The sequence below is a fragment of the Puma concolor genome, chromosome C2 (assembly GCF_028749965.1).
Source record: "Puma concolor isolate L17-30 chromosome C2, mPumCon1.1.hap2, whole genome shotgun sequence".
In the NCBI taxonomy this organism is placed as follows: Eukaryota; Metazoa; Chordata; class Mammalia; order Carnivora; family Felidae; genus Puma; species Puma concolor.
In genome coordinates this window covers 98,348,659-99,467,788 of record NC_141675.1, presented here as the reverse complement: position 1 = coordinate 99,467,788, position 1,119,130 = coordinate 98,348,659, and the positions used below count along the sequence as shown (strand labels likewise).

Genomic DNA, 1,119,130 nt, shown 5'->3' with positions numbered 1-1,119,130 from the left:
CATCCTCATTTTACTTACACCTTTTGTCTCCCTTCTTTCTTGGGAGAGTCCCTGACTTGTGACCACATGACCCAAATAACAGTGGGGGGAAAAAAATCGAACCCAGTGTAAGCAACGTAAGTTAGGGTAACCATACATCCTTGTTGCCCATAATAGCCCTGTTTTGTGTCTCTGCGTCCAGGCATAATTACCAACGGCACCCTCTTTTACCCTCAAAAGTGCCTTAGTTTGGATGACAAATTGTATGGTTACCATAATGAGGGATAGAGATGGTCAGACCAGAGGGCAGGTGCTTTGCTTCATCTAAACTGGAACAGCTGCTACCCACCTCTAACCAATCGCTGCTGTGGGTCCACTGCTGTCAAATCTTCTGGTGTCTCAGCGAAGACCCAAATCTGGATTTTCAGAAATCGCACGATTTGTAAATGCTGGTTCCATTTTTAAAAAATATTCTGCTAGCCAAACAAATCCTAGGTGTACTGAGTTTGCAGCCCCTGGTTTAGAATCTGGAGGGAAAGCTTTGACATCTTTAGCATTTTTAAATTTCTCAGTGACTCATCAAAACATACAGAAAAAGCACCTCTGGTTTCTAGCTCCGGCAGCTGATTACAGATTCCCAGATTAAGAGATCCCACATTGTCCCAACTCCATGGCAGGATCCCCTGAGAACAACTAGCACCATTCTAAATCTGCTCAAAGGGAAAAGAAAGCATCATCCTGTTCAGCCAATTTTATGGATGAGAACTGTGAGCCCTGGAGAACGAAGACCAGCAGTCAGTCGGTCTTTCAAGGAGTTTAAACAGACACACGTTTCTTTCCAGTTACCACTTTGGCTCTCCTACATCATCCTGTATTTTCTGCTGAGTGGTGGCCTTCCAGGGTCAGCAGTGATTGCCCAGAACTTACTTTCCAATGATTCTGACTCACAAAGCCGGCTGGGACCGGGACATACGGGCTCCTATTGCACCTTCCAGCATTAATAGCAATAGTCCTAACACAGTGAGGGTGCAATTACAGTTTGTCAAGTGAACGAATATTCTTGTAGCTGTTGAGGCATCCTCTTCGGATTGTAGCCAGCTGAACACTGGTTAGAAGTGACTCGCCCAGCAGTGCGTGGTAGGACCTAGGCTGAATGTCTCATCAGTGGTGGTTTTATGTCTCTCTATGCTAGGCAAGCTCCCAGTGACCTGGCACATTTTTTTCCTTCTTTTACTTGGTTCGCTTTGTACCATTAGCATCTCCTAGTGCTGGCCTCAAAGCAATTTCCTCTGCTTTGACAAGAGGAACTCACAGTGAACTTTTCTTTTGTTCTCATTCCTCACCATGCACTTTGAGACCAGGCTGAAGTTGCCAAGGAGTTCAAACGACCTGTGCTTCTGCCGGTATGATTCAGAGGGATTAGCACGTCCTCTCTGCACACTGTCCCTGATGTTCGCCTCCTTCCCTGAACTGCTGTCCCCTGCTGTCTGCTCCTTTGTCTGAGAAGCATATTTTCTCTTATTATCACCTAGTTCCCTGCCTGTTTCGAATGGCTTCAGCTCGCCTCCTAATGAAATCAAGATGTTGCTATTAATGGTCTTCTCTTTCCTAACAGCTTAGAGTCACTTCCTTTTGTTTAGTCCTTTTTCCCTTCCCTCCCAAACCACACACTCATCTCTGTTTCAAATAAAAATTTCCTAACCCTTTCATAACTACTGCTTTATAGCTGCTAGCAATAAGGCACAAGAGGGAGGAGATAAAAGTAAGTGGAGAGAACCCAGAAGGTGAGGGGGTGAGGGATCCTCCAATAATTGAGAAACAGGGCAAGCGTCTTTAGGAGGCTTCTTGTATGAAGAAATTAGGTCAGATTAGCCCTCCAGACTGAACGTTATAAACCCAGTAGTCTGGTGAAGTTTTCCTGTAGTTTTTACGGATGGAATGGAAAAATGGTTTCCCCTCTGAGGATCTGTTTTCCTTCCAAATAGTTAAAATCTTGTCTAGCAACATCCCAGTATCATTTGCGTTAGCCATAAATCCATTCATAAGATCCAGTGACATAATAGATGTAAGAGTTTCTCAAATCACGCCCCCAAAAGTTAAAATATTTACCCACATAATCCAGCATTTCCCATTCCCTACTTACTTATTTTTATTTTGGTTTAACATTTGGTTTAACAATAACATTTCCATCATAATTCCATTTATCATTCCCCATGCTGAAGAAAATACAAGCTATGCAAATATCCTCAGTTCTCCCCACATAGTAATTTACACATCAAAAGAGAAAAAAAGAGAGTGACAGAATATGTTCGATTTTTTCTTTTTTTATCCGATGTCTGATTTTGGTTAGACTCTCCAATTTCATGTTGTCTGAGTAGAAAAGTTGCTTCTAGTCATGTTGAAAAAGTCAGTTCAACTTTACTTTTCCACTCAAACATTCAGCTATTACCACAAATCCCACGTGTCAAAAAACAGATTTATTCTCTTATCAACCACACTAGTTCTCCACTGCAATTTCCTTACCTCTGTCAGTGGCCTCTGTCTTCTAGTCAGTCTGGTAGGGAAAAATGATAAAGTGGCCGACAGGACTGGTAGGGAAATTCCAGTCCCCATCCGAAGACTCCCCTTCTGGGTTCTTCTTCCTACCTTGCTTGTTGCGCATGCGCGCCAAATTACTACTAATGCGGAAGTAACAGACTATAAATTGTCCCCCATGCTTGCGCTCCCGGGCTCCGGCCTCAGACCTCAGACCTCTGGAGAACAATCTCCTCTGAACCCACCGATGTGAAATAAACCTCCTGCCTTCCAAGATGCCCAAGTGCCGCTTGGTTCTTCCGCCGGGTGATCCAGAGCAGGTTTCCTAACATTCGGTTCCCTGACCAGGAAACCCAACCGCGCTGGCGCGTTGTTGCCACCGGTTTGGGAAAATGGTGAGGCGATGATGGAACGAGGAATCACAGCGGAGAAGGTGCTCCCTGCCTGATATGCGTCATTCTCCCACTTTGTCGCCTCAGGCTGGCCCCGCTCTGCCGTTCCCGCTGGGCTCGAGGAGACTTGGCAGGTGAGGACCTGGACCTGTCATCGGATACCGGTACCGCCTAGGGCCCCTGACCCGGTCAGACCCACCCGTCAGGGTAGAAGGAGAGCCTGATCACCTCCTGTAGACCTTTCAGAGGTCTCACAGGTTGGGATTCCCAGGGAGGGAATGTATTAACCTCTGGTCTGAATGTGTGAGTGAATGTGCAGTGCAACCTGGTCCTCCAGTTGGGACTGAATCTGTGGCTCCATGGGCAGGTACCCTTAAGGTCCCCAAAAGCCCAGGGAGTCTGAGTGGGCCTGTCTGTGATTCCGTGGTGAACGACATACAGTTTATGGCAAAACTGGAATCATTTCTGATCCTAAGTCACAAAGCTGAGACCGCTACTGCAAAGCGTCACCTAAGTTACTTGGGAACATGGCCAGATGGGCACCTAACTGGTCTCCTCATTAGAGGGGGCACCCCTACCCCTCTGTCTTTGCAACTCCGTCTCACGGGAACATTATGGGGTTGGGAACAGAGCAAAAAAGGGGTTTTCAGGAGATTATGGAATTAAGATGACCCCCGGCAAGTTAAGGACCCTATGTGAGTTGAAATGGCCCACTTTTGGTGTAGGATGGCCCTTTGAGAGAACCTTAGATGTCCCAACGGTTCACCACATCCAGCATGTTGTCACTGGGGAACGAAGTCACCCTGATAAGTTCCCGTATAATGACTCCTGGTTAGAGATTGCCCAAACCCTTCTCCCTTGGGTGTGATTTACCTGCAACAAATAGGGACAGGCTAGGGTCTTACTCGCCTTGACAAAGCAGCCCAAGGAAGGTCAACAGAAGTCCTGACCTCCACAAATTCTCACCGGTGACCAATCTTGCCCCTGCCATATGTTCCCCTGAGACTGTCAGCACCTAACCCCCCCAGTTCCCAAAACTCTGCCACCTTCGGTCTCCCCACCACCTCCAGACTCGGCAGATCCTCTCTCCCCTAGACCAACAGCCAGATTGTGCCCTCTGCCAGGCACAAGTGCTCTCCAGATGCTGGTCCACATCAGCCAGTACCAAGAAGCTCTCCTCCAGGGTATCCGAGCAGGGCCTAAGAAGCCCATGAATATGCTCAGCAGCAAGGGGAATCCCCCAGGGATTATTATGAGAGGCTACACCCTGTTTGATTCCGAGGCACAAAAGAACCACGACAAAAGGATGGGGAAGGTCCAGCCACCAAAAGGGGGATGGCCCAGAACCTCCTTAGAAAGGGATCAGTGTGCCTACTGCAAGGAGAAAGAACGTTTAAACAATGAATGTCCCAATTGGGAAAGTCCCAGAAACCCAGCCGATATGCAGAATAACCCTGCAGAAAAGACCTCATAGGCCTAGCAGGAATAGATTCAGATCGAGGGGGGCCAGGCTCACTTCTTCTTGGTCCCTATGAGCCCACGGTCAAAATAAAAGTAGGGGGCCAAACTGTGACTTTTATGTGAACTCAGGGGCCACATGGTATGGCATGAATTCCTCTACCTACCTGAGTGCCCTATCCCTCTCCTTGGCGGGGATGTACACTCAAAGCTGGGGGCCCAAATAACCTTTGAGCCAACAGAACACACCAGCATCATGTCCAATTGGACAAGAAGAATAAGTCCCCCTCATAATGGCAATCACTACAGCAAGAAAGAAAAAATGGAGGCTATTCTGCACACAGGTCCAACCGAGTGGCCCGCCCGAATTCAGGGCTGCCTTCCCCACTGTCTGGGCTGAGGACAATCCCCCTGGACTTGCCCATAACCAGGCCCCTGTCATTGTAAAGTTAATCCCAGGGGCTCAATCGCAGAGAGAGTGGCAACACCCCCTCCCACCAGAGGCAAGGGCAGGCATCCAAGAACACCCTGCTCTTGCCAGTCAAGAAGCCAGGAGGAGGGTAGCAACCAGTTCAAGACATACAAGCTATCAACAAAGTAACTGTCTCCTTGCACCCAGTTCTCCCAAACCCGTACACCCTTCTCAGCCAGATCCCAGACTCTGACAGCTGGTTTACTTAAAGGATGCCTTCTTCTGCCTCCGCTTGGCCCCCCAGAGCCAACCCTTGTTTGCCTTTGAACGGACCGAACCAGACACGGGGCGTCAGATGCAACTGACTTGGACGTGCCTCCCATAGGGGTTTATAAAAACTCCCCTACCCTCTTTGGGGAGACACTGGCCAGAGACTTTGCTGGCTTTCCAAGGGAGGCCACATGCTACACCCTTCTCCAGTATGTGGATGACCTCCTCCTTGCCAGCAATACCTAAGAGAATTGTACAGAGGTCACAAAGGCCCTTAACCTGGGTGCCAAGGAGAGGGATAGGGCACTCAAGTAGGTAGAGGAATTCATGCCATACCGTGTGGCCCCTGAGTTCACATAAAAGTCATAGTTTGGCCCCCTACTTTCATTTTGACCGTGGGCTCATGGGGGCCAAGACTCAGGATATCAGGTCTCATAAAAAAAGCACTAGAGCCAGAGAGAAAGAAGGTCATCAGCTCCTTACCCCAAACTAAGAGGGGGCTATGAGAATTCCTGGGGGTTGCAGGATTCTGCCAAATCTGGATTCCTGGGCTCTTGGCAATAGCAAGAATAATCTCTTGGTAGGACTGGATTGAGAACCCCCTGTCTGGACAGAGGAGGCCGAAGTCGCCTTCCTAGAGATAAAGGCCACCTTGGGACAGGCACCAGCCCTTGGCCTGCTGAATATAAAAAAGCCTTTTTAATCTTTTTGTGCATGAGAAGGAAAAGGTTGCCCTCGGGGTTCTCATACAGACTGTTGGCCCTTGGCAACAACCAGTAGCATACCTGTGGAAGAGGCTGGACCCAGTGGCAGCAGGGTGGCCACCATGCCTTAGTGGCCACAGTTCTGCTCATTAAGGGGGCAGATAATCTCACCCTGGGACAAGAACTAAATGTCAAGTTCCCTCATGCTGTCGTGTCTCTCATAAACACTCAAGGACACCGCTTCCTCTCCAACTCTTGGCTACCACAATACCAGGGGCTCCTCTGCAAGATCCATGGGTCACTCAAAATAGTGCAGATGCTGAACCCCACAACTTTCCTACCCTCTGAGAAAGGAAAACCAGAACATGACTGTTCTGAGGTGACCAATAAAGTATTTGCAAGTTGCTCAGATCTACGTGACCAGTCTCTACAGAACCCAGACCTCACCTTTTTCAGTGATGGTAGCAGTTTTATCACAGAGGGTGTTCAAAAGGCAGGGTATGCAGTGACAACTACAGATGAAGTCCTAGAGTCCAATGCACTACCTGTGGGATGGTCAGCACAGCAGGCTGAATTATATGCCCTAGTCTTGGCCCTCACCATCAGTGAGGGCAAATGATCTACACCAACTCGCAGTGTGCCTTCACTACCGGGACAAGAGGTACACATACACGGGGCAATCTACAAAGAGAGGGGCCTCTTCACCGCCGTGGGGAAGACCATCAAAAACAAGGAGGAAATACTAAAGCTCCTCAAGGCCATCTGGCTTCCAAAAGAAGTTGCAGTTCTATACTGCAAAGGACACCAGAAAGGAGATGACCCTACAGCACGAGGGAATCGTCTGACAAAGCAGCCAAGATAGCAGCTGATAAGGAGGTATAGACATGGCTCTCTCCTTTATCCATGCCATGACCGCCCCCCTCCAGGAGTTCAAAGAAGAAATTGTCTCCCCATTTGGCTTACCGGCCACAATCCACAGCGATAATGGGCCTGCATTTGTAGCGGACTGCTTACTGGCCTCAAAGCTCAGGGAAAGTAGAGTGGATGATTCACACCCTCAAGTGAACCTTAGCCAAGTTCTATCAGGAAACAGTCTTCCTGTGGCCAGACCTGTTGCCCCGGCCCTCCTGCATGTTCATTGCACACCAGGAACTAATATATGGGAGGCCTCCTCCATGTCTAGGGAGCCTCCCAGGTAACTTACACCAAATAGGGGATAAGAGAACAACTTCAAGCTTTAGGGGCCACCATAAATGAGTTACAATGTTATACCATAGAGAGGGCCCCAATCTCATTAGGATCTCCTGTACCGCCCCCCCTCACCAGGGGACTCAGTCTGGGTCAAAGATTGGAAAAAAAGACCCTCTCAAACCACAGTGGACTGGGCCTTATACCGTTATTCTGACCACCCCTACTGCCCTCAAGGTTACAGATATCACTCCATGGGTCCACCACTCCAGAGTCAAGAGGACCAATCCTGAGGAGCCCCAGACTTGGAAGTCTGACCCAAGTTCGACAAACCTGCTCCAAGCGACCTTCCAGAGAGTCCTAGATTCTTGGGATCTTCAGCCCTGCTCCAGTCATACCCCAGAAGCTGGCTGGTCTATATATGGCAGAAGCTTGAAGAATCGCCAGTCCTATGAAATAAATAGACTGTCCTTACTCCTTGCCATCGGATTGGCAGAGCTTGCCCCAGGAAGCTGGGAAAACAGTGAGAGGTTCCTGTTTGCACTCTCATTGCTCTTATGGGTAGGATGTTTTGTTGGTATTGGTTGCATCAAGTCTGGGCCCCATTTGTAAACCTTCAGCCCTAAGGCCCAGGCTAAATGAGCGGTGTTGCTACCTGTCCTCCTAGGGGCAGGAATAGCCATGGGAACAGGGACTGGCTTAGGAGGCATAGGCTCTTCTATGGGACTACTCCCTAGTGTCCTTGCTGAGCCAAATAAGTTTCCTGGCAGGAGTTTCCCTCCAGAACAGATGGGCACTTGACCTCCTCACTGCCAAGAAAGGGGGCACCTGCATCTTCCTTGGAGAAGAATGTTGTTACTTGGTAAACCAGTCGGGAATAGTCACAACCAAAGTCAAGGAACTAAGGGAAAGGACCAGCCCATAATAAATGAAGATGATGCCTTCTAATACAGCCTATATCTATTTAAGGGGGCATCAAAGCAGGGGAATGATAGGGAAAAATTATAAGATGGCCGACAGGACTGATAGGGGAATGCCAGTCCCCACCGGGTTCTTCTTGCTACCCCTCTTGCTACACACCAAATTACTACTAATGTGGAAGTAACAGACTGTAAATTGTCCCCACGCTTGAGGTTGGGTATCAGACCTGTGGAGAGTGATCCCCTCTGAGCCCACCAGTGTGAAATAAACCTCCTCCCTTCCAAGATCTCCGAGTGCCACTTGGTTCTTCTGCTGGGTGATCCAGACCAGGTTCCATAACAAATCCATCTGGAAACCTGTTCCTTGGATGAATGATAGAACTCATAGAAGGGATGGGGATGGGATATTTTAAGGGAGAGATCAACAAGACTTGATGACTGGCTAAACAGCGTGATTCAAGGCTGATTTACCATCCATCCTGCCCTATGTCCCTTTCAGTCCTCCCCCATTCCTTTCTTCCTCCTTTACATATATCATTCACTGCTACTAGGCTAAGCTGTCGTAAATATTATCTTCTGTGGGATACTCTTTAACTAAAAACCATCAGTGGCTCCCCAGTGCCCTCCAGAGCAAGTCTGGGCTGGCTGATGAATTCCTAGGCCTGTCATAATCAGACCCTATCCAATTGCTGTGGGCGCCCACTTTTTCCCAATGGTCATATCCTAATCGTACCATTCTTCAAGGTCCAGCCTAAGAACGAAATCTTCCATAAAAACTTGCCATTCTAGAATCCTAGACTCTCAGGATTGAAAGAGGAGGGGCAACTATTCTGGTTTTCCTTGTTCAGAAAGGCATCACCAACCAGGGCTCTAGGTGTTTTGTTTGCTCAGGTCTTCAATCCTGTAAGCCTCGTCTCCCAACTATGAGCTCTGTGAGGGAAGGGTAATTCCTCACAAAGGAATATCCCCAACCCTTGCCCCAGCTTACAACAGTTGTGTCCACTGAAATAATTAAAGGGGGAGAGTGAGACTAGTTTTCTTCCCACCACAGGCCTGCAGTATGCCTTCTGCTCCTCTGTCTTTAACGTAGTGCCTGTCCTATCCCTCGTTGCATTACAATTTGTTCAATGATTCCTGTGCTTTAGCATACCACCTTCTTTACTGCTCATGGCAGACCTCTGAAGTTGATATTTTCCCATTTACAGAGAAGAAACTGAGACTCGGAGAGGTTAAGTGACTTACTCAAGCATACAAAGCAGGAGATCCAGGATCTAAACAGTGTACTATGACTCTGAAGCCCAGCATTTTCCTATTTTGCTTCCTGACCTCCCCAAACTACACTTTTCTTACACAGAGCATCTGCTGTACTTCAAGAGCAAAGGCCAGAGGTAGGTAGAGGCTGATGTCTCCTGTGATCACCTCTCTTGGTTGTCCTCTGGGCTACCCCCATCATTACTCCCTGGCACTCCAGAACTGGTAAATCAGAATGACTTAGTAACTGTTTTCTTTTCCCTTTTTTGTTCCCTGAAATCTACAGCTGCATTTTAATGATGAGAGGACTGAGGAGTGACCCAGAGATTGTAATTTTGTTTTGGTCAAAGGCTCATACATTTACATACAAATGAAAAGCAAAAGGACATGTAAATTGTAGAAAGGGGGAAAAATTAGCCTTGCTCCTTTTCAGAAAGAGAATTCTTTGGTGACGTGGAGAATATAATTTTAGAACCAGAAGAAATGTTACAGATCATCTATTCAACTCCCTTATTTTATAGAGGTGGAACCCAGGCCCAGACAGTGTGACTAACCCAAAGTCCAACAGGAAATAAGAGGCAAGGCGGGAACAAGAGTCTAGGTTTCCTTTCTCAGCCCCAGCCCTTTTCCATGTCCTATCTCTTGTTCTGCGTTGACGCATCCTGAGTTCTCTAAAGCAGCTCCTACATGCTTAGGAACATATACTACATGCTTAGGATGGTTAATTTCATATGTTGACTGGGCTAAGGGATGCCTAGAAAGCTGGTAAAACGTTGTTTTTTCTCGTGTTTTGAAGGTGTTTGGGGAAGAAATTAACATTTGAGTCTGTAGACTAAATAAAGAAGATGCTCTCACTAGTTCAGTCCAATCTGTTGAGGGCCTGCATAAAATAGAAAAGATGGAGGAAGGATGCATTTACTGTCTTTCTTGAGCTGGGACATCTATCTTTCATGGATCAGTGCACCTCAGGCCTTCAGACTTGGATTAGAACTTGTAGCACTGGTCCTCAGTTTCTCTGGGCTTCCTGCTTGTGGATGGCAGATCAGACCTTGGGACTTCTCAGTCTCTGTAATCATGTAAGCCAATTCCTGTAATAAATCTCTCCTATCTATTTATCTGTCTGTCTATCTATCTGTCTGTCTCCTATTGGCTCTGCTTCTCTGGAGAACCCTGGAAGAAATTATTTCACCACTCTGGCACTAGCTATAGCTTCCTAGCTGCTGGGATAACAGTGATTCTTGAACATAGTGGTTATTCTATTTGCAGATACTTTTTTAGAAAATTTTTATAGGAATATTATATTATTATTGTTTTTAAGTTTATTTTGAGAGAGAGACACAGCATGAATGGGGGGGGGGAAGGGCAAAGAGAGAGAAGGAGAGAGAATCCTAAGCAGGCTTTGCACTGTCAGTGCAGAGCCCAATGTGGGGCTCAAACCCACAAACCATGAGATCATGACCTGAGCTGAAGTCAGATGCTTAACCACTGAGTCACCCAGATGCCCCGTAGATAACATTTTTAAAAGACTTCATTGACATAATATGACTATGGGCATCATGGAAGTTGGCAAAGATGTCTCAAGCCCTTTCTAATGTATTATGCCATTTATTATGCCATAATGTATTATGCCCTCTCTGCCTATGCCCAACCCATAATTATAAAGGACCCACTGATTTTTATGGGTTGCTGGTTTGTATCAGGAGAGGAGAAGGAGTGAGCAATGGTGCTCATCTTCCAGGATCCTCTCAGGTAATTCTATCTTTTTCTCATGGGTCCTTGATAGTCTATGGAATTTAATCCAGCCAAAAAGTACATAAAAACCAACATCTTGATCAAGGATTTCCCATATTTTGCCACCAGGGATATGCTCAGTCACATACATCTTCCTCACCCTAATTCTTTTTAGTACCTAGTATTCATTTTTACATCCAGTCAGTATCCACTTTTAAATAAGTGTCAGGCTGTCTTGACACTTGGGATTCAATGACAAATATCCCATAGAGAACATCTGCCTTCCTGAAACTTTCAGACCAGGAGCAAACTCCAAAATTACATGTATTCTACAGAATTAAAAAGCTTTATTTTGCTCAGGTAATCTACCAAATCAGGGGAGGAGGAGTCAAGATGGCAGAACAGCATGGAAGTTTTTTGTGTGTCTCGCGTCCATGAAATACAGCCAGACCAACACTAAACCATCCTGCACACCTAGAAAACTTATCTGAGGATTAACACAACAATATGCACAAACTGAACCACAGAATTCAGCAGGTACGCGGCATGGAGAGGTGAACTTGGGGAGTGAGAAGCTGTGGGAAGGGAGGTGCTTTGTGGGCGGAGAGAGGACAGAGATGGGGTGGCAGGGGGGTGTGGAGAATACGGGAAAAGTGCCCCTCCCCAAAAGCAGCTGGAGAGAAAGTAGAAAATTGGAAACAGCCACAGGGACTAAACTAAAAAGGGAAAAAGGAGAAAGGAGAGGGTTTAATTCCATTAAGACTGTAAACAAGGGGAGCACAAAGTCTTCAACTCTGCAGCTTGATACCTGGTGGTGCTCTGGTGGGAAGGGCGAATCCCCAGGAACAGAGTGGGGTCCGGGAGGTTCTTGGGCCACACAGGGAAAAGCGGTTCCACTGCTGGAAGGACATTTGGTAGAGACTGTTGAAGCCACCTGGTCCCAGCAGACCCCAGAAAATGGCCACATTCACTGGTGCTGGAACAGGTCATTAAGGGTGAAGACTGGTGCCAGATGTGTGTTGTGATTTTCCATAATCCCTAAAATGCTGCTGCTACACTATCTGGCAAACTTCTGGGGTGGGCTGGCACCTGGCTGCAGTCTCGGGGCACCGGCAGTGTTCCTGGGTGCAGCCGACATTCAGCCATTGCTCATTTGGCCATTGCTCGGTGAGACCCTCCCACAGAAGGGTGTAAGGGGTCAAAGCCGCAGTCCTTCAGATGTAAGGGGCCAGGGAAAACAGCCGCATCTGAGACAAAACTTGAGAGAGAGGTACTGCCTGGGGCCTGGTCACGGACAGTGAAAAAGTAGGGAGTGGACGAAGGCTGAAGATAGAGGACAGGTGCGCAATTGCTGATCGGGGAGAACAGAGTTCCAATACTAGAGACTTCCCACGCCTGTGCATATGCACCTACGAGAGCCACAACACTCCACCCCAGTAGGCTAGCAGCGCCATCTAGTGGCGAACAGAGCTATTACACTGAGCCCTGCCCAACTGGGCCAACCTTGCTCTTCAAGAACACAAGTCTCACCGTCTACTTAGTTTATGGACTATAAAGCACTTCATAGTCTGACTTCTATGGGAAAATGAAGTAATTTCAGTCCTATTTCAATCTGTTAGGTCCATCTATTCAATTTTCTTTCTTTTTTTTTCTTTTCACTTCTTTAATACAGAAAGAGAAAAATTCATTTTTATTTTCAATTTTAATTAAAAATATTTAATTTTTTACTATATTTTTTACTTCTGGGTAAATTTTTTCAAATTCTGTTTTACTTCCATAATTTTATTTTAGTCTACTTCAGTGTATTCACTTTTTCAGATTTTCAAATGATTTTCTTTTCCTTTTTTCTCTTTTTTGTTTCTTTTTCTTGAATGCAGAAAGAGAAAAAAATCATTTTTATTTTTAATTTTTATTAAAAATATTTTTCTTTAATTTTTTCTGCTATATTCTTTTGTGTAAATTTTTTCAAATTCTATTTTACTCCCATAATTTCATTTTAGTCTACTTCAGTGTATTCATTTTTTCAAATTCTCAAATGATTTCCTCTCTGCCCCTTCTTTTTCTCTAATCTGTCAAACCACTTTCAACACCCAAACCAACACATCTAGGATCTAGCATCATTTATTCGATTTGTGTGTGTATGTGTGTGTGTGTGTGTTTAATTTTTTAATTTTAATATTTTTTTAATTTTAATTTTTCTACCTCATTAATTCCTTTCTCCCTTCAAAATGACAAAATGAAGGAATTCACCCCAAAAGAAAGAGCATGAAGAAACAATAGCCAGGGATTTAACCAACACAGATACAAGCAAGATGTCTGAACCAGAATTTAGAATCACGATACTAAGAATACTAGCTGGAGTCGAAATAGATTAGAATCCCTTTCTGCAGAGATAAAAGAAGTAAAAACTAGTCAGAATGAAATTAAAAATGCTATAACTGAGCTGTAATCATGGATGGATGCTGTGGCAGCAAGGATGGATGAGGCAGAACAGAGAATCAGCGATACAGAGGACAATCTTATGGAGAATAATGGAGCAGAAAAAAAGAGGGAGATGAAGGCAAAAGAGCACGATTTAAGAATTAGAGAAATCAGTGACTCATTATAAAGGAATAACATCAGAATCACAGGGGTCCCAGAAGAGGAAGAGAGAGAAATAGGGGTAGAAGGGTTGTGTGAGCAAATCATAGCAGAAAACTTTCCTAACCTGGGGAAAGACACAGACATCAAAATCCAGGAAGTACAGAGGACCCCCATTAGATTCAACAAAAACTGACCATCAACAAGGCATATCATAGTCAAATTCACAAAATACTCAGGCAAGGAGAGAATCATGAAAGCAGCAAGGGAAAAACAGTCCCTAACCTACAAGGGAAGACAGATCAGGTTTGCAGCAGACCTATCTACAAGAAACTTGGCAAGCCAGAAAGGAATGGCAGATATATTCAATGTGCTGAATCAGAAAAATATGCAGCCAAGAACTCTTTATCCAGCAAGGCTGTCATTCAAAATAGAAGGAGAGATAAAGTTTCCCAGACAAACAAAAATTAAAGGCGTTTGTGACCACTAAACCAGCCCTGCAAGAAATTTTAAGGGGGACTCTCTGAGGGGAGAAAGGATGAAAAAAAAAAATATATATATATGTATACATATCAAAAGCAACAAAGATTACAAAGGGCCAGAGAACGCCACCAGAAACTCCAACTCTACAAGCATCATAATGGCAATAAATTAATATCTTTCAGTAATCTACCAAATCATATCCCAACTACAAAAGAAGACTATAAAACTGTCTTAGGAGATGAGAGAATGTGGACAATCACTAGATGACAATATCAGTAGATAAATCAAAATGTTAGAGATGTTTATTATTCGTTCTCAAAGGAATAGAACTATGGACCAAATCAGTGAGGTGAGTTTGCCTCTGAGCTGGTGGCTGGGTCACTCCCACTAATTCAGTTTGCATGGTCTCCCTGGTAAGACTCCCAACAAATCCATAATCCCTCAAAAAAAGTATAATCATTCCCTTTTTATATTTGAGGGATTCCCTATTTATATTTGACTGAAACAGTCAAATAACTGCTTAAAATTACTCTGATTTCAGGCATATCTGGCTCTGAAACCTGTGCTATTATTTCTACCCTAACCCCCTCTTCACTGGCACGTGGGCCTAGGGTAAGCCCCTGCAATGGGTATGAAGACAATATAACCTGCCTACTCTTACTAAATGTGTTTTGGGACACCTGGCTGTCTCTGTCAGTGGAGCATGTGACTCTTGATCGATCTCAGGGTTGTGAGTTCAGCCCCACATTGGGTGTAGAGATTGCCTAAAAATAAAATCTTTAAAACAAAATAAACCTGTTTCTATGGACCCATGTCACCAGATTTTTTTTAACAAAATTCTGAAAAATGTAATTTATTCTTGATGTCTAAGAAGATAATCATGGGAATAGAGACCTTTTCTAATGACCCTGCAATTATTCAAAACCTTTTTGGAGCAGTATCTGGAAATCGAGTATGGGAAGGAGCTCAGACCAGAAAGTACATCAATGAGTACTCATAATGATAACACTGTATATATGCTTTAAATTTTAGAAAATAACAAAAAGGTATTTAAATCCATGTCTCATGAGAAGGTCAAGCTAAGTAATTCTGGTTTTTAAAAGGATGTGGGTATATGGGTTGAAGTGACTGCAAAATAATTTACTGCTGGTTTCCTTGTGTGATTCTGAAGTCCATAACAAGATCCTAGCTACGTAGCCACATTTGGAGTGTTCATTTGGAGATTAGAAAAGCAAAAAGGTTGTCATTTCATAGTCTTAACCTGTTTAGATGCTCAGTGATATTTGTTGGTGAACGATCTATTCATTTCACAAACCTGTATTGCCTGCTTATGTATCCCACATTGGCTAGATGGTGGAGACTCAAAGGTGAAACTGTCAGGGTTTTTGCTTTTGAAATCAGAGGTTACTGGAGAAAATAAATGCTTCATTGCAAAACAGTACAGTAATCACTTTGCTGGTGGGATATACAAAGCACCATGGTATAAAAGTGTGAAAATTTTTCTCACCATGTTTTCTGAACCAAAATAAGAACATGTAGTTTGATGAATGCAAATCTACTTATGGGAGCAGAATTGACTTGGTAACTTAAAAAAGGATGTATAGAGTTTTACCAAGGGAGGAATATTCCAGGTTAGTAATTAAGTGGTCTGAGAGCTCCCCCCAGATTTGCCTATGTTCTTTCCACAATGCCCTGTTGCCTCTGATTATCCTTCTGTTATTTATCACTGACTCACTTAACCACAATTTACTGACTGACTAGGGTGGGCAGTGTAAGTGATACAAAAGCAAAAGAGCATTGCCTTTTTTGATAAAGCAAAACTTAGAACCTGCCAAGTGTAGCACTGGAGGAAGGTGATGCTCAATGAGGGGGTAGCCAGCTGACACTAGCAATTCCAGTGTTCTCCCTCTGAGATTTAACCTCCTCTGGAGCTTTTAGGTGGTCTGTTTCCTGTGGGCTTCTCTCGAAGAAACACTGGCTCAAGCTGGATTTGAAACGTTTGTTTCTTTCCCAGAAAGCAGTTGAAATTTCATTTTTTTCATGTAATAGAGCAGATTTAGACTTACAGTCTTTACCACCACCCCCCCCCCCCCCGCCGCCCCCTTCAGCAACTGGGGATTGATACAGAGTGGGAACACAGGGGAGACTGGCCAACAATTGGGTGTCTGCTCCAGAGCTAGGGGGTGTGTTGCAGCCACAGTCCTACCACTCCTGGAGTCAGAAGTGATTGATGTATTAATCAGGCTCAGCCTATCTCCAGTATCTCCTTTGCAGTGAGTTCAATAAACAAGACCCTCTCCATTCTTTGACAGTAACATTAGACAGCAAACTGGTGCCATTTTTTTAGTGGTAGCCAGTCAGTTCATGGCCAGTCTTGTGTTTTCTATTCTTATCTGTTCCCCTTACTCCCACCTAGATTATTTTAAAGAAAATCTCTGACATTTTATAGTTTCATTTGTAAATATTTCAATATGTATCTTTAAAAGATAAGGACTCTAGGGGCACCTGGATGGCCCAGTCGGTTGAACGTTTGGCTTCGGTTCAGGTCATGATCTTGCAGTTCGTGAATCTGAGCCTCACATTAGGCTCCCCGCTGTCAGCGCAGAGCCTGGTTGGGATCCTCTGTCCCCTTCTCTTTGCCCTTCCCCCACTCACACACACACTCTCTCTCTTTCTCAAAAATAAATAAACATTAAAAATAAATAAAAGATAAGGACTCTTTAAAAATGTAAACACAGTAGTATTATTTCACTTAAAAATTAATAGTACCTTACTATAAGCAAATACCTAGACAGTATTAAAATCTCCTCCATCATCTCGTAATTTTTTACAGTTGGTTGGTTTGAATCAGCATCCATGTAGCTACTGACTGCTTAAAGTGTGGCTAGTCAAAATTGTGATATGCAAGTGTAAAATATACAACAGATTTTAGAAACTTAACACATAAAAAAGGTGTTAAACATTAATAATTTTTACATTGATATGTTTCAATAATAATACTTTTATATATTGGGATAACTAAAATATGGCATTAAAATTAATTTCATGTATTTATTTTTACATTTTAGATGTGGCTAGTAGAAAATTTTAAACTACCTGTGTGGTTTACATTGTATTTCTGTCGGGTAGTGCTGATCTAGAGGCTTAATCAGGTTCAGGTTTGATTTTTTTGGCAGAACTATTTCATAAGAGGTGGTGGTTTGTTCTTTCATGTTGAGGCACATAATGGTTGGTTCACTTTTTTTTTTTTTTAATATTTTTTTCAACGTTTATTTATTTTTGAGACAGAGAGAGACAGAGCATGAACAGGGGAGGAGCAGAGAGAGAGGGAGACACAGAATCTGAAACAGGCTCCAGGCTCTGAGCTGTCAGCACAGAGCCCGACGCGGGGCTCGAACTCACAGACCGTGAGATCATGACCTGAGCCGAAGTCAGACGCTTAACCGACCAAGCCACCCAGGTGCCCCTGGTTGGTTCACTTTTTATCCTGTTAAGGATTGATCGGTAGTTCTAGCATTGCAGCCTGATCCATCTGTGTCTAGTACTCCATTAGCTTTTCACCTAGTGGTCTGAGCAGCCACTAATGATCATTTCTCACATCCACTCTTTCTTTTCTTCTTTTTTAAAAATTTATTTATTTAAATTCAAGTTAGCATTGCTTTCAGGAGTAGAACCCAGTGATTCATCACTTACATATAAAACCCAGTGCTTATCCCAACAAGTGCCCTCCTTAATGCCCATCATCCATTTAGCCCATCCCCTCACCCACCTCTCCTCCAGCAACCCTCAGTTTGTTCTCTGTATTTAAGAGTCTCTTATGGTTTGCCTCCCTCTGTTTTTATCTTATTTTTCCTTCCCTTCCCCTATGTTCACCTGTTGTGTTTTTTAAATTCCACATATGAATGAAATCATATGATATTTGTCTGCCTGACTTATTTGGCTTACCATAATACCCTCTAGTTCGATCCATGTTTGTTGCAAATGGCAAGATTTTATTCTTTCTGATTGCCGAGTAATAGTCCATTATGTATATGTACCACATCTTCTTTATCCATTCAGCAGTTGATGGACATTTGGGCTCTTTCCATAATTTGGCTATTGTTGATAGCTCTGCTATAAACATTGGGGTGCATGTGTCTTTTCAAATCAGCATTTTGTATCCTTTGGATAAATACCTAGTAGTGTAATTGCTGGCTCATACAGTAGTTCAATTTTTCCAGATCCACTCTTTCATTAGAGGGTGCTGTTGACTGAATGTTTGCGTTCCCCCTACCCCCAAATTTTTGTTAAACCCTAACCTCAGTGTGATGGTATTTGGAGGTGGGTCTTTGGGAAATAATTAGGTTTGGATGAGATCACAATAGAGTCCTTATGTGGGATTAGTGCCCTTATAAGAAGAAACCAGAAAACTTAGCTTTCTCTTTCTACTCTGTGAGGATACAGCAAGAAAGTGGCCATCTGCAAACCAGGAAGAAAGCTCTCACCAGGACCTGAGGTCCTGGCACCGCCAGCCTACAGAGCTGGGAGAAATCAGTGTTTATTTTTCATGCCACCCAGACTATGATATTTTGGTTTAGCAGCCCAAGTTGACTAAGACAATCCATTGTTCCTTCTGCTTTTAAGTAGGAATATTTCTATTAAAAAATACTTTCCTTCATCAAAGATTTAGTTATACTGAAGTTCAAATTATAGGAGATGAAAAATTCTTTCCTGTGTTTACCAGTTGTCAAAAGAATGAGTTGGTTTTTTGGCCTCCTTTAAAAGTAGCCAATGAGGATTTGAAAAAAAAAATTATGTTTTAAGTATCATAATGAACTCATGGATTTTAACCATTTATTGTTTTAAAAACCATTCCAGTTATTTATTTATTTATTTTTTGATGCTCAAATTGTTTGCACTTTGACCAGTGGAGGGACGGGGACCATCATGCAAGCTTCTGAGTCCTTCTGACAACCCCAATCTTTTTTTAATTTTTTTCTTGCTGGTATAATAAGATGTTCCAGGATCACATTTTAAATTTCCTGCCCCCCAACCTGGAATTAATTACTTTCCAAATAAGTTCTGATTCCTTTTATTGGAAAGTGTTTTTTTCAGAGACCATAATCTGGGTTCTAGGAGTATTTATTGCTAAATGTATGGTCGTTGCTTCTAAGTACTTTAGTGGAAAGAGCAAAGAAATACATATTTTTTAAAAGAGAAAATACGTTGTGTGTTCAAATTCAAATTTAGACTATGATGTTTTTACAGAACTTTTGTATTTTATATTTGTATCTCTTTACACTAAAAACTTAGGTCCTGATGGCATCAGCCTAACACATATTTTGCTTCATCCACACACAGACATATGTCATAGTGTCAGAATAACAATTTCAAATATTATTACTAACAATGCGATATCTCATAACCGTATAAAGGTTCTTTATAATTCTTCATGCTCTTAGAGATATACATGTCTTAGAGAGGTATGGTCAAATTACCGTGTTTTTGAAGTCACTTGAAATTACTCCTCTCTGTGGTTAAATTAACTCTCTTCACTCTCTTTTTAGGGGTTGCTTATTTTCATGAATATTTAATCCAGATAAGAGTGAGTGGTTTTTTTTTCTCTCAATATTTTTAAATGTTCCATTCCATTCTCTTGTTGCTTGCCTAGTTTCTGAAGAAGTTTGTCATAATTCTTATCCTTGTTCTCTACAATTAAGTTGTTTTTTTCCCCCTCTGGCTTCCTTCAAGGCTTTTTTCTTCCTTCTTTGTCATTGGTTTTCTGCAGTTTGAATATGATGTTCCTAGATTTATTTATTTATTATTATTTTTTAATATGTATCCTGTTCAATGTTCTCTGAGCTTCCTGGATCTGTGTTTTGATGCCTGTCATTAATTTTGGACAATTCTTCTTCATTGTTACTTCAAATATTTCTTTAGCTCCATTTAATCTTTCTTCTCCTTCGGGTATTCCAATTACTGATATGTAACACTTTTTGAAATTATGCCATAGTTCTTGAATATTCTGGGGTTTTTTGTTTTTATTCTTTTTGTTCTTTGCATTTCAGTTGGGGAAGTTTCTACTGACACATCTTCCAACTCACTGATTCTTTCCTTGACCATGTCCAGTTTGCTGATGAGTCCATCAAATGTATTCTTCATGTCTATATTTGTGTTTTTTTTATTTATAGCATTTCTTTTTAATTTTTTCTTAGAGTTTTAATCTCTCTGTTTCATCTCTCCCATCTGCTTTTGCACCTTGTCTACTTTCCCCATTAGAATCTATAATATATCAATCATACTTATTTTAAATACCCTGTCTGATAACTTGAAAATCTGTCATAGCTGGTGCTTACTTTTTTTCTTCAGGCTATGCTTTTTTCTTGCCCCCTCAGATGCTTTGTAATTTTTTGTTGAAATCCAGAAATGATGTATCAGATAATAAGAACTCAGGTAAGTAGATCTTTAGTGTGAGGCTTTATGTTAGTCTGACTAGGAGTAGGGCTGTATGTAATGTTTGTTATAGCTGTAGGTGTTGAAAGCTTCAAATTCTTTTAGTACCTTTGTTTTTTCCCCACTGTTGTTTTGGGTTTCCTTAAGAGTTCCTTCTTAAATAGAGTCTGTGCCTTGCAGCTCTTTCAGCTATAATCCAGTTCTTACATTGGAGCCCTGATGCTATGGCAGTAAGATGTGTGGGAGGGGAAGCATTCTATAATCTTATCACTAAATCGCAGTCTGTTAGTGGGGCTGTGTCCCTGACCTGTGACTTTCAGAAGTGTTTCTTAGTTTTCTTATTCCTGCCTCCCTGGCCCTTAGGTGAGACAGAAAGCCTAGAGAAGGCTGAATTTGGGTAATGATCCTTCCCATGAGGTAATATAAGACTCTGGTAAAATATCTTTCCTCTGTAATATAGGCCTTCGCTATGAAGAATACTTGGGATATTTCAAAATGGTTTTATTTCCCCTCCCCCTGCAAGAGACTGAAGAGTTTTTTCTTTTACTTAAAAAAAAAGTTTATTTGTTTATTTTGAGAGAAAGAGAGAGAGAAAGGGAGGGACAGAGGGAGAGGGAGAGAGAGAGAGAATCCCAAGTAGGCTCCGTGCTGACAGGGCAGAGCCTGACATGGGACTCTTTCTCACAAACCATGACAACATGACTTGAGCTGAAATTGAGGAAAATGCTTAACTGACTGAGCCACTCAGGCACCCCATCTTGGCTCTTCATCATGAGAAGCTGGTGTGGGGCCTCCCAATACAGTGGGCCCTTGGGGTCTCTCATTCTCACAGTAGTTCATACTCAGCCTCCAGCAATCTGTTAAAATGACCATTTAAGAGTTCCTACCAGAATCTTCTGCCTGACGTGAGCTGATATCAGAAAAGTTGTGCACCTGGGTGACTCAGTCGGTTAAGTGTCCAACTCTTGATTTCTGCTTAGGTCATGATCTCGTGGATCATGGGATCGAAACCCACATTGGGATCTGCACTGACAGCACGGAGCATGCTTGGGATTCTCTCTCCCTCTCTCTATGCCCCTTCTATGCTAGTGCACACACGAGCTCGCTCTCTCTCTCTCTCTCAAATAAATAAACATTAAAAAAAACCTCAAACTTTCATTTATCATAAAAATGTTCCCATGTTATGAAAACTCCATGTAAATATTATTTAAAATATGTTCTAAATCTCTACATCTGCTCTACACCAATGCTTTCCAATAGAATTTTCTGTGTTGATGGGAATGTTCTAATGTGTGGTGTTTACAGAGTGACCACTGGCCTCATGTGGTTATTGAGTACTAAAAACGTTCCTAGGGCAATGAGGAACTGGATTTTTAATTTTACTTAATTTCAACTAATTTAAATTTAAATAGCCATATATGGCCAGTGACTATGGGATTGGACAGCACAGCTCTTGACACACTAGCCTTCCTTCAGAGCTTCTTTTAAAGCTTGAACTCACAAGTGTTTTTTTCCCCTTCTGGGACCTTCACATGTGTTCTTTGCTTTGCATGGAACAATCTGCCCCAGACTCATTTCATGGAAACTTATTTCTTTTATTTTTTTTAATGTTTTATTTGAATTTTTGAGAGACAGAGTGCAAGCAGAGGAGGGGCAGAGAGAGAGGGAGACACAGAACCCAAAGCAAGCTCCAGGCTCTGAGCTGTCAGCACAGAGCCCAATGTGGGGCTCGAAATCACCAACGTGAGATCATGACCTGAACCAAAGTCAGACGCTTAACCTCCTGAGCCACCCAGGCACCCCCATGGAAAATTTATTTCTATCCTAGAGGATTTGCTATGCATTCCTTCTTCAGATTGGCCTTCCCTGGCCCTTCAATCTATAGAAGGTTAGTTTCCCCTATTATTCTTGCTCATAAAAGTGTCCTTGCTTCTTTTAGAGTATTTACCTCAACTTGTAATTATACCCTCATGTGTATACATCTTTATTTAATATCTCTTTCTCCTACCAAGCTATAAGTCCCATGAAGCCAGAGAGCACACTTGTATCACTCATCATTCTATCTCTGGGCTCCAGAACAACGTCTGGCCCACATTAGAACTTCAAAAATCAAAGGTAAAACAGCGAGTAGCGTTCTGTTTGTATAACTACTATGGCAACACAGCAAGAACCAATTGTTTATTTGTCCTCCTTATGTTTTTGGGGTTTTTTTTCCCTTGACAGGAATTAAAACACACATTCCCATTTCTACCCTTATGATGTTGCTCATCAATAGATAAAAGTAAACAAATAATATAAAAACTTTGAAATTTATCCTACATTTCCCAGTGTGAAACCTGGTAAAGGTTTGAAGGCAATGGTGATAGATGTGGGTGGAGATTGGTGGGATGGAGTTACCAGGCAAGCTTTTGTTTTCTTCTTCATTGAAAGGATACACTCCTAATTTTCTAGCTTTTCTCTAGCGTTGTCACTGAATTCTTTCTTTCTTACTAACATTTCTCAGAGCTGCTCTTTCTTGTTTCTAAGCCATCATTTAATTTTCACTTGATAAAGATATTTTCCTTCTTTATATTTCTACTCTTTTAGAACAACTTCCCTTATCTCATAGGAACTTTGCTCCCTCACTTTTACCTCCCTTTGCAAATCCTGAGCAAACCTTGCCCTTATCTCCACTCCCCTCTCTGTATCTCAGCCTTCTAGACAGGTTTGTCTTTATAATATTTTCAAAAGTGAAGTAAATCATCTAACAGGATTGGCACATTGTTATCTCATGAAGCACTCCTAGTTCTTCAGTCTTTTCTCAATTCCCATCCTTGTGGGGACAGGGCAATTCTTGAGTTAAAAAACTCATTGCTTGGGGTGCCTAGGTGGCTCAGTTGGTTAAGTGTACAACTCCGGCCCAGGTCATGATCCTGTGCTTTGTGGGTTCGAGCCCTGCATCAGGCTCTGTGCTGACAGCTCAGAGCCTGGAACCTACTTCAGATTCTGTGTCTCCCTCTCTCTCTGCCCCTCCCCTGCTTGCACTTGTCTCTCTGTCTCCCAAAAATAAACATTAAAAAAAATAAAAACAAAAAACAAAACTCAGTGCTCAATGTTTTTCGCTCAAAATCTTCCCTTATGACACTTCATTTCTACTCAGTTTCACACCCAGAATCTCATCCTTGATATTTTCAGGCAACATATCAATGATTAAGCACAACTAGTAGATACTCTTTTATAGATAGATCACGCTTTCCAATTTAAATTTTCTTACCCATGATTTCCCCCCCAACAATTCTCTAAAGTAGACAGGACACAGGTCATTGCCCTCATCTTACTCCTCAAGCAGCTGAGACATAGAAAGATTTACTCTTTAGAGTTTGTCAGCAGAAGAAGGTGGACTTTAATTGAAGTTTATAGAAGCAGGTACGTTAGGAAATGGAAATCCCCAGTAGTCAGGGGTTACAGACAGGGACAGCCAGTTCTCTCTACAAGTGCTTTCTTCATTTGGCTCCACTCATGGACTTCTCTGGAAGCAGTGGTAGGTGAGTTTTCCTGGTACTGACAAAGGCTTGCTCCAATACATGAACAGAAAGCATTTCAGTTCAACAAAAGCAGAATCTGGGAGAAAAGCCCAAGAGGCTTGCAAGCATCCTGGAAGGAAGCAGGAAAACAACCAGAGGGGAAAAGGACAAGAGGAAAGTAGGAGGGGGAGGGAGAATAAGTGACAGAGAAGGAAAAAGGTGTGAAATAATTTGCCCCTAATTTGTCTTTATGAAAATTTGATATATGAAAATTCCTACTTGAAAATGAGATAAATAAAGAGGTAATTATTTGCATTACAAATTAACTCTTCACTTCAAAAGAGTATTTACCACAGGTGCGATTCTATGATGTGAGAATTTAGAAAGGAATATGACTTGGGGGAGGTAGGAGATTTAAACAATAAAATCCTGATTATATAATATAATAGGAAATAATCCACAGATAAAGGGGGAGCCATCTAAAGAAGGAGGTGGTTGTACAGGGAGCTCTCTGCAGAGCTCAGGTCTTTTAAAAGGTATATGAACAAAAGACAGAGAGCGGGGATTATAGATAAGCTGGAACACAAAAGACTATCATACACCTTCAAGAATGAAAAAAAGGAGGCTAAAGTCAGGAATAAACCTAGCTTTACAAAAGTACTAAAGGCTGCTATAAGGATGTAAAAGCTTTGCTTAGAGTTGAGAGAACAAACATGGGGCAACTTGTTCTTTGAGTAAGTGAGGTTGTGCAGTGTTAACAGAAGTTAGGTAGTTCTTATGTTTTTCAATTATTTACTTTGCTTCTTTTCCAAGGTGCAAAAAGACACAGGAAATTGGATTTTTCTTAGTGTGGAAGGAGGGTATTGATATTAGCCCACCTGGGCAAGGAATGGAGATTCCCAGGGTTTAGTCATCAAAGACAGGAGAAGATGTGGGGGCCTCCAGGCCAGATTTGGTAGAAAGGTGGGCAGGAGAAGACACAGGAGAGGGACAAAGCCAGGAAGACAGTGATCTGTCTCTTCCCTCTTCCACAATCTGCTCAGATGTTGAGTAAATTCCACTAAAACTTATTAATTGCTTAGTGTGAGTGGATTTCTTATAGAAATAGAAGATGAAACTCAGCCTGGCTCTCAAGGGCACCTAGGGAAAATGAAAACCAATTTTGAGATGCAGGGGCCAGAGAAAAGGGACAGTAGGATATACCACCTTCAATTTTGAAAAGAAGGTACAGTGAGAATTGAAGTCCCACAGAATTGAGAAAGGAAGAAAACAGGGAACCTTTCTAAAGTGGATTTAAGTTTCTAGAGCCAGAGGAATTATATGCCAGGACATTGAAATAATGTGAAATAATAAAGGGGTTCTCAGAGCCTTTATCAGTAATCTATTGGTGAGTACAGCTAATGGAAGAAGTGCCTGAAGGCTGAAGGCTTTTTACAAAGGGGAACACATTATATTCTACCAACTATGGATCGGTGAGCCCTGACATCCATTCTACTGCAAATGATTAGCATAAGGTGAAGCCAATCATGGTATTACATTCCCTTTGCCAGGATGCATTGCAGAGTGCAACAGTGACTTAATCCTCAGGAAGACACAAGGGGAAGTCTGCTGGGGGTAACAGGCAAAGAAATGACACCAAGAGAAGGGTGGTTCTGCTGCTGGTAGACATTGTTGTGTTGGATAGGACTCCTGGAACTGCCCCATCATTACCTTGTACTCATGAGGTAGGGGATGAGGAGCCAGCTTGAGCACAAAGCCAGTACAGGTTTCCCCTGTATGTGAAAGTGGAGTGCTCCTATGAAAACTTTTGTAAGCCGAAATGGAGTAAAGTGAAGAATCAATTACCATTAATTTATATGGAAAATTATTTGAGCATTCCCAGACCACCAAAATAACCTCTCAGGCCCTTTCTGATATCTTTGGACACACCTTGCTAGCAGATACACAAAACAAATCAAGATAAAGCACAGATGCTCACAGACACAGTTCAAAGCTCTGACAGCTTGATGCTGAGATGCTACATGTAGTTCCTGGGGAAGGAGCTTGGTGGGGTCACTCTGGCGACTCTGAATGCCTGCAGCCTCTATAATGGCTGGTTGCAGCACAAACTCTGAATGCTATTTTCGCTTTTCACCTTTTTTCATAAAAGAGAAAATCCTTTTTGGATTTCTTTTGTTAGAAAAAATAGGTACTAACGTAGGTCTTTGTAAAAGCAAAGTGGCGTAACTTGAACTTTCAAAAAGCAAAGGATACCTGTACTCGGAGTTTAGCAGAGAGGTGAGCTAGAAAGAACCTAAATCAATGATGACATTGATAAGCCACTGAATCTGCCAACCTGAAGCTCATACTATCTATAGTGTTCTTCCTAAGTGGTAACAGTAAACTTTCTAATTAAGGCAATTTGAGACCGGATTTTCTGCCAGTTGGGGCAAAGAAATTGTAACTGACACAATGGCATATGCTGATTTCAACAAAACATTTTACAGATATTTTTATAGTGTCCTTGATATAAAACTAACTTGGGGCTGGACACAACAACTGCAAGTATATTTGTGGACTGTTGAAAGCATGGTTATAACCTATGCAAGTCCTACAAACATTGTTTGGCTCTGAGGACTGAAGCCTCATTTGTTTTATAAATAACTTGACATCATCCCCTTTGATACCTTCAAAGCCAGTCTAAGACAGAGGATAGAGTTAAAATTCAAAGTGACTTCACATGCTGGAATGCTATGATAAAAGCAACAAGTTGAATAAAGGACAAATACAAGGTCTAGTACTGGCTCCAAAAATCTAGGACACATATTAGGACACAGAAGTTCAAAACTTTAATGGAAGACATCTGGGAACTTTAGGTGAGCATGGATAGTGGATGCTATTCTCTGCTGCCTAGATTTCCCTTTCAAAGCTAAGGCAACAGTTGCCCCAGTTGTGGGGTGTATTGGTGGCTAATGGCCAGTGGCTTTCAGCTGAATCCCTCTCCAGACATGGTCCTCAGCCGAAGAGAGCTGTGTCCCTCACTTCCCAAGTTGGGCCTCCTCCTTGGAGATAGCTGCTTTACATACTTGATCAATATGGGTATATAAAGGCCCATGTACCTAAGGGTGGGAAAAATCTGAAGGGCCATCTCAGATCCAGAAAACCATATGTGATCTTCTAAAGCCCTTGTTACAATTGAATCAGAGTGACTTGGGCCATGACCTGGTAAAGCCTATGGTATAGGAAATATCATTGGTAGGAAAAAATACCCTGTAGATTGTATGGCAAGCCTTAACAGGAAAATCCAAAAAGACCCCTAAGATTCAGAAGTGAGCCAAGCTACCTGTAGCAGGGTACTATATACCTTTCGAAAAATAACTCTTGGTGTGCTATTGGTTCTTGGTAGAAACAGAGAAGCTGATGATGTGATATCAAGTGTTTATGCAGCCAGAACTACCCATCATAAGTTTTGTCAGACCCCCAACAACAATCAAAAGGAAAAAAAGTTGTACATCTGGGATCAAGTATGAGCATAGCCAGAGATAAATAATAAACTGCATGATTGGTGGCCCAGACTTCTATGTCACTCACCACCCTTGCACTGATACCTCACCCTTAGCTCGTATTTATGGGTACCATGGGGTGAGAGGAAAAGCTGAATTTGGTTTATGAATAGGTAAGATCAATATGTGGTTGAAAAACTAAGTAGACTATTGCTGTACTTCATGGGTGCAGCTCCACTCAGGGATGTCTCTGAAAGATAGGGATGAAAGGAATTCTTCCTAGTGGACAAAGCCTCAGGCAGCATGCCTGTCAAGAGAAATATTTTGAGGTAATAATATATATCACTAAAGGGCAGTAATGAATGACTTGGACACTTAACTGTACACAACCTAGGAAACAGAATGTCTTAGCTAGTCGATGCCAGCCAACTTCTATCAATGCTGGCACAGTAGGCACATTAAGGGATGAGCAGGTAAGAAATGGACTCACCATCCTAGAAAGGCTAATTGATCTTGATCATCAGGAGAAGGTAGTTCTGCTCTTACATAATGGAGACAGAAAAGAATACTCCCTTGCCCAAGGCACCTGGGTGGCTCAGTCATTTAGACATCTGACTCTTGATATTGGCTTAGGTCATAATCTCAGCATTCGTGAGACAAAACCCTGTCTGACTCTGCACTGACAGTGTGGAGTCTGCTTGGGATTCTCTCTCCCTCTCTCTACCCTTCCCCTGCTTGCTCTCTCTCTCTCAAAATAAATAAACATTAAAAAAAAGAAGAAGAAGAAACAGACCTTAAAGAATACTCCCTTGCTCAATATCAGTGGTAAGGGACAAATACAACAAACATGGCCTGAGAAATGGTGGCAAGGGTGAAGGTTATGTGTGGCCTCAAAACATGGGCTCCCACTTGCCAAGGCTTATCTAATTACTGCTGCTATTGAATATCCAGCTTCCTAGTAACAGACACCTGCACTGAGCTCCCAAAAAGGCTCCAACTCTTGAAAAGATCAACCAGCTTCTTAATGGCAAGTTAAATACAATGGGCACTTCCACAGTGTGATTCATCCTGATAGAAATTGACTGGAATCAACTAATATTCCAATATGGACTTCTTCCTACTCAGACAACCTTAGCCAGACAGTGCTTATGTAGCATTTGATCCACTGGAATAGAATTGCATCAGACCAAGATAATTGCTTGTATCAATGGAGGTATGGCCATGTGCACATAACAATGAGATCCACTGCTTCTTTTACATATTACACCTCCCAGAAGCTGCTGGCCTAATGGAATGTGCAGTAGCTTTTTGCATGCACAACTGAAGCATCTGCTTGGAGCTGATATTCTGATGATGGAGTACCAGCCTTCAGACACAAGATACACTCTAAATCAAAGACCATTAATGGTGCTGACCCCATCAGTGGAATGCATGGATCTAGGAAACAAAAAATGGAAGTAGAAGTGCCCCCGCCTAATGTTATTTTCCCTGACGCACTTGAGGGTCAGGGAAATTTTGTACTTCTTGTCTCTGTGCTTCTGGACTCTGCAGATTTAGAGGTCCTTGCTCTTCTTTTTTTTTTTTAAGTAACTTTATTGAGGCATATTTTACATAGCATGTAATTCACCCACTTCAAGTGCATAATTCAATGTTTTTTAGTAAGTTTACCAAGTTGTACAACCATCACAATAAATCCATTTTAAAATGTTTGTGTTATCCCAGTAATATTCTCATGCCCATTCACTATTAATCCCCATTCCCACCCTCTGCCCCAGGCAACCACTAATCTACTCTCTGTATAAGTTTGCCTTTTCTGGACATTTTATATAAATGGAATCCTACAATATATAGTCTCTTGCTGCTTGCTTCCACTTAGTAAAAGCTTCTGAGATTTATCTGTGTCATAGTATGTATCATTAGTTTGTTACTTTTCATTGTTGAATAGTATTTTCAACACATTTTGTCTATCCATTCACTAATTGAAGGACATTTGGGTTATTTCCAACTTTTGGCTATTATGAATAATGCTGTAAAGAACAGTAATGTGCAGGTCATTGTGTGAATGTTTGTTTTCATTTCTTTTGGGTAGATGTCCAGGAGCAGAATCACCAGATGATATGGTAAATCTATGTTTAACTTTTTAAGGGACTGTCAAAACATTTTCCAAAGTGACTGCATCATTTTACATCCTCATCAGCAATTTATAAGGATCTCCATTTCTCTACCCACTCTCTAACGTTTGTTATTATCTTTTTTTTTTATTTTGTAGCCATTCTTTGATGACTAATAATGATCATCTTTTTTATGTGTCTATAGGTAATTTTTAAATCTTTTTTACTAAAATATCCATTAACATATTAAGCCTTTTTTGGGGGGTGGGGTTAGGTGATTGAATTGTTTGTCTTATTGAATTGTAAAAGTTCTTTGTACATTTTTTTTTTTTTAAGTAACCTCTATGCCCCAGTGTGGAACTCACAACCCTGACTGAGATCAAGAGTCACATGCTGAGCCACCTGAGCCAACCAGGCATCCTCTTTATATTCTGGATACAGTCCTTTATCAGATATGTGTCTTGCAAATATTTTGCAAGCCAGTCTTATTGTTTCTAAATGGTGTCTATGACATGCAAAGTTTTGAGTTTTCATAAGTCCAATTTACCTTTTCTTTCTTTTTTATGGTGTTTGTAATGTCATATCTAAAAAATCTTTGCCTGGGGCGCCTGGGTGGCGCAGTCGGTTAAGCGTCCGACTTCAGCCAGGTCACGATCTCGCGGTCCGTGAGTTCGAGCCCCGCGTCAGGCTCTGGGCTGATGGCTCAGAGCCTGGAGCCTGTTTCCGATTCTGTGTCTCCCTCTCTCTCTGCCCCTCCCCCATTCATGCTCTGTCTCTCTCTGTCCCAAAAATAAATAAACGTTGAAAAAAAAATTTTTTTAAAAATCTTTGCCTATGTTAAGGTCTCAAAGATTCTTACCTACATTTCCTTTTTAAAGTTTTATTGTTTAGCTCTTATATTTAATTTTATAATCCATTTTGAATTAATTTTTGGGTATAGCATGAGGTTGGGCCTAAATTTATGTTTTTGCATGTAAATATCTAATTATCCTAGCACTATTTGTTTAAAAGGCTCTCCTTTCCTCAATGGAAAATCAAAAGGATTTGTTTTTAGACTTTTGATTCTGTTCCATTGATCTATATAACTATACTATGCCAATTCCATACTCTTGATAACTGTAGCTTTTTAGTAAGTTTTGAAATTGGAAAGTAAACATTCTCCAACTTTGTCCTTCTTTTCAAAAATTACTTTAGCTGCTCTGGATTGTTTGCATTCCCATATAAATTTCACAATCTGCTTATAAGTTTCTGGGAGAAAAAAAAAAGATTTGTTGGACTTTTGAGAAGGATTGCATTACATACATAGATCAATTCAGAGAGAATTGCCATCTAAACAATGTTGAGTCTTCCAATCAAAGAACATGGAGCCTCTAGGTCCTGTTCTTTTTTATATTTTTTAAATTAAAAAAATATGAAGGTCAAATTCACATGACATAAAATTTACCATTTCAAAGTGAGCAATTCAGTGGCATTTAGTACCTCTATCTGTTGTGAGACACTTTTTCTGTCTAGTTCCAAACATTTTCATCACTCTGAGAGAAATCATACATTCATTAAGCAGTTAGTCCCCATACCCTCTTCTCCCACCTTTGGAAACCACCGATCTATTTTTATCTCTATGGATTTAACTATTCTAGATATCATAAAATATGTGACCTTTTGTGTCTGGCTTCTTCCACTTAGCATATTGTTTTTGAGGTTCATCTACATTGTAGCATGTACCAGTACTTCATTCCTTTTCATGGCTGAATAACATTCCATTGTATGGATATACCATAATTCATTTATGCATTTGTGTGTTGATGGCCATTTGGATTCTTTCCAAATTTTTGGCTATCATGAGTAGTGTTGCTATGAACATTTCTATGCAAGTTTTTTTTTTTTTTTAAAGACTTGTTTTCAATTCTTTGGGATATACACCAGAGTGAAATTGCTGGATCATGAAGTAATGCTATGTTTAACTTTTTGAGGTAAAGATCCTTGCTCTTAAAGGAGAAATATGTCTAGTAGGGGATGAAAATCCCATTAAGCTTTAAGTTATGTCTTTCACCTAGTCATTTGGAGCTCCTTGTGCCTGCCGGGAGACCAACAGATAAGAGATGGAGCATCCTGGCAAAGATAACTGAATCCTGATAAAGAGAAGTTAAGGATGTTGTTACACAATGAGGACAGGGAAGAATACATTTGGTGCCTGTATGGTCCACTAAAGTGTCTCTTTGTCTTCCTTTGTTTAATTTTGCCAATATATGGATAAGTGTAGCAGCCATGGTCTCAGAAAGTTACCATATCCCTCAGGGTCACTCCATCAGATTTGTCCCTAGACCAGTAGAGTGCTAATCAGTAGTGACGGGCATCTAGAATAGATGATGGAAGAAGACAACAATGAGAATTATTTTGGCATTGAGACCAGTTGGTCTGACAGAGATTACAGTCCATCCCACTCAACTTCCACAGAAAGAGAGACCAACTAGATTCCCGATGAAGCTGCTTCTAGAATTTATCATATAAAGAAAGTGGAGCCAAATGGCATTTAGTGTATGCTGTGGTATGCACCCAGATCTTCCCTTCAATTGAGGAATTTCTTCCACCAGTTGCCAGGAGTGTTGACAATGAGAGCTTTCAACTGCAGAGAGCCTCCTTGCCTAACGCACGCCTCTTTCCCAGGGATGGTCTACATCCAACTTCTGGCTGGGGCCATATAAGTCCCTGCTCGCTGAGAAATCCCAGAAAGACTAAGTTCCTTGTATGACTGCATCACAGTTCAACTCCTCCTTCTGCTGAATCTGACTTCTGACTTGCTTTACGTATAGGTGTTGATCCCTAAGGCATATCCCATTGAAGTTATCTATTCAGCATGCAAATCTCCTTCTTAGGATTTCAATAGGAGCCCTAAGAGTCTGTGTAATTTTTGGGGTCATTAAAAATAGAATATTTGAATTATGCAGAAATGAGTCCATAGCACTCTGAACTGGTTAAATAAATGGCATTTAGAAGATTGTATTCTATCTGGTGCCCTATATTTTAAGGGAAACACTAACAACATAGCTACATCCAGAAGAAATCAATGAAGATGGAGAGTGTAAGAAAATGTTACCTGGAGTAGAAAAAGGAATTGAGACTTTGGTGAACTTAATCCCACAATGGCAGTCATTGGGAAGATGGAATAGAAATTTCTGTGCTGGAGGAGGGAACAGGGGTGCAAAGATAGATTTTATAAGAAGACAGATTTTGGTTGAAAGGAGGGAGGAATTTTCTGAAAGATAACCTGTCACTTGTCTTGGGGAGAAGTGATCCAGTTTCTTAATATGGCTGGATGATCATGGGTCAGAGATGTTAGAATTTCTGCAATAAGTTGGAGACTGGGCTAAAGTCCCTTCCAACTTCCAAATCCCATGATTTTAGGTTGTGATAAATGGAAGCTTTTCAGGGGTCTTTAATATAGAATCTTATGGAATCTGTAAACCATAATGCAGGTTAACTTAACTCTATTATGTGAAGTTTTCTTAGAAGGAAAATACTGTCCTTTACCTTAGCCCATCTGCAATGGTGCTAAATGGGGTAGGAGAAGTACATGATATTCCCTCAGCTTTCCTTAGCCCCAGTGGGTTTGCTGTTGAATTCCTTTTTATTTTATTTTATTTTGTTAAGACAGTGAGAAACAACTAAGGATGTTCTTTGAACAGTTTTGACTTTTATTAATAAGCATGTTTGTAGGTTTTTAGGCCTCAGAAGATAATTTATGCCCTTCTAGAATTATTTTTAGCTTGTCTTATCATAGCTTAGGAATCCAGATTTACCACTTTTACTGATAACAAAGTTAAGCACCAGGAAGTTTGCAGAATTGACTCAGGCCACTAAAGAGACTATATGCCAAGGCTGGAATCTAACCTCATATTTTAAATGACAGAGCTTTTGTGAATTTCCACAAGTCATCCAAATTCCAAGTCCTCTTGCCTTCCAGATCACTTTCACCATATTTTATGGATTGATTTGTGTTCCCTCAAAACGGTATTTTGAGGTTCTAACCCCCAGAACCTGTAAATGTAAACTTATTTTGAAGTAGGGTCTTTGCAGATATAATCAAATTAAGATTGGATTAGGGAAGGATCTAATTCGATGACTTATAAGAAGAGGGAAACTTGAACACAGACATACAGCAAGAGAATGCCATGTGAAGAAGGAGGAGAGATTGGTGTTACTTTGCCCCACTTAGGGACATTAAGGATTGCTGGTAACATCAAGATCTAGGAGGAGGCTAAGAATGATCTTCCCCTACAGCCTTCAGAGAGCATGGCTCTGTCAACACCTTGATTTTGGACTTGGAGCTTCCAGAACCATGAGATAAATCTCTGTTGTGTTAAGCCACACAGTTTTTGGTCATTTGATACGGCAGCCCTAGGAAACTAATGCTCCGTATCCAGTGTGCTTCTCTCAGGAAAAAAGAGATGGAGTAAGAAGAAAGGCTGTTAGGATCATGAGAAGCAAAGATGGAAAGTCTTGAGGAATACCTGTGTTCTGATCCTCATTCCCTGGCCAGGAGAGGAACAGAGGCCCCAAGGTCACCTTTAGCAAGCACGTATCTGCCATTAGCCTGGTGTCAGATCACTCTATACTTGGGCACATGGCTGGATGAGCAGGGAAAGGGTGTGCTGTTAGGGACTAGCCATTTGCCTAACAACTTCACTACAAATCCAGCCAAGTATCCTGGGAACATTTAGGGAATAAAAGACAAGAGAAAAATCAGATTTCATGTGGGAGGCTGAACAGATTGTGCCTGATAGCATGAGACAATTAGAGAATCAGCAAAGAGAAAGAAAGATGGGCTGTGAACCAGATAGCAATGATAAAAATAGCTGCTTAGGGGGATGATGATGATGATGATGATGAAGATGATAATAATATCAATGATAATAATCTCTCACATTTGTTAGAGCTTATCGTTGTCAAACACTTCTAATTCATAATGTAGTCTAATCTTCGTCTAGTGAGTAAGGCCATTGGGATGGGTGGGGCAAGACGTCCCAGGACTTGTGCTTGGCACAGACTCCTAGGTTCTGCCTCTGCTAGTGTGTGCGACAGAGCAGGGCTGACATCGGCATCACCCTCCACTGAATCTCCGTGTCAGGAGGTAGTCATGGAAACTCACTTCCCTCCTAAGCTGATGAGGAGAGAATTAGGTAGAAAGGAGGAATCAAGTTAATTGCCTGTCATCCCCTCTCTGCTCTTTGTGTGTTGACTCAAATTAAGCTTTTTCAGCTTTCTGATATCAGCAGATACCAAAGGATGGGAGCACAGGCCTGGGAGTCAGGACTTGCTGGAAACAGCCAGTTCTGAGCAGATCCCTTAACCTTTCTGCTCCTCTGTTTAGTTCTGACCCAAGCATTCAGGAAGACAAATCTCTTTGCTTGACCCCCTCGATTTCTAACCCAAATTCTCTGAACTGCCTTAATTTTAACCATCTCTGATTCTACATCCATTCAGCCAGCCATTTCTCCACTTGTATAGAAAAGAGCAAAGAATTCAAATTGAATTTTGCATTTATTGAAATTCACTGTAGCACAGAGGGAAGTAATTAAATAAGTCAGTTAAGTAAGTCGTCTGTGATGTGTGTTGCCCACATGGAGGGAAGTGGGGGAAAGATCTAGAGGTTTTCTGCAAGTTGTATCACCACCTGCTCAGTTACCACCTGAGCAGAGCTGGAGGAGGTCTCCAAAGATGAGGCCCTTTCCTTTCCTGCCCTATGGCCTCTTCTCTACAGCCAGATGGAATTATTTGAGATGCCTTGAATGCTTCTTCCTTGTTTACATCTTTAGCCCTTCAAAGGTTTTCTCTGCCTGGTACACTGTTCCTACTTTTTAATTATGTCTTAACTCTGACAATACTTGTCTGGGAAGACTTGTTAGGGCTGAATATTGAACTTCCAAACACTATATGAATTCTTTTTACTATAGACAAAAAGTAGGTCATTGGTATATGCATAAGTTAGACTTTCCCAGTGTGCTACAAGCTTCTGAGGGCAGGGACCTTGTCTTCCTTGATGATGTTTCCCAGCACTAACACCATGCCTGGCACACAGAAGGTGATAAATCAACATTTATTTATTTATTGAATAAGTGATTGATTTAGTAAATGAGCAATGTAAGGAGTGTTAGAGGATATGTGCTAGGAAAAGGAAATATTTACTTATGATCTAGAGTTGAATGTTGGTTGCAATCTACCTGAATTTCCATGCTTATTTGCATTTCACCCAAACAGTATGGGAAGCTCTGAGGCTTCATTAGGCCCCAGAACAGGTTTGCCCTCAACAACTCTGCTCTGCTTCATTCAGGGCAACATTTCTCCTACAATTTTTGGCCATGCTGGCTCTGAGAGTGCAAAGCTCTGAGGTTAAGTGCTGGTTCATAGTGGGAACTATAGAGGTCGAGGTGGTAGAATGAAGAATCCCAAGATGAAGAGGCTGAAGGGAATGTTTGGGATTCCCTTAGAAGGCTCTGCCTGGATCAGAAGAAAATTCTGGGAAGGGAATGTTGTCTCAGATTAGAGATAAGAGACACTGTCTAGGAGAAAAGAAGCCTCTCAGCTTAATGGTGAAGGTGACAGTATGACTTTCTCCTTGTATCTATATGGAGTTTATAGTTTTTATAGAAGAGTTCAGTATATTTGACTGCGTGTCTGTCATTAGCCAACTGTGGGACAATAGTTCTGGACTTGAGTTTCCTTTTGTACAAATGAAGGAGAGAGTAGAAACAAATACTCTCTAAATTCTGTTGCATGATTTTATAAAAACAGATTATGAATTTCCTGGGTGACTGTTTTAGAAATTGAACATGGCAGGAGAGTGAGAGCAATGCCTCGGGCTGGGTTCTTCAGGAAGTTTAGGGGTGGCAGTGGGTCAGGTAGGCTGAAGCTCTCCCAGCGATCTTTGTCCCATTCTTTTCTCCCTGTCTTTTTCTCCCACCCATTTACCTCTCTGGTGGAAGGCAGTGTGTCATAGTAGTTAGTTGTATGGGCTTGCGAAGCAGGTAGAAGTATATTCAAATCCCAGCTCTGGGGGTGCCTAGGTGGCTCAGTCAGTTGAGTGTCTGACTTCGGTTCAGGTCATGATCTCACGGTTCTTTGAGGTTGAGCCCTGCAACAGGCTCACTGATGTCAGCACAGAGTCTGCTTAGGATCCTCTATCCCCTTCTCTCTGCTCCTCTCCCATTCCCCGCCCCTGTCAAAAATAAACATTAAAAAAAAAAAAATCCCAGCTCTGCCACTACGTATAACTTGAGGCAAATTTCTTGACTTCCCTTAGCCTCAATTTCCTCACCTACAAAACTGAGTTTATCTTCTTAAGGTTATCATAAAGTTTTAATGATGTAAGGTTTTCGATGTAAGGAAGGATACACAATATTTGCTATTCATTCTTCCTCATAAATATATTAGTGCTGATGTGGCCTATGTTTTTATTTTTAGTACTCTAATTTTGACATGGAATTTTATTAATTTTAACCCACTATCCTACTTGTTTTCTGTTTATTGTGCATGGGAAAATCTAGGAATCATGTACTTTTACTTCTTCAGATATGTAACTGTCTCAGTCCCCAGTTCTGCTTGCACCATAAACCTACTGAGCTAGATGGTATAAGGTACAAGAACTAGTGGGCACACAAAATTTTTCCACTGAGTTAAAATATAAATACTGACATACACAACAACATGTTAAAAATGCTGGCATTAAAAGCATTCAGGAGTAACAGGTAACTAAGTCACTGGGGATATATATTTCCTTCTTATACACTTAAGGGTTAGAGGCATAAAGATTGGGCAAAGGAAGCCTTGGATTCTTTGTAAAGTTCTTGTGCACTTTAAAGCTTTACCAGCACTGGGACACCTGGGTGGCTTAGTCCATTAAGTGTCCGACTCTTCATTTCAGCTCAGGTTATGATCTCATGGTTCATGGGTTCCAGCCCTGTGTTAGGCTCTGTGCTGACATCAGGGAGCCTGCTTGGGATTCTCTTTCTCTCTGACCCTCCACCGTTTATGCATGCTCTCTTTCTGTCTGTCTCTTTCAAAATAAATAAATAAACTTCTAACAAAAAAAAAGTAAAATATTACCAGGATTGCTGTGGACATCTGTCATGCCTGTGCACTAACAGCTCTTAACAGTAAATTTATTGAAGTTCGATATGATAACACTTCATAAATTATCTGTAAATTGTATCTTGATTCTGTAGTCAATAAGAAATAGCTTCTGTAGGTGAACAGGTAGTGGTGAGACTATTCAAGTTCCTTCTAAATGCAATTTTGAATGACATCGACACATTATTTTTATAATGCCTTTAATTTCAGTTGTTGGAGTGGTCACATTCAGATTCTGCACTAGGCCTTTATAAAGACTGTCCGTGTGCTGTCTTTGGACAGCTACATGCCTGGTGCCCTCAGTTCTGAGGTCTACTGGCAGTCTAGGGGAGTCTCTTCCATGCTCACAAATGAACAAACATAGGAGCAGGTGGTGGGATCCTTGAGGGCAGGAGCTGTTTTATTCATTGTCATATATCCAGAGCCTGGGAGGTGACCGGCACTTTGTAGACACTTAGGACTTACTGGGTTTAGGGTCTGAAAGTATTGGGTCTCTGTTAAGCAGGAGATGATGCCTGGGAATAAAACGTTTATAGCATTATGAAAAGCATATCTGAGGCATGTTATGAACTGCATGGTTTAAAGTGATACTACAGTGGGAGCCATCATTCCTTTTCCACTTAACAACCTCATCCTGAATTACTCTGAGGTTGAGTCTCTGGGATTATGGGAATGGAGTCAAAGGGTCTTCTTAGCTAGAGCTACAATACAGGGGTAACAAGGTTTGAAAGGAAGCCCATGTCCCAATGTGGGACAATGTCTTCCTCAGGGCGAGGAATTTTCCTCACCAAATGCAGCCAGATTCTACAGAGAGGTAGAAGCACTGGCCTTGTCCTTATAGTTCAGGATACAATGAACCAAAGGAATGACCAAAAGGGTGTTGGCCCACAAAAGTACAGGGTCAGCCTGATAGTTTAATTATAGGCTTGAAGGAAGAGAGACTGGCTGTTTTGCAAGATGGTTTACTGGCTGAGATTTCAAGGACCCCTGGCGAGTTGACAATTATGAGATCTGTTCATTTTTCCTTCACTGTGATGAATCATGCCTCGGATGACAATTTGGGGTGTGTGTGTGTGTGTGTGTGTGTGTGTGTGTGTGTAGAGTCGAGTCACGTTTTATCAGCTTCTCTCTGAATTATTGCTTATCATTCAGGGACCTCCCAAGCACTTGAAGATTTACAGGATGAAGTCAGAGTTTTAGCTGGGGAGGTAGAACATTCTGTTTAGGAAGAAGCAGTTGGTTACACCTGCTACTCAGGGATGTCCTGGCTCCAGGAATCTTCCTACCCCATGCCAGAGAACATAGCACAGTCTTTCTCAGCAGGCCCTGGCCAGTTGCCCAGTGGCCTGGTAGCTAAAGGTGGCCACAGCGAGTATGTTCTCCTCTCCTTCAGCAAGACAGGATCTTGAGGAAAGCTTTACGGAACTCAACATTGAAGGTGGTATAGATCACAGGGTTGAGGGCACTGTTCACGTAGCCCAGCCACGTGGTGGCGCTGTAAAGCTCTGGGGACACATGGCAGACTTGGCAGTGGGTATTGAGAACGTGGGTCAAAAAGAAGGGCAGCCAGCAGACAATGAAGGTCCCTGGGTTACAAAGGAAGAGAGAAATTGGGTAAGGGGTTTGCTCACTCTTTTTGTTATAACAATGAAAATGACTCATGGTTGTTTGTTATCTGCCAGCGGCTATGCTGGAATTTTACATACCCGTTTATTTGTATACCAACCCTATGAAGTAGGTGTGATTAGCCACTTTTTTGGCGGGGGTGGTGAGAAAACTACATGCTTACATCTTTGATTCATCTCAGGCCTTTGTTCCTAAATCAGTTTTCTCGTTTGCTATTTAGGTAGCTCTTTACCAGTCTTTTCTACTTCTTGATTCAATTCAAATGTTTATTTAATGTCTAGCTGTGCGAGACCTGATCCTAGGCACTGATAGGGAAGAAGACCTTAAAGACATGACTGACAGTTCCTGCTGTTGAGATTACATCTAGATGTTTTCACAAAGTCCCTAAGATATGAAAAAGTGAGGTTTGTCAGTGACAATGAACAGAATAAATTGCCTTCACTAACTCTATATGGTACCTATGACTTACTGATTTTTTTCTTAATTTAAATAAATCCTCTATTTTTCTCCTATAATGACTAACCCTGATTTTATTCATAACAGGAAACTTGGTAAATACAGAAATGTGAAAGAAGGAAAATAACCATCCACCACTCAAAGACAATCACTTTTGACATCTTGGTAAATTAATTTTCGTATTTTTTTCTCTGTATTTAAAATAATCTAGATGTTATTGCACCATATGACTGAAGTTTTTTGCATCCCTATTTTTTTCACTTAATAATTTAGAATACAAGTAAGCATTTATTAAATATCCAATACGTGCCAGAAATTTTTATTGAATTGTTATCTTCTTTATTATTTGATTTGTCCATTACAACTCCACGTGATGGGCAACAAACCCAATAGCTAAATGCAGCTCAACTAGGCCACTTGTTAAATTTCATGTTTCGTAAATTTCAGCCTAGGTCTTTTGAATTTTCACTGGAGTTAACATTTATACATAACCCCTCCTCAGTTGTATTGCAAACATTTATAAATATTACAGCTACTTGAATTTCCAATTTCTGACAAGTGCGGTTCCTTAGTACCCCCGGTCAGCTCCACCAACTCAACCTAACCCGACCAAATCCAACGCAACTCAATGCAACATGACCCAAACTCACCAAGCACAATAGCCAACATCTGGGTTGCCTTTTTCTCCCGAAGTGGCACTCCGCGGGGTTGCAAGGGCCCCAACTTTAGAGATGTCGACAACCTGCCGTTACTGAGTTTTCGAACCTCTAAGCTGAGCTTGGGTGCCATGGTGGGGCTGAGGGAGTTCTGAGTCCTCCCCTCCCTTTTCAACTCTCCTGCTTCTTGGAAGCCTGGTTGCCCCAAGGCAGTATCTTGGCAGATGCTGTAGTAGCGCTTCAGCTCCAGGTGTGCCCGGCCAGGGGATAGTGGCTGCAGGTGGGACAAGAGAGGGTCCTGAGACTCCTGGGGACACTGTTTACCTTCTGAATGTTCCTGAAAAGGAAAGAGGATGCAAAAAAGTTAGAGGAAACCATCATGTTGTGAAACCTACATCTGAAAGTAGTGGGATCACGAAAAGTTACGGTATGTGAAATCTGCTTCTGACTTTACAACTAAAAAACACCCATCAGATATAGAACATTTGAGAATCACAATAATCCCCTTAGGAGGGTCGTATAGGGTTATAGTCTGGCCTTTTTGAGCTAGAATGACCTGGATATACAGAGGAACACATTAAATGACACTACTAAGATGTAAATCATAAAATCTGGAATATGGGGAAGTCTGTAAGATAAATGACTCACTTTTCTTTTTCTCCAACAAATAAATTGCGACAAAAACAACAGTAACATTTACCAGTTGCAAAGTATGGGTCTTATTTGAATTTTGATTCAAATAAACCAACTACGAAAAATTTACAAAACAATTGGGGTAATGTGAACACTGATTGGATATTTAATGATATTAAGGAGTTATTGATTTGATATTAAGGAGTTATTGATTTGCTTAGTGTGATGTCTTGTGGTTACATGTTTATAAAATAGTCTGTATCCCTTAGAGAGTCTTACAGAAATATTTTTGGCTTAAGTGTTATGATACTTGGGATTTGCTTTGTAAGAATCCAGTAGGCATGGATGAGTATAGGTGGGAGTGTAGATGAAACAAGACTGGCCATGAGTTGATAACTGTTGAAGCTGGCTGATGGCTACTGAAGGATTTGTTATATTTGTCTTTCTACTTTTTTATTTTTGAAATTTTCCACAATAAAAAGTAGAAAGAAAGAAAGAAAGAAAGAAAGAAAGAAAGAAAGAAAAGAAAAGAAAGAAACAAACCCAGGATTTTCATCTCAGCTTTCCTACTTATCAGATATATCCTTGGGCAAGTTAATTAAATACCTCTGAGCCTCATTTGTAAAACAGAAAAGAAATTGGGGAAAAAAAAGGTTTAGGATGAGTAGACCCTGAGAGTAAAAAACTGCAGCTATTTGGATGTTTCTGGTATTTGGAGGGGATGTACGTGCTCAACATCTGAACTTCTTTCTATGCTTGAAGAATCAGACTCTGTGTCAATCTTGAGTAGTAGGCAGGACCCCTCAGCTCCCATTATTGAAGCCATAAAAGCCATATGTTTACTCTCCCCACATCCTCACTGGTCATCTAGAACTCTGGCACATAAACCAAGCCCAGCAAATTAGAGAATCGTACCTAAGACCTTGAATTGGAGCTTGTGAAGCAGGGAGACTTTAGAATATGTCTAGCAGTTGGGGCACCTGGGTGGCTCAGTCGGTTAAGCGTCCGACTGGCTCAGGTCATGATCTCATGGTTCATGAGTTCGAGCCCTGCATCAGGCTCTGTGCTGACAGCTCAGAGCTTGGAGCCTGCTTCAGATTCTGTGTCTCCATCTCTCTCTGCCCCTCCCCACTTGTGCTGTCTCTCTCTCTCTCAAATATAAATAAAAACATTTAAAAAAGAAAAGAATATGTCTAGCATACTGTGGCAGTGTCCAGTGTCCTAGGTCTTCCAACCAGATTCTTCCTTAGGCATGAACAGCATCATCTGAAGTTATTCTTCATTGTCTGAGCTACTTTGGTATCCTTCTGGTAAATTCCTTTTTCTGTATGTTAGTCAGTGTTAGCAACCAAGAATGCTCACTACTTTCTCCTTAGTTCAAGGAATCACAGTGCTAGTGCACTGTACACACTCAGAAACATTGCTGAATGAATGAATGCAATAGGCCTTTAATATGATACAGTGTTTTTAAAACTCTGCTCCATAGAGGTGTTCATAGGGATTCTAGTATAACATAATTTAAAAATTTTTGATGGGGTTTTAAAATAATTCATATAAACATATTGTGTTTTTTTAATTTTTAAAATTTATTTTATATATATATAGAGAGAGCACAAGTGGGGGAGAAGGGCAGAGGGGGAGAGAGAGAATCTTAAGCAGACTCCACGCTCAGCATGGGGCCCAACCCAGGGCTCAATTCCATGACCCTGGGATCCTGACCTGAGTCGAAATCAAGAGTTTGATGCTCAACTGACTGAGCCACCCAGGTGCCCTAGGCATATTGTGTTTTTATCTGAATGGCCATTTATAACCAATATTATGATTGTGCTGGCATCTAGTAATCTAAAAGTGACAATATTTAACTTCAAATGCATTACTTCTGAAACTAAAGGACTGGGGACAAATTCTTGAGTATTATGAAATCTCAGGTTTGAGAACATTGATCTAGTATAATTTGTCTCTATTTTACAGATGTGGAAACTCAGTTCTGAAGAAGCAAAGTGATCCTTTCAAGCATATATATTGGTGAGTGTATTTTTCAGCTCTCTGCAAATGCTCATCACTACCGTCATGACTGGCATGAAGAAACACTGGATTCCTCTGGGTCTGGCTGACAGAGCCCTCCACTCCCAGGTGGTAGGACAGGACCTGTTTCTCCATACTCCTGGCAATGCCAGCCTCTTGGCTCTCCATTCTCTCTTTAGAAGTTACTGCTTTTCTTCCTTTTGGCCTTAGAGTCTCCTCAGACCTTAGATCTGCTATAGGCAACTTTAAAATTCTTGCCTATTTTTAAAAAATTATTTACAGCAAGAATCTCTATCTGCTATACCAGGCATGTGTAAAAAGTGGTTAATTAACTATACAGAGATTGGACAAAGCTCAGACCTTCATCATTATGAGGTTTTGAAATGTTATTCCTAATGTTTACTTGGAGTTCAGGGAGAGGAATATTGATCTTCTATTTAACAGCTCCATTCTGTGCTCAGCTTACTTGGGAAGGCAGGGCTGGATTGAAGTAAAAGGACAAGGATAGGGGTGACCACAAAATTGTCTTGGTTTTCCCCCATATACAGTGGGAAACAGAACACTTGAAAGTCTCACATTAGCATCTCTTCTCTGCTTTTTTGGCTCTGCCCATGTATGCTTCATTGATACCCTGTTCCCTCTAGGCAGGTGACTCTGGATGACATCCTCACACCACGCCAAGAGTCAGTGGCTCTAGTCATTGGGATCTATCTCCATAGTGATATGCTTTCTGAATATCATTTGGAGATTCCTATTCTGGAGCTCAAATCAGGATCTTATATTTATTAACAAGTAAGGGATTGGGGCCAGTCCATTCTGGGGTGGAAGTGGAAGAAAGTCAAGTCAGCATCTTGAGAAAAGGTATCCTATTCTTCTCCTATAATCAAAGCCATGGCTTACTTACCATTTGCCCCGTGGCATCTGATGGAAATCTGTCCCTTATTGAAAACTGCCGAATGGGGTGCAGCCTCAGACAGGAAGACTAGGGTAGGTTGAAGGAGAAAAAGCTGTAGGTTAAGTTCTACATGGTTGAGCCATATAGATGCCAATGTTTGAAATATAATATGTTCCTATCCTCAGTCTCATGTCCTTACCTCTTATTTCATGGGGACCAATATTCTTGTTCTACCCAAGTCTTGGAATTTCAACTTTGAGAGACTGACTCTCACTCAGGTCATTGTAGGTTAATCTAAACATCCAAATTGGACCTGCCTTCAAGATCAAATTCAGTTCTTACTCTGTTTATGAAGCCCTTTCCTAAGCATATTGACCTCTCTTTTCTCATAACCTCCACAGCACTTATATTTTGGTGCTTAATTGTCTTCATCTCAGTTCATAAACATCACATCCAGTTTGGGGCTGTTAGTTAACTTTGAGTGGAGGGAGGTGTGCTTTATTTGCTTGTCTGGATTCTAAACTCCATGAAGGCAGAGGCCGTATAATATTCCTGCTACCCCTTCTTTAGCAGATTGCAAGTGACTGGTATCCATCCATTTATGCTTCAAGTACATCTTGTGCCAGACACTGGGATAAGTAGGCTTTATAGCTCAAGCAAATGGAAGATCAGTGCTGAGGTAGCTCTCCTTTTCAGGACCTTGAAAGGCCCCATAAAACACATCATCAGTTTTCCATTTCACAAGCTGGGCAGCATCTTGACACAGGGGCAGATCTAGTAAGGAAAAGAGGTTTCCGTGGACCCCAGTGATTCTTAGAATAAGATGTCTGCTAAAAAGTCAGTCCTGGGGACCTACCAGTGGTGCGTGGGACAACTGCACACTAAGACTGCGAATCCTGTGTGACATTTGAACTTCTGGCCATTTGGGAGCAATGAAAAACTCTGATGGAAAGGAGAAGTCCAGAAACCATCCTATAATATTGCCAAGCAATATGAGCTCCAAGGAAGACTAGCAGTGTACTTTTTGATTTAATTTCCTACTCTAAAGCATAGCTAATCCCAGCGGATTAGAAGGTGGGTGTCAGATGTGTGTCTCCTGAGGGGCAGTATGGCAAAAGCATATCCTGCTGGACACAAGGCTGGAGGCCACCAGGCTGGGGACTGTTTCTCCTCTGTCCCTCCAGGGTGCTTACTTGTTGTGGGAAGCTAGGTCTGACACTGATGCACTGACTGTTCTGTCGAGTGAGGATCCGTTTCCGTCTCCTCTGTCTCAACACCACATAGATCCTGGCATAGACAAGGACCGTCACTCCAAAGGGCAGGTAGAAGGACACCACTGAAGAGTAGATGACAAAATCAGGGTTGGAGATGGAGCAGACGGTGGGGTCTCCTGTGAGTGAGAGAAAAGGAGAAAGCAAAGCAGTTTGCCAAGTAGGAGACATCAGTGGGGAGTGTACAATATGGTCTCATATCTTGTGTGGCGTCTCCACCATCTAATCCACACAGAGCTTTGGGAAGCAGGGCTTCCCAGCACCCCCCACTCCCTCATCATGTCTCAGTTCACATCCTACCTCATATGCAGAGGCTCTTAAAAGCCAGGAGCAAAAGTGGGTATAAGTATGCTTCTATTTTTGGAAAAATGGATATACCCACACATGGACACACACATGTGTGTGCCTACATACTTGTTTCAAGCATTGTCTTTAAGATTACTAGTGTTTGCTTCTAGGGAGGGTCACAGGGCAGCTACCAATCTAGGGCAGAAGGGAGACCTACATATATGTATGTGTATATATATTCCCTCGCACTTTATGTTTTACCATGGGCAAGAATTTATTTTCCCATTAAAAATATTGAAAGCATATGCATGAGAAAGAGCAAAGAGAAAACACAGAGCTATTTCAGAATCACTGACCCCTGAAGACCCTCAGTATACCATCACTGAGCCTGCACTGTCATCCTGTCCTTTCTCTCCTATCTGGATAAACTGCTGCCTGTCCCTAGATTAGGCTTTGAGACCTCTCCCACAATTTCTCCATGCTTGAAGTCCTGTGAAGCCTGTCAGTGGGCAGAGTGACACTATGGTGAACAGTGAATGGGGCCCTGCCCCAACTCCCATTGGGTCTGGCCTGAGTGTATGTCTTGTCAGTGGGGCAGCATTTCTGGAAGCTTCTCTCTGCTGAGTCCCAGATGAGGTGGTGAGGACAGTGAGTCCTCTCCCCCAGGAGATGAGGTGCTTTGTCTCAATTATTTCATTGAAATAGTACTGTGCTGTTGGTACAATAACTATTGGGTGAATCCAAGAATGATGAATATATGAGCAAAGCAGACAAATGAGCATTTTGCAGGAGCACAGAAGCAGTCATTGGCTGGAGCATAGAGGGGAAAGCCTCATAATGTGATTGACGATATTTACCCCAAATAATTTCAACATTTAAGGAGGAAAGGATGATAAGCACTCATCAACTTCCTATTTCAAAAAAAGTATATGGAGCACCTACTATGTTCTAGGCACCATGCTGGGTGATAAAAACACTAAGTAGCCCTACTAAGTGGTCAAAGAGGCTTTTGTGAGCTAGCCTGGGAACCTGAGTCCCACAGAGGTGTGAAGGGCAGGGCTGGAAGCAGGTTGTCTTGACAGGTTCATAAACTTAAAGCTAATTGAAGGCTTTGTCTTCAGCTTGTTTCCAAAGACGGAAGAGCCTGATGCATCTGAATTTAGGATGAGTCTATTATTCTTTTAGTTTTGGGTTTCTCATCTGGGATCCCACCAGCTCCCGTGTTCTGAAAGCCAGATGAGGTGTTCTGCTGCTCAAATCTAGATAGCAGTCCTTCATTTCCTTGTTTTGAAGGAAATTTAAGACCACTATTTTTATCTGTGAAATGAAGGGATTGTGCTGCCCATTCAGAGATTTTTAGAGTTTCCTCTAGAGCCACCACTCTCTGCTCCACTGCTGTCAATGATGGGAATTTCAGCTAGACTGCTGGGTCTCGGTGGGGAGCTGGGGCAACTCTAGTGAGCCAGGACCCCCAACCTTGGGACTCTCTGCAACCCAAGATCCTGCCTTATTTCTTATCCAGAAATGCATGTTGCTCTTTTCTCGTACAATGAGGACAACTCCAAGATGGAAGAAACTGATGTTCAACATTTTTCTGCCTTGTGTTGTCTGACAATTCACAATCTCATATAGCAGCCTATTTCATTAAAAAGAGCTCTGCCAGGGGCACCTGGGTGGCTCAGTCAGTTGAGCATCCGACTACAGCTCAGGTCACGATCTCACAGTTCGTGGGCTTGAGCCTAGCATCAGGCTCTGTGCTGACAGCTCAGAGCCTAGAGCCTGCTTCAGCTTCTGTGTCTCCTTCTCTCTCTGCCCCTCTCTCACTCATGTTCTGTCTCTCTCTTTCAAAAATAAATAAACATTAAAAAAACCGCTTTGCCAGAAAGTTCTTTTGTGTTGCAGTTCTTAGTGAAAATCCAGCCACTTCCAATATCAGGTGTCATTGGCAGTATCCTGCCCTTTTCTCCTCTACTTTTCACAGGGTGAGTAGAAAAAATGGCCGAGAGAAGTCATTTATATTGGGCTTTCGAATGAACTTGGGAACTTCCTTATAGATGGAAGAGGTGCTAGAGGAACCCACATCCATCACAATAATGAAACTGTACTGTGAAGGTCAGGCTGAGGCAGAGAAGGACAGCTGGGCTTCCTCCCTTTGAGTTCTGCTCACTAATTCCCTGAACTGTGCTCTAGGATGAGGTGACTGGTCTCTATGTCCACCAGCAGAACTACTAGTGCTTAGATTTTCTTTGGAGCAGGTGCATAGTTAAATTTTGATGTATAGAAACCTTTTCTAATACACAATAATAACAACAATAGCATTAGCTCATATCCATTGGGCCCTTACAATGAACCTGAAGCTTGGATGTGATACATGAATAAGTGGAGGGCTGACTATCGTCTTATTAATAAACTTAAAAGTAAGAGAGAGCAGGGCGCCTGGCTGGATCAGTCAGAAGGGCATGTGACTCCTGATCTTGGGTTGGTGAGTTCGAGCCCCACATTGGATATAGAGATTACTAAAACAAAAATAAATTAAAAAAGAAACTTAAAAAAAATTTGCAATAGAATAAATCATGTACTTAAAAAAAAGTGAGAGAGATTGAAAGAGATGAGACAGAAGTGAGAGTGTACGTGTTAAGTCATGGGCATTTTCTGCCTTCTTAATTCTATATTTGAAAATCCTTTTGGAAAGATTTTTCTGAATTTTGTTTCTGGAATAATAATGATCTCACTGGTGACAACACCAATTAGCTCATCATTCTTCTGCACTTTAGATGTAGTCATTAACTGGGAACTCTGTCTAACGTCAGAGCTTGAGACTGTTTTAACTGTTACTAGGGTGTGTGTATCTGTGGGAGTGAGTAAAACAGCCCCCGCCAACCCCCATGAATGAGTAAGAGGAACCACTCACCCGAGTGAATGGTGGTGGGGATTTGCTGCTGGCCAGGGGCAAGCAGTGCCTTCGTCTAGCAGTGGTTGTGAGATCCCATACTACAAATTCCAACTTAGAATAATGTATTTTTGTATAGAAAGTAGGTTATAGAGGGTGGTTTAGTTATCAGACTAACCCAAAAAGCACATTTAACACTCATCAAAAATATCATTTTATTTATTAATTTTTTTTTAACATTTATTTATTCTTGAGAGACAGAGAGAGACAGAGCATGAGCAGGGAAGAGGCAGATAGAGAATCCGAAGCAGGATCCAGGCTCTGAGCTGTCAAACCCCACGTGGGGCTTGAACCCACAAACTGCAAGATTATGACCTGAGCCGAAGTTGGATGCTTAACCAACTGAGCCACCCAGGCGCCCCTCAAAAATAGTATTTTAATGCCAGGCAGACTCTTAGAGTTGGGTTAGGGAATGTTGCTTTGGGGAGTAAATGTGTGTCCACAACCATGTTTGTGTGTATAAAGTGTCATTCAGTGAAAACAACAAAGTAACTAATGGTAAAGAGTAATGCAAACATGATAGTAACATCGTATTTTAGGAACACCTTGAGTTAACTAGGCAAATATTTGTTGGATGATTCAGCTGCTTAACCTTTAATGAAGCAGAGAAAGAAGCCTGACCTTGAGCATGCAGTGTGTGTTTGGCAGCTCTATGTATGTTATTCCAATTTATTCTTGACTTAATCATAAAAAGAAAAGCTTTATGAAGGAAGGAGAGTGGAATTATATCACATGTAGTGTCAGAGTCTAAGGTCAGTGATGAAAATGAACATTATATAGAGCTGAAATTTGCTTTGAAAAATCTCCTGAATCACATACAAAGATATACATGGTTTTATTACAGCCCTGAAGAGCAGTAAGTAAAGATGTGTGATACATACATTAATATGTCATATATGTATTCTAAAGAGTTCAAACACAGCATGCAATTTTAGAAATGAAGTTACTAGGTTTATTTGCAAGAGGCCATATATACAAATAAATGCTGGTAACTTTCTGACTGAGTATATAGACTCAGTCTATATATTTCAATTTGCTTAAGTTTATGCTTCAGTGTATCCCAAATTTATCAATATGAAAACTTAGAAAAGTTAAGTAGATTGTTCAAGGAGACACAGCTGGTAAGTAGTAGAATTGAAGTTTGAATGTAGGTTTTTCTAATTCTAGAGCCTCTGTTTTCCTAAATGTGTTTTGACTTTTATTTTATTTTTTTTCAATTTTTAAAAAATGTTTACATATTTATTTTGAGAGAGAGAGAGAGAGAGAGAGAGAGAGAGAATCTCAAGCAGACTCCATGTTGTCAGCATAGAGCCTGACACGGGGCTTGATCTTATGAACCATGAGATCATGACCTGAGCTGAAATCAAGAATTGGACGCTTAACCAACTGAGCCACCCAGGTGCCCTGTTTTGACTTTTAAATTATTGGTCAGCAAATGACTCTTTGATGACTATTTATAAGTTAGGATTTGCCTGTAATTATATGCAATGTGTTACATATAATATCTGTATATATATAAATACACAGCTATGTGATTTGTACATATATACCAGAAATTAATGATCTTAGAAGATAGTAGGACTTAAATCAATCCAAATGGACAAAATAAGAATTCCAGGTGAACACTAAAACATGACTCAATTAGTTCTCTTTTAGCAAATACTCAGTGTTTATTATCAATACCTGTAACCTTACTGTATATGCTAATAGTTTTCATTCAACACATGAAATTCCTGAGGCTGAAAGATGGACATGGAACAGCGAAAGAAGACTGACCCCTATGAGGCATAGATTTGGATCAGGGTCTTACGTCTAAAAACCAAACATCTCAGATATTCACATTGTTAATCCACATGTCCATCCATCCATCCATCCATCCATCCATCCATCCATCCATCTGTCCATCCAATAGAAGATGTACCATGTGCCAACCATCATGGCCAGAATTTTTGTATATTAAGATATAGGAATATACTGTCAAATAATTTAGGGATCTATACTAGCTCTCAAATGCCAGAAATGATTTTTATTCAGTAAAAAATTAGAAATATAGTTCTTGAGCCTGACTAGAATTAGAATTGTCCTCTCATGTGGAAGGCCTTCAGAATCCACAAGGCAATTTTATAGCATTTTATAGCATTTATTTTATAAAATAAATATTATTTTATAGCATTTATTTAATGCATTATTTTACAGCATTTTATAGCATTATTTTGCATTGTAAGCCCATTATGAATTGTCATTTTTTCATTAGCAAACTTCATCTGAATTACTAAATAGCTTAATTTGTTAACTGGCACATTGCTTCAAATGAATACAATATCATTTCTTTCAAAATAAGGATATGCTAGAGTTTTCACTAACTCGGGCAGAACTTCATGTGCCAATAAGTGATGAGATTTTGCTTTATGCTTTAATCAAAATCCAAAACATTGCAGCCTATGGTATCCTTATTTGATTACAAAGTATGCTGATCAGGGTCAGAAATTTCCAGGCTAAGTACCACTGATAGCCACTCAGGCGTGCTATGAATCACATGGGTGTTGTAAGAGGGACCATCATTTTTACCTGTGGTGTTGAAGCCAAAGAGGAGAGGGCAAGACACGGCAAAGGCTAGTACCCACACGGCTGTAATCATGAGGGCCACACGCCGACAGGAGCTCTGTCCTGTGCCATGTTGGTAGTGGACTGGCATGACCACTGCAGTGTACCTGTGAACAGAAGGGGAGAGAGGATAAACATGATGAGAAGGGATGGGGGGATTGTTCAAAAGACAAGTTGACAGAGGCTCGTAGAGAACTAATGTGGGTGATACATGTGGCAGGAGAGAAACAGTTTGGTTGGAGGAAGAGAGAAAGCTTATTTGAGTAAAAATGCAGAAAGGCTGAGATAACAGAGATGAACCCACTGAGCAGGGAAAGGGAGAAAGAAGAAAAAAGTGAGTAAAGCAACAGACTGGGCGGCTGGAAAGCTTGTTTGCCAGTGGCGGTTGAGGACCAGCATACCTGAGCCTTGTATTCATGTACCCTAACCCTAGACTCTGGGTACTGGTCCGCGTGCCTTTACTTTCTCCCACAGTTTTTCAGGTAATGCTAAACTGTGCCCAAAGAGGCTGTTCACCCCTGCTTGTATCCTAATATAAATTCTGACCCTCATAGTGACAACTATTTCAAGTGGCAGACATTTTAAAAAAAATAGAGATGAGTTGAAAAAAAAATTAAAAAAAAAATAGAGATGAGTAATATCTAGTGAAGGCTTATTTCAAAATCCAGTTTTCATGCTCTTAGTCCATTCAGGCTGCCATAACAAAAATAGCATAGACTGAGTGGCTTAAACAACAAACATTTATTTTTCACAGGTCAGAAGGCTGAGAAGTCCGAGATCAAGGCACTGGCAGATTCATTGTCTGGTGAGAGCCCATTTCCTTGTTCACTGATGGCTATTTTTTCACTGTGTCCTCACGTGGCTGAAGGGGCAAAGGAGTGATCTGGGGTCTCTTTTCTAACGGCATTAATCTCATTTCTGAGGGCTTTACCTTCATGACCTAATCATCACCAAAGGCCTCATTTCCTAATACCATCACTTTGGGGGTTAGGATTACAACATACGAATTTGGGGGAGACATAGACATTCAGTCTACAGCAAAGGCTCTTGCATGGTTAATACACAGTTCTTTGTGTTATTGGACATCGTCTTTTCTGTGGCAACTCCTCTCACACATTTCCAGCTACTTAGCAGAAACATAGCAGGTCCTATACATTTGCTTACTATGTCTTCCCCATTTATCCATGCATCTCTTTCCTACCAGCTGCTTTCTGTGATGGCCACAGCCTCCTGCAGGTCTCTTCTGCCAGGTTCTAAAAGGAAATTTAATCATGTCCTCCCCATCCCTGACCCCCCAGCTGGAAACTGAGAAAGGCAGAATTTCTGCCCTGTACAATCCCCAAAGTTGAATGTAGACTGAACTTGAGAATAGGACATGATGTCACTGCTGTGATTGGATTACTAATCAATAGACTGAGTTATTCAAAAGAGAGATTATCCTGGGTGGGCCTGGCTTAATCAGCCTTAAAAGGGATTGGGCAAGTTCACTAATGAGACCAGACAACTGCCTGCCTCAGGGTTGGAGAGAGATAGCTCCCAAATGATTTGTTACTTGATGGCCAAATCATTTTATAGCCTTGGTATTCCTTATAGGTCCTTACACAAAGCAAGTAGGAAGAAGCTGTTGATTGATTGTCTTGTGGATTCTGAAGGCCTTCCACATGAGAGGACAATTCTAATTCTAGTCAGGCTCAAGGAATCCAGTGTGCATTTCTGTGTCCATAGAGGCTTAAGTTTTCTTTGTGTTCTCAGTGTCCAGGGAACATAGAGGCCAGATTCAGGGTAGGATCCTCCTTAGCTCCCTTGTGTGTCTCAAGGAAGGGGAGAACAGCCCCTGGGTGGGAGGGGGTGGGGCACAAAAGCTCCTCCTCTCTGTGCCAGCCTGCCTAAATCATCAGCTCCTGGTGCACCTGGCCTTGGAGTTCATGTGTTACATTTGCATTCCCACAAGAGCTGCTTGAGAGTCAGCTCTGAGGGCTGAGATGGAGGCAGACTCTGCAGGACTTGGCCTTGGTACCATGATATGTGACAGAAGTGGCTCCTTTCTCAAGAAGGAGAAATAGAGGTCCTTATTTAATAAGTTCAAATTAAGATCCCACCATCAACCCCAAGGGAGGCCTGTAGGAACTCAGTTCCCCTCTTCTGATGCACAGACATTATAAATCCTGCCTGGAATCCCTAACTTGGCGATCAGGGAGCAGGCCTGTAGTACCTCGTGTTCCTCTAGGCTTCTTGCTCTCCTCAGGGCTTTGGACTCAGGGCAGTGGGCTGGGGCTTTGAGTCAAATATGTCTGGCCCTCAGCAGTGATCCCTGAGGCACCTTGGAAGAAAGACTGAGCCTTGAAAACAGCTGTTGGGAGCTGGGTAGGAGAGGTGTGACCAACTTCCTCCTCTCTAGACCAGCAGTTGGTCCTGGGGCCTTCTTTTTACATAATGTCTTTTGATAAAAAAGAGCCTGGCTCTCCAGGTGGAAACAGCCCTAATTTGTACCATTTGTCAATTTCCATGGTAGAAGTACTCCCACCTTTGCCCATTTCAAGCCACACCAAAGGTTTACTAACTGGTTCAAAAATTCTTAAAATGTTGCCCTTTCAGCTCTTGCCAGCTATTAGGAGCTGGCTCCAGGCATGCCGCTGAGCATTTTCCTAGGTATGCTTCAATGTTCAGCAACTCCTTGGAAGCTCCTGTTAATTCAAGAAGTGTGGGGAATGCTGGCTCCATTTTCTAGAGGAGGAATCAGAGACATAGAGAGGTTGCATGATGAACCCAAGATCCCACAGCTGGTCGTGGAAGAGCCAGGTCTCCCACCGCTGAGGCCAGTGTCTCTCTGGTGTGCCCCACTTCCTCTCAAGGGCACTGTCAAGTCTCTGAGGCCTTGTGGGGAAAAGGGCTTCCTCAGGAAAGGCGGCATTCTATTCGAGAGCATGTGGGATTCCCAGAATTTTCCCCAATTAGTTTGATTCTATTAATTACGGGCAGGGGTGCGGTGGGGCAGCGCTCCTGTTAAAATACAGATTCCCAGGCCCCAGGCTAATTTAATTAAGTACTTCCAGAGTGGAACCCAGAAATGCGCGTTTTTAAATGCACCCCTACCTATCGTGGGGCCTATCCGGGGCTTGAACTCAAGACTCTGAGATCAAGACCTAAGCTAAGATCAAGAGTCCAAGGCTTAACCGACTGGGTCACCCAGACACCCTAAATGTGCATTTTGAACAAGCAAGTGTGTCTTACAATTAGACAAGTTTGAAGTCTGCACCAAGGAAAATTTCCGTCAGAAATTCTTGTAACGGTTAAGAAGTGAGAGACGACGCTACATTTACCACTGTTATGTTACTTTTTTTTGGGGGGGGGTATTATTTTTTAAACACGATTAAACTTCTGGAATAAACGAGGCCCCCAAGTTCGCCTGCAGGGTTTTCCGCCAGGAAGCCTGTTGCGGGTGACCGAGACAAAGGTGCTGTTCCGAAACTAGCCATCGGAGGGCACCATAATGCAGCGAGAACTGCCAGCGCGGCAGGGTGAGAAGTTCACGGCTCACCTGGTGGCGTTCCGGACCCCGTGGGGAGGCAGGGGGGCGGGGAAGGCTCGGCTCTGCAAGTTCTCGGAGGCCTGCGGCGGCCCAGAATTCCCACCCGGGTAGGCTGCTCCACAGCGAGTCTCCTCCCGAATCGGCCGCAGGTGACGGCCGGCAGCGAGGGCAGGGCTGGACGTAGACGCGAGCAGTTGGCGGGCCTGGGCTGTCTCTAAGTGCGGCCGCTGCGCTCACCGAGCTGTTCCAGGGCGACTCTGCGCGCCACCTCGCTTCCTCGCCTCCTCCTGTTTCAGCGCCTAGTTCACCGGGCTCTTTCCGGCGTGGCTGGAGCACTGGCAGTGTGTAAGGGGGTTAAGTCCGTGGCGGTCGGAAACAAGACTGATAAGCGTCTGAATCCCAGTTCTTCCACTTAACTGTGTGGCCACGGGCCAGAATTTGGCTTCTCCGAGATACAATTCCCTTATGTGTACATTGGGGATAATGATTCAGCCCGATAGGGCGGTTATGAACACTAAATAAGATTATCTCTGTGAAGTCAAGTCTTTTAGCACAATGCCTGGTACCTATTCAACATTTAAAAAGCCCCATTATTATTATTATTATTATTATTATTATTATTGTCATAGTATTGTGCTAGCCCAAAGAATCTGTGATTATTCATATGGATGAGTTTACGGGTATCTTCCCCTTGTTCCTGGGAACATTAAAGGGAACATTATTTATCAAACAAATATATATAACACTTTCTATGTGCTAGGCAACTGTTTGAAGTGCTTTACAAATATTAACTCATTTGATTCTTGTAATAACTGTGTTACTATGATCTCCACTAAACAGATAAGGGAACAGAGGCCCAGAGAGGGTAACTGACTGGCCGGTGGCCACATTGCTATTAGGTGGTAGGGCCAGGATTTGTAGCCAGGCAGTGGGGCCCCGGAGCTAAGGGGCCCAGAGTGTGGCTAGGCGCCTCTGCGCAGGGCAGTGTGCTATAGAAGAAAGCGTGTGACTGGATCCTTACTCCTGCACCTACCAGCGGTGTGGTGTGAGCAGACTACACAGTCTAGCCTCCGACTGTTCACTTGTAAAGAGTGGATAATACACCTGTCTCGCTGGGGTGTTGTGACGGTTAGCAATAATGAAAAGCTTTTAGCGTGGCACACAGTACATTCTGCACAAGTGGTAGCTATTTGAGATTAGCACGGAGCAGCCAGGGCACTGAAGACATAGGAGATATGCCTCTTTTACTCCAAGTTGCAGTGGGCTGCCAGAGGCAGCATGGCCAGAAGCTTTGCTCTTGATGTCCCATCCCTACTTCCACCAGTGAAGGGGTGGCTCATTATAATAGAGTACTGGTGGGGGAGTCAGGAGGCCCCAGTTCTAGTCCCAGACCGAAGAGGCTGCGGGAGCCCCTACAAGCATGTAACATTTCTGCACAAAGGAGTTAAACTACGATGCCCCTTCTGACTCCCAGTTCTGTGACTGGGCTTTGTAGGCTCCTCACTCTGCTGAAGCTCTCAGGATCCTGGCAGAACGTGACCTCCACCTGAAGCCCCGTCCTAAGGCAGGAGGTATGTGTGGGGGCACTGATGAAGGTGCCTCCTCAGGAAGCTGGCGTGCAGAGTGGGGGAGGAAAGAGACTGGTCTGGGTGGGAGGGCCTGAGTCTAACTCCCTGCCTGGGTTTAATGAGCCCCAGAGCTCTGTGAGGGCTGCTTTTCACCACCTTTTATTTGGTCAGACAGGGGTCTCAATAAATCTTTAGTTCTGTGGACTCCCCTCCTGAAATTGTTGAAGGAGAAAGCTTTTTGCAAATGACTGGAAAGCCCTTTGCAAATATAAAGTACTTATTTAGATGCAAACTAAAAATCCAAGGTGCCTGTGACTCATCTGGTACCTATTGTGCTTGCTGCAAAGACGCGGAGGCTTGCCTGTGTGATGGGTGCCATTTGAGAGCCACTTAAAGAACTCCCTGGTGAATGAATTTGGTTGCATTATTCCTGGGCCCCTAGCGGAGGACTCTAATTCTCACCACTCAGAACGTGTCCTCCTCCTCTGACACTTTCTCAGCCCTCTCCCAGAGTCAGTTCTGACCCAGGATGCTGCGGGAGGGGGCTGGTCCCCTGGGGAGGCAAGGAGCCAAGGAGGGGTGGGGGGGGGGTAAGTAGGGGTTTGTGCTTTTTAAAGAAGAAAAGGCAGCATTAATCCAAGCATCCAGGGCTATGCCTGAGAATCTAATGACAATAGTATTACTTGCTTTCAAAACCCCTTTTTATCATTTCCTTTTCTTTCCTATCTCTTACTACCCTGTTATTACATAGCAGGGCTTCATGGCCAAAAAATGCTGAATCCATTCGGTCAAGTTTGTCAGACTGGTGACTAGCATTGTGTGAAGACCAAAGGTCTGCATGAATGACTGCATTTTTAATGAATTGACCAGTGATTTGGCATCACATGAACAGAATTTAATGCTGTGTACTGCACACTGCCATGAAGGATGATGGAGACAGCTTTTCCAAGGCCTGTTTTCATTCCTGGAATAGAGAGGAGCCTCCATCTTGAGTTTTGGTGAGGATTGGTTCATGTAGATGTACCAGCCAAGAAGAAAGCATCCTTCTCTGTTGGAGTCTAAGGCATGACTTGTTCCTCAGATTTCAGGTAGTGAGGGCAACGCCTTCTGGGAGTTGTCCCCTATGGGACAGAGCCAATTCAAGGTTTATCCTTTTGGTTGTGAAAGTGGTGAAAAGTAGAAGTGTCTGTCAAGCGTGGCTGCTGCCAGTGCAATGGTGCTCTTGTGCAGGCTAGGAAAAGGCCCCCTCTCCTGGCCGACTCAAGATTTGCAAAGAAACACTGGTTGAATTCAGTTCCCAAACGCTTGTGCAGGGCACAACCTGTACAACCTCACCTGCCAGCCCCATGCTTGTGAATGTGTGTGGATGGAGTGTGTAGGCACACTCTTAAGAGGGTGGAGAGTAGGGTCAGGAGCCAAGAGGCAAGGAGGGGGCTGCCCCAGAGCCTCTTCTAAGAAGCTCCCTGCTCTGCTCTTCACCCACTCTCTCATGTTCTTTCTGAAGGTACACATTTGTGCTATAAACGTTGGCTACCCTCAGACAAAGACCGCTCAGTTTGGTTTAATATTCTTTGTTCAAGGTCTGTAATAGGCGCAGCAGGGAGACTCACAGTGATAAGGAACTAGGACTAGTATAAGAGTTTGGGGAAGTGGAGGTGATGATATAGCAAACTAGATGCAGCCTGCTACTTATGTAAATTATATATTTAGGTACTAAATGGCCAGAAATCACACAAAAGACTTACAAGAGTTCTGTTCTCAGAGACCTAAAAATATTATAAAATCCCCAACTATCCCTTCATTTTAAAACAGCTTTATCAAGATATAAGTCGCATGCCACATAATTCAATGTGTACCATTCAATGTTTTGGGGGTATATTTATAGCATTATGCAACTATCTCCCTTGATTTTGAAATACATTCTTTAATGGTGGGAGTCCCAGCTATATGGACATCTTCTTTAATTTTCCTTCTCAGGTGGATAGCCAATCAAAGGATAAAGACAAAAGACTATCCAGTTGACTGGTTGGCCTGCAGTGTCACTACAGGGAGGGGTTTTCACATCCATTCTTCGGTCACTGTTCAAGATTCCCATTTCAGCCCATGAAAGGGAGTTTAGGGTGTTGATAGGGAGGGCACAACCCTGGGTGGTGCAAATGTCCAACACAGGGAAATGAGAAGGACCTGCTTTAGATCCTCTAGCGTAGTTACAGAAAAAGCGCTATGAGAGTTCAGGGGTAACTGAATCAAGTTTGTAGAAATTGACAAGTGTGGTAGACCTTGAAGCAAAAGAGGAACTTAGGCAGGGCAACCCAGAAAGTGATGAAATTGAAAAGATAGACAGAGGCCGTATTGTAGAAAACTTTGAATCCTAGGCTGTGAAGGTAGTTTTAACATTTATTTCACAGGCCAAGGAGAGGCTGAAGGGTTGTGAGTAGGGTAATGGATGTTTGGACTTTACTTCTGGGGAGAGTAATTCTGAGAGTGGTGTGCAGGACCAGTCAGGAGGCTGTGGCAAAAGACTGGGGGAGAGGTCATAGGAACCTAAAATAAGCAGGCATAGTAAGAAAGGAAAGATAGGGGCAAATTTGGGGGAAAATGGCAAAAATGGAGTCTGTAAGCCTTGAGTGCTTAGATGTGGGAGATGAAGAAGAGAGAGGAGTCGAACAAAACTGAGATTGTAAGGCAATGATGTTGCCAATAAGGGATGATCAGATTAAGATGGTTTTGGTTCTTTGATGGTTTGATGGTTTGGCTTTTAACGTGTTGCCTTGAAGGAGCCAGTGAGGTATCTAGGTGGTAATGTGGTTTGAAACTCAGGGGAAGTATTAGGGGTGTAGCTGGCGATTTGAGGAGGCTTAGCACAAAGCCTAAGATTATGAACTTGGAGTCAGACATGAATTCAAATGCTGGCACTGCTCTGTACTAGGGGTGTGACTTTAGGCAAATTCCTTAATTCCATTCAGAAGCCCGGAAATGAAGATAATAATAGCAGCTGAGTTGTGAAGATGAAGTGAGTTAGTGCACATTAAAGCCTTAGTCCAGTATGGTAGATTCTCAGTGATTGGCAGAGTTTGTTTGGGAGTGAGTGGATGGTTTTGCTGGGAGAAAGGGTATAGGAGGGAGAAAGGATGGAAGAGGAGGGAGGTGGGAGGGGACTCAGAGAAGGGAAGGTTGGAGGCTCTTGCGCGGCAACAGAGGCTGTGGGCTGGAGAGCAAGCTCCTTTCCCCAGGGCCCCCTGTGGGCCTGGAGATGTCCATGGGAGCCATGAGCGAGTCCAAGGCCCAGGCAGGGGAAAAGGGAAAGAGGAGAGGAAACAAAAGGAGAGGAGAAGTGAGGAACAGAGGCTCCTAAGGCCAGGGCTGGGCACTCTTCGGTAGGGAAAGCGAGGCTGCTTAGCTGGGACATGCACCGAGGTGACTCACAATCACAGAAATCCACTCCACCAACCAGAAAGCAATTCTAAAAACATCACTGTTTCCTTGTTTTCCTTATATTCCACGAAGGAAATAAATAGATCGTAGCCACAATGCCTAAAATCGCCTTTCTCCCCATACACTTCTCTCTTCTCTCCCTCCTTGCAAATACTCCCAAGCATTTCGCTCTCCTCTCTCTTTTCCTCTTTCTCCTACCTCTTCATCAAAAACAAACAACAAATAATGGGAAATTTTTCCTCCAAAGTCTTGTCAGCTCACCTTTTTTGTCTGTGTCCTGCTCTCCCTTTTCTCCCAATTAGAAATCACAAAAACCCCAGAGGATGGTGGGAAGGCAAAACCAGAATCCTCTTTAGGGGTCTAGGAAGAAGGAAAGGCTAGGAAAGCTATAGGATAATTACTTTTCTCCTGCCACAGGGGTTTCTTCTCTTCTGCAAACATTAGTTTAAAAGAAAACGAGAGAGATGTCCTAAGTGGTAAGTTCTACTTGACAGTGACCCCAGTGTCCTCAAGTGCAAAGCCTGGGCCTCAAATATAGCAGAAGCAGCTTTCCCAGGCTGGTTTCCCACACCACCTGGCAGCCTAGACCTGGTAGAAGGGGAATCCAAGCTCTACCTGTCGATGCTGATGGCGCAGAGGTTCAGGATGCTGGCTGTACACATCATGACATCCAGGGTGACGAAAACATCACAGCAAATTCGGCTGAAAGTCCAGACTCCACCTGTTACCTGAGCATCAGAGACAAGGATGTTAGTGTTTCCCCCGACAACCCAGTCAAGTCTGTTGCCTTCCCTAGGCTAGCCTGCACGTGCTGACATGCCCTCCCTCTGGCTGGTACCATTGTGCCAAGGGGAGTCAGACACTGAGGAGTTCCAGGCTGCTCAAGATGATCGGTCACCCAAGAAAGGACAGATTCACAGAATGTTAGAAAATTAGTGCTGGAATTAGTCCAGTGTTTCTGAAAGTGTGGTCCACAGTGGGGTGCTTCTTAAAGATACAGATTTCTGAACCCTTCCTTAGGTCTACTGAGTCAGAATCTCTGAATCTGGAGCCCATGAATTTTCATTTAAAAAAAATTTTTTTTAATGTTTATTTTCGAGATGGAGACAGAGCACGAATGGGGGAGGGGCGGAGAGAGAGGGAGACACAGAATCTGAAACAGGCTCCAGGCTGTGAGCAAGCTGTCAGCACAGGGCCTGATGCGGGGCTCGAACCCACGAACCTTGAGATCATGACCTGAGCCGAAGTCGGACACTCAACCGACTGAGCCACCCAGGCACCCCCATGAATTTTCATTTTTAAATACTCCCTCTGGCCCTCTCCCCCACTCCCTCCAAATACACCAAGATTTGAGAATTACTGATCTAGTTCAAACTCAGGAGGCAACTAAAGCTCCTTGTGGTTAAGTGGTATGCCCATAGATGCCCAGCTGGTAGTGAGAAGAGCTTGGGTGATAGCCAGATGTGTGCATTGTGCCAAGACTGCCTTTCTGAAGCCCTCCTCACAGTGGAGAGCTTACCATGTACCCAGGAAACAGGCTGGGAACACGTTTTTCATGACACTTACCTCTAAAATGAAAAATCTGTCTGGCTTCTGGTTTTAAAGCTTGGAAGCATTCTAGAACAGTATCTGTAAGAACCTGTGTGAAGTAAGTCTGTGCCAATGTACCTGGCTTGGATGCCCCGGTTTCAGTCACCAGGAGGTGGGGGAACAATGGGTCCAGGGCATCAGAAAGGGGTGCTGATTCTATGACTCACAGCACCAGTGAGGATGGTCCTGGCCTCACGCATTTACATGTGTGTTCTAAGCTCCCAAACTTCCTCCTGGTCATGCTTACAGAGTGCCAGGAACTTAGGTAATTTAATTGGTATCCTAGCATATTTCTATTTTATTTTAAAACTTTTTACATAAGCGAATCAAACCAGACATGTTCAGGGAGACTGTTACTTTCACAGTGCCCATAAACTCCATTCTTGGGCCCTGAGGCATTTGTGCCTCTTCCCTTGGGGACCATGCTTCTCAAGGGGAAACCTGTGAAGCTTTGTGCCCCTGGCTGTAGCTGGGTGCTCATGATATCCCTTCTGGGCAGGCCCAGTGGCTCTCTAAGAGAAAGGGGATTGAAAAATAGGTACACTAACTTCTGAAGTAGCTTCTCAAGGGAAAAAACAGGTATTGTCCAAATGAGAGTGTGTGAAGATGGTGTTGTTCCTCTGGTTAGTTTTTCTCATCCAAGATTCATGTTACGTGGCCAAGTCACTTTACTGTTCATTTCTGATTTATTCCACTAAAGAAAGGTTGTGGAAGTCTCTCTTCCCTAATCACTTCTTTCCCCTTAGATTTCTTTTCAGCACCCGATGTTAGCCCTGTATTTGGTCTTCTCCAGACTCTATTTTGAGAAGCCTTCACCAAGGATATTTTGTTTAAAAGCAACAATGAAAAGTTCAAACTAGTGATGAAGTTGTTATTTTTGTTCATTAGGTTGTGGATTTACTTTCTTATAGTTCAACCATTTGGCTCTATATAAATAAGGCCTAATATGAATTTATAGGAATTCTGAGAATGAGAAACTCATCAAAAGGGAGCTGTATAGTCATAATAACACAATGATTTAAGGGAGCCAGGAGAATAAAGGACGGTTTTCTCAGTACACTGGATGGTTGTATACTGTAAAAGCTTCTTGCAGAAGTTGAATTTTGTATACTAAGTCTCATTTTAACATAAGTCTACTATGCAATTTATGTCTTAAATTGGGTAAAGCCTACTTTTTTTTTTTTTTTTGCAAAATTGTGAATGCCTGTGTCTGTGAGTTGGGGGTGAAAATGTAGGTGAGAGAGGATAGTTAGAATAATAGCAAACTCCAGTGCTTGCTGGGTATTCGTTCATTTGTTCGTTCATTCATTCATTCATTCATTCATTCATGAAGCAAGTAGTTGTGAGGCCCCTTAGTTCGTAGAAGGAGGATTTGCTTTGTGTTTTTTTTTTTTTTTTTTTTTTTTTTTTTTTTTTTTTTTTTTTTTTATCTTTTTTTTTTTTTTATTTATATATGAAATTTATTGTCAAATTGGTTTCCATACAACACCCAGTGCTCATCCCAAAAGGTGCCCTCCTCAGTACCCATCACCCACCCTCTCCTCCCTCCCACCCCCCATCGACCCTTAGTTTGTTCTCAGTTCTCAACAGTCTCTTATGCTTTGGCTCTCTCCCACTCTAACCTCTTTTTTTTTTTTTTTGTTCCCCTCCCCCATGGGTTTTTCTTAAGTTTCTCAGGATCCACATAAGAGTGAAACCATATGGTATCTGTCTTTCTCTGTATGGCTTATTTCACTTAGCATCACACTCTCCAGTTCCATCCACGTTGCTACAAAAGGCCATATTTCATTTTTTCTCATTGCCACGTAGTACTCCATTGTGTATATAAACCACAATTTCTTTATCCATTCATCAGTTGATGGACATTTAGGCTCTTTCCATAATTTGGCTATTGTTGAGAGTGCTGCTATGAACATTGGGGTACAAGTGCCCCTATGCATCAGTACTCCTGTGTCCCTTGGATAAATTCCTAGCAGTGCTATTGCTGGGTCATAGGGTAGGTCTATTTTTAATTTTCTGAGGAACCTCCACACTGCTTTCCAGAGCGGCTGCACCAATTTGCATTCCCACCAACAGTGCAAGAGGGTTCCCGTTTCTCCACATCCTCTCCAGCATCTATAGTCTCCTGATTTGTTCATTTTGGCCACTCTGACTGGCGTGAGGTGATATCTGAGTGTGGTTTTGATTTGTATTTCCCTGATAAGGAGCGACGCTGAACATCTTTTCATGTGCCTGTTGGCCATCCGGATGTCTTCTTTAGAGAAGTGTCTATTCATGTTTTCTGCCCATTTCTTCACTGGGTTATTTGCTTTTCGGGTGTGGAGTTTGGTGAGCTCTTTATAGATTTTGGATACTAGCCCTTTGTCCGATATGTCATTTGCAAATATCTTTTCCCATTCCGTTGGTTGCCTTTTAGTTTTGTTGGTTGTTTCCTTTGCTGTGCAGAAGCTTTTTATCTTCATAAGGTCCCAGTAATTCACTTTTGCTTTTAATTCCCTTGCCTTTGGGGATGTGTCGAGTAAGAGATTGCTACGGCTGAGGTCAGAGAGGTCTTTTCCTGCTTTCTCCTCTAAGGTTTTGATGGTTTCCTGTCTCACATTCAGGTCCTTTATCCATTTTGAGTTTATTTTGGTGAATGGTGTGAGAAAGTGGTCTAGTTTCAACCTTCTGCATGTTGCTGTCCAGTTCTCCCAGCACCATTTGTTGAAGAGACTGTCTTTTTTCCATTGGATGTTCTTTCCTGCTTTGTCAAAGATGAGTTGGCCGTACGTTTGTGGGTCTAGTTCCGGGGTTTCTATTCTATTCCATTGGTCTATGTGTCTGTTTTGGTGCCAATACCATGCTGTCTTGATGATGACAGCTTTGTAGTAGAGGCTAAAGTCTGGGATTGTGATGCCTCCTGCTTTGGTCTTCTTCTTCAAAATTACTTTGGCTATTCGGGGCCTTTTGTGGTTCCATATGAATTTTAGGATTGCTTGTTCTAGTTTCGAGAAGAATGCTGGTGCAATTTTGATTGGGATTGCATTGAATGTGTAGATAGCTTTGGGTAGTATTGACATTTTGACAATATTTATTCTTCCAATCCATGAGCAGGGAATGTCTTTCCATTTCTTTAAATCTTCTTCAATTACCTTCATAAGCTTTCTATAGTTTTCAGCATACAGATCCTTTACATCTTTGGTTAGATTGATTCCTAGGTATTTTATGCTTCTTGGTGCAATTGTGAATGGGATCAGTTTCTTTATTTGTCTTTCTGTTGCTTCATTGTTAGTGTATAAGAATGCAACTGATTTCTGTACATTGATTTTGTATCCTGCAACTTTGCTGAATTCATGGATCAGTTCTAGCAGACTTTTGGTGGAGTCTATCGGATTTTCCATGTATAATATCATGTCATCTGCAAAGAGCGAAAGCTTGACTTCATCTTTGCCAATTTTGACGCCTTTGATTTCCTTTTGTTGTCTGATTGCTGATGCTAGAACTTCCAGCACTATGTTAAACAACAGCGGTGAGAGTGGGCATCCCTGTCGTGTTCCTGATCTCAGGGAAAAAGCTCTCAGTTTTTCCCCGTTGAGGATGATGTTAGCTGTGGGCTTTTCATAAATGGCTTTTATGATCTTTAAGTATGTTCCTTCTATCCCGACTTTCTCAAGAGTTTTTATTAAGAAAGGGTGCTGGATTTTGTCAAAGGCCTTTTCTGCATCGATTGACAGGATCATATGGTTCTTCTCTTTTTTTTTGTTAATGTGATGTATCACGTTGATTGATTTGCGAATGTTGAACCAGCCCTGCATCCCAGGAATGAATCCCACTTGATCATGGTGAATAATTCTTTTTATATGCCGTTGAATTCGATTTGCTAGTATCTTATTGAGAATTTTTGCATCCATATTCATCAGGGATATTGGCCGGTAGTTCTCTTTTTTTACTGGGTCTCTGTCTGGTTTAGGAATCAAAGTAATACTGGCTTCATAGAATGAGTCTGGAAGTTTTCCTTCCCTTTCTATTTCTTGGAATAGCTTGAGAAGGATAGGTATTATCTCTGCTTTAAACGTCTGGTAGAACTCCCCTGGGAAGCCATCTGGTCCTGGACTCTTATTTGTTGGGAGATTTTTGATAACCGATTCAATTTCTTCGCTGGTGATGGGTCTGTTCAAGCTTTCTATTTCCTCCTGATTGAGTTTTGGAAGAGTGTGGGTGTTCAGGAATTTGTCCATTTCTTCTAGGTTGTCCAATTTGTTGGCATATAATTTTTCATAGTATTCCCTGATAATTGTTTGTATCTCTGAGGGATTGGTTGTAATAATTCCATTTTCATTCATGATTTTATCTATTTGGGTCATCTCCCTTTTCTTTTTGAGAAGCCTGGCTAGAGGTTTGTCAATTTTGTTTATTTTTTCAAAAAACCAACTCTTGGTTTCATTGATCTGCTCTACAGTTTTTTTAGATTCTATATTGTTTATTTCTGCTCTGATCTTTATTATTTCTCTTCTTCTGCTGGGTTTAGGCTGCCTTTGCTGTTCTGCTTCTATTTCCTTTAGGTGTGCTGTTAGATTTTGTATTTGGGATTTTTCTTGTTTCTTGAGATAGGCCTGGATTGCAATGTATTTTCCTCTCAGGACTGCCTTCGCTGCGTCCCAAAGCGTTTGGATTGTTGTATTTTCATTTTCGTTTGTTTCCATATATTTTTTAATTTCTTCTCTAATTGCCTGGTTGACCCACTCATTCGTTAGTAGGGTGTTCTTTAACCTCCATGCTTTTGGAGGTTTTCCAGGCTTTTTTCTGTGGTTGATTTCAAGCTTCATAGCATTGTGGTCTGAAAGTATGCATGGTATGATTTCAATTCTTGTAAACTTATGAAGGGCTGTTTTGTGACCCAGTATATGATCTATCTTGGAGAATGTTCCATGTGCACTCGAGAAGAAAGTATATTCTGTTGCTTTGGGATGCAGAGTTCTAAATATATCTGTCAAGTCCATCTGATCCAATGTCTCATTCAGGGCCCTTGTTTCTTTATTGATCGTGTGTCTAGATGATCTATCCATTTCTGTAAGTGGGGTGTTAAAGTCCCCTGCAATTACCACATTCTTATCAATAAGGTTGCTTGTGTTTATGAGTAATTGTTTTATATATTTGGGCGCTCCGGTATTCGGCGCATAGACATTTATAATTGTTAGCTCTTCCTGATGGATAGACCCTGTCACTATTATATAATGTCCTTCTTCATCTCTTGTTACAGCCTTTAATTTAAAGTCTAGTTTGTCTGATATAAGGATGGCTACTCCAGCTTTCTTTTGGCTTCCAGTAGCATGATAAATAGTTCTCCATCCCCTCACTCTCAATCTAAAGGTGTCCTCAGGTCTAAAATGAGTCTCTTGTAGACAGCAAATAGATGGGTCTTGTTTTTTTATCCATTCTGATACCCTATGTCTTTTGGTTGGCGCATTTAGTCCATTTACATTCAGTGTTATTATAGAAAGATATGGGTTTAGAGTCATTGTGATGTCTGTATGTTTTATGCTTGTAGTGATGTCTCTGGTACTTTGTCTCACAGGGTCCCCCTTAGGATCTCTTGTAGGGCTGGTTTAGTGGTGACAAATTCCTTCAGTTTTTGTTTGTTTGGGAAGACCTTTATCTCTCCTTCTATTCTAAATGACAGACTTGCTGGATAAAGGATTCTCGGCTGCATATTTTTTCTGTCTAGCACACTGAAAATCTCGTGCCAATTCTTTCTGGCCTGCCAAGTTTCAAAAGAGAGATCAGTCACGAGTCTTATAGGTCTCCCTTTATATGTGAGGGCACGGTTACCCCTTGCTGCTTTCAGAATTTTCTCTTTATCCTTGTATTTTGCCAGTTTCACTATGATATGTCGTGCAGAAGATCGATTCAAGTTACGTCTGAAGGGAGTTCTCTGTGCCTCTTGGATTTCAATGCCTTTTTCCTTCCCCAGTTCAGGGAAGTTCTCAGCTATTATTTCTTCAAGTACCCCTTCAGCACCTTTCCCTCTCTCTTCCTCCTCTGGGATACCAATGATGCGTATATTATTTCTTTTTAGTGTATCACTTAGTTCTCTAATTTTCCCCTCATATTCCTGGATTTTTTTATCCCTCTTTTTCTCAGCTTCCTCTTTTTCCATAACTTTATCTTCTAGTTCACCTATTCTCTCCTCTGCCTCTTCAATCCGAGCCGTGGTGGTTTCCATTTTGTTATGCATTTCGTTTAAAGCGTTTTTCAGCTCCTCGTGACTGTTCCTTAGTCCCTTGATCTCTGTAGCAAGAGATTCTCTGCTGTCAGCTATACTGTTTTCAAGCCCAGCGATTAATTTTATGACTATTATTCTAAATTCACTTTCTGTTATATTATTTAAATCCTTTTTGATCAGCTCATTAGCTGTTGTTATTTCCTGGAGATTCTTCTGAGGGGAATTCTTCCGCTTGGTCATTTTGGATAGTCCCTGGCTTGGTGAGGACCTGCAGGGCACTTCCCCTGTGCTGTGGTGTATAACTGGAGTTGGTGGGTGGAGCCGCAGTCAGACCTGATGTCTGCTCCCAGCCCACCGCTGGGGCCACAGTCAGACTGGTGCGTGCCTTCTCTTCCCCTCTCCTAGGGGCGGGATTCACTGTGGGGTGGGGTGGTCTGTCTGGGCTACTTGCACACTGCCAGGCTTGTGATGCTGGGGATCTGGCGTCTTAGCTGGGGTGGGTAGGCAAGGTGCACAGGGGCAGGAGGGGCAGGCTTAGCTTGCTTCTCCTTAGGTGATCCACTTCAGGAGGGGCCCTGTGGCAGCAAGAGGGAGTCAGATCCGCTGCCGGAGGTTTGGCTCCGCAGAAGCGCAGAGTTGGGTGTTTGCGCGGAGCGAGCAAGTTCCCTGGCAGGAACTGGTTCTCTTTGGGATTTTGGCTGGGGGATGGGCGGGGAAGATGGCGCTGGCGAGCGCCTTTGTTCCCCACCAAACTGAGCTCTGTCGTCCGGGGGCTCAGCAGCTCTCCTTCCCTTTGTCCTCCAGCCTTCCCGCTTTCTGAGCAGAGCTGTTAACTTATGACTTCCCAGACGCTAAGTCGCGCTTGCTGTCGGAACACAGTCCGTCAGGCCCCTCCGCTTTTTGCAAGCCAGACTCGGGGGCTCTGCTTGGCCGGCGAGCCGCCCCTCCGCCCCGGCTCCCTCCCGCCAGTCCGTGGAGCGCGCACCGCCTCGCCGCCCTTCCTACCCTCTTCCGTGGGCCTCTCGTCTGCGCTTGGCTCCGGCGACTCCGTTCTGCTAATCCTCTGGTGGTTTTCTGGGTTATTTAGGCAGGTGTAGGTGGAATCTAAGTGATCAGCAGGACGCGCGGTGAGCCCAGCGTCCTCCTACGCCGCCATCTTCCTTTTGCTTTGTGTTTTAAGAGGTCTTACAGGGGCGCCTGGGTGGCGCAGTCGGTTAAGCGTCCGACTTCAGCCAGGTCACGATCTCGCGGTCCGGGAGTTCGAGCCCCGCGTCGGGCTCTGGGCTGATGGCTCAGAGCCTGGAGCCTGCTTCCGATTCTGTGTCTCCCTCTCTCTCTGCCCCTCCCCCGTTCATGCTCTGTCTCTCTCTGTCCCAAAAAAAATAAAATAAAACGTTGAAAAAAAAAAATTAAAAAAAAAAAAAAAAAGAGGTCTTACAAATGTACTTCAGGCCTTGTCCTTGAAGAACTTATGTGATAACTGAGGAGCAAGGCATTCTTAAAATGACTAGAGATCATTATGAGATCCTAACATTGTTAATACAATCTAACATTTATTGAGAACTTACTCTGCACGAGTCACTGACCAACATGACCCATTCTGGGAATGTCTATACCTTTGAAGCTTTAGATTCTGAAAACTGAATTTGTTCTTTACTGTATGTGCCCTTAAAGCTTTTGGGGGACAAATGATATGCTTACTTGATAGGAAATTGAATTACTGTTCCTTAATTCTGTAGGAGCAGGGACTCTTCTGAAAGAGTCAGTGGTCTCTGACATAACCTGTATTAGTACAAATAGCTAACATTTCTTGAATGCTTACTAAGTCTTGATTCTGCAAAGCACTCTACATACATGGCCTCTATTGCCACTTGTAATCCTATGAGAGACTGCTACTGTTTTTACCACAGAGAAAGGGACGAAAGCTGGGAGAGGGTCAGCACTTCCCCCAGGGTGGCACAGCTAGCAGAGGCAGACAGGGCATTGGGATGGAGGTCATTGCCTGCCCTGCTATGGGGGGGGTAGTGAAAGCACACACCTGGCAGGATTTTTGGTACCCTGCTTCTTTAGCCCCTGGAGGCCAAAGCCCTCAAGGTCTCCCCTGGCTTCCCCTGTGCCACCCTGTTCTGGTTTCCTCTCTCTTTTTTTAAAATCTTTATTTATTTATTTATTTATTTATTTATTTATTTACTTACTTATTTATTTATTTATTTATTTATTTATTTATTTTGAGAGAGAGAGAGAGAGACAGAGAGAGACAGAGGGCAAGCAGGGGAGGGGCAAAGAGAGGGAGACACAGAATCTGAAGTAGCCTCCAGGCTCTGAACTGTCAGCACAGAGCCCGACGCAGGGCTCGAACTCACAAACTGTGAGATCCTGACCTGAGCTGAAGTCGGATGCTTCACCGACTGAGCCACCCAGTGGCTCAGAAAGCCACCCTACTTTCCTCTTTTTCTGTCCCCACTTCTACCACCAAATTTCCCATTCTCCTTGATCTCAACTAAGTGTCAAAAGGAAAAAAAAAAGTCTGATCAGCTGATTGAAGTAACTCCCACTAAGGTACCATCACTTAGCCTTTCCTGGAGCTTACTCCTGAAAAAGAATCTCTAACTGGTGGGATATGTAATGGAAATCCTTTTTTTTTTCTTTACTGGAGTGCTCCACACCAAGTAAATACTAATAAGCAATCAATAGAGCTGCAAAGGACCAAGCACATGGTTAAGTAACTCTCACACGTGAATCTCATAGCAACTCAATGAGGTAAATGTTATTTCCAGGTTAAAGGTAAAGAAGTGGAGACTGAGAATGGCCAAGTGATTTGCCTACGGACGCATAGCTAGTAAAAGCAGCTGGCGTTACAAACCCTGAATATTAACGATTACTCTATTTTGCCTCTCACAGGTTAGCACCTTGGTGCACACCTTCTGGGAAGTCTACAGGTCCACCCCGTTCTACCACCTGGGAGGGAGAAGAGCTGGTCCTGGCCCATCCATCCACCACACAGCCGATATCAACTGAGTGTCTGATACTTCGCTCCGGTGAGCATATTCAAGTGAGTGGAGCCTGTGTTTGCCCCCAGGGCCTCAGACCGTAGTGTGCACATGTTCGGGGGAGTCACGTATGAATGGGTCTGGGGCTGAGCTGAGGGCCCATGAGAGAGACACGCAGGAAATAACTAGGATACAATGTGAAAAGTGCTCATGGGGACATAAGGACAAAGTGTGGGGAGAACAAAGGTAAGGTGAGCTTGGAAATTGAAGGAGAAAAAAAAAAAGCAAAACCAAAATCTGATCGATTTAAGGCTCTGTAGAGACATGATTCTACCTTTCTCCTAAATTCTAATGAATAACTCACTCCAGAATTGTGCAGTGGCCAGGTGGTGTTACTCTCACTTGCTAATGAATATAAGTAACTCCCTTTGGCGATACAGAAGGTGGGAGTAAGCAAGGCAGAGTCTTCAGGTACTGAAATTGGCTATTGATTTCCAACAGACACAGCCTGAGGCAGCATTTCCCAAATTTACTGATTAGAAGACAGCATTCCCCAAATCACCTGAGGCTCTTGTTAAACAAAATGATTCTCAGGCCCCACTCGGAATAATAAGTCCTTCCAGTGAATCTTACTGCCTGGGAGTTTTGGGGATGCGGGGGTGGGGGTGGAGGGCAAGACACTGTCTTCAGAAACGGTCATCCCTAAAGCACAGCTTCTTGAGCATTCGGTGCCCCATGGATCCCTTTGGTCTCATGGTTCCCTTTCCAGAAGAATATTTTCAAGTGCATACAATAAAATACAGTGGATCACAAAGAATATCAATTATACTGAAATACAGTTACCAAAGTATGTTAATGTATGTGCTTCTTTAATAATGCATTAAATCACAAGACCTAGTGGCAGGCAGGTCCAAAATGCCTGTAATTTCAAAGTACTGGTGAGTGTAAATGGTATTTCAAAGTGTCTGCAACAACTGTAATGCGATTTGAAAACGTAAATATCTGTGATTTCTACTGGTGACACTAAAGATTTTTTCTGCTGTGGGCTGATGCCTACATTCATAATTGAAGAAAATACTAAATGTCAGTCTAGTGAAAATAAAGGAGTAATTTTATTTACATCCAAGTTGATGGCCTCCCCTGATTAAGAGTGCTTGCTCTAAGGGATGGATTTTTAGTTGTTTGGGAGATGTCCAAGAGGCAAACATGGAACTACTTCTCTAGCCTCTTCATTCCATTTTTGTTTGCCACATTTGGAATCTTTTGGGGGGCGGCAGGGGGATTGCTGTGGGGAAAGATAGGGGATTCAATGATCTGAATCCCAATTTCCTCATCTGTGAAATGGGGGGTTTTACAGATTAGTGGTTCCTAAATGTCATATGGTAGCAGATGGCCAGCTGCCTGCACAAATTACTCAGGCTAGGAGTAGGGCTGGGGCAGGGGGTGCTGGTACAGTTACTACAGACTTCCAGGGCCACCCCTGGACATTCTGGTTTGGGAGATCTTGAGTAGGTCCAACAGTCTGTATTTTGAACAAGCAGCTCCCTATAATAAAGGTTTAGCTCAGAACTGCTCAAAGTTTAGACGTGTAAGACTCGTGGAGAACCCATTTAAAATGCTGACTCTCCTTGGGATACCTGGGTGGCTCAGTTGGTTAAGTATCCGACTTTGGCTCAGGTCATGATCTCAAGGTTCCTGAGCTGGAGCTCCGTGTGGGGCTCTGTGCAGATAGTGTGGAGCCTGCTTGGGATTCTCTCTCTCCCCTTCTCTCTCTGCCCCTCCCCCATACATGCATGCTCTTTCTTTCTCTCACAATAAACAAACAAACAAATAAATAAAAGCAGAGATAAAAAAGAGAATATATAAATAAAATAAATAAATAAAATACAGACTTTCCTTTATTTCTAACAATCAACATCATTATAAGGGCCAGAGGCTCCTTTCCCAAAACCTGGTAGCTCTTTCTCATCAGCACTATCTGACCTTGATGACTCCCTGGGGTGAGTTTCCTTGCCTGAACCCCACCCTGCTCTTTTTTGCTAGGTCTGCATTACTTAACTCTCACGTCTTTTCTCCTGTCCACCCTGGGACCCAAGTATTCTGAGTTTAGTATTCTAAATGTTCCTCTGGCTGCTTACGTTGTCTTTCTGGCTTGATATAAGTGCATTAAACATTACAAAAGGTGGTTAACCGAGTGGAACAAAATGGGATGTTTGTGCTTGGAGAGGGAGCTCCACACAGACTGCAGCTTCTAAAGCAGGAAATTAAAACCTTGAGAGGGAATCAGAGATAGAACTATTTGTTATGGCACAGAAAAGAGTTTTCGAGAAAATGCTGCAAACTGAATTAATGAGACAGCCAGGCCAACGCCCTCTAAAATAGAACCTGCTTTGAGATCACCTGCATGATTTTTATCCTGAACTTCCCTGCTAGGCCTGAGGACAAAGAACACTGAAGAAGGCCTCTGCTAGCCCCCCTGCCGAAGCCTAGGCTCCTGTGAGCCTTAGTGATGAGAATGGTATCAGTGAAAGCCACTGTAGTGCATACTAGCTGGTTGTTCTCTAGAAAGAACACATCATCTATGCTAAACCGACTCTTCTATCCAGTGATTAGTTCAGAGAAAATCATGTGCCAGAAGCCAGTTCAATCAAAGTACACCTTGACACTTCTACTTGGAATTCTGAGACACAGATTTCCTCTCTTGGTGGAGTGGTATGGTGTACACATGTAAGGCCTATCGCTTACCCTGTGCCTGTGGATAAGGCCAATACATAAAAGAGAGCTGAGAGAATTGTGGGGAAATGGAGCTGGAGCCCTGTTCAAACTGTGCCTGTAGCCCACCCTACCACAGGACTTTTAAAGTTCCTGGTATGAGAGCCAATGCATTCTGTTTATTGGCTTAAACAGTCAATTGGAACTAAGTTTTCTTTTACTTACAACTAAAAGTATCTTCCCCTCCCCCCCACCCTTTTTAATTTAAATTTTAGTTAACAGTGCAATATTGGTTTCAGGAGTAGAATTCAGTGATTCATCACTTATATACAACTCCCAGTACTCATCACAAGTGCCGTCCTTAGTACCCATCATCTATCTAGCCCATCCCTCACCCACCTTCCCTATAGCAACCCTCAGTTTTTTCTCAGTCATTAATGGTCTCTTGGTTTGTTTCCCTCTCTTCTCTTCCTTACCCCCTTCCCATATGTTCATTTGTTTTGTTTCTTAAATTCCACATATAAGTAAAATCATGTGGCATTTGTCTTTCTCTGATTGACCTATTTTGCTTAGCATAATACACCCTAGCTCCATCCACATCATTGTAAATGGCAAGATTTCATTCTTTTTGATGGCTGAGTAATATTCCTTGTAAATATATACCACATCTTCTTTATCCATTCGTCAGTTGATGGACATTTGGGCTCTCTCCATAGTTTGGCTATGGTTGACAATGCTGCTATCAACATTGGGGTGCATGTACCCCTTCAAATCTGTATTTTTGTATCCTTTGAGTAAATACCTAGTAGTGCAATTGCTGGGTTGTAAGGTAGTTCTGTTTTTAGTCTCTTGAAAAAGTGTCTTATGAGATATTTATAGCTCACGCTTCTTAGTTATCAAAGTGCTTTCTCAGTTGATGACAGTTAAGCCTATCATGAAGCCTGTGACATAGGGGAAGTATAGCTGTCACCTCCATTTGATTCACTTAATTCCATGTCCTCTGACTCCCAGTTCTGAGTCTTTCCGTAGAATAATCCTACGCTGGAATGACATTCATCCCAGTGAATTTCACCAGAAGTGCAATGTTATGGGACATTTTATTTGCCTATCTCACAGCAATTCCTCCCACCACATCTTCTTTTTAAATAAAACCCACATTGTCACTTTCTTTTCTATCCTCCCTTGTATCCTTCCCTTATGATCCAGCTTTGGCTAATTAAACTTAAGTGAAGTCCTTTAGGAGATGCTTTGAGGCACTCCAGGGAAAGGGCTTCTTTCTTTCTCTCTTCTTTTCTTTTTTCCTTCCTCCCTTCTGTTCACTTCCCTTCCCTTCCATTCCCTTTCGTTAAAAAAAAAAAAAAAATTACAGTTTATTTACTATTGAGAGACAGAGAGAGACAGAGCATGAACCTGGGAGGGGCAGAGAGAGGAGGAGACACAGAATCCGAAGCAGGCTCCAGGCTCTGGGCTGTCAGCACAGAGCCCAACACAGGGCTCGAACTCACAAACCGCAAGATCATGACCTGAGCCGAAGTTGGGCGCTTAACCGACTGAACCACCCAGGCACCCCTCGTTCCCTTTATTTCTTTTTCTACTGTCCCCACCCATCCTATCTGTCTATCTATCTATCTATCTAGTTTTAAATTTACATCCAGGTTAGTTAGCATATACCCACCCATCCTATTTTTGAATATGGCCATGATGCTGAGAGTTATGGCAGCCATCCTATGAGTAGCATGAGGCACTAAGCCAGTTTTCCAAGGATGGAAGAGATTGGTCCTTGATGACACCATGGTGCAACTGAATCAACACAAACAATTGACTTCCTCCAGAATTCTGGTTGTGTGAGAAAAGTAACTCCTATTTGTTTAGGCCACAGTCATATTTTCCAATATTTATAGCCATACATACTGGAGCTGGCAAAATTTGGCAATTTTCCTTTGAAAGAAGGTATCTGGCTGGTATGAGCCAAAATTTCCTTCAAAGAATATGGATGTATTAAAGTCAAAGCACAGGAAGCTATGAATTTGGCAGCTAGTTTGGCCACCACATGGTGTTCTTCTCATTCCTGTGCTCTCCTCTTGGGTGCCCTCATGCCTACAGCAGTCTCTGTGCTATGGTCAACATTGCATCCTTTCCTCTTTCTAAGGGAGCTCTTAGGTATGATCATGTAATTACTCGATCAGCTGCTCAAATCGTATGACCATTAGGACAAGTTAGTGAGAATAATGCTTTGCTCTTCTCTGAGACCCAGGGACTTATATAGTTACAGTCCCTTTAAGGACTCAAAGTACTCTTTTCTCTCCTTAAGATTCCCTGTCTACTTTTGAAGTCCACAGAAAGCAGGAAGGTATTTAAGATGAGGAAAAGTATATACTGTAGTTGGTTAGGGAGACCTGGTCCTTTGGATTAGAACTGTCTAATATCTTAACTGGCTGTCAATTATGGCTGCTTTAAGTCATGTTGTCTTTTATTGAGAGAGACTCTTAGTGGACTGTTGGCCAAATTGGTACAGAAATATTAAGTTGCATTGACTAGAGTTTTAAAGAAAGTGTGTAAGACAAAAAAGAGGTCCCAAAGCCCATTTCCCAGTGGAGAGATGTCTCTCAAATTTTCTCTATAAGATTGTAGAGTTATTTGACCATGATTTTGATTACTGAATACTTGCCCCAAAGAACCTGTTGGACAGAATGCCTATGGGTTTTTATGAGAGGGAACCAAGAGCTCCACCAGAGCTCATCTCAGGAGGGAAAACTCATAATTTCCCAGGGTGCCTGGGTGGCTCAGTTGGTTAAGCATCTGACTTCAGCTCAGGTCAAAGTCTCATGGTTTGTTCATGAATTCAAGCCCCACATCTGACAGTGCAGAGCCTGCTTCTGATCCTCTGCCTCCCTCTCTCTCAGCCCTTCCCCTGCTGGTGCTCTCTCTCTCTCTCAAGAATAAATAAACATTTAAAAAAAAAAAAACCCTCATAGACCTAACCTACAGAAAGTCCAGTAAACCTCTGGCAAGATTTCCTGCTGGCTCTCTGTGGGCTCAGTTAGTCTTCTACACTCAGCAGTAGAAGGGGGACATCATCAATTTTGGCAGGTGTGGCTAGCAGGGGATGGCATGGGTGTCTAGTGTGGAAAAATCACAATGTCAATATCCTACACTGGTATCTACAGAGATTTTCCAATATGGTCTATCCAGAGTCTTGGAAGCAACCGCAAATGGACAGTTGACGAGTGACCCTGAATGGCTTTGTTATAGACACCAGAAGACTGGTTTTATTTCAGAGGCAATTAAGGTGTTCATTATCATGGAGGTCCTCATCTTGACCTGTCTGACTGAAAGACTTAAGAATCTTTGTAATGTATACTGAGAAACACTCTGAGGTGTGGGATGGTGGTGTGTCCATATTATTTATTATGAATCACTAAATAATCCATACTGGTTTGTAGCACCTAAAGTCTGCCTTACTCTTGAACAAAAATATCATATGTGTCTAACTCCTTTTCAGTCTCACTATTGTTAGATGTAAAAAAAAACAAAAACAAAAACAATTCATTGTAACAATAGATATAGCTGCAGACGGTACAAGCAGGAATTGCCCATATAATGCATACATTACAGAAAGGATGCATTTAATCATTCATATATCAAATATTTATTTAGCACATATTATGTGCCAGGTAGTACATTTGGGCTACAGGAGAAAAAGAACAAAGATATAGCTTCTGACTTCAAGGTTGCTTCAGTCATTTTGGGTTGACAGAAAAGTCAAGATAATTATAAGATCTTTTGCCATCAGGATTATCCTAACTGGGAGAAATTAGTGCTTATTTTTTTGAAGTCTTCCCTCAGCCTTTACCTCTGCCCCAATAAGCCTAGATGTTTTTCTGCTTTTCCTTTACTTTTCTATTTTCTTGATTTCTTTCTTTTATGTTTCCCCTTTGAGATCATAAGTCTAATTTTAGTTCCCAGTCATTCTTTAATAGGGGTACCAGCCTAGGCAGTCTATGGTTGAGGTTTTTACTCTCCTGTGATATGTCATACTTAATTAACTGTCACCTTCACTATTAATATTAACTGAGATATTAATTTGATGAATTTTAATTTCTCTTAATCATAGCATCATTTTGATCCTTCATTGGATACCTCTTTAAAATGATACATGATACACGGTGCAGGAGAGACATATTTATAGTACATTAAAGTGCTTTTTTTAAAAACTCTTCAGTAATTGCATGTTTTCCTGGTAAGAATATCTGTTTCTTGAACAGGTGTACCCTGATTCCTTTGTTAGCAAATGGATGTTTTGTCTTGATCACCTCCTGACTCTGTTTTGCACTTTCAAAGGAAAATACTTTCAAATTTAAGAACTGTTTCTCTCCAGAAGAATTCTCCAGGGTTTGCTGCATTATCTGACTGGTAAGGGCTCTGTACTATTAATGGAGGCATCAAAAATATAAATGTGAAGGTTGGGTCTATTTGGTAGCAGAGTCTGTGGAGAGCTGGTACCCAGGAGGAAAGAACTGAGTCCGAGGGCAACTAAACCATCAAAAGAAGTCTGATCTATCTGCAGACTGTTTTTTTCTCTTTTTTCCCCTCATTCATTAAAAAATTCTTTCTGGTTTTTCTGTGATTCCTTCTGAATCCCCCTGCACCCTCACTATTGTCTCAGGTCCTTTCTGCACATCCCCAGCCCTCTATATATTGAAACACTGATGCAGACACCCATGGACTGCCTCCCCCAAGCCCCCACATCTTTGCAATGTGATTGGCAAAGAGAATAAACCTGATTAATTTTTTAAAGTAGGCTCCAAGTGCAGCGTGGAAGATCAGGGGTCACATGCTCAACTGAGTGAGCCACCCAGGCACCCTGGACCTGATGCATTTTTAGTATGAGTCTCCTCACTCAAGTCCAGTCACCTAGTTGTTGGAGACCCAGGAACACAATCAATTCCCAGCTCCTTGGTTCTGATATGGGCAAGTGAGGCTGGATAATGACAGCTCTCAGGCCTTCAGTTTCCTTATGAAAGGGAGAATGAGAGGGGCTCTCCTTCCTTCCCAGTCCCTGGATCATGACAGGGAGCATTTTGAACTTGGAAGGCCAGTACCAGGGAAGACAAGGACAAGTACAGTCACACAGGCAGCCTGCACTTGGGGCTTACTCACCTCCAGGTACACCACCCAGGGCATCACCAAGGTGGCCACCAGCAGGTCCGCCACGGCCAGGCTCACCACCAGGTAGTTGGTGGTGGTTTGCAAAGCCCGTTCCCTCAGCACTGCCACACATACCAGACCATTGCCGAAGACGATGGCCAGGATGAGCACGCAGTAGGAGAGGGCATAGTAGGCATGTGGGCGGGCTCGGCTGGCCCCCGTGGAGTTCTCTGCCCCACAGGTGGAGTTGATGTGGCCACTCAGCTGGCTCAGAGGCGCCATAGCCCAATGGGAGAAGAGTGACCCCAGTGGGTTTCCTGGGAGGAGACAGAAAACAATGTCTATAAAATTGGATACTTTGGAGCTTTTTTATTTATTGCTTTAACAAATAATTATTGAGCACTTTCTATATGCCTGGTAGTGTTTTAAGCACTGGAAATACAGCAATGAACAAAAGGGATACATATTCTTGCCCTCATGTAGCCCCCATTCTGGAGGAAAATACAGTAAGAAATAAGATAAATAAAGGATATAGTATGTTCGATAGTGATATGCATTTTGGAGAAGGATAGATCAGAGAAGGAGGTAAGGAGATGGGGAGAATTGTGTGTGTGTGTGTGTGTGTATGTGTAGGATATCTGAGGGCAATTTTTAATCAGAGTAATCAGGAAGCCCTCGTGGAGAAAGGGACAACTGAGTCAAGACCTGGAGGACATGAGGAAGCCAACCATGCAGATATCTGCAGGAAGAGTGGTTCAAGCAGAAACGATAGCAGGTACAAAGGCAGGACAGGCTGATGTGTGGAAGGTGGCAGGGAACCAGAGTGTCTGGAGTGAAGTGAGGCAGGTACAGAGCAGAAGGGGGTGAGGTCGAGAGGTTGTGCAGGGCCATTGAGAGAGCTATGCTTGGACTCTGAGTGAGGTGGAGAGCTGTGGCTGGATTAGAATCCCAGCTCTGCCACTTTCTACCACTGGGCCCTTGGCATGTTATTGCATCTCCCTGAACTTCATTGTCCTCCTCTGTAAAGTGGAGGGAATCCCGTAGGGTTTTTGTGACTAGCGAGTGAGCTATTAAGTATGTAAGACATTGAAAGTTATGATACCTAGCAAGCTATGTAAGTGTGAGCTCTTTTTCTCTTACTGGTCTGTCTGCCTTAGCTTCCCATCCCCCTTTCCTTGTTTCCTCTGTCTTCTTCTCTGTTGCCTCTGTTTGCTTTTTCCCCTGCTCCCTCTGTCTCTTCCTTTAGTTTCCCATTCTCCCTCTTGTATTTTACATGAGGCATGGTAGGAATGCGATGCTGGCTTGTGGGAGAAAAACTCAAGAGTAATGGGGTATAGAGAGGCAGTACAGTGGTTTTTATGTTTAGGGAAAATCTACGTGTGGAATTTTATTTGAAACCTCCTAATTTTAAAAGATTGGTTACCAATTAAAAAAAAATATTTAAGCCCCGTGGAGTCCCTCCTCCTTCCACCTGCAAAATCCCACATCCATGGGCCAATGACCCATGACCATCAGTTTTCGGCCTCTGACAGGGTCCAAAGCCCTCACTTTCCAAACAGGGAAATTGAGACCCAGAGAGGTGAGTAATATGTCTTAGGTCATAAAGCTTGTTAGCAGCAGAACTGGCATGCAGGCCTTCTGATTTTTCCAACACTCTCCTTTGGCATCTGAAAGCTACAACAGTTGTTGTGTTGTGATCCCACTGGGATGAACTAATCCTCAAACTGTGGGGACTTTGGACTTAGAGTGGGAAAGGCTCAGAGCCCATCCGTTGCCCCCATGACACCAGCCTGTTGGGGCTGAAGAAGAGACTCTGGACTCTTAGAGCCACATTTGTGCATGTCTGGGTAGAGATGGGGGTGGGGAGGGAAGGAGACAAAAATCACCATCTCCTGTAGAAAAATATGGAAATACCTGTGTCACAATGGTAGCAGTGCATCAAAGCCTTATGTGCTGGAAGAGGGACTCTTGCCCTGCAATCTTTGCTTTAGAAGGTCCCACTCTGGACCCCCTCTGTCATATCCTCCCCATGGGATGAGGTCATGCCCCCACCCCTCCAATAGTGCCAAGGAATGGGTCCACCAAGAGTTCACACTGCTATTCTGGATCACACTCTGGGTACCAAAGTCACAGAATTCTCTGCCCCAAATGCATGGACCCTGTTTCCAAGGCACAGGCCCTATTTTGGATCTGTCACCCTGAGGGTAGACTGTGTCATGTGTATTTGGGGCCCCTGGGCTCAAGCAATAGCTCTTTCAGGGGCCTCACATGAGTGGCTTGGGTGTAGCCTGAGGTAAGGAGAGAAGAGGATGGTGTCCCTGGGGCAGGAGTTGGGATGGAAGGCAGCTTCTCATGCCCTCTCACATTTTGCATTGAACTTTTAAGTGCCCAGGAATCCTGAATTCAAACCTAGCCTTCCAGATGGTTATGAAGGTATATTTGTCAAGGCAGGAGGATTAAACATTTTATTCACTGGTTTGTTGGTTATAACTAAAATATTTAGACATGGAGTACACAGGAACGCTCGCTCCAGCGTATCCCTGGCAGAGATAGAGGCTGACTTGGTGGCCAGGATTTGCTGTCAATCCTGTATCTGCAGCTCTCCTTCGATGAGGGGATTGGCCTAATCATGTCTGTCATTTTATGCCTCATTTTGAAATGTTTCATCCTGGAATGCAAAAGTGTTAAAATGAATAAATGATTGTAAGGGGCTGACTTGGAATGAATGCAGAGAATTGTTTTTTTTAAAAATTGTTCTTTATCTTGGCACACTATTTGTACTCAATATATTTTAAAATATAATAGTTTTTGATAATAATTATAATTTTCTCATTATTTGGAAAGGGCAGCTGCTACCCTGAAGATATCAGTGCTGCTGCCAAGAGCTTTGTGAAAAATACAATGCTTTCTGATTGTTCAAGGATATTTTCACCTTTGAGATTGGCTTGGACACAGAACACCTTTCCTTCTGTGACTGGACCACTTTGAAAAGTAGTGGCCAGAAATTAGTCTCTCATGGGGTCTGTAGCTGACCAATGATTTCTTAGTCTCATCTTGTCTGATAGGTAAGATAAAGCACAAAACCTTGGGATATTTGTTCTGATCTTGGACTTCTTACTCTGCTGAGGTTTGATAGCTACTTAAAAATAGTACAGCTGAGGGGCGCCTGGGTGGCTCAGTCAGTTGGGCGGCTGACTTCGGCTCAGGTCATGATCTCATGGTCCGTGAATTCGAGCCCCGCATTGGGCTCTGTGCTGACAGCTCAGAGCCTGGAGCCTGTTTCAGATTCTGTGTCTCCCTCTCTCTGACCCTTCCCCGTTCATGCTCTGTCTCTCTCTGTCTCAAAAATAAATAAACGTTAAAAAAAAATTTAAAAAAATAGTACAGCTGAGTGTCAATGACTAGTTATACAAAAAGAAACCCTCAACTCTGAAAGTCAATTCTGAGCCTGATGTTGGAATCACAACTGCATGGATTTCTGATTTATTATTATTTTTGCATTGTATCATATCTGGCCTAAGATTCTTTATAGTAGAAGGTAGGTGTGAACCTTGGCTGTCCAAGCAGTTCCTGATGAGTTGTGGGTGTGGGGGATGGAAGCAGAATATGAGTGAGATGCTGGATTACTCCCTGCCTCTCAGCTAATTGTATCAACTTTCTCCCTCCTTAGGTCTATCTATCCATCTTTTCTTTCTTTTTCTTTCTTTCTTCCTTCCTTCCTTCCTTCCTTCCTTCCTTCCTTCCTTCCTTCCTTCCTTCCTTCTTTCCTCCTCCTCCCCCCTTTGCCCTCCTCCTCCTCTTTCTCCTCCTCCTCTTCCTTCTCCTCCTCCTCCTTCTTCACTAGGATTGCTTATATAACACATAGCCGGGCTGGGCTTCTTCATTTCCTTCTCCCTCTGATAAATATATTACCAGATAGCAAACTGGTTTCAGGAGAGCCTGGAGAATTTGTTACCTTAATAATCACTCTCTAAGTAATATATATTTATAGTCTGGTTTCCTCATCAGCAAAATGAGGATATCATACCCACTCCATGGAGTTACTGTGAAGATCAATAAAATTATATATGTAAAGGTTTGGCAGTACTGATGATTTGGGCTGGATAATTCTTTGTTTGGGGGACGGTGTTGTCCTGTGCATTTTAGGATCTTTAGCAGCATCCCTGACATGTACACACTAGTACCAGTAACACTTCCCTTCACCCAGGTTGTGACAACCAACCAATGCCTCCAGACATTGTCAAATGTCATTTGGGTGGCAAAATTGTCCTCCCAGGTGAGAATCATGACTCTAGCATAATGCCTGGCACAAGCACTTGAAGTACTGTGGCTTTTATTGTTAAAGGAGAAGAGGGAATAAGTGAAGCGGTCAGGTAAACTACTACTGCAGAGTGGCTAATGGACTTGGAGATTAGGAGATTACTGGTGACCTCAATAAAGAGTGGTAGTAGTTAAGAATGGATGGGAGGTGAGAAAGTGGAGAAGGCAAGGACTAGAAGATTATGGCTGGCCTTAAAGATTCATTCTACATAACACTACTCACAAATTTTAATGAGCCTTTGATCTTCTTACAAAGTATTGATTTATTTTGGTCTTTATAGTTTATTTTAGCATCTCTGAAAGTGAGTGCATAATATATTTTAAAAAGGAAAGTGACAAAGAGTGGTCAGGTCCCCATCAACTATGACATATATCCTGCTTCACTGATATTCAGTTCCTCAGGGCTGAGCTACCTCATGCCTGGAGCATTTGTGGGGTGCCTCCTTGGCACTTGGTTGCATACCAGGCTTGTTAGGAAGATACTCATTAAGGCTTACAAGGTTTTAATTATTTGTTCCCTTTCCTTAAGGATATTAAATTAGGCAAAAAACAAACACAATAAAAACTAAAACACTTGAGTTCTCACCTCCTTCTGAAGATAGTAGTCATCATCTCTTCTGGTTACTACCACGTGCCAGGCACTGGTACTTTACATGTATAATGTTAATATTTACAGTAGCCCTGAAGGTGGATATTGATATCCTTTTTTTTTATATAGATTAAAAAACTGAGTCAAAGAAAGGTTCAGTAACTTTCTCAAGATTATATACTATATAGGAAGCTGTATAGAGCCTAGCTTTGATCTTAAGTCTCCTTAAATATCAAACTCACAACTTATTTAATGTGTCTATTCTGGGGGTGGACATTGATGTATGGAGTCATTTCTAAGTAGAGATGTTTTTTTTCTAAACCCAGAACAGAACACCTTAATAGCAGGGTTCCATGGCCAAATCTTCATTTGTATCATAGATTCCTGTCTTTTGCTATCTCTAACCTTTCACTCAGTTACATCCTGACCTCTAGTCTCCACAGCTTTTCTGGTTCTGGGCTTCAATGCAGATTTGCTATATTGGTTGAAAAGGTTGATAATTATGGCTAAAATTTGTAAGCATTTTCATATTTAAATCTCACAACAACCTGATAAAGGAGGTAGGTGCTAGTATTACTCCCATTTTGCTGATGAAGAAAGTAAGTAATAGAAAGGTTAAGTATCTTGTTGGGGTCATACAATAATAAATGATGAAACTGATTCAACCCGAGATCTGTTTCTAGACCTTATTTTCTTAACTACTCCACTATTGAGGTAAGGAAGACAAACTGGAAATAGAGACTCATTTGAAAACCTTGCCTTTTCAGAGTATCTTGTTCATAGCACCTGACCAAGAACAGTGAAGTCAGTGCAGGTGCACACTGCATTTGAAATAGTGGGAGTTACATTGTCATTATTATTAGAGGTAGTCTTTAGCATTTCTATGGCACTTTGTTCTTGAGAATTGTTGTCTAGTTTATTTTCCTAATGAAGATTCACAAATGCATTAAAATACATAGCATATTTACACATTCGGGCATATTTACACTGTTGGAAATTGTACAGGGAAAAACCATAGCTAGTCTCTGAGATCCAGTAGCTAAGGTAATATACATTTTTTTCTCTAATTAAACCTGCCCCATAGAGCAGAGAATTCCCACTTTCCATCACAACTTTGAATGACCAAGCATTTTATCATTCTAATCAGAGATAAAATGGGAACTCAATAGATCAGTCAATAAATAAGCAAATTATAATCAATGGCAAACTTCAGTGCATTAGGTATTGACTTTAATATTGAGTAAGACCTATTTGGTATTTGCTTTAATTCATATTCTATAATAAGCAACCTTATGTATAGATGCTTTAATATCAGGCATTCATTTGGATACTGTCAGTATTTTCCTTCCTTGAGACCCCTGCTCACTGCTAGCCATACAGACCTTTGAAAATGTTCAACTAAAAATAAACAAGTGTCTGAGTAAGAATCTTTTTAATATCATGTTTGCTTCTCTTTGGCTACAAGAGATCCAATGGTGTGTCAAGCAGTGATTCTTCACTCTTACCCCAGGACAGATATCTTACTGACCTTTTAGTATTAGTAAGCAAAGGGCTTCACCTATAAAGTGCAGATAGGAATGCAGAATGAGCTTAGAATCCAAGTTCCACTTTGCTATTGCTGCATTATTATTGTGCGTGCATTTTGCTAGTATTCAGTTAAACTAAATGCATGAACTGGATATGCATAAACTAAATGCATGCCTAATTACAATGACTTCCATTGACCCAATAAGCTACAATAAGTAATGAAAGTCCAAAAATTAAACAACAACAATACCCTCAAAATCATACGCTATCATTAAAGAAAACATACACAATCATCATCTCAAGTACTGCATATCTCTGTTGGGAATAATTGAATTCTGACTTGGAAACAGCCTGACTTTAAATAGACCATTGAAAACAATGCCTCTCTAAACCCTCAGCCCTGGATTACCAGGATGCTAAATTGGGAAGTTTAAAATGACAGACCCTTACAATTAAGTGAGACCCTTAAGGGGAATACAATCAACTTCCATACAAATCCCAGGGATAGTAACAGCTTTTTATTTTCCATCTTTTAATTCTGTCTTGATATAGCCTCTAGAGCCCATGAGGATCTAATTTTGGGGGAAAAAGAGAAAGAGAACAGGTTTCTATTGTTCAAGAAATGAGGGGAAAATGACAACAATTTCTTTGGGGATTTTAGGTTTTTAAATAAGAGAGGGTACAGAGTTTTAATGCATATTCTTAGAGAACCACAGAACCCCAAGCTGGTTAAATAACCTTCCAGGAAATGCTGTGTATTAAATTAGAAACAAAAGGAAGAATTACTTACCCTGAAAATTTCTTCTGATTTCTCGAGACTGTGGAGTTTAGCACCTCAGCTCCTGCAGTCATTTACTGACAGCAGACATGCCCAAGCAAAGCAAACTTTGCCTTTCCTAGGACACAGAAACTGTGGAAATGAACAGAAAGAAAATCACCCATTTTTGCTTCTAAGGTGAAATCACTTGTGGGCTGCTCTTAAAGCTTTCCTATTAGACCTTACTGCATGCTTCATAGCTGCTTTCAAATTCATGCGTTTTCTCTGGAGGACTTGGGAGGGACCCTAAACTGATAGTGCTTGGGTCAGCCCTTCAGAGGCTCTGTCCTTGGTGCTGAAAGCGAGATGTAGCAGGCTGAAAGCAGGATTCGTTTTCTATCTCGCTCTCCTCTTTTCCCTCTGAGCCTCTATCTGCTGCGTGCTATGCTTTTTTAGTACATGTGTGTTTTCCCCTCGGTGCTCTTTTTATCCCAGTTATTCCACTGTCTTTCCTTCAATGCTTTAATTTCTTTTGAATAACTCTAACCTTCCTCAGCTTAATTGCCAGTGCAGGTTTCGGTGGGTGTAAAGATGATTGGTACAGAAGAAGCAACAGATCAACAAATCGATACCACAAGTGGTTAATATAAATCAGTGTCATTTAAAACACAATTGACAGAATAATTGAACTTGGAGGTGTAAGCTTGTCTGGGAAAAGAAAGTTAAAGGAAATATATTACAGTGGAAGCAAAACCAAGGCACGGAATATAACTGGTGATAAAGATGCGATAAGCTTAATACTGTGAGAAATGTTAAATATTTGTTTAACAGCACTCCTTGCATTCAGAGAACTTTACAAAATCATTTGCGGATTCATTCTCATTGTTCTTCTGAGGTATATGTGAGTAATTTTTCTTTTCTTTTTTAAGTTTGCTTTATTTTGAGAGAGAGGCAGAGAGGGGGGAGAGAGAATCCCAAGCAGGCTCTGCACTATCAACCCAGAGCATTATATGGGGCTCAAATTCACAAACCATGAGGTCATGACCTGAGCCAAAATCAAGAGTTGAATGCTTAACTGACTGAGCCACTGTGTGGCTGATGCCCCTATGTGAGTAAATTTTCTAATTTTAGAACTGGCTAAAGCTGGATACAACTAAGCGCAATGTAAGTAAAAGTCAGTTTCTGAAGCACCACTAGAACTTAATCTTAATATGGTCACCTGTCTATATAACATCCTACCATGGAATCCTAACTATTCCCTGTTCTCTTGTTTTTGAGCTCTTCTTCTTCCTTCAGACAGGGTGGCAATTCTTTCACTCCTTTCTCTGCCAACAGTGGATGTGCTTGGCAGTTGCACTGCAGATTGTCATGGGGAAGCTAGTCCCAGTTTGACTATGCTGGAGACCTCTGCTGGCTGAGAAAGAAGCAGAGGCAACAACAAGGTTTAAATACTGCTGTTACTAACAACAGCCACGTTTATTGAGCATATACTATTTAGTCAGTCATTTTTAATGCACTCTTTCTTTTAATCCTTTCAACAACCCTGAAAGGTAGGTATTATTTTTACATCCCTAATTCATAAGTAGGAAAACTGAGGCTTAGGGAGGTTAAAATAATTTCTGAAGGTCACACAGCTGACAAACGGTGAAGTCAGGATTTGGATCCAGACATCTTAGTTCTGGAGCATGTTCTCTTATCCACTGTGCTATAATTCTTCAAAGGTGAAAAATTCAGATTTCCTCAGAGACTGACAATATGTCATAGAGAATAATAATTATAATGACAAAAATTATGATATCAATGATACACTATTTGTATGGTGACTTATAATTTTAAATTCATGTTCTTGTCTGCATCTTACATAAATCCTTATGATGCCCATTTTTATAGAGGCTGTTGTGGATTTAATTGTATCCCTCCACCCCCTACTCCCACCCCAAATCCATATATTAAAAGCCCCTCAGAACATGACTAGATTTAGAGATAAAATCTTTAAAGAGGTGACTAAGTTAAAATGGTGTCCTTAATCCAATCTCACTATTGTCCCTATAAAAAGACAAAGAGATACCAGGGAGACATGCAGAGAGGAAAGGCCATGTGAGGACACAACAAAAAGGCATCCATCTGCAAGTCAAGGAAAGAGGACTCAGGAGAAACCAAACCTGCTGACGTGTTGAACTTGGACTTCTAGCTTCCAGAACTGTGAAACAATTAATGTATATCATTTAAGCCCCAATCTGTGGTATTTTGTTATGTCAGCTGTAGGAAACTAATACAGAGGCTAGAGAGGTTAGGTCCCATATCCAAGGTTGCTTATGATTTATAAGGCATAAATACATTGTTATGTGGCATAATTGTATTGAATGTGTCCTAAACCTGGAACTCCCAGCTTGAATGTAAACCCTTAGTGTCTTCTCACGTAGGCTAGGGGATCAAAAGAATATGCACTGTCCAGGGTTGGCATGTCTGACATGTAAAATCAGAGAGAGTGTGTGAGTGGAATGAAGCAGAGGTGTATTAAAAATTCAAGGTCTTAATTGCTCATTTTCAGTATCATGGTTCTGTGCTTATTTTCTTTAACGTCTGAAGATATTGTATCTAATGATAATACTGCTCTGGAAATGCATAAATGTAGCAGGGAAGGCCACATTTCTAAACTTTCTGTGTTGGGATCCCATGGTGTATCCTCACAGGGCAGCTATAAATGTTGCTGGCAAAATTTTCCTCAGCATTTTTTGGAATGTCTTTTTGGGCAAAGTTCAAAGGAAGATAATGAGGGATAAAGATTCTTATTCTAATTCTATATAGGAGCAATGGATAGAGGAGTTAACAGATCCAGGATGTCACCTCAGTCTCCAACAGCTGTCTCTCTCATAGACTTCCTGACTGCCTTGGTGAAAAGAAGGGGATTGGTGTAGGAAATGAAAGGGGGTGGTGAGTGAGGTGGTCTTTTCTCTCAGGACATCAGTGTAGGTGAAGATCAGCAATTGCTCCTTTTAATCTGGCACTTTTCATTCATACTCACAACACTGAACAAATTTAATTATTTTAAGTAAATGGAACTCTTATTCATGATTGGCATTGAAGATTTTGAGATCTGCCTTCTGGGAAGAACTCCAGGACGCCTACAGAACAGACATGCTTGGGCAGAAATCAAGAAAAATGCAGATCATTTTTCTCATCTTCCTTCCAGGAACCCATCTCAATAGCATGACTGGAACATTCCCATGCATCAGCCAAAGAGTGCTTCATGAGGGAAGTCTTTATCTTTTGAACTTGCAATAAGAGGTTTAGAGCAAGAGTTAAGAGGCAGTGGGTTTCTGATACATAGGCATGCTCAGTGGTTTTGTTTCAAAGGGAATTGAGGCAAACGTGTGGTAGAAATATTCCCTTATGATTTTTGCAGTACTGTTCCAGGGTAGCGATTCTTTGGTTTCATCACTGGAATCTTGCATTTCAGCACCAAAGACTGAGTGCAACATGGCTGTTTCGCACTACTCTAAACTTCCACAGAGCTCACACTCAGCAGGACAGTGTGGAGACCAAATGTGGAGGTGTGGGGAGCCAATTTACAGGGCCCTGTATGAACAGAGGAACATTTTGTTTCCATGTCTCAGCAAAACTAGCATTTCTTACTGTGAAATGGAAGATATGGTTATGATCATCTTAAATTGCATAAGTACCTATCTAGCCCCTCAGTGTGTTTTTCCCTGGAATCGGACCTCATGTTGTAGCATGTAAATGTAAGCTAGCAAATGCAGTAAGTGGTCCAGACAGTATAGTTGCCCCTTCCTATCCCAGCCCTATTCCTCCCAATGACACTGTGGTCTTGCCATAGATGAGAACTGTCTGAGAAAGACTTAGGTCTTATGTTTGAATTCACTCTGCTGCTGTCATAAATTTTTTGAAAGAGAAAAATAGCTGAATTCATTTATTATTGGCCAGTACTAGGCTCCAATATTGATTCCTTTCTACCAGAGAATGGCAGTAAATAACTTATTAGGCCTCCCAGCCAATCAGATTGGTATCCAGTCACTCTTTTACAGATAGCAGAGTGAGGGTAGGGAAGGTGGGGTGATATTTGTCTTCATATTCAGACCTACTGTTCTGTGGGCTTGCATCTTACTTCCTTCTTAAACATCCTTCCTCACTTTTCCAACTATTTTCTTCCTGTTTTTTTCTACTCTATATCAGATAGTCGTCTATTCTTTACCTTTTCTTCAATTTCTTCCAATGTATTCTATATTTCTTTTCTTCTCCAAAAAACATATAAATGGGAATGGAAGTGGGCTAGAATAGAAAATGTATACCATGATTAACTTATTGTATGTTCAAAAAGGATTTGGGGTTGATAAGTATGGCATATTGTATTTCCCAAAGATGACCACAATTGTATTTCCCATCCCTCATGCTCTTCTGGAATTTTGTCATTTCACCATCAAGAGGTAGAGTCTCTTGTCTCTCTTCTTGAACCTGGCAGGCCTTTGTAACTGCCTTAACTAATAAAGTATGATGAAAAGGATGCTGTGTTATTTCTGAGGCCAGGCCATGAAGATGCCATATACTTCCATTTTGTTGTTTTTGAGACACTTGCTTTTGGAACTCTGTCACCATGCTATGAGAAGCCCAAGCAGCCCATGGAGGGGCCCACATGGAGAGGAACCAACATGGTTGTCCCACAGACCTGTCTGAGCTTCCAGCTGAAAGCCATCACCAACTTGCCACCCATAAGAGTGATTCATTTTGAAAGTGACTTTTCTAATTTCCAATTGACCTATCCCACTTAATGTCATATGGAATGGAGACAAGCTGTTGTGGCAAATTTCTGCCCAAATTTCAGATTCATGAGCAAAATAAATGTTTGATACTGTTTTAAGTTAGTAATTTTATTGTGTAGCAATAGATAATACATATACGGAGACTCAGTCTTTCCAGAACTTGTTGTATTTAAAAATTTTTTTATGTTTATTTTTGAGAGAGAGGGAGAGACAGAACATGAGCAGGGGAGGGTAGAGAGAGAGGAGGGAGACACAGAATCCAAAGCAGGCTCCAGGCTCTGAGCTGTCAGCACAGAGCCCAACATGGGGCTTGAACCCACGAACCGCGAGATCATGACCTGAGCTGAAGTTGGACGCTCAGCCAACTGAGCCACCCAGGTGCCCCAAGAGAACTTGTATTTAGTGTTCAGAAATGCACATCTCAAATTTTATCAAATCCCATCACATTTTGAAACAATTGCCGTTTTGTTATTTAGTGTGTTTTGTTTGAATCTCAGATGCTGTTTAGCTTAGACATTTTATAAAAATCTTGTTACTCAAAGTATGGGCCATGGACCAGGTCTGGCAGCTTCAGTTTTACTTTGGAAGCTGTTAGAAATGGAGAATTTACAGTTGCACAAAAAACCATAAAATACCTAGGAATAAATCTAACCAAAGAGGTGAAAAATCTATATGCTGAAAACTACAGAAAGCTTATGAAAGAAATTGAAGAAGACACACACACAAAAAAAAAAAAAATGGAAAAAGATCCCATGCTCCTGGCTAGGAAGAACAAATATTGTTGAAATGTCGATACTACCCAAAGCAATTGACATATTCAATGCAATCCCTATCAAAATAACACCAGCTTTCTTCACAGAACTAGAACAAATAATCCTAAAATTTGTGTGGAACCAGAAAAGACTCTTAATAGCCAAAGCAATCTTGAAAAAGAAAACCAAAGCAGGAGGCATCACAATCCCGGACTTCAAGCTATACTACAAAGCTGTAATCATCAAGACAGTATGGTACTGGCACAAGAGCAGACACTCAGATCAATGGAACAGAATAGAGAACTCAGTAATGGACCCACAAATGTATGGCCAACTAATCTTTGACAAAGCAGGAAAGAATATCCAATGGAATAAAGACAGTCTCTTCAGCAAGTGGTGCTGGGAAAACTGGACAGTGACAGGCAGAAGAATGAACCTGGACCACTTTCTAACACCATACACAAAAACAAACTCAAAATAGATGAAAGACCTAAATGTAAGACAGGAAGCTATCAAAATCCTCAAGGAGAAAGCAGGCAAAAACCTCTTTGATCTTGCCTGCAGTAACTTCTTACTCAACACATCTCCAGAGGCAAGGGAAACAAAAGCAAAAATGAACTACTGGGACCTCATCAACATAAAAAGCTTCTGCATAGTGAAACAAACAATCAGCAAAACTAAAAGGCAACTGAGAGAATGGGAGAAGATATTTGCAAATGACCTATCAGATAAAGGGTTAGTATCCAAAATCTATAAAGAACTTATCAAACTCAACACCCAAAAAACAAATAATCCAGAGAAGAAATGGGCAAAAGACATGAATAGACACTTCTCCAAAGAAGACATCCAGATGGCCAACCGACGCATGAAAATATGCTCAACATCACTCATCATCAGGGAAATACAAATCAAAACCACAATGAGATACCACCTTACACCTGTCAAGATGGCTAACATTAACAACTCAGGCAACAACAGATGTTGGCAAGGATGTGGATTTGCATTGTTGGTGGGAATGCGAGCCGGTGCAGTCATTCTGGAAAACAGTATGGAGGTTCCTCAAAAAGTTAAAAATAGAACTACCCTACGACCCAGCAATTGCACTACTAGGCATTTATCCAAGGGATACAGGTGTGCTGTTTCAAAGGGACACATGCACCCCCATGCTTATAGCAGCACTATCAACAATAGCCAAAGTATGGAAAGAGCCCAAATGTCCATTGATGGATGAATGGATAAAGAAGATGTGGTATATGTATACAATGGAGTATTACTCAGCAATCAAAAAGAATGAAATCTTGCCATTTGCAACTACATGGATAGAACTGGAGGGTATTATGCTAAGTGAAATTAGTCAGAGAAAGACAAGAATCATATGACTTCATTCATATGAGGACTTTAAGAGACAAAAGAGATGAACATAAGGGAAGGGAAACGAAAATAATATAAAAACAGGGAGGGGGACAAAAACAGAAGAGACTCAAAAATATGGAGAACAAACTGAGGGTTACTGGAGGGGTTGTGGGAGGGGGGATGGGCTAAATGGGTAAGGGGTACTAAGGAATCTACTCCTGAAATCATTGTTTCACTATATGCTAATTAATTTGGATGTAAATTAAAAAAAAAAAAAAAAAGAAATGGAGAATCTTGGGCCCAATGCCACACTTACTAAATCCAGAATCTGCATCTTAACAAGATGCCCAGGATATTCTTTAAAGTTTGAGAAGCACTGGTATAAAGAATAAGCTCATAAAACAGATGCAGGTATAGACGTTAGACAACTTATTATTTGTTTTCCATTTGCTTTTCTTACCACCCTATGAATGAGGAGGCTGTGTGTGGGGGAGGAGGGGAATGAAGGAAATGGATGACAGGTGTTAACAACAGAAGTAGAAATGGCTGGGAAAGTGAGGACATAGGAGCCCAAAAGGGTCCTTGAGACTCTAGACTATGTGGAGTATGTTTCAATTGTTTTACTCTTGGAGGTTTGGGACATTATGGGGAATAAGATGGAGGGATAGTAGAAGTAATTTACTTTTTCATAATTGACAACATTCTATTATAGAATAGACTGCGATTTTCTTGAAGATAATATATATGTTTATTTTGTAAAAATTGTTTTAAAACCCTTTAGGATTTCCCGGGAGGAAATGTTCTCTGAGATTGGAAATAGACTATTATTATTGTTGCCATAAGTTGGGGTTTCAGTGTTCACATGTCATGCTTCTCTTGGGTAAGTGACTTTATAATGGCTTGATCCCTGCCCTAGAGTACAAAGGAGCTCTTTTATCTTCATATCTGATTTTTCAAGATACTCAGCATGTGTAAAGTATATCTATAGCCCATTCTCTACAGGTTACACTTTCTAATCCTCATAATTTAGTTCATACAAGCAGACAGGACTTGTAGAACTTTGTATGTTAATGACAATAATCTTGCATTCAGTGGTAGCTTTTGTTCCCTCCACAGCCCTTTAGCAAACTTTTCGTTGATGTCCAAATATATTACTGCACTGCTATGATTGAAATATGGTCACTTCCAGAGTGAAGAGAAGTGACAGACAATTATAAATGGGCTGGTTTGAAAAAGGACAAATACAACCATCAAAACAAGGGCATTAGGTGTCATTAGAGCTCCTGAGGGAGTTAAAAACTCCCATTTATTGAGATATTATCCTTTTTCCTAGACATGGCTATTTCTTCCTCTTTCCTATCTTATTTTATCTTAAGAGAGGATTTCTCTCTCAAACTGGTTTCAACTCTTTTTGTCTTAAATATGCCCTATAAAAATGCTGATGGTCATCAGGCTTTGGTCATGGTAGGATACTTAGTAGAACCATAACTGATAGCTCAAGGAAGTGGATTATGCTTATATCCATCCTGACCACACCTCAGAAATGAGTCACTAGATAGAGAATTTCAATGTGGTCATGATTCCTATGCATTAGGATTAGAAAAGGAAAGGAAAAGATGTGAGTATATTCCCCTCTGCATAAAGGTATCCAAGTGTGTTTTCCAATGTACAAAGGAAAGAATCAGTTTCATTATTTTGGCTGGAGCTTTGGCAAACAACAGAAAATCCTTTTTCTCAACTGAACTAAATGATAAGTTGATTATCTCACAGAGGAAGTTCAGAGGTAGGTGACTTCACACTGATTCATCAGGAATCATTTCTTTCTTTCTGTTCTGCCAATCTTAGCATATAGGTCTTGTCCTCAGGCTAGCTTGCCTCATGGTCATAAGATGGCTGCATCAGCTCTAGGTCTTCTATTCTCACACACTATCCAGAGGTGGAGAAAGAGATCTGCTTATAAGATGGAAGAAGCCCTTTCCTAGAAGTTATTTAGCAAATTCTCTTTATGCTTCATTTGCCACATTTACATCACATGCCCATGCTTGAACCAATCCCTAGCAAAGAGAATGAGAACACTGCTATTGAGAGATTTATCAGGACATTCCTGAGTCACAGGGGAAAAGACTGGATACCTGAACAAAATATGCAGTTTTGCTAGCAAGGAAGAGGGTAGGAAGTGGTGAATGGCTACTCTTGAAATTAAAATAACCCCCAACAATGTTGTTAGGGAGAACCACCTAAAATGGAGCCTAGGTGGCTCAGTTGGTTGAGCACTCAACTCTTGATCTCAGCTCAGGTCTTGATCTCAGGGTTGTGAGTTCAAGCCCCATGTTGGGTGTGGAGTCTATTTAACACACACACACACACACACACACACACACACACACACGCACACCCCAAACAAAAAAGGAATATCATAGCTGCATTAAAATGTTTGTAAAAAGAACAACGATCATGCTACTCTAATTTCATTATGCAATTTCATTCTAATCTTTTTTCACATATGTGTATACTTTTACATAGTTGAAAACTTGGTTTTGTAGTCTGTGTTTACCATGCAAATTATTGTGAATAATATTTGTACACATTTTACATTATTGTTTTCACCTTTGATGACTAAATTATTTTTTATTGAGTTGATTTTAATCCATCTCTATCATTTGAACCTTTTACTGTCATTAATACCATTGCAAAAAAAAACTTTAAAAGAAATATTTGTAGTAAGCAAACATGAAATGTGAGGTTGTTACCGGCACATCAAGAAATGCTGGAATCTGAGACAAGAATTTTGTCTTAACCCTGCTATATGTTTGCTTTCACTGGATTATTAATCTTTTGGGGCTCAGTTTCCTTTCTTGGAAAAAATAAATTTGGAATAAATAAGGTATAGGATCATTTCCAGCTCCCATTTTCCATAATTTTATGAATTCTAAGATCCTTTGAAAAGCATAAGTGCTTGGGCCTCAGGCTGGAATATTGACTTAGTAGAAGCATCAAATTGAAAACTGGTGGCCACGTTATGGCTGCAGAAAACTTGGGTTTAGCCAGCTCATTTTTATGTAAAGTGAATGCAAGTACTTTTTAGATAGAGCATGCATGATCCATTTAGACCACAGTTTTCTCCACTGTTGTCTTTCAGAAGGATGCCTCATGCTCTCATAGTACTTGTCTTGTCCCTGAAGGACTTTGAGTTTGCAACCCCTGGAAGAGGGTGAGACTTGTGATTAAATGAATCACCTACCTGAATTGAGCTAGCTTTCCATGGAAGTCTTCTTGTGGAGTATTGTTGAGAGGCAGCCTTATTTGTTCGCAAGATCCAGTGATGGTTTCCATGTTATGCACATAAACACCTTGTCAGGCACCAGAGACAGGTTGGAGAGGATGATTGATGGGAGTGGGCTTGTGAAATCACACCTGCTGTCACAGCAGATGGGGAAAAAAGCCGGAGTAACCTGTGGAATTGCTGATTCTTTTTGAAAATTCACTCCTAAAAACATTATTTTAGTTCTTTTGCATACTTTAGAAAGAGCCAGTATCACAATCCAGGCTCTAGGGGAGTGACTACTCTGTGAGTTTTCAGGAGCATAATTTCAATAAAGTAGCAAGAACCCTTCAACAACCAGGTGAACTGGTGTTTGAGCTATGGGGTGGTGAGGCAACTCTTTCTTTGCCAAGCAAAAAAAAAAAAAAAGAAAAAAAGATGTCATTCAAGCTGCAATTCCTGGCTCGCTGCCCACAGGGCATATAAGCCTATCCTCAGTGAATGTTATCCCAGTCCACACATAACATTGCCTTTGGAGCACAAAATGCATCTTGCAAAAAAAAAAAAAAAGAAAGAAAGAGATGAAATTGACTTTGCACAGAGCAAACCAATGAATGGTCAATGGGAAACAAGGGATATTTACACCAATAGGGAATCCATGAAGCAGTGCTCTGAGATCACTGTTTAAACCTCACTTATTGTTGGCTCTGTCTTACCATTATGTTATCCTAATTTTACCTGATATGCATTAAAAAATGTATTCAACAAACTAGTTGACTCTCCACTATGTTCACTGCACTGTTTTATGGAAGGTACAAAGAAGTATGTTTAGGTGGAGAGAATATATGCACATGTGCTGAGCTAAGAAGCAGGGGACAAGTTTAACAGGACTAGGCAGCAGGCTATAAAAGAGAGGCATCAAGGCAGGATATGATTAAATCCAAAGGAACCCTACAGACATAGCTGTGTGAAGAGGGAAAAGGCGCATCATCTGAGTGGAGTAAGACTTTCCAGAGAAGCTGGGAATTGATTTGGGTGTTACAGTGCATAGGAGTAAGGTTTGATCTAGGGTATGGTAAGGGAGAACAGTTTCACATACTAGAGTCTAAAATCTCAGGCAGTTCAATTATTCACTCACTCATTCATGCATGTATGCATTCATTCATTTTGTTCAAAAAATACTTATTGAGCATCAGTGCAATGCCACGCCTGTTTTAGGATGAGGGATACAGTGAATAATCATGACAGACAAATCCCTGCTCTGATATGGGAGACAGAGAATAAAACCAGCAAACAAAGGAAAGTTTCAGGTAGTGATTAGCATTATGCAGAGAGGTAGAATTGGGTGATGTGACAGTGACTGGGTGACTACAACAGAGTAGGTACTTTCTTTGCTGCTCTGAAGAGATGATGGCTAAGTGAAGATCTGAACGACAGAAAGCAGCCAGCCGTGCAAAGGTCAGGGGGAAGAGCATTCCTGGCAGAGGAAACAGCTGGTGCAGAGACCCTGAGATGGGAACATGTTTGGCACATTTGAGGAGGCCAGTGTCACCGGAGTGTAGGGGATGACAGGAGGGGTGGAACAAGGTGGGACTGGAGAGGGAATATGCCAGATGGTATAGGAGTTTGGATTTTATTCTAAGTGGGATGGAAGGCATTTGAAGGCTTAAGCAGAGGAATGATATATTTGCAATGTAGAAATTTCTGGCTGCTGTATATGAGAATGGGTCACAATCGGAGGAAGAGAGGAAGCAGTGGTCAGGGAAAGGGCTAGCGTGGCAATCCAGAAGCACACTGGAGGTTCTTGGACTCCAGTGGTGGAACTGGAGATGGGGGAGAAGTGATTACATTTCGGTTACATTTGGGAGACAGAGTTGACAGGACTTAACAGTAGGTTGAATGTGGCCGTGAGGGAAATGGAGTTGCCAAGATAGTGACAGCATTGGACTCACTCATTAAGAATGTGCTGATTTCTCTGAAATGCTTATGGAAGCTCTATCACAGCATTGAACTCTCCAAACAAAAGTTAACGTATTGTGAAAATAAACAAAGACCAACCAAATGAGAAAACCAAGGATTATTTATTCAGAGCTCTTAAAAGCAAGAGAGTCAGCCACTGTCACTAGTGTTATGGCAGACACTCAAAGGCAGGCAGCTTTATAGTGAAAAAACGGAAGGCTGTACGTATGCCCTGATTGGAGGCTGTTGGCCTGGGGGAGCTCTATGTGGGCTAGAGGAGGGTGTCCCATGTGATTGGTTAAGGGGGGATATTTGGCGTTCTGTGGTTAGCCCTAAGTTGGAAGTAGGGAAAATCATTAGGGAAGTTGTCAGTTACTAATGAAAACCTCTTCACTTCTGGCTGATTGTTACATAAATTATTATTTAGCTCCTGCGTTGTCACTAGAGATAGAAATCTAGCTTCCTGCAAGTCTGACTTACAGCAAGATGGCTTCCTGGGTTGTTTATTCTAGGTAAAGGGTTGCTTTCCTCAGAAGGTTGCTACAAGTTGTAGGGCCAACTTCTATTTTTATATATGGTCTGACTATTGTAGTCAGACTACACAGACTCTCAATGTCTTGAAAATCCTTGTTTTTATTTTCAAAGCATGTCATAAATTTCTACATATCTTTTTTTTCCCTCCAAGCTCCTGCAAATCTATTTCTCTTCACCTCTTTCTTGTTCCATGTTTCTATTTCTGCTCCAACCTCAGTTTTCCATTGGAAATTAGACATTCCTTCAATGGCTCATAGAGCTCTCACCTCTCCCAGATAACTATTTTATTTTATTTTTTTTTAATTTTTTTTTTCAACATTTATTTATTTTTGGGACAGAGAGAAACAGAGCATGAACGGGGGAGGGGCAGAGAGAGAGGGAGACACAGAATCGGAAACAGGCTCCAGGCTCTGAGCCATCAGCTCAGAGCCTGACGCAGGGCTCCAACTCACGGACCGCGAGATCGTGACCTGGCTGAAGTCGGGCGCTCAACCGACTGCGCCACCCAGGCGCCCCCAGATAACTATTTTATAACAGATATTAGTTGAGTTTCCAATCATAAGACCCAGGGTTGCCCAATGACATTTTATGTCCACCTATTTTAATCATCAAAAGAACATCTCTAGAGTTCAAAGAGTAGTTTACCAAGTAGAACTGATAAGTAAACTTTGTTACTGGTCTGAAACAGGATAAATACAGAAATTGAGAGTAAGCCTTCAGAAACATATGTAACAGTTTGACAAGATAAATTTATATCTGTTGAACTTAATATTTAAATTTTAGGCTTACAAGCTTTTTTTTTTTTCCCCCATTTCATCAATCCAGTGTATAGGTTGGAAATTTAAAAAAAACTCAGACTTTCATAACATTAGTTTGAGAAGCACTGTGCTAGAGTCCTCACAGGGATCAATACTAGAAAAACTGGAAGGAAAAGAGGAATGGAAAGGAGAACAAACAGTTAATGCTTCCATATAGGGTTGAAGATAGTGGCTGAGCTGACTGAGGAAGGGCTACTTCTCCAGCCTAGAAGGCTTCCTGTCCCTATATCTCAGAAGGGTTCCTGAGTCAACCAGTCCTACACTGGACTTTGGTTTCTTAAGCTCTGCCAACACAGAACATCCCTACTGTGTATGGAAACCTGCTCTGGCTTGGTAGGCAGAAGTGGGTACGGGTCAGGCAGAGGAGGAACACTTGTTCTTTCCTTGTTTCCTAACTGGAGTGTCCCTCAAACACTCACACCTCCTCTTCCTGGGGTTTGTATGTATCTAATCCCTGGAGTCCTTTACACATTAAAGACGTAGAGGGATACAATATCAAAGTCTAGAGAAAAATCATAAAATAAGCATCTTAGATTTCATTTGTTCAGTTTTTCTGTGGATAAATGATCACACATGCACAGTTTGGGCATGTGAACCAGGTTCAGTCAGCGTTTTTGTTGAGTTCACTGAGTAGATACAACTTAGGTTGTCTTGTTGCCCTATTCCTCTGTCACCATCCCTTCTGGGGTCTCCCGGTCAGTTCTAATTTAAAATATTCTATCCTATAAGTAAATTCCTATCTGTTGGATTATGTCTTCTGATTTTTGATTTATAGAATATGGTCAAGGTGTCAATCATATTCCATCCGTGTCCACCTCAGTGACCAAGGTAGCATGCCCTAAATGATATCCCCAAATGACAAGTGTGATTTTTGTCCTTCTCCAAGTCAGTGTTTTAAAGTCACTTTCCTCATTCTATTTCCATCTAGCTAGTGGTTTTCCTGTCTAGTTGTGTTTTGGAAGGCACATGCTGGTGGGTCCTCCTGAATCCTAAATCCATTGCATTTTCTTTTCTTCACACCTCTATAGACGTGCCAGGAATGCCAGCCTTTCTGATCTTATAAAACCATTGTGCATGCTGTCATCAGTTTTCCCTGGGATGACCTTGGAGTGACCACCTGCTTTTCCACGTTCCTTTGAAGGAAAGCATATTGTCTTATTTTACAAAAGTCACTTCCTGCCTTGCCTCCTTCCACAGAAAAGACTGACATAAGTCTTGGGTCATATTGCAAAGATTTTTTTTTTTCTTTCTTTTGAAATCACTCAAGTAAAACAAAGTCTCCTCTTGCTTTCAAGTCATTTGCTACTAATGTTCAGAGCAAAATCTGCTTCTTGTAGTCATCCACAGTGAAGGAGGAACAAATTTCTTAAGACTTGGGGAAGCTGTCTGCTCTCAATTCTTGGGAAATTCCCCCAGGCAGCCATCTCCAATCAGCTCTAATCTACTCATCAGTGATTTTCCTTCAAAAGGAACCACTTGAGGCTGAGCCAGAGGCTTTTCAAGTGCTTTAGGTCTTTTGGGGAGTATGGAGGAAGGCAAAGAGGGTGGGTGAAGAAGGGGGGGGGGCGATGGAAGGATTTATGAATCTGCTACTAAATACCAGTAAAACCGTTTCTGGAGGAAGACTGAATTCTAAGAGGGAGAATGTTATTTCATGTAAGTTACTTTTGTTTTATTTTTGTCTTATTTTCAATAACTGGAAGATAGTTTCAGAAATCTCTGCAAAATGAAGGCCAAGTATGTACAGCCCTAGTTTAGTGAAGGGATGCCAAGCTGACAGGTCCAAAAATGATAATGCACCCTAGGAAAAGCACGAACATCAAAATGAGGCAATGTTAAATGTTTGCAATCACATAGTCAATAAAATGTATAACATTATGGAAAGATTTCAATTTTTCACAAGTTGGCTAAGCAAAGTAAGTTCTATAGCTGTCTTTATTATTCACATAGTAGCAGAAACTGGCAAAGAGAGACAATAAGACATAGTGTGACTTTTAAAAGTTATTGGCCTTGTGACTGAAAGTCTAGATAGTTTTGCTTTCCAGTTTGAAGTTAATTCAAAGTGGGGAGGGATAGCTAGTATAATGCAATGTTGGTTTTTGCAGTTAGGATTCAAAGGGTTAAACAGAAAGCATTTCTATTTATATCATAAAACAGTTTAAAATAAAAAAAAATCTTAGTTCCATATAAAATATCAATTTATCTACGTAGAGGATCTGACTTGACAATACCGTAGGGGATTAACACTTTGTGGGGAGTGGTTGATTGGAATTTAAATTTAAAAAGATTTAACTGTCTGAAAATAGTGAGGCAAACCAAAAGAGAGAGACTCTTGAATACAGAGAACAAATGAGGGTTGCTGGAGGGGTGTTGGGTGGGGGAATGGGCTAAATGGGTGATGGGCATTAAGGAGGGCACTTGTTGGGATGAGCACTGGGTGTTTTATGTAAGTGATGAATCCCTAAATTCTACTCCTGAAATCATTATTAAACTAATGTTAACTAACTTGGATTTAAATAAAATTTAAAAATTAAAAAAAAAGGATTTAACAGTCTGATTAAAGGAAATGTCCACAAAACTTCAAAACTATGCCACCTAAGGCTGTAGAAGCAAAAATTTACAAAACCAGGGAGAGAATGTTCTCTTTGTGCTCCAAACTGTCCAGGCAACCTTTGGAAGGTTGCTGTGCAACAAGAGCACATTCTGAGCAGGACAGTCCTATTGGTGGAGAGATACACGATGATGGTATTCATGAGGAAGCACTGACTCATACAGTGTCTCTCACAGTATGTTTCATAATCATCCCTAGAATTTTTTCTAATTTGAAGTATGCAATTCGATAAGTTTTAACATAAGTTTGGCACCCCTGGGAACATCACTATGATCAAGATAGTGAACAAATTCATCGCCCACAAGAGCTTCCTTGTGCCCATTTGTAATCACTCCCAACTATCCCTTTCTGTATCCAACCCCTATTCCCAGGCAACCACTTTTCTGTCACTACAAATTAGTTTAGATTGCTAAGAATTTTCTTTAAATAGAATCAGGCAGCATGCACTTTTTTTCGCCTTTCACTTGGCATAGTTATTTTGTATTTTCCTTCTTTTTATTTTTTTAAAAAGTTTATTTATTTTGAGAGAGAGAGAGAGCGAGCACGTGCACACACATAGGGGAAAGGCAGAGAGAGAGGGAGAGAGAGAATCCCAAACAGGCTCCATACTGTCAGAGCAGAGCCTTATGGGGGCCTCAAACCCACAACCTGGGAGATCGGGACCTGAGCTGAAGTTGGACGCTTAACCAACTGAGCCACCCAGGTGCCCCTATTTTGTATTCTTTCATATGGTGAGTGTGTATCAATAATTCATTTCTTTTTAACACCAAGTAGTATCTCATTATTTATTTGTCTTAGTGCAGATATGTGCTCTATTTCTCATGGGTGAATACCTAGGAAGAATAGAATGGCTGGATCGTGTGATAGGTGTAAAAGAGTACCACACTGTTTTCCAAAGTGGTGGTACTATTTTACATTCCCACTTGCAGTGTATGAAGTTCTAGCTCCCCACATCCTTACCAATACTTGTATGGCCAGTCTTTTTATATCAGTCATACTGATAAATGTGACGTGATAACTCACTGTGGTTTTAACTTGTGTTACCCCAATGAACAATGATGTTGAGCATATTTTCATTTACTTACTTACTAACTGTATATCTTCATGTCAGTGAAATGTCTATTCAAATCTTTTCTTCATTTTATAGAGGGCATTTATTTTCTTATTATTGAGTTTTGAAAGTTTGTTATACATTCTAGATATACGTATTTTATCTGATATTTTCTTTAATAATATATTTTTCCAGTCTGATTTAGCTTTCATTTTTTTAATAGTGTCTTTTGAAGAGTAAAAGTTTAAAATTTTGATGAAGTCCAATTTATCAATATTTTCTTTTCAATGGATTATGTTTTGGTGTCTTGTGTATGAAATTTTGCCTAAGCCAGGCACAAAGATTTTTTTTTTTTTCCCTAGAAGTTTTATCATATTAGTTTGTATACTTAGGTCCATGATATGTTTTGAGTTAATTTTTGTTTATGGTACAAGACATGGATTGGAGTTCATAGTTTTGCATAAGGTTATCCATTGTTTTCTACCACCAGTTGTTGAAAAAACTGTTTTTTTCTGCACTGTATTGTTCTTGCCCCTTTGTCAAAAATGAGTGTCCTTATATGTATAGGCATGTTTCGGGATTCTCTTTCGTTCCATTAATCTATTTGTTTATCTTGACACCAGGACCACACTGTCTTGATTACTGTAGCCTTATAATGGCTTGAGATCAGGTAGTGTCAGACCTCTGACTGTTTTTATTTTTCAATTGTTTGTCTGGTCTAGGTACTTTGTATTTTCATACAAAGTTTAAAATCAACTTTTACTTTTTACCAGAAATGTCTTCAGGGATTCTGTGTATGTTACATGTACTCCATAGATCAATTTGGAGTCTTCCTTACAAATGAATATTGAAATTTTCAACACAGGAATAAAGATATACCTCTTCATTTATTTAGGTCTCAGTTTTTCTCAGCCATGTTTTGTAGCTTTTAGTGTGTAGGCCTTTCATTTTTGTCAGATTTATCTCTAAGTATTTTATATTCTTAATGCTATTGGCAATGATATTTCATATTTCAAGTTCCAGTTATTTGTTGGTAGTATATAGAAATACAATGTCTTTTTTAAAAAAATGTTTGTTTGTTTGTTTGTTTACAGAGGGGGAGAGAGAATCCCAAGCAGGCTCCATGCTCAGCATGGAGCTCAACACAGGGCTTGATCCCACAACTGTGAGATCATGACCAGAGCAGAAATCAAGGGTTGGTCACTCAACTGACTGAACCACCAGGTACCCTGAAATATGATTCCTTCTTATATATTGATTTTGTATCCTGCAATCTTGAACTTACTAATTCTAGTACTTTTTAAAGGTAGATTCTTTTGGATTTTATAAATAGATGATTGTGTCATTTGAAAATAATGGTAGTTTCATTTTTTTTCCTATCTGACTGAGGTTTATTTCTCTTTCTCTTTCTCTGTTGGTATGACTCTTTCTCTATAAACAAACAAACAAATATTTAAAAATTCTTACTGTGTTTCATATTTGATAGTTTCTATTTTTAATGTGAAATTTACTAATCTTTTCATCTGTGATGTCTAACCTGCTATTAATCCCATTCCATTAATTTTTCATCTCCCAAATTGTAGTTTTCTTATCTAGAAATTCAATGTTTTTTCCTTTGCATGCTTGTACTTAACTTTCTGAATCTCAAAAATGCAGTTATAATAATTATTTTAATGTCTTTACCTGCCAAATTTAATACCTGGATCAGTTCAGGGTCATTGTTGTTTGATATCCACCCCCACACCCCCCCATTATAGGGAGTTAATAACTATTGGAGCTAACTCCTGAGTGAGATTTAAAATTTTCCTGGTTTAACAACTGATTAGCAGGCCAAAAATTAAACAGTTCAAATTATAACGTAAATCAGAAGAGCCATGAAGAATGTCTTTAAAGAGAGGCATATACATTATTAATTGGTTGTTGGGAACCTGGAAGTACAAAGTACATTACTGATGAGAAGTAGATGAATGAGAGGTGACAACAGCTGCAACAACAGGGAAATACAATTAGAAATTCAGAAAAAACTAAGTACATACGAGAAAGTCATATTCTAAAAATGAAGTAAATTACACTGTATGAGATGAGCCATTGATGGAAATGGAAAAGCAGCATTTTCTGAAATAATGAAGTAAGATTTCAAATATTTCAGAAAGATGAAGAGAACGAACTGATGTTTTGTATTCATGAGTCATTTCTTTGGGCTTGTTGTAATTACTAGATTTAATAATATTCCTGCAACGTATTTAGTTTTTCCCTCTTGAAACTAATTTGTCTTTTTTATAGACTATGTTTTCTTTCAGAGCAACCTGTCCCTATTAATTTCCTTTAAAGTTTCAAGCTTTGTTCTCTTTTTAAATAAAAAAAATTTTTGTTCTTGTTGTTTAATCTTAGTGGTATCTTCAGATGCTTAAGAGACATTTGATGAAGTGTTACTTCTTGGAAAATTAAACTTATGCCCATTAAGAAACACATATTGAAAAACTTTCACGCAACTACTTAACCCTCTTAATCTCTTAATGATTTTCTTAAATTTTTTTTAACATCAAAGAAAAAAATTGGGGGATGGAAAAGTTCTTGTTTCAAAGAAATTATTTTCTGAAGTTCAGTGATACCTAAGGTTTTTTTTAGTACATTTTTTTCTGTCACATTGACAATAAAATTATATCTCATAGTTTTTATTTAAGAAGAAAAGATATATATTGACAGCCTTTGTGTTGGGTAAGAAGTTTATCATTCATTTATTTCTTTCCTATCTCCTCTCCCAAGTCCTAGATTTTATTTATAAAATTGGACATCTTATAATCAGATTATTTTTGTTATCTTTTAGATTACTAGCTTTCTGACTACAGAATTACATTTGGCATTATTTTTACTTCTAAAAACAGTGAATAGCAATTCTTTTTTATTAGATGTACTGCAGGTGGTTGTCCCTGGGGAGCAGACATGGAGATATATTACAGTTCAACTTGTTCCTCTGCCCAATCCTGCTTTCCAGAACCCTTGTTCCTAGAGAGGATTTCCTACATCTTCCCTTTTAGGCTTCTCCCTCAGATGCCACCACCATTGCTGTTTCCTCTTATTGAAATTTTTTCAATTTTGTCCTTCAGATTTCTGCAATATTCAATCTGTTATTCATTTGTTTTTATGACTGTTTTTAATTCTCACAATAATGGCTTGCTTGTTTTAAGTCTCCATGAAATCTTTCCTTCTTTTATATTGCTTTCTCTTTATTACTAATGGTTTTAGTTTTGTAAATAAAATGTTCTTTCTCGAGAATTCTAAAAGAAACAAGAACATTTGGGGGACATTTCTCCTTCAAAGAAGACTTTTTTTTTTCTCCATTAGAGTGATCTTTTTCTTTGGGAGTATTTACATATATTTTAGATTATATTTTAATTTACTTATTGGTTTTTTAGCTAGAATATTTGTATTACATTTTATTGCTTGCTATAAGGTGTATAATTTACATCTGTAACTGTTCATTGTCTGTCTAGCATTAATATTAACAAGAATAGTATTCACTTCACATGAAATGTAAAAATATTTCAACCATAAAGATCCATTTATTCCCACCCAGATCCAGATTCTTTAGTCTATGGTTGTTATATGTATTTCATCTGCATACATTATAAACTCCAACAAGGTAATGCTGTTGTTTTGCTTTAAACAATTTAATGTATTTTAATGGAAATGAGAAGAATAAATAGTCCTATACATTTACTAGGTATTAACAATTTCTGATGCTTTTCATTCCTTGCTGCAGATTTTTATTTCCATTTGCCTTCATTTTCCTTTAGCCTGAAGAATGTCACCTGATTGCTCTGATAGCTCACATCTACTGCCGATGAATTCTTTTAACTTTCTTGATTTTGTCTCCTTTTTTGAAGGATATTTTTGCTGGATATAGAATCCTGGATTGACTTTTTTTTATTTTTTTTTTCCTTTCAGGACTTTAAAGTGATTCTCTCTTTATCTTTAACATTTAGCGGTTTGACTATGATGCTGCTGCTATACATCATTTTCCTTGTGTTTATTCTGCCTAGAGTTGAATCTGCCTAAAGTGAGTTTGTAAATTTATGTTTTTCACCCACATTGGAAAACTTTTGGCCATTATTTTTCAAATAATTTTTTATTACTCCTTTCCACACTTTTCTCCTTCAATGACACAAATTATATATGTTTTAGACCTTTTGATATTGTCTTATGGGTCTCTGAAAGCTCTGTTTATTTTTTCTTCCAATACTTTTTCTGACTTTTTCAGGGCGAGTAATTTCTATCACCTAATCTTTGTTCTTTCCTTTGTCATCTCCATTGTATTGTTAGGTCCATGCAGTGATTAAAAAAAAATGTTTTGATTTTTTTAGTTCTTGAATTTATATTTGGTTTTTAAAATATAGTTTCTATATGTCTGGTGGGATTTTCTATCATTTTTTTTTTCATTGCAAGCATAATTTTCTTTAACTCATCAAGTATAGTTACCACAGTTGCTAATCTAGCATTTGGGTCATTTTGAAGTTGCTCTTCATTTATTTTTCTCTTGAGAACAAGTCGTCACATTTTCCTGGTTCTTTGTGTGTTGAATAATTTCATCCTTGACATCGTGAATGGTAGGTGTGGATTCCATTATATTCTTCTACAAATTTATTTTGCTGGTATTGTTTTATTAAGCAATTAACATGATAATACTAAAAATGAAAATTCTGTTTTTTTGATAACAACTCAAACCTTAATTCATTTGTTTTATCTTTTAGTTGGAGTTTGCCCCATATATGTGTGGTTCAGGAGCTAACCAGAGATTTAGATGGAATTTATACACAGAGTTTGAGGTTCTTCCACTCTGGCTCCCTTTTTTCTGGGATTCATCCCTCAATTTTCAGGGACTGTGGTTCTCTAACACTGTCATCTGGTTCTTCAGGCCAGACAGATTGTGATTTTCTGTTGGAGTTTTAGCTGCTCTGAACACTTACTTACTGCAGCCTGCCTTCAACCTAAACACTATAAAAACGGCAATTTGACATGTGCTCATTCCTTTTTACACTCTTTTAACACTCCTCCATAATCTACCTGCTTTTGTTCATTCTCTGGTGCCTTTGGATAGTTCGCCTTTTGTATTTTGTGCAAAGTTCATAGCTGACATCTGCAAGAGAATCAGTCTGGTTGGAACTTACTTTGTCATAACCGGAATTGGAACCAAATTCTTTTCTTTTGAATCACAGAATCTTTATCAAGACAGTAATTTTCCTGTGCTTACTCATCTTTAAGAAGTCAATCTATGCTTGACATTTATCAGCTTACTGTAAAGCAAGAGTTGGAATGACTTTTTAAAGAGATTGTTGTGGTCAGTTTCTCAACCCCCAAGTGCAAAATGAAAAAAGTGTAAAGTAAAAGTTTACTTATTTTGTAAATCTGTGTTTTAGTGTAGAGATGATGAAGGCTTAAGGGAGTGAAGAGGCAGCTGGAGCCAGGAGCAAACTCTACAGGGGATTTTGTCTCTGTGCCAAAGGGTTTCTCTTTTGTGTTTGGTATGGGATAATCTTCATATGTTTCTGATTTTTTGCCTGGCAGGGCAACCTATACCATATATTATGTTGGAACTAAGCCTCGCCTATCCTCAGCTCAGTACATGAATTAACTTTCTAATAACTAGAGGTTGCCAGTACTGAGTTTGATCCCACGTAAATAGTGAGTTGTTTATCACTGGAATTATTCAAATAGAAGTTTGATGATCATCCATACTTTCTTATTATTACCTCTACTTTTATTATGAGAGGTAGTGGGAGAATATGTTACTGTGTTCCCCGTGGTACATAGTAGGTGCTCAATAACTAAAGGTTGCATAAACAAGTATTTATTGAACTCATTGCATGAATGAATTGAAATAGAGGGTTTTTTTTTCTGCAACATGGGAAAGCATTTTGCATTTTGAAGGGCAAGGACTGAAGAATTAGGGTAAATATTATCTAATGTCTTTACTTTAGAATATTCTGGTGGAAGAGGACATGAATAGGGCATTAGAACATTTTTAAAAAAGCAATTATTTGATTACAATCAGTTATTTGAAACAATCAGCATATGAAACTGAAAATACCTATTTAAAAATAATTTGAAATTATGACTGTAGAAGAAATTTGGACCATGATGGGATGGCTCATGGCATGCTCTCAGAGCCTAGAAGAGTTCATGTATTTAACTCTGCATCTTTCTTTTGTTAGTTCTTTATGTTCTCAAAGAAAAAGCTATTAGAGTGCTACACAATTGGAACACTCAAACAGGTGTTCCTTGTCTTCTGGTCTAGCTATCAGATAATCATTACAAACAGTACCAAAATGAGTCTTATTTCCTATTAAGAAAGGTTAGAACAGACTTGGTGTTTGTAATTAGTCATACTCAGGAAGCAGTGTACTTTATCTGAAGATGTTGGCGCAGTCATATTGACTTTTCAAAAACATTTGTAACCATAAGGTGATCTGGACACTAGAAACTACCTGGAAGATTTTAATTGCTTTAGGGATTTCATCTAATTTTTACAGTTACTCCAGCCATGGCTATTATTCAATTCACACCTCCTTCCCTTACCTGCCCCACTTCATTAGTTGAACAAAGCAAGATTGCATAATAGTACAATACAATACCATTCACATAGTAAGTGTCCATTAAATATTTGAATGGAGAAATGAATGGTCTATTTTATTTATCAGGTACCTGGAAACTAAAGTTAAATAATTCTTCCCTCATTTAAAGTGGCACAGACAGATGTTTATAAGCTTGGGTAGGAAAGTAACTTTGCTCTAAAATACTATAAGCTGTTGTCTAATGTACACTTTGATATGTGCCAGGCCCCTTCCTAGATAATTCATAATTTCATTTATACTTTATAATACCTTACGCGCTAGGCATTGTTATCCTCATTTTACAGAGAGAGAGGGAGACTGAAGCATTAGAGACTTTGGGTAAATAGCTCATGACCAATCGCTCAAGAAGCTGCAGAGCCAGGATTTGAACCCCAGGACACCTGGCATCAAGTCTGAGCACTTAACCACTGACTTAGACTGCAGTAGGAAATACAGCTGAGCAACATTAGAACCTGTGAAATCACTTCAAGTCCTGAGGGAAACTGAGGTGAAAAGAGAATGATCTAATGAAGGCAAATATGGCTTTTGTCTAATTTTTACCTGAGACCATGAACATATGTCTGTTCTCTAAGTTATCGTAGGCAATATAGTAATCTCTCCCCGATTCCTTCTCAGATTATTAGAGCTGAGAATTTACGGAAAGTATAGTGCTTCAAAACTGACAACCAAGGAAGTAGCTGTCAGTGGAAGCAAATCTGACTTCCCCTTACAATCTCTTTCGTGTCGCAGATCTGGCAGGACATAGTCCAAGGCATCCACACTATTGCCTGTATGGCCTCTGCTGATGGTTAAGTATTTAATTCAATAATGTGTTGAGCAGCTACTGTACTACATTATATTAATTATTTTTTTAATGTGGACACATAGATATGACATAAAATTTGCCATTTTAATCATTTTAACTGTACAATTCAATGGTATTAATTACATTCATAATGCCACACAATCATCACTACTCTCTGTTTCTAAAAACCCTTTCATAATCCCAAACAGAAACTCTGTACCCCTTGTGCAATAACTCCCCCCATTACTCTCTTCCCCTCATCTCTGGTAATTTCTAATATACTTTCAGTCTCTATGAATTTGCCTATTCTATACAAAGGTGGCAGTTTCTCCACATCCTTACCAACACTTAGCTCCCTTTTAAAAAAATGATAGCCATCTTAGTAGGTATGAAATGGTATCTCATTTTGGTTTTGATTTTCATTTCCCTAGTGACTAATGATGTTGAACATCTTTTTATGTGCTTATTGGCCATTTGTATATCTTCTTTGGAGAAATGTTTATTCAAGTGCTTTTGCCCATTTTTAAATGGAGTTGTCATTTTTTTGTTGCTGAGCTGTAGGAGTTACATTCAATATCTTTAATCTTTCACACAGCCCTGCTGTGGTATTAGGTATTATTACCCTAACTTCACAGAGGAAAAAACCAAGGCTTAGAGAGGTTGGGTTGCTTTCCTGAGAGCCTACAATAAGTGGCAGAACCAAAGTTTGAACCCATATGTGGATGAGTGGTAGGTAGTCGCTAGGATGGCTCCCCATGATGCCTTCCTCCTGGTATTCATGCCCTTGTGTAATCCCTTCCCCTTGAGTGTGGGCTGCTGTTAATGACTCATTTATAATGGATAGAATACAGCAAAAGAGATGGAATGCCACTTCTGAGATTAGGTTGCAGAAAAATGTGACTTCCATCTTGCTTGCTCCCTTTCATTCTCCTGCTTTTTGCTCTGAGAGAAGCTAGTTGCCATGTTGTGAACTATGTGATAGAGAGACTTCTGTGGCAAGGAGCTGAAGGAGGCCTCTGGCCAACAGCCAGTGAGGAGGTGAGGCCTTCAGTCCAGAATACTGTGAGGAACTGAATTCTGCAACAACTGTGTGAAGTGCTTAGAAGTGGATCTTCCCTCAATCAGGCCTTCAGATGAGACTGTAGTCTTAGCCAGCAGCTTGATTGTATCCTTGTGAGAAACCTGGAGGTACAGGCTTCTGGCTGATATGCACCCACATTCTTGATCCACAAAAACTGTGAGATAATAAATGTTTGCTGTTTTAAGCTGCTGTTTTGGAGTAATTATACAGCAACCCATAACTAACATACCATGTTTACTCCTCTTTTAGTAAGGACCTTAAATTGGCTTAAATACTAGGCAAAGATACTTTAAAGAAGATAATGGGGTAGGTCATCTTTGTGGGCCTGTTTGGGCACAGCAAGCCAGGCCAGCCTAAAGAAGAGCTAAATTGGGAAGTGGGAATAGTTGAGCTCTCTGTGGTTGTGAATGGTATACAGAAAATATATCTGTGTATTGACTTCTAGATGGTTCAGGTTCAGCTGATACTCTAGTTTCCCTGGGGGAGCACAGAAGAACAATCTTCTGAAATATCTTTACCTGCTTCTCTGGCTTCTCTTTGTTCTGTCATTGGGTAGAAAGGTACAAGGGAGAGGGATGAATGGGTTATGATTTCTTCCTACTATAGAACTTGTTCGAATTGCAACCACAATGTTTATATTCTAGAGTTGTTAAGGCTTTGGGAAGACTGAATTGTACAAGCGAATCCACCACCACCATCATCATCATCATCATCACCATCATCAACCACAACATCAGTAACAACTATTGATGGTGACTAGTATTATGAGCCTGTAGTTCTTGAATGAACTATAGGGGGTTCAACGAAGCCCTTGAAATTATAAGCATGACAGTGTATGTTTGTGCAAATGTACATTTTTCTGCAGAGAGGGCCCATAATTTTCATAGATTCTCAAAGGGCTATGGGATCCTGAAATAGTTAAGAACCACTGCTTGAGTTTCTTATTCCCTGCTGTAAGTCTCCTCACTGTTGTTGATTCTCTGTCTCAAAGCAATCTAGATGTTGGAGAAGATGTTACTAATGTTACTTACACATATGTATATATGTTTACATTATGTTATGTTTATGCACACACACATGTGGGTGTATATATATATATATATATATACACACACACATATATGTGGTATGTATATGGTATATATACATGTGTGTGTGTGTGTGTGTGTGTGTGTGTGTGTGTGTATGCCATATATACCATTACCAACAAGTGTTAACATCTAATTTCCCCGCCCTGTAAAGAGAAGCCAACGCTGTAGCAAAGTCTTCCTCTACCATCTCCACTGTGGGAGTGGTGGCAGAGAGAGTAAAGAACTTGTATTTTTAGTCCTATAGTACATGATTAATCTGAGGGTATCAGATGGCAATGTCTATGCTGGGAGTTGATCAGGGTACTACCAAACTAATTGAAAGTAAACTTACTGCCTCTCAGGCCAGTGAAAGCTTGGAATAGTTTGTATGATCAAAGAAATAAGGAGATATAACATTATTTAACAACTTGGTTCTTTGAGGTACTTTATACCACTATTTATGGTTATTTAGTTGTATCTTGTTTATGGAAGTTTTCATACTAGATTTCCCAACTGGAATTTTAACACTACAATAAGGAGCTTGTCCATTTCAGACATGTGTCTAAACAGTGATGATCTTTTTGAGACAGTATACAATCTGTATTCCTGTAGCTCTTCCTAGCTTACGAAACGTTATTTTTTGTTTCCTCCAATAATCTTATAGCGTAGGCAGGGATCATTACCCTCTATTTTACAGATGAAGAAGCAGAGCCTCAGAGAGATCAAGGGACTTTCCAACAATCATAGATTTGGTGAGTGGTGGTGGAGGTGGGTGGTGAGGGGGCTTCCGATGCAGGCTTTAGGTTCAAAGTCCTGGGTGCCATCTGCCACTGCACACAGTGGGGCATAGTGAGCCCGGAATGGAACTTGTGGGCTGTCCTTTTCCAGCTGGTACCAGAAAGGTAGGTTGGAGATAAAGAGTATCAGAATTGCCCTTCTTTTAGCTTCCTGTAAGAGACACAGAATAGTTTTTTAATAATGAAAGTATAATTTACATACAGTGAAATGCACAGACACTAAGTGTACAATTTGATCAGTTTTGACAAATGCAGATACTCATGTAATGCACATACAATCAAGATGTAGAATATTTCTGTCACTTCCTGTCCTTCTCAATCAATCTTCCCCTCCTTCCCCACCAGTTCCTTCAATCACATCCTCTTGCCAAATAACTTCAGTTCTGATTTCTGTCCTGTAGATTTGGGGAACTGGTTTATGATGGTTCTGTTGTGGTCACCTATGGGAAGAGTTAGATGGGTAGCAGTGACTGTTATCTCTTTGATTGCCATGGTCAACCTGGAACCAGGCTACATGTGAGCCACTTGGATAGGTCAGCCAACTTTATCACTGAATAGAGGCAGTGTCTCTGTGACAACAAGTCCCTTCTGTACTCACTAGGCAGTGAGGAGCATTTCAACAGCTTTGAGACCTCGCCTAAGGCTCTTTTTGGCACGCACATAACATAGCACTGGAATCCAGTTAATGTTGAGACAAAATATCACCCCCATCCCATTCCACCTCTGGGGAGAGTGGGTTATAAGCACACAGATATGTACTCCCGGGTTCCTCCTCAAGACACAGACTGTCCCCTGCATACAGGGCTGGGAAGATGAGTTACTCCCCAATGCCCATTAGCCAACATCATCGTCATCTTCAATTGCAACCACCACTGCTCCCTGTTTATTAGTGGTGACTCTGGTGATTCTGTCTAGGTGATGTGCATGTGGGGGCCACTCCTTTTTAGGAGGGAAATGGGTTTGAGAAATTGCACAACAACCAGGAGGTGGCAGGTAAGTGACTGGACCAGACTCAGGAGGTGCTTCTAAGGAGAGATGCCTGGCTTCCCAGTACAGTGTCCCATACCTCAGGGCCATTTCTAGCCAGGGAACCTCTTTCAGAGGGTGGGGTCAGCCAGGAGGTTTTCCCTCCCACCCCAAAACTGTCTTCCTTGCCAGTTCCTTGAAAGGATATTCTTTGTCTGCTTCCTTCATGCAGACTGAGAGAGTGAGGCCATTTTGTACTCGGAGCAAGATCCAGCTCATGGTTTTCCCATCCTAGGCTGAGCTCACTCTCTGCCCTGATTAGGAAAGATGCTAGGAGTGTGGAGCACACTATCTAGCCAAGCTGGGGGCAGCAGCAGGAGACAGCTTTTTTTTTTTTTTGGAACATGCTCACTGAAGGCTCTTCTTGGTCATGCCAATGAAGTGCAGGGGTGGGGACCAGTTCACCTACACATTCCAGGGTATGAAAGAGAGCATGGATCCAGACAGTAACTTGTTTGCATTTGTCATTGCCTATCTTTGTCTCCAACTGGCAAGCTAGAATGGAGTTGGCACTCCAGCAACGGCAGCAGGGAGTCATAGCCTTTTCATAAACGCGTGGAGAAACAGGGGATCAGCAGGTACAGGGTACAATGGCTCAGGTGGAGCACAGGGAATTTATGGTTTTAAAAAAAAGATTCTAGGTTCTTCTTTTCCCCTCGCCAACTGATAATCGGTTTTCCCAGTTGCTTCCCTATTGCCCCCAACTTATTCAAAACTGCACAAATTCAGATAATCCCTCTTCATCTAGACAAAAAACATAAAAGGAAAAGACAGTCAGTCAAGAATCTGCTTGATTAGCGTTTCGGGAGAAAGCTAACACGAGTCTTCAGGGATGAAAATAAATGGCTCCGAGCCTGGGCTGTGGTCATAAGGCTGACCTTGTCACTGCCTAAGCGAGGAAGGCAAAGGAAGGAATTAGAGCTCCCGTCCCAGTGTGATTACAGTTATACCCTTAACAGGACATGGCGGTGTTTTTTGGCATTCAATTATGTTTGCTATGCGTGCGTGCATACACTCACACACTCACACACACAGAGCTGGAATTGAAATCATCTCAAGTGAGAATTCTTGTGATGCATTTAAGGGCCTGCATTTGACAGGTTGCTACCTAGTTATGGACTAAAATCTCACCAGGCACCCCCATAGCTTATCGCCTGTCATTTCAAAACAAAGACATCCTGCTTCCCCTTTCTGTGTCACATCTCATCGACTCATTCTCAGCAGAATCTTACTTTCATTACAAGCTTGGTGCCACCTCCCTGACTTTCATCAGATGAGAACTTGAAAAAAAAAAAAAAAAAGAATAAAGACAAAAAATCCCGTTCCATGTTTTGACTTGGACTCTAGGTGTTATTCTCTCAGTCCAGCTTGAAAGGAAAAAAGCCCACCCCACGAGGGGGCAGGCCTGCTTCCCTGTCTTCTGCCACCACACAGTCTCTGAAGTGTGTGAAGAAGAGAGGAAGAGACAATTAACACTCAGCACCAATCTGCATTTCCTTTTTAGCTGCCATTTACACGCTGCTCAGGTTTTGAAAACCAGCATTTCATGCTGCTCCCTAGAGAGCCAGCACCAGCTTCAGCAGGACCCATCTGCACAGCAGTCACAGTGCTGAAAGCTTCAGCCAACCCAGAATTCATTTATTTATTTTTTGAAAAATGAAAGAGAGGAAGAGAGAGTGCGAGCCAGTGAGCCGGGTGAAAAGAATAGATTGGAATCTGGTAATATTTAACGCACATGCTTGACCAATCCCTGCGCTGGTCTAGACAGGGGTGAGTCAGTGGAGGTTTTCTTTGATCATCTTCTAGATTAGTGTGAGCAGTGAGTGAATGAGCAAGAGCTGTGTGACAACAGGGGCTGACAGGCTGTGAGGTTGGAGGCAGGAAGGACACACTCGATAAGTTTCGGCGCTGCTCATCAGCCTGTGTGTCAGCACGCTCTTGCTGACGGGGAACAGCAGGGAGGAAAGCCATACTGGGAAGTCACTGCTGGTGTGGGACAAGTTACAGGATGCTTCTGGAGGAGGGAAATGTGTGTCATCAACTCCTCAGGTCTGGCCCACTTGCTTTATTTCCTCCTGCCCACCCCCCCCCCCCAAAGGGTTGGGAATGGAAGCATAATAGCTTCGATAACCTTTGTTATTTTATCATTATTATTTTTTAAACTGAATTCAGCACCACAGGAGGTCACAGAGTCAATGGTCACAGCTGGCTTTTAAAAAGGGGTTGAGTCATGTTGTGATTGGTAAACAGAGACTCAGCCTGAGATGAGGGCAATCAAATTTCCTGCTTCAAGGCATGGGTTGATCACCACAGGGGTCAGAAAGAAGTGTTTTTCTCATGCAAGTCCTGGCATGAATATCTAGGTGAATGCATAAAAAAAAAAAGCGGAAAAAAAAAAGCTAACTTCTCCCTTTGAAGAGGGAGCAGGGCTGAAAAGCCCATCTTTATTTCAATAGACCAATGAGTGTTCTGATTCCATCTAGCTCTGCTCAAATGGCAGTTGTGATTATAGTGTTACAGATGCATTTCCCATCTAAGCAGGGCAAGATGTCACTGTCTGCTTGGGCGCAGATTTACCAAGGGACGTGCACAGGTGTGCTCAGATGGGGAAAAATACCTCAGGGCAGGTTTGGAGGGGGTGGTGAACATATGGCAGTTGGAATAGAAACTGCTGAGGTTTTTTTTGTTTGTTTTTTTTGAAGAAGACTCCTAAGAAACCCATAGTGATCTATGGATGCAGTTACATGTCAGGTCAAACAAGATGTTCTCAGGATAGATACAAGGGTGTTTTGAATCTCTCATAATAACACAGATATGTAACTTGAGTTTCTCAGCCTGCCAGATAGGGGGCAAAAATAAGGTTATAATAAACAGCTTTTGTTCTTTTGGCTCTGCCCTCACTAGGTGGAGCCTCCAATCCTTCAAATTCGAGAATAGTTCTTAGAGGCACTGGTGGCAAGGATGTCCCTCTTCTACTGTTGTGACTCAATGCTACTGGAGTTAGATGGCATGGGTTTGAATCCCACATTCATTCATTCAAAATACATTTAGAAAGAGTGCCCACTATGAACCCAACACCATTCTAGATGCTAAGGAAAAGGTGGTCCAAGCTCCCTTTGTAATTGAGGTTCTAGTGAAGGGAGACAAATATAATAAATAAGCAACTAAATATATAATATTCCAGAGAGGGATAAATGCTATGGATAAAAATACATTGGCATGGGGGGGTAGGGAGAACAGGTGGTGAAGGTAATGGTGGTTCGATGTTAGATCAATTAGGCAGTGAAGGGCTCACTTTTTTTTTTAATTGAAGTATAATTGACATACAATATCCTATTAGTTTCAGGTGTACATCACAGTGATTCAATATTTTTATACATTATGAAATGATCCCCACGATAAGTCTAGTTACCATCTGTCACCATACAAAGTTATTACAATATTATTGACTATATTCCCTATGCTGTACATTCTATCCCTGCAACTTACTTGTAACTGGAAGTGTGTACCTGGTAATCCCCTTCAGTTATTTTGCCAGGCCCCCAACTCCCTCTTACTCTGGTAACCAACAATTTGTTTCCTGTATCTGTGAGTCTGTTTTCTGTTTGGTTAGTTCATTTGTTTTGCTTTTTAGATTCCACATACAAATGAGATCATACGGTATTTGTGTTTTTCCATCTGACTTATTTCACTTAGCATAAAACCCTCTAGGGTTGTCCATCCATGTTATTGCAAATAAAAAGCTCACCTCTGGGGTGATTCTTTTGTAGACACTGAAAGAGACAAGCTCTTTGGGGGAAGGAATCAAAGAAGAAAGAGCAGTAGGCACAAAGCCAAGGGAGCAGGAGTATGTTTTGTGTGTCCCAGGAACAGCAAGGAGGCCAGTTGACTACCAAAGTCCAGATATCAAAGGAGGGGTCTAGGCTGGACCTGTCACCTGAGGAATGATTGTAGCTGGAGGAGGGAAAAGATCTGAAACCCTAGGAGATTGTAACATCTCAATGTTGAGGGAGACCAGGAGGAATAAGCACAGGATACCGAGGTGGTCAACTGGTGAGGGAGTGTTGCCCCAGAATGGAAGGGGAAAAAAAGCATCTTAAGGAAGGTGTGGACACCTGCATCAAACACTACTGGCGGTTCATGTTAGAATGAGAATTTACCACTGCACTCAGCAATGAGAGGTCACTGCTGCCCTTGACAAGAGCTGTTTCAGCAGAATGGAGGGAACAAGAGCCTACTTGGGATGTGTTCAAGAAAAGACAGAAGAGAAGAATGGGAGGGAGGGTGTAAAGACAACCATTTTAAGGAGTTTGATTATAAAGGGGAACAGAAATGGAGTAGCAGTTTGATTTAGATGTGGAGTTAGAGGAAGTTGTTTGTGTTTTTGATCAGAGAAATAACATCCTGTTTGTATATGGATTCCAAGAGAAGGAAACTGGTACTAAAGCAGTGTCCTTGGGTAGGCATGAGGGGGTGGGCTCTAGTGAAAAGTGGAGGGATTGGCTTTAGATAGCAGGTGGACAGTTCACCCAGAACAATGAGAGGCCAGGGAAACACATGGGCAGAAATGCAGAAAGATGGGCAGGCGTGATTGTAGAAACTTCACTTTCTCAGTGAAGTTATGAGCTGTGAGCTCTTTAGGGGGAAGAAGTGTTAGAGATTTCAAGAGAGAGGAGGTGAAAGAGTCCCAGGAAGGCGAGTGGACATGGAAGGTAGGCTGCCAGGCACCGCAGGGCCCCCTTGAGGTTTGTGGTAACAACTAAAGGGAGATCAGTCAGCATGGTTGTTTCCTTCAGTTGCACTTGGCTGCCCCCATGCAGACATGGGGTAAGGGGAGAGTTGAATAGCTTCGGGTTTTGCCAGCTGAGCATGCTGAAGGGAAATCTGTTGAGGCAGTTGAAGGTATACACAGGGAGTGACACCATCTTGGTCCCTGGAAGTTGGGTAAGGAGGGCAGAAGATAGTGAAGGGGTGAGAGACAATTATAGGATACCAGGAACCTTGGCTTGTAGGTCCTGGTGTGGTCCAAGAATTTTTGGGGCTGGGGCATTAGAAAAGGTGAGCTGGAAAGTCCAAGAGGGAGATGCTGAAACAGAGTACAGCTGCAGTTGTGGTTAGTGATGATGTCTAGGCAGGAGCATGGACATGGGGGGCTAGCTGAGGTAGGTAGAAGAAAATCAGCTTCCTCTTGTAGTTTACATGGCGGTGCTCCCTGAAGCCCAACTCTGTGTTTAAAGCACCAGGAACTGTGATAGAAGTGGCTTTGGAAAGAGTCCAACTAAACTAGAATCTTCAAAGAATAAGTGGGAGGGACACAGAGGTCAGGGATAAGGAGGGAGAGGGACAGTGAAGAGGAAGTCTAGCTCACCCTCCGGCTTGAGAGAAGCTTGAGAGAAATGGAAGTGAAGACAACTCCATCTGGGGGGGTAGACAGTCCTCCATTTGTTAGCCATGTGACCCTGGGGGCGTTATGTAACCTCCTTGTGCCTTTGTTTTTGCAAATGTAGAATGGAGATAATAATTGTACCCTCATAGGATTGTTCTGAGGATCCAATGGGAATGTATGAGGTGTGCTTAGCACAGACCCTGGCCCAACATGGGTTTGTTTCTTTGTTTTCAATTGAAGCAGTTCTGTCAGCTTCAATCCGGGTCACTGGAGCTCCTGTTTTTCTGAAGGGACAAGAATGAGTCCTTGCCAGGTGCTGGGTGCTTCTCAGGGAGGGTGAGGTGCAGGGCTGAGACCAGGAGGAGATGCTGGCTTATCCACGAGAGGCACAGTTCAGAGAGGAGGGTGAGGCTAGAAGTCCTGCCGCCAAGACGGAGCAATTAAATATGTAGAAGGCGGAGAGGCTTGACAGAAGAAATGGAAGTAAAACATGTTTCTAATCAGAGCCACGATGAGGGCTGCCTGGAGGCTCTATTGGTAATTGATGTGCCTCTGACAATAATTAGAAACAATTTCTGGGGACTTACAGGATAGAGTCACCTAGTGATATTATTTACCATGGAGAGTAGTGTCTGGAGTGAAAATGGATGTTATTGTTTCCTCAGAACACATTAGAAGGTGACTTCATGGTGAATAGATTTTTCAAGATATTTGACATTCACTGACTTTCTATTTAACTCCTCTTAGTCACAGAGGCCATTACTGTAATGACAATACCTGGATTTATCTCTTTTAATGGCAGAAGACATGTGGGAGATAAATCCTCCCAGTGTTGGGTCCCTGACTCCCTGAGCTGCTGAGACACCTGAGGCATTCTGGGAATGCAGCAGCCCAGAGCACAGCTTCAGTCCAAGGGTGACTCACCCACAGAGGCCGAGGGGCAGGATTAGCACAAACCACATTGCCTTTTTCTAATGTGAGCTTTATTTTATGCTACTTGGGATTACGTGTGATAATGTATGTAAAGTGTCAGAGCTTGGCACATAGCAAGCACTCAGAAAGTGTTGGCTCATTAATTATTATTTTCTTGGGTTCTTCTGATAAGACTTTGAGACCGTGCGTATTTGGCATACTCCAAGCCCTGGGGATGTTGGTAGAGCTGAGAGGGAATCAGTGGCATTATAGGGCCGTGGAACTAGTGGGTTATATTCCTCTTGGGACAGCCATGGTTCAGTGGCTGGAGTTTTTCCTTGAGTTGACTTTTTTAAGCCTGTAGGCAAGATGCCAAATGGCAGTTCAGCAAGGGTACTACATAGGGTTTGGAAATAAAAACTTTACAGATCAGACAACATGCAATTGCCTTCTGCCCCCTCTGTGCTGGCGGACCAGGGAGCACTGATGTGGTGTCCATGGAATGGGGCATCTAAAACTGTAACCTAGCCTCCAGGCTAGAGGGGCAAATGGAGACCTGACAGCTTACCTCACACTCCTGCCAGTTCATCAGGATGGGAAACAACAATAAAGGCTTGTTGAGGTCTAAGCCCTACAGATGGTTCTCAAAAGGAGTATTATTGGCATTTGGGGTTGGGGTGGGGGAACAGTTCTTCACTGGGTGGGACTGTACCAACAATGCAGGATATATGGTACCTGAGGCCTCTGTCTCAGTAACGTCAGTAGAGCTTACCTCACAGGTGCTGCAAGAACCAAAAGGTTTCTTAACCTCCCCAGGTTGGGAACCACAGTGTGAGGAACGACAAGCCTGGGTTATCCTCCCTGCAAATATGCCTGCACACCTGCTAGCTGGTGGCCACCTGACCTCAGCTCCGTCACTCCCTCATCCTGGTTCTTTTTTTGTTTTTTTGTTTTTTTTATGTTTATTTATTTTTGAGAGAGAGAGAATATGAGTGCATGAAAGAGGAAGGGGCAGAGAGAGGGGGAGACACACAATCTGAAGCAGGCTCCAGGCTCCAAGCTGTTAGCACAGAGCCTGATGCGGGCTCGAACTCACGAACCATGTGATCATGACCTGAGACAAAGTCAGACGTTTAACCAACTAAGCCATCCAGGCACACCCCGCCCCCCTCCCCCCCCCCCCGCCCTCATCCTGGTTCTTAAGTGTATAAGGCTGGCAGAGTGAGTTCTCAGAGTTGAAAAGTATTTAAAGATTGTAGATCCTGACTGGCCCCTCCTTGGAGATGTGGCCTTTCCTGAGGGGGCTGTATTAGTCACACTACCCCAGTCATGCTTGAGTATGACCGGCAGAGGGTGATTGAACCTAAGGCCAATGGAGCTTCAGATTCAGAACCTCTTCCAAGGCTTGTGTATGAACGAAACTTGATAAGATTCCCAAATTTGAAACATCCTAGAATTTTAGATGACATTACCAGTAACTCCTCACTTGAGAAGCTTGGCGGTGGAATGATATTAAGAATAGCTGCAGATTATTATGTCTGTGTGTGCCGGGCACTCTGCACCAGGTGCTTTCAACGGTTCTGTGCATTCCTTTTTCATTACCCCTATTTTATAATTGAGGAAATTCAGGCACAGAGAGGTGCTTAAGATCACACAGCCAACAGGGTTAAGAATCAGGATTCAAACTCCCACGTTTCTGACCCCAAAGTCCCATGTGTTCTGCATTTGGCTACACTGCCTTTCAGGCAGGGGGAATAGCTAATACCAGGAAGTATGTGTCTAGTAAAGGGGTTTGTATTTATCTGAAGAGTGGGTGTCCAGCTTAGGCTGGCAGCAAGGGGTCCCTGCAGAGGTGGGCTTTGGGCGGGCACGGCGGTGAGTGGGAGCAGTTTAAGAGGAGAAGGGGTGGGGGTGGAACACTCTGGAGGGAACTTGAAGAGTCTGACCAGGCCAAGTTCAATCCAGAAGTTACTATTCATGAAACAACAGTGGCATTGCCCTTCTCTCACTGATCAGAGGCCATGGAGCCCTTGGACTTGCCAGTTCTGGAGCAGACAGGCAAGGCTGGGCCGACAGGCAGGAGAGTCAGCAGAGAGCATTTCTCTGTTGGCAGAGATTTGGTATTTGAAGTACAGGTTGGGTAAGTATAGGCATTAAGAATGTACGTTTTCAGAAAAGAGTAAATAAAGGCACACTCACAAGACAGACACACCCCAGTATGCACTCACGTGGGACAAGAGCAGTGCCCCACAGAGAGGAGAATTCCAGAGAGGCCAGAAGGAGACACATTATCTTACCCACAGCAAGCGAGGGGATCTCTCCAATGGTTTCTTAGTGAGGAAGAGTTTGAAATGTACATGAGAAACCCCTCTTATCTCACTCGTTCAGTGTTGTATATAATTATGCTTAACTAAGCTATGTGTGATTCTCATTATATAATGTAGCTTCATTATCAACATTCCCCTCTTTGCCATCATAAAGTAAAGAATTAAAGATTCACTGGGTAATCTGACAATTAGCAAAATGGAAAATGCACAAGCTCTGTGAGACGCTTGTTGGAACGTATCTGACAGAACTACTAGCACGGGTACATAAAGAAATATGGACAAAGATATTTATTACAGGACCAGTTGAATAAATTATGGGTCAGTAGACAGTGGATTACTATGTAATCATTAGAAAAGGCTTGAATAGATTTATATTAAGTGAAAAAAAAAAGCAATGTGTAGGATAATCTTATTGTGTAATGTGCAAACACAGTCTTTTTATTATTTTAAAATTGCTGTGTGTTATGTGTATATCTACACATGTTTGTGTGAACAATGCAGAAAAAACTCTGGAAGGACTGTGGATACCTTTGAGAGCTGAAGTTAGAAATAAGAAGGAATTTTCAGTTTTTAATTTACACCATTCCCCAGAAGGTAGAAGTAGTGGGTTTGTGGGCGAGTTTTGTTTCCTTTTTGCACTTTTGCAATATTTTTCCAAATTTCCCATAAAGAACCTGTGCTGCTTTGATGATCGAGCTTCATTTCTGCCTGGGAAGCAGCATGGTGTATGTAGTAGCCCCACTGTATGCAGAAGCTGAAGCAAAGCATATGGTTGTGCAGTCAGCACACCTGAGTTCACATTCCCTCTACTGCTGTGCAGTAGATGATGGCTGTGAAGAGATGACTTCACCTCTCCGTGTCACAGTTTGTATCCCATGAGATTGTTGGGAGGGTTCAGTGAGACCCTTTGTGCAGAGGGTGTGGTCAGGATTTAGGAATGGTTGAGTATGGACTTCCTTGCTGGAAAGATCAAGCTCCAGTGCACAGGTAGACAGGTTGATGTTGAGCCAAGGGCTATGTTTTGCTGTCTCCATCTAAGATCGGAGGGACAGGACCCAACTGGAGGCGAAACAGGCCAGTGAAGAGATGAGAGTAGTGTCAGGACCCTGCTTGGGGTGCTTTTCCTCTCTCAGTAGAGCCACAGGGAAAAGGTCTAGAATAACCCTTCAATTTGAGTCCTTGCCCACCTTACATGTGGTCCAGCGAGGTTTTTCCTTCCTCCTACAGACCTCACTTCTGCCTGATTTTCTGGGACTGACGTCTGAAGGTTTTAGTAGGGGACCTACCCTTACCCTCCTCCACTGGGAGGCAGAGAGAAAGGGAACCTACCCTTTCTGCCAAGTTCTACAATGCCCTTAGCCAATCTGGTCAGGTTGCACCTGTTACCCAATCTTCCCTCAGCTTTCTTCATTTTGAAGCTTGAACAAACCATCAGTCACCAGGAGCTGGGTTCTGCCTATGGTGGAAATTGGTTTCTCAGAATTTACTGTTGGCCTCTAAAATCATGAACACTGAAAATAACTCATGGCCCCATTTGTGGTTCCTTTTCAGATAAATCATAAGCCAGACAAATCTAGTGTGAAAGTCACAGTGGCCAATGTAGATATCAGCATATTTAGGCTCTCTTATTTGACTGATTTGACTGTTTAATGAAACAGGCCTCCAAGTAACTGAAAATGGTCACCTGAAGGCCGTGTAAGGACAACTACACACTGAAAAACACCCGAGCGTGTGGAAGCTCCATGTCTGAAAGCACCCCTCCCTCTTGGTAGGTGAGAACACAGCTATGTCACTTTGCCTCTTGAGATCTCTTACAGTTCTGAGAATACAGGGGAAGGCACAGATGGCCAAGATGTCTCACAGTCTGGCCCTAGTCATTATTGCCAGCCTCACCTCCTACCAACTTCCCTTCCTGCACTTTGCCCCCTGCCTCCTAAACCATCTCAAGAGACTTGCTCCTCTCTGACACCTAAGACATGTGTCTCTCTCCAAGCCAGCTCACGCTTTCCCATCCATAGTGGTTTGTGTTGCTTCTCTGATTGGCTAATTCCAATGCATTCTGAGCGACCCCATTCAGCTATAATCTGCTCTAAATGTCTTTCTAGAGTCTTCTACCTTGGTGTTTCCTAAGACTTTGTTCATACTTCACTGGTCTCACTGTTTTTAATTTTGGTAATATTTTGTTTACTTAGTTACTATTTGCTTTTATGATCTATACTTATTTATCTTATCATGGTGTGTTATATACTTAATCAGTAGCTCTCAAACCTCAGGGGGCAAAAGTATTTACAAGTGGCAGTAGCAACAACAACAATTTATTGAACACCTATAACATGCAGGCCTGGGATTGGTAAAATAGTGGACTACACAATAGACTGGGTCCTAGAATGTATTATATGTTATTGTGTTCCTTCTTCCAGAAGGGACCTCTGATTCCAGAGCTTTACTGTGGAGCCTGGGAATCCGCAGGTACTAATTACAACCCTGGATGATTCTGATATAAGCTGTTGGAGACACACTCTTTAGGTAACAGTGTAGTAAACTTACAGTTTATATGAATGTAATGAATATCATTTACAATATTGCTGTAGAATAAATTTGAATCCAAGTGCCTTGAGCCTGGTGTGTGAGAACTAGCCACTTAGTTAGTGAGCAAAGCTAATTAACCATCTAGGACCCTTATCTCAACGATAGTGTGTTGTGTTTCTCTTCCAGTCTTGGAGTAAATGGTGTAACATTTCCTAAACAAGTATACTAGTGAACCTAATTCTGCAATACATGGGAAAATGTACTAGGTGCTATAATTGCAGAATAAAGAAAGTGCTATTGGGTAACAGAAGAGGGAGAAATTAATTTTGACTGGGATAATTAATTTATAGCTAGCAGTTGAATGAAATGCCAAAAGCAAACAAACACACACAGGTGTTCAGGATTGTTTTTCTGACACCATTTGCTATTCATTTGTGTGTTGCTTGCTATGAGCAGGAACATGGGTATAACTGGAGATCTGTGAATGCCAATCTTCAAGACAAGGAGCTGCCAAGGAGGGCTTTGATATGGCCAAAGAATTTTATTTTGCATTTCAGAAATCTCATTACAATTATGCCTTAGTAGACAATAGTGAGATATATTGAATTCCAAGCCCACAAAAATCATAACATGGAGGAAAGGCTCTGTAGAGGTTACACAATAACTTACCTTTATGGAATTTTTACATCTCCCAGAGGAAGCATGAAATTATGCAATTTTTATACGATGAATCAATTCCAGAATAGTCTGTTTGTCCAAGTAGCGGACTTTTGGCTTCTCTCTCCCTGTAGTAGTGCTTTGTTGGTTGGTTGAGGATTTCGTCGGAGAACTGGGGAAAGATCCTGGAATTTAGCAAGAAACACCATATTAACATCAGACATGTATGTATTCATTAACAACTTCTAGAACTATTTGTTGAGCACTTACTACGTGCCAAGCATAATGTTAAGTACTATAAGTCAATACCCCACAAAACAGGCCCTGACTTCACTCTCATGTAGACACAATCTAGTGGGAGTTACAGAAAAGTGAAGGGATATGGATTTACATTTGAAGTGATTGGTTAAAGTAGTTTGGTTAAAGTAGTGATTGGTTAAAGACATTTTTCATGGCCCAAGAAGTAGGGGTAGGTAACAAGCAGTTCTTTGGGAGAGTCCATAAGCTGGCTCATAGGACAAATAAGGTACAGAGTCCGTAAGTAGGGACACCAAAAAAAGGCAATTAGAAGGAGCAATTTAAGGACTGGCCTCTGGGTGATCATTCCTGGGAATGGTCCTTTAGTCTGATGCCCTTAAAGACTGGCCATGGGTTTGCTGTGTGGCATATTGTCTTAAGGGTGCTGCTCAGGGACTAATGCTCACAGAAGAGAAACCCCCTGGGCCTGGAAAAAGGTCAAGTAGACTGAACAAGCCTGTGCCTGGTGCCCCAGACACTTACAGTGCACTCGTTGAGCTTTGTATTGGTGGACTGAGCTTCATACAACAGAAACCACTCTAGTGAACTTAAGTAGAAATATTACCAGATACTGCTATTACCAGATATTGGCTCAAAGAGCTAGCTCTAGGATTCTCCTCAAAGAACACTTCCAGGCTTCAAAGTCATACAAACCTCAGCTATAATCCAAGCAGTTGCATTTCTGCTTCAGGAGGCCACTGAATTAAGAGGCTGCTGACTCAGATTGCCTCTGCCTCAGTCCATACCAGCAAATGGATAGGTGCTTTCTGTCTTCCTCTTTTCAAGTTTATTCGGTAAAACTAGAGTTTTTCTGGAATTCTAGCTGCAAGGGAGCCTGGGAAATGTAGTTTTTGGCTTTCTGGACTCTTCAGCATAGGAAGGCACACTAGAAGGAGGTTAGAATAGATTTGGAGTAAGCTAATTACAGTATCTGCTATAGGTATGCATCTCTCCCTGGTCTAATCAGGTACAAGTGGGAGATTCAAATACAACATATCCAACTTCCACCATTTTAATTAATAGGATGAAGGTTTTAGGGATAGAATATTGGATCTCCTGGCCCTGTAGGGTCAGGGATTTGGGTACTTTTTCAAAGGTTGTAGGAGCTGGAGAAGGACAGCCATGAAACTGACAGCCAGGATGTGATGGAAAGGGCCAGGCACAGCCAACAGAGAATACTCTGGAATGCAGTGGGAGATGAGAGAGGAGTAATGGAGGTACATAATTCAGAGGGGTAGCTGAGCCTCAAAGGCCAGAGAAAGCAGTTGAGATTTCAAGAGCAGGAACTCAGGAATGGTTCACTTTGTTATTCTGATTAATTGTTGGAGAAGTCATGATGCTGACCTATTACTGAGTTAATTAGGAGGGCATATGCATACCACCCAGTGTCTTCCCAACACTCCGGTCACTCAGTGGTTGATCTTAGTCTCAAGATTTCCTGAGAGACGCAGATCACTCAATCTGATTACCTCACTGAGCAGCTTTCCTTCTGGGATAGGCTTTGTCTTCCCCAGTGAGACTGGGTCATGAGATTCACCTGCAGACCCAGATCCTGAGCCAACTGTGACAGAGGCAAGAGGTGAGAGAATTCCAGCCTCATCATTCAGGAGGATTCAAAGAGAAAACTAGGGGCGCCTGGGTGGCGCAGTCGGTTAAGCGTCCGACTTCAGCCAGGTCACGATCTTGCGGTCCGTGAGTTCGAGCCCCGCGTCAGGCTCTGGGCTGATGGCTCAGAGCCTGGAGCCTGTTTCCGATTCTGTGTCTCCCTCTCTCTCTGCCCCTCCCCCGTTCATGCTCTGTCTCTCTCTGTCCCAAAAATAAATAAACGTTGAAAAAAAAACAATTAAAAAAAAAAAAAAAACAAAGAGAAAACTAGATGCCAACAGACCTGGTATGTGGACCACTATGGGTTCATTCACTTAACATTGAGCCCCTGTTATGCACCAGACACATGCACACTCTGCAGGGTGATCTAATGCAAGCAAGATGAGTCAGACACCATTAGGTGGAGAAGTGATGGAACAACATATCATGCAAGAGAAAATAGGATGTGCATAAGCCTTGTGGCTGAAATGGAAGTAATGAAAGTCAGCATGGCTGGAGAAATGGGCAGGGGCTGGACAGTGAAGGCTTTATTGACTCCATTAGAGACTTGTGCTTTCTCCTAAGAGTATAGGGAAGCCATTGAAAAAGGTGTTAGGTGGGAAGATGGACATTAGATCACACTTTATCATCAGTCCCATGCTTGCTTTCTTGAAGGATTGATAAGATGGGGAAAGGCTAAAGTAGGTACAGGGAGATCAGGTAGGAAGCTCTGCAGTAGTAGTGAAGGTAAGAAATGATAATCACACAGAGGGGGGTAGTGCTAAGGAGGAAGAAATTTACAGGAGGAAGAAGGCAATATAAGAAATGAACAGTTTTGTTCTTTTCTCTCTAGTCACTTCAAACACTATTTTCATTTTTATTTTTTTATAAAAAATTTTAAAATGTTTTATTCATTTTTTTGAGAGAGAGAGAGAGAGAGAAAGACAGAGCATGAGTCAGGGAGGGGCAGAGAGAGAGAGAGAGGAAGACACAGAACTTGAAGCAGGCTCCAGGCTCTGAGCTGTCAGCACGGAGCCCAACGTGGGGCTTGAGTTCACAAACCGTGAGGTTATGACCTGAGCCAAAGTCGGATGCCTAGCCAGCTGAGCCACCCAGGAGACCCTATTTTCATTTTTAGACTTGTTTTTTATTCTCATATTTATCTTTCTAACTTTTATACTAGCATAAGAAAATCAAAGGGAATAGATCTATTTAGGAAAAGTCACATCACAATATGGATATGCTTGCATATAACACATGCCAAAGATTCTGAAGTGGTATATAGTCTGTATTATATATAGTGCCATGGTTAAGAGCATAGATTTTGCAGAGTAATAGTGATGTGACCCCTGATGAGCTATTTCACCTTCTGGGCTTCAGATTGAGTGTCTACAAAATGAGGATTGATAGTACCAAACTCGGTGGCTGCTCTGAAAATTAGATGAGACAATCCCTATAAAGCCATTAGCATAGGTCCTGGCATAATGAAAATGCTTGATGAATGTTAACTTGTGTTGTTCTTCATAGATATTATCTGACCATGCTCTACACAGTTGGTTGATGGTCCTGTGGGCCTTCAGAGCCACTGTGGAGCAATGTGTAAGCAATTATTGCAAGGACCCTAAAAAAGGTTATTCTTTAATTCTGCCTTTTTCCCCTAAAGCGAGGTTCTGTCTCTGGGACTGCAGAACTTGTTGGAGAAGGATTTCATGGCAAGGAGGGTGGGGAGGAGGGAGGAGAAAGGATTGGTGAGGGGGAAGACTGTGAAGTGGGACACAGGATTTCTGCTCCTGTTGGGTAATGTTGGTAATAGTTTTATTGTGGCTCATTTGTTGTAAAGCTTTCATTTGTTTTTTATTCCTCATTCATTGAACTTTCACAGTGTGCCAAGCACTGATACAGGTATTGGGAATACTGTCATGAACAAAGTCTCAGCTTCTATGGAGCTTACATTTTGGTGAGGTTATCTTTTTTGTCAGCAATTTTATCTTCCTGGAAGTCTTAGTTGGCCCTCACTTCTTCCTCCATGATAGGAATGAAAGGATCCAGTGGAACACACTGCCTATTCTAGATCCATATTGAAAAGAGTTTTATTGTGTGGAGTTTGGTGTTTATGCTTCCTATGGAAATTCAGTTTGTCTTCTGTAAGGAAGGGGAATAATAGAGAAGTTAATCACTCCAAAGAATCATCCTCCTATCAGTCTTCAAAATATCCATGTTGTCAGAGATGAAGAAAATGAGGCTGAGAGCTTAAATGATTTTCCCAAGTGGAGGTGGGATTCAAGATTTGGATTTTACAATCCCATGCTTGATTTCTGTTTTCCACAAACTGGGAGTTATTTGCTCAACTGTAAACAAATAAATTGAATGGCATTAGCCCAGTTGACAGTTGGCTTGATGTTGGTGGTTAGAGTTTCCAGTTAATAGATTTTACAGTGAATACACTTTCAGATAGAGTAGTCTTCTTGGCATATGACAGAGCTTAGTGGTTCCCAAATGCTGAGTCTACGGACCAATGTCTATGATAGAGTCATCACCAATCTCAACAAAATGCGAAATAAATTTAAGTTAAAGGCTGTTCTTCTCATAATGTCTTTTCAACTTTTTGTTATGAGATGATGATGAAAGTAAGAGGTAGTTAGGCATTTGTTTGTTTTCAAATTGCTATTTTACAAAATAAAAAGTTGGCAAGCCTATGTCTTGCAATTCTTTCTTTGTTACAGTTTACTGCTGGGTAAATTCAAAAGGTCGGGGAAAACTCATACAGCCAATGAAATGAAAAAATAGAAGTTCTGTTTCTAGAAATATGGAATACTAGGTGTTAAAAAAAAAGATCCTCCTGGTGCAAAACACCTAAAAAGGAAGTAAAATTGGAAAAATTAGATATAAAAAAATGCATAGTTGTATTGGCAAGAAAGGAAAATTCTTAGAGGCCAGAAATGACAAGAAGGCACAAATCAGAGAAAACTACACCTGGGAGAGACAAGACAAATCTCAAGGTGTGAACAATGTGGGAAATAGGATCTAAGACTTTTGCCTAAAGCTAGTGCTCCCCAATGGTCATATCCTTGGTGAAAAGAGGAAGTAAGAAAAAAAAGTGCCCCTCAAAGGAAGCCCAGTATACAACTGCCTGTCTTACCCTTGGGATGCTAGGAAGGATGAATTTCTCCTAAGAAATTCATAGCCATGAGTCATTCTCATAGGATTTAACACTAGAATTCCCATTACTAATATGAGCTGAAAAATCCCAAGCTGAGAATCCAAAATAGTCTGAGTTGGGTAGTCTCTCTCCAGGTACCTGATGAGAGCAGGTAAATTTTCTCTGAAGGCGTGCTTCTTGATTTCGGCCTTAAAGAATTCCTACAGATATAATTCCAATTAACATTAGCTCAAAATTAAAAACCACAAAATATATGAAGAAATAAGATGTCATGGCTAGCAATCAAGAGAAACATCAAGAAACAAAATCAGAACTTTAAAAATTTCAGATATTAGAAATGTTGGATACAAAATATAAAAGAGGTATTAAAGTATAAGAAATTACCAGGTGTATCTATCTATCTATCTATCTATCTATCTATCTATCTATCATCTATCTATCTATCTATCTATGTATCTATATCTATATATCTATATCTATATCTATATATAGATATATATTTAAAAAATTTTTCATGTTTATTCACTTTTGAGAGACACAGCTCAAGTGGGGGTGGGGCAGAGAGAGAGGGAGACACAGAATCCAAAGCAGTCTCCAGGCTCTGAGCTGTCAGCACAGAGCCCGATGTGGGGCTCGAATCCACAAACTGTGAGATCATGACCTGAGCCAAAGTCAGTTGCTTAACTGACTGAGCCCCCCAGGTGCCCCCCCCCAGGTATATTTTTTTAAAAAGAACCAATTAGAACTTGTATAAGTGAAAAATAAAACCACTGACATTTAGAAGTTTCACTTACACAGGTGGAAAGAGAGTTAGTGAACTGGAAGATAGATATGAAATAATTACTCTGAAAGCATGGAAGAACCAGGTTGCAAATATGGGAGATAGATTAAGAGAAATTAAAGATAAAGTCAGAAGGTGCAATATACATCTAAGTAGAATTACAGGAAGAAATAATAGAGATAATGAGAGAGATGCATACCCAAAGTTATAATGAAGGGAAAACTTCCAGAACTGATGAAATAGAAGAAACCTTAAGTTCAAAAATCCTTATGAATACCAAGCATGATAAATTAGAAAGCCACACCTAGGGGCACCTGGGTGGCTCAGTCGGTTGAGCGTCCTATTTCAGCTCAGGTCATGATCTCACAATTCGTGAGTTCGAGCCCCACGTCGGGCTGTCTGCTGACAGCTCAGAGCCCGGAGCCTGCTTCGGATTCTGTGTCTCCCTCTCTCTCTGCTCTTCCCCTGCTCACATGCTGTCTCTCTCTCAAAAATAAAGATTAAAAAAAAAAAAAAGAAAGCCACACCTAGACACACTGTATTGAAGTTATAGAATATAAAGATAAACAGACCTTGGAAAAGCTACAGAGAAAAGAAAAATAAGCTATGAAGGAATGATAAGAAGTTGATAGCTGACTTCTCAAAAGCATCTATCGAAATTAAAGGAGAGATACACATTCACAATCCTTCATTGAAAAATAGGTAACAAGCCACATGTAATATCTAAAGAATTATATCCTCAAAAGGCTTACATTGTAGTAGCATTATGAAAACACCTTTTTAACCATAACTAGAATGAATTGGCCCACAAACTTGAAATACAGAATTTTTCCCCTATATTTTTAGCCAGCCATTTGATCACTCATGTGTCCCACCTGCTTTATTTTCAGGAAGCTCAGTGTCTTCTTTCGAGAGTTACCATGCCCCTTAAATTGAATTGTCTAAGAACACTGGATACTTACTCCAAAGTGTATTAGTCCTCTTCTAATGCCAGATGTAGAGGGAAATGGATTTGGTCAGTTTATACCACCCAGTGCAGTTACTTTTTCACTGATGTATGTATTGTAGTTGGATTTGGCCTTGAAAAATTCCATGGATATTTGTCCATTGCAAAGACATTTTGATGAGTTCAGATCATTGTTTGATCAGTTTAACTTATAACTTTCTTGAGTAGCAATCATAACCTCCCAGAGAGCAGTGGGTCACATTGACTACTACCACCATTTTCAGATGGAAAATTACTGTACTTATTTCCCAGAGTGGTCACCTGCCTTCTCAGAGTGGAGGCAGAGTTTTAAAACCATAGGAAACACCAAAAGTCTTATATTCATCTTTCCCAGGGCAATGACACCTGCTTAGTCTATACTTATATGACCAGGGGGACTACTCAGTGACCCTCACAGGATCTTCTCCAGGGGATCATTTCTCTTCTTCTATAGACTGAATGTTTGTGTCCTCTCAAAATTCATGTTGAACTCTAAGCTCCAGTGTGATAGGATTTGGAAGCGAGGACTTTTGGAGGTAATTAGGTCACGAGAGCAGAAGCCTCATGAATGGGATTGATACCCTTGTAAAAGAGACCCAGGAGAGCTCCCTTGTTCCTTCCACCATGTAAGGACACGGTGAGAAGACAGTTGTCTATGAACCAGGGAGTGGTTCTCACCAGACACCCAATCTGCTGGGGCTTTGATCTTGGACTTGGCCAGCCTCCATAACTGTGAGAAATAAAATTCTGTTGTTTATAAGCCACTCAGTTTATAGTATTTTGTTATAGCAACCTGGACTAAGACATTCTTCTAAGCTACAAGGTCTTTTCACTTCTCATTCACAGCCCACTTTCAGCAACTGATCCCAAATGGGCAGAATCTACTTATATCATGACACAGCTGCCAACTTCTCTTGCTAAAGGAGAACAAAACTCACAGAATCCATTTCTCATGGGGCAACTCTATGAGGCAGACTACTATAGCTGAAATGCCTGAACATACGTTTACCTGTGGGTAACAGGTATGCTTGTGTGAAAATCTCATTCCTTGCTTATTTCTAAATAGGGAAAGTATTTCTGATGGTATATGATTGCCAGTGAATGATGTGAACAAATATTCACATATATTGTGAGGGGGGGTGCAGGCAAATCTGAAGGTATAATCAGTAGATATCAAACTTGTTTTCCTTTCCAGAAAATAGGTCTGATTGCTTGGCATGAATATTACATTGGAAAGAGGCAGAAGTACTTCATTTCTTCATTCAGAACGCAAACATGTATCATGAGGTCTGAAAGTAAATCCAGTATACCTAACCACATTCATTCTGCGGCAAATATCTAGAAATCAGCTGTGGCCTGCACACGTGTATTTATGTTTGTGTGTATGTGTGTGTGTACACAGATACATTGATTAATAGCAACGAGTACTTTCCATGTGATCAAATCCAAGGAGATTAAAAACTTGACATCTAGTACCTAACCAGTTGCAAAAGGGTATTTATAAGTTACTAGGATTTCAAAGGAAATGAATGTTCGTTGAAGACTAGCCTATGCTGAGCTCTTTTTTATGTGTTATTCTACGTATATGTTAGCTCAATGTTTTTAAGCTACCTTATCATTTATTAAATGTGGTCAAGTAACTTTGGATCCTTGATCTCAGGTTTTTAAAGGCATAATAAAAATCCTGTAAAATTCAGGCCTTATAAGATATAATAGGAGGCATTTTTACTCCAAGGTGCTATTTTTATTAAAATATTGGAATCAATTATTACAAAATAATATGTGATGCTCATTTAAGAACTTGCAAACAATATTTCAGTAAATAAAGTAAAAACTGAAAGTTCCCTACACCCCTGATGGATTCCACTTCCCACTGAGAGCCACTGGTAATAGCATTACATTTCTCCCTCCTGATCTAGTTTTATTTCCTGCATCATGCTCTTTTACTTAACACTGTATCTGGGAGATATGTTAACCTCAGTACTAACAGAGATAGATTGTCCTTCCATAGTACTTCATAGAACAAATATACCATAATTATTTCTTTACTGATACACACTTAGGCTGTTTTCAATGTTTCATTTATAAAAACAAATTTATAGCAATTATTTTTATACACATATCTCTGTACATTTGTCAGAATATTTCTCTTGAGTAGATTTCTAGAAATTGAATTAATATGTCAAAGGACCTATATATTTATATTTAATGAATATATTGTATTCATTAAAATTTAAAAAAAAAATTCCTTAAAGTTAGCTAGATTTTCTTTAGTTTGTTTTAGCTCCAATTTAACCTCTAGAAAACTGCTGACATGGTTTTGGAGAAGCCCCTCACAGAGGACTAAAGATGCTGAGAAAATGTGAGGGAAAGACTTTAGGCTCACCCGCTAAAGTCACACAGCTCCAGGACCATCCCTGTGTCCCTGACAAAATGAATCAAAGCAAGTAGACAGAAGTTAAGAAAAACTGAGAGTGCTGGGTGTTCAAAACCAAAGATTTAGAAAAAAAAATACCTTAGAGGATCCTGGCTAGCTCAGTCAGTTAAGCATCTGACTCTTGATTTTAGCTCAGGGCATGATCTCACGGTTTGTGGGATTGAGCCCTATTTTTGGTTCCGTGCTAGGCATGGAGCCTGTTTGGGATTCTCTCTCTCTCTCCCTTTCTCTCTGCCTCTCCCCTACTCACTTTCTTTCACTCTCTAAAAAATAAATAAATAAACATTTAAAAAACTAAAATCTTAAATAGTCTCTCTTTTTTTAAAAAAGTATTTATTTTTGAGAGTGAGAGAGAGAGACAGAGTGCAAGTGAGGGAGGGGCAGAAAGAAAGGGAGACACAGAATCCGAAGCAGGCTCCAGGCTCTGAGCTGTCAGCACAGAGCCTGACATGTGGCTCAAACCCATGAACTATGAGATCATGACCAGAGCTGAAGTCAGATGCTTAACTGACTGAGTCGCCCAGGTGCCCCTCTTTTTTTTTTTTTTTTTTTTTTTTTTTTTTAAGTAAGCTTCATGCCCAGTGTGGGGGCCAATATGGGGCTTAAACTCATGACCCAAAGATCAAGACCTGAGCTGAGATCAAGAGTCTGGCACTTAACCAACGGAGCCACCTAGTCACCCCAAAATCATCTAAATCTTAAATGATGCAGGAAGTTTCACAGGCAGTTGAATACGTAGATCCTTATCTCCTTAATTATAAAATAATCTTATGTGGCACTATTTTAAATATTCTAACTTTTTACAAATTTCAAGTATTTCATGACTTAAGCCTTCATATTGCTCACAAAGACTTATGCTCATCAAGACTAGAGGCAGCGTTTTGGAATAAAGAGTGCGTTCAACAAATCCTTATAGAGCGACTCTCAACTGTCCAACTCTCCTGTCACTAGCTGTAAGTGAATATGTATATAAAGGACAAATAAAGGGCCAGGCCCTGTTAGCTTTCAGATATCCCCAAGGAAAGAAATGTATGCACATTTCCTTGGGCGTGGCTTTCAGAGAAGTATGAGAGAAGCCGTGCACTCATTTGTTTTTGTTTTCTCTCCTGCTTCCTCCCTTCTCCTTGCTCTTTTTTGTTTGTTTGTTTATTATTTTGAGAGAGAGTGAGAGCATGAGCAGGGGAGGGGGAGAGAGAAAGAGAGAGAAGGAGAGAGAGAGAATGCAGGAGCAGTAGAGGGAGAGGGAGAGAGAGAGAATCCCAAGCAATCTCCACACTGTCAGCATGGAGCCCGACACAGGGCTTGAACTCACAAAATGTGAGATGATGAGCTGAGCCAAAATCAAGAGTCAGACCCTTAACTGACTCAGCCACCCAGGCGACCCCTTTCTCCTTGTTTTTTGAAGTAATCTTGAAATGGGCTCAGTGACACCTATGGAGAGAAGTGTGACTGACCTTTCTTCTAAGTGCCCTACAACCAAGAGGTCTTTCTCCCGCATGAATATTCGGATGTCAAGTAAGAGGTTTTCTGTGACCAAGTGATTTTCCATAGTAGTTAGATTCAAAAGTCCTTTTCCCTGTATAAGTTCTTGGATGTTGACTGAGGTAGGCACGTGCAAAGGCCCTCCCACATATCTTAATGCTCAAGGAGTTTCTCTCCAACATGAATCCTTCAATGCTGAGTGAGCAGTGAGCAGCAGCTTCAGGCTTTCCTGTATTCACTGCATTCAGAGAGTCACCCCAGCATCACTCCTTGGGTGTCAAGGGAAGGAAAAGCTGTTACAAAGGGCCTTCTCACACTATTTGTACTCAGCGTTTTCTTTCTCTAGGGCGGATCCTCATGTGCCTCCTTTTGCATGTGGACTAAAAGGAGGAGGGTAGGCAAAGGCTTTTCCACATTCACTGCACTCATAGGGCTTCTCTCCAGTGTGACTCCTGATGTGTTGAGTGAGGGAGACACTGTAGTAAAAACCTTTCCCACAGTCTTTACACTCATAAGGCTTTTGTGCATTGTGGGTCATGCCATGTCCAATAAAAACAGAGTGGTAGATGAAGGTCTTTCCACATTCGCTGCACGTGTAGGGCTTCTGTCTGGTGTGAATCCTCTTGTATTGAGTGAAAGCAGAGTTGTGGTGAAAGGCATTCCCACATTTGTTGCACCCGGAGGCTGGGTCATGCTACGCAGGACAAAAACAGTGATAGTTGAAGGTCTTTCTACATTCACTGCACTTATAGGGCTTCTTGCCAGGGTGGATCTGCTGGTGATACATGAGGTGTGTACATGGATGTCAGCATGGGGCTAACAACCTTTCCACACTCGATGTACTTATTGGACATCTCTCTAGTGTGAATCCTCATTTGTCAAAGTCTACCTTTTCATGAAAGGCTTTCCCACACTTGTGGCATTCTTAAGGTTTCACTCCAGTGTGAATGCACTGATGTCAGACAAGGAGGCAATTCTTGTTAAATGCTTTCCTGCATTCTTTGCATTTGTTTAGGATCTACTCTGCATGAACCAAAGTGCCTTTACATGGTCCCATGTGAGTCACAGTCATGGAAAGCATCTCCTGCAGTGTCTTGCTTCTGTAAAACCCTTGAGTGCAGACTCTTCATCTGTCCCCAGCCACTTGTATTCAAGGCTCATCTTCTCCAGGAGGGCCTCCTTGTGGGAGACTGTAACTGGTCTCAAGTACCCTTCCTGCATTTCCAACAACCATTCCTGATCTCTGGCTTGCCTCAACCTGCAGGACCTTCTGGTGTCCTGAGTGAGTCTTGAAGCAAGTCCTTCTGAGACAAAGCTGGCTACTCTTGCGTTTAACCTGTCACCAGGACAGGTGCTTCAGTAAAGACCTCTCTCTCTGTCTCTTACCAGTGCCTCAGCTGTTAGGTCAACTCTGATTTGGGAACTGCATGCTCCAGTGAGACCGGGGGTCTGCAGGTCTCCACACGCACTCCCCAGAATGGGGTCCTCTGGGCCTGGTCCAGTTGCCCTCACTCCTTCCAAGTGAAGGTCATGGACGGGTCCAAACACTGCCTCCTGGAACGCTGTGCACAAAAGGCGCACGCAACACTGCTTCCACCTGCACAGAGCTTGCCTGAGACTACGGATACCAGAGCACACAGTGCCCAGCTGCTGCGGCAGAACTACAAGTCCCAGAGGCCTTTAGTTTAAGTTTTTTATTTTTGGGAATTGAACCTTCAGTTACCCTGCAACAAAGTTCATACGTGTGTAGTAGGAAGTACACTCCAGTTGTGTCAGGGAGAACTTCTAAACATGTACTCAAATATGCATGTGACCATGCTGCAAGGAATTTTGTCATGCGGGGTGTGGGGCGTGTCCTACTTGCCGCTTTATTCTCCGTACTGACCCACATAAAATTGTACACAGGGGCTGGGTATGAAAGTCAGTCCAGTCCAGATACTGAGTGTTGGGGAAGGCAAGGAAATTCAAGATGTCTTTTATGGTGTGTATGGTTCTGTCTTTAGTAAAACTGCTTTGAAAAAGTGTGGCCTTGCTTCCTACCAGTCTTTCCAAGGAGAAGCTTTTCCATGTGTGCCTCAGGAGACATGTACAAGAATGTTCAGGACAGTAAACATCTGGAGGGAGTCCTGGAAAGAGGGTAGATGAATGCCTTCTCCACAGAATGGAACATTTCCTCAACCGTCTGACAGTGCTCTAGCCTAGGCTGTAGCAGGGGACTGGAAGCATCACAATTGACATTGCAGAACCTGGGAAAGTTAGGGCCCAGCAGTGCCAAGTCCCTCTGGAGCTGGTGAGGAGCAGAGGCCATCATGGGGAGCGTGGGGAGAGAGTTTGAGCATGACCCTGAGCCACTGCCCTCCCCTGTCCAAGCTGGAACTAGTTATGACCATGAAGAGCAGATCTTGGGACTAGAGAAGGAGAGGCTAATTTGAAGGTTCTGGTAGGCACTGGAAAGAACACCGGTGGTCACTGACACTCTGGATGTTGGGACCTCCACCTGTCATTGCTCTTCTTGAAGTTGTTTGGAATGGTCATCTCTGATAGTATGACCAGCTCAAGAGGAGAGAGCTAAAGATGCTGCCATTACAGGACTCCCAGTGAAATGGCTTGACAGGGTGACTTTCAGCCAATACTTAAACTTTGTTTTATTCTTCTGTCTTCTGTGCTGGCCAAAACCTCCTGTAGATGGAATGTTGAAGAGAAGGGGCGATAGCAAGTGTTCTTTTTATTTCCCTGATGTTAAAAAAATCTAGTATTTCATAATTGAGATTATGTTTAGTATAGATTTTTGTTGACATTACCTGCTTGATCACTTTCATAACATTTGTAAATATTAGGGTCAGAGAAATGAAAGACTAGACAAACATATCACCTGGGAAGATCCAACAGAGTTTTCTCATCCATGGGACTTATTGGAAGTCGTGCAGTGAGGATACAAGGCAGAGAGGTAGCTGTGTTTTCTCAATATCGGACTCTCTCCAGAATAAGAGGCAATAGTGGATGGCCATGACTATGGCTGGCAGCTATGCATGAGATAATCTGAATAGGTGCTGGACTGTCTTGGCCAGGACAGGTGCCCCCATCAGCCTCAGGATGCTACACATTTGAGACAAAATTTTCTCCAGCAGTGGTTCTCCAAGTGTGGTCCTTGGTCTCAGCTGTACTCACTTTTAAGAGTTCAAGAAAGGCTGGCCCCTAAATACTGATGTCATAACCAGGATAGTGTGGGCAATTACAAAATGAGTTAGCTTTGCTTCTTGAAAAGTCCATTTTTTTCTTTAGTGAATTTAAAATAGTTTCAATCATATAGAGCAGTTTCTGAAATGATTAATACTTTCAGTCATTTGAGCCATCAGTAGCAATGCTTTTAAGTAGCCTGAATATCTTAGCCAGGAGTTGGTACAAATTACATCACATCAGAAGCAATGCTATACTCAGAGTCTGTTATTAGCCATTCTCAATGGCTTCACATGAGGCTTCTGTGTCAGCCAGGGCTGCTGCAGTTGACAACCATTGTGAGTGCACACTGTCACAACTTTTGGTTCCTGACCATACCCATGGTCCACCACTATTCCTCTGCCTCCCTTTAGCATTGTAGTCCAAGCATGAGTATAGACTTTTTCTCTGGTATTAGACCGGATTATGAGTTTAATAAGACTTTGCTAAAGGCTGGGGATTTTGAGGGGCTTCCACACAAAGAATAACTTACAATTGGCTACTAGCTATCGTTCTTAAAGCCCTCAGTTCCTAGTCTGTCCTCCTGGGGCCTCCATAAGACTGCATTTCTATTCAGAGAACATTCTTTCCCCTTAAGGAAGAACCCAGGTTTTCTCTAACACCAAGAAACACCTTAAACATGCCTTAATTCCTCAGAGTCTAGGCCCCAAGACAAGGTGCAGGGAGAGGAAGTTTCCTTCCCAACTCCATCTTAGGCCTGTCTTTTACTACACCCACCAATCAGGAGAATGATATAGTATCTACTTCCTTTAGTGGAGACTCTGCCCCCATTCACACAGTATTACCCTGTGTCTTAGTTAGTACATCCCTTTAGGACATAACTGGGTAATATTTATATAAAATATACATACTTACTGGTTGATTGAATCTCCTGCAAAAGATGTTGAAGTCCTAACCCCCAGTAAGTACACACAAATGTGATTTTATTTGGAAAGAGGATCTTTGTGAATGATAAAGTTAAGAATAAGGTCATTAGGATGGTCCCTAGACTAATACAGTTTATCCTTATAAAAAACTTTTAGAAAAAAGAGCTGCTTTCATTAGAAAGAATGATTATGATGGGAAAGAATAATGTTTTCAACAGATGGTGCTGGGACAACTGGATCCTCATGCAAACGAAAGAACTTGAATTCTTGCCTCACATACACAAAAACTTAAAATGGATCATAGACTCAAATGTGAGAGCTAAAACAATAAAACTCTTCGAAGAAAACAGGTGTACATTTCTGTAATCAGTTTAGGCAGTGGTTTCTTACACATGATACCAAAAGCATGAGCAACAGAAGGAAAAAATAGACAAACTTGGTTTCATACAAATTAAAAATTTGGGCTTCAAAGGACACCATTGACCAGGTGCCTAGATGGCTCAGGTGGTTAAGTGAGTGACTCTTGATTTCAACTCAGGTCATGATCTCACAGTTGTTTAGATTGAGCCCCACATCAGGCTCTGTGCTGGGTGTGGAACCTGCTTGGGATTCTCTCTTTCCCTCCCCCTTACCCCCCCCAAACAAACAAACAAAAGAAAAGAAAAACAAAAACAAAGGACACCACAGAATAGGCACAAATATTTACAAATTATATACTTGATAAGGGATTTGTATTCCTTGTACAAATAACTCTTATGACTTAATCAAAAGACAAAGAACCCAATTAAAATGAGCAAAGAATTTGAAAAGCTATTTCTTCATAAAGGATATGTAAGTAGCCAATAGCACATGAAAAAATGTTCAGTGCCATTAGCCATTAGGAAAATGAAAATCAAAACTACAGTGAGTTACCATTTCACACTTAGGGGATGACTAAAACTGAAAAGAATAACAAGTATTGGTGAGGATGTGGAGGAATTGGAACCCTCATATGCTGCTGGTGGGAATATCAAATGCTGCAACTGTTTTGGAAAACAGTGTGGTAGTTACTCAAAATTTTAAATGTAGAGTTAGTTACCATTTTAACTTTTACCATTTTAGTTTTGCTAAAGGCTAGGTTGTTTCATTTTTTTTTTTTTTTTTAATTTTTTTTTCAACGTTTATTTATTTTTGGGACAGAGAGAGACAGAGCATGAACGGGGGAGGGTCAGAGAGAGAGGGAGACACAGAATCAGAAACAGGCTCCAGGCTCTGAGCCATCAGCCCAGAGCCTGACGCGGGGCTCGAACTCACGGACCGCGAGATCGTGACCTGGCTGAAGTCGGGCGCTTAACCGACTGCGCCACCCAGGTGCCCCAGTTGTTTCATTTTAAATAACACCTTGTAGAGGATATCCACAGTGTAATCCAGGCTGCATTTCCACAAGCTCTGTGGGGATCTCCTTTCAGAAGCCCCGAGTGAGGTGAAGATCATCTACTTGGCCACTCTTTGGAAGAATCTAAATCTATTGTTAGAAAGGACACATTCCTGCAGACACCCTCTACTGAGGTACAAGTTTGTCTGCCATGCAGACTAGGAACTGAGGTCCTGTGAACTGAGGTCCACAGGACCACACAGAAAATGTAGCTTGTTGGAACCACAACAGCTCCATGATCTCTACTTTTCTGTGGTCTCCACCTCTTCTAGGAGGTGTTTCCATATGGTTAAGTTCCACTGGTGAATGCTGTGTTTTACCTATTCTGGAAAATATGTGTTTTATTTTCCAGATCTGTTCTGTTGCCAGTTAGCAGAAATATAATACAGTAAAACCTTGGTTTGCGAGCATAATTCATTCCAGAAACATGCTTGTGATCCAAAGCACTTGTATATCAAAGCAAATTTCCCTATAAGAAATAATGGAAACTCAGATGATTCGTTCCACAACGCAAAAATATTCATATAAAAACGATTACAATTCTGTAATATAATACAATATAATAAATAAAAATAAATAAATTAACTTACCTTTGAAAACCTTCCTGGCTGGTCTGAGGGAGACAAGAGAGAAGAGAGTTATTGTGCAGGATGACTTTCACTATCACTAATGGAATTACTGCTATCTATTGGCTCAATGGAATCTTTTTCTTTCGTGCAACTTCAACATGGAACTTCTCCAATGACACTTACTTTTGTCTCCCTTTGAGGATTTCACAGAAATGTGACGTTGTGTTGTCGTTAAACAGACTTATCGCTCACACTGCTATAGCCTTATTCGGGTGGTGATTTCTATAAAAATTTGCACTATTTCCCACATTTTCCACATCTCCTTAATCTCATTTGAAATAAGAGATTCCTCTGCCTTTTTCTCCTCCTCTTCTGTAGACAAGATGCAGACTTCTTATAAAATCTGGCAATTTTGGCCACTTCGCATACCTCGTTTGTACTTCTCCATGATTTTCTTCTTAACTTCCACTGTAATCATCTCCTTCTTACCACCTTTCTTTTCAACCTTTTTCTGCATGGGGGCCATTGTATATAGTCGCACGGATGTTGACTATAGTACAGTATTAATAAACTCTTGCCATATACTGTATTTAATGTAACTGGCAATAAGGCAGCAGAGGAAAGGGTCTCTACCTGCAGGCAGCCTGACCTAGATTGAAGCAAAGCATTCCTAAGCTGACTCTTGTATGGAAAAGCTAAGGACTGTCCATAGGCACTTTGAAGTGATCAAAAGTACACTAGGGCAAGTTGTGGGCACCTTCCAATGTTTTGAAAAATCACTGTTTTTTGCCAAACACTGCAGCCTGAGACTGAGCATGGGAGACGATCACCCACAATCTCACAGAGAGAGAAAGAGAGAGGAGAACCATTGGCTCAGTTGTGATCATGGGACATTCAGTGTCATGTACTACTCATATTGCAAGACATCACTTGTTTATCAAGTTAAAATTTATTAAAAATGGTTTGCTCATCTTGTGGAACACTCACAGAACAAGTTACTTGCAATCCAAGGTTTTACTGTATTCTTGTCATTTCATCTTAGAATCTGACTCCTGAGTCCATCTGTAGTAGCAAAGGATCCCAGTTCTGTCTCAAAGAAGACCGGGAGCGAGTTATTTCCACCTGGGAAGTCCTTGAGCATGTAGAACGCCCTTTGACTTCTTTCCCACTCAGCACAAGGTACTTCATGGGTTCATCAGTGCTGCTAAGCTTAGAGTCTTCAAATTTATCCTATGCAAATGTTCAGGCCAGGGCGATTGTCCTTCACTTGGTCAGATCCATTTACCATGGCTCTCTGCATAAAACATAGAGGAGGAGAAGGAGGAAGAGGAACTTATAGCATGAAAACATGTAGGACCTTGCTGTGGAGCCAAACCTCCTGTCCCCTTTTCACTCTGTGCTGGTAGAAAGGAGGGGAGCAGATGGGCCAGGAATAGGCCTGGGAAATGGAAGAGAACTAGAAGCCTCCCAGCCCTGCTCAGAACTTCTCTCTGGATGCTGCTGGCCCCACACCAGACTAGCTGGTGGGAAACCCACTCCAGGCAAACCCACAGATTTCTAGAATGCAGTGCAGTCCTACCCCTCACATCACAGCAAGCCTGCCCAGCCACTCTTTAAATTCCTCAGTAAGGAGATGGGGAAGAGAAACTCCAAAAGCTGATGGGCCGGGGCTCTTAGCAACAAGATCTCCTGACCTGCAGGCAGGAAAATGAAAATCAAAACAGTGACTTTTAAAGAAACTGACAAGAGTGATATATTTCAATGCTGGCACATACTTTGCCTCCAGAAGCAAAATCCAATGGAAAGGAAAGGTCTTGAAATGTTTTTAGAGGTGAGTTAAAACAGCTTTAAGGGCTGGTGGTCTTTTGATTGCTCCCCTCCCCCAGCCCAGGCTCCCAGAGGAGGGAAGGCCCGTGGGAGATTCTCTATTTAAAGCAAAAGGAAGCAAAGAACTAAATCTCCCCAGGCACTTCTGGTGGCCAGCCAGATTCTAGAAACTTTGTTAACTCAATTTCCTTCCTCCTGTAGAAAGGCCTCTTGAAGAACTCATCCTTTCCAGACTCACCTGTGATTTCTTCCTTCACCTCTTTGCCTGTTTCTTGCCCCTGCATGGCAAGTTTTTATTCCTTCTCTAAATGTTCAAGGCCCACCTAAAATGCCCTTCCTCTAAAAACGTGAATTCTCCTTGATTCTCCATATTAGGAATACATTCTCCTTTGTATCTCTCTAGTCCTTTATCCTTTATCTCATACCACTTTCACCTTCTGCCTGGTGATAAGGCTAATATTGTGCTCAGCCTGACTCTCCCCACAGACCACAAGCTCGCCAGACCGGAATTCCTGTTGAATTCATCTTTATATCTCCCAGAGTAGGAAACACTGTCCCTCACATGTGGTCCTTGAGTGAATACATGTTTTGTCTAATTTGATTCCTTATATAACTCAGAAAAAAGGTGTTTTATACCCCTTTTTTATTGTGAAGTATAATCATCACACAGTCTCCTATCAGTTGTACATCATGGTGTTCATCGATCGGTTGTACATCATGGTGATTTGATACTTTTGTACATTACGAAATGATCCCCAGAAAAGTCTAGTTAACCATCTGTCACCATACAAAGCTATTACAGTATTACTGACTATATTCCCATGGCCCAAAGAAGAGAATGAAGTCTTACCAGTGCTTCCTGCTTCAAACAAGATTAAGTCTAACAAACAACAAACAAAAATACCACAACAAAACTCAGGGAAGTGTAGCCATTGATTATCTGTTTGGGGAGCCAGCTTCCCCTTGTGTGGGAGTAGTCCACTTCCAAGGCAGCAGGTTGTTACTCCTGCCACCTTGAGGACCAGCTCCTCCTCCTTTCCTTCTGTGGGGAGTTGCCTGTGGGAAACGGATCTACTGCCATGAGCTGAACACCTGCCTCTCACATGCCCAGTGGACTCTGAAGTCCCTTCCCATGGTGGTTGCTGTAGGGAAGGATGAATTTCTGTTTTCTTCAGAAAATATCCTTTCTGACTAGAGGTTTCCCATGTGCTTCTTGTCTGTTCTACTTGTCTACCATTTGCTGACAGGTTGCCCAACTCCTCAATTATTCATATGCATATATATAAATAAATAAATACTTATTTATTTCTTCTTTGGCATGTTTCCCATTACCAGGCCGACGTTAGATCCTTCACAGGTTGTTATGAGATATCAAAGTCTCCCTCAGTAATATCCCACTAGAAACATTCAGGACTAGGAAACCGAGAGAAAACCTTGCTGTTTTTCGGTCTAGGAGAGTTTGACAACTCAAAATGTGAAGGCCAAGGTTTGAGATAGAATTGACTTGTTGGATAACCTTAGGAAATTCACTTCACCATTCAGTTTCTTCATTTGGAAAACGAAGGATGAGCTTTGATAATCTGGACCTATGAGTTTTCCTCTCACCACTTTAAGACTATCTCAGTCTTCAGTGAGACTATGGGATATGGGGCATATGGATCCAAGTGTGAAAAAAACTACATAAATCTCAGAATAGGGAGGGTATATTAAAGAGAAAATGTGATCAGGGGCACCTGGGTGGCTCAGTCGGTTAAGCGTCCGACTTCAGCTCAGGTCATGATCTTGCAGTTCGTATGGTTGAGCCCCGCGTGGGCTCTGTGCTGACAGCTCAGAGCCTGGAGACTGCTTCAGATTTTGTGTCTCCCTCCCTCTCTTGTGCCTCCCCAACTTGTGCTTTGTCTCTCTCTCTCTCTCAAAAATGAATAATCATTAAAAAAAAAAAAAGAGAGAAAATGCCATCAGAAGCAGATTCATGAATTCGTAAAATCATAATTGCATGTATAACTCCAATTTGTAATTTAAAGGGCAAATATCGCATGGACCACTGTGTTCTGTTTTAATTCAATATAACTCAGGATTCCCACCTCAAAGCTCTCAAAGTCCTTTGCCAAAAAGTCTGATCCAGTCTTGGCCATCTCTAAGTGTTGGATGGATGACCACTCCACCTCTAAGAATTCATTAACTAACTCCTCCCATGCATGTCCTTCCCAGCCTGCCACCCCCAGCCATAAGATTGGACTAAGATGAGGAAGGAAGGATCCTGAATACAGTCTTTACTAAAGCCTAACTAGGGGACCTCCCAAACCATGCTTTCCCAGTCTTGGCTGCCTTAGCCATTATCCGTGGCTGCTTCTTGTTTTCTTATCCTTCCAAAGGCTGATCCATAGAGTTGCCCAAAGCTGCCAACTTGAATTCAGTCCCTTCTATCAGTGACTGAATAGGTATGGCTGTTACTGTTTGAGACCCTCAACTCTCCTGAAGATTTTTTGGCTTCCCTTCCACAATGGGAGTGAATGGAGCTCATCTGGGAATGTTCTAGAAATGTTTTGACCTTTGGTAGAAGTAGGACTGGTTGCTGTGGTACTGCTCTCTGGAATTAGCCTGATACAAGGTAGCCTGATTTATTCCAGCCCACTGTCTCTCCAGACTCTTCATTTAAAAAATGCCCAGTTTTGTAGGTTTTTTTTTATTATGCCCACAGTTTGAAACTCTCCCCTCAGCAATGATAGGGGGTAGCTCCTCATCACTCCCATATTCAGAGTACATTCCAGAACCCCTCTACAACATTCTCCATAATAGAAGAGTATACATCCTTCAAAATACCCAACTGGTTTGGTCCCTAAATATTTCTCAAAGAGCCTCTTTGATTTATTCATTAAAGCTTAATAGATGGACTGTGGTTCTGGCCAAGATAGAACAGCTCCATTTCTCACTAGTCTTCCCTCTTACAACTAAAAAGTTCCTGATATAACAAACACAGAGACTCTGAAAGGTAAATGGAACAGATGTATTGCCTTGAAACTCAAGACTTGAGAAATGATACAATGGTGAGCTTCCTGGGTTTGTTTGTTTGATTTTGCCTCTATAGCCCAGACTTCAGGATGCTGAAGTCTTCAACCTGAAACCTACAACAGGTAACAAAACAAAACAAAAACAACAAACAAACAGATAAAATCCAAGAAAAATTTTCTCTCTCTAGTCAAAAGAGCAGCCTAGTAGAACAGAAATTCTTTTTGGTACTACCTGGCTTACTCCAGCTAATGAATAGCCAGTATACTGGAAAAAGAACAATCAATTTGTGGTGGCAGATGTATAAAGTACAAGAGTGAATGAAGACACATATACAGGTCTTCATGAAGGTGCAAGCAGGGCCAACACATGTCAGAGAGCTTGAGTGGTAGATGAAGTACTATTGCTGAAATTCTTTGGACTCTATTTTTTAGATAAACTTAGAGGCACTACAGACATGATTTAAGGAGATAACAACGGGTTCATATTTATTTAAGTTTTAGGTGCATCGTGTCAAGGGCTAACAGGAGGCAACTGAAGTATTCCATGTGAGAGATGATGAAAGCTTCCATTTTGGCAAGGACATTGGAGATGTGGAGGTGAGGGAAGATTCCAAAAATTTAAGGACTTGGTAATTGGATGTTAGGGTGGTGGTAAAGAAAAATTAGGTGTCAAGAATGACTTTTAGGATTCTAACTTGGATGACTGTGTAGATGGATGCCATCAACTGAGATAGAGAGTATAGAAATGAGTGTGTTGGAAGTGGAAATGTTGAGTTCAGTTTTGAACATGGTGAGTTTTCAGTACCTGTGGGTCACCCAGGTAGAGAATTCTCCCCATACCATCAGTTGTTCAGGTGTGAAGGGGGTCTTACAGTAGGGAGGAGAATAGATCCTTGTTTTTATTTAAAGTCTTCTCTCTCACCAGGATTCAGGACCCAGGATCTAGATTATGACTAAGGGTTGGGAGCTAGGATGGATCCAAGTGACACATTCCATTCAGGAACTGACTGGAGCAGAGATTCTGAGAACTGAGGCTTTGTTCCTAAATCAGACTGCCAGTGACTCATGCTGTCTTTTCATGCAGAGTCTTGTTTCTTGGGATTTCTGGTTTTTTAGCAAATTTTCCAGTCTTTCCTGGGAGGTCTGCCCATCTGGGTCAGACATACCCACATTCCAATTTTTACAATACAAAGAAGGGGTTGAGATGGGAGCAGGGCAAGAGGCATACAAGATAGAAAATTGATAGCTCTGAGACACAGGGGTGAGAGTTATGAGCCTGGTAAAATAGCTCAAAAAGGGAAACAGAGGGCATCACAAAATATCTTCCCGGCATGATGAAGAGATAGGGTGGGCATGGAGACTATAGGAAGTCAGGACTTCCTATGACCTGGCATAGCAGCCAAGTTAGTGAACAAGGATCCACTATGCCAAAGTTGGAGTGTTTGGATCATTAGGAAAGATTCTGAAGAATTAATGAGGTCAGATGGCAGATGGAGCCTGAAAGGGACCATTTGGTTCTTATAAACCAGAGCCACCTTCATCGGCCCTCAAGAAACAGAGGGGAACTCATGGGACTAAGAATAACTACTGTTTATAGAGCTCTTTTCATTTGAGTCAAGATGACTGAGTGGTAGGAAACTTTGTAGATGATAAGGCTGAACTGTAAATAGCTTACAGTAATTTAAAAAATGGCCCAACATTCTTTGAGACTACTTTCCATTGACAGGTGGGGTCCATGTCCCCTCCTCTCAAATCTGAGCAGGTTTGTGATTATTTTGACCAACAGAGAATGGCAGAGGTGGAACTCTGTGACTTTTAAGTCTAGGTCATAAGTTCTCTTGAGGTATGCGTAGCATCCATGTAAAATATCTGACCACCCCAAGATGGCCAGGATGAAGATGCCATATGAAGGCTCTCTGGTCAACAGGCACAGCTGAACTCAGCCTTCCAGCCATCCCCACCAAGGCACCAGACATGCTATTGAAGCCATTTTGGATCCTCCAGACCATCCCATCTGCAAACTGAGTTCTAATGAATGACATCAATGAATGCACTAGAAGCAAAAAACTTACTGTTATGGCCCAAATTGTATCCCCCACCAAATTCATATATTGAAATCCTGACCACCAATACTTCAGAATGTTCCTAAGAGTGTGACTGTATTTGGAGATAGGGTCTTTAGAGTGGAGATTAAGTTAAAATGACGTTGCATGAGTGGGCCAGAATCCAATATGACTGGGGTCCTTCTAAGAAGAGATTAGGATACAGACACACATAGAGGGAAGACTACGTGAAGGCATATGGAGAAGATGGCCATCTACAAGGCAGAGAGAATATTTTCCACAGCCAGTTTACTGATGTAGTAGGTGTTTATTTAGTGATTCTTGAATTAGGCAGCATCCATTCTAGAAGTTAGAAAGGAGCTCCAAAGCGAGAGGATTTTTAAAAACCAGAGTGAGCAAGAACAAGGATGTTATACTGGGCATTTGCTGACTGGTTGAAGCATAGTTAATTTTCTTATGTGGAGCAAAGAAAGTCTTTGAGGCAGGTCAGGTAACTCGTGGGGATTGGTTGATCCAGGCCTTCTTTTTTCTGGGAAAGCCTAACATAGAAACTTAGTTAAGTTTTGGTTTGCTGACATGTGGCTTAGCATGAGTGACTCCATCTTGGATATACTCTCATTACTTTAATAGGCCTCAGAAAATCAACCCTGCCTGGCAACACCTTGGTCTTAGACTTCAGAATCGTGAAGGTATTAATTTCTGTTGTTTAAACCACCCACTCTGTGGTACTTTTTTATGGCAGCCTGAGAAAACTAAAATATTCATACAACTAAAATACGAATGTCTCACCTTACAGAAATTGTGAAAGATACTTAAATGGCTACTGTTTTAAGTCACTGAGTTTTTAGGTAGTATGTTACACAACAGTGGGAATAGGAACAAGTTTGGACTTCTCAAGTTCCTCTTCCTCTTAGGGATATCTAGTTTCTAACTGCATTGTCAGTTTAGGATGGATCACAGTGAGTAACCTTGAAGAATTGAAACTACCAGAGAGAGAGAGAGAGAGAGAGGATGCTGTGAAAGGCGAGAGCTCAGACTTACAACTTTTATGACACTGGAGAACCAGAAACTTATAAACGGAGGTTTGAAAATATTTTCTCATTAGTCTGAGAAAAATGGAAAGAAACTGTATGCAGAATGCAGCTTCATATAGTCATTCTATGGCTATGTCATTTGGTCAGGTGGGATTCCTTGGGAGAGAGAATTACAGTACCAGATTGCAGGCCGAGGGCCCTGTCTGACCTAGATTCTGATTTTTTAAAAGAGTGATTATAGCTCTGGAGGCAGGGGTTAGGTCTCATGGCCCCCACCAGGAAGTACTTTTCTTAGCCGTGGGGGATATTACATTACAGCTAATTACAGGCTGTCTGCTAAGATTTTCTAATTACTTCACTTACATTAGTCTTCCTTTCCTAAGGATCCTGTCAGCTTTTGGAAAGCATCTTGAGGACAGGGGCACAAGTCTCTGGGTTTTCTACCCCATGCTGTGCCCTCTTCAGTACCAGCCACCCCAAAGACATCAGCTAGCAGAGGTAGACAGTAGAAGATGAGTCATGGTACGCATGGGCTCTGGGGTCAGCCTGGTTGGGTTCAAATCTGAATTGTACTTCTTATTAGCTTTGTGACCTGGGGAAAATTGGCTAACTTCTCCAAACCTGTTTCCTCGTCTGCAGAATGAGAATACTAACAGTACCTACCTTACTTATCATGCAGTTGGAAGTGTGCCTGTACTTCAGTAAATGAAGTAAATGCTTTATTCACATTAGTAAGTTCTCACATTAATATATATATATATATTTACTTCCATTTGGTTCTAAAAGTTCAAGAGCTTCTACCTACTCACTGCTGTCAGGTTTGGGGTTTTGCATGCAAGGAGGGGAGCAGACAGGCAGAAATGGTTGCAGCTAAAGAGCATGGGTTTGGGAAAGATCTAAACCCCAGCTTCCCTCTCTCTATAGGCTGGGTAAATTTGCTTAAGCCCATGTCTTTGACATCAGGCCACATGGCAAGGATTTCCAAGGCCTGGCTGTCACCACTTCTCTCACCTACTACTCTTACCTCCTAGTAGACAAATCCCAGGTGGCCATCTGCTCCTGTGTCAGACCAGAGGCCCCCACCAAAGCCAGAAGGACTGAATATCTACCCCTGCCATAGCTGGGGTTTGAGAAATTAAAAGGGACCATGTTAATTAGAAAATGCTTAATTAGGAAACCAGTTCCCTAGAAGAAAGGGAATTAATTGAAAAATAGACCTTAATCAAAAAGTTTTGGGCACAAAAATCCAGTGTGGGATCTGGTTTGTACTGGCTTGCGGACATGATTGTGTACTTTTCAAAGTTCATGTTCAGTGACATCATGTTGGCAATTTGAAATCACCATGGTGGGTGTATTTACACCACTGACATTGACAAAGCCTACAAACTTGGGACTTTTTTTCTGGGAGAACTGTTGTTCATCATGTACTACCACACAACTGCAAAAATCTAACTTGTATTCCAGTCAGAGGGCTCACTTGTGTCTGGGTCTAGAAACTTGTAGAATCACAGCCTTTGCAATGTCTCAATTCCTTCAAAGCTGATGTCTGCAACATAAGTTGCAAAGATGAGTCATTGGGGTACTTAAAGAAGATATCACATTTGTTATTTAAATATTTTTACATAATATCTAACTTTTTCTATTCTCACGTTCTGTTTTATAATGTATAAAATATGTTACTACAGCCCTATGTTTATATACTTCATATACATAAACATTAGGGAAGTCATTGCTTAATATTTTTTTAACTGATGGTATATAAAATTAAAAGGAAAAATGTGGAGAGCATTGTTTTAGGGTAAAAGAAAAGAGAATTGGTTCTAAGAAATTCAGACAGGATGATGTAGGAGTAGTGTGTGTATGTCGGCGTGGTAGTAGGGACATGAGATGTTAGAGGTGAAGATAAAAAGTAGAAAAGGTGGCCTCATTGCTATTTTAGGGTAGGATATGTTCAGTGACATGCAAGAAGGAAGGTGGGCCACTGCAGTGATCAAGGCAGTGAGGCAGGCTGCTCCTGGATCTGGGAGGAGGATTTCACAACCTGGAGTGTTGGTTACAGTGACTGCTGGCCCCATCCCCCAAGAGATTAGGATTCAGCTGGGTGGTGATGGGGCCTGAGAATTTGCATTTCTTCCAAGTTTTAAGCCATGTGATGATGCTGGTCTAGGGTTACAGTTTGAAAACAAGTGATTTAAAGATGAGCTTTCTCTTTTGAAGATAAAAGGGATATTGCTGATGGCAATCCATAGGACCTAGAGGGCAGAATAGGAGAGTTTGGAGTGGAGTAGGCAGGAAGGGTGGGAAATTGGGTCAGATTAAAACCTTAAAGGAAGAAGAGTCCAAGTGGCAAGCATTGACCTAGGAGCCTTCGACTTCTGGTGCTGGCTAAGACAAGCAGGGATATAAACCATGCTGGGCTTAGCCCTGTGTGCAATCTCCTTGTTGGCAGAGAGCTAAATTGAGAGAGCTAAATTGAGCTCTGAAGACCACACCTTAATTTTGACTATTTCTTCCTATCTTGGCAGAGTTCTACATGCTGTTGGTTATTCATTCCTCAGATCATGTCTCACCTTTCTTATGAAGTCTTCTCAGACACTCTGGAAAGGGAGTGTCAATTCTATAAGTCCAAGAGAATGTGTGTCTGTTTGGAGGCAGGACTATGAGTGCCACAGTCTGACACGTCCACTCGCCCTCCAGCCCCACAGGAGACATGGTGTCCCCAATACTTTTAGAGGAGCATCAAGCCATTTGTGTTTACCACTTAACCTGCTCGGCCAAGGGGGCAGGCTATGCACATCAACCTTGTTAGATCAGGTGGGGATTTATGAATCAATGTTCCCCACCTTTACCGAGACTTTGGTCATACCTTCCCTTGAGCTATGACACCATTCACATCTATAATGTTTTGTTTTTCACAGCGTATGTTTGTAAACATTCAGTCTAAGCATGCCCGAGCGTCCCATCATATTTCTGAAGTGTTGCCTAGGAGCACACGAATCTGGGTATGTGAATTAACACTGTCATCGCGACTCTGTCCAGGCATTGGCTGCATGCCAACACTTGTTACTGCTTCTGCATGTGCCGTCATATTATTAAGCTATATCTCCTTGCTCTAAGATTAGATATCCATACTTCAGCCGCACAACTACGGCTTTCTTTTCTTACCTAATACAAATGACTATCCTATAAATCTACCTTTGCTTGTCTCTGCCAATCGTTTGCACATATAGCCTACCTTCTATTTTATGGTGTTTTTGTTTGGGCCCAAAACTTTCTACTTGGATTGTGAACTCCTTGAATAACCTTTTTCTTCTTTGTATCAACTATAATGCCTAGCACAGCAGTTTTGCAAAGTAATTGCTCAATATTTGTTGATTGATTGACATGAAAAAATGTGTTAGGGCTGCTAGATTTGTTATGACAGAGAATCAAGCAGCCTTAGCTCAGACTAGGAACTGCCTACCCAATATGAGGAATTTGGCTAAATACTGAAAAGCTCTAGTTATTATGACATTTTAAATTAATTGTATATTTCCAACTGTATTTTTCAGTTTTATGCATAATTATTATTATGCTAAATGGTATTTATACTTAAATGTTTAGTAGTTAATGTAAGCGACTGAAATTAGTAATGTCTCACAGTCAAACCAAATTCATTTTTAATTATTCTCTTCTCACAGCCTTTCTATTGACAATTCCACCAATGCAATGCACCCTTGAATTCTAATCACCCTGTACCATGTTCAGGTGGGTTAAAAGACAGAGGCCCCAAGTTCAGTCCTGAAATAGGTAGGGGCCTCCTTGTAAGGGGTCTCCCCTCCCTCCGCAGCACTGGCTCTTTGACCTTGGGCTTCCCCATCCTGACTGTGCATTCTGCCTGCTGCCTTCCTCTCCCTGCTGTTTCCTTTCCTTTAATTTTGACTTTTTACTATGAATTTTGAGTTTCTAGACAAGTAGAATGATAACGCTTAATACCCATATTCCTATCACCTAAATTTAGCAGTCAACATTGTGCACCTTTTCTTTATTATTTTTTTAGGGATTTAAAAATCACAGACATTATGGCATTTCACACTTAAAAGCTTCAGTGGAAATCTCCCCAGACTTTTCCTGTGTAGCCAGTGTCATTATCGTACCATAGTAGTTTGTTAGGGCTGGCATAACATTCACAGATACCACAGACTGTGTGGCTTAAACAACAGAACTTTATTTTCTCACAGTTCTGGAGGCTGGAAGGCCAAGATCAAGGTGTGGGCAGGTTTGGTTTCTTCTGAGGCTTCTCTCCTTGGTTTGTAGGAGATGATTTAAAAGAATATAAACATTTGGTTAAATATATGATTTAAAAGAATATATTACATATATTGATTCAATAATTCATTCATTCAAGAATATATATATTTATATGTTATGTATATACATAAATCATGATTTAAAATCAATTGTATTTATAGTTCAAATTCAAATTTAATATTACAGGGGTTTATTTAATTATTTGAATGTATACTTCTACTTCCTCTTATGCTAAAAAGTTTGGTTTCGAACAACATTAATATAATTACCTATTTGTTATATTGTTTTTTCAAAATAATGAGAAAACTGAATGACTGGAATATATTTGTTTATCCTAGAATATATCCCACTAAGGAAACACAAAGTGCTAAGTTTTAAACTCAGTTAACTGTTTTCTCTGTGTAGTTATGCTGTTCATTTTAGATGCAATTAGATTAATTTGTTTCTTTATTCCTTCAATTTTAGGGATGGCCTTTCTTTCACTTTTGTTTTATATAATATGTATTTTTAGATATGTAAAACATTGACACCCTAGAAATTAAATGCTATACCCAAAGAAGTTTCTCTTCCATCCCAATCCCCCCTCTGTCCTGTCCCTCTTCTGCCATCTAACATTAACTAATTTAAAACATTGAGTTCTGATTAATTCTTAACAGTGTTCCTTGTTACAAACATAGGCAAAATTGTGCTCATATTCTCATTCCCCTTTACCCCTTCCCATGAGGTTTGCATATTATACACATTTTTGGGCACCATACCTTTTCATTTAAGTCTTCTGGAGATCACTCCATGTTAATATATCAAGATTACTCTCATTCTCTTCATGGTTGCCCAGTTATGCCTCACGTGAGGGTGCCAGAGTTTATTCAATAAGGAACTGGGTGTCACAGTTTATTCAACAAGATTGATAGACATTTGAGTCATTTCATGTTTTTTTTGCTAGTACACGTAATGCGTCAACGAGTAATGTTTTGCATATGTCATTTCACATTTGTTTTTCTAAAATTATTTTAATGTTTATTTATTTTTGAGAAAGAGAGACAGAGACGAATATGGGGGAGGGGCAGAGAGAGAGGGAGACACAGAATCTGAAGCAGCTCTAGGTTCGGAGCTGTCAGCACAGAGCCCAAAGTGGGGCTCAAACTCACGAACCGTGAGACCATGACCTGAGCTGAAGTCAGACACTTAACTGACTGAACCACCCAGGAGCCCCTGTCATTTCATATTTGTGAAGTTATATCCTTAGAATAGATTTCCAGAAGTAGGATTCCCAGGTCCTTGATAGATACTGACAAATTCTCCTCCAAAGGAATGATGTCATTTCATATTCCCAACAGCATTCTATGGCAAGACTTGCTTCCCCACAGCCTCACTACTAGAGTGTATTGTTACAGTCCTGACGTTAGCCAATCTGGTGGGGGAGACATGGTATCCCAGTGTTGTTTTAATGCACGTCTCTCTCTTTACAACGAGGGTTGAAGAAGTTTCCATATGTTTAAGGAACATTTGTATTTCTCTTGCTATAAACCATCAGTTCTTGTATTTTGGCATGTTCAGGGTGGTTGGTCTTTTTCTTTTTTGATTTCCAGGAACTCTTTATGTTAAAGAGATGAATCATTTGGCTGTGAAATAAGTTCCAAATATTTGTTCCTAGTTTGTCATTTGTCTTTCCACCCCTATGACTTTTTAGTGCAAAAATCTTTTTTTTTTTTTTTTTTTTTTTAAATATGTACTCATGGGTACCTGGGTAGCTCAGTGGGTGAAGCGTTGGAATCTTGATTTTGGGTCAGGTCATGATCTCATGAGTTCATGAGTTTGAGCCCTGCATTGGGCTCTGCACTGACAGTGAGGTGCCTGCTTGGGATTCTCTCTGCCTCGCTTTCTATGCCCCTCCCCTGCTTGTGCGCTCTCTCTCTCTCTCTCTCTCTCTCAAAAAAAAAAAAAAATATGTAGTCAAATTCCTCACCACGTTGTATTTATAGATTCCAGATTTTGAGTCACAGTTAAAAAGGTTGTCTCCACTTCCAGGTTTCAAAGGAATTCACAGATGTTTTCTTTTAATATATGTATGGTTTCATTTAAAATGTTATTTGAATAGCTGATTCATTATGGAAAGTTTTCTTTGTATGACTTTTGCACATTTCTTGTTAAATTTATTCCTAAATATTCTTTCTTTTCTTTTCTTTTTTTTTTTTTTTTTTGCTGCTATTGTAAATGTGGATTCTCTCCCAAATATCTTACAACTGGTTGATGATTGTATATAGGAAAACTATTTGTTTATTTATATTAATTTTATATCCTGCCAATTTAACAGAATTCTACTGTTTATGGTATTTTTCCCATTGATTCTATGGGTTTTCTGCTTATACAAGCCTTGATAACTAGAGATAGTTTTTTATATCTTTATTTCTAATTCTTATGCCTCTAACTGCATCTTTTACTTAATCAAATTAGCTAATACTTTTGATCAGTGGTTAACTAGTTGCAGCAATAGTGAGTACCTTGTCTTATTCCTGACTTTAGTGGGAATACCTCTAGTGTCTTCCCATCAAAACAGATGTTGGCTTTGGATGCCCAGGTGGCTCACTTTGTTGAGTTGGCTCTTGATTTCGCCTCTGGTCATGATTCTGGGGTCATAGGATTGAGCCCAGCATTGGGCTCCATGCTGAGGATGAAGCCAGTTTAGGATTCTCTCTCCCTCTCCCTCTGCCCCTCTCCCCTGTTTGCACTCTCTCTCTCTAAAATGAAAAATTAAAAATAAAAAAGAAGAGGAAGCTTTCTGTGTGGATTTCACTGTCGATCAATTCATTTGCTCAAAAAAAAAAAAGATTTTGGTTTTGGGGCTGGTTGTGTGTGTGTGTGTGTGTGTGTGTGTGTGTGTGTGTGTAATTATGTTAAGAAAGAATTTATCGATTTTTATTTTGCTGAATGTTTTTTTAAAATAATTCATGGGATTGAATTTTCTTTTCAGCATCAAAGGGGAAATGACCATTTGCTTTTTCTATGTGGATATAGTATTTAATATTAATGAATTTTTTTTGGTATTGAATCACCCTGCAATCATGGTATAGACTCCCTGGTCATTGTGTATTTTGCTTAATATGCTTTTGGCATCTGTGTGGCAACTTTTATTTAGAATTTTTCCTTCAATATTCATAAGAGATTAGGATCTGATTTTCTTTTATTGTGTGCAATCTTAATCATTTTTATATCAGTTTGAAATTCACTTCATAGAACTAATTTGGAAGTTTTCTTTTGTGTTGTATGTCTGTATATTTTCAGTAACATTGAAATGATCTTCTCTCTAAAGGCTTGTTATAGTTCCCCTGTGAAATCATCTAGGCCTGGCATTCTTTTCAGTGGGGGAGGGAGAGCTCTTGATGGTTAGGAGGTTCCTTGAAAGATGTTTCCCTGTACTTCTATCCCTCATCCTATGTGTTTGCAATACTGAGGGCTCCAGGTGGCAGGAAGTAGGAAATAAGGCTGCAGGGGTAGAGGATACCTTTCTAAAGGCAGATGAGGTCTGGGGTGGATTGAAAGTATAATCACCTTTAGGGTGGAGAAGGGACAAGAGGGGAGTAATGTCGGAGGGGAGGTGTGGGTGCGCCAGGAAGAGAAGCCAGAGAGGCCCAGGCTGAGGAGAGATCAGCTGCTTCTTCCCAAAGATTTTTTTTCTGACTCTGCATTCCAACCTCTCCTGGGGGGTCTCTGTCCTATTTTCACAGCTGAGAAGGCAAAGGAAGTTTCCCGTAGTCCACAGCCTCTGTCAGGGAGGTTCTCAGAGTCACCTTACCTGAGGGAGCTTAGACTAACAACAGTCAGCAATCCCCTCCCCAAATTCTCCCCATTTGCATTTGTCCTGAGCCAGTTTTAGCCTACAAGTCCTGTGGCTCACAGACTTATTAAAATTCTTGAAGTCATAGACAGGTCTGAGGCAGCTCTCTCAACAAGAGGTTTGGAACAACCACTCCACTGCTCAGATAGCTCTGCTGTGAGATGGCTTTACTTTGGCAAATGGTAGATAGGGGTAGGCTCTTCTGGGTGCCTTGAGAGTCCATGCCACCTTCTTTCCCTTGCTTCCTGTCTCTCAGCTTCCTCAGCCGTCTGTGGACCTGCAGGAGACCCGCCTTGGCCACAATACAGCCTATCACCAACAGGTGCTGGGGTCTGTGAGGTAAAGAGTGGGAGCACTTGGCTAGAAAGGTCACCTCCCTGCAGCTTCAGGATGTTGCATTTGATCAAAGACAAGGAAGGGGAGGGAGAGGAAAGTTGTGATATCCCTGAAGCTCCCCACCACTTCTGAACCCAAGGAAAGACTTTGGAGAGGCTGAAGCTCACACGCACTGCTGAGAGATTGTTCTGTGCTCCAAATGGTGTTTCCTGAGTACAGGTTGCAGGCCTTGTGGAAAGTGTGACCACTCTCAGTGCCCCCCTCACCCTGTGCTATGATCTGTTCCAGGCCACAGATTTCTAGCTGGAGCTGATGGAGTGGGCGGTGGGTTTGCAGGGCGAGGGAAAGGCTGGGATGTGCTTTACATTTTAGGCCAGCAGTGGGGCCTGTTTGGGATTCTCTCTCTCCCCTCCTCTCTGCTCCTCCCTCCCTGGGGCTCTCTCTCTCTTTCTCTCTCTCTCAAAATAAATAAATGAACTTAAAAAAAAAAAAAGAGACACTTAAAAAAAGAAACAATTAGAGAAACTCTTTAACCTTTTTTAAAAAACTTAGTCTAAGTTTCTTGGGTCTATCTTATTATATAAGATAGATCCTACCTCTATGGCTTTCACCCATCCTACTGTGGAAACCCAGGCTGTAAATTTTTTATAACCCAAACTCCAGTGTCCCCCTCTCTGTGCTCTATTTCCACTACTTGCTCTCAGCTCTCCCACCCTGGGCTTCTCTGCCTGGATAGCCATTTTTGGAAACACTCTGCCTGTTCAACTTCTGAACCCTCCCTTGGACACACATTAGGTATTACAACTTCCTCAGCTTCAGGCACTGTGACTGTTGAAAGGAGATTGGAAGAGATGTCTCTCCATGTGAGCCTTGAAGCTGAGTTAGGGCAGAGAGAAGTTGATGAGGCATATGTTGTCTAAGAGGCTGGAGGTGGGCTATGGGGGGATGCATGGGTCATGGTATCCAGTTAGGAATGGGTGGAACCCAGGGAAGACAGAAAGTGGTTTGAGAAGGGGAACAGGAGGACAGGAGCGTGGACAGTGTGGAACACTCAGGTTGCTTCTCTGGAGTGGAGGGGCACAGCACCAGGCTTTAGATGTTCCTCCTGGTGGAACAGCAGATTTTCAGGATGTGCACCATGAAACATGCCCAAGGTAGCAGAGGTGAGCCCTAGAGGCAGGTGAACAGAGACTCTCCACCTCCTTCACCCAGAGTGTAGCTTCACTGGAGAGCAAGCTTTGAGTATCTGAAGGCAGGGGCTGTGATTATTCATCCTGTGTTCCCAGAGCCTGGTGCTGAGTCTGGTGTTTCATAGGCTCTTTGGACTCTCAAGTGAATAAAAGAACAGAGGGAAGGAAGGAAGAAGGATGGGCCAACAGTACAACTTGATAATGAGCTGGAAACTCCAGATGAGTATTGATCAGCTCCTTTCCAGGGTCAGGTAATTGGGGCTCATCCTCCTCTGCACTAGTGATTTTCATGGGCAGGGGATGGGGGGTCACCAGTCATAAGAAAACTCCCTCTTCTGGTCTCCTCTGACTCTGCTGGGTTAGAGAAACTAAGCCAGAGTTCAACAAAATCTCAGTCCAGATAGACGAGACAGAAGAAATCAGATTCAAGAAGAGGACCTTATTTAAAGGAAAGTTGCTCTGTTGTCTGAGACTTTTTGTCCTGCCCACATCTAGTCTCTGAAGTAAATGCATCTTGTTCACTGGCTCATTAGATTTCAAGCGCAAGTCTTGGTCTGTAAAGTGTGCAAACTTAGATTTCTCTTAATGGGTGCACATTTTTTAGTAGGATGAAGCCAGGGGAGCCCAGTGACCTCCACAGGCTCTTCAGAATCTTGGGCGTTACCAGATACACAGGGCCCTTGAGCTTGTTAGACAAAGGCTGATACAAAACAAGTGCATCAAGACAGAATTTAAAAACAGCAGATTAACTAATAGTAACCCAAAGACCAATGCGTCTGTAACCACATTTTTGTTTATTTTTTAGTGTGTTTCCTTCATGGTCTTTCTTGTGGCTCACCCTATGCAGTTTGTGTACTTGTTGAGAGCTTTTTTTTTTTAATCTGTCTCTGACATTGTTTCTGCTGAACTCAGTTTTTCCGAGACCCTCTCTCCTCATAGGCTCAGTTTTGGCCTGCCAGCCACAGTCCTCCAGTTTCCGTGGTAGAAGAGGCCTAGGCTGCTTCCTGTGGGCCCCCCGCTGGGCAGAAGCATGCAGTGGTATCTCCTCCTGATTTGGGCACAGGGGCTGAGGCAGGCTCCCCTCCCCACCTCAGGTAAGGCCTATAAATCCAGCCTGGAACTGGAGAAACAGAAGGAGGAAGTAAGTCTGGGAGTGGAAGTGAGGGAAGGAAAGGCATGGTTTTCAGAATCCTGTGGGCCCTCATGTGAGAAAAGGCAGCGTCTGGGAAGCAGGTTCTGTTTTGGGTGGCAGATGGAGGCCTTGGGGTTGGGGTGTCTGACTGGCCAACCCAAGAAAGGAAATGGGGAGAGAAAGGAAACAGGGAGGAGGGATGATCAGTTTGCTTGTAGAAGTTCACTCCCATTTCATCGTTCTTTCTTCTGTCCTTGAGGAAACTTCTAGAAAGACATTGTACATTTTCTGTGGATCAAAAATGTCTTCTTCACAGATTCCAGAGAGTCTACCATTATAGACTGAATTTACATTAGATATGGCTCCTTCCATAATAAAAATCATAGACATATGTTTCTGAGGGGGGCACAGATATTGAGACACTATATTATAATTTAATTTGTATGTTGTTTTTTTTGAACCATTTGAGGGTGGAGCTGTACCCAGATGATGGGCGGTGGTCAGTGCTGAGGAGGGTGGTTTTGTCTGGGAGAAACAAGTTTCTCTCCAGTCTTCCTTTCCTTTGGATTTTGTGGCTTTCCTGAAGGTTTTTCCAGGCACCTCAAACAGCAGTCAGACAAACAGCAAGGTTTTATTTCAAGGAATAGTGTGCCCAGCGTAGAACTGGCTGCTGGAAGATGAAGTAAAACAAAAGTGGTGGCTGACAGGGCTTATGTTGTAGGTAGGGAGACAAAATAAGTACATGGAAATAATCAAAGAGCTTGTCATGAAGCTAGATTATAGCAGCATATCCTGAGTGGGTGAAGTGTAGCAGTTATAGTCCATGTGGGGAGTGACAGGATGGACAGGAGACACTGTCATTCCACAGACCAATTCTAGCCTCAAAGCCCTTTAGGATTTCTATAGGAACATTCCAGGACAGCTGTTGACATAGGACTCATGCACATTTTCTCCCCTTCCCTAGGAGCCGTGTCAGGCAGGATAGTAACAATGGGGAACGTTTCTGCAGAGGAAGGTGGCTCTGTCACCTTGCAATGTCGCCTCTCCTCTACCACTGCCAAAGTGACACAGGTCAACTGGGAGCAGCAGGACCAACTTCTGGCCGTTCATCATGCTAACCTGGGGTGGTACCTCTGCCCAGCCTTCAGGGAGCGAGTGGTCCCTGGCCCCAACCTGGGCCTCACCCTGCAGTCGCTGACCAGGAATGATACAGGGGAATACTTTTGTACCTATCACACCTACCCCGATGGGATATACAGAGGGACACTCTTTCTGGAGGTCCTACAAAGCTCAGGTATGCGCTCTGGAGCAGGGTGGCTAATGAACTTTCATCCTCCAGAACAGAAGATGTGTTCCTGCTAAACACTGTAAGAACAGGGTCTTTCAACCCTGGTTCACATTCAAATCACCAGGGAGCTTTTAAATGACACTGATGCTGGAGCCGCATCCCAGACCAATTTAATCAGAATCTCTAGGGGCAAAGTTGGGATGTAATAGATTCTAAAAGCATGCCTGGTGATTCAGATGTGCAGCCAGAATTGAGAGCCACTGTTTTGGGTAAGAAGGGCATCTTATATGTGTTGGTTAGGAAGAACACTTATTAAGGTCATTTGGGAAGGGTTCTCATTTATTGGTTTAAGATTAACCAGGCAAATTAGAATTAGCTTCTGGGGCACCTGGGTGGCTCAGTCAGTTAAGTGTCTGACTTTGGCTCAGGTCGTGATCTCACAGTTCATGAGTTTGAGCCCCACTTTGAGCTCTGTGCTAACAGCTCAGAGCCTGGAGCCTGCCTCAGATTCTGTGTCTCCCTCTCTCTCTGCCCCTCCCTAGCTCATGCTGTCTCTCTCTCTCTTTCAAATATAAACATTTAAAAAAATAAAAAGAAAGAATTAACTTCTAAGTTTTTTTTTTTTTTTATGTTTATTTATTTTTGAGAGAGAGAGAGAGAGCAGGGGAGGGGCAAAAAGAGAGGGAGACAGAGGATCTGAAGCAGGTTCTGCCCTGACAGCAGAGAGCCCAATGTGGGGCTCAAACTCTCAAACCTCGAAATCATGACCTGAAGTCAGATGCTCAATCGACTGAGCCACTCAGGCGCCCCTAGCTTTTAAGTTTTACAAAGGATTAAAACACAGTGTGTGCTAAATGTAAATACATAATAATTTACCTTTGTATGGTACTTCATAGTTTCCAGAGTGCTCTCACATTCATTATCACCTGAACACTTAAACCAGTTCTCTGCAAAGTGGGAAAAGATTTTTGCATCTGAGAAACAGTATAGCAGAGTGGTGATGAGCTCAGACTATGACACCAGAGAGCCTGGGTCCAAATCTTGGTGCTGCTGTTGACCTCAGACAAGATTACTCAGCTTCTCTGTGCATTGATTTTCTCATCTGTGAAATGAAAATAGATGTAACCTTATGAGGTTCTAACATAGGACTGAATACCATACTACAAGAAAATGCCCTGAAACAAGGCCTGGAATGGGGCGCCTGGGTGGCTCAGTCAGTTAAGCATCCAACTCTTGGTTTCGGCTCAGGTCATGATCTCACGGTTTCGTGGGTTTGGGCTCCGCATTGGGCTCTTCACTGACAGCACTGTGGAACCTGCTTGGGATTCTCTCTCCTTCTCTCTCTGCCCCTCCCCCACTCATGCTGTCTCTGTCTTTCTCAAAATAAATAAATAAACTGAAAAAGAATAAAAGAAAAAACAAGGCCTGGAACATGGTAAGTACTGTTAGCTCTGACTGCCAGCCACTCCCATGTCACTATTTGATGGAGGTGGAGGCTGGGCCTTACAGTTGCTCAAAGCAGTAGAGCTGGTTTTAACACAGATGATCCGGTTCCATTAAATTACACCCTCAGAGCTTCTTGCTTTTTATTTTATTTTATTTTTTATTTGAGAGAGAGAGAGAGAATGAGAATCTTAAGCAGGCTCCGCACTTAGCGTGTAGCCTGACAGGGCTTGATCCCACAACCCCAGAATCATCGCCTGAGCTGAAATCAAGAGTCAGGCCCTCAACCAACAGAGCCACCCAGGTGCCCCTAGACCCTCAGAGCTTCTGCCTGTTACTATCGATTGTGTTGGAGATTAAGCTTTATGAGTTAGCAAAATATGTGTAGACTGAGAAGATAAAAGGCTACTTTAAAGTTCTTTTCAATGCTGCTTCTTGGCTGGCTCTGACATAGGTCAATGCTGCATGTGGGGAAGAGCCTATATCCTTTCTGGTTCTATGCACAGCCCGCCGCAGCCCTTCTGCCCCCAGAAGCTGTGTTCTCCATGACTACTTTGCTCCCCATCTGCCCTCTTCCCCTACCTGTGGCCAAAGCAAGAGGCTGAGTCTGCAGTGCAAGAGGAACTCATCCTGGGGAGCTTGGGCTCCCTCCCCCCTGGTACCGTGTGGGTCTATGGGCACTGCCTTGTCCTTAGTGACTGCATTCCTTAGCCACCTTTCCCACAGTGTAAGCCCTTAGAGGGAAGAGGGCCTGCCTCTGCTACACCCTTCTCTCAAAACTTCCCTGCACCCCTGGGATCTGCCCAAGCTCCTAGGAAGGAGGTGGGAATAGGACAAGGCAGCCTGGAAACCCTTCTACCTACAGTACAGCACACATCTGAGCAATTGTTCTGTTTCTCTCTCGCTGTCCTTGGATCAGCTGTCACTCTTTTCAAAACTCCCTTTCTGCTTCTTCTCCTTACACTTTATGTCTTAGTGGAAATTCATTTGTTCATGCTTTAATTCCATATTGCAAATATTTATTAAGCACCTGCTATGTGCCAGGTGCTGAGAAAAAACAGGATAAACCTCCAGAACGTTACTCTCTCCAGGGTCTCACAGATGGAAAAATGTTACAGGTTTAATGTGAAAGGTTATATTCTTTCCCCCCTCTTTTTTGTGCTTTAATTAATTAATTTTATTTTAATTTTTAATTAAACATTTTTTACTAGTATGATTATAAATGTGAAATTTAAGAGGAATGTTCACTCTCTGGGTTTTTTTTTTCTGGATGTTATTTTTTGTTTCATTTCATGATTAGCATGGAAAGTAATTTTGTCGAATAGAGGAAGGGAGTGTTAACAATGGTCTGCTTTGGTTCCAGAGATTAGCCATTGGTTTTACAGTGAGCCAGGTAGATGCTCTTCCTTTCAAGGAGCTGGGCTTAAAGACTCCAGTCCTATGGTTACAGAAAGACCTGGCCAGCCTGCACCTCTGTGCCCTGACACAGAGGCTTCCCTGTGTAATGGCTGCCCTTTGCTTCTGGCTTTCACCCCCCCATCTCCACTTTGTCGCCCCTCCAGTGGCTGAGCGCAGCGCTGGGTTCCAGATCCCACTGCTTGGAGCCATGGCCATAGTGCTGGCAGTCATCTGCATGGCAGTCATCGTGGTGGTCACATTGACCAGAAAGGTAAAGACTGTAGCTGCACATCTCAGTCATGGCCACTCTGCCCCTGCCACCCTGTCCTTTCATGTCCCCTTCCTGTCCAGAGAGAGACCTTGATGTGCTCTCCCCCGCGGCCCTACATATCTGTTTTACGGTCCTTGCTCTGCCTTTCAGTGAAGTTGTTTATGCTCTTCTTCTGTCCCTTTCCTTGTCTGGGAACTGCAGAAAGCCTGGAGCTGTATTCCCCCCCATCTTGCTGTCACCTACAGCTCCTAGTTCTTGCCTGTCCCTGAAGCCACTCCCTAGAGAGTTTGATTTATCTATTGTGAGTTTGCTGTATTTTGGGCATCTACTCGGTACTAGGGATTTTTGTGTGTTAGCTTATGTAATTTTAACAACCTTCTGTGGTGTTGGGCTACTCAGCAGTTCTACAGGATGAGAAATAAACATTCCCCAAATTTAGGGGAAAAAGGTACATGGCAAGATCAGTAGGCTATACATCTTCTGTTGCTCTAGCTTAAGAGGTCATGCAGCTGAAAGAGTGCTGGATGGGGAAGTAGATGATGTCGTGTCTGAGCTCAGCATTGAGGGTGATTACAGGGAAAGTTGTGGAGTCTCCCGGGTCTCCATTTCCTCATCCAGAAAGTGGGGATGATGGTGATTCTACTTGCTCTGTATTACAGAGCTGTGAGGAACAGGTGGCACAGTACCTGTGACAGCCTTGTAAACAACGAAGAATTAGATGAATGTGCTTGTGTTGTAAACTGGTAGCTACTGATTAGGATGAATGAAAGAATTTCTGCTCCCTGTTTTGTCTGCCCTTTTGGACTTTTATTTTTATTTTTTTATTTTTTTAAATTTTTTTTTTTCAACATTTATTTTTGGGACAGAGAGAGACAGAGCATGAACGGGGGAGGGTCAGAGAGAGAGGGAGACACAGAATCGGAAACAGGCTCCAGGCTCTGAGCCATCAGCCCAGAGCCTGACGCGGGGCTCGAACTCACAGACCGCGAGATCGTGACCTGGCTGAAGTCGGACGCTTAACCGACTGCGCCACCCAGGCGCCCCCCTTTTGGACTTTTAAAGCCATCCCAGGTCGCCTTAATTTCAGTTACCAAACATTTGGGGGAAAGCAAGTCTGATTGCCAACATCGTTTTCCACCTCATCCTAGACCCTGCTCCCTTGTTCCTGATTCACTTTCCCCCCAAACTGGGTTCGGCTCAGTGAACAACCCCAGCTCTTCATCCCTGACATTTCTTTCTCTGGACCATGTGCTTGGTGCTGTTATTACTGATATATGTGGGTTTACAGGTACCACCTTATTTTCTTCATATATGTTTTGCCTGTTTTTTCCCCTACTCTTTCTGGCTGTCTTTTGAATTAAGTACTTACTATTATAAAAAGATCTATTTGGTAATTATGCTAGATTTGCTATTCTTTTAGTGGTTACAGTAGATATTACAAATCATACCCCTGACTTATTCAAGTACAGTATAAATTAGTGCTTTAATCAGGTCTTGGATTTTGCAAGAATCTTAGGGCGCATTAACTCTTTTTTACCTACTTTCCCAACTTATTGCTATTATTACCATGTGTTTTAGTTTTATATATATTTTAGACCCTGCAAGAAATTAGTATTGTTTTTAGAGTCACTATTCACTTAGATTTACCCTTTCTGTTGCTCTTTACTTCTTCCTGCATTTCCTGTCTTGTACCTAGGATCATTTTCCTTCTGTCTGAATAATATTGCTTATATTTCCTTTTGTGTAGGTGATGAATTATCTTGTTTTTTTTTTTGTCTGAAAATATTTTTAATTTTTCCTTAATTTAAAAATGATATATTTGTTTTGCTGGGTATACAATTCTATGTTGGCAGTTACTTTCTTTCAGGACATGGAAAACATTTTCCATTGTCTCTGGCTTCCCATATTTCTGTTGAGAAACTATGGGAATCTTATTTTTGCTCCTTTGAAGATATGGCTTTTTCTTCTCATTCCTTTAAAAACTTTCTTTCTCTTTGATTTTCAGCAATTGTACAGTGATATAATTAGATACAGCTGGGAACATGTAGTACTCTCAAGGCGGGTGGCTTGAAGACAGTTTAAAACAGACAGTTACGAAGTACTGGGCAGCATTAAGGAAACCATTAGGAGAAGTGTAGCAGTGTATTGTCACCCCTAGTCTTTAAGGGAAAGGGGAGAAGGTGATTACTAGAATCTGGAAAGGGAGAGATATGTGGAGGGGACCAGCTTGAGAAGTACTGTAATCTTTGATTGAAGGTTATAGCCAGTCTAAGGCAACTATGCAGAGAGAATGCCAGGGGAATATATATATATATATATATATATATATATATATATATATATACCCTCACCTCACTCTCCTTGCCTTCATCCTCTACTGTTGCTCTGCATTGGTTGAGCCCAAACCCAAGCCTGAGGGCAAGGAAGCCTGCTGATGCAGTACACATAGTTCCGTCTTCTTAGGAAACAGAATCAGGTGCAGAAGGCTGGAGAGCAGAGTTGGCGGGTGAACGGATGGTATCCACCCTTGCTGCTCACAGACCTGGAAACTGGGCAAGAGATTTTGACTTTCCAGGGGCGGGTTGCTGGTCTCAGCCTTCTCTCATGTATTCTTGATCTCTCGTCCATAGATAAGCAACACCCCTCCCTGTTGGTTGTCCATCCATATTTATCTTAGGAACACTGTGCTTTATTAGCCATCTTAATAGCCTGGTGGGTCAGGCTGCCATTGCAGTAACTACATCCACTTTGTTTCTTAAGTGCTACCATCTGCCCCTATATCATTTTGGGGTCTCCTCATTCCTATTGCTACTAGGGATCCAGGTCTATAAAAGCATTCAGCCCCAGCCTACAGAGGAGAGATACCACTGTGGTTCCCAATGATGCTGGTGCTTTCTTCACTAGCACATTCTCTTTCACCTTTGTAAAAGAGTGTCCTCTGGATCTTCCCTAGAAACATAATCAGCTATTGGATTTTCACAATTATGTAGTACAGGGATCGACCAAATTTCTCTGTAAAGGGCCAGGTAGTAAATCTTTTAGACTTTGTGGGCTATACCGTCTCTGTTGCAACAGTTCAACTCTGCCATTGCAGCATGAAAGCACCACAGACAATATGTAAATGGATGAGTATGGCTGTGTGCCAACAAACCTTTATTTATAAACACTGAAATTTGAATTTCATATAATTTTCATGTGTCATGAAATATTATTTTTCTTTTGAATTTGTTTTCAACCACTTAAAAATATAAAAATCATTTTTAGCTCACGGGCAGTACAAAAATCTGTGGTAGGCCAGATTTGAGCCATGGGCCTTAGTTTGCCAATCCCTGATTTAGTAGGTTATATTGGGGAAAACTCTGTTTTTTTCTTCTTCTCTACTCTTAACACTGCACAGAACACTTCTAAACAACAGATGGGTGGGTTTATTCCCACACTGACCAATTCTTCTATACCATCTGGGTGTCCTACAATCAATTCAGTTCTGACACTATCTACTTGGAGTTAACATCAGAACCCACACATTAAGGGCTCAGTCCTACAGGACTGCCCTCACTTTCAGACACCAACTGCAAGTCCCAGACTGTCACCTGTACTTCTGACTGACCAACTATAAATTGAAGTTTCTACAACCCCCTCCTTGGATTTGATAATTTGTTGACCGCTCACAGAACTCAGAGGAACACTGACTCTCATTTACTGGTTTGTTATATAATAAAGAATATGATAAAGGATACAGATGAATAGCCAGATGAAAGAGATACACAGGATGAGGTCAGTAAGGGTCCAAGCACAAGAGTATCTGTCCCTGGAGAGCTGGGGGGTGTTACCCTCCTGGCATGTGGATATTTTTAGAAAACTGGAAGCTCTTTGAACTCCATACTTGTGGGATTTTTATGGAGACTTCATCATGTAAGCAAAATTGATTATTAGCTCATGTTCCAGTCCCTCTCCTTTTTCTGCAGAATGGGGGGTGGGGATAAAAGTTCCAAGCTTCTAATCATGGCTTGGTCTTTCTAGTGACCAGCCTCCATCCTGGAGCCCACCCAATGTCACCTCATTGGAACAAAGACACTCCTATCACCAGGAAATTCCAAGCCATTTAGGAGTCCTGTGTAAAACATTCCTATCACTCAGCAAATTCTAAGAGTTTAAGGAGCATTGTGTCAGGAACTGGGGTTAAAGACTAAATATTAGTAGAAACTGAGGATAGAGACCAATATATATATGTTCCTTATGATTTTACATACGTCCATCATTGCATCCTACTTGTCTGAGGGTTTGGGTTCTTTCTTCCTTAGTTTGCCAAAGTGGTGTTGGTATCTCTCTTGACAGCAGTGTATTAGTATTGTCTCCCAGAGTCCTTGTGAGGGTGTTATATCTTAAGTCACGAGATGTGTCCCAATATTGGCCAGTCTCATATTTTGCTTGCCCAGCATGCCCCTTCACTCTGAGAATTCACTCCCAGACATGTTCTCCCATTGCTGCCAGTACATGTTGGCCGTGTCCTTTAGGTATAACCTCTCTCCTCCTTAAGCATTCCTGGCATTCCCTCAGGTACTGTAGGCTGCAGTCTTGCCCTAAATATGGGGCTGATGGCCTGTAGGGGACACAGGTCCTAACAGGGCCATAACTTCCATCAAGGAGAAGTGGGCCATTTTTGTAGCTCCATAGGATACAAGAGAAGCAGGTGGTTCTCAGTGAGCCTACCCAGAGATCCTCTTCCCAAGTCATAGATATCTCTCCTTTTCTAAGCATAAGAGACTTGCACAAGTTTACAATTCAGCCTACTTTGAAGTTCTGTCTCTCTTACAGTTAGGTCCTGTGCCTGGTCTTCAGTGCCAGAGATGTGTTTTTCTTGAAATGCTATCAAGAAGGAGCTTTGACTCTTCACACTTTGCTTCCAGGTGCTGAGAGATCTGAGCCTGTCATGCTCCCCGCTCCATGTACTGGGGAGAATTTAGTAAAAACTACTCAATCCCGCAGTTTGAATAACCACTCTTTTTCCATACTTCGCAAATGTCAGTGATGTGGCACCAGCTCAGATTCCCCTTCCATCTGTGTCCCATCCCATTCCACCACCACCACCAGTGGGGTTCGTATTCCCATCCAGCTGGGGAGGGATCCCTCCACAATACCATCCTGTGTCTGCTTCTAGGGCCATTTCCAGGAGCAACTGTTTTGGATCAGATCCCCATAAATAGATCCTGACATATGAATTTTGGTGAGAGTGATTTACTGGGATGGACTCTCAGGTGAAGAAGGGTAGTGAAGGAGTAGCTGGATAGGGCCAAGGGCAGAAAGCTCAGCCAGACTTTGTCTCAGCTGGAGACTTGACTGCAGCAAGAATTAATTGTATGCAAAGTTGGCTGTACCTTGAGGCAGGGAGCCAGATTTTTGAAAACCCACCTTAGTCAACCCCCAATTCCATATGCTAACCAGAGAGGGCAGGGCCCAACCACCATTCCCCAGAGAAGGGGCAGCTGTGAGCTGCCCACAGCCCATACTCTCAGTGTCTGGGGAATGGGATCCCTGGTAGGATCTAGCAGGTAGGATCTGAGCAGGGTGCCAACAGCGTTCTTTATAGACCCGGAGAGCCCATTGGTTGCATTATTTAGGAGCGTGGATTTTGGAATCAGACAGACCTAGCTTTGGATCCTGGCTGTACCACTTCAGTAGCTATGGTAATATCTATAAAGTGGGAATAATTATGATGCAGCTCTCATAGCGTTGTGGGAAAACATCAGTCAAGTAATTCATGTAAGGCACTTGGCATTTTTCCCGGCATGTATTAATAAGTATTAGTTATTAAGTTCTTGTAATTATTATAGATTTTATTTACCGTGGCACTTTATAATACTTGGTACTCAAAAATATTGATATTGCATGGATGTATTATGACTAAATGAATGGATATTGTTTGCTAAGCAGGTATTGCAAAGAGTTTCCCTAGGGGATCTTCTGTGAGGGAAAAGAGAGATGGCTGTGTCCAGCTCCATAACACTGACTACCCACTGTCTGTCCTCCTCACATCTCCCAGGGGGCAGTGTTTGTCCTCATAGGACCCAGCTGCAGTCTCCCTTCTTGCTCCTATAGGACCACTTCAGCCCCAGGCTTGTTTTTTGTACTGGCAATGACAGAGCCCCGATACACAGGGATTAAATGAAAACTGAGCAGCTGAGAGACCCATCTCAGGAATGTTTACATTTCCCAGAAGACTTTGGAAGCCAAAATTGTCAAGATTCCAGGGCAAGGGTGGCCAGTCTAAGAGTGGAAATGAGAACACACCAGCACCAAAGGTCACCATCAGTTCTTTGAGAAAGAATTGGATATTTATATGTTTGAAATGGATTGGGTTGCATCAAGGGATGTAGCACTCTTTTAGCACAGCATCAGCATGACCAATGATGACCCCTTTTCTTCATACCTATGGTAAGGGTGCAGCCATTGCATTGAAAAGGAATGAATGAAACAGTGAGTGGGAAGAGACCACCTGACTCCTGTGTGTCCTTCTAAGACCATGGCTTCTATCTAGGCCAAGTTCCTCAGGCCTGCAGTGTAGTGCCACCCCTAATATTTGATATTTGTTCATGGTGTACATCCGTGCAGCCTATCCACCCTTCCCGTTAGCCTATATGCGTGCACCGCTGAGCTCACACTAGCCAGTAAGGATGCTATTTCCTCTCCTGGGAAGTAGTAGATGATGGGAAGAATGGGATTTGGTTTTGTGTTTGTTGTTATTTTCCAAGCCTGTGTGTGGCTTTTTGTAATTCTGTCATCCAGACCCGTGGACGCACCCCATGGTGGGAGTGAGTGACATACTTTAGAGCAGAGTCTCCAGTAAGACTGAGAGGGTGTCACCTCTGCAGTTGATGCCATTAGGTGTTTCTTCTGCCATCCTGCTTGTGCCTACTGGTCTTTGATTTCCTTGGCTTAGCACAATCTTCACCTGTGATGCTCTCATATGGGGGCAATGGCTACCTCATACCCTTTGTTTTCCCAAACAGACTTCACTGTCTGTTCTATTTTCCCATAATAGCAATTGTAGCTGTCTGACTATGAGTCCCTTTGATTTGAAAATCCTGTTCTTTTAGGTATGGGCTGAGGAAGAGTGTGTGTGTGTGTGTGTGTGTGTGTGTGTGTGTGTGCACATGCCTGTGCACGCGCATGCATGTGTGAACACACACTTTTCAGTCCCAAAACATATATTGAATGTCTGTTATGGGCTCTGAGGTTACAAAGAGGAATACAGCATAGATCCTTCCCTCAGGGAGCCCACAGTTTGGAGAAGTAAGAGGGGTAAACAGGTAAGTTCTAGACAGCATTGCATGTTACAACAGAGAACATCTAGAGAACAGGAAGAATGTCACTCTCACAGAAGGTCAGGGAAGGCTTCTTGGACAATGTGCTATGGAGCTGAGTCTGGAGGAAAGAGTAGACAACTTTTTGGAGATCATATAAAAAGTTGGGGGAGGCAGAAAACAGTGCATGCCATTCGAGAAGCAATAAGATGAGAGGCAGCCTGGCTGAGGAGAAAGAGCATGGCCTGGACCCAAGTCAGAACGGGGATTGTCCTTGGGTAAGTGGCTTCACCTGTCTGCATATGAGCTCATTCTAAAGCAGAAACTTCAGTAGGGTTGTTGCTGAGATGACATGAAGAAGCTAGCCAGTACGTGCTCATAACAGCTTCTGAATAAATGCTCCCTGCCTGACACCCAGGCCGTATGCCAGGAGCTGGCGTGTTGAGTGGGGATGCACCACAGGTGATGAAGCTGCAAAGGTGAGTGTGACCAAATCACCAAAGGTGTTTTGGGGGGCATCACACACAATCTTCTGCAGGGAATGTAGTGAAATTATGGACTAACCTACGGTGTTTTACAAACCCCTTGACATCCACCTGCAGCCCCTCTAGGAGATTAAGCACCCTTCAGTAGGCAAGGGGAGCCATCCAAGGGCTTTAGGCAGAAGCATGGTGTGATCCAACTTCCAGTTCTAAATGACCACTGTGCTGATGGCCATGTGAAAGTTGGACCAGAAGAAAGAGGGAGTTCAGAGGTAGGCGGGTGCTGGAAGCACAGGGCGAGATAAGACGTGGGGGTAGGAATAGAGAAGAGGGAAGTGATTTCAGACGGACTTAGGAATAAAATTGGTTGGGAATTTATGGCCGATTGGAATTTAACATTAGGCTTCTGGTCATCTGGTGCTGTGAACCAGGAAAGAGAACATAGGGACAGGAGCAGGTTGTTGGGGAGGGAACATGATTGTCTCATTTGAGACAGAGTGAGTCTGAGCTTGCTGTGACTGGCCATTGGGTGGTCTGGAGCTTGGGGCTGGAGCCCGGGGTAATTTGGGTAGAGATCTGGGAATGTTCAGAGGGCAGATGGTATTTGTAGAGGTCCATATACATGAGGTGACTCAGAGAGAGTGTTCAGAGTGAGAAAAAAGAGGGCAGAGCTTGGGGAGTCCCTTTATTTGGGGAGCTAATGTGTGAGCAGGAGAAAAGCAGGTCCGGCTGAAGGTGAAGGTGGGAGTTTGCAGGAGGAGGAGAACCGGGAGAGAGTGATACTGTGGGAGCCAGGGAAAGAGAACATTTCCAAAAGGAAGAGGTCAGCAGTGTCAGAGGCAGTAAAGAGAACAAGAGAATTGAGACAGAAAGCTGCTTCACGGGGTGTGGGGCTCACTGCATGTGGAACAAGGGTGGTTTCACTGGAGTAGTTAGTACTGAAATCTAGCTGTGATGAGGCTGAGAAATTAAGGGTTAAGGAATTGGTATTGGTAAGAACACAACTTTGCTTGTGTGCGTGCGTGTGTGTGTGTGTGTGTGTGTGTGTGTAAGAAAGGAAGAGAGAGATGATTGTAACTATGTATCATGTTGGGGAATAACTTCTGAATGACATCCCCTCCTCCTCACTTTGTAGTTTGTTTGTTTTCAGAAGAAATCTCTCAGAGCCCATTCTTCGGAAAGTGGCCTCAGGAGAATGCCTCGTGAACAGGAGGGATGGAGTGCCGGCGTTCTGTCATCTGCTGGAAGCTGCATCCAGGCAGAGGCTGTGCCCGTGGTCTTCTGCACAGAGCGGAGGGGAGATGACTGTGCCGAGCCACATGAATACTTCAACGTCCTGAGTTACAGGAGCCTTGGAAGCTTCAGCTTCCCAGCAGAGACCAGTTAGCTCCCAGAGGCATCGTCTGGGAGATACACTCCTGTCTCTGCTATTACAGGTGGATGATGTACAAGGGTCTGCAGTCTCCATTATTGCTGCGTGTGTGGGTGTGTATGTTCAGTTGAGTGAATGAATGTCATTCTCTTCTCCACATCTCCTCTGCCTTTCCCTTCCCTGGTGGCAGACCCAGAGTGAACAGCTTGTGTCTTGATTATGAATGCAAAGTTAAAAAAAAAAAATAACTTGACCTGGTTTGAGCGGATCTTATGGCTCTGAGAAATGCATTCCCAACAGGAGCACTGGGCAGGGCTTTGGGCTGTAGTTTTGTGATGGATGATGATGATGATATGATCATCTCATTTGTCATGGTCATTTTCATCAACATTCACACATTCAAGGCATTTTATGAACAAGGCATGACATGGGCATGGGCTTCCATGGGGCGATTTGGGCATGACTAACCCACCCTCTCAGGTCTCAGCCTTTATAAACCTTAAAGTTAAATGGGGTGATGACATTTGCATTAAAGGTAGTAAGAAGACAGGGAGACAAGACATGCGTCTTTGGGAAGAGATGTGGTACAGGCTGAGGTGGTCAGGATAGGCTTTGTCTGGGGCAAAGTCCTGGGAGGATGGAAGGAACAGTGAGGCTTATGTGGTCAGAGCAGGAATTTTGTCCAGGGAGGTCAGAGAAACCGAACAGAACTACTGAAATTCCCACGTGGAAGATCCTGGCACCAAGGGAGCCAACAGGGCTTCACATTTTACTCCCTGAGAAGCTAATTCAAGTCTCCTTTTGCTGGGTGCGCTTGGAGTCCAGGGATGGGCTGCAGCAGGGGACCCCAGGTCTTCCAGCTGCCCGCTGGGGGGGCTGCAGCTTAGCCCCTGGCCAGGATCCACCTTTTCTCTGTCAACCCACCACGGAGCCTGTGAGGAAAGAATCTGTGTCCACCAAAAGGAAAACCTGGATTTTTAAAAAAGGGACTCTTCCTAGGAGGGAGAAAAAAGAGTGATTGAGGGTTTAAAAATGAACACCCTCCCACTAGCTGCTCTGAACCCTTAAATTCACCCTCTGACCTCTTTGTGCTGGGCTTTGGGTGGCATCTAAGTGCGAGTTTCTGTTTAGCTGACAATCAGGCCTTTATCCTGCCATCACCTCTCTTATAGGATTGAGGAGGAATGCTGGGCACGGAGGTGACAGATTTTCTTTCATGGGCACAGGACATGAGAGAGGATGTGAAGCTAGGCTGTCATTTGCCAACAGCTGAAGTGAAGTATTGCTCTGCTCCCTAAGTAGGCAGGCTGAGCAAGAAGAAAATTCAACTCCTACTCCTTGGATTTGTATTTTTATTTTTCTCGCTTCTCTACCAAATAGGTATGTACTTAGGAGCAACGAGCCCAAATCTGTCCGGAGTGCTGAGTCCTTTGGAAGACAGACAGATGCATGTCAAATGCTGCTCTGGGCCATGGCAGCCCAGCACATTCTTCTTGCCGAACTAGTGCAAACGGCTTGGGAGTAGAATACCATTCACGAATTGGAAATGAACTAAGACGTACTGACAAAAGGGAGCTACAGTTTGCTTTGGAGGAGACATATATTGAGGTCAAGGCTGGACTGAGTGTTGGGTGTTATTTAACATGATTATAGTGACAGGGAAATATCTACAAATACCATTTGGATGGAGATAAAAATACAAAAGAACCCATAGATGCTATAAATGGGCCAGGTTGCTAAAATGAGATTGAATTAGACAGAAAATAAATTTTCAAGTGGAATTCACTGAACTAGATTTTCCTTGGAGAACCAGAGAAGACAATTCCCTAAAAGCCAGATTCCTGGACAGGTGTCCTGTCCGGTGCGGTAGCCATTCTCCACAGGTAGCTGTCGAGCAGGTGAGATGTCATAGTCTGAATTGAGATGTACTGTGCTGTAAGTATAAAATGCACACTAGATTTTGAAGGCTGGTTGTGTGTAATAAAAACAGAAACTATCACGTTAGTAATCTAAACATATTGATGACATGTCAGAATGATAGGATTTTGGATATTTTGGATTAAAATATGTTATTAAAATTAATTTCACCTGTTTCTTTTTAATTTCTTAATATGGCTACCGGAAAATCTAAAATTGCATATGTGGCTCCCATTATATCTTGATTGGGCCATGCAGCACTAGACTCTGGACCTGAGCACAGCTGGTACCAGGGAAGGGTGTCCATCACTGATTGGTGGTCTCTCTCTTTTGCTCTCATTCAACATAGGGTTTGAGGAGACTTTCTCCTCTTATTATGTCTTTTGAGAAACACATAGGAGAGGATTATAGGGGAGATGGAGTTAGGAAATTATTAAGTGCAGACAGGAAGTGGTCCTAAGCTCTCTTGGATCCCCTCTTGGATTTCATGATAGGAGAAGGGAAGATAAATGAATTAAAGAATGAGAGTTTGGGGAAGAATAAATGTACTGGCTCCCGACCCTTAGAATTACTCCACATTCTAAGCCTGGGCACGTACAGTCTGATCTCTAATCCAAAGAACTATCCTGAGCAAATATGAGAAATTTTGAGTCATAGAGCTTTGAGGTAGGTGATCTTCATGAGTAGATAGAGTTTTCTCATGCAGTTTTATTTCATGACTCATTCCTTCTCACCTGTCAGCCCCTGGGGATGAATCATCACGCACTCAGGTTCATATGGATTCCATCAGTGCTGAAGCTAGACAGACAGAGTGGCTGTGTGCTGTGTGCAAATGGCAGCATTCTGGTGGGCACGCCGTCCCCACAAGGCAGAGGGAAGCAGCAGCATGGCTGTGGCTGCCAGCTGGGGGATGTGAATTTGGTTCCATCTTCTGGGTCTTCCCAGTGCTGCTTCAGGGCTGTAACTAGTAAATTTCTGCATCCACTCCAAAGTACACCTGTCAAGAGGCTCAGAGGAGCCTTACGTGTGCAAGAGCCTGAGCTTTCAGGAAGTCAGAATTATGAACTTCAATGTTTGATAGAATTTTTTTGCAGAAGGTAGAGTCTGGGACAGTACTATCCAGTAGAACTTTCTTTGATGATAGAAATGTTTTGCATCTGTACCATTCAGTGTGGCAACCACTAGCCACACGTTGCTATTGAGCACTTGAAATAAGGCTAATGTGACTACAGAACTGAATTTTAAATTTTATTTCATTTTAATTAACTTAAATTTATTTATTTATTTATTTATTTATTTATTTATTTATTTATTCATTCATGAGAGAGGGAGAGAGAAGATGTGTGTGAGTTGGGGAAGGGCAGAGGGAGCGAGAGAATCTCAAGCAGGCTCTATACCCAGCGCAGAGCCTGACGTGGGGCTCGACCTCATGACCCTGAGACTATGACCTGAACTGAAATCAAGAGTTGGATGCTTCACTGACTGAGCCCCCCCCAAAGTGCCCCGTCAGTTAATTTAGACATCACAATTCTAGTAAGTCTCTTGCATGTGGAGAAAACACAGAAGTATGTTTATAAGCCATTGGATGGGTCTACAGATGCTATGCATGTGGAAGGGCTCCCACCAGGAATAAGCACGGAGGTCCTCTTCCATTCTCCTGTGGACTTTCTTTGATAAAAACAAAGCATGAGGTGAAAAGCAGGCTGTGCATTTGTTTATTTCAGACTCTTCCTCAAAAGGTATCTGAGGTAGCCAAGGGGTTGTGTTCATTTAAGCAGGGCTACGGTCCTCTAAAGGTTTGCAAGTCATAGGTGTTATGCAGGAATAGACATGCATCACAGGATTTGCCCTGGACTACAGTCATTCTGACTTTATGTCAGAATGTTGTGAAGAATACATCCTCTGGTGCTAGAAGTCTAGTTGATTTTACAGAGATCAGAAAAGAAGTACCTAGGGTGTGTTGTGGACTGGAAGGGGTGGGGGCACCCGGTTAAGTGCTAAGTGCTGCTACTGAGCTTTATGGCATTTGATAAGCCACTTAACCTCCTGATCTTCATTATAAATGTTTCCTTATTTGTAAAATGGTGATAATAATATCTACTTCTTAAGGCTCTTGGGAAGATGAACAAAATGTGGTTGAGTCTTTGTAAGCTATAAAATGCAGAATTAATGTTATCATTATTGTGCCTGGCACTGCTTATGATGCCACAGAGGTCCCCGAGGGGGCATCAGACCTTGTTGGGAGCAACCAGGGTATCTCGAATTATCAAACTCTTGAAAACTGGGATGTAAGGAATGCTAAGAGTTGCAGATATATCTGTGGGATCTGCAAGTTCTCTGTAAGTATTTTAAAATTTTGTGTTTGAAGTGAGACAAACTTTTAAAAAGTCAAACATATCTTGGATAATGATGACTTTTTAAAACAAGGTATTGTTGTTGCCTTCAGTTTCCATATTTGTGTTTACAGTTAAGTTGATTTCAAGACATGGAAGCTTAACTCATAGATGATCCATTTACTCCAGGAGGGTGGACTGGTGGGAGATTTTGCAGTAGTTGAAATAGTAGGAAAATGGTGGGAAAGCTGTTTTCACTCTGTGTGCAGTATGGATGCCACCCGCAGAGGGACATGGGACAGAGCAGGCAGTCCACCTCACTTTGTGAGCGGCAAAACATCACCCAGTATATTAAATTCATAGCTATTTTAAATTATTAAAATTAATAATCCATCAAGATGCTGCTACGGTTCACAAAACTCATGTAAGGGCAAACCAGGCATCATGAAATATTTTCTTTTTCTTTATTTTCTATTGCCTAGAGTATCAGGAGAACTTAGGGATTCAGTGATTGAGTTGCAAGAACATAGTATTTTAATTCACAGAGGTCACCTTTCAGCCCAGAGTTCTCCTTAAGACCCTTCCCCCATCCCACACCCCTGCCTAGGCATCTGTATTCCTCATACTGGTGGAGATGTCCATCCACACTCACTTCCTCCAACCCAAAGTCTGCAAATCCCTGGGAGTCCCCAAACTTGACTGCTTATTGCTTGGACCCTTCCCTGGCATGCCCAGCCCATAGATCTTTCTCTTAGTTTATCAACTTCCCCGCACTGACAGTCTGAATTGTACAACCTAGCTCTTGATTTTATATGAATCTTTCTTTTTGGTTGTTAGATTCTAAGGTTTACCAGGGCTAAAGTAATTTTCTTCATTTCCTTCATAAACAGCACAATGTTGAATGCAATGTAGATGCTTACTGATGACTTGGTGAATCTACTTCAGTTGGGTTGACCTCCCTAGGTACAAACAAGACGTATGTTTTCTCCATCACACCAGTAATTTCTGTGAGGACCATGAGATTCGAGAGTCCTTGTGGGTAAAGCTGCACATGAGAAAGGGACTATGGAGCAAATAGCCTCTTACGGGGTTTCAAAGCCATCAAATGGGGGCATATTTTGAGCCACCAGCTTTCCTTGGATACATGGATAGAAGGGCATACTGTCCTACAGTTATTTCCACAGGAGGCAGATAGATACTGATGTGCACACAGGAAGGGGGGGAAAAAGGTGAATCAATTTAGACAGGGGTAAATGAGCCACATGATCACGTGTGCATTTTGGACAGGAAAAGAAGATGCCCAAATTTGCCTTATGTAGCCTCAAAGTGATATCAATACACCAACCCTGGGATTCTTACATCTTGTATCAAGAGGACTGATGTGTTTAGAACTTCTCTGGCCTTTCAGGCATAATCCTCACTTTTGATAATCTCCAACCAGACCTAGACCACGGGGTATGAGAGAATGTGAAGAACTGCCTGAAACAGAAACCCTGCCACAGTACAAAGAAGACACAATGGGAAACCCAGAGAAGAGTTTTTTTTTTTTTTTTAATTATTCCTTCATATTCAAACTTCACAAACAGTGTGAACTTGTACAATACCTCGGAAAGTGAAACTTACAAAAAAAGTGCTGGTAACATTTAAAAAAAAACAACAAAAACCCCAAAAAACAAACATCATTCTTAGCAACATCAATTACTCTTCCACACAAAACAGAAACCTTGTAAAATTTATTTTCGTATTTTTAAGGCGTAATACTTCCGTATAAAGTATATGCAAGAGATAAAACTTCACAGTATTCCAAAATGTCACAATAATAATAATAATATAATAGTATAATGAAGCGCTACAGTTAATTTTTCTTTTTTTGAATGTTTTTTTCCTGTTTAAATAACAAATACAAGTCACAGGTAAATATACGTGAGAAAAATACGAGGCTAATATTAAATGGCAGGTAAGGATACTGTCACTGTAAGAAAAAACTGGCAGGATGTGTGTATTTAGTCTATATTTTAAAGCACTTGATAGAAAAGGCGTATGCAAGGTTTTTCAAAACAATTTTTGTTTGTTTGATAACTGACAACAATTTAAGAGTATAATGAGGAAAAAAAAAAAAGGAACAAACTCCCTCTCAAAACTATTGACCTGCTCATCCCAAACCATGTATATACTGATGGATGGATGGATGTGTGTGTGTTGTGTACACATGGATTTAGAGGGTACACGGATTGATACAAGCAGTGTTCCATGCCCACCTGCAAAGATCGGAGGGTATAGTCTCTGCAGTCATTGAGCCCAAGTTCCTGTTGGGAAATTATTCTTTCAATTTAAAGCTCACTCTTTCCTTGTCTTTCCCTCTTTCCAAACTCTTCCCCAGTTCTCAGGTCTTCAGTCTGAAAAGACAATCTGGTTAGAAAAGTTGCCCTCCATTCAAAGTTCACTGGGAAATAGATACTGCATAAACAGTGACACCCGCACAGACATTGAAAATACCACTTGGACGAATGAATATGTGCATGTGTGTGATTGTGTGTGTGTGTGTGTGTGTGTGTGTGTACAGTAGCAATTGCAAAAAAGGGACCATATTCCTTTCCATACTAAGATACAATGTGATAAGAAACATTTCTGTGCAGGGAATAGGGTTTCTTCGAATCTTATCACAACACTGTGGCGGGAAAATCAGGAAATGGGTTCACCTTTCAGCAGTCACCACAGTAAACTTCATTGAGAACACACATGTCCAGACGTCTGGTCTGTGCACATGCGCATGTTAACAGCTAGCCATTCAGCCAACAGGTAACAGAAAGACAGCAGATAGCAAAACACGTCGATAAGGTGCTCAAAGAAAAAAGTGGCACCCACTCCTTGAATGGATGGCCACATTAAGGTGCTTCAAAAAAGTTTTTTTTTTCTTCAGTTTTTATTTCAAACATTAAGAGAGTACTGATTTGCACATGGTAGTTCTGAGCCAGGCCAAGGGTTTTGAGATTTCTGACATCTTCCATTGAAAAGGGCTTTCACTGTAGTTTTATTCAGTTTGTTGTGGGTCACTTGAGTCTAAAAAAATTTTTTTAATGGCCAAAAACTGAAATCAAATCAACGTTGACTAAAAGAAATAACAGGTGAAATGGTATAGAACATTACTGCATTCCCATTGGATCAAGATGGTCTCGCCCATTTTTCCTCTTTCACTAACACTGTTCCTTTTTTTTTCTTTGTTACAATCCATTCCTTGTGAACATACAGAAATAACCAAAGTCACTGCAAGTGGCTGTTTTTATTTTTTGTGATCTGTTGCAAGAGTCCAACCTTGTTTCCTCTGCTGCTGTTTGGGTAGCATCTGTCATGAGCATCTGGGTTTATGATGAACATCTGATTTTGTTATGTGCATGTGTGTATATATGCACATATACACGCCTATACATGTATAATATATACACTATATATATATGGATATATATAGGAAGTGTGTATACATTTATACATAATATAGTGTATATTGTTTCAACTGGAGATAAACTGAACTGGGTTCAGACACTAGCACATGTTTATCTTTCCCCTGCTCCCTCTGTACATTTTAAACAGTCTGGAGCTTTTATTTATTTTTTAAAGTGCATTTTCAATGCAGAATAACTGTGATCTACTGATTCCTTGGAAAACATTTTTGATGAGAAAAATCTGACGGTTCTCAGCCCCAAGCAAGAGAAACCTGGGTTTGATCGTGCCCGGGGCTGACGTGGCAGTGCCAGGCTTGTGCCTGAGTGATTACTGGGCATTCTGGACTCCGGGCACCTTTAGCAGCACAGCAGCAGCAGCACCTTGACGAGAAGGCGGAGATAAAAGAGGAAGAAGGAAGGAAAGCTCAGATGAGGAAGGGTGGGTTTGCGGTGTGTCTGCAGGTCGGAATTGTTCGCTTTGTATGGGTTTGTGCAGTTCCCGCTCGGCTCCAGCTAAGAGATGCCATCTAGTCTCTTCCCCGCCCACCGACACCAACCTCCCAGTGCTCCCCCCAACCCCCTCCCGCGCCCCGCACGCTCCAGCATCGCCCGTGCGTCCCCACTCCCGAGGCTGACTTCCGTGTCCGTTCCCTGTGGGTATGTGAGTGCCAGCATCAAGTAGGAATAAGGCACCAGAGAAATCAAAATGTTACAAAAAGATGCAAAACCCCGTTTCAAAGAGCCTCTCCCATTGCTCCATTAAAATATTGCATGTGATACCATTCATTTGTGTGTACTTAAAGTGTGTCAAATGCAGTCTCTGGAAGGAACGCGAGTCCCTTCAGCACCAGAGATCTATAGGAATGCACCCTTTATCGAAGCACACCCACTCCCCCACCCCCACGCCCACCCCATGCCACGCTCAAAAGCACCAAATCCGGAGAACAAGGCTCTTTGCCCTTGCTCGCCTCATTTTGGATAAACATGAAAGAAGTCTATGAAATAGAATTTTCAGGAATTGCTCTACAGTCAAATGGGTTCAGGCTGTTATGTGTCTGGTTATGCGATGCTCGGAGTGTCCAAAGAGCATCGAAGGGGTTGAAATGTTTGTGTCAATATTTAGGGGAATGTGTTCAACAAAAACTACTTCTCAAACGATACCCAAGTCCTCCACTAACACTTCAACCTCCCCTATTGTTTTAAGCACTGTAAAAAGGAAGAGGTTCATCTAACTATAAAAGGAAGAAATGAAGGCACATGATTTTATTCGGTCCCACAATCCTTAAGAAAAATGGTATTTTGCAAGTGTGTGTGTGTGTGTGTGTGTGTGTGTGTCTGGGTGTGGGGGCGTGTGTGTGCACACACACATGAAATGGGAGTCCGAGGGCCATTGGGGCAGTAGTCCAAGGGAAGGTGGAAAAGAACGAGAGAATTTTCAGAGAAGAAAGGTGAAAGGAGGAAATGGAGGCCTCTCTTCGGCTTTCTGTCATTGACAGTCTCAAGATTTGGCTGCTTTAGGGTCCAGAACGGTATTTGTTTGTCTTGGTCTAGAAAGTGCCCCCAGTTAAATATCTCCAGTTAATCATGTTACAGCTTTTGGTGTTTCCCTTTTCCCTTCCCTCCAGCCAAATGATTTTTTTTTAAAAAATCACAGTTTTTAAAAATTATTTTTTCAATGTTGAAAAAATATGGAAAGCTATTGAACAGCCTTAGGGCACTCTGCCTCTCCATCTTCACAGTGAGCAGATGGATGGACAATCCACAGAATCAAAAACGAGGCAGACAAGATCCCTTGTGCTAGATGGTCCCTTGCCCTACCTTCCCCAGGGCTGGGGGTGTCTTTAAAGCACCCAGCTGTTACTTTCAACTGGATCCTTCCTCCCTGAGCTGGTCCATAAAATATGGGCTGCGGAGAAAGGCAGAGCCAGTCTTGGAGAGCGGTGGTAACAGAAGGGTCTTAGAAGCTGAGGGTGGAGGTACTGGAAGGCTCTCTCCTTCAGAGGCAGCCGGCAAGCAGTGTGCCCTCTGGGCAGCCTTGCCTCTGGCAGAGAAAGCGCGGTCGCCTGCTGAGAGGTTGAAGTCCCACTCACGTCTACTTCCTGAGACCTCCGGGCCCCCTCAGGCTCACCACCTTTATGCTTCTCTTTGCATTGGCCCCCCAGCCCTCAAGAAGGCGATGATCCAAGACGGAGAGGCAGAGCCCCCTGGCTGCGTCATACAAAAAAGGGCTACGGACAGTGGGATTTCAGAAACAAATTGAACTTTGGTTTTCTGACTTTTTTGAACCATAAAAATTAAAGCAGGGCTTCAGTGGCTTCCATCATCTGACAGCTGTTATATTTTTCTCATTTGGCAAGGCTAAGGCAGGGGGGAAGAGAAAAGGGGTTTCCCATAATTGGTCGAAGACACAGGGTGGTAAAATGCTTCCACACTTAAACTCACAGTCCAGTGTTTTTGACATTTCATAAATAGCTTTTTTTTTCTCTAAAAAAAGAATAAAACAAGAACAATCCCTTTACTTACTCATCTGAAACAAAATAAACAGCAGTGGGTACAAACTTCTTCTTGTAACAATTACAAAAAACAACAATATAATCCCAACTTTTAACACGCATCTTGAATCAGTTATTTTTTTTTTAACCTCAAAACTGCAGCATATCCTTAAGGGCAAACTTTTCGATTAGTTTTTTTCTTTTTTTTTTTTAAATAATGTCTTCACCAAAAAAACAGTCTTGTACCAATAAAATGCATTCAAAAATAGAAAATATTACACAACAAAAATATGTATCCTTCCTTTCCAAAAAAGATTCTTCACAAAAAAATGTAGAAAAAATTCCAACAATTTTTTTCCTCTCCTAAACATTAACTTTCAGTCTAGGGCACAATTAGTTATTGATTTAAATGTCTGTTTTTGCATAAAACATGGAAGATGCAAAACAATTACTGTATTAGGATTGTGAAGTTACATCCACTCCCACCCCTACTCCAAAACAAAACAAAACCAGAAAAACCCAGCAAACGTTAAACAAATGATACAGCCATGTGGCTAGGCCAAACACCTGTCCTTCCTTTTGCTGTGCATTTGTATGGGTTAACTGGCTGTGCTGGTATTGGGAATGCTGAAGAAGGGGGGTCAGGTTGGAGACAAGAGGTTCTTTAGCATTAGCTGATGTTCTAGTGAGTCATTTAGTCTCCCATGTTGCGGGCCTACCTGCCACAAATCCTCACGGAGGAAAGAAACACGTGAGGCAATACATGGGCAAAGGACTGAACGGCATCCGCCTGTGTCCCATACACATCCCTCTAGGCAAGCCAGGTTTTCAACCATAGCACATCTTTTTTTTTTTTTTTTTTTTCTTCTTCTTCTTCTTCTTCTCAAAACGCAGCCCAAGCATAAGATAAAAGGTAACAGAGTTCTAGGAGTTCTGGGCTTATTTCCTCCATGGTTGCGTCTCCCACATTTAACCCCTTTGGGCATTAATTGGAACAATCGCAAGATCTCAGATCTCAAAGGAATGCCCCATTTTCACCATCCCCACTGAGCCCAGGTTTCTTTTATATTTTCAGCACTGTAACTTCTGTGACTTATCTTTCTAATTTGATATTTCTCTTTCGTGTGAGATGTACTTTGTGTATTTAGTATGAATAGATTTTTTTTCATAGCCTTTTTTCTTGTTGGTTATTTGGTTGCTGGTTTTTTCTTTGTGGTTTTTGTTCTGTTTTGTTTTCTGAATTTGTTTCTGAACAGTGAAATGTGTCCAATTTTATTTCCAGTGCATTAAACAAATTTTAAATTAAAGAAAGAAATAAAACTTTTCCCCCCATCGTTCTAAAGGAAACGACTGAAAAGTACAATATAATAAAATCAGGCATCGCCAAAAATAGCATGATGTGCAACTTCAATTACATCAAATAAAAACAAACAGACAAACAAAAATTATAGAACAGAAGCATGAAGGAGCCAAGACTATATAATCCCAACTATGGTATGATTGGCAAGCACTGGTTAAAAAATAGGTAAGGCTACTCTTAGATTTCTAACTCAACATAGTTAACCACTGCTCTTCTGTCTTTTCCTTCAACTCTTAATCTTTTTTACTCACTAGTTCTTTATAACTTTAAAATGAACAAATTTGTTTTTTATATTTTTGGTCTACAGTAGAATTACATATTAATAATACAATAAAAAGATATTTCATTAACAGGTTGGTACTGCATCCATGTGGGGAAAATAGAAAAAAAAAGTACTCAAATAGACATAGCAAATGGACTCTATTCTTATAAAAATAACCACAAGTATAATAGAAATTATAATTGGGGCAACAGATTCAACAGAAAAACAGGTGTAGAAAGATCTATTTTGGATAATACAAACTCTTGACAAGCTATGCCCTAGAATCACAGCCTCCACACCCTTTCTGTCATTTCCACCTTTCCATAGGATCACTCAAAATTCAAATGAAAATGAAAACAAAATGAAAATAAAGTGACAGGTGGTTGAGCCAGCCACAGCTTCCAAGTTATCTTAGTTGACTGGTCAAGACCAGGTGGACAGCATTCTGAGAAACTGGTAGGCCACAGGGGAGCCACTGATGGTATCTGTTTTTAATTTTGGAAGAGTTCCCAGCCCACTGATAAAGAGAAAAACCAAGGAACCAAGTAATTCTTCTGGTAACATAAAGAAATGAGATGACATATAATTCTGATAGGACAGGGGGGTGAAGTGGGAAAGAGAAGAGAGAGGGGAAATAGATAAACTGTGGGTTTATCTATAGATAAACCCTTGTTTTTCTTCAACACATTGGTTTCCTTCTCTAAGCATTCGTTAGGACTAACTACAGGCCCAATGTGCTCTAGGCAAATATGTATCAGGTCGGCTCTCCATATCATATCTCTGCTTTGCAGCCTTCCTAAGGGCTTGGTGGCTCTGGAGGAGCCCTGCCCCCCCCCCCCCATTGTCTCAAGCCCTTGATGAAGCAAAAGAGGGGCGCAAAGTTGTAATGACAGATGCTCTTTATATTAACTATTCCTACCTGATGGTTAATTTACACTGAAGGTTCAGTGTGGGGGAAAAAAAAATGAAGGAAAAGAACACCAAGTATGAGTTTTCTTTCAGGGAAAAGAAGAAGAAGGAAATGGAGAAGGAGAAGGAGGAGGAGGAGGAGCAGAGGCAGGAGGACGAAGGGGAGGAGGAGGAGGAGAGGGAGAAGGAGAAGAGGCATCAGTCAGAAAATACTGCTTTTGGTTTCATTTAACATTGAACCATCCTTGGTTTTTCTCTCATTCAGTTGCTCCAGTATGAAGTAGAGTTTAGAATCTAGTGCAAATATCATCAAATCACATCATTCCAGGAGCAATATCCTGTCCCTTCATCCTAAGCGAATACTATCCCTTCAGACCTCCTCAGAAGACTGGGGGTAATGGTCCAGAAAAGCCTAACTGAACAAATTATTGAGTACTTGCTACAAGAAAGGCACTGTCACAACAGGTCAGCCTCAGTATTGTCCTCGCCATGGGCAGGGACGTTTTAATCACTCCAGCAACCACAATGAAACCCAGATTGTGTCTTTTTCAATAACTGAATTCACTCACCAGTGATCTGACTCCCCTGGCCGTTGCTGTTGGCTCTGGCCATAAAGAACACTGATCTGCTCTGTTGTCTACACCGCCCCACGTTTCACCAATGATCTTTGTTTGGTTCTGTATGATTTAGCTCACTCTCTTCCATGGAAGTTTCTTTCTCTCCATCAGTCTTCAGGTCATGACTCTATTGAAGACTAATTTACAGTGTCAAAGTACTTTTATTTTTTTTCCCTAGTTTTTTAAACCTCTGACCAAACCCCAAGTCATAAAGACAGTTCAGTAGCTCCTTTATTAACGAGTCTCCTGTATCACTGTGAACAGAATGAAAACCAAAGCGTCCTCCCTTGACCACCAAAGCATACCCTTCAAGCCTGTCATATTACTTTTGTCTGGGAGAGAGGAGATAGGGCTCTGGTGATTAAAATCTTTGGTGACAAAACTGGACCAGGTATGCAAGTTTCACGAAAAAAGGTGTTTCCCCAAAGCCTCAAGAGAGGTATCCTAGGACAGTTAATGTGAATTTATTTTAAAAGGTCAATTATTTCTTTCTATACCTTTGGTTTGTTGCAGTCAATATCCTCTTAGTGCTTTCTTACCCAATACACATCTCTAAGTACCTGTTAAGAGCTCTGAATTGAGAGTTTCTTCTTTAAAACTGAGATAATGCTTTGGGTGCTTAAGGGATTGCTTACATTAGTTTGAAAGCCCTAAGTGGTGTTTTTTCTGACTAGCAAGGCGGACAGTTTCCTTAAAATTTTTTTTTTTTACCTTGTAATAGTAGACTTGGATGGATGCTACGGAGGAGAGATAGGTATCAATGTTGTAGTCTTAGGAAAGACACCTCAATTGACTGTTTTCCAAATTGATGTCCCCACATGTGCTAGTGTTCAGAGAAATTCAACATTAGCCATTTATATGTGTTGTGGCCCTTTCTTACTGAACCAGAATCTTCACAGCTGTCACCTTGGGTTCTGGAAGAGCTCTTCGGCACCTTGGCTCTTGTGTTATTAATGCCCCACACAATTGATTGCTTTTCCTGTGGCGCAAGGTTCTTTTATCAATAGTCACTGAAGAGCTGTCACCCTCTCATTACTTCTCAGGTTTAAAAAGGCAATAAAAATAAATCCAGTAAAAAAAAATTGAAAAAATTCAGCAACTTCAAAACTAAACGTTTAGGCACTGTTAAGGTCTTCTGCTTAATAAACGATAGTCTATGATGGAGCAGCTAGTAAGTAGGTTCTGATCAATTTTCCAACCCTTCCTTTAATTTCAAAGTTGGCCCAGCTTGTTTCAAAAGAAACCCTTCACCTCACTGGTTTTCAGTGTTTATTGCACTGTTCCCTTACTGCCATCTTAAAGGATTTTATCACGTGCATGGCCTTCCTCTTTGGTTAGCCTGATCTAGGTCTCACCCAGGGATGGAAAAGCATGCTCAGGCTGAAAGGATATCTCCAACACAGACAAGGCAATGTTTGTTTGAAAGCAGCACACACCATTGTCCTCTGTCACACGGAATGTGCATCAGCAAGGGGCTTTGGGTGGAGGCCAAGGTGAAGCCTTCCAGGTCACCTTGGTTATTAGTTTCCTCACCTTTGCAACTCTTACCAAAAGCTTGGTTGGAGACAACATTGGGAAAACTTTTCTTTAAACATCTTCAATTTACTGTACTAGCCCTGCTTCTTTATAATAAGAAAACAGATCCTATGAGCATGGCAGTTTCTGGGCCCGATCAAGAGTTAGCAGAGTCCACAGATTCTCACCAACCCTGCTAAGACCAAGCACGACAGAAACAATTCTCCATTTTTGTGATGCTTCCTGTTTCATAACTGCCTCCTTCTTCCCCATATGTCACACACTCTCTCCCAGCACAAGTAAATACATTTCAGTAGTGCAATGCAGTGCAGTCATATTTAGTGCAAAAAAAAAACAAACAAACAAACAAAAAAAAAAAAAACAAAAAAAAACCCCAAAACAAAAAACAAAACACAAAACAAAACAAAACAAAAACCAAAAAAGACCCCAAGACCCCCAAAACAAACCAAAAAAAAAACCAAAACCAAAAACAACAACAAAAAAAAACAAAACAAAGAACCCCCCCCCAAAAAAAAGCCCTGTTATAGACCCAAGCTCAACCCTAAACAGCTCTTACTAAAGGTTACCAGTGCCACAAAAGTGGGAAATTCAGTCTTTACCTCACGCTTCTGTGAGTCATCTCTTGTTGCCCCTGTTTCAGCTCAGAGGAGAGAAACAACTAGCATGCACCTATGTATTATTCTGTAAAATGTTCAATCAATAGGCAGAAAATAAAGGGAAGTAGATGAGTTGAAACCAGGGGTAGTGTTTAGAAGAGGAAAATAGCTATTTAATGCAAAGGTCAGTAGTGGTTTTTATTGAATGGTTTTCATCATGTCAAATGGCTCTGATACTAAAGAGAATGGGTACAGAAAAAGAGAAAACTTTTCTGTTTCCCCAAACATGTTCAAAATTTAACAGTGCTGGGCTCTTCTTTTAGAATAGTGCAATCAACTCTTCCTGGAGGATTTCTGGCTGTAGCCACCTCACCTAACGTAAATAGGGACCGGAGGGGCACTCACTTCTTCACACTGACCACCGTCTCCCTCCCCTCATTCCTCTCCTACCCACTTTTTTCCTGACTACATATAAATACAGATCTACAGACACATACACAGAAATTCCCGAGGCCCCTCTCAGGATGACAGATTGAAAGTTGGTACAAATAGCTCAGTGACACACACAAAAAGTACAACTATTAAATACAAAGGTGAATTATAATTACACCCAAATTAAGAATCTGCATTGTACCTCTTCTTGTATTATTCTGTAAGAAAAAACATTCATAGTAGGATATGTCTTATGGAGCTTACTTCTCGCTTAAGACTAATCAGGAACTGGTTTTGGATACGGCAGTACTGAGTGATTCTGGAGAAATGCTTTGTATTTGATAATCCTAAGAGTTGATCGTTTTGGTTTGTCTGGGTCTCCATTCTCCAAATGTCAATTTGCTCGTCTGCTCATACCCACACATGCATGTTGGAAGTCTCGGGAGAATCAATATATAGTTCAGAATAGATTGTAGAAACAAAGGCATTTGGCATTGTGGGGTCAGCACACCCAAATTACTTTAAATCATACAGTTACCATAGATTTTCTCTATCTTATCAGCTTCTTGCCTTTGTTTGCCATGATGAGGATTACTAAGAGATTCTACTTTCATTTTTTTCTGAAAGCCACAATTTTTTCTACACTAGGGCAAAAAAGAAACCGATGTTAATTGAGTATGTGGAAGCTACCGTTAATTTCTATCTCAATAGGCCCCTCAGGAAAATTGAGGTTCAAGTCAATGGGATAAGGAAGTTTAACAGCTGACAATGCTTTTGAGTATTTTCTCCTACAAATCTACATCCAGATGGTTCCAAATCAAAGTTTGTCCCAAGGAGAGCAGGAACAGAGAAACAAGCCTTATTTTTCAAAGAACCCTCTGCAGTGAACATACACAAAGCACTTTAGACACTGTCCAAATCTTGTATCAAATTTGAACCATTACTTTATTTTCAGATCTCTCTCTCTCTCTCTCTCTCTCTCTCTCTGAATATGCCCTGGAGAGATTAGTTATAGGAGCAGTCAAGGGTCTGCAGGATTTCTCTATATGGGTTTAATACTAATAAGAAGTCCTAAACCATAAAGAAGTGAGGTTTTCTTACTAATTCATAAGCCTATAATAGTAAGGATGGGGGAGAATGGCAAAGAGTGAGTGGTGTTAGCTTTCTCTGGTAACGCTGAACACTGGCTTTAAAAATCCAGAACTGTATCAGGTTTAGTCCAATCACATTGCCCTACCGCCCCTCTTTGCTTTTCCTCTGTTCACCTAATTGAAATTGCAATTATTTTAAAGATTGAGCTAAAAATGCAAATTATAGCACAAAAGACAGGTTATAAAAAGGTTGTCAGGCCATCTGAAAATTGAGTTGAATTAAAAACAGTTGCTTTCAAATGAAGCACTACAATTTCTCCTTTATTTTTTTTCAAAAAAAGTTTCTAATTTGGTTTTTCCTTCTTTTGTGGTGGTGGGGGTATGCTGGAGTGAAGGAAGGTGGCAATGCAGTGCCAGGCTCCCTCTGTGACTGTCACCTCCAGTGCCGGGTGGGGGAGATGGGAAGCAATGGAGACTTGGGTGTCTCTCTAGTTAAGACCCCAAGGACACATCATAGTTTTGAAATGAATAGAAAAGAAACCTGAATAATTATAGAAATCTATAGATTGATTGACTTTGCATTTTAGTAGCATCCTTTCTTTGTCTTTTTTGGGTATTCTGCACTAGATATTAATAAGAAGCATCCAGTGCAGGTTTTCATTGAATTAATTTATTCCCAGCCTTATTCCAAAAATTGGAGGAGGCAATAAGGATTTGTAGTGTAAAATACATGACCTTCATCTGCAATCAAGTCCCATTCTTTGGCCCCAGACCTGTTAGTTTAGGTAAATGGGGTTTCTCTCAAGAAGTAGTTTTGATTTTAACTATTCTACCCTCCAAGTGCAGAGAGAATCTCTCTCCTCAAAGCTCTCACATGTTTATTGAAAAAGAAGATAAGATTTTCATGGAGAAAAGACTCCTTAATGGTGGGAAGGAAAGCTTTCACTCTAAAAGGGCAAGAGTATGGGAAGGGTGGGCATGATCTGAGTGATATGTCTGGCCAGGGACAGTATCAAATTAAAGAATCAAAATCTTTTACTATCTTGACAAGAAAGAGATAAAGGGAAACAAACAAACTTCACTAAAATACACATTCCTCCAGTTTCAGTTTTCTAAAAAGTAATAATTATGCTTAAATCAAGGTTTATAGATAGCAAAAACTGTTTTAATGTGTAAAAGTATTATCCCTTTGCTTTACTAGGTTAGTTTCACTTTCTTTGAAGGAATTGTATCTGTGCACACTTGTCCTAAAGTCCAGTGCAGAAAATAAACTGGTTTGGTACCAGCTTCAATCTCAGAACGTTTCCTAAGCTATATTTGCGAATCCTAAAACTACATATCTGTAAAATGAGATGCAGACTTTCTGAAATGCATTGTGGTGGTGGTAGGGTGGGATGGGGAAGCAAGCTTTTTATGGGGGGGAAAAGAAGAAAGAAATCTCTTCTTATTCTCCCTATTATGTACTATAATGTTTATGACCATCATTTTGCTGCATTAGTTACTGATAGGGGCCTTGGTGCTCCTGACAGGTGTCAGTTTACAAAAGCAGGAGGCTCATAAGCAATAAGAAATTCACACTCTGTAGTCTCTAGAATATTATCAGGATTTACACAACAATCTAGACTAATGCAGAGGTTGTGGTGAGAAAACCTGGTCTCAGAGTTAGGGCTCTTCTTGGGGAGCCAGAAGGAACAATGTCAAGAAGGCATCCTGGAGAAATCTTTGTGATTGTGACCAAATGGGGCCTGTCAGAACTGGATCCTCTCATACTCCACATTACACTTTAAACAATAGTAGTTAGGATTTAAAAGAGTCTTTCACTGTTTCAGAAGCCAAAGCCTGAGGAGAAGAGTACTTTAGATGAAGAATACTTTTTTAAAAAGATAGAGGGAGTTAGAACAGACAAATGAAGAGAAAGATGTGAGATTGACTAGGAAAACATGGCCAAGGGAGGATCACCATCCTAGGCCACATAAATACTGGCTTTAAGAAATGTTGGTTTCCTACTAGATGTATGACTCAGGAAGGTTTTGAACCCTCTCTTTATTTCGTGGCTCTCTAAGGTGAGTTGACGTTATAGACTGATTTAATTAAGGGAGGAGATGGGTCAAGCCTCTAGTCACATTAAGAATATACCTCGGATAATAAATTTTGATTCTGTTTGTCAATGGGTAAAGCCAGAATTGAAATAGCATACCTCCAGTGCACTTCAAAGCAGGTAGTACTTTAAATACCACAGAATTTGTCTGCATGAGAGCCAAGAGGCAATGTAGGAGCATGGCAAGAGGGGTGGACTGGAAGTCAGGAAAGAAGCTATTACAGGAAAGAAGCTATCCCTGTAAAGGGATAGATCCAGAATGACATCACCCCTTGGGGCAACGCTTTAGCAACCAGATAGTTATAACTCATTAAAACGAGATCTAGCATGATGACTAAATTATATGTTGAATGTTTAGGTACTGGGGAGTGTATTCAGTATCTAGTCAAGTATCTAGTATCCAGTCAGCCCTATTACATATATGGTTTACATTTTAAAAATAGCTGCTTGCAATTGGTGCAGCCGCTCTGGAAAGCAGTGTGGAGGTTCCTCAGAAAATTAAAAATAGACCTACCCTATGACCCAGCAATAGCACTGCTAGGAATTTATCCAAGGGACACAGGAGTACTGATGCATAGGGGCACTTGTACCCCAATGTTCATAGCAGCACTCTCAACAATAGGCAAATTATGGAAAGAGCCTAAATGTCCATCAACTGATGAATGGATAAAGAAATTGTGGTTTATATACACAATGGAATACTACGTGGCAATGAGAAAAAATGAAATATGGCCTTTTGTAGCAACGTGGATGGAACTGGAGAGTGTGATGCTAAGTGAAATAAGCCATACAGAGAAAGACAGATACCATATGGTTTCACTCTTATGTGGATCCTGAGAAACTTAACAGGAACCCATGGGGGAGGGGAAGAAAAAAAAAAAAAAGAGGTTAGAGTGGGAGAGAGCCAAAGCATAAGAGACTGTTGAGAACTGAGAACAAACTAAGGGTTGATGGGGGGTGGGAGGGAGGGGAGGGCGGGTGATGGGTATTGAGGAGGGCACCTTTTGGGATGAGCACTGGGTGTTGTATGGAAACCAATTTGACAATAAATTTCATATATAAATAATAAAAAAAAAAGAAAATAAAATAAAAATAGCTGCTTGCAGAATAGACACTTTAGATACTTTATGTGTCTTTTCATCTCTCAGTAAATTACTGCTTAAATTTCTACGTTAGTCAACACTTATTCGTTTTTCAGAAAGGTAACAAATGAAAACAATTCTTCCTAATAGTTTCCTCCTACTTGAGTGGAAGTGGCTTTACTTGTTTTAGAAGAGCTCACTAAGGCTTGAGCAGTTAGCAAAATTATTTTAAAATGTTACCTCTTTTGTTAGATTTCTTTAAATCTCTTATCTGGTTAATATATCATTTGCCTAAATATTAGCAGGACTTGAAAGGGTCCACATTGATGAATTTTGGTCTCCCTCAGAAATGGTCCTACTCATACCAGGAATTTGAATGCTATGATATTTAAAGAAAAAAAAAAAAAAAACAGAAAAAAAATTTTTTTTTTTCCTTTACCTTTGGCCACATGTGAAGGTGAAAGGGATTAATGACCTTTCTGGTACAGATGACATTTAAAACTGTGACTCAGGTCCTCCCACTCTCAAAAGAATATTGATAACTTTTAAAATTGGAAGGTACAGTGAAGACATACTTCCTCACTCTGCCTACGAATCACAAGGAGCTGACTCCTGTCAGTGCTTTTTAACTGCACAAAGCTTAGAGAAGGGCATTCAGAATGGGGTGGGGGAAGGGAGGGAAGTGAGCACTCAGGAGTCATAATTATTCGTGTTCTTCAGGGGTCGAGAAGAAGAGGTAATTTAAAGTAGTCCTAAAGAGAAACAAGAAATAAGGGGACATGGTTAGGAAAAGAAAAGGGGAAAATTGATACAATTTGGGTATTTTGCGAACACTGGAGAAAGCAACAGTCCCCTTGACTCCCATTTAATTCACAATTCTGTCTGTCCTGGAGACATATATTTAGTTGAAAGCTTTGGAGAAACAGATTTAGAATTTTGCTACTAGACTCAATATGAGCCCCTTCAAAGTAGGCTGGAGTAGGTCTACCAGGCTTCACAAGTGGAGGGTACTGCTAAGGGTGTGAATAAGGGGAGGGGCGATGAATCTTGTTGCCAGGCAGGGAAGGGGGAACACAGCAGAACAAAATGGGATTTGAAACTAAAAATCTATTAGGAAAGATGAAAGGATGGAATTGGTGTTATTTATACTGAGAGGCCTTAATATTGGTCCAGTGTGGGAAGGGCTTTCACACTGAGTATTATAAACAACTGTTTTCATTTTGTCCTGAATGGAGAACTGAGAGAAGGAATCTGGTTTTAGGTCCCCAGGATGGATGTAAAGTTTGTCCAACTATGGAGTTTTCCAGGCATTGGGTCAAGTAGCTAAGGGAAACTGAAGAAGCTCTTTATCTGAAAATACTATTTGAAAATGTTTCTGGCTAGGAAGACAGGATGCCCAATTTCTGAAGTTTCCATGATGGGTTGGCTAAAGAAGAAAGGCACTGAATCCCCACGTTGACAGACAAATGGAGAGAGACACTGAGGGGCAGAGACCCGAGAGCCAACATTTTATACATTCTGCAGGCTAAAAAATGAGATCCCTATTTCTCAGTTCTATTTCTATCAGCCTCTGTCATGAAAAAGTTCCTCAAATTCTGGTTTTATTTAAGAAAGAAAAATCTCCTAGGAAAATGAATGTTATATTGCCAAGCTGCCTCCAGGGAAGCATTGAAGACTAGTTAAAATAATTGTAAAGCACACTGAAAACAGAAATTAGTCAGGAAAGGAGCTGTATTAAAATAAATGTATGAAAACCCAGTTGGGACAGCTAGGCATTTCACTCCCTTATGCTTCTCAGATGAGCAGCCCTTTCAAATGCAGCCTGTAATTGTTGGTCAGATCATAGGGAAGTTAAGGAGCCCCTTGGTCATATTTTCAAAAGCAAATATAGAACAGTGACAGTCCTAAAAGGGAAAATCACAGATACATTCATATGCACTTCTTTTGTTCTTCAGATATTGAGAGGGCCAGCTAAAAGATCACTTTGGATATGAACCTCTTTGTATCGGCCACACCGGAAAAGAAATGTTTTCTTAAAAAAAAGTTTTCACTTTCCTACATTTGCTAAGTCTGAGCTTTAAAAAAAAATTCTAAAATCATGTCAAGACAATACTGAAGCTGATAATATAAAAAGCGAACTAGAGCAGTAATGATTATTATTAAATGCACCAGATTAACTGCAGCAGGTTGGTGATGGGTGATAAATGCAAAGAAATAATATTTCAATCAACTCATGATCATAGGCAGATTCAAAGTTAAAATGACTATAATGTAATATATATTTCAATATAGAGTTGTTATATATAATGTGTATGTTCTAGCTTTCAGAAATACTGCAATGTAGTGTACTGTACTTAAGTAAGCATACCTAAATGTAACTCATATTCTTCCACAAAGTCACTAGTACTGTTAATTAAAAAAAACAAAAACAAAAACAAAAACAAAAACGAACAACTCATTTTTTCTTCCAGTAAAAAGAAATGCCTATGGTTACAGTCACAGACTTTTGGATATAGAAAGACAATATACATTTTCAAAGAGAACAACAACGAAAAGCTGCTAAGTGTAAGTAGCCTGCCTTAATGGGGGAGGGGAAAAGTCACCAAAATAGAAGAGGAAAGAAAATGTCCTCTGAATTCTGCGAATTAGCAGAAATAACCTACATGTCATAAAAAATAATAGTCCATCTAGTAAAAGAAGGGCATGGGAGTGAGAAAACTGAACCCGATGGTTTCCAGGCCACCCTAAAGGTCGGCTACGAGAGCCAGGTCTATTTGTGCAGACCAGTGCCCCAGAGCAGCGTTCTACTTTAACGTTTGAGATGGGCGAGAGCCGTCAATTCTTACAGACTACCAAAAATGATTCCCTCCGAGAGTCTATTGGTTTGCTAGACACAGTAAACAACCCACTCCTGGAAAGACTTCGGCAAAGGCCACGTTGGTTTCAGGAGACACAGTCTGGAATTACGATGATGAACCCCCGATGCAAGCAGGATGAGGAAGCTTTAGTTTGGGAGTAAAACTTACGGGTGGGCGGGTGTTTGTGTGCACACGCTGGGTTCCATAGAGGAAAGGAATGGAGGCTTTCAAGCCATGGACTGGCTCGGACCAAAGTTTGTCCCGGGCCTTGCTCCCTGGCCTCATGCCCCTCCTCCCCAGGAGACCAAGGGAGGTGCCCCAGCCTGCCGCTCTCTTGCTCTGTGTACCACTTGAGTACTTGCGTTCTACCTTCTCCTGGAGGAAAACAGCCTGTCCCTGTAGGTTTGCTGTGGATCCAACAAGCTGCCTTTGTTTCTCCCAACTCCGAAACGTTACAAAAAGCAACAGAGTGGGCAGGTGACTGCTTCCTGGGAAGGGAGCCACAAGTCTCGAGCACAATGGTAGGAAGAGGGAGCCGTATCTATGCACCAGGGCCTATGCCTGAGTGTGCCTCCTTTGAGAGGCACACACACTCCCAGACTACAAGTATATACGCAAACACATACGTATGCACACACGTCAGGAAATCCAGCAGAAGTACAGAGTTTGTTACGTGCACTCTACTCTGCACAGCATATTCAAGTTTCTCATGAAACAGGTACATAGAAATGACTGATGGTTGACCTCCTCCAGAATGCCCTCATCACAGATAGTGGATGGCGCTGATGCACCCAACTAAGGCAACAGAGCAGAAGCAGATAGAAGATATGTGAGACCGTTGACTAGCTAGAAATTCCAGAATCTGTCTTGTCACCGGGGAATATGAACGCACAACAGTTTTGTACTGAGAGCACCTCACACTGCGTGTGTACATGCATAATGTGTACTCACGTATAGACATTTTGGACAGCAGCCGTGACCTACTAGCTGGGTTAAGTCCTTTTCATTACTGGAATCTACATCGAAATGGCAAAGATTTTGCTGGGCAATTCCAAACTTCTGTTGTAACAGTAGTGGAAACAGATGTCTCTTATGGGGTTAATTTTTTTCTTTTCTATTTTACGTGTATCAGAATCTCACTGAGGTATTTGGAACCAAGGAAACCCCTGAAATTGCAAGAGGACTGGTAGGGACTTTCTATATCCTAATTAGGTATCTCAAAAGCCGGGATTCCCATAATTGTGGCTAGGTTTCCTCTATGATCTGCAGATTATGCTCCATCATTGAAGATTTGCGAGTTGTGAGTTTGCATTTAAACAAAGAACCACCAGATGGACCAGATGCTCACCTACACTGAGGAAAACTGAGTCTAGAAGTAAATATATACTGTATAGAGAAAGAAAGCTTTTTGTAGAGACTATTCTCCCTATTAAAGAAATGATTAAAACTGGCATACCAGGCACCTGTGATCATGTCTTATGGGATTTACTATTTGACTAATATGATGCCTATTTTACACCCAGCCCAGACCTATGTCACTGAAATAAGATATGAAAAAATAGCAGCCACTTCCTGAGAACTGTCAGTTCCAGAGAAGTTTGATGCCTCCCTGCAAAACCGCTGTTTTCATAGTCTTCACTCGTGAATAGGGCTCATTTTGATGATAATGCAACCATTAAAAAGCAAGAAATAGACGACTAAGACTTTGCACCCTTCCAAGCTCTCTAACTTCTGTTCTCTTCCCTGGGCTTTCTGATTTAAGGCAATAATTCTTTACTGTAAGTGGCTTCTGGTGAAAATACCTCGACTGAGGTCACTTCAGATTAGATTTCAGCCTGAAGGTTTTCAATAGGCCGGGCCTCAGGAACCACTGGAACCCAGCGTGTTTCAGTCAGTTATTTCAACCCAGGACATTTTTACCACTTTTCAGTGAAATACATAGTTCTGACAAAGAACACCATGCTCATGCAGCCCTCATCCTCTACTTCTCCATCCTAAAAAGAATGCAAAACAAATCCTAGTGTTCCAAACCATTTTTGGGATCTGTTAAGGTGCATCTCTGACCACTGTGGATTCAGTGTTCAAGGACAAAAAATTATTGAGAGACTTAGAAAAATCTCTGGGCAATTTTGATCAGGCTCATTATCGTAATACCTAGTGCTAGAAATGATGCTTTGGGTTAGTAATTTCCATGTTTTGTGTTTACACGAACACTGAGTCACTACAGCTTTTCCTCTTGCGGAGGTTTAAGCAGTATGAGAAATGGTAACTCCACACAGAGAGCCCTTGGGAATATGAAAATATTCTCACTGGAGAGCAAGAGCTCTTCTGTGCCCCCTTTTCTGTCTCCACATGCTGCCTGAGCACCAGGGTAGAGATAGCTTTTGAAAGTTTGCCCCATGCAATCTATTTCCTGGGCACCTCAGAGAAGGGTCTTTTTCTTCATGACAACGTGAAGAGAAAGGGGCTGCCCCCATCCCAATGGGGAGGTTATGTGGAGCCTCAGAAAGCCCCAGGGGGCTGGGTCAGCACAAGCACTCTCTTCAAGCACTGCAGATGGAAAGGCCTTGGGTTGCCTTGCTTTTTCTATGGAATTAGGAAATCTATTGAAATTCTAGTGCACCCTTCCTTTTGTTTGTTACCAAGTCACATGGTTCTGTCTTTAGTGTCCTATTTTATTTTATTTTTTTAAATTTCTTTTTCTGGGGGATAAAATTGGCCATTTAAAGAAAGTTCTTTTCTAGTGAGTAAAGAGGTTTCTCAGAGCCAGAAATCACTCAAAAGAAAGTCTGTCGACCCTACTACCCATGGAAAAGCCCAGAGATTTCTCTAAATACTTCTTGCCAAACTTCCTAGGGTTGGGATTGGATGTTTTTTGGTTTCGCATTATTGGGTGCTGAATACAGTGTGCAGTCCTTTTGTTCTCTTCCCCAGGGCTTCCATTACCCTGGACTTCAACTCATGACTAAATTAAAGAATTCTTTCAGGAGATTTCTTTTAAGAGTCAGGTCACAACAGAAACGGCACCCTCCCTTCGAAATCCCAAGGGCATCTCAGGTTGTGTCTGCTCTTGCATTGCACCTTCATTTTGTTTCTTTTTTGCACAGCAGAAGCAGTCCTGATTTGGTTATCTGATACCTCTTCCGCAGAATCTCATACCCTCTGCTCCCAGCCTCAGCTGATTAAATAACATCTTCTGTAACAAGAGAGAAAGTCTCCTGAATGGGTATGTCGAGTATGAATCCTGGCCAGATCTAGCTCACTGCTCCCTTTCCTAAAGGCAACAGGTGTTGGGGAGCATGATGGAGGAAGCACATCTAGGAAGGTACATGAACCTTTATTATGTTCTGTCAGGGACCTGAGGGATTTTAAGGGGCACACCTCATTTTCAACTGCTGAGGGAAAATAGATTTGGGGTATGGGCTGGGCACATACTGCTGGTGTGCTTGTAAGATGGACACACAAGTAGGTCAAGGCATTAGGACTTACTTGAAGCTCATACACCCAGAGGAAACCTTTTTACTTCTCATATCAGAATGTACAAATTCTAATGGTTCATGGGTTCCAAAGGGGTTTCTTGGTCCTTATAGAATATTGGGATGGTAAATAAAACCCATAACTTTTCAACAAAGCCAATCCAAGTCTTTTCCTTCTAGGGCTGCGAACTATTGTGGGCTCCAAGATGCCTCAGAAGAAGGAATAGACTAAAGCTGGAACAGAAGAAGGAAATTATCCACCACACTTACTCATGGCACAAACAGTTTCAGAGCATTAGGAATCTGGGCAGGAAAAAGCCTATGAAACTATTATTAGGACCTAAAGTTTACAACTCAATTAAAATATATAGTAAAAGCCATTTTGATACAGACACTTTCATTTCAAATTATTTTTGCCTTGCTTGTTTCTTAATCTTTTCCCATGTGTAAATCTGTATCAGATCCATCTGTTCCAATTCCTTCCTTTTTGGGGACTATATTTTACACATTTGGGTTTTTTTTTTTGGAACAAATATTGGCATTTATTATAGTTATTGCCCTCTATGCTGAGATGCTACCAATGTTTTCAGTGCTGGGAAATTTTATTTTTCATAACTATATCTAAATGTCATGAGATAAATATTCTCCTTTGACTTTTTTTCCTTTCCCTTGTTCAGCTAACCCACTTTTAAATCATAAATTACTAAAAAAAAATGTTCTTTTCCAAACCAGTTCTTGTTCCCTGTATTCATCCTAAGAGGTCTTAAATCTGGAACATTTGCTTCCATTTTATCTATTTTTTTCCCCTGACTACTGAAAAAAAATTTTTTTTAGCACTCATAGCATCCTAGCATGAAGTTCTAAATGTAAGAAGATTGTTGCATTTGAAACTAAAAAATAAAGGATTCATGCTCATCGTCTATTCTTGAAGCAAAATGTTTTCCCCATTTCTTAAGATGTTGGGAATTATTTAATTTAAAAGTAAGGATTGCCGATCTAAAAGCATCTCTATCCTTTTGAAATAGGTACAGTCTAGTTTACATCGGTTTAGAAGGTAGCCCTTTCAAGAGATCAGTAATGACCCCGTAGCAAGTTCATGGCTCCCCAGTTTAGATCTGCAGTCTAGCTTCTTCCTCTCTCCAGAGAACAAATCTGCCAACTATTTTAGACTATGAGTGTTTGGGAGGAATAGACATACAGTAAGAAAAAGTCGACTGCTATGCAAACCTGGAGAGTCCGTGTGGTTATAATGACTGCATCACCTCCCCAAGAATTCTCGGGGAGTTCTCCAACGTTTTTAAAAAAGAGATGCTTCATTTGAAAGGAAGGGATGAATATTAGTGTTTCAAACCCAAGTGGAAGTTCTTCCCTCTACATGTTCTATAGCAAAATGTGGATTTTATTTTAAACCAATTGCTTAGATTTTCACATGGCAAATCAGCATTAGGGTAAATGGGTCTCCCTCTGATTTAAGAAGCAGATTGCTAAATGTGGCCCACTATGGCACCCAAGATCAACTTTTCTAGAAGTATTGTAAATTCTGCCTACTTTGCTAAGGTTGGAATAAGGACACTATCTTACTTAAGTCTGCTACTGTCAAATAACTGAAAAAATTTTGAAGTGGCTTTTGGCTTCTTCCTTTGTAGCACATGCTGAGTGATTTCATGTCATTTTTCCTCCAGATTAAACAACTTTTTTTCTTAATGTCAATTTTTTCTTTTTTATGTCATGGGTTGAATGAGTTGTTTTCAAGAGATCAAAACAATTCCATGACATGGTTAATTAACTAATGCTCCCTCTGTTGGCAGTAAGTGGAAATATAGAGTCTTAACAACACTGCTATTTTTAAATGCAAAATTAGCAGAGAAAAATGGACTTTATCTTATTTCTGAAGCTGTCCCCACTAACTTTTAAAACAGGTCAATTTTGGACACATAGCTCTTGTTAGAACTCCTCTTAGAAATCACGATGAGTGACACTCATCAGTTAACCATCCAAGTCTACATTAAACTTCTAGCAAATTATTTACCGAATAAAGGACCATAGGACCAAATAAAACCCACATATACCCTAGTTGCACTAATCCTACTAAACATCACCAAGAACTTATGGAAAAGATCCGAGTTAACCAATATCTAAAATATACGAGTAAAAGCATTTTCGCCATTACAGAGTTGCTTCCCTTGGAAGATTTCTTCTCATTTGTTGCAGTTTTCGCAAATAAGTCGCTGACAGGAGAATTAAAATGCAAAGCAATTTTGAAACTAAAATACTGTCTTTGCTTCTTTTTTAAAATTGTGGTTTGGTGTTTCTGCTTTGTTTAAAGATGTCCTTTTCCCCCCTGAAGAGTGTTAAAACATGCCCAGCAATAAAATCACCTTTGGAATATTTGTTAGGCTTAAGAATTCTTCTATTTGAGATGGAATCCCTTCAGGACACTGTCTAGAATGGAAAAATCCCTATTACGATGCTTTGATCAGGACCGAGGAGAGAAATCCCAACTAGGAAGAGAGAGTGGCATCTAGGATGATGCAATGGACTGGTGGCCTTTTGAATGATGGATGTTGCCATCTGAGAAATATCTGTTAATTTCTTTAAAACTTTCCCAAAAGCAAGGGTTAAGAAATCATCTAAAGGACGGTCATCTTATTTAGCCCTCTCAACCATGGTGGAAATAGTCAGAAGGTGACATTTGAAAGGAAGAAAGTAATTTTGGCATCAAGGCATCCTGATCTGTACCAGGCTTCTGATAACGCTGCTCTCTGTAGTTGTGAAGGGTGAGGAGGCCTGAACTCCTCCTCCTGGCTGACCACAAAAGGAAAACCCATTTGTCACGGCCTCTAGACTACTAGCGTTTCCTTAAAGAAAAGAAGTAAAGTCAATAAAAATTCTAGAATCATAAGATCTCAATGAACTTATAGAGAAGCAAGGAATCTGTTTCTGAAAGATAAAGTCCTCCCATGAAAAAGAACAGAATTCTAGATGGATCAGTTGAAAAAAATATTCAGTGGAGCAACTTAACGCTTTGCTAAAAGTCAAAGAACTACGTATCAAAATACAAAGCAGCAGGTTCAAATTACAGCAGGGATGGGCTGGCCACAGAGGCCCTCAGCAACCCAGGCAATACTTAAAATAATAAAAATTAAGAAAAATTAAAAAAAATATGAAGAAAATATCCTTCCTCTCTTTCAAATATAACTTTAATTGCCTTTTATTCTTTCTATCTGGAAGCAGTAGCGCTAACCTTAACAGTCTTGACTTACCAAAAAATATATATACGTGTGTGAAATAAAATAAAAGAGAAGGGATCGGTGGCAGTGTATGCAAAACCAAAACGAAAAAAAAATTACTTTTAACAATCTCACTTTTTTTTGTTTTTTTTTACACAAATACTGTCGTAAATATATTAAAAAAATCAGCATTCTATCTGGTAAACGTCACTTTTGCCCCTCTATAAAATTTTGAATTAAAAAAGCCTCAAGAACTTTTTATTATTCCCCCCCACCCTCCATTTCTCTTTCTTTTTCTCTTCCACAAGAATATATCCTGACACTTTTTTTTTGTTTTTTTTTTTTGCAAAGATTGTTGGAAATAATCCTTCTCTTGTACCTAGAAACATAGGTGCAAACCTCTGATATCTTTGTTTTATCTGCATTCCTGCCTTTCATGAAAGTCCCTCTTGATTGTGCTGAGGCTGTGGCTCAGCGAAGACACTGAATAAATACGATAGCCACTGTTGCTTGATGCTTGTCCAAGTCTTCCTGGCTTCTGCTGAAAGGGGGGATATGAAGGAGGTGGGCCAGGGGGTGCGGACTCAGCAGAATCTGGGGGAGAAGCCTGCCATTCGCCTTTCCCACACCACCCGACCCACTGCCCGTTCCCACCCCCCCCAGCCCTTTTATGAAATCAGACAACGTGGTAGGTGGAAAACAGCAGGGCCTTTCCTCTGGGTTTTCAACCAGAAGCGATATTCCACAGTTTTAACTGGTTACTGTGAAGTCCGAGCGGCCAGAATTGTGAAAATGTCCACTGAAACACTGCAAGCGGTGTACTTAAAGACAGTAGGCCTTTTAGATTTTGTTATAGATTTTTTGTAGTGCTCTTCACAAGTGAAAAAAAAAATTTTTTTTTACTTTTTTTTTTTTTTAAAGATTTTTTTTTTTTGTAAAGAAGGGTTGTATTTAGAGGCCAGTAGCTAGAGATCCAACCAGTGGACCTCTTGAAGCACTACCAGGCCTTAAGGCCACCATCCGAGGGAGGCTGGGAAAACTATCATTCACCCGAGCCTCCGGAAATGTAATGTACCAGCAGGCAAAAAACAGTTCTTCATGTAGTACAAAATGAAACGAAACAAAAAACAAAAACAGAAAGTAAAAACGAAACCAAAACATTTCTTAAATTCTAGTGCCATAGCTTTTTTTGTTTGTTTGTTTCTTTTTTGTTGTTTTGTTTTGTTCATAAGAAAGAGAGAAAGATAACTACTTATCCGTCAGACACGTGCATCCTCATGTGGTCGTTGAACTGCTCGATTTGGTCAAACTTTGCTGGACAGACGGAGCAGACGTAAGTGGTCCCCTCGGTGCAGGCCACCACCCCCGGGGGGCCGGCGCGGGCACCTGGGGGTGTTCCCGCGGGAGGGGTCCCGTTGCTGGCACTGTGCAGGGCCACGTGTCGCTCCAGGAGGGTCTTGTGGGAGAACTTCTTTTTGCAGATGTAGCACTCATAGGACTTCTCCCCCCGGTGGAGACGCATGTGCACATTGAGAGAGCTTTTCTGGGTGAAGCGCTTGTTGCAGATACTGCACTGGTATGCCCTCACTCCTGTGTGTGTCACCATGTGCTTGATAAGGTAATCCTTTAAGGAGAAGGAGCGCCAACAGATGCTGCATTGGTGGGGCTTCTCACCTGTCGGTGTGGGAAGAGACAGCGAGCAGGACGCAGCGAGACACAGCAAGGGAGAGAGAATGAGAGACGGAAGAACAAGACAACAGAAAACAAAAACAAAACAATTAAAAAACAAATCTGACTGGTTCACACTGCCCTGGAAAGATCCAGGCCTTCCTGGCCTGTCATGTTCTGAGAGACCTTGCTTTAAGGTGATGCCAGGACCATCTAGTTTTCCACGTCCCCAGGCCAGAAAATGGCTCTCTTGGAAAGCTACAAGATAGTCCCCCCACTAAAGGCTTCCAAAGGACATTCTGTGATGAAAAGGGATGGCGACTTTTAGGGGGTTGTTTTCAGCATCATCATGAGGAGATTTAACTGTGTGTTTCCCATTAATTTTATCAAACACACGCAAGAAATAAGAGAGAGGAGAGATCTTTGAAGACGTAGGGTTCTCTAGAATCTTTAGAAACCAAGGACAGTGGTTATATAGCTTGGCTCTTCGGGGGACAGTCTCCATTTCCAGTATTCTGTCTAGTGAATGCACCTGTGCCTTGACAGGTCTGGAAAATATTGGCCAAGTCATTACTGCTCCAAAATATAGGCACAAGTCGTTCTGAAAAGCTACACTTCAAATTTGATTTATTTTACACAAAAATCTCCCTGAAATGTAACGTTAGAGTTAACTGGCTATTCCATCTTGACTGCGCTGAGCTGCAGACTGGCTTTGTCTGGTACGGAGGTTGAGTAGGTGGTGGACAGCACAACAGAGTCAAATGGTCCTGTTCAAATCCGGGCACCAACGCTCGGCACGGCTCTCGGACGAGTCTCCAAATGCCTCTGAGGTATACAGTCCTACTTACCTCACTGTGCTAGTGTTGACATAAATACATATGAAATCACTTTGCAGACCACCAAGGGTGGTATGGGAATACTCTCATGGTATTCTTATTGCAAGACTATCCTTTCCCCCGACCCCCAATTAAATGGTTCCATACGCATTTTTGAACTCTGGGGTCAATTTAAAAAATAGTTTTCTCTTTCTTTGTTCTCGGCCTGTTGGCGGAAATCCTTCTTTCTCCTGTTTACTGCTTTGGTTTGCTGTTGGCTTAGAAACCAAATGTTCAAGCCTGTTAAAAAGATTAAGGTAAGCAAAAATACTGTTACTAAATGTAATACTACTACTACTAAATGTAGTAACATCCACGGGCCTGTGACATCTCTTTGGATGAACAGACCCTTGTTTTTGTTGGTGCTGTTTGTTCTCAGCTCTGCTTTTGACAGGTGAGATGAAATGCCTTAGGGTGTTTCCATCTGCCCCACCTCATTACTGATTGCCTAATGGAGGCACCCACCTCGGAGAAAAAAGTCCTTCTATGTACTCTTCCATAACCCAGCCCAAGGCCCCAAGCCTTTGAAACTCTCTAGTGTAACTGTTCAATATCTGGATTATGTATCGGGGTAGAAAATCTATTTCTTAAAATTGAGTTAACTTCCAATTAAAATATGTGCCTTGACTGTGTTTCCGTTTTCCCCATTATGAAACAGAAGAGGTTTGAGGTGTCATAGTAATAATGGCAATGAAAACAATCACCATGTATTCAGTGCTTAATATGTGTCAGGCTCAGTGTTAGTGCTTTATGTTCATGATCTGTTTTACAAAACTTGATCTCATCAGAAGCCTTTTCTCATTGTGTTTGTAAATGTAAAAGGATATGTTTTGAAGCACAGGACAGTGAGGAATGGTTGTTTCGTTCAGGAATCACTCTACCAATTTCTTAACAATGTCATTGGTCTTTGAACCCTTTTTTCCTTAGTTATTCACAAATGTTTTGGCCTAGCTCCCTCTCCTCTCAACTCTTCTCTGATTTCTTTCCCTACATTCTCACTGATGGGACAGGATAGGTCCATAGGATCATAGGGTTAGAAGAGAAGAAGTTCACTTCTGGACAAATGGGGGACTTTAGGGAAGCCTCATTCCTAAAAGAAGACTTCAGTCTGTGCATGGTGTTTATGTAGGTACATTCTTTTGAAATGAGAGATTCCCAAAGAGAGACAGCCGTGTGTGTTATTTTTAGTTGGAACATTTCTGTCAGCTGTAAACATGCTTGAACTCAAGCTGGTCTTTGCCATCCTTGTGCTTTGAGTATGTACACTTTCTAGAGGCTACGATAGGCTGGCCAACCATCTTTTAAAACATATCCACCTATCACCTTTAATGGGAAGCTTGCCTTCTTAAGTTCCAGATGGTATTGTGGCTACTGAAACTTTATGTTTAAAATGCTCTTGCTATTTGAAACTTTCACCTTCTTACAGTGTGTTTTTCCTCTAGGCAAGGTCACTCATGAAGGCTTTTTGCTTTCACAACCTTCTAATCTGACTATAAATTGATTCTTCACAGTTGTTATCTTTCCCTCCATAGCATACATCTGTATGTTGTTTGTATGCATGTAGTGTTGGTTCAGCTGTTAATTATCTGTGTGACCCTGGGCTTTCTAAATCTCCCTGGGTTCGTTTCCCCTTCTGAAAGCAAGGAGCTGGACCAAGCACTTGCCATGGCCCTTTGCAGATTTAGTGGCCTTCTGCCCACCCTGACCCACAACCCCTGAGGACTCTAGTCCAGGCCTTGTCAGCACATGACCTGAGGGCAACCTGCTTCAATCACTCACTGCATTAGCAGTCCCACATTTTAAATAGGACAAAGTATTCTGTTCCCTTCCCTGCCACAGAAAATGGTATGATAGTTAATGAGGAAAAATGTTTGTAAAGCACTTGGGAGCTCCTTAAAGGAAAGCGCTCTCTATAATTATTAAGGTGCTGTGTTGGTAGAGCATAGGTATTTCAAGAACTGTCGTACTAAATTGGGCATATTTTCAGATTAATCAGGTGTCTAGAACTTTCATTTATATATGTGTGAATTTGAGACACTATCACTCAGTAGAAATGTTAATATTTTTCTTTCTTGTTATTTTTCTGTCTGTTGCATATAGGGACCCCGAAAGGGCTTTCAACATTATACATGAAATGGATGTGGTCTGCTAATTGTTGCTTTCAGTGTGGAGAAATGAAGAGTTAAGATGAGTGGAAGTGGATGGCTCTTCAGGACTGAGACTATAGTCAGGAATGGCAAGCCCAATCATTGTGTTAGAAAGAGACACAACATCCAAAGCAGACACTAGAATTATAACATAAGGGAGAAGCTCATATAAGCCCCTTCACTTTAAAATGTTCCATTTTGGGCTATACCGATGTGGGAGTCAGATATGAATTTCATTTCCTTGGCTGAGTGACTTGGGTATGTTACTTAACCTCTATAAGCCTCAGTTTCCTTATCTGTAACTTGAGAGTAATACAATAAGACCTGTCTTGTGAAGGTATTTTGAAAACTAAAGAGATAAAGCACTTAGCACAGAGTATGTGATCATTTTAAGAAAAAAAAAAAGTCAACTGTTCTTTTTAGTAGAAAGAAACTGATGATAAATGAAACCAACTGAGAAATAGTTTGCATTGCATGGGGAAGCCAACTCAGGATAAGAAAAATTTTTTTTTCTGATAATCAATAAAGCAAGTGATTATACTGCAGCTTTGTAATTCAGAGTTAAGGGTATAGTCCGCTCTCAGTTACATATGCTAATGACAGAAGCAGTATCATGAATAAAATGTCAGCAGACAGCGCTGACAGAGGGTTTCTGAGCAAGCGACAACTGAGTTCTGGAGGCCAAGAAACTATATGCAAGTGGAGAAACCAAAGGGGCGGCAGTGTCCTTTACAATTCCAACAGTGTGGGGGGAGCGGTGAGCGTATATACTCCTCCAGTTTTTGATGTCTGTTCTCTAAAGAGCCTCTTTTAAACTCCTTCTCATGGACCAGCACTGATGCTTTACCATGAATGACAAGTGAGGGAAGAAAGAAAAAAAAAAAAAAAAGAAAAGAAAGGAAGAGAGATACTGTTAGGTTAGTAGATACAGAGGGTCTGCCCAAAGTTTAAGTAAAAGATATCCTACTGGGCTGAGACACCCCAATTCTGATTAGTGACTTCTGTATTTATTGGGGGCTCAGCAAGAACCCATTTATTCTGCTGATTCTTTCTCACTCTAACCAGGCTTCTCCAGGCTTGCAGAAAGTACAGTGAATGCTATTACCAGGATGTTTTCAGAGGCACTGTTCCCACCTGTCTCTACCATACTCTTGGCATCTCCATCATCTACTTTAACACGACACCCTCTTTTTTAGGTGAGTATGGTGAGGGGTCAGAAAACCAAAACTGGGAGCTTGGAGAGAGGGTAGGTAGCAGGGAAGGAAAAGGAGAGTAGGGGTCAGGGAAAGTGGTCACTTGCAAGGAAGGAGTCCTGGAATACAGAACATCAAGGTCAGAACAGAAAGTGGCAAAGGTTCAGTGGCAAGAATGGAAGGGTGCTCAGACAGAGTCACAAAGAGCTTTCATTGGCTGGAAAGTCTGCTCTCCACCAGAGAAGTCTAGCTGAAGGAAGGCCTACACACCTGAGATATGGTTGGTGTCCTTTGCCTCCACTTCTGAGGGTGCGATCCTGGTACCAGCTTGGACTGTGAGGCTGACTGGGGAGGGGGGGGGCACTGTTTAACTGGGGACACATTGCATTCAGAGAACATCTGTGGCTTCAGTGACAGGTAACATATTTTGGTGTTGGCAGAATTTTGAAGATCTCAGGGAACTTCATCCATCTACAACTTTATGAGCAGGTAGATACTAACATCCCCAGAAGATGGTATTTCCATTAGAGAGGTAATGTCCTGAGGGTCACCCAACAAGTCAGTAACAGATGAGAGGATGATTTCAGCCTAGCCAGATTATCACCTCCTCCTCCTGTTAACGATTTCCTGCCCTCTGGATTATGCTGCAAAATGTATGATATTACTGTAACATATATCTTCTTTTTTTTTTATAAGTTTATTTATTTTGAGAGAGAGAGAGAGAATGAGTGGGGGAGAGGCAGAGAGAGAGAAAGAGAGAATCCTAAGCATGCTCCATACTGTCAGCACGTAGCTGGATTTGGGGCTTGAACTCATGAACCATGAGATCATGACCTGAGCCCAAATCGAGTTGGATACTTAACCAACTGAGCCACCCAGGCGCCCCTAACATATGTTCTTAAGTGGCTTTGGTAATTTTATGGTGTGTGTGGTTAAGTGCTTTCACAGAAATTATGCTATTTGATTTTTAGAGCAACCATGTAAAGCAAGTATTATTAAGATCCATATATTTTGTGGCAAAAAAACCTAAGGCTCAGATTGATTGCAGAACTTCTATAAGGTGAAGTTTACCACTCTCAGAGAGTGGTAAAACCAAAGCTTTCTTATTTCAAATCTTATACTTGTTCATTTCTTCACTGGCTTGATATAATTAATAGCCCAAATTCTGTGTGAGGATTATCACATTATTACATTGATCTCAGCATTTTTACACTATTTCTGACATGTTATGTTACTAAATTCCTATATCCATTTACATCAAATTCCTGGCAGAAATAGCTGAGCTTCTCAAAGTAACAAACAAAATTATCATATATGCAGAGGACACTAACAGAGTAAAAACGGTCACCAATAAATGGGCTGTTGATAGTATGATTCAGAAAAAGCCCAAACATCTACCATTTGTTAGTGAAGAAAACACAAGTAGAAATGCAGATACAATAAATTCTTCAGAAAATAAAAAAAGAAAAAGAAGGAAAGAAAAAGAAATTTAAGTCTTGCTAGAAAATAATGCATTTATGTATAAGTCCCTTGAATTAAATTCTCTGGGAAAACATGCCCACATTTCTGAACATTCATTCACTTACTCACTCAAAAAGTATTTGTTAAGCTGCTACATATGCTAGCTTGTATTCATATATAGAATTTAAAGCGAAGAGTCCTAAGATTGGGTCTTAAAAGAAAGTTCCACCTGGATAGTATTGTGAGATAAAATACATGACACCCAGTGAAATCTGACTTTCAGAAAAGAAATGAATAATATTTTAGTCTAAGTATGTCACAAATACTGCATGGGACATACTTATGCTAAAAATACACTTGTTGTTTATCCAAAATTCAAATTTAACTGGACATCCTGTATTTGTGTTTGCTAAATTTGGCAAACCTATACCTGCTGGTAAATAAATACTTCAAATACCATCCTGGTTAATTCAGTTCATTCACTGATCAAACATTTATTGAATGTTTATTATGTGTAAGGTATTATGCTGGGTATATTGAAGTATAAGGTATATAAATATTTTTATCTATCTATCTATCTATCTACCCACCTACCTACCTATCAACCATTTCTGGCTCACAGAGTTCACGTTATAATAGGAAGGTGCAGAGACAACCCCGTAATAATAATACAAGTCAGTATTTTAAGTGCCAGGAGGCATACATCTGCCATGGTCCTTGTGCAGTTTGAGAGCCTTAGCTCACCTCTCATACATGAGATATTTGCCTCCATAATATAATTTAGCCACTATAAAAATCAAGCTGTTATTTTCAACTGGTTTAGTTGTTGCAAATGCATAGGTTCTTATGAGTGGAATTTTAGGGAACAATGTTATGTAACAAAAGCAACCTGATGCCATCCTCGTCATCACCCAGCCTTCTAGGGAAATGATTCCTAGCTTAATGTGAATCAGGGCTCACTGAAACACAGATTACTGGGCTCCATCACAGTGTTTCTGATTCAGGTCTGGATGAGCCCGAGATTATGTATGCTGCTGCTATGGGGATCACACTGTGAGAACCACTGCTATTGGGTTATTTTTGCATTTTCCCTATTGCTTGACTTCCATATGCACACTGACACCAAGTCTTATCCTTCTGTGTCCTCTGTCCTTGCCTTCCTATTCTTTTGACTTTTGTTTTGTCTCTTGAGGGGAGGGGACATAGAAGAGCCCTGCTTTGCTCCATGACAGGACGGTTTGTGTTTTTGGTTTTTTTCTCTGACTCTCTTATTTTCAAATACCTCCTTAACTCTTGGTTTCCTTTCTCACAACTTTTATGAGGCTGTAGTAAAGTGAACTGGAGAAACTCTGAGGAGAAACTCTGAGGAGAAACTCTGAGGAGAAACTCTGTGGTTTGTTTGGGAGTGGATAGAATGGTTAGGTGAGGGGTTTTCTTTTACTCTTAAAAAAATCATTAAAGAATGAAAAAAAAATGCTGATGTTATGAAGGAAGTTCAGGGGAAATCCAAGGAGCACCACATTGCTTCAGCATTTGAATTCCATAGAGGATGGAAACCTGTTAAGAGCTTATTATTCAGAGATGTGAGACAGAGCAAAGAATCTCAGTGTCTCTTGGGTGGAGGGGGCTAAGATAATAATGATGATGGGTTTTTTTTTTTTAAAACATTAGCTAGTACTTTACCTTCTATGACAAGCTCTTAAATGTAGCATACCTTTACAGCTACTCAAAAGACAAGAAAATTATTATTTCCATTATAAACTCAAAGAATCTGAGGGTTATAAAATTAAGTGACTTGCTTATGGCCACACAGACAATTAAAGGAACCAAAACTGAACACAAATAATATAATTCTAGTATAACTGTCTTTCACTTATGTCCCACTCTAAATTTTAGTGGTTCCCTGGTTCCCTAAGGGAACCTGGTTCCCTGGTTCCCTAGTTCCCTAACGTAGAGCTTAGCTCCAAAGTCAATACAATGGACTACTGATTTGTTTCAAACACTTCCCTTCAATGAACATGTGGATCATTAACCCAGAGCCCCACAGAATTTTATTTGGAATCCCGATTTCAGAATAGATTCTCTGTAGTTGTCCAAAATAAGTACTATTTACATTAAACCTTTGAGTAACTGAAATGCAAAGCCAGGTACCCTGCATAATAGCTGTGATGCAGAGATCTCAAATATCTTTCCTTTTAATTCTATCAAGCTGCTCTTTCTCAGTAAGATTCTTTTAGATTAGATTGTAGAGATTATATAAGATTATATTAGATTATACAGATTATATTAGATTATATAAGAATACTGAAACCATCCGTACTTTTCCAAGTATTCCTAGTACTTTCTAGAATCTTTTTAGAGCAACATTTGGACTTTTTTGCTCTGGATTTTTATCATTTCCACTGGGCTCCTGTGAAGCTGGGAGGCCCCATTTTTTTTTTTTTTTTATGTTTTCCCAAGAAACTGGAGAGAACTTTGTTTTGAAATGGAGGGCGCAGTGAATCCAGGTCCTGAATTACTTCCATATGTTCAGGCTGTCATGCCTTTTGAAAAATCTAGACCAACTGTTCTTTGACTTTGTTAGGTTATGGATTCATTCCGTTAGACAAAGGTCTTGATAGACAGATGGCCCTTCCAAACTGCCACTGACAAATAATTCAGGGTGAATGGGAAAAATTTTGCTTCTTTTGAATGAGGTGCTCAAGCGATATCTGTGTATTATTAATTGTTCCCAGACGTAGCCATGTCATACACACCAATACAAAACCTTCATAACTTACTTAGGACCTTCATAGTTTACTAGGTTATCTAAAGGCTAAAGGTTTGAGAATAATTTAGATTTAGATTTATGAAATGACTTTACTTGTAGGTTTTGTATCTATGATGTCTAAGAGTACAAACCCATTGCTGGTTTTCTCGTGGGCAAATCTAGTTATTTGGGTTAACCACAGAATCCTTTAGTGAATCCACTGGATAAATGCGTTTATATAGCAAAAAGACAATTTTTGATAGTGCACTGAAAATTTTATGTTCCAAGTTTAAAGTCTTATTTCAATATGTGATCTAATAGAATTTGTGAATTTTATATCTACTGGGTCTACTGGAAGGGATGCACATTGGGGGAGGGGGGGTGGTAACAGAAATGTATGGATCCAAGACAAGCAAACTAAACTTTGGCTAAGGATACACTTCCACAAATGGTCTCTTTTTCCTCCTTAATCTTTAATTTGATGGTTTATGTGACAACTATTCAGGAAAAGAAAGGGAAAAAAATTTTGAGAGCACTTTTGTAAGCCATAAAGTGCCACATAAATAAAAATATTACTGCTTGATCCATTTACCAAATAATGATGATACCCATACCACATGGAAAACTACCCCTGATTGATCTCAGGCGATTACTGAATTCACATTTACCCCAAATAAACACAGTGACTTACCTACCTGATTTCCTACTAAATTCAGTAGTGAGTTACCATGTTTATTTGGAGGTGTGAAAATTGTCATCTTTAAGAACAACTGATTCACATAAAGGCACATGCATAGATTTACATAATGTCTTGCCTTAAGCTGACAGTTAAGAAGGCAAAGTTCATTGTAAGTAACGTTCGGTTTTAGTTGTTCACTTCCATGTTGGGTACCTTATCTCAGTGTTTGTTTTCCTTCCCTTCTATTTCCTAACTTAAGTTTATGTGCCTTATGTCCTATCCCCTAGATGCCTGCTAGCTTATCTGAGAAACAAAGTTGCTTTGAGGAACTAATTTATTTTCATGTATTATAATTCTAGTATATAATTTTTTCTGGCAACTTTTTTGTTTTTTAACAGGGTGTTCTGGAACCAGAGGTATACCAGAAGAGTGACTCTTGTGATAAGAATTTCAAATATGGTGATCACCATTGGGGTAGGTATTTTCAGGTACAAGAGAATCTATGTGACATCATATCACATATGTGGTCACTTAATATGGAGGAGCATCTGTGGAATTCTCACTTCTGTGTCTGTTCTGTTACAGAGCTGGAAAAGGGCAGCTGGGCTGGGCAAAGGGCTGGGAGGGCAGGAGATCTTAGCTCTAGAATCACAGAATCCAGGGATGAAACACCATCTCACCCAATTATTCACCTAATGATTGGGTCCCCCCTACAACATCCCTTTGAAATGATCATCCATTCTCTCCTTGAACACCTCTAATTATAGAAACTCAGTCCCTTTGGGGGCTGCCTATCCCATCTTAGAGCAGCTCAGACCATTAACAACCCTTTTCTTTTATTTAGTTGAAAGAATCTCCTTTATAACTTCCAATCATTGGTCCAGTTTTACCTTTTGGAGCCAAACAGAATAAGCTTAATGTCTCTTTCCTCCCAACCATTTAAATAAAGCTAGCAATACTAATGTTAGCTACCATTTATAGAGTGCTGATTATAGGCCGGGAATTGTTTTAAGAGCTTCATGTATTAATTCATTTAATCCTGAAAATAACACTATAAGCAAGATGTATTACTATTATCCTGTTTATATAGACAAGGAAACAAGTATAGAAAGATTAAGCAACTTTCCCAAAGTGACAACGTTTAGTAGTGCCTAAGTCTAATTGCAAACCCAGGCAATGTGGGTCCAGAGTTCCAGCTTAACTACTACATTATGCTGCCCTTGAAGCTCAAATACTTGGATGTGGCTTCTATGATGCCCTGAGTCTTTCCTGCAGGTTGAACAGCCCTAGGACCTTCAACTATGATATGCCATGGCTTTGCCTTCCTTCGTCATCCTAATTATACTCCTCTGAATGGGCCCAATCAGTTTATTGTCCTTTTAAAAGGTAGTGCCCAGACTAATCTGTGGTCTCTAGGTGTTGAAAATAGAGAATAAGCAGTAGAAAATAGAGTGAGTCTATCACTTCTCTTCATTTCAGGGACCACAAATGCAACATGAGCTTGCATCAGCCTTGTGGTCTCTTCAAGTTGATGATTCATACAGAACTTACTACAGACTAAATCTTTCATTCCTATTCTGCGTATATGACTTTAGTCATATATGACTTTAGCCTATGACCACCGCACTGCTGTAGAAGGAGTGCTCATGGTAAAATATATAGAGAGAGTATATAATATTAATTAATATATAATATAATGTAATATTATATATTATATAAAAAATATATATAATATAAAATATAATTATATATATTTATAATTTATAAATTATTTATATTATAAAAATTATAATTATAATTATAAATTATATATAAATTATAATTATAATTATAAAAATTTATAATATATAAAATATAATAAATATAAAATATATAAAATATATAAATAATATATATTATATATAATATATTAATTAATATATAATAATATATAGAGTATATAATTTCCAAGGATTTTTCCAGTTCTAAACACCTAGGATCAAACAATGTATTACAAAGTCCGATGCATTTAAAGGATATTGTGCCTGCAAATTCTTCATCAGACTTTTTTCCCATTTGCCCTTCTACATAAAGGGTTTCTGTGATTTTGTATTTTGGTGGCACGATGCTTCATTCCTATGACGGGGGCACCCTTGGGGCTTCTAGAAGATGGCTCCTTCTAATCTGAAAGATGACTCCAAGACTTGCCTTCCACTGCTGTCCTGCCCCTCCCTTCCTACAACCCCCCTGACACCCACAGCCCACTTCCAGGTCTCCAGGAGAGCCTACACTCACCTGTGTGTACGAACATGTGCTTGACGTAGTTCTGTTTGGCGGTGAAAGTCTTGTTGCAGAGAGTGCACTCATAAGGCTTTTTTTCGCCCTGCCCACTGGCTGTGCTGTGGCCTGCGGATGGGGCCAGGGGCTGTGGCGCTGGCAGCTGTGCAGTAAAGGTCGACAGGCCGGGCTGGGACACTGTCACAAACTGGGTCTGCTGGCCTGCCAGGGGCTGTGGCAGGCTGAAGAGGAAAGGCTTGGGGCCACTGCCCGCGGGCTGGGTAGTGAAGAGGGCCGGCAGGTAGGTGTTGCCGGCTGTGCCAATGACCTGTGTGTTGCTGGTCAAGGTCAGAGGCATCCTCAAGTTGCTGGTGAGGGTTTCTGTCTGGCGTAAGTAGAGCTGGGTACTTGGCAATGGCTGCCCAATGGACGTGTTGACCGAAGGCTGCTGCAGGACGCTCTTGTCGGAGCTGTTGCTGACAGTGATGACCGTGTTGTCCATCTCTACCTCGTTGCTTCTCTCTGGGGAGGAGGCACCTGTTTCTAGCTGGTGCGGCTGCGGGCCGCCCTCAGCAGGAGCTTCTGTGGCCTGTTCGGCTTGGGCAGGTTCGGCCTGGCCATCCCGCGCTGCCCCCGGCCCGAACTGCTGCTCCACAGAGTCAGGCTCGGTGCCTATGGAGGAACTGACGCCCGAGTCGAAGCTCTCGCCCTTGGGCTCACTCTCGGTGCCCTCCGCCTGGTCGGTGTCTTCCGTGCACTCCTCGGATTCGTTGCGCTCCAGGATCTGCACCCTTTGCTGCCCATAGTAGTCGTAATCGTCCTCCATCTCCTGTTTAATGTGGATGTTGCCCACCAGGGTCTGGATGCGCACTGGCCGGGGCTGTTTGCGGCAGTGCGTGGTCTCGGGGGTGGTGGACAGGTAGCGCTCCATCTGCTGCGAGCGCTCATGGATGCGCGTAATCCAGCTGGGGTCTTCCATGTGGTGGTCACGGGGTAGGCCGAGTGCAGTCTCGTGGTGGCTAACCACCGCACCGCTGTAGAAGGAGCGCTCACCGCTGCCGTTCTGCATGGAGCATGCGTAGAGTGCCGAGTAGATCCTGTCCACGCTGTGCTGCGGGTGGCTCTGCAGGTAGCCCGACTCAGTGTCGCTGCTCTGGCCCGATGTGCCTGACTCGGGAGTGCCCCGTGGCGTGTCCTGGCCGGAGTCCTGGATCCCCGGGAACACATCGCCCACGTTCTGCGACACGATGCGCGTGCACTCATCGATGACTGTTTTGATCTGCAGGATGCTGGCGGCCGTGAGGATCTGTAGGGCTTCCGACTGCGAGACGCGCAGCACGCCGCTGTACATGAAGTCAATGAGCTTTTGCACCGACTGCACCGACACCACAGATGGGATCTCGATGTCGCTATAGCCCAACAGCAGCTTGTCCTGGAAGAAGGGGCTGCCGGCTGCCAGCACGCAGCGGTGTGCGCGCAGCATGCTCCCGTGGATGCGCACCGTCACGTCACAGAAGTGGCCACGGTTGCGCTGCTCGTTGAGGGTCTCGAGCACGGAATTGCTGAAGTTGTGAAGGTTGATGCTGTGAATGCGCTCGGTCATCCCCTTGCAACTGATGTCACCTGCACGGTGGGTGGCAAGACAGACACAAGACAGGGCGTGTGGGTCAGGGCTAACTGACTTCATTCCTAACACCCATGTCTTAGGTGGGTAATGCCCATGGCTCCTGGAAACAGCCCCAACCCCCCACCTTGCAGACACAAGCAGGCTCTGTGGCGAGTTGGACATGCTTTGCACAGCAGGCTGAGGTATGATGGCCTACCGGAACAATGCCTTTCTTCCATTTGGCCCCAACAATGCCCCAGCTATTTTGGGTACTGAATCCCTGTCAATGCCCTAGAGCTTCAGCCAGGGTTGTCGAAGTAGAGCAGCCAAATAAACAGATGGGTCATTTGCCTGTCTTACTACAACTTCAGCAAATAAGACCCGAAAAACAAATGGAAGATTGGTTCTCATGGAACTGTCTACTTCCACTTTAGACAGGTCTAAGACGAGGTCCTTCGGGAAAGCTTACATTTTTCCCAGTTTTTCAAGGTTCTTGATTTTATTCACAGACAGCAATAATATTCATTGTTAAAAAATTAACTTCCTTCCTACTCATTTATATGTATATTTCCAAACCCACACCATGTATGCAAAAACTCTTGGAAAATTCAATCCAGACTAAGACATCCACCAAACAGCTGCTGCCATGTTTTCCAGTTGAGGGACAGGTGATGGAGTGCAATCTGCTGGTTGAAGGGGCGCTCACCCACTGTTTTCCGCATGTACACATTCTTCTTGTCATCTCTGACAACCTGTTTGAGAACTTTCTAACTTGGTTGTATGTGATATGGATGGTTTCCTGAATTTCCTGAAACTTAATGTAGAAGGAGTGTTAAAAAGGTCAGAGATGGCAGCACTGACCTGGCAGACTGTAGTATACTAGGTGCTCATATTTAGTGTTCAAACTGGGCACTTCTGAGAGTGCAAGGGAGCACTGTTAATAATTAGGTGAGGACAGCAGGAGTAAAGCAAGAATGGGATGTGTGATCACCCAAGCCAATAGAGTGCTGTATGCACTTGCTACAGCTCCCCGTGGGAAGGCAATAGTGTACTATAGGGAGGCTGTGGATAGCCTGACCCATTGCTTATTCCCCACGTTCTGCAGACAAGGGATAATGTCGGTAACATCTGGATCACAGATTGAGAAATAAAATGGATGGCTGTAACACTAAGTCTTAGGGCTTTCCTATTTTTCTACCTCACTTCTCAAATGGCTCCAAAGAATCCTTTTCTCTGAACCATCCTTCATTTCTATTCCCTATTCTTGCCTTCATAACTTCACAATCAGCTTGAGAGGCCAAGTGAGTAGGCTTTTACCATCCAGGTGGCTCAAGTACGGATTGTTGGCCTGTGACCCAGATCTCTGTGTCTTGTGAGAAGTAACCCCCAGAGGTAATGACCTGCAGATGGGAGGAATGCCCACCTCCTTTGGTTCTTTCTCGTCCACCTTAGGAGAGAGGACCGGTTCAGGAAAGTCTGAGCTCAACCAGCTCTACCTTGCTTCACTCGATCTCCTCCTCATGCTATTTGAGCTCAGTTGGTGTGACCACATCCTTTTACATAGTCATTTATTTCCTTTGTTTCCATCTTTATATTTTGTCAGCCTCACATATATCCAGTTAACTTAATAAATGCCTAGAGGCTCTATGTTCACTTTCAGTGATATGATTTGCATTGGTTTTTACGTAAGAGAATTCCTTCTTGTTCTGGCTTCCATTTGGTCTATTATGTGCCTAAAATGTTGTATTGGGCTACAGTTTCTATTTTTTTCACTGTTGTAAAACAAATGGTCTTTGCCAGATTCAAGAATCATGGTGAACCCTCTATAACTGTGCTAATACAAAATAGAGCCCTAGGGGAAGGCCCCAATAACCCAGGAAGAAATGTTCAGGAAATCAGTCAGCAGACCAAATTCTAAGACCTTGCTGAGTCCTCCATGCACATAGAGCATATAACGACAAGAGCATTTATTTTTTAAAAGCCTACCACTTATTACCATATCATTTCACTGAATCGTCACAGCAACCCCTATCACATAGGTAGTATTATTATCCTCATTTTTCAAATGGGAAAACTGAGGCCAGAGAAATCAAGAAAATCACTCAAGGCCACTTAGGCAATTGGTGAAAGAGTGGCATTTGAACCCAGGTGGTCTGGCCCTAGAATTCACATTCTTACCTGCTTCATTGCATTTGCATGCTTTGCCCCAAATGAAGTCTGGCCCTTAGGTGTCCATGGGTCCACTGTAAAGCCGCATGAAAAGGTTTGTCCAATATGTCCTTCAGTTACTTCTATATCTACCCATAAGTTAGCACGGTGTTCATGTTTCTAGGCCTTGGGACTTCAACATGGTTTCAGTAATCTAATTTAAAGACATCTTTAAGTTGCACTAAAATATAGTAAGGCTACACTAAAATGTAGTAAGGCTTTTCTTTTTTTTAATATATTTTTTAAATGTTTATTTTTGAGAGGGGGGGCAGGGAGAGGGGACAGAGGATCTCAAGCAGGCTCCGTGCTGACAGCAGCGAGATCCACAAGATCCTGGCCTGATCCGAAGTCGGATGCTCAACTGACTGAGCCACCCAGGTGCCCCAAAATGTAGAGTTTTCTACATATAATTTTACTATCACTAAGGTCTTTTTTATTTAAGTTAACAGTGAGCACTAAAACTGGCCGAGTCTCTGATAAAATCACCATCTCTAAGTAGGATGGATTTATTAGATAACTTTTTTCCACACAGGTGAAAATACTCTTTTTTTTTTTTTAACGTTTATTTATTTTTGAGACAGGGAGAGACAGATAATGAACAGGGGAGGGTCAGAGTGAGAGGGAGACACAGAATCTGAAACAGGCTCCAGGCTCTGAGCTGTCAGCACAGAGCCCAACGCAGGGCTCAAACTCACGGACCGCGAAATCATGACCTGAGCCAAAGTCAGACACTTAACCAACTGAGCCACCCAGGCGCCCCAGGTGAAAATACTCTTTAAACACACATTTGCTCATAGAACCAGTCACAGACATATCACTAGATTTGCCATTTATGATGAAGAGGTGTCTTCCTTCTGATTAATTCTGGAAAGAAACTCTACCACAAGTATAATAATTAATATCATGTAGCATTTCACAATGGACAAAACTCTTTCACATATAATATCTTAGTATTTTCTTAAAACCATCCTATATGTTTTCAGGACAAGTCCTATTACTACTATTTGATGTACAAATAAGTTGAGGCTATAAAAGTGTTTAAATGACTTAGCCTAGGTTTTACACAGCTAGTAAGAGGCAGGGTTAGGATTAGAACCCACACCCTTGATGTTCTTCCCACTGCATACCACTGGATCTCTGAAGAATGAAAACTGGATCGCCTACAGATCTAAGGCCACGCTAATTCTCAGGACATAGAAGAAAAGATAAAAACACTGAGAGTGATGATGAAGGGTGCTTTACAGAAGGAAATGGTCAACACCAAAAGCTGTCATCACACTGCACACATTCACACACACAATCTCATGAGAAAAATTCAAACTGCTTGCTTGAGTGAACTGGTCGAGTCTATCCAAACAATCAGGTAACCCTATGGAGATAATCACAAAAAACTCATTACATGGTCTGAATTATGGTTTCTGCAGTAATGTCAACCAACTTCGTTAAAGACCACAGTGACAAACTCCAACCTGCACACATGTACAACCTGACCTGACGAGCCTAGTTGGATTTTTATAGACACAATTTTTAAACATCTCCCTGAGTGCACTGGTCCCACACTGCAGTAAGCAGCCATGAAAGGCTGAATGGGCTTTGCTGATACGGGTACAGATGCTATGGGGGACCCTGCCTCTCCATTCAAGCGCGCCTGGTTCCTCCCGCACACAATGCTGAAGCAATTCTTTCCCAGGCTTTCTTTTATATTTAACACTAATACAGTGGGAAAAAGTTTCTGCCACAGCAAGGCAATGTCCAGGCTTTTGTGAGGCAGGCCTTTTCATCCAATGGGCATTAATGTATAGATTCCAACGGAATAAATCTGAAATAGTCTACTGTAGAAGATTTGTTCCCCATTGAAAACAAATCTTGATTAGATGGTTATTCAGGGACTGTATAGGAAGGAATGGTGTGAAAATGCTAACTCCATTCTTTCCTAGATTGGCACTGAATAGGCATTTGGGCTATTCAAAAACAAAACAAAACAAAACAAAACAAAAAACCACCAACTACCCTCTTAACTCTACAAAACCATACAACTTTCCAAAGATTATGTATATTTGGGGACGCCACCTCACCCCAAAAATACCCCACGATGGTGTGAACATAGAACTGCGGGGGTAAAATGAAGAGTTGATAAAAATGGTTCTCTATGTGTTTAAAAATAATAACCGACCTCCTTTCCACTAGAGTAAAAATATAGAGTCAGCCTGAGATGGCATTCACTAGAAACACACAAGGCATCCTACCACAGAAAGTGGTCATGTATTCTGAATGACTGTGTTCTGTGAGCGAGCACAATACGGATGGGGCTGAAGCGGGGCGAGCACCGAAGGGAAAATCGGCTTGTGGTGAAAGAGGTGATGGAGGGCCTGGCTCTGCCTTGTAGGAACCCGGCTCCTGACTGTCTCTTAAACTGCGGGTGTTCGGGGACAGGACTTAGCATGAGAATAAAAAGCTGCTTGTGCACAAGGGAAAATGAACAAGAAAGGAAACAGCAGGCAATACAATCTCCTTTAATTAGGTGTGAAATCCAGTCCTTTCTCAGCCCCGGATATATAAAATCAGACCAGTGCAAGGGTGAGGTGCTATAGAGGGAGATGGGAATTTGAAGTCTCTGTGATTTGGGAGGAAACACCAGCTCTCAAATTAAAACCAACATGAATTTCGGTCAAGTCAACACGTCTAAGTCAAATGGCAGGGCCGAAAAGCCCTTGAGCTTTCAATCTGGGCCAGCAGGCTCACATGAGGTAAGTGGGTCAGCTCACAAAATAGGGCTAGGGTGGCCAGGCCTCCACAGCCCAGGCTTTTATATCACACTCTTTGCCACCTTGCACCTTGATACTTTTAATGTGTTGAAGTTTCTCTTTCGTATATCAGGTGATTAGTGATGATCATAAGCTACTGTGTGTTGGTGCTACTGACCAAGTTGGTCATACTAGGAAAGACCGACTCTTCTCCTGAGAAAACAGGGATGCATGTGGTCACTCAGGTCCCTTCCTCCCCAAATCTACATCTGTTGCCCCTGCCAGGGCCAAGACCTCGGATATTTGAGTTCACGTATGTGCCGGGGTGGGGAGGAGCTGCTGAGCCTGAGGAGGGCAGAGGTTGCTTCCTCACGGGCTTCACCATCCAAAGCAGATGGCCCAACACATTCTTTCTATCTCAGGGGCATCTCCACAATCTTTGTGAGACAGGGAAACTGAAGGACTCCGTAAAAACCTGCTTTTTGTTCCCTTTCCCACTTCTATTCTGCTAGGACCTGCATCTCTGCCCTACACATGCCTTAATGTATGTCCTCCTTTGTAAGGCACAAGGAGTTCATGATCTCTTTGGAGTCTTCCAGCACAGCAGATAACATCTAAGGACTGACCAGGCGAGGTCATCATGTGCATATTCCAGACCACTGGCGCTAGACATCTCGACGCCAACACCCCCTGGCTCCAGGGAGTAAGTGACTTATGATGGACACCTGGACTCTGTCCTTGTTCTGACCAGTTCCTGGATGACTGAGAGGACATGTGCACCAGACCACAGTCGTCAATAAAAAATCCCCAGGCCCCAAGTGAAGATGAGACTCCCTCCTTTCCTTTCCGAGTCTCCCACACACTCTGTCTGTACCTGCACTCTCTTTCTACCTTCAATAAACTCTGCTTTCACCTCCTCCTGGCTCGCGTTTGATTTCTATCCTGCACGCAGCCAGGAACCCTCTTGGCTGGTCCTGTGGGATGGCCTCTGGGTCGTGGGACCCAGCCCGTCAACATCATTTGGAGGGTGGCTGGGAGCACTGGAGAGATCACTTACCACTGGCTCCATACACCTAGCATATCCTAGCTGTCATTGCTTCTGGATGTGGACCGTGGGAGGGTCATTAGCATATGGGAAAGAGAGCTGCACTGCCTTATGCACCCACTCCTGGGTGTAAAGGGAGAGCTTTGGTTTGTCTCCCAGTGAGAGTTGTCCTCTACCTTCCTGATTGTCTAAGCCCAAGGTACAGGAATTAGTACAAGGTACAGGAATTAGAGGATGTTCTCTTTTTCTCTCTCTTTCTTTCTTTTTTTCTTTTTTACCATTGGTAACAGAATTGTTCTCTTAAAGCATTGAAAATTTGTTCAACTTTCAGAAATTAGATTTTCAAACTATTTTCAGGAATATACCACCTATGAATGTTGGGAACAGTCTGTATTTACTTTTGTAGTCACCACTTATTATTTTAGCTGGACAGAGATAGCCAACTTACTAACTTGCCTGAAGTGTTTACACCACCATTCTACTTATGATCTCAGTACCATAGTTGGATATGTCTTTCATATTCCTTGAACTTTCATTCATACATGTAAGGAACTTTCATTCCTTCCGAAGCACAGTTTAAGTATTGAAAGGTCTTTAGGAAGTGTATGTGTGGGCTTTAGGGGTATCCACATATTATCATGAATGGGCATGTTTCTACTTTCTTAGGGATAAGGTCAATGTCTTTCATTAGAATCTCAAAGAGGTCTGTATTCCCCCCAAATTAAGACCCATGAATCGAGAATCAAGTATCTCTCCTCAGGCTGCTCTTAACTACTTTCAGTAATCAGAGCCTCTGAAACTGATGTCGCCTTCATGACTGCATCTGAGATAACAGGCCCGGCAGGCTGATATTTCCCATTTACTTGAGTGGATGCTATTTTATGTGATCAACGCCACAGTCTTAGCCAAAGTGACAGCACTTACCTTTCCAAAGAGAATGATTCAAAAATAAAAATAGGATTGAAAAGGAAGAGAAAAAAAAGAGAGAACAGAAATATAGATGATAAAGTACTAACACTAGCTGAGATCTGGAGGAATAGAACAGAGCTATATAGTCTGACAACTGGTGAAGCCAACTCTAGGTTTTTATCAGAGCGGATCCCCCTTGAAAGTTAACACAAATCCATATAAGAACTAGGAAATATCCTTTAATGTTTTTTGGACTGTTAAAAATGAGATATTGTGGTATAAATTGAACAAAAAATAAATACAAACTTAACATGCACTTCTTTTTTTTAAAATCTTAATGTGTACTTCCAATCTAGCCAACAAGGTAGAGTTCACCTGAAAGCCCTGTAGTACTTCAAACAGACGGCTTTTCTTTCTTTTCCTCCCTTCCTTCCTTCCTTCCTTCCTTCCTTCCTTCCTTCCTTCCTTCCTTCCTTCCTCCCTTCCTTCCTCCATCCCTCCCTCCCTCCCTCTCTCCGGTCTCTCTCTTTCTCCCTCCCTTTTTTCCTTCTGCTACACCCTTAAGTTTTCCTAAGCTTCAAGTATGGGGAACAAGGGGGAAAAACTGTGAATTAGTAACTCATATACTCTGTGATCTTCAGGCCCATTCCCAAATCTGGACTGAGTCTCCATTCTTGCCGTCCTTCCCCTCTCTTCACTCTACCAAAAAGCAAGAGCTTCATGCTTCGTCTGAAGGATAGGAAGAGACTGATACTACCGGTGGGATTTCCAGGGCCAAAGGAAAAGTCCCACGGAAGCCTTTTGAGTTGGCTCTGGAGGCTCTCACAGTCTCTCTCGGACAGCCCAGGCCTTTGGCTTGCCTGATTCCACATTCACTCTGCTGTTACCTCCAAGAAGGGACTGAGCAATGCCTGATTATGCATCTAACATTGCAAATACAACTGACTGATGGATGGAGTTGTTTTGGGGGTCACCTGAATATTCACCAACTCATAAGTGAAACATTTACTGAGAAAACCCTCTTGGAAATGGATCCATAAGGACACAGGTGATCTAAAATCTAAAACAGTGAAAAGAAATTCATCCATAAGGACCTTTGATATATGAAACGTATACTCATCAATCAACTTCTCCCTGACCTCAGTGCCCAGGAAAAGCTGGTTCTATGTTTATCTTTGTGGACCCTGTGAAAATCGTACCTGGAGCTCAGAATCAAAATTTAGGTCAAATTTTCAGAACTATATGGGACCTCATGGTATGCTTTTCTAAGTCAAATTTACCCCCTGGCCTCATTCTAGTGTCAATTCCTTATTTTACTTCAACTCTGATTTCTTTTTTATAGTTACATGTAAGTATATTTTCCTACATATTTACTAATGTATTGAGTATTCTTTTAAGCCAACTCAAATCCCTTTAGTTATGAGGTGAGGATATAATCAAACAATCAAGAAGTAATTGAACATCAATTTTATGCAACCAATTCTAAATATAAGTTAAAACTTCAGCTTGGGGTATTATCAAGCTACATGCTTTGTGAATTTCTATACTTTGAGCATCTGATTCCAGTGGAACAAAACACTGAATGTTCAAACACCTTCTTTATTCTCTTATAGTACAGCTTGTGAAAGCTAAGTTTTAACTCTGGGAACAAAGGCATCGGACAGCTATAATTCTAGACAACATTCTGAAAGACACCTATGCCCTCATTCCAACGCTGAAATGAAATGACTTCTTCTTGAGAAGGCAGGACCTGCTGGGACTAAGGAAGAAAGTCATTGAAATCTGAGGTTGATGCCTTTAAATCCTCTTATATCATAAACCTTTTGAGACACCTTTTAGGAGTTTGATTTTTTTTATAAAGCTCTTTCCTTACAAATTTAGCTGCTGCCCTATTGTAACCTTTTCTTTTGTTCACTAAATCTGGGGAACAAAAACACAGAGATGCTGCATCCGTGGGTGGGATACAAAAATGAACAAAGGGATCTACTTACATTCACAGTTAAAGTATGCAGTTTGAACTTGGCTTTGGATAGGCCTTAAAGAAGGATCTTTATATTCAAATGTACAGTTAATAAGTTCAGTCCTTTTCTTCTGCTTGAAAAGAAATTAAAAATTTTAAAGTGTTTATATAGAAACCAGCATCTTCTTACTTACTAATCTGTTCTTCTTTTGATCTGTATATCATCCTGTACTTATTTTAAAGGAAAAACACATTTTTTAATTTGACTGAGTTCAAAGATCCAGAATAACTCCTAGGAATGGCATTCCTTTGGAAAATATCAACTGGTGTTAAAGTATAGTTAAGTAAGAAATTAATTTTTTGACTTTGGGACAACTTTTATCTGAATTTCAATGAGTGAGAAAACAGAACCCCATAGTGTCATTTTAAAAAAGCTGTTTTTTACTCAAATAATCAGAACTTCCCAATCCACAGAACTTCCTTTGGTCCTCTGTTGCTGCACTGTTTTGAAACTGCTTTTGAAGCAGATCTTCAGATTTGCTCAATGCTCAAATGTTCTCTTTGCTTACGTCTTCCGGGAAAAAATAAGTCACTTCCAATGTGACAACTGGTTTTCAAGCACAGTTCTGTGTATTGGTAGAAGGGGGCTACAGTGTTTCTCTATAGAGGGCATGGGCTTGAGCCATGATAGATTGTTTTACTGAAAAAATGAAGGCCTTCTATCTCAAAGCAACAAGGAAAAGCCAACGAAAAAGGTTATTATTATTATTTTTTTCTGGATTACTAGAAAAGTTAGAAGCACAGAGGGGATTTGATGTTTAGGACAAGTAGTTGAAACTACCTCTCGACAGCCCAGCTAGGGCGATCCATCATGAAACCAGGCACAGAGTTTCCTTAAGAAAGAATAAGATGTAAGTCTTCTAGGATGAAGAAGATCCTAGGTAAGTGTTGTTGGAACTCAAAACCTTGGGAGACATGGATAAATAAAGGAAGTAGAAGGCATACTTCATATTATTCTAATGAGGAGTAAGATGCTTCATTTTTATTTTATTTTTATTATACTTTATGTGTTCTTTTATATAATATTTTAGTACTATTTACCTGTCATAGGAGAAAAGATATTAAGCTGTAAGAGTCTTCTATAGCTGTAGGTAACATTCTAATAATCTCATCTCACTTCACTGGTTTGATCTTATTTTCCCATTTTCCCCAAATAAAATCTTTGAACTAATCGAAGAAGTTGGACATTGTGCCATCTCTTGCATGCACTGCAAGAGCTTATTCTTAATTCTCCTCTGCTGAATTTGTCCTGAGTTCTGAAATTCTGTGCTTTCCTCTACTTACCAGACCTTATGACCATTTGAGAACCCTATAAAAAGTTCTTCCTTCTCTGTGGAGCCCTTCTCTGATTGCCGGGTCCATCTTAATTTCTCTCTTTTCTTAGTTCCGACTGGTTGGTGAGGTAATAGATTGAAACATTAATTTCTGTTTGTGTTTTTTTCTTTTCCCCACTGAATGAGAAAACTTTCATAGCAATAAGGCAATTAAGAAAAGCTAAGCTTGTACATAGTTCTGGGCTCTCTTGTCTTAGGAAGTTGTGGCTTCACAGTCCAAATCAGAAGTTAAGCCCTAAAGACAAAGCCCCAAGATGGAGAGCTTTGTTTTGGGAATCTAGGCCCTCTAAGGGAATTAAGCTAGGCCCTTACTAGGGTGAGGAGGGTGAGGCTGGTGCTTTGAAGGTAGACTGAGGTGGCCTGTCAGGGGAGAAAAATAATTACCCCTCAAATGGGGGAAGGTGCTATAAAGTTTGAAGTCTCTGCTTACATACAACTCTAGTTGGGGTAATTTCTTGGTACACTTCTGGAGGATGGACATAAAAAAGGGTACTGCCTTGACAGGAGCAGTGATGCACCTGGGGCAAGGATGAGGGTGAGGGGCATCTCTAAACCCAGCTACAGCAGTAGTGCCCAGCAGTCAGATGGACCAGGGTCTTTGTCATGTAGACAAGCAATGTTGATGACGGAGACTGCTGTGGACTAAGGATCTGACCTCTCCCTAGATTTTGTAAGTCCCTGTACAAGTCTGGGGAAGGGAGAGGAGCCTTGAAACCTCATGGAATTTCTTGCTATTTTAGTGACAGGTTTAATTTGCTTTAGAAATAAGGAAATGTGGGGCGCCTGGGTGGCTCAGTCGGGTAAGCAGCTGACTTCGGCTCAGGTCATGATCTGGCAGTTTGGGAGTTCGAGCCCCGCGTCGGGCTCTGTGCTGACAGCTCAGAGCCTGGAGCCTGCTTCAGATTCTGTGTCTCCCTCTCTCTCTCTGACCCTCCCCCGTTCATGCTCTGTCTCTCTCTGTCTCAAAAATAAATGTTAAAAAAAAAAATTAAAAAAAAAAAAGAAATAAGGAAATGTTTCTTCCACCTGAATGTTGAGAAATAAGTCTGAACTTCTTACACATGTACTATCTAATTTAGTATATTATTGACCACTGTCTCTTTTCACTTGTGCTTGTCTGGGTCTACGAGAATAATCGAAGCATCCGAAGGCTAGTACCCTGCCTTGTTATAACTACAGCTACAACTACAAATTACTGAACCTTCACACTGCCCAACACATTTCTTTACATTGAGTAGGTCCTAACTGAGCATTTGTTAGGTCAAGTCTCTGTCGAACTTCCTGAACATGCTGACAATATCAATGGGAACTTCAGGCTACATCTTTTCTCTGAGGTACTGCATGTTGTAGTCCCAGGGAGTCTTTCTGTCTCTGAAGTTTGAGTGATGCTATTCTCCCTCTCCTTTATTACTCTACTGCCTCTCATCAAGGAAGAGCCACAGTTCTATTTTCAGTACACATTTAAGGTCTAAGGCAATTGGTTTTTTATGAGTTCACTGAGTTTCTCACAAACTGTGCTCAATCATTTATGATTTCTGACACAGGCCTTACTGTCCCCATCTCCTGGATTCCATTTCTCCCAAAAGACAGCTCATTAGGTCCTCCTGTCGGCTGAGGAGTCAGTGGAGCTCAAAGCAGAGCCATACCTTAAAACCCCAGGTGAGAAGAGACGATCAGTCTCTCATGCGATCTAAAAATGATCAGGCTAAAGTCCCACCACCCTTGCCTGACTTAGGGAAGCTAAACTGCTTGCTCACAGATGTTAGAGAGATCTCTATCAATCAGTTGTGATAACTGGATATGTGTATTTGCATAAACAGTGTCAGAGATTGTTTAGAATATTTTCACTTGGTGGCCACTGGGTGTCCTCATTTACAAAGTAAATAAGTAAATACGCGCTATTTAGTGTAGGTCACCAGAGGGAATAAAGACACTAGATTTCTCTTTGGCCTTTCACATGCTGAGCATAATTTTTTTTATTGAACTTACAACCAGGTCAGATATCGGTACTGTTTATAAATGTTTGGGTAAAATTGGTAAGGTTTATAACCAAAGTAACTTTTGTAGGTTCCAGACATGAATTCATAAGGCCATTTCCTCAACAGAGGGGACCGTGATCTAGCTATTAGAATGAGCTCTTATTTGCTTGAAAATTGGCATGGGATTTTGACTATCTGCGCAGAGAGCCGGGAGAGAGAGGAGCAGAGAAAGTCTTCATTTATTCTTAAAAGAAAAGAGAAGACCAAATATCTCCATGGGATATTTGTTAGATTCTGTTTTTATCTCAGTTTTTCTGGAAACCAATTAAAAATAATAATGAGAAAGATAAAATATGTCCTTTTCCTGGGAAACCTAAAATAATGTGGAAAAACAGTACATTGAACTGGGGCATATAATGATTATGAATCATTTCATATTGAAAGACAAAGAATTAATTTTATTTATTTATCTATTTATTTATTTATTTATTTAGGTGGACCAGTTATCCCATCTGTAAAATGAAGATTCTTATGCTTCACAGGGATGTGGTAGGAGAAATAGAATAAGGAGGCATGTAGGGATCCTAGGAAAAGAAACTTGTATACCAGACAGATTTTAGGGCAGTACTAACATTCTGACTGTAGCTGAGTCACAGTTGTGGATCTTGTTCCTAACAGCAGACGGGAGTCAAGGCCAGAGTTCATGCAGCCAACAGATATTTCCTGATTCAACCACTCTAACGCACCAAGTGTAAGGCACTGCAGGGCCGTCACTTTGTGCTCCGTAAAGTGATTTGTGCATGCCTAGGATTGTCAATGCTTCTAAACTTGTATTACATACATCCCTGATGAGATTCTTTCCTTGCAAGGCCAAAATGATTTCCATCTCCCTACTCTGTAAATTTCTCACACCTGAGATACAGAGCCACTGTTAAACTTCATATAACAATACTTGCCTTCCAATGTTGTACTTAACCGATTAGCTAACCTTTTTCAAAAGCAAAGTTAACTTTTCTGTAATAATTTTTTCCTCCAGTGCATATCCTCAGCTTAATTATTAGTCTCTGGCATGTCATTTCAGTATATAAATTATCAACATGATTCTGCGCCATAACCAACAGTTTACAACAGATAATACCAGGGAAACGAGGAAGCCCTGTGAGCTATTCACTGCCTTTCAGAGATGTTCTCAGGTCTTACTGGCGTTGCTTAACAGCTTTTTTCTGTTTTAAAAGACCACCCGCCCCCACATATAGTAGAGCTGTCGGTAACTCTCAATCAACCGTTTAAACGCACAATGACGCACAATAGCCAGGTCACTTGCACCCTTGGATTCTACCAAAGGATCACAATGTACTCAGAGTGTATGGAGAAGTATCTCCTTTCTTCTAAAGATCCTTAAATCCCTGGGATTTATAGCATCTTCCAACTCTTTAATTAGTAGATTCATTTTTGAACTACCGTAACCCCAAAGACACATATCTGCAGAGCCCTTGTGACTGTGTTTTTCCCTAAGCCTTTACTCCTTTCAGTTTCCCCAGTTTGCTCCTTTAATTTCACTTTCAGAACTTCTTGAGGCTCAGTGGCTGAACACCACACAGCGCAGGTCTTATCTGATGTACCGGCGCCTGGTGTGGTCTAAGACACACTGGTGTTTTGTTCTTGAAGTACAGGACTGAAGTTCTGAAACCTAGACTCCAACACAAAGGAGATCATTAGCTCGTTTTAAGTGTCTCTTTTCTTCCCTCATGGCCCCCTCCTACCCACCCCAGTGCTTCCTTAGTCCTATGCACTGGCCACAGATGGCAACCATATTCCAATTCCAAAGCTGAGTATATACAAAATCGTTCCATGGAGAACAGAGTGGCTTCAAAGTTAGCTTTCTATTCAAGTGGGACGGTGGAGACTCTGGAGGAGTGAACTCATCTCTCATTCATTTAAGCCTCTATTCATTCAGCCAGAAGCCTGTTTTCCTACACATTCTTCTAGCGTCCAGCCAGTTGAGGGAGGCCGGGTGTGAAGAACTCTCTTGAGGGCCCTTCCAGCAGGAGGGCACTGGGATTCTAAGCCAAGCTCTTGTTTCCCTGGGTCAGCTCTGTCTGCTGCTGATCAAATCATGCCAGTCCCGTGAGAGGTGCTTGGGAGCACTGTGTAGGGGGTGGATTTCTCAAGAGCTGTCTCCTTGCTAGACTGACAGCACATACTGTACTCCCTAGACAAGGATTAGACCAGGGAAAAGGGTGAAACAAGGAGGAGGGTGTGGGGTTTCAGAAAACTCCACAGGATGGCACAGTAATGGGAGGTGGGAGTGGGAAAACCTTTCCTTTTTCTTGTTTCAAGGTTTGCTGGAGCTTTCGCCTAATCATCTGTTTGAGCATCTTGAAAATAAGTATCTATTTTCATGATATCTATGAAAAAAAGGCACCAGATTATACTACAAAGTTGACCTTAACCCTGCCATATTGTTACTAGAATCAAAACATGTAGCAGCCTACATCCAACAGAAAAGGATTTTGTTTTCCCAGCATAAAAACCAGAGGGTATCTGCAATGCACTTTGTTTCGTAGGTCTGCTGAAGGAAAAAAATCTGATAAAAAATCAGTACCTATACTTTCACAAATGGGCAAAATGCTCACAAACACCATACACCCTTGCTTTTGCTCCATTCTCCCACACCACATTCATTCATTCATTTATTCATTCAATAACTATTTGCTGAGCACTTACTATGGTCAAACACTCTGCTGGGTGCTCAGGATCCAGCAGAGAACAAGACAGGATTTCTTTCTTCATGAGTTCTTCCAACTGGACCAAAGAAGCACTTAATTTAACTGCTAGCATGTTATTTGAGGAACAGGGATGATTCGTCTTACCTAATACTTCTTCTGAGTCTTTCTGAAACATATTTCTTGAACGTCCAGACTCCTTCAACTAAGATGTTCTGTCTTGAATCTCTCCCGTTCTGTTGTTATATCCATTCCTTTCTTGGCTACAATGTTGAGAGTTCAGATTGCAACTGCTACTTTTTTTTTTTCTTTTTCTTTTGGTGGGGCTACAACCCTGAGGGATCGTTACTTTTCAAGCTGCACATATATTTTGTCTGTAGATATTGTACCATCTAAATGGTGTCTTTGGATTCTGCTGAATAGCCGTCAACATGATTTAAGGAAGACTTCATATGAGAATCAGAAATCACAAAATTTCATTATTTTAAAGCTCTGACTTGAGATTTATGTGGACTTCACACAATCTAGGTTAGCATTTCAACTGCATCTCTTACTAAGAGACCTGTGCGCTCAAGTTCCATACCCATGTGTCTCTGGAATTCTATACTCAGTGGCAAAAGTGCTCTGGAGGGAGGAGAAGCAAATGTCCACAATTATCTCCACGCATTACCCAAAACCCACGGGACAGGAAACGCGTACTCGGTACAATGAGCCAACAAGTCTTCCTGAATTTCTTAAGATTATATATATTCTTTCAGCTCCTGCAAACTGCTTCAGAATGGAAGAAGATAAGTGAGCTGGGAGATTCAGGGCAATCCTACTCTGCAGCAAAACAGAGTAACTGAGTTGGCCAACTAAGTTGGCCTCTATTTTCAATTCTTTCATAATACTCTGAAGCCATCGGGTGGACGGTCTTTCAAAAAGATGAAAGGTGCATTTCTTTAGTTGTAAGGATGTCTCTTTGGAGGGGGCCTGGAAGTGGCAGCACAGCTGTTGGCCCGTTCTGAGGACCTCATGTTTCGGCCTTTTCTGGTATTAGTGCTGGTAGGTGGCTTCAGGGAAAGGAAGGTGCGTGGGAGGGGTGTGTACAGATGCTACGAGCATCTGTATTCGGAGCTAATGCAGCACACAGAGCCATTCTCTATAATTTGAAAACCTCTCACTGACTGGAATGCGCTTGAGGACAAGAAGGAACTCCACAGATCAACACTATCAGACTGTCATATCATATAAAGAATAATCTACACCTTCCCCATGTCGAAAAGGAAACATTCCGAGAGATTTTTGAAGCTGTTTGGGCTGCAGATTCCTTATCTGTAAAATGGAGTGTTTTTTGTAAGAATGACAGAATGTACCTGACACACAGTGGATGTGAATATCAGTCCTCTGCCAATGTCAGGAAAAAAAACAAAATCCACACCAAGACCAATGAGGGCGCAAAAGAAGGCCAAAAGATAATGGAGAGGCTTCCCAGTCCACCTGGGCCTGAATCCGAGAAGGGACAAGGAAAGGGAAAGTGGCCTTTTCCTGAAGCGAGGGGGAAAGTGTCCCACATGCTGTCCTACAGATCCAGGGCCTCTGTCTCCGTCATTCTCAAGGGGAAGTATGCGGCCCCTGCTGCTATGACATACATCATTTATGTTGCATCAATTTTAGTACATATTTACTTAATAATTTAAAACATTTAAACTATAGCTAATGCTCAAATTCTCTGAGTGTTGGCGGTCTTTCTGGTGCGGTTTTAGAAGCTTTACCTATAGCATTTCATTTACTCCTTATAATAACCCCATGAGACAGATGCTATTCACATCCTCATTATGCATATGAGGAAATGGAAGTATAGGGAGGTTAAGTAAAAGCATGTAAGATGCATTCATAGGCTGAAGTTCACGTTAAAAAGAGCAAATAAGTAGACCGTGGGGGTGAGAAAACATTTTCTGAGCAAACCTACTCCATTATCAGGTGTTGAAGAAATGGCTTTAGAGGTCTGTTATATCTGCCCCTGCCCTGTGGGCATCTTGAAGGGACCCGAAAGGGCTCTAGGAATCAGTCCACATACGGATGTTCACATCAGACTTGCTCTTTTGTTTACTTTTGGGGGCCAGGTTTGAGCGTGCAGATTCTGTTTGGGCTATGTCTTGGGGAAGTGGCTCTTTCCTTCTTTTTGTCCTCTGAACCCAGCATAATGAAAGCTATATACTGTGTCTCAGTATATATGCCACTTAGGCAAGCATACATGTGTGCATATCTTCTTAGGAAGTTCATAGACTCTGACAGGGAGGCCCAGTCATGGTATTTTGGTACCTCAACGATTCCTCTTCTAGAGGAATCCCTCTTCTGGAACTAGAGGGTGACATCTCCATGAAGCCTCGGCCTGTATCACTGCCCAAGGACAGCAGGTCCATTTGGAGTGCCTCTCAGCATGTAGACCCAGGATTACTGTCTACTTCAGAAGCCCAGGATCCAACCACTCCTCTGGGACCCTTAGGTCAGGAATATAATGGAATAGATCAGATTTCTGGGGGTTTTCTTAAAACTGGAAAAAAAAAAAATCCAAACCACCCTGTCCTGCATGCAGAAACCTACAATATTTCCCTGAGGAAAGGCTATGCATCCTTTCCCTTGGAGTTAACATCTAATGGTTGAAGTTCAGAATTTGCATGTGTATTTTCCATGAGACACAGAATTATGCTCTGTAGCTCAAATTTACATATACCTTTCTTCTACTGTCTCCTTTATATCTAAGTACCCAGTTGAGATATGGGGCAAAGAGACAATAAGTGATTATACAGAAAAGAAAATGATTACAAAAAAAATGACAAAGGTAATTTAGATACCACTTCTTGAAATTCTTCATGTGGTGTTCTTCATGCCATGCCAAGCACTCTTAAAAATAAAATAAGATAAAAACCAAGAGGGAGGCAAACCGTAAGAGACTCTTAACTATAGAGGACAAACTGAAGGTTGCTAGAGGGGAGGGGGGCAGGGTATGGGCTAGATGGGTGATGGGTATTAAGGAGGGCACTTGCTGGGATGAGCACTGGGTGTTATATGTAGGTGATGAATCACTAAGTTCTACTTCTGAAACAAACAAACAAACAAACAAACATTATGTATGCCTGCTTGAATACTGCATGGGATCTTGGTATAAAACCAATAATATGAACTTAGTTAAAACCACTGAGAATAAATGAGTAGGAAGAAATTTTGTTTTGGAGTTGGATAGTAAAGGCAAAACTCAAGGTCCATTTTGGTATCAACTATGAATTCATTCTTGTGAGATGATAAAGACTCACATTCAAAATTCTCCCATATGGCTGTTTATATAACTTCTGGTAGTGACAAAATAATTTTCTTATTAGTTTCAGAGGTAATTTAATAGCAGAGAGTTGCATTTGATGTAGTTGGTTCAGAGCACCAACCTGAAGTAGAAGGAAGTGTAGATACTGTGTGTCCAGGTGACAGTGGCCTTAGGCATGTCTTCAGCTATCAAAGAGAACAATACAGCCCAAATAAAAAGTTAAAAAAAAAAAAAACCTCCCCAAAACAATGAACTTGAGGATCTCTTGTGCAAATGAAGAAGTACATGAGACAACACATAAGGTTGTTATCTGTAAAGCAGAGCTATTTGAATTGAACCTATCATAAAAAAATTTCACAGAATGTGGCAGTGGCTCAGTTGGTTAAGCATCTGACTTCAGCTCAGGTCATGATCTGACACTTGCTGAGTTCAAGCCCTGTGTCAAGCTCTGTGTTGACAGCTCAGAGCCTGGAGCCTGCTTCATGGATTCTGTGTTTGTCTCTCTCTGCCCCTCCCCTGCTCATTCTCTCTCTCTCTCTCTCTCTCTCTCTCTCCCTCTCTCTCTCTCAAAAATAAATAAAACATTAAAAAAAGAATGTAGCATTTAAAAGAAGATTATGCCTTAAGAGAACTTGTTTTAAAACATTTTTAGAAAATTTTAATGCTCAACGTATATGGTACCTGTCCTCTGGCTAATGCTTAGAGATTACTGAGGGTGAGTGAATGTTTGTGAAGGCATCCAAAGAAGACATGTACAATTCTTGCAGGGCATTAGTTCTTAGTAGCTGAAAGGAAAAGAAAGCAATGTTGGAAAGGAGTAGAGAAAGAACTAATATACAATTACTGATTTGTTGGGTTTGGGTAGTGGCTTCAAATTTCTTTTACATAAATTTATCATCCCAATTGCCATGCACATGGAAGGTCTAATTCTCTCTCACCTTGACCAGTTAATTGCAGAGTCTCCCATAACACTGGTTTTTATTCTTTTGTCTGTAAATGGGCTTGAGACTCTCATATCATAAAAATATTCCCTACCCTACCTTTGTATTACCTGTTCATTATTTCTTTGTAAAGTATTAAACTTGTTTAAAAAGTAGTGCGTGATTGTTGCTTTCCCATTCATCTTCTCATTGCTCTTAAACCCCATTTTATGGTGTTTTTGTGATGCATCTGACTCTGCTGTCTTAACAACCACCAGAAAGCTCCCAATTCTTAATATCTGCAGCACCCAACACTGCTGACCCTTCTCCTCCCTGAGGGTCTTTCTGTACTACCCTGGTGTTCCTCCTATATCTTAGACCTTCCTTTCTTTTCCTCCTTTTGCTGGTTCCTCATTCTCTTTCTTTCCTTTTTTTAATGTTTATTTATTTTTGAGAGAGATAGAAAGACAGAGTGTGAGTGGAGGAGGGGCAGAGAGAGGAAGACAGAATCCAAAGCAGGCTCCAGGCGCTGAGCTGTCAGCACACAGTCCAATGAGGGGCTCAAACCCATAAACCGTGAGATCATGACCTGAGCAGAAGTCGGAAGTCCAACCGACTAAGCCACCTAGACACCCTCCTCATTCTCTTTCTTATCACTCACTGTAAATATTCCATTTCCTTTTTTTCTCTCAACAAAGTCTTCTCTGAATTTGCTCCTATATTCGTGGCATAAAGTATGGCTTCTTGGTGAAAGTATTTTGCTAGTATTTGCTAATTTCAAATCTTCCTGCTGTACTCCACTACCCTATTTGTGACTCTGTTAATTGTCTCCATTGGGTTTACCCCTGGTGTCTCATTCTCAGTATTGTTTAAAACTGAACTGTATTATACTCCTCTAAACATTTCCTTTGTATCTTCTCTTTTTGATATCTTAGAGTTATCTTTGATGATTTCCTCTCTCTTAACTAACAGTCAGCTCCTGGAGCTGTCCACCTTCATCTACAAGGTCTGTTGAACCTGGCTCATCATTAGTTCCCTTCGGGTTACCAAAAGTCTGAACTACTGACAAAGCTTCCTAGGCTTTCTCCTCCCCCCCACTCAGCCACCCCTTCCCACATCCATGCATTCTCTACAACCTTGCTGCTAAATTAGATCTTCCTACAGCAAAGCCTTGAGCATGGCAACCCTTACTTAAAACCCGTCCACAGCTTTGCACCAAAATGCAAACTCCTTACATATTATCCTAATGCCATGCCGCCAAAAGAATTCTATTTGTTTTTCAGGAGAGTTCAAATGGAATCTTTTTTGATAAACTGAATGGATATTACTATTAACCACGTTATAATGTATTTTATGAACTTTCTAATTTCTATCTCATATAATGGCAACTTAAGAACATACACTAAGTTTTAAGATTCTTGGTGGCAGGGTCTGGTTGTCTCTACATTCGTATCCCCACAGAACTCAGTGTAGGGTGAGGCACATAAGACGTACCCTACACATGCCTGCCAAGTGAATGAATCAATGCTGTGGTGAGTCCAGGTAAATGGGGACATACCTTTAACCACTCTGCAGGGTAGTTGTTGGTGAATGTCTATGATATTCTCTACGAGATCCCAAGTCTCTGTGCACAGGGCTCCAGTTTATAAAACTGCATCCTGCACAACACAGAGATCCAGTCCTCCACATTGAAAGCATTCAGTAGATTGACAAATGAAGACTCCTGACTCTCTGTTCAGAAAACATAAGTTGTCCTTGAAGCCAACTGGGTACCAGGCCGCACAGTATGGTGGGAGGAGGAGTTGGGCTCCTGTTTGTCTCTTCCACTCACTCACTATGTGGAAACCTTTTGGTATGACACTGGCCCTCTTTGGGCCTCAGTTTCCTTATCTGAATAACAATGGATTTAGATCAGGCAAACCTTAATCTCTTTCAGTGCTGGTAAAAAGTACTAACTGCTACACATTCCCTAAAGAAAACAAAGGATACAGAGGCAGAAGAAAAGCAAAAAGCGCTGATTTAGCTGATAAGTTAACAAGGGGGGTTGGGTTGACTATGGTAGTTGGATGTGAGGTGATTGGTGGAAGGGTTTGACTTGAAATTTCTTAAAGCAAGCCATTTCTAGAATCTTCGTACATGGTCTCAATTGATCCTAAATGACCCATCTCTGAGGCAAATTTTTGTTTTTTTTAAGTCAGGATGTGAGAATCCCTGACAGATATGGAGGAACACTAATTTTATATAATGAAATTTGCCACTAGTGGAGGAAGCACATATGAAACTGCCACTAGCAGCCTGCAGATACGAATTAAAGATGGGAGATAGCAAGATGAAGAATACAGTCCTGAAAACCAGCAGGCAGTCTTACCAATTCTACGTGGGCAATCATAGGCACCTTTATGCACTATTTGGGAGAACAATAGGGCATGGGGTAACTTGAGGCAATGGGCCAGGATTTGCCAGGGGACCGGGGAGGACTTCATAAGAGGACAGACTGCTAGAATCTGGGGAGACCGTGAGTTAGTGACAGAGTTCCAGCGTGACACTAATAGGTGACTCTGTGGCTCCAAGAATGAATCTTTCTCAATAAGGAAAGTTATTTTGGAATCTACTCATCAGAAAAGTATTACCAGGTCCCTCGTAATACTTTCCTACATCTACCGATCGTATGAAAAGAGGGCATCTTTGCCCATTAGAAAACAAGTGGGCATCTTGCTTTACTTTTTATTTGGGGAGGAAATGTCTCTAGAAGGGATATACAATTCAGCCCAGCTGAATTTTAATGACAGGCAATGTTACCCACATATAAACTGTCCTATTAGGTTTATATTAAAATGAAGTAAAGCCTAAGAAGGTTTTAGTATCATAACTGAACTACTCTGTTTACTGAAAACACCGTGCTCTGTCTGTCCCTGTGGCTTCCCTTCTGTTCCTTCTGTCTGGAATGCCATTCCCACCCTCTTTTGCCTTACACACACCTGCTCTTTCATGATCCAGGCCTAATGTCACCTTCCCACTGCTTCAGGCTCCCTCGTCAGGAATGGTTTACTTCATTTTATTTTATTTTTATCTTTAAAAATTATTTATTTATTTATTTATTTATTTATTCATTTATTTATTTTGTATGAGAGAGAAAGCATGAGTGGTAAACGGCAGAGAGAGAGAGAGAGAGAGGGGAAGAGAATCTTAAGCTGGCTCCATGCTCAACATGGAGTCAGACATGGGCTTGATCCCACAACTGTGAGATCATGACCTGAGCTGAAATCAAGAGTTGGACGCCCAACCGACTGAAACACCCAGACACCTTCAGAATACTTTAATACTGCATTTGTACACCCTTCTTCCTCCCCCTTACAGGTTTATAGTTTTAGCAGCGTGTTTGGGAACACTGAGGGGATAGTGTCCTGTTGCTGTCTTGACCCTTTGTCCTCACTGAGGACTTGGCATAGAAGCAGGGTTCAGTAGCATTTGATGGATGACTAAATGAAGGAATGCATGAATGAGTGAGGGAGAGGACTACCAGAAATTATTGCATTAAGTGACCATGGAAGACAGCCAGTGAAATTTGTGTTGTAGGGAGGGAACAAATTGAAAAAGAGGGACCATTTTATAAAAAGAGGTAACTGTGACATGAAACTTCAAGAAAAAGACTTTTAAAAATAAATGTGTCCCCAGATATACTAAGTAGAGACTCTAGGAATTAGAGCAAAAAAAAAAAAAAAAAAAAAAAAAAAAAAAAAAAAAACAAACAACAACAAAAAAAAAAACAAACGAAAACCACAACTAACTGGGCTTCTCATGGGCAAGTGCTGGACTAAGCACCGACATCTCTAAATAAGAGGCTATCAAAGGTAATAAAAATAATTCCAAAGAGATTATGTATCAATTAGCTCAGAGGCAGAAAGGTGACCATTTATAAAGGGAGTGACTATCTATAAAGAAATGAATCCACATTTAATAGGTAAGAGGTTTACTTGGCTAATGATATAGCAGAAAGACAATTTAAACTGTTAGCTCTGAAAAGGTAAATATGTAACTCTTTATGGTATAGGAGGTAGAATAAAGAGGAATGCGGGGCACTTGGGGGACAATGGGAACACATAGTTGTACAAAGATGGCTCTATTTACTGTTTAACTGATACGGTCTCCAGTAGAAAACTGATAGCAAAGCCATAGGATAACAGCTATCTGTGGATACTCATTCCCTCCAATTTTGATTATGTTTCTTCTGCAAATTAGTGTGACCCCAAAATGTTTTCAGGATTGTCCAACTTGTCCTAAATTCCATAAATAAACTCTTTCAGAGGATGCTGTTTTTTGCCATGTCTCTATTACGGTTCTTCACAGATGGACCATTTTTGTCCTTCCAAAGCCTAAGAATAACTCTCTCAGTTATCAAGACATACCAAAATCCAGTTCAGCTGCTCCTGTGGGATTCCAGTTAGTTTAGACACATCTGCTGAGATACATGCATTTGAATCCAAATGAAGCTTTTGTTTGATTATACATTTTGAACAGTTAGGGAGGTTTTTTTGGGGGCCAAAATGTTTTTCATTTTTTGGCACTCCAAACAGAGATCTTCAGTTATAAACACTGCCTTCGGAGCACCTCCAGCAGAAATCCAATCTTTTCATGTGAACAGGTGCCTCAGGAAGATTTTGGAAGGTTTTACATTGCATCAGCTTTCTGATTGGAAACTTTCTGAACACACAAACAAATTTGCCAAGGAGACCTTCAAACTTGCTTGAGCAGTTTTCACTCATACAGACAGACATTCACACATACAGACAGCCCAAGTAAAAGCAAATCAGAGCCTTGTAAAACTGAAGTATCTTTCCTAAAGGTTAAATACCATACGCAAACAAACTGAACAAAAAGGAATGCATGGCAGGAGAGAGAACGAATTGATAGCAAGGACAGAGGTTCAAATTCTTCATGAGCATGCTCCCCTTAAAGCGTTACTGGAGAGTTTCAGCAGCACATCCTCTTAGTAGAATGCTATCTCACCCAGTCTTGAATAAACGCCCAAGCGTTTGTGATTTTAAACACTGTACCTTAGGGTATTGCTACTGATCCCTTTCACTCACAAACTTGTTCAAACATTTATTTTGAAACACTTCCTTCCCCAATGCAAATGGGTCAACCGGATTCAAATAGGAAGAGAAAATACTACTCTCTCAACCGGGCTCATCAGCAAAGCCCATATTTTAGCTGGTTCCCTACAACTTTTCTAGTTTGAGCAGAAGCTGAAAAGTTGATCCAGAGTAAAATGACTTTTTAATCCTTAAGCCTGAAAAGTTATTACAGAGTAAAATCACTCTCCCATTGGGCATGCCTGGGATTCAGGGGGGCAATCTGCTTCCAAGTTGTTCTTCTAGCCCTGGACCAGATGCTCTAAGGTGGCCAGAAACCTTTGTCTACACCCACTTAGCAGATTTCTGGCTCTCTATCAGGGACTAAGAGGTTTATTTGCAGAAATGAATCATTTCCTTCAAAATATCCTTTACCCTATTTACATGCTTGCATATTCCTTCCATTTTGTTTTCCCCCTACAGCTTTACTAAGGGAATTAATTATCTAGAAGAACAGGAACATACAGTAAGTACATCTGAGATCCAGGATGAGACACAGTATGTCATCTATTAGGCCTGGCTAAGACCAGCAGCTGATGCTAAATGGGAAGGAACATGCACCAAATGTTTTTTAATCACAAAGTTAGTAATTAATTGCTCTTTAAAATACATTTTATGCTTCTTTCTGTCTGTGTACATGAAATGCACATTTATTACATGCCAAAAATTACAACATTATGGTTTAAATGTGACTGGCACGGAAGTCCGGAAATCAGAGTTAATGTTCCCACAGCAACTTTAATTCTGTCCGTGTGCACATGTAGGGCCATAACAGCCTTCCGTTCCAGGATAATACATATAGATGGTTTGGGGAGAGAAGCTAAAGACCCATAGCCTCAACTGTAGTTACAGAAGAAAAACAAAGGGTAAAAACCATGTTCCTTTCCACATATGTGGATAAGAAACAATGTTCCCGCGCCTGGTGTTGTGTAATCAGGGAATCAAAGAGTCTGCTGTGCTGCCTGCACTCAAGGGGACAGTTGCTGTTGCTGTGGGAACCTGAACTTTGCATTTCCTGACTTTGGGGTAATTAAAATGTCAGCCTTAATGTGGCATTAATGGAGTTTGCCATAAAAAATCCTCTTTGTTTTGTTCCCTAAAAATTGCTTAAAAGTTCAAACTGAACCAAGTGTACTAAAAATTTTAATCTTGGGGACTTGGAAGGGGAGTGGTGGCGGTGGGGGGGGGGGGGGAGGTGGGGGGGGAGCGGAAGATTGGGAGGGGGAAGACCAATGAAGGTAGAAGGCCAGAGAGGGAAAGGAGGGGCCGGGCAGGCTCCTCCACGGTGCTCAGCCCCAGCAGAGTCATGCTACCTACAGAGCTAAAGTTAAACCCACCCACACAACAGTTTGGTAATGTGTAAAGGTTAAATTAAAAATAAATAAAAACTGTTAATGCATAAGTGCATCTTGGCAAGGACACAAGAAATGAGACAGCCTGATGAGGCCGGTGCAAAACACTAGAAGGTAAGTAACCAGGGATGTCAGCTTCCAACAAAACAAAGACATCAGAATAGGTGGATCTACAGCCAAAAGTAGGGAGGATTGCCAAAGGAGTGGGGGATAGAATCACTTGTCTCTTCATTGGAAGCCTTGTTTGGGGGAAAGCAAACTGGAGGCAGCACGCAAGTAAACGTTCTGGTGGAGTCTGTCACATGTATAGGACTGTGACGCACTACAGCTTGATAGTTGTCAAGACAGGGAGAGTGTCGTCTGCCCCCCCCTCGCCCCCAACTTGGTTTAGACCTGTTTATGCATTTGAAGAGACAGCCTGAGCTCAGCCAGTTCTGTCAAATACCTCGGGCTTTTCTACCCTTTGCATTCCAAAACTCCTCTTAATGCCTTCTGTTATTATTATCATCATCTGAGTCCATTTACCATTGGATTTTTAGAAATGGTGAGGGGGTGACAGGCTAGGAAGGCATGGGGGAATCCTGCTAAGAGGCCATTGTCAGTGGGTGCACTGCAAAGTAACACACATTCCAGTAGCAATAATAACCTCATCATCTCACAAAGGAAAACCTCTCTCCACCATGTTCCTTCTTGTTTTGGATATTACAGGGATCTTTTGCAAAATTTGAAGTGTCTCGGCAGGTTAAATAGACAACTGAGAATTTCATGGGTCAGACATGTCTAAAACACTGGCCTGTGTCCTTCAGATGCAGCAACACTACGTCTGACCCACCCTTATGGTTCATATGCTGAGAGGACCCTTCTTCTGTGGGGATGCTGATCCCCTGTGTTTTAGAACTCGGTCACCGATATGAGTAGTTGCACATTTTCAAGAATGCCATTTATAGGCTTGGAACAGAGAATTCAGGCTGCCCACAGTAAGAGCAAATCCATAAACATCCCTCAGTATCCAAATGAGTTAACGACTGAGTAAGTCATTCATCTATAGACGTGCCAATTTTCTCAGTTTTCTCATCCATAAATTGGGAAGAATTAGAATGACTGACGGGAAATGGGCATTAAGGCATGGCTAAGAATACTTCTGCTAAACACATAACAAATAAAAAGGTGCTATAAAAATTCAGGCACTTGTGAAAGCTTGGAACACCACACACTAGTGGAATGTTTCTGAAGTTAAAGAGACTAACAAGTCCAGGGCACTATTTTTAAATGCCCCAAATCTGTTAGTTCTAAATAGGAGCTGAATATTTTACCTTAAAGAAATTAGGCTTTTAAATTAATCTGTGGTAAGAATGACATTTGAAAGTAAAAAAATAAAATAAAATAAAATAAAATCTTCTTGAATGCAAGAAGAGCATCCAAAAAATTTAACAGCTTAAAATAAACCTCTTTCCTGTCTTCTCTCAAGCAATCTCCAAATGGACAGATTTCTGTGAATCTTTCCTAAAAACAATTTTCTTCTAAGGGTAGGCTCAAATCAGGACACACTACAATCCAAATATATTTGTAGAAAAGTATAATCGATTGAAACAACAGGTTAGAGAAGAGAAGACTTACACATCTTAATGGCAAAATCAGAATGACTTTCTAAGCAGCTGGAGATTAGGTTTCTCCTCCCTATTTGTTCTCCTTCCAACTGCATTCAGACACCTCGCTGTGAGCTCAGATCTACTGGCTCCCGCAGGGTCACCGAGGAGCTGTGTGGCAGCAGGAGGCTCGTACAGTGTCTTGTACATAATCCACGCTGGTGCCAAGGCCTGGCCAGGGGATGCTTACGGTAAAGTACAATAACTGAAGCCCCGTGCCTTCTCTATTCAGCAAAACGTTCATTTTGCTGTAACAGGGGATGTCTGGGCTAAGGCGGTTCTATGCAATCTTCCCCATAAGGTGTGGCAGAAAGCCAGGCGATGAAGGTCTGCGTGCAGGAGCTCCAGGCCCTTCTCCACAGGAACAGGCTACCTTCCTGGTAGGTAGGGACAGTGTGCACATGTCTATGGGCACTGTGCCACGCTATTTTCCAACTCTTCCTGTAATTACTATTAGGCTGGAGACTGCCAGGCAAGAAGGGCCAAGGATGTCACTATTACAATGGTCCACAGAACACAGTCCTTGCTTCTGACCCCCAGATTTCTCTATAGAGGCAGCAACTTTGTACAAGCCACACGGGCTGTAGAGATTTGGATCTCATTCTTTCTCGTTTCATTTTCTAGTGACAGAAGGGTCTCAGCCCAGCCACGAGTGGAACAAGCTCCTTTCACCCCAAACTCGATCCCTGCATTTTGTCCCTATACCTAGACGCTCTTACGATGAAACGAGTAAGGAGTGGGATCTCCCAGACTCATCCGCTTCGCGCCCACTTTGTGGAGTCAGGAAAATAACAATAGGAGATTTAGACTCTCATTTCCTAATTAATAATGTTTATGTTCGTGAATGGCATAACTGGAGTCCTTTTTTGAAAATGAAACTTTCTTGGTCTTATCTTCCTCCTTCTAAAAAAGAGCACACCAGCTCTCTGCCTGTTACTAGACATCCTTTATGGAGATCAGTTCAGAATACTTGTTGGGTATCTCAAGACCGAAAGGAATATTCCTTCAGCCTGGACCCCAAAGTTATTCCATTCCTTTCCATTGTCAACACACATGTTCCTTTCTCTTTGAAGTACTGGGTTACACTTCAGAAAGAGAAAAGCTCCTAAACGTGATTTATCAACTTTCTTAAAATAGAATTTGAAGAAGTGACTCTCAGATTAGTGGGAAGACAGCAAAAATAAACAGCAATGGAGTGATTTCAATAGCGACGATCTCATTAAGCTGCCCATTTCCAAATTTAGCCCGTAGGCAGTTTTTTTAATTAAAAAATATTTTTAACCTGAATGCTTATTGGCTACGTGAAGTCTGGGTGGATTCTGAATTCTTGGAAGCCATTCTCTTTTCTTCTGTAAATTTATGCTATCCTTTAACCACTTCAAAATAAATTAAAAACTGGAAAGACGGAAATTCAGCCAAGCCAAATGAGACTCCAATAACTAATGCAAAGCTGACTTGTATTATGTAATTTCAAAATGGATGTTTCCTGTGTCTAACTGGCTTTTTGAGGTCCATATTTGGTGGTTCAATTTAGTCATGGTGGAAGTGCCATTATTCAGATCGCGGGGACAAAAGAATAATTAGAAAACAGTAACACAACTTCTTCTTCTTCCTTTTTTTTTTTTTTTTTTTTTTTGAGTGGATGCTATGAAAGAAAATGTGGTTCATGTAATTAATCAGCCTTTTGAGTCCAAATGGCTGGACACCTGGTTTTAAAATACACTGTAGCTTTGAAAATATAGATGTTGGCTGAATCAAAATGGAGGCAGGTTACTTTCGACTACTCTAGAAGACCAGAAGGAAACAGCTTGTTCCGAACGCAAAAACAAAAAAGCCAGAACCCAGGGGAGAAGCATGCTCCAAGCGCTGCGAAGACACCATCACCTTACTGGTGTACTCACAATCAGATGACCCGGTGTGAGCGTGAGAGTTTGTCAGTGAATGTGTTGAGTGGATGAGGGCTGGGTCTGGAGACAAAACAGCTTCAAAGTTCAGGCAGGGAAGGCCCGGCTTGGCGTTGGATCCACCCGGCTGAGTAATCTCATTCTCCTCAGATGCCTTCTGGTTTTCAGCTGTCTTGGGTTTCTTCCTGAAAATAAACAAAGGGCCCTTTGAAGGAACTGACTGCATATTTGGGAAAAGGCATTTTTAGAATCTGTTAAAGATAACTTGATTTTTTTTTTCTGAGGGGGGATGGGAGGGAGTCCAGTATGTCCCTTGTTTTAAAACAAGCTGATTCTTGTTTTTTTCCCTCCAGTAATGGCCTAACTGGGAACACATGAAAGCATATGGGCCAAGCAAACAGCACCACATTTGGACTCTGTTGGCTGCATAAAAAGACCCTGTCCCAGAACTTTAGACAGATTGAGCTACGTATGGCTGACATTATCCAAGAAAGCATCCTTTTTTCCCCCTTAAGAGTTTTAACATGGTCTGGAAAAATACTAGTGGAGGTTTACCGTTCTAGCATTTGTCAGGAAGCTTAGAGACAGGACCCGTGGAGTAATGGGAGGAGCACTGGACTGGGAGTCAGGAGACTTGAGCTATGGTACTAGCTGTGCCTCTAACTTGCTGTGTGGCCTTGGGCACCTCACTTCACCTCTCTGGGCTTCAGTTTCCTCATCTGTAAAATAAAGGGCTTGGATTAGAAGGCCTTAAATGTTCCTTCCAGCTTCAAGTTTCTATTCACGGAATACATTAAGGAACATTCAACTTTCTTGCTGTTATTAGGTTTACTTCAGATGAACACATAATTTCAAATCACAATCTAAATTTGCAGGCTGTAGAGATGAAAGGGTAGTGATGGAGGTTTTTGTTAAAGTAGCAAATGAAAAGTGAAAAGATGAGCTTAGCTGCTAGCAGGTAAAGCGGTAATGTGTCACATGGAGATCCTCTCTTCCAACTCTTTGCTCATCCAAAGCTTAACATTCCCTTTGTTTGTTGATTTGGTACATCATGACCATGGAGTGTGGGAGTGCGACTGTGAATTTGGGGCGCGAAGAAGAGATGGGTGAAGGGAATTAGAAAGTAATTGTTGCTAATTGCGATTTGGGGTCAGGAAAAGGAAGTAAAAGACCTCAGGTAGTGTGGTTGGCTCTGGTGTCCTCTCCCCAGGATGATGAAACTGATATAAACACAGAAATACTTAGCTTATACTGCAGGTGCCCTAGGCCCTAGGCACTCTGGATTATTAGTCATACCCTGAACATGCCCTCCAATTTCCATGGCTCCGTGCCTTTTTTCTATCATTATTTGATTGGTGACCAGAGAAATTATTTGATTTAATTTTTCGGTTCAAGATTATGTGTGCAACAGAATTTGTTGTAAGTAGCTTTGCTTCCATGTCTTTCTTGTTTCTATAAGCCTGGCAATGGACTTGTCATACAGAATATTTTGTATCGAAATTTGTTGTACCGGGTAGTTAAAATCTGCCCTCGCAGAATATGGTGTTATGATTAGCATGCTGTGTTTCTCGTCCAACAGGTTGTGAAATCAAATCTGCTTTTTCAGAGGGCAGGAGGCAGAGATGGCATGGTAAAGATGAAAAGACAGGGGAAGTTTTCAGACATATTTTTCAGTATGGAGGAAGCCAATAAGAGAAGCAACAAATTGCAATGCTTTACCAACTGTTTCTTGGATGGGTGACTATGGAATCAATCCCCAAGACTTGAGTGTCTACATGCACATCCAAGGACTACTTTCTGGGGTTCAGTTTAAGAAAATATCCAAGATCAAAGTCTCACCTTTTTTTAATCATCGAAAGCTAGCGCCTCCTCTAAGGTCCCATTTCCATCAGTGTTGTCTGTCACCAGGTTTGTCATCAGGTTAGAAACCTTAGGTTAAAAACACCTTCCTCTGCCTTAAAGCCAATTCATCAATACCTGAGAATACTGCTTCCTTCATATTTTTCGCATCCACGTTTCCTTTCCATTTCCACCGCTATCATCGTAACACTTTTATTTACACTGCTGTTAATTTTTATTGTCTCTCCATCCTCCTTGACCCCTCTGAGATAACCAGGTTAGCCTGACACCCCAAATGAGTTCTATACATGCTCTAGTTTAGCTCACATGTCCTACATGTTGGCCATACAGGACTTTCAAGTTTCTTTTCTTTTCTTTTCTTCTTTTCTTTTCTTTTCTTTTCTTTTCTTTTCTTTTCTTTTCTTTTTTCTTTTCTTTTCTTTTTTCTCCTTTTTCTTTTCCTTTCTTTTCCTTTCTTTTCTTTTCTTTTCTTTTCTTTTCTTTTCTTTTCTTTTCTTTTCTTTTCTTTTCTTTTCTGTTTATTTATTTATTTAGAGAGTGGGAGAGTGTGTGTGCAGGAGCAGGGGGAAGGGCAGAGAGAGAGAGGAGGGAGAGAACCCTAAGCAGGCTCCACACTGTCAGTACAGAGCCCGATGCGGGGCTCAATCTCATGAACCGTGCGATTATGACCTGAGCTGAAATCAAGAGTTGGTCACTTAACCTACTGAGTCACCTGGGTGCCCAGGACTTTCAAATTTTTTGAATATTTGTAGAATATCTTTGGGAATCTGAACATCCTTGGCTCTACATCTTTCTTCAAGTTATTTCCCTTCAACTCTGTTGAAATTGTATTTATCTTTTAACTGTCTTGATTCCCCACTCTACCAGATAGAATCTCTCTCTCTCTCTCTTTGAGATTCAACTCCCTCCCACCTTTTTCTGAAATTCCAAAAATTTCTTACTTTTCCCTATTTTACTCACTAAATTTTTGTTTCAATGATAATTATTTATGTGGTCATCACTCCTATGAGACTGTAAACTCTCTGAGGGAAATGTCTTAGTGATTTTTAAATCCTCTGTGTTCATCCTTTCCTTCCTTCTTCCTTCCCTCCCACTATTCCTCTATTCACATAGTCATCTTATAAATATCACGTGCCTATGGTGTGCCTGCATAGCAAACCTTCCCAGAGTTTGCTCTCTAGTGAGTACTGTTCATCAGAGTAGCTTAGGCAAAGCTGTCATTCAGTATTTGTTTGTTGATGGAGTGAAGCGGAATTGAGATGTAGCTATACTTTGAGAATAGTCCTCGTCTAAATCCCAATTAAGTTTCCTACACTTTATGCAGCAGTGAAATCTACATTGACTGGCTGCTTTTCCTTTGAATCCATGAAGGGCATTCGATAAGAAGAGGACAATTTCGCTCCCTGAGGCGAGCTTGGTCTTCCTGAGTCATTTAAATATCAGGATGAAATACTAATGACAGATATCGCTGCACAGAAAAAATATTTATTTCTGATGCTTATAGACAAAGCCTATGCTAGTTTTGGATGTGTGTTTCAGGCAGTTGAGAAAGCCCTCTTTCAAACATGTGTACATGACCACACAACCAACGTCACTCATTTTTAATGCTGCAAAAATGGTATTGTACTTCATATAAATGCCCTTGCTTCCTTCCCTAGATTTGATCCTGCTTCCTACCTGACATTTTGCACCACACCCTCTTGTTTGTTGTCTCAAGGATCACGCTCAGAGAACATTCATAGTACAGGGGCATTGAAAGCCACCTCTACAAATGAAAATATTGAAAATTCAACCTTTTGGTTCACTCCCTCATTTGCTTATCCTTATACCACTGGGCTTTTTCCAACTTCACAGATAACAGAGAGCCACTCACTGTCCTTAGAAGCAACTCATTTCCCTCCTCACCCTCTCTAATAGTTCTGTTGGACTCCTTTCCCTGGAGCTGAGAGACACTGAAACGTAGCAGCAGGCTGTGTCTAGACAGGCACAGGTGCTGTTATTTTGACCCCGTTTTTTCAGTTCATAGTTTATTAAGGAGGAAAGAGCAAGTCCTGTAGTAATTAATCGAAAATACCTTCTTTGGTTGTGTAAAAAGAATTATATAAACATGGCACATCTGAGGGTAACTCTGTCCAAGCCTCTGTGGCTCTGCATTATTCCTTGGAGCCTTTAGAGGGCAGCAGCACACAGGAGACTTGGGGCAGCATGTCAGAGAGGCAAACTCCCTACCAGACCAGAACCTTCTTCCCAGTCACCATGCCAAAGGTTGGTTTGCCAAGCTCTGGCTGCTCAGCCTCTTTCTTTCTTTTCAGTTCTCATTCTCTCTCTCTCTCTCCCTCTCTCTCTCTTCCCTCTCTCCCTCCCTCCCTCCCTCCCTCAATGTTAAAATTATACACTCTGATGAAGTCGCCCCTCAACCGGAAAATGAAAGCTCCAATGAAAAAGTTAGACAAGCCAACAACAACAAAGAAAGAAACCGGGAGAAAGGGGAAAGGGGGATGGTGAGGGGGAAGGATTTAAGAACAAGAAAAGGGCAGATGTTTCGTAAATATATGCAAAGCAAAACTGGGTGTACCCTGAACACTTCCACAGGGAAACAGACCAATCATTGTGCACTTCCTCCCGCCACACTGGTGGAGTTCTGCATTCAAAAAAAAAAAAAAGAAAAAAAGTGTGGCTGGAGGCACCTGCCTTTCAACGGTCAGTTCTGACATTCTCACTGAATATCTCCCAATTGTCCAAAGAGAACAAAAACATTTTCATCTCCCCACTGCATACATTTCTCTTACGAGAAAAAGGGCTGCTTCAAGAACTGGAAAGGCATTTTAAGGTGACTGGTGGCTGGTTTTTAACTCTCATTGTGCCGGCCCTGGCAACAAGCTTTGGGCTGAAACATAGCAATGAGTAAGGTTGTGGATGATGCTGGCTCTTTCCTTACTAGACATATTGCGTGTGGAAAGAAATATGCATTGAAACATATTGATGAGATGGTAGGTATTAGGCATGTTAAACGCGTGGAAATTAACCAGATCGGTGGCATTTGATGTATATATTTCATACTTCTTTGCACATATTGCACACATACAGTGATGGCAGTGCTTTCTGCAACATATGGAAAATAAATATTTTATCCGTGTGAGCTCTTATCAGGCTCCTGGGGCTGTTGAGAGGCGAGTGCTCTCTTCCATCTCCCTCTCCCAATTTTCTCTCTTCACTGGGCCCCCACCCTCTCCTGCACATTAACATGCCTTCCACTTATCAGCCTGGATGGTTAGGAAAGAATTAGTCAGAACCTCCTTTTGATAAATAATTACTCAGTCATTGAATCATGACAATTTAGACCAATGATGCTCTCCCCTCAATTTTGGGGGGAATGGTAACCATTTCCTTATTCTCTTTCCCCAAAAACCATTGGAAAGGATCAAGAGAGTATTTGGGGAGGGGGGAAGAGGGGAGGTGTAACAAATCACCCAATGGAACACAGTCCTACCATCAAGTAGCTGTGTGCCCTAGGCAAATTACTGTGTTTCTCTGGGCCTCATGTCAAGTGATTGGCAGAGTGATGGCACATGGTCAGTGCCCAATGATGGTAGCTCTGAGAGCATCAGTTCTATGGTTTTCATCGTCTCAGCTATAAGAAGGCACTTCCTTTATCTTAGTAATCTTTTTTAATGTCTGGACTCGGGCAGGGACAATGGACTGTAATTGTAGCAAAGGTGGAAAGAATGCTAGGATAAGCAATCTCCCCTTCAACACTTTGATCTTACTGTATTACCCTCCTGACACTGTCTTTCTGTTCACCTGTCTATCATTGCTGCTCCTATACCGAAAGCTCCTTTTGAAGTTGAGGGTTAAGCAAGCTGCACCTGGACCATGGAAGTCTATCAAACCTGAGCACTATGGTCCATGCACTGAGGTAAACCCCTGGGATTCTCACTTATCATGTCTACTTACAACTTATCCCTTTACTACTCTGTCTAATGTTCCCAGATCAATTTAAGATGTTTTCATAATGAAAACATTTTATTCTCTCGATTTTTTCAACCTTCGTGGCAAGGCTGATTTATAATGTTTTTCAGCGTATTTCTCTCTCGCTGTGTCAGTCAGGATCCTGGCAAGAAACAGGTGGCACACTCAAAGGTTTTAGCCGGAGAGGGTTTACTTTAAGGACTGTATACTGAGGTGCAGAGGAGGTAAAGGGGCGTTCAAGGGATGGTGAAGCACCACCAGGCTAGCAGCGGGGGAAAGCTGTTACTCTCAGCTTTAAACTTAAATGGAAGGGGCCAGGAAGGCGTGGCATTTAGTCTAGTCAGAACTGCAGTTAGGGGACTGGACAAGTCAATACCTTGCCGAACGCGGGCTCCGTGAGAGTGGGGATTTTTGTTTTGTTTGCTGCCACATCCCTAGTCCTTAGAGCTGTGTCTGCAACATAGTAAATGCCCAGTGAATTTTAGCTGGTCAAGTAAATATATTCACTTCCGATGTGTCAGACATTATACACATATTATCTCACTTAATTATCATAACAATCCAGATAAGTAGGCAGGGCTGCTGAGCGTGGCTGTGCAGGTAGTGTGGGAGTGGGCAGGTTTTCAAATCTAACACTTGTGCCCTCCGTACTCACCCCCAAGCCTTGAGACTGGCCCAGGGTACTGTCAACCCACTGAAGGGCATATTTTTGTAATTAGTCCACATTTTTATACTTTATTCACCTTAGTGGTTTGGTACCTAGCAAGTATGTAAGTTTTATTGCTGTTTCTTCTTTATATATGAGAGAGCTGAGTTTCTGAAAAGCAGAGCCTGCAAAAGTTAGAGCCCAATATGTCCCTGGTAGGACCTGTAAAGCATGAAAGCAGGTGTTGCCACACAGGTAAAATGCTTCCTAGGGCAGAAATGGATGCTCACTTGTGGACCTCCCTGTGTTTTTCAGGACACTGTAAGTCCTGATTTCCGGGTCTGGATCACAGTTCTCTGCAGGAAGGTAGGAGTGGTAAAGACTCTTCCTTCTCCCAAAGGATACAGAACCTGGGAATCCCAGCTATACCCTAGCACAGCTGTGCCACTGGCACCAGCACAGTTATGCTGGGATGCAGAAAAACCCAGAAGACCATCCAGATGTGGGAATTTCTAAGGCACTCCTTGCACTAAAACTTAAGGATGAATGAAGGTGTTCATACAAGTAAGTTCCTTGCCTGGATATAAAGAATTTTTTTTTTTTTTTTTAAGTAGGCTTCATGCCCAGCACAGCGGGGACTCACAACCCTCAGATCAGAACCTGTGCTGAGGTCAAGAGTCAGATGCTCCACCAACTGAGCTACCAGCAGCCCCTGAAGAAACTATTTTTGCTCTTTGTCATATCTTTGGTCCCCAGTAGTACTGCAGATCGCTCTGATGGTCCCCATGTCTGTGCTGTCCAGGCAAGCCTGCCTGTCACCTACACAGCCACTACCACCAATCACCATCCAGGTGACTGAAAGCATTAAAGGTGAAAAGCAATGCAAAGAACAAAACAAAACAAAAACACCAGCTTTATCCCTTTGGGTATGATTTATGCCAGAATAGCTAAAGACATAGAAAATAGGAATGTGAAAATCCTACCTGAAAGCCTAAGAGGGATGTTAGTCTCCCAGGGTTAGTGTTTTCCAGTAACAGAGATGTCTGTAAAACACCATCCCGTTACCTGCCTCATACCATACAGGAAATCTCGAAAACACAACTAGAACGAGGTTTTGTCCTAAAATGTATAATTAAGTTATTTTGCAGGCAGAGCCTCTAAATAATTTAAATTTCTGGCTTTTCCAGGAAAAAAAAAACACATATATTCATCTGTTACTTTTAGCACCGGTTAATGAATACTTGATACCAAACTAAGTGTTTTCCTGGAGGCATCGTTTCTCCCACCCCAACTTATTTCTGCACCTTGCCTTGTAAGGGCTGTACTTCTCCTACATCAATGGCTGACACAGAGGAAACTAAATCACACTCACACAGCCATGCATCCAGAGGGCAAGGTTGAGCTGAAAGCAATGGCTGCGAGACGTGGCTGAGGAGCCCAGAGTCCACAGGGAGAGCGTTGGCCTCCTAAAGGAGCAAGGAAGCAACAGCCCAGTGCCGGCATGCAACTCAGACAACAGGCAGATGCGGACGACAGAGCTGGCTCATGGATCTGAGCAGGGTGGCATGAAATGACAAGCTGCGGTGAGAGTCAACAGAAGGTGACGAGAGGCAAAGAGGGGGCACGGGAGCCACCATCGCTTCGGGTGGGGGTGCAGACGACCAGGCAGAAGAGCACCAGGCCCTGCAAGGTCTGCCCGGGTCTGGCTCAGCACAGCCCTCTGGTGAGGAGGGCGCGATGCTGCTCAGGGCGGGCGTGGCAGGCACCCCACGACTGAGTCTGGTGACCTCACTGTGTTCCGGACACGAAGCCATCTAAACTTTCATCTGCATGAAAGTTACAGCTGTGTGAGTTTTGTTTGTTTGTTTGTTTTTTAAATTGGGCGAACTAAGAAGCCTTTCGTTGGAGGCAGGGTGTACTCACAGTAGTTTCCAAATCAATGGTGTCACTCTTCAGGTAAATCACTCCAAGGCTTGGGCCTAGTGCAGATGTTCATTGGGGCAGGGAACAGAGAGCGGCTGCATCTAGAGCAGACAAGAAAGACAGGCTGTTAAATGATAGGTGATGGTGATCATTCACGTTGATGGAGACAGATCATTCACGTTGATGGGACTCAGGTGAGAGTCTGGGCCTGCACGTTTGCACCAGAGAGCAGCACGACAGGGGAGGCAGAGGAAGAAAAGAGGATGTCACCCAGGGTCTGTTCTCAGGGTGCCCACCTGACGGCCAGAGTGGTCTGGGATCTTCCACCACACCCTGTCTGTGCAGATGGAGTTGATTTTGTGGTGGGGAGATGCAAGCCTGCTTGAAAGATGGGGGAGGGTGGGGTGTCCTTCAACCTTGTCAAGCCAGCTCTTCTTCTGGTGTCCTTGACTCTACTGTAGCCCCTCCTGCTTCGCTGCCTAGTTCTTACCTGTTCTAAAAGCACCACTGGCCTGGCCAAGGTCTGAGCTCTTACTGTGACTCCGCCCTATCCTATGGAACCTCCACTGTCTCCTGTGTCCTCTAACCTGTGGCTCTCAGCCTTAGGGGCTACAGGACTGACCTCTGATTGTCTCCAGCCTCGCACCCAGAGGTCCTTCCCCAGGTCTTGCCCCTTTGGCCACACGGAGCCCTGACAACCACCTTATTCCCGAAACTGTCCTCCCTTCTCACTGGAACACTGCATTATCCTGACTTTCCTCCCACCTCTCAGTTCTCTCCTCTGCCTCCTTTGCTGGCTTGTCTTCTTTCTCCTGTTCCCTAAATGTACCTATTCCTCAAGATTCTCTTCTCAGGCTTTGCCTACACCCACCCTCCATGAACTCAACAATTACTTCTCCATAGTGAACACCCACATGACTATCTTTAGTTCCTGCTTGTCTACAGAGCTCCAGATCCACATTCTTAATAGCCTCTGGTTATTGGTTCATTCACTCCTTTGTTCATTCGTTCATTCATTCATTCATCTATTCATTCATGCGTGTTTGCTTAGCATCTATCAGGCACCGGGAAAGGATGAATAAGGTAGGGCCACTAACTTCACACCTCCATCAAATACAGCACAGGCACGTCTAATTCAGAAAGTTTAAAACAGAATTCATTGCCTTCCCTCAAACTATATTCCCATTTCCTGCCATCGATCGGTACCCTCTTCACCCAGTTACTTGGTCCTACCATGGAGGAGTCATCTTCAATGCCTCCTTTTCTTTTGCTTCTCACATCCAATCATCTGCCAAGAGATGTGATTTGTGCTGAGGCTGTGCTTCCTAAATCAACACCTACTTTCTATCCCAACACCTATTTGTCCCTTTATCACCTGAGCCTGGGCTCATGCCAGGGCCTCCCTATGGCTTTGCTTCCTCCAGGTCCTTTTTACCTCTAGCCAGTCCTTCACACCAATACCACATTAATTTTCCTCCAGTACCATTCTAAACATATTATTCCTTTGCTCTTTGCCTAGTGGACTAAATTCAAACTTCTCAGTTTGGTATTCAAGGCCTCTACAAGATAACCCCAGTCTAATTTCTACTCCTTTACTCCTACACAGCGGCAAAGTTCCGTTCTTTTGCATCCAAATTCCACCTCATTTATGAAGCCTTTCCCAAAGGAAAGTGTCCTGAGTCCTCAAGCACTTTCTGCACTACTCCCTTTGCACGTTCTACGGACTCGGATTGTTATTTATGTAATTTGGCTCCTTCTCTATAAGCTCCTAGGAAGTAGAGACAGTTTTTACTTGGTGTGCCCCTGTAGTGTGCAATGCCTTGCACACAGACTTGCGCTCGGCTGGTGTCTGCTGAACCAAAGTTAAAAGGAATCAAAATTCTTGCTTAGATTCATGGAAATGGAGACTGAATTGGAAAGACATGAAAGTTCATCACCTCTCATTTTTCAAATGAGATTAAGGGAACTTACTTGCTCAAGGCCACATCCCTGTTCCTGGTTGAGCAGCAATAACTGATAGAAAAGGTTACGAATCTTTAAATATCTATCCCTGCTTGCTCGGCACCAATAGGCCCAGAAGACCGTTGACGGTGACCAGATCAGAGAGAGTGAGGGGCTAATGGGGTACACAGCCAGCAAGCATATACTGGGTTCCAAGATACAAAGAATTTTGTTTCACTTGTTCACTTCAATAAACTGAAATAATAAATACCCTTTTATAGATAAATGACGTTAAAAAAACGAGGTGGATTTCAAAGAACAAGGAAGTAAACCTTTCTAACATGATCCACAGAGACAATTATGAAAATATTGCAAACACCACTGGGGTGATAAACTCAGGGTGAAAACCAGGATGAAGAAATTCCTCATGCTTTTGAAAAGCAGTGGGCTCAGCTAAAGTTCTTGGTGAAAACATGCCATAGTAATTCTATGGTTAAATTCTCACCTTGTGGAACCAGAGGCTGTTGGCATTCCTGCTATAATGCAACCCACATCAGTACTTTTTCCACCTAGTTTTGTGTGGGATTTATCCTATAAGTTTGTTTACATTCTCACTTATTTTTCTCTCCTTGTGTCACGACACTTGTGGAAATGCATAGGTGAGTGCTCCCAGGTCTGTTCTAACTTTCTTTCCTCTCATGATAGGAGAAACAGTAATTGCTTAATCTCCTTTCTATCCTCATCCTCAACCAGAATCCTTTCCTCTCACCCAAAGATGAAAATCTCCACCCCGTAAACACATGGGGATGACAGTGTTCACCTAGGTGAAAAAAACAGGCTTTTCCAGGAATCTCCGTAGTGTTCACTTGGCAGGAAAGCTGGGCTCTTAAATGGTAGCCTACAGTGCTATAAGACCTCATCTGCCTCTCTCAGGTGAGTACTTACTCATTGTTACTCACTGGAGGAAAAACTTGGTACTATTAATCATATTCTTTTTGGCCAGTATGGTGGAGCCATGCTATGAATCGAGACATCCATTCAATAGCAACACCCCAGTAGCCACATAAACAGCAAATTGGGCTCAAGAGCTCTCTATAGTTCTTACTAAACCATCTTATGGCCAGACAGGTTATCAACACTTCACCAGATATAGCTTCCTTCTCTTTTCTCCCCCTGGCAACTACATTAAAATGATAAAGGGTATCACTGACTGATATGTCTAGTACATTGCAATGAAAAATCACCTGAAAGCATACAAATTCATTGTGTAATTAGATAAGTGTACATTTTAAATATGCCTAACATTTGATTTAAGTTGTGCATTTTATAATTAAATGGAGACGGAATCTTTCTGTTCTTTACTCAAATTCCCCTTTCTTAGCCTCACATCCCACTGCTGTAATCTTCCTTTCATTTTTTGGCAGCCTGTCACCTAATCCCCCTTCTTACTTCCCTGCATGCCTCACCACACACCTAAGGGGCTATTAGTCAGAACTACTGCACAGTGTGGTATATTTTATTGCTTAGAGGGTGGTTAGGCTCTAAAAAAGACTCCACGAGGGGCACCTGGGTGGCTCAGTTGGTTAAGCATCAGACTTTGGCTCAGGTCATGATCTCGTGGTCCGTGGGTTCGAGCCCCGCATCGGGCTCTGTGCTGACAGCTCGGAGCCTGGAGCCTGCTTTGGATTCTGTGTCTTCCTCTCTCCTCTCTCTCTGCCCCTTCCCTGCTTGCACTTTGTCTCTCTCAAAAATAAATAAAGCATTGAAAAAAAAAACACTCCATGAAAATGCCTTCATGAGGTTTCATATTTATTCTATGCAACGGCTTTCCATATCCAATGTACTCATATTTTAAGTCAAAAGATCATCTTTTTTTAAATTTTATTTTTTATTTTTTAAAATTTACACCCAAATTAGTTAGCAAAAGATCATCTTGAGAGGCTACTGGAGCTATGCATGCTTCCCAGAATCTGGAAATCTAGCTGTTCCCTCTGCCTCTTACATCATCACTGTAATAAAGAATCTGCTCTTGGAACCCAGCTGGCAAAGTTCTTGATGGTGTCAGAGGCAGGGGAGACAGTGGGTCATTTCCACTCCAGTCTGTTTTATTGTTGTTGACGGCTCTGTAGCTCTGTCTTGCAAGCCCTTGGAGAGAAGAGCTGTTATGTAACACACTGCCGCAGATCACTGCATGGAATTTTCTGTGGAGGTCTCATTTCACTGTGGCTCCTCCCATTCTTTGGAAATCAAGCCAAAGCATTCTAAAATGACAGACGGGGCCTTTGTGACCAAAGCTTACAAAAAAGATAATAGTAACAATAATAGCTACCATTTGTTAGATGTCTACATTTTTGTTAGGGATGGCATGGGGAATTTTTACACATAAATACATCCTCACTTAATCCCCACAGCAACGTTGTGCTGAAGGTATTAGCGTGCCCATTTAACAGATGAGGAAAAGTGAGACTAAGAGAGCTCAAGTAACCACTCCAAGATTAGAAAGCCATGGATAGTGAGGTCAGAATTCAAGGTCAGATATGAGCCCGATCCCTCTGACTTTAAATCTGGGTTATTATTATTTTTTTTAATTATACAACTGTTCCAACACAGCATGGACACATTTCTAGTTCCCACTGTGACCTCAGCACAAGAAAGAGGCTTATGCTATTTCCATGATGATTCAGAGCCACTGGAAACACAAAAACCGGGAGCACAGACCTCAGGTGAAGGAACTCTTTCAGAAACTATCAATAAATGGAGCTTCCTTCTAGCTCCTTTCTATTTGAAGATGAGAACATCTTATATCGGCCTTCTCAAACGCTAATGAACAAACGACTCATTCAGGATTTCTGATTCAGCATGTCTGGGACTGAGTCTGTGATTCTGCATTTCTAGAAAGCTCCCAGGTAATGCCGATGACACTGGTCTGGGTACCACAGGTCTTATGTCTGACTCTCGCCTTCCTACTGTTTTCGAAGGAGCAGTTCAAGCTGAATAACTTGGCTAACAGCACACACGGCATGACCGGCTTCTGATTCTGGGCCAGTTTGTCAGGTCATCAGGCATTAGACAGAATTCAAGGAGTTTCTGGCGTAGAGCACATTACGAAAAAAAAAAAAATTGTTCCTCGATCCCCCAGGGCTCCACTAACCCCATTGGAAATTAAAATGATAATGCCTCTAACATGTAAAGTTCCTATTTTTTACATTATTGTTATTTTTAACAATAATTATCTGGTAATAATTCAAATAACACCTTTCCTCTGAGAAATTCAACGAGCTTTACTAACCTTAATTGTCTAACAGCAATTCCCAGGTGTAGATAAAGCTGTCTCAAAGATCACAGTAAATTTAAAATTGTTCCACTTCCCTCCTTTCTTTGCCCCAAATGTAGTGAGGAATTAGTGGTGAGGGTTTCCTAATTGGCAAAGACCCACTGTCTCATAATTTGAGGCTAGGAAACTTTACAAAGGTGGGATAAATCCAAGAAATAATTGGCAGAGAGGTGGTTGTAGGACACAAAATATTGGTGAGAGAAAAAAGGAGGGAGAGTTAAAGAGAGCAAGAGGATGAAAAGGGAAAGTGAAATGATAGAACCAGCTGGATGACCTTGGATGAGTCATTTAACCTGTAGGAGGCTCAGCATTTTCCATTTTCCAGAAAACGTGGATTCTATGATTTTTAAGGGCCTTTAAAACTCTAATAGTCCCCTGAGAAGAAGGATGTGGGGATTAAGTTGCTCATCAACCTGTTAAACCATTAAACCTGTTAAAGAAATCTATTTGACTTTTAACTATTTAACTAATCACCTGAAATGAATTCCCAAGTCTACATCACTAATCCCACCCCTCTGGAAAGTGGTGAGAAAAACCATTCAAAGAATAAGGCACCGAAGGCATCATGGCCAGGCAAACAAGTCAGGAACCCCATCATCTTCAGCTTTCTAATGTTGTAAGAAATATTTTACTTTAAAATATTTTAGCTCTTTAATTAGCCACTAGTTAACCCATGTCCAGAAGAAATACCTCTGATGGCTTGAAGACCCCTGGGATGGCCCTGCAAATAGAAGGTCCTGCTGTTTGTCACATAAAATCTATGTTAATTTTCTCCATAGAGACCTCTGGATTCCTCTTTGACAATTCACAAACTCTGTTAATAACACTTGCATGTCCCAGGAGACATGGAGCTATCAGGTACAGTTGATTCTTGTTTTCAAAATAAGAGATCTTTCCGATCAGGAGACAGATATGTATCTCAATACATACGTATCATATATGGATATATACATATGTATACATACGTATACAGACGGTAATAATTTTTCTGGTTTTAATGAATGACTGGTGATGAGAACTCCTTCTCTAAGTCACTCGACTCTGGAATCTTTCTGAGCAGAAAGTCTGCCACAGGTCCTGGCAGAAAGGTCATTTGAAACTATATAATGAGGACTCCAACACGGACACGATCTATGGTGCAGCATATTTGTGTTATAGCGGAGTTATCTATACCTTGCTTCTTGTACTGAGTATGTTTTCTGGACTAGTCATTACAGGTTGTGGCTAAATGGAAAAAATAGGCACCAAGAATATCAAAATGACATTACCCTGGAGAACACACTGTCACTGTCTCCAGAGTGAACATCACTCCACTTTTCTTGCTTCCATCACCTCCATTGTAACCTGGATCCTGTTAACTAAATGCTGTGTGGCATGTATTGTGCTTGGCACTTTTCATACATCGTTTAGTTTCATTTCTTGTAATCACTTTGGGGGTAGAGATTATATTCTGATTTTATAGATGAGAAAACTGACATTTAGGAAAGGTGAAAAATATATACCATAGGTCATAAAGCCAGAGAGGGTAGCAAAGCTGGGCTTTAAGGCCAGGTTTTAATCACAGTGCTCTGAATCTTAATCTACACCTAGCTTGTGATCTCCTGCCTGCATCCCACTCCTGTTCATTGGGGTGCTTGCCATAGCTTTACTCTAGAGTCTGCATCATGGTTCTCTGCTGCTTTCTTGAACCTGTTTTTAACCTTCGCCCAAACCTTCCACATTTGATTTATATTTTCCCTCTATTTCGATCGATACTTTAGTACAAAACTCATTACCATTTTCCCCCATGGATTTTTACCACCACCTTCTCCAGTGACTTTATACCCCTCATCTTCGTTCCAATGTACTCTTTAAGGCTTCACATTTGACATCAAATGCTCCAACCCCAGCTTGAGAACCCCCTTCCTTAATGCCTAAGAAATCAACTCTTTCACCTGGCCATTAGTAGGCCCTGGCTGACTTCACTGGATGTCTATGTCCAGCCTGGCCTTACTCTATGATCAACCATTTCAATATTATTCTCAATAACCTTTCAGATTTCCTTGATCCCCGACCCTCTGTATACAGGGTATTTTCTTGTGTTCTTCAACCATGAATCCATCACCACGTATCATTCTCTCCCACCCTCAGTACAAAACCTGACACATGCATGTCATCTGGACCCTCACTCCTGCTCAGCGTTGCTTCTAAATACAAATCTCCAGTAGTTTTTCTTTTTTAAAAAATTTTTTTAAAGTTTATTTATTTTTGAGACAGAGCATGAATGGGGGAGGGTCAGAGAGAGAGGGAGACACAGAATCTGAAGCATGCTCCAGGCTCTGAGCTGTCAGCACAGAGCCCGACGTGGGGCTCGAACTCACGGACCGTGAGATCGTGACCTGAGCCGAAGTCGGATGCTTAACCGACTGAGCCACCCAGGCGCCCCTCCAGTAGTTTTTCTTAATACTTCCTACTTCACCGAGTTCATGCTCCATTCTCTCCTTCAGTTGATGACCTTGCCTCCTACATTGGTAAGATGATCTAGACCATCCAGTGTGGTAAGCTCATTGGCTCTTATCTTCTTCTCTGATATCTCTGGATTTTCATCATTTTGCTCTTCAAGATATATCTATGCCTCTTCCCACACTCTCTCCATATGCTGGAGGTCATCCTCTTTTCTTCTGATCTTTCTCCTTCCCTTTGGTCCCATCAATGATATCTTCTTCTCTGTAGTCGATGACATATCCATTCATAATAGTGCCAGATTAATCATCACAAGACAGTGTTTTGCCCTGCCTCCAACTCCTGCCCTTCAAAATGTTTCCAGGTGGTATATCTCAAAATGAGTTTTATGGAACACTAGAACTCAAAAATGCACCCTAAAGAAAATTCTTTGGTTACAGAAATATAGGAAACACTGTAAGCAATATGTTTCTCTTGCAAACTTATAATGCACATAAGGAGAGTAAAGGTGCTGAAGACACCCCCCACCATTGCCCAGAGTTATTAGGTTACAAACCATTCCCCTGTCCTTTTTAGAGGGAACACTTATCAACCTCAGAATATACTTAGAGAAAAGATGGTTTAATGGGTTTCCCTGGTTCCAGATTCTTTAGCCTGGACATGTAAGTTTACTGAATCTATACCAAATAGGCCCTCTCAGATTTCCTTTCTGTCAATACTCCATTTGGTCTAGCCCAGTTAACTTACAGGGTGTCAGAAAGACTGAGCACATTTGTATTTCTGAGCCCCTGAACACGGTATTTTGGCTGTTTAGTGCCTTTATCATTTTTTCTCATCTAAGCCTTTCCCCTTCTTCAAGGCCCATGCAAAATGATGTATCCCTTATGAAACTTTTCCTTGTGAAACTGCCTTGGCCCATATTGAGTTCTGCCACTCACTGAGCACTAAAATAAATGCATATAGTCTAATGCCTGTTTTCTGTATCATTGGGGAGAGTGTCTATTCTCTACGGCATGGATCTTGTTTTGTACATTACAGAAACTCTAGCACACAGTGCAGCCCTTTGTGCATAGTATGGGATTATAATCATATTAAAAGTTGCCATAGATACATATGGATAACATTGGGACATGGTAGATCCGAATTTGATTTCTGTAGCAATTGGGAGAGTTTAGTATGCTACAGACCCAGGTGGAATGTACCACCACCTTGTTGGGAAGAAATACCACCCACCATTACCATCATCACCTCTTCAAATGGTAACACGCATGCTTTGAGGAGACAAAGACTAGACCTAGGTGAGCAAAGGTAGCTGTTTTCTTGGGTGAAAACAGGAATTTGCATTAGTTGACAACAAATGGGGAGAAGGGTAAAATACTCCAGGAACATCCGAGGACCTATAAAAGGTACCACTAGAACAGATGCCTCTCTACCAACGATGAGATTAACATTCATGATCATCAAATCATGGTAACCTGATAAAAAAGAAAAGGCTGTTTTCCTCTACAGGGAAGTCAGGGGCAGTCGTTTGTGAACATTCACTGCTTACAACGTGCCTGATACCCAGAGTATGTAGCGACCACCTGCAGAATGTCAAAGGACTGACAGTACTGTTCCTTTCACTCATATTCCAACTCTCTTTCTCTTTGGGTCATTGTGAAGACACGTTACATTGGAGAAGTCAAGGCAGCTTTACTACCATAGCACAAGATGCAACCCCCAAACAATGAATTCCATCTTTCTCATAAAGTTCTTTTACTGACACATCATTTAAGAGCAACAGCAATTGTAAGTCTCAGGCGATCGCCAGGTATTAAAAGGCTTTGCGTTTTCCAGATTAGCTGTTATCTGAAGTTGGGACTTAATGCGTTCTCTAATACTGAGTTTGTAGTGAGGCTAGGACTAGAAATTTGGTGTCTTGATGTCTAGTCAGGGAGTAGTATGGGGGAAAAGAGTATAGTTTTTTTCCTTAAAACTAACTAAAGCAGAAACAAATGATATTCATCTTTTAGCAGAAGAGGACATGCGTTTTATTTAAAGTACAGTCTGTGAAGTATTTTGCTACCTTCCTGGGTGCAAAGTGTTATACAAACAAAGACTTAGTTAAAAACTATTTATAAATGAAAATGTTTACTTAGGTTTACTTTAAAATAGGTATAGATTGTATTATGTAATGTGTGAAAATAGTAGGATAATGGTAAAAATTCTATGGTCCTTAGTTAAAAGTCAGGAGAAAGAATTACAGTATTTATTATTGGTAGTAATTAATAAATAAGTGCTTTTAAAACGGGGATTTTCATTGTGGGAGATTACTGGGTTGGTAAAGCGAAACGGCTTAGATATTTTTCTGCCATGCTCCTTTAGCGTTGTCTTTCTGGACAATTTACACATTTGAGAGTGAAAATGAACGGTGGCCTGACTTTTGGATGTGTGATAGGCCATTGGGTCAAGGATGCTGTTTTCTGAGAGCCATGGGCTGTCTTTACAGTAAAATACCTTAGTTCCTTCTTTTTGTAGTAAAATAGGTAGTTTACTTTTATGCTCTGGGTGAAGTCTGAGATCTCTGCATCCCTCTCCTGGATGTCACCTGTGGCAAGAGGCAGGGGACCTATTGGCAATGCATTACATTGATCTAGACACATTAAAGGTTATGTGGTACTTTCATGGACACTCTCTAAAAATGAGTTCTCCCCATCACGAGTTACCTAGATGAGAAGACTGAGGTGGAGAAGAGAGGTTTAAGTTTCCTAGATAATGAGCAGTAAAGCTTAGTCTTAAAAACCAAGGTTTTCAGAAGAACCCTCCCTCATTTTTTCCCCTAAAAATACCATGGCTGCCAACAAGCTTTGTAGTGAATCTGAGAATCAGAGAACTAGGTGGAGAATCAGAAGATCTGGGTGCATCTTCTGGATCTGGTAAGAATTAGCCATGTGACCATAGCCAAGTCACTAACTTTTCTGAACATTATAAACTCAAGTGCAAGGAATCAATGAATGGCATAATTACCTTCCAGCTATAAAGCCTCTCACCTGTAAAAGAGTATTGATTACAAAATGTGTGTTTTTCCTATCTTATAAAGTTGTGGGCTGAGGTAAGCTGAGTATGCGAAAGTAGTTTGCATTGTGAAGCACTGAATCATTGCAGTCTCAAAGAATGAGCACTAGAAGAATTAGGAATGGGTCCCCTGTGTGTGTGGGAGCTGACAGCCCAGTCCATTTCCATTCAGGTTTTGGGAGAAGCTGTAATAAATCAGTCAAATCCCACACTATCCCCTCCTCTCCCAGTCTGTCACAGAGCATCACTTGAGCCAAGTTCCTTGAGTGGGTGAGCCAAACCTCCAAGTTCCAACCTCTCTGAGTAGAAGCGACAGAGGATTCTGAGCCACAGTGCAGGTGACAATCCCTGTTCTTCCAGGTGTTTCTGAAACACTGGGGAGACCCTGGGGACAGTACGTCCAGGGGAGCTGGGGAGGAAGGTCAGACGGCACTGCTCCCGAGGCCCAGTTTTCTCTTGCACGACTCTGCAGCCTGCATGATTTTACCTGACAGCCCCAGGAGACAGAAAAGACCCAGAATGAGCAGGGGCCTCCTATCCTGATAACCTAAGTGCTGCTCTGATGGAAAGGCAGAGGGTATCAGCAGAATGGCTGTACTGAGTCGGCATTGATTTCTCCAGCCTTTGTCTGCGTCTGGTTTCTGTCTCGTTTGGAGGTGGTTACTGTTACTACAAGCAGCATGAATCATGTCTCTGTTAAAAAACAGAGCTTCAATTGTCTTACATAACCCCTGGTAACTGAACGTCTAATAATAGCAAGCCATTTACAGGTAGGGAGTCTGTCTTCCTCCCAGACACACACATACACACACACATACACACACACACACACACACACACACACACACACACACACACACACACACTACTCCCAGTGCCTCACAGTAAAGGGAGACAGACAGGGAGGAGCAGAGGGAGAAAGGGGACAGCACAATTGATTTTTTTTATTTTAAAATATATTGAGTAATCGTGCATCACAGGCTTGATGACTGGTATGTTTAACTGAGTTTGTTTCATAAACTGAAGGAAACAAGCATTCTTCTTCAAAGAATTCGAAATAGCAAGAAACTCCAAACACAGCAGACAGACACCTTCTCTAACATTCTACGGCTGTGTGTAAAAGCCCAAACCCCAAAGACGGAAGGCAGGTATACGTGGTAGGAGGAGGGTTAGAAGTCTCACGGGGCTGGCTGCTCCACCACCAGCGAGCTTTGATTTTCAAAGGACTTTTCCTCCTATCCTTTCTGCTCAACCAGAGAGAGAGAGAGAGATTCCAAAGGTTCTTGGCTACCGTCATTGCATAAAATTCCAGAGAGAGAAAAGCAACTGAAAACACGGCTGCAGTGTCCCACTATGCCTGTGATACAGTGTCAGGCACTGTAATCTGAGCCACTCTCTTTGGGAGAGAGAACCCGTGCATCTGAAGACTGTATTTTTCCCATGAGCCTAATCTCTGCCTTGTAAGACACGATGAGGTCTTTTCATACATGATCCCCACTCAGCCACCCGTTAAGGTGATTACCAAAAAGCAAATAACAGGACAGGCTGAAAAATGACTCAAAAATTATAAAGGTAAGTTGTCTTTAAACCACCCATGTGGAGGAAAACATTAGGCTCCAGATGGCAAGTTAAAAAGTGTACGAGGGAAAAATAATATAAATTTGCAACTTGCATGTCTCCATTTCCTTACTGCCTCATCATGGCCAACCTAAGAACAATCACTGCAGGCATTACTTTTTGAGAGTGCATTCCCAAGAGCCCCACAGCTCTAAATATGCTGTAAAGTGGGCTGGGGGAAGACTTTATGGAAAATTACAGATGGAGGCTACATTCTGCCACTCATTTGGGCTAGGCCTATAGAAGGAAAACTTTCTTCTCTCTTTTGGTTATTCAGTAACATGGAACAGTGGACTAGGCTAGTTCAAACCAAAGACTGTCCTTGGAAACACCCATTTGGAAGACCAGCACCTGGGCTAGTCTGCTGCTCATCAGTTGTTAGTGATAGAAAGCGGCGTATGGATATGGTTATATGTCAAAGTGGTGTGTGTTCCCTCACAATAGGATTTACTGTGCCTCTTTTCCTTTTAGAATGCTTTCCAAATCCATAAGCAAAGTAGTTTTAAGTAAAGAAGAGAAAGAATAAAAGAATAAAAAAGAAGAGAAGAGAGAGGAAGAAGGAGAATTACTAATGTTTCATTAAGCCCACTTGCAAATCTGGCTGGAGTGCATAATAAAACTCCACTGCTGTTCTCTGATGGTCTTTGCTACTGGCCATATGGATGTGGCTTCTGGAGGAAATGAGTTCTAGGTTTTTCTCACAAATACACAAACGCATAACGGTAGGGATCGTCACCACTAAATCACCCCGCCTAACAACAGGACCACAGTGGTGGGATGTGGCTGATGGGGCTAGAATCTTCTGCTTATTTCATTCACTTTGCAAAGTAGATAGATCTTAGAGTTGGTACAATGGTCGACTAAATGTTTAATATGAATAGCCACAAGACGCCACTGTTTTCTTCATCAAAGTCTTTCCCTTCTAACTACTGTGGTGATATTGCTGAATGATTCCTGCTTCTGGAAGAGCAGGCAGGTTGCCTCTCCTCCTCTCAGCCTCACAAATTAGGCTCTCCTCTGCGTTTGTGAGGGGATTACACTTACCTGAAATTTCAGGGTACTATGTTAGTCAGTTCCTTCAACAGTAGTGTGGCTGGTACCTGAGCAAGGACTTGGTGGGCCAGACACATTTCAAATGTGCAAGTGGATTATTAATATTATTTGCATTGCAATAATATGAGCATTTCTGGATGGTTGCTGACAGCTAGATCATAATAACCACATGTGGTGCAAGAAACCACATGACATTGTATCAAAAGCTTAGAGTTCATATTTCCAAATAATCTAGAGATTTTTTTTTTTTTAAAGAGAAATGGCGGGTGCTGTCCATGCTGTCAGCATGAAGCCCAGTGTGGGGCTCGATCTCACAAACCCTGAGATGACCTAAGCTGAAATCAAGAGCTGGACGCTTAACCGATTGTGCCACCCAGGTGCCCCCTCCCCTTTCATTAAGCATTTATTGAATGCCTCTTGTCAGTGATGTACTGTTTATTCACAGAAGGGAGCTGGGCTATGCCAGGCTCTCATCATGTTCTTTCTCCTCTAACACTGAACAAAATATCAGTATCAAGTCCAGCCTTTTTTGAACCCGATAGGCAATCAGTATGTAGTGACTGGCCATGCTGATGATGGTAGGAGCTGGTGATACTGATGGCAGTGGAATGACTTCCTTATAAAGGCACAGCAGTTTGAGAACATCTCAGGGACAGCTCTGAGGGGGTAAATGAGCAGATCTGGTCTGATCTATTTACGCATTCCAACAAATGTGTGGAGCTCCAGAAACTTCGAAAAGTCTGATAATATGATCATGCTATTTTTACAGGAATGATATGATTCTTAGGAAAAAGAGGCATATATGTTTATCTAGTGAGCTTCTCCCTATTTGTAGAATACTCAGAACACTTCTGAGAACCCATCTTAATTTTTAGCATCATTTATAAGAATCCAGCAATTAATTATTATAAAGGAAACTTAAATCCAAAGCAATTTGAGAAGCTTGACAATTAAGAGACATTAAAACAACACTGGTGGAATAAGGCAAAGTTAGTGTTCTCTAAACTGATTTCAGAGAAACTTTAGAGATGACAGAATGGTTTGGCTGGAAGGCATCTGACTATAAATTGGAGGATCCGGGTCCCCTGGCCGTGTTTGTTAATAACTGCAACTGTAAGGTTAATGACCTTACAACTCATGAAGCTTCTCTTGAGCCTTACTTTCCTCGTATGTACAATGGGAGTGTTGGATGAGATGGTCTTTAAGATTCTTTCCAATTTAACATTTGCTGATTTTAACGTAAGGAAAGAAGACAGAGCAATTCCCCCTTCCTCTCATTTTGGTGAGTATGTTGCTTTCTCCTGATCTGTGTCTCTGTGGTTTGCATTAGGCTTAGGTTTCTGGATTCTAGATGTCATATAGTAAATAATCATGTCATTTTTTCCTAGTATATGTGGGAAAATAATAGGAGAATAATTCTCCCTTTCCTTCTATATCAATGTCTCTTCTCGATCAGATTTACACATTGAATAAAACCATGATCATCCAGGCCCTGAGGAAGATTCTTCCTTATCCTCAACCCAGCCCTCACTCATTCTCATGCAAGCTTATCTGATTGAGTTATTTCTATATTTACGTCCTGGCTATTTTTTCTCTTTCAACTTGTTGAAATCCCTGGTAAGCATAAAGCTGCAAAAAACCAAAACAAACAAATAAAACAAAACAGCTCTGTTTGAATAATTTACTTCAGTGAAAGCAATGTAAGAAAACACTGTAACACTCAGGGAGAAAGAAAAGCTTTTTAAAATGCTCCTGTATCTTAGAAAAGACCAAATAAAATGTTACTTCGATGATAGTTTCATATGTAGTTACTGTTTTTTCCTTTTCAAAGAGAATGTTACATATTGGGTTCAGAGTCTGTGTACAGACGTGTCTATTTCTCCCAGTATTTCTCAGGCCACTTCATCCTCAACGCCAGGAAGGTCCAGAGTTTACTGAGCTAGCTTTACGTAGACAAAGGAGCCACACAGAAAACCCAATACTTGGAGCTTATATCATATCCTGACTAGGCACTCCAGTTCCTCATGACTTGCTCTTTTCCATCTCTCTCCTGTTTCTTTGCTGGTTTAATTCCCGTCACCTAGGATGCCCTCTGCTTGCCTCCCTTTACTGCCCAAGATTCTTCCTATCTTTCAAGAGCCACCTAGCTCAAGCCCCATTTCCACAAAGCAGCTTATGTTGACCCAACTTGGGACCCAGTGGTAATTTTCATGGCTAGCGAGTGAAAACTAGCCTATGTGACAACCAGGAATTACTGACAACACATATTTAGCAAGTGCTCAGAGAACACCAGAGAAAAAGACTGTTAAGAGTTGCAGGGTCCTCACAAAAGGAAGAAAGGCTTTAAGAACAAGCCCAATATAGAGGCCATGGTACATAAGAGAAAAGCTGTAGCTTTGTAAATAAGAGTTGTGGCCTTGTAAAGGAAAGTTGGAGTCTTATACAGAAGGGATTGTTTTAGAATGGCCTGACCTTTCTTTTCTTTTCTTTTTCTTAATAAAGGAAAAGTAAGAACTCTCTTAAAAGAAGAGGTTAAGACATGGGATATAGCAACCTATAGTGTAATAAAGTTTGATTGTACTAATTATGAAGCTAAAATGTCAAGATTTTAATAGGGAGAATATGGGGCACAGCAAAAACAGGCAGACAGAGATTATGTGTATAGAATCTGAATTTCATCTACCCACAAACCCCCTCAGTCTGATGGCCACACAATGAATTATGGTAAACTCTGACATTGCCTAGCTGGGCTTACATGATGGGCCATGATATACTCTGATAGTAAAAGATAGAATGAAGCTCCGAAATGCTGGATGCTGTTATATATGTATATGATTTTATTTATGTGTATATTTTTATATCTATATATACAAACATATATATTTGTATGATGTTTGGCAACCTCACTCATGGTATTCCTGTGAAGTAGGCATGTGGTAAACATAATTAGCCCATTAAACAGATGGTAGGGCTCTGGCATATCTCACCATATTCTAAAATGGTGGAGCTGTGAGCAGGAACTGAAGAGAAAGTGCAGTTTGATGCACGGTTCACTGCAAATCTCTGTGAATTGCTACTTTCCTAAAGACAATCTGGGTAGGCTGCGTTTGGCTGAGAACTGGGGATGGTTTGGGAAGCTTTAAAAATATACAAGGGGACAACTTTTCACATTCATTCAGATATAGTATCTTCATTTTTACTTACTAGGGACATTTTTTGAAAAACAGCTTTTTATCTTAACTCATCTGTGTTCCAAGCAAACTCTCAAATTGCTGAGCAGATTAAAAAAAAAAAAACACACCCACATGCCAAATAGAAACACTGGGTAAGTGTGTGTGTGTGTGTGTGTGTGTGTGTGTGTGTGTGTGTGTTTTAATTGTCTTAACAAAGTGCACTATTGGAAAGGATGAAGTTGAAAAGAGCTTTGGTACCATAAACATAAACACATAGCTATCACTGTAGCACAGTGATCAGATACGTGCAAAAGCACGTGATCCACTTTTACTCAGCTGAAGTATGTGGCTGCGGCACTGCCACTCCATGGTACAGCTGGCTTTCGAGAGCCTGTAATTAAATATACCAGCCCAATTCTTTGTTGACAGAAACAGGGGCTAGCGGAAGGGAAAGGGTTACTAAAAGTTAAGACTTGCATTTACAAATGTATTTGAACTGGCTTCAAGAAGACATGAAACATCAATACATCTGGAGAATAGAACTTGCACTTGACTGTTCTTTACCATCTGGTCTCAAGAACATTTTCTGCTTGGAAGTTGCATAAGCAATGAAAACACACACAAACAACTTCCTGTACCATGTTTTTGGTCACTTACAATGACGTATTACAAAGTAAACCAGCTAAACAGGCGCAGCGGTGCCTTACTCCAGATGCCACCATACGTTATATAACTAAGATCAATGACAGCGAACATCTTTATTTTAAAAGATCTGGACTTGAACAAATATTCAAGAATAAATAGCCTTCCTTCCAAGGGTTTTTCTTGAGTAGTGTTAGCTAGATTCTAGGTTTTTAATGTCACTGCAAGACTTCCTAATTTTTTTCCAAATTAAAAATAAAAGATCAAACAAAACAACAACAACAAAAACCACTCTGGGGAATGAAATGTCCCATATATATATGGTTTTTTTTAATGACATAAACTTGTCTCTTTAAGCAATAAACTATATATTACACTTTTTTCAATACAAAACTTTTACATATCCCTGTTTTCATAAACAGACTAAGCGGATCGTGTTTACATTTTTTCATATGATACGAGGTCACCCTTGTGAGTGCCCATTGCTCCTGTTTTTCTTGAGATTTGGACTCATCTCTCACTGCTCAGTCTAAGGGCCATAGGCTAAGTGGCAGCCATTATCCACTGCTGTAGCTCCCTGGCGTCACTGTCCCAGTTTTTCAGGGCCATCTCCTTCCAAACCTCTATGCTAGGTATATTTTCTAGTCCACTTTGGGTTCGAAAATCAGGTAAATGAGTGCTATACACACAATATTGCTTGAAAGGAGGGTTTGATCAGAGACGTTGGGACACTCATTTGGATGTTTGAGGGTCTTTATTCACTTCTATGCGAAGGGTTGTAATTCAGAAGTCTGAACTGCCAGAAAATCACAACCTCAAAGTTGTGATTGTGTAACACAGAGTGTGACATTTATATTCTTTTATTGCAAGCATTCGTGTTTTCAAAGAAGTTGCTCAGTAATCCATTCTTGATTACTTTACTTGTAGGTTTCTGATCCATTCCACTTCCCTCCCTTGATTTCTGCCGGCAATGTAACTAACATGTAACTTTGACAAAGAAATAGTACACTTTTAAGGGTAAGGTAAGTCTTGGAAATTCATCATAGGGGTGGAAGCAAAAATATATAGTCAAGTTAGAACATTTCTCTGGGCTTCCATTTTCCCCCTAGATTTTGAACAGGACTCTGGCCTTATTGGACATAATGTAAAGGCTTTAAAAATTGTGAAGGTATTTGTAATAATTTATACGTTCAGAAAAGTAACATCTGATCATCTTTTCTCCCTTTCCCCCAAAGGGTAAATCCAGCATCATTTACAATCTGTGATAAGATAGGGATTATGTTGAAATATACCTTTTCCCTATCTCTGAAAATGGATTTTTAAGTAACAGAGATTTTTAGTTTTCTAAGAAAAATAATTGTGTTAAGACTGTTGGGGAAGGAAAAGGGAGAACCATGTTTAACCTATAGGAGGGGAAAAAAACTTTTTGAATACTTTTAAACACACATATTTTATAAGGTAGTAACAATTCTTACTTTGAAGTCAGTTCTCAAGAAACTCTAGTTGTTAACAGTTTGAAATCTCAGTTCAAAGTACATAAAAATACTCCATGATGATTCATACTTTGAGCTAATGCAGATCAGTTGTCTGTTTCCTAGTTGGTCTGAACTGGTGAAGTGTTGCAAAATAAACAGCAAAGCTTCTTAGAGCTACATTTTCTACTTGTCTGATTGGTTTGTTAATTCTTGTAACCTGTTTATACGATGAAAAAATACTATGTAAGTGCTATGTCTACTTGTTACCGATTATTTTTGGATAAAGATTGTTTGCGGGCAAGTGTCGATTTTACAGCAGCCAAGGTTACTGCAGACTGAAGCAGAAATTCAGGCATAAACTGGTCTACCAGTTTTCCACAACAGCATCTGAGGACATGGTTAATGAGTTCTGAAATTCATTCGCAACATTGTTAATCTTTTAGGAATCTCATAACCTTGCCTGACCTTTTCATAATCGTGAGAGAGAAGCCTTGAGAAATTAGAACCAGTTGTCTTGTCCTGCCTTCCTTTCTTCTAGTTATTCACTTTCTTTTTCTTTTTCTTTCTTTCCTTCCTTCCTTCCTTCCTTCTTTCTTTCTTCTTTCTTTCTTTCTTTCTTTCTTTCTTTCTTTCTTTCTTTCTTTCTTTCTTTCTTTCTTTCTTTCTCTTTCCTTTCTTGTATTGGGACAATCAAAAGATTCCACGTTTTGAAATTCCATACAAGACTAATGATTGAATAATTCTCTCACATCTCTGTTTGCACTTTCGCAGTCTGGTTGCATTGATTTGTGTCTCATAAGTAGACATCTCCTTTGTTGGTTACAAATCAATGGTATAGAACAAACCTGCCGACACATTCCCACCTCCCCCACCCCTTGCAGTTTGAAAAAACAAAGCATAGTTTTCTTTTTAGAAAATAATTTCATTGGTTAGTAATATACTAAAAGAAGAGAAAGCCCAGAGTTAAAAAAAAAAAAAAAAAAAAACAGTCCGTGGGAACAAGAGCTCCTCCCAAGCTGGTCTCTGCTCCTTTCTCACCGCCTAAAGCAGAGAACTGCCTAGTTGGAGGGCAGTGCTCCTGTGCCACTGCTCATGATGTGCTCTGTTAACCCAATTAAGGTCCTCGCCTTCATACATCACAAGGCTACCCAAAGCAACACACTGTGATGTCACAGTCAGATATGATTTCATGGCAGGAAAAAAAAAAAAAAAAAAAAACCAAAAAAGGCAGAAAAGGTTGAATGTGTTCTGCTTTTATTCAAGTCTTATAAGAGAGGGCAAAAAGGAAGATAATTTTTTGTTTTGAAGAGAAAAAGAGCACAAGCCTTCTCACGTGAATGTGAAAACTCAGTTCTGAAGATACCCTGGTGCTTTTACCCCCAAGTGGATAAGTATGAGTAAAGACGCACAAAGAAGTACTATCACCAGTCTGAATGCTCCTGCCTACACTTAGCTACAGGTGGAAAGCAGGCAGGCACGATCTGATTTACCTAGATTAAAAGAGCAATTTTCTGTCCTCTTTTTTTCCTTTTAAAAACAGCCAATCAATTTTGGCCTCGCTATTGCTGACTGCACCAGGCCCATTGTAATACACCACTGATTAAATGGTAGGTTCATGGCTGAAGGCACGAAGGCAGGAACAAGCAGGAGCTGCTAAAGGAACGGAGATGGGAAACCGAAGCCCATTGCTCCGGAAAGCTGGCAGGCTTACTACGTTCAGCACTCCGTGCAGGCCACAAATACGAGCACTTCATCGGTGGACTATGAGATAGCACACTGTGGACTTGACCCAACTGAAATAGAAATCTGGGAGTTGGAAACCTGGAATTCATTTAAGCTTTTTAATTGTGACCTTAAGAATTACCGGAGGAAAAAAAAATCAAACTCCTTTGATTTTTTAAAAATACGGATGGGGGAATATATGGTGTGTCCTAAGTTGCAATGATATCTGAAATGAAGGTGGAAATTTGCTTCTCAGGCACCAGTCTATTTAACTATATCATGAAAAAGTTAAATTTTCATAGGTTGCAGAGTTAGGGTCATCTACCCAAGGGGATATAGTTAGAGACGCTGCTTGGTGAAATTGCATGAAAAAGAAATAATACAGGACTTTTTTATAGGGTGGCTATACCCAGGGATTCGTTGGGCAGCCCGCAGAAAAGTGAGATCTCCACTAGTTGTGGGAAATAACCATCTCGATTATAATCAGAAAGTACAACCTTAACCAGAGTGTGTGGCGGGAAAAATATACAAGGGAGGGACTCTTTAAGGTTACTGTGAAAGAGACCTAATATCCACAGATGTTTCTTCCAAAAACGCCAAGTCTATCTGACAGGTGAGATTGTAGTTCCACAACTGACCCGAGGACACAGGAATTGGTCTGGGAATTTGTGAAATCCAGGTTTACAAAGTGAACCTACCTTTTTTGTTTCTTGTGCCTACTGCTTCTCCCTCCCCTCTTCCCCCCCCTTTTTTCTCTCCTATTATTGTTTACTTAATTTTCATCATGGCCTTAATAGAGACAGAACTGTATCCACAGGTACTGTTAAGAAATTTCAGGAAGAAAGATTTAATGAGGCGCTTAGGAGTTTTGGGAGGAGGAACAGAAAATTATTTAGAGAGAAATGAGGGAAAAACTAAGAAGTTACATGTCAGAATCAGCGCAATGGCTGTAGACTAGCTTGTTCGAGACACAGATGGTCTGCATTCTCCAGAACAAAAACAAACAGGAAGTAACAGGGCCAGAGCCCCCTCTCCCCTCCATTCCTCCTTCCCGGGTAAACTAGAAACACACACACACACGCGCGCGCACACACACACACACACACACACACACACACACACACACAACTGAAATGTGTTCAGTTCAAAAAGTTTTCCTTTAAACACTGGAAAGTGACCAAAGTAAAAGAAACATGAGAGAGCTCGTTCTAGCAGCCAAAATGCTAAAGGGACATCAGATTTTGGGGATTAAACCCGCACACTTTGGAGAAAAAGCAGGCTCTGTGGCTAACTAATATAGCACACAGGTGGCAAATTTGAATTCTGGAGGAGAGGGAGGACTTCATTTTGAGCAGTCTGTTTTCTGAAGGGGGTGTGTGTCCTGGGGCAAATGGCTACTGTTGGGGTGCAGAGGGGGACAGGTGACTCAGAGGAGGGAAGCAGAGGGAATAAACTGGGGAGCCGTCTGGGGGCACACTGAGTCAGTTAGGGTTTCAGTCTGGATGGCAACAAGCTCTCGGGACATGGAAAAAACTGTCGCTGGGATGCATGGCTATTTGCAGAGTTAAAAACGACAAGCTATTCCATTCCTGAATTTGAATGCTGAAGTACTGCCTAAAGCAGCAAGCATATACATGCAAAACAAAGCAAAAAATCCGCAAAATGGGGGTTCAGGGCCAGAGAGGAGGTTCCTGACACGCACCTCCTTGCCCACAGCCCCGAACAGCATAGAGCTCTGGCAGGGTAATTGCCAGTGAAACCGGAGATTTACAAGCCTTCCTACAGAGATAAACCACCCCAGATCCCCTATGACTCCAGGCAGCAGTGAGGACAGTTTTCATGTTCCAAAACTAATTGGACAGTAAGGAGTGTCTGTAAGAGTAAAAGGGGGTGGGAGTGGAGGATGGAAATAAAAGGGAAAAAAGTGTCCTTGTTGAAAGTTTTAAATTACAGGCTCAGTAAAAAACTGGCATTCCACCACATCCGGTCTAGTTACCAAATGGAAAAATAGGGTCATTAACATGTTTATTTGAATTACATTAGTCCTTCTCTTTCATATTTAATTTATTCTGTTAGAAAAAAACCCACCACACACTGCATGCTGGTGAAAGGCGGGTGTGTAATGGATCAGGGAGCTGAAATGCAATGATCTTTACCCATTATCTACCCTGCTAAGGCTTTCCAGAACTTACTAGGATCATTCAGGGATTCTGCTCCTTAGGAAAAAGGGAAGGGTGAAGAAAGGAATAAGGTACAGATGCCTGTGGGTTATTAAAATAATATTGGAACACATTCAAATTAAGGAGTGGGAGTGGGATTTGACTACGGAAAGGAAGTTCAGGAAAAGAAGAAAACTGACCTCTTCTCTGGATTGAATGTCCAGACATAAGGTAGATGCTGGGTTATAGGACCTTCTCCACAGGGTATGGCTATTGAAGAACACAGAGAAATCTCTGTGTTCTTGGTATTCTGCGTATTAAAAAGTCAAATCTTCAGGATGATCTCATAAGCCTTGCCATTGTCCAAAACAGTTTAGATCAACTATAATGTGACACATTTAGGGGAAAATGGAAGAAAGTTTATTTTTGGTGTCCAGAGATGCCTGGTTATCATTGTTGTAGTGCCATGAAAAGGACATAAAACTTGCCCTACGATTTTCCAGCTATACTTGTACACATATTTTAATTCAATCAGTTTTCCTCATCCATAAAATGGGCACGAGAACGGAGTTGGGAAGAGAGCTGATCTATGTGAAAGTGTCCTCTAAAGCACTGTACACATGTAAGACATTCCTATTTCCTGAAGACTGTGGTACCCAGTACAGGTTGAACAGCATGTCAAATATCCTTAGAAACAGGGTTGGAAACAAAGGAGCAAAGACTCTGACAAAGCTGAGGAGGACACGGGTCTCCTATCTCAGTGCTGACTGTGTGTATGAGTTGCTCCCAGCAGGGATTTCTCACCGGGATGTTGACCTTGGGTTCACGGATTGCCTCCACCGTAAGTTGCCACCCACTCCCAATGAGTCATATAAAGTTCAAATCTTGCTTCGTGCCGGCGATGCTAATGTAGAGGTAAGTAGTTTCAGGCTTGTTAGTGGCAGGTTTCTGCTGGCATTGTGGAAATGGTAGCCCCAGCTTCTCATTGCAACCCAGGCCAACCAGTCCAACCTAGACTTGGTTCTGGGTCCCTGAGCGTGCCAAGTCCAGCTTCCAGTTCCAACAGAACAAATGGGCTGGGCAAGCACTGCCTTGTATCTCTTTTTTAGGAACTCCAAAATGAGTAAACATTTCTGTCTCTCCCTTTTCCTTAAGGCAAGTCCCTCACTTTGCTACAGACAGAGTTGCATTTTCTGTGACCATTCTTCCTTTTGGTCCTGTTGGTTGGACATTTTGCCAGCTGCTTGTAAGCTGAATCTTGGCCCAAATATAATTGCATTCACATTAAGATAATTCTGGTTTGAGCCCAAAACCTCCTTGGGATATAATTTTGACAGAGGAAGGGAAGAGTTAAATCACAACAACTCTAGAAGATGACAGTGGCAACCCATGTGTGGGACAATGTTTCTGGATGAAGTGCTTTAATACATGCATACATTCATATGTCCATATGAAGAGAAGAAAGCTCAGAATCAAATAACCATGATATAAGATAAGGGTTTTCATCCATAACGATCAGATCCAGAAAGGGATATGGTGGTACATGTCTACAAGGAAATGAAAGCCTTGGTAAAGTGACTATAAATTTGTTTATCCAATTCTAAAATATGTGAATTAGAAGTCATCTTGTTCTTCTTTGAAAGAAAGAGTTTAAGACAAAGTAAAATATTACTTTACACAGTAGGCAGTAAACTTATAAAACTCATTAGAGGTTGATGACAAACAATATCACAAAGGCTTAGCTAAACTCATGGATGCAAATTCTATAGTGGCTTATTCATGGAAACTAGGATGTCCGAAGGAAAGTCTCTCTAATTCTTGAAGTTAGCAACAAGGACAATTGTGTCTTACATGACAATTTCCTGGTCCTGTAATCAGAAGGTGAATGCTGAGCTGAAAGGTCCATGGGACCAACCCAGTGGGGGCTTTTCTTATAACCCTATGGTCATAAGAAACGAGGGCCAAATGCAGTGCTAACAGCAGGCATGCTGGGCCCAGAAGTGCCACAGATTTTTCAACCCACCGTCCCACATATCATACTGCCTAAGTCATGTCATACCACTCCCTCTCTGCAGCAACTGGGGTTATCTCCGTGTTACACATGAGAAAACTAAGAATCAGAAAAGTTCAGAGAGGAAAAGTAATTTAACAAAAGTCACACAGCTCATAGGTGGCAGATCTGGGATTTGAACTAAGGATTATCTATTTCCAAAGCTATGCCACCACACTGCTTCTGTTTTCTGCCCAGTAGCCTGACATAATAATGGTAACCTACTAAAGCTATATGGTCTTCTTTTTCATTTCCCTCAGTGTCTAAACAATGTGTGCAGTAGCTTCTTGCTAAGAAGCCACACAAATATCTACTTTATATGAAGATGTCTCCAGCTCTCATTAAGAGGGAACAAGAGAAGCAAGCAGATCATGAGAAGGTAAAAACATGTAGCTACCAACACATTCGGCTATGGATTACTACAGAGTACCACAGACTACAATGTCAGTGAACAACAGCGTTCTCTGTTGGCTCATCCAGAGATTCATTCTTAGTTTTCCTAATCTAAACTCACGTATTTCAATGCAAGTGACATCTAGGAAGTGAATGAATATCACAGACTCCAACAACTTCCTTGATTGACTAGTTCTTTAAAAAAAAAATTTTTTTTTATGTTTCTTTATTTTTGTGAGAAAGGGAGACAGAGTGTGAGCAGGGGAGAGGCAGAGAGAGAGGGAGGCACAGAATCTGAAGCAGAATCCAGGCTCTGAGCTGTCAGCATAGAGCCTGACACGGGGCTCGAACCCAGGAATGGTGAGATCATGATCTGAGACGATCATGACTGAGTCACCCAGGTGCCCTTTGATTGACTAGTTCTAATGTTGAATGGGCTATCAAAATGTAAGATGAAAAATGCAAGAAATTTCTGGGTGGTGAGGAGAAGCATTGAGAGGAGCAGAGAAATTAAAGTCCAGAGTTTACTTTTCCAGATGCTGGGTGATCTAATCCTCCTGAGCTTTGTTTTCTCCATATTTTGAAGAGTTTAAATTCAGTTGCAGGAGATTCTGTGATGCAAGACTGTTGCTAACCTAAAAGCTGTGATGACATATTTAAGGAGCTTTCTGTCCCTCATAACAAAAATAAAAAGCCTTTCAAAATTGTTTATGCCTTTGAATATGTTGGTGAATATTTGCATCTTAAATTCTGTCCTTGTAAAATGAGGCCAGTTTTTAAAAATAGATTCAAAATTATTGTATATATTTATAAATGAATAGGAACTATTTATGCATATTATGAAAAATTCAGGTAAAGTAAAGTCATCTATAATCTTTTTTCTAGGCTTCTCTTTCTTTTTCTTCTTTACATTTATGTTCTTCCCCTTACTTCTCCCCCAGGATTTTTGCACAGACATAACAGGTTTCTGTAACACAACTGACAATTCATTGCTTTCACCAATTTACCCCTGGAAATGGGCTCTTCCAAATAGTGACTGTCACCAATGGAAAAGTCAGTGTGGGTTGATATTATTTAGAAATGATTGAAATAATTCTCTGAGCAGAAATTATTTCATTCTTTAAGAACACTTCCCACTTAAAGACTTACTTTCCCTCAAAATTAATTTGACAATCTCACTGCAAGTAAGGCCTGGGATTGTGGCATTACTGACCCACAGTCATGATGTCACTGCTTAACTGAAATGAAGGAACTGATCATGCCAAAGAAGAAAAGAGAGTATGAGGGAATGTCAGGGGGTTTTTGTGTAGGCCCAGAAAAAACTTCTCAACGAAGACCTTAAATGTACTAAAAGACTCCCAACATCATGTACTGACTGTACTCTCTTCCTCCATGCAGCAATCTTGACTATAGTACTTAATTTTCATAGCCTCTTCTTAATGATAAGACCCCAGTGAAGACTGGTTAGCTCAGCTCAGCTCCTTGGACTGAATCCTGACAACCCTAAGTTGCTGGGGTTGATCTCTGCTTGGCTCAGGCCTTTTGACTTGGGGGAGGAAGGGCGTACAGCGGACAGAGCATTAGAGTGATGACCGCCAGCTCTGAGCTCTGGTTCTGGCTCTTGATGCTAATTAGATGTGCTGGGCAAAATGGACAGAATGACTGAACTGTCTAGGCTCAATGCCTTCCTCTGCAAAGTGAAGGACTCCTTTCAGACCTAAAGTTCTGATTTTGTGAGTCTTGTCTGGCTGGTTTTCTTGGTCAGAGTGTGGGTTTCATGAGGTTAACATCATAAATTCAGTTCTCATACAAATAAGATGGCCCTGTATAGTGCTTCACACATAGTACTTGCTCAATAGATACTTGTTCAATGAATACATGTCTTGGTCTAAAGAAAAACTCTATCATCTCAAAATCAAAGATTCTACTTTAGGTTAAAATGGAGAGCTGTCAGGAGAGACCATAGGGCTTGGTACCAATGCATCCAAGCCCCTGGGAGAAATAAGTCAAAACACGGGTCTCACTAATGTTGAGCCTGTGGTATTGCTGTAGCTAGTGGTAATACAAGCACAAGGTTACCATTTGTTATTCCTCAGATCGGCTGAGAGTATACTTCCCCGAACCCTTTTCCAAAAAGATATTAATCCTAAGAGGACTCCCAGAATTTAAGATGACATGAAGAGCTCATCCATTCCTCACAACGTTCAGCTGAGGTATGGAAATTACAGATAACTTCCTCTCCATTTTTCTCATGGGAAAAAAGAAGGCTGATTCCACTGCAAGTCGCCTTAGTTCCTGCAGTGGTGGGAAGAAAGTCAACCGGTATTAAAATATTTGAGCATAGACTCTGCCTATGCTCAGGATACCCAATGATTTAGGCAGCAATCATGTGCCTCAGATGATGAGACTCATGTCACAAAAGGACATGTAAATTAACATGTAAACATGTAACATGTAAATTAACTGAGACTGTATCAACCACCTCATCAGTGCGGTCAGATATACCGTAATTTGAATTCTTTACAAACTAGAAAGAGGAATTAGAACCGGGAAGGTGAAAAATCAGACATTAGAACAAGTAACCTGGGGTTATAAATGTTCTTTGACATCTTCAGTTTTGCTCCTAATATTTGGGTTCTGCTTGGCTTTCTTTGGTCTTTGGTTTCCCCTCTCTCTTTCTAGAGCCTGGCCAAGTGTAGACGTGGCGGGTGCAACCTAGTCACGCGGTGTCGACAGAGCTCCTCTTATGGCCTGCAGAACCGACCTACTGAGTCTCACATCTCCTGAGCAGCGGTGACAAGCAAACACTTGATTTCAGCAGCTCTGCTCTACTTCTGCGAGCGGCTGTCCTCACTGTATACAAGCAGTCCCTCCCTCTCTTCAGGGGGTGCTAACTCAACCATCAAAATACCAAAATATGCTCTGGTTTGAAACTTGGTGCACAGAGTCTCAAGCCCCGAATGACTGTGGTTTACGTCCAAATTTAAGAAAATATTGAGTTTTGTAGCTTACTTGTTTACTGTTTTCAGATATGTCTGAAGAGTCCTTTAAACTTTCCATAGGAAAATGTGCTAAAAAAGACATGCCATTTTAATACCTTTAATGATTCATTCTGAGTTTCAGCACACCACTGAAAAGGACTGAATGGTGGGAAAAAAAGAGTTTATTTGTTTTATTTTCTTACCAAATACAGATGTTTTGACCACTTGGGTCCTCATCAGTGTTCAAAATATTGGTGTGTTGTAACATAATAAAATAAAGGCGTTAACTTCTTTGTTTTGTTTCTTTCAGTGATGTGCAGAATGGATTAATGAGTTCTTGTTTTTGGCCCCTGTATAACTCAAAAACTCATTTCAACTTAAATAAATTAAGTAAGTAATTAGTTCATAATATGGCCTAATCACCTCTGGTATTTTGAAACAAACAAAAACACAAAAATGGCTGTTGCACATTTGTACTTAATTACTTCCATATAAAATACCCGTGTGGGTTTTATTACAGGTGACATAAATTTCAAGTGTAAGCTTTGTTTGTGAGAGAAACCTGGCCTATGGAATTCTGTAGACTCTGTACCCTTCCCTACTATTTTCCTGAAGAAAGACAGTCTATGGAACTACATTCTTGCTTTCTTAATTGGCAAAGGAGGGCACTTTTATTTCAAAAACTCTGGAGAATAGGCTGCTTCCTACAGAGGCCCAAAGGATGTTAATAAAAGAATAGTAGCATTTCTGGAATTTCTGTAATGTTCAATTTTTGCTCTTGGAGTCTGAACAGTTCTTGTTTGCATACATGTCTATCTGGGGATTGCTCTTGGTGATCAGGACAGCTTATGGAAATTCTTCCAGATGAATATACCCGATAGAGCAAAAAATTGTGCTATGTCTCTAATGTAAAGGAAAAAAAAAAGACTTTTTAACAACTGTGTAATTGTGAGTTCTAGCCTTAAAGGAACTTTCTTGGCTTAGATTTCTTCCAACCTCCCTCTCAGATACTTAATAATCAAAGTATATGCCAAGAAACTAATGATGCAAACCAGCGTATTGCACATGAACTTGGGCCTCTTTTCCATTGTGTAGTGTGTATAGTGTGACTAAGATTGGGCCCAGAAAGTCAATGATAGAAAAAGACGGTACAACATGATATACAGCCAGGTTTCACTATCTTGGGGGACATTCAAAGATCCATGTCTTAGCCTTCATACATAGGGATAAAGAGCCCCAGTATAGGTTCTGAAGTTGCTAGGCTAATCTGACAACCAGCTGCAAGAGGAAGAAGGATCAAACCTTCATTAGTAAACATCCAGGTCATTTGCTTGGCACGAAGCCACTGCTGTGTCAGCCGCACACCTCACAGCTCTCTAGGTGATACCTGATATTATCATGTATCTGTAATACCTTTTGAGTTCTGATGTGGAAACCTAAGCACAAATAAAAATTTTCCCCACACTGTGGCAGCTTTATGGCTGTCACTCATTTTAGAATTTAGACCAACTTTCTTTTGGATGTTTGACCCGGGAAAGCTTCTCCTTTAGCTTTCTGATTCATGCAAATCCATCGGATGCAGTGCTGTGACTGTTGCTAATTGTGGCCATTCATTCACTTAGTGATGCCTTAAACATAGTAGAAGGTCAATAAACCCTTGCTTTCCAAAATAGAACTGGCCTTATAGGAAGGGAAAAGGGAGTACATGATGGAGTTCTGGATGAACCTGAAGGAGGACTAATAGATGTGGAGTATATTAAAAAAATTCAAGCAGTGAAAACAGTTGGGCTTTGATACAGCTTCCCAGGGGAAGTAGTGGAAGCTTCATTACTCAGGGCACTTAAAACTAGAATAGACAAAACACTAGTGGGGTATGTTGAAATAAAATATGCCTAGTCCGTCTGTGAATTAGTGTTTACTTTCAATATAATTATAAGTGAAGCAACACTGTAATGGGAATTTTTCATACACACGAAAGCTATGGCTACTATGTTTCCACATCGACCATATGTTGCACATATTGGTTGGTGTGGATGTGTATCCCTACTGCCCTCTAGTGGATGAAATGTAAGACCTACCTGATGAGAAGGATCTAACAAGCTACTATGGCTTGGGGGTATATCAATCCTTAATCATTTAGGGTAGAAAGAAAATAGCTGTGTTGATGCATTTTCCATCAAATTATAAAATTGAAGGGCATTAAAAACAACAGAGTCAAACTCTGTAATTAAGACTGCCATTTAATGTTTGTTCGCACACGGTATTCATTTCTGGGTATCCCTGCCAAAGATCCATTGTGTAATGTTGTCCTCACATGACATTAAAAACACCAGTTCCCTGGAAAATGTAAAAAAGAAACCGTGCTGCCTTGAAATACATGGAGCTTACTTTTGGAAACAGAAAATTAATACAGATGCAGTAAGATAATTTGGAACACGAATAATGGCTAGAAGAAACTTGAAAATCAGGACTGCTCCTTAAATCTAAGCAAGCATATTAGCAATCTATGGGTGTGCTGGCTGATACTCAGGAGAGGCCAGGCAAAACAGGCTGCAGAACAGGGAAGCAGATTTGCAAAGGACTGACCGAGCCCACTTTTATCTATAGTAATGGGGCAGGAAAGTAAGTCTAAACACACATTTTCTGGGATATATACTTAATGCTATCATATTTAGGCTGCTTTTCAGGTGTAGAATCCAGATGTCTTACTCCACCAAAGAAAGATATGGATCTGTAGTTCGGCAGCATTTTGTCATTAGTCATGGGATAAATCTGAAGGCAGGTCTCTCTGTATAATATTAATTATTTTAAAGGATTTAGACTTTGATCACTAAATTTTAGTCACAAACTTAGCATGTAAATTAATCCTCCTAAAATACTGAGAGGAAACAATTGTACAATTTGAGTTGTGAAAACAGCTGATACACTGGGTTGAGTAAACGCAAACTGAACCAAGAGAAACATATCCTATGCATGCTGAGCGCAGCAAGCCAATGGCCATTACTAGGAACGTGGAGGAAATAAATGGGCTAATTATTTAAATTTCATAAATTATTAGAAGCTGGTGATGTGGGGCTACATGTACAATTGAGGGGAGGGGATCTAGTTGGGCATGGAGCCAGATTGCTCCCTTTCGGTTAGTGACGGTTTTCACAGTACAAGATTTGGTAAGGAATGACGGTTTAGCTAGCAAAGGTAGATCCCAAAGAACTTCTTTTCAACTTAGAAAAAGAAAAAAAAAAAAGCAACAGACCTACCTAGATGAAGGTGAAAAACAATACAAAAATCTCTTATTACCTGAGTGACCTAGAAGAAAATCTGACCCAATAAATATCCTGGAAGCTTGGTTTTCATCTCAATCAGATTTCCATATGGCAATTAGCATCTCTATAGACAAATGACTGGAAGCCCCAGGAGAGTTGGGGGTAAGCAGTATGGGCCACAGGGAAAAAGTACAGCCAATTTCCTACTTAGCACCACGGACAGAGCTGTCAGCAGCGAGAAACATCCCTGGAGTTCAAGAAACACAAAGAAATCAGTGCTGCATTTTAAAGATGCTTCTTATCCGCAGTATGACTGGTTTGTGGAATTGTGTTGGAATTGTGTCCCACAGCATCCCCATAGTACAGCCGTTGGAGCTGAACAGGGCTAGCTCTAAATAAAAAGATGTCTTGCCCAGCTGTACATGTGGATGAAGGCAAGTTTGATCGAGGAGAATGATGTCTCCTTGACCTTTCTCTGTCACTTTCTGGTTTTTGAAAAATCACAGTGCTCTGAGGAATAATATCTAAGCTTTTCCATGACAAGATGAGTCCACATGTATTTCAGCTTTAGGATCTGTAGGGCACAGAGATTGCTATGGGGCAGAACTAGGGGAGAGAATAAGTAAATATAACTTTAAAGGGAAGTTAAGAACCCCTATTCCATCTCCTGTCATGGCAGATCACAAATCAGACCCTCTTTTTCCTCTCAGTTCTGGTCTTGACAGGGTGAAAGGACTTTTGATTTTGTATTTGAAGAACAGAATCTGGGAAATTAATCCCTCTCACATCTGAGCAGTGAGTGGGTCTCCTTTTCTGCCCTGCTGGACCTTGATGTAGAGACCTCGTTTTATGAAAGAAAGCATCCTGGCACAAGCCATCTGGCATTAAATCTCACTGTCACTTGCTGAGGATTTGGACTCATAGCTTCTTCTATTTGATTGCTAATAAGAAACATCCTATTTCTAAAAAGAATCTGATGGTAGGAAACTTCGGGGTTGCAGTTTTAATATATGTTTTTAGGGTTTTCTTTTATATCTTTTGTTTCTTAGTCCTTTATGTCCACAAAGAAGTTTGTGGAAGGTATAAAGGGAGTTGGAACCTGGAATTTCTGTCAGCTTACTACACATGTTCACCAAATGGTAAAGTCCTCACTTTAAACCCCAGCAAGACAAGATAAACTCTGTCTGCCCAGCAGCCTTTCAGAGGCATTAAGGGTAAGAGAGAAGGTAAGTAATTCACTATGCGTCCCCATTTCTATAATGGGGAAGGACGTCTTGATACATTTACAATACTCCTCTGGGGATATTTCATCAGTTATACCTAAACTCTAATGGACAATAATTGATTTGAACTTTCCACTTAGCACAGAGCTGTAAACAGCTTCACTGCAGCCGGCAGCAATGAGCCGACGTTTTGTAAAGTGGAGAGAGATTCAGAAAACTTTTGTACTGGGTCAGGCCGTAGCCTAACAGCTTTTGTATCCAGGGAAGAAACAGTTTGTCCTCCTGGTTTTAATAGCTGGGCTAATCGAGTTTCAAGCCTGCAGTAGGTATAGGTTATCTTCTGAAGGCATTCCATTTTCACCCCTCACTATTATGATGGGTTTACAGCCCAGCCGTAAAAATGCACTTGTGATTTAGACATACATCAAGACCCACTCAGAAACAGAACTTTCAGAATGCTAATTTCCTGATGAAAGGAAAAATAAGACATTATGGTCATTTTAAGACTGTAGTTGTTGTTGTTTTTCAAGCTCTCTGTGGTTGGTGAACCTCTCAAGGAAAATATTCCCTCTCCCTCAGTGTCCCTCATCTGGTTGACATCTGTCTCTTATCCTCTACCCCCACCTCCACTTTGTCTCTGGCCATATCGTCATGCAGCCAGCCTCTCACAGAATGACCCAAAGACTAATCTGCTGCAAGGAATGGGCCAAGCATGAGTGTGTCTGTGTCCCAGAGCTTCCACGGGCCCCTCTCCAGCCTTGAGGAACCGAGAAGCAGACCAAGTTTGGAGGAATTCTTATTCTTTTTGAATCAGTTTTCTCTCTCCCTCTGGCATGGCAGCAGGGTAAAGAATGAAGAGAAACAAAAGACTTACTACATTTTGCTTAGACCACTGTGTGTTCTGCACACACTGTGGCTTTCCCCCACCTTGTCCCGGGGATTTCTCACAACGGGATTCAGAGCACAGCAAGCAGCTGGTCTAAGACAACAAAGGACAGAGGCCCCCTTGGAGTTGCTGCTGCCCCTTCTCTGGTGTCAAAGATCTACAAACCCCATGGGGCTGAAGTAGGACCTTATGTAAGCACCAGTTAGAGCTTTGTCAAAGCCATTTTGGTCTGAGGAACACATGGCAAGAAGGTACATTTTGTGAACATATCGCTCCCTGTCATTACTCACTCACCTCATGTGAGTTTCACACAGAATATGAGTTTTTTTGGTAATTCAGCTGATGAGATTATAAGAGCAAAAACACTTCATTGTCAGAGAATAGATTTAACCTCCACCCCAACTGTGGCTCCCTTTCTAGAAATCTACAGAAAAAATAGGACACAATCGGACATTTTGTATGATGTTGTCCAAATTCTGATGTCGATTAAAATCAAAGGAAATATAACTTGCTCCACGTGGCCCTGAAAACAACACTCTGTAGATTCTCTGTAGATAGATATCTGGTCTTGATTTTACCACTGATTGTACAGGTAACATTAAGCAAGGCACTTAACCTTACGGAGGCTTAGCTTTCCCATTTCACATTTGGGGAACATGGTATCTGTCCATTCACATTCATTCATATGTGTATTCATTCATATTCATGTACTGATGAGATGAAGGGAGTGATATGATAAGCTATTGGATGCAAAGTTATACTATATATATATATATATATATATATATATATATATATATTTAAGGTCAGTCACATTTAGAGTTGCATGACCAATGACTGACCATCATCAAAGTTCACTGCATTTTATCCCCTCTTGGGTAGAATGCAACATGGAAATGGCATTTCCTATCTGTGGGCTGCAAGGGCCTAGCCCTGCCCATATTCTTCTCCAGGCAAACCCTTTTCTTCCATGGTCAAAGGGCAACATTTTACTATCTGATCTTTGAATCAAAATTTGCATTTTCAAGTTGGTTTTACCAAGGTTTAAAACTCACTTAGCTTTCAGTTAAGTCACCAAGACCCTCTTTCAACATCAGGCTCCCATGAAACACTCTTTATCCACAAAATTTCAGCCAGTGGTACCCAGTGACTTCAAATTACTTTCTGAATGATAAACAACTTAACAATTACTAGTCTGTGAGGTGTTTATATTGCAAACCGTTACTATATCAGGTTCAGCTCTCATAAATTGCACAAAGCATAAAATGTGCTTTATACATAAAATGATGACAAAAGTTAACAAGAAATGGATAACTTAAATTCACCCTGTGTTTTATATCAACCTTAGGATTCAAAGTTCCATAATTAATGGAAGTGGAAAGAGCTTAGAGAGGGTTCAGGGCAAAGGTCGAAGAACTGTCCCTCCTTTCTTGCCCCAAATATTTGAAGAGGTGATTTGATAATGGTTATCAGTAAGATGATGTGTTAATAGATGTTCTTTATCTATAATTCTGATTAAACATTTAAAAAGGGGGGTTAAGAAGCATCAGGGATTTGGTTTACTTAAAAAATTCTGACATATTTCAGGAGATATTAAATCCCCATATGAAATACTGTGATGTCCTATTATAAGTTTTATGAAATACATTTGGTCTCTTTTTGTTTGTGACAATTTAGGTAAAGTGTTGCTAGAAGGCAGGGCAACTGAACCAAATGAGTTCTAGACTTTGGATTTTATGAAAGTTAAAAATGAGTCGTAGAGCTTACCTTGAAATACTCTTTCACAAAAAGCATGTATGGAACACAATGACTGAAACTGCTCACATGCTAAGTTGACTACTGTCACAGGGAACCAATCTTATATGAACTGTTTAATTTCATTATCGATCGGTCTTTATAAATGCTTGGCAGAGGTTAAGGAAACAAATTTAATCCCCATAAAACAAATAAGAGATTTCCTTGTTTTCCTTAAAAAATAACATTTACTGATATTTTTCTTTACAGTATTCAGCTGTATGCAGCCATATTGTAATTGTCATATAATAACCTTAATTCAGGGGCACATCTTTTAAAACAATGTATTATTCAGCAACCTCAGGTAAATGTGTAATTGAGGAGTAGAAAAGATGCACACAGAGACAAGTAATCATAGATACAAAGCATGGTGAATTTCTGTGCCATGCACTTCACACCCCAACTCATTTCACAGGGAAACTAGAGAAGGGGCAGAACCATTTCTATTATGATAATTCACAAAGGGAGGCCATATAGATATGCATGCAAAGTCTCTCCCCACCTCTCCATTTACATGCCAGGATTTCAACTCTGCGACACTGAGTCCCTTCATTTAGCCAATTAGTCTTTCCAGCTTCATGTAATGCACGCCAAGAAGAAGGAGAAATAGAAGTGCTGACGTTCACTGCTTTGAAAGTTGCTATTCTAATGCCAAAGCTGCCTCTTGAGCAATTTCCAGAATGTATTAACATGGGAGCAAAGCTCTATTCCCAAAGACATAGATCACATTATGCAGGGGAGCCCCCTTCAACGTGTCACAATTGCACAGAATCTCCTCCATCCCTCGTAAGACCTTAACATTTGTAGTTAGCATGGGCTCAAGTTTATGGTACTTACTCAGGCAAAACCTAGGAGGTCTTCCTGAAGAAAAGGGTCCAATTTAAAAATATTTAGCAAGCAAAGCATGTTTTCTGAATTATGCATTGGCCAAGTCTTTGGATGGCTGTACTGAAGAGAGCCAGTCAAGGTCCAGGGCAAACCAGTTTCTCAGCTTAGGTTTGAGTTAAGGATTCTTCAGTTTCTGCCTTCTTTGTGTTGTTTTAACCAACTACATGTAGGTTCAATTTTAACTATTTTAACTCAAGCAACCCTAGGATTTCCCTCACTATTAAGGACCAAGTTGAAGAGTTGATATTTCGGTAAAATATAAATATGCCTCTATGCTTGCAAAAAGGTATAGCTGTGCATCTGTAAGTGCTCTCTTCCACATGTGGTTTAGACACTTAGCAGGGAATGAGAAGTTGCTCTGAAATACTCAAAGGGATTCATTCCCCTTCTTTTGGTTGACCATCCTGGCCACGGCTGATGTAGTGACAGAGATTTTAATATCACTTTCTCCTTTTCTCTCTCATCAACGGATATACACAAGTCATTTTGCATTAGCCTGGCCCAAGACAGTTTCAGCCTTTCTTTGCTTAACTCCTAACATTTGCAAGAGGTGACTGGACAAGTCCTTCACCAAGGGAGCATAGCACAGTGGCAAGAACACCTGACTATGATCAAAGGCTCCTATGCCCAAGTCCTGGCTCTTCTACAAGTTAGAAATTCTTCTGCTTCTCTCTCCTAGGCCTCCTTTCCCCCAGACACAGAATTAGGGCTTTGGCAGAGATTATCCTGCAAGGCTCCTTCAAGCTTGTTTTCTCCCTAAAAAGCTTCTTAAAATGGCTTCCTTTTTTGTCTTCGGTTCTATAGTTTAAAATCTTGACTCAATCTTCAATTGTTCCCTCACTGTTCCTTTACTACCTCCTGAATATGCTGTCCCACAAAAAGCTGACATGCCCATAGCATTTTCTTTTTACAGTCATGTATTTGAGTCCATGCAGTCCTCTGTCCTTTCCCATAACCTACGTCAATTAGTTAGGGTTAAGTTAACTTAGCTAACACTTCCTCTTCCAAATATCTCTGATCAGATCTTTTGCTACCAACTCAATTTCCATCTAGAGCATTCTTTCTTTCCTTTGAAATTGTTCTACAATCTGAATTCTATATAACAGTCCATGACACGATCCGATGATAAACTTCCACATTTTAAAATATGTTGCTTCTCACCTATAGACAATTATCAAATCCAGAAATTTTCTTATAATGATCTTAACTCAAATATACATTTTAATTTTTTTTTTTTCATTTTATTATTTTAGAGAGCAGGGGGCAGAGGGAGGAAGAGAGAGAATCCCGAGCAGGCTCCATGCTGTCAGTGCAGATCCCAACACAGGGCTTGAACCCACGAACTGATATCATGACCTGAGCCGAAATCAAGAGTCAGATGCTCAAAGAACTGAACCACCCAAGGGCCCCTCAAATATGCATTTTAAACTATTATCCTTGGGCAGCTTCTGATCACACTGCATGTGAGTTGTGAAAACTGCCAACATGTTCTCAGCGGTTTGACTGTCATCATTTCCTCTTCAGTCCTCCAGTGGATTCCCATCTTACTTTGGGTCAATTGTGAATTCCAAACTCCCAGCACGGAAAGCCCTCACTGGGTTTGCTCATCTAGTTTGTCAGAAAATGGTGCCACAAAAGCCCACTTATATCCATCTGGCCTCTTCCCATTGAGAGTCTTCCTTTCATGTGGGAAAAGTTCATCTCTGAACCTTTCCCCCATAAACCTGCATCTGTGCTATTCCACAGATATGCACAGAATCCCTCAAGCACCGAAGAACATCTTTCCTTCCCTCAAATTATAACTTAAACCCCATTTCTGCGAGAGCGATTTCCAAGATTACTATCAGCCAATTAAAACAAAGTAAAACTGATTTCATCCACCATATCACACTTAAAAACCTTATTGTGCTTTAAATGGGTATTGTAGTTGCTTATAAATTCCACCAATGACAGGAAAAATATAGTGGGCACTCAACCAATAGTTATGATTAATTTGTTACCTTGCAAACTTAGGTCTTGATTTTAAATCCCTATATATAAAAAACCTCATCTGTCCTGTTTCATTACTTTAAAACATATAAATAAAGCCACTTAAATCTCCTGATTTTGGGGAACTGTCAGCTGCTATGCATGTGGCAGGTATCAGCAAACACTTGTTGAATTGGATTGAGAAGGAACCATCTTAAACAGTTTACTCATGAAGGAAGGAGTAATCAGAAGAAGACTATTAGCGTAAGTATTCCATAACAACATCTGAGTGTAATGAAAAATAATACCCAAATGAGAGTTTCTAAAATCCTCTTATTCTCTTGATTATTTGATATTATATTGATAAAAATATACTTTTAAAAATAGCTGTGATTTTGAAACACTAAATTTACACACTAAGAATTAGACACCAGCAAAATCTCATAGTCTGATTTATTTCTCTGTAATATATCTGTCTTGAGAACATCAGCAGGAATACACCAAAGAAATATGCCCCTCACGGGATCAACTATATAAAAAGACAGAACACATCATCAGCACAAAAATCATTATCCATCTAATTTCTCCCATTCTAGATGGCTCCGGTGAGCCCCTCCATCATTACTGACTAGGGTTAAGATAGACCTTAATGGATTAATTAAACCAAAGCGGGACTGCATTGCAGACCAAAGAGGAGGAGATCCTGACACAGACGAGGCAGCAACCCTGTTCTTTCATTCAAACGTGCAAGACGTAGGTACCCCCTAGAGCTGTGTGCATTTATGTTGTAAAGTAGTCTCCAAATATAAGATTTGGAGTTTGTTGTGTGTGTCTTCTCCTGGGCAGTCATCAAAATCTAATACGTGGGTGCTTATCGAAACTTCTCATGGAAGAAATGAAATGTTAAGACTCTCTTTTTCTTCAGGAATGTGGAGAGCATTTGGAAAAGAGGTAAACCAATAGAGATGGCACACTCATTTTGCTAATCAAGAGGCACCAACGAGGGAAGAAGTTATGTGAGTGCCAGTGTGATTCTGAGATGGCCAGGACACAGAACATTCACAAGAGCTGAAAGGATGTACTGCCCACAGCCTCAAAGTCACCAGGGACACGCCCAACGGGCAACTGCCATAATAGAGACCTTGAGGATTGTTCTTTTAAAGAGGACTTTGAAATGCAAATGTATAAGGAGAAACTGATAATTCAAAGGGCACAATTTAGGGTCTTTTTCTTCTGGTAAAGGAAGAGGAAAAAAGGAGAGGGAGAAAAAAACAAAACAAAACAAACAAACAAAAAAAACAAACCCAGAAGTGTTGTACCATACTGGCAGTTTGCTGTCTCTTTAATGAACCAAATCAGTGTATTAATGACATGAAAGCCTACTTGCCTAATGAGGACAATCAGGCTCTATCACACATGACATTAAATATACAGGTATTGAAAAGGAAAAACAATACTGGAAACACCCCACTCTTGAAGTAGTGGGGCTGACTGAGGCACTGTGTCGTTAATATCAAGCACACTGCCAGTCTAGGAAAGAATCTGTGTATCTAGACTGGAACTGGCGGACCTCACTTCCACCAGGGAGGAAGTACACTTAAAGTTTCCGGAAGGGGGACCTGGAAGCCTTCTGTCTCCTTTTGGGAAAGACAGAAACAGGGCGGGCTCCTCTGGGGTTCAGCATGACCCCACCATGTTGAGTCTGTGTCTAAATGATAAGTAATTGAAATGAAAAGACACCTATTTCAACGGCTGCCCTGAGTTTTAAAAGCAAGTACAAGTTTCCCGCCCCCCTAGATTTCATTTGTGATTTCTGCATTAGGGAAAAAGTTTGTACTAAGTTCAAACAATAGCACATCCCTCAAAGACACATGTCATTTCTCACTAGAGAGAAAGAATAGAATTATGGAGTTGGGAGGCTTTCCTACCTTTGTCATTATTTAATCTAGTCATCTTGTAAATAAGGAAACAGGACTGGCCAGTGGTCACAGAGTTTAATTTTGTAGCTGGCAATTTTATCAGTAATGAGTCCACAGGTGGATTCAGGGCTATTAGTGATCCAATGGAATTGGGTCCCTTGAGGCTTTTTATTTTAAACAATTATATATACAAATATATACAAATACATACAAACAGAGAGAGGGGGGTAGAGATCTATAGATATAGATAGGTGTGTATAAAATATATTGCTGGCAGTAAAAATAGGATCCCGTGTTGTAACACTGTCACTACTGTGGTCAAGAATCCACTGGCTAGATTTCATTTATTCATTAGACAAACGTTTGTTGAGCTCCAATGATGTGCAAGTCTTATGAAAGTGAAAAGTGTATGATTAGGCATGGTTTGTGCTGTTTCAAAGAGTTTTACATCTGCAGCACAACCACCTAAAATAATCGCATAGCCACACTCATTCCCATTGGATGAATATAAAACATAATTGTTGATTTTTAAATCAGGAGAGAAGACATAAACTCTGCATTATACTTTAGTCAGAGGCTGGAAATAATTTGGAATGTTCCTAGCACCCTGAATCTAGAGGTTGAGCCATTGATGTCAGCTGCTCCCAGAACTTGGGCATGTTTTCCCTTCAGAATCTACTCCAGATTCACTGCCCTAAGTAGCTCAGAATCAGGGCTCTTTAGGCCTTGCTGCTCTGCTTCTGCCTGGTCTCTGAGAGGGTATTTAGGTCAACGATGAGGGTGGAGCTGGGGATAAAGCAAAGAACCTGGCGAAGCCTGCGTCTGTCAGATCCAGCACCCTCCCTAACCTTCAAGTGATTTCACTTACAGTTATATTTCGGTACATGGTAAAGCACAGTGATCTCCTTTGAGATAAACAAAAACTGAGTGGCTAAAACCTAATGAATATGCCTGGTTGAAGTCATCTGGTTATGGAGAAAAATCACTAATAGTAGGCTTAAGACCAAAGAAGTGATCATGTCACCCAGGCATTTCTCTTCAAAAAGAAGGGAGGAGAGTAATAACATTTGACTGCCTACCATGTTCAGATACTATGCTACATATCATTGTGATATGTGATATTCCACATATCATTTCAAACCTTATAAAGACCTTCCAGAGTAGACATTGTCATCCCCGTTTCTTCAGGTAAAGAAACTGAGGCTCAGTAAGGCTGTAGTTGGATGACACTCACAAAGCAGAACATAATTTATGGCACTCGTGTGTGGATCTGAGTTTGTCCATCTACAAAGTTTACTAAGAGGGAGAACCCAAAGGAGAAACAACGATGAATGTCACTGGCCGTATTTTTAGTGAGTGTCTGCTATATAGCGCTAAATCGTGTGCAGAAGTTGATGCAAATATAAACACACATTTTCTGCCACCTTGACATTTAAATATGCTAACACGAACACACTGACTTTAGACCCACCAAAAAGAATATTCATGTGGAAAATTCAAATGGTTCATGTACAAAAGGGTGTACATGTTTTCAGTTATAAAGACAGTCTACTTGACATTGCAAAGCTTTTGTGCAACTAATGTTTAAAAAACATAACCAAACAAACTTAAGACACCGAAACACTTTCAACACCAGAAAAACATGAGCAATCCCCACAAAAATCTAGCATGGTCAGTTCTTCATTAATTGCCAAAAGATAGGGATTTGTCCTCAAAAACATTTAAAGGTGAGCATACAGTTTATACTTGAAGGCTTCATTTTTCACTCCAGGGTTGACATTATCACTGCCTCTGCTTACCTTGTCTTTTGTAAAGCATGGGAAGGGAAAGGTTTGAGTTTTTCTTCCACATAATAAAGGTTTAGCTGTAGGGAAAGACTGTTTCGGTGAAAACACTCAGTTGCTTTCCTGGTGGTAGGCTAGGGCATTGGGAGATGCCCTCCTGCCTGCCCTCCACCATCCACGCATACAAACTTCCTCGCCGAGTTTCATGCAGGGTAGAAAAAGAAAGGGAAGGAAGGAAAAGCACGCAAGGGTGTAGGAAAGGAAGAAAGAAGAAGGGATAGGACGAGAGTTGTGGGAAGTGGTGATCTTCTCCAAGAGGGCTGCATGAAGTGAAAGCAGGCTAAGAGGCAGCTGAGGCAGCAGGGCGCCTCCCAGCTCCCAGGGGACAGCTGCGTCCCTGAGCTCCAGAACTGAAGCCCTCTGTGGCCAGGATGCTGCTGAAAGAAGGCGGGCACTGGACAGATGCTGCACGGTTTTCCAGCCCCTTCTACACCACACATAAAAACAATTCTTCTGGAAGTACTTCACTTCCCAGAATATATTCAAGTGCGAGGGAAAGGTGCACTCTAAGATGAAATGTGACGTGAGAATTATTTATTATTTATCATGTAACAATTATTTATTGATAATTATTATCTAACGACGACACTGCAGGCTTTCATGGCCCCTTGCTAATCGAGTGTTGAGAACATGCCACTTTCATTGCTTTGTTAAAGAAATAAGAGGGAGCAACTGAGGTCGACATGAATTAATTGCATTGCAATCACAAGAACACATGACCCGTATCCCCAAATCAACAACAAAAAATGTCAATAGCGAGGGCCGAAAGCCCCAGATCTTTGCTTGATTTTTCCACAGTCAGAACCAAGTGAAATTCGGGTTGTAACAGGCCCTCAACAGATAGTATCGATGGCTACTGCAGGCTAGCGTTTTCTGAATTAAATTTGTGATTGGGATTCCAGAGTCACCCATGCTGGAAGCAGCATTCACATTAGCTTTGCCAGCGAGCCACACATGGGAAGGAAAGGGTAGAAAAGGAAGCATTAGCACCAAAAATCTCCAGTCATCTTCGACCATCTTGACACGGGTTAGCTGAAGGCCATGGAGAATAACGGATGTGCAGTCGCCTCTTTCTTATACAGACAGCAGAGGTTGGGGGGCGGGGGGGGGGAGCCACACACTTGTATTTTGCTAATGTAAAAGTCCCAGTGGAAACATTAGCACTCAAAGACATTAATGTGGATTTAGGACACTCCCTGAAGGATTTTGATTCCATTAGAAAAAAAAAAAAAAAGAAGACGGTGACAGATATAATCCTGCTTTGATATGTTTAATGCCATTTAAAGAGAAACTGCACCCATTTACCTCAGGCCGGGACCCCAAGAGTTCAAAAAGTGAAATATCATTTCTCAGTGCAAAGAAAAAGCTTGGAAAATATTATGTGAAAATTAATTTGGCATGCTGCTTTGAAATTTTAGATTTCTGGGATGAGCAAATGGGTACAGTTTTCTTTTAACTGTTTTTGAACACCATGTGTTGAGAAGAAAACAACAGAATGGCAATTGCTCATCCAAAATGCTAACTTGTGGCATGGCACAGTCAAGATGGCCTGCCACAGCCAAAAAGCAGGTGTGCGCTATGCCTCTCGCTTCGGCAGCGTGCGCGCCACATGGCCCTGCGTTCCGCAACCTCTCGCATTTGCTTTGGGAACCTTTCTGAGGGGGACAGGAAACATGACTCAACAGAACGTCTAGCCTGGGAGGCACTGGCTCCCCCGGCTTTCTGTGAGACAGACTCTGAGGAAGAACCAAGGAAAAACTGGAATAACGTATCTATTTTGGAACTCTTTGCCACATCACGTCCTGTGACCCAGCGCAGAAGCGACCGGTTTCAGATCATTTTGTGTGGATGAAATTTAGGACTTAATCAAGTTAGAGAGTAACGGTGAAGGCTTTTGTGTGGCTGGAGAGAACCTATTAAATAGGCTGTCTCATTTGGGCTGAGGACACAGTTAATGTAGCTGCTACAGATCATAAGCACCTAATCTAATGGCTTAGGGTAATAAACCCTTCACCTCTACGGTCCAGGAAAAAGTTCAAAACATAGATATACAAAATTATTTGATATGCTGGGACGCCAAAGCTTCCTCAGTCTGACATTATGAATCTATCATGTTTAAAAATTTATTTATTTATTATTAATTAATTAATTAATTAATTAATTAATTAATTTTGAGAGATAGCACGTGTGCACAAGCAGGGGAGGGGCAGAGAGAAGAAGAGACAGAATCCCAAGCAGGCTCTGCACCATCAGCACAGATCCCGATGCAGGGCTTGAACTCACAAACTGTGAGATCATGACCTGAGCTGAGATCAAGAGTCAGACGCTTAACTGGCGGTACCATGCAGGCACCCCTGAATCTATTATGTTTTTTCCAGGAATTAAAAGATTTTTATACAGTCATAGGTCTCACTAAACTATATATAACAGTTCCATGAGGAAGAAGAGACAGTACAAAATTTCCTCTGCCCTGTAACAGGTTTGATAAGGAGACCAAATTAAAACTCATGACCATTCTTAAGCCTATGCCACATACCTCTTGGAATGAAATCTCAGGATATCTATATTGTGGGGGTTGAAAGGGTCTGAAGAAAAAATGTAGAATGGGGATCAAAATGACTATTTTAACATAAAGAAATGGGAAATCATTGCTTTATTCTATGGCTTAAATTAATAAATCAATAATCATTTATTAAAAACCTACGATGTGCAAATACTGTCAGCCAAGAGTAAGGAAGAATGAAAGCTATAAATACTAAATTGGAAAAAAAAAATCCTTAAGCTTTACAGATACAGCTGAGTGCTGTTCTCTGTAGGCTAGCTTCTGGATAGGCATTTACAGAGTTTGGAAAAGAGTTTGCTGCCAAATACTGATATGCTATTGTTAATTTGACTCATTAATATTACTATATTTACTATGTACCTTTTAGTTCTGCTGGTACTTTCTAGGTGTTGAAGGGGACACAAACTGTGTATAAACACAATCTCTGTATTTATGAAGCTTTCTGTGCAGTGGTAGGAGGAATGAGACACATATAAACACACTCTAGTATAGAACAGTATGTAATCAGTGCCACATGAGACATATAAATAAGTGCTTTAACAGCTGGGCAGAAGTAAGACCTTCTGGTTATGGAACAACCCTTCCACAGACTTACTAAAATGGTTCAATGCACAAAAAGGAAGGGACCTGGACCAAGCTTCAAGTCAACTAGCCATCAGTGCGCATAGTGGTTTAGCTAGGCTGTTGGGAGGGAGGGGGGCGAGGGGAGGGGATATGTACTCTGTATCCACAACACCTCTCACACTGAATTGTCTTGTAACGTTTACCAAAAGCACCCATGGATGAAAGAGGAGTCAATATAGATGACAGGCTAGGTCAGGGGGCCTGCATCAGTCCTAGATATTAAGATGATGATTAATACTCTGTAAGAAGTTGGCATTGTAATGACATGACTTTTTTCCTCATACTAGTGTGAAAACTTCAATACTTTATCCACTCCAGAGTGATGGAAGGTGTGATTCAGGGTTTCATCCTTCTGAGTAAGCAAACACTTTGCCCATGAATTCCCTGCTAGCCCCTCAAAAGGATGAGTCAGAATGCATGCACTTTAGAAATAGTAATGGCAGTGGATCTGGGGTACCACAGATATGTCGTGGTCCATATAAGAAGGCAGGCAGGCCCCCATGCAGAAGGAAACAGAATTTGGATGTTGTGGTTTCTAGGTCTAGGTTCTACCTATAGAATCACCTTTTTCAATTTTTATTCTTTTTGGAAACTCTAGCTCTTTGCATCATAAATAGTGGCCTTCCATATCTGATGTGTGTGTGTCTGTGTGTGTGTCTTTTTACGGGGGAGGATGGCATTACTGATGTGCTTTTATAAAGGATTCAAGGTTGTCTGGATCCTCAAAGAATGCAATTGGAAAAAAAAATACTGTTTCTTTGATTCAATGGTGCTTACATTTGGGCAGAGTTTTCTTTTTCCATCCTCAGATACAGTATTTGAGACAATCTGCCCACAATGGAAAGCTTTTAGAGCTTCAAAAGTGTAGGCGAACCAAATCAGAATTAATCTCTGTGAAAATGGAGACTCAGGCACATGGAAAAAGTTTAGACAAGAATCCAGGCAAGAGGCAATCCCATAGAAAGATATATGACATCTTCCCTAATTCCAGGTGAGCTGGAGTAGGACAGGTGAGGAAGGACCATGGGGAGTTCCAGCCACTCATATAATCCACCCTCTCACCTGTGCCTAGAGAACAGGGGTCTCTGTTACCAGGGGGTCTAGCTGATTTAGTTCCTATGTGTCCTGTGGTCTGACATGCATTGACCCAGAGGAGACTAACTAAGGGAAGTCTAGGCTAATTGGGGCCACGATAGCGTGGCCAACAGCTATTCACTCAAAATGAACTAACCAGATCAGTCTGCAGGGTAAAACCATAGCAGTGTTTGCTTTTATTATCATATTAAAAGCTGTGCATTTTATTGGGGGGAAAAACTCTTAAAAAAAAAAAAAAAGCCCTGCAAACCATAGAAGCAAAAAGGGTGGAAGATAATGATGATCACCTTTGAATACTTGGTATATACCCAGCAGTTTTTTTTTTTTTTTTTAATATATGTGGATTTCTCGACATTTGCTATCTATTTGATGCTCATACCGAAAGAGCACAGGACTCATAGGAAGGAGTTCTATTTTGCCCGTTTTCTCTGTGAGGAGCCTAGGGTTCAGAGAGGTTAGGTGACTCTCCTGCAGTCACCCAGTTCACAGGGGCTAAGCTGGGATTCCAATCGGAGGGACAGGACACAAACCCTGTGCTCTTTGTCATGCCTTGTGCTTTTCGTGGCACAGAATCAGTGTTGGGGGAACTCTGCCCAGCATCTCTGGTTAGCAGAGTGAATCGCTTTTATCATTTGCCAACATGTCATAGAAAAACCCAAAACCACAAAAAACTTAAAACTTCTGCCTCTAGGAGATTTCCTATTGACCACCTGAAGTTTGGTGTGGTTACATATTATTTGAATATCTGTCCATCTTATAGAAAGTCTAACAAGAGTAAAGAATTTTTCATTTATGCTAGCTCCTACATTAGTTAAAAGTCTCCTCTTCCTATATAACGCTGTGCCCTGGGAACTCTCTTGCTGCCAGAAACTCATCTGGAAATGCTGAAAAGTCAGAATTTGGGGCCTTTATACGGACTAATATTACCAGCTGTGAGTCGGCTTGAACATCAGTAATATGATATTTCCCGCTACAATTTGATTTGGTTAAAACGTGTTTGAAGTTCACCCTTTTATTAACTAGAATTACCACCTCCGGTAACTGGAGGGCCCCTGAGAGCAGGCTGCTAGTGCAATCCAACCTCCTACCCGCCATCAGCGCATTTCCTGGCAACAAATACTATTAAATTGATAACTACAGAAACAGGTCAAAATGTCTTTTCAATAGTTGCTAATGTTCTCCTAATGCTCCATGGCCTCCCTTTGATTCTCCTGCTAACATTTTCTATCACATCACAGCAGCAACAACTAGTGAAGAGAAATGACTAGAACATGGTGAAGCTTGTGGAGGATGGAGGCGCTCTTAGGAGTTTGCCAGATTGCTGGATAGAAGAGCTACATATTCCTCAGGGCTGGGGGGCCCTAGCTCAGCTCTGCATGTGGGTTGGGTGACCCGGGAGAAAAAGCCGGGTCCCATCTAAGCCTTAATACCCATGTCTGCAAAAGAGGAAACTCAAGGTGACTGATTATTCAAATTTGCAAAACACTCTGAGTTCACAGGAGGTAGGAGCCTTGATTTATCACAAAGCAGTCAGTTTTAAACTTATTTACTCTACTTTCATAACCATACCCATTAGGGCCTTGACTATCCAAGATAGAAACTTATTTTCATATCAAAAAAAATGTGACTGTGGCATATTTTTGTAACAGAAGACCCTCTGCAATCATCTGGGGTTTGATTATTCACTGTGTAAACCTACATTCCCCCCCCCCCCCCCCCGCCCCCGCCTCTCCCAGGAAGAAAGTTTGCTTTTCTGAGTTCACATCACATTATGTGACCAAAGATAAAGATGGGGGTGGGTGGGTATAGTTGCATCGGGATGTCGCTGATTCTAGGCAGACTAGTTTGGCTCCTAAGAGACAGCCACCTATACAGTAAGCCTCCTTGTTCATGAGGTGCATTTCAATTGCCAACACCTCTTCTGAAATGCAAACATCCTGTGTGTGGGGGGGTTAAGCCATTTGTGCCTCATGCTCTAAGCACTTTAACCCCAAGAGGGCTACCCCCGTTTAAAGTAGTTTTGGGGAAAAAAAATTAAAAAAAAAATAAAGTAGTTTTGAATTAGAGCTAGGGGAAGGCAGGGAGAGGGAGAAGAAGGAAGTCAGATTAACACAAGGACCTTGGGCCCTGGAGGCAGAGGAAAGGAGGAAGGGAGTGGCTATGACTGAAAAGGACTCAATTTCCTTTGCCATTTTTGCCCTGGGCCTCGTCTGGAGAAGCCAAGGTTTATGAATAAGGCTTTTGGCTCTTCTGTTGTGCCACGGTTGTGCTGGTGCTAGACAGGAGATCGGCACTGATTTAAAAACTTGCCAACTTCAGCCTACCTGGTTCAGGCAAGAATAGGCTACTTTAATCTGCAATTTAAACTTGCAAAGCCAACACACAGTCTAGGACGATTCCACCAGATTCCTCCCTCTTTCTTTCCTTTCCTAGAGAGGAAGAGTAAATGTGTAGAAAAGAGGGTAGGGGAGAAGGAGCAGGGAGAGGTGCAGGAAGCTAACCCTTCCTGAGTGAGCCTCTCTCTGGGTCCTCCCAACAATCCTGGAGGCATTACAAGTGATAGGAAGTATTTTTGTAAGTTCAGAGAAGCTAACTAGCTTAAGGTGACCAGGCACGTTCCTTTTTTACATGTAACTCTCCCTGCTCCTAGTTTCTCCTGTATATTTCCTCCTCCTCCTGTTTAGAAAATGGTTTATGGGCCGGTCATTTAGAATAGATCTTTTAAGAATGTTGAGGGTTCTGAGTCGTCAAAAGCATATCTGGCTAGGAGTCTGGAGGTTTGGATTCTTCTGGTTAAATCCTGGTTCTAACACACTGTCACTGTGGACAGGCCCATGCATCTCCATGGGGTCTAATCCAGACTTTATGATTTTGTCATTCATACTCTTCCAGGTGGTGGCAGGGGTTAGCGTGTATGTACAAAATTTAGCAAGACTCATTCTTATTAGATGCCATATGGAGACTAAAGAGAGGAACTTCCTCCTCCTCATGCCAGTTTTGAGTAAGAAGGATGAAGTGATGGGCTGAAGGCAGGAGGGGACGTGGGGAGGACAGAGGACACAGCTATGGCGGCCGCAATGGTGGAAGTCTAAGAGAGACAGAAGCCTGGGGTCAGAGCTGGGAGATCAGCTTGTTTTTAAAATACCCTGGTGTGTCTGACAGCATAATGCTTGGGAAGTCCTAGTCTAAGGTTACTTGAATGTTAGATGTTCTTTTTTTTCAATCTCAATTTAATGGTTGAAGTCTATGTTAATCATCCAATAAAGGGCAAAGACTTTAGTACCACAACTATTTCTCCCAAGTATCAACCTCTAGCAAAGGAAAAAAAAAAAAAAAAAACCAAAAAAAAAAAAAAAAACCAAACTTGGCTGTGACAACTACTACTGAGTTTCTGATTACAAGACAAGACCATCTTGATTATAATCATCTCAAGTTGTCTGGAGGATGGAAGGAGTGATGGGTTCTTCAGAACCACATTATATGGACAAAAATCTTCTAAGTTTAATACAGGAATTAGCTTCTGAGGAATTGAAAGAGGATTATTTTCAGTAAGAAGAAAAGACATGAGCCTGATACCTTCAGTTGGCATGCCAGGAGAACATAAATTCCAGGTAGGACCGACTATATAATTTGTAGGGTTTAAGGTAAAATGAAAATGTGGAGCCCCTTATTTAAAAATCATAAGAATATCAAGATGGCAAGAGCAGAGCATGAATCCAAGCACACAGCCCTACTAATAAGCATGGGGCCCTAGAAGGTAGCCCTGATTCTAGTTATTGTTTTCACTAAGCCATTCTACTCCCATAGTTGCCAAGACTAAAATTAAGAAAGATGCACTACTGTTCTCAAAACTCTCAGTGAACCCTGTCTTTCTAGGGTAAGGACGCAACTGAAGTCTGTAGCAAGGATCAGAAATATCTGAGGTCTGCCAACATGTTTGATAGATCGCAACTGCACTGGCTTCTGCTACGTTTGTCACAGACACTAATCCCCACTTCTGTCACAACCCAGAGATGCCCAGGATATTAATGTCTGGGAATTTAAACATATTTTCTAAAAACACAAATTTCCCTGAACACACACACACACACACACACACACACACACACACACACACACACCAAAACAAGCAGAAGTTACTAAAAAGAAACTGACTTTCCTGGATGTTAAGTCCTGTCCTCCTGTCCCTGATTTCTTTCTGGCCTTACCTTGAGCAGTTCTTGGACATGTGCACACAGGCTCAAAGCACAGGTGAATTACCACAATGACTCTTTTCAGTTTGGGAAAAAAGAGAGGAAACAGGAGAACCTGGTCATAGCCCAGTAGAAACTCCTTGTTTCACTAACAGTATGCTTGTTCCCTCTCTCTCTCCTTATTATGCTAAGTTGGAACTATGACTTCACTTTTCATGCAAGCCAGTTTCTCCTTCTTGGATGCTTGGAATGGACCAAAAAAAAAAAGTTAGTAGTTGGTACCAGTCATGTCAAAAACATCACATTTATTTATCTTCACCTGCCTTCCTCATATCATTGCTATTCCACTGAGGTCTATATATAGAAAGTAGAGATTAAATAGCCAAAATGAACATCAAAATAATTGTAGCAGTAGATAAAAGTGGCCTCCTTCCCAATGATCTTAGGGGCTTTATATATACTGAGTCTGATTCTCATTGGGACAGACGGGGAGCCTGGGCAGCTGCCTAGGATATTTGTATAGGTTGAAGCTATTCTCTCTTTATCCTTGTCCCGTTTTCTAAAAAAGTAAGTGTCTAATACAGAGCACCAGTTCATTCTACAGCCAGAATTATACTTTGGTACTACACCTTGATTCAGGATTTTCTTTACAGTGTCTATTGGCAAAGCTAATCATTTACTTTGCTTAGTAAGCTTCCACTGCCTTTAGTTCAGGCCACATGGGTCCATAAGTAGATAGAAATGTGTTTGAATCTCTATAATCATGCTTAGATTTCCAAAAGCTGTCCATCTCATAGAGGTGATAGAGGCTTACTTATCATTTCTGAATGTTTTAACAACTGGCAATTAATAACGAAGCTCTTAAAAAAAAAGTGACTGACGTTCACTACAGTTGCATATATGAAATCCTGATTTGTTTATTTTTAAATCATTCTCCCCTGCTGTAAATAGATAGCTATAAATATATACGTTTATATACACGTGTACAATCAGCCTTGGCAATACTGCTGTGAGGGAGATAGGATAGATGGTTTTCTATTCATTTGACAAATGCACCGTTATACAGAAGGGTTAAGTGATCTGTCCTGTAAGGAAGGGTGGAACTGGGTAAAAACAACCCTGCCACATCTGTTCTCAAGTTATACCACTCTGGAATGGGGCAGCCATTGTTTTTGGGCTACCTGATCTAAAGATTAGGCAAGGCAATTTTCTGAAAAAAAGAGTTTAACTCTTTCTTCTGTCTCTCATACTTTCTCTCTCTCTTCCCCCTGAGATTATTATAAACTATTGATAAATGTGCCTGCTCTGTGCTTATACTTGCTCTTTGTGGGCTCTGATGGGTTTTAGCTTTTAAGAGAGCATCAGAAAAAAAAAATCACCTCCAAAATGTTTGAAGGATAAAGAGAGCTGGAACAGTTAGTTTGAGTTAATGTGCCTAATAAAAGTTGATATTGATACAAGTGAGGTCTTGGACTCTCCTTACACAAGAGTTAGCCCATAGGCTATAGAGTGATAGATCACTCAGCAGAGGCTTTTTGGAGGCAGGACTTGCTCATCCATACCCCTGTTGTCCTCCTGGGATCTCAGCTGAGGGCCAGAGTTTCTGTTGCCTTTTTCTGCTTTCACTTGCTCCTACTGTACCTTAGGGGTGCACCCTCTAAATTCCTGACTTTAGTCTTTCTCTGTGATTGGTACATATTTGCATGTCACATACAGTGCTCTTATTTGATTAAAAAGAAAGGAGGGGGGCGGACTGTTATTTGTCCAGAGAAAGACTATTCGGATATTATTTTAATTCCTTAGGAGCTATTTTGTTGATTATCTGTGGGAATAAAAAAAAAAAATCTTACGTTTCTTGCCTCTGCTCCTACTTCCCAATGTTATCTGGTAAATGCTTAGGAAATACAATTTTAATACATCCTAAACCAAACTTAATTGTGCAAGAAAACCAAGAGAGAAGAACATATAATGAATTTGGAAGCTAAATGTGATACGTTACTTAATTCTGAAATATCTGCCATTCTTACTCGTTTGTATCAGAATGTAACACTGTTGACAGATTACCTATCCGCGTGAAGGTTCTTTTTTTTTTTTTTTTTTTAATGAAGGGACAGAATTATAAGTTTCCTTTCTGGTGATAAGAACTACAGCCCCTGCAGCACAACAGCACCTGAGTAGCATCTGCTACATGAAGCCGGCTTCTGTGATTCCTTGTGAAGGAGGCTGTACTACCAACATGTTCAAGAAAGCTGCTTCTATTTAGGACCCAGACTCCACGCAGGGTGCCCGCATTTCCCTCGGAACCTCTGCTGGCTGTCGTCCCACGAGGTGCCCAGTCTGCAGCTGCCACTCAGACGTGTGTGTGGGCCAGGAAGGGACACGGAGCTCTGTCGTACCAGTGCAATTATTGTAAGGAGCTAGCTTTGCCGCAACGGCTTTGCTCTTTTATATTCCAGGCAACACGCCGTTGAATATAATTCATAATGAACATATTCAACATTTTTCCATCAGTTCAATACATTATTCATAAATATTAGAGATGGAAAAGACCTAGTAGATTACTGAGTCTAAACCGCCTTCCCGCACCTCCATTCCCCCCAACTGTTGATGCTAGCTCGAAACAACAACAACAAATCACCCAGGAAAAGCAACAGATTCACAATTTTTAAGTAAAAAGGAAAGCTCCCAAGAAGCCTGTGTGGAGGGTGGGGAAGTCCGAGGCCTTCCCTTCCCATTGCTGTGGCTCTCTGAGGACAAGGACTACTGGTGACTCTTTGTTGTGAAGACAGGCCAAGGGAGAGAAGTGCCCATTTCTCCTCTGGAGAATCAGAATTCAAGGTAAAGAAAGCCCAAGAGGCGATACCATGTCCTGGGGCAAGTGCTTACTATCTGTTTCCACAACCCAGCGTGGACTCAGGCACTCTTCTCTCCAGTTAGAAGTTGAGATACTGACTATAATGATGAAAAGAAAATGTATAAATAAATAGAAAGTTAAAACTACTAGAGAATGCTCCCTGGGATTATCTGTACTATCAAGATAGGAAAACTTTGCAGATGCTACTGTCTCTCTAGAGGAATAAATGCTTGCATTTTAATATTCTCAGCAGCTGGTTCCTGTTGAATACCATCAGGATGATTCAGCCACCCACCAGGAACACCAGTAACAGCAAGTGCACACGCAGAAATCTGCAAAACTTTCTTCTCTTGATGCCAACACCATTACTCTGGCAAAGTCAGAACCCTTTACTGAATTACCAGTTCTACTAAATGTGACCCTTTCCCCCCCGAATACCAGCACACTCTCAAATAAATGGAACTTGTGGCTGAGTAAGAAGCAACATCCTTCCAGGGGCGCCTGGGTGGCTTAGTTGGTTAAGTGGCCGACTTCAGCTCAGATCACGATCTCGCGGTCCGTGGGTTCGAGCCCCGCATTGAGCTCTGGGCTGATGGCTCAGAGCCTGGAGCCTGCTTCCGATTCTGTGTCTCCCTCTCTCTCTGCCCCTCCCCTGTTCATGCTCTGTCTCTCTCTGTCTCAAAAATAAATAAAACGTTAAAAAAAAATTAAAAAAAAAAAGAAGCAACATCCTTCCTGATTTGGGCATACCCTGCTAGCAGTCTCTCTTTGGCCATGGTCATATGACCTGCTCCTTTTGACATTTCTCATATATTCGCTGTAACCTTGAAAGACCAGCAAGATCCGTACACACCCCGAGTCCAACTTGCACGTCATCGCACTATAGTGGAAGCTGTGCACTTAATGCTGTATCTCTACACTGACCTGCCTCAGGTTATATCCTCACTTCCATTTTTCAGAAGTTTTCCCTTTCCACAGAATGTGGCTGCAAGGCAGGACAAACAGAAATGTGTAGATGAACGGCACTGACCACCGACATCATTAATACAGAATTACCATGCCATACTCGAGTTAGAGAAAAGTCTATACTTGCCCCCTTCTTCAAACAGACAAGATTAGGCATAAAGGGGAAAAAATGCCAAAGATGATAGCTGGCTATCAAAATTGTCTCACTGCCTCATTTTCAGGTCCCCAAAGTAAAATCTAAGGACATTCAACACAGATTCAGGTGCTCTCAACAGCCATGAAAATATATGGCTGGAGAGGGAATCTATAAATGTAATGAATACACAATTGGCTTATAACAGATGCAACTAAAATTAAATTCAATATCTTGACCTGCTCTCCAAAGTGAAAGTTTCTAGTTCAGGCTACAGACAGAGGTATAACAAGCTCATTAATCACATGAACCAGAACTGTAAGCTGACATTTCTGGGGATGCTGCAAAGAGCAATCCTAAGTGGTTGGGGGGGTCTGTGAGGAACCTGGAAGGGAACGCGGCACTGATAGTGCACAGGGAGAAACAGATACCGTTATGGCATATATAGGTCAGCACTGGCCACAACCAGCCACCATTCCAAACTTCCAGGAAACAAAGTAAGGCCCTCTATAAGGAAGTAATAGACCCTATGGACTTGCATAAGAAGACTCAATATAATTTTATTCAGTTCCTATTATGTAAAAGTCATTGTGTTTGTATTTGTTGCCTGAGGAGATAATGAACTCAATGAAGTCCATCTATGACCTCAAGAAGAATGTTGCTGGGAAAGAGCTACAGACAAGGGAATATTAATAACGGTAGTAGTAACAACAACAATGATATCAAGTGATAGCCACATGCTAGTACTCGTGCCATGAACTTTCTATACTCCATTTCATAAAATTCTTACAATATCTCAGCAAGGTAGTTATTTTCCTATTTACAGATGTGGAAAGTGAGGCTCAGTGAAATTAAGTGCATTGCCCAAAATTACATAGACTTGTTCCTTACATTACAAATAAATACACAAATGCCTAATGTGTAAGACAGAACACGACAAGAGCCGTTAAAAGACAGAGTATATTGTCATGGTGCCTGGGTAGCTCAGTCAGTTAAGTGTCTGACTCTTGATTTCCACTCAGGTCATGATCTCACGGTTCATGAGTTTGAGCCCCATGTTGGGCGCCCCATGGAGCCTACTTGGGATTCTCTCTCTTCTTCTCTCTGTCCCTCGTCTGCTCATGTTCTCTCTCTCAAAACAAATAAATAAAACTTTTTTTTTAAATTTTTTTTTAACGTTTATTTATTTTTGAGACAGAGAGAGACAGAGCATGAGCAGGGGAGGGTCAGAGAGAGAGGGAGACACAGAATCTGAAACGGGCTCCAGGCTCTGAGCTGTCAGCACAGAGCCCGACGTGGGGCTTGAACTCATGGACCGTGAGATCGTGACCTGAGCTGAAGTCGGATGCTTAACCGACTGAGCCACCCAGGCGCCCCCAAATAAATAAAACTTAAAAAATAAATAAATAAAAAGAGTCTTGTAGAAATAAAGAACACCAGGGGAAAAGGAACAGGGATGTGAAAACGTGGTGTGTGCTTAGGAAGCAAGGAGTAGCCCAGTCTGTAATGTGTTTAAACTTGTTGGCTCAGCACCCTCTGATTAGAACTCATACTTTGGTAAGATAATAAGATACATCCATCTGTACAAAAAGATTTCTAGGAAGAAGGACTTCTTTTCAAAAGATCTTCTGGCTACAGTTTCTCAAATTTTTTTTTCTTTTCCTTCCTTCCTTCCTTCTTCTTCTTCTTCTTCTTCTTCTTCTTCTTCTTCTTCTTCTTCTTTCTTTCTTTCTTTCTTTATTTTTTTCTGTCTGTCTTTCTTTCGGTGGGGGCATATGGAAGAAGAGATATGACATACACTTTGGAGGAGATATGAATGTCAGGGGAGCAGTGTTAACTGCAGAGGATGTCCAGGAAGTGCAAGATTTGGATGCATTTTCTTTTATTCCCCAGAATGCCTTATCCTTAGCACATGTTTGCCCCTGCCCCATTAAGGTAAGGTTATTGGTTAAGGCAATAGGAACCCAAAGGGCTTGGTTCCTTTGCTCTCTTACTCAATTACTTCTGGAATATCATTTAGTTTTTATTTTTATAAAAAATGTTTTAGGGGTCAGAATGTGGTATAGGAGCAGTAGCTAGAAAACCTGAGTTCTAATACAATTTGCCTTCCTCATCTCGAGAAAATTTTGTCACTTCTCAGTTTAAATTTTCTTATCAGTAAACTAAAGGGTTTAAGCCCAGATAGCATTTCTTAATCTGTCAACCCCCCTGTCCCTTTTGATGAAAATAAAACCTTATCCTTTTCTGAATTTTTTTCACTCTTCTCTATTTAGATCCCTGGTTCACAGAATCCATTGTACATCACCACTAGTCAAGATGAAATTCGTGGAGCTTTATTTTCTCTATTTTTTAAGCTTTCCTATTAAAATTTTTCCAAATATAAGTCATTGTAATACATAAAAAATACATATTTTCTCAAATTCTATGTGGTCTTGTGACCATATATTCAGTATTTTTTTTTCTGGAGAGTTTTCACTCACCCATATTGAGATATGTAAGGCTCCTTCAAGCTCTAAGATGTAATGATTATGATTCTATGATGCTGACATTTGCTTTGTTGACACTTAACGCAGAGCTTTTCAACTTCAAACAATAGCATAACAAGTTGCTATAACAATTACACTTATAGGAATCTTTAAGCAGATATAGACAACATCTCTTTACCAGTATCACACTGGACAGCCAAAGCTTAGGAGGTTGTTAAAATTCTTCACTTGATTATATCTTATAGAAAAAAGGATTGCCTTCCTATCTACTTTTAAAATTGATTGACTCTATTTTTTTCCGGCATGTTAATTTTCCAGCATGCCACAGCTTTAAACATTCTCCAATAACTTTAATCACTAGCCCCCACCCTGTCACAGCCCCTGTGTCTCACCCTTCTGACCTTCCCCACTGAGTTCACTCTTACTGATGTAATCATACATGCTTCTTTGTAGTGACATTCGTCACAGTGCTCATTTAGAATTATCATCATTCCTACTGCACCCTAGGTCAACGGAACTAAACGTGCTTATGCAATTTGTTGCCATTTTAATTTTGTCAGTTAGGACTTCTTCATCCAGAAGGACAATTTATTTTATCTGATCGATATATAACTAGCCAGTCAAATGACTCTGAAAAATTGGCAGAAAATCATTCGTTGGGGCAAAATTTTATATCAAAGAGAGGGTTTTGTAAATCTGAAAAGTGGCATTTCACTGACCTTCAATCCACAGGTCCAAAATTTATTAGTGTGAACTTAGTTTTTCAGTCTATTAAAGCAATGAGCCTAAAATATAGGTGATTTATACTTACGTGTGTGTTGAATTTAATAAACTAGTCGAGAATCAGGCATTTTTAAAGAAATCTTCAGCCTGTTCCACATTGACTAATTCATTGATTTTGAGATATAGTGGAAAATATTCTTTTTGCTGTAGCTTAAACTTTTTTTTTTTTTTTTTTTTTTTTTTAATAAATAGAGCTCAGAGACTGCAAAGTGGCAATGTGGGTCACTGCGACATTCTATATATTTCTCAACTTTGCTCTTTCTACGGTCAGGGTATGCACAAATAAATAAATCCACAGTAGTTTAAAGATAGAAATTTGGCTTAACTATGAAAACATAGCTTAATAGACCTGAAAGCTTGGCATCTCATCATGGCTGTATTTTATAAGGCTGACAATGCCACCTTATAAAAGATACATTCGGTTATTTTCATGTTCGATCAAAAGTGAGGGTTTCAGGAATGGGAATGGATTACAGATTGTTCTCTCCTGGTTATTTTTGGCTTTAAGTATATTGATCATTTTATCATTTTCTTGTTTTAAACTGCTTTAAACACAGCACAAATGTTATTCTCATCATGCCAGAAATGGGTTTGGAATTGATTTTGAGTTTCCATCAATTTTACTCTTTGCTCTCTGTGAGAAGTTTTTCACTTGCTTAAATTCAAAAGGATAGTTTTGTTCAAAAGATGTCAGAGTACAACATTTAGAGATCCTTAGCTGGACAAGAAAACTCACATTTTCTGCTTTAAAAAAGAATAAAAATCATGAATTTATTATCATGGACTTTATTGAAATTAGTGAGGAATCATTCATACGAATGCAATTTCAAGGGCGTCCTCCTCCCTCTTTCTCTTCATGTAAGTGTTCGACAAAAGCATGTATCTTCTGAGAAGCCGGCCTGATTGGTCCAGGTTGGCACTGTTTCAGTGTTTGGCCTACGGCGGCTGCTTAGGAATAATTTTGTCTCATCCTCTCTATTTTCCTGGACCGTATCGGACTCAGACACGTGGTATGCAAAGGAAATCCAAGTCCCTTAAAAATGCTATTTCTTTGGGTTCTAAAGCCAAGCCGAGTTCTACTTTGGCCAAATGATCTTATCAAGATTTAACAAGAGATATGCAATAATATCTCCAATCTGTGAGCAGACATTCACTAAAGAAGATAATTTACTACATACAGAATACATATATTTTCCCTCCTGATACTGGGGAGGGACATGATCGAACTTACTCTATTGGCACTGAGAAAAACATAACACTGAGACAAATTTTATGGCAATTATTCATTTCAGTTAATTTAGAAAGAAATAAACAAGTAGCTCTTTCCATATTAAAACAGATACCGGAGATCTATTTTCAGTTATTGCTGAAAATATTTTGGCTTCCATAAAGGCACCTTACTAACACAGCTGCTTTGCCCTCCTCTGCGCTGTCACAATTCAGAATTTGTAACATTTCAGCCAGGTTCTCTAGACTAATTGGATGAAACAATTGCATTACAGTGTTAAGATTCCTTTGCAGAATCAAATAAGAGGAGATCTGCACAGTTCAGATAGCCTGGAAGATTTGTAACAAATACAGCCCAAATCCTACATGTTCCATACATTTTTCTGCATCTAAAATAATGATCACTTGTATAATAAGTGCTAGGATTTAACTTCACACTTAGGACTATCAACACAGGGAGATATTTAGATATGTAAACTTCATTTCCCTACCCCATCCTTACTTTTCCCCTGTACCATGTTTTGGGTTTCAGAGCAAAAGCTTTATCTCTTTTGAAAAGTGCCAGGAAATCTCTTCTCCAGTTCTCTAGGCCCTTGATTTTACATGTGTAGTAATGACATACCTTGAAACAGCCCCACAAAGCAGAGTGGGACATTAATTTAAATACAGACTTAGGGGGAAGAGCTCCATCTACTGAATCAGTTAGATCATAGTTTGTACCCTACAGTTATCCCATTCACTACTTTCAACCTCTCAGAGGCTCTGGAGAGAATAAAGAAAGTTATAGCCATCAAACAGCTTTGAGTCTGAGGCCATTTTGACTATTTCCCAGATACTCTGAGCCCCTTTCCTTCACCCTTCCCAATCTCCAAAGCTTTCCATGTTTCAGTACAAAAGAAAAATGGGATGCTTTGCTATATAAACCATCCTTGGAAAGGCAGGAAGCCTTTGGTTACTAAAGGAAAAGCCTAGATAGCTAAGGGGAAAGCTACAGAAAGAAAACCACTCCACCTGGCCAGTTGAGCAGCCCAGGTAAAAAGCAAAGAGAAGTCTACTTACTCCTCCCGCCTTGCATCATTGCTGGGGAAGTCTGCAGCCACCCAGGACCAGTTCTTCTGGGCTCTCCCCAGCTGCACAGTGTTGTTGTGGCATTGGGAATTTGCTGTGGCTTCGTAAGATTATGGGGATATGCTTCAGCAAGCCAAAAGAGTCACAAACAAAATTCAGGAGAGAAAAAAAAAAAGTACAAAAACAGCTGATCTTACTGGAGAAGCTCTTGGCATTTTCCTACATATGCCACAATTTTCTTTGGTATTTCCTGGTTCTGTGATCAGAAAAATTATCTTATCATGTTGATTACTGTTGTTTTCTCAGGGTTGCTGGGGGTGAGGGGTAGCACAGTGAGGGCAAACAGACAGACTGGGCAATAGCAAGGTAAAAATGACTTCTCCCACTTGTTTGAAAGTTTTCCAGGCGATCACAAGGTTAGAAAGTTTCTTCTTCATTATACTGAAGATACATAGAAATCATATATAGGAAAAAATGGCCATAGTCTTTCTAGACTGGGAAAGTAAAAAACTTCTTAACACAGTCACAGATATGGAACAAAGCAAACCGTATCTGAATAAACTGGAATGTTAATATAGCTGCATAAAATTCAAGTGTGTGTAAGACTTATAAAAATGCTCTATAAATTAAGATACCTTATTAGAATACAAATAGACATTAATAAGTAAATACATATATTAGATAATCAGATGGAGACAGTTGTTAACTGGATTTCTAAATTATAGAAAAAATAGAATACAATAAATTAATAAAAGTTTGCATTAATGCTAATCCTCTTTTATGTAAAAATAAAATTAATATAAATGTAAAGTGGAGTTGCGTATCTGGGTCTGTGTGTCTACGTATATCTGCACAAAGTATTTCTGACTGACATTGAAAGGTGATATGTTGCATGGAAATCGAAACTTTGAATTATTTTAAATTGTTCATTTAAAATATCAACATTAACCTGGCAGTTTTTCTCTTTCTTTTTTTTTTTTTTTACACATTTATTTTTCAGGTTCTGTTTTAAAGCATGAAAGGAAAGACAAATTAGAAAAACATTGCATATCAGTATGTATTTCGTAAAAGAATCCACGTGGATTTGCTAAAATATTTAGTTCTCAAAAAAACAAAAACAAAAACAAAAATAAACCCAACAACGGCTCATTGGATTTTTTTCAAGTCTTTCCAAGACAAGTTCAGTTCTGAGTAAAGAAAACTATGAGAAATTTCACCTCAAAATGAAATTTGTTTGGATAGTTATAAAGGCCCGAAAAACAACATTATCTCCATCATAACTATAACAAACAGCTAATGAATAAATATATTTCTGACAAGAATTGATCAGAATTGCAAAGCCTGGGAGGGTCATCGCAGACTTGAGAAAGGTAACCAAGTGAGGAAACATCAAACGGAGTTAATGGAGATAAAACCTTCTGAAAAATGGAAAGTGTTAACAATCACTGACAGGAAAAAATATACTTCCACAACAGTGACAACAACAAAACAAAACAACCCAAAACAACTGGAAACATATATCTCTAGGAGCAAAATATATGACTACTTATTAAACAAGAGGAGAACCTACTTCTTTGTCATTCCCTTTGGAAGCCTGGCGAAAGAAAGAAAGAAAGAAAGAAAGAAAGAAAGAAAGAAAGAAAGAAAGAAAGAAAGAAAGAAAGAAAGAAAGAAAAAAAAAAAAGGTTGCACAAAAGATACATGTGTTCCTTTTCTGGTATTATTACAGGCCCACCTAGATTTAGCTTTCGATTCCAGATGAGATCAGGCATGTTCAGACTAGCACATCTTTGCTCTGTAAGAACAGAGCTGCTATCATTTCACTGGCAAATCCTCGTATCTCCAAATTTATGCACAATAGATGCCCTTAAAAATCTGCAGATTTTCTACTTCAGTCAAATACCTTACTGAGTTAAATTTTTTCTTAATTTAGTCTGCTAGTATGAAGCCGAAAAGTTAAGGCAAGCGACTCCTATAAGAAAGGAAAGTTGAATAGTACTTACCCTAAGTATAATGTGCAAGCCTGAATGGGGGAATCTACTTTTGCTCTATGATTTTTAGAAGGGAGTCCAGGTCTAAACTCAGCTCTCGCCCTTTTCCCTTCTGGAAAACTGAGTAGACTCCCTGAAGGTAGCTCTGAGAAAGATCATACAATTCAACAGCCTTACCTGTGGCCATTCAGAAGACTGCACTTTGGTGTGTGTTTAAAACTATGAATAAAGTCAGACACAGCGCATGCTCAGCAGGCAATTTAAAAATATTTATAACGTTGTTGTTTCAAAAACAAATTTCCTCAAACAAAGCAAAACTCACATTTTTTATCCATGCCAAGTTTAACGTTCTGAGACAAAGCTGTTTTGGAGTTTTCCGCTGGGGGAAAGAAAGGCTTCTAAAATTTTTTGTTGAACGAAAAATAGTTCTCCCTTCCCTTTTGGGTACTCTTAAAGGGGTGGAATAAATTTCCCTCCAAGTTTCAACAGAACTCACCTCTGGCTAAGATAAGCATTAGAAATTTAAGGTCTGTGAAAAACCATTTTAGAGACAGTAACAAGGAACTAACAACAGTGGGCTTAAAGAATGTAATGGTCATCTGAACATTCAGGGCTGTCTAGTTTATTACTGTACTTTAAAAAACCCTGATACAGACAGGATATATTATGCTTATGCGTAGATAAAGTACATCATGATGAGAATAATGCATAGGCAACCAGCCATTTGCACACACCTAGAGAAGTTATGTTTTTCTTCTGCTAACTAAAATCTGAACTCTCCAAAATTGAAAAACAGATACATCAAAAATTTAGGAGAAACCCCATAATAATGTTAGTTTAATTCCTCTTTTTGATACAGGAAGCATGGAGGGAAGGCAATCACATTATCAATGGGCTAAATTGCAAGTTACACAAAATAAAAATAAAAATTTGATTAAATATGATTCTCAAAGTACCAAATGCAGCAGGAATGCCTGTGTTACTCCTGCCTAGGAATTTCTTTCTCTTCCCTGAGTATCCCCAAGTTATGTCATTTTACCATCTATCACCAAACCCTTCACGGCCCCCCAGATCTCAGAGATCTTCTTAAAATCTCCCACTTAATTCTGAAGTCTCTGAATGACTTTCAGCCCTTGCTCTACTTTGCAGGGGTGCTCAGCTGACCTCACAAAAGCTCCACAGACACATCGTTCAGGATCTCTGATGCTTTCAAACTCAGCAGAGGGTGCCAAAAAAAAAAAAAAAAAAAAAAAAAAAAAGCCAACGATTAAAAAAAAAAGTTTATTAAAGTGAAACTAGGAGTGCAGATTTGAAGAAGTTGCTTCTACTTTTATTTCCCTCTCAACTCGGCACAGGTGTTTCCTAACTCACACTACCCTGCATGCTGAGGAAGGGGGGGGGGTGGTTAACTTAAGGTAAGGGAGTGGGCCAAGGGCCGACCCGCAGCCAGTTAGGATCTCTACCCTCATGTGTTAATGGATGTGTTTAAAAATGGACCCCCCAAAAAGCCTAGAATGAGGTTTCTTTTTGGCAAATGATTAAACCAGTATACTGAAATAATTAAAGCTTTGTCCTTAAATAAAGCATCAGATCAACAGAACAAAAACAAAGATAAAAATTGCACACACATATGCATGCGCGCACACACACGCGCACACACACACACACACACACACACACACACACACACACCCTCTCTCTCTCTCTCTCTCTCTCTCCCTCTCTCTCTCTCTCACAGATACACAAAACTAGCGGGTGAGGGGAGAAGGAAATTAAATAAAAGAAAACAAACAGAGTCCTAACAGGCCATTCTCCGAAAAGGAATCTAAATAAAAAGTCATATGATATCTGATAGTGCAGGACACGTCGCCAAGAACTGGAGCGGATTGCCTACAGGAAGAAAGGGCCAGTGTATTCCAGCTCAAAGAGCTTTTCTTTCCTCCTCCTCTATTTTTTTTCCCTTTTCTCCTCGACTGTGAATGTGTTACTCTCAGGTCAGATCCACGAAGAATCTCAGAATGACAGCTATCACCTTTCACTGTACTCTTGGCGGCACAACTAGCTGATAGGAGCTGCCTGAGTTGGGATCAAGAGGGGCTAGTGCAGCTTTCAGTAACAGCCTCTTACCCGTAGCCCTTCTGCCCCTTCATAGACCCCTTTGGTCACATAAAAAATAGACCAAAAACAAAAAACAAAACAAAACAAAGAAAAGCGAGAGCAAAAAAAAAAAAACAACAACAACAACAACAAAAAAACAAACCCAAAAAACCAAACCAAAACAAAAAACAAAAATGTAAACACAACAGCCCACAGCAACAAAAGAGTTCAGTGGAAAAAAAATCAGAAAGAAGCCAAAAGTGTGTGTGTGTGTGGGGGGGGGAAGCTCTTGCCTTCAATATAAAACTTTTTAGAGACTGAGTTTCTTTTCTCTTATTTTGATGACTTTCTCTTTAAAGATCCTTTTGTCCTGAAGCACTATTAGAAGCATAAAAATCTTTACAAAGAGAAAAGTCTGGAGGCAATACAAGAATCTTCCCGAAAAAAATACATAAATATAAGGGAGCTACCCTAGAAAATTTTGGATTTGTCAAAAGTTCCCCTAAATCTAATGTCTTTCAGGGAGTTCAAGTGGCCACCTAGTTCTTGTTTTTTGTCTGAGGGTCATTACTGAGGCAACACATACACAAGTAAGGTTTCCCGAAGAGTCCTTGTTATCAAGTTACTTCAAACATAAGGCGCTCACACCTCCCAGCCAGAAGGGTTTACTGACTAGTAGACATCACACTGCCCTGATATGTGTTACACTCTTAAGAAGTAGTTATATAAATGCAGTCTAAAAATATGAAAAAAATGTATATATCTATATTTTCCCTACAGTTTTTCTCCCCAGGGACAGGAATAGATTGTATTTTCAGTGAATGGAAAAAAAAAAAAAGAAGAGAAAAGAAAGAAAAGAGTTTCTGAATCTTGAAACAACTGTTGTAGCTCATTTTCACTTGGTAAAATAGTTATCTCTAGTTAGGTATTGTACATAATACATATTTAAGGATTTTTCTGGTGCTTGTGCATTTTCCTCCTTGTTCTGTTTTATGTCTGTTAGGTACCTTAAAAAGATTTCCAAGTGACAATCGAGATACAAATGCATTAGGAGGAGAACTTTTAGAAAGAAAGCATTTTCTTGAGTTTGTAATTCAAGAATATTAGTATAAAGATATAAATGCATTTAGAAAACGATGGAATTGGTTAGTACATTTTGCACATACAGTTCACATGCTGATTTCTTTTTTTCTTTTCTCGGAGCATTAATTTGAAAATGATAAGCATTCTGGAATGTTTGCTACAAACACAAATTCATGGTAAAAATATACAAGCATAGGCAAAAAATCAAGTGGAGAACACAAAGCTACATGGCAGTCAGCATCGCTGAAAAATCTCTGTCTAGACTCTATTTCACTTGAACTAGTGTATCATGGAGGGGGCAAGCCATCTCTCCGGGGGTTTTTGGCATTTACGTAATTAGATGGAAACAAAAATAAAATACAAATATCTGCTCCCTTTAGTACCTTTTCTTTAATAACTGACAAGTGACACAGGCAGTACCAACACTTGTGAGACTGAGTGAACTAGTGCACCCCATTGGCATTTGGGGAGCCCGAATCCCTTAATTAACTTTTTACCCAAGTGGCAAAAGTAGAGGATGTTCTCACCACTAAACTGATTATTTGGTGTACTCTCCTTCTCCCCTCCGCAGGATTTTGGGGACCCAGAAAGGGTAAAGAGATGATAAGAGAAGATACATCCTGAACAACTTTTATTGTGAGTAGAAAAAAATAGCAGAGTGAGCATAAGAACAGTTGGATTTAGAAAGATTAAAAGAGGAGAAAAGAGCAACATATCCAACTTCATTAGCCTTTTTCCTTTTTGTTTTTTATGTATATATCTTGGGGTGATGGGGAGAAAAGATAACCGGATTTCTTTTGAATGTCTTTGTGTCATTATAGAGTGAATGTTCTGTTCCTGTCTCTTTCTTTTTAGGCGAAAAACTAATAAAAATAGAAAAACATATATCAGACATTAAGCTCACTTCCCCCCCCCCCCCCTTCCCTTTGTAAAGAACTCTTTGTTCTCTAGTGAAAATGCTGAAAAATCCCCGGGCAGCTACTCCCTGAAACAAGTGCAAAACACTTAGAGGCTTTTGGGCTGGCTGGGAGCCAGGAGCCCTCCCGCTGTCTGCTTAGAAGAGGGAAAAAAGAGGAGAGAGGGAGAGGGAGAGAGGGGAAGACGGATGGGGGGGCAGAGGGAGAGAGAGAGGGAGAGAGTGAGGGAGAGAGAGACGGAGAGAGAGTGGGAGAGAGAGAGAGGTAGAGAGAGAGGGAGACAGAGAGAGAGAGAGAGAGAGAGAGAGAAATTGGAGCTTCCTTTAATAGACATAGGAAGCAACGTTTTTTTTCTTTTTCTTTTTTTTCAAAACTGGCGGTCAAGCGTTAAGTAACTCCCGTCCAAATCCACCTGCTAGAAATGAACTTGGGTAACCCCCCAGGGGTGCACAAAGACAGGGAAGACAGTAACATACTCCATACTCTTTCCCACCCCCCGTTGTACTGCTTCCATTCTTTCTGCTCCCATACACAAATGCCCACAGATCTCACGCCACCCCCCCTTACCCCCCAACAACAAACACAGCGAAATACATGCTCCCTCAGTCTCCTAAAAAAAAAAAAAAAAAAAAAAGGCTTTTCCATCTCGGTTGCGACACAGTGATAAGGGGTAGCGAACATCTCATACCTGGTGTGAATGCTAATCAGTCAGGAGTTCTCCTTTTCCCAAGACAGGGAACTGTTTCCTTCCAAATTTATTAGAACCTCCTCCACTGCCTCTTTGAAAAACCTTCTTTGTCACCCTCTCCCAAGTCCCGATACTTCTTTAAAAAAAAAATGGCTTCGGAGCTCCTTCTATTCTTGATATTGATTCTCTCTCTCTCCCCCCACCCCTCCTCCTCTCTCCTGTCTGTGTCTCTTCTGAGTGGTCTATTGATAAGTCCCTGGAGGCACTGGGTCAGCCTGCCCGTAGGAAACCAGACACAATGCACAAATCTCCGAGTGCCATTCTGCCATCAGCAAGCAGACCACGTTTAGGAGAGAGAGAGAGGGAAAAAAAAACAGTAGAGCAAGAGACAGAGAGAGAGAGAGACCAACCGAAGGAGGGAGAGAGAGACCGAGAGAGGAAGAGAGAGGGGGGAGAGAGGGAGGGGGGGGGAGAGAGAGAGAGAGGGAGAGAGAGAGGGAGAGAGAGACACACACGGAAGGAGAGAGAGAGTGTGAGAAAAAGACTGATTGGAGCAGGAGGGAGGGAGAGAGAGAAAGGGAGAGGGAGAGAGAGCGCGAGGGAGAGCGACACTGCCAGTCAGGTTAATCATCCCTACTTTAATTAGCTGTTCGGCTTAGACATAAAACAATTGAATTTGAATGATCTGTCAGCAGGCTCGGCTGAACCAAAGGGGAAAAGCGAATATTACAAAAAGACTGTTGGTGTGTTCTGATAAGCAATACTGCTCGTACTGACAAATCCTCAAAGGGGGAACTATTAAAACTTACAACTAAACAAAAAGTGCAAATACAAATGGCACTAGATAGAGGTCTTTTAAAAAAGGGAGTTTTCTCCCCTAGTTTTATGAACAGTAGATATTTGTGTGCAGGTGCCCATATATTAGGGTCTGCGTGTAATGTGTGAAAGTTTATTAACGATGGTCTAGGAGCGTAGCAGACAGATGCTGCAGAGAACAAGACAGGTACAGTCAGATGCCTAGTCTAGATCTTGGAGGGAGATGGATGCTGGGAGAAGAGGCACCGTGGCAAGAGATCAGCACAGACAAAGTCAGTGGGCAGACAGGCAGACAGATTTTAGGCACGGCACGATCTCGTCTAAAAAGGCAAAAGTTCTGATGCAATAATAGGTGCAAAACAATCCATCCATCCTCTCTCCCGGGAGCACTCTAAGGTACAGTTAAAATGGATTAATCTTTGTGACAAACAGAGCTGGCAAGGCAGACTATGGCAGACACTGAAGGCGATTTGCAGACCCAGAGAATACCAGAGCCGGAAAAAGCCACGGAGATCAATCTCCCCAACGCCCTAATTTAGCAGACGAGGAAACTGAGGCCCGGAGACTCAGGCCAATAAATTACAAAGGCAATCGCAAGTTGACATTGGAACCCAGGGCCTCAGCAGCCCACCAGGCTGGTGCTCTGCCTGTCATACCAGCTAACCTCCAGTTTTCGTTACAGACTCTGGCCCAACAGGTATGGCTATCACCCCTGTCTCCAGAATAACAAGATTGCTCCATCCCTGCAGTTACTGCACAAACCTCCAGTTTTTAAAACGTCTAAATAGCTAAGTTGAACCATTTTCTTGTCCATTTTGAATTCTAAGGATAGGGATTTAATTCTTAATTCAGTATCAGGAAAAAAAAGTAGAAAAATACAGCGTGGTAGAGGGCCTGTCTCGACAAGGTATAGTTGGTGTCACATTCCAAGCTAATGAAGGCCAGTGGATCGATCCACAGAGATCTCTCCCAGAGTTTGCAATTCTCTCTACGTATATCATCTGCTGTATGTCACCATGTAAAAAGATGTTGCTTTCTCCTACAAGTCATTTTTAAAATGTAGGCACACTGTGGGTGAAAGAGATTGAGGCTATTAGCCTACAATGCCGTTCTAAATCACTGGTGAGATGTGCTACCTGGAACATTAGCTGTGGGCAACTCTTCCTATATATTTCAATTGAAATGAGCTTCTAAAAGAGAAAGGGAAAACAGTATTACCTGCCCATACATTGGATGGTATCTTTTTTTTTGACACATATGATCCTATTCAGTAAGGATCTCCCTTTTGACAACAGATAATTGAAGGTGCTTTTTTTTTTTTTTCTTTAAGGAGGAAGAGGTGCTTATGAAAAGAGCAGTACCATCAGGTGTCACTGGAGAGATGAAGTCTCTTGTCCTAAAACAAGAATCATGGTGTACATAAAAGGGAAAACTCCTTTTCAGTCATGCTTCAGTGACGCTGTTGCTACTTAGGGTGGAAGAAGAAAATTGACAGAAATGTCAGGCACCTGGGAGCCCACTGGAGGACGAGTAAGCTGAGAGAAGTCATAGCCAGAGTCATTTAGTTTATTTGTACATCAACTCTTTAACAATGGCTGCTGTGACGTGTCTAAAACACCTGGTCCACAGTCAGTCAATTTAGGGAGAGGTGGGACCACCGATTTTGACACTGGTCCTCCTGCAGGTCTCAAAGCACCTGATAGGCCAGAACCTACAGCAGAGAAGTGATGTGCTTAGTAAATCCATGTGGGGTGAATTGGGTGAAGAAGGGAATGAGCTTTGGAGTCAAAGAGACCTTTATAACACTGTGTAAGTCATGGCCACTCTCAGAGCCTCAGTTTCCCTACCTGTAAAAGGTGATAATATTAATCCCACATGGTTGTTCTAAGCATGACATGAGCTAACATATATACAGTCCATGGATGGTATTACGCGGTAATTATTATTGAGGTAGGTATACAGTGAGGGTAAATAAACTGTGTGCTATGGATGTGCTGAGTGTGTTATATTCAAAGCATGTAGGTTCAAGACAGGGATACTCACAGTAAAGCAAGGACCTAATATACAGATTTCTACTGGAAAGCACTGGCAGTAGAGATTACAAAACTTAGAATCCCAAAGTTCTAGAATTTAAACTCCAAACATCATCTGAGAATTGTTTGATCTCTTTCTACCCAGACTTTGGTATATTTCCCAGCTCATAATAATAATAATAACCAACATATTACCGAGTACTTGATTTGTGCTCAGCCCTCTGCTAAGTACTTGATATTTGTGTCATACCTTAGTGTCACAGCAACTCTATGAATTAAGCACTACAAATCCTCATTTCATAGAAAAAAACCCTGAGGAATAGAGGGGTGAGATAACGTGTTCAAGAGCACACATCTAGTAAGTGTCGAGCTAGAGATGAAATCCAGGCAGGGTGACTTTGAAGACTGTATCCTCAACCATGATGCTGGGCTGCCACATGGTAGGTATTATTCAGTAAATATGTGTTGAATAAGACACCAGTGTTTTGATTTCATTAAAAATAAGTGAAAATCTGTGCACAATCACTTGTGCTCGGATTATGCAATCTGCACCTATGTCTCTTCAGTAGCTCACTTCAGGTGGCGGCCCCTCCTCAGAAGCCAGGGTGAGCCCTGTCCCTGTGTGCTGTTGCAAATGGATGAGGCGAAGATTGCTGGCTATGACCACCCAGGGCATTTAAATATCTGACGACATTTTCAGCACTTTGAGGGTAGTGTTAGCACACGGGTTATTAATTGGCTTAATTCCAGTTCGGATAATTACATCGTGTCTCTTTAATTTTTCCCCGACTATGCCATTCTTCATTTCCTGTCACAAATGTGCTCTTTAAAAAAGCATAGGAACACACAAAAACATATAGTTATATTTAAGGTTTGCATAATAGTATGGGGTGTTCTTTTCTTCTAACTGATTACTGTATAGGAGCCATGTAATAAATGAATGAATGGGCAAAAGATAACTAGCTGAAGCTAATATTTGAAATAAACAGATTTTTAAACCATTTCCTTGGTGACAGGATTCCAATCATATAGTTTTTTTCCTCATGGGCAGATATTTCAAGAGCTGATTTATCATGATGCTCATGATAAACTGATTTCCTTATACTGTATAGTTTCCAGCACAAAAATTAGCAATGAAAACTGATCTTTTAAAGTAGAAATGACACGGTTCTGAATGGTATAGTATACTGAACTCACAGGTTTTAGAACAGTCATTAATACAATTAATAAAACCTGACTTATTTGGCAGGTTTTTTTCTTCACCAAACATATTATTAGAGTAATCTTCAAAATTATGGAAGAAAAGGACAAAGGATCCCAACTTAATAAACTTAGGAAAGTTTGACAGTCATAAACACACACGACCCTTCTTCTTTTCCCAAAGAATTCTTGGCCTTTGAAATACAGACTGTGTCGACATCATACCAAAGAAAATCTCCTGGAGGCATGTATTTGAATCATGTGCACAAATAGTTGAATGTACTCAAGGTAGAGCATGGTTTATTAGTCCTTTTCAGTGTACATTTGTATGAACAAGTCCACCAAATATAGGGAGCGCAGAAAGTAACAGAATAAAGGGTTAATTTATTTACTATGCATGAGAGTTTCTAGACCTTTGCTTCCTCGGCTTTTAGTTCAAAATTCCATGCATACTCTGCACATAATAATAAATGCCATAATTCAATGTATGCCATAATTTGATTTACTTTCAAGCACCTTTTCTGGTTCAGCTCTCAAAGCTTTCTTTCCTATAAACTTCCTCCAAATTATTCTTTGTGGCCCTCCGTAAATCATCATTTAAAATCAGTGTTTGTGGGATGACTCCCATGCTGTGGAGAGATCTGTATCAAACTAGCCCGATTTCCTTTTGTGAATCAGTGGTCAAGTTCCAGGTCTTATCTGAGAACTGAAAAAACAAACTGAGAAAAAAAAAAGCAAAAAGAATAAAATCTCAGCCCTTTTCCATCTCTTTGACCCTTATCATAATGACAGCAGTCACTCAGTGACTATCCTCTAGTTTGTCATTCACGCCTTGAGACCGAGATCTTTGGGACAAGGTCTTTACACTCTCCTTGGCATATTTAATGTATTGTACCTGCTCTTGGTAGTAGATGGTATCTCAGATGAGCTGACGCAACAACTATTCTCTCTTAGTTCTTCATATGCAATTACAGTCTATTCTTTCTGTGTTCCTACTATCCAATATGTACAATACTAGTGATTTGACGTTTAGACTAAAGTAGTATTATTGGATAGGATATTTAAGAATTAGGTAGCAAAAAGTACTTATAATGGCGATTTTCCTAGCCTCACCATGATTTTTACAGTAAGAAGTCCTTGGATAGCACAACTAAATTCAAAATTTAAGTGAATTTTGAATTCAAAAGAAAGGTGAACAAGATTTACTCTGAACATTAGAGGTGGTAAGCAAGCTTTTGCTTTTAGATTTAAATATCATCTAGATAGATTTAAGGAGGCACAGGATCTTAGATATAGGAAGTGTTTAGGAGATTCTGTTTCCGTCAGTTCACAGAGAAGAGCTGAAACATTTTACAGAGACATTTTGTCAGATGAGCTTAAGATTACACAACTTGGTAGAAGCAAAACCAGTGCTGGAACCTAGTTCTTCTGTTTCCTGGTCCCATTCCCTCTTCTTTATCATTGAACCTCTTACGTACTGCTGCCAAGAAAGAAGTACCTTGTTCTTAGTGTAGTCCGAGAAACATATCACAAAGAGGCTGTGGAAGGCTGAATAAAGACCCCACAAAAGATATCCATGTCCTAACTCCTGGAAACTATGAACATTATCTTCTATGTCAAAGGGGTCTTGCCGATGTGGTTAAATTAAGGGTACTTAGATGGGGAGATTATCCTATATAAGGTAGGTAGTCCCTATATGTAATCATGAGGTTCATATAAAAGAGGGGCAGGAGGATCAGAGGTAGTAGAAGGATCAGAGCTAGTAGTAACTGCTAGTAGCAGGAGATGATGATGGAGACAAGAGGTTGGAGTTATTTGTGGTCCTGGGCTGAGTACAGATGGCCTCCAGAAGCTAGAAAAGGCAGGCTTCTTCCTTTTATTTTTTATTTTTACTTATTTATTTTAGCAGATGTATTACCTTGTTGACTCAAACTGAGCCTGTGATAAAAGAAACTTCTCCCCAGTCTTCAGAAAAACGTTGACTAGGATAGATCAAGAATGGGTCTCTCTTTCTTGCCATTAAGAGCATCCTAGGTTGACATGGAGAAATCTATCTAAAGATTGTTGGTTAATGAATCAGTTGTCTATAGAGCCATCTAATCACGTTTGCCATGTCCAGTCTTAAAGCATTTCTTCATTGCTGGGTTGGCAATCAGATACCTCCAAGTTAATCTACAGTAGTAGGGTTTTGCTTTCACAGTAAAAGGGTTTTGCTGTCCAATTCTTGAGTGCCAGAAGATTTAAACTCATTTTAAACAGCAAGGTGCCCACTTACCAGCTCCCCTCCCCCCACCTGCTCTGCTCTTTCCCAGTGGAGGTCACAAATGGAGAAAAGAATGAGGCATGAGGTGGCATCATGCAAAACAAACTTCCTCCTTATAAGACTATCTTGCCTTAATGTATCATTGCCATTCAATTACTGCAATCTGTAGAACAGCACTCCTAAAACAGTGCTCCTTGGCAGCATTAGAATTGCCTAGAAAATTGTTAGAAAAATAAATTCTTGGGCTGTACTCCAGACCTAGTGAATCAGATACTCAGAGGTGGATATATCAGTGCCTATGTTTTGAAGATCCCTTTAGGTAATTCTAAAACCTGGCTGAGAAGCACTGTCAGAGGGCAAATCTGCGAGCCTTGGCAAGTCTGGTGAAAAATATTGGCTATGAGTGAGGTCACCTGCTCACCTGGGTATAACTGTGGCTTTGTCATCAGCTATGTGACCACAGATCATGTTCTTAGTTTATCTCCTCATCTACAAAATGGGCATGATGATGTTGATAACAATAATAATAATAGTCCCCCTGTCCGTGCATATGGCTAATGTAGGACTTAATAAGATCATGAATATGAAAACATGCTATAATGCAGGATTATCATTATGGAAGAAACATTAATTTGGATTGTGAGTGTCCTGAGACCAAGGTGTTGGGGATATTGCCTTGCTTTTTTGCATCAGCTGGGGCTCTGAAGTAATAATAGCAAAAATTCAAGCTTCAGGTGCCAGGTCTAACTCTGCAAGCCAAAATGAAGGCTGGAAGTCTGTAGACTTGTAAAGGATGCATTATTGAATGGAGGACCCACCGATGTTTTTAGTTTCTGGAACTAAGTGCTGAATTTCTTGATTTGAAACTCCGCCTTTCTATTCATCAGGTAGCAAAATTTAGTGACAGCTCTGAATTCTATATTGCAAATGAAAGCTTGCAGCTTCTGGGATTCAGAACCATACTTCTTTATCAACTCCCAGTGATACGCAGCTTTAGTAAAGTGGCCCATGATCTCCATAATTTCCATACCATATTTTTAAATAAGCAAGAAGCTCCAGGAAGCCAGCTCAAAGACAACTGATTTTATTCACAAATTTTTCAACAGAAAAGACATAAATCTTGACAGGTGGGAAGGACTATCCAGGTCAGGATTGAAACTTTTTTAGATATTGAATCCCAAGCTCTTAGGGGGCTGGAAAAAACTCTGATACAACCAGATCAGACACAACCGTGATTTCATGGAAAACCATCAGAACTTTATCCAATCAGTAAGTATGAGAATTCTCAGAATTTACCAAGGACTCTATATAAGGGGGGGTGGGGGTGCACATGTTATAAAAAAGACAGCTAAGCATCCCTTTTCCTTCTTGCATGAAATCATAGCAGGTACGCCTCTTGGCCTGAGGGCTCTTCCATCCTCCGAAGATTTAAGTCTACAGGTCACACTCTGGCAACTCCTGTGTACCTTGAAGGATAGTTGTGGTGTGGCAAAGATTCCGTCTGGGTTGCTGTCTCCTCTGAGCCAGCCACACTGTGAGCATTAGAAGCAGGTGTGCCTTTTAAGAGCTCTGTGTCCTTAAGAAAGTCATCTGTCCTTGTAGACTTCATAGATTCTTCCATTTGTAAAATGTGGATAATGTGTGCCTTGCCAATCTCACAAGTTGTTAAGATCACACACTGAGGATCAAAAGCGATGATGTATCTAGAATGCTTTGTAAACTAAGGATCCCTTTTGCTTGGCATTATTGATGTTATTATAATTTACAGTTCAGCAGAAGAGTAAGGTATGTGCAGAAATGTTGGGCATGGTAGTTTGCATACTTTGAGACACTTAAATTGTATATACCTTCATGGTTTTCCCCTGAACTTACATGAACCTTCTTGTTAGGTTATGACTAAAGTGGTAACAAGAGATGTTATTTCCTTTTAGTCCCTATATGATCTCGGGGTTGATTATGATTGTTTATACATTAAACAGAATTTATTTTGGTTGCGTTCTGGTCAACGCTACTTTGAACATATCCACTACGTAAGACCAAATTCAGTATTATGAAATTGCAGAAAGCATGGCTTGCGAAGCTGGTATTGAGTAGTGAAAATATCTCCAAAAGCCATTCCTTGGCTGCTTGACATCAAACATCTACTTAGAAATATCTATTAGTTCAACAAGTATTCCTGAAGGAAAATTTGTAGTAAAGCTAACAGGCATTCAACATTTAAAAGGACAGGAACATGTATTCTGCCATAATGCAAGTTATTACTGCCTGAATTGTCCAAACTTTGTTGAAACATATCTGTGAATTGAATTCAGATGAAGATCTCATGGACTGTTGCTATTTAGGTGGCTATATGAATATATGGTACCCAATCAGTGAGTCCTTCAAGTGGAACAGAAATTAACTGTGTGGTATATTTTAATAAAATTATTAAGGTAATTGTGCAAAAAACACATTGGAATATCTTGAGCTGTTATTTAAATCTTTAGTTGTTGCGTGCAATTCCACTTTTTCTGTCATGTATTCTTGACTAGACTATAGGCTCCTGGAGAATAAAACCTGACTTCTACTTCTCTGAATTTCCCATTGCTTCCAGTACAGTGGTTTATACATAGCATTTGCTTCAACATATCTGCTGTTTAATTGGATTCACTTCTTATTGGCTTTTCTTGGGGGGCAATTAAGACACATAAAATGCCCATAGATAAGCACATCATTATCACTGAGGTAAAAGTTGTGATTCTTAATTTTTTTTTTTTTTAATTCTGCATTGGGCCACTTATTTTTCCCATGTGACACCTGACCTGACTAATTATATAAGTGAATAGAAAAACATGATTCTCTTTTAAACAGCTCACTTTACGTGTATGGTGATGAGGGTGATGGTGAGGCTCTAAGTATTACAGCCCTGATGGAAAATATTTTAAATTAAAGCAAGCTACCCATAAAATTATACCAACAAAAATATGCACTCTCCCACAAACACACATTTGCACATTCTTAAACTTAAAATTAATGCAAAGAAAAGATATATTCTTTTGTTCTAGTGGAATACAAATGATGAAGACTAATAAATGAATAAATAAAGCACTGGGTAACCAAATCAATGTCTGCTCAATTCTGGTCAAGGAGGTGAAGTGAGGTTTCCCTTTGAGTCAGAGAATGTAGTGGATAAAAAGGACGTGAATAGCTGGGGGGATTTCCTGAGGCCATTGCAGACCAGCTCACACACTGTTAAGAGGCTCATTTTCATGAGACTTTTGGTTGCATTTGTAACACTTGCTCTAGGTCCCCTAGAGCATTAAGTGCCACATCACAGCACTACAAGAACAGGACTAAATGTGAGAAGGTACATTACAAGGTTCTTTTTCTTTCAGATCCAAATATCCAGGAGTTTGTAGATACTTTCATGACAGCTTTTTTCTCCTTTGTTTCTCTCCCCCCTCCCCCAAACCCCACATACTCCTTTCAAGCAGGACTGTGGGGAAAGGACTTTCTGTTTTCAGTGAAAATCTAAATTCTTGTACTTAAAAAAATAACCAACTGTAAAAGCTGTGGATTAGTACAGTTAATTATTTCCATAGGTACAACATATTTCATTAAAAAAAAAAAAACAAAACCTGGTCGGACTGCTAAATTTGTTCTAGATTATGGATTTAGCCACAATTTGGTAAGTATTTGTTCTCTATTAGGCTTGGTGCATATTAATTGGTACATATTTTAACATTCCACTACTGCATTAAATTATTAATAATTTGAAATTATTAGCTGCCACCATTTTCCTGAAGCAATGTGCTACCTATTTCTTCTAAGCTTGTCCCAAACAAAAAGTCTGGGATTTGATTTGTCAAGAAAACAAATGTGTTCAGAAAAAGGATAAGAATCAACAAAAGAATGAGATTCAATCTCAAAATGATTAGGGAGAACAAGAGCTTGTTTAATCCTCAAAGTCAATGTAAAAGATAGGCATTCAGATTTTGTAGATGAAAAACCTGAGGCTCAGAGAGGTTAAGTAACCCCCTCAACGTGCACAGTGAAGAGGTGGCAGAGCTGTGTGTTAAAGCCTCATCTGTCTGACAAAGCCAGTTCTCTTTTCTTTTAAACATTCTATCCCTAGACACTTAAGGTCTCTGGCTATCCAGGAGTTTCTCTGGGATCTGCCATTGGGTAAGTGGGGTAAAAGAGCAATGACAATCACAATAGTTGTTAAATAGATATGCATATGTATTATTCAGTATGGATAAGTGAATATACTTAATATGCATATGATTATATATACTATGTATACACCATATATATGAATACTTAACAGCCAACACTGATTAGCACTTAGAGCGTACCAGGTATTATTCCAAGAATTTCGTTATTTAGTATGTGGTATATGGTACTATTAGGTCTCATCACATCTCTGTAAGATAGAAATCATTATGATTGTCCATTTTTACAGATGAGAAAAGTAAGGCACACAACTAATAAGTGGCACAGCCCAAGGTACTTTCCATTACGCTACCTCTTTCATGAACCTTTTCCTAGTTGTTACCTCCTTGAGAACATACCTGACTTCTAGTCTATTCTTCTACGACTTTGTTACCTCTTAGATGATAATGAGTGAATCTTAGAAGATGGGGGAACTCAACTATCAACTAGTCAATAGTTTGTTGCTAGGGAAGAAAAAGACACAATTTAGTGGAAAATCCCCATTTGTAGAAGAGAAAGTTCCCTAAGGAAGACATTATGGCCTGGAAAATAGGGGAGACACTTCGGGTGTATGGACTTCCTGGGTCCTTCAAAACATAATAGCCATTAATACATAAGCCCAATTTATCATATAAAACCAATTTAGTATTTAATGAGGACCTGCTATGAACAAAGGACTTTGCTAGGATCTAAGCTCTAGAAAATAGCTACAAAGATAAATAAGAAGACATAAACCTAATATTTAGAATCTGGAAGAAAATAAACACCATATAATTAAAATACAACACAAAATAAGGCAAATACCATAAAAGGTTGCTAACAGAATTCTGTAGGTTTAGTGGCTTCAGGAATATTATTTGATGATGGACACTGATAAAAGTTACCTGAAGAAAGCAGTGTTTGCGATAGACTTTGGAATATGGGTAAAGTTCTAACAGAACCTGGAAAGAGAAGTTTTAGGCAAGGGATACAGAATAAGAGCATGGGGAAAGGAAAGCACAAGGTGTACTCGGGATTGATTTGATTACTTCTAGACTACCCAAAGGATAGCAATAGGAGTTTGAGGTGCTGTGGGTGGCACATCCAGTGGAGATGTCCAGTGGCAGCTGGAAACCCATCTTCATGGTACTAGAATTGACAGGTCAGAACTAGATATTCCAATCTTCAGGGGTGTTGCAGCTCTTCGGGTTCCATGAACCTGCCCACAGGCTTCAAAGATGTAGTGAGGGAAAAAAGAAAGGCAAACATACATTTTGCGGGCACATGAAGGGAGAATTATTGAAGGATGCAATGGAGCCCAAAGCTAAAGAATGCTCTAGAGAAGTGGAAATAGATGGCCCAAACCGTCAAATCAGAAACAGTAAAAACTAACACTGCCAGGAGAGAGCTGGAGTCTTCAGCTCTGTACCCATCCTTGAAAGGACCACCTCTTACTCATTTACACTTTTTCCCCCAACTCATACCTGTACTCAACCACACACATAAACACACATTTCCTTTTTCTGGGAAAAAAAATGGTATTATTAGCTCAAACTCTATCTGGAAGTTTTATGAGTAAAGTTTAAATTTTATTGCTTAAGTTTTACTTAAAAGATGACTGAGTTTTTGATGTGTGGGTCAATTGTTCCTTGGTGGGAGTGTAAATTTATTCATATTTTATTTAACAAATACTGTTGGAGTCTTTCCTATTTGCCAGTCACTGTGCTAAGTGGTGGCATCAGAAGAATTTCCACAAATGCTGAGATGGATTTTTCACCTGTGAGCTTTGCTTCCTATGGAAGCCAAGTGGGACAAAATTGCTTCCTATGGCCAAATGGGACAAAATTGATGCCTTTGTGATGATGAGTTTCAATTCTAGCCCTCTAAGAGTTTTTATGTTCATGTTATTAACTGCATATACATGTGTAGTTTTTCTGTTCCAAGATTTTTTTTTTAAGTTTTGAATAACTTTTGGTGTTAGCAAACGGTGCTGTAGATGAACAAACCCATTCCAGGGCAACACAAGAATTGATTCTCCTGCTTTGCCATGATGACAGTCTAGTATGTGGTCAAGCAGGAATATTTTTCAAGTATTTAAAACAACGATGGAAATCTTATTCTTGATTGTATGCTCTAAAGTATAAAGGCAAAAAAAAATCAGCTTTACAAAGATAATTGAAAAATAGCTCAGTATATGTTCCAACTGTTGGGTCAAAATGGAATAAGGAAGCTTTGGGGAAGTGAATCTATAAAGCTATCCTTAGGACCTATTTATTTGTTTATTTGTACATATTTTTTACATATGTATATATTTTTCTAATACTGCCCTGAGACATCAGTTTAACCTTTTTCTTATATGCAAATTTTTCCCTTTTATAAAATAAGAATCTTGCTGCATACATTATTTTGTAAACTGCATTCTTTTAAGACATATTTTTAAACCCTGCATAGTATTCCATTCCACAGATATGTCAACATATATTTAAGAAATTCCCAAGTTTTGAACATTTTGGTTACATTCCAATTTTTGTCACATTCCAATTTTTGTCATTTTCAATAATGCTCTGTTGAGTGCTATTGTGCAAAGCATTTGCGGTGCTATTATTTACTGGAAAGAAATTTTTGGAAGCTTTAAAATTTAAAACTACATGCAAAGAAAGAAAGGAACTTGCTTTATACATCTACCATAAGCAAAGGAAGAAAAGTCAAATGCTTCTAGGAGCCAGGATGATAGAATAAATGAGGGAGGTGGGTGTGGCATAAAACATGGGGTGATAGGAATTTTGTCAAACTGGAAAGGACATGGCTTGTCTGCAGGGAGAGGCCACTGTTCAGGTCCAGATATTGGTGCCATGTAAGAATGCAGGTCTAATACTGCCAGATCTCCAAATTAGCAGGAGAAGCCGGAAGAAGCTGGATTTTTTTTTTTTGGTGAGATTTCTTGATCTTTAAAGGTTGGCTCAAACTCTCAAATTATTTTAAGATACTCTTTGGACACCAGTTTCCCCTCCTCCCCCACCCCCCAATCTATGGGTTAGTTAGACACAGCTCACAGGCCACTGGTTTGTAATCTTCAAATGAAAGAAAGGGAAACATGGTGTTTGGAAATACATTTCTATGTAGGGAGTTAAGCAAATAAAGTTTTGCTTCAAGTTTTTCCAGTAACAAGGGATGTGATGTGGAGAAACTGAACCTCAATATGCAAACCTTGGGAGATGGGTAAATACTGCTCTCCATTAACTACAAGCTTCTAAAGGGTCTCAAACTTCTCAAAGAAACATGCTTTAATTCCATAAAACTTTAGCCCAGTGCTCTGTATTTTGACATCTAATGCTGATTTCCCTTCATTTTACATCTGAACAAACATTTCCCATTAACATCCACCTGCACTACTTCCTTGCGTTAAGAGGCGGTGGTATTTGGCTATGCTCTGGTTCTGATTCATGAGAACTCAGCCCAAGCCCAACATTTCTGTTCTTAACAGATTTTGGTTTTTAAATCTGTAGAACACAATGTTTCCCTGGGCTGAGTTCTAGCATGCCAAGTTTTGGCTGGCCACAGACTTTGACATCTGAGTGAAAAATCTTTCAACAATGGCATTTAAACTGAAGAATCAACAGACCTTTAATTATAACACTGCTTGTAATCCCCCCCCCCCTTTATCATGATGTTCAAATTGCCTCAAATCACTAACTGCACGGACAGCATGTTATTCATTTGCCATTCCATAATTTGGAAACTCAGTGACTTGAGATTGTGTATTAATTTTTGAAAAATCAGTATGACTTTATTCACTATAAATCAAAGAGGCCTATAGAATGCAGGTCAAAATTACTGATTCATTAGAAATAAGAAACAAAACCACTCAGCATACAATTTCTCAACTTATCTAAAACGTTCAAGATTTATTTAGATAAGAGTAATATTTCTACTTAGAAGTTAGGCATTAAATCTATCAAAATACGAAGTTTCTTTTTTGTGAGGTTTCACTAAGTGCCTCTGTATTTCTCCATAAAATGTTAAGTGACCGTTTTTTATGGCTTTTTTATGACACAGACTCAGATCACCCTATGTTTCCCTTATGTACAAAAGATACTTCTATACTGCTAAAGTACATTGGGAATCCTTTGAAAACTTCCTTTTTTGGAAATCAATGTTGAAAGGCACTTAGCTGATATTCAGCCTATCTGAATATATTTAGCGGGCAAATTGAGATTAAAAATGTAAATGTGCAAGATGTTTTTCTATTGTTAAATCCTACATAGGTTTTTGTTTGTTTTTTAAATAGAGAGACTGGCTATAAGGAATGTGGGCATAATTTCAGTCCCTTTTCATCTTGAAGAGAAACCTGGCTCTAAATTTCCAGGAAATGTATTTATTTAGACCAAACAACATGCCAAGCTTTTAAGCATAATTTCTAATGTTTATAATATGTTTACAAGATGGATATCATTAATCTTGGTCAAATTACTTGATTTATCGGAGCCTCAGTTTCTTTTTCAGTAACAGATTAATGATAGGGATTTTGGAGTCTTTTGTCCATGGATTTTAAGTGGTGGAGTTTGGAGGCAACTCCAGATCTGACTTCAAAACCTCTGCTTTCTCTTTTGTGGGTGGGGAGGAATACCTCCCTGGAACGTAGACACTTTTCCTTGTGTAATCGACCTTGCTTTCTTGATACAATGGGTTATCAGAGAAGTCACATTCTCAATTATGCTTAGCACTACCTTGTGATTCTGAAATTCGTCTTCATCTAGAGTATAAAATTCACATTCTAAGAAAGATATGGTAAGTCTCATAAGTCTCTGATTTCCTGGACAGACCTGGTTTCAAATCTTGCCTTTTACTATACCCACAAATATGCTTATATTTATAAAATGATGTCCTGTCTTTGTTCAGAAAATAAGGCTCTCATTATCTACTTTGTGTGTAAACTGTAATAAAAAGGTCCAGGAACCGAGTACCGACCAGCACAGAACACTGAAGAATTGGACCCTCCAAGGTAGAACCGGTAGAAGGAATCCAATTCAAAGTTGTTGAGGGGAGTGGAGATGATAAATAATAGTAGTAACTATATATATTGGACACTTAACAAAACGTTGCTGATTCTACGTATCATATTTAATCTTCACAGACGCCCATTTTACACATGAGAAAACAGAGGCTTAGAGATGATAAATAACTTGCTTATGTTCATGTCCCTAGTGATTAGCATCTGCCCCCCAGTGCTTAAGCTTCACTTATTTACTAAACGATCTCCAAGAGCAGGGGAACAAAATGTAAAAAGGTAAATTTAAAGAGCAGTTATAAGATTATAAATAGGAGATGGGGCACAACTCAGGATTTGGAGTGGGGACAGAGTAAGATTGAAGGAGGTAGGTCCAACATTGTGGAGGTCAGCAGGTGTCTGCTATAGGGGTGTCATGTGACATTAAAAGTATAGGGACATGCAGAGCTGAGAGAGACAGGAACCTTAGGTGGGGGGTGGTAGATAAGATACACTGGGATGCTTGGCTGATTGCCTATGTTGTTCTCTTTTACCAACATAAATAAAGCTTTGTATGCTGGGGGACAGAGGGCAAAGACGATGTGTCTGAGAGACCTACTTAGAAACATCTCTTTTCACATGTCACTTCCTGGAGGGGGGAAGAAACCCAGTTGTCTAACAAGTTTCTTTTTAAAAATACACATTTCTCTAAGAGGGTTAAACCTCATTCACACCCTTGAGTAAATTGCTTTAATGAGGTTGCCAGACCACCTGAGTGTAATTAAAGTCACAGAGCCACAGTTTGGGGAAAGGTAACGTAACGGAGCTGAAGCATGGAAGAAGGGTTGTGGGCGGTGATACAAATGAGGAGAAGGACTTTCCTAGGCGAGTAGGAGGGCGCCACATCTAATTCTGTGCAAATACTGTGAAGATCTACAGAAATGTCAAGTACTAGCATCATCATTATCGTTAATTCTACTCTGTGCTGATGTTTAGAATTTTGGTAGTAGCCAGTGAGAAATCAAAATCACAATCGGTTGCTAATTTCTGATGTAAAGACTGAGCAGAATGCCCTACTTGTGGCATTTCCTCCATATAGAATTGTCAAGCAAATGGGATGTCACAATTAGTTGTAAAGTTGGAAGCCCTCATATTTCCCAAATGCCAACCTGTTTCTGCAGTCTAGGTTAATCCAGCCCAACCTGTCAGTTTCAGCAGACTATTTCCTCAGTGGGAGGAAGGGAGAAAGAATATAGATAGTGGAGAAAGAATGGATACCTCAGCCCTCTCCTGCTTTCCACCTGTGTGGCCCAGTACAGAACGCTCTAGGCTTTTGTGGGGACTTCAGAATGTATCTTCCATGAATGCTAAGCAATAAAGGAGCTATGTACAAGTTTAATTCTGAGGTGTGTGATGAAAAACGAACAAAGAGATGTTAAGAATGAGCCCATTAATGAGAAAGCTCATGTGCCCCCAGTAGAATCTCATTAAGGTCTTTAATGTCATTCCAGACCTGTGCTGGGTCTATGGTGTGGTGGGCATGTTTGAATTCCCCCAAATTCACATGATGTAATTGTAATACCCAATGTAGTGGTGTTGGGAAGAGAGGCCTTTGGGAGGTGCTCAGGTCACGAGGGCAGAGCTCTCCTGAGTGGGATTCGTGTTCTTATAAAAGATGCCCCACAGAACTTCCTTGTCCCTTCCACCACATGAGGATACAAACAAACAGAAGGGAACCATCACCGGCCTTGCTGGCACCCTGATCTCAGACTCTCAGCCTTCATAACTGAGAGATACATTTCTGATTATTATAAGCTACCCAGTCTGTTATAGCAGCCTGGACGACTAAGACAGTCTACACAGGTACTTCAGAAATGCTCACATATACAATCTGACAGGTACAATCAGAGGCAGCACAAGGACCACACGCCTCGACAAGCACAGCCAGAACAATAAAATCATCTCTAGAGCACAGGCGGACTTGAATTCTGGGAATGTGGATGCTCCTCGGGTGTGGCTGGAGGAGAGCATGCTGTATGTGTGCATGGTCATACCCTTCTTGGTTTTCTTCCCCTTCCATCTTCCCCATACACATATCTTTCCTATTTTATAGCACCACAGGAGTCTTCCAAATTCAGTGCTTTTCAAATACACTTTGTATTTTACTCCTAACTTAAAGGGGAGGGGGGGGGGAGTGCTTTGTTATAGATGCACTGAATTTGACAGCAAATTTGTTATTTTGGATTCTTATTGGTGACTTGTGGCTCAAAAAGCACATTTTGTCTAAATATTGATAACACTTCAGAATATAGGAGCTGGGAAGCCTAGCCCAGTGGTTACCAACCCATGCTGTCTATGAGTATCACCTTGGGAGGTTTAAAAAATACAGATTCCTGAGCCTTGGCCCCCACCCCGTGCTTCCCCAAGTGAATCTGATATAATGTCAGTTTTGGCTGCTTGCAGCCAGTTATGGGGACTGAGGATCTTTTTTTTTAAATTTTTTTTAACGTTTTATTTATTTTTGAGACAAGGAGAGACAGAACATGAACAGGGGAGGGTCAGAGAGAGGGAGACACAGAATCTGAAACAGGCTCCAGGCTCTGAGCTGTCAGCACAGAGCCCGACGCGGGGCTCGAACTCACGGACTGTGAGATCATGACCTGAGCCGAAGTCGGACGCTCAACCGACAGCCACCCAGGCGCCCTCTGAGGATCTTGATCAACCTTTTCATTTAACTGACAAGACATTTGAGACCCAAAGAGGAACAGTGACTTCCCTAAGGTCACACAGGATATATACTATGTATGAAGATAAAGATTGTGGATGATGTGAAATTGACCCCATTAGCTATATTCCAAATTACTTCCTTACTTTAGAATATATTTTGTATGTTTGTATGTATAATGCAATAATTCCTTCATCACCAAGCCACTAGTGCGGCATTCCAAGTCTGATTAAGAAGAGGAAGGAAGTGAAAACAACTTGCACTCAGCCCAATCTGGCATCAGGTATATCACACGTAAGTTTCTCTGATGGGCTTCGCTTCTTGCCTCTTTGTCCTCATCGTCTTTGAGACAGAGATGACTCCACATCTCTATCTCCAGGCCTGACCTTTTGGCTGCGCTGTAGTCTCACGTTTCCAAAAGCCCCTGGGTATCTCATGGATACCCAGTCAGTACCTTGTCTCAGTGTGTTCAAAATTAAGCTCGTGCCTCCTCCTCCCAAATGTGCACCTGCTCTGTAGCCCTCTGCTTCCATTTATGGTCCCACTCTGGCTCAAAAACATAGCGATGTCTTTGGTGCTTTCTTCCCCCTTGCTCCCCAAAGATGATAGGTTAATTCTCTTTCTGCCATGTCTCATAAATCAGCTCAGCAGCTCTGTTCACTCCCTCTGCCCCTGCCCTAGTTAGGGCCCTCACTGCCTTCTCCTGCATTGCTGTGATTGTCTCCTACCTGACCTGTGCCCTCTGGTCTCACTCCCTATTCGGGTCCGCTTTATTCACTGTTGCCAGGTTAATCTTTTCGAGGCACAGCTCTGATTATGTTACTCTCCTACTAAAAACTTTCAATAGCTCCCCGTTGTCTACGGAATAGAGTCCAAATTCCTTGGCCTGCTAATCAAGCCCTCTCACTTTCTGGTCTCCATCTGCTTCCACCGCTTTATTTCCCACTCCTCGCCTCTACACAGGGCATGCTCTAGTTAAACTCAACTAACTTCTCTGCAGAATCTTTCCCCTCTGATTCTTCCAAGCATTGTTCATGGTTTCAGAAATGCTCTTTTCTTTTCTCTATCTTTGTGTGCTCAAGTCCTCCTTGCCTTTCAAGGCCCAAATCCAGTATCAGCTCTTCTGGAAAATCCCCCCGTTAGCCCTTCTCTGAACTCCAGTATACTAGTTTATCTGTGTTATAGCAAAGTAGGCACGGGTCTCGGCTCTGCTGCTAGATTAAGCCTTTCTGAGGGCAGGGTGTCTTGTTTTTCTGTGTATCCTTTCCATTGCTGTTCACACAGTGCACTGCTCACAAATATTTGCCACGTGAACGAGTTAATGCGTAGACTTTATATGCAACCTAAACAATGTTGGTTGTTTGTTTTCCTAGCCCAAACCAGATTAGAAGTAGTGCATTTGAGAAGGAATGAGGATCTTAGAGGCTTGCACAACAAGAAGTAACTTGATAGCTAAAGAAGATAAATAAAAACTATAAACAGAAGACATGAGGACTAAAAATATTATGCAGTCTGGGGGTAAATAAGCACAGAAGCAAATAATCTTATAGACTAAGGACCGAATGGTTAATGCCAAATGGAACTGGTTGGAAACCACAAAACAATATTCAAATATACAGAATTATTTTTATACTTCCACATCCCCATTAGACACGCAACACAATTATTGTTTAAAATGATGACCCTGAGTCATTGAAAAATGTTTGAATTATGGTAAGCATATTATCAGAAAACTGGATATGCACATAAATTTAAGGCACCATACATCAAAACTTAATGTTAATAAAATAAAAAGTCCTTTGATAATTAAGAGGAAATAAACTTCTGTTTATCTGTTATATGGAATACTCTGTTACATAAACTGTTTTCCATAGTGAAGTCAGATAAGTAAGCTCTCTCTTCACACAGGAGTAAATTTATATATTTTCCTGAATATTGGGGAAGTCATTTTTGTATCATTAAAAATGAAATATGCTCATGATAGACAATTTTGTAAACATTGGAAACCAGTAAGACAAAATAATTTAAAAATCTTAGATTTGCAAGATCAATTTTTTTTAAAGCTGAGATTATACAGTATGTAAATTAGGTATACTACCTTTTAACTAATATATAGCATAAAAAGTATAGGCTATTGTTGTAAACTCTTTATAAATATTTTAACGGTTCAAACATTCCAACTAGTGGATATGTCATAATACACTTAGTCCCCTGGAGTTGAATATATAGTTTATTTCCAGTTTTATAATATAGATACATCTAACAAGATTTGCTGTGAGCTGATAAATTGTTGAATCTGAGTGTGGAACTCACAGGGGTTCACTATGATGTTCTTCATACTTTTGTAAATGTTTGAAATGTCCAAAATAAAAAAGGTAAAAAATACATTTATCTATGATAAGTATCTTGTTTACAATGATTTCTGTTTATTTGTAATGATTTTCTTGGAGTTTAGTACTAGCTGGGTGGTTAAAAGTCTGATTCTACTATTATGTAGTTATGAAACTGTCGCAAGCTGCTAATGCCTTCTCTGCTTCAGTTCCCTCATCTGCAAAATGGGTATAATAATGGTAACTTAAAAGACTGTTTTAAGCATTATATGAGACGATGTGCATCAAACGCTTTTCACAGTGCCTGGCACACTGTAGGTGGGTGATTAACATCAGCTTGAAAAGACAAAATGCCGGCTGCATAATTGTATGTGTTGTGACTCTAAAAAATCATCACGTATAAACTGAGAAACACGGCAGAAATAACACACTAAAGCATGCAATCACCTCCATCTCTAGGTTAGGCACTTAATTCCAAAGATACTGCCAAGGTTAAAATAATTTTGATTAATAATTACCATGATAGAGCATTTTTCTATGATGGCTGATACTGGCGTAAATGCTTCACAAGTATTATCTCATTTATTCTTTGCAAGAGGTCTGTGAAGTAATTACTATTACTATTCTTATTTTATAGCTAAGGGAATTGAGGTTTAAAGGTTAATTAACTTGTCCCAAAGGACACAGGAACAGGCAGAGCCTGTTGTCAAATACAACTCTGAGCCCCTGGAATTTGTCCCTCAGCTATTGGAAATGGCCTTTGGACTTCGGGCTCTTTTGCACAGATTCAGTGTTTCTAATCTTTATCCTTTAGAGACGAGATTTGAATTTGGGACAAATGTTTGGCCCAATTTTGGAAGTTTAACTGAATCTGTGGTTGGAGTATATTTTTCCTTCCCTTCACCTTAATCCGTCTTATTTATTTTAAAAATCTTATTCTAGAAGATAATTTTTAGAGAAGAAAAAGGGGTACTCCATAAAATAAGGTGCCCTTCAAAGAATGTGAATCTCATGGTCCAGAAAGAATAATATATATCTCGGTTTTGAACTATGATTTCCCACTGGTTTATCTTATGTTCACTGTAAAATAATCCATTACCAAACACACACCTATACATGCTCTTTAGAAAACTTATAAAGCGGTCCATATTTACATGTTTCGCTTTAAATGTGTGATCTGTAAATGTGTGCGCATCTTTGGGTATGTGTAAGACAAAGACACTGAAAGTCTGAATTTTGAAAATGCTGTGAAAGTCTGCAAAAGGTGGCTTCCTACAAAGATTATGAAAATTCAGTCACAGGTCGTGATTAAAACAAAAAAAAAGTTCCATGGCAAATTAACTCTTTTTTATTCTGGGTGGGGGGAGGCTACCCCCCATGCTGTCATACTCTCTAGACAGGAACTACCAAAGGGGAGGTTGCTGCTACCCCTCTGCCTCAGACAGCACATTTATGCATCTGTATCACAAAAAATGTGCCAGCTCCAGCAAGCTCACAGCACTGAGCAAAGTGCTACAGTTACAGCTGGGGATTTGTCTTTCAGGGCTGGCTCTATTTCCTGGTTGTTTTTGACTGGTCTGTTCCTCCCTGGGGGAGGGGCCCAGTGGGGTGTTTTTGTGGGGCGGGGGTTTGAAGGAGGGAGTTTTTGTGAGTTCTATTTTGGATTTGGGTGAATAAGAAAAGCAGGGAATTTGCCAGCCTGTTACTCAGTTATACTGAAACATGATACAAACTGCCTCAATTTGGAGCACAGAAGGTGCTGAAAAATCTTTCTGAGGAGGTCTTGAAATATTGAAGGCTGTCTTCAAAGAAGGACTTATTTCTCTCAAAAATCGCCCTGTAAATAATAGAGGTGTGCTGTTGTCTCTTTGCCCATCCCTGGCCCCGTAAGTCACTACTCAAACTATCAAAATCTAAAGGTAACCAATATGAGTTTTTAAAATTACATCGTAGTGTTCTTTATTCCCAGGAGAGTATTAAGAGGACTACACTTGAGTGTGGGCCTTCTTTAAAAAGTCACTTCTACGTGTGTACATTGTTAGGAACATGGGCTGCCAATGTGTGAACAAGCTGTACTTTCTATATTTGCATTGTCCTGTCTAGTCTCTTTTCCCCTATTTTCCTGAATGTGCCTGAACATATGTGTCCAGTATAAACATACAATTGCATGGACAGGTCTGTGTGTGTTTCCAATTCTACACTACCTTGAAAATGGTTCAGATTTCTAGAAACACAGCCATATAATTTGTTTTGATTTGAAAAACTGCTCAGCAAATGCATGCCGGTTATGATGGCAGGTAACAGACCATTTATTGCAGTCCTGAAACAAACAGAAAACAAGTTCCAGGACAGCATCACAGAGCAGCACTTCCTTGTGAGATCCTCTTGGCTAAGTAAGGATTGAGTGAGACAATAATAAAACAAATACCTGTAGGCTTTTCAAACAGTAACAACCGGCTCAGGGTTATAGCAGCCTTTCTAGACCTTGATGGTAAATGGTATTCTCGACCTCTGCTTTCAGACACTGGATTGCTGCTTAAGTAGCCTTTATCATGCCCCCTACCCCCACCTAATTTTCATTGAGGATGCCCTTGAAATTAGATCATATTTGATCCTGACAAAGCATATGCATATTGTGGCATCACTCTAAAACCAAGGATTGGTTTTAGCTCTATGAGAAAAAAAATTCCAACAACCTTTCATGCTGAGATTTCTCATGCTAGTTCTCAGCACAGAAGTGATTTTTTTTTTTTTAAGTTGCATAAAGCCTAGCAAGGTTTAAGTTTTCCCAGCAAGGAGAAAGTGTTTTTCAGCTGTTAAATTTTTCAGATGCTTTTTTTGAATTTGGAAAAAACTCAAAAACATGTTTGTTTTAAAATGTAAACCTTTTTATGTACAGAGGTTTGCATATAGAGAAATGCCATTACTATGTTTAAAGGTACTTGCTTTTGAAATAAAGAAGTCCTAGGCAGTTAAAGATAATAAACTGTACGTTGCATTATGAACATCTCATTAGGTGCTAACATAAATACGGTATTCTGGAGGACCACTGATACACACGTTTGCTGACAGGATGACCTATAATACTGCTAGTGAATGTATTTCTGTGCGAGAGCAAAGAGTGTCCAGGTTTGAACTGAAGAGCATCTTTACAGTTAGTATGCTTCTGAAAGATCTTTTACTCCTTGTATGAGGCTTGTTGGCCCCAAACCTACTTGATTCCTCAGCTTCTTGACTGGGCCAAAGTTGATACAACATATGGTATTTCAAGCACAAAAATGATGAAGAAACACATTGAGGTATAGCAGCAAGGCAGAGATGAGGGTAAATCATCAGAAGGCCTGCTACATGCCATTTTTAATGGGCTTAGTCACTCTTCAATTTTAAGCAAATTATGATTGCTAAAAAGGAAAGATACTATCTTGATCTACCCAATTTCTTCAAACATTTTTATTGTATGTTTTAAACTGTGATCCAGTGGTTGTTTACATACATACATGGATTATCTATCTATCTATCTATCTATCTATCTATCTATCTATCTATCATCATCTATCTATCTATCAATCCACCCATCCATTCATCCATTCTACCATCCATCCATCTAGATCTATCTCATTGGGATAAGGGAGTATGTGTGTACGTGTGTGTGTGTGTGTGTGTGTGTGTGTGTGTATGTGTGTGTGTGTCAGAGGCAGAAAGTAACTTATCTACCCAAATTTTAAATCTGAAAAGATTCTTCATAATTACATTGATTATTTTATTGTTTGGAGAGCTAAATATCAAGGTCTAGAAATTCAGCACACATCAAACTTCTAATCAAGGATTTTCCAAAATTAAGAAATCTTAAGAAACCCGATCTTCTGGTTTAATCTTTGAAATGCCAACAAATTCTTTTCTCCCCTTATTCATTCATAACTTAATAATTTATTCATTTTCCAAACATTTATTGATACCCCACTACATGCTTTACACTACATACCTGCAACGTATTTTAGCCCAATTACTTTAACAGTTGCTTTAGGATTTATGGCAGGGTTGGCCAGATGGTTCTTGAAAAGGAAAATCTTCCAGAGTAAAACAACCTGTTCACAGTGTTTCTTATCTAGCAACCAAGAGCCCTGGTAGCATCTCTTCTAACCTCTTATTGTGGCTCCAGTATAAAATCATAAGTCTAGTTTCATTTACTTTTCATATTTAACCTTAATTAAAAATACTGAGTGCAACCATGAGATTTTAATGTTAGAATATTAAAAGACAATTTTCCCATAAGGTCTTCCTCATATATGACACATAGAATATTTATATAATTTTTTTGTGCTATAGAAATGCAGAGAACTGACCATTACCTACCTTTATAGTGATTTTTGAATAAATGAGCTAAAGCATGTTAAGTTCCAAGAAGTAGAGTAAATAAATAGATCACACTAGTGCCATTAGACAGTCTGTCTGCTCCCCTCTTAATGAGCACAGTATACATATGGTAATAAGACAGGTCCTAGATATTTATTACCAGACCTTCTTTAGGTAGCCATGTCCTTCTATTCCAGTAGAAGTGATATCTAAGTATATGGCTAGAGCCCAATTCAATTATTTACATGGCCTTTCCAGAAAATGGTTAATGCTATAGACCAGAGACTTAGAAAATGCGGAAGACCGAACAATACACAAGCGAATGAGACATTAGTCTCTATCCTTATGATGCAGGTCATGGTTCAAGGTCATGGAACTAATAGTAGGAGTTGCTACTTTTGAAGAGTGAAATGCTTTGAGGCTTTTAGGAGAATTTTAAGTAAATTAACTTAATGTTTTGGGAATTATGATTTGGGCATTATTAAAATATTATAATTGGCCATTGTTTCATAAATACAATTACAGGCCACCTTTTCAAACGGCCTTCTTAATAAGTCTTTCAATTTTTTATGGGTATGCTTTGTTGTTTCCCTAAAGTTATTCCATTTTCCAAAGCTTCTTACTGTCTGCACAAATGACAAATTGGCTCATGCTCATTGGCACAGGGAAAGAAGTAACTGCAAAGGTCACATAAGTAGGGATATGGCAGGCTTCAAGCACTGGAGGCCAAAGGCATCAGAAACACAGGCAGACAGCTTAAAATTGTCCTTTCTTATGTTTTTGCATTGTTTCTATATGGAAAATTACATTTCTCTGAGAGTATATGTGTAAATATGCATCTGCTAGTGTTTTGGCAACTCTAAGTTACCTAAATTAGTTTTGATCAACACTGTCGGATTTTTAAACCCACCAACGTAATAAAAGCGAGTTTAAAAAAACACAAACAAACCCTACAGTACATTGTGTGCTCTGCTGTTCTAAGCCTCAGCTTCAAGACAAAAGGAGAGTGAGACTTTGTCATTTGCTAGCTGTTAATAATCAAGAGAAGATCTGCCAGACAAGCTCTTCGAGGGCTCTGTCTGTCTGGACCAGGTATATACTGCAATACACAAAGGGCTTTGCAGGGGGAGAAAAATGAGTGTTCGTGGACAATGATGCAGCTTTCTTAATTAAGATTTTCATTACTGATACATACATTAAGTTCTGCAACTGCAAGAGCCAAAGCACTGTCATGTGCAGGTAGATGTCCCTGATTCCATCTTCAGGCAGTAAAGCTAAAACCTATTAAATGTGCACCCAGCAAATGTTGTGGGAGCCAGGAGAGATCCAGAAATATTTCTGTTGGAATGCAGAGAGGCCCCATTAAAAGCAAATTTGTAATGCATCTAACAGGTACACGAAAAGCTTGCATCAATAGATTGAGTGTGCATGGGTGTATGTGTGTGCATGTGTTCCTGTATGGGACTGCTTTGAGGGCCTGAACCACAGACAAAGGTAGTTGTAGCTGACCTAGAAATAATCTCTATTTAAATACATCAATAGCTCAGGCCTTAAAAGGAACTCTGATCTTTAAGTTTTCCAATGCCTATTGTTAGGAAAGAAAATAAATGGCTGATCTGGGGTAGCTTTTGGAATATGGTGAAGACTCCTGTCCACAGCTGGCCCTGACTCTGTCCCTCTGGGTCACTCAGTCTATTTTCCCTGGATCCTCAGGCTGGTCCACAAGTCAGTGTGGTCTGCCAATGGGTGTACTGTTCCCATGAAATAATCTGACTGTGGTGTGGGGAAATCTTTCTTAGATCAAGTTATTTTTACAAAAAGAATTTTGCTAAGAGTTGAGAAGAACTAAACTCTGCACAGTCCTCAAAATGGATGAGTATCTACAGTGCATGTTTTTTATTTCATCTTAACTAAAGCCTAATTCATTTTAGGGTTGCTGCTACTGTTGATGTGCATAGTGCTCTGTTGTTTTTCTAGTTTCTAGTTGCATCCCTTCCTGTTTTAAAGTTCACATGCATTTGGGGGGCTATCCTCTCTGTCTCCTCACTAAAGGAGACCTTCATCTCTTGGTGATCCCAGACTGGAGAGGAGTGTGAGATGTCGCACTTCATGAAATTTAATTTTATTATAATAGTCAAAAAGTACACATTCGTTTCTTATTAGGTAAAAACATTTATCTGGAATTTAAATGTAATCCCCCATTTTCTAAGAAGGAATAAACCAGAATCCAACACCAAAAGGGCTCAAAAGGAATTCTTCCAAGTATTTTGGCTGTAGTTCTTTGTTGTTTGGGTAAAAGGGAAAAATTCCAAATAATAGTGGCCAAGAAGATTACTATTGGATTCTTGCACCAAGATTCAGATCTCTGAAGTAGTTTTCTGGATGTTGGTGTATGTTTCTGAAACTCTTTCCCTAGGTGTATTAGAGAGCTAGGGCAGAGTGGTAAACACACTGCCCGCTGTGAGATGGCTGGCCTCTGAATATATTCTAGATGAGTGATGTTCATGACTGGTGGTAGTAAGATGATGAAGAAATCAATTCTTTATATGTAGATGCATAGACAGTATGCAGACACCCTGTTAACAGATGCTTCATGCATTTTGGGAAAAGTAAATAGCATTACGATTCTTCCTAATGGTTACCAAAAAGTACTGTTATAAAACTGGTTAGAGGAGTACGTGGAAGCTGTTGGTGAAGAACCAATATAGTAGACATTATCCAAGGCTTGTGATGATGTGAAAAAAAGAAGAGGAAAAAAATCCCAGAAGAGGATTTTAATTGCAGATTTCCCATTACTTCTCTTATGTGTCCTAGACTTCCTTGTAAGGACTAGACCAAAGGACATTGTTAAAGGATTTATGTGTACCTTTTCCTCAAATTCTCTCATGAGACACATGCTTCCCTTACTCGAAATACAGAGTTAATTTTAATTTAGAGGTGATAGTTATTTTCTACATACCCAAAATCCTAGAAATTTACAAGGAGGTACTAAATGTGGAATCCATTTTTGCCTACTAAAGTGTGAGGGGTAAGGTGGCCCACTCTAAATAATGTCTGGGATAAGGAAGTTATGCCTGATTTGTTGTCAATGTGCCCACATTAGGAGAAATGAGGAATTAGAAAGAGGCTAGAGAAAGAATACATAAAAGAAGAATTTAATGGAAAAAAATCTTAATTTTATCATCACAAAGATTTCTTGTAGAAGATGCCTCTGCAAGTGCCCTAGTAGAAAACTTCTTTGAAGTAGATTGTGTAGGTACTACATAGATATAGGTAGAGATAGAGATGACAGAGGTAGATAGAGATAGAGATAGAGATAGAAAGAGATAGAGATAGAGATAGAGATAGAGATAGAGATAAAGAGATAGAGATAGAAATAGAGAAAGAGATAGAGATAGAGATAGAGATAGAAAGAGATAGAGATAGAAAGAGATAGAGATAGAAAGAGATAGAGATAGAAAGAGATAGAGATAGAGATAGAGATGGAAAGAGATAGAGATAGAGATAGAGATAGAGATAGAGATAGAGATAGAGATATCCCTCCCCAGCTTTGAACAGGCAACCATGATGTTTGGGGAAGAAAAGAGAAGGGTGAGAAAGAACAAGAGGGATACTCATAATATTAATTAATAGCACTCAACCTTAATCATGTCCTCATTTGGCCTCTGAGTATAAGCTATGTTGTAGAGGCAGGTGTATAATAGGTGAAGTTTTCTAAGGGCATAAGAAAGCCAGACATTCAGCACTCGGAGCCCTGGGTACACTGAGCTAGCTGTATGGCCTCTAACAGCACCAGGCACTACTGCAACCTGGCTCTTAACCATATCCTTCCTCCCATCTCCTGGGGAGTTAGACTGTTCAGGCAGAGAATAAGCTGCTAACTAGGCCCCGTTCCTACCACTTGCCTTAGCTTGTGGTTGGCCTAACGGGGCTTCCATACAATGTTTGACATGTTTTGCCTCTATTTCTTTCTGGACACTGTCTAAGGATTTAAGGCACACAAGACTTCCTTGTACAAAGTTTTTTGCCAAAGACGGACAAAGAATGCCCTGGAGTACATGCCATCCCTTATCATCTGCAAATGAAATTCTTGTGCTGAAAGAATGCTCCAGTTACCACTCAGAACAGTTGTGTACAACTCCTGCTCCTCTGAAAGACTCAGGGAACTCACTCCCAGATTCCAGACGCTCACTCCCTATCCCAAAATGCAGGGAAGACGCCCTGTCACAGTTTGTACCGTGGAAGCAGAGGCTGATGCTGTCAGTGTGGCATTTCTGCCTCTCCAGCGTCTTTCATTTTCCCTGAAGTTGCTGAAAAATATTCCATGTCATTAAGTATGTAGCAATACACATGGGAGTCAGAAAGAGAGAGGGAAAGGTGGAGGACATTGATGACATGGCCTCTAGCACTTTATTTATGAGAACATCCAGAAATCTCTATCTACATCTGGTAGAAGAATAGTGTCAATTCTGCCCTGGAGACATGGATCAGGCAATGTTGCCAGTGTGTATTTTTCCCTTCCCAATAATTTACTGATTTTGGAGTCTGATGGCAGAGCGCAGATGATCATTTTTACACTCATGTGAGTGAACAATTAGCTTGCCTCAATGGGGGATGGCAATACCAAATAAATATAAATATAAATAATATGAATATGAATATGAATATGAATATAAATATAAAAAGTGTAATCAAGAGAAGTACCAACTGTCCCCCACCCAGAGACTCCTCAGGTTCCCTGACTGGTGCTTTGCTCCCCACCGTATTTCCCAGGCAGTGAGGGTTGGTGATGCCCCTGGGGAAAAGGAAACAGTGTTGGAGGTGTGCTCGCAGGACTTTGGGGATCACTGCCTTTGCAGTGAAGAATGAGACTAAGCAGCTAAACATGTGTTAGACTGCTTGTTTGCCCTTCCGAATTTCTATTGTGTCATTCACCTTTTCATTGTTAATTTATAACCACTCTTAAAATATTAGGGATAGGTCACAATTTTTCCCAGTTAAAAATTTTTTTTTTCTACCACAGTGATTTTTATTTTCATGTAATTACAATTTAATATATTTTCTTTAAGTTTTTAGGCTTTGGTTTCATGCCTGGAAAAAGCATCCCATACCCCCAACATGAAAATATTCACTTATATGCAAAAAGCACAAAAATTGGCATTTGCCAAATTAGTGAAGATGCAGGGAAATGGGAAGTGTCTTTTTTCATTGGTGGAGGTATAACTTGATACATATGTACTGGAGGACAGTTTAGCAATAGATAAATTTTACTTTCATAGTTCCACTACTAGAAATTTATCCAAAGTAGATAATCAGGACAGGGCTTTTTAAAAATGTATGTGTGTATAAAGACAGTTATTGTAGCATTGTTTAGTTAGACAAAAAGTCCAAATATCCTAAATGTCCATCAATAGGTGATTGACTAAATAAATTATCCATAGAGTACAATGTAGCTATCAAAAAGATAATGTAGATGTATATTTATGAAATGGAAAATGCTTATTACAATGTTGAGTAAAAAAGCAGATTAGAGAGTAAGCAGCTCTTCCTTTCATTTTGGAAAGAAAAAGACAAAGAGAAAGAAAAAGAGATGAATCGGTAAGTATGGAAATGTATTTCCTAAAGCGTTAATCATGGTTGTCTTTGTGGAGTGAGATTTTGAATGAATTTTATGTTCTTCTTTGTATATCATCATTGTAACAAATGCAAACAAAACTAAGTGTATACTCTAGAACTAAAAATCAGAATTTTACTTTGAGGGTAAGAGAGCTTATATAAACCCTGTAACAGCTCCTTAAAAATTCAAATATGAGTTTGATAGTCATTAGTGATTAGTGTCTCTCTTAAAAGGATGACATCATTGCCTCTCCACTCTCTTGATCGGTGACATCAGTGCCTGCCTCAACATTCCTTCGAGTTGGACAATTCCAGGTGATACACTGTAGTTCTTGCCATATAGGACTTTAAAACTGAAATACTGGAAATAACCCAAATATGTATATCGAGGGCACAGCTCGGTAAATTCTAGGGGGTTACATGATTGATAAAAAAACTATTCGGATATTACAGTGGCATTTAGAAAGAGTTTGTAATTACACCAGGAAGCACTTATATAATATTTAATTAAAAATGGGATACAACTCTACACATACAATGTATGCCCAATTATGTTAAAATCCAGAGAAGAGACTAGAAGGTGATCTGAAAAATTATTAATAATAGTTGTTTCTGTATAGTGGCATTATAGATGTTTTCTCTATACTCTATACTTTCTTAATATTTTACAGTATGTGTGAATTGTAGAGTCATGAAAGAAGTAAATATTAAAAAAATACAGCTGCTTTGCTCAACAGCTGCCAAATTCTACCCCAGATGTAGCTGCAATTTAGTTTTGAGTCAAATGGCCCTAATGTCATTTCCTAGAGGAATCTAGCTACATAATGGAATGTGTTCAAATAAAGGAAAACTACCATTGCTACCACCTCTTTCTGTTACCATTTTATAATGCTCAGAATAAATCTGAGTAAGGAACCCTACTTCTACTGGAAATTAGGAATTTCCACATTCTCCAGTTCATGTCTTAGGTCGCCAGAAGCTGGATTTAATTATTCTCTAGTACTCTGGTATGTCTCCAGGTTTGGAAGCTCCTTTGGGGAGGCTGTGGATGTAGGCCACCACTAGAAACGGAGGCTCAATTATTCATTTTGAATGGGGGTTCCTCTGAAAAACAGGATGGGCTGTTAATATAAGATCTTCTGTAGTTAGTTTCCTTTCCTTCACTACCTTCCCTCCTCCTTCCTTCCCTTTCTCTTCTCTTCCTCCTCTTGCCTACCCACTCTTCCTCTCTCTCTCCCTCTTTTAAATAAATAGCCTTTCTGTACAGTTAGATGCCAGTTCTTAACATTTAGGGAAAATTCACACAGTACTAACATCACACTTCAAATAGATCATCTAATTGTTCCTAAATGATCATATTTTAGCAAAATGATGATGGGCGAAGTCAGAATTGTCACTCACATGTTTATGATGCATGTTAGAGGCTTGGCAATAAGGCAGGCAGTAGATATTTTTTGAGAAGGCAAGAAAGTAACTAGGTAATGCCAGGGTGGGAGGAAGGAGCAGCCAGAAGAAAGAAGGAATGACATGGGTTTCTGTGTCTTTTGATACAAGTTATCTAACCATGTGTTCCTGGACTTTTGGGCCAAATGGCAACCTCCAAACTTCCCTACACTATGAGCTATTTTAGGGCAGGGATTGTGCCTTATTCACCTCTGTTTTTTTTCTGTATGCAATACAGTGCTTCGTGTAATATAGGTGCTCCCTAGATACTTGGAGAACTGAACTGAGCCTTTTTCCTGCCCTTTTATTTTGGCCTCAGCTAGAAAGAAAGAAAAAAAGAAAGAAAGAAAGAGAAGGAGGGAGGGAGGAAGGAAGGAAGGAAGGAAGGAAGGAAGGAAGGAAGGAAGGAAGGAAGGAAGGAAGGAAGAAGGAAGGAAGGAAGGAAGAAAGAAAGAGAGAAAGAAACTAAAACCCCTAAATCTTTACACACGTACTGGGTAAAACCCCATTTGAATTTGAACTCAGGTACTCATCTCTCTGCACTGCCACCTTGGTCACTGAATTGCTGGACAAAATCACCCAAGACAGATGGATATCAACATTAACCCTCCAGACTCACCTAGGCCTTCCATATTGCCAAGGAGAATGCTCCTAGGTTGCTCTGGTCAACTTAGTGTCCCATTTGTCCCAAGAACTATTTTAAACTTTCACTTTCTTCAAATCTCCACCTCACTTATTCTTAGCAGGACCCTGACACCCAGGAGCTATCATTTGAGAAACCACTCAGCCTCTCAGTATGTGGCACACATCTGCCCCCATCCTTTCCTTTTTCTTTCTTGTAGCGGTAGAAGAGATGTGCGTCCTCCCATCCCTCATTTATGCTCAGGATTCCATGTCTCTAGGCTTACCAGGAATCTTACATTACTAATCATCCCAACCTCTTCTCCCTTCCATAAACTGAATCTCTCCTCTCTATTGTATGCTTCCCATATGCATACAAAAATACCAATATTTCCATTTTTCTCTAATCTTCTGACTTCACCCTCTCCTTCCCAAAGCATGACTCTAGCTCATTTTCTTTTATAGTAAAGCTTCTAAGAGTTATCCACATTTGCTCTCTATTTCTTTACCTCTCACTCTTTCCCCATACCATTACAAACAGGTTATTGCTTCTACCACTTCAACAAAACAGCTTTTGCCAGAGTCAACAGCAACCTCCACATTAACATACTAAATGCAATTTTCAGTCTCTGACTGACTTCTCAGCAGCATGTCTTACTACAGACCACCCTGTTCAAAATGCTGTCTTCTCTTGACGTGTGTGCCAATGTTTTCTGGTTTTCCTACTATCTCCTTAGCTGTTCCTTCTGAGGGTGTTTCCCAGCCTCATTTTTTTTTTTTTCTACCCGCTGATTAAATATTAAGAGTTCTTCAAGTCTTGGTTTGGGCTTTCTTCTCTATGGAACCCTGTTTCCTAGGCAGTATCATCCCTGCCGACAGCCTCATTTGCCTTCACTGTACTTCTAATATCCAGTTGTGTATATTAACCTGCCTATTCAATATGCTCAGTTATCTTTACCAGAAATGCCTCACACTAGGTATCTCAAAAACAGACCTTGTAATCTTCCCTCAATTCCCATTCTCCTTTGGTATTTCACATAACTGTGAGTGGCACCATCCTCCATACAGTTTTATGAGCATAAACCAGTAGTCACGGTTGCTCTTTCTCTCTCCTCCATCTCCCACATCCAGTCAATGAGAACATCCTGTATATCTTGCTTCTATATTATCTCTTGGTTCCATTTATTTTTCTTCCATTCCCAGTAATTGCCCTAGTCTATCTCTTGTCTGTTATACTATAATAGCCTCCTTATTTTTGCTCCTGTGAAACCATTCACAACGATGGACTAGTTTGAGCTTTTTTGTTTTTAAATGTTAATTTTACGATTATTGCAGATTAATATGCAGTTGTAAGAGATAATACAGAGAGATCTGGTATACCCTTTACCCAGTCTCACCCAATAGCGATATCTTACATAACTATAGTAGAATATCACAATCAGGAGATTGACCTTGGTTTTATAATGGTACAATCTACCCATCTTATTCAGATTTCACCAGTTTTATACGCACTTCGAGTGTGTTTAGTTCAGTGCAACTGTATCTCTTATGTAGTTTTGCATGATCACCACTATAGTGGAGATACAGAATAGTGCCATCGTGAGGCTATCTTGTGCTACCTTTTGACAGCCATTGGCAGCTCCATCTCTTCCCCACTCCTTAACCTTTGCCAACCACTAATCTGTTCTCCATCTTTATAGTTTTGTTATTTTAAGGATGCCATATAAATAGAATCATAAAGTATATAATCTTAAAGTATAGAATCATAAAGTATAGAATCATAAAGTATATAATAAAAAAAGATTGGCTTTTTTTCACTCAGCATACCTTTGTGATTAATCCAAGTTGTTGTATGTATCAAGGGTTACCCTTTAATACTAAGTAGTATTCCATGGTATGGATATACCACAGTTTGTTGAAACACTTGCTCATTGAAGGTAATTTGGGTTGTTTCCAGTCTGGGGATATTATGAATAAAGCTGTTACAAACATTGGTGTACAGGTTGTTGTGTGGATGTTTCCATCTGTCTGCAATAAATGTGCAAGAGTAGCACAATCATTTTAGAATACAAAATCGGGGCTCCTGGGTGGCAATTAAGCATCTGACTCTTGATCTCAGCTCAGGTCATGATCTCACAGTTTGTGAAATAGCCCCACGTTGGGCTCGGCACTGACAGCATGGAGCCTGCTTGGGACTCTCTCTCTCTCTCTCTCTCTCTCTCTCTCTCTCTCTCTCTCCCCCTCCCCTGCTTTCTCTATCAAAATAAATAAATAAACTTAAAAAATAGAATATAAATTGATCATGGCACATTCCTTCTTAAGTTTTCTTTTTCTTAGGGAGGTCTTTAATACAGCCTACGAAGATGCTGACATCCTTATATGTCTTTTCAACCTCAGCCTGAGCTGCTCTTCTCTTCATTCTCTCGATGCAGCTCTATTTGATGCCTTCACCTATGCTGTGCCCTCTCCTTGGAAACCTCTACCACCACCTAATCTCACTTCTTGTTTTTCATCTTCAGATGGTAGCTCAAATGTCACTTACCAGGGAAGGTCCTTGTGAACTCCTAGACTCACTTAGATTCCCCTCTTCTATTTGCTTTTAGAGCCCCTGGAACTTATATTTCATAGGGGCAAGCACAGTTTGTAATTACAAGTTCTTTTGTGTGACCATTTGATTAGCATGCCTTCCATCCCCTAGACTGTAAGTCGAGTAGGGCAGCGACCATTATCTGTTTTGCTTTCCATTATCTTCAGCTTTTAGTAGACATTCACTTTGTGTTTGATCAAATTTGGCCAAGGACTTTAAGACAGATAGTCTTGTGTTCAAATTCTATCTTTATCACTCACTAGGCATTCTTGAAAAAAATTACTCAAACATGCTAAATCTCTGTTTCATCTTCAAAATTAGGATCACAATAGCATCTACCTAATGACTAGCTCTAAAGGTTAAATCAGGTAGCTGTTAAGAGTATTTTGTCCAGTGCCTAAAATAAGTCAAGCATTCAACACATGCTAATTCTTACTGTGATTATTAGTTTAACTAAAGACAAGATTTTTCTATATTTTTTCCCAATGAGGTTTTAGTCCATTATCTTAATTTCTTGCCTGTGTCCTGGGGTTCTGATTCAGGTAACTTTGAGACTCTAAAAAGAAACCCTCAGTTTAGATCTCCAATAATCCTATGGCTACAGGCTCCAACCCAAGGTATGTCTCCTTAGATGGTACCTTTTTGGCTATGGTTCACATTTTCATCTCACTCAGTACTTCCTTCTCTTGCTTTCCAGACCATGCATCAGGGGGCTGGCTGGAATGCCTCTTCCCAACTCCTAGTGTTCAGAAGGAAGTTTTCTGAACATAACTTGTCTCTGCCTCATTCCTTACAGTTCCCCATGGAGGTGAATCATCTTGTAGATAAGATCGCTTTTGCTCCATGTCTCTTAATTAGGGGAACTGATATTGAGGTTTGTAACAGCAGGAGTTTAGCCTCTTTCTCTTTCTTTTCCTACAATGGGAGTTAGTAACCTGGAAGAGCATTGATCTTATGCTGATTCAATTTTCCTTTGGGAGGGCTTTTTCAAAGTATAGATAGAAGGGAAGGGAGTCAATGAGCCCATTTTACCTCTCATCCATCCTACATCTTTCAACCAAGCCTTACCAAAAATTTTTGGTCCCTAGGTTATAAGTTCTTTTGTCTTATTTTTCAATGGGTTTAGAACTTGAGTGGGAAAGAGCCGTGCCATTTATTGGACCCATTCAAAGATTCCAAAACTTAGGTTTATTCTTTTGTTTGGAATATCATTTTTTTTGCTCTTCATCATTTTTTTTTTATTCTAGCCATTTTTCAAGACCCAGCTAAATCATATTTTACATGAAACTTTCCAACTCTCAAGGCTCTCTTTCATGAATGAAATCCTATAGTACTTACTGGACTGTATCATTTGTTTTGGAACTGTCACTTATTGTCTTATATGCATATGGAATACTCAACAGTATAACTTCTTTTGCTAATCCAATTTTGAGTTCCTTAAGAGCAAGCAAGGGCAATGTCTTAGATTTATGTTTTAACCCCATACTAAACACAATTCTTTGTATTTAGTAAGTGCTTAATAATATCTTACAGGATGATTGTGCTTGAAGCTGGCCCACTGACCAAGCTGTGGTTTGAAGGATCAAGTTACAATTAATATGGGTTAGTGGCTGGATAGTTTCTGAAGGGGTGGTCGCAGTGGCTAAAGGGGGGAAAAAGGTTAATATGAGTATGTCCCTGAGATGTGTATCAGCACAAGTCTGGATACATATAGGTAGTGAAGCTTAATCTTGTTATGTGCTGAGTTTTCATCTTGATAATATATTCCCCTATTTTCCTTTATGAAAAACATAGTATACTCATGGTCTGATAGGTAGAAGGCTAAGAGAAATGTAAGCAGAGGGAAGCAATGCTCCTAGGTGTGGTAGGCTGGTCTGTAGTGTGTTTTGATTCTCTGAATTAGTTAAAAGATTGAAAAAAAAAAAAACCGCCACTACTACCTCAGGAAAAAAAAAAAAAATAGAAGGAAGGGTCCTGAAAATGGTATCTGAGCAATGAAAGACAGTGAATATTTTAAAGATCACTGAATTTAATTTATTCAACCTAAATGCATAAAAGTACAGGTGGGAACATTATTTATGCAGGTATATGCAAATCACTTTATAAAATAGGCAAAGCCCTTCTGCTTTTTATAAGTTGCCAAGGTGGTTCCTGATATTTTAAAAGCTATGCACCTTTAATGTAATTTCCTAAGAGTTGGAATCCCTCTGTCGGAATCACAGTCATTGTCAGAGTGAGTATGTATATTTTTCTTTCCTCTGGGACTTCTACAAGGCTCTCATAACCATCACAAAAAGGGTGGTTTCCACAGAGATATGACTGGAAAAATCACTTGGAAGTCACTGAGGAGCAAGTCACAATGTTCAAAGCAGAGAACAGGGCCTTTGAAAACATGAACCCATCTGACCTCTTGAATTTAGTACAGTGAATTCCTGAGCTCTGAAACATGGGGCCCGGCTGTGCATGCCATATTGGTGCTATAAGACTGGCAGTAGGTTGGCTGTGGCATGGTCTATTTCAAACTCCTTCACAGTGCCCAGTGTTGCATGTTCCCAGATGACATTTGGTTGGCAGAAGCTGGGCTTCCAAAGCTGGCAGTCTGGAATGCAGCCCACTATGTTTTGACAAACACATAATTGACCATCTGATCACCAGCCTACAGTCTACACTCAGGTCACTGGGGGGACCTGGGCTTTCAATAGGTCCCTACTCCTCATCTTGTTCATCTTCTCAAACCTTTCTCCAGAAAGCAATATAGAGAAGACTTAAACACACCCACACATACCCTCCCATTTGCAAAGAGAACATGGTCCATGAAACATAAGCTGTTGAAAATTTCCTTTAAATTGTCCTGGCAGCCCAAAGTGAACAAGAGAAAAGCACATTTATGGTGAACTCTAATTCAGAAAGAAGGAAGAGACATACTGAACTGTTTCAACACCAGCAGTATATATGTTGCCATTCAGTTCAATGGCTTGGAACTTCTTAGAAAAGGACAGTATAGACAAATGATAGGAAGTTGGGTATTGCTTGGCTGTAGGGGGACATTACTGAGAAATTGTTTCATTTTCAGGTGAAAGAAGGGAAAAGCGGGACACTGGAAATGGCTTCTTCCTTATATGCCTGGCACTCCTCCAAATTTACTATGGAAAAGGAGTCACACATCTCTGGAGACCAGCAGGCAGCATCTCAGAGTGAGGTCAGATTCAAATTCAGGTCTCTTTTGGAGCTCCTGTGAAGAGTGTTTTGGCCTGAAATTTGGCCCCACATAACACATCAACCTTTCTCCTAGAAGGCAGGGACTGTGCACTGGGCCAAGATATGCTGGCATCATGCAGATGTCAGTGTCTATGTCAACACTACCAGATAGCGTCTCTTCTTCGCTCCCACCCCCACTGTACAGTCCGGGCCCTTTGTTTTCACTTGTGACCCGGTCTCCCTTTTCCCAATCAGCCATCTGTACATAGCCAGAGCACTCTTTGGTTAAAATTCTTCAAAGCCTCCTCAAGCCTGCAGCATCACATCTAAACTCCCCTGCATGGCTGACAAGACCCTCCGCAATCTGCCTCCCATCCACTTTCCAGCCTCATCTCCCAGGCTCCCCTTTCAACCACCATGTTCCGGTCATACTAAGCTACTGTCCTCTGGAGCAGGCTGCTGCTCGACACTCTTGACTTTGTAAATGCTCTTGCTTTTTTTGTGATTATGATGCCCTTTTCTTTTTCTTCCCCTACACTGACTTGGCAAACTGCAATTCATTCTGTAGACTTTTAGATCCAGCTTGCAAGTGGGCACTCCTTTCTCTTTGCTCGTTATTACACCTTTGTAACATCTCCTTGCTCCTCTTGTTACATCTTGTTTATGCCTCCATTCCAGTGTCCATCACATGCTATAGCCTTTATTTACTATTTATCACCCCTACCAGACCGTGAGATTCTTAGCAATAGGGAGCATTTCTTATTTATCTTGGAGTTCCAGGAATGACGCACAATAACTAGCTTTCCATAAATGTTTGTTGACTGAAAACTGAATAAAGAGCTGTGCATGATAATTAATCAAAATGAAGCCACGCAGTAGCGTTAGCCTCTATAAGCTAAGCATGGAGCCTATTAGCAATCTAAGGAAGGCAGAAGATCGCAGCAGTAAGGCACTTTCTGGCGGTTCTCACAGGGTGAAAGGAAGAATGAGGGATAGAGAGTGTGATGGAGGAATGTCTTGTTAGCAGAGAATGCCACTGAGGCAGTGAATTTGCAGCCTTTTCAACACGGAGTTTTCAATACCGGAAGGTTTTGTTCTGAGAATGAATCTGAGTCTGAATAGTGGAGAGGTCTAATTTATAATAACCTGGTTTCTCAAATAGGCTCAGTCTATGCTACCTGCTTGCAGGCAGCGTGGCAGGTTACGGCAGGCTCCTCTTTGTTTCTGCTAAAGAGTAACGGAATAGAAAACTCTTGGGGGGAACATCTGGAAGCTGTTCAGTTCCCATTGAAATCTGTGTCAAATCCGGATTGGGACTTTGGACTAAATGCAGAGCCAGGAGAGAAGGCAGCATTCTGCACCTGTCTGGAGAAGGCCATTGAAGACGCACTAGGAGCTAGAAGCGCTGGGGAGATAATGTTCTGATCTGTTCCCAGGAACTTTTCTTTTCCCTTTGATAGGTATCTGGGGCACCACCCCTGGAGCCATCAGCTGTGTCTGTGGGGCACTTGAGGACAGCAGGGCTATCACAGGCCCTGTCACCCTTGAAAGAAAAGCAGCCTTGGGATTTGGAACAACCCAAGCAAGCATGAAGCCTGGCCCAGGGGTGGGACAAGGTTAGGGGGTACAGGAGTGGGCTATCAGCCCCATTACAGGTCATTCTCCCAGCTTTATCTCTGGTTAAAAATTAGGATCTCTCTAGAAGCTGCCTGATTAATGGTGGAGGTATCATAGAATCAGTTTCACATTTTCCTATGAGCCAGAAACAGCCTTTCAATTACGTTTTTATCTCAAAGGTCTCCCCCTCGATTTCTAATCTGTGACACAGGTCTCCAGTCCCCTGTACTGCTTGTGTCTGAGGCTTGCCCTACGGTGCTGACGTCATAATAGCTGAGCCGTGCGGGCAGGAGTGCACTGTGCTGACTCATCCCCAGTGATGTGAGGATTAATGCCTTGTCTAACACGGAGCTATTCTGTGAACTGTTTTTACACAAAAGAACTGTAACAAAAATGATTTGCCAGTCAGAGGACTAGAAATATGCAGTGCTAGGTAACTGAAGGAGGGACACGGAAACACAAAGTGGTAACCAGAAGCATGTACATTCACACCCTCCAAAGCATTGACAGACCCGCTCTATCAACATGGAGAATAGAGAATAACAAGACCTGCCAGGGACAGGGAGGATCCGGCCCTGCTGTATAAATGCATTACACACAGCACCCGTCGTCCTTGGGGAGTTTCACCAATCTCCTTTCTCTGTCAAACGGCTGTCACTTTGGACTTCAGTCTTAGTGTCCGTCCTTGGGGGGGATTCTGCTCCCTTAAGTGTATCTGCAACATGCCTCTAGGAATGTTAGTGGAAGCCACACACGTGCAAGAGAGCCATGGGACCCCTTTTCTGTGCAAATGAGGACCACACAAGAAACACCTCGGAGAAGTCAGTGAAGCAGGACAGAATGTTGTGAATCAGGGACAGTGTTCACCAGAGAGGGAGAAGCAGCTGGGAAGATCTGATGCTTATTTATCACAGAAGGTGACTGCCACCACCTGTAGCGTGTCTTGGGCAGTGTCTCATGCAGTGAGTGACTATGATTATTTGGGTTCACTGCCACAGAATCTCTTTCAAGCAGCCCAAGGTAAAAACTTATCCAACACATTCGATGCAGCCTGATTTGGGCTTTAAATAATAAATGTTCTCTCTTTTCATCTGAAATCAAGTTTTCTCTCTCGTTTTTTCTCCTTTTTCAAATGACTCACCATCTTTTTTGAAAAAGGATGGTACCTTCTATAAACCTCTCGGCAGATGTAATCCTGGCTTTCTTTTTCTTTTTTTTCCCCCTGGACTTGTGATTACACACACAACTTTAGCCTAAATGGGTCAAGCCTTATAGTTCACTCTTGCACTTCTTAGTAAAAGGGTATGGAAATTTTGTCCATAAATGAAAGATGTGATGTAGAAGTTGAAATTAAAAACTACGGGATGTAGACATGGGTATATAGCTGATGAATAAATAATTGCCCATTGATCGACAGTGGAGCAAAAGCCCAACTATTGCTGATATCTGACTGAAGAATGCAGGCTATGGTTTAGAGGAGCAGTGACTTCTGCAAACAGCAGCTGCCGCTGAGAAAAATGCAGTCTTTATGTAGTCCAACGCCCGGGCCCTGGGCTTTCCAGCTCACTCATGGATGGCAACTACGACCAGCACCAACAGCATCAATTCCAAACCCAAAGTAAGCTAATACATAGTGAAGAAGTGCTGGGAACCACAACAAAGTCAAGCAGAAACCATGCCAATAAAGATCTGAATTTCCCAAATATGACACTTTATGGAAAAGTAAAGAAACCACTTTTACTTACAGAAAGAGAAGGGGCAGGCCACAGACTGATGGTCAAGGAACTGAAAAACAAAAACAAGGAATTAAAAATAAACCCAGTGAGGGGAAGGAGAACGAATCTAAGTTGTAGACAGAACTGGTTGCTCCCAAGGGTTAACAGTAGGAACCTGTTTTATTACCTGGAGCCCAAGGAAAAAGAGATCCAGCCCCATACAATTTTCCAAAGGCCATGACCTCCTGCTATATGACCAACACAGCACTCCAGCACATGGCATGCCAACCTCCTTCTTTGCTAACTTCATTCTGATCTGAATGGTGTGAGTACTTTCTAGAGCTGTGCTCCTCAGAACAGTAGCCACTAACTATACTTATCTATTTGAATTAGTTAAAATTTAGTAAAAAACTAAATGGTTAATTCCTGGTCACACTAGCCACATTTCAAGTGCTCAATAGCCACCTGTGGCTGGTGGCTGCCTTCTAGGGAGAACATTTCTATCACTCCATAAATATCTATTGGGCAGCACTGATGAGAATAGGTAACGGCCATCCCACATAGCACAGGGCAAATCTTAGATAATTTTGACAAAGATGAATGAAACTGATTAATGTTGGCTCTTTTAAGGGTAAATACAGTATGTTTAATGCGCAGAAGACCCTCTGGACAAATTCAACATGTACGTGTATCATTGGCCCTCAACTGAGGACTTGGTGTAATGTTGCCTCTTGTCGGCTTGGTGCCCACTGAGGACCATATACTGCCTCATCTGCCCCTTCTCTCCAGCCTAGGAATGTCCCCGCTGACAAAATGATTTTAAATGAAAGCATCTGTCTCCCAAAACACATCTCTAAGGATGAAAACCTCAGGTTTGCAGGGAGTTGATCTTAACAGTTCCTCCATCTGTATTTCAAATCAGATAATTCTCCTTTGTCATCTTCAACTCACAAGCCAAATGAGCTATGATGGGACTGGCCTGCTCACACTACTGTTTTGACAGCTTCTCTTATGGAAAAATAAAACTGAAGTAACAGAAGATCCATGAGAAATTAATAAACCAAACAGGGATACTGAAAAAACAAAGCAGGTCTCCCCACCCACACCCCACTCAAATATATCAAGGATTTAATATATGCTGATTTAACTCTTTCCTCTCTGACACCATGATTTTAACCACTTATATATAAGGCCTCTAAAAATATGCAAAACAAATTATACTAAAAGAGATCAAGTACAGAGATATGATTATATAGTTTGGCGTAGAATAAGGCTAAAAGCAAAAAAAAAAAAAAAAAAAAAAAACCAAACCCAAAACAGAACAACAACAACAACAACAAACACCCCTGTCAATTAAAGAGATTTCACTTCTCAACAAGTTTTCTAGACAGGTGCACTATCGTAGAGATTCCTCCAAAGAAAAAGTTTCCTCTTTATGGCTGAGGTGAAACCCTGTACATGCACATGTAAGTGTGAAGGATGGTGTTCGCCTTCTTGAATAAGAAGAGTTAAGATGAAAATCTGCAGCCTAGATCATAATGTATGCTAACATGAGAGAGGCTGGGAGTCTCCATTGCTTTCAAATTATTTCACAAAATTGATGAGTTTAGTGAAAACTTTAAGCAAGACAATTAGATTATGTATGATTCATTGGAAGTACATACAAACTTGAAATATATATAAAGATTGACTAGTCTTCAAAGACTTTAAAGTTCTAAGTTTTGCTAAGTTCTAGTCCCTTCTATAAGCCCAAATCCTAGACCATAGCACTAGTCTATTTTTTAAATCTCCTTCCTTCCTTCCTTCCTTCCTTCCTTCCTTCCTTCCTTCCTTCCTTCCTTCCTTCCTTCTTTCCTTCCTCCTTCCCCCCTTCCTTCCTTTCATGCTTCCCTCCCAACTTTTTTGAGCTTGTTTTTTTCCTCAGCCTTTGAGAAAAAGGAGAAAGATGATTAGTGGTTATCTATGAAATATACTCACTTATCATTTCTCTGTTGCACATTTAAACCCAATAACTCTCAATAATACATTGTGCTTTTTAAAAACTATACTTAGCATTTATGTTCTTATATCTAAGCACATAGGTTTCCTTTTCAAATTCCAAGGAGCATTTATTCATAAAGTTAATCAGTCAAAATTAAATTTTTGATGTGATCAAAAGAGATCAATATAAATTGTACCCAGATTGACTAATACATCCAAGGTCTGGAATGAAGAAGAAATATCTTTCCTGGATGTTAAGTGACACACAGGCTGTCAATGACAGGAATCCAAGATGGAAAGAAAAATCACAGTGTGTATGTCACAGTCTAAGACAAATTAAAGCCAAGTTAAATTGGAGATTTTATTGGATATAATTGTTGTCTTTATATATTAATGAAAAACAATAATACCTATCCAAAATTTAATATTAAGGCAAAAAATTTAATCTCAGAGCTCTTATATAATTTATAAATGTTCATAAACGTCAAAAGGCCCCTACTTCTTGATTGAATTACAATCTGCAATTTTGAGAATATGTATTAATCTACATAGGTTTATTTCTGTTCAGTTCAAATTGTTATTTTATTGATAATGTACCCTTTCTGCCTAAGTGATATTTACCTTATATGTCTGTAAGTTGTTTTCATCTGAAATGCAAAGAATTATCTATAATAGTTTCGCATATGATGAAAAATATTTGCGTTACGCATGCTAGGCTCAAAGCATAACTATCTAGCAAAGAATATATAACTGTAAAGCCCAAATGAATCAGGACCTTAATACATGGTGGGGGGGGGCAAGAGTAGACAGGTGGAAAAGGGGTGGTTTGTGGTGAACTCTGATCGTGTTTTGTGATATTCTAGTAGAAATTATTGTATAGTGTCAATCTCCAAGGAACTAAATGTACTATTAATTAAATGGATTGTTAATAAAGATTAATCAATTCTGATTTCAGTTTACATTATGTAATGTTCAAGGGCAATGGTTTCCGATATTTCCAGGTGATATGGATCCCAATGAGAATCCCCTCCCAAAGAAACTCTTTAGAAACACCAAGTTTCAAAAATCTTCCAGACCCCATGAAGGTTGCTCATGAATTCCAGGTTCGTCACCCTTGGCTTAGGGGGAGAGGGGAGAAAATGCTCATGCAATCCCACTGCTTATCACCTCTAGGAAGCTTGACAAGTCGCTCCAAGCTGAAGCCAGAAAGAAGCAAACAAAATGTATAGAAAATAGAGCTCTTCACGGGTGTGTGTGGCTAGAGACACACAGACTCCTCTAAAGGCCTCCCAGACTCTGACTTCCCTAGTTCTTTATGATTTCCATAGAGGCTTAGGAACAGTGAGATAGAGGAGTAGTGAGCAGAGACATAAGGGTTACTATTTACTCAGCACCTTCTGTGGTTTCAGGCATCCTGCTAAGTAAATGCTTCTCAGATTTGAATGTGGGCATATCCAGGGACGTGAAGCAGCGTAATGGGAGCGCACCAAGCCACAGAATAAGTAATAAAGACATAACCGTCTTTTGGGAGGGTCAGTTGTCCTTGTGGCTAAGCCATTTAAACCCTTATTTGTACACATATTCATTTTCTTGGATGTTATAGGAGGAATAAAACAGATACTGTTTTGGTCCTCATGGAACTTCTAGTTTAGTGAAACAAACAAGAACATAATGAGTAGAATGCTAAATTTGTATGTATTTGTAGGATGCACCCTGAGCCATCACTGAAAAGTCTCATTTGTGGCAGATTGCTTCAGGCAATGGCCCAGCACCCTGAGTACTGGATCACTCACTTGAAAGGGAGGATCACCTCTGTGGAAGAGTTTGAAAAGCAGCATTAGCAGTGTATCATTTAATCCTGACTAGAAGAGGAAATACCATTAACTCCCAATTTACTATAGAAAAAGGGAGATTTGAGAAATTAGGAAACTTACCCCAAATCCCACAGCTGCTGGGATCTGAATAAGTCTGCCCCATTCCAAAGTCTACATATTTTTAACCACTAAATTACACTACATGTAGGTATTTCCCATTTTATGTTTCCCCTTGAAATCTGGGCTCATTCAGGATTTTGTAGGCTAGTTTAAGCTTCTCCTTTGGAAGGAGACAGGTTTGGCTTGATTTGTATTCTAAATATTTCACAGTGGTAAGGGAAAGCTATTATTATACCCATTTTATGGTGCGGAAGCTGAGCCACTTGCCAGCTGAGGTATCTGGCTGGGTTAAAAACGGAATCGGGCTGTCAGTCTTTCATTCCTCTTGACTGACTGAAGCCTAGGCAGCGGTCCTGTCCGAGGGCTTTTTTGTACATGGGATTCACACCGGCTGAGAAAGCGTGAGAGAAACTTTGCAAAGGAAAATAATAGTGCAATACAAAAATGGAAAATAAGTAATCATAACTCACTCATAAAAATTGGTTACTTTTAGTGCTGTGAATAGAAAAGAGAGAGCTTATTCATCACAAATGAATCAGGAAATTAGAATGTGTCACAGCATTGATGACAGAGCTGAGGAACTCAGACAAACTGAAGTTCAACACTTATCCTTCTATCTGAAGAGGGTAAATGGTATGACAACAGGGCAGAGATGACCTCTTACACACACCTTTAATCTTTCCAGTCTTTTCTCTTCAACCTTCTCTCTAGAAGTTGGGTCGGTTTATGTATCTTTGTTTTCTATGGGTAGAGATAACATTTTAACATCGTTTTCATGTTCTAGAAGTATTGTGTTAATTAATTCTTATGTGGGAGTCATTCCAAATAGTAGGATGAAGATTTTTACCTTATTGATTTTCCTAGTACCTCTCTGGCTTCTGTGTTTTCAAAGGCTGAGGCACTATTGGATTTTTAGATTCATATGTCTCTCAGAATAAGTGCCAGCTTCATAGGTTCCTGTCAATTGATATTCCATCTTCTCTATGGATACATGATTTCCTTTATCTGACAGATTCAAGAAATTTTATGCTAGATTTAATGACATTTCATGCACCCTGAATTTGGAGGTTTTTAATTCTCTATTTTCTATCTGGCAAAAGGTTTACAAAGTTAAAGTCAGAGGGAAGGGTTATTCAGAGTGCACCAGAGCCTGTGCAATCTCCCGCTAGGTACTTCGGAGTTTCCCAAAGAAAAATCTCTTGAAGTATTTTCATTCCTTTTGGTCAGTCCTAAGAAGACTATAAATGCCACAAATGGTCATTAATATCTTAGGGTCTGCTTTTCAAGACCATCCACTTTTTTGGATCCATCTTGAGAAGAATGATAAAGAAATCACAATAATGCCTTACCTCTCCTCAATATGCTATATTAACTCTCAATGAGTTAATATCACTCTGAAGGAATCATGTCTACCTTAAAAAAATTTAGGTGATCAGATTTAAAAACGAAGGTTCGGCATTTAGGTCTAGGACTGTTTCTAGGCCTGAGACATTGCTAAGATATAGCTCAACATTCCACCCCACCCCATACAAATCCTCCTGAGTCTTCCTGATTTTTACAGGTATAGGGACCTGAAAGACAAGAATGAATTAAAAGCTAGGGAGCCAGGTAGGGTGCAGGGCAGGGCAAAACGCAGTGTCAAGGACTGAATGTGTTTAATACAATTAAGATGATTTCTTACAGCTCCTAAAATAGACCAAACTCTTGTCAGGATGACAGTCAAGAGCTCTCTACAATCTGATCCCAAACAACTTTTCCTTTTTCTATATCTCAAACCTCTGCAGTTGCAGCTTCATGGATTCCAAACAGATCGGTATACCAGGGACTTTTACTATATATAGTACACTGATATCCTTTAGGGGATGCTAGATAGGTCTGGCATTGTTATCATGTGGTCCAATCAATTAGAAATATTTGGTTAACACTGCTTAATGCCATTAATGCCATTTGGCACAAAAAGGTTGTGCCTAATACAGGGGAAACTCATCTTGAGACTCCTCAGTGTGTAAACTCAGAAAGTAATATGTTAGTGGTACAGAGGGCTTTGGAATAAATATGGGCACAGCAGGAGAAAGAAACATCCAGATCAGTGTGAACAGAAGGCTGTCTTTACTCAAATGGTTCCCTCAAGTGTTTTTTTTTTAATTCAAAGGGAAAAATCATGACATAAAATTTATACCAAAAGATATAAATCAAGAAGGTACTTATACCCAGTGATCTGTTAGATACTAAACCAAGAAGACAGCATGCACACAGTATGTGTTTTAAAGACCTGGAAAGAGCTTTCCACAATATAGACTGAAAAATGTTACTTTTGTCCTTGTCACCATCAACTATTTGCTTAAGGGAATCCACAGTCTTTCACAATCTGGCCCCAATCCACCTCTCTTGTTTTTTGTTTGTTGTTTCTGTCCCCCCCCACCCCCCACCCCCCCCCCCCCCCGCTTCTTCCTTATATACTGTGACAGGCTATTGGCTCCTCCCTGAACATGCCTAGGACATCTTTGTCTTTGAGTCTTTGCTAACAGTTCACACTTGAATCTCCCAAGCCTAGCATAGTGTCCTAAACACAGCACGCACTCCAACATTTGTTGAAGAAATGCTGTCTGTCTATTTTAGGAGACAAAGATGATAGAAAAAAGTTGTTAAATCGGTAAATAAATAGCACAAGAGAGAGGTCAAGGAAAAGTTAATTTTAGTGTGTTTTAGGAGTGGGGGCAAGATAAGCTTTAAGATTAGGAAAACTGATGCTCTTTATTCTTGGGTCTAGCCAATGCTATGAGTCAGTTACTTTTTTGGGAACAAGTTTCAACCTCAAGGTTAAATGAACACAAATGCTCTGTCCATCAGCATATAATGAAAAAGCTGTGGCTATTTCCACATCAGCACAGTGAAATTAAAATATGCAGTGTCTTTTTCAGAGGCATCATATATGACAGAACTTTTTAAAATAGTCCCCTTTGCCACTCTCATACAGAAAGAGCTATAAAAACAAAAGTGAATGTTTAAAAAAAAACACTGGGATAATTTTGCTTCAGAAAGAAAATGCTGAGGTATATCTTCATGGTTTTCTGACTATAAGAGTTGTTATAAAGAAGATAATGATCGACATTTTTGTCCTAGGGCATGGTGATATTAAACTGTCCAGTGAAGAATTTAAGTTAAGACTTAAAGATGAACATCCTAAAGGTGCAAGTGGTAAATAATCAAATACATTGCTAAGAGCAGTTACAAAATTTCTATCTTCATGGCTATTTAAAAATAGGAAAGATCTTCATCTATTTTGGACGGAATAAATGCAGCTTTGCCTCCAGTCAGGAGATGGATTCAATAACTTCTCTCATCATGTTTAGCTCTATGTGACTACAAAATCCTATAACATGTTGGTCCTAAAAATTGTACAGAATCACAACACAGTCGAGTAAAATACATTCTACAGTTTGAAGAGGATTAGGCAGTAAAAAAATCTGTAAATTACTAAATTCAAAATAGTATATACAAAGCTTACGTCTCAATTCAATTTGCTAAGTGTATATGTCACAAATAGAATTGAGGAAAATGTACTTGAACCTACTATAGTTTAAACATAATGATTAGCTAGATTAAAACATTCTAACAATTAATTCTTTCATGTCTAAGAAATTTAGCTGAATATTTCATAAACCTGGTATGAATATGCATATAAACTCAATCTCCTATTAAAAAAAAAGTTAGGAAAGACCAGAAAATAATATAGGAACTCACTATTTTTATTCCCAGGACTATCTTCAAAAACATCAGGAGAACCAGTGAACATGTCCTTTTAAATGACCAAAATGGGCCCCATATGATTAAGAATGCAAATCCAATAACAGACTTAAGGAAAGCTCTCACAGAGGTGGCAAGTTACTGGCTTTCTTGTCTATTTACCTTGCAGTTTTGGAGCTCAGCAGAAGTGTCCATTACATACAGCACACAGGGTTAGATGAACAGTTCCAATGACCTTGTCTGAACCAAATTCATTTAAAGCAGTTTGCTACATTTCTTAAATAGAAGATGAGCCTATTCTATCTATGGCCCACATTTGGACTGGATCACTGAACTATTGCCCAACTCTTATAAGCAAAGCACTAACATGCACCAATCAACAGGCAGCCCATAGCAGAGGCATCAGGAAGGTCAAAATACACACACATAAGAAATTGGCAGTACATTATAGAAGAAAGCTATTTCTAAAGATGAACTTTGGCTACTAAAGCCTTTGAGTGTTATTCAACCTTTGTTAGGAAAAAAAAAATCAGTCCCAATGTAACCTGTAATAGTCTAGCTAAAAAAATGTTGAGAGAAATATAGTTTTATTTTGCAACACATTATTTTCATAAGAACATGAATCAAAGAGATGGACTATGCCAATTTCTTCATAGCTGAATTGTTATAGGATATTGTTCTAGTCTTTACTAATGACTTCTTGAGGTTGGTTATGCTGTGATTAGGATTTGGAAGGATAGAGGTCTAAGACCTTGCAAAAGAAACTTTTTTTTTTTGGTTCGGTATCACTACAGAAAAAAAGCATTAAGCTAACTTTGACAACCTAACGAGGATAATGGTAATTGCGTGTAGTCATTGCTTATGCTGTTTCAAATGATGGGAATGAATTGAAAAGCAAAGGTGTCAAGCTAACCACAAACTTGAATTTTGAAAAGTTATAGTATAATAAGCAATAACATCAGTTGTTAGACTTACTAAAACTTACACCAAAACTTATGGATGCAGCAAAGGCAGTTCTAAGTGAAAAGTTCATAGCAATAAATGCCTACCTAAAGAAATAAGCAAAAAAAATCTCAAATAAATAAGAAAAATATCAAATAAGTGACCTAATAAAAGCAGCTAAGAGAAAAGTTCATAGCAGTAAATGCCTACCTAAAGAAATAAGAAAAAAAAATCTCAAATAAGAAAAGTCTCAAATAAATGACCTAACTTTACACCTTAAGAAACTAGAAAAAGAACAAACAAAGCCCAAAGTTAGTAGAAGAAAGGAAATAACAAAGATCAAAGCAGAAATAAATGAAATAGGGGCAAAAAGAGAAAAGATCAATAAAACCAAGAGCTGGTTCTTCAGAAAGATAAACAAAATTGACAATGTTTGGCTAGATTCAGTAAGACAAAAAGAGAGAGGGCTCAGATAAATAAAATCAGAAAGGAAAGAGGAGACCTTAAAACTGATACCACAGAAATACAAAGGATCTAGGTGACTACAATGAACAATTATATGTCAACAAATTATACAACCTAGAAGAAAATGGATAAATTTCTGGAGACATGAAATCCGGATCATGAAGAAATAGAAGGTCGGAACAGACCAATTACTAGTAAGAAGATTAAATCAGTAATTTAAGAACTCCCTACAAACAAAAGTCTAAGACCAGACAGCTTCACTGGTGAATTCTACAAAACATTCAAAGAAAATAGAAGAGGAGGAAATATTTCCCAGTTTATTTTATGAGGCCAGCATTATTCTGATACCAAAATCAGACAAAGATATCACAAGAAAAGAAAGGTCAATATCCCCGAAGAACATAGACACAAAATTCCTCAACAAAATATTAGCAAACCTAATTCCACACAATACATTAAAAGGTTCACACACTATAACCAGGTAGGATTTATGTCAGGGATGCAAGGATGGAAATCAGTTTGATACACCACATTAAAAAATGAAGGATAAAAATTGTAGGATCATCTCAATAGATGCAGCTGAAAGCTTTTCCTCTAGGATCAGGAACAAAACAAGGATGTCCACTTGTGCCACTTTTATTCAACATAGGATTGGAAATCCTAGCTAGAGCAATTAGTCAAGAAAAAGAAATAAAAGGCAATTATATTGGAGAGGAAGAAGTAAAACTGTTTGCCAATGACATGATACTACGTATAGAAAATCCTAGGGGTGCCTGGGTGGCTCAGTCAGTTAAGCATCCAACTCCTGATTTCGGCTCAGGTCATGATCTCACAGTTTGTGAGTTCAAGCCCCATGTTAGGCTCTGTGCTGACAGCATAGAGCCTGCTTGGGATTCTCTCTCTCTATCTGCCCCTCCTTGGCTTGCACACTTTCTCTCTCTCTCAAAAATAAACAAATAAACGTTAAAAAAGAAGAAAATCCTAAAGACTCCACAAAAAACCCTACAAATCTGTTAGAACTAATAATGAATTCAGTAAAATTGCAGGATGAAAAATCAATACACAGAAATCAGTTGCATTTCTATACATAACAACATACTATCAGAAAGAGAAAGTTAGGACATAATTTCATTTACAGTTCCATCAAGAAGAATAAAATACCTAGTAAGTTTAACTAAGGAAGTGAAAGTCCTATACACTGAAAACTATAAGATATTGATGAAAGAAACCGAAGACACAAATAAATGGTAAGATACTCCGTGCTTGTGGAGTGTAATAATTAAACTTATTAAAATGTCCACACTATCCAAAGCAATCTACAGATTCAATGCAATCCCATCAAAATTCCAAAGGCAGTTTTCACAGAAATAGAACAAAGATTTCTGAAGTATGTATGGAAATATGAAACACCCCAAATAAGCAAAGAAATCTGGAGAAAGAAGAACAAAGCCAGAGGCATCATGCTCCCTGATTTCAAACTCTATTTCAAGCTATAGTAATCAAAACAGTATGGTATTAAAAGAAACATGTAGATTAACAGAACAGAATAGAGATCCCAGATATAAACCCACACATATATGGTCAATTGATTTATGACAAAGGAGCCAAGAATATGCAATGGGGAAAGGATAGTCACTTCAATAGATGGTGTTGGGAAAACTGGCCATACACAAAAGAATGAAACTAGACTACTACCTTACACTATACACAAAAATTAATTCAAACAAGATTACAGACTCGAATGTAAGACATTAAAACTCCCAGAAGGAAACTTGACATTGGTCTTGGCAATGATTTTTTGAATTTGATACCAAAAGCAAAGGCAACAAAAGCTAAAAATTAACAAGTGGGACTACATCAAACTAAAAAGCTTCCACACAGCAAACCATCAACAAAGTGAAAAGGCAACTTACTGAACGGGAGAAACTATATACGCGATAAGAGGGTGGTAGATATGCATAAATATATAAAGTACTAATACAATTTAATAGCAAAAAATCTGATTACAAAATGGGCAGAGGATTTGAATAGACATTTTTCTAAAGAAGACATGCAGATGGCCAACAGGCACATGAAAAGATGGTCAACATCCCTAATCATCAAGGAAATGCAAATCAGAACCACAATGAGCTACCACTTCACACCTGTTAGAACGGCTATTTATCAAAATGATAAGAAATAGGGGCACCTGGATACTTCAGTCGGTTAAGTGTCTGACTCTTGATTTAGACTCAGGTCATGATCTCACAGTTGTGAGTCAGGCTCCATGCTAAAGCATGGAGCCTGCTTAAAAATATCTCTCTTTCTCTCTCTCAGTCCCTCCCCTGCTCTCTTTCTCTCTTTCAAAAACAAACAAACAAACAAACAAACAAACAAACAAACAAACAAACAAACAAGTAAAAGCAACAATGAAAAGTTCAAACTAGTGATGAAGTTATTTTTGTTCATTAGGTTGTGGATGTACTTTCTTTTGATTAAAAAAAAAATTCATAGAACTTACTCATGGCCTCCCTCCCTCCATCTCTTCTTATCATCCTATTTCCACATCCATATGCTATCAGACAGTTGAAGAAAAAGAAACAAATGTGACCGGAACTGCTTCTGTGGGGACACTCTCAGTCAGTTCTCTGTCCTCCTCAACTGCAACTTGCACTCACTTATCTGAAAATCTATCAATTTAATTGTTTCAATACTTCCTCTCAGGGGAATCTGCATTTCCTTAACTGTCTTTACAAGATGTAGATTCAGGTTTTTTTCACAGGCAATTAAGGAAGTATGGCAATTATGTTTGTATGTGGTGGTGGATTCTGCCTTGGACTTTTCAAATTTTTCAATTTCACCACTTCCCCAATTGAAGAAGCCAGTGTTGCTTATAGTTTAATTGCAAATAAAGATATATACATAGGTTTGCCTACATCATATATATTTTTTTCCTCTCAAAAGTTATAAGAAATATTTAGGGATTTTTCTGTCCATATACTTCATGGATTGTTCCTACTGATGTCAGAGTGATTTACATAGAAGTAGAAGAAAACATAAATATTTTGCACTCAAACTTCACTAGCATGTTCTTCAGTGGTGCTTTCCTCACAGTCAATCTCCACCAGTCCCCGGCTCTTGGTTAGCGTATGCTTGAAGACTCTTTTTCACAAAATCTTTCTTCCCTAGAAAACTCTGCCTGTGAAATTTCCCTGTAAATACCTGAATTTTCTGATTCACCTAACAATGATCTAGGAATTGAGGATATTTCCTGCCTGCTCTTTCACCCCCTACTTCGTGAAAGGATTAGACTGTAAACAACCTGGTAGGGATCCTGCAGGCCAAACTAGGGCTGAGCTGATCTCAGCAGGCAGGGAACCTGTGGCAGTCCATGAAACACAATTATGAAAATAGAAAGGATTCGTCCGTACTTTCAGGAAGACATTATGTTGTTTCCAAGACGAGACTTAGCAAGTAAGCCGCGTTAAAGAAACCAAGCGAGACAATATGATTTCAAAGAGTCCAGCAGAGGTAGATTTCAAAAAGTGCCGACTGGCCAGGGCTTTCTCAACTGCAGCTTCATTTTCAGTGTCTGCCAGTGGCCTGCACCAGACGCTTGAAGGGAAGTCCATTCGTCTCTCACCAATGAAGCCCAAAGTACTCGTGCTACAAAAGGATTCCTTTCTTGTCTCCAGAGGCAAGCATCAATTTGTGCCCCAGAGTCTGAGAGTTCATAGCTTTCTTTCAATTTTGTTAAGTCTGCACATGCGTGGTTCCTCCTGTGTGATTTGGTCCTGAGGAAGTGACCCACCCCCAACTCCACAGAGCTAATTAACCCCATACTGAGTGGGTTTTTCCCCTCATTTCACACATCCACTCAGTGCTTTAAATGACCCAGCAGTAGCATGATCAGATGATTTTTTTTCTTCTCAAAAAAAAAAAAAACTGTATAGTGATGGGAGAGCTAGGGTATATCTGCTCTAATTCAAAACAGCAGTGTAACCCTAAAATATTGCCCAATAACATTTTATCAGAGGGTGCAGAAATGCTCAAAAATGCTTGAATTAAACCCTTTAATGTTATTCAACTTATTGAAGTTTCTATTTTAAATAACAAGTAATACATAATAAATACTGAGGTAGAGAAGTTTGATCTCTATCCAGATTTTTTTTAACATCTCATTTTGCTAGAAAAACTAAAAAAGACCTAGCCTCCTTCCTTATCTTTAAGAGCCTCAAGAGAAGGGCCAATGAGAAGAATGATATAACTCATCTTTTTTTTCCATTTCAAGGAATAGGCTCATGTTTTTCTAGATTTATTTTTGCCAAAGTGAATGCCTCGAAAACTCAGAGATGCTCACTGTTTTCTAACTTTTCAGAAAAGAAAAAAGTGAACATGATGATGGTGGGTGATTTAATGGAAGCAGCTTGTCGACGTGATGAAACTGAAAACGCTTTTACAGAATATGTCCACATGCTAAAATAAAAACAAAATCTTTAACATCATGTGTATGGTGTAGAGTGGTTTGTGTCACGGAAGAAGAAAGGAGAATTGTTAATTTAGACAGTAAGTGTGAGGTTCTGCTAGAAACCCTCATGGGTACATCACGGAAATAGTTCTTGGTCAGACAAATGGAGCCAGACAAGTTCTAGTTCTTTCAGAAGCTATCAAAAGGGCAATCAGATTTTAAGTCTGTCATCTCTGCTACATGATAAGAAAAATTCTTGGCTATTTCCTTCAGTTAGACTAGTCTATGACTTCAGAATTTTAAAGATTTATACATAAATGGACAAGCAAATGACCTCCCCTGGATGTCCCATCTTAGGCAAACGGTCAGTTCTCTCTCATTCTCAAAAGCCCGTGTGCCAAACTGGCTCATTCTGGTATGACTCGGTCATAGAGCATGCACGTCTTGTGTGAACTTTCAACCTCTCTTTCCTCTGCAAAGTGATTTATGTGCACACTAGTAAATGCCCAAGAATTCCATAATTCTTAGCACAGCAGAGAGTCAGTACAAGGGGAAACCTATCTAACATTTAAAATTCTTATTTGAAGTGTCTTAAATACTATGCTTTGGGACCAAAGACCTTATGAAGTTCTAAAACACATTCAATATTGTTCCCTAAGCTTCTTGTAGGTGTGGCTGCTAACCGGGAGTGTCAGGTGGGTAAAACTGATTAAACAGGCAAAAAGGAGGTCCAATGAGGCACAGGTTTTGTGTGTGTGTGTGTGTGTGTGTGTGTGTGTGTGTGTGTGTGTGTGTGTTTACCTACAGTGGTCAGAAATTTTGTATTTGACATATAGCCTAAATCAAACTCTTATATCTGTGCTTCCAGTCTTTGGCTGAAACTGCTTCATCTGCAATAGGGTTGTTGTGATTTCCAAGACTCCTGTCCATCAGGCTTTTTCAGACTCACTGATGCTTGGGATTCTGAAGCCCTTACCGTGGTCTATGAGACCCAATCCCTCATTACCTCTCTTGACCTCATTTCCCATCACTTTCATGTAAAAGTGGTCCAAGTAGCAAGAGAATATGATTGCCTAGATGGGTGAACAAGAACAGGAATGTGAATGGGATTAAAACGAATAAATCAATAAAAATCAGTGACTTTATGCCCTTGTTAAAATTCAACTATCTCACTGGAGAACCTAACAAAGTTTCTGAACTTTCCTTGAGAATTGGTTACATAAGGAAGAATATGCAAAGCATTGCCCACATGGAGGCATGTATTAATTCATTAATTTAACAGATATTTTTTCAGAGTCTATTATTAATTACTCTGCTAATTGGACTTTACTCTTGCTCTAAAAGACCTTTCACTCTCATGTATGCTTTAGACACTTATACCTCCATTACCACTGACAAGTTATTAGCCCACCAGGTTAGGTAATGTAACAACCTCCCCTTGTTCCTTATTCATTCTTTTCAATTGCCCTGTGACATCCACTAAGGCCTCATGAACGACCTCCTTGTGGTCTATATTATCAACTCTATTTCTTACCTAGATTAGAAACCCCTTCCCCACCACCTACATTTTCTTTCTCAAACAGCCAAGAAACTATTATAAAAGTCTGCCCAGAACTATTTAAGTGTTAGAAATGGGTCCTTACAGACCTATTTGAAACATGAATTTTTTTTGGAACAATTAATGGGGCCTCAGCCCCTAGGAAGCATATCTTGAACTACAGGCAAATTATGAGTCAATGGTCTGCCAGACACAGCACTCACTACTCTCCAGGATAGAACATTTCAGCATACAAAAGAGGATCCTGGTCTTATTCAAGAAATCCCCATCTCAGAGAGGATTTAATGGAGCACATGTCTCTAGCCTCTATGGTCCTTATATAGAGGAGTACCTCCATCATATTTTAGTCTTTTCTAAACTTCACTATCTTAGGTCACTATGTTAGTGAACATGGGATAAAAGACACTAACTCTTCCTCAACTTATTAAATTTTTTCTTCCTCATATGCCCAATAAACAAAAATGGAAGGATTTAATATATGTACAGAACAGCAAATGTTCTCTCCCTACTTCTTTTCAAATACTTCCTTTTTATTATAAACAGTGGTGATGGAATTATAAATACCATTGTTTTACATCTATGTTAATACTCTTATTATCTTGCATAAACAGATGTGAACAAATACGTACATGACACCAATCAATCCCTTCTTTAAAAATGCAGTTTTCATCTTTCTAAATAGTAGAGGGAGAATTAATGAATTCAACTTGTGGTTTACCTGTTTATATTTTGAATGTTAATAAAGTAAAACCAAATTATTTCTAGAGTTCTTTTTAGAGATGCATCAGCCATTAACACTCTCCATGCCAGCATGGGATGGGGGAGGGAGAAACGAATGGCAGTGGGTCCCAAGAGCCATTGGTGGCTTAAGGGGCTGGAGAGGATGTTAAGCTGCTAGGGCAGGAGATTCCGACCTGTTGGGTAGGTGGGAGATATTTGCTGGCAGTAGAAACATTATTTTTGTAGAACAAATGGCTAGGAGGCGGTCATGTGGGGCACTAGGTGAGAGGAATATCCAAACATAAAAAGTACTCTTAGGGGACTGGGGCAAAGGGAAATCACTACTCATTCCATCTCCTCACTGGTTTTCCTTCTTCTCTAGCGTGCTTCCTCTTTTTATTACTATATTTTCTCTCTTTCCTCCATTCGTCAGCTGTCGTTCATTTGCCTCTTTATAACAAAGAAGCACGTAGGGACAATTTTAGGAGACAGGGAGACCAAAAAAGAATTTAGAGAAGACTTACGATAATATACTATACATTCATATGTACAAGAAAATACAACCTATATTTGATTGACCAAGAACTAGAAACTGGGACTTTTGAGATTTAAAAAATTCATGGTATGTCTGGTCATATTAATCTCTAGACCAGCTGGTTTTTAGCAGTGCTGGAAAGAGCTTTAATAGAGTCATGAGTAGGAAAAAAAAAAGGAAAAAATGGAATTTTATAAGGATTTATATTTGTAAGGAAAAAAGGATCTTCTTCATAGTTGTCTATTGAAGTTCTCACCCAAATTATTTTTTGAACTTACAAATAGACCATATCAAGAGAAGGAGCTTAAAAATTCTCATAGGTTTAGGCAACTACTAAACCCTGTGTATTATGTTCATCATAGTCACTCAAGCAAGTAGAGGATAAGTAGAGCATGGTATCTCACAGTGAATAACATGGTTGGTTACTTCGCCAGTCTGACATAGGGAGACAGGGCCCACAGGAACAGGGGTCTCCTTATGAATACCATAAAGAGACACCCAGGTTCATCTGAATACATAGGGCATGAGGGGTTAGTTGTACAGTGTCAGATGGGAATTACCTAAAAGTATTCTCTAACCAAGCACCAACTTTTTAGCCTTGTCTTTTTGGGGAAAAAAATCCAATATAAAGCTTATGAGAATACTTTATTTGGTCACTGGGTGGGGGAAGGTTGCTGAGACAAATGACCACATTTAATGCCTAAAGGCAGGAGGAAACAAGGAATAAGAAACACAGAAAGGGAGAGTGAGTGCCAAAAGAAGGGTGCCAGCTCTGGAGACTCACTAACAGAATAGAGAATCTTAGAATGAGAGAAATAAATGAGCGTGCTTTAAGGAAACATCAGTACATTTTTGGAATCAGGGGCAAAAAAGTAAAAATATTTGCCTCTTGTCATTTATCACCATTGCCCCATTTATTCTACTTTTATATACACAAGTAACACGCATTCCCTAAGGATCTGCAAATTGCAACAATGGTGGTAATGACGGCAAAGCATTAAGTTACTTTAAATCATTGGCTAAGTTGGGAATGAAATCTTAACCTGCAGGCTTTTTCTGGGTCCAGTCTATGCCCTCCAAAGTATTCAGTCTGCTTTCTGTGGTTTCTCTCTGACCGGTGTCAAAAGATATGTGTGGTAGGGGCAAGCTTCTAGAAAACATGGTTGCACAAAACAAGTACTCTACCTTCTTACCAAAGAGTTTTCGATTTTCACTTTTTCTCTCTTTTTTTCCCCCAGATTATTAATCTCCAATTTCTTCTCTACCATCCGGGACCCTCAAGGTTGTTAACTTTAAAGCACCTCATCCATGGTTCTCAAATGTACCTGGCTAGTTCTTGAGCCCAGATGAACCTGCTCATGTGTGTTCTCAGCTCCCAGGCTGCTGAACAATGCTGGAGAAGACTTCCCAAATTGTACAGCTTGGGGCCTCTCCAGAGTCCTGGTTTCCAGCTGGTGTTTCAGAACTGTTACAGTTCTTTTATTGTTCCCAGTAATTTTCCTTTTTTATTCCCTGGCTTCCATTTATCACTCTAATTAACTCCTTATAACTTACCTCCTACTCTTCATTCTCAACTAACCTTCTATCTTTTTTCAAAGAGAAACAGAAGCCATCAAATAGCATCTCATCCTTCCACCTCTCTCAGAACCCACCCATAACGTCTCAGAGACCTTTCTCTCTACTACTTACAACCTGCTCCAGGATCTCACTATATTAATTACTCCTTTCTTCTGTTTTTTCCATTTTGTTTATTGCCTGCCAACATGCTTCAGCTGCCCTCATCTAAAACAAATAATAAAAGCCATAACAAACCAGCAAATAACAAACCATCTTCTGTGGACAACATCTTTCCCTTCTTGTACCACCTTCAAGCTTGCTAAAACCCACATTTATTCCTCAATGCATTAAAATCTGGTTTCTTTAGCTGTCTCTAATTAAACTGTCAAGGTCACCAAAAACCTCTGAATTGCTAGTTTTCAAAGTCCATTCTTTAACCTCATCGTTTTATTTCTTTCTTTTTAAAGTCAGGTTCATTGATGAATAATTTACATACAATTCACCCATTTTATACCCTTCTATGGTTCGAAAAGTTTTGAATTCTGTGCTGGTTCCTTGATGTCTGTAAAATAAAGACCAAATGCCTTTGATTCCTATACAATTTCCTTCTGAATCTTTAGCAGTCTTCCCCACAAAACCCATTGTTGGTCACACATTATTCAACAAAATGTGCTATATACATTCATGCCTCTTGGACTTTCTTCACGTTCCCCCTCTATATTATAAACACACAAGTTTTTGTGTAATATAGTAAATGCTATTAATATCACCATATCAGTTTCCATACAGACTCATGAAACTAGATGTTATTTTGAGGAGTTGATGTTTTCAAAATAGAAATTAACCATCAAAATAGTACTACCTTAAGATTTGTTATTTTAGTATTATGACACTATATTTAAATTCTGCCCCCTTGTACCACAGAACACGACTATATTTGGGAATAAGGTCATTGCAGATGTGATTAATAAAGTTAAGATCAGGTAATACTGGAGTAATCTAATATGACTGGGGTCCTTATAAAAGGGGAAATTTGGACTCAGACATGAACACAGAGAGAACACCATGCAAAGATGAAGGCAGAGATCAGGGTGATGTTTCTAGAAGAAAAAAAAGAAAGAAAGAAAGAAAGAAAGAAAGAAAGAAAGAAAGAAAGAAAGAAAGAAAATACCAAAGACTGCCAGCAAACCACAAGAAGTTAGAAGAGATCCATGGTACAGATTCTCCTTAGAGCCCTCAGATGGGACTAACTATGAGGACTAACTAGGTGTCCAGCTTCTACAACTGTGAGACATAAATTTCTATTGTTTAAGCCACCCAACTTATGGCACTTTGTTATGGCAGCTCTAGTAAATGAATATGCTTAGTAAATGAATCATTTTTGAGTACATGTGAATACTCATTATCTCATTCACTTATCAAATACTGAGTGCCTACTATGTCCTAGACATGCTCTAGGATGTTAGGATGCATGCCATCAAGATATATTTGTTGAATGAATGAATGAGAATTTTATCATGTTCCTGCATTTTCTTTTTTAAAAAGTTTATTTATTTATTTTGAGAGAGGGAGAGAGAGAGAGGAAGAGAAAGAGAATCCCAAGCAGGCTCTGCACTGTCAGCACTGAGCCTGATGTGGGGCTTGATCTCACTGATTATGAGCCAAAATCAAGACCTGAGCCAAAATCAAGAGTTGGACCCTTAACTGACTGAGCCCCCCAGGCATCCCAGTTCCTGCTGTAATAAGCAATTAATATATCAATCAACATAGGATTGATTGAATGAATGCTTTCCACTTACTCATTTGACAAATATTTCCTGAATACTTACTATGCATCAAATACCATTCTGGACCAAGAGGATAAAGTTATTGATAGGACAAATTCTCCACCTTCCTGGAGCTTAAATTCTAGTGGGAGAAACAGACATCAACCAAGAAAACTAGTAAATAAATTACATAACTTCTCTCTGTGCCCCACACTGACAATTATACACACTTATCCTTCTAATTCTTCAACAATGCTCAGGGCATCAGTAATACTTTAAAATATTCCTAAATACCATGCCCTGTTCTTTTTCTTACATTCCTGAAATCTCTAAATAATCCTGAAATATCCCTAAGATTAATGAACTTAAGCTGTTCTCTAGACTTTCTGATTTAAGTATGATTTTAGGAATTTGCATGCTACTTTCGAGTCTACAAATAATGATCAACACAATAAAGTCTGATAGTGGGGGCAGGGTAATCTATAGGCAGTGCACAGGTTGGAAGTGTTTGGGGAGGGCTTCACCTCAAAAGCTGTGTTTCTCAGTCAGTCAACACATATTTCTTAAGCATTTACTGTGTGCCAGCCCCTGTGCTGAAGATAGTGGAACTGTGGGTAGAGCAGGCATGGTGCTGAGCCACACTGAGATTCTAATCTACAGGGAAACATCTGAACAACTAATATCATAGTTCATTCCTTAATTTCAATGATGATAAGGATATATGAAAAGTGTTAGGAGGATGCCTGGGATGGGGGACTTTGCCATGAGGGTTTTGTGAGAAGGCTTCCTTGGGGAAGCAATGCCTAAACACTGCTTTGGGTTTGGGGTAGGGGTATTTGTTTGAGCAGGGATGGCAAAGTCTTATGTTTTTTCTTCCTCATCTCCTTTCATCCACGTGCACACATTTCAAACACTTAAAAGCATTCTTCAAATATACTAAGAACACCAAAACTAAAACAAGAGAAGGGCCCTCCAGAGGAAAGAGGCCAAAAATAGAAGGAAAAAAAAACCCCTAATCTCACCATTTGTTTTGAAAACACCCCAAATGATTAAAACATATTATAAACTAAAACATATGAACTAATCACTTGCCAAGTTTCATTTTTAAATCAGTGCTGTTTTTGAGGTTCATAAACTGAGAAAGAGTCTTCAAATATGAACTTGGTTTTTCTTTTCTTGGCCTCCACTTGGCTTGAAGCATGTGCTATTAGGCTGTGTAGAGGGAAAGGGATCCAGCTGGTTAGGAACATGTGGCACACATCTACTAGAATGTAAGCTCCATGAGATCAGGGTGTTGTTTGTTCATGATGGCATCCCTGATACAGAGAAGAGTGCCTGCAAGATAGTCGAGATTCAGCAATCATGTGCTGAAAGACCAACTGAATGAATATTCTGGGACTTTGCAGGAATTTTCCAACTCTCTTTTCTTACCCAGGCTACATCTTGCTCTAGGCCAGTGGTTCTTACCCTGGGGCAATTTTTGTCCCCATCAGGGTACATTCGGCAATGTCTAGAGACATTTTGGGTTGTCAAGACTGAAGAAGTTGCCACTGACATCTAGTGGGTAGAGGTCACGGATGCTACTAAACAACTTACAATGTGCAGGACGGTTCTGTACAACAAAGATTCATCAGTCCCTAAATTCTAACAGAGCCAAGGTTGTAAAATGCTGCTTTAGGCCCTTTGTTTCTATTGGGTTATACCTGGAAGTACAATCCTCCACTATATTTGAGAGGAAGTTGAGTCCTAGAGGAAGCAACCAAAAGAGATTTCTTACTTCATTCTCCTTCCTTTTTCCCAAAAGAATTGCCTCCACCCTAATGCACTTTGGGAGACAGCCATTTTGCCTTTTGCCCTCATGGGTCAATATGCATTTGCTGGGGAAATCATCTAGAAAAGTCTGTCTCTACAATGGCAGTGAATAATTTTTATAGCTTATTGGTAATTTCCCTGAGTTTACCTAAGAATATATCCCACTTTCAGTAAAATTAGCTTGTTTACAGACTACTCATGTATCCCTAAGAAAAAAGAATGTCTTCCCCTAACTCAACCAGTTTATCTGTATCTGGTCAGAAGCTATGCACCAGTCTAGCTTTATTAATGATAAATAAGATCAACTTCATGAATTCCAACAAAACCCAATAATGTGCCTGTAGGAAGACTGAGTTTATAGCATTTCCTCTGCTTCCTTCCTTGCCCTGCATATTAAAATAGTACTATCTGATTCTAGTTTTAATGGGGAAACTTCCATGGTGCCAAAGGAGTACATGTGCCGATTTCCCAACTCTGATGGTTGCTCCAGTAATCTTGGTATTGTGGCATGTGTCCCAGTTACCATAGAGACTGCATACACTAACAGTGTAGCACTAAGATTGGTGGGGAAGACACATTTCACAGAAGCTTTTTTGGAGGGATAAAGATAAGACACAAGAAAGAAAGTGAGACTGCCAATAAAGAGGCACAGCAAAGAGAAGTCCCTGACAATCACAGATTCTAGAAATTCGGGACAACAGAGATTACAACTACTACTATAAGACCAACATACACTTTCCATTCAAAGGCTGTCTCTGTCAGGAAAATTTCAACTATGAGGAGAAAAAACAGATACAAAATATTCTAAAATAAAAAGGTAAATAAATGAACCAAGGTATAGAGGTACCAAGGTATAGAGGTGACAAAAGTGGTATGGCCACAAAACATGTTTAGATAATTCAAGCCAAGGAAAAAATAAGTAATCTAAGAGCACAATGAAATTGGAAGTTATATTTCTATAGGATGAGTGACTTACAGAGAGACTGGTCCTCAGGGAGTAACTGAAGTTCTAAGTGCCTCTGTTTCCTTCACTGCAAATGGAAAGAAAACCAGAAAAAGATGACCACCCTCTCATTTTTTAACAGAGGTCTCCTTAAATATCCCAATGGTTTGTGTTATGACAGATGAATTTGATCCATGCCAAAGAAAATCGGACAAAAACTCTTAGAGAATACGTAAATTAGGGGACATTGTTCATCATGTAAATATGTTCATTCCATAGTTTTTTAAAATAATGAGAGCTTAGAGTTCACGAATGGTGTGAATTCATGCATGTTCTTTTTCTTTGCATACAATTTTGAGGTATGCATTTATTACAGCTATCGGGCATGTATGCAATGTAAAGGGTCCAGGTGTTGAATTGCAGATGTTTTTAAATAAGAAGGCTGGGACAGGATGTGGGCTGGTATAGGGGATGAGTAGGAGTGAATTTAAGAGGAAATTACTCTAGGAAAATGTCAGATAAGTGATCAGAAGTTCCTTAATGTCCAGGTCACATCTGTCTATGTTTATTCCACATACTTCACACAATTATGTCCATTGCCCATTAGACATCCATGTCTCCCAGTCTGAATTAACATCAATATGTTAATATCTTTCAAATCTGTATTTTAAGCCATTAGTTCTCTCCTGACCTCTGGCCCTCTATAGCAAATGACCTACTGGAAAATTCCAGTTGGATATTTCAATACGGCCAAAGCTGACTCATCTTCTCCCTCAAAGTTTCTCTTCTTCTGTTCTCTATGTGAGCAAATAGCATCACCATTCACCCATATGCCCGAGCCCCATACCTGGGAACCATCTGTTGCTTTTTCATCACCCCTCAAATAATCATCAGATTTGTAATTTAATGTAATTTCTTTTAATAACTGAGGGAGGTTTTTGTGCATAGAAAGCAATATTTACAGTTAATTGGATTTAAAACTATTGTGTGTGTGTGTGTGTGTGTGTGTGTGTGTGTGTGTGTGTGTGTATAATACTCTATCAGTCTAGTAATTTCAGTATAAAATAAGAAAAAAAAACTTTAAGGAAGGGTGAGGCCACTAGGTAGAAAACATGGAAACTCAAACTATTTCAGCTGTCAGTCAGGCAGTTGGAAGAATGAAAGTTAGGGTCTCATCTGGGAATGCCTTCCAGAATGATTCTAACAAAGTCACCAATGAACACACTGAATATTTTTGTAGTAACTATAACAATGAGGGATTCTAAGTCCATATCCTACAAAGGGATTTTTACAACTCATGTCTTCTAAGTTCCAATTCCACTCTTACCTACCTCTTTTATAACCACTTTCCACTTTATAGCCTGATAAGGATAGGCAGTATTTTATTTTCCCCCTCAACCCAGTTTCTTCATTCTGGTGACCTTTTACTTATTGATGTTTCTCACATTTCTAGGTCTCTTGCTCCCGCTGTACCACATTAGCTCAGGCCTCTGTTGTCTGTCACTTGTGATATGGTAACAGTCCACTGTACTATGTTCTCTTTATTTTTCTGAGCCTCTGCACATGTCACTACCTGTGTCTAGAATGCTCATATTCCCTGATAAACATTTACCAAATGAAAAAGAAAAGTACTTTAGATGTTGCTGCTTTGGGTGCTAAACAGAAAGAGTGGCCTATCTAATATTCTGGATAAACCTACACAAAGTACACTTACTTTCAAAATTAATTTTGAAGAATCTGAAAATTTTGCCATGGAGAGTCATGGGGCCCTTGCCACAATATTAAGTTTTGTATTTAATAAAAACATCTGCAAACTCAGGGAAAGAAGCACTCATTTTTTCTTCATTCATCCAGCAAATATTTACTGAATACCCTTTATAGGCCAGGCACTGTTGTAGACACTGGGGATTTCTTAAAGTAGAAAATAGACAAAAAAAACAAAAAAAAAAACCAAAAAAAACAAAAAAACAAACAAACACCCAACAACCCAAAACCATACAACAAAACCCTGCAATCATTGGGCTTATATTCCGTGGCAAGGGGAAATAAATATATAAATAAAACCTATATCTGAACAGAATAAATGCTATGAAGAGAAAGGAAGCAAAGCTTCTCAGTGAAGCTTGAGAGGAGTGTGTGAGGGATCAGGTGCTCAATAAGGACATGGAAATTAATAGGGAAAACAATGTATAGTGCCTTCTGGACTACTGTAAAGGCTTTGGCTTTTCCTTTGAGTAGATGGATTCCTTTGAGAGAGTTCTGAGCAGAGCAGTGATTTGGGCTGACTTAAATGGCCTTACCTACATTACAAAGAACCACTCTGGCTACCATTTTGCGAATAGACTATATGTGGCAAGGCCACAAACAGGGAAGATAATTAGGAGGCTACCGCAATAATCCAGGTAAAAGGTGATAGTAGTAGGGGTGGTGAGGATAGGAAGTGGTTAAGATTCTGAATGTATTTTGAAGATCTGCAGAATTCATTGCTAAAGTTGAATTTGTGATGGAAATAAAAAACTGGGAGAGAAATAAACCTTTGGGTTTAGCAACTCTAAGGATGAGGTACTGTTTATCAAGGCGGGGAAAACTATTTGCTGAGTAAAATAAGGAATTCCATTTGGGGATGTTAGGTCTCTAATGTCCATCAGACTCACACTGGAGCTGTCGAGGAGGCAGCTGAACATGTGAACCTAGAATTTAGGCCTGGACTAGAGGTATGGGCTGGAACAAGCTTGGGTGTGACAATGAAGGAAGTGAATGGAGATAAAGACAGGAGGTTCAGGGATTGAGCTGTAGGTCCCTCCAATGTTTACATATTGCAGAAATGAGAATACACCAGCAAAGGAGACTGAGAAAGAATGGCCAGTGAGGTAGGACAAAAATCAAGTGAGTGTGGGTCTCAGACTAAAAGCCAACCAAGTGAAGAAAGTGTTTTAATGTGAAAGAATAAGGAGCCATAGAAAACAATCCTGGCAGATGGGGGAAAGACAAGACTGAATTAAAGGACTTGGCAACTTGGAAATTACTGGTGATCCTAGTGGTGGGTGCAAACGTTAATGAGAGAAAGATCAAGAGAGAATTAGAGCATAGAACAGGAGAGTGTCTGTAGTTATTGGAGGCATTTCTTGAGAAGCTTTGGTATAGTGGGACTCAAAGGAATGGGATGGTAGCTGGCAGGGAGTGTGGGTTAAAAAAGAGTTTTTTAGAATGAGAGAAATTATGACATGTTTGGGGGCTACAGGAAAGATTTAGAAGATAGGAACAAATTGGTAAAGTAAGAGAAAGCAAGGGTATCTTTCAGGGGCACTGTTCACGAATGTGTGTGAACAGGGTGGGATTGAATGCACAGTGAGGGATGGACTGAGACGAGAATGCACAGGGATTATCCACAGTTATTGGGGAGGAGGCAGTGTGTGGGCATGCCTGCAGATGGAAGGGTAGGTGTGCTGGAGAGCCAGTGTTCACGCAAGTTCTTTTTTGACTGTTTCTATTTTCTCAGTGAAGTAGGAAGGAGGGTCATAAGTTGAAAGTAAGAATAGGGAAGGAAATATTGGAGGTTTGAGAGAGGGGAAAGACAGGAAATGCTCTTGTGGAAATACGGGGAAGAGAATGGATAGGGAAGTGTAATATGGTTGCAGGGCAGATCTAAGCGCCTCTTGGAGTGATCAGGAGTTTACAGTGAGAGTCATCAGGTTACTTGTGTATTTTTCTCCAGCCACTGTTAGCTGGCATCAGGCCTGGAATAGGTATGGAACTGCAGATGATCACTATGGTGGGGATTTTCCAGGAGAGGTCAGTGAAGAGAAGATGAAAGAAGTTAAGGGCATATGCAAGGAAAAGATTAAAATTGTTGTCCAAGGAATCTAAACTATATAAGGAAGTGAGAATATGAGGGGCTAAGGGTGGAATCAATGAATGAGAGGTCATAGAAGGTTCAGGAGTTGTTGTAATAAGGGGGATTGCAAAAATATTAGGTGGTGGTTGAAGAGAGGGATGCTTGAAATTGAGATTATGGAAAAGTTGTAATAATTAGTAATTAAAATGCCACAAGTGTAACCATATAAGTGGATAGCTACAGTAGGGTGGAGGACAGATCATAAGACAATCAAGGAATTGAGATGCAAGGTGTTGGGAAAGATTATATATTTAAACACAAAAATGACCAAGAACTGTCATAAGGTGGAAATAAAAAGAGGTCAGTGAGCCAGTGACAAAAATCTTTAAGAAATTGAGGGTGGCAGCCAAGGCTTTAGTGGGTCACTGCAACAAGGAGGGATTATGGGGCCAGAGAGCTTTCTTACCCCCTCCCCAAGTTTTCCTTTCTCTCTTTCCATCTTTCCAGTTTATATGACTGGCATTAGCTAACTCTTAATTTCCCTGCCTACATAGCTATAAATCACCTGTGACGTCCCTTTGTGCATTCTCTTCAAATTATATCCAAGTCCTAAGAATTTCTACTTTCAAATATTTACTCTTTTCTCTCCATTTTGGGCCATCACTATTCCTGCCAGTGATTCTCTTTTCTACCACTCAGTTTAATGTTCTTCATGGCACTGATGACTCTCTGAAATTATCTTGTTCATTATTTGCTTGCCTTTTGCTGGAGGGAGGTTCTAATTTCCCTCATCAGAATGGAAGTTCAAAAGGAGAAAAGCCTTGTCTATTTTGTGCCTGAAACATAATACACCATCAAAAAATATTTCTGGAATGAATTCATCAGTGACCCTATCACATGCTGAGGAATTCTGATCATCTCCATTTCACACACTGGCCTCACTTTACCATCCTAACTTGTTTCTCCTTACTCTTCAGCTCAAACCATCCATTTTACCCACCAATGGCATTTTACAGCTTCCCCAAAACACCCTGTTGATTTCCATCCTCACGATGTCATCATATTTCTCCCTGTTTTTAATGTCGGTTCCCCACACACCATTCTTCAAGTCTCAGCTTGGGTCTCATCACCTGGATGGCTTTTCCAGGATTACTCTAAGGTCAGCTTATTTCTCCCTTCCAGAAAATTCTGCTATGACTAATAACATCAACTGCCTTATTTTTTCTAATTGATGTAGGTGTGTCAATGTCAGTCTTATCTTCTCACTTGGAACATAGCATCGTTTTTTGGCTTAGGGATCCTGACTTATATCTATGGTTCACTCCCTAATAACTAACAATGTAGGACCAGATAATGGATGTTCAAAAAAAATACCATGGCTTCATTGGACAGTTTTACTGACTTCTGTCTTCCTCAACAATCTGACAAACCTGACTCCTGTCTCACCTTTTATTCTGCTTTTAGCTATATCTGACCATTCTTTCTGCTATACAGATATTGTGTCCAAAACCAGACCCTCTGTCCACCACACAGAATTCTACACCCTTGCATTGCAATTTCCATAACTAAATCATTATCTCTGCCATTATTGTTCCTGGAGTTTCTTGGCAATTTTAGTATATTCGGGACATAGCTGCCAAGATCATCTTTCTTGGTGGATTTGATTCTTTCGTTTAAAAAAAATCCTTGCAATTCTTTTCCATCAAACTTTATGTATCCCCTTGGGGTTTATTTTTCCTTGGCTCTATCCTTGGTCTGGTTCTCCTCCACTTTTTCTAACTATGTTCAGTCCCTGCTTTTAACTCGATTTGCCCTTTGTCTCATTTGAAGGAATCAGCTTTCACACCTTCTTTCAAACCACCCTGTATATTTAGAATAGTTTCTCAAATAATATAAAATTTATAATATTTATGAATAAATGACACAATGCCAAGATATTCTGTCTCTTCTTTCAAATAACATCTGAAGATGCACCTGCACCACTGAGTTCTATATTTAAGATATTGAATAAGTATCATTCATCCATCTGTTTTCATTCTGTCTTGAATTTTTTGGGACCTGCTTAAGAGTTGTATTGTGAGGTCTTTGGGGCTAGAGACTGTCTGGCATAGTTCACAAACTGGCCTTTGCTCTGTATATTCCTGTTTCTTTGACAAATAAATAATAATAATAGCTCACTGTGCATTTTTACATTCCACTCATAAGTCCCCGGAAAAAGGAAAACTAATAAACAGGGATTATAATAGAAACACTGAAACAAAACTAACCTCTTACCAGGTTTTGCTACAGTAACATAGACGTCTATAGACTAATATTCTAATAAATAATTACCTACTTAAGTCATTTGTAAATTGTTCCTTTGCCAACATTATGTATCATATCAAATGCCTATGTGGTTTATAGGACAGGGAAAAACAAGTAGAACATTACAGCTATGTGGGGGATCAGAGCAAAAGCAGCAAAATAAGAGGTTTACTCTGCTGGGTGCACAGTTTGTAAGAATTAGTCTCACAAGTAGAACTACTTGACAGAATATGTGCCTGCTCTCCAGCTTCCCTCCCCCCCCTTTCCCTGCAGTGCTCCACATCTCTTTTCAATAATGGAAGACTTTCTTTCTTCCTCCTCCTCTCCTCTCCTCTCCTCTCCTCTCCTCTCCTCTCCTCTCCTCTCCTCTCCTCTCAATCTCTTTCTTAAATTTCAGGTGGGAAGTATACATTTTGTGTGAAAAATCTGTTTTCCTGTGAATATAACAAATGTTCTGCTTGAAGCTGCTCTATTAAAATGGCAGTATGTCTAAGGAAAAAAGAGGGGACTGTGTTTAATGGCTGTAACGCCCCCCTATTTATCTGCAGATGAGCTACATTTAAACTCCAATATTCAAAGGAAGACCAAAATGCTATGATTGCCTTGTTACTGCAGTGGCCACTAGATGGCAGGTCCAAAAATCTGATTGGAACTTCACAGGAGGGCAATTTTTACATGGGAAATAGAATGTTTCTGCCACTCAAGCCAGTATGGGTTTATCAATAAGCCTCTTCTCTCTGTCAATACATTGGGTGGATAAGACAATATCCACATTACTTCACAGGGCTGCAGTGAGAAGGAAGCCTTTTAATATCAAGGTCTGTAGAGTACTGTCATCACATACTCACATACCCAGATGCAGCTGGATCTTGAAACTTCCATCAACAAACATTCTCAGATCTGGTGTTTATAAATGTTCAGCTGTATTTCATTATCTAACAGTCTTTGTAATACCTTGCCATAATCTCAAAGATATAAAAAGTAGTGGTCTAATCTACCTCTGTAGAAACACATGGAGAAGACTGTCAAACAGGCTGGATGGGTAATACACATAGCTGTATTCTGTACACTTAATATATATTTACCAGTAGTTCCAATTGAGTATTTTATATCTCTGTATACCTCTCTCTCTCTCTCTGCCTCTAATTTTCTATATAGAGGGTGACCATATATTCATGCTAAATATTCTGGAAAAAATAATGTTTATATAGAAGGAACCTATTATTTAATAGAAAAACATAATTAAGCCTCATGACTGAAACTGACATGAGTAAATTTAGGACAAATTCTTTGTTGTACCCGGTATCATTTCCATTTTCGTGCACTGAAAGGGAGACTTCGAGAAGCGGATCTTATGAGACCATAAAAGAAGTCATTCTGAGGCAAATTCTTCTGAAAATAGATTGAATTCCTCCCTTCATAATTTTTTTCTTTATCTTTTTTTTTTTTTTTGGTTACCAGATTATTCTGATATGAGTGATTTGACTACATGGACACTGAGCACTTTTCTTTATCTTTTAATTAAAGAACTGACCTTATGATTTTTGAAAGTAAAGAATCACAAGTTCTGAGATAATTTATCATTCTTGCTTAAGAAAATATGTTCTAGAGTCAATTGTATTTTTGTACAAAAGCTGTGACATGCATTTTGATATACATTTAAGCATTGATACCAATTAAAATTTTATAACAATGAAAGCAACACAAACTCAATTATAGCCTTCCGACTCACTTACCACTAACCTTAGGTTCCCTTTTTCTTTTAAAATTAGGTACAAGACTATCATTAAACATGCTGATTTCATCCACACTTGGTCTGTATATTTGGACTGTTAAAGATCTACATGAGATATAAGAAGAAGAGAACATATATACTAGCCATCAGAATAAAAAAAGAAAGATTTTTTTTTTCGTAAGGAGTAAATATGGACTATCCTGATTAGCACAGAAGAGATTTTACATCAGCACTAGCTGACTTCCTTTAGTTTGGCAGTAGAATTTAAAATACGATGACAGAAACAATTTATGATGAAGCTCCATGGTTATTTCTACATAATCGTGGTGATTGGAACTTAACCCTTGCTCCTCCCCTGCAAAAATGCTACAACTTGTACCTCCCTCACTGAAAGAGCTCTGGAATGGTGGCCGACACCTGGGTTTTACTCTGGTTCTGACAATGCCTCAGAGGATGAGACCCAGAGGGTTTGGCCTCCCTCGCCTCCTCTTCCTTACCTTTAAAATGAATTTTAAGGAGATAACCTATGATTCCTCTCTACTTTCAGGTTTAATATCCAGTGAAGTAAATTAGTATGCATTACATATTTTCTTCTCTTTAATAAATGAATTTGCTCAGATCAGAGAACAATGGGTTGTGAAGGAGCTTATGTTGAAAGCTAACATGTCCCTACCGCCACTGTGGACCCTACCCATGCAGGTGAAGTTGGAACAGATCCTTCTTCCAACCCCCCCTTTTCCCATTCTGCATCACTTTTCCATGGACTCCCCCATAATCTCAAAGTCTAAATCCCACCCTTGAGACCCTCCCTGACCCTGGGAAGTCACTGGCTAATATTAAAAAAGCACTTTGTCTTTCCTCTTGGGCACAGAGCTCAACTCCATTGCCCAGCTCTCCTTGCAGCAGGTGACCAAATTCTGGCCAGTGGGCGTCAGCAGAAGTGACAGGAGCTGCTCCAGCCCTGGCCCAACAACATTCCTGTGTAATCATTGCTGTTTCTCTTTACCAGTCTTCTGACTGGAAGTCACACCCAAGGTGACCTTGGAAGCTATGTGCTGAAGATGATGGAGCCTCTGCCACCCTGGGTCCCTGAGCACCCTTTACATGAGTAAAAGAGAAACTTATATTAAGCCACTGAAATTTGGAGGTTTATGTATTATAAACACCAACATTACCTTAACGAAGACCCCCCTCTACACCAGAGATCAGCTCTCCCTCCAAGACACTTTATTCATGTTTCTTAGACCATATTTTCACCATGGAATGAATTCTTCACTGGTGTGTAAGACCGTCAAGGACAGTACACGCTTTTTTCACTTTCTCATCCTCCATGAAACTCTAGTTGAGAAAATGTTGAATACAATATAGTTTGGAAATTATCGGAGGTGGTAAAAAACATCCTAGCTTTTTTGTCTTGTCCTATTTAGGTAGAAGGTAGAGATGATGAGTTTTTCTGGTGGAGAGATATAAGTATGACATCCATAACCTTTTAATATATTTTGTATACTGCCTTCCTAATAACTGTGCTCCCCCAAATACAGTGCAAATTAAATATTTTGCAAAGTTAAAACAATACTAAAGGGAGGGATAAGTGAAGAGATAAATTGAGAAATATGAGAACTAAGGGATTTAAAAAAATGTGATGTCTACCACCACTACCCCTTATGAAATTATGGCTATAAACTATTATCTCAAGCAGATCACTGAACTTTTGGTACTTTACTCTCAGTGTCAGTATTGACCTTTTTGAGCCAAATTCCTTGGACATTTTCTGTTTTATTTTCGGTTGGCCTTACCACAGCCCCTCCCTGGAACACCTCACCCTTGGTTTCCTCAATGCTGGCCTCGTTTTCTCACTCTCTGGCACTGACAGTCCTCTCTTGTCTTTTCTTTGGCTTCACTTTCTTGTCCACTCCTTGAGACTGGGTTTCCTTGTATTCTGCCTGGAGTTTTCTCCTCACAACTCCTGGAGTCCTGCCTGCCATCCAGTGTTACGGCCGCACCTACCACCTCCTGACAAGTAAGTCCCAAATCTCTGCCACCACCAGAACTTTCTCTGGAGCTCCAGACCTGGATTGTCTATGGCTTCCTTGAAATTTTGAGAAGATCTAAACATCTTGCAGCAGACTTAAATGCAAGTCCCAAATCAAAGGCATTATTTGCCTTTCTTGGAAAACCTCTTCTTCCTTTTCCCGTTTTCCCTCTCTCAGCAGATGACATCAATTTAGACACTTTAAACTTTCCATATCCTTCTCCTCTGTTCCTTATCTAAATTAGCTAATTACAGTCATTACTATAAGTTACTTCACATAAACATATGAAACTGGCAAGAAGTATGGAATGACAAAAAGAAGATTTTCATACCCTTCTATCACACCTGAGTTACACTATAAATCTGCAGGGAACGATTAGTGTGAGTCTCACATTCCATTTCTCAACATTGGGACTGCTTTGAAACAAAATTGAATCAATGAAAGGAAGAATTTTTTGCAGAGGTGACAGGAGCTTTGCTCATTCCCATTCCTTTGGTAACCTTTGCAAAAAAAAAAAAAAAAAGAGTTAAAGAATGCCCCTAATGGCTAGAGCTGCAAAAACTCTAGTCCCATGGTTTTCATTTTTTTTTTTTTTTAAATTTTTTTTTTCAACGTTTATTTATTTTTGGGACAGAGGGAGACAGAGCATGAACGGGGAAGGGGCAGAGAGAGAGGGAGACACAGAATCGGAAACAGGCTCCAGGCTCTGAGCCATCAGCCCAGAGCCCGACGCGGGGCTCGAACTCACGGACCGCGAGAGTCGGACGCTTAACCGACTGCGCCACCCAGGCGCCCCATTTTTTTAATGTTTATATATTTATTTTGAGAGAGAGAGTGGGTGCGTGTGTGTGCGCATGCAAGCATGAGTGGGGGAGGCGCAGAGAGAAAGGGAGAAAGAGAGAGAATCCCAAGCAGGCTCTGTGCTCCCAGCTCAGAGCCTGATGAGAGGTTAGAACCCACAAACCCTGAGATCATGCATGACTTGGGCCTAAATCAAGAATTGGAAGCTTAACTGACAGAGCCGCCCAGGTGCCCCTCTAGGCCCACAGTTTTCATTCATTCCTGGATATAACTATAAAGGCTCCCATTTATTTTAAGTGTTATGTTGACATTAAAATGAGATGTCCCTTCATCTAATCAGTTGCTTTGATTTCTTGGTCTTAAATTCATTCTTCAATGTTTTCCACAATTCTTCAACATTAGTAATAACTTCCTATAGCAACTGCAGTCCTTTTTCTTTCCCTGGTGATATATTTATCATCTATTACACAAACCTCCTCTTTGCTTCTTCCCTTTGCACAACCAGCTCTAACATCTTAAATTTTCATTTGACATACTGCTTACCTAAATTATTTCATGTGTGTTCCCATCCATGGAAATTCATTTTTGTGTGACATAAATCCCTACCCTATTCTATTTCACAGTAATAAAACTTTATACTGAATTGCCAAAGAGATAGGTAACCAAGCACGCAGTTTAAATTAAGTGCAAGATACACATGTTTGAATATTCTGCTCTCTGTCTAAGATGTGTAGAGACAGGTCTTGTTTGTGTCTGAGCATTCTGTCATCTGACTCAAACTGTTGGGGTTAAATCATGTAAAAACAGCTTTTTCACTTTCATTCAAAAGTAACTTCTGCTACGCAAAATAAATAAATAAATAAATAGGCAGCACAGTAATGAAATAATATGTATATTAAAAAAACCTCTTCTAATTGATGATTACAGTTGGGCTCAGCCTATGAAAGATGCTCCATGACTGGTGCACATGCCAGCGAGATTAAAACTCTTCCAGGGTTGGCATTCTCATTGATTGTTGTCCTTCAGAACCTTCCATGGTTTCTAGGCCTTGTCCACACTAACCTTTGCTAGTCGTTGTAGCCATGGTAAATATCCTATTTATTGGATTTTATTAGCATTTCAAATTTTGACATTTGGAAAAGCACAATCCTCCTTCTTTCTCATCCTGTCATTTTTAATGTATAAGTGTCCTGGCTTTTTCCAATTTGAAGTTTCTTTTTCCTAGTGTCAGAAGAATATAATTTTGGAAAGTCAGAATTACTTTGTTAGTCTGTGGCCAGAATGTTGCAATTTCATATAACAAAATTTTAGGCAGAGGCATCATTCACATAAGTTAAGCATCAAAGTTTGCTTCTGCCACAATTATTTGGCATTTTTGGTGAAATAAGTTCTGGTCTGAATCATCTATTTAATTATGTTGCTTCTCCACCATTTTTGATGATATGACAGTTATAATGTTAGACATTTGCATAGCACCATAAAGTTTTCAAAGTGCTGCTATCAGCATAGTTCTTATTTGACTCTCAATATACATTGTGGCATAAGCAATCAGACAGCACACCCATTTTATAGATAATGAAACACAGGAACAGAGAATATCATTCTGGAGCATGCGTGGTAGGCAGCCGAGGCCGGAGCAAACTCCTATTCCATGTTTTCTCCTCTACATCACATTATTAATAAGTGTTTACTTATTATTGCTTTCCAAATATCCAATCATCATACCCTCTTGCACGGCACTAATATCATTCCTTCATACTTGATTTCTTTCTAGAATGTGTCCACCCTTCCGGTTTCCCACAGCCCTCACTAGAGCTACTCAAGGGCCATGTTTCACCCGTGTTTGTATCCGGGGAGATCCTACTGCATATTTGCTGAGTGACTCCAAGCTATCAATGTTCTTCTTCTCTTAGTTGTAAACTGTTTCCAACCCATGCTTTTGAAAAATATGTTATACATGTTTGTATTATTTGAGAAGAAGGCGTTTCATCCACGTCACAAGTAGAAGAATGAAAAATCAGGAGAGTGAATGGCTTATTGGAGACTATCTCGTGAGTCAGTGGCAGAGACCTGAAAAAACCCAACACCAGCCAACCCAGGTGTCCTCCTGCTCCGGCAACCTCCATACCACACGGCCAGATGCACTGGGACGATACAGACTGCGCGGGCTGTGGAAGTGGCATAGACAGCACCACTGCATCCCTTGCACAGGCTGCAATTATTTAAAAGAACTGTGGCAAACTGGACATTTTGTTCCCTTCTAATTTATCTGTGTTCCTGTAGCCGTGTCTCCACTTCTAAACACTAATCACTTCTCTAGGTGAGCTTAAGTACCTAATTATTAAGAGCCCTCCAAATTTCTAGTGCCATCTTCAATACAGTTAGTGCCCTTTCTGTCCCATTTGCCCCCTGTGCTTGGTACTGAATCAGAACAGCAAATATCCCTAATGAGGAATCATGATACAGGATTAAATTTACAAATTAAGCAATTCCTTTAGTTTTTATGTCAATTCCTTTTATCTTTGAATCCCCACCCTCCATTTGCTTAAAATACATCCCACTGTGAAACTAAAAAAACAATGCTATTATGACAATTCAAAGAGAAACACTGAAACCTAGGTCATTTTCCAGAGACTCCTGTCACCTGTAAGCTCTTGCATATAGCATCAGATAACTGAGGCTTCCAGGGAATGGTAGGACAATGCATCAGCAGATTTAACATTAATCTCCAGAATCCCAGATTTATTTCCTGTCCAGGTTAAGTGCTCTTTTGATTATTATAGCAAAAAATAATACAAAAAATCGATTACAACCATTAATGGAGGCTTAAAATATTAACTTCCATAGCTTTAACCCAATATCTATAATTAAATGCAAAAAAGCTACGTTAATGCAATGTTAAGGTTGAGCTTCTAATTGCACAAAAGTCATGAAATTTAAAATTAAGGTTTCTAGTGCCACTCTCTGTCAGTTCTACAACATTCCTCGCATGATTTTTTTACAATATATGTTTAATTTAAATGAGTCAGTGATGGAGTTCCTCGGAAAGAATATAAAATATAATAGATTAGGATTGAACTTGTAGATGTCTGCTTAGAGTTTTACATAACCAACATAATTGGCAAAGTGCAATTAATTTTAAATTATGATGCCCCATTGGAGTGATTACCATACTCCTGGTTAGGAATTTATCCATTTCCCCTATAAATCCTTTCACCTTCACTTCTGATTACAAAGTAGCCATCCCTTGGAGGAGGAAAGGGAATTTGGATTTAAACAACAACAACAACAACAACAACAAACACAAAGAAACAACCTGTGTTGGTACTGTGGGCTGTGATGGTACATATGTGCCAGTTCTGTCAACATATGACAAAAGGTATTTATGTGGGATGATTACTTAAGAAGAATAAGTAACTCTGAATCTTCAGGTTGGTGGGCACATCTAACAGAACAAGTAAAGGGTCTAGAGGTGGGTAGATAGGGATTGAAATCCTTTTAATGCTACTTACCAGCCATGGGGACTTTGAGCAAGTTACAAGAGTAATCATGCCCCCTTTGTAGGGTTATTATGAGGATTAAATGAAGTAATATATGTAACATAGGCTTTGCAAAGCTCTCTTGGAATTTATGGCACCAAATCAGCTCTTACCATTAAAGAACGAATCGCCACAATTTAACTATCATTTAGCCACCCATAGGTACCTCTGAAACACAAAACAATGATCATTTACAATTCATTTTATTGAAAGGTACATAGAATGTTTTTCATAATAGTTTCCTAAGGTTAGGTATGTGTCTGTGGTTTTTTACTGAGTGATCAGATATGTTCAATACATAATGCACTGAGGTGCATCAGCTACCTCTGAAGGCAGGTGAGTGAAGTGAATTCTCGAATATTGGGCTGCCATGCCCAATGTTTTCTTCAAATTGTATGAAGCATTTGTGCCTAAATAGAGAATGTGCCTGAGAAATTCTAGTCGAACGTGCAACTGCGACAGAAAGTTATAAATCAGAAATACGAGGGCTTAAAGCGAAAGTGCCACCTCAACCAAAACAACAATAAAAACTCCTAAGTGTGTTCTGGCAGGAATAAATGCAAGCAGCAAAGCCTGTTGTGGACGGTGCAGAGCCCAGGAAGGTAACCAAGTGAGTAAACAGCTAAGGCAGGATTATCCTCATTTGGGAGGAATCCATTCCAGACAGGAATTAAAGGAGAGGGGGCTCAGGAGGGAGAATGGAGGCTGGGGGGAAGGGCTTTTGCATCTGAAAGCAGCTAAGTTATCCTGTGGAATGAAAAGGAAATTTGTTTTTCCCTGTCAACAGTAATCTGGTTTGAGGTCTAGCAGACTGGGACACAAAAGGTACATGTGTTCCACCTACTGGATTTTTCTCCTTTGGCAGGGAGGTACACAGGCGGGGTGAAGGTGAAGCAGGCCCACTCAGAATAACGGAACCAAATACCCCTCCAAAAGTATAAATACTGATTCTGCAATAGCTACCAAAGTCCCTTCCAAAGGTATAAATACTGATTCTGCAATAGCTTTATTCAGTAGACAGATACCTTATTGCATAGTTCCTAGAACATTCACAGCCAGGTTTGCTCCTGGGAATACTACAATGCAAAAAAAAAAAAAAAAAAAAAAGAGGGGGGGGGAGACCTGGGTGGCTCAGTTAGCTAAGGGGCCGATTTAACTGATTTAATGCATTTAGTGAGTTTGAGCCCGGTGCCTGGCTCTGCACTGACAGCGGGGGTCTGCTTGGGTTTCTCTCTCTCTTCCTCTCCTTCTACCCCTCCCCTGCTTGTGTGCACTCTCTCTCCCAAAATAAATAAACAACAACAACAACAACAACAACAACAACAAAAAGGTTTAAATGAAAGGCAGAGATACCTAAAGATACCTATACCGAAACCATGAATCACAACTGGTAACAATTACTGAAACCAAAATATCTAACACACATACAATACCCAGAAAGACATAAATAACCGATAATTTCTGAGTCCTATTGGCTCTCCCTATGTTAAATAAATGGTGTAGACGAGATTTCAAACAGAGGATCAGAGAGGAAGAATCAAATCAATGAGGTCAGCATCACGTATCACCTCTGACTACCTGTGATATGGACCAAGTTGCCTATCTTATTGGCACTTCATTTTCTAAACAACAAGTAGTAAACTCACTATAAAACCTTTAGGTGATATGAATTCTATTAGAAAATGGGCCATTTCCAGAATAAGTCAAGGGCTATAGCTGTCTACACCCAAAGACTTGTATATCTGAAGCTTTTTTAACAACGACAGCATATATTTATAATAATACAGTTTACACTTCTAAGACCAAAGAAAAAGGTAAGGTTTCAATGGTCATAAAAACAGAAATGAAAGTAATGACTATTTTCTAAGAAAGGAAACAGCTCCCTTTCAGAATAGCCTAACTCAAGTCTTTTGAAGTCTTTTGATTTAAAGGTATTCATACAAAATTTACCTTTGAGAGTAAGCAGGAAGAGTCTCAGAAAATAGATAAATATTATGAATTTAAATGCTTCCCTCCAGGAAACCTTACAAAACTAAATGACAAACAAATTAGAGGTAATTAATTAATTAATTCAGCAACTATTTATTGAGCACCTACTATGTCTGGCACTGGACAAGGCAGTGAACAAGAGGGTCCGGGTTTCTGCTCCCACAGATAGTGGGAGCTATCTCCTACCATCACTAAAGAGAGACTAGTCATAGTTAGGCTTATTGGGTTTGGTCACGGAGATACATGAAGTTCAAAACACTGGTCATTCAAGTTTCATCTCATTAAAGAATTTTTGAAATAATAGTTTACTTATATCATTTAAAGTATTTGTTTACAAATTAGCTTCTTGCTAAAATTCTGAGAATTGGCAACTAGAGCCATTTTTGAATAATGGAAACAAATCAATTAAAAAAAAGGATTTGGGGGAAGAAAACTATTTTATAAAAAAAGGACATTACCTGAGGTCAATAAAATTATACAATGTGCTCTTAAAAACTAGATTTTCAAATGTGTAGGATATCTCTATGTTAAAAACTCTGCGACTCATTCATTCAGTCTGTATTTACTTAGTGTCTAGAACATGGGAGATAGTATCTCTAGGAGCTAATTTTACTCCATCAATAAATTTAGAAGAATGACTACCTATTTCATGTGGCTATCATGAAGGAACCCTGTCAGAAAGCTAAAATGAAATGGCTCATGAAGTTGATGCATATATTAAAATATAAGAATTCTGCTCACACCTGTTCTTTCTCCTTGGAATGGCATTTATCCACAAGTGTCCCTGTATACGAAGGAGAGAAAACCTACCTTGGATATTTAGGTTCCTGGCTAGGCTAGTCAAAAAGCAATAGGAATTCTGTTGTTACCAAATGGTCTGGATGCATTAGAAGAACAACTTATAGCTTTTTGTATATAACCAAAAGGGCTGCTACTATCTTTAAAGTGTTCAGAATAAAAGCCATTTATTAAAGTTCTTTTCAGGGTAATTTAGAAATTGTCCTCAGGATTTTCTGTCTCCTAGATAAACTACCATTTGTATACCACTTTACGGTCTATAAAATTCTTTCGTGTTCATCATGTAATTTAGTGGAAGACAGCAGTGTAGGGATTCAGAGCCCTGGTGTTGGCACCAGAAGATCAGAGTGGGTGTTCATCAATGACACTTACTAGTTGTATATCATGTGTAAGCCACCTGACCATGTTAAGCCTCAATTTTCTTATTTATAAGTTAGGGATAGTAATACCTACATTCCAGTGAAGTAGAGGTTAGACATGGTATAAAGTGATATTATCATTGATAATCCATAGCGTGCACACCAAGGGTTTCTCAGTAGTCTGCTTTTCTTCATCAGGCTGGAGGAAGCGGCTCTTCATCATTACTTCAGAATACATAATCCGACTCATCTGGCTCACAGAGATTGCCAAGATGCTTAACAGAAGCCTTTGTTCATTCTACTTTAGAGGAAACAGAAGTTGATGTAGACCTTGGAGTTTGGGAAGAAAAAGAGGCCAAGGAGAACAACTCTAATTAAAGTAATGGTCTCTTCAAATCTTAGATCTGAACCATCTCCATAAAATAGTTCTTTAACTCATGGCCAAAAAGGCCTTTCCCTATAGTCTCACAAAGATGGTCTTCCTTTGGGAGCAAGACATAAAATTTAATCCTACTTCTTTAACCCTGGAACTATGTTCCCTAGAGCAACTCATGCACTGCCATCAGATTTTATTAGGTGGGCTAAAAAGAGTCAGAAGGATATTTCTTTACATAACAGTTGTCCCTATGGGACCTTCAGAGAGACTGTTAAAATTTTCTAATGAAGAATGTCTGAGACCCATAATATTAATGGCCTCTCTCTTTTCCTCATTCATTGATAAATCTGAAACATTGGGCTGGCACAATGAGAGTAAAATAGTACATTTTGCACAGTGTAAAGTGGTGGGTGTGGATGTTTTTGGAGGCATCAGTCTCTGGCAGCTGACTGAGTCACACTTGTGTTTGTTGCCCACTTACATCTTCAGAGAGCAGCTTGGGTGGGGATGCTTGTCACATGTGCTCATTTAAGGACAAACCCATCTGAGTATGATAACATTTGGCAAGCTTCCTCTACCAAATAGTGAACTTGCCCCACTGCCTCTGAGAACTACTGCTTGGCCAGGAAACATAGGACCTTTGACGTTCTTCACACAGAACACATTCAAGACCTTCCAACTCAACACCCTGCCTAAGAGTCCTGAGTGCTTTACCCATTCCTTAAACATTTTTAAGTTCCTGGTCTAGACCAGTAGATTATGGATGTGCAGTGAGTCCTTTTGCAACGTACAATGAATTTTAATCACAACTGAAGAATCCAAATGGCTTATTGAGATCTAATGGTCACACATTTCATTAAGAGGTTAGAGCAAACATTTACTGAGGTTCTTTATGGAGAGTTCTGTATCATACTTAGGAAAATGCTGTGTACTCCCTTAGGATGTTTATAATCTTGCTGGGAATGAGGAAACAACATCATCTATAAAGGCAAAACTTCTTAATGCTTCTAGAGCAACACAAAAGTGAGTGCACATAGAATATATAAAGTCTTTAGGGTAAGCAAGAGGATAGAAGACTATGGCAGGGAATGGTGGATATACATTTTCTAAGGTGAGAGAGAAGAGCACCATATGGTGGAGAGAGAGCATAAACAAGGACATGGAGGTGGGAAAGGGTGAGTCCTTTGACTTGGCTAAAGCAAGGTAATGACGAATAGAAGTGTCACTGCAGATGCATGGAGCTGTATGAGACACCGACTCATCTGGCTCAAAAAGATTGCCAAGATGCCTAACAGAAGCCTTTGTTCATTCTACTTTAGAGGAAACAGAAATTGATGGGGAGTTTGGGAAGAAAAAGAGGCCAAGGAGAATAACCCATAATAGAGGAACTTTAGAGCCAGATGAAGAATATGGATTTTAATTTATAGGTAGAATGAAGCATGTAGATTCCTAGGTCAAGAAATGAGATCAGGGGAAATAATGGCAGGAACAATTATTTTAGATCCTTAAAAGGTTTTATGAAAACACCCTAAAGGAAGGGTGGTCTATTTCTAAATTCAGAAAGGAGATAAGGGCCACCCTTTTCAAGGCCCACTGTGAGGTCCTGAAAATGAAAAGAAAGAGGCCAATTGAAGAGATACTGTTGAGGAAGAACTCAGTATTTAGTGACTGAACGGAAGAGAAGGGCAAAAGAAGAGACTTTTAAAATGATTTTAGTGCTAGGGCCTGAGGAAAGGGTATCATGGAGAGTAACTGGGAAATAAAATGGATGGCTGGAGTGGAAGATGCTTTCGGCAGTGATGGGATATTCAAATGATTAGGAACGTGTGTGCTTGTGTGTGTGTGTGTGTGTGTGTGTGTGTGTGTGTGTGTGTGTAAACTATAGACATGCAGGTCAGATTTAGGAGTAATGTCTCCTTTTCCCTAATGTTATGTGACAGTTTACAACTTTCATTCAATTATCTACTTCTTTATTAAACAAGTATTTATCAAGTCCCTACTACATGTAAGGTTTTACAAGAAGATGGTGCATAAGGCTTACGGTAAGGAAATATAAAAGTTCCACCCTTAAATGGAAAATGGTTTAAACTTTATAGCAAAATTATTTAAAGGGTGCATTTTTAGTTTTTATATTATTTTCTATTGTTTGTAATTCTTAAGCCAAAGACACAGTAGTGCTTTCATCATGATAGATGTGCCATCTCAACACAATTTATAATCAAGTAATTTTTCTTAGTGTACTTGGATATCTTCTTTTTTTTTCTCAAATAGCATTTATGCATTTACATGAAGCCAGTGAATAAGGTGCCTTTACAGCAGGTTTACATTTATACTCAGATCAGTCTTAATCAAAAATCTTGTGGTTCCCTAAAAGGGTTACATGTGTATGTGCATATTCTCTGCCTCACTCAGATTTGGGGCTTATGGCCATGGAATCAGAACTACTGTCAATTATATTGTGGATTCCTGCTTGTCTGGAGGTAAGAAGAGAAAGGAAAATTCATGCTTATTTTGTACAAAGCACTGTGCAGGAATCCAATGGTTGTAGCCTCTGTTCATCCTTAATTCAGGTATGATGAAAACTGTGGGAAGTCTACCTGTAGCACTGATCTCTTTTAACATCTCACTTTTCTCGTGCAACTGATACCTGAAGAACCAGAGAGCTCCAGGAGATCAGTTAGTCTCAAAATTGAGTTCATCTACAAGTGCATCAAGAGGAAACCAAGTTTTAAAAACATGGCCAGATTATTTTTTTAAACAATTTATAAAGTAAAAGAAGCACAGAAAATGGATGTAGGAATCTCATTTTTTCATAATTATTAAGATCTGAAAACCTACTTTGAAGAAAATCAGTCATGGGTAAGAAAAGCATTTCTTTACAGTGGTTAAAGGAAAAAGCACCCAAAGAAATAAACAAACATATGAAAGCCTCTTAATATACCAAGGCATTACTATATTTATTTCTGACCTTTGACTACTGAGAAAATATGAAGGATGACAATTCTATAGCTATTCTATATAATGGCAGATGTTCCTCTTATTGAAGAAAAAATCTTTTTAAGAAATTTCACTAAATACTATCTAACCAAGGAGAATTGTGTGTTCACTTCAGATAGTCCTTTCACCAGTCCTTAGAATTACAAAAAATACCTTTTATTAAGCAGGCCACCTTTCAGTAGTGTGTTAAATACTTTCTTTAAGATGGATTCAGTGTTATATAGTACATGACCTAGTAGAGTGGGAAGACTATCTACAAAAATACTTCTATCAGTCCTATATGTCTACCTACTTCACTTGAGTATTACCAAATTAATGGCAAAGTCCTTTTACATGTTCAATGTATATCCTCGATGCTAAAGTTTTTCACCTAGTAATAGTACCACAATGGCTCCTCCTATCTTAAATCCATGCAGCACAATCCATTCTCTACTAGACCATCGTTTTCTTTTTGTAAACCAAAATTTGGCTTTCACACAGCAATTTCTACCAGACTATAAAAGTGCTAATGATGCCTGATTTAGGACATAAACAATTTACTGCTGTCCTCCTTTGAGCCTTTCTCTTTTTTCATTTCCCTAATCATCACACTAAGGATATTCTTTCCTAGAAAGCTGTGGGCAGGGTAAATTCCATAATGAGTTACGAACTGATTATTTTTATTTATTTATTCACTGATGCTGATATTAGACTTTGGTGAACCTGTAAGTTAAGCAGTGCACCTTGAACCTGATATTTTTCTTGCTTGAACAATTGACCCCAGCTACTCTGTTTCTACTGCTTTGCTTTTACCACTGTGCTTCCTCAATTTTCCTTCCATAAAATATTCTTTCTGCTTCTATATAACCATATCTTCTTTCATTATTTTTCCCTCACTTATCACATTCAATCCTATTTTTCTTATGTAATTAAAATATTTCCTGAGTACATTTTGGCTCAGTGGTAGTTATATTTACATCACTATTCCATAGTTTGTTTGATGACTTGTATAGAGCATATACATTCATCAAACTGATTCACATTCCCTGTAAATGGACTGAAATCCAAATTGCAAGTTGATTGTCCATAGCTTTGTGTTAAGCATGATGCCAGACAAGACTACTATTCTTTAATTCTATTTCTTCTTCACTTATGGAGGAAGACTTGAAGACAACAAGTGTGTTGCTTTAGCCTTCTAATTTTTTTCGGTTGTCTTTAAGTATTTCCATTTATCCTTTAGGAAGAAAATTATAATTTCTTATTTTCTGGTCCCATTCACAATCTCTTAGTTTTCTTCCAGTTTGTGTATTTGTTCTCCATTTAAAAAGTCATAATTTATGAGTTATCTTTTGAACATACAGAGTCTTAAGGTGATTTTCTAAAAAGAGGATTTGGAGGGGGTGCCTGGATGACTCCGTTGGTTAAGTGTCCGACTTCGGCTCAGGTCATGATCTCGTGGTTCATAGGTTCGAGCCCCTGGGCTCTGTGTTGACAGCTCAGAGCCTGAAGCCTGCTTCAGATTCTGTCTCCCTCTCTCTGCCCCTCCCCTGCTCACGCTTTCTCTCTCTCTCAAAAGTAAATAAACATTAAAAAAATAAAAAAAATAGAGAGGATCTGGAGTAAAATATGCCTGAGCATCTGAAACAAAGGGAACTTATAGACTCACAAGGATTAAAAAATATTTTTATTGTCTTCCTAATTTTGAATATAAAGATGCTTTTATCTATCAGTGTGTCCTATAAGTAGTATGGGAAATTGTCAAGAAAAATTTCTGTTTCCAATGAAAGAGATTCAGTTTGAGCTGCAATATTTATTGAGAATCTACTCTAAGACTTTATACCAAGTAAAGTTATTTCACTTGAAGAATTCATACCTCGCAGAGGAATTAGACAAATTACAGATGATGATGATGATGATGATGATGATGATGATGATGATACAAATTAGGTATTAAGTTTCATAAAAGAAGCACCAAAATTTTGTTAGGGAGTGTTTATAGGAAGAATCAATGACCTTTGCTACAGACAGAGGTGAAGAGAAGAAGGCAAGAGAGGCTTCATAAACATAGTGGCATTTGAGATGGGCCTGAAGGAAAGATACATTTGACAGAGAAGTGAAGATAGGGGTGTATATAAGCAACCAAGTAAAGAGTGTTAGATCAAAAGTGAGTTATTGAGAAAAAAAATGCTTTCCCTTGGAAACCATAGATAATATTTTGGATTTTATTCTTGCAAATAATTCTAAGCAAAGTTGCCACTCACCCATTGGTGTGAGTGGTATTCAATGTAAATATTCTTCTAGCCTATAAGGTACAATAGTTTTGAAGCCAGAAAGGATTAAGTATGTGTAATGATGTGACTAGACATACCCTGATTGTGCCCAGATGTTTCTGTAAGCTTCTCAATATGGTCTTCAAGGAAAACAGCTCACAGAACTTTTATTGTTTTAGAACACTTTTAATTCTATAAATAAATGGAAACTCATCTGCAGCTAAAAACATGGACATTCTGGATATAGGTATATATTTACGATTACAACTTCTCTATATTTCCTTACTATTTTGTCTCTAGCTAAAATTTCTGGAAATGAATATCAAGGGTTATCAAATACAATCCAAAAAGATCATGAAGTCAAGGACAGTGAAGTTTCACTTGACTTTTGGAGTTACTTGACTCTTATTTTTGTTGTTGCTGTTGTTGTTGTTGTTTGCTTGTTTGTTTTTACTTCTTTTAGTCATTCACTAATCAGTACCACATTAGAGCCATTGAAATAATAGAAAGGTTACAGAGACTCAAATAAATGTTCTTATGGCCAGTTTCCAAACAGCACCAAATTAATGAAGGAAATGGTTAAAGTCAAAGAGCTTTTTCTCTGACATGGATTTCTAAACAATATAATTATGGTTCACTCCATGGTTATGAGTTTTAAGAGCTCCCACAAAAAAGTCTTTGCTGCAGATGTGGCCACCAGCTGCTCTACCAGACAATTTGATCCATGTTTGTAGTTATTTTAAAGCACACACGTGTGTGTGTACACACACACACATGCACACACACACTCACACACAATCTTTTTGTGTTTGGTAAAGTAACATAAAGCTAGGCACAAAGGTCAGGTACTCCAATATGGTCTCTTTCTATTTGCTCTTTCATGACCAACACGGAAGCTTAGAAGGTCGATACATGTGAATATTGTGCCTATTATTTTGTGTTAGATTTTTGACTTCAGAATTATTGTTTTCAATAACACTTTTTTATATAAACACAAAAAATAATTCCAAGTTGAACCACTGATACTGTGTCACCTCAAGAAGTGTCCTCAGCATAGCTTCGAAATTTACCGTCTTCTCTCCCAATTATCTCATAGGGCAGTTATATGGTATCTTGCCAATAAAACAACTGAGAGTAATACCTCATGTTCAGCTGGGCATTTAGACTTGAGAAGAAATCCAGTCCAAGCCTTTACCATAGGACTGCCAAAACAACTGGATATTAGGGACTTATAAAAGACTTGAAGAGCTCTACCATTTTGTATTCTATATAGATGTATGATGTGGTATGCGAAGTGTTAATGCTTTATGAGAACAGTAGCTCAACTTTTACCAATTTCTGGCATGTGCATTAAGTTATTTTATAGGAAAAATATAATAGATTAAAAGCATAATTTAACTTTACTTTTCCTGAACATGTAACCTCTTCTTACCAACCTTCTTAAAGTATTTCTTTGATCTTTGGGAGATCAGTGAAAACAGAATTTTGTGTTTGATTATGTGTACATTTACTAAAAGTATACAGGGCTTCTTTTTTCTGATGCTATTAGAAATGTGTTACAGCTTTCCTAACCCAACCTTACTATTAGGCTGGTCAAATTATTTAAAATGAACACCATAAATTCATGATACAACTTATCTGGTACATTCCTTCTACTTGTAGTTTGAAAATGTGCTGTTCAATACTGAAATGGCTCAAATATAATCATATTTTATTTCAAGAGAAGCAATTACTCCATCACCAATTAACTTTGCCCTAATGGAACTAATACAGTGTACAAGTTCAGGAATGGGTAGATGAGAAGAGGAAGGGAGAATGAAACTTACTCACTCCCTTGCTAGGTTCCGCAGAATAGCTTCCTTATTCCCACAGTGTGACATTTCTCTTCCTTATTTCTAGAATAAAGTCAATAGCCTTAAAAATCTTCTACATAGAGGTTTGTGTCTCCCCCCACCCCTTTAAAAAATATAAAGATAAGCTTGCAAGAAAAAGAAGATGTCTCCTGCTAAACTGTAATATCAGATTAAACAGTTACCAAGCCCAATTTTGAAGAGGTAGTCATAACTTCATACTACCTTTCTATCCTTGTCTGCTTCACAGATCTGAGGATGGGGGTCACAGCTAGCTGATCCCTTTGGGTTGGAAAGCCTTTCCAGATGAGGTCATCATTTTCATTACTCTGTTTCTTTTCTCTCACTAGAGTGTGTTTCTAAAGGCAACCGAGGACCTCTTTAGTGAAATATTGAAGGCAGGGGATGCCTGGAATGATTAAAAGAAACAAAGCTTTCCCATAGCACTTGTCCTTTTCTCTGTAAGGAGATGAGGTAATATATAATCTCCTTCCTATATTACTACCACAAGGGCAATTTGAGGGAGGAAGAGATGGATTTCTGGGAGTGAAATCCTACTGCATAGTCAGGGCTATTTTCAGAAGGGCTTATCTTCAATACCCTCATTTCAGAATTGGTCTCTTTGCTCAGAGCAGTACCTTGAGCAGCACCAAGAAACCCCCATCTTCAAGGTAAGAATGAAAGTCATTTCCTTGCTGTAGAATATCTGATGAAGAAAAAGAAAGATGAAAAAAATAAAACAAGAGATTCTGCTAATAAAAGGTGATGCATATGAATAAATGTCAAATCTTTCTGCTATTTCTCTTGTGGTTTGGGTGTGACACTTCTATTTGATCTTCTGCTCTGCAGTTTCTACCACCAGACCACACACACATGTAATCTGGACAGGCAGCTAGTTTGCGTATATACAAATTAAATAGCCTCAAGTGCCAGTAGACCTCTGCATCTTTTTAGTACCCCAATAACTGCTTCAAGTAGGAATGGTTACAGAGAACCTTACTGTAGGACATGGAATTCGCACTTGCCAAAGAAATCACTGCACGTGTAAATTAGAAACTAATCATCACTTCCTCTCTGGATACAGTGGCAGCTCTGCCTGAGTTTATGTTGAAATATACATTTTTATGAAATATTTCTCACTGTAGTCAGCATCAATTTAGAAGTATCAAACATTGAGTCCCAGTTCTAGCATGCCAGAAAACCAGGGAGGGAAGACCTGAAAGAGGAAATTGACAAAGTCCTGGACTTTTCTTACACTTTAAGAAGCTAATTGTATTTGTAAATGCCTGGTTAAAAACCTGACAATTGTCAGTGACAACTGTCACTGCCAGGCTATTCCTGGGCTTCCTCATCATATACTTTTCCCCTAAAGTCTCTCATGGAACTGAAGGGCTTCCAGAGATGAAAATGAACTTGACAATCATGTTGCAACTCAAACAGATACTGATTCTTTTCGTCACTTTTTAATTCATTGCAGATGGTGTAAATGGGATGTTTACTGGCTGGCAGGTAATGAGTCTTGTTGTAGATAATAGTGATGGACGGAATCTCACGCCTGTTGACAGCCTCGCATCTCAGCAGCTGTATGTGGCTATCACCCATTGCTTGGCAGCACATACAATATCGTGACAGGATGCAAAGTCAAGTCCATTTCTCCCAACAGAAATGATGATTTGTACACCTGAACCTCACAAGGTCACATATGAGTTGCCCTGATTTCATCCTCACTGTCCACATGGGTAGACAGTCTAAGATGTGATCTAATGTCTACTGCTCTAAAAGGAAAATGTAATCTGTTTAAACATCCAAACACTCCTCTTCCCAGGTACCACCATTCATCACAACTGTCAGTGCTTCTGTGGAAGAGTAATGACCCTCAGGCATGGGATAATGCTCCATAGGGGCCTTATGAATGCCACTGCCAAGCACAGAAATTGATTGGTTTTCAGTGGGGCTGGTATGTGCATCATGAAAGACCTGCACTTACTCACTAAATTACAAGTGGCTGTTTACCCCTTATACAATAAAGCCAGGGTTAGGGAGCCACAGACCCTGCTGATTTTAATTGTCCCAAACATGTGAGCACTAGATTTGGACTCGTCAGTGAGATAGATTTAAACAGCTTGAAACTGAAGTTGGATCAGAGTCATTCAAAAATACATTGGAAGATAACACAAGTATTGTTGCCTTCCACTCCTTCTGCTTTTCCTTTTTTTATTCTCTCTATCAATGGAAGGCAACAATATCCCACCATCCAATATAAACACAATTAAAAAAAAACCGGAATAAGCATGCCAGTGAGAAATTAACTGTTTCCTTCCTGTGGGTGTTCCTTCACCTCTGGATTTGTCTACACATTCATTCTACAAAGTAGGATAAAGATGAACAGCTATGTAATATGAACTCATGATTTTCAAAGTGTCTCCCGACAGATCTGTTTCCTCATCTAACCTATGTTGACCTTTTTCTTTCGATTTCTTCTACCCTCCCAATCTCAACAGCATTTACTATCAAATCTTGTTGGGAGATAGGATATCTTGCACTCTATAGACTATTCATACCTTGATAAATGATCTATCGCTATGAAAGTTTCATCCAAAATGTATCTCTTCCTCAGCTCTCAAGCATCCTTTTTAAATCTGGATATTCTCTTGTGATCTCTTTTGATCCTATCTCCTTTAGTTCTAGTAGTAGTACTCTATCTTCAAGGCTTTTAGATTCTAGAAAGGGCACCATATTTTTCATATTTCTGTGATGTGACTTCCTAATATACTTCTGATTTCTAATTTCTGTCCAATCATTTTTTTTTGTTTTCTTTTTAAACCTGAGAGCATTAAACACTTAACAACTATAGTTTATCTTTTAGTAAATAAATTTTGAATGTCCTGTTATTTTATTAGATCATAATATTTTTAAGCTTTTCCTTTTTTAGGGGGTAAAATAGGGACGCCAAACTGAAGGGAAAATAAATGATACCCTTCAGGATGTGACATCTACATTAACTCACAAAGCATCAGTTGGTCTTGCCTTGGAAATTATTTTCCAACCTGTATGAGTTGAATGGCTCAACATGACTAAATGAAGAAAACCACATCTTTTGCTCACAATGACTCATTCCATTTTTAAGAAAATTTACTAAGTAGTGAATCACCTTGTGAAATCATTTCAGTTTGGAGAGCTCTTTCTGCTTGGGAGTTCTCTGTTCTCTTGGCAGTTCAGGGTTATGCCCAGCTTAGCTATACATTTGGTGTTCACAAAATTCTGCTTATTAATATCTTTAGTGATGGGACTCAGACACTTTCTTGGGAAGAGAAACTTACAATTAGAGAGATTTTAATAATTAATGCAATATACCAATGAGATAATGAAATTGGGAGCTCTCAGTATACTGCCAGGGATGAAGAAATCTTTTTGAGAATTAGGAATATGCTAGAAGACAATAAAAAAGATCAGATAGTGAACTGAGCAAAATGACCTTTGATGTAAAGCGTCAGCTAGAAATGTCAATCCAATTCAGGACTGGATACAAAGGGACATTGTGTTGCTGAGCAGAGAGGTATTAAGTTACCTGATTATCTTCTCTGGAAGAATGCATTATGGTTTAGACACTTTTATTACCTGAAAGATGTAGACAAATCAGGGAAGATTAACAACCAGTTTTATTAGGAGGTAGCAGATGAGCTGGCATGAATAGTATTGGTTGTTAAGAGTTCTGTATTCTCTTCTCAGCTTTGATATTCTCTCACGTGGGAATAGTCATTCTTGAAATTTAGATAGGATAATTTACATTCTGTTCCCCAAAGAAAGGGCAGTTTGAGAACTGGAGGGAAGGAAAGGTTTAAAAAAGCATAAAGACCTGAAGTGGCAAAAGGTCAGGAAATTCTATTATAGGATTAATAGAACATTAAAACAACAACAACAAACAACAACAGTAATAACCATTTGTTAAGCTTTCACTTAAATAAGCTCAGTGCATTTAGTATTTGCAACAGGTCTTTCATATATAGTACCTAATTGTTTCCGGCCCATGAAATAAGGCTATTTCATAATACTATACTATTATACTCAAGTTTCCCTGGAAATATAATTTGCATTATATTCATTCCAGGAACTCTGATTATGAAATTCAACATCACTTTCAGTTAGTTACCTTTAACTCTAGTGCAATTTGCTCACCCTGTGCCACTTACTCTGAAGCTGTAACTTATAGTCTCATAGGAATGGCAGTTGGAAAAGGCTACTGCCCCTTGCCTTCTGAATGATTTTCTAGATGTATTTTTATACATAGTTGCATATTTTACCAATTTGCATTATTTATGAGTGTCATTGAGCAATGATTAATATAATTTTCTAGCTTATTAGTGAAAATAAGTTGTTTATAAACTAACAATACATCACTGTTTTTACACAGGTCATTATTCTTGGGTGTATTTATTATGGCTTACCATTTATTAAAGGATTTCAGTTGGTTGACAAAGTATAATAGAACTAAAATTCTTGTAAGCAATGTCGGTGACTCACTAAAGCTCCAATACATTACACTAACATCAACTCCTGGACTTAATCTTTTAATTTGATTGGGAAACACCTATGAACAACAGAATCCCTTGCTTTCCTGATGTTCAATCAAGTTACATTTGCCTCTAACCCCTGTAAGTGATCTTCTCTGTGGACTAGTTTGAGTGGTAGATGGTGGTGAGAAGCAGAACATTTAAACCCATTAGTTAAAAGGGGCAGAAGAAGAGTTCAGAAGACTTGTGATCTTAAGCTGGTCTGAGGAAAACAGAAGAAGCAGACCTGCAGTGAACCTTAGTGAAATAGGCCCAAACTCTCACTGGCATCCTTATCTACTGAGGTTCCTGATTGCTGGTGACTTCCTCAGTGATGTTAACAATCCTCTCCCCACCAAATAACTGCTTCATTTGCCTTTGTTCATATTTCCTTTCTTCCTTCTCTCAGGAAGAACATTTGTAGGCCAAAACAATCCTTTAGTAGGCCAAAAACATAAGAGATGCTATATTTCATAATTCCGTTTCTGCTCTCTTGGCTGGTCAACATAAGATATCTCGAATTTTCTGTGAGGCAATATAGATGTGGCCATGAGACTATAATCTTCAGCTTTGGGTGTCTTCTTAACTATTAACTATTTACTTAACTTCTTAACTATTAATTAACTTAACTATTCTCTTCTTGCTCCCCTATACTCCATTTTCTTTATACAGCAACAACAATTTCTTTCTTTAAAAAAAATTTTTTTAATGTATATTTATTTTTGAGAGAGACAGAGATAGAGTGCGAGTGGGGGAGGGCAGAGAGAGAGAGAGAGACACAGAATCTGAGGCAGGCTCCAGGCTCCGAGCTATCAGCACAGAGCCCTATGCAGGGCTGGAACTCATGAACCGGAAGATCATGACCTGAGCTGAAGTCAGATGCTTAACCAACTGAGCCACCCAGTCACCCCAACAATGATTTCTTTAAATCAGAAATCAGACCCTTCCATGTAAGTCTCCAATGGCTGCCCAATGCAACTAGAATAAAATCCAAACTGCTCAGTGTGAAGCCTATATAATCTGGCTCCTGACTGTTTTTCTGATCACATCTCCAATATACTTTTCCTTATTCACTGACCTTTCATAATTCACATGCCTAGCTCATTTTAATCTCTGAGTGTTTGCTATTCCACTCTGCTTGAAATGCTTTTCCTCCAAATTTTCATATGTTGCTGGCTTCTGACATCATTCAAGTCTCAGCCACATGCCATCTCCTTACATGCTATTTATATTAGGTTATACTCTTGTTTTCTTCTTTTCATTCATTGGTGTATGTTAGTGCGTTTATATTTATTGACTATATCCTCTAACTAGAATGCTCCCTGAGGAAAGGGGACCTTTTGAGTCCCACTCACTATTATATTCCCAGTGCCTACAACAGTAGGGCCTCCATAAATATTTGCTAAATGAATGAATAAATAAATGACTGAATAATAAAAGAATGGACAGTAAACAAGGACAATACCAGTGCTTTTCAGTGGTTCTTCAAATGCATCTCAAATGTTCTAAAAACAAAAATGTACATTCATAGCACATCAGCATCAAAAGTATTAATTTTATTAATTAAAAGCCTGGACCTTAGTGTACATTGATGACTGGTCCAAACTCATGTGGCAAAATAGTATTGCATAGGTCTGGTCTTGTATCACGTCAGACCAGTCAGTTCCAGAGTGTTTTTTTGAGAACACAATTGTAAACCAACGATAATTAATCTGAGGTCTGTCATTAGGCTTGAGGGAGTCTATGAATCCTTTCACAGGGTGTTGTCCATCTTTGAAGAGATGGTTTACAGCTTTCTTGAGATTATTAATGGAAGCCTTAAACCAAAAGAAGCTAGAGATCCTTTTAAGCAAACCCATTCTTTTTTTTTAATGTTTATTTATTTTTGGGAGAAATAGGAAACCAGGGAGTAGCAGTGAGAGAGGGAGACAGAGGATCTGAAGTGGGCCCTGAACTAACAGCAGAGAGCCCGATGCAGGGCTTGAACCCACAAACCGTGAGATCATGTCCTGAGCCTAAGGCAAATGCTTAACTGACTGAGCCACTCAGGCACCCCAGGCAATACCATTCTAAAGCATTTGCTATGCTATCTTCCTATATGGTAGCATATGCTTTTTAAAAAAAAATTTTTTTTAATCTTTATTTATTTTTGAGAGAGATACAGAGTGTGAGCAGGGGAGGAGCAGAGAGAGAGGGAGACACAGAATCCGAAGCAGGCTCCAGGCTCTGAGCTGTCAGCGCAGAGTCAGACAGGGGGCTTGAACTCACAAACCATGAGATCATGACCTGAGCTGAAGTTGGACGCTCAACAGACTGAGCCACCCAGGCACCCCAAGCTTTTTTTTTTTTTTTTTTTTAAGTTTATTCATTTATTTCGAGAGAGAGAAAAAGATGAGCAGGGAGGGGCAGAGAGAGACAGGGAAAGAGTATCTGTGCTAAAAGCATGGACCTCGATGTGGAGCTCGATCTCATGAACTGTGAGATCATGGCCTGGGCCGAAATCGAGTCCCACGCTTAACCAACTGAGCCACCCAGGTGCCCCTCATGATTTAACTGTTATTTTTTGGAATAGCACATGACATATATGTCTGTATCCTCCACTCTGCTAAAACACCTTTGGCCAGTGGGATTTAATCTCATTTTTACCTGAATAGGTTGGGCATAAGCATCTTATTAGCCTAAACCTCTATATAGACATTTATTAATTTTACAATTTTAGGAGAAATTTTTAATCTTAGTCCTAGAAGATTTAAATGAGATAACACAGGGTATGTTGAACCATATCAAACTGCCATTTCTGTGGATGAAAAACTAACAAAGTGAAATGGTTCAACCTGTGGTAAGTATTCAAATGTCAACTGTGATTGCTCTTGGAGAAGCAATTCTCACTTTATAGTCCTCCCTTCCTGTAAATATTTCACTCATGTGAAATGTATTATTGGTAAGTGGTGCTGGGGGATAGGGCTGAATTTGCCCATGATTTTAATTTATAATACATAGGCTTTCTTAATTCTTACCACAGCAGGTACCTCCAAATGATACCACAGAGACAGCCTGGAGAATGGGCTTTAGAAGATGAAATTCATAGTCCCCAGATGCACTTTTAACTGGACAGCTTTTAAATGGAGATCAAATCCATGGAGCAGATTCATGGGTTCTATATCGGTCTCTTATTGTTGCTTAACCAAGTATTACAGTCTTAATGGCTTACAAAACAGGAATTTTTTTTACAGTTCTAGAAGACAGAAGGCCCCAAATCAAGGTGCAGGACTGCATTCTTTCTGGAGCCTCCAGAGAAGACTCCCCCTTCTCATCTTCTCCAGCTTCTCAATGCAGCCTGCATTCCTTGGCTCACGGCCCTTCTTCCACCTTCAGAGGCAGCTATCTTTCATCTCATTTTCTCTGAGGTTCTGCTTCATCCTCACATCCTCTTCTCTGATTCTGACCCTATCGCTTCCTTCTTCCTCTTCCAAGGACTATTGTGGTTATATCAGGACCACCCAGATAATCCAGTATAATCTTTCCATCTCATGATCCTTAACTAACATCTGCAAAGTCCCTTTTGCCATGTCAGGCAACATATTCACAGGTTCTGAAGATTAGGATAGAGAGGAGTTACCATACTGTGTATCACAAGAACCAAAATTGCCCAGATACCTAAATTTCAAATAGCAAGCAAGATAGTATTTTACTTCTTTAAAGCTCCCATCACGGTAAGCTGCATAGAAGGGTTTACACATACCCTCATATAATTTTTAAAGAGACGGAAATTTACAACTCTTCAGCTTCCCTTTTGGCACATGCATATGGAAATCATAGTCTTACTTTTGGTTTGTAGTGTCTTATTTTACTCCTTTACCCACTTTCAGTTAATCCTTCTTCTATTCCAACTGGTCCCTTTTTGCAGAATTCATACCGCTATCCCTAGCCAAAGAATGATCAGTATGACAAATTCTCTCAGCACTACCTTCTACCAACTCTGAGAATAAAAGGTTGGTTTTTTTTTTTTTTAGCCAAGAACCAACCAGGAGAGTTTCAGTGTAGCTCATCACACCTTTCTGTGCCCTTCCTTTGGGCACTAATATGTACAACCTGTCTCTGAGGGCTAACCAGCATTTTCAGGTATTGACACAAATGACTCCACCATGAGAAATCCCTTCTTTCAGCTCCTTGTTTGCATAAATGTAACTCAAATGTCTTCCTTCTTCTTTCACCTAAAATATCTGCTCTCTTGACCTACATCTCCCCTGTCCACTATCTCCTGTGAACGCGAGCCCTCACACATTTAAGCCTCCGCAGCACGGGCCCATCGTGACAGCCTAACATCCTTGTCCTGCTGGAAACTATTCAGCATCCAGAGGACCATCTTTATGCTGATAACACTAAAATATAAAATAATGCCAACAGCTGGTGCTACAAATGGCTTTTAAAAACGATGTTCATTCACTAAAATTCCTCTTGCTACTTTTGACATGAAACACGCAGTCTCTAATTATTCTGATCAAGACGGTGAAATACAAAAACAAACTTTAATTGTGTTTAACAGATATTTAATCAGGACTCACTGAACTACAGATTAAAGCTGAAATTCATAAACCATAATTACCCGATTGTCGCAATCTTTTGGTCCACATTCTCCTTCCGTCTGGGCGTCTGGCACCTTGCCCCGAATTTCTTTTACTGTCTTCTCAGCTTCGTTACTGTTCATGTTTTTCCAGCAGAGATTTAGCACAGATTACAAAATATCTGTTCTTGGCAACTTTCTTCATTAGCTTTTTTTCCCCCTTGCAAAAAAGTTTATTTATTTATTTTTTTCCTACCAGAGTAGCTGGAACAGGCATACGTTTAGGGTGCTTCTGTGACACCAACTAATTATATAGTTATCAGGAGATAATGCGGTAGCGATAACTAGCGTTACTATAGTTATCACGTAGGTATCATGCAATTTGTCCAGTATGCCAAGCGGTATGTCCCAGTCACCATGTAATTACCTCATGTCACTACTGCATTGTTTTATGGAAAATGCTTATCTCTCCCTAACAAAACCTTTCCACCACATTTGAAAATAAGTAATAAAAAGAAGTGGAATTCTGAGTTCTCGTTTCCAGGACTGCTCATTTCCAGTAAGATGTCATGTGAATTAAGAGAAACACCTGTCCTCTCCTAAAATTTTGGTTAAGGAGCAAATGGAGCACTTCTATTTTCTTTTGCTTCATTCCGTCCAGCTGAGAGAAGTAATTACCAACAATACATACATTTTCTTTTTCTTTTTTTCCTAAAAAAGCAAAGTAACAAACAAAACATACCAAAAAACCCACCGCACCCCACCCTATTTACTTAGGATTCGTTTAGTCTGGCACTTCCCCCCTACTCTTCCCTTTCAAATCTCAGTCACTCACATTTGTTTTTTCCTAGAATTATGGTGTAAATCATTCTTAACAAGCTAGCTTGAAACTTGTCTCACTCGGTAGAAACATTTAACGCCACTGTAATTGAAACACGGAACTGCAAGCTTGAAACTCTTTCTAACTATTTTTTTTGGGCCACTCTTCAGAAGGACACACAGAGCTTCCCTTGCCGTGCAATAACCCCTGTGTCACACAGTCAGGATAACATCATAGACCAAGGCAAGAGGATAAAGAGAAGGCTCTGGCAAAAGAAGAGGTGGGTGGTTCCTTTGTTCCCCCCAGTTGGGCACACAAGCTTATGAAGCAAGGACTGCAGTTCCTACTTATTTATCTCAAGTTCATGGCTTGAAGTCTGACCTCACTGAGACCTCTGGATAGGGCATTCCACCGAGAGTTCCAGTTTGAAACAGAATGGAGTGGCTTACTCTGCGGCACAGATGAAAGCTGTTTCCAATTCTGCTTTTATTAGTCACCTCCCAGTCTGATAGCTGCCCATTCAATTGTACACTTAACTCAAGTTGGGGTAAAAATCACCCCCAGATGATTTAGAAGGGCCTGAAAAATTGCTATTCCATCCCAGCGCATTGTTCTTCAATCACATAGTTCCTCTAAATACAGTTGACAGCCTTTGAGATGCAAAATGCATCACTTTAATGTAGTAGAGGTCCCCTTCACTGCATTGCCAAATCTATTTAGCAGAATCTTCTTGGAATAATCTGTCCCTAGACCTGAGGATGCGCAGTGATTTTAAGCATTTTAAGCTAACGATAATGGTTAGTGCTGAGAACAGATGTACCTGGCTGTGATGTGATCTATTCCAGTAGGCTTTTATGAGCTGTTCATTCCTATTGACTTAGCATTTTATGTCTGTGCTTTTGCCTGGTGTGATGGTTGCATAGGGGTGTCATGTGTGTATTTTCCTGATGTGTGATGGCTGCACAGGGGGCTGTGTGTATTTTCTCACTGCAATGGCTACACAGGGTGTTGCGTGTGTGTTTGCCTGGAGTTATAGCTGCACGTGTTATTGTGTGACTCTTACCCCCATTTGATGCCTGCTTGCAGGGTCCTATGTGTATCTTTTTCCTAGTGTGATGGTTGCACTCGTTGCTCTGCTAATGATGGACATTTCTAGCAATTATCTATCTACAGGGTCCTGGGGAAAGAATTGCAGTAAAATCAATAAACAGTGCTAGACAAGCCCTTGTAAACATAGAGTAACACCCCTGCATAAATGCCTTTTCCTACTATAACATGTTAAAATCCAAGTGCTGTTACCGTATTGGCATCGGGATAAAATTTCTATGGTCTCTCCATCTCTTTCATATATTGCAGTTGTTTGGGTGAGTTTGAGATTACTGCTGTTTGGAGGGCTTTTACACATGAATCCATCTAATGACACTTTTCACTACATTGTCCTACATATCACCTCTTATACTCCACCCTGACTTGCTCTGGTACAATAGCTGATGTTCTGAAAGTGAATATGCCTTTCATTTATTCCTGCAGTCTCACCAAGCCCTCCCCACATGCCCCCTACATCACGCACGCACAGCTCCCTCCCTTGCCTCCCTGTAGTCTCTGTATCCCTCCCGTGTTCACCAAATGGAACTGACAAAGGAAAGAACCAATGAGGTTAAAATCTTTTGAAACCCCTGGAATACAGATGAGCTGGGAGGCATCTGGAAACAAAACCAGACACTTGAAATCAAAGAGACAAGTAAATTACTATCCTAATCTAGGAAGAATAACTAAAGGTGTCAGTGGGGTTCCATTGATAGCACTTGGCCCTGGGCCAGAATGCCAAGGGTTCAAACTCCACACCAGCTTTGGGCTCAGACCCAAGACTTGCCACTGCAGGGCGCAGCAGCATGTGTGGCAGTGTTAAAGGTGTCAGCCTTCTGCAGAGAGCTTAAGTCCAAGTCCTTCTGCCTGCTTGTCATTATACCCCAGAGGGATGCCGAGACAACCCTAGCTTCCTCTCCAGTGCCTTTCTCAACAGGACAGGCTGTGGAGGAGCTAGTGCACAGCGGCAGTATTTGCTAATATCAGTATTGTACATTTACTGAAATGCCCCTTTTCTGATGAGACTGCTTGAAGGAATAAAGCATGTGCAAGAAAATCCAACAACCCACCAAAAAACCTGATGTCTGGCCTAAAGATTCTTCCATCAATGCAAAGAGCTAAGTTTGGAAACCTAAAACCACGTGTCTAAATGAAAGGAAATGTTTTCATTGGAACAGCTTACATGTCTGGTACACTTGCATAAAAACTATTGCATAGCATTTTAGAGCTAAAATTGCTATAAAATGCTTAATACAGTAAGAATAATTATGAGATTTTGCACGCACAGCTGGTATACAACTAAAGTCTCAGCCACAGATTCAATGGAGCATGGGAAAACCATTTATAAAAATTCCTAGTATGCCAGTTTAAGTCACCATCAAGAGCCCATCAACACTTCCTCCATTCTTTAGGTGGATGGGGAAGAGATGTACCTGTTAAATGCTTTATTTCTTCTTTCATGGATGTCATTAATACTTTATTCAGGGAATTCTAGTTATTACTTGAGAATAGCAATATAAATTATAACAGGACACAAAAGATTTGAACCCAAGGCTTCCTTCCCCATTGAGCATAAGGGTTACAAATATAATAAATAATGAACCAAAAGACCAAATTATGAGGTCTACCTGCAGTACCCTCCCACTTCTTTTACTTCTTTCTATCCCTTCACTTCTTCTTATCTCCTCTCTTCTCTGAGATTCAAATCTCTCAGTGACTTCCTGGGTGCTCTGCACCCTCCCTCCCTCCCCCACCAGTCACAGCCCACCTGGCCTGGCCTTGCCCTAGGTAACACCTCAAGGACAGAACTCTTCCTTCTCTTTCTCCAATCAAATTATAATGGTTCCTTCCTCTCCATTCCTTTTAGCCCCAACTAATAATCACTTGAAAGGAGCTAAAGTAGTTTGAATGAGCTTTTAGTGGCTAATAATAATTTAATATAGATTATTTCTATATTTAAAAAAAGTGAATTTAAGAGTCAAGGAAGAATTTCTTTATTGTGGCCTCTTAGGGTCTATAGAAAATGCCAGAGCAGGTGAGATGATTCTAATCAGAGGAATTTCTGGATGTTCCATCGCACTATTTTGGTCAAAGGATAAGAAGCCACTGTAGATATATGGGAACCCCCCAGAGGGACAGTCTGCCAACACAAAGCTAACATGGTACAATATAAACTGAACTGGACCAGAATCATGAAACCAAAGTTTGAGTATCAATAAACTTTGCCACCAAATGTTTGGGGAAATCATTCAGTTCCTTCAGCTGGGAAGTTAGGCCCCTGTATTAGCAAATCTCTATGGTTCTTCCAGCTCTAAAATGAGGGTCATGTCATGGCTCTCTGACTGAGGGTCAGTTGGCTCTTCTGGTTTTGCTGCTTCTTCCAGCTAAAATTAGAGGTTCTGAATAAAAATGGTTACCAGTAGTTCCACATGGAACCTAACTAAAGAAGTGTTGAAGCCCATAAGTAAGTTTTAAGTTCTCTGTTTACTAACTACATATACTACCTTTGAGCTGGCTCCTTTATGCTGTATAGCTATTTTCTTAGCATTTTGTTTTTTCCCATGTATTAATTCAAAAATCATTAAAATATTTTTTTTTAATGTTTACTCACTTACAGAGAACGAGCAGAGGAGGAGCAGAGAGAGAGGGGGGACACAGAATCCGAAGCAGGCTCCAGGGTCTGAGCTGTTAGCACACAGCGCGATGTGAAGCTCGAACTCACGGACCAGACCGCGAGATCATGACCTGAGCCAAAGTCAGATGTGCAACGGATTGAGCCATCCAGGCGCCCTGATTCAACAATCATTTAATGAGCACTTTCTATATATGAAACACGGAGGTAGTCACTAATGATATAGCTTCTCTGCTTGCTAAGAAGCACAAATGAATCTACTGTTTTTGTCCATTCTCTCTGTCTCTCCCCTTCACTTCTATGAGTAAATACATATACCTCTAAAACTATAAAATTAGTATCGAAAAAATAAGAGGAATTAAATTTATCTAATATGCACCCAGTCCAAAGTACTGTTTATCTTCAACAAAAGAATATGATAATAATTTTGTATTAGAAAATTATAGTCATTCAAATATGCACTTCAATAGTATCAATGGTATTTCTCAACATGTATTTTGAGGTCACTGATTTACATTAAGGACAATAATTTGGGTGGCAAGAAAATTATAAAGGTGAAACAATCCCTTCTATAGATAAAATTCTTGGATAAAATCTGAGACTCCTATAAATAGCCTCTGAGAAAGTGAGAACACAGAGTATTTTTGTTTAGTCTTTTCTCCTCAGAGGATTTAGGGTTCTTATCCCTCCAAAATTTCTTTCCTGAATTAATAATAATAACTGCAATTTGTTGAGTACATATTAAATTCCAGGCACTTCCAATACATTACTGCATGTTAAGAAAATGATTCTGTAGATATTCTTACTCTCACTTTAAAGATGTGAAAACTGAGGACCAGGGAGGTGAAATAATTTGTCAAAGATAATACAGTGTGCAGAGTTAAACTCAGGTTTGCCTTGGTGAAACATCGTTCCATAAACATTTCTTGGTTCTACCAAATCTAACTTTATTTAAAAAATAAATAATCTTGCTTGAATACTTTGTTCGCAAAAGGGGAAACACCCTTTACATTCTTTCTTTCCATTCATTCATTGCATTACATACAGTACAATGAAAACAGGAGATGGTTAAGATTTTTCTAAGTAGGTCTGGCTACCTTTTCATATTTATTTGGACTGAGATGAATAATTAAATTTGGGGCTCTCAATCAAAGGGAAAGAATGAGCTATTTGCTATCTGAATATGTGCTTGTTATTAATTGATCAGACATGGATAAGGTGTGCCATTACAACTATATTTGTGAGGTCTGATTTATGTTGTTCTATTGCATATTACTCTGTGCTGTTTTTCATTTTCTTGCACTTTGGACTTTTTGTTTTGTTTTTATGAATTTAGTCACAGTTGGTTGTGTTTTGAACTTTATAAAAATGTAATACTCAGAAAATTTAAAAAAGAAAAAGAAAATATTTTCAAAATGATGTCAAAATCAAATCTACCCTCACTAATTTGATTTGTAGGAAACAGAGAACAAAGTATTGCAAGCAGAATGCTTTTAAATACATCCTAATTACTTCAATGTGCAAATGCATTGACTAAATCAAAGCATGCATTTAACACTTTGCACTTCAATTGTGCTTATTCATCTAAGTTCTATAGATAGCAGGTCCATGAAGAAACAGGAGATAAACTTCAGTATAGCCAATCATTCCACAGTTATAGGAGCAAAACTACTGTTCTGAAGTTCAAGCTTACCTGTCAAGTAAGCTCACTTTTGGACTAATACAAAAGACCACCACCACCACCAAGTAACAAATAATTTACTGCAGCTACTCAAGTTTTCCTGATTAACTCTGTCTTCCCTATTCTTCCCTTCTGCTTTCAATGGGGCAGGACGAAGGAGTGGGGGCAGTAAAGCCCCACTTAAGTATTCAGTAGGGTGAGTCCTGGGGAATGATGCCAGGGGGCTGCAGGCGATATGCAGTTGAGGGTGGGAGAGAGTCATGATGTCAGGGTTACCTAGAGCTTGGTCTGGGACCAGCTACACCAGAATCATCTGAGGAGCATGTCAAAAAGACATATATCGGACTCACACCCCAGAGCAAATCAACTAAATTAGTGTGTCTTGAGGTGGAACTCAAAGATCTACATTTTAAATGAGCTTCCCAAGTAATTCTTATGCTACTAAATAGCCTGAGAAACACTGGCTTATGCACTTAAGTTCTCTGATTCTAGAGCCAGTGTGAGCCCTGATGGTATACCAACCCTCTGTCCCAGTTGTCAAGATACAAGTGCAAGTACAACCAGCTGTCCTGGGAGGAATTAATTCTGGTAATAATAGGCCCAAAAGGGCTTAGCCAGGCATGATGCTGTCTGATATGCAAGATCTCATCCAGTCTCCACAGCAAGGACTATGAGATAAGCAATACTATTATTCCCATCTTTCACTTGAAAAAATCAAGATTCAGAGATTTAGTAACTTATTGTGGATTTCACACCAGTCATTGCAGGCGCTCTTAAGAACTACACTACTTTAATTCTTAGCCTTGTGCCTTGCAGAAAAATATGTTCTTGAAAGATATTTACTTCCAAAGATGTTCATGATTTGGTGATAGCATCATTGTAATGGAACTTGCCTAAATGTTAGGAAAATAATACATAGGGTGTGAACATTTGAAACCAAGTTAACTTTTCCTTCATTTATCTTTATAGATATTGAAGTCATTTAAAGCAGCTAATCTTTCATTAGTTCATTCAACAATCATGCACTTTGCCAGATCCTGAGGTAACAAAGATAAATAGGACATAACCTCTACCTTCACTGGATTACAGTTCTGAAAAAGAGATGAGCTTGTGTACAAGTAGTTCTGGGTTAACTTGTAGTCAGTCAGTGGAGGCCTGAGCTGGAGGGAGAGTGGTTCATTCTCCTGGCAGAAGGGAAAGAAGGTGCCGTCTGGAAATGTTTAGTTACTCCAGCACTTTGCCATTGGCTAGTGTAAGGAATTTAGATTTTTAAAGATTACATTTTCACTTACACAGTTTTGTTAGAAAAGGAGTGGACTAAGTTACTTGAGTATTTTGAGCCAATAAAACTTTATCTGGTTCATTCTTTCTGGCATCTAAGTGGGTTTCTTTTTTGGCTAAGTTCTCTGTACAGAGCCAAGTAAGTTGTTATGTTTATTCATTCTTACACAGAGTAGCCAAGATTCTATTCTTGAGATGGGTGCCTGATAAATGTTATCAGTAGTAGTTTATTCTACCAATAAAAGTGACTTTATGTTGACATATTGGCTGTGTCCTTTACTTCATTTTCATATGTCTCAATTACTCAAAATGTTATTATTAGATTATTACATTATTACAGGATGAGAAATTTTGAAGTTAAAAACAATTGAAAACATAAAGAGTGATCTAGATTTCTTCCTTTATGATAATCTTATATACATGTACATGTGCTTTGAGCATATTAATGTCAGAACTGATTGATGGAGTAAAGAAAATGAGGTTCTAGAATGTTAGAGCACAAGCTGAAAACCTGAGGCAAATGCACAAGGATCACAAAAAAGAGAGAGAGAGAGAGAGACTCTGAGAAGCACTGAGCAATAGAAACAATGTGATGTGGCTCAGAAAATACACACCATATCATATTCAATATGATCTAATTCCAAAAATCTGTATCACAGATATTCCAAAAGCTTAATACATTGGAAAGCAAAACATTTTAATTCCATTAAGGGTGATAAATATTAAACATATATTAATTTCTTAAATTGAATGATCAAATTTTAAATTAATATTATTTAAATTATTTGCTGTTTGCTTAAAAATTTTATTTTTTGTAATTATTAGCATATTTTTAGAACATTTAGAAGGTTTAAGAAAAAGAAGAAAAAAATCACTTAATTTCACCATACAAATGTGGTTCACATTTTAATGTATTTCCTTTGATTATAACCAAATATTTTCATTTTTATAATTTAGGATCATGTTAGGTATACAAATTTCTTTTGGATTATGCATTTTTAGTTACATTATTTCATGAACATTTCCTAGTAAAAAAGTTCTTTAAAATATCTTTAATAACTATGTAAATAATACTTGTTATGTGCAAAGATAACTATGGATGTTCCATAATTTGTTTAATAATTTCTCCAATTAAATATTTTTCAGATTTTTTTTAAGGATTTATTAGGATTTTTTCCCCCTTTTCCACTTTTGTAAATGACACTGTGATGAACATCTTTGTACATAAATCTTGGTCTGAGTTTCTACTCCCAATAGATAGATTCCTAGAAGTAAAATTATTGAGTCAAAAAGATACATTTTTTTAAAGAAAGGTTATTGATGATATATTGCCATTTTACTTTGTAGAATTTAGTGTCAATACAATACCCCAACCATCACTATATGAATGCCAGTTTAACTGCACTCTTACTAGCATTGAGAATTATTATTTTTATAAGTCATGCCAATAAGTGCTAGTATGTTATAATACTTTTTTATATGTTCATTAGACACTTGCATGTCCTCTTTCATAATTTTTTTCTTTTCATAATCTTTTTAGATTTTTTAAACAAATAAATATCTCAGTATCTTCATATCTTTGCTTCCATTCCATCTCTGATATTATCACTATATACTGCCTGTCTGTATTCTAGATTTCTTCTATTCTGATTCCTTCTTTATATTTATAATGTAAAACATATTAATATAATATAAGGTATATTATAAATATAAAAAAGATGCAACTCTTTATAAATAAAAAAAAACTGACTCAAAGCATTCAATAAATTACCCAAGAGAAGAGAACCTGTTAAATGTCAGAACTGGATGAGCACTGGGTGTTGTATGGAAACCAATTTGACAATAAATTTCATATATAAAAAAAAAAAAAAAAAAAAAAAATGTCAGAACTGGGACCCAAAACCAAGTCTCCTGATTCCCAGTTACAGTGACTTTTAAATAGAGAATAATAAAAATCATTTCTACAATGTAAAGAATAGAAACAGCTAAGAAGACAGTTTAATTTCAATCTGTTCTTACATACAAAATACTATTAAAATCATGCCAAAAAGGAGGCTTGAGTGTTCTTATAAACACAAATATGCACTTCTTATAAATCGATCAGATATGCCATTAAAATTTCCATAAAATTTGCACATCAGCAAATGATCCAGTTTATATTAGTTTGCGTTTTTCTTGTTAATCTACATTGTTTCATTTAATCTGCTTTGCTACAATAGAAGCATCATATATTTTTAAGCATGTTCCAGATCATCATTAAATTTCTTGGTACTATCTAGTGGTGTTCAAAGGAAAATCCAATTTCCTAGCAACTTCTATAAAGAATTTCCTTGGACTATGACTGGGGATTTTAAGAACTATCCTTAAAAAGTAAAACAAAAGAACTACTGCAAAATGCCTGCATTTAAAGAGTAAACAACATGAATTACTGTGGAAGAACATGGACCAATAACAATTGAATATGATTTAATTATTGATATTTAGTCACTATTTCATATTCAAGAATCACACATTATTTGCCAAATGAAAACTTAACAGTAGTCGCTGAGTGAGAATGGGAGTTGCCAGATATATTTATTATATGTAGGGGTAAGGCAGGATAAGAAGGGGCAAAGGTGGAATTAGCTGTGAGTGAAACTAACTTTGATAGAGGCTCATTGATTGCAAAGGGTTGGTTCACAAAGCAGGTGTCTGCCTAATAAAAGAAGTAAAAGAAAGAGTATTTACTAAATCATATGGTGGCCCAACAGTTTATAAAATCCAAGGTAGCAGTAGAAGTAGATTCTAAAGACATTTCAGATGTGTTTTCTTTCTCTGTATGTATTGTACACAAAACAGGTCCATTCGTTTCATACTCAACACCTATTTATTAAGTTCCTACTTTGTGTTAGAAGCTCTCTACTACCCAAATAAATGATTTAACTTTTTGCAATTATCCCCTCTACAACTGTATCATAAAACTAATAATAATCTGTAACTGACATAATATGTTATAACAAAAAATGGGAAACTGAATAGGAGGAGAAATAAAGAAACAGCATCCTAAGTTTCTCATTTCATACAGCATACAATTTCATTAATGATGATAATTAAAGAAAATAGGGCTGGATTTTTAAAAAAAATAATAGTAATTGTTATTATAAGAATAAACTATGCTTTATAACTTCTAAATTGCTAGATTAATAACAAATAGAACAATCATATATCAAAAGAGAAAGGAAAGAGAGAGGGAGAGAAAAAGAGAGAGAGAAGGATAGAGACATGATCAAGGTTACATAAAAAAAAAACAGACAATATAAAATAAGATTTCTGAGGTTTAGGAGCAGGTATATTTTTACAATAAATAACAGTTAGTTTATTTAATTTATTAAAATAAACACTATAGCATAGGTTTTTTTGTTTTTTGTTTTAAACACAAAATCTAACCAGAGGGTAGTACTTTAAGAGCACTAATTTTGGTAGTGGAAAAACCTGAGTTCAAATCTTACTTTTGCCATTTGCTATTATAACCTCTTTCCTAAGGGGGAATTTAGCCTATCTGCCTCAATTTCCTAGTTTATAAAGTGGGAATAAAAATAACTGATTATACAGAGGACTGAGTAAGATAGTATCTATAAAGTTTAGCGTCTAGTACAACTAGACATTCAATAATAACAACTGTTATTTGTAATATTTGTTTTAAAATGATATATCTAAATAAAAGAGAGGTGAAATCAAAGGAGTACCACCTGAGATATACTGTTAACTAAAAAAATTGATATGGTATAAAATGAGAAAATCGAAGAGGCAGAGTTGAATTTTAAAAAGGATTGTTTTTACAAAGAAACTAAAAGAAGCAAATGGGGCTGAAGCTATAAGCCTGCTCAAATCTGGATTCAGAAGCACACAGACATGGCTGGGAGTCTAGTGGCTCTTTGGAGTAAATGAGGCCAAAAGGCTCCATATAAAATGGTGGACCTGAGCCTGGCTCACTACTTCAGCAAGAGGCTGCAAAAAATTTGGCTAACTGCTACGTTGGGCAACAGCCTATATAGCACTTTAGGCACTGAGAAGTAGAAGGATAAAGACACAGCCTCATGATCAAATATCCTTAAAGAGATAAAGCTGAACGCTACTGGTACAAGATTTGGATTGAGATTAGGAACCCAGAAATCCCAATAAGAGGCAACTGAAAAACCACTAGCCAGGGATGCATGAACAAAGAAAAAAAGAGGAAGAAAGAGGACCAAGAGGCAAGTCAAAAAAAGCCTTATGACCAACATCAACCTACAAAATAAAATTCTAAAACATAGCAAGAAATCTAATGATAAGAAAAACAATGAATAAAATTAATAATTGGAACATTCACTATAGGTGAATTTGATTTTATACAATTGTCTGACAACGACCTCAACATGAGTATGCTTGTGATGCTCAGATATAAGAAATCATACTTATAAGAGAACAAGAAATTATTAAATAAAAACATAGAGCAGTAAGATAAGAATAGGTGAATAAAGAACCAATCAGAAATCTTAAAAATGAAAAATATGTTCATTGACATTACAAATGCAATAGATAGGATAATTTAAGATTGGGCAATTTCAAGAAGAGCATTAGTGACTTGGAAGGTAGTAATAAGGAATTCACTCAAAAAAAAATCACGGAAAGTAAAATATATTTTTCAGAAAATGAAAGAGTAATTGAAATATGTAAATTGACTAGGAAACACCAATATACATCTTACAAAATCCCAGAAGAAAATGGGGGTAATAACAAAGAAATAATAAAGGAAAAGATAATAACTGAGAATTTTCTAGCATTAGAGTCCTGAGATTAGAAAGTATACCCTGAGTTCATGACTGATAATTCAAAATAAATCCACATCTAGACACATTTCAGAGAAACTATAAGACATCAAGGATATAGAAAAATTTTTTTAAGTCACCAAAGGGAAAAGGTAGACTGACTACAAAGAGATGAAAACTAGATTGATATCAGATTTCTCTTAAGTAATGATAGTTGAAGAACAATTGTGTAAGATTAATTGAGTAATATCCTCTAATGCTGAACAGAAATACCCAGATAAATTGCTGTTTAAGACAAAAGATAAAATAAAGACATTTTTAGATATATAAAAAGAGTATACTCCCCAGGGCCCTCCCTAACGAATTACTAAAGATGTAATTCAACAAGAAAAGTGCACCCGAAAGGAAGCCATATCATCCAAGAATAATGGTGGACACAGTAATAATTAAAATATACGAGAAAATACAATTAGGCATTAACTATAAAAATCAAGGGGCGCCTGAGTGGCGCAGTCGTTAAGCGTACGACTTCAGCCAGGTCACGATCTCGCGGTCCGTGAGTTCGAGCCCCCCGTCGGGCTCTGGGCTGATGGCTCAGAGCCTGGAGCCTATTTCCAATTCTGTGTCTCCCTCTCTCTCTCTGCCCCTCTCTCTGCCCCTCCCCCGTTCATTTATCCCAAAAATAAATAAACGTTGAAAAAAAAATTAAAAAAAAATCAATGATAACCACTTCTGCATATATTTAAAACAAATAGGTAAAACTAAAACTCCATTCAGTACTTACAATAACAGATTGATAATCAGTAAGTAGATAAAACATGCTACATGCTAGGCACCTTTTTTTACATTAGGGAGAAAGTCAGAAATACTAAAAAGTGGACTTTATCTTTTATTAGAAAAATATATAGTTAGGTATACATATAAAAATTTTAATATGAGCACTGAATAAATAGACAACATGTCCTAGGTCACAAAAATTAAAAAAAAAAATTTTTAATTAAATCCATATAAAACACATCGTCTCATTACAGGCAATTAAATTCAGAATTAGTAATAAAAATAGAGTAAATTTATATTTAGAAAGTAAAGACATATACTTCTAAGTTAAATATAAATCAAAACAGACATTACTAAATATTTAAAATTGAACAAAACTACATACCAAAAGAAGCTATGCAGCTAATGAAAAACTTAGAAAAAAGTTTAGAGACTAAAGTTAACTTTAAAATAATAAAAAGCATTGAAATTAAATGAGTAATAATTTAACTCAGGAATCTAGAAAAAGAAAAATGATCTAATTTTAAGTAGACTGAAGAAAATAATATTGATAAAAGCATAAAGTAATGATATAGAATATAAGAGACAATAAAGAAGATAAAATAAAAAGACAGTTTTTAACAAAAGTAAGTGAAACAGAAAATTGTCTAACAATGATAACAAAAAAGGCTCAGATAAATAATATTAGGCATAAGAAGGGGACATAATTAAATATAAAATTAAAAATCTAAGACTATTATGAACAGTTTTATACAAATAAATTGGAAAGTGTGGATTAACTGGGTTTTTTTAAATTAAAAAATTCTTTTAATGTTTATTTTTGAGAGAGAGAGAGAGAGAGAGAGAGAGAGAGCAGGGGAGCGGCAGAGAGAGAGGGAGACACAGAATCCCAAGCAGGCTCCAGGCTCTGAGATGTCAGCACAGAGCCTGACATGGGGCTCAAACCCACTAACTGTGAGATCATGACCTGAGCCAAAGTTGGATGCTTAACCAACTGAGCCACCCAGGTGCCCTGATTAAGGATTAATTGTATATTTTTCTTTAAAAAAAAACCAAAAAACAAACTTACTTCCTAAAATTAAGATGAAATAGAACACTTGAATAAACCAATAACCATGGAAGAAACTGAATTGATAATCAGAAGTCCACCCTACTCTACCTACTCACTATGGACAGAAAATACCAGGTCCAGATGATTTTACAGGCAAGTTTAACCAAATTTTCAGAATAGGTACTCCCAATTTATATGAAAGCTATTTCAGAAATAGAAAAAAAAGAAAAAGAAAAAAAATGAATGTTGCTCAACTTACTTTATGAGGCTAGTACCACTATAACACCAAAACTTTACAATAACAGTTGAAGAAAGAAAAATTGAAGACTAATCTCCCTGTGCAAACATATTACATAAAATATCAGCAAATTAAACTCAACTGTGGATTAAAAAAACATACCAGGACCAAGTAAAGTTTTATTCCAGGAATGTAAGAAATGTTTAATATCAGGGATTACATTAATATCATATAAAATATTAACATATTAATGGGAAATTTTATCATATTGATGCAGAAAATACAGTAGATAAAATTCATCTAGTATTTCTGATTAAAAATGCATTGCAAACTATAAATAGATGGTGGCAACTTCCTTAACACAAAAATTCCAATTTATCAAAATTCTAGGCAAATATCACATAACAGATATTCCTAATATCGTTGCTTTTATTCAGCATTATATAAAAGTCTTAGTGCTGCAATATGACAGGAAAAAGAAATTGAACACTTATGAATTAGAATTGAAGAGAAAAGCTGTCATTATTTACTGATGATACACATACCTATGTAGAAAATCTGAGAGAATTTTCAGTTTAGTCATTAAAACTAATAACAGAGTTAAGCAAAGTTTCTGAATATATAGTAATGATGACCAATAAACAACGAAATGGAAAGCAGACTCTACATAAGAGCTCAAAGATCCAAGTAATATGAGAAGAAATCTAACAAAATAGGTTCTAGCAAGACCTTTATGGTAAAACTTATAAAAAATGAATAAAGAACAAGAATAAAGATCTGATTTAGTAGAGGAATATAGTCTGTTAATGGGTAGAAAGACATAATGTTATCACAATGTCAATTCTTCCCCAGGTTATTCTCTAAAGTTAATGTCACTCCAAATAAAGTTCAGCAAGGCTTTTGCAAAACTTGACCAACTAACCCTAAAATTTATATTGAATAATAAAAGCCCAGAAGGAGCCAAGAGAACTTGAAAGAACAATGTAGAGATTTGTCTTACCAGTTAACAAGAATATTATAAAGCTATGATAATTAATTATAATTAATTATGATCATTATAGTGTTAACACAGGAATAGAGAAACAAATGGTTGAAATAAAGATCCTAAGAATAGTTTTAATGTAGGCAAAAGATGGCATTACAAATTAGTGGGTAAGGATACCCAACTTGTTAAATGGTGCTGGGATAATTGGGTCATCTATGGAAAAAAGAAAATGGGGTGCATTTAAAATACCACATACAAAAATAAATGCCAAGTTTACAGATCTAAATGTAAAAGGCAAAACTTTGAAACTGTTAGAAGAAAATCAAGGAAGGTTTTCATATGGATGTATTTCTTAAACGACATAAAAACACAAACTATATATATATACATACACACACACACATATATACACACACACACACACACACACACACACACACACACACACACATATATATATATAACATATATGTACATGTTTTTAAAGTAGGCTCCATGGTCAGCATGGGGCTTGAACTCACTACCCTGAGATCAAGAGTTTCATGCTCTAAGTCAGTCAGGCGTCCCAGCACAAACTATAAAGGAAAATATCAATAAACTTAACTACATTAAAATGAGAAACTTTAAAAAAATAAGCTACTACAGATACGGTTAAAAAAGAAATTACACATTAGGAAAATATATTTGCAATCTCTATTACCCAAAGGATGATAATCCAGAATACTACGACAACAATCCAGAATACGACAACAACCAAAACCAAAACCCAAACCGGTCCAAATAACAGTAGCAAAACAAATCACCTAATAGTAAGATGGGGAAAGACCCAAACAGGCAACACACATGAGATAGTCCTGATGGTTTATAAATTAATTTTTTTAAATGAGGCATTATTTAATACCTAACAAACTGACAAAAATTTTAAAAGCCTAGCCATTCCAAATGTTGTGAAGAATGTGGAGAAGTTCTCATGGGTAGTTAATGAGAATATGAATTGCCACCACTACCATTTTGGAAAGAGATTTTACATTCCTAGTGAAAGTGAAAATGCATGTTTCTTACAGTTAAGCAATTCTTCCTCTGTGTAAAAATATGTATAAAAATGTTAACTGCAGTATTTGTTGTGATTGGGAAATACTAGAAATAACGTTCAACAACGAGAGATTCAAGAAATGCATTCTAGTGATATCTACAGTAGAATACATTTTATATAAGCCACACTATGGCTTTGGCTTGTGTAAAACTAATTTGTAGTGATAGAGGTCAGAATAGTTTTGCTTGTTTTCAACCTCATGTTAAAGCTTTGGAGAATATCACACACGGGAGGGCACAAGGACTCTTCCTAGGTATTGTGAATGTTTTGTATCTTGGATTGGGTGTTGCCTCATGGAAACACTCTCACATAAAAACTCATCAAGCTATCCACTTAATTTATGTACACCATCATATGTAACTTAGAATAATAAAAGACAAAAAACAGTTTTGAAAATGAGTGTGCCAAATTAGTTAAGGTTTGTTCAATTTGGGTGCGGGATTCTTGTATGCTCACGTTATTCTTTATATTTTTATGTGCTAGAAATATATTACTTTAAAATAATTGATAAGGCGAAGAATACTGCTTTTCCTAACTAGAATTAATCAAGGTGAAAGAAGGCACTAGTGTCACATTCTTTTCACTGTCCCTGACAATAGACCTGACCCCAATACTCCAGGAATCAGCAAGAGGTTCACAGCCGTTTAAACATACTTACAAAGTGCTCATTTTGTCAAACCAAAAGCAAACCTTTCATTTCTTGACTATGTGTAGAACCTAGGCTTTCTTAAGTGAGTGACTGGCAGCATATATTGTTGATGTGGCACTACCAGTGCACAAAGATCATCTATTTAGGTTTTCAACAAAGTGGGGGATGCCTCGCCAAGTGGGGGACAAGGTGGGGGATGCCTTGCCAAGGACTTTTCTGATATAAATCAGCAGGTGGTTTGGCATCAACATTGCTATTTGCTCGTGCGTTTCACCTCTGGTTTCAGAAAAGAAAAAGAGACGATACCTTTTCAATGCTGTTTCAAGTCGACCATATGGAAAGCAAGGTTTTATTCCAGCCAATTCTCTTTCTCTCAAAGCGTGGAGGAAAAGTGCCAGTCACTGCTACACTCGCCACCAGCCACAGTACAGATGTTTGGAAAATGCAAAAACAGAGAAATGAAACAAAAAGAAAACCCTCAAAAATAAAGTTTTGCATAAATGAAAAATAGAGTATATAATTATCATAGCTGCAAAAAGGTAAATGCATTTTTTTAAATTTTCCCCTTGTGCTAAATTAAAAGAACCAAAACAAACAAAAACATTGATGTCTTAATCAGTGTTTTGTTGGGGAAACTGACAAGGACCAACTCAAACATGGCTAAAAATGGGAATAAAAAACAGATTTCTTTTAATCTGATAAAAGATTTTTTGTCTCTAAGAATGTTAGAATATGATCTACTTAAACGAATATTTATTAAAGGAACAGACCCGTTTAAAAATATGTTTTCAGGTGCCAAAATGGGAATGGAGAAAGTGTTTCCTTGAAACCTTGTAAGAGAAAAAAATTCATTGAAATTGTAATGGTTCCTTCCATGACTCAGATTAAATACAGTTTAGGAAGAAATATCTCCAAACTATTCAAACGTACGTCCCTAAACTGGCTTTGCCAGTATGCGACCCCAGTTATTCCAAAAATGAATGCCCTATTAGACTTAAGTACATCAATGTAAGTTATTCAAATGAGAGTGTTTGTTTACAAGAAGGTTTTAGGCCTTGATCTGCCACAATCTTTTTGGGTATCTTCATTCATGCTATTAAACATCTTTTGGTCTCAGTATCCACCTCTCAAGCGTGAGTATGACACAAAGTCACTATCATCAAGTTCCTTTCCAGCCCTAAAATCCTATGAATTTAATGAGATTACTCCAGCAAAAGAATTTTTCTTTTATTTCTTCCTTTCTTTCTTAAAATAAATAGACAAATAATCAAATAAGTAAGTAAATATATATTAAAAACACATACACATACACTAATCAGCTATCACTCTGAATAGGAAGAGGGTACGTTTTTTATTGTTGGTACCATTATCTATTCCCTAATGTGTATTTAAAAAGAGAATTCCCATAAAAAAAGATTTTTATTTTTTTCTGAGTCAAAAACAGCATACTATTTCTTTGCCATTTAAGTTCTATTAAAAAAGAAAACACAAAATCATTACAGAAATCCTATTAAGGAACTTTAAAAAACAAAGAAAAAGTCACTAAAATTCCATTTAAAATTCAAATAGTTTGTTTACAGGGGTTCTTTTTCAGAAAATGTAAGTGCCCCAACCTCAAACTACTTCCTCCTCCTTTTCTGGGGACAGATCCTTCCCTGTGTAAAACGTAGGACCCTGCCTCACACCCTTCCCACCTGTCTTCTGAGGTAACAAAGCTGAGGTATCGATTGCAGCATGAGATATTTGGGATGGGAGTAGAACATTTCATCTGGGAGACAGTACTGTGGTCAATTTGCCAAATCTAAAAGAAAGGTAAGTCCCATCACTACTTTGGCAAGAAATATGGGCTCCCGTGGCTGAACGACGATAACCATTTTTACACAAGATGGTTAAAAATGAAAGCACCTGAGGCAACAGCCAGAAAATAAGTCTGAGAATGCGAGTTTTTCTCATCGATAGTTAAATCAGACAAGACAGTATCATTGCACCTTTAACCAAGGGTCTAAACGGAATCCAGGGCACCTGACACCTTGATGAATAAGAGAAGCTCAGCTTTATGAAAAGGCTAAAGTCTTAGGGCCAATGATCCATTGTTCAAGGGCTGGTATGCCCAAGGCACCAGCAGAGGCAGACTGCAACAGGCAAGTCTCCAGTTACAGGCGACCGCTCAGCTCTGTGTGCTGATAAGCCTGAGACCCACCACACTGCACACTCAAGGAAGCTCAAGGGTGGGTCCCCCACGGGAGGAGGGCTACACAAACAGTAAGGCAGGAGTTGGAAGTTGCACAGTGTGTGAGCACTCCCTGCTGGCAGCTGAGGTTGGAGATCAACGGGGAGTGTGTTAGAGAGGGCTAATGAAAGTGTCTGCAAGGAGGCCAACAGACATTCCTCACTTTTCAGGGATAAGAGCATGGCTCTGACTAGGTTTAGATAGTTCCAGATGCTATTCTGAATGGGGAGGAGGTTAGGAGAGGCCACTAATAGGGGAACTCCAAGAACTGGCAAAAACTATGTTTGAAGCTGGCATACACTTTTCATTAACTTTCCCAGCTATTAATATTTTATGAAGTATATACAGGTCTGCGTGTGCACACGTGTGTGGGGAATGGAAGAGGTGCAGTAGGAAATGAAATCTCTGTGCATCTCCCTTTATCCCAGAAAGAGACTCCTTGGGACAGTGCAACGTGTTTGCAACATTTACATTTTTCCAGGAAATCCTACCCATAACCCTGACAGAACTGCCTGGTGTGTCCCCTATACTGCTGCACCTAAGTTCTGAACAGGTGGTCCTTGTTTATCTGTACAGCCTGGGGCAACAACACTGACAGTATCTCCCTAGTGCTCCGCTCTGTTAGGGTTCTTCTGTAGAATAAGATGAAGGTCAAGATGGCAGCCTGCTAAAAGCAGCAGTATTTCAGTTGCAGGAATAACTTGCTTGTCATCAACTTGTTAATGCAATAGTCAAACATTTCTTTGACATGCACAGTATCAGCTAACTTCAGCAGATAAAGGGTCTAGAACAGGAAGATGCTGCAGATGCTTTAGCTCCGAGGAAGGCTTAGCAGAGCCAAAACGTCAGCAGGGCCTGTTTGTTCCATCCTTTCCATCGGGCTCTGTGAAAGAAATGTTAGATTACTGCAATGACAAGTTTGTGACAAGCAAGTCATTTGTGCAACTGGTGCGCTCCTGTTTTTATCTGTTTACCATTCAGACTTGTGAATGCCATTTCAAGCACTTACAGGATTTCTGGCTCCCATTAAGGGGAAATGGTTCCTCCATGTTTAGAATTTTCTGCCTCAAAGAGAATTACTAAGCAATTATTTATTCCTGTGGTCACAGTGTCACACAAAAGCACTCTTGAGTTGTTTAGTTGGACTCTGAATCATGAAATGGAGTCCTGCAGACTGGATAGCTTGGAGCATCAGAAATTTCTTGTCTAGTTTATTGGAATGACTACAAAGAAAGCCTGTGAGAGTCAATAAAATTGTGGCCAGCTTGAAATACCTTGCTCTTTTGCTCTGGGATCATATATCAAGGCCATATGCTTCAAGGCACATAAACTCACTTGTAATGAGTAGATCCTGGGAAGCCAAGGCCTGACTATGTCACAGACACTGACATGTGATCTAACATATGATAGTTTTGGTGACAAGGACTGCTTTAGCTGTTGAGAAGGGAACTGACACAGCTTTCTCCCTGTATCCTGTGGGTAATCAGAGGGCAAGTCCAAATCCAGAAAACATTTTAAGCATGTGGTAAAAACTAATAACAGAATATAAAATTTCCTGGGGGTCATCCTCTCTAGGCTGACTTTTTCTCAGTAAATGGAGACCCTGGCAGATTTTAGATCAAGATTTCTAGATTGATTCATTGGATTCCTCATCTGAGATCACTGAGTGACTTTTGGTGAGTCATTTTAACCTCCCAGGAAGACAGTATAAAATAATATCTTGTTCACTTGACATGAATGGGCTCAGGGTCAATTTTATAAAAGATGAAGAGTGCCTTCAGAGTTCAAGAACAAGAACAGTATTTCCTAGAAGTCATGTATTCTTTTTATGATTTGAAATATTTGCACATTGTTGGTACTGAATTTACAAACCATTGTAAGTATACCTTTTAAAGAACAGAAGCATGAAGTTTTGAAGCAGGGAGATAACACAGTATCTGGGGAAGCAGGTCAAAGCTGAAACAGAGTGTGGAATGTCAAGGACCAGACAGAAAGTAATGACGTAAGATGAGGCAGGGTTTGGTGTAAGTGACCAGAAAACGTTACGAAAATGGGTAACAGTCCTCACTGAATAAAAATTTTATTGTTAATAATTATTTGCCAGACACTACATGTGTTACACAATTCACATGTGTAATATAATCTTTAGAAGAGCTCAGTGGTGTATGCATTATCAATTTTTTTTAACATGTGGAAATGAAAACTTAGAGTAATTTAAATACTTTCCCATAAATCTATCTGTTAAGTAGCAGAGGATTGAAACCAACTTTCCTCACTTTAAGCCCTTAGACTCTTAACCACTAGAGAACTAAAGTCATTTCCACTACCTTCAGAAGACTTTTCTCTCTCTGGTGTACTGGAAAACATTTTAATCTGTAAATGTAGATATTCAAGATTTCATATAAAGGGGCCAGTGAGAATATTCTGGCTCTAGCTGTGTTGCCGCCCTTTGTAGGCCCCTGGGAAAGCTGAGCCTCATCAGGATGTCATTCCTTTTGCCTCAGCCTGACCTATTCCTACTTGCATACCCTGGGGAAGAGGCGAAAGTGATTCCAACCTAATCACGCATCTCTGCTGTGAATGCAGGGTGTTTGGCCGCATCTCCTGTGTCCATGCCAACCCCTTTCTCTCTCTTCGTGTGTGCAGCCTTTAGTCCCCCTACTCGTTGCTCCCATGTTACCTCCAGGGAGCCTCCTTTTGTCACTTGTCTGCTATTCTTTTCAGGCGGGGGAAGGGGCTGACATCTTTCTTACCATGACAAGGATCTCTGAAACAGTCTAAACTTCTAACTTTGCACAGAATGTATCCTTTGTTCAGTTTTCTGCTTTGTTTCTCTTTAATGATAGCTTTGCTACAGGTCCCATTCGAACGAAACTTGGAGCTATGCAAATCAAACTGGAAAGCAAGACTTTGCAGCAGCTCCGTCTTTAAATGAGTATATGTCCAAGAGGTACAGACCTCTGAGGGAGGCATGTCTTCTGAATATTATGTGTCAAATAGCTGCTTTCCTTGTAAGAGTGGCAAAGAATAAGCTCAGTGAGATCTGTATTGACATTCCCTCATCTCTTTTTAGTGTGTGTTCAGAGTGGGTCACGAGCATTTAGCTCACAAACTGTTTCGTTTCTTTTGTTTTTCATGATATTTCTACTTTTTTTTTTTTCTTCTAGGGGTTTCCCCAAGCGCTGGATTCTTACTTAAAAGCTACTCGAAAAAACCCAATGCATAATATAAAATCATAGGATCAGCAATGTGTATAGAACTCTAATCAGTGGCCTGAGTTTTGACCTAATGCCTGAGTTTGCTCATGATGGTCATTCAGCCTTTGCTGCATACCATCAGGGGCATAGAGCTCTCAGCCTCATAGGCAACCCAATCCTGCTTTAGACTCCTTCTATTTGTACAAAATTTGGCACCAAATAAGGTTTCTTATGTTGAACCTTAAGCCATCTTTCTAAAATTCCCTTCATAGCTTCTAGTCTTTTCTCACACCACCTTTCAGTCGGGAGAACTTCAGGGGATCCAATAGTTTAATGGCTCATTTAAAGACACCCTTTGTGCATATCATATACCAATAAATGGGTTTAGATTATCCTGCCTTCTCCCTCTCTCCTCACCTTACACGAGTTAAATTCCCAGTTTCTTCCTCTGACAACGCTGGGAGAAATGAAAGTCAGTGTACTAAGTTTTTCATTTCTATTTCTATTTGAATGTAGACATGTGTGGCAAAGCATTCTTAATCTCTTTGATTGTCTGTCCTAATCTGTGGAAACTCTCGCTAGACAACCTCAGGCAGATTTGACGGCTATAGCTATTTATAGGGTAAACGTATAACTTACTGTCTAAACCAGGGCATATAAGGACCCTATGAAAAATTAAACCACCATAGGCACAAACCAGAATTGTCCCAGGAAAATCTATAGAGTACCTTGCTTATACCTTTACTCCAATACATATCTATTTAACTAGAGTTACCTGTGTATGTGTCTGTTTGTTTTCAGTAGTCTGCGAGCACTCTTTACTGATGGAAACTTATTTGCCTCTGAACCTCCAGTTCCTAGATGAGTGCTTGGCAAATAGGAGGAGTTTGGCAGATTTTTTTCTTTTCTAATTGAGGATGTCTTCTCCCTAACTGCATTCTGTGGGTCTCTCCCCTTATTTATAGCAAATACCACCAACACTTATTGGCTTTATATTTTTGGAGATGAATCAAAAATATTTCACTTACTGCAGTAGGAAGGGGATGGCTTAAGTTTAAATTTTTTAAAATGTTTATTTACTTTTGAGAAGGAGAGAGAGAGAGGCAGAGCGAGAGCAGGGGAGGGGCAGAGAGAGAGGGAGACACAGAATTGGAAGCAGGCTCCAGGCTCTGAGCTGTCAGCACAGAGCCCTATGGGGGCTCAAACCCATGAACCATGAGATTATGACCTGAGCTGAGGTCGTACACTCAACTGACTGAGTCACCCAGGAGACCCTAGATGGTTTAAGTTTAATGGTAATGGGTTTGACTTTGAATACTGACACCAACAAGCAGAGAGTGAAATGTGATAACTTTTGCACTAAAAGTCTACTATACCTTTTTATAGAGCACTGAACAATATGCTCTAATTTCTTTGTTCACGAGCAAATTTTTTTTCAACCACTGTTGAAAGTTTGTAGTAAATCAATTGTTATAGGAAATGATTGTAACAGAGTGTGATGGCTACATAAGTGAGCATATGTAACACAGAGTAATCTAGTGTGATTCATGATTCATTGGTGGCTCTGCTATTGCTTTCCCATTTGCCAAGGACATTTAGAAATCCCCGTAGCTTCCCGCAGTTTTTGCCTCTGAATAACAGTGGCTTTAAAAAAAAGGGGGGGGGAGAGAAGAAACGTGTGAAAAATGTGAACCGCCTAGAGAAATCATTCCTTTTCTTCCCCCTGACACAGGTAAACTGGTCCAGAAGATGGGGGTCTATCCGATTTAAGTTAAAGAGCCTCACAGAAGCCAATCTCATAACTTCCCCTTCGGTATTCAGAAGCTTCACTATCAAGACCCTACCTCATTATCAAACCTAAAGATTTTTTGTTGCAGGATAAGGATAAGCATATTTTATTACTATGGATCCTCAGTGAAGAAAACAGAGAAAATCTCATTTCTTATTTCCCTTAACTTGCTTAAAAGCTGGAATTAGCTCAGTAACTCAACTTTCCTTTTTCTAAGATAAGCAAAAAAGTCTCCATGTCTTTGAGACATTTGTCCCTTAAAGAACTTTTTTTTCTCAAAATGTTAAATTTAAATGGGGGGGAGGGGTTTTATAACTCTTTCTCACTAAGATGTTCCTTCAAATTTTAGTGAATTCAGAGAAGAATGATTAAGTGTCTGATCTATGCTCAGAGGAAATAGTGGCAATGTCTATATTCTGCATGCTTCTTAAGAATTTCACTATTACAGCTATTTTTAAATTTCTGTTTTACCTTTCACACTCCTGATTAACTTTCTGTGCTCTACTTCTAGATGCTATTGTGCCCACAGAGCTAGTCATTCTTTATTTTCAGTCCATCAGTGACATTTGCCAAACCATGGTGGGTAATGGAAAATACAAGACTTAAGAGAAGATTCAAAAGAAACAAAGTTATATGCCTTCCCCTGCAGACTCTTTAATTTGTGGAGAAAGAAGACAGTCCCACAGAAAGCAAGAAATGTGGATATGTATGTTCAGGTATGTGGCATTAGTTTAGCAGCTGTTAACATATGCAAGCTAGTAGAGCTATTATGAAATTTTATATACATGTAGTGAGGGAGGTGTGAATGGACTGCCACTTGGGAAGTTTGCTTTCCCTCCTGTGAAGAATGCTACCTCTCCCCATTATTTAATGACATTCTGTTTATTTTCTGTTTTACTGAGTGTCCATTTCAAATGATTGTCCTCTCTCCCAAGTCTCAAATTACTGTAATTTGGCCACTGCGCATAAAAACACCACACTTTTAAAGCATGCATTCCCTGTCCTTGACGTCTAAAATCGTGATTTGCAACCATTTGAAATTTCTGGTGTCCTGTTATCAATGTGGTTTTGCATCACTTTTCCCTTCTTACTCCTTCTTAAAATACAATTTTAAATTAAAATTGATTTTGCATATTGAAGTGTTGCTACCAATAATTTAGACTACACCAAGTTTGCTCATATTGGAGACCATGTGTTTAGATAATCAAGGCAATCAAAAACCAGAATCCAGGATGGACCCCAATGGCATACCATTTCTACACTTCTCCATATTGACTGATCCCTTCATAGACATTTCCTGAGAATTCTGAAGTGCTTGGCATCAAATAAAATAAATGAGAAATTTTAATAATTTATTGGTGGATTGTCATTTGAGGCAAAATTCAAAGCTCTGCTAGTTGAGTGGAGTGATATCATAACTCTAGCTTTGCCTTAGTTCACCAGAGCTCTCATTGGGCCAAGAAAGAAAACATACCAGTATGCATTGCATATTACCTAATGTCCTAGCATTGTCAGAGGATTGGCAAATCAGTTCACCGGGGTTTTTCTGGGGTATTTCCTTGCATGGAGGTTAGATTTCCATGTCAATAACTTACAGATAGAAGTATCAAAATGACTATTTTCAGGTACAGTTTCCCAAACAGTGAGTCTCATTTTGGCAGAGAAGGGACAATGAAGTCAAATGTGGGAGTATTATCACCCACAAGCTAAGCTAGAACATAACTGCAGCTTTCCTGGGTGATCAGCCACAGAGCACCATTCTTGTCAGACTTTGAATTTCTATAATGATTTTATTTTAAAGTTATATTAAATACAAATGTAACAATGTTTTTAATGGAAAGCTCATTTATTAAATTTCTAGAGAATCTTCCTCTAAAATACTTAGTCCTATCTATTCTTAATCCAACTTATTCTCAATTTTTGACTAGCCTATTGTTTTTATAGAATTTTATTCTATAGAAAGCTATAGTGTATATTTTCTAACAGGATAATCCATTCTTATACCTATTACAATTAATCTAATCAACTAATCTAAGCCCTGATCTAGTCTATTCCCAGCACACAATTCCAAGAGATTCACCTACAAAACTGAACAGTCATTACTTCTGGGCACATAAATGGTCACTGGATCCATGGCTGCTATTTAAGCAGGTGGCATCTAAGTCACTATTACTTGAGTAGAAACTGAAAAGTATATCCTTTGTAATTATTGGGGAAAAGAGGGCTTTGATTATAGAGAAGCATATAGTTATTTCAAAAGCTCACTTTTTTCAAAAAGAACAAAGGCAACGGTCTCCATTCTGGTGTACGTACATCAGAAATTCAGTTTTTGCCTTTTCTTTAAACTAGATCTTGAGATGAGTCCTAAAAATCACTTCTTTAGTAGTAATAACACCTCTTACATGGGGTCCTTTTCAGTTAAAAGTTGGCAAGTAGACTTCTTAGGAGGGTGGAGGCAGTAACTATTATAAATCATTCAAACATTCATGAACTAAAAATAAGAATGACAACTTATTGATTAAAAAATGGAGGGAGACTGATTTCTGAGTAAAGGTGTCCCTGCGACTGGGACCTAACAAAACCAGATAGACCCATTTACTTTTTGTGCCATGTGGGGTGGATCTCTCTTTGAGTGATGTCTATCACCAACAAAGGTCATCTCCATAGCAATAGAAGATTGCACTTTATGTTAAGATAGGCCTTGTAAACAACCCATTCAAGTGTTCTGTTGATTATTAGCCATCCAGTCAGGCAGCTATTTCTTTTCTGGAAGGGGTAGCCAATGCTGAAGAGTCAATGTATGCGCCTTCCCTGCTTAGGTGGGATCACAGGTACTCCTTCAGCACTCTGTCCCACAGTCCTTATTTCTGTCACTTTACTCGGTGATCAGTAGACAAAATATACACTGGCAAAGAAAGAGCTGAAGAAGTGGCTAGCATCTCTAAGGGAGAAGAATCCAAGTCTTTCCTGGTTTAAGCAAGAGAACATTCTAGTATTAATGAAAAGAGATGGTTAAATTGCAGCCCATCAAATTTCAACTACAGTTCCAAAATGTGTCTGAAGTGATCCAAAAGAAAACAAAATTCCTTCTGTCCTTAGCTATAAATTCTGCAGGACGATTCTTTATTCTCATCTTATTCTGGTTTCTTTCTCTGCCCCAGAAAGGATTAGTGTCTAACATTAAACAAACAGTATATAATAAAGAACAGATATAATGTATATTCATAAGATTCTGAATCCAGAGCAAGAGGAGGTTACATTCTAAGCCCAGCAGATGAGTTTTACTGTTAGCAATAGAGACGTTTCTAATTCGTCCATGGAAGGTGCTGAAAATGTTCTCCATTATATCTTGAAATAAAGTTTTGGTAGTATAAAAATTTTATGACTAATGCCATATATTGGATTTTTCCTCTTCCTCTATGGGACCACAAAAAGATCTAAGTACAGACAGGAGACAGGAGAGCATTATTTCTTCATCAGCATCTGTGGATGTTACTATATATTTTTTGTAAATGAATTATGAAGAAAAATACCAAATCTCTTGATCCAGGCCATGTTACAAATCCATGTATACCTAGGCTCTCCTTTTTCCTGTTCTCTCAATCCTTGTGCCTATTTTTTTCTTTTTTGAATTCAAGACCTGCCCTTACAGTGCCAGATGATCTTTGGTGGTTGGAGTCCTTGTGACATTTCTTTGTCCATCTATGCTGTCTAGTTTTTTTTTTTTCAACGTTTATTTATTTTTGGGACAGAGAGAGACAGAGCATGAACGGGGGAGGGGCAGAGAGAGAGGGAGACACAGAATCGGAAACAGGCTCCAGGCTCTGAGCCATCAGCCCAGAGCCTGACGCGGGGCTCGAACTCACGGACCGCGAGATCGTGACCTGGCTGAAGTCGGACACTTAACCGACTGCGCCACCCAGGCGCCCCTATGCTGTCTAGTTTAATATGACACTCCCAAGAGGCCTTCAGCCTACCAAAGATGATGACTGATTGGAGTTAAAAAATGATTTATATATTATGAAATAAAATCTGGAGGCAGCATTTATAGCTGATCAAGTGAACGTTTAGCCTTACATATGAGTCATAATTATGAGGCAAATAAATATGTGTGTTTCCTTTTCTTAAGTATAACTAGAGGTCCTAGAAGTCCTGAGTTTGTGTTCAGTTGTATTGAAACTACATTAATACTGTTAACTAGGTACTTTTTTCCTCAGTCCTAACAAGAAAACTTCCCATGGTAAGTGAGTACTCATATGTTAGGGACCTGGATTGAAAATCCATACTGGGAAAGATCTGTGAATGAAATGAAGCTTGGGTGAATTCATTCAACTTAGGAGTTATTGCTGGTCCAATGAGTCCAAGGAAGCAGTAGCTAATAATTCCATCCAGGGGCATTAATAGTTCCAGGATAGTCTCTTGGATATAGGAAACCTGCACTATTTAATCTGAGCAGGACCTAAAGCTTGGCAAATCCTTCCATACCCATCCTTGGGTTGGATGTAGATCTCCAAGATAAGACTGGTTTGCTGGTAAACTCTCATCTTCCATGTTCCTTTCTTTAAAGTTCTGATTCCTGACAGATTCTCATTAGAGGATATCATCAAGATTATACACAGGTTGAGAGCGCACAGTATTTCCGTAACTAAAATGTTGCCCTAATATTGGTCTCTCTTACAAACCTTGAAAGGCCAATATGCTATTATCTAGGGTAGTTCAAGGGAAAGTTGACCAAATAATGCTTTAATGATTTAATTTATAAATGGCCCATTTCACTGAGAAGTAGAAAGGATCACTAAGAAATGTTTGAAAATGTAAACAGTTTTTGTTTACAAGAATTATCCTGTTTCTCCATCCTACTAATATTTCTTTTTATGTAGCTAAATCTCTATCACACTAGACTCATACATAAACTATGGAGACTTCACCTAGAAAGTCTTAACATATATATTTCTGCCATAAAATAGCAACAATAATTTTGGTCCACATACAACCAAAGCAAAAAAAGAAATACCTCGAATATAATAAAGACTGTGTTTCCTATGCATATAGCTATATACTATAAAACCTACCAAATCAAGATTGTACAATGATGCCATTTATTTTGGTTTCATAATAGCATGTTTCAGAGATTCCTATTTTTTTTTACACAGAGGGAAAAGTGACATCATATACACAAACAGAAAGGTGCAAGAGACAAATGCAAGATGCCCATATACTGTCAACAAAGTCTTGCCAGTTGTAAAAGAATTTGACATGCTAATATCCCTTCATTCGGACTTGTTACTGAGATACCAAGAGAGTGATCGCTGGCAGGCACTGCATTTAAGTGCGGTTACTGAGGCCCCCAAATATTGACAGAGTGCCACATTCCAAGAAACTATTGATGTACACAGCCAGCCACAGCTCCAGACACCTCTCAGACAGAGTCTTTAAATGTCACAGATAAATGAATTTTCATGAAACTGGGAGAGAAAGGAAGAACAAGAAGAGAGAAAGAACACACATGAGAGGCAGGATAAGAAAAAAGAAAGAAGAAAATTGTTTCCATACCACTGGCATGAAAGTATGTGGCATCTCATCCCTAAAGTACCTGATAAACGATGTGAGATCAAACCTTCTGAATGCATTCTATGTTACCAAAGCACTTAAATGCCTTTAATAATTCCATTGGGTATTTAAAAAGATGGGGCGCCTAGGTGGCGCAGTCGGTTAAGCGTCCGACTTCAGCCAGGTCACGATCTCGCGGTCTGTGAGTTCGAGCCCCGCGTCGGGCTCTGGGCTGATGGCTCAGAGCCTGGAGCCTGTTTCCGATTCTGTGTCTCCCTCTCTCTCTGCCCCTCCCCCGTTCATGCTCTGTCTCTCTCTGTCCCAAATAAATAAATAAACGTTGAAAAAAAAATTTAAAAAGTTAAGGCGGATACATATTTTAGAATAGCTTCAGTAAGCTATTTACGAACAAAACAGGATTCAAATATAAATACTGCAAAACTCCATCTTAAAAAATTCAAAATAAAGGAACTACAGGCACAAATAATCATGAGAAAGTCTCCTACATAGGTCTTCATGTATAGTAGAGGTTAAAAGTTAAGGTGCTATGATATCTGTTTTTTTGCCAAGACACAGATGTGTCTTCTGACAGTTTCCTTTCCAGAGTCCCACCGAAAGCAGTGACACCTAGTGGGTTTATAACAAGATATTAAAGAATACCTTCCTCCACCTTTTTCACTGCCCTTCCACAGAAAACACCTGCCAGAGAAACAAACATGAGGTAAGTCAGTTACTTGACACATGATTACAGAAATGAGCCATGGTTATAACTGCAACTACCAAGTGTTCTTCAGAAATCATGTGAAATGCAATATATTTTAAATGTAAATGAAGCTTTTTCACTTTGAAAGTCTTCCATCTGCTGAGGGCACCTTCTCTTGACCTTGATGCACTGTGTCATTAAAAGCAACCACATATTCAAGGTTAGAATATGGCTGGCTTGCGCATTTTCTTTTCTGTATTAGAGATGTGTGCACCCTCCACATTTTACATAGAGCAATCATGCCAATGCCCACAAACAAAATTCTTCCTTCAACTCAAAAGCACATAGGTTAAGGTTTTTTTCAACCTGCAGCAACATGGTTTCAAAAAGCTTCAACTGCCTTTTTACTAGCATTACAATAGGTCTTGGTATGAATTATTTTCCTGCATCTGGCTCTGTCTTGGGTAACTGGGACCTTAGCAAGCACTTGGAGAATAAAGTTACATAGCTCATATATTCAAAGGAGGATTTATTTTTATATCAACTTTTTAATGATTTCTTAGGTACTTTTCTTTTTTTATGTCAGGAGATAAAATGAAAGGAATCAGATTCCCTGCCATGGAAATAAAATTATTTTCTCTGGTTTTAGAGACCTATTTATTTATTGTTCTTGAGGTATAATTGACATACATTATTATACTAGTTTCAGGTGCACAACATGGTGATTTGATGTTTGATTTGATTGGTAAATGTCCACCACAATAAGTCTAGTTATCATCTGTCACCATGCAAAATTAATGTTATTGACTATATTCTCTATGCTTTACTTTATATCCTCATGCCATTTAATTTACAACTAGAAGTTGGTACTTCTTGATCCCTTTCACCCATTTTATACCCTCAACCCCTCCCCTCTGGCAAACACCAACCTTTTCTCTATATTTATGAGGCTGAGTTTTGTTTTGTTTGTTTTGTCTTTTAGATTGTACAAATAAGGGGAATCACGTGATACTTGTCTCTCTTACTGACTTATTTCACTTAGCATAATACCCTCAAGATCCATCCTTGTTATTGCAAATGGTAAGATTTTATTGTTTTTTATGGCTGAGTAGTATTCCATTGTGTTTACATACCACATTTTTTATCCATACATCTATAGATACAGAAAGGTTACTTGTAAATAATGCTGCAATAAACATAATGGTACATATATCTTTCTGTGTTACTGTTTTTGCTTTCTTCAGATAGATACTTTGGATAGATAGTAGTGAAATTGCTGGATCATATGATAGTTCTATTTTTAATTTTTTGAGGAACCTCCATTCAGTTTTCCACGGTGGCTATACCAATGTACATTGCCACCAACATTACACGAAGGTTCCTTTTACTCCATATCCTAGCCAACACTTGTTACTTCTTGTCTTTTTTATTATAGTCATTGTAACAGATGTAAGGTAATATCTTATTGTGGTTTTGATTTGTATCTCCCTGATGATTAGTGATGTTGAGTAACATTTCATGCACCTGTTATCCATCTGTATATCTTCTTTACAAAATATTTATTCAGGCCCTCTGCCCATTTAAATTTATATTGTTTGTTTTCTTGTTATTGAAATGTATGAGTTCTTTATACATTTTGATAGTAATCCCTTATTGGATGTATGATTTGTAAACATCTTCTCCCATTCAGGAGGCTGCATTTTATTTGTTGATGGTTTCTTTCACTGTGCAGAAGCTTTTTAGTTTGATATAGTCCCATTTGTTTTCCTTTGCCTTCAGAGTAAGATCCAAAAAGCATCACTAGGACCAATGTCAAAGGAGCTTACTGGCAACATTTTCTTCTAGAAGTTTGATGGTTTCAGGTCTTACATTCAAGTGTATTCCATTTTGGGTTAACTTTTGTATATAATGTAAGATAATGGTCTAGTTTCATTCATTTGCATACAGCTGTCCAGTTTTCCAACAACATTTACTGAATGGACTGTCCTTTCCCATTGTATATTCTTGCCTCCTTTATAGTAATTAATTGGCCTTATATATGTGGGTTTATTTATGGACTCTCTGTTTGTTATATGTGGCTGTTTTATGCCAATATCATATAGCTTTTTTTTTAATTTTATTTTTTTAATTTGCATCCAAATTAGCATATAGTGCAACAATGATTTCAGTAGATTCCTTAATGCCCCTTACCCATTTAGCCCATTCCCCCTCCCACAACCCCTCCAGTAACCCTCTGTTTGTTCTCCACATTTAAGAGTCTCTTATGTTTTGTCCCCCTCCCTGTTTTTATATTATTTTTGCTTTCCTTCCCTTATGTTCATCTGTTCTGTGTCTTAAAGTCCTCTTATGAGTGAAGTCATATGATATTTGTCTTTTTCTGACTAATTTCGCTTAGCATAATACCCTCTAGTTCCATCCACGTAGTTGCAAATGGCAAGATTTCATTCTTTTCGACTGCCAAATAATAATCCATTGTGTATACATACCACACCTTCTTTATCCATTCATCTATTGATGGACATCTGGGCTCCTTCCATACTTTGGCTATTGTTGATAGTGCTGCTATAAACATTGGGGTGCATGTGTCCCTTTGAAACAGCATACCTTTATCCCTTGGATAAATACCTAGTAGTGCAGTTGCTGGGTTGTAGGGTAGTTCTATTTTTAACTTTCTGAGGAAACTCCATACTGTTTTCCAGAGTGGCTGCACCAGTTTGCATTCCCACCAAAAGAGATCCCCTTTCTCCATATCCTCGCCAACATCTGTTGTTGCCTGAGCTGTTAATGTTGGCCATTCTGACAAGTGTGAGGCGGTATCTCATTGTGGTTTTGATTTGTATTTCCCTGATGATGAGTGATGTTGAGCATTTTTTCATGTGTTGGTTGGCCATATGGATGTCTTCTTTGGAGAAGTATCTATTCATGTCTTTTGCCCATTTCTTCACTGGATTATTTGTTTTTTGGGTGCTGAGTTTGATAAGTTCTTTATAGATTTTGGATACTAACCCTTTATCTGATATGTCATTTACAAATATCTTCTCCCATTCTGTCGGTTGCCTTTTAGTTTTGCTGGTTGTTTCCTTCGCTGTGCAGAAACTTTTTATTTTGATGAGGACCCAATAAGTTCATTTTTGCTTTTGTTTCCCTTGCCTTCAGAGACGTGGTGAGTAAGAAGTTGCTGTGGCCAAGATCAAAGTGGTTTTTGCCTGCTTTCTCCTCAAGGATTTTGAAGGCTTCCTGTCTTACATTTAGGTCTTTCATCCATTTAGAGTTTATTTTTGTGTATGATGTAAGAAAGTGGTCCAGGTTCATTCTTCTGCATGTCGCTATCCAGTTTTCCCAGCACCACTTGCTGAAGAGACTATCTTTATTCCATTGGATATTCTTTCCTGCTTTGTCAAATATTAGTTGGCCATACGTTTGTGGGTCCATTTGGGGGTTCTCTGTTCTGTTCCATTGATCTGAGTGTCTGTTTTTGTGCCATATCATATAACTTTCTAAGTTTGAAATCAGGGAGCATGATCCCTCCAGCTTTGTTATTCATCCTCAAGGTTTCTTTGGTTGACATAGGTAGCGTCTTTTGTGGTTCTATATGAATTTTAGAATTATTTGTTCCAGTTCTGTGAAAAATGCCATGGAAATTTTGATAGGGATTGCACTGGACCTATAGATTGCTTTAAGTGATATGGACATTTTAACCATATTAATTTTCTCAATCCACAAGCACAGAATACCTTTTCATTTATTTGTGTCTCCTTTAATTTCTTTCATAAGTGTCTTACAGTTTTCACCTCCTTGGTTAAATTTATTCCTAGGTATTTTATTCTTTTTGATGAGGTTTTGAATGGTATTGTTCTCTTGATTTTGGTTTTGGTAGTTCATTATTAGTATATAGAAATGCAATAATTTTGGGGGTGCCTGGATGGCTCAGCTGGTTGAGCATCAGACTCTTGGCTCAGGTCATGATCCCAGTATCATGGGATCAAGCTCCAAATCAAGCTCCACACTCTCTTTCTCTCCTTCTGCCCCTCTCCACTCTCTCTCTCTCTAAAAAAAGGAACTGCTGGGGCACCTGGGTGGCGCAGTCAGTTAAGCGTCCGACTTCAGCCAGGTCATGATCTTGCGGTCCGTGAGTTCGAGCCCCGCGTCAGGCTCTGGGCTGATGGCTCGGAGCCTGGAGCCTGTTTCTGATTCTGTGTCTCCCTCTCTCTCTGCCCCTCCCCCGTTCATGCTCTGTCTCTCTCTGTCCCAAAAATAAATAAAAACGTTGAAAAAAAAATAAAAAAATAAAAAAAGGAACTGCAACAATTTTGTATATTGATTTTGTATCCTGCAACCTTACTAAATTCATTTATGTGTTCTAATAGTTTGTTGTTGTTGTTGTTTTGGTGGAGTCTTTAGGATTTTCTATATATAGCATAGAATCTGCAAATAGCATCAATTTTACTTCTTCCTTTCCAAGTTGGATAACTTTCATTTGTTTCTCTTCATCAATTTCTCTGGCTAGGACCTGCCATAGTATATTCAATAAAAGTCAGAGTAGGCATCATTGCTTTGTTCCTGTTCTTAGAGGAAATGCTTTTATCTTCTACCTTTAAGTATTATATTAGCTGTGGACTTGTCATAGAAGGTTTTTATCATGTTGAGGTCTATAGCCCCTTTGTTGAGACTGTTTATCACAAATGAATGTTGAATTTTGTTAAATGCTATCTCTGCATCTTTTGAGATGTCATATGATTTTTATCCTTCATTTTGTTAATACATTGTATGATGTTGATTGATTTGTGGATGTTGAACCATCCTTGTATCTTGGAGTAAATCCCACTTGATCATGATGTATGATACGATCTCTTTAATGTACTATTGTATTTGGTTTCCTAATATCTAATTGAAGACTTTTGCACATATTGTTAACCAGGGGTATTGGCCCGTAACTTTCTTTCTTTCCCTTTTCCCCCTCCCCTTCCCTCCTCTCCTGTTCTCTCCCCTCCTCGCCTCTCCCCTCCTCTCTCTCTCTCTCTTTTTTTTTTTCTGGTGTCTGTGTCTGCTTTTGGTTTCATGGTAATGCTGGCTTCATAAAATGAGTTTGGAAATGTTCACTTTTATTCTCTTTTTTGGGAGAGTTTGAGAAAAATCAGTATTAACTCTGAATATTTAGTAGAATTCACCAGTGAAGCTGTCTGGTATTGAACTTTTGTTTTTTGGGGGCTTTTTGTTATTAATTAAATTTCATTACTAGCAATTAGTCTATTCAGATTTTGTTCTTCTTCATGGTTCAGTCTTGGAAGACTGTAGGTTTCTAGGGATCTATCCATTTCTCCTAGGTCATCCAAAATGTTCACAGTAGTCTTATGTTCCTTTGTATTTCTGCGGTATCAGTTGTGATGTCTCCTCTTTAACTTCTGATTTTATTTATTTTCGTCCTCTCTCTTTTTCTTGGTGAGTCTAGCCAAAGGTTTGTCATTTTTGTTACCTTTTTAGAGCATCAGCTCTTAGTTTCATTGATCTTTCATTGCCTTTTAATCTGTATTTCATTTCTTTCTGCCCCAATCTTTATTATTTCCTTCCCTCTATTAACTCTGGGCTTCATTTGTTCCTTTTATGGTTCTTTTAGGTGTGAAAAGTTGTTTATTTAAAAATTTTCTTGTTTCTTGAGGACTGTGTTGTTAAGAACATCTCCCTAAGAACTACTTTTGCTTCATTCCATAGACTTCAGTATGTGATATTTCTGTTTTCATTTGTCTCTAGGTGTTTTTTGATTTCTCTTTTGGTTTCTTCTATGACTCCATAGCTGTTCAGTAACATGTTGTTCAGTCTCCGTGTATCTGCATTTTTTGCAGTTTTTGTTTTTGTTTTGTAATTGATACCATTGTGGTCCAAAAAGATTTCTGATATGATTTCAGTATTCTTTAATTTACTGAGACTTCTTTTGTGGCCTAACATATGATCTATCCTGGAGAATGTTCGATGGGCAATTGAGCAGAATATTTATTCTGCTGCTTTTGGATACAATGTTCTGTATATATCTATTAAGCCCATCTGGTCTAATGTGTTGTTTAAGGTCAATGTTTCCTTACTGATTTTCCTAATGGATAATCTAAATCTATTCATTGATGTAGGTGGGGGTGTTAAAGTGCCCTACTATTATTGTATTGCTGCAATTTTCTCCCTTTAGGTCTGTTAATATTTGATTTACATATTTTGGTACTTCTATATTGGGTTCATGTATATTTACAAGTGTTATAACTTCTTTCTTGGTTGATTTTTTTATCATTATGTACTGCCCTGATCCTCTTTGTATTTTATTACACTCTTTGTTTTAAAGTATACCTTGTCTAATATGAGTAAAGCTATACCAGCTTTCATTTCATTTTATTTGCATGGAATATCTTTTTCCACCCTTTATTCCCATCCCTTTACTTTCAGTATGTGTGTATCCTTACACTGAAGTGAGTCTCTTGTAGGCAGCATATAGATGGGTCTTATTTTTTTATTAATTCTTCCACTCTTTGTCTTTTGATTGAAGAATTTAGTCCATTTACATTTAAAGTAATCATTGATAGGTTTGTACTTATTTCCATTTTGTTAATTGTTTTCTGGCTGTTTTATAGTTCTTCTATTCCTTTCTTCTTCTCTTGCTCTCTTCCTTTGTCATTTGATGACTTTCTTTAGTGGTATGTTTAGATTCTTTTCTCTTAATCTTTTGTGTATCTGCTGTAAATTTTTGCTTTGTGGTTACCATGAAGCTTACAGAAACAACTTGTATGTATAACAGTTTAATTTAAGTTGATAACATTCTAAAGCTCTATATTTTAACTCCCTACTGTTTCATGTTTTTGATGTTACATTTTATATCTTTTTATTTATGTCTCCCCTAACTAATCATTATAACTTTAGTTAATTTAACTATTTTGTCTTTTAACCTTCAGAGTATCTTTATAAATGATTAATCTGTTACTTTACTATATATTTATCTTTTCCACTGAGAGTTTTAGTTTCATAATTTTTCTTGTTATTAATTAGTGGTATTTCTTTTTAGCTTAAAGAAGTCCCTTTAAACCTTGATAGTAAGGCCAGTTTAATAGTGACAAACTCCTTCAGCTTTTGCTTGTCTTGAAAACTCTTTATCTCTCCTTTGCATCTGAATGATAACCATGTTGGGTACAGTATTTTGGTTGGAAGTGTTTTCCTTTCAGCACATTGAGAATATGTCATGCCACTCTCTTCTGGTGTACAAAATTTCTACTCAGAAATCTGCTGATAGCCTTATGGGGTTTCCCTTGTATGTAACTTTTTCTCTCACTGCTTTTAAGATTCTCTATTTGTCATTAACTTCTGACATTTTAATTATAATGTGTTGGAATGGATCTTTTGGGTTCATCTTACTTTGAACTTGCTGGGCTTCCAGGACATGGAGGTCTGTTTCCTTCCCTAGGGTAGGGAAATTTTCAACCCTTATTTCTTCAAATAAGTTTTCTGCTACTTTCTCTCTTTCATTTTTCTGGGACCCCTATAATGCAAATGTTATTCTGCTTGATATCTTATAGATCCCTTACGTTGTCTTCATTTAATTTTTTATATTTTTGCTGCTCTGTTTGGATGAGTTCCATTGCTTTGTCTTCCATCTTGCTAATCCATTCTTCTGCTTCATCCAGTCCACTGTTGAATCCCTATAGTGTAATTTTTCAGTTCAGCTATTGTATTCTTGAGTTCTATGAGTTCTGTTTGGTACTTTCTTATATTTTCTACACCTTTGCTGAAATTCTCAGTGTGTTCATCCATTCTTTCTCCATGTTTGGTGGTCACCTTTAATGACCATTGCTTTGAATTCTTGACCGGGTAGATTACTTATTGACCTATCATTAAGGTCTTTTTCTGGGGCTTCTTCTTTTCTATCATTTGAAACATTTTCTCTTCATTTGAAATATTATCTCATTTTACATGGCTCTCTGTGTTTGTTTTTATGTATAAGGCAAAATAGCTATCCCCTGCAGTCTTGAAGGAGTGGCCTTATGTGGGTAATCAACTTCACCCTTGGTTGATTCACCCTTAGGGAAAAGTTTAGCTTTTCCCTAGTTCTTGGTTGTGTCTGAAACATTTGTGATTATCTAAACCACTTGATTTTCTTGATATGTTCCTATTGTTGTAGGTATGCCAAGACCTATCATGTTCCAGGGGAGGAATTTAATTGAGCACCTAGTTTCAAGATGACTGAAAGCCAGACCCTCACTCAATAGCTTTTAATGTATATATGGGGTGCTTGGGTGGCTCAGTTGGTTAAGCATCCAACTCTTGATTTAAGCTCAGGGCATGTTCTCATAGTTGTGAGTTCGAGCCCTGTGTTGGGCTCTGCACTGACAGTGTGTAGCTTGCACTACAAGGCTAGAAAAGATAAACACGTTCATTTGTATTCTGTCAGATATGTCACCTTGTAATCTTGAATAAGAGTGAGAGCAGGTAGCAATAATATCTCTATTGGCCTATCCTTTTTAAAGTTAAATATCAATTTTGGGAGTGCCTGGGTGGCTCGGTTGGTTGAGTATCAGACTCTTGATTTCAGCTCAGGTCATGATCCCAGGGTCATGAGTTTGAGCCCCAAGTCGGGCTCTGTGCTGATAGTGTGGAACCTGCTTGGGATTCTTTCTCTCCCACTTCCTCTGCCCCTGCCCCCACTCTCTCTCAAAATAAGTAAATAAATCTAAAAACACACAAACAGACTAAAGTATATAAACCTATACAGTCTTGTGGGTCTGCAATAATAATCCCTGCTGCACTCCAGACTAGGAGTTACAGGGGTGTCCCCTGGGCAACAGGTGCAAAAATTAGGGCTCCAAATGAGTGTATATGTTCCTTTCTGGAGTCTTGTCAATCTGTAGTGAGGCCAAAAGGTTGTACAAGGTTGGTGTTTTCTTGTTTACATTCCTTGGGAGTACCACCTTAGTTTCTAGATATTGGGAAATCTAAAGCGTATCCTTTAGGCTGAAGCTCCAGGCTAAGTATGTAGGCTTTTTTCACAGGAAGACTGGGATTGTATTTCATTCTGCTGTCTGTTCAGTGCCCTGGGGGTGGCAGACTGTCAAGAACTGTCTTTCTGATTTCATGGAACTCAAGAATGCCAACCCCCTTGGTCTCAAAGGCCAGGAAATAAAGGGGCATCCCCTGTGTGGATTGGTGCATCCATTGGCTTTAATTAGGCAGCTGGAGACTGTAAGAGCAGGCATTCTTGCCAGCTTCAGAAAGGCAGCAGGTAAATGTCTTGACTGGGTGCACCCATGGACTTCAAGAATGCAGGAGAACAGTGCAGGTGCCAACTTTAGGCTAGGAGCATATTGTGACTGTTTGTGCTTGCCAGCCCCACAGCCTGGGAGTAAGATAGTGTTGCAACCACCTGCACTCTCCTGCTCAGCAAGACAGCAGGATAGTGCTGTGACCACTTGCCCTGCCTGTCTTATCAAAATGGTTGGAGAGTGCCATGTCTAAGCTCACTTGCCTGTGCCAAAAGTGTTGGTTGAGAGTGTAAAAATAGTGTCCATCAGGGCCTCCATCCCCAGGCCGTGTTTCAACTGTCCCCTGCCCCTCCAGCATATGATTTGAAATCAGCAAATAAGTGTCCTTCATGCATAGTCCAGGTGCTTTTCAAACTGCTATTTTTTCTCTGGGTCTCGGGGCAAATGAGATAGCATGTGAACCCTTTAAAAAAGGTCAGCCCTGATGGTTTTCTAAGCCAGAAATTTTGGGGGCTCATCTCTGGTGCGGATCCCAGGAGTTGGAGCATTTGAAGTGGGGCACCAGCCTCTCACTCCTCTAGAAGTGCCCGACTGATGCGATCCCTTCCTACTGTGGGTTGGTACACTAACAGTGGGGTTTTTGGTGAGACTATGTCTCTGCCTCTCTTAGCCATCTCAGTGTGGTCATTTCATCCTTTGTTGTGGAGATTCATTAATTTAATTTTCAGATCTTTCTCAGAGGGAAATGATCCATGTGAAACTGTAGATTTGTTGTGCCCCGGGGAGGAAGTGAGCTCAGGATCTTCCTACACTGGCACCTTGCAGAAGCTCAAAGACTTTTGTTTTGAAGACAAAATGAGTTTTAACTCAAGGGAAATTGCAGTAAAATCTCAGACACTGTAATCAGTGACTGCATTAAAACTCACTAGAAGTATGCCAACTTCCATGTGAGGCCACAATTCAGCCAGGATTACAAAGAAACATTATCCACTTTGCTTGTGGCCATTCTGACATTTTATACTGTAAAATTATAGATCAAGGCAATCATCTCTAATATGTTACACACAAATATACACACATACATACACAAACATACAGTGATTTTTCTTCTGTGATCATATAATAAACAGAAAGTTTTTAGTTTACTCTAGGCTAAGATCTAGCAAACACATATAAAAAGCATATTAAATTTTTCTGATTATAAATATAATAGTGTTCACCAAATATTCAGTGACTGGTTAAACAACTGTGGTACACCCTTACAAGAAATCCTATGAAGTTGCCCAAAAAAGGTAGATTGATATGTTATATGACAAGACACATGACATACATGATAAATCCTCTTGCATGAATAAAATGATCTATGTGTATATATACTGGCATATACATAAATATTTTTTTCTGGGAAGATATACAAGACACTTTTGATTTGAGGGACAAGGAGAATTATATATTTTTATATATTATATAAATTATATCTTTTATTTATATTTATATTTATTATACATTTTTCTATTGTTTGAATTTCCAATTATATGCTTAAAAGATAATGCCAATAAGAACACCTGAGTAATAAGGTTATGAGTAATTTTTTCTCTCTTTTTCTCTGTATTAAAAAACACATATTTTAAGAGGAAATATCTCTAAAATATGTTATATAAAAGTAATTCATGTTATAAGAAATTTGAAAGTACTAAAAAAAGAATTTAAAAAACCTTGTAATTCTCTGGCTCAACAATAACCACTGTTGAATTTTTGGTGGGTTGTGTTCAGTTTGTGTAGTCTTTTTCCCCTCCACTTTGGGGAAAGTAGAAAGATTCTTTTCATTCTTTTAGGTGGAGGGACCGAAAAGAATGAACTGCTCCATGAACTGTTCTGCTATCTATCTTTCCGTACGCCCTCCATCAGTACACTGTTTTTGATTGCTAGGATGCTGTTGGAGCATCACAGGCTATATGTGACACTTCTCAAAACTGCACAAGTAGTCCTGGTATTGCTCCCTGAAACGCATGATCCCTGTATCACTTCATAATACTATCTGGCATCTCATTATAGACATCTTGTGATCTCTATGGAGTTGGAAGCAAAAGTATCCTCATCATGTCCCACAATTATTATAGTGTTTGCACCAAAATAGTTTCTGGAGGGCTCAGAAGTGCTCTGTTTTTCTGAACATATAGAGATGCTTCCTTGCAAGGTACTTGGGCCTTAGAATTTCTTCAAAGGTAAGGACGTTGAAAGAACACAGAGAGGTGACATACTTTGTGTTATTTCTCAGGCAATTGACTTCTAGATTACAACACCTTCCAGTACTTTATTTTTTGAGGATAATTTTCTGAGGTAGGATTTTAACCCAGTATATATACACAAACACCTAGGTGTTACCATTCAGCTTTTAAGTACCTTATCCTCTTTTCAACAAATTTAAGAATTATCCCACCTTTGTTGTTGCTGTTATTGAATATAAGATAATAATGATAATCATTATTTTTATTATGGCTAACTTTCATTGATTTTTTTTATATGTTGGGCAGCCTACTTACACTATTTTTATTTAATTCTCAAAATACCACTATTGTTGTTGTTATTTTATAGATGAGAAAACCCAGACTCACAAATGTTGAAAAACTTGTCAAATGTCACAAATTCATTAACAGGCAGATGAAGACTCACATCTGCCTTGGGCTGATTCCAAACCTCCCTTAAGATCACTTTTTAGATTAAGTTTACATGACTCCTTACTCAGAAGTGCAAACTATGCCCACAGCTTTCCTTTTTGCTTTCTTATCTTTCTATTACTGTGTGTGTGTGTGTGCACGCATGTGTGTGTGCATGTGTGTGTGCAAGACAGAGAGAGAACTCCAAATAAAATACTACAAAAATTCCTTCTTTAGGACTCCATTTTTCGCACCTCTAAAATGGATAGCAACTATCTCAGAGGTTTATTATGAAGACCAAATGAGATAATATACATGAAAGCACTTAGTACACCTAAAATAAAACATTATCCTTATTGCTATACATATTTCCCTCCTTTGCATAATGGATGTGTTCTGGAGAAGGTGATTATGGAAATGTATAGGCTTAACTTCTATTATCAAATCACAGAGCAATTACATTATAAAATCATAGAAAAAAGATTCCCAACAGATTGTGATGAAGACTTGATGTAAGGCAGGGGTTCAGGTGGAGGTTGTGCCTCTGAGTGTTACACTGGAAGCATTCTGTGTGTTGGCATCACTTTCCAAAACCCCTAACTCTTTCTCTGCAGCCTCCAGATAATTCCTGAATCTAACTCATCAGTTTCCAGAGATGATTTCATTCTTTTCTTTTTGTCTGATTATGAGGTCCAGTGGAATTTGTATGAAACAATGATGCTTCATCTGATGGCCCCATCCCACACATGATATAGAATAGTTAGAAAATTCCTTTAATTTGAGATTTCCAATTAGATACACTGACTCTGTATGTTGGGTTATAAGTTTCAGTAATACGTATTAATAATACTTAGATTCATCATACTGAAAGGCTTCTGGGTCAGGAACCATGTCTTCCACTTTTTTGGAAACCCTACACTTACAAATGAATCCTATAAATAAAATAAAACTTTAAATAGTACTGACTTCACCTTCAACTCATAACTAAACCTGACTCTGGGATTGAAGTGCTATTTTCTCCCTCTAGTCTCATCAGACATGAGTGTGTTATGTTACTGACAGAGGCCAAGCTATATGCTCCCATAATTCACTTCTTTGTAACAACTAGCTACATCATGGTGCTTGCCTTTTCTTAAAGAACTAGGACTTATTCTTAAATTAATGCCTTAATTATTCTTCTCTCGGGACATCCTTTATCTGTGAAAAATATTCAGAAAGAATGGAATTTTAAAAATAAGCCATCTGTTGCCCAAATCCTGAGAAAAGCAGTGATGTCTGAAAACACTAGATTCAATTAATCAGGGGGCACAAAAGCCTTATTAAATGTATTAGCTTTCTTATGTTTAGAATTCAGGTAAGAAACAAGATCCAACCTTAACATGCCAACAGGTATCAAGTAAGAGAGGTCAGCAGAGTCTACACTCTTATGAGGTAGCTTGGATACATCAACTAGAAATATTCTTTATAAATTCTAAGAGGAGACCTTGTTCCAGATTATCTTACACATGACAGCAGCCTAGGAAACCACCAGATAGCCTCCCTAATTCTAGACCAATTCAAACAAGGTACACTTATATTTCATTTAATATTTTCTCATAAGCAGACTATAGGATCTACTCAAGATCACCTTTATTTCACTGCCTGTTCTTATTTCCATAGCTGTCCTCTATCCCCATTTCACTATTCATTCATTTATTCATTATACAACAAATATCAAATACCTTAGGAGAATGAGTAGATAGACATGATAAATGATTGATAAATGTTGATAGACAAAATAATAGCTAGCTAGATTAAAAATTTTTTATGTTTTTTAATTTATTTTTGAGAGAGAGAGAGAGAGAGACAGAGACAGAGAGCATGAGCAGGGAGCGACAGAGAGAGATGGAAACACAGAATCTGAAGCAGGCTCCAGGCTCTGAGCTGTCAGCACAAAGCCAGATACAGGGCTCGAACTCTTGAACTGTGAGATCATGATCTGAGCCGAAGTTGGCCACTTAACTGACTGGGTCACCCAGGCGCCCCCAAGGTAGCTAGATTAAATATATGTGAGTCATGACCTAAAGAAATGGTTAAGGAAGAAGATTCCAGATGAAGAAGTTCTTAAACTAAATATTGAAGGATGGATGGGATTTCAAAATGTAGAAAGGAAAGAGAAATCATTTGAAGCAGAATAAACCGCATGAACAAAAAATTGATCATAAACTGGGTAAAGCAAATCATTTAGTTTAGTTAGTAGCAAGAAGTAAAATTGATAATTTTGGGGTAAATTAGCACTAGATCACAGGGGAACTTGAGTGCCAACCAAAGAACATTTACTCTGTCAAGATTATAAATCTAAAGAAAGTTCAATAAACCACTCAACAGCATCATAATTTCATTGGAGAATTATAACCTGTCACAGCCTCTGAGGTTTTGGGCTCCACAGGGAGATGCTACATTAGTGGTAGAGAAAAGGTCTTCATCTCTAATGAGTCTTACTCCAGCTGAGATTATCATGCTTCATCTATTGAGGTTAATCACATCATATGACTCGAGCAAGAATCTCACCAGCTCCTAATCACATCAGCATTGGTCCTTCATTCTCAATAACAAATTCTATAGAGTTGCTTAAAGGGTGATGGTGAGTCTGGTTCAGATAAGAGAATTGAGTATCTGCTTACATGTAAGATATCTGTAGAAAAGTTTGACATAAGCTGTCATTTGGCTTTAGATAGAGCCAATATGTTCATAAATGATTGGTTACCTACCTATATTTAGTTCTGCTTCTCCCTGTGATACAAATAATCATTTCAGTGCATTTGGAACTCTGAGATATCTAAATTGCTAAATGTGTAGAATTCTTTGATTCTAGACATCATAGAAATATCCCTTTCACAACATTTCCCATCCCCTTCCCACTTTATTGCTCACTATTGTACTTACTGACTTCTCATATGCTTTGTATTCTATGTGTGTTTATGTTTATTCTCTGCCCTTCCCCTCCAAATATTAGCTCTTTCAAGATAAGGAGTTTCTGTATGTGTCTATTTTATTTACCTCAGAACCTAAAACAGATACTTGTTGGAAGACCACTTTTGAAAGTGAAAGCAAAGGAGCGCCTGGGTGGCTCAGTCGGTTGAGGTTCCGACTTCGGCTCAGGTCATGATCTCACGATTCATGGGTTTGAGCCCTGCGTTGGGTTCTGTGCTGACAGCTCAGAGCCTGGAGCCTGCTTTAGATTCTGGGTCTTCCTCTCTCTCTCTGCCCTTCCCTTGCTCACACTCTGTTAATCTCTCTCTCAAAAAATAAACATTAAAAAAAAAACTAAAAAAAAAAAAAGTGAAAGCAAAACATAGAAGAGGGTAAGCAAATATTAACTGGGAAAAAAGTTTTCTACCCAAAGCCCCCTTCTAAAAATTCATATATTATATAATTTGAAAATATCATGAACTAATAACTTTATGAACTAATTTTCTATAGAAAGCAAGGAACTTTTTTAAATGTACCTACTGGCTTTCTTACTGTTACCAAAATAACAATCTCATTCTTGCCATTTTATCCATATGGCAGTCATGGCAAAGAAAGATGCTCTGGGGTACAGCAAATGAATTCAGAGCCTCTGACTCCAGGGGCTAGGTTGTAGGCACTGTTTTACACCAGTTTGCATTTTATAAGCAACAAGATTTTAGTGCTGAATTGTAGAGGATACTAGAATTTGAACCAAAATAATGCCATTAGCTTATGACCTTTCTCCTAGTAGACAGCCTTCTCACAGAAATAATGAAAGAAACAAACAAAAAAATAAAACAAATAGCAACATAGAAAAACAAAAGCTAATTTGCAGCAACGTGGATGGAACTGGAGGGTATTATACTAAGTGAAATAAGTCAGTCAGAGAGAGATACCATATGTTTTCACTTATATGTGGATCTTGAGAAAATTAACAGAAGATCATGGGGGAGGGGAAGGGGGAAAAAGTTACAGAGAGGGAGGGAGGCAAACCATAAGAGACTTTTGGATACTGAGAACAAACTGAGGGTTGATGGAGGGTGGGTGAGAGGGGAAAGTGGGTGATGGACATTGAGGAAGGCACTTGTTGGGATGAGCACTGGGTGTTGTATGGAAACCAATCTGACAATAAATTATATTTAAAAATATTGAAGGTGTTCAATAAGTAATTACTGAATTAGTTAATGAATTCATGCATGCTTCTGGTCCAGGTCCAAAAATTCTGGAATGGGAATCACCAAAAAATAATTCTATAAGCTCAGTTACCCTTATGTACAATTCAGGGTTGACGGAATAAAAGTCTCATGTTTTTCCTCCTATAACATAAAAAAAAACAAAGGCTAAACATAGTCATTTTTAAGTTTAATTTTAAAATCCAGATTGTTCTTTTTCATTGTAATTGTATTGTATCCTACTGGCAGAAATGAATGAGATTTAGTATAGTATGTAAATGATAGTAGGTCAGCCACAGCTCAGTAAGCTCTGGGAACATTATGGTTTCTCTCTCCTCAGAGCCTCCTTTATCCTGAAAATATTTTCTGGATTAAAATTCTCATTCTGTAAATCATATTTTTCAATATAAAAATCTAAACTATCAAAGTACTAAAAGAAAACATGGGTAAATCCCTTTATAATCTTGGCATGGGGAAAGACTTTCTACCTATGACTCAATATCTAGAAGCCATAATAGAAAAATTGAATTAAAAACAAACTTCTGTCTGGCAAAAATATATGTACCATAATGAGGAATTTTTTAAAAAGATAAACTGGGAAAGATAATTTCAATATTCTCATGTAGATAAAATAATTCACAAAATTCATATAGATGAGCAGATTATCTCTTTAATATATAAGTAGCAGGAAACCAATGAAAAAAAGGCTAAGAATCCAACAGAAAGAAGTAAAGGAGATGAACAGACACATTATAGAAAAATAAACACCCGGGGCGCCTGGGTGGCGCAGTCGGTTAAGCGTCCGACTTCAGCCAGGTCATGATCTCGCGGTCCATGAGTTCGAGTCCCGCGTCAGGCTCTGGGCTGATGGCTCAGAGCCTGGAGCCTGTTTCCGATTCTGTGTCTCCCTCTCTCTCTGACCCTCCCCCGTTCATGCTCTGTCTCTCTCTGTCCCAAAAATAAATAAACGTTGAAAAAAAAAATTAATTAAAAAAAAAAAAAGAAAGAAAAATAAACACCCAAATTATCAAACACATTAAGGGATGCTCAGAATCATTCATAATAAAGAAAATGCAAATTAAAAATATAATAAGATATCATCTTTACCGATACAATTGGCAAAAATTCAAAGGCTAAAGAGACCCTATTTTGTTGAAGCTGTGGTTAAAGGGGTACTTTCATATATTACCAATGGGGCTGCTCATTAATACAACACCTCTGGAAATCAATTTGGCAAAGTTTCTCAAATTTTAAGATGCATGTATCCCTCTGACCAACAATTTTACTTCTGAGAATTTATCCTGCAGAAACCAGCACATCTACAAAATGATTAATGTACAAAGCTTTTCACTGGAGCATTGTTTCAAATGACAAAAACTGTTTATAAGTAGGGACTGGTAGAATAAACTATGACACTGTTAAGTAATGGAATACCATGCCACTGAATAAAAGATTAAGGTAGCTCTCTCTGTTTTGATATGGAAAGATATCCAAGATACACTGGAGAATGTAAGATTGAGAGCTGCATTGAAAAGTATAAGAATGACCAATTCAAGAATAATCTCAGATGAAAAGGAAAATGAAACTTTCATGGCAATGATATAAACGTTCCTGAGCTCCCCCATCTTTTAGCCACTGGTACAACCAACATTTGCGCAAATATGGTAAGCCAGTGTTTGATTTCCATGGGACTCCATCACCTTGAACCATAAGACGATTTAGGTTCTTCTCTCACAGGCTCAATAGCATTCTCATGATGTTATTAAATCTTATAAATTACTTTCTAGGCCCAATGGAGTTATTAGTAAAATCTAATATGACATTAAAATGTTGTAATCATGAACTAGCTGGGATAAATTTCACTTAAAAGGCTGAGGTGATTCTCTATATGTTCTACTTTCCATGTGTTGAATGGAGATGTGGTTACCCACCTGTTGCTATATGAGAAGAAAACACATTTTGGTGGGAGTTTAAATGTATGAGATTATTAAAAATAATGACCTTAATATATTCATTTGCTAGATACTATTTATCAAGATTCTAGGGTACTCAGGTGGTAAATATTCAGTATGCATGAGTTTATTAACATGAGGCAGAATACACCATTAGGCAGATGATGTATGTTGAACACTTGGGGGTTCCAAAAAGAGAAGCCTATGTAAATAGTACATTATAATTAATTATAAGTTTAATAACAACAGCCTAATTTTTGTACAATAAGCGACACATTTATTTACTGGTCAGAAATTATAGCATTAGTCCAACAAGCTGTTTCTCCAAAGGTTTCCTCATTCACAGAGTGCTATCTGAAACAACCTATAAAATTTGATTCTCCATTTCTTTTGTCCTATTAGTTTTTTGGTAAATAGATAACTGATGAGTTATCCATTCAGTATAAGAATTTCTTCCTCTGGGTATTTATTTATTTTAGGCAATGATTTTAAAACATAGAGGAATGTAGGAAGGAAGTATTGATTGATTCTTTTTTTTTTAATTTTTTTTTAATGTTTATTTATTTTTGAGACAGAGAGAGACAGAGCATGAACGGGGGAGGGTCAGAGAGAGAGGGAGACACAGAATCTGAAGCAGGCTCCAGGCTCTGAGCTGTCAGCACAGAGCCCGATGCGGGGCTCGAACTCACGGACCGTTAGATCATGACCTGAGCCGAAGTCGGACGCCCAACCGACTGAGCCACCCAGGTGCCCTGATTGATTCTTTATTAATTAAACATCCAATATGTTCTGGGTATTTTGCTGGCATTAAAGATACAGAATCCCTGCCCTCAAATATTTTAGTCTTTTAGGGAGAAGGGAAAGTAAAATCCAATGAACTATGACATAGGGTGACATCTGCTATACCCAAATTAAGCATAAATAGCTATGTGAGAACAACCATGGGACCCTGACTTTTAATGAGGAGGCTCAATAACAAGTTTGGAGGAGATGATGCCCGAGATGTAACCTGTAGGATGGGAGGAGGCAAAGACTAGAGGATGGAAGGAAATACCAGGTTATGGTAACATCAAAAATACAAAATAAAATTTAAAAATGTTTAAAATTACAGAGAAAGGCAGGGTATGGCCCATTCAGCAAATTGTAGGTGGTTCCAGACAGAGCACTTGGTGATGTTTGGGAGTAGGAGGAAATGGGGTTTCAGAGGTGGGTAGGGCCCACCCAGGTTGTGATGGAAGCACCACTTTAGATGAGGTGGTCAGGGAAGGCTGAGACTTGGATGAAGAGAAAGTGCCAGCTATGCAAAGCTCAAGGAGAAGAACATTCCCAGCAGAGAAGTGCACTCAGTGCACAGATAAGTCTATTCCAAGGAGTGGTTAAAGAGCTAGGGGCACTGATTCCTGGGTGTCAGAGATGAGCAGAACAATTCCAAATACTATTCCCCTGACTATTATCTAATCTCTTTTGTTGTCTCTGGAACCGTGGCTCTTTCCCATCAATGAATTCATTCAGTCCCTGTAATCAACTCTGATTAGTGTTGTTTAACATCAATCTTTCCTACTTTTTTTCAAAGAAAGATACCAATCAGTTCTGCACACCCCTGCTTGTTAAAAGCAGCACCTCTCCTGCTGACTTACCGTTCTCTTAATCAAAAGGGCAGGAGGAAGCAGTTGGGATTCACTTTTCTTTTTTTTTCTTTCAAAGTACACAAATGTCAACTTCCTCGAGGATGTTTGGCATAGCTGAGTTCAGTCATGTAATGTACAAAGTCAGCTGCATCAAAAGGCTGCAGGCTGCCCACTGCTAAAATGGAGGGAGAAAAGGAAACCAAGGGCTTCTCTGAAGTGTGAATGAGTGCATAGGCCACTGTCATATGTGTATTTACACTGAGGACATGCTGAGCTGACAAGGGAGTTTAGGAAACATAAACCTCTACCACTATACTTCTCTGTCTTCACCTTCAAAACTCTGGAGCAGCATTTTCTCCCTTTCCTGTTCTTATTGCTGCACCCAGCCAAGCAGTTTTGATATAGCTTCATAACACTCCCAAGCTATGACCATTTATATTTATTTAAAAATTATCTTCATTACTAGTCCTTCGACATTTAGCCGAAGGGTATAATTCTCCATGCCTCTATGGACTTGGAAGTGTTAGCACCTAGAACAGGCACTGGCACCAGGTTGTTGGTTGGCTGATTCATTGGTTCATTCATTCATTCATTCATTCATTCTCTTACTCATCACTATCCATCATGTGACTTCAATATGACAAGCCCTTGTCAATGATTATCCTGGAAGATGCTTCTAACAGTTAGAAGCAGAACGGCAGTTTTCCAAAGAGTTTATTATCTGAAACTATAACAACTTAGTTTCAGAAATAGGTAAAAATTCTGGAAATAATATTTATGAACATGTCTAAACCTGCATATCCGATCAAGCACAAAAATCATCGTATATGGTTATGGTCCCTAAACAAAGTCTCAGAAGTTATTTAATATTTGTAATGATATAGAGCTGGTAATGGTTCACAAGTAACATTTTCTGCAACCTCATCATTGTTCTAATGTGAGCACTTAAGCTATGAGGCGGTACAAGGTCATAAAGGTGAGAATTTCAGCCAGAACTACAATTCGAGCTCCAAATTCCTAATCTAGGAACTTCTATTTTACATGATTACCATTTATTAGGTAAAGCAACAAACCCTGATCTAGAGAAAGACCTCCTTTACCCATTTAAAATGCCTCTGACTTCCTGGGAAGAACACAAGAGAAATGTACATGTAGGATCACTTTTATATGGAATAAACTGATCCATCACTCCTTTTCGTGTGTTCTAAAAAAAGTCTCTTAGAGTAGTGTTTCCCAAATTTCCCTGATCATACCAACTGACTAGGTTTCTTGTATCAGATACAAACACCAAGACTGCTCCATGGAAGTTTCTGATTCTCTAAGTCTGGTGTGGGACCCAGAAATGTGCATATTTCACAAGTCACCCCTATGATTCTTAGGATCAAGGGCACAGTTGGGAAACACTGTCCTAGAGAAAGATTTACATTGGCAGCTAAAAAATTCTTCATTCCTAATGAACCATTCCATTTTAACATTTTAAGCAGGTGCAACTCTCCTAGCAAAACTAGAAACTCACTATTTTTAAAATAACTTTAGATATATTTGTGAGTTTTAAGGCTTTTATCAATAGCAACATAGTCAAATAAGGTTCTTAACTAGCTCACTCCCACAGAAGTATCAGCTTTAAACTCCCAAATATCAATGTCTAATTATTTTTTTAAAAAGCTTGTGTTCAGTAAACATCCTTAATTGTAAACAGGGTTTCTTTTTTTCATTTTTACTTAATCGGTTGCCAATCTGGTTGATCAAATTATTAATTTCTATCCTTTTGGAGGTGGTCTTCAGAAAAATCAGTCTGCTTTTGCTGCATCCCAGACATATTAATAATAGTAATAAGAAGGAAACATATGAAAGAAAAATAATTCAGAATAGAAATCTCTATGTTTGAGCCCAGTACCCCTCCTGCTCAGTAAAACATCTGTCTTCTACCTTTTTGACACTCAGAAATAGGCCTTTTCACATCATCTCACCTCTCTCTGATGAGTTAGTCTCTTGCCTTCCAAATTCTGGCTGAGACAAAACTCTTCTGCCTTTCTGCCTACCTTTTAGAGAAAGGCACAGTCAGGAAACACTAAGAGGAGTTCCATTCCTTGTGTCTTTCAGTCAGACTTTTATTAAATGGATGCAAAGTCAACCAACCGCAAAACAAAAATACTCCTGTCACTTCTTTTGCAATAATTCCACAATCTTGAGGAAAATTGAATTTGGGGGAAAAGAATGGTCCATGCCCTCTTATAAGCATGAGAAGGAGGGGCAATGACTGTAAAGAATGTCTTTTAATTGTGGTTGTACTGTAGTTATATTAAGAATTGCACAATTAATTCCCACTATCAAATTAAACTGGTAAACGGGCCTAGATTAAAAACACAAGTTGGCTGTGCTTGTTTTCCTCAGTTATATACAAAATAATAATAAATTCAGCTTGCCATCACTACTATGTTGTTATTTTAGAGGAAAAATGTCTTTTTCTTCACAAGGCATATTGCATATTGATGGTCAAGACCAGGCACGGTGATGTATGTATTTGTAGGGGTGTGACTGCTGCTAAAATAAGCACCGAAGATAGTAGACGATTTCCCTTAGAAGCTTGAAGCACAATGATTTTTTTCCAACTGGTAGAGGCTGTGTCTCTTGAGTGGGGTAGAGGCTAACAGACAGGAAGTGGTAGAGGTTGCAGCAGGAAATGCACCTGACAGAATCCAGGAGGATAAGACAGCATCAGAACAGCATTAGAAACAGTGCCTGGAGGTGGCAGAGAGGTAGGAGACTCTTGAGGTATAACTGAAAGATTATAGATGGTAGGTGACCATGGCTGTAAGACCTCATCTCCACTGGCCACACAACATTGGCAGACAACATTTGTAAGGTCTCCTTAGTTTTGCCAGTGACCAGAGCTAGCCTCCTAGATTAGGCTAGAATGACAGCTGACAGGATTCCTCTGGCCTCCTGTGGGACTCAAATGATAAAGCTGCCGCCGCCGCCGCCGCCGCCGCAGCAGCAGCAGCAGCAGCAGCCAGAGCACAGCTTTGACCTGCAGTTCTTGCCCATCAAAGAGCTTGCCCTGTCTGCTCCCACTGACAGGCAGATAAATACAGAGATCTGTTGGCAAGTACATATTTATGTATATCTACAGCTCCTTCATACAGATCTACAGAGAATGCATAACAACTTCCAGTGGTGTAACACATTCACCCACTAATGGGGTGAGGCCCATTACTCACAAATGGGTGAAAGGAAGCATCAATATTCAGGTCTTAACCCCAGTTTGTGGGCAGAAACCTGTCATTCCATTGCAGGCCGATAGGTCTCCTATTCAGACAGTCCTTGTTTAATTTTCTAAACACTCTTCCTCTAAATGGTGCTACTCTACCCTGTGAAGACAGACAGGTTTGACGAGCAGAGCCATCAATTTCACATTCCCTATGCCAACTGCTGGGAAAAATTAGGCCTAGTATATATCTGGGACTATTGGCTGGGGACACCAGCGAGTTTGATACTTAGGAGGTATTTTCCACATTAAAGACGCCAGACTTCATGGAGGATTGTCCCTGTTCCAAGTACATGAAATCGGGGGTGCCTGGCTGGCTCAGTCGGTAAAGCACATGACTACTGATCTCGGGGTTGTGAATTCAAGCCCCGTGTTGGGCGTAGAATTTACTTAAAATAAATGCATGAAACCAGGAGAGTCCAAAAATGTATACTGGTGTTCCACTGGGGGGTATACATTATGCCCCAGAACATAGAAAAGTAAGGCATGGTCTTACCTAAAAGGAGCTCTGAGTAGGCAAGAAAATACTCTAATATAGTATAAAATGGGGAGAGGGTGTGTCAAAGAATGAAACAAAGCAAAGTATACACACAATTTTTGTTCAACACAAAGTTAAATATAGTCATTATATATTGGCCAAATTGTTACTCTCCAAGAAATGTCAGAACCATCCAAAGAAAGGCCCAACTGGGAGCATGATTGATAATGATGGGTGAACTAGGCATACAGCAAAGGACAAGTTAATGAGCATTGTTTCTCACAACAAAGTATGAGGATAGCGTTGGGATCTCTGAGACTGTCTCTGGATAAAGACAAAGCTTGGGATGGACTGGAGACTTATGCTAGCATATAGTCTTTTGGTTTTGATCTGGTTGAACTGAAGAAGGAAGGAGGAAAATGGTTCTATTGCTATTTGAAACTTCCTCCTGAAAAAAAAAATGGTGATGGATGGAACAAACAAAAAGAACCTTCTTCCTAAATCCCCCTAAGCAAATCAGAACTTTATGGTATTTGAGATTTCCTGCACAGTCATGCATTTCTGGATCTCACAAATGGGAACCGAGAGATGTCTGTGTGTCCCCGAGTTTATTACCTGAGCAGTTGAACTTTGAGATCACATTAGGTTGTTCAGGGATATAATAAAGCCCTCACTGGTTGGAGGCTTGAGTGACCCCGGGGGTCCATTCCTCAATCTGGTTCTACCTTATGAGTAGTAACCAACTTCACTAAAATCAACCCAAAAGGTAAGGAGGACCCCACAGTTAGAGAAGATATTTTTCAGTGAAAATTATGGTTAGCTGGGACTAGGGTTAGGGCTGGTAGGGAAGGGACAAGGAGAGTGCTGTTAATATGTTTTAGAAATAACCGCCCCCCCTTTTTAAATCTCCACAATCATGACTATATTTGAGTTTTGATTGCTCTATATCTGAATGACTGCAATTTTCTCCTAGCTGGCATCTCTGACTAGAATCATCTCCCTCATACCACTCTGCACACTATAGCCAGGTCAACTCCTAAAACACTGCTTTCATTATTTTTGCTTGCTCAATTATTCAGCAAACTTTATTGAGTTTTAATTGTATGACTGTATGTTCTCATCACCCACAAAGAATAAATTCTGGATTCCATCTGCCTTTCCAAATTCATATCTTAGTTTTCACCAACATGGATCTCATCTCTAACTTCCTTACTTCCTCTACACGCCATCATTCCCACTGCCGTCCCTTCTTTCTATTTGAAATTTTTCTTCATTCTCACTACTTCCCTGTTTCTGACAGCACACCATGGCAGTCCATCTTTCCTTCTCCCTCCCTGAAAGACCCTTTTTCCCTCATTCTTCAATGCTCAGCTTTTACATATACATATACATATACAAAAACATGTACAGTTAAAGCTCTCCCTCTACTATGAAGCCTTCCATGTATTAGTAGAGGTTATTCTGATATGAATTCTTATAGCATTGACTGCCTTTCATTATTGCTCATTTTGGTGCATAATAATAGACTAGTAATTTCCACATAATTAGCTTTAGGATCTAATTACTAATCTCTGCAACAAGACTATACAAACTATAAGCTCCTTGTAGGCAGGTATCATATCATTGACAATCAGTAACACTGTTAACTATTGTGACAGGTACTAATTAAGATTAGCATCATACTTGTTTCTAAATTTAAATTGTAACTCTTCTGGTGGTGCTTGGGTGGCTCAGTCGGTTAGACGTCCGACTTCGGCTCAGGTCACAATCTCAGGGTTCAAGAGTTCGAGCTCTGAGTCGGGCTCTGTGCTGACAGCTCAGAGCCTAGAGCCTGCTTCAGATTCTGTGTCTGCCTCTCTCTCTGCCCCTGCTCTGTCGCACATGCTCTGTCTGTCTCTCTCTCTCAAAAATAAACATTAAAAAAATTAAATTGTAACTCTTCCCGTTTAAGAGTCTGACAAATAGTGATAATAAAGAGAACGCAATAAATATATCAACATATAATGGTTAATGGTCTTTACTGGATGCAACAATGTTGCATTTTGCTTTTAGTTCCTCCCCCTTTCACATGTGATATTTACTACTAGACACATTCTACACTAATGCCAACATTGCCCAATTAAATTTTACATTAAGATTTGGATGTTGTTAGCACCAACCCAGAGGTAAAGCAGCTATAGGGCAACTGAGACCTAGTTCAGGATATAAGATCTCTGAAAATTCATCAAGGGGCTAAGATAAGGACCATTGTGGGAGGCATAGCAAATAGTACAACACAAAGTCTGCCAAGGTTGTTGAATTCTATCTCTTACAGATATGGCTTGATATCAGCTTTCATTTACTTATTATTGATATAAGCATATTTTCCTCAAAATATAATAAATATAGAAAGGGTTATGTGAACAACATGATATAAAGATCAAAATCAAGGTTGGAAACAAGGACATCAGATTAAAATGTGAATGGATAATGAATCACTTGTAAGATTAAATTCAGATTTCAAATGGGAAGAAGGCATAGGTAGAGGCATAAAGAACATAGTTGTAAAGATGATGTCAATGGCATGATGAAGGAAAAAATGAAAAAGATAGAAGGGTAGGCCTCTTATATTTGTTGGAAATTTTTGTTGAGAGTTTCAAATCAGGCAAGAAGACAAAATTAACTGGGAGAGTTTGGACTGGAAGACTGAGAATAATAGTGAGGGACAGTGAATACTATGACCTAGGTAAATAATGAGGTCAGCATTTAGAACATCAGATAGCCAGGATTAAGACCTAAGTGAAGAGGCTGGAAGTAGAAGAACATTCATTCATTCATTCATTCATTCACCCATCCTACATTTATTGAGCTGACATAATAATTTATTGAATTATACTGCTGAACTGATCAATAGACCTGGATTTGGCCATGCTTAACAGAATCTACAGTTTAGTAAGAACTTAAGTGATAAGAAGAGAGGAACTAGAGTGAGTAGGTAATAGGAGTGAGCCCAGCAACTGAGTAATTCTGCATCAAGTACTGGAAACCAGCTTTTAAGGCTAAACTAGAATCAAACCCACCACGTCCATGTATGAATTCCTTATATGTTCTCTGCTTAAGATGACATTGAGCTTAATGAGACATTGAGATTCATGTGAAGGTGAAGTTTAAGCCCACAGATGGGATAAGCAAGCCATCTTAGGTGGATAGGGTATGTGTGCGTGCATGTTTGTATATGTGGGCATACATACGCTTGTGTAGGTTTTTTTCCTAACAGGTATTAACCATGACTTTACAGGGAAGGAATAAGTGATGACGAGGAGGATGATATTGGTGATTATAACAGCAGCCAATGTTTACTGGGTGCTTCCTGTGTACCAGGTATTGGCTGAAATATTTTACATTCATTAGATCATTTACTCCTCACAATAATTTTATGATTATGGTATCATCATCTCTATTTTACAGATTAAGAAACTGAGGCACTGAGTATTAAACAGCTTTTCCAAATTCACACAGCTACTAAGTGGTAGGACCCAGGCACTCTGCCCTCTTAAGCACGCTGCTATGCTGCCTAAATCCAGAGGAACAATAGAAGAATTGTATTCTCTCACGTCAGAACTTGTCTATGTCTATATAATAGCTTTTACATTCCCATAAATATAAATGTTCTGGGGATACTCTTACTTGACCAATAGCCCTTCTCAGAAGTGTAACAATGGCATATTACGTTGTTCAAGCATATAATCAAAGTATCATGGTAACAGATGAGAGAGAGTGGGCTCTTACAGATTTTAATTTTTAGGATACTACTTAAGCAATAAAGAAATACTGTGATGAAGTGGTAGAACAATAGGCAGGTCAATATGGAAAGTGAAAATATCAGTTTCAGTCGGCCCTTGTGTGGGGGTCCAGCTCTCCACTTCTCCACAGGGTGACATAAGAGTTAATAAGATGACTATTGAACATCTTTACCTTATGAGGAATCATAAGTTCTATTATTACTGTGATTTTTCTTAACCAGGATAATTCTGCTAGAATTTCTTATTCAGACAGCATGTGGACAGATGAATCCTAAACCAGGAATGAGAGTGACCAAATAAAACATCAGGACCATAATGGCTGAAGGAGTTGGGACTCCGGTGTCCAATTTTGTAGTGTCTACTCTTGACAAAGTTGATTGTTAATGTAGGGGTATAAACATGAAATTTTCATTAAAACAACAACAACAACAACAACAACAACAAAACACACCATATTTAGCTTTGATTCTTTCTTTTTTTATCTCCTGGAATCAATTCCAAAGCATCATAGACATTCAAGTCAATTATTACTGCTTGCAATTTTCAGCTTGACTATATCTCAAGACAGAATGTCCCCTTTAGACATCAAGGGAATCACTTTCATGGAGCACTATATAAGCTGCATCTTACTGGGTACTAAGACTATCCAGTACTATTATTGTCATAAGTGATCTGGGTCAAAAAAAGGGGAAGGAATGGGGCAAGGACTTCTAGGCTGTAAACCCTGTTGTACAGGTAAGTCCAAATATCCCTATTTTGTAGCCTCAACATGCCAGAAGACCCCGACCTCACATTTGATAGAGAATATCTTGAAGCAGAAAAACAGGAACACCCAACCTCTGAACTCGCTAAGGGTTTCTGCCCCCTTTTAGCATTTGACCTTCAATGAATAATATAGCTGCTTTTGGCCCTTAGCTTGAAGTAGCTGCAAAGGTGACTGACACCTGTCATATTTTAGGACAGCTTATCACCTCATCCCCTGGAGTGACTGAGTATTTATAGACACAAAGATAGAAATATAAAGCACATATGTATAGGCAGGAGTCCCCTGGAGGTGGCGATTAGGACCAGGCAGTAATTTTAGCTTGAAGTTCCTATGACTTAAATAGCCACTTGAGCTCTGCTCTTGCAGTTTACGATGTCAATAGAACCCCTAAATGAAATTACAGCCTTCTGATACGCAGCAGGATATCCTTTCTTTGCCATGCAATGTACACGGCCAGGAGAAATTGCTCTGTATATGGAGTTTCACTAAAGCAGAATTTATCATAAGGCTGCTCTGCTAAAATATCATTATGCTGTTATTCACTGGATAACACATCTAATGACTCGGGGTGCACTTGATAGCCATGTTTCAGTGAACACAGACGCACGCCCTGATGTGAACTGGGCACTCCAGTGCTGCAAAGCGCTATCGATTTCAATTCTACCATAATTTACACCTGGCTTGTTTTGCCAATAGCTTGAACCCATGCTAACAGTGGAACATACACATACAAGTATTAGAGACATCAGAAAGGAACTGTATAGCAAAAATGCATGCCGCCAACATTCTAAGATCCTGCTTTTATAATAATCTCCCTTGATGCTAATTAAGTATTCCACACAACTTTATCTGTTATGCATGGGCATTTCCTCTGTTCTGTTAGCACTGTTCCATGGCTGCTGGTGAGAGTAATAATAACCTCTTACATTTGTACAAACTGTAGGTACTTCCGGGGCAGGATCCGGGTGCCAGTCATCTTGGTTCCCCCACCATTTGGCATGATGACCGGCCTATGATAGTTGCTCATAATAGTCATCCTTTCTAAGGCTCCTCTTCCTCTCTCTGTTCCATCAATGTGGTAAACTCCTAAGGATCAGCTCCCTTTTGCTTTCTGTCAATAAATTTTCTTTGAGAAGAGTCCACTCTATAATTTTAACTACTACCATGATGCTGACAATTCAGATGATTGTCCAACTTATGTCTATTTCTGACCTATCTTCAGTTTTCCTGACTAAATCCAACAGCCTACCAGAAGTCTGGATTTTCCCGATGTCTCAAAACAAACACATTCAAAAGCAAATGTATCAGCTTTCCAGCCTACAAAACCTGCTCCTCCTCCTCATAGATTTTCTTGCTTAGTTGTATGAGGCAGAAACCTGGGAGCAATCCAAAATGCCTTCTTCTCTCAATGCCCAGCCCAAAGGTTATTAAATTGTGCTCGTTCTGCCTCTTATCTCTTGAACGTGTCTCCTCTCTATTCCCACAGTTATTGTCCTAGTTCAGGGCTTCACTGTTTCCTGTCTGAATAATTTCAGTTGCCTCCTAATTTTCCTGCCTCCATTCTCCCATTCCTCCAATCCATCCTCCAGTCTGCTGCCAGGGCGATCTTCCATAACACAATTTGATCATTAACCTTCTCTACTTAAAACTTTCGATAGCTCCCCAAATACCACAGGATGAAGTTAAAACTTCTTTGCATGGTGATCAAGGCCCAACATGATTGTTCCCTGCCTACATCTACAGCATCATTTTTCCCCACTCCTCTGCTAAACATTGGTGACACCGATCCCCAACTCTGCCTCATTATTTCCTATTTAAGTGCCTTTGCCCTTCAGCCTTTCCTCCCTCTGACCATCTGGGAAAATCCTTCAAAGCCCAGCATGGATTTATTAGCTCTTCTGTGAAGCTTTCTCTGCCCCCTGCCCCAAGGTACGTTCAACTGAACACACTCTTTTGTGCCTCCAAAGTTCCTTGAACATCCTTCAATTATGATACTTAGCATATGGCATCATCCCAACTTGTCTGCCTATCTGTCCCTCCCGTGGAGCAACGTGAGGTCATGTCTTATTCATCTGTGTATTCTCACTGACAAAGTCAAAACCTTCAGCACAGCATCTAAAGGCCTACATGTTCAGGTCCCCACTGCTTCCCTTCCTTTAGCTCCCACCATTCTTCTGCCTGCCTACTCTGATCCTGCCACAAAGACTACCCTGTTACCATTCAAACTTGCCAGATGCATTCTTGTCCAGGGCCCTTGCACTTGGTTCCATGGCCAAAAATGCTCTTGCTTAGATATCTATAAAATTTTCTTCTTCACCTTTCTCAAATGTTGCCCCCTCAATGTGGCATCTCTTCTCTCTTCAATTGAAAATTACAAACTTATCCCTGATACACTCTTACTCTCTTTCCTTCTTCACTTTTCTCCTCTTCAACATGATACACTTGACATGTGTACTTGCTTATTATTTTTGTCTCTTGACTAAAATGTAAGCTTTATGAGAACACAGACTTCTGTTTGTTGTGTTTACTGTAGTATCCCTAGCCCTTGCAAAAGTACTGGGTGTACATAATGTGCTCCTCCATAAATATTTGTTAATAAATGCATCCATCTTTAGTTTCTAGAATAATACCTGACACAGAGTAGGGGTTCAAAATGTTTCTTGAATTAATAAATAAATGAGTGAGTGAATGAATTAATGTTAAATCCATGCTTAATGAATGCATTGAAAGAACAGTCTTTGTAATCTGATCCTCATAACCACACTGGTAAGTAAGCTGAGTGGGTACTATTATCCTCATCAGACAAATGAATTAACTGAAAGGTAAGGAGCCTAAATTAAGACTGCATGGGTAGTTTAAGGTTTGCTACACTTTTCATTTCAGTATTAAAAGGTACAGACAATTCTTTGCACTCTGTTCATGATGTAGTTCTAACATTTATTACACTATTTTGGTTCCTCTTGACTAGGAAGGCAATTAATGGGAGGTGCAAGGTGCTAATACTTTTTATTACGATTTGTGCCTTTCCTTATTAGGTGCCTTTCATAAAGCAGATCCTTTTCTTTCATTTTCAAAAGTGGATTAGGCACTCACACAATTTTGCCCCTCGGAGTGGTTCGTACATGACTACCCAAGAGGACATCATGCTACAAATCCTGCCAGAATGAACTGGAAGGTGAGCGTGGCATTTGTATCTTGAGGATGAACAGGTTGTTGATGCCAAGTTTGTGCTAATGGAGTTGTCCTTAATGTGTTAACACCCAAAGGAGAACAAATTCAACAACAAAACATTTTATTTTTTGGCATGTCTGTGGAGAGTTAACATCTCATTGTTCAAGGGTTAATTATCTATTATGTGAATCACTTCTCCTTCTCCCTCTGGCTGCTTACCTCTAGGAATTCAGTTTACTAAAGGATAAGTAGGGAAAATAAAAAGAGATGAAAAGGAAACTAGTACATTTCATTATATATATTAGAAGTTCTAGAAAAGAATTCTGTGTAGGAGAGAGAATTAGATGTAGTCTGCACATTGCCAAGTTGACTGACCATTGGCAACAGATTTAATTAAAGCACATTTTACACAATATTTTGATTTCTTTTAGTTGTTGTTTATCAGGGTTGGTTTGTAGCATATGAAGTAACTCCCTGAATGTAATTCATGTCAGCAGGGTGCCATTCAAGGTGCTGGAATTTCTCCTCTCCTCTGATGTTCCCAGAGCACTAAAGGCTCCTTAGTATGCTGTGGTTTAATGACTGAAGCAGCACCAAGAGACCCCACCAATTTCTCTACTCATCCATGAGAAACAATTGCACTTTTTAAAGCTGTATCGTACCTAAAAAGGGGGCATTTAATTAGTGCTTGTTAGGATAGTGCAAATGATTTGGCTGCCTGTCCTCTTGCCCCTCTCTTTATTATGCTGTCTGTCTGCCCCACCCTTTCCCTGTCTAGTTCACAGGGCATTCATAGGCAGTCTTCATGCCTTTCCACATCTGACATCAGCCTGAGCTCCTAAGATGTTGGGTTTGAGGAAAGGAAGAACCACTGATTGACTGTAAGTGAGTATTAACACACTGGAGAGGCCTTTGGTCAATATGATATATTCTAGGTGAATCTGGTACTTTCAGACTGCATGAGCATAGCAAGTTGGATATTTGGCCACCCTCAAGAGTCCTGGAAAATGAATGGAACCACTGCAAGCTCAAAACTCCATGTCCCATCAGAAATCACCTGTGCATTGTAGAAATCTGAGAAGGTACCTTGGCAAAGGGCTGCAGATGCTGTCAGATAGTTGGAAGATCTAATATGGGAATTTAAGGGGTTCAGATATAGAAGAGTTCATTGATTTTTTTTCTGGACATATTTCTTTTGTTATAAGTAAAACATATACATTGTCAATGAATTGACATATAGATATTCATTCATCACCTATTCCTCCATCCTCCACTTAGAATGAGGCAATTAGACATTGACTGGGAGGGCACTACATACAAAAAACTTCAAGTCAAAGCAGTATCTGATAAGGGCCAACCGATTTTCTAAATGCCATCAGTGTCAGAAGGGGAAGTTAACTTTTAGTTTGGGTTATCATAAAAAGCTTCAGAGAAAAAAGTGTAACTTGACAAGGATATGACATGGCTGGGTGTCTTGAAAAGGTGTCTGGAAAATTATAGTTGCTGATGCTGATATGTAAATACAGCATCAAAGTATTTAATGTACAACTAACTGAGAACTTAGAATAACTTGGGACATTTGTATATAGATTCATTCTTAAAAAATAAAGCAAATTCATTAAATATATTCTCAATTTTAAGATAATTAATAGCAATTTAATTTCCTTCCACTTAATTTTAACTACTTTATACATATAGCCATTATTATTTCAAAACTGTACGTAATAGAATCTAGGCTTATAATCCAACATTTATATTTGTCGGAGGATAATTACTCATCTTACTGGCTAACCAAATCTCACCTTTTGCAGACATTCTTCATAAATATTTGTACAAAATTTCTGTGTTGTCAGTATGATAAAGTGTCAACTACAGTTCACTTAAGGTCAATTTACAAAACGTCGGACTGAATTCAAAGGCAAGGAAGTCTAACTAGTAGTTGGTCATATTATCAATAGTTGAGTATACATATGTCATTATGCAAGTATATATGCGTTTACAAGCTAACATACATACACAATCACATGAAACAATGAATCAACCCCTTCTTTTTAACTTTTGAAAATATGCATCTTTTTAAAGGACTCACATCAATATAAAAAGCACTTTTATGTAAATAAAAAATTTACTTTTTTAAATTTAGTTTCTTATTGGTGTGATCATAATACTGTTATTTAGCAATGTCACTTTTGTCTAACTATGACTGCCTAATTAAATGAATGTAACATACGGGTAGTGAATGCTAACATGATGCATGCAAGAAAATCTACATTTTACAACATGCATCCTCTGAAATGACATTTCAGTTTTTCAAGATGAGCACTGAGAAACTGCATTACTGGTAGTACACTATTAAGTTTTATAACATAGGCATTGAAAAAAATCAGGTAGTAATACAACCATTTAAACCAAAAGAAATACATCATTATCTTAACTTGTATATCAGAGATATACTGATCATATTCTGACTTATATACTCAGCCGTGGAATTCTTCCACAGCCACGTGGACCTCCAGATCTTGCCAATAATAAGGAAAATCTCTCTGGCAGGTTATATATTTAAAATGTCATCTCTTGGGATACACTCTTAGAAATTCATGTTTACCTATTCTCTGCCTAAAGATGCTCAGAAAATTATATATATAGACGTAGGAGATTTCAACATTAAAATGTTTTCAAAGAGTTAGAGAGTCAGCCTGCCTTAGGTGTAGTCCTAATAGACATCCTTACCGGAGGCTTACGGATAGTTCTCCTGGGAGTCTGCAGCCCGAGTGTTAACTGAGGGAAGCGCAGCCTCCCAGTTAGGTCTTGGTGGTAGTGGGATAAAAGCTAGTTACTTTTTTTATACCATATTTAAAAATTTTTAACACCATTTTTCTATTCAACTTCTTTCTTTAGAAAACAAGAGACTAATGGAAAATCCCCAAGAAAACATTATAACATACAAACACCATGGCCATAACTAGCATGCCTAACTGAACAGACAAACTTTACCATTACGTACCATTAAACTTTTGTCACACTGGCCTTAATAAAACTGGGAGACTGCTTCCTGTCACAATGACAGGTGAGGGATTTGATGTGCCTCACAAATTGTAGGTATTGTGATAGGAGCCTGACTCTTTGTTCTAGAGGTCATGACAGATCCTTGATGAGGTTGTTGGAGGGGTCCGTCTCTGTAGAGAACTTGGGATATATGAGCATGTGTGAGTTTCCTGGTTAAGAATGTGAATCGCCCGGAGTAGCAAACAAAATTCTGAAGCTAAGTACCAATGTAATACGTTGGATGACTGCACCGGCTTGGACAAGAGTGCATACAACAGGCACACACAGTACACATCTGGTTCAATGTAAAATCAGTGATTGCTAAAGCATTTTCAACTTTTAGGAGGAATCTACTGGCAATGTGTTAATAGCAAGGACAACTAAAACAATAAAATAGCATCTCTTTCCAAATATTTAAGAACATCGAGTAAGTGCCCCTTAGGCTGGGTTGTGGCTCTTGAAAGTTTTAGCCTATGAGAACCATATTGGGGACATCAAAGACTCCTCCCTCCTTCCAAAGAGCAATTCACTTCAGATGCTGCCACACAGTCAAATGTTTTTTATGGCCACCAAGGGTTTTTTTTTTGTTGTTGTTGTTTGTTTGGTTTTTCCACTTTTAATATTTTGGAATGTGCCAGATTCTTGAAAGTGGAAAAGAAGATAAGAAAACACAGTAAGATCAAATACCTTTGAAAAAGCAGCTAAGTAGGCACCTGATGGCAAAGGGCATATACACATTCTAGCCGAAATTCCACTTCCATGGAGAGTGTGAGTTATCAGTAAGGACATGGAAGGCACATATTGGCTCTGGAAGTTCGTCTGCGGACTCCTCTGCTAGTCTTGTATCAGACAGGATGCAACCACCCTCATTCCATTCCTTCGACAACTTCCCAGAGCACACTCAACCAGTCTCTTATATTGAGGACAATACTATATTTGGGTTTAATACTGTGAGGACAGTCATCTAGTTTTCCTATGTCAGGATGATAAATTTCCCTGGAACCAAATAAGGATTCTCACTGCATTCTTCTATTCGATACCATGAATGCAGAAGAAGAAAGAAGAGGGTGTGACAAATAATATTTTCCAAGTGTCGGGTGAGGGGAGGTTCCCTAACATTTAAAAGCAACTGGTTCTTAGCAAAGTGATCATTAGAAGAACAGTATTAACAATATTCCTTTGCTACGCATCTACGTTTCTTCCCTGCTCAGCTGGGTACGTAAGTATTCTGAGCAGAATGTAAATGCTTAGAATAGAGTTGCGTGAAGTTGGTAGAGAGAAACTCCAAACGCACGATGAATCCCACTTTCATTTCCCCCTCTTACCAGCCCGAAAGCTACCTCCCTGCCCTCACACACTCACCTACCTTCCTCCTCCCACAAGCATGTCTGCTAGGCATGTCAAGGCTGACATCCATCGGTGGCAGCGTGAAACCTATGCCTGCACGATCCTCCTGAGAACAGACTCAAGGCTCTGCCATTGTCCATAGAATGCTCTCAGCTGTGCACACTAAACTCTTCATCATTCCGTTGGATTGTTTGGTAGCGTTTGAAAAAAAACTGTATTTTTTTTTAAACACCCTTTATTTCCTGACTGCCTCAGAGACACCAAGAATAGAATCCTTGACACATCAAATTCTGGAACCTCACCACTCACCAGGACTGTGGTTCCTGATCCAAGGAGTGTCGACTGAGAATCAGCACAGTCTCTTGAGAGTGTCCAGGCCTGGCTGCTAAGCTCCCTGCTCTGATTAGTTTGTCGAGTTCACAGTGTTCCAGAGTGCTGAAGCACAGAAATTAGGGAGGGGAGGTGGAAGGAAAATCACTGGAGCCTCTTACGATCTAACTTCCACTAACTGAGAGGAAATGTCTTATAAATAAACAACAGCAAGAGAAACAAAAAAAAACCCCATCCCGTCCTGCCAGAGGAATGTACATTATTGTCTCCCGACGGAAAACTTTACACCACACCAGAATGCAGCCATGTCTCCTGAAACTACCTCCCTCAAAACAGAAAGAAAAAGAGAATCAAGAAGAAAAAAGGAACCAAAAAAAAAAAAAAAAAAAAAAAAAGAGTTTTCATCCCCTTGAATTCTGTTGGGAAGTTCATGTGAGTTCCCAGTAGACAAACTAAACGAAGCAGTTTTAACAGTGTCACTGTTCCAGGATTTCTTGCGGAGGCTGCTTATTAGCAAAATTTCATTTCTGCCCAGATCATTGCTGTGCCATCCGGACATTTTCAGAAGGGAAGTTCAGGGAAGCGGGGGAGGGTACAACTGTGGAGGAGAGGAAGAAGAGAGGACAAAGGAACACTCCTGATGAACCGGAATGCCCTGGCCACGGCCGTGAGAAAGCCAGCCCCCACCCACCACCCGACCACTGCTTGTTGAGGACTGGGTGATGCAGTGTGTGTAATCTACTTACTCTTTCTGCTCGGGAGGCTGAGGTTCCTACATTTCCAGCTCATGCTGGACTGTACCGTAAGCAACAAGTGAAATGAGTTCAGTGATCTCATTCTAGTCCTTCGACTCCTGTCCACATCGCTAAGCGACTGCACAGCTTGGCACAGGCCAGGATGAGTCAGCAGTCTCTGGTCATGAGAGGCCAGGCCTGGAATAGCAGGGGGGTTTAGGTCAGGAGCAAAATGAAGCAGAAAGGCAGTCTAGATGGCAGGGCTCAGCCCTGCGATACACGGAGATACTGCAGGTCAAAACGAAAGAGCCTCATCAGCTCTGGGGCGAAGACTGTAGGATTGTAGAGAAAGGAGCAACAAGGGAAAAACTTAGAACAGCTGCCTACCAAAATAACAAGAACAAATCAGAGTACCCCAGGCAGAAAAAAGGGGCACTGGCAGAGCCCTGGAGGAGAAAAGATGTTCGTTAAGATCTCTGGAATTCCTTGTTTTCCAGTGTGCTCCTGAACTTGATTTCAGAAAGCAGTGGTTATCTATATACTATCCTGGTATTTTGGTATTGCTTTCTCAATTTGGTAAGCAGCAACACAAACAAATAAAAGCAAAGCACTGCAGTTAAATAGCAAGAAGCCTCTACTCCCTAAAAGAATGTAATTACAAATAAAAGACTGATATCTGAAAGATGTACAATTTGAGTCAGTAGTGTCTTTGTATATAACCTGCAAAATACTGGTCATAAAATAGCTAAAGAGTACAGAAGTACTCCTTAAGTCAAACTTGGGTGGGGGTAAAGAAGAGCTGAGAGAAAAGAAAGGGACAAGTTCAGTGATGAAACACAATGGACATATGATATTGTGTCCTTATTTCTACTCCATGGGGTCAGCACAGATGTACATCAGAAGAAGAGGCCTCCCACTAACAGGACTTTCCAGCATCTCTCCCTGTACAGTATTGCTCCAATATAGCAAGAGGAGAGGAAAGATAAAATCTCAGAGGGAGGAACAAGTTTCAACATAAAAAATAAATCACTAACAGGGGTGTGTGGGTGGCTCAGGTCATGATCTCACAATCCGTGGGTTCGAGCCCCGCGTCGGGCTCTGGGCTGGCAGCTCAGAGCCTGGAGCCTGCTTCGGATTCTGTCTCCCTCTCCTTCTGCCCCTCCCCGGCTTGCACTCTGTCTCTCTCAAAAATAAATAAACATTGAAAAAAAATTTAAAAAGACCACTAACAGACATTTTGTTTGGGAGGAGGCAAATCACCCTATGAGCCAATGGATAAGGAAAAATCTTAGTATCTGAAACAACCTTAGAGGAACTGTATCTGGATACGGAGACTGGGGTGGAGACTGAGAATTATCAGCAAATAATAGTGATGACCTCATAATAAGGAGGAAAGCAATCTCAAGTCAGATGGTGTGCAGCAAGAACAACATGGAAAGAGAATAGATCTACAGAGTTGGGAAATACTAGTAGAATAATAAGGACCCACTATATGTTCCTAATTGTTATCCTTCACAGTTGCATACATAAGATGTGTAAGAAAATGGAGAGTAAATTGCATTTAGTTCTCACGCCCCAGTGTATCAAATTATTTCAACACATCCTTATTAAACGCTCAACCTTGGGCAGATGACCTTTCTAGCCTCAATTTTCTTTTCTTTGAAATGGAATGTTATCACCCTTATTGAATTATTTATAAGGCTTGAGGAACTGTTGGTCAATCCTTACCATAGCAGTGTCCGTCACATGGTAAACACTCAATAAAGTGCTATTGTTTTTATTTGATTGTCATATCATCTTCGTAAATGCCCACTGAAAGAGTCATTTCCAGTGTTGTTTTACTGAATCCAGTGGAACCAATATAAAGGCTCCAGTAAAATCAGCTGCGTAACACTCTTCAGAGAATGCTACTTTAAAAAAGTTTATTTCTATTTGGATATATTAAACATTATACTTGAACACAGAGGATGCTGAGAATCTATCATCTTAAAATCCTGACTTGGGGTATCTACATTATCAAAGCAGCTTGAAGCTTAACAGTGTCCAGTAACTAGAAGCCTAAAAAAAGAAAAGAGGGATTTTTAGAAGGTTCTCCAAAAGCAACAGGATAAAAGTGCTATTGGCCTTGACCGCATGATGAGGGTTTTTTACCAAAGGGGAAAACTTAGTCCAGTTGATCATCCCAGCCTAATTGATTAATTGTGGGTCTGACCATCTGGCTGATGAATGCTGACACCCAGCAGTGATTACTATGTAACACAAATCCGGATGTGCTCTCCCTGATGCCTCCCACAATAATGGCAACTCTGAACTTAAGGTTAGTTTATTCAGGCCTCTTGGCTCAATCTCTTCATGGAACAGTGGTTGTGGCAGGGAATATTTTACTAGACCTGGTCAAGCATTATCTTCTCTTATTTCAGTTACCCCCTCCTTCCCAACTCCACGCCTACCCACTCCTGAGCCCTCACTTGCCTATAATCACTTTTCATGCAAAGCATTCCATCTGTAGTTTTCATCATACTGTCTGATTCTCTCATTTCCGGTTGCTCTATTCTGAAAAATATTTGGTCTAAAAGACCTGTACTGCTATTTCACAGGGAATCCTATTGAGACATTTTTATTGTATCTTCCTTGCCACTGGTTTGCTTTAAATTACTCTGAGCTTCTAAAGTAAAAACAAACAAACAAACAACAACAGCAAAAAACAACCAATGTGTGTGTATACGTGTGTGTGTGTGTGTGTGTGTGTGTGTGTGTATTTGCTCAAATTCTCCATGAGGTTAATAGAATACAAGGGTTAATAGAAGATAATTCTTATATCTTGAACATACATCTGATCCTCAGTTAGGAGTGTCCTATGGAGAAGACTCTGGAGCATTTTTCACTCCTGGAGAAGGAAAGCCAGGCTCCTGTAAATCACAGGGATCAATAGCAATGCCACCCACAAACCCATCTACACCTGGAGATAACCTGCACGTAGGAGAGTTCGCTAAGCAAATCAAATCTGAATGCATAAATATAAACCCCGGGGATTACAACCAAAGATTTTATTAGTTTTTGTGGGAAGGCATGGGGGAGTAAACTGACATAAAGTGTCTTGCACAAGCTTGGCCAATGAGTCACAACCAAGCGGGATCATCCATTTCCTCTCTCCTTTTCCCAGACTGATTTCCATCTCAAAATTCATCATGTTTCTTGTTCCCCACAGATGCTGAATCCTTCTATGTTCCAGGCTGGGTTAGTGTTAATTTTCAGTAGACGATGGCAATAGCACGCTGAACTACGGAGTTCCAGACTGGGAACTAGGAAATGTTTTTTGCCTGACTGTCAGTAAACAACTATGTGTCTAGGGCAAGTCAAGTCCCTTAACTCCCCGTGTCTCAGTCTCTTCATTGAAAAATGATAGGGTAGGACCACATGAACTCCATAGTCTCTGCCAACACTAAGATTCTATGGTCCTATAGCTCATTTCCTTTTTCTCTCTGGCATCAACTGCTCAACCACTCTGCTTATAGTCATTTCTCTGCTCTCAGTTACTGATGGAAAAATATCTCCTTCATTTACTACCCGGTATTTGGTATTTGTAATCCCGTTTTCTCTCTCTCTCTCTCTGTCTCTCTCTCTCTCTCTCTCTCTCTCTCTTTCATGCTGGATATTTGGAGTCATAAACACAAACATATCCAGATAGATGCTTTAAATTTGAAGGCATTTAAGGAGAATAGCTTTCCCATGTAGAGCATTTAGCATAGCTCGGCATGAAGGAAGCAAGCCATCCAAAAGTGGAGCAAAGGGGCCAATTCACAAATGAGAGGAAGCCTTTCATAATAAAAGTCTCCAGACTCTTCAATTTCGATAAAGCTAAATGCTACCAAATTCCTACTACTTTTCCAATCAATCTCAGACATCATCACAGACACTTGGGACTACAAATTTGAGGACCGGCACTGGCAGTGATGCACTTCTTATTTCACCTCCACTATGTATTGCCAAGTAGGATTTAGGATGGCATAGTAATAAGAGCCAAGAGGACAATCTGTCATTTATTTTCCTCCAAACTTTTCGAAATTTCCCATTTGGGCTCTGTTTCCCAGTTTTAATTTGGTAACTGCCATTTTTCAGCATTTCTTTTAACAGGTTACTAATAATTTCTGATACAGGATCTCATATTTCATTTTGTGCTGCTAGGACTGCTGTTAATATTTCATCTGCCTTCAGTTCAGCTCGGAATAAAGGCTGCTAGGTTTTTGATACACTGTTAACACTTTGGTTCTGAGGATTTGATGACCAGTATTCATCCAGTTTGTCCATATCTTGTTGGGTCAAAGTAAGAGATTGCTTGTCTCGGAAATATCTCAGGGTGTGGTATACATTCTAGAAATACTTCAGAGTTTTTGTTTTTGTTTTTTTCTGGATATTTGATGAAAACAACAAAAGCAAATTTTTGTGTTTGTTCTCCCAGGTAACTTGCTATCTGCTTCAGTGGTAGTGTTCTGGAAGCAGAATACAGTGGCTAAGAACCAGGGCTCATAGGGATATCTAGGTTCAAGTTCTGGCTCTGAAACTTACCACACATATCATGTTAGGCCAGTTCCTTAACCTTCCCAAGGCCCTGTTTTCCCACTGGCAAAACAGAGATAATAATAGTATCCACCTGTATTGCTATGAGGGTTCAATAAATTAAAAAAAAAGTGCTAAGGACTTTCCGAGTTCCCAGTAAAGGATGGGTGTCATTATTACCCTAGTATTAATAATCTACCAATTCACATTACAGTGTTATTTTGCAACGTCTTTTCAAGGACAACAAATCACTTTTGAGTCCAGACTTCTGTTGTTTGCTTTATTATATAGTTCACATTTAAAAAATTCTCAGTGAAATCAAGTAAAATATTTTAAAGTTGATCCTTAACATGACATATATTTAAAAATAGTATATAACATCATATCATTATGTCACCTTTCAATGTAGCATCAGATTCTCAAAGTTTTTATTCATCTAATAGCCAGGCCTAGAGAAGGTGCCTTGTACCATACCAACGCTAATCCATTCCATAAAGAGATGGCTTATCATATTTACTTTCCCATACTCCCAAAGAATACAGATTATTCTAATATTCTTTGGGTATGTATTATTCCAGGTCCATTAGGAGAGAGAAACCACATAGCAATTTGAACAGGAAAAGTTTAATATAAAGAATTATTAACTATAACAGCGGATTGCAGTAATGAGGGAGTAGCTAGTAAGAAGTAAAGAGAATTCTAAATTATATAAGAATAGCAAATATAAGGAGCAATCATTACTTCTAGGGCTGAGACACGGTGCCCAAAGAAGAGTCTCCTGAAACCCAGGAGAGGGACCCAGATTTTGGTGGACCAGGCATGGATATTTATGAATGGTTGGCAGAGAAACTGCTGGGGAGCTGTACCGGCAGAACTTGCCAGACATCTGCACTCTGGGGAGCAGGGTGGTGTCTCACCTGAGGCACTCTGCTACACGAATCACCCAGTGTGAGTGTGTGTGTGTGTGTGTGTGTGTGTGTGTGCGTGCAGGCGTGTGTGGTGGGTGCTGGAGGGAAGCTACCAGTCGCTGGGCCCTGGAGAGGCTACATGTTCTTCAGCTGCTGGACCCCAAGGCAGTTGTGTGTGCTGCAGGGGCCGGGCCCTGGAGAAACCATGTATACTGCTGGAATCTGCTAAAGGAATACCCAGGAACCAGGAAGGAAAACCACGTCTTCCTGAAACTTCTTTCCAAACCCCCTGCTGACTCCCACCAGCTGGGAAAAGAAACATATTTAAAGAACTCAGATACATCTTCCTAAGGAATGTAAGGAAGGGTAAATTTGGATTTGAGAGGCAATGCATTGATAACTGGCCCAGTTATCATTATTTGCTCACATATTTTATAAAAATACTTAACTTTGCTGATTACAGTCCAATGTTCTGTTCACCTTCACTAATAAATTAACTCTGTACGGCTAAATAAATACTGTCAGAATTAAGGAAAATAACATTCTATTAAATAAGAGTAGAAATACTAGTATTTGTATAATATTTTCCCTCAAGTGATGCCCATATATGTTTTACTTGTTTATAACTTACAGATCAAGAAAAAGATGTACATAAATACTAAACTATTGACCTAAATTTATGCATCAGTAATCCCAGTCCAGAATCTTAACTAAGTGGGTAATCAGAGAGCCATTACAAAGAACCCACAGCTTTGAGACAGGTAAAAATTATCTTAATTATCATTTTTACTTTTTTTTCTCCTTTTCTTTTTATTGACTCGAGAACTCATATTTGCTGTTGACTCATTTTTTGGGGAGACTGTTAAGTATAGGTTGCTAGTTTTCAGGAAAATGTATCATCTATTTAGCAGGAAATTTTTCCTATGGTTTCTGTCCTATATTGTCATATCCTCAATATCAAATAGAGAAGCATCAAGAAATGACCCATGTGGTGCATTCTTCAAGGTACATAGTGATCACTCTTAGAATTGGTTTTGCATATGAATAGGGAGCTATCGTGCCGAAATACTGCCCCTGTTTTGCCTAATTCCTCAATTCCTCTAAAAGGAGGCTTGAATCTGGCAGGCCTGGGTGGTTCAGTCGGTTGAGCATCTGACTTCTCAGGTCACGATCTCTTGGCTCATGTGCTTAAGCCCCATGTCAGGCTCTGTGCTGGCAGCTCAGAGCCTGGAGCCTGCTTCGGATCTGTGTCTCCCTTTCTCTCTGCACCTCCCCCGCCGACTCCATCTCTCTCTCTCTCTCTCTCTCTCTCTCTCTCTCTCTCTCTCTCTCTCTCAAAACTAAATAAACATTAAAAAAAGGGGGGGGGCTGTACTTTTTAGTCTCTAATTAGAGGTAGGGTTTTAAAACACAAACCTCTGACATTAGGAAAGGTTGTTGTGGTGAGAGGCTGAAGGCACAGTAAGCAGTTCTGTGGGGAGAGGGACTATGGAGCACAGACTATCGCCTCGTATCGACAAACACCACAAAGCACAGTTCTCACTCATTTACCCGTTTCTACCCAGGCCTGGCCACAAGTTGTAATGCCCTCACTGCTATGGGAAGGACCTACTTGCTTCTTCACAGTTGTGTTTTCTGAAAACCAGTGGTATCATGGAGCCAAGCAAGCCTTGTTGGGCCGTCTCGCAGTCGTTGGAGGCAGGCAGGCGTATCTAGGATGTTCTTTCGTTTGTGTTGTGTGTGAGGACTGAGGTTAAACCTCATGACCCTATACACATTTGATCCCCACCTCCCCAGCAAACACTCACACACACACACACACATCTCTCCCTTGCAATTTCTGAGTCCAAAGGGAGATGATGACAAAGGAGAGCCGTACGTCCACGTGAATCAGGCGGGCGAGTCCCTTTTATTTTAGTTTGCCCTTCTGTTCAGCAGGCTTTTCTGCTCTGACCCACTATACTTACCCTGTCGGCTGCTCTTACTAGCAACATGCCTTTTTAATCAGCCTTCCTGGGGTCTGCATTTGATTACAGCCTTTGTGTTCTATTTTGATTCTTTTGTACTGTGCCCTGTGGTGTTAGCTTGAAAGGTGTTATTTATAAAATGAAATTCTATTGTATTGCCACTTGGATTCAAAGAGGACATATAATATTAATGCAGAATGTATTTAATAATATCTTGAATCTATTAAATCAATTTCTTCATGAGAACACAGAATGGGAGGGAGGCCAGTTGGTTAGTAACCAGGTAATGAGATTTAAGAATTACCTGAACTTTCCTTCACAAACACTTGTGAAAGCCGGCACAAGAATCATTCTCTTAACTCAGGGTTTCCAGAAGGAGGCGACTACCTTTCCTCAGCCAGCCCAGTGCAGCATGCACCTGTTTAAACATTCAATTGTGAAGGCCAAACATTTTCCTAGGCCCTTACATGCAAATTTTTTGACTAAGGAAACCATGAGGCGAAACACGGATATGACTTTTTTACTACCTAGGAAAATTTAGGTAAAGAGGGAAATATAATCACCTATTTCCAAGGAGCTGCTTGCAAGATTTGTAAAAGAAAAAAAAAAAGACATTTCTTATGTTCCTGACTCCTCTGGAAAGCAGGCTAGGAAAATCCTAGTGATACTAATAATGGAGGCAGAGTTTTCAGGGTGGCTTGTTTAGAATGATGTTCTCACCTAGCATAAGTGCAGCTTTCTTTACAGCTGCTGGTTCTCTACACTCAAATGCGTATGGATTAGATCGATGAAGAAGTCCCCAGCTTCTCTTCTAATTTTAATGCATGCCCAACACTGAAACATTATATCACAGTACCACAGCTTGCTTATCACATCTGTTGCTGTACACATGCCATTCTTCCCCTATACCCTTCCCACCCAGCCCCCACCCCCACCCCCGTTGATACAACTGAAATCATCAATGGCTAAAGTGCTGTTTTAACATGGAATAAGGAAGGATCCAGTGTGGAAGAAGTCTGTTGGGCCCTACAGAACTTGCTAAAAGAAACTGTCACACCCAAGGAAAGTTGGCTGTGCAGTTCTGGATGACAGCTCCTAGATTTCCATGTGTTCTCACTCACTGGCTCATCATAGAACTCCAGGAAATCTAGGGTCCAGTTTCTAATCAGGAAAATGGGAATAATTACATTTATCTTTTTCTACATGCATTGGGCTTCTTTAGGGTTGATGGGATAATAGTTCTGAAATGCTCTAAGTTCTCTGCAGTGACGGTAGGATGCAAATGCACAATTTTATTAAAATGATAATTCAGACCCTCTTTTGGGTTCTTCAAATCCAAATATCAGAAACAGTGATGAATGAATTTGCACCCCTTTGGGAATAAATTACATACCCTCATTCATAAATAACATCCCAAATCCAAGGAGTGAGGATGTGTTGGGAAATAGACATCTCAACCTCGAATGCATCAAATTACAAGCTACTTATATAAAAAGATCATATTATTCATCTCTGTATCCATCCAGATTTCACCATATTGATTTGCATTATGTAAGTATTCTACTCATATTTCTTGAATTGAACTGAAAAATGAGATCATACAATTTTAGAGCTGAAAGTAGCTAGAGACCATGTAAGTCCAGTTAACTCATTTGGCAGGTGATAAAACCAATGCCCAGATAAATTAATAACTTATCCAAGTGCAATATTAGCAATGTTACAAGTCTTTGGAGGAGTTGTTAAAGATCTGCCACTGAAAATATATCCCTCAATCAATTAAAACAAAATAAATGTTCTTTTGTCAAATAAGAAGCACTCGTCAGATCAAATAAATCCAAAGTATTCTAATCTAACCAGGGAGGCTGAAGTCTAAAGTAACAAGTAAATTTCATTAAATGGCTATAGACCATAAGTGTGCTAAAATTGCCAACTTACTAAAGTTGCCTATTTTATTTATTTTAAAAAAATTTTTAAGGTTTATTTATTTTGAGAGAGAGACAGAGAGTGAGCAGGGGAGGGGCAGAGAGAGAAGGAGAGAGAATCCCAAGTAGGCTCTGTGCTCTCAGCATGGAGACTAATGAGGGACTTGAACTCACAAACCATGAGATCATGATCTGAGTCAAAACCAAGAGCTGCAAGCCTAACCGACTGAGCCACCCAGGCACCCTTAAAGTTGCCTTTTTAAAACACTGTGCCTATCCCCCAATCCATTGGTGTACTTCTCAGGTAAAATCGAGGTCGTACATATAAAAAGTAATGTTAAATCTTTGAAATTATATGGGATTCATGGTGGTGCAATTTAAAGATGAGATTACTTTTATCTATTATTTCAGTCTACTATTAAGCCATGTAGTAGACCTGTAAACCAAATTTAAATTCTAGGTTTTGGGAAATAAAATAGGACAAGAGACTTTATCCTTTGTTAAATAAAAAAAAAAAAAAAAAAAAGCAGGCCTTATAGTGAGAAAGGCAATTTCTCTTTGGTGGAAGTTGCTTATACAGTATTTGCAGAAACAAGTTGGTTTGACTCTTGGCTGAGTCAAGAATTGTCCAGTTAAATTAGTACCATAACAACAAAAGTCAGTCAAACTATCCTTCTGACTGATTTGATTTCTTTTTTTTTTTTTTTGAAGAGTATTAATTTTTTTCTTTTATCGTAAATCAATCAAAACATTTAAATTATTAATTAGAATGTAAGCAACTTGTAGTCAGAGTTATTTCAATAACCTCCTGAAAGCTGTAGCAGGGTGACTGGCATACAACAGACCCTGAATAAATATAAAAACTTCAATTGTTGTAGAATAGTAATCGAGGAAATCTCCAATGAGCGACTTTTCATTTTCCAGAAGCTCCTAGCACACTGGAAATCCCTGGTCACAGAGAACAGAACCTGGAGCAAAAGGAGCAAAAGAGTGCTGCGGGAGTGGTGCTTCCAGTGCTTGGAGGGCCTGTTGGACACTACTGTTTGTGTATCACCAAAACTGGATTCTGGAAACACAATTGGGCTTTCACAGGTCAAGTTCAAATTATTACCTTGGTATTTCAGCCTCCACTTCTTGCTCTACCCTACTTAGGCATCCCAGGTCCCACTCCATCCCAACAAGTATTCTGGGGTAGAGCCAGACCATGTTAGTTTTTCCCTTTATCCTGGTATTGTCAAGGGAGTCCTAAATTTTACATTTTCTCTTCTATTATCTCCATAATTTGTGAAGTCATGTCTGGACTTCTGGGTTGAAATATTATGCGTTCATTTACTGTGATTCAATAATCATCTACTGTGTGTGAGACACTAGGAAAATAAAAAGAAATAAGGCTTACTTCCTGCCTTCAAATAATTAAGGAATTCACAATGTGGTGACTACTTCTCATATACAGCATATGTGTTCCTGCTCTCAGCTTTTGTTCTTCTCTTGTTGGAGGGTCCTATCATTATTCTTTTATTGATCTCATTGTTTTAGTTACTCGTAGTCCAGCTTATGTTCTACCTCCACATACATCATCTTCTAGTTTTTGTGGTACACATTAACTTCCCTTTGGTTCTGGTGAACACGAATAAGAGTTGACACGAATGCCCCCCCAATACCCATTCCCCCAATTCCTCCTAGCTACAGACCCCTATTTTGTTCAGAATGGTAATGTGCTCAGTCCTGGATGATGACTTGTGATATTTCCAAGCCAATTATGACAAATCTGTTTCCTGATTTCCTTGCCTCCCTAGCAACCAACGGCGGCTTTGGGACCCAGTTCTAGTCAGTAAGTTCCATATGGCAAATCTGCTGAGAAAGCTTTTTCTCTTCTGATAAAGGCAGAGGTAAAAGGTGATCTTTCGGCATCTCCCTTCCTCCCTTTTTTTTCTCCTTTTCTAAGTGTGTATTTAAATTCTAGTTAGTAAACATATAGTGTAATGTTAGTTTCAGGTGTATGATATACTGATACAACACTTCCAGACAACACCTGATGCTCCCTTCTTCCCTCTTTCAACATAGACATGATGCTTGGAGCTGTAGCAGCTATTTTGTGATCCTAAAGCAACAGACACGAACAAAAGGCAAAGAGAACCCCAGAGATGTTGGCCCTGGCTTTATCACACACCAGCAATTCCCTACCTCTGGACTTCCTGTTCTGTGAAAAACACAAACCCTTATTGTTTAAGCCACTCAAGTCAGGATTTCTGCTACTGTACACTTTCTAATCAAGAAATAACTTTCATAATTTGAATTATCCAAACTATTCTTCCTAACGAGATGGCAAACACTGGTTACATTCTTGGCATTTAATAAATACTCATTTGCTTCCTATCTTGACTATGTATACTAGACATTCAATATACGTAATGAAATTCTCATTCTGAAAGCAGGAAAGGGGAAAATTGTACTAAGACATGAAAAGAGAATTAAACAAGGTCAAAAAAGAAAAAAAATGAGTCTAAAGTAAGAAGTTCTATGAGAAGAATTTGTTACAACCCAGTTCAGTTACAACCTATAATGAAAGAATCTTTCTAAAGTTTTCCAAAATTAGTAGAAATATTTTTAAGTAAGAAATAAGACATTAGAATAAGCCCCAAAGGGATGAATATTTTAAAGAAGAGATCATATAAACAAGATTTCTATTAAATACAAAGAAGACAATGCAATGCAGTTCCAGCTGTATTAAAACTAAGTGAGGAACCAGCATTATTAAATATCACTTTTAAGGAGACACTTTCTCTGTCCCTTAGGTAGCAGGACTGACTCATCCAAATGCTCAAGTTCTTAGCATGCTAATTAGTTTCCAAAATCTTTCACCTGAGGTTTAACCCATGCTTGAGGAAACTATTATATATAGAATTTGCTTTTGGAGAAAAACTACAGAAGCTGGGACAGAAGCTATTTTCAAGCCTTCCAAATATTACAGGTAATGGGGAACTGTTGAGAGAAAGAAGTAGCTTTGGGTCGTTTTAGGTTAGTGACCTTTAATATAAGGTGTGATTTAATCAGAAGCCAGAGTAATCATAGCAGGAGGTGGGGAAAAGGACTCAGAGCTGCCTGGAGTTAGTGATGACTTTGGTGGCCACTTTCAGCTTGAACTCAAACTGCAGGATTCTGTCAGAGGCTCCACAAACAAAGGGCTGCATTATGGAACACATCTTGTATTCCTTTGTGAAGGATTCCACAACAAAGTTTCATTAGTTCCCCTCCCCACCACATTTTTCCCACTTCCAGGCTGCAAACTGTCCAGAAGGGAAAACTTTCTCCCTCAAATAAAAAGTTAAGTTGAAAAAAAAAAAAAAAAACCTGACTTTTTTTTTTTTTGGTTAGGAACTGAATGAAATTGATTTGAACTTTATACTGACTGGGAAAACACTTTTTTGTTTTTTTTTTTTTTAATTAATTTTTTTTTCAACGTTTATTTTTATTTTTGGGACAGAGAGAGACAGAGCATGAACGGGGGAGGGTCAGAGAGAGAGGGAGACACAGAATCGGAAACAGGCTCCAGGCTCTGAGCCATCAGCCCAGAGCCCGACGCGGGGCTCGAACTCACGGACCGCGAGATCGTGACCTGGCTGAAGTCGGACGCTTAACCGACTGCGCCACCCAGGCGCCCCTTTTTTTGTTTTAAATATTTTAAAAAAAAATTAATGTTTATTTTTATTCTTTTGAGAGAGAAAAAGAGAGAGCATGAGCAGGAGAGGGGCAGACAGAGGGAGACACAGAATCCCAACCAGGCTCCAGGCTCTGAGGTGTCATCTCATGAACCATGAGATCATGACCTAGCCAAAGTTGGATGCTTAATCGACTGAGCCACCTGGGTACCCCACTAGGAAAATACTTCTTAAGCTAGGTGGAGAAAATTAATCTCATCTGAAGAATTTCCAACTAATTCAGCAACAGTTAGCAACGACTGTCAAACTCTCTGTCTAGATTTATCATTTTCTGGTAGTGTTACTCTGTTGGCTATACCGCTCTTAGAGGGTCACCATGCAATATAGCATTTTAAAAAATTTTAACGTTTATTCATTTTTGAGAGACAGAGAGACAGAGCATGAGCGGGGGAAGGGCAGAGAGAGAGGGAGACAGAATGTGAAGCAGGCTCCAGGCTCTGAGCTGTTATCACAGAGCCCAATGCAGGGCTCAAACTCACGAACCATGAGACCTGAGCCGAAGTCAGACAGTTAACCGACTGAGCCACCCAGGCACCCCTCAATACAGCATTTTATAGGCAAAAATGGAAGACTGAACATTGATGATGCATAGCAATATATTTTCATAAATAGTATCTTTTTTCAAAATAAAATTTATTTTTGTGCTTGATATGAGGATGTTCTAAGATTAAACACAATCCTATGCTATCATATTTAGCTTTGGTGTATAAAAATCTATTTTTTAGCCCTGTGATTTTTTTTTATTAATTACTAACTTAAGACCCTTCCGTTACACGATATTATTTTGATCGGCTGTAAAAATAATTTAACTGCTTAACAGATTTTTCCCTTTTAACATTTGAAATGTTGGCTTAATGTTTGTCACTTAGATCCCTATAAAAGTGACTGAAGTTTACAGAGTAATACTTCATAGAACATGTCTTTTGGTCTGAGTCTGGGTTGTGCATAGGCAAAGCTTAGATGGGAGCCCCCAACTACCAAGTGGTATTAAAAACGTTAGACTTTGAATTTCAACAGGTGACCCTCTTCCTTCTGACTAGGTCTTAAATGGATGTAACATTCCATCACCTCTTGGGCAGAGTGGGAGACTGAACCAACTTCATGGTAGCTGGAAATCAAGGCAAGTTACATGTGGGATACCTGGCTGTTCATTCAGCTGGTCTTTTTTCATTCAAAATGCATCACTTTTAGACTCAGGATTATGTCTTGTATATTGGGTAACCATATCTTCCCATCTAATTCCAACTGTCCAAGCACAATTATTAACAGTGGTCACTTATACTCTCAAAAGTGGCCCAGTTTGGATGATAAATTATAGGGCTATCCTACATATCAGCTTTAAAAAAGTTATTTATAACACCATTTGCAGTGATAATCATTCTCTTTAGAGCAAATTAAAATAATCACTATTGGTCAACTTCTGTAAAGAGAGGAATAAACTAAAAGCTTATTACTTTAATCCCAATGATTCAACCGTAGAGATTTTGCCATCTCAAAGTTTATTTTAAGATGAGAGTAATTTTGGAATATCATATTTCTATGAATTATTTAGGATTCCTAATTTTAGGCAGTATTGGTTTTTTTGTTAGCCCTATTTCAAACAAGAAGGCTCATTTCCCCTTAAAATTTGTTATAATGAAAAAAGCACAAGATCTGAAATGAAATACTTTGCATCTTGGATTTGAATCCTAATTCAACTATTTGCTTCAATTGGAAAATTCAAATAATCTCTGAGAACATCATTATTATTAACCCCTCCTAAACTGCCTTTAAGGACATTTTAGAAGCCATAAGTGAAAGAGCAATGTATATTGTAAAAAGGTAACATAATTTCAACATAGTTATTATTTATTTTTATAATAAAGACAGCTTATCCCTTTGCAACTTCTAGGACATTTGTATGCTGAAGAAAAACTGCTCCAACAGTAGCTAAGATTGAGCCACATGTGTGGGGGCTCTTCTCTGACACAGTTTCATCACATTTTGGGTGACACCTGCGCATGGACATCGATGGCCCACAAAGATCAAAGGAGGAAAGGCTAAGGACCTTATGCACTAAAGCCAGAGAATGAAAGGCTGAACTTTAAAGTACATAACTCTGGTCAAAAGTTTTGTTAGTGGTTTCATGAGTTTATGATATAGATCATCTTTCCTCAAAAGAAAAGGGGAACATGGCAATAAGAGGGGCTGGAGTAGAAAGGTTAGTTCATGGAACAGGAGATTTTCTTTTTACTGGTCACATTTTTCAGACATTCCTGGATCCTACAGATACATTCCTCTTTCTTCCTGTTGATGTTCTGCTCTTTTTTCTCTGAAATTCTTTTTTTTTTAATTTTTAATCTTTTTTTATTTTAGAGATTGAGAAGGAGAGATTATGAGCAGGGGAGAGGGGAAGAGAGAGAGAGAGAGAGAGTGAGAGAATCTGGGCTCAGCATGACGAGGTCTCATTACCCTGGGATCATGACTTGAGCCAAAATCAGTAGCTGGATGCTCAACAGCCTCACCGAGGCTCCCCTCTTCTCTGAAATTCTAAATTCTCTGGCCCAGAAAAAACATCTGGGTGTTCAGACTTTATTCTTTTAAACCACCTGACATCAAAAATTATGTGAGAAGTGTTTTTAGTTTTTCATCTATATGAATGTAATCAAATTTTATTTTATGAATATTTTATTTTATTTTATTTTATTTATTTTATTTATTTTAAAATGTTTATCTATTTTGAGAGAGACACAGCCAGCCTAGCAGGGAAGGGGTAGAGAATCCCAATCAGTCAGCCCAGAGTCTGCCAGGCTTGATCTCATGAACCGTGAGATCTGAGCGGAAACCAAGAGCCCGAGGCTTAACTCTTTGAGCCACACACACAACCCTCAAATGCTTTTATTTAAAAAAAAAATAATGACCAGGGCACCTGGGTGGCTCAGTTGGTTGTGTCGACTCTTGATTTCAGCACAGGTCATGATTTCACGGTTCCTGCATAGGGAGCCCCAGCTTGGGCTCTGTGCTGACAGCATGGAGTCTGCTTGGGATTCTCTCCACCTCTCTCTATGCCCCCACCAAACCTCCCTCAAGATAAATAAATAAATAATAAAAACATGACTATCTGATTTCCCCCCACCTTGTCATTGTTTCAAAGACATTTCTTTAGGGACACCTGGGTGGCTTAGTCGGTTAAACATCTGACTTTGGCTCAGGTCATGATCTCCAGTTCCTGAGCTGGAGCCCCACTTCAGGCTCAGTACTGATGGAACTGTCAGCTGTGCTTCAATTCTGTGCCTCCCTGTCTCTCTGCCCCTCCCCCACTCTTGCCCCTTCCCCACTCTTTGCCCCTCCTCCCTCTCTCTCCCTCAAAAATATTAAAAAATTAAAAAAAAGACATTTCTTTAGAACTTTTAGTAATTGTAAGAAGAGTTCTTATAAATTATCCTTCATCCCAATAATTAGACATCCCAATAATTACGCTAAAAGGAGAGCTAATCCTGTAATATATGGCATTTTTGTCTGTTTAGATTGACTTCTCTGAGATTAGGGCTCTTGTATCTAATTTAAGGCCTCAAAAGATCTTTCAGTTTGTACAAGGTTCTGTCAGTTAACCCTGTAACCAATGGTCCTCAATTTTAAATATACTCTGGTTGCAAAGATGGGAGGACCCAAAAAGGAGTGAATGGCAAGAGACTTCAGAAAGCAACAGAATGCCAAAACTACTTGATATCCCTGGGCTGAAAAAGAGCTTTAGATATCTTCCCCCACCCCTTGGAGAGAAAAATCTCTCTCACACATTCCATCTATTAGAAGTTCATTTGTGTTTAACAAGCCCCTCTTTTAAAATGCAAATCTGCCTCATGAACCTGTAAACCTCCTTCACACCTTATTGTTAATTACGTTGATGTTCTAGAATATGATCAACACTTAACTGATATTGGCAATCCAGGAATGAACAAATAGCTCAGAGTGGAAAAAGGGAATTTTTGGTGGAGAGGGACTGGAGGCAGTAGCGTAAGGATTTCATTTGTGAGCAACAGGGCACACCAATTATTTTGTAGTTTTCATCTAGGAGAGTGGCAGTAGCTGGAGTACTATAAAAGGAGCATTTTTCTTTTCTTTTTTTAATTTTTTTTAATGTTTATTTATTTTTGAGAGAGACAGAGACACACATAGTGCGACTGGGGTGGGGGTGGGGCAGAGAGAGAGGGAGACACAGAATCCAAGCAGGTTCCAGGCTCTGAGCTGTCAACACAGAGCCCAATATGGGGCTCAAACTCACAAAGGGTGAGATCAAAGGGGCGCCTGGGTGGCTCACTCAGTTAAGCATTCAACTTCGGCTCAGGTCATGATCTCACGGTTTGTGAGTTCGAGCCCTGAGTAGGGCTCTGTGCTGACAGCTCAGAGCCTGGAGCCTGCTTCGGATTCTGTGTCTCCCCCTCTCTCTGACCCTCCCCCATTTATGCTCTGTCTCTCTGTCTCATAAATAAATAAACATTAAAAAAATTCAAAAAAAGTACAAAAAAAGTAAAAAAAACAAAAAAACAAAAAAAAACAACAAAGGGTGAGATCATGACCTGAGCTGAAGTTGGACGCTTAACTGACTGAGCTACCCAGGTGCCCCCAAAGGAGCCTTTTTCTTGATTGCCATTGTCTGACTGAGATCAGAACAGGTCTGGAAATCTGCCAACTTAAGTTTAAATATTCAAACTTTAAACTTCAAACTTTAAGTATTTAGCCATAGCAACTTAATTGAGTTTAGTGTTTCCTGGAAACCTTTCTAGCTAATTCTCACTATCTCTAAAACTTGGCAACCTTGGATTCTAAGACTGTTCTGGTTCAACCTACCAGCTCTGAAGCTCAACTGATAAGTGAATTCTAAAAATAAGTGAATGTGGGCCAGTCCTTTTTCATTGTGTCACTAGTCATTCACTTCTTTGGAGATTATGGTATGTAATCTAGAACACTGTGAGCAACTTTAGAAAATGTAAGATATATTATTTCTATATCTGTTTTAGTAAGTGCTACTTGATCTGGTATCAAAAGGTTGCAAAATTTGAATCAGACTTCAATTGACTTAAGTTACAAGTTTTAGCTAAACAAAAATTTAAGGAAAAATATTTTATGACATCTTATAATATCATCTGTCATCTCTCCATTTATATGAAAAATAAACATGCTAAAATCTTCACTATTAAGAAAAGGGGTCATCTTTCCCGCCCAAATCACTATTTTTAGTTTTCATGTGGTTGGATACATTTATAAACTATTATATTAAAACATATGGTTGGAACATGCTTATTCCTTCATGAGTTCCTCTTTTGAGGCTGCAGAATTTTCTTAGTTGTTCCATGTGCTTTTTTGTTGTGCTGATGACTTCTTGTTCTAAATAATTTTCTTCCTTTTCTATTGTTAATGGAATGAATTTCAATAAGGAAAAAAAGAAACCCTCTAATGAAAATCCCTTTCTTCATAGACATGGGCAGGAAAGTATTATAGGACACAGGGGGACAACAAATATGTTGCACATTGTTCAATTGATCCCTCTGTGGTTTATTCACCTGAATGCGTTTTGAAAAGCAGTGAAGCAACAGTGGGAAAGGGATTGTTTGTGTGGCTAATTTCAGTTACTTATAAAGTACTAGACAGGTTTGTCTTATTATTAAACATAAATACACACAGTTTTATGTTTCCTCAAATCAGTGAACCCCCATTTTAACATATCTCTCCCATGAAGAGTGCAAAGTCCCAGAGGTATTAAAATTGCACCAAGCCTGAACTTGGAGTTTTGTTACATGATTCTCAGTTGACCTTTAAGTGTGACAGTCAACTATTGAATTGGTATAGTTGAATTACAGTTCTTTCAAATGGAAGAGTATTGCTGAACAATTGAGAATCCTTCCAACTATTTAATTTGATTTTGTACTTTATATTTTGTCTTTACCTTCCCTTATAACACTCTTCCTCCATTCCCTACATACTTTGACTCCCATACCTCTCAATTCTGCTTGACAGTGAGACTCAACAGTTTTGGCACATGCTGGGTTCTCTATAAATACTTGTTGAATGCAGGAAAAACCACCTGGATAAATATTGTGAAACAAGCAATAGGAAAACTTTTAATTAGGCAAATTAACAAATCTATAGTTTTGGGGGACATCCATGATAATAACAAAATGATTAAAAATTCCAAGGATATTTAGAAGGATGTAACCTAGAAAGTTAAAAATGAGAAATTCTAGAATTGGAAAAGAAAAAAAATAATACAGCTCAATACAATTGAAAGCACATGCAGAAGAAAGCTAGTATATTGTTTATTAAAACATTAAATGGAAAGACTGAAATTAGAATGCTAGTTGGTATTATTATATCAAAGCAGAAAGTTCTTTCTTATTGTTCCAACTCTGGAGAGAACAAATTCTCCAATGCCACCAAGAACAGAATAGGGAGAAATGTTTGGAATTTAAGAGTTGCAGAAGATAAAAAAGCTAGATGTTCAAGGTAAGTCAGCTTGGTTTGTGTGGTAACCAGCTTCCAAGATGACCCCCCCCCATGACCCCTGTCTCCTGGTATTCACTCCTTTGTATAGTGCTCCCTACACATTGTAGCAGGGTGGTCTGTGTGACCAATACAATGTGGTGAGAGTGACACCATGCTAGGTCAGAAAAGTCATTACTGCTTCTTCTTAGTCTTTTTGATCTTGGCTTCTGGAGAAGCCAACCCCTATATCATGAAGACACTCAAGCAGCCCTACAGAAAGGTTCATGTGGCAAGGAAGTAAGACCAACAGGCAACACTGACTTATGAGCCATGTAAGTGAGCCAACTTGGAAGTGGATCCTCCAGTGCCAGTCAAGCCTTCAGATGACTGCAACCCCTGCTGACATCTTGACCTCAACATCATGAAAGAATTGAAACCAGACCACTTCTCTAAGCTGTTCTTGAATTCTTTTTTTTTTTAAAGTTTTTTTTTTTTTTTTTTTTCAACGTTTATTTATTTTTGGGACAGAGAGAGACAGAGCATGAACGGGGGAGGGGCAGAGAGAGAGGGAGACACAGAATCGGAAACAGGCTCCAGGCTCCGAGCCATCAGCCCAGAGCCCGACGCGGGGCTCGAACTCACGGACCGCGAGATCGTGACCTGGCTGAAGTCGGACGCTTAACCGACTGCGCCACCCAGGCGCCCCAGCTGTTCTTGAATTCTTGAGCATGAGAGATCCCTGAAAGATAATACATGCCTATTGCTTGAAGTCTCTAGCTTTTGAGATTTTTTTTGTAGCAATAGATAACTAATACAGTGATTATGGCTTCCCCCCATCCCTACGCCTGAGGTGCACAGAATTGGATTAATCATAATCCTTGGTGCATGAGGCATACTCATTATTAGTCCATACTTGGCCTACTTTAATTCATATAGTTAGCTATTTTTTTAATAAGTTAATAAACACCAACCAACTAAGTCCATAAAGGAAGAGCTAGGAGTTTTATAATAACCTACATCTATCCATATAGTTTACCCCATCTTATCTTCTTGTCTCTCCCACCTAAGATAACCATTATCCTGATTCTCATGTTTATTATTTATCTGAGTTCCTTTTCATATAGTTTATCATGTCTATAGGTATGCTTAAATTTGTGTTTGTGTATATTCATGTATGCGTATATATTATGTATCTAATATGTACATATTTTGGTTGCTTTTAACTTTATAACATGTTATTATGCTGTATATAATGTTTTGAGATTTAATTATTTTCACTTAATACTGTTAAGGTTTATCCATGTTGTTGCATGTCACTGCAGCTCATTCATTTCATGTCTAATTATTGATGTTGCCAAGGTAGTAAGACAGAAAAATAAGACTAATAGACTTTACATCACAGAAATATGCAGTTTTAAGTGAGCAGGATAAAACATATCTAGGACAGAATTTCAATAAATTCACTAGCTCTAGACATTAAAAAAAACAGAAAATTAATTTAGAAGTTAAAAAATTATTTCCTGGGGCACCTGGGTGGCTCAGTCGGTTAAGCGTCTGAGATCTCAGGTCATGATCTCATGGTTTGTGGGGTTCAAGCCCTGCATCAGGCTCTGAGTTGACAGTGCAGAGCCTGCTTAAAATTCTTTCTCTCCCTTGTTTTCTGCCCTCCCCCATCTCAAAATAAATAAATAAATAAGCTTTAAATATCTTAAACAATTCTTTCCTTATGGGTAATAGCATATTTTAGTAATGTATACATATTCATTTTAAATATAATACAGTTTATTATACACACACACAAATGATGTACTCTACAGATGTTTGTTAAGCTCAAAGATCTATGAAAATACAGTAAGAGTTGCCTATGTAAAAATAAAATGCTAATGTTTTGAAGGATTCATTGCAAGAGACTACATTGGTGAGTGAACACCAAAGATAATCATTCTTTTGTTTAAGAATTCATTGGGGAACCTGGATGGCTTAGTCGGTGAAGTGTCTGACTTCAGCTCAGGTCATGATCTCACAGTGGTTGAGTGAAAGGCCCACAAGGCGGGGTGCGGCTCAGATCCTGGAGCCTGCTTCGAATTCTGTGTCTCCTTCTCTCTGCCCCTCTCCCACTCTCACCCTGTCTCTCTCTCAAAAATAAATAAATAGTAAAGAAAGAATTCAAATATTTTTATGTAAATAATATTTGTGTACAGAAATTTTCTTTACTACCAACTGTTCTTGCACACATACACAATTTCAAAGAATTCCTAAACATGATTACTTAATGTCTACCTCAAATCTTTATGCATACAATTTGAAGTATTACTGACAAATCGAATTAATTATATGTCCAAATAGAAGGGTCTTTCAGTCTTACCTCTTAGCTTCTTTCCAATCAAAGTGCATATTCCACTGTCTTGACAGCACTATCCAGATACTAGCCTCATTTGTTAATTACAGACATGTTTCAACTATATTTGTGTCAGCCAACTATTTTCTGATATCTTTCTCACTGACATCAGTTTACAATGGATAGTATTGTTGAATGTAAAAGTTACTTTATTTTAAAATTATTATTAATACTCTTGCATCCCTCCCCTCCCCCAACCCCCACCCCCTACACCCACCAGTGCTTTATGAATGGATGTTGATTCATGGAGATTTAATATGTTTCCTTAAGCTAAATCGACTTCTAGTACAAGTAGATTTTTGTTATGGAGTAGCCAAATTAACTCTATCCATTAAATCAAGATCTATTTAGCCATTTGGCTTTGCCAAAGAGACACAAACACTTTTCTCTGACTTGATACAATTACAAAGAATGTGTGTGAAAACTATCTATAAAGCAAGAAATATTTCATTCTCGATTCTTCACTAAACAAATGGTGAAGCTTTAAGGAACAGAAGGAAAAGAAATATTGATGGAATAGAGCCCTCAACTATGGCATAAAGTCCAAAGCATGGAGCAAGTAAAAAAAAAAAAAAAAAAAGTAGAGGATTAGTAGAAGTACTGAAGGTGATGAGAAGTACTGATAGAGGAGAGTCACCTTTTTTTTTTTTTTCTGTAGTCATTTCCCTAAGGCCTTTACTAAAAAAATTTAAAAAGAGTACATTTTTCTTAAATTTCTCAGTTAAAAAAAAAAAAACACCAAACCTCTACACAAGAAAGAAGGACTATTTGAAAAGCAGCTCAGTGGGAGGATGATAGGAGGTATGGGCCAAAAAGGAGGCTACCTGAGCCAGCCCTTGCCATGATGCCCTCTCTCAGTAGCCTTGTGGTAGATGGAAGAAATTTGAAAAAATTTCATATGGGAATGAAAATAAGTGGAAGCCCTGGTTTAAAAAGAGTTAAAGAAGTATCTTTTTCTCCCTCGTACTTGTGTTTGTATTTGGTGAAGGAAGAGTCTACTTCCTTGTGATGAAAACTTCTTCCTAATGAACACTCCACTAGGAATGTTTGCAAATAGGCAAGACACAAGGCAATAGGCAATGGCAATGGGAAAGACAGACCAGGTTTAAGATTTGCTTTGGAGGTTGAACTGATAGAATGTGGTAAAGCTACAGTATACACTAAGGCAAAAAAATAGAATAATCTCTATCTTCCAGTCTATTGTATAAGGGAGAGTTTGTTGACTTAATGCTGTAAATGTAAAAAAAAAAAAAGTTTCATTCATCCTCCTGTAATAATGCCAGTCTAATTTGCTATTAAATTTCCATTTAAATGCTCTATTTTATTTAGTTTTAAGGGATTAGATCCCCTTAAATTTACCCAGGAAGTTCCTATGGAAGTCAGTTGCTGAGAGTATTCTTAGAGGAATCTCCAAAATGTTGCAAGATAAATAACCTCAGTATAAGAGGAAGATTAAATAGAATGGAAGGCTTAAGAGTTACCTTTGGAAAGGAAAAGAAAGGATTTAGAATTCTGGGCTAGAGTTGCTAGTTAATCAGTGATTGAAAAGAACTTAGTCAAGGTAGTTTTACACTACTTCCCAGGAAGGGAGGACTTCTACATTTTTCCTCATGGGAACAAAGCTAAGAGTTTTATCATGGAGAGAAATCCAGAGAGGAATGTTCATCATTCTCTCCCCTCCAAACACACACACACACACACACACACACACACACACACACACACACACACACACCCTTCCTTTTCTTCTTCCTTTCAACTCCACAGCTCTTCCTTTGGTGACTTGAAGATAAAAGACCTAACAATAATAAGCCATAGATGGCGCCTGGGAAGTCTCAAAAGCCTAAAGGGAGGTTTAGCTTCTGGAAAAGGCTTTTGGCAATTTACTTAGGTTGAGTGAAAAAAGCAATGTGATAGGCAAAGCATGGGTTTAGGATCAGACAGCCAAGACTTTGAAGCTTAACTCTACTACTTATTATCAGTGTCACCTTGAGCAGGTTAGTCAACCTGTTTAAACTTCAGTTTAGTCACCTCTAAAATGATGATTACCTATGGAATCTGTGTTCCAAAGACCATGCAGGTACTCAGTAAGTACTCAGTACTTCTCTAGTGTCTCTCTAAACTGAATTTGGAGTAAGGAGCTAGTAAACAAGACATTTATGTGAAAGAAAGGAAAGATACTTAATCCTGAGAGCACTCACACTGTCTAACAATCATTTGTTGACATCTCTTCATTTGCTAATTGATAAAATGTTTAGAAGTGGAAGAAAAAAGATTAATCTCTAACTTCTATCATCTGAAAAAAACTAAAGGTGAGAACCAAGAAACAGAAGACAATACTAGATTATCTCTAAGGTTAATCTTCCAGAGATTTTTCACAAACATATAGTATTCAGTGTTCTCACATTATAGAACATATTCTCTACTTATACTTTGATATAGTTGTCTATCAGAAGAATAAAAAGAAGTACTTTAAGTGTAAATTTTAATTAAATTTCGTGCTATGTTTCAATTGGTTGTTTCACCCGCACTATTGGATTTGCTATGACATTCCTTCCATTATTGTCCTAGCACCCCAGTTAATATGAAATTTACCAAGGAACCTATTAATTAACATAATTAATATTTGTTACTTATTATGTACCAGATATTGTACTAATCACACTATTATTAGTATTTTAATATCATTAAGAACTATAAACATATTATGTATAATAATAATAGGAACTACCTATTGAATGCTTATTGTATACTACATTTTGCTAAGGATTTTATATATATATTTTCAGTTAATATTTTCAAAGATCTAATGAGCTAAGTAGCAGTAGATAAATGAAGAGACATGTTCATCTTTTCTTGTTAGAGGAAAACTCACCATATCCAGTCTTTTAAGCACTGATAGAACAGAATGGTAATGTCTTAAATTTAGAAAGTGTCATTCATAAAAGTGTACTGTTGACTACTTTACTGACTTGTGCTACATGCAATAATAATCTTACATTACACAGGACTGAAAGGCTGCTCCCTAAAAGATAGCATTTGATAAGTTGTACACAAGAATCCATTAGAATAACAGCTTAATAGAGGAACAAAATTCCATTTGAAATACAGAAAGAAGTTAGAAAAACCAAACACTTTAGCTTAACTGCAATTTGTCCCAATCTATTTCAGAGTTCATAAATATAATAGGCAAAGATCATTGACACTGTCAGGGGATTATCATGAAGTTTCAACCCAAAGGCAACAAGCTCAAGCAATGCAGATGTAGAAAGCAGCGCCTCCTAAAATAAGAATAAAGCAAATATCATGACTTATTCCAGCTCCTACTCTTTTGACTAACTAGCAGGCTCAGAAATTAAATATGTAAAGATTTAAAAATACTACAACTTTAAGCAGTTGACCAATATGTTACTAAATAAAATAATCATTATTACATTTGAAGTGTCTCATAGTTCAAAAATTTAACTTATACTCATCTATCTCCTATATCCCCAAATAATAATAAGAACTTAATTATCCCATAATTTAATCTGGCAGAGGAATCAAAGAAAATATGATATTCTTTCATTGCTACTTTACCTCAGGGTAAGGAAAACAATATAAATTTTATCGAAAACTTGGTGTGTGTGTGTGTGTGTGTGTGTGTGTGTGTGTGTGTGTGCGTGTGTGCGTGCGTGTGTGCGTGTGTGTGTGTGTGTGTGTTCACCACAATGCTTTTGCAAGTAACCCTCTTGCTGACTGAATACAAAATGTTACCATTCAATCACATGAGTCTGCAGGAAGTTAGCAACATCCAAGTGGAATTTATAAAATAAAGAAGATAAATAGACTCCAGAATTTCCAGTTCTTGACAAGTGGATTATACAGAAAAAGACTGTTAAAAGTGAAGGGTTAAAAAAGTGAAAGGGTTAGTAGAAAATCTTCTGAGTTCATTTAATAAGAGAATGTGCAATTCCATGAAATTCTTTTCTAAAGAAACCACTAACAATGCTGTAGATATACAAAATCTGTAAGAGTGCACAATGCACTCAAACCCCTGCTTTGTGACTCATGGGTATAGTTCATCAGGATGGACTTCCTCTTTTAGAGGGTCATATAGGTGAATAAGCTGACAAAGTCTACAGAGACAGAAATTCCAGATGTGTCACGGGGATAAAATGTATTTGATCTCAGGTTCTATATACACATAAAAAAACCAATTTTAATCCAAACCTTAATGAAGGTACTGTTGGTGGTCTTTTGCCTCTAGAATGTCCCTTTCTTTTCTGCCTCTAGAGAATAACTCAAATTTATTTAACTTTAAATTAACACTAGGTAAAACATAAATAAATAAAAGTAAATTTATACTAGGTAGATTTTATATTTCTCAAATCCTTTATAAAAAGATAAGCTAAATGAGATAACTTCTAACGTCCAGTTGAAGATTTTCTTTTGAAAGTAGTAATAACAACAACAATATTAATATGACAATGATGAATAACTGAATACACACCATGTATCAGGCACTTAGCTGAGAGCTGCACATGCATTAATAAATTAATAAATCTCAATGCTTTTGAGAACCTACTCCAGACTAGGCACCATACAAAATGTGTCACACACACACATACAGAAGATAGAAGTAATTTTAATTATATAACACAGAAAATATAATGGATAAGACTATCATGGGAGATTTTTGGTAACACTGAATAGATCTTTTCATATTTCTCTGTTTGAATCTCTCCAAATATCCCTAACGTCTGCTTTTAAAAAGAAAAAGAACTATAATAATTTTGAAAAAAATTATTCACAAAGAAAACTGCCACTCATATATAAGCACTGATGGTTAACTTCTTAAGATAGACAATATTCTCTACTATTCCTAAAAATCATTGACAAATAGCCATAAAAACCTAAATAATAACTGAAAATATTCTTCACAGATCAATAGGCCAGGAAAAATTATTGTAATATGCATTGGCCTCCACCTACATTTTTCAATGTCATGTACTTCTATCCATCAAAACTCTCTTCTGTGATATTTTTCATATTCCTAGATTAAGGAATAGCAACATTTATTTACAGAAATATTCTGAGAGTGTGCCTACAACTGCATATTTCTATGAAACCAAGAAAACAAGAAGAAAGCATGATAACTACCTGGTGTCTTTTTAGTTTTTCTTCTTTTTCTTACTACCATTACTATTATTAAGCCTATTGCCTATTTCTAATAAGCTGCATCTTTCATTAGACCCAAAATACAGATCTCTTTATTTAGGACTTGGACATAAATATCAGTTGTTCAGTTGATATTTTCATGATCATTTTAAGTTATTTCAACCATAACTGCTTTAATTCCCTGAATATCCTAAAGCTAAGTACGGATATACTCCCACCACATTCCTCTGGGCTAACATAGTAAAGCCGTTGTAGTAAAGTTTCATTAAAATATATGAGAGAAAATGGTGCATGATTAACACTTAAAAATTAAACAATAATAGAAGATAGTCATAGGACATAAGATACAGTCAGGTTTCAGAACTTCTGATGTGTCATTTTATTTTATTTTTTTATTTATTTATTTTTTTTTAATTTTTTTTTTTCAACGTTTATTTATTTTTGGGACAGAGAGAGACAGAGCATGAACGGGGGAGGGGCAGAGAGAGAGGGAGACACAGAATCGGAAACAGGCTCCAGGCTCTGAGCCATCAGCCCAGAGCCAGACGCGGGGCTCGAACTCACGGACCGTGAGATCGTGACCTGGTTGAAGTCGGACGCTTAACCGACTGCGCCACCCAGGCGCCCCTGATGTGTCATTTTAAAACATCATTTATCATTTTGATAGAGCTGAGGTCAAGTTTCTAAAAATGCAACTTGTTAAAAGCAGGAATAAATGAATGAGGGATGAGTCAGCTCATTTGATGGAAAGGGTAAAAAAAATAGTTCAAAAGCATACCACATGACTTGGTAAATATTCAGTGTATCAAAATGTAGTTGCCATCTGGCGTTGATAGACTGGACCAGAATATGTGTTTAAAAAAAAACACACAAGAAAGGAAATAACTCAGCCAGGTTAATGTGCTCTTGTCTACATTTCATAATTCAGGTACTAAGTGCTTTAATAAATATTCACTACAAAAGAAAGACTGCATTACAACTCAGAATTGGACAATGTTTGTTGAAGACATTCACAGATTTGTTGGGGGTGGTTGGAGAAGAATAAAATCAGATAAGACCTGATGAAACCTATATAAGCTGAAAACAAAAAAGTGTTGTAGGTAAAGTAGAATTCTCAATTATAACGATACCGCCTGGATACCAGCTTCACAGATAAACACAGGGAAGTGGTAAGCCTACATTCAGAAAAAAAAAAAAACAAACCCTGAAATCTTGTTTATTGCCAGCTTTGAATATTCAATTATTCTTTTCTTTGACTACGACTATTTTAAAGTATAGAGTAAACCAAGGAATAAACAAAGCTAATGGTTGGATTGGAGAAAGAAGGAAAAATTTGAAAACCCTGATATTCTTTGAAGTGTTTAAGCTAGAGTTTGCTATTAACTTTGCAATATGTAATCAAACAAAAAATAAATGTGAAGGATTTTATTCCTCTTACTCAAGAAATGAATGAAGCACATTTACAAAACAATATCATTTGCAAAAGAAAAAAAAAAACAAAAAACAAACCCTGAACATGAGCAGTGAAAACTTGCCTGTCCAAAGCCAAGTCTAGGGGGTTGTTATTAAGATACCTCTCTCCTTAACCCTGAATAGTCTCTGAGTTTCCACATCTTGACAATTTATGTTCTACCCACATCTGTTAAAATCATGGCAGTAGGCAGAAAATAAAAGTTTTCATATAGCTTTACAGGTCATTTAGAACACAGTCCAGGGAAACTGTTAGCAAAATAGATGAAATACTTCAGGAGAGAGTTGATTAAGGTCAAGCATTGATTTTTTTTTAAATGAGGTAAAATTTATATGAAGCAAGATTCACAGATTTTAAAGTGCACAATACAGAATTTTGATAAAAAATATATGCCTGTGTAATCACCACCCTAACAGACATATAGAAAGTTCCTTTGTGCCCACTTCCTGTCAATTCCCATCTCTATAAACAATCAATATCCTGATTTTTATCACCACAGATTAGTTTTGCCTTCATATAAATAAAATCATACAATGTTGTAGTTTTTGGGGGTCCTGACTTCTTTTGCACAACACATTTCTGAAATTCATCCACATTGTTGTCTGTATTATAGTGTGTTTTGTTTTACTTTGCTTGCTTATTAGTATTCTATTCTATGAATACAGCACAATTTGTATATCCATTTTCTACATGTGGGTGTTTCCATTTTTAGACAATTATGAATAAACTTACTATAAACATTCTTGTGCAAGTCTTTTTGAGGGCACAGTTTTCATTTCTTTTTGTTAAATACCCAGGAATGCAATTGCCAAATCCTATGGTAGGTATATGCGTTAAACTTTATAAGTTGTTGACCCAGTTTTCCAAATTGGAACATTCCCCACTAGCAGATGTAATAAGAATGCCAAGTATTCTACATCCTTGCCAACACTTTAATGTGTCAGCCTTTTTTATTTGAGTCATCCTAGTAAGCATGAACCATAATCTTGCTGTGGTTTTGATGTGACTTTTCCTGAAGATTAATGATACTGAGTACCTTTTTAAGAGTTTATTGGCCATTCTTAGATCTTCCATTGTGAAGTGCCAATTTAGGTCATTTGCCCATTTTTAAATTTTGTCTATCTGTTATTGATGTTTAGGCATTCCTTACATATTCTAGACATGAGTCTGTTGATATATTTTGCAAATATTTTCACCCAGTTTGTTGCTTGCTTTTCATTTTTTTTAAGTGTTTTTTTTTTTGATAACCAGAAATTTTTAATTTGGATAAGATCTGACATTATTTTCTTCTTTTATGTTTAGGGCTTTCTGTGTCCTCTAAACAATTTTTATCTACCCCAGTGTCATGAGATTTTTGTCCCCTATGTATCACTCTAAAAGGATTACAATCTTAGTTCTTGCAGGTTTAATACATATCAAATTAATTTTAGTGTGTAGTGTGAGACAGAGGCCACAGTTTAATTTTTTCCCATATATTTATCCAGTTGTTCAAGCACCAATTTTTGAAAAGATTTTCCTTCTCCCAATTACATTATGTTGTCACCTTTGTTGATATCAATTGACTACATATTTAGAGTTGATACCTGGACTCTCTATTCTGTTACAATGACCTATTTGTGTGTGTGTGTGTGTGTGTGTGTGTGTGTGTGTGTGTGTGTGTGTGTGTGTGTTTTCCCCTGGGGGTAGGTAGGTTGATATATTCTGTCTTTATTATTACGTATTTATAGAAAGTCTTGAAATTACATAGTGTGAGTGCCCTAACTTTGTTCTTGGTTTTCTGGGTAATTTGCAATTCCACGTGAATTTTAAAATCAACTTGACAGTTTTTCCAAAAGTTAGAAAAAAAACCGTTTAGATATCTTGACCTCAGATTGCATGAACTCTATAGATCAACTTAGAGAGAAATGACACTTTAACAACCTGAGTGCTCAACCACGAACAGTGGTTGTTTTTCTAGGGCCTTTTTAGTTTTGAGAGTAGAAGCTTTATATTCCTTTGTGAAACTTATTCTTAAGTAATTTATATATTTTTGCTTTAAAAATCCATATTCAGATTATTTGCCACTACTACATAAAAACATAATTTTTGTATAATAATCCTGTGACCTTGCTAAATGCACTTATTAACTCCAGTAGTTGTTTTCTATATATTTTTAAGATTTCTAATGTGAAAAATCATGGTATATGTGAGTAAAGACAGTTTTATTTCCTTTCCTATCCTTATACCTTTATTTTTCTTGCTTTATTACTCTGGCTAGGGTCTTCAGTACAATGTGGAACAGAAATAATAAAAATTGATAACCTTGCCTTTTACCAGATCTTAAATGGAAAGCATTCATTCAGTCTTACATCATTAAGTATGATATTAATTGTAGGTTTTCACAGAAGCTCTTCATCAGATTGAGGAAGTTCCTATATTTTCTAGTTTTCTGACAGTTTTTATTATTAATGCCTATTAAATCATTTCAAATGCTCTTTCAAAAAATATATTTTTCTTTCTATTCTAGTAATATGGTAAATTTACATTTGTTTTCAAATGTTGAACTAAACTTGAATTCCTGAGATAAACTCCAGTTGGTTATGAGTTATTACGCATTTTGCATATTGCTTCATTTACTTGCTAATGTTTTTAAAAGATTATTGTGCCCAGATCAATGAGGAATACTGGCATGTAATTTTCTAATAATATCTTTTTCAGGTTTTGCTAATAGGATTATCCTGGCCTCATAAAAGAATTCAGGAAGTGTATTCTCCCACTATATTTCCTGAAAGAATTTGTGTTGGGATTAATATTATTTCATCCTTTAATTTTTTATAGAATTCTTCACTGAAACAATCTGGGCCTGGGGTTGTCTTTTCAGGAGTGTTTTTGATAACAAATTCAATTGCTTTAATAAATACAGGGTTATTCAGATTTTCTGTTTCTTGTGTCGGTTTTGGCAACATGTTTCAAGGAACTTATTACCTATTTCATCAAAGTTGCTGAAATTATTAGTATATGTTTTCATAATATTCCCTTGTTATCTATCCTTTCAATATATGTGAGATATGTAATGATATCCACTCTTTCATTACTGGTATTGGTAGTTTGTATCTTTTCTTCTTGATCATTTTTGCTAGAGGTTTATCAATGCTATTTATCTTTCAAAGAGTAAAAAGTTTTGCTTTTGTAAATCTTTGTTTTCTATTTCTTGAATTTTTTACTTTGTTATTTATTTCCTTTTTTTCTAGTAGTTGGCATTTAATGTAATCATATATATATATATATATATATATATTTTTTTTTTTTTTTTTACTTTATTAAGGTGGAAACCTATGTTGTTGACTTTAAACCTTTCATCTTTCGGGGCATCTGGGTGGCTCAGGTGGTTAAGCATCGACTTAGGTCAGCTCATGATCTCACGGTTTGTGAGTCTGAGCCCTGAGTCCGGCTCCAAGCTGACAGCTCAGAGCCTGCTTCAGATTCTGTGTCTCTCTCTCTCTCTGCCCCTCTTCTGCTCATGTTCTGTCTCTCAATAATAAATAAACGTTAAAAAATTAAAAAAAAACTTTCATCTTTCTTCTGTTTAGGAATGAAAACTCTTGATTTCTCCTAAGACCTTCTCTTCTTTAACCTATACTGAATTTTCAATATAACTTGGCTTAAAATATTTTATAATCTCTCACATGACTTTATCCCTGCATATATTTAGAACTTAACTTGCTTAATTTCCAAATGGTCTTTTCTAGATATTTTATTGTTTTTTATTTCTAATTTAATTACATTCTGATCAGGGAATACATTTTTTTAGTATCTCAATCTTTTGAGGAATGCCTGAAGCTCATTTAATGGCCCAGATTATTGTCTACCTTGATAAAAGCTCCATGTATAGAGAATGAACATATAAATAATTTTTGTAAGTGTACAAAACAATGCATATTTTACAAGTGGGAATAATTTTCTATAAATATCAAACAGGTCAAGGTGGTTATGGTGTTTTAATATCTTGTCTATCTTTATTGATATTTTGTCTACTTATTTTATCAAGTACCAGGAGAAGGGTATTAAAATCTCCAATTGTTATTATGGATTTTTCTACTTCTCTTTCCTGTCATTTTCTGTATACATAGTTTATTACTTATGTTTTCATGATGATTTAACACATTTCATTATAAAATACCCCTTTTTTAACTTGAATAATACTCCTTGTCTTAAAGTTTATTCTGTCCAATATTAATATAGTCAATCCAGCTTTCATATGTGTACTGTTTGTATTATATATATGTCCACATTCTTGCACTCTCAAGATATTTATATCTTTATATTTAAAGTGCATTTCTTGTAGACAATATATAGTTGAGTTTTACTTTTTTTCATCCAGTCTGACAGTCTCTGCCTTTTAATTGTAGTGTTTAGACCATTTACATTGAATGAAATTATTACTATGGTTGAGTTTGGATTTTCCATCTCATTATTTGCTTTCTACTTTTTCTTTTTCTTCTTTCTTTCTTTCTTTCTTTCTTTCTTTCTTTCTTTCTTTCTTTCGTTGTTCCTCAGCTTTTCTTTCTTTTTTTTAATGGGTCAAACTGGTACGATAATTTAATATTCTGTTTAAAATCCACTACTGGCTTGTTAATTGTACTGTTTTGTATTAGTTTTTAGCAGTTGTTCTAAATTTCTTTAATTTATTACTGTATACTCAGAAATTATATTGTAACTCTTCTGGTAAACATGTGAGTCTTACAAGAGTATAATTCTATTTAACACCACTCTGTCTTTTGTATTATTTTCTGATATATTTTAAATCTGTAAATATTACAAATCTATGATAAAATGTTATAATTTATACATTAAATGGTCATTTCAAAATTAATAAAGAAGGATATTCTTTTACATGTACTTACTTTGACAATTTTTAGTGCTTTTTTATTAAAAAACAAAACAAAACTGTTCCCATCTGATGCTATTTCCTTTCAGCCTGAAGAACTTCCTTTCACATTTTTTATAAGAGTTCTGCTGAAAATAAGTTTTATTCATATGAAAATTCTTTACTTTTTCCACTATTGGAAGATATCTTTGCTATATGTAGAATTCTGGGTTGACAGCTCTAAAAATAATTTTTTAAAAGTGAAATTCCATTGTTTCTAAATTCCATCACTTATGATGAGAAATCAATTGACATTTACTTAATTGCTCCTCTATAGGCCATCTGTTTCCCATATCCCTTTCAAGATTTTTCTTTTTATCTTAGACTTATAGAAGTTTGAAAACAATGTCTGCATGCGATTTTTCTTGTATACTTTTGCTTTTACATCAAATTTTGGACATTTGCAACTACCATTTCTTTATTTTTTTAATGTTTATTTATTTTGAGGGTGAGGGCAGAGAGAGAGAGAGTCCCAAGCAGGCTCCACACTGTCAGCACAGAGCTCAACACAGGGCTGGAACTCATGAACCATGACATCATGACCTGAGCTGAAATCAAGAATCTCATGCTTAAGCAACTGAGCCACTCAGGTGCCACTCAAATATTGTATTTTAACACTTTGGTTCTTTTTAGTAATTCCATTCATTTTCTATGCTTCTGAGACATTCCAAGAATATTAGACTGTTTGATATCATTCTATAGATCATTGACAGCATATTGTTTTTCAGTCTGTTTTTCTTTTTGTTCTTTATTTAATAATTTCCATTGATCTGTATTCAAGTTTATTGTCATTTTCTTCTGCCATCTCCAATATGCTGTTAAGCCTCTCCAATTATATTTTTTGTTTCAGATATCATATTTTAACTTCTTTATTCTTTTCAATAACTTCATTTCTCTACTTATTTTCTCACCTGTTCCCTGATTATAATCATACTTTTCTTTAAGTCCTGAATAAGTTTATAACTTTTGCTTCATAGTCCATGTCTGCTAATTTAAACATATGGATCATCTAGGGATTTGTTTCTATTAACTGTTTTGTTTTTTTAAGTTAGAGGTTACATTTACCTGTTTCCTTGTCCAGTCATTATTTAATTGCATTTGGACCTTGTGTATGATATGTTGTGGAGACCCTGCTCTGTTATCTTTTCCTAAAGAATGTCTTTTTATTCTAGCAAATAATTAAATTACTGCCTGACCACTTTGACATTCTGGTGGCTTAGTTTTATAGAGATTTTCAATGTTGCAATTTTGTCCCTTTTTCTTGAATTAATTTCTTAGTCCTGGGTAATCATCTATATTCTTAAAGCCTTCTGGGTTTTAAGTAAAACCTTAGACATTTACCAAATCCTTTTAACTTAGTAAAATTCAAACTTCTAATTTTGTCTTCCGTTCATCTGATGTATTTGTTCAGTTCTCTCAGCCTTCTAGTTATTTCTTTCCTCCAGGTTCTTACAGCCTCCCCTGTATCTGCACAGTTCACAAACCAACCAAAACACTAGGAGAGTTTATATGCAGATTTATGGGTAACTTCCCTCTATGGCTCCATCCTTTCCAAGATTTCCTCCCTCAATTTCAGCCATCTTGCCAACTACAAACTCCAGCTTCTGATACCTCAAACCAATAACATTGTAGCTTGCTTCTTGAATTCTAACTTCCCCATACCACATAGACTGGGAGGTTCCTTGGAGGAAAAGCTGTGATAAATGTGGATTTCACCCAGAACAGATTTTGTCTGTTTTTGGTCACTCTCCAATGCCTTCAAATAATTGTTTGTTAGTTTTTAATTGCAATTTAGTTGTTTTTAAAAAAATCATAACCAGAGCTTGGAATTACTATCTGAGGAAATGTTTGTTTTAGAATGGGACAAGTTACTCCTCCATTACCAAAATCAGAACTATCAAATGAATTGTTTTAAGGTAGATAGTACTTAGAAATGGATTTGGAAAATTGCATTATGATTAGTGTCAATAGGATTTTCTCTTCTAACAGACTGCTTGTTCCTTTTGAGAAAATACTATTTAAAAAAAATTTTAGGAAAATCATTCACAGTGCCTAGGAAAATGGTATGGTATCCACTTACTAAGTATGGCCAATGAATATTTGTATAGTTAAATTTAACAGAATAATCTGGATAAGTGAAATGAAATAGAGTTAAAAGTAAAGAAAACCATAAAGAATATGCTTGGGAGATTAATGGTATGTGATATTTCTGATTATAACAGATAATCTGAACATGTGGTACAGCTATCCAGGGAAACTGGGTAACTCAATCATCACAAGTTTTCAAAATTTATTTATTTTGAGAGAGAGAGACAGAGAGAGAGAGAGAACAAAAGAGAGAGAGAGAGAGAGAGAGAGAGAGAGAGAGAGAGAGAGAGAATCCCAAGCGGGCTCCATGTTCAGTCAGTGCTGAGCCCAACACGGCTCAATCTCATCAATTGTGAGATCATGACCTGAGCTGAAATCAAGAGTGGGTTGCTTAACCAAATGAGCCACCCAGGTACCCCCATACTCACCATTTTTAAAGCCTTATTTTAAGACAGGCATAGGGGCGCCTGGGTGGCGCAGTCGGTTAAGCGTCCGACTTCAGCCAGGTCACGATCTCGTGGTCCCTGAGTTCGAGCCCCACGTCAGGCTCTGGGCTGATGGCTCAGAGCCTGGAGCCTGTTTCCGATTCTGTGTCTCCCTCTCTCTCTGCCCCTCCCCCGTTCATGCTCTGTCTCTCTCTGTCCCAAAAATAGATAAACGTTGAAAAAAAAAAAAAATTTAAGACAGGCATTTGCTAAGTATTTTGTATAGATGAACTTATAAAGTTGCCCAGGTAATCAGACTCCAAATTAAATTCCAACCATTCCCTCTTATTGCCTACTCAGAATTAATATCAAACTCATTCACAATACTCATCACTAGTTCTCCTAATACGTATCTCCTATTAATATTCTTCCCATCTCCTACATTAGCAACTTGCTTCCTCTGTCATGCAAACTTACTCTCCATCCTTCCTACAATTTTTGCTCATTTCACGAAGCAGTGGTAAAATAGAGATCTCAGATTGAAGCAGTGAGTGGTTAAGAAATACTTCTGGAATCAATAAACCTGAGACAACTTGTCCAGTTCTGCCCACCTCTCATCCTTTAGAATCAGTTTGTAATTCATCTCTTCCAGAGAGCCTCCAGTATTTAGCCTGGAACCACTTACCACTCCATCTGACCAATTACCCTGGCAAATTGATACAATAGGACAACCATTAATTATTTAATTTTATGTGTCAACAATATTCAAGGTGCTGTGCAAAAAACAAATGAAGAACAAGACAAGGGCCTTAGCTACAAGCACATTACACTTTGGTTAGGAAAATTTTACCCATCACAGTCACCTACAGTGTGAATTTCATCCAACTTAACTCACCAATCTCTATGAATACATATATTCCAAAATGTTGTTTTACTTTTCTTTCTTCTTTGTCATTATTTCATGCAAGCTATTTCAAGAACCTAACTGACTTCCTATTGGTACTTATCCCTTTAATGTTCAGAAGTGGGGCCAAGTGGAGCCATGTGACTCCTATCAGTTCTGTCTGGTGCAACTTCTCCTTGCTGCCTCATCCAACCTTCCTCACTCAGCTTGTAGTCAACTTAACTTTTAAAGTCTTTGTACACATTAGGTAATATTTGTCCTCTGTACTCCCAGGGGACTGTGGTCACTGCCCAGCTAGGAAGCCCTACCCTTCATTATTCAGCAACAGCTTGAAGAGTATTCTAATTCTAACCTTCCGCCCTCTGACGGACCAGCTGCATCAAAGGCTGTGTTCCCTTGTTTGTTTGTTTTTTCCCTGAAGCAGAATCATGATTTCAAACTAAGTCATCTATTAGAAAAGCAAGGACTCTGGGTCCAAATTTTCAAAACATGTCTCTTCTGTGAACCACAGCAAATCTAAGCTGGATTATGCCTTATGTTAGAGTCAGAACTCATGTGGTCCCCTTTTCTCTGCCCCTCTGGATCCCTGCATGCTGTTCAGGGGAAGTTGCTGGCTTTTGAACTGACAGTTTGGAAACGAAGGCATTTTTCTTTTAGGGAGAATAGTCCTTCAGTGATTCAAACAACGAGCCTTGTGATCAAAATAATTCATAAAGGAAAAGATTTATGAAGTGACTTCACTAGCACACAATGCATTTTTTAAACTTTGTTTTTAAAATAAATCTGTCAGTACACAAGCCAAGACAACACATCTGAATGCAATATCAATGGACACACCCTGAATCTCTTCTTTGCTTGTCCAAGACTGTGGCAGAAAAGGAAAATGCTTCTCTTTGTCTTTTAAATTTAATACTAGTTTTTTTAATTAAAAAATGCTAGTTTGATGAAAAGACTTTTAAAAATTATGCATATTATCGTTTCTACATAAAACCTGCCTTTAAAAAATGTGTTTTCCATCTACCGCTGAGCTTGTTTAAAGAAATAAAAAATAAATAAAAAAGTATAACTTATAATGAATTCCTCTGGCATAAGGAAGCCTGTTCTAATCTCCCTTTATCAGGTTTGAGTGATAGTTCTGCTCAACGAGTATTGACAGGGCTGTCCTGTTTCTCAGGCTTTCGTTTTCCTCAGTTGGAGAAGGATACAGTGCATTTTCACATTCTCAGAGTCTGCAGTTGTTTTTATATAAGAAGCAATTTGCTTGGGTCACGTCAGGTCGAATGGGATGCCTGCCCAGCTCTTGGTTTTAAAGGAAAAACATACAGAAAGACACAAAAACACAGCAGTTTCCTTCATTAAATTCCACTCTACCTGCCATGGGCTTCTAGCCACAATGGAATTTCCCACCCTGGCCTAGTCTAGCCTAACTTTTATTTTTAGGGATTTTTTTTCCCCTTAAATCTTATGAGCTTTCTTTCAAGTGAACTTTGAGGTAAGGATTATTAAATGATAGAGTAATTGCCTGTTTTAAAAGGAATCAGATATAAGAGACAAATGCCTAGTGACCTTCATAATATTGTTGGGTAACCATCCTCTGGATGACAGCCTTTCACAAACCTGTTCATAATCAGTGCAAGACAGGTCATGTAAATCAAAATCAAAACCCAAATCATGAAGTGAAGAGGGGAACAGCACCTTCTCGGTAATACCCTCTATTTACCATTACATTAGAGAGAATTTTGGAGGGAAAAACAGAACTGAATGACTAAAAAGCAAGGAAATACACAGGTAAAGAAGAGAGAAGACAGAATAGCAGAGAGTGAGGGGGAGAGGAGGAGGGGCAGGGAGGAGAGAGGGAGGGAGAGAGAGACACACACAGAGACAGGTTTTAGGACTAGGACCATTTTCCCCTAAAAACCATTTATGCTTTTGTCCATAGCCTAGGGGTAACTGATTTAATCAGTATTGTTCATGTGGATTATCTAAACTATGAAAAGCAAAAGGGAGAACTTCCCAAGAAATCCAGACTGGGTTTGCTGCAAAATACTTGGTTTGGGGCCTCAAGCTAAGGAGACTATTCACATTGTACTCTGGGTCCTAAGGAAAGTGCCTCACCGCCTCTATAATTCTTTGTCCCTTTGATCTACCTCACCATTTGGTGTCTTTTGGCATTATAAATGCTCTTGAAAATGACCCTGCCTAGTTAAATGATTTACAATCTGAGGGCAAAAAAAAAAAAAAAAAAAAAAAGGAAGAAAGGGGAAAAAAAGTTTAGTAATGAGAGAGGAAGATATACCTACTTCCTGTCTTTGCTCAACATCATTAAAAACTGAAAGATGTGATTTAGGGGGATGTGAACCCGACTCTCTCCACTTTTAGCAATGGCACTGTCAAAGCCAAATGGAAGCCTTCTCTCAATAACTCTCTTTAAAACATATCAAGTTGGCCTCTTGTTCATTATTTTCAGGCTGTATTTTACATAATCTTCCTTCACATGATGAAGTTTACTTTTCAGGCATGTCATTTGCCCTTAGCATTGCTGTTTTTCTTTACCCACAGCAGCTTCTTACCCTCAAGTCCCTGATTCCTTGTTCAAGTTTATTGTTAACGTAGCCACTCTTTAGCATCGCAGCACATATCTAACCAAAGATAAGTTCACTCTCTCTGACTTCCAAAACCATCTGCTGCTTGCGACCATTTCATGAGTTTGTCTACTCATGTGAATAAACAAAAGTGTGCCTATAATGTGAATTTGGAGAAGGAAAGTGCAGCTACATGGAACAAAGTCTACAGAACCAAAATTACTGTCACTAGTTTCATGGATGCCGCCCTTGCATATGCTATTCTATATTAACTCTATCTTAGATATTAGAAGAATTCTGCTTCTTAGTGGATGCCATTTTCCTCCAATAAAACCATGTGGTTTACCCTGACATTTAATAGTGATTTAGTGATTTTAGAGTGTCTTCTAACTCAAAAGTAAGTGTTCCTGAGACTCATGAACGTGAATCCAGACAATTAATCTGAGCATTTTAGCAGTTCCCTGAGGCTGCGTATAACTTCCCACAATCCCTTGCAAAACCTAAGATTTTAAACCACCTCTAGTTTGTGGTTGCACTGCCAAGGAATAAAGTAAAATCATTACTTATGGTGATTCTCTCTCAAGCACTGTAGCGAACTGAAGTACGAGGAAGTCTTTACTATATTTCAGATAGAACATTAGGATTAATGCTGACAACCAAGTAACTAAGAGCCTAAAAATATACCAACCTCAAGGAGAAGAAATTAAACAATACTGGAGTTTAGAAGCAAAAGTAGTACTGAATCAAATATGTTACTATGCAGCCAATCATTACAACAAAACTAACCAAAGCACAGCCTAAGCACCAACGCTACTTGAACTGGATTTGTAGAAAACAGTTTTCATGGGTCTATTACTCATCCTTCTTCCCAATGCACATGTGCACATCCACATGTATATATATACACATATATATACATATATATGTGTATGTATATACATTTATACATTACTAGACTAAGCCTATGGCTCCTGTATTAAATTTGTGTCTGTGAGCCACTGAGAGGCTGCTTTATATATACACCATAGAAGGTCCAAGTGAGAAAACGGATGTCACCATGGTTTTGTGTAATATCACAAGGAAACAAAACAAGCTCAAAGCAAGTGAAATGGACAGTGGTGGACATAGAGAATAATTCAGGATTCCTTAGGAATTGGTAATAGGCCTAACTTTGCATAACACATTTATAAATGACTTGGTCACCCCAGCATCTCACACTTTGCCTGGCACATAGTGGAAGCTCAGTTCAGTTTTGCTGAATGAATGGATGAATAATCTGTTATAAGAAGTACACAATAAATTATCCAAGTATGTGGATGAAATTAAACTTCCCTGAGCAAAAAAAAAAAAAAAAAAAAAAAAAAAAGGTAAGCTGATGGGGCACAGTACTTGTCCAGGTATGCAGAAAGGTGGCAGTGTGAACATAGACAACCAAAATATCCAAATTACAAAAAAAAAAAAAAAAAAAAAAAAAATAGCTTTAAGTCTTAACTAGGAAAGGGACTTAAAGGCCACTGGACTGTTTCAGGCAAAAAAGCCTTGAAAATTTTAGTCACTGTTAAGAGAAAGAATGAAAATAAAAGTTATACTTTATGTAAAACCTTCTGCTCTTAGAGTACGTTCCTATGACATGACATCCTGGAGTTCCTTACACAGGGCAGTCATTAAAGAATTCAAATTAGATTAATATAATAAAAGCTGGTAGAGAACAAGTTATTTTGTGATATCATAATACATATATGAATATGATTCACTGACGATAAGAACAATGCAAATGGCAAGGTTGTTAAATGTTATTTAGCTGACGCCATATTGACATTTCTTAACTTGCTGCCATGGCACCTTCCTAGTAAAGTCTGATTTTCTTACACTCTCTGAGCTTATGCACTAGTGATCCTGCAGCTTTAGGTGTTTATATTTGTTAATCCATTCAACGAACTTCAACTGAGTTCTTACGTCAGCTGTACCAGGCTGGTAATAGCAGACTGGACCCTTTAGGTTTTGTCACTATCATAAGTGAACCCCAGGCCTCTTTTCTCTGATTTTTACTTGTGGTAATCTATCATGATTATACATCCAGATCCTTGATCCCAGTTCCTTTCCCACTTATTTTCCTTGATTTATTTCCTTTTTCCCCATGTGTCTTTTCCTATGAGGAGTCGAGAGGTTGTCTAGTTCTTAGCAGTGGTCATAGTGTTATCTAAAATTTTTTTTTTCAACGTTTATTTATTTTTGGGATAGAGAGAGACAGAGCATGAACGGGGGAGGGGCAGAGAGAGATGGAGACACAGAATGGGAAACAGGCTCCAGGCTCTGAGCCATCAGCCCAGAGCCTGACGCGGGGCTCGAACTCACGGACCGCGAGATCGTGACCTGGCTGAAGTCGGACGCTTAACCGACTGCACCACCCAGGCGCCCCTGTCATAGTGTTATCTAGAGCAGACCTCCATCAGCCCCAAACACATTGCCTTGTTGAAGAAATATACTTTCTGCAGTCAAGAATGATTTGATTTCCTTTTCCTCCATGGATATACTACAAGTTAACAGTGGTTCTCCTGTTATAAGCCACAATAGCAACCTATTATCAACATCAGTTACTAAATTGTATCATGATAGAATTCTAAAATTCTTGTTAGACCTTCTTTCTACAGGTTGCCTATTTCCTCTGGATACAGTTAATTTACCTAGCAACAAAGATTAATTAGCCACTTCTTATATGCAGTTAGAAAGAAGTATGGTTTTTCTTCACTTATAGAGACTTCTGGTAAGTGGTGATAGCTTTCAAAACCCTCCTCTTATTTGGTAACCATGGTTCAATTACCAGGAACTCCAAGTTCAGAATCTAAGAACAGTGATTCTGTTCTGTGATTTTACACATGCTAAGGATTAGTAAATTGCTGAAGACTTCTTAAATAAAAGAAGAGAAACTGTTCTCTTCGTCTGCAAGGAAAAAGCAGGCATTTTAAAGGGGTTTTAGAGTATCTGAAATACACGATAAACTCTTGGCTTTCTTTTTAAAAACTATCCATGAAGTTCTCTTTAGAAAGAGGACAGACTATGGTGAACGTGGTATCTCATTTCTATGAGGTATGGGTGGAAATCCCATCTTTAACAATACTTTGCAAAAAAGACATACTAGCAATACCTATTCCAATGAGACGCAAATACTAAAAATAGATATGAGCTGGGCAAGATAACTTAAAAATATAGGTAGAAAATAATCAAAACGACTGTGATAGTTTAGATTACATATGTAATATATATAAAAGACTAATAGAAAATCTTCTCTATTTTTTTAAACTATGTCAGAATTTCCCTCCTATGCTACCAGCATGCCTCTTACATGTTTACCAAAAGTAACTTTTTTAGGTTCATGGAGAATGCCTTGAACCATGCCATGCCACAACTGTAAGCAAAATAATTTTGAAAAGAATGAGTCTACATATGTAATTTCATCATTTTTAGAAAAATGGATGTTATTAGACTTGCAGGTAACCAGTGGATTGAATCAGCCCATTCTGATATCAACCAAAATGTGATCTGATTGCAGGCTACTGTGATTAAACACTTGCGAAAAGAAATTGGTCTTCTCTATGCTTCTCAAAGTGTCCACCCCTCTTCCACCACAAAATAAAGCAGCCTCAACTCAAACCAGTAAGTTAGAGAATTGGATGAAATATCACTTTGGTATTATTTTTTTAAAAATTACAAATGATCAAAAGAGGTGACCCAAATGTTTTAGTGAAGATGATCAGGATTAAATTAAGAACTAAGGGTATTTACCTGTTGACTAATATTGATGCTTAGAAAATTTTATGAATCAAGAAAACCTTTCAACCACAGGATTCCAGATTTAGGAATTTTTTAGTGGGTATAGTATATAAACAAAGATGTTTGGAAATTCATAATTAAAAAAGACAATGACATCTAATTTATTTATTTATCTAAGTTCTTGTGTTTTCTGGAAACAGTATTTATGAGAAGTATTTATCTGACTGTTAATGAAGGACAGTAGAAATCATCCATTGCAGGCCAACCATATTCATGAGTAAAATAATCTCTCAATCTCCAAGTGGAAATGGGGCATTAGAAAATAATTTGAGATTCTGTGGATGGAACAGATATTTTATGAGGATTCTATAAATATTATGTATTTTAAATATAGTGTAGTACAATTATAATATCGCTGATTATTAAATATGTAAGTAACCCTTTCTTCTTAATCATTTCCCTCCCTTAAATCTGAAGGGTCAATTATTTTCTTCATTCATTCTTTTGCATAAATATCCTGTTCATAGATGCTTGATCTACAGCCCATGACTTTCCCTAAATTCTAATATATTTCAATGGACTTGAGAAGATCGACAACTGTGGAGTACTTACTAATTTGGAACTTGCCTCTGTCTCTCACAGGCTGTGTGACGTTGAGCAAGCTACTGACTTCAGTAGCTCAGGCTCCTCATCTGTGAGAACAGGGGTTATGCTGCTTCCTGGGGTTATGGTGAGGAGTGAGTTTTATACAGTCCAGATGAGGCTGCCTCTCTGCATCTTTGAAATTGACTGAAAACATGTTAGTTAAGCAAAACTTTGGTCTCTTCATTTGGCTAGTGATCTCCACATTTTGCTTGTGGCCTCTGACCTTCTGAAACAGGTGGAGCAAATCCCTGCTTGTGTATTTGCCATGTTTCTGTCTCAAAGCCAGGATGGATTTACCTGTCGGTTTTAGTTTCCACTGAATCTCTCGTTGGCTGCATGCAACTAAGGGTAAAATATCAACTATTAAACTGTTTGAAGCAAGTAAATGTTGAAAGGGGAATTTAGTTAAGTCAATAGCAGTGTGCCAGCTTGATCTGCCTTTCAGAAAGATCACCATAATAAGGAGACCAATAAATAAATAAAAAGAATAAAATATACATCTATGTCGAATCTTAGAACCCTTTCTCTAACACATATCATTAAAGGAAGCTCTGAGTCCTGCCTATGTAATTTGACATTTAAAATAGAACCCATCACAGTTCTATGGAAGAAATTCACAGCTGAGAACTACCAACTTTCTTCAGATCAGATTTTTCTATACTCCTTTAAAAATAACAATGAAAGCAAAACAAATCAACAACAAAAACAGTGGTTCTGGTTGCATGTAAAGTATACTACTAATCCAGAGGTTTTTAACTGGGGGACAACTTTGTCCCCTCCCTCCTAAGGACAGTTGACAATGTCTGGAAGTAATTTTGATGATCACAAGTGAAGGGTGCTATTGGCACCTCGTGGGTAGAGGCCAGGAATACTGCTAAATGTTTACAATGCACAGTACAGCACCTACCAGCACCCCCAAAAGAATGACCTGGTCCAAAATGGCCATAGTGCTGCTGCTCAGAAACCTTGTACTGACCTGTTATCCCAGAGACACTGGCCGTAAACCATTAGGCGCATCAACATTTAAGAGACTCCATCTATGGGAGAGTCCAACAGTCGAAGAATATGTTTACAAGGAACACCACTTCAAATAGACACCTTGACAAATCTGGATATGGTGCTACAGAAAGAACTGGTAAAGCGAGTAGTTGTTTGGTAGCTAATTAGGCCAAATATTACACAGATAATTTTACATTACTGAGTCAAACAGACTCAGATCCTTTTTTTTTAATTACAGCGGGGGTGGGGGGGGGGGCTAAAATTATGAAGTTACAGACTAATGCAATGTTATCCTGACACAGAGATCTTTTGAAATGATTTATAACAAGCAGTGAACACATTGAAAAAAAAGATGGCACAAATGAGTTATGAAAAGTTAGGAGTCATTTATGTGGGGCAGATTTTTCTTCTGCACACAGGATTTTCCAGATGTATCACAAACACTTGTTTGTGCAGACCGTAGCACCACACTTGTAACACTGCTTCTCTCAGAAGGCAAATCAGGCTCAGGCTCAGAGTTTAAGAACCATTTCTGTGCAAGCATCATTTTCAGCAAAGGGAGTGCATGAGCTCTAAGGTAGGTGTGCAATTTATTCTTTTAATGAGCCTCAACTATTCTGCAAACATTCAACTCCATGCCACCGTTAAAGAATGATGATTACATGTGAAAGGAAGAACCCAAAAAATGAAATTGGAAAATGAAGAAGATAAAATATGTGAAAATTATTTTCATTATGGCTAAGATTCAAACATATGACATTTTATTTTTTGAGGGGTTCCCTGTCAATGGAAACACATTTTTCTGATGAAAGAGGCTGCCTGAAACTGACAGGTGTCAGTTTATAGGAAACTCACACACACTGGGGGTGCATGAAGATGTGCTTATTCACCTCTGCAGTTACCCTCTTGCTTTTGAATTTTATTTTGGTTAGTGGTACTAGAAGTTAAAATGTGTTGAGGGCCTCAGAAAAACTGGCATTTACTTCTTCTCTCTTAGACCCCTGAGAACTTGCTTCTGAGGCAGGCACTTCTCACTGATGAGGAAACAAGAGGTGAACTTGGCTTAGCCACATAGAGAATGGAAACTCACTAATTTCTGAGCTGCCAGTATCTTTTCCTCTCCTGTTTTCAATTTTAATTTCTAGATTTAGCTCCAAAACATTTGCTTTTTCTCCCTTAAGGGGAAGTTCTAGAGTCAGAAAGGTAGTGGAAGGGAGGGTAGGGATGGTTGTAGGTTTTCACAACAGTTCAATTCAAAACTGTTAAATACACTTTTTATCAAGAGACCACCACTAAAAGCTACTTCTAGAACAAAGCAAACGAAGAGATCTAAAGTAAGGAAAAAATAAGAAGGAAACAGCAACGTTCTGGCACTGGGAAAGACTCGGGAGAAAAAAATCTGATTTCTGCTCTCGTGATGCTTACAAACTTGCTCTAGACAAAAAAAAAAAAAAAAAGATGAATGAAAATAACCAAATTACAGTAAGAAACAGAATAATTAAGTGAAAAAATGGGTGGTAGGAGCAACATGCTGTGGGAAGCCATGCCTCTTACATCTTTTCCAACTCAGAGCTAAGAGACAATGGGTCAAAAGCAACCTACTCTAGCTTCTGATACTAGTTTCATAATTCCGCTACAATCCCATTACAAAGAACTTCAAGGAACTGTTGACATTTTTTTGCTGCCCTGTAGTTTATTGTCTCAAGTATTGCTTGAAATACTATGCTACAAACAGAGGTGTCTGCCCTAATGGTATTTGTTGCCCTGCATTAAGTTAGGGTGAGCCTGAATAAATGGAAATGAACATCACAGGGAACCAGTCACTCCAATTGCTGGGAAGTAGGCTGGCAGTATTTTTTAGAATGCTTTATTACTTTTAACCTAAACACTAGACATTTAAAGTAGAACATTATTCTCAAATAATCTTATTATTACATAAAACAGTAATATTTATTATGGGTGCCTCTGTAAAGACCAAAATGGGGATATGCAGAGGTGGGTTTCCTGGGAATTTAATAAAACTTAAACTTCAGGGCCCTCACTTGCATGGCCCCTTGCAAGTGTCTGTAGTTAATTTGTAATTATAATTTTGTATTCTTTTTCTTAATGAGAATCTCCCAAATAGTTTAAGCTTCTGGCAAAATCTTGATTCAACCTGCGTATAAAATAACCTTGAAGGGATCAAACCTGAGAGTCCTGAAAGGCCTATTCTGAGAAGGGTACAAAGTGTACTATTACAAGGATATATAAATTACATTTCCAAATGTATCCCTCCTGTTGTCTCTGCCCTCCACTCTTGCCAAAGAATAGATGCCATCTTACCCCACTGTTACAAGGATACTAGGTTCTTTCAAATATAAACTCTGATTATTCAATGACTGGGAATAATCACAGATAAAAAGATAAAAAATTCAGAGGCAGAGGATAATTTCTAGGAATAAAAGGTATGTTAGAGACCCCAAAAAATTTTTCACTAAAACAGTAATAATTCTTATTCATAGCTAAGGGATACATGCATTTAAGAAAACAAAGGACATGGAAATTTTCTCAGTACAATTTACAGTAGTACCTACTGAAAAATGTGGTAAGTTTATGCAGAGTGTGGGAATTTTTACCATGAGTAACACCACGTGTCTGTTTTCTGGTTTCTGAAAACCCCAAATAAAATCCGCAAGCACCTCTAAACCCCACCATGGAATTCTGACACTTCTGAGTAAGAGGTTCAAAACAGAATAAAATCTTTAGATGCACTATGTCTGTCTGCAGTTTTTCCTATAATGCCTTGTCCCAGTTTTTGAAGAAAACTGAATAAAAATTAATTCAAGAAAAAATGAGTGAAATTACCCCAAATGGAATACTAAATTGAAAAATAATAGTTAAATTGTTCATAATCATTTCCTGTTATATTTTTTCTCTCTGTCTTAGAAATGGAGTAAGAATGCTTCAAATAAAAAAATGTAAAACCCATCCCATCCCATAAAGGGCCCACTCACGTAAACAGGAAGCTTATTAAAAGAGCTTTTCTTGGTTTTCTGGCAGAGCCCACTTTTTATTTTGGTGGCAGTACCTATTAAGGAGAGGACTCTTTTTGTGGGCAGAGTGAAAAATCAAAACATTGCAAATCCATCAGGCACCCGCTGGATTAGAGTTAGTTGACTGACTTGTTGGCTAGAGGGAACAGAATGGCTCTGAGATCGAGAAACAGGCTGTGTTCAGCCTAGCCCTGCCCAACAGATGACGGCTTTCTCTGTCCAGGTGTCACAAATCAACCTGAGGTTCCAGAGGAGCCAGTACACCAGCCCATAACGGTGCAAAGTGTTTCACATGCTCGTTGAACTAATCTCTACTTTCCTTAACCTTTAAGTACTGTTTTGTTTCTCTGATTTCCCTTTCTAGGAAGTATTGTAGCATAATTAAAAGAACACTGGTTTTGGAATCTGAAAACTTGGTTTCTAGTTCCAGCTCTGCCAAATACGGTGACGTGTTGCCTTCCCAAGCCATCATTTTCTGATATGCAGAATGGGGACTAACAATTCTTCCATAATCAGCTCAGGTTTCTCAAAGCATAGGGAAGCATCATAGGTCTCAAAATCACTAGGGGTGATTATTAAATTAGACTCTTTGTGAGCTAGAAAGCCTTGGAATCTGCACTTGAAACCCATTTCCCAGATAATTTTTGCACATTAACGTTTTAGAGTCACATCATAACTTGTCTTGAATCAGCATTAAATTAAACCATTTTGGTGAAACTTACCTGTGAGCTGCAAATCAGGACATATATGTGAGCTGTTCTCACTACTGTTATTTTCCAAGGTAGCTCAAGGCACCAAAGCCAGGATACAGGGCCATCTTCCCAAAGATCTCCCTTGGAACCATCCCCTGCCAGGCCACAAGCATTCCTCTTTATCTTCAATTAGGCAGGATGGGTTCACTGGGGTGGGAGGAACTAAAGCTCAGTTGTGACACAGGCAGGATTTCTGTAGAATTTCATTTATGTGACTGTACCTACCCTACAGGGTGATATAAGGATTAATTCCTATTTGGTAATTTACTGTGTGTAAAATGCCTCAAGCCCCTTGGAGGAAAGTGCTATATAAATGTAAAATAATAATTACAATAATAATAACCTTGACTATTTAACTGATCAGTGAATTAGCCAGAAGATTTAGGCTGCCAAGGGACAAGGCAGAAACCATTATAAGTAGGAACACTGTACATCATCATATCTCATAACTGTTATCACAAAAAGGGGAAACAAAGGTTGAAAATTAAGATAAATCCATGTTTTTCACTGACTTAAATGACAGAAGATCACAAGTAATGTTTCATGAAAGCCAAGAAATGCAGAAGTGACAGCTGCCTTGTAATTCTAACTCAGGCACACATCCTGAGGTTTAACACACTTTGGTCTTTTATTTGTATAGAATATATGTCATTGGTGCAAAATCTAAAGTTTAGCATTATTAAGGCACCTGACTACAATTTTGCTTACTTAAAATATGTTCATAAGTCATGCCTGTTGATAGGTAATGATTTTTCTATCTGAAAAAGTATTGATGTTACCCTATGAAGTTCCAGATAATATTCGAATCCTCTGTTTACTAAATCTGACTCCTGTGTATCTTCCTAAGAAAACTAGGTGTATTTCTATTTCTGAATTCAGGAAACTAAAACATACATAGATACTTTTCTTCCCAGGAAGGAAATATTTTGGTGCATAAACTCACATGAGCTTAACTGCACTCAGTTCTTACATTATTTGTTTTATTTATTAGATTCACGGAGACCGTCCCACTAAAAGCTCAAGGGGCTGAACTCAGAACTTTCATATACTGAACATGAATCACTTCTTAAACCACAAAAAGCAAAAGAAAAGGCTATAGAAATCTTAATGGGCAAGCTTCAGATGCTCAAAAGCAATTGTTTAGTTACTCTACTTAGTTATGCATCATTCAAAACACTTTCTAAATCAGGCAAAAAAGGTTCTTTGTGAAGAATAGGCTTTGGGGCCTTGGACAAGTTTTAATTCTAGTTGTTTTAAAGCTCACACACAAAGTAGTTTCGATGTGTATTTAAAGAGGTACTGTACTTCTAGGCAATAAAGTTTTCAGTTGAGTATTTGAAAGGGAAAGAAAGAAAGCAAGGAGAGGAATGAATATATGGTACCTTGCTCTAGTTTTAATTATTAACTCATAGACTCAAAGATTTACATAAAAAAATTCCAATATTGGCTAAAAATAGGTATAGACTAAAGTGAATGAGTACCACAAAATACAGTTAATCAGTAAAATTCATTATCTTGTACATCCTGAGATTAAGTTTTACTATGCTTATAGGGTAGGGAGAGAAAGAAAGACAAAATGACAGAAAGAAAGTGAAAAATCTAAAAGACAGAGTTGTAATTGCTTTTCTTTGCATGAAGTAGTAAATATTAAAAATGCCTTTTAATTTATAAGAAGTCATAGGATACATAAAACCCAACACAGCAAAATATTCCAATGTGATGTGTGTTTAAACACACACACACACACACACACACACACACGTCAAAAATATGGGTGTTTTGGTAAAGCTTTTTGTTTTCAAAGGGCCTCTGAAAAGGGCAAAAGAAAAAGGGTTTCTGATAAACTGCTTCTGCCAGGGTCACTAGCAGAGAGCAAATCCAGCCAAGTGCTGCCAATAACCATTTCTATTATAAACATTTTTAAAATCCGGCTTTCTTTTACGTGCTTTTCCTTCCATATAGCTGATATGGTAGCCAACACCCTGGTCCGCTAGCCACATTGGAATTTCTTGCCCTGCATCACAAGCCCAGCTGTACTCATCAAAGTAGAAAAACTGACAGCATTGTCTGAAAGACACAGCTTGGGATAATTGCTCCTTGTAGTTCCCCTGTCAATGAATATTATCATATTCTTCTCACGAATAAGGTTACTGTACTTTTTTTTTTTTATTTCTACACACTTAGCCACTAAGCACATTACTGTTCCTTTAATGAAATGGACTAAACGTGACAGTGTGAGCTAAGGTTTAGCATTCCCAAGATTCTGTTCTAAGGTTTCTGTGTGCACATTTTTAAAAACAATCTAAGTACAGAAGACGTAAAAATGACAATAATTTTTTACTTGATATTACTGTTTTCTTTAGAAGGCTAACAGAAGTATCAATGGACAGGCACAAAGCAAAGCAAAAAAGAAAACACATGAGGCTCTCAAACATATCCTCTTACTGAACTTCTTTCACCCAAATATACAATGGAATCTCTGACATAATGCATTTTTTTTTTCCCATTGTGCTAGGCTGAAACTGAGTTCTTCGGTTGAAAGTAGGAAAAAAAAAACATGCTTTAGGACTTCTAATGATATACACCTTTGAAATATTAGTCTCTCTTTAAATTTTAAATGCAAACTCATTTAGATGGAAGAAATTTCAAAGTATTGCAGTCACTCATAACAACAGCAGAGCTAACATTCATTGAATGCACAGATATTCTAAGTACCACTATAATCACAAGTATTGATTGATTCATTAAATTTTCACAACTCTAGAGGTAATGCTATGACTCCCATTTTATAGATGGGAAAACACAGACACACAGAGATTAAAAACTTGCCCTAGAACACACAGCCAGTAAGTAGAAGAGTCAAGATGCAAACCGAGGGAGCCAGACACTGCCACACAGTAAATATTTGGTCCCATAAAGCCCAGTGCTCCTTATTTCTCCCAAATCTCCTCCTTAGCTAATCAGCAATCAGTGCTCACTTTCCCTTCTGAATGCTTATACGCCTGTTTACACACAGCCTACTTTGGTTATCATAGTTGTGTAATACTCAGGGCCCTGGAGTCTGACAAAAGGGTCTATCCCCAAATATAAGCATTGCTTAACTCTACTGATACCTACACATTAGTTTCCTCCTGTGTAAAACAGGAGTAATAAAACCAATTTCATATAGTTGTGAGGGTTAAATGGGAGAATGCACATTAGAGCTTAGTGGGGGTCAATGCTTAATAATCTATTAGCTTCATTATTACGGATTATAATCTTTTTTTAATTTATTTATTCTCAAGTTAGTTAATATACTGTGTAGTCCTGGCTTCAGGAGTAGAATCCAGCAATTCGTCACCTACATATAACACCCGGTGCTCATCCCGACAAGTGCCCTCCTTAATGCCCATCACCCATTTTTCTCACCCCCCCCAAACCTCCCACCCCACCAACCCTCAGTTTGTTCTCTGTATTGGAGAGTCTCTTATGGTTTGCATCACTCTCTGTTTTTATCTTATTTTTCCTACCCTTAATCTCTTAATACATGATCCTTTTCCTCAATTAGATTGTATCTCTTTTCAGAGAAATTATCAGTATGAATCCTCACTGTTTTGTGTACAGCTTCCCAGATATTTAATATATGTTGTTGAAGTCTTAGATTTCCTAGACACCACTGTAATAACATGTATGGACTCATTAAATCTTCATAATAATTATATCAGGCCATGTACTTATTCATAATATTGCAATTAATATAGTATTTATAGCAATATCTAAAACTTAGTGAACACTTACTATGTGCAAGGAGCTCTACCAAGTGCATTATGGCATTATCTCATGTAATTCTCCCCATAATCCTCCAAACAAGGGACTTTCATAATCTTCACTTTACACAGGAGGAACCAATGCTCACAGTACACACTTAAGTGTTCAAGAATGTGAACCCTTAACCACAACCTTATACTAACTTCTAAGGAATGAATTTAAAGCAGGCATTAATAGGAGTGCCTAGGTGGCTCAATCGGTTAAGTGTCTGACTTCAGGTCAGGTCATGATCTCAGGATTCATGCATTTGAGTCCCACATCCAGCTCTGTGCTGACAGCTCAGCTTCGGATTCTGTGTCTCCCTCTCTCTCTGACCATTTCCCATTCACGCTCTGTCTCTCTCTTAATCTCTCAAAAATAAATAAATATTAAAAAAAATAAAGCAGGTGTTAATAAATATTTGGTCTCAATGATGAACCAATTGAGTTAACTACTTTTGTTACCAGAAACTTTGTGCTTATAGCAAACTAATGTGGTCTATCTAATATTCATTCATTAGTTAACTATTACAAAGAGATTATTGTGTGCTAGGTAGAGCCAAGTATGGGCAATAAAAAGAACACTATGGGTCTAAAATTTTGTCATCAAAAGCAATTAAAATTTAATGTAATTTCACTACCACCATCTTCTATGCTTACTCTTAGAAAAATCAAACTCCTTCCTCTCCCTCCTTTCCAAGTTTCATAGTATTAAATTTATACAAATTTTTTGCCCATAAGAAGCTTAGATGTCAAGGCAAGGAACCATTTTAATTATATTTACTCTTCATTTTGAGTATATTTCTTTTTCATATCTGACAAAGACTTTTGAAGTGACTAAAGAAAGGCGAAGCAACCTGATTTTTTTAAAAAAAATTCTTTCATGTACAATCTTTTGTCTGTAATATTCTCATAATAGCTTAGAAATTTTAAAAGAAGATTTTAGTTATTTCTGCTTCTTTCAAATTGGCAAAATTTGAATTTTTTTCTTCACATGTTTAGATTGGCTTTAAAACCAACAAACCAGAAAATAACAACTTACAAAACACACTCTTCATGGGTGCCTGGCGTCTTCAATTAGTGACAGCATCACCCTGAAAACTGAATTTCTGTTCTGTGTTTTTTTTTAAAAGGTTGAAAAAAAGTTGAAAAATGCACATATAGAACTCACACAACACCAAGCCTGCTGTCTTAAGGACAGGAAAAGTTTCAGGGCAATGGGAGACTATAACCATCACTGTAACAAACTCTCCAATCAGCTAGCAGACCTTGTCAATATTTCCTTTGTCTCCACACTGAAGGTATAGGCATTTTGTCTGTGATTATAAACAATATCTATTTATGTGTTTGGAGTGGATAATTCTAAAGTTGGTAGTGTTCAGGCACACTTTGAAGAATCATTGTTTGTTATGTATGCCTTTTAGTTGTATTGAGTTGATAATTTCAAAAGGAGGGGATTTTTGGTAAAAGAAAGCTCTCTTGAAATTCTGTCATTAAATGGTTCAACTCAGCAGAATTATTTAAAACATAGCGCCAGAGAAGAATATTTTATATCTAAAATACATGGCATAAGAATGTTCTTCAGAAGTTAGATGAATGGGTTAATTCATTAAAGATAAATTTATTGTGTACCTACTGTGTGCCAGGCATTATAATAGGCAGTGGCAATACAAAAAATGAACAACTAGATCTGAAAAATAGTAGCAGGGGTATAAATGAGGCTGGCGAGAGAGAACAGAGGAGGTGATAAGATGATTACAATCACAGCTCCCACGAGCTGAGGGCCTGTCATGTATCAAGGCAACGTATGAGGTGCTTTATGTGAACCCCCTCACACCAATCCTACAGGACAGATACCAGAATCTCACAGAGGAGAAAAATCAAAGTGCTGATTGATTACAAAGGGCTCTGTAACGACATACGATAAAGGTTATATTTTATTTTATAAGTAATGAGAAAACATTGTTAAGGTGAGAAATGATAAGATCAATTTCTTTTTTAGAAAGGTAACTTTGGTGTTGCATTCATTTTGATATAGTATCATTTTCATTGGCTAAAGTGTCTATCCTACAAGGATGTGATTTTTTTGGGTGGAACTGTGATTCTCTATCTGATCCAGAGTTCATCACCAATGGAGCCCACTATGAATTAAGTAGTATCTGGCTTCTGAAAAGCAGATTGGATGCCACTGTTCTTCACTTTAAAAAAAAAAAAAAAAAAAAAAAAGTCATGTTTAATGATTTCCATGAACTAGTTAACAGAACTTCATTCCGAGGCATCCATGATCTGCTCCTGAACACTGGTACAGCCTCGTCCTCCAAATTTTGTAATGCCTTAATACCCTGCCACACTTGTCTCCTTCCTCACCATTCCTGAAACACACCAGATTCTTTCATGTCTTCCTGACTCAGTTCTCCTGACATTCCCTCAGTCTAGGTGGGTTTTTCTACCAGGTGAAAACCTCATTCATTCTCCAACATTGCTTGAAAGACCACAGTCTTTCCAAGTTTTCCTTCTCATTCAGCTTAGATTCATCCACTTTCTCTGGTTTCCCACAGCATTTTGCCTATTCTACCACAATAGCATCTTTTTCATTATACCTTATATTGAAGCTCTTTGTTTCCAAGTCTCTCTCCTTCTAGAATCTAGAAGATTAACAACTGAGGGTATTGAATTTAATCGTTCACCTAAGTTTTACAAACAAAAAAAGGATAAGAAGCACGGAGTGTTGACATACTTGGCCAAGTATGATATCCAGATGCTACACTGCCATAAGCAATGCTCAATAACTGTTAGATGAATAAGATGGAGTCATTCAATCATTCACTCATTCATTTTTCATTCGTCATTAATTCTAAATGCTTATAGATATAAGGCAAAAGCTCCTTTATAAAAAAGTTTTCTGTTCATTTGAATAAAAACCTTTCACAAATCAACAGGCACAGAAAGAGAAGTCTATTATATTTTTTTTTAATTTTTTTTAACGTTTATTTATTTTTGAGACAAAGAGAGACAGTGCATGAACGGGGGAGGGTCAGAGAGAGGGAGACACAGAATCTGAAACAGGCTCCAGGCTCTGAGCTGTCAGCACAGAGCCCGACGTGGGGCTCGAACCCACGGACTGGGAGATCATGACCTGAGCCGAAGTCAGCCTCTTAACCACCCAGGCGCCCTGAAGTCTATTATATTATAATTACTATTATTGAATCAAATAAACAATGGGTACATCTAAAGAGTACGTTCCATGCTAAGTCAAGAAAACTGGTTATAAACTGTAGAAAACCGAAAAATGCACCAGCTTACCATTTAACATCACTACCTCCATATAGCCTATAGGTATTTATTGACTATCTCATAGTAATATGAGAGTGCTTGTGATACTGGCAAAAATAGATGAATCACCTGCCCAGAGATGCTACTGAAAGGAAATAAAACAATTTCATAGCAATACAAGGGAAAAAAGACTAACAGAGATCTGTTTATTGTCTAGGCAAGGTAGTAGATTCCAAACATGTATTATCTCACTTAAATCCTCATTAAAACACTAAAATGGCTAGTATTTATCCATTTTAAATAAAAACATAACTGAATGTAAGAATCGTAACTAAATTCCCAGAGGCCACACTATTAAGAGGCTGGGAGCCAGTATTAAAAACAATTTAGAGCTCTTACTTAGTTGGTGTTTTCCATTTATATTAAATTACTTCTTAGAACCTACTTATACCCAAAGAAGTTGAAATAAATGTGGATTTATATTTTAATGAAAGGCTTTATGGGAGACTTTAATGTAGGCATCAAAAGACAGAAATGATAGTTAATATTTATTGAATATTTACTACTGTTCTAAACATTTTGGATGTATTCACTCATTTAATCCTTACAACATTTTTTGGGAGGTGAGTGCTATTATTATTGCTGTTATCACTTTAAAGCATGGAAACTGAGCCAAAGAGAAGACTATAAACTTTCACAAAGTAACAAACTTAGTAACTGGCTGTGCAGTCCGACTACAGTCTAGAGAAGTTCACCATCAGGCTAAATGTTATTAAATGAGACAGCTTAAATAAAGTTCCAAGAATAGAGCATGGCACAGAGTAGGCCTTTACTAAATGTTACCGTCCTTCTTTTTCTTCAATTTCTTAAGTTTTATAATTGTGATAAAAATAATACTTTAAGGTATATTTTGCTTTTTAAAGACTTAATATCTGATTACACAAAACAGGTAGTGAATGTATAATACGGTAAATTAGTATTAAAATGGTGTTGAAAAGTATTTAACAGTACTGCATGTGACTTATAATATAGATTTTAAGTAACAAAGTATGATTCAAACAGTGTATATCGTGTTTTACCAAAAATCAAAAGGCACAGAAAAAAAAAAAATAGAAAGCTATATCCCCAAAAAAGTTTAAAAGGAAATTATTTCTGGGTGATTGTGGATGATTTTAATTGTCCTCTTGTATTTTATTCTATATATTTTACCATGCTTCTATATGCTTTTCATAATAAGAAAAATAAAAAAGAATAGCTGGGACAGGAACATTCCTGATTGGTTGATACAATACTGAGCAACAACATTCATAGAATTGTGTAAGATTCCACACTTGCTTAGAGATATAGCTTGAGTAGAACCCAAGGCTCCTCATTTTTAACTTAGTGTGTTTTCTCTGACACCCTATTCTCTACTCAGTGCTTATCTTTACGAGGAATTCACAAGTAATCTATGAAGAAGATGTCTGGAGGGTGGTTAGAGATACTGTGATTGCAAATGTGTTATGAGCACACATACACACATAGGTGCTCTACCACGTCAAGGCTTCCTAAGTTGCTTAATGCATCTGTGTAAGCCATTTGTTTCTGAGTCCAAACCAATACCATATATGGAAGACTGATTTTCTCAAATTCTTCACACTCTTTCTGCAACAGAGCTGTACATCCACACAAAACTCATGATTTTAGCATAACTCTCAGTAGTGTGTGTTAATGTGGGGAAGAGAGTATGTATCCCTGTACCCTAACTTTGAGTTTGGTCGAGTTACTTGCTTTGACCAATGGAATGTTGACAGAAATGCCATGAGTAGTGATTTGGCTTGACTTCTTATGCCCATGGAATTTGGAATAATAAAACTTTGTCTCAAGTATCTGGTCTCTTCATCCTGAGTCCCAGAATGAAAAGCGTGTAGAGAACATATGAAACCAAATGCAGCCTAGAATAGTGGTATCCAGATGCCACATAGACCTATAAGTGAGAAATAAATGTTTACAATTATAAGCTACTTAAATTTGGGGGTTATTTGTTATGTAGCATTATCACAGCAATAGCAAACTAGTACACAAACAACTATTAATGCAATCTGTGGTAGCAGGTTTTATAATGTGTGTGTGTGTGTGTGTGTGTGTGTGTGTGTGTATACTATGCACAGACACGTATGTATTATATATCTATATCTATCTATATATAGTATACATATTGTCTCTCTATATAGATATTTCTCTTCTCTCTCTCCCTCTCTCTCTCTCTCTATCTCTCTCTCTATATATATATATGGACACACACACACACACTCCAAATGCCATATATATCCTGAGACAGATATATATATATATATATATATATATATATATATATATATATATGCATATACACACAAGTGTAGAAAACCTGCCATCACAGATAGCATATAGATATAGATATAGACATAGATATAGATATTGGTGTATACACACAGATATATATATATAAAATGGTTGTCAGTTGAAAGTTCATAAGAGGAGAAGCTACTATGCTTTTTAGTTAGCCATGTATGTATTTTTCACATTTCACTGCACAGAAAAATCATCTAGGATTTTATTAAAACGCATGTTCTCATTTAGTAGGTCTGGAGTGAGGCCTCAGATTCTGTATTTCAAACAAATTCTTAGGTGATACTGATTTTACTAATACTTCTATACTCTGAGTAGTGAAGGCACAGAGGACAGATAACAATAGCCATATGTAGGAAATGGCCACAAACAGGGGAGACACTCTGCAACTAAGAATGGAAATAATTTTGATTACAATTTTTATCTTTATCTTATAATGAAACAATTCATGTAAAAGACAGAAGAGTCAAAAGAAATGGGCCCCGTACACAAATCAGATGACAAATCCAGTTAATGGTGAGCATATATTCCCAGTCATAGATATAGATAGAGATATATAGATAGATAGATATAGATATAGATATAGATATAGATATAGATAGATAGATAGATAGATAGATAGATAGATAGATATAGATATAGATGGATACACATACACAAAATATGCCTACTAATGACTAGTACTAGAGTCCCCCTCCAACAGTGTAAATGTAGCATCTCAGTGCATTTTGGATGAACATATATACTGATAAACTTATAACCTGGTAGCCCTTATGGAAAGCCTTACATATAAGTTCACTTTGTGAATTGCAGCTTTCTAATAGCAAACTTGTCTTTATTTGTCTATTTTCTCTTTTTGATGCTTCATCTACTCTTCACTAATATCCACTGGATTAGTTGTCTTAGTTGGTTCAGGCTGCCATCATAAAATGCCATAGGCTTGGTAGCTTAAACAACAGAAATTTATTTTTCTCAGTTCTGGAGGATGAGAAGCCCAAGACCAAGATGCCAGCATGATTGAGCTCTGGTGAGGGGCCTCCTTCCAGTCTGCAGATGGCCACCTTCTCACCATGTCTTCATATGGCACAGGGAGAGGAAGTTCTGGTGTTTCCTCCTCTTGTTAAAAGGAGCCTCCAGCATGCAGGCTCCACACTCATGACCTCATCTAAACCTAATTAGTCCCCAAAGACCCTACGTGCTAATACCATCACATGGGGGTAAGGGGAAGGGCTTCTACATATGGATTTTGGGAAGATACAAATATTCAGTCCATAACACTAGTACTTCTCAAGTTTTTTCAGGTCAGACATGCATAGAAAAGGGTAATATTGTCCTGGTCACTAGGATAAACTAGGAGAGATTTGGAGCTTTGGAGGAGGCTCTGCTGGGCTATAAAAGACCAACCCTTGGGCTCCAGCTATCACTAGGCCTCCTTGAGGGGATCCATAACCATCTCACATAATGTGGCAAATTACACACTGGTTAAGACCACGAACTCTTCAGCCCACAAACCACATTACCAATTACTGTCACTGTTTCTGAGCCTCATTTTGGATCTTTCATAATTGAGCTTATATTTTCTGGAAAACACTAGTATGGAAAGAGGTTTCCTAGGCAGTTGATCAATAACCACTACAGAAAAGATGAGAGAATTTAGAACATTATGCTGGAAGGCATAGTAAAAATTTCAAATAAGGCCACTTTGAAAAAACAGCAGATAAGATAGTTGACTTTTCTTGAAGAATATGTTTTTAAATGTTTATAACTTTATATATTTCTCCAGGTATCACAACAGATGCTAAGAAAGTAAATGGGAATCACCATTTCTTCCTGAGGCAGATACTTGTTTCTTTTGGGGGGCAAATTCAGTAATTGCTCAAAGCTTATCTTCTCAGAATAAGAGCTTAAAACATTTTTGAAAAGTAGGGAAGGAAACAGTTTTCTTCCCACAGGAATATAACTAACATGAAACATCAGGTCCTTTGGTACTCCAATGTGGACAAAATAAACTAGTTGGGAAACTGAGGTGCCTTTTCTTGTAGTATTCTTTATCCTTCACATTCTTCAGTCCAGATTGGGTCATTGGGTTATAAGGAGGAGGCTTGTGGTGTTAGGGTGATCTTCCTGGTCACCACACTCTGGAAATAGCTTTAAAATATCCATTGTCTTGGATATTAAGAAGCATAAAGAGAGTTTCAAACTTTCCATCTCATTATTATTTGTGTTCCGGAGCCTAATTAATTTCTATCACAGAAGCTGGACTCTTCCCTGGTGCTGATCATACATATTGTGGATCTTATGTTTCTGTCTAGAAAACAGGCACAAATAAGACTTCACCATGTTTTACTCTAGACTGGATTCACATAGACATAGAAACAAATATCCCCAAACAAGAGCCATTCAAAAGCCTGTTGAACTCGATCAGATATTTCAAATGGGAGCAGATACTGCCACCCTTCCTATAGTATGATCCTAAAGTCCTCAACCTTTTCCCCCCACCTTGAGGTATGAGAAAGATGATAGATTTTAACACATTCTCATGGGTTTATCTATCTCATGGGTTTATTTGCAATTTCTGGAGTCCAAACTAAAATATTACCCATTGGTTCCCACCTAATAAAGCATGTTAGAAAACACAAGGGGCTCCTGAGTGGCTAAGTCAGTTAAGTGTCCGACTTCGGCTCAGGTCATTATCTCACAGTTTGTGATTTTGAGCCCCGTGTCCAGCTCTGTGCTGACAGCTCAGAGCCTGGTGCCTCCTTCAGATTCTGTGTCTTCCTTTCTCTCTGCCCCTCCCCTGCTTGTTCTCTGTCTTTCTCTGTCTCTCAAAAATAAATAAGCATTAAAAAAAAAAGAAAACACAAGTATATGAGGGTAACTGTATATAGGAAAAATATTGTTTTAATTTAATCTTTAAAAGAGTAAATTAAATACATGTACTTCATAAATTTATTATTCATAACAAATTTACTGTAACACATCTCATGCTTGATTGAAACACCAGTATTTCTTATTACTGACAATAAGAGTCATTGGTATAAATTATGAACTTATTCACTCATCCAACAAACATTAACTGAGCACTTACTATGTGTCAAGACAGTGCTAGGTACAGGAGACTACAGATGAATAAAACAATGTCTCTCCAAGTGTTAACAATTATTGATGTGAGTAATTGGTCATCTATTTGACTTTGGGAACCAGGCTATGAATGGGCAATAATTCACTATAGGTAGTAGACAATAGAGAAGAATATGCTGTGACCTGACTAATTAAAACACACAAACAAACAAAAAATCTGAGTACCTGTCTCATTTGGGGATCTTTCCAAAGAAGAGTTTTCAACAAGGACCTGGGTACAAGCTATAATTTGGAAGGTGATCTCAGAAGGCAGGTGTGAAGGAGAGATTGGTGAGTCACAGAGGAAAACAAGGCAATGATAAAAATGTGTCAAAGTAACACCAGTTTACCAACTGGAGCATAATTCCACTTGCATCTCTGAGACTTGTACATAATGCCTCCAGAGTCACCCATCTGAAAGAAACAGGCTGGAACATTTTTTCTGCAGTTCTGTTAGAGAGTTTCTCCCATTATGCTCCCAGGGCATTAAGCTGCCAACCCAATTTCCCCAATCCAGTGTAGATTTATTGAGCTCCCCTAGCCATGGAAAAGATCCTGGGAAAAACACTCCTGATGTGGGAGTCTGGGCTAACACAGAACTGCTCCAAGTGTAGCAGAAATCAGAGGTGAGGTGAAGGGCTGAGGTAAGTGTCAGCCATATCTGCTAGACTAGCTTCTAAAGACTTCTGGGGAGTGGGGCACACTATACTGCAGCCTGATCTAGCAGCCCCTAAAGGATGGTCTGGGGAAGGTTAGAATGACATCTTTTTACTAATTATATTCCACATAAAGTGTCTCTGACTCCTGTAAGAAGTCAAACTTTGCGACAGTAAATCCTGACACTGCCCAGGTAAGAAATAGAAAAATGATGATTTGCTAATCGGCTTACCTGATTCTCTGGCTAGAATGTCAAGATTGGACTCAGCAGTTCTTGTGAAAATCCTGACACTCATTCACCAATTATTCCCTAGAAGTTGATATGTATCGATCTCCCTGTGTTTCAGGGAAGAAATCTTTGAAGTGCTTTAAGGAGATTTTCCAAAAATGGTGGTACATTTTTGCATCATTTTGTCATGACTGGACCTATTGAAAAACTTCCTGAACTCTGAATTCGTGGCAGTAATATCTATGTTGCTGTATTTGGCTTGTATTTTTTGTTGTTTTGTTTTGTATTAAAGTGGAGAAGAAATGGGTAAAGATTAAATATTGTACCTAAATGTATTAAGCTTGAAGGCTTTCAGTGTAAATGAGAAGGTTTATGGGAAGTTATTCAGACCTTTAAGCTTCCATAAACGTTTCATCTTTGCTGACAATATCTACTTTAGGTAACCCTGTGCAAGCAGTTCCTGTGTTACTATAAGGGTGAAGGGGAGTTTTTTGTGCAATTCACCAATCAGGGTAGGAGTCTGCTGGAGAAAATTTGGTTCGGGGGCCCAGAGCATAAGGTTAAACAATAGATACTTCTGTGGTGACCGGAGAATTGATAGACCCCTCTTTCTTTTATCATAATGTATAAGGGAAAGAACTGTATTCCTAATCCTTAGAAAATGTGGTGGTGGTGGTGGCAGGTAGCTAATGGTCCCTTATATGAACATATGTGGCCTCCCTGTGACAATGATAGGCAAGTCTTTAAAAAAAAAAAAAAGCTCTGAGAAAAAACAAAGAAAGAAAAGCCCCACAGACCATTTAGGCTCTGTCAGTGGGTTCCATCCTGAGACATCAAATCCAGTTGCACAGAAACCAAATGTCAATATTTCCAAAGCTCTTTCCATCTTGTATCCCACTTCCTTTTTCTTTTGTGCTTTTTCATCCTCTTTCTTCTTCTCTATTCCCTTGAACCTCTGTTTCACTCTTTCTCCCATTTGTGCTCACTTCCCCCACCATTAGTCAGGTCATAATCTGTTCATCCCCAAAGAGGCTTCAGTGATGGAAAAGAAAGGGCTTCAAACAAAGCCACCGTCTAGGACGGAGAGCTCCAGAGGCTGGGGAAGTGCCACTGGGGCAAAGCCTGAGGATGGGGCACCCACTGCTCCTGCTCGGAGGCTCTTCACCCAACAGGCGATTAGGCTTCAGTGGGCTTGATAGCTGTACCAAGCCTGGTGATTTCAAAGCTTTCAGGGGCTGACAAGGACTTGCTAATTTCAAACTTTCTAACCAATTACAACCACAAAGAACTCAGGACAATCATCAGTGAGCAGAATGAAACTGCTGGAGCTGAGCAGCCCTTTCAGGTTTCACTCTTGTGGGTCCGCCACACTGCGTGCAGCTCAGACTCTGCCTCAGCGAGTAAATAAAAATACACTATAAAACAAAACCACACACACTGGGTCCCGCTTGCTGTCTTGTTCCCGGTAGTTGGGCATGAAGGAACCCTGTCCTGCATGTAGTCCGTTAATTTCTGATGGTGTTAATTAAAAACTTTTGATGCTGGTTTGAATGGAAAATACCTCAAACAGTGTTTCCTTTATTGAAACACCAAGTTCCAAGTCTTGGATTATTAGGTTAAGCTCTGTCACAGCAGTGAGACCAACATAAATGCTTTTCATACCATTTGACTAATAATAATAATAATAATAATATATTATATAAATGATAATTATTTCATTAATAATAATGAAAAGAAAGAAGAGAGACTGTTTTGGTTGAAACTCCCTTATTTCAACCTGTTTTTTCCTTTTAGAACTAAATTGAAAATCCGGGTCCCTGAATGTAGAACATATGATATTTTAAAAATCTTTTTTCAAATCCTTACAGAACATTCAAATCACCCAATGTTCCAGGACCTGAATTTTTTATATTTTAAAATGGGGAAAGCTGCTTAAAATAAGTGAATCAGCTGCTAAGTGATTTCTCTCTGTCTCTTCCCCTACTCTCTTTTGAGAGGCTGAAAAAAATGCTTAAAATGGTATATGCAATTGATATGTGCTGCTTAAGAAGCTTAATATAATTACTGAGGACTCAGACTTTCTATTTAAAATGAAGATAGGCTGGGGCAATAGAAACTATGGGTTGTGAGTATTCCTCCCTCATGAGGTGTGGAAAAGGTTTTCAAACGTTTAATCCACGGAGCAAAGGAAGGGGTGTAAAGTAGTTATCTGCAGATCTCTCTGTCCTCCTAGTAAACCTTGGGAAACCTGGGAAACCCTACTAGTGATGCCAGGACCCAGCAGGACAGGGACCGAGAAGGAAGTGAGCAAATAAAAACGCATCTCTGCAATCCAGTGCTTTTGTGAAGTTCTAAACAAACCACCAAAACGTTCTGATTGGTTTCTGAGACTCTCCTCTAATTTAATTTTTCAGTCGCTCTTCCCACTTGTACCGGGGCCTGAAGCTTTGGATGTCCAGTCAGAGAGGCCCTATAAACGTCATTGCACAGATGCCCTTTTCTCTCTTGTGCCTTCATATACTTCACTTTCTCTACCATTTTTCATCTCCCAATCTGTTTATTCATGCTGTCTGCAACATCAACTGAATCCTTGAGGGACGACAAAACTTTCCTTTTTTACCCTGAAGGTCTTCATCAGTCTTATTCTTGTTTTGATCTACATATCCCTAAAGTGGATGAAGTTCTCCATAAAGGAGAAGCATTCTGGCAAATCTCCTTCCCTTCCCTCCCTAACCGCAGGCTGCATTGACCTCACCCTCTTGAAACAGTTTGCAGAACCGGCCTCTCAGCCTGATGTGACATGATGGTGATCCTTCAGCAACATCAACAACAGTCACAGACAACCCTCCTTGTGAAGCACGCAAGGGGAATATGCAGAGCAATGGAAAGAGCTAAAACTCCAAAGGGGACGTAGGCCTGAGCAAACCACAGCATGAGTCTATTCACAAAACTTATGAATTTTCCTGAGTAAATTGACAGGCGATATTGTCTACAAAGGACTAGTAAATGTAAATTAACGAACAGATACGTAGCAAATGAGTGCGTTTAAAGATGATTTCCAGCTGAAATGATTTTTCTTCCTAGAGACCAAGTTTTTGTTAAACTTAATCCTACTCTCTTCCCTCTCCAGCAGCAGAAACATCTGGTCGGTTTTAGATTCCCCTTGGATTTCCAACTTCAAAGGGAATTATAAAGAATAACAAATTCATGTACCGGCACTAAAAAAAAATTAGAGCAGCAGGAGAGAATGGTAAAATTGTCCTTATTTGACTGCTAGTGACAGGCGCCACAGGCAGAACTATGAGAAAAGACAAAGGCAAGATCACCGGTTGACAACCAGAGTTCCTAGAAGGGACAGAATCTTTGGCTTCATGCAAATATGCACAGGGCCCTTAGCAATCTATAAGGAAACTTCTCCGTGCTTAAATGAGAAAAAAAAAATTAAAGGAGTTAGGAGGGAAGAAGGGAAGGAAGGAAGGAAGGAAGGAAGGAAGGAAGGAAGGAAGGAAGGAGTGATGGAAGGAGGGAAGGAAGGAGGGAAGGAAGGAGAGAGGGAGGAAAGGAAGGAAGGAGGGAAGGAAGGCAGGAGGGAAGGAAGGAGGGAAGGAGGGAAGGAAGGAGGGAAGGAAGGAGAGAAGAAAGGGTAAGTGAGTTCACATTTACCTGTCACATAGTAAGCATTAGCAAAAGTTTGTTCAAAGAATGGCATGGAGAATGTCTTAAGGACTCAGCCTCTGGGTTTTTTATTCTATCTACAGAAACCTGTGAGTTCTGATTCCACCAAGAGCTATAGAAGCCATGTCAGAAGTAACTTGGGCTCCTAAGAATCCGCTAGAACCATCATTTCCTCCTAAAAGATAGACCTCCAAGAGTCTCAAAATTAGTCTCTGTTTCTTCCTTGCTCTGGATCTTTATCAAAGGATGGCCAGAAATCAAAGTCCTCCAGGAGTGGAGGACTAGGGCTTGAATGAACTATTGATATTGGCAGTTGTGCTAAATTATGCTTGACATCACTTTATAGAACTGGATTTATCTTTCTCTTGTTATTTCCCTAGCAAACCTGAAACATACTTCTTAGAGTGCAGGTCTTGATATAATGAAACATTAGAAAATTAGAGAACAGTTAGAGAAAGTACAATTTTGCCATTATAATTAGCTCTTACAAATAGCCTCGTTCCTGTTTTATGTACAACGTGTACCACAACAACAATAAAAATAAACAAGACATGATTAACCAATCAACTTGTTTGTGGACAGAGAAACAGTTAAGGGCTAAAATGTCCTTAAATAATTCATTATAAAAGTCTTTAAACTGAGTGTTCAGAGGTTACAGTTCCCCACATCACAAATACATTAGGTTGATTCACAGAGTGGTCATCAAAAACCAAAAAGTAAATTACTTTTGGCCAAAAAGTATATATCAACAGCATGTTAAGAATATTTCACACAAGAGGACAGAACACACAGAACCAATTCCCTGTGGACCCTAGCATGGTTTGCAAATGGAGCAGTCCCCCAAAGAGAAGACCATCTCCAAAGTATGTTGTTTATATCACAGGCTTTGAGTAATTTCTAATGAAGGAAGAGAAAGTTAAGCCTTCTCTTCAGCATTTCCCATGTAAAGTGACTGCTCTGGCTGCAAAATCATCTTGAATGTCTGTCTTGAATGGGGTATTCAATCTTCCCTCATCACTCCAGGTAAAGCAGGATCACCCAGTATCTCACTCAGAGAATGTCATAATTCGTCCTTATGGTAATTGCACATGATGATGTATTACATATCCAATAAAGTTTATCCAGAAAATACACCAACTTCGGGAAACATGGATCTGATGATATAAATAAACCGCTTTTTTTTTCCTTTTGCAACTATCTGTGTCTTTGGTCTAAAATGAAAATCCTGGCCTGATGCAGGCATTTGCAAAGGATTCTCTGCCTTATACAAGCAGAATCATCCACCAGTGATTCTGAACTTACATAGGGGGAAAGGTGTAGAGGATATGGAGTACTACTTTATTCCAAGAAATGCTGTTTTATAGCTTCAGGGTACATACAGTCACAAATGTAACAACAATTGAACAAACACCAGACCCAAAGGCCAAGCATAAGGAAACCTCATACACATATCAAGAAGCAAACACTATCATTAATAATAATAATTATTATTATAGTTATTATCAGAATGAGGCATTGATGGTTCACTTGGGTGCAGTGTATAATACATTAGCTAGAGAGAACCAAGGGCAAACTTATTCTTATCTTTAAAAGGCAGTTTATATTCTGGTTTATATGACATGAGCTATATAATTAACACACATAAGAAAAGGATGCAGGAAGAAGTGAAGACTTATGCCTTTATTTCACTTGTCTTGTTGTTAATATCAATCTTAAAAATAATGATGAAAAGGTTAGCTGTTTTACAATATGGGTGTTATGGGGTATGGTAAAATGTCTTTGCAGCTTTAAAATAGTGGCTAGTTCCTACCTCTTTCCTTAGAATGCCTGGCTCAATGCCAAGCTATCAGATTGTTTCCTGACCTTTTGAGGACATTTTAATGGTAGTAATGCCAGATCAGGGTAAAGGAGAAATAGAGAGGATCAGAAGACCGAGGGGAAAAATGAAATGGAAAGAAAAAAGTTTGCATTGTTTACACCATCCAGTCTGGCAAATTTTACAGATGCATTCTGTTTGCTTGGGATAGTTTATTGCTTATGTTATTTCTTTTCTTTTCTTTTCTTTCTTTTTTTTTTTCAAATGTGCTTTCCTCTACCAACTTTGGCTGAAAATACTTTGTATGTGTCCATACTGTAAGCCGTCATATTTTTCTAGAGATTTAGTGTAGTTGGAGAAGCTCTTTTTTTTTTTTCTTCCCCAAGGGTTATGCACATCAATATTCTAGCTACTCACTTTCGAGGCCAATGGAAAATGTGCTCCTAAGATTAAATAGACCTGAGTAACACATAAATCCAGTTTATACTGATGCAGTATGTTACATAGTTACTCACATCCTGAATTTCTGATGAGTGGAATACACCTTTTGGACAACACACTGCTACTGAACGGTCACTGACTGCAATTCAAAGACGGCGAGCAGGACTAAACCCTAAGTATAGGTTCTCTATGGAGAGCCTAATTTGCCCAGAGCCCTCATCAACTGTGGAGCTCTGTGTGTAAAGGATCTAGTCTAGCAACAGAAAACTAGATTCTTTAAACATTCTTAGAGTAAACTAGAACAATACATATAAGCACATAGGGAGTGCCCTTTTTTATACAATGAACCATCTCCTTTGACCCTCACTTCCCCAAACACAGTGCTTTTCTTTTGTTTAATTACTCAGACTATTAATATATAATTCCTCCCTTTTCAGACTTTGTAAATGCCCTCTTAGGAAGAAACCTTTCCTTTCTGCCAATATATCTTTAAAAAACCCGATACTTTTAAATCCAGTGTTAGGTCTGGTTTAAGTAGGTTGGCCACATTGACCCACTATGGGTTGGCTGTAACCATGCTGGACTTCTAGTCAGAGCACTATGTTTTCCTTTCACCTCAGATACAGAATTGTATATAACACAGTGTATATCCCGTCATGAGTCTAACTAACGCTATACAGAACTAGCAGCAAATTATCATCCTAAATTTGAGGCAAGTAAAAAAAAATGTCAAAGAAAAGTTCCCCCATGAAACCTAGCCAAATGTGTGAAATGTCTCTCTAGTCAACCAAATTGCGCTTTGGCTTACAGATGCATCTAAGAATATTACGAAACACTCTGCTGAGATTTTCTAATCAATTGTTACATTTTAGGAAACATAATGGCAGTATACTCAGAAGAAAAATACTCCCACATATAATGATTAGAACTATTTATCTCAATATTTGTAACATTAACATATGAAAATGTCCTTGTGGGCCCAAAATATTTACGGACTAAATGCTGTGATGTCTGGGGTTTGCTTCAAAGTAACATGGTAGTAGAATGGGAAAATGGCAGGCCATGAGTTCATCATTGTGCAAGCTAAGTGATGGGTACATGGGAGTTCGCTATAGTAATGTCTACATTCGTGTATTTGAAAGTTTTCATAATAAAAAATTCAAAAATATATACTGATTTAAACTTTCATTCTTTTACTCATTATTGATTGATTTTGATTGATTCATCTACTCTTTGTATGCAAGATATTGTGGAAATGTGAAAAGTAAAACAAAACACCCAAAATGCTCTTGTCGGACACTTAGGTTAAATAAGCAATTCCTCTTCAGGAATGAATACACACACACACACACACACACACACACACACACACACACACACGCATTCGTAAAATGACGTTTATAAGAACCATGTAATCACATGTAAAATTCTTAGGTTAAATTTTGAAATTCTGTAGAAAGTACGTTTACAGCATGTTTTTAAAAATATATATATCCTCAGGGAAAAAATGAGAGTAAAGAAATACCTCAAATGGTTCCTAATGATTGGATTTAAATTATAGAAATAATTACTTGTATTTTTCTTCATTTTACTCCTATGTGTTTTTCCAAATTATTTTTAATGAACATGTATCATTTTAACATGAAAATAAATATTTATTCATTACTGGATAAGATGTGCTCTCCTTTCCCAGGGAGCTTTTCACTAAAAACAGAGAAACTGCAAACACACAGCTTTGCCCAGATACTTTAAATCTTCATACCTAGAAGCGAAATACACCCACAGGAAAAGAAACGTCAATACAGATTTTATCTGATCATAGAAACATAAAGAGCTTTCTGTGTGTTGGACAGAAATAGGGGAGGAACCAGCTTCTCTGCAAGCCAGAAAGAGTGTGAAATTCAGGCCATTTTGTGATGAGATCCTTTAGCCATGAAAGCAATGGGAGCCACAAATTAAAGTTACCAAATAAGCCTGTCCCTGGACTCAGGCCGCTCACACTGATACGCGCGTTTCTTTTAGTCAGTGTAACAAATAAAGCATGGGAATGCACATGGGGTGGTGGGGGTAGTTACAATCCTAAAGGCTTGAGGCCTTCGCCGGTGAGATGGATATGTTCAGAGGTAGATGTGTGACAGAATTAGGAACAAAAATACAGCGACAGCTATGGATTATGTGCCATGGATACAGAAAGTCCCTGTTAGAAAGCTATCTTTATTGCCCCAAGAGATTATTTTCCCCATTTTATGCACATTCATATAAAGTGAAGTCAAGAGTGTAACTTTTAAAAGTTTGGATGAATATGACGTTCATGACTAACTCGGCCTGGCTGGAGCCAGACAGAGTCTCATCAGGTGCCAAGCAAGTCACCCCCTTTCGTCTTCCTCCCTCTCATTTCAGGGCAGGCCAACCTCTACAAATTCAGCTTTTATGCTCTTTCTGACCTGATGATGCTCTGCGAATATACCCTCAGTCCTGACCTGCACTCTTCCTCTCAGCCACTGACATCTCAAGAAATCAAGAAGGCCACAGTCCCAACCTTCCGGAAACTTCACAAATTTCCACTAAAAGACATGTAGACCTCAAAGTTTTCAAAGCGAGGCTCACTTGCAGCTCTGGTCTTGGCCCTATTAATTCATTAAAAAGGTGGCTATCCATATTCATGCTCCTAAAGGACATTTTTCCTCTTCCATTTGTGGGTGTGCACAAGAGCAATCAGGTCTGATTTTCAGATTGGTTCAAATGAAGCGAATGCATTTCAAATGTTTCGCCTATCATAGAATAATAATAAGTAGTTGAAAGCATCACAAGATGTGTTTGGAAGGTTCTGTGTTTGTTTGTTTAATGCCAAAGCGTCCGATGTTCCACATGGAAAATATCTACATGGAGACGTCCATTGAGGCGTCTCCTTTGGAAATATATATCTCCAGAGAGCCTGCCAAACAAGGCCTTTGAATGCTTCCACCTCTGCGTAGCAAAATCATTGTGAAATGTTCGTTGAAATCTGTGATCGTAGGTACTTGGGATCACATGTCTTATCATTCTAAATGATGGTATTTCAAATGAACAAACTGGATATAAAATATGTACCGTTCACCAATGTCAAAATATGTTCTGTTCAAATAGTACTTGGAGGTGATGGACACACCACAGCCTTCAGGCTGAATTCTTTCAGAGGCTGGGAGAGGTGTACTTGACTTCTTTGCACCACAATATTCTAGACTGTCATTTAGAAATAATGAAAGTTACTTACCAGACAGCAATGTTGTGAGAAATATCCAGTTAGTGATGGTGAAACATTCTGAAATGAAAAGAATACGGTCAATCCTGGGTATTTAATAAATGTACGACAACACGGTGATCATGTAAAATAACCCATTTGCCTCTCACATTGGGACGGTGCCTCGGTGACACTGTAGGAAGAGTAAAGGATGCTTCTTTTTGGAAGGAACATACAAGGGTGTGCTGAGAAGGTGACACGTGCAACGGTCTGCATGTTCAGCTCGAAGGGCTCCAGCCAGTTGCAACTAGTTGTGAAAGACTTGCTGCCCATTTCTGCAAATGCACTGTAACTTGTATTGGGAAAGTTATGTTTTATGGTTAATTATCCATGGTCTGTTTGAAAAAATAAATCAAACCATTGTGAACCACCAGGATTTGCAGCTCCATTTGAACTTTACTGTACTTTTGATTAAACATTTTGTAAATAAAAACAAACTGGTTTCTTCTTGTTTTTGGTTGCTTGTTACTTGTGTTCTGGATATAAATATTGTGGCAGTGGTGGGAGAGCAAGTTATGGATTATTTACCCCCTGGTTTCATGAGTTGTGAGTTACTGGCCTTATTCTCCTTCATGAGCATAAATAAATGTATAGTATTATATTCCAAGTCCTGTAAGACAAATGGAACGAGTCAACTGAAACCTTTTAAAACCAAAACCTTTTATGCTAAGTCACAGAGCAACAAAACAACCCCCAAATTAACATTTAAAAAGCTTCTATTGTGGAGCAACGAAATCCCCCAATATTATATAATCTGCATTTTAAAAACTGCTTGCCTAACAAGCAGCAGTCTATCAATAATTCCACATGCTTGTTTTTTCCTCTGCTTTTATAATTTAGAAGCCATAGATGGTTTATCAGAGATCACCTCCCACCCCCAATATCACCACCAGAATGACGCCTTGAAAATAACCAGCATAACTAACCGAAGCCAACATAGATTTAGAAAGATCTGGAATTATTGTAACTAAAAGTAATGAAACTACGTAAAAGAAAAACTATATAAATTTGTCTATATTCATCATCCTAAGACTTATATAAATAAAAGAAATCTAAAAAATAATTGTCCAGGGAAAATGAGAAAAGCCAAGATTCAAAGGACCCTGTAGCACAGTGCAAGAGGAATATGTTTGACACCCAGAATTTCCTAAGTTCCTGACACATCTGCATATGAAACTTAATGAGAACCACCAAAGTAGCTTGCCAAAAATTATGTGTTTTTAAATAACCCACTGTTCGCAGCACTGACCAATGAAAAGGACCTCTAGGAAATACACAAAATTGCCTTCTGCAATTTGCTACTTTTATAAAGACAGAGGCAGGATAATAAGGGGTTTCTTATAAAATGGGGTGATCTGTCCATTGCTGGGACTTGAGCGCTGCATCTGACTTCATCTTATCCCTTTACTCCTCTCGTGGCTTACTGCTCACCTGCATAAGCACTGGGAGGAAAGTGCCACAGCAGGTCCCTCATCAGCTCATAAAAACGTGGTAAAATATTTATGAAGGGGCTACTATATGCTACTATATGCACAACTAGAGTAATTCTGTTTGGAAAGGTAAATCAGTGGCTAAGTCACAGCATTTAAAACTATCTATTACTAATGCCAACAGCAAGGAGAAGTTAGGTTGAAAGTGTTGTGAAGGACTTTGAAAAATGAGAAAATGTTTAAAACTCTCCCTAGCTTCTCGCATGTCCTGGGAACATAAGGCATAGGCCTGCTAGCCCTTCTTAGCCTGGATCCCATATTACAAAAGAAAAACTAGAAGTGGCCTGTTTCCAGGGCCCTGGTTACAATTGAAAATGAAGGCTGAACGGAATTAGTTGGCAGCCATTGGACGCCGGAAGGTCAATTCTGCCCTAAGTATGGTCCAGAGAGTGTAAAAACCCACCGAGATGAAAATGGAAAACTATTCTGAGAAACAGGCAGAAAAAAAGTTCAAAGATATTTTACTTCAACACATTTTTCTCTATTTCTTTTATGATACATGCTTCCAACTATTTTGACAACCAAGAAAATGCTCATCGATAGAGTTCTAAGTTGTCTTTTAAATCGTTCCCTGCATACAGAGTGTTACAGAGCGCTGGTTACTGAGGAATAATCATGTTCAAATTGTATTATAAAGTATGGTATTTTACATGATGCAGGTATATACAAACCGAATTGTATACTGGAATCTAAACTCAGCTATAACACATGTAGAGGGACACTTAGAAAAAATATACATAGGAGTATGTTTTCCTGGTGAAAGACTATTCTGATTGACTGTCATTATTTTTCCATAAACAAATCTACCTGAGCCATAGATTTTTTTAAAGACAAAAACCAGGAAGTGTATTTATAAATGGTTAAAAATATACCCTAGCTTACTCATGATTCATTAAGACAATTAAAGATGCCCCCATCATCAGAGATGCAGAGACATGATAATCCCAAGCCTCTTGATCACTCGGTTGTTGCAAGAGAGACAAATTCAGGCAATGAAACCTGAAAAAACAGACAAAATTCGCCTGGCTTTGATTTTTATCTTTATGCACCAGATTTTCCCATACAAAAGGAGTCATAAATTTAATAGCTAACACATAAGAGAAAGGTAAACAAACTAGGAAATAGCCTAAATCTTTTTTTTTTTTTAAGTGAAGGAACACTCATCTCTTACCTTCAGTAAAATCAAATGAACCATTTCATCTGCCTTTTCCATCCAGAAGGAAAGTATGACCTACAGCAATGTTATTGACCTCAAATACAAGGAGGTGAAGTGCCTCAAGAGTTCTACTCACGTCTGCCCTCTTCCTTGACTGTTTTCACCTTCTCACAGATTACATTAAGAACGATCAGAACTACCACCAGAAGTACCCCTCATACATCTGCTCTTACCTTCCTCTAGCAGATATCCGACAATGCCTAGTCAGGCTCTCTCTACCATTGTGGCATCCATTTTATAACTATTCAATAGGCAAACTCAAAAGGAAGAATAAAACAAAATCAACAAGTCCTCCAACCTCCTTCATCAGGTGTATGTCTGATTCCCAGAGGACACGAGTCCGTTAAATGAAATAAAATATTGTAACAGGGAAGGAAGACTGATAAACTTCACACAAATCTCACCGAATTCCCACTCATGCTGGGAAGGGAGTTATTCTAGTGAAAACACGGGGGTATAGGAAAGGAGTGAAGGGCTACAAAGGGACTAGGAGACATAAAGGTGGTGCAATGGACCCAAAGGTGTTCCAGGGAATGGTGTGACAGAAAGTTCAAAAGGAAAATTCCAGAAACTGCAAGTTTTTAAGTGGAACTGTTGTTTAGGGGATAAATTCTATACGGAGTTTGAATTAAGTGTGTGCTATAGCATCTAGATGTTTTCTTTTTCATTAAGACTTTGGAGTTTGAATGTAGTTTGTCATGAGAAAAAAACATGAGAGCTTTATACAGCCCCCAAAGTAAAAGACACGAGAAAGACAGGGTTTATATAACTGGCTTTTTACATAAATATTACATCAGGATACTTTTCAAATGAAAACACACACAAACACACACACACACACACACACACAGCCGTCTTCCTTATCCTCTATTTTAAAATTCATTTCATACTTTAAATGTTGTTGATTTTTCACAAAACAAGTAAAAACCAAGTCAGCATTAAACACCTCAGAATAATTTCAGTCTTATATTACTTGGAAAATTTACCACATCATGGTGGGTCACAAAATCCTGTTTAAAGCCATTTGAGGCACTGACAATTATGGGATGTTTTGCTGCAGCCTAGGGCAACTAGAAATGGCCACGGATGTTAACTAACTCCCTCCTCAACAGTCTGAGAAAAGGGAAAAAAAAACTGTAAGTTTCCCCATCTGTTATTTCCTTTTTTTTTCTTTTTGGCTGTGGAAAAGTAAAATTATGCAAGAGCTTTTGAATGTAAAGGCTGTGTGTGCTTTTTCCCTTTTTGTCTCTGTGTACCGGTTATGTGATGTTGCGTAACTGAGTACAGAGTAGGCGGTTAGCGTTTACTATTGATTTACACTATGCCATCTAATGAATTCATAGCACTCAAAAGAAAGGAACGAGGGGGGAGGGAGGAAAAGGAAAGGAGGGAAAGGAGAGGGTAAAAAAGAGGAACAGAGGAAAGAGAGAAAGAGCTCATTTAGAGAAACAGTTCTAATACCCAGAATAGTTTCATTCTTATTCCCTCTAGCTCTTTTGGTTGTTGTTCAGGTCTCAGAAAAAAGGACTTTGAGCTAGTGACCCCAATATTCCAATCTTATTTCTTTTTTCAACGTTTATTTATTTTTGGGACAGAGAGAGACAGAGCATGAACGGGGGAGGGGCAGAGAGAGAGGGAGACACAGAATCGGAAACAGGCTCCAGGCTCTGAGCCATCAGCCCAGAGCCCGACGCGGGGCTCGAACTCCCGGACCGCGAGATCGTGACCTGGCTGAAGTCGGACGCTTAACCGACTGCGCCACCCAGGCGCCCCTCCAATCTTATTTCTAATGAGGATCACTGACAGGTGAATGTCTGAAAGTACTAATGTGTCAAATGACTTGAAAGCAATTCCACTAAACCGTCAGAGTTCTCCGTATGCACTTATTTATGATTCTCTCTGTGCATTTGGGAATCTGTATCTATGATAGCCAATGCGATGGTCCGACTGGTTTACCTAGTCACAGATATTATTTGAAAGACACATGGGGCAAAGAGAAATATGTCCCACTCTACCCATCTCCTTTGAAAACTGCATAAAGGATGCATTTAGAAATCTTTGAATAGGTCACTATTTTACTTTGGAAGAAGATATGCCACAAATTATTTGGCTCCACAGAACTGCCTAAGACAGGAATGTCAAAGAGAAATGGGCAGAACGAGAAAAGATTCTAAACTGATGAACAACACTTGAAAAAGAAATTTAAATAATTTCTTATATTATGCCTATGGAGAGCACTCAAAATATAACTTTTGATCAGGATGATGGTAGACATTCCTAGTCCTCAGTGTTTCCCTTGCTATACAGTGAGCTCCCAAATTATAGGCTGGAAAGGAAGGGTGAAGTTGATTCTGCTGCTAGGCATGGGACCTTCCTGTACCTGAGTGCCCTCCAATGGCTGAGAACAACTACTAATGTGAGGAAGATAAGCAGACATTTTCTTTATTAGCAGCCAGCTTGAGGGCAAGGCAGGGAGCTGGTTTCCTTTCTGAATGCGGGTTTGTAAATGGTGACGGGGAAAAATCACATGAGGTCGTCCAGAAGAAAGAACAAGAGTCTGAGGTTTCATTTCTGATCGTCCAATCATCTCCTCCACCCAATTTAGCTTATTCAATATTAAACAGATGCCTACTCCATCCATTTGCCAGGGATGCTTTAATTAATTGACAGCTGTGTGCACACGGTTGTATGCTGAGCACTTAGCACAGTGTTTGGGGCACTCTCTCTGCTCAGCAAGTATTTGTCGAAACAGTAAAATGATTATAGGAGACACGTCACTGTGGGCAAAGTAACCAGAAAAGCCTCGGAAAAACATATTCCAATGATTTACAGGCAATCTTAAGCTGTATTTCTCTATCATTTATCTGTAGACACAAAAGATTGATATAGAGGAAGAATCGGGCAGTTATTTGGGGACAGTTGACTTCAGTTCCATTTTATTGGAAAAAAGCTTAACAAAAATTACAATGCTGATAGCATCAGCGAAGTTTCGTGTTCATTTCCACCAGCCCTTTTGGACTATTTTTCATTTCAGTCTTGGGCACAGAAAAGTCCATTTTAATTTCCATGGACACATTCTAAAGGGAAAGTCATGGGATATCAACATAATTCATCTTTTAAAAAATACTGAGAAGAATGTAGCCATTTAGTAATGGGAGAGAATATAGTTTTTTTTTTTTGTTTTTTTTTTTTTTTTTTTGTTGAAGGGCAAGGCATGTTGAGTTTTGATTAGGTTATGCAAATTTAAATTAATAGCAGGGCAACCAAGAATGTATTGAATTCCATTTTCTTGGTTAAACAGGAGTTTTATATGAACAAAAATTCTGGATTACAAAGTCAGAAATGCCATCTTTCAGCTAATTGGAGAATGAGACCTTTAGAGGAAAAGTTGCATGGGCAATCTCTCAGAAATTCCAGTTGAAGACTCAACTAAAAGCGTGTTTGGCAGTGGCAGCCGCGGTACTTTTTAGAGAGCGGGGCTACCTGCTAGTCCATCTGGGATGAGGCAACATTTCAGTCAAAACCTTCAAAAAAAATTTTTTTTTTTTTTTTTAACTTCGGTCAATGATATAATCTCCTCAAACTCAGCAACTCCCTTAAATAAGCATTTGGGCAGTATGTTGACAAGACCATCCCATGTGTCATCTCATTTCACGAATTCTAAAACATGAATGAGAACTTGCTGGACCCCTTATTTCATTTATGAAGATTCTGAGGTTTGAGAGGTAATTTTCTCAGGGACATATATTTTGAGATAAAGCTGGGACTAGTGTCTAAAGCTCACAGTTCACTTCCCCACAGCATAGAAGAGGTTAATGTTGTATAAATGGAATCTTACTTTATTTTATTTTTAGTTATTTATTTTTAGCCCGTTCTTTCTTTTTTAAAAGTTTTAATTTAAATTCCAGTTAGTTTACATATAGTGTAATATTAGTTTCAGGATGTGTCTTATTTTTTTTTTTTTTTAAATTTTTTTTTTTCAACGTTTATTTATTTTTGGGACAGAGAGAGACAGAGCATGAACGGGGGAGGGGCAGAGAGAGAGGGAGACACAGAATCGGAAACAGGCTCCAGGCTCTGAGCCATCAGCATCAGCCCAGAGCCTGACGCGGGGCTCGAACTCACGGACCGCGAGATGGTGACCTGGCTGAAGTCGGACGCCTAACCGACTGCGCCACCGAGGCGCCCCTGGATGTGTCTTATTTTAAATGCCATAGAGAAAGATTTGAAATGATTCTTTGATAAGGAATCCTTACATTATGTAACAATGTTCACCTTAAAACTATCTTATACTTCATTTTTTATCTTTAGTCGTTTCTCCTCTTTCCCGTCTTCCTCTTATTCTTTGGATCTTTGATTAGAGTCACTTTTAACTCTGTTTCTAGCTCATTCATGCCCATTCCTGACCTCAAATGCTTTCCTTTCTCTCTTTGCATCTGAAGAACCAACTTTTATTTGTTACTCTTCCTCATAAACATCATTGTTTTGCTGATGTGCTTAGAGAGCTTCAGAAATCATAAAGGAAGAGAAATTTTAAATTTAACAATATACAATAAATATATCTTTGGTATATATTCAAATTAAAAAAATAAAATGTGCAACAGGACACTGACAACTTGTAGGGTCTGTCATAGAATGTTACAGCTGTAGAGAACTGCATCGTCGATGAGACTGGAGCCTCCTGTCACAAGAAATCTCCAGACCACTCATTTTCCAGTACACCAGGTCACCTTTCTTTTCCTTTTTCTTTCTTTCCATTCCACAGACACAATTATTTTGGGACTAATTATGGCATAGCAGGAGCAGGTCGGGAGAAATCCTAGTGGCTGAATGTGGCTTCATGATACTGGCCAAACTCTCTCAATTCCAAAAAAAAAAAAAAAAAGGTCAGAAAGAGTTGCATACCAAAATTGCAGCTACACAGAAAGTGAAGTCTGAGGAGGTTAAAAGAAAACTTGGACTTTTTCGAGAAAAAGAGTCCCTGGATAACAGGAATGTTGCTGCCAGAATCATTGTAATTAAGATTGTGTCATTGTTTCCTTTATAAATGTTAACTCTTATGGGGTTTACAAACGATCAGCTAAAACGATCAGCTCTAGGCTGAAACATAGCTCCAAATATCTTAGATTGGGAAGTATTTTTTCCCTCCCTATTCCTTAAAAGAGAAAACATAAAGCAACTATTCAGAAATTTCAACGACATTGGATTCTGACCACATACCTTTCCCAAAAAAGAGTAGGTGCTAATTAAGGAGTCTAAACGTACAGTGAGCTGAGGTGAACAACATCCACTGTGGGATGAAGGACATTAGCCTGGTATATGAGTGAGCAATAAAATAAAAAGGTGTCCTATTATTTTAAAAGGTTTAATGTACATCACTTGGATAGATATTTCATTCTGTTCTATCAATCTGAATAGGATTTTGGCAACGCTGTGTTGAAAAGTCTTTTGCTCTTATTTGCTAACTAGAAAAACTTACAATTATAGGAGGCAGGAATTTTGATGGTTTCCTTATATGCCCATTTTCAGGGTGGGTATTGCATAATCAATAATTTTTTTAAACCCATGGCTCCTATTTCTCGGGCATTGGCTCTGGTGTTTAATGGCTGCAGAAAGATGCTCACAGTGGTGACGAGGGACAGGAGGAGGAAGTCACAGACTCACATTAAAATTAATAGGCCAGGAGGAAACTAGCATTTACTTAGCACATATTACATGCCATGTACTTCATTAACATTATTCCATTTAATGTAACCCCCCCCCCCCCCACCGTGAAGTAAGTAAGATTGGCTTAAGTTTCAGAGATTAGCAACCTAGTCGCAGCGTTGTCAGCTAACCTGCTTAAGGACACAGCCAATTAAAAAGTTGTGCAGGTGAGGATCAGGACCTGTTTGACTCCCAGGCCCACAGGTACACTGTAAAACACCACAAAGCCAATGATGAGAGCCACCACAAGCTCCAAGTAGGAGGTGGGAAGGGTAAATGACTCCTAAAAAGAAACAGGTTCTTGCTTTGCTCTTGGTTCCAATAAATCCCTGTTTTCTAAATGTATATTTGGAAAATGCTTTTTTTTTTGTCATAGATAAGAAAATGCACAATTTCCTGGGAACCTTTAAATCAGACATTTGAGTATTTATAAAAATCTCTTTAAAGATTTATACTAAATAACTAGATAATAGTTTAAAAAATATAATTCATATCAAATCAGATGATTAATACATAACAATTTAATGACTGTGTGTATGTGTGTATATGGGTATATATGATTTGTGTGTGTGTATATAATTTTTTCCCTTGCCAAAATTTCTGGTAATTTACTATATACAGTACTTGTCAAAAGCTAAACAATAAATATGTTAAGGCAGGAGAAAAGGAAAGAACAAAGAAAGAAAAGAAGAGTGTGTGTGTGTGTGTGTGTGTGTGTGTGTGTGTGTATGAGATGTACTATTCTCAAGCCCCCAGGGACATGTTTCAAATATGTTTTTAAAATCCTAGTTTGGTGAAGAACTTTACAACAAAGTAATTGTAGCCAAACAGATTTGAAAGGATGAATTAATAATTCTTTCGGCAGCACACATTTATTCCTCAACTTTTAATACATCCTTTGCTTTGTCCTTTCCTCCTTGTCTGCCTTAAGTCTAAATTTGATTGGGAGCAGGAAGGAAGAAATACTAACTTCTGGCTTAGCAGAAGCACGAAACAGGAGAGAACTAGAGTGTCTTCCTGGCCTTCTTTTCTCATCCTTATAAGGAAAAGCTACAGTAAACTAAACAACAGAAAAAGAAACAACAACAACATTGACAGTTTTGCTCAGGCAAAAGCAAGATTCATATCTGCACAACTTCAAGGACTTTCTTCAAATGTTAGCTTCTCTGCATGGTCTTAACAACAAAGCCGAAGAAGAGATGAGATCTGTTTAAGGAAACAGATGAGATTTGAGAGAAAATAGGAGGCCCTCCTTATTTTCAAATAGTATTTAAATGCATGACCAAGATAATAACTTGCAACGTTAAAAAAAATTACACAGTTAACTCAAACCTGCTAAAAATAACTCACAATACCCTCTCTGCTAAAACAAAACAAAATAAAGCAAAAACTCACAAACAATTATTTTGACTGGTAAAAACAGTGACATGAAAGTAACAGATGGGACAGCCCAGTTTTACTCACACAACACACTCACTAAACACAATTGCAAGCGTACCCACAAAAATAACTCAACAATGGTGACTTTGGCCTTGTGCTTCAAATATCTCCCTTAGGTGAGTTTCCTTACAGACTTCAAAGGGCTTGTGAGAAATAATGTAGAATAAAACCAACTTGTCTGTAGGAACCTAGGAACGGGAAGGGGCTGCCAGTCACAGCCTGCAAACAAAAGGGATCTTGTCACCTTCGTCAAGTCCTTTCTCAGGACTGGAATAGGTGTTCTTTCCCTGTGTATTATTTCTTGTTGTCTGGTAGTATTTTTAGGAAAGGTGACATATCTGTACTCTTAAGAAAACATCACACTACATACCATCTAAAAACTTTCATAAATCAAATAATTAAAAGTAACAAATCTTCCTGCTAATTGCTCCTCAAAGTTGAAAGACAGGTTATTTTCTTACCTTACACCATGCCTTCTGATCTGACAGTGTCATTCAATCAATAATTTCAATGTCACTTACTGATTTTCAACTCTTTTATTACAAAGACTTCAAGCAATAATGAAATGGTGCTGATCTGCTTGCTTTCACTCTATATAACGTCTATATTTATATGCTTTGCTTCTATTTGGATCTATATTTATCTGCTTTATCTGCCTACAGTGCATCTGTTTCTCATACACACAGACATATATTTATATATATACACACATACTGTATATATATAGGTTATATATAAACACACATACCCACAAAAATGTATGAATGTATGCTAGTGTGCTTATTTCAACAAGCATGCAGGTGCATAAATACTCAGACACATGACAAATATACCAAGAACATAAATGTACATGTAAACATAGTTGTACAGGGAAAAGCGTATGTTAACAATAGGCCTGTCTTTGATACTTGGCTGTTGGCCTTTGAGACTTACACACTCAGGAGTGACAGCCACAGACTACCCTGGGAAGGAGAAAAATCTTCAGAAAGTGAAACTATATAGCTAAATAGAGATCATGCATTCTGACTTACTCATTTTAAGATGAGGAAACAGAGACACTGAGAGGTTAAGAGAGAAGGTCCGACGGCTTTCTAGCGGCAGACCTGGAAGCAGAACCCAGGACTCTGCCTTCTCTAGATAAATGCTCTACTATGCTGACCTGAAACCCAATTATCACCTTCTAATTTCCACTCTTTTCCTATTTTCCCCTTTCTTTGCTGCATGAAATGTAAGTAGCCAACAAACATTCAATGCGAGTCAGGCCTGTTTCCAAATGTTATAAATGTGCTATATCATTTAGTCTGCACAATAGCTCTACAAAGTAGGTATTCTTGTTCATGTCCATTTTACAGATAAAACATCTGAGGCCTGACTACTACATAACTCACTCAAAGCTACACAGCTAGGAAGCAAAGAAGCTGAGCTCCTATGATACTCCACACCCTGTGTTGTTCCCACTAGATCATGATGTTTTCCCTTAATACACATCTGAATGCCTTTATGACCCACCCCCACCCCAGTACCACAGCCTAAGCATGATATAAATCTGTTTCAGGATATATAATACGCCTAAAGCAGAGGTCCTCTCAGACTGAGAAAAAAATAAAGGGGAGTGGAACAGGTGTGAGTTCTAGTGCAAACCCTCTAATAGAAAACTGAAACATGTAAAATTCAGGCCCCCCAGATCACCCCAAGGGTAGTCTTATGTGATTTAAAGTCTTAATGACTTGTAGCCTATGAACATTGTACGTCTTCTCCACCAAAAGATCATGTCAAACTGATAAAATTGAATCAGGTGGGATATAGAGGCACAAGAAGGCAAAAGGAGGGTAGCAAAGGGAAGAAAGAACTGCACCCCCTCTTCTACTCTTGGGACAACACTTCCAAAAATAAACATCTTATCAAAAAATCCAAAGCCAGTACCAAAAAATGGTATTTCACTCCCAGTGAAGTGTTAAGAACAAATTCAGAAAAGAAAACATGTCTATGGTAATTTCATACAGATTTCCTCGGATAGTAACCAGTTGTGAGCTATCCCGACACACAGGAGTTTTACACGTTGTTCAGCTTACACAGAACCCAGCACCAGGAGATGCCATGTGGGTTTGTGAAACTCCCTGGGGCATACTGCATCCATAAGCCAAGGAACAGAAATTGCACTGATCCATACATGCAGCTCTTCATCTGTGACATATTGATAATTACTCTTTATTTGTGAATTAAATCCAAGTTATAAAAACAAGTTTCAGACATTTGTCACAAACAGGGTGCATTTGACTTAACTCTTTCAGAACTCGATCTAGCTACTGTCTCCAGGAAATGGGAGCTAGCGTTGAAAGGGCCTGATACTATGGTAGGATTGTGGCCTTGATAGAGAGAGAGAGACTGACTTGAATTTTAATCCCAAGTCTTCCACTGATTAACAATATGGATTTAGGCGCATCACTTAAATGGATCTGAATCTCAGTTTCATTACCTGTGGAATGAAGAATAAAACCACTCGTTTTGTAGGAACATTGTGAGGATTAGAGATAGTCCCACAGCAATGTCCTCCTCATAAAGGAGGCCATTAAATATTAATTATTATATGTTTAAGAAGACCTTTTGGCTGTGTCTTTCCATTGTATAAATGATACGTAATTCTTTTGGGAGTAAAAGAAGAAGTAAGGTACTTTTTATGCTTGTTTAATCAAAGGCCAACTTTTTGGTGATCAGGTGTGTTCCAAGTAATGATAGAAATGAAAGCATCTCATAGTGTAACATTTTCACCGGAGGATCTTAAAGCACTTAGTAAGCCTCGACTTTTGTGATGCGGCTACTCTCATTTAACTATTGGGCCAAATGAAGCTCGGAGATCCATCCCCCAGATGAATAACAACTTTTAAACAATCACCACCAGGGGTGGGTAGAAATTCTGTCTTTAACATCTAAACCACATAGTGTCCAGCTGGGTAATAACTGTGGCAAGGTCACAGATACAAAGGGCCATGCTCTCCCCAGAGCTCTTTGAGATTATGCAGTGAGGCCAAAACCATTAGGTAATGCTGTGTACATCTGCTGAGATAACAAGGGTGAGTCAGGGTTAGGTCAGGGTTTCAGGTTATAGGGGTGGGGTGAAGAGTGGCTTTCAGATCGAATGCTGAGAGCGGTTTGACTGCAGCAGCAGACAAGCCCCATAGTATTTAACATAAGAGGAAAGAAAGAGGAGGGAGCCACTGCCGAGAGATGGTGGGTGGGAGCATGGAACCCGTGGGGCTCCAACAGGGAACTGTGCCTCAAAGAGGAGACCCTCCCATGTGTGCACACACACTGAGAAGCGGACAAAAAAGCCCAGGGTGCAGCATAAATCCTGCTATCCCAATAACACACACAGATGTTCTACCATTGTTTTCTTTTATGCACATTTTAATTAAGAGATCAGAATCAAGCATTAAAATGTTATTAAATGGCTTGTTTACATTTTCACTATATGTCATTTATTATGCATTTTCTAAATGTGTATCTATTCAGAAGGGCTATTTGGAATTTTTATGTCACTGTTACAATTGTGCCTCTAACGCACACCAGTTTGAGCTAACCAAGAAACTGTCGGAGAGTAGGATAGAAACTCTGGCTTCTCTTACTCTCAGTCAAGCAACCCCATCCCCCATCACACCTCCCTGCAGTGTGACAAACGGCACTGGCACCACTGTACTCAGCACTACAGGATGTCCCAGGTCCACAGCAGCCTTGCTGATTATTCATGAGAGGCCCATTTTTGCATATTGTCCTGTTGTCTTCACAAGAAAACAGTCTCTCTATCCATGCCATACCCTTCCCTGAGCAGTTCTGAAAACCTCGGGAACTCAAAGCTACCACACGGAGGAACCTGGCCCCCTCCCAGTGGCACAGGCTCTCCCGGAGGGGACACAGTGGGAGAAGCCGGAACGAGATTTTTTTCTCTCCTCATCCCATCACTTATTTCTAGTCTACCACTTATCTCAAAGTATCCGTGCAGGAATCCCTTGAGTTTTCTGTATTATTCTAGAGTTGAAACAGACACCCAAACCTCACGTTCTCCCAGGCTCCACAGATACTAAGACTTATTCACACAATCCACCTGCAAATGTGGGGCACAGGTGTCCTGTAGTCTGCCTGCCCCAGACGGCCCAGAAGCCCATGGTCATGTTATGCCTTATGAATAAGGCAGAGGGCAGGACTCATATCTCATGCATGTTCGGTTCAGTGCCTAACATATTGTGAGTGCCCAATCAATCCAAATAAGAGAGGTAGGTTTCCTTCCTTCCTCCCTCCTTCTCTCTCTCTTTCTTTCTTCCTCGCTGCCCCCTTTCCCTTTGTCTGATTGTTATCCAGGATAAAGCAGAATGCTTGCACACAGCAGGCACAAGACAGGAACGCATTCTAATTCACTGTCAGATTATATTGCTTATACTGTCTCATTTGCAGCATTACTGATCTATAGAAGTATTTCCATAACTCTAAATATAACCTTGAGGTTAAGAGTTGAGTTGAGTCTGCTATACCTGGTGGACCAGATAGGATCCTGAGAAAAGTAATGGCACAGCTTTAAATGGAGTTTCTTTTAAAAGGAAATTTTAAGATGTTACCACAGAAAGAGTAACATTGGCACAATTCTCTGGAGAGCGCCTTGGCAAATAATGCATCAAAAACTTAAAAAGATATGAAATACTACTTGACCCAGAAATTTCACATTTAGCAGTATATCTAAAAGAAATAACCAAAGGGGCGTCTGGGTGGCTCAGTTGGTTAAACATCTGATTTGGGCTCTGGTCATGACCTTACAGTTCATGGATTCGAATCCTGTGTCGTGCTCTGTGCTGATGGCTCAGAGTCTGGAGCCTGCTTCAGATTCTGTGTCTCCCTCTCTCTCTCTGTCCCTCCCCCACTTGTGCACGCTTTCTCTCTCTCAAAAGTAAATAAATAAATATTAAAAGACTTTAAAAAATAGGAGAAATTACCAAAGATGTACACAAAGATTTAGAAGCAAGAGTTTTTATCATGGCATTACTTATAATTGTGAAAATTTGGAAACTTTGACAATATATGGTTAAGTAAATGATTGCATATCCATGTGTTGGAATACTATGTAGTTATTAAAAATCATATATTGAACATTACTTAATGACATGAGAATTTTTTTTGGAATATTGTTAAATTAAAAGGCTTATCAGCCAACAGTATGGAAAGGTTGATCTGTTATTTAAACCTTTCAAAATTAAGTATTTTTTTTTACTTATTTATTTAGAGAGAGACAGACAGGATGAGTGGGGAAGGGGCAGAGAGAGAGAGGGAGAGAGAAAATCCCAAGCAGGCTCTGCTCTGCCTGCACAGAGCCTGATGTGGACCCAAACCCATGAAACCGTGAGATCATGACCTGAGCCAAAATGAAGAGTTGAACACTTAAATGACTTAACCACCCAGGCACCCTGCTAAGTTAAATATTTTTAAAGAAATGATATATGTGTATACACCTAGTGAAAAAAAGACTGGAAAAAAAGTGGTTGTTTCTGGGAAGAACAATTTTAAATAAGTTTTGTTTCTTTTGAACTTTTCCATAATGAAAGCCCATTACTTATATAGCAAAATATTACTTAAACATTACTATTTAATATTTACCATAAATATTACTATCACTTAAAATAGTAACCTACACATAATTTCCTTCCCTAAACATAAGTTCCTTCCCTAAACTTTCTATAGGCATTTTTGTACCTAGGAGTCTTCCCTTTCCCATTTTTATAGATACTGTGTGTTGCTTTCAAACATCTTAAGTGTTTGATACTACGTAGTTGTAATAGATACCTCTTAAACAAAAACTTTTAGTAGTCTATGATTTTAGTCTTAGGCCTCTCCTTAGAAAAAATTCCAATGGCCTGTGAGTTAATGATATGGAATCTTAAGAAGTAGAAGAGGGCTACTATGGCTGGTTCTCCTGAAGTCATAAATTTTGCTTTCAATTTAGGCTTCATAATAGTAATGCATATCATCAAGTTGTATTACTTAAGCCCGCATACCACTTTTGCCTATTTTGATTTCCAAACTCTTATTTATGTCATCAATACTGTATCTATCTGTCTCATATATGCTGATGCTATAGAGAATACATGAAACTTAGAGTCCATCATTCAGGAAAAAGTCATCATAGGTTTGGCCAAGCAAGGAGTTCAGCTGAATGCAGTCTAGTTCCCCCTGCAGTGTTTGATGTAATAATCAGGGTGCTTCTTGCACCCACAGCTCCTTGTTAGAGATACTGCTCTTTCTGCAACTTTTACTCACACATACACCCACCAGGCATAGGCTACTCTTCAAGGGATTATAAAGTAGAAAGAAAATGGAGGAGTCATAACTGGTCACAGGTAATCTCAAGTCATAAAACAGGACAAGGACATTTAGTACCAACAGAAGAACTGAGTGGAGATGTGAAGAAAAGCCAAGCTCTGATACCAGGTCTATAGAAGTTCCATGAAGCCCTGCTGCAAAGGTCACTGGAACAGCCCTGGACCTGGAATAGTCTCAACAGAACTTCTCCTTGGAACTCCTTCATTGTGCCATGTATATCTCAAAAACATATCCCCACCACTGAGCAAACGGAGTCTCTATTTCTTAAATAAAATAATAATACGAGTAGTATCTGACATCCAAACTTTGAGATTTTAATAGATGTAAAACACACTTTTTTAAGCCTGAGTTTCTGATTTCACCATGGAAATTTGAAATAGCTAAAGTGGAGCATCACAAGTTTCTGTCAAGTCAATGGAATTATAAATTTAAGTGTAAATGATGTATAAGTGGGGACACCTGGGTGGCTCAGTCGGTTAAGCTTCTGAATTTGGCTCAGGGCATGATCTCATGGTTTGTGGGTTCGAGCCCCATATTGGGCTGCCTGCTGTCAGTGCAGAGCCTGCTTAGGATCCTCTCCCTCCATCTCTCTCTGCCCCTCCCCCACGCGCTCGCGCGCAGCGCGCGCTCTCTCTCTCTCTCTCTCTCTCTCAAAAATAAATAAACATTAAAAAAAATGATGTATAGTGATTACAGTTGCGTGACAACCATTTACTAAGGCAGGGAGTTACTCTTGAAATGAATTTGCAGGCTTCTGGGTTCCTACTGGATAATGGCAGCAAACTAAATTTGAATTTTTCAAATATTCTCTAAAAGTAATGTAGATCAACAAGAAGAGAAAATAAAACAACTCGTGTCTATAGCATAACTAAAAGAGAAAGTTACAAACTTCAATTTCTGCATAAGTAGGGAAGTAAACATTCAGAAATGAGAAGAGCTAACTTGGGAGCCCGTACTAGAATGGTATCTGGAGGCAATGCTACCTGGGAGTCCAGGAGGACTGTTTTCTCTAGAAAATAATCAAAGCTTTAGGAAGGAGAGGTTTTCCGGAACAACCATCCTGTGAAAAGTATAAATGCCAGGGCCCTTCCAAGACCTATAGAATCAGAATTTCCAGAAGTGATATCCAGACGTCCACATTTTTAAACTCCAAAAGTGATTCTGAAATACCCCAGGGATGAGAACCAGTGTGCTACTGGGCAAGTTCAACCTTTATAAATTCATCTCCCCTAACTTCACAAGCACAAAAACTCTGCTCTTGCCAGGCTAGTCTCCTTGTTCTCCATCCTTTATTTTTATTTATTTATTTAGAAGCGGGGAGGGCAGAGACAGGGAGAGAGAGAATCCCAAGGACATTCCACGGTGTCAGCACAGAGCCCGATGTGGGGCTCACTCTCACGAACCGTGAGGTTATGACCTGAGCTGAAATCAAGAGTCAGACACTTAACCGACTGAGCCACCCAGGTGCCCATCCTTGTTCTCCATCCTTGCTTTCCCCCAAAGAGATAGTTAATTTATGTCTTCATGCATCTTCTCCCGACTTCTCTCTCTCTGAAATACTGTGTATTCTCCTTACTGCCTGTTTAAATTCTCCCCACTTCCAAAATTGGGTTCAAGTTTTACCTCCCTTCTAACTCACATGCATTCCACCTACATTAATAAACTACAGAATATGTGCTTTCCCCTCTGTCTTATATCCTTATGGAAACAATAATTTATCTTTGTCTTACATCTCAGTGAGATCATAAACCATGTAAGTCCTCAGGACATGTTCATATGTTTTTGGTGGGACCTCTTTGCTATATATACATTCAAGACTTTCCAGAGACAGCAAAATGAATGAAAGTAGCACCTTTATATTCATCATCAAACAACATAGGGGATACATATTTACCTCAAAAACTGCTCAGAATCCACTCCTTGTACTCTGTAAGCTTACATTCTAAAGACTATGTATGTAGAAGTGAAAAAAAGTGAAGGAAAAAAAAGATAAGCAAGGGTTTGCAGCTCTAGCACTATTCCTTCTTCTGCGTTCCTGAGTCATATATCCAAATGCCTACTCAATTTCTTTACTTAGATAAGAATTGCAAAGTCAACATGCCCCAAATCAATTCATAATTATCTCTGCCCCCAATTCTGCTCTTTCTTCCATTTCTCCCATAGCTCCCAATTCCACGGAGTTCATGATACTGCCATTTATCCAGTTGCTCAGGGCAAACACTTGGGACTCACCACACCTGGTGCATCTCCTTCTAATCTCTACCACATCAAGACCCTCAGCAATTGCTTTCAAATTACATTCAAATTATTCGGAATTGAACTGCTTTCCTGCTGCCATTGCCCATCACATACTGGGCTCCCACAATAACCCCTGACTAGTCTTCCTCCTCTACCTTTGACCCTTTAAGCCTGTTTTCCACAGAGTAGCCACAGATCTCTTTTAATTTATAAACTAGAGCATATACCCTTTTGAAAACCTGCTAACAGCTTCCTGTCAGTCTTTACCATGGCCTCTGTGATCTGGTCTATATCTAGCCACGTGACCATTTTTGCTTTACTCCACTTGAGCCACACATTTCTTCTTCTTCCTGGGATAATTTAAGTTGTTCTTACAGATTTTATAATATGTATTCCCTCTGCCCCAAATCCTCTTCCTCCTGATCACCACATGCTTGGCTCCTTCTCATTATTTTAATCTCTGTTCAAATGCCCCCTGTTCAGAGAGAATTTTTCTACCTGCCCTACCTCAAAGGACACTCTCTCCATCATCTATCCCTATTTTTCACCCCTGTATCCTCCCTTGGTTTCTTCCTAGATCTTGTCATTATTTTAAATGATATATTTTTGCTTACTTAGTTATTGGTTTTCTCTTCTTTCATTATAAAGTAAGTTTCATAGGGGATTTTGGTTAATTTTTCATTATATCCCCAGTAAGTAGAACAACATCTAAAACATTATAGGTGGTTGATAGATATTAAATGACTGAATGAATAAAGTGTTTCAAATCTCATCCCAGTCATATCAACTTTAAATAGAAAATTTTTATTCTGCATGGTGTAGTAGCTGCCCTGGATTGTCCCAGACACCCCTGTTCTTTCAGTCAACTGCACAAGCCAATCTGGGCACCCACCTACATGTTACAGCTCAGGTCTTAGAATATAGTTCTTGGGAGAAGTAAAGTGAAATTAGATAGTCAACTAAAACTAATATCTCCTTTGAATCTACAAAGGGAGAATTTCTCCCTGGTCCTGGTGTCTTAGACTGGCATGGAATGCTGACATGCCCATCTTGCACTCAAAGAATTCCCAATCTGGATGGAAAGTGGGGTATCCTTTTGTACTCTTTATTTTGTGAAACTACCAAGTATGACTCATCCTTCTATCCACAGTGTTCAGAACATTGCCGAGCAGATAGTAGAGCTTCAATAAATGTTTATTAAACAAATGAACAAACCAATCCATGAAAGAAACAATAACAATTTTAAGTGCTATTCTTCTATGTCTTAAGTTTTGTAATAGTATTAACTGATCTCAGTGAATAAAGAAATTGCCTCAATTAGACATATACTATATAAAATTCATTCCAGCAGCTTTCCCCCTCTCCCCCCTTCACAGGTTAAATTGAAAAACTCCTTGTGAAGGACTCTGTCTTATCCAACTTGTATCCTCAGTTCTTAGCAGAATGTCTGGCTGTAAAAGGAGAAAAACTCCAAAGCAAAGGATAGAGAAGTTAGAAGTCCTGGCAGTAATCGGAGAGTATTAAAGAACGCCAGTCTGACATGATTATCAGATGTTAGGTGATGAAAATCATGCCAGCTAACATATGGATTCCTACCCTGTTTCTATGGAAGACTTGAGCTCTAAAATTATTTCCTGAACACAGGGGATCAGAGCTGATGCTGATTATTTACTATGAGACTGCTACTTTCCAGAATATTGCTGATCAAAGTGCTAGACACTCAATGCATGCAATTCTACACCTCTTTACTCAAGTCTCCTATAGTTAGGTAAAATGCTTTAGCAAATGGATGCTATAAAAAATAGTTCCTAATAGCAGGTTCTTTTCAAATATAGGATGAAGTATACAACACAACTATTAAATCAATAGGCTCATGAGTGTCCCTTTTGGTTAGGGTAACTGACTGCCTTGGTTTACCTGAGAAGATTCCTAGGATGTAGGACTTTCAGTGTTAAAACAGGGAAAGTTCTGGGTTAGCCAAGAAGAGCTGGTCACCTAATCATGACATAACTTGTTAATTTAATTAACAGCTATTCATATACATCTATACATAGCAGTTTTACATATATATAGAATATGATAGACCCTGGGCATTACCAGGCCACAAACATGAGAGGATTAAGGATGAGTCCACCTGTGTTGTACTAGTACACTATAGGAAGTGCAATTCCCTTTGTTTAATTTTCTGTCCGTGTTCCATCTCCCCCACCACCATATTGGACCTCTTTCTTATGTTTTAAAATTGTATACTTGTATTGATTTTATTATAGTCAAAGGATATTAATTTGGGCTGTTAGGACAATTTCCTTCTCTCCAAAAGAAAGGGAAAAGTGAGACTGGTCTCCATTGACGCATGGACTCATCTGTTTTTTACAACCCCAAATGTGGTAATTTATGATGGTGATGTCACTGCAGAGAATTAAAATTTTCCTAACCCAGAATGTGTGTTTTCTACATATTCCAGGACTGAACACATGCAGATTAAATTCTAAAATCCAAAGTGAGATCTACAAAAGGATCCCAGTCTGAATTCTGCTGAGGTTTTATTGTAAGACAAACTGGGACAGCCTCTCATGGTTTCCTCCACATCCTGGTGGCCCCCTCACATGCATCATCTGGCTTTAAGGAGGTTGCCAAATAGTAGTCAGTCTGGGGGCAAGGGATAGTCATTCGAATCTGGATTACAATCTGAAAAGTATTGCATTTTGCAGAGTTTACACTGCTAGGCTTTAAACATTGAAGGGCAATATCTTCTTTCTAAATATCTCTGGTCAGTCTTAGTAACTAGACCTACTTTTGAGGCTCCATTTCTTTTATGTCTTTTAAATTTAATGATAAAGAGGAAAGATCTAAATTTATAATACACATGAAACAGTGAAATTAGGAAAAAAATTCTATTTGATGTGAGCCTGTTTTTTTTTTAAGCTCCCATGACTAAAAAGATCAACAGTTACGTACATTTGTAATATTTATGCCTCCCAGACTCAGTGTAATGAGTTTCATCTCTGATCGAATTTTTATAACTGACTTTCATTTACCTGTGAAATAGAAAGCTTTGGTAGGCTCTTGCCCTAAAGAATCAGATGCAAAAGTTAGTTCTATTGCAACGAACGGCAGGAAAAAAATTCACCCTAACGTGCTACTACTGCATTCTTCTGCTTTTTACAGAAAAAGAAAGCTAGGGCTCTAGATACCAATGCTGCCATATGTGAAGTACAGCAGACTGGTGTATCAAAACCTGAGAAACATGGTCATCAGCTCTCTTCCATGAAACTGTGGTGTGTCCTCTTGACTTGGGCCAAGTGCCTGGCTGAGAGAACTCTCCCACAAGATAAGCACGTTTCAGAGCACGCCCTTGTCCTAGCTTGGGTTTAAAAAAGCCCAACTCTACATTCTGTTCAGGGCTGTGGTTATGTAGGTAAGCCCAAACAGAGGAGCACGACTGTCTCCATTAAACTGGCTGGAACCCAGGTTATACTAATCCAGCCTAAATAGAAAACCTCTGCTTTTCAATCCCTTTGTTCTCGTGGATGTCACAGCTCCCTGCTCTATTCGCTTCCTTTTATAGTCTTTCCTCACCAAGCATTTCAGGGGGAAAAAAAAAAAGCTAAATAAAGATCACAGCCTGTTCCATTGTGTCCCCTTCTTCTTCATCATCTTCTTTTCCATTTGTGCAATGTTGTGGCACCTATTAACTACCAATGTTTTCAGAATGACATTATACAAGGTGCAGGCTGTACCACTGTGCCCTAAAAATATCAACAACTGCATTAGTCTCACAATAATTAATGGCAGGCATTATGCAAATGACAACTTTTTCGCTGCAAAATAATGACATTTCTTCATTTTGAGCAGAGTTATGCAAAACAATGAATTTAGGATGATAAATCACACAGGAGAATTAAGAAAGCCATAACGTTCCTGCCCAGGCAGGCAGAAAGATAGACAGACCAACAATTTAGAAGACATTGTTTGTTCTCACACCACTATAAAAAATCATAGCCAGTCGGCCATTAATGTGTGTGGGTTTTTTTCCTTCTCCCCTTTAGGCAACAATGCATAAGGGGATGCTAAATTCTAGCAATTGGATCATTACAAGTCACAAGCAAATTTTTCTTTATTAACCTTAATAAGTCATTCACTCAGAGACTATAGTCATCAGGCAAATAAAAAGTATCACATGCCATTCTGCTACACATTAACTAATTCCTTATGCAAACATCACAACATATAGCAATTACTGCCGCTCAAAAAAACAAAGTCATTTTCAATTTATTTTATTGCTTTTATACTTGGCCATTTCCTGTAGCACATTATCGTTTCTTTCCATAACAACCCGAGGTGGAATGGAGAAGAATTTCAGTAGCAACGAGCACTTCCTCTAGCCACCTCTGTCATACCTTTTTCCCCTTCAGTGGCTGCTGAAAGAGGTTAGGAACAGGGTGGGTGTGCATGTGCTCCTTCACAGCTAATCTCCAAAGCTCTAATGGGAATGGCACTGTCAACCCTTACCCCTGTGACAAAGGGGGTCAGGAGTAGGCTAAGAGACTGGGTCTGTCTCCCACACTTGCTACCATAAGGCTGACGGCTTTCCTCGATTCTGTAGCACAGGGTAAGAGTGCGGGTTTGGATCTGCCACTAATAGGTGAACATTAAAGTCAATATATTCAGTGTTAAGCTGAGAGATGCCTGTTATGGTTAATGAGAATTATGAGGCTAGTTCATCATGCATCACTCAGCGCATAACCTGTCCCTTCAAGAGTTCTAAGGGAAGAACAATAATAAATATTGAAACCCTACCCTCCAATGTCAGATAGACCCTCTTTGTTGTTTCTGTTTTATTCCATAGCACCGTTTATCCAAGCTCTCAGGATGTAAGACAAACACTAAGCAAACCTTACCTGTGCCCAGTAGATTTTTTAGCCCATTTTACAGATTGACAAGTGGATTCTAAGCAACTAGGGGCTTTTCACAAAGTTGGACAAGGAAACAGGTCAGATCTGACTAATTCTCCAATGTTCTAACCTCTGAGGCCATGGCCTCTTTCTCATAATCATGAGCACTCTTTCCTGCTGGTAAACAATTATGCTGAAAACAGCCTGTACATGTCCCTGTTCACACAATAGGATCATCATCTCTCTCTGTTCTCTTAAATCCACAATCCATTCCCCCTTTTAAAGGTAGAACATTTCCAAAATACACGAGGGAAAAGCTCCCTTTTCAGCTTCTCTTCCTGAAGGTAATAACATTTTGCAGTTCTCCTTAAATAAAATCCAGCCCATGCTGGATCAATAAGAATGATGCCCATTTCCCTAATGGCAGCCGATTGCCATTTGCTATTCAAATCAGACTAGATAAATTACAGTACATGCCAGGGAACAGGCCAGTGAATTAAGACAGGCCTCCAGAGGACCAGCGATATTATTAATCTTTTAAGACACTATCATATTTCTTCTTGACAGTGTGCGTAGACTCACAGACACACTGCACCCAGATTGAAATATCAGCTGCTGAAAAAATCAATAGTCTTAGAAACACAATAATTTTTGGTCTGCAGGGCCTACACTAAGCAACACTTGTACCCCTCTGTGCCATCTCTTCTCTTCCCAGTTCCCATTTTCTCCTCCTACTTTCTTGCTCTTCCCTTTCTATTTGCATTTAAAAGCTAGTAAGGGCCAAATGACAAGATACTATGAGGGAGTTTCCACTGCTAACACTAGCCATTGTGGTCAAAGCCTTGATTTTCCATGGGCTGTTTGCAACACAATATCATTAGACTAGTATCAGATTTTGGTGTAGGATTGTTCTTCCTATGCACTTAATGCAGACCCCCTAACCCTATGCATTTGATTCTGTTTTATGAAGAAATGCAGATATTGGGGTGCCTGGGTGGCTTCGTCTGTTAAGTGTCTGACTTTGGCTAAGGTCATGACCTCATGGTTTGTGGGTTCAAGCCCCACGTCAGGCTCTGTGCTGACGGCTCGGAGCCTGGAGCCTGCTACAAATTCTGTGTCTCCCTCTCTCTCACTGCCCCTCCCTGGCTTGTGCTGTCTCTTTCTTTCAAAAATAAATAAACAGTAAAAAAATTCTTTTAAATGTGGATATTTAGGGAGATGGGCATACTCAGAAATCCCTGGAGAAGCAGAATGGAAAGAAATATAAATAATAGAAACCTGGACCAAAAATGGAAAAAAGGGGAATCACTGAAAAGTGAGGTGAACAAAACAAAACAAAATAAAACAAAAGACTACAGGGGAAATAGGGAGCACTATGAGGTGGGAAAGAATCTTTGAGTTATAGTCTAAAATTTGGAGTTTCAGCCCTGCTCCTGCTATCTACATATTGTACGATTTTGCCAGCTACTTAATCTTTCATAGTCTTGGTTACCTTATCTATTAAGTAAAACAATATAGCCACTTACCTTGTAGCAGTCTTGTGAGGGTTAACTAACAAGATGTGAGAGCTTTCTAAATAATAAAGAGTTTGTAAGTGGTTAAAAACAATATAAATTTTATTTCTACTAAAGAAGGGTTTCTGGAAATATGTCTGTTGTTTTTCCTTTCTGGAACTAGAATATCATAAATGGACTTTGCATGCTATCAATAAATAAGTAGGCAGATACAGAAATGGTATTTAGGGCCTTATTACTGGGAGCCAGTAGAATTTGACCTAAAACCAAAATCTGTTGTCTTTCAGCCAATACCTTTCACATTTTACCAGGCCGATTTTGCCTTTTTCATCTCTTACTCCAGATTTGAGGCTTCAATTCTAATTCATATTGTTTTTCAACTGGGGAAGCAAATCAGACAAAGACAAAGCATAAAACAAGACAAGAAACCACCATGCTTTGCATATCTTTGTTTGATACTCTCTTGATCCCAAGTCTCTCTCCAGTTACTTTCCATTTGTCTTCCTTTCCTGGCAAAATGTATTGAAAGAATTGTCTCTATGAGCCATTACCGTATCTTCACTTACTATTCTTTCCTCAACACAATCCAACAAGGCTTTTATCCATCCCACTCTACCATGTCTGCTGTTGCCAAATCCAAGGTGCACGTTTTCATTCTCATTTTACTCAACTTCTCAGCAGCGACTTAACATGGTTAACAAATTCCTCCTACTTGAGACTGTGGCTAGCTTCTGGGACACCTCTCTTTCTACTTCTTCCTCCTACCTTATTGGGCACTTAAAACCTATTTAAGTCTCTTCAGATTTGAAATTTATTACTTATAATTCTACCTTAAGTGACTTCTGACTTGGGATAAACACAGCATATTTGGCAAAACAACAATCTTAGAAGGTGCTTGTGAGATATCCAGATTTTGAATGTCTGGCTTTATGACTCTGAAATGCAGAATAGAGCAGAAAATCTGGTTCTTCTAAATAAATGGCTTCAAGCTCATTTATTCTTACAGCAAAAATTATTAACAACTGACAATTGTCATTTGAGTAGAAACCAGCCAAGTAGACTTCTACATATAGCCAAAACACAGAGTATCTTCAATGGCACAGAATTTCAGAGCACATGTTAAACTTGAAATGCACATATATGCAGCCCCTCATAGTCCTACCAGATTTACCTAACTGTTCCACCCACTTTCTTCCAACAGTTGATCTTTGAGGTCTACATTGCAAGAAGTAAAGATGAAAACCCAGAATAACTTGAATATGATTTCAATTCTAGGTTGGACCCGTGAACCCTAGCAAAAGCATGAAGATTTCTCATAAGAACACAATATATGCTCTAGCAATCGACAGATGAAGCTTGAGTTCGCCTTTATCTCAGGAGAAGAAACAGCCCTTTCTGACTTATGAATACATCCGAAGAGCAATACCTGAACAGAGTCATTTCACCACATATCTGTCCCTAAGTTTTGATAACATTGTAACATATAAGGTCACTGATATGACAAAATATCACAAGATAGCACAGGGATTACCAAAGCCTAAAATTAGCCAAATATGCTGTTTGGAGAGATTCCCAACAACTTCTTTTGAATGTGATATTATCAAGAATATGAATACAGGGTATTTTCTTAAGAAAAAAAAAGGGATGTTCTCATTATTTGCATGTCATTTGCAACCCAGGAGTAGACTCTGGCGTTCCTTTCTACTTAAATTCTTCCACAGTCAGCTTGCCAGGTCTGTAACCAAGGTCTTTCTTTCATCTAGATTAGAACAAATATTCCATTTTGAATCATGAAAACATATCAGCAAAATTCCCAGAGTTAATACTTTTATTTAATTATATACATATATTTATTATTTTTTTTATGAGCTGTTCCACTAAGTTAAACTTTAACCATATTAATCCAGGGGAAAAACTCCCTGATTGCCAACCAACAATTTTGTAAACAGTTATCTCATGAGTTAAATATTAACTTGAAAAATTTAACTCAAAACTCCAAACAAGCAGGAAGAGCCAAAAGGCCAGTAGAAAAGAATAAAGATTTTGCTGCCTCTGGTATATCAGATCCCCTTGGAAGAGAGTGACAGTTAGGCAAGGGAGTATTTTGGTGGCAGCTGAATGATGTGTAGAATTGGGGTAAGGAAGGGGAAAACAAGAAAGGAGTCTGGAAGACACCTACTGCTTATCATCAAAATCTCAAAACTTAGAGCCATGAGGTCAAGATCTCATGGAATAGAAAATTCATGGAAATATGAATCCACTGATAATGTCCACAGGAATTCAGGGACAATAAAGGTATGTGCTTCCAGAATATGGACACATTGTTTTTTTAAAACCAACATAGGTAAGCTATACAATATAAGGCTGGCTGGCCCTTATTGCCTGCCTGCCACTGAACCTCCTGTGGAACATTCTGGGCCCACTCTGCCATTAGAAACCATGGAATGAAGACTGATCTGCCTGTCCTGGTTCCATTTGATAATAATAAAATAAAGTTGAAATGCCTCTGTGCAGTACTGGGTTGTTAGGGACTATGATTTCAAGTTCTAAGCCACCATCACTGTCCATCAATTCATCTCCTGATTAATAGAAACACAGCACCTAAGGAAAAATTGGATCTAGGCAGCAGACCAACGTCTGAATGGTGTTATCATAAATATTGTCCTCTGGTTAGGTTTTTGGCTCAAAAATTTCAAGAAAACCCACATGGTCAGATAATTTACACAATTTTGATCTCTGTGTTGTAAGATAAGCTTGATTCATTTTTCATCCTGTTTCAGGGGTGGTTAGGAATTACTAAGGTTCTTCCTGTCGGTCTGCTAAATAGCAGTCCTGTTTGCTGATTAAAAAAACAAAACAAAACATTAAAATAGAGTCTTTTTAGTGAAGGTCTTTTAAGGAAGACTCTCATCTGCCTTGTAGATAGATTGAGGCTACATAATGTGAGTTGCTCAAAAGAAGGGTGGGATTAGATGGAAAAAGAGGAAATTCATGAATGCAGAAGGAACAATCCTTAGATAGACATGGATATCTTAGTTAGATACAAGAAATATGATACAGCTCATCAAACCTTACTGTTGATATTGTTTTAATTTTTTTTTGTACTTGTAGCAAGAATTAAAGAATTACTATTGAACTCCATTCACTGGGCCAGAGATCCTTGTGTTAGTGAAAGACTTACCCCTCACGTAGCACACAACCTACACTTGTGAGCTCATCGGCCAGTCAGAGGCCTCAATTCCAAGCTTCAACAATGTGCAGAATATTTTAAGTACATATTTAATACATGAATGCATGCTTAATTGAAGATATTTAGGCACTATAAACTATACCTTATGGTTATAAAGCTTTTTGCAGTTTATAAAATACTGTCATATACTGTTAATGTCATATCTATATACATATGCTATCATTTTTGACAACTCCCAAAAATAAAAAGAGCAGGTTCTATCATCTCTGTTCTATAGATAAGCAAGTATCACCCTAGCATTGATGTAGTTAGTACAGAATGAACTAGAACAGAAAAACCAGAGCCTATTAGCAGCCTGACTGAACACGATGGGTGAGGGGATAGCATGATGGCTGTGGAATGGAAAGGCATTATAAGTGAGTGATCAGAGAAGGGGAGCGAGGAGGGAGAAGTTTCAAAATATGCACAGACATACACTGTGAATAAAGGACAAAATTCAAAGTGATTTGTCGGAAAGAAAAGGTGGTTAGAGCAAGGAAGAAACTCCAAATGGAGACCTCTTATTCATTTGGCATATATTCATTGTATACTTATATTTGGGTTTGTTTGGATGCCACTGGAAAAAAATTATGTTTGAGACACTGACCTGTGTCTGAGGTACTTAATATCTAATTATTGAAATAACCTCAAAAAACAATTGCAATACAAGGCAATTCAGTATTCAGAATAGGGATCTAGAGAAAATCACCTCTTATATCGAGGCTGACAATGGAAAGCTTCACTACAGTGAAAAAATACACTTGAACTAAGAAAAATGTGTAAGATTCAGGAAGTGATAAGACTCAGGTTAAGTGAAGAGCAAGAGAGAAGGCATGGAAGCAGAAAATTGAAAGACATATTTGGGAGCAACAAATAAACAAGTTAGTGGGAATTATAATAGGTAATAATGTTGGAAAGATAGGTTAGGTCTGGAATGTGAAGGGGTCCTTGAATATTGGGCTGACTAATGCACTTTATTCTATAGGCAAAAGAGGTCTATTAAAGGCTTATAAGTAGGGCACTGGCATCATCACAGTGGTATTTTAGTATAAGTAACTGGGAATGGTAGACAGAATAAATTGAAACAGGGAAAGCCCAGAAATAATGACAGAGAAAGAGAAAGGGAGAACCACTGCAATAACCCAGGCACTATGAGATAAATATCTGACCTTGGTAGCATTGGTAGAGATAGAAAAGAAATGAAAAGTTCTAGAGACACTGTAAAGAAAGAAAGGATAATATTAAGCCCCTACTACGTACTAGGCACTGGATTATGTGCTTTATATACATTAACACATTTAATCTGCATGTCAATCCTAAAAGGCAAGTCACTTTATTGTTTCCTTTTTAAAGATGATGATTAAGCAAATTTTTCAAGGTTATACAGTTAATAAGTGATAAAGCCAGAATTCAAACCCAGGTCATCTGATTCCATAGCTTGCCTGCTTAACATCGATGTTTAGGAGTCTTGATGTTGGATCATATATGGCAAATTTTGACAGGACTTGATGATTGATATTTTATGAGTCATAAGAACTTAAGATTCTTGGGAATTCTGATTCTGAGATTTTGCGGTGATGGATAGATTTGTGATACTATGAAAAAAACAGGGAAATAGAAAAGACCTTTTGGACTTCATATTTTGCACTTGTTCTTAATGTTCCAATTGCTCTTTGGATTTAAAATGTCAATATACAGGGGCACCTGGGTGGCTCAGTTGGTTAAGCGTCCAACTTCAGCCGAGGTCATGATCTCACAGTTTGTGAGTTCAAGCCTTGCCATCAGGCTCTCTGCTGTCATCACAGAGCCTGTTTCAGATCCTCTCTCCCTCTGTCTCTCCGCCCCTCCCCCACTGATTCTCTCTCTCTCTCTCTCTCTCTCAAAATAAATAAATAAACTTAAAAAATGTTAACATACAATAAAAGCCACAAAAGCAACCGAACCACCAAACTTAAAAGCTTTTGAAGATAGATATTAGGTGATTCTTCCTTCCAGGTTTCACTAATGTATATGTGGAGTATAACACAACACATATAGGAGGTGCTTAGCAATGTGTTAAATGAGTCAATTAGAGGGGTATTAACCATAAATTAATGAGAATAAAGGGAGGAAGGAGAGTACAGTCAAAAGAGATTGGCCCAGAGTCAGACAAATCTTGGTTCAAATCCTGGCTCAGCCACTCTCTAACTAACTAAAGGACTAATGTTTACTTTAAACATTTTGTATAAGATGGGGTAACAGTTCACAGGGAAGCCAGGTACCTTTCTGGATTCAGTTCCCGTATGAAAGGTAGTGGGTCCATGCAAACCTAGAAAGGATGCTTGAAAAGGCCAGTATCTCTGACAGAAGAAAACTTGCAACCCTCTTCTCTTATTGAGTTTAACTTCTAAAAATTACAGTGAGACTTATAGGAAAAAAATTTGTCAAGTAATTGCCAGTTTTAACAGAAAAGTAAATTATTTTCAGAAAAGTAAAAACTATAGAGCTTCAACTGAAGGGGAGATTTTAATTGCAGACAGACATATCAGCTGAATGGTTTAGCTTGGACTTGTGGGATCAGGAACAGCCAGTGGGATATATATTAAAGAAAACCAAGTTTAATTAGCCTTAAGATTTTATATAGCTTGGCTCTTCCCTCCCACACCTGGTCTGATTCCTTCAGGTCAATCTCCCTTTCAATCACATGCTCTCCCATCCTTTTTTCAGTTGCTGTCATGACAAGCCAATAGGAGAATGACATACAGATGAAAACAAGGTTTGAATAATTACTGCACTGCGGCTGCTTGTTGTTTGAGCATCATTTTATTTCCTCCAATCACACAGGTCCTTGGACTTCACAGCCCCATGTTTCAGATGGGGGTGATGCTGATTACATTACAGCAAAGACAGGCAGATCAGACAAAGTGAATTTCACTCAGTAATTAAACTGCAGTATCTTTCGTCTAAAGTCCAGAGCAGGATTAATCTAAAGGTAGCTCTTTATCATCTCGATTAGTGCTGGGATTTGAAGAGTGAGCTCTGATTTGATAGCTAGCCCTGAGTTGGGCTGACTAGTGGCCCCATATCTGTCTATCTTGCAAAAATAATATGAGATCAAGATACATTTGCAAGGTTATGCCCTTCCCTTTTATTTTATTTTTATCTGAAGGAAATGCAGATAGATTAAAATATGCTTCTATTTCCATTACCCGGTTTTCTATTACAAAAATGTCTATTAAAAAGAACAGGTCCTTCCAAACCCCACAACATTTTACAGATGGTTTCTCATAATTCCACTTAGTACCATGCTCTAATGGCTTCTTATTTCTTGCCTTTTCATTATCTGAGAGTCAAATCTGAATATTTGGATAGCCCAAGCAACAGCTTCTCAAGCTGCTCATGAGTTCCACTTTTATTTCCAAGGACTCACTATAGGACTTATGGAGGGATTTTGCTTCCTTCAATTGCTCTTTTAGTAAATAAGATATTCTCAAATTCTTTGCCAAGTAATGAATTAGATCACTGATTCTCAATCCTACATGCCTATAGAAGCACTTGTGAGGCTTTATAAGCAATCCACGTCCAGCCCCCACTCCAGACCCCATAATTCAGTATCTGTAGGAGTTAGACCCAAGCATCTGTGTATTTTTAAAAGTCCATAGGTGATTTGAATGTGCTGCCAAGGTTAAAAACCATTGAGTCAGCCATACAGAGGTACCAGCTGTATTTGCAAAAGATTTATCAAAATAAAGCATTGTTGAGGGAAATGAAGCCTGATATTGTTGTAGAAAATCCCTTAATAAAGTGATAAAAACCTTTTTGTAGTAATCTTTGCATAGAATATATATCAGGTCTCTTAAGAACAATAGAAGACAAGGAAGACTATCAGACAGGTTTATGTTGATGATGCTTCCATTGATCCATCTGATAATATTGAAGGTGATGGCTTACTGATTGAGCCTGTCACATGATAACACTACAGCTACCAGCCAATAATGTAAGGACGACTATGGACTAACATCATAATATCTCAGTTTGGACACAAACCTGGAATTAGCTGCTGTCAGCTTTACTGTGCAGCTGGCTTTTTAAAAAGGGAAAGGCAGGATTGAAAAGATCTGATTTCAAATTGTGACTCACTCCTGTTTTGGAGTTTAAGAACACACATTCTGGAGTCAAACTGAATCCAATTACTAGTTGGGTGACCTTCAGAAAGGTAATTACTTCTCTAAGCCTTAATTATCTCTTCTTTAAAATGGGGCCAAGAATACTTATATCACAGAATGATTTGGGTTTTGAATTGATTAATTTAGATAAGAGTACCTGGCAAACAAAAGTATCCAAACTAAATAAAAGTCTGTTGAAGGCAAATACAATAATAACTTAAGGTTGTCACTGAAGCTCTCTGCCTAAAAGACATCAGTGTTGAGACTCACTCCTCAGTTTTCTGGAAGATTTGATCCCCCAGAGGGAAAAGAAAAAAAAGAATTAATCCAAATAAAAGTGACTTTTCAAATTTAATTGTGCATTCGCATCACCTGGAAGTGATTGTTACAAATGTAACTTGCTGGGCTCCAATCCCAGGGATTATAATTCAATATGTAGGGATGGAATCCAGGAAAATGCATTTTTGCAACCATCCACGTGACTTTGACTTAGGATCGAGGATCCTCACGATGATGGAACATCTATAAAGCAATAGAAATTGGCCAAATATTTATCCCCCAAATAGTCACACATTGTGGCCTGTACCTGGGAGAGGCTATGATTTCTTTTCCTTAGGTAAGAATTCAGCCAGGTGAACTTAAATAATGTACAAATATAACATGTTCACAGAGTATGTTATACTTACAGAGTAAAAAAACCTTTTTTTTTTTCAATGAAATACGCTTCCTGAATAATTACTATTTAGCTGCTAATATTATCTTCATTTTTTTCCATCACCATTATGTACATGCAAGTGTACAGGCAAGGGTCAGATTCATTTTCAACTTATCCTTTTTCTTCTTATGAAACAATCAACTAACTTCCTGAAAATTGGTAAATTCTTTAAATAACAAAAGTAGCTATTCCCTCCTTTAAAGGCATTTTTATAAAGTATTCTTGAAATGCATTTATTAAAATTGATGATAAGAATCGATGCACAATTCTGAATTGAATATTTTAAATGCAATCGATGAATTAATTTGCTAAAATAAAGATAATCTATAAGTGGACAGCTTTCTGGATCTAAGAGGAAATGTTAAAACCTTCACTTTCAAGATTTTCCAAAGAAAAAGCCAGACAAATTCCAGAAATATTTAGAATTTGTAATACAATATGCCAACAGATATGCATTAATTCTCTATATTCTAAAAGTTATTGTAAAGACAAGAGAATTGTGGTCTTTAATTGCAATTGGGCATACAGTTAAGCTGGGGAGAATAAAAAAATACCAATATGAGAAAAGTTTATCAATGTTATTAGATAATATAGCATAGTGAGTAAGTCTAAAGGAGAATCTTCTTTTTAATACTTACCGTGTGAGCTAGGGTAAGCTACTTAACATCTCAGCAACTCAGGCCCGGGACTCTCTGAGAAGGTTGTGGTGACCATAGTGGGTACTAAATAAATGCAATGTTTATTGTAATAGTTGAAAGTTTATTATAAAAGGTATCCAAGAAATGTCATAAGGCTTACATGAACAGTATGGACACTGAGAACTAAGAAAACCAAATTGAGAGAATGCTGACATGACTGGTAAAGTTTTTGCAAGGAACAGTATTTGAGTTGGATGATTCAGAATGAATAAAAATTTGTCTAGAAAGAGACACAGAGATCATTTTAGGATGGGGGCAAATGTTGATATGAACAGCAGGTCGGGGTAAAAAGTATTCAATAGTTTAGGATACAACTGTGAAATAGTTTACAAAAGATAACTTGGGGTAAAACGATAGAGTTCTAAATTCCAAAAGTCACTGTTGTTTTTTTGATAGAGTTTTTACTTGCTCCAATATAATCCCAGTGTAATTCAACATCTTTTTAGAACACTGGTTCTCAAATTGTATTACGTATCAGAATCACCTGGAGGGCTTCTTCAAGCACAAACTGCTGTACTCCACCCCGAAGTTTCCATTCAGTAGGTTGGGCTGAAGCCCAAGAGTTTGCGTTATAATATATTCCCAGGTGTGCAAATGCTGCTGGTCACTTTGAGAACCACTGCTTTAGAAGAAGATGACAGTTGGATAGAGGAGGGTTTTCCTCAAAGTAAGAAATAATTGAATAACTGAATACCTTCTTTATTTCCTGTAAAATTTCATCCTCCTTTGCATACTAAGTCACAGAAGCACCTACATGGAAGTTACCCAAGGAAACACAAATGCTTACTTTGACTCCTCGTCTCTCTACTGAATTCAGGTCTTTAACTGTGGGAATGAGGAGACCCGTGACACACGGGACCCCAAGCCAACCAGCCTGGAAACTTAGAGAACACTTCATCAGCATTAAGGTTATTCAAGAATTGAAAATAATAGAGCCAAGAGATTAAAGACGGTGGGTGGACTTTTTATTCTAGAGAGCCTCTATCGATCCATGCTGCACATTTTGTACCCGTGTTACACTTGATTGCCTGCCCCATAATCCTCAAGCTATTTTCAACTCCCTCTTAGGTGCAGGTCACTGCTTAACTATTTCCACCTCCTGCTTCAAAATCTCTCTCTTAAACAGACTTCCACTATTTAGTAACTACACTTTAAGAATTATTTTAAAAGGCAGAAAGAGGAAATGAAATTCTCTGACCCTATTTTCTCATGCATGACTCTGAGGACACCATCTCACTAGTTAGTATTTTATTTTCAATGGTGGAACAAAAAAATGTTCTGTTTGAAGATTCAGGTAGAAGTCTTTGTGCAAAAAAGGTCAAAAGTGGATTTAAAATGTTTGAAACTCCAAACATCTCTCTGTAACAGCAACTTATTTTCTAGCCATTTATCTTTCCTTAAAATAAGAAGCTATATAATTATGAAGTATAATTAATAATAACAACAATTACCACAAGTGCAATAGAAATAATGATAGTAAGCACCATGGGCCCAGATCCCCACAGTTTCAAAGGATAAGAATTTGTCTTAGTATTTTCAAGAATAGACAGCAGCCCAAAAATACAGGGGAAAAAAATAAAAGGAAAAAAAATGTTTCCTATGTTCCCTGGGAAGTACCACAGAAAAACAGACAATAAACTTTAATGCCTCTTGTTAAAGATCTTCATTTTACAGATCAGTTCAGGCAATTTAAATAGACAAAAACATGAGGCCTCTAACGTCTCTTAGGAAACAGTATCAACGTTAATTCCTGGCTGGTCCCAATTCCATTTCTAGTTAAGCATCCCCATCCACTCATAAGAAGAAAGAAATAGCATTTGTACAGTGTTTTACAGTTTATAAAGCACTTTCACAAACATCATATTATTTGATTGTCTCGACAATCCCATGGGATAGGTAAGTAGGGAAAGGATTAATATTATACCTATCAGAAGGTGAAAGAATTAAGGATCAAAGAAGGAAATAAATTACATTGGGTCAAACTCTGTGCAGACCTGAAAAGAAGCCCAAATATAAAGTTTTACATAACATGGAATAGGCTCAGAGAATCTGATACCTGCCCGAGGTCACAAGTGGCAGAGCTAGGAGGCTGGGATACGGGTAATCCAGCTCAAGCTGCCATGCTCTTTCCAAACCAGAGACCCTACTCTCAGTTGTAAATGTCTAGTTACAGTAACTGGCCCTCTCAAGGGGAGGCAATGTTCAATTGCCAACTGTTACAATCACTGTTAGTGTTCAGGTTTTTTGTTTGTTTTTAGTTCATCTGACAAAAAAGGTATACATTCCTTGAGAAGACGTGCTACCGTATAATACTACTTAGTCTGTCAAGAGAAAAAGAAGAGAATGTATTATTTCACTGGCTTAGAATACTGGCTTCTTTTTTTTTTTAATTTTTTTTTTAACGTTTTTATTTATTTTTGGGACAGAGAGAGACAGAGCATGAACGGGGGAGGGGCAGAGAGAGGGGGAGACACAGAATCGGAAACAGGCTCCAGGCTCTGAGCCATCAGCCCAGAGCCTGACGCGGGGCTCGAAATCACGGACCGCGAGATCGTGACCTGGCTGAAGTCGGACGCTTAACCGACTGGGCCACCCAGGCGCCCCGAATACTGGCTTTTAAAGGTAACTCCAACTACACACAGACACAAGAGACAACACAGCCCTATTTCCACAGAAATACTCGTTATAAGAAAGACAAACCGAAAGACTAACCAAACTCAGAGCCTGGCTTCTAGCATAGGTTCAACTTTAAACTGTTAGTTTCTAAGCATGGAGCCAATACCTATGCATATTAAAATGAGGAATAACAGCATTGCATGTATGAACAAAATAAATCATTCATTTGTTGTTCTGAACTCAAAAGCCTCAAAGCCGTAGATTCAGACTTTGAACCTTTGGATTAAATTAACATACCTCTTGTTATTTTTACTTTTTACATGCATTTACTTGTACAACTTCCCCATTTCACCTTTTTGTTTTAAGATAGTTACATTCTCCCTTCACTTACATATGCACAACTTCTGACTTAGAGCATTCAGAGGTTTGGCAAAGCAAGGTCTTCCCACAAAAGACACAGAGGTTTCATAGAATGCATCTCGGGAATTTGGGCTGAAGAAGTTAAGGGAGGTCTAGCATATGAGTAAATATTTGTGAATTAGACTGAAATTTCAAATAGTAAATGAAAACATTTATTAAAGAAGGTTGTTGTATGTACTGAACAACTACCTTCCGACTGAGCATTTCAGGGCATTGCAGAATTTCAGAGGTGATGCTCCACTGGAGATTTTATTTTTATAATGACAGAATATGAGTGTTGGAGTTCATTAAAATTATAGATTATAATTACCTAAGGCTTTAATACCCTGTAAAGCGTCTCTGCAAAGTGGCTGTCCATGCTCAAACACCCTGGTCTTGGGGAGTTAATATTTGTTGATATTAGGGACTGTTAGGGACTGAATATAACCCCTCCTCAATCTCCCAATTCACATGTGAAGTCCTAACCCCCAGTATGACCATATTTGGAGATAGGGCCTTTAAAGAGATAAGTACAATTAAATGAGGCCATGAGGGTGGGGCACTGGTCCAATAGGTCTAGTGCCCTCATAAAAAGAGGAAGAGACACCAGGGATGAGGAGACACAGTGAGAAGAAGGCCCTCTGCAAACCAAGCAGAGAGACCACATGAGAAATCAACTCTGCTGACACTTCAATTCCTGGACTTCCAACCCCCAAACTGAGAAACAACACATTCCTGTAATTGAAGCCACCTGGTCTATGATACTCTGGTATGGCGGTCCTAGCAAACTAATACAGGCGCTAAAGTTCTACAACTTGCAAGGTAGGAATTGGTTAAATCCACTTATTAGGTACAGAAACAGATTATGGGACATTTGAAACATGTCCCAAAGAGACAGAAACGATAAGTGGCATAACCAAAGTTTAACCTAGGTTTGTCTTCCAGACTAATATTTTTTCTTTCTTGTCTGTTTTCTAGCTTTGAGCACATAAGGGTGTTACAAAGTTAGTTTTTATAAATTGACCTGAATATATATTCTTGTATATTTTACCACTGGCTTGTGTTCTACTTGGAGTCACAGGAAACAACATAATTTATCTTCCATGTGACAGTCCTTAGTGTACTTGAACATAGTTATCATATTCATTCCTCAAGAATTTCTTTCTTTATTTTTTTTAAGTGTATTTATTTATTTAGAAAGAGACAGAGACAGCATAAGTAGGGGAGGGGCAAGGAGAGAGAATCCCAAACAGGCTCTGCACTGTCAGCACAAAGCCCAATGCAGGGCTCGAATTCATGAACCCATGAGATCATGGCCTGAACTGAAACCGACAGTCAGACGCTTAACCGACTGAGCCACCCAGGGGCCCTGTGAATTTCTTTTTTTTAATGTTTATTTATTTTGAGAGAGAGATAATGAGAGCAAGAGCACCAGGGGAGGGGCAGAGAGAGACAGAGAGAGAGAATCCCAAGCAGGTTCTGTGCTGTCAGTGCAGAGCCTGATGTGGAGTTTGATCTCACAAACTGTGAGATCATGACCTGAGCTGAGATCCAGGGTTGTACATTCAACCAAGTGAGCCACCCAGGTGCCCCCATTCTTCATGAATTTCTAAACAATCCCAGTTCCCTTAACCATTCCTTGTATCACATGTTTCATTTCCCTATCATTCTGGTCACTTTCCTCTGAAGATGTTCCTATTTGTTTAGGTTTCTTATACTGGCTTGTTAAGCCATATACCACCCATATAACTCATGAATAGTCTTAAAAATATGAAGACAAAGTCTGGCCTTTATTCATTTTAGAACTTTCCTCTAGCTAGATGTATCCCATTGCTCCAATTTTCCGAGATGTCTTTGGAATTTGATTACTTAATTCAACAACTTTTCTATGCATTTGGATTCACATCATCTGCAACTCTGATGGACGTGCTTTCATCCCAGTAATTGAAAAAAAATGGTGGCCAAGAGAAGGCTTAGGTTATTCCTGAAATATTCCATAGGACTCCCTTCTAGTATGACATTGAGACATTTATTTGCACTTAATAGTGTGGTCATTCAACCAGTTACTAATCCATCTGTACATCTAACCAGGCAAGATCAGATCACATATTGTAGACCTGCTTTCACTGAAGCCATTCTGGTTTCTAGCAAGAACCACTTCTTCCAGGGGAATCATAAACCATTGCTTTATGCTTTATTGTTTTAATAATACATTCTAGGCCTTTGCTCAGGGCCGACATCATGTTGTTTGTCCTTATAAACTACCTTCTTCTACTTTCTAAAAATCAGAACATATTCTACATCTCTAGTCATCTAACTTTTTTGTTTGTTTGTTTTTTGCTTTTCCTCAGATATGAATGGCAGTAATTAGTCATCTTATTGACAAATCTTCTCACTAGCTTATGATTCTCTAGCCCTATTTTCAGGATCTTTTCCTTTTCCTTTTTCATATTTCCTGCCAAGGAAGAGAGTCACTCATGTGTAATCATGGACTGCATCCAGAGATGGCATGCTGGTCAGAGGTGGATCTGCAAACTAAAAGAGTAGGAGAACTTAAGGTGTTGTCCTTGGGCCTGGGTGTATTGCCAGTGGAGAATGGGCTGTGATTAGGTGAGGCTTTGCTTCCATCTCTATGCATGGCTCTGCCTGGCTTCTGTTGTTGACTTCTAGCTGTGCACCTGGACACGGTTACATCCTTTTCTTATTCACTCTGGATGATTTTCTTTGCAAAAGATTCAAGACAGCTTTGTATTTTTCAGTCTTTAACAGAGAAAGGTTGGACATATAATACTTTTATTTTCCCATGAAACCTTCTCTGAGGCAGGCATGTACCCCGACCTTTACCTAATCAAGAAAAGTTGTTTGGGGGATGGGAAATGGGAAGGAAGGTTGGACTTTAAATGCACAAATCACTTCTAATAAAAACACTAAGATTCAGGTGCCTGAGGTTAGAAATACTGGAGGGAATTCAATTACACTAATTAATATTTAAGAAGGGCTAGAGATCACATACTGAATGTGGGAAACTAGGCCAGTCAGACAGGAGCATATGGGGAGGGCAAGATCAACTGATAAAAGTAACAAACAAATCATACATAAATGCTGCAACAGGAATGAAATAGAGAATAGGAAATAAATGTTTCAACAGACACTGAAGAGGAGGTAAATGGTCTACCACGTAAAAGCAAAATGTTCTAACACACACAAGACATTTTATTGGCTTTATGTAAACACCTATATTATAAAAAAAAATGACTTTTTTCAAGTAAGTTAGTAGAAATGTTACCTATTTGTATAAACAGGCTTAGTTTGGGTTCTGTGAATTCACAGCATACTATATTGCTTTTGTTTCCTCACTGGCTCATCAAGTAGTGGTCTCAGTGAGGCATGACGCTCATACTGGGGAGCTCCCTAACGGCTAAGCTTACCTGGATACCCAAAACCTACGGAAGGGTGGAAAGCAACAGTGTATTCTGAGTTCTACACAAGTTTTTCTTGCTCTGGCTCTGATATCATTTGGTTGGTGTCATAGCTTATGCCACATTCTCTCTTTGGACTTGATTTTGTATTTGTGGCCCAGAGAGTCAATTCTGATTTTTGGCCACTCTTCTGCACACTTCAATGCTTTCAGAGAAGGCACTAGTAGTACCAGAACTATCTTGCCTCTATCACGTAAACGGCTCCTTCTTCCACACTAACATTTACCTCACCTTTTCACTTCTTCTCTACCTCTAAGCCTCCTCCCCCTCCTTCCCTTTGCTCTCGTTTATCAGAAGGTCCTGTCCCTGAACCTTACTCCACCCCTCCAGCACTCATTCTTTCAAAGTGCCACCCTCAAAAGCCACAATTTGTGGATTCACAGCCCCATCTTGGAAGCTCTGAAAACTGGAAGCCCAGAGAATTCACTGAACCGTTTTTGTTACCAACATCATCATGTGGGAACAGAAGTAGAAACATAGAGCGATAGATGAGAGGGGGGTTGAAACTGTGATTTGGGCCCTTTTTGCAAATTTTCTAGTGTGCACAGATGGTAACTATGACTGAACGAACCCCATGTCTATACACAATGTGTAATATTAGTCTCATGAAGAGAACAAAGCAAAGAAACAAAAACAAGATTCTTGCCCTTTAGGACTTTAACCTCTAGCTGAAGAAAGAATTCAAATATACCAAAACCCACAAGAAAAAGCACCCCCAAAGGGTTGAATTGTCTTCAAATAATAGAGGAACAGAGAGGAAAAAATAAGGTTACTTCCTAAAAATTTGAACCAAAGTAGTGGTTTTCAAACTATGCTTCATGGTCCCCAAGCTCACAAACAGATGATTACAAAGAGATGACTGAGCTGTTAAATCTTTAATTAAAATGTAAATTTATAATTGTGATAAAAATGGCATGCAAATTAAATGTATTATGTAATTTTATTTTATTTCCTATTTCAAGTTTTTATTTAAATTTCAGTTAGTTAACATACAGTGTACTATTTCAGGTGTAGAATTTAGTTATTCATCACTTATATACAACACCCTACTGCTCATCACAAGTGCCCTCCAAGTACCCATCACCCATTTGACTTGAAAACAGACTATTAACTAGAGAGAACAAACTGAGGGTTGCTGGAAGGAAGATGGGCAGGGGATGGGTTAAATGTATTTATGTAATTTTAAAAAACATATTGGGGACTAATGTGTTGCTAATAGATAAGTACATACAATAGGTTTAACTAGTTTTCATGTAGGCCTCAAATTAAGACCCTGATATCAGAAGGCCAGCTGTTCAAAACAAACAAAAAACTGTTGGTATCTGCAATTGCTTACGCGTATCTCATGATTTTCTTGACACCATAAGTACTCCATCCCTCATACAAAAATACACTGAGCTTAGTCTGCTATAATAATCCAGTCCTGAGTTTCCACTTCTTCTCATATTCACCTTTATATTCTTAGTAATTGACTTTTATAATATTAAAATGATACATAATTTTAATTTATAATACAAGTTTAATAAAATACTACTCTTACTGGTTCATATATAAAGGCTCCAATCATTTATTTTGAAAAGAGGATTCTGTTGTTAAAAGAAATATGAAAAATCTCTGGATCAGAAAATTTGCATGAACCCTCCAATTCAAGGCAGTACAATTCTCATGCATCTGGCTCCAGAATACTCAATTTCTGAATTTAGTGACTTGCTGGCTTAGAACATTTCATACAGCAGATATATTGGGCCCAAACTAGATTTCATATACTAGTTATTATCCCTTCAGGCTTAAGAAAGATGGTATTTTTACATTGAGGAATAGATTACCATGAAAACATCATGCAACCAAAAAAGTCACCTTGTCTTAAGTTTACTGAGTACATGAAATTTACCAGATAGTCTTAGAAAACCAGATCATCAGAATTTAATATATTAGTTTAAAATTTAACCAGTACTAACCAAAAAATAAGTCAATGGAAACTTCTTTATTTAAGGACTGCTTTTATTAATTATGTAATATATGGACATTTATTCATTTATTTTACATTTACTCAAAATATATATGTCAAAAGACTCCAGAAGACTTTTTTGCTATCTAACATTAATCAGTCATTATTTCATGTTAAAAAAAGAGTGAGCCAAAAACGACTTTCCACCACTACAGAGAATGAAACTAGCAAACCTGAGTTGAAAGATCCATTTTCCAAAACCTGAACCATGCTCTACCATGGAAGTATTTCAAAATTTCTTAACACCGAAGTATATGTCAATAATAAATTGACTTCAAGGTCTTTCATGGTCTCTACTATATAGTAGTCAAACTGGAATTTTGCATGTATTTATTTTTTAAAGGCTGTAACTTGTAAAGTACCATAACATAAAGGTTACAGATGTACTGGAGTTTCTGTTTGAGCTCCACAGTCCTAGCTATGAGACCCTAGGCAAATTACTTAAGCTGTTTAAACCTCAGCCTTTTGCTTCCATAAAATGGAAGAAATAATTAAAATGCTGATTCTTGTAGATTTGTCAGAGGGATTAAACGTATAAAATAATGAATGAAAGTTGTTTAACATGTTGCCTAGAAGATAAAATGCTCTTAATAAATATTAACTATATTTATTAAAATTGCTCAGCACCTAAAAGCCAGTTGTTTTCTGATTTTTCCTATAACCTGATTTTACTCATAATTAATTAACTACATGGTCTTCCCTTTAAGAATAATGTTCTATTTATGGGGCACCTGGGCACCTAGATGGCTCAGTTGGTTAAGTGTCCGACTGCAGCTTTGGTCATGATCTCATGGCTTGTGAGTTCGAGCCCTGTGTCAGGCTTTATGCTGACAGCTCAGAGACTGGAGCCTGCTTCAGATTCTGTGTCTCCCTCTTTCTCTGTTCTTACCTGGCTCACACTCTGTCTCTCTCTCTCTCTCTCAAAAAAAAATATTTTTAAAAAATAAAAAAAAATAATGTTTTATTTAGATTTCTTTTTCTTTGTTTCTAGAATGTTCTCTGATATGTTATCAGAGAATGTTATCAGATAGGATTGCAGGGCTTCATTTTGATAGTACTGTACTTGCTTTTCTTTGAATGCTTGTGTTATTTTCTCGTTCTTACTCAGTGATTTAAAAAGTAAAACTCAAAGAAGAACTAAAAATTACGAGGAATTTATTGAGACCAATGGTTATCAAAATTGGGCAAAAAAGAATGTTATTAAAAATAAATCACACCAAGGGAGAGCAGTTGATGACAGCAGCTGTGAAATGACTGTACATGGTGGGAATCAGTGAACCCCAAAGAAACAAAAGAAAAAAAAAAGGAAGGCCATGAAACTTACATGATTTACAAGGAAGGCCTAAGCTTAATGAACAGACTCTTTAGACTACAGGAGCCAGGGAAGTCATTTCTGGATGAATATTTGCACAAGACAGTAACACTGGAAGGACTGATATTCTCTGATCAAATGGAAACTACTAGTAAGAAAAGAAAGAGAAATAAGACAAATGAAAATTTTTACTACATTTTATTTCATTACTGCTTTGCCTGCACTGAGGGGACAACATCTTCATGTAATATATGGATATAGATGGGATGCTGGAAAAAATGCTTGGTGCTGATGGGAATAGCAATAAGGATGATATATTTTTAAGAGGCAAAGTTAGAAATTCATGGGCAAGATAAATTAAAGTTAGAACCCATTTGGCAGATATTGGGACAGGGTATTCTATGACACAAAAGCTTTTCTTAAATAGGACTCTAAGAATTTAGCTGTTTGAAAAACATTTCAAGTAGGCAATAACAAAAACAAAAACAAAAACAAATAGTTGCTTTACTGCAAAGATGCATACAGGCTTATAGCTTTTTGCCTTGTGCCTAGATATGGACCTGCTCTCAACCTCCACAAGCAGTAAATTCAGTTAAAAACTAAAAATTAAGATGGTACTATAACATCATGCTTGAGAGAATAAAATATCAAGATGATGAACAAAACCAGCTGAAATGGGACTAGCAACTTAACCCAAGTCAAGGAAGCAGTCTACAGTGTTAAAACAAAAATACTACTAAACAGAACCAAACATGCTACTCATGGGAACAACACGTGAATTTTTTTCCTGAGAATCTAAGTGGATAATGCCTATGAGATTACTCTAAATGTGTAGATTGTTTTCAGAATTGCCACTGTTTCCAAATGAAATTTAAAGACCATTTTATGAACCACGTGAAACCTTATAAAAAATGAAGTCTTTAAGCCAAAAACAAAAGGCTGGCCTAATTAGGAAAAGAAAATTTAAGTCAGTCACAAGTGTTAGATCACATTAATTCAGAGAGACATAGTCTGAAGTATTTCCATTAAAACCCTGATAGCTTCCCTTCTTGAGAAGAAATCACTCTTCCCTGCTAAAAAAAAAACCTATATTTAGTTGTAAACCAGTACTCAATGTATATTCACTTGAAATCTCCATGTAGGAAAAAAACAAAAAAAAAAAACCCCAAACCACCAAAACGCTTTCATCTCCATTCCAATATGAGCTATATAAACTTCTAAAATCATCTTAGAAGGAAAAACATCATTCTCTCTTCTTATTTAGTATTGTTGCTTTTTTCAGTATTTGGGCATTTTAAAAATAACAATATGCAAGAGTATGATGTCATCGTGAATATAACCACCAGGTCAATATGATGATTTAATGTATGACTTTAAAATTGAGCTTTCCTTTAATCCTACTATTCTATAAATAACTTCATCATTCTGTCATGATTAAAATATCTTTTCATCAAATTTGATATAAATGCACTAGGTATGGTAAATATATTTCTGGCTTAAAATGGCAACAATGCAAATTGTATGATAAAGACTATATCATTGTCCCACTTTCATTTTGATAAAATCTCTTTTTTGGTGATATCATTTCATGTTAGGCTTTTTTGTGCTGCTTAATATTATAATTAATAATTCATATTTTTTCTTTCCCCTCTCACTCTGACAACTTTTATTTTTAATCGGTGGGCATGTGCCAAATTGGTTTGTTATTTATTTATAATGTAAAATGACAAGGAAATTGAATATGTGGAATAAGAGAGAGATTTTCTTTCATATGACAAAAAATTCTTAGCAATGGGATATTTCTTGCTTATCCTTATGGACTCAAGAATTTTCGAGGTTAGATCAGATGGCACCAGTACTTCATATGCAACATGTAATAGACATATTAAATGGAACTGTTCACTTATGTTTTTAAAATTCATTTTAGTTTTGTGAAGACAGCTGGGCACATGCATAAAAAAGAGAACAAAAAAATAACAAAATTTGTAAAAGACTCCTTATTCCGATAGATCCTATAGTGCCAAATTAAGTAAAAATTCTGACCAAACAGATCTATTTGTATTCTTTCCTAAATGCTAAAACATGCAAATTTAGTAAGAACAAACAGATAAAATTTTAAAGATATGGAATCTCCATTAAAACAAATAAAAAGTTCTGTCTTGCAGGGCTTTACAGAGCCTTAAATAATCCCTTCAGTTTTCCCCATAACCAGAAGCCACATAGTTTGAAGGCTAGAGCATTGAATGGCTATGACAGTAAATTCCGAGAATGGTCTCAAGGCTATCAGCAACCAAATCACCAGAGGAGCTAGTTAGAGTGAAGAATCACAGGTCCACCCACGAACTACTGTGGAATCAGAATCTGTAGGGATATGACCCTAGAATTTGCAGCCAGCTCCTGAGGTAGAATTAACTTTGATAACAGTCTTATGCCAAAAACCCTGCATCTTCCCCAGAGCTTCCCCTTGTCAGATAAGCCTTTTCAATTCATCCTTTGAGTTGAACATTGGAGAATTCACATAACACAAATAATACGCTTCCTGCAAGATGTCTCCCATTTCTCCCATTAATTTAAAAACCATAGTCCACTGCCACTGCCCTGCTTAAGGCCCCTTCTCTCTGGCTCTACCTTTGTTGTCAACCTGTACAAAACAATCAGACTGTGACATCATCCAATTAGTCTCCATCATTTGGAACAAGAAACTTTTTCCCAAGGATTTGGTCCAAATTTCCATTTAAACTTGATCATTAACAGACTGTATTTGTATCTAATATCGAACACTTAAAAATAACTTGATGACCTTAATTATTTTGATCGTTATTAACATGTAGGAGGTTGTAAGTTGACATTGAGCCAAACATGGGAACTGATGCACAGGGAAGTTAAATCCTTTAACCTTAGTTAACTCATTTAGTGGCAGAATCTGAACTAGAGCATGTACATTCTAACATTATACCACCGTGCCTTTCAACCTGCTCCTTGAACAAACTTTCTCCTGCCTTTATAGAAAATGCCTATTTTATGGGCTCTGTATCTCTGAGATATTTCATTTAGACTTTGTGTACGTGGTGTTTATCTTTCAAAAATGAATTATGAAAAAAAATTTACTGTAGGATTATATAATCTGGGGTGGTCGAGTTAAAATGGCAATAATAGTGATGCTGATGCCAGTCTTGTGAGGCACTATCTCTGACCTGATAATAGCTCACTTTTAAAAAACTTAAAAAAAAATCATTTTGAATTTCCATAATTCACTTTAAGGTTTGGTGCTAACATGGATTTAAGAAAGAAATATAACTGCTGCCATGTTGAATGTGTATCAAAAAAACTACTAATAGTCTTGACTACTACTTGGTTAGCTATATTTCGCTATTTGAATGTAACTATGGGAAGTGGTGTTCTAGAATCTCATTCATAATAACTGCCATATAACAAAAGGAAATAGAAACTATTAGCATAGGTATAATGTTAATGAACTGGTGAGTTTTCAATAGAGATTTATCAGACCAGATTATTTGAAAATGTTCCCTGTCTATAGGAAGAATACAACGCCCCCCCCCACACACACATACACACCCACACATGAGCGTATCAAAATTATTCATATTTAAGTTTCCAGGGAAGAAGACCAATAAATTTGTTTGTCAAGCACTTTTGCTTAAATGGTATTATAGGACCTTTTACAAATGGAAGTTGATTCAGATTTTAGTATACTCTGATCCCCGGAGTTTAGGGCAGGGGGTGAGCTAAGGAAAAGGAGAGTAGGCAGAGAATGTGTGTGTTGTGGGGGCTTGGAGCGTGTGCACTTGTGTGAATATAAGTACCCTGAATTTAATGAAGAAAAATTTCATTATTCTGTGTTTATATATCTTTGTGTGAAACAAGTACTTTTCTCCATAACTGGAGTTTACATAGGCTCTATCATAACACCCTTTGAGAATCCCTTTAAACATCAAAATGGATTTTTCCAAATAAAAAATCCCATGATTTAGCTTTATTAACATCTGAATGAATGTTTCCACTGAGTTGTCCAGAAGAGGGACTGAGTAAGGTTTAGAGAGCAATTTTTTTTTCATGATGATTGGTAGCAATGTTTCCCTTCTATCAGAAAGCAAGCTATAGACATACAAAGCATTAGATATACACCTAGATAAAAGTAATATTGCAGAATCCAACTGGTATCCGAGAGGTGAGGACAGGCTGAGATGGACTCCTTGGCTTCCTTATGTCCAAAAATTTTCTGTTTCCTTATTTCCTATGGTTACCACCATGGAACATGTTAAAATCTCAGTAGGGACTCTGCTTCAACTTTTCCTTTCAAAACACAGTGAAAAAGCTTAATGGAAAAAAAATGTCCTTCCTATCTCCATGCCAGGCACAGTGTAAGATCCACAAACTTAAAAGCCAGGCAAATAGTCTTTTATGTGCCCCAAAGCTCGGCAAGTGACCTAGTGCTACAAAAATTCCCAAATAGGCATGTGACCTGACTAATGTGTGCTGTGAGATGAGTCAAGGAAAATGGAACCATCTGTACTTTTATTGGACAGTCAAATAATTCCCCTCTGTCCATCCAAAAACATAATTGGATACTTTAAGGAAGAAACAAGGGGAGTTTTTTCAAAACATCTAATTTTTTAAATTGGTGACATAAAATGTTCTGAAGTGTATAACCTAGTCAACATAGACACAGATAAGCCAATAGGTTTAAAAAAAACCATGGCTGCCTTTAAAAATTGTTATTACTCAACTGTATTAAAGCTTCTTTAAGACTCACAGGAAGAAATCAGGGAGAATGAAGGGAATTGAAACTGTAATCTTTAAGAAGTAGGGTATGGGCACCCTTCCTCCCCTGTGACAAAATCTACCAATGATTGAACTCTCAGAGTGGGTGATGGCAGAAAACAGAGCAACCACCTGGAAGGCCATATTGTTGTACATGTTTACAAAGCTTTGCCATTTATTTCTTAAGCATATTTGTCAACCATACATCACACCTCCATTACCCCATATGGGAATTACAGTGGATTTGTTCTATTTTTCAAGTTTTTAGTATTGATACGAAGGACGAGGACAGACTAGCAATAGTTGGTAAAATATAATAATAAAGGCTGAGTCTGTCAAAGACTGCACCTAACAAAATATGCGTATTTAGGAAGTGAAAGGGCCTGATGGAAAGGAGTAGGATACTACGGGTAAGGTGACAGGCAAGCATCTATACAGAATCCTAAAATATCTGTCTTCCATTTCATAAATTACTCTCTCACTGTACAGATTAAGAAATCAAAGTGCACTGTAACATTGGCTAACATGTAAATAGGTCCATACCATAGGTCAGGAACTACGTTAAACATTTAAGTGCATCATCTCATTTAATTCTCACAAATATCTTACAAGGCTAGTGTTATTATTTGCATTTGACAGATGAGAAAACTAAAACTGACAGAGATTAAGTAACTTGTTCAAGTTTGCACCGTAACTGAGTGGAAGCACCAAGAAAGGGATTCAGATCTAATTTCAAAATCCAGGCTCTTTAAGTGCTAGGCCTGTAGTTTTTAACCCAGATTACACATTAGAAACATCTGGAAAGCTTTTAAAAACTTCGGATGCTCAGACCCTACCCCCAGAACAGTTAATCCAAAGTTCTTGCACATGGGGCCCAGACATGGGTGTCTGTTTCAAAGCTCCCCTGGGTGACTGTGACCCACAGCCTGGATTGTGAACCATGGCACTATGCTGTCCTGCCCTCTGTGAAGATCAGCAGACCCACGCCAGGGTGAGGTAGCACTAGAAACAGGGTCCTCAACCTCTTTGCAGTGGCTTCTCCCCTTCCCCAACATGTATTCCTCACCAAATTCATCCATCATGACTACATGAAGAAGTAATATACATGTGGAAACTTTTACAAAGCACTGTCACAGCAGAATATGGTCACAAATCCACCAAAAAGAACCCGTTCATATCTATCTATGGGCTATGATGAATGAACACAAAGAAGAGTCAAGTTTATTACTCTTATCCCCAAAAGGGAAGTATAAGGCTGGCCTTAAAAGCCCTTCATAGCAAAGCAAGTCACTGAATTTTGGAATGGCCCCTTCTTCTCTTTTCACAAATCCAATAAGAATAGCTACTAGATCCAAGGGGGGAAAGATCCAATTACCACTCCTTTACAAAGCTATTTCACTGAGGATCTCAAGGCAACTGAAAGTCATTCAAAACATAAAAGCAGTAGAACTAAAGAAGTCCCAGGTTTTTGACTGCATTCTGCCACTTTACTGCCATGACTTGGGATCACTGGGCCTCGGTTTCCTTTTCTGTACTTAAGCTACATCTCCCTTAGTGTAGTGATTTTATAAGTGTGGTTCCCACCAGCATCACCTGGGAACTTGTTAGAAATGCAAATCATCAGTCCCTACCCTAGACTCAGAATCAGATCAGAAACTCTGCGGGGCGTGGGGTGGGGTGGGATGGGGGGTCCAGCAGTCTGTGTTTTAACAAGCCCTCCAAGTGACTCTGACACATCTACTTCCATAGGGTCGTTGCCTAAGGATAAGAGGAACTTGTACATAAAATTGTTACTTTTCATTACTGTCTGCTTAAGTCAGAATTCTCAAATTCTCTTGCAGAAATATTTAGAGAAATAATGTTATAGTCTACATTAGTTAGATTAATAACCTCACTTCTGAATTTCACTTTGAGTGTGTAGACGAGGCACAAGTCAACCAGAGGTTATGCAATTAGCTTGGAGTCAAAGAGAAAGCAAGTTGTAGAACTGAGAAGGAAACCCCAGAGTGAACTTGATTTTAATTCAATCAAACTGTTAAGGTACCAACCACGCACTTTCATCTATAATCACAATGAACCTTTTTATAAACAAATCTCTATCTTCTTAGCTTAAAAAAATTTTAACAGTGCCTTTTCAAATTTTAAAATGGATTGACTTCTATAATTAGGGGCTAAAGGCAGCTCTGGAAGCAATAAGTCCCAAGCTTTCTATAGTGAGAAAGGGCAATTGCCCAGACCGCTCTTTGTGTGAAGTGCAGGCAATACTCCTCTTGCTCACCTCATAATTCTGATTACTGCAACGGTGGAAACCATGATAAATAAAAGTGCATATCTAGTGGTTGGATTCAATCTCTAATGTTTCTATAATTATTTCTGTAATATTATTATTTGGATAAGATATATCATAAACTGGATTTTAGGAGATGGTTTGGAATGGTTTTCTTCCCCATGCTTCTGTCAGAAGCACTCTATTTTTTTTTTGCTGTAATTTATCTGATATAGCTACTAAGATGCTTGATACTTTTACATGCAAGGGTGCAGAAAAACAAAGACAGGGAATGGGCTGTTAATGAAATTCTCTGATTGTAAAAAGCACTTTGCAATGATCAGGTGGTAAATAATAATAAGAGGAAATAACATAAAGTGCCTAGATGCCTTAGCAATAGTCACTATATAAATGCAGAAGAGATCAGACATGAATAGAATTTGCATTTTATGCAGCTTCTGTGTGTGTATATAGAATATACAGTTGCTAATTTTTCCATAACACTGGTAAAATATTGTTCAAAATCTATTCTTGCCATCTTATCACTTTAAAAGACATCATATAGAAACACCCATCTGTCCTAATGAAATGGGAAATGTGTTCAAAGAGACTAGAGAAAGAGCCTCTTTGCACACAGGGGAAAAAAAAGAGCTCAAATAAAAGGAGAGGATGAAGAAGAAATAGTAACACTGGTAGAACAGCTTTGGAGACTTGCACAAAGGTGATCTTTGAGAAACACAAGGGATGAGTGACTGTTAATGTGTGGCAGAAGAGCTACAATGAAGATATATGGTCAGACACCAAAAATAGAGATACGTGCTGTCTCTTTCCTGGGCTGTTTTTACGATGGTTCTTTTTAAATGGAATTGGGGAGAGGGGGTTTTCTTTGTTGTTATTGCTCTTGAGTTTAGCTATATCACTAACAGCAACTCCATACCAGATTTTTCCAACAGTTCCCTGACCTCTCAGTGCTTCTAATGAACTGCCTTCGATTTTGATGTTATTTTCCCTTTGTACTTGTTCATAATCCATGGCCCATTCATTAGGTATACTAAATCCTAGTCCATGATCACTTTACTTTTGAAGGCACGGAGAAGATGCTAAGAGTTGGGGAGATTCTTTTAGACATAGGGCAAGAGTCTGATCCGGATTCTGAGAAAGCAGAGACCTTGATAAAAAGACCACTAGCCAAATAATACCGAGCACTGAAAACTGAATCAGCCGAAGTACACAATTCTGTCCCTTCCTTTGTCCTCTTCCTTTGTCAAATAAAAGATTGTTTCTAAAATCTTTTCTGCCTCTGGTCTTAAAAAGCAGGATTGGACTTGCACATACAGCTATATTTCAAAATATCTCAAATTTCCAACTTGGAAGAAGACACGTAAACTTTCTCAGAGAAAGAGAAAGCAACTCTGCATATTCACAAAACTTTCACTTATTTCTAGAATAGGAAAACGGAGAGATCATTACCAACATAAGAAAGGAGTAATAATATTATTAACAATGATATTAATACAAATACTTGGGATCCTAGAACATGTTTTATCACAAAGATTCACCTGTATTAAGGGAGACTCCAGGACAAGGAGGTCGTTAAGGTTATATTTCTATCTTCAAGATTCAGCCCAAGTCAGACTCTCCGGAAAGCTGTAAATGCTCTCAGAACAGACCTTAGTAATGAGATTGGAACGAACGCTGGGACCGTGGCATAAAAGCATCTTCCTGTCCCTTGTTCTAAAAGTTAACTATTAAACCATATGTTGTTCATCCTGATTTGTTTTACTCAATTCTAGAAACAAGGACACTCTGATCAGATTGCCCTGGGCAACTGAATACCTCGTGAAACCTTTTTGAAGACAGTGTTCTTCCCACCAATGCTACCGAAAGGGCTTCTATCATCAGACTATCAATTCTGTACTACTGGTGAAGGATGGAAAGTATCTTCTTTTGAAGAACAAGTTCTTTCTCTCCCTGAGTTTTCTGTTTTTAGTACACTTAACATTTTAATTACTTGATCTCCCTACCCACCCCCATTCCCTTTTTTCTACTTTAGTTTATTCTTTTAATTATTTACAGACTTGCTTGTCTGGACACTTCATTTTAGTAGAACTTGGTTGATTTTTTTTCAGCACCTTTTAGTGGAATGCAATAATAGACGCATAGAGAAGGAATTGGTCTTAATGGTATTTTTAGTTTTCTTTTTTTTTTCTGTGACACAAATCTTTTCCCCTTATTGATTTTCCCCCGTGGACTGTCCACTCTACAGCTTGAAATGGCTGCAACTGTGTTTGAAAAATTGGTTGTTAGTCACTGTTCAAACCATTTTTCAAAACAGCTCTTGCGAGCCCCATTTTACTCTGTTTTAAGGACAGTTTTGTTAGGGCTGGTTTCGTTTTCTTTGAGGAGTCATGCTGGCAAAGAAACACAGTCTAGAACTTTGCTTTTAAATGTGGTATGATTGGGATTATAACCATATTGAATCTATATTCAAAATATATTACATTGAGTCTGTGCAGCTAAAAGGAAAAAGAGGTCATAAGTCTTCAGTATTTTTCATAAAGATGAACACCAAGGGATGCAAATGTTAAAGTTTACCAAGCACAACATGATATCTTGCTGTTGGAAAGATATTTTCTCGTGCTCAAAATTCGTTATGGAGTGGGGGTGGGAGGGAGGGGTCTGTGTGGTTCAATCGGTTAAGCATCCAACTCTTGGTTTTGGCTCAGGTCATGATCTAGCATTTTGAGAGTTCAAGCTCCACCTTGGGCTCTGTGCTGACAGTGCAGAGCCTGTTTGAGATTCTCTCTCTCTCTCTCTCTCTCTCTCTCTCTGCCATTCCCTGGCTCTCTCTCCCAAAATAAATAAATACTTAAAAAAATTCATTGTGGGAAAGGTATCTATATGAGGAATTTTCCTCCATGTCTTTAATACTATCTGTGAATATGCCTTATATCTATGTAATATCTATGCAAACAGCATGAAAGGAAGTCCATTTTGAATACAGCAAAAAACAGCACTTTCCTATGCTAATCTTCTAAAATAGTTAATTTTCACTTGTATTTCCAGGACTCAATGCTCTCCAGAGAAGAATAAAAGTTGAAGAATTTGGGGACCAAGAGAAAGGGTGAAAATAGGCAAAGGTATTCAGCTTCATAGAAAATGACAATATTTGTTTAAAAACAAGATTTGGGGCCAAGTTTGACAGTGATTATTGATAAATGCATAATATACCTTGCTGAATCTTCAAAAAGTGAAAGAATAAAATACCTACCTCATTTCAAATTTAGAGTAATAAAACATGGTGAAGACACATACCAAAATTGGCAATGGCTCAAGTTTGAGAGAAGGACATTGAAACGTTTGCTGTGACTGGAGGAGAGGCAAACATGAGAGACGCAGCCTGGGAAAAACCTCATACTGTGCAATCCAAAACTTGGCACTGGACAATAAAGTTTTCCTATCTTTCTTTTCAGGGACATATCTGAAGAAAGATGATTCCAAGGTTTTTGCTATTCTTTTCTCTTTTCTTTTCTTTCTCTTTTCTTTTCTTTCTCTTTTCTTTTCTTTCTCTTTTCTTTTCTTTCTCTTTTCTTTTCTTTTTTTTCTTTTCTTTTCTTTTCTTTCTTTCTTTCTCTTTCTTTCTTTCTATTATTATTACTATTATTATTATTATTATTATTATTAATTATTTTAGCTAAAATTTCACTCCAAATTCTGGGGAAATTTCAGGAGCTCCTCTTAGAAGAACTGACCCAAATGAAGTAAGTGGTTGTAGTACAATAATACACTAAGCCAATCTATGCTAACCCCCAAGTCCTTACTCAAAGCAATGTCTCAGGGCTCAGAGTGCAAACCGGCACCTCATGGTCCAACTGCACAAGGGCAAATTAGAAAATCAGGCCTAAGTATTACCCTGAAAAATAACAATTTTCAATCTGAAAGGGAGTCCTACCAAGTCTTTACTGTATGCAGAAACTGTGGCTAAATTATCTCTATTTTCATTGACTCTATGGAAAAAGCAATGTGCCTTTTTTTTTTTTTTGGTATGTATTTTCCAAACTGTAAACTGTAAAGAGGCATCTAAAAGTGGTATTAATGCTCAAAAGAGAAATATATAGATTGACAATGAATGGATTAAATATGTATTAAGTGTTTGCTTTAAAAAAAAATGCTGGGGCGCCTGGGTGGCTCCGTCGGTTAAGCGCCGACTTTGGCTCAGGTCATGATCTCGCGGTCCGTGAGTTCGAGCCCCGCGTCAGGCTCTGTGCTGGCACCTCAGAGCCTGGAGCCTGCTTCAGATTCTGTGTCTCCCTCTCTCTCTGCTCCTTCCCCATTTGTGCTCTGTCTCTCAAAAATAAATAAACATTTAAAAAAATAAATAAATAAAAATAAAAAAAATTAAAAAAATGCTAAACATTATGGTACTACTACTACTAATCCTTCCAGAAAGTTGGTGGGAAAAAGGTCTATGGAATACAATTGTTGACAATAACCAGCAGATTTTAATTTTAGCAAAAAAGACTAGGACAAGTCACAGAAGGCTTTTCACCAGAAGTCAAAAACCCTTGGTCTATGCACCACCCATTTTAAGCTCCGGTTTCTTCAGAGCTAGTAATAACTTGTCTCCTAAAGCCAAAGGAAGCACTCCAGAAAGCTGCCTGGATTCATGTGCCTCACCCTCTGGAGATCCAGTGAACCCATATCTTGGGGTTCATATTTCTATTAAAATCATAACGCAGTAAAATCTCATCGCCACTTTGTTTGCTTTGATGAAATTGGCCATGCCCCCAATTAAATTATACGATAACCTTCTCTCCCACTCCCAACAAGGTAAACATAAAACCAGGCACAAACATTTGGTAATGGAGAAAGGATGGATTTCAGAGTCTTAGAACCTTGAGTTTGTATCCTATTTCCACCCTTTAATAAGTCATTTAACCTCTCTAGGTCAAAGTTTTCTTACCTATTAAGTAAAGATAATGGTACCTATCTCACAGGATTGTTTTAAAAATTAAAAGTAAAATGCTTGGTGTAGAGAGGTCACTCAATAAAAGGCAGCTGAATCACTGCCTGCAGTAAATCCAGATAAAACATATTTAGGCACACTATTGCTCTGTGAGGTACATCTGGTATCCACGCTACAAAATCCATCAAGACGAAATAATTTGATCATTTTAACAATACTCTTCAGAGATTCTTTTTTTTTTTTACTCTTCAGAGATTCTTAAATGACATTTCCCCAAAGCCAAGACAACTTAGAGTTACATAGAATTGTTGCATTTAAAAGGGGGCTTTATTCAGTTCATAAAATAGTGTATCTAGTCTTGTCCCCCCAAATCTAGGATCATAGAGACCATCAAGCGCAAAAGATAAGAGAGACGTTTTAGAAAACCAGGCTTTTTAAAAACTATGGCAGGAAATGACTGCAGCTGATCAGGATGACAGGAAGTGCCCCCCCCCCCAAGTCAAAGCAACGTGGATTAGAAATCTGCCCTGCAGATGAAGAAGGATGGCATGACACTCTAAACACTTGCAAGGAATGGAGGAGGAAAGAGCAATATTGAGTCCCAGAAGACTGTAAGTTAAAAAGTGATGGAAACTCTGACTCTGAGGTGAGAGGGAAAGGCTCAAGAATACATACCTGTGGGAAGAAAAGCAGTGAGAGCAAAATTCCTAGGAACTGAGAAGCAGTTAGGAGTAGAATCCTTAGGTGGATGTTCCAAGGTGGTGCTAGCTTCAGAAAATACAAATATTGATGGGTTAAATCAGGACTGAGGAAAATATAAAACCAAATATGGGCAGCTCGGAGGGAAAAAAATAGGCAGCTTGGGACTCAACTGTCATCACAATTCATTTGTGTTTCACATCCCACTGTTTGTGACATTAACAGAATTTCGAATTTAGCAATGAACTATTTTTGTATCGTGAATCTCTGCAGCCATTTTCCATATGTAGCTACCACTGCAACTAGCAATAATAGCCTTTTGATCTTTAAAATACTTCCAATTAATACTATTCAAATTAGGGGTCACCCAAGAATTTCTCAAGTTAATTCACTTTTTCTCCTATTTGAAGCGGAGTGTTATCCCTGCTCTTTATTTGCATCAAGTCCAAATTATTTGACTATTTTAGTAACAAATTCTTTAGTGGCTTTTGCTTTTATTGTCATTTTTTTTTCAAAAGATAAAGTTAGTTTTTAGATTTTTGAATTCTATTTTCATTTCACTAGAAGAGCTAAAGTAAATTTTGCATTTGAAAAATGCAAATGCTTTTGCATTTGAAAAGGTAAAGTTTATGCATAGAGTTCCTACTGTGTGTCAAACATTAAGCAAAACAATTGTAAGTATTAGTATTTTTATATTAACACGTATGAATTATAAATTTATTATATGATGAATTATATTCATTGTACCCAGGACTGTTATGTTTTCTTGTTGTCATTGCTGTCACTAGTGGATATCATTTACTGAGTTACCCATTATGTTCCAAGAGCACTTGTAGGCACTATACACCCATACCATGGAATGAGCCCACTATTGCTCCATTTTCCACTTGAGGCCTTAGACCCAAGAAACAGCACATCCAAGAGCATGCAGTTTGAATGGTAGAGGCGATGACCAAAAACATGGCTGTGCAGGTATGGAACCTGCATTCTTTTTCACTATGTACGTCTTCCTTTCATACAGAGGCAGGCCTACAGTTTTAGAAAGTTACCATAAAGTGTTGTCAAGATTGCATACAACTGCTTTTTTCTAATACATTGTTATTCCCTTGTGTCGTCATTCTCTTAAAATCTTTTTTGCATTTCCACAGAACATCTACACTGATGTGCACATGCCTTTTCTTATAAAATGTAATTCAATTTAAACAATTCTTTAAGCGCCTACTATGTGGTGCATGGTAGGCTAGATATCTTTGCTCACTATCATGTTAAAATGCAGATCTACAATGCAGAATCTTCTCCTTCCCGAAGATGCCTCTTTAGCTAAAATTGTCTTTCTCATCTTTTTCAGCCACTGATGGTATAAAGAAATGTAGCACTGTGTGAAAAACATGAGCTTTGGACTTAAAAGTTCCTTTTAATAAAACAAACTAGTTAGTCACAAATTGTTGAAACAAAATCTGTAACATGAAGGTCATTTAAGGCAGATTTAAACATCATTTCTACCTAGAAACAGAAAATTAGTCTGCATAATGTCATTTATCTACTGAGCTAAATTATATTATAATTTTCAGCTATAAACCCAGATTCTTAATGTGTGTCGCAAAGATGATATCTCTGACCTACCCCTCCCCCCCCAGTAGGAAACGTGTTTTGAGTTGTTTTGTCAGTAGTGATAATGGAGTTGCACTGGACAAAATATATTTTTGGCAACTTTTCTTGATAATGAAAATAACTGTAATAGTAATAATAATAATAATAATAATAATAATAATCAGCATCATAACAATAATAGCATTTGTTGAATACTCTACTATGTGCCAAGTACTGTGATTAACACTTTACACACACTATCTTATTCGGTTCTGAAAATATCTCACAAAGTCATTAAGTATATACTGTTGATAATCCAATTCAACAGAGAAACACACTGAGACACAGAGATGGTCAAGTAACCTGCACAAGACTACACAGATGGAGAAACAGAGCCAAAATTTGAACCTAGTGAGTCTGACTCTCACAACTACATTAGGTAGGGGTTAGAGCAGGTGCTCTGATATGTGTGCAGGAGAATACTGCATTTGTGCCAGTCTATCTACATCAATGAGAATGGGATCCAGCTGGTTTATAAGCCCAAATCTGAAGACAGCGAACAGGAGTTACAATTCGAGTTGCTGCTATTCATACTGCCTGCTAATTGAAATGCTCCCTTCTGAGACGACAGTGGCCGGTTGGCATAACCCTAGAACATAATACATGTTCAAAAAAGTATCTGCTGATTGTTAACAATGGTTTCTCTAGGTACGGAGTTAATAGGTGATTTCCCTTCCCACCTTCTTTAAAAAAAATATGTTGTCCAATTGTCTAAAATATTTTCACCAAGGGCATATGTTACTTAGGTGATCAAGTGAAAAATTAGAGCTTTACTTTAAAAAATTCTTTTTGTTTTGTTTTACTGTTAGATTGTTAGTCTCAGTTAAAACATGACTCCCTCTGGGAAACCTTTCCTGTTGCTCTACTCTGATCTATTCTAGGACAGTACTCCTTACTCTGTCATCCATAGAACCTTATCAAAGCTACATACTACTGCTAACTGTCTTTTCTACCGTTAGTCCTGTGAAGACGGACCCCAGAACTTATTTACCTTAATTTAGACCCCTGGGCATCTAGGGTGACTTGCATTCAGTTCATTAAAAACAAACAGACAACACAGAACACACACACACACACACACACACACACACACACACACACCATGAACAAGCAAAAAAAAAAAAAAAAAGAAAAAGAAAATGAAAAAAAAAAAAGATCTTGTGGTTGACTGCACACTTTTTGGTCCTTGCTTTCTCCCTTTACATTATGTACCGGTCTCCCTAAGAAAAGGCTTCCCAGAACTAGGAGTATGCTGAATTGTCTTCTCTGTTTATGAAGTTTATAAATGCATTAAGGTAGATGGTAGGTAGATAGGTAGGTAGGTCAACAGATAGATTCACACACAGATTCATACAAACACATTATGAAATATCATGAATATAATTGAAAGTCATGGCAAATGCAGTAGGCAAAGTCTCAAAAATGAAGCATATTTTTTCATATTTATATTACTCTACATTTTACATTTAGCAATTTTACTTTCTATCACTAATATCCTACATACCCTAATATAAAGTTCATGAAGGTGTAAACTTTATTTTATTCACCACTGTATCTCTGGTTGTTAGAAGAGAACATGAGCTAAATATTCAGTGTGTGTTTTTAAAAAAGGAAGAAAAAACGATATAGAAGTTCTCACAATAGTTCTCATATTGTTCTGGAAACAATAAAAGGGGCGGGTGTTTTCAGTACTCTTCCAGAAAAACATGAATCAGCAATGAGATTGCAAGCTCTCATCCTGTTCCTCAGACCCAACTACCCAATTTCTTCATGGACAATATGTCCCTGCTAGCCTACTGATACCCAATTCTGAGACTTGGGGGAAGAGTACTAGGTGAGAGCAGCTTGAGACCCTCCATAATTTGCCCTGCCTACCAACTAGAGAGGCTGCTGCCATATAGACTCCAGTATTTCCCACCCATCAGCTGAGCCCCGAGAGGGGCAATGGAAACAGACACAGATATCCTCATATTGTCAGGTACACTCACTAACGTATTTCTTCCCTCCTCTCAAAGAGTATAGTGGTAACAAATCACTGAGTGGCGATGGGAGAAATGGAATTAGAAGGTCCCAGTGATACCTCCCATCTCACTCCTGGGGGATACAATCTCTGCTGACAGGGAAGATGGTGGACCCTGTAAGCCTCACTTATGTTTTGCAGTTTCCAAATTGTAGCAGGATTCTTCTATATGAAATTGCTGCCAGCAAATGTATACTTATACTGATATGATACAATGTAAATCTTGAGTTTTGCTCAAGAGGAGATTCTGTGGCAATTCATACTCACCCTAGTATGGAGAAGAAAATATTCTAGTGATAATAAATTACCCTAGATTATGAGTTTTTGCAGATAACAGACTTTCCAGTTCCTATACATCTTTGTATGTCTAGTATCCAGAGATACAACATATGACTTACCATATAGTAGTTTTCAACAAATGGTAGCTAAAAAAATTAAATAATGTTTTATACAACTCTGAGATATGGCTTAAAGGGTTCAAAAAATGCAGAGTTTTTCTAAGCTTGATCTTTCCAATTTTATTAGCAGGTAATCATCACTTATTAAATTGAACATGCATTAGTGTTTTAGTTAGTGTTAATATAATAAACTCTCATAAACTGTGGTATGGAAATCCTCCCATTTTATGCTCATATACCAGAAATTTTACAGTCAAAATCTCAAAACACTGGTTTACAAACTGAGTGTGCATAGCTAAGCTAGGTAGCTTTCTAAATTATAAATCTCTGGACTCCCTCCTCAGAGCTTCTAATTCAGAAATTCTGTAATGAGGCCCAGGAATCTTCATTTTGACAAGCAGCCTAGCAAATTCTGATACAGGCGGTCCTTGGACTATTACTGTGGGTTGAGTTACAAAGATAATGTGAAAAAAAAATCCTTATGCTTCACCTTTTCAATATGGAGAAAAGACTAGCCTATTCAATGTGACTTAACCATCAAATTTACCTGTGAAAAGACCAGGCAGTTTGCGAAGACTTTTGAAAATGAACCAGGGGAGGATGCAAGGGCAAGAAACATTACATTGTAAGCTAGAAGAGTTTCCTCTGAAAACTTGACAAAGATTGGCAGTGAGCTTAAAGTAAAAGGGGAAGAATGTCAGCAGGGCAGCAGCGTTTCATGACCAACTTAGGGAAGCAATGTTGATTCAAGAGGTTTATTTGATAAAATGTGTTTTAATGGCTATTATAAATGCTGGTGCCTTCCAAATCTTTGGTTTACTAATAAAATATACATGTACATTTATATGAAATAATTTTTAAAATTCCCCCCTTAACTCCCAATTTGCCATAAGATCTTGGTCTTGCCAACATCATTGCACTAATCATAGCTTTTTTGCTCCCCTAGAAACTCATCCTCTAGGATTGAAAGGAGATTAGTCTACTTCTCCACACATGTCCCAGGGAAGGTATGGCCTCTGCCTCTGTCCTGGCGTTTAGGTCTCCACAGCCTATAATTGTTTTCAAAAGGAGTTGTCTTACCAGTGAGTTCTCTAAAAACTCAGGGTCGGTCATTTTTTACAAGCTCTAGCAATCAATGAGGGAATTTATTTTATATTCTTATGAACGTTGGAAAACCTGTCATGGTTTTCTCTTTGTTTTGGCTGCAAGGAAGTTTAAAGACAAATGTATAGCACTTCCCTGAATGTAATTTGTACGGTGACTTCACTCCTGATTCCACTTTTATGTCCTTGCCCTTGTTTATGGTTTTGTTTTGTTTATCGTTCTTATCTACTTCCAATTCATAGATTTCACTGTACTGTCTATTTCGTTTCCTTTGTCAGCCATTTTAATTCCCTCATGGGAACAGGGAGGCAGAAAGAAATGAAGAAAACAAAACAAAAAGTGTGTGTGTGTGTGTGCGCGCGCGTGTGCTAGGTGTGTGTGTGTGTGTGTGTATATATATATATATATATATATATGTATGTCAAACTCACCCAAAATTAAAAAAAAAAACAACACAAAACTAGCCCCCTGAAATAATGGAAATATTTTGTAGTCTTTGGGCTAAGAGGTTCAGTAGATTATTTGTAGGATTGCAATTTAGGGAGGCATAAAATTAAAATATCTCTGAGAAAATCCATATGAATTTCAACATAGGTATTCTCAGCACCACAGCATTGATTCTGACATCCCTCAAGAACGGAAAGCCAACTATACCTGTGTTAAAATATGTGTGTTCAGTCTTTAGACTAACTGTACATAAAAAGTCCTAGGCTTAATCTGCCTAACAAAGTGCACAATTTTGAAAACATGTTGCTTTTACAAAATTTTATACGTATACATGTAATAATATGTGTGTATACATGTAATCTACTTATAGTATTTACACACATTTTATTTAGAATCTTCAAACCAAACACCTTAGTCCTTTACCTCCATTATTATTTTCTTTTAATTAAATAATTTTCATTAAGCAAAGGGACTGATAGGTCATCTCAACACCAGTAAGTCAAGTTGGTTTCTGCATTTCTTATAATAATGATCTAGCTAGTCTCAGACTGATTTTAGTAAAATGCAGGTAAGTTAAAAGTACTCCTACTGGGCACTAGACACCTTAACACTGATACTCATCTTGATTTGTCTTTATGTGATGGCTCTGGGCTGCAATGCCATTATGTTTGGGATTTCAATGTGATTTTTGTTCTTATATTAATTTCCAGATCTCATATCCTTCCAGATGCCAAAGAAACATAGTACTACCCTGGAATAATGTCAAGTTATGCTCATTTTAGGGGGCTTCCCCCCAGCATGGGCAACCAATAGCTGATTCATACTTTCATTACATCACAATTAGATTATAGAAGTGCTCTTTAGTGTGCCCTCTGCACATCTCTTGCAACTCATTTGTAGATAGTCCAGAAGCTAGCAGCTGGACTTCGTTTCTGTTCCAGCAGTCACCATTTTATGTTTCTCCAATTCACTGAGAGTTTCACTATTGACAAGTCAACCCCAAATTCCAAAAGGCACTTAAATTTAGTGGGTTAAATCAGAGAGAAAATATTACCATTACCTTCCCATAGATTCATGTCACTTGACTACACTTTGCCAGGCATTCCGTACATATCAAAAGGGTGTAATGATACTATTCGCCCATAAAAGACTCATGAAAATACTTAGCAAAAGTAAGTGGCTGCAAAACACTTTTTAAAATCAAAGCGCTGTAGATTTTTTTTAATCTTGCATAGAACTCTGGTTCAATTTTTGAGCCTTTCCAAGTCCTCATAATTCTGTGGTATTCATAATAAAGCCGGCAGATGGTTTAGTCTCTGAACATATGCTTTAAATGCCCCCTTTGCTATTCCAAAATAATGGACCAAATTGTGCCCTCAAATAGTCACAAGAAACTTTAAGGAGGAAATATGAGGACAGAAGGTTATCCAGTGGGAATTAAACCTTAAAAATACACATTTTCTAAACTTTCTTATGAGCTCTATTCTACATACAAAGACAAACGATACTTTTTAATAAAGTAAGATATAGTAAGGAAAAATCCAACACAATATTGCATAGTTCAAGGAATAGATTAGAAGGTAAAATACAAGTTTCTTATATTTATATTTTAAATTTCTCATTCTCTAAAACTTTTTGAGTCATCTGATCTAATTTCTGGGTGATTGCTAGATTTTCAATTTTTATTATTATTCCCACTATTATTACTATCATGTAGATGTTGTATCATTAAAGCACTTTGCAATTATTAATTAGTTAATTTAGTTTAAATTATGTTTATGTCTTTGTTTTAAATCCATGTTATTCATAGTTATTATAACCCTAAAATGCTGTTTCGCCAGCCAATTATTCTCATTTCAAAAACAGCTTGTTGTCAATGAAAGCACATTTTCTAGGTTTTCACAGAATATAGAATTTACCCTCAGTGGATATACATATTTTGATAATGCTGTTCATATAAACTAGCTATACTTAGCAGAGTATCTCTGTTTCTTACTGCCTACATTTTATACGTGGAATGAGACTTTATTTCTATACTTATATTTTGATTCATTTAAATTTGGTTTTGAAATAGCCTCTAAACTAGTCTCACTTATTTCACAACGTCTACAAAACTCAGTAACGTGATCAACATTTCAGATAAAAAGAGCACATAATTGATAATAAGGACACTTTTGTTATTACAGAAGGCTGACGTTTAACTAACTATTCCAGAACTGTAATGTCCCTTTCGAAATTCTGAACAAGGACTAGCCTGGTGCAAATGCACAACTGAGTTTACTTCAAAAAATAAATGCAATCGTTGTATCCAAATATGTTTGGGACACTGTTAAAACAGGTCATAATTAAATGTTGAGAATAACTAAAGAGCCCTAACTCAGGAGATAATTTTATACAGGTATCCACAAATACCGGAGCAAAGTTTATAACTATTATTGGGGCAAAATATTAACACATATCCTTCTGCTGATAAAGACATAAAGTAACTCTAAGAAAACAGTCTCTCTCGTTTCTCTAACTTTCACCGTAAATGCAGCACTGAAACTAAATTCTCAGTCAACTTAGAAATACACTGAGCAGTATTCCAATAAACAACAAATTGATGTTAAAAGCCCACCAGATTAAAAACTCCCCCCATCTCTCCCTTGCTTCCCCTTGTTCTTTCACTTTCCATGCACACACAATCACACTTACCTGCACAAGTCTGAAACATCAGCCTATGTATTTTTTTTGAAATGTACTCTGTACCGATGCATTTTTCTGTGTTTCTTTCTAACCCTCGGGAATGTTAAGAATTTAGGAAGAGAGCCACAGCTTAAGAGAGCAATTATTTGCCAGTAAATACTCAATTTGCTTGTCCTGTGATTTTTCTTCTAACTTGCATATTCAATAATCCGTCCCTGACTGCGTCACGAGCACAAAAAGTCTTTTCTCCAAAGGAGAACACTTTCGCCAATCAACCTTCAGCCATGCCAGGGCACAGCTCGTCAGGGTGATTTGTTAGCTTTAATTAATAATTCCTCACGCTGGCCATTTTAACAAATAACACAGTGAGACTGGGACGCTAAATGGCTATGATTCAGGCCGATAAAACTACAGTGAAAGGGGGTGGGGAGGGGTGTGGGGGGGAAATTCAGACGCCGTTTATAAACACCTCTAATCATACTCTTTCAGTTTACAATATAGAGGACATCTCAGCTGAATTACCACGTTATGTCCACCAATTTGTATTCAGATGGGAGCCATATGTTCCTCCACTTTATCTGCTAAGGCCTCCTCGGTGCCAATGCATTTCGGGCAGACAACATTTACAAAAGAGGTCTCTAGCCTCCAGATTGCAAAAGTTTACTGCAGGGTGAAGTTGAGAAATCAGACATATAAGGCACTTCTCAGTGAGCCTGCGTAACAGTCTAGAAACACAGAGGTAAGAGTTACGAGTGTCAGATACTCTCTTATTCTGCTGTCTGACACTGGGCATTTCACTTAGTCTTTTTAAAAGAAATCTCATACCTCATCCTCAAAACAGTGAATAATAATGGCTGATTTGTTCATGCATTCCACATTTATTGAATCCCAACTATATGCCAAGCACTGTATTAAATGCTGAGAGTTTTTTATGCAAGTAAGACTTTTCTAGTGAACTGACACAACCCTTGTTTTTTTTCCCCCCACATACAGATAATATGCTTGAACAAAGCCACCAAACAGCATGCAAATAAAAAAGATTTGTAACACTGTCTCTGTGGTTCCATCAAGTAATCAGTACTTGATAGCACACCTGAGTCCACGTGCAAAAGAGACGCTCAGACTAAAAGCAAAGAATATGGAAAGGTAATTTTTTTCCCCCAAAGATTAGAAAATTTCCCCCAACGTGACTAGAACACTCAGAAACATATCAATCTCTTCATAAGCAAGTTAAAACATTCATAAGCAGTTGAAAAACATGCAAAGACATAGGAAATTTTATTCGTGACCCTAATCTAATGTGTGTGTATGTGTGTCATTGCAAGTTCATTAATTTATTGGATGCATATTTATTGAACACCTACTTTATGCTAGGAACAACTAAGTAGTAATACTGGATATCTAGATATTAAAAAAATAATAATAACACAGGCTTTGTCTTCAAGAAACTTACAATTTAGTCACTAGACTCTAAAAGAAAAAATACATAGCTAATGTGAAAACAGAATAATACAATATAGCGAGAGCAGTGATACAAATATGCATAAAAGTAGGAAACAGAGCTCCTAGAAGTAATATATGGACTATTCCTAATGGAAGAGTGGGAATATCACTGGTAGGAAGAATATTCTAGGGAGAGGCAAACCTTTGAACCCTTTCTAAAACTCTTACTAGAATTAGATGACCAGTTAGAAACTGTGGTATTTAAAGCATGGTAATTTCAGATCCATAACAGCAAACATTTCAGGATTTAAAAATAAATTAACAAAGGAAAAAAAGCTCCTGCAAACTATAATATCTTGACGTCATCAGATAAGTATGCAGCATCTCCAGGACTGGGACAAATAGTGACAATACATGTCTTTCTTACTTTTAATGTGTTACTTTCAGTGAGTTTCCGTTGGGTCAGACAAGTAGGAAGCATTCGTGACACACACTGCCTTTTTGTTTCGTCCAGGCCATTTATCTTCTTTTACTGTACATACTTGGACAGCTTCTGTTTTCATTGTACCATAAGATAAATCATATCTACATGACTATTAAAGAGAGGGGAAAATCTATATCCACTTGGTGGTCACACATACAACTCTAGTCACAAAAGGCAGGCCATACTGTACTAAGGATAAAAATCTTGAGGAAAAGAAATGATACTCCCAACTCCCCAAAAAGGCTCTTTCAGAATCAATAAGTGCTTCTGCAAATTGTGTACGATTCTTAATGACATTGAACGTTTTGTTTTATATTAAATTCAAAATGTGAGGCAGTAGCCAGAATACTGCATTTGCCAAAGATCAGTAACACATAGTCAGTTTAAAGAACTGATAGCATGTATTCATCCATTCAATAGATATTTATTGAGCTCCTAGAACTTTGGATATATTACCTTATTTAACCTTCACAATGTTATTATGAAGTAGGTCCTAGTACCATCTACGTTTAACAGATTATGAAACTCACAGGTAGCGAATCTGGATGTGCACTATGTGGATTCATTCTAAATATGAGACCAGTGTCACTAATACCCACCGAAGATCAGCTCCATTACTTTATAGTTACATAGTCACACATGTGTTTATGTTATTATTTTTATTCTAGCAAAATTAAGGTGGTTTTAGGTTAATTTGAGAATTAAACTAAACTCTAACTACTGAGAGGCATGTCTCACAAAATAAGACTGGAAAGTAGTGTTTAGGGTAACAACAAGCTAGTAGGCTGCACTGAGAGATTAACTGACAACAAGCTCAATGTTTTAGGTGATAAAAACCAGCACCAAAAGCCATATGCCACAACAGCCCCCTTCTCCCTTATTAAAACTCCATAGACTTGTAGAAGATAATGCAGAAACTTGTCCACTTTTAGAAGCAGAATGAGTGAGTGATTTTAAAAGAGGAGAAGAGGACTTTAAGTCAGAATGGCTTACGTTTTAATCCTAGCTTGGCCACTTACTAGCTTTGTGTCCTCCGTCAAATGAAGTAGGTTGTCTGGGGCTCCGTTTTCTCATCTCTAAAACGGTGTCTTGAGAAAATTAAAGGACATGGTGTACATAAGGTGCACCATATAGAAACTAGGTCCTAAAAGGTGCACAATACATGGCATTTTAAGTATCCAAAGTTAAAGCTTATCAGATACAACTTAGACATACTATATCTGGACTATCTAAGCCTGCCTTAGACAATAAATGTAAATAAGTCTTAGCTAATGCAAATTGGAGTTGGTAATCTGGCAGAATATCCTTTGAGAATGTTTATAATATAGCCAAATGGTTGTGTTTAAGAAAACAGCTGACAGACAAAATAGAAGACATGGGAATTTACCAGTTAATAATAGAAAAAAAATCCTACGTTTCCAAGTGAATAATACAATAAATATTACATCTTATTTAATGGAGATGGAAAAGCTTCTTTGGGATTCACTGGGGAAGCCACTCCTCAGCACAATCACACGCTCTCCTCAGATAACCCGACGTTGCTAACTTAACCAACCACCAGCGAACAACCAGTGTTCTCCAACTCCAGGCACTCTGACGCCCTCTCCACATACTTTCTTCTCTTGGACCTTGATTAAGTTCGGTCATCTCCAGTTTCTGACTATTGGAGCAAATATTATTGTTATGTTCCACACACATTTATTGATGGTGATAAAGCTGGTTCTCGGTGAAATGCGGTATTTCTTCATGGAGGAGTCATTGGAGGGGCTTCACACAGGCTCGTCTCATTTACTTGAAAATGTATGTAAAGTTTCTCCTTTGGGTATTTCTTTGGGATAAAGGACTTGCTAGATGCTGCATAATTGGTCCTTACCCTATGGCCTCTGGCCGAGATCAAGTTTGTATGGGAAAACTAGCAGATGAGTTAGTGAGCATAGGGAATGCCTGCACCATACTCACCTGGGCAGCCAGAGCTTTCTAGAATCTGCTCATTTCTCAGCTGGAAATCCTAACTGATAGGGAGTTAAAGTATAGAAGATTACTTCATGTGCTCTTTCCCTAGACTGGTAACAATGACTTTAGTGGTAACAATGACAATGAATTTTGGCCTGGTTGGTTCCCTCCTTCTTTATGAACTGCTTGAGTCTTCGGCCTTATAAAGGGAAATTTAATCTTTTTGTTGAAAATGACGACAAGCAGAAGTTATTACAGAAACATTTCAAAGTAGATGCTATTTGTATAAACTTTTCCCAAATAAATCCCATATACTTAATACTTTACAAATGTATACATTTTTGCATATGTATATAAATACCGAATTCTTAAATGTTTTACAAAGTGACAATTAGATAATGAAGGAGGGGGAAGATGATTTACTTTGTTTCAAATTGAAATTTCTGTCTAAACAAAGAATTTTAGAATTCTAACATTCTGTAACTGTTAAATGTTGATCAATATATTTGGCTTACTAAGTTGAGGTTAAAAACCTTAAAGTTTTTCAAAAGTTTCTAGTGCCTGGAGGCATTGCTTCCTCAACGAAAATCTCCAACTTTCACAAATGTGAAAATTGGGATTCCCTGAAGGAGAAAAATGTTTCTTGTCAGAAAACTAGTCATGGCTAGTTCAGAGTGAAGGAGTCTGAGATCTTATCAGCTTTCCTGTGACCTTGCTATGTGATTTGCTAAAAGCCATTTAATATCCTCCTATGTCTCAATTTTCTGTCTTCTTATCTATATTGCCTGAATGACATTAAGAGGACAATGTGGACCCAATATTTTGATCATCCCATAGAGCATGAGCTAAAACCCTAAACTTCATAATATCTGAATGATACTACCAGTATCAAATCGGCAGACACTTAACACCCTGCACAATCTTAAACAACATATTTAGCACCTCAGTGTCTCTACTTTTTCAACTATAAAATGGGTAGTCATGTTTACATTGTCCATCAAACAGTGTCTTGAAATGGAGAAATGGTCTCATAATCTATTAAAACTTTCAGCAAAAATTTCATACAATGTCTACGTTTTGACCAATATCGTCAAGCCACTAAAAGTGATTTTCAAATATAGTAGAGAATTTATTCCAAAATACTGAGGCATACAATGAAGTAAATGTTTCCAGATACTTATGAAACAAGCCTATGAAAAGATAGGGAGGAACCCTTTTATTTGTGTGGCCACATTTTATGATAGATCCAAGACCCCAGGAATGAGAAAACAGAATCAAGGAAAGCGATTTTTAGCAGACTGGTGAATGATATAGAAGATAAAATGTATTCACTGATGGGTTGGCAGAAATGTTATACATGTGCTTGGAGAACCAGAACTGTTTAAGCAGCTTTTCCTACTTGGCAGAGCTGTGTTCCTGAAGTGTCCCCTTACAACCCCCTCCCACCTCTCATTTTTTGTCCTACAGTGCCAGGTGGGTGCAGTGATGACCAAAGGGAGGGGTAAGACAGAGTCACTCACTGTGGCAGGACCCACTCCAAGGATCAAAGAGCCGATCTTGCTATGCCTGCCAAAACCGGAGCCTGCCGCAGAGGGTAGCTCAATGGCATGGTACCTTGGGAACCCCAGGGGCTGCTCCCGGTAGGTCTGCACCTGGGGGTGTGGGACGACTACCTGCTAAAAGCTGAATGTGCACATTTCCTTACCCACTCACGGCGTTTGATTTCAACACGATGCTGTGCTAGTAACAGGTTTATTGAATGTTCTCAGTAGGATAGATCCTATACACATCACAAAAAAGCATAATTTCTTTCTAGTCAGATTTCACACCTTATAGGATTCTAAGGAGAACTCGGATTCTCCTACATTAGTGGGTAAAGTCTTGGGCAACTAGTAGTCAAAATAATTCAACTTCCAATATTTTTATCACCTATATATTAAAAACATTTTTTTAAATGTTTATTTATTTTTGAGAGAGAGATATAGAACACGAGTAGGAGAAGGGCAGAGAGGGAGACACAGAATCTGAGGCAGGCTCCAGGCTTTGAGCTGTCAGCAGAGAGCCTGATGCAGGGCTCAAACTCACAGACTGTGAGATCATGAGCTGAGCCAAAGTCAGACGCTTAACCAACTGAGCCCCTCAGGTACCCCTATCAGCTATATTTCTTTAGTTTACATATGTATCAGGAGAAAATTATACATTCATACCTCAATTATCCAGCAAGCTCATATTCACTTATAGGCCTGTCTCCATTTAACATGGTAGAGAACCCAGAAAAGGAAAATAGAGCCCTTGAAAACTTAAAAAGATGTTATAAAATATACACTGTTGCCCAAATTCCTCTTTACACATCAGTGAGACTTTAATTTAGAACCAATACATTCTTTAATACACAGTAACAATTCTTGGGACTCTCCATTCATGTTCAATGGGAAAATGGGACACTTCCAGAAGAAAGCACAATGGTAACTGTAAGCAATAACCCCTCTGTATCTCTGAATGAAGAGGAAACAGAGAGAGGAGGGGAGGGATGAAGTATCCAAGGCTGAGAGCTATGTACACCTTGCAAACATGTTTATAATTGAGTCTCTCAAAAACCAATGTGATAGAACTTGATACATAAAAAATAATGTTCCTAACTGTCATGGGTTGAATTGTGTCCCTTCAAAATCGCTATGTTGAAGTTATAATCCCCAGTACCTTAGAATGTGAACTTATTTGGAAACAGGGTCATTACAGATGTAATTAGTTAAGATGAGGTCATATGGGAGAAGGGTAGTCTCCTAATTCAATATGACTGATGTCCTTATAAAAAGGGGGGATTTGGATATAGACACACACAAAGGGAGAACACTATAAGAAGATAAAGGCAGAAATCAGGGAGATGCTTCTACACACCAAAGAAAACCAAAGATTGCCAGCAAACCATCAGAAGTTCGGTGTGAGGCACTGGACACATTCTCTCTCCCAGCCCTCAGAAGGAACCAACCCTGCTGACAGCTTCATCTTGGTCTTTCAGCCACCACGACTCAGACACAATACAGTTCTGTTGTTTGAGACACCCAGTTTGTGGTATTTTATTTTAGCAGCCCTAGGGAACTAGTACAATGATGATGATTGAGGAATCGTGATGTAAATATTAAACCATGCTCTGAACACTTTAAGAAGATTGAAAAATAGAAGATTGACGGCAAAGAGAAATGTCATTAATATGCTTTAAATAAATAAATCACTTAATGTTTGAGTGGCATCGAGAGACTAATATACATGGAACATACAGTTTTTAACTTTTGCTAATTCAATAAAATGTTGCCACCTTCACTAAAAAGACAAAGCAACGTGCACTCCATAGAAGACACCAAAGAAAGACTCCCCAGCCTCTAATGAGCATTTCTACTAGCCAGGTTGATAAATATTAACTTATCTTTTTTTATTCATTTAAAATACATAGCCTAATGAGGGTGGGATGGTTACCACAAGAAGTTATCAGTACAGAAGAGGCTGCCTACATAGAAGGGAACTATTAAGAAATGGAATTTGAGTTTAGATTGAAATTAACAAGTATTCATGCAGATAAGAAGCTACACACATTTCTAAGTATGGGGAAAAATGGGGGAAAATAAGGAAACTGAGGCGAAGGAAAAGTGGAAACAATCGTGAAGAAAATATGAAAGAAGGCTAGCTGGTATTGAGACTAAAACAATCTAAAATGGGCACAGAAAATGATAAAAAGTCCTGCAGGTGGTAACAAAGACAAGAGATAGTAGTAATCCTGTATTCTGAACAGGAAGAAAGTTAAAAACATCTAGTCCAAGAATTAAGCTTTCTTTAACACTAGTGCTCTGAATGCTTTTGTGTGAATAAGAAAGACTGTACCTTGATTTTTCTTTAAAAGGATTCAGTTGTGGAATGGAAACTTTTTTTTTTCTTTAAGCATAAACTAAGCAGTTATGGCAGGTAGGTCAAGGAAGAAATAAAATACTTCATGGACAGGAAGCTATAACTTTCTACAGTGTTCCCTGGAGAAGTTACAAAAAATAAAAATAAAAAATAAACAAGGATAAAATAGGACCATAAAGTTTGTTTGTTGTGTTAAAAAGCTTTAAAATCCTACCTCTGCTAATTGTTCTTAACATTTTATTCAGCCAATTATCAACTTAATCTGGGAAAGAAAAATCAACTTGACTTTTTGACAGCCAAGTCAATCCAACTGGAAAATTCAAATCCTACAAGAACAGGGTACAGGGAAAACTCTGCACAGCAACATTTTCAACTGCCAACAGAAATCCATAATAACAATCATCTTTTTCTTTCTTTCCCAAGCTCATTCTCTCTAAAAAAAAAATTAATGATGGTACAGAGATGTTGGATGAAATGAAAAAGTGAAGAGAGCTATTCACTCTTTATGGTAATAGAAAGTTGTTACTCAGGATGGTCAAAACTGTAATCTTTTTCTTTTCTTCATAGAAGCTGGAGCTGTCCCTATCTACATCTCAAAAATAAGTCAATTATATCATTAAATAGAAGAATTACAGTTTAATTTCATCTATTTTCTATGTTAAACAATTCACACATCAATTTAATTATTTGTTTTATTTTATTTTTTCCACTGGGGGAAATTTTAAGCTTAGGTAATTATGTTCAAATAGGGAATGAAAATGTTGAAAAGGAAGGTGAGGGATATTTTTTATGTGGGTATTACCTTTTCTTTCTACTGATTTCTGAATGCTTTCTGCTATAGAAATTGCCTTTTGGAGAGATTCACTACTTCTGGTGGATAGGAAAGAATGCTCTCCAAACTGAGATGAGAGTAAAATGAATAAATTCACACCAATGGGAAAATAAATGAGAAGGGGATGAGGAAAGGGATAATGTTATAGCATTAAAAAAAATGTTTTTGGCCCTTACTCAAAGTAGTGCTTACTCAAACTTTCTCCTCTGAAGAGAAGTAATTGAAAAGAGAAAGGGGAAGGAAGGAAGGAAGAGGAAGGAAGGAAGGAAGGAAGGAAGGAAGGAAGGAAGGAAGGAAGGAGGGAGGGAGGGAGGGAAAGTAGTGGGGGAGGGAAGGAGGAATGAAGGGAGGGAAAATGATTGAGTGATTGAGCATAAAAGCAAGAAAGTAATAAAGTGGAAAAGAAGGAAAGAAAGAGAGAAAGTCACTAATAGAGGTACTCTCTCATCCCTTTCTTAGAGGCTGGCCCTCTAATCTTCCTTCCTCACTACCTACATGATCCAAATGTTTGAGACACAACTGGAATAGTTGAAAAGGCAGTGGAGGATGAAAATTTCTCTTTTCTTTTTTTTTTTTTTTTTTTATTTTAAACATTTTTTTTTTTTTTCAACGTTTATTTATTTTTGGGACAGAGAGAGACAGAGCATGAACGGGGGAGGGGCAGAGAGAGAGGGAGACACAGAATCGGAAACAGGCTCCAGGCTCCGAGCCATCAGCCCAGAGCCCGACACGGGGCTCAAACTCACGGACCGCGAGATCGTGACCTGGCTGAAGTCGGACGCTTAACCGACTGCGCCACCCAGGCGCCCCGAAAATTTCTCTTTTCAAGTAATGTTCACTTAGGTACAGAATTTGAAATGCACTGGGTCCAAGTGTTTTTACGCTCATGTGCCCTTTTGAGAATAAAAAAGTTATGATCCTCTCCAAGGGAGAAAGAAAGGACATATTTACAAATGCATATAAAGTATACATAAACATATTCATATACATACTTATAAAGTACATTTGCATACATTTTCAAAGGGTTCATATAAATTCTGAACTGATCCCTGCATTCCAATCATCCATTACTTCAATGTAAAGATCTATTAGCTCTAGAATCAGGACCAAGACAAAATAAATAGGTGAGGATAGGGACATGGAGAAATGGGAAATAAAATGAACCAAACCAACCAACGAACACATCCATAAAAAGGATGTCCCTTGTCCCCAAGTCAACTTTTAAGCTTTTGATTGTTTTCATTATTTTTGGAACTTAGAACAGAGAAAATTATTACTTCAGTAATGGACTATTTAACAAAAATAAAGATAAATATAGAGAAACATCTATAATGTTATAGTGATTCTGTATATTTTTAATCATTAATTTTACATTCTTCCTGTTAATTGCCTTTGGTAATGCACTGACATGTAATACTGTTCTGATTTTGAATATTAGCTCTAACATATACAATAGCATTGAAAACCAGTGCTACTTAATATTGGGAATAGCAACTCATCAGACACATAAGAAATGACATGAAGAAGACCTGGTAATGAAAATGAAAAAAAAAAAGGAATAATAAACTAATTTTAACATTTTAATTAGACTGTACATATTTGAAGACAAAGACCATGCCATAACTGTAATAGTGAGGATTGTTTACATTTGTTTAAAACATAATAATTTTCATAGTATTTCATAATCTTTAAATGCCTTAGGGTATCTTTAACTCATCTGACTTGAGTACCAACACTGGAAAGTAAATAGGAGAGTTATCTTTATCTTATAAGTGAGGGAACTGAGGTTATAAATGATTAAATGACATGTTTAATATCATATATGTAACATGTGGCAAAGCAAAGACTTACAACCCCAGTATTTGGATTTTTCTGCTGTCCTATATTTCACTCAAGATATGTTCATCACACATAATTTATGTGTTAGGAACTTAATGTCGCCTTACTTTGAAAATGAGGAAAATGCTTTATACCCTCAAATGAGTTCATATCCATGACTTTTGTGTCGCACACCAGGATTTGGTGGATGCAGTAGAGTGAAACAGAAAGTATATTAGCTGTTTTAGAGGTGCAGGTAGATATATTTAAATGTATATTGAGTATATTATGGAAAGTCTCTACAACTGACATGTGTATGTGTGCGTCCATGCATATGTGTGTGGAAACTAATGTGTATTTATTTATTCATCCTATTAGAAAACAATACTATCAAGTTAAACTTGCACTTCATTATTATTAATCTTGCATTCAGTGGTGGCACATATTGACAAACAATTTATACATCTTTCTTACATCCTAGAATTCAGGACCCACCTGGAGCAAAACTGTGAAGTGTAGATGAACCTTATCTCCAGTTACTCTCCCTTATCTCCCTTGACCTTGTTTCCTTTTGATCTTTTTAGCCCTTCCTTCAACCTTACCAAAAGATTTATTTCTGGTCCCTTTTCCCTGGGGTGCTAGAACCTTCCTCTTTAATTCCAGCTATAAACTGGGGTCCTTATTCAACCTGGATTCCTACCACTGTGTCCTTAGCCCAACCTGCCAACCCCTGAATTGAAATGCTGCCATCTATCTGACTAATTTCACTTTGCCTTGTGCCATGCCTACACTTACCAGAGCACACATTCTTAGATACCAGGAAGAGACTTGATATTTTCCTATTTCATGGCAAGTTATAACTGCATGTATCACAGCCCTCCAGGTAAATCATCTTTACTAATATTTCAGCAACCCCATTTCTGGTTCACTCAATCTTGACTTCTTTTGGCTACCCTTTCCCAGCTGGACTACCACTATGGTTCTACCATGGAGAATAAAAGAGTGCTGATGAATAAAACCTGGACCATAAGCCATAAAAACCTCCCGTCTAGCTCAGGTCCTAATGATCAGCTTGGTTTTCTGTGCCCTCATTATTCTATGTATCAGGTGAGAAAAAAAAAAAAAAAAAAAAAAAAAACGTTAACCAAATTCAATGAGATATATAAGGATCAATGTTTGTTAGGAGAAAATGTACTGACAGATTTTGTAAGTATTCATATCAAGTCTTTTCTTCTACTTCTAGATCAAAAAAATAATACTCAGAATAATCTAGAAATATATAATAGAGGTGATCTATTCCTCTAGAATTCATCTATAGTAGGCTAAATAATTGCACCCCAAAAGTGCCCATGCTCTAATATCCAGAACCTCCAGAACATGGAAAAATGTTATGCTACATGGAAAAGGGACTGTGTAGATATAATTAAGATCGTGGACCTTAAAATAGGGATAATATCCTAGGTAATCCACATGAGTCCAATCTAATTACCTTACAAGCAGAGAATATTTTTTCTGGCTGGAACTTGAAAAAAAAGATGAGGTAAAGGGGAAGTCAGAGAGATTCCAAGTGTGATAATGATTTGAGGCACTCTTGCTGGCACTGAGATGCAGGGACCTGTGTGCAAAAGGCTAAGAATGTCCTCCTCAGGTCATAAAGAGATGGGCTCCATAGTTCCACTACCACAAGGAATGGAATAAGCTTAGAAGCAGATTCTTCCCAGAGCTTCCAGTTAAGAAACCAGCCATCTGACACCTAATTTTCATCTTGTGAAAACTGGAGGAGAGAAACCTGTTGAGCCAACCCAAAAGTCTGATCCACAGAACTATGAAATAATAAATTTGTGGTGTTATCAGCTGCTAAATCCATGGTCATTTGTTATAGAGGCAAAAGACAAGTAATATACCATTCCAATTCTATGGCCAATAGATACAATAGTTTAAAATTATATGGTGAAGAGCTGGAACAGGAACCACTATTATGAACATAGTAGGTTCTTGGTATACTACAAACACATTTTTTCCCTTGATTTTCTTTTTTATAGTCATATCCCTAGAGAAAGTGAAATGACACAGGACTGAAGGACAAAGATCATAAGACTGTCTATCTGCTTAGTGCAGTGTCCTCACCAAGAAGCTTCACAAATATGCTTTTTCCTCACAGGCAAGAATACTATCCTACTAATGTAACATTACTCACACCAATTAAATTCCCTGTCTTTTTCAAAAGAAAAAGAAAAATCTTAGAATAGTCACAGGTTTATAAAGACATGATGATAATGGTCATTTAAGAGACACTTAAAAGAAGGTAAAGGAAATCCAAGCAAACATACCTAAAATTCAAAGATCATATGTATACTAGGGTGTGCTGTATGAGTTGTCTTAAAACCGTATCTTTAAAGGAAATTATTTTCTAACCTACAATTATGTATTTTTATATGGCATCACCAGAGCTATTTTTCAAAGTAACTTCCAAAATTAATTTTCTTTCTTATTCACATTTTTATACAGCCAGATTCTGGCTTCAACAGAATATAACAATATTGGAAGAAAGGCAATAACTTCCAATGATTTTTTTAAGCATGGAAGGTTTAGAACTTGACTTTGGAAGATTTACTCAAGTTCATAACCTAAAACTCTTTGAGGTATAACAACAACATGCTGAAAATGGATACTTTTGTAATCAACTAGAAATGATTCTCATGGTAAAGGGTAAATTCTCAGCAGGTTGTACATATCCTACTTTATAATTATATCACAGTATGAAATAATACCAAAGAAAATAGGAGGAAATACAAATATAGTGATTAAAAATTCTTGTTGAAACAGGATAAATGCAGTTAATTGTTTTTTCTGTAGAGACAGAAAATACACTAAAAATTACTAATGACACACTGTGCAGCTTTTCTTTTGTATTCCATGAGGCCATAACAGGAAGTATAGTTCTACTATACTTGATATAGCCTTGATATGGCCTGGATAAGAGCAGTGCAGAATGGAGAAGGCCACTGGAGAAAAAAACACTCACCTTTCTCCTCTTGTGAACACTACATTCTGCTTCCTACAGACCTCTGAAAACTTATTTAAAAACTTTGGTCATTTTACCGGAAAATATCATAATTTTGAGGGACTTTGAGCCTCACACACAGCAAATTAATACCCATTTTATGTCTGTCCCAATTTAGTATTTCTAAAGGGGATGGATAATAAATCCTGCCAACTCTCTCTCTCTCTCTCTCTTTTTTTAGGGCTATTCAGATACTAAATAAACCAGGAACATTTTAAAATCCAATCTCACAAAAATCTGCTTTGCTTAACCTTCTCTCCTTCTTTAAAAAATAAGAAAGGCATGATGTTCTTTTTTTGTTAATTAATTCACTTTAGACAATTCCTTAAATTTTCATTTTAATAAATTTTTGTGTGGGTGCATTAATTACTTTCAAAGACGCTTTACAACTGTTACCTATTAAAAGCCTTTGTTAGTGAATAAAAAAAAAGGAAAAAACTTCCAGCATGCCCCCTCCCTTCTCCATTCTGAGCAGGTCCTTGCTATCAACTGCTGGAGTATGCTCGCTTTGCACCTAGAGCTATAATTATTTTGCTTTAATTTTACAAAACCTTTTGTTCCATTCCCACGAGCCCACCTGATCCTTATATTACACTCGCTCTATTAAAACACTCATGCAGAACAAAGCATGGCTGTACTGATTCATAAGTAACTTTTTTTTCTCAGTAAAATGCCACTGGCTAGGGTTTGGGACATAGTCCTGGGCTTCACCCTCCTCTGCCAGTTTTCATGCATTAGAGCAAAAAAATATGTTGTTTCAGAGTGCCGTATTCTTCCCCAACATCCTTTTTTGCCCTGCTGGTTTTTTGTGTGTGTTTAAAAAAATATTTTGTTATACTTCATTTTACTCTGCAGCAAAATAAGTGATACAGTGTTGAGGGTTTCTTTCATTCATATGGTTAAATTCTTTTAAAAATCACTTGCATTGCCTTCTTTAATTTTCCTTCTCTCTCCTTACTCCACCCCTTTTCCTTGAGATCTTGCAACACATGTGGGCTTTTGGCAGAAAAAAATTGCAGTGACTCATCAAGAGAATTGTTTGTTTGCTCTGAGGAGCACCCTGAGGACCCTCTGGGCTGCACACGGAGCCCTTTGATCCTAGGAAATTTATTTCTTCCAGATGTTTTCCCCATAGCCACCTTTCTGCAATGTCCCTCTTCATTATGTAGCATAAGAATAAACACTCAAGACCCATTGCTACAGCATACAGTTTTCCTGAATGGAGTGTGACAGGGAATTGACATTTGATTGAGCTGTTGGGATGTCCTTGCCTTAGGCAAAATGATGGAGGAAGGTTAACACTGAGGAAGGCAGAACTGGGTCTCTTCAGGCAAGTGTCTTTAGGATTAAGATGGAAATTATGTGAATCGGGCCAAAGAAAATATACAAATCTGCACACCACTGCTCATGGACCTAGTCTTATCCAATCCTATAAAGTATTAATACTTGGATCTATCATATTACTTGTCCAATTGTTCCATCTAAAGTCTAAAGTATGGGTGGCCAGGAAAGTAAAGTCTTTGGATACCTCTTGTACTTTCTTGGTCTGGCTAAGGATGCTGGTAGAAATGAGAAGGGAGACAAAGCAGGAGATAGAAAGTAGGCACACAAGATGATGTGCACTCCCCCACCCAATGGTACCCACATACTCTCCCTGAAACCTATGACTGTTAACCTTATATAGAAAAATAGAACTTTGCAGATGTAATTAAGGATTTTGCGATGGGGAAATTATCTAGATGGGCCCTAAATGCAATCATACATAACCTTATAAGAGGGAGACTTCACACCGATACAAGAAGACAAGTCAAGATGACCGTGGAAGCAGAGACTGAAGGGATGCAGCCACAAGCCAAGAAATGATGGCAGTCACCAGAAGCTAAAAAAGACAAGGTTATGCATTTTCTCTACAGCCTCCAGAAGAAATGCATCTTGATTTCAGCCCAGCAATACTAAGTTTGGACTTCTGGTCCAGAATTTCAGAGAATATATTTCTGATGTTTTAAGTCACCGACTTTGTAAGTAATTTGTTAAAGTAGCCATGAACAAACTAATACAGAGGGTAACTTTAAGACCCCACTGTTGGGCACATTCCTGAAATCACCAAAGGTCCAAGGAGGAGTGGAAAATAGGATCCCAAGACTTTATGTCAAAATTCTTTATGGAGATGCTAGACTTCTTTTTTTTTTAAGTTTATTTATCTATTTTTGAGAGAGACAGTGAGCATAAGTGGGGGAGAGCAGAGAGAGAGAGAGGGAGAAACAGAATCAACAGCAGGCTCCAGGCTCTGAGCTGTCAGCACAGAGCCTGATGTGGGGCTTGAACTCACAAACAGCGAGGTCATGACCTGAGCCAAAGTCAGACACTTAACCAACTGAGTCATCCACACATCCTGGAGATGCTAGACTTCTTAAGAGAATTTTTGATCTACAGCAAGTCATGAGTGAAAATAAATAGGGCAAAGAGAGTACATGAGGGCATTTAACAGGTTGTATGGATTCTGAATGCAAATACTCTTTCTAATACAAATTTGCATATTTTATGAAGAAGGACAAGTCTATCATACTTTCCCTTTAAAATAAATGTTTATATATAATGTATTACTAGTCATTTTTCTCCCTAAATCATCAGTAGAGTGCATTTTAGTGACCATTGATTTGGCATGCTTATATGATATTTGGTGCATATACACTATGCTATAAAAGGTTTAAAGATCCTCCGCCAGCACTTGAGGTAACTTTCCTTTAGTTATTCAAAAGACAACAGATTTTTGAAGATTAACCAAAAGATAAACCAAAATTCTTGATACCTAAACTCAAGAATTTTTAAATACATGTATTAAAACAATAACTGAAGTCTAGAAAAGCCCAAGAACAAAATGATTATTGTGTGACCAAATCACCCAGCTTATTACTTTCTCCAGCTCATGATAAAAAATCTATAGCAGCTGCATCATTAAAAAGGACCAAGGAAGACTCCTCAATTTCTGTAATTCTTATCAGCTATTGGGCTTTTCAACAACCAAACTATTAATCTTCATAATCAACATGACATGATCTGTAGACTAGGTCACTGATATAGATGAAGAAATAAAGTTCTGGAGGGCCAAAAGAGATTCTAGATCAATCAGAAAATCAGAAGAGCTGAGAAAATTAGGTAGAAATGCGACTCTATTCTCCAGTACCTTTGAAAAGCAAATAGAGATTGAGTTCTCCTTTTGAGGATAACACTCCAAAGACAGAACATGTAAAAGATGGTTATTTTTTGCTATTTTCATATTGTTACCACAGAACATTCATTTGACAGTGGGTTTAAAACCAGAAAGAACTCTATTTTTTAACAAAATAACCAAATGATAATCTGATGATTAATACAACTATTGCACTGAAGAAATATATCCCAAGACATTCAAACTACCAGGAGGCAAAAAAACAATACACACACACACACACACACACACACACACACACACGCACGCACAAAACCCCAAAAACAAACAAACAAACAAACAAACAAACAAACAAAAAACACATACATTTGGGGGAAGCATGAATAATGAGAATCCCAATATATTGTGTTTTTCCATTTCCTACCACTACTAGCTGTGTCCTGACCCGAGGCAGTTCAAGGTCTCAGGACTTCAATGTTTCACTATCTGGAATGGAGAGCAATCAATATAAATTCTACCTTCATACTCCCATGTCTCATTGTTTTATTTGCTTTAACACTATGTACACCTTATCTTCGGAAGAACAGAATGCATATCTTTGCTTTGAGTGTGGTGCACGTTTTCATAGTACCATATAATTACAGTTACTCTTTACTCACTTATTAACCCTTCCAACAACCCAGAAGGCAGTTGTTAACATTCTCATTTATCAGCATCCCACCTATTTCTATAAGCTCCTAAAGAGCAGGGAATGTTTTCTTTTTAACTAGCTCCCCTTAGCTCTACAACATCTGGTAAATTCTTACGGAATAACTGCTATCATATAACCCAAGGTACAGGAGAATGGGTAGCCAGGATCAATGGGGATTGGCCCATTTGACTTTGCAAACTTTATAATAAAATACTGAGCGCTGAAGAGATAAAACATGTAAGGATTTTTTAAAATCCTAATACAAAAGTACCTTAACTCCCTTAGCATTTATTATAATACTGAAAGCTAATAATCTACACTGCTCCATAACAAATATACTGTGTCATAACAAATACAGGAGAATGAGTTTAGTGTGATGCAGTTTGCTACAGTAGGGAAGTGGTTGAGATGAATAGGGCTTTAAAAATCAAGAGTCAAGGACATTTGGGAAGATATAAGATGTACTTGGGTACCTTTTAAAAGGATAAGGACTTGTCTCTAGCATTTTAGTCATCATGTTCTTGGGACCTGAATTAATCAAACTCCCAAGGTATCAGTTACTTAGTATAAATTTTCCAATAAACACCCCCTTGATTATGCATTTAGATCTTCAAATTGGGTAGATTTATACAGCCCCTTTTACATAGGCAAATTATGCACACATACAAAAAAGTAAAGCTAATATTTTTTTTTCTTTGAAGCTGTTTAGTGAATTTTAAAAAATCCATAATGAATAAAATCAGACTTTAAATTCTGGGTAAAAATGTTCTACATCAATGACTGTCATAATGTGTCTTGGTTATAGATTACTATATTTTTTTCTTAATAAAATGAGATCATCATCAAATATACAGATAGATCAGTCTTCCCATAGGGAACTTTAAGATCATCTAATCCAATGCCTCATTTTACAGATGAAGAAACAATATGTGAGTGTTTTAATAAAGCCTACTTGAGGATTTGTGTTGAGACAAAATGGCTGTTACATGAAGACAGAAGCAGAAAAAGACTTAACAGGAGAAGGTTAATGAAGGAGAGAGGAAAAAGAAAAGAGAAGGGATTTTTCATGGAGCAGGGCACTAAGCAGAGATTCATTCTCTAATGTGTATCCTGTTCTTTGCCAGAGACTGGTTTAAATATTACAAAGATGGTAGCATCCATTTTTTAAAGAATTGCTTAGATTATTAACATATAAACAGTTTAAACAGGTTTATCCCTCGAGAATCACATGACTTGTCACAAATAAACAAGCAGGATCTATATTTCTAACATGGTCACTGTCAATTCATTATACTGCGTATCACCACTCACTTCCCCAGCACATGCAAATTGAAGGGAAACACAATGACCATGCTTAAAATTTATTTTAAAATAAATATTAACCCATAACCAGAGAAAATGTGAATACTTTTTAGTGTTGTATAACGATAAATTTTGATTTGGCTACTTGCTACTTAGGAGAATGTAAACTTGTTAAAAGTGAAAACTCTGGAATCAGACTTCCTGAGACTGAATTTTGGCTTTATCATCTACTTGACCTTGAGCAAATTTCCTCCTCTGTGCCTCAGTTTTCTCACCAGTAAAATTAGAATAACAATGGCAACTACTAAAAGAGCTGTAGTGAGGATGGAATCATAGATCTTTACATATAAATATCTTAGAACAGGGACTGGCACATACTAATTACTCAATAAATAGCTGTTACTAATAATGCACACAAGGCTGTTAAACATTTTCAGGGGGTAAGAGTATTCTCATTAATGAGACTTGCTTAAGTATTCTGTGTTTCAATGTGTTGCCTAACTTAATTTATGCCAATATTCCATTTCAGTATGAATAATGAAATAGTATGAGGAAAAGCCTCAGTTTAGTTTGCTTAGATGTGTTTGAGACAGGGATTATCATCCTTTTGAAAGGAATAAGCTAAAAGGCTCCACTCGGTTCTGGCTTAAAGCAACCGAGAGTTGATTCTTAAAAAGCAAAGGAGAAAATGAGGGAGCAGGGGAGGTTTAGCAGGATGCACATATCCTCTGATGTTGTGGGAGCATGAGAGAACACTCTCAGAGGCAAGTGAAGGTGCTGACTCTCTGGCAAGCAAATGCCCCACTTATAGGACCCCATAGTATCTTATGCATGTCTCAAAGCAATTGACCTTCTACTGTGTAATTAGCTGTTTACTTTTTTTTCTTTGATTATACAGTGATCTACTTGACAAAAATCATTCCATTCATTTATGTTCAATAGTTGCTTAGTAAAATATTAACTGAATGAATGACTTAGCGAGTTACTTGACTAGTTAATACTACAATAGGGGAGGCTAGTTAGCAGTCCCCAAAGGGAGAGGTAAGGCTCTCACTGGTACTCCTCAAAGGAGGGAAGTGTTGAGGCAGAAATGACGGCAGTTATGGATCTCTGACCTCTGTGCTGGAGACAAATGCTTTCAGTAAGAATAAAATACACTTGAAGTTATGGAGCGCCTGGGTGGTTCAGTTGAGCGTCTGGCTTCGGCTTATGTCTGGCTTCGGCTCATGTCATGATCTCGAAGTCTGTGGCTTCAAGCCCCATGTTGGGCTCTGTGCTGACAGCTCAGAGCCTGAGGCCTGCTTCGGATTCTGTGTTTCCCTCTCTCTGCCCCTTCCTTGCTCACACCCTGTCTCTCTCTCTCTCTCTCTCTCTCTCTCTCTGTCTCAAAAGTAAATAAACATTAAAAATATATATATTTGAAGTTTAAAGTTCTATTAAGTTTTATAAGGTTTTTTTGTTTTTGTTTTTGTTTTTTTACCATAGCTTTCTTTTTTAAAAATTTCACAAATATTTGGGGTACCTGGGTGGCTCAGTTGGTTAAGTGTCCAACTCTTGATGTCAGTTCAGGTCATGATCTCACAGTTTCATGGATTGAGCCCCATGTTGGGCTCTCTGCTGACAGCACAGACCCTGCTTGGGAGCTCTCTCTCTGACCATCCCCTGCTCGTGCTCTCTCTCTCTCTCTCTCTCAAAATAAATAAATAAACTTAAAAAGTTTTTCACAAATATTTGAGCATCTACTACGTGGCACTTTACAACAGGCAGAGGAACTAAGTGCAACACGGGGTACAAATATAATCAGACCAACAAACCATGGCAAATATCTAAAAGTAAATTTAATAAGAGTCCCAGATAATGTGCTGTAGTACATCAGAGAATAAGTAACTACTGATAGCTGGTAGGATCAAGATAATTTTAGTAGAGGGGGCAGTATTTGAACTCAGTCTTAATTATAATAATTAATCTAAATCTGTGAAAATAGAGCATTGTACACTTAATCTGGAAACCAAATGATGCACAGATACACATGAAAATATCTGTGAATGAATGACATAAACATCAAAGGTGTGCCCAAGTCAAAGTACCAATATATATGAAAATCTGGCTATTAGTTGATGCATACATCTCTGTAATGGCAATCAGTCTGATAAATAAAATAATAACAATGCCCCTTAGAAGAGTCATACATTGATGAATACATGCATTCATTCTTTCAATCTTATGTGAGGACCTATGGTCTATCAAGTTTTGAACTGTGCTGAGTACATTGGATATTGTGGTTAAGACCAAAGTAGATTCTGCCCAAGAAGTAGATTCAGATAATTAAATTAATAATTACAATATGATACATGCTATGTTAGGTGAACAACTGGATATTCTGGGAAAACATACTGTAAGCTATTTATACTTTAACTCATTCCAGAAATATGGCAGCACTATATTTGGGCAAATATAAAGTGCTAGTGGTTTTTATTGACCTTGGATTTCTTCTGATTTGGTCTTGCTTATGTACAGAGTAGATTGCCATATGTGGGTCTTACACACACTGTTTGGTATTCAAAATCTTGTCTTTGAACTACCTACCCAATTATGGATACATCAAGTACAAATACATTTGTTTTCTTAATTTCTTTAAGACTAAATATGGCAGCATTTTTCCTACCTCAGTGTTTCTTTTTCCTGTTAAAGTATATCTTTTATTATAAATGACAGCAACCTCAAGAAGATGATGGTGACGATGTGTGAAACAGAAAAAAAAATATGCTCTCCTTGTGAGATTGTATTTACAGGCCCAAGAAAAGTAACATCTTGTTTGGACTGGTAAATTGAACGAACAACACAGGAGTCAGAGGAAGCAATTATAGGCAATGCCAATTCTTATCATTTTAATAAGTGAAGGTTTCAGTTGGTCTTTTTTTGTGTGTGCTTCTTTAAATTCAAGCTATAGCCTATACCTTATAACAAATATTCCACACACACATCCCTGCCCCACACAAAAAGTGTCATCCACAAAGTGCATCCTGCCTTAGAAACCAAAACTCTAGAATTATTAAAGCAGACAACATGTGGTCCTCCTTCATTTCAACCTTAGGGAGGAAGAAAACTGCCTTTTTTTTCCTTTGCATGAAAAAATATACTTAACTAGAGCTGCCACAGGCTAAGGGACTAACAGGGTAAAATACTAAATGATCCAATACATAGGGCATTTATCTCACTGGATTTCATCTAGTTCAGCATCATGGCTTTGTAGTCTAAGCAGTAGATGAAAAGCTTCAATAAGCTGGGCAAATAATGTTTTATGTGAATAGCATAGAAAAAAATGAATAGAAACACAACACTTCACCACAGCACAGAATACAATTAAATATGATTATTAAAAAAAAAAAAAAAAAGAAAAGAACAACAGCAGCCAACCCTCTGCCCCATCACTGAAAGAAATGTGATCAGTTCAAGTAGTCTTAAATACGGGGAAAATGTTCTTAGGACAAGCAGGATGAGAGAACAGAAAAGTCTCACTCTCATCTGCTGGACTCAGGGCAGTGTGCTGTGTAGCTACCATTTAACTGCTCTATGTTTAAGTTTTCCAAACAATCCTATCAATTATGTATGCATGTTTGTGTTTTATAAGTTCATAATTTTTTAGATTAATTCGTGGAGCTGTGTTAAAGGATGAACAAATCATGCTGCAGGAATGAGAATGTGAATAAATGCCAGTTCTTCCCCAGATAGGAGATGGAATACCCTCAGTCCTAGGATAAGAAAATGAAAGACAGGATCAGATGTGGACTAGTCCCTTCTCTTAAGGATCTCGAACTAATTAAATACATTGACGCTAATTGTCACAATAACAATTATTGAGCAATAGCTATGTGCAAGGCACTATTGCAATCATTTCACATACATTTTCTCATGTAATGATCACAACACAATATTACAGATAAGGAAACGGAGGCAAAGAGAAGTTAAGTAACTTGCTGAAGATCCACATGCTAGTAAAAAGTGGAGTTAGGAAACAAACCAGACATTCCAGAGCCCATACAATTTTAGAATATTCTGACCAAAAGAGTTGAAAGGGGTCTAACCAATACCTTGGGAACATTATTCAGCTTTTCTGGACTTTAGGTTCTTCATCTAGAACAGGGTTGGGCAAACATTTTCTATAAAGAACCAGATCATAAATATTTTAGGCTTTGTGGGTCAAGAGGCAAAAATCAGGAATGCTGTATCATATTGGTACTTATATAACAAGTAAGAAAACAAATCACATTATATTCTTTAAATAAAATTATTTATTTTAAAAATATTTAATTTAAAATTTTTAATTTCAAATAAAATTATTTAACATAAATCACACTTATTTTATTAACAAAATGTAAAATATAATAATAATTAAATATATTTTTTATAATACAGGTCTATTAATGATAAGAATACAATTCTTTTCTAGAGGATAACATTTTGCTTAATTAGGGTCAAAGACAGTGTCCCTATTATGAAGTCAGTTGTAAATGTTCATTTGTGAAAACATTCTTACCTCATAGAGGCCACACAAGCTGGATTTGGCTCACCAGCCACAGTTTACCAATCCCTGGTCTAGAAAACAAAGTCAGAACCCTTCCAACTTTAAGATTTGATGATACTACCTTACTCTAAAAGCATAATAAGTATGATTTTCAGTGCCTTCAGTAAATCTAGATAAAAAGTGAAATTTATAAACCTTATCTATACTCTATACATTCTAATAATTAAGTGAACAGAATGAATGCAACTATAGTGTCAAATATTTGTATTTGCCTTGCAGATTATTGTTGTCTTAATTTTCGTAGGACAATTTAGATTTTTACCATATTTCCACAGGCCCCTTTCAATGTCACTACAGAGGGATAAGCTTTCTGTTGAAAAGGCATTTGAGTGGTAAAAGAAAATGTGGCATTGAAAAAATCAGCTTAGCCTTACAGAGAAATAAGAAAAGATTAAATACAACATATAGATAGTTTCCCTACTGAAGGGAATCCCCATATGACTTAATTCTGTGTTTCTATGCTAATATTTGGTATCTTAAACTAATAATCTAAAATGATACTTTATATAAATTGGTGCTGGATTTGCTAAGTGTGGTTGTTGTATTGTCTTATTATTATTATATTGTTGTTGGTATTGTTGTTATTACTATTATTACTGAAACTCCTATGGTTAGTCATGTGAATTTCCCAAAAAGCTTCTAGACTCATTGTCAGCTTTCATAGGAAGTAATAAAAACAGATGGCTTCCAGCATACACAGAATCTTTTCAACACACACCAAAAGAAGTAGAGATTTTGCCCTTACTTAGAGCAAAAATATCAAGAACTCACTGTCTCACATTCATTTATACTCAACTGCCTGTTTTCAAAAAAACATTAAAAAGTCAATCTCAGATTTGAGGTCAAATATCACATGATTTGTCAATCATTGAAGGCATAATTGGGCACTTCTGTAATATTAAAAGTAATAAAATTAATAATTCTGGAAACTTGGAGTAAGTTTCTGGTATCTGATTCCTGATTGAGTCAAAGATCTATTAAATGGTGCCATTATGCCAATTTTTTGATGGTCCTAAATAAGGTTGGCCCTGGCAAAATTCAATTTTATATTTACTCCAAATACTACATTTTATTTTTCCCAGGTAAAAATGAATCAACAAATCAATTAATGCTATTTTGTATATACTTCCTAATGATTCTTCCAAGGCAATAGTTTTTAATTTTACAGGGGCTTTTTATTTGAAACTATTAAAAACTCTCCCTCCTCCATAAACATACAAAAGATAAAGTTTTAAAGAATTACAAACATTCCCACCACTTAAAAATAAATTTTAACAAGAAGTAAAAGAATCTTCCTCCATACCTTCAATCTTTCTCAGTTACCACCCAAGATAACCAGTTTGGAGTACACTCTTCCCATATCTTTCAGGCAGTTGTATTTCACTCTGTACAAAGTAAGATGAGAATTACCTACACTAACCTACAACTTCCTATTTAAGCTTAAAACATGTAATGCATATGTCATCACAGCAGTATGTAGGGATCTATTTTATGCTTTGTAATAGTTTGATATAGTCTAATATAACAATGTTTTAAGCCATTTATCTTTTTTTTAAATGTCTATTTTGAGAGAGGGAGTGAGAGGGAAGCTGGGAAGGGGAAGAGAGAGAGAGAGAAAGAGAACCCCAAGCAGACTCCGTGATGTCAGTGCAGAGCCCCATGAGGGGCTCCATCTCACCAAGCGTGAGATCATGACCTGAGGTGAAATCAAGTCAGTCGCTTAAATGACTGAGCCACTCAGGTGCTCAAAGCCATTTATCTTTTTGATGGAAATCTAGTATGTTTTGAAATGTTTGCTATTATGAATAAAGCTGCAATGAAAATTGTTGTAATAGGGGCATCTGGGTGGGTCAGTCAGTTAAGTGTTTGACTTCAGCTCAGGTCATGATCTCATAGTTTGTGAGTTCAAGTCCCGCATCAGGCTGTGTGTTGACAGCTCAGAGCCTGGAGCCTGCTTCGGATGGATTCTGTGTCTCCCTCTCTCTCTGTTCCTTCCCTGCTCATGCACGCTCTCTCTCTCTCTCTCTCTCAAAAATAAATAAATAAATAAATAAATAAATAAATAAATAAATAAATATTAAAATATTGTTGTAATGTATGTGCATGTATGGAACCACAAGTACCAAGTACCACAAGTGGATTACTGGATCTTAAGATATATTCCTTTGAGAAACTTGTTTTTGAGGTAGATTCTTGAAACATTTAAAATACCAAGTAATTTTGTTAATTAAATAATGACCATTATTTAGTACCTAACATTCTAGGCAGTGTGGCATGACCTTTAAATGCATTAATACATTTCAACATATGAAGTTTATTATATATGGAAACTCTACTGACCAAATCCTGATCACACTTTGGAGTTGGAATGCACCTCTACAAGCAACGAGGGGTCAGTGAAAGTTTCTGAGTAGAAGAATGGCCCACTTTCCTCACTCAGAATAAGTCATTTCCAGGAAGGAAAGAGACCCTAGTAGCTGGAGGAGACATTAAATAATATCTAGTGAGCTTGGGACTAGACAATAAAGAACAATCCTTGCAAAGAGCTAACATGAAAAAGGCTTAACATGGAGCCAACTTCTGTATCCAAACTAAGGCAAAATGGCAGCATTAGCAGGAGAAACACATCTCCCTTCAAGTATTATCTGTCAGACAGACGATGGCAACATGCTGGGAGCAATAGCAGATTAAGAACATGCTGAGCCACCCTGCCTATTATATCCAATGGCCTCCAGACAGCTACTATTAATTGAAGAAGGCAGGGATAGGGAGAGCAAAAGGCCCTTTAAAAAATAAACACAGAGATTTCAGGCTTAAAAAGTATGCCTAGTTGGGGGCACCTAGTCGGTTAAGCGTCGGACTCTTAATTTTGGCTCAGGTCACCATCTGAGATCACGCCCCACGTTGGGCTCTGCACTGACAGCATGGAGGCTGCTTGGGATTCTCTGTCCCTCTTTTCCTCTCCCCCACTTCCTCTTTATCTCTCTCTCAAAATAAATAAACATTTAAAAAATATATGCCTAGTTGAGAGTTTCTGCTGTGGTTACTCACATACAGAAATTATCTAAAACAAATGGACCAAAAACAAATGGACCAGACCAACTAAGTGTCTAAGGAAACTATATTGACAAAAATATAAAAATAAGAAAAAAAGATGAGACAGAGCATAACAGGACGGTGCTGTTCACAGAGAATGGGAAGGGGAATCAAGATCTTTTACTACATTTAAGATGCCTGGTGGGACATCCAATGAAGACAGCAAGTGAATGGTTGCTTTTATAATAAGTCTGGAGCCCAGGTGACAGGTTAAGGTCAGACTTGAGATAAATATCTGTTATCATCAGCATATAAGTAGTATTTAGAGCTACTGGATTGGATGAGCTCATCTAGAGTATATTGTGGAGCAGAGAAGGGGGATCTAACACAAGAGACTGACAGATCAGTAAGGTAGGAGAAAAATCAGGAGAGTGTGAGGTCATAGAAGTCCAGGGTAGACATTATCTCTCTCCCTGCCTCTCCCTGACACACTAAAGGATTAAATCACATTTTGAAATGCTTCTGAGAGGTTGAATGAGAATAGGCCTCTATATATCAGGGTACAGACAATGTCCTGCAGCAAGGAATAATAAACAAATTAGTGAATTATGTATGCTACATTATGATAAAAAGAAAATATTTGTTAAGAAGAATAAAAATGTTGCCTTTCTTGTCATCACTGGTAGCTAGATGTGAATCCTGAAAATAAATTTGGAGAGGTGAAATAACTTGCCCCAGCTCCAAAGCTACCAAGGGGCAGAAGTCAGGCTGTGATGCAGGTCTTCTAATTCCCGGAACAGGGCTGTTTTCTCTAAAAGAAAATGTGTGCTTATTAACATAAATATGTTTTCATTTTTCCAAAATGTTATTTTAAAGTAGAGACTAAAACCCATTCAACACCTGATGTGGTGATCTTGAAGAATTTTATTTCAGGAACCACATTCTCAAATATAATTTGCCTCAACATTAGAAGTACAAACAGAGCTATAATTTGCTTTTTTTTTTCAGATTGCCTTTTCCTGTTGTATCACATATTATTCATGTAACTGGCCAAGATATAACAAACACTCAAAAACCATGTACTGAATGAATACAGTAATTTTCTTATATCTCATATTTATATAGGTACATACACTATCTTAAGTATGTTAGAATTTAGATATATAGAGGCAAAATTTTTTAGATCTTCAAAAAGGAAATTTCTGAAAAATTAAATGAATGTACTATCATAGGGGGAAAAAAGGCAATTCTGAGAAGAGTAGAGAAAAAGCAACTGTGGGGCGCCTGGGTGGCGCAGTCGGTTAAGCGTCCGACTTCAGCCAGGTCGCGATCTCGTGGTCCGTGAGTTCGAGCCCCGCGTCGGGCTCTGGGCTGATGGCTCAGAGCCTGGAGCCTGTTTCCGATTCTGTGTCTCCCTCTCTCTCTGCCCCTCCCCCGTTCATGCTCTGTCTCGCTCTGTCCCAAAAATAAATAAACGTTGAAAAAAAATTTTTTTTTAAAAAGAAAAAGCAACTGTATCAGAAATCTAAATATAATAGACCACACTTTCTTTTCCTGTGGGGGGAAAAAAGTACATATGAATAGAATATCTCTAAAACTAAATCAGGAAAGATTATGGCCACAGAATCACATTGTCATCTATAGTTTTATTTATTTTATAATTTTTTTAATGTTTATTTTTGAGAGAGACAGAGTACAAGCTGGGTAGGGGCAGAGGGAGACAGAGTCACAGAATACAAAGCAGTCTCCAGGCTCTGAGCTATCAGCACAGAGCCCAACGCGGGCTCCAACCCATGAACCACAGGATCATGACCTGAGCCAAAGTCAGATGCTTAAGTGACTGAGTCACCCAGGCGCTCCTCAGCTATACCTTTAAACTATGTAGTTAAAAAATGAAATGTTTCCGCTCCACATCTATTACACTAACGTAATAAAAATACCTGTTGTCAAGGCTGTGGAGCAACTGGAACTCTTATCCATTTCTGATGGGAATACAAAATGATATAGCCACTCAGCAAAACAGTTCAGCAATGTCTTATAAAACGAAATATACATATGTCATGTGACCTAACAATCTGGCTCCTAGGTATTTACTCTAGAGACTGAAAACTTATGTCTGCACAAAATCCTATACACAAATGATTATAGCAGTTCTATGATAATTACCCTCAAGTGAAAAAAAGAAAAAAACAACCAACTAAATGTTTTTCAGTGGTTAAATGGATAAACAGTCTGGTACAACCATACAAGGGAATATTACTTAGCAATGAAAAGAAACAAACCATTAATACATACAACAACATAGATGAATCGTAAATGCATTATGCTGAGTGAAAGAAGCCAGCCTCAAAAGGTTACATACTATTTGGCTCTATTTATGTGAATAACAGTTCTCAGGAGGACAAAACTATAGTGATGAATGAGAGATCAGTGGTTGTAGGAGTTGTACGGGAAAGGGATAAAGAGATAGCATAAAGAAGTTCTTTGGGTGAGGGAACTGCTCTGTATCCTGATAGTGGTGGCAGCTGTAACACAAATATATATATATGTATTAAAATTCATTGAATTTTAAACCAAGAAATTTATAAAAGGTAGTAAAAATGTTCAGCATTTTCAGAAGGAAAAAAGAGAAAGCAACTGGCTTACATGTTGAATTATTGGAAAATATGGAATATTTCTAAAAATACGGACTCATACAAAACCATGGCTTCGCCTACCAAGAAAATAATTTGGTAAGAGATAGTATTGTTGGTGAAAAAGTAGCTGTCAGCTCTGCCTCTACCATCAGTTAATGAAAATGAGAACTCTAGTACAGCTACGGCACTTAATAATAACCCTCTTTAAGATTTGGTCTCTATAGTTTATGACAGTCATTACTGCCTATGAATCAAGGATAATACCAGCACTTGAATATCATAAATACGACAGGCCTCAATAGCAAAGTAAAGATTATTACTTAAACTAATAAGTTATTATATTTCATAGAGCCCTCGTGAATCTGTGAATAGACTACTCAGTTCAGTTGCGCCTCTGCACCCTGTAACTATAATCCATTTGCAGTGAGAAACCTCAAGTTTTAAAATGTACGTTCCTTTATTTATTTATTTATTTATTTATTTATTTATGTATTTAGTTTTATTCTTTTTATGTTATTTAGTGGTAAAATATATGTAACATAAAAGTTACCATTTTAACCATTTTTAGGTCTATAGTTTAGTGGCATTAAGTACATACACACAGTTGTGCAGACATCAGCACCATCCTTCCCCAGAATGTCTTAATCTCTCAAAATGAAACTGTGTAACCATTAAACAATAACTCCCACTCTTCCCTCCTTTTAGCCCCTGGTAACCTCTATTCTACTTTCTTTCTCTATGAATTTGACTGTTCTAGATACCTTGTATAAATAGAATCATACAGTATTTGTCTTTTCATGTCTGGCTTATTTCACTGAATATAATGTCTTCAAGGTTCATCCATGTTGTAGCATGTGTCAGAATTTCATTCATTTTTAAAGCTAAATAATATTCCATTGTGTTCATATGCCACGTTTTGTTAATCCATTCACCCGCTGATGGCCATTTGAGATATTTCCACCTTCTATCAAATGCACATCCCTTTGACATTATTGTCAGCCACCATTCCCTCCCCACCCCCACATAAATGAGACGCAAGGCATATTCTGATACTCTTCAGCAACGCAAGACATTTCATTTACAATAGTCAAGTTTAAAGAGAAATTTTAAAATTTGGTCACCTATACATAGTTTCTAACTGATAACTATGGAAATAGCAATTTTATATTTCTCAAATATTTGTTCAAGTTTGGTCATTAGCTTAAAAATGCGTGTGACATACATGTCTGTGAGACGCATAGAGCTGTATTATGCATGTTAAAGTTTTATTATTGTCTGGTTAGGAAGGTAGTCATTATCTAGAAAAATGGTTTTCTAGTGTGAAGCAGCAGGTTAAACCAAACACGAATTGAAAATTCTGAGATGAAATAAGAGTTTGGCTCCTTTAAGGTATAACTTGCAGCTAAACTCCACTTCCGACAAATCAAAACAGAATATCTGGGGGATGCCTGGGTCAGTTGGTTAAGTGACCAACTCTTGATTTCGGCTCAGGTCAAGATCTCACAGTTCGTGCTCTCTCTTGCTCTGTTAAAACAAACAAACAAAAAAACAAAACAAAACAAAACAGAATACCTGGAGTGGGGCCAGTGCATTGTTTTTGTTTGTTTTATTTTTTTTTTGGAGTTTTTCTTTTTCTTTCTTTCTTTCTTTCTTTCTTTCTTTCTTTCTTTCTTTCTTTCTTTCTTCCTTCCTTCCTTCCTTCCTTCCTTCCTTCCTTCCTTCCATTCTTTTTTTTCTTTTTTACTTTTTAGGTGATTTTAATATGTAGCCAGAATTAGGAAACTCTGAGCTAAAGGAAGAAATCCTGAGTTAAAGAGTATAAGAGTAATCAAGTGAAAGCAACTGTAAAAAGCAATTGGGGTCTGGTACATCAAAATGAAAAGAAGAGAAATTCAGAATTCTAAGTGGCAGAAGAATCTCTTAAACAAGGAGAAATTAAATAGCCTTTTAGTTAAAACAGAAGAATAGAAGAGTTGTCAATTATAAGAATAATAAACATCGATATTCTAAAGAGCTCCAGAACCTAAACTAGAATGTAAGCCATGAAAATGGTCTGAGAAGGTCCTAAGCTGAAAATAAGATAAATAGGTAAATATCTAGAGGAACAAATTTTAAGAGTTTTGGAAATATCAACTTTCTTGATTGTATATAGTTTTTGTTCCATTTAAATGTTTGTACTAACTGAACTTTATAGGTGTAACATGAAATAATTTCTCATCTAAGTAAACATTCACTTTATACACAAAAGCATAGTTTGAATATATCCATTGACCTACCTTACTTCTTTGGGCTTCTCACACATGAAGTGACAAAAGTCCTGTTTGCGCTGTACTAACCCATCACCAGGAGCTAGAAAATGTAACATCTCTGTCACAACCCTCTTCCCCCAATCGCTCCACCAGAACTGAAGGGATGCTTGAACATTAAAAATGACTAGAACATGGTACCACAATAGCAGTCTATAAAAAACTGTCATAAACATTATCATGTCATTCAAACTTGAGGTGAAATCTCTTTACTATAAAGGATAACAATATGAAAATTAACACTGATCAAAAGCGAAGAAACAAAATGGCAAATAAGGAAGAATATCCCAATAACACTTTTCCTTTTATTCCCTCTCTCTCTCCCCCTCTCTCTCTCTCTCCTTCTCTCTGGACATTTTAGAAAATGAAAAAAAAAAAAATGGAAAAGAAGTGAATAATGACCTCTCAGAAATAAGCCCTAATATCTTATATGTTTTGTGTCTTGCTTTTTTTCTACCTAATATGAGCATTATTTGTCTCATTAAAATCGCCTCATAAACATTATTTGTTTTTCCAATCACACCTCTATTACACACCTTAATCACACACACACATCTTTCTAGCTACAGTTACTGTTCTCACCAGCCTATGGGGGCACTGGTAGGAGTCACATAATAGACAAGAATTCACATTCTTGTGTAAATCCTCTCAACTGAAGGCACAGGGAGGAGAAGGGATCTACATTTTGGGGCAAGCTTTCCATGATCAGCTGCTTATTGATTTCTTCAGCTCTCTGGAGTTAAGAGCAACAAACATAATTGCAAGCATATTCTAGAGATTTCCTCACACCTGTAAGTGGTTTACTCTGAGTCAGCACTCTCAAAATGGAAGGAGAAGACAGCTGGCTGGCTGGAAGTGCCAAGACGACCCAGCCCACCCAGGGTAGGACCCATGAGGGACCAGGGAAGATTTGTGCAGATATAAACGGCTGGAGTGTCAAAATACATTTCATTTGTTCATGCTTCCGAATCTCCTAATCAATCACCTTCTTCCATTCATCCACCCTCTCTCATTTTTATTTGGGAGGAAGGATTCTCTCTGTCTCTTTTTCCCTCCCTGCATTCCTCTTTCCCTCTTTCTCCAGTTCTCTTCCTCTCTCCTTCCTTTTTCGTAAAGCCTTTATCGTAATTGGCTATAGCATGAAGTAAAGTATGCCTGTTTATCATTAGTTGTGGTTATCATATTACAACTTCCCTGTGTTTTAAATTTAGCTCATGGTGCCTCTCTCCTGTATCCTTAAAGATCAGTCATTGTCAGGACTACTCTGATGGGATGTAGAACATACTGACTCTGTGAAATATAGTACCTCAGACTGCACAGTCCTCTCTTGCCTGGTTCCAATTCAGATATTCTGCCCAATTCAGAGGCTCAAGGGGACCTTTGGTGCCTGTCTTTAACCTAAGGTTTCTGGGTCTGACCCTCTGAATACTTAAAACTCCTGTGAATTTTCTGTTGGGAATATAGTCCTGAAACCTTATCTTGCAGAGGTGTTTTTCTTTTCCTTCTTCTTTTTTTTTGTCCCCCTCAGTGAGTTAAAGAAGCCTGAAAGTCTAGTGAGATTTCCATCAGCAAGGGAAGAAAAAGACAGACCCAGCAAGGAGTTGAGAAGTGAGCAGAAAAGTTAATTGACCTGGGCCTGAGGAGGGTTAGTGAGAGCCCTTGAAAAGGATTGTGAGGCAAAGGCAACAGGAACGTTGGGGCAGCTATTGTGGGAGATGTATTGTGGATGAGAGATGGCCAAAAAACCAAAACAACCCCCAAAATGTTTAGAAATAACCTCTCAGAAATAAGCCCTAATATTTTATATGTTTTGTGTCTTGCTTTTTTTCTACCTAATATGAGCATTATTTGTCTCATTAAAATCTCCTCATAAACATTATTTGTTTTTCCAATCACACCTCTGAGTCTTTAGACTCAGATTACTTTGAACAACTTTTGCTTGTTCAATTATTAATTCTTTGTATATGATTCATGTATGAACCTGCATCATGAAAGAGTTCAGCTTTACACACACACACACACACACACACACACACACACACACCACACTTATTAACAAGAACCAGTACCATCACGAAGCTCAGGAAATATTTGTTGAGTAAATGAAACACTCTATTTAGAGTATGTACTTTACTCTGTCTTATGGAGGTTGAGGCACTACAATGAAGTTGAAAGTTCTGTATGGTGATTATTTTTCTCGGGCTGCTTTTCCAAGGAACAAAAGGAAGTAATTTAAAAAATAATTTTACATATTCATTTTCAGACATACTTTCATAAAATTCATTATAACTAATGAAACAATAAAAAATGGTTAAAGAAAAAATTACTAATCTTCCATCAGTCCTTTGTGATTCTCAACCCTGTAAGATGACCATTGTGAAGAATATGGTCATAGAAAATGCACAACATTTATTCATAAATGTTCATTACCCTGAAAATTTGCTCTTTTCATCTAATAAATATGGTCATCCTCCCAGGTCAATAGCGATAGATAGAATTCATTCTTTATCTATATCTATATCTATATCTATATCTATATCTATGTCTATGTCTATGTCTATGTCTATGTCTATGTCTATGTCTATATCTATATATCTATATCTTATATCTTATATTTATATTTTTATTGTATATATTATATAATATATATTTATTTTATATAATATATATACATATACATCTATATATTTATTTTCGAGAGACAGAGCACAGATAGCAGGGAAGGGGGTGCGGGGGGGGGGGGGCCCGGGAGAGAAGTAAACACAGAATCCTAAGCAGGTTCTAGGCTCTGAGCTGTCAGCATAGAGCCCGACACGGGACTCGAATCCACAAACCGTGAGGTCTTGACCTAAGCCAAAGTCAAACGCTTAACCAACTGAGCCACCCAGGCATCCCAAATTCATTCTTTTTCTAATGGCTCTATAATCTTCAATAACATCTGTCCATATATGGTATATATATGGTCAAATTAATAAATTTAATAACCTTTTTAAAAACAAATTTTATTAAATTTTACTAAATTTTTACACAGGATACTCAACACTGAACACCTATTTGGTACCAGCTTTACATACTGAGAAAACTAGTAAATTACTCATGGTTCTTTACCTCAAGAAATTCACTGTCTAATATGAGATAAAACAGTTAATTTTTTTTTCAATTTAAGAGGAACTGCTCAGAGAATTTATAGTAAAGAATGCTTTTAAAATAAATCTTTAAAAGGAGTAACATATTACTGGCAATTCATTCTTAGTCATTGCTTCAAATGTAGGAACAGTGCTTAGCAGCTACAGAGTAGCTCCCTATATGGCAACTCAAAAAACAAACTAATTTTCTAAACAGTGAGAACTCAGATAAAGCACCTTACCCCCGAGACCTCAAAGTGATTTATAATTCTACTAATACTTTTACTGTAATAGTAATACATGATATTTATGAGCTATCTTTATTCCATAGAACTCTAAATACTTCATATGTATATTTGACTTGTTTGTATAATGTCTGCAAGTTTGAGAAAAGTGTGCCCTACAGATAAGGAAAATGATCTTAAGACAAAACTATTTGACAATGCCTGAATCAAGTCTCCAGATAATCAGCCTCATGCTCTTTCCTTTCCATTACATTTGCTGCCTCCCTCGTGGTAACTGAAATGATAATGTGGATATTATGATGTAATCAAACAGAAAGTCTCATGAAGCATGAGAGAGTCAGTACTTATTAAAAAAACAAGGCTTTTTCATGCAAACTATTTCTCTGTCTACTTAAAGGGCTTATTAATAAAGCTTCGCTGACAAGTTTTCTAGGTGAGATGAGTCTGTTAACTTATGGAGCAGCCAGTCTAGTGGGCCCCTCCCACTAACCAATGCTGCAAGAAGATAAGACAGATAAAGCCTCAAATGTGTAACCCAAATTCACAGCTGTTCCTACCAGCCCTAGTCCAGAGAACAGAACTCTGATAGTAATAACAGTGGCAATGGCAATAATGTTAGACATATATTGATTATTGACTATTTAATAAAGTCCTACAATATTCAAGTAAGTTAAGCAAAGAACAGTTCAGTAAAATTGTAGCAAATTTCATATGGTCAAGCTTAGTGCAAAATTGCAAACAAGTAAATGTCAAAAATCTTAATCTTCGAATACTCAGTAACTGTCAACATGAGCAAACTTATTTTACTATATCTTTGAGGACATTTTATCATAGGAGGTTTATAAGTCAGAGAATCTGATACTACCCAGAACACTGAGTTCATTCTATATTCAATTTTTATGACCTTCTGAAAGAATGTCAGTTTAGCACGGCCTCTTCCCTTTTCCAGATGACAAAGAATGGTGCTTTCACATTGTCATTTGGGATACATGACGGGGTGCATTTAGAGCCAATGTACTGCACCTGATGTGTAAAACTCTTTATTGTTCTAGAGAAACTTGTGCCTAATTCCCTGGCAATTAACTGTTTCAAAGAGTCACAAGTCTCCCAATTGCTTGTCATCAGTCTCGAAGAGATTAGATAAGCTTCCTCCCTGTTACAAAAGCTTTTCTTCATTCAAAATTCCTTTGAGAACAAAACATTAAACCAGAATTGGATTTTTTTTAATGTTTATTTATTTTTGAGAGAGAGAGAGAGAGAGAGAGAGACAGAGAGAGAGAGAAGTAGGGAGGAGCAAAGAGAGAGGGGGACGGAGGATCCCAACCAGGCTCTGCATGGACAGCTTGGGCGCTGACAGCAGTGAGCCAACGTGGGGCTTGAATTCACTCATGAACTGCGAGATCATAATGTGAGCCGAAATCAGACACTCAACTGAGTCACACAGGCGCCCCCAGAATTGGATTTTTAACAAAATACTATAAGATTGTTGAAAACACTTCTTCTTTCTCCTGACAAGACTCAGCAGTTCAAAAGATATATTAATGTACTTTGATTTAGGGCTACTAGCAACATATTGCAAAGTGCAAGGATGACCAAAGAACAAAGTCCCTTCTGCAAAGTGGAAAAGATGGTTTTCACTGAGTTATTTTGAAGACTTGAAGGGACCCTTTCACACAGAAAGGCTTGGAAGTCAAACTCAAGAAACAGAGAGGACAAAGTAACAGCTGTAGGACCCTAACAAGTAGGCATCACTTTTAATTACCATGAACTTATGTGTATTGCTGCCATTCTACAGTGACAACGGGTTTTCAAATAATTGTTCAAGTATGTTGATAATAGAAAATGACCTTCTCAGAAATGAGAAGCACTGCTAAAGTTGACACATAGAAGGAAATTCAGTATCATGTCTGAGTGGGAGCTGCCATTAACAAGTGTTTCAAATATCTTCCTCTTCTTTCCCTTTTTTCCCTCCCTCTTTCTGTCTCTGTCTCTCCTACTTTTACTAAGAAGTTCACTTCTAATGTAGTTCTCAGTGGTCATTAGAAAACAATCTAACAATTCATAAGTATGTTTGGATTTTCAGTTTTGTGCTTTTTTTAGAAGCAGTAACAATGAGTTCTTTCATTAACCTATATCTCTGATCAGGCTTATAAGGCTTCAAATAAGTTAATCTTGAGAAGGAAAACATAAAACTTCTTCCTTCTTATTGGCCTCATAAACACAATAATTTTACTTCTTTTACTTTTCAAAGGTGTGTTCAAGTATGGTATAGCTTAGCAGTATCATTGTCTATGATGTGATTGGGGTCTTGCACACAGACGCACAGTGAGTCGAGATAATGTGGAGATGAAAGACTAATGTCATAGATTTGACCTATCTTCCCAGCTCCTCATTTCTCAAAGAAGGAAACATATACAGGGCATTGCTTTTATTTCTAGACAAGGTGATACAACTTAATTATAAAAGCACCCTTCTGACACACTCTCTTCCTTCTTGGGAAGTTTATGAGAGCATTCATTACAATTCTACTTTGTCAGATAAAGAGCTGAGGTGTGAAGACCACAGAAGACTAAACAGTATCCAGAAAAACAGACTTGAAGGTTGGTGGAACAATGGGAAGAATACCTGGGATCAGACAGATCTGTGTTTGAATTCTAGTGAGGTTTTTACTAAGATGTGTGGGCAATTTCATCTCACTGAAACTAGGTTTCCTAAATTTTAAACTAAGGATTATAACGTTGATCTTGAGGTACTTGAGGGAATTAAATGTGAAAAGATTTAAGCAGAGAGGGCACCTGCTAAATGTAACTTTCTTTCCTTCCTAACTCTTTTCAAAGTTTGAACTATTAGAGAACTAATGACCTATGTGACCACATGAGCTAAGGCAATAACAAAATGCAATAGATAAAAACACCAAGCAGGAGATAGTACAGAGTTTGAATCAGTTAGGCCTGGCATCAATACAAACTCACTTACTGGCTTTGCAATCTTGGATGTTACTTAATGTTTCTGGAGCTCAGTATTCTCATTATAAAATGGAAATGATTCCTACTTTGCAGGGTGGTTGCTGAGTGTGGTAGCAAGGATTAAAGACAACTTTTATAAAGCATCTGGTACATTAAGTAAACAGATTGTGAGTAATACATATTGTTCAGATTTTTATTAATTAAAGCTTGTCTATAGACTCATCTCCTGTACTTAATATTCCTTTTTCCACCCAAGACCTTGAAAGGGTGATTGTAGGGGTGCTGATCACTGATTAGCTGGTTTAGCTGTGTTAATCTAGCTCCTAAGAATTAGGGTTACAGTTCCAGCCTTGCCATTAACTATTTAACTGTATGTCTTAGATACGACTTCTAGGCCTGAATTTTGTTCATCTCTAAAATGAGGAGGCTGGAACAAATAATTCCTAAGGTTCCCTGTTGCTATAATATTTTATGATTATAGTGTCTTTTTATTGAGTTATAGCAGATAAATCCTCATATCTTTAGAGCTTAACCTACTTCTCTATGGTTTAATTTTCACATTCCCTCTACTGTATTTATTTCCTCCCTCCTTCCTTTCCTTTCTTCCTTCTTTCCTTTCTTTCTTTTCTTTTTTTTTCTCTTTTTTTTTCTTTTCTTTTCTTTCTCTTTATTTCTTTCTTTCCTTCCTCCCTTCCTTTTTTTCTTCAAAAGGGGATAATTTCTATCTATATTGGTTTTCAAGCAAACCAATATCTCCATCTTGACTTAGTGGTATTCCATGATATGAATGCATCATACTTTAATATAATCTGGATTCGGCGGCACGTGCATGGCTCAGTAGGTTAAGTGTCTGACTTTAGCTAAGGTCATGATCTCGCGGTTTGCAGGTTCGAGCCGCGTGTTCGACTCTGTGCTGACAGCTGACAGCTCAGAGCCTAGAGTCTGCTTCAGATTCTGTGTCTCCCTCTCTCTCTGCACCTCCCCCACTCATTCTCTGTCTCTTTCTCTCTCTCTCTCAAAAATAAATAAACATTAAAATAAAATAAAATAAAATAAAATAAAATAAAATAAAATAATGTCGATTGTGTTTAATCCAGAATTCAGTAATATTATAGGTAGCAATAATGAGGATAATGATGATACATTTCAAGCCTTTCTATGCCTCCAGGCCCCTGGTCATTGCACATAATAAAATATACCAAAATTAAAAATAAGATTAAGGTTTAACAGATAAAAATACATCCTAGGAGTAAAACACATTTTTGGTACTCATTCCGACATTACGCAATAAGCACTTAAAAATAAACAAAAATAAGAGATTCATTAACCAACAACAGAATCTTAACAATTATTAACTAGAAAAGAAATAAAATTAACTTGACCTTATCTTAGAAGGTTGTCAGAAATCAACTTTGGTTATGTAGATGGGAAATATGTTGTGAACTATTAGACCTTAGTTTCAGAAATCCAAACCCTCCTCAAACTCAGAAGTGAACCTTCAGTTAAGATTCGAAATAAATGTATAGATTCTATGAGCTTGTGCATAGTATTTACTTTTGAATTATTTTCATCTTAGTCTATTCAATTAGAATATACATTATATATTATATTTACTTATTTATTTTATATGTACATCTATTAATGTGTTTTTCCAGTGTATTCAAAATAAAGTCCAAATTCCTCACCCTGGCTACTCCTCTGACTTCACTTCCAATTACTCTCCTCCTTTGTCTACCTTCCTCTAGCCACTCTGGAATTCCTTTATTTCCTTGAATACACAAAGTTTGTCTTTGCCTGAAGGCATTGTCCATGCTGTTTCTGTCTGGAGCTTTCTCTTCCTTCCATGTTTCTACCCCCACTCCAAATTCTTCACCTGCCTGATTCTTCCTGTGCTTCAACTATCAACTTAAATGACACTTTCTATGAGAATTCTTACCTAAGCACTCAATGGATGGTATAGCAGATTTTCTCCATGCATTATAATCTTACATACTTATTTCCTCTTTTCATGAACTAAAACTTGTAATTTTGTAATTATTTGTTTACTTATTTAATGTCTGATTCCTTTAGGAGACTATAAATTCCTTTAGGAGACTATAAATTTAGGAGACTCCTAAATTCCTTTAGGAGACTATAAGGCTCCTTAGGAGCCTAAGGGATCACTTCTATATTCCCAGGATTAAGCATGGTTGGATAATGAATTAATGATTCTATTGTGGTAGATTGTGTAGAGTTTAGAAATGTTAATTAAATATGGACTCTATTCCCAAAGAATTTATTTTCTAGTAAAAGGATAAAGCATACACATAAGTGTTGTTAAAAAATATAGAAAGTAATTCGTGTCTCAAAAAAAAGTGTAGGTAAATGCTACATTAGTTTCTTAGGCTATTGTGAAAAATTACCAAAAACCTGTTGACTTAACAGAAATATATTCTTTCACAATTTTGAATGCTAGAAATCCAAAACCAAATTGTCAGCAGAGCCACTACAGTGTTAAGTGAGTTTGGTAAGCAGGGGAGAGTGGATTATTTCTGGCTACACCAAGGAGGGAAGGTTTCATGGAATTAACAGTATTTAAAATAGACCCGGAAGGATGGGTTAGATTTGCACATGGAAAAACAGAATAATGGCCATTCCAGATGGCAAGAACAATATTAATAAAGGAGGGGGGAGGGGATAGTGAGGAAATTTGGCTCGAGTGTGTGGTATATTAAACCACAAGATTAAGTCAGAAATGAGGTTAGAATTAGATTTTAGATGGTCATGAATACTGGTTAGAAATTGTTTGGTAATTAATCTAGAATTACTAAAGTTTTGTATGAACAGAGGTGACATAATCTTAGAACTCCTGCTTCAGGAAACCTAATGAGGCAGCAGTGTTTAGGATGAGCTGGTCTTCCTTCCCCCATCTCTCTTAATTAGAAGATAGATCATTGCAGGCAAGAGAAGATGAAAGCCTAAGGCAGAGGTACCAAGGAAGGAGAATTAACAAGACTTGGCCACTTATTGGACACCTGGAGGATGGTGGAAAGTAAGAATGATATATTTTGAGTCAAGATGACCTGGGTAGTTGAGAGGAAAAAAATTAGTATAGTCAAAAAGAGGATGATTTTTAAATAGAAGGATAAATTCAATTTTGATATACTGACTCTGAGGTTTACATAAGGACATTGGAAATATAGGACTGGAATTTGGGAGAAATATCAGGACTAGAGATATAAATGTGTGAGTTATCAGTAGTGAAATGACTGAAGTCATGCAACCCTGGAAAGCAGTGTCAAATTATGGGAAGAGTATGAATGTGGGGTTTGACAGATATATTCACATTCTATCCTTTATATTACCTGCTGTATGACCTGGGACAAATTGTTTAATCCCTCCACTTTCTCAAATACACGGCGGGGCGGGGGGGGGGGGGGGATAATATTATCCTTTAGTTAGGATTATAGGATTTAAGTATCTAAAAGGACCTATCTTTTTAAGATATGCTTTCATATTTTGGCGGCATGATTCCCAGTAAGAAATATATTTATTTTGCAATCCATTATCTTAAAAATTTGTAAAATACTTTTTATCAATTTTTCCCTGTGATACTATTTCATTAAAAGCATATTGACTGTGATCTTTCAATTGATTCCATGACATATGAATGAGTTGCAACCCACACTTCGGAAAACACTGGTTCCAACCAGTATCCTATACTCAGATCTCACCATTACTATTCACTGTTCCCTCAACTTGTACTTTTGTTACTTCCTCTACTTGGGCTACTTGTTAATATCCTGTAATTTCTTGATAGTCCAGAAGAAATGATAACTATTTACTTACTCCACTGCACCCACATAACATTCTGTCTTTAAGAAAGACATATCTATTGTCCAAACAGATTATGGACTCTTTGATGAGAGGAACTATATGTTATTTACCTCAGTAAGATGATTTGTTCATAAGGGGCACAGAATAAATTTTAATTTATTATTATACAGAAAAGAGAGAAGCGGTCTGAGGAGAGAACCTTGTTGGACACTTATATCCAAGGCCCTTCCCTGGCATCCTCATGAATGCTTCAATTCTTCCTTCTCTCTACACCAAAGCTTCCATTGAATTTTTTAAGGCAGAACACCATCTCCTCATTTGGGGCACAAAGACATAAGCCGCCGATATTTGTATATAGAAACTTGAGCTTCTTCACAGTGGGGATGGAAAGGTTTGGAAGGTATAAAATAAATCTGAGGAAGAAAGTAAGATATATCCAGGACTTAGCTGTGGGTAAAATAATAGAAAAGTTCCTACACTGGTCTCTTTGGATTGCTAAATGACAGAATCCAATAAAGGCAACCTGAAATAAATTACTAAGGCAAGTAATTCATTTTAAATTATTAAAGTTTATTTCATTTTTTTTCAGACCCTGAAAAACTTTTCTCTGACAGAAATGACCCCTGGCAACAGTGACATTCTGACACCATGTGTGATGCACTCGCTTGGGAAGTCTGAATTCCATGTCACAATGGCTCTGTTCAGATTACTGGTTTTATCATGCCTATAAGCACAATTAAACTACTGAAGTTTCCAATGGTCTTCTGTCCACTTAGTAAATCATCATAAAGAATATTAAGTCAACCAAATAAATTTGCTTCCATGTAACTCATTGTACAACCGGAGGCATGATATCAAAATGTATAAAAAAATGAAAAAAAAAAACTTTTGTTAACAATGAATGTTTTCCGAATACCCTTATATATTAATTTTGGGCTAGTCAGTGGAGGGGACTAACAGTTCAATGGGTCTCATAAAATGAGCCTAAGGCAATTTGTTCCTTAGAAACACTGTTCAGGCCCTGAGAACAGAGGAAAGATCAAAACCCCAGAGTCTAAATTTGGGTTGACTCTCAGGCCTAGATGTCTAAAGGGTGATCTGCACTGCTGGTCATTATGGTTTGGGTAATTTACATGTCCTACCCTGGGCCTCAATTTATTTATTTCAAAATGTGATTATTGGACTTCTACTTACAGACTTTCTACCTGTAATGTTTGATGAAGCTCTACCTTAAAATCCCTTTCACCTCAATTATTAATCTTAAAAAAACGTTAAATGTGTTTACAAAGTTCTTTGATGTCCTTAAACATTATTCAACATGATAACAGTACAATTCACTAAGCCTAAATTTTATCATTTTAGTTTTGCCTCAGAGGCCATGTTTTATGAAAGCCTTAATTTGCATCACCAGCAGCTGATTTAATAAAAATGAAGGGACCCCTTTTGGAAATAAATTAAAATCGGTGGGGGAGGGCAAAGAACTTTATGCAAAGAAAACACCAAAACAAACAAACAAACTCAGGAAGCTAAATTTAAAAGGGGTCAACAGGTTCTGAGTTCTAAAGAATGTTGTGGTCTTATTAGTGCTGAGAAACTGGTCCTGGCTTTTTATTCACTGAGAGTTGAAGTTTCTAATCACAACTTAAACCAACGGGTGAAGAGTCCATCCTGGAGTCAGGTAGATTTATCTTTGGAGACAACTCCAGTGTATGGAATGTGAGACACAACCTAAATGGAAAACTTCTGGAAACCATTTCACAGAAAAAGGATATAGTATGAATGCCCTCCTCATCCTGGTGATGAGAGAGAAGTGTAAAATCAATGAGGAGAAAGACTGAGAGACTGATACCTGATGCGATATGAGGAACAGCTCGTTTGCCTTTGACAAATTCCTTTAAAATTGCCTTCCTGTCAAAAACTTTCTTAAACCCCTCTCCACAATAAATGCCCTCTGAAAGAATGAATCCTGAAGTTCTGACTATTAATAAATTTTGTAATTGTATTAATAACAGTAGCTATTTCTTGATTACTATTATTATGCCAAGCACTGGAGATTACAAAAATGAATAAGAAACAGACCCTACTTTTGGAGACCTTCCTGTCTATGAGTTTGAACTGTTGTAGTTATGACAAAAACATGATAAGCATCATTTATCACTCATACTAGCCAAGCACTGTGCTCAGTGGGCAACATGCATAAGCTGTCTGTCCAGGCTCCCTTTCCATTCATCAGATACTCTGACTGTGAGATGATCTTGCTCTGTTCATGCATCATCTCTCTCCTCCCACCAAAAAAAATGGACGTAGCAGAAATTCAGACCATAGGTAGAGATATTTCAACAACTTCCAGACTATCTATAGTCAACACACAAGAACTATAGCCAATAGTGAAAGGGTGCAATGAACCAAAGTGAAAATGGAAGAAACCGAATCACCTTTAGTGCACTCTGTTGGACAGACATGGTGGCACTCTGAAAACCACAATGCAGTGTACCCTGCATCCGGGATTCCAACAATGACTCAAGGAGATGAATGTTATTGAAGTGTTTTGAGACTCTAAGGAAAGACCTTGCAATACATTAAACTGCAAAACTTAGGAAGACATCATAACCTTCTGGATTTCATTACCAAAACATACATTTTCATCTAAAATTAAAAAAAAAAAAGATTGACTTTTCTCCTAGTATTTCACAACCTTTGAGTGCAGCATTAAAATGCTTTTCTTTTATCCCCCACCAACTATAAGCTTCTGTTTTCTTACCCTGGGCGTCTGAATCTTTTATATGCTCGGGTTCTATTCACTGCCTGTTATTCAGACATTGAAATCCCAAGTGTTAATTGTTCTTCCAAGTACATTGACAAAACAGCAGCTAAATAAGGGTAGACCAGACTGTGGTAGACTCTGACATGCATTTATGGAACAATGGGGCTCTGAGAGACAGCCTTGTAGCTCACGGGAAGACATAAGATGTGCTATTTTGACTGCTTCATAGCAGAATGGGGAACACACGCACACAAGGGAATTATGCATTTTACTTAGTTTTGCCCAAAGTCCTCAAGGCAACAGAATCTTGTGATGTCATCATGAACTTTTTTTCTATCCATTTCCATTGACACAAAGGCTAAAAATTTCTAATGACATCACAAAGGAAAAAGGAATCTATTTTGATTCCATAAGAAATCTATTACCTTCCATGAGACTTAAACAAAAATGTGAGAATCCTTCCTGTCAGGGTGTATGTCACTGTGCGGATTCACAGTGGGTGACACCCTCCCTAATGCAATTCAAACCAGGCAAAAAAAAAAAAAAAAGAGGATTCACAATTTGGGTTGAATAAAAAAGACATATTGAATATTGTGCCCAGCAAATTTTCTTTTTTTATAGAAGGAAATCATTTAAACATATATTTCTTCAGGGATATTCAAATTTTTACTCATGCTTGGTTACTATGTTACCAATGTTTTTGTCTTTTCTTGGGTTGGTCACAAAATCACAGAGAAAGAAGGTACAGGAAGCTTTCACTTACAGGAATGCAGTGCAGCTCAATCTTTTGTTTTTAAGGTGCAGTGATTTTAGTCTCTAAATGTAACTTCAGGCAGTCTGAAAGGAAACAGGTTAAAATCTCTTTCAGTTATAATTGGTATTTCAGATTTAATTAAAAATTAAACTTTCATAATGTTTCACCATCCAAAGCAATGCATTATCAGTCAAGCGTGGCTTTTTTTTTTTCTGTTAAGGAAAAAAAAAAAAAAAAAACCCTCTTCCCAGACTAGTTTTTTAATGAAAAGAAAAGGATCTAAAGAGTAAAAAAGAAAAAAAAAAAGCAATTCTGAAAAACAAAATATGCCTCCCTGTTTAGGACTTCATAATGATACGACTAGAAGCTCAGTACCTCTGAATTTTAGCTAAATTCTATCTGATTTTTTTTAAAAACTCCTAAACAACAATTTCACACCCTAAAGATTACATAAAATGTTAATTTTAGAGAATAAAGAAGAAAATCTATTATCTGAATACACATGTTGAAGGGAAATTAGGACTTGACATAGAATTGGAAAAAAATGTTAGATCTACTACTTTCAAGGGACTGAATTGGTGGTGGGGCAGATGGTAAAGCAGAGGTAAATGGACATATTTAGCAGTACAAAATGCCCACTGCAGTGTATTGTGGGTTTGGCATGCCGTATACCACATCATCTATACGTATATCTCATCACATGCAGCTACTGCTCTGTGAAGCAGCACGGGAAGACCCTCAGGATTTGAACCAGAACTTCCTGGTTTAAGTAACTGAACCACATTTCTTAATATGTATTTCCAATCTTCAGATTGAGAGTCCAGGCATTAAAATCTCCAACTACGTCATAAATATTTGGGCTTAGAATGTCACACTATTTTTTCAATCCTTTCTTTCTTCATTCGACACCATCTCTAAATAACAGTTAAAAAAAAAAAAAAGAAACAGACTAGATTAAGTCATCCCTATTTTTAGCTTTAGATAACTGACACTACAGGATTTAGAAAAATATAGCTTTTTTAGTGTGAAATGAAGATAATACAATTATCTTTCGTTTACTTCACACCATGGCAGTACATTTTTTTATATATTTGTAGCACTAAATGTGGTATGTTTATGTCCACTTTCACATTAGTGCAAGGTAATATTTTAGTATCTCCACATATGAGAGCATGATCATAAATCACCCCTGAAATTGCCTCTATTATTAGAAATTGCATCTAGTTCCAACTTATGCATTCTATTTTCTTTTTCCCTTGAAGTATATGGAGGAATATTTTAGGTATTGTGTCTACTTGATATATATATAGATTTTAAATGCAAACTGGTTGAGATTCACAAAATCCATCCATGAATGGATCAGAAAAAAAATCACTGACATTGACTAACTAAACTTTTCCCCTGCTTCTCACATGCCTGAATTAGACTAAAAACGCACCAGTGTAAAGACAGAAATTATGGAGGCGTCACCAGGGACAACTGAATGAGAGGAGGGGAGTGCACATATTTCCTTATAAGGCAACAAAACATTCATAAAAGAAACTGACAAAAATAACTCATGCTCAGAATTATATGGAATAACAATAATCCTCGATAAATGATTCAGAAATATAGAAACTGCCCACCTCTATATAAATCTGAACTACCGATTGGTATTGTTCTACTCACCACTCAAACAAGGTTAGTGAAAAACTGATTCACTATCTAGTTCATGCAAGAAAATGTGATGAAAACTAGGCTGCATATTTATGTATAAACTATTTAACTGACAACTAGCAGTTCAATTTAATCAGTCAGATTTCCTTTTCCTCAATTCACCAGATGTTGAGTCAACTGAACTATCAGTTCAAAATAAGAAAGTAATTTCTATGAACAGACTGTCTGCTATGTTACATTCTCCTCCTTCCTCATGTATTCCTCCTCTTTGACCTTTCTCTTCATTTCTGTTTCTGCATGTTTCTTCCTTACTTTCACTTTCTTCCTTATTTTTTTCCCTCTCTTTTTTTTCCCCTTGGTGAGGGTAATGAAGCTCAAAAATAACATCTTGTATCCTGTTGAGGGAAACTTGGTCACAACTATCCTTCCAGATGACAAACTCATTCTTAAATGTCTGTTTCTCAATCCAAAGAAAACAGAGCAATTGAGAAAATAGAGACGCAACATCACTTACCACTACCAACACCACCACTTTTAATTCCCATGCTACATTCATCACAAAGAGGACTAAAGTTTATTTATATTATCCCCTAACCTCAAATAGGACCACAAATAAGACTAATAACAGGACCATTTTGTGGCACTCAGGCAAACGGCTGGGCAAAACAGATGGATCTTACTTTGCGCCAGGACTCAAAAAATACAGTCGCCAACTCACTGTTGGCGACTACATATCTTGGCCCAAAGATGGACCTGGAAGTGGGACCAGTTGTCTTTGATATGAATACTGTTCCTATTCATATCTGCCTCATGAGATAATCATTAACTCTGTCACTATGTAGTGGGGTTAAGTATTGGATAGAAACTGGAAAAATGGTCATCAAGGAAGTGAAATATTCTGAAGGCATGTCGGATTAGATTAAGGAGCACAGAGTCAGGGCTGGAACACTTTTGGCACTACTGTCCACTTTTCAACTTCCTGTTTTTTTTCAAGTTCAGTACTGTACACGGTACCCACCTTTAAAATAGTAGATTTCCAGAGTATGTGTCAACAATAAGAATATTTTGTTCTTGACATTTCAGGTTCTAAAATCTGCTAATTTTTTTTTTAAGTCACCGAGATCGACCTCGGTCATTATTAAAATTGACCACCAGTGTTAGACTTCTTTAATCAGGACAAAACTATGTAAGGCTTTATAGATTACAGTCAACACCCAGTGATGCACTGGGAAACAGCTCAGTCAGTAATCAATGCAAATTACAAAGCCCGGAAGAATGCTTCTCTTGGCAGAGACCCTTTAGCAAAAGAGTTGTGCATTCTGCACTAGTTAGAGATTCTGAATGGCTTTCCAGAGAAGTAGCAAATGCATTATATTACAGTAACCTATCCTGTAACTCACGAGTCCAAAAAACAAAGCCCTAGACAATAAAGAAAACTGAAGGGGGGTGAGGAGCTATAGATCTTAACACTGACTAGTAACAAAGGGCTGCTTCTGACCACACTCTACTTTTTAAAAATCTTCACATGCATACAAGTTTTAGGCATCGCCAGGTCACAAAACTTCAAGAAAAGAACAACAAAGCACTCCAGTTTAGGAGGTCTATGCTAATTCAGGCATTTCTCTTAATGTTCTCTCAACGATTCAGCATCAATTGTATCTTGCTCAGATCATTTTTGAGAGTTTATTCACCTATGGTTTATCCATTCTGACACTGCTCAGATGATTTTTAAGAAACAAACCCTGTCTGTGGTCAGTGTAGAGGGAAATTATAATATTTTAAATATTTCTCTTAGTCTTTTTTTTCTTTTCACTTAAAATTTTTTTATTATGGAAAATCTCAAGCACATGCAAGAGTAGGGAGCTTAGTAAAATGAGCTACCATGTACTTACTCATCACCCATGGTCCATCTTTTTTTTATCTATACTCATCCACTTTTTCTTCTATCAGCTCATTTTAATGACAATTCCAGATATCATATCATTTTATCCACAAATATGTTAGTATGTAGTACTAAAAAATAATGACTTCTGAAAATCATGACAAATATCATCATACCGTGTCAAAAATAATAGAGATTCTTTAATTTATTAAATATCTTAGGTCAAATGATTGAATTTTAAATGCTTTTTGTTCTTTGTTCATTTTTATGACTGGTTAGTTTGAATTAGGATCTAAATAAGATCCACATTACATTTAAGTCATAACTCTCTTTGAACTGATAAATCCCTCATTTTTTTATTTTAACTTTTTATTTTGGAACAGTGTCATGCTTATGGAAAAGTTGCAAAGATACTTCAGAGAATTCCTGTATTTTCTTCACTACCTAACATTAACATCTTATATAACCGTGGTAAATTTGTCAAAGGAAGAAATTAACATTGGTACAATACTATTAACTACATACTTTATTCAGATATTACCTGTTTTCCCACTAATATCTTTATTCTGTTCCAAGGGTCTAATTCAGGATACCACACTGCATTTGGTTGCCTTTTCTCCTAAATCTTCTCTAATCTGTGAAAACTTCTCAGTTTTTTCTTGTTTTTTTTTATGACCTTGATAGTTTTGAAAAGTGGTGGTGGGATAATCCTCAATTTGGATTTGTCTGATGTTTCTCATGATTAGGTTGGGGTTATAGTTTTAGAGAAGAATGCAAATGAATGAAGAGCTCTTCTTGTAACATCCTATCAGGGGGTACATGATATCCATATGACTTATCACTGGGGATGTTAATCTTGGTCATTTGGTTAAGGGAGTGTCTGCCAGGTTTCTCTTTCCTTAGTTTTAATTAGCATAATTTCATGATTTTAACAGTCTATTGAGGTGTAATTTACATAACATAACATTCATCCTTTTAAGTGTACAGCTTAAGGATTTTAAATAAATTTACAGTGATCATCACCATAGTCCAGTTTTAGAACATTTTTGTCATCCCAGAAAGATTCCTCATGTCCTTAGTCAACCCACTCTTACCCCAACCCCAGACAATAACTAATCAGCTTTCTTTATACCTTTACCTTTTCTTGACCTTTCATATAAGTGCAATCATACAATATGTGGTGTCATGCATGTGGCTTATCATACTGTTTTTCAGAATCTTCTATGTTGTGGTATGTAGCAGCAGCCCATTCTCTTTTATTAACAAATAGTATTCTATTGTGCAGGTATACTTCATTTTGTTCATCCATTCATCAGTAGGTGAACATGCAGATTGTTTTTAGTTTTTGACTATTATGAATAATTCTGCTCCGAATGTTGACATAGATACAAGTCTGTGTGTGGACATATGTTTTCATTTTTCCTGAGTAGATATCTAGAAGTGAAATTTCTGGGTCATAAAGGTAACTTTATTTTAACTTTTTAGAATGGTTAAGCCATTTCCTAAAGTGGCTGTACCATTTAAATTCCTACCAGCAATGGGGTGCCTGGGTGGCTCAGTCAGTTAAGTGTCAGACCTCAGCTCAGATCATGATCTCGCAGTTCATGAGTTCAAACCCCGAGTTGGGTTCTGTGCTGACAGCTAAGAGCCTGGAGCCTGCTTCGGATTCTTTGTCTCTCTCTCTCTCTCTGCCCCTCCTCCACTTATGCTCTGTTTCTCTCTCTCTCAAAAATAAATAAGCATTAAAAAAAATTTTAATTCCTACCAGCAGGTTCCAATTTCTCAGCATCTTCACTAACACTTGTTACTACATGTCTATTTTTATTGTATCCACTCTAGTTAGTGTAAAGCAGCATCTCCAATGGTTTTAATATCCTTTTTTCTAAGGATTAATGATAATAGGTATCTTTTCATATTCTTATATCTTCTTTGCTGAAATATTTATTCAAACAAATTTTTAATTTGGTTGTCTTTTTATTATTGAATTAAAGAACTTTATATATTATATGAGGACAAAAATCCTTTATCAGATATATATTTGCAAATAATAAATCTTGCAAATATTTTCTCCCATTCTTTTCATTTCTTTAGTGGTAGATTTTGAAGTATAAAAGGTTTTAATTTTATTGAAATCCAAATTATCAAGGTTTTATGTTCTGTATCATGCTTTGCTGCCTTATCTAAGAACCCTGTCTAACTCAGGCCATGAAGACTTTTTTCCTGTTTTCTTATAGAAATTTTATAGTTCTAGCTCTTACATTTAGGGTCATGATCCATTTTGAGTTAATCTTTATGTGGGTATGAGATCAGGACATAAGGTTATTTTTTTCATATAGGTCTAGCACCACAGATATTTATTTTTATTGCATATAGTCTTAGCGCCAATTGTCCTAACACTATTTATTTAAAAGCAAAAATAATACAAAAAAAAAACCTTATTCCTTCCCCCATCAACTTGCTTTGGCACCTTCATCAAAATCAATTGACCAAAAATATAAAGGTTAAATTTCTGAACTTACAATGTCATTCCATTGATTTATGTGCCAGTACTATATACTCTCTTCCTTACTACAGTTTTTATAGTAAGTTTTAAAAACAGGAAGCACAGGTCATCTACCTTTGTTTTCCTTTCCAAAATTATTTACACTGTTCTAGGTCCTTTGCATTTTCATATAAAGCGGAAATTAGGATAAGCTTGTCAATTTTTACAAAACTGCCTTTATTCTTTTTGATGCTATTGTTTTTAAATTTTACTGTTCACTGCTAGTATACTGAAATACAATTAATTTTTGTATAATGCTCTGGTATCCTGCAAACTTGTTGAACTAATTTACTTGTATGTGAATGCATTCCTTAAGCTTTTCTACATAGCTTGTTTTCTGCAAGTAAAAAGTGTTAACTTTTTACTGTCTAATATGGATAACTTTGATTTCTTTCTTTTCTGTTCTTTTTTTTAACTCCTTCCCTTGCTTTCTTTCCTCTCTTTTCCTATTTGTTTGTTTGTTTGTTTATTTTTATCTTTCTGGAAAAAAACCCCAGTAAAATGTTGAATAGAAGAGATGAGATCTGACAACCGTGCCTTGTTCCCAATCTTAGGATTAAACCAGAGTTTATGAGGGTTAAATGTGATGTCAGTTGTAGATTTTGCATAGATGCCCTTTACCAGGTTACAGAAGTTCTCTTCCAGTCCTGGTTTGTTGAAAGTTTTAGTCATGAATGGACAGTAGATTTTCTCAAATATTTTTTGTGTATCTATTGTGATAGTCATAGGGTTCTCTCCTTATTCTACTAATATGGTATATTGCATTAATTAATTAATTAATTAATTAATTACTGAATGTTTAACCAGCCTTGTTCTCTTAGGAAATATCCTACTTGGTCAGGGTGTATAATACATTTACAGATTGCTGTATTTGGTTTGTGAAAATTTTGTTGAGGATTTTGATGTCTAAATTCATGAGGGATAATGGTTTCTTTTCTTACAATGCATTTGTCTGGCTTTGATATCAGGATAATATTATTGTCATAGAGTGAATTGAAAAAGTGTTCCTTCTTTCTCTATTTTCAGAAGAAGTTTGGTGTTGTTTCTCTTTAAATATTGAATAGGTTGCAGTGAAGACATGCATCCACATTTTTCTTTGTGGGATGATTTAATAAGTCTCTTTCTTTACAATTATATATCTATTCAGATTTTCTATTTCTTCTTGAATCAGTTTCAGTACTTTGTGCATTTTTGGCAATTAGATGATTGTACCTAAGTTGTCTAGTTTCTTGAATATATTTGTTCATAGTATTACCTTTTAATCTTTTTAATTTTTAATTTTTTTAGGGTTGGTAGTGATGTCCCACTTTTATTCCTGATTTTGGTAATCTGTTATCTTCTCTACTTTTCCCTCCATCATTCTAGTTAAATGTCTGTCAATTTTGTTGTTCTCTGCAAAGGATCAACTTTTATTTTCATTGGTTTTTCTCTATCATTTTCTTGTTTTCCATTTCATTGATTTCTGGCCTAATCTTTATCATTTTCTTCTTGATTTGCATTCCATTATATATTTATGCCATGTCTGCATTTATCTACATAATAATATTATATAAGTGCAATTTATTTCTTTGGGTGGGTTTTAATTATTTTTGTCATTTCCCTCAACCTAAAGGATTTTCTTCAGTATTTCTTTTTTTTTTTTTTTTTAATTTTTTTTTTCAACGTTTTTTATTTTATTTTTGGGACAGAGAGAAACAGAGCATGAACGGGGGAGGGGCAGAGAGAGAGGGAGATACAGCATCGGAAACAGGCTCCAGGCTCCGAGCCATCAGCCCAGAGCCTGACGCGGGGCTCGAACTCACGGACCGCGAGATGGTGACCTGGCTGAAGTCGGACGCTTAACCGACTGCGCCACCCAGGTGGCCCAATTTTCTTCAGTATTTCTTATAAGGCCGGTCTGCTAGCAACAAATTGCCTCAGTCTTTGTTTATCTTGGAATATCTTTCTTTTATCTTCATTTTTGAAGAACAGTTTTGCTGAATATAAAATTCTTGATGGTCACTTTTTAAAAATCTTTTTTCTTTCAGCACTTTCAATATGTTGTCCCTCTGTCTTTTGACTTTAATTGTTTCTGATGGGAAGTCAATTTTTAGAGTGTTGTTTCCTATAGTAAATGAGTCTTTTTTCTCTTGCTCCTTTCCAGAATTTCTCTTTTTCTTTGGCTTTAAAAGTTTGACTAGCATGTGTCTATGTATGGATACTTTTGCATTTATCATACTTGGAGTTTGTTGAGCTTCTCATATGTGTAGATTAATGTCATTCATCATATTTGGCAAACTTTTGGTCATTATTACTTCAAAAATCTTTTTTCTGCTCTTTCTTTTTCTCCTTCTTTCCTCTTCTCCCATTACACACATGTTAGTATTCCTGAAGGTATCTCAGAGATCTGAAGCTCTGTTTATTTTCTGTTTTTTTTCTTTCTGTTTTTCAGATTAGAGAGTTTCTACTGATTTATCTTCAAGTTCACTGATTCTTTCTTCTGCTATCTCAAATCTGCTGCTGAGTTCCTCCAGAATATTTTTCATTTCAGTTTTTGTGCTCTTAAACTCCAGAATTTTTGTTTTTTTTTTAAAATAATTTCTGGAGGGGCGCCTGGGTGGCGCAGTCGGTTAAGCGTCCGACTTCAGCCAGGTCACGATCTCGCGGTCTGTGGGTTCGAGCCCCGCGTCGGGCTCTGGGCTGATGGCTCAGAGCCTGGAGCCTGTTTCCGATTCTGTGTCTCCCTCTCTCTCTGCCCCTCGCCCGTTCATGCTCTGTCTCTCTCTGTCCCAAAAATAAATAAACGTTGAAAAAAAAATTAAAAAAAAAAAAATAAATAAATAATTTCTGGAGTGCCTGGGTGGCTCTTTGAGTTAAGCATCCAATTCTTGATTTCAGTTCAGGTCATGGTTTTATGGTCATGGGATTAGGCTCTGCAACAGGCTCCGTGATAAGCATGGAGCCTGCTTGCAATTCTCTCTCTCCCTCTTCCCTTCTCTGGCATGCTCTCTCTCCCTCAAAATAAATAAATAAACATTTAAAATTATTTTAAAAATTCTATCTTTATATTGATACTCTTTATTTAAAAAGTAATTATACTAATATTTTATTTAATTATTTAACATGGTTTTCTTTAGTTATTTGAGTATATTTACAATAGCTGCTTTCAAGTCTTTGCTAAATTTGACACCTGCTCTTCCCCCTCCAACCTAGACATAGTTCTATTAACTATTTTCATAACTGGGTATTAGTTACACTCATTTCCTTACATATCTGATACTTTTTTCCTTGTAAACTGACATTTTATACAATATATTATAGCAACTCTAGCTTCTGATTTTTCCTTCCAGGGGCTTGTTACTTATTTGTTTATTTAGTGACTTATCAATCTAATTCTGTGTGGTCTGTCTCCCTCAAGCTGTGCAGATGCTGATGTCTCTGGTCAGTTTTTGTAATTCTCATTTTCATTTTTTAGGTAAACCTTGCCCCTATGTCAGTACAGTTTGTATTTCACATCTAATAATTTGTCTTGGAGGCAATAAGCTAATATTCCTTTGCTGATAAATATATGTATGGGATGGAAATGCATTCAAAGCTCAGACAGTTTAACATGTTTTCCTTGAATCTTACTTTTCACTGGCATTCCTCTTCTCTTTGCACAAGGCTCTAGGGTCAGCCTTGGGTATGTGGATACCTTGGACCCTCTCTGGTTTGTGACACCTAGGGGCATGTGGTTTTTCATGTTCTACTCCATCAAGTCAGGACGATGTGAATTTTCACGGCTTGGCCTGTCCTGGAAGATCTATTGTTGTCAATGGAGTTTGGGGAAGGGTAAGTAGTGGAGGTAGTCCCAGCTAAAATACCAGATCTCACTTATGCCTGTTGTCTCACCACAATTTTTAATATGGCCCCTTTTACTCTCAGAAGTATCCAGTTTGGGTGATATAATTTATGATCTCCTTTTATATAGTGAGCATAAAAAATTAGGATATTCCTTCAACAGATAACCATTGCCTAATTCTTTTCCTTGTAATGCAAGATGTGGAGGCCCAGCTGCAAGGGTGTGTATGGGTGGGTGGGGAGGTCCAACTGCCATTGAATGAAAGTTTCCATGATGGTTACATGTATATAGCAAATCCTCAATTGCCTGTTCCACTACATTTCTAAAAGGTTTAAAAGTTTTGGAGATTAAGAATGTCTGTCAATCATGAGGATTGGGAGGTAATTGGAGGATGAGGGTGAAGGGGCAATACCTCCCTTATGGGAATTCTGCATGACTTTTTTAAAATTTTATTTTATTTTTTTTTAATTTTTAAAATGTTTTTTATTTATTTTTGAGACAGAGAGAGACAGAGCATGAGCAGGGGAGGGGCAGAGAGAGAGAGAGACACAGAATCAGAAGCAGGCTTCAGGCTCTGAGCTGTCAACACAGAACCCGACGTGGGGCATGAACTCACGAACCGTGAGATCATGACCTTAGCTGAAGTCGGACACTTAACCGACTGAGCCACCCAGGAGCCCCAATTCTGCATGACTTTATAGACCTGAGGGAAATCAGTCAAGGAGAGGAGCTAGAATTACATGTTTCAAAATGGATTGCTAGAAAATTTGGAGCTGGACTGAGCTAGAATAAACCCATTCCAAGCAATTATGGAGAACATGCCATCTAGATTTAATCTCATACAAAGTAGTAGCTCCAAGATCTCTATAAAGAGGCCCAAATACTGAAGTGAATCAAGTTAGTATTTTCCAACTTATTCACTCATAGTTTCCTGGCATGGCCAATCCATATTTCCTCAGGAACATACCAAAGGAATATACTTCTCTGGGAGCTTAAACACTCTTGTAAATCAGAAAGTTCCCATATTGAAATAGGGAGCAATATGCACTTTAAAAATGATTTTTCCTTTACATAATGATCCACAATAAAATTCTCTTGAGAATAGATTCTTTTAGAGCATTTAAATTATGAATAGATTTATAAAATCACTCATCACATAAAATGAGATAAACACGTAGTATCTGCCTCTAGGATTTTCAAAACTTTTTTTTTTCTAAATGGAGATTGAAAGGAATGGGAAAATCAGCAAACTTTGTGCAGTAGAAATTCAGCGTGTATGATGCATTAACTTGGAATATCTTATTGACATTTCTGGATCAACATTAATCCTTCACATTTATAAAGTGTCAAAGAAATCAAAGTATTCACCAAACTTCATCTTACTGAAATGTCATAATAATTCACCTTTAACCCAGGAACCTGTAACAAGTAAATATTACTCTTTCTATTTGGAAAAAAAAAAAAAGGAATCTAATCCATAAGATAAAGCATGGAAACATCACATAAATTGCTTAAGGACACAAATAAGTCTGGTGATGGAGCATGTGATGAAATTCCCTCACCTAATGAGAATTAGACAATATCCATGCTGTAGCAAAGAGAAACTGGAGCCTCCACCTCCCATTTGTCTGTATGTTATGGCAGAATGAAAATAAATGTTTAAAGAGGGTTCTTTTTTTTTTTTTTTTTGGTCCTACGAAATGGCACTTCTCCAGCTAATTTCTCAGGTAAAGTGGATGGACATTTTTTTGGCTGTGTGTTTTTCTTGGGCTTTGCAATTTCTACAATAGAATTTCAACCCAACCCCTAACTTGATTACTGTTTCTGCTATTAATTAACAAAAATAGCTGTTTTCCAGTCATACAGTCTAGAATTCACTGTTATCTCAATTAAAGGCATAACTTAGAGAAATAATATCTATAAAAAATTGCAGTTCTTCCATTAGGGTTTAGCATGTAGAGATACTCTAAAATCTTCCTTTGAATTATATCAGAATGGAGTGTCATCTACCTAGTCTGTATCTTATAAGACTGAAAATACCAAATTACACATCACTGAGATAGAAGTATTCCTATAAAATATTCTTTGTTTCTCACAAAAGTGAGTATCTATCATTGGTATTTATGATATAATACAGTGATCCCTTTATATAATGAAGAGAATTAGAGGAAGACAGTTCTTTCTAGTCTGAGTATTGGCAATGTATTTCTTCAAAACATATGGTTAAGAACCCAATTTGTAAATATATATAAGACTCTGTATAGATGATTTTTTAATATGTAGTTCTAATTCTTACATTTTTACCTTATGTTTTTAGTTTTCAATTATTTCACTTATATCATATATTTCTTTATATTTTATTTACATTCATTGATATATTATTTACATGTATATGTATAACATATATCTACATGTCTTTTAAAACATCTTTCTTTCTTCTCAGAACAAGGAGATGTCCATCTATGTCTCTTTTTATTTACCCTTTGTATATCAAGCCATCTAAAGTTACAATAAGATATCCCAAAATTTTAGATGCAATTTCAAAATGCAACCTAGGTCTTCTAGGAGCCAGACTTGATAAACTCATCTGTGCTTTTGTGGTGACTTTATTTCATTTCCTTCTACCTCAATGCTATTCAAATCAGATGTCTAAAGCAAAGTAATAGATTTGTATCATCAGGGTCCCAGACTAACTTAAAGCTTAGATAAGCATCTTTTTGTTAAGTCACCTGAAGGTGATTCTTGGCTTTCTGCGCAAGAAAAGAACAGTATGGAACCTATTTCCAAATCATTAATAAAGCATAGAACATAGGGTAGTCGTGACTGAGTGTGCAGGTTGTGTCCTGCACAAGGGCACCCAATCTAGGGGTGTGCTCCACTCTAGAAGCTATCCTCCTTGGCCCAAGCTGCATCAGCTGGAGCAAACTATTTTTATAATTTGCACAAAGGTGCTGAAAGACGTCACATTTTTCTAAGTTGTACTAAACACTTATGTAAGTAACAGAGGCCTAGGGTAACATATTTCTATAGTATTTCTAACAAAAATAATTAATTCCATTAATATTTAGCTGGCTTTCTGTTACATGTTACATAAATATTCAGGTAAGCCTCCTAGTAATGCCCTCACCACATGAACCTGAGTCTCTATGACTTGGACTAAACAGGATGGTAGTTATACATACAGTTCTCCTTGGGGAAACTAACTTTGAAACAGACTAGGAGATAAAGGATCCTTCTAACACTTTCACCATAGATGACGACAACATATAGCAGATCATATTCTCAACATAGTAAAGCTTTTTGTCCTAAGTTGAGTCAAAAAGTGGGTGCAGAACATAATGTTATTCATATTATTACTATTTCCTTGATTAAGCCGTCTCCAGTTTGGAAGTTTCAAACTGAGAAAGTGATATCAAAACTTCAATAAGTTCTGAGACAATGGATTATATGTGCAATGGAATACTTTGCCTTTAAATTTAGCTCATGGTGGGGAGCCTTGGTGGCTTAGTCACTTAAGTGTCCAACTTCAGCTCAGGTCATGATCTCACAGTTCGTGGTTCGAGCCCTGCGTCGGGCTCTATGCTGACAGCTCAGAGCCTGGAGCCTGCTTCAGACTCTGTGTCTCCATTGCTCTCTCGTTCTCTGCCCCCCCCCCCAACTTGCCGCAGCTCATGCTCTGTCTCTCTCTCTCAAAAATAAATAAACATTAAAAAAAAATTTTAAAAATAAATTTCGCTCATGGCTTTCACTCTCCCTAGGAGACTTTATACAGTTAACTCAATGAATTATTTGCAAATGAGGATAATACATAACATATTTGTACATAAACTTTTCCTGACTACAAAATTATACATGCCCATTGGGAAACACACACACACAAACACACACACACACACACACACACACACACACACACACACACATGCAGGAAAATACAGAAAAGTGTAAGAAGAAGAAAAAAAAAAACCCAGAAAGTCTGATCACAGAGACCATCAATTACTACTGGCATTTCAGCATTTCATTCAAACATGACAAATTTCAATCCCAGTTTGGCTTCTTTTTCTCCAGCACATCATTCAGTTGCCTCCATTCCCACTATTTGGTATGCACTCAACAATAATAATTATTTGTTACAAACTAATTTAGCAATGAACCACGTACTATTATACTTCATAGGTCTGTTATTAATTATTATTCATTCTTATTATTACTCATTATTATTGCTCATTAATACATGAGTTCAGTTTTATCCAATCATGCCCTGTGAAGATTATCATATGTAACAAAATGTGACATTACACAAATGTTAGACCATTTCTGTTCCATAATATGGATGTTAGAAATATGGATGTTAACCCATGGAAAACAAAAATAAAATGGTATTTTGATGCTAAAAAGTCAAATGTTGCATATGGAGGCCAAAGAGAAATTATTTTAGATAACAAGATTGTTTATTTTTATTTTTACTATATTTACCACAACACTATATTAGTATAAAAACCCGAGAGTTAGCTGTGCTTACAAAGGTAAAGCACTATAAAAGCCCGAAAGCATGTATCTCAAGAGTCTAATCCAATTCTATCTGAGGAGCTATCCTCTTTCCGTGAGCTCTGTCATGTAGAATTACATCATCTCCCATGGCTCAGATTATCTCCAATTCATAAAATGCTTTAACAAAAACTGTTATGAAGTAGGTTCTATTTTATATTCACATAACTTCCTCCTCACTTGGGTTTAGCACGGAAATACACAATACATCAATATGTGTTTCATTAAGACAGTTGTTTCGATATAGTAACAAGCTGGGCAAATAGAGGAAGTGTGCTGGATGTAATTTATTTACATTTTAATAAGACCTCAGATGAATGATACCACACAGGAAGCTCATAGTAAGGTTAGAGAGAATGGTGACTGACAAACTGCCTTGAAGTTTGGAGGCTGTAAATATTACTTAATCAATACTATTACTTCTGAATTAAGATAGGATAACAGTTCCACAGGGATAGGTATTGTGGTCTATGACAAACATTATGCAATGCAGACACTAAAAATTGAGGGGGATATAAATTTTCCAAAATATGATAAAATTTTAAGGTTATAACTTAGAACATAGATCAAATGCTAAAGTGTAAAATAGATATCTCCATGATATCAAAATCTCATCAAAGCCCAAAGGATAGGACTCTACTTCCTTAATACACCAAAGATTACTGCTAAAATTCCCATTTAGTAGAGATGCTAACTTCATGTTAGCATTTGGATTTCTCCTACTTTACATGTTATCTCTTGTGTGAATGGTTCTAAAAATCAGGGCAAGTTTTTTAATGAAATAAGAGATTCAGAAAGCAATGATTTTCAGTCTACAATTACAGTAGCCTGCATTACTCCTGTTTCCAAATGCTGGGCAAGGCCATCTTTGTATGAGACAAATTATCACTAATAATATTTCAGAAATTAATGTGCAGGACATTTGTCTATCTGGTGTTGTTCCAAATAGAATTTTAAAAATCTTGCAAAAGTAAATACAACATTTAAGCAGCAGGTGAAGAAATAATGGTAAAGATACAATAGAACAGGAAAAGTATGAAGAGACGAGGGTGAGGTCAATATACAAAAGATGCATTGTAAATTCTAATACATTTGCTTGAATGCAAAACAAGACTATGATCATATTTATATTAGCTACTATAAACATAAATATTTCATTAGGATTTGCTGTCATGCATTTTTTTCTTGTTTACATCTTATCTACCAACTAGAAATTTAAGTTTCCTGAGAGTTTGTGATTTATGTTTTTCTCTACTACAATTCATAACAACTAGCATGATGCTAACTAGAAAATTGATTCTTGATCACTATTTGCTGATTTGATTTGTGTGAAATATAAAGAATCTGGTCAAAAGGGTATAGTTTAAAAAAAAATTTTTTTTCAACGTTTTTTACTTTATTTTTGGGACAGAGAGAGACAGAGCATGAACAGGGAAGGGGCAGAGAGAGAGGGAGACACAGAATCGGAAGCAGGCTCCAGGCTCCGAGCCATCAGCCCAGAGCCTGACGCGGGGCTCGAACTCACGGACCGCGAGATCGTGACCTGGCTGAAGTCGGACGCTTAACCGACTGCGCCACCCAGGCGCCCCAAAAGGGTATAGTTTTAAAATATCAGATGCTCATGCATATTATATAAAAGAACAAAATAAAGAATTCTGAAAAATAAAATAAATTAAAACAGTGGATTGAAAAAACTAGGAACATTATGCTAAACTCCATTAAAGCAATAAAATTAATTTAAAAAACCTTCATTGAAAATAAATCAATGTAAGTGGACACTTAAATCCCACAGATAATACAGAAGACTCCCAGAGAAATGAAAACACAATGTTGGCGTCATAAAAGTGATTTGCCCCCAAATCCCATATCATTTGTGTCATACGATATAAGAAGTGATAAAGTATGATTGGGAATTCCAATTTGCTGATTGTATAGAACATACGCAATCTATATTATAGAGGTCTATGAATTTTATGAGACGGTACCAGGTTTTATAGATGTTCTTGATTAGAATCTGAACACTATTATTTCAGATGTAAAAACTCATAATTTTGATTTTAAATAATAATTTTAGTTTTAGCAATTTTTAAAATCCACATTTTGACATGGTATACAATTGGTTTATAAAAGCCTTCAAAGTGTTCTTCATAAAATACTAAATGTGATGTTTTACTAGTTATGCAAGGACAATTTAATAATGGGAAATCAATTACTATAAATCCCTTGCTGAATTATCATGCTCCGAATAATCCTATGTTTTTAGAGAAAGAAACTATGCATCTGAATTCTAATGCCCAGCAAACAATTTCTGGCACATAGTGTAAGTACTGAATAAATGTGTGTTAGAACTGACCTGAATTGAAAAAGACATCACAATAGAACTCTATGTCCATCAGTTAGAGTTTAAAAATATTTATTCAAAAAGGCATGTAATGTACTTCAACACTCATTCTTAATAAACAAAGAAAGGGTTAGAAATAGTTTTCTAAAGAATGTCTTAAATCAACAACTAATATCCACCTTGTGACTACGGGAAAAAAAAAACCAAACAAACAACTAGAGACATTACCACATAATCAAGAACAATGATGCTTCCTATCTTCATGGTTACTTAGCTGTTTTGGAATTTCCAGTAATGAAACAGGGTATTAAACAGAAATAAAAAGGAAAAAAGATGATAATGTCATTATTTGCAGATAATTTAATGACCTTAAAAAACTCAAGACAAAAAACTTAACTAAAAAATTATTACGAAAGTTGAATAAAGTAGCTAGATAATAAATATTACACACTGCTATATGATATACAATGATGTTGTTAAGACAGTAAATCATAAGAGTTCTCATCACATAGAAAAAATTTTTTTTCCTTTTCTTTTTATTGTATCTATATGAGAAGATGAATGTTGGCTGCACTATTGGAATCATTGAAAAATTTTAAAAATTATGTAAAATCCTAACAAATCATAACAAAACTATTATAAATAAAATATGGCTTTTCTTGGAATATACACAATTAAGGACAACAACAAGGACATAGCATGCCTTTACTTAAGTATAATAAAGAATTTGGGTACCTATATGAATAGAAAGACACAATTTATTTATTATAAAACATTACATAAATAAAAACATACGATGCTGCTGAATGTGAAGACAATATTGCAAAGATACTGATATTAATTTATAGGTTTAATAAAATTCCAATAAAAATTCCAATGGAACATTTTTACAAACTGAATGCAGTAAGTTAATTCTGAAAAATGAGTAGGTGACAATACAGCCAAGTATCTTTGAAAAAAGAAAAATAAGGAAGGTTTGACTTAACCGATGTGTAAACTTACAATGAAGCTCTAATGGAAACAGTATAGAACCAGTGAAAGAACAGATAATTCAAAAATAGATCCTAATGTTGATAAAAATTAGTAAGCAATAAAGATGGTACCAATTGGGAAATGGTTTGGGGACAATTGATTAACTATGGGGAGCAAAATCGAGATGCTTATCACATACCTTAGGCTAAAATAGTTTCTGGAAGGAATAGAAAATTAAAAATACAAAATAAAATCATGATAATACCAGAAAAATGGTGAGTTCTTATCAGACTTCAAGCTGGTAAAAAGAAGATAAAAGCAAAGGCACAGTCATAGGGAAAGCAATATAATAGAATTGTGTTGCTTCTCACATCAACAACAACAAAAACTATTCAATGGAATATGAAAACTGGGAGAAACATTTTTACATTACGTTGACAAAAGCAGTGATTTAACATTTTAAATATCTTGCAAATCATCAAGACAACAACTTGAGTAAAGAACAGGAGCAAACAATTTACAGTAAGAAAAAAAAAAAACAATGGCAAATAAGCATATGAAAGACATTCCAGCTCCATATTAATCAAATTGTTGCAAATTACAACAAAATAAACAAGGGTGGTTTTTTTTTTTTTTTTTTGCCTGCTGAATTAGTAAATATTTGTAAAATAATACTATTCAAAGGAGGTAAGAGTGTACTTAGAAAAGCACTCTCATATACAATTTGGGAGGAGTTATCAAAAGAACCTTGAGAAGTTTACATACACTACCCCAGAAATCAACCTTCTAAAAATGATGCTGAAAACATAATCCAAGATGTAGATAAAAGTATGTGTGTAAGAATGGTTGTCAGAGTAGTAGGAAAAATGGTGGAAAATAACTTACATGTGAAATATGGAGAAGTCTAAAAGTTTTTGGTACATAAATAAGACATAATATTGTGCAGCCATTAAAAGTATTTCACGATGCTGAGAACTAATAATATAATTAATGCTAATTGAAAAAAGCATAATATTGACTATATGATCCAAAATTTTTAAAGAAAATACACACACACACACACACACACACATCCACATCCACTTAGAAATATACATAAAATTGGAAGGAAGCAGAGCAAAATCTTAGAATTGTTCATCCCTGATTTAAATTTATGCACTATACATTTTTTCTATTTCCATAATTATATGCAATGAGCATATTTTATGTTTTAAGCTGAAAATAAAAACTCAAAACCTTTATTTTAAACCTAAAATGAATTTATATGTGTTCAGAACCCACTCGGGAAAACAAACACCAATAGAAATCACTTTTCTTATATATATGGAATTATTGTGCTCATTCATTTGTGGATCTCCATAATTTTGTGCATAAGGAACTTCTATTGAGATATTTGATTTTCTTATTTTATTTCCAAAGAACATAATATATCTCCTGAATTAAAAGCAAAGGAAAATAAAGTCACTCTTAAGTACCATATTTGACCACAACGCTCTTCCAATGCTCTGCTGGCCCTTTCTCTGACCACTTCTACATGAAGTTTACCTATTTTGTTAATAACTATTTTGGTATCAAGTTCAGTAATATTCAATCTGAGAATGTTTATCTAGCCCATTAAGCCAACACCAAGAAGTCACCTTCAACCAACTGTGACCAACACAGTGAATAGTGCATTTGATTTTCACATCTCCTTTGCCTGGAACACCAGCCATGCTGAATATTCTGAGAGTAACAATGGATAGGACTTAGATTTTTCATCAGTGCTTAAAAAATAGCTGCCAAAGTCAAGACATGCAGTAACCTTCTAAGTAAGTTTGCTGGCTCCATATTGTGTTTGAAGGCACACCCCCTCCAAACGTCTGCACTCACCATCTGCTACTCAACTGCAGAATAATGCACTCAAGTCTGGTGTTGCTTGGCATAGGCAAGGATAGTCAATGTCCAACTCCATTCAGACATGTGCACCATATCAGGAACCTTATGACACAGTCCTCAACATCAATGCAGCACTTTCAAGCCCCACTGCACATCAATCAAGTATGTATGACAGTCAAGCTGATAGACAAAATCTAAGCCAACCCTAAACACCTACTGTGCATGGATCTCTCCAGTTTGCCTGCAGCTCACCTTCTATTAAGACGATAGCTTTGGCCTAGTCTTCCATGCCAAAACAAGTCCATGGAGTCACTCTGGCAAGAAGAAGGGTCTATATCAATGTCAACGAACAAGTTCCTTGCTGCCGACCCTACCATCTGTCCTCCTGCTTCCCACCTACCTTACTTTATGTGGACCTTGATGAATGGGATTCTAACAGTCCAAGATTCTAGGTTAGCCAGCCTTTGCAGATGGGGTCAACATGACTGCCCTCTGGCCAAACACCCAGGGTGACATAGCTGAAGGTTACCAAGAGAGTGCCTTTTTGCAAATTTGATATTGGAAATAAAGCAAATAAAGATGTTCCTACCTGTTTTTGAGGTTTGGGTTTGTGAAGAGAATGATATGTTCAGTGCTTAAAATGAGGATGATTTCTCTTTAAATTTTTTGAAAATATTAAAAATGCTAAAGAATAAATCCCATTTCAACACTATGGATAAGAGAAGTAAGGTAAATAAAAATAAAACTGAGGTTGTTTTAAAGTATTTACAAAGTAGGTTTGAGGAAATGACTTGAAAAATCTCAGAAATATGTAGAAATAAGACTTTATAATGTAATATTAATATAGAAATAGAACATTTCAATATACATTAGATGCAACAATATTAGAGAATAATGTATATGCTAAATGGAGAATAATAGCTTTCAGACCTATTCTCCATCAGTTGTATAGCACTTACAGACTTCATGGCTGAACAGTAGAATTTGATATAATTTTAAATATGAGTAGTTAATGGAGAAATCAAATGTTTTGATCTTAAAAAAGATATTATATGAAATACAATAAATGAATATTGCCTTAAAATTGAAAATAAACTGTTTTTGTGAACATGTTGACAAATCTTTTCAATTAGGTCATTACAAATGCACTGGAGACTGAGCCTAATGACATATAAAACCAACAGAAACACCACTATTTTCAACCCAACTCAGCTTAATAAAATGATATAATGATATGCCTTTATCTTTTCATTCCAGAGAAACTAAATGTACTTCTAGAATGGTCTCTGGACTCACCAAAAACAAAACTCTACCCTAAATTCAAAATATAGTATCATCTAGGCAATTTAGATAAGTAATAATTATAAAGTGAATCTTTACCACACCAATAAGATAATGAACGTGAAAAATATGTTACACATATTAAGTATCATACACAGAATTATTCAGAGCTTCTATCTCAGTGTTTTGTACATACTAAGCACTTCCTAAATACTTGTAGAATTGATTAGAATTTAATTGAAAAGAGAGGTATAATGAGACTTCTATAAGTAGAATTCAGATCCTTTCAAGATCATGGGAAAAAGTTCAATCAAATTATATTACTAGGTACATCAGTTGTCTTTGATGTTATAAATCAAGATGAGTTTCTATTGTATCTAAAGAAAATTTTTGTAGGATTATCTTTGGAGAAATCACAGTGGAATAAAAAGCATGATTACTTTTAATTTCTAAATATATCCAAATTTTTTATCATTCTTTGGTCAAGTAAGATAATGCTATAGAAATCCTACATAAAACCCGAATTTACAATGTCCTGGCCTAATCATCTGGATAATCTCTTTGAATTTTCCTAAAATATGCTCCCATCCCATTTTCTATGGGAATTCTCCCACTGATTAACACAGAGAATGAGAATTTGGCCTGTGCTCTATAGACACCATTGAAATGTGGCCACCTGAGGCATGTAGGGAGGGCATCCAGCTGGCACGCCACATGTTGCCCTGGAGTAGAGTACAATGAGAGGGATATTTTGGCTAAGACTACCTGGACAATCTCTACAAAGGCCCTGATTATGAAAAGGACTTCAGTATCATCATTGTCTCTTGAGTATAATATGAGCCAAGGAAACTTCTGTTTCTAAGTTTATATATTTTACCAAAAAAAGCACTTATAAGAAAAATCAAAGAAGCCTGGGCCATTGATATCAGAATCTGAGCATTATCCATATTACTGGGGGCAACTCTTGATTTTGAGAACCACAGACACTTTAAAATTGATGCTAAAGCACACTAAAGACTTGACCATAAACTGCAACATAGTAAACTCCGTAAGGCAAAGGATGCAAAAACACAGAATGCAAATTTGTCTTTAGTGCAATTGCTAGATTATATATTATGAAAATCAAGAAGTTCATATACTACACATTTAAGAAATATTTGATTTTATTTGTACTTTATGCAACTTGTGGGAAAGAAAAGCCATGCAGTTGAACTGCAATGCCAATGAAATAATTTTGTCAATTTTGAATCCTTTTTTTCAAAACACCATACGTGATTAGAACACATAATAATGCACTACTATTTTTGCCAATTTTCGTTTTAAAACCAAAGTTGTTTTTGTATTACATAAGCACAAAATCAGAATTTCAAAACCAGCAAACATATTTAGGAGTGAATTTTAAATTAAACCCACTTGATTCTTTGTTAGATCAACTTTGAGCGCCAGGAACATTTTTGTAAAATTCCACTGGGGTAAATAGGGTAGCTAGGAAACGCTCCTCATAGTGAGAAGAAGCATATGCATTATTTTCAAGTTTGGTTTAGATTTTTTCATCCTCCTACTGAATGGTTCTAGTGATATTTACAATACAATATGAGTATAAATCTTAAGGGATTTATGATGTCACCAAATGCTGAGAAACAATTACAGCTGGGATTTACATTTGTGTTTATGTATTATTTTGCCTATAGATTCCAAAAACCAATGAAGAAAAACTTTTGATACAAAACATATCCTGGAACTGAAAGACAGATTCCATCTATCATTATAACCAGTTGATAGTAATTCTAAGACAGAGTTTGACAGTAAGTGAAACAAACAAACATAATGGTTTAAATATGCCACTTCAGCCACTAGAGCTGTCAGTCAAGAGGCTTTTTTTTGTATCATTAATTCAATGCCATAAAAATAGGAATTCTTACTTTTCAATAAATTTTGGTGACAAGTTGTCTACACAAAGAAAACCAACACCTATAGGGAAACTTTTAATTTGTCATCATGAATGTCTATTTGAACTTATTTAAAATGTTATAATTGTGGGCTTAATTTACACCCATTTTTTTTTCCCTACAAGCTCAAGAAAATCACAATGATCACAGTGTTCCTAAGCCTAATGAGTCCCAATTTATGACAGAGAAAAATGGAAGCTCAGAGAGATAAAGAGTACTGGAAAGGATTATACTGGAAGTCCAGGAATATATTAAGTGCAGTCTCATGGAATTTTAATAAAACCATAAAAATTACCCTTTTATATTTTTCATTAACTTATCATTTTACTTAACTCAAAATATTGTGCAGAAAAGTTTTATTGCTGACTTAGGTAACTGAACATTTTTATTAATTTAATTAGGTTTTGCAATTTGTGACCAATAAGATTTGGCTTACATCTTGCCTTTTACTTCAGGAATTTAGAGACTTTACGAATCTTAATACCCTGATGGCTACGTAACACTTACGAGGCTAGGAAATAATGAGATTGAACTTGGCCCCTCTTCCATCTTTATTGACAGATAGCCCGAGTGCCAAAAGCCAGCGCTGCTGGTTGTCCATCATCATATCTAAATATTGATTTTCCTAAAACTTGTATTTTGAGACTTTCTTCATTTTAGAATTACAGGTAAAGTCACTTCCCTTTGATATAAACTGCATGCAATAAAGAAGGAGGCAGTCCTACACAATAAATATGTAGGGAATGGTTTTCCACCTCTGCATGCTGCAGAAAATCCCACTGAGTTAAGTAGGGTTCTACCAAGGCCACTTAAACATATTAGCCTATTATGCTCCACATTTCTTTATTGTTCTCAAAAAGCTAATGAAATGTTCCAGTGTAATGTTTATGCTGGAGCACTTTTAAAGGCATTTTCGAAGTGATATTTCTCTCATAACTCCAGAAGGGGGTTCCACTTCCTACAAGTATTTAGTAGACCATGCAGAGACCATGTAGTCTCATTACTGAGACTGTTTAGTTGCATGGCTGGAGAAGAATTCTTAAAGATGATCACTTACGAGTTTCAGTGTGGGCTTTAACATCACTGTAGAGTGACAGGAATTACAAAGCTGGCAAGCACACATGGCATATTGTCCTACTGAATAGATAGATTTTTAAAACTGTGTATTGTCCATTCATAGATAACACTGACTTATATTGTCAATCTATTGGTTCAGGGTATATCAGTGTAAAATTAAACAACTGGTTCTCTAGATTCAGTTCTTTTTAGAAAAATAAGAGACTACGGTCTTCTATCATGAAAACAGTCAGTATGGAGAATGAAACCCCATCAGTTACCTTAGCTGTTGGGGTGTCAGTTTCATCTGTAAAAGACAGGAATCAGACCTATTGATCTCCGTGATATCTTCCAGTTCTAATATATGCTGGTTTTATGATTCCAAATACCAACACTGTGTATTGAGAAATAGCAAAGTATGCAAAGAATAAGGGAAAGAACTTCATTAAATTATTAGCTTTACAGCAAAACTGAAGTTATATAATTGTGCCTTGAGTTCTCATACACAACCACCTCACTTACTAAACATCATCAATAATATGAAAGAAAGGGTGAATATTAAGGTCACATGTGGTAAGGTTAAGGTTAAAGCCAAGACTAAAAATATAATTAATTGAGAACTGAAAAAATTAGAAACTTCTACCAAAATAATATGTAGTATGCCTTGACAAATGACAATTCCTTATATAATCATTCTCAATTAAAAGCAACAATTGGGAGAGATCTTGGAATTTTTTGTTTTTTATTTTCAAGAAATCATACTATAATCCTAAAAAGTATTTAACAGGAGTCATAGCTCTGACTTCCACTGGATAATGCTAAGAATGTAATATCCTTATTCTTATTCTTTTTTAAAAAAAATTGATGTTAACATTTAATATAGATACTGCACTTAATTAATGCCAACTATGTTCCACATGGTTTATTTGCATTCACTCATGCATTCACTCATGCAATCCTTCCATCAACACTAGGGAGTAAGTACTATTAGAACACAGAATCATGGAGGTGGTTATCAGTAATGCTAGACTATCAAACTGACTTATGGGTCCCCCCACTTTTTTTCGGTGTGCAAAGCTAACATAGTGTGCCACCGTGTTTCAAGAATATCACACCTATCAAATTATTATGTTTTTGTATTCTTCCTAATATTAACCAAAAGATGTAAATTCTTCCATGTATTATTCTTCATTCATGAAAGTAGAGATTGAACAGACATGAAATTAGGGGCGCCTGGGTGGCTTAGTTGGTTAAGGGTTCAACTCTTTTTTCAGGTCATGTCATGATCTCACGGTTTGTGAGTTCGAGCCCCACATCAGGCTCTGTGCTATTAGCATGGATTTTCTCTGTGCTATTAGCACGTGCTATTAGCTTGGGATTTTCTCTCTCTCTTTCTCTCTCCCTTCCTCTCTCTTTGTCCATTCCCCGCTTGTGCGTGCATGTTTTCTCTCAAAAGATTTTTTAAAAAGAAAGAAAAGAGATGAAATTAGAAGGTACACACACTTTTTTTCTCACTGTAAGTGTGAAGACATATCCATAAATTACTAGAGGCATAAAAACCAATAACCAGTGAGAATGAAATGGTTTCAAATGACATTATAAGCTCTTAGTAAGTGGATTCTTATAGAGTAATGAACACTAGAATGGCACAAGGAACCTATATTTTAGTCCTGAAGCTACCACTATCAAATTGTATAATTTTGGGCAAGTTAACTTAACATTTAAGTGCATCCATTTGCTTATTTTTTTTCCAATATGGGGAGATTTAGATCTCAAAAGTTTCCTTCCAAAAATAGCATTCTATAGCATGCTACCACAAAGTCAAGTCATGATTTGCTTTGTTTCATTTATTACATAACAGCCATTGATGTAAATGAATGGTATTATATTCACAGCTTTAATTTACAGCAAAGATTGGGCCTGCTTTGTACTCATCTCTCTAGCTGCAGCTCTGATATAATAAGGTGCTATCTTGAACATTGTGAGATATGTCATGTTCATTCCTGCTCAAGATATCTTGGTAGTAATCAGATCATATAAAAACTAAGAAGTGCATGAATACTTGGACTTAATCTTTTTTGACCTCTCCCATACTTTTTGACCTTGACTTAACTATCTCAGCCTGCTCCCCTTGACCTCTAATATTGCTAAATACTAAAGAAGTTCCTGGATATTATGTACCCAAACCAAGAGTGGCAAGCATAAAACAGGTGGAGGTAAGGGCAAGAGTATTATAATTCAGTAACATTTCTCATGCTCCCCAGTATTTATTTAGTTATATTTGTTCCAGAAACTATTTTAACATATGACTATAGGAGAAGTCATGTGCAGCAGGCTGGTATTATTAAGTAAAATCAAAAAAAATCATGGGAACATGGAATATCAGGTTCTATCATTTAAGCATTTCTACCACTAGAAATACTTGACGACCATACCACTTTCTTTGCAATCTGGAAATTGTTTTAAGATAAAGTCAGAAAGTAAAAATCCAGTTTCTATATTGTGGGCGATCAAAGGTCATTTGAAAGGAGAGCAGAGGTCAAGAGCAAACCCCTAGGTCTACTCCAGAAATTTCACTAGAGGGTGCTCTTGGGCTTTTATGAGTTGTCAGTTCTCCAATAAGAAAACCAAATATTGCTTAGAAAATGTTCTGCCTTCCCACAAGTTGGATTCCATCATGGAACCCATGTCCAATACCTCATTATAAATGTAAGGATACTTCAAGAAAACCTTGAGCCTGGTTCCTATTTCCCTTTGAAATTGACTTGTTTCTACCGGTATTTGTAGGCTTCACAAATGTAAGACCCACGAGAGATCTCACAAGTCTTCAAAAGTCTGCATTCTAATTAGGTAACCACAGAAACTTCCTGAGAAATCAAAATGAGCTTAAATGGGGTTAACTGATGAAGCTATTTTTGCAAATGTATTTTTGCAAACACAATTTTGATCTTGTAATTGGTTCATAATTTATATATCTACTGAAAGGATTTTCATTATTCTATAGGACCTGTAGATGTAGTCTTACTGTCAAGCGGAACCAATCTCAAGCAATTATTTATATATTTATTATTTGTTTTAATGATAACAACTAATATTGAGCACTGAATAAGTACTCAATAAATATGTCTGTATCCTTTACTGGGTATAGAAATTTCTGCAGTATATTCCCGAGAAAATGTCATATAATTAATTCATAATCTCTACTCCATATGTTAGACAATTTTCCTTTATGACTATAGTTTTCACATTTCTTGAATTTATATTAAATGACTTATTCTAATTATTCCTGATGCTAGCTTCTTTCTTTCTATATGCTTCTTGTTTTTGCTGCATTCTTAAGAAAAAATGGAACATGGAAATTGTTTTCTGTGATTACCTTTTAATGTTTATTTTTTATTTATTAGGAAGACTGAGCATGTTTTTTGTTTGCCTACACATTTAAAAAATGGCAATAGCATATGATCATACATGGCAATGCTCTTCTTAAGAATCAAAATTAAAGTCTACGTAAATTTCTTCTTCACCTTCAGAATGTAAAGAGTTCTGAACCACTGATGGCCACTGGCCATTATGCCTGGCATCACGGTGACCTCTCATCATGCATGCTTGCAATATTGATGGCTTTAGCATCTTTACAGTTGATCGGATAATTCTGAAGATGATTATGGAATACTAAGGCTTTGTCTGCATTTCTAATATGGTTAAGTTTGAAGTTTCATTATTCTTTAATTGAATCAAGTTAAACAGTTTCTCTCAAAAATTGGCTTGAAGCTTTTGACAAATAAATTCAGGGCCAAAGAGTAGCCCTTTATACTGCATGATTCTGTATAAAGATATGTTTTAACTTCTCATCTGATAAAAGACAAACCAGTACCATCTGTGAATTCCAGCTCCTTTCAACATCCTGCATGGATTGCAACCAGCATGAAAGGTTGGGAAAATAAGTGGATTCTGAGCTTATGAGGGGCCCTCTGTGAGAAGCACCAGATATTTAAGCACGCACATCTGATACATGTTATTCCCCCATTCAACCTGCAGAGGATAGAGTCACCAGCATATATTCAAACTATGCTTCATCCAAGTTGGTTATACATAAGTTTAAAGCACTCTATAAAGAATTGGCAAAATTCCCATGGATACTGTGAAAATAAAGGGAATCGATGAAAAGATATAATTATTTTAGCCCTAGATGTAATTAATTTGTGAGTGAGGTCATTTTCTCTCAAATACATTCAAGTTTCTCCAAATACAGGTCAATGTTTGCTGGGTGATGGGAGAAAAGACCTATTTGGTTTGAGTTTGCCCACGTTCATATTCATTTCTCTATCATAGCAAAATAAAATGTCTTATAAATCTTCACATCTGCAAAGAGGGTTCAAGCTGAGGCAGAGTGACAAGTATTGCTGATTGGCAACAAGAAAACCTCTTAACTATTCATAAGTATCATTTCTATGATTTCCTATTATAGTCTTTCTATTGGAAAGAAACAAAATAGTTCTACCTCATTTTATGAATCAGATGCACTAAAATGTTTAGCTAGAAGTTACACAGCAGATCTCAGTCTAACATGATTATTTCACAATTAAGACACTAAAACACAGGAAAAACAAGTGGCATCCTTTCCCAGGCCATGCAGTTAGTAATGGCAGGTATTATTCAGCGTTCCTGATCCGGTGTTCTTTCTATTGCACAATTTTCCAATGCCACTTGGTTTTTCCCAAAGGATCTGTGTATCATATCATAATTTCATGTTGACTTCCATTGAAATTTCAGAGAAAGAAAAAGAGATATGGGGAAAATTGCTTTTAAGTAGCCAACTCTTCAATGTAGGCAACATCCCTATGTCCAACGGTCTAGTAGTCAGGTGATCTACATGAGCTTGCATGCTCATTAAAAATGTATGCATCACAGGGGCGCCTGGGTGGCTCAGTCGGTTGAGCGGCTGACTTCAGCTCAGGTCATGATCATGCGGTTTGTGGGTTTGAGCCCCACGTCAGGCTCTGTGCCACAGCTAAGAGCCTACTTTGGATTCTGGGTCTCCCTCTCTTTCTCTGTTCCTCCCTCATTCACGGTCTCTCTCTCTTTCTCAAAAAATAAATATTTTAAAAATGTATGCATCATAAAGTACAATTAATATTCTCCCTGACTACAGCACCCTCATATGTTTTACCAGTTCCCAGCCAATGCCATGCTGAATCCTGGAGGCATTCTTATTTCCCTGAAAGTCAGCCCAGCATGAAAACCCTACTGTCTTGTGGGAAGAAGAGTGCAGGTGTACTCTTTGCTTTAAGAAGACTCAAAAAGCCAAATTCTGAACTTACCAAACAGGCAAATTAGGGGGTGATTATTCACATGATAAAAGCATTCACCACAGGATGCTTTTAAATCATAAGCTGCTCTACTACATTCAACATAAGTTATATTACAAGGCTTCCTTTTCACATTCTAGAGTCCATGGTCCCTTATGCAAAGGCGGTGAATGATTGATTGGTGGGCATAAAGTCCTACCACTTATTACCTGCTAGGCAAACCTTCCTTTTTCATACACAAGAGGAATTGGGAGTGTAATTCACTTTTTAAAAATTAATGAATCTTCATTCCTGAAAAAAAACTAGTATCTTTTGAGCACTTACTATGTGCCTGGCACAGTGCTAAGCATTTTATGTAATGATCTGATTTACTCCTCCTCACCATATGTCTACAAGATTAATACAGTTATCCCAATTATAGATGAGGGAACTCGGAGTCAGAAAAGTTAGACTGAGTACTTAGTTAAGTACCCCGACTAAATCTAATAAAATGATACTGCCAGAATTCAATGCCAGACCTGTCAAGAGCTCTGGCCCTCACATGCCTTACAACATTATTTCAGATGAAATGTAATGTCACCCCTTACCTCTCACCTGAGCACAGCTGTACTCTGACACTCTGATGTACCTTCCCCACGCAGCAATCCTGTCTACAGCAACAGGAACCACACACGCAGCCTGTATACACAGACAGGGAACTCACTAACAAGGTGACTTATTTCGATTACCACACTGCTTTATTAAGCCAGAACTCATCTCCTTACAATTCCCACCCATGGGTCCTAACTTTATTCTGTTGTTATTGAAAATTACTAGAATCCCATTTCCCCATAGCTATCACATTCCTCCCATGGTTTCTTCTTTATCTAGGTAAAATTCTTCAGTTCTTCAAACCTTTTATTTTATATAATGGGTATGTCTGCTGTTCACACATATTCTATTCTTTCTTAAAACCGGTTCTTCTGGAGCACTGAGAATTCATCCATGCCATTTCTAAGCAGGTATGTAACTCATAAATGCTTGGAAGGCTGCATAGCACAGTGGTTAAGGGCAGAAGCTCTGGAACCCAGACCGACTGGCTTCAAATCCAAGCTTTACCACTTACTCTGTCTGTTTCCCTAGTGAATTTACTTGATCTCCTGAGCTTCAGCTTCCTCCTTCAGTTATGAAATGAAAATAGCAATAGTACCTACTTTATATGGCTCTTATGAAGATTTAAAAGAGAGACTATAAGTAAACCAATTAGGGTCCTTCTCAGCAGGTTGTTAAATGTTTGCCATTATTATTCATGCTACAGGAGTGGGCGAACACTTAACTGCCTAGGAAAAAATATATGGCCTACATTATTCTATGGTATTGACTTTATTGTCCAAATATAAAGAAGTCAAGCTCTGCTAGAAATGCACTCGACTAAAGACCTGCTTCTACTCCCAGCTCTTCCAAGCACTCCAACTTAAAGATCTTGGACTAGTCACCTTACCCAACTCATCTATCACACGGGAATGGGACAATCTTTCTACCTCTAAAAGGATATGGTTTTATTCTACGATTCTACAATTCTATGATTCTATTCTCCTAGGCCCTGCTTAAATTTCCTTATTAATTGTGTTTGAAGACTACCATTAAAATACTAACTTTTTATCTGAACATTTATATTAATCTTTTGAGATTTCAAGCAGCTTAACTGCATTATTTCCATGAAAGAGAATAAGCCTCTAAGATTCTATAGACGGGTCTCCTGGAAAATGAAAGATGTTATAATTACATAGAAAGGAATTTAATGTTACTTTTGAGGTGATAACCCAAAGTCCTATTCTGCCAGGTCAGCAGAATCCTGCCCTCTTTCTGCCCCACTTGGCCCAGGCTGTTCTTAGTCATCTTGTTGAATCTCAGAGTAGCCCCTTAGATAAACACAACTCCAGGTTTGGGTGGAATGCCAAGTTGATACAACAATCATTAATGTTCTTGTCCACAAAAGTGCATCCAGGTTGGACTGCTTCTTGCCTACCCCAAATCACTTCATTCTGTAATATATATAATGTTCAGCTAATTCTGTTACGGCTGAGTGTGACAGTGCTACTTGTGTGCCCTATTGTTTATCTCTACATCTAATAAAAGCATGGGGACAGGTGTCAATATCCAATCAATTGTCTGTCAAAGACTGTGACAATCTACTCTAACAAAGCAAATTCCACAAAGCAGCAAAGGGACAATCCCAAGTTGACTAATGCCAAAATCTTTGACATTTTGTAACTGAGAATAATGTATTTTTCTACCAATAAAAATGGCATTATTATATTCCTAAAGCTATGAAATGTTATCTTTTCTATTTCTAGAATTCTCTATGTTCAAAGTTAACAAGTTTAATTGACTGTATTCTTAATTGCATGGACAGCTATGATATTTTAAATCTTAAATACTAAATTTGTGCATTAAACTAGTCTCGCCCACTTTAGGTATGACCATTCTTGTTCGTATATAAAACAATTAATATTTTAGGCCAGTGTTCTGTTTTGGTTTTTGGTTTTGGTTTTGGTTTTGGTTTTGGTTGTTGCTGCTGCCTCTGTGTGTGTGTGTGTGTGTGTGTGTGTGTGTGTGTGTGTGTGCTCTGTTTTGATAATTGACTTATAGCATCTATTTGAGAAGGTAGAAAGGTGACAACTTATTTCAGGATATCTACAATTTCATAACACTAATATGGCCTTTAAATATTCTGCTCAAAGAATGTTTAAGTATCAGTCTATCTATAGCCTTTGCATTGTAAAGAGGAGCTTAAAGCTGAAGTAAAGACTTCAGTAAAAAGGATCTGAACTTTATATTCTGGAAGGTAGAAATCTTACAAAAATCAAAGAAATGAAATTACAGATTTTGGAATTTCTGTTTTTTTTCTGAACATAAGAAAATAGTGTGGTGTATATTCATTTACCAAAAAATCATAATATTACTCAGATTGTCTAATACTAATTTTGCTATACCAGCTTTGTTTTGGTTAACATTTGCATGACAACTCTGGTTATGTTTTTAACAAAATGCTCGGCAGAAATGGAGTTCATTTATATGTATATTGCATTACATGTGTACAAAGTCATCCCTTAAAATGCAACACTGTTGTCTTTGAGAAATAGAATGTATACAACATTTGTTTAAAAGATTAGATCAGGGGACACTGGGTGGCTCAGTCTGTTAAGCATTCAAATCTTGACTTCGACTCAGCCCGCATGAGACGGGGTCCACACGGACAGGAGAATCCCTGCTTAGGATTCTCTCTCTCCCTCTTTCTTTGCCTCTGTCTCTGTCTCTGTCTCTGTGTCTCTCTCGCTCTCTCTCTCTCTCTCATCTCTCTCAAAATAAATAAACATTTTTTAAAAAACAATTTTTAAAAAACATTTTCATAGCACTTTAAGCTTCCCTAAGACTATTATTTCACTGAGTGTTTAGGGACCTTTACAGATAGGTATTATTAACTCCATTTTACAGATAGAAAAAAAAAATAAGGCACAGAAAGGTTAAAATGAGTTGCATAAAGTCAACAACTGGCAAGTAGAATATTTTAGACTGCACTGACATACTAAGTATAAGGGAAACCCATCATCTGTGTGTATTGCCCCTCGATAATACAGAAAGGTAAAACACTATCCCATCAGAGTTTTGTAACACCTATTAAACATTTTAAATCTCAGTGGCATTGTCAAGTATTTTAAATCTTAAAGAAGTAAAGAATAATAGCACCAACTTGGCATGCCTTCAAATTTGTAACCCTTGGAAATCCAAAGTAAATTTCTAACTCCTGACTTATAACCCCTCACGGAGGAAACTTAAAAGAAAACCAGAGACAAGCCCTTGGTTCATGGTGCCTATGACGCCATGGATATACAAATCTGCCCCATTTTACAGTACACAAAGAGGAATGGAATTCAGCTGTTATCAGAGATAATAATAAACTTCTGCTGGTGAGTCAGTCTCTTAGCCTCAGATTTACATTCCCACTGTCAGCAAGAGTTTTTCAGTTAAACACTTTTTAAAAGTAAAAATTCAATAAACAACGTTTATATTACCAACAGAATGTATTCTCATTGCTTTGGTGCTAAACTATCAGATGCTTTTCGACTTTGCTCTCTTCTTTCTCTCTTTTGTCCATTTCTTAGCTCCCTCACCGCAACCCTTGCCGCTCTCCATACTTGCTCTCTCCCTGAAGCTGCAAACTGCCTGGACGCCTGCACCCTCACGCTTCTGAGATTAAACCCAGACCAACCCATGGCATGGCTCCCGTTCTTTGTCTGAAGCCAGTGTCTAATTGAGTCAGATATGGACTTACTATCAAATTGAACAGCAAGCCCAGATTTTTTCCTGTTTAGATAAAATGTATGATACTTATATATTTGTATAAAAAATGTCCATCTAATAAATTCTCTCAAAGAAAATGGTCTCATTATATTTTCACCTTATTTTCTCATTCTATTTTTAAAGCCACAGTGAAAGGAAAATTATTGTGGTCACTCTAAAATATTCTCTCCCCTCCCAGTTAAGGTCTGGTTTAGACAAAGCTAAGGCAGTAATTTCTAGTTTGTATTTAAGGACACTAGTTACTGTTTACCTATAGATGTTTGCATACTTGGACTAATGGGGGGTGGGGTGGGGAGGTTATCCTCGGAGTGATAACTAAAGCTTGCCACTTCGTTGTCATTATGTTGTAGGTGTCGGGAGGGTTTTTGTAAAGTTAATTTTCTCCCAATACCATTTTATTCCCCCAGGGAGTGAGCAAGAGGGAAGAGTTGCTTTTCCGCAAAATAAGTCTTACAGCATTGACCAGGGCATTTAAATGTATCTTTACAATTCTCCACTTGGTCTCCCAGGAACAGTTTTTATAGATTTAGATTTTTTTTTTGTCATAAAGTATTCTATTTATTTCTCAGCAGCTGGTGTCAAAAAAGTTGTTGTTGTGTTTTTTTTTTAATATTCCTTTTAAATAAATAAAATCTGTTTTCATATTGTGTAAAATTAGTTTTGCCTGCTGTGAGTTTGTGGCATTATGAAGTGATCATTTCTTCCCATGAATTATTTAAAGTGAGGATATCAAAATCTGACGGAACAATACAATGTACTATACAATTTAATTTTATAATATACCAGTTCATACTAGTACCTCACAATGCACAGCAGTTATATAGTACACTGGCTCAGAAGTAGCAGATCAAGACTATGCCCCTCAGTTTCATATTTTAGTATCTGAGAGTCCCTTCTAAATTTCTCAGTGTGCTAGAGAATCACTCCATATTTGGCTAAAGACATTTTTGCTAACTACTCATGCAGGGCACTGATGTTCAACTAGCCTGGATGATATTTAGCTTCTTTTTTTTTTTTAATTTTTTTTATGTTTATTTATTTTTGAAGGAGAGAGAGAGAGAGAGAGAGAGAGAGACAGAGCAGGCGAGCGGGAGGGGCAGAGAAAGAGGGAGACACAGAATCCAAAGCAGGCTCCAGGCTCAGAGTTCTTAGCACAGAACCAAACGCAGGGCTTGAACACAAGAACTATGAGATCATGACCAGAGCTGAGGTCTGACGCTTAACCGACTGAGCCACCCACGTGCCCCAAGCTTTTTTTTTTTAATTCTTTAAGACACTGCGTTTGATAGTTGTTCACTTTCTCATTACTGTTGGCATTATTAGCCTTTTCTCTGGAGTCTTCTGATCACTTTGTCTTATGGGACAAATGTATGTATGTAACTGTCATTATTCTCATTACAGCGTTTGTAGAGGAAGGGAAAAACAAACCACTCAAATTTCCCACTGCATCTATGGGACTTTTAGCAAAGTTGTTATAAACTTTTAAGGTGAGTGGGGTGTCATGAAGAAATTTCTAATGAATAGGGAAAGGCATGATTAGAAGCTATAACAAAGTTTGGATCAAGGAGACAGCATTGACTTGTATTTGATATATATGTTATCTGATATTTATATTATGTGGTATTTATGTTATGGTAAATTATAACCAAAATACTACATGGATTTTTTTCCTCAAAGGATTTTGTAGCACTCTATAAAACAGATTACATCTGATTAACTCACTATAGTGAAAGGATGGAGTCAATCGACATATGTTATGTAAGCATCAAATAGCCTATGACAAAATTCAACCGCAAACACTAAAAAAGAAAAACAAAACTCAGGAGGAAAGAAGATATTATGGGATGTCAGAAGCAGTTTTCTAGACTTAGTAACTGGGTTAAAGCATAGAATAGAGATTACTGGGCACTTCTCTTGTTAGTTTCACATGATATAGACTAATACAATGCATCCAGAACAAAATTCCTGATTGCATAGCACCAGCGGGCCACCACCTCCCCCACCAATCAGACTGCACGTCCTCAGTGAAAGGTGCCACATCCATCCAGTTGATCAGACCGGGCACTGGAAGCCTTGGAATTCCTTTTGCCTGACCCAACGCATCTAATCCACCAATAATCACCATCAACTCCATCCCAAAACTACATTCCAAACCCAACCATTTCTCACCCTCTCTGCTATCACCAACCTAAGTCACAATTATCTCATTTGGTCTCCTAACTGATTCTCTGCTTCCACTCTGCTTCTTAAAACCCACTTTCTGAACAGAAGCCAGAATGGGCTTGAAATGTAAAACAGATCATATAACAATTCTCTTGTATAAAATCTACAACACAGAACAAATTGAGGGTTGATGGGGGGTGGGGGGGGAGGGTAGGTGATGGGTATTGAAGAGGGTATCTTTTGGGATGAGCACTGGGTGTTGTATGGAAACCAATTTGACAATAAATTTCATATATTAAAAAAATAAAAATAAAATAAAATCTACAACGCATATATGTTGCAATAAGAATGAAATTCAAATTCAAAATCATGATCAGTAAGTCCTATTATTGCTGCACACCTATCAGATGTCATTTCTTACCACTCAGTGGTCCTTTCCGTCCCTCAAACAAGCCAAGCCTATTCCTACTATCCCTACTCTAGCTATCTCCTATACTTGTACTGTTCTGCCCCTGTATCTTCACATGACTGACGTCTTCTCATTTACTTTCAGCTAAAACATTATCTTCACAGAGAGGTCTTTCTCTCCCTGATCATGATATCCAAAGCATCCCTAATTCACTCTACCCTGATTTATTTTCCTTAGAAAGAATAACTACTATCTTCCTGGCTTAAATATATAAATATTGTGTGTGTGTGTGTGTGTGTAGCCTCTATCATATTTTAGGTTCCATGAGAGTTAGGTTCTTAGCCATATTGCTACATTAGTTATCTATCATGGTGAACGAACTTATCCTAAAACTTGGTAGCTTAAAAAAATTCATTATCTCGAAGGAGAGGGAAGATGGCGGCGTAGGAGGACGCTGGGCTCACCGCGCGTCCTGCTGTAGATTCCACCTACACCTGCCTAAATAACCCAGAAAACCGCCAGAGGATTAGCAGAACGGAGTCGCCGGAGCCAAGCGCAGACGAGAGGCCCACGGAAGAGGGTAGGAAGGGCGGCGAGGCGGTGCGCGCTCCACGGACTGGTGGGAGGGAGCCGGGGCGGAGGGGCGGCTCGCCGGCCAAGCAGAGCCCCCGAGTCTGGCTTGCAAAAAGCGGAGGGGCCTGACGGACTGTGTTCCGACAGCAAGCGCGACTTAGCGTCTGGGAGGTCATAAGTTAACAGCTCTGCTCAGAAAGCGGGAAGGCTGGAGGACAAAGGGAAGGAGAGCTGCTGAGCCCCCGGACGACAGAGCTCAGTTTGGTGGGGAACAAAGGCGCTCGCCAGCGCCATCTCCCCCGCCCATCCCCCAGCCAAAATCCCAAAGAGAACCAGTTCCTGCCAGGGAACTTGCTCGCTCCGCGCAAACACCCAACTCTGCGCTTCTGCGGAGCCAAACCTCCGGCAGCGGATCTGACTCCCTCCTGCTGCCACAGGGCCCCTCCTGAAGTGGATCACCTAAGGAGAAGCAAGCTAAGCCTGCCCCTCCTGCCCCTGTGCACCTTGCCTACCCACCCCAGCTAAGACACCAGATCCCCAGCATCACAAGCCTGGCAGTGTGCAAGTAGCCCAGACAGGCCACCCCACCCCACAGTGAATCCCACCCCTAGGAGAGGGGAAGAGAAGGCACGCACCAGTCTGACTGTGGCCCCAGCGGTGGGCTGGGGGCAGACATCAGGTCTGACTGCGGCTCCGCCCACCAACTCCAGTTATACACCACAGCACAGGGGAAGTGCCCTGCAGGTCCTCACCACGCCAGGGACTATCCAAAATGACCAAGCGGAAGAATTCCCTTCAGAAGAATCTCCAGGAAATAACAACAGCTAATGAGCTGATCAAAAAGGATTTAAATAATATAACAGAAAGTTAATTTAGAATAATAGTCATAAAATTAATCGCTGGGCTTGAAAACAGTATAGCTGACAGCAGAGAATCTCTTGCTACAGAGATCAAGGGACTAAGGAACAGTCACGAGGAGCTGAAAAACGCTTTAAACGAAATGCATAACAAAATGGAAACCACCACGGCTCGGATTGAAGAGGCAGAGGAGAGAATAGGTGAACTAGAAGATAAAGTTATGGAAAAAGAGGAAGCTGAGAAAAAGAGAGATAAAAAAATCCAGGAGTATGAGGGGAAAATTAGAGAACTAAGTGATACACTAAAAAGAAATAATATACGCATAATTGGTATCCCAGAGGAGGAAGAGAGAGGGAAAGGCGCTGAAGGGGTACTTGAAGAAATAATAGCTGAGAACTTTCCTGAACTGGGGAAGGAAAAAGGCATTGAAATCCAAGAGGCACAGAGAACTCCCTTCAGACGTAACTTGAATCGATCTTCTGCACGACATATCATAGTGAAACTGGCAAAATACAAGGATAAAGAGAAAATTCTGAAAGCAGCAAGGGCTAAACGTGCCCTCACATATAAAGGGAGACCTATAAGACTCGTGACTGATCTCTCTTTTGAAACTTGGCAGGCCAGAAAGAATTGGCACGAGATTTTCAGTGTGCTAGACAGAAAAAATATGCAGCCAAGAATCCTTTATCCAGCAAGTCTGTCATTTAGAATAGAAGGAGAGATAAAGGTCTTCCCAAACAAACAAAAACTGAAGGAATTTGTCACCACTCAACCAGCCCTACAAGAGATCCTAAGGGGGACCCTGTGAGACAAAGTACCAGAGACATCACTACAAGCATAAAACATACAGACATCACAATGACTCTAAACCCGTATCTTTCTATAATAACACTGAATGTAAATGGATTAAATGCGCCAACCAAAAGACATAGGGTATCAGAATGGATAAAAAAACAAGACCCATCTATTTGCTGTCTACAAGAGACTCATTTTAGACCTGAGGACACCTTTAGATTGAGAGTGAGGGGATGGAGAACTATTTATCATGCTACTGGAAGCCAAAAGAAAGCTGGAGTAGCCATACTTATATCAGACAAACTAGACTTTAAATTAAAGGCTGTAACAAGAGATGAAGAAGGACATTATATAATAATGACAGGGTCTATCCATCAGGAAGAGCTAACAATTATAAATGTCTATGCGCCGAATACCGGAGCGCCCAAATATATAAAACAATTACTCATAAACATAAGCAACCTTATTGATAAGAATGTGGTAATTGCAGGGGACTTTAACACCCCACTTACAGAAATGGATAGATCATTTAGACACATGGTCAATAAAGAAACAAGGGCCCTGAATGAGACATTGGATCAGATGGATTTGACAGATATATTTAGAACTCTGCATCCCAAAGCAACAGAATATACTTTCTTCTCGAGTACACATGGAACATTCTCCAAGATAGATCATATACTGGGTCACAAAACAGCCCTTCATAAGTTTACAAGAATTGAAATCATACCATGCATACTTTCAGACCACAATGCTATGAAGCTTGAAATCAACCACAGAAAAAAGTCTGGAAAACCTCCAAAAGCTTGGAGGTTAAAGAACACCCTACTAACGAATGAGTGGGTCAACCAGGCAATTAGAGAAGAAATTAAAAAATATATGGAAACAAACGAAAATGAAAATACAACAATCCAAACGCTTTGGGACGCAGCGAAGGCAGTCCTGAGAGGAAAATACATTGCAATCCAGGCCTATCTCAAGAAACAAGAAAAATCCCAAATACAAAATCTAACAGCACACCTAAAGGAAATAGAAGCAGAACAGCAAAGGCAGCCTAAACTCAGCAGAAGAAGAGAAATAATAAAGATCAGAGCAGAAATAAACAATATAGAATCTAAAAACACTGTAGAGCAGATCAACGAAACCAAGAGTTGGTTTTTTGAAAAAATAAACAAAATTGACAAACCTCTAGCCAGGCTTCTCAAAAAGAAAAGGGAGATGACCCAAATAGATAAAATCATGAATGAAAATGGAATTATTACAACCAATCCCTCAGAGATACAAACAATTATCAGGGAATACTATGAAAAATTATATGCCAACAAATTGGACAACCTGGAAGAAATGGACAAATTCCTAAACACCCACACTCTTCCAAAACTCAATCAGGAGGAAATAGAAAGCTTGAACAGACCCATAACCAGCGAAGAAATTGAATCGGTTATCAAAAATCTCCCAACAAATAAGAGTCCAGGACCAGATGGCTTCCCAGGGGAGTTCTACCAGACGTTTAAAGCAAAGATAATACCTATCCTTCTCAAGCTATTCCAAGAAATAGAAAGGGAAGGAAAACTTCCAGACTCATTCTATGAAGCCAGTATTACTTTGATTCCTAAACCAGACAGAGACCCAGTAAAAAAAGAGAACTACAGGCCAATATCCCTGATGAATATGGATGCAAAAATTCTCAATAAGATACTAGCAAATCGAATTCAACGGCATATAAAAAGAATTATTCACCATGATCAAGTGGGATTCATTCCTGGGATGCAGGGCTGGTTCAACATTCGCAAATCAATCAACGTGATACATCACATTAACAAAAAAAAAGAGAAAAACCATATGATCCTGTCAATCGATGCAGAAAAGGCCTTTGACAAAATCCAGCACCCTTTCTTAATAAAAACCTTTGAGAAAGTCGGGATAGAAGGAACATACTTAAAGATCATAAAAGCCATTTATGAAAAGCCCACAGCTAACATCATCCTCAATGGGGAAAAACTGAGAGCTTTTTCCTTGAGATCAGGAACACGACAGGGATGCCCACTCTCACCGCTGTTGTTTAACATAGTGCTGGAAGTTCTAGCATCAGCAATCAGACAACAAAAGGAAATCAAAGGCATCCAAATTGGCAAAGATGAAGTCAAGCTTTCGCTTTTTGCAGATGACATGATATTATACGTGGAAAATCCGAAAGACTCCACCAAAAGTCTGCTAGAACTGATACATGAATTCAGCAAAGTTGCAGGATACAAAATCAATGTACAGAAATCAGTTGCATTCTTATACACTAACAATGAAGCAACAGAAAGACAAAGAAACTGATCCCATTCACAATTGCACCAAGAAGCATAAAATACCTAGGAATAAATCTAACCAAAGATGTAAAGGATCTGTATGCTGAAAACTATAGAAAGCTTATGAAGGTAATTGAAGAAGATTTAAAGAAATGGAAAGACATTCCCTGCTCATGGATTGGAAGAATAAATATTGTCAAAATGTCAATACTACCCAAAGCTATCTACACATTCAATGCAATCCCAATCAAAATTGCACCAGCATTCTTCTCAAAACAAGAGCAAGCAATCCTAAAATTCATATGGAACCACAAAAGGCCCCGAATAGCCAAAGTAATTTTGAAGAAGAAGACCAAAGCAGGAGGTATCACAATCCCAGACTTTAGCCTCTACTCCAAAGCTGTCATCATCAAGACAGCATGGTATTGGCACAAAAACAGACACATAGACCAATGGAATAGAATAGAAACCCCAGAACTAGACCCACAAACGTATGGCCAACTCATCTTTGACAAAACAGGAAAGAACATCCAATGGAAAAAAGACAGTCTCTTTAACAAATGGTGCTGGGAGAACTGGACAGCAACATGCAGAAGGTTGAAACTAGACCACTTTCTCACACCATTCACAAAAATAAACTCAAAATGGATAAAGGACCTGAATGTGAGACAGGAAACCATCAAAACCTTAGAGGAGAAAGCAGGAAAAGACCTCTCTGACCTCAGCCGTAGCAATCTCTTACTCGACACATCCCCAAAGGCAAGGGAATTAAAAGCAAAAGTGAATTCCTGGGACCTTATGAAGATAAAAAGCTTCTGCACAGCAAAGGAAACAACCAACAAAACTAAAAGGCAACCAACGGAATGGGAAAAGATATTTGCAAATGACATATCGGACAAAGGGCTAGTATCCAAAATCTATAAAGAGCTCACCAAACTCCACACCCGAAAAGCAAATAACCCAGTGAAGAAATGGGCAGAAAACATGAATAGACACTTCTCTAAAGAAGACATCCGGATGGCCAACAGGCACATGAAAAGATGTTCAGCGTCGCTCCTCATCAGGGAAATACAAATCAAAACCACACTCAGGTATCACCTCACGCCAGTCAGAGTGGCCAAAATGAACAAATCAGGAGACTATAGATGCTGGAGAGGATGTGGAGAAACGGGAACCCTCTTGCACTGCTGGTGGGAATGCAAATTGGTGCAGCTGCTCTGGAAAGCAGTGTGGAGGTTCCTCAGAAAATTAAAAATAGACCTACCCTATGACCCAGCAATAGCACTGCTAGGAATTTATCCAAGGGACACAGGAGTACTGATGCATAGGGGCACTTGTACCCCAATGTTCATAGCAGCACTCTCAACAATAGGCAAATTATGGAAAGAGCCTAAATGTCCATCAACTGATGAATGGATAAAGAAATTGTGGTTTATATACACAATGGAATACTACGTGGCAATGAGAAAAAATGAAATATGGCCTTTTGTAGCAACGTGGATGGAACTGGAGAGTGTGATGCTAAGTGAAATAAGCCATACAGAGAAAGACAGATACCATATGGTTTCACTCTTATGTGGATCCTGAGAAACCTAACAGGAACCCATGGGGGAGGGGAAGGAAAAAAAAAAAAAAAAAAAGAGGTTAGAGTGGGAGAGAGCCAAAGCATAAGAGACTGTTGAGAACTGAGAACAAACTAAGGGTTGATGGGGGGTGGGAGGGAGGAGAGGGTGGGTGATGGGTATTGAGGAGAGCACCTTTTGGGATGAGCACTGGGTGTTGTATGGAAACCAATTTGACAATAAATTTCATATATAAATAAAAAAATAAAATAAAAAATAAATAAATAAATAAATAAATAAATAAATAAATAAATAAAAGCTCTGTGCCAGGAACAATGGACAAAGACTAAATACAGTAAAACCTTGGATTGTGAATAACTTGTTCTGTGAGTGTTCCCCGAGACAAGCAAACATTTCTAATAAATTTTGACTTGATAAATGAAAAAAAAAAAATTCATTATCTCATAGTTTCTGTGGGTCAGAAATCTGGGTGCAGCATGGGTTGGCAGGACTTGATTCCTTGCCAGTTAGGTTTATCCACAGAACTGCCTCATGACAAGGCATTTGGCTTTCCCTGTAGAAAACAACCCAAGAGAGAGTGAAAGAAGTACCCAAGATGAAAACAACAGTTTTTTCTTTAACTTAATCTTGGAAGTGACAGCCTATCACTTTTGTCCTTTTTAGAAATGAGTCACTAGATCTAGTCAATACTAAAGGATAGGGAATTACACAAGGAGGTGGGACATAGAATATGGAGATCATTGGAGGTCCAATGAAGTTAGAAGTTACTTAACATAACTGCTTACCTCTTACTCTCAGTGTGCAAAAACAGTTCCTGGAATTTAGTGAACAAACGAATAATAAATGAATTTCCCCTGGATTAGCACTTGAACTTATCCTAATTCAACACTGTGTCAATGACCAAGAAAAGAAAGTAGTGAATAAAATTTCACTCAAAGTAGTGACATTCACACCATTCAAACTAAAGAGATAACTAGTAGGAAGGTTAGGTTCTGTGATTAGCAAAAAGTAGCAATACAGCCACAGTTTCTTCATCTGTAAAATACAGAAAGTAGTTGTACCATGTTGTTAGAGATTTAATGAGGTAGCTCATCTGGAATGTTTAATTTGGGGCCTCAAAAATCAAAGACATTGGATAAGTGTTGCCTATTTTCTTTTTTGTTGTTGTTGGCTATTATTCTTAATGAAAATAAATGCAAGCCAAACATTTTGGGAGAAAAGAACACAAATTATGTTTCTAAGATGATGGTATCTGAGATATCAGATACAACTAAAAAAATCTATGTATCACTTTGAACTATTTACTAACGATATTACACTTTAATATGAAACTATGGCCAAAAATAAAATGTTGGGACTAATCAAGTGCTGAAAACAAGGTGCAAAAGTGTTTTTTTCTATTTTTACATAAAATTAAGACACCTTTGAATGCGTGTAATTATGCATTTCCAGTCTGTACAATACGTGAAAGCTTTTTTATTAAAAATTTTAAAAATCTTTATTTATTCTTGAGAGAGAGTCAGAGTGAGAGTGGGGGAGGAACAGAGAGAGAGGGAGACACAGAATCCGAAGCAGGCTCCAGGCTCTGAGCTGCCAGCACAGAGCCCAACGCGGGGTTCAAACCCACAAACCCTGAGATCATTACCTGAGCTGGAGTCAGCTGCTCAACAACTGAGCCACCCAGGTACCTCTCAATCCATGAAAGCTTAAATGGAGAGGGATGTGTGCAGCTTTGGGATTGGAATATCCACAGTGTGACTTGGGGTTGAACTTTCTGAAAAGTTAAAGGAAGGGCACTAAATCCTGATCTATTATATAATGGGGTTATGAAAGTTATGAAGAGAGTTAAGCATAGAACTATTTATGAAATCCTATTTAACTATTTATGAAGTCCTGAATATTAACACTAGAGGACAAACTTCAAGTTCGGGGAAGCACAAATAGGGTCAGAAAATGAAATACTATTCCATATTTTAAAGAATGCCTACCTTGAAAGGCAATAAAGATTAAGAAATTAAGTAAGTAGTTGAAGAAATTCATAGAAGATACCAAAATACACTATAATGTTATATAGACTTGAGGTTGGCATCAGAGAGGGAAACTAGATGTCTTATTATGAGGTCTCTATTTGCAATCAAATAGGCAAGATGAGTCACAGCTTTAGTGAAGCCCCTCCAAAATCATGAACAGCATCTGATAAGATTTTATCATTCTTGTTCTATTAGTGAGAGAGTGATACTCACTATTTTACAGATGGTCTTGATGAATGAAACTTTAGCTTTCTGAATTTTGACTAGTAAATATTCCAAAGGTTTATCTACTGTTTCGAGAGCAAAACAGTTCCTACAATACCCAGTGTATGAGGTTGAATGGTGGCTACCTAAAAGATACACCTACATCTTAAGCCCCAAAACTTGTGAATGTGATCTTATTTGGAAAAATAAAATAAAATAAATAAAATAAAATAAAAGGTGTTTGCAGATCTAAATAGTTAAGGCTCTCTAGATGAGATCATTCTGGATTATTCAGGTGGGCCCTAAATACAATGACAAGTCTTTATTTTTAAAAAATGTTTTAATGTTTATTTATTTTTGAGAGAGAGTGAGACAGAGCATGAGCGGGGGAAGGGCATAAGGAGAGGGAGACACAGAATCCAAAGCAGGCTCCAGGCTCTCAGCTGTCAGCACAGAGCCCGACGTGGGGCTCTAACTCACAGATCACGAGATCATGACCTGAGCTGAAGTCGGACGCCCAACTGACTGAGCCACCCAGGAGCCCCCAATGACAAGTCTTTATAAGAGACACAGGAAGAGAAGACAGTAGACACAGAGGAGCAGACCATGTGATGATGGAGGCAGAGACTATAGTTATGCAGTCACAAGCCCAAGGAGCAGCTGGAGCCACCAGAAGCTGGAAGAGCAAGGAAGGATTCAACCCTAGAGTTTTTAGAGGGGTTGCAGCCCTGATGATTTGTTGATTTCAGATTTCTGTCACAAATAACTGTGAGAATATTTCTGTTGTTTTAAGCCACTAGGTATGTGGCAATTTGTTACAGCAACCTTGAAAAACTAATACGCCCGGAGTAAGTCATGATTTCACAAGGAGGTGTTGGAATGGAGTAGAAAAATCACTTAAGCAAGACAGATTCAGATTTAAGCCTGGGGTTTCTCGATACAAGTTGTGTGATACTAAAAGCAAGTTACTTTATATCCTGGATCTTCAGGATCCTCATTAGTAAAATGGTGGTAACTTCTCACTGTAGGATCACTGTGGGATATGGAGATATGTAAAGTGCCCCACTTGCTGTAAGCTTTCCAACAGCAGAATATTATTCTGCTCAATAGTCAATACTCAATTAACCTGTTAATAATAAATTCAAAAGTGTGTCACATATCTATAAAAGTTAAAAAAAACTGTTGTTTTCCTTGAGAAAACATTTTAGCAAGGTATTAATTGGAGCATAAGGGATTACTTCATGTGGAAACTGGTTGTGCAATACCAAATGTCTCAATGAACCTTTATTACAAACTGACTATGCCATTTTAAGCAACCTCCTTGGCTGTCAGTGGAACCATATTCTGTCAGGTTCCTCACTGTCTCATCTTTAATATTCTCTCTAGTTACTTATAGGCAGATACTGGAAAGCAATGCCAGAGCATTACTGAAAAATGTTTCCATCTAGCTTGTGATAGACTGTGATAATAGAATTTTCCTAAATGTTAGTCTAAGAAAATTGACAACAGCATAATAATCTCTTGGACAAAGTTGTCAAATTCATTCCAATTAAGGCCAACAAAAAAATAATAAGAGGAGATCTAACAATAATTTTCCTAGAGAAAAAAATATAGGAATCATGCCATTCAGATATTTCATATTCAGGAATAACTCTTAATACCAGAAAATTGAGACTCTAGTGAGATTTATTCAAAATACATAAAATAGGGGCGCCTGGGTGGCGCAGTCGGTTAAGCGTCCGACTTCAGCCAGGTCACGATCTCGCGGTCCGTGAGTTCGAGCCCCGCGTCAGGCTCTGGGCTGATGGCTCAGAGCCTGGAGCCTGTTTCCAATTCTGTGTCTCCCTCTCTCTCTGCCCCTCCCCCGTTCATGCTCTGTCTCTCTCTATCCCAAAAATAAATAAACGTTGAAAAAAAAATTCAAAATACATAAAATAAAATGAAACAAATTTTCAAGAAATTCTATTTTTTAAATTTTTTTATTTAAATTTTTTTTTTTTACTTTTCTAGGGACAAACTGGGCAAATATCACACACAAAAAAGTTAAACTGAAAAACGTAATGGATTAGCCATAACATTATTTCTGCCTATTCAAGTTATTTATTCATTCATTTACTCATTCATTCACTCAACAAATATCTATTAAATGCCTAATCAATACCAGGCATTGTGGTAGGCACTATGGACATAGCCTTGAAGGAGATTACTATTCCCTATCTTAAAGGTAATCTTGGCAAAACAATCAATAGAAATAAACCACGCATTATAGGAGTACAATGTAAGGCAATTTTAATTAGCTGGGGAATTAGGGAAGGCATCCCAGAGAAAATTAGATTTTAAGTTGAGATTTGCTAAGTTATTTCAGTGTATCTGAGCACAAGGGGAAAGAAGGGAGGAATGGAAAGGTATTCCAAATAAGGGAGGAGAGACTCAGGTGAAAGCTAGAAATGAGAGTGAAGGTGGTGCAGTGCAGACACCAAAAGAAGTTCAGTATTATTGGAGCATACAATGCTAGAGAAAAAGTGATTTGAGTCAGGCTAGCAACAGAGACAGGAACCAGCCTATAAGATTAAAATTAAGGAGATCTGAATTTTGGAGAGAAAGATGGTCTCATAGATCAGCATAGTAGCTTTGGTAAGGAGAAGAGTAGATAGAGTTAAAGAACACTTAAGAGTAAGCATTAGTAGTGCTCAGAGAACAGTCTGAGCTGGAGAGAAAAATGTGGTCATCATCTCTATGAAGATGGTAATCAAAACTATGGAAGTGTATGAGATTGACCAGGCGGACTGCCCAGAGTGAGGAGAGTACTGAGAACGTCAATTTTTAACACTGCAGTGGTTAAGTAACATTGTCTATATGGGACTTTGTGACCCATCATAACAAACGCTTACGTTTCTACAGCAATTCAACACTTACTCTTATATCCATTGTCTCTTTTGGCTCTCAAACAAGACTAAGGAATAAGCAGGTGGACAGTATAACTCTTATATGTATATGAGAATCTAGTTTCCAAAAAGTTGGGCCTGAAGTCATTGCATTTCAATGTTAAGACCGGAATTTGGGCCTCCTTTTTTCAGATTAATTTTATTTCCATGACACCACTGTACTCTCAAGCATCAGCTGCTTATGGCTTCTTCCTTAGTATCAACCTGGGCAAAAGCCTAGGTCTTGATTCTAAAGGTGTTATGCTTTATGCACATCTCATCAAAAACCTCTCCATTTGGAACTGCTCTTAGGACAGAGAGCTAACCTGAGGCAAACAATGAAGGGGGAGAACTGTTTCTTAGCCCTTTGAGCTTCCTATGGTCTCCATCCCTGTCTTCTTTTCTCTAAGGACATTTGTTCATTCACCCAAAAACTAGTTACTAAGCCAGATACTCTGTGAATACAGGAGTTAACAAGTCATACCCAGTCCCTCCCTGAAGTTTCGAGTTTTGAAAGTTCTTCATATTTTCTGGATACAATCCTTCAACATATATATTCTTTGCAAATATAACCTTACCATCTGTGGCTTGTCTTTTCATCCTCTTATAATGTTTTCAAAGAGCAGAGTTTTTAATTTTGATGAAGTCCAATTTATTCTTTTATGTATCATGCATAAATGGGTCATGCACTTAACAACTCCTAACATATTTCATCTTTTTCACTGATGGATCCCAAGTACCTAGAATAATACCTGATACACAGTATGTAATCAGTAAACATCTGATGAATATGTAAAAATTTCAAGGAGTGAAATGCAATTGTAGAAATTTAGTTTGTAGGCATCTTTGAAAATAAAGTATTCTTAAGTGCAAAGTCATGTTTAATTTTTGTTATCTGATCTAGTATAACATTATATTGATATAAGAACCCAAATGTATTAAGTTCTCCTAACTAAAGAACCTGGTACTTTTCCTGGAGATAATTCTTTCTCTCCCAAAATATTAATTTGAAATTCTGCAGAACTTCAATGTAAAGCAGTAAGTCCCCTACCCATTTCCATTTCCCACCTCCTCAATAACTCAAATACTATATTAATCCCTGTAAATAAATCAAAGCTGCTGAATTCTCGAAAACTCTAATTGTGCCAATTATAAATAAGCCTCAGGATGGATTTCAACCAGCAGCGTCCCCAAAACCATTATCTGCAACTATAATCCATTATTTTTTCTTTCATAATTAATTTTTCTAAGTAGGTCAGTACTATTCATTTTATTTAAGTGCTGTTCCAGCAATCCCATTTTCCCAACAACTAAAGTCAACTGTAACTATATACATATTTTTATTAAATACACCAAAACATTCTTATATTACGCAAAACACTAAAGTAGGCAGTAAAGCTTTTTCTAATAAGTAATAAGGTGATGTACTACATTGGTCTTCAATTACACATGTCTTGACCATATGAAATATGGTAGAATCTTGAATAAACACCTTCCAAATATGTGGTGCTTAAATAGATACCAATCCCTCCCCCCAAATTCTTCTTTTCATAGATTTTAGCATCTAAATCACTAAGAACAATTAGAAGATATGTAAATAGGTAGATGGATAGATGAATACACAATGTTCTAGGCATATATATTATATGTCATATAATATATTTTATATATACCTATATAGTGTGTGTTTTAGCAATCAAAACAACTCACTGGAACACAGGAGAGATAATGGTCAAGTAATCAACAGGATTCACCTCACTGATAAGCTTGACTTCTAACAGAGCTGCTCACGTCCTCACTGGAAGTCTATATATTCTCCATTTAGACACAATTCTAAAAACCTTTGGGGATGTGCTTTTCCATCAACAACAGATCAAATTCAAGAATGTAAATGAGCTTATGGTTGATACTAGCTATAAGCAGCTTGATGTAGGGAGAAATGAGAGCTCTAATAGGGCCCATCCAGGTAGTATCCTGGCAGGAGCACTGAGGCCTGCTCGACAGGAGAAGGCCTAGTGCATGTGGGCAAAACTTCTTGGATGAAAATAATTAATCAGGGAGTTCATTTGGATGAAACCTTTGAGAACTCAGTGACAAGGGTATATGGATCCAATAGGACACTAACAACAAACAGAACTTAATGATTTTGTTATATAGTGCTGTTTTTTTTTTAATGAGTGTCTCCCTATCCATTTTACCACCAGGTATTTGTGAACCATTCTGAGTGAATTTATTACTGTCTGCATTTTTTAAACTACTTTTGACACTATATATTAGCCAAATCTTTCTATACATTAGCCAAATCTTTCTTAAAAGATAGAGAATATAGTGGTTTGCATTTCTCATAAAGGGAAAAGAATACCACAAATGTACTCATTACAAGTGTATACATTACACACCATGTATTCATTATACACCTTTGAGGCACGAATTTAGGAGAAATTAGGTTGAATATGGGATTACTATTCTAACTTTCTATAACACCCTGTGTGGCTATCACCAGAGTTCCTAATTCAAATATGTACTCTTGATCTAAAAAGTAAGCTAGTCCAAGGAACTGAGCTGAAAGCATAGTGATTTAGTGAGGTAGGAGAAGTTTCATTTCACTCCAGCAAATGGTTTTGTGTTCCAGCTAAAGGACAGTTTCATCATGTGGGAGCCATCATTATAAAGGGATGTGACTGGATTTTTTTTAAATGTATTATAACATAGACCTCTAATAAGGGCTATTTTTCATAGTGGTCATCCTGGGAGAAACTTCCTCCAGGGATCCTGTCATTGCTTGAAAGATGGGGCACTGTCTTTAGAATTAGCTCATGAGAAAAACCAGTCCTTTCTGCTTCATTGTTACCGTTTTCCCTTTACTACATGCCCCTGACTTCCCTACTTTGAATGTGCCTCATTTACACTGATCAACGAAAATCCTCCTCCCCGGGGGCGCCTGGGTGGCGCAGTCGGTTAAGCGTCCGACTTCAGCCAGGTCACGATCTCGCGGTCCGTGAGTTCGAGCCCCGCATCAGGCTCTGGGCTGATGGCTCAGAGCCTGGAGCCTGTTTCCGATTCTGTGTCTCCCTCTCTCTCTGCTCCTCCCCCGTTCATGCTCTGTCTCTCTCTGTCCCAAAAATAAATAAACGTTGAAAAAAAAAAAATTAAAAGAAAATCCTCCTCCCCGACATTGGTTTCACAGACTGTCCCGGGCTTTGCTGGGGGTCAGGGGTTGGAGAAGGTTTCTGGGAATTAAAAAAGTCTATTTTTGACCGTTGCATTTATATGGCATATCAAACTCCTTTGGCCAAAAAGGCAACAGAAAACTAAGACTATCAGGAGGTTTTTATCCCTGGAACTCGTGAATGGGAAAAATTCTCCATGCCCAACTAGAGGTCTTTGAGGTATCGTTTCTCTTCTGAGGTTTGAGTGTGTGTGTGTGTTCCTGGGTTGTCTCCTTGCTGAACTGCTCTTCCAGGATCTACTGCAGTCATTTGCAATCTGGAATCTGAGAGAAACCTCCGACCTCACCCAGGCAGTTGTAGAGTAACACAGTAAATAAAGCACAATGAATTAAGCTTTAGCACCTAATGTGAGGTTCTGTGTACCCTGTGGGTCTTCAGTACGTATTTGCTGATTGACTGAATGTCTGATTCACTACCAATGTGAATAAAACACACCCATCTTGCTTTTAAAATAAAACAATTAACACAGATGCTTTCTAACTTCCCGGAAGTAAAGTAGCAACTTGGCAGAACCATTCTCACCCTTCCTAATCCTCACTCCCTCCAAACCAATTCAAAGGAAGAGAAAGAATATGAAGAGAAAATGAACATAAGAAAAACAATTAGCCAATGCACTCTGCAAAGCCTGTAACATTATCTAGAATGACAGCACAGCCGTTGTTCGGGCTGCCAGAGCCCTGCATGCTTGCTAGCTCACCCGAGGCCCTGGGAGAATAATAAACTAAGCAGATTAGATGTAGACTGATGCCTCCATGCCACCACCGCCTCACACAACACACACACTGTTCTGAGTGTCTGAACACACGCAGGCAGGTAAACCTAGAGAATGGGCACTCCGTGTTGGCGGGAGGGGAAGAGGCTGCCAACAAACAGGGCCTGTTTATTATTTAACAGTTGGTCCCGCTAGAGGCCTGGCGCTGCTATAGAGCACTCTCTGTTCCAGTGCAAGTCAGCCTGATTATGAGAGCATGTGAGCCAAATCGTGTTTACCGTAGTCTGTGAGAGCCTCAGTGCCCCCAACAGACATGGAAATTCTTACAATAGCTCTTGTCCAAACAGAGAAAAGCATTCCTGAGATGGACGAAAAGGGCTCCATATCCTGAAAGCTTGTCTGGTCATCTGCTCAGGGTTTCAGCATGTACCTGCTTTTCCCTACTCAAGACCAGTCATTCCTCTTCGGTGATACAGTTTCTACTCCTCTGCTTCTGGTTCCTTTGCTTGGGATCTAAATCGGCCAAATAATGTATGAATCACCCATCTACTAATGTTGCCCATGCTGTCCTATGCGCTTTGGCTTTCCAGCAAAAGAATCTGCTACCCAGGACAGCTACCTCCTACTTGGCCAGGACTGCCTCATGGCAAGTCTCTTCCTGCCAATGTGGCCACAGGTGGATGCCTTCCTACAAATCCAATCAGCAGGATAATGTGCTACTATCACAAGAGTGGACCTTAATGACAAAGAGCCCTGCTTAGATGGTCACCCCATTAACTTTGATTTGATTATTCTGCCCCAACAGAACACTTGGCGTCACAACCACAGATGGCACCAGCCCAACATAAAACCTGTAGAGAAAGTGGTCTTGTTGGGTTTATACATTTTCAAAATATTAGATTTGATGTAAAAAATATAAACATGAGGTAGTATTAGATACTCTCTGACTCCCCAGAAAGGCACAAACTGTGTTTTTTTTTTTTTAATATACTAAGGTCAGAGCAGATGAGACAATTGCGATAACTAGGCAACACAGATAATCTAATCATTTCCTTTGAAATTCAACATAAATCAACATTTCTTTTCATGTAAGAACCTTGGCTTTTATCTTCGATATACAACCAAGGCAGGCTTTGATACTTTATGTGACTCTTTTCTATACAACTGTTTATAAATTTGAGATAAAATTGGTTCCATATAAGCTAGTTCAGTATTTTGAAACTTAATCGTTCCTTGGATACACTTTCTCTGTGACCACAAGTAAATCACCGGATGCTTTCTACCAAAGAGGATAAAGGCAGAGCAAACTAGAATTCTTACTTGAAACTGTATATATTAATTTTTTTAATTTTTGTTTTCTAGTTGACAGCTGATATTCATATGCTTATATAATAAGCTGTCACCTTCAAATACTGCTCAAAAAAAATATATGCTGAGTAAAGTTAAATAAAAAACAATTTTATATTTTCACTTTATTGTGTTTTTCAAAGAAAGCAGTTGTCTTTAGATCATAGATTATATACACACACATAAGAAATAAAACTTTACAAAAACAGAGAAAATATGAAAAAACAATTCCTTTTTTAGGATGAAGTTAATCCCTAGTTCACTTTAATTGCTTCCTCTATCGAACAGAGATGATTAATAAACAATCCCAAATTAAGGAAGGTAATTCTAGGATTATGAGTCTTCTTCCAGCATATCCTGCACGTGACAATGCTCATAACCAATCGTAGGTCCACAAGGGGAATGGTGCTATCTATTTCAGCCATGATCAAAATGTGAGGAAAGATTGTTCACAATGAGTAGATTAAAGACAGGTGATGTGATTATCTCTGTGCTAAGAGTTCACAACTAGTAGGAGACATTAATAATAGTTTGTGCTTGCGGAGAGCTTCCTCTGTGCTGGGCACTCTTCTAAGAGCTTCCTATGTATGTACTCATCTAATTGTCATGATGACCCTATGAAGTGGGTACTGTTATTTCTCCATTTTACAGATGAGGAGACTGAGGTACAGAGAAGTTAAATAACTTTCCCTAGGCCTTGCAGTAAGTAAATAAAGGGGCTAAAATTTAAACTACAGTGGTCTAGCTCCAGGGTATCACTGCAATCACCATGTTTGTTCTGCTGTTCACAATGATGATGATGATTCCATCTGAGGTCTGTGTTCAGTTTAAAGCTGTACAGTCCCCGAGGCTGTATAAAGCAATTTAGAATTGTCTAGTGCATGGCTCTAGAACTCTAGGTGTGGAGAGGAGGTCTGTGAAGAATGTGAAGCCTTAAAATTTTGTGGATAGATACAGCTTTCTGGGAAAAGAATATGAACCAGGAATGTAGTCCAAATCTCTTAGTTGAGAGATTTAAAAAATAAAGCCATAGAGCAATGAATGCAAATGTTACATGTTATAAGCAAGAAGTAGCAGAACCTGACCTAGAAACCAAGGCTCTTTTCATTCACCTCTCAGACCTAACTCTGTTTGAGGCAGAAGAAACCTGAGTGAAGGACACAGAGACAAGTGTCTCTACACAGCTCCCCACAACACAGTTAAGCAAAACAATGAGGAAAGATGTACCCTCCTGAAGAAAGAACAGAAATGGCCAGAAGAGTCTGTTCTTGACTACTCAGTGCTAATGGAAAAAAGTTGAGGGCACATTTAAAAGATAAGAAAAAAAGTCATCTCTTAACCAAGTTGACGAACTGATTTGTTTAGCAAACACACATGCACACACACACACATGCTTTATTTAGTGGTAGCCCTGAAACTTTCTGAATTTATTTCTATTTCTCTTGGATCAATCTATATTTACCTAGGACACACCCATTGTGTCTAAAATATTCAAATTTATCGGTAAACTATTCATTATAATTATTTTAATTCCTTCTATTTCTATGGTTACTTCCCCTTTTGTATTTCTAATTTTGTGCATTTGTGGGCTTTCTCCTTCAGTAATTAAACCATGTGATATTTATTTATTTATTGCTTTGTTATTCTCTTTGAAAAACCCAAATCTTTATTAGTGTCTTTTCTGTTTCTGAATTCATTAATTTCTGATTTTATTTTTTATCAATTCATTATTTCTGCTTGGCAGATTTATTTATTTTTTAATTTTAACCAACTTCATGAGATAAATGCTAATATATGAAAAAATTTTTTTTCATATCATATTAGTATTTAAAGCTATGGATTTTCCTCTGAACACTGCTCTATCTCTATCCATCTGTGCTTCTTTTCTCTAAGTTCTATAATCTCTGTTTAATTCAAAAATGGATTTTGAAAGTTTAAATTCTACAGAGAGATATTATTTTAAATTTTTCTTTCTGATATTAATCTCCAGCTCATTACATTGTGATAGAATAAGATCTGAATTTTCTCAAATGTCCCTTAGGTACCGTATTTTTTTTTCTTTTTAATTTTTTTTAACATTTATTCATTTTTTGAGAGATAGAGAGAGACAGCATGAGTGGAGAGGGGCGGAGAGAGAGGGAGACACAGAATCTGAAGCAGGCTCCAGGCTCTGAACTGAGAGGACAGAGTCAGACACCAGGCTCGAACCCACAAACCGTGAGATCATGACCTCAGCCGAAGTCGCACACTTAACCAACTGAGCCATCCAGGCGCCCCCTTTTTTTTTCTTTTTTGATCTATTAACCTGGTTAATTATACTGGTAGACTTCCTAATAGTAAACCATATACATTTTATTATTTAAAAATTTTTTTATTTATTTTTGAGAGAGGAAGAGACACACAGAGCGCAAGTGGGGGAGGGCAGAGAGAGATGGAGAGACAGAATCTGAAGCAGGCTCCAGGCTCTGAGCTGTCAGCCCAGAGCCTGATGTGGGGCTTGAACCCATGAGCTGTGAGATCATGACTTGAGCCAAAGTCAGACACTTAACTGACTGAGCCACCCGGGCAACCCAATATACCATATGTTTTTAAAAGATGACTTTAGCCCTATATTTATTGCTATAAATGTATACTTGATCTTAATTTTCTCATCCTATTTCACAGTATTTTAAACATCACTTCATTTCTTTTCTAATGATTTGCTTTGCTACTCTTGAGTTTTCTTCCTAACAGTTTGGAAGTTTTATCTTAGATTAATTCTTCTACTGCAGGGTTTCTCAGACCTAGAGGATTTATTGAAAACACAGATCCCAAGCCTCATTCCTCTCCACCATAAGATCCAGTAGGTTTGAGTTGAGATACTGGGAATGTATTTTTTAAAAAGACCTTTGTAATACTTATCCTGATGGTCTGATGATCCAACTTGAGTACACCATTCTAATGGTTAACTTTATACATTTTAATAAGAGAGGTAAAGTCCTATTTTTGATTTGATAACTTTAGAATACAACTTTGGATCCTTGAGAAAATTATGAAAATACCCCCACTACATTTCCTTTTGTCCTCCACTCTCCTTCCTCTTCACCACCAGACTAGGATTGAATTTTTACTTTTAATTCTTCAGCTTCATAGCTTTAGAGAACACACCCACATCTGTTATGTAGTTTGCCAGCTTTGATGGTATTGATCCCTTATTCTCTATGAAACACAGGTAATCAATGCACTCCTTCCTCCTTCTATTTCCTCTTCTCCTTCCAAATTTCTCAGGTTCTGTCATGTTATGATGTCTATGTCATCAAGATTTATACCACTTACATTCCAATCTGTGATATACTCCCCACCCACTCCCACTGTTTAGTGAGAAGTCTAGTTTTGAGTCACCTAAATCCACTTATCTGTCATGGCTTCTCTCAATCTTTCAGTAACCAAAATTTATCATTCACCATTTTGCTTTGTTTGTTTACCAGAATAGGTAATGGTGTTACAGTCTCTGAACTCTAGCAGTTTAAAATTTTTAGGCAAATCCAATCTCTCCCTTTTGGATACTGTTTCCTGTAGGCTTTCCATGTTTCCTTGCTCTGCCTTGACGTTCTGTAACTTGATCAAGATAGGTCTCAGTTCTTACTGCTCAGCACCACAATTTTCCTAGGATACATTGTGCCCTTTCAGGACTACCTTTATTCCATAAAAATTGTATTCTTTTACATACTGAAAACAAATTGTTTTCCATTTGTTCTGTTCTTTTTTTTTCTTTCACAAATATCAGTTGTCCCTATATTTCCTTTGCCTTTCATAGGTATAACATAAAATTTTCATCCATTCACTTTTAATAGATAACACATTCACATTATTCCAAAATACAAATATGTGAAATGATATATGGTAAAAAGTCTCTCTCTCATCCTGTTTTGTCAATCCAGTTCTTACACCATTTTCTGACAGATAACCACTGCTATTACTTTGCTTTCTAAAAAACAGATATGCAAAAATAAGAATAAAAATTAAAAAACAGATATGCCAATGAAAACAAAAATAGATTCTTTATATATATTGTTACATTATACACACTGCTCCACATCTTGCATTTTTCATTTAAAATATATATACTGGAAGGATATCCAATAGTTAATGAATCTAGTTCCTTACTAGCATTTACCTTATTTCTAATATTTCCAACAACAATGCTGTAGTGAATAATCTTGTGCATATATTATTTTATTCATGTGGAATAAGTTCTTAAAACCAGAGCTGATAGGTCACAACAAGTAATAACATGTACTTGTTATTTTGGTAGATATTATAATATTTACCTCAATTTGAAGTTATTTTTAGCATTTTGATAGATGAAAAATGCATCTTGATATATTTCTAATTCATTTCTCTTATCATGCATATTTTAATCTTTAGTTCTCTTATTATATATGAATTAAATATCTATTAGTATGTTTAAGCGCCATCTGAATATCCTGTGCTAGTTTTCCTATAGAGTTGTTGGTCTTATCAATTTGCAGGAGCTCTGATTTATTAGGGAGATAATGTTTTTGTCTAATATATGAGTTGCCATTCATAATTATCACTTTGTCCCATCATTTTAAAACTATTTTAAATTCTTTGTTTTATTTTTCTTCCCCAAAATTCTGGTGGTATTGTTAGAAGTTCTTTCCTTCTATTTTCTGCATCTAAAATGGCTCTTTGTCCTAAGACAGTTTTATTTTTCTCTTCCATTTCTTTCCTGTTTTCTCACAGCTCATTTTATTTCCCTTTTTGTTATCTTATCTCTTTGATCCTATATATCTAATCTTTGACTTCTTATTTTAAAGAAGCTACAATTTCTTCCATTTCTTTGCTACTATGGAAAACATGTTATTATTTTCTGGTATAATCTTCTCCTAGTATATATCATAATCTGCTTTTCCTAATGTTACTTTTGTCTTATAATTTGGTAAGCATGGGTCCAATGCTGGTTTCTTTTTGATTATTTCTCATTTTTCAGTCAGTTAATTTTATCAGCTGTTTGCTGAATAAGAAAGGCTGGGGGAGTAAATTGCAGGAGTAGGGAGTTTCATTTTGGTGCCATATTTCTTAGCACATTACAGCTTTCTCACTAACTCCACACTACATCCATTGTTCAAGGGATATGCCTCTGCTCACTGATTTCCCCACTTAGGTTAACAGTAGCCTAAAAAGATTTGCATGAAGTCTTGTGCATTACACATCTTATGAGTCATGATTTAGTGTTTCCTTTTCTTTTCCTCAATGTGATCAACATGGCTAAGCTGATGTGGTTTATTATCTCCACCTTGCCACCCTCACATGCTAACTCTGGTTTCTCATTCACTGCTGCCTACTCTGTTAACCTCTGCTGTAGAATGAGGCTCACAGATACTTCCAGAGACCATTTGTGGCCTTAGGCTTTCCTGGTCCATGTAAGTAATTGTAGCATGTGTCCCTTGGGATCTTTCTATCTATTTTTTGAAGCTTCTGCCTTCTGCATGTATTTCATTTACTCTCAACATCCCCCCCTTGACTAGATCTAAATTTCATAGTATTCCATGTTTTGTGATTTGGGATTAGTCTTACCTTTTTTTTTTTTTTTTTTTAATTTAAAATTTTTTTTTTTCAACGTTTATTTATTTTTGGGACAGAGAGAGACAGAGCATGAACGGGGGAGGGGCAGAGAGAGAGGGAGACACAGAATCGGAAACAGGCTCCAGGCTCTGAGCCATCAGCCCAGAGCCTGACGCGGGGCTCGAACTCCCGGACCGCGAGATGGTGACCTGGCTGAAGTCGGACGCTTAACCGACTGCGCCATCCAGGCGCCCCTATTCTTACCTTTTAAAGAAGAGGGTTTTCATGTGTGTCATTATATTTTGTTTTCTTGAGGGGGTTTGCATAAGAAGATATAAAATGGGATTGCATTTTTTTTCCTATATGTCCTCTTAATGGGCAAAAGCAGAACTTTCACTTCTTAGCTCCTCTCCAACCTTTTCCTCAATTAAGTTCTTGGCCATTTCTGTCCCCAAAACTGGACTAATCCATTGTAAGTTGTCAAACATAGTATTCGTATTAGTTGACCAATGCATGTCTCCCTTCATAGGAATATTTGCATTTAAATAGGGAACTTTACACCCTACGCTAAACCTTGGACTTCCAGATGAGGCCATGAAATGAAGCTGTGATTGTAGAATGACAAGTAATATGGTAGTTGTAGGAAGGAAATAGAGGACCCCAATTAGTAGCTGTAAAATTATCTCATGTGGGTGAGTGATCAAGTTGTTTGAGTTGCTTCAATCTCTTGAATTTGCTACTGCAATGCCTCTTTTTCCCCCCTATAATAGAAGAATAACAGGAGAAAGTAAGTTTTCTAGTTGACTGAACAGCTTCCTTTTAAATGTTAGGTAAAAATCTTTAAAATAATTTCCTATTTTTTAAAATAGAGAAATGACTTGATAAAGTGAAAATATACTGAAGTAAGTACACTGGACTTTTTTTATGTTTTATTTATTTTTGAGACAGAGAGAGAAGAGCATGAGTGGGGGGAGGGGCAGAGAGAGAGGGAGACACAGCATCCTTAGCAGGCTCCAGGCTCTGAGCTGTCAGCACAGAGCTCAGCACAGGGCTCGAACCCACAAACCATGAGATTGTGACCTGAGCTGAAGTTGGACGCTTAACCAACTGAACCACCCAGGTACCCCATTACACTGGGGTAGTTTATCCTACACAATATGATATGATTTTGCAGCCCTTTTGTGCACTTTTTCTAATTGTTCATCTAAGCTCTGAACTACCATTTCATTTCTCACTGCTTTCTGTGAGTCTACCTCCAGTAACAACACTTCTCTTTTCCTGCTTCCTTTTCCCCAGCACATTTATATAGTTCTTGTTTGTTTCTTTGTGTTTTTTGTTGCCTTAAATCTGCTACAGAAGATAGTACTAATAAAAAGAGAAAGAAACTTTGGAGTCAGACAGACATGGTTTGAATCCTGGTGTTTTGTAGTTGTGCTTATGTTAACATCCTTGAATCTGTTTCCTCATCCATAAAATGAAAGTTATGAGTATTGTTATGAGAAAAATTAGACAATATCTACACAAGGTTTGGTACACAGTATTGGATCCATAAATAGATTTTAAAATCAGAGATTCCCTCAAGGGCTATCTAGTGTAAAAGTTCTTGGACTTTATCAAATCTCATTTGCTTTCTTAAAAGCATATTTTGCTTATTTCTATGTTCTTAATTGAGATTTCATGACACTTGACAACTAATCTATTCCCATGCTTTGATCAACAGCTTTTCTATTCCATGAACCATTTCACTTATTTCTAAATGGCACCATAGATTCTACTTTTCCTTAAGATCTACTTTTTGTTGATGTCCTTGACTAATTTTAGAGTTACAAAAGTATCTCTGTTCCAGTTAACAGCTTTTGTCTTAACTAACTTTTTTTCTCTTATAAAATCATATATTCTACTTTTAACCTTCAGGACAAAGATCATATGGTCTCTGTTTATAATGCATTGGATATTCTGTAAAAACTATACCACTATTAAGTAATCATTATATATGTGAGCATTCTAGATTCGACAGAATTTATCTACTCTGAGCTCATTAATTCTCATTCCTAGAAGAGCACAGAATATTATATATATATATACACATACACATATGTGTATATATATATATGTACACACATATATATACATATAGTCATTCTGCAAACATTTCATAATCATTTAATGGAGGTCTTCAACATACTAGTATAGACTGGTCTTGTTATTACTATTGGCAAGAAGAGGAAACAAAGATGGAATGATGAAATCTTGTCAGATCTCAAATCCCATGCCACCAGGAAAAACAGAAGTAGGACTCAGTCTCTTATTCTCTGATCTGCTGATACCTTGTTGAGCTAGGTTTACGTTAGCATCAGAGGAAGAAATGGATCTCTTCCTTTCCAAGTATTATTATTTGGAAAAGGTCTCCTCGGTATTAAAGAGGTGGTTCTCTTTATTTTCAAAATAAATAAAAAGCAAATCCTGGTGATTCTTGGGACTTGGGGTTGGAAAGCAGGACAGGAAAACCACAGGCCAGGGCCATAGAGCAGGAAGAAGGTAAAGGAGATAAAATGGGTTATGGGTGCATCCTCATCCATCATTACATGGGAGAGATATTTAAAAAGGAAGGCCACTACCTTCTCTCATCTGAGGCTTTCTCCAGAACCTGTAGGAAAGGAAGGCATACTGCTGAGTCCTCATTTGGGGAGCAGCAGGACAAGGCAGTTTCTCCTTAGTCAAATGAACCCCTTCCTGACAGCTGTGGGGAAATGTGCCACCAAGTCCCTTTGAAAATTACTCCTAAAATTACTAATGTTTACTCAGTTAAAAAAAAACAAAACAAAACAAAAAAAACAACAACTTCAAAAGGAAAACAATGTGGAGAGCAAATAACATCCCAAACTTGATGTGACCCTCCTAACATTTCCATAAGGCCTCTGAAGGTGGAGAGTGGAAAACACCCTGAGCTGGGATTTAGGAATCTTGATTTTAGTTTCAACAATTTCACTATCTGGCTGTGTGGCCTCAGATAAGTGGCTTAACCTCTCTGGCTATGTGATCCTTCATACTTCAAATGATGGAGGTGGTTATTAAGTGATGTCTAAGAGGTCTTCTAGGGGTAAAAGTTTCCCAATTCATAATAGTAATAATTAACGTTTGATGGTGCTACCTATAAGTGGTTTCCACATATATTATCTAATTTGATCCTCATGCCAGTTCTGAGGTAGCATTATTATGATCATGCCCATTTTTACAGGAGAGGTTCAGAAACCACAAAATGGCAGAGTTGGCATTGAACAGATGTTCCCAAGAGGAAAGTACCCCTTCAGTAAAAGAAGCAGCTGATGCTAACAAGGATAAGCAATAGCAGATAATTTAGGCTGGGAGCCCTTGTTTAGGGGTGCAACAGAATTTCTGGATGCTGCATCGGGGCAATGATAATCCACTATGTGGAATGTTATCTGATGATGTATTTATCAAAAAAAAAACTAATAAAAAGAAAATTAAAAAAAGATACAATAATTGTTACTGCACTACACCCTAATGAATTATTGTGTTCAAGGTTCCTACAAAAAAAAAAGTAATATTATACTCGGCTTATGTTTTAATTGATTTATTAATATTTTATCACAGGAATGTAATTTAAGCTCCTCATGATTTAGATCTCATAAACCTTTAGCATTTTGCAAATTCAAATTCCAATTTAAAGCCAGGGCGAGCAATTAACTTTTCTATCATCTTGTCAGGGGAGAAGGTTCGTGTTTAATTTGAGACAAAGTGACAGAAATATATATACACTGTATGCATTACTCCAATTTAATTTATGAGTCAGCACCATCCACCTTCAAAATGTAGATTTAATAGAAGGGGAGGAAGAAAAGGCCGTGCTGTCATGATAGGGCTGTGATATCTGCCCCGAATTTCTTACACATATATCCATAGTCCCCTGTTTCTTGAGATACCAGGCTAGATTGATTGCAGGCCTATTTCCAATTCTTTTGTTTTAAATTCTGTTGGTAATTATTTGCTCATATAGCACACCATCTCATGCATACCACAGGTAGCTCCTACCCCTGTGTCCACGCCTACTCCTAACCCCTCCTCTATTCTTGGTTTCTGAAGAGCTGCCCCTCCAGGTTTATCCTGAAGCTAGCTAAGTGAGACACACTGGGGAAAAGATTGCCTTTCGTTTATTTCTTCATCCCCTTTCTCATTTTCCAAAGCAATCTTTTCAATGCTCTTTACCTAAAACAAATAAGCAGACAAAACAAAAAACAAACAAACAAAAAACAAAAAACCTCCCCACAACTTATAGGATACACATTACAAGTTAAAACCATGGTATTTTCCAGTGATCCTTTACAAAATATTTAAGGACAGGGTCAGAAGAAATGAGCTCAAACCCCAGAAGGTAGTCAGGTGAACTGAAGGGAAGTACTTCCCTTTGGTGGTTATTAAACATTGGAACAGGGCTGCAGAGAGAGGTTAAGGAATTTTTCCTAGCTCTGTTATCCTATAATTCACCAAAGGCGCACAATGCTCTATGCTGATGAGATGAGTTACATGACATCTCCTCCCTGGTTCAATCAAAGGGAAGCAATTTACATCTCAAACCAGTTCTCTCATCAGTGGGACATAAAGACTGCAGAACAGAGACACAGCAAATGTGCTTATTTATACAGCATCAACTCAGTTGCCACTGTTCTTTATTATTTTCCTTTGCTCCCTCCTCCTCTGTATGGTGGCCATTTTGAATAGGATGCTTTAAATTCTAAAGTGAGAAAAATACAGGACTAAGAACAATTCAGGATCAAAATTAACTAAAGATTTCTTGTGATTCTGACAATCACTGGCCTTTGTAGTGTCAGGCCAATCCCTTTGTTCCATTTAAAGATAAAATTGGATTCCCTTTGCAGACCACAAGAAGGGAATTAGAAGATGGTTAATGGAAAACTCTGGAAGGTAGCCTGACAAATGTTTATTCACTTTCCAGGCATGCAATTCAGTGGTACATAAGTGAATGCAGTGCATTTGTCAAAGAAAGGCTATGTTGAATGAGTGTGAGTTCTTCATTCATAAAACAAGCTTATTTTACTAATAGTCTCTATTAATCTCAGCTTAATTATGTCAGACGTTTTGCACTTGCACACAACCGTGAAAATAGCCAAAAGTGCATTTACTGCACCTGCTTAAATGCAGTCATATCCCTAAAAACTACTGCAGGAGCAAAAGCTCCCACAGACATGGCTTTTAGGCAGAATATGGGATTATGGCAGAGGGGTTTAAATACATGAGGTAAAAATGGTAATCATATTCATCAAGTACACAAAGAAGTAAAAACAAGAAGCTCTAGATAATTCTTTTTAGTGGACTCACTAAAATAACAATAACAGCTTGATGAAGAGAACATGATTGTCGAAAGCTTGTCCATTTTACATTTTCTCTTTACACAGTGCAATAAAAAGGGAGCACCTGCAGTTTCTACTTGTGTTTTTTTTTTCTTCTTCTTCTTCTTCTCTGATGTTAAAAGAAATCATGGGCCATCATGTTTGTTTTAGGAGCTAGTAGTCTAATCTCTAATACACACTCCTTACCACAAACTTACATTTGAGCCCTATGGGAATACCTGTGCTGTTCAGAGGCGATCTGCAGTCTCAAAGTACAGTCTTTGCTTCACACCCCTTTTCTTCATTCAAATACGTCAGCCCTTTATCACTTCGGAAATTCTGCTCAAACAGGGCTTCTCTGTCATGAGCCTTTTTAGACAAAATATGTTGTGATTTCCATTATTTGGTTGCATCTACTTTAGTATAGATACCAGCTGCTACAGCATCACCATTGTGGTGTCCTAATACTTATCCAAAAAAAAAAAATATCGTTAACTACACATTGTGGATATTTGAAAGTGCCTAAGAAAGCCATAAACTTAATTACATTGGAGAGCTGGTGTGAGCTCACATGAAATTTGAGCTATCATTATTAAAAATAGAAATTGCATTTACTTAGTGCTTCTTACAGTATACCAGTCAGCCTTAAATTTTCAAGGTTTTATAATGAGACAAAACAATATTTTTAAAGAAAAAACAGAAAATGAAGAATTTAACAGAAACATTTTACATGTCAAAAGAATCATTCTTCCTCTTTGTCCCTTTTTACCTCCCTCTCTTTTCTTCCCTCTCTCCTTTTCTTCCCCTTTTTCCCCCTTCTTTCCTTCTTTTCTTCCCCATTCCTTCCTCCTTTCACCCTCCCCCCACCCTCTCTTCTTTAATTTGGGGGAGGTGGTATTTAACTTTGAGTAAGGAAATCATATTTTTGTTTCAGAATCCATATGCTTTTACTACTCAAAGCACTGAGTTAGAGGAGGAATGAATTCTTATGGCATTCTTTTTTTTTCCCTCGGAGTCTAGAACTATCCTTCAGGTATCAAGCTATTTCCAAACAGTCCTACAACAGCCTCCAATATTCCACACTGTAGTCTGTATTATACCTTGGGAAGGTAGTCTTTCATAAAAGACTGCAATAGTCAGTGAAGAACTATTTTTTTTCCAATTATTTTTATAAAGGCACAGAGTAAATGACAGTGGAATTAGATAAAGCAAAGGTTCAAACTGAACTTCACAACTACAATGTCACTAACAGGCATCATCTGCTTGCGGTTGGTTCTACATATCTAGATTCAAGTCTGAGGCTTTGAATAATCTTTAACAGACAAGACAGGATAAGGGACTAACTCGCCTTTCATGTTCCAATACTATAGAAGGTATTGGAGAAAAATGTCTTTCCACTGTGAATACCATATATACAAAATTCTGAAATTATGTCAAAGTGAGGATCTGATTATGTGTTTTACAAAATGATTTGCCATAGGCTTCCACTGAGGAGATAGCAACTCCAAGTATGTCAAAATTTAATTTTCTTTTATCTTCATAAACTTTTTAAGAAAGGGTGCCATAATATAAGATTTGTCAGTATCTTCAGAACAAGCAGAGGTTTCCTGAGGCAGAAAAATATTATGGATTACAACATTACAACAGACGCTCCTCATACTCCTGCATCTAACAAGATCGGTTCAACCAGTGGGCAGAAGGTGCTTATAGGTGATCATGAGGGTAGATGTTTTCTAAGTGGAGAAAGGCTAAAAAATAAAAGAGCACCTACAGGTGTGCATTCATTCATCTCTCTTGCCCTACAGTCACCCTGCATCTCTCATGGATGTGCATTAACTGTCTTGTGGCATTACTTCTCAAAGCACTCTTGGAGTAGTAAACTTCAGGTGTTACTAGGAGAGATTTGGTCTTGTGCCACCAGACAAGGCATTCAATCCTTCTATGGTTTTACTAAAATCAAAAATAGCATGAAGACACCTTAAAATCTAAGACTGGAACTCACATTGTAAGGATGCCTCAATGTCTTCCGCCATATAAGGTTGTATAAGGAAAATTAAGTGTACATCATATGGGTCAGTTTCTACCTGGCTCTTCAGGATTTTAGAGGTTGTCAAAGGTCATAAAGTATTCCTTCTTTCCTGGGACACGCCAGGCCAAGTCCCACCTCAGGGCTTGCAAACTTTATTTATTTATTTTTTTTAATTTTTTTTCAACGTTTTTTTTATTTATTTTTGGGACAGAGAGAGACAGAGCATGAACGGGGGAGGGGCAGAGAGAGAGGGAGACACAGAATCGGAAACAGGCTCCAGGCTCTGAGCCATCAGCCCAGAGCCTGACGCGGGGCTCGAAATCACGGACCACGAGATCGTGACCTGGCTGAAGTCGGACGCCCAACCGACTGCGCCACCCAGGCGCCCCTTGCAAACTTTATTTTACCTACGCCTAGAATGTTCTTTCTCCAGAGATTGGCATGTTCACTCTCTTTCTTTTATCTGGTCTCTTCTAAAATTGCCTTTTCAGGAAATCTACACTGAACTTAATATTCTAAAAGAGCTTGCCACGCCCCACCCTTGCTACCATACCCTGCTTGATTTTCTTCATTGTATTTATTCTTTCCTAAAATTATCTATTTACTTGCTTCTTATCTGTCTTCTCTACTAAAATATAAGCTTGGTGAGCCAGACTTGTCTTATTCCCTGTGGTATCACTAGTGCCAAGAACTGTGCCTAATGTACATGGTGGGTAGTCACTATATATTTGTCAAATAAATAAAACTTACAACTAAGATACTCAGCTTTGAATTTTCCAATTTAAATTCATTCCATCTGCTGAAGAGAGAGCATCACATACAATGATCCTTCACAGTCTAGACAATGTTTGAAGTAAACATGGAAGAATCACTATTCTGGGAAGAGTGTCTTCAGACCTGGTTTAAAATCACAGCCTGTTGCTGTGGGACATTTATGGTCTGCCATTTTGGTTAGACCACTGAATGGATGGAGTTAACCAAAGGGCTGACAAGACCCACACATGCACACACACACACATGCGTGTGCACACACACACACACACACACGCACACCAAATAAACCCCACAAAACAACAACAAATCAAACAAAAGCCCTCCTTACTCCTGGAATTGGAGTGCATTACTACTTTAGTCCAAGACCACAACAGCTAAAGAAGAGAGGCGAAAAGCAGAAGACTTTGGAAACCATTTCACCAGAGCTGCCACCTGTCATTTATATTAGAAGAAGCAATCATCCATCTGTCCAGACCAGAGAATCATAAAGTCCTAAATATCATATACTGACCCCAAACTAGTGATTTCTTAGACATGTTTTATATCACATAATAATGAAATGGCATGATCTTTATTTATTTTCCTTAGATATACATTGAACATTTTCTTTAAGGTACATTCAACTTTTAAAATATGAACACCAATTAACTGAGGTGTTTTTTGGTAGAGGAAAAAATGTCTATCATAATTTTAGCGGCAATAATAGTTCTGTATATTTCTCTTAGCAAATTTAACCTCACATTTCTAAGCACTATGCAAACATTAATTTACTAAGTTCTGCTGTGTTCTCCATGTGAATTAGATGATCACATCTTCATTATTTTCAGGTGAGAATAACATGGAAGGGCTCATAGCTTGCCAAGACCAAACAGCAATAATAATAATAATAATAATAATAATAATAATAATAATAAAGAGAGATATCTTTTTCTTTTTGAAAGGGAAGATTAATGAAATAAAGTAAGAATATACCTAAAATAGCATATGCTGATAACTCAGCATAGAGGCTAAGGGCTCTGAATAAACATCCCTGAAAATAGTAGAGTCAATCTTTAAAAAGAGCAGTTAGCAATTACTGAGCATTCAATATGTGCTGGGCACTGTTCTAAGAGCTAGAGTACACAAGGACTTTGTTTCTTGCTCACCACTGTGAACTAGGACTGTGCCCAGGCCAGAATGTACGGTGAATCAATACTTGTGATCAATGTATGAATGACAGAAGAATCCTTGGTTCCAAGTGACTCAACTGTCTAGATTTTGTAACACAACCTGTTTGTATGTTGGGAACAGCCTACACAAATGCTTGCTCTTGGAAATGGGGGAAAAAGGAAGAGATTTGACTTGACCTAATGTGTAGGTAAATCTAGGGTAACAATGAGTCTTTTTATAATAGAGTTCATCTATTTAATAAACATTTGTTGAACACACACTATATGCCAGGTATTGTAAGAGGTTCTAGAAATAAAGACAAGGTGCTTGTTGCTGCAGAGCTTAAATTATTGTTTATGTGTCTGAGAGGAGGATATCTTTGTATATAATGTAATTACAAGGCAAGAACTTTCTGTAAACCAGTGATTCTTGTTTGTTTGTGTTTACCATTTTACTATCCTAACTTGCTAATGTTATGATAATTCAGCCCATAAGGAAACTTTAGCAAAATGTAGGTGTACTGATTAATTAAAACATATCTCCATAAAATGGAGTGGCTATCTGACAATTACCTAGACAAATTGAACGCATGGAAGACCATTTAGTCATGAGGGTGAGTTCTGGAAGGTATGAGTCATCTATTTTACCTACCTATACTGTCAATTCTCAGCTTCATCTATACAAGTCTTCAGCTTCATTTGGGCTGTCCCAAATTGGAATCCAGATGCAGCTCTTAATAGATAAATTTAAGGATAACACCATTTCAATGAAAAGAAATAAGTACACAAAATAATATAAGACAAATAAGGTCTTCCCAACTCCCTATCACATATGGACTAATTAGAAAAGTTACTGCTACGAAGGTTGGCAGTCTCACGCGTGTTCACCCTCTGGGACTATAACATGTGCTACTTCCTTCTACTACACAAATTCTCTCAAAGCATAACTGACCAAAGTATAGCTTGTTGAGGAGTATGCATAAATGAATTAATTTCACTCTGATAATCCACTTGAGATGTCTGGTTTCTCTAAAACAATCTCAGTTCTTTTGGCTTTACTTTTACATGAAATTAAGCTTTTGCTTGTTCTCTGTCTCTCTCAAATATAAAATAAAACATGAGAAAAAAAAAGGAGGGATGCCTGGGTGGCTCAGGCAGTTAAGTGTCTGACTTTGGCTCAGGTCATGATCTCACTGCTCATGAGTTCAAGCCTTGCATCGGGCTCTGTGCTGACAGCTTGGAGCCTGGGGCCTGCTTCAGGTTCTGTCTCCATCTCTCTGTCCCCTGCTTGCACTCTGTCTCTTTCAAATATAAAATAAAACATGAAAAATAAATTTTAAAAATTAAGCCTTTGCACATATTTCTACTTGTAAACTGACTCTTCACATATGCTATGGAAGCTGAGCTCTCTAAGAAAACCAAGGGGTCCAAGGCAACCTAAGTTTGACGTTTAACCATTTCTAGCAGCCTACTTAAGGTTCCTCCTCCAAAAATAAAGCTGAAATATATGTTTTAGCTGGGAATTCAGCAATGCTGGCAAAACATTCTAAGTACTTTTTGGCAAATGAAGAAAATTTTAAAAATTACATTTGATTTTCAGTATATTGAAATCAAGAACTAAATACAGGTAACAGATCTGCTTCAACCTGCTGCCCTGTGCATTTGTAATACTGAAATTTGATATCTAAAAATTACTCTTGTATACAGAATTACTCAACATTCCCTTTCTGTTTACACACATTTATGTCAATGATACAACAGCCTCAGGCATGCTTCTACTAATCTCCCTGTACATGTCCATTGACATTGTCTCTATCAAATTCAACCCAATAAAATTAAATGGAATTAAATAAAGCAGTCTGCTTAAACCTCAGTCTTTCTTATCTCTTATTGTATTGTACATCTTATCATTTCTTATTTATTTAGCTAAGGCAAAAAGGTTTCTAGACACAATTACATTTTCTTTCCTGGTCTCCTATTTCTTAAGTATTTTTTTTTTCTTTGAGTAATGTTGTTCATGTCAATTGCCACAAATAAGTAAATAAATAATCCTAATAGTTCTATGAAAATAAAAAGGGTATGATAAAGTAACTGCTATCTCATACCAGAGAAGACATTTTCATGTGATGTTTACCCACAAAATTTTCATCTGATTCCATTCGTTTTCACATAACAATATCTACAACTATTGCCTACTTGCAGAAGATTCCAAGTTGTAGGAGGCAGGTGGGTGGTAGGTAACTCAGAGAGAAACTTGGTAAGGAAGGTTTCCACCACCAGCTTCAGGAGTTAAAGTTAAAAACAAATCAATGAGAATACAAAAGTGGTGGCGATGAAACGCAATTCACTTCCGGTTTCTCCCCCCACTCTCAGGCAAGAAGGTGCCTTCCGTTTTTCCCCATTGTTTCCACATTCCCCTCAACCTGCACATGGGTTTTATGTTTCCCCTTCAAGGCTACCCTTAATATTAATTTTAACCTGATTTCAAGTGTAAATAAATATTTTGGAGTGAGGGGGAAATAAGACACACAATGATTTTCTCTGGAGTGCTCTTTGCCTAAGCAACATCCAGATGACAACCAACCTCATTAATCTCTTGAAAAAAAGTCAGTAAGTTTCTTATGTCCTTCATACAGGATTGCTGTTTATTATAAATTGTGCTGAAGGACCCCACACACAGCAAACTGAAGCATGTGGCATTTAATCCATCACACAGAAGGATCAAGGATTGAGTCAATACTTCTAGGGCTTCTACCCCCCCAACTATGCATTTCCATGGTGCCCATTTCCATGGTGTTTAGACCTTCAAACAAACACATTTGTTTAAAAACAAATACATATGTAGGAAAACAGTTCTCCAGGGCTCTTGCCTTTTCAGCGGTTTTTGGTTGACAGATGACAAATCAGATACAACATTCTGAAATTCTGAGCCTTCTTGTCTTATATAGTGGAGAGAGAAATATCTGGTCCCAGATAGTGGATCTTTCATGGCTTCTATTAAACACGCAAGAGAGTTACAAAATGAGGTCCTAGGATTTTCATCCCACAATGTACTCCTCCTTGACTTCTTTTCACCTCCCATCCGTTGGTTTCAACTTCATTTGGAGGATACATGCAATTATTCTGAACGAAAAACATTATTTTTATTCTCTCTCTCTTTCAAAAAAACAAGTTTTCTAAGAAATTTGTTTCAAAGCAATGCTATCTATAATATGTTAATGTGCTTTTGATACTTTTCTAGATTTCATAAATCTTACCCATCTTAGGAACAGCTGGGATAATTTGAAGGCAACTGAAGAAATCTCTCCTCTACAGTCTTCCTGTGGCTGAAATTCTATCACTTAAAGTTTATAGATGAAAGCAATATCCCTAGAAATCTTTTGATTCTTTGTTAGTCTGGGAAGGATACTATTTTATTCCTATCTTAGAGATGAGGAAACTAAGACATAGAGAAGTTAAGCAACTTGCCTAAAGTTTCTCGGTAAGTCAAAGAGTCAAAATTTGAACTCACGGAGTCTAACACCAGAGCCTTAACTATGACATTATACTGCTTCCCTGCAAATAGAGGTTAGCAGAGAAGAATGACTAAATGCCTCATTTCACCACTTACTAGCTATGTGACTTGAGCAAGGGTCTCAATCTCCCTGAACCTTTATTTCCTTGTGCAAATAAAAAGTAGCTAGCCTTCACTGAGTACTACACTATGTCCCAGTCTTCAAAGCTAAGTGTTTTATATGTATTATTTCATTTGATTCTTACAATAACTCAACAAGGTATATAATACTATCATCCCCAATTTAGACATGAGGAAACTGAGGTTAAGTAACTTGCTTATTGTTAGACAGCAAGCGGGGGAGACGGAATTTGACTAAGGGCAATCTCACTATAGAAATCATACATTTAATCATTAAATTTGGTGATAATAACCAATAGTATTTACCTCATTGAGTTTTGGGCTTTATTTTGGCCAGGATTAAATTAGGTAAACCATGTGTGATGGTTACTTTTACGTATCAGCCTCACTGGGCCACAGAGTGCCCAGATATTTAGTCTGATATTATTCTATGTGTATCTATGAGAGTGTTCCTGGATGAGATTAACATTTGAATTGGTAGACTGAGTAAAGTAGATTGCCCTCCCTAATGTGGGTGGGCCACATACAATCAGCTGAAGGACTGCATAGAACAAAAAGGCAGATCCTCCTTGGAGTAACAGAGAAATTCCCTTAACTTACTGCCTTTGAGCTGGGACATCAGTGTTTTTCTTTCTTTGGATTCTAACTAAAACACTGATCCTTCCTGAGTATTGAGCCTACTGGCCTTTGGACAAAAACCACCCCATCGATTTCCTGGGTCTCCAGCTTGCCAACTGCAGATCTTGGGATTTATCAGTCTTCATTATAATGTGAACTAATGCCTTAAAATAATTTCATATATGCATAAATACAACCCTGTACATATCTATCTCCTATTGATTTGTGTATATGTATAATGTATATATACATATATATCTCCTATTGGTTCTGTTTCTCTAGAGAACCCCACAAATAATGGCATGTAAAGTGCCTAGTGTCTGACATACAGAAATAGTCAATAAATGCTTCTTAAATTTCTTTCCCAAGTAAAGCCAACATAAAAGAAATTATAAAAGGGCAAAGCCTCCTTCAGTAATGAGAGCAAAGATCAGTGCAGAGGAAGAAGATGAATAGTCTGTGGGCCCTGGGCTCTTAAGAAAGGAGTGGGGGCAAAGGGGAGTGGTTAAAACACAATTTGCAGCAGGTCAGATGCTTAGCTTCTTTCTGTAAAAGAAGAGATGGTAGACACACTGGTTTGATCTGGACATCTAGAATAAAAGCTACTAGCATCTTTCCCTAAGTAACATGGAAGGGAATTTTGGTTCCCTACCATAATGACAAACTCAGTGAGAATACAGAAGTGAACTTCTCCTTACAGAGGTAAAAGGTTACAGGGAATGAATTGACAGAAAAGGTCAGGTTTGTTTAATGCCTGACTTACGGTGCACTAATCCAACCAATCCAGCTCCTACATATGTACTTTGTTCCCAGCTATAAACTATGGGGAATAAAAAGACTTCTCTATGGAACAGGTTAGGGCCCCAAGTTTTTCAGCTAAAAACATCCTAGAAATGGCATATTGAAGTTTCCTAACGTATGTGATTTACACTGATACCCTTGAAATACTGACTTAATCACTCCTATCCACCACGGCCATCACTCACAAACATCTCTCCTTGAACGTCTCCTTCTAAATATCATTATTCAGTTAGGGTTAGCCAGTAATGTGACCTCAAGAAGTCCACACAGGAGGAAAAAAGTGGGCTTTCCTCTTAAGAGAGTGTGTGTTTTGCCCATCATCTGAGCTAAAAAACAAGGAAGCTGCAACAGCTGGGAAAAGAAGGAAAAGCAAATTTAATTCTTTAATTGTTAAAATAGAAAATAAAAGCAATTTGTACAATTCCAATGTGTGGCATCTATGCTGATTTTCTCAAGGAAAAGTGCTTATTGTCAACCAAATCCCCAGAGTAACCACAGCTGACACACTTCTCAGCATTAGAACGCTTGGCAACTGGCAATAAGGCCTGTTCCTTTCCCAGGCAGATGAAAAGCCAGGCCCTCCCCAAACAAAACCAGTGCAGCTTTTCTTGACTCTTCAGCTGCCTGCGTGTCTTCTGAACATAGCAGTTTGTCCTGTGCAGTGGGACTCTTGTGGAGCAAATGTATGTGGCCCAAAGCACCAAAACCAATACAATGAATATTTTTATTCTTTTGGCTACTTTAACTAAGGAACCCTTACTGCCCACTCAAACGTTGCCACTGCTGATGTACACATAATTGTACAAAGACCTGAGGAGTACTGTCGATAAACAGAAAAATAAGTCCTGCTAAAGAATGCCTAAACATTGGGGCGCCTGGGTGGCGCAGTCGGTTAAGCGTCCGACTTCAGCCAGGTCACGATCTCGCGGTCTGTGAGTTCGAGCCCCGCGTCGGGCTCTGGGCTGATGGCTCGGAGCCTGGAGCCTGTTTCCGATTCTGTGTCTCCCTCTCTCTCTGCCCCTCCCCCGTTCACACTCTGTCTCTCTCTGTCCCCAAAATAAATAAACGTTGAAAAAAAAAAAAAAAAAAAAAAGAATGCCTAAACATGCAAAGGAATGCAAATCCTTTACCATACACAGGATCTTTGTTTATACCAGTTGCGCATGGCCAATAGAAGAGGACATGAAAAACACTTTTTAATAAACAAATTGTCATCTCGCATTAGCTTATACCAATAGAATTCTTCCAAGGTTTTTTTCATAATAAAATGTGTATAGATTGTTTTGATTATTTTTCATTCTCATCAGAGGGAAAAAAAATCACCTAACTTAAAGTGTTTCCTCTTGTGGAAAGCAGGAAGCCAATTTCAAAGGCTACCATTTTAATAACAAACGACTTCATTTATACTTTTGTTAAAAAACAAGCCTATTTCCTTATCTGAGTTCTATGGAAGTCTTTCTTACTTTTCACACATTAAACTGCATGTGTGAAATTCTATCAGTGTTATTACCAATATTTATTCCTGATGGCCACAGCTTTTCTAATCTTTGTGTAGCCATATGTTTAACGTTACATAATCCAGTGGGAATTCCTTTTTAAAATACAATAAAATAAATGTGGGTTTATTAAACTATGTTCTTTTTTTTTTAAATGCCAAAAGTAAAAACACAAGAAAGTTTCCCAAATGGACATTAGATAATGTATACAGTTCACCTTATAAAAGATGTTATTTATGTCAGGAAGTCTTCACACAGACGTGGAAATCCCAGCCCTGGGCTGGCACCAAGTTCCCAGACACATCAACTGAAGTATGTCCACATATGTCAGTAGTCAATCTCACAGAGAATGATTTCATGACACAACAGTTACGCTGGTTGAACTATAACTAATTCCTAAATAACAACGACAACTAACAGCGTTTTATCAGATAATGTTTACTTGCTATCATTTCTTATAGGAATCTTGATTAATTACCTCTCATCCTCCAAAGATTATTCCAAAACATAATAGTGCCTGAAATAAAAAGTTTTTTCCTCTGAACCTAAGCATGAATTTGCTGTGGTTAATATGAAATTGCTTTGCAGAGCTGACCCCTCACAAGTAAAAAAACATGAATTAAGAGCAGCATGTAGGTGAAATGTACTAGAAATCAGGCCATCTTGAGGGAACTGCCATCTGATACGGATCACATACTAGTCGGCCATCATCCTTCCTCTCCTGTATTTTTCTGGTGTTAAACTTAACATCAAGAACAACTGATAAACAGAGCATAAATCACAGAAGCCCACAGATTCCTGAACACTGGGATAATTCTGAGCCTCACTTCTTCACTGTGTTGTGTTGGTGATGGAGGTGGAAATGTGAGAACAAAATTGTGGCGATGTTTTACCTAATCTTGATTAAAAAAAAAAAGCTGCCAAGGAGAAAACACATTAAAAAACAAAACAAACAAAAGAAAAAAAAAAGCCCATTTTGTTTAGTTTCTCAAAACAAAACAAAACAAAACAAAACAAAACACACCAAAAAGAGGGAGAGAAGAATCCCTCCTCTTTGTCTTAGCCACATTGAATATGGACAGAAACAGTGCCCTAGAATCTCTCTCATTTTCACCTCCAGCACCGACCTCTCCTCATCTTGTCTTTTCCTCACAAGTATCCCCCACTCCTTTCTTCTTCCCATTGTTCTTCCCATCTCTGTTCTTTTCCTCTTATTCTAGTAAACTCTTGCCACTGGGTAAGTCATCTGCCTCTCCCCCAGCCAAGGTCACTTTTCCAGTTGTTTTCCATTCCCCTGGTTCTACATTACCAAAGTCCTGACACTTCACCAGCATGAACAGAATTCTTAGAAGGAAGGGAAGGAGGGGAACTGAGAAGAATTTTCTTCTGTGATAGAAGAAAGTCAAGGGATATGAGCACTCATATGAAAATATGCAGGCCTCAAATTTTGTAAACCACTTGATGCTATCCTCTTATTAAATCCTCTGCACATCGCATCTCCCATGTCATATTTTGGTTAGTTATCAGTCATAGATAGTTAACTTTCAACACACAGGGTAGGGAAGTTAGGTTACTCCCTGGCATCTTTTTTTCATCAGGTCTATGGGTCTATGTCTACGCCCCAAATGCAAAAATCCATTAAACCGATTTTTCAGTATCTCTGACTTCTTACAGTCTTCTGATAGCCATCATTTTATTTTTATTTTTAGAAGACCTTTTCACCTTCTTCTGGCCAGAACAATATTGTTCTTATTCATTTTCCTTTCCTCCCCAAATATCTTACCTCTGGCTTAACATTACATGTGCTACTAGTACAAAATTCATTTTTCTCATTAAACAAGACCATTGTCTTCAAATCATGAGATCCAAACCATCCAAAGTAGGAGCCCTCTTTAATTATAATCAATAGAAGTGACTTAAACTCATATACATTTAAATGAGAGGTAGAAAGTGATGTTAAAGGATACATGGTTCAGGAAGATGAAGTGAATTATTTAAGGTCATAAAGCAAGTATGGAATCCAGCTTGGACTTGGATTCAGACCTTCTTTCTGACATGATCCCTCATTGTTTTTTCCTTGCATTCATTGATTGCTAAATCTCACCATTTCTTTTTTCACACATAAAAAAGCTCCTGTCCATATTCTTGTGACATAGTGTTGTCTTGAACACAAAAATACATTCATGTTGGAAAGTGAAGATTATTCACACAAAACATTAAACAGCTTGTAGGTCCTTCATAATACATTCCCAATTTAACTTTCTAGACTTTCTTTCTGTCACCTGATCCCCTGCTTTCCTGCCACCAATCAACTGTTTGTACACATAAGCTCTTATTCCTGCATAAAATTTATTTTTCTTCCCTCTTTCCTCCAGGAAAAGAAAATAAGAACTTTTTTTAAAGGGCAAACTTAGACATTATTTGTTCTTGGAAGCCTTCCCAGTATCTACTACACGAAGCCTCAACATCTTCTCTTCCTCAACACTTTTCCTACTCGTAGATCATATGTGTTACTGTTTTAAAACTCGTGCCCCTTGTTAGCTTGTGAGATTCCTCTTGGAAGAGCACATGATAAATATTGGGAATACAAGAATTAAAGACACTATCCTTGCCCTCAAGAAGTTTCCAGTATGGTCAGAAATCAAAAACATAAACAACTATAGTCCAGCTCTGACTTAAACAGCATATTTCTGTATAATTGACTTGAGTTATAGTTGCACATATTTTTTGTTGTTGCAATCAAGGCTATATTACATATGGTAAACACAAGTACCCAAAAATTGACTCAGAAAAAGCAGGCAAGTAGTCAACGTACATAAGAAGGAGAGCAAGGAGAAATAAACTATAAAGATGTAATGGGAGAAAAAATACCAAGTTAATTGAAGTACAGGCTTAATGCAAGAAAAAGCAGCTTGGGGAAAGGAAGTTGAATTAGTTCAAGATATTTTTGGTAGCAAGAGCCAGAAAGGCTACAGTTGCCAGAAATGAAAAAGGGACTGACTATGGAGCAAAGCTATGTTCCAGGGTGCCGCTGGGCATTGACTTCAGTGATTTATATTGTTTATTTCAACTAATACTCATAACCACCCTGTGAAATAGGAACTATGAGGAAACAGAGGCTCAAAGCAGTTATGACTTGCTCAGCTAGTAACTGAAAGAGCCAGGATTCAAACTCAGTAACGGTGGATTCCAAAGTCCACCCTTTATATATTCAATTTTGACCTAAATCCAAGGAAGCTGTGTCCACAGAATTAGTCAAAAATTACCTTATTTTCTCAAAGATCAAAGTCTAAGAGAGACTGTGTATGAACCTAAAGCTCTTCACATCATTAATAGAGAATAAATTCATTTTCTAGTATAATCAGATTATCTAAATAACTCTAGCACAGCATATTTGAAATGAAGATACCTTGGAAACCATCTAGTACAACTTCTTATTTAGCAAATATAAAGATACTAGTGCTAGCTAATTGAATTATATAGATTACTAAGGAGAAAAGTTTTGAGAAGGAATAAAGTACAAACTCTGTGTTCTTAAGCCTGCAGATCATGAGAAAAATACCATCTTGTCCTGTGTGGGTGAGCTCCATAATGCTGGGCACTTGTTTCTTTTTGAATAATTGCATCTCCATTATTCAGGATGGTAAATGGTACTTTTACTGGCACATAATACACATTTTATAAAATAGTAGTAGGTTCATAAAGGGATGAGTGGGTCTGTGTGTGGGAGTGTGTGTGATGTGGGTGCAAGTGTGTAATTAATCAGAAGTTTGGACATATTAGCTAAATTAATTTTTGTTTGCCATTTGGTTCATATCATTTTCTCCTTGAAACCTTCCAGCAACCTCTTAAAATGCCTTACATAGCAAGGTCTCTACTTTAAAATGACTTCATCAGAAATCAAGTTTAGTATACTGTCAATGAGTGGAACTAGCAAGGTATCCTTTGGGTAGAATCATTGGGAATTTTTTAAACTTATCAAGAAATAACTCAAAAGACTTTTGATAAAGTGGTAATATGAACATTTCATCTTAATCTTAGTTTTGGGGGGGGATGGGGAACACAGAAGCAATGTTTCATTTCTAAAACCATGTTCCCATGAAGCTGAGCAGAAGGACTGCTTATAACAGAATTTTCCAGCCAAATTCTCAAAGGGCCCCCAACAGGCTTTCTCAATTTGTGGGCGCTGTCCTCTAACAATCTATTCCTTTCCAGACTCTCCTTGGAAACCAAAGATTTATGACATTCTCTTCATATTTTAAAATGAAATTGGTCCTGGTTAAAATAAAAATGAAAACTGAAGGCCTGTCTTTATTCCAATACCAGTGCTGTCTGGACAAATCCCTCATTAATATGTCCTACTCTGAAGATATCACCCATGACTTTGCCTCTGTAGGAGTCTTACCATTATTTGGACATTTCCAGAAATCAAGCTCACTACAGGCATTTGTGAAGATGAGCTATACTTAGGCAGAGGCCTGAAAAGGAAAAGTAAGTAAATACTTGGTTTATCAGGTTGTAAAGGGGGAAGCAGACCCTCCCTTTTATAAATGACTTCTAAATCTCCTGCTCAAATTCCAGAGTAAAGGAAAAGTCACATGGACCGAACATATTTCTTTAAAAAAAAAATGAATATTCACTTAGTAATCCTGAAATGCTTTCTGCTCTTTGAATACATTCAAACAAGTGGGTATCGCAGCATTTCATGATAGCTTATCAAACCACAGAATAGAACAGGAGGAGTGAATAAAAAGGGCTTTCCTAGGGGAGCTCCATGGTCATTGTTCTATAAAAACATATGAACATATTGCTATAAACTCATCTTCACAGGAAGTCACCCAGCTTAATAAGCACAGACCTGCAAGTTAATATTAAAATTCACTTTGATTTCTGCAGCAACAAGGCTGATCCAACTAGGAGCTATTACATAAAACTCTTATTGTCATATTCGTCATCACCACCCTCAGTAGAGACCACTGCCAGCACCAAGAAGCCCTCAGTTCATCTCAGGAAATATGCTACACAGACGGCCATCCCACTAACAATGTGGTGGTGAGATGGCCCTGTTTATTTTATCAGAATGGCACTCCTTTAATTGTTCAATTCTCTTTATTGATGTCCTCTTTCATGTATAGGTCTATTAGATTCTACTTCCTCTACTGTCCTCCCAGGAATTGGTGCTTGCCAACTACAATAAGTTGTTTTGACAACTTGTCTAGCTATACAATACTCTGTTTCTTTCCCTCTGCAGTCTTTTTGGCTTCAAATGAGTGCCTTCAAAATATAGCAGAGACTATCCAACCAAACTACGCAACAGGGGGAAAAACAGCTTTCGATGCGTAAGCACCGTCCTGCCAAAACCACAGTCTTTCGTGTGCTCATAGTTCTCTCTCCTTTCCTCCTTATTTTTATGGAAAAATCCCCTTGCTATCTTGTCTACTCCTATCTTAATAAGGAATGACTGCCGTGACTACCCCATCAACCAACGCCATTCACCGCCAGCACCTCTGCTCTCCTCGTGTGCTTCAAGAAGAACTGATTAGCACTTTGCATAATTAACCTGATTAGCACTGTGCATAATCAAACTGATTAGCACTTTGCATAATTAAAAAGAAATAATAATAATAACAATAATAAGCACTAAGTAATATCAAAAGCTGTTAGTCCCACAGCCCTTTGGTTACCTCCAAGATGAGTTCGGTAGGGCATATTTTGCACCTTCACATGGAAATCTTTTCTTTTACTCAAAAGTCAAGAAAAATACATTAAAATGCTTTCAATACATAGACCCATCATGATTTTAATATCCATATCAGTTATCAAAATAACCATTTTTGCCCATGTGTGCATTCCTCAGTTTCAGCCTTGCATATTTTACCTATATAAAAATGGACAACAGGTGGCTATAAAACCAAATAGATAAAAAATGTTTGGAATCAAATTAGAACAAGGATGTATGCTTCTTTCTTTTTTTAATTTTTTTTTAGTTTATTTATTTTGAGAGAGAGAGAGAGAGAACATATGTGCAACTGAAAGAGGGGCAGCAGAGAGAGAGGGAGAGAGAATCCCAAGCAGGCTCTGCACTGTCAGCATGGAGCCTGATGTGGGGCTCAATCGCATGAACCATGACATCATGACCTGAGCTGAAACCAGAAGTTGGATGCTCAACTGACTGAGCTACCCAGGCACCCCCAGGATGTATGCTTCTTACGTAGCTATAGAACTATCCTATGCATTGTTTCTGGGTGATAATGAGGTATATGAAAAGAATTGAACAGCTTTTCAGGAAAACCTGGCTCTGATATTTACCCTGTGACCTCAGCTAAGTCACTTAACTTCTCAGTAGTTCAGTTCCCTCACCTGTGAAATGGAAATAATAAGGCCAGTTCTGAAACCTCAAAAGTTGCTGTGATAATAAAATAAAACAGTAATTTAGGAAGGTACTTTGTAAACTGTAAGGCACTACCTATACATGAGATTCCCCAATTCTAGGTCTCTAAACCTCTTATCTCCTAAATTTTATTTCATACCATGGACAATCTTAAACATTATGAACAATAATATAATTTTATATATTTAATGCCTTAGAATTAAAAAGTTATAAAATTTTTTGCATACTTTACCTTATTTCCTATTCAGTAGCTGAATGTGATTAGAATTTTGACTTGGAGTTATAATTTAGCTTTTGTCATTCATGTATCCATTACACAGCTCTCATTTGTGTTTCTACAGAGGTTAAAATCAAGCTGTTGCTGGAAATGCATAAGAGAATAGAAGAAAATCTAGTATGTTTGTATTAACTTGGTACTGCAACTTAGAGAATTCTGCAACTTGCCTTTTCTCTACCAACCATGGCCAACCATCTGCTCCTGGTGACCTTCAAAGGATTCATTCCTTCAATCCCACTTTCCTCCAGGAATCTAGGAAACCATCTCAGATACTCTTCAGTCAGAATTTCTCTCCCTCTTGCTCTCTCTCTCTCTTTTTCTGGTGCTCCCATAATATTTTAGCTGTAACTCTACTGTGTATGGTTTGCTATGTTTTAAGTAGGTGGTATGTGTCTGATTCCTCTGGAACACTAGGAGCTCCCAGAGAGAAACCACTCTGGCTTTTCATCTTTGCCCCCCACAACAGCTGCCACAATGAGTGATGGACATGGTGAGCACTTGACACATTTGTTACTGTGGGCTTGAGGAAACTAGACAGTAAAGTATGTATTTCACTGTGTGCTTAACCTGTAACTGCTGTATACAAATCTGGGCAATTGCTTTACTAACTGTTTGCTGGGGACTACAAAGGTATTTGACATACCCATAACCACTTTATTGACCATTAAAATGTTTAACATATGTCAAATTACTTTTTCTTTATTTACTCAATCATTCATTTAGTCTTTCAAAAATAAATGTGAGTGTCTAGTAAGTGCTAAGTATTGTGCTAAACATTCAATATAGCATTGATCAAGCTCAAAAAGAACTGTTGGTTCCTCTAAAGAAGTTTATGGTCTACGTATCTTTTAAGGAGCCTACAGTAGCTTTTATAAGGCTGGGGTGGACTAGCTTGGAAGGGGAACCTTAAAGTAGCCAAGATCATCAGTTGCAAGCTACCCACCATGGAGCCATAAGCCTCTCAACCTAAAGGAAAGGAACCCACAAAAGCAGTCAGTGTTCCTGAGCCAATCATCCATTTTACAATTCATTTAATTCAAGAAAGAAAATGCTGCTGTGGAGATTATTCAAGTCCAAATGTTCCTGGTGAAGGTGCTTCCAGTAATTCTGGGAAGGAAGCCAATCCCCTAGTTTTATATGTAAATATTTAAAAAACACACACATATATATAAGCACAAAGGAAAGGTCAGGAAGACGTAAGTCTTTTAAAAATCTATTTTAATAATTTTTTTCTATAACTGTCCACAGAAGTTTGGGCTTTTTTGTAGCCTTACATTTTCTTTTACACAATACACCTGCTTTTTTTTTCTAAACTAAATATTTCTTCCATCTAATGACTCTCTTTATTAGACAGCATCTAATTTGCATACATTTACATACAATTTAACTGCTAGCTTGTGAGAACAAAGAAATGGCTCTGTATTGTACTGAAGGACAATACTCAGTAAAGGAAGGTATAAAAACCAACCAGCTCAGTGACTGTGTAAGCTCTTTGTTTCAAATATACCAGGCTTTTTTTTTTTTTCAACATACCAGTTAAAAGGGGCAAAAATTATTTCATCAAACAATGAACGATACAGCACTACTTTGTTTAACTGCCCATTTCTTCCCCAGCTTGGTTACTACAATTAAGGGGTCCAAGTTCCCTGAATCTACTATAATTTCCTTTATTAGATTTGATGGATTCAATCCCTCCACATATTTTTGTTTAGAGTCTTATTCCTAAATCCACCTGGGATTCCACTGTGATAAAGCTCTGTTCCGATGCTAATTTGTGCTGCCACAGGCCTTGTTCCACTAACCGTCAGGGTAGATATGACATGCTGTTCACCAGTGAAAAATGCCTACCCTTACCCTTAGTAAGAACAGATTTTACTGAGACTTCAGGGCTTTCTGTACGTTATGAACCAACTCTTCAAAAGAAATGTTTTTCAGCATCCACTGGGGAGTAGATGGGAAAGGAAGACCTGAATATAGGGAGAGAATATATGCTGAAGGAGAAGTGAGAGATAAAGAGTTGAGTCAACTGCTCTCCACTTTGCAATGGCACCATTTTTGTAAGTCTCCAAACCCGGAAGACTACTGAGAGATTTGAATAAGAGAAGAAAAGAAAAAAAAAGAAAGGAAAAAAAAAAAAAAGAACTGGAAACCAGGGGTCCTTGATCCTCCTTTGAAAGTGAATTCATACACTCTGTGACACAGGGTAAGTCACTATGACTCTTCTCTGTACCTCTCATCTTTGACGCATGGAAAGGGAGATTATAGAAAGCAATCTTGAAGAGTTTGTTCAGTGTTTTGTAAATATTAACTATTGAAAACACATGAAATAAGTAATAAAGCTGCGGTCACAACCAACTGAAAATAAACACTAGAGGGATTTGAGTTTCTGAAATGCCATGTGTAAAATACCACAAAAAATGAAATATGGTATACAAAAATACTTTAAAATTATAACAAATGATACAGATATAAGGCAATATAGGAGGACAAACCAAAAAACACAAAGCCGCATATGAATTGGCCCCACAGGCTCAATGAAAATATAATCCATAAGTGGGTGCTAAAAGAGGTCATGGAAGATGCATTTTCTTGGAAATGCATTTAATATCATTAGTTTGGCCTGTTTTCTGCATCTGATAATGCAGATTTACAATTTTAATGACCAAAAGAGGTGTGAACTTGTCAGTGATAAGTGAAGAAATTCTACCACTCTGTGGGGCTGCAGAATGCCCACATGATTTGGAACCTTCAGCAGCCAAACAGATTGCACAATCTCTACCAGCGATCTTGAAGCATGTCTGATTTTTCCACCTGGTGAGAAGAAGCCTGAGTTAGAGACTTGTATTAATGCTGGAGTGCTGGCGTAGACCAAGTCTGCCAACTTCCTAACCCATAAGCAATTCCAAATAATGATCCAAAATAGCACTTAAAAGAAATGATGAGACGCTGTCCTTTTAAAAACCCCTAGGTACTGACTAGATTCTAGTCCCTATAATGAGGGGAAAGGAAGGAGTTGATCCGCTGAAAACCATGACTTAGCTCGAAAAATCCTTAAATTCCAGGGAACCTGACCCTGACCCCCATACCCCATGCTCCATGACAGATTGAGGCAATCACCTCGTGAGTGACTGTCAGTAAGTTTTACGTGTAAGTTCTGTTTCTAAGGCTCATTAGCTATCTCCTGTTGATATAAATTTGAGGTTGTACTTATTTTTCATGTCACAGAATATTATCTGTTGACACCCAGCCTCAGACCTATTTTCTACACTCTGACAGATTAAATTCTGCCTTGTTTGTTTGTAAAGCATCTCCTAATACTAACTCAGCCAACATCACCTGTGTTGGAGGTGGTTAAGATCCACCTCCCCAAAGCATGTTACCACGGTGACAAAGTAGTGACCTAATTTGCACACACCTGCTGGGTTAATTGGGCCAAAATGAAAGATGATATATATGCTCAAAATCCAAAACTGATTTTTTTTCCTCAAAATTAAATATTTGATTTTTTTAAATTAGCAGTTTCTAAAGCTAAGTAACATACTCCAGGTGTGCATTTGCCAGTTAATATACCCTGAATGTTTCATGACTCTTGAGGAGCAAAATATATTGAGTGATGAATACAAATCTTTTATGTATTTTCTGTGTGCAATGATTAGTATGAGTAAGTGGTCTCAATCACTGAATACATGGGGTGTGCCTGAGGGGTCAAGCCATTGCCTCAAAGCAAATAGGGACATTTCAACTGTGCCAAGTTAACATTCAGAGTCTGAACCGCTTCTGAAAATGCAAGTTCATTTTGGAGCTGCTCTCCATAGCCTGTGGCAGCCTGCAACATCTCCTAGACAAAAATGTCACTTAACTCTGGTTGACCTCCTCTACCCCTCTGTACTCATCCTTCTGAGACCACTGATAGTTTTTCTTTGAGCCATATAAAGTTACATATCAAGAACTGATTAAGATATGAGCAGACACTTGCAAAGACTGCTGACCAAGCCGCAACAACAGGTAAGTGGTATAGCTAAATGCGTCAAAAGCTTGAAAAATGCATATATTTGTGACTCTATTCTGCTTATAGTAATTTATCCAAAGGACATAATCAGGGATGTTCATAAAAATGTGTACACAACAACATTCATCATGTTATATTTTTTAAATTTTTTTAATGTTAATTTATTTTTGAGACAGGGAGAGACAGAGACAGTGAGCAGGAGAGAGGCAGAGAAAGAGGGAGACACAGAATCTGAAACAGGCTCCAGGCTCCAAGCTATCAGCACAGAACCCAATGCGGAGCTCGAACTCATGAACTGTGAGATCATGACCTGAGCAGAAGTCAGATGCTAAACCGACTGAGCCACCTAGGTGACCCATATGTTATTTTGAATAGAGAAAAACTGGAAGCAACTTGCATGTCCAAGAGTAAGAGATTGGCTAAATTATTATAACACATCCATTGAGTGGAACACTATAAAATCAACAAAAAAATCATGCCACAGAAAATTTATTTATTAACACAAACAAATGTTCACAATATATTGCTAGTTGAACAATCAGAATCCACAATCACGCAGAGTATAAGCCTATATTTTTGAACGCACACATACACACATCAAAATGTTAATAATGATTGATCTTCTAAGTGACAATCATAATATCAAGGGTGATTTTATTGTCTTCTTTTCTGCTTTTTTTCTGTTTTCCAAATAGTTTTACAATGCTGATGTCTTACTTTTACAATAGAAAAATGAACATTCTATTAAAAATAAAGGGTAGAGGGGCGCCTGGGTGGCGCAGTCGGTTAAGCGTCCGACTTCAGCCAGGTCACGATCTCGCGGTTCGTGAGTTCGAGCCCCGCATCAGGCTCTGGGCTGATGGCTCGGAGCCTGGAGCCTGTTTCCGATTCTGTGTCTCCCTCTCTCTCTGCCCCTCCCCCGTTCATGCTCTGTCTCTCTCTGTCCCAAAAATAAATAAAAAACGTTGAAAAAAAAAATTTAAAAAAAAAAAAAAAAAAAATAAAGGGTAGAGTCGCCTTCTTAGCGCAGTGGGTAGCGCTTCAGTCTCATAAAAATAAAGGGTAGAAAAAAGTTAAATTACATTTCCTGATTCCTCTCCCTCACTTAGATTTCACATCTCACCTGTCCTTAGGTCTCTCCTTGTCAATTCCAGTCATGAATAGAATAGGTGTTAAATTGAATAATATTCTTTTATTGCTAAATAGTCCACTCTTCTAGCTTAATTATTTACTTTACTTACTTACAAACTTTCAAAAATGAAAGCCATCAGACCCCTTCTAGTCTTTGAGCTGCTTTTTAAGCTTTAGAAAAGCAAACGAAGTAAATGCCCTTCGGTAATGAAGGTGACTGGAAGGGAACTTTTCAAGGTACAAATATGTCTATTTATCACCTGGCTATTGCATCCTGCTTAAATTACAACGTTCATATTTTGATTTTATTTGTACAGTTATAAGGTCTTACTGATAAGTAAGTGCTTCTCTTAAGTAAGTAAAATTAACATTACCATATGAACTGGAATTACTGTTAAAAGTATCTCGCTAGGGGTTTGATTTATTCTATGATGCTTTCACTGATTTAATCATTGCTGGAATTATCAAAATACAATAATTTATTCTCACAAGTAAAAAAGTTTCTCAGGATTTTCCTATGTCATAAACAATAGACATCAGTGATTGATAAATAAAAGAAAAATATACCATTTTGACATTTTAGTTCTTATTCTAGCACTTTTTTTTTCTGCCTTAGTGCTTTAGTGACTTCCTATAAAAAGTTCAGGGGACAAAAAAGTGACTCTTTTATTTCAAATAATGAAATAAAAATTTATTTTCATGCCCCAAAATAAGTGTTAATAAATATTTTTAAAACATATAATGCACAAAAATAAATTTTTGTTGAATTAAAGATGTAAATATTGAAAGAGACTAAGTCACCAAGGTACTAGAAAAAAATATGGATAATTTTTTGATAGGAGTTTTCTATACCATAAAGGAACTAACTGATAAATCTAGCCACAGAAAAAGTCTATAGTAAAAGTCAAACAGCAAATTAAAAACTAAAAAATGTTATATTTTAATTTTTATTATTTTTTTAAAGTTTATTTATTTTGAGAGGGAGAGAGAACATGCGTGGGAGAATGAGTGGGGGAGGGGCAGAGAGCAGGGGAAAGAGAATCCCAAGTGGGCCCTCACTGATAGCCCCAATGGGGAGCTGGAACCTGTGAACCGTGAGATCGTGACCTGAGCAGAAATGAAGAGTCAGAAGCTTAACCAATTGAGCCACCCAGGTGCCCCCAAAACAAAAATATTTTAAACACCCCTTACAGAAAGTGTTACTTTCTGTGATATAAACACCGGTTATACACATCAATAAAAGATTTTATAAAAATCTCTACAGAAAAAGTAAAAAAAAAAATAATAATAATATCAATTTACAGAAAAAGAAATACAAACACTAGTAAACACTTTAAATGTTTTTAAATCTAACTCATAAATTAAAAGAGCAAATCAAAATAATGATAAAATATCATTTTCACTTTTCAGATTGGAAAAAAGTTGTTCAAACTCAGTTTTGGTGAGGTTGTGGAAAAGCAGGAATTCTCATACACTGCTGTTACAAGTATATATTAGAGCAATGTTTATGAGGGGGGCACTTGGGTGCCTCAGTCAATTAAGCTGTCCGAGTCTTGATTTCAGCTCAGGTCATGATCTCACAGTTCATGGCTTCAAGCCCCACATCGAGCTCTGTGCTAACAGGACAGAGTCTACTTAGGAGTCTCTCTCTCTCCCTCTCTCTCTGCCCCTTCCTCACTTGCATGCACAGTCTCTCTCTCTCTCTCTCAAATTAATAAACTCAAAAAAAAAACCAATGTTCATGAGGAAAAATTCTTAATAGCCATAAACATTTTAATTATGTAAATATTCTAGGAGATTATATTGTGTATATTAAAATGAGTACAAAATACATATAGAAGGCTGTTTATTATAATATTTTTGAATAGAAAAGAAATTGGAAATAACCGAACATCCATAAATTAGGCACTAGTTAAGTACATTTTGTTAAATCTATAAAAGAAAATATTAGGTAGCAAAAAAAAAAGATGATATAGCATAATATACTATAGTATAAATACCATAAAATCTCTGAGATATGGTATTAAGAAAACAAAGAAAATACATGGGAAACTGGAATGATATGATTTTCTCTGTAACTTTATTTATTTGTTTTTCCCTCTCTATTTTTTTTTTTTTAATTTTTTTTTTTCAACGTTTATTTATTTTTGGGACAGAGAGAGACAGAGCATGAACGGGCGAGGGGCAGAGAGAGTTTCCCTCTCTATTTTTAAAATGAAGGTATGTTGGTACATTTCTGTACATAAATACACTTGGGCCTGTTTAACTCTGGGAATAGCACTGGAAGTTGAGGAAGAAATACTTTTCATTTTATATCCTTGTGTACCACTTTATTTTCAAAAAATTTTTACCATTTGCATGCATTTTTAAGATAAAAATAGCAAAAATGATTGTTCGGTGTTATAGAGTATAAGGAAAAAGAGTACCGCATTGCTCATCCCTCACTCTGTACTTGTCTAGACCTATTCGCTGTTTCCATTTCCCCATCTATAAAATAACTGAATTACATTAGAAAGATGATATGTAAATTATCTTATAATTCTACAGTTTATATTTTTACGTCTTAAAAATCCAGTACAGAATAGTGGATAAATACATTTGAGATTTCAATACCTACTTTGAGCATCGATAGCTACTACAATGAACAAATCTCTATTTGGTACTTTGTAGACAAACTGTATTCATGTCTTTATGATGACAGAAAATGATGTATATTGCTGAAAATTTTGACAGGCTGAATAAACTAAATATACTCACTGTACAAGTAGTGCTTCTGGGTCTCAACAGGTCTCAGGTGTTGAAATATGCCAAACAAAACTGATCAGAAATGTATTTCTTATATGCTTTACTGCCAACTTCTAACCTTGGCCCAGCTGTTTTCTTGAATTTGTCATTGATATATGCTCTCAAATACACAACTTGAGCAGAACAAAATGTCAAAATGGTTTATAATTTCAGGCATATATTGCCATACACACTCTTTAAGAGTACGTGATATTCTATAACATTTTAGTGCATGATTGCAAATTATAAGAAGTGCTCTGTATCTTTTTAATTTGTAGTACCTGAAGCTGCAGTATGATAATGACCTTCTTCCATTATGACTTAACATTCTGGTCACTTGGATAGTTGTTTTTAAAAGCAAAATTTCTCAGTCATGGTTTGGATGACAAATATTAGCTCATTTAAGTTACATAGTGAAGATTTTGTACTGTGTTTTTTTCTGAGAAAGTAGCTCTTTCCTCCATTTCTGGTTGCCATGATTGTGATAAGAACAGCACCATGATTCATTCAATGGTATCACTGTAACAATGTTGTGTTATCAATCACATCATAGTTTCGTTTACAAATTGGAATGGAGGTAAAGCCTATCAAAAATTGTATTAAGAGATTTTTTAGTTTCTCTGGTGAAAAAAAAAATTAAGCCCTCTCATCTAAAAACTTAATCATTTCTGAAAATGCTATTTGGCTCCATTTTTCAAATGCCCACAGTAGACTGTCTACTTCCTTGTGCATTTTTTCATATAGTATCAGCCTGGGTCATGGTAATGCTGTCATCTGTTACAGCAGCAAGCAATGGGAAAATAATAATGCTGTGAGTGTAATGTTGATTAGACACATTAAACTCAGGAAAATTCAATCAAATCTCATCAATTTCAATAATTTACCACTACACGTCCTTGTCTAGTTAGAGATAAACAATTTAATTTTGAATGAAGCATTTGGAGAAATTTCTACTTTGGAATGAAAGTAAAGATGAAAAGAACAGATTTCCTGTACTCACCTGAAATGGAAAGATAACTACATATTCTTGAAAAGTTCTGTTCTAAATCTTGGCCTGCTATGAGAGTAATACTTAAAAAAAAAAAAAAATTAAATCTAAAGATTCTCAGTTTGACCGTCCACTTTCACTTATGGCCTGGATACACAGAAAAAGAGATAAGGGGGTGATGTTACTCCTAGAAAAAATGATTTGCCAAAAGGATACATGATGGTTCAAGAAACCCTGTGCCTCCTTTACTGATTCCTGTTACCAGAGCATGCAATGGAACTCAAAAGGAAAGCTAAGAGTGGCAATGAATCCAGTCCCTCTGTGGCCAAACCAACTTTGTTTTTCACACACAGCAAGTTTGTTAAACTTTAAGGAGATACAGTTGAGCATTTTTAGTCCATTTCTGAGTGCTTACTATTGCTGTGTTTACTATCAGGATAAAAAGGAAAATCAATTGGTTGCCCTGAAGCATACCTCTTAATTATACATCATTAATAGCTAACAGACAGCTCCTTGCTCCTCACCTCTAATACATATACACGTTGGGAGCACAATTCTGAGTAACCTGTAAGAATACAGAGATCAAATTTCTCGTACTCCAGATGTTCCCTTGACTGGATCCTTCATATTATTCAGCATTAATTTAGTTCTGGTATTATTTCCTCAGAAAGTCCAGTCATGATCATTCCCCGTGCCCCCAGCCATTCTTCATCCTATTTTTTGTTGTTGTACTTCTTGAATAGCACACACCACTTTCTAAACATATTTATGTATTTGTGAACTTGAAACTGCTTATGGTCTCTGCACATACACACACACTACCACCCCACCGCTGTATTAACTCCATGAGGTACAGGATCAGGGTCTTCTTGTTTAAAATGTTTGTTTGTTTATTTGTTTGTTTGTTTATTGTGAGAGAGACAGCATGCACCAGTAAAGGAGGGACAGAAAAAGAGGGAGAGAGATAATCTCAAGCAGGCTCTGCGCTGTGAGTGCACAGAGCCCAACCCCAGGCTCAATTTCACTAACCGTGAGATCATAACCTTAGCCAAAATCAAGAGTCTGATGCTCAACCAACTGAGCCCCAGGGTCTTCTTGTTTAGATCTCTATTTCCAGTGTCTGTGACTAGGTCTGACTTTCCCTATTGTATTAAGGGAGTGATCCATACCAGAGAGAAATCTGCAATTTGGTAGAAGGATACTTTGCTCTCTTTGGTTCTTCTAGCACCAAGAACAAGCCAAATTAGAATAGGTTAATTCGGGAGTACCTGGGTGGCTCAGTTGGTTAAGTATCCAACTCTTGATTTTGACTCAAGTCATGACCTCAGGGTTGTGGGATTGAGCCTCGAGTCTGGCTCTGGGCTCCCATACTGAGCATGGAGCCTGCTTGGGATTCTCTCTGTCCCTTCCTTGCTCTCTCTCTCTCTCTCTCTTTCCCTCTCTCTCAAAATAAATAAAGAAACATAAAAAAAAGAATAGGTTAATTCAATTAATGTAGTTTGGGTGCTAATCACAGTTTTGTAAATCAAAATCACATTTTCACATTTAACTACATTACTATTTCAGAAAATATTTAATTTTCATTTTCACCTCTTATTTTATCCTGATTTTTTTGCTGGAAAGGAAGTCTAATACCTCTAAATTTTTATGTCCTATTAGCATACTATTATGTGTTAACCAGAACACAAGTGCACCATAAAAGCTGTAACTTAATAGAATTGTTCAGTAGATAAGACTGGTCATAATTCATATAACCACTCTACTAATTATCTATTTTTAAAATTCAAATTGTTGATTTATTGAGTATTCTTAAAGAAAACACACTTGTAACAGACCATAATCATGAGGTGGAAAGGACCAACAAATGCTTTCACTTCTATTCCATTTCTTTTAGGATTCGCTCTACTTTGCTACCTCTGTTGGCCCTCATCTTAATAGTAGTCTACTCCTTATGAGAAACAAAAAACACCGTCCAGAACTTGAGAATCGACTTGGAAGAAGTACAAAGAATGCAAATGTTTCAGGTGGGCAGAGGTGAGCTTAAATTCTGTCTCAGTCACTAACTGGCTACACAGAGTTCAAAACTGACCTTTCTGAGCTGAGCCCTGCGTCAATCTGGTCCTGGAAACTCACGACTTCCAGTTATGAGTATACTTAATGGCTATATATTTTTATAGATAGCCAAATGGATGATTCTCTAATAAAGACCTTGCCTATGCTAAATACAGAGAGAGATTAGTATAGCTAGTTCATGGTTTCAACAGCTAAAATCTAGCATAATGACTTTGTCACCCTACAACACTAAATTTCAGTTGCATACCTGGTTTACAGAATCTGGAGACAATCATGAAAAAATGATTCAGGTTATGAATAAAACTATTTTAAAGTTGTACTTTATGAGATATTTGGTATCTCAACACACATGGATTCACAAAAAAGCTGAATAATACTCAAGTCAGTTTTTAATTTTGCACTGCATCTGTGGAGTAACTGTAACCCTGTGAATTACCGAGTCTATGCCTCAAGTTTAGCGTTTATAACAAAGAGAAGTTTCAGTAGTTTAAAAGAATATGCAGGAGAATGACTCATGATTCAATTAAATCCATAAAAACACCAAAGAGCTAAGGCAACAAGTATTCTATAAATTCTGAGCAGATAAATTTTGTCAACTGTAGAGCAGAGAAAGGATCAATATGTGAAATGTAAATAAGCCTTCCACAGATATTTACTATAGAAAAATAAAGTTACTCTCTATAGTAGGTTGAATACTGTCCCTCACAATCTCATGTCTACCTGGGACCTCATAATATGATTATTACTAGGAAATGAGGTCTTTGCAGATGTAATTAGTTAAGCATCTGGAGATGAAATCATCTTGGATTTAAGGTGAGCCTTAAATCCAATGACTGGTGTCTTTATAAGAAAAGGAGAGAATAGAGAGACAGAAAGAGGAAAAGGCCATATGAAGATGGAGGCAGAGTCTGAGCTCATGCTGCCAAAGCCAAGGGATACCTGGGGCCACTAGAAGCTGTAAGAGGCCAGACAGACTCTTACATAGAGCCTTCAAAGGGATGTGGCCATGCTGGACCTTGCTTTTGGACTTCTGGCCTCCAGAACTATGAGAGAATAAATTTGCTTTAAGCCATCCAGTTTGTGGAAATTTGTTACAGTCCAGTCATCCTAAGAAAGTAATACACTCTCTCTGTACTCCATAAAAGTAGAAGCTGACACAGCAGTTTCATGAGAGTAAATGGTGACCTCAAAGTCTCCAACTGATAAGGGCATAGAAGTATGAGGAAAGATCAAAGAGAAACTTACTGGGAGGTTGGGGTGATGGTTGCTAGTAGTCGTAACTCAACTTTAAGAGGAATATACTGCCCACTATTTAGAGTTGTTACCCCTTAAATCCTATGGAAAGATGCTATCCCAAAGTAGTGTAAACTCTTCTAATCCTATACTTACAAGAAAGCCAAAGACTGGTCTTAAACAGGTGCTGGGCATTTTTTCTTAAGAAAATGATGAGATAGGGGCGCCTGGATGGCTCAGTTGGTTTAAGCGTCTGACTTCAGCTTGGGTCATGATCTCGTGATTCATGAGTTCGAGCCCCACATTGGGCTCTGTGCTGAGAGCTCAGAGCCTGGAGCCTGCTTCAGATTCTGTGTTTCCCTGTCTCTCTCTCTGCCCCTCTCCTGCTCTCTCTCTGTCTCTCTCTCTCTCAAAAATAAATAAACATTAAAAAATTTTTAAAAATAAAATGAGATAATAAATAAAAAGATATTTAAAAATAAAATTATGAGATTTATATATTTTAGAATCCTAAGTGAAATATTGACATGAATAAATAATAAATATTTTATGATGGTGCATGATCAATAGAACAAATATTCTTAAAATAATTTAAGTAAACATAATTTAAATCAGCTAACAAATTAAAAATTATTTATGCTGTTGAAGAACTGGATTCAGAAAAATAAATATACCCATTTCTGATCAATGGAAATTTAAGTATGACATCAAGTAACAAATATACAGGGGAAAAAATCAATTTCTTTTGGCCTAGGGTTTATCCTATCCTGACATTGGCAAAGACACTAATAAGTACGTATCGCTTTGCTTGAGGCATCAGACGAGCATTATTAAAAATTATGTTTGGGGCGCCTGGGTGGCGCAGTCGGTTAAGCGTCCGACTTCAGCCAGGTCACGATCTCGCGGTCCGTGAGTTCGAGCCCCGCGTCGGGCTCTGGGCTGACCGCTCAGAGCCTGGAGCCTGTTTCCAATTCTGTGTCTCCCTCTCTCTCTGCCCCTCCCCCGTTCATGCTCTGTCTCTGTCCCAAAAATAAATAAACGTTGGAAAAAAAAAAAAAATTGTTTGTCTCCTAATATCCAAAATTAATCATTTTTTAAAAATAGTTCTGAACTCACCTATCCCATTTGCTATATAAATTTAAGACATCATAAAAGCAACATGTTTAGGTAATTTTCAACTCACCAATTTTTTCTGTAAATACCATTATTTTCTATACTTGCTTAAATCTCAAAATTCAAAACTTACATTTTTTATCTTTAAAAAGTTATGTACTATAGTACAATCCTATTTTTATCTTCTTAACAAAAAAATGAGAATAGTAAATAGTGTGAAAATTTCAAATACTTTAAAGAAAATGTATTTTGAGAAATAAAAGATTTATTCATACATTTTACCCGAAATATACAGAAATGCATATATTTAAAACATTAGAAATTATTTTCAAAAATTCCCTTAAAGACCCTCAAAATCATAAGAATGCTACATGCAGATATCCATCATTAAATGTTGCATGTTCAAATCAGGAAATATTGAAGGAATTATCCTTCTAGGAAGAAGCAAGTATCAATTATTATTTTTCTCTCTTTTTTTTTAACCCAAGAGATATGCAGTAATCACTGACTATTAGTAAATGAAATTGTTTCTGTAGTTAGTACATTTTAGTTAGCCAACCTTCTGATCAATTTTCTAGTCATCAAATATTCTAAAGGTGGGAAAAAATGCTTCTTAAAACTCAGAGATGAGTTCATTTGTATTCAAATTGTTTTCGGAGACTTGGTCTCTGAACACTGTATTAGCTCAGCAAGATGTAGCAGATTAAGGTATTTATTATAATCAGGTGGAAAGTTGTGGGTTCGGCTTTCGGCTTTGTCCAGCAAAGCTAGGACGGCAGAAAGCATTACTCAAGACTCCATGCAAGTCAAGAGAGGAGAGAGGGTGGGGCGCCTGGGTGGCGCAGTCGGTTAAGTGTCCGACTTCAGCCAGGTCACGATCTCGCGGTCCGTGAGTTTGAGCCCCGCGTCAGGCTCTGGGCTGATGGCTCAGAGCCTGGAGCCTGTTTCCGATTCTGTGTCTCCCTCTCTCTCTGCCCCTCCCCCGTTCATGCTCTGTCTCTCTCTGTCCCAGAAATAAATAAATAAACGTTGAAAAAAAAATTAAAAAAAAAAAAAAAAAAAAAAGAGGAGAGAGGGAGGCTAAGGGAAATCTCCCTGAGCTGTGCTCAAACTCCCGTATTTACTGAGCATGCATTCAGGGAAACAATGTGCAATACGTCAGTGGGCTACGTGCCAGTAAGAACATACTGAAAACGTGCAGAAAAACAAGTTAAGACAGGGTAAAATATTCCATGCGATAACATGGTCTAAGGAATTTATGAGTATAGGCAGGACCGAACCCCTAGATATACATTAACTAGATAAGTGAAGTGAGTGCCCCCTAGATATACATCAACTAGATAAGCGAAGCACAACCCACAGTTTTCAGCAAGGCCAGAAAGCAGCGTTCTGCTTTGCAACGCGTTCCCTATAATCTCCTAATCCAGGACATAGCAATTTGATTTCCCACAAAAGTGAATACAGTTATGTCAATAGCTAGAACAATTTCCAATGAATGAATGAATGGATGAATCAAACACATAAAGGCAATGTTTAAAATGGATCAATATAAAAAATTAAAAAATAAATGGATCCATATAAAACAGTTGCTCTAAATATATAAATTATTAATATTAAATAGTTATATTTCAAATGAAAGAGAATTGAGGAGCTATTAAGTTATGGAGGAGCAAATGATTCAATTATAAATATTAGTAAGGACTAGGTTATGGAATGTTTCTTAAATTCTTGGTTTTATTAGAGCAAATAATAAAAATGGTAGGGGAAGAAGGATCTATATAGTAGACCATGTTAAACATTTTAGTACATGGTTTCAGGGTAATATTATGATAATGAGGATAAAGGAAAAGAAAGAAAAGGAGGAGGAAAAGAAAAAGAAGAAGGAGAAGGGCTAATTGTATTTTCAGTCTTTGGTGTACTGTCATCTCTAATATACAGATGAGCAAACTGAGCCTAAAAGCACACGGGGGCCTGCCCAATTTCTCATAACCAATAATATGGAATGCAGAAACTTAAATCCAGATCTTCTATTTGTAAACCTCACCCTCCTTCCACCATAATGTATTGTGTCTTTGTTCCCTGAAATAAGAAAAATGTACTAAAATCCTTAAATACTATGGTTAAAATAAAAATCCCCCAAAATTAGTGTTGAGAGTGCCGTAATATTTACAAAAGTAAAAATCAGTTTTTTAAAAAATATTGTTGTTACATACCTTTATAGAGGACAAAATCCTCTTTGAATCACCCTCAATTTTTAAATATAGATTACTGGCAGTGAGAAGATGCTCCCCAAACTGTTTTGTACCATGAAGGACAAAAATAAGAAATTACAGAAACATAGGAGAGCCTAATTTAGATAGGAGAAGTCAATGAAGTTCTCTCTGACAAGGTATTGTATAATAAATAATAATATAATACTTCATGGAATTTATAGTCTATCAGAGGAGAAAAACTTTCAACTAATAATTACATAACCACCTCTATATTTACAACTGAGGACCATTCATTATCCTTGATTATTCACACAATTCCATACTTAACTCATTTGTTCATAGAACTCCTCAGCCTGAAAACGATCTCCTTTCTCTTTTCAAGTTACTTATGTCTTATGTTTCATGTTATTTCAAGGCCTAGTTCAAAGTCTCACTTCTTACTTGCAGCTCACTGAGCTCTCATCTCCATGGAATATCTTTAGTACTTAATGACTTTTTCAGCAATGGCAAATTGGTTTCATCTTACATCCAACTTCCATCAGTCGGTAATGGTCATCTAAAGTGTTGACTTCAGGAGTCTTAGATCAAGTTCTGGGTTAATGGCAGAGAGAACCATGACAGATTGTGGTGATGTACTTCATGGGCACCGAAGGGAAATAGGAGGACATCAGATCCAGGGCATTTATTTGACAGGAGTGCTGATATTTTCACTTTTACAGCATTCGTTTGACACCACACCAAATCAAGGTCTAAAGCATGAATTTAATACTGAGGGTGACTTATTTTCTTTTATTTTTAAATTTATATCATGTCTCTTCAAGAATACTGGAAGATTCCTACAGTCAAGGACCATCTATAACTCTTTTTGTCCATAGCGTCTAGGCCGGCCTTGCAAAGTAGGCATCTGCTGATGATAATGAAATTTCTTTTTTTTCATAATTCACTATTACTATTATTCATAAACTCAATTTGTCTCTTGGTTTCTCCCAAAAGATCATCAATGTCAAAACCATGTTAAAAGGACTCTGTAACATGAACTATAAACTTTAAATACATTGTCTTTGTCATCTCCAGGTTGAAATGAAACACTAGGAAATTGGTAATATTTAAGGGTTAAATATACGCCTATCAAATAATATAGTGGGATGAAGAAAAGATAAAGTAAATACACATTTTTAAATGGATTTAAACCTTTTATAAAAATTCCAAATCTGTATCTTTTAAAATATATTTTGTATATTTAGTATGTCCTAAAATTTTTTTCCCGTTTTTAGTAGGCTGCCCTTCTTGCACATAATAAGTGTTGAAGAAATCCATGTCGATTGGAGTTACATTAGAGAAATAGTTCCATTTTACATTTCCCCCCTGCTAAGCAAATGTATTTATCATATTCCATAACAGCTCACAGTTTGTTATACATTAACTGCTCATTCTCTGTGCCAATAAGACTGTGCTGGAACAGCAAATGAATTTGGTGCGTTCATTTAAATGATTCTGCAAACCACAGGCTACCCAGTTGTCTAATGATAAGAGAGCCCCAAAGCCACCTGATCACCATTATACTCCCTTTTTTTTTTTTTTTTGGACTAGTATGGTCAGTACTGTCAGGATCCCGATGCTGAGAAGAATGAGAAGGAAAAGTATACTTCAGACATAATCATGAAAAGGGGGCTTTATTAATTCAGGCACCAATGATGATGTGGCTAGATTGGAAGGAGAATGGAATATAGGGTCTGAAGTGCTTTATCTGCTCCAAGACCAATGCTGGTTTTGGCACTTCTCTCACTCTAGTGAGTTGCAAAAAAACAAGCAGGTGCTAGCAATCTGAGAGACCACATGCCAGCTACAGCTGCTTCAAACTGATTCAATTACATCTGCCTGAATAGTCCCAGGACATCAAACCAGTTGAAGAGATCCATAGGTTGCAAGGAGACCTAGTCTGTCCTGAGACAACCACCTGCAAATATCTCCAGGTTCGGATATGAGTGATCGTTCTACCCTGAGGCACAGGAAAAAAGACGGGTGGGGGCACAGGGAATGTGATTTTAATTCACTTTAAAATTAGAAATTGGTTGGAGAGAGCACAAAAGACCCCTTCTAATTTTCATGTTTAAAATCTGACAGTAGCTGAGGTCTTAAGGATACCTTGAAACAGCCTGGTTTTGTGAGAACATTTCCCAAATCATTGGGTACAGCACATTTACAGAACATGCTCTTGGGATCCGGACTTCGCTCCAAACCTTGTTTGTACAAAAAGGGGCCAAGCAGCTGGGAAATTCTGGAGTGGAGTGTGTCCTCATTAGTTCCCATCTGCCACCAGAACTCAGCTCATGGCAAGTTTGGCTAAGTCCTGGTGTACTCAGGTCCAAATGTGGGTCAGTTTTAATTACACTATACAGAATTCAGTGTGCAATTTTAAATCCTTATTATACAGCACAGAGGAATGGGCAGCTCTCCAGCTAATCAATTTTTTAAAAGTACATATATAAAATTTTTAAACCAGGGTAGACAGACAGTGGGTGGAAAAAAATCTTATAAATGAGTACAAGGGTTACTTAAGAGAATTATTAGTGAAATTAGGTCATGAGCAAGTTCTGCTTTAAAACCTCAAAGTGAGAAACAAACTGTTCCATGGGTAAGATACGAAACTTAAATAAGGTACACAATGCCCCTTGCTCTGGTAGTTTGCATAAGCAACAAGGCTGCAGCCAGTTTATAGTAAACACCTACAGAGGCACTAGCTTTCCCGTAAGCAGAGATATTTCCTACACTATCATTCTTCACACCTCATCCCTTTCAATGTTTATCACTCGTGGCAGGAACTGTAAAAAGAGGGCAAAAAAATCACAAACTACCTGTTAAGAGTAAAACAAAATCAAAAATCAAATATAAGGGAGAATGCACAGAAAGCGGAGCAGTGTGCACATGTGCTGAGTAGCAGACCCTGGGCATGACTTGGCTCTCAATGCCGTCCACACAAACTGGGGCCAGAATCAATCCATGCAGTCTATGTTCAGAATCCATCCTGTCCAAAGGCTTCATCAGGTGCGGAAGAGCTAAAACACTAAGACTTCAAAGACAATTATCAGCAAAAAAACATCAGGAGTGAAGAGGTAGGCAGTCAGTGCTGGGCATTTAGCAATAATAGCACAATGCACCATTTTCGAGGGATAAAATGTCCTTTGGCACAAGCCCTAATAATGACAAAAAAAAAAAAAAAAGGAAGAACTTCCTCGAAGTATTCTGGGGGCTTGTGACTGAGTTGTTATGAAGCTCATCCATTCAAAATGCAGCCTGGAATTATGTGGGTTCAAATACTAGCAATTTAACATGTACTAGCTGTGTGATCTTGGACATATTGCTTATTCTCTCCAAGTTTAAGCTTTCTCACCTATAAATGGGAAAAGTAACATCACCTAATAGATTGTTGTAAAGACTATCAATAATATATATAACACATCTGAAATACAAAAGTCACCCCATAAATGTTAACTATTAACCCGACTGTTATGAGTTAAATTGAGCCCTCTCCTCTAACAAAACAAAACAAAACAAAACAAACAAACAAAACAGGTAATCAAACTAAAATAAGATAGAGGGGGTCCTAATCAATATGAATAGCGTCTTTATAAAAAAAGGGAAATTTGGATACATAGATCAGCATGGAGAGACAATCATGTGAAAAGACACGGGGAGAAGATGGCCATCTACACATTCATTAAGAGAAAGACCTGGACGAGACGCTTCCCTCACAGCCCTCAGAAGGAACCGACCCTACCAAAACACTGGTTTCAAACTTCTGGACTGGGAGAATATGGATTTTTCTTGTTTAAGCTGCCCTAGCAAACTAATACCTAACTAATTAAAAATTTCATTAATCATCAATGTTTACTTTGACTCATCATGATCAAAACTGTACACTTGACATCAGGCAACACAACTTTATGAACTCTGCTGAGTAATGGTCTATTCCATGTGTTATCTAGTGCTTTTCCCCTTCTTTTTTGATTGTTGTTCGGGCAGATACTGTTGCAATATAAATAGGATGACAGGAAAAAAAAGATGGTTTACCATAATTAAGATCATCTAGTTTTTATTAAAGATAAGTAAGGGGGGGCGCCTGGGTGGCGCAGTCGGTTAAGCGTCCGACTTCAGCCAGGTCACGATCTCGCGGTCCGTGAGTTCGAGCCCCGCGTCAGGCTCTGGGCTGATGGCTCAGAGCCTGGAGCCTGTTTCTGATTCTGTGTCTCCCTCTTTCTCTGCCCCTCCCCCATTCATGCTCTGTCTCTCTCTGTCCCAAAAATAAATAAAAAACGTTGAAAAAAATTAAAAAAAAAAAGATAAGGGAAAATCATACACACAAATTCATAATCCACTTTTCTACTGTTGAGGGAGTTTGCATAGGAGAGTATCAGGATATTTTACCACACTAATTTCCTTCTCAAGGAAAAAAAAAATAAAAGCCTCACACAGCCATTTACTCATTGCCAACCATGTTCCCTACATCTGAAGCCGCTTACATTGTGACACCCTTCCCAACAGAACCACGTTCAGTTCACTAGGATGCATATGAGTCCATGGTTTAATGGGGAAGACTGGTTCTTCCCTGTTTGCAAGAGATTGTTTTCCTGGAGTTGTATCAACAGACCTTCCATTGAAAGGCACATTTCCATAATACAGACATTGAAGTGGATGGGATTATCCTCATCCTAAATTTTTCTTTAAACAGCCCCAGTCTTCTACAGACATGTAGCATGTATAGTTAGAAATGGTGAGTCTAACCATGGCGAACTGAGATACTCAACCACCATCACTGAAGATTTAACTTTGCCAGAATTAATTTTCTTGATGAGTGAATCCTACACTTCCTCCCAATTCCTATACAGCACATCATAACAACTTTTATATTTTAACAAGAGGAGAAAGAAGAAAATTAATATGTAGGGAATACTGGGAATACTAGTGAATGTTGCACACTAAATAAAGCATTTTGTATACCTAATCTACTTTAATCCTCACATCTATCATTGAAAAGGTAGATATTCTTATCACCATATTTTAGACAAAAAAATGAGGTTTAGTAAGGTCAGGTAACCTTCCTCAGGTCCCACAGCTACTGAGGTTTTGGACTAGGATTTCAATGCAGGCTATTTGGACTCCAAAGCTCCTAAATTCAAATTCAGGCAAGAGATTTAGAATCCAGATATCCTAAAAGGTATTTGCAATCCAGGGACTCCTTTAAAGCATCTGAAGTCACAAAGATAGTAAATGTCTTGCTAAACTTGACTCAATTTATCCTCTTTAAGAAGATATCAATTATTCACAAACACAAACTGAGAAGCTTTAATAAGCTTAGATAAAATTAACACCATTATAAAAATACCTGTAGGTCTTTTAGATTCAGTACTATGATAGTTTTTCTTATGGTTAATATTCTTGCAACTTGACCTAGTCCATTTACTTCCTGGAGATAAACAATCAGCTCTCAAATCACTAGTAAGAAGATATTCCACATGAGGTATCTCACACTAGACCAAAAATCAAGAGTCAAATTTACATCTCTCACCTTCTGGGCTGTATAACACTGACAAGTACATGAATTTTTTCTGAGCTTCCTTCCTCACCATGGATATAATAAAGATGTTTGACAGATGACCATTAAGGTCCCTTCAAGTTCTAACACTGTATGACATTTAGAATCTCTTCTTAGGTATAAGAAGCAGAGGTAAAATTGGATAAAACCTCTAAAACAATCTATGTGACAATGACCAGGCCAGGATCTCTGCTTTCAGGCAATTAGATGTCTTTCTTCAGTATCTAAGTTATAGTAGTGGTGGTAGTGATAGAAATAATAGTAGTATAGTTAAGATTTATTGGGCATTTGCTATGTGCAAATCATCAAACTAAGAATTTTACATGTATTGTCTGATATCTAACTTGACACAACACTATATGTGGTAGACACTATTATTTTTCCAATTTTCCAAAGAAGTCACAAAGGAACAGAAATATTAGATATGTTGACTGGGTCCATACTCATGATAAGTGATGAAACCTAAAAGAGTTCTAAACATATCTTTGCTTCCTGTACTATCTGTATGCTCTCTGAGGACAAGAACTTTTCTTTATTCATTTAGCTTAGCACTGTGTCTGACAAATAGTAGGCATCCATTTACTGTGTAGAATAAAAAGAAGAAAGAAAATGAGTAAGGGAGGGTGGAAGGGAAGGAAGGTGAAAAAGAAATATTTAGACATTCTTAATAAATGTTGATTTTCTTCCTTTATTTCTTTAACTCTAACATCACAGAAAAATCTGTAATTATGCCCAGGAATCCTGGCGCTTGGTGATTTCTCCTTCCTGGGGATTCCATACTATAATTTCTGGTACAAGTCAGTGAAACAGCTACCATTATCTGGTTTAGTAATCTAGCTAATCAATGTTCTTACCTCATCTCTTAATTTCTAATGTTGAGACTGAAAGAAGAATATAGTTTATTCTACCATACTAAGCTTCAAGGAAAAAAAAAAAAAAAAAGAATGTCCTTGATACTGGCCTCTCACCAACTGGTCTAAACTAAGGTGAAAGAAAAACTGTTCCCAGAGGAAAGGTATTTCCAAGCCTAACACTATCTATGAATAACATTAATTAGTGGTACCAAAAATTGAGAAACATAAAAAAAGAAAAATGTTTTGATGCACTAGAAGGACATTGGCTCTTACTGCACCCTCTGCCATTGTTACGTGACTGCCGAATGCCACACAAAATGGATCTCGAGAAGGGCTTATCCAAGCAGGTCTTTTTTTTTTTTTTTTTTTCTAAATTTTTTTTTTCAACGTTTATTTATTTTTGGGACAGAGAGAGACAAAGCATGAACGGGGGAGGGGCAGAGAGAGAGGGAGACACAGAATCGAAACAGGCTCCAGGCTCTGAGCCATCAGCCCAGAGCCTGACGCGGGGCTCGAACTCACGGACCGCAAGATCGTGACCTGGCTGAAGTCGGACGCTTAACCGACTGCGCCACCCAGGCGCCCCTCCAAGCAGGTCTTAACCACCCCATTTTGACTGTACCTCTACTTGGCTTTATCTCTACTTATTTACAGTTAGAATTTAGTGAATAGCAGAAACCATAATTATAAACATGTATACAGTAAACATAGGACCCATTACTTAATGTTTAGCAAAAACAGTTACAGATTTTTAATATAATCTGATCTTATCTGACCTGAAGAAAGTTAACATACATTTTACTTTTGTGTTTTCAGTGAGGTAGAGATTGGGAATGAGGGAGACGATGATGAAAGAGAGACAGAAACACAGAGAGAAAGAGAGAGAGAGAGAGAGAGAGAGAGAGATGAAGAGAAAGTGATTATTCAGGGAACCTATGGCATTGATCATACAACGCAGAAGATTTGTTTATTCCTATGCTGCAAAGTATTTCTAAAGTTACAGTAACTTAGTCATTGAATGCCTCAGCATTGTGCAAAAAAACAGGTATAATATACTTTTCTCATACTCAGCAAAAATATATTGCAAATCGTGTTATGTAAATTCTTAATTATAATGAGGATCAATTCTTACATATTCATTTCTCATTTTAAGGACAGAATTTATCAGTAGTCTCATCTCTGACTAATCAGCAATATGAGAACTAGAAGTCCAGAGACCCATTCAGAATATATAAGAAGTAACAAATTTCTAAGACTCTCTATTCCTCTGTTTCTAATACAACTCCAGACATGTTTTATTCATATATACCCTCATTTCTTAATGACCACCTACTATGTATAAAACATTGTATTATAAGTTTATGATTAAAAAAAAACTTGGATCAATAAAAAGAAAAGATACACAAGTTCTAAGATTTTGTTACTAAATACTAATGGAAACTCCTTAGGCTTTTTTTAAAATATAGTACTCTTAAGGAGAATAATGCAAATTATTTGAATAAGTTTTCAATATCAGGAATTTGGGACTACCAAATAAATTATTTACATAAGGACGTTTTTTATATTAAGTTGCCACTTTTTATTTTGCATTTAAAGAGCTTCACCTAATTAGTATAAGACGCAGTTTCTCCTAGCTTTTCTACACTAAAAATTTAGATATTTATCAGAAAATAGAGCTATTGACATCTAAAACATCAACACTTGGGAAAAAATACCAGGTGACAATGATTTGATGAAAGTAAATATTAATATTCCAGCCTTAAAATCCTCACCTGGATTTTAGCCCCTTTTCTAGAACTACCACAAAGTAAGTTTTACTTTTTTTTTCCTCTCTCACTTCCACCCAACTGCAACAGACACATGCACAAATCAAGAAATCATCTTACAATATACCCTTAAATTTTCTGAATATGCCCCATGTGTCCACTAATAGCCAAATGCTTTCAAATCTGTTCAGCTAAATGGATCAATAACTACATCCAGCCTCATATAGTGGGGTTGCCAACATGGTGAAACTGAGCCAAACACAAAATGTCTCTACCAGGACCAAAATCATTATCCACCCAGTAATCTAGAGAGATCGACTTTCCCAGGTATCCCTTAGAGAAGTTAACATACACGTTATCTAGGGCAGTCAACAGCTAGTTAAAAAAAAAAATGAGATGCAGAACGAAGGATTTGGAGAAAATAATGAGTTTTATAATAAACCAATGTAATAGTTCAAGGTCTATATCAAGTAGGAATCCTTCACACTCAGAGTACACAAAATACGTAACAGCACGAGCAAACTGCTAACAAGCTTCTCTGTGCACTCACTCATATGACACAGCTGCAAGAAACAATTGAGCAGGTGCAACCAAGCTTTTGAGAATTCCTGCCTGTTGCCCAGGAACCACAACACTGCACAGTTGAGATTTTAAACAGGTGCAAACATTTTTTTTTCCATTCCTGTAGTGCTTGAGACAGTGCAGCAGACAGTACATCTGCAACCACTCCTTACCTAAAACAACCACCACAGAAAATAAACTCACAGCAACAAAAAAAGTTTGAAAATAAAACAATAATGTCAAAAACAGTGGTTTTGCAATAGTCTCTGACCCCATATCAGCAGTCGCTTTAATAGAACAGTTCCATAAAATACTCTCTAATCTCTTCACCAGATGAATGCTTTGTAATTAAAATTATTCTGCCTCATCAAATCTTAGAAATGTTTATTTGATTCTTACAATAGAGTGAAATGCAAGGTATGTATAAAATGCACTCCCCTTTGAAGCTGTCAATATTAATAAGTACTCAAAAATTAACATTTTCACATTATGAAATCTGTAAGCAATTTTAAAATACAAAATTGTAATAACTTGCAAGTTCATACGTAGATTTACATAACTATTGGTAATTCATATACATACCTGTGCAGCTATGGGGCACAGACAGACGTGCAATCTACCAGGCACTCTGAAATGCAAAAGAAATATATCATATAAGTAAAAATTAATTTTCTAAGTGGAGCCAGTATTTATGCTGAGGCAGTCTCTGCAGAGAAGTAGAAATGACTGCTGTCCTTAAAGAGGTGGGTAATTTTATATCTATATTTTCCCCAGATGATATTTCAGATCACCCCAAATTTATATGTGTGAATAAACACACACAAAGAGTCCCTTAGCAGTGTTATCAAAAACAAGTACCAGCAAGGGACTAAGACGCATCATGGCCCCTGAAACAAAATGCTTTCACTAGAGAACAAGGTAAACACTTAAAAATGATTTTTTTTTATTCTTTCAACACCATTGCTTTCCTAAAACAAATATGACGCTACTCTCTAAAAATGAAACCACTCAGATTCATCTGCACTAAGTTTGGATTGAACACTTGTGAGGAAGAAAGGTGCTTTTCATAGGGCAGTCCACAAACAGGCATAAATAAATAAATAAAAGTAAGCCTTGAATGTTCATTAACTTCAGGTTATAACAGCAATAGAAATGAGTGTTGTTTACCTACAAGAGAGAACACTAAAGTCACACCAGATAGAATGCCCCAACCCAACACACTTTAAGAAAATTGCCAGTGATGTGGTATCAATACAGAAGGTAACGGAAATTCTTCCGGCTCAAAGTATGCAGAGTTTACAACTAGACCTGAAACATATTTGTTTGTAGGTGGAAACTGTATTGCAACACGTAACCTCTGAGCTACTGTGACCCTTGAAAATATTTCATAACTCTTTCTGAAAGCAAACTGAAGTGTTTAATTTATATACTTCTGAACATAGTGAATGAAGGTAACATATTCAAGTCAGTAGGTCTACTGAGTTAACCCTTGATGAAAAGCGTGTGGAGGAAATAATCCATTTGGATGGTGACTCAATGAAATGCCATCTTCATACACTTCTGATGGGAGTGTTAATTGCTATAAATTTTCTGGAAAATGATTAGGTAATGTGTATCAAAATTTTTACTCAGTCGTTTTTAGTACTAGGAATCTATCTTACATAACTGGAAACCATAAATCTAAAAAAGAAAATTTGTATGATAGCAAAAAACTAAAAGCAAACTAAATGTCCAACAGTGGAAAAATAATTAAAGCATGCACATCCATGTAAGGGAATATTTTGCAACACTCCAAAAGGTAACTTGTGGTACTATAATATTATATAAGCATATAGGGTACCAGTTGCATAGACATACTGCAATTGTGTAGATGAGTACAAAAACAGAAAGAACACACAAAAATATTGAGTGATTATATATGGATGATAAGACTATGGATAATTTTAATTTTTGCTTTTTTAGTTTTGTATATAGTTAAACTATACAGTAAACATTAGTTTTATAATAGGAAAAAATATTAGTTGGTAGGGTAGGAATAAAAGAAAAAAGTTACAGACTGCCATATGGAAATCATAAATCTAACCTTCATAAGTGAAGTAAATTAATTCAGTCACACATAAAATCCACAAAGTATACCCACAGTGAGAAACTCATTCACTGCTTCCTCAGAGGGGTACGGCCAGGGTCTCTTTCATCCCACTGCTTTAGAATCTACACCAGTAATTCAATAACACATTTTTAATCATCTTAGTTAAACTTCTTTAATTATGCAGAGTGAAATGATGGCAAGAACAATTTAGGACTGCAAATCTGTTCAACCTATTACAGACTAATTTATTCACTAAGTCAACAATATTTAGTGAGCATCTAGTACACGCAAAGGGTTGTATTTGGCATTATGATATGCTAACAGATAAAACAGAACATATCTTACCCTCATAGAGCTAACTATGTAACAGTGCTAAAAAATATGTTCACACACCTTCCTATTAATTTTGCTGTCAATCCAACACTGTTCTTAAATAATAAAGTGTTAAAAACAAACAAAAAACCAAAATGAAAAATATGTACATATAGCTCATATAACACAATACAGTTAAAGGTATTTAAACATCTGTATTTAAACAGATATGGTACATTTTATTTTTTATTTTTTAAATGCTTATTTTTGAGAGAAAGAGAGAGACAGAGAGAGAGACAGAGGGAGAGAATGAGTAGGGGAGGGGCAGAGAGAGGGAGACAGAAGATCTGGGGCAGACTCCGTGCTGACAGCAGACAGCTCAATGTGAGGCCTGAACTCGCAAACCTGTGAGATTAAACTGAAGTCGGATGCTTAACCAACTGAGCCACCAAGGCGCCCCAGATATGGTACATTTTAAAACAAGAAAGCATATATCAGACATCTCCTTTCATATTATTGCACAACAACTGATACTTAGGTAACATTCAAGAAAATGTCATGAGTACATGAGTGTGTATCACTTATAAAATACCCTAATAAATTAAGTGTTTAGTTTTGTTTCTTACGTGATCTATTTTTTGTTAATACAGAATTATATAACAGGAGACCAGTTATGAAGGCATATTAACCCAACCTCAGATGCCAGATGTCTAACTAAGCTTGTCTCAGATTATGTAAGGCCACACAAAACATATGCACAATTATTAACAGCTATAGTTATTTATTGGCAACTAAAGTAAATAAGTGGTTACTTGCTAACCTTGCCAAATGTACTGTTACAATACTACCAGGGAAAGGAAAGGAGATAGGAGTGGACAGACTAAATGCTGAGGGGATCTCTAACAGCAGAAGGTGGTGATGGAGGTGGGTAAGACCATTTTTGTTGTGCAGATAAAGTGATGCAGCAGAGTTTCTCTTAATAGCAGCTCAGCTTCCTTTTGGCCTGTAAGCATAATGTAACCATCATGTGCCCTTCTGAAGCGAGTGACACACAATGGTTTTGAGGTTCGGTCAATGGGGTCAGCCTGTGTGAAGTGGTGCCAAGAATGGAGAGAAGCTACTCATATGACCAATTATCTGTAGTTCTGTCCAGAGTTCTGGACAGCATGAGAGTTATATGAGGTAGCACAGTGGTTACGAGATTAGCTTTTGCCATCAGACAAACCTGCAATTGAATTCCAGCTCCCGCTCTTCAACTGTGTGGTGTTGAGCAAGTGACATTTTCCCTGTCTGTCAAATGAAGATCATGTTACCTATGTTTGTGCCTATTACATGTTAAAGGCATGTAATGGAACCAGCACAGTTCCTGCTATAAAGTAAGCATTGCTGAAGGGAGGCTATTAGTTTGGCCCTAGTTGTGTGAGAAAAAGAGAGGATGTCTGTCCCTTTAAGTTAAAGTGGTAAACTAAACAGCGAGTAAGGAGATAGAAAGAAAGCTTACTCAAGATATCACTCTATCTTCCACAGCTCATCCAGGAGCCAGTATGGATGTTCACAGAGTATCTCTGAATCAGGAAAACATTGTAACAATAGTAATAGCCACAGTACCCAGCCCTAACCAGCTTTTTAAACCACCATTCCTATTACTGAAGAGGAAGGCAGTAGGATCTCAGTAATATATGCCCATTTTTCTGAGTGAAAATGAAAGTTTATTTTCCATACTTAACTGAAACAATCCAGGAAATAGAAAATAAGGATGACATAAATGTAATTATTCAACTGGAATTAGGCCAAGGTGTTGTGGGCCCTTAACAATAACATGTGGCAGAATCACCTTTTCATGTTTTCTAAAGAGACCCTGCAAATGACCTGAGCTCACATAGAATACAAAGTTTGCAAATATAATGAAAAATATTATAGTCAGTTTTTCTCTCATGGTTTGGAATATGTGAGTGAGTGTATAGTGATGTTGTTATGACAGTCCTGAGTTCTGTTTTGATTTGGAGGACAGCACAGATCTAGAACTGTTAAGTGGTATCTTGAGAGTCCCTAGAATAGTTTGGGTCACATGAAGGTGAAGTTGCTATCAGCACCATTCCAGATGGAGATATACTATAGAGGATTTGTGTTAAGTTCTTTTTACTTGCAGGCTGGCACAGCTGTATTCCCCAGTGGGGACTGAATAAGTCCAATTCCATGCTGTGAAGTGCAGGAAAGTTTATCTTCCCTCTATACTGGTTAGGCCTGACTAGACATGGAAGAGGGGGGTAATCGGTGGTGCCTCCTGGGCCATTAATAAATTGAATAGCTAATTCATTTAAGGCACTGAAAAGGGCCTCAGCAGGGTCTGCAGGGGACAGTGGCTCCATAAAAGAACTCTGAACCTAAATTAGACTGCAGACCATTTCCCCAATGACCTAGTGAACATCCTTAGGAACATCTTAAGTGCTTTACATTTTAAGTTTGACCTATTTTGAGAAATGACATTATGTGATCCAAAATATTTTTATTTTATTTCATATGTGTTTACTTTTGGACCCACTACCGAGCTGAGCTTGGTGCTCTATCATTGTTACACTGTTATTATAAAATGTTGAATTTAATCATCAATAGAGGCAATTTAATTTTTAAAATCGAGGTGCCCCAATTTCTGTGGTTTTATCTGAACAGAAAGCCTATGAAGAATAAGAGGAATTATAATTTTAAAAGTAGACTCAAAAAACTAGTTAATTATGCTTATTTTTATAAATTACTAAGCTAGATTTAGCCCTTCACACATAAAAAAATCTATCTTCCTATCAGAAAGAGGAAGTATGAGAAGCAACAGTTATCTATTTATCTATTCTGTGAAATGGAAATAGATAAAGGGTAATAAGGAAGGAAAAGGGAACCATACAATAAACACCCATTAACCCAAGAGCACGGCAGGTCTGTCTAGACCTCAGGTCAGACCAGCTATAATGAAGCCACTACCTGTATGAAAACCTAAGCTTATTAAAAAAAAAAAAAAGTGAGGTTTGACTTTTCTAGTATTAATGGCTACCACTTAAAATGAAACAATATCAAATTTTATGTATAAACATGATGAATTTGAACTCTCACATAGAAGCCTGATCTATAATATATTATAAATAACTCTATTCTGTAATCCACACTTCACAGTTTATTAAGGAGAAAATAGTTTTATTAAACAGATATCTTAAAATTTAAATTCTTTAAATCAAAGTTTAAGAGCTAGTCAAGAAAATGCACAAAACTAGAATTTAGATAAAAATTGGGAATTATATCCTCAAATATAACTTGACATTATGATTACGGAAAGAACTTATTCTTGGACAATGTGAAAATTCTACTGACCTGAATGTACACATCCCTGGGGTATCAGTTTAGATATTTTCTTCCTCCAGAGTCTGAAGCCCTGTCCTTAATCTTGTCATAATAATCATAAGACTGCATTGTAATTGCCTTTAATATAAGACATGGGAACAGGGGTTTTGTCTCATTCATTGTTACATCTCTAGTCCTTAGTACAATACCTAAAAAATAGTAGGTATGGGGGCGCCTGGGTGGCGCAGTCGGTTAAGCATCCGACTTCAGCCAGGTCACGATCTCGCACTCCGTGAGTTCGAGCCCCGCGTCAGGCTCTGGGCTGATGGCTCAGAGCCTGGAGCCTGTTTCCGATTCTGTGTCTCCCTCTCTCTCTGCCCCTCCCCCGTTCATGCTCTCTCTCTGTCCCAAAAATAAATAAAAAAAAAAGTTGAAAAAAAAATTAAAAAAAAATAGTAGGTATGGCTTAAATATTAGTTAAAGAAATACTGAACGAATTGGGTTACCATCTGTTCCCGATGATTAAGAAAATTTACACTGCATAAAAAAAAATTAAGGAATTACATTCCTAAACAAATTCTTTTTCAACTTTTAAAGGACTAACCTTCCAAACCTCTTTTTACTTTCCCCTCCTACTTTTCCTCTTATTCTGTAGAAAACTAAATGATGACAATCCTAGTCTCAAATATTCACAACAGATTAGAAAGCCTGGTTGTTGTGGCCCCAGGGTGGGCAGGGGAGAATGCTCCAAATCCCTCTTGTCCACAGACACATTGAGTCATAGTGCCCTAGAAGATTTCCGCAGTCCCTGACCAACTGCGTGCTTCTATTCTCTCTGAGAGGCCACCTCCAACTATTGTTTCTGAGACAGATCCTGCCATTATTTTATTCTTTTGTAGTATTTATGACAGTTTGGATTATTCATGTGGTCATGGGTTTATGTGTTTATTCTCTCTTTCCCCAACTAGGCTGTACACTCCATAGAGGTCACATTATTTAGTTTGGCATTCCATATCCAGGGTCTAGTTTTGTGCCTGACACACACAAAAACACTCAATTACTATTAGCCAGATGTATAAATATGAGGCTTGGAGCAGCAGGTTTCAATCAAAAGAGACTGTGAAATCTGATAGGTAACAGCTACCCCTACCATTGTTTTTTCTACATTCCAACTCTGTCTACCACTTGGAAACCTCAGTGCTGTAAGAATGCTTTAATTATAAATTCCATTCAATCAACAGCAAGTCAGGAAAACTTCAGAAGCAATTCTAGGTAGGCTGAAGGTGGAATATCTAGGAGAAGGAATGGAATTATAATGAGAACAGCAACCACTTCCAATTAAAAGTTTGGGTTTGAATTCCAGCTTCCTAAGTGTGTATCCTAGGGGAACTTACATAATCTTCCTAATACTGTTTCATCTTATTTAGAATGGGGGGATTTTATCTAAAACACAGAGTTTTTAATGGCAATTGAATGAGATTATATATATGAAAGCAGCTGGTAGTATAATTTATGGCATTTAGGAAAAGGGGCTGGCTACAAATTAGTTCCTTTGCATTGGCCAGCCAGTCTGCAGCAAGATAGAGAGATGATTTGACTAAAAGCCCAGGAACAGACATTTTGGATGGAGAAAAATGGAAGAAACAAGAGCTCAAAGGCAGAATAAAAGCAAGTAGGTGCTAAGGACTATAACTAAAAAAAGCATAAGACAGACTAGTAGGACTATAACAACAGAAATGGAAAGAGATTTTAACATGATAGAAAAATTGCCAAGAAATCTATTAGCTTTTCACTTACGTGATACAGCATTCCCCACATATAAATAAAATAATTGCCACTCTTATAGTTAGGAGAAAAATCAACTGAAATGTACATTAAACACATATTAGAGGTTTAACATTCTTCACATGATTTCATGTGCTGGAAACTCAGCCCGTGTAAATATAGCCACGAACTTTATTATTTACTATGATAAAGTAACAGCATATCCTCCTGTGTGTACTACCTGCAGAGGTATAAAAGGCAAATGTGTACTTGCTCTTTAGGTACAATTACAAGGCAGCACAATGTAGAAGTAGGACCTTTCTTTGCATTCTGTGCTTATCAGACAGTGGCTACCATCACTGAAAAAGAAACAGTATCATGAAAACTTCATTAGAAATTCTTTTTTCCACTCTTAGGTGCTTTCATTTTTCTCACTGCTCTAGTCAAACTTATGTCAGCTCCCTTGTTAAAACTGTTTTCTAAATCAGTGTCTTTCTCATCCGTGTGTGTGTGTGTGTGTGTGTGTGTGTGTGTGTATTTTTTGAACTGTTCTTACACAAATCAAAAAAGAGAATAAGAGGTCTTAGATGCACTGCATACCAAAAGTAACCACCATGGCTCCATACTTGCACCTCAAGGAATGCTGACCTGGTATCAAAAAGTTTACCAAAAGAGTCCTTTTGAGTTTATAGCATTTGCCCACCTGTGGTGATAAAATGTTTTCTAAAGTCTATGTTCTCTTCAAGACTGTCATCTTCATGAGGGCTGAAATGGTGTCTATTTTTCTATCTTTCATAGCATCACGACTTCGTTCAGGGATAGGCACCCAATATACAGCCACTGAATATTTCATTCACTTATTAAATAAAAATTTATTGAGTATTTACTATGTACCAGTCATTTCTCTCGATAGCAAAGATACAGGTATGAATAGATGAAAACTTCTGGTCTCATGGAGATTACATTTTTGTGTGGCAAGTGACAATAAGCAAGAAAAAAAAACTAAAATATATACAATAATAGACAATCATCCATATTAAGGAATTAAAATAAAGCTAGGAAGAGGAAAATAAATGTTGGGATGGAGGAATTGGGGGGTAAAATTTTAGAAAGGGTAATGGGTGATGATATCATTGAAAGATCACATTCAGGTAAAGACCTGAAATAAATCAGGGAATGAGTTAGGAAGATATTCTTAGAGAACAGGTATTCAACCCAAAGAAATAGAAGTCGAAAGGCCTTCTAGGAGGAATATGCTCTTCTGTTTCCTATAAAATGTCAGGCTAGATTCATAGAGGAATGTTCCTTTTATAACACAGAGGTGCTACATTTAAAAGAGAAAACACACAAACACATATACAAACAGAGTCTTTTAAATGTTTGATCTCACAAGAAAGAAATTAAAATTCCAAAAAGATAGAAACAAAAAGGAATATAAAGGACAGGGCATTTGGCATATTACTATGATGCTGCCACAACACTCAAGGGTTTTATGCAATTCAGTAATTGCATATTCAGTCAGAGACACAAAGCAAGTTTATGATAACTGCAATCATAGAGAATGGCAACCAAGTAATATACCTGGACTACCTAGAAGAAGCAAATCTACTCTGCTAGAACAACTTCAACAAAGCATACTGCAATGAAAAAGAACTCACATAGCAAAAATATCAAACATATGAAGAAAAGTTTTCCCATAAATAAGTCAGAAGATACAAAAGTGCTTTATATTAAATATGATCATTAAGTTAGAAAATGAACAGAGCACAGTCTTAAGAACTGAAGTAACAACAGTAATCTCAGATTTAGTGGGGCAAAATGTTTAAAATGCTAAGAAATTTAAAAAGAAAAGGGTGAAAATAAGGAGGAAAAACATAAATAGGTAGATTTGATTAAAAAATAAAGAGATTCTGGGTGGCTCAGTTGGTTGAGTGTCCGACTTTGGCTCAGGTCATGATTTCATGGTTCATGAGTTTGAGCCCCATGTCGGGCTCTGTGCTGAGAGCCTAGAGCCTGCTTAGGATTCTGTGCCTCCCTATTTCTCTGCCCCTCCCCTGCTCATGCACATGTGCTTGCTCTCTCTCTCTCTCTCTGAAAAATGAGTAAACATTTAAAAAAATTTGTTAAATAAAGAGATTCATAGAATTGAATTTTTTATTAAAATTAAGGTCTGAAATGAGGCTATACATCACATTAACGCAGCTAAAGGAAGAATTACTGAACTGAAAGATAATTCCAAGGAATTTACTCAGAATAAAAGGGTGAAAAACATAAAAAAGACATTAAGGAATATAAGAGACAGAATAAAAAGATCTAATATATGTCTAAAAAGTATTTGAGAATGAGGGTAGTCTGAATTTTAAAAAGTCCTACTAAATGCTGTTTATGAGAGATTTAGCTAATACATAACAAGAGAGAATGTTTGAAACTACAAGAAAGGTAAAAACTGAGGTAGGCATATTAAGGCCTAATAAACCAGATTCCAAGTAAAGGCATTATTAAAAAATAAAGATAGTCATTAAATAATGAAAATGAAACAGTTCATAAGAAGACATAGTAAATTGTTTAAGCATCTAACAGCACAGATGTAAAATATATAAAACACAAACAGCAAAATTCTTAATCATAGTACAAAATTTGGTCATATTTCTATCATTAATTCTAAGAGAAACCAGGCAAAAAAAAGTAATGATAATTTAATAAGGCAGATCTAATTATAAATATAAAACACTACACCTAAGAATTATAAGATACACATGCCTTCAAAGCACGCATGAAAAATGTTCAATAATTGACCTTATGTCAAGCCACAAAGTAAGTCTCAACACATACTAAATAATTAAAATCATTAATTATCTCCTCTAAGCACAGTTAAATTTATATTTAATAACAAAAACATAGTCTTGCCCCCTAAATACCTGGAATAACTGGAATTTTTCTTAAAGCTTCATAAAAATCATGGGTCAAAGACTAATGAAAATTCAAAAATTACAGAAAAAATAGAACTTAATGAAAATGAATAAAACAACAAAACTCACAGGATGCAGCTTAAGCAAAGAAAAATGTATAGCTATAGATTTTTATGTTTAAAAAAACTAAAATCATCAAGTTAGAAAAGGTAGAATAAAGTAAAACCAAAAATGTAAGAGCAGAAAAATTACAAAATAATATCAGAAATAAGTGAAATAAAAAAACTACAGATAGTCAACAAAATAAAATTTGGTTCTCTGAAAAGATTAATAAAATAAAATTTTGGGAAGTTTTATTAAAAAGAGAAGGTACAAATAAACAGCATTAAAAAGGAAAAAAAAGAACAAATATGTTTAGAGATTTAAAATGATTACTGAATACCATGAACAACTTTATGCTATTATTTAAGCTAAATATTCAAGCTATTTTAGAACTTCCATGAAAAGACAATTTTATTGAAAAATTTTAACTTGCTTGAGAGGAGTCAGAAAACCTAAACAGACTATTGTAAATAAAAATATTACATAAGGAGTTAGAAACCTACACACACACACACACACACACACACACACACTCATGGCCCAAATACATTTAAAGACTTTAATAAACCTCCAAATCCAGTTATGGTCTCTATTATAAAAACTACCAGCAAAAACAGGAAAGTATGTCAACTTACTGTATAAGACTATTAACAATCACTAGATAAAGGTGTTATGAGAAAGGAAAATTATTTGCAATAATGAAAATTAAGAGAGACAACCAAGCAAAGAACACTCAGGAAAAAGATTAGAACAGCTATCATTTATACAGCCCCTATCAGGTGCTTTTTCAAGAGTTTGTGTGTGTATATATATATAATGTATGTATATATATGTGTGTGTGTATATATATATATATGTGTGTGTGTGTGTCTGTGTATATATATATATATATATATAATGTATGTATATATATGTGTGTATATATTTATATATATATAATATATACATATTATATATATATATATATATATAATTTAATCTATAAATCAGCCATGTGAGGGAGTTTTATTTTCATCTTTATCACTATTTTATAAAAGAAAAAAATGAGGCTCAAGTGATGCTCTTTTCTTTGAGACAAGAAACTACCTCAAGGTCAAAGATCTAGCTAATAAATAGCAGAGCTTAGTTTTAGCAGACTAAAGCCTATTACTTAAACACTACCTTCTACTGTTTCCTCATCTTTCTAAAAGTAAATTAAAAAAAAAAACAAAACTAAATCTGATTTTGAATGCAATATAATTTTGGCTTTCAGCAGCTTTATTATGATACTCTTAGACATTGTTTTCTTAAATGTATTGTGTTTTGAGTTCACTAAACCTTGAAAATCTATATATGTCTCTTGCAAAATTTGGGAAGTTTTGACCTTTATTCTTAAAAAATTACAATATTGTTTCTGCCTTATTCTTATTCTTTACCTATATGCTAGATCTTTTTTTTTTTTTTTTTTTTTTTTGCTAGATCTTTTAAAATGTCCTTCAGGCTTCTGAGGTCCTACTTATTTTTTTCCATTCTTTCTCTCACTCCTTTCTAGATAGGATGCTTTTTATTGAACTATCTTCAAGTTCATCAACTTCTTCTGTCACTTCTATTAATGCTATTAAGCCTATTAATAATTTATTTCAGATAATGTATTTTTCTGTTCTAAATTTTCCATTTGGTTATATGTTTATATATATTATATATATGTAATATATATGCATTTCTCTTTGAGATTTCCTATCTTTTTATTCATTTCAACAGTATTCTCTTTCACCTCACTGAGCACAGGTAAAATAGCTACTTTTTTTTTTAAGTTTATTTATTTATTTTGAGAGAGAGAGTGTGTGTATGAGCAGGGAAGGGGCAGAGAGAGAGGGAAAGAATTTTTCAAGCAGGCTCTGCACTGTCAGCATGAAGCCTGACACAAGGGCTTGAACTCAGGAACCGGAGTTCATGATCTGAGCCGAAACCAAGAGCTGGCCGCTTAAGTAACTGAGTCACCAAGGTGCCATTGGAATAGCTACTTTAATTTTCTTGCCTGATAATTCCAACATTTGGGTCCTTTCAGGATTGTTATCCGTTGATTTTCCTTTAGAGTTTTTGTTTTTTGTTTTGTTTTGTTCATATTTGACTCATTAGGGTTTTATCTTGGACATTTTCAATGTTAATTGTGGATACAGTGAATTCTGGTATATAGAGCCAAAGAGTAGTGATATTTTTGTTTTAACAGGCCATTAACTTGCTTCATCTCAAACTGCAAACTCTGTCCTGTTCAGATCTCAGTTGATTGCTTTCAGGATGTCATATACATATGTTTTTCAGGAGTCAGCCATAGTTAGGCAGGGTTTATATACAGAATTTGAGATTCTCCCATCTCTCTCTCTTTCCTTTCCTGAATTGCCCCTTATTCTCTGGCATCTGTACCCATTTCCAGGATTCCTCCAATCAGAAAGCAGTGGGCTTTCTTTTGGAGTTCAGTTGCCCTGTTGCCACCAGAGCTATAGTTACCCTCAGGAAAAGCCACAAAAATGTGAAACCATCCCACCCCATTCCAGTTGCTTAATCCAAGTTTCACTCTCCTCAAAAATCTTCCTACTATTGTTCATTCTCCATAACCTTCGATCATTGTATTGTTTTTTGTTTTGTTTATTTTTCTTTTGTTTTTTGCTTTTGTTCAGAGTTTTGTTCAGTTGTTATTTGCAGGTGGGGTGTTGGTTAGAAGTTTCTTTCTTTATACCAGAAGCAAAACTCATATATTATTATTAGTTGGGGGAACAGAAAGCTCTTAAAAAGTATCAAGAAGTATAGATAAAAATTGTAGTAAATGGGCTAGTAATATGTCACTTGCTTCTGGAAGAGGCCTGAACACATGAAGAAAAGGGGCAATAAAGTGGGTAATAAATTTAAAAAAATATGTGCCACCAAATGAGTAAGAATAAAAGTGAAATTCATATACATCAAATCCTCAAAAGTTTTGGAAATGGGAAAAAATGTCAGTCATATGTTTCAAGACCAACATTTTTCATCAAATCTCAGAACCAAAGTAAGGAAAACAAATAGATAAAAGAACTTCTGTTCAAAGAGGGTTTTTTTTTTTTTTTGTCAAGATTTACATTAACCCACAACATATCTTAAAGTTTGAAAAACTGTCTCAAGAACTGACAATGATTAAGTTCCCAACTAAATTATATTTTCTAAATTAAAAACAAGCACCTACTCAAATGTAACTTTTTTTTAAATGAAACTAAAGCAAATTCACTTTATAGATGAAAATAGAGCCCATACATCTTTATTGTTACAAGATCTGTTTCCAGACTTGATACATTATAGGACATGATAATATCAGGCAATGAGAAAAAAAATCTCATTGAAAACTCACAAAAATCTAATTTCTGCAAGAGATCTATCATTGGAAGTAATTTCACTATACTCCTTTCTCCTTTGGTATACCTCTGGATCTAACTGCATCAGGGTACAATGAAATATACCTTCAGCTATCAGAAGATATGGTTCTACCATCAAGCAGCCAAGGGATCTTAGACAAGTCCCTTCACCTATCAAGGCTTTAATTTGCTTATCTGAAATGTGAGGCCAGAACACAGCAGCATTAACTGCAGCATTCTATGACTATATACATAGCCTTATTTCTGGATTTTTCAATGTTATGGGCATTATTGTATGATTTCTGCATAACAGATCTGGCAAATTCCTCAGATCCCAGGCCTATGGAAAAGATTTAGGAAGAGATAGATTATCTTCATCACAAAGGAGAGTTAGGCAGGGCTTCCACATACAATTTCAAGTAAATCATCAACTGACATCTGAAGTTGCCATGTCTCCAAAGATAAGAACTGTATTTACATCAGTACTTCAGGTGAGTGGGATAATTTCGTGAACGGTGTGTTAACATAATTTTAAATGTGAAGATTAAGCAATTGGACATTTATTATGAATTTCAAGGAAATGATGTTACAATTTTGTTTAAGATTCTGAGAACTTTAGATATATCTCCTTATAAAAACTACTTACTTGTGATGAGCGCTACATGTTATATGTAAGTGATGAATCACTGGGTTCTAGTCCTAAAACCAATAGCACACTGTATATTAACTAACTTGAATTTAAATAAATAAGTTAAAAAACACTCTTCTTAGAACCAAAAAGTGTTATAAGCAGTGCAATGTTCTTTAGAACTGCCTGAATTACATTCATTCAAATAACCTTAACAAATATGCATTAAACACCTGGTTGGTACAAGGTTCTATACTGTTCACTGTTCACACATACATATAAGAAAGAATTTTATGCCTGCCTTTAGGGAGTTTATAATTTATCAGAAGCAATGCATACTAGAAGGCATCCAGACATAAATAAGAATAGTGCATAGCAGGAAAAGGTAAATACAATGAAGGAGGAAAACAGAGAACCCTGTGCTTCAGGCTTTGCTCCCAGCAGAGAACTAAACAAGTGAGGATGAGGATCACACTGCAGGAGGTGGCCAACCAGATAGCCTGAAGGACACTCAGAGTTAGCTAGTGAAGGGGGAAATAGGGGGATTGCTAGAAGAGCCTGGAGAAACAGGCAGAGCTGTGGACCTAGAAGACCAGCAATTAGTTGAAGATCTGACAGGTGGCAACTTGGAAGATAAAATTCCTATATTCCTATCCTGAAAGGACCCAAGGATGATTCTGTGCAGCTGGGAGTTGAGAAAGGAGAGAAGTGAAGTAAGTTTTCTGTTATGGGAACAAGATTCTTCCAAGTTAAGGAAATATGAGCAAAACCATAGAAGAAGAAATTTTGAGTTTGTCAAGTTTTCCACCTCACACCATGTCAATATAAGCAGAAATTATATAAACAAGTAACAGGTTTTTATCAGTTTACAAATTCTGGCAGGCTAAATTAAACCTGAAGATGAGGACAAAATTACCTTCAAGTTCCTGTTTACAACTTTCTATTCCCTAAAAGGCTATTTATATAGGTCATATGTGCAATTCAGTTGCATCCTTTCTAAATAATTCTATTTAAATGTGAAATGGTTGGACTCAAATATCACTGGTCTTCATTTTGTTTTGAAAGGACAGTAAGAACAAATTAATCTATAATCACACTAATGATAAGAATCAGAATTTTAACTCCTTCCTTTGAAATGAAGAGGCAAATACTTTAGCCAAGAGCTTGCAAGTTTAATTTACAATTCACAAAAATCTACAAACATAAATCAAGTGATGAGAATTTCCCTTATCCTTACTTGAATATCACTGTAATATTTTGAATATCGGTTTTAACAAAATGAATAAGAGCGCAACAGAGTTCAGATGAAGCTTATTTCTTGCCAATATCCATATGAATGCCAAATACCATCCAAGCAGATTGTGTGGCTACTTACTACAAATGAATCCTCTTGCTCTCCATTCAAACTAAAAAAAAAAAAAAAAAAATCCTCAGATTGGGCACTTGCCACTAGTTAGAGTCCCCCTAGTCACTGCTTCATAGTGAACAAGATCTAAGAGAGACACAGTGACCTGTTGAGGCCACCTCGGTACCATATTGTAGATCACTCATGTTGTGCTTCTTCAGAAACAAGCTACGAATAGTAGAAAGAGAGGGTATGTTACACTTTGTCTGTGAATCTTGCTTTTTGGATGGAGGAAGGAAGAATGAAAAAAAGGAAACCAATATTTAGTTACACTCTGTTTTGGGCTAGCCACTTAGCAAATGTTTTGCTATTTAATTATCACAATCAAAGGAGGTATTAATCCCATGTGATGTAAGAAAGGAGTGGAGTTCAAAAAGCCAAGTTATTTTTGTGACATCATGTGTCATCCCAATTTGACTCTGAAGCACCTGTTCTTTCCCATACATCTTATTTTTGTTCATTATCCACTTTTATTTTTATTTTATTTTTTTTTTTAAATTTTTTTTTTAACGTTTTTATTTATTTTTGGGACAGAGAGAGACAGAGCATGAACGGGGGAGGGGCAGAGAGAGAGGGAGACACAGAATCGGAAACAGGCTCCAGGCTCTGAGCCGTCAGCCCAGAGCCTGACGCGGGGCTCGAACTCACGGACCGCAAGATCGTGACCTGGCTGAAGTTGGACGCTTAACCGACTGCGCCACCCAGGCGCCCCCATTATCCACTTTTAAAAGGTAGCATACTTCCTTAGGATTGCAGCTCTGGTTGGCAGGAGAGTCCCCTCAAGCTGTTTTCGGGCAACTTGTTCAGGGGTTGTGCACTGATTGTGTTAATGGTCACCTCCTCTCCAGGTCTAGTGTCATGGATCACCTATAACAAAACAAACTGAAGGAGTATTTGCCTATGTACAACCAAGAGAGTTGATTTCAAAAGTGCTGAGCCTCACAACTAAGATAGTGGCAGCAGCCTGTACAGAGGCTGATCAATGAAATCATGTTTTTGTTCCACTGGTTTCTGTTCTTTGGAGTCCCCAGGGTGCACTCTATCACTGTTGGATCTATGACTATAGTCTCCTTTCCTTCCAGGCTTCTCTCCAAGCCATACTTATCATGTCTAGTTTTTTGATATCACAGATATTGTCAAACCCTAGGCCTCATAAATTTTCTACTCTTTGAACCCCTTTTATATTGTCTTTCTATCCTAGCCCCAACCCCATAACACATCACTTTCTTCTTTTGTTAATACCCTCCATTCACTTTCTGATTTTGCTTCATTTACCAAGCTCTCTTGGTTGAGATTCTAAGGTTGGAAATTTAGTGTAAGTAATTTATTTGGGAGACAACCCCAGGAAACACTAGTAGGGAATAAAGGAAGTGAAGCAGAGAAGGGAAATAGACTGTCAGCAAAGATAACCATCAACAGTTCCTCAGATCCTTGTTGTTGAATGTTGCCCCTCATTTCAAAAGGCAAAGTTTAATAAGAGACTCTTAAATACAGAGAACAAACTGAAGGTGGATAGGGGTTGGGAGGAGAGGGGAAAATGGGTGATGGGCATTGAAGAGGGCACTTGGGATGAGCACTAGGTGTTGTATGTAAGCGATGAACCACAGGAATCTACCCCAAAAACTAACAGCATACTTTACATACTGTAGTTAGCCAATTTGACAATAAATTATGTTTAAAGGTGGGGGGGGGGCAGAGTCTGTTTCCCTTCATCTTGAATCAGGGTTGGACTTTGACCTTTTGACCACAGATTGCAACAGAGGTCACACTGTGCCCGTTCTGAACAAAGGCTGGAAGAGTCCTGGCGGCCTCCTCTTTTGCTTTCTTGAGATGCAGACACCATGTGAAGAAGCTCTGACTAGACTGGTGAATGATAAGAAGCCACGCGGACAGAAAGAGTTCAGACAGACCCCAGCTATTCTAGCCACTGCACTGAGGCCTCAGACTTTGATAAGTAAAGCCATTATGGATATTCCTGACTGAAACAGGCTTGCAGTAAAGTGCAGTTACATGTGTGACCTCTGGTATCAGTAGGCAGGAAAGAAGAATACCCCAGCCACCCCACAGTGCTATAAGAAATAGACCCTTATTGTTTTAAGTAACTAAGTTTGGGGGTAGTTTGTTACACAGCCATAAATGAAACATGTAGGAAGTCCATAAGGGGTACATTTATTAAGCAGCTTACTGCTATGGTGAATTGGAGCTCAATCTTACTGGGACATTTTGGCAAACAGTGCAGAACATGCTGACAGTTAGCCCATGTAAAGGGTGAGGGTCTTAATTTATCCAACAACTTGCCACCAATTATTTGCTTAAGGCTTCTTCTAGTGACATTAGCTCTTTGGCACTTGAAGCCTGCCCAACATATTCGCTCAACATCCAGAAAAAAAGCCTGGGAGAAAGTCACAAGTATCAGCCATAAGTCCTCAGTGACAAGATAGGAGTGGTGGGGAGAAACAAAAAGAGTGCGGACACTGGTGAAGACCAATTCTGGAGCACCTGCCTTCTCCACTCCTAGAGTTCAGAAGCTACAGAGGGTCTTATAAATGCACAGACTGTAACTACTCCCTCCACGCTTAGCTGGGCCCAAAGCTGCTGAACAGTCCTCCTCTGTTTCCCTAAGCAACATCTCTCCACTTTTGTATATGATATCTATTTCAAATCTTCCCTCTTCCTGAAATCTAACACTACACCCTCTGTCCATTCAGTGTCTGCTACCCATCCTAGTGAGAATATAAAGGTCATTAGATCAACTTTTTTGGTAGCTTACTTACAAACCAATTCTGCTAATATCCATCTGTTCCCCCTTCCCTACCAATGCCAAAGGAAAGGACCAACTTCAATCCATAATTTACCCACCCACCTCTCTGTCACTGAAACCCTCTGCCTTAGGGCTTCTGCCCCTCTTATGTAATTGCCCAATCTCTCTCTCTCTCTCTCTCTCTCTCTCTCTCTCTCTCTCTCCCTCCCTCTCTCTCTCTCCCTCCCTCTCTCTCTCTCTCTCTCAACACACAAATATGATCAAGCCACTGAATTACTGAAATTCTACATACTTTTTTTCTCCCCTGACATATACTCATTTCTTCCTCACCCATCTGCCAGACTCTTCCCTGGCAAACTCCCCTTCACCCTTTAGCTAAACTTAGCTATTTCCTTCTCAGGAATGCCTTCTCTAACCCTGCTGTGCATCACTTCCCAAATCTCCGCTTACTCCCATCAGCGCAGCTGGCTCTCTATTGAATGCTCCATGTCCCCTTTCCTGATATTCCCCCTTTTCCTCCCATTGGATGTAAGGTCCTCCAAATCAGATATTTGTCTTATAAATTTTTGACTACAGTCTCTCTACCTGGAACACATTGGGTGCTTAATACATATTTATTGAATAAATAAATGACTGGGGTCCTTTTATTCTCCTCTTCTTACCATTCCAGAGTAACTTAAGCGAGAGCTGCATTCAAGATATAAATAAGCTTCTGTGGTCCTTCTTTCCATTCTCTTTTCTTTCTTTTTAGTCTTCTATAAAAAGGTATCATACTGACACCTTCTTTTCAATTTGTACACTGTTTAGTAAAATAAATAAATAACAGAGCAAAATGCACTTCCTTATTTGCTCAGAAGCTCAGAAATCCCTTGCTAACTTGGAACTTTTTGTCTTTTTATAATGCTATGGAGAAACAGACTTCAACACTGGTTTCTAAAATGGAATTTGTATTTCTTAACATCAAAACTTCACAATTTCTTAAGTTTCAAAAGGATTTTCATAGGTAAGAACATATACTTGTATATTCACAGTGAGCTTAAGAAAATTTTTCTAAAAAAATGTTAAACAACCTCCTTTTTTTTGTAGTCAAATTGACAAGCCTGTCAACATCAGTTTTTACAGTTATGGTTTTTATTTTCATCAAAAAATGAACCATCACCTTTAAGAGAAATGAAAAAACAATCAGTGTGGGTTTATGGTCACTTGAGGGCCCTCCTACCTAGTCTTAGAGTCATTTCTTAAACCATAGGCCAGATTTCCCGGGAAAGGATTTGGAACAAGGAATAATTCTCTCTGCCTCCTCCCCACCACATTCTCATCGATTAGGGAATGTGAGACATTTTAAGTCTTTAATATGAAGTAAAGCTCACCACTTAGAATGCCTGAAATCCCTTTCCCACCATGCCACCCTTTGGAATAGTAGGGGAGGAAAGGTGGCTTTTACAGGCTGGTCTTCAGGGAGATAAGAACATTGAAATGTTATTATTTTTATTTCCTGCCACCTCAAATTCAGAGTATTTTTGATATGATGAAGTCTTTCTATTCTTCACTAAAAACACCCTGCCAATTCAGATTGTTAAAATTTAAATTAAAGCAAAAAAAAATTTTTTTAAAGGTGAAATCAGATTAGCAAACCATCTGAAAAGCACTGTCGTTTATAAAACTTGGTAAAATGTAGGAAGAAGCATATTTCCTACTCTATTTTCTTGGTCTGTGGATACCTGGGACATAATTCAGTTTTCCATCCCCTGTTCCCTGATCAGCTCACTCTTTGTTCAGCTCTATCTTCACTCTGGCATATAATTACTTCTTCAGCTCCTGTGCTATTTGGTTTTAAGCACCTCTTACCCCCAAGGCCTCATGGCTCTAAGGGCTTGTTGAATTTAAACAAGCACATTTAAATCTTTGTCTTTAAATGAGTAAAATAAAAGTCTTCACACCTAACAAGGAGAACTATGCTATCCACCTACACTCTAAATGCGCATGTTATAATTGTCTACCAGATCATAATGAGCATCTATCCATCCTCAAAATCAGAGAAAGGAGGATTCATTCTAGAGGTAAATTTACAATAAATGGTTTTATCCTCGATTAGCTATGTGTGTTTGGGGACACAGAGATTGGCACGTGCATAATTTAACCTAATAAGGATTGGATGATCAGGGACATCTTAGAAATAAAGGTAGGGGAAAGATAGTGGAAGAAAAACAAAAGAAAAAAGCAAGATTACTAACAGAAAAATATATAAGACAACAAAGTGAAGCCTTACCTCTCACCCAGCAAACTCGACATACTTACACACATCCTCATACTCACACGTGTGCATGCACAGGCACATGCACGTGCACAGACATACACACAGTGTAGTTATGTTAAATGTTAAATGTTAAAACGCTAGGCCTTCCCTAGAGACCTACAGAAGGCCTGACTCTCTATTACTGCTGCTGCTAGAAAATCATAAATAGCATCTATGGTCTTAGTTTAGCCTTGAGTAATCAGTGATCATGATATTTGTTACATGTTCTTAATTTACCTCAGCCACTGGTAAATGAGTATTGAATGAGACTCTCATTTAAATACACTGTCAAAAAGAAGTATTTAAAAATAGGTATTATAAATATAAACTATATGAAAAGTTTTTAGTGAAAAAATGAATAAATTTTAATAGATCTCAAATGAAAAACAAGAAATATTTAATCTCATGAAGGAAATACAAATTTAAAAAGTGAAATACAATTCTTTCATCTATCAAATGAATGAAAGTTAAAAAAAAAAAAAAAAGGAAAGAAAAATCCAGTGTTGAAAAATTACACTTCAGTGAGGATGGAAACTGGTACAAAGTTTTTTGAAGGAAAATCAAGCACTCTGTATCAAGAGTGTGAATAATGATTATCTGCTGTGTCGGTTTGGGTCCTCTGGTGCCAATGCCAATTGGGTGTGTAGGATACTTATTAAGGCAATAGACTGTGAATGATAAAGAGTGAGAGACTTAGGCAAGGAGAATTCTGAGGCTGTGATGCAAGTATGACACCGATAAAAGAAAAGAGGGGAGAAGAGTTTTGCACGCAGAGCAGCTCTGAGAAAGTCTCAGCCAGGTTGGTGGGAAATCCTTGAGTCAAAACTGCCCCTCAGAAGAATCTCACGTGCAAAGAGTGAGTACTCCAAATAAGGTTGGTTACTGCCTAGGAGCAGCCCAGGGTAGGCACATGGTTGCCTGAGTGCTTTGGTGAACCTAAAAGTATGGCATCTGGAAGCTGCTAACTACCCATACTGTCGAGAACAGCTTCTCTTGAAAAGAGATCTAAAAAGGGCATTGTCATGGTCAAAACATATGACTTTATTCCAAATCTAGGAATTTATCCTAAGGAAACAAACAAAATACTAGGGGAATAAAACTTTCTACACAAAAAGCTCATCATATTCTTTTTAAAAATAGCTGAATCTGGAAACAATTTAAATATCTAAGTATAATGACTAAATCACTATGGTATATCTACTCAGTAGAATATGCTGTAGCTATTAAAATGGAAAAGCCACTGGGGCGCCTGGATGGCGCAGTCGGTTAAGCATCCGACTTCAGCCAGGTCACGATCTCGCGGTCCCGGAGTTCGAGCCCCGCGTCGGGCTCTGGGCTGATGGCTCAGAGCCTGGAGCCTGTTTCCGATTCTGTGTCTCCCTCTCTCTCTGCCCCTCCCCCGTTCATGCTCTGTCTCTCTCTGTCCCAAAAATAAATAAACGTTGAAAAAAAAATTTAAAAAAAAAAAAAATGGAAAAGCCACCTATATTTTCAGTCAAATTTAAATATTAGACACAACATAGTGTAATCATTAAAATTAAAACCTTTGAAAAGACTGGGAGAAAGTGAACCAATATGGTGATATAAATATTTTTCTTTGAGACTTTTAAATTTTTCCAAATTTTATTCTTTAATAAAGAAATCTTTATTTGGAGGAATGAGGTATGAAAAATGAAAGAAAAAAAACATAATATTTAAAAGGATTTATAATGGAAAGTAAATAAGAAAAACATTAAGATATAGAAAAAAAACCAAAGAAAACAAATACAAGTTTGATGAATACTATCTTTAAGAATTCTAGAAAATGGCTTCCCGGATTCAACACAGTAATTTTTTTCTTAAATGTAAAATGGCTTCATGGAGTCAACACACTATTTTTTTTTAATGTTTATTTATTTTTGAGAGAGACAGAGACAGAATGTGAGCAGGGGAGGGGCAGAGAGAGAGAGGGAGACACAGAATCCAAAGCAGGTTCCAGGCTCTGAGCTGTCAGCACAGAGCCCTATGCGGGGCTTGAACTCATGAGCTGTGAGATCATCACCTTAATTAGCATATTATATCATGACTTGATTAGCATATTCATTTTTCAACTTAGAATTGAACAATTTTCTGAGAGTTATCATACGCCGGGAACTATGCAGGTAACTCAAAGGTCACAGAGTAATGTGATAAAATGTTTGCTTTACCCTGTATAGGCATACCTTGTTTCGTTGTGCTTCACTGTATTCTGCTTCACAGATACTACAGTTTTTACAAATTGAAAATTTGTGGCAACACTACATTGAGCAAATCTATCAGTGCCATTTTTTTTCTGACAGCATTTGCTCACTTCATGTCTGTGTGTCATATTTTGATAATTCTTGCAAGATTTCAAAATTTTTCATTATTATTATATTTGTTGCTCTGTGATAAATGCTCTTTGATGTTACTATTATAATCATTTTGGGTCAACACCAACTGTACCCATATAAGACAGCAAAATTAATTGATAAATGTTGTATGTCTTCTGACTGTATGTGTTCTGACTGCTCCACTGACCATTCCCCCATCTTCTTCCCTTTCCTTGGGCCTCCCTATTCCCTGAAACACAACATTATTGAAATTAAACCAATTAATAACCTCAAGACAGCCTCTAAACGTTCTAGTGAAGGGAAGAGTCACATGGCTCTCATTTTAAGTCAAAAGATAGAAATGATTAAGTTTAGTGAGGAAGTCATGTCAAAAGCCAAGATAGGCCAAAGTTTAGGCCTCTTGCTTGGCCAAATTTTGGATGCAAAGGAAAAGTTCTTGAGGGCAAATTTTAAAAAATAAATAAATACTTATGAAATGATGAAAAACTACTCCAGTGAACACAGAAATGATAAAAAAATAAAACAGTGTTATTACTGATACGGAAAAAGTTTCAGTGGTCTGAATAGAAGATCAAACCAGCCACAACACTCCTTTAAGCCAAAGCCTAATCCAGAGCAGGGCCCTAACTTTCAATTCTGGGAAGGCTGAGAGAGGTGAGGAAGCTGCAGAAGAAAAGTCTGAAACTATGAAGTTGGTTCATGAAGTTTAAGGAAAGAAGCCCTCTTTTCATCTTTAACATAAAAATGCAAGGTGAAGCAGCAGGTGCTGCTGTAGAAGCTGCAGCAAGTTATCCAGAAGATCTAGTTAAGATAATAGATGAAGGTGGCTGCATTAAACAACAGATTTTCAATGCAGATGAAACAGCCTTCTATTTGAAGAAGACACCATCTAGGAGTTTCATACCTAGAAAGGAGAAGTCAATCCCTGAAAGTTTCAAAGAACAGTCTAACTCTCTTGTTAGGGTCTAGGACAGCTGGTGACTTTAAATTAGAGCCAATGCTCACTTACCATTCCAAAAAATCTACAGCCCTTAAGAGTTCTGCTAAATCTACTCTGCCTATGCTCTGTAAATGGGACAACAAAGCTTGGATGAGAGCACATGTGCTTACACATAGTTTACTGAATATTTTAAACCCACTGTTGAGATCTACTGCTCAGAAAAAAACAAAAACAAAGAACAAAACAAAGATTCCTTTCAAAATTATACCGCTCATTAAGAATGCACCTGGTCACTTAAGAGCTGTGATGGGGATGGACAGTGAGATTAATGTTGTTTTCATGCCTGCTAACACAGTATCCAGTTTGCAGCCCATGGATCAATGAGTCATTTGACTTTCAAGTCCTACTGTTTAAGAAATACATTTTGTAAGGCTATAGCTGCAACAGATAGTGATTCCTCTGGTGGATCTGGGCAAAGTAAATCGAAAACCTTCTGCAAAGGATTCACCATTCTAGATGGCATTAAGAACATTTGAGATGGGATCTACTCCTGGTAAAGATACCAAGAAGACCGTTGAAACAATAAGGATTTAAAATGTGACATAAACTTCTACTCTGGGTAAAATGCTATTACACAACATTCCATGCTACAGAGAAATTATTTGTGAAAAGTAAGATGCAGAAGCTTCATTGTTGTCTTATTTTAAGAAATTGCCACAGCCACCCAGCCCTTCAGCAGCTAGCACCCTGATCAGTCAGCAGCCATCAACACTGAGGCAAGAACTTTTTCAGCAAAAAGACTACAACTAGCTGAAAGCTCAGATGAAGATTGACATATTTTAGCAATAAAATAATATTAATTAAGGCATGTATATTGTCTCCTCAGACATAATGTATTGTACACTTATTATACTACAATATAGTGTAACCATAATTTTTTTTTCAACGTTTTTTTTTTTTTTTTTTTTTTTTTTTTTTTTTTTTTTTATTTTCGGGACAGAGAGAGACAGAGCATGAACGGGGGAGGGGCAGAGAGAGAGGGAGACACAGAATCGGAAACAGGCCCCAGGCTCTGAGCCATCAGCCCAGAGCCTGATGCGGGGCTCGAACTCACGGACCGCGAGATCGTGACCTGGCTGAAGTCGGACGCTTAACCGACTGCGCCACCCAGGCGCCCCTGTAACCATAATTTTTATACGCACTGGGAAATCAAAAAATTCATTTGGCTCTCTTTATTGCAATATTTGCTTTATGTGGTGGCCTAGAACCGAACTCGTGATATATCTGAGACATGCCTGTATTCTGAAATTGTTTATAGGAAATACATATTTCAAACCCATATGTCCATGTCCTTAGAATATCTGTCCTTTTGAGTATAATGTGTTTCATTGCTTTTCAGATTTTATTTAATATATACATGAGGGACAGAGTCTGATTACAATTTGATTAATTCACATAAATGAAGAAAGGAGGACATTATCCATTTATTTCTTACTCTCTTTTGACTGTCAAAAGTATCCTGAACTCTGCTATAGTGAGCCAAACCCTCTCCAGGTAGAACTCACAAGCACTGGTTTCATAGATTGCTGTCATGCTCCCTAATTAAGCGAGTTTTCTAGGTATACTTGCATAACATCTCTGATATAATGCATACCTATCTTCTTATTCAGCTTAAGCATGCATTTTTTTTCATTTAAAATCCATCAACTAATGATCTGTGTCCTTAAGTAATTAATTCAATGACTACATGAATTAATATAATGCATATCCCTTTAAAGGAGTTAATATTTTCTATGTTTATGTTACAGAACTGGCCTTGGGTGACTATTATCCATGCCCTGAATTTCATAGTGGTTCAAGGACAAACTATTTCCCCTTTGTAATTCGGTAAGTTTGCTCCAAAGGAGCCTAATGCTTCTCCACTCAACAATGAGTAAAATGCATTCAGAGACCTTAGGGGACCTATTCTTAATAACATAGAGTTCTGTCCCAGTTTGTTAAATTCACTGAGTTTATAACTCATTGTTACTGTCAAAGAAGTAATCCAAACATGTTACTGGTTTGATCTCCTAACATCCACAGAGCAAATTTGGAGCCATTTTTTTTCAAACAAATAGAATAACAAAAACAAAAATACACTAGATACCAATAAGTTACACATAGGAAGGCAGACTTCATATTTATCACTAGAAAAGCTATAGGAAATTTGTCTCAAAACTGTTTTATGCTTTTGAGCAGTGCTATAGCCATCCACTATCATCAGCACCAATAACGATGATGAGAACAATAATAATAGCCCCCTACATCTGCGTGATAGTTTCACTTTGGGAAAAGACTTTCACATGCTACCTCTAATCTGGTCCCTGTAATGACTCTGAGAAAGTAAGGTAAATGCTTTCAATGTCTCATTTAATGAAGGAGGAAATTGGAGTCCAGAGAAGATAAGAGCCTTGCGTGAAAGCAACATGTACCTGGAACTAGGTCACTGGCCACTTGACTTTGACTTCCGGGTTTGTATTTTAATACTTTCAAATCAAAAGAATACATGATTTGCAATGTCTTTATAAATTATGTACAAACCACTTGAAATCAAAGCAATTTATGATATAGACAAAAATTTGAAAGATATGTCGTTGATCGGCAGGGCCAAAGGGGAGATAAGTCAAAAGATATCTAAGGATTCTATAGCCCTTGAAATAATTACTCGGTACTTTTACTTATATTTCATTCTTTGTTTCAGAAAATATTTAACTTTTGAGGGTTTCATGATTATAAAATATAATGGATTGTTAATAACAATGAATAAATCTTCATTCTGTTTAAATAGGTGTGCTTATCCAAGTCCTTACTATTCAACTGTCATTACAACTGGTTCATTTGACCCAAGTTTCCAGGAGTGGATCCACTAGGACAAGCACTGATATATCTGCTGCTGCTGATTTTACTAATTGAATATTATATTATACCAATTCATCACATTATCCAGGGAGACAAGAAAATTTCAGGAAAAAAGTGAGTAAGTCAAAATTCTTTAAAAAATTATTTATACCCCACTTACAAAACTATTTTCTATGCCTAGTTATTTACTACTCTCACCACAAGATATATATGAATGAGAGTTTTTAAATGACATTGACTTCCCTTTATCGACCCCTTTACCCATTGTTAAAGGAAACTGGCACCAGTTTATTACAAAGGAAAACATTAATCATGGTTTAGAACACAAAGTGGGGAAGAATATTATAGCCCACTAAAACTGCCATTTTTATCTGGATTCTTGGGATGCATGTAACTAGAAGGTTTCCTTTGTACCAGGTATAACCAACTTCATTTTAGAAAACAGTAATGGTATTTTTGGTGATTTTTAAATTTCAAAACAGTATAGGTTTAGCTAGGGAGATTAATGTAAGTGTTCAAATGGAGATTTATCAATTTGTACAAGTCAAATGAACTTCACTAACAAATTCTTTTTGTACTTTTAAATACCAAAGAAATAATGGTTAGGTCCAAATACATGTAAGAAATTCATATAAAGAGGAGTATAAATATATTTGAAAGTGCAATATATCTTCATATATTATTTTGTAAAGTAACAAGATAGTTAACTCAACCCACCCCCAAATAACCTGTTAACCAAAATAGCATCCTGAGAGGGCCCCCAGTTCTACCATGATACAGGGGCTTGCATCAAAGCACCCATCCTGCTGAGAAAAACTATACAAGGTAAATAAAATAATTTGAAAAACTGTTTGATAAAGGGACAAGGAACCAACCAAAATGTTTTTAACTTAAAACTCAAGATATTGTTAAGAAGAGAAATGCAATAAATTAAATCCTGTCTGTGATATCTACCCCTTTTTCACTTAAAGCATCTAGTGATCCTGAGTAGCACTGGGCTGAGACACAGAGCACAAAGCTCTGGATCAGAGCACTAAGTACTCTAGTGGATGGGGAACAAAAATTGCCCTTGGGAGCTGTCAAAATAACCATGACATCAGAAGCCAAGTTCCTGGACAGTTCGTAAATGCAATAAGGTGAAAACTATATTGTTTTACACTTTTAATCCTTGAGGCATTTGCAGATTCCTTTTCATGTAGTGAAAACCCCCTCCCCCTGCAAAAAAAAACAAACAAGCAGAAAGCATCAACATGGACACTAAAAAATTAAACAATGTTGGATGCCAAGTTCTTATGATCTTATGGTGTCAAGAAGGCAAAAACTGGAGTTTAGGGACCATATAAGAATTTTCCAGAATTTTATTTGAACCTCTAAATAGCTTTTTATAGAGTAAGGGCCAAACAGACAGAGGCTAGCTATCACAAAGGTAGAAACCCAACTACAAATTGTCTCAATTCCTGATTAGATCAAGGTGAATTAACTTTAGTCTAATTATCCACAAGAAAAAAATTAAATACTCCTTGGAAAAGCACAATATCACACAAAGCCTTTTTAATTTTTATATGCAAAGATCATCAGACAAGCCAGGAGGTATGATCAGATAACCAAAAACCAAGGGAAAAAAATAAACATAATCTCAAAAAATATAAAAGACTCATACGGCACAAACTTTTAAGTAATGTGATTAATGTGGTTTCAAAAGTAGAAGAAAAGATTGTGAATTACCAGAGGACTGGGATCTATAAAAAAATTAAATGATACTCTAGAATTAAAAATAACTGAAATCAAGAACTCAATAGATGTGGCTAATGCAGATTAGACAAAATATTAGAAGAGATCATGAACCTGAAAATAAATCAACAGACTAAAACAGAGAGAAATAATGAAAGAGAAAATACGAAAAGAAAATATGAAAAAGAAATAATGAAAAATACAGAAAAAAGACAATAAAACGTGGTTAGGAAAAAAGTGTCTAACATACAAATGTTTATAGTTCCAGAAGGAAAGGGTAAAGAACATAGGAAGAAGTAAAATTCAAAGTAATAATGGCCGAGAATTTTCCCAAATTGAGAAAAGATATCAAGCCACAAATCTAATTAAGAACGTCTAAGTTACCCCAAGCAGGATAAACACAAAGAAACTGACATAAGAGGACAGATGTTGTTTTTTTTTAAGCTGCTTAAAATAAAATATAATTAAAGAAGAAATCTCAAAAAAGTCAGAGGAATAAAAATGCATTACTTTTTAAGGAGTTATAAGTCTGATAGCTGATCTCTCAGGAAAAACAGTGGAAATCAGAGAACAAAGCAATAACTTTAAAGAGCTTTAAGAAAGTAATTATCAACCTAGAATTCTATAACCAATGAGAATATCCTTTAACATGAAGTAAAATAGCAAATATTTTTAGGAAAATAAAACTGGAAAAAAAATCACCAATAGAATCTTACTATAAAGAATACTAAAGGATATCTTTCAGGTAGAAGGAAAATTGTCTAACAGTGATATGGAAATTTAGGAAGAAATGAAATATACCAGAAAAGACTAATATCAGAGTAAAACAATATATATAGGCAGGGAAAAAATAAAAATAATTTCTTATAAGAATTAGAGCCCTGGAAGTACCTTTTAACTTAAATTTTAGTTAGCATACAGTGCAATATTGGTTTCAGGAGTAGAATTTAGTGATTCATCACTTACATATAACACCCAGTGCTCATCACAAGTGCCCTCCTTAATATCCATCACCCACTAGCCCATCTCCCACCTTCCTCCCTCCATCAACCCTCAGTTTGCTCTCTATTGTCAAGAGCCTCTTGTGGTTCTCTTCCCCACCCCCTTCCCGTATGTTCATCTGTTTTGTTTCATAAAATCCACATTAGTAAAATCATATGGTATTTGTCTTTCTCTGATTGACTTATTTCACTTGGAAGTATTACAATACAGTACAACAATAGCACAAATGGTGAGAAAGGGACAAATGCAATTTCCTTGCTGGAAAGAGATAAAAAGTATAATTTTATAGTAGACTTTATTGGATAGCCATTAAAAAATGAAAAATATATAATTAGAAAGGTAAAATGGAGGGAATAAAATAAAAAGATTGACTAGTAACAGAAGTTAAGAGAGAAGAATTGGCAAACATAAAACAGGTAGAAAAATATAGTAAAATGATAAAATTAAATCTACAAATATTACTAATTGTATTTAATGTAAATAGACTAAATATTATAGTTGGAAGACAAATGCCATCAGACTGCAAGTTAAAAACAACAACAATATGCTGTCCACAAGAAACACACCTCAAATATAAACATACAGAATAATTGAAAGTAAAAGGACGAAAAAAAAATTTACCAACCATTTTCTTATAACATCGGTCTAAGTAGAATTCAAGACAAGATATAGTAGAAAAAGAGCATTTAGTAATGATCAGAAGTTCTAGTTTATCTAAGATGGATCCCAATTCTAATTTTGTATACAACTAATAATATAGCCTTCAAAAGCAAAAACTGACAGAACTAAGAAGAGAAATAGACAAATCCACAATCATAATAGTATATTTTAAATGATAAATATCAATAAATGATAGAACACAAGAGTAAAAAACCAATAGAGAAATAAAAGTTTTGAGCACCAAGATTTAACAAATTTAATCTAATTGATATGTATAGAACTCTATACCCAAAACTACAAAACACACATTATATTCAGGCACATATAGAACATTTACCAAAATTTCCCTTAAACTGGGTCAAAAAGCAAGTCTCAATAAATATCAAAGTATTTAAATCACATAGCATATATTCTCTAACCATAAACCCAAGATTAATTATAAAATGTTAATCACAAAATACCTGAAGTATTTTGAAATAAAGCAATATATGAACAAATCCAAAAATTCCTTTTTGTTAAGATAAATGAAAGTGATCATCCTCTAGAAATAACAGATTTTAAAGCAAAGAGGAATAGGCACACATAACCCTAACAGAAATGAAAAATGCAGCATTCCTCTAGATACTACAGACATTACAAAGGTAAGAGGATATGATGAGCAATTTCACATTGATAAATTTGAAAACCTAGATGAAAAGGCAGATATTACAAAGATAATAAGAGGATATGGTAAACAACTTATCAATAAATTTGAAAAATTAGATGAAATGGATAAATCTTGTGAAAACACACATTACCAAAATGGACACAAGAAGAAATGGAAAAACTGCATACTTAATTTAAAATCTTTCCACAAAGAAAGAAACTGCATATTTAATTTATAACCTTTCCACAGGGAAAACTTCTGGCCCAAATAGCCAGGTAAATTCTTTCTAACACCTAAAGACAAAAAATAGCACCAATCGTAGACAAACTTTCCCAAAGGTAGGAAAAGAGGAATACTTCCTAACTTGTTTTATGTAAATACTATAGTCTGCAACCAAAACCTGACAAGAACATAATATTATAAGCCAAACTCTTTTTTTGAGTACAGACAAAAATATCTTAAGGAAAATATTAGCAAACCCAACCCAGTTCTCTATAAAAAGGATAACACATCAACATTAAGTTTATTCCAAAAATTCAAGGATGGATTAACATTCAAAAATAAATGAATTTAATTTAAATGTTAAATATTAAAGGGAAAAAAAGGATTTCAATATATACAGAAAAGTATGTAATAAAATTAAAAACCCTTTGATCATTTAAATAAACGTGCGCATGTGCGCGCGCGCACACACACACACACACACACACACACACACACACACACACTCACATAAAAGCCAACTCAGAAAACTGAGAAATCAAAAGGAACTTCTTCAATTTGATAAGGGCATTTACAATTAAAAAACAAACAAAAAACCGAGTGAAAATATGCTTTTTTATTCAATATTGTACTAGAGGTGCTAGCTAATGCAACAAGAAATAAAAATTAAAGGTATATAGAGAGCACAGACTTCAGTTATAAGATAAATAGCCTGTGGGGATATAATATAACAATACTGTATTGTATACTTGAAAGTTGCTGAGTTTTCTCTTAAATGCTTTTACCACAAAAAGGAAGTGGTAATTATGTGAGGTATCAGAGGTGTTAACTAATCCTGCTGTGGTAATCATTTTCTAACATAGAAGGCTAAAAATCATCACATTTTACACCTTAATCTACTACAATGCTACTGGTCAATTATATCTCAATAAAGCTGGAAAATTAAAATAAAGTTATATGAAAAGGAAGTAGAAATAAAACTGAAATTATTTACAGAACACATGATTGTGTTACTAAAACTCCAAGAGAAGCCACAAATCTAATAGAATTAATAAGTGAATTTAGCAAGATCCCTAGCTACAAGGTGAATTAATATACATAAATGAATAGTTTTCTTATATACTAGCAAGAGACATTTAGAAAATGAAACTAAAAGCCTGGGTGGCTCAGTTGGTTGAAGAACCGACTTCAACTCAGGTCATGATCTCATGGTTTGCATTGGGCTCTGTGCTGACAGTTCAGAGCCTACTTCGGATTTTGTCTCCCTCTCTCTCTTCCCCTCCCCTGCTTGCACTCTGTCTCTGTCTCTCTCTTGAAAATAAATAAAACAGAAAAAAAAGAAAAGAAAACTTAAAATATAATTTACAAAAACATAAAAATAAATACTAGAAATCAATCTAACAGAAAGTATACAAGTCTTCTGCACAGAAAACTACAAAACATTACTAAGAGAAATTAAAGACACTAAAATAAGTAGGAAATGTAATGTTTTTATAGATTGGATATCAATTTTCCCAAAATATAATCTCAATCAAAATCTCAGAAAATTCCATTTTGTGGATATTAACAAGCAAATTCTAAAATTTTTATGGAAACACAAAGGACCAAGAATGACCTAAACAATCTGAAAGAAGAATATATGTAGGGGCACCTGGTGGCTCAGTTGATTAAGTATTGTACTCTTGATTTGGGCTCAGGTCATGATCTCACAGTTCATGGGGTCGAGCCCCGCGTTGGTCTCTGTGCTGACAGTGCAGAGCCCACTTAGGATTCTCTCTCTCCCTCTCTTTCTGCACCTCCCCTGCTTGCTCTCAATCTCTTTCAAAATAAATAAACATTAAAAATTGTTTCTAAATGTCAAGGAAGAAAGAAAGAAAGAAGGAAAGAAAGAAAATATGTAAAGGATTTACACCACCAGATTCAAGATTTCTTCTAAATCGACACTAATGAGCAATGTATTATCGGTAGAGGGAAAGACAAATTCTGATGGGACAAATTCTGGGAACAGAAGAGAGCATCCAGAAATAGATCCATTGTTTATGTAAGCACTTGATTTATGATAAACTTACTGCTGAAGTAACTAGGGAAAGAGCCACCTTTCCAACACATGGTACTTGATCAATTAGACATCTACACTAAAAAATAAAGAAAGAAAATTAAATGAATCTTTAATACCCAACCCCCAACTTCACACCTAATACAAAAAACACATTCCAGGGAAAATTCAGACCTAAATGTTAATGGCAAACAATAAAGCTTCTAGAAGATAACAACAGAAAATATCTGCATGATCTTGTGGTAGGCAGAGGTTTTTCTTTTTAAAATAGGATATAAAAAAAACTATAGAATAAGAGATTGGCAAATTAAATTTTATTAAGATGAAAACCCTTGTTTATCAAAAGACAATTATAACATAATGAAAAGACAAAGCTTAGAGTAAGAGAAGATATTGCAATATGTATACCTGACAAAGACATACATCCAGATTATATAAAGAAACACCACCAGAAACAGTAACAAGCCCAACTGTAAAATGGGCAATGAAGGTCAAAATGTACATTACAAAAGAGGATACTAACTGGAAAAATAAACACATGAAAAGATGCTTAACCTTCACTAGTCATTAAAGAAACTCAAACTAATGTCATAATGGTCTGCCATGTCACACATACCAGAAAAGCTAAAATGAAAAATACAGATCATACTAAGTATTGTCAAGGATTAGAGCAAGTGGGACTCTCATACTGATACCGTGAGTAGAAATTGGTATAAGTTTGGAAACGACTTCGCAATATCCACTAAAGCTGAACACAGGCATATCAGCAATGTGACTCTTTAGTATACATCAAACAGAAATACTTAGACAAGATACACAAGAATGTGCATATGATAACCCCTATTCACAATGGTTCTAGGTTGGAAATAACCCAAATTTCTATCTACAGCAGAAGAGCCTTAAATGAGTTTTAATGTATTCATACACAGGAATATCATAAAGCAATGAAAAGTTTTTTAAAAATCTGCAGCTGAGGGGCACCTGAGTGGCTCAGTCGGTTAAGCGTCTGACTTCAGCTCAGGTCATGATCTCACAGTTCATAAGTTCAAGCCCTGCATCAGGCTCTTTGCTGTCAGTGCAGAGCCCACTTCAGTTCCTCTGTTCCTCCTCCCTCTGCCCCTCCCCCGCTCATTCTCTCTCCCTCTCTCTCTCTCTCAAAAATAAATGAGATGTTTAAAAAAAAATCTGCAGCTAAACACAGATGCAACACAACAGGAATGAATCTCATAAACATAAGCAAAAGAAAAAATACGCCACATATATTGTTCAAAAACAATCAAAGCTAATTTATTGTATTAAAAGTCATGATAGTGGTTACTCTTGGAGGGTAGGAAGGGAAAACAGCAGACCTCTGTGGTCTGGTAATGCTTTGCCTGTTGGTCTGGGCAGTGCTTACATGGGTATATTCACTTCCTGAAAACTCACCTAAATGTATACTTATAATTTTTGCACTTTAAAAAATATATGGCAATTAGACAATTAAGAAATTAGCTTAAAAAATAGTTGTGGTCCCATGAGGGTTTGGTGAACTCCCACTGCATTTATTTTGCTCTCTCTGTGCTCTCACCACTTGGCCTTGAACATAGGCAGTTACAGAAATAGGCATGAGAGTACAGTAAATAAAGCCACAGCTTGCTACCTGGAGGGCCAAAACAGGCAACTGCAGGGAAATGAAAAATACCATCAATATCATGGAAAGAAAAGGGCTCAGAAAGGTAATCCCATAAAATTGTTATGAAATTCTGGGCTCATCCCAGATACACATATATGTATCTGATTTTAATCAGCATACAAAAGAAATTATGAAGTAAATTAACACATAGGGCTGTGCCTAGGTCCAAGACTGGCCTCTGATACATACACAGGACAAATCTGAAAATAAAACTAGCATTCCAACTATAGAATATACAGCCTGTAACTTGTGACCTGAACCTAACTACAATTGCCTGCTAAAACAAAATTATCAACATTCTCCATAGAATTTAAACAAAACTCAAAATCTCATAATATTTAAAATGTCCAGATTAAAGTGAAATAAAAATTTCTGGGCAAATGAAAAACCAGGAAAATCTCAACTCACATGAGAAAAGATACCTAACAGTCACAAACACTGAAATAATACAAATGTTGAAATTATCTGACAAAGACTTTAAATTAGCTATTACAAAAATGCTTTAACAAGGAACAGTCTTGAAACATAAAAATAAAATAAATAACAAGAAAAAGATCACAGATGCTCTCTCAATTGCAAAATGAAGATTACAGAAAAAGAGTCTTTGAACTTTAGGATAGATCAACTGAAACGATCTAATATGAACAATAAAGAGGAAAAAAATTAACAAGATTCAGAGACCTATAGGACAGTGACAAGAAGTCTAGCATTCCTGTCATTAGAGTATCAGAAGGAAAGGAGAAAAAGGGTACAGTGCTGAAAAAAATATTTGAAAAATATTTGGAAACTTCCAAATTTAGTGAAATAGATAAAACTACAGATTCAAGTATAGTAAGCTCAAATAGGATAATAACAAAAATAATCCACACCCAATACATCATTTCAATTTATCTGAATATTAAAGTGTAGAAACTGAAGATCAGAAAAAAAATATCTTGAAAGCATTCAGAAGAAATCACATGTCACTTATGGGGGATTAACAATTCATAGGGCTGTGGATTTTTCATTAGAAGCCCTAGAAGCCAGAAGGAACTGATACAACTTTTTAAAAGTGCTGAGAAGAAGAAAATGTCAACATAGAATCTATATCCAATAAAAATATCTTTTCAGAATGAAGCAAAATAAAGACACTGTCAGTTGAAAAAAAAACAAAACCTAAGAAAATATGTTGCCAGGAGACCTGTTCTAAAAGAATTACTAAAGGAAGTTTTCCAGACAGAAGGAAAATTATACTACAAAGAAACTTTATACAAGAAGAATAAAGAGAAAGCAATAGAAATGATAAACATATCAATAAAAACAACAGAATTGTTCTCTGCTTGAGTTCTTTAAAATATGCTTAGCAGTTGAAAGTGAAAAGTATAACATTATCTGATGGGGTTTCAATATATGTAGATATAATAGAGTACAATAACAGTGCAAAACTGGGAGAGTAAACAAACTTACATGGTGGCATGATTTCTACATTCTCCTTGAAGTGATAAAATACTGATTCTAAGAGGACTACGAAAAGTTAAGTATGTATATTGTAAACCTTACAACCTTAGAACCCCTAAAAAACTACACAAAGATAGTCAAAAGCATAATTAGTAACTTACAGTGGAATACTAAAAAAACATTCAAGTAACCTGAAACAAAGCAGGAAATGGGAAATGGAAGAATGGAAAAGAGAGGAAAAAAACAGGAAACAAAATATAAGAGGATAGACATAAATTCAAACATGTCAATAGTTATACTAAATGTAAATGCAATTATTGATACACACTCACACTCTCTTACAGTTTCCTGGACCATATATGTTACGGAGGAAGTAACCATGGTACTGCGGTATGGATTAACAAGAGGGTCTTACTTTAGAATGATCTGAGAAAGTTGCTTTAGAGAGGTATTTTTTAAGCTGAGACTATTGAGTCAAGACAAACCCACCCAAACAGTGAGTTTAAGAAGTGCCAGTTCCAGTCTGCTTCAATAATATGCTTAGACAGGGACGACTGGGTGGCTCAACTGGTTAAGTGTACGACTTGGACTCAGGTCATGATCTCGAGGTCCATGAGTTCGAGACCTGCGTCAGGCTCTGTGCTGACAGCTCAGAGCCTGGAGCCTGCTTCAGATTCTGTGTCTTTCTCTCTCTCTCTCTCTCTCTCTCTCTCAGCCCTCCCCTGCTCATGTGCGCACCCACGTGTTCTCTCATGCTCTGTCTCTCAAAAATAAACATTAAAAAAAAAAAAACGCTGAGAAAAAGTGAAAGCCAAATAGTTGCAAGTCTCTTCTAAAGTGAAGGATTTGTGGCACCTCAAGTGCATTCAACAGCAAATACTATTTATTAGAAGCCTGGGAGAAATACCAGACGAAGAGATACTGGGTCCTGGCTGGAACAACATCTTGTCAAGCTGGGTAGATCCTACCCTGCTTTGACTAATACTAGGGAACAAGGGGGAAAAAATGTGCTTTCACCTGCAGCTGCCATTGCTGCAGACAAAGCTCCTTTACTATAGAAAGGCTAAGAGTCATTCCAAAGGAAACCACTTTTACCATAGCAGATAAGTGGGAATTTTGGACTGTGCTTCATACCCCACAACTATCCCACCGGAGCAGGTGGGTCCAGTACTACTGCCACTATGGTCACCTGGAAGTTAGAGGTCAAGCGTTCAGCCACTCACCAGCCCAGCCTAACTAGTACAATAGGATGAGCCATCCCATGACTGTGAATGAATTCTGACAACTCCAGCTCCACAGACTCCTGGGCAAGTCCCTAAATGGCAAAACCAGCGACAGGATAGCTGTGCCTCCTTCTACCTACATGGACACTCTTAACTAAAAGTCAGAATATCTATCCATGTCCTCTTTTGAGGACCAAAAGAAACAAGAAACAAATTCCTGAGCTCTGTTCATAGGGTTCACCCAGATCCTACAAATATAAATCTCCAATTCATTACTCAAGCCATTCTGTAATTGTCACTGGATCAACACAACAAAATCAAGGATGAAGCTAAATCCTGGCTTTTTCAGTCAAGCTGGTGAACAAATGCTCATGAGAATAGCACGTGAACCAGAAGGATGACAACAGAAAACTGCCCATGCTCAACTTACCTCTGTGTGACTAAATGCTGTTCTGCCCAGTTCCTGATGACTTAAGAGAGCAGGGTAGGCTATCTTGGATAGCCAAATAATCATCCTCTGCTAGGAAGACATATTAAAATCACTACAAAAGCTTTTTTTTTTCCAATTAACCTTTCCCTCCCTCAGCTGAGAACTGTGGACTAGATTTAATTGGTACAAGCACTCCAGGTGAAGGACATGAAGAAAATTAAGGCTTGCCATTAGTAACTATGTCCCTTAAAAGTACTCTGAAAAGCCAATATTCTGACAATCTTCTAAGAAGCCAAGAATTTGGTTAACTTTATACAACCATGATAAATTGGGCACCACACCAAAACATGCAGGCTACTTGGCTTCACATTTTCTTCAATCAGCAACATGCAAGGGCAAGGAGGCCCAATATGGCAAGTCACCATCCCACAGCTTAGGGATGACCCACTTTGACAGGAAGAGCAGAGTGTTTCACACTCATCTCACTGAATCTTGTTCACTGTAATGTAATACCACAGAGTTCCTAATATGCACCACAGAGGCCACTTTGAGTCTTTGGATCCAAATGCTGTGAGGGAAATGAAAGAATGCTCTCAGTTTTTCTTCCCTCACTGTCATGACAACAGAGGACAAAGGAGGCTATCAGGCTTTATACCTGGATGGTTGGCACACAGGTCTAGCCTCTCCTAAAACGAAATTTGGACCATAGTCACACATGGAAATTTTGAGCTCTGCTTAGGATAAAAGGAAACCAAGTCACAATAGAGCAACACTTCAGTTATTTTGTCTTTATCCTGCTCTTACCAGGAAATGTAGATCTCTGCAACACCATTTTTCAATTTGTAGGGTGTACCATTAGTGGTCTTGAAATTAAGGTAGTGGGTTGTAGACTTTCAAAGAAAAGGAAAAAATAGCATAGGATAGAATGTAAAATATTTGTAGGCATCAAGCATAGGAAGGGTAAATAAATACTGTCTTGTGAAATTTTTTGTTTCAATTATATATATATATATATATATATATATATATATATATATATAATATATATAATATCTGTGTGTACTAGGTTATGATTTAATTGTATTTCTTTCAGATAGCTACTATGAAAATGTCTAAAAACTACTGCTATAAAAGATACCTGATTGCCCAAATAGCATTTCTCTACAGGAATGCTACTGGCTTTGAGAGCTGGCCAAGTCTCCTTCCTAAGTAATCAGTTCACATACCATAGAACTTAAAGCCATCTCTTTGCCCTACCCACTAAAATACAATAGTGCTTCCAGGTCATTGTAGCAACCACACATTTCTGAATGCTACTCCTGAGGTGATGTCACTCTCTGTAAAGAAATATGAATCCACAGACAAAAAGGTTGCTAGTTCAATTCATACTTGATGAGAAGCAAGTGTTTGCAAGTATCCTTTTCTATCTAGAGCTTGACGTCCAATGGAGATCACTTTGCAGGCCTTTAGCTGGGATATATACAGCTGCTCTAACTACTTCTGCAAATTGTCTTCTGTTCCAAGCACCCATCAATCTGATACTAAATTCATTAGCAAAATAATATGAAAAGAACACAACATGCATTGCTATTAATGGACTTCCACGCATGTCACTCCCCACACAATGTACTAAAATTGGACTCTTCTCTATTTGAGTGCCTCCAGACTAATATCTGTGCTTTTCAATACATAGCATTTCAGGAGAGAGATTTTCCCTAAAGCTAACCAAGATTACTTATTTTAAAAGCTCCCTTTCAAAGCTAAACTTCAGGTATTTTCACCATCAATTTATGTTGACTGAGTATTTACTCCTTGGAGGATCTTCCACAGAAAAGATCCATAGAGAAATCATGGTTTCTAGTCTAAAGAATTTATATTGTAATATTTTTTAGAGTACAAATATTTCTTACTTCCTGTGACTGACTTTGTGTGACAGTGATAAACAGCTCATAATGCTTCATCTGCCATCCTTACCCACAGAATCAGGGACTAGTATAATATATAAAAAATTTTAAATTAAGATGGTATCAGCTGGTAGCTTCCTATTGGAGTATAATATTTACATTTTCACTTGAGTTGGGGAATTTTTCTCATTTAGAACAGAATCAAGTCTTTATTCAATAGATTTTAAGTTTGAAATAATAGACATTTTGAAGATATCAAGAGAAACAGTCTGAATTTATAAATAACCCAGAGATGGTAATCTTACACTTATTTTTTTTCACAAACTCTCCCATTTCTGGCTAGCTTGGAACCAAACTATGTGTAACCATAATTTAAGGAGACCCAAAACTAAAAGTCATAAATACTCTTAATTATTCAGCTATTTTCCTTCCAGAACCTAATAGGAAATGATCGCTCATTTCCTCTGAAGAACACTAATAGACAATTAATTAGAGATAGACAAGCAAACCTTAAAGGAGTGTATTTATTTATTTATTTGTAATAAATTGTCCAACGTGGGGCTTGAACTCATAACCCCAAGATAAAGAGTTGCAGGCTCCACTAGATGAGCCAGCTAGACTCCCCAAAAGGAGTGTTTTTAAAACAGAAAATCACAAAGGTTGTTCAAACATTTACTTTTTTATACAATAAAATGTCAAGGACTAAAAACGTGAGCACAAAGGAAGAGAAAAGTGGAAATAGAGACTATCACACTATATGTTTAAATGATAAAATGAACAAAGAAATATGAGAGAAAGACCATTTATTTTTTAAATGGAAAGATTGCTCAGATGAGTAAAATTAGGCCACATAGTGGAAGGCCGGAGGGGATAATCCAGGTAGATTACACATTGCAAGTGTTTAGTAAAAACTATCCAATCGGAGAAAAAAAACCTCCATTAGATATTGCGTAAGGAACCTAAGTAAGGAAAATGAGGCCACATTTGCAAGGAACAGCAACACCAATATGAAGTGTGTTTTCTCTTGTTGTTGTTTCAGTTCTTTGGTTTTTTGTATGGCAACATAATAAATTAGCTACCAATAAGTAGGAAAATTTAAAGATTAGTTTTACTAAATTGATAACAAAAATATGTAGGTACACACACACACACACACACACACACACACACACACACAGAGTAGGAAAACATTAAGTTGATTCCCACACCTCAAACATATTTAGAGCACATAAATTAGTAGATTCTAGTTTCAAAATAATGACAAATACAAAGGCCATTTTAAAATTAATTAATAAGCTAGATCTAGATCAATCATTAGCATCAAATGGGCACCAACCAAAAATAAAACTGTGCTGTGAATATCTAACTTAATATGTACTTAAAGTGGCCATTTTCACAGAGTACTGAAAGTACACTGGCAATGTCAACCAATCACAAAAAACAGGTTTAAAAGCAATGTGGGTAACCGAACACAAACAAGGGAAATATGTACAAAAGTGTAAGATACCTACAAAGCTTACCCCCAGGAGTTAATTGAACACTTCACACCTGGACTTCTTGTGGTATTAAATGAATATCAATGAATATCTGCAAGTATAGAAACCAGAATACATAATCTATTCAGATTGTCAAAAAGTTTTTGATAAAATTTCATGGCAAAACTGTCTAAAATATTTTTAAGCAAACATGGAATTAAGAATATGTATTTCCATAAGCATGGAATTACCTTAAATAAAGGAAGCAATGTGTGAAATGTAGATGTGGAAAAGACAAACATTTTTATATAAACTTTGATTATGGAATTCAGTGTCATCTGAATATCCTTTAGACTTTACTAACCTCTTCAGATTGTAAAATAGCAAACCACAGCATCATGAAATCTTAAAGAGCTGGGATGGCTCCCCATATACTACTGATTAAGAAACTAAGATTCTGGGGCACCTGGGTGGTTCAGTGGTTTAAGCACCCAACTCTTGGTTTCATCTCAGGTTGTGATCTCATGGGTTCGTGGCTTTGAGTCCCACATCCGGCTCTGTGCTGACAGCGTGTAACCTGCTTGGGATTCTCTGTCTCTCCCTCTCTCTGCACTTCCAGTGCTCACCTGCTTGCTCTCCCTTAAAATAAATAAATAAACATTAAAAAAGAAAGACACTAAGATTCAATGAGGATTAACAACTGCCCAAGGTTAAAACATAAGCATCAGTAAGATTTTATAAGATATACAATTACAACCAAAGTTACCATATGAGTTCCCCTATGGGCATGTGTTGAATGTTACACATTACTTAGTAATAAAGAACAAAAGAATATGTATTTAACCATAATCTTTGAAATGTGGTCCTCCCAAAAGAACTTTAAAAGAATTATGGTACATTCTCCAAAAACATCTCAATGTGTTCTGGCTACAAAGATGCCCCAAATGCTGGGCATCAACAGAAATGCTTTGAATCTAACATTGACAATTACCAACATTCAATAGCTGGATATGGAGACTAAGACTGCAAATGAGGTATCAGGGAATAATAAAGGGCATAGGGAAAATATCAAGAGTATGAGGCCATGGAAAATGAGGGTGCAAAGCATTTCAAAAAGAAGGAAGTGTGACTACTTCCACAAGGTCAAATGTCCAATGAGATCTCAAAAAGAGTTAGTTTGTTGAAGTGATAGAGGTCTCTGAAACAGACAAGGTGAATTGACTAATGTATTGGTGAGGAAATGAAAACAGACAGGATAAACATCTCTGGAGAAATGAGTGTATTTGGGAAAAGAGAGAAGGTAGTAGCTAATAGCATTTTCTATCTTTTTATAAATGACACTAAAACTCACAAAGCCAGGAAACTGACTCATTCATGACTGCTCCCCCACCTTCCATATCTATTTGATTATTATGTGGTATAGATTATATCTCCACACTCTTGAATATATCATCTTAACATTCATCTTCCATTGACTTACCAACAGTGATAGGATATCCAATCTCCTTAGTGTAGGATTTATGGCCTTTTTTAATCTGACCAACATTACCCATCTAGCCTTACTTCTTACTTCCACACTAAGACACAGATGAATCAGTCAGGCTTTCCCATTCCTTTGGGCTTCCTTGCATACTGTTACGTTTTTCCAGAACATTCCCCAATACGGCCAGTCCCCCCCTCACCTTCATGTATCAAACTACTATTCACCTTTCAAAACTCCATTCAAGTATTATCTTTATGAATTCTTCCTTGATCTCCTACTATGTTCCCATAGTAACTTTTTTAGGCCCCTCTTAAGTTATTAATACTTACAGAATTCTACTGTATTTGAGACCTCTGCAGCCCACAGGTCTCTTGAGAGCAGCCACCCTATATTTTCATCTGTATGCTTCACAAATAGTTAGCATTAATAAATGTTTTTAAGTGAATGAAAGGATGGATTTGTTACTAAAGACATAGTACAAACCCAGAGTATACTAGCTTTAGATGAGGTCATAGGTGGGATATACATAATTGGCTACTAGGGGAAACTAGTGATTTGGGAGTCACAGGTGAACTTATTTCCTTGAAAATTTTATGTAGTTGAAAATTAGGATGAATCATATTCTGATATAAAAAAAAGTTCACTGAATTACCTTTCAATTTGGTGACTCTCTTCACTGACCTCAGCTTGTCCACATTAAAAACAAGAATCACCTAAAAATGCACTACATACCTGCAAAATCCAAAGCACTAACGAGGATACGAAGTTATAAATAATACATTCCTTGCTCCCACACTTCATAATCTGGTGTGGGATTTAAGAAATGTGAAAGTATATACTGCTTTGAACCACTTTCAGTGCTGATTAGGCAATAAGTGCCTTATAAAAATCAAGAAAGGTGATTTTTATCACCTTTGACAGAGTGATCCTGTCAAATAAAGGGTTTGGTGAATGTCCCCATAATGAGAAAACATTTCATCCTAGAATTCACAGCCAAGGAATATCCTGATTCCACACAAGGATGATCTCTCCTGTTTTAAATAGGTTTTAAGTATCCTCCTGCTTAGAGGTAGTAGAATAGCCACAAATTAAATCACTTTGCCTATCCTTCTAGCATTCTATTTAAATTGTATAATAGAAATAATTAGAAATTAAAAACAAATCCTTTTTCAAAAGGATTCAGTTTAAGTGTTTTATGGTACAAAACAGTTTTGTCCTTTCTTATTGCTGTGCAGGATAGATGGGTGATTAAAAAGAGTTTAATGATTTTGTGTGTGTGTGTGTGTGTGTGTGTGTGTGTGTGTGTCTCATTCAGAAAACTTGGCGTTCTTTTACAAGTGTTCATTTTCTTTAATGTTTATATTTTTTTGAGAGTGAGAGAGAGACACACACACACATAGAGGGAGAGAGAGAATCCCAAGCAGGCTCCATGCTATCAGCACAGAGCCCAATGCAGGGCTTGAACTCATGAACCATGAGTCAGATGCTTGACTGACTGAGCCACCCAGGCACCTGTTGCTTTTACAGGTGTTTAAACCCCAAAATTAGCAGCCCCTTTGTCTTCCTTAACATTTATATGTTATTAGGGGGTTTGTTGTTTTTTTTTCACTGAGCCCCCAAACTCAGTGTCTGTTAACATAAGATAGGAGGATATAACAGAGGGTACAGGGAAATACTGCAATAATAAAATCTTTATTCTGTTCTCTCTATTTAAACTTCAAAGGAATGATAGCAGCTAAATTATCAATTTCTAGTATCTTGGCTCTTAGACAATTGTCTACACCAATAATTGTCAACCTGAGGGAGGTTCATTTGAAAAGACCCCACAGGTGGTGATTCCACCTCTACTTCCTCCACTTTGAGAATCACTGTTCTTATTCAGGCAGCTGATGCATTGCAACTGTAGTGACTCACCCATTCTCTTTTCAACAGTGTTATTTTTATTCTTTGGACTTCAAATTTTATCCAAAGCTGTAGAAAAAACAAACAAAAACAAAAACAAAAACAAAAACATGACCACTGGTCAATATAAAAGTCCAGGCCCAATGATTTTAAGAGGAGATTTAATATTACTCATAATCATGCTTTTTTCACCATAATTCCCAGTCAGACCTGTCATAAGCCAGGAAAGAAGGCCTCAAAAGAACATACTCAGAGCTTCTCTCTATTAGGATGGAAAATAAAAGGCATCCGGTTTGCAGTAGGGCTATAGACCTTGCAAGACTTCTGCATTTTGGTTTAATCAGAGATTTTCCAGAAATCTAACATGATTATGCATCTTAAAAAAAAATAAGAGAACCATACAGCTAACTAGCTCTGTAAACAAAGAGAAAACAATGATCTTAAGAGATGTCTATAGGCTCACTGTTTCACATGATGAAATGAGAAAGACTGGGTGTGGGGGGAAAGTCACAGAAGTCTTGGATCATTGGAATTGTTCTAATTGATGAATCTTCTTCAAGGAAAAAAGTGGGCTCCATTTCTGTTTTTAACAATCCAGAATGTCTGTAATAGTGCAACTAATGACAACCTTCCCGTTGTTCTCACTTAGGAGGAAACCCTATAATAAGAGCTTCCCAAAATGTCAAATAATACTTGTCTCATAACAGGGCTTCTTTGTTCATTCACCATGTCTCTTTTGATATGCACAGATAATAAAAGTTCATGTAAAACTAAAGGTAATATAGAGCAGAAGCCAACACTAATTCTGTATAAATATGTCTGATTAATAAGAGTGCCATTGTTATGGTTATTTCGTAATGTCACGATTGTTACAAGAACAGAGGATAGAAGTACTCTTACTCTCACTGTTTTTGTTCATCCTCTGTCATCCAACCAGTTTGTGAATTTTTGTTCAATGGGGGAAATGAAGGATAGAGTTTCGTCCATTAATTATTTCTGTTTCATTAGTTCATCTCGTGAGCTGTGAAACTAGCTTTAAATTCAGGGGAAAAAATTAAGGGTTTTATTCTAAAATTAAACCTCACATCCTCTAAAAAAAAAAAAATGAATACATGCTCCAGGCTTAATACATGCTCTAGGCTCCCTTTTCCACATGCACAACTACTGTATTGCTCTGGTGCTCATGAGCTCCTGAAAGATAAAATTTAGCATGATAGCACTAAGACCTAACTAGGAGCCTAATATGTTAAACCTAAACTATGGTTTAATTCTACAGCCATAAGAAAGGTTTTAGGTCAGATTCAGTTCCATGAATTAGAAATGCACCCTGGTGAAGTAATAAGAAAGTCCAGAAATGAGTACAGAGTATGGTTCCTTATTGGAAAGGACATAGGAAACAGGTATTTGAAAACAGAATACGTTCACAGCAAGCAAAGACAGGCTGACAGATTTTGAAGACAATTCTGAGGCTGGTAGATAAGTTTGTATTGTCATTACTTTGCTTTTCTCTTTAAATTCTTATCTCCCAGATCCTGGCCTCCCCTCTTGGGGCAGCAGCATAATATAAAAACTTAACAGTCGATCTTAAATTTAGCTGACATTTTTATATCCTTCACAACATACTCTTTAGATTGCACCCAAGAAGGAGATTATTAAATAGTAGCAGGAGACCAGTTACCAGACCATTTTGACTGAACAAAAAACAGCACTATGCCTTCTTGCTGACAAATCAAACAACATTTATATAATCATTATAATCAATTTCATAAGTAAAGGGCTATAAATGACTGGGGGGGGTGGGTAGGAAAGAAATTCTATTTCTCCCAAGTCCCTTCATCGACTCCTCAAACCCTACATTAGATTCAGCAGTGGAGGAAGCTACGCATGAAAAAGAGAGGACTCAGCTGAACTGGAGTCTCCTGTGAAGCAGATTCTGTCAGTCAGAAGGCAAGGACACATTTCTGTGATTATTTCAGCCTATTTTTTTGTAGTAATTAGCCAGAGTTCCATTTTGCTGGGGCTGGCATCGCTCACAGCTCACTTATTTTTTTTTTAATTTAGGCTTTTCTTTCCTTTTTATAAAGTAAATTTACATATTTTCAGTCTCTCAATCCCTTCTATGTTTTATTTATGAATATAGCCCTTCTTGGTGGTAACTTTAATGTGAAAGAGGTAGTAATTAATGTCCCAATCTGCTAGGTTAATCCCTTTCCACACTCTCTACAGGGAAGTTTAAGGTAAGTAACAGTTTACAGTCAATATTAGGTTTAATTATGCTTAATGAGAGTTAGTGTCTCTGTTTACTAACTGCATTTAGGTGTGTGGATCCTAGATGAGTTTTCCCTTGGCCTCATTCTGATTTGTTAATAGTGCCACTGTGTACTGTATACTCAGTGCTTAAATCTATAAAGCTGCTTCTAGAGAACAAAGCAAGTAAGGCACCTGTTTCAGCTGAGACACCATTAAATGAGTGCAGCCTTAATACAGCAGCATCTTTCTTTGGGCAGGGAGCTATTATTTTATAATGCTTTCCAAACAGATCCATTTGAGAGGCTAATATTGCCTAAATTTCAGATCCTGGGTAAGTCTATACATATACAAAGCTGTTTCAAACTAAGTACAATCATCAATAATGGTTACTATAAAATCATAGAGCATTAAACACTCTTAAGACTTCATGTTATTTCACATGTGAAGATCTGAAACTGCCTTGACAAGTCACTGGTTTGTTCCTCTTTTTTTTTTTTTTCCTAATAAATGTTTTTTTTGTCTTAAAGTTGTACTTAACTTTATGCCTGTAAGCATACCAGCATATAGAACACAACATTTATTTCCTTACTGAGCTATAGAAATAAACACCAAAACAAGTACTCAGACCTAAAGGAAATCATGCAGTGACACAAAGGAAACTTAGTACACATATTTTTTTAAAGGATCCCTTTTTGCTATGTTTTTGTTGTAGATAAATTCTGAGTACAACCGATAATATAGTTTCTCTGATTCCCTTGATAGACAAATCAATTCAAGAAAAATTTATTGAATACCTGGTCTGAGATAAACACAAAAATGAAGAAGGCATATTCCCTTCCCTCAAGAAGCTTATCATCTGAGAAAGGAGACAGGCATCACTAAAAACTAACTATGAGACAGTGTTAGAAGTGTTATACTTATGTGAGCAAATGTGAAGGAAACACTGAGAAAAGTATGTGTTGATTCTGTATTAGAGGGTAAAGACAGCATTTTGTGGGCCACATGAAAGGCCACAGAAGGCTGACTGAACTGTAAGAACAAAGGCATAAAACATGACAGGACATAGCGTGTTAAGACAGCAAACAGTGCAGTGTGGGCAGGAAGAGTTATGTGCTTAGGGAAAGAAGGTGAGGCAAGGTGGGAAAAGCAGGAGAGAACTTTAGAAGTTAGGGGCTCAAAAACTGGACTGGGACCTAATTAAAAATAATTTTTAATGTCATCCTGTACTAGCTTTTAAGTAATATGAAGAATAGGAAAAAGTGAATCTTCATCAAACAATGGTGAGGTCAGTATAAAACTTGAAAATTAGGGGCGCCTGGGTGGCGCAGTCGGTTAAGCGTCCGACTTCAGCCAGGTCACGATCTCGCGGTCCGTGAGTTCGAGCCCCGCGTCGGGCTCTGGGCTGATGGCTCAGAGCCTGGAGCCTGTTTCCAATTCTGCGTCTCCCTCTCTCTCTGCCCCTCCCCCGTTCATGCTCTGTCTCTCTCTGTCCCAAAAATAAATAAACGTTGAAAAAAAAAATTAAAAAAAAAAAAGAAAATTAAACTGAAATTTTCTCAGTCTACTGATCTCTAAAAACTATTTTCAAATTTCATAACTCCCATAATGTGTTTATAAGCCCTTAAATTGAGTTCAAAAAATGAATGATTTGCTATGGGAAAATAAAATTCCTAAAATGTGTCCATCTAAAAGATTGTTTGTTTATATATTAATCGAAGCTAGTGGGGAGAAAAGCTGATATTCATATCCCTGAGAAATCTGAAAATGATCAAATGTACTTAGTGAAATAAAAATTTGCTTTGAATTAGTTTCATAAATTTTTTACCTCTTAAAAATTCTACATTTAGTTGGTATATACTGCCTTTACTTCTGCTTTCAGAAAAAAAAGAGGTAAACATTTCCTTAAAAATCACAAACTCATGGGTCTAAAAGAAAAAGAATACATTCTAAGCTATATACTTAATCAGAAAAAGATCCATACATCTGGATGTCTCTCTACACTTAGCTAAACAGACCTTTCTGCTATGTCCTTTTCAGAAAATCTCAGTACTCTGAGCTATGCACATCTGTGAAAACCACCTAACTAGTTTATATTCTTCCCCATCAAGCTACTTTGAACCATCTAGAGGACATTCAAGTTACTGTCAGACACTGGCCACTCATAGGTAGGTACCCACTTCTGTACCCTTGCTTAAGGGAAAGAAAAAAGCCTAGATTCAAATAATAAAAAGGTCTCCATCACCGTGATAAACATACATAAATAAAAAGTCAGTCTCCTCCTGATACCAGAGTTATATAAAATAAGTCTGATCTTTGTGTTAACTCACAGGTTATTATAGAAAAATCTTTATGGGTATGTATAACAGACTTGATATACTTGTAGAAATATGCATAAATACACTTGATTATAGCATGCTTATGCAATATATTATAGCATATTCAAATATAAATATACATTTATATTATAAATTAAATATATAAATATATATTATTATATATTATATAAATATATATGTAAATAATAAATAAATAATTTATTTATAAATATTTTATTTATAAATAATTTATTTATAAATAAATATATATGTAAACACACACACATACATTTACATGTCAGCATTTATTCCTGAAAGTTAAAGAAAAAATACTTAAACTGTTTTCATAACACAAATTCTAACTGAAATAAAATGTCCTTTAAAAACTATAATTAATGGCTGCTGTGTCAAACAGTGAACCAAAGGGTCAAACCTTATAATTCACAGTTTGAGAGGTCATAGCTCAAATTATAACTTTAAAAAACTGATTATCTGTGAGTAATTTGACAAATCCATCTAATATACTCTGAATGCATATAAAATCTTTTTGAGAGTAAAAAGGATGTATGTCCAAGTGGACAGCTGATGGAGGAAATGGCCTTTTTACTGAACAAGGCTGAAGTCCAGCATAATGACTTGGAATGCCTTTGAATGGGCATGCAAGGCTTGAAGGCCAAACAGTACACACATCCAAAGCAAGCATAATGAACAATCTGATCAGAAGACAAAAATATTCCACACACATGTCCAAAGAGAGTAAGGAAAAATATACATTTTGATCAGCTACTATTTTATCACCATTACTATAACCCAGTTAACAGGTAAACTCTGGACTATTAATAAACAATCTTTATAAGAAATAATATTTTGTAATTTAAAAAATACTAGAAATTTCCATGATTTTTCAACCTGAGATTTGAAAACACCTACATCATATATATTAAGCCTGGTTTACAAAACCATTTTATTTATGTTTTAAAGCAAATATTGCTTCATCTATTTTCATTCCAAGGCCACCCATCCCATAAAACATAATCTGAAACAATTTGAACAACCTGCATTTTTTAAAAAAATTTTTTTAAATGTGTATTTATTTTTGAGAGAGAGGGAGAGAGAGCATGAGCAGGCGAGGGGTACAGAGTGGGACACAGAACCTAAAGCAGATGCCAGGCTCTGAGTTATCAGCACGGAGCCAGATGTGGGGCTTGAACCCATGAACCATGAGATCATGACCTGAGCCGAAGTTGGACGCTTAACCAACTAAGCCACCCAGGTGCCTGTGCATTTTTTTTAATCTAGAAGTGATCTACTATTATTAATAAGGACAGTCATTGAAGATAATTTCTCCACTATAAATTCCCTAACCCACACCAGAATTGAGAAGTCCAGCAAAATAAGTCATTTAATTACATATCTATGTTTGTAATGTTTATTTATGTGTTTATTATATTTTCCTATTAGATGGTAAGCCTCACAGGAATAAGGACTATGTCTCTATTGTTTGGCAATTATATCTAACACCTGGGATGTTCCTGGCACAGAGCAGACATTCAATAAATATTTGCTGGAGGTAGGAAAGAAGGCATGGAGAGAAGGAAGATGGGAGGCCTATGGTTAGCAAACCTTCTCTCCATTATTTGTGTGGCAATGGGGAGAGAAATCTAAAAGCATGTACATTCTATTTGGTCAATTTACCTACCCAGCAATTCACTGATCCATCTATCTGTCCCAGAAACCAAAAAGATTTAAAACAGCTTCCAATGGTACATAGTTACAAGATAAAATAAAATAAATGGAAAATGAAAAATATGGAAATTACAGTAGGAAACAAGATGTTTATATACGCATACATGTAAAGACAATTAACTCATAGGAAAGGAAGGGAATTTATTTTCTCAATTTCTTCAGCTTAAATTAATCTTATTATAACCACTATTATAATGCTCTTATTATAACAAAACACTAAGAAAATATTTATTTGATCCTCATCTGGTCATACACTATAAAAACCACCACATAACCAGGTTCCTTATATCATAAGCCATACAGTCTATTGGAGGAAATAAATATTCAATTAAAATAAAAATGTAATAAGTAAGTTATAATAGTAAACACATAGGTTTGCATGAGAGAACAAAGCAGGATTCTTCTCTGGACCAGCAAAAGTGCTTACATGGTAATTGCTTTACTTTGATGCCACTATATCCTATTCCCAGAGTCTTTTCTGATGTATATAAACATTCCTGGCTCTTGATGTACAGGGAAGTATATACTGTCAAATGTTACTACTACAATGAGGTCTAAACATGCAAATCACTATATCATAAGAAAACACATTTGAAAAACGTCCTTTTTCTTATAAGTGAAAGCCTAACTCTGATTCCACTTAGCCTGGTAATGTGCTTCTGTCATTCCGTTGGACCAGCCCACACATACTGGGTTCTTGATAGGTCCTGGGCTCGGCCATCTGGCCCTTTATTTACTTAATTCTTTTTTAATACTGACAAGTGTATTAGTAACACTTCCTTGATCACTGGTAAATATAGAGCCACCACACAACCAAGATTTTCCCTAATTCTGAAAGTCACTAATTAGTTGTGGGTAGGGGTTGGGGAGTATTACAAAGATATGTTGAGCAGTACTACAATAAGTAATCTAATTCCCAAGAAGAAAGCATGTTAATCTGCTTCCCACTTCATTAGAGGAATAAAAAACATCTTGTCATCACTAAAGGATACAAAGAGAGACCTGGATATTAGGGGGGATGGTAGATAGGGAGGAAGAATGAAATCATCATTTAGGCAAGAAACACAAATCCCCTACATATCTTGGACAATGTTCACGGTTTTTCTTGGTATCTTTTGACTGATCTATTTAGCAGTGTGTTTCATGAGTGTATTTTATTCATTAATAAATACAAGCTTGCAAGGGAAATGAAGGTAAATGAATCCTATTCAGAGGAACTGGTACTTACGTTATATAGTAGGCTACTCTGGAAGCTGCCTTAATCTTTTCAAACCAGTAAGGTCTCAATTACTTGAGCTTGCAGAATAAAGCAGTGTAAACTTAAAGGAGAGAACACAATTTCCAAAGGGGCTAAAAGTCATTTAGAGAGAAGATATGGTCAAATTATAAATACTGAAACTGGAAATTTATGTATTTTAACTCCATTAGGAAATGTATTTATTTTCAGGGTTTTTTTTTTTTTTTTTCTGTAGGATAAGAGACAGTCTAACAGATTTAATATTCCATAAAATTCTTCAAAGAACATTAGATGATCATTGTATGTGTTAACACCAGCATCAAGTTTAAATTATCAACTCCAACTCCCTGAAATTAAAGATTCTAACTGTATAACATTAGGTCAATTGTTCTCATTTCTAGAAACAATGCAACATCAAGCAAGAGCCTTTTAAGATTATTTTGGGTTTTAGTCTATCTCCTTTGTTCATAAACATTTTTGGGGAAAGGATGACATTCTCTTATAGTACTCACCCCAAATAATTAGAATCTCAATGAGAAACTTATAAAACTGTGAATTGTGAGGTAGCTGTTAGTATTTCCTTGACCAAATCCCATTACTAATGAATAAAAGTTAATTGGTACATACATGGAAGTAAATTGGTGAAAGGCAGATGAATATAGTAAGGGGGAAAAGTATGTTGTTTAACATGTAATTTAAGAATTGTCAACAAAGTGTGACATGTCTTATTTATCAGTATTTGCAAAAAGAAGAATAGATGTTTGGTATACAAATAAATGCAGGTATAGACACATAATAGAAGCTTTGTGTTACAGGGGAACTTAAACTTCTCTGGGCAGTGATCTGCTAAGAAGGAACAGAGACAGTTACAATGTAGTGATTAACTAGCTGACAAATCTATTATTCATGGCAGGTATGTAAGCAGTCAGGGCAGCGATGTTGGTGGCCTCTACTCATCAAGCAGCTTTGCCAGTACAGACTGGATGTCTGGAACAAGGCAATACACAAAAACAATAAAACCTATATCCAGCTAGAGGAAGATTCAGCACAATCCATCTCCAATTTTAAACAGTACTAGAAATCGCCATGCAAGAATGTTTTCCCTTAGGAAAAGATGCTGACCAACATTTATGTCTATTTATCTTCCTTTGCAAAGCAACAGGCCTGAAACACCTATGTAGAAATTCCCAACATATTATCCCCAAAAAGTGATTTTAACATTAGTTGGCAGAAATTTCTGTTGATAGGTATGACCATCATGTCGTTATGTGAACAGATGGTCAAAGTGTGTCCATTTCACTGACAGTGTATTATGTGGGTTTTTTTTTTATCCCTGAACAACCAAACCAAACAAAAGCACAACACAGAAGAGGTCATTGTGCCTTCCCTCATTTGGCTGGCAGCTTCATCTGTGAAATATGAATAAAAAACCAACACAGACTATAATTCCTGTGTAGTACCATTTCTGCATAACATTTAATCGAATATTTAAGTATTCATATCCAAAAGTCATCCTGACGTTTGTGAAGATGGAAAAATACACAGAATCTTTAAAAATCTTTTAGCTCCATGATCTCCAGTAAAAGAAGAAAAACAGTCATATTTCTTGTTCTTTAGTTTTGTTTTTTTTAATCTAACAGACAATTTATAGGAAAAAAGGCAAATTAATACTCTTTATTGGTATTCAGGTCTTTTAATGAAACCTCAGGAAAAAAATATTGAAAAAAAGTAAATCCCTATATTAAAATCTATTTCCCTTTGAAACAGAGGTGCTCTCCCTTCGTATATAATATTCTTACTGAATAACTTCTAAATATTACAGCTGAAATGTTCATAACCAAATGAATTAATAGTCTAACAGATATCCAATCACCAATGACTACATCTTATACCATGAGATCTCTTAAAATACACACACACACACACACACACACACACACACACACATTGCTGTTTGGATGCTTAATATGGTAGCTTCACCTCTGTAACTAACCTAAAATAGTTTACCTTGATTTTGTGAAGTAAAAATAAATAATATTATGAGGAAAATGAGAGATTGAAAATTAAGAATATATTTCTATCTATAACAGCTACTAGTAAAAACAACAGCTGACAATTATATTGCCAAAATGCATCTACACATGTGGCTGTAGAAACTTATGTGCAAGAATACTGCTGCTATCCACCTTCAAAAAGGGCTGATGAAGTACGAGGTTTAAGAGTACATGTTTCATATTTCTGTAACTTAAAATATTGCCGAGTATTAATTTTTCATCAAGTTGTCATTTTCTCTGACATTTGGTTTTATTAATCAAGGCATTTATCATTAATTTGTAGAAAATATCGTAATTAAGCCAAATAAAATAAAATCCTTAAAAGGTTAAAATTAGAAAGCAGGTGAATTAGAACTTTGACATTACCCTGTTGACATACTGGAGCATTTTGAAAGTATGGGAATCAAGTCTTTGCAGTGAGTTTGGTGCCTCAATCTTGGGGCTGGCTGGTTTTTAAAAATGTTATAAAGATTTGATTTAAAGCTCTCTGACAGTTTTGACATTCAGGTGAAAGTACTGCTGCTGCATTTGGAACAATTTGCATATCCCACTGCTAAACGGAATGTTTGAGGTGTGCACTGGTGTAAAGAAATTAAAAACAAGCTATCACACATGCTTAAGTGTATGTATTCACAAAACTGATGGTTGGATTGCAGCGCCCCATCCCCCTCCAATGTAATCCGTGATTTACTCTTCTATAATAAATTACCCTACCATGTTATTCTCGCTGGAAGATCTAACCATGCATGTAAGAAGCAAAGTAATTACAGCCCCCTCTTGTCTCAGAAACCTTCTTCAATCCCTATGAGCTCTTTACACACAATGCAGCAACGCAAGTCTATTGTAAACTTCTTGCCTGAAATTCTGGACTTCTCGCTATGAGTAGCCACTAAATCTCATCTGCATGGTTTCCCGTACAGTTTTGTTGCCCGCAACAAATGCATTTTATCACTTATAGTTAGTTGTAAAGCTCTTCCTGAGGAGGAATGGGTGCTGACTTCTTGGGTTTGAGCCAATCTATTTAAGAAAAGGGCAAGGTAAAAAATCAGAAGAGTTCCCAACTGATTTCAAAACCAGGGAAGGGCCATCATACATTCTCACAGAGAAGGAAGACGTATAGCAACACCCAATTAGGCTGAGACATTCTGAGATAACACAAGGGTTCTTCTTTTTTGACTTATAATTTTAGTTTATTTTTAGGTAGACATAGAAAAAGATATTTAATGTGTTAAGGGGCAATAAAGGAAAGACCTGATACAGTAAACACAAGACCTTAAATATTACGAAACTTTTCAAGAAGATAAAACCCATTCAAGAAAATATCACTGGACATTACCTTCAGCCTTCAGAGTCTCAAAGGGCAATTCTTAATACTTCTTTTTGTGTGACTGTAAAAAGAAAATACTTAAAATGAAAAATCTTCAAGGAAACAATTTACATTTCCATAGCATATTTATGACCAGTCATGAGAAGTATATAGCTGAGTTTGTGTATGTCAACTAATATCTACAGTTTTCAAAAGAAAAATAAAGGCTAACACATTCATTTGTGTATATGCAGTACAAGTACATAGTAAAGTGTGGCACGAATACACAATTTAAGTCACTGTGTATACAGGGCTTAGGTGTAGACCAGGGTATTTATTACAGTATTATTAGGATTTCTTAATTTACACAATTAAAGGTTTTTACACTTATGTTTTTATAAATAAAAAAACTAATACCAAATAGTTTTTATCCCATGTATTTGTTATTCTTCATTATCAGAGATTTTGCAAAGATCTGCTGTGTACAATATGTTGGTAAGTACTGATGAGTTAGGAAAAATTCAAAGATAAAACACAGGCGCTATCCCCAAAACAATGAATGAGGTAAAAGAGATTTGCATAAGGGAAGATAATCCAGAGAATGAAAAGTAAATGGATGGAAGAAAAAAGGGACCAGAGGCTAACATGTCCAATATAGCTCGAACTGGTGCACAGTACCTAATGCACTGACATTAGAACATGGCTTTATGTTTCCTGTCTCAGCAAGAAAGCTATGATTATAGGGTCCTACTCAGATTTGGAGTCAGGGATGTCAAACAAATGGATGAGTCACTTTTACATTGCTTTCCATCCAAATGTATATGATAGTATAGAATCAAAGCTGAGACTGGGAGCAGTCAAGCAGGCAGGATGTTGAGGTGCCTTTAAAGCCAATTTAGTGAGTTTGAATATAAAAAAAATTAACTAGAAACAACTCTCCTATTAAAAATTGAACTTGATATTTTACGTCCTCGGAAAGCTATGCCTCCAAATTTGCTATGAAATTTCAATGATGACCTTGATGTCATATTAACTAGTAATCTCCACAGAGATTCAGCCATTCAAAGTCTCAAAAGCAGTTTTACTAATGGAAACGCATACATGAACATAAGCCAATCCTATTAGCCAGTGCATCTACAGTAAAAACAAACAAACAAACAAACAAACAAAAAACAAAAATGCAACAACAACAACATATTAAAATGAGAAAGATCTAAGGTTAATTGATTGGATATTTAATATGCATAAGTAATATTTTATGAAGGGAAAACAAAGAACCAAATAACAAAGTATACTAGTAAACTAAAACAAACCTGAGTTTAAGCTGTACTGATAAATGGGATAGAGAAAAGGAAGGTGATATCCCTGTCATAGTCAGGATACATGAGTAACAGTTATTCTGCAACACCAAACTTTAGAAGAGGCACTGAAAATTAGAATCTTTTAGGAGGAATGAGATCAGAACCATTCATCATGGATAAACAGAGGAAAACATAGAATAGGGAAAAAATGTTCAGATTGTAGAAATGAGGTCGGGAAATTTAATTTGGAGAAAACTAATTTGGCCATTACATGATATATTATAAAAGTAATTTTAATTTATCTATTGTCTCCCCCACTAGAATGGAAGTGCCACAAGGGCAGACACTGTATTTTTCACCGTATTCCCAATTTCACAATGAGTGTCTGCCACATACAAAGATCAATGAATATTTACCAAATGAAAGAATGAACAGCTTGACCAACCTATGAGACAGGCACTAGGTCTATATCCATTTACAGATAAAGAAATTTAGGCTTAAAGAAGCTGAATTTTGTATATTAAACTTTGCTGTTTTGCAACTCTAAACATTTACAACCCATTGTTTAGTCTTCCATTCAATATTCATTCTAGCAGTGGAAAACAAATAAGCAAATAAGCTGTTAAACTTATAATGTCATATAGCTAGTACTGTGAGTACAAACCACAAGGTAACAGCATTGAGAGTTACATGGCTTATATTTTAAATAGGTTTGCACAGGAAAGCTTCTCAGAGGAGGTGACAATAAGGAAAAGTGTGCATGAAGTGAGAGAGTCAAAAAACTATCTGGAGGACTATTACAGGTTATTACAAGAGGTAAACAAGTTAGTATATATTACCTTGCTTTCTACAATGCACACAGCAAACAAAACTCTCAATAACTATTATTTTATTATATTGCTCTTATTTTTTATAAATAATGAATTTCCCCACTAAATTATAAATTTGTCAGACATTCATTTTTCTTTCCCTATAGCTCCTTAAATAATGCCTACCAAATATTCAATAAAAATTTATAGAACTGAAAACAGGAAGACACAATTATCATTTCATTAATTAGAAATAGTAACAGACTATATATAAAGTCATCATATTTCATATGGCTGAGTCAATCTGACTCTGTTAAATCACTGTCACTTAATCTCTTCTGGATTTAAAAGAAAGATAAGAAGGAAAAAGTTATACAATGTCTAGAGTCAATAAGTCATAGATTTAAAAAAAAAGAGTAAAAAGAATCAGAATAAAAATGAAGTTACCAATATTAGGCCACTATCTTGACCACTTACATGCTCTGTTTGCCTCCATCAGATTAATACATTTTTCTAGCGCAAGGACTCTACCACACAGGCTTCCAATTCTTTATGTCTTCCTAAAACAAGCACAGGGACTGGTATATAGCAAACATTCGATAAATCTTTATTTAACTAAATTGGACTAAAATTAACTTTAGTAGTTCTGATGCTTTAAAGTTAGTTCAAATTTTAAAACAAAACAAAACAATACAAAACAATAAAATAAAATAAAATAATAAAATAAAATAAAATAAAATAAAATAGGAGGTTACAACAGAAAAAATATCAAGTGTTAGGTTTTGACTCTGCAGTAAATGAGTAGAGAACAAGGTGAGTTTTTACCAAAGACTGAAATAAGTGATGGTGTGGTACAGGCAGTGTTAGAGACAGACTAGTGGAACAGACTATAGGGACTCTAGTATGGGGTAGCATTTTCAGTGTTGAGATTTTTCTCTACCTCCTCCCAAGCACCAAAATATAAATCAGATTGATACATCTAAATATAATAAGTAATCAAAGAGCTGTAAGAAAACATATCTATAAGGGTGCCTGGGTGGCTCAGTCAGTTAAGCCTCCGACTTCAGCTCAGGTCATGATCTCATGGTCTGTGGGTTAGAGCCCAGCATCGGGCTCTGTGCTGACAGCTCAGAGCCGGGAGCCTGCTTTGGATTCTGTGTCTCCCTCTCTCTCTCTGTCCCTCCCCCACTTGCACTATGTCTCTCTCTCTCAAAAAAAAAAAAAAAAAAAAAAACCATTAAAAAATTAAAAAAAAAAAGAAAACATACCCGAATGGATAAAGATGTGATATATATGTATATATGTATACACACACACACACAATGGAGTATTACTCAGCAATCAAAAAAAAATGAAATCTTGCCATTTGCAACTACGTATGTGGAACTAGAGAGTATTATGCTAAGCGAAATTAGTCAGAGAAAGACAAATATCATATGACTTCAGTCATATGAGGGCTTTAAGATACAAAACATATGAACACAAGGGAAAGGAAACAAAAATAATATAAAAACAGGGAGGGGGACAAAACATAAGAGACTCAAATATGGAGAACAAACAGAGGGTTACTGGAGGGGTTGTGGGGGGCGGATAGACTAAATGGGTAAGGGGCATTAAAGAATCTACCTACTCTTGAAATTATTGTTGCACTATATGCTAACTAACTTGGATGTAAATTAAAAAAAGAAAACATATGTATATAATTTTCTGAACTCCAAGGTGAGAAGATGTTTTAAGCCACATAATCAGTAGTAGATTATAACCTAAGCATAAAGATTTATGAATTTGACTACTTAAAATTAAAAATTTTTCAAAGTCAAAAAATATCTTGAATAAAATTGAGGCCAACAAAAAGGGTAAATATTTTTTTAATGTATATGACATCATAGAGTTAATCTTAGTAAATAAATAAGTGAAAGAAATATCTCATTTTTTCAAATGAATAGGAAATTCACAATAAAAGATATACAAGCTAAGATATATAAAAAAATATTAATCTATAATAGATAATTATCTGTAATGAATATTCTTTAGTAATTAATCTGTACTGAAAAATGCAAAAAATAGCCTAAATATTCCATAACAGTGAACTGGTTAAATAAATAATATGTGATACAATAATAAGCTTTCATTAAATACAGCAAGTGAAAATTTACAAAGCATCATGAAGCTTAAAAAGCAGGTTGCAGGGGTGACTGGTAGCTCAATCAGTTAAGTGTCTGACTCTTGATTTCAGCTCAGGTCATGATTTCACCGGCTATAAGTTCTGGCCCTGCATCCAGCCCCACATGGAGCCCAGCATCCATTCTCACTCTCTGCCACTCCCCAACTGTGTGTGCATGTGCACATGCACTCTCTTTCAAAAATAAATAAATAAACTTAAAATAAACATGTTGCAAAATGGTATGAATAAGTAACAATTTTTAACAATGCTTTTAAATTTTTTTAATGTTTATTTATTTTTGAGAGAGAGAGAGAGAGAGAGACAGAGATCAGAGAGCATGAGTGGGGGAGGAGCACAGAGAGAGGGAGATGCAGAATCTGAAGCAGGATCCAAGCTCTGAGCTGTCAGCAGAGCGTGACGCGGGGCTTGAGAACCAGGAGATCATGACCTGAGCCAAAGTTGGATGCTTAATTGACTGAGCCACCAGGTGCCCCAATTTTTAATAATTTTTTCGTATGATATATATGTATATAGACTATGCACAATGTTTGATAATATGAGTAAATAAATGTAGATCTTATGTATGTATGTATATATGTATCAGAAAAAGCATTTATGCATTAGAAAAAGCATGTAAGGACCTATACACTAAATTATTCCTAGTACTGATCTCAGAGAGTAACATTATGGCAAATATTTTTCTTCTTGTGATTTCTTTCCAAATTTTCTACAATAAACACAAATTACTTTTTATAAACATAAAAGTCACTAAAACAAGTCCTAGTCTATGTTGCAGAAAAAAGATTAGATAATATATTACTAGATTTCCGAAATGTTAAGTAAGCCTGTTGAAAAAGTCTATCTGTCCCTAGAAGTTTACCTCTATAAGCTACATAGACTTAAAAAAAAAAAAAAAAAAGTAAGGATGGAAGGAAAGAAGATGGAGTGAGGAGGGAGGGAAGAAAGAGACTAAAGAAAAAAGAAAGGAAAAACAAAGGAAAGAAAAATAAGATTTGGCAAAAACAGCAACCACTTGTAATGGTATCTATTAGATTTCTGGAAGCCAAACTTTAATCGATCACATCTTTAACCAAATTTTCAAAGAAATACACAGAGTGGAATGAAGAAAACTTGAGAAGTTTGAGGGTATATTTATATAGTAAACATACTATTATAAGAGAAAACAGATAAAACATGCATCAATTTCAGTGATAGAACCATTATAGGTATAATTTCAAATAAGTAAAAATAAAAAGCAAGCAATGATAACTTAGAACAAAATAAATAGAAACTGCTAAAGGCTATTCTCTACCAATAATCATAGAAAACAAGTCTTCCTCATTAAATAAAAATTTAGGTATGAAGTTTGGTTGTATCTCATCAAAAATGAAAAATGAAAACCAATTTATAATCCCTAAAAAACTTCAGAAAGAACCTGTACATACATGGTTAAGAGGACAAGATGCAGTCCCTCGAAGAAAGGAAAAGACTACTTCAGTTCTAGCCCATGATGGTGCTTCTCAGAATGAAGGTATTCATTCTGGCTTAGGATATTACCAGAGTTTTTAAAGCACCGAAGAATCTGATAAGTTCTATGGTAGACGTCTCCAAGAATCCATAAAAGTGACCTGGCCAAACTCCATAATGAAGCCATCTAAGATCAAATCAAATTCCACTGAACCAGCCTCTAGGGCAACAACAAAAGACTACTCACTTGACTCAGTCATAGTTGCTGTTAGGTATTTCAGTTTCTCTTCCAAACAGAGGGGAAAAGTTCAGAAAGATTATGTACTAAACACTTCTTTTAACCCTGAAATCCAATCAATTTCTTTTTTTGTCACTTGTCTCTTTAAAAGTAACCCAACCCCTTTCCTTTATTATGTGCAGCTTTACTCTGTTCATTTTTATTTCCCAATAGCAGAATGCCTTAAATAAATTCTTAAAAACCAACACACCAACAAATAAATAAATTAAAACTCAATGACTATAAAAAGTACACCGTCTAACCTGCTTAATTATTAAGAGGTAAACAGAATGCATTTCTGAATTATTTAATCTCCTTCCACTAAAAACTTTAAAGTTTTTGAGCTTGGAATGTGTACCCTTTCTAAGAACCCATAATCAATTATTTTAAAATATTCTATTAAGCCATTTTAATAAAAGCAATTTAAAAACATCAAAGTAAGTGTGAATTTAAACATTTGCATAAGTGCATTAGAAATACAACACATTTTTAAGATTTCAGAGGTCAGTAAAATTTCCTTCTTTCTAATTGTCCATTGTCCTCTTTCAAATACCCTACTCCACAATACATTTCAACACAATGAGTAGAAATGTTCTCTTCTAAATTATATTAATGAGATTGATATGGCTTTGGAGCATTTATATAATGTTCTTGCTCCTAAGCATATCATAAGAAATATACCACTATAAAACTATGGAAAATGTTAATAATTCTGAAACTACAAGGAAATAAAGAATGAACAGTAAATAAAATTTATCATTTTCTCTGGACAAAATACTAGCTCAGCTAAGAATGACTGCTGCTTGACACAAGTAAATACTGATTCCCTGGAAGGCCAGCTAATTAAATTTCTGGCTAGCTAAGTGTTCACCAGAGAAAATAAAGTTTTTGTTTTGATTCTTTTAACTAAAAACCTAAGATGTACTAGCAGATTTCCCTGCCTTGGTAAATAGGGTTTTATAATTTTTTCTTCATTAAAGATGAAATATTTATACTGCCATAGAGGATGGCCCTTAATCTTTTTGGGGGGGGGGTGGTCATAAGCCCCTCTGAGAAGATGATAGAAAACCAAGGATCTCTTTCTCTAGAAAAGTGTACATGTTCTCAAAATTTTATATGTTTCTAGGAGTCCAGGGACCCACAAAAAGATCATGTGCCTTAGAATTTTATAAAATTGTAAATGCATACACATTGGAGATTGTACAGACAACACAGTGATCCCAGGCAGAACAAGGATGTTTAAAGTTGCTTTTTGAAGACATCTTTAATAGTGAAGTACTTTCTTATGATTTGTTTCCTTTCCTCTAAAAGGGGAGTGTAAAAACAACTCTGCTTAATTTAGTCTTGGTTAAAGGTTAAGTATGTTTCCTTTTAGGATAATTGCACTACCAGAGTTTGAGCTTTAAAACAAAATAGTACTGTTTTCAAATCATTCCACATTCTAGAAGCGGCAACAATTTTCTTACACTTTTTTAACTCTTAGAGGAGGCAGTGTCAGAGAGAAAGCTATTTAACGTTCACCTTTACTTCTAAAAATTATCAGATAATTGCACATACATAAACATTCCCTGTAGTGAGGTTTTATTCTAAGTATTTTATGTGTATTTACTTATTTACACCTCACAAAAACTCTAGGTGGTGGGTACCTAGATACCAGATGTCATTTTCCACATTTTATTGACATTTAAACTAAGGCATAGAGAGATTACGTGATTCACCAAAGATCGCCTCTCTACTGAATGGCAGAACCAGGATGCATTCACAGTCTGGCCACTCAGTCTGCACTTCTGCAAACAATATTACGTTTCCAGTGTCATGAGCTGATGGGTTTTCTTGCGTGGTTGTGTATTTAACACAATATAGTCTTCACTACCATGCAAGACACATTCATACTGGTTTTCCCAGACATAAACATTTGAGGAGTTGTTCCTAGGTTGCTGACAAAACTGGCACCACCTGTGTGCAGCTGGCAATTATATACTGCTGTTCACTTAAATGCCCAGATGGAAAAAAACAAAATGTCACTATGTCACTAAATGTGGAATCCTACAATAAAATCTGACCCTTCATTTCCTTTTTGGAAAAAGTTCCAGTGAGATACAAAATTCAATGATTGTACAGTCTAAAGGCCAACCAAGACAACAGGATGAATGGCCCATAGTGTCATAATCACAGTTCCCAAAGGTGAGGGCCTACAAGATGCTCCAGTGGCTAAGTTAGCTGCAACAACATGAACATTTCCTTGGCATATCTTTCTCACTGACGGATTGAGAGCTCCCAGAGATAGCGACATACTTGTCTCATCTGCTCTCGGTGCACCAACCTTAATGTTTCGTGTAGTCCCATAAAGAGCAAAGGCTGGTAAGAAAGGAATAAAGGAAGAGAGAAAGAGAGGAAGAAAGGGAGAGAGCGAGAGAGAGAGGGGAGGGAAGGAAGGAAAGAAGAAAAGAAAGACACAAAGAAAAAAATTCCATTTTTATAGTTTGTACAGAAGAGTTTTCAGTTAAAAATTTGTTCCATTTAATTTTTATTCAATTATTCCTCACACATAAATGCAATTAAGCAGGTACCAGTGAGATACAAATATAAAAAGGCAAAATAAGGCAGAATGTTCAGAGTCCTAAAAATGGTTAAAGATCAGATAAACAGGAAAAAAAAGCACAGCACAAGGCTAACAGGAGTATAGATGCAAGAATGCAGAACAAGAAAGAACCTTGGTAACTGAGGCAGCTTTTCTTCATTAGACCCAGGGATTTTTATGAAGTAATTGATTCCAAAGCAGCCAAGTCAGGCTGGGAATGAAAACCTGGTCAAAATAAAATAACATCTTCAGCAACTTTTGTCTCTAACTCATCCTATATGCCATAATAAAACAAATATTAGGAAATCATCTAGCCATTACCTTATTTCCTGTAATGATTCCCAATCACGTAGAATATCAATGTGTTTGGTTTATAAAGTCTTCCATAATCTGGTTGCGTTGTGTATTCTGTCTTCCAAATAATAAAGAAATTTTACCCTCCAATCCAATGAGATAAGATTTTAAACCAGTATACATTGATTTGGCAAACATTTATTGAGGCCTATAATATGTTAAGGAGTGTTCATGTAATTGAAATCTACATGGTCCGGGAGCCAAACAACGAATGCTAATCTCCAATTTCTCCAAAACTCTATCTCAATGCTTTCTCTCTTTTCTTATTCTTATCCACACATCTCTCCATGGTCTTCCCTTGGACTCAACAAAAAATTGATTCCCATACGATCAGTTCAATCACTCTCATTTTAGCTCAGACACATTTCAGTTTTCAAAATCTGATCATAAAGACATACATACAGAAGGCTATCCTTATGCGCTGTTCCCACTAACACTCTCACACAGACACAAACATGGATCTCAAATTAACATGACACACATAAACTCTTACTAGGATCCAGACACACTTGTCTTCTATCTATGCCTTTATCAAGCCACACTTGTTTGGGGCTTTGGAACTTGGTCTTCTAAGGCTCTTCCCCCAGATCATTTCATGGTGGCTTCCCCTTCTCATCATTCAGTCTCAGCTCAAATGGCACCCCATTATTCTTTATCCCGTTATCCATATTTTCCCACCCAAGTCACTCTTTCCTCCACCATCCAGTTTTATTTTCTTCATAGGTTATCACTCTCTGCAATCATTTTGTTTATTTAAAAACTCATTCACTGTGTGTCTTCCTACATTAGGGATCCTACCAATTTAGCTACATGTAATTCACTGCCAAATCACTTTCCCCTGGCATTATGCCTGGCATACAGTAAGCACTCAAATATCTGAAGAATGAATAAATCTATACAAAAATAATTATGGAGTTAATATTCAATCTGTAAATATTTTTACCTACAGTGAACAATATGATTTTTTTAAGTTAAATCCCAGACTGAGGAATGCTCTGCCCCTAACATAATTACATTTAGGAGAAAGATCCAAGATACATTTGATGACACTTGAGAGTTTTAACAAAAGAGAGTATCATAGAATTAGACCTAACTTGTCTTGATACTTAAGACTAACATCATTGCTCTTCTTAACCACAGTTCCCTCTGTATTCCCCCATTAAACCTACTGATATATCATCATCAACATTTATAATGTCAAGAACAGTTGAATTTAACTGAATGAAGGCAGTGACAGTGTCACATATCTCATTTTGGATGTTTATTGCTAAAATGGATGAGTCAATACCCATGAAAGATGGAAGATGCAGGGTACGACTAGACCCTAAGTATAACATGTACAGATTCACTGCCTCCCTCATTCAGTGTACAAATATTCTACCTATGCCCATATTCGACAAAAATTCTAAATACTTCTAAAGATTAAAAAAAGTCATTCATTTAAACCAGGGATCAGCAAACTTTCTGTAAAAGGCCAAATGATAAACATTTTTGGCTTTGTAGGTAATACAGTTTCTGTCTCAATTACTCAACTCTGCCATCATCTCATGAAAGCAGCCACAGGAGGAGCGCCTGGGTGGCTCAGTCGGTTAAGCGTCCGACTTCAGCTCAGGTCATGATCTCGCGGTCCGTGAGTTCGAGCCCCGCGTCGGGCTCTGGGCTGATGGCTCAGAGCCTGGAGCCTGCTTCCGATTCTGTGTCTCCCTCTCTCTCTGCCCCTCCCCCGTTCGTGCTCTGTCTCTCTCTGTCTCAAAAATAAATAAAACGTTAAAAAAAAAAAAAAGAAAGCAGCCATAGGCAATAAATACATAAACAAATGACATGCCTGTATCAATAAAGCTTTACTTACAAAAACTTTGGGATCATCAGGGAAATGCAAATGAAAACCAAATTACCTCACACCTGTGAGAATGGCTATTTTCAAGAAGATTAGAAACAAGAAGGGTTGGTGAGGATGTGGAGAAAAAGAAACCTTTGTGCACTGTTCATGCGAATGTAAATTGGTACAGCCAGTATGGAAAACAGTATGGAGGTTTCTCAAAAATTTAAAAATAGAACTTCCCTATGATCCAGATTTCCACTTGTGAGTGAAGGAAACAAAATTACTCTCTCAAAAAGATATCTGCACCCTAACGTTCAGTGTAGTACTATTTACAATAGCTAAGACTATTAGTCTTAGCTGATAGATGGATGAATGGATTTTAAAAAAAAGTGGCATGTATATACAATGAATGGAACATTGTTCAGCCATAAAAAAAGAAGGAAATCTTGCTATTTGAGGGCATTATAAGATACGTGAAATAAGTCAGTAGAGAAAGACAAATATCATATGATCTTATTTATATCTAATGGAATTTTATATATGTGGAATTTAAGAAATGAAACAGATAAACATAGGGGGAAAAAAGGGAAAGGCAAACACCATAAAACAGACTCTTAGCTACAGAGAACAAAGTGAGGGTTTCTGGTGGGAAGGTAGGTGAGGGGATGTGTTAAATGGGTGATGGGTATTAAGGGCACCTGTGATGAGCACTGGGTGTTATATGTTAGTGATGAATCACTAAATTCTACTCCTGAAACTAATATTACCCTATATGTTAACTAATTGGAATTAAAAAAAAAAACTTAAAAAGTAAATAAAATAAATAACCCCCCCAAAAAAAAACAAACAAAAAAACTAAACTCATAGAGACAAAGAACAGATTGGTAGTTGCCAGGGTGTGAAGGAGGGGCGGGGTGGGGCTGGGTGGGTGGGTTGGTTTGTATGTGAAATGAGTGAAGGTGGTCTAAAGGTGCAAACTTCCAGTTATAAAATGAATAAGTCCTGGGGATGTAATGTGTATTATGGTGACTATAGTTAAAATATTATACTGCACATCTGGAAGTTGCTAAGAGATTAGATCTTAAAAATTCTCATCACACATACAAGGTGTTAACTACGTGTGGTGATGGGTGTTAACTAGACTTCTTGAGGTGATCATTTTGCAATATATACATATATCATATCATGTTATATACCTGAAACTAACATACTGTTATATATCAATTATACCTCAATAATAAAAATAAACAGTAGGACAGATTTGTTGACCACTGATCTAAATTCACCAGTAAAGCCTACTGAATTTCTACATAGAGGAGATTTAACAACACAATTTAATTGGAAGGGGTACTATGAGGACTTGTGTCAGAAGCTGTTTTTGTGAGATATGCATGTTGATTTTACATGAATTATAATACTATCTGGGGGGAATGATGTGAATGTCAAGGGACCTAAACCCCTCAGGTCACCCTTGTCACTTCCATCTGATCCCACAATCAATTTGGGGGTATTTTTGGCATTACATTTTGGCCTTATATATGATTCATTGTCTTTCCATAAATATCCAATACATCGGATTATTTGTATCCTAACATTAAAATTATTTTTGAAAAGCCACAGTAAATACTTGGTTGAAGTTTAAAAAATATATTCCCTTTATCCATGCTAATTTTGCAATTCTATTTTAAACAACTATTAATTTTGTCAGACATGATTTGTTTGTAATAAACTCATTTTGTTCATTGCTCATGATTCCTTTGTCTTCAAGATGTTTACTGATTTCTCTGCCAGTGTTTTATTGAAAATGTCAGGCTATTTCAAGTTACATTTTCATTACATCTATCATAAGAATTGTTTCTCCTTCAAATTCCTTTAGGTCATCTAAATTTCTCCATTAGAACATACCTTCATATATCCAAAGAACTAAATATCCCTTTACTTGATTCTTATTGATAACTATTTTTAAAAGACATTTTAAATCCATTTTATGCTTCTCAAAATTGTATCCCAACACCAAAATAGCTACACAATTAAACTAAAATTTGGTGCATAAAGATTCCAAATGATCCACATTGATCCACATTGTCATGAGATAAACTATTAATCAGTAACACTATCATTTTCTATTCTCCACTTTACATTTGCTATAATAAATTCTCGTGCCAATCAGCTTTCATTAACCTATCAGCCCTTCTATCTGTGATAACCAATAATCCACCTTTCTGACATCCAATTCTGCTTTATCTCTTCTGGCTACATAAATCTCTAGAGCCTATGGTGTCAAAATATTTTTTGGCTTCAGCCAGACTACTGTAAAAACACTACAGCTATAACGTTTAAATGTAAAGTTTGCCATTATGTTACATCCGCACATCATACAGCCATGAATTTTAAAATAAAATAAGAAAATATAAGATTTTTAGATAATATTATAAAAACTGCTTCAATTGTATTCAGTATTCAATAAATGAAAACACTTGAGAATTCTAGCAAAAGTAAACCTTGAGATGGTTGAAATATCCATTCTAAATAATGGGAACATTTAGGTAATTGTCTGTACAAAACAAGGATCCGACTTTTTGAGGTCATAAAAAGCTTGACCTTCCCAGGTAAGATGAATGTGGAAAGCTTACCACTAAATTACACAATAGGGATAAGATTATTGAATCTGTCTGCAAAATAACATTCTCAAAATCTTCATAGAGTAACTGATTCATTAAAGAAATAACTGAAGATTCTTTCTCTTTTGAAAGATATGAAAGAGAATCGCAAAACATTGCAATACTTACAAAAGAGGATGGAGTGCTCATGTCTCACTTGTGAAACATGAATACCTCCTTTATTACCTATGTTCTTGCTATGTATTGAAAATACTGAAGAAAAGCAGTTCCAAAAGAACACAGGTTTGCTGATCCTGGGTTCCTGTTAATATCACATGATAGAGTAGAAGCCTTCACATACAATCAAGATGACAGTTACTTTGTACTCTGAGGGACCGATTTTTCTCTGTAGACATGAGCACAGCACAAATCACAAAGTACCAAAAATTGAGCGTAAGTGCAAACCTCTCAACTTCACTCAGGTAACAGCAAAAGGACAAGTTTAGCTACATATGAAAAGAAATCGGGTCCAAGAAGTTGAAGGGGAGAGCAGACTGGCATTAGGATCATTTATCTGACTCTGTATGTTCATCTGCCTCACTGAAAAGAATTAAAGCAGCTTTGCCAAATATTTGTCTTGTTTAGCTACAAGCTGTCTTACTGCAATCTCACCCACACCCCATCCTCGCCCTAGCTCCCGTCCTCTCCTCAGCTATTACTTCCTTCATAATGGTCTCTCTTCCCACCTAAACTCTGACCTCTCTCTCCCTCTCCCTCCCATCATGTACACACACACATACACACACATACACACACACACACACACACACACACACACACACACACACACACACACAAAGAAATACACACTGCGTGATGTTAACTGTTAAAGGATATTTTCTTTGAAAAAAATCACATATGATTATTGATATGACAATACAGAAGTATGTCAGCCACTGAAGAATTACCATGCTATAAACAAACATGACAAAGATTCACATAAAGTGCCTAATGGACCTATAAGAAGTAGTCAGGCTAGTATGAAATGCTATTAATTGCAATAAATATGTCATATTCTACTAGTGATTATATCTCTCCACTTCAAATACACAGATATTTAGGATAATTTTGATAATTAAAAAACTGAGCCAAGTTAGAATGAAAGATAGAAAGGGAAATCTCTGATTGCCAGAAAAGAACAGAGAACTCAAAGGTAGAGCCAAGGGAGGAGCTGAAGCCTTGTTGGACCCTAGAGCATCATATTCACATATACCCAGGTATTTATGATGCTATATGGAATATCAACACCAAAGCATGGGCAACAGACAAGACCTAAATCCAAAGAGAGGCAAGGAGGAACAATTGAAACATACTTATTAATGGATTCCCCCTCCATAAGGTGTAGAAAAAACTAGACTAGCATGGAGAAACAGTAAAGATGCCTGAATTCTTCTTAGGGCTCTGGGTGGTATAAAGTCACATGAAAGATATTTGAAACCCAGATATGTTCCATAGGCACCTTAGGAGTCAGCATTTACACTATTCTTTTAGAAAATAAAATCCAAGTTTAAACATTAACACAAAAACAATCTGGATTTCTTTAGACTCTTATGGGCACAGATCTAGGGTCATGGGATAAAAGAGAATGCCAAAACACTTTGGAAGGAGCCACAGAACTCTCACATAACAAACTCCTTCAACTGAAAAGGAGCTCACCGTAATACCAGAAATAGCTATTCTTTTGTTCATTCAGTCAACAAATATATATTAAATGCCTGTTGGAGGCAAGTATGATTTTCAACCCAGAAGGTAACAATAGTGAATAAAACATTGTTCCTGTCTTCAGCAAGTGTATTTTCCAGTAAGGGAGACAATGAACATAAAATATAAAATACAATGTCCCATACTAACAAATGCCATAAAGAAAAAGCAGGATGAGGGGAAAGAGAGAGAAGTTCTGAAGAGGCAGGTGTTTTTTTCCAGTTTTTACTTAAATCCAAGTTATAACATACAGTGTAATAATGATTTCAGGAGAATTTAATGATTCATCACTTACATATAACATCCAGTGTTCACCCCAAGTGTCCTTAATGCCTATCACCCATTTAGCCCACCTCCCTCCAGCAACCCTGAGTTTGTTCTCTATAGTTAAGAGTCTTATGGCTTATGGTTTGCTTCCTTCTCTCTCTGTGTGTTTGTGTGTGTGTGTGTGTTGTGTGTGTGTGTGTGTGTGTGTGTGTGTGTCTTTTTGTGAAGAAGCAGGTATTTTAGATAGAATGCTGATAAAAAGGCATTCTAAGGTGAAATTCCGAAAGAACTGTGAACAAAGTGAAAGACTGAATCCCGAGGCAGAAGATACTTCAAGAGATGAGCCAAAAAAAAAAAAATCAGTAAAGATATAGAAGATTTAAACAATATAATTAATAATTTTGAACTAGCTGGTGTGTAGAAACTTTTCCCCTCGAGCATTGTATGTTCTTGCCAAACTTATGTGTAGTATGTATAAAATTCAACATTAACTGATCCATAAAAGAAGTCTCAACAAACTCAAAGAATTCATACCCTACAAAGCATGTTATCTGGCCACAATACAATAATATCAGGAATCAAGGCAAAAAGACAATTTAAAAATCCTTATATATTTGGAAACTAAAAAATACATTTATAAATATTCCATGAGTCAAAAAAATCATAATGGAAATATTAAATATTTAAAACTAAACAACAATGAAGACACTACATATCAAAACCTGTGGGATGCAGCTAAAGTGGTACTTAGTAGAAAATTTATGACTTTAAGTGCATATATTACATGTTAAAAATTTCTAAAATTAATTAGTTAAGGATCTAACTTAGCAAGTTAAAAAATAATAGCAGAATAAAGCCAAATAAAGAAGGAAATAAATAATAAAGAATATAACAAGAATTAATGACATAGAACTTATGTACAGTAGAGTATAGTAGAGCTAAAATAGGTCCTTTAAAAAGCCGAAACTGGTTCCTTGAAAAGACAATAAAGTATTGTTTTAAACCATATGAAATTGTCAAAATTCAACCTAATAATAAAATCTATACTGATCAAAATATTATTAATCATTAAATATTAAGCAGGAAGAGGCACTGATTAGAAACTCTAGGAATGAAGAGAATATATCTCTAAAGATAGAGGAAACATTAAAATATTATGAGAGAATATACTAAACAACTGAAGGACAATCAACTTACAAACTGAAATGAAATGGGCAATTTCCCAGAAAAGTGCAACATAACAAAATCAATACAATAAGAAATAGAAAACCTGAGTAACTTTATGATCAATAATTGATAGTAAAAAAGAGAACACAAGAAAGGAAAAGTATAGTCAATCTCACTTAAGAACTTAGATGCAAAAATTCTAAATGAAATAACAAACCAAATAAAGCAAAATGAATGTGCATTTTTATACATATACACATAAATACATAATAATTATAGGAAATTTATCCCAGGAATGTAAGAATTATTCAACATCAGAAAATACAAATACAAAAACACTAATTCAAAAAAATATATGCACTCCCATGTTCACTGCACCATTATATACAATAGCCAAGATATGGACACTACTTAAGTGTCTATCAGTGGATAAATGGATAAAGAAGGTGTGGTATATATACACAATGGAATACTACCCAGCCATCAAAAAGAAGGAAATCTTGCCATTTATGACAACACAGATAGGCCTGGAGGGTATTATACTAAGTAAAATAAGTCAGATAGAGAAAGTCAAATACTATATGATTTCACTTATATTCAGAATCTAAAAAAACAAAAGAAAAAAATTCATAAATACAGAGAATAGACTGGTGGTGACCCGAGGGGAAAGGGTTGGGCAAAATGGGTGAAGGGGTTCAGTTTTATGGTGATTGGTAGTAACTAGATTTATCATGGTGATCATTTTGGAGTATATACAAATACCAAGTTATAATGTTGTACACCTTAAACTTATATAATCTTCTATACCAATTTTACCTCAATAAAAACAGAAAATATATTAAGTGATACACACCATATTACCATATTCAGAGATTAACTGAGAAAAAAAAACATCGTTTCTCAAATATAAACTAACAAAAAAAATTCCAAACATTATAAACATAAATAATAGACATGCAGTAGACTAAGAGAAGTTATTTGCAACATATATAACCAATAAAGCATTCCTATTCAAACATATAACAAGCATCAACAAATCATGAAACAACAAAACAAAACAAAAGCATTATAATTTTAAAAACTGCTGAGAGAATACAAATGGAGAAATCAGAGAAAGCAAAACATGTTTGGCCAATAAGAATATGAAGAGAAGCTCAACTTTATAAAACGATTAAATTAAAGTAACAAATGGATACACTACCCTATCTTCTTATCAAAAGTTTAAACGTCTATCAATATCGCTAATTGGAAAAGGTATGAAGAAAGGAGAACTCAGAAAAATCTGGAGACCAATTTCTCGCACCCTTACCTTTACCTTGTAAAGTTAAAAAATGTATATTCTCTAAACCAGCAATTCAAATACAGAAGTTATCTCACATTTATACAAGGAGATATTTACAAGGATATTTACTGGGACAATGACTGTAACATAAAAAAGAAGAAAGAAAAAAAAGGAAGGAAAGAAGAAAGGAAGAAAGAAGGAAGGAAGGAAATAAAGAAATGAGTGAAGGTGAGGGAATGAAGGGAGGGAAGGGAAGGGAAGAGAAGAAACTTTTAAATGTGTTTCAGTAGGAAATGGATAAATTGAAGCTCAGTCACACAATGGAATAATGCACAGGACTATATACAGCGGCTAAAATGCCTTGGGTCTGTAAGTACCAACATAGATAATCATAAAGATAATGTTAAGTGAAACCAAAATATGCTGTAGAATGACTCAATATTTCTCAGTTCACAAGAACCTTCAATGTCTCATTCTTATTTTTTAACAGGGTCCTTAGTGTCTTAGTAATGTTTTCACAGCAAACTTAGCCTAAAAATATACCTAACAGAACCATTTATTTTGTAGTTTAGTTCTAAGCAACTCAATAAGTATTTATGTCCCAGCCACTTAGTGGTCATACAAAAAATAATAAACACAGATTAAAAGAAAAATATTATGTTAATTCAGCGCTTACATAACCATCCTTAGTTATTATTGGGATGTGTGTACCTGTTGAGCATTGCACAACTTCTCAAGCCTTGGAATCAGAATGGATGTGGCCACCTTTTCTCCCTGTTCTATATCAATTTTCACACAGTTCCTGCTTTCTATGACAGCACTTGACAAAAAAACCACCTTCTCAAACACATGACACCATCGAGATTAAATTAAATTTATTTTATTAATAATTAAAATATTATTAAATTAAATGCTGAAATTAAAATGTTGAAATTGTGAACTACTTCAAGTTGGTGACTGACCTAATGTTTGAAAAATGTGGAATACTGCCACGTTTCTCTTGAAAACTGAAAATACCCCACAACACACGTGTAGGTTCACTGTGGCACTCTGGGAGCACCTTGGTACCTACATTGGAAACCACAGCATTATAGTAAGGTATGATGTATGTATAACTTTTGTTAATATTCAAAACTACACCAATTTCATGGGGACACACAGGAAAATTTAAAATATAAAATAGTAAAATTATGAACTGAAAGCATATATATTAACCTCAGGAGAATAGTTGTCTCTGTGTAAAAAGATGGGGAAATGTAAACAGGAGGGGAAAAGATAAGGAAGGTAAGGAAAAGATAAAAATGAAAGGAAGGAGGCACAGCAAGAGGAAGACACAGACAAGACTACTAAGAAAAACATACAGGGCACACACACAGAAGGGTGAAACAAATAAATAAATTTAAAAAAAAAAAAAGTAAAATTTTCATTTTTTTTTTTTAATTTTTTTTTTCAACGTTTATTTATTTTTGGGACAGAGAGAGACAGAGCATGAACGGGGGAGGAGCAGAGAGAGAGGGAGACACAGAATCGGAAACAGGCTCCAGGCTCCGAGCCATCAGCCCAGAGCCTGACGCGGGGCTCGAACTCCCGGACCGCGAGATCGTGACCTGGCTGAAGTCGGACGCTTAACCGACTGCGCCACCCAGGTGCCCCTCATTTTTTTAAAACACATAAACCCTGCTCTACAACTGAGCAAGTTACTTCTCCCTAGAATGTCTTTTCTTCCATCCTCACCCATCAAGGTTTCCATCTGTGTCCTTCTATATTCAATTTATCCATCATGCCCCAGTTAAAACAAATCCCTCTCTCTCCTGTATTATGTAGTGCTTTGTAACTCCAAGAGAACACTGTCTTGCAGTAGAGTCGTTGAAAAGTATTCCCCTCTCTATTTATTCTCTGCATTTTGCCTCAGCGCCTACTACAGTGTTTTGCATAATATATATGCTCAGTACATATTTACTGCACTGTACTGAAGTTACATATCAGATATCCAAAAATCAAAGACTTAAATATCCTCTATTGCAGTGGAGGTAGTATCTTTATTCCATAATTCTACCATTTTCAAAGCACTGTAAGTTATATCTCTTTTGAAATTGCCTTTAGAGACTGCACAAAGCCACACAAGATAAATGGTTTTGTCAGTTCTGTATTAAAAAAAAAAAAAATGCCCTCATTGATCATGCAAAACAGACAGGCCATACCCCTAGAATTCTAAGAGTAGTGTGAATGGAGTGGATGGGACAAAGGGCATGCAATTGTGTTGCAGAGTTGGAGGTGAGGAAATGATAAGGGATTTTAGAGAACTGTACCAGTCAGAATGGTCCAGGTTTTGCTATGGCAATAGACTTGTTTCTATTCAGTAAACATGGCTCTAAATTACTCTTGACTATTTCTAAAAATCAAACCAAATTAAAAGTAGTGGTCAGTGAAAATATTCAAAAGTTTATGTTGTTACCTCTAAAGGCAATTCAGGGGCACCTAGGTGGTTCAGTCAGTTAAGAACCTGAGTCTTGGTTTGGGCTCAGGTCATGATCTCACAGTTCGTGAGTTTGAGTTCCACATCAGGTGCGATGACAGCACACAGCCTGCCTGGGATTCTCTCTATCCCTCTCTCTCTCTGCCCCTCCTTTGTTCTGTCTCTCAACATAAATAAACTTAAAAAAAAATAAAAAATAAAAATAAAGGCAATTCAAACACATTAGGATGTTTAGAGCAATGGCTCTACTATTTAAATGAAGAAATATCTCTCAAGGTGACTACTTTACAAAGAATAATACTCATTTAGATGCATAAAGTTGCATTACCTAATAGATGGTTGCATTTGTTTAAAAAATATGAGTTTTAGAATATAGAGTTCTTTTTTATGTTATAAAGTGCAAATCAAATTTTATAAAGAAATTATACTTTTAAAATATTTTGCAAGCCAGAATTCCATATAACAAGCCACTGTTCCTTAATTTATCTCTTTTTGCAAATCTTACCTTTCCATAAATTAGGTTTTTAAAAAAGGAGATCACCTGAATTATTATGTGGAAATATTCTAATCTCCAGGATAAATTTCTCTTACTTTTTATTCAAACTATTTTGAATACTGTGTCTTAAAGGCCAAAATACTGCCACTGTTCAGAAAAAAAAGGTTCAAACTGCAATCAATTCCTAAATCCTTAGACTGATGTGTAAATTGCATATTTATGTTGATCTGAAAGTCTAGCCATGTTTAAGATGCCTCTTCTCAGTTTTTGGTTTGTTTTTTTAAATGAGGACAAGGACAACATTCTCCATAGAAATGTGTGAAATATTTTAACGTAAAACTTAGTTTAACAATGATACAACCATTCTAATTGTAAGAATATACTTTTTTAAAGGATGGTGATTTTGGGGGTATGGAGGAGAGGAAACTAAATAGTAAAAGTAGAACTTCGTGTTGACACTGCAACAGAATGATGGTATTGTCCTTCTTTCAGACCTCCTCAGTGTGTATAGCAGGACACAGGCAAATATGGTTATTTTTGAAAGGATTCATGTTTGCATTCATTATACGAAAATTTTAAAAACTTTTCACAATATAGGATATCATTGAAAAGAGCAGCTTCATTACACAGAAACTTCATTTGGTAATATTTGTAGTGTGACATAAATACAGATTTTAATAAACTGTGTGTGCATATATGATATACATAAAAATATATACTGTCCCCATCTTTACAGTAAGATGTTAGACATTATTATGTTACAACATAATAATGCTTTTTCAGTAAGGTTGCTTTTGTTGTTGCTGCTAGACTTCATAGGTTTAAGCCTGACTTCAATGAGAAATCAGAATTATACCAAAAGTTCAAACATGAAGTTCTTTTTACTCATGCAAGTTATTATCCAGGAAAAGAACAGTTAAATATTTCTTCTAAAAATACCATAAATTAAAAATGGTATTCCAAATATATGAAGGAAGAATCAAATAGCACACAAAATATAAAGCTGACTTTTGTCACAAGATAAAAATCGTCTGCTAAAGTACGAGTTATAGAAATAACTAAGAGATAAAAAAACCTGTTGTCCATGACTGCTTCTTGTCCTTTACTCAATCTAACAGCCTGCCAAAAATTTAAATTAGTTTAGAGTTCTACAACTTATAGGACATCCAACCACACAAAGTTAAACTGTAACAATAATGTTCTGCCTCATTATGGTATTAAAAGAAGGTAACATTTAATAGAAGGAAAGCCTTCATTTGTAATAGAACTATTTGATGTAAAATCAATCCACCCCAAACAAATATTTCAGCAAATGTTCTAAAAGATTTACTATATAAGCATAAATAGAAGATTATGAAATATATTTCCATATAGAAAAAGTACATATGTGTAATATATGTTCATTTAAAGAAAGAGATGAATAAATGTAAGGGAGCAAACTAGATTTATGTGTTAGGCAGGAGAGAGAATATAATGAGTACAGTACAATGAAGTCTCTACATTTCATCTTTTCTCTATTACTCTCAAAAAAGACAATTAACTGTTTTTAAAAGAAAAAGGAGAAAAAGAAAATATTTCTTCGTTGAGCTGCTTTTAAGATTCTTTTACTCAAAGTTAAAGACTGTGGCTGCCATCATCTAGTCGGGTCATTAATTTATCTAAATCTGTCTAGACCTCACTATAGTGTTTCTCATTATGTGTCTTCGAATTCGTTATCATTCGTAAAGATCTGAAACCTCTGCCACCAAAACCACTTTCATGGGATTTAACAAAACACTTTGAAGGATTTTTAAAACACTGAGGCTAAATTGACTATGTTGATTGACTCTGATTGGTATTATTTTTGGTACTCCATAGATGCAGCATGACCATGCTCACACACATACCAATTTGAAAATATCATTTGTCTTTCTGGTATACACCATAAACCACAACAGGCAGTATATTACCTAAGACCCTGGGTGCTTCAGGTGGCTGAAGACATGTGGCTTTCAGGACTTTACTTCCAAGTACATTTGCAAAAGAGCAACTAATCCTAATGTGGTGTAGTGTTGCCCAGTAATGCCTCGCCTGTCAACTCTTACAGGAAAAATCGAATACTTCATTTCCAAACATCTCTGCTTCTTGAACACACAATTTTAAAATCTTTTTTTTGTCAGCTGGACTGCTCTGCATTGACATCTCCAGAATTATTGTTGTTCTTATTTTTGTTGAGGCATTTTATTTCTTCTCTAATTATTTCTAGCTCCTCCCTGCATTTTTCTTTTATTTACTCAGTTTTTCCTTCTACTGCTTCAGTGCCACCTCTTCAGAGCTTTCTGTCCGACCAGAATTTTTTTTGCAGTTTTCTATAACCACAGGGACTCTCCTGTCGCTTTTGGAAGCCTGGACCGAAGTAGGAAGAGACTACACTTTGTTTCATAAATGTTCCTCAAACATCTTCCACCTGCATTCAGTATATAACCAGACTTTATTTCACATTCCTTCAAATTCCCTTTCCGCCCTCAGTCCATTAATTTTTCAATATAACTTTTATATGAAACAAATGTTCCTAGGCACACTGAAGACTAAAAGAACGAATAAGGTACTCCGATATCGTCTAATTTTCCATGGGTCTAATGTTAACATTGAGACCATTTCAATTTCTATTAAGTCTGTAACTTGTTTTTATTGTATGTACATCATGAATATTTGCTGCTTAAAAACTAAAAAACAGATTGGACATGCATTAAGTGCCTCGGGGCACCCCATATTAGAGAATTCTGCACACTAAATCCCAGACAATTCTCAGCCTTCATTTTGTTTAAAATACAGTAATTTCTTTTGGTGAATCATAAGTCTCTTTTTATTTCTAATACAACCCTTGAATATGATCATTAGTGATTCATCAACAAACTATCTAGGTTCAAAATTAATCCATCTCAAATTGTTTTCTCTGTCAAGAAGAAGGACAGATTTAAACTGCTATCTAAAAGACAGATGGGGGGCGCCTGGGTGGCGCAGTCGGTTAAGCGTCCGACTTCAGCCAGGTCACGATCTCGCGGTTCGTGAGTTCGAGCCCCGCGTCGGGCTCTGTGCTGATGGCTCGGAGCCTGGAGCCTGTTTCCGATTCTGCATCTCCCTCTCTCTCTGCCCCTCCCCCGTTCATGCTCTGTCTCTCTCTGTCCCAAAAATAAATAAAAAATGTTAAAAATAAAAAAATAAAAAAATAAAAAAATAAAAGACAGATAGGTAACTAAGGCATTGGGAAAAAATTAGATTTTTCTTTTTTTGTGGCAGTACTTACAAAGTATTTAGTCGTAAGTGAGTAAACAGCTAAGGTTCAAACTATAATTTGACCTCAGCTCAAAGGACAAAAATCACACAATCTAGAAGGGAGAAAAGTTAACTCTGTACTAAAATTGTCAAGCAACTTCTAAACTAGATCAATTGCTTCATAATATTCTCAGAACAAAATGTTCTCTAAGAGCAGATCTGATACGAAGAGCCAAAAAATGGAAAACATTCACTACCAATTTACTGCAGTCACCCATAAACTATTACAAGAACATTATGTATTGGGGTTCAAGCCAGCAAGCTATTAAAGTGGACTGCCCTGGTGTCTTTTAATTTTACTTTAATGCTACCAAAGCATTAATAAGTCCTCGGGGAATTGTACTTATGTTGAAACAGTCTTATCATGTAATCAATTTTTCAAATATTCCAAGACTTTTAAATGTGCTTTATTTCTTTTGTTTCTTGTTGGTCAATGTCATTCCACCTTCACAAATGCCATCATCATTTTTTGTCTGCTCCAAGTCATGCTTTCACTTTGGAAATATATCAATCTAAATGGTGCTAATTGCCATAACTAATGAGTGCCAAGACATCTAGCACCCTTGGCCCCATTGCCACTCTATGTGCTTCTGCTCATGTAGAGATCAAAGAACAAAGGATGGAAAGAATCATCTTCAAAAAATAAAAAGATGTCACATACACACCTTTTTAGATTTGTTTGTATGTTTGGTTTGGTTTTAAACTTTGATTGAGGGCATAAATAACCTGCTGAAATTACTTTCCTTTATATAGTCGCTGGTTAATTTTAACTTGTTAAAATTTTTCTAACTTAATTTTTTTTCTTATTTAAAGGATAGTAATGCTACTCTGGCAGAACATAATTAACCCAACTACTTAATGCTTTAACTCACTCTTCACTGTTTTCCCTTGGTGGCATAAATTCCAGGCAACTGAGGCATCTTCCAGTAATAATGGAAAATATTAGTGCATAAAAACATCCTACAAAATAAGAAGTCTCTGTAACCTTCATGGATCAAAGCAATGATTCAATTTATAACTGAAATATAAGAGGAAAAAGAACCTTTAGGCACACAAAAAAACTTTAGGCATAAAGCACAAACTTCAAGCATTTTTTTTTTTTTTTTGAAAAAGTCATTGAAATACGAATCCCAATGATCTAGGTATTTCTTGCTATTACAAAACTAACCACAACTTAGTAGCATTATGTGAAGTAAATATTAATATATTTTTGATTATTTAATATTTATATGTGTATGTGTGTACATGTGTGTAAATATACATATCTATCTCAATTATGTTGTGAGATACAGGAGCCATGCTTCATTTTATCACATTGTATCTCATATTGCAGCACAGTGCCTGTAACAGCATTTACTCAACATATATTTGTTGAAGCATTATAAGTAGGTAATAATACAAATGCAATAGTACACAATTCAAACTTTTTAAATCTTTAATATAAAAGAAATCCTGGGGAAACAGTGAGAACATACTTCTTCAATAGGTAGTTCAATTCATACCTCTCCATGCCAACTTATTATTGCTTTTTTTCTTGGCCTACTACAATGAAGATTGCCATCTTAAAATATTAATTAATTAATTTATTTTTTCAATCAATGAAATTCATTGTCAAATTGGTTTCCATACAACACCCAGTGCTCATCCCAAAAGGTGCCCTCCTCAATACCCATCACCCACCCTCCCCTCCCTCCCACCCCCCATCAACCCTCAGTTTGTTCTCAGTTCTCAACAGTCTCTTATGCTTTGGCTCTCTCCCACTCTAACCTCTTTTTTTTTTTTTTTTTTTCCTTCCCCTCCCCCATGGGTTCCTGTTAAGTTTCTCAGGATCCACATAAGAGTGAAACCATATGGTATCTGTCTTTCTCTGTATGGCTTATTTCACTTAGCATAACATTCTCCAGTTCCATCCACGTTGCTACAAAAGGCCATATTTCACTCTTTCTCATTGCCACGTAGTACTCCATTGTGTATATAAACCACAATTTCTTTATCCATTCATCAGTTGATGGACATTTAGGCTCTTTCCATAATTTGGCTATTGTTGAGAGTGCTGCTATAAACATTGGGGTACAAGTGCCCCTATGCATCAGCACTCCTGTATCCCTTTTAAACCATTAATTTATACCATGAACTATCCTTGAAGATATTTATTGGCAATTCGGTCCAAAATAACTTTATCAACCTATCATACAGCAATGAAACAGTATGTTTCTTTTATCTGTGCACACACCATACCTTCTTTTTACCTCATACTGCTTATCTTAATTAGCAGATCTAGCAAAGCTGTTTTATGTTTCTTGTATAACTCTCTCATGTACTTAGTCACATTCCAATCAAACTTACATTAAAATAATAAGCAATGATTTCTACCTGCAATAGCATATAGGGCATCTGAGACTCATCACACAGCAAGTAAATAAACATAGCTCTAGCTAAACTTCTCTGTTCCCCTTGCATGTTTGGCCCTTCATAAAAGAGCTACAAGATGTGATGTCATTAGAACAGCCAGTAAGGTTTTCATCAGAGTTGTTTCCACAGGCTTTTAGAAGCAACTGCAACTTTATAAAGTGACAAGTGATGCCAGACAATGAAGAGCTGGTTTGTTTTGTCCTGTCCTGTTTGGTTGGGTTTCACCAGATTCCTTGACAAGCTGCTTACACCAATGTTTTAATGAGAAATGTTTTAAACCTCAAATAAAAAAACCAAAAATTAAACAGAAACAAACAAACAAAAAGACACTGAGAAACATTCTTTGATCAACAGACACTTTGAATTTAGAGTCACCTCTCAGAATTAAACACTAGACTTTAACCTCCGTGAGAGCACTATTTTCGTTCACCGTAATAACTGCAGTACCTAGGAAGCCCCATGATTCACAGTAAAACCTCTACAAATATTTACTAAAATGAACTGATTCATACACATACTTTAATTACAAAATACAACAGACCAGTCTAAAGGAGGCAAGCAATTTGAAACTAAAAATGCCCTCTCTTCTTCTACTTTCTGTGTTTTCTGATTAGACAAATTCATAAAATAGGCTATAGATGAATTGGGGTGGTAATCTAATGTAAACAAAGCCAACAAAAAGAATTTCTCTAGAAAGTTCTTTTTAGGACCAAGAAAAAACTTTAAAAACTATATCTGAAATACTAACTTTTTTGTTTATTGTTATTTATTGAGAGAGAGAGAGAGAGAGAGAGAGAAAGCAGGGGAGGGGCAGAAAGAGACGGAGACAGAATCCCAAGCAGGCTCCACACTGTCAGCACAGAGCCCTATGCAGGGCTTGAACTCATGAACTATGAGATCATGACCTGAGCTGAAATCAAGTCGGACACTTAACGGACTGAGTCACTCTGATGCCTCTGAAATACTAACATTTTTATGAATGAAATTTTATGACATCTGGATTTGCTTCAAAATAACTGGGGGTGGATATGGTTTATCAGCCTCTTATTGATAATTATTGAAGCTATGAGATGTACACATAAGGATTTATTATATATGTGTAAATCTGAGATTTTTCATAATAAATCTTTTTTTAGAAATGAGAACACACATACATACATTGTGTATTTTAGTATTTTCAAAATAAAATAAAATTAATTTGGAGGCTTCTGACAGAACTTTTCTCAGTCCCCCCAAAGAAAATAATTGCCAGCAATAATTAATAAAATGATGGAACACAACTTCCTTCCATAACTATAGAAAAGTTGTGGCCAAAGAAAGATAGGCAACTAACACACCTCCTAATTTGCAACATTCTGTTACATCAGAAATAGTTTTTAAAAACTGAGTGGACAAAATCCTAAACAGAACTTTACTGATAGCCCCCAGTTTGGAGAACGTTTAAGAGAAGTGTGAAAATCTTTAGGTGGGAGTACAGGAATTAAAAAGAGAGGGAGAGAGAGAAAGAACACTAGAAAACCCTTCAAACTTCCCTTGGGGGGAAAGGTAAATGGTCAAGGGTTACCATTATGTTTTTTCTTTACTGGGAAAAAAATAGGAAAAGGAAGACAAAACCATAATAATTTCCCAAAGCTAACTACCTTTACTAATAAATAGGCACTTCGTAGAATGTAAAACAAAAGAGAAAAATAAATAATACAGACTAGTCTGAGGAAAGAGGTGGCTGGAGGGAAAAGCCACATGAACAGGCACAAACAGAGTCCCCATTTGTCAGTTCTAGCCTTTTATGGACTGAATATTTGTGTCTCCTCCAAGTTCATATGCTGAAATACTAACCCTCAGTATGATGGTATTAGAAGGTGGGGCCTTTGGAAGGTCATTAGGTCGTGAGAGTGAAGCCCTCATGAATGGGATCATTGCTATTTTAAGTTGAGGCCAGAGAGCTACCTTGTTCTTCCCACATGTGAGGGTACAATCAAAGGTCAGCTGCTTGAAACCCAGAAGAGGGTTCTCACAGAACCTGACCACGCTGGCACTATGATCTCAGACTTTCAGCTTCCAGAACCATGAGAAGTAAATTTATGTTAATAAGCCAACCTGTGTATGGTATCACAAGCTAAGACAAAGTATAATTGTAATATCAAAACCCAATAATTTTCACCTGATTTGTCCTCATACTCTAAAAAAGGATGAGAAGGGATGGCCTTAAACAAAAGCTCAGAAGATAAATCAACATGTTTGGATTCACAGAGGGTGGGAAGAGCATCAAAGGGTGTATTCCCACACTATTTTTAAACATATATATTGAGGACTATATAGTGGTCTGTATATTGCATATTAAATGAAACAAATGTGTAAGAATAGTACAGAGAAAGAATACGTAGCATGAAAAAATATATCTGAAGAGTATGTTCCAGAAGAAAACATAACCCAAGAAACATAAGAAAATTGAAGAAGAAAAAAGCGGTCAAAGGATATTAAAACATGGTTCATAGAAAAAAAATATAAATGTCCAAGAAACATATGAAAGTATGTTCAATCTTATATACACACATTTTCCTTTATCAGATTGACAAACTTCTTAAAACTGGATAACATTCAGGGGCACCTGGGTGGCTCAGTCGGTTGAGCATCCTGCTTTGGCTCAGGTCATGATCTCACCGTTTGTGAGTTTGAGCCCCGCATTGGGCTCTGTGCTGGCAGCTTAAAGCCTGGAGCCTGCTGCAGATTCTGTGTTCCCCTCTCTCTCCACCCCACCCCTGCTTGTGCTCTGTCTCCCTCTGTCTTTCAAAAATGAATATACATAAATTTTTTTTTTTTAACTAGATAACATTCAAGGTTGGTGAGCACATAGGAAACAGATATCATACATGGTGGGTGAGTAAGTAAACAGTGTAAAAAGTTTGGAGAGCAATTTAGAAAAACTCTCAACTTTTTAATGTACAGTAAAATTCCACTAGCAGAAATTTACATTGTGTGTATATACATATATTTGTGTATATATACATAGATATGTGAATGTATATACTTTGTTTAGACTCTGCATCCTATATTATTATGCCCTGATTTATCCCCTACCAAAAAGAAATGTTTGTCATCACACAGATTGGGGGCATGGAGGCATTACTTATTTCTAATATTAAAGAAATACAAAAATTACAGAAGTAAACCTAGATTTTAATCCTTGTTCTTTCATTAACATGTCTTTATCTTAAATATGCATCTCCTCTCTCTAAGACTGTTTCTCCATATATGATTGCTGTGTGGGATTTTTAGAATGTTCAAGGACCCTTCCACCTCTTAAATATTCAATGTTATTTACTAAGAATTGTCCTTTGCATTTAACCTACTCATTACCAGGAGCATTTTCATGGTTATTTTTCCAAAATTGGTTAGGGTATTGATGACAAATTTCCCCTAACAGAGACATACATTCTCCCCTCACTCTGCCTTCGATTCCAGCATACAGATCTATAAGGCAACTGTAGGGGAATAAAGGAAAGAGCAAACTCAAGGTTCTTCCAGACCACGCTGGTGGATGATAATGCCATTCAAAGAGATGGAAAGAACAGAAGAAATATGACATTTTAGAGTGAAGACGATATCTGCAGTTTTGACCCATGTTAAGTTTGAAGTGTGTATGGAATGAACATTCAGCTGAAAATATCCAGTGGCCAGGTATATGTGGAAGTCTGGAGGGGGATAATAGAGCTGACATATGTGTTGGAGCTACAGATCTGAAAGTCACCACAATAAAGATGATGGTTGAAACAAAAGATGTGAATATAATCACCCAAGAAGAGTTATGATGTGAGAGCAAGAGAGGGGAGGAGGAGGAGGAAGAGAAAGAAGAAAAATGAAAGAAAAAAGAGAAGGAAGAAGAGGAGGAGGAGGAAGAAACATAAGGGCAGGAAGAAGACCCTGAAAAGGAATTTAAGAGAGGCCAGAAAGAGGAAAAAAAAAAACAAAAAGTATCATGAAACCAATGGGAGGACAGAGTTTCAAAATAAAGGAGATGTCAAAGTGTTAAAAACATCTGAGAAATAAAGTAAGGTCAAGACTGAATATATTCTATTGGATTTCACAATTTTCTTGTGTGTAATCTTGGTCACAATACTTTAAATTCTACTTCAAGGACAGGAAGTCAGATTTTAGTGGTCTATAGAGATAGCGAGAGATGAAGAAGTAAAAATTCTTTCCTGAAGCTTTGAATAGAAATGAAAGAGAAGAAAGTGGAAACAAAGCAAATCTTAAAAAAAAAAAAAAACAAGATTTTCCTTCTTTTTTTGTTGTTTGTTTGTTTTGTGGTGTGTGTGTGTGTGTGTGTGTGTGTGTGTGTGTGTGTGTGTTTGATGGGAAAGCATTTTGTATATTTTGATGGAAAGCACAAGTTTATATGCTAAGAAGAAAGAACTAGTAAGGAAGAAAAGGTTCAGTATAGAGTTGATAAGAAGTGATAAATAGTATAAAAATAGCAAGTGTTGTATAAGTATTTACTGTACAGCTAATTTTGAATTAGCAGAGTTCTGGGGATGAAAGTGTGACAGCATTCAGAACACACATAGCACACTTTATTTAAAATATTCTTTAATTATCTCTTCTTTCCTTCTCTTTCTTTTCCTTTTCTCTTTTTCTTCAATTTAAGAAAATGGTATCCCTCCTTTATTCAAATTTAGTAGATGTCATTTGGTAAATTAAATGATGAAGTACATATAGGAAACTATCTCAAGAAGCTGAAGTCATAAATGATATTTCACTTGATTTTATCAATAAAACAGACATGTTTTTCCGAAGAACCAAGAAGAAAATACAATAAATGTATTTCAGAAATTTACTTAAAACATTAAACAGGGGTATCTGGGTGGCTCAGTCGGTTAAGCATCTGACTCTTGGTTTCAGCTCAGGTCACGGTCTTAGGGCTCGTGGGTTCGAGCCCCATGTCGGGCTCTGTGCTGACAGTGCAGAACCTGCTTGTGAATCTCTCTCTCTCTCTCTCTCTCTCTCTCTGCTTCTCTTTCTGCTCCTTCCCTCCCCCACCACCAAAATAAATAAATAAGCATTAAAAAACATTAAACAGATTCTGGTGTGAATTCAATGACTTGAAAGAACAGAATTGGCACAATGAGAAATGGAAACAAATATAAATGAAAATATTTTGCAGAGAAATTCCAAATACTCCTACTCTCATCATTAAGTTTACTAACAATCGAAAAGACTGAACCAAAAAGAAATTTTCTGATATTGCTATGTTAATTCAGGGGAAAAGTCACCTTAATTGAATTTCTAAATAAAAAGAAACAACAAAATTAGGTTAAACTGAAAAGATTTCAAATGAGTCTAAGGGCATAACTAGTAAAACTTCAATAGACAGGAGAAACCTGGAATGATTAAACACCTACAACTCTAAACATAAATGTCAGACTGCTGAAACACATTAAGAATTAGATGGGTTTCCTTGGAAGGTGTTTAGACCCTTGAGCCTAGTGATGTCCAAGCACAGTCCCCACGAGCACGTGGTGGAGGATTTGTAGAGGAGGCTCAGGCCGCAGGGGGATGATGGGAATAGATGGGGTTTAAGGGGCTCTTCAGCTCCATGGCACTATGATTTTATGATTCTTTGAGGTATTTTTCTGAAACATAAAGCCACAATATGTTTTGGGTTGGCCAAGCAGGAAAATTATATGTTCTGAGCAAGGAATAATATTCAAAGGAAATAAAAGAAGTGCCATAATTTCACATATGCCAAACTTTACTAAAGGACAACAAAAATACACAAAGTGATAAAGAATAAAATATACATTGCCAATTGGGTAAATTTTATGACTATAAATCTAATTAATATGAAAACTGATTGATTGATTGATTTGGTCAGTCATTTATTCACCCAGTAAATATTTACTGAGTGCCTACAGTGCTGAACATTGCATAAGGATAACAAATAGAATATCCCTGTCCTCATAGAAATTTCAGTGTACTGTGGGGAAAGGGGAAGGATAGATGGTAAACCAATAAAATAAAGGATTACAAATTAAGAAGGTCCTCTGACAATAACTAACAAAGATCCAAGCAAGGTGGAGAGGGTTTCTCTTTTCACTGTGGTATTTTAGTTAAAATTCCAAGAATGAGAAGAGTCTGATGATGCAGAAAGCCAGAGAAGAGAACAGCATGTACAAATGCTCCAAAGAAGAAAAGCACTTGACATTGTCTAGGAACAAAAAGGACATCAATGTGGCTAGAATGTCCTGAGCCTAAAGGAGAGAGGATTTGAGATGAGGTTAAAGAAAAGTGGGAAGAGACCATAAAGAATATTACTCTAAGTGACATGGGAAGCCACCGGAATTCATGGACATAATCCAAGAATACATCTCCTTTTCATGTAGAATGGTTGGAGGCAGCAAGACAATGAAGAAACAGTTAGAAAGACTAATCCAATGGTCTCGAATAGTAATCACACTAACTTCCACTAATGCAGCAGTGGAGATGGAGAAGTAGACAAGAGATTGCCAGGTCCTGAATCACCTTAGTTGTTACCTACTCTCTCTGAGCCTCAATTTCATCTTCTATAAATAGGAGTTAATTATACCAAAGCAACGTGATGTTCAGAGCATTGTGTGAGACAAGACGTAATACGTACATGGAATGAGGTAGGTTGCAATGAATCTTAGTTCTTGATGAATACCTATTTAAAAACAATGGTCACTCCAAGTTTAAAATAGTGATAACAACTAAATATCTGGTCCTATATGAATTTCTTGGCTTTAAAAAGAGGTATATCATTTCTGAGATAACAAAGGAAAATGTTTAGAATTAGATTCATGAAATATTTGGAATCATTCAAAAGTTAAACAGACATTAACTCAATGCCCTATTGGCTACAACAAAAAAATTAACCCAAAAGGTGGAAATTTCTATTTAAATTAGTTTTCAACATCAGTGTAGCAAACCTTTAAAAAACATATTAAAAATAGAGAATTAAAAATAAATTCTTCTGAATAAAATTCTTCTTCCTAGAAATGTGCCTAATGGTTCAAATGCAATGACTGCCCACTTCCCCTCTGTCTCTGTTTCTCCTCCAACAAAACACACATGCACACACACAACACACACACACACACACACACACACACACACACACACTGAGCTTTTAGGAACCTTGTTTAACTTTTGGAAAGAAATAGCTGACACAATAGAGGGGGGAGAAATAAATACATGGCATCGGCTGTATATAAATGAACATTCTTCAAATTCTTTAAACAGAAATTTCAGTACCATGGAGATCCTTGAAATAGACAGATAAATGTGACCAATTATAGCCAAATATCTCTTGCCAAAAATTTAGAGAAATCTTCCATGAAAATGACAAGTAAATTAAAATCTCACTTTGTAATTATATTATAAATTGTGTTCCTCAGTTCAAGTATTATACCCTTTAAAATAGAGCAAAAGAAAAACTGGCTGTGTTCTGTGTGAGAAGAAGCCTCATCTCTGAACAAAGAATGAAATGGAACTGAAGAAAGGGGACTGTGGCAAATGGAAGACCCTCTTCTTCTTTTTCTTCTTGTCTTTCCTTTATTAATGTATAAAACTGAAAAAAGAAGAAAGGTACAAACTCCAGGGCTTATTACACTACACAGAAACTTGTTTTCTAAGAGTTAGTGCTAGATCTTGCCATTTAAGTCCCCAATAGCTATCTTCTAATGAAAGATAAATACCCTGCTTCCTAGAAAGAGGAGGTGGGGAGAAGGAAGGAAAGAAGTTAGGAAGGAAGGAAGGGAGGGAGGGAGGGAAGGAGGGAGGGAGGAAGAAAGGAAGGAGAAAGGGAGGAAGGAAGGGAGGGAGGAAGATAGTAATGTAGAAAAGAAGGAAAAAACACCTTTTATCTGATGTTTGAGAATACTTCTCATAGACAAACTCAAATTTGGGTAAACTTTTACAATATGGAGTTTTCAACTACTCCTCTTTGTACTTCTTTCCTTCCTTTCTTCTTCTCTCTCACTTCATTTCTTTTTACTATCTCCAAATTGTACACTTTTTTTTCTGCCTACGTTTTCTTTCTCTCCTAATTTACATGACAATGCTGATGTCCACAGAGAGGGGGAAAAAGATATTAAAGGCAAATATTATTTTCAATCAGGACATTACTAACAGTACTTCCAAGCATTGTCAGTTCAATCATGCAGGTTCAGCTAGAATTTTAAAAGATTCGAAGTGATATCTCCCTTCTGAATTAAATATTAAATGACTAGTAGTTTGGAGATAAACTTATTAAACGATTTTTAGAGAAACCAAGTCTTTTATATTTGATATGTACATTCTACTTCCCAACTATGCTGCCCTAATTTACAGTGCACAGAAAGTTTCTTTAGCTCTCCACTACTTGCAGGATGAAATCAGAGGACTACTACTACCAGAAGGCAACACTGGTCAAGGCAAAAAAATGGACCTGATGGGGTTTATCAGACCCTCCATAAACCTGATCTCCTAAAGCCCCTATTTTCTTTTATTCATTTGATAAATTTTTGCTGAACCCTAACTATTTGCCAGGAACTATGATAGGTGCTATTGATAAAGAGATGGATTAGGCTTTCTCTGACATGGAAAAGTTTACACCTAGGTGGAGAGGCTGGAATGGACCTAATCATTTGATAAGGTCCTTAATGAAAGTAAGAACAGATTGCTATCCTCATTATGCATCTAGCTACTCAGAGTCCTCTATTTTATTCCTTAGGTTTTCCCTGTACTTGCAACCCACCTCTCTCTTCTCATTAAACTTACCTGTTGGTTAAGCCCATTTTTCCATAAGGTACACCTCTTGGACAGGTGTCTTGGGAAACCAATCTCACAAATCAACTCATACTGGACATTAAATGAGTAAAGCATGCACATCACATCTCACATTATAACAAATCACTCCATTGGAAGAGAACTGGTTGCTAAATAGTGGGGATTACAAGAACTATATAGTAAGTTCTTAGGAGAAAAAACTTAGGAAGAACTTCTCATACACATCAATCACACCAGCAAGGGGTTAATTCTTCTACATGAAATTTCCATTTATATGCCTTGACATTATTATTTTTAAAAATTTTTTAATGTTTATTTATTTTTGAGAGAGAGAGAGAGAGAGAGAGACAGAGCATGAGCAGAGGCAGGGGGTGCAGAGAGAGAGGGAGACACAGAATCCAAAGCAGGCTCCAGGCTCTGAGCTGTCAGCACAGAGCCCAACACAGAGCTCGAATCCATGAACTGTGAGATCATGACCTGAACTGAAGTCGGATGCTTAGCCTACTGAACCACCCAGGTGCCCCTTGACATTATTATTTTTAAAAAATGTTTTAATGTTTATTTTTGAGAGAGAGAGAGAGAGAGAGCATGAGCAGGGGAGGGGCAGAGGGACAGGGAGACACAGAATCTGAAGCAATTAAGTTTCTCAGGATCCACATAAGAGTGAAAACATATGGTATCTGTCTTTCTCTGTATGGCTTATTTCACTTAGCATCACACTCTCCAGTTCCATCCACATTGCTACAAAGAGCCATATTTCATTCTTTCTCATTGCCACGTAGTACTCCATTGTGTATACAAACCACAATTTCTTTATCCATTCATCAGTTGATGGACATTTAGGCTCTTTCCACAATTTGGCTATTGTTGAGAGTGGAAGGAAAAAAAAAAAAGAGGGTAGAGTGGGAGAGAGCCAAAGCATGAGAGACTCTTAAAAACTGAGAACAAACTGAGGGTTGATGGGGGGTGGGAGGGAGGGGAGGGTAGGTGATGGGTACTGAAGAGGGCATCTTTTGGGATGAGCACTGGGTGTTGTATGGTAACCAATTTGACAAAAAATTTCATATATTAAAAAAAGTAAAAATAAAAATAAAATAAAAACTCAACCGTAATGCAAAAAAAAAAAAAGAATCTGAAGCAATTATTATTTTTTAAACAACACAGCACACAACATACTTCTTCACTTAAGAAATACAATTGAATTTGGGTGCCTGGAAATCTCAGTTGGTTAAGCGTCTGACTTTGGCTCAGGTCATGATCTTGGAGTTTCTGAGTTCAAGCCCCTCGCTGGGGTCTGTGCTGACAGCTCAGAGCCTGGAGCTTCCTTCAGATTCAGGGTCTCTATCTCTCTCTTCACCTCCCCTACTCATGCTCCGTCTCTTTCTCTCTCTCTCTCTCTCTCTCTCTCTCAAAAATAAATATTAAAAAATTTTTAAAAATTTAAAAAGAAATACAACTGAATCTGATTACTACTCTTAGTAGTAGTAGTTACTATTAGAAACTACTGTTACTAAAATAGGGATTATAATTATAAAAGTTTCCCTTATTCTTTGATGTTATTATGAAGGTTTACATTAGATACATAAAAATAACCTAGGATTGTCTTCTAATTAGAAATACATGATTCTGCAATAATAGAAATAAAACAAAATTAGACATAGTTAAGTATATCAAGAAAAATGATTTATGGAATCACAAAATCAAAATTGTACCTATCAAGGAAAACAAGGATTATTTAAGATAATATCTATAGGAAAAAATTATTTAATATCTGTGGATCTAGGTATCCTCCCCCGGAAAATGAAGGGCTTAAATCAGAATAAAGTGTTTGTTCCCATGCTTGATATATGTGTAAATATTTTGCATAAATATATCCCAATATTTCTATGACATGAAATTTTATAGATTCTGCAATATCATAATTGAAGAGTCTGCATGAATAATAGGAACCTCTTACATTTGTTTCCACAATACTAATAAAATGCCTAACCCAAAGTAAGTGGCTTAATAAACTTTAGCTGGATAGATTGAAAATTATATGAATAGAAAAACACATTAATGTAAATGAATGTTGCAAATTACTCCTGGTAGTTTGAAATCATTTCACCTGTAACATGCAAATGCCCCACATACCTCACTGCACAAATCTCAGATCTCATCTCACCAAAGTTTCCTGAAAATTAATGGTTCTTCACCTAACATCTAAAACTAAATTCCTCCACCTGTAGAACAACAACACCTATATTACAGAGCTATTGTGATAATCCACTCAATGGATATCCACTCAATGGATATCATAATTTCATTTATTTATCTTCCAACCCACTATCATTATCCTTCTCCTTGAGGCCACACCCTCCACTTGCATACTTGATTTTTATAATCTCCTAAAATCTCTAGGACTTTGCTGTATCAATGATCACTTCTTTCACCTTATCTTCAATGTCTTCTATACTGGCTCTTTACTTTAAGAACATATAAATCACCTTCACCCTAATACAGATCTCCCTTAACCCCTTGCCTGTCTTTAGCAACACCTCTCCCTTCTGTTCTCACCTCGGTTTATTGATTAAAAAAATAAACAAATTCAAAGGATTTACCTTTTGATATGAAAAACATATGTGGGATTTTTTTTAAGTTTATTTATTTATTTTGAGCAAGAGAGAGAGAGAGCATGTGAGTGAAGATGGGCAGAGAGAGAGAATCCCAAGCATGCTCTGCACTGACAGTGGGGCTTGAACCCACTAATTGTGAGATCATGACCTGAGCGGAAATCAAGAGTTGAACGCTTAATCAACTGGGCCACCCAGATGCCCCATGTGGGCTATAAAAAAAAGGAAACAACAAACACCTGTTGTCAAATGCAGGAGTTTCTTCCCTTGTAATAAATAGTTACATATAACTTAACTGGACCTATCATCTACAGTTTTGAATCCCAATATTTCCACCTAACAAACTTATATGCCAATTCTCCCCAAAACAATTCATAAATTTAATGCAACCCCTATCAGAAGTCCAGTGAAATTGAAGATTGGGCAGGATAGGGTAGAGGGAGCTTGATTAAATTATTCTGAAGTTCATATGGAAGATTAACCACATAAGAATAATCAGTAATATTTTAAAATGAAAAATAATGAAAGGAAACTCTCATTAATAGATTTAAACTGTATTGTAAGAGCTACAGCAATTAAAATAGCATGGTCCAAATAAAGAATACAGAAACTAATAGAACTGAAGAGAAAAAATAGAAAGGCTAGAAATCGAATAGAAAGGCATGAAACAAATCCATTTGTAAATTAAGTATTTAGCATATGATAAATAATGCATATCAAATCAACGAGGAAAACAGAGATTTTTTCAATTGATGGTGCTGGGACAACTGGTTAAATATTTAGAACAGAGTAAATTTAGAGCCTATCTCACACTGTATATCAAAATAAAATTCCAGATGGCTTAAAGAGTTATATGTAAACAATGAAACCATAAAAGAACTAGAAGCAAATATAGGAAAAATTTTAATCTAAGTTGGAGAAGGTCTTTCTAAGCATAAAAGCAAAGGCAGAAGCCATAAAAAAAATGTAATAGATTTTTTTAATAGTAGATTTGAACACATAAAACAAAGAAAAGGTCTACATAGCAAAAACAAATGAAATTAAAAGGCAAACAATAAATTCAGAAGAATCATTTGAAACATATGACAGAATACTATGTTAGCAATTTTTTAAATATTTTATGAAAAATAATTAAGTACCTGAGAAAAATGATCAGCAGATGCTATTAAATGAAGAAAGCATTACAAATCAATATATACATTATGATCCCAACTTTGTAAAATATATGTATGTTTGGGTATAATGGCTTCCCCCACACACTATGTTGTTTATAATCTCCATAGTTTTACTCATGCAGTTCCCTCTGACCAAAGAGATCCCTCCCTCATTGTTGAGTCCTCTCCTATTCATTTTTCAAGGATCATTTCAGACATCTCTGCAGATATCAAGAACTTCTGTCTGAATTATCGGGCCACAATAGGTACCCTTTCTTTGTTTGCTCATAGCACAATGTTGCACACCATTAAATTAATGTCCCATAATATTAATATTATCTGTTCATATATGTCACTGTATATGATTAAAGTTCCTCAAGAGAAAAAAAAACTGTATTTTACTCTCTGTGCATCACCAGTACTTGTTACTATATCTATCATGCAGTACACATTTTAAAAAATGGTTTGAATTATTGTTGAAATCTCTTCTAATCATGCATATTCCAAAACAAGAGCTAATGCCAACAGGGAGCTAAACAGCATAAGAAGGATCAAACAGTATAAGATGGATGAAAAAAAAAAAAAAGACATAGCTATTTAATGAGAATTCATTCTATGCATCTTTCCAAGACATACCAGAAACTTCCTTCAGGGTACAACTAAATGATTCACCCTAGAGTATCCCAGGTATATATTGATCTTTTCAAAAATCTTAAGATGTACTACTTACAGACTGTGCCCACAATTTATCACCTAAAGTTTATTTTTATTTATTTATTTCTCATTTATTAATCTTTCCTTTCTCATCAAATGCTGAGCTCTGTTATAGGAAGAAGCCATGCCTTATTCTAGTGAGGTATCCTACAATATATGTGGCTAAATAGCTCATTACATTGATAAACATTCAATATATATTTATTTTATTTATAGCTCTGGATGATTATCTATGTTTTTATGTACATACTTCTCTAATTCTCTAGGCTAGGGAGAGTCAATTCCAATTCCCTCCTTTACCTATTAACATTCTGAATGGTGGAAGCATATGGAGTATTACAAAAATACTTGCACTCGCTGAGTAAACCTGATTTCACCTAATCAGAAGGACAGCTTCCATTATGCTTACTTCTATCTGTGCCAGGCCACAAAGCTTTCCTAATTTTCATTAATTACTGGAGATGATGTCACCTCACTTTTCTAGTGAGAGTACATGAGAATATATAAATGAGCTCATCTCTGTACAATAAAAAGAATAATTTTCACTAAAAAGTATTCAGTAGTAGGTCTTCGTGAGATAAATCATGAGAAGACAGACTAGTGAGGGGTTTTTTTGTTAGTCAAAACATTTTTCTACATATAGCTTAGTATATACAATATCCAAAACACACAATCTTAATTTACAGCTAATGTCAGTTTACTACCACATTGTTTGATATATTCCAAAGTTTTCCAATAAGATATTTGACTTCCTATAGACTGAAAATAAAATCATTAGATTTTAATTATTTAATGCCAAGGAAGAAAGTCATCTTTTTCTCCTTCTTATGTCTTTGTTTCACAAAACTATTATCAGAGAGGCCATGCAAACAACTAAAAACAAAAAATTATATGGTGTAGTTAATTGAAAAAATGCTTTTGCTGCACACAGAAATTGACACTAAGTGCTGTATTAGCAGGAAATCAGTGATTTTCAATTGACATTGCACAGGAAATCACTTAGTGTCAATTGATATTAAATGGGCAAAATTGTACTGAATTAGTACAAAATGATTTGGTGGAAAGAAATGTGCTTCCATCAGGTGACTTGGTATTAAGTGGGCTCAAATGTAATACGTTTTAGAGGTCACTAGTCAACAAAAATTAGGGCATGCTATCCAACCCTGAGTACATCAGACTGGTTGCTTTTAACATCCTTATCAAAAGATAAGATAGTATCATATTATCAGGACAAAATTGTCTTCCTATGAGCTTTCAAGGGAAGTGGTAAAATTTAAATTGTTTAAATGAATTAAATTAACCGGTGGTAAGAATCATAACTTCTTTAGCCCATTTAGTTCTATTTCTTTAAAGAAAAAATACACACACACACACACACACACACACACACACACACTATACTACACTATAGAATCTTTAGCATGAACTAAAAGACAAAATAATAGCATCCATTTTATGCAATATGGTCCAGATTGACTTTTCTCTATAAAATGGCCTCAACAGTAAGCACACAATACGTTATTGGTTGCATGAGTGATATCAATGGATTTTATGAAGGAATTACTTAATGTCATTTAAAGGAACTGATGCTTTTAAATCTGAGTAATGGGGAAAAGAAAGTGTGTAGATGCAGGAGCTATGGGGAGTGGGAAGAGGTGGGAGAAGATATGTTTTACAGTTACTACAAAGAGAACAAATTACATAAAATATTTCAGATATTTTCTGAGAGTAAAAATGGGAATGTTTGAAGTATAAAAAACTATAATATCACTTGTATTAGTAATACAAAAAACAATTATGGGGTAATGGGCATACACAGAGCTCTCTGCCAACCATTAAAAATATACATTCTTCTCAAGTGCACATGGAACATTTTCCAGTTTAGATCATATATTAGGCCGTAAGTTAAATCTCAATAGATTGAAAAAGATACTCATACAAAGGACTTCTCCTTGTTCATGAGGAAAAGATAGGCTTTTCAATCAATGGTGCTAGGAAAACTGGATAGCCATACTTAAAAGAATGAAGTTGGACCCTTATCTAACGTCATATACAAAAATTAACTCAAAATGGATCCATGATTTAAATATAAGCCTTAAAACTGTAAAACTCTTAGAAGAAAACATAAGGTAAGAGCTTCATAACATTGGATTTGGCAGTGATTTCTTGTATAAGACACCAAAACAACAAAAGAAAAAGTAGACAAATTGGACATCATTCAAAATTTTAAAATTTATGCAGTGAAAGATTCGATCAACAGAGTAAAAAACTACTCACAGGATGAGAGAAAATATTTGCAAATTATGTATCTGATAAGAGATTAATATCTAAGATATATAAAGAACACTTAAATTATCAAGATGCACCTGGGTACCTCAAAGAGTTGAGCATCCAACTCTTCGTTTAGTCTCGGGTCATGATCTCATGGTTCATGAGATGGAGCCCTGTAGCAAGAAGCCTACTTGGGATTCTTTCTCTCCCTCTCTCTCTGCCTCTACCCTGGCACTCTCTCTCTCTCTTTGTCTCTCAAAATAAATAAATAAATAACATTTTTTAAAAAGGGGGAAAAAAACTCAACACAACAACAACAACAAAAACCAATCTGATTAAAAAATAGGCAAAGGGTGTGAATAGATATTTCTCAAAAGAATATATACAAACGGACAATAAACACATGAAAAAGATGTTCAACATCATTTTTTTAATTGTTTATTTATTTTTGGGAGCAGGGGGAGGGGCAGAGAGAGGGAGACAGAGGATCTGAAGCAGGTTCTGCGGTGTCAGTACAGAGCCCAATGTGGGGCTTGACCTCACAAACTGTGAGATCATGACCTGAACTGAAGTTAGACGCTTAATCAACTGAGCCACTCAAGTGCCCCTCCACATCATTATTTATTAAGGAAATGCAAATCAAACTATAAGATACCACCTCCCACCCATTAGGATTGCTATTACAAAGAAAGAGTGGGGGGAGGGAGGGAGGAAGAAAGGAGAGTATTGACAAGGACGTGGAGAAATTAGAAAACCTGTACACTATTGGTGGGAATATAAAATGTTACAACCACTGTGGAAAACAGTAGAGCAGTTCCTAAAAAAATTAAAAATAGAATTACCATATGATCCAGCAATTCCACTTCTGAATATATACTAAATTTTTCACATATGCTACAACAGGGATGAGCCTTGAGGATATTATGCTAAGTGAAATAAGTCAATCACAGAAAGATAAATATTGTATGACTCCCCTTATATAAGGTACTTAGAGTAATCAAAATCATACAGACAGAATATAAAATGGTGGCTTCCAGAAGCTAGAGGGAGAGGGGAATGGGGAGCTATTGCTTAATGGGTATAGAGTTTCAGTTTTTCAAGATGAAAAGAGTTCTGGAGATGAATGGCTATTACACAACAATACGACTGCCACTTAAAATTGGCTAAGATGGCAAATATGTTATGAGTATTTTACCACAATTTTTAACATGGGAAAAAAAATGGTAGCAAAGCTTTGTAACTTTTTACTTGCCCTTTCCAAAGTAAAAGAAAATTGTGGAGAACTCACCCTGCTGAGCATTGGGCTGAAGAAATAGTAATAATTTTCTTGTCCTAATTTGACTTAGACAATGAAAAAAAAAATTCCTCTGAAAGAACTTGAAATCCTCAGAGAATTCATCATGAAGCACAAAAAATTAAACTAAGAACATTGTGTAGAATTAACAGGAAGCAACCCAAAATAAAACTCAGCTTTAACCCCGAAGGAAGTACACAAGAAAACTAGAGGTGCATTCAGGATAATCTTAAAGGGATGGGAGCTAGTAAATTAAATGGATGATGCAGAGAAATATGATTGGATAGTAATATATAATTAATGATAATTACTATTTATTGAGCCCTTATTAATGGCAAACACAATGTTCAGCATTCTTTTTTTTTTTTTTTTTCTTAAATTTTTTTTTTTTTTCCAACGTTTATTTATTTTTGGGACAGAGAGAGACACAGCATGAACGGGGGAGGGGCAGAGAGAGAGGGAGACACAGAATCGGAAACAGGCTCCAGGCTCTGAGCCATCAGCCCAGAGCCCGACGCGGGGCTCGAACTCACGGACTGCGAGATCGTGACCTGGCTGAAGTCGGACGCTTAACCGACTGCGCCACCCAGGCGCCCCATCAGCATTCTTTATAAAATATTACAATTTTTTCTCTTAGCAGCCTGATGAACTCTGATATTTTAGAAACAAAGATCATGAGACCAAGAAAACTGACCAAAGTCACAAGCAGAGTGGTTGTTAAAACTACATCTATCTGAATCCAAAGTCAAGGATTTTAACTAGGTAAAGAGGACTTTCAGTTGGTATTTAAAAGAAAAATCCTCTTGCAAGAGCACCTGAAGCTAAAGAATAGCTGCATCTGACCTGCACACAAGCTAGGAGGTTTTAAGTACATGTATGAATACACTGGATGACTTCATCTGGGGTGAGGAGGGAAGCTGAAGCAGTGATTTACAGAAGATCAGTACAAAAGACACATAGCTATGCCTCAACGTGGCTGTTCCTTACATCTTGCTTTGACTGTTGGGGCGCCTGGGTGGCTCAGTCGGTTAAGTGTCCAAGTCTTGACTTTGGCTCAGGTCATGATCTATCTCATGGTTCATGGGTTCGAGCCTCACCTCAGGCTCTGCACTGACGGTGTGGAGCCTGCTTGGGATTCTCTCTCTCTGATTCTCTCCCTCTCTCGCTCTCTCTCTCTCCCTTTCTCTTGCTCCCACCCCAGCTCTATCTCTCAAAATAAGTAAATAAACTTAAAAAACAATCTTGCTTTGAGTGTTATTTTTTAAAATAAATACATCTACTAGGAAACATTTATTCTGTCATTTTAATACAGAATTCTAGTTTAATTTCTAAACAGCACAAATGAGTTGAAAATTACAATTAAATAATTAATTTTGTTATTCTAACTATAGAAAATTAATCTATCTTCAAGTAATGAAATTTCTCACATAGTCACACATTATCAGGTTATAGTCAATGTATCAGTGTATATATATACACTATAATCAGTGTATATATATATATATATATATATATGCATATATATATATATATATATACACTGATTATATATACACACTATATATATACACTATATATAGTATATATATATATACACTATATATATATATATATAGTATATATATACACTATACTATATATAGTATATATATATATACACACACACACACACACACACATATACACACACACACACATATATATATATACACATATATATTAAAAAAAGAAAAAACAACTAAGCAGCTTTTCAGGTTTAACCTTCCAGTTTAAATCCTACGTATGACGATAAATGTCATAGGCTCACAGACCTGTAAGGAAAATTTATGTGAGCTTTAACGTTGGCTAACCAGTATGTACATCCAAGACGCATTTGTTAAGAGCAAGCAAGTACTACACACCTTCACTCTGAAGGTACTCACAAACCCAGTTAACAAACTTCAGTAACAAAACTTGCCCCTTGTGTGCATATCACCAGAAAATTCTATAAGAGCAAGTATAGTACAAGCAGAAAACTGCCTTGCTTATACAGATTTTATAATAGAAAGTTTAAAAATCACAAATAAATAAATGGATACACAACCAGTCAAATGAGTAAATATACTCCACACACTTAGTAAATTATTAAGTTTTTAAGAAAGTAAGGAATGAAAATAACAGACATAATTGTTTAATGGGCTAAACTCATCTGATGCAGTTTCCTTAACAAATTTTTTGCTATGTAAATCATATTTTTTCTTAAATTTTTATTATAAAATCAAAGGTATATTTTACTGAAACAAGTTTATTTCTCTATATAAAGAATTCACCCAACCTTAGAGAAGTCACAAATTCCATAAAAATAGATGTTTTTGATAAACTATTAACACTGTTGTTATAGTCAAAGGAAATGCTAAAAACTGAAATTTAAATTATAATGTGGTTTTAAAATCTCTAATACTATCAACATTTGCTTAACATATTGCAATAAAAATGCAGCAAAATCTAAAAGTTTAGCATATTTTCAATAACTTCCAGCAATTTAATCATATTTATATTTAGTTCACACAATTTTCTCCCTTTTGTTTATTTTTTTTTTTCATTTTTTCCATTCTCTCCCTTTACTGAAGATCACTGGCTTCTTCTCTGACATCATTGTTAGATACTATCTCAGTGACCTGTTACTGTATCCTTGGATAGGAAGAGATAGTATCTCCAGTAAGGTCAATATGACTCAACCATGTGATATGGACATTAAAAAAAATCAGATTAAATCTTAAACTGCTAGCAGAATAGCAATATCTACAATGAGGGAGATAAGAGCCCTCACTCTCGTCAGCAATGGTCAGATGACATGATGAATATCATGATACAGAATTACCCAGAATCACTAGAATATTCTAAGAAAGGAAACAAGAAAGAGTGCAAGACTAGAATCATGGAACGGTTGAAAGACTCAAGGGTATTGAATGCTACTATTTATGGGATTGCAGAAATAGAGTAGTACATTTCCAAATGTTTGAAAACTTCATATTAGACTTATTCTGCATGGTATCAAAGGATGTACTAAAATAATGGGCTGGTAATACTAGATACAGATTTCAATTCAAAATAAATAAGAACTTGAACATCATAATTGATCACAGAGATATTAGTGAGTATAAGTGACTGAAGGTATTTATTCAAAAAGTGAGGATTACCCTAAGAACAATTTTTTCAATATTGATTCAGTGATTCTTCTCAAAACTAAGAACTAAAATGTTTAATCTTGCTAAGCTGCGGATGTTTTTCTGATGGTACCAGGAGTCTGCTGTTACCAATCTATTATTTCATTTTTATCAGCAAAATATCAAAAAGTTGTTCTTTTCCCAGTAAGTAGTTTATGCAGTGGTGAATGCTTTTCAAAAGTTGTGGGTTTTTTTCTGCTTCAAGAAATATGGACTGACAAAGTGCTAAATGACTCATTGACTGATTGAATCATTCAGTTATTCATTCAACAAATATTTATCCAGAGCCTGATATGTGCCAAAGACCCCAAGGAGGCATACAAAAAGAGAAGAGATAAAGCCTCTGCTTATAATCTATTAGGGTAAGTAGACACATACAAAAATCATTTATAAAGTATTGGATCTTATTGTAGAAGCATGTGCTCAGGGAACATACTGAAATGGCGTTTAACTTTCCCAGGAGAATCAGGGAAGACATTTAGAGGAGATGGTATTTGAACTGGGTTTTACAAGATTATTAGAATTTCACTAGATAGTAACGGAAGAGAATGGTATTTTAGGCAGAGGAAGCATCATGTACTCTGAGGCATGTAAATACACAGCATGTTTAGGAGAAATGGCAAAAAAAAAAAGTGTTAAGGCTAAAGTTTAAGACATAGAGTGAAGAGAGAATATAAATAAAATTGACAAAGCAGCTTATGGTTAAATACCTGAGGACAATACAAGGATTTGGGTTTACCTTGAGTGCAAAGGGAAGATGTTTCTAGGCAGAAGGGTGACATGACCAGATATGCATTTTTAAAAATTTATGAGCATCAGTGTGAGAAATTCATTTTCTTCAAATACTAGTTTTTGCTTTGAAATATACTCAGGGGGAGTTGAATCCTCCAACCACTGGCACCAGCAAGGCTAAGTTAATAAGTGCTAAATGGCAGCACAGAGCACCCAATTCTTTACAATATCAGTTATCATTTCTGAGCCTCTATTTTGACTTAAATAATTCACTTATTCAAAAATTCCATAAATGAATGAACACTATTTGGACTGATTGGTATGAAGGAGATTACCATAAAAGGAATAATAAGCCTTTTTAGAGTTAAAGACCATGTTGATGCACAATGGAGAAAAGGCAGTTAATTCAAGAAAGATAAACATATCTGGATCAACTTAGAAATAAAACCTTGCTGGGGTGCCTGGGTGGCCCAGTCGGTTAAGCGGCTGACTCTTGGTTTCGGCTCAGGTCTTGATCTCACGATTTGGTTTATGGGATTGAGCACCGTGTTGGGCTCAGCGTGCACAGTGTGACATAACAGAGCCTGCTTGGGATTCTCTCTCTGCCTCTCTCTCTGCCCCTCCCTCACTTGCAATAAATTAAAAAAAAAAAAAAAATTCCAACCTTGTGTTAAATGGACTCTTAAATTTTTCTTGGAGAAGTTGCCATTTATTTTGAACTTATAACAACACATATGTATGTATACCACCTAAAATTTGTGAAGTGATTTCATATTCATCATCTTTCCTCTCTGCCTTGATTCCCATATGAATGTGAATATACATTACTATTCCCATTTTATCAGGAATAAAACTGAGGTTCATAAAAATTAAATTACTTGCCCAGTTTACATGTTACAGATAATAAATGATAGTGTCAAAACCAAACCTCTAATTTGTGATTATAAGTCCAATCTTCAGTTCACTTTATCATGCTTCACAACTAAAACATGGTTGAAGGGGCGCCTGGGTGGCGCAGTCGGTTAAGCGTCCGACTTCAGCCAGGTCACCATCTCGCGGTCCGTGAGTTTGAGCCCCGCATCGGGCTCTGGGCTGATGGCTCAGAGCCTGGAGCCTGTTTCCGATTCTGTGTCTCCCTCTCGCTCTGCCCCTCCCCCGTTCATGCTTTGTCTCTCTCTGTCCCAAAAATAAAAACGTTGAAAAAAAAAAAAATTTTAAAACATGGTTGAAAACTAGGACAGAAAACTAGGAGGTGACAGAACCAAATGATTCTATGTAATTCTGTGGAAAAGAGACAGAAAGAGAATGGAAATACTATAAACTGGATTTGCATTATTTTCTAAGAATTATTTTGAAAGAATTTTTCATGTGAAAGAAAATGATGACCAATATTTAGAACCATTAGGGAATTTACTAGAGAAGCTCTTTACTTTTTTTTTTTTTTTTTTTTTTTTGGTTGGAGGTGCTAATTATCAAAACACACAGAAATAACTTACTTAGAACCTAAAAAACTTCAAATGACTATAAATTCTTTATGGAGAAATCAGTTCTCTTTGTCCCATGTCATCATATCTTTAAAATTAGGCACAAAAACGTGGATAGTTAACAATGAAACTGTATATTTAGTAATGTGGAAGGTCACCTTCACTCTATTTCGTATGGGGAAGAAACTATAATAACTCATCCTGGATTATGAAAATAAAGAGTTCTTTCTTTTCTCAGAGAGGTTATTCTAACAGTGAGAGATAAAATTTTTTGCAAATTTGAAAATGTCCATGAGATCAACAGCAAGAAACTAGACCTTTTCCATGCTTTCTTAACTACACTCCACTTTTGCAACTAAACAAACAAAACAGTTATGCAAAGAATAGAGACCAATACATTTGATCATAAGTGTTGTAATCCAAAGTTAAATCTAACCTTTTGGTTTTAACACAAAAAGAGAAAATAATTAACAGAAGACATGTCATTTGGAAATATTTCATTACCATCTATCTCCAGAAATTGTGGTTTTTCCCAATGTTTGGCTTCATGTTTCCAGAAATGTACATCCTTTTCCTTGCCTCACTCTGAAAATAGCATTTTTATCCATAAAGTTTCATGTTGACAGTGTTTCACATCTTGAGTCACAACTTTCTATGATATCAGAATGAATCGGCACATTTTATATGTGGTATTTTAACCCCTGAAAATACATTCTCTTAAATTAAATATAAAAAGGTAACTGGACTAAGAAAAGAAGAGGTCGTCAACCACATCAGAATAGGTTTGAGATACAGTTTTACTTCACATTTTCTTTGTCTCTTATCCCTCCTCCATCATTTCTACTTTCTTGAATTCATAAGCCCTACTTTCAGGATTTATTCTCTAAGAGATTGCATATCATGTAAGACTGAACTCTGGCATGTTGCTGCCAGCCAGGCTGGTTTACCCTCTTTTATTCCCCAGTGAGAAAAAAAATCACTTAATTCATAAAGCTCATTTTGATTTACAGAGATAAACAGTCCTTTTATTTCTAAGTATCACACATACATTTCTCCAAGATTCAGACCATAAAAGAGAAGGTAAAGCCTAATGTATCTCAGTCCTATTACCTGGTTAATCTAAAAGGCAAAAATAAACAACATTTAAAAAAAATTAAAAATAATTTAAAAAAAAAACCACCTAAGCCAAATGGCAGTGGTTTATGAACATTAATGAATAGTTATTAAATTTGCACAAAAAATGAAATTACTTTGGTCATTATCTATGTCAGTGACTTCAAATCATGGCTAAGCATAAGAATCACTTGGAACCTTTTAACACATACCAAAGCTAGAGCCCCACCCTATACTGATTACATCTCAATCAGCAGGGCCAAGTTTAAAGCATACCTGGGATAGCATTTAGTTGTTGCTGCTGACTATTCAGCAGTTATTAAGAACACAGGCTGCTTTTAACCTATAGGTTAAAAGATTGTCAGTTTCCTCCACCCCAAAATGGACATAATGATTATGTTATGTGGATACTGTGAAGAGTTAAAGGAAATAATGCTTGTAATGCTTGTAAGGAGCCTAAAACAGTGACACACCATGCACTCAAATATTTGTTGGTGCTGTTGCTATTAGAACTCTTGCTGTTCTGCGTGGATATGGGGCCTATCAGTGCAACAGAAGGAACATGCTGTTCCTGTGAATAAGAAGGAAGAATATTCTTCTAACATCAATCTCAGCAAGCAATGTGCTACAGGGTGAAGCAGGGGGAAAAGCAGCAAATCATATTTGGGCTTCCTCTGATAGATGTTACCTCACTGAAGTATCTTCATGCCATGCCATGACACAGGGTCACAAAAACTCTGTGGAATGCAACGTTTAATTTACTGTAAGAATTTATCTAGACACCCAGGGGTGTTTGGGTGGCTCAGTCAGTTAAGTGTCTCACTCTTGGTTTCGGCTCAGGTCACGATCTCACGGTTTCTCATGAGTTCAAGCCCCATGTCGGGCTCTGCGTTGGCAGCACATGGAGACTGCTTGGGATTTTCTCTCTCCCTCTCTCTTTGCCCCTCCCCCACTCACACTGTCTCTGTCACTCTCAAAATAAATAAAGTTAAAAATTTTTTTTTAATTTATCAATCCCATTCAGTTAGTCATCTTGAACATTCCTCCTCAATTACTCTATATCAAATTTCAACCACAAAACATGTAGCATATGATCCTATTTATATATGCATATATAAAATAAACATATACGTTTATATATACATATATAGAAAATTTTGTTTGGCCTATATAATTTTTTTTGCAGTGGCTGAATTTTCTATAAGAAGCACACACCATTATTATGATAAATAAAACAATAGAGTTAATGCCATTTGAATTAAATAAGATTTATATCCACTAAAAAAATTAAAGAAACTATATTTTTCTAAAACTAAATTTGTAAAGAGGATATTTACAGCAAGGTTTGTATTCTAAAGAAGTTATGCTTTCCTATCTCAACTAAAAATCATGTTGACTTTATAAGTTAAGGCCATTTAAAAACTGAAACATATAACTTAATGATGCTACTTACAATTATAGGAATAGTCTGGATAGGCATAAGCATTATGAAGAAATATTTCTCTCATTCCTCATTCATACTTGCCAAGGTAGCTTATGAATTGGCTTTCAAGAGAACCATTTTGATTCATGTATAACAAAACTTCACCTTGATATGGGCAAGATTCCCTACTCCATACTGTAACAATGACACTTCCAGTCAACATCACAGCTCAGAAAATCATTATTAAAAACAAACACCAATCTCTTTTGTAGAGTATGGGTTTTTAGTGATAAGCAGAACAAAAAATCATCAAGCACTTCTCCCTCAGATATTCTTGGCACAAATGCCAAGAGCTGATTCAGACCTTCCAACTTGAAATTTAATTATCTGCTAGCACATACATTAGACGATATCTATGTTTCCACAATGCATTAATGTGTCGATGTTATCCCAAATCAAGCAATGTGGTTTGATAAAGGAATCTTATCAATAGTTTCTTCTCCTTTGTCTCTAAGCATATTTGCCACTAACTTTAAGGTTGATTTGCCAGTTTTTAAAGCAACCCTGTGCATTACTTGTATCTGTTTTTGCTTTGAGGAGTACAACTCTGAATTAAGCCTTTGTAGTTTTGATCTTTTCACCCTTGGCAACAAAAGTCATCAAGTTTTGTACCAGGAAGCATTAAAAAGGAAGTTTCAGTAGCTTCCATTGATTATGTGACAAAGTTTGAGAGAGGCAACAGTAAGAACTAGGAGACGGCTGCTGGTATTCATCACTAGGCTTTTCCAATTATACTTCTCAAGTACTTGTATGAAATCATCACATCTGCATCTTCACTTTTCCCAGCATATACCAAATATACATTCAGTATCACTCCAGAATATTCACTATAATATTATTACAAATTATTTAGTTAAAAATTTTACCTATATTTTTATATTTCAGTGAGGCTTTTTTAAATACATTTTTTGTGAACTGGGAATATAACAGAAAACAACAATCTGAAAGGGTTTTTTAATTTTTTTTAATGTTTTTACTTATTTTTGAGAGAGAGAAACAGAGACAGAGTGTGAGTGGGGAGGAAGGGCAGAGAGAAAGAGACACACACAGAATCTGAAGCAGGCTCCAGGATCTGAGCTGTCAGCACAGAGCTGACCCAGGGCTCAAACCCAGGAACAGTGAGATCATGATCTGAGCTGACATCGGATGCTTAACTGACTGAGCCACCCAGGTGCCCCAACAATTTGAAAGTTTTATAAAGACATCCTAGCTAAGACATGTCATATACTGTATCCCATTATTAATTGAGATAAACTGTCTTTGCAATATGTATATGTGAACAATTCACAATACATATATGTATACAAAAACTCGTGAAAATATAATTTATGCTGTGAAATGACTGTGAAATTAATGTGAACAAAATTATTTCATTACTTTTTTCCCTCTAAAACTACCAAAATTCATGAGTCACTTGATACATTGTCAGGTCCACAGGCAACAAATTAGGGAAACTGTTACAAAAGGACCAAAACTGGAAGGTCGGAGTTGGGGCAGGTGAAGCAGGAAAGACAGATCTTTATTACGCATTAAAAAACTAAGTAATTGAGACACTTTCAATAGCAACCCTTTCACATCATAAACAATCCTCCTTGCCTTCATCTGTGACTGAAAAAACATGCTTCATCTAAATACTTTGTTATGAAATACTGAAAGAAAGCACCAGCCATAATCACATTCAATGGATCTCTTGAATAATATAACATCGATGCAGTCTAGTCTATATAAAAGTGGACTTCCTTAGTACAGCATGGCTTGGATAGTATCTGAAAAGGATCTTCTCTTGATCAATGGTTCAAATGAACAAGCAGAACAGAATGACGTATTGTAGACATGATTTCAGAAGATTTTCATTACAAATGTTAATTTTATTTTTACAGCAAACTCATGCATGTGTGTGGCACTTGAAGATACAAATCCTAATGTAAATACTCACCTACAAATAACCACACACTTCAGTCACAGTACCATGACTTCTTTAAACATATTGCAAAATGAGAGGTCAAGAGGCTATGGTAGTAGAACCAAGAACAAAGAAGATTACAGATAGGAAGTGTGGGTTCTTTCAAAACCATAGGCACTTTCCTCTCCCTTGGTATTATTTTTCATCAATTCTTTTTTTTTCACTTTTTTTCTACTGCAGTATTGATATAATGTCTGACTTGGTAATAAACTTGTTTCTACTCACTAAAAGAACACTGTAAGAGGTTCTGCTTTTGGGAGCACAGGACTTTTCTGTCCCAAATATGGATGGTCTATAGGCACGTAGTGAAAAAATATAACCTGGAGAAGCTACCTCCTACACTTCTGCTGAGTTTGCTTACTCTATACATACTGCAACCAAAATTTCCTTAGGAAAAAAAATGTACTCAAGAGTACGGACTATAATTTATTTCTCTACTTATTAAATTCTTAGTGTCTTCTGGCATATGGTTGGAATTATTATATTTTACAGGAAACAAAAAAACAGAGAAAATGAAGCTATGTCAGAATGTTGTCACAATTTACTCAACACAAACAACTCACGCTTTAATTGATGATAAATAGCTACTCTCATGTATAAGTTTACCTCACACATGATGGAAAGGGGTGCTGACAAGTCTTGCTCCCTGTGCAGTCAACCTGGAAATGTGGCAAGTCCCTGATCCCAGAAATAGTATGATCATGATGTTGGAACAAGTCAAATACTCATTAATAGCTGATACAATTTTCTATATCAAATATCAATTTTCTTTTTACTTGAAGTATATCTACACACACAAGAAAAATCTTTAATTTTTATTTCAACCCAATTAGTCTTTATTCCTGAATTGGTTTGGATAAAAGAAAAAAGTCCCCACATAAACCTGTCCATTCTGAGACCACCTCAAGTCCTGTCTACTCAAGGCAATTTATTTTTTTATTTTTTAAATTATGCAACCAGATTTATTAAATGGACACAAGTCAGTGAGAGTTGATATAGGAAACAGTTTCCTGCCCACTTCCCCTACCCATTGCCTTCAATAATATTATGCTCTTATTCTTCATTTTTCCACCTCCTGTTTTTCCTGGGTCTTTTCTAGGATCAGTGGTGGAAGTAGGCAAGTAGAAGGAAAGGGGCAAAAATCTTTTTGCTTATTTGGGTGCTGCTTATGCAGCTCTCTCTTGGTCCTTGATGATGTCGATGTGTGACATGCTTACACGTATCTTCTCCCTGTGAGCTGCTCTTCTGAGTTCTTTAGAGGACTCTGGGGACCTCTCTGCTTCATTGTTCTTTAATACCCTCTGAGCTCCTGCTCCTGGAGGTTGACCCCAAAATCTGTTACTCAGTCAGCCCTTAAATTTTTTAAATTATTTTAAATTATTTTTTAAATTTATTTTAAATATAAATATATAATATTATATTTTAATATATTACATTATAATACATATATAATATTATATATTATTTTTATAATTAACTGTGTTATATTAGTTTCAGGTGTACAATATAATGATTAATAATTCTATGCATTACTCCTATGATAAGTGTACTCCTAATCCTCTTATGTATTTCACCCTACTTAATGTGGTTTAAATCCTATGCCAAAGTCAGGGCCTTGGGTTCATATAATTTATATTGATAACTGATAACGATAATTGTAATAATATCCCAACAGAAGTGTCTGTTGTTTCAGGTAAAATAAATAATCTTGGCTGAATTAAACCAAATGTTGAGATGATTATTACTGTGTACATTTCAAAGCAGCCATAAGCTTCACAAAATGAATCAAACTCAACAATTGTTGCTATCATAGAGTTTATGTATTAAGAACTACTTTGAAAGGTCATTCCTCAGTCTTTGCTCACACACGTAGGAAATAAAACCAATAATCTGTCCTTTGTTTATAAAGATGTGGCTACTTTTAAATTTTTATTTACATTTTAATTGACATTTCTTAAACACTTGTCTTAAAATAGTAACTCTGGATGATCTATAAAAGAATATATATTAAAGATTTTCTATCTAAAAGGAGATTTATAGTAATCCATGCACATTCTAGTTTACCTCTACAACTTCATCTTTTACAAACTCACACATACTCACCTACAAACTTCACTCCAGCATATTAAAGTGTCTGCACACTCATGAACCTGTCACACACTGTTTTTCTGCTTCTTTTTTCTTTTTTTTTTTAACTTCCAAGTTTTAGACAAGCTATTTCCTCTTCCTGCAATACCCTCAAAACATCTGCCCCTGGCTAATTCCTACTCACCTTTCAGTGCCATCTTGCGCATCATATCCTGTAGGAAGCCTTTCCTGGCTTGTGTTAGGTGCCCCTCCTATATGCCTCCATACCTCTCTGTAGTAAATTGCTTCTACAGCAATTATTGTACAGTATTGAAAATGTCTGATGACCTGCTTGTCCCTCCTTCTATACCATATGTTCTTTGAAGACAGGGAGTATTTGGTGATTACATTTATACCTGTATCTAGACAAACAGGAAGCATTGACTAAATATGGTAAATTTCTGGATAAAAGGCAAAATGTTTACTCAATGTTATTTTTCATAAGAGAGGTTCCATATTATGAAACACATTCTCAATTACTTTATTTTAAACAACAAAGTACTACTTGGGAAAGATGTATTAGCTAGAAATGACCTCAATCAGTACTGGTTTTAGATGGTCTTATAGGTCATTCTGATAGAATAGTTAAAAATGGAGACAATGTTTAGTGTTTTTTCCTGGCAATTTTATTCAGAATCGTATTAGATGTCAATGTAGATAAGGTTTTCAAAGATCATTTAGAAAAACAAAGAATTATATGACTATATCATAGAGGTCATAGTATACAATTGAGGGACAGTGTTATCTTAAAAAATAATTCCCTAGTGTTATGCAAATGGCATTTGTGTCTTCTGATGATATTTTAAGTGACAGCATCAAACCTGTACATAAAATGTGCTGTAACCAAACTAAATTTAGGTAAAACTAAAGGTAGACTGAAGAAAACTTTAAAAGATTCTGACTTTAAAAATTTATGTGAAGAATCTGAATAAACCTCTGTAAATTAGAATTAAAAAATATTAGTAAATTATAATATCATTTTATGTGACATTATTTTTAATTATACACATGTCACTAAATTACCAAGATAGGTAGGTAAACATTTATCTATTTCATCTGAAGCTCTCCCAATCTTTTTTTCCATGATAAAACAGGGAATCCATTGATTTACAATCAGATTATGGAATTTGCCAGATGTATGATTAAATGAGTAAGTGAATGAACTAAGTTCTCTTCTATCCTCTCTTATAAATCAAAACTTGGATTACATTATCAAACACTTTATGCAAAGACAATTTACAATACATTTTACAAGTTAAGATAACTTGGGAATTGGGGCACCTGGGTGGCTCAGTCAGTCAAGCATCTGACTTCAGCTCAGGTCATGATCTTGTGGTTCGTGGGTTCAAGCCCCACTCGGGCTCTGTGCTGACAGCTCAGAGCCTGGAACCTGCTTCAGATTCTGTCTCCCTCTCTCTCTGCCCCTCCCCCACTCATTCTCTCTCTCTCTCTCTCTCTCTCTCTCTCTCTCTCAAAAATAAAACATTAAATGATTTTTTTTTAAAACAGATAACTGGGGAATATGTGCATTTATACCATTACCATTGATCCTCTACAGCTCACAATCATTTCTTGACTTCTTTTTCACTTTCTATAATCCCTGCAATAAGTATTCAAGTACATACCATCTCACAAATATAGCCTAATTGCCATGTAAATTTAGGGATCTTTTCAACAAAATTTTTTATGTGTGGATGCTAGTTCTGATTAAAGTCTATGATCAATATGTCAACTAATATGGACATGTGGCTAGAATATTACTATGTAGTCTTATCTACAGAAAAGGGTGGCATAAAAGGATGGTACTAATAAAAGCTACTGCAAAATTCAATTAGAACAACAGAAAGTTAAAGTCACTCCAAAGTCATAGGAAGACAAATATTTTGTTCACATTTTTATACATTGTTTATCTGTTTATTTGTTAGGTGAAAGAAGTTTTTAGATATTCTGAATACAAATAATTGGTCAGATATATGTATTGTAAATATTTTCCTAAAGTATATGGCTTACCTTTACATTTTTTAAAGAACCTATTTAATTTTACTTATTTGATGAAGTTTATTTTATCTTTTATTTTCTTTTATGGTTCATGCTTTTGGTATTCTTTTTCAGAAAGCTCTGCCTACTCCAAGGTTGCACACATTTTCTCTGGTCTTTGAGAAATTTTTTAGATTTAACCAGTTGTACTAATATTATTTGTTAGGGAGATTTTCTCTGCCTGTTGAATTATTTTTGCACCTTTGTAAAAAAAAAAAATCTACTAGCCTTATATCTGTGGGTCTATTTCTGGGTTCTCTATTCTACATGGGGGTCTACATGTCTATCTTTATTTCAAAAACTACCCATCTAGATTACTACTGCTTTAGAGTTAAGTCTTAAAATCAGGTAATATAAATCTTTTTACTTTGTTCATTTTTTAAATTATTTTGCTATTCTCAGTCATTTACATTTCCAAATAAATTTTAGAAATTCTTTGTCAATTTTTTATAAAAAGCTTACTATAATTTTAAATGAGATTGCACTGAGTCTACAGATTGCATTGGGAAGAATCAACATTGTTAACAATATTGCATTTAGGGATCCATGAACATGGTTTATCTGTCATTATATTTAGGTCATCTGTACAATTTCACTAATGTTTTGTTAGTTTTCAATATACAAGTCATATGTATCTATGTGTATATGTCTTATGTACCTATCTATGTATACAGAGTTAATTGTATACCTAAATATATCCAATTTTATGCTATTATAAACATCATTTTATACTTTCTAATTATTTGCTGTTAATGTAATGCAGTATAATTGATTTGTGTATATTTATGTTGTATACTATAGCTATGACATATTATCTTACAAATTTTAGTAGTTTTTATAGAATCATAAGGATTTTATATAAAATTTTGCTTTTATAAACAAGATGATGTCATTTGTGAATAAAGTTCTTTTTCCCTTCCAACATGTATGCCTTTCTTTCTCTTGCTTTATTGCACCTCCTGAATACATTAAATAAAATTGGTCAGAGTAAACATTACTTTGCCATTGATATACATAGGAAAGCATCTAGTCTTTACTTCATCATCAAGTACTAGGTTAGCTGTGTCTTGTGGAAAATTTTCCCATTTCACCTAATTGCTCAATAATTGCCATAGAGCTGTTTGCAATACTCAAATATTCTCTTATTATTAATATAATATCTAAAATACCTGTAATGATTTCTCTCCATTACTGATATTGGTAATTTGTACCTTTTTTTTAAATCAGTGTACCTAAAAATTTATCAATTCATTCGTATTTTCAAGGTAAAAGCTGTTTTCATTTTTTCCTACTGTTAATGTATTTTCATTTATTTTATTTTCAGCTTTCTTGTTTACTTATTCCTACATATTTGTCATCACTTCCCAAGTTTTGTCTAGCTCCTCAAGGCAAAAGCTAAGATCAATATTGTAGATCTTTCTTAATATAAGAATATAAGAATTTAAAGCTATAAATTTTCTTCTAAGCATTACTTTAGTGGCATCTCCAATATCTAATATTTTATGTTTCATTATAATTTATTTAAATATATTTTCAGATTTACCTGGTGTAGTGAGTTGAATGAAAGCCCCAGAGATATGTCCATGTCCTAATTCCTGGAATCTGTGGATATTACCACATATGGCAAACAAGTAAAAATTACCTTAATGACAAAAATGTGATTAAGGATCTTGAGAGGAGGAAATTTTCTGGACTACACAGGTCAGTCTCCTGCAACCACAGATTGTCCTTAGAAATGAAAGGCAGAGGGAGTTTGGACACACAGACACACAAAAAGATGTGGCCACAAGCCAAGAATACCAACAGCCACTAGGAGGTAGAAGACAAGAATATATTCTTCTGTAGAACTTTGAGGGTCTATCTCTGCCAACATTTTGATTTCAGCTCAATATAGATTATAGGTACGTCTGGTTTCTAGAACTATAAGAGAATAAATTTGTGTTGCTTTAAGCCATCCAGTTTGTGGTAATTTGTTACAGACCCCCAGGAAAATAATACATCTGGTGATTTTGATTTTTGACCCATGGATTATTTAAAATAATATATATAATTTTAAATAATATATAAGACATAAAATTATATATATACATATATATATATGTATATATATAATATTTCCCCCATGTTCATCTGTTTTGTTTCTTAAATTCCAAATATAAGCAAAATCATATGGTATTGGTCTTTCTTTGACTGATGTATTTTGCTTAGCATAATATACTCTAGCTCCATCCATGTTGTTGCAAATGGCAAGATTTCATTACTTTTTATGGCTAAGTAATATTCTATTGTGTATATATACACCACTTCTTCTTTATCCATCCATCAATCAATGGATATTTGGGCTCTTTTCATGATTTGGCTATTGTTGATAATGCTGCTATAAGCCTCAGAGTGCATGTGTCCCTTCAAGTCAATATTTTTGTATTCTTTGGGTAAATACCTGGTAGTGGAATTCCTGGATCATAAGATAATTCTATTTTTAACTTTTTGAGGAACCTCCATACTGTTTTCCAGAGTCGCTGCACCAGTTTGCATTCCCACCAACAGTGTAAGAAGGTTCCCCTTTCTCCGCATCCTCACTCACATCTGTTGTTTTCTGTGTTGTTGAGACATTCTGACAGGTATGAAATGATATCTTATTGTAGTTTTGACTTGTATTTCCTTGATGAAGAGTGAAGTTGAGCATCTTTTCATGTGTCTATTAGTCATATGCATGTCTTCTTTGGAAATGCCTATTATGTCTTCTGCCCATCTCTTAACTGGGTTATTTGGTTTTGGGGGGTTGATTTTGAAAAGTTACAGATTTTAGAATACCAATCCTTTATCAGATATGTCATTTTCAAGTATCTTCTCCCATTACAAAGTTTACCTTTTAGTTTTTTTTTTATTGTTTCCTTCACTGTGCAGAAGCTTTTTATCTTCATGAAATCCCAACAGTTTATTTTTTATTTTGTTTCCCTTGCCTCTAGAGATGTATCTAGTAAGAAGTTGCTACAACTGATGTCAAAGAGGTTACTGCTTATGTTCTCTAGGATTTTGATGGTTTTCTATCTCATATTTATGTCTTTCATCCACTCTGGACTTATTTTTATGTATAGTGTAAGAAAGTGGTCCAGTTTCATTCTTTTGCATGTTGCTGTCCAGTTTTCCCAACACCATTTATTGAAGAGACTGTCTTTTTTCCATTGGATATTCTTTCCTGCTTTGTCAAAGATGAATTGATTATATAGTTGTGGGTCCATTTCTGGGTTTTCTATTCTGTTCCATTGATCTATGTGTCTGTTTTTGTGTCAGTACCATAATGTCTTGATTATTACAGCTTTGTAATATAACTTGAAGCCTGGAATTGTGATGCCTCCAGCTTTGCTCTTGCTTTTCAAGATTACTTCGTTCTAGCTCTGTGACAAATGCTGATGTTATTTTGATAGGGATTGCATTAAATGTGTAGATTGCTTTAGGTAGTATAGACATTTTAACAATATTTGTTCATCCAATCTATGAGCATGGAATGTTTTTCCATTTCTTAGTGTCATCTGTAATTTCTTTTATAAGTGTTCGATGTTTTCAGAGTACAGATCTTTTACTTCTTTGGTTTATTCCTCAGTATCTTAGGGTTTTGGGTGCAATTGTAAATGGGATCAATTCCTTGATTTATCTTTCTACTGCTTCATTATTGGTGTATAGAAATGCAACAGATTTCTATATGTTGATTCTGTATGCTGTTACTTTACTGAATTCATGTAGTAATCTAGCAGTTTTTTGGTGGAGTCTATCAGGTTTTCTACAGAGTATCATGTCATATGCAAATAGTGAATGTTTGATTTCTCCCTTGCTGATTGGGATGCCTTTTATTTCTTTATGTTGTATGATTGCTGAGGCTAGGTCTTCCAGTATAATGGTTAAGTAACAGTGGTGAGAGTGGACACCTCTGTCTTGTTCTTGAACATAGAGGAAAAGCTTTCAGTTTTTCCCCAGTAAGGATGTTATTAGCTGTGAGTCTTTCATATATGGCCTTTATGATGTTAAGGTATGTTCCCTGTATCCCTACTTTGTTGAGGGTTTTTATCAATAATGGATGCTTTACTTTGTCAAATACCTTTTCTGCATCTATTGAGAGGATCATATGGTTCTTATCCTTTCTTTTATTAATGTGGTATATCATGTTGATTGATTTGCAAATATTGAACCACCCTTGCAATCAAGGAATAAACCTCACTTGATCATGGTGAAAGATTCTTTTAATGTACTATTGGATTCAATTTCCTAGTATTTTGTTGAGAATTTTTGCATCCATGTTCATCAGGGATATTGGCCTATTATTCTCTTTTTTTAATGGAGTCTTTGTCTAGTTTTGGAATTATGCTGGTCTCATAAAACAAGTTTGGGAGTTTTCCTTCCATTTCTATTTTTTGGAACAGTTTGAGAAGAATTGGTGTTAACTCTTCTTTAATTTTTGGTAGAATTTCCTAGTGAAGCAATGTGGTCCTGGACTCTTGTTTGTTGGGAGATTTTGTTTACTGATTCAGTTTTTTGCTGGTTATCAGTCTGTTCAAGTTTTTCATTTCTTCCTGTTTCAGTTTTGGTAGTTTATATGTTTCTAGGAATTTATCCATTTCTTGTAGATTACCCAATGTGTTGGCATGTAATTTTTCATAATATAGTCTTATAATTGTTTGTATTTCTGTGGTATTGGCTGTGTTCTCTCCCCTCTCATTTGTGATTCTATTTGTATTTTTTTCTTTTTGATAAGTCTGGCTAGGGGTTTATCATTTTTAGAAATTGGTTCAAAGAACCAGCTCCTGGTTTTATTGATCTGTTCTACTGGATTTTTTGTTGCTGTTGTTGTTATTGTTTCTAAATCATTTATTTCTACTCTAATCTTCATTATTTCCTTTCTTCTACTGGCTTTAGGCTTCATTTATTCATCTTGTTCTAGCTCATTTAGGTATAAGGTTAGGTTTTGTATTTGAGATTTTTCTTGCATCTTGATGTAGGCCTGCGTTGCTATATACTTCCCTCTCAAGACTGCTTTTGCTGCAACTCAAAGGTTTGAACTATCATGTTTTCATTTTCATTTGTTTCCATGTATTTTTTTATTTCTTCTTTAATTTTCTGGTCAACCCATTCATTCATTAGTAGGATGTTCTTTAATCTCCATGTATTTGTGGCCTTTCCAATTTTTTTCTTGTGGTTGACTTCAAATTTCATAACGTTGTGGTCAGAAAATATGCATGGTATGATCTCAATCTTTTTGTACTTGTTGAGGCCTGATTTGTGACCTAGTATGTGATCTATTCTGGAGAATGTCCCATGTGCACTCAAAAAAAAAATGTGTATTCTGCTGCTTTAGGATGAAATGTTCTGAATATATCTGTTAACTCTACCTGGTCCAGTGAGTGTGTCATTCAAAGCCATTGTTTCCTTATTGATTTTTGCTTAGATAATCTGTCCACTGATGTAAGTGGAGTGTTAAAGTACCCTACTATTCTTATCAATGATTTCCTTTATGTTTGTTATTAATTTGTTTTATATATTTGGGTGTTCCACATAGGGGGCATAAATATTTACAACTGTTAGATCTTGTTCAATAAACGCCTTTATTATGATATAGTGCCTTTCTTCATCTCTTGTCACAGTGTTTGGTTTAAGATATAGTTTGTCTGATATAAATATTGCTATTCCAGCTTTCTTTTGATGTCCATTTGCATGATAAAGTTCTCCATCCCCTCACTTTCAATTGGCAAGTGTCTTTAAGTCTAAAATGAATCTCTTGTAGGCAGCATATAGATAGAGTTGTTTTTTTATCCATTCTGACACCCTATATCTTTTGATTAGAGCATTTAGTCCATTTACATTCAGAGTGATTACTGACAGATATGAATTTAGTGTCATTTTATTACTTATTTTGTCATTGTTTCTAGAGATATTCTCTGTTCCTTTCTAGTCTTTGTCACTTTTGGTCTTTCTTTCCCACTCAAAGATTTCCCTTTAATAGTTCTTGCAGTACTAGTTTAGTGGTCACAAACTCCTTAGTTTTTTTGTCTGGGAAACTCTTTATCTCTCCTTCTATTGTGAATAATAGCCTTGCTGGATAGAGTATTCTTGGATGCATACTTTTCCCATTAAGCACATTGAATACATCACTCTTTTCTGGCCTGCCAAATTTCTGTGGAGATATGTGCTGCTAACTGTCTTCCCTTGTAAGTGAGGTACTTCTTTTGTCTTGCTGCTTTTAGGATTTTTTCTTTATATCTGTACTTTGCAAATTTAACTACAATAGGTCTTGGTGTTGACTTGCTTTTATTGATTTTGATGGGAGTTCTCTGTGCCTCCTGGATTTTGATATCGGTTTCCTTACCTAGATTAGGGGAGTTTTAAGCTATAATTTCCTCAAATAAACTGTCTACTCCCTTTTACTTCTCTTCATCTTCTAGGATTCGTATGATATGAATGTTATCATACTTTATGGAGTCACTGAGTTCCCCACATCTACATTCGTGATCCAATATTTTTCTTTCTCTCTTCTTTTCAGCTTCATTATTTCTCATAATTCTTTCTTCTGTATCATTTATCCATTCCTCTCCTTCTTCCATCCTTGTGGTCATTACATCCAGTTGGTTTCAAATCTCAGTTATTGCATTTTTCATTTCAGCCTGACTAGATTTTAGGTCTTTTATCTCCACAGTAAAGGACTGGTGTCCTTCTATGCTTTTCTCAAATCCAGCTAGTATCATTCTGATTGTTGCTTTAAATTCTGGATCGGGCATATTACTTATATCTGTTTCAATTATATCCCTGGCTGTGGCTTTTTCTTGTTTTTTATTTTGGAATGAATTCCTCTGTTTTGGCATTTTGTCTAGGTCTCTGTCTTCTTCTCTGTGTTAGGAAGGTCTGTTATACTTCCTGCCCCTTACAGTAACGGCTTTATGAAGACTGTTCAGGGCTTGGCACTTCAGGATGTGTCTCTGGTGTATGTGGTGTGCACTCTGCTGCTATATCTTGGCTGTTCTTTCCTTTAGGTCAGTTCTCTGCAGAGTTTCTTCTTGCCTGTAGTATGGAGTGTTTGGACCTTGGCCAGAGTGTGGCAAGTTTTAACTAAGTCTGTTCTGGTCTGCTTGTTAAAGAGACCTGATGCTATTTCCAGTAGAGCTGAAGCTTTGCATAACTCTAGTCAGTAGACATGGTGTGTGCAGGGGTTGTGTGTGGCAGTCTTCTGGGGGAGGGTCCTGCCGCTCTGGTTCTCAAGTACACTTCCCTAGCAAAATAGCACCTGCAGAGTGTGGGGGGTAGATGGTTTAGTGCAAATGGTTTAGGCCACCATTGTTGGCACTGCGCTGCTTACTGAATTTAATTTATGCTAAGGGGCGGGGGAGGGAGATGGCATCCACCAGCTCTTTGTCCCTGGTGATTCAATGCCACCTCTCTCAGATGTGCTCCACGAAGAGGAAACTGTCTCTTCCAGTGTGTCTCAGAGGATCTTCAGATCACAGTGTTTGCCCCCAGGCTATCTGCCCTCCTTCTCCACAGGAGAACTGCAGCACCCTCAGGGCTCCACACTGGCCACTCCACAGACCTCTAAAACTTCAGTCTTTGAGCCCTGCTGGCTGTAAAAACTGATGAAAATAGCTCCTCATTTTCCCAGTCAATGGCCTTGGAGAAGTGCTTTCCTTGTGTCACCACCAGGCCTCCCTTCCCTCTGCAGCACCTGCAATCCGTTTCTCCCCCAAACCACATCTCTGCACCTCCTGCTTTCCATGATGTCACCTCTTCTCTCCCTCTAGTTGTGCAGTTTGTTCTGTCAGTCCTCAGATCAATTTCTCTGGTGTTCAGAATGATTTGATATTCATCTAGCTGTGTTTGAGGGATGAGACAAGCCTAGGGCCCTTCCCCTACTACTTTGCCATCTGAGCTCTTCCCAACTTTCTTTATGCTTCTTATTTCTAAATTAATCCCATGTGTATAAACAATATATTTGTATGACTTCCATCATTTAAAATGTATTGAGACTTGCTTCAGGGCCCAGCATATAGACCATCTTGGTGAATGTTCCATGTGTACCTCAAAAGTTGTGTATTATGCTACTGCTGGATGTAAGATTCTATAAATGTCAATTGCATCAAGTTGGTTGATACTGTTATTTAAGTCTTCGACATCTTATTGGTTGTTTTGTATATTTACTCTATCAATTACTGAGAAGTATATTAAAATCTCCAAGTATAATTATCTACTTTTTCTCTCATTTTTATTAGTTTTTGTTTCACTTATTTTGAACCTGTTATTAGATGCATACATCCTTAGGATTTGTATATCATCTTTATCTATGGCAATATTCTTTGCCCTGAAGCATACTTTTTTCTGTTAATACAGCTACTCCAGCTTTCTTATGATTAATATTTGCTTGGTATATCTTTCCCATCCTTTCATTTTTAGTATTTTAAATATTTGTCTATTTAAAATAGTAATATTATAGACAGAATATACTTGGTTTTTATCTTTTATCTAGCCTAATAATCTCTGTCTTTTAATTGAACTGTTTAAAGCATTTAATGATATTTAATTGATATGGGTGAATTGATTAATTCACTTCAGAATTTTGCCAGAGAGAAAGTTAACTCTGTAGATTACAGAATTTGTCTTTAAATTTTTACACATTTGCTTATATCTGGTATTTGATACCTTCCAACTCTCCAAATGTGATCATATCTAGAAGTTATGAATTTCAGTGGAAAAAGCATTGCCTTTGGAGCAAAATTCATCAAGTTTGGACTCCAGATGCTTTGATGAGTTGAAAATTTTATTTAATTTCAGTTAACATATCTGTAAGTGGAGAGCATAGTGTCTTCTTGGGTATAGTGAATAAAAAATGAGAGTAAATAAAAAGGTATGAACTAGTGCCTACTATTCAGAGTAGTAGTAGCTACTTCTCAGGATCACTATAAGCATCTAGTGAAAATATATGTTGACAATTCTTTGAAAAACACACATGATATAAATGTGCAGGGTGCTTTTTTTTTCAAAAATTATGGTTTGTACTATCATTCTAGAATAGAATTTGCCAAACTCTATGGAGTTTGGTTCTAAATTTGCAAAAAAAAAGCCTCTTAGTAACAATTCAATCGTTGATTTCCATTTCCTTCTTCCAATTTGAAGATTTTCCTCTTAGCAAAAAAAAAAAAAAATATATATATATATATATATATATATACATATATATGTAAACAAAGTAAATGTTCATCAATTCTTCCTTCTCTGTATCACCTCCTAAAATTATGCCATATTCTTCCAAGTAATAACCCTTTCTGTTTAGTATGACGTGACTTTTCATATACTTATAAAAGTTTATGATTATAAAAGAATAGATTGGACATGTTATTGGACATAGAGATAAAAACTTAAAAAAACTGGAACAGATTTGCACAAATAGCAGAAAATATTTAATTAGGATATCCTAAAAAGTCAATAATTAAGTATAATTAATACTAAAAGTCAATTATTTATTTTATGAAGGAAATATTTCAGTGTAGTTATATCTGAGTATATACTGAATTTTTTTAGGTCATAAACATTAGTCCCTTCACCAACCACTACACAAAAACTAAATAATATGCACTCTATGCCACAAAAAGACAAGTACACACACACACACGTGTGTGTGTGTGTGTGTGTGTGTGTGTGTGTATTCCTATCTCTATTAATTGACCAGAAAGTACTTTCTGACCCTGAACTTAGACTAACCATAATACAGAAGCTGTCATTAAGTGTTCAGTTCACACACATACACTCCAAACTGGTCCAACAACTTCTATTATGCCAGTTACCAGCATTGCCAGCCCCTTTGCCCTTCACTGCCTGGAGAATGTCCATCAGAAACAGGGAAGCAGAGCAAGCTGCCACAATGCACCATTGATGTGTGAGCAAGGCTGCCCAAGCAGCTGCAACAACAGGGCAACTCTTCAAAGTGTCAGCATTGAAACTTAGAATTCTCCCTCCCGTACAACCATCAATGAAAACCTTTATAAGCTACAATCAATTACAAAATAAATCTTTGAGACAAATCATGTTCTTTCTTCATTTCTTCTCTCCCCCTTCTCCTCTCAACACCAAATGTCCTTGGTTCAAAAAAAATATATTCAAAGAGAAATTCCCTTTTTCTACCTCGGTCTCTGTTTCTGCCTCTCTTATGTTCTAAAAATTCTTTCAAGGAGGTTTAAGATTGTCTGCTAAACCCTTTTGTTTATAAGACATGTTCTGGGGGTTTTTTTGTTTGTTTATTGTTGGGTTTTGTTGTTGGACTTTTTTATTTAAAAACTTCAAAGGCACTTGATATTTTGAGCACACTTGTAATGGATTTTTGGCAAAGCATTTTTTGATTATTGAAAGATAATCTAAATTCTGAACTGCATGCACTGAATCACATAACCTCCATATTTTTGTAAACCACAGCCAAAGTGGTTTTACATTAGCTATAGATGAATAGGTAATGAGTCAGTGAACAGTTAAAAGCATTCCATGAGAATGCATGAACTAGCCATGTGAAGTTTTCAAAAGGAAAAAATCTTAAGTATTTAGACTACTTGGAACGAGTGGAGGCTATTCTTTGTTTAACAAATAAACTATGTTTAATTTGTCTTATATGCCTATATCTACCAAATCAAATGGAAGTCTGTTCACGAGTTTTCCATTTCTCCTAAGCCCTCTGTCTTTTATTTGGAACACATACTTAAGGTCTGAGAATTGTGGCAACAACTTTAAGATTTCTTACCATAGTTTTCACCATGCAAACAGCACATGTACCTTATAGGGATAAGAGGAAACCTCTCCAAATAATAGTTAATCTCCAGAAACAGAATGCCCAAATGTCAGTAACGCCAGGATATAAATGATTTAGTTCCTCCAAATAACTAAAATATGTACTTAATCAAGAGCTACTCTTCTATATGAAAAAATCAAAATCCAAAATACTTCTATTTCCAGTCTTCTAAATTTTAAAACTATAATTTCTCATTGTTTCCAAAGTAGTACATCTATATAGTTTAGTAGTTAAATAGTACCACAAGGTTTAAAAACAAAAACGGCAACCTATATCCTACCCTTTCAGATACTCTGTCAAAATTATTTCTAGTGTTTATCTCTTTATCTGTAAATAATATACAAAAATGTATAATTCTTATTTTTTATTTGTATGTTGTAGAAAATCTATTACTTTCCTATCATGAAAGATAAAGACTTAGCTCTCTTATACCACCCACTTTTCTTCCTTTCATCCTCCCAATATTCATCCAGTTAGTATAATTTTAATACATTTCCTTCTTTGAGTAACAATGTTTCCTGCCTATAGTTAATATTGCCACTTTGACCCCATTCCAAGTGTCTACAACAGAAATGTAAAACCTGTCTGAAATATATTTCACACTCTTAAAATTAAGCATTCTGTTCATTCTAATTCTTCCTTCTGAACATACCCATTTCTGGAGTTTCTCATCTTCCTGCTAAGGACTAGTTACTCTTAAGGCCAATGCATAGCTGCTGTCCAGGAAATTCTCTTGACCTTTCTCACCTCATTGTCATCACCTATTTCCTGAATCCTCTTTCCTCCTCAATTTCTCCTCATTTGGATGTAGCACATACTCCAAAAGATTCCTAAGAAAGCAACAATGTAAGGTAAAGTATGAGGATCATTTGTCTAAAAATGTCTTTTTCCTAACCTCATCTCACATGTGATTAATAATAGTTTGGCTAGGTATAGAATTACAAGTTAAAAGTTATTTTCTCTCAGAATTTTAAAGCCACATATGCCAGCTTTGAATATAGCCATTAAAAAAATCAGATACTATTCTCGTTCTTAAGCCAAAATGTAAGGTTTATATTTTCTATCTAGAAGCTTCTATCATCCATATATTGCTGCTAGTCTAAAATTTTCCAATATGTATCTTGGTATAGATCTGCTTCATATTTTTTATGAGCACCCAGCAGACTCTCTCAAACTAGAGACTAATGTCCTTTAGTTCAGAACTTTCTATAATATAATGTTATGATCATTCCTTCCATATCATTTTCGTTGCTCTCCTCTGTTTTCTGGAACTATTAATCAGATTTAGGGCTTGTTAAATTATTTGTCTGATTTTATCTTTTCTCTCCATTTTCCATTTAACTGAATTTTTGCTCTGTTTTCAGGATAATTTCAATCCTTCCATTAAAATTATTTCATCAGCTATTGTAAGAGTGCTTATTCTGATTATTCTTTTTTTATCATCCTATCATGTTTCATGGAAGTACTATCTTTCCTATCTAAATATATTAAGTATAATTTACTTTTACTTCAGCTGTTGTCTTCCAATTCTTGAGCCAGTTCTTGAGCATGAACTGACTTGTTTTCTTCTTGGCATAACACTCTCCAGGCACCTGTATTTACATTTCTTGTTTCTACGAAATCCTCCATCCACTTTACATCTTCCAAAAACTTTGATAAGTTGCTTCTTCTTCCTTATGTTGGTGGATTCTTTTTTTTTTTTTTTTTTTGTCTTTTATTTTTCAGTCTATCATTTATACTTTTAGTTCCTTACCAGAAGGGAACAAGGAAAAACATGTGTTCAATCACCAGGTTTAACTGGAAGTCGGTTGTTAAAGTTCCAAAGATGGTAATCCTACAGGTGTAGTCATGCTATTCAATGGGTCATAAAATCATAGGATTTTTACTGTTAAGAATCTTTTCAGAAATTAGATGGTTCAACCCTTCTATTTTAGAGGTAAGAAAACAGAAACTCAAAAAGGTTAAGTGGCTTGTACAAGGTTATTTAACTAGAAATTTATATGGCTAAAACTTGAACTTCCCTTCATTTCCATATGGCCTCCTCATATAAAGAACACCTTAAAGCAGCTGCTCTCTGAGGACTCCCAGACACATCATAATGCTAAAATTTTTGAATATGCCAGTCTAGCTTTTGGTTCACAAAATGGAGGAAAGCTGCCATGAGGAATATCTGGCAAAAATGATTCCAAGAAAATAAATATCAGATTCTAAACTTTATATTTTCCCTTCAAATCCCCTACTCAGTACTCTCCCATGAAACTCAGCATGCTTCAGCATGGCAGACTTACCATACTTTATACTCTTTTAGGTCACAGCATCACACCATAGTTTCTCAAAGCAAAGTAAATTTATGTTTAAACTCAACTGAATTATATCCTTCCTTATCTCCCACCCTCACCGTCTCCCTGACCTCACAATGGCCAGTAACCCGTTTCTTCTAAAATAATCCTTTCTTCCATGAATAGTAGTACCCAGGTCCTCAAGCAAAAATCTTGAGAGTCACCTTTTTTTCCTTAATAGCATCCAACTCCCACCTAGGCAGTCCCCAGATGCCACCTTCTAAAAATCAATTCCGCCTTCCAAAAATCTCTGGAACCCATCCTTCTTGATGTTCCTCACAATATCACAGCTACTGCTTCAGTTGAGGCCCTCACTGTACTTCATCCTGATTACCATTAATTGTTTTGTCTCCAGACTGTAGTCCTTTCTCTTTACCTGAAGTGTCTTTTCTCAACAGAACTAAGTAGTCATTTCCTCACTTAAAACCCTTCAGTGGATCTCACCTCATTTCTAGCTCCTTAGCAACATACATAATACAAGTTACTTCATGGTAGGCACTTGCATATCTCTCCATCTTCATCCCCTGTGGTTCCTAACCTTGTATTTTATTGAACTAGAAACCAGGTGGAAACCAAAAGGCTTCTACCTTGGTCACTACCAAATGTCAATTGTCCTTTACCATCTCTTCTCCCAAATAAAAAAGGAATCAGATGAAAGGAAAGAGGGATATGACTAAAATCAGTATTGTATCTATAAAAAGTATTTGATAAAGTTATGATTACCATAATACTTTATATTTATATTTAAAACATTCTATGTTATCTTTAGAGATTATAATCTGCTTAAAGGTATTGACATTACATTAAATTCAGAATACTAAAGATGCAAATTAAATATTTGATCATAAAAACAATAATTAGACCGTTAGGATGTAAAATAGGTAAGAGACCAACATATTATCATAGTAAAGACCAAATCTAAGAATGTTTTATATAAAAGCCACTAAACTACAAATTTTAGTAGGTAGGGACATTGTCTTTTTTTTTTTTTTTCAATTATTTTAAATGTTTGTTATTTTTGAGAGACAGAGACAGAACATGAGCAGGAGAGGGACAGAGAGAGAGGGAGACACAGAATCCGAAGCAGACTCCAGACTCTGAGCTGTCAGCACAGGGCTTGAACTCACAAACCATGAGATCATAACCTGAGCCAAAGTCAGATGCTTAACTGACTGAGCCACCCAGTTGCCCCTGGCAGGGACCATGTGGTAATCATCCTTGCCTTACCTACCACATACAATCCCTAACATAATAGGTGTCCAGTGAAACAATGAATGAATGAATGAATGAATGATTACATAAAATAATAGATAACATCAGGCCAACAAACTTAGGTAGCAAAAGCTTATTTGCTGTTTGATAAGCTACATAATTCAATGGAACTTAATAGCTGATCAACTTAGTCAAATGTCATGAATACATATTTTAAATATGTGTATATATATCCAGCAGATCTTTATATGAAACATCAATCTGATCTTTTTTTGAGCATGTGTTAAATCATTCAATTGATAGCAAAAAAATTCAACATAACAAAAAAATATACTATTTGAAAAGCAAGTAAAAGATGTTCCCATTGTTAGCATTCTTATTTCAGATTGTTCTCCCTACATCTCTCCAAAACAGAGAAATGAGAACTTAGAGAAACTAGAACTGTGATCAAGTTACTACCTTTCATATTTTGTATCATTTGCAATGATACCCAAACTTCCCTTCTAAACAAAACAGAAATAGCATCATTGTATATGAACAAAGCCTAATTTTACATTCCTTCTACCATATCAACTTAATGTATCATGATATTCTGAACATTATTATGCACTAAAGCCAACTTTCTTGCCTACATAGCAAATCACTATTAATCACTATGAACCCATCACCTGGGGTTCAGCAAAGCATCCCTAGCCAGTTACAGAAATACCTTAATCTATAAATTAAAATTTAAAATATCAAGGGGCTGGTCCCCAGGGATATGAGTCAAGAACACAGCATTCTGAAGATATCCAAACTGAGACTCTTTTCTCTGCCTAGAAAGGTGCTTGGCAAAGGGTTCTGAAGATCATGTTGACTGACAGGAATTTCATATGAAGAAAGACATTCTCTTGAATTTTAACTCTTTAAAAACATCTTGCATAACCAGAGGATGTAATGAGTAGGTCCTCATTGCCTAGAAACCTGAATACCTAGTTTATTATTCTTCAGTATAAACACTGCTATTTTCTAGGATACTGCCTAGTTTTTATAAGTTCTACTGTTGTCTTCATGTGAAATAACTCTATGGAAGTGCTATAGCTAAAAAAAAGTGGGCTAAATTTAAATCAACAAATTTAGAAATAAAAGTGTAGGTTACAAAGATGGATACAGGTTAACAAATGATGATACACAGAAGAGAAATTTATATATATATATATATATATATATATATATATATATATATGGATACATACCTGAGGACAGCTGAAATTGGGAGGACAAATGATTGAAATGAAAGCACAGGAAAGACAGACTATAGGAGAAATTTGAATAACATTCATGGGTAGGAAAATGTTGTATGAGCTGAGGTAATCCCAATCTTATGATGAGCCATGAAGTAGTAAAACAGTATTTCTTTTAATCAAAAATATTATGACAGGTAAGGGTAGACTACAATACGAAAAACAAATAGACCTAATTCCATAATAGCCATAGAAAGTGACCAACAGTGATACTTGTAATACTTAAAAACACAAAAGGGTACTTAACAAATTTAGATTATGCCACTTAAAGTTTTTTGAACTTTGGAAAATGTCTTATACTCTATTTTGCTTCCTATTTGCTTTATTTTTAAAGATGATGGAAGTGCCACATAAATCATTTATAGAAGGCAAATAATATCACTTATTTGAATGATAATAATAATAATAAATGGTTGATAAATTATTCACTCTAATGCCACAGGAACTGAATCAATCACTAACATCCAAACCAAGGGGGAAACTATCAGCAGTGCTGGTGTTCTCTCTGATCCTGAAGCACAAGCTTCTTTCCTATAAGGAGCACATTCTAAGGTCGGAAAGCTGAATGTAAAATGGTATGAAAATGTGTGTGTCAACATTCAGAAAGAAAGCAGGTAAATGCTTAATTCTCCTCTGAAAAGCAATTTCTAAATATGGATTCAATAATGAAAACCTATAACGCACCAATTTGCAGAAGCGTTTAGGAATTGATGGCACACAGTAGAAGGCTACTGTTCTAGGCAGTATTTGACTACCACACAACTGTCCAAGTTTAGCTAACAGGGTATTTTTGTCACTTTTTTTCCTTTTCCTTTGCTGTTTACAGTTGTGAGAGGGCAGTGATCGTGTAGCTTAGTATTCATTTAAGTGAGACATCCCTAGACTAGATCTAGGCTCCATGTGGAGAGGTACTATGTACACATTCCACACCACTCCACCACAACATGCTAAACTCTCCTTTCCATAGTCTTCAGCTGAGACTACACCTCGCCCTTTCACTTACATCTTACATACAGTTTCAGCTCTTAGCATCTCCTGAGAACAGGTATAGTAAAACTTCTTCCTAAAAATCCTGAAAAAAAGGGTGCAGTGAAAGTTGGAAATACATAGTTTTGCTAACTGAAATAGAATTATTATGTTTTACTACTAAAATATTCCAATCACTGACAGTATTTTAATATAAGTATACATGAGCCCTATAGCAGATAATCTCAGATGATGATGATGATGATGATAATTAAGAAGACAACTCTTTTTTTAGTACTCGTGATAGGCATTGTTCTAGGTGCTATGCATGTACTATTTCATTTAATCCTCACACACTCAAAAAAAAAATCCTTGTCAGTAAAATTATTTTTATCTTCATTTTACACATGACACTGAGACAAAGACAGAAGCTGGTTAAAGCAATTTTCACATATTTAGTTTATTTAAAGGTAAAACATGGGGCACCTGGGTGGCTCAGTCGATTAAGCCTCTGACTTCGGCTCAGGTCCTGATCTCGTGGTTTGTGAGTTCTAGTATGCGTCAGGCTCTGTGCTGACAGCTCAGAGCCTGGAGCCTGCTTCAGATTCTGTGTCTCCCTCTCTCTCTGCCCCTCCCCTGCTCACACTCTGTCTCTCTGTCTCTCTCTCGCTCAAAAATAAACATTTTTTAGAATTTTTGTTTTAAAAGTAAACCATAAAAACTTTACACCTGTGGACTAACCTTTTGATGTAGGACCAATGGGCTGTCACTGATTCTTAGTCAGCTAAGTCACATTATTCTTCCTGTTCAAACTGTACCACATCATATCATCTATTGAAAGATGATATTGAAAGTCAGAGTTTAAAAGTTTTTGATTCCTTAAAGTCAGTGAGCGATTATAGGGACTGGCCAAGCAAATTCAGTGCGAGATCTTTCCAGAATTTTTACATTCATCCCCTAACCCCAAACCCCGGTAATTTTACAGTTATCTAGCCCACACCTATTTAGATTGTAATCTGTTTTGGTAATTCACTTTCAAAAGTCTTTCCAAAGCATTCAACTTAAATTTCATAAAATCAACAATGCTTTATACCTTTTTACTCAAATTTCATCAGTTTGCATAATTAAATTACAACTGCACATTCAACTAGCATAAACAAATCTGAAAACAAACACAAATGACCCTAGGTCAGCATACTAGCAGGTAAACAGATAACCAAATACACCATTTTTCAGAGTATCCTATTGGCCTGAAGCAGGGGTTGGCTAAAAGGGCTTCTATTATATTCATGTCTTCCCTAATTGCAAACAATACTATTTAATAGGTATATGGATAGGTATATTAGATTTACAACAGAATGGATATGCAATTGAAAAATACAATCAAATTTGATAGAGGAGTTCAAAATAACACCAAAATTCTACACTAGAAAGGTAACACATTCCGTCTTATTTTTCTTAATTAGAAATCTTAGGAGACTCCTTCACTAATAAAACTAGGGCTACAAATTGCATCCCAAACTCAATGGAAGGGATGCCGCTTCCCAAAGCATGAACATACACACTCACACAAACAAAACCTTGTAGTTAATCAATAAGGAAATTTAGGTTTTAAGAAAAGAAACTTTCCCCCTACTATAGGAAACCATCACCTTACGTAGGAAAAATTCTGAATTTAAAGCTCAGATTCAGCCAGTTACTACTTACTTAATGTGGGCTAAGTTACTTCACCTCCCAGAGCTGTAGTATCTTTATCTGAAAAAGGAGGCACTAATAACGTTCTCCCCACCCCACAGAACTACGGTGAGAATTATATAAAATGAAATATATGAAAACACTCTGCAGACTATTAATCATCATACACATACAAATTATTACTACTGGAAATCCTTGTTTGTATTTTGGACACAGAACTTCAGAGTCAGGGGAGGTCATTTCACAAATGATGAGGCTGAAAGCCAAAAGCCTAAATTACTTTCCTACTGACAGTGGCATGGATGACAGAGCAGAAATAGAGAATTCTTGATTAACCAGGAAAAGAATATCACAGCCATGGGAGTGGAATCATTTGGAGATTCAAGGAAACCAAAGGGCCCAGAATGAACTAATGCTGCAGCATAGACTGTGAACAGAGATGAAAATTTAAAGGCTGAGCAGTTTTATACAGTAAGTCCTAATAGTGACTTTAGTGAAGATATTAGGAAAGAGATAGAAAGGTCAATCAAAAAAAAAAAAAAAAAGTTGCACTATACCAAACATTACTGTTATTTCATCTTACATAATAAAATTTTGATAGCTTGTCAAACTAAAGAAAATAAGGAATTTAAGATAATCCTCCTATTTATGTTATTCCTTTTCACTGGTCAGAATAATTAACCATAGGTTAGGAAGTTAAGACAACAATAGGATGGACGTCAGTGAAGTTCAAGTACTTTAATTGGATTCCTTCGGGTACAGTTTGTTTCCCTTTTTCTCTGGCCATTAATCCAGCAGAGGAAAGTGATCTAACACAGCACCATGGCACGAAGGGATGGACCCTAGAGCCTGTCTCTCTATGATGACTGTTCTTGTGCATCCAGACTGCCTATTGAAACTAACAATGCCGGCTGCTGCTGCCGAGGAGGATCATCCAAACTCTGAAAATGAAACACATCACACAAAGGGATGAAAGAATTCTTATTCCACAGGGTTTAGCTTGCAGCTGGTCATGCATGCCAGAGGGATGTGCCATGAGGATGAGAAAGAAGCTTCCAAAGAGAACGGCTGGGGCAGCCAGTTGAACATTTTGAAATACTTAGGGAACTAATTCTTTTGAAACTTAGGCAAATAACTAGACTTCTTTAGAGCTGAACTTGAGAGTCAGGGCTTTTTAATTTCTGCAATCCACCTAGGTGTGAATATTCCTGTAAGCAAAAGAAACAGAGAATTTCTAATTGCTTATACATTTTGGTGGTTCCCCACTCATAGTAAGAGATCATACTACATATTTTTCCCCCCTCTGGGCTACAGCTCAGTAATACTTTGGAGTTTAACACTGTTTGCAGGGATAGGTTGGGTTTTTCTGCAAGTGATGCAAGTATACTGATTAATATGCTTGTTATACAAAACAGCACAGTAGTTAAGACTGAGGTCAGATCAGTTGTGAAACTGATGTGGAACTCCTTACATGGTATTGGGTCCCAGGGGCTCTAACTGTGTAGAATAGCTATGCCAAGTAACTTTTCCCACAAAAGGTATTCCTAATAGAGTTATAAGTTGTAAGAACACTTCCCTGTGGCCACCATTGCTCCTGGTCTCTCAACTGGCCTCATCAAGATATAATGGTTTTCAGGTGCTCTGGACATCACTGTCCAATGGATTGCCAAATAGTATCTTTGCTTTGGAAAGATTTGCCACTGTGAGGAATCAGCCCTTTTATTCTCTGATAAACTCACTCTGTCAAAAACACAAACATTTCCCTCCTCTCCTGGCCCTTTTCCACTTCAGGTCTGAGAAGCTCATCTTCCTCTGTTTACTGCATAAAAATGAGCAACTTTTTTCATCGTACATAACAGTACACACATCAGACTTTGCGATCCATTTTTACCTGTTATAACACTGATTTCAAATAACTCCACTGTAACCAGATGTGTAGCCTTATGAAAGTTACTTAATCTAATCATTGATTCTTCATTGATAAAATGTAAGTAATACCTGTCTTATTGAAGGTATCTTGTTACTGAAGAATAAGATAATATTTACCTGCTAGTCCAGTTACCAACACAAAGGGCAATTCAATAAATAATAGGCATTGTGTCATTCTCTATAACAGGAGTAAGAAATAGTTCACATCAGACACTGAAATAAGAAATGAAATATAATATCAAAAATATTCCCCTACCTTGTCAGGATGCTATTGTTGACTTGAACATTGTATCATTTTTCTTTGGTTAGGTCATACTTCTCAAGAAGCATTAGTTCCTTAGAGAATTATGCCAAAGTGAATAGAACAAATTGGGAGAAATTTTCCTTCCACATATTCAATCCGTTAGTTCTAACTAATGTCCTTCAGACCACTGTAAACATGTTCTTGTTAGAAGTGTCTTAACTTTTCAAATAGCTACTATTATATTATATACATAAATATTGGCACTGGACGGTTTCCATAATTGTTTTAATGTCTCTTGTTCTCCCACTTCTGCCACTGTTTCCACTCTCTCATTAGCTCTTCTAATGTCTCTCAAAAGGAAAAGAAAATTGGGGTGACAGGCAGTACTACAAAATCAAAGTTAAAATATATTTGAAAAAAATTAATTCTCACTCTGGGTCATTCTACAGGTACTATCTCACTCAACTGCATAAAGTGAACTTTTAGCCCTGAGTTCATTACCAACATATTAAAAGAAGCAATCTTTCAGGTAAAAATTAAAACTAACAAGGAAAGATGTATATATGCTATATATATTATCCAAAGAAAAGGGATTATAATGAGGAAAAATATAAAGAGATAATGATATTTGTAGTACAATAGAAAATTATCTCTACATAAGAAAATAAAACCCATAAGCCATTTTCCTTTAAAAATTATAAAATACCTTAAATTCTGAGTGTATTCTAGTAAAAAAACTAAAGCAGAGTTTAGATAAACCCTTAACATTAATTACTTCTTTACATTGTGAAATTTAGCTCTCAAATTTTTACACTAAGATCCTTCATTTAGGTGCCAAAGAAGACAAAATAACCTAATATTTCATTCTAAAGGAATTGATCAACAATGTGTGAAAACAAGTCTTCATTTTTCTCACCATTCCTTTTAAAAGTGCCCATCCAAACAACCCCCAGATCCTGCCAATGCTCTTTCTTTTCCCACTGTTATTGCCGAAAATCCTAAGTAATCTAATTATTTTCAACGCCTAACCTTTTTTATCTATCTTTATGCTTCTAGAGTTATCTTCTTAAAAAAAAAATATGTATATATATATGTGTATATATATGTATATACATATATAAATATGTATATACATATATGTATATGTATATGTATATACATATATGTATATACATATATGTATATATATATATATATATATATATATATATATATATATATATATAAAGGCTCAGGGAATTTCCCTCACCTCCTCAAAAATCCTGAGTGATTTGCTAGTGAATAAAATCCAAACTCTAGTGTAGTATTCAAAGTCTTTCACAGTATTGCACAAAACTACAATTTGTAGCAATTAAATTAAAAGTAAAAGATATCCATTAACTATCTGCTATGTGCCAGACTCCAAACAGTAGTGGGTTGGTAGTGGGGTAGAGATGAACCAGACACAGTCCCCATTCTCAAAGAAGCCAATGCAGTGAGGAGGCAGATAAGCTAACTAAAACTTGGAATGCAGGTAGTGAGTACAGAACGAAGTACCCAGCTACAGGGTGTAACACAATTAGATGATAGGTCCCAAACTCAATAAGGAGAAAAGTGAAAGCAATGTGTTGGTCTTTTGCTTCGGAAAATGATGGAGTAACAGAAACAGGACTTAGTCTCCTGACTCAAACTGCTAAAAACTAGACAAAATAATGGTTTACAGATACTGGACAATAGGCATAACATGCCATGATCAGCTCTACAACTGCTGTAACTTACTGCCCAGAGCTACCAGACTACATCTCAGAGACAGAAACATGAACACAGCCTGATTTGCCCAGGGCCACACAATTAATGAGTGGAGCTGGGCTTCAGAAACGAGTCTTTTTGACTGCAAGGTCCCAGAAGTTTTATTTTTAACTTCTCTACCACCTTTAAATCTTTGCTTAGACTATTCACTCAACCTAGAAATCAGTTTGCCCCTACCTTTCCATTCTTCCTTGCCCTATAGAAATCATGCTTCAAGGTTTCAGTTTAAACATTACTTCATCTAATAAAGCTCCCCTAATTCCATTCCCCAGCCACAGAGAAAATTACTTCTACCATTCCTATAATACTGCATTACTTTGTATTGTTTTAAGGCATTAATTTTATTCTGTTCTACATAATAATAATATTAATGCTCACCAATATTTATTGAGAGCTTATGTTATTGCTCTAAATTCTGTGCCTGTACCCGATCATTGAATCCTCAGGACAATCCTATTCAGTAGGTACTATTTTTGGCTTCATTTCGTAAGTAAAGAAACTGAAACACAGATAAGATAAATAACTCACCTAAAGTTATACAACTAGTGTTAAGGCAGGGATTCAAACCAAATAATCTGGCTCCAAAATCCTTGCACATAACCTCAGTGTTTCCTGTCTGAACAATCTACTAGACTTCTTGAGTAGGGACAGTTCATGTAACTAATCTTGCTATTTCGTAGATCTCATACCACTCAGAACAATGTTTTGAACCTAGTATATACTCTATGTTATTTCCCATACGAATGAATGAACAAAGGAGCTCTATGAGGCTGTGGAAGAATAATTATACTGAGTGCTAAGTCAGAACTCCAGAAAACTCTAACCTATGGACAAAATGTACCTATAATTCTTTGAGAGAAATTATTTTTCATCCTTGCAGCTACTCAGAAATTTCATCCACAAGCAATGAAAACTTTCACATCCTCCAGTGATGGGAATCTTACTTCCAACTTAGCAAATTTCAATATTGAAAAATTATATAAAATGTTATTTATGTTGATTTTTTAATGACCAATATGAGACATGTTTCCCACATTTATTCTAAGCATAAACCAACACTCCTAGTAAGACTATATCTAGCTGGAAAATTGTGTGGGGGGGTGGGAGTGAAGAGCCAGCAAAGGTAATAATAAAATAAAAGTAACAAAACCCCTACCATATTCAAGCACTTACCATGAGCCAGGCACCTGCATTATCATATTAATGGCAATTATAATGCCAGTGCATTATCTCACTTAACACGCAAAACAACCATTCATAGGAATAAAATGAACCCTGAAATTCTGGGATTTTCATTTTTTAGCAATAGATTGTGTCAGATGAATTAAGAATGTATCCGCAAAGTTAGTATTCATTTCACTAATTTAGAGTAGAAGTTCAAGTCATGGGACTATTACAATGAATTACATTTTTATCACTTACTGTTTTTCATCAACTTCACAAGTGTTATATAATGGGCCAGCAAACACTATTATTCTGCTTACATCAATAATATATGTTCAATATTTATTCCACAAAAGTTCATTCATGATTTAGTGCATTGTTTACTAAGAAAATGTAGTGAAGTCACCAGATACTTGAGGTAAAACATAGTGGTTACAAGACTTTAAATTAGATGCTCACATCCACTTAGGTAGGTAATAAGTGCTAGAATCAAAGTGATCCATGAATTGGTGTGAATAATCACTCTAGGTGATCAAGAAGTTCCCTCCAATTGGTGCAGCCACTCTGGAAAACAGTGTGGAGGTTCCTCAAAAAATTAAAAATAGACCCACCCTATGACCCAGCAATAGCACTGCTAGGAATTTACCCAAGGGACACAGGAGTACTGATGCACAGGGGCACTTGTACCCCAATGTTCATAGCAGCACTCTCAACAATAGCCAAATTATGGAAAGAGCCTAAATGTCCACCAACTGATGAATGGATAAAGAAATTGTAGTTTATATATACAATGGAGTACTACGTGGCAATGAGAAAGAATGAAATATGGCCCTTTGTAGCAACATGGATGGAACTGGAGAGTGTTATGCTAAGTGAAATAAGCCATACAGAGAAAGACAGATACCATATGGTTTCACTCTTATGTGGATCCTGAGAAACTTAACAGAAACCCATGGGGGAGGGGAAGGAAAAAAAAAAAAAAAAGAGGCTAGAGTGGAAGAGAGCCAAAGCATAAGAGACTCTTAAAAACTGAGAACAAACTGAGGGTTGATGGGGGGTGGGAGGGAGGGGAGGGTGGGTGATGGGTACTGAGGGGGGCACCTTTTGGGATGAGCACTGGGTGTTGTATGGAAACCAATTTGACAATAAACTTCATATATTGGAAAAAAAAAAAAAAAAAGAAGTTCCCTCCACTTACTCTCCAGAGCTAAGGAGTCTTGCATGCAATAATCAAAATTAAAGCAGAAGTGATGGAAATATATGTGCACAGCTGTAAAATACCCTAATCTTTAAATTAATCTTTGGTCCCCAGTGCATTAAATCACCAAGGTTCATAAGAAAATTTAAGTTTTTTTCATTTCTTTAATTCACTCCATTCTTGTAGAAAAAACTGATATGATAAACTTTCAATAATCGAATAACATATTAACCATACTTTAATAATGACATTATTATGTTACATTACATTATGTCATATCACATTACATTATTAATGGATATCAGTAATTGAGTGCCTACTATGTGCTGGGCAAAATATTAGGTGTTTTACTATATATGATCTTGTTTACCCTCCACCACTCTGGGGGTTTGGTTTTCTTATCTGTGCTCTTTAGATGAGTAAAATGGCTCAGAATAACTTGTCCATAGTTTCACAGACACCAAGCACTGTTCTAGAAGCAGGGCTCAAACCCACCATAAACAATTAGAGAATTTTGCAAAGTGAGGGTTTGCAAAATTAACATACAAAAATCCATAGCCTTTCTATACAGAAACAAAAAGCCAGTTAGAAAATATTATGGGAGAGGACTCTGTTTAGGATAGCAAGTTTGTAAAAAAATATATATAATAAGCAGTTGAATAAACAAATGAATAGAACACCAAGGAGCAAACTTAGTAACAAATGTTTAAAACCTTTATAAGAAGAAAAGGTGCAAAACTTTTGAAAGACACAAGTTATTGAACAAATGGAAAGAAGAAGCAGGTTCTTGAATAAGGGAACTCAAACTCGTAAAGATATTAATTGTCCCTATGTTAATCCATGAATTTATCATAATTTCAATAAAAATACCATCCAGTTTTTCCCCCCTCAAGGCCTGCTTCTTGATTATAAAGTTCATTTGGAGTTACAAGAAAGCAAGAAAGTCAGGAAAACCCTGAAAAAGAAACATGCTGGTGGGGGTGGGGAGGGAGGCTAACACTTCAGATATTAAAGCATATTCTAAAACCTCTATAATTAAAATAATGTGATAATGGCATATGAATAGACAGACCAATGGCATAAAGTAGAAAATCTAAAAACATGTATGACTGCATAGGAAAATTTACAATAGGAAACCATGTAACTACTGGAAGAAAACATGGATGAATTCCTTTACAAACTGCAAGTGGGAAAAATTTGTCCTAATTATGCCTCAATGACATAAGTCCCAACAAATTCAACTAAATATTATTAATGGCAAATGCCTCTCTTGGTCAGATAATCATCATTTTTATGGATTGTATGGAAAGCAAAATCCAACACACCCCTGGGAATCACGGAAATTGCACAATCGTTCAGTAAAATAAACTAATATCTTCTCTTTCTTCATCATCATTTTTAAACCCCAACAAAAAGATTGTATTAATATAACCAAAACCTGGGAGAAAGAAGCTAAACCACATCTGTTGGATTTAGTTGGAAATAAAGTACACTACGTCATATCCCAATTCATTCAAGACTTTCTGGATTTTAGCACTATACTTACTTTTATTTTTTTAATGTTTATTTACTTTTGAGAGAGAGAGAGACAGAGCAAGAGTGGGGAGGGGCAGAGAGAAAGGGAGACACAGAATCCAAAGCAGGCTCCAGGCTCCGAGCTCTCAGCACAGAGCCCTACAGGAAGCTTAAACTCACCAACTGTGAGATCATGACCTGAGCCCAAGTCAGGTTTAACTGACTGAGCCATCCAGGCGCCCCCATATACTTACTTTTAAAAGGGAATGCCATCCTTGAATATCTTAATCCACTGTTTATATCAGCAAATGTATAAGTAATTTCTACGTGCTACAGGGTAAGGGTGCTTAATAGATATTTAGATTTATCCTATAATTAAAAAATAATAATAATGCAAATGTATGCTAAAGCTCTGTAAACAGTATCTTTAAAAAATTTGTTGTGGAGAAGGACCCCTGGTGTCCAGCTGGATTCAAGCCAGTCTATAGTGTGGCTGTTGACTGCATAGCATTTGAGTCCATGATGAGACAGCATCTTTGTTTACTCTGAGATATTTTACTTCACATCAAAGATGTCAAACCTCTAAAATTTGTAAAGATGACGTGTAGGAAGAAATACCTTGGTTGTTTTACATTTTTCCCAATAAACATTTCAAGAAGCGTAACATAGATTCTTTGGACACCAAATACGCCATGACTGACTGCTAGGAATGTATCTCAGACACAACAGTTACAGTGTCTGATTGGAATCTCCAGAACATATAGATAACACCTACATTTATTAAAATGACTTCTATCTCCACAAGTAGCTTCTGAAAAAGGCTTTTTAAAAACAACATAAAAAACGGTGTGTTGGCAAAAGACATGATCACAGCCTTGCTGTACACTAACATTGCCTTGCAAATGAAAACGTGCACCATTCCTTATGATCAGGGTTTCACCCATTTATTTGGTTAATCATTCAAATGGCTAAACAGACCTCTAATTTGAAAATAAAAACCAATTGATGCAATCACAAACAAGTTCTAAAATTGCGGTTTATAAAAATTGAAATCTTGTTCTAAGCCAAAACACACACACAGTTACCTTTTCCTAATCAGAGCATTCATTTCTCCTCATTATGATCTCACAAGCACATTAAAATCTTATTAACATTAATTACTTCTGAGCGCCTATGCATGAGCAGTGACAGTCGTGAGCGTGCGCGTGTCTGGATCATATCTACATTTATATACCTTGCTGCACTTTGCTTATAAAACATGTGAAAATATTTCTGCTAACACCAATTAGCTAATTTCACACACACACAGATAGTAAACTGCTGTCTCACTGCACAGCCTATCAGAGACCCATAAACATATGGACAAACGGACAAGAAAGAAAACAGAAACACCTCTTGAATGTGAGAAATAAAACGCCTTATTGTTGAGCCTTAATTCCTGAGGTACAAACAAGTTGAAAGAACAAAATAGCAAAAAATAAAAAACCATTAAAAATTTAAAAACCAAGCATTTTATTTCCTACCCAGATGGATTCAATGATAAAAATGATAGACACAAAGAAAAACTGGCAAGCAAAAAGCAGCTGACACAGGAGAGATGGAAAGAGACAGATAAACAAAGAGACGGAAGTGAAAGTGTCCTTCTTTACATGTGTACACATCCACACGTGTGCGCGCCCACACACACACATCTGCTCCACATAATTATACTCCTACTACAATTTGAACAAAAACAATATAAACTTTACACTGACCATAAGGTAAGAATAATAGCACACCACACCTCAAAATCAAACAGGTCTATTTCCATAAGCAAATAAAATTCCTGCTCAATCCAAATGATTTATGAATTCTACTTATACCAAGAATGTTATACATAGGAGCCATTTGTCCCTACAACAGAAACTCAGAGTAAGTGCAGTAAAGGAGGCAATGATAGCCACAGAACTACATAGAATCCTTATCTCTTTTCTTCACACTCTCCTTCTCTCAGCATGCAACTATTTTACCCTTCACACATACACTCTACCAAATTGTCCTTCTTTCTGTCCTTTAGAAGGAATTTCGTAGGAATTTTCATAAAGAATTAACTATTGATCATTACAGCCACATTTTCTTGCCGATCCACATGTCCATCTTCTTTCATAGCCTACAATTTATACTAATCCAAAGACCTATGAAATACACTGTATCTATATCCATACATCCTATCCTGAGTCTTTCTGCCATCTTTAATTTCTTGTTTACTATTGACCACTATACCAACACTGTATCATTTTCCCAAAGAAAATATTTCAAAATTCCTAGGAAAACACCAGGCATCGGAAAAAAAAAAAAAAAAAAAAAAAAAAAAGGTCATGCTTAGTTCCATAATGACTTTTTTTCTGGTGAGAAAAACACTTAACTTCATTCGGTCACAATACTATGTTTGTAGGAAAAGAGAAATAATATAACTTAATCTTAAAAGTATTTTAACAATTGACTATAGTCATTAAATGATTTTAGAATGTTTCACTAAGAATGAAATAGAGAGAGAATATGACATATTCAACCATCCAGCACAATTAATGCTCAAGTTGATTTAAGTGGGTATAACTCATTCTAAAATTCCAATGTTCTACCTATTATCTAGCAGCCTCACTGGTATATTATGGGGGCCAGTGACTTAGAGCAATACAAGTGTGCACTCTACAGGTATGCTATGTAACAGAGGTCTAAGTGCATATAAGGAAGGAAATGGTGGAGAGTAGATTTTTGAAACTTTACGAAATCATATTTAAAATATATGACATTGGTATCAATATAAAATTTAAATGATAGCCAAGAATACTGAAGTTTATTTTAATTTAATGTTTTATTTAATTTATTTTAATTTAATATTATTCAACATGCTCATAACTCAAAACAAGATGTGGTGGACATTCTCTGGGAAACTCAAAACATGCCAATATAAACATCATTAGCAAATGAAGTGTTAAAAAAATTTTTTAATAAACTAGAAGATAATAAAATAAGGCCAAATACAATAAAATGGTATTACAGATGAGCAAGAGTTATTTCAAGTAATTACCAACTTATCATAACAATTTAAAATAAAGTGAAATTATCATCCCTATGAAGTTTACGTAGACATTATATAAGTCAGTAGCAATTGTTAGAATACTATATATGACTTGCAAATATTCTGATTTACCAGATTTAGCAAACAGAATCAAGTGTGGCCTTTACAAGAAAGTCTACAGAACTGACAAAACAAAAATTTGAAACTAAAAAACTAGTGGTTGCCTATCACAAGAGAACTCTACGCTTTAAAAATATATTCATTTTTAATTAGTAACACCTAAATATTTGTTTATAGGTCATTAAGAGTTTAACAGATTCTGGAAACCAAAAATTAAAGTATTAGCAACCACTGCCAAAGGAAGATTAATTTTATTTTATTTTTAAATCTGTAAATTTACAGATCAGTAGAAAAATATGAGATACATAAAAAAAATTACATTGACATTTTCAGGAATATATTGCATTAAGATAGACCCCCAGTGATCAGAAAAGTATGGAAAAAGAGTAGGCACCAAAGAAATAATTTGGGGTAGACATCAAAAAAAAAAAAAAAAAAAACCTCACAATAGTACAATATTAGTCTGCATGTTGCAGATAGCTTTACAGTGATCCACTGACAAATGACCATGACAGAACTAGCAAAAAGTGTAAAAAAATAGGTTGAGACTTAGAACCCACCTTCCCTCTCATAAATACCACATCACAAACTGCAGAGATTAGGTGGCCAAATTTCAGCGTCAAAGGTATACTTGGCATTTAAACCAGATCTAAGAATTATGGTCTTTGTTTTCTAGTAAAAGCTAATAAGCTGAGGTTTACTTAACTCTTTCCTGGTTTTTCTGTTTTTGTTTTTGTTTTTTGAGCTTCTCAAGGATTACTGAAAATGAAGAGTACATATAAAAAAGACAGTTCATCATTTCCAAAAAAGATATTCATCCAGATTGCCCTCCAATCCGTGAAATCTGAGATGCCTAAGGAGTCTTCTTTGTGAAAGCCTTACAAATATATCCAAAGATGGTGAGTCCCATATGGCTCTGATAAATGAAACCCGTTATTGTGAATTTCAAGCTCTTCTTTAAAACAAAACACTACTGGGTGAATTTGGTGCTCATGAAATAAAGCACTAATTGCGTGGCCTAACAACACTCTGAATCCTCTCCCTAGCAGACATTTTAAGTTGTGCCAAATTGGTTTTGGGATGTGAACAAATATCCTGGAGCCAGACTCTCACATGCACGCACTACTCCCTGGAAGTAAGTTGGACACTCTTGGAAACTGCATTAACTCTTTCAGGCCACCAGGGAACCTAAAAAAAAAAAAGTGCCTCTTTTAAGAGGAAGACAAGTCACTGGGTCTAAAGTTAAACCCAAGTAAATGATGAAATAGCAAAAACTGATTTGGGGCCATTTCAACATAAAGTATCCATTGATATTAGATAGCCCCAAAAGATGCTTATTCAAATGTATCCAGAAAATCTTATTCCTCTTTTCCTATGTGTGCATAATTTCCAAGACATTAATAAGACTTGTGTGCATTCAGGAGAGGAGAATTCATTTTAAGCTTAATATGCCACATTTGCCTCAGGCATAGTGATAAGAAACTTTTGTTTCTTTGGTAACCACTTTCACCTTATTAGAACAGAAAACTTCTTGACTTTGTGTCTCACCACATGAAATATAATTTCCACACTATAATTTTTTCTATGGTGTTTCCATCTTGGTTCAGAAAGATGACTACAAATCTGGAACTGCATATTTAAATGGAAATTAATCTAATCCCATCTCCCTCTCACTTGAATTTAGGAATTAATAAAAACAATTTTTTTAATTAAAAGTACCTACATGTAAAAAAAATTTATAACTACCAGATTCTTCTTTCTTTCCTTTTTCTTTTTTCTTTGTTTTTCTAGTCCTAATTTCTTCAAAAGCAAAGTAATTCTTAGTTAGAAGTTATTATATTTTTAAGGAATTTTAACCGAGCATTTTATTTACAGTATGCCACAAGCAGCACATCCCCTTGTAACTCACTGATAAATATCCTGAGTTATATTTGTCCTAAAGATTACCCAAACTCCACTAACTATAATTTTACACTTTTAGGTCACTGTCATTCTGTGGCTACCATTCTCTCCTTTCATCTTAAAGGTTTAGTAAAGACATAGATAGAAGAAAAATTACTTTTTCTGTGGGTAGAAAATAATTAAATGCCTATGAAGAAGGTTTTTGAACCACTTCTAGTTTAAGCCTTCTACAATATATTTCCTAGAGAACCATATTTTATTTCCTTCCAATTGGTGTGAATTGAAGAATATTACCAGAAGTCTATGTTCCGTTTCTAACAAAGCATTATATTCCAACAATTAGCCTGTGTACGCTACTGCCAATGACTTTATTACTGAGATATAAAACAACAACTTTATCAGACCCTAAAAGGAAATTTACAAGTAGACAGGACATTTAGTGAACTAAATGTGGAGCTGCTTCTGACCTCGATTAAATCAAACTACAATTCTTAGAAGAGAAACCAAGTCTGCAGATGTGTCAATATAAGAACATACACCTGACTTTCACAGAGGTGGTGGCACTCTGAATAACTCTTAAATATTTTCTAATAAAAATTTAGAGGATCTGTTAGTGCACTGGGGTCTGTTTGTAGCATGTCTGACATCACTGCATTACTTCTATGCTCTGTTGCATATTTGTGTAGTTAGTTGCTGATAACCAAATAAAACTCACATTCTAGTTGAGTTTATTTGGAATTTAGAGCCATACTAATGGCATTAAAAGGTAATTGGTTAATACTCAACAGGCACCTCAACATCAAAAAAACTTTTATCTATGCTTAAAGCCAATATTCATTACATCAGTGAGAAACTGACTCAATACATACCCACCACTTCAACAAAGTAATAATAGGGCCAAGAAGCAATTTTCCCATGAGGTCCAAACAGAGAGGATATTTGGGGTAGTAACAAACCCCTTATGGAAGACTAAAGTTCTGATTCATATTTCTACCATGGTCCCCTTTTTCACCCCAAATTCATATAATGACATCAATTTAGGAGAAAAGGTATCAAAATGTAGCGTACGTTCATTTCAAATTCCTATGACAAACTACAATTAGGACTTATAAAAACAATGGCCTTATCAGGCACCTGGGTGGCTTAGTCAGTAAATGTCTGACTCTTGATCTCAGCTCAAGTCATAACCTCATGGTTCACAAGGTCAAGCCCATGTCAGGCTCTGTGTTTGGGATTCTCTCTCTCCCTCTCTCTCTGTGCCTCGCCTGCCCAGGCTCATTCTCTCTCTCTCTCTCTCTCTCTCTCTCTCTCTCTCTCTCTCAAAATAAATAAATAGACAAAAAAATAAAACAACCAATGACTTTTCTTTAGTAGTATGCTTGTATTTTTTATTAAGCTTTTTATTTTAATTCCAGTATAGTTAACATACAGTGTCATACTAGTTTCCGGTGTACACTATAATGATTCAACAATTCTATACATTATTAATTGCTCATCATGATAAGTATACTTGTAAGCTTATATCTCTCTTTATCTTTTGTGTATTTACTGTCTATGTAAACCTTATGGTAACTCACAAAAGGTAAAGAGAAAGGAATATAAGTATACAACTAGAATCTAACCACAAAGAGAGCAAGGTAAGAAGAAATAGACAGGAAATACAAAAATAGTCAGAGATAATTAACAAAATGGCAATAAGCACATATCTATCAATAATTACTTTAAATGTAAATGGACTAAATTTCCAATCAAAAGACACAGAGTAGCTGAATGGATTAAAAAAACAAAACCCATCTACAGGCTGCCTAGAAGAAATTCACTTTAGATGTAAGGATGCACACAGATTGAAAGTGAAGGGATGAAAAAAGATATTCCATGCAAATGGAAACTAAAAGAAAGCTGGAGTAGTTATACTCTTATCAGACAAAATAAACCTTAAAACAGACTGTAATAAGAGACAAAGAGGGGAATTACATAATGATAAAAGGGTCGATCTACCAAAAAATTATAACATTTGTAAATATTCATGTATCCAACACAGAAACATCTAACTATATAAAGCAAATGTTAACAGACCTAAAGGGAGAAACAGACAACAATACAATAACAGTAGGGGACCTTAATACCCTATTTACATCAATGGATAGATTATCCAGATAGAAAATTAATAATCAAACATTGGCCATTGAAAAAAAGAAATAACAAAGATTAGAGCAGAAATAAATGAAATAGACCCTACAAAGACAATAGAAAAGATCAATGAAATTCTAAGCTAGCTCTCTGCAAAGATAAACAAAGTTCACAAACTTTTAGCTAGACTTAATAAGAAGGAGAAAGAGGATTCAAATAAATAAAATCAGAAATGAAACAGGAGATGTTACAACTGACACCACAGAAACACATAACATTATGAGACTGCTTTAAATAATCATATGCTAACAAACTGCACGACCTATAAGAAATGGATAAATTCCTAAAAACATACAACGTACCAACACTGAAACATGATGAAATTGAAAATCTGAATAGATCCATTACTAGCAAAGAGATAAAATCAGTAATCAAACCCAAGAAAGTCCAAGTCCAAGACTGGAATACTTCACTGGTAAATTCTACAAAACATTCAAAGATGAATTAATTCCAATCCTTCTCGAACTCTTCCAAAAAATTGAAGAGGAGAGAACTCTTCCAGACTCATTTTACAAGAGTCTGATTTGTAATCAGAATTACCCTGATACCAAAACCAGACAAGAATGTTACAAGAAAAGAAAATTATAGGCCAATATCCCTGATGAACATAGATGCAAAATTCCTCAACGAAATATTAGCAATCCCAATTCAACAATACATTAAAAGGTTCATACACTGTGGTCAAGGGAGATTTATTCAAGGGATGCAAGGGATCTGCAAATCAGTTAATGTGATATACAACAGTGACAAAAGATAAAAATCATATGATCATCTCAATAGATACAGAAAAGCATTTGACACAATTCAACATTTATTTAATAAAAACTCCCAACAAAGTGGGTATACAGGGAACATATCTCAACATAATAAATGCTGTACAGGACAAGCCCACAGCTAACATCATAAAGCTTTTCCATTGAGATCATAAACAAGACAGGGATGGCTACTCTCACACTTTTATTCAATATAGTATTGGAAGTCCTAGCTAGAGCAATAGGAAATAAAAAGAAATAAAACCATCCAAATTGGAAAGGAAGAAGTAAAATTGTCAGTTTTATGTCATTTGCAGATCACATAATATTATATATAGAAAGCCTAAAAGACTCCATCAAAAAAAAAAAATCAGAATTTTAACAAATTCAGTAAAGTTGCAGAATACAAAATTAACACACAAAAATCTATTGTGTTTCTATACCCTAATAATGAACTATCAAAAAGAGAATTTGGGGTGCCTGGGTGGCTCAGTCAATTAAGCATCCAACTTTGGCTCAGTTCATGATCTCATTGTTCATGAGTCCAAGCCTGCATCGGGTTTGCACTGACAGTGCAAAGCCTGCCTGGGATTCTCTCTCCGTCCCTCTCTCTCTGTCCTTCCCCTACTGGTACATGCATGCATTTTCTCTCTCTTTTGCTCTCTCTCAAAATACATAAACTTTAAATTAAAAAAAGAAAACTATAAGACATTAATGAAAGAAACTTAAGAAGACACAAATAAATTGAAAGATATTCCATGCTTATGGATTGGAAGAATTAGTATTGTTAAAATGTCTGTCATTCAAAGGAATATACAGATTTAATATAATCCTTATCAAAATTCCAATGGTATATTTCACTGAAATAGAACAAATATCCTAAAATTTGAATAGAAACATAAAAGACTTTTAATGCTCAAAGCAATTTTGAGAAAGGGGAACAAAGCTGGAGGCATCATGCTCCCTGACTTCAAACTATATTACAAAGCTATAGTAATGAAAACAGTACTGCATTGACATAAAAACTGATAAACAGATCAACATGACAGAACAGAAAGTGTCGAAACAAACCTACATATATATGATCAATTAATTTATGACAAAGAATCCAAGAATATATAATGGGGAAAACATTCAATAAATGGTGCTGGGAAAATTGGACAGTCATATACAAAAAGATGAAACTGCACCATTACCTTACACCACACACAAAATTTAACTCAAAATGGAGTAAGGACCCGAATGTAAGACCTGAAACCATAAAACTCCAAGGAGCAAACATAAGCAGTAAACTTCTTGACACTGGCCTTGGTGATGACTTTTGAATGTGACACCAAAAGCAAACAACAAAAGCAAAAATAAGCATGTGGGACCACATCAAATTAAAGAAATTCTGCACAACAAAGAAAACCATTAACAAAATGAAAAGGCAATTTAGTGAATGGGAAAAAATATTTGTAAACCATATCCCTGATAAAGGGTTAATATCCAAAATATGTAAAGAACTCAATAGCAAAAATACAAATAATCCAGTTAAAAAAGCAGAAATTCTGAATAAACATTTTTTCAAGAAGAAATACAGATGACGAGTAGGTACATGGAAAGATGCTCTACATCATTAATCATCAGGAAAATGGAAATCAAAACCACAATGACATCTCACCTCACACCTGTTAGAATGACTATTATCAAAAACACTAGAAATAACAATTGTTGGCAAAATGTGGAGAAGGAACCTTGGTGCACTGTTCGTGAGAATGTGAACTGGTACATCCATTAAGAAAACCGGTATGGAAGTTCCACAAAGAAATGAAAATAGGACTATAATAATATGATCCAGTAATCCCACTTCTGAGTATTTATTTGAGGGAAATGAAAACACTCATTCAAAAAATATATATGTACCCCCATGTTCATTGCAATGTTATTTACTGTGGGCAAGATATGAACACATCCTAAAGGTCCATCAATGAAAATGAATAAAGATGTAGCATGTATACATAATAGAATATTATTTGGCCATAAAAAAGAATGAAACTGTGCCATTTAAGACAACCTGAATGGACCTGTAGGGCATTAGGCTAAGTGAAATAAGTCAGACAGAGAAAGATAAATACATGATCTGTCTTATATGTGGAATCTAAAAAAATTTTTTTTAATTAAAAAAAAAACCTTGGGCGCCTGGGTGTCGGTTAAGTGCATCTCACTCTTGATTTCAGCTCAGGTCATGATCTCACAGTTCCTGAGTTTGAGCCCTGCATCAGACTCTGTACTTATAGTGCAGAGCCTGCTTGGGATCCTCTCTCTCCCTCTCTCTCTGCCCCTCCTCCACTCATTCTTTCTTTCTCTCTCTCTCTCTCTCCCTCTCAATAAATAAATAAACCTAAATAAAAAAATAAATAATAAAAAAATACTTTACAAAAAAAACAACCCTAAGCTTATAGATAGAACAGATTGGTGGTTGCCACAGGTGGGGGACAGGAGGTGGGAGAAATAGTTAAAATATTTTTGCTTTTTTATTGTTGTTGTCTAACTAAATTGAATAAGAATTTTTAAAAACCTAAGGAAATTTGAATAAACTATGGATAATCGTTAATAATAATGTATCAACATCAGTTTATTAATTTTAACAAGTGGGCTGTATTAATGTAAAATGTTACTAATAGGTGAATCCATGGTGGGGAGGAAGACTAATATGTGGACTCTGTACTATCTGCTCAATTTTTTTTTTTTTTTTTTTTTTGTAAATCTAAAAACAAACACACACAAAAAAACAATGGCATGTCTTTTATTAGGTACCCACCCCATTTTTTTCATATTTGGAAGTCTGCCAATGAGCTCAGAACTAATTTATTCAAAGCCATTTGTTTTCTGCTCCATGTTCATTACCTGTGTACACCAATAAAATAGAGGCAAAAAGCTTAACGTGATACACACCGCCCTTCTAGGTCAGCTAGTTCTCAATAGTTTTAGTAGTCAAAATATACTTGTTCAAATAGCTTCTAACCCGGAAATTATAACCAGAATGATTTTTTAGATGTTAAAAGATAGCAGCAAAAAAAAAAAAAAAAAAAAAAAAGGAGGAAAGTAAAAGGGGGTAGGAATATTAGAAGGGCATCTTGATCTATAGGGAAAATGGACTGACTAATCATCTTATTGAAGCAATGAGTAACCTAGTTCCCAGGACCAACTCAAATACTGGAAACTACTGTGTAACTTTAGCCAACTTATTTAACCTCTATTGGCGTCTGTTTCCTAATCTGTAAAACAGGGGTAAACTGCAGACACCAACTGCTTTCTTTATCCCTACAACTGGCTAGGATCTTTTAAAATTTATTCCCTGAGCCAAAACCTCACCCACATGCCATCCGTTATTTTCCCTCCTTTTTCCTGTCTCCTTTGCCTCTGCAGAGAAATAAAATTAGCAGTCAAAATTAAACAAGCCCAGTGGGCAAGACAGCCTTTGGTTTAAGGAAAGGGATGGAGTAAGTTGTGTTAAATTGCTTATTTGGCCCCAAAAGGTTCATTGTTGGGATATTACCTCCCACAACTAGCTCCACTGGAATTTTTCTCAGGAAAATGGAGAACTGTTTTAAGATAGACATGCCCTTTAAGTTGGTCTCAAATCAAAATAAATTTAGTATATTCAAAAACACCCTACAGGATTTTCCCTGTGGAGTCTAAATAAATCACTAACCAAATTTTCCAATTTATGCTCTACTGCTAAATGGGACTTTCTAAAAAATCATGTTTTAATTTTTACATATTTTGAAAAGGGAGTATAGGTAAACTTCTTCACTATGTATTTTCACCCTCCTTTCTTCATGGTAGCATTCATTTTCTTCATAGAATTTAAAAGAATGCCATTTGGGAAAAGACTTAAAGAGGAAAGTTGAAATACAACCCAAGTTTCCAATAAACTAGAAAGTCAGCTAAAGACAGCACTATATACCTTGGTTAGTGTATCTTTTAAAATATAATTATAGAGTCATTAACAATACCTCCCAAATGTATGCATATTAAACTGTAAAATCATGATTAGTTTTACACTTAAAAAATGCATTTCAGAGCTCCTTTAAATTAATAACTCTACTGTATTTAAAATATTATTAAATCTATAAAAATGTACATAAAATATCTAGCAATTCATATACTTAGTAAATGAGAAATTGTATTAGTTTGTACACTGCACTGTGTACAATAGGCTGTCATTGTATATGAGGTTTTTTTTTTTTTAAACAAGAACATCAAAAAATGTTCAGAAATAAGTTTTTAGATATTAGGAAGCCCTGTGGCATTCACACTATTAATACACGCATTGGATTTTATTTATTTATCATAAAGGTTTTTGTTTTGTTTTGTTTTGTTTTGTTTTGTTTTTTAGAAAGAGACAGAGCGCGAGCAGGGGAGGGGCACAGAGAGAGGGAGACACAGAATCTGAAGCAGGTTCCAGGCTCTGAGCTGTCAGCACAGAGCCCGAAGCGGTGCTTGAACCCACAAACCGTGAGATCATGACCTGAGCCGAAGTCGGATGCTTAACTGACTGGGCCACCTAGATGCCTCTATTTGCATTGGATTTTAAATACAAATACATTATTTTAAGACCAACAACAATGGCTATGTTATGTTATGAAATTATTGTTTCATGGCATGTCATTCAAATAATCTCTTCCATCAAAGAGTTTAAACTCTCAAAAATAAAAATATTAACAAAAGATTATTCACTTCAATGGATATTCCCTAAAATATTATGTATTATTAACATCAAACTTTACAATACTTAAAAAAAAAATACTGGACTGATTAAGTGTGGCAAAATGGTTTGTTCCCCACAAAGGAAATGAATTTAAGTCCCAAAAAGTTTAATTAGCATTTAGTGGTTTGAACTTACCAAATAGAGGAAACGGCCTGACTCTGAAGGTTAACTGTAGAGTCAGAAATTATATATACTGGTGGTTAAAAGCACCGACTGCTATCAAATTTAGATTGAAACAGTTCAATCTCAGTTCTGCACTTACTAGATCTGAAATCTTTGGTAAGTCACTTAAACATCCCAAATCAGGCTTTTCTTCTCTGTAAACTGGGTTAAGAAACTCCTCATAGCAAAGGCATGGGAATTAAAGGAGATTCCACAGACAATGTTCTTTAACAGTTCAATAATTGTGGTTATTGTTACTACTTAGACCCCTTCTGATCATTCAGAAAACTTAAATTCTACCTCCGGCTAAAAGTTACTTCTCAGTGGCAGAATAAGAAAAAAATATGTATCAATTTAGTTTACATGGGATAAGTAGTAGTTATTATACCATAGCAGTAACACACTTTCTGGCCCTCAAAGCTAGACATTATCATTTAACATAATAGGATCCTGGTAAAGATTTATTGATTAGGGAAAAATACAATATGATATAGTAGAAAGAGTATAGGCTCTGAATCTGGCTTTGATGCTTAACAGCCGTGTCAAACTGGCTATCAATGAGCTTCATTATTTTTTGTTGCTTTTGTCTGTCACAGAGACAGAAAACCAGGGTATACAACAAAGTCATTGGTGAGACTAAATTAAGCAGTGTCTATGAAAAGTCCTCAGTAATTTCTCTTTGCCTTAATTCTGAGGTTATAGGGCAAGAATGGTAACTGTTTTTCAAGGCCGAACTTTTCTTACTCAGCTGTATCAACTTTGTCCTTCTATGTAAAATGTGATTAGATTTCATTAGGGAATATTGTGAATTATGAGAATGAATTCAGGTGCAATGGTAAATAATATACTCTAAAGACAATACACCCTAAAAACAAGAGCAGTGATTCCCAAACCTTGCAATATTATTAGAATCTATGAGATAGTTTTTTGTAAAATACTGATGCCCAAATCCATATCTAAAGACTCTGATTTAGGATATCTGGGAGTAGAACCTAGAAATGTGTTCATTTAGAAAGCCCCCAGCTGATTATGATGTGCAATAGCCAAAGAAAGTAGCGTTTCTAACCCATGTGAACCAGATAGAACCCAGGATGCCTGAGTTCCATCCCAGAACTTTTAGAGATGGAGCTCAGAAATATGAATTGTTGCAAACACCCTAGGTGATTTTAAAGTACACTAAAGTTAAAGAACCACTAGAGTAGAGTCCAATACTACACTATCAAAAAGGTATATACAATTCTTCATATTTGGTTATTTTAAATTTTTTACCTTCTATTTTAATAAATTTATCACTGTCAAAAATGAACTTATGAATGATAGGTAAAAACTTTATCCAAAGAAAACACTAATTTTAGACTCAAAGGCATTATCACTGTCATTATCACAGGTTTTTAAACCAAAACAGAGGAAATAGGGTAAACATAACATCCATCTCCAGAGCCTAAAACCAAGAAACACTACAACTAAGAAAGAGATGGCATCAGTTTCAGTGTTTTTAGAATCTATGTTTTTTTGCTTTGACTTAGGTTTCTATTATCTATCCCTTCTCTAATTAGAACAGTAATAATGATAAATATTATTAATATTGGTATAGGGCTTTACTATTTATGAAGAAATTCCATGTACATTAACCATTTTAATCCTTACAATCCTACCTTGTGAGGTAGGAAGGAAGGGTAACATCTACTACTACCTTTCCACAAATAAGCAAAACAGCTTAAGCAACTTGCCCAAAGTCATATAGTTTGCTGATGTTTATGGTAATACATGGACTGAAATCCCAGATGTAAGTTCCATGCAAACATTCTGAAATTTAAATTTTAGCACTCATTTTTAAGTGTTACTTAAAAATCTTCAAAATAGCATGAAAGAGTCTCTGAATTGCAAATAGTCTATGGTCTCATACCAAAGCATGAGTTGATCTTACTATTTAAAGTTACTGTAATTTATTGGGGCGCCTGGGTGGCGCAGTCGGTTAAGCGTCCGACTTCAGCCAGGTCACGATCTCGCGGTCCTCAGCCAGGTCACGATCTCGCGGTCCGTGAGTTCGAGCCCCGCGTCAGGCTCTGGGCTGATGGCTCAGAGCCTGGAGCCTGTTTCCTATTCTGTGTCTCCCTCTCTCTCTGCCCCTCCCCCGTTCATGCTCTGTCTCTGTCTGTCCCAAAAATAAATAAACGTTGAAAAAAAAAAATTAAAAAAAAAATAAATAAAGTTACTGTAATTTATTTATTCTACAGTTGAAGGATAGAAGGAAAGTGGAGCTCAAGTAACCAAAACAAACAAACAAACAAACAAACAAAAAAATTAAACAAAAAATTGGAATCCCCATAAGTTATAATTTCCCTGCCCACTTGCAGTTCAACCCTCTATGGAAAAAAAAAACAAAAAACAACCTTCCATGCCTCAGTTTCCTCTTCTAAAACATGGTATATTAAATAATACTTTCAAAGGATAGCAACTTAATTTTCAACTCTACGGTACTTCAAAAAGCGTTAAACAAAATGTACAACTAGAGTAATACTACCAAATAACCAATCCCTACAAAAACCCTGAGTCAAAAGTACCTTAAGAGCAACTAGTCCAGCCTGCTCATTTTATGCACGGGGAACAGACCTAGAAAGGTCAAATACCTTACCCAAGATATCAGCAAATTTGTTATAAAGCTAAAAGTAGAAATTAAGTATCTCTACCCCAAAGTCAACTACAATATATTACCTGTAAATAGGCAATGCAATCTCTTATCAAAAAAGTCATTTTAATGTGAGAGAAAGTCAGTCTTTAAAGGGAAATTTGGAAAGGAGGTGGAATCAGAGGTGTTTTTTCCAAAGAGAAAAGGCCCTAAAATTATTTAAAACCAAAAAAAATGAAAACAAAAATAACAAATAAGAAGTTATAAACCATCTGAACGTAACCATTCATTCAGATCTCAAATATCTGAGTACCTCTGGGCTGAAAACCATAGAAAATTCTGGAGGCAGAAGGATGAATAAGACACACACTCTATCCTTGTGAAGCTCATGGTTTAGTTGAAAGATATGCTTACAAACAATACAAAACAATGCAAAAAAGTATTACAAACAATATAATGTGAGAGTGGTATTAGCAGAGAATATAAAAGTTGCTCTGAGAATGTGCAGAAAGGAGTCCCTCACTGTCTAGAACGATTGGGCTAAGGCTTTCCAAGTGGTAAGAATTAGGTGAGTATCTTGGACAATCCCTGCCCTCTTCATCCCCAATTCTAAATTGAACATTTGTGCCTATTATATCTAAAATGTTTTTAATACAAAGTGGGATGAGGGAAGGGGTAAAGTGCACACATAATTTCTCCTTGGGTAGCTAGAATTGCCAAACACACTAAAGCATGTATTTTTGGGCAGCTACTGCAAAATCAGAGCTTAAAACAATCTGCCAAATTTTTGCAAATGTCCTGTTCTTTCCTTTTCACTGGCTCATGCATCAGGGACACAAGGTGGCACTGTCGTGCTGACATTCATTTCAGGGCCCTTTCTAAATGGACAATTTGGAAAGAGGCAAAAGGCCCTACTGTGATAACTAAAACCAGAGTGGTAATACTGGCCTTCTGCTATGTCTACCAGCATTAATGGTGGCTGAGGAAAGAGTAAATCATTTTGTATTTCATGAACATCACATGATGCCTGTATATAAAAGAGAACATATTCTCTGATGGTTCCTACAAAATGTCATGTTGTGTGTTCATAGAAATGTCCAAAGGAATACAGTGCCCCTCTGCCAGTGGAAAGCCATAAGTGAACTGTTTACCATGGGCAAGGCCGTGGACATGGACCGCCTCTCCATCTAGTGACCAGTGGGAAAGAATGGAACCATAGTGTTCGCTTGGTTAAAAGCAGGCCTTTTATCAAACCAACCATAGGCAATTATGTCACTTTGTCTGACAAATGACAATTTGGGGTTTATTGCATTCATTGAATCATTAAACAGACCTAATAATACACTGAATTGACATCCACTTAAGCTAAAGACAACAGCAACCAATAATAATAATAATAATAATAATAATAATAATAATAATAATAAAGTACGTGGGCTCTCTCAGAGCAACTAAAATCCCTTTATTCTTCCATCATTACCAACTTAAACTTCTCTCCAGATGTTTATGATTTATAGTTAGAAAATGTAAGCAATATTGTATAGCTATTTAAAATAAAATTATACATTCTTTAAGATAAAAGAAAATCTGCAAAGGAGCTTTCCCCTTCATTTTATAGGCAAGGAATCTGAGGAATAGGGAGGTTATGATTTATTCAAAGTCATTATAGTCAGGACTAGAAACCAAGCCTCCAGATTTAACCACTTTAAATCCTTTTTGGCATTAATTAATGCCTCCTGTTCTGCAGAGTAGTGCTTTTTTTTTTTTTTAACCACGCCATAGTGTTTCTCCCAACATGCTAGGAAAATAGTTTCTAAAACTTTTATTCACATATTTTGATGCTAGGTTGATAGGACTGAAGCTATTGTATATAAGTCCTTACACATCATCATATGCATGGGTATATTCTGAGGCTATTATAATAACATGCTTTTAAAAAAAACTAACCAATTAGTCACATTCATTCAACATTTAGAAAGCAAAGTGGGCAGGGAACAGAGTAGAATGTGCTAGTCAAACTCACTATACAGAAATGGTTTCAGAAAGCCATTTTGTAAAAAGAAACCTAAATCCATTCAGACTGACAGGAAGTTTAGAGTTGTTTTTTTGTTTTATTTTATATAAAAAGTATTTGATTTCATTTTAAGAGAGGAAACACACACACAAACTTACACTGTCGATCACTTCAACCATTTTAATTAAACTCATGATGCAGTTTTGCTACATGCCTTGGGAATGCTTTATTGGGAAGGTTTCATATCAAAACAAATGAAATCTGTCCACCAACTATGAAAATCTGGTCACAACTCCAAACCTAACGCTTAAAATAAGACAAAAGGTATGAAGAAATCCTGGCAAGTGAATATAGAAGTATGAGATGTTCTGGCTTCCTCTTCTATGATCTTTTGGTGGCAACTTTGGAATCTTAGAGCAGAGGAGGAATTTAGCAGATCTACAGTAGATAGGTGTAGGAAGAAGGTAGTGCTGTTGTTGGATAGGCTAGATGGCTTTTAGGGGGGGGGGGTTGGGAAGTCTTTTTCTTTCGCAATAAACATAGAAGCTTCAAAAGCACCCACCCCTCCACTCGCAGCTTTACTTGTATTCTTATCCCCATTTGCTTCCTAATCATCTCTATTCTTCTCCCCTCTTGAGATGAGGTGAGGCAATAAAACCACTGTTGATGTGAGGAATTCAAAAAAGTTAAGAATTATTCCAATTCTTTTTACCCAACTTACAGTGCAGGTGGTAGGTGCATAAGACCAAGAAGATGCAAACATTAGTAAATATGTGCAGACCCATAGTACATTTAATGTGCCAAAGAAATTGTGTAATGTTCAGTATTTAAAAACAGAAAAACCCAACACATAAAGCCACTCTTGCAACTCTATTTGCCTTGTTCCCGTTTAAACGTAAAAGAGAGGATAACATTTACACTGCTTAAATGTCTTGGTACCTAAATAAGGTGTTTTTGTTTGTTTACAATAGTAGCCTTACAGTTTTCATATAAATACATACATCTACCAGATAAATTACATAGCCTAGAACATTCATAGTTTTCTGCTAGCAAGTTTTTTACTAGGTTTTAATTTTGTACCTGAACAAACTGACAACTTTACTTTAATTTTCTCTCAGTTGCATTGCATTTACTGGAAAGAAGCTCAAACTATAAAAGGAATTTGCCAACAACAAATCACAATTTGATTACAACAGTAATTCAGAGAACATTTCTGAAAGAAAGGTAAAAATAGCAAATACCCAGGTTCATTTAGTAAAAAACCCAAGGCTTCTAACCATTAGATAGAATTAAAATTTAATTAATTTAAAGTCAAACATGGATTTTTAAAAGTTTAGATTAAGAATTTTCAAAAAAAATACCATTATGTATGAGATTACTAATTACTACCATTTTTAGTTTCAACTTATTGAACATTGGTTTAATTTCCAAAACCTTAAATCCCATTTAGTAGTTTCATATGTATTGAATGCAAATCTTTACATTAGTTTTTTAATATTGAAAGTTTTCAAATACTTAACATTATAACATATGTACATTAAATTCACGATACCTTGAGACCCACAGGTATTCAGTATCAAAATACTTCTAATATCAAGGAGGTAAACATATTATGCTATAATGACCACCCTTTCAATCAGTTTCAAAGGCTAACTATTCAGAAATTAATAATATCCCCAGTTTCCATCTAGTAACGAGATAGGTCAATGAATTCAGCCATTGCTCCTTGTCTCAATATTCCTACTTGGAAATCAGTAGCTAACTTTCTCCGAGTTAAAGCAGTTATAAAAGGGTTGCTTTGGTTAACTGAACTGTAAAACTGCTTGGCTGGAGTTTCACTTGAGTGTCAAAAGACTCCCTAAAGGTAAGTGCCATGCCCTCAAGCTGATTACTGTCAAGTGAACTGCAGAATCACCAAAGGCTAGATCCTGGAGTAGAGGAAAGGTTCTGAAACCAAAGTTAAGCAGAATTTGCACACCACTTAATTATTATCACAGTCGAACAGCTAGAGTGGCAGAAAAGCCCTTTTTTCTTATGGGCCCTTGAATGTTGTCCCCAGCATCTGTTGTAGTGGTTACTACATATACTACAGTAATGATAGATGGCATTATTTCCTCCCACAACCTTAAAAGCTTGCCTATGATAAAATCAGAAGTAAAAGAGCTCAAAGAATATATTTTTGATACATTAAATGTAATTGGTATCAATATTATTTGATGATTAAATGTAAAATGACTATGTTACAGGAAAACATAAATTCAGGCATTCTCTAGAATTTCTTGATACAGATATTGCCCTTGGGTTTTTGGTAAAGAATTAAAAGGATTTTACTAGCGATTTGACATTGGCTATAATCCCTGAGGATTCTGCGAAATGCCAGAAATTACTTAAGCAATGAAAATGCACAAAACATAAGTCTGTGAGAAAATTACACATTTCAAGTTTTGCCAAATACCTATGCATCCTATACAGAATTTGAAAGTTTGGAACAAAGAATCAAATGGCCAATGATACTCTAGTATCATTATAAATAATACCTAATGATTATACAAGGTAACCAAAATGGCTTATACAGTATGAAAAAAAAAAAAACATCTGAAAGAGTTGATTTCTAAGTTAATACTAATGCTTGCATGTATACACTTACTCAACTGCTAGGTGTTTATTGTCCTTGTTGTAGGTGAACTATAAGTGATATTTGATTTCCATAATTTGCTTGTGATAGTTACACAGCCATAAAAACAAAACTATTTAGATTTTCTTTTCAGCGCTATGCAACTTTTCATGCTAATAAGATTCTTACTGGTTAAGGAACTTGAGATGGATATACTATTTTACTTTTTTCATAGAAGTTCGGTATATTCTCCAGTGACAACTGTAGTTTGTTAAAATGTATTTGTAAAGTGGCCTGCAAGGCAAATCAGCTCTAATATCCTTTATCAATTTTAGACCTAAGGAGGCCACCTTTGAGACTGAAGAAGACTGGAACTAGCAGCATTCAAAGAATGTCCACATCAGTCCTTCCTTTGCCAGAAAGGATCACTAATTAGCAATATCAGCAATATCCACACACCTTGCCAGACCCTGGGACAACACATTTGCTCAGAGTCTGAACTTGGTTTCCTATGTGGTAGCATGGCCAGCCCCTACTCAGACTTGGGTAAGTCCATGAACACATCCACTGATCATTTCTGTATTTGTAGAAAGCCAGGACATGTGTAGATAATCACACAATTGGATATTTATGAAGTGCCAGATTTTATGAATACGGGAATTTGTTAATTAGCACAAGGACTAATCATTAAAATTCAAAAATAGATAAATAAACAGGAATGCCATTTATTTGTTCACATTTCAGAGGAAAGTATGCAGCTGTGATCCTTTTGATGAATGTAGACTTCTGGAGAAAAATGTGAAGAAGTAAAGTATCTGCAAGTTTTAAAATCTTAATGAGTAAAATCCAGGAAATTACTATATAGTCTTTATATTAAAAATAATCATAGTAATTCTTTCCTTAAGTTAAAAAAAAAAAAAAGTTAAAGCCAATGTGTGCTTAGCATTTGAATTATACTGTCTTGCTATTCCACTGTTTTTGGTCCTTTCCAAGGAGCCAAAGCTAATTTTTACCACACAGAAGTTAAAAAGCACACACACGTCACTCTGTACCAAATTGTTTTAGCTGTAGGGCATGGCAAAGCATGAAATAACTGCTTTAGAGCACTTCCTCATGTGGGTGTGTTAGATAACTGTCTGCTCCAATATTAAAATGAACCCCACTGTGACCTGACCAAGACATCAGGGCTCTCAATAGTCTTCATGTGCTGACAGGAAGGGGCCACCATAACCAGTAAGGCTACTTAATGACTTTTCCGGCACCCGATAGACCTGCAGTGACACACACCTTTCAGCTTTCCAAAGCCCCATCTAGCAGAGTACACTGGTTTTAAGTTTACTTATGCACATTTTACGATGTTCTGTACTATACAGACTTTGACAGTCCCTCCCCAAAGAGGCCAAGATTATTTTTCATACTAAAAATATTTTATACCTACTGAAGGCCAACAGTTATAATGCAAAGGAAAACATACGCACATTCTAAAAATCAAGCCAACCATAAATATGACTAAATTTTTGCTTTCTTATATTCTTTCTAGAAGGTTAAGATAAATTTTCATCTCCTAAAAGCCTGTCCATTTTTTGTTGGCTTCTCATTAACATAAATATACTTAACATGAAATTTTTAAAATGTCATATCTGCAAAGAATCTGTGATTTCTTTACCCATACCTGTGTGAGAATATATACATACTTTCACATATATGCACACAGATATCTCCACACATACACATAAATAGAAAAAGAATTGTTGATCAAGAGATACATGAAAGATTTCTTAAAAAAAAAAAAAAAAAGGTAGAATTTCAGATAGTCCTCACAATGTTAATATAGAAAATGACAGGTGCATGAGACATGCACACTTCTGACATGACACTTTTTTGTTTTAAAACAAATTTTTGGGTCAAGAGTTTGAAATGGAGAAAAATCACATTTGAAACAGTATATACTATGTACCATATTAACATGCACTTTCAATAGACTCCCCCAAAAACTTTCCCTTTAAATCTTTGGGGGAAAAAACCTCTGACAAGACCTGAATGTACTTAGTATTTGTTCTGCTCTTGGTCAAAGCTGTCCTTTCCAGTTTAAAAGACACTTTAGGCAATAGAAGCAAATTAAAAGTCTCCAAATAAATTTTTAAAAAGAAAGGGGGAAAAAAAGACTTTTAGCAGTAAAAGTTCACCACCCTCTTGGAATAATGGATTTTTAATAAACATTTTGCTAGGTTTGAACCTTGAGAATATGTTTGGGAATCTGCTCTAGCGTCCCAGGTGGCTTAAGAATATTGCTTTATGGACTTCTTTGTGTTGTCAGAGAGGCCTAATGGAATTAAAAAAAAAAAAAGTCTGCCACTTCTATTAAATAAATATTTTATTACGAAAAAGGTGATTGTTATTATCAAAGATCTTTATAGATCAGTGTCCATTTTTTATCATTCCTCCTGTATATGCTCAAAAACGTTTGCGTGTCTTACTGACTTAATTTTTATCAAAGGAATGGCAGTTTTACTTTCGGACAAATCCAAATAAAACTCCATTAAGAGTCCATTTCAAATGGACCTATTTAACTACTCTTTTGAATTTCGAAGAACACTCTTCTGGGAAAACTGTTCAACAATGTCAGCTAGTTGTGAAATGCAACTTTTCCCACCATAAAAAAGAAAAAAAAAATAAAGGAAAAACAAAGCACCTCAGAACTATGTTTGAAATAACAAATACATTATTTATAGTTCCCGAAATGTTCAATGAATCCTTGCAGTTGTGCATAAGATGGCCTGATACACTTCATAGCTTCCACTTTATAAAAAGATAGCCAGCCCCCACCCTGTCCTCCCCAAGCATAAATACACAGTAACATACTGAAAAGAAACTGTCCTAGGATAAAAACTGTTTGTTAAGAAAGTTTGCATTCTTACTAACCACAGTGATATCCCTATAAATGCAAAAGTCCATCTGCAAAATAAAAGTTACAAAACAGAGTACCTTGTTCCTTTCAAAATACACCCCCCAGATGTAACATAGAAGAGTGTATGATGATAAAAATAATTTCTAGATTCTTACCCACCCTCAGTGACTACCCCTCACCTTACAGCCAATGCCATAAAATAAATATGCTGGCAAAAAGTATTCAACCTGCTTCAAGGATTTAAACTGTAAATATGGACTTTAAACTTCAATGTAAAACAAAGAACAAGAGTCTCACTTTAGTAATACCCGCACTGGCACTGCAGCTAAAACTCATTGGCACATAACTAACAAAACCCAGTTAGCAATAAATAAGGACAACATGATATATAGACAGACAGATGGAATTGCATAAACAGACAAGAAAAGCAAAGAGACTAACAAACATACGGAGGGGTCTGTTATAAAGAGTGAAAGATACTGATTTATCTGGTACTGTAGTGAGAAAAATAGGTTTGTTTGTAATTATTTTTAAAGTAATTAAACTGAATCACAGGGGCACACCCTTAAATAAGTAAGAGGAAAATTGGTAGAGGGTAGGCCTCCTATAAATGTTCCAAATTTCAAGCTAGCAACAGCTCTGTCAAACTTAAATCTGGAAATTAAAATTCAAGGGAGAAAGAATAAAAGCATTGGGGGCTAAAGGAGATGATAGGTAGAGGGGGGATTGAGGAAGCAGGCATTTTTTTTTTTATGAAAGTTGTCTGCCCTACCTTCTTCCCCAGCGCTGAGTTTCTCTTCTCATAATCGGTGTCTCCCTGGAAGTACAGTGTGAGTGGTAATGACTGCCTGCCTCCCTAATGAGTCCATTTTCCTGCTCTTGATGTTGTGTATATACACACACTGCAACCTACCTTACAAACCACAGAGACGGGAAGAGAGAGAGAGAGCAAGAGAGAGGGAGGGACGGGGGGGGGCAGAGAGGGAGAGAGAGACAGAGACAGAACAAGCGAGAGAGAGAGAGAGAGAGAGAGAGAGAGAGAGAGAGAGAAGAGGAGGAGAGAGAAAGAAAAACAGAAAGAAACAGAGAGAGAAAGGCACAGACAAAGCCCTCCTACCAGACAGCAGACAGCCCTCCTTCCCCTATCCAGCAAAATGCAACTCGGTCTAATGCAGCAACAGGTTCAGTATTGCCAGACTAACAGAGTGAAAAAGGTATATTCTCTATATCATTACTGCTTGCAAATAAACAGTTTAAGAGCAGCTGGCTCCACCTTCTTTATTTATGCTCCATTATGAGGAATGTATTGTTTCAGTTCTGGCACACAGTACATGTAATTATCATAAATACATTTTTGCATATTAGCAGGAACTAGTGAAATGCATAGCTTATTTGTGCAATCTTTTAAAATTTTTTTAATGTGAGAAGAGTGTCAACAAATCTGCTCTGACAAAAGCCTAGTAATGATTTTAAAGTCAGAGGCAGTCTTAAAGGAGGCTCTGAAAGAAAGACTCCATACAATAGGAAACTGATCTCAGACAAAACTGATAACTGCAAAGAAGAAATCATTGCTCAGTAAATAAATCAAGACCATACACACAATTGCAGACAAAAACAGAATTAAGTTTAATTAAGTACTAATAGACTAGTACTCTAGAAGACTTAGATTGGTTTCTTATTTGAAGCATCTATCTGTACAAATATCACAATGCATTGTACTCTGTGTGAACAGGTGCAATGCATATAGTACATAATGTTACAACAACAGAAATAAATCCCATTAGGAGCTTCTGTCATAAATAGGACAAGATTTCAATGAATATGGGTCTGAAACCATAGCAGAAACCCCTTGTTCTTTTATAAGGAGGGAAAAATAAAATTAATCAGTGTTTCTAAATAAGTCTTCCTTAAAAGGGAAAAACAAAACGAACCAAAACAAAACTGTTTTTCTTTGTCTGATATACGAACCATTTTTTTCATGGGCTAGAACCAAAATACTGCTGGTATTACACTCCCCACCACACTATGTGATCCTCACACCTTTTCTCTACTCCCAGGTGACTTTTCCTCCCTTAAGTGATATATTTGCAGCTATGGAATTACAAACATCAAAAAACAGAACAAGTTTCAAGCTCTTCTTCTTGTCCCCAGATTTTTTAAAACTATACTCTGCTTGTCTACCTACACATCCACCTTCCTTAAAATATTTCTATACAGTTTGGCTGTGTGTCACTATGTGGGACTTAGAAACATCACAATAGAAGTTAAATATTCTAAAGAAAATTTACACAAAAATGAAAAATGTGAGTGCCTCTGACCTACTTAAACCCTGAATCTGGGCACCAATAATTAATTGCATATTAAGTATATTAATTTTAAAATCATCCTTTTTATATGGTTTTGTGTTTTACCATGCTTCAAAAATTAGAATACGTTCCTCTGCATAAACAAAACTACTGTACCATATAAGCATCAATTCCTTCCTTTAAAAGCCAGTTTTCAGTTAATAAAATAAAGAACTTAATCACTTCAATATATAACTTATAGATCAAGTCTATCATGAGCTGATTCACAAAAATATTTTAGAACATCAGTTATACCTTGGGTCATTACGTTGGTTCAGAATGGAGATAGGCATTGATTTAGCTATTATAAGGGTAGATAACCTATAGAACAGAAATTAGAAGATGCTGTCTAGCCACACATTGTGCAAACTGTCCTGGGAAATTCTAGTAGGAAACCAAGAGTCCAGCCCTCCACTCTCACTGAAAACCACTAATTCTAATTCTCAGGTGCTGCTGCAATAGTGTTTTACCCCTCACAAGGGTGGTTGCGTAACAAAGAGGGGACAGATACACAGGAAAGGGGATGTAATAAAATAAACAGATATGCTTTTGGTCTCACGTCTTAAGAAAAACCTTTCTAAAATACACTCAGTGTTGCCTAAGGTACCAGCACGCATCTCACCCCTTACTGCTCAGCCTGGCAGTTCTGTTTTTCTACTATTGCCCTATTGTTTCTCTGAAGCTGTATTCCAATGTTTGAAGAAAAATGCCACTTAAAAAAGCACACAGGCCTCACAGTTTGACAGACTGATTCAAATTAGATATAACCATGTCCTGATTTTTAAAATAAGGTTCTAGGTATTTTTGTTTTGTATCGTTTTGTTTTAACCCAAGGAGAATAAGAAGACATTATTTGATTTCCACCAGCAGGAGTCAAAAGGAATGTAAAGGACCGTGAAAGCTATTCCCCTTTTCTAAAAAACAACTAGCTAGTTGAATTTTAAAAAGAAAAAGAAATATTTTGGCTTAGTGCAAAATGCACAACACCTCAATGCTTTCTCCATATCTTCACACTTTACTAGATTCCAAGCACAGTAAGTGGCACATTCTTAGTATTTTCTGGAGTTCAAGATACACTCTCCCCGCTGGGACGCAAGACCCATGCACTGAATTAACCATAGCACCATGTGAAACAATAATCCTAATTGACTATCAGACTCTGGAAGTTATAGTTATTAAATTAAGTGGTTTTGTATGCTGATATGCCATGGAGCAATTTCATCTGGTAGAAAGATCCTAGAGTGGGAGTTAAAAACTGGTTTTGGTCTCAGCATGGCCACAAGTAGATTGTATGCCCTGCGCAAGCCATGAAACCATCCAAATGGAAATGAAGTTTCCACTTCTTCAAATAAAAAAATAATTAAATTTAAAAGGAAGGAACTGAAGTAGATAACATAACAATGATTACGATGATAGCTAATGCTTAGGTGGTTACTATTTGCCAGGTCCTCTTCAAAGTATTTTTCATTTATTAACTCATTAAACCCTAGTGACCCTATGAAGTAGAGATTATTTTTAGTGGCACTTTCAGATGAAGAAACAGAGAGGTTAAGCAATTTGCCTGAAAGCACACAGCAGAGGAGTAATAGCATTTGAACCCAGCCTGTCTGGTTTAGAGCACAAGTTTAATCCCTGCATCCTACTCTCTCCCAGTATCTAATGGCAGCTAAGTCCCCATCTAACCACAAGATTCTGTGCTTAGGAGTCAAACTCAACACATCCTGACGATTTCTCACATCTTGCTTACTAATACAGCATAGTACAGATTTGCTCTTCTAATTTACAGAGTTCTCAACACATCTGGTTTAAGAGTCTAGCAACTCTATTTAAAAATTTACATAATCCATTCAGTTGCCTTTCTTTGTTTCCAAATGTCCATAAATATGTGCTTCCATTTGCTTGAACTGAAAAACAACCTGTAATCAACAAGTCTATCAATGTATAAAGCCTACTTGCATTATATATAATTCCCATAGATTATTTGCTTAAGTGCCCTCTGTTTAAAAAACAAACAAAAATTTTAAAAAATCTACATAGTCCTTAAAGTTTCCTTAGTTCAGGTATCAAATATCTAATACTAATGCAAATAATTGCTTTAAAAAAAACTAAATAAATAATAAATAAAATACAATAAAAAATACCGTTTTCCAATAGCCTGAGAAAAGCGTGGAAAAAGCAAGGATTCAATTATACATGATTTGTGAGAGATGCTGAATAACCATCATTAGATTTTACACACTTGGTTTTAACTTTGAATTATTTAGAGATATATTCTGAACACTTTGATACTAATGACTCATTCTGCAAGAAAGAATTTGCCCTTGCTCTGATCTTTGTGCATTAACTAAACATGGATTATATGCCCACTCTGTGCCATTCAGGATACTTGGGGGTAAAAAGTGAAGATAAAACATATGATTTAGTTTCTGCTTTTGAAGACTTCACAGCCTGGTTGGGGGACAGACTTGCAGCAAACAATATTAGTATAAGCAAATAATCTTGCCATTACATGGCGTGATATCTCATGTAATGCAGTGCCTTAAACTTTGTGCTTCTCCCTCAGAATAAAGTCCAACAAAATAAATACCTAAATTTAATATGTGCCTTATGAAAGACATGTGTACGCACGCACAAGACAGGGACTAGTACTAAGGTTAGATTGGAGACAAATGTGGAGCAAAGGGAGGTACTGGAGACAAATGGTTTATTCTCTAGCAGTGTAGTTTATAGACCCATTGAGTACACTTTATTCATTGCCCCCAAGGCGCCTAGAAAAGTCTTCTACAAGTACACAGTACATGAAATTCTTAAATGATTGTGGAAATCAGTGATAGATATTAACCTGGAGCATACAGTTTCATTAATTTTAGAGTCACAGAGTACTCTGGGAAATGAACACTTCCGAAAGTACATGAAGGGTGAGATTTTTTTTTTTAATCTTGTAGACAAAAAAATTCAACTAATTTCAAAAGCATTTACCACTATCCTGAACACACTTTAATCAAGTCCTTTTTCAGACATCTCTAATGTTTTTATATCATGTGAGGCTAAACAGGAAAAAAACGTTGAAACATTTTAAGATTGTTCAAAGGAACATTCCCAAAAGAGAAGGGGGAGTAGTTAAAAAAAAAAAAAAAAAGTCATATTGCAATGAAGGACAGAACAAGTTTTAGCCCTGGTACATGGTTGGAAAAGCAAAGACTGGGGTAATGGGTCAAAATGAGTAAGTGCTATACTAAGTACTGATTTTGTCACTGAGGCCACCATCATAAAGTAATTCTATTGTGGTATATATAATTAGACAATAATCCTTAATTTGAGTCACCAATTTTAAAACTGTGTCCCAGGAGTCCCAAGAAAAACTAGAAGAGCCTGTAGATAAATCATAGTTTCCTAGTAGAAGACCAGTAGTATGATCCTTAAATGGGAAGAGATACATTTCAATTCTAGTCAACAAATATTTAAGTTTTAAACAAAAACAAAACATTACATGAAAACTACATCATTGGGAGTATCTTTAGTATGCCCTTTGCAGTGCTACAGTCATTTTATCTTTTAATATACTTCCCATTGCCATTGGACTGAAGGACCCACCAGAACAGGGACTCTATTTATCAAGCTTTGACAGCCTAATATCTGGAAGAACACCTGGAGTACAGTTAAAGCTCAATAGAGCTTTCTTGAATGAATGAATGAATGAATGAATGAATGAGTGAATGAATGAAAAAACAAAGCAACAATATATGGAATTTATAAACCTTGGTTAAATATTTTAACAAACTTGGGTTCTAAGGATGATATAAACCACCTCTAAATAGCATTTAAACTTTTTAAATTATATATAAAACATATTCTTACTTTAAGATCTTGTGAAAAATGAAAATGGTACCAAAAAAGTAATACTATTCAACTTCTCTCTATGTATGAAAAATTTTTTAATAAAATGTTGAATAAAAAAGTATTGTCCTATATAGCTAGCAGGATTTTAATTTGAATAATCTCTGAGAAGAAAATTCAGCTTCCCTTCACATTTCACTTATCCATTATTTCTTTCACTTCTACTACATAAGTGTTCAAGTATAAGTTGAAAGTTGGCCTTAAAATTCCTCATAGGAGAGAAACAATCCCTTTTCAAGAAAACACTTTAGTAAGCTGGTTAAGGTCAGAAAGTGGGTGGGAACTGAATAATTCTTCTTGTGGTGCCAAAGTGTACTCCATAAGAAACTAATGACAATTTGAAGGCAGGGGAGCATAGAGATGACAGAAGAGGAGGAAGAGAGGAGAATGATAAGAAAGAAAGGTGGGTAGTGAGAAATTCCCAATGTCAAGGTGGCCAAAAGATTTTTCTAAAAAGAATGATGCCTAATATTAACTTCTAAGACATTTACATTTTGCCAATCTTCTTCTCTTCAAACCTTCTGGAAAGCTTGCACGGCTTTGTTTACTAGTGTAATGAGGAGCACAAGGATGGAAAATGAAGGTACTGTGATAAATTCATCCATATACTGTAGCCCTTGCAAACATAGAAGCTTCTTAGACAGACCAGAGTTCCAAGGAGTGACCAGTGGCACTGTGAACAGTGGTCAGTAAATGGTGGATGGTGAATAGCAAAAAGTCAAAAGCATGTTTAACAGAATGACTCAGATATAGATATGAGTCAATCACCTTTTCCCACAAATATACAGGAGAAATACGGTCAGAGAGAAAAAGCGTATAGATTAATGTCTGAATTACAATTTATTATAATTTAATTGTTAATACCTCCATCAATTAAATGATATGAATATCTCCAGAAACACAGGAAAAGAGTACCTTCGTGACACAATAAATTTTAAATCAAAGGGTTAAAAAGCATTAAAATGTCATTTGCAATATCTCCCTCGCTCTAGAAAAATATTAGACATGTATACTACATGAACTTTTCCTGCTCCCTGCTCAATCGTCTCTCTTAAACAATCTAGGACAGTGCTGGCAACTGTCTTTAAAGTTTCAACACTTACATAATAATTTATTCATATGTACAGGTTATATTCAATACACAAGGAAAAAGAAACAGAAACTATGGCATGTGTTCTATAGGAAAAATAAAAGTCACATAGAAGATACATAACAGGGGCGCCTGGGTGGCTCAGTCGGTTAAGCGTCCGACTTCGGCTCAGGTCATGATCTCGCGGTCCGTGAGTTCGAGCCCCGCGTCGGGCTCTGTGCTGCCAGCTCAGAGCCTGGAGCCTGTTTCAGATTCTGTGTCTCCCTCTCTCTGACCCTCCCCCATTCATGCTCTGTCTCTCTCTGTCTCAAAAATAAATAAACATTAAAAAAAAAAAAAAAAAGATACATAACAGAGGCATCTTAATTGCTAATAGCTGTTATTTGTCCAGCAGATTGGTGAGCTCTCCACCATCGTCCTTGGTGATTCTACCTGCAAAAACTCCATCTTGTTCTTCTGATCTAAAAAGGTGCTACTGGGGCGCCTGAGAGGTTCAGTCGTTTAAACGTCCGACTTTGGCTCAGGTCATGATCTCGTAGTTCGTGAGTTCCAGCCCCAGTTGGGCTCTGTGCTGACAGCTCAGAGCCTGGAACTGCTTCAGATTCTGTTTCTCCCTCTCTCTCTCTGCCCCTCCCCACTTGCACTCTGTCTCTTTCTCTCCAAAATAAACATTTAAAAAAAAAAATTAAAAAGCTGCTACTATTAGAAAAGATTCATTCTTAAAATAAAAATTACCACTACTACATGTGTCAAGAACTGTGCTTAATGCTACTTACGCATGTCATTGAATCCTCCCTACAGCCTTGTAAGAAAGGTAATATTAATGTTCTCATTTATAGATAAGGACACTGAGGCTCCAAGTCACCTAGCTACTAAGTGGTAAAGTCAGGCCTAAAATCAATCCAATGGAATTTATGAGGGATAGAGGGAGAGGCTTGACAAAATTACTTTAAAAATGTTCTAGAATAATAAACTGGTGGTATTAGGAAGATTTTGAAAAAAGACTAATGGTGGGAAACAGGTTTGAGGGCACATGGATTTCCCAGATAATTTCAATACTTATTTCACATATTTTGAGAAAAATCGTATTAATTGTCACAAAGTAAAATTTAAAGAAAGGATAATGAAGAAAAGCAGCATATAAACAATGTTCAAAAGTGATAAAAGAAAGCTACCATGAACCAGTTTGATTAAGGGGTTGGAAACATTAGTAACAATCTGTCCAGTAATATTGAAGCCAGTTATTAATAATAGAGTCAGCATGACAACAGCCTGCTAACTCCTCTGAGGCAACAGGCCACACGGATGATTCAAAATGGGTGGAAACAGTATCTCTTATTTTTGTTTAAGAAAGCCCATTTGACCCCAATAACTTATAAGTTTACAACCACAGCCTTTTAAACATATAAGGACATATCAAGTTTTTAGAAAAGAAGCTGCGTAAAATCTCAATCTTTTTCATTTCTATTAATAACAAATACAGAAATATCTTATTAATCGGTGTGTATGTGTGTGTGTGTGTGTGTGTGTAATGTATATATTATACATTCTGGTGTGTGTATATATATATATACATATATATAAATATGTAAATATTATAAATATTTATATATATTTATATATGTAAATATATGTCTGGCACATGTATATATATACATTTATATATATAAATATATATATATACATGTACCAGACATGTTTTGCAGGATTCTTATGAAATAGAAATTTTGAAATGAATTATATTAAGTAAAATGTTATTTTAATAGTTATATCAGGTATTTCAAAATTATCAAAAGTATCAACATAAATGCTATTTCATGTTGAAAATCCATAAATCTAGGCTTATGTCCTACTCTGTTTCAAACTGACGACATTATATTACTTAAAATGTAATAATGGGATCTTTCAAAACACAAATAGTATGTCCAACATCTGTTAAACCTATATAGAACAGGAGCCTAAAAGAAGTGTCTCACCAATTGAGGAAATAGTTTTACTAGTAATCAGTAAGAGAGGAAAACTGCCCATAATTAAATCTGTATTAATTATGAAAAGGGCTATGAAAGAACTGAGTCGTCATTTTATGGAGTTCATTTTAGAAATTTAGTGGTCTGCTACTCCAACACACACTTCTTATGATGTCATATCTAGAAGTCTGCAATTGAAATAATTGAAAAACACTCTAAGCTAATAATTAATAAAATGCATGTTGTTTTTGCCTAAAATAACTAAACTTCACCTACACTCTATCCACCAATAAGTGCATTAATTCAATGTGCCACTAAACAATTTATGCTTTAGGAGTTTAATCAGATGTTTAAAGTATATTTTATAATAAAATAATAGATATTATAAAACATAATATTAGGCATTATAAATTAAACAAATTCTGAAGTCTTCAGGTGCTGCATTTTCACTATCGTTATTACTTTAAAAGTTAAATTAATAAATGTATAGAAATTAACAATAAATCAGAGGAGATTTTAGGAAGTGGTGGATGATATACAAAATATTTATGACTGAAGGTCTGGGCACAGACCAATAATAAATGTCACTGTAACTAATCAAAACAAATACTGACTGTAAATAAATGATACAGTGCCAGTGTTTGCTTCCTGAATAACAACGCTAGCTTTAGATAACAAACTAGAATACATTCTAAAACAAATAAATAAAATTTGAGGATGTAGTTTTACTACTGCTATACTCTAGAGCAACGGTTTCTCCAATTTTTAAAAACTATAGATCCCATCATTAAAAAAATATTTTAAACTCTACAACAATCATTTATCTGTTAGTTCCCAACTGCATTCCCACCCCTTCCATAGTCTTCTGTGTTGGAACCTGAAAACTACATTTCCCAGATTACTTTGCCAGAATGAGAAACCCTGGCAAATGATCAAAGAACATTTTTTTTTCTTCTTTTGCTTTTGGCATTAGCAACCTCAACAAAGGTACTTCAGCAGCCTCTGCAGTGCAGGGCTCTTGGGATCTGGCTCTTAGGACTGCTGATGGCAGCACCAGTACTGCGGTTGCAGAACAGCACACGCTCTTAACAGCCTTGGCAAGTAAAACAGCATTGGTGGAACCGTGGACTGCTGGGCTCTTGCCATGTCAGTAGGAGTGCGGGTGCCTGGCTTCCTGCAAAGAGTGGCAATGATGAATCCAACAGCCACAGCAGCAGCAGTGCTCCAGCTGCCTCTGCAGCACAGTGCTTGTACGCTCCGGGTAACAAAACTTTCCCTTGCTTTCTGCAGATATTCATTGTTACATATCATTGCCACTGTCTTTCCCTTCCATCAGACTTTCCAACACATTTGTAACCAATTCTCGGATTAAAGTCTCTCTGTCTTGAGTCATTTCTGTTTTTCTGACTGGGCACTGATCAATATAAGCGCACACCTCAATATATATAATGATTTGTAAGTTATAGACTTATACTACCATGTTATATACATTACAGAACATATGAATAAGCCCTTTAAAGGATAAGCACTTTAAAGGATAAGAAAACAAGAAATAAATGATGCTTTTAAATAAATTTTAATTTTGTTGTTTTTATTAGCAATTTTAAAACATTTTTGCTCTCACTAAAACACAACACTTTAGAGTAATTTGGTTAAATATTTGCCATTCTTTATATCTTAGCTTGGTTTTACACTTTGTGACACAGTCACGTGAAGATCTGTTACTACAATCCGGTTATTGTGATACCTGCTGGAATGGTCACGGTGGGAGAAAAGCCTCACAAAATAATAGAACCAAACGGAAGAAGGGCATCATTGGTTGTGCTTATTAAATCACAATACTCAATTTTCAATCTCAACCAACAATTACGTTGAAGATTTTCTTGAAATTTGCCTAGTAAATTTTCATCTTTCCAAATGTCCATGAGTTGTTCTTATAAACTAAAAGGTATTTGTAGTATTTTTTTTATTAAAAAAAAAAAAAGAATTTTAACGCCTCTTTAAAGATTTCATTTGGAAGATTTTGAAACAAGTTATAAAATTCTATTCCAAATTTTAAAAAGTTCCCAGATACAGTTTTGATACAGTTTTTCAATTATGCAGAAACTAGAGTTTTACAATTACATTGGTTTTGGCAACAAAATCACATTATAATGAATATAACTACAAACATTCAATATGAAAATGTTCTCTCCATACCCTGAGTCATTACCTTCTCAACTCATTGTTAGTATCACTAATACTCAGCCACTGAATAACCAGTGAAACTCCAGTGGTGCAAATAATATTCATGTCCACTCTCCATCTTATTACGAACTATCATAAAAATTCTACGAAAATTTTAAGATTCTTCTATATTTGATGTATTTTCTACTATATTGCAAAGCATCTGTTGAAAAAAAAAATTAACCACATCAATGATATCCTACAGTACCCATGTATACTTTTGACTTTGACTGATTTGCTAAAATAAGTTGCTTATAAATGATGAGTAAAAGAATTTCATGTGTAGAAGTACCTCTGTAATCTTACCTAGAAATCTTTTTTTCCATTCCACCCAAGCCCTCCGAAGCTCCAAAACTATGTTAACACAGGTTTTTCAGTAGGCATTGTTTTACTTAAAGAGTATTTTGAGGCTTAGCAAGTATCTCCCCCAGCAAGCCTTCTAGTGTTTCATAAAAATGTAGTTCTTTGTAGTAGTGAAATTGAGCCTAACAAATACCATTTGTTGAAATATTGGAAGTATCAGTACTTTCATTTAACTATATAGTAAACCATTCACACTGTATAATTTTTTCAAGGACTTATTTTTTTTAATCTTCAGCAATGTTTTCTATGCATCTTCTAACATTTGCTGACACATAAATGTGATATAGTTTTCTGCCACTTATTCTTCATGCATTATTTCAGTCACTTTGGCTCAGGGCACATCATACACTAAGGGTGAGGTTCATCCTTAATGAGAATGAATATAAGTATACATTTCAAATATGTATATTTGATCATTATTTTTGGCTGACTTGTATTCTTGTATCTTGATCATTGATGTATTCTTGATCATTATTTTTGGCTGATTTATTGTCAAATGACTAAATCGTCATTGTTTTTACTTTATAATATAGCTGACATGTGCATAATATGTATTAAAGATACTCTTGTTTAAATATGTTTGACTATTATTCTATCTTTGTTCTGTTATTTTTTTTAAGTCAGTTGTCTGTTTTGTAAGAGTTAGTTTAGTTAAAACTGGATAGCATAAACTGTGATTCCTCACAACAAGGCACAAATAAAATTCAGTACCCCCAAATCTTAAAGCAAATCCACTCCCACTCTCCCTTCAGGATACTTTGCACAATGCATACAATGCATACAATGCATATGATTGATACTTTGACATTGCCAGCACCAATCTGCACACTAAAGATTAGTAAACTTTAATCTTAGTTTTGTTAAACAAAAAATATATACATAAAAGTTTTGATTATCTTCTCAAATCCTAATATGTCATCCTGCATATTCCTTAGGGCACATGCTCACTGTTTTTGAGACTACTGTTCTACAGTATGAGCCTTGAATTCAGATCTGAATAATACTTATTGACTATGTATCCTTAAGCAAGTTATCTATCCCTGTCTTTGTATAGTTCATCTATAAAATGAGAATAAAAATAGCTATCTTATAGAATTGCTTTAATGATTATATTTGATAATAGTAACAGATAATATTTGTTGACTACCTACTAAGCGGAAGGCATTATTCAAAGCACATTGAATGCATTAATTCTTGAGTACAGTGTCTACATATAATGAACACTTGATAAAAAAAAATAGTTTTCTTCCCCAGGAAAGACAGAGATTAATTGTACAAAATCAGTAATATTTATTAAGGCAAATAGAGTTGGTTGTTTGCATACTTATCCCTTCCACAAAATTTCAAGTTTCCTGGAGGCAAAGTTATGTTATAGCCATCCTTATATCTTAATAGAGTGCAAAGTACAATGCTTTGAATGTATTAAGTGCTCAATAATTAAATAAATGTTGTTGAATGAATGTACATAGGATACCACCATAACTTGCTGTTTGTTGTTTGTAAAATGTCAGCCAACTCCATAACTGACAGGAATGATCAGTTAACTGCACATGCACTGCAAAACACGCTATTGTTTTATACATACTCCATTATACCTTTGCAGTAAGAACAACACTCTCCACAATTTTTGAAAATACAATAACCCTTGATTATTTGTATAAACAGATGAAAAGTAAGGTATGGATAATACAAAAGTAATTTCTATTTGGATTTTGACGTGTGTTTCTATATTTATATTAAACTATTGATATGCCTAATATTCTATAAAAGAGACTGCATGTGAAACAAAATAAGCTACATTATGAAAAGCTGACTTAGAAGGAAGTTGAATGCAATTTAGTTTCTGTGATCTTTCCCTTTATTTAACTCTTCTGTGTATGTAACCCACACCACTTTGATTACTCAAACTACATGGAACTTTCTATTTCTCAAGCCCTCCCCAGAGGATAAGAAATGTTTAAATGTTGCTTTTCATGGGGATATTTTCTGTGTAAAGTAGGCACTTGTCATCAGTGAATCTGAAATCATGACTGCCTATATATTATAAAAAATCAGTTAAAAGACATTATGAAATACACTATTTGCTTCACTTAAATTAAGAATTTTCATTTTTTATAAAATATTTTATTCATTTGTGAAATGCATTATAAATGTTCTTCATGACTTTTTTTCAGGTAAGAACCTGAGGTAGAGAAAAACCAGCTGGTGATATACTTAATCACATGTGAAATCTCACAAAGTTTTCTATCCAACTCATAATGCTGTTATAAAGGGAAAAAAAGCAAATTATTTTCAAATATTTAGAGAAAGTAAAGGAAGTAATAATAAATGCAAGGCATCACTGTATCTTAATGAGAAACTAAAAGATTAGCTTTTCATCTTTCTCTTAATTATTCATGAATAGTACACCCCATCTCTAGGTGTACAGAAGGTAGAGTGTTTAGGTAGAAAGAACATGGGCTTTAGAGTCAAACAAGCGGAGTTTGAATCAAGCTCCTGTATTTACTAGTCGTGACCTGAAATAAGTTATTCATTTTCCCTGAATTTCAGTTTCCTCATTAGGGAAAATTGAGCAAAAATATTCAATGAAAACAGATACAAAGTGTTTGACTTATAGTGAAAATTCATTAAATGATAATCCATTTCCTCCTTTTATTCCTAAACCAGAGGTTCTCAATTTCTTTTTTGTACTCTGGATCTCTTCTAACTAGCAATGATTCACATCAAAAATTTATATTTATTTTTCTATCACATAACAGCTTAAAACATTTCTTCATATCAACTACTGAATTTGATCTTCACTGTCACCCTGTGAAGTTACTTGACATTATCCTAATTATTCACAGTAATAAATTGAACTTCAAAGAGAGTAAAGAATTTGTACAAGATCTTGCAAGTAGTAAGTTACAAATTGAACTTTCACCTACCATTCCATCAAGGCTGGTTACCCAATTACTCAAAGGGAAAAAAAAAATCCTAGCCAGAAGTAACAAACAGAATGCTTTATACTAAGAAAATTAAATCTAATTAATACATATTATTAAACTATTTACCTGGGCCCAAAGTGAAGTAAGGACATATTCACATTATTATCACTACTGGTTCTAGGACCTGAGAATTGGTTGGTGCAGCCAAATATTTTAGTAACACTTTCCTAGAAGATAGGTTTTTATGAAAAAACAGTGAATTAACGAAAATATGAAAACTTATAATAGCTAATCTGGTTGTTCATTGTAGAAAATGACTTTAAAATAAGATTTAGAGTGTAACTTTATATTTTTCAGTAATACACTAAATGTCCCCAGTAATCAATATATTTCTTCCCAAATGACAGTATAAGATGAATAAGTTCTGGGTAGCAAACATACAGAATAGTGATGATAGTTAACAATACTGTATTGTATATTTGTAATTTGCTAAGAAAGTAAATCTTAAGTGTTCTCACCACAAAGGAATAAAAAAGGTAACTATGTGCCGTGATAGATGTGTTAATTACCTTGATTGTGGTTATTTCACAATGTATACGTATATTAAATCATCACATTGTACATCTTTTAAAAATTCATTTTGTACAACCTAAATATACATAATTTTTATTGTCAGTCATACCTTATTGAAGCTAGAAAAAAAATTAAAATAATAAAAAATACAGATAATCTTAAAAAAAAAGCAGTTGTCTCTGAGTACTGAAATCATGTACTTTTTTCCTATAAACTTTTCTGTATTTTCAATACTTCCTATGTAGTACATATACTATTTTTATAGTTATAAAATATCTTAATAAAATACCTCTTCATCAAAAACAAACAAAAAAACCCACAAAATACTGAAAAAATAGGTGTGTCTAAAATATTGGGTGGGCCATTCAAACAAGATAACCATTTCATCCAACCAACTCTGAAGGAACAGCTAATTAATCACTTAGATGATCAAAGAATCTCAACAGTACACTTAAAGAATCATTTATTTGAGCCCTTATCTTTCCTTGTATCTGTTTCTTACTTATTAGGAGGAAATAAGAGCATAAAAATTAAAGGTATGTGGGTTCTTGATTCTGACTGCTGAAATTCAAATCTTGGCCCTACTACTTTAGACAAATCCTTTCAATATCATTAAACCTTTTGTCCTCTTCTTTAAAATGGGGGAGGGGCAGCTAGGTGGCTCAGTAGGTTAAGCTACAGACCCTGGGTTTCCTCTCAGGTCATGATCTCAGGGTTCCTGCAATTGGGCTCAGCACTCACAGTGTGGAGCCTGCTTGGGATTCTCTGTCCTTCTCTCTCTGCCCTTTCCATGTTCACTCTCTCTCTCTCAAAATAAATAAATAAACTTTAAATTAATTAGTTAATTTTTATTGATTTTATTAATTCATTAATAAAATGGGGGAAATAACAGTACCTATAGAACAGGTTTTCATGATGATTAAGTGTGACAATCTAAATATTGGTAATAAGTAGCATTTATCAAGCACTTTATCAAATAGTGAATACCATGTTAAACATTTTATATATATTATCTTATTTAATAATCATAAAATCCTGTAAGTACTATTATTATCCCATTTACAGATGAAAAAAGTGAGGCCCAAGTCCCACAACCAATAATAACACTAAACCAGGATTTACATTCAGCAGACTAATTCTAAGTACAAATGCTTAGAGGCTAAATTCAATAAGCTTAATGCCAGGCACATAGTAAGCATTTAATAAATCTTATTTTGTGCTCTGTGTTTGTTTCTACTTCACCTAAGTGTCAATTTCTTATTTAACAGTTCTAAATTGAATGAAGTAGTTCTCAAAGACTGCTATTTCAGGATTCCTTGGACTTACCCTACTGAACACCACCATTCTAAAAAGGGATTTTTAGGGTGGTGAAAATACTCTTCATGATATTATGATAAGGAATATATGACATTGTACATTTGTCCAAACCCACAGAATAACATCAGTGGTAAACCCAAAGTGAAAAAAAAAAATGGACTTTGGGTGATTATGATGTGTCAATGTAGGTTCATGCTTGGTAAGAAAAAAAAAAAAAGTACTATTTTGATGAGTGATGATAATGGAGGAGGCCATGCATGTGTGGGAGAGGGGTATACAGGAAATCTCTGTACCTTCCTTTCAACTTTATCATAAACCTGAAACTGTTTTAAAAATATAAAGACTTTAAATGTAACATGGTATCCTGGACAGGATCCTGAACCAAAAAATTATATTAAATAAAAAAAAACAAATCTGAATAAACCAGAGACTTTAGTTAATAATAATATGTTAACACTGGTTCATTAATTGGAGCAAATTACCATACTAATACAAAATATTAATAATAAGAAAAACTGGGTATGGGATGTATGAGAACTCTGTACCATGCTCTCATTTTTTCTGTAAATCTAAAACTGTTCTAATAAATAATATTTATTTGAAAAAAAGATCAATTAAAAAAGTCAATAGAAGGGGCACCTGGGTGGCTCAGTTGGTTAAGCATCCAACTCTTGGTTTCAGTTCAGGTGATGATCTCATGGTTCATGGGTTCAAGCTCCATGTTGGGTTCCATGCTAACATTGTGCAGAGCCTGCTTGGGATTATCTCTCTCTCCTGCTCTCTCTGCCCCATCCCTGACTCACACTTTCTCTCTCTTTCTCAAAATAAATAAATAAACAGTTTTTTAAAAAGTCAATAGGCATTGTTTTGGGAATGCAAACATATGAAGTGAAGACTTGAGTAGGATGTGACCACAAGGATGAATTTAAGTCAATGACTTGAGTCATTTAAGTCTGTCATTTAAGACAGAGTGTCATAGTACCTTAATCTAGGAAAGGAATTTTTTTTTAAAAAGTAGCTTTGAATGGTTAAAAGTCCCAAAATGACAAATTAAAGACAATTTCAGATTAGAAGATTGTATGGAGTAAAATAATTACACAGAATCATTAAGCTAGTTCATGGAAAGCTGCGACTGAAAACTCTTCACTCCCAATCCAGTGCTCTTTCTACTACAACAGATTGGTGCATTAGCACATGTTTGACTCAAGGCAGTAATTAAGTAAACTGAAGGGGGGAAGAAAGTGACAAAATGGAAAACCTTTGAATCAGACTCAAGTATTCTAGTTAGTATGGCAAGGAACAGCCACAATTTCAAAATGGCTTTAACCAGAAAAGAAACAAAATAGACTAGACATTTGATAAGGGAGGAAACATTGGAATTGAAAGAAAATGATGGCAGGCTCCCTGTTTGTTGGTTTCAGATCCAAGCTTTTGCCTTGAAGGTAATAATTCAAAGTGCTTTAAAGCCTGGACTGACTATACTAAATAACATAGAATTATAACCTGTTGAGATAAGATCATTTTATAGTCTGTACCCTGAAATTCCCAAATTCATATTATTTCTAACTGGGCAACAAACCGATTGTTGGTTGGGCTAATTTATCTTATTTTTCTGACTGCATTAAAAAAAATTATCAAAATTTTCAACCATACAAAAATAGCATATAATAAAGGATTTCTCTTGTACCCATTATCCAGTTTCAATAATTCGCAACATTTTGCCTATTGCCACCACCACCTTTCCCCCAACCCCAAAGGGACTGAACTCACTTAATATGAAGAACAGAACCATCTTTGGGAAAAGGAAAAAGGATGGAGGCAATGTTTTCAGTCTGTCATCCATTGAGACTTAAACCAGAAAGATTCCAGACTTTGAGGCAAACAAATATAAACCAGGGATAATAAAGTGAAAGTTTGCTAGCAGGGTAGTCTAAATATGTTATTCAAGAATCAATGGAACTGTTGTCTTTGTGGAAGGAGGATATTTTAAAGAATTATTTTCCAACTTTTTAGTTTGACACAAACAGGTGGGGCAAGAATGATTATAAAGCTTCATTGAGATTATAGTTTCTAAAGATGATTTTAGTTTTGAGGAACACAAAGTTTAATTTCATCATCATGTTTACATTCACACAATCACAGACCTACCATATTCCAATAAGCACCTAAACAAAGAACAGTTGGCACTATTTACCAAATTTCAATATCACCAAGACTCAGTTTATTTTGAGAGCTCAGTTTATTTTTATAGTAAAATATTTTCCTATGAAGTCTCTTTGTGTGCTTGAGAATGTTTTCCCATTTTTAGATTTAAATTATTTTAAAATTAGAATATATAGTGACTTTGTCAAATTCAATGGTCTTTTTGTAATCTTAATGAAACTACATATTTATGGACCCTGGAGGATTCTTCCACACATTTAGAATTTCACTTCAGTTTCCTGTCTAAATGTTGAAGGCAGAGACTATTAGAAGCTGGCTATGCAGCAAATATAAGTACATCTAAAACATCTTCATTGAAAAGAAAACATGAACGTTATGCTGAACTATTTCAATTTTCATCATGAAACAAAAGACAAAAATTAGCAGGTAGAGATGGGAGATGATGGGGAAAGGGGAATTAAAATGAAATAAGTAGCAAGGCTCAACTGAAGTTTTAAAGCATGTATCTAAATGCAGGTGGGTACTTTGGTAGGAAATGTGGGGCAGGCTGGACAATGAGAATATCCACCATCTGACCCAATAAAGTTACACTGGTCTTGAAAAATACACACATACATACATACATATCAAGATACACATTCTCCTTCTCAAATCTGAACCTCCCAATTGGCTTTAGATTGCAAATGGCAATGAACAGAATTTATTTCTTTCCTCCATCTTCATTAGCAAAATGTTAACATGTAGCTGTTTCTTGCTTTCCATTCTTTCTTAAATTATGAAATTTTTCTCAATCAAAAAATTCCTTCCTATGTTTCATATAAACTAAGCTGTATCTCTGACAGTCCTACATCTCTCAGGATATCCTTAGTTCTCCACAGATTTTAATTCATTCAATAGTATCACAGCCCCATAATGCCTTTATATGCCCTGGTTCTCCAAAAAGTCCAAGCTCAGACTTCTCCAAAGAACATTTGTTCATAAAGACCATCCACACATTGATCCTATTCTTCATTCTTTCTGACCACACACTCCTACAATTGCTATACATTCTGACTAATATATTTCTACCCCTCATAGGTTATATCCCATTTTAAGAACCGCAGTGTCCATCCCCTACTGGCAATCACCTTTCCACTCACATAGCTAGATCACTCTCCAAATACTGCTCTCCCCTCTAAAGTCTGCCTTCCTTATATACTAATTTCTAATACCAAACACCCACTCTTGAGGCAAAAATATATCAGCTAAAGGTCAGGACCTATTAATTTATCTCAAAATTCCAATCATCATGGAACACATGCACGATTTTCCATAAAGTTCTAACTCTTGCTACTTCCTAAATGATCTGTCTTGGGTAGTTTTGTGTACTGTGCTATCCTACATCTCTCTTTATTGTATCCACTACAGCTCAGTGAAGGTTCTTTCCTCTGCTTTCTTAAATCTACATCCCCCTAAGATATCTGGTCAGCACACAGGAAAAACATTAAAACTCTCCTATATCAGCTCTTTGTCACCATCTCTTGATATTTTTGCAAGCACCTATTTTCACTCCATCACACAGAAACTTCTTTCTCCTTAACGTTTGCCTTTCACATAATTTAACAAATAATACCTAGAATAGATTAAACTTGAAGATGTTTTCATATATGAATTATTAATAAAACATGATCATTTACCTATCTGGTTGTATATTTTTATTTTAAAAATCAAAATAGACACAGAATAGGAAACAAAAGAAATAAACATTTTAGAAACATAAAGGATTAAGAATGGAGACAGATTAAATTGTCAAGTGTGTCTTTAATAGAAACAGTAATAGAATACTTGTCAATCCTCTGAAAAATATACCACTGTACAAGCTCTGGACATCTGAGAAGGGAAAAAAGGAAGCGAGTAAGAGAGGTTCCCCCAGCCAAAGCGAAGAATGACCTGAGCCCTGAAGCTATGTCATGTATACAATCAACCTACTACTCAAAACCAGTAATTATATATCCAATCCCCCAATTCCAAAGCAATTTTATATATTTCTTCAAGGCTATGTACTTTATATTTTATGTTCCCTCTCAAGATTGGCTTTGATATCAATTTTTAACTTGATTCTCCTGAATAAAAATATTTGTCTTTGAGGCAGAACTGAGGCTGGTATCTAACTATCACAAAATTAGTTTTGCTGAAGGATAGCCCAGTGACATTTTCATAGAAAAACATTTCATAGCACCATTTGGACTTACCATCTGAACCCCTACCTAATAAGTAAGCTACCAGTCTAGTTAATCTCCCTCAGTTTTTTTCCTTCATCTATAAAATGGGGATAATAATATTAACTACCTCATAAAGTTGTAAGGAACAAAGGAGTCAAAAAATGTTAAGTAATTAAATATTGTCTGACATTTGGTGATATTAAAGAGCTGAAAATTATAATAATCCCTGAATGGTTGTGATTCCATAGGTTATATAATTTATCTTTAGCTTTATTTTAAAAAACTGCTAAAAGTAATGTAAGTGTACAGTATATGTTTTTTGTTTGCTAAATTAAAAAATTATGATAACCTGAAATCCTAAAAATAAATAATCCTAAAAAAAAATAAATAATAATTTAGAGTGGTATTCAAATTGAATTAGCTTAAATACTTTAATATTGGCTTTAAATTTTGTTGTTGTTGTTTTTGGTTTTAAATTTCACTGGCTGGCATCATCAACAAACTGGAAGCCAAAATAGTAGTTACTAGAAGAAGTGTTTTGGATAAACTTGAAGGTACTTACAAAAAATAAATATATATATATATATATATATATATATATATATATATATATATATATATATATCAATAACTAGGTTGTATACACAAAGAATGAAGCAAAGCATATAGTTTCTAATTAAAATTTAGCTGAGGCTGGAAAAGGCTGACATTTAAGGAAATGGTAGAACTAAAAAGATGAATTCTGGGGGCCTCTCCCTATCACACATAAGAATTTATTAGAAAACTCTAATAATTAAGAAAATGTATTGTTGTCATAGGGATAGTCAAATCAACCAAGATCACAAAAAAGGGTCTACAATCAGACCATTGCCTTTATGGACCCTTGCTATATGAGAGGTGGCAGGGCAGATCACTGAGGAAAGATAATAACATATATTAAATATAGCCAGAAAACTGTGTCTCTCTTAAGAAAACAACTTAAAGTTTAATCTTTACATAATATACAAAATCAATGCCAGGATAAGCTGCATTAAAAGATACAAAAAGCATTAACTATAAAAAATAATGATGAGTATGGCCGCATAAAAATTAAGATTTTTCTGTTCATTAGGATACACTAAAGGAAGTGAAAAAACAACCTATGAATCAGGAGAAGAAATTAGTATCTAGAATATATAAAGAACTCATGCAAATCAATAAAAAGGCCCACAGAAATTTAAATGAAGAAAATGGGAAAGCCATGAACAGCTATTTTACAGAAGAGAAACACATATACATGTTCACAACTTCATGGTAAACTAGAAAATGCAAATCAAGACCACCGTGAGATATTTGTTACCTATTCAAGTAGCAAGAATTAATAAATCTGACAAAATACCATGTGTAAAAAAGAATATGGATCAACAGAGATACCTTATACATCATTGGTGAGGGTATAAATGGGTAATACAATTTTGAAAAAATAATCTAACAGTCTTTTGTAAAGTTGAGCAATTATATATCCTATGATCCAGCAATTCTAAGCTCAGTATACACCCAAGAGAATGTCTTGCAAACATCACCAAGAAACATACACAAGAATGTTTATAACAGCACTCTTCATATTAGCAAAAAAACAAAAAACAACCCAAATGTCCATTAAGGAGAAATGATAAATGGCATTGTCATAAATATTATATAAAAGCAAAAATTAACCATATGAATTTCAGTTACCTACAAAACCATGGGTGTATAATCTTAATAACTTAATTTTGAGATAAATACAGCATGATATGAATATATTAATGCATATTATTATATTATATTATATTATATTATATTATATTATATTATATTATTTATTATTTAGTCACAACTTTATAGTTTATACAACTTTATACGTGGCATAGCTATATATATTATTTGCGGGAAAAAAAATATGGAAAATAAACACAAAATTCAGAATGGTGGTTACTTTTTTTTTTAAGTTTATTTATTTTGAGAGAGAGAGACAGAGAGAGAGGACATAAGTGGAAAAGTGGCAGAGAGAGAGAAAATCTCAAGGAGGCTCCAGCGCTGTGAGTGCAGAGACTGATAGGAGTTCCAACTCACAAACTGTGAGATCATCTCACAAACTTGAGCTGAAATCAAGAGTTGGGCACTTAACCAACTGAGCTGCCCAGCCTCCAAAGAATGGTGGTTACTTCTGCTTGGGGAATTGATGTGAATAGGGGAAGAGCATATAGATAAGTGTAAATTATTGTTAATTTTCTCTTTGGTTGGGTCTTGGATTCACAGATATTTATTTTGATTAAAAATAATGAATGAATGAATGAATGAATGAATGAGTGTAATAAAAGAGGATAATAAATGAACAATGACCCTGAACCATAACTAACCAATTCTGTGCACCTTAAGTCCAATTAAAAATGACAACATTTTAGTATTACTTTTCAAATTTTAATATACATATGAATAACTTGAGACATCTTTAAAAATGAAGATGAGGGGCGCCTGGGTGGCGCAGTCGGTTAAGCGTCCGACTTCAGCCAGGTCACGATCTCGCGGTCCGTGAGTTCGAGCCCCGCGTCAGGCTCTGGGCTGAAGGCTCGGAGCCTGGAGCCTGTTTCCGATTCTGTGTCTCCCTCTCTCTCTGCCCCTCCCCCGTTCATGCTCTGTCTCTCTCTGTCCCAAAAATAAATAAACGTTGAAAAAAAAAAAAAAAATTTAAAAAAATAAAAAAATAAAAAAAAAATAAAAATGAAGATGATGATTAATAGGACTGGGATGGAATTTGAGGTTCTGTATTCTAAGCTCTCATATGTGGATGCAGCTGGTTTCACAGACCATAATCTATCAATACTATCCACTGATTTCCAAATAACAATAAATGTAAAGTTTGCCATCTAAGGGTTTAAGCAAGTAAGCATTTTTACTTGGTCAAGATAAAATCCACTTAAAAAAAAAGAAAGAAAAAATTTAAATAACCTTGGCTTTAAGATTGAGCATCAGTGACTCAATAAATTCAGAGGCTTGAAAGGATAAACTAAATAAACTGACCTGACCACTGAATGGGATGATAGGCACCATATTTTGGAAAGTTGATTATGCCGTTAAGAAATAATGATTTGGTTTCACCTCATTCCAAAGTGACACAGAAGATATTGATAAAAGATACTGAGATTCAGAGTTTACTCTGAAGTGAAAGAAACTTCTTTCCTGAGTTTTAAGAAACTGAAAGAATATTAAGAATTAATGAAAGATCACTTTGGTTTCTTTAGGATGAGAATAAACAGATTAACTTAAAGATTTCCTCACTCTTCTCTATCACACTACAACTTACATTTGGGGAATAATCACTGGTGATTAGAAATTTTCTTGGAAGGAGGCAGAAAAACAATTAAAAGATGACTGTTATGGCACATACATCCAAGAATGCATGCAGCATATTCTAACAAGTACTTCTACTGCTTTAGCAACACTAGTATTGCTAAGCAAGAGTAGAGAGACATGTTTAAAAAAGGTATCTACAATTTCTGTTAATTTCATGTTGAATAAAGATAATCAATACACAAAGAGAAAGTAGAATATGCCTGATTTTAGAATGACTTCATTAAGTGAAATCCATGGTATCAAAAAGAATCAATTCAGGTAGTTTTTACTACTAGTGTCAGATAAGGTCTATTTAAAGAAATGCAAAGGCAGATTGCTATCTCTTTTAAGATTCTCTTTTAAGATCTACCTTTTCAGCTTCCTAATAACACTGTCTCCATTACTGGAATAGTAAAAAACAGAAGAAAATTAGACCAAGGAAATAGCAAGAATATTTCTAGAAAAAGTGAAAGCTGAATTATTGGGGCAAGAAAATTTTAAAATAAGGATGTATTCTTGGAAAGAGTCAGGTATAATAATATTCGAGTTAGGAAAACACATTTATACATTCCATTTTCTCCAAACCAAAATCTAGATGGCTTTAATAGTATTCTACAGTACAGATTCTAGAGAATTAAGATTATATTTATGTTTCTATAATAAAAGAATGTAAATGTGTTTTTTGTAGTGTTGTGTCTAATAAATTACAACATAGGTATTTCCTGATAGTTAGTTGCCTATCCCCCCAAAATTAGCCAATGGCAAATTTGGTGTCTGGCAACTAAAAGATAATAAAGATTTTACTATTTAAAGTATTCATGCTATAGTCACTAGTAATTGTAGCTATAAATTACAAGGAGAGAATCTGTAATGAAATATAACAACAGATTACACAGCTGTGCTTAGCTGTTCAAGGCCATTTATTAAGTCAAAACACAATGCAACATTATCATTATGTCCAGATGTGATGAAGGCCCAGACATCCCACAAAACATTAATATCTCTATATTAGAATAAGAGGTCATCAGGAGATATACCTGAATAAACAATTTCCCACAATCACCAGAAAAATAAACACAGAAATTCTGGAGACTCATCTTGGACTTTAAGCAATTAAATGTATTCACACCTTCCATGAATCCCACTGTTTTGTCTGTTTGAGGCTTTGAAGCTTTATCAGTAATATGTTCTATTATTGAAATGTCAAGAGGCTTAACATCAAACATACGACCTGAAATATATATATATATATATGTCATATAAATGTATCATATAAATATATGTCTATTAAATGTAAAATATGACTGCCCTCAGATTTTCATTATCATCATTTTTTTGCACAATGCATGGTTTTTCAAAGCACTTAAACATTTATTACTTCCCTTGACAAAAAGATTATGTGAAATAAGTGAGGAAAATATTCTATTCTAAATATTAAGATTCTGAGGCACAGAGTCATTTGCCTAAAAATCATACATATGCTGACTTTTAGTTTCATTTAAAAATACCCTTAAATGCTTTTATTTCCACATTTGTTACCTTGTTAAAATCATTACTGTACCTAAAATTATGTCAAGTCAGCAGGTATTTAATAAGCAACTTCTATGTGCAAGTCTTCCAATCATGCATAATTGTTGTTATAATTACTTTGTAACATTGACAGGGGTGATATTAAAAACACTTAACAATTAACAACAGAAGGTACTAACCAAAGAAAATGAACACATGAACAAACTGAAATATATCACCTATATTTTACCAAAGGATATCAGCTGCATGTCAGTGCTGACATAGATATGACTCAGAGTTTGATTTGATCTTAAAATACCAATCATTTGTAGATAAGCTTATTTGGTCTGAAATGCTAGATTAGCTAAAGATTTGTTAGAATATGTAGAAAATTCTAATAGTATGTGGTACAAAATTAAAGAAATAGCAAATGTAAAAGAAAAAAATATTTCCCAGGTGAGAATCTTTGAAAATATGGAGTCATTACCACCAAAAGTGGTCATACTTATAAATATTTTTATTTAATTTCTTCAAACAATATGTTCAAATTTAATTACTTTTATTAAAAAGCATAAGTGGGATTCTGAACATGCTTTTACTGCAATTTTTCTTTTCCTTCCATTACTTGACTCTATTCTCCCGCTGCATTTCCTCCCATCCAAAGTAATCCATTTTAACAACTTAGTGTGCACCCTTCCATGTTCTTCTCCCTTTGCAAATAACTCTGCTATACAGCAGATATATACATATACATATCTTACATATAAAACACTTTTCTATACCTTGCTCTTCCTGCTCATCAATGACTCCTGGAAATTCTTCCAGATCACCTGAAACAGCTGTAATTCACATCTTTTAATGACTGCATTATAATCCATGTTGTAAATTTCCATTACCTATTAGCATTACCTTATTAATAGAATTATTTTTTCCTCCAATTTTACCACTATAAGCAAGCTGTAACAACTTTGAAACCAAAAAAATACATATGTCCTTAAACATTGATACTTAACTTCTGTGGGATATATCCCCAAGGAGGGCATTGTTAAATCAAATATTATGAATTGCAATTTTTAATAGGTGTTACCAGATTGCATTTCAAAACAGTTAACATACACATTTCTACCAGTAAAAAAATAAGCATCTCCTTCCCTTTATCTCCACTAGCAGTAGTTTTAAACCCATTAGACTAACAAACTTTTTAAATACTAAGACACATTGCCTATTACTTAAATGTGAATTTCCCTAATTTCCTAGTGAAATTGAACATCTTCTCATATGTCAACCAATAGAATTTGCTTTTCTATGAATTGTCTTTTCCTTTTATATTGGGTTGTTTTATAATTTTTTCTTAGCAATATCAAAGAGATCTTGGCTATTAACCTTTCATGTTAACACATATTACAAACATTTTTCCAAAACTGTATTTCCCTAAATGATTTCAATAGTTTTTTTTTTTTTTTCACTGCTATTGTTAACTCTTAAACTTTGTTTGCACTCTTGTTAAAAAGGTTTTATAAGTAGTCTTCTAGGTTTTTTGGCAAGTTTTTTGTTTTGTTTTCATTTAAGCCTTTCATCTTAAATTATTTTTGTATGGGGACACCTGGGTGGCTCAGTCAGTTAGTCGTCCAACTTCAGCTCCGGTATTTTCTCATGGTTCATGAGTTTGAGTCCTGCATCCAGCTCTGCATTGAGAGTGAGGAGCTTGCCTGGGATTCTCTCTTTCCCCTTTTCTCTGACCCTCCCCCTCTTTCTCAAAATAAATAAACTTAAAAAAATTATTTTTGTATGATGTGCAAAATGAGAATATACTTTCACTCTTCCACAAAGATAACCTGTTATGCTAATCCCACTAATTAAATGATCCATTATTTTCCAACTGAATTGTCATCTGTTTTAGGATTCTCTAATCTGTTCAATGTATCTACTTGTCTATTTCTATGCTATTACCATATTGTTCTGGTTAGCTGGCTTGGTAATATGTTCTAGCATGTATAATGTAAATCCCTCCTCACTGTTCTTGTTTAAATTTTCTTGCTTTTTGTTAACACTTAATCTTCCATGTAATTTTGAAAAAATATTTTTAATTAAAAAACGTCCTCATTGAGAATCTAATTGTAATTGCATTAAATAAATATATTTAATGTATAAACATAAAATATAACTGGAAAAATTAACATTTTGCTATTGTTGTCCCATACAAAAACATAATCTGTCCTTCCTTTAATCAGATATTGTTTGTCTTTAAATAAGATGTTACCCCTTCTTCATACAGATCCTATATCACTTTTAATAATTTTATTAATAAGCATTTTGTAAATTGTGTTTCAATGGGAAATGAAATAATTTTTTCCTACTGGGCGAAAATGTTTCTTAGATACCAATCACTTCCAGAGAAAATCTATTGATTTTCATTCAATTATCTTCCATCTTAACTACCTTTTAATTTACCTTACTAATTTTTCTAGAGTCTTAAATTAGAGTTCTAAAATTTTTTTAAGGTCACATATCAGCCAAAAAGACACTGTAAGGTCTTCTGTACAAATGTTAGTATCATCTGTATCATTTGCCTACTATAGCTGCTAAGCCTTCCTCTTTAGTATTAAATAATTATAATAATGATTACTTATCTCGTTTCTGATGTTAATTGAAATATTTTTAGGATTTAACAATTTTGGATTATATTTTCTGTTGGGTATGAATGAAAATACCTTATTATATTCAAGCAATTCTATTGAAGATGTATGTATTTCTCTTTGTTGATACAATGAACAATGTTGATACATTTCCTGTTGTTGAATCATGCTTGAATTCCTATTTAACAACAACAAAAAAACCTCCTATATCCTGATATATTATTCTTTCAGTCAATTGCTGATATATTTCCTAGCATTTTATACAGAAATTTTGCATTTATTTCATAAGTGAGATTGGACTAATTTATTTCATACAATCTTTATCGGTTAGATTTTAAATAAATTAGGAGAGGCTTCAATATTTGTTAATGACTTAGAATGATTTCAATTACATCCAATTATTTATTCCTTTAAGTGACCACGTTTGGTCAACTTTCCAATCTCTTCTATGCTAACTACTAGGTATGTTTTCTACTTCTTCTTAGGTCAATTTTATAATTCGCATTTGAATAAAGATGTTCCATTTCTCATAGGTTTCAAATTTATTGCCAGCCAGTTGCATTTAGATTTCTTTTAAAATTCTTTCCATCTTCCAGTTTTATCTACTTTCTCATTCCCAATTAGTGTCTATATTTGCTCATTCTCTTTTCCATAAACTTTATTATTAAGATAAAAATTATATAACAAACTTCACCATTTTAATCACATTAGTGTATAATTTGGTTGCTTTTAGTACATTCACAAGGTTGTATAAACATCACCAACTACCTGGTTCCAGAACATTTCATCGCCACGAAAGGAAATCCTATACCCATTAAGCTGTCCTTGCCCATCTTGTCTTCGTCCAGGCCCTGGCAACCACTGATCCACTTTCTGTTGCTAAATATTTGCCTATTCTGAATATTTCACATAAGTGGAATCATGTAATATGTGGCTTTTTATTCTGGATTCTTCCACTTAGCATAATGTTTTCAAAGTTCATCCATGTTTGTAGCATGTATCAATACTTTATTCCTTTTTATGACTGAATAATACTCTATTGTCTGGACACACTACATTTTTATCTATTCATACATTAGTTGATAGACATTTGAGTTGCTTCTACTTTTTGGCTACTATGAATAATGCTTTTATGAACACTTGTTTTATGTGAACACAAGTTTTATGTGAATGTATGCTTTCAATTATCTCCCACTTCACAAAATTGCTGGGCTGGTTTTCTTTTTTGCTTTTTCATCTTCATAAGGAGTTTATGTATTTTATTTGTCTTTCCAAAAAGCCAGCTTTTAGATTGATTTTTATTATATTTTGTTTTCCATTTCATAAATTTCAACTTTAAAAAATTAATTCCTCAGGTGCCTGGGTAGCTCAGTTTGTTAAGCATCGGACTCTTGATTTCAGGTCACGTCATCACCTCACGGTGTGGGACTGAGCCCCACATTGGGTTTTGCACTGACAGCACGGAGCCTGCTTGCGATTCTCTCTTACTCTCTTTCTCTCCCCCTCCCCACTCACATGTGTGCACTCACACTCTCTCTCTCAAAAATAAACTTAAAAAAATTTAATTCCCTTTTCTTCTACCTTAAATTATTCTTTATTCTGATTTCTTAAAGTTAGTAAATTGCCCTTTTTTCCTTCTTAACAATGAAGGCATAGAAGGCTATCAACTTCCCTCTGACAATTCCATTAGGTATTTTCCATAGGTTTTTACATAAAATAATCTCCTTTTCATGGTTTTTCAAGTGACTTCCTCTTTACCCAAGAGTTATCTATGAGTATTTAATTTCTAAGTGTTAATAATTTTTGTTACCTTTTAAATTCTATTTACACTAGCTTATAATCAGAAAATGTGCCTGTAAAATCTTTCTAAAATTTAGTTTTCTTTGTACCTAAACACAGAGATGTTCAAAAAATTTTTTAAAGAATATCAGATTTTACATATATATTAGATTATTTTTATGAATTACATTCCATTACTCTCAGTCATTATTTGTATGGTTTAACAGAACTGTCTGGACCTTTCCTGTAGTTTTTGCTTTATGTACTTATTTGCTACAAATAAACCTGCTGTATATACAGATTTATGCGGTAAACTTCTTCATTAACTGCCTTTTATCAGGACAGTATCCCTATCAGTGCTGTCACTTTTTTTTTTTCTATTTTCATTTTGTTTGCATTGGCCTAATGTCTTTTATGTCCACCATTTTATTTTTTTTTATTTTTTTATTTTTTTTTAATTTTGTTTTTCAACATTTATTTATTTTTGGGACAGAGAGAGACAGAGCATGAACGGGGGAGGGGCAGAGAGAGAGGGAGACACAGAATCGGAAACAGGCTCCAGGCTCTGAGCCATCAGCCCAGAGCCTGACGCGGGGCTCGAACTCCCGGACCGCGAGATCGTGACCTGGCTGAAGTCGGACGCTTAACCGACTGCGCCACCCAGGCGCCCCTATGTCCACCATTTTAAAACCTGTCTCTTTAACTCTGTCATAGGTGTTATTCCTCTAATATAATTTGAGTGGCTTGTGGTTTTAAACTCAATCTACATGTCTTTTAATTAGAGAATTTTGGGGGCTCCTGGGTGGCTCAGTCTGTTAAGCATCCGGCTTCAGGTCAGGTCACGATCTCACGTTCAGTGAGTTCGAGCCCCTAGTCGGGCTCTGGGCTGATGGCTCAGAGCCTGGAGCCTGCTTCCGATTCTGTGTCTCCCTCTCTCTCTCCCCCTCCCCCATTCATGCTCTGTCTCTCTCTGTCTCAAAACTAAATAAACGTTAAAAAAAAAAGAGAATTTTGTGCATCTACATTAAACATAATAATTGATGTGTTTGTTTATATCTCTTCCAATTACTTACATTGTCTTATTTTACATTATTGTTTTCTTGTTACCTTTTTAATATTTTTTATTTGATCAAGTAGCTCTGCATTCTATTTTCTCCTTGCTAATATGGAAGTTCTACATGGTGCTCTATTGTATTCCTTTCTCTACCTCCCTCTTCTACTCCAATTAACAGACACTTTCCCCCCTACCAAGAGATTCTATCCCCTTTTCCTTTTCTCCTAAATAGATGAGATCTTCAGGAAACATTCACTTTCCTCCCTCTTCTCATCCTTCTTTCTTCTCATCTCCACAACTCATTTTCCTCCTCTTTTACATTCTTCCAGCCCATCCCCTCCATCAACTAAGTTTCCATGAGACAGTTTAGTACTTAAAACGTTTCTTTACAGAAATATGATCTTTTTATTTCAAAAGTCTGAAATTGTGTTTTATTACATATTTGCAAGTCATCTATCTTTATCTTTTTTAAAAGTTTTATTTATGTTTTATTTTTCTTATCTTTATTTATTATTTTATTCAGTGTAGTATTTTTCTATGCCCAATGTGGGGGTCAAACTCATAACCCTGAGATCAGGAGCCACATGCACTACTGACTGACCCAGTCAGGAGCCCCTATCTTTATCTCTTAAATGAAATTATAACACACACACAATCATATTAAAATGCTTATTATTCACCACTATATTCCTTTCATCTTCTTCAACTTGAAGTCTTTGTTCCAATTCATTTGTGATTGATTGTAATCTATTCTCAGGCATTTTCTCAGATGGGGTATAGTAATTATATGTTCTGAGTTCTTGATTATCTCTTAATGTATTTCTTTCACCTTGAAGAGCAAATGGCAACTTCGGGGGTGTTGATTCTTGGACTGTAGTCATTTTCCTTTTGTAGTCTATAGATGTCACTTCACTATCTTCTACCTTGCTAAGTTGCAGATAAGAAGCTGTATGATATTTTGATATTTTTCCCCTTTATAGAAACTTGTTCTATCTATAAGATAGTTCAATGCATTTTTAGAGTTCAGAACTTTTATCAGGATATGCCTATGTAGGTCTTTTCTTTCAATCGAAACCATAAACACTTTCAATCCACAGATTCTTATCTTTCTTAATCTCAGATTTTCTTCTGTTAATTTCCTCTCTTACATCTATTCTTATTTTTCACCTCTAAAATTCCTATTATTCACATTTTGACTTCTAATCTGACCTCAAAGACTCATCCTTTCTTTCAAGATTTTCATCAGATTTACCTATGTTCTATGTGCTTTGATATAATTTTTGCACTTGGTATCTAAATTCACTGATTCATGTTTCAACAGTGATCATGTTCTCCGTCATGAGAAATTGTTCAATTGAGATATGTTTTTTATTGGTATCTGGAATTCCTTTTGTTCTGTATTTTAATTTCCTTAAATGCTCTTAATTTTTTTTTTTTTTTTTTTTTTCAAATTCAGGTTGCACTTATTTTTGCCAATAGCACTAGTTGCCTAGGGTATGTGCTTTGATTTTCCTACCCAATCTTCTATCTCATTCACTACTGGGTCCCCTTAAATGGGCTGTTATTTTCCACAAATAGCTCACTAGAGCTTAGATCTGGTTGTGTAGTATCCTCCATGGAAGAAGCATCACAATTAGTAAAATGCAAAGGTAAACAATCTGTCAGATCCTGCCAAGGCACAAGAGGAAGATTTTTGTTGTCCTATCTCTTTTTAGCCTCAGGGGCAGAGGAAATCCAGCCAGCACATTTAGTAACTTTGGCTTCTTAGTCAGTTGGGGAGACCTGGATACTTAAATGAGAAATACTGATACGTTCCCATAGTGGTTCACACAGCTCTGAAGCCCAGGCCCTTCTCAATGTCTGCAGTTTTCCGATAGTTATCTGTGAACTCCAGTTTGTCCAAGTGAAAGTAGAAGTTTCAAAGCAGCATCTCTGCCTGACATGTCATGGCAACTGTATTCAAAAAGGCAGTCAGAAATTGGAAGTGGAGGGGAAGACAGTCATACACAGGTCACTTTGTTTTCAGAACCCTTATTAAGTTTTTTCCTTATTATCATTTTCTTTTGAGAGAGAGAGAGAGAGAGAGAAGGCAGGGTAAGGGACAGACAGAGAGAGAATCCCAAGCAGTGTGGAGCCCGATGTGAGGCTTGAACTCATGACAGTGAGATCATGACCTGAGCCAAAGTAGGGTGCTTAACCGACTGAGCCACCCAGGTACACCCAAAATCGTTGATTTTAAAAATGTTATAGGAGGGAGATATATGGGTCTGAGATGTGTCTGGGACCTCATTATAATGATTCCCAAGAATCAACACTTCCCTCAGAAAGCATATTCCTAAATATATAAAAATGACAATGTGTTCTCTTTATGCTTTGGGATACAGATCCCAAAATATACTACAGCTATTAATCACTTGAAGTAAGCTTTAATGCAATCCCAGTTTTAATTATTTCAGGACATAATTATCTTTTTTTTTAGAAATAACTTCAAATCAATGTGCTGTAGTTGGTAGAAAGACAAATTATGACTTTGCCCAATCACATAAGTCTCCCAAAGTCCAACAGCAAGTCTTATAAATATGAAAAAGCAGGGCACCTGGGTGGCAGGGTTGGTTAAGCATCCGACTTGAGCTCAGGTTATGATCTCACCATTCATGAGTTCGAGTTCCATGTTGGGCTCTGTGCTTACAGCTCAGAGCCTGGAGCCTGTTTCAGAGTCTGTCTCCCTCTCTCTGCCCCTCCCCTGCTTGTGCACTCGTTGTCTCTCTCAAAAATAAATAAACATTAATAAAATATAAAAAAGCATTGTCAGTATTATATAGGAATTAAACATGCATCCTGCACAGTGGTTTACATGACATTACCCTCCATATTGTTCATAGCCCAATAACCCTTTTTGCTTTCTCGAAAAGCTAATGATATCACCTAACATTAAAATGTTTCTCTGGACTAGACTTCTAAACAACTTAGATAATAAGCTAAAACTCTTGTTTTTTAATTGTATGAACTTTTATGAACTTTTTTTTTAAGAATTAGGAAGCTCATATAAAATGTTCAAAATCTCAATTGCAATCTAGTAAGAGCAAAAAATACTGTGGGTTATTTGTCCTACTATCCTGATAGGAATCATATAGGATATGAAATTTGGGTTTCATCCTTGAATCACTAGGTAATGTAATTCTGTGTACTCTATTCAACACAATATCCTGAATTGATTGTAGATTTGCTTTACCATTGATGGGTGATATCTGATATATTTCTTTTCTGAATCACAGTACATATAATTTTATATTGAAACTTCTGCCATGACAGAATTTCATTAAGTATCGAAAAGAATAAAAGATCATGAGCATGTGTAAAATGTTTGGGTCTTAGAAAAGTACAGAGAAGGCCTATAATAGGTAACAACAACTGTAACAAAGCTAAATTTGAACCAGTCAACAGAAAATAAAGGAATGGATAGCCTGGTAAGGAAGAATCCAAGTAATCTTCCTAGGACAGCTACAAAAGAGCCTGATCAACAATGAATTCCTCCAAGTGTGCCAGGTAATATCTTTGACACTAGGACTTTAAAGATTAATAAAACATGGTACTTGCCCTTAAAGAAGTGCAGTTCAGTGTAGTATAATTCTAAATGCTACCTTTCTTGAGTGATGAATGTCAAAGAATTTGAGTTATGAGTTAAACTGCATCTAAAACATGAAACTGAAATTTACTTTATACTGGATGTACCCATTTTTGCATAATAAAACTCATAATTACACAAATAATAGAAACAGAGGTATTATGCATAACATGAAATTACAGAAAAGCAACAATCATTTATTTTTGGCTTTTATACACTTTGTGAATTTACTTTATAACAAATATTGAGAACATAATGTAGAATATCTGAATCAGAAGTGCCTGGAATCCTGCTCACATTTTTCCATACTGTTTTTCAGCTCAAGTCACCCATTTCAGTATAGTATTGCCTTGTTCTCAACCCTTTACTAGAATAAGATTACTGAGAGCATGAGTTTCTCTAAGGGTCAGATAGATATATAAAGGAAGGTTAGATGCAAACAATATAGCTGTTAAAAAGACTGGGTACCAAAAGATGCCAATCCTGAATACTCATTTACCTTTCTACCTTCACAGAATATTTTTCTTAGTGATGTATTCATTTAAAACATACAAAATGAATATTGTACTGTATTTCCTAGTACACTAAAATTAAGAGTCTGAGGAAAAGATCAGAGATATTGTCCTAAAGAACAGTGAAGGCATAGAAGTAGTGGTATAGTACCCTCACTATTCTTTGACCCCATTCAGATGATCCGACTCATATAATATGGCTTAACAATGAATATTAGCTCTTGAAAACTTTTGAAGTCTCTAGTACCTTGTAGACAAAAGTAGGAGTATGTATGTATACATGGCATATATAGCTGTTTGTAATTGGTTTGATGTCTTTAAAATTATTTGAATAACAAAACCTCACTTGGCAAGTTTCTATAATTCCCCTTTCCTTAACTCATGCTGACTAACCTAAATATAATCCAAACTCATATATGCTGACTTTGCCTGGGCTGATCATTTGAGCCTATTACTCAAATAGGCCTATTACTCAAAAACAGAAATGCATTTATCCTATCAAATAGAATTAAACGTTTCTTTCAATATAGTGACAAATTAAGGAAAAGTTACAGTTACATAAGAGAAGTCTAGACTCTATTCTACCTTAAGCCCTGTGGAGCCTGATTTAAAACTCCTGTGGAAAGGAGGAGATCAAAAGCTAAGTTACATAATGAAATAAAATAAAATAAAAGTATAACTTACTTCATCATTCAAATCCTTAGAAAAGCTAACAGGTGTTTTCTTGTATTTGAAAACTGGACAGCAGACAGCAACTTATAAATGCCCCTAAAAACAGTGATTTATGAATTGAGTGGCACATAGTAGATAATAAATGACAGCTATTCTCAGGTTTACCACATAGGTTTCTGTGCTAAACTGCATCTCTCTGTAATGCATCTAAACTTAGTGCCTAATTCTAAGTTATTATTGATGAGCATGTTTTTGTGTGTGTGTGCCAAAACCATAGCAATCTTTCTATCCCAAACACTGGGTGGCCCCTATTTAAGCCAGCTGTTCATTTCTGACACAAATGTAAGGGAACAAACAATAAATTTAAGGGCCTTCCAAAGTCCGTAGAATCTGTCCCAGTTTTATATATATTGTTTCTATTCTGCTTCACCCTTTTTTTTTCCCCCCTGTATGATCCCTAGTTCTTGGTTACTCAATATCTGCTTAGATTTAGTTCTCCTTTTTGACCTCTACCTTCCCAGGATCCTCAGTATCTAATGCTTCCTTTGACCTGCTCCTACTTAGGATTTTTTTGGCCGTCTTTAACATGTTACCCAGCTCCACGGTTGTCCACTGAACCAAATCAGGCAGCAGCTACCCAGTCCATCCACTGCGAAACCTTTAGACAAATTCCCTCTCAGCATTTGTAATTCTAGACTGGAGAGTTACATTTTAAAAACAGACTCTACCATAGCAACCATTCCTCCCACTTACAGCTCTTTCACCTTGTGCCCTTCTCTGAAGCCTTCTCCAAATCCACTATGCCTTTCTTGAAATAAAATTATCAGTACTAATCTGGGCAAGCACTGAGTGAAAATGATCCCAGAATAGAGGCATGTGGGGTGGTGTTTTAGAATTTAGGTGCTCTAGAGTTGGACTTGAGTTTGAACTCCCAGCTGTGTGACTTTGAACAAGTTACTAAACTTTTATGAGCCTCAGCTTGCTTATCTTTAAAAATGCCATAATAAAAATACATGTCTCATAGGATTATGGAATTAATGGAGAAAATGCAGATATAACCAATGCCTGGTGCAGAGTATGCTCTCAATAAATGTTGGCTACTGTTGTTGTTATTGTTATTATTGGTTTATTTTCAGATTTATTTTCACTATGCTTTCCACCAGTAATTTTCCTAGTCTTTTTGGCACAATGCCTTTGGAATAGAGTTTACATTGAGGCACCTAGGTGCCTCAGTCAGTTAAAGGTCTGATGCCTGATTCCAGCTCAGGTCTTGATCTCATGGTTGTGAGTTCAAGCCCTGCATTGGGCTCCATGCCCACTTAAAAAAAAAAAAAAAGAAGAAGAAGAAAGTTTACATTAATTCTTCAATATGTGTACTGGGTTTCGGTTAACTAATCGTCTAAAATCAGTTTCCCTTCTAAATATCCCTTAGAATATTTTTCCCTTATTTGCACGCATTAAAGCAATCATATCACCTTTTGTGTCCTATGTTGGATCTGTTTTCTTGACATTTCTCCCTATTGGTAGGCCCGAATAGCTGGGTATTACCTACTACATTGGACAGTGTGCATATGTGGCCTAGGAGGAGATGTATAAAATGTTTATAATCAATACCAGAACATCTACAGCTATGGGTGGGTGTAGGGAAGAGGGAGGACCCAGGGATTGTATAGCTTTTTCAGACTGCTGTTTCCATTTGTGAATAGGTAAGTACGTGATGTTTTTGAGCCTCTCGCTATCATTCATACCAGCTAAAGAAATGTGAGTCAATTAAAAAAAAACTGAGAGTGAAATTTTAAGTGAAAACTTCAAGGTTACCCCTAAATAAATACCTACAAGTAGGCATACAAGAATTGTGTATAGCTGTTTGTTTCTATATATGACAGAACATTATTTGCAAAGCCTTCTCTAACACAGATTCTTTCCGCTTTTCTTCACCAAATAAGAGTTCATTTCTTTGTCTTCCTTGCATCCTTTCTATGTAAATGTATCAATGGATAAGTATAACGAAGGATCAAAAATCAAATGCAATAGTTAATAATTATATGGAGATGGCCCGATTACCCACAGTATATTTATTTTTTGCTTAGAGAAGCACAAAAACCAAGTTTACCTTTTTTCTTTAAGAAATATATCTATTTTTCTATATATTTTATAGAATTAGAAAATGACTCTGAGTTACTTCATGCTGTCATTACCTGCTTTCTCCAGTTAAGCAACTTTATGTGGAATAAAATGCAAGAAATTCTGTTAGCAACATATCTTCATAAGCGAAAGTGAGTTGGTGAAATTTATGTAAAAATAGTAAGTTTATCATAGTTACTAACTACAAAAGATTGTTAAGTACTTAATTTTTATATGTATGTATACTTTTATAGACATGCTATATTTGCAAGCAAGTATCACTAAAATGAAACTTGTATCAAGGACTAAAAGTAAAAAGCAAAGTCAAATATTTTACATAGGCTTTTTCCCAGTGCCCTACATATCACTTCCAGTCATGTTACCTAAAGCTAAAATAGGGACCCAAGTGTCAAAAGAAACATACTCATATTATGAGAGCTGAAAGAGACCCTGAAGATGAAAAAGCTAAGGCAGAGATTCAGATTATGTGACATGCCCAAGATGTTACAACTGGTGGCACCACTAGACCCAGAACAACCTCTCCTAATTCTACATCTGAGATTTCTGACAACGTGCAATGAGAAAGTTAAATCTAATGCATGAGAAATTGATTAAAAAATTAGATGTCCCCTCAAGTTGAAAACCTTTGGATTTCATAACCTCTACTTACATGATTTTGTATTAATAGGAAAATAAATTTTAAACAACATAAAATTGTAAAAACTGACTAGAAGAAATGAAAACTACAAAGAAAATTTATACTTTTCCTTAAATCAGAACCATGGAAACAGGTGTTTTTTTAAAGTCTAAAAAAAGCCAGAGATTCATTTATTGTGTATGCATGTGTGGTAGTAGTGGGTTTGGTTTGTTTTGTATTGTTTTATTTTGTTTTGTAAATTGTTAGAGGACCTTCCAGTTTCCTGTGCAATGGTAATCTGTGTTCCAAAAACGGGGGTACATATAGAATTAATTTCTGATAATTCATAAAATACTTAACCATGAACAACTAAGTCTCTAGAAATTTTAATGACAGAAAGAAAAAAGTACCAAGAATTTCAAGATGAAAAATCTCTATCTTTTTAATGTTGTGCAAATTGGAAATAAAGAACATCTTTTAAAAAGTCAAAAATAATTGAAAAAGAGATTAAATCAGTAAAACAATTGTGTATATTTTTCCTGAAGTGCATATTCATGAGCTGACAGTAGAAAGAGGCTTGCTGCTTTGTTTGACTATAGTTCTGTTTACCTCATACTGTCAAGAATGGATTTTGACACTCACAGTATTAATATTGCTATTTTTATTGATATAATTAGCACTGCTATAAATAATTCCTCAGTCTGCTATATCTAAGTATATCATTACAATCAGCAATATTAGAGCTTCTTTTTCTTATATGATGCTTTGCAAATAGACTGCTAGCCCAAAGAACCACAGTGACCTCATGATGTGGAAGTTACTAAAAAAACACTGCCCTGTCAATAGAGACTACTGTTTTGTGTATAACTTCACTAAACAAACTAGTTTATATTTGTTTGAAACTAAAGTTTCTCACCAATCTGCTGTTTCAATTTCACATCACACCATATTGTACCTAAAACAGGCAATCTGGATTCCTGTTGCTACTCCCCCCCCCCCCCAACCCCACCCCCAAACAGCTCAGGAACAGTTTGAAATACAAGGCTTGCATATATAAAGCAAAAGAAACCAAGACACCCAAAATTCAGAATGGGTGGGTGAAAATACGTGTGCTTGAAGTCATTTGTATAACTGCTAGTGGGTGGCCCACTTGTGAGTTTTTGATCATCACATGAAAGCAAAATCAAAACATATTTTATCATGCCTCTGGATCACATCAGCTGCGATGATAACCTTATCTAGACCTTGAATAGTTTGTTCATAAAACAAAGTGGGGTGACCAACCCAGTGCATATTCAACACAGAGAATGAAGGCCAAAACAAAATGACAATACAATTCAAAACAAGTTTGTAGAAATTTTAGGCTAGTATATTAAACCTTTCTTTGTCTCTATCACTTGACAGATGGTTAGCCTTCACACAGCCTAGTATCTCTGGCAAAGAAATGACTGTATCTAGCCAATAACACCCCAAATTTTTATTTAAAATGCAGTGTACACATACTTACACTTACCTTAAAAATATGAATATTAATAGATTAGTCATTTTATTCTATTTCTTGTTTTATCACTATAAAAACTTGTCAGATATCAAGATTTGCCTTTTGCCCTATGAATACCTCTTTCAAACTTTCAACTTTCTTATGTGGATCCAGGGTTCTAAGAACTCTTCACTTTCGATTTTGTTCATTTGGGGGCTACTGGCTAATTATGCTTTAAAAAAAAAACAAAAACTTCCAGTAACTTTTAATCCAAAATTATTACAAAAGTTACAAAGATTTAATTAGCTTATGTTTCTATGTAGCTTGGAGCAAAGTTTTGGTAGTAACAATGAGTTAAACAAAATCACCTGGGAACATGTCAAGGACCACAAGGCAGGACTGGAATTATTTATCCAATACTGAAATATGTCTTTATTCAAAAACTGCTCATATAAAAATGTATACTCACACACACATAAACACACACTAACCAACCATTAGAATTAGCAAACACTCTTAGTTTTTAACATTCTATCAACCATTCTTCCCCTTTCTCTTTAAAAAAAAGATTTCATCTAAGACAATATATTCCATTAGCAATATTCTCTGCTTTTCTTCCTAAATCTTCCTATTTATAGCTTTCCAATGCTGGCAGGTCGGTATACAAATAGCCAGAGGCAACCTCAACGTTTTCTAAAGTGCATTAATATGTACCCTTTCTGGAAGAGGTGATTATGCTACAAATTAGCATAAATAGAGATCTAATGTAGGTATAGAAATTCAAGCCCTTCACAGCAGGGGATAGGAGGGCTGGCAGTGGGAGGATTGTGTGTAAAAAAAAAAAAAAAAAAAAAAAAAAAAAAAGTTATCCTACTTACCAACTGAACACTGATTTGGCTAACAAAACAAGACTCACTGTGGCAGAGAAAAATAGCGAAAATCAGAACTTGTTATTTGAGAACTATGAACTAAGTTTTGGAAAGGTGAGACACCCACTACTTAAAGCAACAAACTCAGCGTTAAATCATATACTCTGTTAACTGAGAACCAAGTTTCCTTCTGTTAGAAACCTAGGATTTTTACACCTACAGACTAAATGATTAAAGTAATGCTAAAATCTTCTGTAATGTTCCTCTTGCATTACAAATGGTCTATTAAATCAGAGAAGTGCCAATCAAATGCCTTTGTAGTTTGAAAGAAAGGTTTAAATAACAAAGCATTTTTTGCAGGCCTCTCTCTTTTTCTCTCTTTAATGTCACCTATAAATTAATTACAACAAATTTCCATCTTCTCTTCATAAAACCACAACTGAAAAAGATTTAGGCACTTAATTTTTCAGACATACTCCTAAAACAAATTCTTACTAAAAAATTAAGATATTCTAGCTTATGTTTTACCACAATTTTCTAACAAGACAAAAAGCTCCATCGGAATTTTACAGTAAATTCCAAGACACAGATTTTTTTTTTAATATAAAGTAACATTTTATTTATTTCAAAGGCATGCTTAAAATTATGAAAAAAAGAAGACCCCTATCTGTTAAAAAGACCTACTAAAATGTATGGAGAAAGTTTCATGACAATAACGAAGGGTACAAATAAAGTTAGCTCTTCCTTTCTTGCCATTGGCAATTAGTAAACAGCTCCATGTCCCTCAAACTTCCGTACATTCTTTCAAATTGTACTCTCCAAAATGAGAAAACAGCTAGGTTTTAAAATTTCATACAAAAATCTCTTCTCCTAGCAATCTTAAGTACGCAAGGATATGTGACATTAGAATGTAAACTCCACAAAGGCAGGTTATTTTATGTCTTCTCTGTTACATCTCAAGTGTCTAGAACAATTTTGTGAATGTAAACATCCATTTCAGAAAAGCATGATTATTTCAAAGAATAAAGCAGAGCTCATCAATCTCCACTTCTATATTCCAAATGTTTTAAAGAAGTCTTTGTCACTCATTCTAAAATATTTGAAATAATTTGTAATTCACTTATAAATTTTAGATCTTTTAGAGTAACTTAGTTGTATCTAAACTGACCTAATTATTCAGTCAAGTCCAATTTGGTAAGAAAGCCTTCTTTAGACTTTCGCTACTGAGATAAAAACAATTCATTTAACCTGGCTTTTTCCCTAGATTTTATTCCTATGCCAAGTAGTCAGATTCATATTAATTTGACAGCAAAATTAGTTGGGTATTTGTGGGTCACAAAAACTTTCTGAACAAACTACATAGTAAACTGCCATCTCATCTAGTAGTTCTAAACACACACACCCAAAATTGTAACTCTCACTAGCCACACAGACATAGAAGTTTTTTCTTTCCTCTAAACTCATGTTGTCTTTCAGTAGCCAGTGAGTGTACACATGAACTGTATCTGATTTTCTTGCTGTAGTAGTAAGCTTAAAATACTGGCATCTTAATTGAGCTAGACAGATAAGCATAAAGACTTCTTCCCCAAAATGGATAAAATTTAACAATTGTTTAATCTTAAACTTTTTTCTTTAGTCTGTTAAAATTGGGACCTCACCATGAAAGGGCGTATTGCTTTGGAGGCTGGTAGACAGTTAACTTGTCACCTGATCTTCATATGCAAAAGGCCTGTATTCCACTGGTCTGTGAGATCTGAAATCACAAAACCAAAAATACCCAACTGCTGGACTCACTGAGCAGCTAGTATATTTCTAGAAAATTCACTTTTCTTCTTCCTCTCACCTGTTTCCTTGAGCACCATAGATTCTTAAGCCTAAAGCCCTCCAAAATTGAACTCAATGGAAATCACAACCACAATCTTAAGAATTAAACCTTGAGCCCTGAACAAAGAGTAACATCAGCAATTCTTCAAGGGCAATTCCAAAAGCTTTTTTGAGAGAAGCCCATTCCCGAGAGGGCACAGTGATATTACCATGCACAATTTGTACACCAACTTTGATACATTCTGATTAAGAATGAGAAGAGTGAACAAAGGCATGTAAAATCAATGTAAATTGTTTTGTTTTTGTTTTTGTTGTTGTTGTTTTCCTAGAAATCTAGAAGTACCTAGCTGTAAAGCTGAAATGCAGAAAGTAGCCAAATCTGGCCTGGTCAAACTTACGTGAGGGGCAGAGGAGAGTATATCTGAACTATTCCCATGTGATAGCAAATGGTATTTGAGATTAGGAGCAACAGGTAAGAAAGTAAACCATTTATGAACTGAATTTGCTAATACAAATGCTTATCATTTAAATTTAGTGTTTACAGCTAAAGAATTTATTTACAAAATGGTCGCTACAATTTGTTTTCAAACTTTCACTAGCAACAAGTTAAGGATAGCTAACTTTGGAATAGAACTCGCTTGAAATCATGGGGAACGAGTGGCCTCTGTTAATTCTATTAGCTGAAACTTATACACGACCACGCAGTGAGAAACTCTCCACTTTAGCATCATCTTGGCATACTTTTTAGCATCATTTACCATACTTTACCATTAATGGTTAAGTGGCGAAGACAATTTCCAGAGGTCTAGAAAGTTTACGTGTGCCAGTGCTGATTCTGAGGACATTATTTAGCCCACAGACTTCCAAATTACTTCCTATCTCTTCCAGATTTTTATTTGAGAACTGTCATCCTGCCACTGACCCCATTCAACTGAGTTCAGTGTTAAGAGATCAGCGGATTACCGTGCTAGGTAGTGTAGCTGTACGCCATATTGTGTTTTTCGCTAATGTTTATAGTTTATGTGTGTGCCTAGCATATGTTTGTGCAAGTGTGTTTATCAATAGAACTTTTAGAAAATCCCTGCCTCCTGCCTCTTCAGCATCCTTAAAAAGGATAACAGCTGCGGAGAGGGGGGTGGGTGGCGGGGGGCGTGAGGTGGGTGGTGGAAGAGGACCAGAAGCCACACAGTAATGCATTTAACAACGTAGGAGAGTGCATTTCTTTTCAACTTTCAAAAAGCTTCCAACCGTTCTATCTCAACTATCGAAAAGCGTAAACATTGTTTAATGTTTCCAAAGGGGCCCAAAGGACAGAAAGAAGGAAAGGCGTATCTTCCCTTCCCAAGCCCCCTCCTCTATAGTCGTAGCAGCGAAGCAGGCGGGGGCCGGTAGCTTTGGTGTCTGGAGGGGCGTCCAGCGGCTCTGGGGCCAGGACACCTCCCGCCCCCCCCCAGTTCTCTGAAGACGCTCCAGAGACCGCGAGAGCCACGGCAAGCGGGGGGAGGGCGAGGAGGGAGGGGGCGGAAGACAAGCCGGCGCCTCTAGCAGCTCCTGAGCCCCGGCTAGTCCCCCTCAGCTCTTCTTCTTGGAAGCGGCAACTCCAGGCGCAGGGAGTGGAGAAAAGAAGGCAAAAGACACGTTTCCAGCTGCGGGACTGCCCGCCCGCCCGCTCCTGGGACCCGGGACCCTCCCGCGCTCCCTCCCTTCCCGCTGGGTCGCGCGAGGCCGCAGCCACCGCCCCGCGCGAGGAGGGGCGCCCGGGGGGGAGGGGGCGCAGGCGGGGCGGGGCGCGGGGGCGCGCGCCCTCGGCCGGCCGACGGCCCGCGGGCTTGTCTCTAACTCGCTCCCCCAACCCCACCCCAGTCCCTTCCTTTCCCGTCCCGTCGCCCCACCACTCCAAGTGTCTCACGGACGCTTCGTCCCCCTCGCACGCACACTCCCCTCCCTCCAGCCCGCCCCACAACAAATTAGAGTTTTGGGGGTTACCTCCTCGCGCTCTTTAATCTTCTTTCCTCAACTCCTAAACTTCCCCCCGCCCCTACTTCTTCGGCAGAAGGCCCACATTGGGTACCTCACGCCGCGAACCCTCTATCTTTTTCCGCTATTGGGTTGTTCTTATGCCACTCTTGGCTTAAGTGAGCCAATCAGAATGGGGCGCCCCTCGTGAGGTTGCCGCCCATAAACAAAATGCACTCTTCCTCCTCCTCTCCCCTGTCCCCGCCTTCATATGCTTCTTCCCTCATCTCTACCACCTTCGATTGGGCTAGAAGAGGCCCAATCCGCTATCTCAAACATCCATTGGGGCACGGAAACTTCGCTCAGAGAATCCTTAATAGGCGATTGGTCGACATTCTTCCCACTCCCCCTACCTCTGCCGCACCTTCGCCCACTCTGGAGAGGTCAGTCGTATCTCGTTGTTCAGTGATCCGAGAGGTGGAAAACTATTGGTTCAGAGAGCCCGTCATACCGGATTGGAGTGAGCCATGATTGGTCAGCACCGACACGATCAGGTTTGGTTGTCTGCTCCTCCGCCCCTTCTCCCTTTTTCCTCCACCTCCGTCCCCCCCACCACTGCTTTTACTTTCTACGCATTTCTATTTCCTCCTTTATTTATTTATTTGTGATAAACTTAAATGACCCGGCGACGGAGGCGGGACTCGCGGCGAGGCGGAGGATGACGAGGGACGGCCCGGGGCCAATTGCCGAGGGGGCTGCAGGGTGAGGGGCAGCTTCGGTGGCCAGTGAGAGGCAGGTGTCTGGAACGCGCTAGGCCTGTGGAGCCGGGATGCCCCAGCGGAGGCGGCGGTTACCCGCTGTCTGGCGCGGCGAGCTGGCGGGGAGGGGTAGCCGCGGAGGGGAGGAGGGGGTGTCGCTGTCGCAGACAGCTGAGGCAGCAGGATGGAAGCTGGAGCTAGGGCCGTGGGAGGAAAGCTGGAGGGAGTGTCTGGCGAGGAGGCGGCTCGCAAGGCCACACTGGGTCACGCTTGATTCCTGCGGGGAAGGCTGCAGGTTGCCAAGCCAGGAGGTCAGCAGAGGCCGCTGAAGCAATGCCAGGGCGCAAAGAGAAAATTTGTCCGTTCAGGAGGTTTAGAAAAATACTATGTAAAACAGTTCGTAGTAAGCCGCCCTTAATAAAAATGAGGATATTATCCTAACGGGAAAAGCAGATTATGTTTCTTATTACTAAACGCCTGAAGTACCAACGACCCAACCGGAGCCCACAAAATTCAATATCCTGAGGGCTAGAAGGAACAAATAAAGCAACATGGAAAATTAAATGCGGTTCAGATGCTTCAATAAAACCTTCATCCTCATCCATTTGTCACTCAACATAGCATTCCCCAGAGCCAAATTCTTACCAAGTTTTGGTCCAGTACTCAGGCATTGGGAGAAAAAAAAAAAAAAAAAAAAAATGAGGCTCAAGGCCAGCAAGATGTTCAGGAAGGATTCCTAAAAAGGGGTAAGATAGAAAAAAGTGTATATATTCCCTTTCACTATACAAAGAAAAAAATAAATCTCTGCCAAAATAAAAAGTTGCATTTTTTAGGGAACTTATAGAACAATAATTTATCACAAATTAAGGGACTTTATGAAAAATAAAGAATTTACACTCTGCAGTTTGAAAACAGAATTTTTTATGGAACATGCATGTGGTGTAGAGTTTCTGATAGACTGTGTTAAGTTCTCTGAATTTTATCCTAGACTTCCTTGGGATATGCAGCATGCATTAAAGAAAAAAATATTCCTGACTTGTTAGAGATGGTAAAAACAGACTTTATTCAGGATCATTGAGATAGGTATAGATACGACCACTGTGATAAAATTTTTGCAGTGGAAGGAGATTGGGCTGAACTCCAAGTATATCATGGGCAAGTGGGAATTTTAGCCAGGGAGCAAGGTGGAGCGGTTGAAAAATTACGAAGAGGCAACATTAGGCGTAAGTGGGAATTTTGGCTAAACCAACCTAAAACAATTCTTGCTGAAGACAGGCCAGGGTGCTCAGGGGGATGGTGGAGGAAAAGGACCCTGGTCATCTATGAAGAGTGATCAGATTGGGGGTAGGGGGAAGGTGCTTGCTAAACTGGCTTTGAGGAGTTCTTGCTGAAACTGGATTTCACAAGAAAGTGCACAGATGCCTGGCTTTGATTAGGGGTCTTTGGCAGAACCTAAGCAAAAGAAATTGGCCCTGGTGGGAAAAAAAAAAACAAAAACGTAGAAGCCTTGACCTCATAAATACAATTAGCTATCTTTTGAGGAGTATATGAGGGTTTCAGAATGTATAAAATGATTGCATCAGGTGTCAAGTTTTGAAGTCCAATAAAGTGTACAAATTGCTATTGAATCTGGAAGCTAAAATATTTCAGAATTTACGTATACATCTTAGAAGTGATGTAGTGACTGTAACATGTTCCATACAGAATAGTCAGCTTTACATGAGAAAATGCAGTAAAATTTAACAAAGATGTTTAAACAGTTAATCCCTTAACTTTTCCAAGGGGCAGTGGCCACTCCCTTTATGTACTACTTAAAACTCATCCTTTTCAACAAGGTTGGTGTTTGTTTGTGTTTATGTTTACTTATTTATTTGGAGACAAAGTTCCAACAGGGGAGGCACAGAGAGAATCCCAAGCAGGCTCTGCTCTGTGAGTGCAGAGCCCAATGCAAGGCTTCATCTCAAGAACCAAGAGATCATGACCTGAACTGAAATCAAGAGTCCAGCACTTAACCAGCTGAGTCACCCAAGTGCCTCTTTTCAACAAGTTTTTAAAGCTATGATTCAGTGTTATTGGTGTGAGACTTGTTAGGATTGTAATGATAAAGCATTAGGAAAGCAATGTAAGGTGCTCCAGTGGTGCTATCGGTTAATGCATGATGCTTATACAGGAAAGCAGTGTAAAATAATATTCTAATTTATAAATATTTGTAAAATATTCTCATTTATATCCAGTTTTCCTGATGGCAGATTCTGGGGTTAGAATGATGTGTCTATAAGGAATATGTCAGTCTTTATATTTACATTACCCACACACAGACTTCAATCACCAACCTACCCACACACAGATATACAAAAGTCCCGAAAGATGCAGCAAAAATTCCACACTTGTATCAAGGGGCAAAGAGATGTTTCTTTGATGTAGCAATTAGCAGAATTGAGAAAAGGGATACAATAAGAAGGATGTGGTAGCAAAGAATGAGAGGGTGATGAAGAAGACATGATTGATAGAAAATGAAAAAAGTGAGGATTGCTTAGCTAAGGAAGAATTTTATAAGGAATTTCTCTCAGGACCTTAACCTGTTTCCTTCACAGATCTTAAATAGTATACAAGCCCTAAAATTTTAAAGGTGATTAAAAGAAGCCAAACTAGTAGTAAGTGAATTCTTCGTATGTTACAAATGAAGATAGACTTTCAATGCTTTATCTGCATCACAAGTGGCAGAGCTTGTTTTCAAACTTGTCTGTTTTCCTTTTTTCACTATGCCATTTATTCATTCATTCATTCATTCAAGAAATACTAAGTGCATTTCCTCATAACAGATATATTTACGAGCCTTTGAAATCCCTGGGAATTTAAAAACCAAAGATACACAAGATTTGGCATTTTTCTCCAAAGAGTTTACTGTGTATTGGGAGAGAAGTAAAGGAATCAATTACTATGCTGTGTACATATGTGATATATATAACATGGAAATACAGAAGAGAGAATGCCTAACTCCTTAGAATTGGGGAATATTTGTAATACACTGAAATCACTATACTGAATACAAAATTAGATCATGCTCCCAAGTGGCTTAGATTCTAATAAGGGCACTAATTAGACATATACAGTAAAAAAAAAAAAAAAAAAAAAAAAAAAACAACCTATATTACTAGCCAAAACAAGAAGAGTTTTTAAAGAAGAGTCTTAATGATAGAATAAATAGTGTTATGGGAGGTCAGAAAAATACTGTTTATAGCTTGAGGGATGCAGGGGTAGGAAATCAGGAAAATTTTAATGGCAGAAGTAACTTTTGAGATGGTCTTTGAAGGATGTGTTAAGAGAAATTACCGCCTTTCCACACATAAAACCATATATGAAATACACTTGATATTTTTGCCATTTACTCAAAGACAGGTACCACTTTTCTGTATATGTGCTCACCATTAATCTAAGCAAATAATAGCCAATAAAAATGTTAAAAGAAATGAATCTTTTATAGTGAAATGAAGTTGAGTTAAACATCAAAATGTGTTAGGACAACATGCCAATAATAAAGGTTAGACAATTCCATCTGAATCTCTCTAAAGAGAGATTTCTATAAATCCAGTTAACCCAGATGTGATATAAGGTATTCTAGCCCTAGGTACTTATTTAAAATTTGCCGTGACCCCCCAATATGGTAGAAGCATGAAGCCCTTTATAATATTTCACTGGATTTGCAGGGGCTTGTGTTTTCTTAAGTTCCTATACCCAGATACTCATTTCCTTTTATGTTTTCTCTTTTGCCCCAAGCCATTGATTTCAATGGGAAAGTCACAGCAGAGCCATGAGTTTCCACCAAAACCTCATTCACATAACAAAAATATAATGGACTTGGCTAAAGATTGTGATATTGGGATAGGAAAGTAGAGAGAGTAGAAAAGAAGAAATCTGCTAACTGGTGAGGGGCTGGCCCAGGATAGGCAAACTGAACAAGGGAATAGAAGAGAACCCAGAAATAGACCCATGCTCATGCATAAATGACAATTTGATAGTATTATATATCATCAACACAAATTACTGGGAGAATAGAGACTATTCAATAAATGGTGTTAGGAAGATAGGGAATAAAGGATATTGAATCTAGTTTACATAAGATATAAAAAAATCTGGGGCGCCTGGGTGGTTCAATCTGTTAAACATCCAACTTCAGCCCAGGTCATGATCTCACCATTCAGACCAAGCCCCGTGTTGGGCTCTGTGCGGACAGCTTAGAGCCTGGAGCCTGTTTCAGATTCAGTGTCTCCCTCCCTCTCTGCCCTTCCCCCACTTGCGCACTCTCTCTCAAAAGTAAATAAACATTAAAAGAAAATTTTAAGCATAAAAAAATCAATTTCATTTTCAGTCCTAATAGGACTAGATTATGTGTTTGACCTGCAAATGGGAGGTGGGCACTATAATTGATGGTTCTGTCTGAATTACATGACTGGATTCTGGGAGGAACAGTCCCCAACAGGAGCACAGGATAAACAACAACCATACAGCATAGCACAAAGCTCAGAGATCTCCTGAAGTCCTTAGACCCTGTTGTGCCTGAGACCAACTATATCCTTGTCATTCTTAATTATCACAAGTAAATGATTTTCTTTTAATTGGTTAAGGTGGTTTGAATTGGGTTTGTGTCACTTGCAATTTTACATTTGTAAGTCTTAAAGTCCATTGGTAATTTTACAGTTTATTTACATAGATCACACGAAGTTTCATCATTGCCACCGAAAATGTTTTATAGTTGTTGCCCACAATTGTACACAGGGACGTTTTTTCATTACTTATATGTAGGAAAACTACTTGTGTTTATATATTGACTTTATACTCAAGACATCTTAGCAAAAACTTTACTTAACACTCATCATTTGATTTCTCTTGATTTTATGTTAAAATTCATATCATCTCCTAACAGTGGTGATTCTTCTCTCTTTTCAGTGTTTGTGATGTATGGTTTTTTTCTCTTGTTTTGTTGACCAGACTGATGGCAAAATGTTGAACAATAGTCATGGTACAGTGCATCTTTGTCTTCTTTCTGAATATTTGATGTTGCACCTTTAAATATGTTTCTTGCTGAAAGTTCTGTTAAAGCAGTTGCCATATATTCATAGTTTGCAAAGTGTTGTATCTTGAAAATCATGAATAAGTATTGAATTTTATCAAGTATCTTTTCTAAGTGTACAAAATAATCATTATTATTTTCCCTTTATTCTGTCAATGCATTGAATTACAATGACAGATTTACTGATATCGACCCATTCTTCCATTCCCAAAATAATTTTTTAATTTTATTACTATTTAAAGAATAATGTATTTAATTTATTGATATTTTTATCTGGGAATTTGAAAAATTCAGAGATTGATATTTATAAGTAGGATGAACCTTGTTCAGCCTTTATCTAATTTTGAGATTTTTATTGGGATACTCTCCTAGAATTAGTAGGGAAAATTATGTCTTTTACCATGCTTATGGTTTTTATTCTTTTTTTTAAGTATAGATTTTTGTTTTTGTTTTTGTCTTAAATTTATTTATTTTGAGAGAGGGAGAGCGAGCAGGAAAGGGGCAAAGAGAGCAGGAGAGAAAATCCCAAGCGGGTTCCACACTGTTAGCACAGAACCTGACACAGGGCTTGAACCCACAAACTGTGAGATCATGACCTGAGCTGAAGTCAAGAACCAGAGGCTTAACATACTGAGCCACCAAGGCACCCCTAAAAGGGTAGACCCCATCTATCTTCTCAGTTCTATAGTTGTGGACACTATACCTATCTACCTCCTCCTGATTCATTTTGATAATTTAAATTTTCTTAGAAAGGTATTCCTTTCTCAAATTTAGGTGTTTTTTTTTTTTTCAAATTTCCATATTTACTTTTTAATTTACATAGTGTTATTTTATTTTTTAACCACTTGTCTTTTTTAAGTGGCCATAACTGGTGTCTTTGACAGCACCACATTTATTTCTTTGTGAGCAGATGATATTATTTATGTATTTATTTATTTATATAATTGTGTTTGCAGTTTAATTTTTTTAGCTGCAGGCATCTGAATCATCTTCCTACATCTGAGGAATTTTAGAATTTTGGACCTTATCTATCACTGTGTAACGAACTATTCCAAAACTAAGTGGCTCAAAACAACCACTGTTTTCTTTGCTCCCTATTATATGAGTTAGCAATTTGGGCTAGGTTCAGTTGAGTGGCCCTTCTACTGGACTTCCGATTGTTTGGGACTTCACTCCAGATCACCAGAAATGTCAAAAGCCCCACTTGTTTCCCCTTTACATTACTAGAGTCACCCTGTGTATGGCAGGCCTTACTCTCCGTACATGCACAGATGCAACAGATACTTCCCAGGAAAAAGTAGCTGGCAAATTCAGTTTACCCAAGAGAAACTCTTCTCCCTCTGGTATTTTGGTTTCTCAATTCTTCTTTGTATCCACAGGTCTCTGGTTTTCTTAAAAATACAGTTTGGTAATGTATGTAATTTTTTTTTTTTTTTTTCTAGTTCAAGTGGGAGTTATGGCCTGTTACTATCTTCTGCATCTTGCCTGGAGGCAGACATTTAATATTCAAGTTTTAATTTCAGATATTTTTCAGTTGTAGAATTTCCACTTGATTCCTTTTGATGAAGTCATATCTATGCTGAAATTCTCCAGCTTTTCCTCTTATTCCAACATATTAAACTTATTTAGAACATACTTATTTAAGTAAAACTCCCACACCTGTAGGCTTGTTTCTGTTGTCTTTCTCTTGGTTTGAGTCATTCATTCGTGTTTTTTTAGTATGTCATATAATTATTTACTGAATGCTGTTATTGTGATGAACAATTATGAAGAATAAGTTTTCTTCTGGGAGGCAGAAGAGTGTAGGCAGATCACTTTGATCCTGATGCAGGCTGGTGTTAGTGTTTATTTAGGAATGTCCCTTTGAGACAGGTTTATTTCCATAGGCAGAGCCTTTCTAGGGTCTCAAATGAAAGCCTTGGTATTTACCGGTTCTATTTTAGCAGTCTCTGAACTCCATCCTCTGTCCTGAAGCAAGAAATTTCTGCTCAGCTGTAGCCTTACAGCTGCTGTTTTCTGGTGGATTTCTTGAAGTTACTCTCTGCATATATAGCTTAAAGTCCACAAGCTTCTCAAGATAAATCACCTGCATAATTTTGGCCTTACTTGGCTCAATCCTTCCTCTCTGAAATTTGCCCTTCGAGTTTTAACCACTTTGGCAGAGTCAAACCCTGTCCCATCATGCCTGGAGCTCTCTACTCAGACTCTATTCCCCACTTTGTGAACTAGCAAATGGCTCGGGGAAAAGGCCAGACTGACTTTCAAGTTCACCTTGTTGTGCTTCTCTTCTCTCAGGAATCATAGCCCTTCAAACCCTGTCTGCATCGATTGTCTTCAAGTATTTTATATATTTATAATTTATTCAGCTTTTATAGTTGTTTCTGGCACAGAATTAGTCTACTAAAAGTTACTCTATCATAACTGGAACCCCTATGAATAATATATATCACTTTACCATGTTGAACACATAAAACCAGTTTACCTGTCCTTTAATATTCAAATTAAATATTTGTAATCATCATCTAATAGAGTAAAGATGTCCTTCATTCCAATTCAGGATATCCCAGTGATAAGTCTAAAATTCTCAGAGATGCTTACTAAGTTATGACAGTCATTCATGCTTTCGTATCATGACCAAAACATCTGATTTACTCACTAGGAAAGGTTTCCATTGATTCTGTTGCTTCCATCCAGTGTTGCTTTCAAAACTGACAGATCTCTCTCTAAGAGAGAGTGCCTAACACATATGTCACTACAGCTGGTCCCACTTTGGTTTCTTAAGGGTCAGGCATGGTGTGGAAACCTCTTTCCCTATGTTAGTATCATTTATGGACCCATGAGCCTAGACTTCAAACCTTATAGTGATTTTGTTATAGAGATCTTCAAAAAAAAAAAAAATTAGAGATAGTTTACTCTTGGCATCCATGCGGTGGATGGGTGGTGGCTTCAGAAAGATTTCTTGCCTCATCCACATGCTGGGCCAGAATAAGCCCTTTCCTCCAAACTTTGTGTTCTAATCCTCAGGTAAGGATGGAATTATTTCCTTCATTGTCCTAAGACTTGCTGTAATTTCGGTCACTAGATAAATCAATAAATCACATTTTTGCTTGGGAAAAATTTACAATAATGTCAAAAAATAATCTCTTAAATATTATTTACCCAGTAAAGTTCTCCCTCTCTAAGGTTCCATTGTTCAGTGAATGCCTCAGTGTTGATGTGTGGACCATTTCAGTGTTAAAGAATGTCCATAGATGTGGTATACATTAGAAAGCTACTAGAGATATGTTAGTTTCCTTTTGCTGTTGTAACAAATTATCATAAGCCTAGTGACTTAAAAAACATAAATTTATTATCTTACACTTCTGGACATCAGAAGTCCAAAATCAATCTCAGTGTGTCAAAATCAAGGTTGTCACAGGCCTTGATCCTTCTGGAGGTTCTAGGAGGAAACCCATTTCCTTGTCTTTTCTAGTTTCTGGAGGCCACCTGCATCCATGGAACCATGAAGCCCCATCCTCCATCTTCAAATCCAGCAGCATAGCATTCCAATCTCTCTCTACTTCTAATATCTTCTTGTTTTAACTCTGACCCTCTTGCCTTCCTCCTATGAGGATCCTCGTGACTGTATTTGGCTACCTGGATAATACAGAATACTCTCCCCATCTCTGAGATTCTTAATCCCATCTGCAAGGTCTCCTTTGTTCTGTGACATATTCTAAGTTTCTGAGGATTAGATTATGGACATCTCTGGGAGAAGGATAGATATTCATCCTATCAGAGAAGGCCTCTTAAGCACTATGATCTATATACTCTCAAAAAACCCAAGGAATATAGGGCTCTTGTTTTAGAAATGGAACCTAATAGTCTAAACATAACTTCCTAAGTCTTAACAACAATCCTTGAGTATATGTATTTTTACATAGCAATTCTATAACCCAAAGACTGAAACACTCAATTTCTATAGCTCAAGGATTTCTGGACTATTTCCTAATGTACAGACATTAGAGTGGATGAGGTGGAGATGGCAAGTAGTATTTCTCCATTGCTAAATGTTTTTTAGAGAACAGTCCTAAAAGCTATTCTTTTAAGATCTTTCAAAATCATGCAACAGTCTAGAAATAGCTCAGTTTATCAAAGATTAATTACACTCTCTCTCACAGGCTGATGGAAAATGCATTGGAGTCTAATCCAGAATCACAGCCAGAAATCTAGAGTCACAAGAATTCACAAGTCCATGAATTTCACCAAGATCCTTTTTTATGCCCCTCCTCAAATTCAGTAAGTGCGCTCTCTAAGCTATTTTATTGATTTATTGATTTGTTGATTTATTGTCTATCTGTAATTGGCAGAAAGGAATAAAAAGACCTTTGGTGACTTGTTTTTTTTCTTGAAAAATATGACTTTAAGACAGAAGTCACTATCTTTGTGAACCCTACAGAAAAAATGGATCATGCCTCTACATAAGGAAATACTAAAGTCATCACCTAGTAGAGAAAAGCATAAAGGAAATTAGAGATTTTTTTTTTTCAAATTGTGTATCCCTAAACTATTTGTGCAGAAAACTAATCTGCTCTGTATTAAATCTCCAGAGAAGATTGGTTTAAAAGTAACTCCAGTGTTTCTTCAACATCTTAGTTAGAATTTTCATGTTTCCAAGTTTATGAAATGCACCTAAATGAATGATATTCTAAATGCCAAGGACATTTTGAGTTTCAAAACAGGATGCCTTCCTGAGAATCAGATTTAAGCAGCTATCCTCATAAAAATCTTTGGCAAGTACAGAAGCCACAGGGGGAAATGACAATAAACTTTTAAGTTTGAAGACTGGATATTTGAAAATATGATGCCTATTTTCAGCACCTTTTATAGATATACAGTAAACTTGGTTGTTTAAGAATATGCAAGTATATTATGTTTAACTTGATTTTCTTGGCCTATTTAGAGATCATAAACTCCCCCACAAGGTAAGATTTTTTCCTACTTTTTAAACAAGTCATCATGAAAAATGTTTTCCTCACCTTCTAATTTTACCATGTCCTTCAAGCTTTCATGGGCTATACACTTTGCAAATAATGTCCAAAATTGGAGACTGAGGGAGTGTCATTTTAAATGAAAAATTTTCAATGGATCCATACACATCTTTCATTATGGCTGGTAGTGACTCTGGGAGGGGGAAGGCTTGTTTTAGAGCAGAAAGATTTAAACTTGTTGAAGGATTTCACTGAAAGACTGGTATTGTTCAAAGCACATAAGAACTAAACACTTGCAATAAGTGGTTGTATTCTCAGGAAATTTGGATGATTTAGATTTGGGTGACAAGCAAATGAGTGGTTCCCTGTAAATAAAAGGTCCAGGAGCATAGACTCACAACCCTTGCTAGCTCTTCTGCTTCCTGTATATCCTCAGACATTTTAGTGCTTCCCATGTCAGTAGTGTAGGAGGAGTAGTACATATGCCTGAGGTAAACTTGAGTTTCTTCATAGAGGACCAGAGACCAAGGGAAAGAAAAGGAAAGACGTTTAGACCTATTTCCTGATTCTCATTGGGAACACTCTGATTTACTTTAATCTGTACACATTGGATTGTGCTTGCGTTCTTTGCAGTCTCTACTACCTACCCTTCAAATTCAGAGATGATACAACATTTGAATTTAGAAGGAATGCAAAGCACAAATCTTGAAAATCAGCACATTATTACATTGTTATTTGAATTTATATGTGATGATTTAAATATGATTTAAATATGAAAGTCTTTTTCCTGTTTTCTTTCATGGCCAAAGTTTAAACTCTAAAATTCAATTGAGAACTTCCTAATTTTGCTAAATATTGTATGCATAAATACACATTACCCTTATGCATCAGACAATCTCCTGAAAGAAGCATGTTAATTCTACTGCAGTCTAATAAGGGCCATGGTGGAGGTATGTCCTAAACCTAACATTTTTTGAATGTTTATTGCATGCTTAAGGACTATATATACAGTTAATTTTTCCATAGCTTTATGAGCTAAGTACAATTATTATCTCCATTGAAATATAGGAAGAATTGAGGCTTAGCATGTTTAAAAACATAGTGAATTTTTGGGGAATGTCAAATAGTTTACAGTGACTGACATCTAGGTTTCTGTTGAGATATCCTTTATTGTGGGATAGAATTGATTCATTAGGTTTGTTTTTCTTTTTCTTTTTTTTTTTAAGTTTACTTATTTATTTTGAGAGAGAAAGAGAGACAGAGAAACAGAGAAAGAGAGAGAATCCCAAGCAGGCTGCATGCTCAGCATGGAGCCTGACTCGCAGCTCAGTCTCATGACTGTGAGATCATGACCTGAGCCGAAATCAAGAGTCAGACGCTTAACAGACTGAGGCACCCAAGCATGCTTCATGAAATATTTTTTTGATAGGCTGGTTGAAGTATCATCTCATACAGCTTCTCTCTCATCCAATCTGTATTTTAACCATTGAGCTTATGGCCTTCTAGTCTGACTCCTCTGATGTTCGTTCTGTCCATTTGTGAGAGGTGAAGGGTGCTGGGAGTAGAAAAACTCTTGGAAAGAAGGGTCCAAAATTCATGTGACAATGATAGATGCATGAGAGAATAGTCTAGAATAGGATCCTTCCCCATAAAGATAGCATCCAAACAGGAGATTTCAAAAATAATAACTGCAGAAAGAAGAATAAAGCCATAGCAATGTCAAACCTCTTGTTTTATGTTAGAAGTTTTATCCCTTAGCACTGGAGACCAGCAGAACCTTTGGCCTTGAGCCATGCAATCTTTCTTTATTCATGGTTGTTTGGAGAGAGAGAGGAAGCTTTGAGTGTCCTTTGGAGCCTGGAGTATAAAATAGATAATAATCAACCAATGGGAGCATATAGAACGAGCCCCAATCAGTATTGAAAGGATGATGTAATTTATCTAAGCCATTTTTGAACTTTTTCTGTAATTTTTAGTTAGTACTACCTCTTAAAGTAGCAAATTGGTAATTTTGCCTGAATGACAACTTAAATTAAGGTGTTCTGACCAATGGTTATATTATATTATATTCAGAACCTGGTTCTGAAAGATTATAGTATTTGTTTTATCTCTGTTTTGTTTTCACATCTAGTTCTTATGATGGCCTTTACGATGGAATAATAATTCAGTCTTGGAACCAATAAGAAACACTACTGAATTTGTCAGGAGTCCACATTTGCAAGTAGAATAAACCCAGCTCAAATCAATTTCAGTAAGAAGGGATACTATATTAATTTACATATTAAGGAGGAGCCTCATTGCTGTTACCAGCACTCAGTCTCTCCAGCTCTCTTTCCTGGCTCTTCTTTTCTTCACTTTGGCTTTATTCTTGGGTGAGCCATCTCCATGTAATGGCAGATGTGGTAATGAAAACTTCAGGCATACATGATCTTAAGTGCAAACTGGTTTAAATAATAAATGTACTGGGTCACATGACAGAAGTCCAGATGTAGTGCAGTTTTGGATGGGTTCAATCAAACTCTCTGGGATTTTCTTAGACCTTCATAGCTTTCTAGGCCTCACAGATCCTTAGCTCATCAATGAGAGTAAGAGAACAAATCTTTCCCCTCAATTATTGGATAGAAATCCTGCATTTCATTCTGTGAGAACTAAGCTTAGGTCATGCCCCATCCTGGAACCAATATCTAGGGCTACAGGGATAGGAATTCTTCTGATTGGCTTATACTACTCAAGACCCACCTCTGGACAGTGGGTAACAGTCCTACTCAAGACAAATGCCTGCTGTGTAACAGGTGACAAGTGAGATTGATACTGGGGAAGGCAATACCCATAGGACAGAATGAATAGTTCTTCATTATTCCAGCAAAAGTGTTGAAGGAGTTTCCCATTGGAGAGTTCCATTGGCTCAGGCTCATCTAGGTCCCACTTGACTGAAGAGAGTGAATGGGTCTTCATAGGCAGAAAAGAATTTTGAGAGCAGTCCAAACAATAGCTGTGTAGTATAAAATACTTCCAAATCACATCTCCACTTGCTCCATTTTAACTTCTAAATAGAAGTTAGTCTTGTCTACTGCCATAGACACACAGACTAGAAAAATAACATTTTAAAATTCTTGAGTACTAACAGCTGAATTTTTATTTAGAGTATGAAAAGATTAGGTAATATTTTCCAGTGGGAGGGGTAAATTGAGATTTATAGCAATAGCATTTCTTACACAGAAAGAAACAATGTCTGTTTTTCTGGAAACAAAAGCTGGAAGAGAATAAATCATGTTTTAGGAAAAATTGGTAGAAAATGACAGTTTCTCCCACTCCTTTCATAAAATGCTAGAATTAGCACGGTTTTCAAAGGGCAGAAATGCAATGGTGGCTGATATAGGGACTTAATTCTAATGAAACAACACAGAGAATAGTCTCTGCTTTTAGGAAGAACATTTGTGTCTTTTTTCTTTTTCTTTTTTAATTACAAAAACATAGTACACGCAATTTGATCCTGAATATATTTTAAAAATACATGATTTCTTTTCTTGCATCTTTATTGAGTATATTAAAAGGTAAAGCTTTAAAATTTTGTGAAAGTTTCAGATTCAAGTATAGACTTCCAGGGAAGGATCAAAGTTATGAGATGTAATTTAAGAATATTGCTAAATAAAATCCTTCCAAGGTAACCTGCCTTTGATTTATCTTTTCTATTAAAGATTAATAGTTTGAAATGTCATAACATCACAGACTTGAGGAAAACTAAAGCCTCGTAGAGTTACTGTGTAAACTTATATATAATGAGCCTCTGGTGTGCTGTCAGAATGCAGTGTGGAGATGGAGGCTGAGAGATAATACCCCACCCCCTACTTCTATTCCCCAAGGTGGGTGTGGCTAACTGTGGGGAGTGCAAACAGCTGGCAATATAGTTACCTGGTACTTTTCTGGCTTGCCATCATTTCTCATTCTTCTTCTTCGTAGTATTTTTTTCACCTCCAGATATGGTTTGTATTTATGCAAGGAACCAAGGGGTGAAAAGTTTTGCCAGCAGATCATTTGGTGCTATGAATACACACTAGTAGTTTAAGGAAGTTGCTGGCTGTTTCTCTGTCTCTAGTGTAAGTAAATTAAATGCAGAAGAAAATAATAGATTCTATAAACTGTTCTGTTCTTTCTGCTGTCTGGGAAGAAGTCTTATAGGACATCCTACATATGAAAGAAAGAATTCAGCTGTCATTATTGAAAATAGCATGTAACAGATACATTTAGAATAATTTTTAAGTTGGCTTTAGGAAGAATATTGGGATTGGATGTCACTCGAATTTAATATGTTCTTCCTGGGGGTTTCAGTGTGTCTGAAGACTGGGCTAGCTCCTTTGGGAAGATACATAATGTCTCCGCCTTCAAAGAACTGATAGTCTCTATAAATGTAAAGACAGGCATGCAGTTTGCAACAAAAGACACAAGAGAGCAAATAATAAATGGCTAGTGTTTTAGTTAGTTTCATTTCCAATCATAGGGACTCACTGGGGGTGGGGGTGGGGGTGTCATTAGAATTCATCTAATAAGAGAGATGGGATCTCATGGAGCTGTAGGGTAAAGATCCATGCCACGGAGTCATAGAAATATAAGAGCTGGACGCTTGTCCTGGATTCAAGGCAGCTGATAGGACCCCAGCACCAATGCTCTACCATTAATGGGATATGACTACTGTCTGGGTCTATTCTTCTCTGTTTTTCTCTCTGCCCCACTCTCTTGTAGAGTTTGGGTTCAGATTCCTGAGAGAGAATCTCTTTGACTTAGCTAATTATTAGAACCTCACTTAGCCTGAGCTAATATTTTCCAGTGGGAGAGGGTAATTCTCACCCAGCCATTGGCAAAAGGATAGGTGAGCCAGCTGTTTGTTGGAGTTGAGGGGAGGAGTGATTTGTGAAGGACACAAGGGCTGCCTCTTCCACAAGGCATTGTGAGTGTGTGGCAGAGGGCAGCAAAACAACATGAAAGACGGCAGTTAAGCATATTACTAATAAATGCAGTGTGAGAACAAAGAAGGGAGTACTTAATATGGAATTCTTAGCCTAGTGAGACTTTATGGCAAATAGGGATTTGAACTGTGTCCTGAATGGTGAACAAGAATCTAGTTTGTAGAGAGTAGGGAGGAAGGGATTCTAATATAAAAGTATTGCGCTGCCTGAATAATAGCTACAAAACAGCCTTTATCTTTATCCATAGTAACTGGGACACATTTTTAATATAACTTTAAAAATTTGACTGTGAGCCCAAAAACACTTATAGCATTTAATTAGTCTGATTAAGGACTAATTTTCTAGTTGTGGAGGTGAAGCCAGGAGCAGTTTTTTTTTTTTTTTTCCCTCTACTAATTGAGTGGGTCTTTATACAGAGATGTGATCTCCAAGTGGAGATAAGCATACACTAGCTATATTGTCATCCTCACATGAACTAGAAGGGAGGAAAGGGGAGAATCCCCAGCAAATAGAAAGAATTCGAAAGTGCAGTTTCTTCCCACTCCAGGAGAAGTACCGAGAAATTTCCTTTGCCTCCCCATCCACTGACAGAAACTATGTTTTCCAACAAACTTGTATTTGCCTATTATGGTTAGTCCAAGCACCTAGATGTGAAATATTCTGTTTATATCCCTGATGCAAAATTTTTAGGACAAGAACCCATTTGCCCAACTAGGACCAAATGTCTACCCCAGAACAAGTCAACTGTACCTGGGATGTGGATCTCATTTTAGAAATGGAGCATCTCTCTTTTTGCAAATTTATGGTTGCAGGGTTTGATGGAGGCAATACTCAGAAAAGGAGTGCTGTGTAGACGCCACAACAATTGTTCATTTTAGTGTCCCTTTCATACCAAGGAAAGTATCAACCCTCTCATCCCATATGGGGCTTTGTTTTGACTTTCCTTCCTTCAAAACCTGAGCTGCTGATATCCTTAGCTGAAATTCTCTAGAATTTAACACTGAAGAAAGTTTGTGAGGGAGCCTAAACTAGTTTTGGTTGCTCCTCCACATTTGTCAGAATTGTAGGATCCCCTAGGCACCATAAAGAATACAGTATACTTGTCCTTTCAAGAGATCTTTCAGGGGCCTCTGGTATAGATTGGAAACTGGGCAAGATTATGTACCTTTCCTGGGCAGTTCTTCAACAGCAGCAAGACTTCTAATAGGAGGTAAAGGAACTGTCATCTGTATAGATTTCCATTTTCTTCGTTGGTCTTTGTAAGTTGCTAGAGAGAACCATCATCTTCCTTTCTGGAGGAAAGCAACTAAACCAAACATTAAAGTCCCATGGGAATCTTCTGTTCATCAGTTTAGGGTCTACTTCCTCATACCTGCTGTGACATAAGAGTAATTATAAAAATTGCCAAAAATTATTTAGTACTTATTATGTGTCATGCACCTTCTAAGTCAGTACTCTACAAGCTATTATAGATTGGCCCAGTTCAAATCCAGCCTGCTACCTATTTTAGTAAATAAGTTTTTATTGGACCACAGCCACTCCCATTTGTTTACATATTGCCTATGGCTGCTTTTGCCCCCCAACAACCAAGCTGAGAAGTTGCAACAGAGACCCTATGGTCTACAAAGCTGAAATATTTACCATCTGGCCCTTTTCGGAAAAAGTGGCTGACCCCTGACTTAAGCACATAATGTTTATCTCTTTGAATTCTCACAATAATCCCATAAAGTAGATACTTTTTTTTTTTCATTGTTATTTTACAGATGGCAAAAATGAGACACAGAAAGTTTTAAAAACTTCCTCAAGGTCACACAACTAGTAACTGTTAGAGAACTAGACTTATTCCTTTCAGAATTTTGAAACATTGGTCAGATCTAATGTGCGTTTAGACCCCAATGATAATAGTTACCATTAGTAAAGTACATATATATGAGGGCTATATAGCTGCTGCTGGATTCGATGCTAATTCATAACTCAGCGATGCAAAGGTAGTGTAATCCTGGGCCTTGTAGCAAGGTAATTTGTGGGTAAAGAAAACCTTGTGGCAGTGTGATAAATTGCATTAATGACCCTAGTTCTTTACCCTTCCCTGTATCTGTGCTGTTTGCCATAAGACTTCACATTCTTCCTGCTAAAGAGGTACAATGTATTTTCTCATTCTTTGATTTTGGGTGTGGCCACATGGCTTATTTCGGCCAATGGGATGAGGCAGAAATGGTAGTATGCCAGCACTAAACCTGAGTCAAGAGGGACCTGCATTTTTCTTATCTTTGTGTGCTTCTGTCATTGCCACAGAAAGAGCAGACCTGAGCCAGACTGCTGGACCCAGGAAAAGAAAGAGGGACATGCAGAGCATAAGTTCCCTAACTGGCTCACTTCCCTTGGTCCATTCCCGATCAGTCAACCTCTGGTCAACCCACCCACTGATACATGAGCTAAATGTTGCTGAGTTTTAGAGGTTCTTTGTCATACAGCAAGAGCTAACTGACACAGGCAGATTTCTTCAATGTAAGTCTGTGGATATGGTGGCTTTAACCAGAATGGTTATGAGAATGGCAGGCAGTCAAAGTGCCACAGACTTCCCTTATTTCTTCAAAATATGTCTGAGGATGTGGAAGCTTTAACCAGAGTGCAGTTGTGGGAATGGCTCCAGGTGTCCCAGATTTTCCTCCAGAGGTGGTTCCCTTAAAGCCCAAGACAAAGATATCGCAAACAACTCAAAAGACTGATTAAACAACAACAACAACAACAACAACAACAACCACAACAAAAATCTCCAATAAGGAAGAATGTGTCTTCTTGTGTGAGTACATACAATATATAGGGACCTCAATCCTTGGTACTCTAGGCTTTAAAAAGTATGGCCAATAAATCTAATGTAGTGGTTATAAAACCAGGCAGTAGAACCACAAGGGAAGGAGTGCCAGACATCCACTGGAATGGCAAATATATTGGTAGCCAAGACTTTCTCATACCTTTCCATAATGTTAAGCAATGCTCATGGAGAGCTGTAGAAAATGCAGGACAACACAGATATTTGATGAGATCAGGAAGTATAAATGGAGTTCAGGTGTGACTTGGGCAAAAATCCAGGACTCAAGAATGGGATTTCCTCTGGTGAAAGGCCTTGGCTTTCTGAGGCTGGCTGGGAATTTCAACATAACTGAAGGTTGAGACTACACAGAGACTTTTCCTATCTACCACTTTTTATGGCACATGGCAAGAATGACCACAATTAGTATGTTTGAGGCATTTGTAAGCATGATAGATAGCCACTACTGTGATTTTCCCCTCACATGCTGTTTAATACCTTTAATTGCTTTTATTTAAATAACACTTTGTTTAATAACACTTTTTGGTACTCAGTGGTTGGTGTGCCTTCAAGAAAAAGAGAAGAGTACATGTTAAGGTTCCCGACATATAGAATGGAATTTTTTCAGGCACAAAGTATGGCTGAACCCTACAGAAGTATGTGATGCTTAGAGCTATAAAGAGCAATGTACAACATTTTCTCTGTCTTCTATGTATTTACCCTGTTGTTGAAGAGACAAAATTCTTATGTAAAAATAATTATTAACTATGGAAAAATGCTAGCCGGCTGAGGAAATTCCTAGCAAAGTCTTTTCTATAAAATCTTTTTGGATAATATTTGGCATAATAGAAGTAAGGTTGTTACAACAGAACTTTTTTTTCTTTAAACTGGTAAATATGTTAGAAACTGTAAACTGTGTTATAGTCTAGGACAAACTGTACTATTAATTCCTTAAAAGCTTTTTAATTTATGAGTAGGCTATGGCAATCTGGTCAAATAAATGAAGACTCATGTAGACATGAGTCAGACAATCAAACATTATCATTCTTAATCTGTTATGCTTTTATGACCATACACATAATTTTATTTTAAAATGTTAAGCTTACAACGGTACAGAAAGGATTTCATCTTTAAGATGTTGATTCTGAAAAGTTTAGACTTTAAAAAACAATTCTGGCATTTATGAAACGGATAAGTTTTCTTGGTTCTCTTTCTATTGTTAATATATGTAGTAAAGTATACCACCACAGAAGTGTCTCTTCTTCAGACGTATAAATAACAACAAATACTACTATAATAACCACCTTGAAGTGAATTTTTAATTGGTTTGATGACGATAGTAGCAATTCCCAAAATATGCTAGCTCTGTTTACTCTCAATTTTATTCAGCATATGGACATAGGAAAGCATTAGCATTTTCCAATTCCAAGGACGAATGTGTTTAATGTTAAAATAACTCAGAACAGTTCTATGTTTTTCATCATAAAATTCAAGCAAAAAATATAAATACAAAAATTCAGTTCTGCTGCTGTTATTCTCTATAAATTTGGTCAGGCTATCAGGGATATGACCTTGTGGATCAATTATTGGGGCTTCCTTTAGCCATCAACTCAGTTGAACACAATATTGTTTCCACAATATTCTGAATATCCTTTCCATGGAGGCTAGAGCCACAGTGATTGGTGGAATACCTGGTAGTAAAGTATCAGACAAGCATAGGAGTTTGGGTTTGAGTCTCAGTCCACACAGCCAGCTTGCAAGAAATACAACTTTCATCTCTTATTTCTCACCTGAACTTAATTTCAACTTTCAAACTGCATTCTGCTGAGTGGTGGAAACTTAATCACTTTGGAATTACACCCCTGGTTTCCCAGTGTTGAGTCCAAAGTCCATGGGATGGGAGTAGAGGAAGAATCAAACATAGTTTGTCTTCTGTCAGTCCTGGAATCTTCAGGGACAGCTTCTTTCTCACCTGACCTTCAGTTATCTATCAGCACAGAACATTTCTGGGTTTTCATTTTTTTCCTGGCAACGAGATTCTTTCAAGGTTTCTCCATAAGCTTGTCAAAAACAAATTTCAAAGCCAAGCCAAGCAGAAATTTATAAAGTTTGACCATTCTCTATTCAATCTTCAGGGAGAAATTTTCTTGGGTGAGGGCTGCTATAGCCATGGAAGTACATTTGCGGCTTCTTATGGAAGCTAAACCACCCTTTCCCTCTGCTGATTTGCTTCAACCCAGCAACCATGGCTTGACTTAACCTGTGCTATGCGCTGGGAGAAGAGGCTGCCATGACACTGGAGAGCTCTGTCCCTAGACCATTCTTTGGAGTACCACACTCTGGTGTAGTTTTGCCTGTGAGCCGAGATCAAGAGTCAGAGGCTTAACCGACTGAGCCACCCAGGCGCCCCAGGATGTATTTTGATAGCATCATTCTCAAGTACAAAATACCTCAGCACTATAATTGATGGTGAGGACTGAGCCAGAAGTCACAATACAGTCGTACTTCCCACCCACGCAACCTTTTTTTCCCCTAACAAATGATGTCTTTAGGAAATCTTATAGTGTTCATGTTAAGAAAGAGTCTGTTTTTAAAATGTTCCGGGGCGCCTGGGTGGCGCAGTCGGTTGAGCGTCCGACTTCAGCCAGGTCACGATCTCGCGGTCCGGGAGTTCGAGCCCCGCATCAGGCTCTGGGCTGATGGCTCAGAGCCTGGAGCCTGTTTCCGATTCTGTGTCTCCCTCTCTCTCTGCCCCTCCCCCGTTCATGCTCTGTCTCTCTCTGTCGCAAAAATAAATAAATGTTGAAAAAAAAAAAATTTAAAAAAAAATAAAAAATAATAAAATGTTCCAAAAACAAGGCAGCAGAAATTATAAAATATTGCCCAGAGTAGGGGCTCCTGAGTAAAGCGTATTTCTGAGACCAGCAGCATCAGCATCACTGGGAAACTTGCTAGAAATACAGTTCCTTGAGCCCTTCCAGAGACCTGCCTCATCAGAAACTGGAGATGAGGCCTAGAAATCTGTGCTTTAACAAGCCCCTTAGGTGATTCTGATGCTTGCACAAGTGTGAGAGCCACTGGCCTGAGGCAAGGGTGGGCAAACTATAGTCCAGAGACTAAATCTGCCCACCTATTATATAAGAGTGTTATTGGAACACAGCTTTGCTCCTTGTTTATGGCTGCCTGTGCTGAGCTACAACAGCAGACTGGAGTAGTTTTGATACCTTAAGCCCCACAAAGACTAAAATATTTACTTTCTTATCCTTTACAAAAAGTTTGCCAACTCCTGGTCTAGAAAAAGGAAGCCTCTTCAATTTTAGCTTGTACATATTTTTTCTCCATTTGAAGTACAGAATCTATCTTAAGCATTTACCCCAAGTATTCTATGACAAAGTGGCCGTGAACTTAGAACTTTAATTGAATATGCTGATGTGGATTCTATTCGTGTAGACTTTTTTGGAATGTGGAATGACCATTCTTGCCTCCTATCATTTACTTCTCTCCTAGAAATAAATATTAAGGGTAAGAAAACAGTAATTCTTAAAAATGAAAGCCCGAAGACAGATATTGCTGTTTAAAGTAAGAGATAAAATAAATCTAAAGGGTTCCACCTGCTGGTGGAAATAAAAAATGACTACAAATTAATGTAAAAATTACCTGGTCAGTCAAAAGTGATAGTCACAGAAGTTTAAATTTTTTTTTTTTTTTTAACGTTTATTTATTTTTGGGACAGAGAGAGACAGAGCATGAACGGGGGAGGGGCAGAGAGAGAGGGAGACACAGAATCGGAAACAGGCTCCAGGCTCTGAGCCATCAGCCCAGAGCCTGACGCGGGGCTCGAACTCACGGACCGCGAGATCGTGACCTGGCTGAAGTCGGACGCTTAACCGACTGCGCCACCCAGGCGCCCCCTTGATAGTCACAGAAGTTTAGACTGAAAGGACAATCACCTAGTATCTTTATTTTAAAAAATGAATTAATATTAATATGAAAATAAAATTAGAATCCATTCCTAATAGGTTATACAAAGCATACAGACAATACAGTTTTTTAGACTATAAGCTTTGTGAAGGTAGGGGCGGGGTCAACTTTGTTTATTAGGATATTCCCATCCCTAAGTAAGGTTCTTTGCAAATATGTATAAATAATTTTGTCCTATGATTTAGAATTGCATGAAACACTAACCATTGCAGAAAGTTATGTATTTTTAATTTAAAGAATCATAAAATTATGTTATGAAACTACAAAAAAACACATTTTGTAACAATTTTACTCCTTAAATGAAAAATTTTCATGGAAGAATCTAACATAAATATGTCATAATACATTTTATTTCTTAGAAAACTAAATGTGCCAATCGGGATAGGCTCTATTATGCCTAAATCTTGGTGGCTTACAATGACAAAAGTTGTTTTCTGTTCACATCCATCATGGTTTGCCTATAGCTCTGTTCCACGTATGTCTTCATTTTGCAACCCAGGCTGTTGAAATAGCATTTGTCTGGAACATAAATGGTCGTCTTGATACAGAGAAGAGAGACTTAAATCACACACACAGACTTTTTTTTTACTTTTTAAAAAGAGCTTTATTGATAATTTCCATACCCATTCTAAGTAAACAACTTAATGATTTTTAATAAATTAACAGAGTTGTGCAACTGATCATGGCAATCCAGTTTTAAAACATTTCATTTTTAGCACTCCCAAGAAATCTCCTGTCCCCATTTGCAGTGAACCCACATTCTTACCCCCAGCTGTAGGCAACAATTAATCTGCTTTCTGTCTGAAAATTTGCCTTTTAGGGACATTCTTTATTAACGAGGGAATACAATATATATTTTCCGTGTCTGACTTCTTTCACTTACCATGTTTTTAAGGTTCACCTGTGCTGTAGGGTGTATTGGTAGTTTGTTTCCTTTTTTATAAAGGAATAATTTTCTGTTGTATGGATGTATCACATTTTTAATCTATTCACCAGTTGATGGACATTTGTGTTGCTTCAGGTGTTCAGTTATTGCACATAAAGCTGCTGTGTACATCCATAGCACAAGATTTGTGTTGACATGTGTTTTTATTCATCTTGGGTAGATACCTAGAAGTAGATTTGCTGGGTTGTAACATAAATTCATGTGTAACTTTTCAAGAAACTGCCCAACTTTTACAAAGTGACTACCCATTTTACATTCCCACCAGCAACACATGAGGGTTCCACTTTCTCCATCTCTTCACCAACAGTTACTGTCTTTTTTATTATAGCCATCCCAATGGGTATGGAAAGGTATTTCACTGCAGTTCTAATTTACATTTTCTAGTTCAGATGACTAATGTGATTAAGCATCTTTTCATGTGTGTATTAACCATATCTTTGGTGAGATATTTATTCAAATCTTTCACCAGTTTTTTTTCAGTTGTCTTATTATTGAATTTTAAGGGTTATTCATATATTATGAATAATATCTTTATCAAATATATGATGGGAAGATTTTCCCAGTCCGTAGCTTGTTTTTTCATTGTCTTAGTGTCTTTTGAAGCACACCAAAAAAGTTAAGGTTTGCAAAATCCAATTTATGAACTTTTTTTTCTTCTATAAAGTATGCTTTTGGTGTCACATCTAAGAACTCTGTGCCTAACCTAAGGTCATGAAGATTTTCTATTATATTTTCCTCTAGAAGTTTTATAGATCTAGTTCTTATATTTACGTCTGTGATCCATTTTGAGTTAATCTGTGGTTTAGTATGAAGAAAGTTGTATCATCCTTAAATCTCCCCATTATATTTCTGACAAGTCTGGCAGTCTGTTGCTTGCCCTAATCTTAATCACAATTTAAGACTACCTGCAATATTGTCCCTCCCAATTGTCATCAAGTTTTTGACAGTGCCCTGGGCATGGAGATTTTCCATTCTGTTCCAAATCAAGTCAGTCCACTCTGGCAGTGAAGATGATAGTGTTCGTGGCCTGCTTGCCCTGGGGGTGGTGTTGGAGGCTCCCTTGGCTAAAATGCCATAAACCCCACTGTTCTTACCCAAGGTTTGGTAGTTTTTCTTGAACAGATGTTTCTTAGTTAATTGTATGCCTTTGGTTAATTTTCATAGTTGGGAATATATATTTTTAATGTCCAGCAATGTTGTTGCTTTTGGGGAAGAGGATTTGCCAAGCTACTCACTCCACCATTCTAGAAGTTCCAGCCTCTCTGAGGTAGTTTTCATAACATAAGGTTTTAAATGCTTGAAACATTATAAAGTGTCTTATTTCTGCCTAGATTACATGAACCAAGGCAAGTCACATAGTTCAACAAGATAGGGCTGCATAATCCTCATGTAGCAGAACATCACAGAGATGATTTGGCAGGCAACTTCTGAAACGGTTCCTAATGGTCTTGTCTTCTGGAACTCACACCCTGTGTCATCCCTTCCCGTGGAGTGTGGCCTGGACTTAGTGACTGGCTCCTAATAAATGGAATTCAACAGAAGTTTTGGGATATGATTTCCATAATCAAGTTATGTAACAAGACTGTTACTTCCATCTTGCTAGTACTCTCTTTCTTGCTGGCACTTTCTCATTCTTTCTCTTGCCTGCTTGGGTTGTTCACATTGACAAAGCAAGATGCCATGTTGGAGAAGCTCATGTGACTAGGAACTAAGAGTGACCTCTGGCCACAGCCAACACAAAACTGAGAGCCTCCTACTAAGTGCAATAGCCAACAAGGAACTGGACCCTGATCACTGATGAGCTTGAAAGCAGATTCGCCTTCAGTTGAATCTTGAGATGACTTCAGCTCTGACAACTTGATTGCAGCCCAGTGTGAGACCCTGAAGCAGAAGACCCAGTTAAGCTTCCACATTCCTGATCTGCAGAAACTGAGATATTAAATGCTTATTGTTTTAAGCCACTAAGTTGTTGGGGTAATTTCTTATGTGGCAATAGTTAACTGATACAGAGAGGAACTGAAATATTTGGTGAAGAGTCATATAATCTACCACAATAAGCATGTTAGGCATGGAGCTGGATAGATTGCTTTTTGTCATATACAGGATCAATGCTTCTAAATGAATCAAATTTTATTCAAAATGGATTTCCATGGGACTTATAACCTGGAATTTGCCATGAATTTTTATTCTTATTTTATAAAATCATAAAATATTGGAATCACAATTTTAGTATTTCCAGAAATTATAGAAATACTGCTTACCACAGCAAAATAAAGTATGGTTTTGTAAAATGGGATTAAAAAATTATATTTTCTTGGTCATTCTCATTGATATTTTATAATTGCTAAATGTTTTGATAACTGTTTAATCTTTATAATATATTTTAAAAGTCTATAAATGCTAAAATCAATAACCTTCACTTATATAAAAATATTCAGTTAAAAATATAAAGGGAGATTATTCCAAAGAGTAGATTGTGGAGAAGAAGACCAAAAATGGTAACTTGACAGCAGAAGAACCTGACTAACATGACTTCAAGCCAGGTGACCAAGGTTAACATCAACAGTGATAAATCGTATTGGCAATATGTGCCTTTGATATGACATGATGAGAATGCCACTTTAGCTCTTTGGATTCCTTCTCCAAAACACATTACCCTAGTCTAATCATGAGAAAAATATCAGATAAATACCAACTGAGGGACATTCTACAAAGTACCTTACCAGAATCCTCAAAACTGTCAAGGTCATGAAACCCAAGGAAAGTTTGAGAAACCATCACAACCAAGAAGAGTTGTAGGAGATATGACTGCTGATGATAATGTGGTATCCTGAAACAGAAAAAAGACATTAGGTAAAAGCGAAGGAAACCTGAATAAAACATGGGCTTTAGTTAATGATAATGAACCAGTATCAGTTCATTAATTGTGACAAATGTACCATACTAATGTAAGATGTTAATAGCAGAGGAAACTGGGTGTGGAGTAAAGAAGAACTCTCTTTATTACTTTCACAATAAATTATTTAAATGTAAAACTTCACTCAAATAAAATTGTTTATTATAATACATGAAAGATCTCCTTCTTAATAACAACAAACCCATAAAATATCTCAAAATTTTAAAAAATTCAAGATCCATATGAACAATTTTTCTAAATAAGGAGATAAAAGATTTCAATAAGATTTAAATAAGTATGTTGTGCTCCTGGATCAGAGGGCCAAACATCAAGTTTTTTCTGCCCACATGTATTTATTATTTCAAAGTAATTCTAAATATACCAATAATATTCCTTCTTGAACTGGGAAAAATGTCTTATCTGTTAAAATAAATGGACAAAGGTACTCAAACTACTTTTTAAAAATAAAGTAAATTTGATAATATATCCAACCAGATAGTAAAACATATTATAAAGCTATAGTTAAGTTATTAAAATAGTGTAGCACTGGTAAAATAATACACTCTCATTTTTTTTCTTTTAATACATACTACTCATCACTTTGGTAGGCACTAAGAATAGTGTGGAGGAGGTCAGACATTATCCCTGTCCTCATGGAGCTTACAGTCTATTGGAGAATGTAGCTATTGTTTACAACAATTACAACACAATGTACTGAGTGAGTTGGGGAAGATTTACTGGAGGAAATGGTATTTCAGTGAAGGCCTCAAAGATTTTAGTTAGTTAGGTACAGGAGGGAAAAGAGTTAAAAAGACCATAGTGGACAAAGTAAACACTCCATGTGAATGAAGGAAAGATATTAAGCCAGCTGGGGATAGAAACCAATGGGGAGAATATGAGATAGGCAGTTAGAGTTAGGCAAGTACCATAGTGCATATATTCTCATGAAGGGTCTTAGTTTTTACCCTGAGAACAATGGGAAGTCACTGGGGATTTTTAAACTGGAGAAAGACCCAGTAAGATTAACATCCATAAAATGATTGGTATGATTTCCCTGAGAAAAATAAATTAGAATAGAGCTAGAAAAGTATGCTGGCAGATAGGAAACTACTGTAATCGATGAGATTATAAAGATTTAAATATAAAGGCAAGAATAGAAAGATGGTGGAGATTTTAGTGTGGTTAAAGAGAAATGGACAAATAAGAATGTTATTTAGGAAATTTAGTCTGTATTTTAGTGGAAGAAAAACTTTCAAAAAATAATAGCAATGAAAAAAATCAAATAATTAATTTGCCTACGTTAAAATTTATTTTTATTTTGTATATAAAAAAATTCAGGTACATGGTGCACAGTTCAGAGAAAGAGAATAATATTTGTAATAAAATCAGAATAAGATAAATACTCTCATGAAAAATGGACAAAGAATATTAACAAGAATTTTATAAAACAAGATTTACAAACACTTGAGAAATATATAAAAACATTAAAACTCAGCAATGCTAATTTCCTATTATAATCAATAACCAAGGAAATGCAAATTTCAAAATAATACAGTCCCAATTTTAATTTCTGAAATAGGGCAATTTAAAAGCAGTGATAATTTCCAGTGTGGGCAAGGATTTGGAGAAAACAGTCATTCCACAAATGAAATGTGAGTTCCTTTTTTTTTTTTAATTAAAAAAAAAATTTTAATCTTTATTTTTGAGAGAGAGAGACACACACACACAGAGTGTGAGTGGGGGAGGGGCACAGAGAGAGGGAGACACAGAATCCGAAGTAGTCTCCAGGCTCTGAGCTGTCACCACAGAGCCCGACGCGGGGCTGGAACTCAGGAACCGTGAGATCATGACCTGAGCTGAATTTGGATGCCCAACCAACTGAGCCACCCAGGCGCTCCAAAATGTGAGTTCTGATGAAAAGTTGAAATCAGAACTCTTTTGGGGCGCCTGGGTGGCTCAGTTGGTTAAAGGTCCGACTTCGGCTCAGGTCATGATCTCATGTTTCATGAGTTCAAGCCCCGATCGGGCTCTGTGCTGACAGGTTAGAGCCTGGAGCCTGCTTCGGATTCTATGTCTCCCCCTCTCTCTGCCCCTCCCCTGCTTGTGCTCTCTTTCTGTCTCTCAAAAAATGAATAAATGTTAAAAAAAATTTTTTTTAAATCAAAACTCTTTTTACAGAAAACATTTTCACCATCTACATGTATAAAGAGATTTTAAAAACATTCATACCTTTTAACTCAAAATAATTCTAGGAAATTAACCTGAGGAATTAATCTGTGATGTGAATAAATATTTATATAATAAAATATTTTCACTACAATATTGGTTATAATAGCAAAACCAATTTTAACAATATAAATAGGAAAATGTTTAATGGCAAGTGAGAAATTACTTAACTCATTGAAAATGATATATTTGAAAAGCTTTAATAACATGGGGAATTATTTATGACCTAATTTTAAAAGAATAAAGTTATTATACAGTGTTATGCAATAATACCCCAAATATATAATGACTAGTTTATATCAGAAAGAATGCAAGAAGTTGGATAAGTGAATAAGAGAGTTTGAAACACTCCGATATTCAAATGAAGACCTTGAGCATAAACACAGAATTTGAAAAGTATGGAATGCACTTTGAAGACCACCCCATGAGAACATACCTCTGGCTGGATTGCAAAATCCATATTTTGAGGAGTAAAAGAAAACATGGTAAGTCCTAGAAGCTGAATTCTAACTCCTTCTCGTGGCTACCAAAACCCTGAAGGAATAGAGGTCCAAGGAGCTTCAGTTTACTACAGGGATGTGGGGCATTGCTTAGGAGGATTAATTTTATAGCAGCAAGCAAAATAAGAGATGGAAAACAGAAGAGGAAGTAATACTGGTAGGGAAGCCGATATTCAGTTGATGATTGGTGGTTGAACTGAGATAGTGTTGGTGAGAATAAAGAGGAATGTGTGTTACAGATATTGAGGAAGTAAAATCAATAGGATTTAGCAATTGGATCTATAGACACTGGGAGCTAGAGGGGTTTCTAAAAGGTGATTAGAAGGGTGATGCCTTAGTCTGCTCTAGCTGCTGTAACAAAATACATAGACTGGGTGCTAATAGACAACAGAAATTTATTTCTCACAGTTCTGTAGGCTGGAAGCCTACTACTAAAGTGTTAGAAGATTTGGTGTCTGGTGAGAGCCCTTTTCCTTGTGCTGTCTTCTCACTGTGTCTTCACGTAGGAAGGACACAAGGGAGCTCTCTGGGGTCTCTTTTGTAAGGGCATTCATCCCATTCTTGAGGGCTTAGTTCTCCTGACCCTAATCATGTTGAAAGTCCCTACCTCCAAATAGCATCACATGGGGGATCAGGTTTCAATATGGATTTTAGGGAGATACATTCAGTCTATAGTTGATGGTATCGCCATCCTTGGAAATGGAGGAGATTCAGCTTATTGTGCGGGAAGTTGATGAATACGTTTAGACGTTTTGAGTTAGATCTACTAATGGAGAACACCAATTGGAGATCTCTTCCATACAGTTGGAAATGTAGGGTTTAGGCTGTGAGACAAATGGGGCCAGAAATAAAGGTACTCTTTCTCTCTCTCCAACCCACCATGAAGCCTGGAAGAGGTTGGAGTTAGCAAAGGAGTCAACATGGGAGAAAAAAGGTAATACCAGAACCTATGAAATTGACTACATTTAAGGGGAGGAGGGAAAAGAGAAGCAGAAAGGAGACCAGAAAACTGAAGTGCAAAGTGAAGTGCGGAGAAAACTATCTGAACCTGAGCCTCTGTATACAACGTTTAGAATTTGGGCCTGGTTAGATCAGGAATTAAGGGAGAAAATTGAAAAAAATGAATAGGATTTTATGTATTTTAAGACTTATTATGATGGTGACTATGACATAGGATGAAAGCAAAGAGTGGACAGCAGGCATTCTAAAAATTACTATAAAGAAATGCACCAATAAATAAGCTTTTATATTTTCCTACAATTCCTAGTTTCTCTTTATCATGCAGGTTATTTTCTCAATAACTATTAGTAATAGTATATAAAATAAATCTTTTTTGGGGAGGCAAATGTGATATAAGGGACAAGGAACAGCCCTATCAAGCTAGTATAATTCATCTGTAAAATGGGGATAATAATACTTATCATCAGCTGATCTCGGAGAACTGTTATGTGAGCTAATTGAAAAGAACTATGCAGCATTGCCCGCATGTAAAAGCTACAGTAATGTACCACAGAATTAATATTTAGGGAATTTTTTTGCTTCTGATTTTATGCTGGTAAAATTGTCATTACTTTAAATAAGCCATAAATATCTATTTTTTGCTCTATGTTCAGTAAACAAATGTTCTATTTCTTACACTTATAAATTTACTGTGATTTTGCCTTCTGTGAGATGTTTGCATTTATCTTATTTTTGCCCGCTTCTGCTCTGGCAAATACGTGCCAAATAAAATGTTAGTATCAGCAAACAAACATTTTTGTTGGGTGTGTCCTCACTGTCCAAATGTTTGTTTTTAGCCAGAGCTATTTGTTTCTGAAGCTTTCATGAAACATGCATTTGTTTTTGAACCCTCCCAACAGCTCGGATATTCCTGACTACATTTCCTTAGGTCACCTTTTACTCAGCACTTCTTTCTTATGAATTCTCCTGTTGGCCAGAATTTTTTCTGAGGCTTCAGTACTTGCCTGGTAGGAATGCTTATAAAAACATTTGTGGATAGCCCAAACATTTTCAATAACATTTGCTTGGAAAAATTTTACTGGCAGTCAGGACACATTATTTAAACATATTTCAAAATATTTATGAGTCCCTGCAATACTTTGGCGGTGTCTGTATAGCAAGGCTGAATTGATGGTTTTCTAGTTAAGTCTTTTTGTTTGTTTGTTTTTGGTCATTCATAACGGTTGATTGATGAGTGCTTGATAGACTTTCCATGCAGTTGATTTGATTAACTCGATAGTAGGGTAGCTATAATAACCAGTGAGTGGTGTTTGAACTTTCTTCCTTCTCCGAGAAGGGAGCTTTATAAACAATTTAGATTAACCTTACTGTAATCTCTTCAGATGCTTGATTCCCAGTTGTTATTTTAGCTCTTTCTCTTCATCTCCTTCCCAGCAGTAATTCAGAAAATGGTAGATTTGTTAGGATCATGTGGGGATTAGGATTTAGTAAAAGAAGCAGCTGAGACCTATGTTTCTCTATATAGGATTTACATCATTTTTAAAAGTCATTTTTCATGTTTCATGACTATGTCTAAATGAAGAAAGAAAATGAATGAATTATTTATATATTTAGGTGGAACAGCTAAAATAAGAATTTGTTTTATTTTGTATATGTGTTATTAGTAGAGTACTTCTTTGTGTTTTTTCAAAATAAAGAGGGAAATCTAAGTCTGTGATTATATCCAATCCTTGATTTTAGATCATCTGACCTGCAGGAGAAAAAGCAGGACATATTAACTTTGGCTACCAGGGATGATAAGGCCACATAAATTTAAAAGGCCTTAGTAAGTGTATCTTTAAAAACCATATTAGAGGGTTTTAATTCATGAAAGCCTCCTTTCTGACTTTGCCTGTCCCCATGTTGCTAAGTCTACTTTCTGCATATCTTATCTTGCATCTCTCTGTTCTGTACTTTTGTGTGTAGATTTTTTCCACATGTGCTTGTGCTGTATTTTTTTTATGTGATTTCACTCTATATACCACTGTGCATATACATCTGACTGTCATTTTCTTTGCCTATGCATGTATGCCTAGCCTACATTTTCTTTAGGTGTCTCCATTTACTTTTAATCTCTGTCTATGCCTTCATCAGTGCACCTCTCCATATATCTATGTTTGTGTGTATATAGATGTGTAAAAGGTTTGTGTCCTCTATTTCTATGCCCATTTTGATGTATCCCTCTGCTTCTATGACTTATTCTCTCTCATTGTCTTTCTCTCTGTGTTTCATTTTATGTGGCTTTCTCAACTTTTATTTGATTTCAGTTTGTTATAAATATCTTCCTTCTTTTATGATTTATATGGTATTATATTTACTAACTAGAATTTAAAATTTCCTGTTCCATTCCACTAGAAAAGTGAACAGACCATTCATAAAAGAAATAAGTGGGGCAATAAATTTATAAAATGGATATATTCTCATTAGTAATTAGGTACATACAATTAAAATAATGAGATTATATTTATTGACTATCAGGTTGACAAAGATATCCATCATAAAAGAATGGTCAGTTATAAATTATAATGGCATTGAATCAACATTTTAGGAAAACAACATGTGTTGAAGTTTTAAATATATATAAATTTTGATTCAGCAATTCCACTTTAGGAATTTGTCTCCTCAAAAACTGGACAATTGTACAACTGTTTATTTGAGAATTACCTTTAGCAGTATAAAATTGAAAGTAAATTATCCTTAGTAGGAGCTTGGTTAAATGAATTATTATACTCAAATACAATAGAACATTAGATTTCTATTGCTACAGAAAAATTCTGTGGTATATTGATAGCTGGAAAATAATCAGTTTCAAAAAAGTGTGTAAAAATGTACATGTTGTATATGCCATTTATTTATTTAAAAAAAAAAATAGGGTGTGTGGGTGGCTCAGTCAGTTAAGTGATTGGCTCTCTATGGGGATTCTCTCTTTCTCTCTCTCTGCCCCTCCCCTACTCACTCTGTCTCTGTCTCTCTTAAATAAATAAACCAAAAAAAACCACCAAATTTATAAATATAAATATATATTAGATATATGTAATATATATTATAAAATAATAAAAAATAAAATATATATTATACAAAAATATACAAATATATATATAAGTCTATATATATATAGTGTGTGTGTGTGTACTTTCTATGTGCTAAGCACAATAAAGACACTATGGAATCATTCATGTTATTTTATATGGGGTGTAAGATAATGAAAGAACTTCCACCTTCGCTTTACTATGGATTTAACAAGCACATAATGTAAAAAAAAAAATAAAAGTTGCAGCAATTTTTACAAGAGTTTTCTTAAATTTTTAAACAGACAAATGCTTTTCTACTTTAAAATATTAAATTAAGTTGATCTCTTCTTTTGTGGTTTTTCTTTCCTTTTTCTTCTCCCTCCCCCACACTGTGGAACAGTGATCCTCTATATAAAGTGATCCCCAATCCTGGCCAAGAAAGTATTCTTAGGTATTCTGGAAATGCTATGCCTTAGTACATATGCCTTAGTATAATTCTTAATGAATTGTCAAGAAGAAACATTTATTTAAAGCTTTTGGAAAAATAAAAAAATTTAAGCCATGTGCTTGTCAAAATGTCATTCCAATGTGAAGCATGGAGAGTCTGAGCAAATGTAATATGAAACAATAAAGGTGAACTCTTGGCTCAGTCATTGGAAATTGACACTAATGTCAATGGAAAACCAAACTTGAAAATCTAATGTTTACTACAATAATTTTCAAATTTTTAAATGCAGATTCTTAGACCCCACCTTCAGAGATTCTGATTTGATAGATCTGGAGTAAATCATAGATTCTGTAGTTTAATAAGCTTCCCAGGTGATTCTAGGTTTAAGGGCCACATTTCAACAAACAGTGCTGATAAGCTAATCTACAATAGCTAATCTACTTTAAAAAGTTGACAGATTTACCTTCAATCATATCTACTAGATATATTTCTCAGAGAATTTTTTGCACATGATTACTTAAGGGATCATGGAAGTTATTTAAAGAGATTGTGAGTTCATAAGCAGGTTATATTCCAATTCAAGACCCATTGGCTTTCTGGACCACAATTCTGAGCCAAAATTTTAATGAGCTGCCAATGTTTACTTCCATCAAATAAAAATTATCATGCTTTTTCTTCAAAAAATAGCATTAATATTAATAGGTTCTATTTCATTGCTATTATTTTCTAATAGGTAGATAGTGTGAGTTTTCAATAATAATGTCATAAAAGTATGACAAAAATGTATAAATAATAGAAGACTACAAATGCAGAATTCTGATCAATAAAAGCAGCTATGTAGTATAAATAGAAGACTATAGTATAAATAGAAGACTACTTCAGAGCATTTGGACACAGTCAAAATAGCAGATCTATGAGTTTTAAAAGATTGAATGATATGCAATAAATACGTTGATAGAAAAAATTTATATGTCTAAAGTAGAAGTTTGCCTGAAAAGTAACTCTGAACTTCCTGCACAGAAGAGTCATGAGATGTACAGCAAGTTTATCATGTTTCTATAAGATATAACCTTCCTGTGTATATATAATTAAGGTGTACACTAAACACACAATTTAGGGGCGCCTGGGTGGCGCAGTCGGTTAAGCGTCCGACTTCAGCCAGGTCACGATCTTGCGGTCCGTGAGTTCGAGCCCCGCGTCAGGCTCTGGGCTGATGGCTCGGAGCCTGGAGCCTGTTTCCGATTCTGTGTCTCCCTCTCTCTCTGCCCCTCCCCCGTTCATGCTCTGTGTCTCTCTCTGTCCCAAAAATAAATAAACGTTGAAAAAAAAAAAAAATTTAAACACACAATTTAAATATCTTGTGGTCATTTAACACAAATCTATTTGTAATTCTATTTTAAATAAAATTTATATGGGTGGGAGGGGTATCTGGTTGGCTTGGTTGAGCATCCCATCCTTGATTTCAGCCCAGGTCATGATCCCAGGGTTGTAGGATTGAGCCCTGTGTCAGGTTCTGTGCTGAGTGTGGAGCCTGCTTCAGATTCTCATTCTCTCTCTCTCTCTCTCTCTCTCTCTCTCTCTATCTCTCTCTCTCCGCCTCTGCCCTTTTCCCCCACTCACGTTCTCTCTCGTGCTTTGAAAAAAAAAAAAGAAAGAAAAAAAAAGAAAAAACCAATTATATGGGTCAGGATCCAAAAAACTTCACACAATGTAGCTGATAAATGAAACACCTGACCAGTTCAGAGAGCTTTATAGCTGTGGAACCATTTAGTTCTGTGTTTCTCAAACTTTACTGTGCCTATGAATCCACTTGGGAATCTTGTTTAAATGAAAATTCTGATAGTCTAGAGTATGTGACCTGAGAGTCACATTCCAAATAAGCTGTTGGTACAAGGACCACCCTTTTCATTGCAAAGATTTATTTCAACCCTTTTGTTTAATAGATGAAAGAATTGAATGTGGGAAGACATGGCTTTGTAAGGCATTACTAGGACCTTGGTGGACTTAAAGTCATGGAACTGAATTGTATTAATGGTATCAAACTCTTATCACTAAGGTAAGGCTTTTTTGTTGCCCTTCCTGAGTTGAGATTTCAGCTTTCTCTTTCATTCTGTGAGAGAACCAAAAGACTCCTTTCAATAAATTTCCCCTTTTTCTTTAAGTTTCCAGAAACAGTTTCTGATGCCTGCAATCAAAAGAATATATTATAGGCTCTGTGTTGGGACTTGTGTTGCAAAGAAATATACTCTATTTATATCACAAGGAAATAAATTATTCTACCCCTGGAACATAGTTACGTATATATTTCCTTAAAAATTTTATACAAGTCTGCTGGTGGCTCTCTAACATCTCTCTCCAGCATGACTCTCCCCTCAGTTGCTGAGGTTAAAACCTAGGAATCATTCTCCGTTTCTATTTTTCCCTTTCCACATTCAATCCATTAACAAGTTCTATCAGTTCTGCCTTTAAAATCCAGCCAGAAATCAACCACTTTTCATCTTAACCACTTTTCATCGCATTCTAGTCTAAACCATCACCATCTTTACCCTGGACATCAGCAACAGTTTCCTAATCCTTCTTTTTGTTTCCACTCTAGCTTTTCCACACAGTAGCCAGTGTGATTCTTTTAAAATGTCATCAAGGGGCATCTGGGTGGCTCAGTTGGTTGTGTCTGACTCTTGATCTCAGCTCAGGTCATGAGCTCACAGTTTGTGGGATCAAGCCCTGCGTAGGGTTCTTCACTGTCAGTGTGGAACCCTCTTGGGATTCTCTCCTTCCCTCTCTCTTTGTCCCTCCTCCACACTCTCTCTCTCTTTCTCTCTCTCAAAATAAATAAATAAACTTAAAAATATATATATAAATAAAATGTCAACCAGATCATGTTACATTCATGCTCAGAAATGCTCAGTAGCTTCCCATACCATGGAGAATAAAATCCAAACTCCCCACCATGATTTACGTGGACTTATGTGATATGACCCTTTACTAAACCTCTCTTACTTCATCTTGTTTCACCTTCCTCCATGTACATACTGCATCACCTATACTACTCTCCCTGATAACTCTTTAATTGGAATGTAAGTCCCAAAGACAAGGATTCTGTTTACTCACTCTTGTATCCCTAGTACCTAGGATGATGTTTGGCATAGACTAGATTTCAATTACTAGTTCTTGAATGAATGAGTGAATGAATGAATGAATGAAGAAATATATAATCAATGAAATCAATTAGGCACAGTAAACAAGATACACCCAATTACTAGAACTCTGGTAGAAGTAAGCGGTTGGTTGTGGAAGTGAGACAGCAAGATCTTAGTTATTACTACTAACTTTTTATTACTACTTATACTACTAATTATCTATACATTAAAATCACCTTCAATTTTGAAGTTCAAGGCCCTTCCCAAAGAACTTAGGGCAAGACTAGCAGTAAGGTAGGTTGGCTGACACCTGAGCCTCTTGATTTGTCCCAGCCAGAGGAATACACACCTTGGTGGCCTTGAAGTGGCCTTAGAGTGTAGAAGAGAGATGTCAAGACAAGCAGCCAGACAGATGATTATGTTGTTGTTGTGGACTAAATGTTAGTGTCCTCCAAAATTTATATTTTGAAATCCTAACCCTCAATAAATGGTATGAGCATGTGAGGCCTTTGGAAAGTAATTACATCTTGAGGATCAATCCTCATGAATGAGATTACTGCCCTTATAAAAGAAGCAATATAAGAGGTTGCTTTCTGTTTCTGATGTCCAGTATAGGAGGATATAAAGAGAAGACAACCATCCGCAAACCAGTAAGTGGCTCTTACCAGAACTAAATCTATATACACCCTGATCTTGAACTTTCCAGTCTCTAGACTGTGGGAAAATGATTATTTATGCTAACCAGACTATGGTGATTTGTTTTGGAGTGTGAGCTAAGATAGTTGCTGTGACTATAGAGAGTTACTATGGTACCTTTGGTAAGGAAATAAAGTGGATACCTTGCAATGAATCAATTAACCAAATGAATTGCTTATCATTCATTTTTAAGCCTGTTCTCAGGAGGAGAATAGAGGCACAAAACACTCATAAAAACTTTATATAAGGGAGTTGTCACTGAGAAATCTTTTAATTAAGAGTTGGGAGTGTTCACAAGGACAAAGGAATAAACAATGAACAGAGATTTTCTTTTTAATCACTCAACACACCTCTGCCATGGAAAGATGGCATTCTAGTTTCTGTGAAGTAGTATACATGAGTATTGCTGTTCTATGGGCATTTAAGTATCTTTTAGTCCTTTTGCCTTCATTTGCTCAGGGATATATATTGCTTTCTCAGTCTTGTCCAGATGCAAGCTCTAATGACCTTTACCAATAGGCTCAATGCTGCAACTACCTGAACCAGTGGAAACCAGATTTTAATCGCTCAAATTAACAAGTGAATAGGGTCTGGAAATAATCTGTGGCCTTTAGTCTGAATTTTAGTATCCTGGGCAAAGCTCATTGCCACCTGCTTTTACAGTGAGGGGCAATCTGCCCAGTAATGTTCAACATATGTAACTAGTCCATGTGCCAGGCTTTCTGCTTCCTTTTTGGTGTGCAATCCAGCTTCCTGCTGGGACGGTAGCCTTGGCTTAACCTCTACGTCATTTACCTGGTGCTTTGATCCTCTTTCTTTTTTTCTGCTGATCTGCTTTTCTGGGGGCGACCCTTACTTTCAGGATGTCTTTCAACCTAGCTTAACCTAACTGCAACCAAAATATTTGCCCAAGAATTCAGAGACTCTTCGTATAGTGCCCTGTCTTCTTAGGAATCCCTTAAACATATCAGCATTAGCCAGGACTAGGTTCACATTTATACTCCTCTTTGTGACCTGCCCTACTGCCACATTAATTCCCTTAGCCCAATCCTCTGCTCTGGCTAACTCTTTTTTTTCTGCTATTTACAGCATAGCATGCCTGAGCACAGAGTCTATGTGCGTTGGGACACATCCCTAAAGGTCTGAGAAAGAATGAGATAATTAAGATGCTTCTGAATGCTGCTGTGTTATGGATTTGAACCTGTTGCACAATTCTGTGCTCTGGGGAATGGAAATAAGAATTTCATATGGCTCTGTGAGGACTTCTAAAAGTCCAAGGTTTTACCTGTTGGTTTACTACAAGTTAGACAGTCATAACAGAGATAGGATCTCTACTCTCAATCATGTAAAATAATAATGCTGATTTATGGAAAGGTTAGGAATGTCCTAGTTGGGATGAAACCATTCTTTTTTCTCTCTAAGTGAGACTTTTCTCATTTAGAGATTACAGGATTGGGATCCTGTTCTAGCAAGCCCATTCTCACTAATTTATTACCAACATTAACAAAAATGAAATGATAGTAAGAGAGGGCAGGGATAGACATTTGCCATAGAAGGAAAAACTGCTAATTGAGTTGCTATGTAGACAATTCCAGGATGCATATGAGACCTGCGTGGATTAGGATATCAGCAAAAGGCAAACTTAATAACTTAAATAGGAATAATTGGTTGATAAAACAGTATAGTATTCCTCAGTCAGCTTGGTCAAAGGACATGTGCTTTTCCAATTTTGATAGAACTATTAAAATGTTCTCAGTAGAGGAAAATAATATTTTAATGCTGGATTTTAAGAAATTACTGTTAGGGGTGCCTTGGTGGCTCAGTCGATTCAGCGTCCAACTTTGGCTCAGGTCATGATATCACAGCCTGTGAGTTTGAACCCCACACTGGGCTCTGCACTGAGAGCTCAGGGCCTGGAGCCTGTTTCGGATTCTGTGTCTCCCTCTCTCTCTGCCCCTTCCCCACTTGTGTTCTGTCTCCCTCTCTCTCTCTCAAAAATAAATAAACATTAAAAAAGTTTTAAAAAGATGTCAAAAAAAGAAACTACTGTTCTTAGAGAGTATCTATCATTGCTAATCAAATTAAGAACAGTTTGGAAGGCTATGTCTACTCTCTGGAATAATGACAAGTGGGAGATGGCTATCAGATAACAGCCTAGAGGAGAAGTTCTTCCAAAATAGTGCCTAAGGATTTCATCAGGTGACAATGACCACCATTTTGATACAAGCCAGAAAAAGTGGAAACATGTAATCTGGTTATGAACAAGATAAGCATGTATCTCTGGGATGTCATAGTTATATAGATTGTATACATTTTATGGGATTTAGGTCAAAAGGGATTCTGTATTGTGATTAAGATTTTATTTCTTCTTTACCAGAAGATGGAGTGAGCACAAAAAAGAACTATACTCCATAAGGCTACGTGACCCTAGTTATTCCAAAAATGTTTTAAGAAATTTGTTCATTCATTTATTCATTCAACATATACGGATAGGGTACTTACTAGTAGGAACTGTATAAGTCACTATATACAAAGGGAGACAAAATAGTCACGGTTCCTGACAGCTTCACTGATTATAATCCAGTGGGACCTTTAACGTGCAATAAAATATTAATAATTATAATTGTGAATAGTGCTAAGAGGTCAAGACAACAGTGTCTATTAGAAAAGCAACATGGTCTCATAACTTTGATTTTGTTGGTGGGGGGAGGGGCAAGGAAAACCTCTTTGAGAAAGGGACATGTAAGCTAAAAGCTAAAAGATGTAGAAGTTGATTAGAGTGGAGGCAGGAGGAATTCAGGCAGAAAAGATCAGCATGAAGGAAAGCTCTGAGGCTGGGGAAAGGGTTTAGTGTGTTCCAGGAAATGAAGGCTCAGTGAGGTTAGGACAGAGAGAGTGATAATGGTTCCAGATATGTTTGGAGAAGCAAGCAGGGACCTGATCCTTGCAGAGCTTTGTGACTGTGATAAGTTTATATTTTAAACACAGTCGGAAGCTAATAAAAAACAGACTGATTTGTGGATGGGAAGTCACACAGACATTATCACATGTGGTAGCCACCCCATCTCCCAAAAGGCAGATTTATTTAGAATGGAATGAATGTATTGAATTATGAACTACAGATTTAAGTAGAGCAATGCTTTATAATGTGTATCCTGCTTTTTCCTGGTTTCCTTCTAGAGAACCCATTATTTTTGACATCAAACCTACATAGTATTTACTTCCAAATAAATAAATAAATATAAATATATAAATTTATAAATTTACATATATTTATATAAATTTATAATATATTTATAAATACAAATTTATAAATATGTATTTATAAATATAAATTTGTAAATATAAATAGATATTTATGATATAATTATAAATAATAAATATGTAAAATATATAATAAATATATAAATATATATGAAATAATATATATAAATAAATCTATAAAAATTTATTTACATATATATACATATATATATGTCTGGTTCCTCTAAGATACAAAGGACAAGAAGGGATTAATTAGGGGCAACTGGGTGGCTCAGTCAGTTAAGCTTCCAACTTCAGCTCAGGTCATGATCTCACAGTTTCTGGGTTCAAGCCCCGCATTGGGCTCTGTGCTGACAGCACAGAACCTGGAGCCTACTTGGAGTTCTGTGTCTCCCTCTCTCTCTGCCCCTCCCCCACTCATGTTCTGTTTCTCTTTCTCTCTCTCTCTCTCTCAAAAATAAATAAACATTAAAACATTTTATAAAATAAAAGAAGGGATTACTTAAATGTATTTAATTAGGGAAATTGCTGGTGTGATAAAATGGTGAGGGAGCTATCACATGAGATAGATGGAAGTCTGACTCTGAGTGAAGGACAAAAGGAAGGAACTTTGATGAAAGCATCCTAGAGTGCAGACCAGTCTAAGCAAGGCCCACTGGAGAGTTCTAGAGCCAGAGTTGGTTTTCAGATGCAGGAATAGACCTGTTAGTATCCCTGCCCACTCAGTCTGGCTGGAAGGAGCCATTGGGAAGCACGGCCTCAGGGCAACCACAGAGATGGATTTCAGAGCACAGCAGCTGGACCCTTGCTGGTTACATGACCAATAATTGGAGGCCTGTGAGGCACATCTGAAGGCCATCACAGACAGAGAATACTTTTTGTAAAAACTACAATTTTTTGCTTTTGAGGGTTTTACAACTTGAGGAGATGCTCCAAGAATTTAAAGAGGGTCTATATAGTAATGTAATGTGCAAAGTGGGCTAGATCTCTGAGAGAGTAACAGTGATAGATGAGTCAAAGTGGTCCTGTCTGTCTAAATTCATTTTTTTTTTAACGTTTATTTATTTTTGAGACGGAGAGAGACAGAGCATGAACAGGGGAGGGGCAGAGAGAGAGGGAGACACAGAATCTGAAGCAGGCTCCAGGCTCTGAGCTGTCAGCACAGAGCCTGACACAGGGCTCGAACTCACGGACCATGAGATCATGACCTGAGCCGAAGTTGGACGCTTAACTGAGGGAGCCACGCAGGTGCCCCTAAATTCATTTTTTTTAATTGAGGAAGAGGAGAAGAAAAAGATTGCAAAACAAAAGAGTTCCAAACACTTGCAAAACAAGTATCAATAATTGAACACTCACGTTTTTGAAGAGTAAATAGTGATGTTACTAAATAAAGTGCTGACCTTTAAGGGTTTATTTTTAGTCTTCAAATAATTGGACAATTGATATTGTGTAATACAAAACACACAATACAAAAATGCCCTGCTGAGCATGTAGAGAAAGTGAAAATGTTAAGAAAATCTATACATGGACTAAAATAAAATATTAAGACTATTTATTTTATTTTATTTTTTTGACTTAACTTTATTTTTTATTTTTTAAAATTTACATTAAAATTAGTTAGTATATAGTGACGCAATGATTTCAGTAGATTCCTTCATCCCCCCTCCCAGAACCCCTCTAGCAACCCTCAGTTTACTCTCCATATTTATGAGTCTCTTTTGTTTTGTCCCCCTCCCTGTTTTTATATTATTTTTGTTTCCCTTCCCTTATGTTCATCTGTTTTGTCTCTTAAAGTCCTCATATGAGTGAAGTCATATGATATTTGTCTTTCTCTGACTGACTAATTTCATTTAGCATAATACCCTCCAGTTCTATCCACGTGGTTGCAAATGGCAAGATTTCATTCTTTTTGATTGCTGAGTAATACTCCATTGTATATATATACCACATCTTCTTTATCCATTCATCCATCGATGGATATTTGGGCTCTTTCTATACTTTGGCTATTGTTGATGGTGCTGCTATAAACATGGGGGTGCATGTGTCCCTTCGAAACAGCACACCTGTATCCCACGGATAAATGCCTAGTAGTGCAATTGCTGGGTCTAGGGTAGTTCTATTTTTAGTTTTTTTGAGGAACCTCCATACTGTTTTCCAGAGTGGCTGCGCCAGCTTGCATTGTCACCAACAATGCAAAAGCAATCCTCTTCCTCCACATCCTCGCCAACATCTGTTGTTGCCTGAGTTGTTAATTTTAGCCATTCTGACAGGTGTAAGGTGGTATCTCATTGTGGTTTTGATTTGTATTTCCCTGATGAGTGATGTTGAGCATTTTTTCCTGTGTTGGTTTGCCATCTGGATGTCTTCTTTGGAGAAGTGTGCATTCATGTCTTTTACCCATTTCTTCACTGGATTATTTGTTTTTTGGATGTTGAGTTTGATAAGTTCTTTATAGATTTTGGATATTAACCTTTTATCTGATATGTCATTTGCAAATATCTTCTCCCATTCTGTCAGTTGCTTGTAGTTTTGCTGATTGTTTCCTTCACTGTGCAGAAGTTTTTTATTTTGATGAGGTCCCAGTAGTTCATTTTCACTTTTGTTTCCCTTGCCTCCAGAGACGTGTTGACTAAGAAATTGCTGCGGGCAAGATCAAAGAGGTTTTTGTCTGCTTTCTCCTTGAGGATTTTGATGGCTTCCTGTCTTACACTGAGGTCTTTCAAATAAACTTTGAGTTTATTTTTGTGTATGGTGTAAGAAAGTGGTCCAGGTTCATTCTTCTGCATGTCGCTGTCCAGTTTTCCCAGCACCACTCGCTGAAGACACTGTCTTTATTCCATTGGATATTCTTTCCTGCTTTGTCAAATATTAATTGCCCATATGTTTATGGGTCCATTTCTAGGTTCTCTATTCTATTCCATTGATCTGAGTGTCTGTTCTTATGCCAGTACCATACTGTCTTGATGATTACAGCTTTATAGTACAGCTTGAAGTCTAGGATTGTGATGCTTCCTGCTCTGGTTTTCTTTTTCAAGATTGCTTTGGCTATTCGGGATCTTTTCTGGTTTGATACAAATTTTAGGATTATTTGTTCTAGCTCTGTGAAGAACGCCGGTGTTACTTTGATAGGGATCGCGTTGAATATGGAGATTGCTTTGGGTAGTATTGACATTTTCACAATATTTGTTCTTCCTATCCAGGAGCATGGAATCTTTTTCCAATTTTTTGTGTCTTCTTCAATTTCTTTCATCAACTTTGTATAGTTTTCAGTGTATAGATGCTTCACATCTTTGGTTAGATTTATTCTTAGGTATTTTATGGTTTTTGGTGCAACTGTAAATGGGATCAATTCCTTGATTTCTCTTTCTGTCACTTCATTGTTGGTGTATAGGAATGCAACCGATTTCTGTGCATTGATTTTATGTCCTGCAGCTTTGATGAATTCATGAATCAGTTCTAGCAGTTTTTTGGTGGAATCTTTTGGGTTTTCCATATAGAGTATCATGTCATCTGCGAAGAGTGAAAGTTTGACTTCCTCCTGGCCAATTTGGATGCCTTTTATTTCTTTGTGTTGTGTGATTGCAGAGGCTAAGACCTCCAATACTATGTTGAATAACAGTGGCGAGAGTGGACATCCCTGTCTTGTTCCTGACCTTAGGGGGAAAGCTCTCAGTTTTTCCCCACTGAGGATGATATTAGCGTTGGTCGCTCATATATGGCTTTTATCATCTCAAGGTATGCTCCTTCTATCCCTACTTTCTTGAGGGTTTTTATCAAGAAAGGATGCTGTATTTTGTCAAATGCTTTCTCTGCATCTATTGTGAAGATCATATGGTTCTTGTCCTTTTATTGATGTGATGAATCACGTTAATTGTTTTGTGGATATTGAACCAGTCCTGCATCCCAGGTATAAATCCCACTTGGTCGTGGTGAATAATTTTTTTAATGTATTGTTGGATCTGGTTGGCTAATATCTTGTTGAGGATTTTTGCATCCATGTTCATCAAGGAAATTGGTCTATAGTTCTCCTTTTTAGTGGGGTCTCCGTCTGGTTTTGGAATCAGGGTAATGCTGGCTTCATAGAAAGAATTTGGAAGTTTTCCTTCCATTTCTATTTTTTGGAACAGTTTCAAGAGAATAGGTGTTAACTCTTCCTTAAACGTTTGGTGGAATTCCCCTGGAAAGCCATCTGGCCCTGGACTCTTGTTTTTTTGGCAGATTTTTGATTACTAATTCGATTTCCTTACTTGTTATGGATCTGTTCAAATTTTCTGTTTCTTCCTGTTTCAGTTTTGGTAGTGTATATGTTTCTAGGAATTTGTCCATTTCTTCCAGATTGCCCATTTTGTTGGCATATAATTGCTCATAATATTCTCTTATTATTGTTTTTATTTCTGTTGTGTTGGTTGTAATTTCTCCTCTTTCATTCTTGATTTTACTTATTTGGGTCCTTTCCTTTTTCTTCTTGATCAAACTGGCTAGTGGTTTATCAATTTTGTTAATTCTTTCAAAGAACCAGCTTCTGGTTTCATTGATATGTTCTGTCTTTTTGGTTTCGATAGCAATTGATTTCTGCTCTAATCTTTATTATTTCCTGTCTTCTGCTGGTTTTGAGTTTTATTTGCTGTTCTTTTTCCAGCTCCTTAAGGCGTAAGGTTAGGTTGTGTATCTGAGATCTTTCTTCCTTCTTTAGGAAGGCCTGGATTGCTATATACTTACCTCTTTGCTATGTCCCAGAGGTTTTGGGTTGTGGTGCTATCATTTTCATTGACTTCCATATACTTTTTAATTTCTTGTTGAACTGCTTGGTTAACCCATTCATTCTTTAGTAGGATGTTCTTCAGTCTCCAAGTATTTGTTACCTTTCCAAATTTTTTCTTGTGGTTGATTTCGAGTTTCATAGCATTGTGGTCTGAAAATATGCATGGTATGATCTCGATCTTTTTGTACTTACTTAGGGCTGATTTGTGTCCCAGTATATGGTCTATTCTGGAGAACGTTCTATGTGCACTGGAGAAGAATGTATATTCTGCTACTTTAGTATGAAATGTTCTGAATATATCTGTTAAGTCCATCTGGTCCAATGTGTCATTCAAAGCCATTGTTTCCTTGTTGATTTTTTGATTAGATGATCTGTCCATTGCTGTGAATGGGGTGTTGAAGTCTCCTACTATTATGGTATTACTATCGATGAGTTTCTTGATGTTTGTGATTAATTGATTTATATATTTGGACGCTTTCACATTTGGCGCATAAATGTTTACAATTGTTAGGTCTTCTTGGTCTATAGACCCTTTGATTATGATATAATGCCCTTCTGCATTTCTTGATACAGTCTTTATTTTAAAGTCTAGATTGTCTGATGTAAGTATGGCTACTCCGGCTTTCTTTTGTTGACCATTAGCATGATAGATGGTTCTCCATCCCCTTATTTTCAATCTGTAGGTGTCTTTAGGTCTAAAGTGGGTCTCTTGTAAACAGCATATAGATGGGTCTTGTTTTCTTATCCATTCTGTTACCCTGTGTCTTTTGATTGGATCATTGAGTCCATTGACGTTTAGAGTGAGCACTGAAAGATATGAATTTATTGCCATTATGATGCTTGTAGAGTTGGAGTTTCTGGTAGTGTTCTCTGGTCCTTTTTAATCTTTTGTTGCATTTGGTATTTATTTATTTATATATATATATATATATATTTATCTTTTGTCCCCTCAGAGAGTCCCCCTTAATATTTCTTGCAGGGCTGGTTTAGTGGTCACAAACTCCTTTAATTTTTGTCTGGGAAACTTTTTATCTCTCCTTCTATTTTGAATGACAGCCTTGCTGGATAAAGAATTCTTGGCTGCATATTTTTCTGATTCAGCACACTGAATATATTCCACCACTCCTTTCTGGCCTGCCAGGTTTCTGTGGATAGGTCTGCTGCAAACCTGATCTGTCTTCCCTTGTAGGTTAGGGACTTTTTTTTTCCCTTGCTGCTTTCATGATTTTCTCCTTGCCTGAGTATTTTGTGAATTTGACTATGATGTGCCTTGTTGATGGTTGGTTTTTGTTGAATCTAATGGGAGTCCTCTGTGCTTCCTGGATTTTGATGTCTGTGTCTATCCCCAGGTTAGGAAAGTTTTCCGCTATGATTTACTCACATAACCCTTCTACCCCTATTTCTCTCTCTTCCTCCTCTGGGACCCTTATGATTCTGATGTTGTTCCTTTTTAATGAGTCACTGATTTCTCTAATTCTTAAATCGTGCTCTTTTGCCTTAATCTCCCTCTTTTCCTCTGCTTCGTTATTCTCTGTAAGTTTGTCCTCTATATCGCTGATTCTCTGTTCTGCCTCGTCCATCCTTGCCGCCACTGCATCCATCCATGATTGCAGCTCAGTTATAGCATTTTTAATTTCCTTCTGGCTATTTTTTACTTCTTTTATCTCTGCAGAAAGGGTTTCTAATCTATTTTAGACTCCAGCTAGTATTCTTATTATCGTGATTCTAAATTCTGGTTCAGACATCTTGCTTGTGTCTGTGTTGGTTAAATCCCTGGCTGTCATTTCTTTGCGCTCTTTCTTTTGGGGTGAATTCCTTCGTTTTGTCATTTTGAAGGGAGAAAAGGAAATAATGAGGTAGACAAATTGAAATTAAAAACATTAAAAATAAAAATTAAAAACACACCCACACAAAAATCGAATAGATGATGCTAGATCCTAGGTGTGTTTTGGTCTGGGTGTGGAAAGTGGTTTGACAGATTAGAGAAACAAACAAAAAAAGGGGGGGAGAGAGAAAAAAAAAAATCGTTTGAGAATTTGAAAAATACACTAAAGTAGACTAAAATACACAAAAGTAGAGAATATAGTAGGAAAAAAATTATAGAAAAATATTTTTAATAAAAACCAAAAAGAAATATGAGTTTTTTCATTTTCTGTATTTAATAAAAAAGAAAAGAAATGAAAAAGAAAAAAGATAAAAAAGAAAAAAGGAAAAGGAAAAAAAAAGAAATCGTTTGAAAATTTGAAAAAGTGAATACACTGTAGTAGACTGAAATAAAATGATGGGAGTAAGATAGCATTTGAAAGAAATTTACATAAAAGCAAAACATATAGTAATAAAAATTAAATAAAAATATTTTTAAAAGAAATTGAAAGTAAAAATGAAGTTTTTCTCTTTCTGCATTCAAGAAAAAGAAAAGAAATGAAAAAGAGAAAAAAGAAAAAGAAATAAAAAAAGGCAATTGTTTGAAAATTTGAAAAGGTGAGTACACTGAAGTAGACTAAAATAAAATGATGGAAGTAAAGTAGAATTTGAAAAACTTTCCACAAAAGTAAAAAATATAGTAATAAAAATTAAAGACAGATAATTTTTAATATAAATTGAAAATAAAAATGAGTTTTTTTCTCTTTTGGCATTCAAGAAAAAAGAATTGTAAAAGAGAAAAAGGAAAAAGAGAGAAAAAAAAATTGAATAGATACACCTGCTGACAGAATGAAGTAGGACTGAAATTGTTTCATTTTCCCCTAGAGGTCACAGTCCATGTAGCTCTTTATAGTCCATAGATTAAGCCGGTGGTGAGGTTTGTGTTCTTGAAGAGCGAAGTTGGCCCATTTGGGCAGGGCTCGGTGTAACAGTTCTGCTATCCCCTAGATGGCGCTGCTAGCCTACTGGGGTGGATTGTCGCGTTGCTCGTCAGTGCCCATGCGCATGCACGGGAGCGGTAAAAAATGGCGCCACCCAGCCATCCAGTCTGTTCTCTCGGATCAGCAGTTGCACACCGGTCCTCTGCCTTCAGCTCTCATCCACTCCCCACTTTTTCACTGTCCATGACCAGGCCCCAGGCAGTACCTCTCTCCTAAGTTTTGTCTCAGATACGGCTGTTTTCCCCGGCCCCTTACTTCCAAAGGACTGCGACTTTGACCCGCACTGCCCCTCTGCGGGAGGATCTCACTAAGCGATGGCTGAAAGAGCAATGGCCAAATGTTGGTTGCACCCAGGAACGCCCACTGGATCCTGCTGTTACCAGTGCCCCGAGACTGCAGCCAGGTGCCAGCCCGCCCCCCAAAAAAATCTTGAGAGAGTGTAGCCACAGCATTTCAGGGACCATGGAAAATCGCAACACGCATCTGACACCAGGCTTCACCCTCAACAACCTTGCCCCAGCACCAGCAAATGTGGCTGCCTTCCGGGGTCTGCTGGGACCAGGTGGCTTCAACAGTCTCTACCAAATATCCTTCCAGCAGTGGAACCACTTTTCCCTGTGTGGTCTGAGAACCTCCTGCACCCCACTCTGTTCCTGGGGATTCACCTTTCCCACAAGAGCACCACCAGGCTTGGAGCTGCGGAGTTGCAGCCTTTGCACTCCCCTTGTTTATAGTCTTAATGGAATTTAAACCCTCTCCTTTCTCCTTTCTCCCTTTTTAGTTTAGTCCCTGTGGCTGTTTCCAATTTTCCACTTTCTCTCCAGCTGCTTTTGGGGAGGGGTGCTTTTCCCGTATGCTCCCCCCATCCCCAGTCTCCATCCTCTCCCTGCCCGCAAAAGGGGTTCCCTACCTTTCGGGGCTTCTTGCTCCCCAAGTTCAGCTCTTCATGTCACATACCTGCTGAATTCTGTGGTTCAGGTTGCGCAGATTGTTGTGTTAATCTTCCGATCGTTTTTCTAGGTGTGTAGGACGGTTTAGTGTTGGTCTGGCTGTATTTCATGGACGTGAGACACACCAAATATTAAGACTATTTAAACACACAAAAATTACATTTTGGTTTACAAAAACAAAGTAATGCAACAAAAAAAAAAAAAAATACAGAACTAGAAAAAGAAAGAAAGAAAGAGAAAAAAGAAAGAAAAAAAAAGAAATTTTGACCTCAAGATAATTGGAAACACTGGAGGAAGAAAACCAATTCTAGCACATAGAAACTATTACAAAATCACCAAATGATATTTTTATTGAAATAAAAGATATCTCCAGGTTTTGACTTCCAATCAGAAAATATTCTCAAAGAAAGACTTCCTACACATTCAATTCTTATATTTTTTAATATTTAAAAGATTTATTTCAATCTGCTACGTAGAGAAAACTATACAAATACAAAGATTACAATGATTTCAAATCTGTTTTTTAGAGTTAAGGGGGAAAATACTTGAAGCTTTATTTTTCTTAGGTAATTTTAACTAAACTTTTTTTTTTCTGAAGGCAGAAAAAATATTTTATTCCAGAGAAATATGAAATAATTTTTCAAGAGGCAAGAGCCAAAAAGATCAGAATGAGGAAAAATAGAAACTTCAGAGCAAATCAGAGTTATTTGTAAAGTGATTAGAATATGAACATTAATTTTTCAACTGAATGCTTTATCATGAGAATTTTAAGAAATTTTTTTAAAATTTGGCAACTTCCAGAATATAACAAGGAAGAGAGAATGTGAAAAGAAATGATAAACTCTGTGTTTTTAAAAAATTTTTAATGTTTATTTTTGAGAGACAGAGCATAAGTGGGGGAGGGGCAGAGAGAGAGGAAGACACAGAATCTGAAATAGGCTCCAGGCTTTGAGCTGTCAGCACAGAGCCTGACTTGGGGCTCAAACTCACGAGCTGCGAGATCATGACCTGAGCTGAAGTTGGATGCTTAACCAACTGAGCCACCCAGGCACTCCAATAAACTCTGTGTTTTAAAGTAAATAAAAAGTTACTAAATTCATAATAAGTTTGAGTATATAAATTGTTTAGATATTATTATAGTAATTGTGTTAACCCTTGAGAAAAGTTGAGAAATTAATCATTAAATTTTTTTTTTTTTAACGTTTATTTATTTTTGGGACAGAGAGAGACAGAGCATGAATGGGGGAGGGGCAGAGAGAGAGGGAGACACAGAATCGGAAGCAGACTCCAGGCTCTGAGCCATCAGCCCAGAGCCTGACGCGGGGCTCGAACTCACGGACTGTGAGATCGTGACCTGAGCTGAAGTCAGACGCTTAACCGACTGAGCCACCTAGGCGCCCCGAGAAATTAATCATTTTAAAATATAGTAAATGGTTACATAATTCTTATTCCGTGCCCAATTCTTATTCTAAATTCTTTACAAATGTTAACTAATCTGCAAACAGTTCCATGAAGTGGGTGCTAATATTATCCCAGGTGTACAGGTGACCTCAGGTCACTTGGTTCATAAGTGGCAAAGCTAGCATCTGGACCAGGCAGTCTGTCTTGGTCTTTACTCTGCTGGACTGCCTTCCCAATTCGGTGGTAATGTTTCTGTAGGGTTAAGCTAAATTGGTTTTTGTTTTTGTTTCCTTTTTTAATTAAAAAAAACAAAACACTTTATTTTTTTTTTTTTAAATAGCCACATTTTTAATGTGCTTATAGGGGTACCTGGATGGCCCAGTCAGTTAAGCTTCCAACTTCGGCTCAGGTCATGATCTCACAATTCATGAGTTCAGGCCCCACATGGGGCTCTCTACTGTCAGCATAGAGCCCGCTTTGGATCCTTAGTTCTCCTCTCTCCCTGCTCTACCTCCGCTAGTGCTATGTCTCTCTCTCTCTCTCTCTCTCTCTCTCTCTCTCTCTCAAAAAGAAGTAAAATCATTAAAAATCTTATTAAAAAAATAAAGTGCTTACTCTAAGTGCTTTACCATTATCTCATTTACTCTTCAGAACCACCCCTTTTAAAAAGTTACCATTGTTATCCTATTTTGCAGATGAAAAAAGTAAGGCCCAGAAAAATGAGTAACTTGTCCGAGATCACAAAGAAATAACTTTGGAATCTGTACTCAAGCAGTCAGGTTCTAGGACTAGCTTCTTAAACAATGTGCTATACTGCTTCTTTGATTATAAAATTAACATGCTTGTTGTATAAAAACAATGTTAACTGAAGAGTATAATAATTGTTCTTAGCCTCTTGGAGGATATATGAGTTTCTGAAAATTAAACCTGAAACAAATAAACAAACCTATAGTATTTGTGGATATTGGATGTTTTCTTCAAATAACATTTGGCTCAATTGAGAGCTCTGCGTAAGGTTAAGCTCTGGTAAGAATCTTTTAGTCCTGTAGTCTGGGTGGGCAAGCAGTCCATATACCAGTTGGTGAATTTGTGTTAGATTATATTGAATTTGAAGGCATTACAGGTATCTATATTGAGTTGTTCTAGATTGTTTTTGGGAAAAACACATACACAGAATTTAAAATCAAGACTATTGTTCAGGGGTGCCTGGGTAGTTCAGTTGGTTAAGCATCTGACTCTTGATTTACGCTCAGGTGATGATCTCTTGGTTCTTGAGATCAAGCCCTGTGTGGGCTCAGTGCTGATAGCACAGAACCTGCTTGGGATTCTCTTTCTCCCCCTCTCTCTCTGCCCTCCCCCACTTGCATCTCTGTCTCTCTCTCAAAATAAATAAATAAATAAACATTAAAAAAGAAAAAAAAAATACTGTTCATAAGCCTGGCATTACTCAAGAGAAAAAGGAGTGTTCACAGTCAAAGGCTGGAAACTGTCATACCCTGGTTCCTTAAAACATCCAGATTACATGCTTTATTTTATACAAAACTATATCCTCAGACTTCTCTGAGAATTGCTTTGTGTTGGGGGTGGAGGGAGTTATAGTTCCTAGGAGACTAAAGATATTGACGATAATTTTCATTGAAGATCAGCTATGATTTAAACTTTTAGGGGCACCTGGTTGGCTCGCTTGGTTAAGCATCTGATGCTTGATTTCAGCCCAGGGCATGATCTTGTGGTTCATGAGTTCGAGCTCTACATTGGGTTCTGCGCTGATAGTGTGGAGCCTGCTTGGGATTCTCTGTCTCTCCGTCTCTCTCTGCCCCTCCTTCACTCATTCTCTCTCTCAAAAATAAACATTTAAAAATAAAATTTTTGAACATGTGACAAGAGGGTCTGATGATCATAAAGGGGCTGATTTTCTCACTAGTAGGTGTTCTGAAGATTTGGGTCTAGAATTCAAGAGGGGTCAGAGATGAAGGTGCCAACCAGAGAATGATTATCATAGAGGTGACAATTAAAAGCACATCAGCTGATAAACTGACCCAGGAAAGAGTGATGATCAGTGATTCATACTTTGGGCTGCAATTAGGTTCATCTGGAGAGCTTTTAGAAATGGCGGTGGTAGGCCCCACTCCCATAGATTCTACCTTAGTTGGTTTTAGGGATTGAGCACCAGGTTTCTATAACGTTCTCCAGGTGATCATAATATGCACTCAGTTGAAAACCTCAGTAGAGGTAGAAATGAACTAACAATAAGTGGCAGTTATGTAGGGTGTGTTAGGCAGAATTTTGGCCCCCAGGATGACTTTCACCCACTGGGGCTACTTGTAAATTTTTTACCTTAGGTAGCAAAAAGGGATTTTGAAGAGGTAATTTAGGCTCTTAATCAGCTGGTCTTAATATAGGAGCTTCTCCTGATATCCAGGTGGACCTAATCTGTAGATAGGTGCCCTTAAAAACAGAGAGCATGCCCTTTCTGGTAGAAGGAGGAAATCTTATGCTCCTAGCCTAAGAAGGATTAGAAATGCCTGTGTGGGTATGAAGATGAAGGGGCTTGTGTGTCAAGAAAATAGGGAACTGAATTCTGTCAACAACCAGGATAAGTTTGGAAGTGGAATCTTCCACAGGTAAGAGTTGAGCCTGACTACTTGATTTCTGCCTTGTGAGGCTCTGAGCAGAGAATCCTTGTGAGTTCTCTGTGCCCAGACTTCTGACCCACTCACTGTGAAGTAATAAATGGGTGTTGTTATAGGTGGCTAAGTTTGTGACAATTTGTTGTGACAGCAATGGAAAATTAATACAGAGGAAGAGAGCTGGTGGAGTCTAGTATCACAAAAGCCAATGTAGAAAGAAAAGATGTTGTATTTGTCCATTTAGAAGTTGTTGATTTTTGAGAAAGTAGTTCCTTCCCCTTAACGAATAAGGTGTGCTTATGACCAGGGCTAGTTTTGGTAATTACCGTGGCTCATACATCTGGATTTTAAGTATACCCAGTAGACAGCCTCATACATGAATTATTTCTTATACATAGCATTTTATTTTTTCTAATGCACTTAAATCACTTCAGTTGGGTCCTGGCTCTTTTTTTTTTTTTTTAAGTTTATTTACTTACTTTCAGAGAGTGAGAGTGAAGGCAGGGCAGAGAGAGAGGGAGAGAGAATCCAGAGGCAAGGCTGAAACTCATGAAACTGTGAGATCACGACCTGTGCTGAAACCAAGGGTCAGATGCTTGACTGACTGAGCCACCCAGGCACCCCTCTGGGTCTTTTGACAATTAACGTGGCCTCAGCTGTAGCAATACCAGTCCTTGCTACGGCATTTTGCTATGCAGCTAGGGTCTAGAGGTAGGAGTTGGGGACTGAATTTGCTGATAGAGGGCAGGGAAACAAGGTAAGGATTGAAGCAAATATTTGGGAGAGAGGATGGGACACAAAAGTAGACCGTCGATCTAAAATTGTCAGGAGGCGATAAGTAAGCAAATGCATTTATTTGGATCAGAAAATTGCAATTCAGTGTACACAGATTTGGGCAGCAACCCAAATAATAATCCCTTAGGGAACAAAAGTCGGGGGTTTTAAAGACAAAATGGGAATGCTTGTATATGTTATTCACAAAGAATTTTGGTTGGTATTGGCCACAGAAAATGAACCCTGGCTAAACCTCATTGGTTGATAGGCTGTCACTAAGCAGAAGTCTGTTACTGTAGCAAGTTGCAGGCATTTGTGCAGACTCCTTGGAATGTTTTCAGTTTGGTCTAGTTCAAAAGTTTGTGGTTCCACCTGGTGAAGACATGCATAATGCACACCTCTTTATTGGCTTCTGTGCTTCATTTTAAAACCCCTGACATAAGTGACTATTTAATTTCCTCTTTTACAAGAGTGGGAGCAGAGTCTTGTGACAGAACAGTGGGCAAAAGCCTCCATGTGGTAGGAGGCACTTCTACCCAGTTGAAGCAGATACGTGTGTTCTGGAGTGTGATACTGGGGTTTATAATGAGAAATATATATTTGGTCTTTGTCCTGTTTCAAGCACAGAGCTCCTAAAACCCTCCCAATTTCCTAAAGAGTTTACAAAGGTATTGTTATGTTAATGAGCCCACTTTTGGATACACCTACGGAAGGGGGCTGGTTGCCAGAAGAACCAACTGTATGGATGGAGAGTGGAAACTTTCAGTCCCACCCCCTGACCTTTGGCCTGGAGGTTGAATCAATCACCAGCAGCCAATGATTTAATCAAGTGTGCTTCTGTTATGAAGCCTATGTTATGTCCTTATAAACCCAAAAGGACAAGGTTTGGAGAGCTCCAGGTTAGTGAACTGGAGGTACAGGGGGAGTGGCCCTGGGGAGGGCACAGAAGTATCCCTTACCACATACCTTGTCTTCTACATCTTTGCCATCTGCATGTTCATCGGTGTCCTTTATCATTCTTTTACAAAAAATGGGCAAGCCTGAGTAAACGGTTTTCCTAAGTTCTATGAGCTCCTGTAACAAGTTAATTGAACCTGAGGAGGAGCTCATGGGAACCTGTGATCAGTAGCCACTTGGTCAGAAACATAAGTAACAACCTGGGCTTGTGACTGACCTCCAAAGTGGGTGTGGGGTATTGGGAGTTTGGCGGATGGGGGACATGGGCACATGTGCAAGCAGTAGCAGTCTTGTGGGACTGAACCCTTAACCTCTGGGATCTGATACACCCTCTGGGTAGATCACGTCAGAATTGAGCTGAATGGTGGGACACCCAGCTGGTGTTGGAGAATTGCTTATTGTTGTGGGAACCACCCCCTCCCCCCCCCCTCCCCCCCCACACACACACTGCATCTTAGAATTGGTTCCAGGATCCTAAAAGATGGCATCTCAGAGGAGTGGTGGGAAAGCCAGCAATGATGTAAAGTGACTGGGAGAGGGTTGGCCGCTGGGAGAGTAACTGGGATGCCAGTGGGGGAACTGTAGTTCCTGGCCCCCATGTTTTCTGTAAGCTGTTTATTGTTCTTTCCCTACCTTGTCAGTCAGGTCTCTGCCTCTGTGCTGCAAACACCATATTTATGCTTGGTTACAGTGCCTCATCATCCCAACAAATAGAAACAGTGAAAGTTCTCTTCAAATAGATAGTGAACTTCTGGAAGGTTGGACCCTTGAACAACATGAGGCTTAGGGGTATGGACCCCGGTGCAGTCAAAACTCCATGTATAATTTTTGACTCCCCAAAACCCATGTTGTTCAAGGGCCAACTGTATATCTAGTTATCTTTGTTTACTAAAAGAAGCATTCAATGTGTAGCTGGAATTCATGGTGATTTGTTATACGTCTCATACTTTTTAAAAAAAATTTTTTAATGTTTATTTATTTTGAGAGACAGAGAGAGAGAGGGAGAGAGAGAGACAGATAGTAAGTGGGGAAGGGACAAAGAGAAAGGGAGACACAGAATCTGAAACAGGCTCCAGGCTCTGAGCGGTCAGCACAGAGCCTGATGCTGGGTTTGAACTCACAAACTGTGAGATCATGACCTGAGCTGAAGTCAGATGCTTAACCAACTGAGCCAGGCACCCCAATGTTTCCCCTTTAAAATGTGCACATTTGGGGCACCTGGCTGGCTCAGTCAGTAGAGCATGCAACCCTTGATCCTAGGGTAATGAGTTGTAACCCTATGTTGTGAGTGGACATTATATAAAAAATTAAAAATAAAATCTTAAAACAAATTAAAAGCATGTTTACTTTGATACTAAAGGTGTGGCCCATAGACCATTATCCAGGTATGGGCATCATCCAGGAGCATTCTGAGAAATGTTGAATCTCGGGATGCCTGGATAGCTCAGTCGGTTGAGCGTCCGACTTCGACTCAGGTCATGAGCTTGTGGTTCATGAGTTCAAGCCCCACCTTGGGTTCGCTGCTGTCAGATTGTTAACACAGAGCCCACTCAGATCCTCTGTCCCCCTCTCTCTGCCCCTCCCCTGCTTGCACTCTCCCAAAAATAAATATTCAAAGAAATGCCGAATCTCTGGGGTGCTTGGGTAGCTCAGTCAGTTAAGTGTCTGGCTTTGGCTCAGGTCATGATCTGCAGTTTGTGAGTTGAGCCATGTCAGGCTCTTTGCTGACAGCTCAGAGCCTGGAGCCTCCTTTGGATTGTGTGTGTCTCTCTCTCTGCCCCCTCCCCCGCCCCCCCCCCCCCCTCCACCACTTGCACTGCTTGCTCTTGGTCTACCTTTCTCTCAAAAATAAATAAACACTAAAAAAAAGTGCTGAATCTCAGGCCCAAGACTTGGTGAATCAGGGTCTGTATTTTAACAAGAATCCCACATAGTTCATATTTACAGTATAATTTGAGAAGCACTGGTGTAGGATATAGTTCACCTAATAGAGAGTTCTTTTGCATTCATGACATACAAAGCCCTTGCTAGTGTTTTCCACATATATTCTGATGGAGTATAGCTTCTTAGGAGTTGATAAGCTTATCCCACCATCCAGAAAAAGCTTGCCTTGCATAACAAAGTCCATTACTCTGAAGAAATCATTTATTAAAGGAATTTATGCTCCTGAATCTAGGTAATTTTCAAATGGTGTATTCTGTAAAGTAAGCTGAAAGCAGCTATCCTCCAACTGTGAGGTGGCCTCACTCATCAAAGCCCTGACCTTTCTCATGGACAGTTCTGGCATTTGCTTTGGCCTCTCAGCCAGTGAAAATATCTGCTTTTTTGTTTGTTTGTTTGTTTGCCTGTAGAAAAGAAACAGATAACAAACATACTTATCTTGCATTGCTTCTGTTACTCTTATGTCTTTGAAAGCTTACTCTAATTTCCCATTTTCTTATGTTCTCTGAAATTTTATTCATCCATCACACTGTCCTTAATATAGTCTAATCTTTTACTCAACTCTTGTCTCAAGAATATTAATGAGATAAATATGAAAGGCTGCATATCGACAATTCCATAGTCCTTTATTTATTCTTTAGTTCTATTCAGTTATTCCAGAGTTTTGAATAGAGCACAGCATCTTTATGTATATTACCCCTTTATATCTTTCCATATCCTAGCATTATTATTAAATATTTACATGTGGGCATCAATATTTTTTTTTTCTGGAGTTGTGCTCATCTACCTTGAGCAGTGTTCCTCTTTGCTTTGAGGACTTGATTCATCTCCGAAAGCAGACTTCTACTTGAGGTCTAAGCTCCTGTTTTTCAAGCTGGCCTTTCTTATGCTTAAAATACTCCAGATTTTTCTTGAATAGCATCATCTCCAGTTTATTTTTTTATAGCAATTAGTTTGTATTGTTTCACTTTGCTTCTGCAAATTTAATAACATCCTTCCTTTTTAAATATCCTTATACCTTTCAACACAGGCCAAACCATTTTTGTTGGCTCTTCCATAATTCTCCTCTAGTGTGTCAGAGGACACGTCCTGTTAGCAGAGGTAACCAGCCTTTAACAAAGGGCTTAAAGTCTCCTCAGAGTCCTTTCCTTTAAAACTTTACGGTCCAACAACACAATGTGGTTAAGCAAGGTGAAAGGAAAGCAGGGGAGAAAACAGGAAATTATACTATCACAGGAAATTGTAGTAATAAAGTGAAAAGCCAAGAAAGCAACTGGCCAGCAAATCATAAAATTCTAATCATGCAGCAGGGATAAATTGAACCTCTGCTCACTGGCTAGCAGAGTATTGTATTGTTTTTTTAGTCTTTATTCACATCTGTTTACCTTTGTGACTTAAAGGCTATCTGGTCATTGTACAGTTGAAGTAATTAAGAGACTTAGAGTGATGTGACTTCACCATTATGGCTGGCAGAACCAGGTCTGGGATTTGGGTCCTCGGACTCCGAGAGCAGGACCTTTTCCCTAGTTCAGGATGTTTCTTAAATTTATTAGAGTCAACAAGTTGCTAGGTCCTGTCCTCTGTGCATTTTAATGCAGCAAATCTTTCCCACAAAACAATGAAGTCTACTTCCCATTTTACAGATGAGAAATCTGAGGCTGTGGGAGGCAAACTTGACAACGTTCTTTGCTGTGAAAATGTTCTCTTTTGCTCCCGAAGGTAGACTTACATGCATGAAATGACTTTACCAAGTCAGCAATAGTATCTTAGGGACCTGAGAGGGGCAGAAAGAAGAATCAACCTTTCCTAAGGATAGGTGCCCTCTAGTTGCTATAACATCTGGAAGCTGATGCAAAGGCTTTTCTGCTAGAGATTTTTTTTTCTATGGAAGGGATTGTCCTATCTGACCAGTAGCTGAAGGAGTTTGATTAGCCTTCTTAATTAAAGCAGAGGTATCCCAAATGGGGGACATGGACCCTAGGAAATACGCAAGTCAGTCTCTTGAAGTTTGAGAAAGTATTGTTTAAAAATATTTCCTAATGAGGTATAATATATACATAAGTACACATTTCATAAGGGTATAACTTAATGAATTTTTCAAACTAAACACATTTGCCTAGCCAGCATCAAGATCAAGAAATAAAACCATAGTAGTATCCTCGAAGTCACCCCTGTTCTTCCCTCTAGTTAGTATCCTCCTCCCCCACCACCACACACAGGTAATCACTGACTCCTAAATCTATGCGTTAGTTTTGTCTGTTTTTCAGTTTTAAGTCAATGGAATCCTACAAAAATGTATTCTTCTGTGTCTAATTTATTTCACTTCATATTATGCCTGTGTGTAGTAGGACTAAGTTTTCATCATCTTTCTGTGTATATATTTGAATGTATATAATATAACCGTTCAGTAATAGATCCATATAATGGATAATGTATATTGTATAATGTATACATTATATAATGTATATATATACATATGTAATGTATATATATACACACACATATAATGTATATATACGTACATATATATACACACACATATATAATGTATAATGTCTAAATAAGTATAACATTTGTTGGGAATGCATTCTCAAAATTTAGAGATTAAATTATGATGCCGCTTATATGCATATCCTGACTTTAAGGCACAAATGGACTCATTCTCTTTGCTCAGAGAGAACCATTCATAACTAGACTATGATCTTGACCTCAGCTAGACGTTTGCTTTCAATAAACCTATTTTTTGAGCACCCACTATGCACAAGTCTTTGTAGGTACGCTGATACTTGGGCAAAAACCGAAATGGCCCAGGCTCACAAGGAACCTATGACCAGTGGGAGAAACCGAGTAGTAAACTCAAATAATTACTACAGGCAGAACTGAGTCTATAAAATAGGCACAACTAAAATGATATAGGAGGCTGGATGAAGGAAGCTTCCAGGAAGCTAGGAAAGTCACATTAAAAGTCTTAGTATATGAACTTTGAGCCCTTTCAGCTTTCCAGTTTCTAAGATGTAATCAGATTTCTCATGACAGAAACAGGATTTTTATTCCCACAGTCTATCATTGCATTATGTTTCAGGTTTAAGGCTGTATGGTATATATAGCTCTTAACAGTCAAAAGGGGGCAGCATTCACCCTTTTTCTGAAAATCAGAATCCTTTGGCCACATCCCTTTCTTTCTAGGAAAAGAATACTTTGATCAGATAGCATTTTAGAACATACATATATTTTAAGCCCCCCTGTTTTAATTGTTCATTTGCAGAGATAGCAACTGATTTGCACCTTCATGTCATTGAGACCAATATATCACACATCTATAAATAAAGTCGGGCTGTCTCTGTGCCCAGAGTTCCCCTATTTCTGCCTTTGTCCCATGACTGGGCGTGGCAGTCTTGCTCAGACTCAGATTGCTAAAGGGCGGTGGCTGGAATGAACAAAAGGAATCAGACCTCTACTTTTACCCTGAGAAAGATTGCCAGGGGAAGCCTGGGGAGAAAGGAATGCTGTGCACCTCCATTATTGTTTGAATTACGAAATGCTTTTTTTTTTTCTCTTCTGAATTTTTTACTCTTTAAAAATCTTTTTTTATGAGCATAAAGATTGTATTAAAGGTAAATGAGATATGTGCGCTATGGGGATATATGACTACCCTCAATCTTCAGGGCATTCTTTATTAGCCAAGTAACCTTTAGAGTTTAAGTAATGCAGTTCTTTTCTTGCTGATGCAGTAGCAGAGGGTGTAGTGGTGGAAAATGAGAGGTTTAATGCTCAAGCTGTCAGACTTGAGTATCTCTATGACCTCTAACCACCAGACCATCAGATGACTGATTCTGTTTTGTTAGTCAAAACACCGATTTTAATGACTGACTTCTATTGCCTCTGTTCTCCTTGATTGGTTTTCAGAAAATCGATGTTAATAACCAAAATACAAAATTAACTATCTCTTTCTAGATTTCCTCACACCATGTCCAGCTCTAAACAGTACCCTGACTCTTCTTTTTTAAAGACTAGACCTTAACCAAATGTCCCTGAATGATAACGGGCACTTGCCCGCCCTATAATTAGCTTTTGTAAATATTGAGTCAAAGGTCAGAGCAAAGGTCATCTGATTTCTCTTTTGTGAAGAAAACAAGGGTTTTAGTCACTATGACTGATTTCAGAATAGTAGCTAAGGATGAGGTCATTGCTTCCTTTCTGAGCGGAGACTAGGATTGCATTTGGAAGAGTCACAGAAACATATTAATGTTAATATTAGAGAACAATGATAATTTTTGTAGCAGTTACAAATACCTATGACCCTTAGTTTTAGATTTAGTGAAGTGCTTTGCCCTGTCAGATAAATGATGCTGAGAGAGCAGCTCTTGAGATGATTGCTGATTACATCATGTCACTGTGCTTTCCCACTTCTAGAAGATGCCATGCCACACAAGAATTTCACAAGGCAAAATAAAATCTCAACCTTTGACTGTGTTAGCACTCATTTTACTAAATTAACAAACATTGAACAATCTAAAAAGACTAAAGCCCATGTGAGAAAGAAGACAAAAATGTTTGCATTTCTGTTGAAATTAAACCTCATGAGGTTGAGATTGTTGTCATTTAAACCAAACAGTAAATTGAAATGTGTGTATCCAGGCACGTGGGTGGCTCAGTCATTTAAGCGTGGGACTCTTGCTTTCAGCTTGGGCTATGATCTCCTGGTTTGTGATTTTGAGCCCTGCATCCAGCTCTGTGGTGATGGTGCAGAGCCTGCATGGGATTCTCTCTCTCTCTCCCTTGCTCTCTGCCCCTCCCCTGCTCATGCTCTCTCTCTCTCAAAAAAAAAAAAAAAAAAAAAGAAAAGAAAGAAAAAGAAAAACTTAATAAAAAAATTACTTTAAATGTGTGTATCAAGTGAAGAGTCAGGGCTTCCTCACAGACCAGCAGAGAAAGTTGGGTGACCACCTCTCTTAGGCTGCCAGGGACTGAGGGGATCTCTAGGATGTGAGGCTTTCAACTTTAAAATCAGGGCCACTTGAGGCAAACTGGGAAAAGTTGGTTAGCATAGCTGGAGGACTTCTTTGAGGCTGTCTAGTCCCATTACCTTGTTTTACAGTTGAGAAAACCAAGGCTTATAGAAATTTTCTTCAAATCTGAAGATCTCTACAGAATCCCTTTTCTCCCTCATTCTTGTCAATGTCTTGTCTTTTCCTAGTTTCTCAGGTCACATATTACATTTAGACCATAGGATCATACAATGGAAATAAATGGCCCTTCTCATCATGTGGGCCTAGAATGGGGCTGAGCATGGGATTGAGTAGCTCCATTCTTTGATTTGAAGGTCACTTGGCTGGCTGTGGGAGTGCCTAGCTACTCTTCAGGGGGGGTGGAGAACACCCTTATCAATAGCTTGTACACTATTCTGCACTTTTCTGAGGGACACGGCAAAGTACCAAAGATCTGCATTCACAGTCACAGAGAAGGGGGCACCAGGTCCTGAGTCTTGGTCTACATCAGGAGTTTAAAACCTTTCCAAAGTAAGGGAGAGGTTGCTGACATCTGTTCATTAGGGTCCTAAGGAAAGCACAGGGGTAGAGGCTTAATTCACTCCTGGGAGGATCCGTCTTTCCAAAAGAGGACTGTAAAGGGTAATCATTACTTAAATGAATGTATAGGCTGAGTGGGAGGCATAATATAGCTGTGTGTATTGATGAGTTAGGTGATAGAGTGGGATAAAGACTGCTTTCAGTATTTTCTTCAAGTCCTTTTATAGAGAGGAGTGCTTTTATCAGAAAGAAAAAGAGAACTAACAATATTTCATTTCTATTCATCATGAAGAGTAATTATAGAACTGAGAGAACAAACATTGTAAAAACATGGTAGAAATAAAACATATTCAGAAACGATGGGTCCCTGGATAGTCAAAGCCATTCAGAGCCCTGGTACAACCCTGGTTACCTTCCGCTGAAATAGAGACCTGGTTCTTCCATCCCTATTTCCTTTCACCTGCCAAATACATTTCCCCATCTCCTTTTACTGGATTCACCTGTATGCATTCTTCGTTCTCAGCCTGAATATTACCCCTCAGGAAAGTCTCCTCCCTCACCCTCTAATTCTACTTTAGGTCCCCGTGTTAAATGCCATTATAGCATTTCTGTAACTTTTTTTTTTTTTAACCATGATCTGACATAAAATGAAACAACATGAATTAAACTAAATTTATACTTATAATAATGTCTGTATCCCTTTTAGACTTAAATTCCATACAGGCAGAGACTGTATCTTTTTTGGTCATTGTGGATTGAGGCTCCAGGCACATAAATACTAATTTTTTGCTGAGTTAATAAACTAACCATTTGGAATGAGTTCAGGGTTTCAGATTTTGTGTAGGCTTCCTATTGTATAGATGTATAATATGTGGAAAAATCAATAAAATGTATTATATACAAAAGCATTTCCAATGTATATATATAGTATTGCTGTTCAGAATTGTCTCTATAGAGGACAACTGTATCCAAATGTTGGCTCTTACCTCTAGAAAGTGGTTCTGGAAAGGCTTTGTTTCCCTCATTTGCAAGATAAGGATAATTGTGTCTACTTCACAAGTTTCCCCTGAGGGTTAAATGAGATAATACAGGGCAAACATTAAGCATAGTGTCTGGAACACAGGTTTTCCATAATTAAGTTATTAATTTGAGTAAAAATATAGAAACAGGTAAATGGTCAGTTTTTCAAGACGGTGGAAAGTGTAAATGGCTATGTGATTAGAAACAAGGATTTAGTTCTAGTTTTTCCATGGAGTCATCATATGACATTAGGCAAATTACAAATATCTCTGGGCTTAAGATTCTGCAAAATGAGATTTAAAGTGTTCTTTTAGGGTACATGGTGAGAATCAGTGTTGTGAAAGTCCTAAATTTATATAAAGTTGAATGTTATTCTAAGCAGAGTTAGATCTTTTATTAGATTCTTAAAGAGATTGTATTGTAGGTCTGGTTCTTGGAAAGCAGACAGAGATGGAGGTTAGTGTGCAGGAAGTATACCAAGTCGTATTCTTAGCATTGACACCTGTTGGGGAAAGGAAGGAAGTAGGGTTGGGCAGAGGGAGAAGCAAGCAGTCAAATCAAAGGCCTTGGCCAAGCCTTCCTTGATGAACATTTGCCAGATTCTTTAGGATGAACATGACCAATATGACCAGTATCATGACTTCAGCATTTTTTATTTTGAAGTTTGTGGTAGATATTTTGCTACTATCTTCCCAGCATCCACCCCCCCCCCCCACATGACCTCTTCCTTGTCTCATTCCAACCATGGAATTTATAAGATAGAAGCCATATTCTTACAGACTCTGCTCCACGGTTGAGTGCCTACCTTAAACCATGGGCAATTTGAGTCAGTTTTGAGAAAGAGTCATTCTTTGGCAATGGGGGACAAAATGTGAAATTCAGTCTGGCATTGCTCATGACCTCTGAGGAAATCATGATGGATTTCAAAACCTACTCCTGCATGTGACATAATAATAAAGAATTTAGTCTCCAAGAAGTCGTAACAATCCTAAATATACATGCACCTAACACATTTCAATTTATATGAAGCAAAAGTTGTTAGAACTGAAAGCAAATATAGATACACTTACAATTATAGCTGGAGAATTCAACACTCTCAGTAATTGAGAGAAGACCAAATCAGTAAGGATATAGAAGACATGAACACTCCAAACCAATTTGAACTAGTTGACATTTATAGAACTCTCTACCCAATAGCAGAAGAATATACATACTGTTTAAATGCATATGAAACATTGATCAAGGTAGACTATGTTCTGGGCTATTAAACCAAAAGAAATTTAAAAGATTGAAATTATAGAGTACATTCTCTTACCATAATGGAACTAACTTAGAAATCCATAACAGCAAGATATCTGGAAAATTCACAAATATTTTAGAAAATAAACACCACTGCTAAATAATCCTTGGGTTAAAAATAAAGTCAGAAAGGAAATTAGAAGATATTGTGGATTAAATGAAAGTAAGAATGCCACACATTAAAATGTGTGGGATGCATCTAGAGCAATGTTATATGTGCAATTCATAGAATTAAATGCTTATATTAGAAAAGAAGAAAGGTCTTAAGTCCATGATCTAAGCCTTAAGAATCTAGAAAAAGAAAAATTAAACCTCAAAGCAAACAGAATAAAGGGGAAAAATAAAGAGTAGAAGTCAAAGAGAGAATCCATGAAATGAAAAGCTGGTACTTTGAAAAGGTCAATATAATTGATAAACCCAAACTGAGTCAAGGGGAGGGGAACAGAGAAGACCAAAAAAAAAAAAAAAAAAAAAAAAAAAAAGACTAATATCCACAATGAAAAAGGAAACATCACTATTCTATAGACATTAAAAGGATAAGGGATTATTACAAACAGCTCTATGTCCGTATAGTCAATAACTGGATGACATAGTCTTTGTCTCGAAAGTCTAGCAAAACTCCTGCAAGAATAGATAACCCCAATAATGTATCTCCTAAAATGTGGTACTTACTAAACTTCTAGGAAAGAAAGAATACCAAATCTACACACTCTTCCAGAAAATAGAGGTGAATGCTTGTTAACTCATTTTACTATAATGCCAAAACGAGAAAAAATATTACAAATAAACTAAAAATATTCCTAATGAACAGATGCTAAAATCCTCAAAATATCAGAAAATTGAATCCACTATATAAGAAAGGATAATACATTATGACTAATTGGAGTTTATCCTGTAAATGCAAGGCTGGTTCAGCATTTGAAAATGAATCTGTATAATTCATCATATCAGCAGACTAATGAAAAAAACTACATATTTACAGTCTACAAAAGTGTAAAATTTAATACATATACATGACTTATAAAACAACAAAAATTCTCAGCAAACTAGGAATAGGAGACTTAATCCACCTGTGATGGGCATGTACCAAAAAATGTACAACTAACGTCATATTTAATAATTAATGCTCTTCCCCTAAGATTGGGGGAAAAAACCAATCACGTCTACTCCTACCACTCCTGTTCGACATTACACTGGAGGTCCTAGTTAATAAGGCAAGATCAAGAAACTATTGATACATGCAACAGCATGAATAAATATCAAAGACCATTATGCTCAGTGAATGAAGTCAGACTTAAAAGACTGCAGACTGTATGGTTTCATAGGACATTCTAGAAAACGCAAAACTGTGAGGACAGAAAACCCAGTCAGTGTTTGCCTGGGGATGAGGTTGCAGGGAGAGTTTGATTGCAATGGTTTGAGGGAGGTTTTGGAGAGTGAGAAAACTATTTAATATTTTGTTTATAATGGTGGTTATAGGGCTGTATGTGTTTGTCACAACTCCTTGAACTGTATAATAAAAAGGGTATATTTTGTCATACGTAAATTTTACCTCCATATACTTCACAAAGAAAAGGAGATCCCACCCACAGAGAAAAAAAACATGATGCAGATTTGTCTTTGGAACAAAATTCTAGTGGTGTTTTTTTGTCTATAGTTGCATTTTTTTTTTTTTTTTTCCCCAGAAGCCTAGATATATCTCTGGTCTTTTTGAGGTTTGATTGTTCATGTATTCTATGAATTATGTGAGTGACTCAGGATATTTCCAATTTACTCTCCATATTTTTACCCAAGCAAGTTCAAATTAGGTTCCTATCCCCTACAACAGCCAGTCCTGAGTAACGCATGGAAATACACTTGCACAGGTAATTGTTATATGAGGATGTGTGAGGAGTGCTATAACAGAGGTAAAAAGTATATGAGAGCAGAGAGGGGAAAGTGATTAAGTTTGACTGGGGAATCTTAAGGATAGACAGTAGATAAGTTGGCCTTGAAGACTTTTTGCAATTGGAGTCAGGGGAAGCATATCTCATTTTGAGCATTATGATATGATTAAACAGACAGATGGATGATTATGTATGGTGTCTTTAGGGGTAAGAGGTGCAGTAGGGCTGAAATGTAGAGACCATGGAACCAGGAAAATGGTGGAAGATAAACTTGGAAAAGTAGACTCTTACCAGACCGAGAGACCTGCCTGTGTGCAAGTGTTTGAACTTTATTCTACAGAGAGTAGGCAAGTGGCATACTCAGAAAAGCATTTTTGAAAGGCAATATAGATGCAGTTTGAGGAATTAGCAGACACAGTTATGGATAGGTCAGTGAGGAGGCAGTTGCACTAGATTAGAAGCCTAAAGATGACATACTCTGAATAGATATAAAGGGTGCGATACTGTTGATGTTATAGCAGTTACCAATTATTCACCACTTGCTGTGAGCGAGGCATTGTGCTGAAATGCTTTAAATACACTCTCTCACTTCATCCTGATGATCATATAAGGTGCTTGGTATTATGCCAAGATAGTAACCAATGATTTTTCGCTGGGGCCATATAGGTGAAGCTGACCTATTGCCTTTTCCAGCTAACCAGAGGTGGGAACATTAGGGATAGGCATGTGTTTTAGGCCATCTAAGAAGCATCCTTTTTTTTTCCCCCCTCTCACTATAGCAAATGGTGAGGGACAGATATATAATTCACCATATTTATCTAGATAATTCCTACCAAATTTATAGGACTAATTAGTAAAGGATTAATTTTATCTGCATTTGATAAAAAAAATGGAAAAGTTACTTGGAATCATTTATTAATTGATTCTTTATCCCTGTGTTTACCAATGGCTTTTCTTTAAACATTAGTCTTAAGAAATATTCTGTGAAAACGTTTTCAATTTTGCACATTACCTGGGAAAACCTTGCATAGAATATCCCCCTCAGAACATATTAAGGCTCTAGAAATCCAGTAGAGAAATCTATTTAACTGTGTTTAATTCACCTTTCTCAAAGTTATGCAATGAAGGTGCCCTTTTCACACATCTATTGGTTACAGTCTACCACATTTTGGGAAATACAACAGTAGGAATTTATCTTCCAAACTATAGTTAAACCATTCAAGATTTTAATAGCTGGTTAAAGGCACTGCTCACCTTATCTCCCATATCTCTTGAGGCAGCATTTCTCAGCCTTTTTCCTCTAACACTTTCAAAGGTGCAGATCATGATCTGAAAACAAATTGTAAAATGTAAGTGCCAGGGGCATGTTTTGGTCAATTTGGACTTAAGTAATCCCATATAACACCATTACACAGCCTTCAGGATACTCCAGAATTCATTACTTGACAACTGTGGAGAAAATGGTGTCAAAGTTGGCTTATAATTTGCCTGGGACTCCCAGACATAATACCTAAACAGATTTCTTAAGCAAATGAAGGGTTCTTGAATGATGTGAGGTAGAAGTTTACATGCTCTGCAGCACAATTACCTGAGAGTCTCACTTTAAAATTTGGAATGTGAAAACAGGCTTAAGGAGTAATTGAGAAAATGCCCAGCATGCCTGGCATAGTACTGGGTGTGGTAAATATGGCAGTAGAAAGATCCAACATTGTTTTCATGGAGCATTCTTGTTGTAACTTCAAGTGTGATATCTCTGATAAACCTCCCATCAATTTATAATTTACCTCAAATTTCTTTCCTTATAAATTTTGATGAAGTGATACATAAAATGCAATGAAAATGAGAAAGAGCAACGTCATTCCCAAAAGAGAAGCATTTTATAAGATCTAAAAGCAGGTTCATACAGAAGGCCATCAGTGGGGCACTTGTGACTACCATAGGATCTGAAATAACAATTATAATTACAAATATTTCTTAGTCATTTCAAACGCAAAGGAACTCTTCTCTCCTCAGGAAACTTCACAGCGTTTTGCTGATGACAAACTGGTGTAATAAAAATAAAGACACACTGAAATGGAGTTTTTACAATTGTGATTCTTAAACATTTAGCACTGCTATGGAAAAAAATACAATACACTTTTACATACCCAAGCTATCTTATTTAAGCACTGTTTTGCAAACAATTGAGAAGTCTTAACAATCAATCCATGCTAAAATTAGCTCAAAACATGTGCTCTCTGAATGAATTACATTGAACATGTTCAGGGAATCCAAGATGATTTTAGTTTTTCATTTAGGAAAAACCCAAAACTAGTGTTTCTCATTATCTTGTTTAGTAGCTTTTTTTGCTTACCAGAAGGGTTGAGAATTATAGAAACTTCTAGAAGGTATACATGTCTTAGAGATGATGATTTTGAAGCTGAAACAATATGGGGGACAGAAAAGATCATGGGCAATGTTTGAAGGGCAGTATAATCTCTGTTCTGAAAGAGCTTACAATTTATTCGGTGGGAAACCATCATGTATACAACTGATTACAATTAGGGGCATCATGGAGTGAGCATGGAAACTATCCACAAAGCTTACTTTTACAATGACCTGACTTTACTCTTTGCTCTTGTCATCAGTATAACATTATTTCTGTATAAGGGAAGAAACTTTTTTTCCCTCTGCCCTACTAGGTTTTCCAGCTGGGGCTCTGCAAATTAGACCAACAGGAGAGAACAAAAATTTGTTTTATATGTGTATTCCACTTATAAATGGGAGCACTCAGATGAGTAACTCAAAGGGGTTGTTAGAACTTGGGCTTAGGTAGCATCTTAACAAAAGAACCATGAATTTTTAGAGAAGTGACAACACAAAGGTCCTTAAGGTTCTAGGGGAAGTAAATTGTAGGGAGGTAAATATATGAGAAAACTAATGAAAGACAAGGGCTAGTTAAGTTATGTAGATTCCTCTGGTGCCATCTCTGCACTATGAATCTAGGGTTGTCTTTGATGATGAACTTTCTGTCCTTCCTGTTAGAGAGTGGAGAATAATACAAATTATATATAAATTTTAGACAAATAGGGGTGGGAAAGAGGTTTTTTTTTTTTTTTTTTTTTTTTTTTTTAATCTGCTTTTCCATTGCCTTGAGAGTTCAAAATAATCTTCATGCCAAAGTGACATGTTTTGTGGTAGTGCTTTCTACTCTTCATCAGGATGTTCTTGTCCTGGAAGACAAAAGTTACATATAACTTCATTGTTCATTCCAGGAACTTCCTGAAAGGCCCATTGACTCTTTAGTAGAAAATATCAAAGACCATTTATACCCCAAGACCTCAGAACTTCTTACTTCAAAATACTTGTGTCTACCAACATCCTAAACCACCATATGATGGTTCTTATCCATTTCTAACCAAGTGTCTTCATTGAAGGAACTGCTTTATTTATTTATTTTTTATTTATTTTTTTATATGCAATTTATTGTCAAATCGGCTTCCATACAACACACAGTGCTCATCCCAACAGGTGTCCTCCTCAATGCCCATCACCCACTTTCCCCTCTCCCCCACCCCCCATTAGTTTGTTCTCAGTATTTAAGAGTCTCTTATGGTTTGCCTCCTTCCCTGTCTGTAACTTTTTTTTTTCCCCCTTCCCTTCCCCCCTGGTCTTCTGTTGAGTTTCTCAGGATCCATATATGAGTGAAAATATACGGTGTCTATCTTTCTCTGCCTGACTTATTTCACTTAGCATAACACTCTCCAGTTCCATCCACGTTGCTACAGATGGCCAGATTTCATTCTTTCTCATTGCCAAGTAGTATTCCATTGTATATGTAAACCACATCTTCTTTATCCATTCGTCAGTTGATGGACATTTAGGCTCTTTCCATAATTTGGCTATTGTTAAAAGTGCTGCTATAAACATTGGTGTACAGGTGCTCCTATGCATCAGCACTCCTGTATCCCACTAGCAGTGCTATTTCTGGGTCATAGGGTAGATCTATTTTTAATTTTTTGAGGAACCTCCACACTGTTTTCCAGAGTAGCTGCATCAGTTTGCATTCCCACCAACAGTTCAAGAGGGTTCCCATTTCTCCACATCCTCTCCAGCATCTCCTGCTTTGTTGTCTCCTGCTTTGTTGAAGGAACTGCTTTAAGCCAGACTAAAATCTCCATGAATATCCCAGCTTTCTCTCTTTCCCCTCTGAAATGCTACTAAGACTACCAAGGCAGTTTTCTCACTTAACGCAGTGAGATTTGTTTTGTTAACAGGTTGTCTTGCTAATCTTTAGTATATTTGGGGGAATCAGCATTCAAAAATCTTGGGGGCTCCAGGAAATCCAATAGAAATGAGAACACCTTAACACTCTGTTTTGACCTGAACACAGTTTTTCCCTTTGGCCTTTCAAGCCTTTTCTTACCTTACCTTCAGGGGAGTCTCTGAATGGATCAAACTTTGGTTTCTTTTCACCGAGCAACTCAAATGTTAGGTTTATTTTTAATTTTAAAAGTAAGAAACCCCTTTCAGGAATCTTTGATTATCTGATCATATTTTAAAAAACTGTTATCTATGGTGGAAATCTGCCTTATTACCAGTAATGCTGCTATTTGTCTCTATGGCTTACATTTTGCTCTTTCCTTTCTCCTAGGATAGAAGCCATTATTACCAGCTCCTTTACTGCAGAGGCCCAGATTGCTAGAGTTGGTGTCCACAAGGGAATATGAGGGCAGAACAAAAGCCTCATGGAGCAAGGAGTTGATGAAAATACCTATGGAATAATGAGCTTCATCATTCACTCCTTTGCCCTGCCCCATCCCCTGGGAGATTGTTTCTTTCCCATGCTATCCTACACATGGAAAGGTGAAAGTTTGAAACTCTTTCATAAAAGGATAAGAGCAAACAGTGAACAAAAGTTGCTGCATGTGGTGGTGGGGAATGGTTATTTCTTGGTCTGCTCAGGCCATAACAAATATCCTAGATTGGGTAACTAAAATTTCTTAACAGTTTCAGTGGCTGGGAATTCTGAGATTAGGGTGCCAGCATGGTTGGGTTCTGGTGAGAACTCTCTTCTGGCCTTGTAAGATGGCTGCCTTCTTGCTGTATCCTCAACACGGCAGGGAGGGTGAGGTAGGGTGAGGTAGGGTGGGAGAGGAGCAGGCACTCTGGTCTCTTCTTCTAAGGGCCTGAATCTCATCAGGGGGACTCCACCCTCATGACTTCATCTAAACCTAATTATCTCCCAAAAAGCCTATCTCTCTAAATATCATCGCCTTGGGAGTTAGGATTCCTACATATGAATTGGGGGCTGGGGGATAAAAGTTCAGCCCATAGCAGGCTGTAATCAAGAATAATTGTGTTCTTCTGGTTTCTCCTTCACTAATTCATCCCTGTACCCTCCTTCATATCCCTAGTAGCTTCCAGCACAGTGATCTCACTGATGCAGTGATGAAGTCTTACTAAGTAGTAGGTAGGTGTTAGCTGCATAGCTTGGGGCTTTGATAGCCACAAGCACTGTGATCTCTAGGATAGATTTTAAGAGGGAGTGGTGGTAGTAGTAAGATCACTTAGCTAAAAGGTAAATCAAGAAGGATAAGACCTAGTTTCAGATGCTTGGAAAGGCACAGATAGTTTTCAGCCCTGCGAATGGGGTAAGGAAAGTTAAAGAATAAATGCAAGATTTGTGAAAGCTTCAGGGAGTCAGAACTATTCAGAAATAAGTCCTTTTAGGTAACAGGTTTACCAACTTAAAGTTTTATTTAAAATTTAAGGCACTTATTAAAGAAATATTTCTAAAATGGATTGTACATTTTTCTGCCTTAATTAAAGAAGATTGAACATTATTTAACCTTTTCTTGATGACTCAAAGTCCTCATTGTGCACATCAATGATTATTCTGCAGAGCAGTGATGCCCTCCAGGGCCATCAGGGTATACCAGGCACTCATTTCTACATTACTTTTTCTAGATTGCTATGATATTTGAGTTTGTATCCACTTTTAATTGTCTTTCATGTTGCGGGCACTGTGCACATACCTTTTCCCTCCACTATCAATGCACTATGTGATCAAGAAGGTCTTCTCGCTAATAAAAACATGTTGCTTATAGTACACTGTGGTCTTGTAAATGACAGACAAACTTGTTAGAATTATACACAAAGTACAATTGAGAGTGATTAGTTTCTGATTGGAATGGTAGAATGAAAGTGCTCTGGCTCATAGAATTTAGTGACAATGACTTTGGCCATTTCGTTTCCCCCTGTATATACCTACCCTACTCCAGGTAGGGTAAACAAAGAAAAAAAAAATAGCTTATGTGCTCCTGATAGGTGAGGTTCTCTTGAAATAGTGTACCACTATGATTATCCGTTCTTCAGTGACATCATGGCCATCCTGAAAGGTGAATGCTTAGCTGCTGCTCTGTGCAGGATTTCTGGCACAAATGTAAGAGCCAGTATCCCTTTACTTGGAATGTTAGCCATTTTGGAAGTTTCCATTTTAGTCTCTGATTTAAAAATCAAACAAAATAGGGGCACCTTGGTGGCTCAGTTGGTTAAGCATCTGAACTCTGTTTAGGTCATGATCTTGCAGTTCATGAGTTGGAGCCCTGCATCGAGCTCTGTGCTGTCAGTGCAAAGCTACTTTGGATCCTGTCTCCCTCTCTCTTGCTTCGGATCCCATCTCCCCCTCTGTCTGCCCCTTTGCCATTCTTTTTAGTCCTCTCCCAAAAATAAACATTAAAAAAAATCAAGGTAAAAATGATAGCAAATGTATTAATTTGGCACCATTATTAGCATTTCAATGGCAGTTCCTTCTTTTTTTTAATCCCTCACAGTTTCCAGATATGTTGTATGATTTCCTTGATTTTTACCACTACCTTCTGTGGCAGAACTGCTCACAACCTGGCACTCACTCAGGGCCGTTCATTTCCCAACAGACAGGCTGTACGGATTCTCTCTTAAGCTCGATGTCTCTGAGATCCTTCCTGAATGTCAATGAGGAACCATCACAAGCAGTTGTAGCAATTGTCTCCCTCAGAGGTAACAGATACACTCATTAAAAAATTGCTGAGGACAAGGGCGTGAACCTTGAAAGCCTCCATCAAAAATAAATACATAAAATTATTGTGTGTACTTGTTTAGAAGCCTCTGGGGAATTCTCAACAAATGAATGACTGTCTCACAGCACCCTAGCTGCATTCTTCAGTAATATTTTAAATAATCTTCAGCATAAAGGTCACAAAAAGCAAGGGACATTTATTTGCAAGAAGGAAAGCCACTTTTACTCTTTTACTTTTTCAGTTCAACCTCTCAACCTGCACTTCTGCAATGCAGCACATTTGTTGAGCTTATGACTGCCTTCTCTCCTGTGAAGGACTTTTTCCCCTCATCTTTAGTCAGTGTGTGAGAACACAAGATGAGCCTTGGATCTTGCACTAAGCTTGCTGTGTTCAAAATCTTACTCATCTGAAGTAGCTTCTATCCAGTCAACACATTTCTTGAGCTCCTAATGATAGTCCAGGCGTTGTTCTAGGTGATGGAGCTTCAGCAGCAAACAACAGATGAGTGCTGGAGGCTGGAAAAGACTAACAGATTCTCCTGACCTGCACTGAATGCGTTACTGTATAGACCCCTTCACACATGGGGGTGGCACTGACAGGCAAGAACACCAAGCATCACAACCCATCACTGCTTTTTTGCCCCCAGTTTCACATTAGTGTCAGAGAGCTTGGGAGGGATGGAAGAGTTTAAGATTTTACTTACTTTAGTGGGCATTAGGACTTGTTTCTTGCTCCTTCCTGGATTTGCACTAATGAAGTTTTAAATGTGGACTTTTAATATGGTGCTAGTTGTGGTAGAAAAGTCATTAGAGTCAGCACACCAGGGTGAAGCCCCAGATTTGGAAGAGTACGTGATTTAGGGCAAAGAGGGCAGGCTTTGGGGTCAGATTTTATTTGCATCCAGGCTCTCTGACTTCTTAGCTGGGTGAACCAAAAAACACTCTGAATTTTGGTATCCTATTCTGCAAAATGAGCATTTTAATACTTAATAGAATTAGGAGTATTAAATGAGGTTTATATATATGAGTGTCATTCTAGCTAATATTTCTCTTACTAACTAGCTGGTGTGTGTGTGTGTGTGTGTGTGTGTGTGTGTGTGTGTGTGTGTGTACTTTGAAATTATTTTCCTACCTCTGGGGATTGAGATGGTATCTAGATATTCGTTATAGTCTATCATGTGCATAGACAAGTCATCTCTTGCAGAAGCCAAATCGTTTAGGTGCCATCTCAGAATTGATTCACACCATGGAAATCCATGTAAATTTATACTATTTAGGTTGAGTAAAAGTTGGCCAAAAATTATAGGAAGTGCAGTATATACTGTTTGGTGAATTTGCTTTAGTGATGATAAAGTGCTGTGCTAGACTACTCTGTTGGGTCTGTTTCTTCTACCTAAAATGCATGATGTTGTTCTGGGGGAAAGTGGTGGAAATAAATCTAGTCTTCTCAACTGGGATATGAAAATACACATTATGGTTTCTCATTGTTAAAGTGAAGTCACAGGATTTAGAATATGGAAAAGACAAATGTAAGTAACAGCATGGATTGGATTATTTAAAAGTTTTAATGGTTAATAAATAATGAGTGCATATGTTGTACTTAAGCTTAAACCAAGAGGGTGCTACTCTGTAATTTAAGACCTCAATACCCTAACACTGTTTATTAGGAATAAAAATGTTTCTCTCCTCCTCTTGCTTTAAAATACATGAAGACTTAAACTGTTACTTTACAACGGATGGAAACACTTATTACATTCTGTAGGTATGTGAATAGCTATTTTGAAGCAAACACAGGGTTCAAGAAGCCTGGGAGCAAATCAGGATTTCCTTCAAAGGGCGCTCCTGAATCGAGGATTCAGAGTTGCATGAAGGAAGAGTGGCAGATGGAGGGCAGTAATTTGCCTCTCTCTTTCCCTGGCTGGTTATGCCTGATTGAAAAAGAACTGGGTATGTTCACAGTAATGAGTAAGGAATAGAGGAGACATATCAGATCAGGTTAGAGTGGTGGATCTCAACTTCTGTATTAGGTGGCTGACAAAGGGGAAGCTATTGCAGAGGTGTTTTGGAGCTGGCTTATTTCAGTTCATGAGAGTAGACTGTTAAATTTTTAGGAATCCTGTGAATCAACCATTATAAAAATTAAGTTATACTAACATACACTTAAATACATAAAGTTAGGAAAACAAAGGCAATACATACTCCTTCATCACTTCTTAATTGTTCTACTGCATTTTACTTTATGCTGTTTACATTTACTGTATCAGTATGCTGGAAATGTCATCTAAATAGCGTGCTCCTGTGCATCTTTTCCCAACTCTGAATTCAATGATATCATATTGGCACTTGGAATTGGCCATGGTAGTATTTACACTATGAAAATTGGCAAATGCTGCAAACCAGGGCTTTTCTCTTTTTTTCCCCCTAGAGCTGGTTTGCAAACATTTACTAGCATACCGCTGGATGTGAGAATGAAGTTTTAGATAGGATTGGACTGAATTTAGAAAAAAACTACTTTAGGAAAAATTTCAAATATACATGAAAGTGGAATACTATTAAGAATACTCATATGCCTATTTTCCAACTTCAGTAATCACCAACATATTGTCTGAAGTATTATAAATCAAATCCCAAGTACCTCATAGGTTTTATTTAAAAACATTGCTGCATATATCTCTAATGCTTAGGAACTTAAAGATGTAATCACAATTTTATTATACTAAGTATTAACAATAATTTCATGATACTCTTTAATACTAGTCCATATTCAAATTCTTTGACTATTTCAAAGATGTGTTTTTAGAATTGGTTTATTTGAATCAGGAACCAAACAAGTGAACTGGTCTTTTTAATAACTGGAAGAGAGCAGAAAGCTATGAAGTCTGTCTGAGATGTCATTAAAGAGCAGGAAAGGAAGATTTGACAGAACATAGTTCAAAGTAAGGATTAGAGAAAAATAAAACTGTTTCATGTTTATGCCCTGCTGAGATCAGACTCTTCAATAAACTGGTTATACAAAAAAAGCACACAATATATTTGGTGCCCTTAAAAAGTTCATGTTTTAGGGCAGTAGTGGATGTTTAACTTTTTTTTTAGGTCATAGGCACCTTTTGAGAGCTAACGAAAGTTACCTGCATGTGTGGACCCACATTTGCACACAGTTATGCATGCTATTTGAAGGCGCATGGAACTCTCCAAAACTCATCCTGGAGCCAGTGGAACCAGAGCTAAGACCTGGGATTTGGAGGGTAGGAGGAAGACATGTTCATGAATAATTAGAATCTATAGTATTAATGTTAGAGCCTAACATATTCCAAGTGCTTTTGGGACACAGAGGAAAAGAGTTGCTAATTCCTTTTAAGGCACAAGAAAATTGACATTGGAAGTGGAGTTTGACATTTGGAGTAAGAGTTTCTCAATCAGAGATGGTAATTAAGGCTGGCATACTGAAGTTGGAGGTGACAAGAGATAATACTAAACAGACAGCTTAGCTAAGAGGTCAAGAACCACAAAGAGCTGTATAAAGGAAGTTGAGTTTCAGTTGGTTTGTCATTGCAGGATTCTAAACTAGGGAGTGACATGATCAGATTTGCATAAGGGCAAGTTCAGTGCAGCAGCAGTTTAGGGGGTGGGAATTTCAGGTGGAGACTGAACACAGTGAGGCCTGGTAGCAACTGTAACTATTATAATAGTTGAAATTAAAGATGACAGGGTCTGGACTATGGCACAATCAATGAGGTCAGAAAAGAAGGAAGGACTTTAGGAGGTATTTAGGAGATAGTAGATGAAGTAGTGTGGGTGCATGTGCTAAGATTCTTAGCTTTAAGGCTCTGATAGAAAAGGTAATGCTATTTACTGAAATAAAGAATATAGGATGCATAGCTGTGGTCTAGAAGAGAGAGAGGACAGAAGAAGGCCATTGGTTTGGAGCACTTTGAATTTGAAGTATCTATGGAACAAACAGGAAGGGATTCCCATAAGGAGCTAGAAAGAAAAGATCAGCTCTGGGAGCTGGCCCAATTCTTTAGGTGCAGAATGAGTATAAGGAGGCTTAGTCTAGTTTGGGGTCATTTCTGGTTTGAAGTTGTTTATGGTCAGAGATGGACCATGATTAGTTATGGGACCCAGTGAACCTTCAGGGCTTCTCCATGGCAAAATTTTATCCTCCAAAAATTTACCCAAGAAGCATTTCTACTGAGAAAAACAAACGAACAAAACAAAAAAAAACCCTGTTAATCTCACAGTATTCTTTTTTTTCTTCAATCCGATTTCATCTCCAAATGGCAGAACTTTACAAATATAAATCTGGTCATATCTCCTGCCCACTTAAAACCTTTAAATAGTTCTCCATTGCCTAGGACAAAGCTCAAACTCTTCCTTACCCTCTCCTAATTTTAATGACAATGATTGTTTTTTTCATGTGGATAGTAATTCTTCAGGGAACCCTTTCTAACCCTTCAGGGCCAGGTCTCAGTGATATTGAAAGTATTGTAGATAAGTTAAAAGTTGATTACATTTCCCTCTACTAAGCAACTTTTTTCAGCAAACTGGTATCACTGCTTTAGAAGATACTACTATTGGGGCGCCTGGGGGCTCAGTCGGTTGAGCGTCCGACTTCGGCTCAGGTCATGATCTCGCGGTCCCTGAGTTCGAGCCCCGCGTCAGGCTCTATGCTGACCACTCAGAGCCTGGAGCCTGTTTCAGATTCTGTGTCTCCCTCTCTTTCTGACCCTCCCCCGTTCATGCTCTGTCTCTCTCTGTCTCAAAAATAAATAAAAACGTTAGAAGATACTACTATGGAGTAGAATTGAAGTCCTGCTATGTGCTGGGTAGTTTGAAAGCAGTTGTTTGAAACTACAGTGATGAAGAAATTGAAGTATAAGCTCCAAATTGCCTTGTCTCAATTATATATTGTGTTGTCAAGAGATTAAAATACTAAACTTAGTGTTTAGGCATAGGATGATCATGTTCCTGGTCATTTTTCCTGGGTTGATCATAGAATTTTTTGTGGCTGTACAACTGGATGCCAGTTTCTACCCTCTGCTGACTCCCAGCCAGATTATTCTTTAATCTGTCCTCAATTTGATTTTCTTATCCAAAAATAAAAAATGGGACTCTAAGAGTCTAAAATGAAGGTGAGAAAGAAGGCATAGAGGCTGAGTGAGAGAGAAACAATGTGTAATTTTTACTTGGAAAGACAGCAAGGGAAATGAGCAAAAGAATAGGCTCTTGGAGTCATGTTAAATTCTGTGCTGTGCTATGTAAACACATCATGAGAAAAGTGTTAATCTAATGCTAGGCACCCTATGAAAATCTGTCATTCCAAAACTATGTTCCATTTTCAAGGGACTAGAGCTTTGCATTTCTTGGAAGCATTGATCAGTGTAAGTGCAGGTCGATCAAGGCTTTTGTGTTTGCATTTAAATGTTAATCAATCACATTTTATTAAAAATTTAAGGCAAGAGTGAGAATGGAAAATTGTATGGGTCTGTGCTTATGACAAAGAAGTCAAGTTGAGATCCATTTTGAAATGACTGGAGAATTTCATAATGTGTACAGTATTAGGGACCCATCTGGACAACAGATACTGGTGGTTGTAATGATGGGCATGGGTTGGGGTTGGGACTAATGAACATTTATTGACAATCTCTACTTTGCAAGATGAGAAAGTGCCTTCCGTGATGTCTGGACAAATGAACAGTGCATCTGGGGATCCCATTAATCATTCCATACATAGTTATAGTAGTAGTTATCATTTTAAGTGTTCTGAATATACCATTTAAAAAGCTTATTGTGATAACACATATATAACCTAAAATTTACCATTTTATCTATATGAAGTGTATAGTTCTATGACTTTAAGCACATTCACGTTGTTCTGCAACCACCACCACCATCCATCTCTAGAATTCTTACATCTTTCCGAACAAACTCCACACTTATTATATAATCACTCTTTATTACCCCTTCTCCTGAACCCCTGGCAGCTACCTTTTCTTTTTTTCTATCTCTGTAAACTTGACTACTCTAGATAGATCGTATAAGTGGAATTATACAATATTTGTCCTTTTGTGACTAGCTTATTTTACTTAGAATGCCCTCAAGTTTCATCCATGTTGTAGCATGTATCAGAATTTCCTTTTTAAGGGTTATGTAATATTTCATTGTATGTACCATATTTTGCTAATTCATTCATTAATAGATCGTTCAAGTTTCCATCTTTTGGCTATGGTGAATAATGCTATGAACATACATATACAAACATCTGTTCAGTCCTTCCAGTTCTTTGGGGTTTATACCCAGAAGTGGAATTACTGGATTACATGGTAATTCTGTGTTTAATTACTTGAGAAACCAGCATACTGTTCTCTACAGTGGCTACATCATGTATTCCAACCAGTAATGTGCAAGTGTTCTAAAAAAACATAAAAATATGTTTTCCTATAACTGAAAGTTAATAGGAAAAGTGCTGTAAAATGTTAAGAAGGAAAGCTGGGGTACAAAAAGTCAAGTGGAAGAAGGGTAATTTGTTCTTCCTTTTTAACTCTCTAAACTAGAAGAGCTTCCCAACTGATGAGCTTCAAATATGCTGCTCTGATGTCGATCCCCTAAACTGTTAGGTGGGGTAGACTGTGGAGGATGAGGTCCTGGGACAATAAGCAGGTCCTGGGGCTAACAGCTGGGAGACTCTGGAGCAACCTCCCCTATTTGCTACAATGTGCCTAACAAACCTAAGCATTTTCTCTGTGGGCTAGTATTTGAAAAAGGTTGGGAAACACTGTTCTGAAATATAGGGGTAAAGCCAGTATTTAAATCAGGAAGAGATGTAGAAGCATGAAACAAAATAGTTCAACGACCATATTTATGGAGTACCTTCTATGTTACAGGGCCTAGGTCAGACTGGGGCAGGGTGGGGGGAGGATACCTAGTGGATACTATGGGGTAAATGAGGTAGAATCATTACCCTTTCAAAGAGCTCAGTCTCTTGAAGCTGAGAGATAGGTAAAGGAACAATGGCAATGACTTCTAAAGTAATCTGCTGAGGGATGAGGGAACTACAAGGTGCCCAGCCCCTGCCTTTTCAGGCCTTGAGATTTGAAAAGAGAGTTAGAGAGTTCTCTGAACCCTTTTCATTTTCCCTCCCATGGGAGGCCAAATGTAATCCCTGCTTCTCATTTTGTGGGATGTGGATGCTCAAGGTAACTTGGCCGTGTCAGGAAGCAAATGAACTGTCTGAACTGAATGGAGCTGTTTGTTAAAAAGCTTGGAAGTAGTGTTTGGGTAAGGTGTCAGGACTTAGGAAAATCATTTGCAATATAACAGAATTTTGAAAACTCAAGGAAGCCCTCCCTGAAGACTTTTCCTCATATCTGGGCTCTGGGCTCAGTTGGCCTCTGGTTATCCCTATTCTCGGCACCCTGGGTTTATTTCTTATGAAGGCACATAAGTACTGTGGTTGTCTGGTTATTTACCTAAATCTCCCATTTGTCCCCAAGTGTCATGGAGACAGAGATCCTACCCAGAAACATTTGTTGGATGAGTAAGTAAGTGAGCAGAGAGAGAGCTACAAAGTAATCGGGTCCATTGACATGAAGTAGTAAAGGCACTCACAATCACTTAGATTGCTTTTGGAAAGTAGATATTCAATCTCTGTTGTTAGAAATTCTGACAGCTGCAGAATGGTGACATGGTGCTATCATAGTTCTTGCACTGTAGCTCAATACTTTCCAAAATGTTATGTTAGGTCTCTATCCTAAAGTCTTCCCTATCCCATCCCCCAAGTAATCAATATATGACTGAATGTCTCTATAGGTTGCAATTGTCTGAGTTCATTATGTTGTTGTATTTTTTTGCTGAATGTTTGTAATACTGCATGTGAGACACAAAAATACTGCCACACTTTATGTAGAATAATTTTAAGAGACTATTGATATAATTAGCCCAATCATTTCTATTTTTCATTCAATTTGATTATATTATACCTACCTTTGATTCTAGGTAGGAGGATGATAAGGCCGTTTCATTTTAGCTTTCCCATTTTTTAAAAAAAAATTTTTTTTTCAACGTTTATTTATTTTTGGGACAGAGAGAGACAGAGCATGAACGGGGGAGGGACAGAGAGAGAGGGAGACACAGAATCGGAAACAGGCTCCAGGCTCTGAGCCATCAGCCCAGAGCCTGACGCGGGGCTCGAACTCCCGGACCGCGAGATCGTGACCTGGCTGAAGTCGGACGCTTAACCGACTGCGCCACCCAGGCGCCCCTAGCTTTCCCATTTTTAACTGGAAGTAATATGATTCCTAAAATATCAATGAACGATATCCCAGAAGAATTAAGCAAATAATGGGATGAGGACTACAGTAAAAAGTGCTTTGGTGACCAGCATTTTTATCTGAAGTGTTGTAAAAGTATACACATCCTGCTGGGAAGAGGATCAGTAATCTCTTTCTAACTCAGAGCAGCAGTATTCCAATCTGGCTGAAATTCTGGGAAGTGCTGGAAATCCCCGAAGCAAAGTGCCAGATGTCATTTTTGGATCCTGGCTATGTGGGCTTGGTTGCTAAGAAGATGATGACTTCCTTCTCCCCTTTGCCACACTCATCTGACGCCCGAGCGACAGGGAGTTGATGTAAGCAGAGCAGGGATCTAACAATGTCAACTGTGCTGACATCATTCTAGCTGTGTGGGGCTGATGGGAATTTAGAATATCAAACATCATATCAAGGGCAGTGACCAGGTGTGAGTCATTTCCCTGGAGAAGCAGGAGAGAGGAAGAGAGGGCAGGATTATCTCACGCTGACACATACAGCATTTCAGTCTGAGCTATTTGACTGGCTTATTTAAAAGCAGAAAAACCTTGTGTTTTCTCCCTCCCTCTCTCTCTCTCTCTCTCTCTCTCTTTTCTACCGGAAATACTTTGTATTCTGGTTCTGTGTGTGTCAGTATAGATTCCAGTGTTTCAACATCATAATATATTAAAATACACATTCTTTAGGATCATTAATTTCTATATTATGTAAGAAATATGAAAACTCAAAGAATTTTGTTTTTCTCTATTTTCCCTTCAGGTATCACCTAGTGAATTGTTCAGCTATCACTGAATTGAAAAGGAGCTGAACAAAAGAGCATGCTCTAGGGCTGATGACACTGTTTTGGGATTGCTAAATGAGTACAGCACTTCAGTATTCTAGCAGAGTATACGGCTTGGTGCAGGGAAAGGGGATGTGCAGTGAATATTTCTTGGATAAACAATATAAAAATCCTGTAAGTTTGTGAGTGTGGATGTCAATATATAGGCTCTCACCTACTTTATGGAGTTATTTATCAGTTGCTTTTAAGGGATAATACACATGAGGCCTGGGTACGGTAACCATTTTGGTGTTAATGAAGATACCGGTTTCACAAAGCCTTTGCCCATTTCATTAGAATGATTGTGCTAGGGCAGTTAAGTCAGAAAGGAGTAAACATCAAAGCATCCAAAAAGCCTTCTGCTTCCCAAAGATTCAGTGTTTAATAGTAATGCAAGAGGTATATTGACATATGGTTGTATGGTCTCCAAAATAATCCCAATTGTGTCTTGTCACTCTGTGGAGTACTAATTTATCTGTCTTATGCCAGCCATAATGCAAGGAACTGAAGAACAGTCGTTGTTATCCTGTACTCAATGTTAAAAAAAAAAAAAACAGCATTTATTATTCCATTCAATGTGAATGTTTAGTAAAATGGCATATGCATGACAGATTGTGCAACATATTGGAATTGATGTGTATCAATTGTGATTGGTGTGGATTGGACAGTGCAAACAGAATGGTGTGGTTCAGATCAATCTATCGGGCAGTACTTATATAATACAGATGGTGTTGGAGGCAATGGGAGGGGAGAATGTGAAAAGGGAGGGATGGCTTCTTTAGAATGATATGTAGAATGACATAAAGAACTCCAGGTTGTTGTTATGGGATAATAAGTAAGTTGATAAGAGAGATGAAAGGGTGTTAGCATGTTCCTAGAAGGCATCTTAAATGTCTGAAGCAGATGTTAAGAAATGTAGAACAAATTTACATTTCATTTCCTTTCCTTTGAAAGTTACTTGGTAAGGGATTTCTCTGTCTCAATCACAATTTCTAATATAGGGAGATTGAGATTCAAACAATGGTTGATAGTAACGTTTGATGATGGTCTGTGCACCCTAAACAAGTGGTTCTCAAACTGGCTCTTAGGATCCTTAAAAAAAGGAAAAAAAAAAAAAAAAAACCCAGGGGAACATTTCCACATGCCTGAAAATTGACATCACAGTATTTCTTGGCTCATAACTGCTATAAAAGTCTACTCTGGTTTTCTCCTTCCACTTCCAGAAGGACCTACCTAAAAGTTCCATGTCCCTTTTAGGATGACATGGTGCTATTATGGGACCCTCTAAGAAGGAAGTGAAAAGGGTAAAAAAGATGTGAAATAATTATTGAGACAGATTATTACTTCAGATGAGAGAATTTGGTTAACACTATTTTATAAACAATGAGAACTATAGCAAATCATCTTGTGTATCCCACAGAGAGAAAATAGCAGCAGCCCTTATCACCAATGGTTGGAAAAATACTGCAGAATGTCTGCCTTTGTGTGTGGGGGGTCCACCTTAATATTCAGACTGAGATGTAAAGGAACAATTTAGAAGCTATATGGGGACAATTTTCATAAGAGCTCAGCAAATTCCTCTTCTCGGGTTAGGTTGAGGGGATGTGTGATTGGTGGTCATGTCTCAATTTCTTTTAAAGAGAGGCATAGTTGTTTCACTCTTCAGATAACCACATCTAGTAAAGAAAACTATATGGTTCTGCACAATAGGATACTGAATTGGACCAGTTGTAAAGAAAGAATGTGGGATGCTTGAAAACTTCTTTAGCAATATGCAGAATAGAACTCACAACAGTTATAAACAATGTGATCTGTTTCTTTGTTGACTAGAGGATTATAAAACTATTAGCCCCCTTCAAGGTCCTTTATGCTAGAATTGCATAATCAAGGATTATTGTTATAGTTGGGCTTATTTGTCTTGGAAAACTGTACTACTTAGGCGATTTGGAGAGTGACTATAAACATATATGGGAGGGAAATTTGCTATTTACAGATTAAAATTTCAATCACAAATGGAGCTCAAAATACTGTAGTTTAAATAAGAGTTTATTTCTCTCTCATGTAATCCAGATCTGTAAAATAGTGCTGCCAATCTCAGCCTCAGGCTTTCGTCTCTGGGTTTAGGAGAAAAGTTCCCTTTCTTTCTGTCTCTTAGGCAGTCAGTGGGAAGTAGAAAGGAATCAGGGGGGTATATGTCCAATTGTTTTTAGAAACAAGACCTGGAAGGGACACAACACTTCTCACATCCCAGTGGTCTGAATTAGTAACATTGGACTCTTTCACCTTCACCTACAATGAAGACTAAAAAAGATCCTTAATTAGGTAGTCATGTACTCAGGTAAAACTATTGCTGTGGAAGAAATGGAGAGCAGATATTAGGGACAACTAACAAGGTCTTATGGCTAAGCCCATAGGAGATCTGGGTCTGGAGTGTACTGAGAGATAACAAGAGACTCTACTATAGTGCCCTTCAAGGGATCTTTATAGCCTAGAAGAATCACTCTAACCTAAAGGAGAGTAGAAGGTTTATGCCTATTGCAGGATCAGAGAAGGAACACCTATATAGGGATGTGCTAACATGTGATGCCAGGAGGAATTGTTTTACCTGGTGACAACTGAGAGAATGATTGCAAAACATCACCCCCAAACTCCTTCAGAAGGCTTAGAAGGTATATACATGTTCTCAATGGAGGCCAACAAAGCCTAATCTTTAGCCATAGAATAACAGGAATAGCCAATAGACTTGGAAGCTGAGTAATGAGGAGAAGGGAGATTTGGGGAATGTTAACGTGAGTGGCTGATGGACAGAAATGTGTAATGTGGAAGATAAAAGGCTTGGGGACATTGATCTGTACTCTATGGAACCTGGCCCATTTCTAATTGAACCCTTGCATGGTGTTTGGTCTCATGGCCTTAGCCAAAACAGTGCCCGAAGCAGTCTACATGCTCTGCAAAAGTTTCAGAGAAGTGGTTCTCTGTCCAAGTAGAAACTACTTACCATGGACCTACTAGCTTCATTGCTAAGATAATAGAATACTCAACCTACAACTTCTAGGGGATTTGTAAGTACTTAAATATGACATTATGGTTTGTATTTCTTGTAGCAACAGAGTCATGTCAAAATAGGATGCAAGTTACCTATGCTTGTATGCTGTTTAAATGGTGTAATGGTATTTGGCTAAAAGACTTAGAGTCTGTACATCCAAATCTTTCCTGGCCATTCTCACCTAGGAAGACTCTAGGAGATATTTTCACAGAGGAGGCCAAAGCAAGAAAAAAAATAATATATGACCGCTAGCTGGAGCTTTGGATCCCAACTCCAATGTAGAACTCTGGTGCAGAGAAGTCTTTTTCTAAGCGATGTATATTGAATGGCCTAAAACCAAAGAGGCCGAGAGGCTTACTTGCATCATTTTCACCTTCCAGCTAAAACCCAGGCTTGGATATTATAGTTCAGGCCTTACATACACCCTTGAGAAGCAGAGGAAAATGCAAAGTTGAGAGATCTAAATAAGGTGGATAAGAGTATGCATACTTGGATCATATCTTAAATCTCCAAATTCTTGGGACAATAAGTGTACAAAAAGGAACCTGAGGGGCATTATTAATTGATTGTTGAAATCTTCAACATTTGAAAGGCCCAGTGTGTGTCCTCTTATTTGAACAATTTGAATCAGCCAATTTGGAGGAAGGTGGGCAATGAAGAAGATAAAGACAGGGAGGTACTATCCATATGTATCCATCAATCAAGCTCTTTGAAGAGGCCAATAGTGACCTTGTTCTCTCCAGAAACTCTGTGTGTGTGTGTGTGTGTGTGTGTGTGTGTGTGTGTGTGTTTATGTGTGTGTGTTGTCTTTGTTTTGTTTTGCAACACAGTGTAAACCTGAGTAATAGGCTGTATTTGTTGGCTATTCCCTATTGAGAACTCTGCTATTAAATGTTTATGCTTCTGGCTTTACCTGGGCTCATTATAGCATAGCTTCACTGGATGAATATTGAGAGCGGGTATATGGAAAATACTTGGGACTCCACCGACAGACATGGTCTGCCTCAAATCATCAGAGTAATCTCAATGGAACAATGTGAAATAGAACCCAGAGCTTTTACTGTTAGGGTCATCGCCCTGACCAGATCAAGCTTTTTTCCTTCCTTTGAAGAAATGCTGCCTGTGGTGAGTTCTGCACATATGTTTTAAACAGCTCATTATTTTCTCACAGGATCCCTTGCTAATGTTAAGTTATTTAGATATTATTCCCCTGATATATATTTCAATCTCTTCTTTCTTACTTTACAATATTAATTTTGTTTTAAATCCCGTATCTCCTAAAGCTCACCCTTTTCTTGCCTGGGGATATAGTTTTCATTTTGGCACTTCCATTTTGATTGAGGGATTGAACAATAAAGGCTCATCTTTGTACAAAGGACAATTTATTATTTATGTGAGTCAGAAAAATGTGCAGTTTTTTGCAGTATGTGGGTAATGCAGGGAGTGAATATCCAACCCATCCGATTGATATTTCTATTAAAGATTGTAGTCAGCTAAATAAGTCCTTTGGATTGATATAAGAGCCTTATGTTTTCATTGAAATATTATTTTGGTAAATATTTGTTATTTATATTTTATTACTAGTCCTGATATATTCTTTAACTGCTGTACACCAAAGGATCACAATAGGAATATTGTTAGTTTTTGAGTCTGTTTTGAAAAATATTGTTTAACAAAACTAATATTTTGAAAACTATGGGCTTCCTAAAACTAAATATTGACATTTGAGGTCCTAGGTTATTGCATTGATCTTTCTCTAGTGACTCTGGAAAAAAAAAAAAAAATCCCTTCAGGCAATATTATTTAACATAATTGGTTTCTTGGCATTGTGAGAGATAAGGAACAATATAGTCTAGTGTTCCAATTTGGAATTGGAAAAATCATACAGACCAAGGCCAAGCTATAGTTTTTCTCTACTGCAGGGACTGGTACATTTTTCTAGGTTGAAGCTTTCTTCTTTATTTATTTATTTTCTTTTGAATACCAATCCATTGTTGGTTATTAGAGGATATTTCTAAAAGAAAAGAAAACTCTCCACACACGTTGTGAAGGTAGAGGCTGAAAAATTTTTAAATGTCACCAGGTTGTTTTTAACTTTTCATTTGGTTACAAATATTTTAGGAATTGAAAAGAGTCAGTGTGAGTAATATTCTGAAGTAGTAACACTATTTGTCTGTATGAATTGGCCATAGTGTCTCAACTGTCTAGATATTAAAATTAAGCCTTTTAATTCACTATCAACATTTATACTGTTTTAGAATTCCTGAGGCTCCAAACCATACTGAAATAATTGCCTTTACAAAACTAAAACTACTTTGTAACATCCTCTTGTTTGGAAATGGGCCATTGGCTGTATCTCTTTTTTATTTAATTTTTAATTTTTAATTTTTAAATGTTTATTTTGAGAGAGCACAAGTGGAGGAGGAGCAGAGAGAGAACCCCAAGAAGGCTCCATGCTCCTTGCTGAGCCTGAAGCAGGGCTTGACCTCATGACCATGAGATCATGACCTGAGCTGAAATCAAGTCGGATGCTTAACCAACTGAGTCACCCAGGCACCCCTGGAGGTATCTTTCAAAATGATTATATGATGGGGTGGTTTTCACACTGTCCAGTCTTCTCCAAATACAAGTGCTGAGGACTTCACAATGCACACTGCTACCAACTAACTTTTGGGTATCGAGGTATACACCATCTGTTTCAGAGGCTTACAAGTGTCCTGAGAGTTCAGTGAATTCTCATTTTATGGTTGGATGTAAGCACAATTCAAGATGTCCTGCAGGACCTCACTTACAGGAGGAATGGAATATCCAACTTGGACCTCAGTATATGTATTGTGCTCAGTTGAATGGTGACAGATGGTCTGCAATTGTAGGTTTGGTTCCCATGTGGATTCCCTTTAAGGGGGATCCCAGGTCTTTCTCCTTAGTTCCATATTAACTAAGCCATTGAATTAGAAGATATAGGGCTGGCAAGGATATAGCATAGATTTCTTTGGCACCTGACAAAATGAAGTACTGTAATCTAGCTATGAAAAATAATCTAGAAATTTCTATTACAATCTGAAAATAGATATTCAATACCCAGTGACCTCCCCACCCCCATAGAGCTTCATCTTAGAAATAAAAGCTGTATGTAAGCCATATGCACAGGAATGTTTAACCGTAGTGCTATTTGTAGTGACAAAAGTATCTAGAGAAGAGTTGAATGGCCAACAACAAAAAAATGGTGGAATAAACTAATATATAGTTTGGGGCCATTATGCAGCTTTTATCAGAAATGAGTTAATTCTTTTATCTATGGACTTGATGGAATATCTATAATATACTATGAGGAACAAAATTCACTGAAAGTTTATAGTTTTTGAGATCTCATTTTTACTTATTTTTTTAAATGTTTATTTCTTCATTTTCAGGGAGCAGGGAGGGGCAGAGCAAAGGGAGAGAGAATCTCAAGCATGCTGCACACTGTCAGCACAAAGCTCCATGCAGGGCTCGATCCCACAAACAGTGAGAACATGACTTGAGTTGAAATCAAGATGCTTAACCGACTGAGCCATGTAGGTGCCCCAAGATGCCATTTTTATAAAACAATTACAGCCACCACAAAACACTGTGTATACTTCTGCTTGAAAATCTTTGTGTAGGTGTGTGGTAAGCTATTGGTAAGAGACATAAACTGGTTAGCTTGAGAGACTAGAAATGGAGGAAGGGTGAGGGAAGAGACTTTTTTTTTTATATGTATCTGTCTTTTTTCACTACTTCTAATAAGTATGTATTTATATGTAGTATTTTAAAATAATACATTTTGAAAATACTTATCATACACAAAGATTTTCAAGCAGAAGTTTACACAGAGTGTTTTGTGGTGGCTGTAATTGTTTTATAAAAATGGCATCTTGGGGCACCTACATGGCTCAGTCGGTTAAGCATCTTGATTTCAACTCAAGTCATGTTCTCACTGTTTGTGGGATTGAGCCCTGCATGGAGCTTTGTGCTGACAGTGTGCAGCATGCTTGAGATTCTCTCTCCCTTTGCTCTGCCCCTTCCTGCTCCCTGAAAATGAAGAAATAAACATGTAAGTTTGCATTGAGAATATTGCAAAGGGATCTGTTTTGACTCTCTACGACCCATTCTGTGGAAGATTTTGTTGGATAATTACAATGTAAAAAAAAAATCTATTGGGTTCTTACAATATAATTTATTTTTACTGATGTTGAGAAGCTATTATAATGAATCTATAACTCCTAGATTATAAACTCCTTGAGGGTAGGGTCTTACATATTTTCTTATCTTTCTCAGGAGTTTGAACAGCATTTGTTGAAAATAGGTCAAATAAAAATATCTCCTAAATTGTACTTTTTTCTTTATCATATTCCTTCCAGACTTCAACAAAAGAATAATATGAATTGAATTTTATTTGGAAAATCAACAATTGCAGTCTGGATTCAAACATCACTGTTTGATGCACCCAACCTGAATCAAAGGATCTTTCAAATCCCACTAGGCTGGAGATAAATAAACTCAAGGCTTTGAGAGGAGTCTCTTAAGGGAGTTGAGAATGAGACAGCCTCTCAGCTTTATTTCACAATTTTAACTATCAAAAGAAATAAAGTAAAACCATCTTGTAACCAATTAAAGATTGACAGGCCAATCTAGGAGTTAATCTTAGCCACCAATTTTAAATAAACTTAATTTTAATACTTTAAATGATTTCTGTAAAATACTGTATTTATTGTCAAGTGCTAAAAGAAGCATGATGTTTCACAGAGCATAGTGATTCAGAGTATGGGCTGTAAATCCAGACTGTCTAGATGCTCAAGATTTCAGACCTGGCAGAGCTGGTTTCACAAGTTAATCTGTGTGCCTCAGTGGCCTTTTCTGTAAAATGGGGATAATGAGAGTACCTATGTCCTGTGGTTGTTGGAAAGATATTAGAACACTTTTCGGCATACAAGCAAATGACAGTCCCCAATATTATATGCTTGATAATTAGTATTACAAACTACTCAGAGATATGGCTCATAGATCAGAAACCTGTGCAGAGATCTGGATGCTGAAAACTTTCATTCATGGTCTCTAGCAATAGAAAAATCTGCATGCACAACTCAGATATTCATTATTTCCAATATTTCTCCTCAAACCCAGTGGAAGTTTTTTGGTCTTTCTTATTCTTGTGCTTATCACAACCATGATGGATTAATGTATTAGTTATATATTGCTTTGTAAGAAATTATCATGAAATTTAGGTCTCAAGGCCATAGACCTGTTATCTCACAGTTTCTGTGGGTTAGGATTTCTGAAGCAGGAGAGTTGGGTGATTCTGTCTCAGAGTACAGTCAAGATATTAGCTGGGGCTGTAGTCATCTGAAGATTTGGATTGGGGAATCCACTGTCAAGATGGCTCACTCATGTACTAAACAAGTTGGTGCTGGCTGTTGGCAGAAGAGTTCGGTTCCCCACCATATGACCAACCCATAGGACTACCCGAGTGTCCGTATGACGTGGTTGTTCCCTTTCCCAAGAACACGTATGGAAGAGAACATAAGGTGGAAACCACAGTATCTTTTGTTAAAAAAAAGACAACTTTTTAGAGCAGGTTTAGTTTCATAGCACAATTAAGGGAAAAATACAGAGATTTTCCATATAACCCCTGCCTTCACAAATGCTAGCCTTGTCCATTATCAACTTACCCCACCAGAGTAATACCTTTGTTACAATTGATGAACCTACCTTGACACATCATAATCACCCAAAGTCCATAGTTGATGTTATGGCCACTCTCATGTTCATAATATCTTTTATGACATTATGTCTGAAATCCCATTCTGTCATTTCTGCAATATCTTATTGGTTATTCAGTGTGGGAGGAGGTTACACAAGGGCTAAATACCAGGAGGCAAGAATCCTTAGAGACTATCTCAGATGTTGACTACCCTAGTGTTTTACCCATTTCATAAATTTCATTTATTCAGTTAGCATATATGTACAATATCTCTTATAGCCAAGGCACTAGGCCAGATGCTGTATTGGTGCATAGACATGTATAAGTTTTCACTTCTCTTAAAAGTATAATACTGGTGGAAAGGATGAAATTTGCATTGTTGTAGTACAAGGCAATATGGAATAAATACCAAGGAAGTAATGATATCTAAGCTCCCTAGGTGTTCAGAGGAAGAATAATTTTTGGTTGGAGTTTCGGAAGAGAGGGAAAGTAATCTCTGTCATTAAGGATGAAATAGAATCACTGTGGGTGGAAGCAAGAGAAAGTGTGTCTTATGCAGAGTAAACAATATGAACAAGACCATAGGGCTGAGAAAACAAGGTGAGTTTTAAAGGCCAGAAACCAGAATAGAAGTTTATGTGGGGTGAGAGGTAAAGGGAAGGAGAAGTAGACAGAGGCCAGTTTATGGAAATCCTTAGAAGCTATGTTAAAACTTTTAAAAAGTCATTCGGCAAACAATGGGAGAATATGAAGTTTTCTGTGTGTCTTTTTTAAAGTGTATTTAGAGAGAGAGAGAGAGTGCACATGTGTATGCATGCCAGGGAGAGGCAGAGAGAGAGGGAAAGAGAGAATCCAAGCAGGTTCAGGGCTGTCAGCACAGAGCCTGCTTCAGGATTCAGTCTCACGAACCAAGATCTCAGTCTCACAGAGATCATGATCTGAGCCGAAATCAAGAGTGGGATGTGTAACTGACTGAGCCGCCCAGGCACCCCCTCCTTTTTTTTCTTTTTTAAACTGGCAGGTAATGTGATGTAAAGGGTCTTTTAGGTTATACTTCAGTTGGAGTTGAGAAGGGAGAGATCAGAAATGGATACTGCATAGGAAGAACTTGTAATAATACTAAGGAGAGGAGGTAGTACAACAAAGGTAGTAGTAGGATTAGAAAGTAACAGGAGTAATTTTGAAGAGGGAATTTGCAGCATTTAGCATCTCATTAAATGGTCCTTCATTTGAGTAAGCTGTCCCAATAACTTGAGATTTGGTGCTTGCTTTAGAAGAGGAATTGATTTAAAGAGGAAGAGGAGTTTGTAATAGGACAGTGGGTTACAAAGGACTAGATATGTTATTTCCTTTATCCCACACCAAGGCTGAGTCTCCCTGAGTAGTTGCTCTCTGAGATGGATTAAATTTTCAAAGTTTGGGGGTGTCTGGTTGTCTCGGTTGAGTGTCCGACTCTTGATTTCCCCTTAGGTCATGATCCCAGGGTCATGGGATTGAGCTCTAAATGGGCTCTGTACTGAGCATGAAGCCTGCTTGGGATCTTCTCTCTCTCTCTCTCTCTCTCTCTCTCTCTCTCTCTCTCTCCCCCACCCCTCTCTCCCTAAACAACAACAACAAAATCAAAAAACAAGCCAAAAAAAAAAAAAAAACAATTCAAAGTTTGGGAAATTGGGGAATCCTACCTAGCATTGAGGTGAGGAAAGAGTGGCGTGTGGGGCAGAACCTCAAGAAATTGAATTAGTTGGCTCAAGATTCTGTTGGACTCCACTGGAAATCATGATGGTGAGCAAAAGATGAGAAGGTGAGACTATTATGGGCTGAGAATAATATAGTTAAGGTACTAGGCTTGGGATCATATAGACATAGTTTGAAATCCAGCTCTCCATTTCTAGCTGACTTTTGATTACGGTATTCAATTTTTAAGAACCTCAGCTTTCTAATTTTTAATAGGATTTATAATAGGGTCTTGTGAAGTTTCAGTGAAATGTTTGGCATGTAAAACTCTTGAAATGGTGGCTAGAAAATTTATTACATCCTGTAATAAATTAAGTAGCTTTATAGAGATGGTAAGCTTTATGCTACTGAAATATGAAAATTGATATTGTCCCAGGATCTTTTAGACCAAGTGAACAGAACTGTCAATCTCTTAGAATTCAGTAAGTCCCATATTACACACAGTTGGGGGAGAGGAGACCCCCACATGTGCTTATATTATGATCTGTTTATATTAGGAGATATCAAGTAGAAGGCATCAACAAAACCATCAGCAAATGTGCCCATTAATAAACACACCCTAATATTCATTCTCCTTCGCTAGGAACTTACATTCTTGTTCATTGGTTTTAAGTTTAGTGTTACCTTTATCCAAATTAACAAATGAGAGTTGGTCTGTACTTGTGGATTCCTTCCTGATGGGAAGGCATAATTAAAATAAATTACATACTTATACAACTATACATAAAAATCATAAATGTGATTTCTTAATTATTATCTTTTCTATCAGTTAAGGGTACTAGAAGGAAAGTTGATATCCTTTGGGATAATTCATCAAATATACAAATAGGTTTGTTAGTATTCTTTGAATTGCAACTGACAATAAATCCAATTCAAGCTGGGTATGGAAAAAAAAAAATTCTCTTTTTTTAAAGTTTATTTCTTTTTAGTAAGCTTTACTCCCAACATGGGGCTTGAACTCATGACCCCTAGGTCAAGAGTCGCACACTTCCAACTGAGCCAGCCAGGTGCCCTAAAAAATTCTCTTAAGTAACTGAGAATTCCAAAAGGGATTGTCTCTGGAGGGATTGTTCCTAAGGGCTGCAACAGTGGCTTTAGGGTTCTTTCTTTTGGCGCTTGTCTCTGGATTAGTTCTCTTCTGCCTCTTTTAATGGCAATATGGTTGCCAGCAGCTTCAGATCCTTAATCTATGCTCTCATAAACTTCCCTAGAAATAAGGTATCTCTTGGTGACTCTGGTAAATAGTCTCAGATTGCTCTGATACTATCATGTGCTCTCTCCTGAACCAGTCAATCACTGTAGTTAGGGGAATGTCATGTGCTGGTCACCTTAGCTTACATCACATTTCTTCTCCTGTTACAGGTGATGGAATCGGTTTTAACAAATGTCATGGGTTGAAACTAGGAGGGGGATTTTCCCAAGGCAAATCATTATCCTATTACCAGGGGTGGGGCGGGGGGAATGGATACTCTGAAGGCAAAAACTTCCCACAAAAATTTCCTATAATTCATAAGTTAAGTTGTGAGTCAAGATTCAGGTATAAAAGAGCACCAAGTACAATAGGTGAGAGAGCTTTAATCACTCTCCTCTCTGTAGGTTTTTTACTTTTTAGCTTGCTAACCCTGTGATAGCACATTGTAGGCAGTCAATCAATACTTGTTGAATTGAGTTGAACCTGATTCAGACTCCTGCATTCTCTCAGGGTTGAATGATTCAGGTTTTCTCCCACCAGTCATTCTATTTAGTTTACACAACCATTTTTACGGATATGTGATCCAGAGCTGGAAACCAGGGGTTCTAAAAACAAAATGAATCTTTACTTTTTTCTTTCCCCAGATTGACCCCATTCTCCCATCCTCCTGCCCTTCAAACTTCTCAAAACTTTTTCAGAGAAGGAAAAGTGGATGTTTCTGAATGACCCATTAGTTTTTAAGAGGAAGCTCTGGTGGAAAGTTGGAAAAACTATACCAGATGTAGAAAATTAATAGATGGAAAAACTTAAGCTGCTCTGGATGACAGAGAAGAAGGCATCTCTTTCTAAGTGCTCTGGAGGGGTAACTCAAAGCACTTTAATCTTTGATGAATGTGATTGAACTCTTTCCGCTACTCAAGGAAAGACAGAAGTGCTCACAAGGGCTCATTCTGTGCTGGCTCCCTGCCACTATCAACCCTGCCTTCTGCATAATTATCAGGCCTTTAACTTTTCTGTTCCTACTATTTTAAAATTCCTCTCTCAGACAAGAAAATATGAGATACGTGTAGCAAATGGAAGCCAGGTATTGCAGTAAGAGTGTTAGAATGGGAGCCAGGAACTTAGACTGGGTGCTGCATTAGTGGACTCCGTGTAGCGGTAAGTCTCCAGTGTCTGTTCTCTTTCATCTACCATGGCCTCCACTCTGACTTCCTTTTAGCAATATTGTCTAGGAATCATGGAAGAGGTACACATACAAAGATGCTATGGCATTACAAATCTAGTCATGTTAGGATTAAACCAAGGAGTAAAACATATCCTCTGAGTCAGTATGTAAGACTTTTACTAGTTAACTAAAATATCTTTTCATTTGATGGTAAAATACTTCTGAGCACACAGGAAAGGTACACAGCTCAACCACACTCCAAGGCTGACAAACACCATGATGCTTCTCTCTGGGAATACTGTGTACTACCTATGCCATAGATGGAACTGGATTGAGAAAAACACACAAATCAACAAACCAACAAAATAATGATGGATCCAGACTAGAGAAGACTGAGGAAACATACTGGCCAATCACCAGGATCTGTGCCCACAAATCCAAGCTATTCTTCTGCCCCCTGTGGAATTCTGCTTTTTGCATTGTCTTTATTTTGATGCTACAATTTTCTAGCAATCCTTCTATAAGCATTCAGAAATAATTGAATGTCAGAATAAGGAGTATTTGCGTGTGTGTAGACTAATGTGGCACATTCCATCCTGGAAGGTGTACTTCTCAAAGGAATGTAAAAAGGATCTGGGTAGTAGTATATGCCCAGAGTTTCCATGTCCCATGGACTTTGTGGATTCAGAGAATCAGAAAACGAGATATGAACGTGACAGATTCTGCAAACTTAGTAGAGGGGAGTTGCCCCAGGTGACTGCACAGAAATGAGAAAGGAGACTTTTTAGCCCTAATATAAAGCTGTGCATCTGAGAAAAGACTTTGTGTTTGCATTTCTTTATTTTCCAAATTTTCCCAAACCAAGAAAATACAGAGAATCAACTTCTGTTCATTTTGCACTTTGTAGTTTTAAAGTATATTTTATATTCATCTCTTTTTTTAATGTTTATTTTTGAGAGAGATAGAGAGGGACACAGGATCCGAAGTTGGTTTTGCTCTGACAGCACAGAGCCCCATGGGGGACTTGAACTCATGAACCATGAGATCAAGACCTGGGCTGAAGTCAGACACTCAACCGACTGAGCCACCCAGGCACCCCTATATTCATCTCTTTTGATTCCTGAAATAATCCTGTAAGTTGGGCATGGTAGATGTTATGCTACAAATGGTGCTGCTAAGGCCCAGGGAGATTTAATGTCTTGCTTAGCTTGTGAAAAGGGAATGGAAGTCAAATGTTAATACAGAAGACTAGTTAGCTTTCTATGAAGTTTCAGACAAACCACCAACAAGGACAAAGGGTTAAATCAAGATGTACCAGAGATATTTGGAGCCCAAAATAGAGTGAAATGGTGGCAAATGGCTATAATTATGGTCTGTATATCCAGATAAAACAGTGCTGTGGAGAGAAGGAATTTGGGGCTCGAAGCAAGGGTGAAATGAAAAAGTTAGGAAAGCTAATATGGTGGAATAATTTTTGTTGTCATTGGTAGTGCCACTCTGTTTTTAACTTTCCAAACTGTATGTATGACAGAATACTTATTCTTGAATTTATGACACTTCTGAAACAACTGTTTGTCTCTCACTTTCCCCTGTGGCTTAAATAATTAAGTTTTCTTTGCTGCCAAGTCACCTCTGCAACCATAATCCAGAACTACCAAACTTCCCTGTTGGTTTTGTGGAAACACCTGTAATTATCTCCTAGCAATATCTGCCTGATTTGTGTACTCAAGAGGCAAGCGCTGGGAATAATTATCCATTCTGTAACCTACCTTGAACAGACTTGCAAAATACCAAGCCTTGCTTTACCCCCTTTATCCTTCCTGACTTTATACTCTAGCCCCAGGTCATTGCATAACACTGTGCACCTCACTGGAAGCAGGGCTACAAGCCAAACAGGTAAGCATGGAGCTTTGTGTATGAAGGACATGCAGGTTTACTCTCTCTGCTTCAACTCCTTAGTGTTTGATGTCTTTATTCCTCACAGCTCTGCAAACCTATGTCTGAATGTGTGCTCCCCTAAAACCCAGAAGCAGATGAAACTCATTAGGTCACACCAGTGCTGTTACTGATCTTTATCCCAAACCTCAGAAAACAAAGCCAAGCATGATATCCTCAGCTTTTATCTTCTTCTTCTTTTTTTTTTGGGGGGGGGGGAGTGGGGGGAGTCTAGGCCTGGAAAGCTGTAGATAGGATACATCTAAAATCAGAGTTTGGGAGGAACACTTTTTCAAAGGGTTTTTATTGGGCAGGAAATGCCACATCTTAAAGTGTATCTGTGTGTTTCTATAGCTAATGCAGACATCTGAAGTTTTTGAAAACCAGCAGGAAAGATAAGCAAATTTTGGCCTATAAACTCATAGAAAAGAAGAAAGAGTTGGCAATTATTTGGATTGTGTATTCACGGTAAAGACCCAATTAAAATATAGATAATTCAGGATCTTTTGGATTTAGTTTGTTGGCTAACCAGCAGCATAAATGAATCACAAAAACCATTATTTCTATTACTTTGAATGTGTTAAGTGAAGCGATGACTTCTGAAACATTGAATGAAAAACTGAGGACCTAAGGCTGGGTCAGTACAGAGTAAGCCTTTGCAATTGGCACCCCCATGGTTCCGGCTGCTTTTTCTGGCACAGCACTAAAATGGCACGTACAACTTTCATCAGCACTAGCGTGTTGCTCATTTAGCATTTAGGAAACACAGTGAATAGCAATTATCAGCCAAATAGCTGGGAAGTGAAAATGACCTAGTAATCAGAGTAAATATACATTATGCTGTCATATTATAATGTGTAAATATTGGAGAGAAATTGCAGAACATGGACATGCAGTATCTTTCTTTTGAAGCCTTGTACGAATGCAAGTCCTGTCTTTGCTCCCCAGCTTGTTTTCTGGGTGACTGGTACTAAACATGCCAATATGGTGAATAGTAGGTCATCCTCATTATTTGCTTGCTTACAGGTATCATGACCAGGAAAGGCATTGCCCTGATTTTTGTCAATTCTAAGCTTGGCTCCCAATGACCAGGAGACCTATAGAGAGATGATAGCAGCTTGGTGGGAGTTTAGACATCATAAACCTTGCACAGCCAGTTGCTTTAGTTGCTTATTCCCATCCAAATGCATGTTAATATTACAGAAACCTCCTTCCTTTGTTAAACTTGGAAAATATGAAAAGCTGCCACTGTCATTTTGGTTATCATCATCTTTGAAGCAAGGCAGGTGGGGATAGTAGCAGTGTTGCAAAATGTTACTGAACGGAGCACCTGGATTACGTGCTGTGATCCAGAGGGGCATAAGAGTAAGAAGAATATAGTACTAGGGAAATTGTGCTAGCTGATGGCTCAAGTTCATTAGCAAGGTTCTAAACAGCAGGCACATATAATTTCCCCACTTTGTCTGTTAAGGGCTAACAGAATAGATCTAATGATATATCTATGGCAGAAGAGAAAGTGGGATGTTGGTTGTAGTGGATGTTTGTTGTTTTGGAGGCAAACAATATCCTTTTTCCCATTGCTTAAAACTTCTTGATATTTGGCGAGTGGATGTAGTGGGGGGCAAATTCTCTCCCTACATGGGCTGCAATCTTAGTGGATTGGTGAATTCTGGAGCCCATCCTGTTTCTATGGAATCATGGCCTTCCTTGGAGGTTCCTACTCCTAGATTCTCTCTCCGGGACAGCCAAGCACTGAACATGTGCCCTAACCTTAGCTAATAACACTCTCTTGGCCAAAACAAAACCCCAAAGCTTGCTCACTGGAAGCATCTGCTGAGATAATGCTGAGACCTTTGGGAGCTACCTGGTTCTTAACTGTTTTAAGTTGGGTTCTTCAGGCTTCTGTTTGATCATGTGCATTGCCCAGTCACTTTCCAGTATTACAGCCCTTGTTCAAAGTAACCAGAGCTGTCTCTGTTGCTAGCAACCAAAGAACCCTAATTAAGTTTTGTTTGTTTGTTTGTTTGTTTTAACTGAAATGTTGGGACTGCCTACTTAACAGAAGGTCAAAGGGACTCTCAAGTCCGGGGTGGATCTCTGGTAGTAACAGTCAATTTGAATATGATATTATAACATTTGGAATGTCTAAACCGCAAAGACCATCTAAATACTTCAAAATGGTAGGTACTACTCATGTTTCTAGATATTTCTCTACTTCACACTTGATTAATTAAGGTGGAGTTGAACCATCTCTGCCCTTGGCCTTAAGATGCATATGCATAAGGCAATATTACTAGAGAGATCTTAAAAAAATTTTTTTTACATTTATTTATTTTTTTGAGAGAGAGAGAGACAGAGCACAAGTGGGGGAGGGGCAGAGAGAGAAGGAGATACAGAATCCGAAGCAGGCTCCAGGCTCTGAGCTGTCAGCACAGAGCCCGACCGGGGGCTTGAAAGCACAAACTGAGATCATGACCCGAGCTGAAATCAGACACTTAACTGACTGAAACACCCAGGCACCCCAGAGAGATCTTGATTCAATATATATACCTCAAACACTATCTGATTTCAGTAGGCGAGGTTGCAAAGGAAGCTGCAACCAGTGTCCCCAGATGGAATCATTTCCCTTGTCCATATATCAGCAGCAGTCAGCAAGTATTTTAATTTTTTGTCTTCACGGAACTCTAAAATCAAAACCTTTATTAACAAGGACATACAAGTTATTTGTCTTAGCTGCTGTAAGGAAAACAAACATAACATAGAGTTTCTGCCCAAAGAGAACATGTAACCTTTTTTTTTTTTTTAATGTTTCTTTATTTTTGAGAGACAGAATGAGCAGGACAGGAAAGGGGCAGAGAGAAAGGGAGACACAGAATCTGAAGCAGGCTCCATGCTCTGAACTGTCAGCACAGAGCCCAACGCGGGGCTTGAACTCACAAAGTATGAAATCATGACCTGAGCCGAAGTCAGATGCTTAACCAACTGAGCTACCCAGGTACCCCATAACCTTTTTTCAAAAGTTTGCCAGATAAGCAGATTTGAAGGTTTTATAAGAAAGAATCTTCAAGCTGGAGAGACTAGGAAACACTTGGTGGAGTAAAGTAGAATTCTGTCATTGAGAATTACTGCTGACTTTCAGCAACCTGCTGATTTTACAGGACTTCCTGGTTCAGGGTGGACCTGGACAGTTCACTGCTCTATCAGGCCACTCTTGCAGTTGATTTTACCTAGGATGGACTTGGGATAGTGATAACTAAATGATTTTGCTTTAGGGTGTGTGTGTGTGTGTGTGTGTGTGTGTGTGTGTGTGTGTGCGCGCGCGTAAGATAAAACTCCTCTGCTGTCTTCCATGAGCTTTCTTGAAAGAAGTAGAAGTAGAGTATATCTCAAAGCAATTTATTTCCTAATTTTGTGAATTGCTGTGAGAAGGGAATTAGTGAAAAATCTATTGCACTGCACAAATAACAAAACAAAATGTTTGAATTGGAGCTCAGAAGATGGGTGCCCCTCTCTCTACGTACTTGCTCTTTTATTGTGGGTGAACAGGACTGAATTCTCTCAGAAGGTTCAGTCTCTGAACCTGGAAGGTCTGTTTGCACATGGCTAAATTGGGCTGGATTGATTATATTCACTTGCTCTTATTTTGTAGCATAAGAAACAAACAGAACCAGTACATTCCAGTTTCTGTTCTGAGACAGCATGTGAAAGAATTAGGATTCATGATAACATTGAACACTTTTATTCCCCTTCATTATAATAAAATATAGGGGCAGAAACTATTCTCCACTTTTTTCAAATGGGGAAAACACTGAGGAACTTTCCAAATATAACTCAGTGGCAGAGTCGGAATGAAAACTCCCATTTTCGGACTTCAAAACAGCTTGATTCACTAGGGCATGTTGCTTCCTTTTGAGCATAAAATAAAAATAGCCCAACTTAATCAAACTATGTTTGCCAAGTTCTAGTCTATAGGGAACTTTTATTTTTATAGCCAAGAGTAACACACGCTTTATACTAGGCGATTTTAATGGCAGTATTGGGACAAACCACACTATAGCTTCACAAATGGAGTACAAAAGCCCGTGGGTATTTTTACCTATTAGAAGTTGTGTTTGAGAAGAGAGCAGTCCACAAATATTAATGCAGGAATACTTCACCTACCTGGTAAAAACCCCTTGTTTAGTTCCAAAACTGGAATCTTGTTTGCAATGCTTCTCCTCCCATACTACTCTTTTCAACATTAGCAAATTATAATTCCTACGAGGCAAGACCTACATCTTGTCTCTGCCTTTCAGAGGTAAACATTTGTTGAATAGATGAAGAATGAATATAGTTAATGAACATTTTGTTTTTTAAAGTGTATGTGTGTTAATGGGGGGGGGGTGGTGAGGGAGAATCTTAAACAGGCTCCATGCCCAACATAGAGCCTGATGCAGGGCTTGATCTCATGACCTTGGGATTATGACCTGAGCAGAAATCAAGAGTCTGATGCTTAACTGACTGAGCCACCCAGGTGCCCCTGAACAATTTTTAAAGCAAAAAACCAATTTATATCTGTATGAGTAGGAAGCAATGAGTATATAGACAAACTGAATCCAACTATAATGTAATAGTGTTTGAGTACCAGTAGGATTTACTATCACTCAGAGGTGGGTTCATTATATAACACAACCTTTTTCTTTCTTTCTTTCTTTCTTTCTTTCTTTCTTTCTTTCTTTCTTTCTTTCTTTCTTTTTTTTTTTTTCTGTTCTAGGTGTTTTGTGTATAGATTAATTCATTTAATCGTTGGAACAGTTCTGTGAACTACGTATTCTTAGCTCCATCTCAAAGATGAGGAAAAAATGTGGGTGTGATCAAGTCACTAACTTACCACAGTTTCACAGCTAGTAAAGAAAGGAATAAGGGATTTGACTCCAAAGCTGGTACTTATACCATTTACTTACAGTTTGGTGTACAAATAGCCATGGCAAATGCCCATCAGTAGGCGTCTCCCAGATGAAGTCCTTTACACTGACTACTACTATGTAGCCAAACACTTAATTTGACTGTTTACGCTCAGTCACAAAAACCACTGCTTTCTTTTCCAGAGGGGCTTTGGCTTGATTTCATTTAGAACATGGGAAAAAGTTACAGAAAAATTCAGTAGTCTGTAGACAAATTTTAGAATTTCAGAGGAAATTGTAAATGTGAATATTCCAGTATCACATTTTCTGGAGAAGGTTCAAGTGTGTATTTTCTTGGGTATTCAGGGCCAGGGGAGTCATGTGAGAGCCTCATTCAGAGGTGGGTTCATTACAAAATGCAACATTTTTCTTCTTTCTGAATGATTGTGTACCCTGGCTATAGGATAGCCCTCAGCTTTCAGCCTGATGTCACCCTGACCTTGGAGTCCTTCTAACTTCTCAATAGCAGGCTGGTGAGTCTTTCCTCAAGGACTTCCTATCACATTGGCTTACTGCGACACCAATTTGCCTGCCTCTCCCCTCCTCCAAATTTTATTCTAAACAAATCCTACGTAAGAAGAGTCAATAACCTAGGATTCTCAGTGAAAAGAAGGGTCACCTCCATTTCCCTTCTCTCATCACTGGTACAGTGGTGGTCTCTGCATTCAAGCTTCCTAGTTCTAGAGCCTGACTTCATTCTCCAAGGTGTGAGAGCTCTGAGGGAAAAAAGGGCATATCAGAACATAGAATCTGTTTTCACTAAACAAGATACTTAGAAAAGAAAAAAAGTCAAATTGGAATTTAATGTAATTTGGCTTTTGGTTTTGGAAAATTCATGCATGTTTTTTTTTTGGTCCATACATGTGAAAACCTGTTCTGAAATCTACTGGCCAAACTTATCTGGCCTTAGCAAGTCTGAACCAGGTTGCAAATCCCAAGAAAATGTCATTGTGTGACATGACATGGCATGGTGAGAGCTCTGGGATCAGGAGGTACAGAGGTGTTCTGGGACATATAGGGAAGCAAGGCGACATGAGTGTAGAGATGGCCCAGGAGTTTTCAGACTGGAGCTGCAGTGTATTGATTTTGCTCTAGTGTCCAACTACTTGCGGAGGCCATACTCTGGATGAAAATCTGGACACTCCCCTCTCTTGCGATTTTACCGTCTTGTGCATGATGAAGGGACCAAAGTGGCCCCACAGCCCCCATGACTACTTCTCCTAGAGTATCACACACTCCATTATTGGTGCAATTCCAGAAATATGTGTGATCCTTTCTGCTGTTTCTAACTTGACAAGTGTGATCCACAAATCTCTAAAGAATTTTGCTCTGCTAAATATTCAAGAGGGTGTTTGACAGAGTGAAGGAAGGGAAATTAGCAGAGACAAAAAGGAGCTGGGCAAGAGAAAACAGTTATGAGAATGTAAAAAATAGGAACTTTTTATATACCAAATATTCTACCGAATCCTAGTGGGAAAAGTGAATCCGCCATATTAACATATTAACCATTTCCATTAAACTATAATAGTTCAGAAAAGAGGATAATCAGCTTATGGTGGCATGATTCCCTTATAATTTTATTTCATTTAAAACGTCTTTTGGATAAGTTATTTGGAGAAAGTATCCTGTTTCCTAGTGAGAGGAAAACTCCACCCCTTTTTACATGGTGCGATGATTCTAGTCCAAACGCAATGAGTTTCTGGAAATGGCAAGTGAGACACTTGTTGCCATGGTGATTGTTAATAGTTCTGACTCAGATGTAGTGTTGCTATAGCAACTGCATGGAAGCCCTTGGGAGGTGGTGCAGTCTTTTTTTTTTTTTTTTTTTTTTTTTTTATTCAGCAAAAAAGAGTCTGGGAAGAACCATTTTAGTAGCTTTTTGCTGCACTGCAGTGACGAAGCTTTCAAGGCTATTTCATCCAGATGAAAGATCGTCCTGTTCCTGCACTGATGAAGAAGATATGTTACACTGCAGGATAAATATAGTCCCATATATCATAGTAGCAAGCACATTATCTGTCTGCTAATGAATTCTAATTTTCTGACTAATGGTTTCTAATAACACAGGCAATATCTTGAAAAATCCTAATGTTACTGGCAATAAAAGAAAGCCAAAGGTTGAAGGCTGAACAGGTCCACATCATTGAGATGTAGACTGTTTCAGCTTAGATGCATCCCTGTAAGGGTGAGACACATAGCTAATAAAGCATTTAGAAAATCTGTTTTGGATGGTTTGGTTTGGTCCCCCAGATTGTATGCTTGTATAGCATCTTATATGTATCCAGTGATTGGCACGTAGAAGGTCCTCAAGAAGTCGCGAGGTGAGTGAATGAATCAACTTGTCAGGCAGTGAACAGTAGTGTTTACTTTTCCCTAAGACTGCTCACATAATTCCGCACCATTGCAAGGCCTCTGCTACATTCTGTGGTGCTTAGAAATGAATGCGTGCAGTAGGTCTGTGTTCTAAAAAACTGATAAGTGGGTGCAATTCTCAATGTTAGGACTTATTCCTGGCTTTCAAGTGTTAATTATCCAGGATCAGACCTTCCTTGAGCTCTCAAGCTTTGATAGAGATATGGGGACAGCTGGAATGGAAGTGAATGGCCTCTTCTCCAGTCAGTAGATCAAAGCAAGGCTCTAAGACTGTCTTCATTGCTGAACCAGGATTTGAAAGGGATGAAAGAATCCCTGGCTCTACCCTGAGACCACCTTCTCCCAATTTAGTTCACTATCAACAGCCCCCTTCTGTTTTCTCCCGTAGACTCTTGTGCTAAGGTGAGTTTTCCCTCCTCAAGTTCCTTTGAGGACTAGGATGGTTCTTTGTTCATCTGTGCATATTTCCTAGCACGTACATGATGGTTTCATTTGGTAGGATCTGAGTAAAACCAACTGAAATAAACATAAAAGAAAACTAAATGTCTCCTAATATGACTTGCCTTTTGAGTGCATTCCTTCTTCCTGCCTCTGAAGGTAGCAACTAGTTAATATGAGAAAAGCATAGGTGTTAACTGAGAGGTTTGGTGTTAATGGGAACATTACCTTTTGGGTGGAAAGGAAGTTAAAAAGGTGGCTGGTGAGCAATCAGAAGCAGTGAAATTCTCCATTATAACACACCATGGAAGGTAACTGCTGATTCTGCTCATTTAAGAAGTAAAACTGATTCTGTATCTATATAATAAATACTTGTGGAATAAGTGATTATCTTTTTCCATAAGATTTATACATGGACTGATGATTCCAGAGAGCAGTGGACTTAGTATATTCTCTTCTTAGTTCCCTGCACAGCTGGAATGTTGGCTATGTGTTAATGAACAATCTACCCCTCATTAGGCCAATATTGAAGACAGTTATTCCCTTAAGCTGGTTGAAAAATAATTTTATTTACCAGGATGGCTCTTTGTAATGTCTTCTTCTTGTCTTCTTCATGTTATTAGACCATGTTTTAAATGTTTGAAAATGCCTGGAACCTCTCATTTCCCATCTTAATAGTTCATAGTTTCTTCTACTCCCATTCTAATCAGTTTCTAAAATTTTCAGGGACTCAATATCAGGCTGCTTTTTTTCTTAGTTGAAAATTTTTAAATATGAATGGAAAGTTGATTTGAAATATTTTAATGAGCTTTCCCTTTTTTAATGTTTATTTGATTTTGAGAAAGAGAGACCTCATGAGCAGGGGAGGAGCAGAGAGAGAGAAGGAGGCAGAGAATCTTAAGCAGACTCCACCCTGTCGACACCGAGCTGTTGAGGGACTGGAACCCAAGAACTGTGAGATCATGACCTGAGCAGAAATCAAGAGTCCAATGCTTAACTGACTGACCCACCCAGGTGGCTTTAAATGAGCTTTCTTTTAAAATGAGCTGTTTCTGTAAAACAGCAGCTTGATAGTGGCTCCTAATAAAATTGTCTCTTCCTTACACATGTACCTACAAAGGTGAGAAAAAGGTGAAAATTTGCAGTTGACAGTGACCTTCAACTTAGTGCTGGAATCCAGGGGAATTTCCATCAGCTACAATGTCTTTGGGTCTATAAGGAAAGACAATTAGTGGCTTACTTTTGTTATGCTCAACTGAAAGTAGTTAAGAAGACCTTCCCCCCTCCATCCTCACCCCCAGGGTCTGTGTCTCCTTTCACAAAAGCTAGTTTGTGTTCAAATAAAAATCTGGGCAGCAACCCTCTGCCACTTATCTGCTGCCTTTTGAGGGTAGCCATAAGGCTGGCTGTCTTCTATCCTTTTCCTTTTTCTTAAACCTAATCAAGAGCTAACTCTCGGGGCGCCTGGGTGGCGCAGTCGGTTAAGCGTCCGACTTCAGCCAGGTCACGATCTCGCGGTCCGTGAGTTCGAGCCCCGCGTCGGGCTCTGGGCTGATGGCTCAGAGCCTGGAGCCTGTTTCCGGTTCTGTGTCTCCCTCTCTCTCTGCCCCTCCCCCGTTCATGCTCTGTCTCTCTCTGTCCCAAAAATAAATAAACGTTGAAAAAAAAAAAAAAAAAAATTTAAAAAAAAAAAAAAAAGAGCTAACTCTCTCTCTCTTTTTTTTTTTTTTTTTTGAATTATGGTAAAAAAAACAAACAGCAAATTTATCATGTTTACTGGTTGTTTTTTTTTTTGTATACAGTTCAGTAGTCTTAAGTATATTCACATGGTTTAGAAGACCTCTCTTTTTATACCCAGTTAGAACCTGTAATGCCAGAAAAAAAAAAGTGAGGGGAGGAAGTAACATGGAGGTTGCGGAGGTGAAGCACTGCATCACGGGAAGTGGAATCTCCACAGGTAAAATATACTAGTTGAGAAAAAGAGGTCAGGAGAGTGATGGTTAGTATACAGGTTTCCCCCACTATCCAAAAGTGGAGTGTTTCTATGAAATCTTTTGTAAACAGAAATGGGATAAAGCATAGCAATTACCATTAGTTTATATGAAAAAAGATTTGGAGCTTTCCTAGGCCCCCAAAATAACCTCTCAGGTTTTTCTGGTACTTCAGGACTCATCTTGCTACTGGGTGCACAAAATAAGATAAAGCAGAGATGCTCACAGACACAGTTCAAAGCTACAGCAGCTAGATGTTGAGATGCCGAGTGTAGCGCTGGGAAAGAAGCCTTGGCGGTGCCTTCTACCTTTATACTGGCCTGCTGCAAAACCAATGCTGAATGCCATTTTTACTTTCCACCTATTTTCATAAAAACAAAACTTCCCTTAGATTTTGGTGGGGGGTGGTTAATGAAAACAAGTACTTAGGTAGATCTTTTGTAAAAGTGAAGTTGTATGACGCAGATGTCAAAAAGTGGGAGGCCCTGTTTAGAGTGTCAGCAAGCCAGGAAGTGGGCTGTTCCAGAAGAAGTTTATAGAAATACAAGTTGTAGACGTCAACCCAGACCAGTTGTGTATCTGAAAAGAGGATTCGTCTGGTGCTTTTTTTTTTTTTTTTTTTTCAACGTTTATTTATTTTTGGGACAGAGAGAGACAGAGCATGAACGGGCAAGGGGCAGAGAGAGAGGGAGACACAGAATCGGAAACAGGCTCCAGGCTCTGAGCCATCAGCCCAGAGCCCGACGCGGGGCTCGAACTCACGGACCGCGAGATCGTGACCTGGTTGAAGTCGGACGCTCAACCGACTGCGCCACCCAGGCGCCCCTCGTCTGGTGCTTAACTGTGCAGGGAGGTAGTATGAGCCAATATGGTGAGTATGAAGAAATACTGCAAAAAAAGGGGAAATATAATTATGAATATGTAAGAGAAAGAGATACTGTTGAAAAGGATTTTCTAAGATCTAGAAGAAAATTTTAGGAAATTGGCCTTTCCTAGACAATACAATAACACATAAAGTCTAGGAAATAGAAGCAGAAATCTGAAAGCATTATAGGATAGAGGCAGATGGTTGGCATAACATATAATGTGTAACACAGTGTCTAGCCCCATGGACTGCTATAAATCATTTGAACCTAAGACGTGCTTGAATATTAACATGAAAGAATGCCTAGAAATCAAGCCAACATGCAAAGGCCTATTAATTAAGGGCCCAAGTAAATGATCTAGATCTTCTGTGCACTGGGAGATCAGGAAGAGGCAAGATCAATGTTGGCTGGAATTATCAGAGAGCTGAAAAAATTTGGCTCAGTAGGAGAGAAGGGAGAATAGAATTCCAGGGGCAGTGGCATGATCAGAAGCTTTTATTTGTTTTGAACAAATGCCATCTTCTTCAAACTCTCCTCAGATAGTCTTACTTCTATAATTTTTTTTCATTAATTTGTTTAACATATCAAAATCTGACCCTACTTTCTGGGCCAATATTCTCTTACCTGGAATTCTTCTGAACCTTTACATAAGGTTTAGTTCACCTGTCTCCAACTCATGGACTTCGCTCAGGCAAGGTTCTCAAACATCTAATGTCTTAATAATATGCTAATTTTTCTAACTTCAGTCAGATCAGGCATTTTTCAGGCAATTTCATAATAATTTTGTGTGGTAGTGATGATAAATATTCCATTTTATAGGTGAGAATATTAAAAAAAGCTAAAGGGTTTTCCTAGACTTTTTTTTCTATAGAGTAAGAAGGTTGTTAAAAGGTTTTAAAAATTCCAAAATTTTGATTCCCAGCCTCGTGCTGTTTATAACAAGGGCAGTAAGTGACTGAGTTGTAAGAGTAAGGGAAAAGAAAGGTGGTGGAAATGCACAAATGAAGATGTTTTATTTATTTGTGTCAGGTAGAAGTAGGGCTATGAGTGCTTGAAAACACTGGGAACGAACCTGACTTCCCTCCCCCAAAACAGATATCTACCCCAATTGTTTATTCAGCTAGGGGATAAAGGATGTTAAGATCCAAGTATTCTTCTTGAGAAATAAAGGTTAGGGCATATAAGATAATGGGCCTCATGACAAGGAGAGTCTGTTTGGACAGGGGCTGGGACCATTGACCACATTCTGGAGAAGTGACAGTATGGAATATAAAATTCACTTGATTTAGCAAGTCAATGCAACTGAATAAAGGGAGAAAAAGCAAAATACAAGCAGATCAGACAAAGGAGAAAAGCAAAGAGGGATAATGACCCAGGGAAGAGCATAATGTCTGTAGGGCACATCCTAGAATAGAAAAATCATATAACCAGAACTGTGATGCAAGCTTGGTAACAATCATTTGACAACTGACAATGAGAAAACCATACATTCTTTTTCAAGGCAAGAGAGTGTGTCTATTATCACTGCTTTCCACAGTGCTACTGACCTTGGTCTACGTAAGGGAATGGGAGTCACGCCTTGTTGATGGAACAGAACTGTTAGGGGAAAGCAAGATTCAGGGATGACTGGAAGAATGGTTTGTGGTATGAAGTTTTCACATGATAAATGTAACATAGTACCTCAGTATAGTCAAACTAGTCCAGTAATCTGATGCGACATTTGCCAAATTATTTTGTGCAATTGTATATGTGATTGTTGTTATATTTTCTTGATGCATATATGTTGAATACGTTTCTCATTGCTCAAACTTAGTCTTTCTCTCCTGTTTTTAATGTTTTCTAGCTTTAGGAATCATTATGTTCTTTGTCCTCGTGTACTCATACACACATAAGCTACAATTTTGATAATGCCAGTAGCCACTTCTCCCTGTTTGAAAGATGTGTCAGGACTCCTATGTAGGGATATCATGGCCAGAAGTCCTATAAGTGAGAACAATGTAACTCTTTATTCATCACCCTTGCAAACTTACAGAGCTCACCTTAGTCACATTTTCAAAGAGAATAGTTAAAATTTAGCCTGTATTTTAATTTTGTTCTGTTTTACCCAGAAAATTACCATTCAAGCTGCAGGCACTCAGGTTCTCAGCAGTATTTTAGGCCTAGGGAGAACCAGACTGCTGGGCGGGTCTGACTTATCAGGCTTATCATGTCCTCCACCTTGCCTGACCTGTTTGCTGCCAGGAATGGAATTCTGAACCCTAGAAGCACTTGGTAACCCTCTCATTATTTTAATGCATTTTGGATACACATAATAAAATGTCTGCTTTTCCTCCTTTTTCATTGAATGAACACTAATTGGCAGTTTCTGTCCAGCTGTTGGTTTCCTGTCTGCCCTGTTCCTAATTCTCTCCAATTTCTAGATGTACAGCAGAGAGAGCCGTCTCTTTGGACAAACAGACATGGACCCATCTTCTTGAGGACCACTGCAACTGTCTCGGAAGCCGTTGGTAGGGCTGCCGTAATAAAGTACCACAAATTGAGTGTTTTAAAAAGAAATTGTTTCGCTGTTCTGAAGGTTAGGAGTCTAAAATATATGCTTTAGCAGGGCTGGTTCCTTCAAAGAGTTGTGAGGCAGAAATCTGTTTCATGCCTCTCTCCTAGTTTCTGGTGGTTTGCTGGTAATCTTTGGTGTTCCTTGGGTGGTAGAAACATTGCTCCGATTTCTGCCATTATCTTCACACAGTGTTATACTTGTGTGCATGTCTATTTTCAATTTCCCCTTTTTATAAAAATACCAATTTTACTGGTTTGGAACCCACCCTAACAACCTCATTTGAACGTTATTTCTGTAAAGACCCTGTCTCCAAATAAAGTCACGTTGTGAGGTACTGGGGATTAGGATTTCAACATATTAATTGAGGTGGGGGTGGGGGGAGCGTATGGCGCAGCTCACAGCTCAACCCATAACAGGAGTATAGACTTTCTACATTGGAAAACAACAAAATAAAGACCTTGGAATCTGGTGGGTTTGTTTGTTGTTTGTTTGTTTGTTTACTGGTTTGGCTTCTTCCTGTGGTCTTTATCTTTTTCTTTTTGTCTCCTTTAATCCTTTCTTGTCTAGGACCCTCCCTTAGAAATTTGTTTTCTTTCAGTTTTAATTATCTCCTTCAAAGTTTGTTTTTCCTTAAATTGTGTTTCTTGATAATTTCCACTTTTTTTTTTTTTTTTTTTTTTTTTTTGGTGGATATTTGCTTCTGCTCCTTTTATTCAAAAGAAGGGTTAACATCTCTGGGTGTTTGGGTGGCTCTTTCCCTTAAGCATCTGACTCTTGATTTAGGCTCAGGTCATGATCTCAGGGCTCCTTGAGAAGGAGCCTTGCCCTGGGCTCTGTGCTGACAGTACAAACTGCTTGGGATTCTCTCCCTCTGCCCCTTTTCTGCTCAGGAGCTTCCTCCCCGCCCCCCCCCCCCCCCCCCCCCCCCGCCTTCAAAATAAATAAATAAACTTAAAAAATAAGAAGAAGGGTTAACATCTCTCTGAACCGGTGATTATCTGCCATGGAGGTGAAGTAACCTAGTGAGTCCCAGGGTTGGGAAATAGGTCAGATAATTTATTCCTTACCATTGGTAAAATATCCAATTCTACCAAATGATTTGCCTTTTAAATATGTATTTCAAAACAAACCCTTAATAGTCACCCATTCATTTACATTTTGATATGCTGTCTTGATGCAGGAAGAAAGGGAAGTTCTAGCCAGTGTGTGGGAATTTGTATGTAATGGATAGATTATCATAACTGTTCCCACGGAGTCTGTAACACATGTGACTTATCCATCATGTGTGTTGAGGCAGAAAACAAAAGGGTGAGAGTCCTTCCTTTAGACCCAAAGAGTTCTTGTGGACCGGGGACCTCCCTTGAGGAGGTAAAGAATAATTTTTCAGTCCCAACATGTCCTTTTAAAGTTTAAATCAAATTATATATACATATTCTCGGATAAGACAAAGCAGATTTTGTTTATATGTGACAAATTTAATTGACTTTACCTTTATACTTTGATATTCATAAAGTATTTGTGTATTAATAAGTTTAAATTTTCTCATCAAATTTAAAATATCAATGATCAGTATCTCACAGCGGTGTTGACAGTGGGCAGGAGTTGTGAAATCTGAGTTTATCATAGGACAGACACTGACAATTTACTGTCACTTCAGCAAGTCACTTAGATTCAGTAGGCTAAAACTTCTCTGTGAATTATGATGTTTATATCAGTAGCTGCCAATTGTTTACAAGTTTTAAAAGATAATTTAAAAAAACGTATGAATCTCCTACTAATATAAATGAGCACCTGTCAAAGACTTTGATTTAACTCGTTAATTAATGAGGGAGCCAGTAAAATGTGACAACTAGTTCCCAAAATAATTCAAAGACATACATACTATATAGGTAATAAATAAGTTTACAAATAGATGCAAAGCCAATACCCACAAGGCAATATTTCACCCGAAAAAAATAATTTGCCTTCCTATGGACAAGAATCACTTGCATTACTGTGTTTTATAACTTACAGAGTTGTAAAATACCTCAAAGACAACAGAAGGTCCAGGCTTCTCCAAGTGAAATAACCCAGAAGGACTTAACAGGATTCCCAGTAATCTATTTTTGTCCATTTAGAAATCCTTTACAATTTCTGCGGTAATTATTGGAGTCCTTCATCCTTTCAGATGTTCTATGAAATCAATCTCCATAACACACATGAAAAGCAAAATCACTTTGGTTGAAATGAGTATGGGGGCTTCTGGTTAAACTTCATTTTCATTCTTAGATCATTCACTGAGATCCCAACTCAGAGTTTTCAAGATCTATGTAAATCACAGTTTGAAAACCATCAGATGTGGGGTGCCTGGGTGGCTCAGTCGGTTAAGTGTCCGACTTTGTCTCAGGTCATGATCTTGAGGTTTTTGAGTTCCAGCCCCGCGTTGGACTCTGTGCTGACAGCTCAGAGCCTGGAGCCTACTAACGATTCTGTGTCTCCCTCTCTCTCTGCCCCTCCCCTGTTCACGCTCTGTCTCTCAATAATAAATAAACGTTAAAAAATTAAAAAAAAAAAAAAAAAGAAAACCATCAGGTGATTTCTTTAATTACTGAAATCATATTCAGTGCCTTATATTCAGTCCCTCAACTTTTTTTTGGTAGTTCCCATGCCCACACATTGTACCCATGCCTCTACCTGCCCGCTACTGAACACACAGACAGAAACACAAACCCATACTGCTATATCAGGCAATAAAGTTATTCCTTTCAAGGTCCTTATATATCCTTACAAATCTGAAATTCTAAGACTGTCCATGACTAGAATTTTTCATCTCTGAATTTCATGGAATAATTGCAAGTTACTTAAAAGAATACTTCCCACTTGACTAAATAACCTGTACCCTAAGAGCCTCAGAGTATTTTTGAAAATGATTTATAAATAGATCAGTTGGGTGTTTACTGTGATGGCATCTTTATCGTTAATGTATTCTCTTTATTTTGAAAAACAAGACCATATTTTTTAAATGCCTCTGGGCACATGTACTAAAATATATCTATAAATTCTGCAATCATGTTTTCCTGTTCTTTATTTCTATTTTAAGGCCTATGGATTGTGAAAGTCTGTTGTCATGGGAAAAATAGTGAAGGACTTCTTCACAAACAGGACATAGTTTACTTGCTACCCATTCTGGTCTAAACACTTGTTCCCTCTATCCTGTCTGTAGATTTGGCCATAGTCTTACCTCTGTCTTAGTCTTGGGCATGGCATATGTGAAATTCTTGCCTTAGTGGCAATGGTAGACCCAGACTCACTGTTAGGAATTCCCATCTTACGACCCAATGTCTACTGAACCAGATCCTCATAGTGAGACTTAGATGGTCAATTTTCTGATTCTTGCTGCTTGTTCTTAGAACTGTACCCTCCATTCCCTTGACCTATACCAACTATATTAAGCTGATCTCCTTAGACTTGACCTTTTGCCCGCCTGAGCCCAAGATGCCTTCCCATTTTCTTTTTCCTGTCTTATCTAAGAATACCTCTATACCCTCCAGTCCTGTGTCATTTTGGCTAGTCTTTCCTGGTCCTCTCTGTCCTTTAGCTGCCCAAATGCTGCACTGACCTTCTTTCCACTGTGTCATCTCAGAGTTGTGAGAGACCAAAATACTTAAAGTAAGCTTCAGTATTGCTTAGCAATATCCAAAAAGTAGCTTTTCTTGTCCTAAAACTGTTACTCCCTCTCCCTGTCCCAACATTCATTCACAGCGATAATAGAGACCACGGTTTTCTTTTTTTTTTTTTAATTTTTTTTTTCAACGTTTATTTATTTTTGGGACAGAGAGAGACAGAGCATGAACGGGCGAGGGGCAGAGAGAGAGGGAGACACAGAATAGGAAACAGGCTCCAGGCTCTGAGCCATCAGCCCAGAGCCTGACGCGGGGCTCGAACTCACGGACCGCGAGATCGTGACCTGGCTGAAGTCGGACGCTTAACCGACTGCGCCACCCAGGCGCCCCGAGACCACTGTTTTCTTAAAGCAGCATTAAATGAAATCACTCTTCTTGTTCTACAAGGATCACTGACTGGAAACTTCTTTGCTTTTCCCTCCTTTCTAAACTTTGTCTCTTGACTAGGACAGAAACATAGACAAAGAGAAAAGGATAGATTATTTTATTTAGTAAGGACTACCTACTAGGTAAATGTTTAAAAATGTTTCAATGTTTTAGACATGCTAAATGTTTAAAAATCGTATTTATTCTGGACGAATAATAATGTAATAAATAAGCTTTTCTAACTCCAAGCTCACTAAATTCTACATCCTCCCAGGATAACAGACTAACATTACAGTTTTTTGTAACGAGATACTGTGATGGTGGCAACCTTGACTGATTGTCATGTCAAAACATGTACATTCACTTGTGGTGGAAATTTTTAGAGACAAATCATTAACCTGAAGGAAATCTCAGAAAAAGAGAAGACTCAGAAAGCAGAGGTGAAGATACAGGTCACTAGACCCAGGTTCTAGTCTGAGCTCATGGGCAAGAAGCTCTCAGGATTTCTGTTCTCTCCTATGTAAAATCAGACTTTCACACTAAGTCATCTCTAAGGTTTCTTCCAAAAATGTAGCTGCTTCCTGAGTGGCCTTAGAAAAAAAACCAAACACAGTATAATCAATTTCTACAATTGAAAGAAAGTTTTGGCAGCACTGTTCGTGGGTTAGGCTTGTGTGGTGAGGTTAATTATGCAAGTCAGTCCAACTCACCTGTTGGCTTTGTCCTCTCTTGCTCTGTATCAGGGCAACTGCTGAATGAATCCACTGACAACCAGGCAAATTTGGGCAGCAGAGTTACTTCTTAAGACTGCTGTCACCAGGGGCACCTGGGTGGCTCAGTCGGTTAAGCGTCCGACTTCGGCTCAGGTCATGATCTCACAGTTCGTGAGTTCGAGCCCCGCGTCGGGCTCTGTGCTGACAGCTCAGAGCCTGGAGCCTGCTTCACATTCTGTGTCTCCCTCTCTCTCTGCCCCTTCCCTGCTCATGCTGTGTCTCTCTCTGTCTCAAAAATAAACATTAAAAAAAAAAAAAAAAAAAGACTGCTGTCACCAGAATGGTAGGTCATATCACCAACAGGAAGGTGTGGGATGCATTCTGCCCTAAAGCCAGTCTCTCAGCATGGAGGGAACATCTAACCCACAGCCACTAGGTTGGGCTTATGTGGAAAAAGGGGGAATGTTAAGAGATGTATCCATAGCAGATGATGTATTGCAAGTGAGAGTCTAAAACTACAAGATGGAAATTTCTAAAACATGCCGTACAGATTCCTTGGAACACAGCTTGCAGGAGGGAGGCCTGTGTATTGTTGAACAACAAGAGCAGCAGACAGATCCCATATATGCAGTAATCAAGAATGAGGGTGTTGGAACATCTGTTATTTTGTCTGCCTGGCTCCCCTTTCTTTGGAAACTGCTTCTCTACTACACCAAGCAATTCTGATGTGCCCTTCTTTCCTGCCACAGGGGTGGGCAAATGACTCAAGGTGGCCACTCAGAGTATCTCATTCCTCCGGGGTCCAGATATTCATTGACTAGGGGTGGCTGTGAGATCTAGGTAGGAACAATCAGTGTCCTGCTGGGGGAATTACTATTGTTACAGGAAGAGAGAGAGGATCTTCTTCTGTGCTCATGACCTGTAAAGATCATGGTAAGGTGTGGGACGCCTGGGTGGCTCTGTCAGTTAAGTGTCCAACTTTGGCTCAGGTCATGATCTCGCGGTTTGTGGGTTCGAGCCCCGCGTCAGGCTCTGTGCTGACAGCTCAGAGCCTGGAGCCTGCTTCAGATTCTGTGTCTCCCTCTCTCTCTGCCCCTCCCCTGCTCACGCTCTGTCTCTCTCTGTCTTTGAATGATAAACGTTAAAAAAAAATGAAAAAAAAAAAGATCCTGGTAAGGTGTGAGTGACAGGTGGGCCATTGGAAAGAGTAAGTCAACATGGAGGACAGGAGGGCAGGAGACATAGGGCTAAGGACCTTGCTTAAGTACTCAGCCCCAAATATGTCTGAAAAAGAAAACACCCAGCCTTCTTACATATATGAGCCAATAAATACCTCTCCCCCTGTTTGAACATGTCTATTTGGGTATAATTTACATGCAGTAAAATTCACCCTGTTTAGATAAACAGTTACATGAAATTTGATCAGTGTTTAAAGTGTGTACTTACTACCACAATCAAGATATAGAATATTTCTATCACCCCAGAAAGTTCTATCCTGCTTCTGTGTAGTCTGTCTTCTTCCACCCTTCCTTCTGGCAACCACTGATTTATTATCCTGTCCCTACAGTTTTGCCTTTTCCAGAATGTTAAGTAAATGGAATCCTTAAGTGTATAGCCTTTGTGTATTGCTTCTTTCACTTGATTGAATGCATTTGAGATCCATCCACATTGTTGCAAGTATTAATAGTTTGTTCCTTTTTTTGCTAAATAGTATTTCATTATATGGATATATCACAGGTTATACATTCACGAGCTCATGGGTATGTGGACTGTTTCCAGCTTTTGGTGATTATGTGGAAAGCCACAATAAATAATTGCATACAGATTTTTGTATGAGCATATGTTTTCACTTCTCTTGGGTAAATACCTAAGCGTAGGATTGCTGAGCTATATGTTAAACATTTATTTAATGTTACAAGAAACTTCCAAACTGTATTCCAAAGTGGCTATACCATTTTGCTTTACTACCAGCAATGAGCATTCCCATTGCTCTGCTTTCTCACCAGCATTTGATATATATATTTTTTAATTTGAACAATTCCTATATGTGTGCAGTGGTATCTTATTGTAATTTCAATGAAAAATGTTAAGCATCTTTCCACATGCTTATTTGTCATTTATACATCTTTAGTGAAGTGTCTGATCAAATGTTTTGCTTTTTTAATTTTTATTATTATAATGTGAGAATATATATTCTGGATACAAGTCCTTTATCACATTTATGTTTTGCAAATATTTACTTCCAGTCTGTTACTTGTCTTTTTATTTTTTTAGAGGTGTTTTTCAAAGAAGCAAAGCTTTGAATTTTGAGCAAGTTCAATTTATCAATTGTTTTATTTTATGGTTTATGTTTTTCGTTTCCTCTTTAAAACTTTGCTAAACCAAGGCCATGGAAAATTTTCCTTTTTTTTTTTTTTTTTTTAGTTTTTAGAGTTTATATATGGAACTGGGGTTGATTCTTGCCTGCAGTGCTCCCCTCTTTTAAAGATGACTTAGTTGGAATTTGTTTCTGGCAACCAAAAAGTTTTGACTAATGTAGATGGGATTGTTCACAAATGTTAAATCATTTCTTAAAATGTTTGTCATTTATCTTTGGAGTTCTATTTCAAGACAACATGTCAATTCTTTCCAAAATTAATTTTAGTGAAAATCCCAGCAAGATTTATTTATTTGAACTTGACAAAATGAATTTTTAACCAGGACGAATAAGTGGGTGAAAAGAGCAATGAGAATTTTAAAAATGAAATAGACTTTGGCTATAAGGTATTAAAAGCTACAATAAACCGTGATAATTGAACCGGTGTGGGGCTGGTGTGGGAATCAATGGGCAAAGCAATGGAACAACATAAGGGGTGTAGATACAGGCCTAGCATGTATGTTTTATATTAGAATAGAAAATAATTCTCTAATCAGTGGTACTGGTAAAATTAGTTTAAAAAATATATCTTTAACTGTCATCAAAATACCATATGAATTAGAACAAAATATGGAAAACTGAAAGATTCAGAGTCTGAAATTGCAATCCTGAGCGGGCTGGCACCTTCTTGGTCTTTTTCTCAAATCAGATTTGCTCTTTTTATGTGATTTAACCAGATTTCATGATTGCGCATACAGTCTGCATCCCATTACAACACACTCAGGTCATGCAGCAATATAGGTTGTATTGGTCTTCTTTGTTGAAAGCAGAAGTACTCTGTTTTGATGTACAAATTTATTTATTTTAGTCTACTACTCGTCAGAAGCATTTGTATTCAGGCAAGATTTGTGAAATAGTTTCCCCGCCAAATTAAATGTGGTTTCTAATATATTTCCAGAGGGAGCATTTTATATATATTCTTGAGAGTGTGGGGTCTAGGGAACAAAGTAGAGGGCCTGGATTGACTGTAGTGTTTCCTGTGAGGTGAAGCCACATTTTTCTTCTCTTCATAGATGCTCCAGCCTGGGGGATTAATGTTTACCTTGATTTAATGTCTCATCAGAAGCATGACATCCACAGCAGTCTGGCTGCAGCAGGATTAAATGAAGCATGGCCGTTTCTTCAAGACAGACTTAAACCTCAAGCCTTCAGCCCTAGAGGGGCGGGGTGGGAGATGAAGAGAGAACAAAAATCTATTGAACTCCCAGTGGTAGATGGAGAAAGAAAAATTTAAACCCCTTCACCACGTGCACAATTTAGGGGCTGAGATGAGGTTTATATTTAAAAAAAAAATTCTAGGAGTTAAATCCAAGTTTAGGAGGGTTTTGGCTCATAGGTACACCACTCTGGGGGTCAAGGACGATGTGCAGCTGGCCCTGGACCACTTCTACCCCACACCCCATCAAAGTGACCTTCAGACAAGGAGACAAACTCAGTCTTTAAGGCAGAAAGAAAGGGAGATTATTTTCAGTGTTTGGAAATTGAATCTAAAGCCCTGTCAGGACAAATTGTGCCAGAGCAGCATATTCTTCCTCCGAGAAGCAGGTCAATGAATATAGGAAATGCTAAACTAGGGCAGGGTGAGGTCCATCCTGCCCAGAATTCTGCCTCTGACTGAGGATGGGTGGAGGGCTGTGGGAACTGAGCTTTATGGGTTTCTCTTTCCACCCCCAAATTTTCTGGGTTCCTTCACGAGAATCATTAAAGTATCTGGCAGTCATGAAATTTCCTTACAACCCTTGTATTTTTAGCCAGTATTATTTCAATGGGATAATGAGTACTTTAGTTCACTCAATGCTATATAAAGTGGTACTTATTTGTCCTAGAATCAACCACTTCCAGTTTCAGGAGTAGATCTAAATTCTTACATAGCAGAGTTTGGGGTTCTCATATTCGTTCCTTCCATCTTCTGTATGACTTCATAGGCTCTATCCAGCCTTTCCTCTTATGGCCACTCTTCCCTCCTCCTCACATGGAGTTCATTGATTATCCCCTCCCCCTTTTTTCGTTCCTTTCTGGCACATTCTTTCTCTCCATCTCTCTCTCTCCTTCTCTTTCTTTCCTAGTTGTGCTAAAGAGACTTATACATGGTAGGCCTTTGAGCCATGCCTGTTCTTCTGTCATATTGTACTCCTCTTCCAGTCAGTGCCTAGCCCTGTAAGGGCAGTGAGTAGGCAGAGAGAAAGAACAGTGGGCTAAGGAGACAGACCAAGTTTAAAAATCTTTCAGAATCACTTAATACCTGTATGACCTTGAGTAACTCAGCTTCAGGTTTGTTTTTTTATTTGCTTTTTTGTTTTGTTTGTTTTTCAAATGAGAATACTTCACACATCTTTATAAATGATTTGAAAAGCCTTGGGTATGTAGTTCAACAGTCTGATAAAACTAGTCTATGTTTTGAACAAATCAATGCAGGTCTCAATTCAGGGTCTGATTTGTTATCATTTCACTCCCATACTATAAGTAACACAGCTGAAAAGTCTAGTGGGTCCAGGTAATTAGCGACATCTACCTTCTTTGTCTAATTGGCAAGAACATGGCAACCAGTGGCCAACAAGTAGAGATTTATATCATCACTTCCCCATCATACCTTGTAGTAGCAGTCTTTTTTTCCCCCTTAAGTCTATTTATCTATTTTTGAGAGAGAGAGAGAGAGAGAGAGAGAGAGAGAGAGAACAAGCAGAGGAGGGGCAGAGAGAGAGGGGGCAGGGACAGAGGATCTGAAGCGGGCTCTGAGCTGACCATGGAAAGCCTGATGTGGGACTCGAACTCATGAACCATGAGATCATGACCTGAGCTGAAGACAGCCACTTAACCGACTCTGCCACCCAGGTACCCCTCTTGTAGTAGCAGTCTTAAGGGAACATAATGATGAGAATCCTCATCGAATGAACCTAAAAGCTGGACACATAGGGGCTAATGTTTGCCATCACATTCTACAACCTCAAAGAAACTATCTCCAATACAACTATCCTCACAACTTATTTAAAAGCCTTGGGAAAATCCATTAGGGAGCTCTTGAGCAAGAATTGCCCATCAGCAATGTCACCTTTTGGGCTGAAATTGCTGGGACCTCATATTCCCATCTCATTCAGTCATTGGGCAGTCCTAGAAAAGGCATGACCTTCGAGAGGCATTTCTCAGCAGCTGATATAAACTCTGAAGGAGATGATAGTTGGAGGCTCTCTGCTAGCTGCATGCCCCACCCCTGGACAGCAAGTCCTTTCTTGAAGGGGGATCTGGACAGCAAATATTCTTGTCTACCATAATAAGTTATTGTTTTTTAAATATACTCTAGTGCTATGTTTTCATTCCTATGTCTTTAATATAACATTGCAACATGCATTACTTATTGCTGCATAGCACTCCAAAATTTTATTGGCTTATGTGACAGTGATTTAGTATTTTTCAAAGTTTTGTGTTGGTTGGGATCACCTGGGTGATTTTTCTGCTGGTCTTCTCTGAGGTCACTCATGTAGCTGTAGTCATACTCTCTTTCAGTCATAGGGAGAAGGTCTGAGATAGTCTTACTCACACATCTAGGGCCTTGATGTTGGCTGTTGGCAAGCTATGTCTCTTTCTCCATGTAATCAATCTCTCATTTGGTAGCTTAGTCTATTTTTTTTTTTTTTTAATGGAAGTGGATTGTTCCAAAGGTGAATATTGAAGCTGAAGCCCAGACACCAGAATTGGTTAAATCCTATTGATCAAAGCAAGTCATAAGATAACCCATATCTAAAAAGTAAGAGTAGACTCTACTTGATGGTAAGAGCTGTAACATCTTGTTACTCCATTTTTCATCTACCGCAGTCTATTCGTTAGCCTTCAAATACAGAACGTGCTTACTCCCCTCAAAGTTATTCCCATTACAGCATCATTATCAAGCTTGGAGACCACAGTCTCCATGTAATTTGGAACAAAACTGGATCATTTTGAAAGCCATAGATATGGTTGTGCTAAAAATAGCTGCATCTAAGAATTGCCATTCCTAAAAGAAAAACTCTTGATATCCTTAGTGACACAGATTATTGCCTAATCTTTGCTTTGAGGTTGGCTGGTTTTCCTGGGTGACTTATGGAAAGATCTTTAGATTTGCCATAAAGAATGCAGACATAACTCACATCCTACATTATTAAACACCAGGGCTTCTCATTGTAGAAAATCAGTCTTGTTAATGTCAAATCAAATTCTGAACTTGATCAGTTTGTATGGTAAATAGGTATTTCAGTTGGTTCATTCCATTAGTAAGTCTCATTTCAGCCAAAAAGTGGAAGAGGATTGTTTCTCAAATATTACCTTGAAAACTGTTGCTCTTCAAGAAAAAGTTGAGGATGAGGTTTTTTTGGTTTTTTTTTGTTGTTTTTTTTTTTTTATCTCAAAGCATTCTGAGCCATCTAAAACTTAACCACATCTATTGTGGAAAAGTATGCTTGTGAGAGTGGTATCTCAAAATTTTTCTTGGCTCCATCTAGCTTTTGGGAGTCATGAACTCATTAAAAATCTAATGGCAACCATTAGAAATTATCATATGCTCAGGATTTGGGGTTAATGGATCCCTTGGTATCTTTCATGATAATGTTAGAGTTCTTAAAATTTAAGAGGCCTATGAATCAGCTCAGGTGCTTGTCAACAAAGGTAGAATCCCAGCAGGCTCCAGCATTTGTAATTGGTGTAGCCTGGATAGAACCAGGAATGCCCCCCCACCCCCCCTTCTTTTTTTCTTTTAACAAAAACAGCAAATGAATCTGATGCAGGTTAATTTTGGCTGCATTTGAGAAACTTAGGGTTCATAAACCCTCCAATTAAAACCTTTGATGTTTCTGGATACACACACACGAGTGCATGCACACATATAAAAGACTAAAAGTAGCAGATGAATTACTTTTTTTCCTTTCCTCCAGTCCCAGTTACTGCACAAGAATTTGAGGGGTGCCTGAGTGGCTCAGTCTGTTAAGTGCCTGATGTTTGATTATGGCTCAAGTCATGATCCCACAGTTTGTGGGATAAAACCCTATGTTGGGCCCTGTGCTGAGCACGGAGCCTACTTAGGATTTTCTTTCTTCATCTCATCTCTCTCTACGTCACCTCCCACTCCCACCCCATGCTTAGGTACTCTCTCTCAAAGTAAATAAATAAAAAGGAAAAAAAAAATTTCAGTGATTCAGCGATTACATCTGCATCAATTTAATGATTACACTGGAGTGGACTTCAACTGTATAAATTTGTCTCATTGTATATGTAGAAATATATGGACTGCTTGGTTACTTAGTTGCAGTTTTAAAATCTTGACTCCTTGAGGGGCGCCTTGGTGGCTCAGTTGGTTCAGTGTCTGACTTCTCAGGTCATGATCTCATTGTTCTTGGGTTTCAGCCCCACTTCAGGCTCTGTGCTGACAGCTCAGAGCCTGGAGCCTGCTTCAGATTCTGTGTCTCCCTCTCTCTCTCTCTCTGCCCCTCCCCCACTCATGCTGTCTGTCTATCTGTCTGTCTCTCTCTCTCTCAAAAAGAAACATAAAAAAAAAAATCTTGACGCCTTGAAATTGCTATTGAAGACTAAACACCAACTATATATTCTCCAAATGATGTAATTACTGTTAATTTATATGTATTTATTTTCACAAAGTTGGAATCAGTGTGGTTATCTGCTGCTTATAACATTTTCCCTATGCAGGGATGCCGTTATTTCCATATATCAACATCATCCATATACTTGCTATTTTATAAAGCCATAATACTCCATTGGGAAAATATGCCAGAATTTATTTCTCATTGGTTTTGTGTGTGTGTGTGTGTGTGTGCAGGTTCTATTTAACATCAGCTGTATGCTGTGGCACCTCTTTTTTAAAATGATTATTGTGACCAGAAATTATCAAGTGAAAGCAAGATGGAAACATCCTAAAAGATACTTGGGTCTTAAATTGATACATAATTAGGCCCCCAAATACGTAATAAATTTAACCCAATATATTGTCAAGAAGTGAAACACAACTTTCGGCATTAAGAAGTTTGATGTTTTTAGATTCTTGACAGGAATGTAGCAACTAGGAATAGGTAGAGAGAAGCTCCTCCTGTGGGAAATATCAACTGTATGCAAATTTATGAAGTTTAATTCATAAGCAGGGTAAAGGGCAGTTGGATGATACAGAAAGAGAACTAAATTGAAATGATAATGGGTGTTGTTTCACAGTCTTCCTCAACAGACAAAATAAGCTTCTACAATGGCAGATTCTAAAGATAGACATTGGTGTTTCAGGAGACATCAGCTCTCTTGAAATCTGTTGGAAGTCTAATTTGGCTAAACGGAGGGCATCTGAAAAATTTTTGACTATGAGGCCATTACTGAGAAAGTAAAAGATTTAATATAGGCAAATACCATCCTAGACTTGAACCAAAGAAGGAAAAACTGATTTATTAATGTAATAGTAAATGCCTCATGCCAAAGAAAAGGAACACTGGGCTTAGTTATTCATGTGCCATAGGCTTTAAAAGCCAATTGTTAAAATGCATCCTTGACATTCTGAAAGGGAAAATAGATGATGAAGGGTGGAAAGCTCTCTAAATGTAATTTGGACTGTACAAAAGTTTTGGAAGGTTCAAAGAGAAAGGCAAAAGGAAAGACATCTAAGGAAAATAATGTGGTTGCATAGGTATTCCATTCTACATCCAAGTGAATAAAAGACTTTTTCAAAAGATATAAATAGACATATAATGAAAGATAAATATAAAAGAATGACAGGAATGTAAGAAAAGCACTAAGAAGCCTAAAGCACAGGAGAAGTGAATGGGGTTTAGAGAGAGACAAAAAGAGGAACAAACGTTTATTCTAACTATGTAGAATAAGAAGTTATAGGTCCATGGTATCAATGAGGGGTACAAGAAACCTGAGATTTGCACATGGTATTTCACTTTTTTTTTTTTTCCTTAAAGTAGGCTCCATGCCTAGCTTGGAGTCCAGTGCAGGGCTTGAATTCATGACCCTGAGGTTAAGACCTGAGCTAAGATCAAGAGTTGGACCCTTAATTAAGCCACCCAGGTGCCCCACTATTTCACTTTTTATTTTTATTATTTATTTTTTTAATGTTTTTATTTTTATTTTTGAGAAAGAGAGCATAAGAGGGGGAGGGGCATGGAGGAGGACAGAGGATCTGAAGAGGGCTTTGCGCTGACAGCAGCGAGCCTGATATAGGGCTCAAACGCACAAACCTTGAGATCATGACCTTAGACACTCAACCACCTGAGTCACACAGGCACCGTATTTTACTTTTTAAAGGGAGACACATTAATGCAAGGAAGTATGACCTAAACAACTGAATTTTAGTTTTTATCAGCATTTGGAATTAAATTTTAAGTAGAAGGCTTGTGAACTTTTAAAGAAGAATGTGATGATCACCAGGAACCTATAAGCATTCACCAAGTATGAGGGAAGCATATTGATTTTATATCATTTTAAAGTAGTGATTTTGACTGCTAATCCAGGAAAATATCATTGGCTTAGGGTTTGATTTAAGTGTAGAATTTGATCCTTTTTCCTTCTTGTTATTTAGGATAAGATGGTTAAAACGCTTTGTAGATTATTAAAAGAATTAATAACTTGTCTAATAGCTATTGTTTAATATTTAAGGAGAGTCTTTGTCTTTTTGTCTAGAATATGGCTCTGTCCTGGAAGTTCAAAATTTACACCAGTGACTTGAGAAAAGGAATATATTCAAACATGAGTTTTAGATAAAAAGAAATCTCACTATGACAATTTTATGTGGGATGTTGCTTACTCAGATTTGACTCTTGGACACCACAAGTGAATCCAAGCCAGCCGCAATGGACTGTAAGGATGACAGGAAGGATTTGTTGACTTTTTCTAACTATCCCCCAGTCTGTGAAAAGAACTGAGAGTTCACTCCACTGTGGTAGGCTGAATAATGGCCCTGAAAGACATCTGAGTCTTAATCCTTGGAGACTGTGAATATGTTACCTTTGTGGTAAAAAGCACTTTGCACATGTGATTAAGGATCTTGAAATTGGAAGTTTCTCCTACTTTGTCTAAGTGAGTCCAATGTGATCATAAGTATTAGGAGAGGGAATAGGAGGGTCAGAATCACACAGGAAGATGTGAAGATAGAAGCAGAGGTTGGAGTACATGGGCAGCTTCTAGAGCTCTCCCCTAGAGTTTCCAGATGGAATGCAGCTCCTGACTTCTGACTTCCAGAACTGTTAGATATAATAAATTTATGGTGTTTTGAGCCATCAAGTTTGTGATAATATGTTACAACAATGAAAACTAACACACCTACCATGAGAAAACTAAGGGTTGTATGATGAGATCTGATATAAATTTCTAGTTTTTCCTCAGGGAGGAAGAGATGGTAACTGTTTATTAGTGGGACTAAAAGACTCATCCTTATCTAGACCCACCTGTATATATCTTATGTTGTTTTTGTTCCATTTTGTTCGACTATAGTATAACTGCTTACTCAATGCCTTTGTTACTTGGCATCTTGCCAAATTTTAGTTGGTGGAAACAGCCTTTTTTTTTTTTCTTTAGACTGTAATTCTAGCCTTTATTAATAATTTTATCTAAGGGATGTTTCAAACATTTTGTGAAAAATTTCAAACCTACCTTTGGACACTGTTAAGGAGTTAGCTAATCATTTATGTTCTTTTCCCCCAGCTTTATTGAGATGTAATTGATATGACATTTTTTAAGTTACAATGTGATGATTTGAGACATATGTATATTATGAATATTTACCACAGCAAGGTTAGTTAACACATCCTTTGCCTTACATAATTACCATTTGTTGTTATGATGGTGAGAACATTAAGGCTCTACTTTCAAGTATACAGTACAATATTGTTAACTATAGAAACCATGCTACACATTAGATGCCTGGAACTTATTCATCTTATAACTCAGTTTGTACTCTGACCAACATCTCTCCCATTTAAGCCAACCTTCAGCCCCTGGAAACCACCATTCTACTGTTGGAATACATTTTACCTATGTATTTAGCTTTTTTTTTTTTTCTTTTTCAAGATTCCACATATAAGTGATACCATGCAGTATTTGTCTTTTTCTATCTGGCTTATTTTACCTAGTACAGGTCCATCATATTGCCCAAATGGCAAGATGTTCTTTCTTTTTGTGGCTGAATAGTATTCCTGTGTGTGTATCTGTATCACATTTCCTTTATCCGTTGATGGGCACTTAGGTTATTTCCATATTTTGACTATTGTGAATAATGCATCAATGAACATGGGAGCACAGATATCTCTTAAAGGTAGTAATTTTATCTTCTTTGGATATATATCCAGAAGTGAGATTGCTGGGTCATATGTTCTATTCTATTTTTAATTGTTTGAGGAACCTCCATACTGTTGGCTATAGTGGCTGCACCAATTTATATTCCTAGCTATAGTGTACCAGGGTTGCCTTTTCTCCACATCTTCACCAGCATTTGCTATCTCTTGTCTTTTTGAAAATAGCTTTTCTAACAGGTATGAGGTAATCTCTCCTTGTGGTTTTGATTTGCATTTCTTTGGTAGTTAGTGATGTTAAGTACCTTTTCATGTACTTGTTCATTTACATGTTTTCTTTGGAAAAATCTTCAAGTTCTCTGCCCAATTTTTTAATCAGATTGTTTATTTTTTTTGCTATTGAGTTGTAGGAGTTCTTTATGTAATTTGGATATTAACCTTTTATCAGATATATGGTTTGGAAATATTTTCTCCCATTCTTTAGGTTGTCCTTTAATTTTGTTGATTGTTTCTTTTGCTATGCAGAAGCATTTCATTGGATGTTGTCACACTTGTTTATTTTTGTTTTTGTTGCCTGTGCTGTAAGTGACATATCCCCAAAATCATTGCCAAGATGTCAAGGGGCTTTTGCCCTGTGTCTTCTTCAAGAGTTTTAGTCTCAAGATTTACATTTAAGTCCTTAATCCATTTCAAGTTAACTTTTTTGAGTGGTATAAGATAGGGTCCAATTTCATTCTTTTGCATGTGTTTATCCGGTTTTCTCAACACCATTTGTTGAAGGGACTATCCTTCCTCGTTTAGTAGTCTAAGCTCCTTTGTCAAATGTTAGTTGACAATAAATGTGCATTTGTTTCTGAGATCTTGATTCTGCTCTACTGGTCTTTTTTTTTTTTTTTTAACTGAAATATAGTTGACATACAATATTCTATTAGTTTCAGGTATACATCATAGTGATTTGATATTTTCATAGATTATGAAATGATCCCCATAAGTCTAGTTACCATCTACCATCACACAAAGTTATTGCAGTATTATCGATTATATTCCCTATGCTGTATATTATATCCCCACGACTTTTAGAACTAGAAGTTTGTACCTCGTAATCCCCTTTACCTATTTCATCCTACCCTTCCTAATTCCTCGTACCTCTGATAAACAAATTTGTTTACTCTATGTGAGTCTGTTTGTTCATTTGTTTTGTTTTTTAGATTCTGCATGTATGAATGAAATCATATGGTTTCAAACCCTGATTTCAAATTATGTGTCTATTTTTATGCCAGTGCCATACATACTGTTTTGATTATTACAGCTTTGTAATATAGTTTGAAATCAGGAAGTGTGATGCTTTTAGCTTCTTTCTCAAGATTGCTTTCTCAAGATTGCTTTCTCAAGATTTGCTTCAGGATCTTTTGTAGGTGCATACAAATTTCAGGATTGTTTTTTCTATTTCTATGAAAAATGCATTAAAATTTTAATATGGATTATGCTGAATCCACAGATAGCTTTGGGTGGTATGGACGTTTTAGCAATATTAACTCTTCTAATTCATGAATGTAGGTATCTTTCCATTTGTTTGTGTTGTCCTCAGTTTGGTTCCTCAATGTTTGATTTTTATGGTATATGGATCTTTTGGTTTCTTGATTAAATATATTCCTACTTATTGTTTTTTGTTTGTTTGCTTTTTTGTTTGTTTGTTTTAAGTAGGCTCCATGCTGGGTGTGGGCTGGGCTATATGCAGGGTTTGAACTCATGACCCTGAGATTAAGACCTGAGCTGATATCGATACCAACTGAGCTCCCAGGTGGCCCTATTTTATTTTTTTGATGCTATCATATAAGGAATTATTTTCTTGATTTCTTTTATAGATAATTCATTGAGAGTGTATAGGAATGCAACTGATGTTTGCTTTTTTGTTTTTTTATCCTGAAACTTTATTGAATTTGTTGATTAGTTCTAATAGGTTTTTTGTAATCTTTAGAATTGTCTCCATTTAAGATCATGTCATCAGCAGAGACAATTTTACTTCTTTCCAATTTGGATGCCTTTTCTTTTTCCAATTTGGATGCTTGATTGCTTTGGCTAAGCTTTTCAGTACTATGTTGAATATTATGTTGAATATTAGTGGTGAGAGTGGGCACCTTTTTGTTGTTTCTGATCTTATAAGGATGGTTTTCTTTTCTTTTCTTTTTTCTTTTTCTTTTTTTTTCTTTTGAGAGAGTGAGAGAAAGAGTGAGAGCGAGCGAGCAAGAGAGAGAGGGGAGGGGAGGGGCAGAGGGAGACGGAGAGAATCTTAAGCAGGCTCCATATCCAGCATGGAGCCCTACGTGGGCTTGATCTCACAACAATGAGCTCATGACCTGAGCTGAAGTCAAGAGTTGGATACTTAACAGTCTGAGCCACCCAGGTGCCCTGGGATAGTTTTCAACCTTTTACCATTGAGTACAATGTTAGCTGTGGGTTTGCCATATATGGACTTTATTATGTTGAGTATACTTCCGTATTCAGTTTGTTAACAGTTTTTATCATAAATGAATATTGAATTGTATCAAATGCTTTTTCTGTATCTATTGACATGATCATAAGATTCTTTTGTTTTTCCTTCTATTAGTATATCACACTAATTGTTTTTCCATGTTGAACAAACTGTGGCTGCATAGTCTTCCCATGAGAGTGTGCACTGCAGTGGATGCCAGTGATATGGGTTGGGCCAGGGTGTGCAGTTGGACAGCTGGAGGGTGATTTTGGCTAGTTGCAGGTGAGCCAACTGGTGCAGTCCAATGGTAGGAGACAGGCCCAAAAGAGGCTGTGGGGGCCTTGGCTATTAGAGTATCTCCATACCTACAAGATCTTGCCATGGGTGTGCACATGGCAATGGGCGTCAGCTACCTGAGTGTAAGCTGTTACCTTGCACTCAGGCATCTGCAGAGGCCTGGGCTGGCTCTTGTGTGGGTCCTAGGCTCCAGTGGTGGGGGTGGGGGGGATGAGAGAGGAATTTAAGTGTCTGGCATCAGTAAACATGAATATCTTTGGGGAAAAAACCCAGTGAAATATGCAGGGGGGTCCACAACAGCTGTTCTGGCTATGGCTTTGTTTCTTCAGTGGTGAAAGCTACTGGGATTGTCTCCAGAGCTGGTCACTGGGAAATGCAGTCACTTCTGCTATATGGATGATATTGGTAGCTTCTGCTTTTCTTCCCTCTTCCTCCCAGCTATTTCATCTTAGTTTTGCCTGTCTCTGGGGTGAAAATGAAGTGCGTTCTTTGTGCAGTATCCAAAAAGGCTGGGAAACCTGATGGCTCACCTTACTCTCCCTTTCCCTGTGAAGGGAACTATTTCTCATTGGGAAGTTCTCTTTTGTTGTTGAGCCATGCCAGTTTGGGGAATGTGATGACAGAAGCAAAACGAAGCTGGTCCTTCTTTTGTCATGAAGTTCTTCTCAACTTTCCCCCACTGTGTTGCTAAAGTTTAAGTGGATTCCAAAGCTCTCACAGTGCAGTTTTGTTCCTGGATAGCTATCTAATTGATCTTTGTCGGGGGACGGAAGCTGGAATCTCCTAATTTGCCATCTTGATGACATCACTATGGAAACATAACTTTTCAGTGCTAGCTCTTCATCAGATTATTTTCACTAAAGATTTTGTTTCCTCCAAATGCCTGCACTGTCTGTAGAGTATTGTAGCTCTCTGTCCAATCCAAATGTCCTGCATTGGTGTTCTTTTTTGTGATAAGTGCTCTCTGCTCTGGCACCATAGTTTTTGCTGAATTGTGTTGATAAGGGGAGCTTTAAATCCCAGAATGTACTCAGTTGAAAAAGAAACCTAATCATAGTGATTCAGAGGATGTCTGGATAAAACAAATTATATCAGTAAAATGTGGAGGTGTTATTTCAATTGATAATAAAGGAAAGGTACTGGAAAGAGCATCAAGAACCAGTTCCCATGATAAACACACAACCAAGACCATTCTTAACACTTCAAATGAAGGGATGACAGTCATCTCCACAGAGAGGTAATGGGGAAGAGGATCTTTCTTAAAACCATCCGCTTTACTGAATAGTTTATGGGGTTAGTGATTTATTTCAAGTCTCAGTGCCAACCTTAACTAGCTTAATCTGGCCCTTCAAGTTTAAATCAAAGGATGACACTTTTACAAAAGCCAGAGTCATAACAAAGGCGTGTTTTACATTCAGTCAGCAAACCAATGGATAATTACTATCCATGTTCCCATAAAAAAACCGAGATAATTTTCTCTTTGTGAAGAAGGGAATAAAGCTGTTAGATTTGTACTGACACCACACTCTTGATAATCCTTAGCAGTAACATAAACAGGCCATGAAAGGACATTGGAACCACGTTAAAATCCAGACATAATGCAAGATAAACTTTGATCACATAGAACTTCGTCACTCTACAGACAGTTTTACAATATGTAGCTTTTGCAACATGAGAGATATATGAGGTCTAAGGTGAAGAATCATAAAATGAGTAAAATGTGTAAAAAAATATGATTGGGGCAATTACACAAAAATAACATTATTCCCGAATAGCCCAATTAGTGGTAGAACCAAGGATACAAGGTCAATTAGCATTCTTCCAAGTAATACAGTGTGAATTGGCTAAATTGGAACTGAAAAATACTTGATCGGTGAATATCAGAATTGCTCTAGTTCCTACCACTACCCAAACCTACAGCTCAATCTATTTACTTTCCTTCAGTATTCTTAGCTCTGCTCCCATTTAGTTTGTTTTGTTTTTGTTTTTGTTTTTTAAGCAGGCTTCTCACCCAATGTGGAGCCCAACACAGGGCTTGAACTCAAGATGCTGAGATCAAGACCTGAGTTGAGATCAAGAGTCAAACACTTATCCACACTTAACCGGCTGAGCCACTCAGATACCCCCATTCAGCTTCTGTTATTATTCAAGGGAATTATAAGAAACTATTGATCAGTAACTTAGAAGTGTGTTTCAAGACAAATGTCAGGGGCGCCTGGGTGGCACAGTCGGTTAAGCGTCCGACTTCAGCCAGGTCACGATCTCGCCGTCCGTGAGTTCGAGCCCCGCGTCAGGCTCTGGGCTGATGGCTCAGAGCCTGGAGCCTGTTTCCGATTCTGTGTCTTCCTCTTTCTCTGCCCCTCCCCCGTTCATGCTCTGTCTCTCTCTGTCCCAAAAATAAATAAACGTTGAAAAAAAAAAAAAATTTAAGACAAATGTCAAAGACCGTTCTGTAGTGAAAAATCTGCCTCAAAAAGGCCTTTCTGACCTAACTGAGAACATTCTGACTCTAGTCCTTCAATTAGAACATAAAGAGGGAATTTAATTAGCATGTCAAATCACGAGGTATTAAATACTGATAAAAATAATTTTAAACTGAGACTGCTAACTACTTTATTATTGGGGAGGATGGAAAGGAGAACCTCTCCCCAAATTCGTAATGTGTGTTAATTTGACTGCCCTGTAATTGCATAGTCCTGTGCCATGGGTTCTTACCTGCAGCTGCTCAAATGAGCACATGAACCACTTATCCTGACAATTACCTGCCACAATTCCTGTCTGCCCTCTCCCTCACCAATCCTGTTAATCCTTCAAGACCCAGCTTGGACATTATCACCTTTGAGAAGATAAGACATCCTGGCCTAGGCTGGATTCTCCCCGCTTAGGAGCTCCTATATATTACTGCACTCTTTCTTTCTCTTTTTGTAGTAGCATTGACAGTTTATTATTTCACTCACTAGATTAAACCACTTAAGGAAAGGGACTGGTATTTTTATGAATGCATCCAAAGCAAATTCTGATACATTGTAGATGCCCAGTAATCTGTTGAATGAATAAAAAAGGAATGAATATATTATTCCCCATAAACCAGAATAGAACAGACTTCTGAAAGGGCAGTTTCTTAGCAAAAGTCTCTAAAGGGTGGGACGTTAGAACTTAATGGTCTTTATTAGAATGTAAGTGCCATGAAGGCAATGACTTGGTTGACTTTATTTACTGTTGTGTCCCTAGTACCAAGAATAATTTCTAAAATACAGTGGACACTCATTGAGTGTTAAATGAATGATTAAGTGCAAATTAATGAATAGAGGATCATTTGAAAAAAAAATCCGGTTTCAAAGACTTCTATGGGAAGAGTTTCAAAGGTAACCACAATTATAATTTGAATGATATTTTATAGTTCATAAGACATACTTATTTAATTCTCTTAACAACATTGCTCAGTATATTTTATTATGACCACATCCATTATGAAAATGAAGAAACCTGAGCTGAGAAAATGGCAAGCAGAACTGAAAACCTGGTTCTATGACCACAGATTTTGGGACCTTTGCACTACACTGAACTTTCTCAACCCATGACATTAAACTTAATGGTTAGTTGGGGAAAAAGGAGCCCTATTTCATGGGTAGCATAACTTTATTTAAAAAATAGACATTTGAAATATCTGACCATCAAGTGACTAGACATAAAAATAAATAACTATGATTCCCTGAATAACATAAAGGAAAGGTGATATAGGATACCATGTCTAGGGTATAATTCTCCTTTCTAAAAATAAAAGAAAATTAACAAAAAAGAGCTCTGTGAGACCTTCTGTTGATAAAGAAGACAGATTTGATTTTTAACTCACTGAGTGAAACTGTCACTATGCTTGCCTTAAGTGACAAGCAACTGACAAGTCTTGGAATAAACCAGAAAGAATAAATTATTTGTAGTAATTAATATAAACACTTATTTACCATTTATTTATTTACGATTGTGCTATAGGTAATGATAAATATGACAGATTGAGAAAAAATTAAAAGGATTATACTCAGCTGTATCTAGGGAAGATTATATCAATTCATCTTATGGATATGCAAAGAGATGATGGAGTGGATTTTAGAATCCAGCCCTAGATCTCTTCACCTAATCAGTGATATGTTTAAAGTCATTGCTTTAGGCTGAAGAATGCCCTCTCCCAAGAGATAATCCATGTCCTAATCTCTAGAACAGGGCAATTTTACATTATACAGAAAAAAGGAGGGTGGCTTACCGATGTGATTATATTAAAAATTTTGAGATGAGGAAATTATTTTGGATTATCCAAGTGGGCCCTAACTGCAATCACATGTGTCTTTATAAAAGGGCATAGAGAAATCTCCTCACCTAAAGGGAGATTTGACATAGTCAGCAGAAGGGAAGGCAATGTGACCAGAGAGGCAAAGGTTGGAGTTGACGTATCCACAAACTAAAGAATGTTGGCAGTCATGAGGATCTGGAAGATGCAGGGAATAGATTCTTCCCTAGAGCATCTAAAGGGAGGATGCCTGTGCTGACACCTTGAGTTCGGCCCAGTAAAACTGAGTTTAGACTCCTGGCCTCTAGAATTATGAAAGAATAGACTTTTGTTTTTTAAGCCACCGAGATTGGGGTAATTTGTTATAGCTGTCATAGGAAACAAATACACCCACCACACATATAGCATTAGCAGGTAGTTTTGGAAAGTGCTGCTTTGATTTAGTTGAGGGGGCCTGATAGAATCAATGGGGGACAAGTATCCTGTTTGAACTTGACTCTGGTCCTGAAAACAGGAAACATTCTGCTTGATACTAGAAAAGCACATTGTTTTTTCTCTTCCCTAAAGAATTCAAATTGGATTTGAACATTTTGGGGGCGGGAGAGCTAACACATGGAAGCAACCACGTGGATAGCATGACGGAGATAATAGTCTTATGTTTAATGATCTCCCCTGGAAAATTGAGGAATAACTCTTAGGTTTTTAACTTGGGCAAGTAGAAGCCATGGAGGAGACTACTAGAAGAACCAATTGGGCTAGTGTGGGCAGAGGTATAAATTGAGAATTTCATTCTCGATGTGTTAAATTTAGGCTCTCTGTTAGGTACCTAAGTACATAAGTCAAGTAGTCAAATGAACATTGGGATTTGAAGCCCAGGAGAGAGGTTAAGGCAGAAGACAAACATTTGAAAGAGTTAAAGAGAAAGTAAATGTTAGAAATCTAACTTAATATTTTGTTCTGACTAATATACTAATGCATATTTTATTGATCATGTATTTTAAAATAGTATTTCTATTCCTTGCCATTTTTGCAGCTCTGTTAGTTAAGATTATATAAAATATCATTGAATCCCTCATTGCATTTATTATTTAGAAAGCATAATGCTCAATGAAATCATTTCTCTGTACACAAGTAAAATGTGATACAATCTATATCTATACTAGGTAGCTTTCTCTCATTAAGCATGAGGCATATCTGAACACTGTTTTTAGCAACTTTTTTTTTTTTTATCAGAAGTGAGTAGAGACCAACCCCTTGCTAAAGTAATCATAGAAATCAGAAAAAATATCATTATACACATCATAGGACTGCATGTAATTATATACTTTTTTAACTTTTTTTAATGTTTGTTGTGAGAGAGAGTGAGCACGAGCGAGGGAGTGACAGAGAGAGAGGGAAATAAAGAATCCCAAGCAGGCCATGTGTTATTGGTGCAGATCCTAGTGCAAGGCTTGATCTCATGAACTGTGAGGTCATGACCTGAGCCAAAATCAAGAGTTGGACACTCCACCAAATTAGCCACCCAGGCACCCCCTTAGAAACTTAAATATTTTTCAGACCTAACTCTTGTAAGGATAACTTCCCTATTATGTACTACTAGGGACTTTATGGAATTTTTTTAATATAAATTGAATGTCTTTTTAAATTACGTGTAAGTACCGTAAAGAAACTTATGACAACCCCACTAAAATACTTAAGTCTGTAGGTGATATGAAGTGTGCTATAGTTGTAGTTCACAAATATAGTCATATTATATTTTGGATTAACCTCTTGAGCCTCCACCTTTGCTTTTATCAGGAAATCAAAATCTTTTGAAGTGTCCAAAAATCATTAGGATTTACTATTATACTCTACCTGCACAATCCCAAAGAGGAGCTGACACATTGCTCTCATGGAAGAGACTTGGGGTCTGATTAGTCCACTATCATGTAAGTGTTGCTTCTTACCACCAAATGATCCCACGGATGAAGACTGACCTTACACAGCCTGTTTGACTATACTTATCCAGTACTTATAGAAGGATGCCCCATGCTTGGGGTTCTGAAGCTTCAGCCTTAGCACTCAGGTTAATGTCACTTTTCAGGGATTAGCTCATGCTGAGATTCCTTGTCTGGTATTTATCTTTTGTATCAGAATGCCTTTTTTCCTAAACCTTTCAAACAAAATGTTCTTACTACTCATTTTTTATCAAACAGTGGGGTTATTTAATCACCCTCTTAGGAGAGGCTATTCTTAATGACTCCAGGGTTCCTAAAACTACCTTTCTTTTTCTTTTAATTAAAAAAATTTTTTTAATGTTTATTTTTGAGAGAGAGAGAGACAGAGACAGAGTGTAGCTAGGAGAGGGGAAGAGAGAGAGGGAGACACAGAATCTGAAGCAGGCTCCAGGCTTTAAGCTGTCAGCGCAGAGCCTGACACAGTGCTCAAACTCATGAACTACAAGATCATGACCTGAGCTAAAGTCTGATGCTTAACCAACTGAGCCACCCAGATGCCCCACACAACTATCTTTCTAAAGATGGCTATTGTCAGAGTCAAAAGTGTTTGTCCTAAGGAAGATTTTTCAAGTGATTTTGTAGGCATTTGGCTCCTTGTCCACTATAAGAAAAAAATCATAGTTTACTCCCTTTTTGCACATTCCATTTCATAAAGAATGAAGAATTCCAAATAAATTATCACTTAAATAAAAACGCAAAACACAAATCATTCCTTGAAGGGATTTGCATGATTTTCTAAATATGGCAAAAATTTCAGTGTGCCTGGGTATCATCTGGAAGAGAATGATCTTTAATTAGGAAGTTCCATCTCAGCATAGTAACAAACTG

The 1,119,130-nt window shown here is 38.0% G+C and overlaps 4 protein-coding genes, 3 long non-coding RNA genes and 1 pseudogene across 62 annotated transcripts; 4 read left to right on the top strand and 4 right to left on the bottom strand.

Annotated features, from left to right (window-relative positions):
* Positions 1-37,659: 37,659 nt before the first annotated feature.
* On the bottom strand, positions 37,660-85,461 carry DRD3 (dopamine receptor D3). Its single transcript, XM_086675393.1, has 8 exons — positions 85,360-85,461; positions 78,146-78,450; positions 60,107-60,219; positions 50,924-51,066; positions 45,040-45,236; positions 43,856-43,933; positions 40,288-40,630; positions 37,660-39,141 (listed from the first exon to the last, which is right to left on the bottom strand). Exons 2-8 carry the CDS (start codon positions 78,413-78,415, stop codon positions 38,945-38,947), a joined length of 1,341 nt encoding a protein of 446 aa, XP_086531519.1. The 5' UTR covers positions 78,416-78,450; positions 85,360-85,461; the 3' UTR covers positions 37,660-38,944.
* Positions 85,462-136,726: 51,265 nt separating this feature from the next.
* Positions 136,727-137,956, bottom strand: ZNF80 (zinc finger protein 80). The gene is given in 5 exon segments (XM_025913530.2): positions 136,727-137,179; positions 137,181-137,251; positions 137,254-137,428; positions 137,430-137,495; positions 137,497-137,956. Coding segments are annotated over 5 exon segments (861 nt in total). The 5' UTR covers positions 137,593-137,956.
* Positions 137,957-160,955: 22,999 nt separating this feature from the next.
* TIGIT (T cell immunoreceptor with Ig and ITIM domains) lies at positions 160,956-176,812 on the top strand. Of its 4 annotated transcripts, XM_086675376.1 has the most exons (5): positions 160,956-161,137; positions 162,140-162,469; positions 165,469-165,575; positions 174,494-174,794; positions 176,111-176,812. In XM_086675376.1, exons 1-4 carry the CDS (start codon positions 161,074-161,076, stop codon positions 174,743-174,745), a joined length of 753 nt encoding a protein of 250 aa, XP_086531502.1. In that variant the 5' UTR covers positions 160,956-161,073; the 3' UTR covers positions 174,746-174,794; positions 176,111-176,812. The 4 variants fall into 4 exon arrangements, with proteins under 4 accessions (XP_086531502.1, XP_086531504.1, XP_025769783.1 ...); XM_086675378.1 differs by having other exon boundaries at positions 174,512-176,812; XM_025913998.2 differs by having other exon boundaries at positions 174,494-176,812.
* Positions 176,813-201,691: 24,879 nt separating this feature from the next.
* On the bottom strand, positions 201,692-982,156 carry ZBTB20 (zinc finger and BTB domain containing 20). 50 transcript variants are annotated; one of them, XM_086676282.1, is made up of 17 exons: positions 982,058-982,156; positions 979,906-980,000; positions 830,185-830,236; positions 819,259-819,315; positions 815,898-815,973; positions 812,483-812,572; positions 774,842-774,887; positions 747,679-747,751; positions 669,146-669,219; positions 559,744-559,791; positions 438,749-438,846; positions 365,008-365,047; positions 256,712-256,812; positions 248,869-249,032; positions 248,311-248,498; positions 217,506-219,110; positions 201,692-206,133 (listed from the first exon to the last, which is right to left on the bottom strand). In XM_086676282.1, exons 14-17 carry the CDS (start codon positions 248,877-248,879, stop codon positions 205,712-205,714), a joined length of 2,226 nt encoding a protein of 741 aa, XP_086532408.1. In that variant the 5' UTR covers positions 248,880-249,032; positions 256,712-256,812; positions 365,008-365,047; positions 438,749-438,846; positions 559,744-559,791; positions 669,146-669,219; positions 747,679-747,751; positions 774,842-774,887; positions 812,483-812,572; positions 815,898-815,973; positions 819,259-819,315; positions 830,185-830,236; positions 979,906-980,000; positions 982,058-982,156; the 3' UTR covers positions 201,692-205,711. The 50 variants fall into 50 exon arrangements, with proteins under 50 accessions (XP_086532408.1, XP_086532407.1, XP_086532409.1 ...); XM_086676281.1 differs by lacking the exon at positions 747,679-747,751; XM_086676283.1 differs by lacking the exon at positions 747,679-747,751 and having other exon boundaries at positions 812,483-812,569.
* On the bottom strand, positions 587,733-587,891 carry LOC112850586 (small nucleolar RNA SNORA62/SNORA6 family; annotated as a pseudogene).
* On the top strand, positions 777,384-888,521 carry LOC147577442 (uncharacterized). 4 transcript variants are annotated; one of them, XR_015240548.1, is made up of 6 exons: positions 777,384-777,584; positions 800,314-800,392; positions 800,924-801,015; positions 801,333-801,517; positions 877,026-877,102; positions 887,755-888,521. It is a non-coding gene; the product is annotated as an uncharacterized LOC147577442 (long non-coding RNA). The 4 variants fall into 4 exon arrangements; XR_015240547.1 differs by lacking the exons at positions 877,026-877,102; positions 887,755-888,521 and adding exons at positions 823,534-823,661; positions 840,611-841,828; XR_015240549.1 differs by lacking the exons at positions 877,026-877,102; positions 887,755-888,521 and adding an exon at positions 840,611-841,828.
* On the top strand, positions 916,584-949,395 carry LOC147577441 (uncharacterized). The gene is made up of 3 exons (XR_015240551.1): positions 916,584-917,902; positions 934,358-934,568; positions 947,203-949,395. It is a non-coding gene; the product is annotated as an uncharacterized LOC147577441 (long non-coding RNA).
* Positions 982,153-1,093,414, top strand: LOC147577440 (uncharacterized). Its single transcript, XR_015240550.1, has 3 exons — positions 982,153-982,581; positions 992,017-992,134; positions 1,092,712-1,093,414. It is a non-coding gene; the product is annotated as an uncharacterized LOC147577440 (long non-coding RNA).
* Positions 1,093,415-1,119,130: the final 25,716 nt, after the last annotated feature.

Bases quoted from the DNA above. Each gene is read 5' to 3' on its own strand.
- DRD3 (XM_086675393.1), bottom strand. From the start codon at position 78,415: ATGGCGCCTCTGAGCCAGCTGAGTGGCCACATCAACTCCACCTGTGGG. The intron at 51,067-60,106 runs GTAGAGCTTGGA...TTCTGTTCACAG, and splicing joins TGCGCCATCAGCATCGACAG to GTACACTGCAGTGGTCATGC. The intron at 40,631-43,855 runs GTAAGTAAGCCA...TTTCCTTTTCAG, and splicing joins CAGATGCCACGGGGCAAATG to GAACATTCAGAAGGTAAACA.
- TIGIT (XM_086675376.1), top strand. From the start codon at position 161,074: ATGCAGTGGTATCTCCTCCTGATTTGGGCACAGGGGCTGAGGCAGGCT. The intron at 161,138-162,139 runs GTAAGGCCTATA...CCCCTTCCCTAG, and splicing joins GGCTCCCCTCCCCACCTCAG to GAGCCGTGTCAGGCAGGATA. The intron at 162,470-165,468 runs GTATGCGCTCTG...TCGCCCCTCCAG, and splicing joins GGAGGTCCTACAAAGCTCAG to TGGCTGAGCGCAGCGCTGGG.
- ZBTB20 (XM_086676282.1), bottom strand. The intron at 219,111-248,310 runs GTGAGTACACCA...CCCACCGTGCAG, and splicing joins TCACACCGGGTCATCTGATT to GTGACATCAGTTGCAAGGGG. The intron at 206,134-217,505 runs GTGAGTGTAGGC...CCACACCGACAG, and splicing joins GCACATGTTCGTACACACAG to GTGAGAAGCCCCACCAATGC.